The following is a 985,298-nucleotide window of genomic DNA, read 5'->3' as shown; positions in this document are numbered from 1 at the left end:
TTGCGATTTTTCTGTCTTCATTACATATTCGCGCCGCGTAAACGGTTGAGAAAAATCCCTACGGTTAAACTTATCACTGGTTATAATAAAAACTTACTTTTCCGATCTGTTCGTTGATTTCAAAACCCTCCATTTAAAGACATCCGTTTTTACTTCAGTCTAAAAGTGGTACTCGTCGTTGATTTCAATTCAGTAAAAGCACAAGTATTTTGTCTAGTAAATTCAAGGTCGAAGAAGTAAGACCTTTATAAAAAGGAAATCGGGCAGTAGAGATAATTCCGATCATTTTTTGAAAAGCATCGGAAAAGAATTTGTTTGGAATTGTTGGAGATTCAACGTTGTTCAAATTGGCGAGCAATTGGCCAATCCAGCTGGGCTGCTGCTTATTGCGGATTTTGAATGACGACTTGTTGGTTGCCGTTTAGCTCGGAAGCTGTTAGTGTCACGTAATACTGAAAAATAAATGATGAGCACAGAAAGGCCAGTAAATCTATTTTCTCTCCCACTCCCCCTCTCTCTGAGTTATTGACTTACCGTCTGTCCTCCCGCGCCAGAAGTGGCGACCATCGGCTGTGAAGATGTCGTGTGAACAACTGATGCGGTGCTTCTTTAAGGACTTATTTATATACTTTTAAACAACCTGCAAGAAAATATTTGCTTTCGTTTTTTTCTTTGCGCATCCCTGACTTGAGAATCAATTGCTCTTGAATATTGAATATAAGCCCTTTCCTTTGTGAGGATTGTTTGTGAATTTCGTCGCGTGGAACAATGTCAATTAGAAAGTCAAACTAAAGTCACTGTTAATGACGTTAAGTGAAAGGATACTGAGTCAACGACACTGAATAAATAAAATAGCAAGGGGCTCTGCTTGAGTGGGGTTTATTCCGTTTTACCTGGTCGAACTTGTGGACAGCCATGGCGATGTCGTTTCTCTGAAGAGTACGTCGCTTCGAGTCCTCAGTATGAATCCAGGCGCGGAGAGTCAGCTAGCCAAAAATGTAATGAAATTGTTTAACATTGTAATGGAGCCACTCATTGTCGAACGAGGCAGAGAACGAGGTATATTAAATTTTTAAAAATTCAACAAAAAACATTACAGAATCGATAGCGCCCAATCGATAAAATTACTCCCCTATTTCAATTTGCGGTCGCGATTTGAAAAGATTCAGACAAGGTTAGCTTTTAAGGTGACATGCTTATCGGAAAATGGAATGGTTTCTTTTCTCTAAGAAAATCAAATAAGGACAAGCTCTCTTTTTACAAAACGGCCTTGATGAAACGAATTTCGATCTTGTTCCATGATAGGAATGATAGGATGGATATGATTATAATTTCTCATAATTTAGCATTTACTTTAGTTAAACTCGCCAAGCTTTCACGAGAGAGATAAAATTAAATAAAAACTTACGATGCCATCGTTGCGATAAAGACTAAAATAACTCCTAGCGATTTTCAATGATACTCTTAAGCGAAAATCACGCTTACAAAGAAAACTTAGAGAGGCACCACGAAGAAATTGGCATTAGAAAGAAATTAAGAGTGGTATTTTTCTCTAGCGCAGCTCTTAGGTTGCATCTTACCTCATTGATGAAAACTTGAGCGGCTTTAGCGAAAAGAAGCGGCGCTTCCGAGCTAATCATTCGGACATCTTCATCGATCTGAATTCAACATGAGACAAGAACGCGACAGATAATTATTTCTATCGTCCTAATTGGATTTAACTTCAATCCTGTGAATCTATTTTTAACGCAAACATGTTCCACACTGAGTTCGAAACGGAATACATAATGTGCTTCTTATATTGGATTCTACGCGGCTTATCTACGTACTTTTGTGCAAAATATTAATCACCTTTTATGCAACTTTCCAAAAATTATTCTCTTTGCAAGTAAAAAAGACGGAGAGTAAAAAAACAGAAAGAAAAAGGATCTATGAGCGGATTACTGTTATTGAGATCTGTCACAGAAAATCAATGAATGCCTACTCTTCAAAAGATGACCCCACAAATCTATCTAAGAGCCCCAGTATACCGCCGCACACTCTCTCCTCCTCTCTTCTCAGATTTATATTTATGCACATCAATATGCATGTAGTGTTGTATCCCTTGTCACTGTGCTTTACGAGATTAAAATTAGCCTGTAACTGTGACTGTAATTTGCCAATAAAAATTAGAGGGCAACAAAGACTATTTAAAAAGGACAAAAACTTACTTTCATGATTTTTTTTATTCGCGCAAGCGGCAACTCCTGCTGCTTGAAATGATCAGGTCTCAAGGATCGCATCTGAATTAACTTGTACGCTCCTGATACAGGCAGCTGAAACAAACCTCGGCAATACGATGCTGCCAAAAATCAGCCAGGGCCTGTTGCATATCGCTCTGTTGTGGTTGCTGCTGCTCTGGGTTTATCATTCTGAAAAAAGTCTCTCTGTGAACAATGACTTTTCCACAAGCTGAAGACCAATCTGTTGGAAAAGGTTATTGGGATTACAGGGGATCATAAAACCGCAATTTCAGACGTCTAGATTCCTCCCTCTAGGTTGATGCTATCTAGGCCAACTGCCTGTTGAACATACACTCTTTAAAAATTAACGAGACAACAGATTGATCGTTGAACTTGATTTATTTGCTGTACTAAACTGTAACGAGTTTGGATGTGGGAGTGTACTGCAGAGTTTTCTTTTTACTAATGATAGAAATTATAAACGTGTAATAAAGAAACATGGCAAGTGGATTTTAACGCATCTGCATTTCCAGGAGTCTGAGCGAGTGTGTCATTTTTCGTTTTTTTTTCTTTTTGGAAATTGTACATGAGGGAAGGCTTTTTTCGTGGGAAGATTTCGAGGAACGAAGTAGCTCGAATATTGGCTTTTTGACGGGGTTGAATTTCGGTTCGAAACAGGGCAGTTGCATACTTTTTCGGGAATCAAAAACAAAACAGCGCAGGAATATTGGTCGAAGGTAAGTTACAGAATTCAGGAGGCAACGAAAACAAACCCGGTTTGCTCTTTTGGCCGTAACAAAAAAGAAAGATGAATGAGAATGCAGTGAATAGTTTACAGAAAAGAATTATTCTTGAGACGCAGTGGGTGGGAAGAAATACGATTTTTTGTCAGTTTTTTTTGTGATTCCGCGATTGTTAAATTGGCTCAAACCAGTTACTCATCTGCGCTTGCGGGGGAGCAGCTTGTTGTTGCTGTTGGTGGGGAGGCATGTGATGGCCTTGAGGAGGCCCGTGTCCGGGATGAGGCTGACCTGGATGGAAACCAGGGTGAACCATTTGTGTTTCTGAAAATTTAAGTAAATAACTTCATTATTTGGAGGCTTTTGTTACCAGGTGTCATTGGAGGAGTCATCGTGGGATTATGATGCTGCGGAAATCCTTGATTGGGGTCGTAGTGTCCTGGAGTTCCAGGAGGCATTTGGTGATAAGCAGGATGATTTGGATGACCAGGGTGTCCATGAGGAGATCCCATGGCTGGATCGAAACCAGGATGTCCCATCGGACCGTTGGGAGGCATGTGGCCCATTCCAGGATGCTGTGAGTTTGGAGGCATCCCTTGGAAGCCACCCGGATGCCCTGGTGGTCCTCCTTGTTGTCCAGGAGGGGGGCCTCCCATTTGACCTCCCCTTGACCGCCGCTCAACTTCAACTCGCTTGGCTTCACTGTGTTGAAAGACTCGCTCGACCTGCTCGCGAATTTGACTACGCTCGACTTCTTGAAGAACATCGGTTTCTGTCACGCAGAGGTTTCCGAGAAGCGCACCGACTGTCATTTGGAGGTGTTGATGATGGAAGAGCTAGTATTCATGTTAGAAAAGTGACGCGAAAAGTTCAAAAGTACCTGTATGAAAAAGGGTAGGTTTTGTTGACTCTTTATCCGCATCTTCAAATCTGGCTCTTTTATCAGCCCAATAAATATGTTGAAAATTGAGTCGAGAGTCGACTAAAAACAAAGAATAAATCAACTGACTTCACGGTTCATCTCTTACTATCGCATCTCTATCACCAGGGTTTTGTTGAAGGGATGATCCAGAAGTCATCGCCATCGCAGTCAACTCTCCAACAATATCCGCCTGGCCGAGTGCTCGACGACATCCGGCTTCAAGAGCCAATTGTTTCATCACCAGCAGCGCTCCCTGAATCCAAAATTGTCTTCTTTGATTTCAAGAAGTACTCGTTACCTTTCTTATCGAAGGCTTCGCGCTACCCGGCTGAATCAAGCGATGCAAAAGCTGAAGACCCGTTCCATTCATCGCTTCACGGACCATTGCTTGAGCTCTATCAGCTTCTGGGTGCCTAAAATTGATGTTTCTATTTTGCTCAGACAAGATAAATGGCGATACAAAAATATTCTATATCTTACCGAGAAGTAATATGCTTGAGTGCGCATAGAGCCGGTTCGACGATTTCCGCTCGATCTCCAACCTGCTGGATGACGCGGAGAAGGCTTTCAATTCCGCCATGGCGAACGATGTCAACTTTATTTTGTATATTATTGCAACTCAAATTCGCAATGGTTCCACATGCTATCACAATGTTCTGATGATCTTGCGAATTAAGCCTTTGCAACAGCGCCTTAGAAAAAGATCAGTTACATTTCAGACAGACGGGTTGATAATTACCTGGAGAAGAGGACTCAGACCGCCAATATGAGTCGCACAGTCTGATAAATTCCTCAACGTCCAAAGACAGTTTGAAATTAATCGCGACGAGCCGTTTTGAAGATGAAGCCCAAGCGCCTGATTAGATTAATTAACTTTTCACCGAAAGGAAATATCTACCTGAACTCCGCCAGCCTCAACGATTGCCCTTTTATTCTGGTTACAGACGGAGAGGACTTTCAAAACTCTCGAGGTTGTCCAAAGAAGCTTTTCGTAAGTATTCTGGTTCATTATGTTGATTAGGTGATGCGCGGCGCCGGCTTGGAACATTTGCATTTTTGTGTCGTTGTGTTGGTAGGAAAGGAGGTGCAGACAATCGGTACAAATCGCCAGGAATTTAACATTCCCCTTTTTCTGCAAGAGATCTACCATCAGATGGGTCGCTAAAAGGATCGTTGACTAGACAGTATGTAATAAGAAACTGACCGTTTGTCTGGCGTAGGTTTTGCTTGGACTCTTTGATGTGGAGAAGAAGATTGTGGATAGTAGTGATAGCGTAGAAAACGACGGCATCTACCGAGCACTGGAGAACTTTAACCAAGGCAGGTATTCCGGACGATTGGTAGATCATTTTTCGCCCAGGATCGGACTAGAATTTTTCGTATTTCTTTGGTCAATGAAAAATTAAATTTACCTGAGAAACATTGTGCAAAGTACCAGTAACAGCTCTGGCGGTGTCGGGGTCGTTTGTCTGCTGGAGGACGATGATTAGGGTAGGAATAACGTTTCGCTGGGTAATTAGTTGACTCTTGGCAGCATCTCGTTTTGAAAACTGATGAAGTGTTTGCGAAGCTGATTGTACAATTGTAGTGTCAGAGTTTTTCAAATAATCGACGAGCTTTGGAATCGCTTTTATGAGTTCAAACTTTGTCATTTTAAATTTTTCTCTTCAATTATCTTAAAGTTAACTGAAAGAGCTTAAACTTTTCCTGTGGCCATGCCCTCCTCGTCTTGGTAGTCAAACATTTGTTGCATTTCTTGAGCTGCTTCCACAGCGGATGTGTTTGTTTGGCCATTTGGATTGTGCGCACCTTGTTGGGCCTGTTGCTCGAAGTTGGGAATGTGCTCTGAGAATTCGCTGACGATTGCCGACAGTTCTGAGTGCTGGCCGGAAACGATTGAAGGCGTCTGAGAGGTAGCTCCTTAAGGTTTCGTTACATTTGATGATCTTTCAACTATAGAAAAGAATGCAAGGTGACTTTTGGTCGGCTAAATTTGAAATCGAAATCAAGGAAGAATGTGTGTCACCTGAATGAATGCCGGAGTCCCAGCCACCTCTCTGCCACGCGCCGACGGGATTATGCTTATCACTAGGGGGCATCTGATTGTTACTCATGTTCTGGTTGAAGTGATTGGGATTTCCGTTCTGGTGCTGTGAATGTGGCGGGAGCTGGTGTTGATTGTGAAGCTGATGATGTTGCTGTGCGGCTGGATTCTGCTGGTTTCCTGAAGCGTGCATTCCTCCGTTAGGTGTCGCCATGCTGCCGTCCCACATCGGCATTGGTTCCATTTTTATGATGAGCGATTCAGATAGGTCGTAATCGAAATGATAGGTTTTCAATTATAGATCTGAATCAGCCAAATTTAGTTAATTTCGATTCCATCTGATTTGTAAATTCGAATAAGATCTTGTTCTCTTTGAATCTCCAAATCAGAAACCGCAGTAACAAGATAAAGTATCTGTTTGAACATGTAGACAATGAAAATTTAAGAAAAATAATAGAGCAGAGTCGGCAGGTAATATCTTAGACTAGTGACATATCGTTAGTTTCCCTTGTTTATTAAAGTCCCGTTTTCTGTTATTGAGAATCCAAAGTCCGCCAGGCATATTCTTAGGCGTTGGACTAGAATCGAAGGCGCCACAACTCTTTTGTGGACTCCGATGGTAAATAACACGATAAGGGTCAGCGAGCTAAAAATATGAAGGGTAAAATCAGTTGATCGCATACTTGAGCTTACCTGAAGAAGAACACTGGATGCGCTCGGAGGGAAGTGTATAACGAGGTATTTACGGTATCAGGATCAGTGAGCCATAAATATGCGCATAGTACGGTAAGAATCGATACCAGCATTAGAAATAATCTAAGAAAACTTTATTTGATAAACTACCTTTTAGCCTTACCTCCATCTTGCAGCGTATGGTCTGAGATTGTCGATTGACTTTTGTAGCCGCGCTTCGAAGGCTTTTATATCATCGTCTTGAGTATCTGGATCTACGAGCATCTAAAAAGATAGAAGGTTGAAAGAAATGTCAGACTATATGGGATTTATCCGACAGGCTAATGTTTGCGAAAAAAACAGAATTTACAGAAGGATAGCATTTTTTACTTTTTGAAAGGATTGAAACTGGTTGAAAATGAACTTGTTGAATTGGTGAAAATATAAAGCTGTCAAAATCTAGGGTAGTGAAGCAAAAGTGACGTTGGTGACTTGATAGAATGTTTGAAGAAGTGGAATCAGGAAATCTGGAAGTTTCGCATGAGGAAATCGATCTCCTTCAATGTGGTAGCGTTCTGTGAAGAGGATTGGAATGTATTGCGAGTCTCGTCTACCAGGCGGAGAATTTCCTTCGAGCGTTGCTGACGTTGCTCTGCTGAAAGGTCGACCCCGATCCCGTGCTATAAAAATTTGTTACTCCCACTTGATCATGATATCATGAAAGACTATCTATGACATTTATGAAGGGTAAATGAGGAACAAATTATGTTTGACTTACGGGGCCACTGATACTGTGTTCTATTGTCTGTCTGAAGTGCGTGAGGATATGCTTGAGCGCCGTGGAAGAGAGCTTTTGATGATGAACCTCTGAAGACTGAGCGAGGAGCGATGCTACTTGCGCTGCTTCCACTGCCAACTCAAGCGTCCACGCATCTGGCATCGATAGAAGATTGCTCAGTAAATCGTACATAACCCCTCGATCTCGGTAGCTTTTTCGTAGCGCTCCGACTGAAAATTATAAAATTCTAATTTTGGATTCAAAATTTACCCATCGTATGTTGCCTTGTGCAATCTTCAAGAACCACTTGTCGATTTTTCAATACTTTCTTCACCTCTACTGATTGTTGTAAAAGGCTCAAGATGCTATTAGGCTTGGGCAGATTCTTTTGAACTTGTGGAGAAACTGGGCTTGCCAGCATGCCCGGGTCAATTTCCATCGAGTTATTCGGCTTCACCATCGCTAGTGGTCTCTTTGATTTTACAACAGGAGCCGGGGTTACGTGGATCTCTACTGGAATGTCGTTTTCATTCTTTTGCTTCATTTTGCTCATGAAATCCGCTTTGACTTCCCGGGCTCTCGGTTTTGATGGCGCTACAAATTTTTGCTCGATGAAGATTTTACGGATCGATTTTAGGCACCTTTTACACCTCTCGGCGAGCGAGGAATTTTATGAACCGAGGAAAAGGCATCGCTGTACGCATTGGCCGGAAGGGAAACGTTCGTTTCCTTAGTTGAGTTGTTCTGGTTCGCATTTGCTCGGATGCCGTTTCGGGGCCTGTCGGAAATCAAGCTTATGTTCGGATCTGGAAGGGAGACGTTTGCTTTCACTTGCTTCGGCGTGGAAGATGGTTGTTTTCGCGCTCGTGGCTTCGTCGAGATTTTAGAGGAGTCGACCACACTTACTATCAGCTGATTTTTCTCCTGCAAAATCGGGTTAAACTGAACGGAAAGCAGGGAGACAGACCTTTATGCCAGTAGCTATTGCTTTATTCTGCGACAATATGAGATCGCCCTTCTTTCCATTATTTATGTGAATCGCTTTTGTTCTTTTGGCTTCAGGTTCCCAGGCAAACTCTGCAAGAATATCCCCCATCAGCGCGGTCAGGACATCTCCAGCGAAGGAAAATCGAATTGCGCTCGGAATATTCGTGCTTTTCTCAGTAACGGACACTAGCTGATAACTTTCGAAGTCGTAGAAATAACAACGGCCATCCTGAATTTTAAAAATCAATGAAAAGGGATAAGAGCGAAATCCAAATTGATAAAGAAAATATCCATCCGGCTTTCAATTAATTGAATTTCAAGCAACAGGTGGCCAAAGATCTGATAACGGACGGTTTATAAAAACAACGTGAGAGCAAATTATCAATTAGGAGCGTATTTAGGAGGATCCCCACTTGAGCGTGAAACGAAACTCAGCGAAAAAGAATGAAATTGTTTCTACCTGGCTGGACGCGGCGAAGAGCATTTCCGAGGGGTGGAATTGGAGATCCGTTATCTCCCCCGCTGCGTCAGACTTGGTCACCACCGATTTCCCGCTTCGCAGATCCCAGACCTTTAGGATTCCATCTCGGTCGCTTGAAACCATGCTTCGGCCATCTGGACTAAAAAGGACAAAATTAGGCCACTGACAAATCACTAGCAAGAGTATTTATGAATTAAAGTCGACTTGTACCTGAATCTTATACAGGAAACCGCAGCTTGGTGCTCCCCATACGTCAGTAAAACGCCTCTCTTTCTTATATCCCACATTTTGATATCAGTTGCCATCAGTGTTGGAAAACCCGCAACATTTCCCGCGGGCGCGGGCGGGCGCGGGGGCCGATTTCAAAATTTTCCGCGGTTGCGGGCGGGCGCGGGGGCCGATTCCTAAATTTCCTGCGGGTCCGGGCGGGCGCGGGGGCCAACTCAAAAATTTCGTGCGGGGCCGGGCGGGCGCGGGCGGGGGCCCCGCAGATTTTCGCGCCCGCGGGCGCCCGGGGGGTTGAGGGCGCCCGTAACCCTCGCGCCCGCAAGCCCCGCGGGTTCAGAAATCAGCAAATAAAAAAAATAATTTTTGATAAAAACCATAATAGAGTGATAAACTAAGATAATTTGAATTTTTCAAACGATGGGTGTGGGTGGGGTTGGGGACAAAACTGAGATTGATCAACTTAGAGTTCCCAGCCAAGCCCCTTAAATTCAAAAATCATGGAACAGGGCTGAGACGGCCCGAAGGGCCGTCAAGCCCCTTAAATTCAAAAATCATGGAACAGGGCTGAGACGGCCCGAAGGGCCGTCAAGCCCTAAAATTCAAAAATCATGGAACAGGGCTGAGACGGCCCGAAGGGCCGTCAAGCCCCTTAAATTCAAAAATCATGGAACAGGGCTGAGACGGCCCGAAGGGCCGTCAAGCCCCTTAAATTCAAAAATCATGGAACAGGGCTGAGACGGCCCGAAGGGCCGTCAAGCCCCTTAAATTCAAAATCATGGAACAGGGCTGAGACGGCCCGAAGGGCCGTCAAGCCCCTTAAATTCAAAAATCATGGAACAGGGCTGAGACGGCCCGAAGGGCCGTCAAGCCCCTTAAATTCAAAAATCATGGAACAGGGCTAAGACGAAATTCTAGTGCATATTCTTTTTCCTTTGATTCAAAGCTATCGAAAGATCTTTGTTTTTTTTCATTTACATTGAAAAGCGGAAAAAATGCGATTTTCACGCTTAGTACTATTTATATGCATTTTTACGTTTGCCAAAATTTCGGGTTAAGATGTTTGTTAAGGGATAGTGTGATACATCAAAATGATTCTCATAAAACAGGGAATCTTTACCTTACGACGACAAGTGTGCCATATATGGCACAAAAACTTTTAAACGCCCATTTTTCTCTCTTCGATCACTTCGGTTACTCTATTTCATTCATTTTTGGTCACTAGTCTGGGATTGACACTAGGTTCATGTTCGAGTTTAGGTTTCGGGCTGTGTTTCGGTTTGGGTTAAGGTTTGGTTTTCGGAATTCTATTGGTCAAACGATGGCATTAAAGTCCATGTGCCATATATGGCACAATTGTCGTCGGCGGGTGAAATTTTGGTTTTTCGTCGTAAGGTTTACATGCTATGAGACCTGTGATAAAGAGTTGAAAAACAGGGGGATCCCTTAAATTCAAAAACCAAGGAGGGAGAAAAGGGGGAATTGGCCATTTGGGCCGTCAAGCTCAATTCAAGGCGAGGGAAGAGAATTATAACAACGCCCGGGGCCCCGGGCGGTTGAAAAATTTTGTACGGGCGCGGGCGGGCGCGGGGCCAAATCAGAAATTGTTTGCGGTCGCGGGCGGGCGCGGGGGCCAAATCCGAAATTTTTTGCGGGTTCGGGGGGCGCGGGCGCCCGCAGCCCCCGCCCGCCGCCCCCGCGGGGTTCGCGGGCGGGTTTTTTCCAACACTGGTTGCCATCGAAGCAGAAGCCAGATAGTTTGACTTGTGATATTCATAATGCTCAACATAAGTCACCTAATCAATCAGTTCTCTTTCCAAAATCTAAGGAGAAAAAAGCTCACCTCTGCTCTGTGTCCGGCTAAAACGCGAAAGTCCTTGCAGCTCTCTAAGTCCCAAAGTTTGATGGTGCCGTTTTGCAGTCCGGTGGTCACCTTCGAGTCTTCTGAGTTGAAATTGAGCCCGGAGCCAGTCGAGACCAGATCAAAGGAATGTGCCGCTGTTTGGCCCGCCCTTGAGACATCCCAGATCTTCAACTTCCTGTCCTCGCCACATGTCGCCAGCAGACATTTACTGTAAGAACATACTGTATAAACGAATGGTAAAGACTCGTACCTAGCGTCATTTCCAAATTTGAGTGCAGAAATCGGTGCTGAATGCGGGATAAACTGCGTTCTTGTGATTCCATCTTCGTTCATTTCTAAACAATTCTCTTTTTCGTTTTTCGCGTTTCGTTTTTGCTATTTTCCAAGTTTCTTCTCGACTATTTTCCTTTAGCAAAATAATAATTCGACGCAGCTGCAAATTCTCTTCATTTTTTATTTTCTTCCCGAAGCGCGAAAAATGATCGGTTGAGTTTTTCTTTCTTTTGGCGAAGGAGGAGCGCGAGGGAAAAGGAAAAACGGTGAGATTTGCAGTACGCGCCCATTGGCCAGAGGCGAGGAAAGTCGCCCAATTAAACGTCCCCGTTCCCCATCTGGCGGGAGATATGAATTTCCCCTGCGCCAAGAATTTGGACAGACGTGGAATTAACCTCTTTCAGAAGGAGTTTCGCGGTAATTTATTTCATAAGAACTCCGTTGTCTGATTGTTATGTATCATACATGTAATGTATGAAAATCAAAATTTTAATCTCTGGAATATTTCTCTCCGAAAAAAAACTCATTTGAATTCCAAAATCTGGATCCCAAATTCTCTGCGAATTCATTAAATGCCCATGTGTCAATGAATAACGTCTGAATGAGCTGGGAAAGGATTCGCGCAATCATTTTATATAAAATCCAAGATTTCCTTCCTTACGATCGACACTACAACTTTATTGCCAAATTCCCACTGGGTGGCCGGGCGAGGCCGACCGCAGAATCCAGATCTCATCTGGCCAGGATCTGAGTTCGAGAAGTTGAGACTCTCAAGTCATGGGCAGTAATCATAGCACCGCAACTCTACAGTAAAGTCTCTACTTGATAAACTTACTTTTCAGAAGCGATTCGTAATAAACATTCCGATAATCTTCCGAGTATCTCTTTCTCCAAACATTCATTTTTCTTCCTTATTTGTTTGCTACACAGAATAAGAGTTGGTTTTGATTCAACCCTTTGCTGGTAGCTGGTCTATTTCGAAACAAAGGAATAATAGATTCACATGGAGCATCGAGCGCATTTCGCATCTCAAGCTGTGCATTGTTTGTCTGCATGCATCATCTGCAATATTCAACCCAAGCAAAAACCACTCCTCAAAATAACAGACGAGTTGGCCTGAGATTGGGGCGAGCTCGTTAAAAATAGATAAGAAACAATCAGAAAATGGCGCATTGTTTGAAATCAACGCTTGAGCGAAAAAACTATTTTTGGTTTTCACATTTTCGAGAGTTTCTAGAACATCTGTATTTATTTGACAATTTGTTGATAAACTCGTTAGTTCTAATTCGCAAGCATGAGGTAAGGAGCAAAGCGGTAAAGTCCTGGTTGAACGATGAATCGTAGTGTACGTCCCTCCACGTCAACTCAGTTCAACGAGGTCAACTCGACCTTTGCCGCCGACTGCGAGGCGCTGGAAAAGTCCATCAAGAAATTGAAAACGCGGGCTTCAGCTGCCGGTCAGTCAGACTCGTCAGCTCCGTCAAGTTCGCAATGCTGCAACCGACGCTCTTCCGTGCCTAGCGCGCTTACCACGGACGAGACTCGTCTTGCCAATCGAGCCAAGGATCTAAGAACTATGACTGAAAAGGTACCTTTTTTGCTAACACCAGGATCATTATAATGTACTTTAGAGATTCTCGGAAGTCATCCAAGGGTGGAAAAGGCAAAACGAACAGCTTGAACAGGAGCTCGAAATGTACAAATCTCAGCAAAGGTAAGAAATCAACGAGGAAAATGGATAAATATTCATACTTTCAGAGTTGCCACAGATCGAGTCAACAAACGAAATGCTGAAATAAAGACTCTCCGGGAGGAAAATGAAAAATTAGTGACACTTGTGCGACAGTGCGAGGAGCGAATAAACAAGCTTCATGATGTGAAGCAGCGCGAAATCAAGGAGCGACAGCGCGCTGATCGTCTTGCTGACCAGCTTTTTGGTAAGCTTTCTACTGCTACCTTCGGTTTACAAATCTTTCAGAGCATAAGGCAATGCTCAATGATCTCCAAGTCCAGTTGAAGGAGGCTGAAACGTTGCTTCAAGCAACTAAAGAGGAACGCGATCATCTGTCGATCGAAAACAGCGAGTTGCGTAAAACGAACACTGTTCTTCGACAGCGATTGGAAACCGCCGAGCGAGACACGAAAGAAACAAAACTTGAGCTCGAGATGATCGAAGACATGGTACAGTCAATCAATGAACGAAGGTAAGCCCTTGCAATGCCTCTATTTTCTAAACAGATCTTTAGTTATATGAACCAGCAGTGCCAGATGCACGCAATGTCAGAGCCCATCCACGTGGCACCAAAGAAATCATTGTCCGCTCTGACTGCTTTGCGCCAACTCCAGGAACACCACCAATCAGGAATGAACTCACTCGACGGCGCCGTCAGAAAATTGAAACAATCTGAGAAAGACAAGACTCTTGAGCTTGAGCGACTTCGAGGCTCCTTCAATTAATAACCAATTGTATTTTTATAATAAACTTTTGTATTTAATTTAATCGTGCTTCAGTTTTTTGTTGATAATCAGTTGATTTATTGAAGAATTGAGGTGGTAGTAAGGATAAAAACGGTTAGTTTGGTTTGAAGAAGTGAGGTGGTAGAGTGTTCCGAAACATGTACTTGTAGAAAAAGTAGAAATCGTATGCAGAATCATTAGATCTGTTCGCGCTGTCGGTTTCGAGCCTTGGCAACAGCAGCTTCTGCGAGCTCAGCTCGTTCCTCGGCTTCGTCAAGCTCGTGTTGAAGCTTTCGATATCGAGAAGCTGACATTTGCGCGGCTTCGGTGGCCTCTTCAGACTGCTTCTTGAAGTTGCGAACCTTTGCCTGGAGCTTCTCAGCTTGGTCGGTGACTCGAGTCAGATTCTTCTTGCTCTCAGTGTTGGTGTAGGTAGATTCCTTCAATTTGCGCTCGAGTTTTCGGACAACCTGAAAATTAGGTTAGATGAAATCAAGGAAGAAAATTTTTACCTTGGTGTGCTCAGCGTTTCGGCGATGCTCAGATTCGAGTTCGCCTTCAACTTCGCGAATTTTCGCTTCAAGTTTCTGGACTTGTTTCTTTCCGCCCTTCAGGGCAACTTGCTCAGCTTCATCCAGTCGGAGCTGGAGGTCCTTGACAGAGTTTTCATGGTTCTTCTTCATGCGCTCCATGTGATGAGATGTATCTTGTTCTTTCTTGAGGTCTTCAGCCAGAAGAGCAGCAGTGGTGAGTGCTTTCTTGGCCGCTTCTTCAGCAGATCGAGCTTCTGTGATTGCTTCTTCGACTTCATTTCGGACGGTTCCAAGTTCGTTCTCGATTTTTCGCTTTTGGTTGATAAATGCTGTGTTTTGCGTATGAAGCATGTTTGCACGCTCGTTCGCTTCCATGAGGTCATTTTCGGCTTGCTTTCGCTGTCTCTCTGCTTGATCAAGCCCTCCTCGAAGCTCTTCAATTTCGCCAGTCATCAAATTGACGCGACGTTCGGCAACTTGACTCTGCTCTTTGATGTCCTCAGATCCTCTCTGGTGGTCATCGAGGGTAATGGTGAGCTCTTTTTGGCTGTTGAGAAGTTCTTTGCCATGCTTGATGGCATCATCAGCTTGCTTTCGCACATGGCGGCATTGAACTTCAAGATCGTTCAAATCTGATTCCATTTTCTTTCGGCTTCGAACGGCTTCACCTCTAGCTCGCATCTCATTGTCAAGACTGGCCTGAATCTGTTCCAAAGCGCGAGTGTGGTTTCGTCGGTTATTGTCGATCTCTTCATCTTTTTCAGCGAGCTTTCGGTCCATTTCCTGCTTGATCTGCTGGAGCTCAACTTGAACTCGGAGGCATTTTGCTTCCTCAGCTTCAACGATGCTTTCGGATTCTTCAAGAGTTGCCTGGATTTCTGATCGAACAGAGTCAAGTTCTCGCTTTGATTTTTCCAAGTCATGAATCGTCTTGGCGCTTTCAGCAAGCGATTCTTGGCATTCGGCGACTTCTTCAGCAAGGTTTTTGTTTTCTCTTCGGATGGCTTCAAGCTGATCGCAGGACTCTTCAACAGAGTTTTTGAGAGTGAAAAGCTCAGATTGCTGATTTCGGGCTTCTTTCTGCGAAACTTCGAGCTCAACTTGAAGTTCCTCTTGCTTTTGTTTAGTTTCAGCCAGGAGTTTGTCAAAGTTTCGCTGTTTCTTGTCCAACTGGACAGCAGCAGCGTTTGATCGCTCGAGATCAGAGCCCAAGTCCTCAACTTCGCCTTGGAGACGGGTCTTGGTCTTGTCCAAGGATCCACATCGTCCTTGAGCCGCTTCCATTTGCTCTTCAGCTTCCTGGAGTCGGTTGACGAGCTTCTTTTCGCTTCTTCGAGTTCCTCAGTGCGCTGGATGGCATCAGTTTCGTACTTGTTGCGCCAGAAAACGACTTCACCTTGGCTCTTGGTAAGATTACGCTGGACTTCCTGTTTGCCTTCTTGTTCTTCTTCGTAGTGTTCACGAAGCATGTCGATGTCGTGCTTTGTCTGTTGCAATTGATGAGAGAAGGCATTCTTAGACTTCGTTTCTTCATCAAGCTGTCTCTTGATTTCTTCATTGGTTTGGGTCAACGAGTTTTTCTGGCGTTGGATCTGGTTGAACGAGGCTTCTTTTTCCTCGATCAATCGTCGGAGCTCATTGATCTCATTCGCGTTTTTAGCTCTATTTGAGTTCAATGTGTTGAGAGTCGAGTCAGCTTCTTCGAGTTTTTGCTTGTACTCCATTATTTGATCCTCAGTATTGCGGTTTTGTTTCTCATAATTGAGCTTGGATTTAGTGAGCTGCTCAACGTTTTGCTGAAGATCATCAACTTCCATCTTCATCTCAGACTTTTCTTTTTCGAGTTTCTGCTTCTGCCGGGAGAACTGTTCGATAGAGTTATTGAGGGATCCGATTTGATCACTCTGCTTTTTGCGGGTGTTGCTCAGAGTTGCCTCATGGTTGAGTGTAGCTTCTTCAAGCTCTCTTCGAATCTTGGCCATCTCAGCTTCACGCCGCTTTGAGGCCTCAATTTCAGTCTGGGTATTGCTTGCCGCTTCTTCAAGACGCTCAGCGAGTTCTTCGAGCTCTCGAGAAAGGTCGGTTCGAGTTTTCTCGGATCTAGCGCGAGAACCTCTCTCAGACTCGAGCTCCTCTTCAACTTCTTCAGTACGAGACTGGAGCTCTTTGATTTTTTTGTGTAGCTGGCCAGAGAGTGCCTGCTCGTCTTCGAGTTTTGCATTCATTTGCGAGAAATCAAACTCAGACTTTTTGAGTTTTTCCTCTTCGCCTGCTTTGTCGTTCTCCAGATCCATCACATTTTCCTGCGTGAGACGGATGTCGCCTTCCAACTTTCGCTTGGCTCGCTCAAGATCCATTCGGTTCTTCTTCTCGGCCTCGAGTGTGATTTCGAGATCGTCAACTTGAGTTTCCAACTTTCCTTTTGCTTTTGAAAGAGATCCAACTTTTTCTTCTTCTGATTGCAGATCGGCAAGAGTTTGCTTTTGAGCTTCTTGGAGAGCCTTTTTCTCTTTTTGAAGCTTCAAAATAGTTTCTTCGACGGAGGTAAGTTCCTCGGTGACGTTCTTGACCTTGTTCTCGGTGGCATGTTTTTCTTTCTCGATCTTTGCAAGAGTCAATTCTAGATCATCAATGTCCTTCTTGAGCTCAGAGCATTCGTCTTCAAGTTTTCGCTTTTTAGCGACAAGGTCGTTGTTGAGTTCTTCCTCCTCTTCGAGTTTTTCTTGCATATCGCGACATTTTGCGTCGAGCTCAATTTTTTGCTCAATGAGTTCCTCGCACCTTGTTTCTGCATCTTCAAGAAGCGCAAGCTGGCCATTCATTTTTTGCTCGAGCTCATTTTTCTCCTGAACTAGGGAGACTTGGGCTTCTTCAAGTTCTTTTCGTCGTTTGGTCTCCTTCTCGAGCGCGGCTTTGCATTCAGCATAGTTCTTCTCGAGTTCTTGGAGCTTCTTGCCTTCTTCGGCCTGAGAGATAAGAGGCTTGATCTTGAACATGATCTTCATCCATTCCCAATCTTTGAGGTACTGGAAGCATCGAATATTGGTCTGAATCAGATCAATAGCATTTCGACGTCGAACGAGCTCGTTGTATTTGATAGCAGCAAGCTTGTATCGGAAGAAGCACTGAAGTGATGTAAGGATTGAAGAGATCTTTTCGTCTCTAAGATCTTCCAAGTCACCGATTGCTCCTGCTCGGAAGAAGAGCTTCGTATGACCAAGTCGGTATTTATCTTGATCCATACTGCCCGATTCAGCAAGACTGGCCAAAACGTTTTGAGCGGCTTTCTTAGGGTCAGCGAATTCTCCGTTTCCTTTCTCAACAGATGGAGCAAGAATGAGATAACGCTGAGTAAACTCGTCGTATTGAATTCTGCTGGGGAAACCCTTTCGGCAGATACGAATACCTTCCAAGACACCATTGCATCGAAGCTGATGGAGGACCAAATTCCAGTCCATTTCTCCAGGTTTCTTGCACTCGTTTGGCACAATGCAGCGGACAAAATGAGGTTGTGTTGACCTCAAGTTGGTCATAAGTCGGTTGAGCGACTCTCGGTGAAGAGCGGACACAGTTTGGAAAGAACCACCCTTTTGACGTTTACCTCCCTTTCCGGCAGATTTCTTAGCAGCTTCATCGGGGCTTGCGTAATCTGCCCAAAGAGCTTGCATGATCTTCGACGAAGATTTCTTGAAAAGCTCGACGACGGTATTGTTCAACGGATCCTTGTTCTTCTGGAGCCAGTCAGTAACGTTGTATCCGACAGTGCCGGCGTAGTGGTGGATCTCAAAGTGGGGCTCTTCAACAGACTTGTCCTTTGGCTTTGTCTTGACGACCTTGCCAAACTTATCGTTCTTGCCCATGTGAGTTTGGTATAGCTTCTCCTTGAATGTCATATCGGTTGCCTTCGGGAACATGCATTCTTCTTCAAGAATGGACATGATACCCAATGGTCGCTCAATGAGTTCCAAGGTTGCAGCCAAGTCCATGCCAAAGTCCATCATGCTCCACTCAATACCTTCCTTTCGGTATTCTTCTTGTTCCAAGACAAACATGTGGTGGTTGAAAAATTGTTGCAATTTTTCGTTGGTGTAGTTGATGCAGAGCTGCTCAAAGGTGTTAAAGTCGAAGATCTCAAATCCAGCAATATCCAAAATACCGATGAAGAAGTTTCGTGGTGACTCATTGGAGAGGGCTCGGTTGACAGTGGCCACAATCCAGTTGAAAAGTCGCTCGAAGACGGCTTTACAGATGGCGCCAAGGCCATACTCGACTTGAGGAACAGTCTGGCCCTTGGTGACAAAGTCAGCTCCGACCTTCACACGCGGGTAGCAAAGAGCCTTGACAAACTCGGCTCCAGAAATTCCGAACATGAAGCCAGCCTTTTCAGACGCTTCGGTTCCGTCAGCCTCAGCTTGCTCTTCTCGCTGCTTGTTTTTGAATTTCATGTTTCCAGAGTGCATGAGACCAGCTGTGACTTGCCAGATGCCAGATTTTTCTGCGGGCTCGAATCCGAGAATATCGAAAGATCCATCAGTTGCTTCGAGTTCCTCAACATCATTGATGGACTTCACTTTGATTTCTCCCATAGAACAGAAATGGTAATCGTATGGATTCGTTGTCGTGAGTGTCATGTCATTGAGCTCAGGTCGGCCACCAGAACAGATCTGGTAAAAGACGTGGAAGCCTCGCTCAGATGGGAGCTGGAAAACGACACGAGATTTTTCGAGAAGATACGTGTCGATGTCTCCAGAAGCGAGCTTGCCAGTCATACCGAAGTGGATTCGGATGAATTTACCGAATCGGGAGGAGTTATCGTTTCGTGTTGTTTTGGCGTTACCAAATGCTTCCATAGCAGGGTTAGCAGCGACGATCTGATCTTCCAAGGTTCCGCCTCCTTTGAGAGCTGGTGCACCATCTTCGTTTCCTTTAGCAGATTGGCCGAGGGCGGCGACGACGGCGAAGTATTGGATGACTCGCTTGGTGTTGACAGTTTTACCAGCGCCTGACTCACCAGTGATCAACATAGACTGGTTGTGTCGTTCTCGCAACATGTCGTTGTAAGCATTATCGGAAATGGCGAAGATATGTGGGGGCATTTCCGACTTCCTCTTTCCTTTGTAAATTCCAACGACGTGGTTGTCGTAGACAGTCAGCCATTTGTAAGGGTTCACGGTGATGCAGAAAAGACCGGAATAGGTGTAGATCATGAATCGCGTGTATCGCTCTGATAAGTTGTAAACGACTGATGCTTCTGAAAGGTAGGTCAAGTTGGCGAGATCTTCAAGAAGCTCGTATTTGGGAGGATTCTGGAACTCGATATGGTCCTCGTGGTATTCCTTCTCTTTTCCATCTTCACGTTTGACCAGCTTGTGTCCAGGTTTTTTACCGTCGCCGATAACTTCACCCTTGCAGTATTGAGTAGCAGAGTTTGGAACCCAAACGGCATTTCGTCCCGAGTAAGGGCGGTTTTGAATCTCTAGCATGGTCTCTTGCGGAAGTCGAAGCCATTGTGCAGCGTTTCCTGCTGCGTCTGCGTCCCAAAGCGACATTTTCTAGTTTATTTCAAGTTTTACCAAAGAACGTGAGGTCTCTAGCTTTCTTGAAACTGCTAAGAAAAATAAGAGCAGCAAGAGTTTTTATGCCGGATATCAGCTGCTCAAGGGTGTAAGGTCATTCGGCAAGGGCGCCGGATTAGAGAAACTGGGGTGTAAGACTAAGCTCCTGCCGAGATATCAAGGGCGTTTGAATTGCAATCTTTCGGAAGAAGACCATTTTTTGCTTTTTGTAAAGTTTATTTCAAAAGTTCATTTGAAATTTACAGCCGATAAAATTTTAATCATCATGCTCATGTCGTGAGACAGCCGCTCGCCAAGTAGATAGATGTTTGTTGATCTTTCCAGTAATATGTCCATCTGACATGTACCACATCGCAAATCGCCACCACAGGAGGTTTGATTTGGTGCTGCCTTTCTCGATCATAATTGGCGCAAAAATCATCATTTCCACAAAGACAGCAAAAACCGCTCCGGCTATTTCCGAGATCCACCAGATCCAGTGAAGGTCCCAATCATTGTAAATAGCAGCAGGTCCGAAAACTCGTGCTGGATTCATGCAGCCAGCGCCAATGTACCATCCGCCAAAGACGCCTAAAAGAAATTCATTTGATTGTTTCATTCATCTTTATTACCTTGAGTAACTGTAAGACCGATGACGAGAGGAGTTAGAGAATGTTGGTATTTCGGATCGAGAACCGCGGCAAGAGCAACAAATGCCATCATGAACGTAAAGAAAAACTCACTCCAAAAGACTGCATTAAGATCTGAGGCTTCTGTCAGAGGGATTGCGCCTAAAAAATAAGGTGAGGTCATTTTCTAGTCATTTCTTACCAAGTGGTTCTCCACGTATCAATGAGGCAAAAAGAGCGGCCAAGTATCCACCGAGTAATTGAGCTCCAATATTTGGAATGAGAAGTCGGAAAGGAACGACTCCCGCAAGAACGAACGCAACTGTCATGCATGGGTTGAATTGAATGATGCAAATGTCCCAGAACATTGTAATGATGATTGTCAGGTTGATTCCAGCGGCAAGCGCAAACACCAATGGGGACTGAGCTCCTTCAGGATTTGAGCTCCCTGGTTGAAGCATACATGCCCAGAAAACAAGCATAAAAGTAGCGATGAGCTCAGCGAGAATTGGCTTTATCCATTGTTGAAAGAACTAAAAAACCTTGAATAAAAATTCACTCATGCTTAATTTACCTGGGCATATTTAAAAATGCTCTCGTATTTGAGCTGAAAAGCGAGCGGCATACTGTCGAGCTTTGGAAGACCATTGTGACGGTTGAAACTTCCGCTTTCATCAGTCCATTCGAGGTCTTTGTACTGATCGTGGAAGTCTATTCCCATCACGCCAGTTGTTGCCTGGATCATCTTGGCCAAGGCTCCTGTCTGAAGCTTGGTTCTTGAAGAGACATCAACAAGAGGCTTCTCCTGGTAGGGAGTATTTCGTTTGCGCTGGCGCTCATCTTCAATTTGAATTCTCGTTGCATCTCTGAAAGTATTCGGGGCCATGTTGTCGATTTCTGTTGTCGGAAGAGAATGATATGATCCCTCCATGACTCGCCGGTTTTTATCCGGGACTGAGGGGCGCATCGCTCTTCTGGACAGCTGGAGATTTACATTTTATGAGTTTTATGAAAAGAAGGTCAATTACGCGGAAACATGAGGTGTACGGATCGTAAACATAATGATAAGGTACCAGCGCCCGATTTTAAGGGATGATAAAACTGATTGATTAGAGGGAGGTACTAATTATTCTTGAAGTTGTTTATATTTTAGTCTTTCGGAAAGACTCTTTCCCCTTATGAAGGTTTTTCCTTCTGAAGATTAGCTGGAATTTTTTTCGGGAAATTATAGAATTTGTGCCAACAAATCAAATAATTCATAAAACTTTGTTTGCTTGATCATCGAGGCGTGTGAAGAATCTTCCAGAAACATTCCACCAGTAGGTATATAAAGAGCCGATGAAATCAATCTTCGAAGTCATTTTTTTATCAGAAATTAGAAAATGAAGGTCTACGGTTTTCTCTTCTCCCCACCATCCCGAGCTGTTGAAATAAGTACTGTGAGACTATTTGGCTTTTCTTGTAACTTAATATTTTAGCTTGCAAGCTCGCAGGGGTCGATTACGAGTTCAGTAGTCTAAATTTGATGAAGGGCGAGCACATGAACAAGGACTTCCTTGCGATCAATCCTCGACATTGCATTCCAACAATCGTCGACAATGGTTTTACGCTTTGGGAATCGCGAGCTATCCTTCAATTCATCGTCAATCAATATGCGCCAAAATCTACGCTCTATCCTGCTGAACCAAAAGCGAGGGCAAAAGTTGACTTTTGGCTCAACTGGGACATGGGTTCGATGTACTCCGCCATTTTCGCCGCTGTTTATCCAAAACTGGGGTTCTTCCCGATGCCAGATGATTTGCCTGCGAAGGAGGCCAAGCTGGCTGAGCAGATTCGATTCCTTGATGGATCCATTCAAGCCGGCAACTTTCTCACCGGAAAGAACATCACAATCGCGGATATAAGCATCGCTTGCGGACTAACAATGCCCTGCCTTGTTAACCCTAAGTTCCTGGATGACTACGAAAATGTGAAAGCTTGGTTCGGAAAAGTTGCCGCTCTACCAGAGTTCGCAGGCATTCATGGGCGATTTCAAGAGTTCGTTGGACAGATGATGGCTGCCAAAGCTGAGGAAGAGAATAACAAATCGAAAGTAAAAACCTCTTTTTGAAAACTTGATCAATAAAAATTTTGAAAGTTTATTATTTGGCATTCAGCAAGAGCGATAGTGTCTCATTCTGCAAACTAACGAGATTGATAAAAGAACTCGAAGCAGACTTCTGATCTCTCTGGAATTTGTGGCCCTTAAAAGGGCCTGTTTTAGCTCGTTGTAAATTAAAAATTTACTTAGAGGAAGTGTATTTGCTGACAGCCTTGGTTCCCTCGGAAACGGCGTGCTTGGAAAGCTCACCAGGGAGGAGAAGTCGGACAGCAGACTGAATATCTCGGGAGGAGATGGTCGACTTCTTGCTCATTTTAGCCAAACGAGAAGCTTCGGTTCCGAGTCGTTCGAAGATGTCGTTCACGAAAGAGTTCATGATTGACATGGCTCTGGAGGAGATTCCCTGATCGGGATGCACCTGCTTGAGCACCTTGTAGATGTAGATACCGAAAGACTCCTTTCGGGCCTTTCGGTATTTTCGGGCAGCAGCAGTGGGCTTGGCGGCTTTGGTAACAGTCTTGGCCATTTTCTTCTTTTTGACAAAAAATGAATTGTGAACTAAAATGACGAAAACAAGCGCTTATATACTGCTAGCTGGGAAGAACAACAAGAATTCGTCTAGAGAAAAATTATCAATTTTAAGCAAAATTTGCATCCACTTTTCTAACTGCTCTAGAAACTATTTTGTCATGTCAAAGAGCTTGTGTTTTGAATGGCTCATCCCTTCAAAGTCAAGTTCTCCCTTTTTCCTCAATTTCATGTCTAGTTATTTCCTGTCATAAACACTAAAAAGCCACTCAAAACCATCCCCTAAAATTTTCGGGACTCGAGCCAGAGTGAGGTCATGGCGCTAAGCCCAAGGTCAATGGACGCTCTATCCGCATAATATGGATCAGACAAAAGCTGGTACAAGTTACAAATCTGATCATGCAAGCGCACTATTCAGAGGAGAGTTTAATTCATCAAGCGAAAGAGGAAGTGTTCTTTGGCACATGGAAATCGATCGATCAGGTATCTTAATGAATTTTAATCGACGTTGTTTCAACTTGAAAAGCAAATTTCATAAAGATGCGAGGCGATATCTTCAATTAACCTGCCGGCACTCGGAGCATAATAACTCGAATTAAATTTCGTCGGAATTTCATCAACGTTCTCATGTCCCTAATAGGCCCAAGCTTATCTGAGCATCATCCAAATGCAGATAACACGCCCGCCCGGAGGCCAAGTATCCCTCTGATTATTATTATTATGCGTATCCAACTAAACCAAAACTAGAATAAGCGATTAATCAACAGAATTACATTTTGTTGCTTTGTGCCCTTACCAGGTGTTCGTTTTGGGTTTCAGAAGAAAGGACCCTTCAGGGCAGCATATTGGCTTCAAGGTCAACACGTGCGCAGCAGATAAAGGCGGACGAGAAATTTGCTCAAATTTTTCCTATTACCGGTCGATAATCAGACTGAGAGAGAAAGTAAAGACGAGTCTTTTTTCAGCTCGAGGGGGAGGAATTCAAGCTACAGCGACTTATTGAAGAGAGATTAAAGGCTGAATTTGGAGAGAACGAAGAAGAAGACGAAGAAGATATGAACTCGTTAAGTAAGTCCGACTTTTTTTGAAAAAAAATTTTTCACCTTCGACTTTTTTGACGAAAAAGAAAGAAATAAAATTGTTTTGGAGATTTTGAGAATCGTCCTCTGAAGTCCTTCTTTTAAATTTATTGAACTATAAACCACTCTTGAAGGCAAAAGTAGGTTTGAGAGCTAATACGATCGTTTACGAGAGTCACGTAAAGGACACTTGATTTCCATGACGCGTCGGAAAATCGTGGGACATCGATATTTTAATTTCACGCTCTGAACTAGAATTCAACAGTTTCTATAAAATTTTTCAAACCCAGAGATCATTACCAGGTAAATTTTTGTGTACTCGTAAATCCACAGGTGCTAACTCCTTTTTTGAACAATGTAGTCGAGAATTTAATCAGTTGACGCGGATAAGAGTAAAATCCGCAAGAGACGAAATGGCATTTCCCTGCGTGCCAGTTGATTTCATCTCTTTTTCGCAGTTTCTCATCTAATAACTCACCCTCATCAAGCTTGTAGCTGCATTCCCACCGAAATCCAAACCTAGCGGTTTTTTATCGAGCTCTTGAGAAAACAGAGAGAGAGGAGAAACCAGAAAGAAACAGAAATTGAGGTATAAAAAGAAGGTCCTTTTGTTACGCCTTTAGAAGCTTATCTGTGGTATTTAGAGAAAAGAGGAAGTGAACATTTCCTGAAAAGAAATTAGATCAATTCATTTTTTAATATAAAAGAACTATCGATAATCGTAAAGTTTTTACCTAACACATAAATCTAAGAGACTTCATTGATTGTTTAATATCATAAAACTCTTGAAACAACCCATTTTTTCGAGCCCAAATTGCTAGAAAAAGTACAAAAGAGAAAATTATGCGCTCAAAAATTTACTCAACTGAGGATGAAGATGATTCCGGTTCAAAAAATACTGAAACCAAAATGAATCGATCTCCACCAAATATTTCTCCGAGAAACAATCATAAACGTAATTCATCTTTAATTTTAGAAATTTAACAGAACTCTTGAATCTCCAAAAATAACTCTAAGGTGACCTTGAGGTCTTGACTTTTTCTTATACTGGTCGGGTCATTAGGCAACGTAAGATTGTGTGACGGCCCTGCCAAGTGGCAATTTTCTTTCTCCAATTGTTTCTCCCATTTCCCAAAGATTTTTTCCTCAAAATCTCCAAAACCTTTTGTCCGCGCTTGAATAACACTTTTTCCGTTTTTCAGTTTCAACAGATCTTACCGACAGAGCGCAGAAGCGAATTCAAAGAGAGCAAGAAACGACCTCAGAAGAGAAAGTTATGGTAAGAGGCAGATTTTTCTCACCGGAGGCAAAAGAGGTTAGGGAGGGATGAGAGCGGGGCGGAAGCATTTTTCCCGCTTCACAGCCTCAATTAGCTTCCATTATTCCCAACCCGTTGGAAACTTGTTTGATCTCTCCGATTTGATAACAATGAGGAACATAATGATTTTTTACATGAGAGTTTTGATTTCCAATTTAATAGCTTTTGGCGATTAGTCTCAACTTTATTATACAAATTCAGCAGATATGAAAATGTGTCAGATTAGACAGCAATAAAAAATCAAATGTTATCAAAGATTTATACTGCCGGTGTAGTTTTACTTTCTTACTCTTCTTTCAGGACGCCAAGGTTGCCAATCTTTCAACTTTGAAATGGTACTCGCCAGATGCGCTCGGTAAGTTTCAAAGCTAAGGATAATTAAGTTTTCAATTTAAGAAAAAAAATTCAAAGACTTTCTCAAGCTACCGTAATTTTCACTTGAATAACTCAATAAGCCATGTGGCCACTAGAGGACTCTCGAGGGTGAAATTTGTTGTTGTTTCTCTCTCTGTGCGCAATTCATCAATAATTTAACTAAAAATACGGGCTCGATCCATTTTTTTTTTCTCCACCGTAAGGGCATTAGGGCCGCAAAATATCGAAAGCCGCCGAGTATCGACTTTTTTCAAGTAAAATTTTCAGTCAAGAGCGAGTCTCAAAAAGCAGCAAAGCAGAGAAAAGAAATCATCAAAACGATGGCCCGAGGATCGCAAAGCAAAAGTGTTTTAAAACGATGGGAAGCGCCAAAGCCTGAACCGTAAGTCAAGTATTTAAAATTCCAATCTCCGTCCTGCCATTGACGGTGTCTTTCTTTCCCAAAAAGGGGTTCATCAAAAACTTGTCAGCCTGATCAAGGAGCCATAATAAAATTAATTACCTCGGAGGACTATTCGCTTCACACTTCTTTGATATTCGCGAAGGAAAAAAAATTTTGGATTCCCTCTCTGTCTCACCCTGGGCACACACCACAAAAATCGGCTCTTCCTCGAGGGCGCAGCAGTATTTTTTTCAAAGAAGTGTAATCCCTTTTAGATCTACAGAGGATAAGCTGTCAGGGAAAGAGCTCGATTCGCACAAGAAATATCAGGAGAGGCGCCGCAGTCGAATCAAGGTAAAAATTCTGATAGAAAGATGGCTGTTTATCAAGCTTTAGGACTGGTCGGGAGTCTCAAATTCATTCCAGAGAAACACAGAGAACGGAACAGAAAACGGAACCTCTCAAAATTCAAACCCCGACATTGACACGAGCACACCAAACATCAAAAACATAATGAGGTAAAAATATATAATGCCTACTTGTCTAACCGTATTCAGTCAATGGAAGGTTAGCCAAATACCCCACAGAGAGCCGTCTTATAAGCGCCCGAATAGAATAGAGGACAGAATCAACGACGAGATCCGCCAGGCTGCTGAGAAAGAGGCTCTTTACAGAAAAGAAAAGGGACTTCTCAACGCTCCGTAAGTTCAACCTGTAAAAACTCGCGGTAAGCCTGTATTCAGAAAAGCTCCCGAGCGAGAAAGCAAGAGTGATCTTGAAGACGCGACGAGAAAGCTAGAGCAGCTCAATCGAATCGAAGAAGAACTTGCTAGAATTGAGCGGGAGACGATGTCACGGGCAAATTCTAGCTCAAACTCTGAACAGATAAACGGACATCAGGAAGAACCAGCTAGAGAAGTTGTAGAAGATCCTGATTATCAGTTGATCCTGGATGCTGAGCCATCACCAAATACCACGCTTGACGAAAGTGATCACATCGAACCGGAAATGGAAGAACCAAAGCCTGCGATCGAACCAGAAGCGGAGCCGATCTCAGAGCAAGTGGAACCAGAACCGGAGGATGTTGAGTCAAACGATGTAGAGGGAGCAGAGGAGGGTCAAGCTGAGCCAGAAGAAGACACAGAAGCAGAGAAGGAAATAGAATCAAAAGCGTTACCAATAATAAGTCCCGACGAGCCAGAAATTGAAGACAAAGTGGAGAAAACAGCCGAACAGAACTCAAAAATCGATCAAGACGAAAATGCCCAGTTAGACACTTCGCAAGACATTCCAGAGAGTAATACCACACAAGATGACAATGAAGAGGAAGAGGAAGTTGAGCTCCCAGAAGTACCTGCGGAGGTTCAGGACGATATCGATAAGTTTGAGGAGCTCGCCAATCTTGTCGATAAATCTGCAGCTGAACTTACATCAAATGCTGGTTCTATTTCAGGTAAGATTCTTACAAAAGCAATTCTTAGATGATTTGCATAGACAGTGGAATCGACCATAAAGATGAAAGTCAAAACTCGATGACGACTTCTATTGAGTTCAACCCACCACGGGACTCGGTCTCTTCACCGCTGCCCTCTGCATCTTCGGATCACCCAGATCATCCGGATCATCAATCAGCAGACGGCGACGAGAACAAAGTGGATGAAGAACAGAATAACAACCGAGAGACAAATACTACCAAGTGGCTCAAGTCGATCGCCCCACGCGGATGGAAATCGTCATACAGGTGATATTTCCTATACAATAAGTTTTTTCTTGTTTAGCACCTTGGAGTATTAAATTCCGGGAGCAATAAAACCTTAAAGATCAATCGGCGCCGCAAATGACTGTATTAGTAATACAGTATTACTAGCTCGACGAGCTCAAGAAGATCAAGTACCGATCAGACCGACGACGTTTTCAACAGTTCACAATACTCCAATCTCGACTCTCTCCCGAGCCCGGTCAAAGAAGTCGGCACAACTGACATTTCATCCCTTCCACTTCGCAGAGAAAGCGAAAAAGCCCCGATTCCTTACGCTCGCGCTCCTAGACCGCGCTTCAGGTTTGCCCAAGAAAAATTCTAACATAAAAAAGTTAATACTGATTTGTCACAGCATCAGCTCCGCACGCCAAACCGCTCAGACTATAATCGATACTGAGATTGAAAGCTTCAAGGTAACGGAATAAAATTGCAGTTCACGAGTCACCAGACTAACAAGCTCTTTCCTATTTTCCGCTTTTGCTTTTTTCTATTCTTCATCCTCCATTTCTTACTTAAAACACTCAACCCATGTGTTCCATTTGAGTTCAGTTTGAAAAATAACACGATTGCTGTTGTTTTTCTTATAACTTTCTTCTTCCTTCTACAATTTCTTCCTCTAGCAGCCTCCTCCTAAGCAAAAGAAACGCTTTAGCTTCATCTCCTGCTGCAGAAAATGAAATGCAGAGTACGTATCAAACCTTCCACATAAATCTAAATCAAACACCAAATTCTCCTTTATTCAATTCGAAATCTCAGAATTACCGAACTTCCTCTTGAGTGCTCGCCTTTTGAGCAATCAAGAATCTCCGAACGACCTCCTCTTAGAATTGAATTGCTCTCAACTATTTCTAGGAGCGTGAAGCTGAACTTCGCGAAATCAGAATGAGCTCATCTTCGAGTTAAATCTGGACAAACAGCTTAAAATTTATTCTGTTCAAATATATAAAATACTCCTCTGACCAAATTAATGAATAAACTGCAATGCATCCCTCGTTACAAATAAATGTCAATGTAAAAATCATATCGGGCGAGTATACTGTATACATGTCTATTAAAGCAGAAGAAAAAAAATAATAGCGAGAGTTACTCCTTGTTGTTTTTCTTTCGAAGTTTGGTCAGTGCGACGAGAAGAGTGTGAAACAGCGGGATGACAAGGAGAATGAGACCAAAACCAAGAATGCATGATTTTACGGGAAGATTTCCCCAATCTTAGGCATGGATCTTGATAGATTCAAACTTATGCTACCCAGAAGGTTGTAGAAATGATCCGTTCCTAATGTGTCAGCGTAGATTTCCAAGTGCTTCGGGTTTGTGCTGTTGTAGTAGACGATGAGAGTCATGGAAAAATAAGCCCAGCAGACAGCAAAAGTGTACATTAAATGAGCCATCTTCACTAAAAACACGGTTTTACCAGCTGTTCTCACTTAAATTCTTACCTGGAACCTCAGTAACGATGACGTCGACAAAAACCAAGAGCATATTGATGCCATGCGTATGCCAGTTGCGTGGTTTCTCCAACTCAGTTCTTAGCAAAACCCAGTAGGCAACTGTAAGAGTGACGCTGACGGAGAAAGAGCAGTGTTGAAAGAGCGAGGTGATTTTCTTGAGGACGTTTGTTTTTTCTTCGCCAACTAAAAGCTCGCTAGTTGATTACCCATCTGACAAGCTCTTACCTCCTGATTTTAAGCAAGCATTGGTGATTGCTGCGAGTAGAAAATAAGTTGTGAGTAGAGCTTCACCCCAGTTGGTCAGATAAACCCAGTGGTTAACATGGTTTGTCGTGATTAAAATCATCATGAACCAGCCCAAAAAATAGCCGCTCTATGAAATTTTTTGCAGAATAATAATTTTCCAGTTCTTACCTGAATGAATCGATACCAGGCAAATTTATTTTCATTTTTGATCGTAGTAGAGCTAATGTATACGCTGTCGTCTTCTGTTCCGAGTGGAATGTCGCTCAACTTCCAAGAGAAGGTGCCCATTTTCAATGTTTTTTTTTGACAAGTGACAGAAAGAAAGAAAGAGAAGTTGTAAAGCATTTTTGAAAACTAAGAGTTCTAGAAGTGATTTATACAGAATGTGACATTTTATAACAATTATCTAAATTATTAGGTAAATTTTAATGGTAATTTCAATGGGGATAATTTTAATGGGGGTAATTCCGATTTTTCTCGAATCTGAAGAGTTCCTTCTTTTTCATTTCGATCTTCAGCTGTTCAGTCTTACCTTTATAAAAATATTATCGAATTATGCTTTTAAAACGACTCATAATAACTTAATTATTTTGCTGTCGTGTTCATAAAAATCTTGACTCACATGTATTGATGACCCTGAAGGTAGAAGCAATGACCCCATCCAATTTTTTTCGCTTTGCATCAACCTCTTGCTGAATTTTTGGAAGGGATTCTTCTAAAGATCTTATTCGTTCCTCAGCAGCTTTGTCCGCTTCAATGGCTCTATCGGCTTCTTCTTTCGTTCTCTTTTTGGCTTCTTTTGCATCCTTTATGTCTTGTATGATATTATTCTCTGTATCCACGGCTTTTTCAAAGTCGCGCTGGAAGGTTCCAATGTCAACCCGTCGATCTGAAAAATTTATTTTTTTTTAAATTGGTTATTCAATTAAAAATGACTTTAAAAATATGATTTTATATTAATATTCCTTACCATACTCCACTTTTCTTTGAGCAGATTCGCAGCAAATTCCTTCGATAAAAGATTTGAAGTTCTGAGAACCATCACAGACTCCTGCAGGACATTTGAACATTGTCGTATTTTCTTTTTTCACTGCAGTTGCATCAATTTGACCATGGAAGCAAATCTCACAAGTATAATAGCAATTCGACTGGTCGCTACCGGGATATTTTCTCTCAATGATTTTTTCTGTGTGCCTAGAAACCTTTTAGCTTTCTTATCGACTAAATTGAGCTATATCATCATATTTCTTTACCTGTTACAGGCACAGGTTGGTTGCCTAAAGATGGTAGTCGTATGAATATTCTTTTTGTCATTTTTAACGAAAAGAATATCTTCTCTTCCCTCAAATGCAGAAATAAATACAACTCTTTCACCGGTCATTTTTCATAAAAAAATGGAAAATCGACAATTTGTCAAAGTAAAATCAAAATAAAAGCTTCACAGGGGCACCTGGCCTTGATACAAAAACAAGTTTTGAGCCGATCCCCGCTTCATAACTAAAACAAACATATCCTGCAGAATCGCTTTGATTTTAGCTGCTTTAGTTCTTGACTGAAAACAACGACGACCAACCCATCTCAATATGCGAAAAAGTCAGTAAAGGATGAGAAATGTCGCATGATAGGCAAATATGAGCATGTGTTAAATATTTGAAATGCAATTTTTCGCGGTTGCAAATTTGACGAATTTCCGACTGTTTGCCTTGAGCAACTGAAAAACGAAGAGGATGAGAGCGCGCTGACAGGGAGCACCTCTCACTCTCTATTTGCGGACAATTACAGCTGCTCTTTTGCCGAGTTTCCGGCAGCATCATGAAAACGAAGGGGCTTTTTGAGAGCTTTTATCGGTCAGCAGAGTCGGCCGAAGGTCACTCGATAAATGCAAAGGTCAAAACTGTCGCTAAAAATCCGGGCTTGAGAAATTTCAGTTTTTATTTATAAAACAAGAAAAGAATTATTCATCATTTTAGTTTTCAATCGAATTGAATCTAACTCTATTCAAATGGCTAAATCCGAGTTCAAGTTGACTCTGAGCTCGAGCAGGATCGATTTTTCCCAAATTCCAAGTGCAGGTATTGGATTTCTGCCAACACGTGCCTGCGGGCAAATCCATTTTCTGCCTTTGATCTACGCTGCCCGGGGCGAGTTCGTAAAGTTCGTCTATTTCTGTAGCATGTGGTGTATGGGTCGGATGAGCTCCTGAGCTCCGTCGGGTTAGATTTTATTCACGTGAGTTCATTTTTCCATATTCATACAAAAAGGATTATCCACTTCCTGCAAGCTCCAGTTTTTCGGAAAAGAACCGAATCCGGAATTGTCCGTTTCGGACAAAGAAGAAGTTTCCGGTGGCTTCTGCGGCTGACTCTCAGACAAAGGAGAAAAAGATAAAACACAATCGATGTTTTCTTTGTGTTCATCCCTTTTTTCCACGGACGAGCAGCTCCGACACAATGCCCGCGCACAAGGGTTGAGTACTTTTTTTCTCAAAGGAGTTTATATTCCCAGTTCGCTCGAGTTCAACTCAATGATGCTCTTCTTGAAAGGATGCAGATTTTATAAACGATACTCAAGTCTGTCGCTTGAAAAACACTCTTTGAGGAAGAAAGTAATTCCCTTGAAATGAAATAGATTCCAAAGCCCGCCATTGATTTTAATTATTTCCAGGCTGCTAAGTTTTTCGCCTGGAAATTCTTTCAAGATAATTTTAGCTTGCTCCGCTTCCCCCATCTGTTTTAGCTTCTTGAATTGGCGCTAATCCGCGTTCGGCGCGCATTTCGCGGATTATCTAGATTTCTTGCGTCAACCCTTTTTGCAAATTTTACAAAACAGCGATACCCGCAAATCCGCTTCTTCTGCTTCTCAGAAATCATTTTACGCATTGATGATTCTAGCCGCTTTTAACTGAAGGACCTGTTAGTAGAAGTCCTTCTAGGAGATGCTCAGTTAGATATCTTACTGACAACAAGAAATCATTTTACAAAAATTATGGCAACTATAGTCTTCATTGCTAAGCGAATCACCTTCAAAATTTCAAAATTGGTCCATTTTCTGAGATTTTTTCTACCGAGTTCTAACGATAAACCAACGCTCAAAACGGGTGTAGGGCGGCCTCGTTCGCAATTTGCGAACGCCGTTCGTAATTTTGCGAACGCTGTTCGCAATGAAATATATTTGTGTCGTGAAGATGCGCTTCGCGCATTTTTTGGTAGAGAACTCATTGGGTTGGCAGGGGCAGTCTTTCTCTACCGCAGGGACACATTTTGAAAATAAAAGAACTCGATTTTCGACCGAGATCTTTTCGATTTTGCGAACGGCGTTCGCAATTTACGCAAATAGCCTTTGCGAACGAGGCCGCCCGCCACCCCTCAAAACCGCTATCGAAATTCCCGGTATCCTATTTCCAGAAACCGGTATATAAAGGATGTTTCGTTATCTTATTCCTGTGCCGCCATAATCTTCATATCGAATTCCCAGAAAAGAGCCGGCTTCTGAGAAACTCTTTTCCGCCTGGTTGGCGGTGGAGTATTTATTTGAACAGCACCGGGTTTCTGGTGTTGCTTGATCTAATTTTCCGATTGGGTGCATTTGGCGCGCAGAATTCCGCGAAATTTTGGAGCGTTCCGAAATTTTTTCAAGTGACCCGTCACGCCGGATTTCGCCCGGCGCAACCTTTGACACAAAATGCAAAATACCCATAAGCTGAATATTGCCACAACGCGCAAGAAAAATACTAAGTACGCATCCAACAGGTTTAGTCTTCAAGAAGAAAACTGAACAACGGTCAGTTGAATTTCGGCTCTGCAGCTTTTGTCCGAATAAAAAACGGCTATACGCGGGGATACATACGGACAATGGCAACTCAAGTGCCCTTATCTACAGCTGAAGGACAAAAAACTAAGGCCAGACCCATATGATGATACTCAAGGTCTTGAGTCTTTCAAAACTGACATTTATAAACAAACTTTCTATGCAAAAATATCAAAAAAGGATGAACTAAGAAAATCAAGAAAACATCCAGATATTTTTGATCGAAAATCACCGACTTTGGTTTATTTATATTTTTCTTTTTGACAACACAAATTGATGGCCTTGAGCTACGGGCTTGAGCCCCTCCGACGGGCTGATCCGGCGTCGAGCCAGCGAGGCGGAACCTGTTCGACGGAACTTGTCCGAGCAGATGCCACTTCATTGGGCGATTGATTGAACCTCTGATTACCGCCACGGACAATTACACACTCTCACGTGACATTTCGACATTTTTTAATCATCCTTGAAAAATTAGCAGCAAAATATAACTTATCAAAAATGTTGCTGGTTACATATATTATCTTCCGTACTGAATTTTCAAAAGAAATAACTCAAGCAATTAATTTCATCCAGATAATTAGAATTTCGATTTTTGAAAATCTTATTTTTTAAAACGAGCCAATCAAGGGATGATTTAGTTATTGAAATTTGAATATTAGAGCGCTGGGAAGGTAGAAATTTCAGATGGAGACAAGGTGTGAATTTTTAAAATTTATTTTTCTGAGATTTCCAAGGTCGTCCGGCCAAGATCAGATCAAAGTCGCTGCGGCTTCGCACTTTAGAGCTCTGTACCCTTTCGCGCTGAACTACAACGCGTCCCCCGGAAGTTAAATTTGTCTTATTTATTTCTTCCCTTTTGTGGTTGAATTATGTTTTCAAAACGCGCAGGAAGGCGAATATAATATGCACCTCGTATGCGCGTATGTCTATTTTCTTTTCGAGTGAGGTGGATTTTTTTCTTCGCGCCGCGGCTGATCCGCGCAGAACCAGCGAGCCGGAACTTTTCCACCGAATTTCTCCGGATAATATACCAGCCTCCGTTTGACCCCCCTGCTCCCCAAAACGGTCGGTTTTTGAATGATTGAAGCTCTCTTTTCTTGCAAGATTCCGTCATAAATACTTCAGCCAGAATGATTGTCAAGGTCACCTTCTGCATAAACCCTTCTTCCTTTATCTAAAAATCATGAATCTTGATTGATGTCTTTGTAAGTCATAATTTTTCCAAGGACATCCTCTGCACGGAGCTTTCTTCGTTGAAAGAAGAAAGACGAGTTTCGGATGACGAGGCCAATTCGTAAAAAAAAGGTTCAAAGAGCCTCTCATGTCAGACAAGCGGTTCACGCGAAATCGTAAAAATCAGTTTTAATCACCACAAAACCTAATAAAGGGATGAGCCAGCCTGACACGGAGCAAAATCTAAATCACCTAACGACCTGACAACTGCTAAGGTCAAACCTTGACAATTCCAGATTCAAAGATTGACCTTTTCCTGCTCGTTTCCTCAACAGAATAAAAACTCATGAACTCATAATCAACAATCATTGATTTCAAACTGCATTAAAAGTCGAAGAAAATCCCAAAGCTTCAGATTTTAATTTAACCCTGAAATTATCTGATGGTTCCCGGAGTTTTCCGAAGCTTGAAAAAATCGAAAATTTCAGCTCAAAAGTATTCAGCTCATCCGCCTTTTGGTACCACACTTCACTGCGCCAGCCCTTGAGTCTAGTTGAACGATCTCGAATGCGTAGCTTGGGCACTTTATTTTTGAACGAAAATAAATGTGTCTTTCTGAATTCTATGTTTCGCATTTTTTCGTGAAATTGACCATTTCCAATGGAGGACATTTTATGTATAATCATAGTCAGTATCAGTTGCACCGTATTTACTGCTATTCTTTCAAGCACTTATACTGGCTGTTGAGATATTCATAAAGAAGATTCCCTGACGGCTTTATCGGATTTTGATCCAGAATTTCGACCGCGTATAAAAATTGAATTTTTGAAAAGACAAGATCAAGATCTCAGCTCATCCCAACCAGCCTGAGTGTGGTAGAATTCAGTTTGTCAAGTGGAGTAAGAGAGATATAGTTCGCTGAATTCGTGGCTAGTTAAATTCGCGTGATGGCGCTCTTGAGCCCACGCTGAGCCCAGAGGCGTTCAAGGCTACGCGTTGGCAGCGAGCCAGACTGAGGACACACCAGACTTCTCTCTCAGGACTTCTGGAGAATATCGACTAGTTTTTGAACGCTTTTTTTCCGAAGACGATACGTACACTTCTACTGACCTGCTTCAGTAGAATTCTGAATTCAATCGAGAGCTTGAATCCTGATCGCAGCTTCAAAACGACTCAGAAGAACCTCTTCATTCTATAGTTGGTAAGTGCATACGATTTAATATAAGCTTTTAAATATTCAATTTAAAAAAAGCGGGATGTAAAAAGAATCACCTGTCATGAAAATCCAGATGCATTATATTTGCCAAGTGGCTCAAGATATCCGCGCGTTGGCGTTCAGTCAACATCGGACTCCGACACTGTTTGATATTTGCAAATAATTCGCGTTTCCCATCCTTTTTTGCCATAAGGGGCCCTGGGTTGACTCTGATCCAACGGGAGGACGGGGTAAAACCTGAGATGAGCGCGCGGATGATCCCATTGTCCCGCGCGGTGTGGTAGATGTGAACTAGACCCAAATTAAAAACGCGAAAAAGAGGAGACTGTCAATATAGACACTGACATGGGGCTCCAAGGGGTGCCAAAGTGGAGGCCTTTCAGACTCGATTTCCCATCCCACAGATTAGAAAAATCCATATTTCTAGGGCTCTCCTCCATGTCTCCAGAAAGATTACCACTTCTAAAAATAATCGGGTCTGGTCAACAAATGGAATCAAATTGTTACGAGTAAATATCACTCGTAAATCCTTGTAAATCCCAAGCGTGAAATTTGAATTGAGCGCGCACGCGATATTCTGGGTCACTTCCAGTTTTCCCGGAATCGGGGAGAGCACATGTTTCATGACCTGCCACCCGTAAAATCTTATCATGTTGAATACACAGCACTATTTGTTGTTAGTTTCATGTTAAATTAGCGAAAATAATCAACCCAGATTTAATAAGGAGACTTAAGGATACTTCCTTAGGAGGGTACGGAAAGCTGAACAATTTTAAAATATTTGAATGATTTATGAATTTGAATTTGATTTTTGATAGTTACATTTTTAATATGAAAAATATGATTTTCTTATATTTAGGATATTTGAGTTAAAAGATATAATTGAATAACATGGCGGATATTCGGAGTCGCGCTCTTTCTTCGAATTGAGGATCACATGAGCAATGATCCTTCGGTGGATCGAGGCCATTGTTGGTCAAATGGCTCTTGTTGCTCGGGGGAGGGCGCGCGGGGGCCGAGAGCAGAGTGTCCGCGCACGGGCCCGAGTCCGAAGCACGTCCCTTAGCTTGTCTGGAGGTTGGCTCAGTGCCAGCGCGGCTCTGAACTCACTCACGTACACACCACACGGCCCTTTTTCTCTTTTTTGACGTCAATGCCAAGGCGAGAGATTTGTCTCAGAGACCAGTTCACTCGCAACTTTTCAGACATAGACAATTATGTAACTTTTTGACTTTCAGAATGATACAGTAGAGACCAGACAAGAAGAAATCGAACCCTAAGAAGTGGAACTTGAAGATCTTCTTTTGAAAATTCCTCCTTACAACATTACGCAGTTGGTTTCTGACCATAGCCAAGGTAAATTGTTTTTTGTTTGCGATTTTCGACTCTCATGGATATTGATTAATATACTGGATATGCTTATGTTACATTTTTCGTGAGGAAGGAATCGGATTTTTGTACAGAAGAGCATTTCGACCAGTTGATTATGGTTTTCACTTTTGATTTCAGGGCACGCCGCCCGCGGCTCACCTCAGATGCTGAACCTTGCAAGTTCGCTCATCTACCAGCAACTCTTCCAGCAAAAAGAAAATGGGGAAAAGATTCACGAAGGTTCTGCAGCTGAGAAAGCAGTGACTTATGACCTCGGCGTAAAAGGCATTCCAGATGATGTGGTTTGGGCGCTTTCCGCCGTCAACTTGGACCAGTACGATGTGCCACAATGGGTCCAGGCTTCGAATCATCCCTTTTTTGAAGCAAGCTCTTTTTCCATAAATTTTACATTTTTACGATTATCAGCGTGTTTTTCGGAATCCACGTATTTTCAAAAAACCGACAAATTTACGAGCGCAAAAATTTAACGATCACGTGATGATCCGAAAAATAGAAAATTACGCTCAACAAGGGCGGCGTCAATCTGAACATGTCTTGGAAGCAGCCTGATGATGTGCCCAAAAGCGAGATAGTAAGTCATACTTTCAAATATCTTCTGGATGCTCATGATTTTCTTTTCATTAATGAAAAACTAATGCTAATTAGGTAACGCCGCGGGAGGATGATGAGCTGAGTAAACCCAGCGTGATCAAGAAAATCAACTTTCCTGTTGGCAAGCTTCTCAATACTTCTGAACCCTCCCCAGTCCCATATTTACAGCGAGTTCCTCAGATGCAGTCTATCCTATCTTTACGCCCAGATCAGGTACGTCACCTTGAGTCAACTTTTTTTTCGATTATCACCATTGAAGTAAGAACAGATAGAAGTTTGAGACACACAAAAATACCTTTCTTATGTCTCTTATTTTAGTTCCACAGAGTGGCGTCTTCGCACGATCAAAGGTGTTCCGTCATCACATCATCCTCGGTTGAAAATGGCGCAGAGGATGCGCATCATTCTGGCGAGCCCATAAAAGCGAACTCGGTTGAGTCTCCACCTCAAAGGGAGAAATCCGACGAGGAACTAGAACACCACTCAAACGAAATGAAAACTGAAGCTATGGATGTTGATAAGGTAACTTTCTTCAAGACTTTTCTTCTCAGTCCCCCTATGAGTTAACTATTATCATCTCCCAACAAGCCTTCATAATAAATGAGGGTTGTATTTCCTTAGTAAATTTTGCGGAGTTAGAGGCTCTGGAGGGCTGAAACATCCCCTCGTAAACCCGCTTTGCACAGTGTATTTACGCTTGCGCTTCCGCCGAGTAGCCCTTTGTTTGAGCAGCCTCTCATCTCTCTCCCCTTTCAACAAAATAAAGATAATAGGCGGTACCTGTCTCTCTGCTCATCGACTCGTCCGAATCATAAATCCTCATCTCAATATTTAGAATACCGCCGGCCTCATTGGAAACAAGCGCTACTTATCCGCCGAAGCATCGGACATTTCTGGCAACGACGAGCTCCAAATCGACGAGTCTGAAGGCGACATTGATGTTACTGATGGCGATGCTCCCAATCGAAACGAATGGGCCAACCAAGAAGAGCCTCCAAGAAGAAAAAGCCCGATTGAAATGCTTTTGGAACATCGGGCGCAGCAAATCCAGTCAGCTCAGGGATCCCAAGGTAAATCAAAACTTCTTAAAAAACAACCGTCTAACTCTTTTTTAGCAGCTGTCGGTCAAAATGGCCAGACTCCCCCTGCATTCCAAGCCATGGGACTACAGGGACTTTATGGAAATCCACTATTCCATCAAAACTTGCGGAACCAAGTCCTTCAAAACCGTGGGCTCACACCCCAAACATTACCCCTTCTTCTCCCCAACACAGCCAATGGAGTAATGAGCTCCTCCCCAAAGGTAATTCTGAAGCAGAACATAATCCCTAAGGTGCCTAGGATCAATTTAAATAAGCAGTAAAAGTCTGGCTGAGTAATGGGTAATCAGGCCTAGAGTGGGAAAGTTAGTTGAGCCGGCTGAGACGAATCGATTTCAGCTCCCAAAGTGGCCAGGCGTCGGCACTCAGCCAACGAGCGGGACGAATTTCAATAGAAACAAGCTCACTCGAGTCTAGTAGGGCTAGTACTCGCGCTGGTAAGGGGATGAGCCACTGCGAGGGATAATGAGCCCCACTGCGTCAACACGCTGGCAGGGTGCCAACGGGTGTCCAAGGTCGCTTCTTTTTGCTGGCTTATCTGAGCTATTGGATCAGTAGTTCGTTCTAGGTCTGTAGGCTCACTGTATAGATGATTGTTAATCTTACTGTATTAACGAGTCAGTGCCTCTATTTTACAAGCTCATAATGGAGAATTTATATCAGTCCTTTGAGAAAAAATATTATAAACTGGAAATTAAAGTAAAGCAAAGTGCAGAACTTAATTTTACATGTTCCATCGATTCCCGAGCCCCTTGGATGATCCGCAGATGACCGGCGGTACTCGAATCACGAAAGAAGTGGTCTCACTTGTCAAACTCATTGAGGCGGAAAATTTCTTCGGAAACGAAATCGGCCCGGCGGCTGAAATTCCATCCCTTCCGAGGAAAAATTCCAAATTAAGGATATAGCCTATGAAATTAAACTTTCATAGCGCTTAAATGCGACGTTGGATCATTTTATTTCAAAAGCAATCCTATCTAAAAATGTGCGCAGAACTCGATTCTGGTACTTTTTTAAAAATTTTCATTTGAATTTTTCTCTGTAGAGCGTTTTTAAATCTTACGATCGCGATTTCTCGAAATTTTTACATTAAATCGCTAAAACTAAACCAATGACTGCATTAGCAAAATGCTAAACTAGAATATTGTGGCTGAAAAATTTTCAAACTCGTCCAAATTTTCATTCTAGTGTTTTCCTCTTTCTTGCTCCTGTTTTTCTTCCATGCGCGCTTTTTTGGGTCCAACCAATCAGAGCGCTCTTTAAAACGCGCACTTTCTCTCGGGAAAGAGGAGTCGAGAGATTGAGCACCACGCGCAGCGCTTTTTACACTACTCACGCGCCGGGGAAGCCTCACGGAAATGGCTCTAAAATCGGTTTTTGTCGGAATTAGAGAAAACCGAACCCACAATTTTGTAGATAAAGATCTAGAGTACCTTTCTATCAAAAAAACTCCACCGATTTAATGTAAAAATTTCGAGAAAACGCGATCGTAAGATTTCAAAACGCTCTACAGAGAAAAATTCGAATTAGAATTTTTAAAAAAGTACCAGAATCGAGTTCTGCGCACATTTTTAGATAGGATTGCTTTTGAAATAAAATGATCCGACGTCGCATTTAGGCGCTATGAAAGTTCAATTTCATAGGCTATATCCTTAAAAAAAACCGGTGCCACTTAATTTTTTCTTCACGCTTCGCGAATTCTGAAAATTAACGCACAACATTCTTATCTGCTCATTAGTCCAGAGCTATTTCTCAAGCTGCAAAATAGCTTGAATACAATGAATCAATGATTTTATCTAACTCAACGTTTAGCCGAACCCGTTTCTCACAACAAACTCCCTGGATGCCCTCAAAAACGTCCAGCGATCTGCGATGATCTCCCCGGTTGGGCGATCTCCTGTTCCCGGAATGAATGTCAACCAAAATCGAGCTCCCTCTGATGGAAAAGGATCGAAAGACAAGGTTTAACTTTCATTCATAAAACTCATTATAAAGTCAATTACAAGGGGCCCTTTGCTTGCTCTCTTTGCGGAAGAACATTCAGTCTTCGCGGAAACCTCCTTCGACACGAGAGGATCCACCGCGGTGACAAACCCTTCCGATGCAGGTTTGTACTCCTCCTTGATCCCCATCAATCTTAAAACGGATCTTAAGATTTTGCAACAAAGCCTTCATCCAGCGAACGGACGTCATGGCTCACGAGCGAGTTCACACGGGAGAAAAGCCATTCGGTAAGTTCCATTGATCTTTTCTGACTTTGACTAATTAGCTCTAATCAATGAATTTGTATTTTAAACTCAAAATTTTCAGCTTGCCAATATTGCGGAAAACGCTTCCCAAGACGCTCAACGATGAAAGAACACGAGAAGTCCTTTTGCCGCGCGCGGTCCAACTCCTTTGATGGCAAGAAAGAAAACGGAATGGAGCTTGGCAACGAGGAGACTCATTGCTGCACCGATTCTGACGAGAAAGAGTCGAGGGTAAGCATTTCATTCCAATTGATTTATGTAGCCTCCTCTTGATAATTTGACATTTTCGGACGTTTATTGATCCAAAGGTCGCATGTTTTTGATGGCTCATATAGGCCCCAACTCTGGGCAACAAAATTCCGTTGAAACCTTTTCTAACTCGTCCTTTTAGCTCCCATTCCCCGACAAAGCCCTCGCAAACTCCTCTGGCACCAGCTCTGGAAACTCGAGCGAAGGCAACTGCTCTAAAACCCCTTCACCGGAGCACCCGTCGCAAATGTCCGAATCGAAGATACCCGACGCCTCCGATTTCTCCGTCAACGCCGTAGTCGCCCAATGAACATTTCCCCACCAGCTTAAAACAGATGCCCAGCAAATACCACCTTAGCCCATTAAACAAAAACAAAGTAAACAGCAAAGCCCAAACGAAACAAATAGAACGCCCAAATAAAAACAAATGTCAAACTTCTGAGGCAACCCTTCTTTATCCCTACAAAACAAGAACAGTGCTAAAATTCGATAAATTCCGCTTTAAAAACTTGTAGAGAGCCAGATCCTTCTTATTTTGTTTCATTCAAAATAACTTTGTCTTACCAATTTTTTACTGCTCCAGTCTAGTTCCAGACTTTTATTATGCTTCAAAACTGTGTTTCAAGCCCAAAAATAGCCCGGAAATTATCACCAAAAATTCAAATCATCTTCTCACTGCGAAAAAACATATAAAAACGCCAAAACACCCAGTTTCAAACAAAACTGCTGTACAGAAACCCAAACTGTCGCTTAGGATAAACATTACAGTATCCTAGTTTGCCCAATTTCAAACATACAAACAAAAAAAACGATGCTTAATTTATTGATTGGAGAATTGATAATAAAATCATATAAACAAAAAATGACTTCCGCTTGTTTCTTGCAGTTTTCCTCATTGATTTAAAAAAGAAGGTCTTTTCAAACTTTCTGAGCTGGAAGAAGATTGTCTAATGAAGTCAGAGAATGAGCAGATACGGCAATTTAAATTCACTATTGATTATTTTCTGAACTTTTTTCTTCTAATTCGGCTTTACGACGCACCGGAAAATCCATTTGTCAAACCCAGCAGTCTAATCAGCCGAGAAAGGATGAGCCAAACGGACTGGCAAAAATTTCAGGCACACGCCATATTATTCGATAATAATGTATGCACATTCCCGATGCTACTGTCCGATGTTTTCAAGATCACCTTGGCCGTGTGCCCGCGCGTCAGCGTTTGGAAAATATTTTTGACTTGAGAAATGCTTTTGGACTTGGCCCAACGCACATACTCCGCGCAAAATTCTCAGGGGATTTTTATTCTTCGAGCATTTTCTGTCTTACTTATATGCAATCAACTATTCCTTCGATTACATGGCTAAAAATATTTCTAGCAAAGCATATCATTGTCAGGTTGATATTGACAAAAGATTCTAGCAGTCAATATCCTAGCAATCGAATCGATTTACCTTTGGAAATCTGGATAGCTTGATGTCTCTTCAAGTGCTTGAATAATTTTTCAAAGAAAATTTCCATCGATTTGCGGGAACAGAACAAACTCGTTTCTTGTTCAGAATTTATCGATAATCTGGAATTATAACAGAACTCCTAATTCAACTGATTTTCGAGACGAGTTTTTCTTCTGATTGAAATAAATTCCGTCTCCCTCGCGTGTAATCCCTACTGTTAATTGAGGCTCATCCCTTTTTCTATTTATCCACCTGTTGACTTACACGGTGTTTGTGTTAGGCACCGGCGTTGTGTTCTTTTAAATAGGCGCATTTTCTGCTCTGTAGGTGTATATTTATTTAGTTTTCCTTTTTGTGTTTTGCGAATTTATTTAGGTTCGGGGCCTTTCCGGAAAGATCCTTCCTTTCAACTGATCCCCCTTTTTTGTCTTCCGAGTCAAGCTCCACTGAAAAGTAACAAAGCTCCCTGAAAGCTCCATCTTCTTTTCATCGAGTTAATGCAGTAAGATGAAAGTACAAAACTGTGTTGTTGGCCTTGGCCCAAAAAATATACGCAGATTAAAAATTCTCAGGGGAAAAATCAGGAGAGGCGCACAACAGATGGTCCTGACAAGCAAGTGTCTTCGTACTGCATATTTTCACTGCATTTAAGGAAAAGCTGATGAAAATTTAATTTTGATATTCATCTATGCATATGCCTGTACATTTACTCTGAGGAATATGTAAATTCTTCTCATTTGGTTAAGTTAGTTCGGGAATTTATTTAGTGTTTGCAAAGAGTTTGTCAATGTCATCCCAAGAAAGGTCAGTAGAAGAATCCTTTTCAGCTAGCTCTTCTTCGATCTCTCTATTTTTCTTGTCGATTTCATCCCAAATGCTGATAGTTTGTTCTTCCTTCTTCAATTCAGGCACAAGATCTTCTTCAATATCCCAATCAGTCTCCTCTTCTGGTTTTTCATTTGAAAGCTCATCGAGCATTTTCCACATGCTATCGTCGTCAATGGCTTCTTCCTTGATTCCACCAATTTGCTTCCTTCCTTGAATTTCTCGATCCCTCGTTTTCGTTAGCTCAACTTTCATATTTAATATTTTCATACACGAGGAAATATCTTCATTCGAACACGGGAAGCATTTTTCTTCCACTTTTCTTTTATAATTTTTGTAATTATAATCCTCAAGCGTTGGGTTTTCCTCATAAAGTTGATCCAGCATCGCTACGACTGTATTTGCCAATAAAGATGAGCCAGGCGATGGATTTAAAAAGACATCTCTTTCGTCCAAAACTCGAATTCTATCTTCAGCCTGTGCTTTGAACCAAGCTTTAACAATTTCTTCCGGCCATGAATCCCCTGATGGTCTTCTCAATGGAACCGGAATTTGGTAGTTTGTATTTTCTAAATGTTCCCAGATATTTTCGATAAAGTCAAATGCCATAGAATTGTCCAGTTGATCCATTAAATGAGAAGTAGTCGTTTCGATCCAGTAGGGAGCAATCTTATCGGTACATCCAATTCTGACTCCTCGAAGAACACTTTTGAGAACAGCCACAGTTTCACGAGGGTTTAGTATAGAGATCGTTGAGGCGAAATCAGAAAGAGGCAAAGTTGCGATGTATCCATTTATGCGGCGCATCTTGAGACTCGAGTTCGCCCGGGCATCTTCTAGCTCTCGCAAAACGTCAGGAAGAGAGTTTGAAGCTAGAATCAACATAAAACCTAAGTGATTGATTACATGAAATACCTGAAGAAGGTAGACTTGATCGGAACATCAGGTTGTTGAAGTCCCTTGAATAAAAATCTTCAGACTTGGTCGAAGAAAATGACTCGAGGAGTTCTGGCCGAGCAAGCTTCGAAGCTCGCGTTAGCAAGACATCGCTCTAGAATTTATTTTGAAGGAATGATACGCGAAAATCACTCACTTTTGCTATATAATCAACTTCAGCTGCGCTCAGACCGCCAACATCCTGCAACAGATGCAAAACCTTCAAATTCTTTCTCCTAGGATCAAATACTCTTCTTAAAAACTCCAGGTCTAGTTCTACTCGTCCATAGTTTTTCCAGGTCTTGAGCTCCGCCTCGGCTCTTTCTACTCGCAGTCCTTTGATTAAATTCCATATCTTCACTGTTGGCTCTTCGGAGTAATGGCTCTCGATGTTCTTCCCAAGAGAAGAGGGTATTTGGCTGAGTTTGTACTGATTTTCTAGCGCTAGAACTTGATCCATTCGAGTTTTGTGTTCGTCCTCTCCCCCTGCGCCGATCCAATTGCTGAGCAAGGACTGAAGAGGATACGAGTTTGCGATCGTAAACATATTCCCAATCTTTGAATTAAAGTGCTTCTTGTTGAGCATATTGACACCAGAGAAAGAATTCTCTGAAGCAAAGCGATGAACAGCGTCTGGCATAATATCCAAAAACTGTTCTATGTAGTCGACTAAGGTTGAAAGAGTGACGTCTGGTTCTTCTTCGATATGTTTTCCGAGCAACTCAGATATGAAGAATAAATATTGTTCAACAGCCATGTCTACTCCATGAAGTCGCCGTTTTACAGGAAGTGCGACTTCTTTGAGAACTTTAAGTTGTCTGAAAACGTCTTCACTTGGAACATAAGTCGCTCCCTTTTCATTTGGATTTTCCTTCGCGTCATTCATGATGATATTCAATGCATAATCAAAGATTCTTCCGATTCGTTCTTGGACAGAATCTCCGGCTTCAAAGCACTTGTGCTCCGGGAAATTGCTCACTTCCGAGCCAGTAAAAATCAACCCTGCTTCGTCTAGGACGTCATCGATGCTGTAGTAATCGAAGTATTTTAGAAGATATTGTGTTTTGTATTTTGGACGGATGAATTGCTTGGCGCTGTGGAAGAGAGTAGCTTCTTGGTCAGCAGCGAAAAGTGGATCGAGTTTTGTTTGAAAGATGACGGCGTTGACCATTTTAACGATAAGGTCGATTGTTCCGTTTTCAATTTTATCTGAGACGCCCTTAATTTTTTTATCAGAAAGGAAATTTCCCGAAAAGAACTTACCCGTATGAGAGGAACAGATTCCTTCATATCATAATTCATAAAGAAAAGCTCTCCATCCAGGGTCTCGAAAAATTGGATGCGCGGCGGTTGTTTTGGCGCCCCCTCTCGCTTTCAACCCCCGCGCCCTAGATGTTTGCGCGAGAAAACAACGGTGGGCTGGATGTTGCGCCACCCTCCGCGGACAGTTGTGCGCAACGGGAGCCGATTGTTAACAACGGGCGCTCGGTTGTTCACCAACAAGAAGGCGGTCCTCGCCTCATAGAAATAAACAAATTAGTACCCCACGTCGCCATTCTAAGTAAATGATTAAAATATCATATGTGATTTATCGAAATAGATGTAATTATCCAAATAATTTTTAGATATCTTTATAATCTTAGTTTTAAATCGGTATTTTTCATGAAAAATCCGAGAAACACTCAGGTGGGTTTCAAAATTACCGGGGCAAAACTACTTTCCCTCTAGCTCCGATCAGAGTCATACAAACCCCAAACATCTATATATGTATCGACTCAGAATTTTCTGCTCTTTTGCTGGAGCATTGGACTTTTCGATAACTCAAAAATTGTCGGATTTTTTATCGGTTTTTCCTTCAAATTATCGGTTTTCTTTCTGCATTTCGTCAATTTGTAGTCGAAGATATCGCAGGTATGTTAAGAAAATTATTTGAGCGAAAGAAACCGGTTATTGTAAGATTTTTCCGGCGTCCGCCGGGAAAAATCCAGCTTCGAAAATGTCATCGAATCTCGATGGATGATAGTTAATTGAAACGCCCTAAAACCACTGATAATTATAATACCAAATTTTCAGTCACATGACTCGCGTGACGTCATTTAAAACCGAAAAATGATGATGAAAATATGAGTCTTCTAGGAGGAAAATGATCAAAAAGACCGATGATTTTCGATTAATTTTTTTTTTTCTTGTTCCAGTTTTTTTCAATGTTCCAGACAAAGAGCATAAAATTCTAAGTCGACTCATATATGAATGTCTGGGTTTGAATGACTCTGGTCGGAAATACAGCAAAAGTAGTTTTGCCCCGGTAATTTTGAAACCCACCTCAGAAGAAAATATTTCAGATTACCCCAGCTGCCTAGTTAGGGATTTTATCAGGTAGACGCGGTGTTTAGATGATTGAGTGTAACTACACTGTGTAAGTGGCAGTGCGCTAGTGCTTTGCGCGCTCCCCGGGGCACCTGAAAGGCCCCATAATCTCAGTGGGTGCACACTCTGACCTACTGTAACAAAAATCACCGGGTAATCCAAACAAAACAGTTCTCGGAAGTGGTAAGCTACCTGTTTGCAAAAAATATCGAATTCATAGGCAACTATTACGTCCAAAATGTGCTAGTTACTTGAACGTGTATTTTGTGATCTGTCAATTATAAATAGCTAATTGCCCCGAATCTCAAAATAATTTTTATATATTCGGAATCAGCGGAAAAAGTTACATCTGGAGTCTAAGTTTAACTGAATTTGAACATTTTTCCCTTTGGCGCGAGCCTATATTTCAAACATCCAGCCCAAATTGTTTTTGAAAGTGAACAACGAGCGCGCCGATGTTGAGAGCGAGAGGGGGCGCCCTAACAACCGCCCCACATCCAATTTTTCGAGACCCTGTCTCCATCCCAAATTCGTTCAATAATGTCGCTGTATTCGTCCAAAATACCCAACGTGTCCTCTTGAATTTGATCGAACGACCTAATCGCCGCTTGATTCACTGCCGGATTTACAATCAAATCAAGTTTTTCAAAGATAGGCTTCCTCTTCATTCTGTAATCAATCGACTGCGAGGCCCGCTCGTACTCCCAGAAAAGCGGATCAGAACCACGCGGATCTGTTCGATTTCTTTCAGCAAGTTCCGCCATGAGCAGCGCTTTCTGGTTCAGGAATCGGCTCAAGGAATGATTCGGGAAGACCAGATGCGAATATTGAGCCATAAATCGCCGGGCTCGTTTGTGAGGATTCTCTTTGTACAATTCAGAGAGCTGGCCTCGATTTCTGTAAGCAGCGTGTATTCGAATTTTTATGTCGATCTTCATGAAATCGAGAAACTGATGAATGATCCCATAATTATTCTTGTGGAAGATTGCGTCGCCGATGAAATCTTGCATCGCTCGTTTTTCGCTTTCTTCCGGAGCTATTTCATCCATGAGAAGTTCGCCTTTTGCATATTCTAGCGCGGCAAGTGGCCTGTAGATCTCTTCAGTAGGGTCATCGATGTATTTATGCGAAAATTCTGAAAAATGAGTGATATTTTTGACTATAGTTGTAAATAGACGAAAATATTTTTTTATAGATTACCTGTTCCCGTAAGACGCATGTACTTCATCATATCCATTACTCCTCTAATCGGGTAGCCCTTGCAAATGAGCTCTAGAGGGCTTTTAGATTCTAGCGCGGATCTCAGCACTTCTTTGGAGAATTGATTTCCTTCCGAATCCGCGTAATGTTCGCAGACAGAATCTTCCAACAATCCTGCCGTTTTGAGACACTCTTCCAACTTGCTTCTATTCTCCACCGACACATCTTTGTAAGGGATGAAAATTTGGTAGTAAAAATCGTTGAGTTTTCCGCGCTGATCTCTTTTCCACGAGTCCCCGCGCTGACGAATTCTTCTGATGCCGATTGATTTCAGATATGTTTTATTACGGAAGTAGTTTTTAAAAACGTCGGGCTCTAAGTTTTCTTTGAGGAAGTTTTCGTCGATGAGGATTCCTGGCGGTTTTTGGCTTTCTTTGAGGACAACTGTCACCCGACCGTCGACTAGGAGGTTTTCGAGGATGTAGTTGAGCGCCATTCGCATCTTTTTAGGAGTGATTTCGGCTGTCTTGATTTGTGGAAGATCAAGATGGATGATGGAGGAGGCCTTCTTAGGCAGGACTTTCTTTGGATGGGCATTAAGCCTAGAATTTCATTGAGACGCCATGTCAAAAAGAGAGTTTTTGAACAAACCTGGTTGTGGTTAAAACACTTCTTTTGGCAATACTGATAACATTTTGCGCCCGAACATAGCGATTCATCTATAAATTCATAATTAATCCATGATTTTCGTAAAAAAGAAGAGTTTATTCAAAAATAGGAAAAATAAAGATGGAAAATCAAAATTCTCGGTTGCAGGAAATAAACAGGAAAAGTTGTAGAAATGGAGGAAAATTCGTTTTCTGAGGAAATTTTTAGCGCGAGGTTTTTCTTTGCTTATTTGGGCCCGTATTTCTGGCTCATTTTGTAGTCGGCGGTGACTTCTGCGAGCATATCTGGAAATAGAAATGATAAAAGAGGAAGAATCGGATAATTTCTTACCAAGGAGAAGTTCGCGCTCCAGAACGAGTCGGTTAACCTGCTTTTGAAGAAGCTCGTTTTGCTAGAAATTTTAGCTTTAAAGACGTATAGAAATGAGTATGCTTACTTCTTTGACGTTATGATCTGCCTCGTTATACAAAGTGGTCAAGGATCCGTCAGCCTTGACTTTCACAGTCGTTTCTCCGATCTTGAAGCTTTGCTGAAAGACAATTATTCGATGGAAAGTTTAGTTGCATCATTACGTTGTTTGGGTCTGGATTGAATTCTCGTTGCATCTGAATGGGGTCTTTCAAGCTGTTGAGGGATTGTGCTCGACGCATCGTCGATTTCTTTGGCGAGAATTTTTTGCTTCCGAAAAATCCCATTGCTCCTTCTAAACTTTAGAAAGATTGAACTTTGGCAATTAAACACAGATTCGATTAGAAATTCAGTATTGACAGTCAGTATTTATATATCAATTTAATTCATAAAATAATAAATATCGTGAAAGTTGCAATTTCTCTTAAAAAAATATCTCCGAAAAAGTCTGTTACTAACAGAGAAAGAAAGAAAGTGCAGCTGTGAAATTCTAAAAGAAAAAGCTTTCCACGGACCAATGAGCGCCGGAGGACCTACGCGATTGGAAGAGCTGGATAGGCCTGAAGAGCGCCACTACTTTGAAATCAAGGAAGAGAATCTCCATTGCTGCATTCTTTTGTATGTTTATTGTGATAATGTACATGAGATGGAGTTTGAAACTGTAATAGAAGCAGAATTAGAAAAAGTGCACTAAGGGAAAGAGAGGTAAATTGGTTACTCTAATTGAGCAATGTTTAAAGAATAATTTAAGACAGCGTAACATTCATGGTGATGAGTTTGTAGTAGGCGCCTTGGAGTTCCATCAGCTCATCGTGAGTTCCAGCTTCAACTAGTTGACCTGAAGAAAGGTGAGTGTTATTTCTTGATGAGGTTCAATTTCTTTACCTTTATTGACGACAGCGATTTTGTCAGCAGAGCGGATAGTGGACAATCTATGAGCAATGACGATACAAGTTCTTCCTTCTCGAGCTCGATCCAGCGCGGCTTGGACGACTTTTTCGGCCTCTAAAGATTGGCTTTTAGAATCTTATCAAGTTTCGATAACTTACCTGTGTCAAGTGCAGAAGTAGCTTCATCAAGAAGAAGAATCTTGGGCTGTCGAATAATAGCTCGGGCGATGGCAATTCTTTGTTTCTGACCGCGAGAAAGTTGATTTCCTCCTCCACCACCTGAAATATTCTTAGCTTTTGATTTCATCAACACAAACAAACCAGTTGGTGTATCGTATCCCATAGGCAAGTCCTTGACGAAATCATGAAGAGAAGCTGTTTTCGAAGCTTGAATGACTTCCTCGTCCGTCAAATTCCTGTGAAGAGCGCCATAGCGAATATTCTCGCCGATAGTTGCATCAAATAGAGTTGGTTCTTGAGCGACAATACCAATGTTGGATCGTAGAAACTTGGTGTTCGTTTTAGTGGTATCATGCCCATCAACGAGCACTTGGCCGCCATTCGTATCGTAGTATCTGATCTTTTACTAAATCATTTCTTTGTCGTTTAATTTACCGTTGAATGAGCTGCATACAAGTTGATTTACCACATCCGGATTGACCGACAAGCGCCAGTGTCTGACCTGCTTTGATGGAAACATCAAGTCCCTAAGCAAATTTTTCCCTAACAAAAATTCAACAGACACTTACGTTGAGAACTTGGATATCCTTTCGAGTAGGGTAAGTAAACTGAAGATTCTTGAAGTGGATGTCGCCCTTGAAGTTCCAGGTTTCACCTTGATTGAATCCGTTAAATATGAAGAGGGGTCAAATATTTACCTTTTGTATCATAAGGGTCAGCGTACGCTGGAATTCGATCGAGAAGTCGGAAGATTCTTGCCGCGGAGTCTTTCGCTTTAGCAAAGTCAGGAGCGGAGGAAGCTGCTCGACCAAGCTGGTTACCACCGAAGATAATTGCGGAGAAGATTCGGAAAACTAAATTATTTGAGACCATCGTCGAGCATATCTTTTCGTACCTTGTTCGTATCCAAGCTCATGTCCACCAACGAGATAAGCACCGAAAGCAAATGTACACGAGAAAGCGAAGAAAAGGACAGATTGCGAGACACCGTACATAAGTCCATAAGTGTGAGATCGTTTCAAACCAGCATGAAGAGGCTAGAACTATTATGAGTCAAGAAAAACATGGAATTTCTTACAGCTTCAATTTCTTTGTTGTAGCGATCGTCGAACATCTGTTCCCGGTTGAAGGAAGCAACGGTTCTATATTTAACGTTTAGTTAGATGTTATCTTAAAGTTTATGGTACCTGATCATTTCTACAGCTTCTGAGACCATCTTTCCAGCTTCATTGAGCGCGTCACCGTCTGTGAGTGCCTGACCTGACCAGATTTTACCCTGAATCATTCCTGTGAAAGCTGTAAGAGGGAAGAAGGCGAGAACAACAATTGCCAAAAGCCAGTAGTTCACGAAGGCGATGAAAAGAGAAATCACAACGGTCGCTAAACAACTGAACAGAATACCCAGTTGTCCACCAGCAGCCGCTTGGACCATACCAGCATCAGATTGAAGCTTGGTGGCAAGAGCGGACGTGTTATTTCTTGGGTCATCAAAGAAAGCGATATCTTGTCGAAGGATTGCGTGAAAGCCGTCTTTTCGCATCTTCCTTGTAAGACGCTCGCCGGAGTAGCCGAACATGTACCCTTGCAAAAATTGAGAAACAAGATTCACACCAGCCAAGCCAAGGAAGAAGAAACAAGCACTCTTGATACCATCCGTTTTTGTTTTTACATCTGGTTCACCAAGGAATCCAAGAATGTAAGAAATGACGAGAGCACAAATAGGCAAGACAGCACCGTTAATCGTAGCAGCTATAGAACCACAAAGTAGCTGTGGCCAGTCGGGAGCAGATAGCTTAAGAATTCGCATGTTATTTGTTGGAGGCAAGTTATCTTCATCAAATTCATCAACTTCTGAAAATGCATCTTTCGCGACAACAGCCGAGGAACCAAGATCCATTGGCATTGAAGCCCGGGACGCACGGGAGTTGGCTCTTGAATTTCTCTTTGATCTTCTGACAGAGTCTTTTCTAGACATTTCTTCCACTTTAGCCTTTTCGTTGCTCTCTGCCATGCCCTTTTTGGCAACTTCGGCATCTTTCTTCTTATCTTGGGACTGCAGAGTAACAAGCGAAAAGTAAACACCAGTCTTTTTCATAAGTTCGTCGTGCGTACCGCTTTCAACAACAGTTCCATGCTCCATTCCGTTGATGACATCAGCGGCCTTGATGGTCGACAATCGATGAGCGATGATGATTGTAGTTCTTCCAGCTCTGTATTTGGAGATACCGTTCAATACAATAGCTTCAGACTCTGTATCAAGTGCGGAAGTAGCCTGATCAAAAAGCAAGATCTTTGGATTTCGAATAAGTGCACGAGCAACTGCGACACGCTGTTTTTGGCCGCCAGAGAGTTGATTGCCACGATCGCCAACATTTGTGTGGAAATTCTGGGGCAAGTCCATGATAAAGTTATATGCATTGGCTGCTTTCGCAGCTTCAAAGATTTCGGCCTCAGTAGCATCTGGTTTACCGTATTTAATGTTTTCGTAAATAGTTGTGTTGAAAAGTGGTGGTTCTTGTTCGACGACTCCAATAGTGTCTCTCCACCAACCAATATTGAGTTCTTTGAGGTTAACACCATCGACAGTGATTTCACCTTGTTGAGGATCGTAAAATCGTTCGATTAGCTGAACCACAGTAGATTTACCCATACCAGAGGGACCAACAATAGCGGTCGTTTTTCCAGTCTCGAATTTGATATTCAGATTTTTGCAAATGTTATCATCGGGTCTAGTAGGATAGGCAAAAGTTACGCCTTTGAACTCAATTGTGCCCTTGAAATTCGCAGCTGGAATTTTCTTTCCTTCCTTAGAAAATGGATCAATTTTGGATCTTCTGTCAATGATTTTGAAAATAGGGCCAGCCGCACCTTTCGCGACACCAATTGCTTCAATGTTAGGAGCTGCTTGAGAAAGTTGAAGGGCACCCATAAGAATCGAGTAAAAGACAGCAGTGATCTTATCCGCAGAGTAATCAAATACGAGCGCACCGGTCGAGAATGCGATGGCAAAAGAAATGAAGATGATGCACCAAGAATAACCAAGGAAGATACCATTGACCATTCCTTTTCGAATTCCTTGATCCTGCGCTGCACCGAGATTGTTGTCGTATCTTTCTGTTTCTTTGTCCTGTCCATGGAAGGAGTTGACTGTTCTGATAGCGTTGAGAACCTCTTCAGCCACGGCTCCAGCTTTTCCATAAGCTTTGAGTTCTTTTTCAGTCATTTGAGAAACAGCGCGAGAGAGGAAACCAGCTCCGAGGACAATAAAAGGTAATACACACATAATTACCAAGGCCAACTGCCACCCTTGAAGTAGAGCAAATACAATTCCAAAAATGAAGCAGGAAATTTTCTGAAGCAAAATGGCAAATTTATCACCCATGCCATCAGAGACTTTCGTGACGTCATCAGCCAACATAGCATTTAATGTTCCAGCAGCATTTTTGTCAAACCATCCGATTTCCATTCGCATGATTGCTTTGAAGAACTTTTGTCGAAGAAGATGAACTTGGTATGTAGCAACACGAGTGTAGCACATAACTTGCACATAACCAGCAGCAACGGTACAGCAGGCGATGATGGCGAAGATTCCGCAAATTAGAGCAACTTCCTTGAGAATTGAATATTCGACGCCGTCGTAGTTCGCTCCGCTCTCGATCGCAACGGCGTCTTCAACCTGTTTTGGGCCACAAGCGTAAAAGCTTTCTGCTGAATTCCATGCGTCGTAATGAGAACAAAATGAACTATTATCGAACATTATCTTTCCAACTTTTGCGACATTTGAACCTGTCAAAGTCGGGCAAGTAAGTGGAAATACGGTTTTATTATCAGGTGGAGGTGGAATGTTTGTTGTTCGAGTTTCTCCTTCAGGTGGAGAGTCCATAAATGCTTTATCAAACGGTGGAGGAACATCTTCGTTTCCAAGATAAACTCTTTGGCATGAAAAATATTTTTTAACATAGCTGCTTGTTGGATCATCTTCATCAGGTTCAGCCCCACAGTAGTTGCACTTCGTTACCCAATCAATCCATTCTTGTTTCTGGCAACCAGATCGGTAGACATCCCTTCTCGATAGCTCATCTTCATCATTTTCGTCGAAAGGTTTATTGTCGAAAGTTTTTTCTCTGTTATAGCAATAATCCGTTGCATTTGAATATGGTAAGTCTTTGCGTTCTTCATCAAAATCAATAGCGGTTTGGTTATAAAAACAAGTTTGGACAGTTGTTAACTCATCACAAATGTTCCACTGTACGAAATTCTCCGTCATTTGTCCGTAAAAAATAATCATAACCGGCAGCGCGGCTCCATGCAAAATCGCGCCAATTGTACCGAATAAGATGAGGTTCTTCTCTCTTTTACCACAAAATCGAAAGAGCTCTTTTGTCGAAACTGCTTGTGACTTTGGCTTGCCATCGGCGTCCACGGCAATCGCATCTTGATCACCGACGAAGGCATCGTTGTCGATGCCAAAGCTCGTCTCTTGGATCTCTGCGGACTTTTGTCCCATTCAGAAAACTCTTTTCCTTTCCAGCTCTCAAAAAAATTATCAATTCTGGTTTATTATTCTGTATGTTCGTGAGCAAGTGGAATGCTGCTCGCTAATTTGACTTTGGTTGTGTGCCGCTTCATCGAAATATTTTGTTTGCTTTGAGAAGTAATCATTAACGTTCTACTAACCAGACTCCTTGACGTATAAAAGGTCGTTCACTTTTCCAAAGTTTAGGGTGATAAAATTCAGTTTATGCAAGGCGCTGTCCAATCAGTTCTAGTTCAACATTCGTTAAAAACTTCATGATCAAATTCGTGATTCGGATACAGTAAGACGTACAGTTGAATAAGACGTTGACCTTTTCTGTTGTCAGATGATTATTCGATGCTATAGATTTTGTCTTACAGTGACTACAGTCTGACCAGAAGCTCAATGGCCCGACTTTTTATAAATGCTTGTCTATCCATATAATTGATGCAGGTGAGAAGATATGATGATATGAGACAGTTGTAAACCCCCTAGTCCAAGCTGAATATCCTTACGAAGTTCCTAGGACAAATTTTGAAAAGGTCATCGACGGCTATGCCTGGTGATGGTGATGTTTGTCTGTTGACTTAGAATACGTAGATCTCTGTTCTGGAAGGACTTTGGTTTTTGCTATCGCGCAGTAACCAATAATTAGTTTTTGTTTTCGCGAATGTTGCTCAAAATACATTGACAGATATTTTTTAACTTTAATTTTTGAAATAAGTTTAGTTTATTTTTATGCACACAAATATGAGACTTTTTTAATTGAAGTGCATTAGGGTTTGTAAATTAATTGTTTTCTGATTGGAATCCTTTTCTCTACTTTATTCGTGCCCATGAAGATGGGTGTCTCTTCTGAAAGGTGGCTGGAATACTAAATTTCACTAACAGCTCCTACGTTTTTGTATTTACACTGTAGTTATGGATAGAGATCGGTCAGCGATCGACCTTTAAGGCAACAGAAAGCTTTTTAATTTTGAAATCATTTTATTCGTGTTATAAAACTTTCAGTCAGGAGTTGTTTTATCAAATGTTTCGAGTTAAAGCAGTTTACTGTTTCAGATTTGCATCTGTTTACATAAGTTTGTCCAGCAAGTGATAACGCTCATTAGATAAGTAAAATAGACATAAAATTGGTTTTCTGCCAACTGTCGCTACTCTACTGAATTCAAACAATTCATGAAGGTCTTTTTTCCGCCCAGTAACTATGTTACCATTTTCAAGGTAAATGAACATTCAATTTTATCGTTTTCGCGTCACGAGTCCACCAAATGAAAAAGCCATGCGAACGGAGACGAAAGAGGTCGTCGCCCTTTTTCCGCTTTTTATTGACTCAGCAATACTTTCCAGCAAACAGCGCTAATACGACCTGCCTATCATGCCGCAAAGAAAAGAAATTCGGACAAATAGCTTTTGCTATTTACTGAGCTGTAGAGATACTACAGTGCCAGTAGACATCTGTTTCTTTTATTGGAATGTTAAGCACGGATTGACATGCTTCTAGCTCAACAAATATCTTCTTAAAAGACTCTAGCGTAACTATGATGGGATTAAAATGAGCAAACTGATTTTTTAAAAGAAGAAGGGAAACATTTTCCGTTCTTACCTTTCTTGAATGATTTTCAGGTGACGTTTCCAGGGTTTGAAAAGTCTGAGCATGAGCATGCTCAGAGCACTGAGCATGAGCACTCCAATCGATACTCAATCGTGCTCAGGCTCAGCGGAAATTTGAGCACGCCGTGCTCAGTCGCTGAGCCAAAAATTTTTCAAACCCTGGCCGTTTCACGGATAAATGAAAAAGCTTGAGAGTAAAGAGATCTCCAGGTCTCTGGTTAGGAGTCCAGTCAGATTAATTTTTATTATCATAAATATTTTATCAAGCTTTCATGGGGAAAAGAGATTTACAGCAAAGAGCGGCTGACGGGCGTTGTCACTTAAGAAATTGCGCCCTCTATCGAGCGCGTTTTGAAAAAGGCGCAGAAAGAAAGATTAATTAGCGAGAAAACTACCTCTGTATCTACCATCTCTTCCGTCGATACTAATATTCTCATTAATCTCATTTCGAAATAAGCAAACCAACAAATTCTAATAAAGTTTTCGAATGTAAAATTTATTAGTTTTCATATGCATATGTAAAGTTCTGGGCTTGAAGGTTTTGCAAATAAAGTGGAACAGAATTTCTTAAGTCGAATTCGTTCGTTTCCCAAGTGAGAAAGTCTTGATACCATTCTTTGGTGGAGTTTATTTCTTCGTTGAATTCTTAATTATTATTCTTCCGCCTGTTTTATTCATATAAAAAAGTCATACTTTTTTTGCAACTTGGGAAGTCTCCATCGTCTCCTCTCCAATCTGGATATTGTTCTTTCCACCTTTCAATTTGATCGACTATCAGGTAGTCTGATGCATCAACAGTCATCAAGTAGCAAGTTTGATTCGATTGTTTTTCTGGCTTTAAAACAGGATCTCTTATTGAATCGGGCGCATAATGCTGATTTGTGTCTGTATCCAAGCATTCTTCTGTGATTCTTTTCGTAGCTGCACGTATTTTCTCTACAATAACGTCGATCTTCTCTTTGCCAATTTGCTGAACTGAAACCAATAATGATCAAAAATCTGAGCTCTCAAAGTACCTTCTCTTTCATGTTTTCTCCTGAAAAAATCATAGAGTCTCTGGTCAGCCCAATTGAATTCGCGAAGATTTCGCTTTGAAGCTTCGCTGAGTGTTCTCTTCATCTGCCGCATACTATTAAGTTTCAGATGCATGACGTCTTCTATTGACCAGCACAGTTTCAGCATCAAGATTGCAAGTGATCTGTCCAAATCTTCAAGAATCAAAATGTGGTCGAATTCTTCGCTGATTTCTTCCAACCACTGGTCGACGAGATCTGCGGCTTTTTGGTAGCTCATGTTGAGAAGATATGAAGGGTAGCCAAAGAAGAGGAACTGAGGATTAACCGCGAAATAGTACGCAGAGTGAGCATAAGGGAAGTTCTTTAGGTACTCCCAAGGCATCTTTAGAAACTGATTCATTTCTCCGATGAAATCTGCTCTTGGATCGTCAATACCATTGTCTCGCGGGAAGAAATCCTTGCGGATTGCTTTTCTCATCCTTTCAATAAGACCATTGTAGTACTTCCAGCCGGAGATGAAGTTGGTTAAAGGATCACGAAGAATGCTGACTTTGAAGACATCCTTCTTCATCAAGTGATCTACTGCTGTTTTGTTGTATCTATAATAGTACTGTGATACTTTGAAAAAGTAAACGAAGAGAATTTAATCAAAAATTAATATATTATACAAAAATATAATATACCTTAGTGTTTAATGCTTCGAAATGCATCAAATGATTGATAAATCATGTGACTTTCAATGTCAATGAACCTCATGTGGACATAAGAAATATCAAATTTCGGACGTTCCACCAAGTCTCTGCCTAGATAACACTGGTCTTCGTTAAACGGCATGTAGCCATTTATAAAGAACTAAATCGTTCGAAGTGAGTTATCGAGCTCCCACTCTATTCTCACCAGAGCTCCATTCGTCTGTTCCCCGAAGAGAAAGTTTGTTCCTTCTCTAGCAAAACCAAATCGCTGTAAAATGTTCGCAAAAGTGGTACTCCCGGTCTTCGACGTTTTCAAAAAGTAAATCGATTCTCTTCTCTTGCAAGAATCAATCCCGTATTCACCGATTCTGTCCAAAAGTGGAACCTCTTTTGGTAAAATAGATCGCTTTTCGGGAAGACATGGATTCGGAATCGGTGTTTTCGGTGGACTTTTTGGGAGAATTTCTTCTTTACTTTGTGATTTCAGATCGTCAAGCAGTTGTAATTCAATAATTGCTTGAGCCTCACTTTTTCGCTTGTTTTGTGATCTATGAATTTCATCCTTCAGACTTCTGAGGTCGTCTAGAAGTTTGAGATCTCGGGAGACTCGATAATCTTGAACAGATTCGCTCTTTTCCAAAGCACTTGACAAAATACAATATCCAGCGACAAGCAGTAAAAACGAAATATAAGAGGCTTGTAGGACTTTTCTCGAACTGCCGATGGTCTCTTTATTCACAATCTTCATATTACTCTATATTGATTTAGAAGTCGTATAATGTGTGAATCGCTGGCAAATGGCTGCTGGCAAAATTACTTGCATGAGGTCCGTGGAGCTCAGACCTATGACAAGCGAGGGCGGTTACAGCCGGTGCAATCCGGTCCGATGACTGTTGTTCACGACGGCGGCAGTAGTTCTTACATAAACTTATTGATGAAACAGGTTAACCTTTTAAAAATTAGATTTTTGAGGACCAGTTAGCTACTAACGTTTAGAAGCTGATCTTCAGAAAAAACTTGAATTTCTGCCGGGGGCAAGATCTAAGCATTCTATTTTGTCTCCACTAATTGTCTTGGTGCTAGAATGATTAAGAAACGGAGACTTCAAATTGCAACTTTTGGAAGTGAAAAGTTGCATTTTGGTGGGTTGATTCGAAATTTGTTTACAAAATAATGGACGTTTATTTCGTGAGCTACCGCAGTTATTTATCACAGTCAAATTTAGTCATATCTGAAGAACTCTGCATCTGGATCTTCTTCAAGTACTTCTACAGTAAGATTTTGGCGCCTGTTTGGAGGACGAGATCGCTGGTTCAACTTTCGGCCGATTCGCTTGAGCATATCGGTGGCGTTGCGATTCTTGGCGCGTTCAGCTCGCTCGCGCTGCTTTTCTTCACTTTCTTTTTGCATTTGCTCTCGAGCTTGGATTCGTCGTTGCTTGTCTCTGAAAGAGTCATGAGAATGCTGAGGATCATGAAGAGTTACCTTTCGTTTTGTTCGGCTTTAACTCTCGCAGGCGGAAGTCTATCTTCAATCTCAATCAAGTCCTCGAGCCGCGTCTCGATAAAGGTCAGCATGGAAAGTGCATCAATCGTGATCTCCAGCGACTTCTGGCCTGTTGTATCAGCGTAAACTCCAGCAATCACTTTTTCAAAGATCGCTAGTTGAGCATCTTGGTCTTCAAAGCCCGCGGCGCCGCCAAACATGTTGCAGTAGAATTCAAGCTCTTCAGATCGATTGGTGAATCGTTCTGCCGTTGATTCCATCATTTCCATGTGTTCCTGAAATGCAAATTAATATCCAAATAATGGTCAGTTTTACCTGTAAGTCTTGAATCTGCTTCTCGAGACGCTGCTCTGTCTTTTCAAAGACCTTTTTGATCTCGTCGAATTCCTCCTCAGAGTGCTGAAAGTGCCCAATCAAGGACAAATTGCGCGTTTCCAGCTCATCGATTCGCTCCAGCATCAAAGCCACACCCGTAGATGGACTGAAGGGATTCCCATCTCGCGTCGAGTAAATCGTGTTCCAGGCGGCATTCCAATCCTCAGAATTCATGCGAATGGGCTTGTTGTCGCTCGTGGACGTATTGTGATGTACCAAATTGACAAACTGCTTAATCTCATCCTTGACCCTGAATTTGTCTTCCATGCGGCAGATTTCCGCTCGGATCTCAGCGATTTGCCCAGTCATCTTCTTGATTTCGGCGTTTTTGCGACGATGTTGGCGCGACATTTCATCTGCTTCTTGCATTGCAGAGATCGCCGCAGCATTGGCGTCGTGCAAGTGCTCATCAAAAGCTATAGTTTCTGCCTCGAGTCGCTTTTCTCGGTCATCAGCTTCCTAAAATTTGCTTTTAGTCGACAATCTAAGATTGTCAATCTTGAACATCTCTGTTCTAATAACTTATTAGTAATAAGACTTACCTTTTCTGCGACATCAGCGCGCTCCGTAATCTGCTTGATGGCTGCTTTCTTGCTGAGTATCCCAAATTGACGATGGAAGATCCTACGCTTATCCGCCAGCAGTTCGTAGCGGCTGATGCGTGACCTGAACAAGGGAAGATCAAAAGAAGCCTCGATCATTAAATCTCACCTCTGATCGAGCTTCTCGCGGTAACTATTCAAATTAGCCTCGTCAATGCGGAATTGAATTTGAGCACTTTCACTAAAGCACCGTTAAATGAGGGCGTTTTTTAATGTAAACCTTTCTGGATCTTCCTTTGGATCCATTCCAATCTTGGCGATCTCTGCTCGCAGTTCTGGAATAACGCTGCCATATGTTCTCGTCGCATACGTCGATTGATCATATACTGGTTTCTTTCTTTCCGCGCGGCGGATCTAAAGAATCCTACATAAACTTATTAACTGTGATTATATACCTCGAGTGCTTTGGCTCGCTCGGCCTTGACCTGCTCGAGCCAGTCAATCGATTCGCGCACAGGTTGAAAAGGACTGGATGCGGCACCGTTCCTTTGCGCTTCCATCCTGAACTGATTTTCAAAAAAGATCTTTTCAAAACATAGAAGGTGTTCTAGAAAATGGTGCTCGAAGTTAAAATGTGTCAGAATTCAAAACCGAACTGAATCGATGATTTATCAAAATTGATGATGAAAAGCATGTTAATATTAATAAAAATATGATTGGTAAAGTTCTCAGTCCCACTTAAAAATTATCTTCTGACGTCAGTTACTTTGTGAGATCCTTTTGGAAATAATTATAGCCTGTGGTTTTGAAAATTTACGTTTTCGCCCCGGTATATGAGCATGAATCGGTCTGGGAAGAGTCCAGTCTCAGAATAACCAATTTACGGCATCCTAAAACGAGTCCTTGAAAGTAAAATGATTTCCGGGCGCAATCTTGTTCAAAAATTGGTTCTCAACGTTGGGGGCGGCCGAGTCCAAGTTATGGCGCCAAGTTGCTTTTGATGATCACCCGGACGTATTTATCGTTTTCCTTTCTTTCGTATTCTGTTTGCGAGCACACACGTTAGATAATAGCCTTCGTTCGTTATCGATTTAAACATTTTTAAACAATAATTCTTGAATCAAAATTCGAAATCACGACTTTGTTTGACGAGCTGGATAGAGAACGATATCGAAGAATAGGGCGGATTAACAATAACAAATTTGAAGAAAATTTCAAGGCCGAGAAGATCGATCGAAAATGCCACTCGGAAGAAGAGGTACTTTTGAAAAAGCGATCGTTTTTAATTGAGAAAATTCTAGCAAGCTTGCCGCAGCTTTTTGAGAAGATCAAAACACGCGCCCGATCGAAATCAAGGAAGAGTTCAATTTTTAAAAATAGCAGCCCTAATCCTCCTTTATGATATCTCGACATAAATTACCAACCCACCATGTTGCCGAGAGACCAATTGATAAACTGTAGCATCGCGCTTAACCTATAGAGCTATTAAAATGGTTCCTTTTGGTCTGACATCTTCTGAAAATGGCGGTTGACGTTTACGATCGGATAATTTCCGCCTAATCCTTCGTGACTTTTGCGCTCTCAGAAGGCTCCTATGATGTAACTAATAATGTCAAATGTCGAAAACTCAAAAATAAGGCCTCGGCGAAAAGAGTCCATCGACTACACAGCAACTAAGGTAATCCAAAATTGCTCCGGAAAGGAAGGGAATTACCCTTCCGGAAATACTCCAACTCAAAAACACTTGAAATCATCAAATTGGATCGCTTCATCACAATTTAAACTAGGCGGAAAACCACGAAGCGATCGATTTCAACCTGGCTGACATGAGGATGCCTACTTTCAAAGGGGAGAAGGATTCTGAACCGTCACGCTTGCTGAGCCACAAAAACCCAACAGAAACAAAATCATCCTTTATTAGCTCGAGTCAATCTCTCAAAGCTTCTCAAAAGAGAATTTGAAAAGTCGGGAAAGGTTAGTATTATTTTTTTTAGAACCCACAAAGTTGGGATTGATGACTAAGTTCGTAGGGACTAGGTTCGTGGGACTAGGTTCGTAGGTGGTTATGCCAAAGTATGCAAGATGGGGTATGGTTTCCTTTCTATAAGGAACAATGTGGTGCGACTAGGTTCGTGGGACTAGGTTCGTAGGGGTGCTAGGTTCGTGGGTTTTGAAAATGATATTTTCTATAAGTATCATAAGTATTATAAAAATTATAAATTTTTTTATAAGGAACAATTGAGTGCGACTAGGTTCGTGGGACTAGGTTCGTGGGTTTTGAAATTTTTTTTATAAGGAAAAGGAGGGTGCGACTAGGTTCGTGGGACTAGGTTCGTGGGTTTCGAAATTTTTTATAAGGAAAAGGGGGTGCGACTAGGTTCGTGCGACTAGGTTCGTGGGTTTTGAAATTTTTTTATAAGGAAAAGGAGGGTGCGACTAGGTTCGTGGGACTAGGTTCGTGGGTTTTGAAATTTTTTTATAAGGAAAAGGAGGGTGCGACTAGGTTCGTGGGACTAGGTTCGTGAAGACTAGGTTCGTGAAGACTAGGTTCGTGGGACTAGGTTCGTGAAGATTAGGTTCGTGAAGACTAGGTTCGTGAGACTAGGTTCGTGGGACTAGGTTCGTGGGTTGTAAAATTGGGTAAAGTTGAATGGTAAAAAATGACTTTCCCACCCCCAACCCCCAAAATAAGCCGCTAGGCTCTTTAACTGAACCTAGTCCCACGAACCTAGTCTCACGAACCTAGTCTTCACGAACCTAATCTTCACGAACCTAGTCCCACGAACCTAGTCTTCACGAACCTAGTCTTCACGAACCTAGTCCCACGAACCTAGTCGCACCCTCCTTTTCCTTATAAAAAATTTCAAAACCCACGAACCTAGTCCCACGAACCTAGTCGCACCTCCCTTTTCCTTATAAAAAATTTCAAAACCCACGAACCTAGTCCCACGAACCTAGTCGCACATATTTTTCCTTATAGAATAAAAATTCTAACCAATCAAAAACCCCGAACCTATATTTAGATAACAATATTATATTATATGATCATATAATTACAATGACGCGCTTTTTTTAAGGTTGGGGTATTTAAATCTCCCATAAACTTATCTTTAGGCCCGGAACACCATATATATTTAGAATCAGTAAGAAAAATCTAGAAACTTGACCATAACCGATTCTCAAAAATCACTTCCGGTAGCGATTCTAGAGCCGGAAGTTGATGAAATTTGGTAGTAATGCTAGAGTGTGACCTATCAAATTAATGCTCAGAAGATTTTGAGTCATCCTATAATAAATATATCAGAAGAAACAGTCTCAAACGTGGTCAAACCCACCGGTAAAATCATGTTAAAAAGACATAAAATGATGAAATTCTTTTCTGTTTTTTCCGGTTGGTTTGATCTCCGTTGGTGTTGATTCTCTTCTTAAATGATAGGAAATCGTCTTAGCATCAATTTGATAGGTCACACTTCACCCTAACACCTAAATTTCATCAACTTCCGGCTCTAGAATCGCTACCGGAAGTGATTTTTGAGAATCGGTTATGGTCAAGTTTCTAGATTTTTCTTACTGATTCTAAATATATATGGTGCTCCGGGCCTAAAGATAAGTTTATGGGAGATTTAAATACCCCAACCTTAAAAGCGCGTCAATACATATATATAAATATATATAAATAAATATATACATATAAATAACACTTAATCAGTATAAATAAAAATATACATATAAAATCAAAAACTCACGAACCTAGTCCCACGAACCACGTTTTCCAGCCAGCCACCCACGAACCTAGTCCCACGAACCTAGTCCCCACGAACTTAGTCATCCCACACATAAAGTTGATAAAATAGTGATATTTTTATAGAAAAAGAGCCCTCACTAGATGATGATAACTGAGTAAAATCTAGTGGATTTAGATCCGGACTGTGTGGCAATTGTTGAGTTATAACTTATAACAGCCATGAACCCTGAAAAGAATTATTCGTTGATACATTTTTAAGAATAATAAGTGCCCCCGAAGCACCCACGGAAAAACCCGAAATGTCAGCTGTTGAAAAAGCATCACCCCTTCCTCCCGTCATCAAGGAGGAGAAGGTCGAGCAGTCACTGTCCTCGGTTCACTCTGTATCGTCATCAAGCCTCAAGTCTATCAACTCGCGGGAAGCAGCGTCAATGCGTTTGAAAAGCGAGTCTTACTTGGATTACATTAAACGAATGAGGTCACGTGGGCCAGCCAGCGTCACCAGAAGGGTGATACAGAATGGCACTGTTGCTGCCAGGCGTGAAAAGTTTCTTCAGAAGGAAAACAAACCACCTCAAGTTTTTGTTGGCAAGCTCTTATCGAAGTAAGTCAGATAATAACAATCCTACATTGAGAAAACTGTAAAGCAAGATCACGATTTTGGACCCCCGTAACACATAAATTTGAGCAATGAAATGCTTATTGATCTCTTGGTAGCGACTTCCTCTTATAGATTTATTTCTCTTGTCACATGTCAGAGTATCAAAAGTTTCATTTATGGTCATAATCATCTTCGGAAACAGCTATAACCTATAAGTTTAAAACAATAAATATAACCATCTATAAACCGCCCGTGAATCTGTCATCGCTTTTTAGATGTTTGCTTAGTTATTTTTAACCATATCATAAATTCAAATCTTCTAGCGCTGATCAAGACTGCGACCGATTTTCGACAGCCTTCGAAAAGGACATCGCCCAGTTCGACGATTTCGCCGACGATGGCCTTGACGATCTGTTTGAAGCGACCGACGAAAGCGGAAGTGCACAGCTGACCGAGCAGAACGACGATAATAAGAAACACAATGAAAATCGCTTCTCCTCCGATACCTTTTCAAGTTATGCCTCCGATACCGTGATGGAGGTCTAACCGACCGTGAATGAATTTTTAAAATACATGTTTGTAAAAATAAAAACGACAAGCAATTCTACCAACCACCAAGTGCTGATAGTAGCGTCCCATTTAGCCATTTATAGCCCTAAAAGAGCTAATAATAAATGCTCTTCAATGATGAGTCCTCATCATAGCATCAAATGCCTTCTTCTTGATACATTTTTTGCGTGGATTTTCGAGTTCGGAGTCAAGTCGATGGGCTCAATGTCATATGCTTTTCGTGACTCGCTTACTTCCTCAACAGGACCTTCCACATCCGTCCATACGCACACTCCTCTTCCATGGCCCTTAAACCATGAGCCATTCTCACTTTCTGTCGTAACAATAAGTAGGGTCCGTACACAAAAATTAAGTACCCGAAATACTAATCCAATCGTTTTTATTTTTTAATATGTTTTTGAGGTAGTTCAAATAAGCATTTTTGCTTTTTGACTCTCTCTAAAATGAAAGGGTTGAAAAATATAAAGGGTCAAAGATGGTGATTTTTGTGTTCACCAGGTTGTATTCCGATTTCAAAAAATAAATTATACTGAGATGACCGGCGGGACAAGCTTATTCCAATTCCCTTTAAAAAGTTTGAAAACCTCATGCTTCTGTCCGAAATTTACAAAAACTGCAAATTTTGCCGATATTTTGAATGCAGCGCGTGGCGCGCGATCACGCAGGGGAGCGCATGATACGGGGTGAGCACGCAAAGCGCCAGCGTAAAGGGTAAAATAGATTTTTTCAAATTTGCAAAACTAAGCGTTAGTCTACCAAAATAATCGATAAAAATGCTCAAGCAAGATTTTAATTGATAATTGAAATTAAAAATAATGACGATTTTCATAACTTAAAAAAAACCATAATTAAAATAAAAACGAGGATAATTTGAGTTTTAAAAGCGATGGGTGTGGGTGGGGTTGGGGACAGAACTGAGATTGATCAACTCAGAGTTCCCGGCCTTTGTCAAGCCCCTTAAATTTAAAAATCAAGGAATGGGGCTGAGACGGCCCGAAGGGCCGTCAAGCCCCTTAAATTTAAAAATCAAGGAATGGGGCTGAGACGGCCCGAAGGGCCGTCAAGCCCTTAAATTTAAAAATCAAGGAATGGGGCTGAGACGGCCCGAAGGGCCGTCAAGCCCTTAAATTTAAAAATCAAGGAATGGGGCTGAGACGGCCCGAAGGGCCGTCAAGCCCCTTAAATTTAAAAATCAAGGAATGGGGCTGAGACGGCCCGAAGGGCCGTCAAGCCCTTAAATTTAAAAATCAAGGAATGGGGCTGAGACGGCCCGAAGGGCCGTCAAGCCCCTTAAATTTAAAAATCAAGGAATGGGGCTGAGACGGCCCGAAGGGCCGTCAAGCCCTTAAATTTAAAAATCAAGGAATGGGGCTGAGACGGCCCGAAGGGCCGTCAAGCCCCTTAAATTTAAAAATCAAGGAATGGGGCTGAGACGGCCCGAAGGGCCGTCAAGCCCCTTAAATTTAAAAATCAAGGAATGGGGCTGAGACGGCCCGAAGGGCCGTCAAGCCCCTTAAATTTAAAAATCAAGGAATGGGGCTGAGACGGCCCGAAGGGCCGTCAAGCCCCTTAAATTTAAAAATCAAGGAATGGGGCTGAGACGGCCCGAAGGGCCGTCAAGCCCTTAAATTTAAAAATCAAGGAATGGGGCTGAGACGGCCCGAAGGGCCGTCAAGCCCCTTAAATTTAAAAATCAAGGAATGGGGCTGAGACGGCCCGAAGGGCCGTCAAGCCCCTTAAATTTAAAAATCAAGGAATGGGGCTGAGACGGCCCGAAGGGCCGTCAAGCCCCTTAAATTTAAAAATCAAGGAATGGGGCTGAGACGGCCCGAAGGGCCGTCAAGCCCCTTAAATTTAAAAATCAAGGAATGGGGCTGAGACGGCCCGAAGGGCCGTCAAGCCCCTTAAATTTAAAAATCAAGGAATGGGGCTGAGACGGCCCGAAGGGCCGTCAAGCCCTTAAATTTAAAAATCAAGGAATGGGGCTGAGACGGCCCGAAGGGCCGTCAAGCCCTTAAATTTAAAAATCAAGGAATGGGGCTGAGACGGCCCGAAGGGCCGTCAAGCCCCTTAAATTTAAAAATCAAGGAATGGGGCTGAGACGGCCCGAAGGGCCGTCAAGCCCTTAAATTTAAAAATCAAGGAATGGGGCTGAGACGGCCCGAAGGGCCGTCAAGCCCCTTAAATTTAAAAATCAAGGAATGGGGCTGAGACGGCCCGAAGGGCCGTCAAGCCCCTTAAATTTAAAAATCAAGGAATGGGGCTGAGACGGCCCGAAGGGCCGTCAAGCCCTTAAATTTAAAAATCAAGGAATGGGGCTGAGACGGCCCGAAGGGCCGTCAAGCCCTTAAATTTAAAAATCAAGGAATGGGGCTGAGACGGCCCGAAGGGCCGTCAAGCCCCTTAAATTTAAAAATCAAGGAATGGGGCTGAGACGGCCCGAAGGGCCGTCAAGCCCTTAAATTTAAAAATCAAGGAATGGGGCTGAGACGGCCCGAAGGGCCGTCAAGCCCCTTAAATTTAAAAATCAAGGAATGGGGCTGAGACGGCCCGAAGGGCCGTCAAGCCCCTTAAATTTAAAAATCAAGGAATGGGGCTGAGACGGCCCGAAGGGCCGTCAAGCCCCTTAAATTTAAAAATCAAGGAATGGGGCTGAGACGGCCCGAAGGGCCGTCAAGCCCTTAAATTTAAAAATCAAGGAATGGGGCTGAGACGGCCCGAAGGGCCGTCAAGCCCCTTAAATTTAAAAATCAAGGAATGGGGCTGAGACGGCCCGAAGGGCCGTCAAGCCCTTAAATTTAAAAATCAAGGAATGGGGCTGAGACGGCCCGAAGGGCCGTCAAGCCCCTTAAATTTAAAAATCAAGGAATGGGGCTGAGACGGCCCGAAGGGCCGTCAAGCCCCTTAAATTTAAAAATCAAGGAATGGGGCTGAGACGGCCCGAAGGGCCGTCAAGCCCCTTAAATTTAAAAATCAAGGAATGGGGCTGAGACGGCCCGAAGGGCCGTCAAGCCCCTTAAATTTAAAAATCAAGGAATGGGGCTGAGACGGCCCGAAGGGCCGTCAAGCCCTTAAATTTAAAAATCAAGGAATGGCGCTGAGACGGCCCGAAGGGCCGTCAAGCCCCTTAAATTTAAAAATCAAGGAATGGGGCTGAGACGGCCCGAAGGGCCGTCAAGCCCCTTAAATTTAAAAATCAAGGAATGGGGCTGAGACGGCCCGAAGGGCCGTCAAGCCCTTAAATTTAAAAATCAAGGAATGGGGCTGAGACGGCCCGAAGGGCCGTCAAGCCCCTTAAATTTAAAAATCAAGGAATGGGGCTGAGACGGCCCGAAGGGCCGTCAAGCCCCTTAAATTTAAAAATCAAGGAATGGGGCTGAGACGGCCCGAAGGGCCGTCAAGCCCTTAAATTTAAAAATCAAGGAATGGGGCTGAGACGGCCCGAAGGGCCGTCAAGCCCCTTAAATTTAAAAATCAAGGAATGGGGCTGAGACGGCCCGAAGGGCCGTCAAGCCCCTTAAATTTAAAAATCAAGGAATGGGGCTGAGACGGCCCGAAGGGCCGTCAAGCCCTTAAATTTAAAAATCAAGGAATGGGGCTGAGACGGCCCGAAGGGCCGTCAAGCCCTTAAATTTAAAAATCAAGGAATGGGGCTTAGACGGCCCGAAGGGCCGTCAAGCCCCTTAAATTTAAAAATCAAGGAATGGGGCTGAGACGGCCCGAAGGGCCGTCAAGCCCCTTAAATTTAAAAATCAAGGAATGGGGCTGAGACGGCCCGAAGGGCCGTCAAGCCCCTTAAATTTAAAAATCAAGGAATGGGGCTGAGACGGCCCGAAGGGTCGTCAAGCCCCCTTAATTTAAAAATCAAGGAATGGGGCTCGAAGGATTGTTTATTTATTCTATTGATATTATTATTCATTAATTATTAATGAGCTTTTTATTAAATTTTGAATTTTTTTTAATAAAAATGTTTTGTTATTTATAAAAATATAAAATTTATCTGTTATTACTTATTTTAGAAGAAAAAAGTTTATTTTTATTATAATATAATTTTTTATGAAAATTGAATTTTTTTCTTTTTGCGTCTCTGCGCTGCGGCCACCCTACGACTTCCAAATAAGGAAAGTGACGCATCGCGCGCGCTGCGCAGCGCAAGAAGGCCAGATTTTGACCTTCTTCCTTTAATTTGAGGATGTTGTAGAAGCTTTTCAAACTTTTTTATTGAAGAATAAAATTAAAATCGCCATCGATAAATCTTCTCATGTTGTTTAATTTTCTGAAATTTTAATACAACAGTGTTTTTCAGGCTTTTTAAGCGCTTATCTCATCAACCCTTTTTGAATTTTCAATTTAATTCTGTTTTTACAATCCACAAAGGCATATTAATAACCACTAAAACTTTCAAAGGATTTGCTTTTGTAACAAAAAAGTTAGAATTTTTGTGTACGGACCCTAACAATAAGTCATCGTCGGTTACCGATTGCATTCAGTACATCTTGGCTTTCAAAAGAAATGGCGATTTATATAGCTTTTCCTGAGAAGCTCACTAGTTTTATCTAGAAAGAATTTATTTTCGCCGTCAAAAAATTAACGGAAGTAATGTTTACCAATAATTTCTCTAGACAAAAGGAGCTTCTCAGGTAAAAAATTGCAATTTTCTCTCTGAGAAGCCCGTTCACCTCTAGAAAAACACCATTATTCACTGCTAAGAAAACCTGCTCTAAGACTGTAATCTGCATCCGTCCAGTTGAAATGAGATTGATTTCACTTCCGCGAAAAACGCGTGAAAACGCTCCTCCAATGCCAAAAACAACGATTCAATTTTTTCCTGCTTGTTTCAATTTGTCGCTGCGGCTGCGCGAATAATCTTGCCGTTATATTTTTCAGAGTCGACTTTAATGCTTACAAATGTCTTTATTCACAGGTTATTGAGGTGGAAGTGATGATTTAGTAAGGTAGATTTGCGCGTTTTAGACATTGATTGCGCATTCTTAGGATGTCCTTCAGTAAGTGGTTGTTTCGGTCTTGCCAGGCATTGAATCGTCGGCAGCCAGAGAAGATTTCTTTTGCGAAAAAGTCCCTTTCGCGGATATTTAACTATATTTTTCTATGAAAAAAAAAACATTTTTGTGACTCATTTATCGTCGTTTCCAAAATCAAATTTTTGGAGATTGAACAATAATTACACTCATAATTGCCACACAAGCTGTCATCATTATAAGACACTTATATCCGTTCCTTGACAATCCTTCGCAAATTTCGCCTAATTTCACAGATAGCTGTGGCTTTGGTGGTTTACAGAGTGGATCTCTAATTCCAAGAAATTTACGATTTTGGAAACCAAGTCTTGGCGATCTTTCTCTTCTGCGCTTGCTCGATCAATTTGGCAAAGTACCTATCTGTAAACATATTTTGGCCTCTATTATACCTTTTTGGGGGAGCATAGGAAGAATCTTCTTGAAGGCGGCAATTTTCGTTTTGAAGATGGAAGAGCGCGTTTTTGAAGTTCTTCTCCATCCTCCATTTATACTTCAAACCATTTTTGATGTGAAATAATTACGAATCGACGCTACCTTTCCTATCTTCCTCAACGGCGGATTACAGTCCATCACCTGTTCCATGTAGACAAAGCATTTTCGCAAAGCCCTCTCGCTTTCTGCTACTATTTTATCTAAGAGTAACAGTAAGGAATTATAGAAAATCTCCTTAAATATGTCATTAATCTTTCTGATTTTGAAGAATATTGAAAATTTATTAATAATAGGAAGATGCAAAGTTTGAAAAATAAACACTTTGAAGCGCTTCGTTCAAAAAAGCAGTCTTTGCAAGAACATGCTGATAATTTGAATTTTCTCTAGATGGAATACGGCGCTTCTCGGGCGCTCATATATAAACAACGCTAGAACCTCAGCGTATTACTAAGTTGCATCAGTGCTCCTACATTTAGTCCGACATGAATCGAGACATTCAAAATTAGCAAATGCTTGCTAATCAATTCCAATTTGCCCTTTTTAGGGCAATAAGATTTTCTTGTGATGGTACTTACCATTATCTGCATATATCAGTTGCGCACTGCTTCTCAAGATATTTACGACTACCAGCAACAAGCAATTCATTTTAAAAATTTCGATATATTTTAAGTGTATCCTTAAAATTTCGCTCAAAGGTTTTAATGATGCTCAATAAAGACGACGCTGGCCTTTTCAATGCATGTTCCGGTGGATTAGCCGCGCGAGGTGGTGGCGTGCAAGTGACAGCCGAGGAGATAAATTCAGCCTTTTCGCTCTTTAACTTTTGTATGGGTTTCTTCTTGTATGGGTCGATTTGTCCGCAGTGATGGGGAATCAACGACTGTTTTTTCTGTTGTACTTGCAGACGATTGATTGTCCGAATCGGCGAAAATGCAGCCCTAAAAAGGGCTGGAATGTGGAAGAGATGATGATTTGATTGATGATTGACGCGATATTTTCCATTGACTAGCATCTCGGTTCGCATTTCAGACTCGGGCTGTATTTGTTCGGGAGAGACTGTTGGTTGAGAAAACGAATTCCTATCATTGGAGTTGCCTTTACCGTTCTTTTCTGTTTTGCTGAGAAACTCGGTGTGAACTAGAGAATTTTTTTATTTAATCTTATTTCGAATAGCTCATGCATTGGAAAATCTTCTCTAGATGGGCTAGAGCTTCCCAGGTGCAAAAAACATGCAATTTTCTCCTGGGAAACTCGAGCACATCTAGAGATCGTAATGATTTTCAGTTATGAAACTTGCTGGTTCTTGGTTGTTCGTCAGAGGCTTCGCTAGCTCGTTCCGGGTACACTTATAGGTTACGGCAGCCTGGTACATCAGTCCATTGTCCGACGCAAATTTCATGGACAACCATTCTTCACGGAAAATTCAAGTATGAACTTTTGATGGAACGATTGTTTAGGGTCTTTGGAACGCGAAAGAAATTCAGAAATTTCAGATGACATTTTAAAATTTTTGCTGATTAGAGCTTTTTGCTTTTCAGCTAGCTGGCTTGTAAGAAACTGAAGCAAGACTCTCTAAGTGTTCATGATTAACAGGCTCGTAATGAGCTTTGTTAAATTTCATTGTTCAGAGAAAATGAACATCTTTGTGGACGATGCCGCTAATGACTCGAGCCGGCTAATGTGGCAATAAGTCAAAATTAAGTTAAAAAGAAAATTTACATTGAAAACTCATCAACACCCCAAACCCTGACATAAGTTATCATTAGTCTTAATTGCAAAAATTTTTAATTGCGAAAATTTGAAAATTGCAAAAGTTCACACCTCAACTTGAATGAAGGACACGAAAGCTGGTGGCTTCGCTTTTGGTTTTACTGAATTTTAAAACTGTCAACTGTGATCACGAAAGAGCCATAGGATTACGGTATTTGAAATACCGTATTTCTTACATTGCTTTGAAACACCTTCGAATTGAAAAGAAAGGACCAGTTTAGAGAATTTTCTGGCAGTCTATTTACTAATTATTAATTTATGAACATATTGACTCTATTCATTAATATATAATTAATAAATGATATTTGACTACGCAAAAGACCGAAATATGGTCCCTAACTGCCAGAAAATTCTCAACGCTAATTGTTTCTTTTCAATTCGAAGGTATTTCAAAGCCATGTAAGAAAATTCGCGGCTGTACTTCACATTGAAGGAAAAGAGCCTAAAGCGTCCGAATTTCATTCATTTCGAACAAGAGACCAGCGCGCGCTCTGATTGGCTCGCTTCTCTCCAGGCTCGAGTGCGAATTTTCCTTTTTTTCTGCCTTCACTGCCCGATAAAACTAAAAAAGAGGAATCGATGAGAGAATCGAAAAGATCGGACAAAGCTGTGCTTAAATATCTGCTTGATGAGGAGTTTAAGGAGGCGGCTAAGGCTTTTTGCGTAAGTTTCGTGTATTTTCTGAAAAAAGTCTTTCATTTTCGCAAAATTTATTTAGAAAGAAACCGGTTTGAAAAAGAAAGATGCAAAGGATGCTATTTCTTTGGAACGACTTATCAGCGAACAGGCGGAAGAGAAAAAGGATTCCGGATGCGAAGAAAGTCTCAGTTCTTCTGAAGCAGAGCTTCCCGCAAACGAAAACCTGAACGCCCTTGCGAAGCCAATTATCAAGCGCGCCCCTAAAGACAGCTCTTCAGACGATTCCAGCGATGAGGAAGCCCTACCGAAACCGAAGTCCGCTGCTATCGCAAACCGAAAAAAGACTCCTTTCAAGAAGAACAAGCCTGCGAGCAGCTCGAGTTCCGACTCTAGCTCCGACGAGGAGGAAGCACCAAAGCTTCAGAAGGCAAAGGCGAAGACCGCAGTCAAGAAACCTGCTTCTTCTGATTCGTCTTCCAGGTACAATTTCTTCTATATAACAGTTTCTAATTTCATATTCAGTGATGAGGAGCCAGTACCAAAAGTTACACCAAAGAAAAAGGCCCCACAGAAGCCGGCAAGCAGCTCGAGCGATGATTCTAGCGAAGATGAAGCGCCGCCGAAGGCAACTCCCAAGAAGGTTGCCCCGCCGAAGCCTGCTGATTCCTCGAGCGACGATTCCAGCGAAGACGAAGCTCCCGCCAAGGTTACTAAGAAAGTTGCTGCAAAGAAGGAGTCTTCCTCAAGCGACAGCTCGAGCGAAGACGAAGCTCCAAAGAAGGTAGTTGCGAAGAAGACTGTTGTCAGAAAATCGCTCGGAAAACCGCCTGCATCATCGTCTGATAGTAGCTCGGAAGATGAAGCTCCAGCTAAGACTCCCGCTAAAGCCAAGTTTGCAGCTGTCCCTCCTCCAGATTTCGGAACACCGGTAGGTCTTTCATCGCTGAAAAGACGTTAACGGCGATTTAGATCGTCAAAAGCACTCCATCAGTGAAGAAATCGAACATCAAGACTCCTGGAAAGACCACACCCGGAAATGGTAAGAAAAGAAGGGTTTAATACCCGAATCAACGTTTCTTTAGTGTCGTTTGGTGGAGTCCAGGAAAAGTTATTCACGAAGGCGAACGAAAGCTCATCCGACGACTCATCAGACGAAGAACCACCCAAGGTGGTGAAAAAGACTGTCACACCTGTGAAGAAGGCAGCGAAGAAAGAATCGTCTTCCGATGACTCGTCGTCCGATGAGGAGCCTCCTAAAGTTGTTAAAAAGCCAGCAACGCCAGCCAAGAAGGTTGTAAAGAAGGATTCTTCTTCCGATGATTCTTCCTCCGACGAAGAACCGGCGAAAAAAGTTGTGGTAAAGCCGGCAACGCCTAAGAAGGCTGCGAAGAAAGACTCATCATCCGATTCGTCATCTGATGAAGAACCACCGAAAGTTGCTAAAAAAGTATCGACTCCAGCGAAAAAAATTGTGAAGAAAGACAGCTCTTCGTCGGACAGCTCCTCGTCTGACGAAGAACCGCCAAAGGTGGTCAAGAAAGCTGCAACGCCTGTGAAGAAAGTTGTGAAGAAGGCTTGTTCTTCTTCCGAATCATCTTCTGACGAAGAGCCTCCTAAAGTCGCAAAGAAAGCGGCGACTCCGGCGAAGAAAGTGCCAAAGAAGGAAAGCTCATCGGATTCGTCTTCGGATGACGAGCCACCTAAGGTTGTAAACAAAGTGGCCACTCCAGCTAAAAAGGTTACGAAGAAGGATAGCTCTTCTTCAGACTCCTCTTCAGATGAAGAACCGCCGAAGGTTGCGAAAAAACCAGCGACTCATGTCAAGAAAGTTTCAAAGAAAGAGAGCTCTTCGGAATCGTCTTCTGATGAAGAGCCTGCAAAGGTTGTGAAGAAAGCAGTTACTCCGGCGAAGAAGGTGGCGAAAAAAGAATCTTCTTCTGATGATTCCTCGTCCGACGAAGAGCCCCCAAAAGTGGTGAAAAAAGTTGCCACGCCAAAGAAAGTGACGAAGAAAGAATCTTCCTCGGACTCCTCATCCGATGAAGAGCCGCCGAAAGTTGTGAAGAAGGCTACTCCAGCGAAGAAAGCAATCAAGAAACCCGCTTCTTCATCAGATTCTTCGTCAGACGAAGAGCCACCGAAGGTCACCAAGAAACCAGCCACTCCCGCGAAAAAGGTGAAGAAGGAAGAAAGCTCGTCTGACAGCTCTAGCGATGAGGAACCCGTGAAAGTCAAGGTCGAGCCTCCTAAAAAAGCAGCAAGGTAAATGATAATTCCAAAGGTGACTCTTTTTCATTTACTCTAGCGGGCAAAAACGACGAAGAGAGGAGTCTCCCGATGAGGAGCAAATGGCTGTTACTCCGTCCAAGCCGCGAAATGCCAAGCGAAAGCGCCAGAGCTCTCCATTTAGACGAGTTCGAACAGAAGAAATTGAACTCTTCACTTGCAAGGGCGGCAAACAGCTTGACGACCGAATGGCTGTGGACGTCCAAGGAGGCGTTGTTGGTTGGGGAAAGAAGGCCCACGAACAGCTGAAGACAGTCAAGGGAAAGAAATTTACGGTAATTTTGAAATAAAAGTTCTCAGCTAATATTGTATTTTGTAGCACGAGAAAAACAAGAAGAAAAGAGGAAGCTATTCCGGAGGTCAGATCAACACCTCAGTCAACTCGATTAAATTCGACGACGACATCTGGTAATAACTTCCTGCTCCGACTCTAGACTATCTAAAATAATTGGCTACTGAATAGAAATGAAACATACCGTTTTACTGTACATACTGTAAGTTTCATAGCGAAAGAAACTGAACGATCCCCAATAAATGCTTACAAAAACTCAGGTATATCTCAGAGATGCATCTTCGTGTATTTCTGATATTATGTTCCTCTAATTTGCATTTTCCAAATTGACCGAACAGGATCAAAGTGAACACAAGACTGATACGATCCTTGATAGAGTCATCGAACGGCCGAATTGTCTGTGCCTTCCAAATAGATATCTTGACAGTAATCGGATGGGAATATGAAGAAATCTCTCGTTATATTTGCACTCGTTATTCTTCGTTCTCCTAAATATCTGTAAGTCACCGCGAAACCTATTCTTTTTCGTGGCTGAGAAGTGTGATCGTCAGAGACTTTCTTTTTTTATCGGTAGGAAAATGATGTACCCCTAAAAGTTTCAAAACAGTAACAGCATTTTTTGTTTACAAAGATTCTCGCCTTTTATGTTAGTTTTTATTTTCTGACGTTTTGAAGGTGCGCTAAGTACTCCTGACAAAATGATTCCGTTCTTATGGAAAATTCTATGACCAGTTTTAGCTCAACTAAGTTTTTAAATTAGTTAGAAGAAAATGAGTAATAAGGACAAGGTCGTCTTTGAACGAATTTTTGCTAATTACACGTTGATAATTTGAGCTAATAAGCTGGATATAATTATCAACAATTTTTTAAATAATGAAGATTAAATTGACCCGTTTTTTGGGTAGCATCTTAGGCGAGCATTTTTCCTTGAAATTTGAGTGAACTTCAAGATGCTTGACACCTTCTTCTGGCAATGAGTTGGATATTTACGAGGCCTTATGAAAAAAGTAGGGAGTGCGTGTGTTTGGCTAGGGACTAAGTTGACGACTACCGTATCGTCGTTTAGCGGGGCTATCTGCAGATGCTCTATTTACCGTGCACAGTGTGTGCCCAAACATGTTTCTTGCGCATAGCTCCCAGATTGAGTTCCTAAGCACCTTCTTACCGTAATATCTGATCGTCAAAGTATTAGCAAGAGATATGTCGAAAACAGCAAAAAGAATCCCTCTAGGTAATCACTAGTCAAAATCTGCGTCGCCGTTTTCAACCATCAATTTACAAATTGCTTCATTTCTCAATGTTTATTGCGTCAATTCAATCTTTTATGAGATAAAAAATAATTATTCACGAGAATAAGTTCTACTAACGTATATGTTAAATCATCGAATATTCTTTTTACAAAAGACTTTTATGTAAGGCGGATTAATAGCATGAGGTTTCCGTTAAAATATTGATAAAAATTTCAGCTTTTCGACCCTCGAAAGGGACTATTTCAAAAAACCGAAATGCCAAAACAGGTAAATACTGTCTAATGAAAAATAGAGTAAATGATTGTTGAAGAATTCGAAAAAGAATTGAAGCTACTGGAACGTGGGAGAGATCATTTTTTGAATAAATACAATCACAACAGACAGGTCCAGCTGAATTCGTTGGAGAGCAACTTCAAACTTCAGCAGACTTTGCACGTGCAGAAGCACAAAAAGTACAGGGGAGAGGCTCCTTTGAATACCTTCAAGGATCACATTCAACTTCGCAAGTTTGACATGCGAAAAATGGAATTCACAGAGGACAAGACCGACGATTTCCAGAAGCTTTTTGAAGCTGCGAAGAAAGAAAAAAGCTCGACGACCGTCATCAACCGAAAGAAAAGATACAACGAGTTCAAAGAATTCAGGATCTCAAGAAAGTTCCTTCAACCTCCGCCCATGCCCGTTGCCCTCTACATTGCTAGGTTCTTCAGTGATGGTCTTCGCTCAGGCGTAAAAATTTAATTCAGAGGAGATGGTAGAACAGATGTGACGTTTTCGGAGCAGAATTATATCAAAAATAGACTCAGAATAAGAAGCGCAGCAATCCGTGAAACCTCGCGAGAAAAGTACTTTGCCGCGCATAAAGGTACCAAGACAACTACCGTATGTCTACACCAATTATCTAATTTTAGCCTACCTCGACGATTTCAGCCAGAAACGAAAGCTAGAACGATCAAAGTCTATTTGCATCCCTGGCCTGTGAACTTTTGAAATAATGACTGGATTTCCGTGTTTCCGCGTTTCTGCAGAATAAACAGAAAATGTCAATTTGCGATTGCGAGACCACTTGAGTTTCAGAATTGATTGATAACTTGAAGCTGCTATCTCCTATCGGAATGATATGGTCAGAATTGGACAAGTTCTTCATACTGTATTTGATTCCTGATTGATAGATGCAAGAATGCAAAAGTAATGGACTAACGGCAATAATCAAACAGTTTATTTCTCAGTTAATTGACAAAATATTTGGCTTCTCGTAGCAGGTGAACTTGAACTTGATAGCGCTTCATTTTATTCTCTCATTTTCATTATTTTCGCGGATCTGTACTCTATAATATTATAGAATTCGCCCTGCGGCCGTTCTACCGGGATGCAAATTCGCCCAATAACCACTGGAAAATAAACCCTTTTTTACAATTTTACACTACAGTTGAACACTCAAGACGAAACCTAAAGAGAGAACAGTTAACTTGGCCGGATCAAATTCACGTCGCAATTTTGGGAAGTTTGAATTGATTATGAGCGGGCGGTAATATGCGGAACGCGAGCGGTTCCACTCTTGCTTACAGGTAATGTTCAAAAATCAACCGCAGGCCGGACAAGCCGAAACTTGCAACGGCTCGCTAACGGGTTAACTTGCGATTTGCCACTTCCACAAAATTTTCGCGAAATCGGACATTGCTTCTGTCGCGTCTTGAATCGCTTTTAACAAAATGCCCAGAAAATTTCGTTTTACACTTTCTTTCACGAGAAATTGATTCATGACTGGACAAGGTTTCTTTTTGAAAGAACGGGAAATAGAGAAAAAATTGAGGGTGAATGCTCAAAAAACGTGCGAAAAATGTGATTTTTAGCTTGCTGGTTATTGGACTTGGAATTCTAGGGTTTATTATTCACGAACAGAAGGATGACTTACGAGTCATTCATACGATTGCTGCAGTAACTAAGGAATGGATTTGACAGATTTATTTTCTACTCAAAGAGGAGTGGGAAACTAATACAGGTTTCGAATCATTTTATGGAATGATAGATATTTTTTCTTGCCGTTTTTATATGCACAAACAAGCAGCTGTAACATAGGCGGGGAGAAAGTTGCGTGACGGTAGATTGAAAAAGATTTGATCGTATCATCAACTTGACCCGTAAAATTCTAATAAATAATATCGATTGTAATGTACTTTGGTCTCTAATGAACAGTAAATCCGCTGAGTCTCCTGTTTTGACAACTAAGAGTTCGTTTTCGATCAAGTTATTTTAACGAAAAATAATCGCGATAATAAGTGCCATTATGATCAATCCAACAAAGGAGCTAGAAAACAACCAAAACCAACTTGTGAAGCAATATGATCAGCTCATTGAAGTCGCCAACAAAATCGCACTCAATGTCGAAGGTACATTCATTTCAATAGCTAAAAATGTGCTCATTTTTATAGTCTTATTGAGCTTCTGATTGAAAGTGCTTTTATGGGAAATTAATAACAATGATTGTAGACAATCTCAGCCAAGCTTTTGTGTAGTACTTTAGTTGTAGATTCATATCTTGAAAATAGAATAATTATATATGCCTCAGAGGATCACAATATCATCACCGACAGCCACGAGTACCTCCACCGTAAAAACGTACGGATACGTGGATTGCCAGAAATAGAAGGCCGAGCATTGATAGACATGTTCCGTGAGCTGGTGACGAAAAAACTCGGACTTGTGTTGGAAGACATGGACATTGACCTGGCTCAATGGGCTGGGCCCAGTCTTCAGGATGGCACGCGCCCAGCAGTGGTCACTTTTGCCCAATATGCGATGAAGAACAAAGTCCTGGAGAAGGCGCGGCTCAAGCTCAGGGATAGTCCGTATGTTTTGTTTGAAGATCTTTTCGTTGGCAATGGCGAGAATTTGACCGAGTTAGCTCATCAAAGAGGCGTGGACGCCTGTTACAAACACATCTCAAAGGTACTTATATTTACTCTGTTTAACATTTTTTTACCCTCCATTCTGTGCCAGGTTAGTAAAAAATCTCTTAAGATTTCGGCTCCAAGTCTGCATAAAACATCCGGAATGCCTTTTGGTGCCTGGTTCAATGACATGGGTAACTCTACCGACAAGACAGTATTCTTTATGGACCACTATTTCAAAGAAAGAAACGTCAAATTCTTCAATTCGACCGATGACTTCACAAAGGTCCGTATTGAGAAGTATACCTCGTAGTTTTCTAATCGCAGACAAGCGGTCATATTCCAAAAGGCTTGATAGCACCTTCTACTTGATGCCAGCTCATCCAGGATCAAAAAGAGATCTGGAGGGGCTTTGGTGAATGTCTTTTAACCCGTTAACAGGCGCGAGGCCCTCTCAGGGCCTTTTGGCCTTCTGAGCGCTATAAAATGGTCGAGGCTGTGTTTTGCTTGAAAATTTTTAGATTTCTGAAAAATTCAATCGATTCTCAATACCTTGTTTTGATTCTGAATAAAAAAAGCATGGAATTCTGATCAGGAGAGGCGAAAGAAAAACTTCAGTCAGCGGAAAAAAGGGAAAGAGTAATTGAATTGGCCCGCCTTTTCCCTTTTTTCCCATTTTTCGAAACTAAGCGCCAAAAATGACATAACTTTGACCTCAATTTTCAACCCTTCAATGATTTAGAAAAACAACAAAACAATATTCAGATGAAAGAGCGGACGCTTTTGAATCATCTCGATTTCGTAGAAAGTAGTTTCCTTAGCCTTAGTTTTCATAAAATGACAAAACGTCCAAGGCCCTCAGAGGGCCTCGCGCTCGTTAACCCCTAATACCGAGCGCCCAGTTAACGGGTTAAGAACGCTGATTTAGGATAACTTTGCCGGCACCTTTTTGATCCCGCTTCGCTGGGCGGGTACTGGGCACGTCGCTTACAAAGGTACCAAAGTCTATTTATACTCAAGTTTGGAATTGATGAATTCAGGTTCATTGTACTTCACCAAATACAACACCACAACAATGTACCGTTACGACTGGGCGAACAGAAAGGTTCTAACAACCCGGGAGCTTTCAGGGTAAGAATCCGTTAGCCAAGTCAATCACTTGAAGTGATACAACAAGGCGATCAGTGCTAATCTTGCGCTTTTAGAGCTGGCTTCGCGAACCAAGCAGCATATCAGTGGCGCGGCAGTACGGATATCGATTTCGCCGTGGACGAAAATGGACTCTGGGTGATTTATGCAACTGAAGCCAACAATTGGAATATAGGTTGGCATCCTGTAATTATGACCGTCTAATTATTTACCTAGTCCTGTCAAAATTGAACGAGGAAACGCTCGAGATCAAAGAGACTTTCAACACAGGATGGAAAAAACAGTGGAGTGCGAATGCTTTCATGCTCTGCGGAACTCTTTATGTTTTGAAAAAATACGATGAAAAACAGGTCCGTTTTTTGATCTCCAGCTATTTTTGAAAATCCGATTTTTACGATTATTCTTAGACATATATTCACTACTCCTTCGACACCAAGTCTGGCCGTGCTTCACGCCCCATGATTCCATTTTCCAACAAGTTCGGTTGGAACGCATATCTAGCGTACAATCCACTAGAGCAACGGTTATACGCCTGGGACAATGGAAATCAAGTTACGTATGAAGTGACACTTGCGGACGAAACTTCAAAATAGTATATAAACTGTACCATATAATATGTATAGTATACTTAAAAATAAATATCAAACAGACAAATTTTTGTTATAAAAAGTATATTCAGTTTCTGAGAGATTGAGTTAGTTACAAAGCAGAAAAGGGAAAAAATAAATACGACGTATAAATTTACGATTCAATGCCCAGGCTTTCGAATTCTTGGTCCCACCATCGTTCGCATTTTCGCACCATTCGGTCCAGATTGAGTTTGCCATCGTGGCACTTGAGCTTCATTGCTTTCTTGCGAATTTTATCGTGCTTCGCTGATTTTCGCGCGAGGGGATTGTTTTTCATGCAACGCAAGTACATCACGTCTCTTGAGAAGAAAGTAATAAATTTTTATCTTTTATAGTAGCTTACCGATGTTCTTCATGATTCAGTGGTCGAGGGAATCGGCACTTTATGAGGGTAACTCCGACCTTTTTCGCTTCCTTGGCAAGGGAATTCATATCTTTATCAGTACAGCCGTTTTGTTTGAGAAAGTTTCGTGTACTCGCTGAAATTTATAAATAATTTTAATAATAGAAAAGAACAGCTTCGAGGAAGTAGATAAGAATGTCAAAATTCTTACCAGGGACGCCATTTTTATTTTTATGCGGTCGCTGAATCCCATACGGTTGGTTCGGTCGAAGCTGTATTCTTCCACAGATTCCTGATTTCGCTGTCAGTTCAGTTGGATACAAAGTCTTCTTCGGAGTCTCCTGTCTGGCCGCGGTGAGAATCTTCTGTCCCTCTGACAAAGTAAGAAGTGCAAGAGAAAAAAGTCTCATTTCTATAAACGAATCACGAGTTCGGTCAAGAAAAAAAGAAGGAAATCAGCAGATCGGGGAGAAAAGAGGGGCTTTTATACGAACCGCGGCGAACCTGACACGGCAGGATTATCGGTAGCCTTCGTTTTTCAGCGAAGTGGCCGTGGGATGCAACCGTACGTTCTCGGCCGAAACCTGCTGAGCTACGTTTTCACGGAGTCATGGTAAAATTTATGTTGCCAGCACTTTAGAGTTTCATAAAACTTGAAATTTTTCGCCCAAGCAGACATGTTGATCTCCTAAAAGCTCTAGATGAAAACCGCTTTAGAAAGCCGAAGATCAACTTTACAAATTTCGAGACAAATCCTCTTAAATGCAAAGCTCAAGCAAGGTACAGTTTCCTGAATTGTTTCATGAAATGAGAAGATCAGATTCTTTCTCGTTCAAGTTTTGATACGTTTACTTTTGAATAAATATCGGAGAGTGAAAGAAATAGCTGCTACTAAGCTCCGTAACTACGGGATTGGCATTCGGAACTATGAATTGGCCCCCCTAGGAACTATGAAGGGGTTGTAATTGGAATTTTTTACTGATGCAGTAAATTAATAAAAATAAATGTACTTTTTTTAAAATGATTTAATGTCAATTAGTCAGTGAACGATTGGACTCAGAATTCTTGACTGTTACAACAAAAAAAAAACCGAAATCAAAACCAAGAGTGACTCCACCTCAGAATGTCCTTTGAAAAGTTATTCACCAGATTAAAAGTTGTCGTCATAAGCAACTCGGACAAAAAGGCCTCTCGCGACTAAATCAGATGGTCATATTTGCAGACCTATTCAATCTAGTGAAAAGTTTTCGTCTGGCAATCTGACGATTTCACAGCACAAGTTAGTCTTCATTTTTTTTTCTAAGATAGCAATCAAGAACGGGGAAGTGGAAGGTAGTTTAAAGAAGAAAACAAGTGAAGCATAAACAATTAAACTTCTGTGTGTTTTTTTTTCAATCATACCGTGGTAAAGAAGATCCTTGAGGAAATTAAACGGATTGTCGCCAGAGGGAAGCAGAGATAAATACGCGTATCTTTTTGTGAACCACCCACGAGAGGAGCTCATACCTTCAAAAATAACAATTGGAAGTCGAACGTATCATTCGGTAAATCATAAGAAGAGAAATTAAAAGAAAGTCAAAGAGGAATTGGTGAAAATGAAAACTGGCATCCTTCTGGCAGTTCTATTCGGCAAGTCATATTTAAGTTTATTCAATTTAAAGAGATGTGTTAAGGAGTTTCCTATGCGCAGATAGACCTGTTTTTATCGGGAAGGGAGAGAAGGCAAGTCGAAGAGGGAAGTGGTGATTCTGAGACAACAACAAGCACCACTACTACTACAACAACCACAACTACAACCACCACGACAACCACCACCACGAAAACTACAACATCAACGACAACTACAACTACTACGACGACTACGACGACAACGACAACGACAACCGCTTCTACAACATCAACTACGACAACGATCGGTACTACAACAACTACTAACTCTACTACTACTACTAACATGTCCACAACAACAACGAGTGCACTAACAACAAACAACAGTTTATCAACATCAACAACAAGTACAACTTCAGCTCCGGCCCAATCAAAAATCCTCATCGAGCAACTTATTGAGTACGAAACATTTGAGCTCTTCAGTGACGAGTTCGAAGATCCTGACTCGCTAGAATACCGCGAATTTGTGAAGAAGCACGATAGAGCCTTCGGACAAGTAAATCAAATAACAGCCGTCAATATCAGTGCAGAATGGATTTCTACAAACATAACCTTAGAGGACTACACTGCAAAGGCTAAGTAAGTCATTCCCAACTTTTTTGATTATAATTTCATCGTTTTAATTAAATGTCTTTTTATAGACAAACTAATGGACGAGCATCCCTTATTGACACCACTGAAATCGACCTTGTCTTAACTGGACCAATGATAAAGGTTTATATGAAAGTCACATACATAAAAGAAGACGCCAGAAACATCGATGAATTTACTGATAATGACATTACCCAAATAGAAATGGAAACGAAAAGTATTTACAAGGTAAAAAGAGCCTTTGCGATGATATTTTAAAAGTGATTTTAGAGCAATTTCAACGAATATTTTCCTGAGTCTTTGAAAGGAAAGATAACTGGGGTTGTTCTTAACGATCCCAAGGTAACAGTGACCGATATAAATTCTGAAAGTTCAGCATCATCCTTTCTATTTTCTTATTTCCTCCTGATTCTCCCTGCTCTCATATTTTAAATACTACTGATTTAAATACCATCTCGAAAATTAGTCTGCTCATTCTGTAGCTCCGATTTTGCCCAAAAAAATTTCGACTGCTTCATAACCAGTTCTGTATAGAAATAAATGTCAAAGCAAAAATTATGGAAAGTCTTTAAACAATTAATGAGCGTGATGGAATGTGGTTTTGCTTGTGCCATTAAAACAACAATAACTGGATTATTCCAAAAAAGCTTATAGAGGTGTGGGTAGGCCTAGACAAGGAGCGAATGAAAGGATAAGCCGAAGAGCAGACAATTATTGATCCAGGAATGACCTTTTTCCGGCTGAAGGGAGCTGCTGGAAGAAAGTAACTGAAAGGCAAACTCATAAGGATGCTCAAAGCCTCTGTAGAAAAACGGAAAGATTTGTCGAATGGAATTGTTCAAAGGTGCGAAGAGCTTCCTGAAAGTCAATATTGAACAGCAATGCGGAAATGAAAGACAGATTTTAGAAAATAATGCCGATTGTGACAAGAATTCCGAGGTGGAATCCAGGAAATCCGGTTTTTACAGTTATTTTTTTTTTAATTTGAGAGTTGAAAAAGAGGTAAACCATTAAAGACGCTGGATGGAACTCGTGCTCGACGGGATTATGCCCATATTAATGGATTAAAATACAACCTTTAGTGTAAAGTAAATACTCATTCGTGTGACCAAACGCTCTTTTAATCCTCGCGAAAGTGCAGTAAAACGTATGAATTCAGTAATTAAAGATTGCTGTTGATATTATATTTTCGATTAAATTCGACTCTATCTTTTTATCCGGCCTACGTAATAGTTTAGGCCAGATGAGCTTGCGCTGAAACTAGAGCATTTTACAAAGGCGGCGCTTACTGGTAACTATTTCAAAGAAACGCATTATAGAACTTTCGCTTAGAAGTTTTCTCTTTAGAAATTTTTAAGGCAAAGAAACGCTACCCAAGCCGGGCGGAAGGAAGATGTCAGTAAGGCTGAAAGCGTCAGATTTGCCAGTACAGCATGAAAGCGTGTTCAAGAAAGTTATGAATAGAATCCGGCGTATTTCCGGTAAGCAAACTGCTCCTGCCACCTTTATTTTGCCAGGAGATTTTCCTTAGAAGGGTGACTTGGCGGGACGATTGTGGGATATTTTTGGCATTTGGAGAATCTCCAGAACAGGGAAGAGAGAGATTGTAAATTTTATGCTTTAGATAGCAGCGATGATCAGAAAAAACCACCACCGGGCAGTCTATCTAGGCCTTTTGGAATAATCTCCAAATTCGCGAAAGACATGAAAGAAAAAATCACTATCAGCCCTTCAAATTCTGGCTCAGCGACTCCTGTCACCAGCAGATCCAGATCTTCGTCAGAAACTTCAAAGAAAAAAGCCTTTCAATAAAGTCTCAAGAAAACGTTTCTCCTTCTTATATAATAAAGCATATCTAGTACAGTGTTTGTAGTTTTTGTTTTTGTGAACAGAAAAATTCCTCTCTATGGTTTTTTGTTGATGTTGGTAAGCTGCAAATCGCAGTAATGATTGTGACAGTTGTTGAAATTCGACGGCACAAGAAGGTTGAGAAAAGCATGCGTCGTGTTCCTATCACTTCGTCGTGGCAGCACTTGCCGGTGGGCAATCTGAACACGTCCCCGCTCCGGACGAATCGACTTTCAGCCGCTGCATGTGACGGATGACAGAGGTCGCGTGAAACGCTTGCTGAAATTCATCATTAGTGTTTTCTTTCTCGGAATTGTCAATAATTGTCCATTAAGCGACGATCAGAAAAGGATCATACATTTTTCATTATCTGCTACTGTAACTGACAGAGAATACTGATCCGCTCTATCAATTATGGACACCTTATGACTCTCGATATTGTAAAATATACATTTATCTACCGGTACTGCGAAAGAACAATTTTGACAAAAATGACTACGAATTTTTTCTGAATATTTTCAACTACCTTCCATTTCTGTTTTGCCAGGTGCTTTCGCATATTCGATGTGACCACACTGGTGATATCCTTCGTCGAAGCCATACCGCCAGAAATCCTATAAACAAAAAGCGTTCTCTTCCTTGATTTCGCTTTCATTCTTTTACCATGGATGATCCAGCGCGTCTTTACATGTGAATCTTTTGAGCGGGCTCTTTTCCATGAGGTGTTTGATGAAATCCTTTGCTGAATCTGAAATCTCGTCCCAGTAAGGAGAGTCGAATTCGTACTCGGCTTTTTTGATCTGCTCGAATAAATTTGCATCTGATTCGTCGTAGAAAGGAGGATACCCGCAGAGTCTTAATGAAATTATTCGATTATAAGATCTTAACTTAAGATTCTAAAGTAACTGATAGCAAGGACTATTATATACTTGCGTTATTTCTAGCGCTAACCCTAAGCCTAACTTACAAAATATACGCAATGACGCCAATACTCCAAACATCAACCGCTTTCCCATATGGTTGTTGAAGCAAAATCTCCGGCGCCACATATCCTGGAGTACCACAAGCTGTTTGCAACATTGCAGTATCACTAATCGAGGCTTCAAAGTCTTTTTTCGAGCATCTACTTCCTGCTTATATCGTGTTTTCTAACATAAAGGGCTTGAAATCCCTCCAAAGACGGATTTACAGTGATCGATGCGAGAGTGGATTATATCGCCAAAAGACATACAATCTACCGCATGCGGCGGTTTTCTGAGGCCAAAAAGGCAAACAATTATTTAAGAATATTTTAACAGAAACAAAATAACTCTAAATATAAATGAAGCCATCCCTGTACAACATTTTTGACAAACCAAAATCGGACAGCATTATTCTAGCATCGTCGTCTGGGCTCATGTAAAGAAGGTTTTCTGGCTTGAGGTCTCGGTGAACGATTCCAAGTGAGTGCAAGTACTGGACGGCCTGAATAAAACAAGTGATAGTCGAGGATAATATCATTTTTTGAATATCGAAAAACGTACAGTTGAAGCTTTTGGTGGGAATGAATTTCTAATGAAGCTCATTTTTGAAAGGTTAATGCTCACCTCAAGGACTTGTTTAATAAGTTCAGACGCATCTCGCTCGGAGTAAGATCCTTTCTCCACAATGCGATCGAACAATTCGCCGCCAGTCACTCTTGATTTTGTTAATTAACGATTTCGGAACGCGTTAAACTCACAATTCCATGACTAGATAAATATGGCTCTGATTGTCGTAGAATTCCAGCAGCTCCACGATGTTTGGGTGCTTGATCTTCCGCAGAACATTGATCTCATTGTTGATTGCGTCCGCTTTTCCACGCAGTACTCGGCGCTTTTCAGAGGGTCATTTATGAATTTCAGCTTATTGGCAAAAATTAATTGTTTAAAGAAATTATCGATCGTGTGTGAGAATATCTTAAATAAAATAAATTTCCGCTTTTATCTAATTGTGACGTCAAGTTATGACGTGAGGAGCAAGTTACAATGTTAAACAAAATACGAAATTAAATGTTTAATTTAACGACCCTTTCCGGAATACACTTGATAGCCGCAAGTTTCTTTGTTTCCTTGTGCTCAGCCAACTTGACTTCTGAAAACGCGCCGCTGAAAATAAAGATGAGACGATTGACCTTTAGGATAGACTTTTCAGTATAAAGTTGGTAGACGACAACTATCAATTATTTTTATAAACATTTCGATGAAAAAAACGTTGCTCAAAACTGAGTCCTTGATCAGACAAGTGGTATTTTGGAATGACCAAATTGGGCATCAAAATTTGCAATCAAGGAAGAAAACCACCGCAGCCATAATCCGGTATTATTAACGCGGCCAATTAAACTTGGAAAAACTCATTTCACCGCGCATTTAATCAAATAATCTCCAAGTGCATGTATTTACGCACATTCATCTATCCAAGTAATCATCTAGTGAAATTACTTTTCCGCGGCCTTGGGCGCGAAAATCGATCATCATCGACATACAAAAAGCTAGGAGTAAGGAATAAATTGTGGCTTTGTAGAAGTAATTGATGGATTAAAATTGGCCGGGAGCAGTTCACCGAATCAATTTTCCTCTTGCCAGTTTCTTTCAAACCCGTTTGGACTTCACGGGCTGCAAAACGCGCCGGGTTTTCGTATCGCAATTCTTGCTAAGCTATGCGTACTCCGTATGTCTTTAAGATAAATATTTAAGTAGAGTTATAAATACATTATTCAATACGCTGCCTGAAGCGCGTTTGGCGGGAATAGATACTGAATCAATAAAATATGCACGGATAGATTTGAGCATGATTGGGGGATTCTCTTCCTCTCCAGAAAGACAGATTTATCACTGTCAAGGGCGACTTTTATTAACAGCATCCTGGTTCATTCTTCCAATATATATTTTCTATCTGTTTTCTTTTTTTTAGATTTTTTTATTTATAATCATTGATTTCAAATAACCTTATAAAGAATTTCATTGTTCAAGGTCAAATCTGAAGAAAAGAGGACTGGTTCTCAGTTTATATTGTGAGAATTTTGAAAAGACCATCTTTGAAAAAAATTGAATAGGATAGAGCCATGTGGTCAGAAGAGTTTGTCTACATGCGCTATTGTCTACTAGAAACTCACGTGCCGAGGACGTGGGAAATTTTGTACGAGTTCGAGATCGGAGTTTTGTAGATTGGTGTTTTCTTATCAATCCCGTTGACTCTAGCTCCGTTCAATTCCATTTCTGCAGCGTTGGGGGTGGTCTTTGGAGGGGGGTCTGCGCCGTTCGATGGCGGAGATTTGGAGGACTTGCTCGACGGACGACGCGACGAGGAATTCTTCGACGAGCCTTTAGACGAGTTCTTTGACTTGTCGGGACTAGAGGGCTTCTTTCGAACTTTTTCTCCCTTTTGCCCGACAAGGTTTTTCAATTGGTCGAAAATCTTGCTCGAGTTGGGGTTCCGCGGGGAAGAATTTCGGGGATTATTCTTCTTCTCTTCTTCTTTTTCTCTCTTTGAAAACTGAAGATGTGATTTTAAGAGTAGATCCACTTTCCAAAAAGAAAAAGAGAAACGCGCGAAGCGAGAAGAGAACGCAGATGCGCGCGGAGCTCGATAGCCGGACGAGGGCGCTGCGTGAAAGAAGCGTGAGGAATAGTCTGAAAACACACCATCTGAATGTGAAACGCAGAGGATCGCCTTGGAATTATTTACAGCACGACTTGTTAGGACGGAGAAACCGGTTGTTTGCGATCGCGATCATGGAGGAGAACGGCTGATTTATAATTGAAAAGAGTTGCTTCTTTTTATCTGTCTAGTCGGACTGAACAATTCGTATTATAGAACTTTGCAAGATCCGAGTGGCCGAATGAAGTGGTTGAATGAATTTTGGATGAGAAAAACCTTATAAAGGTGGAACTTTGGTTTAAACTTTTTCAGGCGCTTTTTGTTAATTTTAATAGGAACATGTTGTTCTGAAGGGCTTTTATGTCACCCAAAGCACGCAATGATCGTGTTGCTTCTATAATTTTTGACCACGACGATGATGAATAAAAGCTGAACTGCGGTGAATCCTTTGAATCATTTTTCTTTCTATAAAAAGGAAGGAATAGTCAACCTTCATTATGTTGTGTGTGATATAATTAGTTTTTGAAGGAAGAAGAGTCAATGTCAATAAAAGACAAACTCTACTGAACCTTGCTAGTTGGCAAGTTTGCGGATGAATTAATTATCAAGTACCGGTATATTTTTAGCAGAATCTTTTTCTGTCGTTTCTTTTTCTTCATTTTTAATGAGTTACACTTTGAACTGCGATAATAACGGGACATCATTCATGCATTAAACAGTTTTGTCGAAAACTGTGGGACTCGATGCACATGTTTATTAATTCTTTTTTTTTATCAATCCATGATATACAACGCAAGTTTATATATTTATATGAATTCCAAACAGTAAACAAGAGAGGCTCTATTTAAGAGTGTAAGACCAATTAATCGGCGTTTTAAGAAGGAGCTCGCGCTCTCGTTGAAGATCAAGACGTCTTTGCTCGCGAATGTACCGTCGGCGCTCCTCTGCGATCTAAAAAGATTTCGTTTGAAAGGTTACTTGGGTTTTGTCGAATAGTAGTCAAATGCTACTAAGTAAGGTGGGAATCTATGGCAGTAGTAATTGTTTGAAGAAGATTGTTAATTCAGCAGGGGATGTCGTTAAAATATAGACATCCGGATGAGATGCAAAGTTCAATTTAAAGGGCCTCCAGACTGGCTTTGAAAATTTACTTTTTAACAACATTTATGTTTTAGAGTTGCAAAGAGCAGTATCGCCAGGATGACAGTATTTGTGATGCGCTTGAGAAAAAAAAAAAAGAGACGCTTTACCCGTAAATATATAGCTGACATTTGCGTTTACCTTTTTATTCTCCTCCATATAGTGTCGTGAATTTGACAGCATCGATCGACTCAGCTCCATTTCAGCGCGGCTTTGGGGCTTTTGTCAAATCAATTATAAACACGCCTCTCTTACCTCGAACTGTGGAAATCACTGATTGCTTTCATGCTCTCACTTCGGCTAGTGTTGAACTCGTGTCGCCGTTTGTCGGCCGACTCCTGCATCTGGGCTTTCAGGCTTTCTCGTAGACTTCGTTTGTAGTCTTCTCGGTGTTTTGCGTTTCTATAATTCACGTTTTCCCGGGAAATTTCGGAGAGTCTTACCCGTAGAATGCGGGTTTTCGAGAGTTGATATAATCCATGTACATTTTGTGCTGCATATTGACCACTCTATAATTTTTCTTGATCTCCGATTTCTGATTTGACGCACCTGCTATGATTGTGAGCATGTTGATTGCCTGTTTCTAGCGCTACTGTCCTTCTTTGAATTGTTGGTGGATGCAAAACGTCGACTCTAGGAACAAATGTCAGATATGCTTTCAAAATCGACAGTTCGAAAGTTTTCTCCAAGGAAAGCCTGTTAGACTGATTGTCTGATTATAGAAGCTTATCTATTGAACCAGATTAACCAAATTAGATTTAACCCCCTTTCCTTCGTCCTCATCGATTTCCTCGCGACACCCCTAAGTTCAAATGTTCGGCGGGATTTACAATTTAATATGCAGGACGATAGTAGCTATTAAACTCTAATTAGACTGTGTTTTAACCTCTGCGCTTGTTGTTTGTGGAGGTACTGGCGGTCTGGCTTCGAGAGAACATTGGTTGACGAGGCCCGTAGTCCGGGCTTAGAAGGTTAATCAGATACAAGGGCCTAATTTTATTTTAATATTGATTGAACCTTTCCAAATAATAAGCGGGTCGATAGGGTGCCCGGTTAGTTTGACTTTTCAGAGGGGTCATTTTATGTTTTTTTTATGATCGTCTTGAATTTTGAGGATTTAAGAAATCAATCTCCGAATTCTCAATAGAAATGTCTAGACATGGAACATGGTAATGCATCCTGAAGATCAAAATTAAATTATTCATTGGTTGGTTCCAAAAAAACTCGTTTATGATTTCTTTTAAAAGAATTTTCGCCCCCTTCTTGGATCGGCATAATAGTCAGGCGGAAACCTTCTTCTCCCATGAAATTTAGTGGTGGTGTTTTCCATGTTGTTCTTAGTTAAAAATGATAAATCCAGCTCGATGCGTAAATTCTCTAATGACTTCTGAGAAGGTCGAAAAGTGAGCGATTTGGATTGCCTGGGCAACTATTGTGACTTCTGTTTGCACGAAATCAGCACACACTACCAGTTATACTAATAATTTGTTTGAAGATTACTTTGATAAGCCGATTTATCTTTTATCAGTGGACAAATGTCTTGTTCAGAATTAGCAATAAAAACAGAAGAAAAGATAGTGCCAAGTCAGAGAAAAAAATTGCAAGACCAAATGACCAAATTCCCGAATAAACTCGGCGAAAAAAATAATAATGTTTTTTATATATGACTCAGCCAAATCGGAATAAAGCTGATAATTGCGCGTTATACAATTACCTTTTCTTTTTTGAGTGCTTCTCCAACTTTGGATGCACCAAAACAGGCCATTCAAGTCTGATCTTAAGAGGTTCCTCGATGATCTATCGCTATTGAAAGAGACACTGACTGATTAAACACAGCCCTGACGTTTTCAAGCATCTAATGCTACATTCGGGTCTCGTAAATATGTGACGGTATGCACCTGTTTGCTTCAGCAAAAAAAAAAAGAATCATAAGCTCGGACACCTGTTTCGTCTCCTGTTAAAACCTCCTCCTGAGTCCTGCCAGACTGTGAGTCGGTGCTTGAAGATATTCTCGAAGTCGATCGAAGCCCAGAAGATCTGCGTGACGCGAATTTCGACAGTGGCACTGGCTCGTGCAAACTCATTCTCTCTGATTGTATCATAAATTGTCAGTAGTAGCGTTTTAGCGAATAAATCCGGGCCAAATTAAATCAGCGTTCGTTTATGTTCTCTTCTGATGGCAAAACAAAACAGTCCGAGGCTCGAGCAGAAAAGCCTTGTCATCCAATCCGCCCCTATTCTGCACAGAACTTCCCCTTTAGCCCGTATCTATAAAAAAATAGAATACAAAGAACCAACACTCCTCGCTCCTCAAGTATTGGCAAGAGGAAGTTTACTCGCTGCCTTCTTTTTTGTAAATAATCAATCTTGCTTCTCACTATCTCCTGATAGCAAACCATTTTGCGGGGCTATTTTTGCAGATTTTCGTATTTGCAGGGCGATTAAATAATTATGGAAGTGGAGAAAAAGTTTTAGCTGACGTTTGAAGTTGCCATGGTAGTTCCGATCTTAGCGGGAAGAAAAAGAAAAAACGAACTTGTTAATTCAGCTGGTGCTAATCGATTGGTCTTCCTTGTTTTCAAGGCAAAGATTTTCAAAAATTAGGCCAACAGATAACTTAGAAAGGCCATTACGATTTGAAGAAATTTTTATGAATTATTATGAATTATTCATAAGCGATGGTAAATTATAATCAACGAGCTTATAAAAAGTCTTTTCAGCGAAAATTTAAATTTGATTGTACCAAAACGTCGTTGAATCTTTGATCTTGAGGTGGAGTCGATGCATGGCGTGGTGGTGGTGGTGCTCGAACACAGAGCGCGTGTAGCCCACCTGGTGCTGTCGGATATTTTTGGTGCAGTAGATCTCAGGGCCGCGTCAGCTCGGGCCAATCAGCGCGTCGCTCTGACACCACCACCACCACCATCGAGCTGTTCACGCAACCTCCTCGACACCAACCATTCATAGCGAGAGAACTTAGAGTAGGAAACGGTTCACTTCTAAATTATTACGTAATCTATACGAATTTTATATTATTTTTTTCAACAAGAGAAAACCTTCCATAAAAAATTCAAAAGTGAACCGTCTTGAAAAGGGTTGAACAACTCACAATACTCTTTGGTGTCATCATAAGTCTAGCAAAACCAATTTTTTAAAATTTAAACCAAAAAAATTTTATAAAAAATATATTTTTGGACATCTCCTGCCTGGTTAGCCAGCAGCAGCAGTAGAAAAAACAACTGTAGAAAAAATACACCCATTAACTTCGGACTAATTTCGAGAGAAGGAATACTTCGACTCACAAATTACCCTCAACATGTACGGCTCACCGAACAAAGGTAAGAACTTCTTGAACAGGGGGGTTTTTATTCGAGGGTTTACGAGGCTTTGATTTTCGAGCTTTCGAATCCTTTAATTTGGTAATTTTCTGAGTTGAATTCTCATTCTTATAATCATAATCAAATTAGACTTCCACGGTAAAATTAGATTGCTGAGAAAATTATAATCAACAAATCAACAAATGAGACTCCATTTGATAGTCTTGATTACTAAGTTATTCGTTCATTAATCAATTTCAACTTCACCAATTATTTTTTCTTTAGCAATAAACAAACTTACTAATAAAACTAAAGTAATCCTTCTAGCCCAAGTTCCAACTCGTCAATTATAATTATTATTAATAAAACAATTCCACCTGGATATATGTCGAGGTTTGAGCAAACCAAAACATTTGGTTGAGTCAATTTAAGTTGCTCACATGTTCAGTGATAAAGAAAAAACGTTTCGCGATAAGTTTTTGCACGTTTTTTATCATAAAAAATGTTGAGGCATTAGCTGATAAGGAAATTTCAAGATCAAATTTCTTCCGACCGAAATCAAGTTTTTTGCAATCAAAATAATCAGTTTTGAAAGTGACATATTCAGTTTTGAATTTGCCTGAATTGTGTTGTCTTCTAAATATATTTTGCGTTTTCGTTTTCCCAAACAAAAGAGTCGTTAGAGCAAGAGCCTAAACAAGCAAGATCCAAAATAGCGAAAGCTCAGCGAAACCGCACAAGGATAAACTTTCATTTTCTTGGATGATTTCTTTATTTGACGCGTTTAAAAATAAGCTGATTTCATAACTCGCGAAACGTGAGAGGCGCGAAATGTGTTTGGAGGGAGGCAAGTTTTACAAATTACGAATACTTTTCGTATTTTAAATGCAATCAAGGATAATTCCTTTTTGGCCTTGTAGACAACTCAAGCTCAAAGAATGAAATATTTGAATGAAGTATTTTTATCAATTTTTTCTTTGAAGAAATATTTTTTAAGAAAAAACTTGTAAAAGTTTCTGAAACAAAAAGTTTCACCCGTGAAATTCGCTCAGAAAAGGCCCTTTCTAAATGGTTAAATACATCCGCTGGAGGTATTTTGGGCTCCCCAAAGCTGATGAATGTGACCTTTTCGTGGATTTATTACGCAGTGCCAACTGTACCTTCATCCCAAATATCGCATTTCAAGCTCGCTCCCCGATCCCGCATCTAAATGCAAGATCAGGCGAAAAATGAGTTGCATAAACGGGACTGGGGCAACGTGGAGAGATGCGCAACCGGATCGCAGAAAAGGCCAAACCGCGTCTTTCTAACAACGTTGCTCCTAATCTCCGTCTTGAGCGCCCAAACAAAAATCAAATCATATTCCTTGCATATTCTTATCGAAAAATTTTTCCCCAATTACGGGAAATTTCTTCCCCTTTTCCTGGAAAATCTTTGAATATCATCAATATTTCTTAACCTTCGATGATCAAATTAATGTGACGCTCCTCGCGCGAATTTCGACGGTCAGTTAGAGTTACCACTTGAACACGTTACGGTTTCGCGTGGCCGATAACGAGTTATTCGTTATCTAATCATTCGGATTCGAGTTTTGAAGTCCTCGTCAAAGTTTATGTGCATCTCAAACTTGAGATGTGAGGCTAAATATTTCGATTTAGGACCTCCTGGATACTACATGTTGGACAGCCGATATGCTCATCGCGCCTACTTCCCACAAGAGTACGCTGAACAAAGGTAAATTCTACAGTCAGATTTATTCAAATCTTATTTTCAAAGCTCCATTTTCCGAATTTTCCTCCTTGATTTCAAGAAAAAAAACACAGGATTGTAAAAATACTTCAGCAAGGTTTAGAAATGCTCCACCAAAAAGCCGCGTAGTACACGGCGTGTTGCATAAACCCACAAAACATCTGTAGAGCGAATTTAGTTCTAGCCCACGAAAATTGTAATTTTCCCCCTCGACCTCAAATTAGGCCACCATCTGAGATGTTTTTTTGGTTGAGCAGTTGAGTAGGGTGAGATGAGAGTCCGTTACGCAACGCTCGGTCGCTCAACGCGTCCGATAACATGTCCCAGCGTCTAAATGGTGGTGCTGGCGGTGGTGGAGTGACGTCGTGTTAAGCTTTTTAAAATGACTCCCCCACGCGGACACCCGCGCGGAGCACCACACCGAGCTCCATCTCCCGCCGAGGCGAAGGCGGGTGTGGTACAAGTGCACTTCTAAACGCTCAGAGTGAGCCAAATCGTGCAAATAGCCGCCACTTTGGATGCCAACTTATGTACTCTCTCATTAATTATCGCAAGATAAGCATTTCTTTCCTTTCAGATATGCTCCTGTGGGAGGCTTCGTGCCAGCATACTCGGCCCATCCGAGCCCCCATCACCCCTTCATGCCCTGGCCAGCCGAACAAATTCCCGTCTTTATCCCAGCAGGAGGCCATCCCGATGCTTTCCTGGGCCACAACGGCGAAGGTCTCGTTCGCACTGAATCACACAACAGTTCCATCGACTCACGTGACTCTATCAACTCCAGCGGCAAGAAATCAAACTCACGAGGAAGAAAATCTCCCTCAAAGGTAAACACCATAAGAGCGCGCCAATAATGAGAGTAAGGAAAAAAACTGAATTTTAATGATTTGATAAAATGCTCATCATGAGGCCTAGCACTATTGAACATGGTTCGAAGGAAATGAAATAACCTTTCTTGTTCAGAACAAATACGTCCCAATCAAGCAACGCGGCAGCATTCAACTTGCTGAGATTGAGGAAATCGCTCAACAAGCAGAGCGCATGCGCATCAACGACAACTCAAAATCTCCACGACAGCGTCGCAACTCTGGAGAATCAGGTTCAGCATCAGTCGCTGATGCTCCTATCTTCTAATCCCCAGATTGTAACTGTTTTGAAAACTAGGTGGCTCGTCGAATGATTCCGGTGTGATCCAGTACTCGGACGAGGGCGACTACGACGCGCCAACTCAGGAAGAATCAGAAGCTATCATCGATCAGGTGGAGTATTATCTTTCCGACGAGTACCTTGCCAAAGACAAATATCTCCTCCGACAAATCCGATGCAAATCCGAGGGCTATATCTCCATCAAGGAATGGTTCCTAACTTTTATTTCTCGAAGTTTTTTAGCAAATTTATTCTTATTCAACATCAATTAAGTACAGAAGCTCAGTTGTGAACCAAGAAAAAAGCTTATGACAAGCTTCAAAAAGGTCAAAAAGCTCACAAGAGACTGGCGAGTTGTTCGACATGCTCTCAAATTAGCTCCGCAGCTGGAGGTTTCACCTGAAGGTAATGATTGATTAAGAAATAACCATAAAAGCCTGTTAAAATTGGTGTTTATATTTTTTTCCAAATTTTTCATTTTTGGAATAATAAAAATATAGAAATCTAAAAAGACCTCAAAATTTCGGAAAAACAAAAGTGACCATAAACGTGATATAACGTCTTTACTTCAAGGGTACCGTGTCAAACGACGAGACATCCTTCCGGAAACCCTCCGAAAGCCAAGACTGCTCACTTCTGTTGTTGCGATCCGAGTGCCTCCAGAGTTCGACAGCGTTGACCAGATCACCACCATGTTCCGCGAGTACGGAGACATCGGCCTCGTCCGACTCCTCCGGCCAGGCAAGGAGGTTCCTTCTGACTTGCGCAACTACGCCACCCAAGTGCCGGACATTGGAGACAGCCTCTGCGCCGTCGTTGATTTTGAAAGCTCTGAAGCAGCCCTCAAGGCTGTCAGAGAGCTCAAAGAGAATTTCTGGTGAGTCCGGAAAAGATAACAACGGCTGGTTAAAGTTTTTATTCAGTGAAACTGGAATGAGATTGGCCCTTTTGGGACCGCGAATGCGAAGAACTCTTTACAGACAAGATCGACTTGCTGCTCAGGGCAAGCTTGGATCTGACGATGGTTCTTCTATTTCTGACGATAAATCTAGGGTTCCGCACGATTGGACCAAAATTTTTCATTTTAATAAAATTTGGAGATTCCACCAAAATAATGCCTAGAAATTCATTCCTGGCCTCTGTTTTTCCAGAAAATCCCCCTTCAGCCCTTTTAAGGGCTTCAAAGTATATTTTGCCAAGGAGGCCTGCTGCGCGCTGATTGGCTGGCGCTCTTCGCGGGAATATGAATCGAGTACTGCACTGCGCTGTCACCCTGGAGTTGGCTGAGTGGTGAGCGCTTCTCTTCGCGCAGACGAGATGGCGAGCTCGAATCCAACCCGTGTCTCATTTTTTTCAAAAGCTTTCTAGCTTGGAAAACACGGATGGCCATTTCAGCCCCGTTCATTGATTTTTTAATTTAAGGGGCTTGACGGCCCTTCGGGCCGTTTCAGCCCCGTTCCTTGATTTTTAATTTAAGGGGCTTGACGGCCCTTCGGGCCGTTTCAGCCCCGTTCCTTGATTTTTAATTTAAGGGGCTTGACGGCCCTTCGGGCCGTTTCAGCCCCGTTCCTTGATTTTTAATTTAAGGGGCTTGACGGCCCTTCGGGCCGTTTCAGCCCCGTTCCTTGATTTTTAATTTAAGGGGCTTGACGGCCCTTCGGGCCGTTTCAGCCCCGTTCCTTGATTTTTAATTTAAGGGCTTGACGGCCCTTCGGGCCGTTTCAGCCCCGTTCCTTGATTTTTAATTTAAGGGGCTTGACGGCCCTTCGGGCCGTTTCAGCCCCGTTCCTTGATTTTAATTTAAGGGGCTTGACGGCCCTTCGGGCCGTTTCAGCCCCGTTCCTTGATTTTTTAATTTAAGGGGCTTGACGGCCCTTCGGGCCGTTTCAGCCCCGTTCCTTGATTTTTAATTTAAGGGGCTTGACGGCCCTTCGGGCCGTTTCAGCCCCGTTCCTTGATTTTTAATTTAAGGGCTTGACGGCCCTTCGGGCCGTTTCAGCCCCGTTCCTTGATTTTTTAATTTAAGGGCTTGACGGCCCTTCGGGCCGTTTCAGCCCCGTTCCTTGATTTTTTAATTTAAGGGCTTGACGGCCCTTCGGGCCGTTTCAGCCCCGTTCCTTGATTTTTTAATTTAAGGGGCTTGACGGCCCTTCGGGCCGTTTCAGCCCCGTTCCTTGATTTTAATTTAAGGGGCTTGACGGCCCTTCGGGCCGTTTCAGCCCCGTTCCTTGATTTTTAATTTAAGGGGCTTGACGGCCCTTCGGGCCGTTTCAGCCCCGTTCCTTGATTTTTAATTTAAGGGGCTTGACGGCCCTTCGGGCCGTTTCAGCCCCGTTCCTTGATTTTTTAATTTAAGGGGCTTGACGGCCCTTCGGGCCGTTTCAGCCCCGTTCCTTGATTTTTAATTTAAGGGGCTTGACGGCCCTTCGGGCCGTTTCAGCCCCGTTCCTTGATTTTTAATTTAAGGGCTTGACGGCCCTTCGGGCCGTTTCAGCCCCGTTCCTTGATTTTTAATTTAAGGGCTTGACGGCCCTTCGGGCCGTTTCAGCCCCGTTCCTTGATTTTTAATTTAAGGGCTTGACGGCCCTTCGGGCCGTTTCAGCCCCGTTCCTTGATTTTTTAATTTAAGGGGCTTGACGGCCCTTCGGGCCGTTTCAGCCCCGTTCCTTGATTTTTTAATTTAAGGGGCTTGACGGCCCTTCGGGCCGTTTCAGCCCCGTTCCTTGATTTTTTAATTTAAGGGGCTTGACGGCCCTTCGGGCCGTTTCAGCCCCGTTCCTTGATTTTTTAATTTAAGGGGCTTGACGGCCCTTCGGGCCGTTTCAGCCCCGTTCCTTGATTTTTTAATTTAAGGGGCTTGACGGCCCTTCGGGCCGTTTCAGCCCCGTTCCTTGATTTTTAATTTAAGGGGCTTGACGGCCCTTCGGGCCGTTTCAGCCCCGTTCCTTGATTTTTAATTTAAGGGGCTTGACGGCCCTTCGGGCCGTTTCAGCCCCGTTCCTTGATTTTTTAATTTAAGGGGCTTGACGGCCCTTCGGGCCGTTTCAGCCCCGTTCCTTGATTTTAATTTAAGGGGCTTGACGGCCCTTCGGGCCGTTTCAGCCCCGTTCCTTGATTTTTTAATTTAAGGGGCTTGACGGCCCTTCGGGCCGTTTCAGCCCCGTTCCTTGATTTTTAATTTAAGGGGCTTGACGGCCCTTCGGGCCGTTTCAGCCCCGTTCCTTGATTTTTAATTTAAGGGGCTTGACGGCCCTTCGGGCCGTTTCAGCCCCGTTCCTTGATTTTTTAATTTAAGGGGCTTGACGGCCCTTCGGGCCGTTTCAGCCCCGTTCCTTGATTTTTAATTTAAGGGCTTGACGGCCCTTCGGGCCGTTTCAGCCCCGTTCCTTGATTTTTAATTTAAGGGGCTTGACGGCCCTTCGGGCCGTTTCAGCCCCGTTCCTTGATTTTTAATTTAAGGGGCTTGACGGCCCTTCGGGCCGTTTCAGCCCCGTTCCTTGATTTTTAATTTAAGGGGCTTGACGGCCCTTCGGGCCGTTTCAGCCCCGTTCCTTGATTTTTAATTTAAGGGCTTGACGGCCCTTCGGGCCGTTTCAGCCCCGTTCCTTGATTTTTAATTTAAGGGCTTGACGGCCCTTCGGGCCGTTTCAGCCCCGTTCCTTGATTTTTAATTTAAGGGGCTTGACGGCCCTTCGGGCCGTTTCAGCCCCGTTCCTTGATTTTTAATTTAAGGGGCTTGACGGCCCTTCGGGCCGTTTCAGCCCCGTTCCTTGATTTTTAATTTAAGGGGCTTGACGGCCCTTCGGGCCGTTTCAGCCCCGTTCCTTGATTTTTAATTTAAGGGCTTGACGGCCCTTCGGGCCGTTTCAGCCCCGTTCCTTGATTTTAATTTAAGGGGCTTGACGGCCCTTCGGGCCGTTTCAGCCCCGTTCCTTGATTTTTAATTTAAGGGCTTGACGGCCCTTCGGGCCGTTTCAGCCCCGTTCCTTGATTTTTAATTTAAGGGGCTTGACGGCCCTTCGGGCCGTTTCAGCCCCGTTCCTTGATTTTTAATTTAAGGGGCTTGACGGCCCTTCGGGCCGTTTCAGCCCCGTTCCTTGATTTTTTAATTTAAGGGGCTTGACGGCCCTTCGGGCCGTTTCAGCCCCGTTCCTTGATTTTTAATTTAAGGGGCTTGACGGCCCTTCGGGCCGTTTCAGCCCCGTTCCTTGATTTTTAATTTAAGGGGCTTGACGGCCCTTCGGGCCGTTTCAGCCCCGTTCCTTGATTTTTAATTTAAGGGCTTGACGGCCCTTCGGGCCGTTTCAGCCCCGTTCCTTGATTTTTAATTTAAGGGGCTTGACGGCCCTTCGGGCCGTTTCAGCCCCGTTCCTTGATTTTTAATTTAAGGGGCTTGACGGCCCTTCGGGCCGTTTCAGCCCCGTTCCTTGATTTTTTAATTTAAGGGGCTTGAGATCGGCGTTGGACTCTGAGGTGATCAATCTCAGTTATGTCCCCAACCCCGCCCTCACCCATTGTTGTTAAAAGTCAAATTATCCAAGATTTTTACTTTGTTATGGTTTCTATTTAAAATTTTATCGAGAAAGGGCTTATTCACCAACAAGGACAAAATCGCGGAAGCTTAGAATAATCTTCCTTCAAATCGACCCTTGAGAATGTCTTCCTCATCAGCCAATCAGAGCGCGCCTCCTCAATTTTCACATAATGATAAATAATGGATAATTTTCAAATGGACAGCACATTAAAACCTTGAATTTTTTTAAATTTGTTTTTGCAGATTTGTGATTTTTAGGGTTGATTCTATCTACAGTGTTAAAGAAAAGTTTGTGCTGCCACTAGAAGTATGAAAAACCGAGAGAAATCGGCGACTCCGATGGTGAATCGGAATATTATTGTCATCATTTTTTTCGCCGTATTCGAAAACCCATAGTTTATACAAAGTCTATTTTTGATATAATAAGGATTCGGATTTTGAAAAATAAGGTCCTCCAATCGTGCGGAACCCTAGATAAATCTATCATTTCTGGCTCCTGGTAAATTAGATATTTAACAATGAAATCCTATCTCTTCGTTTAGCCAAGATTCTGGACATGGAGACAATCTCTCAGAGATCTCAGATGACAACTCAGGAAAGCTTAGCCCTGGTTTTGCTACTGAAAAGGTACAAAAGCTTATCAAAAATAGGAAATAACATTTTAAGGTCTTGAAACGACAGGTATCTCAAATCCGAGAGCCAGTTGGACCAGGCACTGATCAAAGCCGAGGATTCGCTCTCGCCCGACAAATGATGTAAATCGAGGATCTTTCTCGTCATTATCGGGAAAGCTATCTTTCTCTCTTACTTTATTTTCTCTATCGCTTTAAATTTTAGCCTTTTAACCAAAACTAAAAAAATGAAAACCAACATTCTGAGTTTCAACGAACAAGTGCTTAGGCTCTTCTTTTCCGATTAATTTCGATTTGAACTCCAGATGTCATAACTGGTGCCCCACGAGACAATTTTCTTTCTACCAAATCGCGGTATCAATTACTGAGTACAAAAGTACATTTGAACATTATCTTCTTGAACAGTTACTAACAAAATTCGCAATTTTCGTCTGCGGAGGCTTGCGCGCCCCCTAACGTGGTGAAACTCTCCGAGATTCATCTGCGTGACTCTTTCGTGAATCCGGGGCTGGCAAAGCTCACAATCGGTTTTGAACCTCGCCAGCCTCCGTTTCACGCCGCCGGCCAACCCAGATTCAACAATCTTCTTCTGAAGATCTTTTCCACCTAACTGTAGCTCAACCCTTCCCTTCCTTTGTAAAAATCTCTGAGCAACAGATACGTGCCGTTATTCGTTACTTTACTAACCATGAACAAATACAACGCTTTGAAATTCTTATTCCTGAAGAATCTGATTTAAATAAAGTCTGGTGATATCGAAGTTATGTGTATTTTAAAAAAGAACAAGCAGGGAGTTATTTACAATTGTCTAGGGCAGGTCATAGATTTTGGCACAAGCTTGGCTCCTTGGCAGCAGTCAAACAGGTTGACATCGTAAGTTTTGGACCCGCAGCAGGCTTTTTGGCTCATATTTGACCAGAATGGAAATCTGAACTATTCGTACCGCTTAAACTAAGACATTGACTTACCGGTCGGGAAACTGTCCACAGCATTTATCAGACTTTCTATCGGTCATCATTCTTTTTTCGATGCACTGGAAATAGGGACTAAAGCCCTTTTCGTAGCTGTTCATTATGTTAAAGTTCTTCGGGTCGTTCGCCAATAGATCGGAAAGCTGAAGACAAAAAAATTAGTGAGCAAACTTCCTTGAATGATTGATTACCTTGTAAACAAGTTCCGTATCGCATTCGCATGCACGTAGAGCGCAACTGTCCTCGTTACCTGAAAATTATAAGCTTACTATTCTGACTTAGTATATCAATCAGGAGCCCGTAGGAATCGCCTGTTCCGGACTTTGGTTTGGGAAAAAATATCAATCAAAAGGATTTTTACTTACTGGCGCATGTAAATTTTCCCGTTGCAATTATTCCCTGTACTTGATAAACATCGTGTCCTTGGGCAGAACATTGATAGTAGCTATCAATTGAGGAGCATTCGTGGCACTTTGACCATTTGCGGCAGATTTCGTCGATCTTATCCGACGGTTCCTTGTTCCGTGGTCTAACGATAGATATATTTATTAAGCGCATATCGTACTATGAAACGTGCATACCGTAAATCATGTCTGATAAGGAATGAACACCAGCACCCGTAGCCAAGTAAATCCAGGAAGCGAATTTGGATTCCCATTGCGAGCATTCGGTGTCTTATCGTAAGAGTTGGAAACGATGACTCAAAGTATTAACCGTATCTATTTTTAGAGTCGTTTTTTTTCAACCGGTTCCTGAGCATTCCAGCTATCTTTCGCGTATTCGGATGAATGCCATTATCTTGACCTTTTCCTTGACTTCGGCCCATCGAAAAAATGCTTTTATTTTTGTCATTTGGTGATTTTGGGTTAGTGACATCGTCAAGGGCAAGATTTTCTGTGTTCAAATCGAAGTAGGTTGAATAGTCAACGTTTTTGCCATTTTTGCGGTTCTTTCTCTTCTTTTTATTGGTCTTTCTAGGCTTGACGAATGCCGTTGTGGTTGTTGTAGATGTCGTAGTTGTTGGTGCCTCGGTTGTTGTAATGACCTTTGTCGATGTCATCTGCTTCCTTTGCATTCTCTCTAGACGGTTTTGCTTGATCTTCTGTAGTTTCCACCAATTCTCTGGCTTCTCAGCTTTCTCCTGTCCAAAAACAGCGGCGACAAGAAAAATGCTTAAAAGTTTCATTTTGTGCGACTTGGACTCGGAGCTATTCTAGTATGAAGCTTTTGCCGAGCAAAAAGAGCTCGATAACTAGTAGAGTAATGCTGCGGCTGAGAGCGGTAAACAATTGAGGCGTCCGTGAAATTTGCGAAACCAACTTATGCAAGTTAACTATGCTCTTAATATATCAGCATGCTTTTTTTGAAGAAAACGACGGAGATCAAGTTAAAATCTTTTTTTTTTTTCTTAATCTTTATTTCTAAAAACAATTGAAAAATACTTTTGCGCTGCGGGACAGACTTTGAGTTTGTCAGATCTTTCTGTCCAAGACTTTGGTTTCATGAAAGCCTTCATTCGTTCAAAATCAAATCCCGAGCACGCTTGAAATAAACCCTTCAGCTGGTTATCTGCAAGCTAAAGTATCGTTCAAATGTTTCAAACAGAGATTTCTTATAAAAGCTTTCTAATTTCTTTTTCCAAATCTCCAGCGGCGGTGACAGTGCCCCATCTGCCGACGACATTGCCTTGCTTATCGAGCAGAAACTTCGTGAAGTTCCACTTGACATTGTCAGTCAGTGTTCCGGCCCCTGCTTTTTGTGCTTTTAGCCACTGGAATACTGGATGAGCATCGTTTCCATTCACGTCAATTTTGGAGAAAAGTCGGCCAGTGAAATTATATCTTAAGAAAATGACAACTTGGCTAGGTTTTTTGGACTTACTTTTTAACAAATTCTTTGATTTCTTGGGCGCTTCCGGGCTCTTGCTTGCCAAATTGATTGCAGGGAAAAGCGAGTATGTTAAGGTCGTCGCCGAAAGTATTTTTAAGTTGCTTTAATTAGGTCACATCTGAGTTATGAGAGCTTGTTTATTCATGAGCTGAGAACCGTTCCTGAAGTTGGGTATACTCTCGGTCAGTCACGCCTCATTGCGACGCAACATTTACAACAATTGTCGGACTGCCAAGGAACTCGCTCATTTTCACTGTAGCTCCATCAATGTCTTTTGCCTCGAGATCGCCAAATTTGACATCTTTCAAGCTTGTACCCAATTTAATCAAAATCAAAATAAAAAATCGTTGTACCTTGAGTTGTTAGCACCCATCTCGAAAAACCAAGGGGTAAAGTATCTGTTTACCAAAAACGCGGCGAAAAGTGTTGCTGCGACGGCTCTAGAAGATTAAAATAACTATGTTATTTCCTGAATTGTGAATCGCAAAAAAGTTACGAGTGACTCACAATTTCCGCCCCATCAAACAACGACCTTTTCTAGCAGCTTCTCTGGGTACACAATGTAACGACGTTTGAGACAATCAAATGAAAGAAAACGCAAGCGGAGATCGTTTTTGCTCAGGGCAAATATTTTGTTGACCTTCGAGCAAGCATTTTCAAATAAATTTATCGGTTTTTGTTTTTATGAGAGTATGCCTTTTTTCAAAAATTTTATAATAAATTTTCTGCAAAAAATATTTTTGAGAACCCTTTAAATACCCAAGCTCTATTACTCATTGGCTATTAGGGTTAATCCTTATCTTTTAATTACTGTAATTTTCATAAGGAAAAAAGTTTAAACTCCGCCTGGATTGCTGTTAAAAATGCAAAGCTTAATCACGTGGATTTTGGTCTTTCAAAATAAGTCGAGTACTTTAATTGGAAAAGAAAAACTCGTATAAATTTCTAATTTGCCCTGCTATAACGAGAGGCAGGCCGCATGCGTCAATTGCACGGAAGAAATAAAGCTGTTCCATAAATGTTTCACTTGATTAACTGATTGCCAGACCCAGGGCTTCGCAGAGCCTGCTTTTGAAGTCGAGAGAGTGAACTTTTGAAAAATAAGAGTCTTGACAACTATTCGAGGTAAAACTGAGGTTATTCTACGGAGGTGATTTACAGCTATAGTGGAAGTATGATGATAAAGTATTTTCGCAGAGGTATAAATTACGATCGACAGGTGTCGACATAGACAATGTCATTACCATGCAAAGTGAGGTTTACACTCCCTCACTTTTCATCCCTTTCAGATCAAGAAGGACACGTCAATTTATTTTATCGAGAAAAGATATCCGAAAAAAAACTAAGTTGGTACAGTAATTTCAAACTCTTCCCCAATAATTTAACACCCCGAAAAGAGAAGTAGACAAAAGAAATCCTCCTGAGCTCTGGATCATCCAGGCCCGATCAAGATTAGGGAACAAGGATCCGTAATCCAAGTTCAAGTTCTCCCTACTTGGCAAACAAGAACCCTTTCTCTTTCTTTTTTTTTCGAAAACTAGTAAATCGTCAATTAGTGCGACGCCCCAGAAGATCCTGACGAATACAAACGCGCGCATAAATCGCTAAATAAGAAAACGAAAAAAGAGTCTTACTGAAATCAACGAAGAGATCCAAAATTAAAAGAAGAAGAGAATAATGGACAAGCCTCTTACACATGAAAGATTGCTAGAATATAGGTAACAAGGGTTCTCTCAGAAGAAAGGCTATAATTCTCGTGTAGAACTGGGTGTTAACGAGGGATTAGCGCTCTTTAAATCATCTGATTCTAGCAAAAAGAATGATAAGTTCATGGATTTCTCAGCAGATTTATTATTTCAGAGAGGCATTTCAACTATTCGACAAAGATGGAAATGGAACAATTGAAATCGAAGAACTCAAAATCGTTCTGAGCTCACTCGGGCAGCCAGCAACCGAGGAAGAACTTCAGGAATTGATGAAATTGGCAGACATTGATGGAGATGGAACGATTGATTTTGATGAGGTAAAAGATTTTGTTCAAATGGTTGTTGATTTTTTCAGTTTATTGAAATGATGAGAGTGCAAGATGCGATGGAAACAGAAAACTCGCATGAAGAAACTCTCCGGGAAACATTTCAACTGTTCGATACCGACGGAAGTGGGAAGATTTCATCGTCAGAGCTCAAACAAGTTATGGAGAAATTAGGAGATCATCTGACTGATAGCCAGATTCAGGCGATGATCAAAGAAGGTTAGAGGATTTCTAATTCGTTGACTCGATTAGATTGCGAATTTTATTGATGGACTATCTTTAGAATCAGGGCCAAATAGTTTCGTTTTTTTTCGGGAAGCCAGACAGGCGCCAACTTTGAAATTGATTAAAGAAAAATTAAGCCGACGCTGATGGAGATGGAGAAATCGACTTTGAAGAATTCGTGCGAATGGTCTCCTGCTAATCGATCTAAAGTCTGACTACGTTGTGTAATTAATCTCTATATATGACTGTTCATGTACTCTTCTATTCTTTCTCAGCACAAAAAAGAAGTATCACTCATCAATAAGTACAAGCCAAAACCCTTAGGACTTTTGCTTTATTCTTCGAAGATTTCAGAAAATATATTTTCGCATTTTTTGTCTTGGAACGATTCCAATAGTTCCAGAGTACGTTACTGTCCACCAGCCGAATTCAGACACCTGAAGGATTTTCACCAGGGATCCTTTTGGAACAGTCAGCTCTTTTGTATTGAAAAATGGAGCGATGTGAGACTCGGTCATAATAAAAGTACTTCCGATGTCTTTTGAAAGTCGATTTCTTGTACCGATATCATCGTTAATTGCCAACTAAAAGCCTGTTATTTCAAGTTTCAGACGAAAACTTACATAAGAAGCAGGTGACCATCCAGCATCGCCCGCCTGGTTTTCGAGGAACCACCAGCCAGACTCATTTTTAAACAGGCACTTTACCGTTTCTCCCTTCGTTATTGTCACTTCGGATGGAGATTCTGCAATGAAAGTTTGAGCAACAGTATATTCGTCTTCTTGTGGGGAGTCAATTGTGCTCGTGGCCGATGAAGAGTCAACTAAAACTGTCTTGACATCGATTTTTTTCATAGGACGTACTTATTTTGAAGAGAATGCAGCCCTCTGCCGCCTTTTCTGCATCAGCTACTTTTTTCCTAAATTGATTCAGCATCGGACCTTTGTAAATTAACTCTTTTATCGCCGAGTCTCTCTTCAAAATTTGAGAAATCTTTTGGACGCTTTCAAACATCTCGTTTGTTGATCCTTTCGGAGTGACATGCTTCAAATATTTCTTGATCATCTTGCAGGACAACTCTTCTGCGGAGCCAGGATAACAGGTTGAAAGCAGGGTCTTTATGTATTCCTTGAAATTTCTTATTGAAACTTTTGCGGTTGAAAGAACATCGTCCTTCTTTATTTCAAAAATGAGATAGTATCCTCTGTCACTCTTAAAGATACCGACGAGATCGAGTTTAACAATTCGGGACTCTTCTTTTTGAGAATTTTCTTCTCTTCAATAGTTTTCCTCTTCTTTATAACAAGAAACGCCATCTGAATTCTGTTGTTATGACAATTTCCCATCATTGCTGGGTTATCTTTGGTTGAATTGTTTTAAATTTCGTTACGAAGGCACCCCTCAGATTTACTCAAGTGGATAATTTGGCTGCATTAAAGAATTATTTGCATAAAATGATAGTCACCTGTTTCTCTAGAAAATCTGTTTTCTTCCTAGTTTGACCTCTGTGCCAAGAAATTTATATCGACCAAGTGACCATAAAATGATCTGATGAGGGTTTGATAAGACTCTTTGCGGTTGAATTCTTTTACAATCGGTAATACCGATTTATGCGTCTTAATCTAACATGAAGAAGAAAAGCCGGAATTATTTGTGGCCCTTAAAAGGGCCGGTTTTAGTCGCTCTGTCCGATTTGTCCTTAAAAGGACGTTGATCACCTAACTAAGCTTAGGCGAACCTAAGCTCGTTCTCCTCGAATTCGTCGAGCCAACTGCATGTCCTTGGGCATGATGGTGACTCGCTTGGCGTGGATAGCGCAGAGGTTGGAGTCTTCGAAGAGACCGACGAGGTAGGCTTCGGAGGCTTCCTGGAGCGCCATGACGGCGGAGGACTGGAATCGGAGATCCTGCATCCAGTTCTGGGCGATCTCGCGGACGAGTCGCTGGAAGGGAAGCTTTCGGATCAGAAGCTCGGTGGACTTCTGGTATCGTCGGATCTCACGGAGAGCGACGGTGCCAGGTCGGAATCGGTGAGGCTTCTTGACGGAGCCAACAGAGGGGGCCAACTTCCGGGCAGCCTTGGTGGCGAGCTGCTTGCGGGGAGCCTTGCCTCCAGTAGACTTTCGGGCGGTTTGCTTGGTTCGTGCCATCTTGTCGAATGTGAGGTTGTGAAGGGATGAGCGCGCTTTATATACGCTGGGGAAGATGCTGTTTCTAGAGATTTTTATGCATAAAACACATGACCACGACCATATTACTTTTGTTAGTTTTGGTGAGAAACAACTCGAGCTCTAGAAGATTTTAAATTTTTTTGCAGCAAAATGAACGAAAATTCTCTGGAACACCCAAGACAAACATGAATTTCAATAATCGATACAAGTTGCATCGAAAATTTATATCCGGGTATATTTTCGCATTTTAACGCAAATTTTGTGACCTCATGGGCGACAAAGAGAAAAATGTTGAAGACATTTTGAAGCCTGGAGATATTATCAAAGGTAAATTATGCATATTTGTATTAATTACTTGAAAATAAGAAAAATGGATAATTGTGAAAATGATTGGAATGGGAGGATTCGGCCAGATTTACGAAGCAAAGTACATGAAATCAGGAGAAAGTGCTGCGGTCAAAGTTGAATCTTCTCAGTATGACAAACAGGTAAACCTTCATATTATTTGTATTTTTAAGAGGAACTGTTAGGTTTTGAAAATGGAAGCAGAAGTTCTTCAAAAAATGAAGGGCAAATCGAAATATATCTGCAAATTTTTCGGTTGCGGCAGAGAATCAAAATTCAATTATATAATTATGAGTTTACTAGGAATGGGTGAATTCTTCTGATTTTTGTTGTGAAAAATAAGGAAATAAATCCCTCTTAAAGGCAACAACATTTCAGCATTACGAAAAGCAACTGACTCAGGTAACGTCTTCTTCTTATGAATGTAACTAATGCTCAAGTAAGGATACTTTTCAACATCTACTGCCCTTCGTCTTGGAGTACAGATGCTTCGCGCGATTAGAAGCCTCCACGATGTCGGCTATCTGCATCGCGATGTCAAGCCGTCGAATTTCGCGCTCGGGATGGGCAGGCACAGCAGACGCCTTTTTATCTACGACTTTGGCCTCGCAAGAAAATTCGCTGATGACAGAGGAATGCTTCGGCCGCCGAGGGATACTAAATGTCCTTTTCGTGGCACACTTAGGTTCGTTTCCACCTTCCTATTGAATCAATACCAATAAGATATGCTTCTCTGAATGCTCATAACGGACAGGAGCTCGGTCGACACGACGATCTATGGTCTTTTTTCTACCTCATGATCGAAATCACATACGGACAGCTTCCATGGAGATCGCTTCGGGAAGCGGAGAGAATCAAACATGCGAAAATGAGGTTCGACCACAAGCGATTTTTCGAGTTAGAAAGAGTCCCAAAAGAACTGAAGCCGTTTCGGGAGTATTTGGAATCCCTTGATTACTACACCAAGGTAAGAAATCTTCTTCAGCGTAATTATATTCTTCCTTTTAGCCAAATTATGATTACTTGATCGGGCGACTAGAATTTGGCATGAGGGAAAGGAAGATCGACAAATCAGAACCCCTCGACTGGGAAAGACTCTGAACCTGTGAATTGATCTGTCGCACTGATACATTTATCTTCAAATAAAAGCAACACATCTAAATTTTCAAATAGCATATCAAGCAGGGCTTTATTTCTCAGTCTAGCGATAGTGTTTTTGAATAAAAGATAAATTAGTCCTCAACGCGGGAGCTAAAATGTTGGTGCAGAAAGTATGTGGTTTTGTTTTGTACATTCATAAACTTGCGCTTTATTTTTGATCTTCCCAGGTTTGTGGCTGTCGGAGATACTTTTCCATAGCCTGGAAATCGTCGGAAAAGACAGGGTAGTTCTCTGCAAGCTTGACAAGGTGGTCGGGGTGATGTCCTGGGATCACACCGATTTCGCAAGTGTAATCTTCCTCAACCTGAAAGAGTTATACGAAACAGTTTGAGCTTCAAAATATCTTACCTGCATATTTGGATCGAAGATAATTGGACCTTGCTGAGCCTCATCTGAAGATCGATCAATGTATCCCTTGAAGTAGACAGATGGGAACTTCATGGTGACGTTGCCAGTGACTTCATCAGTGATGAGCTTGGGGTTCTTAAAGTATCGAGTTCCGTCTCGACTGAGGAATGACCACAACATTCCGTCGTTTGAGCTTTCCTAAAATTTGGAATCAAAGAGGAGAAGAACTCGACATTAACTTACGCCAGGGTAGAAATCGGGGAAGGTCATTGCACCCTCTTTGTTGGAAGGACCACCGAGGGAAACATCAAAGGGACAGAAGACAAAGAGAGTGAATGGTGGTGTGTAGGTGTCGTTACCCTTCCAGTAGTTAGGGTCCTTCCAGTCAGCGTGGTTCGTTGTATCGAATCGGTTGTAGTCCCAGCCTTAAATACTCCTAATGTTAATTTCAAACGGGAATTATTACTGTCCATGTCCATAAGTTGGCCAAGACGAGCTTTGAGTACAACATATCCACTTTCGACTCCCTTGACGAAGTTGAACTTTCCTCCCATCCACAATGGAATAGGTGCTACTTCTTGATCGACACAGGTCCAGTCAGGGTTGTTAGGACTAAAATTTCCATGAAATATGCAGTTAAGAAGGCTGACTGGACTCACGTTATAGAACAGGTCGAGTTTCCGTCGCAAACACATTGTGCGCCAGTGTAAAGTTGTCCAGTAGCGGAAGCTGCGCCATGTTTGCACTCAAGTCGAATGATATCGCCCTTGATGTCGTCGCTGGCTCCGAAACCCTTGTTGGGAGTCATGTAGAGCTCGCCACCGTACATTGGGTCGTCCCAGTCGTAGTCCAAACCTCGTCCCTTTCGGATCTCCTTGATGTTGATGAGCTAAAAACGTGATCAATCTGGTGAATTTCTCTTCGTTGTCTCTCTCTACCGCAGAATTCTCTCCGAAAATCTCGAACAGGAAGCCATTGTCCGTCAAGTTCTGGTTGTAAGTGTTGATGTCGGTACATCGAGTTGGTGGTGGTGCTAGAAAGAACAAGGATTAAATAAAAATTCCGCCGAAAAAAGACGTTTTTGTTTTTTTTTTGTCGCATTTTTCAGCAAAAAGAGCTGGACTGAAGGAAAAAACTTCAGCAAGAGAAAGATCTTGAATCTTGAGTTTTATTGGGAACTTATCGGACGGGACGATCTACGGAAAGATCCGGCTGGACGGCGAAATAACGGAGATAATCAACGAAATTAAGATAGAGACAAATGGATTAAGCTATTTCTCATATTATTGTTGAATCAATGATGTATGAAAAAATTTAAAACATCATCTTTCAGTAATCATAAATTACCATTATTTATGATGGTATTTTCAATAAATAATTGCTCACTAGATTCTAGTACTAACTCTACTGGAATATTTCCAACTTTATTGAATTCCATGAGCGCGGCGCGCTGATTGGCTTCTCTGCGCTATTAAAATTTTTGCTTTCTTGAACCAAAACGAACCATTTCGAAAGGACAAGGATTGAACCAATCTCGAGTGGAATGAAATTTTCGAAAAAATGAAAAGAGAATGTTTATCACCCAGCTGATTTATGCTCAACTTGCCGGTGCTTTCGGGATCAGAGACTTTGAGGAAAAACTGCAGCTAGAATTTAACAAAACAAGGTAATTTGCTTGATGGCCGTATCTTTTCTAAAATTGAGAATGCAATTTAATCCCTTTTTAGCGTTCCCCTTTCATCACCAGAATGTTTCTCCCCGTTTTTTGGGACGAAAAACACTTCATCTTCATGTCCCGACATTTCCTACTGCTCCACCTCTCTTGAACTTGGTATCTCTAACTCGACCGCCTATCCGAAGCTCATTTTTGCCGAAGAGTCAGTCTGGATGGCCACTGATCCGGATTCCTTCAAAACCCTCGACCAAAAGTGGCTCAAATGGCAGCTCTTGCATCTCTGCTCTCCCGACGTTTGCGCTCTTACCGACGAGCTAGGAAACGTTCTGTCAACTTCAAAGAAAGAAGACTTTTTTAAAAGCCAATACGATGCCATCAATATTTCTGATTCTCTCAGCCTATCGTCTTTTCCTTCCAATTTCATCGTCATGTCTCCCAATTTGACTGTCACATCCACTGTGCCCGCCCAAATCCAACCATACAGCAGCAATTCTTCCATCCCCTTCTGTGCCCAAAACTTCTGCCCTTCGCTGGCTTTTGCAAAATGCGAATACTACTCGTTATGCGTCATGTGCGACGATTCCTGCGCTCCTCTTGGAAACTGTCAAGTGTCAGCAAAGAGCAAGAAGGATCCGATTAGTCCGATTCTAGTGGCCATTATAACGCTCTCGGTTTTTGTCGTTTTGGTGGCTGCTGGATGCCAAAGACATAAAAGTGATGAACCGAGAGAGTGCGACTCGCCAAGGTAAAGTTTTAGATTTTGAGGAAATTCTTCCCTTACCGCTAATTTAGAGAGGTGTGTTCAATAGAAGAAGTAACCGAAGATACAACCGACGAAATCGAAGATACTGGTATCTTCCCTGACAATCCATCGCCCTCCCCAGAAGTTCCACTCATAAATAATCCCCCTGCCAAAAATGCGTAAGTCTTCTTTTTCCAAATTCAATATATCGATCAATATTTATACAGTTTCTTACTTAGTGAGAACAATATATTTTGGAATATTTGTGAATACTCCCTAAACTGATCGATTTATTAATCGCCTTGCTTTTTCAAAATCGATACTTGGTGTTCAGTTACAACGAGTCAAGTGGCTACTCCAGCATGACTACTGCCGATCCTGTCGATACCAGCAATGGCAAGGTATCAACCCCCTTTTTTATTTTTGCTAAAAAGAGATTGTTTCAGAAGAAAGGCGGACGAATGATCAAAACAAACATCCAAATCCACCGGAATGCGTCGTTCAAAGAGCTGGAACCCCTTTTGTAAAATGAATTTGAGTCTGATATAAAATTGCAAATCAATTATTTTCTGAAATAATAATCGCCTCACTGCCCCTCTCGGCCCAAATCGCCGGCAATTATACCACTCAACCCGCGATTCTCTCGTTCATTCTTATTCCATCTTTTCGAGAAATAGAAAAAATAATGTCAAATCAATTGGTTGAATACAAATACAGAAACCAGGTTTTTCTTATTCATTTTACTGATCTTTAATTGAAAAAAAGTTTGAGCTGTTCAGACTCGGAATGGATGTGGCAATGAAAAAAGTTGGGTCGAAGGTGAAAACCGGCATCGACCGCATTTTCGACAAGACCCTCCAAGACCTCGTCCGAGGAGTTCGAAACGCAAAAGGTCACGAACGCGAGTACATTTTGGAAGCAGTCGAGGAAATTAGGGAGGAGCTGAAGAACCCGAAATTAGATGTGAAATCGGTGGCGATTTCGAAGCTCTGCTTCCTTCACATGCTAGGATATGAGATGGGCTGGGCGAGTTTTAATATTATTGAAGTTATGTCCTCGACTAAGGAACTGGTTCATTACTGAATTTACTTAGATGATAGTTAGGACGTGTTTTTGACGAATGAAAACCACGAAAAAGTTGACCGAAAAGCGCTTGGGCTACTGGGCTGCCTCTCAATCATTCAACGCTGAGACCGATGTTCTCATGCTCTCAACGAATTTGATCAAGAAGGACATCCTCAAAGGTTCCGAATTCGAAGCTAGCGCTGCTCTCGGCGGTCTATCCTGTTTCATGACGCCTGATCTTGCCCGAGACTTGACCGATGATGTCATTTCGCTGATGTCATCTACCCGACCTCATGTTCGAAAACGCGCTACATTAATAACTTACAAACTGTTCTACCACTACCCAGAAGCGATGCGCGCTGCCATGCCTCGTCTCAAAGAAAAGCTAGAAGACAAGGACCCAGGAGTGCAATCTGCCGCTGTAAATGTCATTTGCGAGCTTGCAAGGAAGAATCCAAAGAACTACCTGCTCTTGAGCCCGATTTTAATGCGATTGATGACCAAGAGTTCGAATAATTGGGTGCTCATTAAAATTATCAAATTATTCGGATGCTTGATTCCCCACGAACCAAGACTGGGCAAGAAGATTGAAGAGAATTTGAAGACGCTAATTAATAATACCAGCGCAATGAGCTTGCTATACGAATGCATCAATACATTGATTCAGGTACAGTCGCGCTGTCAAATAAGTGTTATTTATTTTTCCAGGCGAAGACATACGCTCCTGCTGGAAATGACAATGAAGCGTTGATACAACTCTGCGTGGATAAGCTTAGAATTCTTATTGAAGATAATGATCAGAATTTGAAGTATCTTGGGCTTCTTTCAATGACTCGGATTCTTGGTAAAAGCAGAAAATAAAGAGCCTTATTGAATATTATCCTTCAGAATCGCACCCGAAGATTGTAAGCCAACACAAGGACATAATTCTTGCGTGTCTTGACGACAAAGATGAAAGCATTCGGCTTCGAGCTTTAGACCTCATCAGGTTTTTGACTTTTCTGACTATTTCTGTACCAAGCTTATTTAGTAAAATGGTCACGAAATCAACGATAATGGACATTACAGCGAAACTACTCGACCACGTACGAAAGACTGAAAATACAATCTACCGAGATGAGCTAGTTTCGAAGATGATCGACATGTGCAGCCAGCAGGGATTCGTTTTTATCAAGAATTTCGAGTGGTATTTGAATGTGCTTCTGGACCTGACGAAGATTGAATCAAAGGTGTCTTATGGACCGAAGATTGCCACGCAATTGCTGGAAATTACAGTCCGGTAAGCGCTTTCCAATTTTTTATATTTGGTATCTATGGCAGTAAAAGTTAGGGTTCCGCACGATTGGAGGACCTTATTTTTCAAAATCCAGATCCATATTGTATTAAGAATAGACTCTTTATAAAGTTTAGGTTTTCGAATACGGCGAAAAAAATGATGATAGTTAAATTCCGATTCATCATCAGAGTCGCCGATTTCTCTCGGTTTTTCATACTTCTAGTGGCAGCACAAACTTTTCTTTAACACAGTAGATAAAAACAATTCTAAAAATCACAAATCTATTGAAAAAAGAGCAAAAAAAATCAAGGTTTTTGTGTGCTGTCCATTTAAAATTATCCGCTATTTATCACTTTGTGAAAATTGAGGAGGTGCGCTCTGATTGGCTGATATGGAAGACATTCTCAGGACTCGATTTCAATGAAAAAAATCAGCGGTTGCTGGTACTGGGCTAGTTCAATGTCAAAGCGAAAGTTGTGCTCGATGTTTTTGATTATTTGAAGTTCTTGGATTCGCTGCTTTTTCGCGAAGGTCTTTTTCTGCAATTTTGGGAAGTTCCGATCTTTTGACTTTTACGTCCGGGTAAAGCTTGTCCAAATCGCAAATCATGTGCAGGAGAGTTTTAGCGTCTTCTTCCAATAGCTCGATTTTTGATTTGTGATTCGTCTGATCGAAACATCTATCATCCGCTGTGTCTGGCGTTAGAGGCCGAAGATTGAGCTTCTTTTCCTCGTTTTTCATGGTCATTAGAATATTGCGATACTCAGAAAGCGCGCCTAAAGAATTCCCCCACTTGCGAATAACTTCTAAAAGCCGCGTCATTTTGCTTTTGCCAGTTAATTCCGTGGCTATCCACTTCACGTCGTCCAGAAGATAATCCCAGTGCGTTTTTCGCCGTTTCGGTTCCATACACTTTGGGAGTTTTCGATTTTGAACTTTTGAAACTTGCGCAGCTTTCAATTCCTTTGCCTTTTTCGCAGGGCTGGATAATTTGAAATCAACGAAAAAGTTTTTCGTCTTCGGCGGGCGCCCATGCCCGTACAAAATTTTTTCAACCGCCCGTCGTTATAATTCCTTTGCCTCGCCTTGAATTTTAATTGAGCTTGACGGCCCGAATGGCCGATTCCCCTCCTTCCCTCGCTCCTTGGTTTTTGAAATTAAGGGATTTTCCCCTGTTTTTTCAACTCTTAATCACAGGTCTCTTTATGGCATGTTTAGATTCCCGGTATTCTGAGGATCATTTTGTTGAATCACACTCCCCCTTTACGAACATTTTAACCCGAAATTCTGGCCCTCAAAAGTCGTTAAAAGCATATAAATTGTACTGAGCGTGATAATCGCAATTTTTTCCACAGTTTTTCCACTTCGGGCCGTCTCAGCCCTTTTCCATGATTTTTGAATTTAAGGGCCGTGACATGCATAAGCAATCTACCTCTAGAATCAGTCTACCAAAAGATTCTGCCATAAGTTTCTCAGACGAAAGTTTCCGAAACAATAAGTATTCAATAATTTCTAGACTCTCCATTCTTTCGAGAATCAAATCTTTTCTAGATTTCAAGACTTCCGCTTTTCTAGATCTCTTTTTTTCTCTTACTCTTTGGAAATTGAAATCTCATTCGTAAATTCGAATCATTCGGATATCTTTATTCGTATTTTTGTCGGAAGAATATGTTTTCTTTTTCGAAGAGTAGTTTCGTCAAATTCATCCGTGCGCCACTCATCGTCCAGCCAACGAGCAAAAATTTCGATTTTTGGGCCTTACTCAAGAGAATATCTCCGCGCTTCTAGAGAATCCAGAAGAATGGCGTAAGATTGCAGAAAAGAATTCCGGAAATTCTTCGGGATTTACTCGAGTGATTATTCCTTATCTTGAAGGTATAAGTTTTATACGCCGATCTTTGCTTAAAATTTCGTAGATATTATCACGGCGAAACCTGAGTGTGTCTTTGACAACTGCATAAAGGGGATGAAACTTGCGAAGAAGAAGAATCAGGTTCGGCGAGATCTTGAACGCTGGTTTCGTGACGACAATGAGTTTTTTTGCAAGGAAGATTCCATTCATTTCGATGCAAAAGAACTTGGTAAGCGTTCAACTGGGCTGTCGCAAGTTTTGCAGGCGACTGAAATCAACGAAGAGAATGAGGCGAATGAAAGCTTGATGAATGAAGCTTTTCTTGAAGATTCAAGTGAGCAAGAGGAAGAATGGCTGCCGGGATCAGATGAGGATGAAGAAGCTGGAAAAGCCATAGAAATGGTAGAAGTCGTAGGAGCAGAAGAAATTGAGAACGAAAATGATGAGAAAAAACGAATTGCAGTTGGAGGAATAAACGATATTTTTCTACGTAGCGCATGGCTCCCAAATTACGGTAAAGGTGGAGATAACAAAACCTGGAGCCCCAAATTTATCAACTTATCGCTGGAGATGCTGATAAAAGGAGAAACCGCAAGCAGCATCCACAACTTCTTCAAAACGACAGCGAAGTATTATCCCGAGCTTCTTGGCGAAGAAAAAAGAGTTCCATCTCCTGACTGGTTTGAGCGACTTCGAGATTCATTAAAGTATTTGAACGAAGAGCACACCAAAGACGTCATTCTCAAGGGCAAACGATTCCACCTCGCGAGTGACGGAGCAGCCATGTTGGATGCATCAAAAACGATTTCAGTCGGGCTCATAAACGAGTCTGGCAAGCTTCATCTCATCGGGACCGAGCTTGCGATCGGAGGTACAAGTCAGATAATCGCCGACCAAATGATTGGGATCGTCAACAAAACCGGTTTGGGACGAATAATCGGCGAGAAGATTGATCTCCTTATGTCAGATCAGCAGTCAGCTCAAATCAACGCAAACGCGGTTGTTGCAGAAAAACTGACGCGGGAAATCAACAAGGACGCACCTCCATCACTCTTTTGTGCGATGCACTGCGTCGCAAATTGTGACAAGAACAGCCGTTGTGCGTTAAAAGAGGTCAATGAAGAAGCGTTCACCTTACTGGAACTTGTGAAGAGTGTCTTCGGAAAACCAGAAAAATTTGGGTACGTCCAACAAGATGGTCGCCGGTCGCTACAGCTGCTGCTCAAATACGATATGGAAAGCACCAGAACAAAGATTTTCTCTCACGATCTAGGTAATTTTCCTTCAAATGACTTTTCTTAATTTATATTAATAGGAAAGCGCTTTGGAAATGACTGTCGCAACTCGGGCGCTCTTGTGAGACATTTCCCGACGGTTATGAACGCGACAAAACACATGATGGCAAGAAGCTTTGAGGACAGCAAATTTCACCAGATCCACAAACTTTGCTCCGGCCGAGATAATGGGGTTTTGCTCGACGCTGCAACATTGTTCCTGAACTATTGCGCGAACATTAATCATTTCCACAAGAAGATCTCAAAAGTGAACAACGAAGCCTTGTCTTTCCTTGGGTTGAAGGATTTGTTCCAATCAGTAATTCAGCGAATGAAGACAATTGTTGATTCAAACGAGCCGTATTCGTGTCTTTTGGAGAAGGCGGCTCTGATGTCTTCATCCGAGGAGTCTAAAAAAACCGTGGAATTGATTGAGGAAAGATTCCAAAAGGTTTCCGCAACAAGAATCAAGCGACTGAACACTGTTGCTGTTGCTGTTGTCGGTGGAAGTTTGAAGAAGTACGTGAAGGATTTCGGGCTTCTCAAGGATCTCGATTTGCCAGACGATCGAAAAATAAGTTGTTCGAACAGAGCAGTCGGTAAGTCTTTTTTGAATAAAGCATATCTGAATTTAAATTAAGAATCGTCCTTTGCCACACTCAAGGGATTCGAGAAGTCAATCCAAAATCTGTGCCGCGAAAAGATGTACGAAAACGGGCGAGCCAAATTCAACAAGCTGAACGAATGGCTTGATGACCTGAAGCCACATGAAGCAAAATCAAAGCTGTTGGCAGCTTTTAAAAGCCAGAAAACTCAGCGCGAAGAGAGAAAAAGAAGAAGCCTACAGGAAGATCAGCGCGAACTGGCGCTCATACCGCGAAAATTTAAAAAATCTGTCATTGTCCCACAGTAAATTTTGAATTATAAAAATAAATTTTGAAAATCACTTTGTCGCAAAGACATTAGTTCGAATTCAACGCATAATTTCATTTGTTATTTAACAGAAGCTGCTATCACTTGTTGTTTTCGAGTTACGAGCGCTAGAAATCTTGTCGAGAAAATTTTTGGCTTCAATTTTTATCAACGAATATAATTACCGCGTTAGAATTTTCGGCCAATGAATGGGGCTAGAGAGCATTTAAAAACCGAAAAAACGCCAATAATGGTTTCAAAAAGTTTTACAACTAGAATTTTTTATTCACTTACCCGATCATGCTGATTCTTCCAGAATATTGAGTTTAGGGTCTGAACTTTCTCGCAATTTAAAAAGATTCGCATTTAAAAAGGCCACATAAAAGTAGATACAATTTGACGGCCTCTAATACATAAGCAAATGTTGAGATAGAAAGCTGATTTTACCAAAATATGCTCATTTAAAGACGAGCTTTTGAATGAGATTTTGAAACTTCGGAAAATCGGGGGATCTTTTAATAAATATAAAATATGCATGTTTACAGGAAACATTCCTTGGAATACAGCCAGTTTTAGGGCGAACTCCGACCGAGATCAAAACTTTTAGGTAAAATTTTGTTAAAAAAACCTAAGAGGAAGAAAACTCCCTCCTGACAAAATTAAGATCTATGATAGCTCTTTAATTTTTCCACCGAATGTCCGGAAATTTGACTCCGGAAATTTCGAGTCAAAATCCGCTAAACTGAACCATCCCGCAAATAGTTGTTGGCCGAGTGGTGAGCGCAGTCCTTCAAAAAGGATTGGCGGACGGGCACGAGCTCGAAACTCAAAAAAAGAATTTTTCTTTTTCGAGGCCCATCCGCGTTTTCCATGTTGAAGCTAGAAAGCCAAACATGGAAAAGGGGGTGCGTTCGAGCTGGCTTCGAGCTCGCCATCTCCTCTTTGCGAAGAGAAGCGCTCACCACTCAGCCAACTCCAGGGCGACAGCTCGTTGCATTACTCGATTTATATTCCCGCGAAGAGCGCCAGCCAATCAGCGTGCAGCAGGCCTCTTTGGCAAAATATACTTTGAAGCCCTGAAAAGGGCTGAAGGGAGGATTTTCGGGAAAAACAGAGGCCAGGAATGAATTCCCAGGCATATTTTTGGTAGAATCTCCAAATTTTATTAAAAATAAAAATTTTGGTCCAATCGTGCGGAACCCTAGTAAAAGTTAGAATTTAAAATAGAGCGATTCTAAGCTTCGAAATATTCTGTTTTGACATCAGCGGCTTTGGACGCTTCTCCTTTAGTGTCATTGTCATCTAATCTTCCTTTATATTGAAAATATTTTTTGATAATCGAGTTTACCTTGGTCGAACTTGAAGACTTTTGCAGAAAGGAAATTGAGAGGTTTCGCGAGCCGTTTGAGTGAATTCCGCTTCTCCTTCGTGAGGTTATCATTGAACTCTTCATTCATTTTGGCCGCGTTGAAGAGATTTTCCTTGCTTTCAAGATCTTTCTTGTCATTTTCAAGTTCCTTTTCAATTCCATCAAGTCTGGCCAGTATTCGCTCCTTTATTTTTTCCTTGTTGTTGATTTTTCGGCAAACTTTGTCTTTCTCTTCTTTAGCCTTTCGAGACTCTTCTTTCGCGGCATTCAGGTTATGAATCGAGTCGTCGAGATCTTCCTTGTCATCGTCGTAGTATTTTTCGAGGATTTTGAAAATCTGGTATCGATCGTCTTCGGACATCAGATTTTCGAAATCAGCTTGAAGTCGTCGCGCCGCATTATCGCAGCAGCTTCCTGTCATATACTCGCGGTACGTGAGATTCTCTGCACCACAGCCTTCAACTTCTGATGGTCTTTGTGGAGTGGCAGCACACTTGAAGGTAGCATCGGTTCGCTGCTTGATTTCATGCCAATTGTTCTGGCGACCATGAAAATTTTCTGCACAGCTTTTACAGAGACGACGCTCCTTCACGATTGCTGTGAACTCAAAGGCTCTAAATTAGATCAATTAGTCAAGGGAAATTCCAATTTTCTGAGTATCTTACCTAAAACAGTTCGAACATTGACCCCGTTGTCCATAGCTGGTTACGTAGAGCGATGAAACAGCGGAGATTCTTGACATTTTCAGTCTTAAATATTTTTATTGGAATGTTTAAAGTAAAGGAAATAGTCTTTCGTCATATAGCTATATCTGAAGTGAATAAAATTTTTATTTATATTATTATGTGCAGCAACTATTCTCTTCCGTTAAAATTGTTCTAAATTTGCTCTAGAATAAAATGGCATAATGGTTGATTTCAAAATATCCACCCCTGTTCATAAGTCTTAAATATCCATAAATGATCAGCAAAGTAAGACCTAAAAACAGGGAGCGCATCGGAGTGGTCTCCGTTTGCCCAAGTCGCCGTTTTTTCACATACTGTTTTTTCATTTCGTCTCTTATTCATGTGTTTATGCTCAAGAACTTATTCGAAAATCGGATACAACTATTGAAAAACAATATAAGAAAATTGTGGTGGTCTTGTCAAGGATCCACGGTTAATAACCGTTCAAAAGACATCACAGGACAACCTTTGTTTTCACCTGAAAGTTTCTGCAAATCAGAGCGCAACCAGCAGACTAAGTGATGATAATGAAATTGTCGCCTTACTTCTATCATTTTATGATCAATCAATTAAAAAAAATTCACATCGCCGTTTGCCTAAGATCTCCGTCTGCCCAAGTTGGGCAAACGGCGACTTGGGCAAACGGAGACCACTCAGCGCATCGCGCTCTCTCTCTCTCCTTTCCCTCTCTGAAGGGAAAAGCGCATGAGTAAGCCTATTTTGGGCGAGTCGAACTTTTTCTTTTTGATTTTGGAAGAAGTTGTTGTTGTGAAAATTTAATTTTGAAGCGGCTTTTATGAAGAAAAATGTCCGAATTTTTCAGAAAAGTAAAAATTTATCAATCCTTTGGGAAATTCATGGAAATTTGGTCCGCCAAAGTTCACGTGGCGTTTAAAAACGCCACAATCGCCCAAAGCGTTAATAACAATTCAGTGTGCGAACTCTTCGCGAATACTCCGTCGCCCAAATGTCCCACATTCTTCAAAACCTCGGCGCCATTTCGACTATCTTCGGCAGGAACGGATGCATTGATGTCATTCGATCGGCTGCTGTTATTTGCGGCGAGTTCGTGGAATTTGTCACCGATCCGAAAAATCTATTCTTGGCAATTATGAATGCGGAATTTGGTCATTTATCCGTTGATATCACCTCGGTCATGTTCCAAAACGCCCTCAAGATCTTGTCCCATGGTCTCAAAGGTACATAACGAACGACACAGAACATTTATCGAAACTTAATCTTCAGAAGCAGATGAAAATGTCGACATTTCGGAGCACATCGCTCTTTTCGACAAATTTCTGGCCTTCCCAAATATCGAGATTCAAGAACGTGCCAGCCTTGCTGTTCAAACATTGAAATTGGCATCGGATAATGTTCTTTTAAAAACAATCTACGGACTTCACGACGGTAAAGATTTTCTACGAAAGTTAAACTTTACAAAAACTTAGGGGAACTAAAGCCAGTTGGACCAAAGGCGCAGAAAAAGGTCCCCTTGCCAAACGGACTCGATTTAGAGGGACTTATCTTCGAGCAAAGTGACGATGAGGAAGAGGAGCCTGAGGAGGAGGTAGAACCCGAGGAAGACATTGATGACGCATTCAAGGATTACTATGCCGAAAATAATGGTCAGTTCTCGCGATAATTTCTGCAAAAAATGGTCAATTATAGGTTCCGGAAAAACTTCGCCGTCAGGGAAAAAACTGCCGCTTGGAAAAATGCGCTTGAACGATATTAACTATTTAAAACTCGACGATGCATCCCCGAAGTCCGAAAAGCCAGAAGCAGAGACCGACTATCAAACAATTCTTTCCCCAGAATCAGATGTCAACACTGTGTTTGGAGGCATCGGCGGATCCGATAAATACTTGCCAAAAAAGACCAAGAAGCCAAAGAAAGGAAAGAAAACAAAGAAATCGAAGAAAAAAGCGAGTGAGAAAGTCTCAGAGCCTGAAGAAGACACTCCAGCGGTGGAAATCATGATGGACGAAGAAATGCCAGAAGGCGCAGAAGACACTCCCGTGGAATCAGACCAAGACGATGATGCTAAACGCTTCAACATCGATGTTTCTGATCTTCTTCAAAGCAAGAAAAAGGTTGAAGTAGCACCAAAGGTAGATCAGAAGAAGAAAAAGACGAAAAAGAAGAAGAAAACAAAGAAGCTCAAGAGCGAAGAAATCATCTCATCAGACGAAGAAAGCAGCGCAGTTCCAGAAAATCCTAAAGCAGTTCCGCATGTCTCCGAGCCAACGCTGATTACAGGCCTTTTGCCAGTCGCTGACAATGTCGACATTTCCGTCTCAATCAAATTTAATGATCGGGACAGCCTAGAGCTCGTTGTCCAAAACAAGCACAAATCGAGAGACATTTCTGAGCTCGAATTCCTCGATGAAAAGCGAGATCTTCCGCGCCAGGGCGAAGTTGCTTTCCCATTCAGACGCACCGATGAGATTGTTTACAAAGGCAAGCTTTGCTACACCATCTCTTCCAAATCTAAATCGTCGAAAGAAAAGAAACTCAAGTTCGAACACATCTTCACTCCTTTCTTCAATCTCACCGAGTGGAAAGTCAGCGATGACGAGCTCGTGGATCTGATTCACGAAAAATTCTTCGAGGTCACCGTCGAGCAGCAGTACCAAACTGAGCTGGCAAGTCTGGAAGAGTGTCTGTATCGATTTAGTGGTTGCTACCTGGTGCAGTCAGCGCAGAATGGTGCGTCTATCTGCGGGCAGCTATCGTCTAATCAGGAGAAATTCGTGATGTTGATCAAGGTTAATCGACCTTCCTAGTATTATTTTACTCATATTTTTAGATCAACGCTGGTCTGGTGAATGTCTCACTTAAAACTCAATCCTCCGATTCATCAACTACTCTTCAAGCTGCAATTACTGCTATTCTGAACTAAATAATTTCGACCTATCTTCGTTTTAGTACTCGAAATCAAGATTCTATCAATCTACGTCCTTTTTCTTCATTTATCTTTCAACAAAAATACTCATGTCACCAATTACTTCAAGCCATTTATTCATTCTTCTGGCCGTGCAATAAACGTACTGTAACTAATATCTTGTTATGTCCATCAAAGTAATAGAAATCAGAGTTCAGTATTGTACCGTGCAATAAATACAAAAATGCATGATTATATTTGTTCTTATGAGATTGTTTTCAGCCGCTACCGGACTTCATTTTGATGGATGAATGGAAACCCCCGAGTTTGGCAGATGTTATGAGGAGCTCTAGCTGTCTATCAACTCAATTCGAGGTGATTTCCGGACTTCGACTATTTTATAAGCTGCGTTCAGGCACTTTCTACGGACTCGGGCGTCACATTAGGTTATCCGAATGGCAGCTCTCCGTCGAACCGCGAGTCGCCTCTCCGCGTTCACAGTCTTTCCAGACTTGGCAGCTCAATGGTCGACCTGGAAGTTCGTCTACCCGACGGGCAGCAAGAGGTCTTCCGAAACGTCAAATACGACAAGTTGCAATCCAAGTTCGAGTACTTTCAATCCACACCGATGATCAAAAGCGTCAGACTTGCCTTCCAGCCCGAGTGCAAGTTTGATGTCGTTCGCCAGGTTTAGACGCTTTCGCGCAGCATGTATTCTAGAGTGATTCATTGTTTATCCAATTGATGGGTGGAGTAAGAGTGATACATCGAGCCTATTCTTTCTATTGAATGAATAATGAGTTCCTCTGCATGCAAATTAATCAATCTTTCATCCCCTTATTCTTCTCTCGCTAGTTGCTCGAGGACAAAAGGCTCGTATTGAATACAATATCGGAAATGGCAGACGCGTTAAACTTGACTGAGCAGTGGCGAGGCGGTAGCTCGATTCGACAGCGCGTTGTTGACCGACTGCAACAATTAGACAGAAACTCAATCGACAAGAGAAACAACATGACGAAAATTGTCAGCGATAATTTACTAAAGGTAATTTCCGCTTGATGGAGCGATCGTTGAATTTAGTCGCCTTTTAGCCCGACGAACTGAAAAAAGTCTTCAAAAATCAACTCGAGGATTTGCGAAAGCAGCTGGCTGCATTCAAGCGATCCGTACAAATGTTCAAAGAGCCCATCGACGACGACTTTCTCCAACAATGGCTGCCGACTTTGAACGATCCCCTTTTGGGCGAAAAATGCCCTTTCGTGGATGAAGTTGATGAACTTTTCCACTACCTTTTTACACGAAGAATAGCGGTACTCATATATATTCTATTCATCTATTTACCCTTTTTAGTGGCATGACATCAACATTCTAAGCTTCTTCCTGCCAAATCCCTTTATTCACTTGAAGAAGAGCCTCCAAAATGCGATTTCGCACAACATCACTCGCTATCTCCGAGAAAACGGGGCCAACAACTTCAAACCAATCACAAACGACGGTCCTTCCTTCCCTGCTCATCTTGGCGACAAAGTTCTGAACCAACTTGCCTACGTCATGGTCAGGAAGGGATGGAAGTTTGATGATGATCACATCCTCAGCGAGGTAAGACAGCAAAATCTGATGATTTTTGAATCAACTAAAGACTGGCTTGGTGACTCCGATCTATTTGGGAGACGTGGACGGCAAAGTCGTCAACAAAGACCTTCTCTGTCTGGCCCTGGACTTCGGCCATGAAGACGTCATCAAGTACCTCTTCCGCGAGTTCCACACATCCAGCTTCTACACCTTCTCGGATCAGTACTCTCAGCAAGTTCCCATAGGCCAAAATCCACTGAAACATCACACAGAATCGCACGAGGCAATCTCCAAGTTCTATCCTCACTATCAATTCGCGCTCGAGTATTTTTTACACGAACTTGAGGTAATTCATTCAGTATTTCTTTATCCTCAATCCATTTTCAGACCCTCGAAGGGCTCCAACGCGCGTTACGATATTACAACAATGTCTTGCGAGAACGTAACATCATCAAGCAGGACCTTACTCCGAGTGATATCTGCTCTGGTGTAATGACACCTCTTCAAAAAGCTGTAGAAATGAATCAAGTCGAACTCGTTAATAAATACGTAAAAGTCTTCGGGCTAGATGTGAATGGTGTTACGCCACAGTATAATTTGGAACGGTTCATGAAGCACAAACGATATTAATAATATCATATTATATTCTTAGAGTTACAATTGTGACCAACAATCAAGTGAACCGTCATTAAGCCTCCCGTTTACATCGCAGCGAGTAAGAGGAAAGTGAGGATAACGCAGATGCTCATTTATAGCGGTGCTGATCTGATGGGACCTGTTCAATGTGGTGGCAAGAATTTATCGTGAGCACACTTCGATTTTTCAAAGTTCCTATTTTGATGGTTTAGTATGTTTGATGTTATCTGCGCAAATCCTACGACATTCCTAAAGACAAGCGAAAACCAACGTCGCGATCTGGCGCGTGAGTTCTACCAGCGAAACATTCGCGATGCGAAAACAGTGAATGCTGCTTATCCAACTAGCCCGCCGCACTTCATGAACTCGCAATGGACGACGAGCAATTCATGGCCCACTTTGCCCAAGTCAGAGTTCAACGGAAGCTCATCCATGCTTCTCAAACAGTTCATTCGCGGCAACCGATGATTTGGTTTCTTGTTTTTTTTTTGAAATCAGTGTTTCCTACTAAAGAAAAGTTACTATTCCCAATCTATTAGTTGTTCTTTTTTCTTGCGATTTCTTTATGACTTTACCAGCGCGTTTTGCTGTTATTCGATTCTGTGCCGTTTCCAAACAATTTACTTAAAAAAAAATGATATTTCTGTGCTCCAACTTACAACACTTGGCCTATCTATTTTGTCCCCATGACTGATTCAATTATCCAGCATATAAAAATGCCATTTACTATTGCTTTATTCGAACTATAGGTACTATTTATAGACTTTTTAAAGTACAATTTCTGTTTCCTTGATTTTTTGTCGAAATTGTTTTTGACAAATAGGTCTAGTTATAATTATCAGAACAATTCATACAACAATCCTACTTTACTATTTTACTATTACTATTTATATTTTAAAACAAAATTTCGAATAAAAGGTTTCAAAGTATCAGTTTTCCTAAACAATATTTTTATAAGGTTAAATTTGCTTTCGCCCATATTCTCTCTCTCTCATTCTCGCACAATACACATACACACACTGTAGTGCCCCCAGGCGGGTGTTCATAGATATTTTTGTTTCCAAGCATTTTATCCCCTTCATCGATTTTATTTTTGATTTACCAATTTTTATTTTGTTTTTTTTTATTTTATTTTGCCTTACATTTTTTTTTGTTTCCCCGTACATTTTACGCTACAACTTCAATCATTAAAAAACGCAACGGATATCATTCTGTGTCCGAAAATAAAATTATTTGTTCTACGATTTTTGCTCAGAATATTTTGGCTTTAGAAATGTGGGTTGAAACTATTCCTACTGTTGGCGTCTGGCTCGGTACTTTCTACCTTGGCTACATGGCCAAGATGTACACTGATGAAGCTGGAACGTGAGTATTTATTGACGAAACTTTTTTATTATCGATTTTTATCGTTGTTTAGCCACAAGGGTGCTCTTTCCGGTGGTCTCTGGTGGTGGCCCCTGAACTGGTCTAACTCTGGAACTAAGAAGCCTCCATGTGGTGCCTTCCAGGGCTTTGAATACACCGTTGAGAACCACCAATACGGACGAGACATGCAAATGGCACTTCGAGGTAACCCTCGCTTACCTATTCTCTTCTATTCTCACTTTTAAAGCTCACAATACCGAGTGGATCCACCCCAACATCATGCCCAAGTCGTTCCTCTTCGCCGCTCAGCAGAACAAATAAAGCCTTATTTATAAACAGAAAACTGTTAAAATTATGTTTCGAAAATTCTAAATTATTTATTTCTCTGAGTTCAGTTACTGACTTACGCACCCACTTTCTGTGAAACAATAGTTTGAAAATAAAGCGGAGAATCAAGCAAACGCGTTCAGTATGGATTTGCTGGGGAAAAGGAGTCAGCTGCCAACAGCGGAACTGTCCGACGATGAAATGGACGCGCTGAGCGGACTCACAAAGATCAACCCCACAGGCAAGCAGGGATCGTTCAATCCATACAAAACCATCAATCCCGAATTTTTGTCAACCGCGCTCGATCAGGACGATGACGACTGGATGTACATGGGTGTACGTACTCCTTGTTGATTTCAAACACGCTCATTTCGTTTTAGGAAGACAACAAGCCACGAGAGCGAACAGGACACATCTTCAACATGGTCGGATCTGGCGGTCTAGTAGGCGGCGCTTTCGGCGTCCTCAGCGCAACAAGAATCCTCCACAACAGAAGCTTCCTCACACTCAAATCCCTCAGACATCCGATCAAACGTTCCGAAAGTATTACCGCCGTCGTTTCAAATTGCAGAGATTGGTCCGCAAAAGCTGGCACTTTCGGTAACTGAATTTAAATCTGTTTATTAAATAAGGACCCCCCCATCAAGAATCGTGAAAAAGGGGCTGTTTAGTGAAAGTTTTTCTCAGAAACTATCTTAGGTAGATCCTTACTTTCACTTGCTACCTTTAGATCAAACCCTCGGCTGCAACCGTTCCCCTTATGATAATCTCTCGATTACAAATTTAAGGGTATACAGGCCCTTAAAGGTAAAGTTGCTTAGTGAAAGTTTTTTTTAGGATTTAAGTTGAGGTATACCCTTAATTTTTTTACAGCATAAAGTTAAGGCCCTAAGCTACGACCGTTCCTCTTTTGAGAGCTTCTGGTCAACGAACTTAAGGAGGACAGCCCCTTTAAAAATTTATAAGTCGAATAAAAGGCAAATTTACAGATTTCAATTTTAAGTTTTTCATAAAAAACTGCCTTCGATTATGTTTTTCTGAGTGTTTTTATGATGGAAATGCATTTTAAGATGGGTATACCCTTAATTAAAATGAAAATATAGCAAACATAGGATTTTCATAAAAAATATAATGCAAATTTCCATTTTTTAAAGCCAATTTTAGTCAAAAATTTCTATAGCAGCGAAAAAAGTATTATTTTTTTCTAAAGCTTTTGTCACATCCCTTGGTTGGGCGTTTTTGGACAAGCAAATTCCAGTAGACCCGAAATTCGGCTCGGCATTCGGCGGAGCGATCTTTGGTCTCTCTCCATTTTGGCATAAAGATATGAATGTTTGTATTCTTCATTCGATCAGATAATTGACTGTTCTTTAGCGTACGCGACAGAGTTTGTTAAAGCAAGAGCAAGAATGGCTAAGAAATAATAATAATAAAGGCCCAAGATTTTGGCAGGTAAGCTTATCCTCCAATATTCCTATTTCTGACGGGATTTGTAGCTGAATCAATTATTGGAGAGCAAAATATTGAACCGTTACCGCGCAGAAGGAAGCACCGTGCCAAAATCGCTAAATTTCATGACGGGCATGGGTCGCGTCGGATTTTTCGCCACAGCTGCTTATGGAATCACGTATGCAATGGAGCAGGCATCGAACTCGAAGGGATTTATTCGCGACGTCAAGCGATGGAAGTGGTGATCGTCCACCAGAAAAAGAATAGGAAATATATTTATATATCTAGACTCTTTTTTCTCCTGTCGAAAATACTTCCCACTTCTTCACCACGTATGATTACAACACCACTTTTGCTGCCATTTTTAATTGATCTGGCCAATAGAACATTTTATTTATGATGAGTAGCAATTTATGGCCCACTTATCTTACTTTTATTTGGCAAAATCGTAATGTCTCGATTGAAAAGTTGAGCCGTCTGAAAGAGTTGTCTTTTTCCTAAGAGGAAAAATCGCCCTTTCAAGCGATTTCGAATACCTCATCGATTTACTCGTCAAATATAATAATTTAATTGAAGAATAAAGAAATAAATACTTTCAGAAAGAAGATCGCTTTGTTCATTCGAGTTGAATCACAGAATTTAATTGTGCAGTAAGTAGTTCTCGATTTTAATTTTAACAAGATTGCACATTTTCCTCTCGATCGCAGTAGTTTTTCTCCGGGTTCCAGGCTAAACCAGATGGGCAAGTTTTAGCCATAGCGTTTCCGTTGTAACAGTCGATATACATGTAGCAAGATTCCGGGTGCGAGTAAAATCCGTTTGGCTTTTCTTCGCAAAAATCATCCAGCTCACTTGAGGGACTGCTTGTAGTTTCTTTTGGGGTTGTGGTCGTGAAATGGGTAGATGTCTCGCGAGTTGTTGTTGGTTTTGTAGAGAAAGGAGTAGTAGTGGTAGTTGATGTTGTTGTTGTGTATTTGGGGCGGATGGAGATGTCGGAGCAGCCGTAGAACTCTTCTTGTGGCCCGATACCTCGATGAAAAAGTGATCAGTAAAGATTATTCAGGCTCATTGATAACTTATCTAAGATAAGTTATAGGTACCTGTTCCGCAATTTCCATTTTCATCACAAGCCCATGTGTTTCCAGCGTGATATCTCCACTGAATGACGCAGTGATCGCATGAGAGATCTTGCGGGAGCTGTACTTTTCCATAGTACTGCCCTGTTTGACCTCCAGTAACATCCCATTGATTGTTTCCATCAGCTAACGTCATGATGCTCTCGTCGCTATCGAAACAGGCGGCGTTTTCGGTGAAATCAGACGGCTCCATTTTGCAAATTTTGAATTCAAAAAAGCCCTGGTGGTGAGCAGTAATATCAAGGTGCAAATCAATTATGTCTCCTTGATCGTAAGTCCGAGGGATGATTCCAGAGCTACCGTAGCGTCCATTCCACTCATTGTCTCGTGGGCGTGGCTACGATCTGAGTTTAAATCTTAAATAAAAAATCTACAGTATTACTTGAGTAAAATCATCGCCGCAAACGCCACATTTGTACCCGTTCGATATTTGTGTCTGGTAGCCACCACAGAACAATTGATTATCATTCCAGTTTGGTACAATCAAAGATTGATCGATATTTGGATCATCCTCTGCGATAAAAAGTAATTATGATATAATTTTTGGTGATATTTACTTAGAAGTCTGTAGCTCGATCTTCCTGGTGGCTCGAGAATGCGGCCATGGCCGAACACTGACACGAAGAAACAAGCAAAAAGTTTCATAACTCCTATTTTATTGTGCAATTTTTTTCAATAGAACATGCTTGGAAGTGCTGCAGATGGCTTTTTTCACAGAAAATGGTTTGAAAACTATTTTGAAGTTTGAGTTCATCGGATTGGGAATCAGCAGGTGACGTTGTAGGGCCAGTCACAAGTTTTCGTTTCTCCGTTGAACAGTAGTCCTGGAGGACAGTCCTTGATGTAGGTGATTCCGTTGGCGCATTGGATGAATTTAGAGCAGTCTGAGCAGTGTTTGTGGATTCCGGCGGGTATGGAAGGGCTAGAGCAGTAGTTCGCGGCCTCGCAATTTTCTGTATTAGGAGTTGTTGTATCTTCAGTTGTGGACTTTGTTGTCGTTTTTATAGTTGATCTTGTGCCAGACGTTGTGGTTGTCAACGGTTCGGTCGTAGATTCTGGGGGTGAAGTGGAAACCATGCTAGTCGAACTTTCAACGGTTGAAGACGGACTAGGAGATGTAGCTGTTGATGTGGGACGACCACCCGTGCGAGGATTAATTTTAACATCCGCACAGCCGTAAAACTCCTCCTGCATTCCTAGTCCAAGGCCACATTTTCCAGTTTCATCGCACCCCCAGGAGTTTCCAGTATGATATCTCCACTGTATCACGCAGTGCTCACAGGACAAGTCATCTGGCAGCCTTAGCTTTCCGTTGAAAGTTCCTGTTGCTCCGTTGTTAACATCCCAGATGGTTGATCCGTCAGCGAGTTCCATGATCGACTCGGGGCTGTTGAAGCAATCTTCGTCTTCGGTGGACATTTCAGGAGTCATTTCGCAAATTTTGAACTGGAAAAAGCCCTTGTGATGAGCAGTTAGCTGAATGGTGACGGGGATTTCTTCCGAGGACTCGTAAGTTCGCGGGATTAGGCCTGACGATCCATATTTCCCTCCCCATTCGTTCTCTCTCGGTCGAGCTTGAAGATAGCTATCTCCACACACACCGCATTTGTAGCCATTCGAAACCTGGTGCTGAAATCCACCACAGAAAAGCTCGTTATCGTTATAATTTGGCGTCACTTTGGACATGTCGATGTTGGGATCTCCTGAGAGCCGAAGGTAGCTGCTTCGTGCCGGAGGTTCAAGCATGCGACCATGTCCTAGAGCTGAGGCGACGAGAGTTGAAGCAAAAAGTTTCATTTTTTTCTTTGAGTATTTTTTAAAGATTGATGCTCAGAGCTGTCAGAAGGCTGCTTATATAGTGCCAAAAATTAACGATCTAGCGCGATAGAGAATAAGATACGTCGTGACGTTAACAATTTGACATAAACGATTCACTTTCCCTCGGTACAATAGTCTGTTTACTTAAAGGAATAAGAGCCTGCATATTTGCTCTCGTCGTTACTGATATCTATCAGCAAATGCACGAGTTGCTAAAGCAGTAATTTTAATGCATCCGCTTGCGTGTATACATTGTGGAAGGTGGCCGGAATCGAGAATCATGTGATTTGTTTTACGCTAATACGACCATTCCAACTCGAATCGAGGTCACTTACAGTAAGTTTTTAGATGAACAGCAATGATTTCTGGCTAAAAGAACCCTTCAAACTATGGGAAGATTGGTGTAGAAAGAATGAACCGCCACTGATTCGAAGAACGGATAAGGACCAAAAACACGGCTGGCACTACGAGCTCCAAGAAAAGATTGAAAACGATGGCCAGACTAAACTGAAATTCAAACTGCATAAAGAGTGCAGATCCGAGTTCGAGGATCTGAAGATGTTCGAAGAGTGTTCTGAAAATGTTCTTGGAGAGTGGAAAGGCAAAGATGTGAAGAAGCTAAAAAATCAGTTTGGCGAAAAAATTCTCATCCATCTGCGAGAACAGGACGCGTTGATGGACATAGTCTTACCAAGCAGTAAATATGATTTGGATCGAGGGGATGCGAAAAGAGAAGTGGATAAATTCCTTAAAGATAAGAAGCTTGTTGAGAAAGAACACTATGAAATCGGCTCGGAAATGACGTCGAGAGAGGGTTGTCAAATTCATCGGTACTATTACAAGTTCAAAGATACGAGTAAAGTTAAATTTGGCTGTTTAAGGGTATGATTTTGGGTTATTTTTTAAGATTAAAAAGGGCCGTCTTTAGGGAAAAGTATTGATGGCTTATTCTCCAGAAAAACGTCAAGCCGCTAAGAATTGCGCCCAGCTGATTTTAGACGCAATCGACCAAGAGCGTAAAAATCGTGATTCAAAGAATAAACAAGCTGAAGTTACTGACAATAAGAACTCAAAGCCGGAGTTTGACGAGATTCTCTTCTGCCACGGCGTCAGAAACAGATGCAATCGTTTCATAGAAATCAGAGACGGTGAATTCGAGGATTTGAAAACAGACGAAGCGGAATCAAGGTATTGTTGAAAGATTAAACTTGTCCCATTACCGAATCAGCATTGTGACGCAGCCGTCACACGGGAACTATAGGACTTTGTCTTTGCGCCACAATGTTTGCGGGTCATTGATCGGTCTGACGGACTCTCATAACTTGATTGTTAAGGAATTATGTGCCGAAACCGATAGATAAGCTGAAGGAAATCCAGAACAGAAAGGATGTCGAGTTCTCGTACGTCATTTTGTGGCCCAAATTAAAGCGCAAAAATGAAATCAAGCTGCCAGAAAGGTGAGCAAATCATCTGATTATGCATCCTCCTGATAGGAAGTTCCTAGGGTTCCGCATGATTCGGACAGAGACTTTATATTTACCAAAATTTTTAAATTCTACTAAAAATGACTAGTAGAATCCATATCCGATCCTAGTTTCCCCCCAATGCCATTTCTTTGGTTATTTTAAAGCTATTTAAAAATATAAAGTTTAAAAGGCTTATGCGCTCTGATTGGTCAGCTGCGCAAGCGACTTTTTCTAGACTGAAGATTCTTCCATCTGAACAACACAGTCAGAAATTCGACCAATCAGCGCGCGGGAAATAAAAATGATAATAGTTTTGAAAACTTTAATTGATCAGCACACAAAAAGTTCGCTGAGTTATAATTTCATTTAAAAACAAAAACTATTATTTTTTGGTGTTCTTTTAAATGGGAGGGCGACTGAACGTGTGCGACAGAAATATACCGGAAAAACCGAGATAAATCGGCGAATTTTAAGAGTTATCAGAATATAAGTATCGTCATTTTCTTCGCCATAGTCGAAAACCTCAATCCCACTTAAAACTTCAAAATTTCTTATAGTTAATTTTGGTTTTTGAAATTTGGGTCCTCCGATCGTGCGGAACCCTAGAAGTTCCGGTTATACGAATAAAATTATTTAAGTGAGGACGAAGAAAAGCAAAAACAGTCCTTCGATCTTTCAGAAAATCAGCCAAATATCAATCGTCCTTACAGTCGTTCTGTGTATCAGTGCATTTTGAAGACTTTTACTCGGCCTCCTATCACTGTCATCGGCAGAGGACGATCTCAAGATGATGCTGAAAATGACGCTGCGAAGAAATGCCTGTATCACTTGCACATTCAAACCCGCCCTGAGCTCAACTGGGCAGGGTTGCCTCTCACAAAATTGAAAGAAAATCAAGAAGTCGGTAGAAAAGAGAGCTCCTGATCTCTTCATTTCTTTATCACTAATTTCTTCATCACTAAAGGCAACAACACGGATTCAATAAAGAACTGCCATCTCATTGAATCAATACTGCTTTTAGAAAATATTTAAATTTAAGAATGGATGGAGGAAAGACGAGGATAAAGCTCGACAATCGTCTTCGAGTACTCATCGAAAACTGCGTCAAAACTCGCCAGCGATCAGTCCTCTGTCTTGTTGGCGAGCAGGGAAGGAATCAAGTCGTCCACCTTCACAACTTTCTTTCGAAAGCGACCGTCAAAGCCAGGCCGAATGTCCTCTGGTGTTACAAAAAAGAGCTCGGCTTCTCGACGCACCGAAAGAAGCGAAAGAAGATGCTGGAGAAGCGGCTAAAGGATGGAATTACAGAAATCAATGAAAATGACCCCTTCGAACTCTTCATCTGCGGCACTGACATTCGCTGGTGCTACTACAAAGATACTCACAAGGTGTTGGGTAAAACTTTCGGAATGTGCGTCCTTCAAGATTTTGAAGCAATGACGCCAAATTTGCTTGCTAGAACTATCGAAACTGTTGAAGGTTAAATAATCATCCTTGATTCAAAATTTGTTAGCAATCTTTTAGGAGGCGGAATGATTGTTTTCTTGCTAAAAAGTTTGACAAGTATGAAACAGCTCTATGCTCTCACAATGGACGTACACGCGAGATACAGAACAGAAGCTCACCAACACATCAAACCAAGATTCAACGAGCGATTTATCATGTCTTTGAAGTCGAACAACAACTGTATATTTCTTGACGACAAGTGGAACTTCCTCTCCATCTCCAACGCCATGAAAGTCCAGCCCATAGGTCTTGGTTGCCAAAATTTTCTGCTCAACTTTAACCCGTAGCCGCGCCGCGCTCAACCCCATTATGCGCTCAAGCGCCCGCCCTAAGGCTAAACAACATAATATTGCCGCTGTCAAATATTTTTACAATTTTTCTTTATTCAAAAGATGAAAAACTGTACTAACATATAGAGAAAAGAAAGACTTTTAAAAAATGGGATTCTGCTCGTCCCTCTTCAAGACTTTTTTCTTCATCGCTTTTTGCTGGCTTGGAGTGACGCTTTGGCTCTTTTCGAGGCTGAATCATGAGCTCTTCGAGCATAAACCGCCCACGGAAGCAAGGTCGATGAAGGTCGATATGGAGTGCGAAGGAATCAAAGTTATCAGGAAAGGGTTTTCTTTCTTATCCGAAGCAGCTGACGGCAGACCAGCTATTATAAAAACAACTGTCTCTCAGAACATACATTTTCATAGAAATTTCGCTTTCATAATTGTATCATTTTATGAACTGACTTTGTCCGTCAAAGATTTTATTTACTAGGACAATACGCGAAATCGAAATCCTGTAAAGCTTTCAACGAGAGTGTTTCCGCCGCCTTTCTCAAGTCCGCGAGAATCACAGCACTTCATCGTGTTTCAAATCACATGGTCTTCGTCCAAACTCCACCGACTGCCAAATCATCGAGTATCTTTACAAGCACGAAGACGTCTGCACTGATATCTCCAAAGAGATTTCCGATAACTTTAAAAAACATGTTCCTCAAGCTCACAAAGGCGTGAATTTCGGAAGTTTATACAATCAGCTGGATCGTTGTGGCGAAGTCTGCAAATGGATCGCCAGAAGAATTCAGGAGAATGAAGTCAAATGGCAGAGAACTTATGACAAGATGTTCCCTCACGATGAGATCGAGGTTCACATGGAAGACGGAACTGTTGAACATAAACCGAGATCGAAGAGAGTCATATTATTGCATCTGGGACTCCTCGAAGAAGAGATCGGGCTCAACTTCGGCAAGGGCGCGCTTTCCGGGGGCCCTCTTGGAGAACTCGTGCAGTGGTCCGATTTGATCTCATCGCTCTACGTCCTAGGGCACAAACTTATTCTTTCCTGGTCTAAGAAAACACTGGAAAATTATATGACAACGTCTTCCACTGCCCTCGATCAATGTCACCTTGCGAGGCCTGCTGATGCTGACCTTATCTATACCGATGTCCATGGCCTCCAACAAATGATTCAAATGACCGGCTCTTTGGCCAAATTCAAGTGCAACCTGCGAGTCCTTGATAACTTCGGGACAGAGCCAGCTTACAATCACCCTGGATACGTAAGAAAACATGATTTGCCAAAAGGATATGGACAATTTTCTCTTGATACAAAGCAATTCATGACACAGTGGCCTCACACTATGGACAATTCATTCGTTGGCTTCGTTGTTCACAGAATATCTGCGGACAAAATCGACGCTGAAAAACGCGTTGCAAATAGAGTTCTCCTTTATGGAAAACGAGAAAGTGTCCTTCACTCGCCGGAAGCTAAGCTGATTTTAAAAGTGTTACGTGAGCAAGAATTCGAAATTCACGCGACCTTGTGGAGCAAACAGGATGAAGAGAACAAAGACGTCATTTCGTCTGTCCCAGATTTTATTACAAATCACGGATATGTAAATCAGAGTGCTTTTCTCGATCTTCTGAGGTCTGCCAAAGCATATGTGGGTTTGGGAACACCTCCAGAAGGACCTGCTGCACTAGAAGCTGTTGCTAATGGAGCAATCTTTATCCAGCCAAGATTTAGGCCAAAACGAGATGTATACCAGCAGCAACAGAAACCGACAAGGTAGAAATTTTCGTTTTCATGAGAAATCAATATCATTAGTCGACGTCTGAGCTCGCAGAATCCGTACATGGAACGTCTAGATCGCCCCTACAATTTCTTCTACAATCAATTCGATGCTGAGGACATCAAAGCTGCGCTTACCCAAGTTAAAGCCAAGAGCATCGATCCGCTTGTTCCTTTTGAATTCACTCACGAAGGCATGCTTCAAAGAATACACGCGTATGTGGAGCATCAAGACTTTTGCGAACGCGAGACGTCTTGGCCTCCGAGATCGTCTGTTAAGGTTAAATTTGGCCAGCCAGGTGAAAGCTGTAATGAAGTCTGCGAGAGTCATCATCGAGTGTGCGAACGAAGCTGGTTTCCAATCACGAATTCTACAGAAATGATCCTTACCCAGACTCACAACTGCCTGAGTTATCGAAAAGAATCTGACATAATTTCTCCTTTCTTCGACGATGACGATAAAACATGCGTTTTTCAAGGTGATAAGCTGCTGTTCAGTTGTGCTGGAAAAGAACCATCAGCAAGAAGAATATGCCCGTGTAGGGATTTTATCAAGAATCAAGTTGCGCTCTGTAAAGAATGTAAATAAGTAAATGACTTTTCTGAGCATTATTTCTGTACTCGAAGGATAAAATACACTACGTTCATGATAAATGATTTATCTGATGTCGTTTCGCAGGTTTTCTTATCCAATATTTTGCAACCAAGAAACAGGCAAAGCCCCACCAAATGAAGCAGACAACAGACTGAAGGAAATCAAAGAAGACCTTGCGGATACTCAACCCATCGGATCTATTCTCAATCTTTGCAAAACCTACGACCAAGGCAATGCGCTTCTCAAGTTTATCGATATCATTACCGAGAAGAAATTCCGTACGACCGTTTCTCTCACTGCCGCTCGAGGTCGTGGTAAATCCGCTGCGCTCGGTTTGTCTATTGCTGCTGCTCTTGCTTACGGATATGCGAATATCTTTGTCACTTCGCCGTCGCCTGATAATTTGGGCACTCTCTTTGAGTTTGTTCTCAAGGGATTGGATGCGTTAAAATACGACCAAAACTCGGACTACGACATCATCCAATCGACCCAAGACGACATGAAGAAAGCTATTGTTAGAATAAACTTGATGCGTGACCATCGCCAAACAGTACAGTACATCGACCCATCAGACCATAAAATGCTTGCGCAAGCCGAATTAGTTGTCATCGACGAGGCAGCAGCGATTCCCTTGCCTCTCGTGAAGAATCTACTAGGACCGTATCTTGTTTTCATGTCATCCACTGTCAATGGATATGAAGGAACTGGAAGATCGTTGAGCTTGAAGTTACTGGATAACTTACGGTATGAGAGCACAATATAATATTATCAATATTCTTATTTTGACTCTGTCTAGGCGTCAAGCAGATACATCCGGTTCAGCAGTTGGGCAAAGGAGTCTATCCGAACTGACGTTAGACGAGTCCATTCGTTACGCACCTAACTGCCCAGTTGAATGTTGGCTGAACAGCCTTCTCTGTCTGGATTGTGACATCCCTAGAGCAACCTTTTCCCTTCCGTCTCCTTCAAGTTGCTCTTTGTACTGGGTCAACAGAGATGCTTTGTTTTCAGGAAACAAAAGCTCCGAGAAGTTCCTTTCGTCTTTGATGGCTCTTTATGTCGCTAGGTACTGAATTGATCGTTGAAGTGTACTGTAACAATGTTCAGTCATTACAAAAACCAACCGAACGACCTCCAGCTTCTCTCCGACGCCCCAGCCCACCATTTGTTCGTTCTTTGTGCCCCAGTCAGCACGGAACAGACCAGCCTTCCAGTCCCACTCGTTGTTCTACAAGTTGCTCATGAAGGAAAAATCGCAAAAGAAAGCATCAGGCATTCACTTCGCGAAGGTCGAAAGGCGTCCGGCGACCTTATCCCATGGACGATTTCTGAACAGTTTCGACAGTTGGACTTTGGTGAACTTTCAGGTGATAGTCTTATGAGAACCCCGGCGTAAATATTATTCAGGTGCGAGAGTCGTGAGAATAGCTACACATCCCGATTTCCAACGTGCGGGATACGGCAAAGAAGCTTTGCGGTAAGTATTTTCGGATTCGTTCTGCCTCAGTTGGTATTGATTTTAAAATATGATTTCGATTCTTAACTTTATACAGAACCACGATAAGATTATATCGATTCGTATTCGCCCATAAGGAGATTATGTAAAGTTGATCATATGATTACAGGCAAATGGAAGAATACTACGCCGGAAAGATCCCCCTCGCCGACAATCTTCCCGACATCGAAGCCGAAGGGGTTGAGGAAATCGATGAAGGAGTCGACTTGCTACACGAGAAGATCCAGCCAAAGAAAGAGCTCGCAATCATGTATGGCCTTGATCAGAGACGAGCGGAACCTCTTGACTGGCTTGGAGTTAGCTTTGGGTTGACTTCGGATTTGCTGAGATTCTGGACGCGTTCTGGTTACAGGTAAAATTAATTATATTGATTCTATCATTGCTATCGTACATCCTTCCTTGATATCGGGTGTTTATGAAACATTGACATAAGATTCACTCGCAAAGATGCGTTTTCCTCGACTGATGTGATCATATCGATCGGTTTGAATGATGTGAATATATTTTCAAGTTTTCAGGACAGGGTAAAATGTACAGTTTTCTTTTTTCTAAATATCTTTTCGGCAGCAAGGGCAGATCTTTTGATGCGTGATCCATTGATTTAAGCACTTTTTATGAAAGATGTGACTACAGTTGGTCATCAAGACTGGATTTTCTCCATCTTTCCCAGGTGATGCAGCGAGCCTACAGTAGCAAATGACGCAAAGTTTGTTCATCAATGATGTGGTGTCAACTTTTGTCTTTTTTGAGGTTTCTTCAGAGTTGGAGTCAGAATCGGACTTGCGTTTTTTCGGAGTTTCGGAACCATTTTGACCGAAGATGACATAATCGCTAGTGTCAACCCCGCGAGGATAGAGGTCAGAACAGAATTTAACTGTATTGCTCGCTTTCTGGCCGATAAGGGAAGCCTTCCGGTTTTCTGCATACTTTTTCAATATACAGTTATTTTCTAGCTTTTCTGGGGCGGCTTTTAAATCGGCTTCTTTTGGGCAGTCGCGGAGTACGGTTGTGAATTGGTTCATCGATTTTTCACTCATTTTCCGTTAATTTCTCCAAATGAATTCAGTCGATTTGAAAGCGTTTCTTTTATATCAATTTCTTATGAAATATTACATAAACTTCTGTCCTCTCCGATTCGATGGCGCTTCACGATTACGAATCTCGATATAAAAATTTTTCTCGAATTTGCTCTTCTTTATCGATTGTCCTTCCTCCCCGAAAAGCGATTTTTAACAGACTTCGTTTTTAGCGAAATAATGTGAGTGTCTAACGAGAGGTCTTTTTGTGAAAAATAGGATTAGGAGTGTGTTACGTCATTCTGGCGCAACTATCCGCTGGCTTGACCCTCGAGGGAAGCTGCAGACTTAGAATGACCCATCTTGGCACAGTCGTTACCACCATCTGAGGTCATCGAGGGCATGATGTCTTCAGAATCCTCTTCTCTTATTACTCCAGGTTTTATTAATGTGCTAGAAAAATATTGACCCCTCTCAGTCAAATGACGCTATCGATAATCAATTTGCCCTCGTTACACTTTGTCTTCGAACAGTACCTTCGATTTTCGGCAGCCATTAAAAGAAGGAAGACGAATGTGATTATGAATAAAAGAACTTCGAAGAATCTCTTTTTAAAAAAGAGCCAAAGAACTCATAAAAATATTTGACGAGGGCTTTTTCTCGGAATAAGAAATATCGATCAAAAGCGTCCTTGTTTAAATTCTCGATGAATTTTATTTACTCATGAACTTTTTAGGGCAGTTTACATGCGTCAAAACGCAAACGATACAACTGGGGAGCATTCTACTGTGTTTTTAAAATCAATCCGAGGCTCTGGAGCGTACCTGAGAGGATTCCAGGATGATTTCAGGAACGGCTTTATGATAAACAAGCTTTTATCGCAATTATGATATGGACAAAAACTCTGCTCTTTTTCAAATATAATAAACCGAATCGAGTCGGCGATTCGCCTCGCTGCTCGGCTATGAATTTCGTCGATTTTCGCCAGCTGTGGCTTTGCAGATCCTCGAAACCAGTCGTAAATCCAGCTCCGAAGATGCGGAATCATTGCGTCTTTTGAAAACCTATTTCACTGCGTACGACCTGGAGCGAATGGAGCTGTATGGAAAAGGAGTTGTCGATTATCATTTGATTGTTGATATCCTGCCGCAGATTGTCAAGATGATTTTTACCGGAGAAATCACAATCAAGGGACTCTCTGTGCAGCAGAAAGCGATTTTAGTCGCGCTTGGGCTTCAATACAAATCGGTAATTATTTTAATAACAATCGATTCGCTGCTTTATTTAGCGGATAAGTATCTTTAACCTTTCATTACGCTGCATAATTTATGCATGGAATACATTACATAAACTGTTTCGTAAGGTGGATGAGCTGTCGGAAATCAGCCTTACCTCTCAACTACCACCGATGCCTTCAAGTCAAATCCTGGGTCATTTCAAGCGCGCTATTATTAGAATAAACGAAGAAGTCAAAAGATTAGAGACGGTATTACCAAAAATTGTAATAACAAAGAATCAGTGTTTGATAATTTAGATCAAGGCTGAGGCAGAACTTAATCTGCCACAGTCCAAGGTGAACCTGGAAATCGAAGAAGGAGACGAAGGAGCAATCGATGCGGTGCTGGACGAAGAAGCAGCGAAAATCAAGGAAGAGCAGGCCAAGGAGAAGCAAGAATTGGTCAAGGCACTGCAGCAGTATAAAATTAAAGTAAGAGTTGAAAACTGGGTTCTCCTTGTTGATTCCAGCAAGCTGTTTTCTTTAAAAATTAATGACATGATTATATAAACTTGAGATAAGTTTTATTGAAGAATATATAAGCTTAAATAACGATGACGCTCGCGCTTATTTTATTATTTCAAAATTTCCAAATTGTCCATTTCGAAATTTTCGAATAGAAAAGATTTAATTCGAAACAATTCTAAATATTATTTCCAGGGAAATGACAACGACTGGTCGCAAGAATTGTCAACGCGAAAATCAGTAGCGAACATTTCTATCGGACGAGAACGAGTGGAGAAAAAGGCTGAAAATGGAGATGCTCCGGTGAAGCGCAAAGGCGGAAAAACGCCAGATGGAAAACGAAAGAAGAAGAGAGCCTGAAAGTGAATTTCCTGCAAAGCTTTGTTTTTGTTAATAAAGCAAAAATACGCTTGTGCGGTTGAAAATACAAAGACAGTGACACGCCAATTTGGATTAGAATGATGCGCTTCGTTTCATTGAGAAAATTGCGTGTTGCTGTTGCATTGTCGGGTGGTGTTGATTCCGCAGTTGCAGCGATTTTGCTCAAGCTAGGACTGAGATTCTTTCTTTTTCGATAGATAATAATTGGCTACCATTTGCGCTTGAGCAATTTTTATTATTAAAGGGCTAGCGACTGTCTCTTATCCAAGAATGAAGCAACGGGGACATGAGGTTGTTGGAGTTCACTCCCGAAATTGGGATGGCAAGGATGAGCTTGGAGTTTGCCAGGCAGATGCGGACTTTGAATCAGCCAGAGCTGTCGCTGATCATCTTAAAATCGAGCTTGTTGAACTCAACTGTGTGAAAGAATATTGGACAGAAGTTTTTGAACCCTTTTTGGAAAGCACACAGAATGCCAGTAGCTTTAATATCGATCAGGAAAGAGTTATTGAGTCATAAGTTTATGCTGATTTCCTTTGACAGGTTTTCACTAGCGGCTTTGCATGCCACTTAAAGTCATCTCTAAAACATGTAAAATTGTCACGTGACTAATTTACGCGAAACCGTTAACACAGACAAGTTCCACGAGGGTGCGAAAAATCGAATTCATAAAGGTTCTATTAAATAACTCGACGTCCAAGGCCCGATATGCAAATTTCCGAGAAGTAGCGCGTCGCGCAGCTCCTTCTTTTTGAAATTTTTAAACGAATTCAAAGTAGGATTAGCGCTGTTGCGATCAGGTGCTGCCTGTGTGTATGTATCTTCTGGTTTTTAGAAGGGCAGGAATTTGCATTCCTAACAAAGCTATGCAATGAGCGGATTAAATTTGATGCGATGCTGAAGAAAGGAACGGGTTGGACTTTTTTTTCGTCGACTTGTACGCTGCGAAATTAAATTTATTGCCAAAATTGATGTTTCTTGTAAGTGGATCATTTTCCTTTTAAAAATTTTAATACAGAGTTTATTTTGGACACAATTTAATATTCGGATTTTGTTTTGATGAAAAACAGGGAAAGACACGTTACAGATCTTTAAATATTATTTTTTGGTTTCGTTTGAAAAAAAAAATAATTTAGAAAATAACAATGTTTAATTGGATAATGATTATTTCAACGTAAGGTTCGCTATTTAATTTTCTGAGGAATCCTCAGTGAAAAGAGTTTTACTTATTAATTTATTAATTAAATTTGCTCAAATTGCTTTGAGAGAAGTGGACAACTGTAATCAGGTACAACAAAAACTCATTCTTTCTTCAATTATGTCCAACTCACATTTAGCAAAGAATCAAATTAATTTTGATCGATTCGGGACGGGACGAACTATTTGTGGTAAAATACCACTCCTGATCGGAAATCGAAAATAATTATGTTTTTGAAACATGAACTTCTAGTGACGGATATCCGCAATTATATGAGTAAATGGCTTTAGGTCGCAAAATTTCAAAATTTGCCTCGTTAAAGTTAAGGAGCTGGAATTACTCGGTCGATGGGCATGTAATTTTGGTCAAGTTGAATTCAAAGTGCAAATTTAGCAACCAAACTTTCTCTTCTGATATCATTTTACAACGGAAGGATATTTTGCTATCATCATGGCTGCTTTTCATTCTCGTAATTCGAATTTATGCAGTATCTCCGGAAAGACCAGGGACTTACAAGTTAAATACTGGCGAAACAAGGATATAATTATATCATATTAATGCCCACGATAAAAAAGAGAGAATTAAAAAAGCTCGTTTTGCGAAAAAATTGAGCAGAAACTCATCCGTCATAATTTTTTTCTGAGTCAGATGTCTCTTGAATTGATTGCAGAGGGTGCCTTTTTTACATGTCCGCAATCGGTCCATTCATGACTGCGATAAGTATCTTACTCAGCCCGCTAATTACCAACTAGCGAACACCCAAAGTACTAGAAATTCCTTGTCCTTACGATTCCCTCGAATAAGAATTCGAAAATGTTCACTTTTTTATACAGGGAGGCAAAAACTGATCAAGTGGCGTCCTCTCTATAAGCGACGGGGCATTATGCGAGTCTGAGGAAGGCGAAACCGGGAGGTCAGAAACTGATTGCCACAGCAAGAAGTGGGTTCGCAATGTTTTTAAATTAAAGTCATTCCAATTAGCAGTGGTTAGACATAATAATGCTCGTCAGCGTCGTCTATAATCACGCTCGTGCATTAGCATAGTTTTAATACTTTCTGAGTCAGAAAGAGTCAAGCGAAAATTCGTCGGAAGGGAGCAGTGTCAATTAGGAGACATTCCACATTAGATGCTCTTCTTCTACGAAGGGGCTTATTTGCGAACCCACCATCCATCGATTCACTCAAAGACCAAACGTTCTATCTCTCACGGCTTAGCGCGCCACAGATCGAGAATGATTAGGGTGCTCACCAAGTTAAATGACTGTCATTGGGAGCGATAAGTACCCACAGAAATGTCATCATGCTCTGATCACGCATGTTGATCATTTTTCGCAGTGGTCATTTCTTTATTTTTTCTACAACAGTAATTTACTCATTTTGGCGAAAATGTTGGGCAAACTCACGGTAATGTTATATTTGATGGTTATTTTGCTCAAATCTGGTACGAGTGATTAGTTCTGAATTTCCTGTAAAGCGCCCAAAGAATTTTCAAAATGTTGTAAGCGATTTTTCTCCACTTGTCTGAACAAGTGACAGTAATTCGGATTTGACCAAAGTGAACACCCAGAATATAGTGGAGTTTCCTCTAGGCTCGTTGAATAAAAACGTGGTGAAAGCGATTGCGACCGAACATGGACTTGGAGACTTGGCGATGAAGAAAGAAAGCATGGGAGTGTGTTTTATTGGGAAGCGACGCATGTCAGATTTCTTGTCTGATTATCTTTTCGACCCTTTCAGGAACGTGATGAGATTTCTTTTATAAAAACACAAAGGAAAAACAGTGGCAACGTTTTCTTCCTTTCCATTTCTATACAGATAAAATGTTCAGGTCAAGCGCTGACAAAAGATATCTCCATGCCACGCGTGTCTAGACCCGCGAAGATGACTGAGCAGGGTTAATCTTAAGAGCTTCAAAGGCATTTTCAACGAACATCATATCCGAGATTCTGTATCGCTTTACTTCCTCACGTTGCTCTTATTTTTTAAAGATGTCTCGATAATTAAGAGAAGCATCTTCAATAGTTCAAGCTCTGAATTTCGAGCTGCTCAGGCTTAAGATTATTCGCTCCAAATGAAACAGTGCTCTACTCTTTCGAATGATGAAGTGTTTTATCAACGATCCTAAGCACTAAGACGAATTTAACCTAAGCGTATTTATGAAGCAAATTTACTGCGTCGAGAGCATTTGATTATTGTGAGCACACCCTTCAAAACCCAACTCGGGTCGTATGTTGCCGGCGTACACATGTCGCAAGAATCCTGTCCTTCTAAAGCGACATCATATCCTCTAAAATAAGCCTCACATTTAGAATAATTGTGATAATATTCGATGTTGTTTCTCCGCCTTGCCACAGGAGCCAAAACATTATTTCTAGCGATAGATAAGCTGTTTTGTTAACAAATAATCTCATCACGTGACTCAGCAAGAAGATCTTCGACATCGACAGTGGAAAATTTCTAGTGAATAGTCTAACAAGCGCTTGGAACATTGAGTTAATTAGTGTTAGAGGTTGTAGAAAATAATTCGTCGAGTTGTTCATCTATTGGGAACAATTAACAAAAATAAGCTGAAGCAGGTAATTTAAATTCGAACCGTTGAGAGAAACATTAAAAAAAGTTAAAATATCTTATTCTTGGTACTGTTATTCGTTTCTTTCTTAAATTTCTTACGAGTAGCTGAACATGGCTAAAATAATGATCTTAGTTCCAATAAAGTTCATGCCACAAACTAAAGTGAACATTGAATTAGTCAACCCTCGTTCAGTTAAAATAATATTTTACTACTGAAATAAAAGCACAGGGATGCGACTTGTTAAACTTCCACACAGGGAAGCGCGCGTTTCCGATTTATGGCGTTGCGGTGGGCCAACGGACCAAGTTTCAAACGAAGGAGAGAAACCATCGGAAGAGGCCAATTGCGGTCGTAGTCGGGGATCAAAAGCCAGACGCAGTGCGAGCAGCAAGTTATACAATCTTCAAGCCACTAATACGACGATCCAAGCCTCTTAGACTTTTATTTGGTAGATAGATTTGATCCGAGCGATTAAGCAAGACTCGGGGATCGGTCGGACTTAGGACTCATCTTTCGTAACTTCTTGCTTTAAGACACCTTTGAATGAGTCAACTTTGTAGAGCATGTTTCAGAACAAACAGTTGTTTTTAAAATTTTTCCGGGGGAACCGCTAGAAAAAGATAAAAACCGCTAGAACGGTAGGGAAGGCAAATCTCATTGATCATTTGAGCAAGGGGATTAGAAAGGTGTAAAAATCAGATTCGGTTTCAAATATCACCCGCCTGCTAATTTCGTGAATTTTATTGGATTCGTCTAATGTGATTCCGAGGGACGTGGATCATCATCTGCAGTAAAAACGTGCGGGCAAAAGTGCCCTGTACTCTTGATTTCTCCCAAGTTTTAAATTATCAGAGAGATGGAATGGCCGAGCCTTGTGAGCTCTTGATATTCAAATTCCGGAATTCACAATTTCAGTGAAAAATTCTTGACATTTTTATGCACGCACTTCTAACCTAGACTATCTTTTTTGAATCCGATGTATTTTTTTTTTCATTTTAAATGGTTCAAAAAATGAAAGTTCTATTAATCAAATCATCGCGCAGGAAGGATTCTAAAATGTCTCTAGAACGGCTACTGGATAATCGCTCATACGATGAGTTTATCTACTTACAAAAATATTACATAAACTTCTGTCCTCTCCGATTCGATGGCGCTTCACGATTACGAATCTCGATATAAAAATTTTTCTCGAATTTGCTCTTCTTTATCGATTGTCCTTCCTCCCCGAAAAGGGATTTTCAACAGACTTCGTTTTTCGCGAAATAATGTGAGTGTCTAACGAGAGGTCTTTTTGTGAAAAATAGGATTAGGAGTGTGTTACGTCATTCTGGCGCAACTATCCGCTGGCTTGACCCTCGAGGGAAGCTGCAGACTTAGAATGACCCATCTTGGCACAGTCGTTACCACCATCTGAGGTCATCGAGGGCATGATGTCTTCAGAATCCTCTTCTCTTATTACTCCAGGTTTTATTAATGTGCTAGAAAAATATTGACCCCTCTCAGTCAAATGACGCTATCGATAATCAATTTGCCCTCGTTACACTTTGTCTTCGAACAGTACCTTCGATTTTCGGCAGCCATTAAAAGAAGGAAGACGAATGTGATTATGAATAAAAGAACTTCGAAGAATCTCTTTTTAAAAAAGAGCCAAAGAACTCATAAAAATATTTGACGAGGGCTTTTTCTCGGAATAAGAAATATCGATCAAAAGCGTCCTTGTTTAAATTCTCGATGAATTTTATTTACTCATGAACTTTTTAGGGCAGTTTACATGCGTCAAAACGCAAACGATACAACTGGGGAGCATTCTACTGTGTTTTTAAAATCAATCCGAGGCTCTGGAGCGTACCTGAGAGGATTCCAGGATGATTTCAGGAACGGCTTTATGATAAACAAGCTTTTATCGCAATTATGATATGGACAAAAACTCTGCTCTTTTTCAAATATAATAAACCGAATCGAGTCGGCGATTCGCCTCGCTGCTCGGCTATGAATTTCGTCGATTTTCGCCAGCTGTGGCTTTGCAGATCCTCGAAACCAGTCGTAAATCCAGCTCCGAAGATGCGGAATCATTGCGTCTTTTGAAAACCTATTTCACTGCGTACGACCTGGAGCGAATGGAGCTGTATGGAAAAGGAGTTGTCGATTATCATTTGATTGTTGATATCCTGCCGCAGATTGTCAAGATGATTTTTACCGGAGAAATCACAATCAAGGGACTCTCTGTGCAGCAGAAAGCGATTTTAGTCGCGCTTGGGCTTCAATACAAATCGGTAATTATTTTAATAACAATCGATTCGCTGCTTTATTTAGCGGATAAGTATCTTTAACCTTTCATTACGCTGCATAATTTATGCATGGAATACATTACATAAACTGTTTCGTAAGGTGGATGAGCTGTCGGAAATCAGCCTTACCTCTCAACTACCACCGATGCCTTCAAGTCAAATCCTGGGTCATTTCAAGCGCGCTATTATTAGAATAAACGAAGAAGTCAAAAGATTAGAGACGGTATTACCAAAAATTGTAATAACAAAGAATCAGTGTTTGATAATTTAGATCAAGGCTGAGGCAGAACTTAATCTGCCACAGTCCAAGGTGAACCTGGAAATCGAAGAAGGAGACGAAGGAGCAATCGATGCGGTGCTGGACGAAGAAGCAGCGAAAATCAAGGAAGAGCAGGCCAAGGAGAAGCAAGAATTGGTCAAGGCACTGCAGCAGTATAAAATTAAAGTAAGAGTTGAAAACTGGGTTCTCCTTGTTGATTCCAGCAAGCTGTTTTCTTTAAAAATTAATGACATGATTATATAAACTTGAGATAAGTTTTATTGAAGAATATATAAGCTTAAATAACGATGACGCTCGCGCTTATTTTATTATTTCAAAATTTCCAAATTGTCCATTTCGAAATTTTCGAATAGAAAAGATTTAATTCGAAACAATTCTAAATATTATTTCCAGGGAAATGACAACGACTGGTCGCAAGAATTGTCAACGCGAAAATCAGTAGCGAACATTTCTATCGGACGAGAACGAGTGGAGAAAAAGGCTGAAAATGGAGATGCTCCGGTGAAGCGCAAAGGCGGAAAAACGCCAGATGGAAAACGAAAGAAGAAGAGAGCCTGAAAGTGAATTTCCTGCAAAGCTTTGTTTTTGTTAATAAAGCAAAAATACGCTTGTGCGGTTGAAAATACAAAGACAGTGACACGCCAATTTGGATTAGAATGATGCGCTTCGTTTCATTGAGAAAATTGCGTGTTGCTGTTGCATTGTCGGGTGGTGTTGATTCCGCAGTTGCAGCGATTTTGCTCAAGCTAGGACTGAGATTCTTTCTTTTTCGATAGATAATAATTGGCTACCATTTGCGCTTGAGCAATTTTTATTATTAAAGGGCTAGCGACTGTCTCTTATCCAAGAATGAAGCAACGGGGACATGAGGTTGTTGGAGTTCACTCCCGAAATTGGGATGGCAAGGATGAGCTTGGAGTTTGCCAGGCAGATGCGGACTTTGAATCAGCCAGAGCTGTCGCTGATCATCTTAAAATCGAGCTTGTTGAACTCAACTGTGTGAAAGAATATTGGACAGAAGTTTTTGAACCCTTTTTGGAAAGCACACAGAATGCCAGTAGCTTTAATATCGATCAGGAAAGAGTTATTGAGTCATAAGTTTATGCTGATTTCCTTTGACAGGTTTTCACTAGCGGCTTTGCATGCCACTTAAAGTCATCTCTAAAACATGTAAAATTGTCACGTGACTAATTTACGCGAAACCGTTAACACAGACAAGTTCCACGAGGGTGCGAAAAATCGAATTCATAAAGGTTCTATTAAATAACTCGACGTCCAAGGCCCGATATGCAAATTTCCGAGAAGTAGCGCGTCGCGCAGCTCCTTCTTTTTGAAATTTTTAAACGAATTCAAAGTAGGATTAGCGCTGTTGCGATCAGGTGCTGCCTGTGTGTATGTATCTTCTGGTTTTTAGAAGGGCAGGAATTTGCATTCCTAACAAAGCTATGCAATGAGCGGATTAAATTTGATGCGATGCTGAAGAAAGGAACGGGTTGGACTTTTTTTTCGTCGACTTGTACGCTGCGAAATTAAATTTATTGCCAAAATTGATGTTTCTTGTAAGTGGATCATTTTCCTTTTAAAAATTTTAATACAGAGTTTATTTTGGACACAATTTAATATTCGGATTTTGTTTTGATGAAAAACAGGGAAAGACACGTTACAGATCTTTAAATATTATTTTTTGGTTTCGTTTGAAAAAAAAAATAATTTAGAAAATAACAATGTTTAATTGGATAATGATTATTTCAACGTAAGGTTCGCTATTTAATTTTCTGAGGAATCCTCAGTGAAAAGAGTTTTACTTATTAATTTATTAATTAAATTTGCTCAAATTGCTTTGAGAGAAGTGGACAACTGTAATCAGGTACAACAAAAACTCATTCTTTCTTCAATTATGTCCAACTCACATTTAGCAAAGAATCAAATTAATTTTGATCGATTCGGGACGGGACGAACTATTTGTGGTAAAATACCACTCCTGATCGGAAATCGAAAATAATTATGTTTTTGAAACATGAACTTCTAGTGACGGATATCCGCAATTATATGAGTAAATGGCTTTAGGTCGCAAAATTTCAAAATTTGCCTCGTTAAAGTTAAGGAGCTGGAATTACTCGGTCGATGGGCATGTAATTTTGGTCAAGTTGAATTCAAAGTGCAAATTTAGCAACCAAACTTTCTCTTCTGATATCATTTTACAACGGAAGGATATTTTGCTATCATCATGGCTGCTTTTCATTCTCGTAATTCGAATTTATGCAGTATCTCCGGAAAGACCAGGGACTTACAAGTTAAATACTGGCGAAACAAGGATATAATTATATCATATTAATGCCCACGATAAAAAGAGAATTAAAAAGCTCGTTTTGCGAAAAATTGAGCAGAAACTCATCCGTCATAATTTTTTCTGAGTCAGATGTCTCTTGAATTGATTGCAGAGGGTGCCTTTTTTACATGTCCGCAATCGGTCCATTCATGACTGCGATAAGTATCTTACTCAGCCCGCTAATTACCAACTAGCGAACACCCAAAGTACTAGAAATTCCTTGTCCTTACGATTCCCTCGAATAAGAATTCGAAAATGTTCACTTTTTTATACAGGGAGGCAAAAACTGATCAAGTGGCGTCCTCTCTATAAGCGACGGGGCATTATGCGAGTCTGAGGAAGGCGAAACCGGGAGGTCAGAAACTGATTGCCACAGCAAGAAGTGGGTTCGCAATGTTTTTAAATTAAAGTCATTCCAATTAGCAGTGGTTAGACATAATAATGCTCGTCAGCGTCGTCTATAATCACGCTCGTGCATTAGCATAGTTTTAATACTTTCTGAGTCAGAAAGAGTCAAGCGAAAATTCGTCGGAAGGGAGCAGTGTCAATTAGGAGACATTCCACATTAGATGCTCTTCTTCTACGAAGGGGCTTATTTGCGAACCCACCATCCATCGATTCACTCAAAGACCAAACGTTCTATCTCTCACGGCTTAGCGCGCCACAGATCGAGAATGATTAGGGTGCTCACCAAGTTAAATGACTGTCATTGGGAGCGATAAGTACCCACAGAAATGTCATCATGCTCTGATCACGCATGTTGATCATTTTTCGCAGTGGTCATTTCTTTATTTTTTCTACAACAGTAATTTACTCATTTTGGCGAAAATGTTGGGCAAACTCACGGTAATGTTATATTTGATGGTTATTTTGCTCAAATCTGGTACGAGTGATTAGTTCTGAATTTCCTGTAAAGCGCCCAAAGAATTTTCAAAATGTTGTAAGCGATTTTTCTCCACTTGTCTGAACAAGTGACAGTAATTCGGATTTGACCAAAGTGAACACCCAGAATATAGTGGAGTTTCCTCTAGGCTCGTTGAATAAAAACGTGGTGAAAGCGATTGCGACCGAACATGGACTTGGAGACTTGGCGATGAAGAAAGAAAGCATGGGAGTGTGTTTTATTGGGAAGCGACGCATGTCAGATTTCTTGTCTGATTATCTTTTCGACCCTTTCAGGAACGTGATGAGATTTCTTTTATAAAAACACAAAGGAAAAACAGTGGCAACGTTTTCTTCCTTTCCATTTCTATACAGATAAAATGTTCAGGTCAAGCGCTGACAAAAGATATCTCCATGCCACGCGTGTCTAGACCCGCGAAGATGACTGAGCAGGGTTAATCTTAAGAGCTTCAAAGGCATTTTCAACGAACATCATATCCGAGATTCTGTATCGCTTTACTTCCTCACGTTGCTCTTATTTTTTAAAGATGTCTCGATAATTAAGAGAAGCATCTTCAATAGTTCAAGCTCTGAATTTCGAGCTGCTCAGGCTTAAGATTATTCGCTCCAAATGAAACAGTGCTCTACTCTTTCGAATGATGAAGTGTTTTATCAACGATCCTAAGCACTAAGACGAATTTAACCTAAGCGTATTTATGAAGCAAATTTACTGCGTCGAGAGCATTTGATTATTGTGAGCACACCCTTCAAAACCCAACTCGGGTCGTATGTTGCCGGCGTACACATGTCGCAAGAATCCTGTCCTTCTAAAGCGACATCATATCCTCTAAAATAAGCCTCACATTTAGAATAATTGTGATAATATTCGATGTTGTTTCTCCGCCTTGCCACAGGAGCCAAAACATTATTTCTAGCGATAGATAAGCTGTTTTGTTAACAAATAATCTCATCACGTGACTCAGCAAGAAGATCTTCGACATCGACAGTGGAAAATTTCTAGTGAATAGTCTAACAAGCGCTTGGAACATTGAGTTAATTAGTGTTAGAGGTTGTAGAAAATAATTCGTCGAGTTGTTCATCTATTGGGAACAATTAACAAAAATAAGCTGAAGCAGGTAATTTAAATTCGAACCGTTGAGAGAAACATTAAAAAAAGTTAAAATATCTTATTCTTGGTACTGTTATTCGTTTCTTTCTTAAATTTCTTACGAGTAGCTGAACATGGCTAAAATAATGATCTTAGTTCCAATAAAGTTCATGCCACAAACTAAAGTGAACATTGAATTAGTCAACCCTCGTTCAGTTAAAATAATATTTTACTACTGAAATAAAAGCACAGGGATGCGACTTGTTAAACTTCCACACAGGGAAGCGCGCGTTTCCGATTTATGGCGTTGCGGTGGGCCAACGGACCAAGTTTCAAACGAAGGAGAGAAACCATCGGAAGAGGCCAATTGCGGTCGTAGTCGGGGATCAAAAGCCAGACGCAGTGCGAGCAGCAAGTTATACAATCTTCAAGCCACTAATACGACGATCCAAGCCTCTTAGACTTTTATTTGGTAGATAGATTTGATCCGAGCGATTTAGCAAGACTCGGGGATCGGTCGGACTTAGGACTCATCTTTCGTAACTTCTTGCTTTAAGACACCTTTGAATGAGTCAACTTTGTAGAGCATGTTTCAGAACAAACAGTTGTTTTTAAAATTTTTCCGGGGGAACCGCTAGAAAAAGATAAAAACCGCTAGAACGGTAGGGAAGGCAAATCTCATTGATCATTTGAGCAAGGGGATTAGAAAGGTGTAAAAATCAGATTCGGTTTCAAATATCACCCGCCTGCTAATTTCGTGAATTTTATTGGATTCGTCTAATGTGATTCCGAGGGACGTGGATCATCATCTGCAGTAAAAACGTGCGGGCAAAAGTGCCCTGTACTCTTGATTTCTCCCAAGTTTTAAATTATCAGAGAGATGGAATGGCCGAGCCTTGTGAGCTCTTGATATTCAAATTCCGGAATTCACAATTTCAGTGAAAAATTCTTGACATTTTTATGCACGCACTTCTAACCTAGACTATCTTTTTTGAATCCGATGTATTTTTTTTTTCATTTTAAATGGTTCAAAAAATGAAAGTTCTATTAATCAAATCATCGCGCAGGAAGGATTCTAAAATGTCTCTAGAACGGCTACTGGATAATCGCTCATACGATGAGTTTATCTACTTCCTTCTCTCGTTGGAAGACGCTCATTCACCATTTTAGCTCTCGAGTTAAACTAATCAGCTTTTTCCGCGTCATAATTTATCTTCGGTCAAAATACGATTTGCAAGACTTGGAACACGCCTTCACTAGTACAGGATTCTCTTCCTTCACGTTCGACACGGTATCTCAGTCCTTGTCGAACAACCGGCCGCACGGAAAGCCGATTAAATGCTCATATCAACACTAAGGTCCTTATCAGTACCCTGAACAAGGACTGCTAAGAGATTCTGATAGTCTTTCTTGGACACTTTTAGTCAAACTCGCTGATTCTTGCTTCTTGAGCAGAGTTTGTTGGAGCATTTTCACGTCTGTCTTAAAGAATTTCCGCAGTGGAAACATCCAATTTATGAATCTAGTTAGCTTAAATGAACGGCAGAAGATCGTGCTCAGCAAGTTGGTATTTATATTACAACTTTGTTCAGCGCGTAAGAATTCGCCGCCTGCGCGCTTGTGAAAATCCACCCTGAGATGTTTCTTGTTCCTCTGAATAGCTGAAAATGCCAATCGAAGCATGCCACTAGAAAACCATCTTGCATTGAACGTGCAAGAACATCGAAAAAACGCGCTGATTTAGAACAAAAATGTGGACAAATATCAAAATTGCTGACTAAGAAAGTATAGTTAGTAGTAATTGAGAACTCCTGGTTCCCCTCATTTCGTCCAAAAAATCATATAAAAAGACCAGGAGTATCTCAATTTCAATGATCCGACCCTCAGTTTTTTCTTTCGAGTGATTGAAGAAGAATAACTTTAGATTTCCGTCTCTTCCCGAATCCGGCTAATCCACGATCAAAGCCAGTAATGCTTTTCGTAAGGGGAGCTCATCTAAAACCGTTTCAAGAGAACGAGAAGCACCTGCATTTGCTTACTCGAGGCATTAGTGGGTAACTGATTTTGCGTCCATGTTGTAATTTTCTAAATTGCTACTTGCGCCGATTTTTCTCGCCCTGGAGAAGTCTAACAAGCTGCTGTTTGTTTTATATGCATGTTTGTACTTAGTTAACATAGCAATTTGAGCTAATGCAGTATTATGCAAAATATGAATTTCCCTGCCTTGCATAAAAATCATCTTTTTTGAATCATCATTTTTACGTCGTCTTTTGATCCCACTTGTGCAGATAAATCTCCGAACGGCGACGTGTTAACGTGTTCGGGGACAAATCATCCAGCCCTGTTCACGAATAATTTCACGCTAATGGACTTATCTCTCCCAGTCGATGGACTTTTGAAGATAACTGAGGACGATGTATTGTCCGTTTTTGTCAGATTATATCATCGATCGCCCGTTATACCAGGAATTGTTATGCCAAAACAGATTATGAAATTGAAATTTAATTGCCATTTAATGGTTTAGTTCTTCTCAATAACAAAATAAAGCTGCAATAAGAAAAATCGACGAACATATATTCTGCTGGATGGACAAGGAAAGGGTTAGAGGATGAGCATCTGCTGGTTTAACAAGTCTGATAGTCGCAACGATGTTTCCGTTTCCCTAATTTAAGCCAATCGTAAATTTAACACGTGGGCATCCCGTTGCTATCTATATTCGGAAAGGGCAGTATGGAATTGATTGGGAAGATGGCAAAGATCCTTCTGGGGAAATGCTCCTTGTTGGTAAGTACAAGTAGTTGAATTAGACAATCTCCACGACCCTCTGGCTTGTTCTTTTGACGTAATGAAGAATGTTCCTTCTAGGCGGCGGCTGCATTCATTCGGCTGGAATCTCGCTCTGGGAAATGCAAAACTTCAAACTTCAGCCTTTTCGGAAGCACCCCTTCTGGGCCGAAATGCTCCACAGGAAGGATTACCAAGTCGGCATTCCACCAAGGCACGAGGTCGTGACATCCCAAAGTATAAGTTCGACTCTGACACAACAAAAGGTTCAGACGAAAAACGTAGTAAGAATCGTTGTTTCGTAAATTTCGAGGGTCACGCGGGAGTCGAGTGATATTACGTGCAAGACTATCCTGTTTACTATATGAAAATGTACAGTTGTAACAAAGAGGCGGTTGCTGGGATGAGATGTTAAGTAAATAACTCGTGAATTAGCGGGCCCGGAAACGAAACTTTCTTTTTCTAAAAACTTCTCGTTTCATATAAAGCAGTGACTAAAGCAGAAACATTTACTGAATATCTTGTGAACGCGCTCGTTTCCTCGATAATTATATGATTTCTGGCTAGTCCGATTATACGATTCGAGTCGTCCGGGTGCTTGGTTTCGTGAAAACGCGATTTTCTTGGTAGGAGCATCCAAAATAAAACCGAAAATCTGGATCGACTCCCAGGTCGTCATTTTCATGGAATAAAGAAACACATGATTAGCCAAAATAGAAGCGGCGTTTGATTGCATTTCTTTCAAATTCCAATGCTTTTATTACGCCAAATAGTTTGAAGATGAGCCCACCAAGAATTATTCAACAGGGGATCAGTAACGGCCCTAGAAATTGCGAGTTTTGCATGTATGGAAAACCGCAGGAATCTGAAGAAAAGAGATGTTTCTGGGACCTCTTTTAAAAGCAACCTAAATCTGTCATATGCTCTGGCATACCGTGACCATGTCGATCATCTCAAACGCCACAGACCCTGAAGACAATTTTAGGCATGGTTTTTTGTTTTTATTGGTTGACGATTTTTTTCATCGAGGATCATAAAAACTGAGTCGTTTTATCACCATGTCGTGCTTCTTGAAAAACATTGTGGATTGGTTAGTCTGACCAAAGGTTAGTTTAGGAAACAAATGATAGAGAAGAATAATGATTTATAAAATGATAAACCCTAGTCACGTTGGTTGGACGCAAATCAAAACACTTCCGACAGTATGAAATAAATTTTGAAATTAGTCATTGAATGCCGGTCATTTTTTAAATTTACTTTGGCATTCCATCGAAAAATCTCTTATTTGTTCAAAAACAAACAAAAAACCAGAAGTCGAGAAAATTTCACGAAGAAAAATGTTCCCCTGCCATATTACTTTTTACTGCCAAAAGATTGAATATGCAATTCCTTCGTGACCAAACTCGGCTGTGCATCAAGAGAATGTCTCTTGAGAACGTTTGCGAATAAATTTGAATGGCTTGACCATGACCTGGTGAAAAGCGGAAGACGTCTGAAATTCAAATTAATCTTCATTAGAATGAAACGCCTGTCACCCGCCGAGAACTTTGGCCTCTCCGTCAGGGTTCGGAAATAATCAAGACTGTGACTTGCGGATTAATTAAATAATTTGGCAACAGGTTGAATTTGGAAAAAAAAGTACGGCGTATAATTTTTTGATATTCGAATTTGTCAGCTTGATTTCGGAACTCGTCTAAACATGCGTTTTCCTAGAGTGACCTGATATTAGCCACAAGGGCAAAGTCTGGCAAACCCGTGCTTATCTGAGTAGTTTTATTTAGATAGGGCGAACGTTATCGTTGACCAAAGCCCGGTACTTTAGGGTCTGTTATCTTTTTTAAATTTGAACTTCTATCCTTATTTTTACATTGTTTTTGCGATGAAAATCGGTCCACGAAAAAAACTGCATGGGTATTAATTGGAATGGGTCGCTACTTATCTGCGTGTTTTCGGTATATTGAACCATGAACTGATAAGACTTAGTAGGGCTCTCTTGAATTCGACGCTTGACATATTTCATCATTTTTGAACAAATTTAGACTTGTAAACAACGATTTTAAAAGAAAATAATTTTGTTATCGGCGTCAAAGAGCTTGTAAAGTCAACAAGAAATAAATTGTCAATAAGTGGCTCTCTATTAATTCGTGCTCCGCTGAGTTAACATCAATTATAATTGACTTAAGGTAGCGCTAGTTTTTTCGTACTTGACATTTGCAACATGCATCGTGTAAACTGCTTCACGTGCGTTGCAGGGAGTAAAACGCACCTCGAATTGTATTGTTTTAGCCATGTCGTATACTTAGAGGACTTGTGCGGTCCAAATATTTTCACTGATAAGGAATTCTTTCGGATAAAAAGTTGTCGAAATAAACAGACAGTGTTCTGGATCAGTTCGTCGGTAAACCTAACGACTTGAACTTAAGGGTCTTACCCATGTTTACGTCTTCTGACGAGTTGCAATTTTTAATTTATTTTAATCCCCCCAGCGCTGCAAAAAGGATAGAAGAAAGGGTTAATAGCGACCTTAAAATTGACCAAGTGGTGCTCCGAATCACTTTTGATTAAATAAGTGGCAAAAACATGAGCAGGAAAGACAGGATGTGTCTTCCAGTAAACCGGCGAGCTAGCGTTAATTGAAGTCGATTTTCGAAAGGAAAACATTTGAGTAAAGAGTGTTCTTGGCTAAAAGATATGATCCTAAGTTAGAAGATGCGATTATTTCTGAACCCTGCTCCTTAAGGCTTCGCGGCATGCGTGTCGAAAACATCCGCGGCTCCTGTAGAGCGGATAAAGATATTAATGCAGAACCAAAACGAACTTATCAAGCAAGGCGTCCTCGACAGGTGCTTCGAATATTTGTTTTACAATTTTCAATCCGCGCAGCACGCCCTAAACTTATTTTGACATACAACTCAACAAGTCGTCAGCACTTGCGCAAGACGTACTGTATTGAGCTTGAAATGGAACATCGAAAAAATCATCGTTACTTCAGCAATTCCTAAAGTTTGTTCACCCTCCGCAGATAACGATTTTCGTAAACCACAGGCGACCACCCAAACGAGAACCATTTACACCCCCTTATCAGTATCTCGTACTCTTAAGGTCCACCACTCACGTGAGAGCAAAGGTTCAACCTCATGATTACAGAGCTTCCACGAACAATGATCTAACTTGAAAATAACAAGGAAGGGCAAAAGCCATAATCTGCTAAAACTCCACCTATCTTCCCAGAACCAACCATCAACCCTTCCGTCTTATGCTCTGCCATAACAAAAAAAATAATCCGGAAAAATAATGGATGTACCCACATGGCGGTCGGTAATCAGCTACTGTTGGCAAAATCTGGACGAGAAGCTCTAATGAGTTATCACCCACGATAAGAATGACAAATGTGAACAGGAACGGTCGTTTCTAAACGGAACATCCGTTCTTCCGATTTCTTTTTCAAAAAAATGAATGAGTCAGAAATTTAAAGATTCTTCTTTTTTACTTGCCACAAAAAAGGATGATATTTTCAAACATTTCTTTCAGGCCTTACAGAGGAGTTCTTGATTGCGCCAAGCGGGTCTTTAAAAACGACGGTTTCCTGTCATTCTGGAGGGGCAACTGGGTGAACTGCGTGCGTTACATCCCTACACAGGTAAGCGAAACGAAAGCCGACATAAGTGGCATGCCCGTTACACCCGTCCGTGCCCCGGATGGCCTGACGTTCCTTTCTTCTTTGATCACTTCCGACATAAAATTTAGGCGATGAATTTTACGATCAAGGATACCATACAGGAATGAGGGGTCCCTGCTTAGATAGTTTCTGTATGAACCTCATCATGAATCTTACAGAATTCATGTTTAAAAAATTGTCGCGCCAAAGCAGATAATTTTTGAAGATTTCTTTGGTACAGATAACGTCACAGTGCGCCTGTAAATCCCATCAAGAAGTCATAACTACCTTTAGAAACTTTTGGGAGCGTAAAATGAGAAAAATAACAAAATAACGAGTAACTTATAATTGCAGAATTTCACGGAGCAAACTCAAGAATTTCTCGTGTTTGCGTGTTCTTGGGAACTGAGAGTATTTTGCGTTGAGTTTTTTGCTTTATGACGTTTTTGGTTGACTCACGCACTTTTTTTTTTGAAAAAAAGTAATGAAGTTTTTCGCTTGTATGCGAAATTCAAGAGTTTTCTTTTCGACTTTCAAGGGCTGTTTTGTTTAAAAAATTAAGTTGTACAGATAAAAGCCATTTTAAACACACGTGGTTTTGGTGTACAGAAGTAGCCGGAATCCAGGTTTTTGAGCTCCTGATATTCTGCGAAACAGTTATCAAAAACGTGTCCTAAAATAATATTCAATAAATACACACCTGTTCGTTTTCATGTTTCCCGAAATCGTATCATGTTCTCTGCGCAAAAAAGTTCCCAAAGTTCAATCTGGGTGCACCTCAATTTCATAACACGCTGACCGGGACCCCTTATGGAAAGGACCTTTTCCCAGTAGGAACGGGCTTCAGCTATGTTAATAGCCAAGGGAAAGCGCATTCCCGTTACATATTTTGCAACGTGTCTAAGTAAAGTGCGGGTCAGGGAGAGCTGTCCCGCAATTCAGTACAGTTGATTCACATGCAAATTGCGTGTGTGAAGGGTTAATTTGAATTTTAGTGCCTCTGCGCGTTACCAAAAAGTATAATCGTAATTCAAAGGGGATACCTAGACAGCGTTGAAAGTCAACTCCAGATGAACTCAGGCCAAGCTGTATGATGCTTGTCCAGATGTCAAAACTTGATTCAAAGAAATCATAAAATTAAGAGGGCCTCCTTGAGTACTTGTAAGGGTAGGACGAATTGGGATTCTCTGCGACTGGGAAAATTCAGCAGTGTTCAGCGCTGACTCCCAACAAACACTCATGACACCAAAGGAACTTTACGTGCTTACGCAATTCGTGAAAAAAAGCCAACCTTACGAGTAACCCTTCTTTGGACAGTTGGAATATTTATTTTTGGTCTGAGCAGGGTCCAATTTGTTGGGGTAATCCCTTTGTAGATTTTGTCATCAAAATCGAACGCGCTTCCAAGATAACTCCATTTTCTAATTATACGAGAAAATGAAGCCTGGGTCAGCATCGGATGCTACGTTTAGACAAAAGTTATTCACCAACCTGATTGCTGGTGGCGTCGCGGGTGGAATGTCTCTTTTAGGTATTGCTTACCTATTTCCGCCGTGATTTGCGGACATATAATTAACAAATAACGAACTTAGCCCAACTTGAACCTCTCTCACTTAATGGTTTTCAAGTATTCGGAAACAAAGTAGATTTTATCACGAAAAAAGCAATAAGTGGCTAAATGAGCATTTATATAACTTCTTGAAAACACCCGTCTCAGGAGCCACAAGTGGTTTCATAATTGACCAAGGTACCTGTAATATAGACCGCGGTAACCGACTCCTCCCTCTAAAATCTGCGCATCATATGTTCCCAATACACGTTGTAGTTGTGGCCTGCCCAGCCCACGAAATCTCAAAATTCGACCAAACTTTTTACAGTTGCTTAAAATTCAGTAGATAAACACGGACGGACATATTCGCGATGTATAACAGTATCTGCTTGGTTTACACGCGATAAGCGTATCCCGGCGCGCGATAAGCGAAAAATCGCAAATCCCCCTCAAGTGGGAAGTCTGAAGCGGCTTCGTAATTTTTTACTTCCCTCCTCTCAGCTCGGCCTATAAAGCTTTCATAAAACTTAAAGCCTTCTAAATTCGTGGCGCCTATCGTCTTTCAAAAGAAGGGACGAAGGAATGTGAAGCAGCCATGAAATTGGGAGCGGAAATGGACAGAGTACTTCTTATTGAAAACATGTAGAAACTTAGCAAACTTGAGTAATTACCTTCGAAGAATAACCTTGTCAAAAGATCCTAAAGATCTTCTTAAAGATTTTTAATCAAATTTGGGCCCCAAGATTGGCGATTTGGTTACCCATCCCAAAAATAGGTTTTTTTCTCCATATTACTCTAAAAATATTGAAATCAAGCCGACAATTTTAGGGACGGGCCCCTGTTTATTATTCCTTAACAAAGCGGTTACTAAAATTTCTAAATGAAAAAATTTGTTTTAGTTGTCTACCCGCTGGATTTTGCTCGGAACCGCCTAGCCGCTGATCTCGTTCAGAGCGCCGGGAATCGGAAGTTTAGCGGAACCTTGGACTGCTTCCGGAAGATCGTGAAATCAGATGGAGTGGTTGGACTATATCGTGGATTCGCGTTAGGTGTTTATGGTATCTCAATGTACAGGAAGCGCCTCGCCAAATTCTAGTACCGCCGCGTCCGCCCCACGGACAAGGGCCTTTATTAATACGTTTACGGAGAAGACATTTTGGCAAAGTTTGTTTTCCATAATAACATCATATTTTTTTACGCTGAGTCAGATGACAGTTATTTTCGCGGAAAATTGAATATCAATTTTTACAACTGACTAAAAACATATTTGAAACTCTTTTTCGCTTTTTATTTCGTAACTTTCAAAGACCTTTTATTGAATCAGTTTTGCATAATCCTAGCAAGGAAAGGGTGTATCTGTTAATATACATAGGTAGTTAAGACTCTCGTCGCCTAAGCGCTTGAATCGGCGAAAAATAATTATCGCAAAAACCGGACGAGAGTACTTACTAGAAAATGATTTTTCACGCCATCGTGCGCGGCTAGCCCAAGTTGTGGTCAAAAGAATCGCAATCGCTTTAATATTCCTCGGATTCTCGACCACATGCGGTCATTTTCAGACTGTGTAAAAACGTTGTCGACACCGTTGTTTCAAATAGTGGAAAGTGCTTAACTTAAAAACACTTTTTCTCCGTTCTTGTTCTTGAGAAAGAATGGCTGTTTGGGACTAAAATAGTTCATTCTTTGGTCTAGCGCTATGTCGAGTCAAACATACGGCTTCCGGAGGATACTGGAAAAACATCTAAAAATAATGTGTATCTTTCGTCCGGGTCAAAACTCGATTAAACGCACTTCCTTCTGAAATTACGAATTCAACAGCCTTTAGAATCCGGAGAGATAATGACGCGTTGTTTTCTACTGGCAAATGAAAATCGGTAATATAATGCGCTTATGATTTTAACGAAACGATATAGCTTGAAGATAATGGGATTTGTGATAGGGGAGGCGATATTAATCTCGCATCTCTTAATCGAGTTAAATAACGTGTCCAAATATACTAAAAGCGCGGGGTACGTATTTGGACGAACCGACGCGATTAGGGCGATCTATTTTGGCGTTTATGATACTGTCAAGCCAATTCTGGAACGTCATTCTCAAACGAAAATTGGTTTCGTCCCAAGGTAAGCAACGACGAATTTTTTGCGAATACAACGGGTTTTATTTCCACAGCAAAAGCACTTAATATTTTCATGTAAATTCCAGATGCTTCTGTATTTAACGCTTGAACGCATATTGCGCAGATTTCTGCGCAGAGCACGTTTAAAGCTCGATAACTCATACTTTACTTGATCAAAATTTTAAATGGATCCCCACTTTAGGGGCTCTTTTTCGATGAAAAATCCGAATCTGGCATCGAAAAAAAATTTTGACTTCAGGATAAAAATTTGGCTTCAGAACGAAAATTTCCGATTTTTTCGAATAACGTTTTATTACCATTTTAAAAGCTCTGCATTAATTTTTCCGTCGATAAAAAATATTTTTACGCCATTTTATCGCATTTCTGCATCGAATAAAATATAAATTTTATCATAAAGATCATTTTTTTGTGCATTTGTACTAGAGATCAATGAAATAGAAAAAATGAAAAAAACTGGTCTATTTTCGAGTAACTTTAGAAATCAGTATTTTTAGCGAGGTTCGGGTTAGGGTTAGGATTTTAAACTATTATAAGCTTGTTCGCAAGCGTCTGAGCTTTATTTTGGTTGCTTTAGTTTTTTCAAATCTTGACCAAAATCGTCGCTAGAGCGCTCTAAAGGTGCTGCGCAGAAATCTGCGCAATATGCGTTCAGCAGGAAAAAAAATTCGTGCGTTCATGCGTTAAATATCTGGAACCAGAATGACAATCCATATGCTCAGTCCCAGAGTTTTAAGACACAACTTTTAACTCGTGAAAATACAGCTTTTCTGAGTATTCTTATCGCGAGAAAATCTTGTTCATAAAGAATCCTTTAAATTCGCGAGCTCTTAAAACCAATACCACACGTGGTCAGAAGCTACTCTCTTTTACCATTAGGCGCTTATAAAACCACATTCAGGTTTTGACTGTTCACAGATCATTCTCTCGTTAGGATCGCACAAATTTTCTATCATTTGGACTTGGACGCTTTTCTGGGTAAATGATGAGTCGATTTCGCATTCGGCAGTGCTCATAATGGAGCGGCTGTGATATTAAATCAAGCTCCAAAAGTTTTCTCAGCTAAGTCGATCCTTAGCATGCGTCCATCACTTTCGCCTATGAGCACTTCTAAAGTTGGCCACTTGTACTTTTAAATTTTCGCTCTCGTGGCGCATGTATAATTTTATCCTTAAAATGGTCAGCGCTATGAATCCCTGCAATCGAAAGGGCTTTTCGGCTTCTGTAAGTCCTTGTAATAGGCGGGAATGCGTTATCATAAATTTGATAATTTCTAGCCACCACGCAACTGTCCAGATTTAAAGCCACAGAGTTATATTTTGTCAAGCAATTTACGAATCGTATAGAACACTTCTTTAGGCTCCAAAAAAGCAGTTCTTAGTGTTCATTTTAGTTACTTCTATATCAAACAAAAAATTCTCTTACTGTCTAATAGTATAATAATTTTGACTATTAAAACTGTTGAATATTCAAACAATGAAAATCAACAGTTCTTTGAAAACAACCTCACGTGAGCACTCAACAAGATAGGAAAGGGCGGACACACGAAAAAGTGTCAGGTCAACCGGTTTGAAGTTAAATCTGGTCACGTTTTGACAGGCCGCTTGTTTTATCATAAGTGTGGATTGTTGGGATGGCGAGAGGATTTATTTGAACAAGTGGACATCCGCTCAGTTGAGTTGATTCAGCTCAGTTTCTTTTTCTTTTCGGTGAGCAGTAGTAAGCGCAATATGGTGTGAGAGGTACTCATTTTTTCGAAATAAATTTAAAAGATAATGAATTTGCCTGTTACCCATATAAAGAGACAAACTTAATAGCTGTAAAATGAGGTTATAATCAAAGACCTTCTGAGAAGTCTTGCTAATCAATTTTTATCTTAATTTCCGTAATAAAGCCTAAAATTGCGGCGTGTTAAAATGGTGGAGTTAAAGCCGCGCCCTCTGGCAGTCGCTCCAACATATTCTAGTGCTGGCAGCCGTTCAGCCTTCTTTTCGTTTGATGCGTTGCCAAGCCGGTACAGAAATTTTGAATTATCGCGCTACGAAAATCTTATCTTAAGTCTAATTATACTATTTAAGCTTTCTGCTCGGATATGTGATCAGTATAGTTGCCTCAATACCAGCCTACCCAACAGACACTCTGCGCCGGCGAATGATGATGACATCCGGAACTGGAGAAAATTACTCTTCCTCAATTTCAGCGTTTAGAACTATCTACGCGCAAGAAGGCATTATTGCGTTTTTCAGAGGTTAACAGCCCTTGATTACTTTTAAAAGGACTTGATCATGTTTTAATTTTGATTTGTTAATAATGTGTTCAGGTTGGAATGCAAATCTTCTCAGAGCGATCGCACCTGGTTTAGTTCTAGCCTCGAAAGATAAGTTTACTGATTTCTACTTGCTTCTCACTAGACAATAATATAATTCTAGCCTTTTTAAATACAAGATACTGCCATTTCAAAAATGATTCCAAAATAAAATATCTTCGATTTTTTGTTTTTTCTTATTTTATTCGCATAGACCAACACGCTCACAGTGCACAGTCTTTTCCAGGATATCTTGAAAGTCTCAGAATTTAGAAAAAAAGAAACCAAAAGACCATAAAATGGAAGTTTGGTTATGTAATGGAGAAATGGAGGCACAGACGAGAGCCTATAAACATGGCAAGAAGCAATTTTAACATGTACGTGGAGGCTGTCATGGTGTGGTCCAGAGAAAAGTGGGAATTGGCATTTGTGAACTCACCAAAAAGAGAAAGTGGAAACCTCCACTTAGAGGTGCGTAACGGGGCCATATATGTGAATTCGTTGAAGAATTGGCATAAGTTAAAATAGGAAAAGATTAACAATCGCGTGGTCTCACAGTTACTCAAGAAAGAGAAAATAGTGATTTTCGCATGTATAAGAATCAAAAGTCTCAAATGGCTGGGTATGCTTTCTTGAAGTCTTTAGCTCGATTTGGAGATAAGAAATGAAGAAAAGCAGAGCCAGTGTCCATTGAATTGCTCTGGAACTGGGCTTGTGTCGATTAAAACATACTTGACGCGCACAAAAATCATTCTAATTTAACCTTTTCCGTGGATACAGAAACACCCAAGGTGGGAGTGGGATCTTGAACGTCACTGTTTTGACATCTACCTTTAAGATTTAATCTTAAGCGAAATCCTTCTGTGCGTGCAAATCTATTATAACCTACAGTCCTAGTTACAGAATTGTCTCAGAAATTTAAGTGAATTTAAAGAGGACCCACAATGAATGGGTTAATTAGGTATTTGATAAAAGGTTAACCGGTTTATTAATTGCAGTTGGGCGGAGTCTTTACTGAAAAAAGCAGCGTTGAGAGGCCTGTTCAGCGCTACAATCTCTTGATAAGACAAGGCCCCTCCAAGATGATACGATATCAATGTTTTCTATAGAATGGGTTTAAATGATAAACTGTTCAGAATACAAATTTTTGACATCATGTGCATGTTCGGGTTTTCCTAAAGTATAATCAGTGATCATCGCTAAACACTCAAAGCATCCAAAAATGTTTATAAGTTCTAGCTCCGAAGATTATTTCCCAGATACGCATGTCAGCAAGAACAATGACTCCCACCAATCATCAACAAGAATGCAATTGACTGATAGAAAGTGCATAGGTCAGACTCAGTTTTTCTTAACTCGGGAACGAGAGAAATGTTAGGCCCTTTCGGTCAATCCTTCGCAAAACCAAGACAAAGACTTCTCCATGCTCTTGTTCGAAAACGCAAACATGAATAGGTTGGCATCGTCAAGCTTAGCTGATTGTATATTCATAAGACAAAAATTTGACTATCCGTGTTTAGGCGAAAAAATGATACTCAAAATTCGGAAAGAAGATTAAAAAAAGTCAGATCTCTTTCCCCATATATAAACGACTTTCTAACATTGATTTTAGTAGGATTGAACCCAAGATGCTGTACCGTAAACTCAAGGGTCTTTATTATAAAGGGAGTGGGAGGACTGAACCAACCTGAGTCAACAGAAAAACTCGCCTTCCATGTTCGCCAGCATTCATTTTGATAAAAATTTAAATGATTTTTTTGGGCGATGCTGGAGAAACTTATGAAATTTGAGATAGACTGAGAACATCAGATGCTTCCGTCTTGTCGGCGGAGCAATCGTGACGGAGCTCGGCAGCTTTCTGGGGTCGATAAAGATATTTCTGCCGCGTCGCTTTTTTTTTGTTGTTCAGCTTCCGAAGAAGCATTCACAATATTTTTTACGGGGTAAAAAAGAGTCGTTCGCGAAGGTTGAGACATTTTTTTTTGATATTTTTCACGAAATTTGTGGTCTCCTACGTGCGCAAACGCTCGCGACGAGCATCGAGCCAAGCCGTAATCACAAAACCGAGCCTCTGGTTTCACTCTTCCCAGATCGCTCATGCTTATTCGTACCGGGTGTGTGATTTTTTGACAAAAAGACACGAAAGTAGGCGGAAATAAGTAGTATCTACCAGTACGCATATAAGCGACGCATATCCGCCAGGGGAAGAAGTGTAGCTAATCTAAGCTGGCCTGTCTCACTACCCAGCTTCCGGCCGGCAAATATGTGAGCAAGTCACTGATACAACCGGGTGGAGGTTCTTACCGCCGGGTTTTGGTTTGTTTGTTTCATTTTTTTGTTTAGGCACGCGCAACTCGGTAAATACCCAAAAAATATGATTTTCAACCGCATTCAATCGAGTTGGAGAATCCAGACATTATTCAAGAGCTTTTTTCGTGTCAATTTGAAAATTTAGTTATCTGAAATTTGAAAGAGTATCATTTGAGCAAGGATATTGATTAAAAAACTATTCAACTGTAGATAATTAAGACTAGTATATCGCCCTTTACCGAATCAAGATCACATAATAGAAAGTTGAATATGGTGTCTTAAGATGATTAAATAAATTTAATAGTGATCTAACAATTCAATCAGCTATGCTAAGTTACGAAGCATCTCGGCAGAAAGCTCAAATCTGAGCGGTCCGGTTAACACGAATCTTGGGAAATAATCGAAAAAATTTGGTTTTTAATCAGAATAGTATTTGCGGGTTGTTGTTGTTTTCGAATATAGATCTGCTCATATCTTGATCGTCTACGATATGATTAAATAATAAAATGAATTTGAAGGCTCAAAATGAATATCAGAGTTCAAAAAAATTAATATTTTGTCATTAGACTTAGTGGACTGGAGTGTGTTGAACGTCTGTTGTACAATACAAAAATTGTTTTTACAGTATTACATGACTGTAGAGTTCAGAATATAACTGATTACTGCTACAGCATTGAACGTGAACATGGGTGTCGAGTGTGAGCGGTAATTTAACGGCAAAACAAATGACGATCGCAAGCCGTAGGGGCAGATACACAATTGAAAATCGTGCTCCGGCCAAACAACTTGCTCGTCACTTGCATATGCCACCTGCCATTCGGAGCGGGAAAAAGGCCGATGGATAAAACTTTACGATTAAATGTTATCAATGATACAGTGACTTTCGCGACTTGGTATTTGTACGTCAACAAGAGTTCACGTGATTCGGAAATCAGGTGATCAATCGAAAACGCTGGATTACAAAAACAAGTAAAAAGCAAGGTCAACAGTTAAAGATTAGAAATAAAAGTAAATACCGGTGGCTTTTTGAATTGTACCCGAATCGAACCTAGGTTTGAGCCGGTTTGAGTTTCGTTGAGAGAATTTTTGGATCAGATTCGGATAAAAGTTCAATCCAGCAGCTCACTCATCCAATGCCGGGGAGTGCGTTCGTATTGGGCAAGTAAGGGCCGGCGCCAGGCTATTATCAAGACATCGAGCCAGGTGGTGGCGCTAAAGAAGCGTGCACCAGTGGCGCTTTTTAGAGTACGCGCATCACGTTTGCCTGGCACCCCTTCTGTAAAAATGTGGGGCCTTATCCGCGCTCATTGCTTAAAATCGGCTGCAAGTTAATAACTAGTTCATAAATTGCGACAAGACTTCGTACAAATCTCATCGCCTTTATGTTAACGGGGCTAGGTTGATTGAGCATTGGTAAGAGCAAAAGCGGAGCAAAAGCATCAAAAGTGCGCACACGCTGCACGGCGTTAATCACTGACGTGAAAACACGGGGCAAGTCGTGGGAACAACTGTATTTCAACTGAAGCAGCGCCGTAACATGCTTTTTGCGCAAGCAACTTCGCTCGGTTACGCTTTTGGCAAAGAAGATCTCTTGAAATCGTCTGTCAGAAAATAAGCGCCTTGGGTGTGAAAATAAATAATTGTTGAATTTGTTTTATAGCGTGGCTGGGCGTTCAATTTCCATAATAATAACCAACCAAGTGATAGTTCCAAAAAAGAGCGAGCTCTTTGTGTTGCCGAGCCACGCTATCCGGTGGAATATTGACTATTCCGTGAGGTCCTAAATGATGCCGTCTTTAGCTGTTCCTGTCCAGAAAGGGGAGCATAGTCGATTGGCCTGCCATACTAAGCTCATCTACGGACTGGTAACAAAACAAAAGACCATTAAAATATGAGGGTTAGTCCCACTGTCACCCGCGACAGGGCCAACTCACCTCAACAGATTCCATGTCACAAAAATATATTGAGTTTTGGGGATAGTTATCTTCATAAGTTTGGTTTGGTATTTTCCCGCGAACAGCTTCGAGAGGCGAGCAAAGCGCCTGATCACTCAAGCGAGATATCTCCACATACACACAATGTTTCGGAGTAATTGTTCGTTTTTGTAAAGAACGGCGCAGGATACTGCCAGACCAAGGGGAACAGCCTTTGTCGAGCAATATATGCAACCGCAGGGGGGGTTCGATGGGTTAGCAATATAAGAAAAGAGATTTATTTCCAGCTACTAAGTCTGGGTTTACCGGTTGCTGGTTTGAGCAAGATAGCGTTTAAAAGTCGTTCTGACGCTGACCGCCGGTTTTACCGTAGATCGTGCGAAAGCTTAACTCACAACTGATACCTTCCAGCTGCTGAGATACGGTTCAACAATATTAGGTTAACCAAATTGGATAAATAAATTCTTCATGATTTGCTTGTTGTAATTTAGAGTAGTTACGAGTACGCTCCAATAAGAAAACTTAGAACGCTTCGCGAACGAAACGTAATTGAGTAAGCCGATTGGATCGTTCTGCATCTGCCATCTTGGATGACAGTTGTCGTCTCTTTCTGATAATAGCGCCCACAATTGCACCTAGAACGGCCAAGACAACACCGAGGGAGAGCCCGAGATACATCATCGTGACATCGACTGAATATTATTTTAGAATTTTTCACAGTGTTATGCATTCTAGCTAAGATATCAAAAGCAATCGCAATTTACCTTCATCAGCAAGTCGACTCGAAGAAGTCTCAACGAGCAGATCGTTGACAGCGACCATCAAGGGACCCATAGTCAGGACTCGGTTGGAGACCTTCATATCGGATTCCATCGTTGGTTCAATCTCCAAATCTCTCCGGTTTCTCTCCAAACCTTCTCCACTGCATCCCTTTAAATATTTATTAATATCAAATTTTTACCTTTGTAAATCAAAAAGAAGGTTTAACTAAACAAAAACCAAAAACTTGGCTATCAACTCAGTTGGCTACTAGTGAAATTAGTTTTCAAACTTACCGCTTGGTCACGTGATGTGCACTCTTCAGTTGACTTGTTGCAAATATCAACTTCACAATGCAAGAAAAGGGGGTCACCACTCCATCTCCATTTAAACATTTGGAATTTAAATCTTGACTGGTGGCTTTCACCATTAGAGTAGATCTCAACTGTTGGATCGTTATCCGCACATCTAAAAGGCAAATTTAGTCCGAGATCTTTGAGACATGAATTTTATTGAGTAATTACAGTAGCTAAGCTTTTTCGAGTAAGTACCTGTCTCGGATGAGGAAATGCTTGGCGGTAGTAAGATCGGCAGGGTCAGACGTTTGAGTTGCATAACACTGGTCCATCGTTACTACGAGATTGGGATCTTCAACACTCTCCAGCTCGACTTGGGTGTAAACGTAAGTACCGATTCCGATACTAGGCGAGCTGATGTATTCTTTATCCGGAGCAAACGTGTTATCTTCGTAGATAGACATCGCAACGGAGAAAGAACCTTTGTTGGTGATGACTTGGAGTGTACTAGAAAAAATTTTAATTGCATTCTAACAGTAGCATATAGAGGATCATAAAGTCACGTTGATTCTCAGTTTTTGTACCTTAACGTTGGAATAGCATCGCCAGGAGCGACGGTGTATTCGTCTTGGTAAATACATTTGAAATCCAGGAGGACAAGTTCTCGGTTGATGTTGGTACTGTTAACCATAGAGTTCCAAACAACAGTATTACTGAACGTGAAGTCGTCATTCTCCTAAAACGCAATGTTATTTGTTCTGCTCCTTGCTTATAAAATGATATCGAGATTTCAGCTAACTGAATATACTGTACTTACTTTCGAGATGACTTGAGTACCGCAACTCAAGAATGGCGCATCAAGTTTGAGCTCAAATTTGCCATTCTCGAGCCTGGCGCTGCATTTCGAATGTTCTTCAGAGGTCCCTTGCGGGTCCGAGTTACCGAAGTAGACAAAGTCCGCTTCGGTGGAGAGATTTAGCTCTTCGACAATGCCTGTGTCAATGGTGATCGAAATATCAGCATCGCCACAGACGACTGACGGCTGTGGGTGGCCACAGTTTTGGCCAACCCATCCCTCATCGCACTCGCACCAGTAGCCATTGTTGTATAGCTCGCTAGGAACGCAGAAACCCTTGTTGCTGCAAGTGACTCCATCACAGGGGTTGTCACTTTGAGCTAAAATAGACGTGTGAGCAGACTGACTCTTGATTATCACTATTTATTTACCTTGAACGGATCCCTGAAGAACTGCCAGCGCCAGAATGAAGAAGTTGGTCGAGACATTCAGGTTCATTCTACGCAAAATTTTAGAATTTTGAAATGAAAAATCTTGACTTCATAAATGCCTGTTTTGCTCAATTGTAACGTTATATCGACAAATAACAGAACGTATGAGTTAAATCATCAAAAATATAAAAAACGTGAAATTACCGTTGATTGGCCTTTGGTTTAATCGAATGGCTCCGATTTTTGAACCGTCGCCGCTCATTGTCCTGGCCGTTCTTTGTTAAGGTCTTCCGCGGTAGAATCCTGATAACGGACCCTACGCGGTTTGACTCGTACAGAGAGGACCGTCAATAACTGACGGTACTTTTCTTTCAAAGGTTCAGATTTTATCTTAAATAAATAAAAAGTAATGAATAAAATTAGAGAATTATTATCGTTTAATCGAAAAGCATAATCATGAAGAGTCACGCGCAGCACACGAGCGCCCTCGGTTTAAAAGAGATCTTTTGAGATCGAAAAAATGATATTCTAGTAAAGATAAAAAAAACTGGTTCGTGACGTTTTCTCCTGTTATATGAAAAAATGTGAACCCATAACTGTATCAGGAATTTCCTTTTGCGCCGAAGGTCTTTTGTATGACGCTGGGGCATTACAAAAGGCATGCTACATCACATGCCCTCATAACTCCCTTGAAAACTCCAAACGAAAAATTAATTAATGTTCCGGTTTTTCTCTCAGTTCTTCGGTTCTGTTCTTCAAAGAGGGATTCTTCGAAAATCAAACTTCTGTTCTGAGGGCGATTGTGTGTGAATGGATACTCTCTATATAAATTTTGCTACTGTGTCTCTCGTATCGGGTTTTTAGTAGCGGTAGCGCGGATCGAAAAAACGCGCGGTGGAAAAATTTTTGCGCTATCCGCTACTGGCTCTCAACCTAATAAGAAGCTCGGCCTCGGCAGAGTACATGGACCGGCATGGTGGTGGTGTGGTGGCGCTCGCGCGCCCTTTTTTGCCACCACCATCCCCGCTCGCCTTCATAATACTGTTGCGATGCATGGTGGTGCGTTGCGCCGAGGCATTCACGCTGGGTGTTGCCAGGGCCAGCGGCCCGTCCAGCGATAAACCGGTCGGACTGCTTCCGAAAGGTGGCGCCGCCCCTTCTCAACCAGCACGAGCTAGTGCTAAGAGTAACCAACAAAAAGGTTGACAAGAGATACACCTTGGCCGCGGGTGAAATCAACTTCATCCACTGTGCCAATAGTTTAAACCTACACAGTTAGGTCAAAATCAGAACATCAATCCATTTTCACACGTCCCACAAGCATCAAAAATCAATTAGAAAATTCAAATAAACTAATAAAAAATATTTTTGATGATTTAACTCACTTCTAGAAATAATATTAGAGGTCAAATGAAAGTCTCTTATAAAAAGAAAGAATTTAATAGTATGAAATAAGAAATAGTAATAAAAGATAACTTAAATAAAATAAATAAAAACTGAAAGCAAAAATAACATAACATCTTGCAAAAATCTTGCTTTTTTGAAATGCAACTAAAACTTTCGACTCACCAATTATGTCTCATAAATGATTTGAAACTGCTGAAAGTCGATCAACATTAATCGCTGATCGAAAAATTCAAACTGTCTTCGTCAACCTTCTTCTCTTCAGACGAAAGTTGTTCTCTAGTTTTTGTTTTAGAGTGAGTTTTTGATTCTCTTAGGTGAGAGTTGTTGTTCTTGGTGGATTTTTCTTCTTTTGCTTCTGTACAAAAATATAAAAGCGGCAGAAATTTTACAAAAAAGCGAAAGTGTGTGTTTTGCTTGTGGTAAATAAACTCGTTTTTTGAAGTTTTATAAAAAAATAGTGATCGGGAAAATAGAAAACTGTACAAAGTGGCTATTTAAAGGTTCGGCGGAATTGTCGGAAATGTAAAGAACTAGCGGACAAAGATCGACTCAAAGCGGTTCATAAATGAGCCGCGTTTTCGTCGAGCGGGTCTGCTTGGTGCTTTTTCTAACCGAGCAAGATTTAACCCCACACGAGCCCTAGACACATTGTTTCAGCTCTGACTCTCAAAACAGGCTCACGAGTGAATAACCGCCTGGTTCAGCAGGACCCCTTTTTGATTCGTCGCTGATTGGTTAGAATGCTCGTAACGCCCACGATTTTGATGGTGTTCAGCACCACCACCAAACGCGCGCTGCTCATTTGCGATTGCGCTTGGCACAGCGCACGACTACCACCAGCGGACAAAGCTCCGCATTCCGAATTTCAATACATTGTATAGATGTAAATTTTCGATACAAATACACGGCGTTGAATTTAAATGAAAATGACGAACATAAACTTGATTGGGAATAATTAAATTTTAAAACGAAGATAGGCAAACTTTTATTTGTTAAGATTAAGAATCAACAAGAAGTCATCGATTGATCCTCAATGAACGAGAAAGTTTTATTTAAGCGCTCATTTTGCTCACGATTTGAAAAGTTAAATGCGTCGAATCCATTAAAATTCTTCTATCTTTAATAATAATTAAATTTTAAAACGAAGATAGGCAAACTTTTATTTGTTAAGATTAAGAATCAACAAGAAGTCATCGATTGATCTCCAATGAACGAGAAAGTTTTATTTAAGCGCTCATTTTGCTCACGATTTGAAAAGTTAAATGCGTCGAATCCATTAAAATTCTTCTATTTTTACGAATTTACTATTCCTCAAAATCATCGATTTCGGTGCTCGATGTTTTTAAGCTGATATTTAAAAAACAACTCGACAGCGTTTTCTTTAATCATTCTATTAAGAGATTTTCAGAGTGTTAATTTTTCATGTTTGAAGCTCTTTCTGAATTATATAAGAAATAAAGATAAAATATATGCTCTACCAAAGTCCTTAATGACAATTATAAAGACTAAGACCTGTGATTTAACTTACCAAGTATTTCAACTATCGTTTCAGATAGAAAATATACTTGTTATTTTTTATATTAAGATGAAAAACCTTGATTCAAAATGCAAAGTCTTCAAAACGGAAGAGCTAGAACTGATGAATCGCATCCTGTCTGAGGCAGGTGCGCAAATTTAGTGATAACTTCCTTCAGGTAAATTTTGCTGCCCAAAAACGTGATGTTTGAAAGTGCTCTGAACTCTCGGTCCGTGATAGCCAGATAGACTTAAGGACCCCCGTCAGCTTTTTCCTTTAAAAAATGAAAATTTTTAAAAATGCCATATTTTTGGTTCTCAATGATTCCTCAGGTAAAACTTGCATCAAAAACTTGGTGAGAGGAGTTTTTGAGCAAGAAAAATAAATATTATTGACAAATTAGGGCAAATTCGTCAATTTTCGGCGAAAAGTCCAATTTTCAAATGCGATTTTGGGGGTGAAGGAGTCGAGATAGACCCCCAAAAATGTAGCCTCAAAATCGTTTTTTGTTCCGTAGAATCCATTTCCGACGTCATAATTTTAAAATTCCGAAATTTGATTTTCCGATAAAAGCTGAGGTGGGGGGTCCTTAAAGGTGTAACAGTAACTGCAAATTTTTAAGTTATTTTAGCTCAATACAGTTTGTTTGCAAATATCAAGTATTTTAGAGTCATAATCCAAGAAAGAGATAAATAAAAATTGAAAATTGACGTCAATTTCAAGTCACCACAATTTTGTAGAGCGTTTTTAATTAGATAATGAACGTCCACGTTTAGAGGCTCTCTATCAATTCCGGAATTGACTTGATAATTGCCGAGCAAAAGTTTCAAGTTTGCCGAAGATAGGTAGAGCTAGAACCTTCTTTTTCAATTTAATATGTTTAATAAAATAAGACTTCTGTTTTTAGCATATATGAAGATAGTGGCTTAACCTCTAAATTCAACAAGCCATTTCAAGTCTCGATGCGGCGAAAGTCTAGTGCGTTGTTTGGATAAAATGATGACGTGGCCTCGTTTAGCATTTTTAATTATCGGAAAAATGCCGCAGCCAGGCACTTCAAGCAGCAAAATAACGCTGACTGCGGACGACTGAGGCATTTATTCCAAAAATATTTGGAAAAATGCTTCTCAGAAAAAGCAGTATGGAATATTCTCCTCGATTAGAAAATCTGACTCAGGATTTAAAAAGTCTTAATAAAAAGCCGCGTAGCGTTTCATCAAAAATTATTTTCTTGTATTAACGTATTAACGCGGCGTAGTGAAAGCTTTTAACTCTAGACACATGTTTCCTTCTTCAGGTTGCTGAGTCCAGCTACACAGATTTCCAAGAAAAGTTCAGTAATCACTGATGATCACCTTATACTCCATCAGAATATGAGTTGGGTAATAATCTGGTTATTCGAAAATCTGAACTAATTCCAAAATTTGTTTATCACGTCATTTTTGTGCACCTGAACGATTCCAAAATATGAAGGAGAAAATAAAAAGCCATGGCTACGGTTTTGCTCTACAAAATGGCAGCCTAAAAGGTTAACATTTTTGCGAAGCCAGAGGTTCCAAGACTTATTTTGAACCATCATGTGACAATCAAAAATCAGCCAAGCAAGTATGGATAAGCGCTAATGATAAATTATTATGTCAATTTCGAAAGAAATGTATGTATCGCTGCGCGAGCATGCTCAAAATATGATCGTTTTTACACGCGTCAAATCATCCTTTTAGAACGTGCATATGTCAACACTCTACCCTTTTCGTGTTTTATGCGATTCCTTAAGTAGTTGGTCACCAGTAGTTCTATCAAAGAAAAAAAAAACATATGCTCTTCGTACGCGGCTTATATTTATAATTTTATATATTTTTGTATCATAGATTTACGATTTATTTAAAAGCAACGCTGGCAATGCTTGTTTTTGGGCACACAGATTAATTTGCGTTCACCGAAAATTACCAAAAATACCGAGAAGAGAGAAAGTTTAGAAGATTTTCTATTTGTGCAATAAATGCTTTTTCTACAAACATTTAAATGCATTATCAGCACACCGAAGAGAGTAAAAAAAAATTCTCGAGATTTTATAAATAAATTTTCTTATCTTCTTTCATTCATCTCTATAGGTCCTTCCTAAAACATTCATCTCAAACCTTTCTTATCTCTATCATCCTCCGAAAGCGCGTCAACTCCGCCACAATAAGCAGATACAGTTATTTTGCGCTTTAACAGAATTTAACCTTAGCGAATTTTATTTTCGAAATCAACCGTATAAGACAATGCGTGGATCTTGTCACCTGTGCTGTCATAAAATAATGACGGCAAGAAAAGGTTGACTTTTTCTGCCCCTGTGCGCGCAAATTTCTGTCCGGTTCTAATAGGTCCCCGCACCCGGAGTTGGAATGCGCCCTTTGACAGCTCTGAGAGCGTTTGCGGCCGCAATTGCTCAAGTAATTACGAAATTGCATGGCTTTAATTCTTCGGAAAAGGGAGCATTAGGTAATTTTGCGGTGTTGAATATCATATGCAGACACTCACGTAATTGCTCAATTAAGCAACCTTGCACGTGGGTTTAAAATCAGGAGCTATTATCTCTATCATTGCGACCCAAAGACTGTTGTGAAATTTCATAAAAATGATCTTACTGATAAGGCGTTTCTTCAAGCTCTAAGGGGCTACTCATGCCAATCAACGACAAAGATGACCAAAACCTTCGCTTATCGCTTCTTTCAGAGATTTAAAAAAAAAAATAAAAATGTTATAAGCAAAACAAATCATGAAACGAGAAATATTATCACCGTTTTAGATTTAAGTTTGTGAGTTAGAAGGCCAAAAAATGCCGCAGGATGTAATTCTAGTGCCCAATTCAAGAGCATTTTGAGAAGGCAAGTAGACTTAAGATATAACCACGTTTTGAAAGTGCCATTAAGAGTTGAACTCGTTCTTCTTGCTGGTTGATTTTTTTGGCTGACTGTAGACCGCAGCTTGAACAAGACAAATATCCTGTGTTTTATAAAGCCCGGACTCAAAATCGCCAGAATCTCAATTTTCACCCAGCTCAGAATAATTTGATTAGGTAGCTTCAATCATTCTCATTTTCGATACAGCGTTTGCCTCAAAAAAAGAAACAAAGTTGTTCATAAAAAAAACCCTCAAAATGGCATAATCAGCCAGAAAAAAGTGTCGAACAAATTTGAAGATATTAGACTCTATGTTCGATTCCAAGTCATGACACGCGTTTTGATCGAACTTGCCGCTGTCCCGAATAAGCGAGTGTGAAATTCATTTTAACAATTGATTTAGCCCGAATTAAACAGGAAGAGATTGAATACAGCTGACTGTGGACTTTCTTTCCCAAATCATTTTTGAGACAAAAACATTGTAAATTAGATACTGCTCTGCTTTACTGATGATGCCCTGAAGAAATGCAAGGACTTTGAAACTTACCAAGTTTACAGCAAAGCAGGAAGTTTGACTCGTGTTGGCTCCTCAAGACACGTGATTCCTTAAAATATTTTTATTGAAAAGTTCAATTTTTTTGTTTTGTTTTTGACTGTAATCAAGGGGGCGAATAGTTTTAGCGTTCAGACTGCGCCTGTATTCTATCTGCATTATCCATAGAATGTTCCCTTTAAGGACCCCCCGTCAACAATTTTGACGCCGGAAATGGATTCTTCGAGTCAAAAACGATTTTGAGGCTGCATTTTTTGGGGGTCTATCTCGACTATAAAACCCTCAAAATCGCGTTTGAAAATTGCACTTTTTGACGAAAAATGACGAAAAACTCGCAATTTTGCTAAAATTTTAGATTTTTATCGAACAAAAAGTGCTCCTAACAAGTTCTTATGATAAATTTATTTTCCAGGCACAATCAGAAGCCAAAATACGGCTAGTTTGAAATTTTCGATTTTTGAAGAAATTGTTGACGGGGGGTCCTTAAGAAAAATCTTTGAAAGGATAGCCCTGGCGCGCAGAAATTTGTCTATCCTTATAGAATAAGAAATCGATGATCTTAAGAAAATAGGAGCTCGTAAATTTTTGGTAAGCAACGAGAGGAAAACGTGCGGTCGGGCGTTTTTACCGGGCATTACGAGTAACGCGATTACGAGTTAAGAATACACCGTTATTATCCAACAAAAGAGACTTTGGATGTGTGATAAGGTTTTCTTTTGAAAAAAAAAATGCGCGGGCAACGGTTGTAAGATAAATCGAGCACCTTATCTTGTGGATTTTGACAATCCTACTTATCGCAGGGTCTTTCTGTAGTCACGTTATTATTATTAGAGCATTTCTCTCTTACGCATTTTCAAGTGGGCAAGGAATGTTCAAACCTTTTGATCTGTAACTTCCTTCGCTGAACTGTTTCTCTGAATCTGCCAAAAATCTCAATTCAATATAAGCGCGAAAATACCAAAAGCAACTTATCACACCCTTTTCTATGCAGGAAAAAATTTTTGTGAAGGAAATTTCAAGCGGGACCGTCATAAAAATGCTCGCATCGCGAAATAGGATGTCCGACTCTGACCATAAACCAATATCAAACGCATGAGATCCTATTAAAATTTTCGCGCGACAGTAAAAAAATTCTGATGAAAAAATTTTGTATGAGTTTTTTTCTAAGCTCAGATATTTTTCAATATTCACCGATTAATTAGATTCTAAATAAATAAGATACCCATTTTTTTATCTGTTTAAAAGGCCACATATCAGCGCGCGTATACTAATGAAAGGTCTCTTCTTATTAAATTGTAATGTTCAAGATTTTCCACCTTTTAAAGAATTTTTAGAAATTATAACTGAGAAGCATTTGCGTTCAAACTCCATTATAATAACGGTAATTTGAAGTTATATAAATGCCGGATTTGTCGATTATCTTGAGCGGCTTTTGAGTCTATTTACGAGTTGTAATGTTTATTAGCACTTGATCTTGTTTTTTATTTTGTTTTATTAAAAAAGTGTCGTTAATTGACAATAAAAAACGGACATTTTTATATAATTGGAATGCTGTAATATGATTAATAGCCCCGGGATCCCAGCCTGCAAATCAGTAACAGTATAACTGCTCGAAAACTGCTAGTCGGCACTTTTAAACGACCATGGAATCCACTCATAAATGTGCGGCTCATCTTATTGGAAATTATTCAAAGAGCAATAAGATGAGCTTCTACGATGGATCCATTTACGATCGGTTGGTTTATTTTGGCAACTATCAGCTGCTGAAAGAAGATAGTATTTCAAAGTTTGAGGTCAGGAGCGATCACGTGTTTAAGAAAATATCAGCATTTCGGATGAAAACGGAGTGATTGAAATCCCGCCACCTCGGAAAGTGATGCCCTTAGTTGAGAAGGGCGTTGGTAATTTAAGGGTGTTCCGCTTGAGATTACTGACGCAGTCTTACCGTACGACTATCACCAATCTTAAAAGCCACTTTCAAGGCTTTATTCTTTGATGAAACTATTCAACAAATAAGATTGCAGTGTTTCTGGAAATCACGCATGGTTGAAGGGTTATTTTGACATAGAAAACAACACGGAGGTACAACCCATTAATAATTTATGCAATGAATGCAGGGTTAATTGATTTCAATTAGAAGTGCATTTTTTAAATCAGCAACGCCGCGGGACGGTTAAAGGTCGCTGGCAAACTGAATTGCTGCCAAGCTACCGCCGCCCTAGGCACTCTCGTTCTTACATTCCATCACGCTCGTTGCGGGACCACGGAATCGAGTCAATCTTTACGCATGTTGCAACTGACGTAATACTTATTTATCCAAAACACAATACAAGACCGGTCATTCTCAGGATGCCTCGGTTCTTCAATACTGTTAAATCAATCTGCATTGTTAATTGTCAATTTTTGATATTGAAGAATTTCGGATGCGCTGTTTTTTGATAAAAATTTTCATTTTATTCAAAAAGGTCACTCAAGAATGGCTGAAAGCGCAATTGTCATAAGCATAAAATTTTTATGAGCGACATTGAAATATGTCTACGCGCTATTGATGGTTATAAGCGGTTCTGATTTTATTGTCAAAACCAAATATTACGACCTACGACGTATTCCCAGAAGTCCTTCGCAAAAAGTATCAAACAATAAAATTAAGGCCTCTAAGAATTTATTTATTGTGTTCATTTCGCTGATATTAACATAGTGACACCCTTATTTTATTTCTTCTTTAGAGGGGCGTAGAATCTTATTTGAAGTGAAGAAACAAAAAGGCAGAACTTCGACTTATTCGGTCACTTACATGTCTTGTCGGAGGACAATGGAGTCCATTCCTCACGCATGGTCAGAAGTCAGAAAATAGCGAAAATAAATAACGAAAATTTTGTTTCCAATGTCTTCTCTTATTATATTTCTCGCGGCTTCAAAAAGAAAAAGAAGGGATTTTTTGCATCGGATTCAAAGGGCCGCACCCAAAGGTCAACGCTTTCAATCGTCGTCAGCTTTTTTGGAAGGCGAGCTTTTTTTTGTTTTTTTTTGCATAATCTGAATGATACAAATGCCGATTTGTCTGAAGAAAGAAACTGGATCATGGGCTGTCCCAAGGATTATTGTTATAACAAATGATTTTTAGCAAAAACTCAATCTAAATACAGTAGTTAGTCCTCCGAAAAGTGAAGTTTTCACATATAAAAAACAGTATTGACTAAAAAGTACACTTTTTTGTCATTCTATTCTTCAATTTCAAGCGGCTTTTTGACATAAGCAAGTTTGATAAAATCGTCCAATATGCGCATACGGGTTACAAATCTCCTTCGGAAACTGCTCAAGACTCCCTTACGCGGCAGATTTTCTCAGCATGGTTTGAACCTGAAAACCAAGAACCCAGCGCCGACAATTACAAATCCTCGTTTACTGCGGCTAGCCGCAAACACGATCGCCGGAACATGACCCGGACGAGTTGACGGTGATTTTCATCTCTCAGCGAATTTTTTAGATGATTCAGATTGAACAGACTAAAACGGAACTTGCCGTCCAGCGAGTTTGTTTTAGCAAACGATTAAGGAAATTCGATCTCATTACGAAAGAATCGAAAGGGAACACAGCCTGTCCGGCCGCTGAATTTTTCAACTAAAGAACGGAATAACGCGTGCTTGAAAAGGTCTCGACTTTAAAAGACACCGCTGAAGCAAACCGAAACCAAAGTGCCTCAAAAGAGCACTTTTCATGCGTTGCTCCCGAGCATAACCTCAAATTAGAAAGGGCGGAGATGAATTGCCCTCTTAAAGATCTCTGAATTCGCGGCTTCACTTCCTGTATTGTTGAAGAGAGCTTGCTTAGTCTAAAAAGCGCTCGATTCGCGACTTGCGCTAATAATGCAAATCATGCGCCGCTACGAGTTATAATTAGTTGTTATTATAACAGTATATTTGCGATGACTTGCTAGAATATAGCTGTAGAAAATTGTGGAAATAACTCTGAAATATTACTGAAGAAGTTTCTCTGACGCGATTTTTATGATTATGGTAATGTTAGTTTATCTACGAAATGTGTAATTCGGTGGCGATATGAGCTCTTAAAATGAGCGATCGCGATATAATTGGGCTTAGAATAGGACGGCACGTGTAGAGTTGTGTTTATTAACGGCTGGCGATAGTGATTACAAGTTGTAGTAGCAGTTCGAGATTAGATTGGCGCCAGCCTTCTGCCAAATCCCAAGCCGAGCCGCCCCATCCGCAAACATGAGCTTCGGAACAACTTCGAAAAACCATGTCCGAAGTACTTTTTCACAAATTTTTCCTTTAAAATCTTTTTTAAAAAATCTAGACTGTAGTTGAAATACTGTAGCTCAAAAAGACAAACTCCATTTAGAGTCCCAACGAAATACTCAAATAGACACCGTCTATTTAACCGTCATTTTAAATAATATTTTATCAAAAAGAGGTTCTAAAAGGCTGTCAGAATTTATTTTCTTAATTTTCGTGAACTCACCTGACTCGTTTTTTTTTCAGAAGGCTTGAAAATTAAAGCTCTCCTTCGTTTATTTTATTCTCCTGCTGCAATAACATGAAGGGCTATCGAATTCTGCGAGTCAATAATTTAAAGCGCACACTTTGCTTATCAAGATAGTTCCTTCTGTATTTTTTCTAGAGGCTCAGAGCTAACCACGCGGCGTATTGATAGCGCACCGGCTGCGCGCACCAGGCAGCTAATGGTTTTCAAGGTAAATGCAAATTTTATCCGAAAATTGGCCACTCTCAAGAATTTGTCAGTTTGCGCTTTTGTGGAGTCGAAAGATATCCCTTAAATAATTTGTCTTATGAGCACTAGAAAATTCCATGCTGAAGCCTGTCTTGTTTTTTAGAATCTCCATAAATTCATGAGAAAGCCTTGAGTTTTTACGAACCCCTAATGCTTCCCTTTCAGTCCAACCGATGATAACTATGCTCATCAATCAGACATCAATCATCCTTCGACGCACTCTAACTTGTCCATTCATATGCTACTCTTTTTCAATATTTGATAGCCTCTATGATTGAACGATTTTCCTATGGTGAGGAAGAAGGAGGTCGGAAATCATGAAGATAATTTTACGATAAACTCAAATGTGAGCATGCCAGTTATGGTAGAAGCAATCGTAATACCGTCATAATGCGGTGTAAGATGCGGTATAACGTCGTCGACTCGATTTTATTGTTTCCATTAATTTTCTTAGAGTTTGTTAAAATTGCCTTTTCAATCAAACTTATTAATGCCTCGTGACTCCCACCAAAAAAGCTAAAGTCTAGCTACTAGAGTTTGATTCAGATTTGATTCGTTCGACACTAATTTGAAAATCATAAATTCTTGTTTTTTATTACTTTCTATCCTCCATAATCTTGCTTTCGATGAGCTGGATTTAGTAGGATTGGCCGCTTTTTAAGTTTCAAAGCTGTTTCCCTCAGCGGAGATGACAAACTCATAATAATTACTAAGGATTTAAACGCGGATAATAAAAAAATCAAGCGGATCACTTTGTCGCCCGGTCTTCTTTTGGTTTTGAAAGTCGTAAGCGAGGATTTATATTTTTTTCGAAAGCATTTAAAATATTTTCTTCTTTGACGTATTCTGAGCGCGCAATAGCGCGTGAAATCAAGGAAGACGACTGCTTTTTTTACATTCTGTCAGCACGCTCCGAGTAAACTTTCTTTATCAAAATTTGATATGGCCGCTATTTTTTCCGGGAAGTTTAATAAAAGCGATAATCACAAAGCAATAAAATCATCATTTTGCGGTTAATTGGTTTATGGTCGATTTTCGGAAGTCAGCGCGAGACAAAAACGGTTTTGATGCTGCTTACTTGGATCAACATAGTTGTAAATGGAGCGACCAAATTTGAAAGTGAATTCAATTCTTAGAGATCAAAATTCCACGGGAGAGAAAAAACTAAAAAAATTTCACAGATAACTGATGCAGATAACTAATTTTCAAGGGTTACCTTATCTAACTAACCGTATTTGTGATTTCCCGCGAAAATCCGTAGCTATATAAAAACTTCACTATTCAACGAGAAGCAAATCACTTTGGGCATTAGCAAAATGAAAGATTTTTCTTACCTGTGAACTTCTCTTGGGAGCCTTCATTTTCTTATTACAATCTCTAGTGTCTTCATATACTCGTCATTTTCTTATCTCTTTTTTCGATTCTGAGCTATGTACAATTGCCAAGGATAATCACGCGTCGTTATTATACTCGTCAGCTCTCTTTTCTGCTTCTTGCTGAGTTTATTTCCCCCGCGACGTAACAGATAGCGCGTAAAAGCGTTAGTTGTTTTCTGAAGACGGGTTGTTTCGGCAGCAAACTCGTAACCTCAGCGCCGAATTATGCACAGATAGTAAGATCATCAAAAACGTCACAGCCACACACAAGGGTCGACAATGACATCCGTCGCTTATACTCGTAATTAGCCGTGCTACCGAAAGCTGGGTGAGATAAATTTTGACTGAAAGATGAGCGATAATTTGGACTTCAAAATTGTCTTCAACTTTTAGACTTCAAGTTTTAATGTATTTTTTTACTAAATTTTTTTTTGCTTCGAAAAAAATTCAAGAGCTTAATTTTATTATTATTAATACAGACTGTGTGTTATCTGCAGATGACACAATCTGCAGTTAACAATGATCGTATAATTTCACACTGAATGATAATTTTGTAGTTTCACATAATGTTAATCAGCAATTAGAAATGAGTTGTCGTCATTTGCCCGAATCGTCATCTGTAATATTGAAAACCATCAAATTTTACATTGCTATTTCTCCCTATCGAATCATTATTCGGTTCAAAGACAAAATTATGGTTCCGCGTGCATCTGCGAGGTCGTTTCTCACTTTTTCGGGACATCACTGTTGATGTGAACTTGTAACGATTGCTGAATTATCATTTCCTCGCGTGTGATATCCAAGATTATGATAATTGCGTGGGAACAAAATTCTGAACATTTAATAATTATTTACGAGCTCTTATTAGCTTGAATTAGTGGGTGATGTTCAAGGTGCGTGAAATCCTTTAAGAAAGTGTCTTCATACTGTCTACTCTTACTATTCATTATTTAAAAAATACTGTCAAAAATGTTCCCGAAATGATAATAAAATACATTTTTATGATCATTTATTTAAAGCTCAATCTCCACCTAAATAGTTAAAAATCATTGTTTCCGCTGCTCAGATCTGACGAGGCGATGGTGCAAATTGACGACTCGCTCGTAGATATAGATTCTTTCTCAGCTGTCCAGATCATTACTCGCAGTCGATAAATTCCATGGTGCGCCAGTATGAAGCATCGGCTATCCCGGATTTACAGAATGCGCAACTAGTGGCGAGTTGTTAGCGCCACAGTCGAGGCCTCTTCAAAGAGTATTTAAACAGCTACAGTCAGCATCAGAAGCATCAAACTAGCAACTCAAAACAAACAAAAAATGAAGTTTCTCGTTCTCCTCATCGCTCTCATTGCCTCAGTCTCGGCTTCCACCGCCGCTCAATACCATCTCAAAGCTATCCGATCTCGACAATTCGCTAGCCAAACTGTCATCAGACAACCAACTGCTCAACAAATTAAAATGATGCAGATTCGACGAGCTGCAGCTCTCAAATGGCTTTAAATCCCTTCACTGAAATATTTTTTCTTTCTTTATCTGACTGTACATAGAAATCACAACTAATACAACACTGCCTGAAATTCAAAACATCTTGTTCTCTTCTATGTCTTCACTACAACCAGGAAGAGTAAAACAACAGCTTTTTTAACAAATAATTTATTGTGAAAACCGCGTCCAATTTGAAATATTGTCATGAAAGGCCTTGGTGGCTCATATTCAAGTGTTTTTATACAGGCACAAAATTACATCATTAAAGATGTGAATTTGAATGGCAATATACACGAAGGTCGCTGAAAGTAGTGACTATTATAGCTTTGAACTTAATTCTGTTTTATGGCAATTGGGGGTTTTTTTAAGAATCGCGCTGCTCGTACTCCCTTCTTCCGAGTTAATCATAAAATGCAAGTCTTACGAAAAAGATGTATAATTTCACTGAATTGCGAGAAGCCACGAGCAGAAAATTCGAAAATCGCGACCTTGAATAGTAATCTTCGTTGTTGGCTTTTTGAGCTACAGAAAGATGTGGCAAAATATCGAAGCGGTTCAAATGGTATAAGCAAAAAGATTCAAGTAAGGTGGCAAGGCAAACAAAACGCGTGGCAAAATGGGATCGAATTATTATTTTTTGTTTGACGTTTCGGAACTTATTCGCTTGATCCTCATGACTCGGTTGACTGTGGGTATTTGTAAATTAAGAGAACACCAGAAGTAACTCATTTCTCGAGCTTGAATGGGGGGAGTTTTTGGCTGAAGCAGTTTTCATTGACGATGCAGCCCGAGTCAGATGAGCTGGTTCGATTGGAGCCGGAAGTCGCGGCCCAGGCACCGGCGAATTCGGGCGAAGCGGGCTCACCAGAATGATCGGGAGAGTCACAGGAACCAGACGAGTAGCCAGTCGAGGCTGCCTTATTTGAAAGAGGTGAGCCTTCGCCTTTAAAGTTTCGCAAGATCCAGTCATCCAGGTGTTCTGGATTTACGGACGCAGCGAGCTCAGATGAGGCGGAACTGAGGCTGAATCGTCTAGCAGTCAGGGCCAAGAGATCGCTTAACATATTTTTAATACGCTGTTATATTGCCTTTTCGAAGAGAAAATATATTGTATTAATGATCATGGACGAATTTGAAATTCTGATATCTTCTAATAATAGCGATTATTGTTTTTCCATTAGCAATTGACGGAAAATTATCATATGAATCATATCATATGATATCATATCATATGAGGTAACACTGTATAACTTTATTACCTAGCGCGTCCTGAAGCTAATTCAGCGAGCTGGTCTTCGTCAAGAGGCTCTCCCTTGGGCAAGCGAAGAGAAGCGAAAGGATTGGAGTCGGTAGAATCGATGTCAGAAATGCTTGGAGTCTCTGGTCGCTGACTTTGCTGGTTCTTCTGCGGTTGCTGCTGATTGTCTAATAAAATTCATAAGAGAAGGAACTTTTTATCATTAATATAGTTTAAAATGAACAATTCTTCTGCTTACTGATTGGCATTTGCTGACTCTGTCCCTGCTGCATCGCAGCTTGGTTGAAAGCAGCACCGTTTTCGAAAAGAAGCTGCATCTGTCGCTGGTGGAGTTGGTGGAGCTCTGGCGGAATCTGCTGGCCTTCGACATGCATGTTTGCGTGCATGTTTGGATGCATTCCATTGGGCATCATGGGGTTGCCTTCCATATTTCCTAGATTTGATTTAGAAATCTTATTTTCTCATTCGATTCTCAAGTTTTCACATTTAGAATCCCCGATTCTACGATATTTTTGTTATTTCTACCTTCGCCAGGCTGTTTTACGAGCCTCCAGAAAGCCTCGGCTTCAACTCTCTGAAGTCTTCCTTTCAAGTCGCGATTTTCGTTTTCCAAGAATTTGTTTCTTTCGGCCATGTCTCCGAGTTGCCTTTCAAGGGCCATCATTTTTGCTTTCTTTCGATCACGTGCGGCCTGCGCCGATTCGCGGTTTTTTAGCTTTTTTCGAAGCTCTCGGTCGGTGATGTGATCATATGATTTTCTTAACGGATAGTTAAGTCTAATAGTTTGATAGATAATTATTATAGTAGCTTTTCAGCGAGAGCTATTTTAAATGTTCCAAGTCAAATTTCAAACGCGATTATGAGGATGTTAGATTCGAGATAGACCCCCCAAAAAATCGTCCTTTGACCCGTAGAATCCATTTCCGGGGTCGAAATTTTGTAATTCCAAAAATCGACTTTTCAAAAATGTTTATGAAAATTGGGGGTGAACCTTTATATGGAAGTGATTATATGGATTAGAGTTTTGATTGGTCTGTAGGCCGAATACAGCAATCTCATTGGTAATCCAAAAATGCACTTCCATATATTTAGTCCGAGAGTCGTGACTTCGGATAATAAGAAAAATAGCTGTGAAAAATTCATATTCATAAAAACAAGCGTTTAGATAGCTGATTCTATAAATACCGGTTGGTGATTGGATTTATGACTGGTTTATTTGGGTCTGGCGGCGAATGTCTTGGAGGACTGAGGCATCGCTTCGGAGGCAACGTCTTGTGAGGCTGGGAATTGAGTTTTGTATTTGAATTTGTGGAAGAAGTGGTGACGGCGGAAATTGTTGTTGGAATTTTCGGAAGGCCGACTGTCGGAATCGGACGCGGAATCGCAGTGAGACCGATTGTATCCATGTTAAGAGGATTAGCTCTAGAATTATTTTAAGGATGTTTTCGAAGAAACTTTTGGATTAAAAAGATAAGGTTATACAACCGCATTTCTGCTGATAAAAACCTGTTGTTTTGGATGCGATAAGTTTATTTATAGTTGGTTATTTGTCGTCTGGTAGATTGTTCCTCTGGCTGACCAGCTTCAAAGAAATTTGCATGATCGTTAGCACATGTCACTGAATTCTGGTAAAAAGTTAAAATAACATAAAACGCTCGATCAAATAGCAAAAATCAACAAGGACATTTTCATGAAAAATGATTGATACGACTTCTAATGTATAAACTAATAAGATATCAGTATGTTTTAAGGCTAATCATCTCAGAAATGACAAAAAGGTTGAATTAAGTCGATTCCATCTGTGGTATTTGGTGGAGTCACTATCTGTCTAACTTGACCACAATATCATATTGTCAATATGGCATTACTCCCGCATTCCCTTAAATACCGCTCATCTTTTATGGCTCCTAATGTTCTAAAATTGCTGACTCATTTTTGAAATAAATTTGAAGCTACTTTTTGGATTGCAAATATGTTGACTTCGAAAATCTATAGTGGAGCTACAGTACGAAAAAGTGGTTCTAAAAAGGACAAAGGAGCGAGGCGCCCGAGGGCCAGTGCTTTGTGCTCCAGCCAGGCGCTTAGTGCTCCACCAGCACCATTCTAAAGCGGAAGTGCCTACACACAGAGCTCTAGAATTCCGATGATCTGTATAACAACCATTCTTTCGATAGTTCAATCCGTAGTGATAAGATTTTCGCAAGTTACAGTCGCGTTCGTTCAAATTAGAAATCAAGGGTTTGGATATTGAAAATTACGTCTTAAATGCTATTAAAATGTCATTATTCGGCATGGAATCTATATGCTAGAATTTGAACAGTAGCTAATCAATTTGTTTTAGAAAGATCGCATTAAATAACCGCGGAAACACATTATCAGCTCATTTCCGATCTCGCTATTTCGGCAAAAGAATATTTTAGCGCCGTTCATCTTTACTCTTGTCGGAAGAAAATATCCTCGATAATTTTTATGCTCTTTTAGTAAAAAAATTTGTAAAATTTTGAATAGTTCTTCAAAATTTTTAAATATTTCTCTTTTTTTTTGTAAAATATGATTTCGATAAGTGAAGAAGGGATGCGATGAATACCAACTGTGAAGATTTCCTCTGGAAGAATCGATTTGAAGATGTCGTTCTTTTATTTTCTAAGGATGAATTCGTTAATCTCTTTGGAGAAGAAAATGGCAAAAAAAGAGTGTTATTTTGATGATGAAAATTCCAGTCTGAGCCTGGAAATTCGTATAAGCGAAAATTGGTTTTATGGCCCTTGGCGCGTTCATTCCGATAAAATGAAATCAGGGTCGTAATTTTACCGATGTTTCAACTCATTTGTTTTATATCGGTGCCGATAAAAACCGACAAAATACATATTAATTCGGCTCGTTGATGAAATAGACGCTACTGACTTGCATATTTCCAGAACCTGTCTTTTTGAACGGATTTTTAGGTGATTTATTCCTCATTTTTATGGGTAAATATATGAAAAACCGTGCACGTGTAGACATTTGTCTGAAAATGACTATTTTTCTTGATATTTTTCGCTTAAAAATAACAATAAATGTCCGCATTAACCTTTTGATAATGACGCCAAAAAATGACTGTTTTTTCAAGTGAAAAATCGAGCTATATTTTTTGCAGAATTATATGGTCTCGAATGGAATTTGAGCGAGCTTCGGATTGTGCTGACATATCAAACAGGGTTGATGTAACCCAAATTTCGCTGGAGCGTTCGTTACGTAAAGCTTTGCGTTAGTCAGGTAAGCTCTGAATGGCGGTGGTGGTGTTACTACACCCGGCTCAGGTGAGCACTTGGCAACTGCACCATCAAACCACATCAGCGCGCGCCCGGCCTACTCAGAAGAAGAAGCTTTTCTCGGAAAATTTCGATTCGACAAGCTCTTTAATCAATCCCAGGCTTATCAAAGTGGAGATCCTTAATATTTATATCCCGTTTTTACTGTAAAAATGATCAAGAACGGTCAAAAGAAAATTTTTACTTCGGAAAAATCTTTGACCGTCAATCGCGCAAAATTCCTTCAAGAATTTAATCTTTATTAAATCATCTAATACGCTACAGATAGAAGTTTTTGTGCGTACAAAAAGGGAAATTAATTCAGAAAAAAGCGAATTTTCCGAATTTCGTGCGTATTTGGTTATGTTATTTTTGCCCTAAAAAGGGTGCCGGAATTTTTTATATTGAGAGAAAAATGATCAATGTCATCCGATTAAGGATTAATAACGAATTTCAATTCATTTTCATGATAAGTAACAATGATAAAATTAATTCAGAACGAATTAATTTTCCAAATTTCGTGCGCATTTGGCTTTGGTCCATTTCCCGTAAAAAGGCTGCCGGAATTTTAATCTACGAAGAAAAGAAATGGTTCCACCGAATTTTGCATCAATTCCGAATCTCAATTCAGCCAAGCAATTTTTTGATGATAAACACTTGAACCATTTTCCGAAATAGCAGGCTTGGAAATATTTTATTTTTTGGATAAAAGTATTTTTTATGGTAATCGACCGTTTACATTACAATCCATTAATATAAATGAAGGCATTTTTGTTAGCCCATTCTATTTTTACCATAAAAATTTCCTGAAAATTCTCCCTATAAATCGCCATAACGAAAAGTATCTTCCATCATCAAAATCTCTCTCTCTAAGTCCAAAAGGTAAACTCACCAGATGATGTCTTCTTGGATTCTCTATTTGCTCTTTCTTGATTTTCTCAAAATTTATTATGAAATTCGCTTAAGTTTAAAAAAGTTTTTTTTTCTGAAAGTGATGTTCACGAAATACGCGGTACTCGGTTGTGAGTGAGCCTGCTCTGGCGCGTTTCTCCGAAGAGGGCGATTACTGAGAATTCGGCTCTTGGAGGAGCCTTCTAAACCTCTTCAGAACGTGATGCGCGCGCTGATTGGCTCTGCGCTCGTTGCCGCGGGCACCTCCACCACCATCAGTCCGCGATGGCGCATAGGAGCGCCTCAGCCGATAATGCACGCCGCCACCACTTTTTAGAAACCGTTCAATGAACAACCCTACCATCGCCAAGCCTGCTATAATTTACTAGAGCACTCGAATAATACCATCAAAACTTTATATTAAATCACTTCAGAAGGAAGACTTCCGGTAGCAGAAAGAGTCAAGAACCAGCCTTTCAATTTTGTTAATTTATTATTTTCTAAAGTGACAATAATATTGACATTCTCACATTCTACGAGCCATAATAATATATGATATATTAAATATCACAATAAAAAGACCACTTTGATGAAAAATTCCTGTCAGAATAAAAGCGCCTTGTTTATCAATGACCATTATCAATTCTCCATATAATATATGGACCATATAATATGGTCCATATTGGTGTTTCATCAGAAGCTCTTACTTTCTTAGCTTCTTTGATATATCATATATGAATAAGGGAAACTATACGAACGCTGCTAAAAGATTATTTACGTTGCTGCATAACCTCGTGACTGTGTATTATTGATGGTCTATCCTGCTCAAATGTATCTTTGACTTATTATTAATTTATGGACACACTTATCACAACAATGATTATGCGCAATATCTGGCGCAAATGATGATATAAGAAGCATATTCTTTTGCGATAAATGTCACGTTTTTTCTTATCTAATATCAATCCATTTTGTCGATTAGATGCGAATTATATCAATACAAAAAACGTGGTTCTAGCGGATCGAGCAAGAAATGATTCTTTTTCGATGGTGAATTTTCAATTATTTTCTCTGGACTAATACGATTTAGCACTACTGTCCTTACAAGTAGAATTGGTATATTAGCATATTTGTTTAATGCCCTTTAAAAATATATAAATGGAGTGAAATGATAAATGATAAGAATGCGTAAAATCTCAATATTTTCAAAAGCCGTTCAATAGAGCTGGCTAAGAAAGAAAAGTGACGGTTTCGTGAGTGGCGGGTGGATTGCGTCACCCCGCTTCGGTGATCGTTTCTTGTTCAACTGTCTGTTTTGACTTTCCTCGGTCTAGTACAAGAGAGACGCTTTCTAACACTGCTTTAGAGCGTCGCTACCTGCCTTTTCGTGGCCTACACCAACTTTACTCCACCATCTAGGGTCGCCACCAAAATGTCTCCAGGGAGTCTTTTTGGAGGAATAGAGATTGATATTCCGCATGATGGCGTTTTTTTATAACAACCAATTAGATTGCAGAAAAAGGGAAGAAAAAGTCGCAAAGAGTTGAAAATTTTAAATTACAACTTTGCCATCAATTTGTCTTTTTCCGAGGTCTTATCAAAGAATCGAGCAGATCGAGTTCAACGGGGAGACCCTAGAATGACACCACACTTAAAATATGCTCCACCACATTCCACCAAATCGGCTCAGGATTACGAGACTTCTCTTAGCAAGGTGAACGTAACAACTCTTCAAGTTTGTAATAAAAGCATAAGGTTTTCTAATTCACAGGGGCAATCTTGATCGTTTCTTGACAATGGGAAAATTTGAAGGACATTTTCAAATTTTGATAATGAAAAACATTTGTGGATTTATTTCGCTCTAAGAGTATAAAAAAGTTATATACAGGCGCAAGCTGGGCGGATCTTTATTAACGCCCATATCTAGCCTGGCGGAAGCAAGTTGGGCTTGAGTTCCAGTCGCATTTCGTGACTCCATTGACGGATTCGCAGAGGCAAGTCGCACGCGTCGATTGGAGCGGGTGGTAGCAGTTCGATCTTAATTCGGACAAGTCAGAGTTTTTTTCATCCGCCAGGATTTTTGATAAATGATATCTTAATCTAAGCGGGCTTGTGTAACGTGAGGCAACTTCTCTCAACTCCTTTCATTACGGCAATTTTCCGTGATTAGTCAAAAATGAGTTTTCAATCGCAACATTTTATTTCGCCAAATCGACATTTTAAATACCTGTAACATTGGGAGCCTGGAAAATTAAAATGGGTACACTGAGTTGTTGGCTGATCCATCCACGGGGCCTTATCGCATCCGTCACAACCTGAATGAAGGATTTCATCTTTTACTTTCCAAAATACGTTCCGCGCTTACCATTTTTGTCGCATCCTCGTGCCATCACAGCCTTGCTCATACAGGTTGGCAGCCCTTTGTCGTAAGAGCATCCGTTCTTCAAAATAGTAAGTTAAAAGGAGCCGATGATTAACCCTGATGAGACCATTAAAGGAATCTATCTACATCCGGCGAAATATATTCTTTCTAGCTACATTCTAGCCAGTGAAAATCATATTGAGGATTTTTCTCTTGTTATGGTATTATTTGCTGTTATGCTGTCTCATGACAATAAATTCCAAAACGACAGATCTTTTCCTTGAGAAATTATCATATATTATCCATTATTATATATTATCCAATTATACCTTATCTTATCCAGGGGGCAATAATATCACAAACAAGCAAGCAAAATTGCAAATCTGGATGGAATCAGAATATAAAACCATTTCAAAAATTACGAAAAAGGCTCATGTGAGTGGAAAATTATAAAATAACGTGAGAAAATCTGAGCAATTTTTTCGCGCAAAATCCTTGATAAGCAAATTATTTTCGGACAATCAGACTCAGCCTCACAAAGTCACATGTGAGAATCGTGTGACTGGAAAAAATCATAAGTAACGTACCTCTCCACAGACACAGATGGTTTCTGTTGACTGACAGTCAAGGCGACGGCATTTACTGCCCTCGTGGTTTCTACTTGTGCAGATTGTGTAACCATTTTCGATCGAATCACATTCCCGGCTTGAGAAGTCTTGAAAAAATCTGTGAAAGTCTTAACAAAGACTCATTTACCAAAAGATTCAATGTCTTGCTCTTCAAGTTCTTCCACCTCCATTAAACCGCCCATACCAACATCGCTCAACATTCCATCGCCTTGAATTGTTCATTTAGAGATCGAAAATGTTCATTTTAGAAAATCAAGTTGAGATAGAATCGATGATTTGTTTAGAATGTTCTTATCAGACTTGCCTTGTTGAGATTTGGAGCTTGGCTGCGGCTCGTGAACACATGTCGGCTGCTTTTCTCCATGATCGTAGAGCCAGGTGCATCGAATGCCATAGCATGAGCATGTTGCTGTTGCCTGAACCATTGTGCCTGGACATCGATTGATCCTGCATTCAGATCCCTATGATCGAAATCAGTAAATTAATCGAGGAAAAATGTACCTTGTTGTATCCGTTAGTACACTTGACAGCATTGATATAATCCCAATTCGTTGGCTTATGGCATCGTTGCGAGCTCCTTATTTCCGTCAGATAATTGTTGATTTAGAGAGGTCTAGCGTTACCTAAATCCGAGCGAAATTGGATCCTCGACTTTATCTGGATTTCCGCAATCGGGCCTTCTATTCCACTTGCATTTCTTGGTATCACTTGAGCGGTCGAAGCACATGCACGTAGCTTCATTTTCGGTTTAGATTCTCTTTGAAATAATAAATAGAGTTACCTGGAATCGGCGCCTGGTTTTTCTTGCACTGAGTATGCTGGCAGACGGATTTATCCTTATTCATCTTTGTGCACTCTATTTTAGGATTGGCGCCAAATGAAGATGCGTACCAGTCTTCTTCTTCGCATCGTTCGTCTGTTAGTCCTCGTTTTTCTTGACGAATACATCGAGGACCTTAATTATACTTTGTAATAAGAAAAACATAGCTGGAAATTTGAATTTGCATTCTTGGATCATTCTTGAATGGACAGCTTTTCCTTGAAATTATTCAGATTTACAATCATCGAGCTAGCAGACAATAGAAAAGGTGTCTGTTCTAAGATCCAGTCAACTCAAGATATGTCATTCTCAAAACAACAGTAATTATAATAAGATATAATTGTTTATTTCTTCTTGTTACTTTACCTCTTTTGGTAAAGTCATCCTTAAGCTCTTCCTGCCATTTGCATTTTGAGACATCGTCATCTTTCGTATAGCATTTGCATTTTACCGCCGTCGAGATCTGCCTCTTTGAACAGCTTTTCATCAGGCAAACGGAGTCTTTATGATTCTTCTCTGAGCAGATGACATCTCCAGATTCGAGCCATTCTAGCTCCTCGCAAAAGTCTGGAACTTCTTTCTCCTTATCCTCAGTAACATTCTTTTCTGACTTAATGATGACGCAAGAAGGTCCATTCTTGTTGTCCCACTCGCAGACACCTTCTGTACACTGACAGGTGGACTTCATTTCTTTTTTGTCGAATGTGATCCCTTGACCATAGCAGGAGGTCTCACAGACTGAATTCTTTTGACGCCCATCTGAGCAGGACACGAATTCGAACCAGGATGGTGTCTCACACACACGCTCTGGTATGTTTTCCACTTTCACTGGCTTACTAACTTTTTCCGGCTTCTCGACTTCCTTCTGTGTTTTTTCTTTCGCAGCCAATTTCGCAGATTTTTTCGCTGCTTTGCGCAACTGCTGTTTTTGAAGTTTTAGCACTGCTTTTTCAGCCTCAGTTCGTTTCCCACTAGTTTTTTTCTCGCTGTTTGCTCGGTCAGAATCATCTTTTGGATCTCGGGTAGAGAGCGAAATGATCAGCGACTCCGTTGTTGATAAAGTAGTTGCAACTACTGTTGTGCTTACATATTCGGTGGTCGTCTCTTCTTCTTTATTTGTCCATTTTGGTGGAGCAATTGCATTAACCGACTTGTATTTTTCTGGTGATTCGATTGAATCTGCAGATAATCCGGGAGATACTTCTGGCTTTTGTGTCTATTGATGGATTTTTTTAGATGGAATTATCGCAAATAGTAGGCCTAATGCTACATGAAATAATAGAAGAAAAAGAACAATGAAGTCTATTTCTATTCAAGATAAAAAACAGATAGTGATGTTACGTCAAATCATTGAAATCCTTAGCTGAACTTCTTCTTCTGTGACATCCCAAGAATCTACGTAGTACATCTCATAATCTGCCGGGTTTGTACAAAAGGGCCGCGCAGGCATCCACTTGCATTGCTTGCCACAGAGACATTCCGACATGACGGGTTCAAGCCCTTTCGGACAGAACATTGTGCAGTAGGAATCTTTTAAATTCCCTTTGCTACAAATCACATCTTCATCTAAGAGCCAACTTTCGTTTGAGCAAACTTGGGCAAGTTGTTTTTGTGACATTACTTATACAGAGATGATGAAATGCTTGCAAAGAATATCCATATATTGACAATAACTATAATCTGAGGCTCAGCGAAGCACTGGCAAGCCGGTTTAATGATAATGCTAAGTCAAAGCTTCTGTACTATTATCCCTGGCCTATTGGAACAAGTGAGCCAAGGAGCTTCATGGTTCTTGATTTCTCTCGTGTTCTCTTTCAAACTTCGTAAAAATTCTTCTGACGACAAAATTAGATATGGTCAGACTGACACCACTCCAAAATGGTCAGAAGAGGCAATAGCGCCTAAGTTATCTTCAATTGAACAAACCCTGATATCAGCACCTTTCCATGATAGGAGAGCCATATCTTCAGCAGAAAACAACCTCACCTGCTAAGAATTAGTGATCATAGATCTTGGACCTGTGTTTGGTGAGGACCTGGAAACGTTTTTTGGGTATCCCAATTGAGTTTCAAAAATAAACTAACAAAATGTACAAGCAAAAGGTGATTTCTGTTTTTTTGTGAATTATATTTTTCTAATTTTTTTCAGATTGAAATATTTTCAGGAGCATATATCAAAGCAAGTCGTTTAATAGCGACCCATCATCTTTTGTCGGTAGAGCCGCTTTCGATTGAAGTTGCCATTGTGGGTGCGCTCTCTTCGTTGATTTCCTTGAATTCGATTGAGATGAGCAATTGCCATGTACTCTTCAAGAGTACAATCATCAGATCGAGCACAGCGAAATGCCATCGGATTCGGGGTTTCCTGAGATCGAAGCAAGTGGGTTCGACCGTTGTTCAATCCGCGATTGAAGCTAAGTGCGTCGCCAAAGACGGTCAAAACAAAAGAGCTGAATTTAGCGACTTTCATTTTTCGGTAGGAAAAGCAGATGTTCCCGATTTTAGAACTTTCTCAAAGTCAGATGGCTTCTTTTATTTTCGCGTGTTTATATACTAGAGTTTATTCCAAAGATGGCGCTAGAGCTAAAGAAAATATTGATAGCGCTCTCGTGCCTTTTTGAATTTACTGGTTCGTAAGGTGCAGTAAGGGTCTTTTTCCTTATAATTACTGATAATGATTCGTCTTTTACGAATGTTTTACTTTCTAAGCGATAATACCAAGGTACTCAAGCCTTGAGTCTCAAGGGGTAGTGCCTTAAATAAGGGCTCCTGAACTTAACGCTGGAGCAGAGGAATGCTCCTATAAATAATTAGTTTTTAAACTTGTCTTTATTCTTAAGTTATTGGATGGCACGAATCTTTCGATCGGCGGATGACTCCTTTGCGGCTAGAATCGAAGTAAGCATAGAGAAAAATATAAGTCTTCTGGAGAACTTTCTTTACAGGGTAAAGAATTTTATCATGTTAATAAACTCCAGAATCAATAGTATTTCGTTAAGTTCGTGCTCATCTCTTTGATCACATGATCTCAAACTCTACCCGATGAGGAGATTCGCGTTAATTTTAATTAATTCCGGAATCTATACGCATTTGCTACAGAGAATTTCACGAGCGTGGCACTCGTCTACTAGCATTTACATCCGGAAATAATGAAGAATCCGTTCCAGTGTACGTCACGATCGCTATAGACAATCTCAATGTGACATTGTCAAATTGGATCACGCGTTATATTGTTTATAAGCTGTAATATATAATATACCCCCTTTTCAATAGTCTGGCATAAGTAGGGATTCTCACGGAAAAACGGCGCGCGGCGAGGCGCTTCTCGCGCAAAATGATGGCAATCTATTTCGCGTAACTTGACAGAATCTCATTGAAAAACCTCTGAATATATGGAAAAAGATGACGCTTGTTCATAAATTGACCTCAAAAACTTAAATTTTCATAAAAAAAGCGTAGTTTTTACGAAAATCCAAAGAAAACCTGCTCTCTATGTGTCTAACCGACCTTCTGAATCTCTGATTTTGAGATATGTCAAAGAACAGACGTTTTTCTAGAGTCTGTTAAAGTTTGAAGACCGGGGAGAAACTAGAAGGCTTTCAAAGGTCCCGGGGTGCACACTTTGACCTACTGTAGGAAATCTGTCACAAATAACGGCGGGTTATCTGAACAAAAAAGTTCCCGGAAGTGGTAAGCTACCCGTTTGCTAAGAATTAGCCGACTCATAGTGAAGGATTACTTCCAAAACGAAGCAAATACTAGGGCTTACCACCTAGCGACCTTATCGGCTATAGCTTGCCACTTCTTCAGAATTTCACAATGATTTTTGCATATTTAGAATCAGCGGAAAAAATTACATCTAGACGGAAAGTTTCACGAAAATTGAGTACAATTTGTTTTTCCGTGAGAATCCCTAGGCATAAGTTATGCGGCATAACCCCCTCCACGAACTTAGTCCCACGAGCCTAGTCGCAACGAACTGAGTCGTCATTCCCGACAAAAGCATATACCATGAGAGAGAATGCTTGTCAAAAAATGAAAGGCAGGCTTAAACTTCGTTCACCTTTCTCACAATACTTAAGTCACATAACTTATGTGACATAAGTAATGTAACATAAATATATTGTTGGTTAATCAGTCGAACAATTTTCAAGTTCAAATTAGATTATAGCAATACTTCTTTACTTTCGTGTATTTGGAAGTGAAGAAAGACAGTAAGAAATCATTTGAAGAAATTTCGATACTGTGACAGGGTCGTCTCTGCGCTTACACATCGCATCTTTTTCACATCTGGTCTGGAAAGAATGTCATCTAAATAAGGTCCCGTTATTATTACAAATCTTCATTTGACTACCAAGCAACTTACCAACTTTTTTATATGTAGATTTTGCTCGTTCGATCAGCTCGCGCACATTGTATGAGCTCTTTTTCGACTCCTAAAATTCATCATTTATTCTCATTTTTACGTCAATTCTCGAGGACATTAATAATGTCACATTATGTTCCCAAGAGTAAAGTTCTCAGATGAATGCGTGCGCATCTACTCTTATGTTAAAGTATTCTGATTTACCTTATTAACGGCAGTGACGCGATCGAATAGCTTCGTTGCTCGTCGAAACATATGACCGATATCTTTGTACATCGAAACATTTGATACATGCTAAGATAGACTTAGTCAAGGGAAGGAAATCATGACCTCATTTTTACCTGTCTATCTTGCCGGTCCTTGACCAAGGAGGTCAAATAGCCAATATCTTTGTATCTCTGCAAATCTCTAATTTCCTCTCGCTTGGTTTTTCTGTTTGATCTTCGAAATTGAAAATTAGTCAAAAAATTCTAAAATAGACCCTACCGATCCATGGTAACTCGTCAAGCGTCACAAATAAATTTCCTCAGCGACGAAAAAATCAAATCCCTACAATAATCCACGCTGCTGGAACCGATCATCACTTGTGGTTGCATGTTGAGGTCAAGGTTCATTAGCGACTTCTGCTAATTTAAGATGTACAGTACTCATTGGCTTTCTACCTCACAAATCTTGCGATACACGTTCTCTCTTACAAGTCAGTTACTGATCTTTTTGGTTTATTTTGAGAGAGTGAATTTATGGTGAAAGGGGTATTGCAAAACTATCACTCGAGCAAAGTCAAACTTATCGTATGGCGATTTTCGACGACCAATGCTTTTTTTCTTGCCTTCTTGGTGTTCTTCGGCTGGGTTGAACTTTTTACGGATTTTATTTATCAAATTGAATAGGTCACATTCAGTGCCCCTTTTCGAATCCGGAACGGTAAGCCTCGAGCAGAAATAGATGAAGAAAATAACAGATTATATACATTATCTACCGGGGGATAAATCACAAATGTTTCATTATAATAAGCTTCCATAAATTTCTATAAAAATATTTTTCGTCAAATTTAGTCGATTCATGATTCGTTTTCATGATTAAATATTCTTGATGAATCTAACCCTCGACCAGGGCTGGTAAATTCGCGTCCTAAATTCTGTCGAAAATTTTAAGTGCGCTAAAATTAGTGCGCGAATTTATTTTGTCGAGACTTTTAGCGACTTTCGCGTGCCTTTCGCGTGTGTCTCGAAAACTGTCGAAAATAAGGGCTGCTGATTGGCCCGCCAATGAGCGCGGGCTCTTTAATTCTGAAGACTACGTAAGTTTGAGAATTTCAAACTTCGTCTGAACTAGAATTTCAAAAAGTTTGGTTTCAATAAAGTGGATAGGGTAATAGAGGGCGTGAATTTCTAATATGAAGTCAAAAAAGACTTTATCAATCCATTTGTTAATTTTATTTATAAATATAAAGAAACAAATATAGACTATATAATATAGGCTATATTATACAGGGAAAAATATAATTCAACTTTTGTTTGCAACTCTTTCTGTGCTAGATTTGAAATTCAGCTTATCATTATGATAAGCTTAGACTCTTCGCCTAAGATTAGCTTTCTTAGGGAGGTCTTCTCCCTAATTTTTTTTTGAAGGGCCATCCGCAGCTTGTTCTTCCTGCCTTTTCCCTTTCTTGCCATTCGTCTTCTTGTCGTCGTTCGACAACTTATCTTCGATGTCCTCAATAGTCTGAAGCTGGAGCAGCTTTGTGCGAGTTGTTAATATAATTCTTAATTAACAAAATGAAATATATTTTATAATTGAGAAGGAAGATCTTCTCCCAAGTTCATGCTTACCTTATAATAATATAAATACAATAGAAATATTATAATATGAAACATAAACAACTTTGAGAGGAGTTCTTCATTAGCAGTTATCAACTTAGCGTGAATTTGGGAGGAGACCTCCCTTCTAAATTATCAAATAAATATGATTCTGTGAATAGAGAATTATATAAAGATGCTCAGAAGAGCTCTAAGACCTCGAAGTAGAACGTATCTGTCAAGGCTGCTCTAGCTTCCTTGAGGACAGCGATGAGAAGTTGTCGGACGACGACAAGAAGAAGAAAGGCAAAAAATTAAGAAAATTAATGAAGCAGGAAGATCCAGCTGCGGATGGCCCAGCGATAAAAAAAAAATAGGGAGAAGACCTCCCTAACAGAGCTTATCTTAGCTCATCATTTAAATGCTTGACAGAGAGAATTTCAAACAAAAGTTGACTTTTATTCTTTTCAACTTATTTGTTACTAAATAAGAAATTTTTTTAAAATTAAATTGAAAGGGAGGGCCCAGTTTTTTTATCGGTCAAATAGAAAGCCCTTATCAAGACCTTTCGAATGAGCCCTCTCATGTTCCCGTACAATGACCGGATGGTGAAAATCGTCTTTTTTACGTCCGAGGCCTACATATTTACGATGCATTGATGATTGAAAGTTTCAATTTGAAACTGCGAAAAAGTTTCAGTTTGAAGAAATTCTTCCCTGATCAAAATCGTCTTCCATGAGACTGTCATCCGGGAAGAGCCCATTGGATAATGAAAAGAGCCTCTTTTTTCGCGTCTTTAGCGCTGATCAGCTCTCGAAAAGACGCGAAAATTTCCGAGAGGAAAAATTAGTGTCATTTTAGCGCACTAAAGACGCGAAAGACGCAAAAATGACTCGAAAAAAAAATTAGTGCGCAAATTTTTTTCTCTTCGAGAGAAAATAGTGCGCTAATTTACCAGCCCTGCCCTCGACGGCAATGTAGCTGAAACACCAAATATGACCTAAATGAATTCAGATTTAAAAATCAAACCGAATTCATTTTGCCTGACAAAGGCTGTGCCCACTCATGATTTGTATTTTCTATTCTCTCAATCGGGTAATTTCTTCGTGCTTTTAATTTGATCTTCTGTGTATCAAAGAACACGCATTAAATTAATCAATAAATGCTTATTCGTGTGCAAATCTCCGATTATTCGTTATTCAATTTAGCCAACAGACTCAGCCGGCTCCGGCTTCATATTAATCTACTCTCTTAACTGTGCCGAAAGTTGTACTCATGTAAACTGAGCAGACGAACGGGAAATTATATTCATTACTGTTCCATAATGGAACTTACTTACAAGTCACTTATCTTTTTAAATTTTACTATTAATCGATTAAGAGGGGACACTTGAAATGAACATTTATTCGACGGAACGCATATCGACCCATTTTTTGGAAATGGCCCTTTACGTTATATGAAAAAAAGCCTAAAGTCAGTGAATCTTTCAGATTATCAATTCTGAGACTCCATGCTAGCATATCGTACTAGATGATACGCATATCATATGCGGCATATGATATCATATATTCCACATATTTCGAAACGTCAAAATGATGTCAATTAACCTTAGCCGGCCAGAGTGCACCATCAATGGAACAGGGGTCAAAGAATTACGTCTCCCACCGAAGTGATTTTGAGTTTCGAAAAACGGAAGAAACTGTAGGGCTTTATCGATTAGCTACCCATAGGTTACCTTTCGACTACTCTTGGTTAGGGTTAGGGTTCGGAAAAAGGCTTGTTTTGAGAATAACTGCATGCACCATGTATGGTGCATTGCTACAATGGCGCCGACACCACTGATGGACCATCAGTGATGGTGCTCTTGGCCGGTAGGCAGTATTTTTCCGAAAAATTGGCCGAATAGTCTAGGGTTCGCAATGAAAAATTCGAGGGACGTAATTGGGTAAATTCTTAAAATTCGAATAAATTTAGATATTAATTCGGCCATCCTGATTTCAAATCTGAAATCAGATTTTTCATATCATTTTTCGTTCGCAAAACACAAGGGAAAGAAAAACGGCATTTTTTTGCAACCTAAGCATGATGTGGTCAATTTTTAACTAGTGTAATTTTGAAATGAACTTTTTGAAGTTAATATGTATGCGTATTTGTCTTATTCTAAAGCTGATCAACATGATAGCTGATAGCGCTCACACTGAGGGAGACAAAATTATGATAAAAGCAATATTGAAATAAATATTTTCAAGTGAATAAAATTTTTTCATTGCGAACCCTAGAATAGTCTCCTTCTTCGAATTGAAGGACTTGATCTGATGCTGAAACCCATGATGATTTCAAAAAACTCGCACCCCGCACCCCAACCCAAACACAAACTAATATCCAAATCCGAACCCTAACCAAGAACCCAAAAACAAACGGTTTGTTACAAACCCAAAGACGAACGTAAGAGACTTTGAGTTGATTTTTTCAAGAATAAAAGCAGGTGATGTACCACTCATGGTGCATTTGGCCGGTAGGGTCAGAAATAACACTTTGGCCGGCTAAGGTTAATAACTTATCGTTGATAAACTTTAAATTCATATGACTATCGAATTTCGTTAAATAGCTAGAATCAATAATTTACGAAAAAAATTATGTAATAAGTATTCTATAATGGTTTCATTCAAAAGGGAAGATTTCGTACTTTACAAAAGAAAAATGATCGATACAAGGGCATTCTGAATGCCGCATTCAATTGAAATCTTCCTTTTTTGCCAGACTGCCGAGAATTAATCACAAACTGTAGCGCCATCTCCGACGTGCTCGTCTATGCCCTCTACAATTTGGAATTAAATATAAGCTTGACTTCTTCAATACTGTTCGCAGATCAACGACTTGTTTCCGACAAGAAAGAACTAAGAACAAGCTACTCACGATGCTCGTTAATGTTCTTCTTCTTTCAGCGGCTCTTGGCGACAGCATTTCGTTCAACCGAGGGCTGAACAACGCTCGGACGCACTCCTTCCGAATGTACCACAGCCAACTTGATGAAGGATGGCCAGTCTTTCCTAAGGTTACGGTCCACTGCGACAACAACTGCGACGAGGAATTAATGAGCTACCTTGGCCGATTCATGATAGTAAACAAAGTCGACGAACCAAAAGATCTTGAAAAAGTTCGTCGTCGACTCTCTTACGTGAATTATCTAGGCGGTGCTTAGATTTGCAAAAATCAACTGATCTGCCATCCAATAAAAACAGAAAAATAAGATTGTCTTTGATTTATTGCACAATGATATGTTTTCAAGAACTGATATGGCTGAAAATATATGAAATACAGAAAAATAGAAGTCTTCAGAGTTTTTTTCTATGATCTCATAAAACATGAAACCCGAGGGAAGCAGCTTGAGCTTTTAGTATATTTATGGAAGCGATGAAGTTCTCGATCGAACTTTCGCTTATTTCAAGCTCTATTTTATCGGTAAGATTTCCTGAGGTTTCCTTTTCAGCTGAAAATTGTTGCTCGTTCTCGGGAACGTTATCATGTATCGTGTGATGATTCAAGTAATCTTGAACACGAGAAGTTGCCCGGACCAGACCAGACGTAGATAGAGAAATGATAGATTTTCCGTTTTTCGACGAGTGACGAACCTCGATTTGGCTAATCGTAAATGTAGCAAAAGAAACAGAGTCGCCGTCAAGTAGGATACACACACCATGTCTTGAAACCAAAACCCACCCTTTTTTCCTTTCTTTCAGTAGCTGGCATCGTTCAGCAGTCAGTAATTTAAGTCCAAGTGCCTTTTCTATAAAGTTGGGCGAAACTCTTTTCCTGAAAGAGCGGGGAATCGTCCGGACATTCGATTGATTTGATGCAAGGAGGCTGGATCCTGTTTTAGCAATAACTTTGCTCAGTCCACCAACAGGTTGAAGAAATAAGCCGGCAAGTCCGCGTCCGGCAGCGAAGGCGACCTTGCCGGATTTGAGAAGAGCTTTTTTGAGGAATTTTTATTTGTAGAATTTATCTATTTATATTCATTAAAACTGAATGTGCAGATTTAGTGACGCGACTGGAGTCAAAAAGTGTGTCTCTGCATTGATTTTGGTTCATTCTTGTTCATAGTGTTCTCATGCAAGTCCGACTTATTCGATGGGAAAAAATGATTCCAGCAGATACGCAACGCTCTACTGGAAAAGCTAAGAACAAAATTATGAGTCAATAAAAAAAAGAAACATCCACTTTCCTGAATCAGCATTTTCCTCCAGGGCCGCATTTATCGGATGCTGCACAACTCCTGCGACTGATCCCAAGAGCGTCATGCCCAGACTCTTGAGTTGACCATTGACGGAGGAAACTGGATCCCGAAGATTTAAGGAACTTAAGGAGTCGGACGTATGGCTGTCCAGCGCGAGTAGTTCTGCGTTTGTCGACACTGAGTCAGCAATATTCGTAATCGAGGATAAAAATGAATAGGAAACGTTCTTGACTAGACTCTTAGTGCCATCAGCTGCCCCTCGTATAACTCCAAGGGGGCCATTTTGTATTCCTTTTACGGGAAGAGTGATGAAGTCAACGATCCCAGCACTCAGCCCCCGAATGAAATTGCCTGGCGAGCCAAATGCCTCAAGTCCACCAAGAAACCAGCCAGCCTGCCTGATCACTTGGTACAAATAATGGCTTGCCAACTGGTCAACAAGCTCCTTTGAGTACCCACTGAAAGGCCCAGTTTCATATTTCTTCAAAGTTATGCGGGATTTATCAGCAGCGAGACTGATAACATAATTTGACTTTGCTGATACTTCAATCTCTGTCTCGTCAATTGACAAATGTTCCATGAAAATAAATTGTTCTTCATTAGAAAAAGATCCCTTTTTAGTAGTGTTGACTGGTACATTTGACATTTCAATTAGCGTGCTTAGTTCATCGAGCATCTTTAAAACAAAAACATCTTTGATAATTTGAGAATTATTTTTAATGTTTATAAAGTATGAACAACCTTGTTCATTGAAAAATTTTCAAATTTCCTTCGACTGAGATCGAAATTTTCGGTAATTTTAAGTCGAGGCTCTTCAACCAGTTTCCATTAGAAAGCACAAGTTCTGCTTGAAATGTCGATCCGTCATTTATCTGTAATACATTTCTGTATTTGAAAAGACCATTCGTTCCAAACTTTGAATTTTCAACAGTTAGACCACCGTCTAGGAGGATAACAAGTCTGTATGTCTCGGCATGGCTGGTTTCCATTTGAAGGTCAAGTTTTGAGAGATTTGTTGATAAAATCGGACCTTTGTTTGACAAAGTGAAAGAGAAGCTATCAAAGGTGAGCCTAAACACGGATTAAAACATGAGGGAAGCCTAAATTCTTCTTAATTAAGTATATTTGATATAAAAACTTTTATTAAAAAGCGAGTTGTTTCGGACGAGAAATTGAACTTTAACTCATGTTAACCCCTGCCTTCCTCTTCTAGCAATAACCATTTTTGACGAATTCGCCCGTTTAGAATCGACTCGGAATTCTGAAATGCTAATCCTCCGCTGATTCCTACACTTTTCTTCCACTTCTATCACCAGAGAAACATCCGTCAGTCTCATTCCATATTTGCCAAGAGCCAATGGAATTAGCTGAACTATTCCACCACATGCTAACTTAATCTTTGGCTCGACAAGCTGACTATTTTCATTCGATGACTTTGATAGGATCCGTTTTAGTGCTCTTAAGTTGAGAGTCTCAACGTTAGCGCCTGCGGGAATGGAAAATTTAACGGATAATAAAGGATCCTTTCCTGATTCGAAGGATGGTAGAAAATGGTCATTTTAGGTTCCAGCGCGATATTTTTGTGATTATTTGTAGAAGCACCCGTGATGTACAGTGTTACCAAAGAGTCGTTATAAACCACGTATCTTGGAGGGCATTCTATGGTCAATTCCCTGATGAGAATTTTTCTTTGAAAGTCATTTTCTTTCTCGATTTGAATTATTGCCCAGTCGTGATGATAAAGCGGGGGATTTTCGAGCATTATCGATTTAGTTCCTTTATTGCACTCGTCTGTTGAGAATGTCGCAATCTTTTTGTCGCCTATATTTAGAGATACATGATGGTCCGACTGACTAGGAATGCAGATCCTAAATGATTGATCGTCTCTTTCGTTTAGTTTTGGGTTCGCGATCGTTTTAGAATTCTCGGTCTCGAATTGAAGAACTTTGGAGGTCATGTTTTCAATTATAACCGAAGACTCGACGAATATTCGCTGAAATCCATGGCTGCAAACTGAGTGAACAACAACATCGATATTCTTTGCTCCACTCAACTGGATCTGAAACTTTAAAAACTTATGTCACTTCCGTTACAACCGGATATAAGGATATGTCATACTAAGCTTACGCGTCATTGATCCTTACTTTTGTGTTCCCATCTAAGGGAATTTCGAAAGGTTCAGCTGCTTCGTCAGCCCATTGAGGTCGAACATGATCAACCAGATTCAAGCTGCGGCGGAAATAAATCGCAGGACTTCCGTCCAGCTGCAAACCAAATCGGAATATCCCTAGGTTAGAGGTGTACTCCTCCTCCCCTGATGGAATTTGAAAGGCATCCTGACCGCCAGGGCATATGATCAACGTAAATGGAAGAGAATTAAAGAGGACAACAGATGGTGTTAATGTCACAAGAATACAGGGCAAACAAGGCCATCTTGGTGAAAGATTGACCGAGAGACAGTCATCAGTAAGGCGTTGATTATCTTTATTTGGGTTTCACTTGTGCCTTCGAGTAAAAGTCATCCCTTGTGATTCAAGATGAGTGGAAGAATCATTCCAATTTAGCTGTGAATAAAAACCGGTCCTGAGGACAAATTTGCATCATCCCGCATCGGCCAAGGAGAATCCTCAACGATGAAGGTCTCGGACTCAATGCTGGCATGAGTATCAGTCAGGGCGGATATGAGACCCAAGTTGATGGAGACAGGAGGAAGACTAACTGTCGGCAAGTTGACGCACATATGGTAAGTGAGATGCGGGTGGAGGCTAGAGGAGGGTGGAAAATGGAAGACCGGATGACACCACGGTGTCACCACCTGAATCAAGCTGTGTCACCACATGCCCATATTTAGTCTCGCCGGCAGATTATGGACAGTAAACTCTATGCCACCGGTCCTGTAAATCATGTTTGAGCAGCCTTTACCAGGAAGTCGGAACTCTTGGGCAGAAGATTTTTCATCCAAAAGATTCCCTTTTACAGCTGATGAAGAGAGACTGACGTCAATGGGCTCCGGTAGAAAAGACTTCAGGATAAATAGAGGAGCGAAAATCATGCGGGTTGCCACAAGACTGGCCGCCGAGTTCTCTTCAGGGGCTGAGATAACTGAGAATCCAACATGTAACACTTCGCCATTTGGCCCGTTTACTTCTAGCGCTGTGTGGCTATTCTCGTCAACAAGTATTGTTCTTGTGAAGTCATTTTCGGAACCATGTGCTTTTAGTTTTATCCCTTTAATTTTTGTGGAAATACATCGTGTTTCTTTCGGATTCTTTTGTCGGAATATATAATTTTAGCCATAGATATTGTTATAAGCTAGATGTAAAATAACCTCTTTCATAAGCGTATCGAAATTCCGTAGCCCAAACAATGTCATTTCCACTGCACCAGAACAAAAATCGTCTAGCGATATATGCAATGGAAAATCGGTCAGATTGAGAAGACATGTATCAGTGTTCACATGAATTTCTCCGCATTTCTTTATAGTCGCATGATAGACTGCATCGCCCAAACAAATATTCTGTTGCTTTCCAATTATAGCTGTATCTATTTCAGCCGATTCCTCGCCAAAGCATAGATACAATGAAATTTTGTTTGGCAAGCTGCATTTTCTTTTCAGGAAAATATTATCAATAACATTCGTTTCAAGGAAATAATAGTCTTCCTTAATTTCAGAATCAGCAATTATATCATGCAAAGTCTTGATAGACTCAAATGACAAATCTTTAGGAAGGATCGTTGGAATTCATGTGATTCACACACGCTCCTAGAAATAAATTTTTCTAACGATCCTATTTCAGGAGAGCCGAAATTAGCATCAACGTCAACGACTAGCCCCTTTTTCTTTCCAATCATAAGATTTTCAACGAGAAATTTCACCCTAGGCTGTAATCCTTGAATGATATTTTCCGAATGTAAATTTCTTCTATTGAGTATTTCAGCAAATATTTCGGTTTGACAATCGATATTGAGAATCCTTTGTTTTGGCCAAAAATCACCAACGACAGATGAGTTCTGTAAGCCTGCATTGCAAAGGGAGTTACCAAAATCATCAATAAACTGACAACTTAATTCTCCTACTGTCAAGCAGCCAGTTATCATTGGAATCATCTCGTAGGTATAAAAAGAGTCGACCCTGCATGAACCACACAATGCGAAAGGGGTCAGACAAGCAGCTTGAAATTCCAGATCTACTTCAGGAGGATCGCCAGGTAACGTCATTCTCCATTGAGCAGCTTGGTTAATGCGTGAAAATGAATGATTCTTACCAGGAAGGTTTTGTATCTTGATCATCGTCTGGGATAACTCCGATACGGGGAAGTTTTTGACTGGCATGTATTTCATGGTGATATCATCAAACATTTCCAACGACACAGTCACTGTTCCTGAAGGTGTCTCTAGCCCGACTGGAAGTGGAGAAAAAAGCAAATGTTCGACTGCTCTTGGTTGATCATATCTCCAAGTGATGGACCCTGGGCATTCATTATTGCCTACAGAGAAGATGCAAGTTCCTGACTTGATAATTTCATCAACATTTAATGCTTCGCTCGTAAAAGTAAACATGCCAGAGTGAAGATCGTTTTGAGTTCTTTCAATCTTTTTCGTATCCACACAATTATCAACTAAGTTTTCTGAAGTAGCTTCGGATGCACTTGATTTTGCCTTTGTTCGTTGTTCAACAAGATTATTGATTGTCGACATGATCCGTAGTAGTGATCTACTCAATTGAAATTCGAGAGAGTAGAAGTCAAAGTTTAAGAAGATTCTGGGGGCTTGAAACTCGGTGATCATTATCTTAGATAAATCGAGAAACTAACTGTAAAATTTTTACACAGACAAATGTAATTATGACAAAATAAATTCCACCATGGACCCCAAGATGGTTAGCCCGAATGGAAATGATAGTAGTGAACATGTGTACATGTTTTAGACAGTAGTATGATAGTTGTATCTGTCAAGTGCCAGACAAGCAATAAAATTCTGTCTGGTGGCCAAATCGAAATGAAAGTAGTGATATTAGTACGATGTTAGTGTATGTCAAGTGCGAGACAAGCCGGAAAATTCTTCAGGAAGAAAATTCTTCCTGTGATTATATCAGTGATATTATATTACTAAATATGGGATAATTCATCACCGAGACCTTTAAAAGACCCAATCCAATCCACTGATAAATTGTGTGGGTCCTTCTTTCCAACAACATCAATTTGCCCACATGAGGGTTTCAGAAGAGTGTGAGACTCGAATCCTTTGGGAGGGATCATAGAGTCCTAGCCATATAATTTATGATATAATCTCAGTATTTTATACCTTGATTTTCATTTCTGAGTAACTATTCTTGTCCGCCTTCGCCCGCCGTTGAAACATTTTTAAATGCGGCAAAGGAGAACTGCTGTACTTTGCATATGATTCCATTCCTTTTTCCATGAGTCTAATAGTGCATCCCTGATATTTAATTTTCGCGGCTAATTTCGACGTTAAATCCGCAGATACTGTCAATTCGCAGCTTGATACGGAACTTTCCACTGAAATCTGACTCTCTTGAGCCAACACAACAATTTGATGAACGGAAATCTTAGTCCTTCTTATCAAACCCGGAAGTATATCATTGAGAGTAGAGTCCCCGTTTACAGAATTAGCAGATTCCGGTTTGGATGATCTTCGCCGGCGAGAATGAAGCCGGATATCTTTCCGCAGCTTCGAAATGAAATTGGCGGCAACGGCCAATTTTGGAAAATCCAGCACAATTTTGAGGCATCGGTTGAACTCAATAACGGTTTCGGCATTGTCAGGGTTCATGAATTCCGTAACGCACATGGAAAAAAGAGGACAAAATTCGGACTTGATCAATATTCAAAATTTATCTCCGCACAACGGCGCTAAATCCATCTATTGACGAATGAGAGTAGATCTGATGGAACATTTCCTTGTCGGTCATACCTTCTCGTGACGAAATCCAAGAGGTAGAAAAATCATCTTCAGCTGGAAGAAACGGAACATTCTTCCTGACTGGTTTTCCAGCGTATGTTTTCAGATTTAGATCGAAGCAGATGACCTTCATTGAATGACGCTGATGCAAGCCCAAGAACTCAAATTTGATAGAAGGCTGATCGAGGATAAAGTGAAAAAATGGCTCAACAGAAAACTTTCCATTGCAATCGTAAACAACAAGAGACAGTTCCTCGCCTGTGGCAAGAAAGTGAATGGGTGAGGTAAGCAGCAAAGGAGTTTTCCGTTTCGACTCAGAGATAGTGCGCTTGCGCGTACGTCTTTTGATTGTTCATACAGTACGCATACTTCGAATTTAATCGTCTATCGAATAGAAATGACCTTAATTAGGAAAAAATAAAAACATTCCTGAATAATCCAAGACGTCTTCGTTTGTTGATCGAGTAGACGTCTGACAGTTGTTGAAACGAGCCCACCTTCCTCAGAGACGAGTTGATCATTTTGTAGACAAGGTGCAGCTGGGGAACATTTCCGTAACAAAGAACTTTCGAACGGAGAGACACTTCGAGCGAGTGGGCGGCAATAGCATGATTTTTAAAATATATCGCTGGAGCAAAAATTATTGAAACATCTGTATGAGAATCAATAATCATGCTAGTTTAAAATGAGTACGAATGTAACTATTACGATATTGATCCTCTCCTGTAGGAGAAAGCAGCGGATAGACAACTTTTGCTTCACTTTCAGTGTTAATTTCTTTTTTCATGTTCCATTCGAGTGCAGGATTCTGTGCCTCGAATGGTTTCGAGTTTATTCCGCAAATCCAACGTTTAGAAACAGTACACGACCAATTGCACGAGCCAACGCTTATTTCAGATTTCATTATATGTATACGTGAACCCAAGATGTGGTACCTTGAGCGTTAGTTATTAATATTCAAAGAAGAATTCTCGGCCGTTTTCAGACAATTAAAGGTAAAATTGGGCAAAATGCTATCCGCTGATATTAAACCCTCTCCTTAGTTCGGATAGATTAACAGCAAACTGAATATTTTCGACGGTACTTCCAGGCATAGCCAGTAATCCTTTCTCCTCGACTATGGCGAAGTCATCACTACTGATGACTACTCTGTCCAGGGGAAATTCAGGCCTTGGATTGACTTCTATCTGACGTAGGTAGAGATAGAAAGTATCGTCTGACATTTAGATGGGCACAATGATATCTTACAGTTAGAACAATTTGTTTTCTAAGTTTCAATGAGAATATAGCCATCTTTTCCTAAAGAGCAGTAATCATCAACCCTCATGAAAACTACTATATCTTGAACATCGACAAATATCATCGGAAAGCGTCCTTTATACGGGATTGTTGATGACGAAGGCATATCTGGAAGGAGGGAGGAGAGTTTACCTATAAAATTTTAATTAAGAACTTGTTATTGTTAGCCAACCGAATTCAAAAAGGATATCCTTATCAAGTACAATATCCAGAGCACTTGATGTGAAGGACAATTCTTCAACGTATTCAGCCAACAAAGTTGTTTCATCACACATTATTTGCTCTCGCTGATGCCAGTTTTCGGTCTTTGCTTTGGTCCAGACGACCTTGATACCAGTGTTGTCTGGAGCCATTCTTAATCAAAAAATATTATAATAAATTCAGTTGCGAAATCCGGTTCCCTGCAATCATATGATATTGTCATGAGGGCTCTTTTTACCTTTTTTCTCCATCTTTGTTTCCAACCATCTGTATTTTTCCACGACCCTCGCTTGAGAAAATCGTCTGACTGCCAACGACGCACAACGCAGCAGGAACTTGGCATTGAAACTGTTGGAAAGTAGAATTAGAAGAGAAGTCAACAGATACGTCCTGAACATGGCTCAAAATGAGGCGTTGCTACGGATCCGCTTTACTTTTGACTTCCTGACGGAGAAATGCTGTAGAAATGTACTCTGTTAGCAACACATGTGGGGTGAGCCACAACGCCAGCTGTTTCTGGTCATGAGATCAACTTTTAGCTCTTAAAATCATCCATTCTGCATCTGGTTAATTCCACAAGTTCGAAAAAAGTTCGAGATGCTTTTCTCCCAGGATGTTCATGAGCATCACATGATACTGATCTTGAAACATATAATATGTTACATATTATCTGTTGATAAAAAATAAATGAGCCGTTCCTTGATCGTAGCGAGCAATTCTTGCGTTTCGAGTTTGATTTTGATCCTGATGTCTGGCAGACAAAGTTTGAGGGTTAAATCTAAGACTGAGCCAGGAGGAGATTCATTCGTTGGATCAGAAACGAAAATATCTGAGCATTCTTTTACGCTTGCTGACGAGCTTTTACGCGATGATCATACTGTAGAATTCACGTATATTTATCAATGGAATAACGATCAAATCGTTTCTCAGCCTGAAATACATCGAAATAGATCATCGTTTTCCTTTGAGGATAGCTAACAGCAGGAATATCGGATAAAAATGACTTGCTGGAATCGGGCGACAACGGGATAGAACGATCCCGTTTCAGAGGCTTCTTTGACGAGTTTGTCAGTATATTCTCCACGATGAATGACAAAAGGCAAATCAAGTCGTCTGTGAAGCAAATTTCTAGCGCTTGAAGTTCTACATAGGAGCTGATGAATACTGCGGAGACACCATGCGCGTTTTTCTCGCCATGACTAACGGTAAAGGTAGCCGACAACGATGGGAAGAGTAAAACATCGCTCGTGTTACCGCCGATGCTACTTGACATCCGCAGCTCGGCAACGTTAACCGTAATTGACATCGGCCCTAAAAGAATTTTGAAATGAATTAAGTATTCGTTAAAAATGAGAAAAATCACGGTAAAAATCAAGAAGAGAACATTCGTGATCATAAGCAGCTTTATAAACTTGTTTCTCGTCGGTTATTTTTTCCTCTGCAAAGATGGCGTTGGATGTCTCCGAAATCAAGGAAAATATTCAGAGATTAACGAAAGGCTGTGGTCGAAAAATGCAATGAACAATCGCTACAAAATCCCTTCGAAAGTTATTTATCCTGAAAAAAGAAAACGTCTGCCGAGCGTGATTATAACCGGCGTGATGAAATGTGGGACAACGGCTGTGGCTAATTTTTTAGAAAGTCATCCAGATTAGGACTCAATTTTTAATTTTTATTATCTATTAAATGAAAACTTGAGCCCTAAAAGACATGCTCCAGGCCAATAAGGAACCTAATTTCTTTAACAAAGATGAAAATTACGATAAAGGTTTCACCTACTATCGAAGCCTCTTTCCAATCGGCAATGGAAAAGGATCACGATTTTATTAATATAAAATTAAATATAAAATTAGATCCGTAAGTTAGATCCGGGTCCGATGACGATGGACCATATGGTTACCTTGACGGAATTCGCCATGGTTGGCAATTTATTCATGTATAGAACGGTATGGAAATCGTGATATAAGTATGAGACCTGGTTTGAAAAAAGCGCGGAATACTACAATTCACTCTCTGCGCCTAGCAGGATCTTGGCGATGAACTCCACAGTCAAAATAATTTCCGTAGGTAAGGCAGACCATTCATTTTCCCCTTATGCTTATTCATTCTAAAAGTTTGCGACAACGCCCGAAGAACAATGAGCCGATATCTTCACATGTCAAAGATATCACCTCAAAAAAGCGCAGCTTCTTGGCGGAAATCTAACCTTGTTCAATGACATGCTTAGACACCGTCTCCCAGAGTTCCAGTATTTTCTTAATGACATCGCCGTTCACGAAGGAAATGGGACAATTTCGGGTCTAGTTAATGCGCTAATGGATAGACTCGACGGAGCTCAACGACCATTTCATGTGAAAAGTCAATATGATTTGATAGAGCGAATATTGTCGGATGGATTTTACGCTGTTTTCTATCTTCGATGGCTTCAATATTTCAACAGAGTTGAGAAAAAATAGATTCCATCGATAAAAATATCTGTTTAGAAGCAAATTCTAGTCGTCGATGGGACAGAGTTTCTTCAAAAACCATGGGTGGCCATCGAACAGATAGAAGAGTTCTTGAAGCTAAAGAAAGTCATCACAAGGAAGAATTTTGTCCTCTCAGAAGAGGGCTTACAGTGCTACCGTGAGCGCGCCAGGGATAAAGGTAACATTGAAGTGAATCAAATAAATATATGACTCTCAATAAAATTCCAAGCCTCACATGTGTCGGAAAATAGAAGCTATCGTCTATTACCAACTATTCATTGCCCGTCTGCTATCGTTTGCCTATTTTGATACAAAGAATTAAGACCACTGGTGTGTTGGCGGCGAGAAAGGAAGAACGCTCGACAAAAAATTCGACATGGACGTTGGTTTCGCTTTGGACACATTATTTGGGCCGCTAGATCGATTTTTTGCAGAACAATTATTGCACCGAGAAAAATTTGAATGGAATTTCGGCAGTTCTATCAGATCAATTATATAATAAACAATCTTACCTTTTGATAAATGAATGGGGATGTCTATCCATTCAGGCAGTTCGATCAATGTGTCTAAGTTCGACATTCCAGCGTTGCAAATTCGACCCGTGGGTAGTACTACCAAAGATTCACCTTACAAATCAATGAAAAAATTAAGCACGGAAAGAGTTAGCCTAGAAAATTAGCAGAATATCTTATCTATTGACAATGGTGATCACATGGTGAGACCTCTCCTGTATGGATAACATGATCATTGATCCTGAAGTCAAGCGAAGACTCGGACCAAGATATATTCGTTACTAAATTCAGATCGCGATTTCCATTGCTTCGCGCTTTATCTGTTGGGATAAATCCTGCAAAAAGACTGATCATTTCTTTCAAAAAGTCGATAACTGGCATCGAGAGTGTCGCGGAAAAACTACAGAGTTTTCCTACTAAAATCGTTTGATTCGCCGGGTCTGATTTCGAAACTGGAATTTGAGCACAACATTCTATCAGAGATTTTTTGTTGCCGAAAATTAGCTGTTCTTGTCCATGCTCATCGTGTAGTTCGCAGCGAATCCTATCGAGAAAGATACGGAACGTGCTTAAAGGCGGTCGGACTTGACAGTTTTTAAGAGAATGTTTATCTTTGAGACCGATTCCTGAGTTTCTCCTCTAGGTAGACATCGTTTGCGTAAGCAAGGTTTAGCGTTTCCATCGTAATGACGAGAGAAGACTTTATTTGAGCCTTGGCGGTGAACATAAGATCCGGTTCAGCTAGAGACGCGACATGATACATGAGCCGTTCTTGAATCAATGGATTCACCAATAGTTGCGCCCTGTTCATGAAAGCCTTTATATCTAGCGTCCGTTGGGAAGGCCAGAAGACGGGATGAATCTTCTTCGCAAGGTTTAGGACAACATTCCCGATGCTTAAAATATCGAACGAGCTGAAATTTGTTTTGATGCATTCCACTGATAGTTTCCAATGAACATCTGTGTAGAATTCCAAGCCGCTTTGAGTATCTTTGTCGTAAGTTTTATAGATGGCCCTCGTGAAGGATTCTTGATACATGATCGTTTTATTCGCAATGTCTATGTTGTCGAGTTTGAAGGACAGCGAGTCGATGCCGAAATCAACATTCACATTGACGGAACTAATTGTGACGGTCGTTTCCCTTGTCGGAACATATTCTTGCAACGTAAGCATCTCTTCCAACGTCAAATCCGGATCCTGAGCGGATGGTGACGGAATTTGCTCTTTAAAGTAAGGCTGATATTCATGTCGAATAATCTCCGGAAGCTTGGTGAGCTCGCGGATCGATGGCTTGAGATTGACAGTGATGACGGGAATGAAGAACCGCTTGCAGCTGTGCTCTTTTGCTAACCTCCAGTTTTCTGGCTGTGCAAGCTCCACTGTTCAAAGGTCATTTAAATGTTAATTCCACAAGCATTTTTATCAACTGCGATCAACAGTGCATTAAATAAGACCCATTTCCTATTGAGAGCCCAAGATCAGGCTGCATCTCAAACTTGTAGTCGGTAAAGAATGCGCCGAATCGTTTACAACAATACTCTTCTGTCCAAATTTCATCATGATCAGCCATATTAAGAGCTACTTTAGATCTTCCGTTGTTGTTTTCCGGTGCTCGAAAATCCCAAATAGACCCAGTCGTGTAGTTAAGAACCGTTTTATCCTTTTCAAGATGTCATGATATATTCATAGAACTCGTCTCGTAGATGAAAAGAAGAAGATTAATCATACGAAATGGAAACTGGATCAAGCTGCATGACTGTCATACAACGACATCCGATCCTTTAGAGGCGTACCAAGGTGCAAAATATCCGTCTGCTCGTCGATATCATCTTGATAGGAGCAAATGATTTCAGTTATCCCAGCAACAGAGCTAATAAGCGGTTCACGTGATGTAACGTTGGTAAAATGCCGTTTTCAAAGCTGTCGTCATAAATACGATTTAATTCTAATAAGGTAACCGTTCCTGAACCAAGCATCACCTTTTATAACATTTTCTATACCGATGCCACTAAGAGAGAGCGTGATCAAATCGCGCTTTGTTGCTGTCTTTGTCGACAGTCTTACCGAGACGTTTTCCATATATATTTGAACTAAGTAGGATGGCCAAATCTTAACACCGGAAAAAGAGATAAGTTCAGGTCTAAAATTGCATCAATAGATGTCGGGATTCAGCAATCCTAGACGATGACAACTAGAGAATCGCCAGCTATTCCAGTGGAAGCACCCTGCTCTCCAGGATGTGCCGCGTCTTCTTCTTCGCCAACTAAGGAGTTCCAAGCCCAGCTTACCCAGCCAGAGTCGTCCCCTGGCGAGTCCACAGACATGTTTTCACCAGGGTTTTCCGTTGACATAGGGGTGTCGTCCGCTAAGGTTTTTAACTTTCCATAGTACAAAGCCATCCCTAGCTCGGAGAGCCGCAGGAGCATAGGAAGTTGCTGTTCGCTGAGGGATACAGAAACATGATTGATTTTTGTTGAAACGATCAGTCGGTCTGGGGCCCTTTGGAACGGAGACGAATACGACCCAAGAAGACGGATTGTAATGCCACATCGATAAATGACTGGTTCTTCATAATATGAAATTTGACCAGATGGCGATCGCTGAAATAGTGTGATATAAGAATAACAAAAGATGCGGCGGAAATGCCGAGCGAGTCACAGTCTGGTGACTCTGGTCTGTAGAAAAATGCCAGTTTGGTGTTATATCTAAGATGTTCCACCAAGACTTGCAGACCAGAGCGGAAAGAAAACAAAATTAAACAGATGTGACATGTCACTCTGAAAGATATAAAGACGGCCTGTTAGAAACTCGTGACATAATTTTTGTTCTCGTCTGTACCAAAATAAAGAAAGAATCGTCTGTCGATAAACCCGCAAAGTGAAAAAAATATAAATAATATAAAACTTATAAAAGGATAACAAAATTTAATTACCTTGTCCAAGCAAACAGTTAAATCTTCGATTTCGCAGAGCCTCCTAACAACAGGATCATGCTCAGAAATCTCCGCCCAGCCATGAGTCCAGTTTTCATCCTCGCATGGAAATAGATGAACACTTTTTATGTTGACGGAGAGAACGATGTCATTCTCGACGTATTTAAGGATAAGATTTTGAATTTCTACGTCGACGTTGTTTCCAATTTTTAACAAGAGGCTTTCCAAATAACCTGGCGTCAAATCTTCTCCTGACTTAGTAGGGATTATCAACAATCCTCTTTAATATAAAACCCGGAAGTGAAGCTAAATAAACCGGCACAAGAAATATAGTAATCCCCTTCCTGTGAGATCTTCGGCTTCTGTCGATGCGAAGCTGTTTCAGAGCTCAAATACGACTGGTTTAAATTTTCATCCCCCTCTTCATCATCCTCGTCTTCCTTGCTCAAGCTGACGGAAAGTTCAATCGTCGAAATTTTAACTTTGACAGATTCCGATCCCAGTGCCATCCAAGGAATATTTATTCGCAATTCATGAATGTGTCCAGAATCGAGCTTGAAGGGCAGCTTGAGCTCCGCTTCCAAAACGTCGAGGCGCATCTCTAGGTTCGCAAGGACTACTTCCCCACTCCATATTGAAAGTTTGAGGTCTTCGCTAGTAAGATTTCGAATGAAGCGCTAGAATTTTCACAGAAATAACATATTTCATTAAATGAAAAGAAAATGTATCGATTTGTTATGAAAATGATAAGCAATCGCGTTGACAAGTTGAGTTACCTTCAAATAAGACGTCAGAAAAGGCGCTACATATGATTCGAGTCGAAGCATCACGAGATCAATTGATTTTTTCAGATCTTCATTACCGCCATCAAAATTTCTTTTTCGGACACCAGAATTCTCTGTATCACCGAAAGAGGCCCGCCTTTTTTTGAATTCGCAATTGGTGGAAATCCTCGCAACGCGGCCAATCAGAGTCGTTAGAAGATTCGTTGAGCGTCAATTATTTCGATTGAAAGAGAAAGAAAGGCTTGTTTTGGAATATTTATTCGTGAAATTTTAAACTTACGGTCTTTGTAATTTACGAATGAATAATGTCATAAATCTTTCGGGTGCTTTGGAAGAACTGATGGAGGAAAACGAAAAAATTATCGGCTCGGGATTCGGCGATAAAAATGGACTCACCATCTTTCGAAAAGGAGATATCACACAGTAAGTAATTTTTACGATGGCCGTCAAGAAATGTCAGCGATTTTTGAATGAGGTCAATAAAGTAGTAAAACTCGAATTGTAGGGATGATATCGCTGACGGTGTGAGCAGGTGCGTGGAGAAAGCTCTGGCGGAGGGTAGATACTCGTAAGTTCGCAGTGATTTATGACTGACTGTTAATTTTTATAAGGGAAGAATCGTATTTTGAGCACAAGGAAACTGGAGAATCGCCTGCAACAGAATTTATCACGGTCTCAGGTTGCAAAAACCTATTTGCGTTTGGTCATAATTTTCTATCTTTAGGTTACAAACAGAAAAATCTTCAACTAATTGCCACAAGTGTTGTCAAGGAACTTTACCTAGTTCAGATTGTTCAGTCCTAAGAAACAAATGATAGCTTCAAAATATTATTCTCCTTTCGTGTTCATATTTTATACACTTCTTATCAAAATCAGGTTAACCCTAACTCTGGTCTCTTTGCTTCTAACATCAAATTTATTTAAATTTATATGCTGAACTGTATTATCGCCATAACTTCACTATTCTGTTAAAGTCAACCTCTTAAATATTCAAAAACCTCCCTTACAAAAAATTTGTACTCATCAAGTCCTCGAAGATAGAAATATTACTTTTTCTCACTTTATTTACAGATAGAAACAACTGGCAGTGTTTGAAATTCATAAATTAACAAATTTTCCGTATTTTCAGAGCAGCAGAATTTCCGATCGATTCGACGAGTTTCCACTGGAGCTTGCATAGGAAGATTGTCTGGAATCTTTTAATCTCTTCTGGGCCAGCTTGCGGGTTAATGTTGGAATCGAAAGGTCAGCGAGAACGTCAATCGTCTTGAATTCGACAGAACTGCCAACGAAGGATGCTTGAGAAAAACTGCAGCTGGGATTCTGTTTCCATCGATCTGATGAATAGCGGTTACACAGAAGCTCAGCCATTTTTTGGATCAGTGCGTGGAAGTAAACAGGCAGGAGAGCGTTGAAGGAAAAAATCAGGAGGGAGAAGACGGTCAGACAGAGGGCCAGAAGCATGAAGATTTCCGTAACGATAAGGATGCTCATTGCACGCTCAACCTGCGTCGCGACAAGGTCGTGGGCAACGATTCCAAGAGCCGAGTATCCAGACAGCAGGACAGCGACGAACTGCCCAAGCGAAGTAAACAAGCACCAAGCGAATAAACCGGCTTCCATGTGAAGAGTTCCATCAGTAAAAGCACCCAAGGGGAGCAGTTGCTCGCGGAATTTCTCTTGCTGCAGCTTGTTGCAGAAAATCGCCACAGAGATTCCAAGAAGACCAGCCCAAATGCCCTGGCCGAGGATGGAAACGGTGAAGATGAATTCAGGTCGTAGCTGAATTGAGCGAGGGAAATCGTCGTTCATCTCTTTGATTAAAATGATGAAGATGTCGAGGGCGATGCAGAAGATACTCTCGATGAGAAGGAAAAAGGAATATTTTTGAAGAAGCGTCGCGGAAAGAAGGGAAGAGATATTTCCAAACATTGTTAAAAAATCTTTCTTTTTCTATCTTTCTATGTTTTTCTTGTTGAGCTCTATTGATAAGTGTTGGAGAGAGAAAACAGGGGGGATATTTATGTAGCGCAGTAGGGGGCGCTCTCTGACCGTATTGAATGGCGGTGCGGGGAGCGCCAAATTTGAATAGCAGCGGGTCAGCGCGGGAATGATATGCGGTCACGGTAATTACGCCTCTGATCGAACGAGCTGATTTTAAACGACGCTGGTTAAAGACCGCTAAAGACCGGTTTCGGGGAAGGGAATGATAGAGGCATTTTACTTTAAATCTTCAAGAGCTTAGGCAACTAAAACTTTTGGTCAAATTGATGACTGTATTTATGCCGGTTAATATAGATGAAATTTATATACCCGTTTACGGAATTTAGAATCCTCTCGCCTGGCAATATGATGCATAATATCAAGTTGGCGCCAGAAAGATTAATTCATGATTTACTTATTAATTATAAATGTGCAATATACGAATCATGAAAACTGGAAACAAAAAATGAACTTTATTTTGTCAACTACCAAACTCTGTATTTCCCTTATTCAACCATTAATTTGTTCTCTAGTTATTTATGAGGGGAAGAATGTACCGGAAATGTTCAAGATTCTTCGGAAAAGTTTGAAATCCGAGCTTGAGTGGAAGAAAACTTCATGCTTATTGATTTGTGTAAATTCCTTGGATGCTTGTTTAGTGCTTATCGTCCTATCATTCCCTTATTATCGCGTAAAAACTAATTTTCTAATTTTCAGAGATTTTTTATTCAGTTAGTACTATTCTTTGAACATAGAAAAACAGAAACATCGTTGGGGCAGAAAACTTCAAGTGCGCGATCCCCATCATTCCACTTGATCGTCCGCAATCGATCGGATCCTCGGCTAGCTCCGATTCATTTCTAATATCCAAGTGCTTCTTTTCTACTGATCTTTACTGTTCCATTTACAGTTCACTGATCAAGTGAGTGAAGTGTGCCTCGCTATTGATTTGTTTCTAGCGGCCGTATTTTTGTATACACACATACAGGTACAATCCAACTGACGATAGGGATCTAGCGATCCGAGTTTGGGCATAATCCCTTCACGGGAACGAGTTTTTGAATACATTACTTGACACCAGGCAGATTAGGGGAGATAATCGGGATATCTTGTGGGACAATCATGGATCAAGATCAGTAAATTTCCGGATTTCACTGACAAACTTTCCCCTCAGATTTTCTACGGCCAACATGTCAAGGAAATCTCACTACGAAAACATAATTCTGTTTGGTCCTTTTTTTTCTTCTATGGGAAGATTCTTTTAGTAGCCAGAACTCCATATCTTGGCACATTGACTGGTGTTGTCAATCAAAACGACTTCTTCCATTTACCTCGATTGTAAACATTTGGGTAATTTTCCTGGGTCAAGCGTTTTCAGGCGTTCTGCCAAGTAGCCTTATAAATTGGGCTTCCCACGCGGTAATTCTGCGCACCAGGTCCTTTTACATTTTTACAAGGGCCCAGTTTTGGCTACTTGAGATCAGTCGCTTTTGTTTTCATCACGAAAGTGTACTGTAAATACGCCTCAAAGTACCTTCAAGTTTAATTTACGGCCATTTCCCGAAATTCGCCACCAGGTGCAGATTTCGCGGACAAAGAACGGTCGCACCTGCGTTGTTACAGAACTTTTCAATATTTATAAGCTCTTTGTATTCTTTCGCTGCTTTCAAATTAGGAAATTTTTACCGGTCTCAATTTTAATTTTCATAATTAATTCAATTAAATCTTAGCCGGATCAACTGAATAAATTCATTGAAAATCAGCATAGCATCTGCTGTAGTGCGTATTTTGCACCTGGCCACCTCTATTTTTCCTTAGAAGAGCCGCTAAATAAATCCCGTTTTAGATGTGATTATGTCGGACTTACAAGCAATACTGAAGGATTGCGTCGGCTTCTTAGGTAACCCAAAGAATTACACACTTAGATTTTGAAACAAAACAAATTCGAGTCTTACGAAAACAAGTTGATGAGATTCAAAATGAGCAGGGCTGAGATTTTTGGCACTTTTTTGTAACAACTTGTTTGTTTATCAAACAATATGCATTTTTGCGGGCGCCAAACTTCTGTCGGAAGTTTCCTTCAAAAAGAAAAAAAAAACATAAAAATTTTATTTCCAGGTCATGAGCTTGTCATCCTCCGTGAAAGCTCAATTGCTCAGCTGATCCAACTCATAAATATTCAAAATATTCAAAGCTTTCTGCCGACTCTACTCGACGCGGTGAATGTCCAAAGTATAGATTCTGTAAAGTCCATCCTCCGAGCCGTTTCAAAACAGGAAGGCTGACAAGGATTAGTTGATTCCTTATTGTAGAGAATCCGACTCAAACACTTGTTGGCAGCCATAAAAGGAACAGATTTCCGAAGACTGTATTGGTGAGATTCTTCTGGCATATGTGCCCACCGGGGAAACTAAGATATTCATTTATGATTTGGCCATGCTGTTTGCCTCCTACGATGTGGTGCTGAGTTTTCTCCGTAGCGCAAAAGTAAATCCTTATGAATGGCTCAAGGAAGGATAGAGAGGCTAATTGTTAATGAATACTAAAGATACAGTAGAGATCTTCTTCCCATCCTGTTTGAGAGCTTCAGCGCGAATTTTGACGAGTCAAACGGTAAGATGACCTCAATCTCCAACATTTGATAGATCACATGATTTTAGAAAAGCTGCGAGCAGTGGGGCGTACAGCGATGTTGCACGATGAGATTGGCGTTGATGTTGCGCGGCTTATGTTTGACAGCATTTCCGGAAATGAGCCGCTGCTGACAGTGTTATTAGCCGACTTGCTCAAAGCGCTTGATTTGGCAATATCAAGGAAGACCAAGCTGATCGATGTGAAAGTTTTGCTTCAGAAAGTCTTCTCGATAATCCACGTGGAAAAGAAAATCCTAGATGAGCATCAGACTTTCCTCGTTGATTTCATGGTTCGAAATGTCACCTTTATAAGTTTCCCTGAACGCTGTGGAACACCACTGTTGAAGATTATCCTGGAAAATCACCCACTTCTTTTGCGAGTTTTCTCATCCTGCGCTTACGAATTCAATCTCCTTGGTATAAGCAAGGAACTTGTTGACCACATTGATTGTAGTCGATTGGGAAGACATGAGAAACTTGAAATCACTGCGGCTTTTGCTTCTGTTTTGGCTGTTACAAGAGAGCCAAAAGTTTCTTCCTTCATCGAGAAGCTTTTCTCATTCGAAGATGTCCCCAAAAAACCACAGCCTCCTAATTTTCAAACGATTTCAAAAGTTGAATTTGACATCCATGTTCTAAATAGTCTTCTTGCTTATTGCCTTTCTTCTGACTCGACTATCTCTATCCAAGCTATTGATATATTGAAGACAAGAATCCAAAACTGCGACGGTAATGATCAAGGTGTTGTTGTGGAATTATTTGGAAAGATTCAAGCTCTGTGTTCTAACCCAAAGGAAACCGGATCTGCAGAGTCAAAGTCACTTTCATCACGTACTAGTCGATTCTTTTTCGAAGATTTTACATTCACCTTTTCCATTACCGGAAATCTTAGTAAAGTAATTTCAAGCTAACATTTCGATCCGGTGGGAGGCAATGACGGAAGCCGCTTCCAGAGAGATGATTCTCTCTGTCCTGTCAGATGTTTGCTTTCCACGATTTATGACTGTTTTATCCTCATCTGCACTTACTCAGCATTTGACTTCTTCCGTCTCATTTATCCCTCTTGGTATTATCCTTCAAGCCCAGCAAGCTGTTGAGTGTTCCATTTTGTTCTCAAAGTTTTACAAAACCGCTGATAAGATTTTATTTGATAGTAACTCAAGCGAGAGTATTATCTACATTTGTACCGCGGCTATCATTTCTTATGTTTCGCAATCTCCTCACAATTCTTCGGAAATTTGTCGACTGGCAATGGCCGTATTGGAAAAATCACCGACGGAAAATGCAGACGCTGCCGCCCTTGCCGTTGATATTCTCGCGATTTTGGTTGACTACGAGGAGCTAAATCTCTTATCGCTGTGGAAACATTTTAATTCCCAGTGGGCCAAAGAAGATGAGCTCAGGACTGTGATCAACGTCATAAAATAATCCGGGGATGAGCTTGTGATAAAGTTACGTAAAAATTTTCCCTCTAAATATATTTCTTGAATTCCAAATATTTTGATGAAATGAAATTTCCGTATCGTTTCCGAATCAAAATTATTTTAACCTCTCATATTTTCGCACGTTTATAATCTTGTGTTCATACAAAGTCGTTGATCATCCAACAGGCCGCAAGTACTGAGAAGCTTCTTGAACCTATTTGATCGGATAATGGAGTTTGAACCAGAAAACAAAGAGGGTGCTCATTTCGCAGATTTCGAGCAAATCGTCGAAAACATAATTCAGTGGCTGTGGCTCAAGGTTGACAATGAAAATGAAGAAGTCAGTCGCGCTGCTTTCCAGACGCTTGGCAGTATAAAAATCACCTATTTTAATACAGACGTAATTCCGACAGACATTTTGGAATCGGTCAACAATCCCGTTGTTTTTAATCAGAAATCAAGCGCCGATGTTCTCAACCACAATGTTTTCAATATCTTGCTCGATTACGAAGGCGGCGAATTGTTTCTTTCAGAAGTTCTAAAAAGCGAGATATCTACCCTACCTAGAAATACTGCGCACAATGCCCTTCGAAGACAAAGACAGGACGAGTTCTTATTTTCATTTTTATTTATTGATGTTGATTATTGTACCATTTGTTTACGAAAAAAGAACCAAATAATTCAAATTTCGTATTAATTTGCGTTATTTTCCTATGGATAAGAATATAATTAACATTGATAAGAATAATGATGAAGGACACTGAATGATCTCAAAATTATCATATTGAAGAACCCATTGAAAGAGTCGTCAAAATATTGAAGAAACTGAAAGGACGAATAAATTATTCGAATTTATCCAGCTAAATTTGTCCAGTCGTAGTACATCTCCTGAAATACGCTCAAGAATGTGTTTTGCAGAGCTTTGTTGCCCTAAATATGAACAGCCGCAGCTTGTCAAGAGGCTGCGCGCCCTTTTGACTGATACACCATTTGAGGAAAGGTGCTTTTTCGTTTATTAGTATTCACCCAAATTAATTCCAGGCGCATTTTCGTTATTTTTTTCTTTATGAATTTTTATTCAAATGATACACCTTGGTCAAGCCGGGAAACCCTCGATATCTCTTCATGCTAAAGAATGCTTGGTCTGCGTATATAAAAATTCGCTTCGAAGATGTGTCGGAGCGATTTACGGCCAAAGAAGCGTGGAATTTGATATATGCAGAGCTAAATAACGCGTCACGGGGCTCTCCAAGTTCTCAAGTTCATTCTATTTTCGGACTTTCCGGACTGATACTCGCGTTGTGGATGTATCGACGAGTTCATGACGTTAGTGAAGACGTTCAAACATATCTAGAGTCAGCGATTGAAACCCTCGCTGCAATTTCAATGCCTGATCGTGATGATGCCGAGCGGCGGTACCGACTACTTGACTGGTCGCACTACAAAGCAGACTCACAAACAGGAAGGATAACAACAAGCCAGTCGGGACAGGACGCTTCCCACTTCATCATGGGGGATATTTTACCTGTTATTTTGGAGTTGAATTACACCAGTCTCGCGGAAGAGTACAGCTCGCGGTTGAAGGCAGTTTGGAGAAACACAGAAGACAAAGATCCATTTGAAATGATTGCTCTTGGTGCTAATGCCGTAAAATTTGGAATCATAGATAAGCAGCTCAAAGATTTGGCTGCTAGTGAAATAGAAAAGACAGATGTTGATCTCAATAGAAGCGAGATTATGAGAGTTGAAGGAATTGTTGGCGCTCTGACTGTTACAACCGCGTATGAAGAAAAGTTGAATGCGAACAAACTCGTCAGACATCGGAAAATGTTTTACCGTTATGGATTTGGTTCACACGCGCCGGCAGAAAATGCTGATCCATACAGACTAGGATCATTATCATGTTTGGATGCGGACACACACAAGGCTATTCTTGATGATAATGGACAAACGTTCAAAGGACGCCTAGGATCATTATCATATTTTGCTGGCGTTCTCCATTCAAACAGGTAGTGGAATCTCACTCGCACAGCTGAGATCCCGGATACTATTTTTCAGACATCCGGAACGAGCCAAACGGGATGCCTTTGCTGTTCTGTCTCGATTTTGCTCTAACATGGAGGAGCATCCTGAAATTATTCTTTCCATCGCGTAAGAATGAATGATGAAATCAGTAATAATAATTTCAACAGGGCAATTGACTTCCTCGGCGAGTACCTTCTCCTTGGGTCGGAAGGACATAGCAGTGGTGCACATGAGCTCCCACAGAGCTATCAATACCTTGACGAGCATCTCATGCTTCCGACAATTTTCTCGCAATTGAAACCTTCGACGGAGCGGCAAAGGCTTTTGAAACTTCTCAGGCAGGAGATCCCACTTTTGATCTTTCATAATTTTGTCGGTTTTTAGATGCATTCAAATCAAACTAAAGTTTCCGCCGATCGATTTCTTCCGAATTTTCATGCCGATATTAGGATGGTTTTAAGTTTTATTTTATAACTTTCTTTACATATTAATCTTGGATATATCCAGAAGATATACATCTCTAAAACTTGCCGAAGATGCACATTCTGCTGATTTTGAAATCGTCGAATTGATCCTCAATTTTTTCCTCAACCAGATTTCATTTTCTCCGGAAATATTGAAGATTCTGATCACGTATCTCCTTACCAATGTCCAACGCAAGCAACATCTGGCTTTTACTCTACTAAATTGGGAAGAACTTGCACCTCATCTGCTGAGAGTTCTTGATTCAATGCCTGAAGCGCTGAACATTTGTTCCTACTTGGTGAAGAGAGCTCCAACGAGAGTTTGCTCGTTTGACTATTTATGGCGATTTCTGAGGTACAGTGGCGTTTGCGGTTGCCTCCCTGTTGGAGCGTCCCTCGTTGCCTCCCTATCCAGACGCTCTTTTTCTAGAAGGGCGCATTAAATCGAACCAGAAATCGTCCCGCGTTGCCTCCCTCTTTAGACTAGGGCTCGCCATGAAATTTTGAAGTCCCCAGTGGTTATGTTTTTCTTGTTCCCCATGTTTTAAAACCCAAAACTCCCCATATAACCATACCCTGAAACTCAGGCAAAAAAATTTTAGAGCGGAATTTCGATAAAAATGGCTCTTTTTGGGGGTCTGATGGCTTAAACGAAAAAATTAACGAAGAAACCCTCCCGAATCTACTAATTTTTGATATAAAGATAAAGCTGAGAGTCTGAGCTTTAATAATCAGTGTTGGTTAGGGTTCCATTTAAGAATTTATTTATGAAAAAATTGTCTTTTTTGAGAAAAAATCAAAAATTGACGTATTTTTTTATCAGTCATTCAATATTTTTCAGTAGTTTTCTTCGATTCTCCCCAGATATGAGACAAAACACTTATAGAACAGAGCATTGCGCTTCCTTTTAGTACCTTGCCGGCTCGGGAAAGCATGGGGAACTCGAGATATTAAAGCTTTTCTAGGTTGAAACGAGGCCGAAAAATGATGAATTTCAGGGATTTTGAGTAAAAATTTTCGGGTGAAATCCTGATTTTACCTCTAAAAGAAACTCAATTAGCTTATTGAAAAGAGCAGGAAAAGTTACGCTAGAATAATTGAAAAAATGATGAAATTTCCGAAAAATGACGTCATGGCACGTGATTGAAGTCCCGAAAACTGGGATTTTGGCCTAGCTCTAGAATTTTTTCCCCAAGACTAACGACCGACATAAACATATCATTCGAATCAGGAAAGAAAGGGGATCATTTTTAGGCAGAATTCGTAGGGGAGAATCGACCTCGACTTTTTTTTGGCGAGCCCTACTTTAGACGCGTTTGGATAGGGAGGCAACAGCAAACGCCACTGTACAGTAACTTGGCTCCGGATCAGAGTTCCGAGTCACAAATATTAATGAATATGCTTCAGTTTCCAACAGATCTGCCAGTTTCTGCCGTCAGTCCTCAAAATGCTAGACTGCTATAATCATCATGGCTCAATGAACATATGGTGGGAGCTCGGAAAATGCCTTAACTTTATGAATTCTCTGAAGACGAGAGGTAGCGATGACTTTCTAAAAACTGTGTCTTTCTCGGCGTCTACTGGCGAGTTAATCAAGATTTCCACCACATTGACGCAAGAAGTTATCCACTACAAAGACCTTCACAAGTCTGTAACTCCTCTCATTCTACGAGCAAAAAAGCGTAGAATCTACCCAACTCTTTTCGAGTTTCTGACAAGGGCTAAAATCTCAGAGGTTTTAGCAATTGAATGGATGCCTGACGTTCTTCAAATTCTCAAAGAACATCCATCTTCAGAAGAAGCGTTGGAAGTCTATCAGTTTCTCGCACAAAGGGCTTCCGGCAAGCCATATGTGTTTATCAATAAGAACACGGACCTAAAGACCATGTGTTCTGCAAGAGCAAATCTTCAAGCACAGCTGGGAAAAATACCTGAAGGCATCGAAGAGAATCTGCGAAATTGCGTTCTTGAAGGTCTCCGAGCTAAATCCAGTTGGGCAAAAGCTCTTATTCCCTGTGTCATGAAAAAAGGAAATCTTTCCGTGGAACTGTCTGATTTAATCTACTGCTAAACTGCCTGTGATCACCTTTAGATTCACCGTTTCCATCCAAATACAGTGCAAAAGTATTTCAGAATGACGCAGTCAATCCCAAAACTGTATAAAGAAATCATGTCAAAAACGAAAAAGCGATTCATAGGTTTTGGTAGGAAAAAAGCGATTCAAGATGCGAGAGCGGAATTATCCTTGTTGTACAAAAGCTTAGTAGACGAGCTAGACCCTGACTATGCAGCTTATGTCGCCAAAGGAAGGTTTCCGTCAAACCTTTCCAACAGTCTTGGCATCTAGAAGGCAAAAATAGTATTGTGGAAATCACCAAACGAACACTCGTTTTCCGTAACGAGCATGTGTAACTTACTCACTTGGCCTCAGTGAAACATTAACATGGAAACCTCCAAAAAGGAATAGTAGAGCTCGACTTGGGACAAAGCGAATACAAATCCGCTGCAATCTGGGAGAAAAAGATTGCTTTTGATCTTCTAAACAAGGGTCTCGCCGACGATGCAGAGAAATTACAAGTGACTGATTTGCTACAAAAATCTGCACAGCATCACCAAAAAGCAAATTGCGAGCAACTTGCCGCTGCTATCTATCTTGATGCTGCTGAAAAGCTAGCGGAATCGTCCGCCGCGCCATATTACGACCAAGCAATTGAGGAGCCGCAAATACGCGAAAATAATCAAATTCAACTTCGATCGTTTATTGAAAAGGCCGCCAATTTACGAAATGACGACACCAGCGGTAATGATTAGGTTCTCATATGAAGTTCTTCTGGGTCATTGGACTAATGAATCCTTTATTCCACTTTTTAGCTCTTTTGCTGGTAAAAGCTGGCTGCTTCGTCCGACACTTTCCCGAACACGCCAAGAAATTTTTTCAGCGCGCGAAGAGAATCTCGAACAAGTCTGTCGACGTGAAAATAGCGATGACGATGTTAGACTTACACGTAAGTTCTCTTACGTTTCATGGTCTGATATTCTTCATTAGGTCGGGGAAACCTCACTTCCGGAACGTCTTCTTGATGGAAATGACGAGATGTCGGAAGTTGATGATTTGATAGAATCCATACAGATATGGAGTGGGGATGATGCATACTTAGATGAGAATATGTTCTCTACATATTAACGGCTAGTTGGCCCTTAGATATATGTTCAACGGTATAACTTATACCCTATTTAGAATACCCTAATATCATAAAAAAGCTCTTTTGGCAGTGGCGACTTCCGGATTAAAAGATAAGCTAAGCGTCAGAGCATAGACGATTGAGCTACTAAATTTGATGAATGATAGCCGCATCCCTGTCTAGCATGAAGATCCCGATTCATTAAGTCGTCTGATTGCGTCCGTAGCTGAACTAGGCGAGTTTGCTCAAATACCAGAGCTACGCGCATTCATAGTCGAAATTCTTATTGATTTGCTTCAAAAAAGCGAAGAATAAGGTAACCAAAAAAGATGAGTGAGATATAACTGTATAAAAGTAGTTTACTTCTGCTGAAGATGATTCGCCACGAAAATGTCGCGTCAATTCCGGAAAAGGGTCAGAGGTGCTTTCATTTCTTCATTCAGTGCTTCATTTCTAAATATCCTGGCCATATGATATGAACCATTAGAATCACCTTTACTTTCCTCACACCTCCTAATGACGCCGTATGAAGGAAGATTGGATTTATCTGTCAGACACAAGATTTCATCATTCCATTTAAAGTTATCCATGTCTTAAACTACTTTTTCCTAGTATGAATGAATACAAAGTATATTTGCCATAATAAGTAACATTTTTAAACATTCTTCGAGCCGTTGAATTCTGTACTCGAATGTTGTATTTCTGAACTGCTTCTTGACGGGCCAAGTAGAGGCTCTGCTTGCGATGGTTCCCGCATCATGTGTACTAAATAAAATAAAGATAAAAATCATTGCCAAAAATCAATGCCAATTGTGATCTACCTTCAATAGGTTGAGGAAGAAAATGAGAGACTTCCTTGTCTTTCTTCGCTTTTGACCCTCTCACAGATCTGCCACTATCGTTAATTCCAATATGCCACGGCCTCTTTTTGTTCGCATTAATTAGTATTTATTGAGTTGAATCACCTGCTTATCGGGATTGACGGTCTTATACTGCACAGAGCTGTAGATACACCAGTAATTTTCGTAAACATTTTCTTTGAATTTGCACTCATTGGTATACGTCTCCTGAAAGAAATATTTCCGAGAAAGTAAGTCGATCGATTGACTTACAGCAGGAAAAAGTTTCCCTGAAGCATTCATCCCGACGTAACATTGCGTTTCCACTTGTTGAATCGCCACTTGTCGGAGCCCCACGGGAATCAGGTAAAAAATCGTCTCTGGTCCATCAGACTTGACTCCGCATACTTGCAATTTAGGCTGCTCTTCGTCTGTTAGTTTCATCGCAAGGTTGAGTCCTGATCTGCATTGTAGTCGTGTCTTGACCGCCTTTATTTGTGGCTCTAAATTAAACAGTCCGAAGTGAACAAGCGAAAAAGTAGACCAGTAAGCTTGACCGAGTATTTTCTCGAGTTATGATACGAAGAAAGCCTCTCTGGTTGAGAGAAAAACAACTCAATTAGATAGTCTTTAAAGTCGCTTAGTCTCTCCATATTCAATTGTCAATTATCAACCTCAAAAACTATGGTTTTGCACATTTTATTGCCCTAGTAAATCCTCACAACTCTCCTTAACACTTTCATATATCCGCGTGTATCCGACATAACCTTTGGTTTTCGTTTTTTCCACCTTATCCGGCTTCTCTTTTTTCGTCTTGAAAAATTTCATATAATTCTAATTTTAAAGCTTTTCGTCTTCATAAATGGCCCTGATCAAGCGATAAAAGAGTAATTGATGAGAGATGACAGTCTGATCCCATTTTGAATTAGCACGCGTAATCTGAAAGCCTCGACATGGATCCTTTTTAGCAAATCCTCGCTGTCCAAGAGAAGCATTTACCTTTTGATTTTTGATGTCCCAAGTGGATTTTCGTGTGGCTCTTGTGCCTTATCAAACGATATTCAAGTTACGAAAAGAGATGCTCACGCTCACCCGGGGGATTTTTTACCATCCGCGTTCGCTCTACTTTGAGACTCATTAGTTGGCCTTCTCCAACTTACGAAATGCGTTATTCTCTTTATAACGCTTCTATCATGGTTTTCCTTGTCATCGGATTTTAACTTATTGAAAAGAAAAGAATTCAAATTTATTGTTATTCCGAAACTGCAAATGATGGGTCGGTGTATCTCTTTATCATGGAAATTTAGTAAAACTCTGTTACCTTGCGACCTAGACCGCAGCAAAACCATTATGTGATGGCATTCTCAGACGAAGCCGCTTTTAGATATAACAGATTGCCACTTGTTTATTTATAAACGCACACTATCTGTCATTATTGCTATTTATATTAATACCAGCTCAAATCCGCGGGCGACTAAGTTACTGTGTATAACCGATACGAAGTTTTTTTTCCATTCCTTAGGTCGATAGATTCTAGCGTTATCAACGAGCAGCTCATGCTCTTGCTCACTGCCTTTTTATCTCTCATTTTTTTTTAACAAACTGAATGTGATTTTTCTAAATGAAGCTAAATCAAAAAAGGGGCAATCGATCAGACATGGAGAAAAAATTAATTTCACTCGGAGATAATAAATCAAGGCGAAGGGTCATACAACATGCGGATCACTAACCTATGATCTCTTTCTTCTGCCCCAAAAAGAAGAATACTTTCTCGAGGGGCTTGAAGAGATCTGCGGTTGATGAACTGAGCGAACTCGATCTGCCATTTTTGTTTCAAAAATATGATTTTGGGAGAGCTGAAAGTAAATGATTCTGAAACATAACGACGAAAGTCGACAAAATCTTCATCCCCGAAAGCGCTTTGCCTCGGCGAAAGTGACTTTGAGACTCGTTTTTTAACTGAAGGTCTCTTTCCGCCTGGAGGAGCTCTGATAGAGGGTCTCTTGCTTCTGGCGTTTGTCATTCTTGCGCCGATCATTTTTGGGTTCAAAAACACTCATCGACTGTTTGTTTTATACTATGAAAACAGGGCCAATCTCGACTTTACCTTTATGGTGATGATGGTCGACAAGTTCCGTGTCCTCGCTCTTCGAGGCGCAGGAAAACAACCGCGAAACCATAATTCTCTTCAATTAAGGCCAATCTGACTTTCTCTCTCACCCGCCAAAGCCAGAACGGTAAATACGACTTTTTATGAGCATAACAAGGCTAATCACAACTCATGGCTTTCCCTCTAGGCTAGAGTCTCTAGCGTAATTATTACGATTGTAAATTTTAAACCTACCGATCACTTTTTTCTTCAAAACCATTTTTGCTTCTTCAAAAATTTACTGGGTATGAAAAAGGGATCGTTGTGCGTTTTGTGAGAGGAGGACATTATGATGTCAGACATTGTAATTGCAACTTGTCGGCCCGTTAATTGTTCTCTACCTTTATAAAGATGTCGCTGGAGACTTTTCTTCGAGAAAAAACTCATCCTCGTCGGGCCCAGCATCAACTTTCAAGGGTTAATTTTTTGAAAAAAAATAAAGCGAAAGACTCCTTAAATTTGAAACTTTCCTCGTGCGTGGTTGAATCTCTCCATCCTCCCGATCCTCGATGAAGCTGAAAATTTTATTCCTTCCTCTGTGAAGCTATTTGCACTCTGTTTACCTGAAGATTTGAGCTTTGGCTGGAGAAGATGCTCGAAATAAACTCTCTCATTCCAAGTTGAGATGATGACACTAGAATGACAAGTTTTTTTTAAGAAATTAGAAAATCATACCTGGAGTTGTCTCGATAACAGTGGAGTATCTCCCTCTGCTCGCAAAATTACTAAATTACAAGACGGAAAACTCAATTGCAAAAGAAAAAACTATGAACCTTCTACGAATCGCCTCTATTAGTTTGGCTTTCAAATGTATGACATTTTTAAGACAATAATTAAAACACTCTGATAGCCATTCCTTCGTCATCTTGACATGGATGAACTTTTGAAGCCCACTTGTTGAATGCATTTTCTACGACTGCGTTTCTGGAAAAAAAACTTAGCTCAAACAGGGCAAGAAATACAACCTTGGCGAAGAAATAGAATCTCTTTTTCTTTCTTCCATTTCAAAATAACAAAGTCAAAAAGAAGAAGTGAAGCCATCACTCAATCAATTACAGTCTAATTACTAATTAGCATTCATAGCCTTCTGATTGAAAAGCAAAATTTTTCAATTACACCTTCCAAGGAAATCGATATTTTGAAAAGATCAAGTTCAAAAAAGCTGAGTTCCGATTTTGAAGAGGAAGATGTCTGCTGGTAGAAAGCACTTGAGTGTTTTGACTCTTGGCCTTTTTGTTATTCACAAATCTGTTAGTCTAACAAGATTTCAGAGTCAAAGAGATGTAGTTCAATATTTTAAACTCTGGTGCACTTTTTCGAAGACTCAAACAGTAAGATTGTAGTAAGTCTAACATTTATTGTTCAAAGGAGTTTATTTTGTCTGTGTAATAGCTCTCGAGCAATATAAATTCATTTACCAGCATCCAGATGGCAAAGCCCTTTGATGAACATCTTTCCTTTTTATTTTTGTTCAAAATCAAAGCTTCCTGCCTTTTTTCTTTGTCTTTTTCATAACATTTTTTGTGATGAATACACGGACCACACGTGCGCTTGGGCCACAGTTATGAATTCTGCGCAGCGAGAAAACCAACACGCCATAGAAAAATTGAGGATAGACATCACCTCCGGTCCTTCGTACTTTAGGAACAGTGATAGTAGCATCAACTACTGTTTGTTACGAACGAAAAGATCTTAAGATCAGTGCATTGCTTCGACAAGAGCTTAAATTTTTATCTGACGATGTTAACATATCGTTTTCGATCCAAAACACATATTGATCTATCTTCCCAGACCAACCCGATCAGTCGTTTGGACAAAAAGTATGAAGACAAAATCTTCGACAAACTGGAAGTTTTATTTAAGGCGCAAGTCTAGGATAATTCCATGCCAAGGAATTCTTCCGTTGACAGAGATTCTCGATACGTTATTTTCTATTTTTAAGCCTTGAAAAGCTTCAAACTAATCACTGGAAAAGTGCAAAAGATGTCTTCATCGAAGTCGCGTTCAAAACTGGCCCCTCTGAGCGATGGCTTCTCAGGGCCGTGTAAAAGCTCATTAGGATTTCATAATAATGATATTTCTTGAATTGATCAATCACCAGTGCACCAGTGCTTCTCGTTTGTAAACTGGATTGAAGGTGGCCTCTTTGTGTGAAATTGAAATTGCCTTCTGAGTAAATCGCTGCCTCGCGGGCGCGCGTTTCTAATCTCCTTCTGATTGCGACAAAAGTTAAATTAATTTGGATTCAATGAGCTCAGCTCAAGAGCTCTTTGAGAAAACACATCGAAGGAGAGAAGTGTTATTGAGTCTCTTTTACCCGCAGAGAGTGACAAATTGACGAAGAATCTTTTCAGATCGCGGCAAACCGACATTTTTGAGGTAAATTGACAAATGGTTACTCTTCCTTGATTTCAATTGCCAACTTGCTGGGCTTAAGCGATATCTGTTTAATTAAGGTTACCCTTTGCCGACCAAGAACATCAAAAATCAGCTACATAAAGCTTCAAGTCGACTTCGAGGCCCTAGGAATCGGATCAGATTCTTTCAATAGATACAAATTATTATGAAAACAAAAAAAATCATCCTAAAACAGCTTCCCCTAAATGGATTTGCCAGCGACTCCGGCTTGACGCATTGAGAGAAGGAGAACTCGACTGGCGATCTGTCTTGGAGTTCAACGGCGAGATTATTTTCTCGAAGACGGAAAGTCGGGTCTTGCGTCCACAGTCATCTTTTCCTCATCAAAATGTCGCAGGAGGGGATTATGAATCATAATTTATGATTTTTTGAACTTTAATTTTCCGTCAAGAGCGTCATCGGAATTAGAAGTCCTGTATCAAGCGCTTGTTTAGTTTTGAGCATAAGTTGTGTATCTGTCGGAATCATATGTCACATGACAAATCGAATTTCTCATAAAACCGCCGTAGACTTCTCATCTGGTCTAAATTCACTGCTTTCTGGCTGCCTACCCGTGGGAATTCTTGTAAGTCGGCGGCTCTCTCTCTCTCTCTCGTTTTTCCCCGATTGCCCAGTCCGACCCCGTGTCGCTCAATAATTTACAAAACTGCGCTGCACTAGAGCGGCTTCTGGCAGCCCACTGTCCAGATCCATTTCTCTTGAGAAATATATTGGCTCAACTGGAACCTATGCATTATGAACTGAGACAAGATTGAACGATTTTATTTAGGAAGGCAATCTCAAGCAAGAGAAAACAAGAATGAACAGAAACTTTGACTCGCCGAAAAGGAAGATAAAATATTGGATCCGGATCAAGGTAAGAATTAAAAATATTTATGCAAATGATACAAAGGTAACTTCGATCAGATAGTTAGAAAATTTTCAGACATGCGGTCAATTATCTACGGAGGGCTTCAACGGCATCCTAATGACGCTAATTGGCACTAAAGATTGGTCTAATCCCATCGCGATAAATGGGAAGCTCACCGGAGAGTTGCAGTACTTATGCGTTGATTTGGAGCCGATTGGAAAGGTTCAGAAAGTGCTCTTTGACAATGTGACACGTTCAATTCCAATTGATTGGGTGCAGATCATACCGGATAGCTCCAGTCCTATTTTGCTCACAAATATACAGGTAGAAGAAACTCCGATGTTGCTAAAAACCGGCAATTATTAGCAATCTGGGAATAGGATGCTCGCGCTCAAAGGCTTCCAATACAAAGTTTTTCTAATGACTGGCCAAAAGTTGAGAAAAGATGCTGTCAAAGTAAGTGAGTTACGCACCGTTTGTATGTTAGTCTATCAATTTAAGCTATCGATCAAGCTTATTGGATCACGAACAAGCTCGCAAGTTCATGAGCTCAATACGAAGGCCTTGAGGGTCGGGTCTGAAATTGAGACTGATTTCTATGACAAAAATCTTGGGCTGATTGAGAAAGTTGTGCTTTATTTAGACGAGGGAAACGCTGGCGCAGGTAGAAAATTGACAAGTTTATCATAGTTAAAATATTTATTAAGACCTCTATCTCGAAAAGATTAATATTCAAAAGTCGCGCAACGAAGTACTGGATCAAAGCGAATTAAGGATACAATTCGACAAGAGAATTTTGTTTGAAATCAACGATTGGATCAAGTTCAAACCGGAAGGGCAAGAATATCAGCACAGAGTGGAGCTTTGCACAAGTGATCGAGAATCCTTCCTCAAGCTTTCAACCTCTTGGGATGATATTGCGAAGACTTTACCAGGATCATCCAGCGCCCGTGTTGGGTTTATTACGAGATCGAGGTCTGGCGGAGTGAGGAGCTCCTTTATTGAAAGACAATCTGAGAATAGGTTGATCAAAGACCATAAAAGTTACTTTTATAAGTTCTTAGATTTTTCACATTTCCGTGTTTTAAATGACTTACACTTTAAAATTTTCAACCTAACAAAGCAAACTTGGGTCATGTCAATATCGAATCAGAACATATCTCTGTCACCAGAAAGTACAGTAAATCTCGCTCTTCGAACACAAAATACAGTGATGGCCCGGCTACAAGTTCCAGCGCTCACAGGGAATCGGATTGATACGATCCATTTTAAGGTGGTAGAAACAGCTTTTTTGAAAAAAGCCGGTTTTTGAACGGCGCCCAAGCTCAGCAAACCTTAGATTATTTAATTTGCTCTTCGATTTTAGTTAGATTTATCTTAGATCTAAGAACATCTGTTTTTAAAATTATTTTTTGTTTACCCAGTTAAGCGGTAGAGAGCGAAACATCAACCCATCTCGTCGAAAATGCCGATTTTTGCCCATTTTCAAGCACGATTATCTCGAGTCATGTGATTAACCGAGAATTTCTAATCTCATTTTAAGAAAGTTCAATACTTTTTCTAGGAGCATCTATGATTGAAATTGCGTAATGTCAAAAAATGATAATGTTGCGAGGCCGATTGAAACTTGTGTTTCAAATTTTCAAAATTTTCAATTTTAAAGACCATTTCTTCGTGATACCCTTAAGTTATGGTCCTAACAAAATTATTCAAGATGATCATGTGATCAAAGCAAATCTATAATTTTCGCGTTTATCCCCTTATTAAACGATTTTAACTATCGCTAAATTTCGAAAAACTCAAATTTGCGCCAAAATTTCAATTTTTAGGGCAATTTTAAAGGCGTTCCAACATAGTTAGAATAAAGTTTTTGATAAAAATTATATTCTTCATGCATTGGGTTATCAAAATCTTTAAAAAAATTTTTAAAATTCCATCTTTGGCAAAAGCTGTTTCTACCCCCTTAAGGATAAAGAAATGATCCCAAATGTGGATCAAGTATCATTAGGTTAGCCTTCTTTGAAAAGTTCGTCGTTCATACTGTTTATTAAGATCTTTCTCATCTGGCGCCGTCTGACACCTGGTATTGTGAGCACATCTTGCTAAAGAAGCTATCGTGCCGCGGGACTATTATGTTTCCTGTTTGCAAACAGCTCTCCCGAAACGTGAAGCCGCTTACATTGACCCCGGGAGTGAAGTACCGTGTTTATGTGTATTCTCCTGCGCGATCAGAAATCGGTAGAAGAAGCTTCTTGAGGTTGCGTGGCAGGTGAGTAAATAAATAATTAATACTGATTCGTCGTTAAAAACACATCCGATGAAATTATTTCTAGTGATGGAAAAACTTCAAAAATCCTTCACTTATCCTCCGAAGCGGAGAAACGCTTCAAGCAAGAAACTGACGACTTTGAAGTTACATGCTTCGATTTCGGGGGAAAAGACATTGGCAGCATAATTGGCGGTGTCCTGTGGACAGAAGATTGCGTCCGCTGGTACTGTCATCAAATCCAAGTACAGCTTTGCCGAATGGCGGCCGATTCAAAAGTAAACTGGACTTTGGCGAAGATCTTCCCGGTTGAAAAATGGTAATTCAATTCATTGCGATAAGCAGTTGAGCAAATTAACGGTTGACAAATGGCCATTTTGTAACGCATTTTGTAATAAACACGGCCGGTTATATTCACTCTGGAAGAAGTAGAATAGATTTCTTTCTCACTCTGTTATGCCATCAAAGGATTAACGTTAATTATTTCAGGATTTCGAAGCAATCGCCCGAACCCGTTACATTTGAATGAATCAAAAGAATGCTCAAATCAAAGAATAACCCTTTACTACTTCAAAAACACGAAATACATTCAATTCATAGTTCAACTTTTACGAATGTTTTCAGAAGCGACAGATCGTTTTTCAAGTTTGAATCTTTATTTTGAAGTAAATCAAGCACTCGTTCTATTTATTAAATATTGCGGTATTAGTAGCATTCTGTGGAAGTTTTAGACAAGCCTAATAAAAGGTCTAGCCCTCGTGGACATGTCGGAAGCTGCAGAAACGTTTGAGCATTTTCGGGTTGCGAGCAACATCATTTGGGTTTATGAATTGTCCAAAAGAAGCCGTGGATTCTGTATCACGTAACGTGGCGGATGCGTATTCAACCATTGCGTTTTTATCTTCATTTTCCGCATTTTGTCCTGGAAATCAAATAATTGATCGTATGGGAAATGGTAAATTAAAATTTCATTATAATGAATTTTCGTCTTTTGAATTAATAATTCTGAATTACTTACCAAAACAGCCCATTTTCTCAATCAAATTTCCCATTTTTCCATTATAATTTCTTCAAAATTCAAATCTCTTTACTTTTCTTATTCTGCTCCCGTCGAGATCTCCACGATAATCTTCCCTTATTCCAGATTGCTCTTTTTATTGCTTGACGGGTGGGGCCCTTCTCGCTCTCCTATCGCTCGGTAGGCGCAGCGGGGTACTGTTTTGGCAGCTCAGGGCCGGTCACCCGCCGAGCCCCGATATCAGCACTCCTCATCGGCTCATTCTTTTGGCTTCTCCGAGGGATTAGAAAACGCAAAAGTAATTTTTACATGAACCGCAAAGAGCTCGACTTTCAATACAACAGACTGACTGACTTAGAATTGGCTTAAAACTAACCAACAGAACTAAATATTGGTATTTTACGAATACGACCAGGTCTTCTAAGAAACGAGAAATCAATATACCTGGTATTTCTGTATGTTTTTTAAATTTATGATGATTTCTGGCAGAAATGATCTCTCTCATATGAAGACGATTTCTCAAAAGCTAATTAATTTCATTATGAAAGAGAATAAATTTAATCCCGCACTGTCCTTTACCACAAAAATCTAAAGTAAAAATTGTCTCCCACAGAAAGGTAGCCTTTTGCATGTGAAAAGACCCGGAGCTCGAGTAAAAATATTTTTAACACGCGATAAGATAAGTAAAAAGATAAGCCGAGAAGAAATTCATGCCAGCGCTGCAAAAAAATAATTCTTGTAAATCTAGTTGATATGTAAACACCCTGATTTCATAAACTATGAGCAGGTGTCTCCTTGCTTGGGAGAAACTGAGAGCGGCTATCAATCATTTTACGAAATTATAGGCCTTTGCGGAGAACACAGGACTTTGAGAGGCACTTGTTCGGGACAAGTATGTGCCGCGATTTTCTGTGACATGAGAATTCCTCAATCAACCCCGATTACGATAGTGAACCTCTACGTGAAAGCTGCGGTATTTCTTATAAATTGAAAATTTGCGAAAAATCTAACGAAAATGTCAAACTTAAAGACTTATCATTTGGCGGAGAAAGAGAAATGCGCATGATATAGGTAGCAGCAAGAACTAGTTTGTGGCAGAACTCGGGAAGTCAGTCGATTCGGTTGATGACTTATTTTTCTCCGTCAGAGCTAAAAAATCTCTGTTCAGTGCCATAAATTGGTTCTAATTTGACGGAAATAAAGCTTGTTTTACCTTGCCTGACCCGGATTCGTGTACGCACAAGCTTTTTTTTTTGCCCCTGAGTATGATGAAGATGATGCTATAAGAATAACAATTTTTTATTAGCAAATCTCAGGGCATACAATGTATTGTTGCCCAAAAGAAGAGATACGATATTTTCAATATTTATTTGCCTAGTTTTGCCTAATAGACAGAAATAATGAACTTTAATCGGATTCTTCTTCTGATGATTCATCATCTTCCTCCAAATACTCGATGAATTTGACGATATTCTCTTTGAGTTCCTCCTTGATTTCAAACTTATCATTCCAGTGAAGAATAACGCGCTCATCCAACAAGTCAGTGTTGTACAAAACCATCAGAACCTAGATTACCAAGGTTATCAAGACATACTGCTTGTCGATTACCTTTTGGGTTAACAGTTTTGTCGTGTCAAACTCTTCATTAACAAACTGCAAGAACTCCATTTGCATCTTCACATTTGGGTTTTCATTTGGACAGAGAAAGTTTCCGAGCATGTCTTTTAATTGTTTCACATGAGTTTGGAACTTTTGAATCGAGAATTTTTCATCTTCTTTCGACAGGCCATAAATAGCGAGACCAATGGCTCTGACAATTTGAGGAACTTCAACTGCGTACGAGTTTCGGGAACCTAATCATTGAAAGAAAAATGAAAGAGCTTTCGCATGCCTGTTATTTCCGGGACAACATCAGCAGAAGAAAGTTTCTCTCGAATACATCTTGTCACTGATTCCTTGACTTCGTTGTTGAAAAGCACCAAGTTCTTTTGCCTTTGTTTTTCCTCATCAAAGCTTTCTTCGTCGGATTCTTCTTCGTCCTCTGAATTTAGGGAGTTCGTTTCGTGAGATTTTTCTTCCTCCTCGATCTTCACTCCGCTCCAAAGTTGCTCGGCAGTGGACTCGAAATCGATCTTAGCAAGATCATCCGCCTTATCAATGTCCTCGTCGTGCGCCCAAATTAAAATCTCTTTGCCTAAAGAGTGCAAAGTTAAATTGGAAAATACAAGAGAAAAGCCGTACCGTCAATGGTTCCTTCAAAACTAACATCATCAATCGACAGCGCCGTCAAGTCTGCGAAATCGTCCACCTCTTCTTCATCTCCGCAGCTCAAAATTACCGGCTTCTCCGAAATAATCTTCATGGCAACATTGTGGCTGATGACAGAGCGGGAAGCGATCTTGGAGCCTTCGTAGATCGATACATTTTTGCCAAAGAAAGACCCTTTGATAACACACGACGACTCTATCTTAGCGCCAGGCGCGATAACGCAGTTTTCAATTCGAACATTATCGCCTATTTTGCAGTCATCGCCGATGCTTGAATTCGTTACGAAGGAACCAGCGCCGACTTCGACGCCATTGCCAAGAACACATCGCTTTTCAATGATTGCTGTTGGAGAAAGACGCACTCGCTCGCCTCGATAATTCTCTGATTTCTTTGTCTGATACGAGGAAACTTGTTTCGCTCGGAACTGGTAAGCAGGAGTGAAGGGAGAAATCACTCGGTTAAAGACAGCTTCTGTTATCAACTTCATTCTGTCCAGCGATGTGACGACATCGCCAAACTCATCCTCTTTGATAAGGGAAAAGAAGACTTCGCTGGTTCCAATACCCATGTGCTCGTCGTCAAGAGTTTGCTTCACGAAATCGTTCATGGACTGAAGATCGAGATTTGCTGGATCAGCGAAAATACTTGGAGTTTTGGGAGAGCAGATGAAGAAGCCAGCCGAGCGCAGGTCGAGACGAAGCTGCACACGCTTTCGGATTTTGGACTAGAAATTGTCTATGAGCTTAGATCAGGCTTTTTACATACCTTGAAAATACCAGCTTCAACGTCGAATGGTTGGTTAGGGGGTCCAGGGCTCCTGAATGATAAAACCTTTTTGCCGTCGTCGTGGGCAATGAAATAACTCTGATCGTCAGATAGTGAGCATTTTGAAAGAGCCATGTGAAGGACAGCATTTGGATTGGCTGCGGTGACTCTTAGAAAGTCATCAAAAACGCGACGGATATTGACGTTGGTGACCACACTTCCGGAGAGAAGAACGAACGGTTGCTCTTAGTAAGGTTAGGAAGTTAAAAAATATTCGGATACCTTTCGAAACCATGTTATCTCGATCGAAACATCGGAAAATATCACCGACAGACTCGAACTCGGAAGAAGAAAGATACTCAATTTTGCAGATGTTGTTCACTAGAAACTGACAGTTTTGGTTAATCTCAGATGAAGTTACCTTTGTAGTTCGACTGAACAAATTTTTGGATGACATTTCCATACTTGTTGGAGACGAGAAGGATCTCCTGGAATTTGCATCGAAAAACAAGATTATCGAGGACATATGCAAGAGTAGGTCGATTCGCAATCGGTAGGAGACACTTTGGCCCATCGAGAGTGATTGGATAGAAACACTCATCAAAATCATCGCAGATAACGACAGCTCTGAAGATCTCTTGGAGCTTGTCGTCTTTTTATTCCCTCTTTTTGGGGGCATCTTGGTCTGAAATGAAAGAATTTTGAAATCAAGGAAGAGTCACATGTACAGTTTTTCGTTGCCGTCTTATGGCTCAGCAAAGGATGAATCTTCGATGCAGTTTATGATCTGTTGAACTTTTGTCTTCTTGATCATCCACTTTTCTTGCTCGTACATCATCTTTTGATGCTTTTTCATACAGTCTTTGTAAGCTTTCGTTTCTAAAAATCAATGAGCGTTTGTAAGAGTGTGATGAAATACCTGTTCTTTTGGTTCCTTCAAGTGTCGCTATCCTTTTTCTTATAGTTTTGAGATCCATCTCCGCATATTCTATATTTCTGTTGAGCTTTTTGATCAAGTTATGCTGTCTTGGCAAAAGGTATTCCATCCCAGAGATGTTAATAACTAGATAGAACGCATTTCCACAAGCCTCTTCATTCGATGTCAAATATCCATCATAAGGTGAGAACATATCTTCGAAGAACATGTGATCAGCGAGCTTTGTATACTTCACTTTGCAGGTCGCATCTTTCGAGATGATTTGGGGGAATTCGTTGATTGCGCTACCGATGGCAGTTCCATACTCCAAAATATTTACTAAACAGGATAAGTAAGCACAAAGATCTCCTCTTACGCACCTTCTAGTTTATTGGCCGACTCAAGGAGCACCACGAAGTTATTAACGCTCGACACCACAGCCCGTGCCATTTCATGCGATCCCTCGATGTAATCAACTGGCAAATGCTCGAGCACCATCTTCGCCTTCTCAACTGGAAACAACTCATCATCTTTTCGAACAGACATCGGGAGATGTGCTCGCATTTCGTCAGCGAAAGAAGGAAGAATAAGACGTAAAAATCGCAAATAATTATCCACGACGGAAGCAAATTGATGGAAAACTGCTCTACTTGCATCGTTTGGTTTCGACATCAGCGGTATTGCGTAGTCTTTGTAACCCTTGTTTCTCCAAGAAATGCTTTTGAACCAGAAGTTCGCTAATTCGTTGGTGAAGTTATCAAAGTTATTTTCCTCGACAGAATTATGAAGATTGTCAGCCATTTGAACGAATCTTGCCATGAACAACTTGTCGAGTCCGCCCAAATGAGCAGAGTCAGCGCTACATTCTCCGTGATTTTGATGTATCTTCTCAATCAACTTGCATACTTTTCTGATTTGATTTTGCAGCTTTGTTAGTTTTTCGATTGGTTCAATAGGTTTATAGTTCGAATCCATTTCATCGAATTTATTTGATACGTCAGAAAACATGAGCCATCTGCAGATTTCTTTCTGATCCTCGAGCACTTCGAAGTTGTCGTTGATCACTTTAATTGTTCTTGTTTTATCAGATTCAGCAAGATCACGTGTTCCTCGTTCTGTAGAATTCAATATCCGAGTAAGATCAACCACCTTTGGATCCGCCGAGAAAATCCCGTTGCCGTCGTATATGCAAGAAGCGGAGATAAACTCGTCAGAAAAGAAGAGATTCGAGCAATTAGGAATCTTGAGAAATCCATCCGGCTGAGAGATATTCCGCACTGACTCGTTGAAAGACAAAAGAACAGCGTCACCGATTTGTGGACGCAGACATTCGCCCGAATCAGGACACGCACGGTACTTCCACTCCGTATTTTCTTTTGACCCTTGTTCTTGAATAAATTCGGTGAAATCACGCTTTGACATCCCGAAAAATCCGAGTCTTCATTGGAAATCGTTGATTTATAAGGACAGAATGGCTTAAAATATTGTGAAAGCAAGTCGTTCCTTGCAGAAAATTACCTCGATTGAGTTAGGATCTCTGACAGAAACGGGATCTCCAGTTATCTCCAGCGAGTCATCCGCAATCAGTTGGAGCTCTCGCCCTGCTGGATTTACGAGCGTTCTTCCAATTAAATGCCCACATTTTACATTCTTCGAATGAATCTTCAAGAATCCTTCCGTCAACATCTCCTCTGGGAAGATATTCAACACTTGAATAGCTTCGTCTCCGTCCAGAAGAAAATAATTATATCGATAAACTTGCAAGCGACAGCCATGGCCATCGAGAACTTGAGCCGTGGATTTCTTACTGACGGGGTTTGTAAATCGACGATTCCCAGAGTCTACCCAGTGGAGCCTCTTCTTTCTTTTGATGAAGCCTTTTTGGTTTAGGTCATCAAAAACACTAGGAAAATATTAATCTTTTTTATCATTTTAAATGCGCGCACCGGATAACTTTTTCAAAATTCAAAGCGGGCTCTTCAGGGACTCCCTCGATACACAGCTCTTTCATGTGATCCGCGAAACTGGCCGGAATTCCGTCGATGGAGAACATTTTCAACTGCGCTTTTCTACCAGAAGCTTCGAAATATCTCCTCGTTATATCTGCTTGTGTCGATACGTATAAATCCGATTTAGTTACTTCACTGCTCGAAGGAGGAATAAACTGCGAGATGACATGAAGGCTTCTTTGAAGTCTGTAAGAAAGAAGCGTTTTTGCGAATCGACTGCTCGACAAGTTCATGTTCTGCATAAAATTCGTGAGTTTAGATTGTAAAAAAGTGTATTTTGGCAGTTTTTGAACTGAATTGAAGGAAATGTGTGTTTAACATGTTAAATGTGCCAGTGAGTGTATTCATTTTTGTTTCTTCTAAAGAGGCAATGTATCGTCAGACGCGTCTAAATCGCCGGAGTTGTCGAGTCGCTCGCCATCCTCCATGTTTGAATCTTCGTCGATACTCATATCGAATGAATCATCAACATTGAACTGGAACTCTCGAGGAGTCGACTAGGAGCGCATAATTTTTTAAATCAAAGATAGTTATTTTCTACCTGCAGTCTCGGTCGATTTTGAGGAGTTACGAATTGCTGAACATCCTGCTGCGAAGGAAGCGGTTTTATTTGCTCGTCTTCTTCATCACTGGAATCTTCAAACAGCACCGAATGGTCTTCTTTACCAAGTTCATTCATCACTCTTGTCAAAATATCGTTCGTAAATGAATCCTGGCGATTGTAAGTCATTGCGTTTTGAAGCTGCTCGACTGACTCGAATAAATTATCGGCAAAGAGCGAGGTGGCTAGAATGATATGCGCTTCGGCAGAATTGGAGCTGAGGATAAGTGCTCGCTTATGCAGTTCTATCGCTTCGTTGAAATCTCCCTTGTGGCGTAAGGCAGTGCCGAGGTTAAAGAGCAATGGAGCCCATTTCGGAGACACTAAAAAATTTCATAAAAAGATTCAGGAAACAGATTTTACATTCAGTTTGTCGGTTGCGTCGAGCGTTCTGCATGAGAATATTCAGCGCCATATTCATAAACTTGGTCGCATCCTCATAATCTTCCAGCTTTATCAGATTCGTTCCGTATTCATGAAGCACCAGTGGATTCTGTGGCTCACAATTGTAGGCCTGTTTGATGAATGAATGTGCATCTTCATAATTTCCTATTGATCTGTAGGTCACGCTCACATATAAATCAGGCAACGCCGAGCCCCTCATCACTCTTTGGGCGGAGAGGTAGGAGTTCATCGCTTGATCATGTTCTTTTTCCTCGCTAGATGATGATAGAAGTGACTTTGAACTAATATTCCTACCTGAAAACATGCCCGAGTGCTAGATAGGCATGCCCAAAATTCGGGTCCTTTGTCAGCGCCTTTCGAAGCATATCAATAGCTTTCATATGTTTCTTCACGACCATGTAATAGCATCCCGCGCAATACCAACCGATCCATTTGTCTGGATCAAGTCCGATCAATAAATGCCCAAGTTTATACAGCTCATTGGACTGGTCTGACTCTGCAAGCAGGCCTATGTGATTGAGAAGAATTCGCTCGTCGTAAGGATCAATCTTCATAAGTTTTGAAGAGAGCCTTCAATTTTATATTATCAGATCAGGGTTTTTGAAAACTAACCGTAAAGCGGTGTCGTTGTTAAATTTTGACATCTGATCTTCTACTTGCCAAATCAGATTCTCTGAATATTTTTTGAAAACAATATTTTACCAATCAGAAATACCTATAGAACACATATTCGATAGTGGATTTTCTTTTTGATTTACTTTCTGAGTATACTCGGTCGGCGTCAAATGCATTTCATACACATTTCTCAACTCTCCTTCCTTCTGATCGGAAAACAGGTCTTCGATAAAACACTGAGCTTCTTTCTCCGGCATCATCTTTCTATTCGCCAGTGTCAATAAGCTCGAAACAGCCGTTGCGTCCGATTTGACACTGAATTTAAACTCGTCGACTGCCAGTTCTCGTTTCTCTAGCGCGTTGAAAACCACTCCTTTCAAATGGGCGATTCTGGCCTGCTGGGGATCTTCTGATGCTGTCAGATTCGTCAGATCAGCTTTGCCAACCAGTCTGTCATCGTAGTCGATGAGAGTTTGTTCTGCGTTATTCCAATCGCGAAGCTGCACTTGGCAGTGAAGAAGGAGCAAGAAGAAGGTCTTGGAATTGATGTGCAGCCCGTTGGTCTTGATGAAATGAACAGCTCGAGCGAACTCAAAATTGTGAATCAAACAGCTGATCATTTCCTCCAGCGGCTCCATCAATGACGAGTCGATTACATTGTCTAGGAAAAAGTTATCGAAACGAAAGGATGATTTTCCTTACTTGGAAAGTTAACCCATTTTGAATCAAACAAGTTCAAATTCTTGGCATTCGAAGAAGTCTCATCATCGCTCAATAACGAGGAGAACCATTTCTCTGCCCACCAGTATGCCGATTCGAAGTCGTACAATTTCTTGAACTTATGTGTCTCTCTCTTACACCGTTCAACTACCGATTCCATAATTTTCTTAAAAAATAAAGCTTTAAGTAAACTCGAAGACGAAGGCAAGTTGATAGTGTGACGATAGAGGAATGTGGAAGTACCATTGAATGTGAATAGTAAAGAAATTCAGGTGCACTTAAATTTAGATCATTGAAAGTACAAAAGATCCTCTGGGTCGTCTAATTCCGGCGTTACAGGTGGTTCAGCATCCTTGACTTTTTGAATCGTTTCTTCGAGTGTTGATCTCTCGCCAAAATACTCATTGATGACTGGATGTTGTAGAATTTCACCCGCTGAGAGACGATCGTTCGGCGTCAGTTGTAGAAGCTTTTGTAGAAGATTTTTCATCTGCTCGCTCAAGAACTCGCTCGCCTCTTCCCAATCCACATCGCCTTTTTTGACTTTATCAAAGACCTAAATTTATATAAAAGATAAGACGAAAACGCAAAGCTTACCTCATCAACTGTGTCTGAGTAAAACGGAGGCAAGCCAAGACAAAACTCAAATAAAACAGCACCAAGTGACCAGCAGTCACTCATCGAACAAACTTTATGATCCTGCACTAGCTCCGGGGACATGTAGTTTGGACTACCGACCATCTTCGAAGGCGTGTACTCGCACATGTCGACCTTTGTAGCGGAGCTCAGACGACGCATATGTCTGCTGGGAGTTGTCGAGCTCATGTTGTCGCCGGTGGAGCGTCTGCCAGCGGAAACAGGTGTTTTTGGCGTTCCTTCTTTCGATACAATCATGTTGTCTTCCGAAAAAGGATCCTTTGAGTCTGCCTCTTCGTCGCTCGAGCCCATTTCCAAAGGGATAGGAGGCCCGTCTCCGCCAGCATGTTGTGTTCTTGTTTTACCGATCAGCGCTGGTGTTTTCTCTGGTAACACTCCGCGTAGAATGAGTCTCTGTTTGAAAGATCTCACTTGTCCTAATTTCGGTTTGGTGAGATGCTAAAACTGATGAGGTATTACCAGGTGTTCCAAAGACTTTCCGCCTGCGGTATTGGGTCGACTTGGCCGCCAAACCGAAATCAGACAATTTGACCGTGCCGTTTGCCGTTAACAGAATATTCGCTGGTTTGAGATCGCGGTGGATGATACCGCGCTCGTGGAGAAAACGTAGTCCGACTGCGATTTGTGTTATGTAATACACGGCCTGAGTTCCGTTATTTTTTATATAAAAAAAAAAGATAAAATACCTCTGGCTCTTCAAAATATTGAACTCCTTTGAGAAGGCCCTGTAAGTCTCCACCGCAGCAATACTCCATGGCAAAGTAGATCAAATTCGTCGACTGGAAACAGTAAGTCATTTGGACCACAAACGGCGCTGACAACTGTGATAGAATGTCTTTTTCAGCGACAATCTCATTCAGCATATTCTTTCGGTAGATGTTGTCCTTGTCGATTGCTTTCAGAGCATAGTACTGTCCGTTGTGCTTCGCAAGGTAAACTTTAAAAAAATCAACCTCTCTTATTTTTAATGAAAACCGTTGTCATACCATCACCGAATGCTCCTTTGGATATCTTTTTCCTCACGTCAAATTCCTCCAGTCTCATATCTTTCAAAAATTTTCTTAAAAATAAAGCTCTTACTTCTGTTTTGCAATATTTCGACTGACCGTTTTTGCGTAAAACTGGCCAAAAGCTAGTTGTTTGTTAGATGCTTTTGAAGATAAAACGAGGAAGAGACACAAAGATAGCATCAATCGTGAAACGAAAAATTTTCCACGCTTGAAGGCATTGGTTTATTATTGACGTCCATTTATTTTATTGAAATTATCTACCAGTAGTTTAGGTGAAGTTTCCTAGGAGAAGATAAAAGTAAAAAAGGATGTCTCTTGATGCACAGTAAGGTCGTTATCTGTAGTTTTCTGTTGTTCAGTTTTCTTCTTGAAAGTTTCATGACGTGTGATTAATTAGTAGTCTTTTAAGCGTTGTTGACCTGGGCTTGGTGGGGGACTCGGCTTTACAAACCGGTCCGGGGTCGTTACAGAACGGGAAGATCGCTAGAAATCAAATAAAAAGGGGTCTTCTGCTGTCATATTGGAATACCTGTGGAATGGCGTTGTTTTGATGGTTGTTGCTTCGATAAGGACTGACCGGTGTCGTGAAAGCCGAGCTTGATGTCTGGACAAACCCGGATGAACTTGAAGAAACGGAAGAAACTGTGGCTGGGTGGATGGAACTGTACGGGCCAGGCGAGTGACGACCGCGAGTGTACGCCAAGTCGTTTTGAAAATAACTAGGATTTCGCAATGTTAAACAAGGTGTACTAAAACGGCTGTTTCTTACCGCTCATCAGCCTCCAACTCGAGACTGGACTCAGACTCAGAAAGATGACGGGAGAGTGCTTCGCGCCGCTCGATCTCTTGTTGCAATTTTCTCTGAAGATGCATATTCTTCTCTCGGAGCTGCCTCTCTTCTGTCTCCATCGAGCGCATTTGCGCAGAACCTAAATAGAAATTAATTATTTGAAACGATAAAAAGAAACTTTACTTTCGTGGGTTGATTGAAAGAGCTGCTTGCGTAGCCGGTCGACTTCTCGTTTTAGGTGTTTTACATGTGATTCTACTTTTTCTGAATTGTCGTTCTTTACAACTGGGCGGGGGTTGCTGCTTGGTTGCTCCACTTGGGTACCGGAAGCATGCCTGAATACTATGTAAGCTCTGTAAGAACAGAACGACTTACTTTTCATTAATCTTTGCTTGAAGGTGCTTCTTCTCGGTCTCAAGCCGCTCAAGCTTTTTCCAGAGCCGATTGACTAGAGCTTCTTGCTCTCGCTCGAGAGTATTTTCTAGCTCTACTTTTTCTCGGCGAAGCTGAAACAGATCTTATTCGTTGAGTTTTTTCTACCTTGTTTTACCTGATCCAAGGAAGTATGCTTCGTTTGAGCTTCCCGCTCCATTCTTTCGATTCTTTTCATGAGCTTATTGACTTGATATTCTTGCTCGCGTTCTAGGGTTCTCTGAAAATCAAATTTAGAGGGAAAAAGGGTTCAGGAAAATACCTCTAAATTGCACTTTTCGTGTCGAAGGTGGTTAAGTTTCTTGCTGAGCTGATTTGTCAAGAATTCTTCTTCCTTCTCGTAATAATTTGCTAGCGTTTCCTAGAAATGTAGCATAGATAAAAATGAGCGCTTTTTGATCTACCTTTTCCTTTTTGAGCTCTTCAATCTTTTTCAAAAGCGTGTTGGAGATGTATTCCTCCTCCTGCTCTGCGCGCGCTTGAATATTGACGGACGCTTGTCGGAGTCTTCTTATTTCTTCCTGGAGAGCTCCGACTTGGATCTTGTATTTGTCGATTTCAATTTTCATCACTCGATTCTCCTGTGCCATCGTATTTATCCGCTGAGATTGCTCCTCAATGATCGTTCTTTGCCTTGTCGAGCCGCGATTGTAGTCAGAGAATCCTGAAATGCCTTAAAAATCCGGTTCGCGAGCAGGTTCTAGTAGGCTACCTGATAAGGACATTGCGTCAGTGTCGCTTTCGGACATTTCGGAGGCAGAATCGGCCATCGAACTTCGACTTGAAGGAATCTCTTCGCGTTTCGGAAGGGCGGCTAAACCGGGGGCCTGATTGTTGCCACCTGACATGGGCGACGCGGCTCCCAGCGCCGGATCCATTCTTTTTTATGAAAACGTCAGGGAAATTCTTAAAAACGAGCGTTTCATAAACATAAGTTTCTGAAGTAAGAGAAGCTACGTTGAAAGAAATAATGAATGGGGATCAGCTCCGGAAGAGAAACACTTGTTGATAATAGAAGTGACAACGAAAAAGGGTTGAAAAGGAAGGCAAAGCGTATTAGTACTGTAAGCTGGAGAAAACTGAAAGTAAAGTTGGTGAAGTAGAAGACATTGGTTTAGTAAAGATAGAAAAATTGGTAAAAGAGGGATTAGATTGATAGCAGAACTAGGCTGAAAACGAGAAACACCGATTGAAAAGTACACTGAATAGATGTATAATGCTACTGCTGAATATTGTACTGCACACAATGACAGTAAAGAAGGTTAAAATTTAGAGATGTTAGCTGACAACAAAGAGAAAGCATGTCGGATAAGGCCAGAATCGCACTCTTTGATTCTCTCGATTTTGCGAATCCATCACAAGATGGCCACCGTTCTGGGCATTATCCGACAAACCCGACTGTGTTTCACACGTCCGAACTATTCAAAATAAACTCCAAGTTCGAAGCGCGCATTTGCGGGGTTTGCGCAACCAAAAAGGTCAAGGAAAAATAAGAATAAAGCAGAAGTAGCACATTTTTGTATATGGGCGAAGTAGGGGGGAGCATTTGGGAGACGTTTTCTGTTGATAATAGAGTTTAGGTTTTAAGTGGCTAGAATGAACTTTTTGTGTAACGATAGTACAGCTCAAGAGACAGCCCTTGGTTGGTTGGGTGAAATTATCTTCTGGCAAAAGATCACTGTGAAAAGAGGGTTGCGTAAGGAGGATACATTTGTGCATATAATTTCATGAGTTGGTACTCTTTTTTGGGAAGGGATGCTTTAAGCAAAGTACATTGAGCCAAACGTGTTTTGGTGAACTTGAATTGCTTTGGCCATCGATTGGTATTGACTGATGTCGGTCACGTCGCGAGAAGAGGTGCCGGAGATGAGGGAACCCTCGCCAGAGTCGTAATCTTTGTCGACGAGGTGATAGCGCGCGCGGTAAGCCACCAGATGCGCGTAGTAAGCCGGCGCCGGAATAGACACAGATCGAGTGCATCGGACGTAAGTATGGCATAGCTACAGAAATAATCTTTTTTTTTTCAACGAGAAATGAAAACCTGGTAGGTAAGATTTTGCAGCTCGTCGGCTGAAAATTCATTGTCGTCCCAAAGAACATGATAATGAGATGGTCTTGATGTTCCCTAGAAATATTTTCACACCTTGATTGAGTAAAAAATCGATCAAACCTGAATTCCTGCGTGGGAACAAAGGTAGAAGTCGAACTCTGTTGGGTGACAAATTCCCATATCTACTGTAGTTCCAGCTTTATAAGAAATAATAAGTTAGCTGTGCGTTTAATGCTCTTCCTAACCTGGAATATTTCCACTCTTTCCACATTTGTCGCTTGACTGGCGGCAAAAGAGCCTAAATTCTCATTTTAATTTCTTTATCAGCGATAGCTTATTTAATAACCTAGTATGATGGCGCTTTTGAACAACGACGTAAGTGATTCCAGGCTGATAATTATCTTCTAGCTTGACACACGCTTCTCTGATCGCTTTCAGCTCTCGTGTGAGAACAGCTTGGAATTGTCCCTCGGAGACTCCTCCGCTGAATTGTTTTTGTCAAGAAAATTGAATAAAAGCCGAGCCTAACCGGTATACAATAATTCTCACGGGCTTGTAAGTCGTCGCTTTATAAAACTCGAGCATTAGATCTTTGACCATGGTCGCTAAGTCTTCGATGGACTCTTGACGGTGGCGTTGAACTCGAACAGAAGCGCAATAGCGGCTTGGATGCGCGTCAATTGACGCTACAACAGCAGCGATCGATGGTTTGCGACGATCTTTTTTGAATAAACTTAGCATCCTATTTGATTAATTCGTTACCTCCAGCAGGTGGGTGAGTGACATCAGCTCCTATGAAAATGACGGGCTCGTTGAAAACTCGTGGACGCGCATTTGGAGCCAGGATGTTGTTGATGCCGCCTAGTTTTACGTTGATCTTGAGGCACAGATTGGACAGCGTCTGGGTTGTGACTTTAGTCACGTTTTTTACTTGAACACATTGGGTAGCGATTCCAAGGAGCGTATCGCCAACACGCTTGACTTCAGCGTAAACGGGTGTTCGACCGGGAAGGACGACCATGATCAGTTGAAGATTGGGATACCGATTCATCAAGAACTTCATGATCGGCTCGACTTGATCTGAACCCTGTGCGAATTGGCAGAAAACGGGGCCAGATCGAATGGGCATTCCAGCGTCTTCAGATATTTGCTGGAGCTTTTTAATGAACATTCGCAAGCTAAAACTTTACTAAAAAGTGAGAGCTGATAAATTATTACTTTTGCTCCGCGCATTGTTTTTGATGGGCGAAGCACGCAATCGCCCAGACATTGACCTCGATTCCAGTATGAAACTGTTTCCCTCTCATGTCCCAGACTCCTCCGTTTGGCGTTGCTTGGATATTATTTCGATTATTTCCACCATATTGGAGTCTTGGCGGGGGAAGGACGCGGCCTCGTATTTCCGTCATCTCATCGATAACTTGTATTCCGAACTCACGAACATATGGATCATTGTTGAATCCTGCTTTCTTGACAAGATTGGAGATTTCCCTCTCACGCTCTGGCGCAGTGCGCGCGGTTTCTTTTATCATCGTTGATGTCTGCGAGTCAGTCAGCTTTTTGATGCACCGTTGGCCTTGAACAATGTTGCAAACTTCCAGTGGAAGATAAGTGTGCTTTTGCTCCTGACCAACTTGGAGACATGGAAGAAAGGGGAACTTTAGCGTGTAATTATGCCGTTCTTGAAAGTAACGTGCAACGGTGCATTCGATTGTCTGTTCGTTCTCGGGTAACACGAGTGGAAATGTCTGGTGACTAGCAGGCCGGCGAGTGACGTTGCAGACGCGGTATTTTCTTCGCATAGAGCCGCAATGAGTGATTTCGATCTTCAACCCCTTGATTTCCTTCATAAACTTGACTCGATGGGAGTCAGAGAGACCCCCAGCGTGGTACAGCTCATTCCTGGAGATTTCAAGAACCTCACAGAGAAAATCAACAACCGATTGAGCGCGATAGAAAGCAGTGGCAGAAACGTCAATGTTGAGCATCATCTTCCACTGACTAGGGCGCATGCTCTGGTGAAAACCAAACCACACTTCTCGCCCACCACCGAGGGATCTGCCGATCCCATTCGCAGGGGCTGAGAAAAACGATCTTCCGACAGGAGAGTACCTCATCGAAGGCAAATGACGCATGACGACATCCAGTGCTTGAATTGTCTCAAATGGAATCCCATGGATTTGGCCTCCCAAAGCTAGTTGCAATGAGAAAAGCGAAACCCTCGCTACCCATTTGATTGACACTTTGAAAACTCTTTCTCTTCCATCACCAGGAAGACTGATATCTAACTCCACTTTTTGTTTGTCGATTGGCAAGGGCTGCGCTGTGTACATGTTCCTTCTTCCATCGAAGACAGGCCGTCTGTCTTGAAAGATTTGGTTCCTGTAGTTCTCAACCATCATTTCCACGATCTCTCTATTTACTCGGCGCGGGCACTTGTCGGGTTTAATATCGATATCGTAGTGATGCAGGTCAGAGTTGGGGATATCGACTTTGAAGTAGTTCGACTTGAGCATTATAGCCCGTCCATGAGTGCCGATATCGGGGCGAAATGGAGGAGGAAACTGTTCATTCCGAGTTGTTGCTGTGCCTCCAGAGAATCGATCAGGATGATGCGATCCCACTGATAGAGAAGATGGGTGGCCGACGGGGGAGATTGGATGGTCTCCCGGATAGAAAGAAGGCAGCGACTTCAAGTCGGGCGAGCCATTGTTGAATCGAGTTGAGACTGGTGGGGACTCATCGTTGGACGACTGTTTAACCATGTTTTTAATAGAATAATTGTGGAAGAGAGTCTTACCGACGCGTTATTATTGAAGTCAAATTTGGACGAGTGCATGCTCTGTTCAAAAGAAGGGTCGAGGTAATAACTAAAAATATAAGAAAAAAGAAATCAGATATAAAGATACCTTGGTACGTCGGAGCCGAAGCTCGTCCCACCGTTTGGGTTGATTGCTTTCAATGTAATAGTGAATTACCTTCTAAATTTATTTGCATTAGAGTCACATGAAATTAAACCAAATTGTTACAAAATATATTGTCGACGATTGGAAGGTTAAGTTCGTTTCATTCTCGGTTTACGTGAAGAACTTAAACGCGCAGAATTTGTAAAAAATGCAGAGATAAAAGAAACACAATCGGTGGAAATATCATATAAGCGGATAAAATAAGGAAAATTGGAAAAGCCTAAAACAACTCTGTAAATAATAATGAAAATCGAAGTAAATGGTTAAATAAAAGAGTAGTGCGTTTGAGTGAGATTTGTACTCGGTAAAAATCAGACAAGTTTACGATGTTAAAATGAGTATAGCTACTGTTTAAAGTCGGTAAAAGAAGATCAGCGGTAGACAGGTTGAGCAATAGTCAATAAGGGGCAAAAATAAGGTAAGAGAAGATAAAGCTGCTAAATCAAGGAGGAGCTTTGACGAGCTTGCGAGCATAGTAGGTGATCAAGGAACAAATCGGTCAAATAGAAACTCGGTCTGTGCGATATCATCGGAGGTTAGCGGGTTTAGTTTTCTTTAATGCTTTATGATAATAACTGTGGAAAATTCCGCGGATGAAACTGATAAATGGATCGTTAAATGTGGGTCTGATTTTGTTTAACAAAATTGCCTGCAATGTGGTCTGTCATCCGTTCAAGTAACAAAAAGTCCCGGCATTGAATCGAATTGATTTGTGGACATGGACTCATTTTACCTCAAAAGGAATTTCACAAGCTGAAGAACATGAAACTTTTTGCTGCAAATCACCTTTTCATCTAGCTTTATTTTCTGCCAATGCATGCGTAATTGTAACAAGGAAAATTAAATAATCTTGTAAATATAATAAAACTCGTTTTGATGAAGATTTTCGTTGATTTTTTTTGCATGATTTGCTAATAGTAATTCAAGAGTGACTCCTGTTTGCATCAATGTATAGGCTAGATATATAATGAAGAAAGAAAAAAGAATGAGAGCGATAGACTCAAGCTCAGAAAATCACCGAATTCAGAATTTGAAGCTTATTTATTTTCTTATATATTTATATATTTTTGCAAAAACAAGCATGTAAAAGTGTGAGAGTGTTCTTATGTGTGTGTGTGCGCATCTTGTTTCACGGTTATATCAGATGATTAGTAGTACAGAAAGATTTTCAGCGATAAAAATAAGGAACGAAAAATACGGAACCGAAGTTTGTGGAACTTTTGGGACCAGCGCTAGACATCAGGGAGACCCGTGAGAATACAGCAAAAGGTTTTTTATTGTGTCTTTGGCAAAGATCAAAAATTGAAAATGAGCAGAAAGATCGATCACCTAAAAATGATGGTGTTCAGGTGGGTAATGGAACATACTCGGGCGTAGGTGTAATTATTGGTTGTAACATTAAAAGTTGTTTTTCAATTCAAGCTCGGGCGCAGTTCAAGAGGGACTGTGTGTTGGTAACAGTGTGTTTTAAGGTGAAGAGTGTTCAGTTGTACTAAGGCCAAAATTAAGGAATAACAAAGGTAAGGTAAAATTCGGGAAAAAAGGACTATTAGGTAGCCATTTGAGGTTGACGTCGGACGGCCAGCGAAAAGGCTATTGATTAAAAACTGGGTTCAGCAACTTTTTCAACCGAGATTTCAAAGAATAGGGGGTGGACTTTTCGGGTGGCCAAGAAGTTAGTCAGATAGAAAACTCTCCCAAGGGGCCGAGCCTAACAGAAAGTAGTAGAAGTAGTTTGGAGCTTTTTATAGGCAAATTAGGTTTTTTTCGTATCAATTAAAATAATGAAGATAGATTGAGTAAAGTGGTTTTTTATTAATGATGACCTGGTCGGAATGAAGACGGATTTAAAAAAGACCTCAACTGCGTTATTTTTTTGTTACAGCTCGACATCAAGTGGCCAGCGAAGAAAGGACTTTAAGTATAAAGAGTGATTGGCTCTGAGTGATTGGGACTTAAGCAGGTTGATGTTTAGATGGTGGTACCATTTGCTGCATTTACTTTTGAGTATTTGTGACCATTTTTTTGTGCGGTTTCAAGCTCTTGCGACGGGAGAGAAAGTAAAAATAGTAAATATAAGCTTTCGTTTTTTTTACTCACGGTCAGACTGCCGTTAACGAGGAGGAAAAAATGAGAAGTAGGAACACAATTTCGGGGAAAATCTCATCTGATCAAACAGGAACAGACACAAATGAATAATATCCAGCTGAAAACGTTCCTATGAGATCATTTGATGGCTAGATATCTTGACCTTTTCCCCACCACGGGGTGTTTTTAACACCTTTATATGCTGATTTGACATTCAAAATAGGAGATAATAGGCGATCCTAGTTGATGATCAGGTTCGTGGATACTACAGGAACAAGTATTAAGTATTTTTCATATTCTAGGCTTCACAGAAACGACCCTAGAGTATTGGAGAATCACGATGATTTTGTTTGATGCTAGTATTTGACCGTTAAAATTTGTAGAGCATAACATTTGTAAAGCGTTATAAAAACAGGACACGGGATGGGTATTTCGATACGATATGAAGAGGCGAAACCAGGTGTCAAGATAAAATATGAACAAAAATATATTTTATTCCTTTGTCAGAACGTTTGTGGCCTTGGCTTTTTAGTAGTGTTTGTTAACGCGGTTCAATGTAAGAAAACTGCTCGGTGTTAAATTGTTGAACAGAAACGTTTTTTTGGTAAAAAATTCGCGACGGCTGTTTTGAGGCATAATTTTAGGCGCATTACAAAAATTATTATCGACGGAAAAAGTAATATGATTTCACATCCGGAAAGCGCCCGGGCGCGCGAAAAAAGGACAAAAAGTAACCCGGTGCAGCTATAAAAGAGATAAACAAGGAACAGGCGAGAGAAAAAAGTATAGAAAGCAACAAGTGTTTGTGATGATCGTTTTAGGCGAAGTACATGGTGCCTTTCGTGTTGCTGTGGACGAGTACAGCGGAGGCCATCGCTTGATAGTGGGAGCCCGCGTCGTTGAGCGAGTTGACACTTGACATCATCGAGCCCTCGCCGGAGTCCTGATCACGGTCGACCAAGTGGTAGCGCGCGCGGAAGGCAACCAAGTGAGCGTAGTAAGCTGGCGCGGGGATGGACACTGATCGTGTGCAGCGAACATATGTGTGGCACAACTAAAATCGGTGTTAGTCCTCAATGATTTCAACTTGAGACATACCTGATAGGTCAACACTTGGAGCTCATCAGCGGTGAAATTGTTATCGTCCCATAGAACATGATAGTGCGATGGTCGTGAGGTTCCCTTATCATTTTTAGCGGCCTTATCTTTGAACTATATTTATACCTGGATACCAGCATGTGAGCAAAGATAGAAATCGAACTCTGTTGGGTGACAGATTCCAACATCGACAGTAGTACCGGCAGGAATGTTTCCAGACTTGCCAATTTTGTCGTCTTTGTTCTTGCAGAAAAGTCTAAAAAGAGATTTTGGGTTGTTTGTAATCAGTTCCACTTACCGAGTGTGATGGCGTTTTTGAACAACGACGAAGGTAATACCGGGCTGGTAAGATGGCTCAAGCTTGACGCAAGCTTCGCGAATGGCGCGCAACTCGTGAGCAAGAACAGTTTGGAACTGACCTTCGGAAACTCCATCGCTAATAAATTCGTAAAAGTGGGCCATTCGCAATTTTTAATTACCGGTAGACGATGATTCTCACAGGCTTGTAGCGAGTGTTCTTGTAGAACTGAATCATTAGCTCCTTGACCATATTAGCAAGATCGTCGATGACTTCTTGTCTGTGCTTTTGAACTCGTACTGCGGCGCAGTATCGAGACGGATGACCGTCCATAGACGCAACAACCGCAGCGATTGATGGTTTGCGCTTGTCTAAACCTTTTGTGAGCATGATTAACTATAACACGACACAAACCTCCGGCTGGTGGATGGGTCACATCCGCGCCAATGAAGATAACGGGCTCCTGGAAGATCTTTGGGCGCATGTTCGGCACCAGAATGTTGTTGATTCCACCAAGTTTGACGTTGATTTTGAGGCAAAGGTTAGATAGTGTCTGCGGCGAGGTCTTGTTGACGTTCTTGACTTGGACACACTGTGTGGCAATGCCAAGGCAGGTGTCTCCGACGCGCTTGACTTCGGCGTAAACGGGCGTCTTGCCGGGGAGGACAACGACGATGAGCTGGAGGTTGCGGAATTCTTGCATCAGATACTTGAACATCGGCTCAACTTGGTCAGATCCTAAATATTTTCGGTAGTCCTCTATGCATCCAATACAATAAATTACCTTGAGCGTATCTACAGAAAACTGGTCCAGATCGGATCGGCATACCAGCATCCTCTGAAATGCGTTGCAACGAGCGAGTGAAATTTCGGATGCTGTTTTCTGGACACTGGCGTTGGTGAGCAAAGCACGCGATTGCCCAGACGTTGATTTCAATACCAGTGTGGAATTGCTTGCCTCGCATGTCCCAGACACCTTGGTTCGGAATCGCCTGAATAATAAATGATCAGCAAGACCTAGTTTCCAACTTTTACCTGAACCTGGAGCTGTGTCCTATTGACGCCACCGTACTGGAGTCTAGGGGCGGGGAGGACGCGTCCTCGTACTTCTGTCATTACATCGATAACTTCGATGCCAAACTCTCGAACGTAGGGATCATTATTGAATCCTGCATTGGAAACGAGGTCTGTAATCTCGCGCTCTCGATCAGGGGCAGATCTGATAGGATAAATTAATAATCAGTCGCTATTCAATCAGCTAACCTGGCGGTGGCTTTGATCATTGTAGAAGTCTGAGAGTCTGTCAATTTTTTGATGCATCGCTGACCGGCGACAATGTTGCAGACTTCAATGGGCAAGTAGGTATGCTTTTGCTCTTGGCCCACTTGAAGGCATGGCAGGAAGGGATATTCAAGAACCTTGTAATGTTAAAAAAGTTTCAACTAAATTTTTGCTTACCCGGTTATGACGCTCTTGAAAGTATCGAGACACGGTGCATTCAATGGTTTGTCCGGAGTCGAGCATAAGTGGGAATGTCTATGAAAAATGAGAAAGACATAATCGTATATGAAAGTACCTGATGGCTTGCAGGTCGTCTAGTCACGTTGCAAACTCTGTACTTTCTTCGCATCTGGCCACAATGGGTGATTTCAACTTTGAGTCCCTTGATTTCTTTGGTGAATTTGACACGCTGAGAGTCAGTAAGGCCTCTCGACTGGCGAAGTTCATCTCGTGGAGTATCGAGCACTTCGCACATGAAGTCAATGACAGACTGTGCTCTGTAGAAGGCAGTAGCAGATACATCAATGTTCAACATCATCTTCCACTGGCTAGGGCGCATACTTTGATGGAATCCAAACCAGACTTCTCGGCCGCCTCCGAGTGGTGGAGTTTGTCCAACAGGAGCTGAGAAGAATGACCGCCCGACTGGAGCATATCTCATCGATGGTAAGTGGCGCATGACAACGTCAAGAGCTTGGATAGTTTCGAAGGGAATGCCATGAAGGCGTCCATCGAGCGCAAGTTTCAACGAGTAAAGAGAAACTCTGGCGACCCACTGATAGAATATTAGAATAAGTCCTACAACAAGTACTTTACCTTGATAGCAACTCGGAAAGTTCGATCGCGACCTTCTCCAGGAAGAGTGACATCGAGCTCAACTCGCTGTCGATCGATTGGAAGAGGTTGTGCGGTGTACATATTGCGTCTTCCATCAAATACAGGTCGTCGGTCCTAGATATGTTCAGTTGAAATTAATTTGAAAATGGATAAATTACCTGGAAGATTTGATTTCTGAAGTTTTCAACCATATTTTCGATGATTTCCCGGTTCACACGACGAGGACACTTGTCCGGTCGAATGTCGACATCGTAGTGGTGAAGATCGCCGTTGGGAATGTTGACTTTGAAGTAGTTCGCTTTTAGCACTATTTGTTTGCCACTGCTGCCAAGTCCTGGTCTCTGTGGCGCTGTGAATCCATCAAGAGCTCCTAATAGAGTATGAGACAGGAAATAAAAGTTTTGATTATACCTTGTCGAGGCTGAGCTGCTGAAGGAAATCGCTCGACAGACATCGAAGGAGATGGGTTTGGTGGGAAACCATGGTTGCCCCCCATCGGTCCTGGTCCCATGGAGCTAGGCGGGCCCATTGACATTCCGCTGATGCTAGATCCGGGAGGACCGATGCTCGCTGATCCCATGCTGGATGATCCGAGGCTCATTGGCCGCTCGGAAGTAAGAGGAGGTAAAGAGCCTCCGAGAACTCCAAGATTGGGCTGTGTATGCATAGGCGGTTGGGGTTGACCTTCGATAAGCGTGAGTATGTATTGAGCGAAAAGAAACGCTTACCAAGTGGATTCTGCAAGCTTGGCGGTGGCTGCAAAGGCTGTTGAGGTGGCTGGAAGTTAGATGGGGGCATTTCGAATTGGTTTGGCTGGTTTGCAGAAAGGGAAGGGGCGATGAGATTATTATTTGGCTGCGTATTGCCACTCATTATTGATGGGGCGGTCATTGGAGGAGCAGACATTTGACTTTGTTGGCTCAAGCTAAAAACCCGCTTATAGAAGCGATCTCAACGGGATCTTACCTATTGTGTGACTGAAGGGAGCTAGAAAGCGAGAGCGAAGAGGTCCCCATTGCAATTGAAGAAGCTAATGGACTTTGTTGTGGACTTGGCGTGCTAGTTAACGTTGATGGCGCTTGTGATGGAGCTTGCGAATTGGGCGGTGTTAGCTAAAAGAAAATTTATGAAAATAAAGATAGAAGGAAATATTTTTCATGAAAACAACCTTGTAGCGCAATGGTGCGGGAAGAAAATCTATTTTAGGAGTAGGGTGTGGACGAGTATAAATAACAGGTGGCGATGAATACTCAGTTTTCACTTGTTCATTGAAGAACTGCAAACCGGAATTTCCTGTATTCAGGTCAACGTATTTGGCAGGCTGTATGTTAAACTGATTCTGTAACCAAGGGTGTATCCCCGTGTACAAGTACCAGACCACGGGCTTTTTAGAGGCATGTTTAGTGCTCTTTTTAGCGTTTTGTTTAGTAATATTTTCATTCTTCTTTTTAGAGCGTTTTTTCTTCGACATATTTACTGGCAGCAGTGAAAAATATATATCTAGTATCTATTATGAAAAACCTTATCATTATATCCTGATAAATTGTATGTATCTAGAAGTTAAGCCTTTTTGAACACGTGATAGATTGAAAACATCGAGTTCATTATACCCAGACGTTTTTACGTACATTTTGGTAACTTACTTGTGCTGGCTGTGAAGGAGGTGGGTTCTGTGACCCCAGTCCTTGACTGGCGGGTCCCCCTGGTGGAAAAGACATGGTTTGTAACAGGGAATCCCACTTCTCACGTCCGTAAGTCTTAAGGTAGTCATGAGGACTGAACATCCAACGATGGCAGGCGGATGAATAATAATTAGAAATGAAGATTTGCACAAACAGACAGGGTATAGATCTAGAATCTCGCCACGAACTTGAAAACAAGCGCGATAAATTTGAAAAATTGCACATGGTTATTTTAACAAAGCAGCACTAATCCTGAAAGAATGTCTGTTGTTTTATGAAGGCATCCAGCTTAGAGACAAATAACGAAGAGTTGATTGGCTCCGTGAGCGGAACAAGGGGATTTTTGACTACGGTTTGGATAAATATGTGGTGGTAGAGGGTGGACAAGTGGTCGTGGCAAGGCTCGACGTCTGTAGATGTATTCAGCACAAGCTTGATTCCAGTCGGACTTTCCCAGTAGTGCAGTTGGTATTTGGATGTCTAAATTTTGGTAAGACGAAAGAAAGTCCTGTGTACCTTGAATGACTTGAAGGCCCCAGTTCCCGGCGTACTCGACATTTTCCTCGCAAAATTTGAAAGAGAAAAGAGCAAGCCAACCATAAGCTTGTCCTCTTCATCCCTCGATAGGTTCGAGCTCTGTTCCCTTAGCCACTCTCGGTAGAACAACGACTGTCCGTTTTTGCCCAAAATATACAAATTATACACCACCATTTTTTCTAAATAATTGAAAAATAAAAAGTGATTAATATAAAATTAGCTGATTGAATTAGACAAAAGGAATCATTTGACATTTTCATTATAATATTCTTTCATCAGTTGATATCGTTCTTTAGCAATTTCAATCAAAGACTTCTCCGGATTCTTTTCCTGCCAATAGTCGACATACGCATCCGAGGGTTTGATCTGTGAGTCACTGAAGCCAAGAAACACCCACGACGATGCCAAGAAAAGAAAAATGGGCAAATACCAGCGCACCTTCTGGAACGTTTCTTCCCGCTTGATTTCGATCATGCGCATCTGGAGCATCTCGTCGGACTCGATGATTTTGATCTCTTTCTTGCCACCGATGGTCCGTCCGGTTTCGACTTCAAGATAGCCCGTTTTCGGCTTGACAAAGCCGAGTTGTTTGTTTGGCGCTACCAGCTCCTTTGGGGATCAAAAACGCTTTTCGTTTTTTTTTTTAATTCTTCAATAAAACTGACTTTGATCCCTACGCCTGTTGCTTTGACATTCTTCTTTGGTCTTAGCTTTTGATACCCACTCAATTTCCGACTTACGACCCGATTCATAATCTTTAAAAAAAAGTCTGGAGATTGTTGCGATTTTTAATTTTGTCTAATCACTTGGTAGCTTGTTCTTTCAAGGCGTTCTTCTGTGTGGCGTTTGGTTGGCAGATAGAAAAAAGTAAACCCACATGTGTTAACTCATGCACAAGTCATTATTGATATGAAATTAAATAAATATTAAAAATATTCTAATTTGCAAGCCATTTGTGAGGAAGACGGTATTCGTGATCTCATTCACAGATTACTTTTCGTTCTTTTGACCGTTGCTTTGGTCGAACTCCTTCAGCATTCTAAATGGAGCCTGATTCCAATAGCCAACGGAAAAGATGACTTACCGAGGGGGATTATCCGATTCGGCTCCGAACTCAATCGCAAGAGGGAACAGGGATTTAGCAGCTTCAATCAATTTTGAGCTCTTGGACAAGGCAACTCCTTCTTTGTAATCATCGATAGTACCGGCGGAAAAGTCGCCTTCGATGATAGATTCGATGTCGTCCGATTTCTCGACGATCTTGGCGACGCGGGCGACCTGGAGGCGATGAGGATATGATGATCTGTTATCTAAAGATATTTGATGTTATAAATGAAGACTTCCAAAATCGATTATATCTTACGAAGATCTGAAATCAAGGAAGAGTACCTGTCAAATACTTTTTGTTATAAGAAGCTACATCTCCTGTAAGCGCCTGGATCTCGCCATGTCCATCAGCTAGCACTTTCGAGACAACTTCATCTTCAACGGAGTCAATTGTCTGCTTTGCCTGGCTGATCCAGTCGCAGACAGTGAAGTGCACGGCCGCGTTGTCTAGTCCGTGATGATTAATAAGCCGCTTAACCGCTCTCAGCTGCTGGAAGGGCTGCTTACGCCTCTTTGCTAGCTCATATGCAGCAACTTGTCCCGGGAGCCAATTGGGGCTGGAATTCGTTTGTAAAGACACAATCTCAGGTGAAAAGCGATTACCTCAGCGTTTCAAGCCACTGGCACCATTCTTTTGCTTTCTCAAGTGCCTTTTCTTGCGCCTCTTTGAGCAGCTTTTCCGGTTCGAGGGGATCTTCTTTCACAGGCTCTGCGTTTCGCTTCGCGCCTTCTTTCTTCTTTTTCTCGTCCTCCTTCTTTTTCTTTAGCGCTTCTAAGAACGAGAATATGGATTTCAGACAGACATAATATTGCATCATAATAATGAAAAGAAACGAACGTCTACCTTTCTTTTTCTTGCTTTTGAGTTTCTTCAACTCCGCTTCGCTTAGATTCGCTTCGGCAGATGCGCTTCCTCCTGTTTCAGGATTCCAGCTTCCATCGTGAATTTGAATATAAATATTGACCGCGATGAGGGCTGCTGCTCGGAAGTATTTCTGTTCTCTATATTCAGACATATAACAGCCATTGAGATGCAAGTCATTCTTACCGAACGGAGTCTTCCCATCTGAGCATTTCGACGTACTCTCCTAGAGTCATCTTTCTCATACAATAGTTGTGGAAGTCAAATTGATCCTCTGTAACATCGGCAAAGACATTTTCGATTTCGCAACATTTTCTAAGTGCCAAACCATATTTACCTGATGAAATATTGAAATAAAATCACGTCTTCTACGATTGTACCTTGTCTGTAATAGGCTTGAGCACACTCTATTTGGAACCAAAGAACTTGCATCTCTTTTAGGTTTTCTTGAACTGTTGTGTTTTCTCTAGTGAACTGTTCGGCCATTTTTTCGGCTTTTTCGACTTCTCCGGCCCGGATAAGATAGCGACAGCATTTGCAATTGAGATATCTATCGGCAGTGTCTAATTGTAAATTTGAGAAATGATGGTTTGTCAGTAGATATACCGAGACTCTGAGCTTCGTCAAGGCATGCAGCAGCGTATTGAATGTGTCCAGCGTGCTTGTATATCCTGCCTTTGGTAACATACAGATCTGTGATAGTAGGTGTATGCTCCAAAGCAAGGTTGACATAGCGTAAGGCCATCTCGTAGTCCTTCAAGTAGTCGAAGTGCTGCGCGAGGAAGTGGTAGAGCCAGACAAGACATGCAGGTGACTCGCGCTCGTCCCCGTCTTCCATCGATTCCGTATTCTCCAGCTGCGCAAGGAAGGAGAGAGCCAGCTGCTCGAGCTCATTGCGTTTCGTCGCGTCGTTGTAAATTGGGCGGAGGGTTACATGTATGTTTGGAAGGCATTTTCGAAGGGATGATTTGAAGTAGTGACGAAGACGCTTGCTGAAGATCTCGCCATCGACGATTTCCAAGGGGATAAGAAGCGGGAGCTAATGTAAAAATAGATTAATTGTCCGACTGTCACCTAGTTTCGAATATATAATATATATCTATATAAGGGAGAGAGAGAGAGCGGTTATGTAAGAAAGATGGTATGTTACTACACTCACTTTGGAACGAGGAAAGGCGTTCGCCATCGCATCGTAAAACTCGTTAATACGGAGGGGATCGGAAGTCGCTTCGACTGCTTGAGCAAGTTTTTCGTAGTAGACTCGTTTTTCAGGATTTCGATGGACAAGAAGAGTGAAGTGCTCCTCGGCTTGATCGTTTTCTCCGAGAATAAGGCGAAGCTATAAAATTCGATAGTTTGTATTATCTTCAAGTTTTCTGAAAAAAATAACCACAGCTACTTACATCTCCTAGGGTTTCATGGTATTGCGGCACATCAAGTATCTCTTCCGTATTCTTCTCCAAAAACTCAACGGCTTGCTTGTGCTTCTTTTGCTCGATAAGTATCTTTGCTTGGTAGAGGATAATCTCCGAGTTCTCATAGTCAGAATCGTGGTCCCTGCTTCGTTGTCCTTCAGTTTTATTTTGAGTCTGAAATAAATCAGTTTTAATTTCAGATTTTCAACCGAATCGTGCTCGTTCAGCCGTTAACAACTTGTATAATTTGTACTGATTTATTTTATAATACTTTTATGTAACAACAATTATCCGGACAATCCATGTTTTAAATCAGCGTACTCACCGTGCGGAATTCCTCAAGAACATCAAATGCCGTATCAAGCTCGCCGAGAAGGTGATTAGCCACGGCGAAACCAATCCAGGAAGCGCGCAGAGTAGGACGAAGTGTCAACAAGTCTAGGCGGGATTTCTAGGAATCAAGGAAGATAATTTGAAGGAGGAAGAAGGGAAGAATACCTTGAAGGCTTCGTAATCGCGCATTTGAATCTGGAGATGGCTGAGATCTTTCAGAATGAGTTGATTACGGTTTTCCCATTTTACAGCGTTTGAGTACGCCTGAAAGTAGACTGTAATAACGAGATATTCAACGGCACAATTAAATATGCGCAATTTACGCTAACTTACCTTAATTGCCTCTTCATACTTCTTCTCAGACCGCAAGACAAGTCCGTAAACATGCCAACAAGTTCCCGAGCGAAAGTTTTTGCTCAACCCTTTTCTCGCCAGCTCCAATGCTTCTTCCCTCTTGTTCATCGCCGAAAGAATCAAGCCCTTCATGGAAAGAGTCTCTCCGTGATCCGTACATTTCGGATTAGATAAAATCGCCTGAAAAAATGTTTAATTTGTTGATGGGAGGAAATTATTGGAAAAGCCACTGATTGGCTCGCCGAGGCGCGAAATACAAAAGGCGATAGGACGCGCGCGATGTTTTTCTATTTTCAAGGATGAAAATTGAAACTTCGATTGAAAAGACTGAACGAACTTCGAACCTTGGCGTGACGAAGTCCGTTTTTGAACTGCTTTTGCTCATAACACTTCATCAATTTTTGAAAGAGATTGTTCTCTTTTTGAGGTAGATCGATCCGACTCATCGCCACAGAGCTCTTTGATATCCCTTTCTGAAAGCGATTTCATTGATAAGAAAAAATACATTTTTGTTAGAATCATTCTTTTTTGAATTTAGTTATTTTATCTGAAGCAAATGCATGAAGCCATATGTATTTTTGTTTAGACAGAACATGTAGAGGTGTATTTTTTCAAAAAGATGGAAGCTTTGTTGTTTTTTATTGTTATTATTTTGTTGGTCTGTAAACCCACGAGAAAATATTTTCAATATTCAAGATTTTAAGTTGCGACAACTGGTAGTGAACGTGGATTTTTGATGGAACAGTAGCTTTTTCGAAAAGAAATAGGGTTAGAGGGCATTTGAAATATATATATGTAAATAGAGAAAATTATACAGATGCTTTTCATGAGCTGTAAAAAAGAGTGTTATCAGCAGTTTCAGCGGTGGCTTTCTTCTTGGAATAGTTGTTTTGTTGGTAGCCTTGAACTGGCACTTCTTGGCCGCCGGGGCATGCCGCATGCGTTACACGCCTGGAGTCTCGCGAACTGGCGCCGTATTCGTGAAGACCATGTTCTGTACAAGCTTATATTGATCCTAAACAAAGTAAAGAGCTTGATTATTGAAGGACAGCATACCTCTATCACCATGCGCATGACTTCTACGTCATGCTCGCTTATAAAGGCGAAGTCGGCGAGTTCCTGGGCGATGGATTCCGGAGTGTCAGCGCTGTTTAGCTTTGTCTCGAGATGTCTTTTGCATTCCGGTGTTCTCGATGCGTCTCTGGAATAATATGGTCAGATAAAATAGACAAGAACGATTTTTGAACTCAATTCTATCGACGGGTAAACTAAGTTTACTAAACTTGACTCAACGGAAATAGTGAATCATTTTAAAATTCAAAATACGTTTTTAGAAAAATAATCTTGATGATTAGAAACTCACTTTTTATCTTCTGGTTTCAAGGGACCTGCCAGATCAACATCGATAATGATGGAGTATCCCCCTCCGTTTGGCTCTTGTGTAATTAGGCACTCGATGTGAGCAGCTCTTTTCTCTTCGCACTTCTTTTCCTCGCTCTCTTTGACCATTTTCTGCGGCTGAAATTATAAAAATGAGAATTTCCAGAGAGAATCGTTTTCTTTGCTGTTATATTTTTGTCTCTTAAAATTTCATGCTCGAAAATGAGCGAAGCACTGAATTATCAATCTCGTTCTAAACAGATGTCAACTTGAGACAGCATCAATGTCGACATGTTAAGACCGTGATTGACCTCATTGTGCACTATGAGTATTAGCGCCTATTATCAAGAGAATAGTGCGCTGGGAATTTACGCAAAAACCCAGTGGGAAATCGAAGGAACATTGAGGTCACGTTGGATTAACCGATTACCGTAGTATCTGCTCTCACAAAATCAAATTCAAAAACGGGAAGTCGATCCGCAAAATGCCAAATCAGAACTATCATAAACGGATATAAAACCATCAACAACAAGCTCCAATAAACCTCAAAGAATGCCTTCAAAATATTGTCGAAATAAAAATATTTATGATTGTCAAAGAATACTACGTAACGCAGAAAATCTTTACCTCTTCCTTGATTTCACTGAGACAAAAATATTCCCCCGAATCATGATTAAAATAGATCCGTTTCGCAACAATTGTAATTATAAAAACGCCTTACCGGACAAGTTATTTCTCTCGGCTCTGTATGCTTCTCCATTTTTTCACTGTTGAGGACTTCCCCTCTTACTCCAGCACCACCGTTAACCGGGTAGAGGCCGCTTTGAATGTCCAGCAACAATCTGTCGAGGTCTTGGTACAAATTGCGTCGCGCGTTGTCCTGTTTCGTGAATTTCATTTCTTTGCCACTCATCACGCACATTGCTATGATCTGATTCTGGGCTCTTGAATTTTGAGGATTGAAAGTCAAGTTTTCAAATTTCCAAAAATAAATAAACGCGGCCCTAAATCGCAATAAAAAGTGTATCCAAGCATTTATCGGGTGTTAAATCATTCGAAATTTCGAGCCCTATTCCTTGTCGTACTCGTCTTGATGCTCTTTAAGATTCCCGTCTATGTCTTTGATTATCGTTCGAAATTGATTAACAGTGTGTGCAGCGAGGATTTGCAGGGGAGATAACTACGATAAACATTGTTACTTGCGTCATGAACTGAAGAAATAGAGATTCGAAGTCATTGTACTCAGAGTTTATTTGAATTTATCTTTGGCTGTGATCTGTAAACGGTTTAAGAAACCGGAAGTTATTACTACTGATGTAGCGTCATTTTTAAAATATAATTTTCAATTCATAATAGAAGTCCTCGTAGATTTTATATACTATTTTTCGTCAAATAGTGGCGCCCGATAACAAAATAAAACCGCAAGAAATCGTTATCCCGAGAAAATTTTAGTTAATGATCAACTGTTTTACTTACTGAATGTTAAATTCTCTTTTGGGTAAAAGCTTGTTCCTCTTTTTTAAAAAGATTGCTTTTGAGGTTCAAAGACAAAAAGGGATGAATATTGATAAATTCGGAGTATCAAAAGAGATTATTCTAGGTCAATCGATTTCTGCTAAAGTGTACTAACAAGCAGCCCTGTTTTTCGCGTTTGCGTCGTCAAAACTGAATCTGTAACTAGTCTCTTTGTAAAAAGGCAAATAATCGGTAAATATTCATTTTATAAACGATAAAATTCTCATTGACAAAACGTCACGACCGCCAGTGACGTGTTGATTGATTAGTAATAAACTACAAATTTCTTAATGTTACCTCGAAAAGACTCTGATGCCGTAGCAGAAATTTCGCTTCTGGCCTTCTGTCCGCCGGCATCAGACAGAGCTCGATGAATTCAGCTTTGTCGCTTTCGGATGTGAACCTTTGTCTGAACGTCACTAGGCTCTCGGCGAAGTCTAAAAAAGGTACTCAATTCTGGCATTCATTCAGAGCTTCTGTTCAAGAGAAAGTTCTTACCTGAAACGTCTTTTCCAGGCTCCGCCTTTTGCAATTCGGCCTCAGCGAAGGTAGAAGGGATGAGCATCTCGCGCGCAATCACACCAAAAGAGTAAATGTCGAATGCAGAGGAAGATTTCTCGTCTGGGAAGTAACGCTGATTCTGTGATCCTCGAACCTTTGTGTTTAACTTTGGATCCCTGTGATTGCGTATCAGGTCGACGTAAAAGTAGCCAATCTTGAGCAGGCCTTGGTGCTGAAGGAAAATTGTGTCGGTGCTCAGATTGCCGTGGATCGTCCCAAGAGAGTGCATGTAGTGCAAAGCGGAGAGGATTTGATTGCACCATCGGGTCCAGCTTGAAAACGAACCATATTAGACACTCATCTAATCATTGTCTACCCCGCCCAATTAGTAGGCTGCAATGAGACAAGTACTTAGACACGAGTTTAAGAGATTTATACTGATTAAACTCGCGGGGGCTTAAACTCACTTTTTCACTTTATCGCAGGGCTGTGCCTTGACGGATCTGCGGAGGAAGTCCTTTAGAGTGCCCGAGCCGCCAGTGTATTCGGTGATGAAAACGACCCGTATCGTCCTCATTTCCTTGTTTTGGTAGTTTGTCCAAGGCCCATCAACCCCTTGTATCCAGTAGTCATGGAACTGAACACCAGCATTTGAATTTTTAACTGCTTATGGATCGCTACTCACTTTGAGTATATTCGGATGGGCCAAATTTTTGAGCGCATCGAGGTTGTTTCTTATTCCCGGCTCGTTCTCGAGGAAGACGGATTTGTATTCTTCTTGAAAGATGATCTCGTTCCAGATGACCTCGACGCCCTCCTCGATGTCCATGGCGAGGTAGGCGACGTCGATGCCGGACATGTGGTTGACCTTTTCATTTCGGCAGTGCCATCTATTACAGGGGCTTTCTTCGATGGCATCCTCTGTCTCGGCGTTCACCTCCTCGTCGGCTATCGTCATTTCATTCTAATGATTCTACCCTCGCATGAAAAATGATATCACATCAAAGATTTTTTTCCATTTCTTTTTATTGCTATCCAAAAAGGGACTGCTTTATAAATTATCAAAGTACATTAATCCACGTAAAGATTGTCACAAATATTTTTGTCAAGTAAAAGAGAGCACGATAAAAGTATAACTGTACAAATAAATAGTCATGTGTTCTTTGAACTAAAGTCGTGAATTTTTATTCACTTGTGGACGTTGAATAAGCGCGCCATTTCAGCGTAATTTAATTCCTCCGCGCTCTGGTGCGCTAGAAGTCTTCTTGCGACGCCCATCTTGCCGAAGATGTTCCAGGTAATGACGCCCACGACCTTTTCGTTTCTCAGATAGAATACTACTCCTTTGTCTAAAGAAAGGATTGATTAAAACGGTCGATATTTCATTAACTCACCAAATTTACGTGATTCGAAATTATCGCCTTCTGTATTCTGTGCTTCTGGCTGGGCAAAGACGGAGACTGATTTCAACTTAGAGTCTACCAAGCCAATTGCTTCAAATCCATTGTCGGGGCCAATATCGGACCAGAACATGGACTGATGAGTGTATGCTTTTCTCTTCCCAACCATGTTTTCACCCGCAAGGCGTCCAGTAACGATCGCCTACGGATTAGCTTGACATTTGGGGAAGCTTTTTTGACACTTACGTGATCATAATGCTCGACGCGACGGCGTCCAAGACGTTGATCGTAAAAATTCGCTGCGTCTCCTGCGACAAAGATATCTTTTCTTGATTCCAACTCTGAGTTGACAATGAATCCTCCTCGTCTTGAATCCACCTCGAGTCCAGATCGTTCTGCCAGGCCGTGATCAATATCAACCCCGACTGCGACCACAACATGATCAGCAGGAACGGAACGACCATCTTTCAGATTGATCGAAATGTTGCCAGATTCCTGGGAAACGCTAGAAATCTCGGCATCGCGGACGATGTTGACACCTTCTTTTTCGAGAACTTCGGATGAGTAGTCTAAAAATCGATTAATTAGCGAATATATGCTTTCACTTACTCGACAGATGTTCTGGCAAAACGGCCCCCAAAACTCCCTGCTCTCGGCAGATCTGCGACACCTTCAAGTTCTCGACTTTCTTGGCTCTATCAGCGAGGGCATAGGACAGCTCTGTGCCCAAAAACCCAGATCCAACGACCACTACGTTCCCTCCGTTCTGTGAAATCTCGGAAAGCTGTCTGAAGTCCTTGAGATCGCGGAAAAGCGTAACTTTGTCTTTGACACTCTCGAATTCTGGAAGATTTCTTGGTTTGCCACCGATAGAAAGAAGAACTTTTCCATATCCGATTTCTGTTCCATTGTAAAGAATGGCCTTCTTGTTGTCTGCGTCCAAACGGTCAACCTTGGCGCCGAGTAAAAGAGCGGTACCACCGTAACCCTCTCTTTCTTGAAGCTCTCTTCCAGTGCAGTAGTTCTCCAGTTTTTCGTGGAAGATCACTCGCTCCTTGTCATCCCATCCTTTGTATTTGCCAACAGCCGCATTTTCTTCAGATTCAAACCAGAGCTCTTTCGAGAGTGGAGTTCGATTGTAAGGCATTTCCGCTTCATCAGAGACGATGAGAATCTTGGCAGTAGGATCATATTTTCGGATAGCTCGGACAGCAGAGTACGCAGCAGTTCCACCACCAACGATAAGGTACTCAACTTCAGGAGGGACCTCTGGATAAACCTTGGGCTTAGACTGCTCATCAACTACTGGGATAACTTCATCTATAGCTGGGTCAACTTCCACAGCACTTCCTGCTTCAGGAACAATTGGATCGACATTTGACTCTAATATGGCTTTATTAAAAGTATTTACAGTAGAATAGGCGCGCAAGAATAGAATACTTTAGAGAATAGTAAGAGAAAAAGTAAGGTCAATAGGAAAGCGAAGATAGACTCAAAAGAAATTCTGGATAAATTACGAAGGTAGATAAATTAGTTAGACAGGGACAGTGGCGGCATCAGACATCTGGTTTGATGTAAATAACAGTATGTTGATTTGGGGCTTTTCGACTATCTGGAAATACAGATTTGATTTTGAGAGCAGAACAGATATTTATTGACCGTTACCTGATTCAGATGGGGTGGGTTCTTCGACAACGGGTTCTGGAACTGGTTCGGCCTCGGCGACTGGCTCGGGTTCGGCGACATGCTCGGGTTCGGGAACAGGCTCAGGTTCAGCAACTGGTTCAGATTCAACAGGGGTAGGCTTAGGAACAGCCTCGGGCTCTGCGACTGGCTCAGCGACTGGCTCAGCGACTGGCTCAGCGACTGGCTCAGCGACTGGCTCAGCAACTGGCTCAGCTACTGACTCCTGTTCAACAACGGGTTGTGGAGCATCAACAGGAGCCTCAACAACAACTTCAGGCTCAGAGACTGGCTCTGGCTCAGCAGTGGGTTCTTCAGTTTGAACTGCAACTTCAACTTCAACGGGGGCTGGTTCTGGAACTGCTTCAGGTTCGGCAACAGGTTCTACAGTGGTTTCTTCAACAGTGACTTCAACAACGGTTTCTTCGACTTGGGCAACAGGTTCAGGTTCAGTAGGAGCGGACTCTTCAGCGACTAGCTCGGCAGGTTCTTCAACACTTGGAGATTCTGCAACGACAGGCACGATAACTTCTTCCACAACAGGTTCTGCAACTTGTTCTTCCACGACTGGTTCTTCAACGATTTCTTCAACAGTCGCGTCTTCCACAACCACAACTTCTGGCTCAGCTTCAACAATTTCTGGTGTAGCTTCAACAACAGGCTCTTCCTCGAGAACTGGTTCCTCTACAACAACTGGTTCCTCTAGAACAACTGGTTCCTCTAGAACAACTGGTTCTTCTACAACAACTGGTTCTTCGACAACTTCTTCTTTGACAGTCTCCTGAACAACTGGAGCAACGGCTTCCTCTTTAGCTGGCTTAGGATCATTGGGAGAACCCAAGTTAGGAATTTCTTTCAGACTGGCAAGAGGATCTTCATTCTGGAGAGCATCTTTTTCGATTCCTTTTGGCGGGACAACTACTGTTTTCTTGGGCGCCACGGGGGCTTTTGGAGTTGAAGACTGCTGGTTCGTGGCGTAGTAAAGAAAAGCAGAAACTCCAGCGATTCCGGCTAACTCATTCACTCCCATACCGCTCTTCTGGTAATTCGACTGAATTCGGTTAGCCTCAAGCTTCAATAGTCGGACCTACCGGTTTCTGGGCAGCATTTCTGACTGATGGCATAATTCTTCTGTATGCAGCAGAGCCATTTCGAAACGCTCGATACATTCTTAAAAATTAAATTTATTCCTTATTCTCTGACCCACATAGGAAAAATTACATAACAAATAATAACAAGGTATCACGAATAAGGAAGTTCGAATGAGAAAGCTTCTCGTGCGTTGTGATTGAGAAAAAGCTTGAGTAACTGAAAAAATATATGATTTCTCGTATGCAACACCTTCGAATTTGGTATCACTTGAGTTCTTACTGCTCTTTCTGGAGAACTACAATAACTGTAGTACAGTTTTTCGGTAGTTCTTTCATAAAATTCGCATATCTTAGACTTTCAGTATGAAAACTAGACGAATTCTTGAGCAATTCTCTGTGTTTTCCAGTTAGACGAACCGATCGACCTTCTGCAGCTCATTCCCTTTTGAAATTCGAAGGATTTTCGCCTTTTCTCTTTGTCTTTGCTAGACGGGGTGCGCTGACGGACCCAATCGGGCCCGTAGCGGAGCGCTGCGCGCCAATTCAAAATTGAGAAAATCGAAAAATGGCAGAACGCCAACTCGCGCCAAAGTAAATTTTCTTGAAAAAAATACATGCATTTGTTATAGATGAGCAAATACGACGCCTTCAAAATGCGATTCGCTTGAATGGAAAATCTGCTGAAGAAATAAAGAAGGGTTGACATTGAAATTTAATTTTTATTTGAAAGGTTGAAACTTAAAAGAATATTTTAACTAAAGAATAAATAGGTCTCCGGCCATGAAATGGACCAGAAGACACATAAACATAAATAACTAAAGGAGAACAAAACAGGAAACTTAAGAAATGAAGTAAAAGGCTTTCGGCGACTCTGTGATTTCTTGGAATGTTCAAGTAGGAATTCTAGTGGTTGATAAAGACGCAGGCTTATTTTTTGAAAAGCCAAACTCGCATCTGGAAGGCATGGCGTTCGCTCAAGTCGTCGACGACAGCTTGTGCTGAATTTTTATTACTTGATTTATGAAAGATTTAGAAGCTCACCCATAGGAAGTGTGATGTGTTTTGACTCCTTGTGAGTTTGGGAGAATTCATGGTGGAAGGCTTTTGGCTCAGGCTAACGAAAGTTTAGGGCTTTACTTAGTATAAAATCATTCTTACATTATGGCTAGTGCACTCGCTATCAGTGAGAAGAAAGACGATTTTGTTGTGAGAGGGATTTCGTCCATTATAAAACGCAGAAGAGCCGGACTGATACAAGAAAAACGTTCCTATGAATTATTATTAATCGATTTTTTCTTTCTTTATCTTACCATGTTTTCTTGAAACGTTTGCGTTCTCAGCTTCATCGGGAACATCTTCGATTTGAACAATAACTCTCCAGCTCATTTTGAGAGAATCAAATGTCTGCGATGTGAAAACGAAGGGTGCGTCTTCGTCCTGGTCTTCATCTTTTGTCAGATAAAGATCTTAAAAGTGTTGATGATTTGCTATTAACAACTAGTTCACCTGTAAACTCGGCATCATTGTAACTTAGATATGGGTAGACGTTCTCTAGCAGCTTGACTCTTGTATTCTCCTCTTTGAGGCGGTCCTAGAATCGCAATCATAGAAGAGTATAAACTGGATGAAAAAACACACCTGCAAAATATTGTGGAAATCTTTTGTTTTTATCTTGGAGAAGGAGCATTCCCGTTCATGCGAGTTTACTTTGCTTGCACTAAGAAGTTTTGATAGCGGATTACGATCTTGACAATCAACTTACACATCAGTAAAAGAACACCCAGCTAGTTTATAAGCACAGGAAACTGGCTCGGTATCTTCAGACCTGAAAAATTTTAAGTCAATCATCCGTTAACTTCAAAATTACCTCGATCCTTTTCGCAGGACTTTGCAAATTTGCGATGGAATCTTGCTCAATCTATTCCTGAATCAAAAACAGTCAGTCACCTGATTAGAATTGAAAGAAGATCGAACTTGGAATGCTTGGAGCGCGACTTTTTCGATCTTCTGGTGACGTTGCGGTCGTCTTCGTCGGGAATGGGGTCTATTCGTACTTGAATCTCGGTGTTACTCATGTTTCGTTGTCTGCTTCTCTGTTCTGACAAATATCTTGATCCAACGTAGAGTCTCTATTAGAGGGTTTAAAATGCTATCTTTGTCTACTAGAATCTTGCTTTGAGTGCGAGAAACCGTGTCTTGAAAAAATCGTTTCGATTTCTCGATCTTGACATTTCGACGGGTGTCAAGGGCAATAATAAACAAGCGCGAACAATTTAACATTTGTAAGCCTTAAAACTATCTCGATAACATTCGCCACCCTCGACCCAAAAAGTCTCAAAATCAAGGAAAATAGGTGCGTCCGAGTTGTTCGAAAACGGTTACTGGAGTGCGCGAAATTCAAAAATATTCAACGATCCAAGACTGGGGTTGAAGGATCTAGCGCTAGATGGCGAACGAGTTGAAAAGAGATAGAATCAAACTTGTAACCGATTTTGGAACGTTTTCGTAATTTTACATATTCAAAAGTATTTGAATTTCCTTGAAATTGTTTGGCCTTAAGGAGGGGGTCGACGAGAAAAAATTTTTCGCATTTTCAAAATTTTGATTATATTTTTGGATTCCTTAATAAAAAAGGAGCATTTTTGGTCTCCAGCTTTTTGGGCATTGACTAACTTTTTAACAAAATTTTCGATTTTGTGTCTGGAATTCGACATTTTACGAAATTTTAATGTTGGTTTTCTCACCCAAAAACAATTTTTATCCGATTTTTATTTGCTAGATATTTTTTTTTAATGCTTTTTAAATTATTATCTGTAAAAAATTAAGAGTCCCCGCGAGTTTTGTAAAATTTGCAGTGAAAAATGAGCAAAAATGATGATTTTAAGGAAAATCGGATATTTTTAATCAACAGTAAAAAATTTTTCAAGAAAAGCATCCCTATTTTTATTGTCGCCGCTGTATTTTTAAGGGTTTGAACTTACTATTAACAGTATTTGATTGAGAAAAAATAATCCCGTTTCAGAGATTTTTTGGTTACGAAACACCCCCACTTTGACCTAATTTTTACAAGATTTTTTCGAGAAAATTTTTTTTCTAGTTTTCGCCGCTGTATTTTTGAAACCCTTTTCTTTCCACGAGAAAAGTCAGAATTTGCCTATCTAAGCAGGTTTTTCCGGATTTTTGGTTACAAAAATCCCGATTCTCGTCGACCTCCCCCTTAACGTTGTCCGGATTAAATGTTTATCAGAATTCTGGCGAGCTGGCCGAAATCGCTCGGTCTAAAACCGAAATCTTTGTAAACATTTATAGCGAAAATCTTTTTCCCGCCCAATTGACTGAGTCTCGTTCTAGTTCTTCATTATTAAATGAAGAATAAATAGGTTCAACAACAAAATACAATCGTTTTTTTTAAATAATAAAGCTTTATTAGAAAAGTATTGAATCCCTTGACGAGGTGACTTGATTTACAGATTTTGTTTCAGCGAAACAAAAGATTTCAGTGAGTTTGTGAGTGTTTTTGAGCTGACAGGTTACAGACTTAGAAAACTGTACAAAGAAAACGAAACATCAGCACCTCAGGTTCTGCGTTTTGCCGGCCATGAAATGAATCACAGAACCTTGATTCTGACGAATTCGGATGAGCATGAATTTTTTTGAAAATGCGCGCGGAAAAAGTGGAGCGGTTCAGAATCCGACTGATTTAGCAGCTGCCGATCTCGGTGATCTGGCCGTCGCAGCACTCGAGCAGCGCGGGGTCAAACGTTTTGCCCGCGCAACATTCGCGGAATTTGCCGGAACCGTTTTCCCATCCCAGGCGGCCATTGTCACTCAAAAATGGGAATCGCATTGGGTACTCTCCGCAGCAGCTTTCCACTGGCTCGCTGACCTTGGGCGACTTGTCCATGTCCATACGATCTTCTGGAGCGCCGGCGATGCAGGAACCCTTGGCGTCAAAGCCCGCCCATCGTCCGTGGTGCATCACATTCCAGGAGAACTCGAGGTCCTTGAGGTCATAGGCAAGCTTGGCATCACACTCGCAGACTGATCGGCTGCAGGTTCCGATTTCGTCAGCTAGAAAAAAATTTTAAGGAAGACCAAATTAAAGTAGAAGACAGATATTTTTGCAGATAGAGGGCTACTCACTGCATCTGATAAACTTTTCTCCAGTAACTGGATCTTTTGCAGCTTCGAATCCATAAGGTGTGAACTGGTTACACTCTTCCTCACCACCGAAATCACGATTGGTGCAGATGTTGCATCTTCCGTGACGTCGACAAGCAGAGTCGGGAGCATCCATTGGGGCCCCGGTACCTGCATTTTGCAGCAGTTTGAAGGGGCCCATAGCAAAGCAGTAGCAGCCGTAAAAGCAAAATTTTCCGAAAATTGGGAGCATTTGAAGGTACAAGATCATGTTCTTCACCAATTTGAACTACAACAAGTTAGATTCTAAAACTTAAGTATCTCTGCAACCTTTTTGATGTTCTTTTTCTGGTCATCGGTGAACGAACTTCGGCTGATCTCAGAGGTGACCTGAGCAAAGAGGTTCTCAAACTCGTTGAAGATGTCGTCATCAGCGTTCTCTGCGAGAAGGCCTGTAACATTGAAGTCCTAATTCATTTGTTGATGTAAGCTTACTTCTATCATTCTTACCTGGAAACCACCGGTGTATCCTTCTGGAACGAGAACGAAGTCGTCTTCAGTTACTTTAGTGCTCGTTGGCCCCACAACAGCGGCGGGGTTCGATGGTGGTGGTCTTTCGAATCTCTGGCTGTTAACAGCGGCGAAAAGAAGTCCAAGCTTCATGATGATCTTTTAGTGTATTTTGCTCTTTTATCGTCAAACCAAGAAAAGTATAAAAGTATCGATGTGTTTCAAAGGATTTCTTCTAAACAACTCTTGCTTGCTCGGCGGGCTTGCTTTGGTGATTGTTTCAAAATTGAAGACAGTTTTAAATGTCTGGGCTGGTACCAGCGCGTCGCGGCGATTCCCACTAGAGGGTGGTGGCGGAGCGCCCGATTTGGTGCAACTCAAAAATCAACAATCAGAGCTGGATCTAAATAAATTCACGTTGTTCGCGAGGCGAGGCGGAATTAAAATGCTTGTGTAATGCTGGTCAAATTATTTTTATTGACTGAAAACAAACTTTCCTTGCCAAGCTTCAATGAAGATCAGAAAACAATGAGCGTCTATGATTTTTTCTGACAAAGAGCAGTCTATCTGATTAGGATAAGCCAAGAATCAATTATTTTAATTGAAAAAATTAATGATTTTCTTAAGAAAAAGACGCCATAAATCAATATTTGCGGCATTTTAGCGATTTTCGTTAGTGAAATGCAGAAGATTTTCATGTTTTTCGTCTCTTTATTCAGATTTTCAATAATATAATCAACTCATAAAATGGGTTGTATTCAGAGTAAGAGAGAGGAAACGAAGCGACCTTCAACGAGAACGTTTGACTTTGAGAAAGTCTCAGCCGGATTTTCTTTTTTTTAGGAGCCTGAGATCGAGGCATTCAAACAGATCCATAAGAAGAATGGACTCTTACGGTGTTGCAGTAGACTTTACTGGTCATGGAATTTCATCTTATTCCATGGCAGATTGTGCAGATGGAGATTGCGGAGCTTGGCTCTGATGATTTCATAGAATAAAAACTTTTTCGTCGACTTATTTTTTGTAGAAACGCCGATTTTTAAGCAGCCGAATTTATTATGCTGCATAATGTGTTTCGAAAACACTTGATTCCGTACTCCGTCTCGGGGAGCCAATTATCATTCGGGTCAGTAATGGAAAATTAACTATTACAAGATGAAATCTACTCGAAAATTTAATAATTGATTGGACCGGACTGTTTTCAAAGCACCATTTGATGGACTTTTATTCTTTTTTTTCTATTACAGAAGTATAAAATAAGCGAAAGTCATGTCGAAGACGGCTAATGATACTAAAGTCATGTTGAGAAATGATAGTATAGTCGGAATTTTGAGAAAAGAACCTACTATTCAACAAGGGTACGTTCCATCAACTTATTAGCAACTAATGAACTTCAGAAGCCGGAAAACGAGCCATGCGACTTTCAAAAATCGAAGTCAGCGCGAGAGTGTTGTTCGAAGCGGAGTTAATGCGTCTGGTGGCATCGTAACAATCGTTGCGCTCGACTCAATGACTGATTTCATCGAAATTGAAGTAAAGAAGCCCTCTGGGAACGGGAGACGTGCGAAATCGTCTGAAATAAAGCATAATATATTTTCTAATTTATTATGACACGCGCTCGACGAACCCCGAAATAAAGACTCAAGTTCTTGCAAGAGGTTATGTGTATCAGAGATCTAGGAGCAGTGACGATTGTTTTTCTCTTGTGGATCCTTATTCACGGTTAATCAAGAAGTATGGCTAATTTTAGAGAGTCATTTCCTCCTTGATATCAAAATTGGCATTTTCTTATTACAGTAGAGCGGCTTTGATTAACCTGTTACAGGATGATTGGACTCATAGTGATCCTAGTGCAATCTTTCAAAGACCGAATTCCATTGTTTGAAGGTACGTATCAAAGAATTACGCTGGACGCACTTTGAGAATGAGTTAAGATTTGTCTGTAACGCCTCCTCCAGTTTACGAAGAATGACTGATGCTTTCTGTAGAAGAGATCTATGCCTTGATAATTTTATGTAAAAATCAAAGAAATAAATCATGATTCAGAGTAAAAAATTATATCTAAAGTTAAAATTTGAGCATCGTAAACAATAAGCACCCGATGAGCGCATGTGTGATTGCTCTGAAAATGTTTTTGCGCGATTGTTTTGTCCTTGATGCACCGGATCTGCAGCGCATTTTTATCCAACGTGTTGCTCTAGTGGTTTAAACAATTGTTTAGAAGCTCATTCTTGATCGTAAACAATCAAAATCAATCTGCGTTTTAAAGTCCGGAAGCGAGATCTATACAATATCAAGATCCCCGAGTGACCTTTCCGGATTAGAGGTTATTTTTTTGTCTCAATCGACCGAACAACTGTATCCTAGAGACGGTATCTTGCTGAGAGTAAATTGATTTGCCTTGACAGAAGACGAAGGAGGTTCAAATGAAATTATTTATTTATGCTATGGAACTTTTACGGCAGTGAAAACTTTTGATTATAATCCGAACTGTTTGGAGCGTATTTGATCTAGTCTTTCAAGGATGAAGTCTTCAATTTCCTAAAGAACATAAGTATAAACAATAAAGTTCCAATCAGCTCTAAGTACAGAAATTTTAGTGGACTACAGTACCTGAAAGTCTTCTTGAGCATATGCCTGTCTTTCAATATAATCCAACGATTGCGTCACGTGGAGTTTTCCTATTTCAAGCTTTCTCTTCGAAGCGGAAGACGCTAGGGTAAATATTTTTATCAAGCTGATGTCTTTAGCCCCGCCGATTAAAATTCTGGGTTCAAGTTAATTGCTTACTTGGCTGGGAAGCAACCATTGTTGGTAATTCGGAGAGCATCTCTTGCTGATGCGAGGAGATACTCTCAGCTGATTTTTCGGATGAAAGTCGGACAAGCTCGAGCTTGCAGGTTTTCTTTGCTAATGGTTCTTGAGCTTTTTGGGTCTTAGCACGAGAAAGTCGAAAACATAGAGGATAAAATGTATTTCCAAGACCCTTTCCTTCAGTTTGTGGTTCATTATGTGGCTTGCTAAAAGGCACGAAATATGGATTTGGCATCTCCCTCTTTGTGAGATTCGAAGGTGCCCGAGGCGAGTGTAATGAAGAACTCGGGGAAGATGACGCAGAACTGAGAGTAATGGCTGCATCTTGCTTCGGTGACTGGACTCGAAGAGGTTCTCGAAGGTGTTGTAAAGGCGTAATTGTTGATGAACTTGATGGACGGGAAGGATTTGGAAGTTTAATTTTACAAGAGGCGATTTGACTGCCAGTCAGTCCAGCCACTTGCATGAAAATAACTAAATTGAATTAAAAAAAGGTAAACAGTTGGAATCAACCTTTCGGGGGATTTTGAGGAACCGTCTTTGACTTTCGTTTTTGAACTTTTGGTGGCTCGTAGGGGAAAATCGGGGGAGGACCGTTTTCTGGTTCTTTTCGCGTCAGTCCTTTGTAGCAACGATACCGTTTCTTGGACTCTTTGCATGTCACCTTGCAGAGGCTGATTTCAGGAAAGGCTTGTCGAACTAGCTGGCCAACTTGAAAAGACTCGAGAGGAAAGTAAACGCAGTCGCGTGGAAAATCGTGATTGTATAAAGTGATGATTTCTTGGATCGCCGTCTTGCCACCTTCTTTAATGTCGTAGCGACTTTGAAGCCAAGGCACAATCTTCTCCGAAATGCTTCCCAATGCAAAGCCTTTTCCAGAGGCCTTATTCTTATCATCGAACTCGTTGTAAGGTGTTTCGATGATCGTAACACTTTCGGGATTCGAGTTGTTGACGTGAAACTCGACGTTTTCTTGGTAATTACTATCATTTTCCATGCACATCATTTGAGAAGATTCATCTATAAAAATATCAAGTTACGTGGATGAAAAAGCAAGACAGAGCTTTTCTGAAATTATGAAAATAAACAGCGGTGACTTACTTTTGATAAGAAATTCTTCTGTGTCTTCTTCGGATGCTGACTCTTCTTTACAGACAACTTCGCTCATTATCAAATCTGTTTCAAACAATCTCTCACTATTTCTACGCTTTGCGTTTGCAGCAAACTTTCTCTTTATTTTGAGTCTAAAATTCCAAGTTCAATTCGAGTGAATGAGCCGCTGGTGTGGTTGGTGGCCGCTTTGACTGCTCACGTGAGTGGTGTGGTAGAAAGAGGGTGGACAATTCCCACGTTGGGCCAATAAGCAAAGAAGCGTCGAGCCCTGGCCGTCCGTACAGCACCGGCCAACGACCTACCACCCTGGACTTCTTGACGCGCGGATCATCTCGCAAAAGTCCAAAAATCAATGGATTCAAACAATCTTTTGACGGCCCCGATCAGAGGTCAAATGAACATTTGTGACCTTTCAGCGGGTAACACAAATGTTAAACTGGATCAGTTGTGAAAATAAATATATTATCAGTGAATAAATGGCAGAGTGAAATGTGAAGCGAGTGGAATGAAAAGTGCTGGAAGAATTTAGTCGAACGGATCACCATGGACACGAACTCGGTAGATACAGGTGTAGCTTCCTCCCCAGTTGGACTCGAAACGAAAGTCTGATAATGTTTTTGAGAGACAATTTCCGAGCAATTTTTACCTATGATTCCTGAAGGGAAATGCATCTTTCTCATCACATTGAAGGTCTGAATCGGATGGTCGTTGATGTTGTATTCCCACTGGCCAAGTTCATGTCCGACGAGATCGTTTTCGTTGTTCATCGCCGATACCGTAAATGCTCGTGGTGCAGAGATGCTCCCGGTAGGACTGAGATTCGTGGGAATGTGTTCGACTGTGATGGAAGTAACCATTACTGGTTTGCCCAGTTTGATGGTCAAGTGCCCTCTTGCTCCGTCGAAGGCCCAACAGTTCCCTGGAGAAGTGTCGTCTTCTATCGCTCGAGTTGGCTGATTATGGAAGTGCATCACTGAAAGGCCAAGGATCCTCCAATAGCGACTGTGGTCATGCTTTGAAGCTGTGCATCGATGCTCAAGGATAGAACCACCGTTAGATGAAAGGGCGAAGTCCATTTGGCCCGTTTTATCCTCGTGGTACTCTAGAACAATTTCATTCAGAATTTCAAGCTGAATTTTTACGTCTAAGTTTTGCAGAAATCAATGCTTCGACATCCTCCAACTTGGCAGAAGATCCAAAAGAGCCCAATGAGTCAAAGATCGATCCTTTCTTTGTTTTTCTATCAATCTGCTCCTCTGAAAATGTAAATCATTGCAAACGTAAAGAAGGCTTTTCTTACCAACGACAGCCTTGAACTCGTCTGATTTGTATTCATCTTTGATCCAATGATCAAATCTGATCTTGACGCTTTGCGCAGTGTCGTTCTTGAAGTTGAGAAGTTCCTTCACATCTTGTTGTAGCCTGCCAACATACAAACTTAGTTCTGACTAAAGACAACGGTTGGATTTGATGAGGAAAGGGGTTTCTACCTGAGTTTGGCGAAGTTTATCTTCAAGCGAGAGCACATGTGCTCCCATCTCAGTGCGAATGTCCGAGGCAACTTTCAAGCAGTTCTTGAGCTCCATTGAGTAACTTTCTTTTGACTTTATCGCATAACTTTCTTAATAAAAATAATGAGCGGTGAAATCAAGGAAGAGAACTTACCAAGCTCATGACGGAGGTTGTTGATTTCCTTTTCCATCCTCGACTGCTGGAAGATCAAAAGTTCATGTCCGGATCATTTGTGTCTTTGATTCTATCCGAGACATGCGCTGGCTCTGACTGTATGATCTTTTTTTCCGAGTTATTTATATATTGCACGGCTAGAATTATTTTAAATCAAAGATTGGAAGAAAAGCTTACCTAAGAGCAGAAGAATGACTGTAATTGCGTGCGAGAACCATTTCGAGTCGATGATGTATTTTCCTATTCTGTACATATTCGTGATGATTTCGGAGATTTTTCTGAGGTGATTTTTTTCTATTTCTTCTTGAGTATCTACAGGTTCATCTTGTGAGTCTTTTTCGGACCTAAAAGAACATCAGATAGAATTGATTAATTAAAACTCACAAGTCAGCATTATTATTTTCCTGATTCTGAGGTCTAGCCGACGGAAAAGGCGCCTGGCATAACTCCACCGGTTCTTCTTTTTTTCTATTATTTCTCAAAGGCAAATCGAACGGCTCGAATATCTGCTGCTCTGGACTAGCGTCTGGAATCGCCGGCATTTGTCGCATATTTCGTCTGATCGCATTGTCGCCGAATTCGAAGCAACTCACTGTATCGTTGAAGACTGTATCTTGTTGTTGCTTGTTACGGTTCTTCCGCTTCCGGGATAATGTGTCGGTTACATATGTTATCTCAGATCTGAAACGGAACCTTTATTAAAAATGTTCAAAATTATATGTATTCTGGTCTTTTATTCCGAGTACTTTCGTCCATAAGGACATCATCCTCTTCGTAAAATAGAGAAAAATTAAAAGGTGCTTACTTAGAGAGGCGCATGGCCAGACTGATTTGAAATAAAATAACGGTCGGAAACAAGACAAAAACAACACCAAGTTCACGCAAGTTTTGCAGGTGCAAAGGGAGCCAGCGAATCGCCCCATAACTGCAAAACTTGCGTGAACTTGGTGCTGTTTTCGTCTTGTTTTCGACTGTTATTTTATTTTCAAATAAGTCTGGCCATGCGCCTTTCTCAGTAAGCACCTTTTAATTTTCCTCTATTTTACTGTTTTCTTTGCCCTGATGATGTCCTTATGGACGAAAGTACTCGGAATAAAACACCAGAATACATATATCAACGAACGTCGATATCTACATATATATGATGTTCAAAATTTTTGAATCAAAGCACATGCAGATGCTAAGGTATCTAACTCTTCGATTCTAAAATAGGGTACAAATAGTCTTTGGCTCACTGCTAAAGTTAGGGTAGTATGGATAAATGTTTCGGCAGATTGCCGAAATATTGTGAGGTCATTTTCTGTACCAAACCAAAATTGATTGCTTGAAAAGTTAACGGGATGAAAATACCTGTTTCTCTCCATCTGTTAAAATATAAAATACAATCAAAGCCTCCCGTTTGTCTAAGAACAAGTAAAAAAGTAACCTGGCCGTGCAATCCAACGACTGCCTCGATAGAGATCTTGTAATTCGCCTCGGAGTGTCCATTTTGGCTCGAATCCCTTGTCTATTATTTCTAATTGATGGAATTATTGGCCGAATAACAACTGTAACGCGTTCTAGAGAAGCGTCAGTAATTGGGATTCTCTGCGCGACACTATTGGCGGAGGACTGTGGAAAGCGCGAAAATAATTGGCGCCGAAAAAAAGAAGAGATTTCGCTTGAAAAACGAAGTGGGCTTTTTACGAATTGAGGCCTGTGAATTTTGATAAGAAGATAAGAAAATGGACGAAAATAATATGATGCAAAATTTTATGGCAGCCATGGGTGTTATGTAAGTACAGTTATTGGATTCTTTCTCACTCTAGTCTTGAATTTTATGCCGAAAATGCTTGTTTTTAAGGAGAAAAAGTGCCGTTTTACATAATTTCGCCATTTTTTTGAGTCATCCATAAATCAAACAAGTAATCCACGCTAATTCAGGTCGACTATGATGAGCCAATACAACCCTGCACAACCAACTGGAAGCTATCCATCTTCCAACACTCGCCAAGCTGATCCTGGCCCTACGCCTAACCTCGGCCCTGGCTATGGCTACGGAGCAGGAGCGATGGCCCAACATGCTCCCGCTCCACCTCCACCGCCACCAGAAAAAGAAGATATCCCACTCCCGCCTTCTTATAATTATCCTCGTTTTCTTGAGCCGGAGATGGAGAAGAGCAGAAAGATCATTGAAGCTGAATCTTCTGGTTGGTCGAGAAAGACTGATGAAGATTTGCAAAAGGAAAAAGAACTTTCGGAGCACCAGAAAAGTCTTATTGCGGCGGCGGAGAAAGCGGCGAAAATAAATAAAAAGCTCACTGGATACGAGCAAAAGGTCGGCTTTGATGATTTCACTAGCTTCTATCAAGTTTTCTAGCCAATCTACGACAAATCAAACGTTCCAGACCCGGCTCGGCTAGCTCAAGACCGTCCTCTAACTAATCTCGCCCTGACCTACATCCCTACAGAGCGAGATGAAACTACTGGAATCACAAACGTTCCCTTCGTCGCGCAAAAAGGGCCCCCTTGGTTCAAATCACTTTCAATTCATTTGAAGTAAGAAAAGCCTCTCTTACTGCTCAAGTCCAGCTTCGCCAAAAATAATTGAAATAATTTCGAGAGATTTGAGCAGTAGATCAGTAAATAAGCGTGTGAGAACATGATCTTCTTGAATTCTGAGAAGATCATGTTCTGATTAGCGCATTTTAGAAAATGCCCAAATTGAACCCGACAACAAGAAGTTCGCCGGCAGCAGCTGTTGGAGCAGAAGATTCTTGGCGTTGGCGCTTATGCGCCTCAAAATGAGTCGATTCGAGGCGCTCCGATGAGGTGGGAGAAGAGAAAGAAACCTCAAAGAGAGGAAAAGATTGATTGGAAGATGACTTACAAGTATCGAGAGCTTACGGCGCCAGTGGCTGGAAGTTTGACCTTTCCAGAGCCACTCGCGAAAGCTCCAAAGAAAGGTAGACACTAGTAGTATACTAAGGGATATTTATTTCAACTATCTTTCATCAGTTTATGATTTAATTGAGCCTATGAACTCGTCGAACCATTTTTCAATTTTTGGTTTATCAAAGTGATACTGATCACATAATTACCTTGTTATTCAGATGAAATCCCTTGCCGAACGGTACGAGGGCCCGACGGAGAATGGATAGAAATGGCGAGAAATGATCCTCATCGCCCTCCTGGTCTCTACGGACAAATTGAAGACGAACCTGATCAACCAGACGACGAAGACCTCATTCTCGACAGAGAAATGCGCGCTAAACCCGCCTGGCACTTTCACGCTTCTGAACATTGGTTCGAATGTATAAATGGAGTAAGAAAGGAAGCTCTGTCTGGGCGAAGATCCTGGGAAAGAGGGGCACACGGTGTTCTGGATTGCGACATGGAACTGATGGAAAAGTTGAGAGTTGAGTCTGCGAGAAAGAAAGCTCTGATGCTGCTGGAGAAGCTTGAAACGGAAGAAAAGAAAAAGGTGAAATAGTCATTGTTTTTAAAACTGACAAGTAATTTAGATGGCGGCTAAAGAAGACACAGTAATTGGCTTCGTCGAAAAGAAAGTCAAAAAAGAAGCTCAAAAGATCATCGCTGCTCAGCCAGTTCCAAAAGGAGGCAACGCAATGATTCCACCTCCAATGTCTGCCCTTCCTGACATGGGCTACCATCAGCAGAGCGTCATCAATCGAACAGATATTCTAACTTGGACGAGTAAAAAGGGCCACACCAATCAAGTTTCGAATTTTTCTGGCAATCAAGTTGATTCAAGGTAAAAACCCGTTGTTTCCCTTTCGCTTCTGATTATTCAAGTGTGGCGATTGCCGGAAAACAATCGAAGAGTCAATCTGACGGACTTGCGATGCGCAAGCGGCAGGCACCCTTGAATTGGAACTTCGTAAAAGCGGGATCAGAAAAAACGAACCCTTTAATCGGCCCACAAGATCCTAGTCTACCTTCAGGACCGACACCGAGCGAGAGAGCGCGCTTTGTACCAGATGATATTGACCCGTAAGCGCCCAATACTAAAACTCTGTGCTTACAAAATTTTAGAAATGCAGCCAAGGCACTTGTAAATTCCATTACAAAGGACAAATGCGACATTTGCTCAAAGAGCTTTCAAAACAACGCCTCGTCGAGGAATTCTCACTTCAATTCAGAAAAGCACAAGCGGAAATTGAACGTCTGGCTCAAGAATAGAAATTTTCCAACTGTAAAATTGTGATGCAATCCGTCAGTTCAGCTTACTTCTTTCAAATTGATTCATTTATCTTCTCAAAGGGTCTCGTAAAGAGTTGTTTTTAGAAAATAGAGACATGTTACGAGCTTCGAATATCAGAAAATTGGCGAGTAGCGCCCAAGTTAAAAACATTAACCCATGGAAATTCGTCGAAGATATTCTGCCTCCAATTCAGATCCCAACTCCAGACATGAACCAGAAGTTCCCAACTCCTACAGGATGGCAGCCGCCTTCTCCTGATCTTCAGACCTTCGACTATCCATATTTCGTTGAAAGGTACTTCAACTTTTTATCCTCCAATTTATCATCGAAATTTCGTAGAAATCGATTCCACGAGCTTGATTTGGTCGAAGAAGAGCGTTCCACTGAATTCTTCGACTTGAACTACGATAATAGGTATCAAGACAAACACGATATTGCTCTGCGAAGAAGAAACCCATCAGATGATATGCCTGTTACTCACTTGTATAACTGCAGTGGCGATATTTTTCAATTAAGGTACTCCTGCTTCTGTTCGCTTTGACTTATTATTAGAAACGAGATCTGTGCTTATTTGGAAGAAATTTCGGGCGAGCCTGTAGCTGGTCAAGCCGACGAGCCAGAAGCTAGGATAACTGTAACTGGCAAATATTCTGATTTCATTCGCGATTTCTTATACGACAAAGGATTCTAATAAAACAATACAGAACTGCTTAACAGAATTAGGAAGCCCCTCGCTTGTCCGACCAAATCAGCGGAAAATCGAGAATTTGTTTTACCCTCTTCATCTAGTTTTCTAATTGTTCCTATCGTCTTTATCTCTGGAATTAGCTAATTCGTAATTCCACGGCTCATTCTTCAATCGAAACTCAAAATCGAGCCTTTCCATTCGACACGTTGCCAGAATCGATGAAGTTTCTGAACTTTGCTCTCTTTTCTTCCTCTTTTTCGCAAATCTCGATCTGCGACGAGGATCAATGCAAGATAACACCCGAGAACCCACTTGGCCCCTGTCCGAGCACAAATTACGTTTGTAGAGACAAATGCGTTGGATATTCTTGTGAGTGTAAGGAATGGTTGGAAAGTCATTTTTATTCAGCGTTTGATGTAGCCTCGGCGAGTCATTTCAGTAGCGCACTTTGGTTTGTATAGAGCATATTCGTAATCCGGAGCGTTGATTTCTAACCGCGTATGCACCCAGCCATATTCTTGATTTACGGTCACAGGCGCATCTCCATATCTCTCTTGAGGTGAACCAAATGCTACCTTTGCTTTTTCTACAAAAATATTTTCAAGTTGTTCTTCACTAAAAACAATTACCGAAAAACGTATTGTCTGCAGGATCATTTCTGGCGAATGAGTTTGGTTTTTCTGCCCCGTCAAAGTATTTCTTGGTAGGATTTGGGTTACAGACTTTATTGAGTTTCGCGTATCTCTTTTCTTTGGTCACCAATTCTTCAAGAATCGAGTTTTGGTGCACCTTAAAATCGTAATCATAAAATTGAGGATCATCTTACCTGGTTATAGACCTTCGCTTCTTTTTGAGCTTTCTCTGCCATTTTTTTGAAAGATATGCGCTCGCGTGAAAATAAGAACGGCTCACTGTTCCAGTTTCCTTAGCAACCACTTTCACTAGTAGAATGCTAGAGCATTCAGATGAATTCTATCTTTCCAATCATCACAGGAAAATTTCGGTCCACGAGTGAACTCCACTGACCCATTCGAATGCTGCGACGAGAACCAGTGCCTTACTCAGCAATGTCCTCAGCACTCTACATGTGTGGATGACTGCACTGGATTCACGTGTAAATGTGATGAAGGGTTCCAAACGACTGTTGACGGGATTTGTGTTCCGATCGGCGAAAACGATCACCTCCCGGAGAACTGGAATGAGCTTGCCGAGAAAGCTTTTGCCAGTGCTTACGAAGATCCTCATTTTCACATTTCTGGTAGATCAGCAAACCAGCCTGATCTTTGCTTTGACCTTGACGGAGAGCCACTCACTGGAATGCTCCTTCTTGAGGATTCTCTTACAGGACTTTCTATCGAAGGAGAGCTATTCACTCCCAAAGGGCAGGGAAAAGTCTATTTTTCCTCTTTTAGACTCATCACTCCATTTAAAATCTTCGTTGATATCAATATTGACGGCTTCAGGTATAACACGCATACACTCCGCAGAGGCCAAGCAGTTCCAAAATTATCTGATGAGCAAGTAACAACTCAATTCGGCGACCTCATTGTTGGAAAAATCCGAAAAATGCCACATGGAGGCCGAAGAGCAACGATTAAAATCGAGTCTGGGCCGAGCTTAGAAATTCAATTTGTTGAAAAACACAGAAATGTGAATATAAGAATAGTCGACCCGGAGGGTATTTCTGGCGAGGCGAAAGGCATTTTAGGCACGCTCATCAAACCAAATTCTTATCAAGTACAGAAGCTAAAGGAAAATAGAGGGCTCCTTTACTATAATGGTAAGATGGTAGGAGCGAAGTTTCAACACCATGCGTGGAATGACCAGTGTTGGTATGTTTCCAAGAGGGACGCTGAAAACCTTTTTGGGCAAAAGTAGACCCACGTTTCTCTGTAAATAAATGTCCATCTATTTTCAATTAAATTATTTCTACTTTAAGTTGTACTATCATGACAATTTGTAATTCAGCAGCATAGAATTAGTGGCACATGAAACGATTCGATGAGGTTGTTTCGTATCAGTTTATTTATAAATGTCTGCAAGCCAAATATAAGAAAAATATGAGGCAGATGTAGATCAAAATAATTTATGGAAAGATTCCTTTTGATTGCTCGACGATCCTGGAGGCACGAAACCTACAGATGGTTTCTGAAAAAATACACAGTATTGGCACTGGTAATGCAGTTCTTAACAAGTATGCTGTACGACATTGTGATGCATGTCTTCTAAAGCAGATCCTTTTCATAATTAGAGCACTGTCTAGAAGCGGTCTGAGAACTAAATGATTCGGTCATGTGACATATGCTTCAATACTTGGCGGAAATATTTGATATGGGAAAAATTGAACATAGTGAATTCAGTGCTATATTATTACTCAAACAACACAAAACACATTCCTAAAAATCCTTCATTATACCTGATTCACATTTCTGACTGACCAGAATCAATTTCTATTGTAATACGTTTGAACAAAAGTCCTATGTTTTAACACAGGGAAATGTTCAAACGATTTTTGAATTGGTCACTCACGAATGTGAATCGCGTACCGTATAATACCAGGTAACGATTGCCAGGCGGTATACAATTAAAAGATATCTTCGAATCATTCAAGAAACCGCATTTATTTAATTCTGTTATTTAATTTATACTCGTAAAAATTAGTCAGTGAATAAGAACATCTCGTGTTCAAGAAAACCATGCCGTTCTCTTATACAACTATTTTAATTTCATTCTTCAAATAATACTGGTCTTAAGTGAAACCAATTAAATTGAAGGATCAAAGTTGTAAACGAATTCGGATACAAAATGTTATGAAAATAATTATATAATCGATCAATTTCTTGGTCGAGTTCACTAATAACTGCAATCAAATATAGTAAAATTTTCAAGTTTGGTACTCGCTATCGAAATCTATACAATTCAAAATCAGTACTGGAGTTAGATTTCGGCATATAAAGACTATTTTATGAGGAGCATTGTGTAGATTTTACAACTTGTCAAATACAAAAACCTTATTTTTCAAGGAATAAAGAGTTCTACTAATTTATTCATAAGATTAAGACAGGTGACACAAATATGAGAGAACAAGCGTCAATCCTTCCATAAAGAAAGTTCCTTTTCCGTCATCAATCTGACATACAGTGCTATCCATGTACATCTGAGTAACTCCAGTGTATCCCTGAAAGTTATTCTCACTGGACATTGGAAGATAAGAGTTACTCTCGCGGCGCCCTCAGTGCGGCGCGCCTTTCGAAGGTATAAAAGCGACGGATGGAACATAGAGGAGTTATACTCACAGCCAAACCTTTAGAAAAATAATGAGGTTATTCTTCATTTTTTCCTTCCTTCTCCAACTCACAGTCGCTTCAAGATGTAGAATGTCTGGTGCTAGATTGTCAAGAATGTGCACAGTCTGCAGACTACACCAGTCACAAGGGCATCTAATTCGAGAAGGAATTCACGATAGAATTGAGAAAGCTTGCTCCGCCCTTTCGATGCAAAACTGCTGCAGTCCGCTGTCTGGTATCATGTACGCCTAGGATAATATTTCTTCGTAAGAGTAACAGCCATGATATAAACCGAAGGGCTTTCAATAACCAAGACTGCGGCCCGAGGTCCACGCTTGATACGATCGGGGAGTTAGCTCCTACATTTGCTGCTCATGTTTTTTATGTCCTGCAAAGTTCTGTACACAATCATTGATTGAAATAAAATGACTAAAATCATATCAATCATCATGGTCTTTGTGGGTTCTCTATTTTCGAAAAAAGGCAGTGTGAATAAGTGAGATCATGTGAGAGGCAATGTGTGGTTCATGATTGATCTAAAGTTTTTGGATCTTTGCTCGATGGCCTGAAGAGTTGAGCTGGATTGTTGCGTAGCTTCCACCGCCTTTTCCTATAAAAACATCAGAATTGCAAGAGCTGGGTAGATTTACCTTTTGTGAGCTTTCCTGGATTGACAAAGAGCGTGCTTCCAACAGTTCTGATAAACGGGTTGAGTTCCGAACGGACGACAAGAACATTTGGTAGTTTATCAAAGCAGACACTCTCTTTGAACTTGGAGTAGTCGACTGAGATGTCCTCTGGCGCAGGGAAGAGTGGCATCATACATTGCTGGTTTAGAAGATGCTCGCCAATCTAAAAGGAATGAATAACGCCACTGTAATTTACAAGTTGTAAGTATATATACTGATGTAATCTGATTGCGTTGGTGGTGTCCTTTTGAACATTTGAAATTGTCTAGATTGGACTTTTGGCATTTTCCCCGCGATAGAAGTACGTAAACTCGGAAGCAATAAAATTGTCTGACGTTTTCTATTTTGGAAGATCATATAAAATTCCGTGTAAAGCGAGCCTCAATCACGATAACTGGGTCCTCTTCGTGCTTTCCAACCACAATTTGTTCCAATAAAATTGAATTATGTTCACTTTTAGCGCAATTGCGGTTTATTACTATAAATAAAGTCGGACATATACCGTTATAGAAATCTATTTAAAGCGTATTATCTATATTTATTTGTCTTCTGTGTGTCCCAAAAGTTATACAATCAGATGATCTTACCCTTGTGAATTTGCACGAGTTTGTTGGATTCTTGACTATTTCCGTCTTCATCAAGTTCAATGGTAGGTCCGCTGAAATAGCGGAAATCGTCCATTTATTTGCGCCCAAGAAACACGGATTGCTGACCATATATTCCCTACAATAAGCAAACTCTTTTTCATCAATTGCTCGGGTTGGTATGACTGGGTCCGCGAAGAGATCTGATGTGGATGGAATCATTCGAACTTTAGTTCCGCTTTGAGCAAGACTTTCGATTTGCTTTTTCCACAGATCGTTGAGGTTGTGCGGGCTGATGCAATCCGCGCCCATATGATTTTCATCCAGAAACGGTCCCATAAAGATAGCTATCAAAAATATTTATTAGATTCCGATACCACTGACGTACCCATGTGTGGCGCCAACGAAGCAACTTGCGTTATCAGCTCTTCCAAAGGCTCATTTGAAGTATTGTCTGATGTAAAGTAAGGCCCAGCGCATATCACAATTGTAGTATCTTCCTTGATTCCCTCATCCTCCGTTGCTTATCGTTAGGTCATTTATGAACGATTTTTTTTATTTTATAATTTCTTTTTAACTTATCATTTGATAAAGGGTATTCTATTTTTGATCTGTTCCTTGGTCATCAAGCTGAATGATCTTCGACACAACGATAAGCTTGCCAGTAAGATTAACTCCTTCAACAGCGCAAATCATCCCAGGAAAAATAGAGCTTCCCTCAAGCTCGGAAATGTCAAGCTGAACTTGCTCTCCATCGCGAAGCAGGTAAACACCATCAGCTCCTTTCGACCCCTCGCAAATGATCATGCCGCAAACTTTGATTGGCACATCTGTTATCATCGAGTAGCTCGCTTGTTCGACTGAATCGTCTGTTAAAAAATATGGTTCCAAAAAACGCACTTACCGATCCCAAGTCTACTTTCAATGACCTCGCACCGTTCGTTGATAAAATATGCTATTTCATCTGCAATATGTCGTCTATCGAATGACAGGAGTTTGTATGACTTCGTATCTGAGGATCAGTAATTGAAAATTATGCTCAGTAATTAATTGTACCTATAAGATTCTCAATTTCGATTTCATCCGACATCGTTGGTTGAATATCACCACCTTAAAAGTTAGTATATATTTCAAGCATGTATCACGACGTGATTATCACGCACGAGGATTTCGATTTTATGTGCTACTAAAACTGATAAAAGGGCTTTTAAGCCATATTAAAATATAGTTTTAAGACTTCAGACCAGGGATGTAAATCACCACAGCCACCCCACCACTGTGGTGGGGTGATTTTCCACCACCACCTTTTTTCAGTGGTGGTGGTGGGGTGATTTTTCACCAACGACCACCCCACCATTTTGCTGTGGTGGGGTGAAAATGGTGGGGTGATTTACATCCCTGCTTCAGACGATGACATTAAAATTATCACTTACCTAAAGTAGCTATAATCTTCCCGCTATCTTTTCTATCCTTGAAGGCCGCTGACGCAGGCGAGTCAAGAACATATTCCAACTTTTGAACCTTCGCTCGCGGTGTCATCATTTGTACCTTTCCCTTCAATGGTGTGCCATCACGACCTCGTTTTGGCGTCCCAAATTTACTCTGATTTGATGGTTTCTTTTTTTCAGCTGTCTTCATTGTTCCCTCGAATCGTCTAATCATTTCCGAAGACACTCCTTGAATGGACTTGTATTCTTTTGAGTTGAGTTTCCAGGCGAACAGGGAGTCTTGAAAGTCCTCAATGCTCTGTCCGCTTTTGAGATAGACCATGTACAATTCATCGAGTTCCTTAACCTCGTCTTCTTCGATATCGAAAGTATTTTGAAGTTCCTCTTTTATTTCCTCGACACTCATTCTGAATTTAACTTTATGAGGAACGATTTCATTATTCTTTATTGGCAGTATCAGCATTATCGGGTAATTCGAAGCCGAAGGACGATAAGATCGTCTCCGTTGGCCCCGTGTATCCCACTTGAGATGCGTAAGATTTCAGAAGTCCGTTTACAACATTTAAATCTATATCGAGCGGTCCTTCGCCCACCCAAATACCGTTGTGGTCAAATCCTGGTTTCCCAATATTTTCTTCAATTCGGACACTCGACTGAGAAGATTCTTCTTTTTCCGAAGAATCTTCTTTATCTTCAGCATTCATTTCCTTTTCAGCTTCCACTGGCTTCCTAATAAAGCCTTCCATGACTTTCGATCCTGCAAGCTCGTTATCCATCTCTGTGTAATACTTTCCAGTCTCATCATCAGACGGCAGATCTTCGAGGTCATCTGAATCTAGATAATCATCTGAGTCCGTGTCCTCCTTGTTGCCAAGGAGCTTGTTCAGTGCTTTCGAAAACTAAATCCAATATATAAATGGCTAAACGAGATTCAAACTACCTTGGCAGGATCAAGCTCGACTACAGCCTCGTTGCTCATCTGACTCTCGCTCACTTCAACGCCTTCAAAATCGCTCGTCGTTTTTACAAAGTCCTTCATTTTTCTGCTCATGTCCGCCATTTGATCAGCGAAATTCTCTTCCTCATTCACTTCGCTATTTTTCTTGTCCCAATTGTATCGCTCATTTAGCATTTGATCAAAAGATTTGGGATCGAGGCAGAGCCAGTCCATTGAAGATTCTGGTGGGAAATTTGAGAAATTTGGAATAAGTGCCGGTTGGTCTTTTTGCCGAGAGAATCGTTCTGACAGTTCCTTTATAATGCAAGACGCTTTCAGAGGATTTCACGTTTGACAATGAAAAAAGCACGAAAAATTTTATACGATGTTACTGACTTGTATTCTGACGCAATATATTTAGTTACTACAAAATTAACTGGGAAATGGGATTCACTGATGAATCCGCTATTAAATATATGTTTTTGCATATACAATTTAACTCCTATCTTGATCAAAGTGAGACCCGTCCCTTGAAAGCGATAAGAATCGTTACTCGTTTTGTCATCATAACTCGTCATGAAAAAATTCTTGGCTTTTGCATGAAGTTCCGTCCATCTTTTTGAGTGCTCAATTTCCCCTTCGAAATACCCGTTTCGCTCAAGCTTCTTTACGAAGTTAGAAAAGGAGCTTCCGTCAAATGAATCGGAAGATTTTTTCGAAGATTGAAGAAGGATATTGAGCCCGATTGTGATCTTGATTCCAAGAGTGTACGGCAGATAAACTAAACATTAGTACTTTTTATGGCAGCAATCAAAAACATATTTACAAGGGTCGTCTTTGAGCGGCAAGGGTAAATAGCCTGTTCGTTTATCGGGAACAAATGTTTGGGACATTAGTTGAGCCAGAGAGCATCTATTGAGTGGTAATTGAGCGGCCGTAAAAGTGTTCCTCGGAAAATCGGTGAGTGTTCGACAACCTCGAAGATCAATAGGATCCCTTGTGTAAAAGGCGGCCACGCATGCTAAATGAAATAATTGATTTTCAAAAAGTCTATTTTTTACCAGATATGAGTTGAGGGTTCTGCTTGAGAATAGACGCACATCGCTGCGGCAGATAAACATTCGCCGTATGAATGGAAGTATTTTCATTTACTTGCTTCAATTTCGCCAGAAGTTCGATATTTATCTGTCGTGAATCGAGGCTGTTCACAAATTTGTCCAACATTTCTTTCTAAAATTCGTCTTCAACAAAAGAATATTAGGCAAAACATACCGTTATTAAGTCAGCAGATGTTTTTTCGTCCAAGATGATCACTTTTCCATCATAAATCCAGACTTTCCTCTCCGCAGTTTTGGGACTCACCCAATTCGGAAGAACATCAGCCGCTTCTACGAGCACAAATTCTCCATCTGCATCGAAAACTCGCGCCGCAACAGGGTTAGTCTTCGTAAATTCTGAGAAATTTATCAGTTCCTCGCTGAAAACAGGTTCAAAATCTTCCAAATAAAATATTACCTTCTCCCTTACCCTTTAGAAAGTCAAGCAAAAGCCACTCTTCGTCATACAAGTCGCCAAATTCAAGAGCTCCGGCCAATCCAAGTCCCGTTTTCTCTACTCTCGGAGAGGAAAAATTCCAGATATAAGTTGAGCTTTTCGCAGCAAGGAATGCCATGAAATCGGCGAACAGATCGTCCAAAGATGCATCATCTCTCAGAAGTAAAATTTCAAATCGAACTTCGCTCGTGGAAATATTTGCGCTTTCATTCATCTTTTCTCTAAAGAAAAAAATAGAAGCATATTTTTGTTTATTTAATGTTTTGAAGAACGGAATTTCAGTAGAGCGATATGAAAAACGTAATGATTTGAAGCAGAAAAGGTTGATTTACATTTAGCTTTGACAGGTTTTTTTTTATATTGCACAAGCGATTTTCGCGCCCCTCTAGAATAGGGATGAGCAAGTCACATGACTTTGAAACTCATTCAAACAATAGTTTGGAACCCTAGATACATTTTGCGCCATTTAGGGAACCTCCACGATATCTATATTTGGAGTTATTAGACTCCCAAAATTGGGCCGATATTGGTAAAATCGGCGAGTTCGGTGTTGATGACGTAATTTCTGATAGATCACGTGATCGAAAATTTCCCATATTACTTCAAACAATAGGTCAGACCCTGAGCTACATTTTGAGCACTTTTGGGGCATTCTACGATATCCCTATTCGGAGTTATTAGACTCCCGAGCTTTGTGCAATATAAAAAAAAACCTGTCTTTGCAATTGCATTTTCAAAATTTGTGATAAAGGGAATTTACGTACAATATCAATAAACATAAGATCATGCAATAATAGTTATCTATGGCATCATGGAAAGCAGATGGGATTCTGGCAGAAAAATGAACATTCAAGAGTTGTACAACGAGGCAGATAGAAAGAAGTTCGAAAGAAATAAGTTCCTTTATTTGTAACGCTGTCTTTTAATAGCACCTTCTTGCAACCTCGCTAGCCAGTGCTCGACATTTGGCAAAATATTGTCCATATAAATGTCATCGTCTTGATCAATCTGGTATCCAGCCCACCAGTTCGCTCCTAACGCGAGAACGGTTCCCGGAATAAGGTCGAGATTTGACGCTAATTGCTCGCCAACATTTCCTTTTTTGATACAGAAAAAGTCGGGAATATGCGGATCGCATTTAAATTCCTGAATTTTTATCGCAAATTGGCGCGTCATTTCAACCATTACATCTCGTTCAGCTTCGCTAAATTTAAATATAAGAACAGCTGCATAATTAGTAGATAAATAGCGACATGATCAGATAGAATTTCTTACGACAACTATACATAAATATCATTTGAAATTTTGTAAATCAATCGTAATCATCAGTGTATAGACTTATATTCTGTATAGACTATATAAACGTATTCTATATATAATCAAAATGTTTTGAATCAATAACGATAATAATACCGGTATACGATAAACAACATACCTTTGGTTATTATCGGAGATAACAAGGACGACGATAAACTTTACTTTTTCCGTCAGAAAATTGCTGATCTCATCCTTCTCTAATTTCTTCAAAGGTCTGAGAGGTAAGTCAGCTGCAGATTGCCGCTCTCTTTTGGTGACTCGAGGCCTCCTTGGGTTTGTTTCAGCATTTGCGGTCATGAAAAACGAAGCTTGAAAACATTAATTTTCAAATAAGAATGATTCAATTACCGGTGAGCATAATGATAGCCAACGGAGCACAAATGTAAAGAAGCAGTTCTTCCTCTTCAAAGTGGCGAATTCTCCTCCATGATTTCCAAATGTAGCGATAGGTGCTTCCGAAGAAAGTCTGATCCTGATCTTCATCGACGATATTCACGAATGATGCAAATGAGTAGTCTTGCTTGCTGAAGATAGCCTGTTTTCGGATTAAAATTGCAAAAGGATTACTAGCTTAGAAGCAAAAAAATTCTAAGATGGAAAATTTTACACCTTTCCTTCCACGCTGCGGCAGTGAATCCCTCAAAACTTTCAGAGTGCGGGATCTTTAGGAATCTCAACCCAGTTGAAAGTCGCTGAACGATGACAGCAGCTGACTTTCCGTCCGTTCCAATCATTTTCGAAAAGTGACACTGATTATCGCCGGACATGATATTGATGACAGCCTCCGATTTCATTTCTTTAGCATGTTGAGCGGTCCACTACAGAATTATTGAAAAGGAGAAAAAATTGCGACTAACTTTGGCGAAGTTGCTCACAACTGGGTCTTCAAGAGAACCATGATGAACGAAAATGAGGCAGAGTGGCGGAGAATCTCCAGATGTATGTACTTCGCAGCGCGTAGTGAATTGCTCAGGATGAGCGATTCTAGTGAGTTCCAGAGTCCTGTACTTTTTAATTTTTTCCAAGATGCCACCATGATACTTGAGCTTGTTGATTGGAATGATTTCGGATGGCGTGTTTTGTTCTAAAAATTATTCTATTCACAGAAAAAGGCTCAAACACACCTGTGAAGAACACAAGAGAAGGCTCTGAGATTTTAAGCGAGACTCTGATCATGTTGATCGCATCATCGTTAAATTTTGAATAGGCAAAGTCGATTTCTCCTCGAAACTGACTCGCGATTGAAGAAAACATTCCAGCGACCGTATCTTTCTCCGTTACAAGCCAGATGCGCGGCCTCATAGTCTTTTTGTACTGGTTCATGAAGTTCTCTGCTTTTTCCTTCGTCGATAATTCTTCGATAACAACTGAGCTGCTCGCTAAATTCTCACAGAACTCCTTGAGCGGCTGTGATCCACGATAAAGATCCGCAAGAGGAACTGGATACGGATTCTCGTTGTAAACCACAACAACAGATGGTACTTTTTGGACGTTCATGAAGTCATTCAGCTTGGCATATACATTCGCATTGACTTTTCCAGTGCCAAAGCCCCATTTTCGAAGCTCAGGTTCTACCTGAGAAAAGACTTGCTTCGCTCTTCTGCATTCAAAACACCAAGGCGATGTGAATAAGAAAACATGCGGACTCCTGTTCGTCTTCTTCAGGATATTATTGAAAAAATCCCTCGTTGAGACTCCATCTTCGCCAAAATTAGACTGCCCGAAAAACTGATCGAACAAATCATCAGGCGAAAAGCCACCGCTCCAGCGAGATCCTTTGGTTGAGCGACGGAAAGAAGAGCCAAAGCCGGAGTTCTGAGAAGACTCCCATTCTCGACGCTTATCGTCGTCCGTTAAAATCTGATATGCTTCAGCAATGTCGACGAAACGATCTTCCGCTTCTGGTGACTTGTTTACATCTGGATGCCACTCTTTTGCGAGCTTTTTGTACGCTAAAACAATCATATATCAGCTTGTTAACAAGGAATCAATCTACCAGATTTGATTTCTTTCGTCGAGGCGCTTCTACTGACTCCTAGAGTTTTCCAAGGATCTGCAACGGCATTCACGAGACAAAAAAATGAACTCAATACGATTTCTAACCGCATTCTGATGAGAAAAAAGTTGGCATTTTATTTCCGGCAGAATAATTTATTTATCAAGTTTTATGCAGAAACTTTTTGCTGCTCTTCGTTCAGTAAAAGTTTCTCCATTGCTTTCGCATAATCATCGTAAGCCTGAAAACTAATTAAGGGTTGCCCAACTAGGGGCTTTTTCACCTGTTGTTTAGCACACTTCGATGCCGGCTTTTGTGACCGAGCTTTATTAACATATCCATCGTGGCCTCTGATTTTGCTCTTTGAAGAATGCTCGTTGAAAATTGTTTCTACTGCTTCGCTCATAACTTTATACTCTTCCGGATGTTCGTCAATTTTCAAAAGACGATCAGCCCTAGAAATGATCATTTTCTCTGCTGCGGATTTTTCCGAACAAACCTCTTTTTAGCCCTAGAGCGAGAATAGGCAAATTTTCCATGCTTAAGTTCACCACGATTTTCAGCCTTGAATACTTTTCTAGCTTGCGTCCAATATTCTTCAAGAAGATACAACAGATAGCCTTCGTTTTGTGACTTCAACGGACATCTAAAGAAAGTTTGATAAGTAAGAATGAAGAAAAATAGACTCAGTACCTTGCAGATTCGAGTTTTACCATCCCAGTTCTATGGACAATCTTATCTTCCCCCATTCTATAATCCTGTGCGATTCTATCTCGATAAGTCGCCCTGGGAGAGCCGTACCAAGCATGAGAGTTTTTCGTATAAAGCCGCTTCGTCACTCCCTCATCAGGCCGTCCATTGACAAAAACTTCGAATTTCTTTCGCTGCTGTTCGGTCAATCCAAGTTGACCGAAATTGACGAAAAGAGAGGCCCATCGAGTGGCATTGTTGGAACTTTGTTGATACGGCGCAGAAATGCACTTTGAGGTTGTGTGGATTTCTAGAGGAAAGTCTTCGCGCATTTTCGAAAAGTCCTTTTTGTACTCTTCCGGGAACTTGGTCGTGAATTTCTTGAGCTGTGCGCAATGAGCTTTGACGACAGGTGGTGAAAGATGAAGTAGATTCGGCGAGTGATTGAGTTGCGAGTTGAAGTTTTTGTCCAGTCGTTGCGCGCTGCCTCTTTTGTGACCAGCTCGAACATCGAAGGGAATCAGTGAGTCTGTAAAACTTCTGTGTGTTGGCCAGAGACTTGCCCATTTGTAATTTGTTTGGCCATCGTTATCGACTTGCAGGGTGAAGCCTTTACTAGCGAGTTGATTGCCGTGCCACTTCTGTTTTCCGATCGGCTCGTTTAGAATATCTTCCGAATCATACGAGTTTTCATAAAGGAGATTGATCGACTTGACGCTTTTTCCTGGAAAGGATTCTTCGCCGTTTTCTTCGTGGTAAATTTCTTCGGCTTTTGTGACGCCGTGGAGTTTCTGCTCCCACATGTCTCGTTGCACCATGTTCATCGTCTTCAACGGGTTAATGAGCTTTCTTCTTGTTCGCAAATCGAAGTTGTACTTTTCTTCTTCGCGTTCGGCGTCCATCTGAGGAATCTCGTCGTAGTCTTTTGTTTGGAAAGCGTTTTCGTAGTTGTGAAGCCAAGATTCCGCCCAGCTCAAGAACTCGGGATATTTTTCTTCGATTTCTTCTTCGCTGAGAGACGAAAGTTCAGATCGGAGCGGTTCTCCTTATCAATTTTGTTAAACTGAAGATTTGATAGGAAGGATACCTGGAGGTTTGTAGTCGGGATGATCTTTAGGCAACAAGTATGAAAAATCAATATTTTCGTCGATATGAAACTGTTCTTGATGATAAGGGTACTCTTCTACATCGGTTCTGTACTTCAGCATATTCCATTTCGACTGATATCCACTCGCGCGGAGGGAAATCACTTTTTTCAAACGACTTCGAAGCATTTTCTTCAAAAAAATGGTTCTGTTAATTATGAATCAATTAAAAGGACAATGATTCTCTAAAACAGACTCAAATTTGTCACGAAACAAGATTATTTTCAACTGCTCTCCAACAATCAGTTCTACAGCTTTTTGGTTCGATCCCTCAGTTACGCGCTCTAGCCAATCACGATTCGGGGAAAATGGAAATCCCTGGATTCTTGAGAATCCATAGTAATGTGCTTTGCTGAGAAAATATGGGCAAGTAATGGAAATTAATGTTGCTATCCAAACTTTTGTCTTTTTAATTTAAAAAGATTTCATCTTCCCTGCATTGCTATCATTTGTAAAATGCAATGACACTGTTTTTTTTATGTTTCCGACAACTAGGGAGTCTATGTTCTCCGACCAGAGAAGTCGCAGAGAGTCCCAAAGGGTACCAAAATGTAGCTTAGGGTCTGCTTTATGGCGTAGGGACACTGAGCAAATGTCATTGACACGTGTTCTTTCACAAATGACGTCATCAACTCGGAAATACCCGAAAGGGCTCAAATAAGAGCTGAAGGTCTACTCTGTGGCGTAGGGGGGTTAAGATAATCTCAGGATATACTCATCCCTTTTTTACAGAGGGTCGAAAATGAGGTCGGAAACATAAAAAAAACAGTGTCAATGCTGATTTTTTTTCTTGAGTAGACTTCAAGAAATGTTTTCAGTATATAACAAAGCTTTGCTAAATAATTCTTTATTTACAGTAAAGTGACATTGTATCGTACATTTTTACCACCAATCCACTTGTGCTTCATCAATTGTTTCTGACCCTCCGGCTCGGATGTGCCATCTCTTGTGGTCTCCACATCCCCATCCCAATTCATTTCATCGACCACCGCCGTGAATGGCACGCCGCCGTCTAAAATTTGTTTTTGATACTTAAATATTTTTGCTTACCTTTGTTCGAAATCCAGAGAAGATGCCAAAGGTGTGTGTCCTTGGGTCTTGTCCAAGTGTAGTGGGCACCAATGAATTTGATTTTCCATCCGTTCTCCTCGACCTCCAAAGCCTGGCGAACCGCAAACTTCGCGGAGAGTTTATAGAAATCAGCAATTTGAAACTACATAACGCAGTGGAAATTACGCTTAGTTAAATTTTAAAACTCCCGTTCCTTCAAATTTATTTGGGTTACGCCGAGTGCCAGCATCTTCAAGATGTTTCGGATTTCTCTTTCCGCCATCACATGTCTTACTACTCCATTCCCATTGAATACATGTCTAAGTAAGGGATCAACATCATTCTCGAAGAAATGCCCAGCGCCGCCAATCGCTCCTATTTCTCTTTCCATCCTTTCTAATTCGTTCCTTTTTTGAGATCTCTTTTTTTGGTGCTGTATCTCATTCGAAGCAGCTTGGTTTCTCTTTCGCTTTTTTGACCGAGTTCCAGCAGAGGGTGGTTGCTCCTTCTTCATCTCTCCAAGTTCACCAGTCATTCCTGCGAGTCGCTCCTCCGCTTCCGTTAGTCTCGTTTTCAGAGATGCATTTTCTTCTTTCGTAGCAGCATTTTTAGCCGCCATTTTCTCGAAACACTTAAAATGCTCGTGGAACTTGCTCAACGAAGTAGTCTGCTCGCACTCTGGGCATTTTTTCTCATGAAGTGCCAGGCAGTTCTTCTTGTGCTCTTCGTACTTTTCGTAGGGAATAGAAGATCGACAGTCTGTATTAGGGCAAATAAGCTTGAGAGTGCTCAAAACATCCACCATTAATCGCCCCTTTGTGGCAGTGAAGTTCGGCTTTCGGCAAAACGGGCAGTTCGAATACCCGGTCCGTAGAACACCATCGCGGCATTTGGAGCACAGGTGACCTCCGCAGCAATTAAGATTAACAGGGTCCTAAAAGATTTCGAAAAAGAAATTAATAAATAACGCTTTTACCTCCAAAATTAATTTGCAAACTGGACAGAAGATACTGTCTTTCAGCCTTTCGTCGACCTTGCTTCTTGCGGCCTCGTCGATATCGGCATCAATGCCCATTTCTTATATAATATAAGAATTTCTCTAAACTTTCACTTGAAAGTCGCTAATTGGATTCAAGAGACAGAGCAGAAGGGAATATAAAGGCGGAAGGAAGCAGTCAGGTGATGCAAGGGAGAAATATGTGGTCAACTGTTAGTGATTGCAATCATTTTCCAAGTGGTTGCGAAACCGTGTTTTTGCGATAACTGCCAAAATTTTTAGAAGGGTCCCAAAAAACACTGAGAAGATAAAGCAGTAATAATCTCTTATTAATTTCTCTATTGATAAAAAACCGAAAGCACTCTCAGCAACTCGAATTGTGTTCTCGAAATCATCCACTCAGATCTTTCAGACGACGCTGATTCGTCAGCCAAAAAAATTAAAAACGCACCACCTTCGGATTTTGCGAATCGAGTCAGAACTTTATTCAATTATTTATTCAATAAAGTAGGGTGAAATCTAGAAAATCAAGGGAAGCGCGCGCCCGCAAGCACATCATTTATTTCATTTCATATTTAGCAACATAAGGAACAGCATCATCTAAAACCTTCTCCGCAGCTTCTTCGGATCCAAAAAGCACAGACCAGTAAAGAAGTGTAAAGACAGCCATTGCAACATAGATTTCTAGAGAAATTTCCAAATCGAATCTCAATTCAACTCTGTGCGGACGAGTTTATTATTCAATAATTTATTTCATTTCATATTTAGCAACATAAGGAACAGCATCATCTAAAACCTTCTCAGCAGCTTCTTCAGATCCAAAGAGCACAGACCAGTAAAGCAGTGTAAAGACAGCAAATGCAAGAGGAAAAAGAACTTGTGCTCGTTTGTCAATCATCACGGCGAACTCTTGGTAGAACTTCTTCTGATCTGGTTCTTCGTTGTTCAAAAACACAAACTCGAAATGTCTTTGTATGTAGCCGGATATTTTCGAGATTCCCGGAATAAGGGAAAAAACGGACGACTGAATATTCTCAATACTGAAATCAAGGAAGATTCTACCTGCAGCCATCCGTTAATCTTCTCAAATTGAGAAGTAAATTCGCCGTTTGGATCATTCCTTGCCCGGATTTCTTGAATCTTACGCTTGTAAAAAGCACTGTCTTTGTCTTTCCTAGATATCCACTGTACGATCGCATATTCTAGCAGCGCGGCGAAAACGAATATCATGCAGGTTGTCATCCAATAATCAATTCCTTATAGAAAAAGAATAAAGGAAGAGATGTCTAATGTTACCCTTTATGTATGAAAGTTTGGGAACTTCAGCTGCTGAGCTTTGAGCCTGTTGTGTAATCGTCAAAACTGAGAAGATCCTCTGAAGTTGTTAAAGTCAAAAAAAGCCTACCAGTAGTGACACCAAGAGAAGTTCTCGCAGGAGCCGCGTTAATATCTATCCAAAAGCTAATCCAACTGAGACAAACTACCAAAACTGTCGGAACATACATCTGCACAAAATAATAACCCAGTTGTCGTTGCATGATGAACTGGCCTTCCTTGCAAGTGAATTTTCCAGACGAGTAAACTTTCGTGCAATCTTCTAATTTGAAGCCTTTGATTTTAAATTGTGGAAGAACGATGTTGTCGTTCAGCTGAATCGCGTCTTTCTCTTGCCAGTTGAATTGGAGAGTGTCCATGCTGTAGCCAAAGGATTCCATTTGAATCGGGCAGTTTTGAATGTCCATCGGAAAGAGGCGAAAGTCCATGAAACAGCCCAATGTCAACGATATCCGAATCGACGTGTAGACCTCCCCGTTTCTGCTCAATTTCAAGAGCCGGTTGTCCGTAGTCAATGTGTGAAAATTGCCCACTTTTTCATTCGAGAAAATCAGATCAGGGACCCAGAGATTTTCATACATCGACGGATGAACATTCAAAACGGGATCTGGCACGTCTTTTTGGCTGAAACGAAGTCGCTTGTCGATCCATTTCATTCGGAGGAAGACGTTGATTTTATAGTCCATCGTGCTCGATTCAATTGAGTCGATGGAATTGACGAATAAGTTGATTGAAATATTCGTTGGCTTTTTTGTATAATAATTTGGGTGGGTAAAACGGTCGTAACCGGTCAAAAGCTCGTCGAGAAAATCAGCCGAGGTTCGTCGACGATACCCGATGGGAGTTGGTATCACCGTTGTCGTTGTTGTTTCATTCTCTGTTTGCGAGGAGATTTCCTTGAAAAGAAAAACGAAGGTGAAAAAGTGCATTTTCTCTGAAAGTTGCGGGAAGAATCAAAAATCTGCCGAATGAATGAAGCTAATTTCAAATTAGCGCTAATTGAAAATTGATCTGAGTGATGCAACTAAACATGCTTCTGCTTTTGATTTTGATTAGCTCGGTAAAAGCTAGAGCGTATTACAGTATCCGCTTTTCTTATCATACATTTTTGACAAACAAAGGGTTCTTTTCAGTGTCAAAAGGCCACGCCTGGGTTATGATCTTTTTAAGTTGGTAAACATTTACATTCCGTACGTGCTTTTTTGTCTTCCATTGTGGTTACTATGAGAGGCTAAAAACACCAAGAGCTCGTTCAAAATTGCGAACACAATTCTCCAGAACTGTCAATCATTTATTTGTCTTGTGTTCCTTCACAGGAATTGACATACAATAATAGATTGTTCGGATCCATCGAAAAAGAGAAGCGAATAATGCAGCCTCTTCGACCAAAGAGCGCAAGAGGGGGAGGATTGTTCCGCAGCCCCCCAAAGGATACAGGTAATTTTAACAAGAAGAAGCTTTTTATACAATACTTTAACAAAAATATTAAAAATAGTATTCATCTGTGTCATAAAGAAGCCTCCTTTTCTAACCCCCTTTTCAATCGAATTCGATCTTCTTCCGACTTTAGTTTCTTCATTTCAGAAAGCTGCCGCCGCTGGCCAAGAAAGAAGGGATCATCTCGAGCTTAGCCAACTTTTAATCGGACTCGTTTCGAATAACAGCAACAGAGAAACAAGTCACAAACATTAGCAGTCCTTCTTCATCGAAACTTAGTGGACTTCCAACGGGGGAAAAAAGTTCCATCGAGTACTTGAAATTTTCAAATTGAAAATTCTAACTTATCAAACCTTCAGGGCATTTCATTTTATTCCATACAGGACAAAATTCGCATATACAGATGCATTTTTAACCAGGGCTGAAAAAAGAGGATTGAAAGTTGGAAAGTTGGCTCGGCAACCTGTGTAGAAAACCTGAGTCAGAAGCCGCATCTTTCAGATTCTGGCTCAGGTTTTCTCCACAGGTTGCTGAGCTCAGGGTGAAAGCTCATCCTTTTTAGATTTTTCCATTTTCATATCTTCTGAATTTCACAATGCTCCAGTCTGAATTGTGAAAATATCAATTGCAAAATTAGGAAACTGTCGAAAAAAGAGGCTGCCGCAAAAGTCGGCCGAATCCGCTTTAGACGAATCGCCAAGCTTTGACTTCTTCTTGCGTGACCTACTGGCTGCAGTAGTGGAAGAATTCGCCACGTCCGGTTTCTGCCCCGCGGGAGGCGCTAACATTCGGATATCGGATGATCGGACTTGGCGCCGCGTCAGCCTAACTTATATATTTACAAACGGCCTTTCGCAATCTGGCGAAATGCAAATTCCAAAACTCGCCAGTCGGCGACCGCGGTCGGCTTTGAAAAACCCAACCCGCCGCCCAATTCAGCATGTTTTCTGTCTGCGAGACTAGTGCCGGATCGACGATCAGTTCCAAAGAAAGGATTTTTGAGCAGTTGATCCTGACCTACCGGGTTTCGTTGGTACAACTTCTCAGAAATTATACAATTTTGAAATTTTGAAAGCTTTTGTTACTGTAAGTCTTTTTGTAGAGAGAATCGAGCGTCTGCCAGAGGCAAAACTGTAATAAACATACTGTAAGGAAACGCAACGGTCAATAAACTGAGTTTCAGCAGTCAAATTACAGTATTTCAATGTGACAGAAGTTAGATTTATCAGAATCTTACGTGACGAAAGCTCCTAAAAATGTCTATCAATAGTTGCGTCATAATCATCCAGCTGTTACTACTGTAGCTACTGGGAAACGGAACAGCTGTTTTCTTGTCGATTTCCGTATTGCGTATTTGTTTAGATTACAGACGTAAAATTGTGCGTATTTTGGTAATATTGGTTTCTTATTTTCGGTATATTGCTAATCACGTGTTGTCACTCTGGCGGTGGCGCTCGCGAGTCACCAGTTCACGGCGCAGATGGGTCACGATTCGGCAGTTCGGCTCGCGAACGCGTGGGCGAGCAGCCAGCGCCCACGCATTTAGTGCCACGCCCACGCGCTCTCTCCTCACGTAACTACCCCTTCAGATCTGAGATGTGTCAGGAGACCTGGATCTTTTGATTTTTTCGCGAAAGAGAATTGCTCCCAAATGAAATAATTTTATTACATTTTTGTTAAGAAATCTGGTGCGCTTTTAAAGAGAGTTGAATTTTGAAGATATGAACAAGTAAATAGAGGAAAAAGAATGAAACGAAAACATGGTAAGGTCCCTTCTTGATAGTTATTGAATAGTGTATTTTAATAACTGTTTGATTCATATTGTTTTGACATCTTTTATACTTTTCATTTGTTTTCTCGGAAAATAACGTGTTTCAAAATTTGGATGACCCAACGTAGTACTTTTTGTAAGTCAAATATTGACTTCTCAAATCATATTTATACTTTTCGAGGAAACACTTATTTTTTCAAAAAGTTCGCCATTGTCTAAATCAAAAACGTCTCCCCTGAGAACGAACCAGGTTTAGAGTTAAGGACAGACGTCTTCTACCTAAGCCAAATCTACTAGCCGATCGAATTTCGACATAATAACTGACATACCGTATATAAAGCAAGAAGTGAAAATTAAAATAGACACCATTAAGAATAGAATTGACTTTTTCGTGTCTATATATTTTTATGTCATCGATATTGTCTGCGAGACAGCGGCGAAAAGAGAGAATGTAGGACTCTTGTATGTGGCAAAAGTTCAGAATGTTTAGTAAGTTAGAATATTCTTTTAAAGAAGGCATACTATACTTAGATGGGTGATTTGCAGTGAGGATTAGATATTTGAGACTTTTAAAAGATTAAAGAATATATACGGGTTCTTTACTCTTGACAGAGAATTGTTTTGTCAAAGTTCTACTAAGATGAGTGTACCTAAAGTTTCCTTTGAATTATTGTTTACATAAGTGGATAAATACATGTGTTTGTAATAGTAACGGTGGCAATTATTCAAATATCACTGGCTGATGATAGATGATTATTAGAATGATAATTACATGGCCAAACGATAAAATGAAAATAATTAACCCGGTTGGCGAGGTTCACCTGCTACAGCCCTAATCCTCTCTTAATTAGTATATCGCTACTGTATCAAAAATCGCCCCAAGGCGGGGCCGAAAAGAACACAGAACCCAAAAGAGTAGCTTAACTTGTTGTTTTTTTTACGGACGTGGCTGGTCTGTTGCTGGGTTGTCTTCCAAAAAGACACCCTTCCGGTTTTCAAACAAGAAAAATTTCTAGCAAAGTAGAGTAGAGCGAACTCGAAGGAGTTCCCTCTGACTCAAGAGTTGAAGTATAAATATTGACTTGTTTCGGGGAATAACAAACACTTAGATTCATACTGCAGTTGTCGAAGTTGATGAGATTGATTGCTCATTTGTAGCTCTTAAAATTTAAGATCAATTTTGAGTAATAAAATATTTGAACATTTTCATTTTTTTATTTTAATTTCATCGATTGTGATCCTGGAAATAGAACAAAATTCAGAAGGGGACGAGACGGACGTCTTCAAGCTTCAACTCGACAATTCCACACAGGACCGGCTCGATGAATGAGAATTTAGGCATCTCCGAAAAATTCCTTGACAGTATTGCAGCCACAGATTTCTAATTGAAAAGTTTTAATTTCCTTCTGTCTACTTTTCTCCGAGCATAAAAACGAGGAAAAGCGTCTATCTCTTTTTTATTTTTATATTCATAATTGTTTTTGCTTTTAAATGTAAAAGAAAAATAGCAAGGAATTTTTTACGAACTGCTCTTGATCCTTCGCTAATAAAAGTAGCGCCGTTAGTATTTGAGAAAAAGTTCACTGTGAACTTTTTTACGCATGGGTACCTTACTGGCTTCGGGGGCCTTTAAAATTATCTTCAGGGACAAGAAAAGAACGATTCTCTTGTTTTCTTCGAGCCAATTGAAAGCAACTAGAAAACACATCTATCCAGCATCAGCATCAAACAAAACGTGTCAAGCTGCTTTCTGAAGATCTTGGAAGGTACAGACTTATCGATTTCTTGTCTTCTACTTCTGAGGCTAATTTTGTAGACTAATGGGCAGGGTATTGTCGAACACCGTGTTTTTGGTCGGTACTGTAACTCTCTAATCGATCGTAAAAAGATATAAGAGTGCTTTAGCTTGATCCTTTCCATTGATTTTAAAGACTTGAGAGCACATTTTTCATCGCCAGTTACCCTTAACATATCTATAACATACAGTATGTTACATGCAGCTGTGGTACAAGAGAGTTAAACCGCATATCTTGATCCCTTAGATCGTCTTTCTACCAGAGTAACTCCATCTCGCTAGTCGTAGTTTTCGGTCGATTTTGATGACGGAAGAATAATTTTCCTGTGTGAAAATTTGTCACTCAGTGTCATCCCTGACCACGCATGAAAAATAAACGAGCATGCTCCTTTTTCTTCTCTCTGCTTTAAAAATTCTGCACGTCTGTCGCAAAACAATGTAAAACTTGTCCTCCCACTTTACTCTGATGTTCCAAAATGTAGACTTTTAACTTGATGTCGATCAGACGAAGACTTCAAAGTCAAGAGCAAGGAGCAGCGGAGGTCTATTTTCGGCTGGCTAATTAGCAGTTTTTTCATCTTTGACAGGATGAGTTTTGAAGTTTATTGAATAACGTAAAATATCATTTTGTCCCGATTTAATTTTACTACGTTTCTACGCATGGTTTATTGTCTCTCTACCAAATAGAGAAGAATATGATTGAAATATCTTCTCCTTCAATCTTCGATTCTCGCCATAGAATCGGTAAATTCCACGCGATGGTGCTCGAGATACCGCGCAGAAAAAAAGTTCATCAAAAAATGACTTTTCACATGTGAAAAATGATCCACCAGTGGAAACATGTTTCGACCCACTTTTTCATTCAACCACATTTTCGAGGAAACGTGTGAATAAAGAGAGAAAAAACATGAAAGAAATTTCCCCGATTACCGAGTAGTATCAAAGCGACATTAAAAGCCACCCGCTCGCCATAAAAATAAACTATTAAGAAGACAACATTAAATAAAAATGAAGAGAGGTAATAGTTATGACTTCAGAGTGAGAGAGAAACACGCGCGCGTGCCTTTACGAGGATAATTCATATTTACTACCTCTGCCCGCAGCTTTGCGTCGTAGTTTGACACATTTGAAATTGAGATACTTTTCATTGACGAATAATTGTAATTTATTGTAGAACAGAGAAGGAAATAACATTGTTCTTGTTTATTGAAAGTCAGAGTGCGTTAGAAAAGCACAGGAAGTAGAATTTATTGATGAATATTCATGTGAAGGAAAATAGAGGTAGTCCTTTATTTTTTCGACGAGAGTTACGCGCGATCAATTATTTAGGCCATATAGTTTATTATTCCTAATGTTCTATTTGTTTGACTAAATAGGACCTGATTTTCTTTAAAGATAATATGACCCTTACATTGATTTTAGACCGTTATCGCCATGCTCAAATTCCAGCTCATCAGCCGCCTCTTCCATCGCTTTCGGCCGCGGGGCTGGTCCTGAATACTTCCAACTGGCACTGAGACTACCCTCAGGTCGACGACTCGCAAATATAAAATACTCAGCAGAACGTACGCCTCTACAGGTACAGTCAATCAAGAACACAAATCCGCTTCGACAGGTGCGAGAGCTCAGATTTTATTTATTGAGTGTTGAAGCAAATATCTGAAATCGCTCATTTTCGTGATGATTTTCATAATGATCAAAAAGGTATTCACGTGACTTTATGAACGTTGCGTAAAAATCACCGAATTTTACGTCACGTGAAAAAGACCGATTGATTATTTTTCCCAAATTTCGATTGATTCCATCAATAAACCATCTGTTCCCTAGATCATAACTGAAGTTATTCCCGAAGCTAACCGCGCCACAATTGCCCATGATTACACTGCCTTTATAAACGAAGTTCCTAGACGTCAGCTTATACTAGACGCACCCCTCTGGGCGCAGAACATTCCCTCCCGGACAATGATTTTTATCGAGGAGAACTAATCAGGCACACATACACACTCTGTCTTCACTATAAACTTTTCTAAGTCTTCACTTATCTTAACAGTTTCCGTATTCTATCTACCGTCACCTCTGAATACACACAGATAATATTTAACATAATTCTAATGTAATATTATATAGAGGTTTCAGAATGAACCGACTGATAAAACATAGAAGACTTACTTCCTGCCAAATAGCTGATTCCATCAATAGAGGTTTGTCATGTCATAATTTTCAGCGGATAGTATATATAATATCATGTCGAATATATTTTTTGCAAGGAATATAAATTCTTATTCAATATTGAATATTTAACTTTTACCCTATCGCGTTGGATTCTTTAACTTTATTTGATCGTTTCGAATCTTATAAAAATATATGAAATATATGGTCTTATATGAATAAGGAAGACTCAAACTAAATTGATAGCCTCGTCTAAATGTGGGTTTTTAGACTTAGGTTATAATATGTCATCAGCTTTAAAAATAGTTTATTCAGTGACCGAGAAGTCGCGTGACCATCTGACACCAGAACTGAAGCTTGCGCTGGTGACACCACAAACTCCGGCGTATAAAGTTTCACAAGAAGACTTTCCTTTCCAAGAGCCATACTGGTATGTTTTATCGCGTGTTTATTGTTGTGCCACAACGGCTTAAACCTAGGGCGTTTTATTGGCCTGGTGGACAGGTCCTGACACGGTATCTTTTGGATTCTGATAAGGGATTTATCTTGTTTGACATAATTAACCCTTCTGGAGATACGTCACTTAATTTCGAATTCCGTGAATCTTAACCGATAAGAAGCCTGTTTTTAAAAACCGATCTTTTCTATCTGATAGCTTGAAAGAAATAATCCTTGAAGATAGAGATTTTGGTAGAATTTTGGACTTTGGTTGCGGCTGCGGATCGGCATCGATAGTTAATTGGTTAATTATAGAATTAATTATGAAAAATAGACGTTGGAGGAGAGTTCGTTTCTCAAACGTTCAACCTTTTATTTAATAACCAATCAAAGCGGCGGCGATCAAAAGGGCATCTCATGTATGTGCAGTAAAGGGCGTCAAATCTGTATTGATTTAGCTAGATCTTGTACCTGTGGGTGTGAGGAATCAGCATCTAAGCACAGCTTAATCAAGGCTAAAGAGCAGTTCTGTTTTGACCAACCTTATTTCACGAGGATGAGTTCTTCATACAAAGAGGAAGAGTTACTGAGAAAGGAACGAGGAAGCTTCCTCTTTCAGGTGGATCTTTAGTTTTATTTCCTATAACAACGGTTTCAAAATTTATTTATCCCTGTGAATCATGCGCGATAAGAAGTTTATAATCGGTTTTGTGTTTTATGTTTCTCGATGTAACGAATCTTTTTTTACACCCTATTTTGGGGTACTTGGTTAGCTATAATATTTCATCTTTTCTTGATCGCCCTAATTAAGCTGACATTGATGAAGTAGCACTTTCCGCGGCTCGTTTGAACGCCGCAATCAACCTCCCCAGTGGAAATGAAATAGGAACAGTGTTCGATTTCTTTTCTCATTTCAGGCATTACACCAAATTTATCCCAGGACCAGTTCGATATGCAATGATGTTTTCGAACATTTGACTGGCACTGGAACACGTGTTGTTTTTGAATTGAAAAGTCTAAAAGAAAGCACTGATGAGAATTCACCGATACCGATTTTTTCGATCATCAAGTGATTGATTTCGACACTATTCTTTTTGGAGACATGTTTTACTCCTCAGAATTTTGCGATCAAGTGTATTCGTGGCTCTTGAAGCTGGCTTCGAATGGTTGTAGGCAAGGTTCGATTCAATAGTCAAGTGATTCAATACAGTACTCGTTGTAGAAATTCCCAGAGCATCAGAGGGTTCTAATTATTTATTCCCTTTGTGAACCAATTTATAGATTCAGAGTCCTTATTGGCGATCCCGGAAGAAACTTCTTAGATGAGCATCATCATCTTTTGGAAAAGTGCAAAGTTGTCTTCACTCTAGGCAAGGGTTCAACTTGAACCGATCAAGGCGGAACGATAATTTGTTACAACATGCGGGAGATAGCGAAAGTTCGCGATGATCCTTGTTTTTGGGTGATAAGATATTATCGCTAGATACTCTTGACTGCCACGAACTGGCGAACTTAATAATGATGCTTAAAAAGAACCCCGATGACAGACTACCCGAAAGAGATTCAGCAAGAATATCCTGGCTTTCACACTGGAACTGTTTACGAGCTGGCGCACACTGACCTCATTTGAGACGCAGAGAGATACTTACCGCTCATCTATTTTAGACAATGAGCGGACGTGAGAATCGCGCGCAAGAAGAAAGAATCTGCAAAATATGCACCGGAAGAGCTACTGGCTACCACTTTGGCGTAATGTCATGTGAGGGATGCAAGGTAAGAAGGCGGCGGTTTCGGATGGAACCCGTTCGCAATTGACTCATTTTTCGAATAACTCCGTGGCTGACTAGAATTGTTAAGGGATTCTTCAGACGAAACGTACAAAAGGGGGCTAGATTTATTTGCAATTATGAGAAGAATTGTGACGTGACTGGCGAGCGGAGGTCCAGGGCTGAAAATATTTCTTTCATTAGCTTCGTCTCTATTTCTTTATGAGTTTCTTTTGATTCTTTGATTAATTTTTCACCCTGTAACGGAGAAAAAACTGCCAAGCTTGCCGTATGGCTAAATGCGAGAGCACCGGCATGAGACGAGATAGAATCATGATCGGTCAGCATCGAAAGAATCGACGTACCGAAGAGCGCCGACGGAAAGAGGCCGAGAAAGCCGCGGCCGAAGCTGCTGCTGCAGCAGCTGCCGCTGCTTCTAATGAGCCGAAATCTCCAGAGGAAGAGAAAATGATCATCAAAACTGGTAAGGGTACCGCGTTCATATCCGTTAACTCAAGATTACTTTAGAATCTCCGCAAGCTACAAATGAGGCTGAACCAAGGAGTAATGATAGCGCGCCTTTCATCCCCAATTTGGGTCCGACCGGGCCAATCGTACCCACCGCTACTCAATTCTCTTACCCTGACATCAAGCGTGAAAAGACCTCGCCTCCCCTTCCCCAGTCGCCGGTGACACCTCAACAAGCAATGCCAGCAGTGCCCCCTCAAGCCGTCGCCTCTCCCATTGCACCGTGCCATCCCGGCCTTGCGATTTCGAATTCATCTCCTTTACCTAATGTAGCACCGCAATTCCCGCAAACCTTGGTCCATCAGAATCCTCTGGGCGTACCGCCTAATCCCCATCCTCAGGCGGCGGCGGGCTTTAACAATTTTCTCGACGCAGCACAAAACAGTTGGAACCCACAGTTTCAGGTAGGTCGCTGTCTATTTTTTAAATATTGATTATTTCTTTTCAGTACGGTCGAGTTGGTATGCCCCAGCTTCCTCATCATCCTCCTCAAAATTCTATCCAACCACCTCAGCAATCTATCAGTCTCCCGTTAGTTTCCACCCAGCAACAAGGTCCTTTCATCCCAAGCAATATCTTCGATTCTACTCTTCCCAACTTGAATCCACAAAGAAATAACAACAATTATAACATGGGTAAGCAACAAATTCATTGTTCCACATCTTCAACGGAACTTGCAGATCAAATCTTTGGCCAAACACTTCAATCCGCTATAACAGAGGCTCCAAGCCTACTCGACAGTCCTGCAATCAGTAACAGTCCCCAAAGCAATCCAGTAATTGCCTCCGAGCTTCAAAAACCCCGCAAATACAAACAGAAGAATTACCAAACGGAAACTCGAATGGCGACTCTACTGGTTGTCCAACGCCAAATAATGTCGCCGGATCGTCGATAAATTCGACCGAATCCTCCACGCTCGGCGTTGTTTTGGCGGCGAGAAAAGCCTTTGATATGGAAAATAACTATCTGATGAATGCTAGACATCATGGATACATTGCTCAGCAAATTCAGGTAAATATCGAAATGAGATTGGATTTTGACGGAAGAAAAGTGTTCGAATTGGACCTCTTGACGGCGGCGTTAATTTTATTCAATATTTATGAAAGCGTGAAAAAGGATTCAACGGATTTTTAAGGAAAAGAAGCAACGCGACTTGTGTGGCCGCAAAAGCCCAAACACGGATAGCCAACTAAGTAGTGCAAGCTACGAGAGACTGGCGCATTGGGTCGAGTCAACCACCGAATACACAGCTGTTTCGCACGAAGACCTGGACAGCAAGAACCACGAACCGTTGACGACGCCGAATGGATCGCTTCAGAGCAACGAGAGGATATTTGTGCAACATAACAACTCCACCGGGCTGTTTGACGAATTTTCGATGCACAGCGTTTCAGACTCTTCAGGTTCATTTTGGGAAAGAAATGTTATTTCTTATTTTTAATTTTAGTTCTTTCGAAAAGAACGAAATTCGTCGAATTTCTGGCCGATTTGATGGAGTCCGGCATCAAGCAAATCATCAACTACTGGTATTTCTGCGTCCACTTTTCGCCCCGTTTTAACTCAATCGATTTAGCAAGCTAATCCCAGAGTTCGTCTCGCTTTCACTTGGCGACCAAATTCAACTCCTCAGAAACACTATTCTAGAGCTGCTTATCCTCAAGGTAATCATTGGAAGTCGAAACGAGTGTTTACCTAAAGTTACTTATTCAGTGCTTTTTCGATTACAAGGATGGCTCTTTTGTCAATGGAGCTAAAGGATTGTGGCTTTATCGGGAGGATTTTCTCTTCGCCACGAGTGACACGAGTTTTATCGATAATATGATGGAACTTATGGCAAAAATGGGTTAGAATTAAAATATATTACATATATGAACACCAGATTCTCCACACTATATTGTACACTATATTATATAGTCTATATAACAACCATTGTTTGAAATAAATTGAAACAAATATTCAGCTGAAATCAACATGACCGAAGAAGATACTCTCCTACTCATGCTCGTTGCGCTCTTCTCAGACGACCGGCAAAACAGCTGCATTGCGGATCGCAACAAAATCGCTGCGTCGCGAGATCATTTCCTCGGAATCATGGAGCGCGCCGGCCTGACAGATTCGCGCGACAGAAGACATACGAGTAAGGTGTTGCTTCTTTTGCCGCTCCTGAGAACGCTCAATACATCGTTCATGGAAGTTCTCAAGAAAGTTCAGGTACTTATCTTTTTCTCCCTGTTCTTTTTATCATTTGCTATTTCAGCAAAACACGGCGGTCGACATGCGCACGATTTCGAAGCTAATTCAGTTTGACCTGAAAATTTACACCAGCGGGAACGGGCCGAGTAGCCGTGCGAGCGAGACTAGTAGCGATAGGCCGGAGATGTCGACGGAGCCGGACGATCCTACATCGTTCGTTAACTATTTCGAGTTAAGTTGCCCGGTCGGTTTCTCAGCCCGATAAAAAGTGTCCACGAGGCGTCACAATTGCCCTGCTGGCCTTTTGGCTGAGCTGGTCCAAAAATGGGTTAACTCCGGATCGCTTCAATTTTCCACCAAACGGACAACAAATGAAGAAAGTAAATAATGAAAATATATATAAATATAAACGCCGTTCAGCCAATATTACCATTCTTAAAATTCGCCGCTCGTCTCTCAATCTTTCAAATTTAAGAAAATATTTTTATTTCTCGTAGTTCAATATTTATTTCGATTCAATCTGAGTGAGCTGTTGACCGGTTATTCGACAATTTTCTTAATTATTTTTGTCGAATAAATGGTCAACCTCTACTCTGGGTATATTTAATATTTAAAAATGGTGCTTAAAGTATTGCTCAGCTGGTATTCTTGATAAATGGAGCTAAAAAGACTAATTATCTTTCATTTATTAGCACCTCGTAGATCAGAAAACCACAATTTTTCGCGGTAAAGATTCAAAGTAATTCAATTCATTTCTATGCAAAGTAAAAATGTGTTTGCCTTTTTTCCTGTTAAGATTTTTCAACTTTCAGTAATTAACTCAAATAATATTCAATGACAATAGCCAGCAATTGCCGCCAAAATATCATTTTGAAAGAAAGGCTCGTTAGATATTATTCTATATTATTCGGTTGAGAATAATCCCGAACTTCCTCTTCTATTCTTATTTACCTGTGCTTTAATAAAAAATATTCACATTCACGTTCATCCCTTTTTTTTTCTTTCTTTTTGCAGGTTCTTTGAATAGGTCTGTCATATGATTTTGGCATATATTTATGTTACGTAATTAGGTAGAGTAGCTCTGATTCTAACTGTAGTCCGTCATGTTCTCTAAGGATCGGAACGTAATAATTTCGGAAAGTGGAGTTTGAAGAAGTACTAGCAAAAATAAAACGAAGATAAAGAGTAAGAGAGAAACTAAAGTTTACGCTGTCAGATCAGAAATGTCGACTATGGGTTGGTAATCTGTGGTGGTGCAGATGGTAAGTTCGATGCCTTGGGGCACGGCGCAGTTCCGTCCAATTCATTCATTACATGCACGATTATTATATTGCGAGAATTTTATAAACAGAAACACAGAAAACCAAAGCAGTAGCCTTTAAATTAATTGAATCCGTTAAGATGAGTATACAAGCGAGTCCGCGGCGCAACCTTCCGCGCACGCAGAGCACCGTCAACAAAAAGAAGAGCTTCATCAAATACGCCAAGCTTGGTGACGAGAAAAGCCTGCTTTCGTCAAGTCGGATTTATTAATTATCTAGTCACGGGATGAGAAAATCATGAAAGAAGGTGGTTATAGACTAGTGAATTACTGAAAGTTGAATCCATGAAAAGCTTTTGCGAAACCGAGCACAGCCAGATTGGGAATACGAGGGAGAAAGCGCGTTAGTTGCTAGTTGCAGCAAAGCGCAGTTTAAATGCGTCAACGAGTTGATCAAAGCTGGCGGTCAGTGCAACAACAGGTTAGCTAAATTTCCCCAACTGTCTTCTATCAAAATTGATTCAGAGATTCAAACGGAAACATTCCGATTTCTGCCGCATGCAATATTCCTATTATTGGGACTGGGACGCGCCTGAACGAGTACCGCAGCGGGCAGGACGTCGATAAAATGGCCCGCTCCGTAGTGGTCGTCGATATGCTCATAAACAACGTAAGAAAGAAACTTTTTCTCGCTATCGTTCTCTATTGACTGATTCTTCAGGGAGCACTTTTGATTTCACGAGATCCAGAAAACAAAACGCCTCTTGAGCTGGCGCGCATTCACAACAACTGGCCTGTGTATCTCATTTTGAGACTTTACGAAACGAACAAATTCGATGATGAAATGAAAAGCATCGCTACGTACTTTTTAGGGAAAAGTTTTCAACAGAAATGATCATTAAATATGATGACAAATGTCGATAGAGCCAGAAATAATGCTCAAAATCGTATCTTTTCTCGGCGAATCTTCTCAAATCATGGTCGTCCATGATCTGAAAACTCAGAAAAGACGTTTTCGAGAAAATGAAGCTCACGGATTTGAATTCTATTCGTCTTCAAATGATATACAACGCGACAACGAACAATAAAGCTGCTCTCGAGTACCTATTAGATATGTTTGACGATACTGAAGAAGTCTGGTTTCCCGTACGTATTGACTTCATATTTTCGAATCTTTCCTTTAAAAATAAGGCTTGGTATAAATTTACGAGATATGTTGGAGAAGCGCGGCTGCGTAATCGTACACTATCAAACGCAAAACGAGGAGAATTATACGAGATGATGGAGACTTTAAAAGATTTCAAAGTCAATTTCCCAAGCGGCTTTCTTGTCGAAGAAGCCGCGGGCGCTGGCTCATCTGGAACGGAAGAGATAATTTCTGAAGAAGACGCGGTGCAGAAAATCGCACAGTTGAGAATCAAGAGCACCTATTTGGAGAATCTCAATCAGCGACAGGTAATTTTTTTATTTGTCAGCTGTTGTATTTTTGTCTGATTTGGTCTACCGGAGATAGAGAAAAGAGATTTCTCTCTTTTGCTTTTTTCAATTACATATGTAACTGTAGTTTATTTATAGGTAAATGAATGCGCAGATGTGCGCGCATGTATAATAAGAAAAAATTATCATTATTTGTAGGATAAAAATCTGGCAACAGCGCGACCTAGGCGTCCTCTGGCTCGGGAAAGCCCAGTGCCTCGATCGTCCCTGGTGAGTTCCTCCTTTTCCGCCGCCGATTTGAACCGACCAACGAGTCTACGTAACTCCTACTCTCGATCGTCTCACATTTCTTCCTCCCGCTCAAATCTTCCCGACCATCTAAGACAAGTTATTTTACCAAATTTACTACCCCAACTAATTTTTTGCCAATAAAATCCTGATTAGTAGGTAAACTTGATGAAAAATGAGCTCTTTTTAAAGCTTATAAATCAGGGAATATAATACAGTTTTAGAATCCTCAGAAGCTGGGGATGATTTTGACTATTCATACTTGGGGGTTTTGCTCATGCCCTGAGGGGTTTTGGGCCTTCCAAAGTCCCGAAATGTGGCCAATCTCGGTTAGGGGCTCATAACTTTTCTTCTCCCCATTTCTGGAGAAAGCCCACCATATGAGCTTGTAGAGGAGGCTCTAACGATTCAGAATATGTATAGAAAACCAACGGACACCCCCCATTCTAGACCCTCTAGAAGGCCCGGAAGTTGAGGAAGTCACCGGAAAATCAGTACTTTTTTACGAAAATAGAGCAAAAGTGCAATATTTTCATCGGAAATCATTAGAAAAACGTTTTAATGACTTTCTGACGCACAAAATTTACTCTTGGGTCATTTGAGGTCACGTGGGGTCATATTGTGATAAAAAATTGAATCTCGTAACAACTCACCCCGGAAGGTTCCCAGACTAAATTTTGTACGTCAGAAAGTCATTAAAAACGTTTTTCTAACGATTTCCGATGAAAATATTGCACTTTTGCTCTATTTTCGTGAAAATAGTACTGATTTTCCGTTGACTTCCTCAACTTTCGGGCCTTCTAGAGGCTCTATAATGGGGGGTGTCCGGTGGTTTTCTATACATATTCTGAATCGTTAGAGCCTCTTTTACAAGCTCATATGGTGGGCTTTCTCCAGAAATGGGGAGAAGAAAAGTTATGAGCCCCTAACCGAGATTGGCCACATTTCGGGACTTTGGAAGGCCCAAAACCCCTCAGGGCATGAGCAAAACCCCCAAGTATGAATAGTCAAAATCATCCCCAGCTTCTGAGGATTCTAAAACTGTATTATATTCCCTGATTTATAAGCTCTAAAAAGAGCTCATTTTTCATCAAGTTTACCTACTGATTAGGCCAAATTCAATTCAAGTAAATCAGAAAAATAGCTCTCAAAAAGCCGAAGCACCGATCAGCTCTCAAAAAGCGCCAAAACGTCCAAAGCAGCCGTGGCGATAAAGACCGGCAGCAGCTCGAAAAAGCGAGCCTCCTTTTCCAAGCCCAAGAAATCCTCCATCGACCCCCCAATCGCTGAAAACTCAACATGTCTCACCCAGCAGTCGATTTCGAGAATAGTGCCCGACTGTTGCATGCTAGACTCGGACTCGTCGGAGGACGAGGGCTTCAAGCGTTGTCGCCAGTGCTCGCGACGGGCTGTTGCTTGGTCGATCTTTCTTCCGTGCGGGTGAGCCAACCATCAGTTCTTTCTGTTTGTTATCTCTTTTATTTTAGCCATGCCAACTGTCAAACTTGCTCTTCCACAATCGCCAAGAGCGGTCAGTGCAACTACTGTGGCAAAGCAATAGAAACAGTCACAAACATATTGTTCAAATAGCCATATTTAGGGTTTTTCACGGGAACGGCGCGGCGCGCTCCGGGCCTTCCACCGCCAAAATCGAACCCTTATTTTTTATCAAAAATGAAAATTTAAATTATCAAATATACTAATTAAAGGTCGCAGATTCCAAATATCGAATTTTTATTCTATATAAATGTCAAATTATGCCGAAAAATCTCTTTTTGGACAAATTTTCTTACTTTTCTCCCGGAGTACACCAAAATACACCTCTGATTTTGAGATATGATTGATAATAGACCTTTATCACTTATCTCTCAAAAATTCAGAATTCAGCAACATTCAGCAGATACTCAAACTGAGGGTTAACTAATCGGAAGGGCCTGGGCGGGCGCTTATTTACAGAGCGCCCGGGGAGCAGTCCGAACCTTTTTTCTCAAGGTGACTAAATCAGGTGGTTCGATGCTGGCATCCGGGGATTTCCGATTTTGGTATTTTTGGAATCAGCGGGTCAAATTTAGTCTACAGTGTGAATTTCAGAAACATAGCATAAACAGGTTTTTTTTAACGTTGCACATAATTGGTGGAGCGTTTTTGATGGTGTTTGAGTCGAGATATTTAAATTCTCTCTTTTGCACCTTGTTTGGGAGGGTCTGTAGTATGTTAAATAAGCTTTTGGTGCCGGCACCATAACTGGTGGTGGAGTAATCACGACATCCAAAATACACTAAAATCATAGGAAAAAATCTTGATGACGTCATTACTCCAGCACCAACCTTGGTGCTGGCACCAAAAACTATCAGGTTTTTTCGTATACATGTAGGGAACATCCCTGTATGATAAAATAACCATATATGGTGCGTTTAGGGACTTTTCAAATTTTTTCCCACCATACACGCTTTGCCGCGAATTCACAATGAATGACGTCATTACTCCACCACCAGTGATGGTGCCGACACCAAAAGCTTATTTAACATACTACAGACCCTCCCCTACATGGTGCAAAAGAGATGACCAAAATATCTCAACTCTAACCCGCTGAAAAGCGCTCCACAAAAATGGTGCAACGTTAAAAAAAACCTGTTATAACTTTGAAATTCCCGTGAGAAACCCTAGGCCATATTCATTCGTAAGCAATATTCTTTTTTGAAAGTACCCTCTGCAGTAGTTCACCACTTTGCCTAATCCCTTCGACGGGCTTTCGTTACAGCTACATACACTTCTTCGTTTCTGTGCCAATACTTCGCGTTTTCTGTTCTTTTTAATTAATGAAATTTCCGTGAAATTTCGTTCATCATTATTGATTATCTTGAGTAGATGAATTTTTCTATCTTAGTCCTGTTTTCTCATTATTCAACTATTCAAGACGTTTCCCGATATACTGATATATCTTCTGTTTCGCATTTTTCAGTATCGTACTGCTGGTCATTTTTCTTTATTTTATCTTTCGGATTTTTTATCATTATTTGACTGACAACACACATGATTTTAAAGGAGATGCACAAAACAGATTTTTTTCTTTTAAGATTTTTCACCACGTCGGACTATGGGTCTTGAGGGGACCCCGAGCCTCTCCGACCGAAAATTGACGGTCACCGGGAGCTCGGGGAACGATCGCGACTCCGCGTTCCAACGAGACAGCCAAAACGAAAGTATGCCAAATCAGAACTCTGCGACGATCGGGAAATCAGGTCCCTTCGGCCAATCTGCAAATCCAGCGAGAGCTAGTCAACGAGCCGTTCCAATGCATGTCGATGTCATCAAGAGTGAGGCGGATATGGTAAGTTCTTTTTTTCAAAGAAAATTCGCAAAAAGAACGTTCTAGCCGAACTCGAACAACTCCGAATTAGCCGCCCTCTTTGAATGCCCAGTCTGCTACGATTACGTCCTACCACCTATCCACCAATGTTCCATCGGACATCTCATTTGCGGACAATGTCGTCCGAAGCTTCAGGTAACTTTTCTTACACCAACTTCTCGCGCCAGATTCATCTAGACCTGCCCAACATGTCGTGGACAAATCCCCCAAATTCGAAACCTTGCGATGGAAAAAGTCGCTGCTACTGTTTACTTTCCATGCAAGTACAAGCAGAATGGCTGCAATCAGCAAATGCTTCATACAGAAAAGCCAACTCATGAAGGTCTGTCATTTCCTCCTCTCAAAGCTAAAAGAAATTGATAGATCAATGCGAATTCCGCCCTTATGTCTGTCCCTGCCCCGGCGCTTCCTGTAAGTGGAGCGGTAACTTGGACGAAGTTATGGAACATTTGTTAGTCAACCACAAGGTACCTCCATCACTTCTTTATCATACTAGAAAATTTCCATTAGTCTATCACCACCCTCCAGGGCGAGGACATCGTGTTCCTCGCTACGGACGTTAATCTACCAGGAGCTGTGGACTGGGTGATGATGCAGAGCTGTTTCAATAACCACTTCATGCTCGTTCTGGAGAAACAGGAGAAATTCGATGGACATGTCCAGTTCTTTGCAGGTAGATATTTTACTCCTCGATCGTTGGTAAAATCAACCTCTAAGTCGTCCAACTCATCGGAACACGGAAACAAGCTCAACAATTCGCCTATCGCCTGGAGTTGAACGGCCATCGTCGTCGACTGACTTGGGAAGCCACTCCTCGATCAATTCATGAAGGCGTTTCTAGGTTAGTCGATCTCTTTCCAAAAACGATTTCGATCTCTTTTCTTTCAGTGCCATTCAAAACTCGGACTGCCTCGTATTTGACACGGCGGTTGCTCAGATGTTTTCCGAAAACGGAAACTTGGGCATCAACGTAACGATCTCACTTACTTCAATGTCAACCTGAGCGAAACATTTAAACTTTGAAACACATGCCACTCGACCTTCCTGGTTAGTGAACTTCTCCACTCAGCATAAAAAGTCTTGTTTAAGAAATCTTCTATCAAAGTAAAGAAACATCTGAGCCATCCTTCTCATTCTCTCTCTTTATCTAAAGAAAAAACACACCAGCTGGATTCTGGTTCGCTTGCTGGCTTGGGCAAACCGACAACTCCTCTTTCTCTTCTCCCAAAGTTGTATTCTTTTCCATTATGCTAAACAACCCGTTTTCATTACTCAGAAAATATCATTTTGCCCCTGATCCGCTAAATAACTATCGAAAAAGAACTGAAACCAAAGAAAAAACTATGAAAATTGTATTCGAATTGCTACTGCAGACTTTCTAATATTGCCTTTGATATTTTTCAATTTCCCGACAAATTATTTCTTGGTTATGGACCGTTTCCTTTTTGTATTATTAATAAATTCATATAAAAATCAACTACCGAACTTTTATCTACGAATTAACTTGTCAAAATTGGTTTATAGTGTTTAAAACTGAAGGCATTCAAATACAACTTACTATTTGATTGCTTTTAAGCTCTTTTAAACACTATCAACCAATTTTGACCGAGCTAAAACGGGCTTAGTCCCGTTTCGTATTTATGCAAATAAGAAGCGTTGTAATTTGGTGCATTTTTGTCGTGGCCAGAGCACACCAGGATGGCCGAGTGGTTAAGGCGTTGGACTTAAGTTCCAATGGGGGCATCCCCGCGTGGGTTCGAACCCCACTCCTGGTATACTTTTTTCCCCGGCTTTTTCTTGTTTTTTAGACGGATAAAATCGATGTCGTCGAAAGGGATCAAGTTTGATGCGCGGCCAACCCTTCCTGCCAGACCCTCCATGGGTGTTGTGATGGATGACATCGAAAAAACATGCATTAGTGACGTTTTATTCGACTATATTCAACAAAATTGCCGTAAGCATCAGTAAACAAAGGACTCCTATCGCTGAAATCAGTGATTAAGCTCATTATTACGGAATAGTCAATCGAAACTTTTTTATTAAGAAATCGATAAATCAACGGAGGCGATCCTTGAAAAAGTGAAAAACAAAACCGAAGCGGCCCGAGTCCGAGAGGAGCTGAGACAGACGTCGTTGGAAGCCGCTGAGTTCAGCAAAGCAATTATCAAAAATCTTCCTGCTTCGTTGAAGACTAACTTAAATTGAAAAGAGACAGTTATTTTCTTGTGTGCAATACAATAATATGTAAATAATATTCAAGAGATTATCCATTGCTTTTTAGATAATCGAAGGAGAAAATGAAACTTTTTGCGATTTTGGCGGCCGGGGCGATGGCCCGCGTCAGCTCCAACTTCTTCCAAATGCAAAATGATTTTGCTGAAGGTGAGTTGAATTCGCCCTCTTTGACAGGCGAAAGCACCAAGTTAGAACTCATTTTTCAGCTGCCAAGCTCGGGGTCGACGTGGCCAACCTTCGCGCTTTTCGAAAATACGAAAATGACTTCGCGAAGAAGTATAAAACTGCGGAGGAAAGAAGATTGAGGGCGCAGACGTTTAGCAAGAACTATGAAATGATTATGCAGCATAATCAGCGCGAAGATGTTACTTGGAAAATGGGATTGAACTTCGTAAGACCATCTCATCACAATATATTTAAATCAAAAATATAGGATGCTGATCTTTCCTTCGCGGAATTCCAGTCCCAATATCTGATGGTAAACCAAGACTGCTCCGCCACCTCCACCCGACATCTTGACATCGACGTCCTCTCCCTTCCTGAAAACTTCGACTGGCGAGAGCACGGTGGAGTTTCTCCAGTCAAAAACCAAGGCCACTGCGGGTCCTGTTGGACATTTTCCACCACTGGTTGTCTGGAATCTGCCCATTTAATTCACCACAACCAGGCATTCAACTTGTCCGAGCAGCAGTTGGTCGACTGTGCTCAAGATTTCGACAATCATGGTTGCAACGGTGGTTTGCCTTCCCACGCCTTCGAATATATCCAGTAGGATAATCACGATACTATCCCTATTTAACTTCATTATTTAGCTACATCGGAGGTTTGGAAGAAGAAAAAGACTACGCGTATCATGCCGAAGAAGGTCTCTGCGAGTTCGACCCGACCAAAACTGCTGGAACTGTTCGAGAAGTTTTCAACATTACTGAAACGGACGAGGATCAACTGACCATTGCTCTTGCTTATTTTAATCCAGTTTCCGTCGTGTTCGAGGTCGTCGATGGTTTCCGATTTTACAAAGAAGGCGTTTACCAATCAGGTTAAAAAAAAACTCGACTCATTCTTGCTAATCTTACTGTTTCAGACACATGCGGATCCGGGCCAACCGATGTGAACCACGCCGTCCTCGCTGTCGGCTATGGAACGTGCAAAAAGTGTAATACCCCTTACTACATCGTCAAGAATTCTTGGGGCGCCGAGTGGGGAGATGAAGGCTTCTTCAAAATCAAACGAGGAGAGAACATGTGCGGCATTGCTACTTGCGCGTCTTTCCCAATCGTCTAAACACCCTCACCTCGAATCAACTGTAGTTCTTTTTCTTCGCCCAGAAGCGCAGGAGGATCCTGTTTTTCATTACACGCCTAACCACTTTTTCTGTGAACTAAAAAATAATTCTAGCTTCTTCTCTTTCATGACAATTTTCTTTCATCAATTACATTTATCCCAAGAAGATGCGTATTCCCGCAACTTGCTACTCTGCTTTCAGGCCTTATTCAAATAAAATGATAGTTTCAAAACTCGATTCTCGTTTATTTGAATTTATTTACAAAAAATAGTCGTAGAAGTCAACAGAAATGTGTTCCTCATCAAAGTTTACAGCAATTTCGGCAGTAACAACTTCATCAATCTGTCTGAAGAAAATTCTCCGATTGTGTTTTCCCTCGATAGTGTGGATCTCGATCTTATTTGTCTCAAGATTCCCGGTGAAATCCCAGTCTTGAAAGCTGTCTCCTGGAAGCAGAATCACAAGGTTCTTTACTTCATCGAGCAGCGCATCCAGTTTTTCATAACTTGTCATCCATTTTCTGCCGAAAGGTTTTTTTTCGGCGCTTTTCTTCGCAGTGAGGTCGGTGAGCTCGAGAATAAACGATCCCGCCGTCTTGAGGAACTCGAATCCGGTCTTCTCACACGCATCGCTGTTCATGATAAAAGAGGGTAAATTGTTCTTTTGATTAATAACGATATAAATGAGACATTCCCCGCTGGGCATGCTTATATCTCCCCCAGAGCTTCGCCTAGAGCCATCAAAACTGGTGGCGCTCTCCTGCATTTTCTATTTTTAGCAGCGGTTGAAATTTCAGGAGCGCTCCCAGTGTGACCCAGTTTGAGTCTTCACACCTTCTTTCCTCAGATCTCTAGATTAGCGGAAAAGCCGCATCATTGAATCCTCAATCAACGCGTTCGAGAACGCGTTTCTCGCGACCTAACTGATTGAAAGGAAGAGGAATTTTGATAATCTCACGTTATCGGCAGGAAATGAACGAGCTGTAATAGCGGATTGATTTTTGAAAAAAGCATTTCAAATATCAAATTGAAAAGAGAAAAACCATGGAAGTTGATTTCGGAGAAGCAGGGCTTTTCGGGGATGCAAAGGATTGGGGAGGCAAACTGGTTGATCAAACACAATCCATGGAGACAAGGAAAGGTTTTCTTGATATCATTTGTAAAACATTTTTACAGGATCAGCTTTTTCACAGAGGATCTTCCAATCATCCGTAGCTACACAAAACTGCGGCTAAATCAGCACTGGACGCAAATGCTTGATTTCACTGAAGATGCTGGCGAGTTGCACATTTCCTGCGGTACATTCGAGGAGGCCGTGATCATAAAGTGCATGGATTATTCACAGAAACAGCTTTGGAAAAAACGCTTCAATATTCCCAAGGAAATCAACCCAAAGACCATTCGAATCTTTCTCGGGCGATACAAAATTGTTGTCACTGGAGGTATAATCGTCGTTTCTTCAAAATCTTGTGAGCTCTTATTCAGATTTCAATGAGGAGCCAAGCTGGTCTGCAGAAGCATCTCAAACTACGATTCCAATCGCTGAATATACGATGGAAGATTTGCCGTTAGAAGCATGGCTGTTGATTTTGAGTCCTTTGGTTTTACCCGGCCTTTTTTTCCGGGCAACCCGCAGATTTTACAGCGGGTTACTCGCACGGAGAGTCTTTTCACGGGCTACCCGCGCTACCTGTTTTCTCCTTTCCGCCGAGTAGCTCGCGATTACCCGCAACCCTTTTTCGAGAGCCAATCAGACGAGCAAATTTTCTTCTTTCTAGTCGAAATTTTCGCGAGTAGCTCGCGATTATCCTTTACCCATTTACTCGATTTACTCGCACGGGTCTCCGCGCGAGTAACCCGTAGAAAAATCTGTGGGTTGCCCGGCAAAAAATGCCGGGTAAAACCAAAGGACTCGAAATCAACAGCCATGGTTAGAAGACGAAGAAAGCCCCCCACGAATACCTTCGTTAGCATTGGAAGAAACACCACCGTCCAGTCCGCCCCTGGAAATTATCTCGCCGACTCCAGTTGAGTCAAACGAGGATGAAGATCCGAATAAAAACCTTACGATGGAAATCGAAGATAGCTGCCCTTTTTCAATTACAGAATCGACTCAGCACTCGTTTGATATCTCTGACAGTTATCCTGCATCTCCCGCTTTCTGCAGCACTCAAAAAGAGCCTAGTCAAGCTCATAGCCAGTGTCTCTTCAATTAAAACTTTAAGCAACGATAATCCTTATTTTTAATCTGAACTTTTTAGAAGGATTTTGTGATGGTGAAATTGTTGACTGATCTCAAAGTAGCAGAAATCCGTGAAGCACTTGCTGCCCGACACGAAAGTACGGAGGGCAAGAAAGCTGAACTTCTCCAAAGATTATCCGACTGGATCGAAGACAATGACTTTGATCCCGATACCTACGATTTTGCTGCTGCTGATGTCCCCCAGCGAAAACAATCTTCTGATGAATTTTCTAATTCCGAACCAGGTAATAATATATTCTTACGGTATTTTCATATTATGAAATATATCAGAACTGTCTATTGTCGAAGAAAACGAACAAGTATCTGCTGCCATGGACGCAGAGGACAATGAAGTCCAAGAAATTCACAATGACGACGACGAACCCTTGGCAAGAATCGCTGATTATGAATCTTGCGAGGACGCAGACAGCCAATGTGATAATCTCCAAATGAATGAAGACGAAGTTAACCTTGATGAGCTCGATTTTTCTGAAGATATCCATCACGAGAGCGAGGAGATGGAAATTGACGAAAATATGAAGATCCTTTGGATCACAAAAGTCAGAAACGATCTTGAACCAAAAACGGCGGCACGTGCTATTCGAAAATTTGGAATTCGCTGTGGCATCAAATTCGCGAAGAATAAAAACGAGACGGCGATTTTGCTATCTTGTGAATCATCAAAAGGTAATTCCTCTTGGTCGATTTGGATTATAATTCTTATGTCTCGTAGACGCCCAAACTCTCCACAGCAAACTGAATGGCGAACTCTGCGGGAATATTGTGGACATTTGCGGTAAGCTTTTTTGAATCAATATCCGTCTATAAAATGAATCTTCAGTGCAAGACAACGACCCTACTCGACGAAAAACGCTCATCGATCTCACCAACGAGGATAAAAATGACGAGCTTGCGGCGCTGATGAAGAAGATTGAAGAAATGGACAAGACGATCAGCGAAAAACGCAAAAAGAAAAATGAAACGCAGTCTAAATACAGATCTGTTCGCCAGGACATCTCTAGAATGAAAAGAAACAGTGAGTCGAGAGATAAAAAATAGAAATCGTAAGTTTTCTTTAACTTTAAAACTTTTAGTCGACAATGATCTTGAAGCGGCCGTGAGATACACCAAAGAGAAGCGAGATAATGAAAGGAAGCTGATCAGTACGCGCCGGTCCATCAGAGATTACAGAGATGAAAAGAGAGCTGACGAATCGAAACAGAAAAGACTCACGAGAGAGAAAGCAGAAACGAAGGCCAAGCTGGTCACAGCGCGCAATAAAATGAACAAAGCTCTCGAAGAGGAACGAGCAGCTATGAAAGATAAGTATGAAATTGTTTATTTCCGACCAGTTTCAAGGAATAATTTAAGCGACACCCGAGAAGCTCGAGCAACTGGCGATGGGATCCGCGTTTCTGTCCCCAATGAACCTGACTACATGCCTGAACCGGAAAAATTCGAGTCTGAATACGCCAGAAAGAAAATGGCTGCTTCAGAGCCCGTTGGAGTAACACGAACAATTCCTAACGATGGAAACCCGCACTACGAGCCGATGATGCCTAATCGACGAACCGGAACTGCACCAACTAGAGGTCGAGGGGGATACTCGGCGCGGGGAACTGTGCCCGGAGCGCGTGGACGAGGCAGTGGACATTTCAGAGGAAGTAGCAGGAATGGTGTTTGATTGCCCAAGAAAAAAAAACTTTTGAAACAAAATGGACACCTGAAATAGCCGAGGTCGAGGGGCTCCTCGAGGAAATTTCATGCCAGCACGCTCCAATCCTCGAAAATTCCAGGAGCCGATGACTTACTAAGTCTCTTATTAAGTCTTTTATCGCTGACATTTCCTTTCTTTTTTTAAAGCTCCAGTTATACTGCCATCATCTTCTCATAAATGGCAATTTTCATTTATCTTCTTGAGTATTTTAACAATTCAAAGTATTCGTTACGGCTAATGATGTCGTAAAATAAGAGATTCTCTGTATCGTTTTGTTAATACACGCACATTCATTTAACGTAAATCATAAGTGTATATGAAATCAGAAGGCCTGGCTATTTTTACAGAACTCTCTGATGGCTTACTGATTCAACTTTATTTTTCTTGAGGGAACTTGTTCCTAAAGAAAGTATGACTAATCTTCTCTATGAAAGCCCCGATCTTTCAAACCAGTTATTTCAGATTGCGTTGGAAATCATGAATTCGGAGGAAATTCTAGCGAGAATCCCGAAAAGAAATACTGGCACTCAGAAACATCCGAACATGTACGCCGTCGGTGTATCTAAACACGGTGCGATACATTTTCATTTGGAAATCGAAGGAGAACTGTACATAACGACGCTGAGAGTCAAATCAACATCGAAATCTAAGGTAATTAATTTATTACTACCGGCCCCTAATTATTTTCTCAGAACTCTTGCATTCTCCGCTGCATCCAGAAAAAATGCCTCTCCGCAATCGGGATCGTCTTTCCGGAATCTTTCAGTGGCCCGCCCCTTGATCCAAAGTCCTACTACGAATTTTTGAAGAACAATCCCAACGACTTCAATCTCGCCGATTTCAAATATGTTCACTTCAATCCCTACAAGCACATCCACACTTGCAATCCAAAGAAAGTCAATGCTTTGAATGTGAGCGAATACGATCTCTACCCACGACCAGTGGATGGGGATGACAAGAGGATCAAGGGAACACTGACGGTCCCGCAATTCAACAAAAACCAAAAACGCGTCGATAGGTTAGAATACCACCAAGATGCTAAACGACTCCGAATTCACGAAGAAATGACGCGCGGGCCGGCGGAAGAATTTGTCGAACTTACCGCATACCAAGTCAACAACAACGACTACCTTGAAAATCAACTACAGGACAGAATCGACCTCGCGAAAATCTCCGAACTTCCACAAGGCCTGGAATACACCGACAAGCTAACCGGCAGAACCAAGATTCCAATCATTGATCCCGTGCAGCCACGAAAGAGCTCTCTCCTGAACGACGATCCGGAAATCAACGATGACACCTCGTTAACCATCGTGGTTCACGAAAGTGTCAAAGAAGAAACAAAATTAGAAGTAAAAGAAGAGACGGAGACCATCGAATGCAAGATCTACGATGATCAGTCGATTAAAACTGAAACTAAACAAGAACCAGTGTCCGATGATGATGATTTTAAATTTCATGTCATGAACTGAGTCCTATTCTTTTAAAAGTATTTATCTCTTCTATCTTTTCATATTTTTAGGATTCTCCAGCTTTCTCTTTCATTAAAATTCATTAAAAGTAAATACTTTTTCCTTTATCTCCTTATTTTTCCTTGTTTCTTATTTCAATCAAAGTATCTCATTTTAATGTAAAATTTACATTGTAAATTTCATCCTATTGTTTTTAAATATAATTCATCATTTGCCTAATTGCAAATAAGGGGCAGACATCTCAAATACTGAATCTATCTTTAAATATTTACTGGCTATCGCAAAACTTGATCACCTCAAACTCATGGAGTAGACCGTTTTGTCTAAAGTTCGATAGAAATTTGTCAATTTATAAGTTTGTAAAAATCTTTATCTTCTGCGGCTTCCTCAATTATCTAATAAAACTTTGAAAAATATGGAAAATTTTCTTCCTTGATTTCCTCGGGTACACTCGCGGCAATCAAGTTCTTGTTCGGCAATGGATTAAATAATTTATTTACATAAAAGCGTCTAATAGATACGACGTTTATCTTTCATCATAGGATCGACCCAGTCGGTCAAAGATCGGTATGTTAGGAACTTGGGATCTGAACTTTGGTCGGAAGGGGTCTTCGTATTCCTCGCGTAAATTGCAGCTTGTCAGGTCACGTGGATTGTACGGCGTTAGGCCCCACAGAGTTCGTTCATATGATGCTTTTGACATTGTTGCGAATTTCTGAAAGTAGAGATAAGTAAGGAAACTTTTTGTTGCTTACCATCGGATCTTGAATTCTGTTTATCCATTTAATTTTCTTTTCGAATCGTTTGCTTTCATCCTGAAGGTCAAAGGGTGTTGCTACTCTCAAAGTCGGACTGGGTGCTCGTGTCTTCTGCATTGTGACGGCTTCCTCACTTCTAAATGGCCCTTTTGGTCTACCACGTGCTTTTATCGGTTTCAGTTGAACGGGCGGTTTCTTTTCTTTCTCCTCGAATACGTTTATCATGCAGGTAGGGATAATTTCGCAGCGCTTTTTCTTGTGAATAACATTGCTGGTGTCTACTATTTTTGTCGAAGAACACGTGAGATAATTGATAGGCTCGTAGTTAGATCGCTTTTTGGCGGATTCACGTTTTTCGACTCTTTTTTGTTCATTTTCTTCGAGTTCATCAAGCTTTTTACGGATTTGATACTGCTCCAGATTTCGCAAGGTGATTTCGTTCATGACTTCAAGATTCTTTAATATTTGTTAGCTGTAAAATCTGAACGTTCGACTTACCGCAAGGTCACGTTTCCACTGATAATACCAGAATATGTTCTTCCGACTCGCGTATCCTCGCCATAAAGCTTGAAATTTAACAATCTTGCTGTCAAAGTATTTTCGCTGATCTTCCAGAACTGTCTTTTTTATACATCGCATCAGAATCTTTTTCGCTTTGATTGTGCCCAGAAATCGGCTGACAGTAGACGCAGCCTCGACCACGTTTTTGATTTTCAGTCGGGCTGCGCGTCCGCGCCACCATTTTTGCATTCTCGTCGCCGAGACATATTCCTTGAATCTTTGCTTCTCAGCATCTTGACCAAGTCTGTAAATGTGGTCGATTATATCAAAATCATCCTTTTGGGATAGATAATGGCTCATTTTAAACTGAGCAGTCTGTCAATTATTGAGATGAACAACACTTCGGTTCTAGAGACACTTTATTTACAATAAATTCAAAATTTCGCAGCTTCCGAAAGTGTAGTCCCATCCGTAGGCAACAGCAACAACAGGAGCGGCAAAGATAAGTGTGATTTCTATGATCGTTTTTATTGGAAAACAATTGTGTAAATTTTTCTTACGGAATTGAAGGAAGATGTGAAAGCAAATTGCCTGCATGCATCCACCACCTTGGCAGACCTAAAAAAATCATTTTTGTAGGGCTTGTTTCAACTTACGAGCATGATCATAACAATCGTGATCAATGTCGAGCAGATGGCTCCGGCAACAACAACAGCAAGGGTCATTCCAACGTGCCATTTTAGCATAGTTTGATTCCAGCATGTTCCGAAAGTAGCTTCGTTACAGTTTTTGAACTAAAAATAATCTATAAACCTTATCAGTATCCAGAACATACATTGTAGTAGAAGATAAGGAAGAGAGTTCCAGCAATCATCGAGAGAATGCCTACAAGTCCAACAGATGAGGAGTGAACCTAAATAACAATAAAAAAATGATAAATTTGTCTTATTTTTGCCGATTTGCTTTGGACTGGCGATGTTTCGCCATCATCTTCTTTGCTGGTCTGCTTTCTCGTAAAGATGCAGTTGATGATGATCGAAATGAGCGGAAGAAAGACCATCGTCCAAGCGGCCCACTCCATTACCGGGAAGTCATTGGACGGATGAAGATTAGAACAACCTCCGAAGTTGATATTGTCGGCCAAATCCTCAAATTTGTCATCTAATTCGTTGAGTTTCTGCTGAAACGCATTTTTAATGTCTTTGACCATATCGCCAGCTACGTCTTGCATGTCTATAAGAATAGGTAGTCTTAAAATATAAAACGTAAATACTACCTTCAAATGAGTCTCCAAGAACATCTCCAGCATTGCCAAAAGCACTTGCAACGGCATCACCAGCGTTGTCAACAGCACCGCCGACAGCTTTATCGATGCTCTCTCCAACATTGCCGAAAGCATCTGCTACTGCATCTCCAGCATCGCCAAGGAGCCCTTCAGCTCCACCATCGATCTTGTCCTTGATGGCATCGAGTAGTTCTCCGACCTCTCTTGCGAAGCGCATATTTAAAATTAGTGTGTTATTGAAATTTTCGTTCTGGACGCACGTTCTATTTGAATTTCAACGGCATGGCACTATTTGCACGGTGACTAGACAACATTTGCCATGCGTTTTCAACAAGAAGCAAATAAAAATCATATGCTAAGTAGACTCATGATGCTTAATCAACTGCCTTGTTCGATCAGTATATGAATGGGACTTTGCAGAAACTAAATTCCAGTACTTATTGTACTGGAACACAAACAAGGCTGCTTTATGATAAGCCACATGATGCCTTCAATTCTACAATCCCTCTTTTATCAAAATCTCTCAAGATCAAGATCTCAATATCTCTCTCTTGTTTTATCAAAATCAACACCCAGGTTTTTTTTTTGAAATATTTTATTCATTACAGCAAGAACTTGGACGCCAAGGGAGCCTCGGCAAGTGGTGGATTGCAACTTGTCTATTTTAGTCTTGAAAAAGGGATGTAAATACATGTGTCACATGTGTTCTACTAAATTATCAAAAATGAATGTAATTTTGAGACGCTGTACAAATAAGTGGAGGTAACGTGGCTGATTTTGTTTCGGAAAAGCAGTTTTTTTTTCTTAAATAAGGAGATACGCAAGCAGGAATCCAAGCGTTAGCAAATTGACAGATTGAGTAGAGGCTCCATTTTGGCCCGATTTGCGTGCTTGAGTTTGAGCTTCGTTCGTGGTTTTCGGAAGGCCTAGGATGAGTGTTAAATTGTATCTAAAATTTTGCCTTTTTACGGGCAAGGACCGCTTTGAAATGGTCGGATCCAAGTTCATTAGAAGGTTCACACTTGTATACACCGAAGTCGGCATCTTTCACTTCTTTTATTGCTTTTACAGTGCTCAAAAATGATTTTTACTCAAGCTCTTGACTTGCATCGATGGTACTTAGAGTTATTGCATTATTACTGTATCGTTGTCGTTAAAATGCAAGACGAGAAAGCAAGAGTGACATTTTTGGACTAAAAATGAGTTTAAAAATTGATGAACACTTCCATATCGTGTAAATTATAATGCGGCCATACTTGGCGTCATCCCTGACATTCGTACATAACTTTATGCGCTCGTCCTCGATCTCATCAATCCGCAAGCTATGATCATTAATAAAACCTATCTCTTGTGAGCAACTTACAATCGCTCATCGAGCCACCATCGTACAGTAGGAATAGGAAAGCCTTGTACGATGCAGGAGACTTGGGTGGCACTGCCTACTTTGGCATACCTTCGCTTCGTCATCCCCAAACCCTCCTCTGTTATCACCACGGGGGCAGCTATACAATTTTTAAAAATCATTGTTTAAAATCATGCGAGGAAAAATCTTGAGCCTAGCATTAATTATTGCTCAAAATTTTTACTAAAAAGTTGATCATGCGAAAATGAATAGAAATTCATTGAGGATGGAAATGTAAATGACATATTGTGATGATGAACTAGCATGCATGAGCGTGTATCTTGACCCCGAGAACATCATTTGAACCTAAAGGCACAAAACAAATCACGAAAACGCGCTCATGTAATTGTGATTAGCGCACTCATGGGAAATGATGATTTCGGGACAAAATACAAAACAATTATCGTTAACGAGCATCTGTGCCTCTACTCTCGTTTGTGTGTGTGTTCCAAGCTAATGAGTAGTCAAAAATCGAATCGCGCTTACATTTCACGTTCACATCTGTCGTTTGGGTGGCGGTGGTAGCGCGGCTTTGTGCGTTGCAGGAAATTTCCGCAATCATCGATTTTGTCACATTTTGAACCACCAAAGTTCCTGAAAGCAAAATAAGATACTATTTTTGGTTTCTTTATGGACGGGTCGGTATAATTGCATTGTAATGGAAGGGATTAAAGACATGTAGATGTACCTTGGGATCGCTGAACTCCATCTGCATCAGCAAGTTCGATCGTTTTGGCTCCGTCTGAATAATCCAAAATCAATAACTCTGATTCCGCGCAAATTGTTTATTTTCTATAAGTCTTAGCATTGATTCAACATACCTATAGTTTCTCCTCCCTTTCGTGTCCAGTAAATCTTCGGTCGGGGTCGTCCAGATGCCTGACAGATCAACGTCGAATCTTCACCTACTTCGACGGGCGAGGATGACACCATTTCAATTTCAGGTGGCACTGGGAAAGACGGTGTTAAATGGATTTGGAAGCATTCATTTGAATATTTACCATCGACAATGAGATTGTAAGACGCGACTATTCGACCCGCTTGCTGACAGTTCCAGAGTCCTTGTTTATCATCATCAACATTCTGGATCGTCAGAGAATAATCTTAAAATATTTCAATTCATCTTGTGATTTTTCAGTCAATTACTCCTTATGTTTGGTTTTATATACTATCATCTTATAGCCAGTTTGATCGATTAGAGAGTATCCTTGCTCAACTATTTATACTCCACTGCCAGAAAATCGACGTAAACTCGACGTTAGTTCATTATTTATGCCTGCAGACTATGAGTATTTTAATTAATTTAGATGGCGTAAGCTGACATAAGTATTTTACAGTTACAGGTCAAGCGAGATCGCCCGATGGCTCTCGGCGATTGCACCTGCCTGATCGCCAGGGGCAAAAACCTAATCTCAGAATATTGAGTTAAGGTTATAGTCAATCAATTATTCACTAAAATTGGCACTGGCGTCGTCCGTAAAGAGTTAACTTCTAATTACAGAAATAGAATGCGGCATATACCTCCACTAGTGAAGGAGACTTTGCCGAGGTCCATGAGTTGTTCCATGCCAATAGAAACGGCGCGAGCAGGGATCTTAATTTTTGCCGAAAATCAATTGCGATTGCGATGCGATTGCGACGCAAAATACTCCGGAAATTGCGATGCGATTGCGATTTTTGTGGGAGACGCTCGGTTAGAATACCAATTGGTATTCAAATACCAATTTTTGGTATTCAAATACCAATTTTGGTATTCAAATACCAAATTCGCCAAAGAATACTAATTTCGCCCGCCAAAAAATTTGAGTGTGCGCTCCGCGCCTGTTTTTTAGGAAGCTCTAGAGGTGATTTACATGTTTTTCAGGGAAAAAAATTGTTTCCGCTAGAAAAAATTGGTATTCAAATACCAATTTTGGTATTCAAATACCAATTTTTGGTATTCAAATACCAAAAATTTTTGGTATTCTAACCGAGCGCCCCCGATTTTTGTCGCAAATTGCGAATTTTTCGCGAATTGCGATTTCGTCGCTATTTGCGAAATTTTAGCGAAAAAAGTAACTTTTCATAGAATTTACGAAAATTTTTTGAGGTCAGGCTTTCAATTAAGCCTTAAGAACACAGAACATAGGCTCTGAGTCAAAGAAAACTCATGTCAGAATAACAAGGGAGCACTTTGACAAGACCGAAATTCGCAAAAAAAATCGCAATTTGCGAATTATTTGCGAAAACTGAGTTGCGATTGCGATGCGATTGCGATTCGATCAAAAAAGTTTTTGCGATTGCGAATTTTCTGCGAAATTTCGCATCGCAATCGCAAAATATTCGCAAATTGCGATTTTCGCGAAAAAAATTAGATCCCTGGGCGCGAGGTATGGAAAGCTCTCCACTTGCACCAGTTTTGCTGTTTATCCAGACGATTGAGTCCGTTGTGTTGACTTTGCAGCTAGAATACAAGATGAAACCTTGCTTGGAGAAAGTTCGTAGATGATCTGACAAATGTCCTTACTAATATCTTTTACAGTGTGTTTCTATGTCAGTATTGTATCATCTCAGTATGCGGATTATCACTATTCAACGATATTTCACGGGTCATTGAATGGCCATCATTTTGATGCAAATACAAAACTAGATTTTCCATACAGTATTGAGAGGGATCTACAGGGAATAATCGCGAATCGGCATGGAATTAAATTACGGGTAACCTTTTTCAATTAATCCAACCTCAATTACAGGAGCACAAATCTTTTATTGCACCCTAAGGAGCCAACTCCCCTGTTTCGGGTTGATTTTAATCCTCAATACAATTTGAGGATGTAAATCAACTTGCGATTTAACTGGCTTTCTCAGTGCCACAAACACTTTTGAGTTAAGATTCCTGATTATCGTTAGCTTACCTGAGACGAACATCTCCACCTCGACTGATGATTTTCTCCTGTGGTTTCTTCTCTTGTGCATTTACAAGCAGTATCTGTAGCGTTGCTATCTTTGCAAACTTCATTTTTGTCCTTTGAAAAATTCTATGGCAGTTTACGTTGATAAGAGCCGAGTGATTCTATCGTTTGGAAAAAGTCACCAGGCGTAATTGAAGCGGACGGGGTTGCGCCGCAGCCTAAAAGTAAAGGTGGCGTGCCAGCGCGAATTTCAGCTTTTCACCCCTTGGGGCAGGACATTATAAAACCAAAACGACAATTACGCCTTCATCTTGTGGACAAACGGTGTTTTTCTTATTGTAGCTAAGTCTATTATCCAGCAAGGACGACTTTAAATGATTATGTTTCATTTTCGTTCAAGTTGCGGGAATAAAATTAGCATTGATGTTTAACAAATAATTGATAAAAGCATGGCTTCTTTGCTTTCTACTCTGATGCAAAACAATTTCGATTTCATCGAGATGTTTCTTGGAGAAAGATTGGGCTTGAAACTTTGACCTGAACTTAGGTTGACAGTTGAATGACACAGTTTGTCAGATATACCAATATTTTTCCGCAGCAAAGTATATTTTCACCAAAGTTCAAAGCTTTGGTAGCATTTGGAAGGAGTTATTGCAATGACTACTAAATCATGACTTCGGGCAAGCAAATTGAACTTTGAGGTCAGTTTTGAGTGTATTCTGAGTGAAAAGACTTTTCATTTAAAATTCAGAGTTGATATTTCTAAAGGCCCTTTGAATAATCTTAAAAAGACGATAACATCTTCCTTTTAAAAATCTGAAAGCTGCAAACATAGCAAAGATTAATAAATTAAGCCATCATCACAATTGCTATGGCTTTCATTCTTCAAAGAACATGCTGCTGATTAGGAATCAATACGGTAGCGCTCAAAATTGACAAATTTCACGATTGGGAAAACGCGCTCGCGTACTCGCCCTTATTGGAAAGCAATTCGTGTCGCCTAAAATAATTAATAACGAGCTGGTGATGGCCTGGTTTTGTTGTTGCCATCTGTTCCGCCGCGAAGAATATTTTTAATCAGAATTAAAAGACAAGCTTTGATGTCTTTCCTCCTTCAACTAGATGGATGTTCTCTTCTTTTAAAAAACGCTGTGGTTATGTTTGGACGACCTCGAATGCATCACCAGCGTTGTCAACAGCACCGCCGACAGCTTTATCGATACTCTCTCCAACATTGCCGAAAGCATCTGCTACTGCATCTCCAGCATCGCCAAGGAGCCCTTCAGCTCCACCATCGATCTTGTCCTTGATGGCATCAAGCAGTTCTCCGACCTCTCTTACAAAACGCATATTTAAAATTTAGTGTGTTATTGAAATTTTCGTTCTGGACGCACGTTCTATTTGAATTTCAACGGCATGGCACTATTTGCACGGTGACTAGACAACATTTGCTATGCGTTTTCAACAAGAAGCAAATAAAAATCATATGCTTAGTAGACTCATGAATCATGAGTCATGATGCTCAATCAACTGCCTTGTTTGATCAGGATATGAATTGGACTTTGCAGATACTAAATTCCAGTACTTGTTATTGTCTATTAAACAAAAAGGCTGCCTTATGATAAGCCACATGATGCCTTCAATCCTACAATCCTTGTGATCTCTCTCTTGTTTTAATCAAAATCAACACCCAGGTTTTTTTTTGAAATATTTTATTCATTACAGCAAGAACTTGGACGCCAAGCGAGCCTCGGCAAGGGGTGGATTGCAACTTGTCAATTTTAGTCTTGAAAAAGGGATGTAAATACATGTGTCACATGTGTTCTACTAAATTATCAAAAGTGAATGTAATTTTGAGATTCTGTACAAATAAGTGGAGGTAACGTGGCTGATTTTGTTTCGGAAAAGCAGTATTTTTTCTTAAATAAGGAGATACGCAAGCAGGAATCCAAGCGTTAGCAAATTCACAGATCGAGTAGAGGCTCCATTTTGGCCCGATTTGCGTGCTTGAGTTTGAGCTTCGTTCGTGGTTTTCGGAAGGCCTAGGATGAGTGTTAAATTGTATCTAAAATTTTGCCTTGTTACGGGCAAGGACTGCTTTGAAATGGTCGGATCCAAGTTCATTAGAAGGTTCACACTTGTATACGCCGAAGTCGGCATCTTTCACTTCTTTTATTGCTTTTACAGTGCTCAAAAATGATTTTTACTCAAGCTCTTGACTTGCATCGATGGTACTTAGAGCTATTGCATTATTACTGTATCGTTGTCGTTAAAGAGCAAGGCGAGAAAGCAAGAGTGACATTTTTGGACTAAAAATGAGTTTAAAAATTGATGAACACTTCCATATCGTGTAAATTATAATGCGGCCATACTTGGCGTCATCCCTGACATTCGTACATAACTTTATGCGCTCGTCCTCGATCTCATCAATCCGCAAGCTATGATCATTAATAAAACCTATCTCTTGTGAGCAACTTACAATCGCTCATCGAGCCACCATCGTACAGTAGGAATAGGAAATCCTTGTACGATGCAGGAGACTTGGGTGGCACTGCCTACTTTGGCATACCTTCGCTTCGTCATCCCCAAACCCTCCTCTGTTATCACCACGGGGGCAGCTATACAATTTTTAAAATCTTTGTTTAAAATCATGCGAGGGAAAAACCTTGAGCCTAGCATTAATTATTGCTCAAAATTTTTATTGAAATGTTGATCATGCGTAAATGAATAGAAATTCATTGAAGATGGAAATGTAAATGACACATTGTGATGATGAACTAGCATGCATGAGAGCGTATCTTGACCCCGAGAACATCATTTCAACCCAAAGGCACAAAACAAATCACGAACACGCGCTCATGTAATTGTGATTAGCGCACTCAAGGGAAATGATGATTTCGGGACAAAATACAAAACAATTATCGTTAACGAGCATCTGTGCCTCTATTCGTTTGTGTCTGTGTGTTCCAAGCTAATGATCAGTCAAAAATCAAATCGCGCTTACATTTCACGTTCACATCTGTCGTTTGGGTGGCCGTGGTAGCGCGGCTTTGTGCGTTGCAGGAAATTTCCGCAATCATCGATTTTGTCACATTTTGAACCACCAAAGTTCCTGAAATCAAAATGAGATACTATGAGGTACTATTGTTGGTTTCTTTATAAACGGGGTCGGAATAATTGCATTGTAATGGAAGGGATTAAAGACATGTAGATGTACCTTGGGATCGCTGAACTCCATCTGCATCAGCAAGTTCGATCGTTTTGGCTCCGTCTGAATAATCCAAAATCAATAACTCTGATTCCACGCAAATTGTTTATTTTCTATAACTCTACGCATTGATTCAACATACCTATAGTTTCTCCTCCCTTTCGTGTCCAGTAAATCTTCGGTCGGGGTCGCCCAGATGCCTGACAGATCAACGTCGAATCTTCACCTACTTCGACGGGCGAGGATGACACCATTTCAATTTCAGGTGGCACTGGGAAAGACGGTGTTAAATGGATTTGGAAGCATTCATTTGAATATTTACCATCGACAATGAGATTGTAAGACGCGACTATTCGACCCGCTTGCTGACAGTTCCAGAGTCCTTGTTTATCATCATCAACATTTTGGATCGTCAGAGAATAATCTTAAAACATTTCAACTCATCTTGTGACTTTTCAGTCAATTACTCCTAATGTCTAGTTTTATATATTATCATTGCCAGTTTGATCGATACAAGAGTATCCGTGCTCAACTATTTATACTCCACTGCCAGAAAAGCGACGTAAACGCGACGTTAGTTCATTATTTATGCCTGCAGAATATGAGTATTGTAATTAATTTAGATGGTGTAAGCTGACATAAGTATACAGGTCAAGCGAGATCGCCCGATGGCTCTCGGCGATTGCACCTGGCTGATCGCCAGGGGCAAAAACCTAATCTCAGAATATTGAGTTAAGGTTATAGTCAATCAATTATTCACTAAAATTGGCACTGGCGTCGTCCGTAAAGAGTTAACTTCTAATTACAGAAATATAATGCTGCATTTACCTCCACTAGTGAAGGAGACTTTGCCGAGGTCCATGAGTTGCTCCATGCCAATAGAAACGGCGCGAGGTATGGAAAGCTCCCCACTTGCACCAGCTTTGCTGTTTATCCAGACGATTGAATCCGTTGTGTTGACTTTGCAGCTAGAATACAAGATGAAACCTTGCTTGGAGAAAGTTCGTAGATGATCTGATAAATGTCCTTACTAATATCTTTTACAGTGTGTTTCTATGTCAGTATTGTATCATCTCAGTATGCGGATTATCACTATTCAACGATATTTCACGGGTCATTGACTGGCCATCATTTTGATGCAAATGTAAGGAAAACTGTATTTTCCATACAGTATTGAAAGGGATCTACAGGGAATAATCGCGAATCGGCATGGAATTAAATTATGGGTAACCTTTTTCAATTAATCCAACCTCAATTACAGGAGCACAAATCTTTTATTGCACCCTAAGGAGCCAAATCCCCTGTTTCGGGTTAATTTTAATCCTCAATACAATTTGAAGATGAGTAAATCAACTTGCGATTCAGTGCCACAAACACTTTTGAGTCAAGATTCCTGATCATCTTTAGCTAACCTGAGACGAACATCTCCACCTCGACTGATGATTTTCTCCTGTGGTTTCTTCTCTTGTGCATTTACAAGCAGTATCTGTAGCGTTGCTATCTTTGCAAACTTCATTTTTGTCCTTTGAAAAATTCTATGGCAGTTTACGTTGATAAGAGCCGAGTGATTCTATCGTTTGGAAAAAGTCACCAGGCGTAATTGACGCGGACGGGGTTGCGCCGCAGCCTAAAAGTAAAGGTGGCGTGCCAGCGCGAATTTCAGCTTTTCACCCCTTGGGGCAGGACATAATAAACCAAAACGACAATTACGCCTTCATTTTGTGGACAAACGATGTTTTTCTTATTGTAGCTAAGTCTATTATCCAGCAAGGACGACTTTAAATGATTATGTTTCATTTTCGTTCAAGTTGCGGCAATAAAATTAGCATTGATGTTTAACAAATAATTGATAAAAGCATGGCTTCTTTGCTTTCTACTCTGATGCAAAACAATTTCGATTTCATCGAGATGTTTCTTGGAGAAAGATTGGGCTTGAAACTTTGCTCTGAACTTAGGTTGACAGTTGAATGACACAGTTTGTCAGATATACCAATATTTTTCCGCAGCAAAGTATATTTTCACCAAAGTTCAAAGCTTTGGTAGCATTTGGAAGGAGTTATTGCAATGACTACTAAATCATGACTTCGGGCAAGCAAATTGAACTTTGAGGTCAGTTTTGAGTGTATTCTGAGTGAAAAGACTTTTCATTTAAAATTCAGAGTTGATATTTCTAAAGGCCCTTTGAATAATCTTAAAAAGACGATAACATCTTCCTTTTAAAAATCTGAAAGCTGCAAACATAGCAAAGATTAATAAATTAAGCCATCATCACAATTGCTATGGCTTTCATTCTTCAAAGAACATGCTGCTGATTAGGAATCAATACGGTAGCGCTCAAAATTGACAAATTTCACGATTGGGAAAACGCGCTCGCGTACTCGCCCTTATTGGAAAGCAATTCGTGTCGCCTAAAATAATTAATAACGAGCTGGTGATGGCCTGGTTTTGTTGTTGCCATCTGTTCCGCCGCGAAGAATATTTTTAATCAGAATTAAAAGACAAGCTTTGATGTCTTTCCTCCTTCAACTAGATGGATGTTCTCTTCTTTTAAAAAACGCTGTGGTTATGTTTGGACGACCTCGAATCTACTAGACAGTTCTACCTAATTTTTCCTCCCTGGCTCTTGTCGCGCTAATCCCGGCTACACTCGCCGGCTTCATAAACTTAATTGAGTTTCGATAACAGTGTCTATCGGTCAAAGTAGAAACTTGTCTATTCGACTAAATGCAAGATAAAGACATGGGAAGTTGCCAACATCGGAATCCAACGTAGCTCTTTTTGGGATAACGAAAACAGCTGGTGCTAAGTAGCTGGAGCTGATCCCAGGTGACCTATTTTGGCATTTTCGGACAATCCCTCAAAATTAAACAGCTTATTTGCTCTTTGAAAAATTGAAATCAACGACGAGAATCTTTTTATTTGCATTTATTCAATAAGAAATTTTTTAAATAACGATTTCTGCATATTTAAATAGTATTTTCAGGATTCAGTATGAAATAGGACTGCAATGAGGGACTCTTTTTGTTTTCTATAAATAAGTATTTTCGGGAAAACAAAATGAGCGAATAAACAAGTAAAAATAAAAGTGTCTGTTTCTGGAACCGTTTTTTACAATTGGTGCATTTTTGAGGTGAGCATTTTGAGCAAATTGAGAAGATTTTGACATTTTTGAGTTTTGTTGAAGTTTGTACACAATTAGATTTTGACGTTAAAATTGCTAAAGGTGAAGGCTAGCTCAAGAGCTCGATAACGACAGAGCCAAGGCCTTCGTTGGTGACTTCAGACTTAGGACTTTCGCCTTCGTCATTGATGTAACTTCCACCTCCGCCGGAGACGCCCTCGTCAGGGCCTCCTCCACCACCTGAAAATAATTGGTAAATTCGTATTCTTTATTCTGTTTTTTTCGAATTATTAGCGCTTAGTGTGCGCGAATGAGCTGGAAAAAGTGACCAAGTCACTATTTTGAATTCTTTGACACCGACAATGCGGCGAGACGACCTTTCACTTCAGTCAGTTCACAAACCTGAATATCCACCAGCGCCACCTGCTGCCCAGCGCGCGCCTGATCCACCGCCGCCGAAACCACCGTCGATCTCTTCACCGGAAGCGTCGAAGAAGGTGCCACCGACTCCTGGGGCTTCGTTTCCTTCCCCGTTGTTCGTGAAGGATATAGCTGGCTCGGGAGTTCCCCAGCGGGAATCGCCTGATGGTTGACCGTTGCCCATCATACTGAAAAATCAGTGTAAAGACAGTCAAAGTTTTTCTGTTTTTCAAACGTCTACTCGATGAATATTGAGACATATTTTGGAAACGATCACTTACCCAGCACCACCACCAGGCGTATTAGTACCCATGGCGCGATTTCCACGTAGACCACCCTGACCTTCTGCACCTCCCAAGCCAAAAGAGGCGCCAGTCTTTGACGCATCCTTTCCTTGACGCTTGAGGTTGGCGTCAGTCACTTCAGGATTCGGTGATGAATCCTTAGCTCCGGCACTGCCACCACCGCCAGCGACAACAAGTGCTTCATGAACCCAGGACTATAAACAGAAGGTTATTTCAAAGTTCAAGTTTGCAAGCGACAAATATCATTTGAATATCATTAGACCTGCACTTTCTATCGACTAGAATGGGATTATTTCGAACTTTTGTTTATAGTTCGGTCTGACCAAATACTCACCGCGAATTTGACAACAAAGGTTCCGCCACTTCCGCCAAAGAACTCCCTATTGGGCGAGATTGATCCTTTCTGACCGACGATAATTCTCAGCTCAGTTTCCTCTTCCAATTTGAAAATGGCCGACATAGAAGCACCCTTTCCGGCGCCTTTCTTGGCAGCCAATCCACCAGGTGCGGTCGCAGTAATTCTGTATCTCCCCGTTTTTGGCGCGTAGAAGAATTGCATGCCACTCTTGACGAAGAAACCGGGATAGTCCTCGTCATAAACCGTTTTGCACATTGATTCAGTGGGTCCAAAGCGACCACTGGCTCCGCAATCGTTGAATTCCCAAGTACGGCGAGGACCAACATTGCTTGGCACAGGCGCAGCTAAAAATATTTTGAATGTATAGAAATAAAAACTGATTCTTATGAGATGAATCAAATAAACTTGAGCGCATTTCAAAATCAAGCATAATGGCAAAATTTGATATGTCAGTGCGTTGTCAAGTAATCAGCTTAAAATTAAACTTGCTTAGTTTGGCATTCGAGTCAACGAATTTTTGATTTTTACTTACGAGGAAGAAGTCCACCACCTTCAACGACGGTAGTTGGATCAACGGAATCGTCGATGGGCATGATTCCATTTGAGAAGTCACAGAATACTTTTTGTGGCGGTTCTACTCCATGTGGTCCATCTGAAGCAAAGGCTTAGTTTGATAATCGTAAATCGAAAAAACTCTCATTCTGGTGATCTAACATCGAGGACACGATGCCGACTAGGAGCAGAGAGGAACCTCAGGGCCCGCGCAGCCTTTCGTCAATTTAGGGTTCTTTTGGTGACAAGGTTATCCGCGAGACTCGGTACTTTGTGCAGGAGTGGTCCTTTGGCTCTTCGTGAAGGATTGTCTTTACATCAACCAATGGACACTCCTCCCTACACAAGTCCTGTCAATGCCTACATTTTATGTAGGCAACCCAACCACCACCCGTTCGCGAGGTGCGATGCCACCGTGGGCGAAGAGAAGAATCCCCTCGGAAGAAGGATTCGAACTCGCGCCCGCGAGATTCACCAGAGACAGCGTACGCACGACTAACTACGCTATCCGCTCCCACGGATGCGCCTTCTTTTCTGGAAATATTATCTTTCTAGATTCTGTTCAAAGAAAAATTTACTGAAAACAGGGAAGAGGCAGGGATTTTTTTGCGTCTCGAGAAATTGACGATACAAGTTTTACAAAAACTCCCAATCTGGTGATCTAACTTCGACGTCTCGAAGCCGACTAGGGGCAGGGAGAAACCTCAGGGCTCGTGCAGCCTTTCGTCATTTTGGAGTTCTTTTTGGTGACAAGGTTAATTGTGTACTCTGGGAGCTCATGCGCCGGGAACGCATTGGCTCTTCGTGACGAATTGACTTTACATCTACCAATTGTTCGAGGAAACACAAGTCCTCGATAGTCGCACAAACTGTGGTTAACCCTCGGGAAACCGACTAGCTGCGATGCCAACGTAGGCGTTAGGTTCAAAGAATCCCCTCGTCAGAAGGATTCGAACTCACGCCCGCGAGATTCACCAGAGATTGCGTACGCACGACTAACTACGCTATCCGCCCCCAATTTCGAACTCTCTTTTTGCGAATTAGTACTGATTAGTCAACACTTACCAGGATCAATCATGTAATGTCCAGATTCCCTAACACCATCTCTCGCTAGTGCTTGACACGATGTGACTGCCATCGTTTTATCCCACTTGCAGACAAGCGCGCCAACGAGCGATTTGCCCTTCTCGCCTTTATCAGTAGTAACGTCACCATAACGCACTTCCTTTATCTGAATTCCGAAATTTAGTCAAGTTAAAACTCTAAAAAAATTTTACCGGAAGGAGATCCTTTTCATAAATAAGACCCTCATCATTGTGCCACTTTTCGTCGTCAGCGTCGCAGTTACAATACTAACAAAATTGATATAAAGCAATAAAAATTAAGAATCACTCACGTAATTAGGGTCAACGCAGGTGTTCGTTAGGCCACAAGCGCATTTGCCTGAGCCGATGGGTGCCCCTCCCCAAGAGTTCTGCCGCCGTCCATCGCGGGATACCCACCAAGCGGTTCTGTCTCGCATAATCTTGAATTAAACTATGTAACTACATGTAGCATTTAACTTGATTTTGTACCTTGGAATCGAGACAGTCGTATCTGAGCGATTGTTCGCAAGCAGTGTGGATATCAATAAGCGATTCCATTTGCGACATAGAGACTCCTTGGTAATTGAGCTCGTGGGAAAAGCATCCGGCTTCTTCGCACCCTTGAACATCCACGCCGATTCCTTGGTTGGAATGATGCACGTGGGTGATTCCTCTGCCGGGGATGCTGTCCATGTCACAGTAAACTTGAAAGGGGGGATTACCATCTTCTCCGTCAGGATCGATCATCATGTAGCCTGACTTTTTGAAGCCCCAGAGTCGAATCGCATCGCACGAGGGCAAATTCTTGTTGATTTCCGAACAGTTCTTCGCACTCATCATTTCGTCCACCAAACTGAGTTGGTCGGTGTACTTTTGCGTCATAATAACAAGCTCGTTTCGGAATTGTTGAGTTTGCGATCTGGACTTGAGAAGTTCCTCCTCGAGCGGAGTCGCTTCTGATTTCAATGCAGCTAGATCAGCATTCGCGCGTTCGAGGTTATTTTGGACTTCTCGTAAATTAATTTCCATTTCAGTAAGCTGCGCTGATTTCATCGCGTTCTCCTCTCTGATAATCCTGTCATTTTCTTCCCACGTGGCCTGTTGCTGCTGCATTTGTCCGATCATTCGATTTGCATCCATGTTGTCTTTGATAATTTCGATGATTTTCTTTAATTCGGCAACTTCCAACTCCAGGGCGTTTGTTCTTTCGTTCATATTATTTACAGTGTCTTCTAGCCCTTTGCAATCGTTGACATCCCGCTTCGGGACGGTAAAACTGTAGACACATTGGTCAGAATGTGTGTATTTGTTGATGTAGCCTGCGCACATCCCAGGCGGATTGACATTTGTTGACTTTTTCAGAGTTCAGTTTTTTGGTTTCAGAAATAAACTACTGATAATTTTGTTTTCTATTTGGAACTCAACCTGTGTATAAACGCCTGCAAGGCCGCATAACGTGAATATATAAAATTTGGACCTCATAATCGTAATCTGTCACGGCTCATTCACCCTCGCGTGAGTTTTATCTTAAAAATTCGGCATAAATATTTAAAAGGTGAGATTTTAAATAAACCAACGCACCGCCTTCCACTTGGCCCGGCGCGAGAAGAAACTCGAATGGGCTTATTTAAGACCGGATACTTTTAAAAATAATAAAGTTTAAAGAGGATGAAGTCTCTCGCTCCTCCAGTGCATCGAAATTTTTTGCGATGTGAGACAAAGTGTAATTCTAATTTGACGCATTTTTCGAATTCCAGAATAATTCGGATATTTGAACATGTTTAACTTTATTTTACGAAAGAATTCTTCAATGAAATGTCTAAAAAATGGATGGTCGATTTACTTAGGACAATTTAAAGTTTGTCTGTTTGATTTGAAAACATTATCATGCTTCGTACCAAGGTATTTTAAGGTTCCGTACAAAATATTAATCATTTTCGTGAAAATTTTAACCAACAAAATCTTCAATCTAATTCAGTATTTGGCAAATAAATTTCTATAGAATTTGAAATCAGGTCAATCTTCTAAACCAGGCTTACCAGTGCTCTTTGTATCTTCTTTTCGAATCTTTTCCCGCTTGTCTAATCTTCCTAAAATCTCTATGCTCTTGTCAGGGTCTCTGCGTAAAGATAAATCAGTGTTTTGAGTGCTTATTGAATGCTTTTTAAGAAGATACTTTTATGAATGGCGAGAATGAGTGCTTCGCTGACGGTACCCCGGGCGGTTGGTACTGGACTGCGCCAATCGCGCCTGGCCGAGTCTCCGCCGTTCGCGCTGATTGGTGGCGCTGCTCGATTTCCTCCACCACCAGCAGCAAAATACGTTTCATTCAGCAGCGCTACATTTTTTCACTCGTTGCGTCAACGTAAAAACACAGCTCTCGCGGGGAGATCTAAGCCCTGCATACTAATTTTAGTGCAGTAATCAGTGTTTATTGCAATTTTTCTAAGAAAAATTACATCCTATTCGTAGCCATATAAAAGTATGGGTGGATCAATTGCCTGCTTACATCACAAGGGGTTACTTTTGGCGCAGCCGTGAGGAAAAAACCAAGGATTACAAGTTATTATCACAACTTATTACTAAGTGGATCATATAACGATGAAGGCCATTTGTTAACTCTTATGCTCGTTGAGTGTTATTTAAGAGAATTCCCGTGAAGCGTGATAAGCGAAAGTCGCTTTGCCGCAAGAAAGATAACTAAGTCTGCTAGTACATACTATGTAAGAGTAAGGATTTTTCTTATTTCTGCCAAAGTGGATTATTGAGATAGGAAATTGCCCAAAGTGTTTGATGAACTTTATGATGGTTATTAAATAATGTTATAATCTCTGCAAGTCGCCCTTTTTGATGGCTTATATTCATTTCTAAATGTTCATGGTCATGGATAGAACTAAGTTTATTTTTGTTGCACACAGAGCAGGTCATGTTGTTTTATTTGCCCTCAAATTCTGATGTGGAAGGTGCTTTAAAACATGATATTACAAAATGAAACAATTGAATGTTATTTTACTTGAGGAAATCGGGCGCTCTTGAGATCACGTGCTCAAACTCCATGAATGAGATTTGGCAATCGTCGTCCATTTCCGACTCTTCAAGGACTTTCTGAACCACGAGGTTAATCTCTTCTTTGGTCAGCTCTTCTCGGGTTAGGCAACGAAGGGTATTGTAGAGGTCGTCCATGCTGATATACCCATCGTTGTCCATGTCGTAGATTTTAAAGGCGTAAAATGCTTTCAAGTCGCGTGGAGCGTGTTCCGAGAAAACGTTGAACATGTCCACGAAGTTGTTGAAAGTGATGTGCCCGCTAGAATGACTTTTTTTCTTTCTGCAAATCTTGTTGTTACCTGGAGTCTTCGCTGAAAACCTCCAAAATCCTCTCTGCAAAAGGATTCTCCCTCAACTCTGTCATTGTTGTCACAACATCGGGCGGAAGAGATAAATTCATTGCCTCAGATTAACAAGTTACAAGATTACTCAAATTTAATGTGGAACCTGTTCGGTTTGCATATTCCACGGAATTGTATCCGGATCAAGCTCTCGAAAACGTGCATGCAGCTTTGTTATCTCTTTTTAGTGAAAAAGGTGCAATCTTGATATTGCTCGATTTGCTCAGGAGAAAAACTTCCTTGTTGATTTCCCATTTTTTCAGGTTCAGACTGATCTCTTTTCGAATCGAAGCGAGGGAGGTAGCTAATTTTACTAATTGAAAAGTGATGTTCTGTAACTTCGTTGATTTATTGCAGGTAAAATGAAGTAACCAGTGGAGGAAAAAAGAATCATCAGAAAAAAATAAAATAAAAGCGAAAAGAAATAATTTAAAATTATTATTAAAGTATTGAAGCGGTTTTGATGTGCAAGAGAAGGGTTTAATAAAGACTCATTAAAATGAGTCTTTTAAAAAGGGTAAAGGGCGTATTTACAGTGGGAGTTTGGGGAAAGCAAGGGTTGCATTACTGGTAAAGTTGGTTCAAGAGGTCAACTCTTTAGAAGAAGAAAATATGGTAGAAGGATGAAAAATATAATTTTAGCTAAAAGTGTTTTTCGCCGGCCTTGGGTCGCTTGAGCTGAACTTTGAGGCGCTTCATGCCGATTTGGAATCCGTTCATTGCGTTGATTGCGTTTTGGGCAGCGGAGACGTTGTCGTAGGAGACGAAGCCTAAAAAATAAATACAGATATGTTTAAGAGTTTTCTGCTCATTATTCATTAATCCGGGCAAACTGCTCTACAAAGAGCGCGAAATCAATAATGCATGTGATTAGGATATCTGCCAAAGATCGAAAGTGACAGGCCTCGAGGTTGTGTGCCTTACCGAAGCATTTGCTTTGATTCGTCGCTCGATCGATGAAGACCTTGGCCGAGATGACGTTTCCAAAGGGCGCGAAGATGTTGGCCAAATCGGCGTCTGTGAACTCTTGGGGGAGGTGATAAATGAACAGATTGCACCCGTCCGGGCCTATAAACAATATTTGTGAAAATGTGTTCTTTTCAAGTCTAGGCTGAAGATGTCTGAAAGATTGCTTACCTTCACGTTGAGGAGCACAGGGATTCTGATTGAGAGCAGCCATGCTCTGCGTGCCGCACGACAGCGGGACTTGAGTATAACCACCCGCGGGATTGGGGACCATCACGAATTGGTAACCGCCATATGCCGCCGTCGCCGCGAGAGAAGATAAGTCCGCGGTTTGAGCTACCATAATACATGCGTTAAAAACACATTATAAAAACAGAACATTACCTTGATACTGGGCCAAGGTGCTATCGTAAGCGGTCTGAAGGGAATACGCAGCAGCTGGCTGAGGCTGAGCGATGGCAGCAGCCTGCACTTGAACTTGTGCGTGCGCTTGAGCTTGGGCAGACTCGGCCGAAGTGCTACCGGCGGTAGAAATGGCGATGGGAGACTGAGGAGCAGAGGGCATCTGGGGCATCATAGCTAAAAATTTAAGTTTGACACAGAAAGAGACATCGAACGAAGAAAAAGGGGAAAAATGCCGAGACGATCCCCGGTTTATAAGGTTGACCTTATTTCGATTTTTGCGAAAATGAAAATTCTTTCTTTGAAAAATCAAGTTTCTTTTTGAGACGATCAAATAGATTGCTAACAAAGATGAAACATTACATTGATTAAATGTTAACTCTAATTTCACTTCTATGTTTTGGGACTGCTACTTTACCGACCAACAGAAAGGACAGTTATTAAACACTTTCAAATGAATTGTTGGACGAATACCGAATAGACAGAAATACCGAATACCGAATAAATTACCGAATAGACTCACTTCGTGTCCATGTTAAGATTTTTTAACCTTAGAAAGAAGGTTAATTTTTATAATAAAAATCATTCGACCCCAATAATGAACAACCAGTAAGAAATGTTAAAAACGAGTAGTTCTAAAGAGAATGTGCGTAAACTTACTGGGAACGACGCCGTGGACCATCTGGTTGACCATTTGCATTCCCATCGGCGCGACAATGCCTCCTGCCCACATGTTGTTAGCGAATCCACCGATCGACTAAAGAATGGATCGCATGACAGAGTTCACTGTTTCTTTACCTGTGGATAAGCATAGTTCAGAATCGGTGACACCATGCCGTTCGCCGCCATTTGCTGCATCTTTCGCAGCGCACGTTCCTTCTCGTTATCAGCCAACTTGACGACTATCGATGAGCTCGCACCCTTAAAATCTTGGTTTTCAATCCTTTCTTGCATTTCTCTCTCCGTTACGGATACATTTCATCATGAAACTCTTTTTTTTTCTTGAGCAATGATGAATAAAACACGCTTTCTCTCGCCCAAATGATCTGGGGAAGAATAGAAGGCATTTTTTCCGAATTAAAAATTCAATTGTTTTTTTGCTCCTCGATCTCCGTAAAACACCTTCTCAGCTCTTTAGCGAAGTAAAAAATAAGAATGTTTCTCCTTCTCACCGTAATAATGACAGTTTTCTTTAAAAATGAAACGCCGGTAATCTCTGAAAATTTTCTCTAACGAACCTGCGTCAAAATTTAAGAAGATGCTAAAGAGCCGAAAAACTGTTTTAATTTTCTAGCAAAGCGTCCGATTAGTAAAGGTGGTCGATCTTGTCCAAACAAAAAACCACAACCGTATCAATTACAGCTTGTTACAAATTTCTCTCGTTTGAGGAAGCCCAAAGCTGGAGCATTTTTGACGAAAAGGGGGTCAGTGCCGAAAAATCAATTGGACGAAATTCGGAAAATTATCATGCGTACACGGAAAAAATTATCGATGGGGGGACAGTTTGTAAGAAAAAGTAGCAGTTTGAAAGTCTAAAGAGTTTGGGGGTCTTTCGTATTACCTTTTTTGTTGTTTACTATTGGAAATTCTCTTTATAAATCAGTTTCAGAAACGAAAAGGGGGCAATAAAATTACTAAAAAATGAAAATCTAGCGCCCTCGAGTGACTTTTATATCACAAGATTTTAAGTTTCTATCGATCCTTTCCGAATACGTTGAACTGTGCTAGGTTTTTAATGTATCCCGTAGAAATAATCGTTTCAGATGAGCGCTCGTGTAGAACTGTTTCATGATATATGTTTTATCACAAATGACGCTTATCATTCGTTTCAAGCGATGACGAGTACACTTACCGGCATTGTTGTGGAACCGTGCATCTGAGCGATTGCGTTTTGAGCTTGCTGGACATTGCCGAGTTTGATGAAAGCGCACCCTTTTGAGGAGCCTTCAGGAGTTCTATAAAAAATATTAAAGCTTGGTAAAGACGATTTTATGAATGAATAAGAGCTTGACCGAAATTCTACGGTATCTTTTTGGTTATAACTAGGTTTATATTCTGCGCACGTGAGTCGATCTGCTCCTTCTCAGACACTGATGCTATTTTACCTGAGAATAGTGCACTCTTCTATCGGCCCAAATTTGTTGAAAAGCCTTCTGACATCCTCTTCAGTCTGCGTTTTCGAAAGCATTCCCACGAATAGTTTTCGGTCTTCTTCTCTGTTGTTGTTCGCCTCGCAGTTGTCGTTTGAGTTTACTTCAGTCTTGGTCTTTGCCCCCATCTAAGATTTCATTTTAGAGGCGTTTCTTTTCGTTCTTTTCCTCTGTTACTCCGCGTTCAAAAATAACAAATTCTATCTTTACTGCTCTTCCTGGGAACTGTCACTAGACTCACTTATCGATAGGCTAGAGAATAGGGCTGCATTAATGCACGATAACCTTGAAGCAAGATGGCTATTGCACGTCATTTAACATTGGAATGTTGATTACTTTTATTTTCTCGAAGAAATATCAAAAAAAGGCAAGAAAAAAGGTCAGACAACCGGTTTTTATTCTTACTCTTTCATTATTATGCCAAACGCAGCTCCTAAATTCTATCTTAAAAATTCGCCGCTGATTGCTCTTAGGACCAAAAATCTCCATTTAAAATAGTTTTTATTTTTTTTTTATATTTGAGTATGTTTTGTCCCGAATCCAATCGTCTGCTCTGTCTCTCGGTATCAAAATTATATAATTGCCCAATTATTAATTGGTTTATCTGTAGCCGGAGGATTCAAATTGTAACTTTTAAAAAAGTCAGGAGGATCTTTCAGGAGTTGAGATTGATTTGCAAATTGACCCTCGCTGCGGCTTTGTCCAAGGAAAGAGAAAGAGAGGCTGGTAATAAAGCCTAACCCTTTCACTTCAAGGCAAGATGAGCCTATCAGCAGCTCAATCCTTTCAGATTCCCTTACAGTCATCCTATGACATTGACTTTCTCTTTTCAAAAAAGGAGTACCGGTGTCTCTACCTGGGTAGATTCATGTTTCAGAAAGCCGCGACGCGGCTTTTTTACTTTCAAAACTGTAGCCGGAAAAACAAGCATTTTAGAAGAAAGAGTCTGATAAAAGATCTGTCAGTAAAAATGATCTAGAACATGTCTTACCCATTCTGAGGAGAGAAAATTCTTGCTCAAATTAGTCGCTTCAATCGGGCTCACAACTTCCATCATTTTTCGTTTCTTGTTCTTTTGCAATTCAAAAATCTTATTGAATATTTATTTTCGCGTTTCTTATCTGGATAAGCTATCTCTCGTAAATAAAGTCCGGGATTTTTGACTCAGGGAGAATGTTGTCGGAAAGTTTAAATAATTTCAGATCTTCCCCTGTCGGCAGCAAAGAGACAGATAGAAATATCGACTTTGGGCAGGAAAGGAATCGATGTCCAGATGGCCCCTGCTTCAAATTTAGCGGGTGAGCATCTGGCCACCCCGCGAAGGGCCGAAAATCGAACACGTCCCGCCCGAAATCCTCTTCCTCCTGAATCGCCTCAATATAGGTCATCATATAGAACGGGGATTAGTCACACGTCATCAGACAAGCTCTTTCAAGTCCTGTCACTGCGCAGACAGCTCATCCGTCAAGAACAATATTAATTTTATCGATAACCCTTTTTTTTCTATCGAGCATGTAGTTTTATGCAGCTTTCTGTATAAATAATACTATCATGCAATACTTTCAGACATTGAAATGATTGAAAGATTAGTTTAGATTTTCAGTTTTTTTTTTAAGATTTGTAATGAACAATTCGATATTCCTGGCTTGAAATAAGGAGAATGTCTTGAATGTTAGTTTTTTTAAGATTTGTAAAATTTTTTGTTCTCAAAAAACTAGAAACTGATAATCGTAATTGACCAGTTTATGAGAGGAAAAGTACCCCTCTTTGATCAGTCCCTCCCGTGACAGTAATTACACGCAAACCTCAAATAACTTTGGAACTGGCGAAGGTCGTAAAAAACCTTACCAAACACCTGCCGCGAGTTGATAATCGAGCTTTTCAAAAAAATGACGAGTGGTGCATGAAATCCTGCTATCGATTTGTCTGTCTCTCTTTTATTTTTGCGTTTCCCGGAAGTGACTCAGAGGCATTAAATTCAATTTTTTAAATATTAAAGATCTTCACCAAGTTTAAAATTGATCAAAAAGAGAGACCCTCAGGTCTTACCTCTAATCAATACATTTTTGCTTGAGCATACATTTCTTTTTCGTACAAAATGCTCATAAGAAAACAATGATCAACGACTCTACTGAAAAATTAAGTAGAAGCTGTTATGTAAAAACGGTTACATCCCTGGTTGTTTGTTAAAATCAAGGAAGAGTTTGAAGAGTTAATTTTTCAATTATCGATCCTTATACCTATAATTGCTCTTAGCTTTGAACTTTTAGCCAAAGGTAAGAGACCCTCAATAATCCAGAAACAATCAAAGGACTGGTTTACCTTTTCAGATCCGCTTTCGGACGGCGTCCTGGCCGGAATGTAGCCAGCGGTGGCAGCTGTTGCCGAGGCGGCCGCGGTGGTATTTGGCACCCAGAACATGTTTTCTCCTGTTTTCTGTTTTGTTTCTGTTTACAAAGGCAAAGAGTACAACGACAAAAAAGTAAACAAAATATAGAAGCACGACGACGACGGAGGGACGAAGACGAACAGTGGCGGAGAGAGGGGGAGAACGCGGCAGAAAAGGATGCAGATCGATGTCCTCAAGGGAATACGCCCTAGATCGAACGAGCAAGGCCAATCGGTGCACAACTCGATGCAAGGCTAATTGGTGCGAACCCGCGCTTTTAATCAAACATTTAATGCATGAAAATAAAGATATATTCCTTGTGACTGCCATTAAGGTCATGGGATAGGAAACGACGAAAATCGAAACGTGAAAAAGTCACAGCAATCAAAGACTAATTATTTGATATAATATCTCCTCAAACTGATCGATAAGAGCGACTTCGCCACTTGTAAGTGAAGAAAAATCGGCTTAGAAAAAGGCGATTTATCTCCATTGATTTTCTGCATATAGATTTATTGAAAATTGTCAGAACAATGTAAAGTGAAGAAAGGGAATATCTTATTCTGGGTATAATAATGAAGAAACAAGACGTGCACATTTGAGGAAACAGGCAAACATTCGTATATAAAGATAACCAATAGTAAACTCAAGAGAGACAAACGAGTACAGTATGAATTCTTATTGCGTGGTACCGTGGCTGATGCTGAGTTTTTCAAGTGATTCAGTGGATTCTGATGCTAGGTAGTTGTTGCGGCTCCAGTCAAGTTCGAAACTGCTTGAAGCAGGGCGATTTTGCACTTCTTCATCTTCAGGCAAGCTAGAATTAAATCGATGAAACAGGTGTGGAATGAACCAATTTTAGGCTAAAATTTGGCTAGAGTGGCGCACTTTTTCAGCAAATAAATAAGAGGTTGAATCATGGATCGGGCAAGATATGGAAATCCCCGATCAACAAAACGAAGAAAAAAGAATCAACGAAGCGATGGAGAACTACAACAAATTTGAGTCCTTCACAATAAATTTCAGCTAAAAAAGTACCTTTGAAGTGTGATTGTAGAGGTGTCTCCTAAACTCCCACAAGGCGAATCATCTTTTGCCAGTGGGGCGAGTAGAACAGGAGAAGATGTATCCTTTGGTCCAGATGAAAGCCTTTCTAGCGCTTCTGGAGACTTTCCGATAGGTCTTTCTCTTTCTTGTAGCTCTGTTGTCGCACTTTCATCTTCTTTCTTTTTGAAGATCGAGTTGACCATCATCTCTTCGTCAGAAATCTCATCTTCCTCCTCCATTACCAAATTATTTTGCAGGTCTTTAGAAGCTGGGTCCGTCTTTAAAACTGGCACTGGGTTATTCGAAGGAGCCACTTGTTCTACACGGAATTGGGACTGTTGAAGGGACTGCATCGACATGAAGGAGTTTGATAGATCGTTCTTTGTATTTGCTTGAAATTAATTTCAGTTGAATCTTGTTTATCACATTCGAGCCTTACCGAGTGATAAGGACAACTCCTGCTCTTTTAGAATTAAATATGGAATGTTGAAGAATTGGTAGATCATATTGAGCCCTCTTCCAGAAGTCATCGCGCTTTTGCAGAAGTAAACAGGAGCTATTCGAGATTCAGATAGCTTCTGTAATCTTTCAACGTCGCATTTGTCGACATCAGCTTCTTCTGCGTCGATGAAATTGGCTAGAACAAGGACGGGCAAATTACGGGGAATGTCAGGAATGCGTTTCAGAATAAAGTCCATCTAAAAGCATTTTTAGAAAGAGATTTATTGAATAAAGTTCACCTCGAACGGCTCAGTTGCTTGATACATCAGAATAACAGCAGCTGAGCCCTGTAAATAACACTCTAAATTCTCGTCTGCAACTTCCCATGCGTCGACTTTAATGACATCTGTAGTAGCTCTGTAATTCCAATTTACAGAGACTGCCGCAACTGGCTCCTTAGTTTCAGTATATTCTGCTCTGTGTGGCAGCCCTTTGAGACGCCTAAGGAGAGACGATTTGCCTGATTTTCTTCGGCCGCTGACGAGAATTCTCATATTTGTCGATATTCCTAAAGAATCAGAATGATAATTCTCTTTATCATTAATAAATAAATAGCTAACCACTTACCCTTGCTTAATTTTGCCTGCAGCTTGGGCGAAACAGGCTCTGGGCGTGGTGAGCGAGCATCGAGACTGCCCGAACTCGCACCTGCTGGATTTATCTTCTTTTTGAACGCAGCAAACATTTCTAAAATCAAACACAGGTCGTTATAAAGAGTTCCAAAGTACCGTTCGTCGATGACGTTTAGTTTATCATTTCCCGCTAAAATTTAATGTATCTAAGAAAATCTCCCGTTGCTACAACAGATTTTCATGATTCTCTTCGGTTATTTCGCGAAAGTACTAGTTTTGACGAGATCGGAAAGAGTAGGCAAATATTTCTTAGTGCGTAAATATCAAAATTTAGCAATTGCTAGTAAAAGATTCTTCCCACCAGGCGATAGAGAGTAACATGATGTCGCTACTTTTTGTCGGTATAAAATCAAGGGGCAAATCAGTTTTCCATCAAAAGTATTCAGATAGAAAATCAAAAAATGAAAGACTACAGAAAACCGCTTCTGAACAGCCCAAAAGCCGTGAAAAAGGCAAAAAGTACGACCTCGTCGGGAAAATCGTCAGAACATGGCAAAACGAAAAAAGTCGCCTACATTACGATGGTTGATGGAAAACCCAGAAAAATTTACTCGAAGGTTCACTGAACTGTCTCTCGAACTCACTGTGATAACTTATTACTACTGATAACGCAAGCTTAAATGCTGAAAGAGCCCAATAAAAAAGTCCTGTTCAAATTTAAGAAAATAACATTTATTCATACAAAAATGGTAGTAAGGCAGAACGTGACAGAAACAACAATTCGCATGCTCTAAGTTCAATATAAAACCAGTATAAAAGTGCAATAAGAAGCAAAAGTACAAAGAAGTAGTACTAATGAAAATGGAAAGTTTGAAAAGTTGATTCGATACAGAAAGAGAAATTTGATGATTTTGAATAAGAACTAAAGTTGAATTTTATTATAGCTGCTCAAGCTCGTAATTCCGACTGGATTTCTTTTTCTTGCGACTTTTCTTCGAAGTCCTTGGTCGAGCAGAAGGCATGATTGGGTCGCCATAAACAAGATATGCTTGTTCCTCGTCGAATTCTTCTGGTTCAGGAGGTGGTGTTTCGCGACGTTTCATCATATTATTTCCAGTGTAAGCTGTTTTAAAAAGTTTATTGAAAAAATTCTCCTTGGAAAGAGCTACCTATTCCTTTGACTTGCCACTCGCCGATCATATCATTCCAGCTCATGTTTTCTTCTATCAGTTGTTGCATTTCTGGCGGGATTAGTCTCCTGATGATGAGTTGCTTCAGTTGCAGACTTTGTTCTAACTCTCGTATATTATCTTAAAAAAATTAATTACTGACGCACTATGTGTGATTTTGATATTTGCGAGGTTGTAAACTGTTATGGGGCCGATACACAAAAATTATCGTCAAAAGAAGATTTCGTTTATTGGGTCATATGTGGTGAGAATTTGTCTTACCGAGCATTGACTCTATTTCTCTTGCATTTTCGGCTTCGATGTCAGCAAGTTCTGATTTGGCAGCGTTGAACATTGTCCAGATTTTCTTCAGCTTGCGGGTCTTTTCGCTCGCTTCTTCTTGCAGCGAAGAGTATTTTTTGTTGATGTCTTCTAGAGTAAAGTCGACTTCTACGATACGCTTTTTCATGTCTTCTTGGCTCGCGATTTTTTGCTGTAGCTCTCTTTAAAATAATAATACAGAAGTCTTTATGCCCCTTATTTTTACTTGTTACTGTCTTCCAATAGTTTCTGTTGCTCTTCATCTTTTTCCAGCAAGTTGACGCCGCCGTGCACAACTTTTTGATTGATCTGCGCCATTTTAGCTTCAAGTTCGGCTTGTTCACTTTCGGTCTTTTTGATTTCAGCTTCCTTTTTCTTCAGTGAGTTCATTGCCTTGAGCTTGTCTTTCTCCGCCAGTTCACGATCTTTTTCTAAGTTTTCTCGCTGCTTCATAATTTCTATAAAAAAGTAAAAAAATAAGAATTTTAAAATAATAACATACCTATGCTCATTTGTGCGAGTTGATCAGTCGGTACTCCGCCGCCTTCTCCAACTTTTTCCAGTTGTTTCTTTAGCGCATCAAGCTCCTCTTGCATTTGCCTCAGCAGCGCGTCTTTTGGATCCTCATTGATGACTGCCGAGTTCTTGATGTTCTTCGCTCTATTCGCATATCTCAGCGTAGAAATAGTCTCCTCGAAGTTGTAATTTGCCGGCCCAAAAGTAGCAATCATGAGCGTCTTTGAATTGCCACCAAGGGAGTCCTGAAGCAATCTGGTAAGCTTCGAGTTTCGATAGGGGATGAAACTTGATTTTCCGTCGACAAGAGCGGATATAACATTTCCAAGGGTAGATAGCGAGAGGTTGATCTTGGTCGCTTCTTTTAGTCGATCTCCAGTAGCGCCCGTTTTCGCTTGTCTTTCACTACCGGCCAAATCGACCATGTGCAGCTGTCCTTTTCGTACGCGCTGTTGTCCATCAGGCCCCTTGTCCATTGATTCGATCGTGATCGTGAAAATAGCATGAGATCGGGAGGAGTCGGCATTCATCAGGGTCGCTCCGACTGATCTGTTTTGGTTTCCTTGAGACATAATCTTCTCCATGTGCTCAGCTGAGTTGACAGCGAATTCTTTCTTGTCCTTGACGTAGATTCCGACATCTGGGCGCTCCTTGATTTCGAGGCGCTTTTTCTGATCTTTCCCAAGAAGATCTCGGATTTCTTCGTTGTAGATTTCGAGGTAAGAGACGCGAATGAGAAAAGTATGATCTAAAGGCATAGATGTGAAACTCAAGAAAAATAGTTTTCGACTTACCAGAATCGCCAATTTTCGAAATATGGCTGAAGATATGCGCGAATGAGTTGGGAATTATTCCCTTGAGCTCTGGATTTGAGCGCACGCCTTCCATCGTAAATGTTTTACCAGTTCCAGTTTGACCGTAAGCGAAAATGGTTCCATTGTAGCCCTCGCAAACGAAATCGACGATTGGGCGAGAGGTGAGATTGTAGACGTCGACTTGCCGGCTGTCTTTTCCGAAGACATGGTCGAATGTGAAAGACTTATAAAAGTGAAAAAAAGGCAGAGAAAAAAGAATACCTTTGGTGGATCATTTGGCCGCTCAATAAGAACCCGACCGTTGACCTCGTCGCACTGAACTGCCTCTTTGTAGCCCCCTGATTTTTCTTTAGAGTTGAGGGGTCTGCATCGAACGATAACTTTCACATTATCGCTCATTCTTAAAATATGAGTATGAGAAACCCGTGTAATCTTTCCATTATTGCACTTTTAAAATGATGAACTACAGAATTCTACGACAAAAATAAGGCACTTTTAACCCGACGAAGTATGAAACCAGGAGTGAAACGCTTGAATAGAATGTACAGACAAGTTGCGAAGAAGAATGCCAGGCAAAGAAAGAATATGAGTTGGTCAGTTTTCTTTCTTCGTTTAAGCTTAACAGATCTTTGAGATATCTCTATTTGATTAATCCTACCTTTTCCAAAAGGCGTTTAGAATTCTTCAAATGATCTGATCCAGACGCCAAGTCTCCTTTGGTCCCTCTTAGAACATAACTAGAATCAACCAGCTGTTCCTGCGCTCTTTGACCCTGATTCAGAATGTTTCCAACCAAATGGTTAACCTGCCGCAGTCTCGTCTTTGCTTCACCATTTGATATCTTTGGGCCGCTTTTTGCCGCTGGTTTTTTACTGTTGTCTCCCAGAAGGCTATTTCGGTCGAGGTTTTGCAGTCTTGCTTCCGCGCTCTTCATTTTCAGCCTCAAATCCGATTTCAGTTTGTTGTATGATTCTCCTAGCTTTTTCGATGTGAGGACCTGGTGATCGTTGTCTAAACAAACAATCCGTTATGGACATTTTAACTGGTCTTTAACTGAACTAGCAATAAAGTTTAAATTAATTTAATACCGCAATTGGACAATTTTGGACAACCTAAATATAATCAAACGCTTTATTCGCTGAAATCTTAAAATTCCACCGGAGATAAGCCGGCTCCGAAATCGTCATCGGAGATAAAATCGTACTTAAAATTAATCTCAAATCTGACGAGTTCACTTTGTCAGAGAAATTCCGACAAAATGAAGCTATTTCACCTGTTGTTATCAACCGTCTTGGCGGGGAAGAAAGACCGACATAAAGGTGAGCTTTCTAGTTAAAATTTGATGATACTATAGGCTATAGCAAATATATTAAAATAATTCAGCTGCACCGTTCGACGACGCTGAACTGGAGCAATATGGAGATCTGAGCAAAAGAGAATGGAAGAAGATCTTCAAAAACATCGATCCAGAGATGGAGGTTAATGAGGAAGAATTCTTTCTCAAATTCAAGCGCCAGGTTTTCAACTCTGGTCGCTCTGATAAGAGAAGACGAGGCTTTGAAGCTGACGAGTTCAAGCTCCGTTTCCCAACAAACCAGTGGGACGTAGATGGAACTTGTCCAGACAGCGTTGCTGCTGAGGCTTGGGATTACCCATTTGGCGATGTCACAATCGAGAATCGAGTCGTCATCGTCGACCGAAGTATCGATACAGGAGTTGTACGAGTCCTAACTGGAGGAAAACTCATTTTCAAAGATAGAGGACCGACCGGGAATCTCATAAAATTTCGAGCACTTGCTTTGAAGGCCGAAAATGGTGGAGAAATTTGGGCTGGCTCAAGAAAGTGTCGATATCAAGGAAAACTTGATATTGCGCTTTATGGGAATCGAAACTCAATGGACAAGGACTTCGGAAGAAAGTACTTTCACGCCGATAGAGATGGTGTTGTAGAGGTGCACGGAAAAGAAAAGTGGCATTGGACGCATTTGGAAGATCATCTTTTCAAAGACTCAATTGCTGTCGAACAGCTCAACTGGTCGCAAGATAAAAATAACGCGGCGCCAACCCAACTTCGGGGTCAGAAGCGAATGGTTTTTCACGTCCTCTCTGCTGAAGGAGATTTGAAAGATACTTTCAGCATCAATAGCGGAAGCACAATTTCTGAAGAGATTCAGCAAAAACTCAATATAGAAAACCTGAATCAAGGTGAAATGGTTATTTTCTTTACTGATCTTCAGTACACTCTGACGGCGCCTTTCCGTGAGCTTCTTGTTGGACTTGGCTTTGAAAACTCCGCTTTTTCTGAGGCATACAGTACTTTCCACAAGAAAAAGTGGTCTCAGCTCGCAGGTGTTATTAATACAGCGAATGGAGAATCAGATCTAAAACTATCTATTCCCAACGAATGGAAAGCACCAGCCGCGCTGTACATTAATGTTGGGCCAGTTCCGCTCGGAGGTGAAAAAGAAGGCTTTGACTTTGTACTTAAAATGAAATCGCATTGGGGAGACTCTGCGATCGAGACGATGCCGATATCTGAATTCCAAGAAATACTTGACAACCCTTTCGGAAGTGCTACTGCAATTAACTTTTGGAATGCCTTCGAGCAGCGTGTAGAGTACTCAAGTTCAACAGCTTGGCAAATCCCTAAAATCAAGGTATCACATGACATTTCTTCCTGGGAAGTTGGGGACAAGATTGTGATTGCTTCTACGGACCAGGATCCATTACATTCTGAAGTCTTCACCATCAGGCCATGCGATGATTGCACTAGGTTCGAGATTATGCTAGACCGACCGGCTGACTTTACTCACTGGGGTCGAATTGATCAGCGAACTGGCATTGATCAGAGAGCGGAGGTGGGACTTCTTTCAAGGTAAGAATAATGCTCAAAAATAAGCAAAAAGAAATCGTATTAGAAACATTCGATTCTACGGAGAAATGGAACCGGTCTGTGACTACGCTAGAACTCGAGAATCGCTGAACGAAGATTCCCCTAATCGACAGGTCAACTGGTGCCCATATTTTGCAGAAATGGAGGGTGAAGATATCGACAGACACGGAGCCCACATGGTCGGAACGAAGAAGTTCAGGAACTTCCACGTCTCTCACATTGAGGTCTTTAATGCGGGGCAACCATGGCTCGCTAGATATCCTCTCCATTGGCATCACGCTGGGTATGTTGGCAGAATGGGAGGATACGAAGATCCGAGTTCATTTGAATCCGTCTCTGTTCACGATTGCTTCTCACGTTTCGTCACCGTGCACGGAACTCATGAAGCAACAGTGAAGAACTTCGTCGGATACAATACTGTCGGTCACGGATTTTTCATGGAAGACGGTGTTGAAACCTACAATCACATCACTGGAAACTTGGGCATTGTCGTCAAGCCTGGAATCATTCTTCCAACTGATCGTGATGGGTCGATCTGTGAAGCAGCAAATGATCAATATAACGGCGCTGAAATTGGCCGAGCACCTTGCGAAGCTCTTTCAGTCTTTTGGATGTCTCACGGTGCTAACTGGATCCATGACAACGCTGCTGTCGGTGGCACTGCCGGATTCTGGTTCTTCCATCACACTGCTTCAGAAAAATATCAGTTCGAAGCCATTCCGCCAAGTAAAGAAACTGGTCGCCGAGAATGGAGGAACAACAAAGCCTCTGCTGCTACTTACGGAATCATTCGTTCGGGAACTGTGAAGGATGATGGACCAACTGCATCCCATAACGCTCCCTTCTTGTCGATGCTTCCTGAAGGCGATCCAACAGGACTGAAATACACTGCGATGCCAGAAAAGTGGCAAGACGGCGATTTCAAGCCAAATGAAGATCGAAAAATTGACGATTTGCGACCAAATCTCTGGGAGCGACCAGAGTCAAACTGGGCGGACGAATATTTTGTTGGTTTTAAAGTTCACCATACAACGAAAACGAACAAGATTGAAGGAGCAAACGTCCATCTTGAAAATTGGCAGGTTTCTGACAACGCCAAAGGTTTCGAGTTGGTAACATCTGAGGGTGTATACGGGGCGAAGAAAACAATTACTGACTCAACCTTCGTTGGTTTCACAAAAAACACTGGACACATGCGCTGCTATGAGCTTGATGAAGGAAGCAGCATAAAATCAAAGAGTCTTGACCAGCTTATGGACTGCTCGATTGATGATAAGCCACAGCTTCCTAAGCCGAACTCAGTAGAGGAATATAAATACAGCTGGTATAAGCCATCAAATGATGTTTACCGACAAGCTCCTCTCCCACGAGATGAAATCCAAGGCGGTATCGTGGTATCCGCATCATCCGAACCAACCATCATTTCTAACAACCGCTTCTTTGACTTTTTCCCAGACAGTGCCGGCTTTGGCGCGATCAGAGCACCAATCGTCCCTGGAAACAACTCTCGCTTTACAGTTAACCCTGAAAATGTAGCTCTCCATTCGAACCTTTTCGAAAACTGCCCGCTGATCTTCGGAGATGACAAGTTGAATAATGATAATAAGGCTGATCGTGAAATGTTCGCAATTTCCGATGTTTCTGGTCGGATAACTGGTCATCCCGGATACGTGCTTCGAACAGAGAATCCGTTTATCACCACTGGGTGTGAAACTGGAACGGCTAATGATGATTACCCAGTGCAGTCGATCTACAAACTTTGTCCGTTTTCAACTCAGTTGGGCGAGATCGATGTTACATTCCCAAAACCTATCGGCGGATGGCTAGAAAACAACGAAAACGAGAAAGGCGTCGAATTCGATGAAAGCTCGAAGCTTTCGCTTACCGTTGAAGCGGGGAAAACCGTTACTTTTAGACCATCTCTCGATGCCAATTTCGTTCCAGTTGGTGATATTCACATTGGACTCCAGAACGCGAAAGAGTCAAGTGAATTTAGATTCTCGCTTTGTGTCTATGATGAGACCAGATACTCCGTAAATTAATTCAAGAATTCTCATAACTAATACAAATTAAGGTTCAAGGACTGCGTGAAAAAATTGGGCACAATGGACTTTCCTTCTCTCTCCCTACTTTTGAGGCTGGCATGGTCACTTCATTCGCTAATCTGGCAGCAAGCGCTCTCCCCATAGCCTATTTCTTTGATGATGGATGGATTCATGTTAAGATAACCGAGACAAATGATCGACGAGTCGGAGGATTCTTCGTCGATCAAACTGGTTCTGGCTACGGAATTGCCGATAGCGAAGGAATAGTTTTAAAACGGAATATTATTACACCACAGGAAAATCTTTCAAACTACTCAAGATTATTTTACTACTGGATGGCCTTTTGTTGGCTTAGAAACCGGCTCTTATCCGTTTAGCAACGTTGGTGGAAAACTCAGAATGCAACTCATCGATGCCTACGATTTCGACACCCAACTCTCTGGCAAACAAATTGCCGCCACTGGAACATGTGGAGACTTTGATGACTCAGGAGGTACTTATTCTAACACCGTAAACAGAACAAAAACACGAACAGAACAAGACTAGTAGACTTACCGGGGACAATAGTGTTTTCTATGCCTCCCAAAGTTTGTTTGAAACTCTCGAGTTTTCGCGAAGCATAAACATTAGAATCGTCGATTTCCTCTTGCTTCTGCGAGCTTGAGATGCGTTCCAGATTGTGGATGATCTCCGTGGAAAGGATCGTGCATTTATTTACCAATTTCTCAAAGTCCTCTGCCATTCTGATGAGGAAACGATGATACCTGTTCCGGTTGAACGCAATTTTACGAAAAATATGGCTTTTATTGAGTAAACAAATATAAATCTAAACAAAAGATTGCGGTAGAAAAGGAAAATCAGTAGAAAAATATGAAGAGCTTATTCTGGAAGGAGCTCGTCGTTGTCATCAAAATCATCAAAATCGTCATTTTGGCGCTTTCCAGCGGATGTCTTAGGTCGATAGTCAGCATTCGACGGAACTGACTCCTAAATTGGATATGAGAAGTTGATTAGTTGTACGATGGCTTACAGGTATGTTCACGTCTGGCTCAATCTTCTCATAAACTATTTCAGAGTCCTCCCTTTCCAAGCTGCTTTTCGAAATAGCGCTGCCTGCATCACGCGATTTTGCAGATCCAGCACGGCCGGAACCGATACGACCGGATCCTATTCGGTCATTATTGCGAGTTTTACTGGAGCCCCTTCGTGAGCTTGCACTTTTTTGTCTTCCTGAAATAAAGTTTTATGAAAGCGGCTCATGTGAGATCGGGTGAACTTTAGTTAGCGAAAGTTTTAATGTATTGACTTACCCTTGGTCGCTGATCCCACACGGGTCTCACGAGTTTCTCGCTCCCTGAGTGATTTATCGAGTCGTTTCAGTTTATGAGCAAATTCCTTATATAACAGATAAGCGAGATATTTCAAAATTGGACAATAGTACCTTTGCTTCTTGATCCATCCTCATATCCGTACATAATCGGACCAGGTATTCGAGCACTTCTCTCGACTCAGGGAACTTCTTATGCGTCTCTCTGTATTTTTCAAGCGCTTGGTGGACATTTCCAATCTTTCGGAGACAGGCTGCATTCATAAGATGCCACTTTACTTCATGTGGATCAATGACGGAAGCTCGCGCGAAGTAGTTGGCGGCTTTCTCTGGAAATTGAGACTCGATGTAGTAGCTAGCGAGCCATTCGATGACGCGGATGTCGCCGGGGAAGAGTTTGTAGGAGTCATAGTTGTGCTGAAACATGATTACCAAAAGTGATTTGTTTTAGCATACCTGGAACGCCGACGACTTGTCTCCTTCCTGGTCAAATATAGCTCCGAGTTCTTGCAACAGTTTCGGGTCATTATGAGAAACAGACAACGCTTGCTGAAGCCACTCAACAGCAGCGCTATTGTCGCCCATCGATCGGTAGACGTCGGCAATCATAAACATGACTTGTGGATTTGTTCGTTGAATTTGATGCAGCTTCATGAAGGATTCGAGTGCGTCTTCTTTTCGGTCTACCCGCTTGCAAGCAATGCCGAGGTTGTAAAGAGCTTCTCTGCATTCTGCATCTACTCGTAGGGCTTCCTGGTAGTATTGAATCGAGCTGCTCCAATCACCACTAAAATTTTATTGAAAACATAGAAGAGAATGGTTGAACTTACTCGAAAGCAACCGTATTTCCCTTGTTCACCAGCGCGCTCGGATTGTACTTATCAGCCTGTAGCGCTTTTGAGGCAAATGTACTTGCTTCTGCATTTTTTTGCTGGAGAAAGTAGATGAAGGAAAGGTTGTTATTGGACTGCGAACGGACATTCGAGTCTTTCTTCTCCAAGTTTTTCAAAATTTTTATTGCGGGCTCAAAGCTGTGCTCCTTGAGATATGTCAGCGCCTTGTGAATTTCCAGATCACTCGCAAGCTCCCCATATGGGCTTTGTTTGACTTGATTGACGCACCAATCGAAGCCAGCGGAGAAATTGTGCTCTTCGATGTATGGGGCGATCATCTTCGCCGCTTGGACAATTGTTCGCTCAGCAAGTGTCTTACGCTGTCTTTCGAGAGCTCTAAGAGGGTCGGAAGAAATGGCTTCCAAATGAGCGGCTTCGTTCTTGTCGTCTGTCGCAATTTGATATTTTTCTTCGTCGACGCCAGAGGTGACGTTGAGAAGACGAATAAACGCTCGTCGCATTTTCTCTGCGTCCTTCATCGCGTAGTAGCACATGATCAAATTGAATCCAGGCTTGAAATCGGGATGTTCGGACATGATATGCTCGTATGCGCTGGCAGCGTCGTGAAATTGACCGAGCTTGATGAAGCATGCGCCGATGTTCGCTTGTATCTTGCTTCGCATCGTTCGATAGTGTGATGGGACCTGATCCAGCGCCATGCGATACTGTTTTACTGACTTGGAGAACTCCCGCAGCTTGAAATGAATGTTTCCCATGTTGACTCGAATTCTACCGACATTTTGGAAGATTTTATTCTTCACGATGACTTGATAGGCTTGCAGAGCCTCAGAGTACAGATCATTCATTTCGTACTGAACAGCTACGTTGAAATGAACGGAAAAAGTCAGATCCATATTCTGTCCATCACTGAGTCCACTCGCATCACGCTTCTTGGTCACATCGCGTTCCTTTCTCGCTGCACTCTTTGCGATTTCTAGGGCTCTGCGAGAATCACCTTTTGATTGGCAGATGATTGACTGATCGACCATCTTGGAGATGTTTCGCTCGATCTCGCGAATCCTCTCTTCTTCCATTCGTTCTTCATCTCCTTCTTCTACGATCGTATTTGAGTTCTTCTTGCTCAAGTTGAGTGTAGACTTCTGATATCCAGCGCCAGTGATGCCTGTAGTTGGGCGGTTGTCATTTTGGGGCTTGAAAGCCGTAGAGATGTTTCTATTGCCAGCGCTAGTCCCGCCTCGATATCCTTGGCGACCATGGCTAGTCAGTGCGCGCTTGAACTCCTCATCGTTATCAATGTTCGTATCAAAAGCGTCAGCGCCTTCGTCTTCATAATCAAAGTTCGCGTACGGATCATCCATGCTAAGACGATAAAAAAATGAGACATTTCAGTTTCGAACAAGTTGTATTTGACTGAGACTCAAGAAGATGATCCAAGTATGTACAAAAGACGAGTTGTTTTATACTGGTATAGAAACCCTCCTACAGTCAAGGGTAGATACAAGGGGACAGTTTTCAAGTTATAAAAATGGGTTTCATAGAAAGTAGAGGAGACAATTCAGGTTTCTCTTAAAGTAATAGTAGTTTTGCGTGACACCGAGTAATGGGATAGTTTTTAGGCAGTAGGTCAAAAAAGTACTAGTAAAATGGGTTCGATGCCTTAAAGGCTGCCGAATAAATGATCGTATAAGGGTCAGATTGCGGTGATCTTAGTACGGGGAAGGTCTGCCGGCTCCGCGGCCACCCCCTCGACCACCACGCATAGGTCCACCTCCTCGGCCACCTGGAGCGCCTCTGAAACCACCGGGACCGCCGAATCCTCCCTGCTGTCCTCCAAAGCCAGGACCTCCATAGCCACCGTAGCCGCCAAATCCTCCGTTTCCTTGTTGGCCGTAGCCACCGCCTCCGAAGCCACCGTATCCCCCATAGCCTTGTTGACCGTAACCTCCACCGCCGTAGCCGCCTCTATTTCCACCATAACCCTGGTTGAAGAGCTTCTGTTTGTTTTCGATGGCTAAATGTTTCAAATAAATATTCAATATCAAATCGATGAACTTACAGAGTTTTACTTCGCATCGTTTTCCTTCGATCTCAACCCAACGGGTTTTGGCCAAGCTTGATGCGACGGCATCATCTTTGAAGGTGCAAAAAGCGAATGGCTGAAGGGTGCCTCGGTTGCGATCAGTGCGTCTTAGAAGTTTTTAAGGAAGGTCTCGGATTGGTAAAAATCGGAGTACCTTTCGAAATTTTCGACTTCTCCGAAAGTCTCCATCAGTTCCTGCACGGTCTCGCTAGCGGTAGCTGGGTTAATACCACCAATGAAGACCTTGCAGTTTCGCTTCTCAGCTGGCTTGGGATCGATTCGTTTGCCATCGAGGAATTGTTGGCCAGCCGCGACCACAGCGTTCACAGATTCTGGGAGTTCGAATAGAACGAAACCAAAACCTCGAGAAAGGCCAGTACTGGGATCAACTTTGATTTCGACGTCCTTTACTGCGCCAAACTGCTCAAAATGAGCTCGAAGAGAAGCTGAGATAAATTTGAAAAGCGCACAAGGAAATCTACTGACCAGTAGTTGTCTGTTTAGAGACACCACCGATAAACATCTTTTGGTTATTTGGTGAATCGGGAGAGTTGATGAGTTGACCATCCTTTGGATTGGACTTGATTTGAATAGCTGCCTGCGGTGCGTTTCCACCTTGGCCGCCGCCATATCCTCCTCCGTAGCCGCCCTGAGCTCCACCTGTGTTGTAACCTCCACCTGAAGCTGCTGGAGCGCCGTATCCACCAGCGTCTTGTGCAGAAGCACCTCCAGCTCCAGCACCGTAAGAGGTAGCCCCACCGGAGTAGTCGGCCTAAAGCTTGAGCAAATATTCCAAAATAGATTTTTACCTCTCCCGCTGGTGCTGCTCCTCCACCAAAACTACCGTATCCACCGTCGTAAGACATCTGAGAAGGTTTCATTTAGAATAGGGAGAAATTAAAATCAGAGTTTAAGAAAGTTATAATTAATTCTCTCGTTTATCCTTTTTTATTTTATTTTAAAGTGAAGAAGGTAGGTTTTGAACAATTAGAGCTTAGAAACTTAGATTACAGAGTACGCGTCTTAGATTCTTTATCAATTATCATGATCAGCAGCTGTTGTTTCTTTTTATCTCTTAGACTGTGTTTTTTATTCTCTTGGACGTTAAAATTAATTTAGTCGGTTAAAATTAATTTTTATCAGGCGGATCCGTTGCATTACCATGTGGCAGACATAGTAATCGTACGAGCATGTTGATTTCAATCTAGAATTAATGATGATTCGACACTTTTCTTCGTTGTTGCCAACAAGAGGGGGATTGTTTTGTTGTGCGTTATCAATTTTATTTAAAAATAAATGGGCAGTTAAAATGCATTTGAAGGTTTTTGGTGGAATATAATATTTTATCATATTTTCTGGCAAATGAATGGCACTGATGGTTAATGGATTGTTTTAAGTTTAAAAGTGGCTTCAATCGTTAATGACTTGAAGAATCTCCTTCCAAGGATCGTCAGCCTTGAGGAAGGACTGGTTCTCGTTCTTCATCTCATTGAGAAGATCGAAAATGAAGCCAAAATCGGGCAGTTCGCCCCACTGGAGGCCCTTGATATGATCAAAAATCCAGCACATCTTGGTGATGTCAGGCTGGTTTGGTTGACCTTCCTGTGGATCATCAGGAGTGTCGAAGCAGAAAAGAGGATCGTCCGGGTCCTCTTGCCCGAAGAGAGCATTTCCATTCAAGTTTCGTTTCATACGCTGCAATGTCTGGTGCTAGAGTTCAATAAATAAGGATGTTTTTGGCTATAAATCCTACCCAGTTGCGCATATCGTCTTGTTCGTGGATCATTTCGTCCCAGGGAAGACACCCGTCGAGCATCTCTCGCAAAACGTAGCAGCAGGAAATCAGATCATCTCTAACATGCGGCCTGTCACCAGCCATAACATGCTCCGACATGTATTTCTTCGTCCCAACCATGTTCAACCCCCATTCTCGTTTCATGCGTTCCCATCTCTTTGAAAGGCCAAAGTCGACGATGAATAATTTGCTTGATCCACGGGCAGTGACAGTTGCTCGGGCACGGCCGAGGACAAAGTTACTTGGCTTGATGTCACGGTGAATCAGTTTTTTCTGAAAGGAAAATTTTATTTTACATTCAGTAAATGAGAGGTTACTTCGACTAATGTCTGCATAATTTTGAACATTTGTCCCGCCAAGTCTATCCAGCAGGCGAAAGGCAATCCCATAGAAAGCTGTTTGTGGACGACCTTGAGGTCCTTTCCCAGCTCTTCCATTATGATAATGTTGAATAACCCTATCATCGTCGAGTTGTGACCGTGAAGCTTCGGCGAAGTGTATTTCAGCTTTACTTCTTGCCCACAATAATACACGATTGGGATGCCTTCTTTGAGATTCACATTTCTCTGCGAATATACTTTGAGATGCGTATAGAAACGTTGTTCGAGGTTGATCTGTGGCAATTCGCAGAGATAATGCTCGACTTTGATGACGACCTGAAGTTTATTTCAACTCGATTCCGACGTTATTTTCTACTCTACCGCAACTTTAGTTTCTCCAAACGGTTCTCCGTAGAGAATGCCTTTATAGACGGAGCCGTAAGCGCCTGAACCAAGCTTCTTGATTATTCGAACTTTCAAACCATCTGCACGTAGATCCACAGCTTGCTCTTCCACAAGATGAATATCTCGTTGCGGCGCATTCACAAGATCGGCATCATGCGTCATTTCCATATCCTCTTGGCCGACGACAGAAGTTTCGAAGTTCGAATTGTAATCGCTCGTTACTGGAAGTATATGCGGGAAAAGTTCAATTAGTTGCTCCATTACCGACGATCTAACATAAAATCTCTTAAATATTCTCGTTAATTCTTGGGGCTGAAGAGGTATCATTTTGATACAGTGATTTCTCTAAGATTCAATTTTCCGTCAAAAACACGATTAACAGCTGCTGCCTGGTGTTTCTACGGTGGAGGCGAGCGCTGATTGGTCGATGCCTGGCGAGCGCCAAATTTGACTGACTTGGCGATTTTGGTCGTTCTCAGAAATTGAAAAACTAAAAGATAGCCTTATCTGAATTGATGAAACCTTCCTGGTTAGGTTAGACTTCTGCATCTTCACATGATTAAAAAAATTGAATTAAAAATTTTGAATTTTATTAGAAAAAATTTTAAATGCACAGTTAGAATATTTCTGATTTCATCGAATCCAAATACTCAAGGGCTTCTTTTGCACTCTCCATGAAGTCTAACAGTCTTATCATCACAACATTCTTGATACTGTGAGTTAAAAGTTCTTGTTCCACAGCATTTTCTTGCGCCACTTTCTGGAGCGTAAATGAATCTATCAGGATACTCGCCGCAGCATTCAAACTCGTCTTGGTGGAGTCGTTGATAGTTGGAGGAGTGAAGGCATTCCTCGTTGTGGTTGAAATCGCGGGAGAGATAAGACCGAAGATGAATTTGTGACCAAGATAGATCCATGATGTCTTGAATCAATTTTTTCTGGCACTTACAGAGGTTATTTTCGCAAGAACTGTCTCCATCTGTGCAAAATTCATTCCCCACTCGAAATGGTATTCTAATGAAAGGTTTTACCAATTTGTCCTGGCAGTGCGCGCCAAAATTTTCAAAAAAAGAAAATCAAGGAAGACTACCTTGGATAGTGAATCTTGCACTGGTCCAGATCCAAGCATTTCACACATTGACTGTAATTAAAGCAAGCCCGATCGTATTCGTCCTGCGCTTCTCCTTCAGGAGCGTATTTGGTCCCGCCGAATCGACAGTAACATCCGTAGTGCGAGATGTTGTGGCTTTCAAAGCCGAGTTCTTTCAGCTCCTTTAGAATTTCTTTTCCAAAAGGTAGCTGCCAATCTGCCCGAGAAATCTGAAATAGTAACGTAGCCAGCGCCTTCTTCATTTTCTCTTGAGCAAAGTGTAGTGATAAGAAAAAGGTGGCGGAGCTCCCGCGGCGCCCATGTTCAACCCCGTTCAACTGAGATAACCACAATCAAACAACTTAGAGTCCGTTTCGCGGGAATTGCGGCGCTGAGAAGGCAAATTGATTTCTTTACGCCCTGTTTTTTTTGCTTACCATTTCATAAAAAGACAGCTTTTCAAGTTTATGAAGGTTTTATTTCAGATTTAAATAATTCTAGGCACGTGATAAATGAACATCGTATGTACATAATATTTTTTACAGAAATGGAAGATGATGATTTAGAAGGTTTGCTGTTGGATAATTTGAGGCTGCGACCAGTAGCTGTTTGACCAGAGGTTGAGGTCTAACCCGGAATTGGAAACTGAAAGATGGAGTTAGAAAAGATGGACGGGGGTTTTGACAACTTACCAGGAGGTTGAGATTCGATTGCAGCGGGCTGAGCGCCATGGTCGGTCTCTAAGAATCCTTGATAGCTGCTGTAATGCTCAGCTGGGAAGGCATTTGGCTGAGTGTCGTAGACAATTGGAACTCCAGCGTTTGCATCTTGGATTCGCTCAAATGAAGGAAGACGTTCTCGATGATCCTGGAATAGATTTTAGAATTTGATTTTCGGAAATAACTTTTACCTGATGAGAATCTTCGGAATTATGAGAGTTGTTGATTGGGGACTGAGAGCCGATAGAGTTGGAAGAGTTGATGGAGTTGGCGTCGGAAATCTTTTCACTGTTTGGAGTCTCCAGATTTTCGTGCACTTTGAGATGCTTTCTCAGCGAAGATGGATGAGTGTACGTCTTTCCGCACCCTTCAACCTAAAAAATCATTATTAATAACTGTCCGCTGCCGTCAAAAACTCCCATAAAACTTCAACACGTGATATTTTCTGACCTAATTGACCTATCACGTTGTATCGATTTTCGAAGGGAATATCTGACCGGAAAAGTATTTTTATTTTGATTGATTATCTTGCTGACCTTAGCATTTAGCTGTTACTGATCGAGCACTTTTCAAAAGTTAAAATTTACCTTGCATTGGTAGGGTTTCTCGGTGAAATGAACGTTTGAGTGCTTTTTTCGGTCGCTGGAATTGGCAAATCGTCTGTCACAACCTTTGAACTCGCATTTGAATGGCTTTTCTCCTGAAACAATCAGTAAGAATTAATAACGCTTAGTTTTTCTTACCTGTGTGAGTTCTTTTGTGAATCTTCAAATTTTCGCTTCGAGCAAAGGTTTTCCCGCAGCTTGGAAAGGGGCAGACAAAGGGTTTTTCGCCTGAAAGAATCTTTTAGAAGAATGAACTCGAAGGATTATTTTTTTACCTGTATGAACGCGGATGTGGTTGACAAGCTTGTATTTAGCCTTGAAAGGAGCGCAATCTCTCGAGCATCCAGCCCAGTAGCAGGCGTGATCAACATTTTCTAGGAGAAAAGTTAATATCTCAAGATTTTGCTTGGTTTCGACTTACCAGGTCCGCCAACATGATCCATAGTCACGTGATGAACAACGTCGGACATAAATTGAAACTGTTGACCGCACTGCTGACCGTTAGGGAGGATCCATTGGCAAGCAATGTCAACCTAAGAGGAAGATTGAACAAAGATTTTTCAAATGTTCGTTACCTTTTGCGCCGAGCTTCTGGAAAATGGAGGGAACAGATTGCTCATGGCTGAGCTTACAGAACCGATCTGAGAAGGGTAAACGCCTCCTCCCAGTTGCCAGGAGTGGAATTGAGGGTCTTGGCTGGAGAGGTAAGTTGCATGGCCGAAAGAGACTGTTTGAGGTTGAGTTTGGTTGGTGTAGAAAGTGTCTTTGGGGTAGTAGCCTTCGAAGCCCTGAGGATAAGAGACAGAAGCAACTGTCATTTTTCTAAGAGAAGAGTTAGTTTCGTATACTTAAAATTCTCAAGAAAGACTCCTTCATATTACTGAATGTCTTTGATGACTTACCTGTAAAGGTTAGAATTACAGTAGTAGATATCTCTGTGGGACTTCTAGTTATTGTTTTTGAGAGAAGTTGGTTTCGCTGTCGGGTGCTCAGCGGGAGTAACTGTAGTGAGTGAAGACCGCCTGGGGGAAGAGAACGGATTCACGAGAGAACACGAGGTGGCGCTTTCTTGGGGCACGCGCTCGAGGCCGGAGCTAGCGGCGCTCCAGGCGAAGAGACGGCCAACGAGATCCCGTGACGGCTAATGGAGGTAATCCTCTGGAAAAAGCCGCGAAAGTCGTTAGAACAAAGGAGAAGTTTGTGTATTTTCCAAATGGATTACATTGATAAATTCATGGGGTTTCGGTTGCAAAAGATATCTTAGTCAGCAGCAGTGTCTTTCTTTTTTTTACTGAAGTATTTTATCTTGCTTATATTGAGTAACTAAAGCCACTAACGAAGGACTTACTAAGGATATCAGTAAGGCATGCCTTCTTCAGTAAGAAACTGATCTTTCATAGTGCAGAAGTCTGAAGTCATGGAAGAGAAATGTGCGTTCGCATTTTTCAAAGATGCAAAATAAAGTTTGCTTGGTTGCTCGATTAGAATGATTTATGAGCTGAACTGAAGAAGAATTAAATTTACTTCCACTCGTTTGAATACATTGAGCTGAGAAAGGGTGAAGTTTAGCTCTTTTGAAACGGAAGGCGCCCCGGGGAGCTTTAGAATTGAAAACCATTTCGCCATTCTCTGAAAGACGTGGATTTCATCAAAGCAAAGGTTTTAGTGCTTTAGCCTTTGTCAGTTTCTCATGTGAATGTGTGTAACTGTAATATATTTTTGAGACAGGATTAGAACTGAAAACAAGGAGGAACCGCTTTAAAAAGAGGAAAACGTTAATTCTTCTGATCTCCCATTTCCCGCTTGCATAAATTTCCATTCTGATCAAAGGCCTGGGAAATCACGCGATATCCGATCTTCGATAATTTCTGCATTTCGTTACGGAACTCATTATCGACAAGCCCCGGCGGCGAGTTCCTTTGATTTCGAGGTGGGAAGAGGGAAAGCGGTTTTCATTCCGAAAATTATGGAAGCTGAGAAAAGTCAGCTCTGATCGATTACAGTCATCAATCGGCCCCTTTCTTGTGGAAAATTGCGGGTCTACTGGAAAATCAAAAAAGGTCAAAGTCGCCTGGGGAAAATGATTTTTCGGAAGTGGGAGATATGTATTTAGGACGGTTTTGCTAATGACCCCAAAAGAGGACACTTGTTCAATATCATTTTTAACCGATCACTTTAGTTGAATTCGATGATTGCTGAAAAGTTTGATTGGAAAAGTCTGTTTAGAATTAGCCCCAAAATAAAATGCGAAATCTGTTTCGACTCTCGAAAGCTTAATTTGATGAATTGATTTCAGGTTTCTCCAATTTTTCCGGTTATTTTGACGATTTCGATTATGCACCAGAAGATTGAATAATTAAACCCAATATGTTGCAATTTGATAAACTCTAGCTCGCTCGATAATGAAACGGAAGTTTGAGCGCACGTGTGTGCCCAAACCGGAGCGCCAAGCTAAGCCGAGCTCGATACACCTGGACACGTGACACTCGAAAAAATTAATTTCGATCAATTACCAACTGAATTTTTGAAATAAAACATGTACCTGTAGTCCGTTGCATAAAGAATATTAGTCAATCCTCAATGATTCTTATCAACCAATATAAGATAGCAAAGTAGCTTTTCTTGTCAATAAAATGATGTACAAAATAGTCAAAGTCCTGTACGTCAGGCATTTTTTTATCTGAATCTTCATTTTCAGAGTCACCTCCTTGATGTCCATTTTGAAAGGTACCGCTCGGCCTAAGTAGTTTAATGATACGAGCGACTCATCTCGGAAAACGAAAATTCAGAGCAATCGATGGGTTCCGAGGCTTTCTGACGCTTTGAAGATGTTTTTCGCTGATCGATGGCTTCTGAAATTTCCGACTTTTTCTTAATTGAATTAAAACGCCGATCAGATGCTATTGATCGCTCTCCTTTTCCGGAGTCTGTCTTTTACGGATATCTTCAGCCAGTCCAGGTCTATGATGAGTTGAGTTCATTGAAAAAAATACAGTTAGTCAACTACAGTAGTGTTGAAACAGTCTGTGTCCTCTGCGTTGCAGTGTATTCAGCTTTCCGCTTGATGATCCAGTAATTTTATGTCCAGCAGACCAATTTTACTTGCCCAATTACAAGATAATCTCCTGGTTGTTATACTCGTCGACATTCCCAGACATTTATGCCAGTTATATAGAACTCAAGCTAACCGGAAAGGCTAAAGCTGTCTTAGCCGTCTCCCGCAGAGTTTGAACCTGTCCGAGTTTTCTTCCCAGCGAGAGTATATTATCGATTCGTAGTGAGTTTCTCACAAGGCTGTATATATCGATATAATATTAAAAAACGTGCAGGTGACAGTTTTGTGTAACGGAAAATTAAAAATTTAGAGCTCGATATTATTTTTCCCAGATTTTTTTATTTTGAGAATCCTTTCTATTCCAGCAAACACCTCCTAAACGGTAGATATGAGTGATCATCTTTATGGGATTGTTAATATGACTGTAATATCGATCAATCAATTAAAAGTTAAGAAAAGTCCAATTGAATAAACTTTGCAAGATTTATGAGTGAACGAGGCCCCTACTGTGCCCAAATAAAGGTTGAAAAGGGAAGAAACCAGCGTGCTGTGCTTTTAATATTTTTCAAAACGGAATAGAACATATTAAAAACTGCTGGAGATCATGCGGATGTTATTGTTATGAGACTCTGAGAGCTAGAATGCCGCGAATTGCATCTGATTGATTGAATTTCATGCTTTCTTGCAAAACAGCGGGGAGGGCGGTGCCAAAAGTCGCGCTCGACGGGGGAGGCGGTGGAATTTCAGGTGCACCAAAGGAGACTTGTGCTATTTCAAAGATGCCCCGCCTGCTTCTTGAGTGGAGTTTAGCATGTTACTAGATGGATAGAGCGAGTTTATTTTCATTTTCTTCCAGCTACAAAAACTGTGTTTGCAATTATTCTCTTATTATGAAGCGATTCGATGCGGCCCTCAAACTCATCTTTGAAGAACCCTGCATCTTCTTCTCCCTCAAAATTGTAAAAAAGTCTGTATAATCCGGATAGTTGGACTTCATTGAGAATTTGTGCCTCAAGATTGTCCGCAGATTCAACTGAAAGAATCCAATAAATTTGAAAATTTCTTTTGACATCAGAACTAACCGTTCAAGACAACATTTTTTACAGTCTGACCCTTGTGACGAATTTGGACATTTATCGTGGTAAGTCGAGTTTTATTCCAGAACCCACGAGCAACAGAGACATTTGTCGGTGCAGGTGGGGCTGGCATCGCGTGCTCTTAGAAATTATGAATTTATTTTTTAATTGGCATATTTTACTTTGATTACTGGTTGTGCGCTGTTCTTCAACGTTCTCAAGACTTGGCGTTGACATGATTGGGTGTTTTCGGAACGGATTTTCTTTTTCGTATGATTTATTCTTGAATAAGGGTAAGCAAAAGAAATATTTTATAATCTTGAAAATATTATTTATCGATATAAGTTATATCATATAAATAGTTACCACGAATGAGGAGGTTGATGATGTTGATCCACCCGACCGGGAAAGATCTTGGGTACTAGTCAAGTATTCAATTTCTGACTGGTAACTTTGATTGAGTCCGCCTATGTTTGAATTATTCGTTTGCTGAGGAGGAGGTGCATAAGGAGAAAAGCCTTGAGATGGAATTGGACCAGGATTCATCGAATGGACCGGTACTTGTCCGTTAATGGTCATGGTCCTCAACATTGCTTCCATTTGTTCCCTCATCGTCTTAGCCATAATTTGACCATGATTCTCATTGTGTTCCTTCAAAATCGAGACTAAAATTTTAATTCAAATGCATGCATGATGAAAAAGATCGTTACTTTCGGAGTCTCTTCTCCGAATATCTTCTTTCAATAATTTTATGTCGTAATCGGTTTGCTGAATTGCTCGTACATGCCTCTGATTTTCATCATCCTTATTCTGTAGTTCCCGTTTCAATCGATGAACTAGAAATAAGGAATATAAAAAGTAGCTTTGATAGAAAATGACCTTCATTTTTGAGCCGAGAATTTTCCTGTTCAAGGTCTTTGGCCGACCGTGCGGATCTTTTCCATCTTTCAGTGCAGTCATTTTCTTTGTGGGCGCTAATCATCAATTGGGAAAAGTTTTGCTCGCAAAACTCGCACATTTCAGGAGCATGGCGGCAAAATTGAACGTGACTGTCACAAAAAAAAAATTATGACTTTCAATCTATCAGCTAGATACCTTTCATAATCTGCAACTGAAATGCCTTCCTTATTCTGTGGACAAGTTGTGTGCTTACAAAGCATACGGACTTTTCGAAGATGTTTTTTCAAACTCGGAGCAACGCGCTCGGATCGAACATTTCGATTCCTGCACATTGGACAGCCCTCTTGAGCGCTCCTGTCGAAACATCCTCTACACAGATGATTGAAGCAACACGACAGTTGAACTGGGTCTTTAAAGACCTCCCTAAGATGAGAAAGCGTTAAATCTTGCGGTATATTAAATATATAATCGATTTTTTATATAAATCAGAAATACATGCAAACAGGACATGAGCATATTTCTGCGAAAGTCCGATTCGGAGTCGCCTTTGCTTCACCATTTTTAAGCTCTCCTTCTATTCCCATTTTCTCAATTTCTGCTATGTTTGCAACTGCGCTGCTCTTTCTCAAGCTGCCAAGGCGAAATGCAAATGTTGATTCATTGTTAAATACGAAAGGAAAATAGAACAAGCCCGACTAGTTCAAATACTCGCGGGCTTACTCCTTGTTGATTTCAGAATGGTTCATATATTTGGATTTCAAGAATTGAACATGTAACTTTTCGAGAACTGAGAGTTGATGAAGAGTGAGTCTGTGCAGTGAAAAGTGCTAGAAATATCAGCTTGAAAGTTTCGTCGTAATAACATGTGGAATTTGGAATATCTAATTGGCGGTTGCTTCTTGCTGCTCGAAACCGGCTTCGATTGTTTCATTCAAAACGCTACAAAATCATCACACTCTGTTCTCAACTTTGGACATACCTAGATTCAGCTTGAATAGAGTCTTTAGAGGCCTCTGTTTCCATTTCTTCGTCAGAAGAGATCGAGTTCGCAGAAGTCGAGTTGTCATCTTCGCTTCTCATCTGATTCTGTTCGATTTGATCGGATTCAGTTCCTGAGTCTTCTTTTTCTTTTCTCTCATCATCACTCTTTGAAGAGCCAAGAGATCCGCGCTTTTCCATGCGTACGTTGGCTGCGAGAACAGGCATTGTTTGATTGGGATTTTGAGCGATATGCTTGGAGGTGCCGCTTCCAGATGATTCGCCCGATAATTTTCGTCGAGGTTCGACAGCAGAAGTATTGAAAATGGGTCGATCAGCCGGACGTTGCTCTTGGAGCTTAGGTGGACGTGGTCGTTGCTTTCTAACACCAGTTGGTTACTAATCTAGGGTCCTAGAAATTTACCTTGGAGGATGATTAAAGCCACAGAACGCACATCTCCACTGAAGATAGTCAAATTCTTCTTTTGGTGAAAGACCGTTGTGTTCAGCGCATTGCTTGCAAATCAAAGCGTACATTTGATCTGGGCTTGATCCAGTCATCCAGCCGACCTGAAAGTATGATAGCAAAAGGATCACTCCATTTCACCTACGATTTTGTCCATCCTCGATGAGTTCAAATTCTGCGACGGCAAAGGTCGAATAGTCTGGGGTCTTTGCCGCATTCCCTGGTTTACCATTGGCTGCTTTTGCTGAGGATTTCTTTGGATTGGGCTTGGTACATTTTGGACTTGAGCGATTTGTCCAGACTTTGGGCCAATTTTCTTAGGACCGATGCTCGTGATGTTGCCCTGAACAGTTCGTCGACGAACAGTTGGACTTTTGCTGGTTCTTCGGCTTTCAGCAAGCTTGGTTTGTACTTTTTCAGGATCTCGCGCGCCTTGTTATACGGTTCTTTTTCCATTACATTATCGATCAAGGCGTCTTTCTCTTTTTCTATCCTCTTGATGTCTTTATCGATGCTCTTGTACTTCCGCTCATAGTAAAAGACCGAGAATCGTCTCAGAAGATAAATGAGAACTGGAATACCAAGGAGAACAGAGAGGACGCGTGTTCCAATAGGGATGACTACGCTTGGGTCCATGAAATCGATGGAAGATGGAAAGTTTATGTACATAAATCCGAGAGCAACAGCATAAAAACCACCCCTATGAAATCAATAAGAGATTATTGTTGAAAATGATAAGTACCCATAATAATGAATCTTTCGACAAGCCGATTTCTTCCTAACGGTAGTGCTACATCTATCTTCTTTGAGTTCTTTCAACTTCTTCTCAATATCCTCAAGAAGCGCGGCAGTGTCCTTCTCGGCTTTCCCCTTGAAAAGAGAGAATAGCACCATTCTGAAAATAATTCTCATATAAACTGAGGCCTAAATCTAAAAATATGCCTTATTGGCAAAAAAAAACGGGCCCGTTAGTCGCGAAACTCGTCTAACGGTTTTCTTGCAGCTGTCCACGAAAAATCAGATTTGAAAAATAAGACAACAATCCTTCGGTAAAGGCTCTAGAAACTGTTTTGTGAATAGTTATTATTAGAATAAATAAAGCGAGACTGAGGCGATCAGGACCTTTGCAGAAAATTAACAGTTTGTACAGTACAGTATTGAAAAGCTTTTTGAAATACGTCTGTTCCTCTTCCATCTTCGATTTCTTCGCTCGGCACATTCTCGACAATGGAAAGGTTTATTGTTTTGGTGCTTGCTTTGGGAAGACGATTCAGAACAGTATTTATCGCATTTCTATACAAGTCATAAAACGAGATTTTCCTTTGTCTATTTACCTATACACGCGGCCGTATAAAAGAAAGCCATCCACATGACCGGCTGGTAAAACTTCAACCGTAGTTCCAGGCCAAACTCTATCCATCCCAGTCATCTGATCTTTTGAGTAAAAATAATCATACTCGCCAACAACGTAGTGAATCAAGCTGGCGTCTTTTGGCACTGGATAGTTTCCCAAATGCGAAAAATGGGCGGCCAATAATTTAAGCTTCTTTTTGGCAAAGTTTTCTTCGACGTCTTTCGCACGTTTCAATTCGGGAAGATTTTCTATTTCTTTTGCGATTTCTTCATCTCTATTGAGCCATTTTGTCAGTCCTGTTCCGATGGAGTTAAAATAAGGTTCATAACCAGGATGTGCTTTTATATCTGCTTCTAGGCTGTTCCAATCGATTCTATTCGAGAGCGCCCCTGTCGTCCAGACTCCCTCCGACGTCGACCAAGAGAATCCAGGTGCAGCAGCGATTGGTGTCGGAGAAACCGAGGCGACAAGAGCCGCAGTATGTCCACCAAGTGACAACCCAGTGACTCCTACTCGCTCGATCTTTAGCTCTTCTTTGATCCATTTTGCGACGGCGTTGCATTCAATAGCAACACCCATGCAAAGCGTGATCAGATCGGGAAAGCTTCGAAGACCGGAATATTGTTGCTTCTGTGGCTTTCGCCTCGCATAATAAGGATTTTCCATGATACAGGAGGCGATGTTATGCTCTTGCAATAATGGCTTAACTTATTGATGTAAAGTTGAGAAGGGAGAGTGATTCTACCTTGGCGATGATTTCGCGTCTTCGCTTGAATCCATGATCGCCAGTGCCTGCCGTTTGGATGACAATTCCTTCAACTTCTCCGCTAGCAGGTAAAACAAGCTGAAAATATCCTCTTCGGCATTCTTTGGGCCAAAGCTCTTCATCAAGATCCAAATTTGCGTCAAGTTCCCCTTCGATTAAAAGATAGTCTCCATCGATCTTCTTCGATTTCAAAACGATAGATTCTGCGAAAGAGTCAATCATCTCTTCAATTCTGTTTTCAAGAATTTCATCCCTGTATTCATCTACTCGGCGAATTTGATCAGGGGTACCGATACCATCGTCGAAGAACGTGAGCTTTCCAATAGCTGCTACCCCTGTTGACCAGGCGCGATCAAAATAAGAGTATTTTCGCATTCCCCAAAGATTGTCGGCAATTAGCCTGTCATAACCGATACCGAGCGTCAGTCCGATTCCGAGTCTTTGGACTCCTCGGCGAATCATCTAAAGGAGATAAGGATAAAATGGAGTTATAAGTTGAACAATTATTTATTTTAAATTTTGAACGAGGAAAAATGGAACAGTCGCAAATTCAAGGCAAGTTCGACTCATAATGGTCGAGCCTGATTCCGTCTTCGGCGATGGTGCTTTCGATGCTCGTGAATCCTTTCTGATTCAAAAGCTGCTGTAGAACTGCGATTTGTACGTCCAGTTCTTCTGAGGTTGAATTTGGGGTTGACATTCCACTGAAAATTATTCTGATTTTTCTAGATTGAAAAAGACCTAATAATACTTTTCTAGACACGCTTTCACTGACCGCGTCTTTTACGGAGTCAGTTCAAAGACGAAAATGCAGAAGGCAGAGAGAAAGCCCGAAAGACCGGTAAAAGTTCCTGAAAAAAGTGCCCCGAAGACAGGAAATCGAGGCTGGGAACATCCTAGTGTTCGTCAGCTTCAAGGATTGCCGCACACAGTACCCCCACCTCAGCAGCAACCTCAACAGCCTCGCGTTCGACAAGTTCGACAGCAGTTAGCCCGGCAAGTTCGAGAGCCTCAAAAACAAAAACCGCAAGTAAATACGGAAGTGAGTATTGCCCAAGAATTGAAGAAACCTGAAAAATGTCTCACGCTGGAAGAAATACTGGTAATTGACATTCGTTTTATGATATTCAGTAATCCGTATTCAGGAATATATTACCTGTGAAACTACTACAAACAAGCAGCAAACGGCACTCGTAGATGAATTCATAAATGGTAAATATTTAAATCAGAAACATGTTTATCAAATTTCTCATAAGGATCAAAGCCATACGACCACGACTCCCTAGAAAACTGTATTCGGCAGATAGTCGACGCATGCGTTAAAAAGCCTCAATTTGCACCAATCTACACCAAGTTCTGCATCAACATGCACTTCAAGCTCGATCATTTCGGTTTCGTTACTGGCGAAAATGACAAGTACGTCTGTATAAGCGTGAAACAAGCAATGGCAGAAAATATCAAATTGAGAGGATTCCGCGAAATCCTAGTCGATCTTCTGGTAAAAAACTTTTACGGAGAAAACAGACAGCTCGGCGTTGTTAGGTAAGAAAACTATCGAGAACCACTCTCACTGTGTCAAGAATGATCGGAGAGCTCTTCAACGGCAACATACTCACTCGAAATCTTCTGGAATTTATACTAAATGAGCTGATGAACGGGCAAACTCATCAAGATCTCGTTTCGATCTTGCAACTAGCCTACACTGTCAACGACCGCCTCGCCAAAGGCCCTTCAGCGGATACAATTTTTATACCAATCGATCCGTCACAGATGGATACCGAACGGAAATTTGGGCGGAGGGTAAGAATGAACTCAAATCTCCAGAATAACGATTCTAATCGAGTTTAAGATCCTGGAAGGATTGCAAAGCTTTATCCCACAAATACTGAAGGCGCGAAAACTCGAAGAAAACCTAGTTGCTGAGCTCCAGAATCTGTACAACATTGTCAGCTTTTCTTTAGTTCAAATAAAGCAATCATAAGCTTGATCTCACCTCGGTGGAAGTAAAACCATCGCGCAGCCGCCCCTCCTGCACCGGTTAGTTTCGCTGCAAGACCAACTTCGCTTGCAGCAGAGACTATCGCATCGAGGGAGGCGTGGGATACACCTAAGGAGGCGAGTAAGTGTTGATTGATTTCCACCAATTCTCGTTGTTGTTGATACGAGCCGAGGATATCTTCGGATTGAAACAGTTCGAGCCACTTATGTACGCATTCTGATAGAGCAGACATGACTCCGTTTACAATATCCGTTAGACGATCACGTCTGCGTCGGACGAACTCAACAAGTTGAGCTGTGGATCGCTTTAAATTTTGATCATACAAGGTTGATTGGTTACATTTACCTCTACATGAGTTTCTACAATCAGTATTCGAGGTGAGTGGTTGATCTGGAATGGTTCGAAATTTCCCGGTTGGTATTTGATGAGACCGCCTTCTATAATCACTGTTGTGTCGATACCAGAGGATCGACTGTGGAATATGTTTTCACAGGTGCTATAAAGCAGTCAATGAGCGTTTGTTTATTCTCCTGACCTTGCTAGATCGCGTATAAGCCCCCTCTCGTGCGTGGTAAAGGTTCCGTTTCCGCCTGTTGCTTCGGAAATCTGACCACTATCGACTAGGATTACGCCCGCAAGAGCTGCGGAGAGTGAGGCAGATGAGCCCAGCCCAGCGCCAAGAGGTATTTGACTAGTAATCGTAAGAGATAGGCTTGGACAGTCAGCTCCGTATATTCGCCGGCAACAAAAACAAGTGCCATGAAGGAGCAAACAGCTGGGCCTGTTATACCTTCAAACTCTAGCAAGAGGTAATTTGAAATTCATATTTTGATTCACAACCTGCTGATATGAGTTCTTTTATCCTTTCTATGTTGTCTTGAGTGTCATTCAGGCGAAGCGAGGGGTCAGCCCACCATTCGGCATATTTTTCTAGGCTCAGCGATAAGCTAAACGTCTTTAGTCAGTTACTGTCTGTACTCCTCCTTGCTATCATACCTGAGAAATCAATGCAATACTGTTCGTATGGCAACGTTCTAGCCGAATGCTCAAACGCAACTGAAGAGCTGTTGCTAGAGCTGGATGACCGTAGACAACTGAATGTTCGCCTGAAAGAATCAGCTTTCCAGGGGCAGAAACGACAACGACACGGTCAGCTGATGATGTTTCCGAAATCCGACTTCGTGGCATTTTTTCTTCTAAAATAATGCGAATCTGATGGATGAGCTTGCTGGAAATGTATTGTGTGACATTCGGCAGTGCAAATTGTAACTGAGGATAAGTGATGTGTGAGATATTGAACTAATACATCTCTCTAGAGACTCTCTGAGAGAGGGCTATTTTTCACCAGTCGATGGGACCAAATTTGGCAACAGCCTTTTCTGCTTTCATCAGATCGGAGCGGATTTTCTAAATTTCTTCAGTATTTTCAATCAAACAGAGCATTTACCTTTCGGCGATAGAAAATCGGACAGTCGCAGTTGGAACAAAGAACTTCCTTCTGCATGTGCTTCTGACAGCGCTGGCACTGGCTCCAGAGCTTGTTAAAATCAATTCGAAGATCATCGAGCTCCGCCTTGTGGCTCAAGTAGAGCTCGATTTCGTTCTCTTTGCAGCTCGGGCAGACATTTCCATCAACACCCTTTGGCATCGCCGCTGAAGTCAAATAAGTACGATGGAAAGAAGAGATAGTGTACCTTTGCATCCCATGCATGTCTCTCGCTTCTGGGTGAATTTGAAAAGTCCACCAACTTTTGAAGTCGTCACAGCTTTGACTCGAGTGTGATCTCCCTTGAAAAGTACGGATTTCGCCTTTGCTTCACCAAGAACAGGCTCGAAAATCCGAAGAAGAGGATTTTCAAGCGAATGGTGAAGATAATGTTCTTTGAAAATTTTAGTAAGGAGATGTTCATTTGAGACTCACCAGCATCGATTGGAACTGAGTTGTCAAGCACATAGAGCGGATCTTCTGCCTTCTCATAAGCAGGTGTGTTCTTTGGCTTTTTGATGAACACATAGGGTACTCGATCACCGAGCTGCGGTGCGGATCCTGGGTCTCTCTTTCGCATTCGTTCGGCGAGTTCGCAGTGTGCCTGCTTTGAAGCGTATCCCTCGGCTTTCTGCGTCAGTTCTTTTGTGATGACTAGCTTGGAGATATCAACTCGATTGAGAAGAAGATCTCTGATGGTGTCTTTTGCGTACTCAACCGCGCCTTCTGGGTCCCGGTTGATCAACATCATGTCAAGGCATTTGGAGATGAGCTCAGAAGCAAGTCGGCAATTATCACGACGGACAGTTTCGATACCCTTGTTTTATCGTTGACAAAAGCTTTTGTGAAAACCTTACCTTGCAATCCATCTTATCATGCTTCTCCGGATTGGATGAGTAGTAAAGCCCTGCGTATCGCTTTTTGTTGATAAGAAGATACGGACAGTAGACTTTTTCAAACTCCAGTTTGATTGGTTGGATGAATTTGGCCGTAACAAATTTTGCTGCCTCAGTACCAAGCTCAAAGGATTTCGCGATCGAGTCTGTTCCGAATTTGATCATGACAGAATCAGTATCACCGTAAACAACTTGGGCGTCATGCTCGTATCCGTTGGCTAGAGTCCATTTGAAATAACGAACATTTAATAGTTTTTACCTCTGGTGTAGTTTGCCTCAACGTGTCTCTTTGTCTCGTCAATCATCATTCGGCCAAAAGCGGTAACAGATCCAGATATTGGCAAGCACGGAAGCTTTCCAACCTGCGCTCCGGTGAAACCATAGACAGAGTTGGCCGAAATTTTCAGAGCAAGCTGTCGACCATCCAACACTTTTTTCTTGAAAGGACATTTCTCGATTTTGAGTTCTTTCTTCGCTCTTCCTCGAGCTTCAAGAAGATTTTTCAAAATCATCGGTAGAAGGCCCTCCCGGACTTCTGGTTTGACGAATTCATCACCAGTCGGAGTTTTTATGAACTGATCCGGAGAAAGTTTCGAGCGCTCTAATTTATTTTGTAACAGTGTTGTATAGCATAGATTGTGCGCGCGCATGATTGAGGGATAAAGAGAGGCAAAATCCAAAGTCGTGATGGGCTCTTTGTAGTAGCCACGGATCGGGTCGATGACTGTTGCTCCCTCGTACTGATCAGACTGCTCTGTTTTCAAAACAGGCATGACAAGATCACGAATCGAGGACTCACGTAGAAGCTGATAAGAAATTATCTCAAGCAGGTCAAAATGATTTTTACCTGGGCCATGACTTTAACAGATTGTCCTCGAGTAAGAAGATAAGACACAGGGACACCCGTTACTCTCGCCATTTCCATTGTATTCACCACAAACATCAGCTTGTCCATGAGTCGAAGTGGTAGCAACGCATCTTTGAGGCAGTAAACAGCCTTGAATAAATTATCGGTCGGTGAAATCAAGGAAGAGTACTCACCAATCGTCGTCGATCTGATTCATCTCCTGCTTGCAAATCAGAAATGATTGAATGGTGGACATCTTCTTTTTGCTCTTTCAAGAAATGGTAGGAAACTGCGTTTAAGTTGTAAGATCGGAGTTTGTAGTTTTGAACGATAGAGACCATGACGTCGAGTTGGATTCTGCCATCAATATTTACCTCTTTGTATTCCCTCGTGCCCATTTGCTTGGACGAGAATTTGGCATCACGTACTTTGGAAGCGGTGTTTCGGACACGGCCGAGGAAGGGGAAGGTTTTACTCTTGAGCGTATTCGCTCGGTTTACTAAAAGTTTCATGAGTTGTTATCTACCGAGAATTATTTACCAAGGTATGAAGTATCGAAGTTCATGATATTATAGCCTGTAATAATATCAGGGTCAACGAGACGAATAAGTTCGGCAAAGCCTTCCAGCATGTCAATTTCTTTCTCGTAGCAGAAGACGTGGTTGCCAACGATGGGACTGCAAGAGTTCAGTGTAAAAATCATCCGAATAAACGGCGAGGGTTCACCTAAAGTAAACATCAGACCACGAATAATTGAATTAGTGCACATAGAATCAAGCGAATTCGAGCTCTGATCTTTCTAATTAATTGATTAATGGTGAACCAATTAGTAAAAAATGATTCGAAACACCTTAATCTACACTTTTTTACCATTTTTGGATGCATCGCCTAAAATATCAAAAATCTCTGAATGCTTTTCGTCAGACTAACCTTGATTTTGCACCATACAAGCAATTTGAATGACGGGGTCATGTTCCGGCTCTGGAAAGATACCCTTTCGTCCTGCGCATTCGATATCATAACTGAAGATTCGCATGGGGGCGATGTCCGCCCATTCACCTTCAGGTTCATGAGGAATTAAGTCAGAGAAGTGTACATCGGCTTCAATAGAGCAGGTTGTTTGCTACAGATTGATTTTTGTCATGGTTTGGATACTTTCCTTACCTTATCCCATCTTCGCTGATATTTTCCGTGAGGAACTGTTACCCAAGACGCTCCTCTGACTTTGCAATCGACCATGAAACGGACTTCGTAATCGATGTGACTTTCGAACATTTTAAAATTGTGATGAAATTGACCATTGTCAGTCGTCACTTTCCATCCCGGCTCCAACACATTTTTACACGGCGTCATTAGCTGCCAAGAAGCAACAGTTATTTTTATAAATGGCACTTTTCCCTGTGAGTTGTATCCGTAGATATCTTCCTTCTCGCACATTTCTGCTCCGAGTACAGCTTTTGTAACGCCCTTCATAATTCCTGCGCGAGAACCGAGATTGCTTACAACTCGGTCGTTGAGCTCTTTCACAAATTGGCCGCAGTAGTCCTCAGTGAAGCCTTTTGGTGCTGGAACATAGAAGTATGGCTTGAAACCATTGACATAAAGACAGATTGATGATCCTTTTTTTATCGGTGCCATAAATTCGGATGGTCGGTTTTGGATCCCCGTTTTCAAACTCGACGAATTTATCCAAATCAATCTGCTGGAAGACGAGGTCTTCTCCTTTCTCTCCCTCTGGACGTCCCCACTTTTTACCCCATTTTCGTTCAATATCACCCGGCTTATACCAATTGATTTCGTTCTCCTGTGGATCTGAGTCTGAGCGTTTCTGCTTTTTACTACTCGGCCCGGTCGAATCTGGCTCCCTTTTCTTGGAAACCATTCTTCAAAAGGAGCAATTTTAAGCTTGAGCTATTTCGGTTTATTGAAGAGGAACAGTGTGAACGTAAAGAGCAGTATAAAGAATGGCAAGAATTGAACTTGAATCTATTAGTTCCCTTATTCCAATTCATCTTCAAATTCTGGGCGGCAGAGAGAAGCAAGGGAAGCGCGTGGAAGACCATTCGCATGCAAATGTGCATTCAGCGTATTTCTGACAAGATGGGCAACCGTCAGAGGACCGATTCCACCAGGAACAGGCGTGATAAACGACGCTCGCGCTCTGCAATCCGGATGAATGTCGCCCATAAGTCGCACTTTGCCAACTGTGCTGCCGGAGATCTTTCTCGAGAAGCCGATGTCGATCAAGATCGCGCCATCTTTGATCATTTGTGGACGGATGAGTCCTGGAACACCGGCGGCGGAGATGATGATGTCAGAATTCGACGCGATGTTGACAAGATCTGACTCGCTCGTATGTCTAATTACGTAAAAAGACTAACAAAAAGTGATAAGCCCTTTGAACCTGTGTGCCATGGTGACAGTGGCTTCTCCAACGTCAGGAAGCTCGGGGTGTGTCCTAAAGCCTTGCATGATGAGCGTTATTGGCAGACCACAATGGCGCGATCTGCCTACAACGAGAACGCGCTTTCCAAAGGTGTCGATGCCATTTTCTTGAATGCAGTGAGCAACTGCAGAAGCAGTGGGAGGGACGAAGATGCCGCGGCCGTACACGAGATTTCCGATAGACGCAGCATTGTGCGCGTCGACGTCTTTAGTCGGGGGAATGAGGTTGCAGAGAAATCGCTCGTCCAAATGATCAGGAACAGGAAGCTGAAGGAGGATGCCGTCGACATCTTCTCGCTCTCCTGCGTCAACGAGAATTTCAGATACCATCGCAGTAGAGTGAGTCTCGGGTACTCGAATTATCTCCGAAGCTGAAAGAATTATGTAAAAGAAGAACGGTAATGTTAGCAAGGAGGAGAATCACACGGAGTACCTATCCCCACATAGTTGCACGCGTTCTCCTTGTGGCGAAGATAGACTTGCGAAGCCGGATCATCGCCGACCAAAACGGCTAAGAGCTTTGGACGAACCTGGCGTTTGTAAACTTCTTGCTTGATATTATTAAGCATTCGGTCCGCCAAATATTTGCCTCGAAAGAATTGACACGCCATATTTTTCTAAAACGCGAAATTTTCAGATTTTAGATTTGTTTTCGTGCATTCCAGTCGGACTCTTCCGACGGGGCTTTTAAATTATGTATTCGTCCGTAACAAATCGACAAAGTCATGAATTCTTTTAACAAACGACCACTTACAGTTGATTTTGTCGGGAAAAGGTTACAGATAGGCAATATGAACTAGAGTGGAATTATGATACTAGCAACAAAAACATATACAATTGAATAAACTAGTTGTGGTTTTGCAAAATGAGGTTTGTCAACAGTAGGAGCTCTTTTTATCTCTTTTTAAATTCTCTTTCTCTTTAATTTTGTAGTTCCGCTGGAAGACGACTGACCTTCACTTGACCGACTTGGCCAAGGACTGCGTTCCATAGCTCTCGATTTCCCTATAAATACTCGTTTACAAAAATCTTCTTCAGACTAGTTTGATCCAAATCACGCGCTCTAGACGGCCCCGCCCTAAGGGATAGACCCAAATACGGAGATCTGATTAGATACTGAAATTTTTTCACATACATCTTTTACACTTGCACAAATCCTCGTCACTCGTTCACGGGCTTCCTCATCTTCATCAAGTCCTCCTGACGTCAGTGCTTCAGCCAACAGGAAGATAATTCTGTTGGTGTGCGCATGTGCTGATTCCTAAACAAGTTGAAAAAATGCAGAGCAGAGAAATTTACATTTCCATATTCAAGCAAGTTGGCCAAGAAGCTGTAAGTGTTTACGCTTTCTTCTGTATCCTCGTTGACTGGTAGCCATGTAAGGAAACGCTCTAGCCAATCTTCAAGCGACGCGCAGTTGGGTCTGTGTTGAAGAATCTTAGCAACAGCGCTAAAAATCATTATATCAAGGCTTCTGCTGTAGTAATACCTGATCGCATTTTCCGTAGCTTCAGTCTGTTCAGGATTGTCTCCTCCTCTTCCTAGGGGACCCTCGATGACCTTCGCTAGCTGTTCGACAAATGGCGCAAGCATTTGTTGAGCCGCCTGTGGTCCACACTTTCCAAGAATACCGACTCCATATGATGCTGCTTGACGGACTTCGGGTTGCTGATCGTTGATTCCTCGAGCAAGAGCCTGGATGTAAAGCTCTGAATACTGCCAGGAGTCTTCCCCGCAGAACTCGATGATGTCATCCCAGAGGCAAAGTCCCCACTGTCTGTCAGACCAAACTCGCTGTGGCTTGATTAGTTCGATCATCTGCTCTTTCATGGACTTTTCAAAGAAGGGCAATAAAGAACCTCCCATTAGACCGAAAGAACTGTGGAATACATCCGAAACTAAACAATAATGATAGTAGATACATTCAACAATAAATTACTCTTGTTCAAAACGAAGCCATCCTCCTCATCTTCAACCTGCAAGTCCTCCTCGACCTCTTCATCGTAATCCTCGTCTGTTCTTGCCTTGATTCGATTATTCGATCGCTCGATATGCTCGGACAATCGAGTTCCCACAAGTTCAAACACTTTGGCGATGTTTTCTTCGCTTCCCAAAAAGTTCTTTCCCAAAATTTCAGAGACATCTGAAATAGCCCCAAACAGGAAGCCCTAAAAACAATCAAGATTTTCTAAATGAAAAGATACTTACCACAATCTCACTTTCTGGCTCAGATTCTAAGGCACCCAGGATTTCCTTAAATGCGTGTTTCCACAATTCATTCGCAGCTTCCAATCCTTTACTTTCTGCTGTCACATTGATCAACGGGGAAATAGCTTGGGCAGCTGAGCAGCGAACTGCGTCGTGAAAGTAGAACTTGAGCATTGGAATCATCAATTGCGCGACTTCTTCGACATAATTACCAAACTTTCCTCCAAGTTCTTTGGCGTAGCAGACTAGCATCGAGCAAGCTGTTGCTTTTTCCTCGAGCCCAGCGGTGGCGATGCCAAATGACTGTCCCCCACCGATATTCACAAATTCCCAGTTATCATCATCTTCCTTCTCTTCTTCGTCTGGGTCTACTAGCTGCACTTGAGGCTGGAATCGAGCCGCTTTCATCAAGGGACCCATCACAAGCGGCAAATATTGGTGGAATTCATCCCCGAGAATCTGACAGAGGCGAGCCCACGCGCTGATCATGTAAGAAATTTGTGGATCGTCGTCAGCCCATTTGTTGATGTCTTGCTGAGTATTAACAAGCTGCTGCATGATTCCGTGACCATCCTTGAGGAAGTGCTCTTTACCAACAGCAAGGCCAATCAGAGAGACACACTCGATAGTTTTTCCTCGAAGAAGTCGAAGATCCGGATCACCTGAAAGAATTAAAATAATGTCTCCCTCGATTTCTAAGCACCTTCATTTTCTGGGCATTTCGCATTCTCCGTCGCGTTCAACAAGCTCATAAGATTAGGCATAAACAAATTATACTGGCTCGCGAAATCTTTCTCGACTTTATCAGCAACAGCAGCAACGGTAGTGCAAAGCTGTTCAAGAACCATGAAGGGACCAGTGGATTGAAGGTGTTGCTCAAGAACTGTGGCTAATTTCTGAGAGAGAGGCTCCAAATAAGGCATAAGAACGGATTTAGGAGCGTCATCGATAAAGTTGACTAAGGCAGCGCCGGCATGAGTTCGAACACGAGTGCAGGGGTCGTCGAGGACAGGCACGAGACTTTAATTGATAAAAACATATACAAATAGAAGAAGTTACTTTTGAAGAATTTCGGAGTGGAACATTTTTTGCATTTCTGGGCTCAAATCGGTTGACAATTGACCGACGCAATTACAAGCAGCATGACGGACTCGTGCGTGTTTATCTTGGAGGTATGGGAGCATAGCAGGGACAAGATCAGGTAAAATGCTTTTGATGGATTTTGCTGTTCCTTCAGCAATAGCAGAGAGAGCTTGAAATAAATCGATAAAAACGAGAGAACCCTGTAAGCATACCTAAGAGAGCAGCACGCTTTTCTTGCCAGACTTTTTCAGGTTTCAATAGTTCAGCAATCTGCGGGGCGATACATTTGAGAACTGTATTTCCTCCAAGAGATCGAGCAATTCTGTCCAAACTCGACTCGCCAACGACAGTCACATTCGGCAAATCCTCGTCGTCATCCTCTGGAACTGTTTGATCCGCCCATTCTGGGTCTTCGTCAATCTCCATCATCATCTGAAGACAGACAAGGCAAAGCTTGTCGATAGCTTGAGGAGCCTTCTTTCTGATTTGTCCTGGAAGACTCTCACCAAGAGTTACGCAACTTTCGACTGCCATTGTTCGGATGTCTTCATTTACATCTCTGTTTTCGGCGATTTGAATTGCAATTTGAAGTAGCTCAACTGTTGCTGGCTTCATAAACTTTGGAAGGGCTTCTTGAAGTTCGACAATCGCGGTTAGGACGTCTGGGTTTTCGCATTGCACTGAGTATTGGCCAACAGTTGTAATTATCTGTGGGAGGATTGATTGAAGGGATTTGACGATCTTTGAATCGGGATCTTCAAGAACTAAACAAACGATTGATAACATTCATGAATTTCGATTAACTAACCGATGTTACAGACAACTTTGACAGCAAGCCCTCGTCTCTCGAGCGGCTTATCATCCATCATACTTTGCAGAAGAAGCTCTCTAAGAACATCAGAATATTTCTCCAAATCAGGTCCGAATATACTCGGACAGTTGAGGATCAAATTAAGCGCGACTTCGACATTTTCGGACTGCGCGCATTGAAATAGAAATTGGAGAATCTCTGGCCAAACATGTTCAGGGGAGTTCAATTCCGCTGCGTCTTCTATCAATCGTCTTGCTAATTCAGCCACAGCATCGACGAGCTTACGTGTAACGATAACATTCATTGGAACATTTCCAAAGACCAGATTATGAAGAACTTGAAGGAGATTCGATTTGACGTTACTGGTTTCATTTGCGCTAAGGGGCTGCCAGCAATCTTCCCATTGAACTGTTATTGTTCGTCTGAGAAGAACGGAAGCTTTAAAATTTAGTCATGATCTGCCGAAGTACTTTTATTTACCAAGAAGTCTAGCTGTATCGCCTAGACCGGAATCAGCTATGGCAGGCAGCAACACTTGCAATTTCTGCTCTCCACTTATAGACGCATATTTCTCCTCTGCCTGACTGCGAATTCCATTATCTTCCGAGCTCAAAGCTGCTAGCAACTCGTAAAAGCCTTGAGACATTCTGTATAGAAAACACAAGATATTTTTTTTTCACCAAGGTGGCGAAATTTATTTTGAAAAAAAAAGTGTGTAGTAAATGGAAGCGACAAGAACACGTCCGTGTTCAAGTTTTGTGTGCGTTTCAGTGAGAAGGGAGGGTACAGGGAATGTGAAAAGTGTAAATGGGCAGAATGTGAAATTTTTGTTTATTTTTTTCGTGATGGTGATTTTTTTTTGTGATGTGTTCTTTTTACAGTTCCATGGCAGAGTCGTCTTTCTGCTTGTTTTTTCTTGCCCGGAGACGGGCGGATGTCCGGAACTTTGGCGACTCAGGCTAAAATGTGTTAGTCTTTCTTGATTTCAACCAAAAATTTACCATTGTCAAAGTTTTGTCGCCAAGATCAAGCTCTGGCGGTGGCGTTTGGCCCCTGATCGCGGTTGGTTTGTGCACAAGTGCCTTTCTCTCTTCAATCAAGCGTAGATCGTCTTCTTCCTTTTCGATTCTTTCTTTTTCTAGCTTCGCTTCTTCTTCGAGCTTGCGTCGAGCGTCGAGAGCATCGTCGAAAGCTTTTCTGGATCTCGCTCGTGCCTTTGAGTTTAACCCAGGCTAAAGAAAATCATAAGAAACGGACAAAAGAGCAAAAACTTACACTTTCTGGAACCGTGCACTCCCTCTTTGCGATCTGCTTTACTGTATGACCAAGCAAGGCTTTTCTCATTGACTCGTCGCTTGTCAGCCGCCGCCCAGTGAAAACCTTTGGCTCAACTGGCGTCGGCTTGAATTCCGCACGTTTTGATGTGCGGAACTCGAAGGCTTCGGGACGAGTTTTTTCCTTTGCCTTCACCTTTCCAGTGCCTATTTTACGGAGCTTCTGGTAGTCCGGAAGCTCTCCTGAAAGTAATAGGTTAGATTTGGACAAAGAAAGAGGATATACCTGGCGCATGAGCGACCTCTTCTTTTGTCGTCTGCAAAGATGCATTTGACTCGTTATTTCTCGCTCTTGTCCTCGGCCGGCCATCGAATGAGAAAGGCTCAATCTGTGTTACTTTTCTACCACTAGCGATAGAGCTGTTCGATCTGACGCTAGCCCTGGTCGAAGGCTGCTTGAATTTCGGCGCAGGTTTAGCTTTGAATTCATGATCGAACTGCTCGGGCTCTGGTTTTGGGTGAAATTCGCCCCGCGCTGCAGTTTGCAAACGAGGAGCGCCTACCCGAGCTCGTCGTTTTGTTTTTTCCTTGAGAGCAGGCCGGTTCTCCTCTCGAGCACCGCGCAGTTGGGCACGGCGGTTTGTGGCGAATTTCGGGCTAAAAGCAAGATTAGTGGTGTTCAGTTTCGTCAGATCAGTTTACCTTCGCGCCCGTGTGGCACCTCTCCGTTGAGCCTGGCCATTGTCCGGTTGAAGAGCTGGCGTCCTCTTAAACCGGTCGGGAGTCTTGTTCGCCATCCGGTTCAATCGCTCTTGAAGGCCCACGTAACCTTCTTCGTCACTGCCGTATTCGGACTGCATGTCCTACGACTTTTTTTCTTCCGTGGTATCTCTGAAATTAAAATCAGTAGAATGAGTGTTTGGCTGGCTGTTTTCGCGTAAAATCGCTGGACGATGGCGCACTTGGGCCAGGTGTTTTGAGGAAGTGTGGTGGATAGACAGATTTTTGACAAAAATAGGAACGGTTTTTAGTTCGTGGGGTAACCCGCCAAGCCGATAAAAATCTAATCCCAATAAAAACAACCTTTTCAAGAAAATTGGACTGGTAGATTTAATAAGGCAGTAAAAAATAGGATGAGAAAGAAAAATGGAATATTTATACATAAATATAACATATAATGTAACATAATTATCACTTTTGAATCAACTTTCTTCTTTTACGATATCAAGGACGACCATTTGACTGTCTATTTCCTCTAGAAATTGTGGAAGACGAACATTTGGAAAGTTCTGCGTCGCCTTGAGCAATAAATTTTTAAGCTTTTCATTTTGGTCGTCGATCAACGAAATTTTTTTATTCAGCAAGGAGCAGCCGTTTTTGAGGTCTTCTCGTTGATTTGACCGTTTGTTTCTGCAGGCAGCTTTAAGAAAAGTTCTTTTATGAGATGAAAAGAACAGCTTGACTTTACCTGCATATTCGCGATTCTTGAGCGTCCTTCGCCGTTGCTTTAGAATTTTTATCTGCTCGGGCGGTAGATGACTCGCGAGTTGGTTCACTTCCCGCGCAGAAATCGTTATTAGATTTTCATCAGTGATTCCTTCAAAACAGTCTTAGGATGTCCGGTAAATAGTGATTTGTACCGTACCAGAATCGGCTTGAATCTGCGCTTCGGAAGGCGTCGTTTCTGGAATGAGCGTTACGGGAATTTGCGTTGAATCTGCTGCTTGGACGATCGAGTAGCCTTCGTGGCCGTCGACGGTGACGTACTGTCCCGAAATCATATCGTCTAAGTATTTTTGGTAAAGCGGGGAGTAAAATTGAACCTAGTTTCCAGTGATGGAACTTGAACTGAAAATGGAAAGACTCCTTCATAGAATATTTGACATTTGCAAGACTAGTGGTTTCGTTATTTTTTCACGATTTGTATAACATCGTCGTGCTGTAACATATGACTGTATCGAGTTCTTTTCTGTCGCTTTATTTTTGACGATAAATTAATCTAGAATAAAATACCGAATCTTATGTTTTTTGCTAACTCTTCCTGAGGCCAACTCGTTGGGGCGAGTGCTTGGCCGATGTTCCCCAAACAAGAGCATATTTAAAATCTGCCTTGAGCGATCTATGCACAGCATGGCAACAGTGTTCCACCGTCGACCCTCCTCGTAGAATAATTCCTTCTTCGTCCCTCAAATCCGGCTTCTCTCCTGGCTTCTTTGTGAACACTCGAATCATCGCCAGTTTATCCCAAATGCAATCTTTCAGGTAGTCCAGGTTTAATTTGTCCTTGCAACTGATTACCACTGAAAAAACTGTGAATCTTAAAGTAATGATTATTATTTGATACCTGAGTTAGGCGTTCTTGCGATTCTGTCAACCTCTTCCAACGAAATCTGATCAATTTTATTGAAGACATACAGGCAAGGCATATAAATTCTATTTCCAACAACGACATCGATGAACTGATCGATAGAATAGTCGCCTCTGAAGAGCACCTCCGCGTTGAAGATTTTGTAATCGGCGAGGACCATTTGCACCATTTTTTGATTGCATTTCGTCAATTTTACTGTCGAGTTGAATGCCAAACCGCCGCCTTTTTTCTGCTTGAAGTAAATGTCTGGGGGTCCCTAAATTCGACAATAAGACTTTCTGGCGTAAAGAAATCTTACTGAACCTGATTCAAACGGATTCCGACAGCTTCCAATTCAAGCGTCAATTTTGGAATTTGAATTTCAGCTTTGTGCGCTTCAACTTGCATCACGACGCAATCAGCTGTTCTAGCCACCGCAATTACTTGTTTACCACGACCTTGGATTTTCTTGTGAGATGAGGAACGGGAGGTCTATGAATACCTTTTCCTTGGGCAGCTCCTTCGATGATACCGGGCAAATCGAGAAGTTGGATATTCGCGCCTTTGTATTCGATGACTCCGGGAATGCAAGTCAACGTTGTGAATTCATACGCTCCGGCTTCAGAGGTAGTCTTGGTGATGAGAGACAAGAGAGTCGACTTTCCGACTGAATTCAAATGGATATAAAGCAGAGAAAGACATGACTTTACCAGATGGAAAACCGATGAGGGCAACTCTCGCGTCACCCGACTTCATGACATCGAAACCTTCACCCTTTCCACCGGATGATTTCGTCTGATTCTCCATCAATTCTGCTCGCAACCTGGCAAGTTTTCCCTTGAGCAGACCCAAGTGATACTCGGTGGCCTTGTTTTTCTGCGTTCGGGCCATTTCGGCCTCGATATCGGCGATTTTTTCAAGAATTCCCATTTTCAATTCTTGTGCTTCCTTCTATAAAACATTTTATAGAAAATGGATTCAGGATTCATTTCAGATGGATTCATTTTGTCTAATATTGTTTGCTATAACTGTGGTCGACCAGGTCACATTGCTGCTGATTCATTTTATAAAAGGGAGGAACAGAATATTTATTCAACATTCTAAGCAAGGGGGTCAAAAGAAAGTCCATGTTTGGCATTACAGTAGGGAACACTATTCGAGCTGAAGCACGAAACTTGCTCGTCAGTGAGCTGCATCATCTTCTCGTCGATAGCTCGTCGACGGCGGTAGTGAACCAAAGGATATTCCCAGCAAATGAGACTCTGGCACATCGTGTAGCAGATTTCAACCTGCACATTTCTCGGACAATTACTAAACGAGGATTTATTTCTCTGATAATGAATTAACTCTTCGACTTACACTGGAAGCTCTGGTCGATCAGGTCGAGCTGGCCAAGGAGCAACTGTAGCTGCTTCGGACAAGTTCAAAAGACCAGCGAAAAAGGGAAGAAGTTTCATGATAGTCGTAGAAAAGATGGGATAATTTGTGGGAGATAAAAGGAGACAGAGCGGTCAACGAGAAGGTAGAGCAAATATTTGATCAGTAGGTAGGTTCAAATCTATTTTTGGGGGTTCATGGACTTTCTGAAGACTCCTCAGACTTGGCGTAATTTCACGAAAGTATGATAAACTCAGATTTATGCACACATGGATAATATTGAATAAAACTGATACATATTGACGGTAAATGTGTTAAGAGATTCTTCAAAGTTTTTTCAATAGTCCTTGATTTTATCGTATTTTAAATATTCTTTCTTCTCTAAAGAAACTCAATTGAGTTGGACATTTATTTCAATTTTACACTCATCGAGTGCATTTTTCAATTTTCTCCATTTCTCGCGATTTTCCGCGATTTCGATTTTGGATCGTTCCTTGAGCGCAAAAAAGTGCGCTGCGCCTACACGCGCTCACGCTCTTGGATTGGTTGCCCTGGAGCAATTCTCGACGCCTTCTGCTGCTCGAAGTCCGACGAGCAAGTCCACGGCTCGAATCCGATTGTTTTCGACTCGAAAACTGATTTCCCTTAATTCCGATTGCAGTGATAACGAGAAATAGATAAGGAAGAACAATGGGATACGGAGATAGAAACGGAGGTGGTTATGGTGGCGGCGGCGGAGGCCGAAGGTAATTTATTTTAAAAAATGATCGTCATATTCTTTTAAATTTATTTATTTGCGTTTGAAATGAAAATCAGCATTTCATTTTTAAAATGTGATTTAAAAAAAGATCTCAAAAAATATTTCAGCTACGGTGGTGGCGGTGGCGGAAGTCGCAGCTACGGAGGCTCTGGGGGAGGAGGCGGTGGCTATGGCGGCGGCCGAAGTTATGGAGGCTCTGGCGGAGGGGGAGGTCGAAGCTACGGTGGTGGCGGAGGAGGATACGGTGGCGGAAGCGGCGGAGGAGGATACGGTGGCGGAAGCGGCGGCGGAGGTTATGGCAGCTTCGGCGGCGGATCTTCTGGCGACAGATGGAACACTGGCGACTCTTTCTCTGGCATGAAGGCGGTCGACTACAACAGTGTTGCAAATTTCATCCCAATCGTCAAAGAGTTCTACCAAGAATGCGAAGCTGTCCAGAATCGATCTGAAGCAGAAGTAATGGAGTGGCGATCGCAGAAGGAAGTTTACGTCCAAGGACCGGCCAATTTCAAGCCCATCCTGCAGTTCCTCGAAGCTGGCATTCCTGACTATCTCATGCAGACAATTTCCGCTGCTAACTATTTGACCCCCACTACTATTCAGTCGCAATCTTGGCCAATTGGTAAGCTCACTTTGAACGGACCCGAATAGATTGATTTTCCTAGCTCTGTCCGGCGCAGATATGCAAGGAATCGCTCGAACTGGTTCTGGAAAGACCCTTGCCTTTGTCCTTCCCGCTATCATTCACATTATGGCTCAGCCAGACCTTCGTCCTGGAGATGGACCAGTTGCCGTCATTCTCGCTCCTACTCGTGAGCTTGCTAAGCAAGTCCAGGAAGTTGCCGAGCAGTTCGGTCGACCTTGCGGCGTCAATACAGTCGCTGTCTACGGTGGTGCCGATAAGCGTTCGCAGATTGGCGCGCTCGACAAGGGAGCTCATATTGTTGTTGCCTGCCCTGGTCGTCTTCTAGATCTTATTCATTCAGGAAAGGATATTGAAATCATAGAAGGCCTACCTTTAACGAAGACAGTTTCTTTATCTATTAACAGGCCGAACAAATCTTCATCGAACAACGTTCTTAATTCTCGACGAAGCCGATCGAATGCTGGACATGGGTAAGTTAATTTTCCCTTTGAGCTATGATTCACCTTGAATTTCAGGTTTCGAACCACAAATCCGGAAAATTGTTGGTCAAATCCGTCAAGATCGCCAGACGCTTATGTTTTCTGCTACCTGGCCGAAGGAAATCCAGAAGCTCGCTGCTGACTTCATGAAGACGCCTACCCAGATCTTCATCGGAAACCAGGAGCTTACTGCTAACCCTAACATTGAGCAAATCGTTGAAGTCGTCAACGACTTCGACAAGCCAATGCGCTTCAATTACTGGTTCCAGACTATAACTTCGAAAAAGGTGAGTAGCCATGGCAAGCAAATGGTTTGTACCGGGAATGTTTTAGATATTGGTTTTCACAGATACAAAACGTGACTGTGACAACTTGGCGTACACCATGTCGAACGGACGAGTGCGCTGCGCCGCCATTCACGGCGACAAAGATCAGCGCGAGCGAGAACGCGTACTCATGGATTTCCGAAACGGGCGCATTAACGTGCTTGTAGCTACAGATGTAGCTGCGCGTGGTCTTGGTTAGTTTTCCTTTTCCCAGTCATACTTCCATTTATCCGTGCATGTCCTGAAAGACTATCTTTCGCGCACTTCTTCTGAAAGTCAAGCAAGCAAGATTGCACTTTCAAGTTGAAACTCGCGATATTCTAGGGCGGTGAAAACTCGGAAATCCAATGCTCGCCCCTGCGGCCAACGAACGGCCTGCCCCGGGCGATTCGTAAATTATTTGATTTACTCTGAGTGACACTTTTTTACGCCCAGGATGCTCTATTCTTTCAGCTTTCTTTCTGTCAACCCATTTAATTGTTATTTAGGTACTGCCGTTGAGCGCTAGAATTTTGCCATTGGTGTCGATATGAGTCACAATCAAACGAATACGCGACCACTTTTGAACAAACTCACTGCGGTTCATTGTCCCCAAAAATGTGCCCCAATTCACGTAAACATGAATTTTAGACACTTCAATCACATCATAAGGTGAGTTATCCACACTATCCTCTACCCGAAAAATAATCAGGGTGACAATGAGCTCTTTGCATAAATTTTGTTCCGCGTGTTCTACTGACTGTGTCCCCTTATTCTTGTCCGCAAAACGTTTTTGTACCCAGATCATTATTACTTCCCCTGTAAATTTTACAAGTCATTGAATCGCGGTTCATTTATCAATCTCATTACCGCGAAATCGAAATTTCAAAAAGCGAATAGGGTGCAAAAATAAAGCGGATAAGCGACACTGATGTGTTTTGGCGTTCCTCGCTTTTACCCATCTTAGACTTGATTCTTAAACTGCGTTGTAGACATTGATGATATTGGAACCGTTATCAACTACGATTTCCCAAGCCAGGTTGAAGATTATGTTCACCGAATCGGGCGCACTGCGCGTGGAGAGAACAAGGGAAAATCCATCAGGTAAAGTTGAATATTGATAAACTTCAAATGATCGTCTTTTAGTTTCATCACTTCGAAGCACGCAAAACACGCTGCTGCTCTGATCAAATTGCTTGAACAAGCTGGTCAGCTCGTTCCACCGGAGCTCGTCCAACTCTCTCACGATGCACCAGTTGGTGGTGGCCGCGGAGGAGGTCGAGGACAGAAGAGAAGCTTTGGAGGAGGCCAAGGCGGCGGAGGACCAATGAAACGAGGACGAGGAGGCTTCGGCGGCTCCGGAGGAGGCCGTGGTGGAGGCGGATCATTTGGAGGAGGCCGAGGAGGCGGCAGCAGTGGTGGCCGAGGAGGAGGTTACGGTAGCGGCGGTTCAAGAGGAGGCGGTGGCTACAGCGGTGGAGGTGGCCGTGGTGGATACGGCGGCGGCGGAAGACCCTATTAAAAATATTAGGAAAGGATTGAATTCGTTCTATACCATGTATCATCAGCGATTTAATTTGAAACAGTTCTCATCCTCAAAAAGCCATTACCTTAGTCTTCAACACACACTTAGAAGTTCGACCATCGTTGCCGAACACCTACCATTTATCTCCATTCTCCACCAAAAATTAGAAAATATTCTAGATCTGCTCAAGACTGCCCTTTCAATTTAGAATCAATTTTTCTTTGCCAGCATTTGCTCAGGTTTCATTCTCGAATAAAACCCGTCAATGTATCAGAACCAGTGTGTTTATTACAGTTTTAACAGGGCATATTTACTCTTCAGTTCTTTCTTGGCAAGATTGAAAAGTTTTTGGTTGAAGGCTTGTTGATCAGCGCCAGAGCCGGTTGTCTCGTTTTTAATTCCGTCGTGCGTCAGCCAGACAGAGGTCAGCACTTTGAAGGAGTAATTCTGGAGGGCTGCTTCGTAGCACTGGATCACCTTGTTGTATCCGTATCCTAAAATATTCGCATATTGAGAGGAGAGGGATTTATACCTTGAAAGCGCGTGTCGTAAAATGGAGTAGAATTAGTCCGGCCGATGTAATAAGGTTCGAAGCTCAGCTTGTATTTGATTTCGTAGCCGACCCTGGCGATTTCTGAGTTCTTTGATGTCTCTTCGAACCATTTTTCATAGTTATAAAATGAATAGCACCATTCTGTGCACCAGGCATGGAACATTCTAACATTTCCATTTCGATAAAATTCTTCTAGTTGCGGAAAGTTCTGGGCAGATTCTTCTTTCGATTCTTTTTCAAATACTGGAATTAAAAAGAGCTCTTTTTCATCGATTGAAGAGCTTTTACTTTCCAAGAAGTTTTCTGCGGGCTAGACTTACTGTAATGGTAATGTTCCGAGATGACAAGCTTAGCCCCTGCCTAATCGTCCCTCAAAACCCGGCGAAATCGACAGATCAACATCGATCAGAAGGAAATGTGCGCAACTTGTTGTCAAATTACGCGCTACATTTCGTAGCAAATTATTTGGAAACCAAGAATCTTCTGATTGAACCGGTTCTTGTTGTGTTAAAAAACTAACTCGAACGTTCGATTGGGAGAATTCCTCTTCGATTGATTGCATTTCGGTCAAGTCATTGACGAGAATAGCGGCAGAAATCGTGATAATTTGGTCCAGGGACTCTCGGAGAACCCGTAGATAATGAGTTTTGCTACTGTCTAGGATCGTAGCAATGAAAAAGTTGCCCCTTGATTCAATCTCTTGCCGATTTTTGTATATTTTGTAGGTTCTTCTTTTATCCAAATGTCCACTAGCTTCATTGTAAATTTCATACTTTGAGATCCTTTGTGGCTTCTTCTTGCTTTCATCTTCTAAGCTTTCTCGATAAAAATATATGCAATAACAAAATGAAAATATAACTAAAAACAGTAATATTTTCAAATGCCTCAAATTTCTGAGAAGAAACAACATCTTTTGCTTTTTGGACTGTTTCAAAATGTAAGCTAGAATTTGCCCAAGGGCATAATTGGATGAAATAATCTTTGTAGCAGCATTTTTCACTTCAAATATCAATGAAAATTTAAGGTCGACATAGTAGTTTTACAATTACATAATATTGTTTCTAGAACGCAGATCATTAGTTTAATTGTTATCAACTAAGTTGGTTAGTTCAATTTGGCCTTGATCACCAGGTGAGCCGATTTTCATTAGCAAGCAATGTCATGCGCTATTTTTGTTTAGAGGGACGCGCTTTTTTAAAGATTTAAATTATTCATCGGGTACAGATTTTTGAATTCTCTAGTCCATCCGTGCATTTGACGTTTGACGACGCAAATATTTTATAGAGCTCGGTGCTCTCTATTTTGGAATTTGGGGTTTCATTACGGAAATTAACAACTTCTCTATCGATGGCGGCTCGTTCCATTCACCCAAGAGGGCGGTTTGTTTCAGCTTTTCAATTTATGGGATCGCGTGCTGCCCCAGGCGTGTGTCCCAGCTCAGTACAAACAGAAACGTCTACGTCCTCGTCGATTCTGACGCACCTGATTAGGCCCTAATCATTGGGCGCAAAAGAGATAATAGGACCTAATTATTTGGTACCCTCGAAATCGAGAAGACATAGAAGAGATTATTTATGAAGAATGAGCAGTTCAAAAGAGTTTCGATTCAATCAGGTTATAAACTAGCAAGTCCTCTAGAAAGTCCTCAATTTTATAAGCGCCAGTTGTAGAAACGTTCATTTTTATCCTCTGAGGCCAGCTCTGACGGAGCCCGAGGGGAGCACATCGATACCTGAGATCAAAATCAATTCCAATTTGAAACCGGCGCATAATTCTCCATATCCAAATATCCACTAGGTCTCGACGGACTGAGCAGCAGGGCTGGCCAGCGGCCCCCACGCTTTCTGAGACTCTCGGACAATAAAACCAGCAATTATTAGAGAATCTGTCCCACTTCATTGAGAATTCGCCTTGTCATCTATATCCCGACTGTGGCGTATATGATTGACGCGTTCGACAAACCCTACGAAACAGGTTAATATGGCGTAGTCCAGTCAAGCAAGGATTAACTTTTTGTTGCTTCTTGGAGACGGTCTTTTCGATCATAATTGCTTTTTAAAAATTTAAAGTCAAAGTCAAGCATAAGAGTGCATTTTGCGACAATGATGTAAATGCGGAATAATAGAGCATTTGTGTGCATATAACGCTCTAATCCGGCTTACTAATCGGCTCCGGGCACGCTTACGTCGCTGCCCGTCCAGAAAGCTACTTTGGTGGTGACGGCCGGGAATCGCGGTGAAATGGCTGAGTGGCGGGTACGAGGCCCGGCGAAAATCTGGGCCCCTAAGTAGACGCTGATCCCCTCATTTGCCTGAAATTCGCTGATGCGTCGTCCCGCAGTAAAGCGGATAAGTACCGTCCCTTTCAGTGGCCAATTAGTGGCGACATGACCTGACATTAGCTGACATTCTGAAGGATGAGAATGTGCCTCCTTGCCGGTAGATCTAATCCCTTCAATTTAATCATCGTAATAATGGTACTTTTACTTCAGATTTGAAACCACATTGCGAGTGAAAATTGTTGATCCTTTTGAACCTGTAGGTTCTGTATGGAAAATTATGCAAAAATACTTGGCTACTATTTTCCTCCTTTTTACTGAGGGCGCGCGCGAGTCATGGCCGCGCATGGCCTCACAAGCCTCCGGCAAGATGATGCAGTTAAATCCCATCACGCAGTTTTCTGTAGATTGTGTGTTGCATCTCTCATTTTAACAGATATTAACGAACACAAAGAAAATACTAAGACTTATTTTGATACCTTCTGTGAGCACGGAGAATAGATTTTTTTCAACAAAGAGATAGTCAAAAATTACCAGTACAAATGGGCGAAAATCGGCGAAAATACAAGGTTTTTATCTAAACGACGTCAATTAATATTTCACCGCCTTCAAATTTGCTTAGAACTCGGTCAAAATAAAAAGGTCTTTATTAGAAAAGCTTTTCGAAGTGAATTATAAATGAGGGCTTCATCATTGAATGAGCGCGAAATTAGAATTCTCCAGTTGATTTCATAAAAAAGGCAATGGCTCCGTAGTACTATTTATTACGTTAAAAAAGAGAACAGCAGCAAAACATCTTTTACGACGAAAGAGACCTTTTACTTTCAAGCGGTAGGAGTAGACGAGAAATTCTTAGCCGCATATAATTTTTTAGGTAGAAGCAGTCAACATTTTTCTATCAGAGAGACCAAAAGACCTATCATTTTGTGAAAAATATTCAATAATTTTGAGAAGACAGAGCACAAGAGCATCTTTTGTAGCCGATAGAGACATTGTTTTTGGCCCGAGCCAGGGATAGACCACGGATATGCTCATGTGCTCTTATCAATCTTGGTGGTTGCACATTGACAGTGCCTCCCTTGGGGCTTAATTCACCCTCGGGCGAGTAAAATTTTAATGTGCAGCTACTTTTTTCCTCTAAGTGACCCGTCAAACACTGACAAGTCGCCCTGAAAGCCTTTAACTTTTATAATTTATAGGCCGTAACTACTTTTTTATAACTCTTATTAATTTGGATTGCTCCCCGGGTGAATGAATAAAACCATTGTTTTGCGCCGCCCTAACCTTTTCTTTCAGATATGTTGAGTGAATAAGTGGCCGTATCTTGCTCCATCTATCGAAATATGTCAAAGATTGAGAACCAAACGATTTATGGATTCGTCACAGCAGAGCTCCGCCAGCTCATGGGGCTGCGCGGAGCTGAGGGCCTCGACAAAGTCAAGGAAATCGGCGGTGTTGAAGAAATTTGTAAAAAGCTAAAAGTCGACCCCGTGTCTGGCCTGTCTACAGATGACGAGAGGGACATTTCACAGCGCGTTGCAGCATTTGGAAGAAACTATATCGAACCCAAGAAGCCAAAAACATTCATACAGCTCATGTGGGAAGCCGTTCAAGAAATTACACTAATTATCCTCATGGGTGAGCTATCCTGCAATCCGGAGTCCAAATAACCGAGCAATTCTAGTTGCTGCACTGGTGTCAATAATTCTAGCAATCGTCGGATTTGTCGGGAGTGGAGAGAAGACATCAGAGGAATCTGTAGCGACTGGCTCAAATGTGACTTTTTCAACGAGTACGCAGCTGTACTGCGTACCAGAATCATATGCAAAGGATGAAAAGAGCAAAAATCACAATCCATTTATCGAGTTTATCGAAGGTAAGCCTCTTATTATTTACTGGATGAATGAAGTCGTCTACTGTCTTGGTAAAGTGCCGGTGCTCGCTTCTCATTTCCGCGGTATACGTCCTTAGGCCAGCGGTTAATTACGCCGTTGCCTTTTGAGCTTATATTTGGCGGATTAAATGAAGCCATGCTTTTTCGCCCTCGCCCTGGGGAGCAATCAAGTGCGATTCTTGGCTCCCCATTAACCAGGCATGATTAGGTCAAACAAGATATGCGACTGTAAATCAACTTCCAAGGGCGACTTGCATTAACCCACTTGATTAAGGTGGTGCCATCCTCTTCGCAGTCATCGTTGTTGTCGTCGTCACGGCCTTCAATGATTGGACCAAGGAGAAACAGTTCCGAGGACTTCAAGACAAGATCGAGTCCGATCAAGTTTTCACGGTCGTCAGAGGCAACAAGTCAATCGAAATCGCCATCGGTAAGAAATGCGGACATTTCGAAAGTTTCGAATTTCGTTGATAAATTTTATCTTTTGCGGAAGTGTCTTAATCAATTTTAATGATGAAACATTTTGTTGCGCTGTTTTATTTTTGCTCCCATCGATCGGTCTCCCTTTGGCTCGCCTATTTTCTTCCTTCTTTTCACTTTGGCATTTTATTTACTGAAAAATATCAGCAATAATCAGCAACTGACGAGAAGCTGACATGGGAAGATCGATCGATCTATGCCACAATATGGCACAATTTGTAGCCAATAAAACATATAACACCGACATATTTACATTTCATATTCTGTTTAGCCGACATTGTCGTGGGAGACATCTGCCAGATTAAATATGGCGACTTACTTCCTGCTGATGGAGTTATCATTCAGGAACTAGTCTGAAAAAATGTTTAAAACAACAGTTTTGGAATAATATTCAAACTTGAAAAAGTCAAACGATCTCAAAATCGATGAATCCGCAATGACAGGTGAATCTGATCACGTGAAAAAATCCGTGGAAAGAGATCCTCTTTTGTTTTCCGGAACTCATGTCATGGAAGGATCAGGAAAAATGGTCGTCACTTGTGTTGGCGAAAACTCACAATCTGGACAAATCTTCAAGCTCCTCGGTGCTGGTGCAGATTCTGACGAGCCAATGGCTAAAAATGATGCTGAAAACCCGGCTGCTGGTGAGTTTTTATTCAAACTTTAAACTTAGTAGTTTAAAAAGAATTAGAGTAGTTGTTTTTTATGACTTATGTAGCCTGCTGGTGTTAGGGATTAAATTATTCAATACACAATATAGATTCTATAAGTTCGTCCCTCAAGGGAAATTATATATGATGGAATATGAATTGACCATAATAAGGTCATAAAAACTCTTTTGCTTCGAGTATGAGTAAATAGGGGAAAAGTCAACATTATTCTACTGGAATATTTTATTCATGCTATCCCAGAAGGGTTCGTTTCAATCCCTTATTCAACACAAGAACTTTATTAATATTTCGTTTCTCAAATGTTATTTATTCAAAGTACAAGTGCAAACGCTTCCAGATCCAGGTTTATTTCCTGTCCTTGTCAGTCTTTGTTGTTATCAATGTTAATTCTTTCCTTGTTTTTCTTCCAAGAAAGATGCTTTTTTGAAAGACTTTTCTCTGATTATCGATAATATCAGAGTCTTTCATTTTCTTAGTATTTTTTCAGATGCAAAAGCCCAGACCAACGATGCTAAGGATAACGCAGAAACTGAGAAACTTACTGCTGGAGGAGAAGGAGATGATGGAGAAGACAAGTCAATTCTTCAGGCAAAACTTACAAACATGGCTTTGTTGATCGGAAAGATGGGAATCTGGGTTGCTGCTCTCACTGTGCTCGTTCTTATCATCAAACTCATGTACTTTTCTGGCTTTACCGGACTGAATACGGAAACGGACGACAACTACGACTTCATGAATAGCAATTGCACTGACGATGACGAATACTACACTGCTCAATCTGGTGATAACTATGCATGCCTCGACAAGAGACCGGCATGCGCGTACATCTACTTCAAATACATCCTCAAGTTTGTCATCATTGGTGTCACTGTTCTGGTCGTCGCTGTACCCGAAGGTCTCCCCTTGCTGTTACTATCTCCCTCGCCTTTTCTGTCAAGAAGATGATGGCTGACAATAACCTTGTCCGACATTTAGGTAATCTAACCGACATTTAAGTCATCTACCCGACATTTTCGATTAGACGTCTTAATAAAAAATATATAAAATATGTCTGCAAAACAATTTTTTTCTCATAGTTCATTTTTTCAGCCAAAATACATACACATGATGCATATGATATTTATCATTGAGCAAAAGCTATTGACCGCTATATAAGTCTTAAAATCCTTTTTCTTCGGATGATCAAAGATTAGTATAGAACAAGAGGTCAACTTTTACTTTCAGATGCGTGCGAGACCATGGGAAATGCAACGATCATTTGCTCCGACAAAACTGGAACGCTGACGACGAACAGAATGACGGTCGTACGAAGCTGCCTTGGCGGTCACGTCTACAATGTAGCTCCTAAAAGCGGGGTTACGAGCAAACTTATTGACCCGCTCGTCTCGTGTATCTCAATAAACTCCTCGTATACCTCGAAGATCATGCGTCAAACTGAAGGTCAGGATATCCAAGTCGGAAACAAAACCGAGTGCGCGCTCCTTGGTTTCGTCCTTGCCCTTGGTCGGGAGTATGATGATGTAAGTGGATACCAATCATTTCAAGCCATGATCGAATCCCAGAGGACGCTGACCCCTCTCTTTAAGCTTATTAATAGGCTTCAATATGCAAAATTGTATATTCAGTCGTTCTCACCTTTGACAGAAAAAAGGAGCTTATCCAAAGTATTCCAAGACAACTTCTCAATCTCATTTTGAGATTCTCATTATTTTCTTTTAGGTTCGACGAATTCACCCCGAAGAGAAATTTTTCAAAGTCTTTACTTTCAATTCTGCTCGAAAATCTATGTCAACTATCATCAAAAATGCTGATGGAAGCTTCACAATGTACACAAAGGGAGCTTCCGAAATCATCATCAGAAAGTGCAGCTCTGTGCTCAACGGTGATGGTGAAGCTATTCCCTTTGGCTCAACTGACCGAGAAAACGTTGTTTCAAATGTCATCAGCCCATTTGCTGATGATGCCCTCCGAACGATCGGCCTTGCATACCGACATTTCCCCGCTGGTGAAGCACCAGCTGATTGGGAAGATGAAGCAGCAGTCATCAGCGGATTGACTCTAATTGGCATCGTTGGTATTGAGGATCCAGTTCGCCCTGAAGTGCCAAAGGCCATCGCTCAATGTCAGCGAGCTGGTATCACTGTGCGAATGGTCACTGGTGATAACGTTGCTACTGCAAGAAGTATCGCTACGAAATGCGGAATTCTCTCGCCTGACTCTCAATATACTGTCATGGATGGCAAGGAATTCAATCAGCGAATCAGAGATGGCAATGGCGTTGTTCAACAGAGTCTTCTTGATCAGGTACGTCTTGTTTCTGAGGAAATATAAAAAACTATTGAAGGTCTGGCCTAATCTTCGAGTCCTCGCCCGATCTTCGCCAACGGATAAGCATACTCTTGTCAAAGGCATCATCGACTCAAAGATATCTTCAAATCGGGAAGTTGTTGCTGTTACGGGAGACGGAACTAATGATGGACCAGCACTTAAAAAGGCTGATGTTGGATTCGCGATGGGCATTGCTGGTACTGACGTAGCGAAAGAGGCGTCCGACATTATCTTGACAGACGATAACTTCACTTCCATTGTGAAGGCTGTCATGTGGGGACGCAATGTATACGATAGTATCGCTAAGGAAAGTTGAGCAGAAATACAACTTGATAAAATATGTAGTTTCTCTTGAGTTCATTTTGCCAATTTTTGAAAGTTCCTTCAATTCCAGCTGACCGTCAATGTTGTCGCTGTTGTTGTCTCATTCTTCTCCGCAGCCATTATCAACGTAAGATTAAGGATTTAATTATATTCCTACGGGTTCGACTCAAATCAAGCATCATGATCGATTGATTCGTATTCATTAGGATCCGCCACTCAAAGCTGTCCAAATGCTCTGGGTCAACCTGATCATGGATACATTTGCATCTCTTGCTCTTGCCACTGAACCGCCAACTGAGGACCTTCTTCTCAGAAAGGTAAAGTCTTACTCCTATCAATCTTTTAACAGTTGCTAGCCTTACGGTCGAGACTCTCCACTTATCAGCAGAGAAATGGCGAAAAACATCCTTGGACATTCAGTCTATCAGGTATTATTAGGGTTGTTTTCTAGCCGTTCATCGAATTCAGCTCATCGTTGTTTTCTTGCTCCTCTTCAAACATGATCTCTTCGGCATTGACGAGAGCGGAATCGGCGCTGGCCTCACATCTGGACCATCTGTCCACTTTACAATCATCTTCAATACCTTCGTCTTGATGCAGTTGTTCAACGAAATCAACGCCCGAAAAATTCATGGTGAGCGAAATGTCTTCAAGGGCATTTTCGACAACTTCATCTTTGTTGGCATTATGATTGGTACTTTCATCGTCCAGGTAAAACTTTTTTCTCATAAAATTTTGTAAGATTTTTTATAGATCCTCATCGTTTTGTTCGGTGGCAGTGTGATGTCGTGCAACGGAGATTTGAAGCTAATTCATTGGGCTGTCTGCTTCGGACTCGGCGCCTTCGAACTCGTCTGGCACCAGCTTATTGCCTGCATTCCTGCTAGCCGACTTCCTAAAGGCCTTGCGGTAAGTACAAACTTCATTCATCAGAGTTTTTTCTACATTTTCCCGATTTAGGTTGCCCATGAAGGAGGCCCCGCTTTATCAACTCTGTCCTAAGTGACTTTGTATTTTTTAAACCGGTCCTTTTTTCAACCAACGATCAACAAACGTTGATCAGGACAATGTAAATAATAAAAAATAGCTGAAAACCAAAAATTAAGATTTTTGGTTTCTCCAAGAAAAATCGAGTTTATCGAGGTTTCTTTATGCCGGCCATATAATTTTATATATGCGGTGGTCCAAGTGCATCATCTTAAAGATTTCGGATGATGATGAACTTATTGTAAAAAAATAGAAACGTTCCGACGTCGGGTTAAAACCCGTTTTTTTTTTGTAAAATAAAATAGCCAGTAAAGTGTTGTTCAACTGCCAAAAGAAAAGTTCACGAGCGCTCATCACATGAAACATGAAAAATAGAATTTCATCTTGAAATCATTTTCTTATAAATGTACATTTTTAGATCGGATCCGATGAGCCTAGGCGTGGAAGCCAAATATTGCAGCGACGTATGACCATTATGGATGTTTCGGGGCAGGCGAAGGAAGAAAACCACAAAAGCGGCCAACTCTTGTGGTTCCGAGGCCTCAACAGAATCCAGCAGCAGGTAATTATCGTCTTTTAGTATTTCGCATCTCAATCCCTCATTCAATACAAAATTAGCCATCAAATAAGTACCCAATCATCGTCGTGTTTTTAACATACCAGAAATGCAGCCTATTTAATAGAAAGACGTTATCAATGCTTTCCAAGACGGCCTCGCAGCTAGGAGTGCTCCTCTTAGAAGCGCTAGAATGCACAAGCTTATTGCAGAGCACAACCAAAAATCAAGCTTTTAACGCCCACCAAGATTGGTATTTAGACTCATCCGTTTTTTCGCTTGTTGATTTGCAAGATGTGTTTTCACTCATTTGTTAATTTTATCTTTCGGTAGCAAACAGAGGTAAAGGCTGGAGCGCCGTAAGATTTCTGTTACTAAATTTATATTTCAAAGCCCAATCTGGGGTCGGCAACTCGACAACTCAAAAACTCGACAGTCGAGTTGTCGAGTCGAGTCGAGTTGAGTTTTTGATAACTCGACTCGACTCGACAGTCAATTTGAGTGTCGAGTTATGTCGAGTTGTCGAGTTGTGTCGAGTTTTTGTCGAGTTTTGTCGAGTTTTCATAACTTAGGCTGAAATCTTTCGCGATGAATTAGTGACATTGACGGTCAAAAATGCCGAAGTCATCGTCTCTTTCAAAAATTTTCCGAGGTAGACCACCTTTGAAAGCCGGTCGAGGCAAAATTTTGGATCATGTATATCATGATCATGAATATCATTACATTTTCAAAACTCGACACAACTCGACTCGACTCGACACTCGCTGAAGAAAAATGAACTCGACTCGACTCGACTCGACACGAGATTTGAGTGTCGAGTTGCCGACCCCAGGCCCAATATACCGGGGCAACGGAGGCAATATTCTTCATTTGTACCAAGAATATTCATCTAATACTTTTGCTATATTGTATTCTAAGCACGAACTTACAGTAAACGCCGTGTTATGCTTAAGATTTAAACGCTAGAATTTGGAATCACCAAGATCCGACAATGTTAAAATGCCAGAATGAGAAGGGAATTAAGCCTGGAACTCCGGCGTTTCTACTTTCTAAACACTTGAGCGCGGCATTTATATTTCATCTAACAACTGCCTTCAGATTCGTGTTGTCCATGCTTTCCGCTCTTCTATGTATGAGGGGCATCCCCTGGGTCCTCAAAGATCCTTCAGGAACAGGTTCAACGAGAGGAATCTTCTCGAGCTTGCACTTCAAGGGATAACTATCTAACAACAGTCGTTGAACCTGTCGTTTCAGTAGTAGTTCTTTCAACTCGGTCCATCGCTTCTCAGCCTCTCCGTTCAAGAGCGGCCTGGACGCGTTCGACGAGCGCGACGAGACGAGCACCAACAACGGCGGCCTCTTTGACAACGTCCAAGTCAAAAACACTGCCGTCTTGTTGCCGACCAAAGCCTAGCTTTTTACTCTTAATATAAATTTAATTATTGACGCGGTAGTAAAATAAAATTACGTACGCGTCCTGCCTTATCACCGTACATAGCCGGACTCCTATCTCAAGTTCATTAACTTCCTATTAAAAATTTGCTAGAAAACTGTGACGCCAACGACTGTTAAGCAAGTTCAATTACTGTAACTTCTTGTCACAATAAGAAAAATTCCAATTTCTAAGTCAAAAATAAGAGGACAAAAATTCTACCTCAAAATCATAGATTGAGGTCCTCAATCTTATCCAATCTTAAAAGAAGTAAAAGCTCAACCAAAACTTTTGTTCAATATTAAAAATATATATATATATAAAACGAATAAATTGTAAATGAAGTTATATCAAATTCAAAACATTGTGAGTCATATTTATTGCAGGTGAGTCTTCCTTGATATCTAAAAATTAATTACGAAAATTTCGAAACGCTACGGTAAACTCAGAGTAGCGTGACTGCTAATTGCCAATAGAATCGCCCACGTTTCAATATTTTCCATTGTTACTATCTGCTGGAACAAAGACGTACGGCGTACAGCGTTTTCTTCTTGAAACAAGGCACTTGAAGAAGCGTTTGATTTTACGACGAAGGGCTCATCTGCTCAGACTCGAACAACATTAAAATTATTTCGCCTGACATCAACAGATAAAGCTTTTAATGAGATACCTGAACAGGATTTCGGGCGAATGTCGACAATTGTCGAGGGTTCTCTCCGAGAGATGCAACTGCTGCTTCATATTGGGACGGAAAAATATAAATTTTCGGTTTTGACAAAATGTCGAAAACGTAACATTCTCAAAATTCTAAAAGTGCAGTTATCTCAAGCCTGAACTGCGATTCAAGAATTTTGAAAAAAAATTTGTGATTTCATTATTACGAAGCGTGGGCGGCGCGATCTAAGAAAAAGTTATGAACTCGCCTAGGGACCAGGCGTACTTATTTTTTCAGATTTTTTTTAGACTCAATTATTCTCTATGATCCAAGGATTGTCACAATTGCTTCAGATCGAAAATTGCTCATCGCAATCCTGAAATATTGCGTAATTTGTTATTTTCTCGTATAAACTATTAAATTATTAAACCAATACTAATTATATTGAATAAATGGCCATGCTCGGCCGTTATATGGCCACTTATGGTCGAATTCGGTCGAGTCTGGCCGGAGGACTTCCCGGAGGACCACCCTGGTGGAAAACTAACTGCTGGAAGACCAATATTAAAAAAAATAATAAATAGCCTAAGAGGAACAATTATTGCCACTTTTGTCGAGCTTTGGTCATTTTCTGCCGGAGGACCTCCCGGAGGACCAACCTGGTGGAAGACTATCTGCTGGAAGACCAATATTAACAAAAAATAATAAATAGCCTTACAGGAATAATAATTGACATTTTCGGCAAGCTTTGGTCATTTTCTGCCGGAGGACCTCCCGGAGGACCAACCTGGTGGATGACTTACCGCTGGAAGACCAGTTTTTACAAAAATTTCTGGATGACCATACAGGGCGAATAATTGCCATTAATGGCAAGTTTTGGTGATTTTCTACCGGAGGACTTCCTAAAGGACCGCCCTAAAGGAAAAATAACTACTTAAAGACCAACATTTGAGAAAAATTTGAAGAACCGTTTGGACCCTTTTGCTATAAACCAACTATCTCAGGGCAAATATAACAAAAATTGCCTAAACGGTCAAAAAACTTAGGGATGCCATAAATCCATGATAGACACAACAGAAACTGCATGTTTCTAAAAACCGTTTTCTTCGATATTATGCATAAACAAAGCCTAAACATAAATTAAATTAAGTCTGAGAATCAAAACCGACCCGAAGGGAAGGCCACGCCTGTTTATTAAATTCAGTCAGGAACAGGACGAAGCCGACCCGAAAATAAGGCCACACCTGTTTATTTAATTCAATCAGGGACGGAGCGAAGCCGACCCGAAGGGGAGGCAACGCCTGTTTATTCAATTCAGTCAGGGACAGGGCGAGGCCGACCCGAAGGGGAGGCAACGCCTTATTATTTAATTCAGTCAGGGATAGGACGAAGCCGACCCGAAGGGGAGGCCAGGCCTTATATTTTAATTCAGTCAGGGATAGGGCGAAGCCGACCCGAGGGCAACGCCTCTTTATTAAATTCTGTCAGGGACAGGGCGAAGCCGATCCAAAGGGGAGGCCAGGCCTGTTTATTCAATCCAATTGAGAGGGAACCAAGCCGACCCGAAGGGGGCAGTCCCATTTATACAATTCAGTCTGAGGCAGGGCCAAGCCGATCCAGAGGGGTGGCCAGTCCCGATTAGACAATTCTGTCTGAGGTCGGGCCAAGCAGACCCGCAGAGGAGGCAAGCCCTGTTTACACAATTCAGTCTGAGACAAGGCCAAGCCGACCCGGAGGGGGGGCAGCTCCGATCAGACAAGTCAGTCTGAAGATGGGCCAAGCCGACGCGAAGGATCGGCCAGTCCCGATTAGACAATTCAGTCTGAGGTGGGGCAAAGCCGACCCGAAGAGGAGGCAAGCCCTGTTTACACTATTCAGTCTGAAACGGGGCCAAGCAGACCCGAATTATCTCCTCGATCGCAGCTAAGGCACGTTGCTTCTGCAAACAACTCTTAGGCGCCTGGAGCACAAATCCACTTGTCCGCCCTTGAAGCCCACTTTGGACAATTTGATTATAGCCCTGGCCGCTTGTCGGAGAAAGCTTGCCGCAGCTAAAGTCAAACTAGATTTCATCTAAGCTTATGGACACTGTCATGTCCCAAAAGAGCCGTTCAAAGTGATAGACTGCTTAATCGTCTTTTTCGACAGATATTTCTTTAAAATGAATTCTAGTCATGTTTTTTTTTTACAAGAATGCATTCAAGAACAAAATTCTTGCTTTTCAACCAAAATTTTCTGCTGACTTTATGAGTCGATAATGAACAATTTTCTCCAGAATTTTGGTTAAATATCTTGAAAAAAAACACAAGAACCACTGAACTTACATCGGACACAGAAGTGTTGCTTCAAATAGTTGCTACTAGCCGTTTTGTGGTACAAGGGCTCGGGGTCTAGACAACCTGGTATGACACAACAAAAACTTTGACCTCCTGGCATCGAAAAATCTGAAGAAAAAGAATTAAGCATGTCATTATTATTAAGTTTTTGAAATTAAAATTATAAAAATAATAATAATAATTGGTCATTATTATTTTGAAGTGTCAATCGTATTATCTCTGTCTCTCTCTTATATATCTCTTCAAACTGTTTTTGTTTTGATTAAAAACTCATGTTTTCAAGAAGCTCTAGAAGAATAAATAACAAACAAAATGCTGCTTGATTTCGCAATATTAATTTTAATTATTATACAGTACAAACAAAAGAAACAGGAGGTGCCAGGGTCTGATAAAAATCGGTCCGAACAAAGGGTCAACTTCCGCCGAGAACAATGGGCTCAACCCTCGGGGGGAACAAAAAGATCCATGTTGCTCGGACCCCGGCACTAAATTCTTACTACTGAGGTGAAATTCTTTCAGTGATGATTGCAGATTGTTGGTGTTCTTTTTCAGCTTCTTTTCGAATTCTCAGAAGCTTCTTGAAATTTTTGTACTGTTCTTAGGGCTGAAAATGATAGAAGTGACGAACTCGGAAGAAAAGCTCGATTTTATTATTCTGTGATTCAGTTTAAATGATTATATTGTAAAATAAATTTATCGCAAGAAATCAGAGTGTTTGAGAGGCTTGACTTAATCTTTGTTTCTGCATCCTCGGTAAATGACATATTTCTTTGATCTGTAGGATCAGGCAAAGGCGAGTGAAAAGTATTGAAGAAGCCTGGGGTCGAACCAGGGACCTCCGTGTTCATGAACCGGTGTGCTACCACTGCACTACTTCTCCCGGGGACTTTGTCCGCCATTTGAGCCAGTTACTATGCCTAAGAGGAGGGGGCCTTCTCCCACAACTCCCCCTAGTAACTGCTCTAACAACTCGTCTTACATATGCCGCCTTGGGTTTTTGGTTCTTTGTCTGGTGCCACGGTCCCCAACCGTTGCAAGCCTACCAACCCTCCCAACCTTCAGCTTCTCCTGAGCTACTGAGTGACCCTTTGTCAATCTCAGCTTAGGATTTATTTTGGCTACCTAGACAACCCACTGTCTTCACCAGTTTGTAGGATCAGGCAAAGGCGAGTGAAAAGTATTGAAGAAGCCTGGGGTCGAACCAGGGACCTCCGTGTTCATGAACCGGTGTGCTACCACTGCACTACTTCTCCCGGGGACTTTGTCCGCCATTTGAGCCAGTTACTATGCCTAAGAGGAGGGGGCCTTCTCCCACAGATCAATTCTATCCAAACATCATCAAAGATGCATCCTCGAAGATGGGAGTCTGGATTCTTCATCGGTCAAACCTTCATATATGCAACATCGAAGAAAGAATCGTCGTGGATGTCGCGTTTCTTCATATAAAGTGTCGTCTTGCATAGACATTTGTTCAGCATTATTTTTGAGCATTCCATCCTAGTTTTCCAAGGAAACTCTTAACAGATTTGAAACCTCCAGCCCAAAATAAGTACAAGGGGCGACATAAACGTTTATTCGATTCGAAATTTGAACATTTCTGTGGAACACTTGTACTCGGACAAAGAACTTGCTTTCTTATTTTCAGTCAGAAAGCGCAATAAATTCGACATATACTCGTCGATCCATTACCATCATCATCAAATTCCTCAAATTCTATTTTAATCGGTGACCTGAAGGAATTAAATAAACTGGACTGGCCGACCCTTCGGATCGGCTTTGCCACGTCTCAGACTGTATTAAACAAATAAGACTGCCCCCCCTTCGGGTCTGCTTGGCCCCGTTTCAGACTGAATAGAGTAAACAGGGCTTGTCTTCCCTTCGGGTCGGCTTCGCCCTGTCCCTGACTTATAAAACAGGCATTGCCTCCCCTTCGGGTCGGCTTTGCCCCGTCCCTGACTGAATTATATAAAGAGGCCTGGCCTCCCCTTCGGGTCGGCTTCCCCCTGTCCCTGACTTAATTTTATAAACAGGCGTTGGCTCCCCTTCGGGTCGGCTTCGCCCTGTCCCTGACTGAATTGAATAAACAGGCGTTGCCTCCCCTTCGGGTCGGCTTCGTCCTGTTCCTGACTTAAAAACAGGCATTGCCTCCTCTTCGGGTCGGCTTCGCTCTATCCCTGACTGAATTTAAATATAAGGCGTGGCCTCCCCTTCGGGTCGGCTTCGCCCCGTCTCTGACCGAATTGAAAAAACAGGCGTTGCCTCCCCTTCGGGTCGGTTTCGCCCCGTCCCTGACTGAATTGAAAAAACAGGCGTAGCCTCTCCTTCGGGTCAGCTTCGCCCTATCCCTGACTGAATTTAATAATAAGGCAAGGCCTCCCCTTCGGGTCGGCTTCGCCCTATTCCTGACTGAATTTAATAATAAGGCGTGGCCTCCCCTTCGGGTCGGCTTCGCCCTATCCCTGACTGAATATAATTGTTGGATCTCAGAACTGCAATCAGAGTCTGTTCGAGTTTGGCAAGGTAGTCTGTATTATAAATTACAAAATCGAGAATGCCGGCTCCTGACTCGGAGTCGTAATAGCGAAGTGGCAGGTGGAAAAGGCAGATGTGAACATTTCCTAATAAGGATATTGTGAACATTGAAAACAGTCTGACGAACAAGTTGAGTAGCTCGAATCCCACATGTCCCCCCACTTTTTCGTTAGGCTGTTGGACGATCGTTGTTGAGTTCGGCGCTTGCGCGTTAGACGGGCGAAACAAATGTGAGTGTTTGAAAGTAAGAATTCTACCTCGGCGATTAGGGTTTTGAGCCACATAAAACGCTGTTGCCGGCGAGACGGTTTTCCGCTGGTAGTTTTGAAAATATATTGAGAAACGAAACGATGGTGACTACCTCGACTATAAAGGATTCAGGCGGAAGGCCCTGCTTGATATGGAATCACTTGGCGACGTGTGTGGGTGCCTCGTCGGAGTTGTTTTTCGGGAATTTTGATGCCACGGGGAGACGCTTTCCTCCCAAAGACGGCTTCGAATGGACTAACTGGGTACGCCGAAGCAGAATATTCGACGAGATTTTGGGTGTCGCCGATCAATTGTGATGGAATGTTTCCACGCGATATCATCGTTAGAGAACTCCCAGTATCAACCAGTGCGTTGAGCGAGGCAAATGTGCCGGACTGTGATTGGATAAAAGTATCGACTCGAGGCTGTATTCTTCCGGCGAAAACTTGATGTGTGCTAACTTCTTTATTAATCGGGTCTGATGCGTAGCACTCCGCATCAGCTCTAACTGAGAAATCCGCCCGAGGGTTTGAGATAAAAAGCGTTTGTTCTCTGTGCTCTTCCGTTGAATCGTAATCTTCATCGTTATCTTCCGATTTTTCGTCTTCTTCTTCGTTCGGGTAGGCTTCGTTCTTGATGAACTTCTTCTTATTGTAGAATTTGTTTCCTTTTACATTGCTCTGGCCGCCTCCAGAAGTGCCCTGCTTACGATTTTCTCCGTGGCTTCCCCTCCTCGAGTCTTTGTTTCTGTTCTGGCCACTGTTTCTGAATCGGCCCCGTTGGCTATATGATTGATGTCCGTAGTATGTGGTCATTTCGCCTCCGCCTGTCTGTGACTGATAATACTCCGCGTGCTCCGCCAGCGTGCCAGCATCGCCTATTTTCTTCCATACTGGCGCCATCGAGTTGTACAACTCGTTGTGGTGTACCTGGATTACTGTCGCCATAATGCTTGCCCCAAGATGTTCCATGAATTTATCGATCGTCAGCAATTCGGAAACGACCGTGATCCCACTGTTGGAACTGCTCCCGCGTTCCATTTTTATTTCTTGTTTCTTTAGGCTTTTCTCTATAGTAGCTCTTGCTGCTTCCAAGTTGAGGCTTATCTGCGTGGCAAGTTTCTTGAACCCCTTTCTTTTGTCGTATGGAGTATTCAGGGCACGCTGAAGGGATTGAATCGGAGTGATACCACCGGAGAAATTTGAAAAAATCTCTTTCTTCAGCTCGTCCCAGTTCTTCTGGTTTGTTCCCATCCTGTGCGTCACGTGAACCGAGCATCGTGATTTGACGCCGACTAAGAATTCCTTCTCTAGCTTCATATTCGGTTTCACGCATAAGTCGAAAACTTTTTGGCAGCGGGCGATGAAATTATTCGTTACCTCGAAGGAACCTCCTTCGAAAAGATGCACTTCGCCGAGCTGGGCCCTTATTGAGCTTAGATCACTCTGATCTTTTCTGGTGAATTCGTCTTCGTTGTCGCCTTCTGTTGCGGATGCGATCAACTTCATCTTCAATGAACTAATTTTCTTTTCGATGTCCGCTTTCTTCTGCGCGTCGTTTTTAACTTCCGAGTACGTGAGCGCTTTTTCGTATATCTCTATTTCTTTTGCGATTTCTGTTGCTCGTCCCATGTTTGCGAGCAAGAAAGAAGATTAAGCTTTATTCGTTGACACCGGATTCTCGTACCTTGCTTTTACACCCTTGCTTTATTTAGTTCAAAGGGTGACCCTCGCGGGATTTCGTTGCGCTATTTTCAGGATGACGTAATCTCTCGGCCAATCGGAATTTGACGTGGATTCGTTTCTGGAGCGACTGGTACCAATTTGTGGGATCTCAGAACTGCAATCAGAGTCTGTTCGAGTTTGGCAAGGTAGTCTGTATTATAAATTACAAAATCGAGAATGCCGGCTCCTGACTCGGAGTCGTAATAGCGAAGTGGCAGGTGGAAAAGGCAGATGTGAACATTTCCTAATAAGGATATTGTGAACATTGAAAACAGTCTGACGAACAAGTTGAGTAGCTCGAATCCCACATAATAATAAGGCGTGGCCTCCCCTTCGGGTCGGCTTCTCCTGTCACTGACTGAATTTAATAATAAGGCGTGGCCTCCCCTTCGGGTCGGCTTCGTCCTGTTCCTGACTGAATTTAATAAACAGGCGTGGCCTTCCCTTCGGGTCGGTTTTGATTCTCAGACTTAATTTAATTTATGTTTAGGCTTTGTTTACGCATAATATCGAAGAAAACGGTTTTTAGAAACATGCAGTTTCTGTTGTGTCTATCATGGATTTATGGCATCCCTAAGTTTTTTGACCGTTTAGGCAATTTTTGTTATATTTGCCCTGAGATAGTTGGTTTATAGCAAAAGGGTCCAAACGGTTCTTCAAATTTTTCTCAAATGTTGGTCTTTAATTAGTTATTTTTCCTTTAGGGCGGTCCTTTAGGAAGTCCTCCGGTAGAAAATCACCAAAACTTGCCATTAATGGCAATTATTCGCCCTGTATGGTCATCCAGAAATTTTTGTAAAAACTGGTCTTCCAGCGGTAAGTCATCCACCAGGTTGGTCCTCCGGGAGGTCCTCCGGCAGAAAATGACCAAAGCTTGCCGAAAATGTCAATTATTATTCCTGTAAGGCTATTTATTATTTTTTGTTAATATTGGTCTTCCAGCAGATAGTCTTCCACCAGGTTGGTCCTCCGGGAGGTCCTCCGGCAGAAAATGACCAAAGCTCGACAAAAGTGGCAATAATTGTTCCTCTTAGGATACATGAAAATCACTTCTTCGGAAGAAGATTCTGCCCTCCATCTTTCTTATGCTCATTCGAAAGGGCAACTCCTGAGGAGTCGATTCACATAGTTTTAAGGGTCTAAGTCATCATTAATGACGTCATAGGCGCCCCTATTGAAAAATTCTAGTGAAGCCCTGTATCTCCAAAAATTTCCAAAGAAAGTATGAACATATGGATAGCATTGGAAAGCCCGGCTCAAACTGTGGTTGGGCAGTTGGTGGGCAGCCGATAATTCTCAACAGAAAAATTTTTTTAGTCAAAAAACTTTCCACTCAAAATTTTTTTCACAAAATTTTACGTCGCACAAAGTCTGCCCAACCACAGTTTGAGCTGGGCTTTCGAAAGAGCCCAAAATCACTATACTTTATAAAGAAAGTTTCAGAGTTCTGAGGCTTCAGTACTTGTTAATTTCACGTACTTATAGCTCTAGAACCCGATATAATATAGTATAATCGACCAAATAAAATTATACCATTCGACTCCCCAGAACCTGCGCTACAAGATAAAAACGAAAAACATTGGGGTCAGGATTTTGGTCCGAAGAAGTGATTTTAATGTATCTTAGGCTATTTATTATTTTTTTTAATATTGGTCTTCCAGCAGTTAGTTTTCCACCAGGGTGGTCCTCCGGGAAGTCCTCCGGCCAGACTCGACCGAATTCGACCATAAGTGGCCATATAACGGCCGAGCATGGCCATTTATTCAATATAATTAGTATTGGTTTAATAATTTAATAGTTTATACGAGAAAATAACAAATTACGCAATATTTCAGGATTGCGATGAGCAATTTTCGATCTGAAGCAATTGTGACAATCCTTGGATCATAGAGAATAATTGAGTCTAAAAAAAATCTGAAAAAATAAGTACGCCTGGTCCCTAGGCGAGTTCATAACTTTTTCTTAGATCGCGCCGCCCACGCTTCGTAATAATGAAATCACAAATTTTTTTTCAAAATTCTTGAATCGCAGTTCAGGCTTGAGATAACTGCACTTTTAGAATTTTGAAAATGTTACGTTTTCGACATTTTGTCAAAACCGAAAATTTATATTTTTCCGTCCCATTGCTTCTTCTTGCAGGGCTTGTTATGCGTAAGTCGTTAACTCAAATTAAGTCATAAAATTATTTTTGATTCTAGTTGGTCTTTATTCCAGCCACACTGTTCAAAAATACCCTGCAGATTGCATCACAAGTGATTCTTTTCCGTTTGGAAATGACTCCATTTTCGTTCGAAGCGAATATCGACAGTGCAAAATGCTCATTGGAAAATATAACGACTTTCCTCAACCGGGATCGTTAACTGTACTTAGTAATGAAACCTTTTCTTCCGCGTTTATGTTTTCCTACAGCACAGGTACACCCTAATCATTTTCTGGGGTATTTCTGAGCCTATTCAGCGATTTTCTCTTCGTTTTACGACAATGACGACGCAAAAGTCTTGGATGAGGCTGATTCCGAGGGTAACATTAAGCTCCCGTTCTTATCGCATGCTGGTTCCAGAATCTACTTTCTTGTAATCACTGTTGAAAACACTTCCCCATTTGAATTAATATTTGGTGAGTCTCTCGTTATGCGATTGAAAAAATTCATGTCAATTTTAAGATCTGCCAGGCGCGGAAATACCCAGCAATATTGAGCTCTTAGAAACAAGGTGAGACTCATTTCGCTTTCCAACCATCAAAAACTGTTTAGAAAAGCGGTGCAGATATTCCTCCCCGTCCTCGTCATATTCCTTGTGATGTCTGTTTTCATATGCTGTCATTTCCATTCGAGTTTCCGTTGCACGAGAAATTCACGAGGAATACATGCTCAGGACTCAAGTCGAAGTCATGAAAACAACGCAACTACTAGTGCTCAAGATTGGGCCGTTGATCTGCCACCAGACTACGAGAACTTCTCTCAATATCCGGAAGCAAAGCTCGAATCCCTTCCCCCTCAATATCGAGCCGATGTCGATCTCCCTGGATACGAAGCTTCCAACAACGATGCTTTCCAGCCACCAAAGTACGAATCCAGCGCTGTTTCGCGAAACCAAACTACTTAAAATTTTTCCTATTCAAACACACGTTAATCATCCAAAAGTTCACCATGTAAATTTTTCCAAGGATACTTTCTTTCCCCGCTGCTTGAAATAATAAATAATCATTACCGGCGAATGATTTTTCCTCCAAAAACGTCTTTTCAAAGCGGATAATACCAGCAAGAGGCAGTAATGTTACGCACCGGAGCATTTCGCACATTATTTTTAAAGATCGGACTTTTTACTGCGCGTCATTTTCTGTCAGACTCAATCCTGGTTGGTAGGCAACTTTTCAAATATTGAGAGATATCCAACAAAAACTGCTCCAAATGGAAACACAGGTAAGAAAGGGTACGTTTTTAAGCTCTTGTTTATACAAGAATTATAGTTGGCGGTTCTTAGAGGGTACTTTTTGAAGGAGCCAAGAGTTTTTTGAAGTTAAGCTTTTTTGGCATGAAAGACGGAAATCGCTTGGCAATGATCCACCGGTTTATGTTTTAGTTTCGGTTTCGGTGAAAAAATGTAAATTCGGCAGTGGCCTAAGGGCGTAGTGGGCGCCACCACCGCCACCATCGGGAACATCGAACACCGGATCTCCTCACAGTTTCCAAGCAAGCTGCTCAACCCAACTCCTCCTAAAAAAGTAAATTATTTTCAAAGTACTTTTTGCCCTTTTTGTATCCGTCTAAGTTTTCAAAAGAGATCAGTTGTTTTCTTCAAAAGAGATTCAAGCGAAAATCACTACTAAAATTCAATTTTACCAAATAGCAACTAAAAAGCTAGAAATTTACCCAATATCAAAAGCAATAATTTGAAATCTTGTTGAATAAACATTTATTAATAATCTATTTCAGATGGCCAAGAAAGTTATCCTCGTCACCGGTGGCTCCGGACTCGTCGGAAACGGTATCCGAATCGCTTCTGAGCGGGACCCCCGAGACGATGAACAGTTCATCTTCCTTTCCTCCAAGGATGCTGATCTCACCGACAAAGAATCCACCCGAAAGGTTTGTTCCATTTTTCGATGATGGGAAGCAAGGTGCTTGATTACTCTATAAATAGCCAGGCAGATGCTTTTAGAGCAGTTAATTAAGACATAAAAACATCAACTCGTGTTTGAGCGATTTCGGTACTTGCTCAAAATTAGACCCCTGAAATAGCAATTATCAATTTGAACGCCAGTCGAAAGCTATTTTGACCGGAAAATTTGCCGCGCACTTACTAGTACTTAGTAAAGAACCTGTTCCTTAGGTCTTCGAAAAACACCAGCCCACGCACGTCATCCACTTGGCCGCCAAGGTCGGTGGTCTTTACGGCAACATGAAGGCCAACTTGGAGTTCTTCCGAATCAATATGGCAATCAACGACAATGTCCTTTCCCTCGCCAAGGAGTTCAAAGTTGAGAAGGTTGTTTCCTGTCTCTCTACTTGCATTTTCCCAGACAAGACTACTTACCCCATCGATGAAACCATGGTCCACAATGGTGAGTATCACTACCGTTTTTCTCGTCTTCATCAACGATTAAGGTCCCCCACACACCTCCAACTACGGTTACTCCTACGCCAAGCGTATGATCGACGTTATGAACAAGGGTTACAACCAGCAACACGGCTGCAAGTTTACCTCTGTTATCCCAACCAACGTCTTCGGTCCTTACGACAACTTCAACCTCGAAGAGTCCCACGTCATCCCCGGTCTCGTCCACAAGCTCCACGTCTGCACCCAGGAGAACAAGCCCTTCACCGTCTGGGGAACCGGAAAAGCTCGACGACAGTTCATCTACTCCGTCGATCTTGCCCGACTCTTCTTGTGGGTCATGCGATCTTACGATGAGCCAGACCCAATCATCCTCTCCGTCGCCGAGGAGGACGAAATCTCCATCAAAGAAGCCGCCGAAGCTGTCGCTCGAGCCTACGGTTTCACCGGTGAGTGGATCTACGACACTACTCGATCCGATGGCCAGTTCAAAAAGACCGCTTGCAACAACAAGCTCCGAAAGTACTTGCCCGATTTCAAGTTCACCCCCTTCGATGAAGCCATCAAGGAGACTTGCGACTGGTTCTCCAAGAACTACCCACAAAACGTTCGACTTTAAACGTACAGACATCATACTGTATCGAACACACTGACCTGTTAGCAACATATACTTAGTTAAAACTCAATAAAAATGCAATATCATCATTAAAACTTTTCAGAATTATTTCTTTATTTGCAGAGTTTTGCCATTCTCTCAGCTAAAGTTGCTCCTGGAAATATTTATTTCAAAAAATAATTATCAAGGAAGCGAACCTTTGAAAGGATTGACTTGAGGACAGACGAGTAGAGGGTCAGAATCTTCGTTCGTCAGGACGAAATCACTGGAAGAGCGCGAAAATAAGCCCGTTTTTTAAGAGGTAGTCCTTACCGTAATTCTTGAGCAGCTGTTGAGAACTAAATAATAGGTGTTCACATGTAAAGAGAAAGATGTTACCTTGATGACATCTTTTTGGGCATTTTTGATGTCGTTCTGGATGATGATTTCGGCTTGTTTTGAAATCTCTGTCAGCGCGACAATATCTTTTTGCTAGAGAAATATTCATAAAAAGGCAATTGAAACGATATTCCTTGCCTGCACTCCGACAATTTTCGGCATTTGGTCTTGCTTGAGCAGCATCGCTGCCACCTTTTTCGGATTTGTTTCCACACGGGCATTAGTGCTGCTTTTGGGCTGGGTATTAGAAAATGTGAAATCAAGGAGGACAAGATATTAGAGTCAACCCAAGCTTGTTTTGACGGGGTTAATCGCCTCACGAGTTTGGATCACGCCACTGCGAGGAATCAGAGGATCTTCTACTGGAGGATTCTCAATCTTCACTGTCGCACCTAGCGACACAGATGCGTTACAGTATCTTTAAAATCGCAATACTGACCTTCGACTACAATTCGATCGGCCTTTTCGGCTTCATCCCAGATCACAGCTCCCTAATCAAGAAAGTAAATTCAAGTTTTTGGAAGCATTTGTTACATTGAATGAAATTATTTTTGGCATAAACTTACTTTGGGGATAATATTTTGTACTCGGCTCATTTTTTTGTTCGCTCTCTTTAAAATATTGTGAAAATAAATTCCCGAAGTTGATAGTTATATGCCAAGCCAACAGTGTTTATAAATCGATAGAAAACTTTCCGGCACTTTCACTTTTGTAACTTTTATCGATTTTAGATGATGAACTTATATTCAATTGACGTCTATGAAGTCCTCGAGAAAGACTCCCCCAGTGGAGCTTTTTCGAATCCGTAGGTAATGACTACCTTCTAGTAACTAGCCTTTGATAATATAAATATCATAGCCTATGATTCATAGGTGTCTTACTCTTAGACATGCTTATTCCTTGTAAACTAGGAGCAACGAGTTGTTAGTCCTTGAAGTGAAGTTAATCACAAATGTTAGCGTGTTCAACTATGCAGAATTCTTTTTTGATGGTTGGGGTCAGACCGTCAGTTGTCAATTTCGCTCTGGTTTGTTAGTTTTTTCTACAAATTGTCTGATAGATGAAAATGGCTTCTGCGGAGCAAAGTCTTGACCTCAATATTTTTAGTGCTTAGTTTGTAGCGCAGAATCTAAGGAATCGAATGGTAGAATTTTTATGTGTCCAAGCCAAGAGGAATGTCAAATTCTAGCGCCTTAACCCGTTAACAGGGCGGTCGATTTCGCCTACGCTTTTACCTGTCTATGATTGAGTGAAATCCTGAATCCGGACATGCGATTGGCTACTCATTTCCACGCGTGGAGATTAAATCTCCATGGGGCTGTTAACGGGTTAAGTACCTGAAAATGACAGGTCATGAAGCCCTGTATCTCCACAAATTTTCGAAAAAAGTATGGATATATGGGTATCATTCGAAAGCCCAGCTGAAACTGTAATAGACTCTATTACAGACAATTATTTAATTTAATAGAAGTTATAATTTATATCTTCTCAAAAAGCGATCGGCAAGATCGGTTTCTATTTTCCGACCCTAGGTCTGAGAGTGTAAACCGACAGATCATTTTCTCGGAAGTCTGTGGTTTTTCCTTTGCGGGATCCAGAAAGCACGGATTTCCATCTCGCGCGGCTCTTATTGGCTCAGCGCGCGCGGCTAAACTCCCTGAAGAACGAAAATCGAGGCTGCGGGAGCCGAAGAGAGAAAGAATCAGATTTGAATGAAATCGTTTTAGAATGACTGAAGATTCTGTGATCGTGAATTTGCCCAAGAAGCTCGATGAGTTTTTGGCGAAAAGTGAGAGAATTCTCGGCTGCGCAATTGGAGATAAAAATGGTGATTTTTTTTGAAATATTGAATGAATTCAAAATTTGAAAGGGTTGACGATGGCTCTCAAAGGCGAAATCGATCAGGACGACGTCGCAGTAGGCGTCAATGCTCTTCAAGAAATCAACAAAAACGTCCAGGAATCGAAGACCCTCTATTTATACGACTACAAGTACGTTTCACAGTCCCTTTTATTTGTAATCAAACTGCTCATTCAGAGAATCAAACTGTCTCCACTGTTCCTACATCGACGAAAGTCTCTTTCTCGTCCAACTTGTTGCTGCTAACTAAAATCACTGGAAAACAAACCGCTGACAAAGAATCGCTCATAAAAACTCATTCTTTACTACCGTATTTTTTCACACAGTTCCGTTCTCAACTACAGTATTGAAGTATCTCATCTTCAGAAGAGACTCTCCTGAAGCTTCCTTTTTTTCTTCGTCATCATTTAACCCTTTTTTCAATTGTTCATACACTGCTACTTTAAAAAGTAATTTACATTTATTTCTCTCTGTGCGCATGAAACAAAAAATAATATGAAAAGAAGACAAAATTATAAATTTTATAAATATGTTTATTTCTCGCAATTTGAAATATTTCACTTTCGGGTTTTTAGAAATTCAAACGAGGGTTGAGATTTTCCCAACGAACAGAGGGGCGCGTTCCTTTCCAGTAGAACGCGACGAGAGCATAAAGTAGAAGGGCTTGTTCACGTAGATCATCTTGCCATCTTGAGTTGATAGACTGAATATGTGTTGTAATTCTAAATTTTTACCAGTGCTTACCTTCTCGTTGCGAAAACAGCTGCAGTAGCTGCACTAGCTTTTATTCCATCTTTGCTGACAGAAAACGTTGCTGCATGCTGCAGAACCCTTTTAATTTTATTATCAGATTACCATTGGATTTGCTAATTATCGAACTTACTTGACAAAGGGCGAGTCGGTGTGATCCGTGAATAAGTGGGAGAAATCTGCGTTCTGAGGCGAAAAAGCTGCGTGAACGCCCATTCTTCTCAACTGCCCGATCATATCCTCTTTCATTTTGATTTCAAAGGTGGGAATGTTGAGCACTGCCCATTTTTCCTCCAAGCTTTGCGATTGCCAAACCGACTGCGCCTTTTTCAGCGTTGGAGAAATCGATCTGTAGTCAAATGAACGCATGTCGTCGGGCATGACGATCGTGAAGATGATTTCGTCTTGCTCGCTGCCAGATTTGAGGTTGAGATCGATGACGAGAACGGAGCCGTCATTGTAGACGTCGAAGGGAAGCTCCTCCGATTTGAGCCATTCTTGGGGAGCTTCGCAGCGCGATGAGCTCCCGTGGAAACAGTAGTTGTTGCGATTTCGACGAATTTCACCGTTGCTTACGACGTCGAACATTTTTGTAGAAAACTGTGCCGGGATTTTGTTGTTGTACCAGTTAGCTGAACTCAAATTTACCACTGATCATTCCAAGAAGGCTCACATTCAATGTAGAGGGCGGATAAAGCAACCATAAGCGTATTTGGCGGTAAGCTATCCAAAAACTCTGGGAAATTGCCTCGCGTTGCTTTGTTTACCGCTTCATTTACTGTTTCGAGAACATCGTAGCTGCCCTGGAAGTCGATTTTTTTGTTTTCGCCAAGATACTCCTTCGTTTAGGGTAAAATTAAAGGATAATATCGGAATCTACCTTGATAAAGTCTTTTTTGATCACGCACTGATGTGATGGGGAATCGTCGTTCCAATCTTAAGAAATTTCTTATTATCGGAATAACAGTGAAATACGTACCTTTGCATGGGTTGATAACATCATCATGTTCCAAATTCGTAAAGAGACCAGTGTAACTTTCAAACTCGTAATCTCCGCTTTTTGAATTTTCTATCAGTGTTTCCATCACGCAGTTATGCGGTTCCACGACCCAATTGTATTGGAACTTGCCATTTGAACTTTTAATGAACTCTTCGTAGTCGAGTCCAAGGGCCTTTTCCAAGATTTCGCTTCTTGTATTACCAACTCCTCCAGCGGCTAGCAAGTGAAGAACACCAGCCAGAGAAAGAGGGGATACTTAATAGAATTTCTTGTGAATATCTTAACAATTGATTTCAAATCAAAACATGCCCGATTGAAACAAGCTTGATTTTGAACTTTGAAAGAGTCCCTTTTCTCAAAGCTGTTCTATTTTTGCTCTGCTGTCAAAGTCAATAAATCATCACGGCTAGACCGTAGACCTACCTAGCCCATTGCCGTCTGATTCTTCCAAAAGACTGAATCCCAGCTTTTGAAGGCCAAGGCGAGCTTCATCGTCCCGAATATCCTTTCGCTGGTAACGCTTGGGACTGTGCTTGCTCGCGGCTAGCGAAAAACCTCCAAGTAAAACTGGAACGAGCAGCTTCATTCTCTTACACTTTTCAAGGGACAGCCAAGTGGACGTTTGTTTGATTAGTATTGATCATTTTCAGTAAACAAAAACAGAAATCAAAGTTCACATCAATTGGTGGAGAATCTTTAGAGGTTGTTTGCATTTTCGTACATCCTAAAAGACATTCATAATTAATATTTATTTAGAAATTTTCTTGTGAGAAATCTTCAGAATTTTGTTCTAAGGATCTTTCATTGAGATACTTTTTGCAATTTGATTTCAATTTTCACTTACAACTCTCGATTTGTAGAATGTTCCGTCAGGTAGCTCGATCCCTGTCGAACTCGTCCAAGTCGCTCGGCGGTCGAAGCTGGAAGGACATGCAGACCACCAACACTCCTCAATTCTGGAAGAAAGTCATCAACGCTAACGAAGTCAACGCCCGGTTCGTAGGAGATGACATGATCGAGGAGCCAGCTCTCAAGGAATCCGGAAAGGTTGACTTTACCATGCCTCTTCTGGGAAAAGAAAAGACGTATACTTCTCCACGAAAAACTTACACTGAAATCACCGGTAATTCGATATTATCTAGCTCACATTAAACCCTTTTTCTAGGCATCGAGGTCGAATACGAGCCCATCCCCAAGATCCAGGCCTTCCAGAAGCGAATTCTTAAAGTTCTTGAAGATATGCCAGAAGACTACATTTACCGAACAACCGTCACCGAAATGATCAACGAACAAGCTGAGCTCGTCGATCGACTTTCTGGCGATCTTGACGCTCTTGAGGATGCCCTCGGCGAGCAGGTCGAGATGTATCTTAGAAGCTTGAAGAGAGAGCTCAGATGTGCACGAAACCTCGCTGAGGATCAGGTACGAACATTTCTGAATGAAAAGAAATTTTTCAAATCTTCAGCCATGGGGAGATCTCTTCGCCCCTGCCCCAGCTGATCAGTGGAAATGGCCCATCTAAGCTGCTTTCTTCGAAGTCGTATTTATTAAACTTAAAATTCTGAAAATTCAAATACAAATGAAATAAAAATCATAAGGGATTTATGTGTCTTATCTATCAATAGTTTTTCTGTTCTCGTTGGTCTCATGATTGGTTTTCAATCATTCCGGTCGGTGATGATCCGTTAGATGACGAGTCAGAACTGTCACGAAGCTGCTCGGGGTGCCAACCCTGGGTAGTTATCGGGTCAGAACATTTGATGAAAATGTACGAGGCATTTGTCTGAGGCCACGCAAAAAATTACAAAAAATCTTTAAAATAGAATGCTCAAGAATTTCTCGCTACTGTCAAAGTCGGTCAGGTTGCTTAATGTATCTAAATCGCGAATGCAATTCTTTGGCAAGAAGATCAATGTTAAATTCATCGATCGACGTGGAGAAATCGTCGAAGTAAAGGCTCGACCTGGCGATTCTATTCTTGACACAGTGATAGACAATGAAATCGAAACGGAAGGCTATGGGATTTGTGGAGGAGGAATCGCGTGTTCGACGTGTCATGTCATTCTTGAAGACGGTGTTTTTGATAAGACGCTAGAAGAAGATCCATGGGGAGAAGAAGAATGTGATATGTTGGATAATGCGCCGAATGTAACTGACTTGTAAGTGGAGGCCATAATTCCGTGAGAAAATAGAGCTATTGATAATTTATTTTCACTTCACCAGTTCGTGAGGATGATTAAAAAACCCAAGCTTTACCAGAATCAGACGCTACTCGATTAATTTTGACTAGATTGAATGCTGATAAATAGGACGGTATATGAACTCTACCTTTCCTCTAATAAAGAGGAAACCGACATGCGTGGATATAAGTATCTATATCTACAAAGGACCCTAAGGGGTTCCCTCTTCCTAAATCAAATTTAAAATCTTTTAGCTCGCGTCTGGGATGTTGCGTGCATTTCACAAAAGAACTCGATGGAATAACGATAACAATTCCAGAAGGTCAAGACATGCGATAAAATTTCCCTCTGAATTCTGAAAACTATTTAATTGAATACTGATACTAAGTAACGATAAGAAATATCTCTATCTAACCTCCTGGTTTCTTTCCAGATTGTAACGCTCATGTGGCTGGACGATCTGTTCCCTGGAGAGTGGAAGTTTTCCATGGCCGTTGTCCCTATCTTTCTGCTTTGTATTGCTCCTACTGAAGCTTCTTATGAGTTCCCTGCCTATCGAATGTACCAATACGAGTATCAAAGCGCGGATATCACTGATCGCGAAGCTTTTGGATCTACCGGTGCAGTTGTTTCTTTTGAGGGTCGAGCTCCTGATGCTAAGGTGTGATATTTCAGACCAAGTCTGTTTCTTATCTATTTTATTAAAGCAAATCACCCGCAAAAACGTCGTCATTAACCTCCTCGACATCACCTCCGAGCAGTCATTCAAGTCACTCCTCGACAAGAACCCAGGATCCGTCCTCATAATCCTGCCGGACTTCATGAGAACGGAAGACTTTCGAAACGTGACCAAGAAGACCCTTGATCAGCTCGCTGATGCTGAACAAGCGCTTTTGGACTTTCCAATTACACAAATTCCTATTTACTTTTCATACGAAACTGCAGAGTTGAAGCAAATTCAAGACGAGCTCAAGGATCTCTCGGATTTGACCGGTGCTTCCGCGATTCTTCATGCAGGATCATCGGTTCTTCATCAGTTTTCTGTCACAGGAAAGCAGCCAGAACTTCTTAAGGTACTCGCGTCCGTAGACTTTGGCTTAGAACTCATCTAGACACGACTTGATGCTATTGAATCACGCCTTGATGGAATCTCTGGGTCTCCAACCATTCTTGTAACCACGAAGATGGATGCGTTTGCGTCTTCTTTCGCTCTCGCTCGTGGAGCTAACTCTGCCGGATCTGGGCTTGGTGTTACTCTTGAAATCGCAAGATCTCTTTCGATGCTTTTCATCGACGACTCCACTCGACCGCAATACAAGTAAAAATATTTTGTCCATCTTGATGACCAATAAATTATTCTAGCGTATTATTCGCAATCATGCCCGCTGATAGTATCAACTTTGTCTCCACCAAGAACTGGCTCGACGCAAAGGACAAAAATGAAAACTCCGGAAATTTGAAAAACATCCATCTTGCTATTTGTCTCGATGCTTTGGGATCTTCTTCTGAAGGTGTTTTGTCAATAGCCCCGAATTTTTACTCTCGCCTTTAGGAAAAATCTATGCGCATGTTTCGAAGCCCCCAGCTGAAGGGACTCTCGGTGCCAAGTTCTACAAGTCTCTTCAAGCCGCTGCTTCTGCTAACGGACTTGAACTAGAGCTCGTTCACAAGAAAATTAATATTCAAGAAGAAGCACGAAAATGGCAGCATGAGCGATTTGCATTCAAGAAGGTATGGATGAATTTCCTCAACTGTCTCTTACTATCATTAAAAGGTTCCATCGATCACTCTTTCTACAATTTCCGACCCAGAATCGTCCGCTCGACGATCTCTTGCTGATTTCTCAAGCAGAATCAACAAACAAGAATATGCAACTGTTACCAAGACCATCGGAGCTGGTCTTTTGAATACTCTCTACCAGGACAAGGTACCTCTTTTTCATTTCCCGCAGCCAATTCTGATAAATCTTAGGCAATTACTCATGGAATCGAAGTGAACGGAGATGCTGCTTTTGCCTGGGTTGAGAACCTTTCCGCTACTCAAAGATCTGCTGGAAACTTTACCAAACGATCTTTCAATGATATCAAAAAGGTATGAAAAGGAAACTAAAAAGAAGCCCAATCTTTACATAATAAATAATTTAAAGCACATGGATACTTTCACCAGCAATGTCGAGCTCGTCAACGTCGGTCAGGGCATCGATCTTTACAATACTCACGAAGGTAAGCACAAACAACACTTTCCAAATAACATCATTGAAATTTCAGTCGTCATGTCACAGTTCTTGGTGCGGCCACCTATCTTCGACCTCTACCTCGGCTCCATCGTCGGCCTCTGGTTGGGTCTCATCTATCTGCTGATCACCAACTTTACCGAAATTATTGCCTGCCTTAAACCTATTCTTTCACGTCCCGATGTCGTCAAGCGCAAAAAGATTAACTAGCTACAATTACGCATTTTCTTCAATCATTCCCCCTGTCTGTGTGGCATCAGAAAACAGTCCTAGAATAATTAACAATTGTTACTTCTTGATTTATTAATTTATTATCAAGTGTTCTTCAAAAAAGAGGAAATAAATCGTGTGCATAAAAGCTACCTTCATCTTATGACTTCAATTAAGCATGGTAGATGAGAAAATTGCGGCTCTAGCGGCAGAGTATGAAAAAGCAAGAAAACAGAATATTCAGTTGAGAGAGGCTCTCAAAGCAAAAGACAGGTACCTTGAAGAAAGGCTTCAAAAATTAACAAACGTCTCAGACGGATTCAAGAGCTAGAATCAAAGTCAGCCGGTGGCGATGCTTCCGGCCTTCGCAAAGAAATCCTCTCTCTTCGATCAGAACTAGACTCTCACCTCTTTGAACACAACAAGCAGATCTCCGATTTAAACGGACAAATCGACAGGCTAAAGCATGAAAATGCCGAACTTCTGGAAAAGCAAAAAGAGCCGCCAGAGACTTTCGAACTGGCGATTCAAACTGAGAATTTATTCGAAGAAGATGACCAGGCGGAGATTAAACGGTTGCAAGGTGTTAATGTAGAGCTCTCAGCGGAGATTGCGGAATTGAGGAAGAAGCATGAAGCGGAAATCAGCGCGATAATGGTAAGAAATTAATTTTTGAATTTGAATTCACTGAAATGCTTTGAATTTAAATTATCATTTCAGCTTTCAAAAACGCTCTCGAATAAAAATCCGGTCAGCTTGCCTCAAGAACTGAAGATCATCGACGAGTCCGACTTAGGCACGGTGAAAAACTGGTCCGAAAACAATGTCTACGGCGTGGAGACCTTCTATCAAATTAGAATCAATAACTTGATCGAAACAATTCAACATATGCTCGCATCAACATCTCTCAGCAGGTTTGCTCGTTTTCTTGGAGACAAGTAAAGTTGTCGAACCCACATCAGTGAAACAAACTTATGTAAAAGTGTGCCATTGGTTCGGGGTTGAGCGTCATTTTGGGAACCTCAACTCACAGCAGGACACCGAATGAACCTGACATTTTTTTGAAGCACCGTCAAAGATTGATGATTAGGGACTCCTTGAACTGCTTGTCTGATAGTATTATCTATTTTTATGGTTCATTTTTGTTTCCTATAACTATTTTTATGTTTTAGGGCTGAAATGAATGCAAGTTGCAACCGACTACAACACACCGAACAACAGCGTCTCTCTGGAATCAATCAGCTACGAGAGGAACAAGAAACAAGGAGAAAACTCGAACAAGAGCTCGATACCACGAGAAAAGGATACGAGGCTCAGTTGAATACGATGACAGAAGAGCTGGCGCAGTATTTAAACAAAGGTCTGCTTTCAGTTTTTATTCATTACGATCAGCCATTTTCAGCCGATGGCCTAAACGGGACATCAGAAGTTGCGACAAACGAAAAGAAGAAACGTGGATTCGGCGCGTTCTTCTCCAAAAGTTCAACATAAGAAATCTCTCATTCATTTTCAACCTTCTCCCCGTGCGTGATTCTTCATCTAGGTTCAACAAAATCGCCCGAAACCAAGATCGGGTTTTATCGGGTTTTTTAGTAGGTCGGAAAAATCGGATCGGGTTTTGTTGGATTTTATCGGGTTTTTGTCGGGTCGGAAATCGGGTTTTTATCGGGTTTTTTGTCGGATTTTTGTCGGGTTTCCTACAAGCAAAAATTAAAAAAAATGAAGTGAAAAGAAGGTCAAAAACTCATCTTGAGCGGATTTTTTCAACAATTTTCGAGGATCATTTATAATAATATTTAGATTTTTGTACATTTTCCCATTGTGCATCTCCTAGTACGATAAAAACGCCTGGTCGAATACGGTAGAATAGAGAATAAATAATCCCACCCCTGTTTATATGTTTAGAAAGCTTAGACATTGCTGAGTTGCAGTTTAGGGGGTTAGGCCTTGCCGAGGTCACATGACCTCAAATAACCCATGGGGTTGAAAACAGGGCCGACTATTTTCCCCGGCGCCGAATTTTGCCCGATTGTCCGACTTTGCCCGATTTTAACCTCGTAAAATCTAGCCCTGCGCCGCCCGATTTGCCCGCCCGCCCGATTCTTGCCCGACTTGCCCGGTCCCAACGTTCCACCCTGGTTGAAAATAGTTGGAGTACTAAAGCCTTCAAGCTCAGGCGTTCTCTGAAATTCCTCGCCGAATTTCATTCTCTCAATTGACAGAAGATTATCTTTGGTAAGATTAATGTGAATGTGCATTTTGAGTAAAAAAGGGCAAGGGAGGCTATTTAGACCGACTGTGATTGGCTGAAAAGGCAAGAAAAACCCGACGAAATTCCGACAAAAACCCGATCCTACGTCGGGTTTTGAAATTTTCAGGATCGGGTTTTGTAGGGTGAAAAAAAACCCGACAAAACCCGATAAATATCCGATCCGATATCGGGTTTTCCGGGCATCGGATTTCGATTTGTTGAACCTAGTTCTTCATCATTCTTTACCTGTTATTATTTTTACTCTTCTGCCGATCTGAAATGAAAGCTTTCAGCTACCTACATAATCTTTCAACAAAAAGATACTGCGTCTAGCGAGCCTGGAATCTGGACTGTTCTTGCGTCTATTCAAGTTTCTGCTTGTAGCATCCGAAATATCTATTTTAAACAATGTGCAATTATTCATTTAAAATCAGTTCCATCTCAACCATTTTTGTAGAATGGGATTGATAAAAGTCTGTCTCAAAAACGCCACAACAGCTCTAGTTGGATATTCTGTCATCTCTGCATCGCAAGAGGCTCAAATATGGCAAAGCATTGACCAACAAGACCCGATCTTCAAAATCGTCAAACGCCCGATTTACTGTGGCATTTCATTTTCCTGCCTTACTCTTCTCTTTTCCGGGAATCCGATAAAAAGTATTCTTTTTGGCTTTTGGTTCGGCGCATTTTCAGCTGTGCTCGGATACAATGAAGTGAAAAAGCTAGAATCAAAGGGCGCGTTTTTCTCTGCTTTCGGGCACAAGCCGCTTACGGCTGATGAGCAACGAGAATTTCTAGTGAAACAAGAGGAAGATGTTAGAAACGCGATCCGCGAACATTCTGACGGAGAGCTTGAATCGACGGATATCTCGAAGCAAATGGATAAATATGTTCAATCTAAAAAAGACTCTTAAATTCATTTATCGATCCATCTCTTATTCTAGTGTCTTTAGAATGAGAATAGCATGGAAGGAGTGAGTTTGATAAATCCCGACGGGAACATCCTCTTCGTCAGATCATCCCACGGCCGTTCAGTAGCAACCACACAACTACTGACAATCTGGAGCTCTGTTCTCTTCAGTCAATCGGAGGCAGAGTTAGATCCAATTAGTTGCATTACTGATTCGTTGAGGATTTATATCTTGAAAAGAAAAACCCACACAGGTAGTAGTCTTCCAAAAAGCTTAAAAAGAACATTTGTAATTAGTTATTTGCTGGTTCGACAAAAACGTAAATGAATATTACGCACATCGCTTGACTGATTATGCGGACAAGATAATCCTCCTCCTCCTTGGCCAAGATGACCTGGTAGAGATTGCTGATCCTCGTCTGAAAAAAGATATTCGCCTAGCCTACCCTCTTCTCGACGGCCTCATTTGCCAAATCGACGAAGTTCCAGTTTGGCTCATCACTGACTTCCCCGTTTACTCCCTTTCTTTCTCAAAGCTTCCTGAAATCCAAAAACAGATCGACTTCTGGTCTGATCGTCTTGAAACCCCATATGTCGCGATTGTCCAAGACAATGAAATCATTTCAATGAAGTCTGATTTTGGGGAGCAGTTGGATTACATCGAGATAAACATTATTGCTTATTGTGCGAGTGTTTACTCTGATAAAGCGCTCGTTGAACTCCCTGTTTATTTATATAAACTTGCTCCAGACAACGCTTATCGTCTTATTCTCATTAAACTCTTTGGAAATACCTCCATGGTCGCTCTTTGCGGTAGCGTTACGAATTTAACAACAAGTAAGGGTTATTCTCTCTTTCAATAGCTCAAGATTTGTAGTAAAATTTACACCACACGATATTTCCCAACTCGAGCCACTGAGAAATTTCGTCAAAGGTCCCAAGGGCCTTCCGCCAGGTCTCATTGGAACTTTGATTCAAGATGAGGCGATAATGAAGACGATGCTTTACATTCGTCCTACTAAATGTATTATTATCAATTTGAAACTCGGTTTAACTTGTTGATAGCTTCGCTAATGGAAAACGAATTGACAGAGGACGAAATAAAGCTCAATTTGATGAGCGTCTTTCGTGATACTAAAACGCAAAATCCTACACATTCCGAATTTTACTCTGCTAGAAAGCAATACAAATGTAAGCCTTCATCAATCACCCATCGATCCAAACTTCTTTCAAGCATACGTACTAAAGCAAGACAACCGCCACATTGTGTTCTTATTCTCCGCCGAAGTGCCTATTTACGCTCTCCAACAACTGGCCAACAAAGCTGCCCCTATTTTCGAATAGTTTCTCATATTTTCATTTGTTCTTATTATTGAAGTTTCCTTTTCTTAATTATTATATTTCTTCTTTCTTCAAAAAATAACTCATCCCTGCTTCAATTAGATAAAAATCATGTCGGGCCCATCGCAAGCTGATAGTGCGGCTGCTCAACAGCAGGAACTTCTCCACATGTCATATAGAGAGGTAAGCTTTACTCTTCTCTCTGGTCTTCATTAAGTTTTAATTTCAGCCATTTCTCGCCGCGCAACTAAATGCCAATAATGTTCTTGATTATTTCTCGAACATTGCCAATCCTTTCTACGATCGGCAGTGCAATAATGAGCAGTTGCGGATGCAGGGTAGGTCGTTAGACTCGCTCGTCAACATGCCGGGAATTGAATACACCCTGCATCATTACCAAGAGCCAGTTTTATACATTATCCAGGTATCGTATTGACAAAAAGAGTCGAAATCTCTATCAATATTAGAAACGAAGAAGAACGATCACAGACAGTGGTCAGCAACTAGAACCCCTGGCTTACTACCATATCATTTGCGGCACTGTGTATATGGCTCCAGATCTGGCTTCCGTTCTGAACTCCCGCCTCGCCACTGCTCTCGACCGCGTTCACAACGCCTTCAAAAAGTGCCAAAAAGCTTCCAACTTCGACCCCGACAAAGGCTACTCATGGAATTGGGGAGATGGCGACAAGACAAAAGAGCAACAGGCAAAGGAAAAAGAGGACGAATATCATCGACAGCGCCAAAAAGTGGCAACACCGTTTCAGAGGAATAGAGTCGACATTCTTCTTGGGAAAATGCAGCGAACTCATCCGCATATATTCTTCCAACCGGCGCCTAATAAAGAGCCAATCGAAGTAAGAATGCTCGAATTGATCAAAAATAACGAGTTTAGCTTCATCACCCGAAAGTCGAAGCAAAACCGACTCCTCGTCCTACAGGTCGAAAAATCAAAAATGAAGCTGACCTTGGCCCCGCTGCAAAGCGCGCAAGAACGCAATAATCTCCTTCTTTTCTTTTTCCCTGCTGCAACTGCCAGAAAATTGAAGCTGCAAAAACAGCTGCCTCAATAAAAAAATTTCCCAAAAACAACCGAAATCCGTGAAATCACGCCAGAAAAACGTGTTGATCAATATCTATTCTCAATATTCAACGTGGCAGACGGTGTTTTCAACGGTAGAACTCACTTTCATCATTTCAGAAAATGAGCATTTTTGACCAACTTGATAATGGCCCTGTATCAGAGATCGATATCCCCGCTGAATTCGATTCAAGAGACATTGCAGGATGGCTATGGAGAATGCCGATCGTTCTCAAGAAAGATTATATAACAGGTTGTCCAAAACAATAGGCTTAAAACTAATTGATGATAAAGGAAACCTGTTATCGACCGTTATGGATGTCCTCCAAAACCTTGCGCCTATCCATTATCCTCCAAAGCTGATTGAGGAGTTCATCGTCTGTCTCGGATCGAAAGTCACCGAGAAAAACTCGCTGGAAGATCGCGTAGCGGTAGCGCGTTTCATAACCTGGTTGATGGACTCGAAGGACTTCTACAGACGAACTGAGAACTTTGCCTCGCTCGAGACGCTAATCATCTGGGCCTGCGAAAATTTGACCTTGAGTGCGTCCAGCTCAATTTTGCTTGGTCTGCTGAGTTCTGTCACCCAACTCAGTCCTGCTTATGTTCCGATGGTTCAGGAGAAACTGACGAAATCTGCGAGGCAGTTTTTGCTTGAAGTGGTGCAGAGAAAAGAGAGTCGGGAGAACATGACGCTGAAGCTGCAATCTATTCGTTTGATCTCCAATCTTGCCACCGTTTCTACCAGCTCGCAGACGTCTCAATTCGTCTCTAGTTTTATGAAGAGCGAAGATAACCGTCGATATGCCCGCGATCTCGTAAGAAACGAACTGAAAGTGAACACAGGGGGAGTTGATGGTCTAAACGCTGCCTGCTTTTACATTTACAGGGAGTGCATTCGAGACGAACATGCTTTCCTTCTGTATGAAGCTGAAGCGACAAGCAGTGAGAGCATAATTGCTTTGAGTCTCCGAATGATCAGCAATCAATCCGAGTTCGATTCAAATAAAATCTCTCTTGTGCTAAAGCTTCTCTACCATCTTACAAAACTATCGAAATCCCTTTCTGATCTGATTGGGAAGCAGATTTCAATGATCGAAGAAGACGCTGGCGAGATTTCCCCACGAAGCTGGGCGATGATCAGAAAGTGCCCGCTGAAGCACGCTGCCCTTCCTATCTGGGCTGGTCGTCTATGTCTTCACTACTGGTCCGAAAACGGCACAAGCGTTGCAGACATTCCCGATCTTTTACCAAGCGTCCAGAACGAACTTGGGATGATCTTGAATGTAATTGGAAAGACCGGCCATGTGAATGCAATCTTCCTCTATCAGAAGATATTCATTCTCTCCGAAATTCTTCAGCTGGCTTCTCCTGTTGAAAGTTCTACTCAATTCGAGAACGATGCGGACCCGATTTTAGGTACGAATCATTCATTTTTTCGATTGCAAACATTTTCTTTCAGAAATCCTGCACGAAATCGTTAATTTAAAGCTAGAAGGTAGCTTTGTCGCGAAAGGCTTTTGTGGACTGGCTGCTTGGCTTAATTATCCGCCAAAAGAGCTGAACATTCACCTCCAAAAATACCTCCGTCATCTGGTCTTTTGTAAAGACGACAAAGACAACGCTCTATTTGGAGTTAAAGTTCTTCGCAGATTTAATGAATCTACCATCGAGACGACTGACTTCATCTGCATCGCGGACAGCGCGCATGGGTCAAGTGCTAGAAACATGCCCGAATGTACGCCTCACAAATTAAAGCGATCATTCAGCGAAATGTCCACAGAATGCGAGGATGATAAAGAAAATGTAAGCAACAGTTCCAAGAAATCTCGTGATTCAGGACATAAGTGGAACTCAATGATTGAAGACGAATATAAACGACAGATTCGGTAACTTCCCAAAAATATTTTTATTTTAACAAAAGAATTTAAGAGGGCTAGAACTGCTGTTAGAACAGGAGAGAAACTCGAGAAGGGGCCTCGAAGAATACATTTCGAACATGTCCAATTCTGATCGGTGGTGGCAAAAGAACATCATCGACCTGAGCAGCGACAACCAGGCCCTGATTCAACAAGGTAAATTGGACTCTTTGTGATACGTGTTCATAATAATTTTAGTCGAAAGCTCTTCAGCCAAAATCGAGGAGTACAAAGCGAAGACTGCGAAGTATCAGCGAGAGCTTAAAAATCAAAGAAACGAGGCTACGGACTTGCGAACGAAGCTCCAGGCGGCCGAGTCTAAAGTCTATTCTTGTAAGTCACAATTTATTTGTCTGCTCTGACGAAGCAATTCTAGTGACAAACGAGATAGCCGACAACCGAAAGAACGCCAATGAAGCAATGGCGAATTTGCAGCGTCTTTTCGGCGGCAAAAAATAATTCACCAACTTAGCACATTTACAAACTGCCATTTCTTTCACATTCCCAGAAATATTTATTTCACTATTTTGGCAATCAAAATAAAATATTAAAAAAACGTCATTCAGAAATCAGAAATGGACTTGAAAGTTCAGCGACTTTCTCGAATAGACGAAGGGATAGAGAAAATAGAAAGCCTTCATCTCTTGCCCGATGTGTTGTCTCTTAATCTTCATGCAAATCAAATCGAAACTATCTCAGGACTAGATCGTCTCACCCATCTTGTCGAGCTTGATATTTCTGCGAATTCGATCGAAAAGGTCTCTGGCTTGGAATCCCTCGTTTGTTTAAAAATTCTCAACCTGTCGAGCAACTCCATCGGAGAAATTTCACCGCAGGAAATGGCCTCGCTAGTATCGTTGAGGCACCTGAACTTGAGTTACAATATGCTCATGTCTTTGGGGTTTCTACCAGCGTTTGCGAACAAAGAATCGTCACTGCAAGAGCTTTTCTTACACGGAAATCAGATTTCGCATGTTCAATCAACCTGCCAAATGCTCGATTGCACAAAAACTTTAGAAAGAATCACGATCGCGGATAACCCTATCACCTCTTCTGCCGAAACAATCTTCGCCAGCTGCCCTCATATAATCTCAATCGACGGAGTAAGTCGAGATGGCCGCGCTCTACCTCCACTTGTTTTTTCTGACAGCCAACCATCCAGAAATCCACAAACTTCTCAAAATCCGACTCCAAGGAATCAAAATCCTTGGGTACAAGAAGAAATAAAGAAACCAATGACAGCAGATGATTTCGGCCTGATGGCTCAAAAGATGCTGGAGCAGGCGCAGACTAGGATTCTTGCGGAATCAGCGGCTAGAGAGCAGGAACAAACAAATTCAAAGATTGATAGGCTCGAAAAGCAACTGCAAAAACTCATTAATCAAAATAAACAAGCTCCACTGCCATCAGGTACGATCTTATAATCAAATATCAGCTGAATGGGTTCATTATAGCTTCTGCCGGAAGAAAACCTCGACCTCCAACAAACAGTGCACATTCTAAGTGCTCAAAATGCGCAAACGCTATGAAAGAAATGCGCCAGATGGCGACCAGTTTCGAGCAACAAACCAACACACTCCAAGAAGAAATACTCAAGATGAAAAACGAAGCTTTTGCATTGCAGAGACTAACAGAAGACCAACAGCTGGACATCAATCAGAAAACGTCGCAGCTCCAAACTGCCCTAGACGGTCTGGTCAAGTTCAAAGATCTTGCAAAAGCGGAACGGGAGAAAAATGAGTCGCACGAGCAAACTCTTGCACGGACGTTGAAAGAGTTCAGCAACGAAAAACGCGCTATGAAAAATTTACAGGAAGAGTTGAACAAGCTAAAGCATCACAACGAAAAACAAGCAGAGGAGAATCGTAATCTTTCGATAGCTAATGAAAAGCTTGTATCAGAGGCTTCGGCGATGCAATCAAAATATGTTGCGCTAGAAAAAGAACTCAAACTAGCGCAAGAAAAATTGTCAGTTAGCATTCATCCAGACTCGCCAGAGATGCAAAACTACGTCAAAGATAAACTCCAAGTCGCAGTGAAATATATGGAAGAGTACAAAACCGACGCAAAGAAACGATACTCCGCCCTCGAACAAGAGTTTAGAGAAGCGCTGAAAATTGAAGACAACGAGAAGAACAAACTCAGGGAGAAAATCGACAAGCTCAAGGAGGAACATGCTGAATTGAGAATCAACCAAGAAAGGTTGTTTTTCTCGGAGAAAAAGGCGAAGGACACCGTTGATATGGTCGCATCCGGCGCTAAAGAGTTGAAAGCGAGAAACTCCGAGTTAGAAGACAAAATTGACCGGCTTGTTGACGCAGTTAGAAAAGCGAAAGAGCTTGCAGATCAAAGATACAGAGATGAGCAAAGAAGCAAACTGGCTCTTCAGGAATCGCAGAAAACGAAGGCGAAGCTAATTGCGACATTGACGGAGCAAGAGGGAATCGTCAACGGACTCAAAGCAGAGCGGGAGCAGTGGTCGAAAGGGCTAGCATCGCAAACCTCCGATTTGGCGAAAGAAAAGGGCAATTTAATCGCGGAAAACGATGCATTGAAGCAAAAACTAGCAATAGAGGTACACATTCGAAAAAACTCTTTTGAAACGATTTCTAGGCGCAAAATGAGAAAAAGCTCAAAATCAAAGAAAAAGAACTCGATTCCGCGCAGCAACAAATTCAAGATCTCAAAGCCAAACTCGACCAAAAACGAAAACAAGCGTTTGAAATGCAAGCAGAATGCGACTCGCAAATCAAGCACTTGGAAAAAGCGGAACGAAGACTTGCTCGCGGAGAAGCCGATCGAGAGCATTTATTAGGTACCTTTATCCCCAAATATACCAGTAATATAAAACCCGTTTTAGAAGAAAAAGAGAAGTTTTACGCGCAGAAAAAGGCCAACGAAGAAAAGTGGCGTGAGCGAACGATCGTTATCGAAAATCTTGAGGAGAAACTCGCGCATTTTTCAGTTCAAAAGCAACAAAAAGAGAACGAATTAAACTGCGAAATCGCCGAAAAAGACAAAATCATCAACGAGCTACAAAGTGAAATCGGCGAAAAAGAGAAATCATTTACAGGTACGCGGCGCAGCATCATTTGAATTTTCTTCTCTTTTAGAGCTGGAAGCAAAGCTAAAAACAGTGATCCACTTTGAAGAGGACAACCGAAAACTGGCCCGTTTGGTTCGAGCTCAAGCCTTGAAGATAAAACAAGTCGAGGACGAACTCCGAGACCTCCTCCGTGACCGAGAAAATGACCGACTCTCGTTACAGAAGAAGTTCCAGGACTTTGCAAAAAACCTCGCCAAATGATACTTTATTATTATTATTTTTCTACTGTTTTAACTTAAAAATATTTTTTCATTTTTCGAAATGAAATGTCACATTTCTCCTTTTCAGATTAAAATGAGTCTTGAAGAATACCAGGAAAAACTGGCCAAGGCAGAAAATGAGCTCAAGGACTCGAGATCAAACTGCGAACAAGCAGCGCTATTTGGCAAACAGCTTCTGGGCGAAAACGGTCGATTGAAGGAGCAACTTGCATCGGCCAACGAGATCCTGGCAAAAGAGCGAAAGCGGTGTCAAGATCTCTTGGCAGAAACCGTTGATGTCGAGGAGAGATGCGAGCGAGATTTCGCAGAACAAAAAGACATCTTGACTGCAGAAAAGGAGAGTTTAAAGAAACAGCTGATTGCGAAGCAAACTGAAGCTACTTCTTTGAGGCAAGAACTCTTAATTTTACTGTTTTTAAAAACTCCGAATTTCAGGTCTCAAAATGAAGAGTCCCAAAATAAGCTCGTAGAAAAAGACAACGAAATCAAAAGCCTCCGCGAAAAGATCCAAGAGTCTCAGAAAGCGACAGAGAAGACCGGAATGATCGAAGAGGAAGAGTACAAGAAGAAGATATCGGCAATAGAAGAGAAAGTGATAGAATATGAGACGCAGGCGCGATCGATGATGAGCTCGCTCGAAATGGCAAGGAAGAAAATGGACGAAGATCAAAAGCAGACGAAGGAGTTGACGGAGCAAAATCAACAGCTTGTCATTTCTAACGACGAAAAATCCGAAACTATTGATAAGGTACCGTTTTCTTTCGACGACCGCATTTTTATGATAAAAATTAGCTGCAAGAGAGAGTCAACGATCTGGAATTCGAAGTTCAAGAACTCAAAGCTGCTGCGTCAAATTCTCAAACTGCTCCAGAAGCGCTTGGCCAGGGAAACTCATTGTTCAACGAAGTCGAGGATCAGCGACAACTTACTGCGCAAAAGTTGAGAGACCTCGAAGAAAAGTAAGATTATTCTGAATGCCCGTAAGCATTATTTGTGTAGCTACAAGGGAAAGATCGAAAACTTTGACGCTCTGGAGAAGAAAGTCAAAGAACTGACAAGGTTCAAGATTACGGCCGAAAAAGAGCTAAGAACCAAGCGTTTCACAGAGGCTAGCAACAAGCGTCTTAGCGAAGAGAATAAAGAGCTCACTGTAGCGAGAAATCTGGCTGTTGAACAAGCTGAATATTATAAGGTATTTTTTCATCAAAACTGTTAGACTGAATAATTTATTAGGGCTTACAAAAGGCAACGGAAAGTGACAACGCATCTGATCCGAGCCAGCACCGCATCAGACTGAACCAGAAAGAAGCGGAAATACGAAATCTGAACTCTCGGATCCACACAATTATGCTTGACAAGATCGGCCTCTCCGACAAGATTAAGGATCTCAACAACCAGCTCAAATTTGTTGAGGAGAAAAATGCGAATTTAGAGCTCCGACTTTCGAAAAATCAATTTCTGGTAAGCGACAGAAATCAACGTTTGATATACTTGATGTTTAGATACCGAAGAAAGTCCTCAAAAGCCCCTTGCAGCTCAGAAACCAGTCAACAAGGAAATAAAGGTCGAAAACATCCAAAAAGAGGCCGGGATGAAAACTGAGCGTAAATTCTCAAACGCAGAATCGGAGCAAAAGTTCAAGGAAAACGCAGCTGTGGAAGAGAAGCTCGAAGAAATCGCCGACAATTTCAGCCGCGACTGCAAACAACAATGATTCACTACCAGACTACTGTTCACTACCAAAAACAACTGTGCATACTAAATTTTCACCACTCACTTTTGAACATTCCAACACAGCCATAAACAAAAGACTATTTCTCTAAAAAATCGCATGAGAAATTTTTGTCCAAAAGGCATTTTTTCTCCTTCAACTTGGCTTCAATTTAAATTGGAACATCAATAACTCAGCAGGAAATACCACAAGTCTTCAAGAATATAATGATGACCTCTAGGATAATTACAGGGCAAATTTTACGCTCGTCATGCAAGAGCACAGCTTCCAAACGCTTAAATATCTATCAGCTATTCAAGGATTTTTATGCGTCGCTGTTCTGTGACAGAGATCAGGCACGAAAAGGGACAAGGAGCTAGAATTTTTATTTATCAAAAATATGGGCTGTGCGGAGCAAATAAAGCATCGATATGCAATCACAAGGCTGGTCCCCATTCTTTTATGGATAAGAGATTACCGACCACCAGATATCATTCGGGATCTGATCGGTAAGTCTTCATTGAAATCAACTCCAACCAGCAAAAGTACCTAGCCGGATTTACAATCGGTCTGATGGTTACACCCCAATGTCTTGCCTATGCCAATATGGCAGGCTTGCCAGTCGTTTACGGTCTTTACTCGTCATTCTTTGGAATCATGTGGTATGCTGTCTTTGGAACATCGAAGGACATCTCTGTAGGACCCACAGCAATCGTTTCAGTTTTAACAGCAACGTTCGCTGCGCGACCAGATACTTGGCCGATGCCAGATGATCCAGTTTGGCATTCTGGAGACCAGACAAGTTATGCTGAACTATGTGTTTTTCTTGCATTAATGTCTGGTAAGTATTATTCGCTTAGCTGCAAGTAAAACAATATTATTTTAAAGGCGTGGTTTTGATGGCCCTTGGTTTATTACAGTTAGGTTTCTTGGTCCATTTTGTATCCCATTCAGTAATCATCGGTTTCGTGAACGCTTCAGGAAAGGAAATTGATTGTTTCATGCATCATTTGGAGCAATAAATCTTAAGGGTAATGGTATACATCGGCGCCGCGCTGCTCGCTCGATCCGCGCTCCGCAAGAACCTATTTCTCACGAAGCCGTAAAATCTGAACGGATAAAGATTTTTTCAAAATTCAAAAAGATTCGGAATAATCAAAGTCACTTCTATTAACACAGCAAAAATCGTAATGATTGTCAAAGAGGTACTATCTGAAAATTGCCAGTTTCCTTCAAATGACATTTTCTTCGACATTTCTCATCCAAATTTTTTAAAATTAGACTGTCTTGTAGAGAATCGTCAGCTCTACAAATCCTGTTTTTCAGATTTTTGTTTTAAGCTCTTCGGATTTTAATATGCGCCCTTGAAGTCAGCGCTGTGAGGTCGTGGCGTGAAAAATAGAGAGCGGAGAGGCGCGGGAACAAGTAGCGCTCTTTACGAATTGCGATGTAAGATTAATGAAAGCCTAAAACAAAAATCTAAAAACAGGATTTGTAGAGCTGACGATTCTCTACAAGACAGTCTAATTTTCAAAAATTTTGGATGAGAAATATCGAAGAAAATGTCATTTGAAGGAAACTGGCAATTTTCAGATAGTTCCTCTTTGACAATCATTATCATTTTTGCTGTGAAAATAGAAGTGACTTTGATTATTCAGAATCTTTTTAAATTTTGAAAAAATCTTTATCCGTTCAGATTTTACGGCTTCGTGAGAAATAGGTTCTGGCGGAGCGCGGGTCGAGCGAGCAGCGCCGCGCCGATGTATACCATTACCCTTAATATTTCCCCGAATAGCGATATCAATCACGCTTGGTCAAGTTGGAAAGGTATTTGGCGTAAAAGGTCACGGCACAGGATTTTTCGCCCACGGAACTATTGGAAAGTTCTTGAACAGCTGCAAAGAAATGAGTCTTGGTCACACTAACTGGATCGATTATACGTACGGATTTGTTGGAATCTTTGTTTTGGTGGTCTTGAAAGAGCTCAAACAACAATTTCAGGACCATCCGAAGCTTCATACGGCAGTGTTTCATAAAAGTTTAACAAATTACAAAACAAGCAGTTATTTTTCGGCGTCATCATTTAAATTTAATTCCATTTTATGAGCAATGAAAAGTGTCTTCCAAAGTATTTTCTGGTTTCTTGGGACTGCCCGTGCTGCAGTCGTCGTCATTTTGGAATGATCATCGCGTTTTGCACGGAAAGTGAAGAAGCAGTTAATAATTTTCTTGAAAATGGGTGCCATCCTGGTACGGAGGGTTGTACTTCAGCAACATTGACGAATATACAAAATGCGCATGGACCTGACTGGGGACCACCGACACTCTCTTTCGATTATGAATACAAATGCTCTGATGAGGCGAATGCGGGACTTGATGTTTGTTCCTCAGGTTTCTTGAAATTTTTGATTTATAATAACAGCATTTTTAGGTAACTCAACTGACTTACAGATCTTCCACGTGGACACTGGAATGATGATGGCTCAGGCAAGTGCTGGAATCATTATTATTCCTATCGTTGCTTACCTTGAATCTTTGTCAATCGCTACCGGCTTCGCCAAAGCAAATGGATATACAGTTGATGGAAATCAAGAATTTATCGCAATCGGCGCAGCAAATTTAGCGAACTCATTTTGTAGCGGTTTTCCTATCACTGGAAGCTTTTCAAGGTACTTCTGTTGCCCTTTTATTCCGACCTTTACATTGCTTAGATCGGCTGTGAATTTCCAAGCAAACGCTGCGAGTTCTTTATCGGGCGTTTTCGTTGGCGGCATTGTTCTCACTGCGACTTACCTTCTCGCTGACCTTTTCCTTTATGTTCCTGCAGCTTTACTTGGGGCGGTTATAATGGTCTCCGCTGCTTCCATGTTTAACACACACGCCGTTGAAATGTGCTGGAAGACTTCGAAGATTGATTTATTGCCGCTGGCGATTTCATTTTTATTTGCGCTTTACGAGTCCTACTATGGAATCCTTTTAGGAATCATTATTCATATTCTCATTCTCGCTTGCAAATACTCCGATCCTACAAAAGAGAGGATTTATGGAGAAGAAGCCTACTTAAAACTCAATGGCAATGTCCTCTATCCTGGTCAAAATGTAAATTAGTATCGAATGAAATTGTAATTGATTTATCTAGGTTATCATAAGTAAGCTGGTGAAAATGGCTTGCTCCGGGGCAAGAATGATTACGATCGTATTGGGATCTTAGATTCGTTAGACTCCCTCGTCCCCTAAGGTCACTTGCTTATCTAGATCGAGCTTTGCTCGGTCGCCGCCGTGTATTTCTCTTCATTCGGTAATTCTCGCAGTTCGTGAATTAACCTCTATTTTACTCCAGCTCGAAATACAGACGTCAAAGATACTTTACTCGTTTTCTTCCTTCGTCCAGATATAGAGAGCAGGCAAACTACGCTAGAAGTGGGAGATTCAGCAGAAGCTAGGATCCCTTCAGTGGTATCAGAGTAGTCCCGTTGGAGAAAAGGTAAATTTTCCGCCATCGACAACCGAAGTTTCGCAACTTGGACGCTGATTGGCCGTCAGCGGAGTCGAGGGGAACCGAATCACCAACCGCCACCGCGCCGCCGGAGAAACTCCACTCAGAGAATTTTCCGCGCCGCACCACACCAACACCACCCCGAGCGAGCGCCACCACACGAGCGCCACCACGACCCACGCGCCGAAAGTCGCGCCCACGCAACCACGCACGCACGCCGGGGAAAACCTAAAATACTCAGAAAAACAGAATTCTTTCGCCACTTTTCACCAAAAATCGAGAGAAGTTTACGAAGAATCGACCCTTGGACCAGACCTTGAAATTTCGACAATCGCTGGACAGAGAAATCGTCGGGCGTTTGCGCAAAAGGCACCTCAGCTCATCATATTGCGACTTTTAGTCGCAGTATTTTCTGAGGGCCTGAAAGGTAATCCAAGGCCCATAAACCCTTACTGCCGATATATTTCGAGCTATGGCGGCGAACAAATCACTGCTAGAAACCGTCACCGAAATAAGAAGCATAAACGATCGAGTAAACTACCTCGAAGAACAAGTGCGAAATGACGAATCACTTAAGCCAAGCCTAGAGCCCTTGATCACAGAAAGCAGAGTAAAATTAGAACAGCTCAGTACAACGCTTCTTACCTGCGAGCTCGATCAAGGAAAAGAATCTACGAATGCTACAATGAGAGAAGAAGCATGGGTGGCCACTACCTGGTCTCGTCACGTCCAAGACTTGCCGAAGCTGGACGCCGCATGCAACACATCTTTCAACACCTTCTTGGGCAGAGCCGACATTTATCACCGCGCCTACGTCCGCGACAGACCTTCACGTGAACAGCCTTTCATCGCAGCAGTGTACAGCCACTTCGACTTGAACATCGAACGCTCACTTGGAACCGAATTTCTGAATTGTCAAGACTGGAAATCGGCCAAGGCGCTGCTAGAGAAATCATTCGCCGCGAAGAGTCACTACTTACTGAAGCTAAGCGAAGTTTTCGACGTCGAATACGACCATTCGAAGCCGTTTGCACACTACACCGCCAACGTCTTGCAAAAGATGAACGAGGCGAAGCAAGCGACTTTGAACTCTTACCGACAAGAGAAGTCAGCCGACGCCGGGGTCGATGAAATATTCGACATATTCTCGACGATGATGCTGTACTTGAATCTTAGGAAAGAAGAACCAGACGTTTTCAACGCAATCCTTCCAAGCCTATCAAAAGTTTACGATATCAACGAACTCTGCCGTCTCGCCCAATCCACAAGACAGAATCGAGTTGACAGCGCGACCGTCTCCCAGCACTTCAACAGAAATAAGAACAAAAAGAAGAAGAATGCTAAGCGCGCCAGCACCGATTCTAAGGATGGGAAAGACGATAAACAACCAGAATCCAAGAAGATTAATACGACTAAGAACGTCGAAGATTTCCAACCATTCGATGTTCACTTTTACACAGTGAAGAAGAAGCGACCAGGAAAGGCTTATTTCGCTTCGGCTACCATCATTACGGGCTCTAAAAGTTTTGACGTATCGATGGAAGTCGACAGCGGAGCCGAGTCCTCCTGTCTGTCCGCTGCTTACGTTCCCGACAAATTTCTCCAGATGCTGAAGCCCTGCCCCTTCAAGGTCACCGGTTTCAGCCCAAATATCCCCGCCGAGCAGCCGAGGGGTATCCTTCCCTGCCGCTTATCATTCAATGGTGGCCCTGCATTCTCCTTGAATCTCACCATCATGCCAGGCAGTAAATACCCAAGTCTACTGGGCCGCGATATACTAGAGAATGCGATGACGGACAGCTTCACAGTCGACAATAAGAATCGTACTCTCTCATTTTGCTACAACGAAGCCTTCACACAAACTGAGACTCAAGTGGTGAAGCTGGACGGAGTGAAGCGGACCAAAATCAAGAAATACTTGACGACTAGATCAGCGGTCAAAGACAGCGATCGGTCCCGCACTCAACCACCACGAGAAGTCCCAAAGCTGGACGCGCCGAACAAGAACGCAGCCAGGTGCCCCATTCAGCTAGCGAAGCAAAAACTCGGAATAACCCTACCAGCAGACGCAGACCCGGGGCAAAAGAAGATGGTCGCCGAGCTGTGTTTGGAATTCGACGACAGATTCGGCTGCGACGGTCAAAAAATGGGTGAATTCCCGTTCGAGATCGAAATCCCGACTGATGGTACGAGTCGAAACATCAGTCAACACCCGATTCCGCAAGCTTTTCATGGTCAGGTCAGCGATCACATCTCCGAACTGCTCGAAACGAAAATAATAGAAGAGATCAAAGACCAGAAAGGGTTTAACAGCCCGGTATTGCCTATTCCTAAGAAATCTGGGGAAATGCGCTTCTGCATCAACTACAAAAACAGCCTGAACAAATGCCTCTCCGACAAATCCGACCCTTACCATCTCCCAAGCATGGAGGATACGATCGCGAACATTGGACCGGGCAATAAGTTTTTCGCCACAGTTGATCTACGAAGTGGATATTGGCAGTGCCCTGTAAAGAAAAGCGACAGGTACAAGACTTCCTTCCAGTGGGGTGGGAAATCTTACGCCTTCTGCAGACTACCATTCGGTTATCGATGCTCGGGGAATATATTCTCGCGCGTCGTAAACACAATTCTCGACTCAAGCCCCACCAGGAAAAAGATGCTTTCTTATATCGATGACATAGTGTGTTTTGGGAAGACTTTCAGCTGCTATTATAACACTCTCCGAAACCTATTCATCGCGCTCCGCAAGTTTAACGCTAAACTCAAGGGCGAAAAGTGCTCTTTCCTACAATCCGAAGCTCACTTTTTGGGCCGAATCATCAACGAAGATGGAATCAAACCGGACCCTGCGCAAGTCTCCGCTCTTCGTCAGATGAAACCCCCACGCTCCCAAAAGGAGTTAGCTTCATTAATCGGGTCATTGAATTGGATCCGAGGTTTTCTAGAAACGAAAATGGGCGAAGCTATTTCATCCGGTTGCTTCTCGAGCAGAATGAAGCCCATAAACGATGTTCGAAATTCGGCGAACGAAACAAATTGTTTCAAGTGGACCAAAGAAGCGGATTTGGCGCTCAAGGAAATTCAACGACGACTCTCCGAGACTCCAGTCATAAGTTTTCCTAACTTTGACGAGTCTTTTCATCTCTACACAGACGCGAGCCTGTACGCAGCGGGTGGCGTCCTGCTACAAGAGTATGGCGGGAGAGTGCACCTAGTAAGCGCGATTTCCCACACCTTCAACAAAGCTGAAAGAAAATGGAACACTTCAGAAAAGGAAATGTTTAGCATTGTCTGGTGCTGCGAGCGACTGGAGCACAGGCTGAAAAACGAGCCTAAGCCGAGACCAATCCCCGCTGGCGCTGTCGTGTACATTAAGCGAGAAAACCTGACCGACGCTAAAAGCAAGAAGGAACGCTGGGTAGGTCCCCTGAAAGCCGTTTCGAGCAACGACTGGGTCGTCATGGTCGAAGATAAGAAAGGACAACGTGATTTCATCCATCGAGAACACGTGGTTCACGCCGCAGAACGAAATCACGACTTACGCTGGATTGATTACTACGAGGCCGAGTACGTATTCCCACATTTAACCGAAATCGTTAAGTCGAAAGTCCCACAAAAATCGCCTGTTCCTACTTCCAAACCGATGGAAAAGTCCGGGTCGAAGTCGCATGGGGGGAGGAAATCTTCTCAGGTCGCGTCGACTCCGATGGTTGCTATGGAAAAACCGCCAAGATCATCTCTATCACCTATTTTGGAAAGTAGACGCCGATTGGACATGGAAAATCTGGGAGATACAACCGCTACATCTATTTTGGACTCGTCGGTAGCTCCAGCCGAGCCGTCAGATCGCTGGTACTCTGGTGGTACTCTCTATGAAACTGCCGAGGACACGTCAGCTGATGCTACAGTGATTTCGGAGGTTGCTGCGCCCGATAATAGCCATATGTCAGTCGATAAACATAACTCAACAGTAGTTGAGGACTCAGCAACTGAAAACAGCAAGAAAAGAACCCGTCCAAAGTCTTCACCAGATCGTCAGTACTCAGCCGGCGCCGATCCGAATGCGACTTTAACCGAAGTTGGAGCAGCTCATCTCCCGAAACATACAAAACGAGCACACCGTGAAACGAGGCCCGTCGAACCTCTTAACATCGGCACAAACTCGGGTCAGTCATACGACTAAGCGCAAGTACTGCCCCACTCAGGTCCCCTATTCATCGACCGGGGCCTGAAAAGGTACGGAAAATATCACAGTTTACCGTCGCCGACGTATTTTGAGTTCTTCTACATGTGCAGCTACTCCTTCATGTCATCACCGCTCGGACATCACGAAAACTTCGCATCTGATTCAAGCTTTTTCCCAAAAAGGGTTTTTTAACGCGAATCAGACTGCCTCGACGTTTCGAACCTGCCATGTTACTCATCTTACGCTTATACTCCTGCAAAAATCACACACTTTGGCCTTAGAGGACGTTTCAGTCTCATGGGGGGTATTGGGATCTTAGATTCGTTAGACTCCCTCGTCCCCTAAGGTCACTTGCTTATCTAGATCGAGCTTTGCTCGGTCGCCGCCGTGTATTTCTCTTCATTCGGTAATTCTCGCAGTTCGTGAATTAACCTCTATTTTACTCCAGCTCGAAATACAGACGTCAAAGATACTTTACTCGTTTTCTTCCTTCGTCCAGATATAGAGAGCAGGCAAACTACGCTAGAAGTGGGAGATTCAGCAGAAGCTAGGATCCCTTCAATCGACATGCTTGAGGTTCGAGATATGGACATTGGAAGTTACGAGGGGCTTGTAGAAGGGATTGACCAATGTAAAAGATAGACGAAACGATAGTCATCAACTGTATTAATTTGGCACAGAATCACGTTATGACGCTAAGAAACCGTTCTTGATCATACTTTTATAAGTTTCTAGCTCAGGTTCTGATTCAGAAAATGAATGGTTGAAAAGACACTTAGGATTCCAAGCTGGAAATGATGCTGACAGCATTCTAGGAGATGACGAGATGGAAAAAGAGTTTGGCGAGGGTCGTCGGGTGACGCAAATGACATACACATCGACCGCAAAACAGAGTATTTACCACTCGGGACGCTCCTCGATCTCGACCCACGTTATGCAGGCGAAATCTAGCCGCCCTACATTTAGAGCCACACAAGGCAAATTTTCAAAAATAAAATTAACATCTCTCTAATTCGCAAATTGAAACTTCAAAAAGTCCACGCTGATGAAGACGACGTGAGTTCGAGGCATTCCTCATTAGATCTTGCGAACATATCGATTAAAAACGAGAAGAATTTCTACGAACCAAATGTAGAAACTGCTGAATTCTAGCGTTGTTGCATGCACCATCGTAAAATATTTAAATAAAACTTTTTACTACTCTTTCGAAACTTGTCTATTACTTAGCATGAGTTTTGTTTATGTACAGTTATGACAGGAACCTAGATCTATTTCTTCTTGAAGAATTGAAGACGCTCAAAAAGAGCTTTTGTATCAGCTTGAAGATATCAACCTCATCTCTCTAAAATGATGGTTAGCGTCTATATTTTCGACGATGCCTTACCAATATTCCGTTCTCAAGAGCGGAACGGGTTGCGTTGGAAAAAGTAGCCTGCTTCTTACCCGCAGATTTTTTCTTTCTTAGATTTCAAACAACTCTTCTATTAGAAGGAAACTCTTAATGCAAGATTTTTTTGATATCCATTCCTATTCTCCTCGTATCCCTTTGTTTTGGTCATTCCAATAGCTCCACGAAAATAATCCGGCAAGATATTTTCAAAGACAAAAAGTGAGTCCTCGAAATGTTCCAAAAGTCCGATGAAGAAATATTCATTCAAAATATTGCGCTTTGCGATTTCAGCCGAAACAGCGATTTTCTTGAACACATCGTCAGGCGAGCCGTATTGATGTTTATTGCATGCTTCTGATGTCCCGCAGAAGTATTTCGAGAAAACCTGAACTACGAACTCATGATGGTGATAACTGTAGTTACCTGGAGAGGGACAGAGCATTCAGGAAGCTGCTGAGCAACGCAATCATCAAAAGATCGATTGAAATCTTCTTGCGAGCCTTTAAACTTATTACTTTTTCAGGCTTTCAAATAATGTTACTTTGCTATTTTGCGTGAAAATATCATTGTTTGTACGAAAAATAAACACTATCTCTAGCCTTTCCTTGAGTTTGACCCGAAACCCCAGCCATATCGCTGAAAATAATATGCCGAGGCCATTCTGTTGACTGGATCGCGCACCATATTCAGATATGTAGGCATTGGGATTCTGTACTCGGTAAAATTGAAGAAGTGATGCTGCTTCATCATCATGTAATTTACGTTTTTCGTATCCCAGTGAGTTCGACGGATGTAAACACCGAATTTCTTCTCCGCATTCGGTCCATCTTGACAATCGGGATTTTTCGGCGGGCAGTCGAACATTGAAGCTTTTGGTAGTCGAAAGTGAATTTGTTCTGATTGGCAAGGCGTTCCAAAATATATCGAAGGGATGTTGCTCCAGATTTGGGAAGTCGGTTGAAGAAGATTTTTCGTTTATTTGGAGGTGAAGTTTTACCAGGAAAGCGAAAGCTGCTTGTTGAGACTGAACCTGACTGGAATACAGGCATCTGAGGGGCAGGCGGAAACCCTGGTGCTTTGCTGGGTGCATCCGAAATAAGATTATTCAGCGAAGCCTGTTTGTTGAAGGAAAAGTCGTTGTTTTCAACTTTAGGGATGTTATTCAAAAAATCGTTGTTTTTCACGAATGCTGGTGGCTCTTTCTTCGGGAGAAAATTATTCACCGGTTGTTTTGCTTGTGATTCTTCGACCGGACGCTGGTTGTACTTCTCGAACGCAAAGAGATCTTGGTAAACTGGCTCTTCTTTTATCTTCTTAGTATTAACATCCCACCATGGTTTTTCTGCCGCTACAGGAGGCACAACAGGTTGGAGTTGTTCTTGTCTTTGACTTTGAGGAAGTTCTATAGCTTGATTCTGATACGCTTGGCCGAGGAGATTGTGTTCAAATTCTCTCTGGTTTTCGCCAAAGTTCTCTTCTCTTATTTCCTCGAGCTTTCGGGTCTCTAAAAATTGCACGACATAAATGATCAGAATCACTACGGGAGCAATTCTGCTCACTTCGTGGAACCAAGTCTGCATTTCTACTTCGGTCAGATACTTGGCATCGCTGGTTGGATTCTAGATGCCAGCCCGGGAAGTGTTATTCCACAGAAGGGTACTGTTGCCCGCGGCAATTTTCTAGCATTAAAAGGGGCCACTTGCATAACTTGCATCGCAATTAAATTTCTTCGTAACAGTTCTTAGAAATTCAGCAATGAAATAACGTACCCCCTAGCTCGCTCACATTTTGTGAGCATTTTTCCCTTGCTCGCTTAGTTAAATTTTATCAAAGTCCCCTTGCTCGCTCTCATTCTTGTTTCAGCGCGCTCCATTAGTCGCCATCCTTCTTTTACATCGCGCGCCCTTGTTCGCTCCTCCTCACCCATTTATCCCTTGTTCGCCGCGAGACCGCCAAAGCCTAGCTCGGCTTGGGTCGCTCTTACAGCTCTTACTGTACTTTCGACTCAAGCTTTTCATAGGGAACTATATTTTCATTTTCATGAATATTTTGAGAGTAACTAAACTTCATTTCCTCTTTTAAAGCGTCCAGTTAAGGGACCTGGCGAGCAGCGCTGAGCCAAACTTCACGGACTCGCCGTTCTTGTTAAAAATAAGATTTTTGAAATTTCTTTTTGTAAACTATATCTCTAAGTCTTCAGCTTTCTCTTCCGATTCTTAGTTTTTCTCTATCATTCTTGGTTGACGAGCTAGCGAGAAAGAGAAGCCCAACTTCAAAAGGCATCAAGTCTTGCAAACTTTTTTTTCCTCATGAAACTAGCACCATTGAAAAGCGCGTTAAATTCTGAACAGATCCCACCTAATCAGCTAAACTAAATCGGTACTCATTGGCGTGTAAGGCCAGATAAAGAAAACTACTTAGCGCGCGCAGATGGTCGCGGCACGGCTGGACGCTCCGATTTAGCTATTTTGGGCTTCCAGGACATGACTCCCGCTGGGCGGGCGCTAAGTTATCTTGTTTATCTGGCCTTACACGCCAATGAGTACCGATTTAGTTAAGCTGATTGGGTGGGATCTGTTCAGAATTTAACGCGCTTTTCAATGGTGCTAGTTTCATGAGGAAAAATAAAGTTTGCAAGACTTGATGCCTTTTGAAGTTGGGCTTCTCTTTTCTCGCTAGCTCGTCAACCAAGAATGATAGAGAAAACTAAGAATCGAAAGAGAAAGCTGAAGACTTGGAGATATAGTTTACAAAAAGAAATTTCAAAAATCTTATTTTTAACAAGAACGGCGAGCCTGTGAAGTTTGGCTCAGCGCTGCTCGCCCAGGTCCCTTAAATTTTTATATCTTGTAGCAACGCTGTATTATGCCGTAAACTTGATAGTTTGACTTTATATGTACATTTATACTCAAAATAGTCGAATCTTCATGTTGACACTGGTTCCAGAGTTGCAAATTTGCTGAGCTGAGTGAGCTGAGTAGTCGCTCAGCTCAGTGATTTTGGAAAATGATCTGATCTGCTCAGCTCAGCTCAGACAATTTTCACTCAGCTCAGCTCAGCTCAGCTCCATTATTTTCGAACATGATCTGTTCTGCTCAGCTCAGCTCAGACGATTATCACTTAGCTAAGCTCAGCTCAGCTCAATGATTTGAATACAATTTTACTACCAAAAACAGTAAAAAGCAGCTCAGCTCAGCTCTAATTAGGGTCCGCTCAGCTCAGCTCAGCTCAACTCTCTTAAACAAAAGGTCTGCTCAGCTCAGCTCAGCTCAATGACCTCTGAAAAGGCCAGCTCAGCTCAGCTCAGCTCAGAAACCTCCGAAGTAGGCCAGCTCAGCTCAGCTCAGCTCAGAAAAATTTTTCGCAGGTCAGCTCAGCTCAGCTCAGCTCGGAAAAATTAATCAAAATTTGCAACTCTCGAGGAAAATGGCATTTGATTTTTTATAAAAACAGTCTCAAAGTTTCAATCCATGTATTTCGAGTACTTATGTTTACTTAAAATGGAGTGTCCAAATTTCTTCTTATTAAGAAGATATGAAAATTTGTCAAAATGGACGTGAAAGAGCATAAAAAAATAAGTTTGCTTGGAAAAAATCATGAAAATCGAATTTTGAGACCATTCTACGAGTTAAAAAGCCTTTTAAAAGTGAAAAAGAAAATGAGCTACGCGTTATAAAGCGTTCTCGCGGGGCTTCAGGAGCGAACAAGGGATAAATGACGGAGAAAGGCGGGCGAGCAAAGGTGCGCCGTCGAAACCAAGGAGGGCGAACAAGGGGTCGTAGAATGCAAAAGAAGGAAAGCGACCAACGGATCTTGGTAACAAAAAGCGAGCGACCAAGGGGGGGTCTTGTTGGAGTTTAACTAAGCGAAAAAGGGAAAAATGTTCACAAAATGTGAGCGAGCTAGGGGGGGGGTACGTTATGATATTCATTCGATTTATTTTGATGCTGTGTTTTAAATCAACAGTAAATAAGCCTTTCCAATGAGTCCAAGTCTCAAGAAGCGGTTTCTTGTCAAAATGTTAAGACCGATTACTTGAAAATTTTCGCTCGGGGCGAAGATTAACAAGCAAAGCCATGAAATCCACGGCTTCGAAATCTTGACCGTGGATGATCAAAGGTCTCTACTCTCTAATTTCATGTTGATCAGTCTTGGAACATGAGGCTCGCTCATGAGAAGAATTGATGATTGTCGATTTGGATGGAAAATTTTTCAACTCTTGTGCATCAAGCCCAATATATTTCACGAAAATTTGTATCCATCAGATCCGCGTGATGTCGCTATTCTTTCATGCATAAAAATTCGGAAAAATGTGCTCAACGCACAAAAATTTCACTATGAGAATTCGAGAGACCATACCAGCTAAATTCATAAATCTAAAAAAAGAGATCACGAAGGACTCACCTTGGCTCATCTTTGAGTCCCTCAGTCACAGTCTGGACTCGACAGATCTAATGTCAGCTCTAGAATTCCACAAGAAATCAAGCGACATAAGAAAAGCTGTGCCGACGCTGGAAACAAGGATTCTTCAAGGGTCGACAATCATCCAAATAACGCACGTTCAATCACGTCAGATGATGTCTGTTTTCGTCCTTCGACATCTTACTGGTGAGAGGAGTCAGTTCATCTCGCAAGCGCAATTTCACGAAAGCATCCAAGACAAAATTATCGACGAAGAGCTTGAAATAGACACCGAAAGGAAGCTCGTCTTGGTCAGGACAAATAAAATTACCGGTGGTGCATTTTTGTACTACAGAGCGCTAGTCCTAAAACGAGAAGAAGACTCATCAAAAGGTTAATAAATAAAGATAGTACCATTTCAAATTATATCGAAACTTTAGTGGAGCTTATCGACTGTGGTGCACCGACATGGGTCGAGAATATGAATATTTTCACTTTACCCGACTCTCTTAGAAATGTAACCTGTCCAGTTGTTAGAATCGAGTTAATCGGACAAGCTCGATATGTTTCTGAAATGCTGACAATCCCAGCTCCATTTACTCAAATCTACGGTGAAAATCCGTTTGTGATCAGGGCAAAACTCAAACGTGGAGAAATTCCTTGGACAAATGAAGATGTCGTCAAAGAAATATGCTTCAAAGGTTTACCCATATTTAATATTAATATTATCAATTTGTTAGTCTCCAATCGGTATTGGGAGAATCAACATCATATTTCCCGGCCATTCAAGATCAACTTTGATGCAAGCTCTACCGCTGCTTGCCTCAAAATTTCACAGCCACTTGACCGACGATTTCTCAAGAAGATGTTCTAATCTTTTATTGCGCATCAACTCCAAGAAGACATGATTACTGAAACACTAACGAATGCAAAAATAAAACAAGAGAGATAAAATAGGTAATATTCGTTGAAACTAATGAAAGAGATGTGTTTAACTAGAATTCTTCGACGAATTACCACCAAAAATTCGCGCGAGAATCTGAATTCATAAAATACCAATTATGGTTTTCCGCGGTCACGAGCGTACGCCTTACTTATCAACGTTTGCCGAAGTTTTTTGATACTAGCACTTTAGCTAAAATGATCTTTTAAAAAGCAAACGTTGAATTAAGGACCCCCCCGTCAACAATTTTCGAAAAATCCATTTTTGGAATTTCAAAATTTTGACCCCGGAAATGGATTCTACAGGTCAAAAAACGATTTTGAGGCTGCATTTTTTGGGGGTCTATCTCGACTCTAACACCCTCAAAATCGCGTTTGAAAATCGGACTTTTTGAGGGAAAATGGCGAAAAAGTCCAAATTTTGCTAAAATTTCAGATTTTTCTTGGTAAAAAAGTGCTCCGAACAAGTTTTTTTGGTAAACTGGTCTTCCAGGAACACTTCGAAGCCAAAATATGGCTTTTTAGAAATTTTCCATTTTTTGAGGAAATTTGTTGACGGGGGGGTCCTTAAAAAAACGAGCATGGTTGAGACGATCGAGTTACGTGATAAATTTCATTTCATGGAAAATCAAGTCTACCGTTCAGATAAAAAAGGGATGAAAGAACATGCCCTCTGGGCGTAAAGTCTGTGGCGGTCCAAATCGCTCGCGAAATGGAATTCCGCATGCTCACTACTATATCCCCTTGCCATGGTCGTTAAGGAAATTATTCATCCTTTGTTTTTGCTGTTAGCTAGCGAGAGAAGCGCGGAAGCTAGAATTCTGAATTGCTGTCACCAGGCTGAATGGAACGGACGCACCTATGACGTAAGCCAGGGGAGATAGAATAATCGGATAATGGGTAAATGGGATTAGAAGATAGCTCGCGCTCAGATGCAAGAAATTAACCTTTTCAGCTTTGCACGTTTTTTTGACTAATGAAAATTTCAAAGATTCAATTTTATTTCTAGTCAAGTGGGACGATCAAAATCGGAATCGATGAAGTTCCGCTTTACAGATCCGTTGGCGACTCAACCAACTCCGGAAACCTGGTCTCGATGAATTGGGAGCGCAGTGATGGAAAAGTTCATCCTTCGTTATATGTTACAAAGCAAACTAACGTGAGCAAAGAAGAAATGCGTAACGTTTATAATTGAATGGATTAAGATTGACGGAGATGATATGATGATCACGGAAGAAATAGGAAAAGCGGAAACTCAGGATGGGTTAAAAATTTTGAAAGTTTTTCATTACGAATCGTTAATTTAACCCTAAAAAGGTTGATGGATCGTTAACTTGTCCCGATCAAATGGAATGGAAGGATGCTAATGACACTGTAATCGAGTGGAAATGCTTGCCACCATCTGATGGTACTATTATTAATTTTGACAAAGGCTTTGAAGTAAAATATCTTAGATTGCGTGAACCAACATGATTTTTGCAATGAGATGGAGGAAGACGACATCGCAGCAAAGTGCACAACTCTTGGCAAAATCTGTTGCAAGACATGTACGGATTACAGACTTCAAATTGAAGAAGCTTTGAGGAGCAAACAGGTGCAGAGAATATAATAAAAATCTGGTTGCATTGAAATTTTATAAAGGATGAAATCACTGCTGCTGCGACAGCCAACATGCCACCGGAAGAGGAAGTACAAGAAGGCGATGCAACAGAGGCTGATGATCCTGCAGAAAAAGAATCTGCAGCAGAAGAATCTGAAAACGAGACCGATCCAAATACGGAGCCTGAGCCCGAAACAAAGAAACCAGGCTCAAACGAAACTGACGAAGCTGATACAAAGACTGACCCTGAACCGGAACCTGAAGGAAGCAATGCGCTGGCAATGACTTGTTCGGCAATCATCGTTCTATCTCTTTTTCTGTAAATACTTCATATTATAAATATCTTATTTAATATTTATATTGGAAAGTAAAATGATAAAACTCACCTCTCTTAATATTGTTACTCTCAAACTGTTAATTCTACTGCCCTTTGCCTATCCGTACAAATAAGCGCAATTTTTAATAATAATTTAATATTCTTTTACTAACAATCAATTTTAAAAACTTCAATAAAAGATGTTCTTTTCATACCCCTCACAAAAAAGGAAATGTTACATATTATATGTAATACTTCCTAGACGTCAAGAGAGTCCGCCTTAGACAGCCATCGCATCTGTCAGTGCATCGTATATATTTTATTTCCAGGATTATCTGAGGGCGAGAGAGAATATATAAAACAGAGCTGGCAATGAAATATATCATAAAAAACAAAATGAATTTTTTCAAACTCGCGGTCCTTTTTTACTCAGTCCAAGGAGTTTTCCATACCTCTTATCCTTATGGAACATTAAATCATAGAATCAGATGCCGTATCTTTCAGCTCGGTATGGAGAAAGATAATCATAGTATGAAAGTAAAACGAATAACTACAAAACTCTTTTCTGATTTTTGTCTGTGAATCAAGCACCGTGATGACTAATAAAATACTCCACCAAGAGTGTGAATGTTCTGATACTCCAGTCTGAATCATTCTGCAACTTCGCCTGCAGGGGTTCGCCATGGCGCGGACCACCGACACGGTGGTGTTGAGCACCTTAATTCCACTACAAGTTATAGAGAAAACATCAAAGGGAAATTGTCAAGATTTTGAAAATTCTAAAAAACAGTTCCACGTAACGTGCAAATTTAAATAATGGCGAACTCGGGCCTACAAATCGTGGCATATTTTCTCAATGTCATTGGTTTTGTTTTGACGATTCTTGCAATAGGTAATCTGAATATGAGCATAAGAAATAATAAAACGTAATTATAAGTTCTTCCAATGTGGAAAAGAGACGATCCTTACGGCAAGCAAATCGAGACCCAACAGAAATTCGTCGGCCTTTGGTACGAATGTGATAGAATCGGAGCCCTTTGGAACTGCGAAAAAGAGAAACGATTCTTTCTCACACTTTCGACAGAGGTTCAACTAGCGAAGGGCACACTGATTACTGCTTGCGCTCTGAGTCTGATTGCGTAAGTTTTTGGTTTCTCTTCCTTGATTGCAGCTTGTCTTTAGCGCGCTTTTGGGCATTGTCGGCCTTGAGTGCACGAAATTAGGAGAATCAAGCCATGGAGAAGAATCTATGAAGGGAAAGGTTTGTTTACTTATGTTAATCAAGGATAATACTCTCTTCAAAGATCGGAGTCGTGTCAGGAGGACTTATAGTCATTTCCGGGATACTTGTAGCAATCGGTATCAATTACTACGCTGTTACTGTATATCAAAACTTCGATGGCAGTATGATGAGATCAGATAGTGGTATTCATTATATCTACGGACCTTGTCTCATAATAGGTAATGCCTCTGAATTGAAAAAAAAGATAATAACGAAAAATTAGGATGGGTCGATATGGTCGTCAAAATTCTGGCTGGGGCGGCAATGATCCTTGGCTCTCTAGGAAGCGATGGTGACGATGATGGCGGCCGATTTGATGCCGGTCCTTACATTTCCGGACAACCGCTTCAAAATTCCGAGTACTGCTAGCCTGCCTTGCTTGCAATTTTAGAAACAAAAAGTAGCTCGTGAACACCAACAGGTAAATACATGTCTCGGTATTTATTTGTTGGTCTCACAAAGAATTCTCCGTGAAAATCGTTGATTCAAACTTTTTAGCAGCAAATGGAAGTACTACACATGAGTTCAAGCATTCCGCCAGATATCCAGCTGCTTCATTTTTCTGTACGAAAAAGAGATTAATATCTCGAAAATTAGCATCATTTTTTTTTTGCTGTTAGGGCCTGCCAAGTTCAACTCAACTCAAATGAATAAAAAACCTTGTTTCATTTTTTTCTCTTTTTAATTTTTTATGAAAGCGAAAAAGGCTAAAGCAGTGAGATCATTTCTGACTACCAGAGAACGTCGAATCCATTCTCCTCGATGAGCCAGTCCAAATATTCAGCTGGGCGGTAGTATCGATGGTTTTTCATTTCGTCTAAAATTTGCTTGATCGTACTGTATTGTGGCTTTCCGGCAAAATCAAGCTTGTGAAGTTCGTTTAAAATCGACCAAAACGGCAGTAGTTCTGGAAACCGGGCATTCCATTTTTCCTCATCAAGGTAATCAACTTTTGCGTTGTACAATTCTTCTCTTTGATGTCGCTCGAGGTGGTCCCAAGGTAGTTTTCCGCAGTAGAGTTCGAGCAAGACATAAAATGCTGAAATGCAGTCGTCTCTTAGTGAAGCTGAGCTGATGTCTCCCACTGGACCTGTGATGTTGATTGATTTGTAGTGCTCGGTTCCTACGCGGCAATCGCGCTCGTCTTCCATCACACCAATCTTGATAATTTAAATTAATTTACCAAAGTAGCTCTTTATATTACCTCGTTCTGGTAACGCTTTGACATTCCGAAATCAACGATTATAATAGTTCCTTTTCGATCACCACGTCCAGCAAGAATATTCTGCGGTTTGATATCTCTGTGGAGCAGGTCCTTTGAGTGAAGATATTCTAGCGCATTAATGATTTGCTTCCCAGTGTTGACGACGGTCGAAAAACTCAATCCCTTGTTGTATTGTCTATTTGAGTGGTTGTTCAAACTGCAGAAGTTTATTTCTTTGGCGTGTCGAAGAATTCTTTCCAGATCAGGTCCTAATTTTTCAAGCGCTATAAAAAGATGAACGCAGTGTTTATTTAAAATAAATAAAATGATTAGTAATCATCTTTTCCTAAGATATTAAAAGTTTGTTGTCTAGGCTCGGATCTTTCACCAAAACGTGAAACATCTCTGCAATTCAATTGAATTTCGCTCCCAAAGCGATGAAACTTCGCGAAATTCGTCGGTTTTTGAGATCCACATCGGTGAAGTCTTGAGTAAACTTTGAACTCAATTTCGAGCTTATCTTGGTTATCATTTTTAAAGTAAATAAGTTGCTGATAGTAACAATCATTTGTGTTAAAAATTTTGATAATTTTACCAATTTCTGTGGGTTCTCCGCGTCAGCGCGTTCAAATTTCAACACGACTTTTTGATCATCTTCATTATTCGCTTCAAGGTTCAAAGCTTCATAGACCGCGCCGTATCCTCCGCGTCCAAGAAATTTTCCAACCTAGGCTTTGAATACGCCCTGATATCTTTATTTTGATACCTGGAACATCGGAACTGGCCGTGGTTTGGATTGTCTCTTGATAAATACTGTTTCGCCCTCGTCAAGTACAAAACTCATTCTCGCAAAGCTCAAAAAGTGAGATTTATTTCTGAAAAACGAAACCTATTTGCTTTTTCCTATTTGAAAAGTAGCGAATCTGATTGAAGCAAAAAAGGGAAAACTAATGAGTCATTGACAATGACTCAGAGTCTCTTACATTCATTTTTACTTGTGTCCTTGCTTGTTTATTGTTTGAGGGCAGCAATTTCAGCATAAATTTATATAGACAGATAAAAATTAGAAAATATGATCGTTTTGAATTGTTTCTTCTTTTTCATGAGTTCGGTCAAAGTCGACTCGAAAGGGAGGAACATCAAGGGTTGAACATTCTTCGCCAGTGCAACTTGATAATTCAATAAGCTAAAAATATATGCAATCTCGGTTAAAAAAAAAACTCTCGATACCTGCATATTTAAATCCTCAAGCATCGTGGGATCCAGCGTTCCTCTCAAATTTTTAAGCTGTGCAGGATCTTCAATCAAGTTGTAAACTTCGATGAAGTTTTCTTTGTCGACAAATTCGCAATAAACAAGATCGTCAGTAAGGTTAAGATTTTCTGAGTAAATTTGTCTTCGAACACAAGCAAAAGTGTTATTGGAAGCATCATCGCAGACACAATCCGGTACGCACTCCTAAAGAGTGTTTTCATAAATTCAACACGTCAAAACTAACCGAAACTCCAGGACCAAGACCAGGGCAGTTGTAAACAGTTGCTGGGTCGTTCAACCCTTCGCCATGATATTCAATCAGAAGGTTTTGGCGCCAACTCGTGTCAACAGAACCATTTAGGAGCGTCTTGAAGCTTTCACCATCAAAATTCGTATCCTCGAATCGAAGTTTCTTCGAATTCTGATTTGCCAAGTCGAGGATAGTCGGAGCAAAATCAACAGTGCTGACTGGATAGGGAATCGTAGAATTAGGCTTGACAAGGTTTTTGATTGATAATCATTCGAAAGACAGAAAAGTAAAAAAAAACCAAGGCCTTGACATTCGGCCCTCGAATGAGCAATGGAATTCGAAGGTCGAACTCGTATGGTTGACGTTTGTCGTACGGAAGTGAGAATTGTCCAGTGTGGTAGCCGTGGTCAGAGGAGAACATTATGTAGGTGTCATCGAGCATTTGAGTTTCATTCAACGCATTCATGATTGACTCCACCAAATCGTCGACGGATTTGAGACATCTTTGAGTTGAGTTTTTATAGAAAAGAAATTGAAAATATGTAAAAACTGAACCCTTTCCTCCAGCGTGATCTGTACGCGTTGTCGGACCACTTTGTCGATGTTTCCGACATTGGATTGGGAACGTTTCTTACGACCCAATGAGCATCTGCCCGATGAATATTCCACTGTTGGTTGTCTCTCGGAGCAGTGAGGTTTTGATAAAGATCAGCGTACTTAGGATCCGAGTCCCAAGGCTCATGAGGAGCTGGTGGAGCTACTATCATAAAAAATGGTGTGTCGGCCTTCATGGAATTAATAAAAGCAACGGAGTCGTTGGCAACCAAGTTGGTAAGATAGTCTTTATTGAAGTCGTCGCCGTGCTTCTCTTCTTTGCCATTTCGGGAAATCGAGTAATTATAATATCTGAAACAATCAAATCGATGAAGAATCGATGGTTGAACTTCTCAATTACCTAGAATTTCCAACCAAGGCATTCCAGCTATCCCATCCCTTCGGAACATGCCCTACTCCTCCAGGACTTCTCTTGAGCCCATACATATTCAAATATTTTCCAGCGTAGAAGGTTTTGTATCCAAGCGGCTGTAATCTTGCGCCAATTGTACTTGGTTCAATATTATCCTGCCAGGCTTGGGAGGAGCAATTTCCATCGACAGTATTGTTCAAGACCTTTGTGTTGTGCTGATAACGGCCTGATAAGATTGTACTTCTGCTCGGGCAGCAAATTGGAGTTGAAGCAAAAGCATTTGAAAAGGTCGCACCGGCTTCGCCGAGCAATCTTCGAGTCTTTTCTAGCGGCGTCTTCAATTGAATGGAAGGTCACCCTTTGTTCCCTAAAATTCTAGTCGCTTACCATACCGCCCATCGCTACGTCGAGATCATCTGTTAGAATGAACACTATGTTTGGTCTTTTCGCATACAAGAAAGGTATTAACCCAAAAAGGACCTGCAAGGCTCTCATGTTCTTGTTTTCTCTCGGAGAGTTGAATAGAAGTTTACTCTTGCAATCTTGTCATCTTTATAAAATGAGATGAGGTGCTATAAACAAATGATACGCACGTGACCCGTGTGAGATTTCGAAAGACAAAAATCGTAAAGAAAAGGATAAAATGTCGTTTTTCTCGTGATGCTCCGTGAACTTAGAGATTGAAGCGTAGGGTTTACCGTTACTGGAGGACTTTTACGGCTGGAAGACGAGTCAAATTGAAGAGAGACTGTAATTAAATAATTCTGTATTGTTTTCGTTTTGTACAGATTGGAATCCGACTGGCAGATTTCAACAGAGTAAAATCAGGACTTTTGCGTTTGATGAATTTCTTGCTTTTTCGAATTGTTTCAATTTGGCTTGAGTTTTTCAAGCTTGTCGGGCTTTGGCTTCATCGGCTTCAATTTTGTCAGCAACTGCGGCGCTGACGGATCCGATTGCAAGGCCTCGATTGTCCCTAAGAAAGTGTAATAGTTAATTTTTCCTTGAAGTGGCTTACCATTTGGTTTCTTCTTGGTTGTTTTCTTGGTGCCACTTGCTCCACTTTGCTTCCAGCTCTCTTCTGTTGGACACTCGCTGGTTGAACTCTGCCGGAGTCAGTTCACGGTAAAGCTCCCAAGAGTTGAAGCCGTAGCCAATGAGGCCGATGAAACAAGCACTTTGAAATGTGGGTCGCATGTGGGAATACTTGATCACGTGCATGTCTAAATGTCATTTTAAAAATAACAATAGATTTATCAGATTCGATAAAAAAACCTCGATGACTATCAAAATAGAGTAAACAAATTCTTATTCAAATTGAATAAATGATAACTTATCAAAATATTGCATTAGAAAACTTACTCGAAAGACCCTTTTGAAGAGACCACAAGGTGGCACCAAAACCAACCACGGCGAGGGGGCAGAAGACGAAAAGACAGTAGTAATCTTGAGGAGCATAAAGATTCGTCGGACCATCTTTGAATAATCTCTCAAGACTGCCAGATCTTCCGATCATTTCTTTCTTCGGCATTTCGCGAATTTCCGTTTCGAAAAACCATTTGTATCCCATTTTTAAAGTCTTCTTGCTTCTCTCTTCTAAAAAACGATCTTGTACTCAAAAAAATTAACCCTCTTTGCAATTTATTGAAGAAAAATGACCTAACTACGAAAAGAAACCCATCGAAAGACGCAAAATGGTTGCGCAATAATGTTCAATAGAAATTAGACCAATGAGGCCGCGAGAAGATTTGGAAAGCCGCGAGCGCCAGAAAAAAAAATTAGAAAAAGATGTGGAGATGCCGGGTATCGATCCCGGTACCTCTCGCATGCTAAGCGAGCGCTCTACCATTTGAGCTACACCCCCGTGACAGCACATCAAAAACTGAAATATATAACCTCAGTAGATAATAATTCCAAAAATTTTTTTATTTCTCAAAAATGAATTTTTGCTTATGATATTAGAGATGACATGCTGATAAGAACTACCCTCCTAATTAACAGGAAATAGTTGAAATTTAACATGATATAATGATTACTCAAATTTTCCAGTACTTTCTTGAGCTCGCCCCTTAGGCAAGTTTCGACCCGCCCTTTCAAAATTTAATGATTCTGAGCTTATAAAATTGATACATCATGCGCAATTGATGAATGAAATGATTGGAGTGGAAATTTTTTCTAAATTTCCGGCTGCATATAATTAATCGTTATCGGTTAGGTAGCTCTGGCGGGATAAGGTGTCAGTTGGTGAGTCAAAGCATGATCTTAACGCCTCTTCGGAGGCCATTTTTAGCGCAACACGCCAGAGGGAGACCAGAGAAACGCAGCTAGGTAGGATAAACTTATTTCAAGCTCTTATAAAACGACTTCGTGCGTATGCGCGCATTTATTGAATCCATCAAAATTTGAATTTTCGATGACATATATGTTTAAAAATTCGTAAGAATGGCGTTGTGGAATCCTGATGAGGCGGGGGCAGCCGCCGAGTACCTCCGACTGGACGAGAAGAGACTGCTAGAAATCAGATCTCAGGAGTTTGCTGGACGATCGGCTGTTTGGGTTCCTAGCAAAGAGTTTGGATATGTGAAAGCTACTTTGCTTGACGAAAAAGCGACCAAGGATGGATGCAAAGTTGTTCAAATTAATGGAGGTAAAGATAAATTTTAAAAAATGTACCTAGCAAACTCTTGAGGGGACAAAAAGGAAGTCAAAGAAGAGAACATCGAGCCACAGAACCCTCCAAAATATGAACTTGGAGAAGATATGGCCAATTTGACCTATTTGTCAGAGGCTTCAGTTGTTTATAATTTGGGCGAGCGATACAAGCTCTTCCTCATTTACACTTATTCGGGTCTTTTCTGTGTCACCGTCAACCCCTACAAAATGCTCCCCGTGTATGCTGATTATGTCGTCCCATGCTATCGTGGAAAAAGAAAGACGGAAATGCCTCCTCATTTGTGGTCCGTTGCCGACAATGCTTACAGCGACATGTTGATCAACAGAAAGAATCAGTCCATGCTGATCACTGGTGAGTCCGGTGCTGGTAAAACTGTCAACACGAAGCGAGTCATCCAGTACTTTGCCGCTGTCGCTGCTTCAGGCGGTCCTGGTGCCGAGAAAGTTGAACTCAAAGGAGGCGGAACTCTTGAAGATCAGATTGTCGCTGCTAACCCAGCCATGGAAGCCTTTGGTAACGCCAAGACCATCCGTAACGATAACTCCTCCCGTTTCGGTAAATTCATTCGAATTCATTTCGGCAACACTGGTCGACTTGCTTCTGGTGACATTGACACTTACCTTCTCGAAAAATCCCGAGTCGTTTTCCAGCAATCTGTCGAGCGTAACTACCACATTTTCTACCAAATCTGCTCCGGTGGTCGCCCAGATATCAATGAAATGACTATGATCGGACTTGACCCAAGAGAATTCAAGATTGCTTCAATGGGAGAGGTCACCGTCAAATCTATTGACGACAAAGAAGAACTTGCCGCCACCGATGAGTCTTTCGATATTCTCGGTTTCGACAAGTCGGAAAAAGATGCCATTTATAAAATTATTGGTGGTCTCATGTACTCCGGAAACATGGAGTTCAAGCAGAAGCCAAGAGAGGAACAGGCCGAGGCCGACGGAGAAGAAGCTGCTAACAACGCCGGTTTCCTTCTCGGTATTTCTGGACCCGAATACAACAAAGCTCTTTGCTCGCCCAAGGTCAAGGTCGGCAACGAGTACGTCGTCAAAGGTCAGACAGTGCCACAAGTCATCTTTGCCCAGGGTGCTTTGATCAAAGCCTGCTTCGAGCGACTTTTCCTTTGGCTCGTTGCTGTTGTCAACCGAGCTCTTGGAAACGACAACCCCCGAGCGTATTTCATCGGTCTTCTTGATATTGCTGGTTTCGAAATTTTCGATCTCAACTCCTTCGAGCAGCTTTGCATCAACTACACAAACGAGAAACTCCAGCAGTTCTTCAACCACCATATGTTCATCCTCGAACAGGAAGAGTACAAGCGAGAAGGAATCGACTGGGTTTTCATCGATTTTGGTATGGATTTGGAAGCTTGTATCAATCTTATTGAAAAGCCGATGGGCATCATGTCCATGCTTGAAGAAGAATGTATCGTCCCCAAGGCAACCGACCAGACATTCCTCCAGAAACTCATGAAGCAGCATTTGGGCAAGTCCAAGAACTTGATCAAGCCTCGACCTGGTGTTAAAAGAAAGTTCGAAGCGCACTTTGAACTTTGCCATTACGCTGGTACCGTTGGTTACAATATTACTGACTGGCTCTTGAAGAACAAGGATCCATTGAACAACTCTGTTGTTGCTCTCTACAAGTCATCCAAAGAACCTACTGTCCGTGCTATCTGGGAGTCCTATGAATCCCCCGAAGATGCTGCCAAGAATACTGGTGGTGCTAAAAAAGGTGGCAAGCGAAAGAAGGGTGGTTCTTTCCAGACTGTTTCTTCCATTCATCGCGAAGGTCTTAACCGATTGATGGTCAATCTTCGATCCACTGATCCTCACTTTGTCCGATGTATTATTCCCAACGAGCGAAAATGCCCTGGAGATATGGACAACAACCTTGTTCTCCATCAGCTTCGATGTAACGGTGTCTTGGAAGGTATTCGTATCTGCCGTAAAGGTTTCCCATCGCGAGTTATCTACGAGGACTTCCGTCAGCGATATCGAATCCTCGACCCCAACGTTGTTCCCGAACGAACTCCTGATCCAAAGAAAGTCTGCGAGGACCTCATGGGTGTTCTTGCCACTAAAACATGGGAAGGCATCGATGCCAGCTTCCCAGAAAAGTACCGATTTGGCCACACCAAACTTTTCTTCAAGGCCGGTATGATCGGTATGCTTGAAGATTGGCGTGACGACAAGATCTCTGCGATTTTGACTGCACTTCAGACTTATATGCGAGCCAAACTTGCGAAGGCAAAGTTCCAGAAAATCAGAAAGGAGCGAGACGCAGCTGAAGTTATCCAGGCTAACTGGAGATCATTCATGCGCTTGAAGACCGACAAGTGGATGGACATCATCTACAAGATCAAACCACTGGTCGAGCAGCACGACAATGCTAAGGAAATGAAGGAGATGGCTGAGGACTATAAGAAAAATAAGGAGGCTCTCGAAAAGGAAACCGCGCAGAGAGAAGAGCTTCAAAAGAAACTTGGAAAAATCACCAACGAGCGAAACGATCTCAGAGCTGAACTCGACACTATTCAAGATGTTCTTGACGAAGCTGAATTCAGAGCTGAAAAGCTCCAGGAAGCAAAACTCATCATGGAGCAAAAGATCTCTGAAATGAAGGAAAACTTTGAAGGAAACACAAATATGGTCGAAGAAATGCAGGAAGAGCGAGATAATCTCAAAAACACGATTGCTGGCCTCCAAGAGGACCTGAAAAAGCAAACTGAGATTGTCGAGCGAATGAAGGGCGAGCGCAAGCAGCTTGAAAAACAGATGTCGAATTTGGAGGAAGATATCCAGCAATTCAAGGAATCTATGGTCAAGATGAACATGGAGAAAGAAAAGAACCTTTCTGAGCAGGAACTCATCAACGCTGATCTTCAGTCTCTCGAGGAGAAATGCTCGAATTTGTCCTTGAACAAGCAGAATCTCGAGGAGAAGATCCACGAGACTCTTATCAAGCTTGACTCCGAAACTAAGGCCCGAGAAAACTTGTGGGCTCTTAAAACTCGACTAGAGACGGACTTGCGACAGAAAACTGAACAGCTCCTCGACGCCCAAAAACTTCAAGCTACGACAGCTGATGGCCTCAGCCGACATAAGTTTGACTACGAGCAAACTGCTACTCGACTCGAAGATGAGCAGGCTCAGGTCGCTAACCTCCAGAAAAAGATTAAAGAACTCCAGGATGCTATTCATCAGCTCGAGCAAGAAGTCGTTAGCGAGAGAGATATCTGTAAACGAGCTAACCGTGTTCGAGATGATGTCAAACAAGATCTCTCTGATGCTCTTGAACAGCTTCGAATTGCCAATGAGGAGAACTCTTCCAAGGCTGTTCTTCTTCGAGAAAATCAGGATGCTTTCAATCGATTAAAGATCGAGCTCGAAGAGACTCGATCCCATCACGAGGTCTTTATCCAAACTCTCAAACAGCGCCAGAACTTGGAGTCCGAAGAGGCTGCTCAAGATCTTGACATTATCAAGGCTCAAAAGGCTCGACTAGAATCTGAACGAAATGAGGCCCAAAAGGGTATCGAAAGCATGACTCGCCAGGTTGAGTTGCTTACCAAGACCAAAGTCCACAACGAGCGACAAGTCAAGAAGTTGACCGAGGAGAAAAAGGACAACGAGAAGACTATCCAGGAGCACGAGGATACCATTGAACTGAAGGTCAAAATCATCGAAAACCTTCAGGATGAGGCCAAGACCGCGAGCAAAGAGTACAAAGATCTCGACTATGCTGTAAGTTTAGCTATAGACTATAGTCTATAGCCTATAGTTTACGTTTAAAAATATAAATTTTAGATGCAACAAGTTACCCGACAGCTCAATTCTCTCCAACAGAATCACGACGAGCTCAACCGATTGTACGAGCAAGAACAAGATGCACGAGAAGCACTTGCTAAACAGCATCGAGAAATCAAAAAGGATTACGATTTCGTCCGTGATCAGTACGAAGGTGAAGTCAATGCTAAGTTGGAAATGCAGAAGGCACTGTCCAAGTCCAACACTGAGGTAAAATAAAGATTAAGAAAACTGATATCAAGAAAAATTTAGCTTTCTGAATGGCGTATCAAGTACGAAGAAGAAGCTGTTGTGAAGAACAAGCAATTGGAAGACGCTAACAAAGAGCTCTCTAAAGAATTGCACGACCTCGGCGATGAAATGCTTGCTTCAAAATCCAAGGTGATATAAGTGTATCAAGATCAAAACTGACCGGGTTTAGATTACTCAATTGGAACGAGTTAAAGCCCGATTGGAAGGCGATGTCTCTGATATGACCTCTGATTTGGAAATGATCCAGCGAAAGTCCGCTTCTCTTGAGAAGAAACAGCGACACCACGACATCATCGTCAAGGAACACAAGTAATGAAAAAACATAAAACTTCTTCTAATTTTTCAAAAGGCAAAAGGAAGCCGAAGCTATGGAATCCTGGGAGAAGGTTTCTGTTGAGAACCATGACATGAGCAACGAGATCAAGCGACTTCGACGAGATTTGGATGATACCCTTGCCTCTCTTGATGATCAGAAGCGACAGAACAAGTCTCTCACTGATGAGAACCAGAACATGGTTAAGGTAGATTCCAACAATATCTACACAAAATAACAAAGTGTTAAGCAATTCCACGAGTCTCTCAAGTCCGTCGAAAATGCAGAGAAAGATAAGCGAAATGCATTTGTTGAGCGAGATGAGCTTGCTCAGTTCCTTGAAGAAGCCGAAACTACCCAGGAAGCTCAGGAGATTCAAATCAAAAAGCTCACGCAGGATCTTGAGGATCAAAACAACCATCACGAGCGACTTGTCAAGGAAAAGGCTGACGAATTTGAAAATTACCGAGTTAATATGACTAAAACTATGGAATCCATGCAACAGGATCTCGGTGAGTTTCTTCATAAATACTTTTGATTTAACATCGATTCAGATCGAGAAATGACCATGCGACAGGAAGCTGTCCGTGCCAAGACCAAGCTCGAAGCTGACTGCGCTGATTTGGAAGTTCAGCTCACTCACGCTAACCACCAGTCCGAGCAGGCTATCCGACTTCAGCGAGAGCTCAAGGGCCAAAACAAGCGACTTGGCGAGAAGCTAGAGCTCGCTGGCAAAGAAACTACGACGATGGTCAAGGAACAAGGTGCCTCTGAGCGACGAGCCAATCTCATGCAGGCTGAGTTGGAGGAGCTTCGAATTTCTGTCGAGCAAGCCGAGAAAGCCAGAAAACAGTCTGACGCTGAAGTTCAAGCCGCCAACGATCGAATTAACGAGCTTATGATGGAAATCAATGGCATGAATAAGGTAAGAGAATTTCAAAAACAACCGTTTATATTTTTAGGATCGACGAGCTCTTGAAATGGAAGTCAACGCCGCCAACGCTGCTGTTGAAGAAGCAATCAACTCTGCTCGAAACGCTGAATCTGCCGGCAAGCGTGCTGCTGCTGACGCTGCGAAGATGGCTGAGCAACTTTCTCGTGAGACTACCCGAAATGCATCTTTGGAAGCGAAGAGAAACAAGGCCACTGGTCAGATTTTGAACTTGGAACAGAAGATTCGAGATTTGGAGTCTGGTTCTCTCAAGGGTGGCAAGAAGTACGTGATGAAACTTGAGATGGACATTCGCGAGCTTACTTCTGAGCTTCAAGGTATGATGTGTCTATGTTACAAAATCTTATTCTCTGCTAGATCTTATGCGAGTCCACGCGGAGGGAGTCAAGGAGGTCAAGAAAATGGAACGCAAGGTCAAGGAAACGACTGAGCGAGAAAAGGTAATTTCAGTATGTCTGCTCGATTTTATCCGAAACTTGTAGGAAGCCCGCGCGGATGCTGCTCGAATCATGGAGCTGATGGAGAAGCTCGACGAGAAGCTGAAGAAGGAAAAGTCTACTTCTGACGAAGTCCAGGAGCTCTCCAATCTTCACATGAGCAAAGCCCGAAAACTCCAACTTCAGCTTGACGACGCTGAAGAACGAGCAGATATGGCCGAGTCCGCATACAACAAAATGAAGGACAAGGTCATGCACGAGAAAGAAACCCGTGGAAAAGCCAAGTAAACACGACACTTTCTGTACTCGAGCCGTCAAAAAACATCCCGACGGTGTTTTATAAATTATTATCTTTCTACCCTTTTATGCGCAAATTCTAATTATTTTCACTAGTTCAACTGCATTTTTTCTGTTTAAGGCCTTTTGTAAATAAGATGGTAACCAATCTGTATAAAATATAACTCCGATCATGCAGGCGATTCTGAAATCAACAAGGACTTTTGATAAAAGTATTTTATTTTTGACAAAAACTTGTTGAACTTAATTTCTGATATTCATTTCCATTGAAATATTTCAAATTTGTGCGTTGCTTTCCAGAAGAAATTTTAAGGTTGGCAGGTGCAATAAGAAAGGCTACAGTCATTCTTTACAGTTCTTTGTGTGTAAAGTAGGTACATATTTATAAATATACTATTTTACTTTGTTGATGAGGTGAAGCACTATTTTTTGTTCATATCCGGAAATGTTTGTAGAAGCGCATGTAGGTAAGATAGTGCTAGTTGAGGTTTTTTTTGAGAAATTTTCTTAGGATATTTGAAAATTGGATAAAATGTATTAAAAATGAATTATGATGATAAAATCATAAACTGTTATATCGTAACATGTCAGTTTCCAGCTGCTTAGTCGACGTTAGTACATTTTAGAGGATGATAGAATTCGAAAAGAAGGAACATTCACACACCCAGCGTGTCGTTGTTTTTTTTTGTTTGAGTGACATGGTGATAGCGGAGGGTTTTCCACGAGCCTTGGCCAGCCAGGGCACACTGATTTCTAGTTAATTCAAAAGGTCATCCCGAGTTTCCAACTAGAGGCGATTTGAATTTGATTGGAATGCTCACGAACACGGACAGGGCGCTGTCGACATTGGGCGTAGACTTTCGTCACATGAACTATTGTCATTCCTTAAATTTTTAAGCAATAATTGATATGATAAGAAACCTGTATGTTAAAGGGCTTCTCAAAATAGATCTGTCTTTTTTCTCCGCTTTCCTCCTTGTTTTCCTCGACGAATGATCGCGTTCGCATTGAACCGTGCGTCTCATCTCGCACTGGGATGTATCTTTACGCATCTCGCAACGCCCCCATGGCCAGGTGAGCCAGCCACCCGGCTTTTCCAATTTCGAAAAGTCGAACTCCCGTTCGTCAAAAACAGCAACATGGGCAGCTCTGTCGAAAGAAGTCGTAAATATAAAAGCGAAAGTTGCAATTGTCTACCTGACTCTGCTTCCTAAATTTCGACATTTTGCACAGCAGATTTCAATAAACTTTGGACTCTGACAGTACTCGATGAGTTGATCCGTACCCATTTCGCAAAAGACAGTCTGGAAATCGGTTAACTTCAGTTTGGAATCAAGGATGAATACCTGGTCAACGCACTTGCTCTGCGAAGTTGTGGTGCAATCTGGAGCCCGGCAAGTCTCGCTCGTAGACGGCTTCATATCGCGACAGAGAACTTCAGACGATGCGGAACAAGTTACCTTAGAGAGTTAATTTACGAATAAAATAGTCAAAATACCTTTCTTCGTCGCATGCCATCGCAACTACAAGTTGCGCGATTGTTACATAGACAATCAGACCATGGTCCATATTCCCACTCTCCAGGACATTCCGGGATATTCTCAGAGGCGCATGTCTGAAGAACGATAGATTAATTATATCGAAGAAGTACTTCACCTCTGTTGTCGGAGGTTTCGGCTGACTCTGACACGCAGTCTCTGGATAAACTTTTCCCGATCGCATATTTCTACATTCAACAGTCCTTGTCCGAGTAAAAACCTGCATGTATTTGGTCTGCTCTCGACATGCATCACCAACTCCATTGAGACATTCGCTCCAGGGTCCTTTCTGATATTTACAGTTTGTCCCAACGCAAGGGATTCTCTTCTGCGGCGGAGGTCTTCCAAGATGAGCACTGCAATCCGACGCTCTTGCTTTTTGACGTCGAGGCCGTCCTCGACGCCGAGCTCGATATTTGAAGCAGCGAACACGAGTGGTCTAGAGAACAGTGATAAAAAAGTGTTTTTATTATTTCGACAAACCTTGTGTCCGTTTCCACATTCGACACTGCACCTTCCCCTCTTTGGCGTCATATGTTTCCACTGGTAGTTCCACTGATTGTTCCTCGACGGAGGTGGAGGTGGCTTGATAGCTCGACCTTTGAGTGCATACGTTATCTTGATATTGTAAGTTTTTCTTGCTTCCTTCAGCTTCATTGAAAGAGTGTACTCTTCAGTAGTGGGCCCTTTTGTCTCCAAAACATCTTGAGTGTGAACATTTTGATATTTCCAGAGTGTATTTCCATGAACAACGTTGTGTTCTGTTCTGAAAACGCCAGGTTTCGTCACGTATTCTCCTCTGATTAAGAAAGTTCCACGGGCGTCTTTGAGTCCCAAGAAATGCCCGGTGTAGTAACTATTCGAGTTTTCCTCCCGAATCGCTACATTATATGCTCCCTTTGGAATCGTGTAAACGCGTTTCACCGAAACTAAAAAGAGTTAACTGACGGTCAACTATGAATTGAATCTTACCTCCAGATTGGCGATTCGTTTTGCGAACATTTTGATCGACAAAAGTACAATCACTTGTTCGTCCATCGCAGATCCCGCACTCGTTGTAGTACTTCATTTGTCCTCCGATGTCGCATCCATAATTTTCACATTTTCCAAAAATACAGAATTTATGCGGATCATCATATGAGCAAGGCGTTCCATGAGAAACGAGTTGATTTGTCGGGCGCTCTCGATGATTGTCATCTCGACAGAAGAGCTTGCACTGGTCGTTGGAAGGTGATTCAGCGGGGAGAAGATTGAGACTTGTGGCTCGACACTCAGCAGCGCGATTGTCCTGTTCTGGCGGGCAAGGATGACCGATGCGGCAGATTGTCGTTTCCAAGCTTTCTCCTTCGCAAGGTCTGCCCCGTCCATGTGGCCTATAATAGTTGAAATCAAGGAAGAGAACTTAGCTCGAAACCTACTCTGGATTATTGCACGCTCTTCTGCGATTCTGTGCTCCATATCCGCAAGTCCTTCTTGTAACACCACCTGCAGAGCACTGCGACCAGCTGCCCCAGTTGCTCCAAGAACCGTCTATGTCTCCATTTTCGTTTGGCTCTTCAATGCATCTTCCACCAAAACAATGATAGTCTTTCCTCGGATCCGGACCTCGGCAAGGTGTTCCATCCAATGGTGGTGCTAGAAATTGGTTATTTAACCAGGTATATAAATTTATATTCAAACCTTTTGATTTTGTTCTGCAGAAGGTAGGATTCATCGGACTCGAGCACCAAAGAGCATCGCAGTGGTCGATAAACTTAAAATACAATTATAACCTCGATAAACATTACATAATCATAAATGTTTATTCATGAGAGCTAATTAATGATACGATATTAACTGTGAGAACGAAAAAATAAGCCTGGCCCTATTTTTAGCCCTTCTTGACATTAACATAACTGTCCTCTGAAATTGTTATATGAGCTGCTCAGCAAAGGGCCGTGCACGAGCTGATAAATTAACAAATTTTAGCGCCAGGGAGAATAAATAATTTTCGTGCAGCAGGCTGTCTGCACCTGCCATCTGGCGGAGTTTTACAATGTTTAATCGGTGCTCCAGTGTAGCGGCCCTGGGGAGAGGAGTGCCGGTTGTTCGGGGTCACCCATTGTAAATTTATCGATAAATTTATGATTCACGTCATCACTTGCTTAATTATGAGCTCGTAATACTCAAAGCTGCGGGATAACATTGACTTTCAGTAGATAATTCCAAGAGTTAGGATGCTCATTCCAGAAGGAATGCGCTCAGCAAATTAAATACTTTTTGAGTTTTTTTCCACTCACATTTTTGCAAAGGGAGAAATCTTTGCCGAAGTCCATTGCGCACTGCTCGTCAAGAGTATAAACGCGCTGCGTCCCAGAGTCACATGATCGATACGAGCTCGATGGTTGCGTATTTATGCATCGGAACTCCCGCATGTACTTCCGTAGGTACGCTTGACTACAGTGAGACCAGGTGAAAGTCTTGAAGTTCGATTGAACAAGCGGAGACATGATTGACCCTTGGTGGGTGAAGTCTCCACACATGTTCTGATTCTCGCCGTCGTGCTCCATTCCAAGGTTGTGACCGGTTTCGTGGACCATGACGAATACGCTTTGAAAGCCGTCTTCGTGGACGAGAGTAGAAGCATCACCGCCTCTGCACATTGATTTCACAGGAGCAAACCTGCAATAATCGTCAGATTCAAAAATTTAAGCTCTAACGTACCCAGCTGGACCGAAAAACTCTTTTGTCAGATAAATAAGATGGTCCTGCCTTCTTTGGTTGTAAATCTGACTGGCGTAGTTCTTCACTTCTCCAAGTGATCTATCAGCATTGTTTGGGTGGATCCTACTTTCACTGCGTCTTCTATCCCGCTCAAGAATCACATCTTTTAGGACGATATTGATTTTGAACGGCTTCAGAGCATCATGAGCATAAATCGTATTCATCTGATATGAATCTTGATCACATTAAATTATCAATAACTTACGTAATGTATCAGGTTGCAGATGTATAAAACGACATCATCATGAAAACGAACAACGGAGTAATCTGCAACAACAATAGTTTCTATCTTTTATGGTTTTCAACCTTTTGATTTTGTTATTTTGAACTTTGGAACGCTTTGAAGATCGAAACAATTTTTAAAGAAGTTGAAACCTTCCCCATTTTTCTTGAATCGCGTATGACTTTCTCCTTGAGTTGTACCTGGAGTTATAAATCCTAGATGAGCGATGCAGAATCTCGTCAACTTGGTCCGAGGTCATCTCCGAGTTTGACTCGTTGGATAGGCGTGATTCTCGACGGAGGCGAGTTTTGGCCCCACTCCAGCGCTCGCTATGGCCGCAAAATGCTTCCGAGGGGCTTCCGGAAGGGTCGTTCTCCTGATCGTCAGAGTTTCTTCTTGTTCTACTTGGCCGAATCGCACTGCGCCGATATGTAACGTAGCTCTGTCTTTCGCAATGATCATGTATTCATTTTGATGAGAACAGGAACGAGCGCAAACCTTGCGCCGTATAATGAGTAAAGCTATTCAAAATTAATATAAATTTCAGTAAAACATGTCACATCCTAATTCCTTTTCGTCTGGATGAGGCTGCTCGATGAACCAGTGCTCATCATCCAGCTCCAGAAGTCCTTGAACCTCGCCGCATAGTGACAACGAAGTTGACAGCTTCTCCTTTCCTACTACGTGCCCGGTCATGAAACAACTGTGTTCTAGGTTGTTTATCATGTTTATTGAGCGCTAAACTTTATATTCTCTCCCTTTTTTAGACTTTTTACTCATGTCTCATTTCTATTTGATGAAAAAAACCGTGACCTATGATAACTCGGATGAAAGTCTTCGTGAGTCGTGTAGTTGTGATGATTATGTATGATTTTGGCATCTGGGTGGAGTTGTATTCCCGAATGTACCAGTTTAAGATGATGTGTAAACGACCCCGTCGTTATATTCACAAAAAACGATTCGTGCTCGTCGTTACTTCTGGAAGAGTGGAGCTTGTTTCAGGGATCAAAAAAGTTGACTGATTGTGTGGCTTGATGATGGAAAGTCCAGAGAATCAACTGATGGTCAAAGTCAATGTTCTGATTGAGCCCGGCTTGGTCAACTTTTCCGTCAGCACAAAAAACCTATTAGATTATCACTTTTAGAGAATTTTGACAAACTGAAATAAAAGTAAATATACAGCAATAAATATCAAAAATATATCTCCTTGCAAATCTATTCCAAAAATAGAGCACGCAATTTTACGAGTTGTCACTTGCTCGATCCCTTTTTCCTGATATAGTTCAGCATTACGCCTTCTTCTGTGATGTCTTTGTTGGCTTTAGCATGCATTCAGCAACAATAAATTACGTTATCGACCCGTGAACTACTGTAACATAATGTCTACTACACGACAGGCTATTGTTTTGGGATAATTTCGACAAAACAAGCACTAAAGTAGCCCTATTAGATGACGAATTTTGAGACAAGCTCGAAGGCTTGATGCCGCTTCTCCCTAATAATGAGCATTTAGAAGCGATTTGTCTCGGCGACTACGCCTTCCTGGGTACGAAATTAGAATTAAGTGTTCAACGCAGGCCTGAGTTCAGCAAAGTGATGAACATCGTGCGAGACAAACTCACCTTCGGAGTTTGTCACTAGAATCTCTGCTTCTTCCCAGCTGTGTAATCTTTGATGATATTGGTCTGAACAGATATTGGAATAAGGTGAATTCAGAAGAGTCCCATGTTGGTAATGGTGAGTGAAGGTGGATTTAATAAACTTTGATCGTGGGAATACCCCCTCACCGGCATTATCAAGGTACTGTCGCACTTCACTCACTGTCTGTTTGAACAGAAGTTCCACTACGTAAATCTGTTTCCATACAGATTGTGCCGCGCGCAAATACAGTACTGTCACTTAAACGCTTAATTGTTTGTATCAAGTTTTGACTTTGCCCAGTTAATGTCGAATTTCAAGCTCGGTTTCAATATAATGTCTGTTAAAAATCAAACTTTCGCTTTATGCGGGTCAAAGAGGTTCATAATCTAGTCGAAATAAGGCTTGATAACTACTCCGGAGTATAGTTTTTTTTCTTTCTGGGATCAAGGAAAGGCTGAGAAGAAAAGGTTCAATGGCTGGGTAAAAAGAGTTAACGAGAGGTGCGCTTTTGAGGAGGTCAAAGCAAGCGAGTTTGTCTTGCATGGGATGAGCCTAGGCAGACGTGCAGGCTCATCTAGCCGCAATTTGGCCTTGATTTGTCGTCAGAATAAAAAGTGCTAAGCTCTTGAGGATTCGCTGAAATCTTCGCTTTACCTTGAGGTATCTTTCTGAGCACCGCAGCAACCTGAAAATGAAGTGTTACCGGAAGTATTAATTCAAGCCCACGGTGATGAAAAATTAGGCCAAAATCACTCATGTATTTTTCTCTCCTTTCAACTTGAAAATGAAAATGAAAAAGTTCGCCTAATTTATCTGCTACAGAATTTTAATTTTTACGCTGAGTTGAAGCTAACTCCACTAAAAACACTGCCCAGGCGGTTTTTCTTTCATTGGTTTTTGAAAATCAATTTTCTGCTGCATAGATTAAGCTCGGTCAATTATGATTTTTCCTTCATTCATAAAAGGTTCACAAAGCTAAGAGAAGAATTGTGAGGTACTGACGGCCGCCAAGGCCAACTTTTGTTGGCTACCGGCCGCGCCGCGCGTTAAGCGTCTCATCATACGACGCCGTAAACTCAATGAGAGAAAAAATAACGCGCTACTATGCCCTTAATAAATTTGTACTTTCTTTTGTCCGAATGATTGATTTATGTCTGCTTATCGCGCCTCATAATTATAGAACGAAAAAGGGTTTAAAATTGTGGCTGCGTGACTAAGAGGGGCTCTTCGTGAGGATAAACTCCATGATTCTAGCGCCACGCGCATTACTACCTTTGCGTACAGCATTGCCGGAAGCCAGAGTGTTCGACAACGCATCGTGGCTATTGATGGTCAATCTGTTTTGTGATTTTCTTATGTATTCTCTTCAGATGTTTTTCTTTCTTCGCGAATTTTTCTTCGTCGGTCTCTGATTGAACAATATTCAAAAAACAACTGTAGTATTGTTTGAGTTCTATAGACTTTCTACAGAGGTGATGTTTGGTACTACGCGTGCATGGCCCAATAAGCGGGCCAGATCATCGCGTGCGGCAAATCTCTGCAGTTGACGTGCGACGGGTTAAGAAAAAAATGAAAACGTTTTGGATTGATAAACGGACTCGAGGAAGGGCTTTCAATCATCAACCAGAGGCCGCCCAGCGATGGTTAGTTCGGCGCCCTGGCACCCTCTCCGCTGCCTCACGCGCCACCTACATCATCCATGCGCTCGTTTCTACCCTCACTTCTCTCAGGCCTCTCACACTAAGTAGACAAGTTGAGGACATCAAATCCATGCACGACCCCCTGGAGCAGTTCATCGTCTCGCTCTTTTTTATTTAGAAAATGAAAATTAGCAGAATAATCGTTTCTAAATCAACTTGTTTTCAAACTTCAACGAAGGCTACATATTATTTTTCATGTTTATTTTTTGGTTAAAAATTATGCAAAGTAAAAATAGCATTGATGCTCCTCATAATTGTTTTTCTAGCTGCGGAGAAGTCCACTTGGCGACCTTGAATTCTGATTCACTTGCAGTCATAAACACTTGGAGTTTGTCAAAGAGGAGGCCTCTCTTTGCGAGTTAACGCCGAGGGTTAACATGTTTCTTTCATAAAAATATTCTCTTTGATTTTACTTTAATCTTCTACTTTTAATTGTAAGTTTTCAGCAAAAAAATTTGGCTAAAACATTTCGAGTAAAAATTATTTTTTTAACGAAATATTATTTAAAAATTTCTGAAGAATTCACGGAGCGAGCGAAAATACAGTGAAATAAAAAAAAACATTTTTACAAAATAAACTGCTGAACCCAGTTGCCCCCTGAAAACGACAACTACCGATGATCCTTTCCACTAGAATCACCTCGCTCATTCTTCGCGCTCGCTGTCAAAAGCGCGCCAGCTGAGAATTCTTTACCATATTTTGGTGTTCTATTTTTGCGAAATGCTTGGCTTGCGTTTCGGCAATCTAGGTGACAATGCTGGCGTAGAGAAAATGATTCTCAGACCGATCATCATATACGGCTGTCATCGGTGTTGACCGCAGAAATCAATGCAGGGTCTGATTGAAAGCCCTAATTAGCGTCTTTTCTAGGGACCAAAATGCCGGTAGTGTAAAAATACGCGTAAAATACAATAATCCCAATCTAATGAAATTGATTTTATCTTTTTATAAGTGTTAAGTTTTTTGTAGGATCTTCATGAGAAAAATCTGGAAAAGACATTTTTCGCGACAATAGACACACTTCCGTAAACAGTAACAGATTAATGATCTAAATTAGATTGCGCCTTCGAATTAGAGCTAATAAATAATCCCGATCACCGAAAGCACGTCAAACTTTTCAGACGATCAGAAGAGCATCGAGCAAGCAGCTTTTGAAAAGTTGAAAATATTTTTTCCCTCCAGGAATTCGCTACTAGAAGGCATTCACGTGATTTTGGGTGATTCCAGTGTTTTCTCGGCAATCACAGTATTACGCGAGCTTCCGCGTTTCCAGTGTCCGGAAATCAACAACTGTCTGACTTCTCTCTTCTGCCAGACAAGGTGGACCCAGCGTTCCATTGTCAAAATCTCACCACATCAAATTAAACTCAAATTTGCTTTACCAAGATACGCACGAAATTTTTTACGTTCATTTACAATTTACGCGAAATGGACGTCGCTGACCGAGGAATCTACGGAAGACAAAAAAAAAAGATGATTCAGGAAAGAGGTAATTGCCCCCGGATTGACCGGAATCCTCAGCGGCCTTTCTTGCTCATAGTCACATGAAGCAGGGCAATCATCATGCTCTTGGACAGGGGATTTGTAAATTGACGAAATGAAAAGACGAAGAATTGAGGGTCAACTTATTTCGGCGAGCATGTCCGTAGTAATAAAAAATTGAACATTTCTATATTAAATTTGAAGCACCCCTGAAATCATTTAATCCCCAACCTAAATGATAGTTATGACTTTTCTTGCGACGCCTTTCTGACTCGCCAGACAGACTCGCAATCTGCAAACCATCATATTTATAAAAGAATGAAATTCATAAAAAAATAATTTTTCAAAAAAGAAAGTTCATAATTTCTCTACCTATATTAATATTCATCAATCAAGAAGTTGGTAATATTAATATACAATCGGTTATATTAAAACATTAAAAAAGAAGAAAGCGGAGGAATAGTTTTATGCGTTTGTGTTACAGAAAAGTTTTGATCTATTACTTTCGATCGGTTCGATGCTTGAGATTCATCGAAATCGTGTAGATTTTAGAATTTTCTTCAAGTGGTGATGATCCCGCTGATCGTCGGTAGAGACGGCCGCGGCGGTTGAGACAACTGGTTGACTGACACTCTGAGCTGAAATCGTCTGTTGCGCATGCCACAGCCTAAAATGATGATGATGAGTTCGATAATGAAAAAATTTGGACCCAAATCTAGTCGTCAAAATTTGTGCCTAGGGGATAAATCTATTGAACAGTCGAGAATAAGGGAGTTTATCTTATGTACGTTCTATTGAGAATAGAGAAGGACGCGTCCAGTGACGTCCGGTTTCAAGTGTTTGTCGATGAAATCACCATCAGCTACTACAGTAACGCCCCTGCGGCGATCCATCAACTCGACTCAACACTAATGGAAACACTATGTCTATAAGTGGTCACAATTCTCATTATGACGGATTGTAGCTTACTGTCTCAATTTTACAAAGTTGAAACTTACCTGGCAAACAAGTTTCAATTCGCTGATTTCTTCCTCGCTCGTCACGAAGAGGAATGACTTGTAACTCATGAACACTTCGTTTTTGTCGACAAAAGTCGATTTCGCCGCCATTTCAACAAAATTGTCGGGACAGAAGTCGGCAAGGATCGAATGTTCAAGGCCAAGTTGCTCGTCGACGACTTTACAATCTATTCAAAAAGGTTAGAAAAAGTGCGAATATTGAGCAGGCGCCAAGTTCGAGCGTCATCCCCACAGCAGGGGGCCCCATAAGTTTAAACCCCTCCTGGGCGTCGGCCAAAGCGCCGACTAAGCAGTTTAATTAGCGGAAAAATATTTTTAATTTGACTGACTCATTCTAAGAAAATTTACTGAAAAGAAACGAACTTTGGAAAAATGAGCGGTGAAATTTCTTAGATTTCTTTGCCGCATTGTAAATTGGAACAAACGGACGCATTTTAAATTTTATATTATATAATACGATCATTATACTGATGATCATGGCCGTGCAAAGGTCAGTAAACTCGTTCTCAAGGAAAGCGATCTTCAAATAAAATGCGAGCATAAAATCATACGATTTCCGTTGTCTCTCTCATCGAGAAATGACAGCTACGCATGAACGTTCTATCGCCATAATTCAATCTATGCATTCTACGCATTCTATCAATACAGTAGCGCGTCTACTTACCGCTGATGGCAAATTCAACACCGTCGATGGGCTGGTCGATCTTGACGCCAAAGAAGATCTTCGAACCGAGCTTCGTTGTGTGGTCGTCTGAGATCTCTTCTTCGAAAGTTTCGTCCGTGTAGGAAGTGATCTATAGTTATTAGGTTATGATGACATTATACGGGTCTATGAGAGTTCAAAAATATTCGTTCTGTCGAGCTATCATCATCTGCTAATCTGGAAGCTTTGCGCGAATATGAGCTTACATGGAATTTGAGCTTGCCGGATCCCTCGCCGCCAGTGCTGAAGTCGTTCGAGTCGATGGTAGTGATGGCAGTGATGTTGTCGTAAACCGAATCGTATCTTAAGACAACTGTTAAGCAGCGTCGAAGCCGGATAATTTGACTCGTTTCATCATAAACCGATCCGCTCATCCCCGCTTAGCTGAGCAACCACGAGTCATAATAGTAATTTTATACCTTCGCGTGTGTTTTCAAATCTCAAAACAAAGCAAAAAAAAAACTCTCTAACAACAATTTAACGAGGTCATTCTTAAACAAGTCTTATCGCTTTAATAACCCACATATACAAAATACAAAATGAGCTTCCTTATCGCTGCCCGGGAGCTCTAGAATCTCTCATTAAAAAATTACCTGCAGCTCAGATCAATTTGCGTTTCGGGACCAAGTCTGATGAGAGAATTCTTTCTTGCCGAGGCAATAAGTGAATTTGAAAATTTGAGCTGACCGTCTTCTTGCTGTTACGGGTTTCGCTATTTCGGTTGACGCTACTCTTAGTGAGTAAAGTATAGATAAGATGGATGATATGCATTTAGTGTGAACTTTTAGTGGAGCATTTTCTTTTATCATGAATATGACCGCAAAATGTTTAGGGCTTAAAAGAACGGTTATTTGAACGACTAATATTTTTTTTGAAAGTCTCGGTCAAAAAAGAACGGCAATTAATCTTTACGGCAATTAAATAATTCGTAATCATGAAATTGCATCAAGAGGAAACGGACTAGAGCGGGGGTAAATTGTGCTTTTTCATGCGAAACCCAATCTTTGCTAGCGAAGTGCCACATCCATCAAGGGGACTCGTCAAGTGATAGATGTTTCCATCTTTGTTCGGCTTCAGACTTGAACTTTAACCTTTTTTCAATTTTCAAACAAAAAAGTTCAGAAGCGTTACAAAGCCGGTTCCTTTCTCGCCTGTACAGTCATCCTCGCCAATGTAGACACTTCCCGCGTGTGGGATTACGCACGAGTCGATCCAGACATGCATCTTGTCAGACGAGCAGCCGATGTTTAGTCTGCCGGTCTCTGGTTTGCACGACTTTCCATCTTCGTCTAGCTCCCAGCAAATAGGGCAAATGCACACTCCTTCAAAACAGTCATAAGCACAGCCGTTGTTATCTGCGTCGCATGAATCTGGCGTCTCGTAAGAGTACGTAACGACGTTGTCCTGCCATTCGGTAATTTCATCGCCATTGCTAAATGGTGCCGGTGCAGATTGAAGGATGTCACTCAACAAAGCTTCTTCGTTCTCAAGGCTGTCCAAGCTTTCAACATCGGCTATGTTCACGAGACATTCAAGTTTCACTTTGAAGTGACTGCTTTGTCTAAGTTTTTCAACTGAATGCACGGTGCATGTGTAGTCGTAAGAAAGATCTCCAGGCTGGAAATTGCTTAGGGCGTCTTCCAAGGCAGATCTCAATGCGTCTTCTTCTTCACTGTTTGTAGCTCCTGGAAGTTTAGCGATGAATTGTGGGAAAACTGAAACGGCGATTTTTTCAATTTCAGAGAGCCAACTTTATTTCGGAATTGAAATTTGATTGGAAATTTAGAGTTTTTGACTCTATTGGAAATAAATAGGAATTTCATCCCTTCCTTTGTGGAGCTGTTGTTGTAGTTGGTGCACTAGTAGTCGTTGTTGTTGTCAAGGGGTCATCAGTTATTGGGACGGAGGTTGTATCTGGTTCTTGGGTAGTGCCAGCTTCGGTTGATGTCGTGGTCATCAACTCAGTCGTTGTTGTTGGCGCTCCATCGCCAGAAAAATCTTCTTGTTTCGGGATAAACTCTCTTTTCAAATTATTATCTCTCTTGTTTAATGTCTCTAAAGTGGTTGTCTTCCCGATCCTGTGTGATCCTCGAGCCAAGTCGAGAAATCATCAAGGAGGGCCTCCTTCGCCCTTGTCTGACTCGTCTGTAGTATTAATAATGCGCCTAGAAATAAAATTTAATAATTAAAGCACTAAACAACTCTATCAATCGGAAACCTGCTAGCTTCATCGCGGCAAGTTTTCGGTCTGAGAAAGTTCTCTTTAGGCTGAACCGACGACTAACCCAACACCGAGATGGATTAGCTTCGGCGTATTGGTTTCAAATAATTTAAAGCTCTCCTGCTCCACGCTGCTTCCTCGAACTACGGCAAAAGGACACATTCCACTAATAATTTTAGAACGACCCCTAATACTGTTTATATGTTGACAAGCAATATCTGGGTCATTTTTTATCAGTAATTATTCTAAATTCTGAGAAAATTGAACCAACCGGCCGGTTCTTCAGATGTTGCCAGTCGGTTCAGGCCCTCTTGGTTTCATAAAGGTTTTTTCACATCGTTCGAATCATTCAGAATCGAGAGGCGAGCTCATTTCTGATGCAACTGGACGCTGACCAGCCTGCTCAACGGCCTTTATCAGCTTCTTCGCCTCTTTTCTTCATTAATTCACCCTTCTATTGCAGTTAAATCGTACGTAAGGTTTATAAAGAGTGCATTGATAATGCAGAAATTTATGCGGCTTGTCAAAAAAGTGTGAAGTAATCTCAATTGCAAGGACTTAGTTTGTACGAGTTTTGACAGATAACGACAACTATTTTGATTGATTTCGCGAAACCTGGTGCAATGTACAAAGATTTACTGACGAACCTGGCAATCAAGGAAAAGATGGTAAGTTTTTATGAAAATATCTTGTGTTTATTCCTACTTTACAGAACTAGAAATTTTCCAGTAGAAAATAAACCTTTTTCTCCAAGCTCCTTTACGTCGTAGACATCCAGGTAAACATAGCGAGCTCTGCCTCAACAGTCGAAAACTACGTCTTTGCTGGGCATGGAAGCGGGTCCGACTGCGTTTGCGGCCGGGAATCATGGTCGAACTGGACTAAGGGATGCAGTGATAAAGTGAGTTTGAAAATATATTGTAAATATGAGCCAACTTCATTCAAACTAATTCAGGGTCTTGGACTCGGGCTCTAAGTCAGTAATAGGCTTGCTCTGGGAAAAAAAGACCGTTCCAATCAAAACAAAGTTTCAAGTTATAATGTCGTTATGGTTTGATTTGCATTCATGCAGATAAGCACTTTGAATGAACACATTTCCACTCTCTTTGCTGCTTTTTGCTATAAAAAAATTTTTTTTTGATATCATGGATGAGAACGTCAATTCCTACTCGAGTTTGCAGTAGACTGCTGAATTAACGCAAGACTAAGTTGCTGCATAAAGATATTTGATCAACAGTGGGAAGTTTTCAATATGTTCTGCACTAAGTCGTGATCATGAGAATAATGGCATTAGATTACGAGAAAAATGAAGCTAATCGGTGCCGTGCTTTCAGTCGCTTCTGCCCAAAGTGGTTGCAACTGGATTTGGGGAAATTCAGGGGATCGACTTGAATGCCTCCCAAATTTTTACGTCGACGGAGTTTGCGAGTCTGGTAGACGTGATGATTGCGGGTATGCTTAAAATTTCTCTTTTTTTCTATTGAAATTTTAGTGGCCTCGGAACGGCGGTGTCTTTTGGAATTCACTGCTGTCCGGCCAGTAGAAACATTCCTATTGGAATCTTGAGTGACTGTGGATGGGTCAGCGGAGGCACTGGTGAAGATATTGAGTGCCCAAAGGTATTTTGCTTGTTTTCCAGGGCTCACAGCATTAATAGAGCGAAGCTGGAGTCACTCAACTTGCATTTGGTCGCTGTTCAACATCCGCCAGGTCTGACAGCAGAGGCGCCTGTCAAGACGAAGACGTACACTCTGTTTACTGCTGTAGTTCGGAGAGTACTGTTGACGAGCAGTATTGTGGCTGGCTTTATGAAACTTACGGCAAGAATCTGCTCTGTCCCACTAATCTCGTCGCCGCTGGCTTTTGCGGAGTGAATAACACAAGCGATTGCAAGCAAGGGACAAGATACTCTGGAATTAAATGCTGCCCACCTGAAATCGTGCGAGCCAAGTTTTCTACCAAGTAATTTTTTTGATACGAAATAAACTCACTTTAGTTAAAAATATGTTCTTTTTTATTCCTTGTTTGTAATTTGCAAGCAAGATGCCAGGCACATTCTATTATAACCGCATCAAATGGTGACCATCGTAATTTTGTTTTAGATTCTCTTTGGTGAAATTATCTCCCAAGACTTGATAGTTATGTAATAATGAAACTGAAGTTTTCAGTCATCTCCCGGGCGGGATAATTAGCATTGTTGAACGCAATTAGGGACCGATAAATTAGCATAAAGGTAAGTCTTTGATCAATTCTGACCGTTCAAAGACGTGGTTCAGGGTGGTAGAATTTGAATTTCGACCAGCGTGAGCTATAATTTGTCTAGCCCGAAAGGGGCCAAATTCAGGGCGCCTATTCAATCCAATTTGCCCGGAATTACGACTCACCTTTTCGCTTGTTCCATAAGTCCACGTCTTTCTATTTTGATAGAACCTTTTTTCTAAATTCCCGCTTTTATCTCCGGCTCTGATACTCCACCGCATGGCCAGAACCACAAGACAGTCCACATAACGAAAGATAAGAAAACAGGTGAGTTTAATCCCCTTTACTTATACCTGGCCTATTTGCGTAAGAGATTACTTTTGATATTTTTCGTGAAGTCTTTAATTATAGATTGCTTCAGGGTCCCTAGAATTGTGTTTACGATGCCTTCTTCCCAAGGATGAATCGCAAAAACGCGGAAAAAAGGAAGCGTTACTTGATCGAACCTTTTGTGGAACATAGACGGCGATTAAGGTATCCTAATTTTGTCAAGATTGCTAACTCACTTACGACGCAAAGGACACGACTACGCAAGTGCGGAAGTCGACAATTCCTCGGCTCCCAAACCTTACCGTAATCGCCACTGCAATCAGTCGGTTCTCTGTTGTAAAAATCCCTCGTAAATATTTTTATCTAAAAATCGCTTACGTTTTTTATTTACGAAAACCTGCATTCTCTGAACTTTGAAAGATGGATTACGGAGTGGCTGTTTTGTTCAAAAAATTCATAAAAATTCAGTTGAGTCGTAATTATAAGAAAAAAGAAAGGTGCCCGAGTGGCTAGAATTCGGCGCAGTGTAGCGTGTTGCATTCGAGTGTCATTTCGATATTCTTGGTACTTGTAACGCGCGACATTGGAATTCCGTCTCATACGCGGCCAGCACCTTGCATTATTTTTGCATTTTCGATTTTATGAAGAAAGAAGCTGCACTTGCTCTTTTGGACATTGTGAAAAATTCTCAGGAATTTCAAATAACTCTTCATTTTGAAGAAAAAATGTTCTATTTCGAACAAACAGGTCCATCAACCGCAATGAACGCAGCATAGTATAGATAAAGATAGTCATCTGCGCCACTTCCAAGATTGGTTGCGGAGAAGTCCGTATCGCTTAGTTTTACCTTCTCAAGCGAGCTAAATACTCATAAAAATGATCTGAGGTCTGAATAAGTTACTCTTCTCCAAGGTAGGCATAGTCACCAAGAATCTTCCCTGATGATATCCACCACGAATCTGCAGCGCTCTCTGTCAGTTGCCCGATCAAAGTCCAAATATTATTTTTGTACATGTAGACATCTTGGCTCATTCTGCGCCCTGCGATCGAGTACAATGCATTTGCATCTGCGAGAAGAAGATGACCGGAGATTTCTTCTGCGGGATGATGGGCAGCAAGATTCCAGGAGTTTCCATCGAAGAATTCAACTATACCATTGCAGTCATAAGTCTACTAGAGGCTCAAAATGTTGTTGAACATAAATGAATCTCTCATTAGAAGCCCTGAATCCGAGGATCACATCCACCAACAACCCACATTTTATCGTCATAAACTGTCATGTCCGCCCAATCATGAGGGTGTTGACTTTTCGCGTCGATTAATTTTTGATTTTCTCCATCAAAGACAGTGCACCCGAAAGCATCTATTCCATCTTCATAGAAGCAAAGATATGTGACATCGTTGTAGTTAGCGCATGAACCATAAACGCCGTCCATATGACCGATTTCGAGAATGTCGTCCCATCCTGTTCCAGGTTTGACTTCACATGTATCAATATTGAATTTCGCAATCGCGCGGGGATTCTCATAGCCCCCTAAGAAGTAGTGCTCTCCTTTCATGAAAGAATAGCAAGCGTCTTCAATGTCGTAGTTGTATTCAATAAAGCCATTTATCGAAGCTCGCGAAAACTGCTCAGTGCCGAGGTTGAACAGAATCGCCTCGTTTTCATAAAGATGATAGTGGTTGATGATCAAAACGTACTCCTCAGCGCTGCAAACAGCATTGGCGCACCCTTGACAGCCATTTGGACAGTCATTGCCACATGGGCAGGAGGAATTGCATTCTAGAGCTGTCGCATCACAACGACCGGGGCAAGAGTAGTCAACAGGGTTGCAAGCGTCTTTGCAGGAATCGAGTGCGGTAGTGCAGTTGGCTGTGCAGATCTCGAATTTATCCAGATCTCTTAAAAATGCTGATAATATAAACTCTTGTCGAAAAAATCATACGGGCATGATGGTGGAGGTGTAACCACGCTCAGCTCCGATGCTGATGCTGAAAAAATGCCACAAAATGCAGAAATTTTCATGTTTTATTCCAAATTAAAGACTTCTTGATCTTGGTTAACATTAATCAGATGTTTGTTTCTCACAGAGGAAAAATAACTAAGAGTTTGCTGAAAAAAGGCGTTGAATGATCTGAGACGGTTTCATAAAATTTGATTATAGAAAGGTCAAACCTTCCATAATAGAATCTGTTAGGTAGTGCGTTATTTGATTGAGTCGGGCTAAACAATTGCGCCGTGAAAGATAAATTTCGACAAAACATTTTGATCTGCATCAAACAAAGCGCTCTTTAGACACGTTCACTGTCCGGTCACTGTCGCGGTTTCTGGACTCGTGCCGATTTTAGCGAATTTTTTTTATGAAAAAAGAGTCCTCGATGAACTTTCATTTCATTATCAATAATAGAAGTAAAGCTAAGGCTTTCTACCTGGCGAATTTTCGATTTCACGTGACCACAGGAGCCGCCACAACTGTCTAAAATCGTTCACCTTTGTTATACGATTTGAATAATTTCGGCTAGAAGTCATGTTCGTAAATAGCCCATATTTTGCAAACTGACAATAATCGCAAAGTGCTTTCGCGCGCAAATAAAGGAAACGTCCAACATGCCGCTAGAATTTCCTTCGCAATGTTCTAAACATTTCATTTCCGAATTTTTCGGCTTCTATAGAGACGGCGTTATTTTCGGCCTCTAATCAAGGTCAGTTCTATTTTTAAGAAGGTTGTTCCCCTTTTAGCTTTGCGAACGTGAAAAGTTTATTTTACGGGTAAAAATGGAATTTACGCGTTATTAACTGGGTAGACAGCGTCGACCCGATTCGCTTTTTCTTTTAAAAATTCAATAAAAATGCTTATTTTTCAATGGCATATTCAATTTATTGAATCGATCATAAACGTATTTGAAGATAAAATCTCTGTTCCTTTGAATTATCTGGCAAGCTGGAACAGAGGTACTTAGAGCATCTGGAGCAAATTTTATGCAGATGTTTGAAGGTGGCGCTTTATGCAAAATCTGTATATAAAAAACCTTTTCTCCTGGAGAAATCATAAATAGAAGAACTTCTTGTTTTAAAATGCAACAAAAATTTCTTCATTATTGACTTCGTACAAACCAAATGAAGAGTTTTATTTGTGAGAAAAAATAAATGATTTATTACCTCTCTCCTTTTTTTTGATAAGGCAGTCATCCTTCTTACCCCCGGTTGAACATCACTAATCTCCATACGTTTCCCAGATGATGTTTATTGCGGCAACAATAATTTATGAACTGGTAACATCGTTGAACTCGGACTCGTAATCCCCTTTTCAACAGGTAATCTTTTTTCTCGAAATCGCTACTTGCACTGCAACACCTGTTATTTTAAAAGCTAGAATTGAACCCCTCTGAGGTTGGATCCAAGAAGCCGCGCGTCGCGTTCTTTTCGGTAAAGGCAGCGCACTGGACAAACGCGCACTTGTTATGTCAAACTTTGAAATGTTCAACTTCCAAGGAACATAAACCTCTCCAACAAAAATACGTGTCGACTTTACCCGTTGTTCTAACAGATCTCAAAGAAAAATTCAAAAAAAGTTTTTTGGTCAAACCATTGATTGAAATAAATTCAGAAAATTTTAAGGGTGTCATCGTCAAACTACTTTTTCTTGAATCCCGATAATCCCTAACCCTAACCGTATTCTTATGGCTATCCGAAAGAAAAGCTCTACTTCTAATATCATCTGAGCTTTTTTAACCTAACCCTCCGGCTTTCCTTTGAGTAATGACCCTCAATTAATTCTCTGTAAACCATTTATTGGTACAACTCTGATCTGATTACGTTAACAAATCAGAACGAGTCGCCGTCTACAAATAATGACTTCTGATAATTGTAATTCCCCCGGTGGTTTCTTATTGAGCGCCAGAGGTGGATCCAAATGCTCCTTGGCGGTGGGGGCTACCGTACCCATGCACGAATAGCGCGGCGCTAAGCACCACACCAACAAGGATACGGCGGCGCCAGTCATTGGCTCAGCTTCCTAACCGCGCGCCATCGACGGCTTCCACTATCGTGACGATTTTTCCTCGACTAAGCATTAAAAACAATCGTTCCCACGAGCAAAAATGCCTCACAACAAAATCATTCCAATCTCAAAACTTGTCTCATTTTCAGAATACATTTCCAAGTGACCGACTATTTAGAAGGTAAAAAATTTGATTCCAACAAGTGAAAAAAATTGCCAAGTTCATAATTTCCGTCTCACGGATTAACGTCTTACAAGGCTTGAATATTAAATCCGGACATTTTGAAATATGAAACGGGAGCTATTTGAATAATCGTGTAAATTTTCGCCCATGAGGTAAATTTTAAACGCTTTGTCTCTCTGAAAAATTGAACTTATTACTCGAGTTCGAATGGGAAACCTTACGTTTTCTTGAGTTATTTTTAAGGTCTGGTACTTAGTACATAGATCCTCTTGAGGGTGAGTGGTTTATGCTGATTGATGTGCATTTTTATGTAAGTCTATTCTCGTACATATTCTAAACTTGCGTGTAACAATTCTCAGCGCGAAATATATTTTCTCATGCTTTTCGAAGCACTTTTTTCTCGCTTCAAAATATCAAAATTTAACAAAAATTACGCAATTTCTTTTATTAAAATAATTTTTTATCAATTAGAATATCTGACATTTTAAAACTTTTTCATGATTTCATTTTTACAGTTTTTGTCGATTTTTTTTTATAAAATTCGAAAGATAAAATTTCTAAAAAACAGCTTGAACTCTGCTGGGCTGGTTTATTTGCAGAAGCAATCTTATCCCCCGAAGAACTTCCTCTGCTCTCCTTGAGCTCGAAAGAGCGATGAACTCCGCTGAAAAACGACGCCATAATGAAAAATGAGCCTTTTGTGGCAAATTTGCGTGCGGCAGGTTAAATAGCAACAACGCGGCTTTTGACCTTTGAATGAACTTGTTTTGTGGCAAGGGAGCAGATTCTAAACATTTTTTTGTTTTCAGAAGAAACTCTTTTGCTGCGATGGAGAAGCGCTTATCGTGATTTACTGATAACATCCAAGTCGTAATGAAAACTTTCTAAACCCTTTTTTTTCTACCTTAACTCTTGCGCAATTTGACTGGTCCAGACTCTTTTCTGCTCTTTTTCTTTTATGCCTTTGATCTTTGCTTATTTCTATGTTGTCGCTTTATCCTTTCAAAAATCTTAAGCCAGCGTTAGGTGTACACAAATCGTTGTAACCACTGGACACATAGTTCTCGAGAAAAATATATGGCGAAAACAAACATTAGAAGGTACGACAATTCTCCGGCTTGCGTGGCAAAGTGGCATAACACTTCGTTTGTTTGAAACTTGAGTCTGCGAGATCCTTTTGGATCCTTTATTGTCGAAAAATAATTTCAGAAGGATTATTCTCGTTACGGAAAAGATCTAAAGGACTCGTTCCCTGTAGTTCTAACGCGATTGTTTTTTGTAAACTTTGGAAAAAAATGACAAGAGTTCAGCCGATTTCTTCCCAAAAGATTTCAGGCATTTGGATTATTCTCATTTCAGTTTCATAACAAGGGGAAATGAGTTCTCCTTTTCTAAGTAATCTTGCGTTCACGTAGCCTGCTTGGAATTAGAAGGACCGAGCGCGGCAGCGAACTGTAATTACGTTCTCGACAGGACAGCTGAGCTTGACTCATGTTCCAGCTTTTAACTTATCCTAAGTACATACCGTTGCTGTTATTCTGCACGCAACGTTTGTTCCGCGCGACATTATTTCAACAATTATTTTCCAGTAAGCGAAATTCTGACTCGAAAAACTTGAAATAAGGGTCCAAAGCTACATAAATTCTTATCTATAAATTCTTAAAATTATAAATTTTAAACCCTTCTGAACAAATACTTATTATTTACAATATTTTATTATTTACTTAATAAATTTACATAATTTTAATTTAAATGCTTTTCGGCTTGTTTAAAATTATTTGATATCAAGGAAGAGTACATTTTGGCTGAACATTCATCAAATAATTTTGTCAAGAAATTTTTGATTAACGATGATTTATTCTTTTTAACTGAAGGCGTAATTCAATCAAAGAACAAAGTCAAGTGACACGAATATTAACCGCATTACGCGTAACGTTTATTTGATTCTTGTTCGTTTGATATTTTTCTGCGATTAAAGACGACTACGTAATATTGGTTGTAGTTTACGGTGGGGACAGTTTGGTTTCTCGTGAACACGACGTGGTTGGTACTTGTGTTTCGATTGATTGACTCGGGAGCGCCCTCGGCGCATTCACGAAAACGGGCGAATCCACGTGGGATCGCGTGCTCTGGCGCCTCGCGCCGGCCAACCCTAATTTTGCGACGGCTCCTCCCGCTCCTGAGCCGTTTTACAGTTCTAGCCCAAAGTGAGCACACATAAATATAGAGGTAACCCATTTTCAAGAAAATCCACGAAAATCTTCGCATAGAGAAAGAGCATCAAGAAAATCACTCTTGTACCGAAAAAATTAGCCAAAATCAGGTTCATTTTAATTAATCTTTCGTTCAGATATCAAAGACGATCTCGGAACGACCTAACTAACAAAAGAATCAGCGAAATCAGATGAAACTATCTCTCGCCACACTCTCATGTGTAGCCTATGGAGTTAACATTAGGAAAGGCTCAAATCATAAACTCATTCAAAAAGATCAGCCCTCACATGAAAGTACAAAATGCAAATTTTACTCAATACAGAATCAAAATTAAACAGGATAATTTGAAAACCTGCAATTTTAATCTTATGACGTAAATCTGTATTTTTGTACTGGTCAGAATTTCGCCTAGGGCAGGGAACCGTCGACGTGTGCGAATAATTCTTGAACTTGATTGATAACGAATGACTACGAATTGCATCCAAAATCGCTAGTAGCATGGAAACAAAAGATTTGAGCCTTGAAAACAGCAACCGTCCCAGTTGCACAAAGACCGTAGAGGCTGGTGACGATTGGGACCAAATCAAATCTCCTAACTTTCCGGGAGATGCTGGCCAAGCCGAGTGCATGTATATGTAAGTGCAAGTTAAAATCATAAATTTCTTTTTATATTCCTTATTTTTTTCCGACAAATGTTTTTCAAGCGTTTTCGGTGTATTCTTGTACTAATCAAATTTCCTTCTTTCTGCTCCAGTAAAGTCACGTAAAGCTTATCTTTTCCTTGAGCAAATTCCATTAAAGAACGTCTTTTTTTCCTAAAATTGACGATAGCCGACTTTAATGATGATTATTACGAAGTTGAACCTACCCATTATGAATTTCGCGGACAATAGAGAGCACATTCAGTAAATGCGCCATCCACTTAACTCGACTCTTTCTTCTTCGAAAATGCGATCCCCTTTTTAAAACGTATTGAAAACAAAGTGTGAAATACTACTTACCAGTCCTTTCGTTTCAGTTGTGGAAACATACGAATCGACACGTTTACATAGCAAACGCTTGAATAGGGCCTGATCAGCTTATGCTACTCAAGCCGGCAGTTGTTCCTAAACCGGAACTCATTCCTGAATAAGGATCTGTAATCTAGGACTACCAAAAGCCGGCTCATGTCTTGGCCAATTCGTTTATCATTCTTATCGATTAATTCGATGTCTCCTTCTCTCTCTTAAAAAAAGTACTTCATTCCATTTCGAGAAATAACCTACAATCTGTAGGCTACAGATAGAGAAGCACTTTGTTTCTTGAAAATCTTCAATAAAGAACTCAGCGTTTTATTTATGTTTATTCAAGTGCTTGACCCCTTTGCGTGTATAATCCTTAGGCAGGGTCTCAGGGTGCTCCAGTAAGAGAAAGTGCCTTACCGGCAACATTCTAGTGTTTTACACGCACGAGTATATTTTTGCTGAATTCGAACTACGTAAGCTCCTGATTTGGAAATATGTTAACAAAAGTCAAGTGTTTAAATCTGACAAGTCAATCCCTAGTATTGAACTTTCTTTTAGAATTTCCGCCCCTGAAGGCCGCACAATCGAGCTTGGCTTTTCTTCGACGTTTTCGAACTGCGATCGCCAATCACTGCATATTGTTGATGTCGCAAACGAGAACGACTTCAAGCTGTGCGAAAGTACAACTGAGCCAATCGTTTCCACCGGCAACTTGGTTTACTCGTTGTTCACTTCAAATGCCGAAACTGGCTCTTTTGTGATGGACTTTCGGCTAAGGCCAGCTCAGCAAAACGAGGAAGAATCAAAGTCAATTTCAGGCACTGGCCAATATTGATAAATATTTGCAGCTGAGGTTGAATAACCCCCCGCTTTTCTTGTTGTAAGAAATTGTAAACAGCCAGGAAATAGAAACAGAAACAACGACCACAGAGACAACAACAACTGCCTCGACAATGGAAACTACTACTACAGAAGGTTAGTTACAGTACCAATATATCGTTACTCTCGTCGAATGTCAGTGAAATGAATTTCAACATTTTTCTTTAGAAATGTCGACGATGAGAGCGAATTTCGCCTTTGACAACCCTGTTTTCGACAAGGCATCCATGTTGGGTGGCAAGACCGACATGCAGAACAAGAAAATGATCAAATATGGAATCATTGCTATGGGCTTCGCCTGTGGTGGTATTGTTCTCTGGCTTCTTATGAGAGTAAGTTTTTTGATAATATTCATTTCGCTTATTTTTTTTTTATAGAAAATGATGGGAATCCAAAACGGAGGAATTCCCGAGCCCGAAAACAAGCTTCCCGAAGGAACGATTCCAACCCACGTGAAAGCTATTAACGAGTACAAGGAGAAACTCAAATCCCTCGGCCGGGAGTTGCCATCTGAAGGCTAAATGTAAAGGTTGTTATTTGACTCCTGATTGACGTCGCCCAAATTTTCGCAAACAAAAAAACAAGTCACCTACTTGCCGCTTTGACTAAACAAAAAATTATTTTCCATCGTTTATCGCTAATCACAGCTTCTTCAATTATTCTATTTCTGTTGCCACTGTTCGTTATTTTTCTTTGAAAAGTACCGTTTTTCTAACTTCAAGGACTTGTTACTGTATCTCAATCTCGAATTTAGCGATTCGCAAAAATTACTTTTCAGTGGCTTTTATTCTTAATTTCAAGATAAGAGAAAGTGTTGGAGAGATTTTGCGAATTGGTGAATCGAGGCGGATACCCTTAAGTTAGATCAACATGTTCCGAGCTACTGTTTGTCAAGACTTTATGAAGCTGATAAAGTCTTTGCAGACTCTAGCTCTCCTTATCAAACACACAACCGATATGCCCGATTTTGTCACTGTAACTATTTATTACTACTGTATATTCGAAAGAACCGGGGTCACTGCGGCATTTTGAATCACAGCATCATGCTCGCATCACCCCAACACATATAAATATCGTTTATAACTTTTTCGCGAGACACCCTAAAAATTAATCTTTGCATAAAACCGTCCACTGAGCCCCATTCATTCTAAATCACAGTTTCACAGTACAGTATATATTTAAATTGCTCATTACAATCACATACAGTTACATACGGGATCTCGCCCTTGAGTTGGCTATATTTAAACCTGCAAATAAAATTTTAAGTAATCAAAAAATCGTGTCTGTTTTTGCAGGAAACTGAAGAAGATTGATAAGGAGGCGAAGGTATTATGGAAGTTCCAAACCATGGGTGGAATATTGATAACTGACAGGCTCTTATTACAGGTTACAAATTTATTTCACTGTGACTTTAGAACGGACACTTTTAAGGCCGTCTAAATTTATGGGCTTTTATGAGTATTTTCAAAAAATTTTCAATAATTTTTTTTCGTTTTTTTTCGAAAAAAAGAGCTCAAAAATATAAAACAACGGAGGTGCTCTTTATATTTGAGAGTAAATCAAAGATTTTCAGATTTTATGAAGTACTGATCGACTTTTTCAATTTGTTCGTTGGTTTTTCTTTGAGTGAATCGGTGTCCAATAGTTTCCGTGTTGACTTTTGGGAAAACTGATTTGTAAAAGTAACTGCTGCGGTAGGGGATGGAACGTGTTCGAGTGGCCTTTGCGGGCAAGCTGCTCTGAACTGTCTCTCTTTGTTGAACCGGCGAATCGTGCTTTTTGAGGGTTCTTGTCCGTTTCCTTTCATCCCGCCAAATTTATTCAAGTTGATTTTCCAGATAATTGCCAATCAATCGCCCCAGCTATCATCGAAATTAAACACTTTGCTAGCCCAGCCACTGTGTTACCTGTAGTAAGAACAAGTAACGTACAAAGTACTGTAATAACGACTCACTCCTGTTTTTATTGGACCAGCTTTTTTTCAAACAACTTGTATACATAAATTTGAAAGCCGCTTTGGGTTAAACATTTGTGGCGTGTACTCAAAGTCCTTGTCCTTCTTATCAGTCGTTCCTATCAGTTTAATGTTTTGGGGAAAATAATGTTTCTCGATTCCTACGTTGGATTTTGCCAACTTCTGAATGACGCCATTTTCTACTTTCAAATCTACTCGATTCTAAGAAGATTGGATTCGACCAGGGGCTTTTATGGTAGTTTTAGTCGAGAGATAGGAATTTTATCTTGACAGAAGGAAAAGAACGCGCGGTACGTCACTCGCTGATAACTTCAAATTCACGGTCACTGTCAATTATACAAGAGCTGATTACGCTGATAGCTGAACTACGAACTTTGTTCGAGCGAAAGTTGTATCATGGAAACCCACGTTTTTCGCCTGTCTATGCATATTGCCCATATTCCCGCGTACTTTGTCAAAACAAGTGTTAATGATGTATAAAGATTCAATATTTATGAAAACAAGCTCGGATAATTGCTTCGTCTGAAAACAAACGAAACTCGGTTAACGATTTTGCCCGAAGTCTACAGTGAGGAAGAAACAAGAGATTGAATTGAGCATGCAAAGTGGATTTAGGGCCCCTTTCTAGTGCGAAATCTCGCACGTTAAGAAGAATCGGCACGAAATTGGCGCCGTGAAAATCTTCTAAAACGCGAATTGAGCTGTATCGTATTTAGACCGTGGCGCGATGCGAAAAGTCCAAAATTGCATCCCTCGGTAAAGCTCCACTACCACCACGCTAAATATTACTCCCGTCTGATCCTTCACAAGGGCGCAGGCCACAAACCGCCAAACAGAGCACTAGTAAAATGCTCATAAAATGATGAGCTGCTATTTTCAAGTGCGGTCGTGTTCCGTGTTTTGAGATGACTCTCCCTAAACTTATTCAATCTATCTTAGTTTAGAAATATCTGCCTGTCTGGTCCAACTTTGAACGGGAAAAACTTTTGTTATGACAATTCCATAACAAGCGTAGAATCTGTAGGAGGGTTAATTCTCTGTTTACTGATCTCCCGATACGTCACTATTTGGAAGGACCCAACAAATTTCATGTTTGGCTGTCACCAAGACCCGCTTCACTTGAAGTACCAGATTGAATTAAGTCATGATTAACCCTATTTATGCCTCGATCCAGTTCGCATCCCGATCTGTTAGAGAGACCTACTCACCGAAGGAGATTCTCTTTTGGTGCGAAAGGCTTTGGAATGATGGGGAAAGCGCTAGAAAAAGCGCAAGAGAGGATGAAGAGTACATGTACAAATGGAGCATGGTTTCTTTGATGGGGAAGTATAACTTGACGAATGGAGAGAATTTCGCCTGCGTGGGGAATTATCAAGCAGCTTGTAACAGGAATGAGATAAATTATCAGAAGTTAATTAAAATTTCGATAAGAATCCCGAACTCTGCACTTCTGAAAAGAAAATGATCGGGAAAATGCACTTGGCTAACACTTGAAAATTGATTGTAGCGCATCTCCGTTCAGACTCGCCGAGCTGAAGACAAAACTCGATAAAAGATGCAAAGAGCAATTCGAAAACTTGAGAAACCAAAGTGCGTCCAAGTTCAGCGTCTTGCCCGAGATCCCAAAGACTCCAAGATCAGCAAAACAAGAGAGCGTCCCCGAAGTGTGTGAGAGGAAGGACTGCAGCGATGTGAGAAAGCTGGTTATCAGTACTCAGACGTACTATACAACTGAATTCGCGAAAATGAAGAAGGAATATGATGAGAGGCTCAAAGAGCAAAGTGATGCTCTGTTGCTTCTTTCCGAAAGCTGTAATAACTGCAAAAAGGGAGTCACCTTTTCTGACTCGACGAACGAAAGGTACAAGAAAACGCAAGAAAAGGTTGAAGAGCCATCAGAGGTCAATTTGAGTCAAATTGAGTACATACGAGAGGAAACATTAATTGGCGATGATCAAAACTTGAAAGAGCCGAAAAATCTGAAGACCCCTCTTGAGCACAATCTCTGGCGGGAGCTCAGTAATCAAAGAAATTTGAACCATCGCATGCAGGAGCGACTCAGTGAGCTTGAGAAATACCAACCTCCTACAGTTGATATCAGCTCGAAAGAGAAGGATGAAGAAATAGCCGCTCTTCAAGCGATGATAGAGTCTAACAAGGATCAGTATTCAAAAGACATCTTCGAACTCCAACAACAAATTCGGAATCTAAAGAAATCATTGAACAGTTCTGTAGACCCACGACGACAACACCAAGGTCCAATAACGAAAGATCACCCGTTCCCGTTAAGGGATCACGTAAACTATGGCACAAATGTAAAAACAACGGAAGAACTCGAAAATTTCAAGAAAAAGCATGCTGAGAAAATGTCAGAAAAAGATGAGATCATTTGGAACCTCCGGTTTGAGATTGAGGTTCTCAAAAAAGAACACTCGGCGGTTTACTCAATTCATAGACGCAAGGACAAGTCTAATTCTGAAGTCATAGGCACGGGTTTTTGAAAATATTACATTTTCTATTAGAAAAGTTATTAAATAACTTTTTTTAAAAACGATGTAAAGATGAGCTACAAGCGACCATTGAGTGCTTGGGTGCCCAAATCGCCAATAGTGAAGCTACGATAGAGTATCTTATTCAAGAAGCTGGTTCTGGAGTTGATCTAAATGAGCTCGAAAAGATAAAAAATGAGTATGGCAAGCTAAAGGACAAGTGGGAAGATACAGAGGCTAAATACGAGGAGCTAGAAGCTCGTCTTCAATGTCGTATATGTTTGGGGTACGTTTCAGCGCTAAATTTGCATATTACATTGTATCTGTTCTTAAGAGATTATGATGATGAAGGACACCATACTGTTAAAATAAAATGTGGTCACGTATTTGGAAGATCATGCCTCGAGAAAGCCTTTACGAGAACTGGAGTTGCACCCGTGTGTCCAATCTGCAACAAACCTTCAAACAGACGTCAAATGATTCGCATCTATTTAGCTTGATTCTTGAACGACTATATTTTTGAATAAACTGAAACGCAAACAAACGAGTGATAATTGCGGTCTAGGTTCACGGCTTGGCAATAATAGCAACTTCAGCATCTTTGTAATTGTGATTTGCCGGATTGAATGTCATTAAGAAAATGCGTCAAGTTTAGCTCACGTTGACCCATTTATGTACTGAACATTTTCAAAGTTTAGAAAATTCAAGAAAGTACTCATTTTCGTGGCTGTATAGAACGTGGAATAAAAGGTACTGGATTACGTCTGACCGGTTAATTGGGCTAATAGGCTTTTATAAGCCTATCTTGAATTAAAATGATAACAACTTCTAGCTCCCATACAGCCAAAGATAACGAACATACGGGCCCGTCGACAGTTTGATAGGACAGTCTCATCTCCATTCGTGCCTGTTAGAATCATCGTAAAAGACCCACCGCGAAGTAAATACGCAAGACTCGGGCGCACTTATATGCGGTAAGTGTCAGTTGCATATCTCGCGTAAGAGGTTAACTCAAGGACATTCGTCTCAATGTGTCCAGGTCATTGTTTGAAGTCAAAACTCTAGAATGGAAACCCAAGCCGCGAAAAGTAAAGTGGGCTGGAGGCATAATAAAAACTTTCTAAAAGAACGCCCGGCTCACCAAGTTAACTTAACTACTCTGCTGCCATAACAACCTGCAAACGAGATTTCAGTCCAATTTAAGAAAACCCAAAACTTTATTAGATGAAAACACACACAAAGCAAATCAGTGGAAAGCTTGCTCTAAGCCTTTCTTAGAAGGAGTCCATTTCGCGCTTTGATCGCAACTTGTTGACCTGAGACTCGGCGATTTCCGCTCGTTCCTCGGATTCTTCGAGCTCATGCTGAAGCCGTCGGTATTTGCTGAGGTTTGCATTTGCTGTTTCTTCGCAAGATTCTGCTTGCTTCTTGTAGGTTTTGACCTTGACTTGGAGCTTGTCGATGAGATCTTGCATGCGAATGACGTTCTTCTTGTCTTCTTCAGCTGCATAAGTGACCTATAAAATATATTTACACGTTTTAAAAATGCTTTTTCATTACGTACCTCTTTCAGCTTGCGCTCAAGTTTCCTCTGAACCTTGGATGCATCGACGTTTCGTCTCTGCTCCGCATCCAGCTCAGCTTCAATATCCCTAATTCTGTGCTCCAGTTTCGCGATCTGCTTCTTTCCACCTTTTAGCGCCACTTGCTCAGCCTCGTCCAGTCGATGTTGAAGTGCCTTCGTGTTCGTTTCGATGTTTTTCTTCATCCTCTCCAAGTGAGCATTAGTATCCTGCTCCTTCTTGAGCTCCTCAGCCATCAAGGCGGCGTCGGTAATCGCCTTCTTGGCCTTGTCCTCGGCGTTCTTCGCCTCTTGAACCGCTTCTTCAATTTCATTGGCGACAGCGAGCAATTCGGTCTCGCATTTACGCTTCTGATTCAAGAGAGCTGTATTTTGCGTGTGCAAAAGAGCCGCACGCTCGTTCGAGTCCATAAGTTCGCTCTCAGCAAGTTTGCGACCTCGTTCCGCTTGCTCAAGAGCGTTTCGAAGCTCGTCGATTTCTGCAGTAAGAAGATTTGCGCGACGCTCGACGACTTGCATATTTTCGGAGGCGTCGTCCATTTTCCGTTCTTCGTCGTCAAGACGCATTTGAAGGTCCTTGATTTGTTGGGAGTAATCCTTTTCAAGAATTCAAGCATTGAATCAAATAATTTTGGCTTTAAATCATTTTCAAAGTAGATGAATTCCATTCCTTATTAGTCCCGATAGTATTCTCAAGCTGCTTTCGGTACTTCGCCATTGAAATTTCCATGTCATTCATGTCGCTCTCCATCTTCTTCTTAGTCCTTGCCAGCTCCGCTCGTGCTCTGATCTCAGAATCAAGCGTCACCTGCATGGATTCCATCGCGCGCTGCTGATTTCTTCGAGTATTTTCGAATTCTTCATCCTTTTCTCGCATTCGTCGGTCAATATCTTGCTTGAGTTGAGCGAGTTCAACCTGAAGTCGGAGAACTTTGGATTCTTCAGCTTCAACAGCCGATTCGGAATCTTCCAAAGTTGCGTGCAGCTCATTTCGCTCCTGTTCCATGGCTCGTTTCGCTTTTTCGAGATCATGGGTGGCTTTAACTGATTCTGCGAGTTGGTCGGTCAGATCTGCAACTTCTTCTTGAACATTCTTGTTCTCCCGTTTGATTGTTTCAAGCGCATCCAAGGCCTCTTCATAAGCATTTTTCATTTTGAAAAGCTCAGTTGAAAGACCTCGGTTTTCTTTCTGAGAAGTTTCAAGTTCCGCTGATAGCTCGTTTTCTCGCATCTTCTGGTCAGCCATTTGTTTATCAAAATTACGCTGCTTCTTATCAAGCTGAGACGCGGCCTGGTTAGCGCGTTCCAAATCGTTCGTGACGTCCTCAACATCGTTCATAAGTCGGTTTTTCGTTTTTTCAAGCGTAGCGCATTTTGCCTGGGCGGCTTCAACTTGTTCTTCCGCCTCTTGAAGTCTGGCTGTTAGCTTTTTCTTTGCTTCCTCTAGCTCTTCCGTGCGCTGAATAGCGTCAGTCTCGTACTTGTTTCGCCAGATGTTGATTTCGTTGTTCGATTTTGTCAGGTTTCGTTGGAGTTCTTGCTTTGCTTCTTGCTCTTCTTCGCATTGTTCTCGAAGGAGATCGATGTCGTGTTTGTGCGCTTGGAGAGAATGAGCAAGAGCTGTTTTCGCTTTAGATTCTTCTTCTAGTGCCCGCTTGAGTTCTTCGTTTTGCTGCTGAAGAGAATTTTTGCCTCGCACCAGCTGGGAAGCCATTGATTCTCGCTCGTCAAGCACTCGTGTCAATTCGCCAACTTCAGTCTGGAACCTTGCTTTTTCCGCATTGAGATCAGCAATACATCGTTCCATATCAGCCATGTTTCGCGTCGCTTCAGAAAGTGCATCTTCAGATTGTCGGAGAGATTTTTCAAAGTTCAGCTTGCTCTTGGTCAATGATTCGCAGTTGGAGGTCAGATCGTCGATTTCCATTTTGCATTCGGATTTTTCTTTTTCGAGCTTTTGTTTCACGCGTTGAAGGTTGTCGACTTGTTCGGAGAGTTCAGATGCTTGATCGGCGTGTTTCTTCCTCAGCATGACCACAGTTGTTTCATGAGCTAAATTCGCTTCTTCGAGATCTCGTCGAACTTTCGCCATTTCTCCTTCTCGTCGCTTATTCAGCTCGATCTGAGCAGACGTCTGTCCCATTGCTTCTTCAAGTTTTTCAGCCATTTCATCAAGTTCACGCGTCAAGTCCGTTTTTTGCTTCTCCGATTTTGCTCCAGATTGACGCTCAGCATCAAGTTCCTCTTCAAGTTCTTCAACTCGCGACTGTAGTTCTTTGATCTTTTTCTGCATTTGCATGTTCAATGCTGACTCGTCTTCGAGTTTAGCATGCTGTTGAGATACTTCAAACTCAGACTTCTTGAATTTTTCCTCTAACCGCTGTTTGTCATTCTCCAAGTCCATAATGGCCTCTTGAGCCAAGCGGAGGTCTCCATCGAGTTTTCGTTTTACTCGTTCAAGATCAAGTCTTGACTTCTTCTCAGCTTCTAATGAAGCTTCAATATCGTCAACTTGCTGTTCGAGCTTGGCTTTAGCCTTCGACAAGGAATTGACTTTGTCTTCTTCTTGCTGAAGGTCGTCAAGAGTCTGTTGATGCGCTTCTTGGAGAGCCTTCTTCTCTTTGATGATTTTTGCATTCTTTTCCTCGCAAATCGCGATCTCCTCGGTCATGTTCTTCATTTTATTCCCGAGCGCATGCTTTTCTTTCTCAACCTTGGCTAAGGTAAGCTCGAGATCGTCGATGTCTTTTTTCAATTCGGAACACTCGTCTTCTAGTTTTCGCTTCTTGGAGACGAGATCGTTGTTCATTTCCTCCTCATCTTCGAGGCGCTCTTGCATTTCTTTGATCTTGATTTCACCGTCGACTTTCGCTTTCATGAGCTGCTCACAACGGTCTTCAGCGTCAGCAAGTTGATCTTGTTCTTCTCGTAGCTTCTGAACCAGTTCGTTTTTCTCCTGATTCAAGGTGACATTCGACTCTTCCAGTTGCTTGCGCTTCGAAGTTTCGGTCTCGAGCTTTTCTTTTGTAGCTTCAGCTTCTTTCACGAGCTCTTCCATTTCTTTCTGCTGCTCTGCTGATTGCAGCAATGGTTTGATTTTGTACATGAGTTTCATCCACTCCCAGTCTTTCAAGCTCATGAAGGATCTGAGATTCGCTTGAATGACATAAATAGCTTCTCGTTCTTTCAGCTTCTGATTGAACATGCGTTTAGCAAGGTTACTTCTCATCTCCCGCTGAAGCATGGTCATGATGCTAGCTATCTTCTGATCTCGCAAGTCTTCAAGATCACCGACGGTTCCGGCTTTGAAGAAAATCTTGGTATGACCAAGTCGATACCGCTCTGGATCAATAGAATCCTTGATTGAAAGCATTAGCTTCTCCGTGGCCTTCTTGTTGTCCATGAATTGGCCTTCAGGAACCAAATTTGGGTTCAAGATCCGGTACCGCTGTTTAAAATCGCTGTAGACAACTCGATTCGGGAAACCCTTTCGACAAATTCGAATACCTTCCAAAACACCGTTGCATCGAAGTTGGTGGAGAACGAGCCCGCCGTGCATGTAGCCAGGCTTTTTGATCTCGTTGGGGATGATACAACGGATGAAATGGGGCTGAGTAGAGCGAAGGTTGGTCATGAGCTTCTGGAGTGACTGTCGATGAAGAGCAGAGACAGTTTGGAAAGAACCGCCTTTTTGTCGTTTTCCTCCTTTTCCACCGCCTCCAGCGCCGGCCTCATCTGGACTCACGTAGTCAGCCCAGGTATCAACGAGAACCTTGAGCGAAGCTTTTTGGAGCAAACCAACGACAGTAGTGTTGAGAGGATCCTTGTTTTTGTCAAGCCAGTCTTCAATGTTGTACTCGACGTCACCTGCGTAGTGACCCAAAACGAAATGAGCTTCAAATTTTCGTTTTTTGGGACCGGGTTTGGCGAACTTGGCATTTTTACCCAAATGCTGGAGGTATAGTTTTTCCTTGAAAGTTGTGTCGGTTGCTTTGGGGAACATACACTGCTCCTCAAGAATTGACATGATGCCAAGGGGCTTTTCGATAAGCTCGATGCAGGCCTGAAGATCCATACCGAAATCGATGAACTCCCACTCGATTCCTTCTTTTTTGTATTCTTCCTGTTCAAGTGTGAACATGTGGTGATTGAAAAACTGCTGAAGCTTTTCGTTTGTGTAGTTGATACAAAGCTGGTCGAACGAGTTCAAGTCGAAAATTTCGAAACCGGCAATATCGAGAATACCGATGAAGAAATTGCGAGGAAGCTTAGTTGAAAGCTGTTTGTTGATGACATTGACAAGCCAGTTGAAAAGGCGACCGTAGATAGCTTTGGTGATGGCAGAGACGGCGTTGTAGACTTGAGCAGGCGTTTGGCCTTTCGTGACGTAATCGTTACCGACTTTGACTCGTGGAGAGCAGTAGGCTTTGAGAAGCTCGGCTGAGTTGATACCATACAGGTAGCCGATCTTGTCCGCATCTTCCGATCCAACTGGTTCAGCCTGTTCCTCTCGCGGCTTTTGCTTGAAATTCATGTTTCCCATGTGCATCAAGCCGCCGGTGATCTTCCAGATGGCAGTTTTTTCCTCTGCTGTGAAACCCAAAACGTCAAAAGAAGCGTCAGTCGCAAGGAGTTCTTCCTTGTCATCAATGGATTTGACGGAAATCTCACCGAAGGAACAGAACTTGTATTCTCTCGGGTCATTTCCGATCAAAAGCATTTCATTAAGCTCTGGTTTTGCTCCAGAACAAATCTGGTAGAAGATATGGTAGCAACGCTCGGCTTTTTGTTGATCAACGACTCGGTTTTTCTCGAGCAAGTAAGTCTCGATATCACCAGAAGCGAGTTTACCAGTGAGGCCAAAATGGATTCGGATGAATTTACCAAATCGGGAAGAGTTGTCGTTTCTCGTCGTTTTCGCATTTCCAAAGGCTTCCATAGCAGGGTTGGCGGAGACAATTTGATCTTCGAGCGTTCCTTTCAGAGCATTTTTAGGACCATCGTCGTCTTCCTTCTTTTGTCCAAGAGCGGCAACGATCGCAAAGTAAGTGATGACTTTTTTGGTATTGACGGTTTTACCCGCACCAGACTCGCCGGTAATCAGCATAGACTGGTTCTCGCGGTTAATCAACATGTTGGTGTAGGCGTTGTCGGAGATGGCATAGAGATGAGGAGGCATTTCAGCTCGTCGTTTGCCTGAAAACATAGAAGATTTCTTCGCTGTTTTAAGATTTTACCTTTGAAGCAAACAACGACGTTCTTATCGTACACTGGCAACATCTTGTATGGGTTGACAGTAACGCAGAAGAGACCCGAATATGTGTAGATCATGAATCGCTGGTATCGGTCCCTAATGAAGAAAATTACTTTGAAGTCATAAACAAAAACTCACCGAAGATTCCAAAGAACAGCAGGCTCAGACAGGTACGTCATGTCCGCCATATCCTCAACGAGATCGTATTTCGGAGGATTTTGGAATTCAACAATGTCTTCTTTGAAGAATTTTTTCGTTCCCTCGAACTCAACTTCCAACTTGCCCTCCTTTTTCTCGCCAGTTAAAATTCCCTTCACGTAGGACTTTTCATCGTCCTTGTGAGGAACCCAAACGGCCTTTCGGCCAGCGAATTCGGCTGTTCGCAAAGTAAGAAGGGCTTGATCATCAAGTCGAAGGTAGTTGGCCGCGGCTCCGGCCTGTTCTCGATCTAAAAATCATAAGCTAAGTTCCCGCTTTATTCTCTGTGGTTTTACCAAAAGCTGCCATAGCAAAGCTCTGATGAAGTACTGCCTTTCGATGGGGTATTTATTGAGGCTTGAAGTGGCATGAGCAACTTCTTATCAATCTATTTTTGCGTCCAAATCGGCCGGCACAGGGCTCCTGCCATGCTCTGCGTGACGCTCAAACCTGCAATGATAAGGATTTGTGCAATCGGCCCAAGTACTGTTGGTTTGCTTTATTGCGAAAGTTCATCTTTCTAGAACGATTTGTTTCATAAATTATAAAATTCAGACTAAATTTAGTTTAAAAGTGTGCAAAAATGCTCAAGCCAAAGCCATCAAGTGCTGGCATGGACTTCAGAATCGATAGCAAGGGTCTGAAGATTTTCTTTTTGAAAGGGATTTCCATCGAATATCTTCTCTAATAGACTTCGGCAGTCATTAGGTCGCCTTCAAAATGCTGCAACTCGTCGAATATCTCGCAGATCGACAGACCTGGGTGATCCTCGTCGGGGATTGAGCGTCTTAGAGAAGATTCCTGACAGAGATAAAAATATTGAATCTTTCGAAATTTTACAAATTGAGAGTGATCAATATTTTTGCAAATAGAGAACTCTTTATTTTTATCTCTGTTTCTGCCAAAACCGAGAAGATGAAAGACCTGTCAAATAATATTGATAACGATGACGGCGAATACGAGGAGTATCAATACAGTTACTTAACTGTTCCGACGAAAGAATTCAAAGAGACCCTTGTCGATGAAGGTGGCGGTAGAATGTCGATTTTCGTGCGCCCTAAAATGCCGGATTATGATGATGTACCGTTGAACGTTCCCGAGATACCGAAACATGGACCGATTGTGAGCAGAAAAATAAATATAAATTGAAAGCCTTTTTTAGACGCCAGAAAGAATCTCGTCATCAGGGGACTATTCCTTCTCTTCTCAGAAATTATCTTCAACTTCACTCGACAGCTTCTGGAACCCAACAGACCGCTATGGTAATTTCATCGACAGGGAGACATTTCTCTCAACTCACCAAACTTCAAATTACGCGGATGAAGAAATATATTTTCCACCGAGGCTTCCATCTACTGAACTTATAGAAAACTTCACACAAGTTTCCGAGAACGAAGTGAGAGATGAATTTACTCAAGTCTCGCCAGCAGAACTGCGAGATGAAGGAGTTCAAGCAACGCAAATAGAAGAAAAGGATGATAAAAGTGCTCAAGTGAATGCTTTTAGTTTGATTGAGCCGTACTTGAGAAATACTGGAAATCAGACAAGTAGAAAGGAAAGGCTATGAGATAGCTGATTTCTTCATCAAAAAAAAATTTTTAAGCCTTCAAAAGAATACTGAGGAAAAATCTACTGAAACTCTTATGTTTGGTTTATTGGAAACAATCGACGCGGGGATCCAACCATCTATGACATTCTTCTCCGACGATGCCATCGATGAAGCTTTTGAAACGGAAGTACTATTGCAAGACATAGAAACACAAGTCAGCGAAAGTCTAGCTCTTCTTTCTCAAGAGCCACCTCGGTAAGGTCATCTATCTAAAACAAGTCCTTATGATCTTCAGACTATCAGCAGAGCCGGAGCATGAAGTTGATAGCGATGGCGAGTATTACAAAGAGAAAGAAACTATCACCAACGAGCCCGCTACCAACAGTATGCTTGACGATCAAATTTCTGAAATAATTGCTCTCGTTGATGCTGCTCCTTTCTACAGAATTGTTAGATGGATGGAGCTTCTTGCCTATTCTTACGCCTGTTTATATATTTTCGTCCATTGCTTCGTACCTGCCGAGCAATTTCATTGAGCAATAAATTCAAGAAAATTTTTATTAAATATTCAGTTTAGTTTTGTACAGGAAGAAAACGAATGCGATATTTTATGCTTATTTTCACATCATTAAAATTATCATTAGTAGTGAGTAAACATTTACTCTCGCCACCACCAGCCATTTTTCTTCATTTCGATCAAAGAGAATCCTCGGTTCGTCTTAGCTTCAAGCTGATCGTTTGAGTAGTCAAGAGTTCCGTCGACGAAGAATCCCTTCTCCTTGGCTTCTTTTTTGCTTTCAAAGGGTAGCTGGAGAGCCCATTGGATCGCTTCTTCAGGGGACAGGTCATCGATAGACGTCAGTTCTCCGCCACTTCGGCTTTCCAAATCGCCCTTGACCTATTAAAAATGGTAAATCAAGGATCTTATCTTGCTAAATTACCTTTTTGAGAGCAGCTTTACAGTCACTTGCGCATCCAAAAGTATGGTAGCAGTTCTCAAATGAGGTGTCGGCAATATCAGGGTTTGAGTTTCCAGCTGCAGACAGCGAAACGGACTTGATGTTGTCACAATTTCTGATGCACTGTTTGCAGGCACTGGCAAGGATTACTGCACAATTGCCTTGCTTGCAGTTGTGCGCGGCAATATGGTTCTGTGGGTTTCGTTTGTAGGCAGCGCAAGATTCTCGGCAGGATTGTCGGTCGTCCATTCTGTTGCAAGCGAGACATTTTGGCTTGAAGACGTTGAGGATTCCGAGCTCCTGGATGGCCAGAGTAGCTTCTCGCGACGCAGCATGAATGTATCCAAATTGACTAGAAAAAAAATAGTTTTATACAATCAACAAAGAATAGTACCTGTTGACAGTTCTTTCTAGCGATTCTCGATTCTCATTGTTAGTCGATCTTTCACCGAGCAAAAGTGGCCCGTTGTTCTCTTCAATCGGCGCTGTACCGGCCTGATCTCGCGAGAAAATGCTCTGGACTGCGTTCACAAAGTTGTCGTTCTTGTCTTTGTTCGCCACCGCTGGACATGTTTTGCATCTTGTGCAAGTCAGACAGCCCTCGCCTGACATGTTGGAGGATAAACAAGCGACGTGGCAATCGATGGCTTCGCACATTTCCATTTGTGGATTCTCCCAGCAGTAGCACTCTGTGATGTAAAATCATGTTTTACATATTAAATTGATGTTTTATTACCTTTGCACTGGTTCCATTCTTTCGCCTGGACATGAGCTGGCTCGCCGCGGGTGGTGGATCGCTTCGCGTCACGGCAAATCCTCTGGCAATCTTTGTTCTTATCCTGCACAAGCTTCTTTGGTGGTGTTTTGGTCAACTCGAATGAGCCAACGCCCGATGTGAAGATTCCAACGTCACCCTTGTTATTGGATGACTGGCCGGGCTTGTAACCATTTGGCTTGGAGTTGGCAAAGGAACCTGATTGTTCTAAAGTGCCCGCAATGACCTTGCTTGCATCTTCTGGCAGATCGTACTTGAGTTTTTGCATGATTGCTCCTCTCGTTTCTTAGTAAGATTTAGTTAAAATTCAAAACGAAAAGGTGACTTACTATCTCGGCCCCAGCAAACGTGGCCATTGTATTTGACCTCGGGACTGACTTTTCCCCAAGTATGGGGTCCCCACTTGTCCTTGCAAAGAGCACATCTGAAGCAACTGTTTCCAATGTATTTGTCATCTTCTCTGCAGGCAAGATCGCAGCACTCATCACAAGCCTCCTGGTTACCGACAGATCCTTTGTACCAGCATCGGCTAGTGCAGGGACTAGTCCAGCAAGTCTGCCACCACATGGTGCGGACAGCGTCGCAATCTTCACCAGGTTTGCAAACGTTGTTGACGTTCAAAGTGCAGTGCTTATATTGACGGCATTCGAACTCGTGTGGAGCAACGCGGCAAGCAGCAGATCCACAAAGCTGGCATCGTCCGGAAAATCCATGGAGACAGTGAAGGGAACAACCGGAGCCCCACTTCGTTACATCAGCGGGTGTCAAGGAACCAGGGAGGAAAAACTGTGGTACACCACCGTCGACGACATCTTGGGTTTGGCCAGCAGTGCCGACGTAATTGTAGGCTGCTTGTTGATTGTTGCTATGTCCGCTGCCTTTCAACTGTTCTCTTGGCGCTTCTTTCTTTGGCGGTTGTGTTTTTCTAGTGGTAGTTGTTGTCGTGGTGGTGGTTCTTGTGGTGGTTGTAGTTTTCATTGGAGCTGGGGTTGTTTTCTTCCCTTTTCCTCCTTTGCAGGCTCCGTTCTTGCATTTACCACCTCTCTTTGGCGGCTTCTTAGCAGGAGATCGTGTCGTATTTGGCTTGGTAGGCTTTGGAGCAGCTGGTGTTCTGTGACTGTTAGCAGCGGTTTGCTTACCCTTGCCTCCCTTGCAGCCTCCGTTTTTACACTTTCCTCCTCGTTTCTTTTTTCCTCCGCTCATGAAAATGCTGGAAGTCATTGCATCCAATCTGTCATGATTATACATTCCCCGATCTGGAGCTCCTTTTCTTGAATCTAAGAGCCGTGATTAGATTTTCTATAATTAGGGACAAAGGTTTCTCTTTTTATCTCTTGTTCTCTTACCTGCTTCATCTTCTTGAACATTCTCTGTAGCGATGGCAAGTGCGGAAAATGCCCACCAAATTTTCATTTTGGTTTTTGGCTGATCTAGAGAGCGAGTTCACGCTTTGACGTACTTTTCCCCGCGATTTCCAATAGCTCTCTTTATTTTTCCGGATACCTCCGATGGCGCGCGCGAGCTATTCTGCTCGAGCTTGATCATTTCTCTTGATATCAAAATTGCACACGGTTGGTTATGTCTGATGATGCAAGTTAACTTATTAATTAAATTTGTGTTAAAAAATTCATGACTCATGGATGCTAACTTTTGATCATAGAGGAACTACCGTGGTTTAGGTGTTGACATCGGCGAGTACACCTCGCATGAGCCGATAATCTTATGGCTGTCAGATCCTTTGTTGACAAAACTCGATTGCCAAACAAAAATCTTCATGTAGTTTTTCAGGAATCTCCAAAATTTGATAAAGAAAATGAACATTTTTCTTTTCGTTGTTAGTTTTATATCTTTATCTGGTGCTGATACTTCGTTGAGGGTTGAAAAGAGACTTTTTAGAAGAAAAGGGGACTCCGCTATTATTCAATGCAAACGCTCAGGTACCAATTTGAAAACAGAAATAATCCGGAATCCTGATCATTTAGCCGCAAGTCCATATGCAATTATCTATTTCAAAAAGAATTTGGAGGATTTATCTGGTTGGACACAACTCGTTCAAATTTGGGGAGTCTCAATTTCTGTAAACGGCGAGTATCAAAATCGACTTCAAGTCAGTCGCTCCAACTTTCAGGTACCGTAAAGCCTTTTGCATAAAACTATTTTCATAAGAAAGATAAAACCGCTAGTGACTCCCTTCCCCAATCTCGTATGCAAATTGTTCCAGCAAACCTCTTTTTAATATTCAAATCACCGATTTATTGCACCTTTTTTTGACCGCAGCAAATTCTTTCTAATCGCCTTGTTTGACCCTTATTAAAATAGACTCAATCACAATAATATAATCTGCCAGCTCTGGCAATAGCAAACACATCATAAGATTGCATTTACGTTTAACCAAAATCGAGAAGGCTCCAGTTTTTAGATTCCAGCGCTGCTCTACGTTTTAAGTTTGTTGCTGGTTACAACAAAATCTTCTAATCGCGGATTTTGTTCCATTTCGATAACAGCAACGAGCACGGTTTATCTTTCTAATGGACCAAAGGTTCTCTTTTAGGATTTTCAACTCACCCAAATTTCGCCAAAAGACGAAGGCTACTACTTTTGCGAAGTTCACCACAAGGAAGAGGATTTCAAATGACTGATAGACAGCCAGTAATAGAATATTTTCACTAAAATTATTTAGTAAAAAGAAAATTTTCGAACCAACATAAAATTGCTTAAAATCGGAAAAACGAAGTAAAAATACCAAATAAGAGTTTTAATTTTAAGAAAATAATTTTAATTCATAATTAATTTTTGAATAGAGGGTCAATTACTTTTTTTGAAAGTTCAAATTAAATTTTGTAATTCTGGGATAGAGCGCCCGTCGACCAGGTACTTCCTAATCCCACTCTCGAGACAACTGTGTTTTTGCCTAGTCCGACAAAATCTCCTAGAACTCCGTGTTGCAAAAGAAAACGAGCCCGAGGTCTTTACGACGCCGCTCAAAGAAAAGGTTGAAAATCAAGCTCCTTCCAAAAATTTGATCAAATCAAAATGTGCAACAGAGATAAGATCAACCTTGGACACGCAATGGAACCGCCACGATAACATGTCCCCTTCCGGGCTACAATGAGATCCTGAAAGTGACGTGTGCGGGGTCGAACAAAGAAAAAAAACACGAAATAATCAAATTCAAAAAGAAAACCTTCTCGACCCCTGGAAATAGCGACTCATGGGCAACTCTGCCAACTGGCTTGACGAAGATGACACAGTAGCTCTTGTGCACACGGATCAAGTTTTCCAGACCGCGGAGTTTTCAGGAGCATTTATTGACAACTCCATTGTTTCCGTCTCTGTTGAACTTGCTGAGAATCAAACTGATAGATATGCTTGTCTGGAATGGGTCACTTTATAAAAAAATGAATAGTTATTCTTGGGCTACAAAAACTACCAACTGACTACCAGACAATTCAGGGGAGGATCTGTAGTATTTATTTTCCATAATTTAAAAAAGTGACCTGGGCGGAGTCATTCCCTTGCGGGCAGGGTTCTAAATCTGAGCCCAAAATCAAAAGTCGAGTCGAGTCGAGTCGCTAGTCACTCAAAAAATCCCTAGTCGAGTCGAGTCGAGTCGAAAGACTTTGTGAAACTCCTAAGTCGAGTCGAGTCGAGTCGAGTCGACTAATTCGACTAATTAGTCGAAAAGTCGAAACGAAGTCGAAAAAGTCGAAAAAGTCGAAAGTCGAATAAAAAGTCGAAAAGTCGAGATCAAAAAAATTTATTACTAAATAGTAAGGATATATTTATCAAACTATTTTTATGACGTTCTTCTTTCCACAATTTATGACGAAAGGCTGGGTAAGCGGAGTGATTTTCTAAAAAATAAGAAATATGATATCTTCAGAAAATTCTTACTATTTTTTTTGATGCTTCAGATGTTCCAAAGGCTTGAGTTTTGAGTCCTTTTCGCGCAGCGATTTTTTTCAAGGCCTCTTTGAAGCGACCATGTTCCGCTGTTTGTTGTTTCTTTTCTATATGGGCTGCTTTTTGATTATGAAAAATTGTTCCCATTTGGTACGACAAGCAACTGAACTCTCGCTCAGCTTCGTTTGAGGATGATGGCAAGCGGCCGATCTAATTTTTATTTAAATTTTGAAAATTTATAAAATTTACCTTTCCAGCAATTTTCGATAAAGTCGGCATTTGGATTTTGTGGTCTTCCCAGAATGTTCTGAAGAAAAACGACTCGGGGTTATGTTCTGGAGCAACTTTTGCGTTTCTCCATTCGGCGTATTGGTCGGTGGACAAGTTGAAATAGATCTGCAGCTCACTGTCAAGCTTGGATAATGGAATTTTTCCTTTAACTGGCACTGTTTTGTCATCGTCGTCGTAGATGTCCGCACTTTGACCTTTTTGGGACTTGTCGCCAGTCATCATCTGAGTGATCGAGGAATTTTTTTCAATTTTTTCAGAGAGAAATCGAAGTTTCTTTTTGGCGATTTCTGGCCATTCTTTCAATTTTGTTTCGATCAAAATTCGATTCGTCTTGAAAAAACAGTCATCATCCATTTCTTTTAGCGCCCGAATCATGCGATGGAGTTTGAGTTGGCGGTATGGCCAGTGTAATAGTGCGGCAACCATGTGAACTTCTACGAATCGTTGAGGTTCTCCGGAGGGAGAGTTGACAATGCCAGAAATTTTATCATTATGACTTGGGAGCCAAACACTTCCGAAGCACATAGATATAATTTTCGCCACAACCGCTTTCCCGATTTTCTCCGCTTGGTCCAATACGTATTCTTGCTCGAAATGAAGGGTTGATCTCACTCGGCAGGCGTCGATGACCAAATTTTCCATACTGATTATGACTTCGAGAACCTAAGATTTTTTAAAAAGAATTGCGCAAAAGAAGCCTACCGATGAATCTCTTTGTTCTGAAGCCAGAAGGAGAGTGTGCGCCTTATTCAGAAAGAAAAATACTGATTTCATAAAGGACATGTCAGGCAGATCGATATTCGCCAAGAGATAGCTGTATTTCGGGTCCAAATTCAATTTCAAGCCGTTGAGGGAGCGCGAGTTCTCGAGAATATGTTTATATTTCGAGAACATTGATCCAAAGCGAATGGAGAAATACGATTCCTTAAAGATAAAATTATCTTTTTTATTAAGCTTGTTATATCTTACCTTGATTTTAGGGAAGCTTTTGAATTGATTTTTGGCTGCTTCAAGTGCCGCTAGATATTTTTCATCTTCTGGATCGTAATCTTGATATTGTTCAGGAAACGACAGAAAAAAATTGTCCAACTGGGCAACTTCTGTAATTGATTGGTTCTGCAAGTATTTTGAAATCGATTTGGGCGAGTCTAAAAATATTTATTTGGACTATTTTGATTGTTATGATCTTTGGCAATTGCATCTTATGATAATTTTTGACTAAAGTATGGTTTGTTTTGGTCTTTGGCAAAAATTTTCTGACAAAAAAAGATTGTTTTGATCTTTGGAAAACTCACCTTTAGGAGCAGAATGAGGTATTTTTCTTGATTTTCGCGCCTCCTTGACAAAGTTATCAGGACCTTCAAACTTGCTCTTTTCGACTCCGAAAATGGGCGATTTTGCTCGTATCCCATCAACGGCGCATCCCAAAGTGTGTGAGAGGCATATCGTCCAGAGACACGCATGGGCTTCCATGGTTCCTACCATCTTTGAGTCGCCACTGATGATTATTCTTTTCTCTTTCCAGGCGTCGATTAGCCCATATTCCTTGATTCATTGTTTTTCGAGTAATTTTGATAATAATCTTACCTTCAAACATTGTTCTAATAAAATGACGTTCGTTGCAGTGTCGGTATAGTCTGTTGCTTTGAAACTCATCATGTATCGTTCATGAATCTCTTCATAATTCAGAATCGCGACGATTCCAAATCCGTGTTTCTCTTCGTCTTGTGTGCCCTTTTTAATGCTCTTGTGATCGATTTCGAGATGCATTGTTCCATCTTCAACGAGAAAAGGACCAATCTCTACGAATATCTTCTTCATTTCTTCATTATTTTTTTTCATTTGTTCTTTCATCATATGAGGACTTGAACTCATATATTGGTCGATCACTTCCTCGTTAATTCCAACTGATCTCATCATCGCTTTGTCCCGTTTTTTGATCGCTTCTCTAAAAGCATCATGGTTATCATCAATAAAGTAATTTGAAAACAGTGCCTTTGGAAGAAACTCATTGGAAGCTTGCACTCGCTTAAGATAGAGCATTCGATTTCAAGTATTTCCTGTTTATTTTTTTCGGAAATCGTCGGTGTTTTTCTTGCGCGAAATCGTGAAAAAGCAGCAGGCAAATCTTTTTCTTTTTCGATTTTATGAGCTGCTTTGAGATGCTGCAAAACTAAAAAGAATTATGATTACTTCATCGTAGAAAGCTTACAGTGAGATGTTTTCACATTTATATTCTTCTTGTTTTTAGTCTCGCGGCTCACAAATGTTGGACAATTCTCACGGTTGCATTTTACTGTTCCGGTAAAAATTCCGTTTTTGTCGAGTTTGGCGAAAAAAGCTTCTGGTAGATCGTAAACTTCTTTATCCTGTCTCTTAAGCCAATTGATAATTGTAGTCGACTCTATTTTCTCCCATGTGTGGTCATTTAATGCAGCCTCGTCGACTACATTTTCTTCTGCGAGGGTCAAATCGAAAATTTCCGCCGTAACTTGCTGACTCGCAGACTGCTGGATCTCTTGACTCTGATTGGTCGATTCCTGAGAAAGTTCCGGCATTTCGGAGATTTCATCAAGCGAAAAATCATGGTCTATTTTCCTCTTTTTTGGCCTCGAAGTGTCCTTCGACATGTTGCCTTCGACTAAAGCGGCGAGAAAATGATGCTGGCGCGAGGCTCATTTCTGAAGTCTAGAAAAGTCAGTTTACAAAATCTAGAAAAGATTTGAGTTCACTGCCGAATGTTTTCGACTTTTCAAATCGACTTATTCGACTAAATTTTCGACTTTTTCGACTCAATTTTCGACTTTTTCGACTTGATTTTCGACTTTTTCGACTACATCTTTAACTTCTTTTTCGACTTATTCGACTAGTCGAAATTAAGTCGACATATTTATGATTTTCTAGTCGAGTCGAGTCGACTTTCTCTCACAATCAACCAAGTCGAGTCGAGCTAGTCTTTTCGACTAAGACTCGACTCGACTTCGACTTTAGTCGAAACTCGACTAGTCGATTTAGAACCCTGCTTGCGGGGACTGTTTCCCGATGCTCCTTACCAAATACGCTCGTCAAGGCCCAAAACGCGAAGTCGTAAGTGACATCGGAAAATAATAAATTTATCGTGAAATCGTCTATTTATCTGACGCAAGTGGAAATAGCCGCTGAGACTCAGCCTGAGTTTGATGCCAAATAGGCAGCATCCAGCGCGAGTGTGAGTGCGCGTATTCTAATGGTGTTTAGACGACGGTAAAGCGACATCAAGGGCGGAGCTTTTCGTTTTCATGTTTGCGATCAGACGAGGCGATTTTCAATGGACAAGCGAGACTAGGAAGCGGCTTATTGGAAATAATCCAATCTTTAAGGTCTTTTTAATTGAATAACGAAAATGTTCGAAAAGCCGCAAAAAGTTGCTGAGCAAGAAGATAATGGAAATCTTGTGTACACGATTTCCGCTGTATCAAAATCTGACGAGGGCGAGTATTGGTGTAGTTCCGCTCCAGAACGCGTGTTTCTCCTCAAACTCCGCCGCACACACAGAAATAAACAATAAAATACTAATCTGGTTTTCTTGCGTCATCGCAAAATTTATTCTGGGAGCAAAAACACCACATGGTGCGCTTTTTCTACAAGTTATTAATTTCAAAGGTCCCAAATTGGATCTCGCACGTGCCTGGCGCTAGAATTAAGTTACGGAAAGCATGGGATTTGCATAAGATCTGCCAAGTTTAAAGAGATTGTCGGCTTGGGGGTTATTTAATTTGTTTGCCGAGGATGAGTCGTTGTTGATTTCAAAAATGCTTTGATCAATCCATGATTAAAACCTGAGGAATTCGAAAGTATGTGCATTATTTATTTCTACAGAAAGGGTTTACAAGGTGGCTATAGCCAAATCTGAATTTCAGGAGGAGTGTAGGGAGCCAGGCACACGTACATAAGGAAAACCAAGTAGGAAAGGACAATCTTCAAGGACTTAGCAACGATTCTCGCTTTAATTATTTACAACTAAAAGTGTCATAAATAACTATTTTTTCTGCGAAATAAGACAAATTATTCGACAAGAAAGAGCTCAAGTTAACGCAAAATGAGCTCATTTCAAATTATTGAAACGAACTTTAAATTATGTCAAAAGTACTTTAGCGAAAATGACTTCAGATGAAAATCATCTATTTGCTACTTATTTGAATATGACTTGTATAATAGCATAATTTTATTCTCACTTTTATCAGTAAAAACTCTTTTTTTATCAATCATAGAATTTTACATGCTAAATCCTTTACAAAATCAAGAATATGGACGAAGTGTAGAGCACAATAAGCGGAACCAGCTTATCATCATCTATTGATATTTGCATTTGATTTTTCTTCCTTGATTTTCTCGTGTTAAAAGTTTTTGAACCTTTTCTTGGAAGGCGTATTTTGGATTGGCGGGTGATTTCCTAGTCTGCCTCGGGCGCGTTGTCCTGGTCTGTTAAGCCATCAATATTTTAAATGGCACACTAATAAATATTCACCGCAGTTTGGTAGTTATCCTTAATCTTGGAAGTGAGACAGAATAAATCTCTTCTGACACGTTTTCATAACAATTGTCGGTCAACGACTCTTATCTTTCATACTGATTTGAGAAGTCATCAACTCAAATAAAACAGACGTTCTCAGTTTCAATTGAATTAATTTTTTAGTTCCAGCAGGCTTGTAGCATTGAACTTGCAAGAAAAATCTGCCAAACAATATGTCGAACAAGATCTGCTTGTATCCGCTTATGCTTACTTTCTAACAGCTTATAAACCTTTTAATTATTAACCTACTGCTCACGAAGAACAATTTTTATCTATTGGAATGAATCTTTAATCAAGATTAGTTCATCACTTGCTAACCCTAACCCCTAAAGCGTTTTTTCCTATTAGGATTTAAAATAAGTTTAGTAATATCTCCAAAAAAGCTCTTTGCCATTGTCTTTTTCTGGTCAATTGGCGGCTGAAAAGGCCTTTTCTCAGCGGGAACTCGCTCTGGGGCGAGAAATTTATTCAGAAAAGATTTTCGACTTTGAAGAATTGAAAAGTAAATTTACGCAGCTCGTAATTGCCCTCGTTACTAAGACGACCTGGTTAGAAAGAAAGAGAATCAGGAAATTGGAAATTTCGAACTTTGAAAAAGAGACTCTTTTCAAATGCCAGCATGAGTACTACCACAAGTACTACTGTAATAGAGAGTACTGCAAAACTAATCGAAGACACGACAACTGTGCTTGCTGAAGTACTGACAAGTAGCACAGAAGGAGAATCGAGCGACTGGAGAGTGGGATGGGTTCGTGGGTAAAAAATTATTAAAGATATGAATTTTTGTTTGCTTCTTTTATGTGCACCTAAGAAAACATAAGGGAGTCACCATGTTAATCTTATAAAAATGTCAACTGTAAACTCAGTTGCTAATCGACGGTAACAGAATATTATCTCAAGCCCTTGTTTAGCCATCCCCATCCGATGAATTAATATCAATGACTTCCATATAATCTTAAATTTAATAATGAATCTTCATCACCATCATCATCATTCTTTCAAAGAAGCAACAAAGTTCATTCGATCCGAAGTGAACTTTTGAATATTTCAAGTCTAGCTAGTCTCTTGTTCAGAATAAGTTATTCTGGGAAGTCATAACTTAGGATGAGCAAAGTAGACGTCAATATTTAATTACAGTAAAACCCCCTCCGAACCCATCTGCAGTACATTGTCGGGGGCGTTTTGGCGTATTTGTTTGTGATTGCAGTGATTGTTTGGATGTGTCTGGGCAGGAGCGGACCTGATGTCAAATGTCACCCTGCAGCTTGCTGTCAATGCGATTTTGCCTGTCTCAAGGTAAATTTACTTATCAATCACGATTACGCTCCGTATAATGGACAATAAATAGTAATGAAATAGCCATACAATGTTCGAGTACGTATGGGATTGCGTGCAACTCTAACCATCCAATTTAAACCTTTATTTGTTTATATAAGGTATAAGTCAAAAACATTTATGTAAAATGATGAATTAATTCACCTTTATTACAGTGGCTAGAAAGTAAATACAACCAGTGCTGAATAACCGGCACTTAGAACGATAAAAGAGAACCCTTGAGAATGGACAATCACTTTCTATTCTTCAAGATTTTGTAAAGACAGTTTAGAGCTTGGATTGCGAAGATTGTGGCTGCTTCGAGAGACGAAAAGACACCAACTGCGACGGAACGGGTTACGAGAGAGTTAATGACAGTCTCAAGCGCTTTACTGTCAGTTTTAATTTTGGCGGTTAATTTCCGCCTTCCTTCCGGAAATGCTCGACTATCAGAGGCGCTTTATTTGCTTGAGTTTAAAACGCGAGAAAAGTGTAAATATGAGCCCGGCGCCATTGTGCACTTTTCCATTATTCCAGAGCGGCTCCTAATCAAATTCAATATCCTCCGTCGATTGTGTGAAAAACACCAACTGTCTTTCTTTTTCGCGGATTTCGTAAAGCAAAGGTCTTTCGTAACCAGCTGTTAAGTGTTTGCCGTTTGCGAAGGGTGCTGTTCCTGCTGCGAGACTGATCCAGAAGCACCACCTGTAAGTAGCTCTAGAAAAGTGATTTTCAAAGTTGAAATCAAGGAAGAGAAAAATACTAATCTGAGTTTAAACTCAGCAAACAGAGATTACTTGAATTAATCCTTTGTTCCTTTTTTAAGGAAGTAACCCCGGGTTACAGTCACTTTCAGAACTTTCAAGTGTGAGATTTACGTTTTTAAGATTCAGATACAGCCTCCTTCATTCAAAATGGATTGCTGCGGGTTTGAAATAACCCGCAAATAGGTTAAGTAGTTTCGTAGAATGTGGCGGGTCGAGACTTATTTACTGGTGTTTTACATCTTTAATTCGTTGACAGTAAATTCTAGCTTTGCGGAGACTTTTTGTGCGACTGTGACTGCCAAGAGTGCGAGGAGTGCTGCGTCCCCACCGAAGAATTGGTCAATCAAAGGGTTAATAATCTCACCGAAGACGATCTGATCGCCATTCTACGGAACAATCCTTCTTTTAGGTAAGTTTTTTATCATTTGAAAAATTTTCTTATCCACGCACTGCAAACAGTCCTTACGCGCGAATCAACAGTAAATAACACGTCATGAAAATTCCATTCAAGTCACCAATTCCAACTCACAATTTCAGAAACAACAGCCAACTTCAACAAGCGCTCCAAAACTCCAGCCTCAATCAAACTCCCCTCTCGCAACAACCACAAAGCTTCCAGCAGCACTCACAAAATACGACTTCAAATATCGTCAACAACTTTACGACGCAAGGACTCAATACTTCCATCTGGAGTAATTCTAATCAGGGCTCAATTAACAAAAGCTACGCATAACTTTCAAAAGATGCTGCCTAAATCTTCCTTGGTAAGATAATTCAGTCAAAATCATAACTAATCCTTTTTAGAAGCTGAACACTGCCAGTTACACAATAAAAACAAGCTCAGATGGCACCGTTGACGCCAATTTCGGCGCTTCCATTGGAATCTACAGTATTTCCTTCGTCGACAACAACTGTTCATCTGTCTCTGTAAAACTAAAAACTGACACGGGATTCAAGAGCGTAGCGCGTTACAGCTTCCTGACGAGTTTTCAGAATGGAAAGAGACACCAGCTTATCTTTAGAAATCCAGTCAAAGGATCGATCCTTCGTTTTTTGACAACAAGCAACGATAAAATGTACCCACCGGGAGTGAGAAATATTAGAGTAATTAGGGCAACTGCGAAGCCTCAAAAAGCTCTTTTGCCTGAAACCTCCGAAGGGTTAAATAAAACTAGCTGGAAAGTTATTGATAAGCTGGTTTCTCTGTAGCACATACTGTATTTGGTGCTTCATTTCCCGTTTTTATATGATACAATAAATTATTCTTCAAAGTCCTTGGAAGTTGTAAATCAAAGCAGTGAATATTAAACGCGATGTTTCTACTTAGTTAAGCAAGTTCACTTCGTATAAAAGCATTTGTTGTCAGAACGAAAAACTCAAGACATCAAATCGTCAAATCGGAAAATGAAATTTTTAGCTGCAATTTGTCTCTTTTTGGTGAACGACAAAACTGTTGCCGCTTCAGTATTTCATAGCGGAAACATAGGTAGCCAGCTATTTTTTCTTCTAGTCAAAATTTTTGATTTAAAGGAAGTGGGCCATTTCTAGTGCCCATTGGAATCCGGAAAAACGAGCGACCTTTCTACAACAAAATTAAACGAAACGACTTTGGATTTTTCAATGCTGCTAAATGAAATAAAATTGACCGAAAATTGTTCGTATTTTTGTTAGCTACAGGATAAGGTTTATTTACAAATCAGGCTCTTTCTTGTGTGGCAGTTTAAGATTTTCTAAGCGGCGGATTCTTCGGAAGCTCCGTTCGCTGATGATGGCTCAGTTGTTGTTTTCTTCTTTTTTGATTTTAGCACAATTATTCCAATGAATCCAAAAAGGACTCCCAAAATGGCGAACCATTTGACCGGAAGTTTCGATTTCGGCTCACTTGAATCGCCTTCCTTTTCCATCGGCTGATTTGATTGAGTATCTGTTGCAAACCCTCCGGATGGAAAACTTGAGCTAGTTACTATTGGCTTTTGAGGTCGTCTAGGCTTGACTTTCTCCGCTACGCTTCTTCCATCCGTCGCGAGCAATCTCTGTTGAGCATTTATTGGCGCTCGAGAAAGCTTTAGTCGAAAAAGTCCTCCTCTTCCATCATCAGATCCATGAAGCTGTATCTACGAAATTTTTTGATCATCTTTTCGTTGTCGATTAGACTTCTACCTGTACACGTGGGCCGTTCGAAATGATAAAGCCCGGGTTCGCGCCGCATATTTTCACCTCGCTTTTATGTTTTTTAAAGTCAAAATAGGTAAATTGGAGATATGCAGCTGTACACATTGTATTCTGTGGCGCATCCATATATGCACTTGAGAGTCTTTGATTGAGTCAACACAGGAGCTTTTAAAATTGATACACCTGTATTGTAGGTATAAGTTAAACTAAGTCCCGTCTACTATGTTTGACATTTCCTTGACATTGGCAAGTCCCAATCAGCAAATTCAATTTTGATACGGCTACCAGCATCTAATCATATTTTTTTAATTGAACTCAATGATCTATTCTTAATTCATTTCACCCCCTTTCCGTTGACGTAAACGTGCGTGTTTATTATGAAAAACATTACTTAGCACATACCTGTTTCAATATTCCAAAGGCACTGAATTTGAGATGGAAACAAACTAGGGAAATTTGGACTCTTCAACGTCTCAGTTTGATCAGCAAGCCTTAACACTTCTCATAACTCTCTTTAAAAAACGGATGTAGATCTCTTACAAATAAGCCGCTGGCCCGCAAAAAGGATTTGCCTCGCTATCCTTGAAGAGGAAAATCAACCACGTTGATCGCATTTAAAACAAATGTGAAATTGAGCTCTATTATCGTCGTTTTATGCTAACGAAGCGGTCGTACTTTTAAAAAAGCCAGGGAAGCACGCTAACAGCGCTTGGGGCGGCAAATCTGTAGAGGGGGGATTTCGTGCACCAGTCGGCACTAGAGTCGAGTAATCGGTCTGATATCAACCCGCTTGAGCATTTTTATCGTCCCCTGATTTGAGGCTACACATTTTTAACAGAAACAGTTTACTTCGAAAATTAAGAAGCATGGACATTTCTCATGATAAGAATACACAAAAGATAATGACTATCAGAAAATGCTGACAGTGGAGAGTCCTGATATTTTGCCTTTTGAAATTTCTATCAATGAAGGATCAAATTATTAAAAGGTTGAAAAAGGTCGGATTTCCGAAGACTGAGAATTTCAAGTAGCGGAGAAGCTAATACTGGCGACTTCCGTCGGGCACTTATAGCTGCCGGAAGAAACTGTAAAAATATCTATCTAGTTTTTGCAGACATTTCACATGTCTAGTTTAATATGCCTAAAATAGAGATGTTGTTTGGTATGAAAGAAATATTGACGCCCAAAACACGAGTTGTGTGGTTTCATGTGTTGCTTTTATTCTGGCTAGTTCGTACAATTGTGATAAAAATAGGTGTTCGCGAGAAAAGGCAGTCATTTTTTCAAGGACGGTTAGAAAGTTATCTGGGAGATGGTATTCTTGTTCTTGTTTCGGGCGGCGGAATTGCTGGCTAAAAAAGGATGCAATTCATTGATTGCCTTAGAAGAGCTCAAATTAATGATGTGAATCCTTTCCTGAATCAGCTGGATTTGCAGCGCCTTCCGCAGGCTTCGCTTCAGCAGCTGTAGTTTTGGCGGGACCAGCGCTGACGGGTGGGGCGACTTCTTCGACCTTTGGTGCTGCAGTAGCGGCTGGAGGAGCAGATTCATCTCCGAAGAAAATGTTTCTGAAAAACGTGTTGTAGTAGTGTCAGTTTATTTTGTACTTACGATCGTCCACCTGGAGGAGCAAGCACCCGAGAAGTGTTTCGCGAGACACCAGCCATGGTGTTGTTGTTGATCTTACGGTCCATTTTAACGGATTTTTATCTGTTTATTTCGTGGATTGCTCGTTGAAATTTGCCCGGAGTAATGGCGGATGCAGGACAAAATTAGCAAATCTAGAGAAATTTTATAAAATAAAATCTAGAGAAGTTCAAAAGGAGTTTAAATCGATTCCTTTTTCATCATCTCCATTGCTTCGATTTTTGAGAAATCCCTATTTTTAGGGCCACAAAACTATTGAAAGCAGATCTCTCGCTCGGTTTTGCGAGGTTTCGTGGCTTTACTGAACTTTTTTCAAAGTATCTTGCTAATTTCGATCTCAAAATGTCGAGACACAACAGTGGAAACATAGAAATTCGCTTTTTTGAAGATATAAACGATGCTCGTATCGCTGGTTTTTGCACGGGAATTGTTATGCTCGTCATTTTTGTTCTTATTATTTGGTTGCGGATTCATCACGAGAGAAATCTGAGGCTACAGGTAGAAATTAGAAATATATTCAGTCGAAAACTCGTAAATTTTATTTTAGAAAAACATCATCGAGATTGCATTTTCCTGACAACTGTCTATTGTACCTCCTCAATTTTTTTAAATTCGTAAGCGCCTCCTGCTAAAAATAAACGATTCTTGAAGCAAGCTTCCTAAGATCATGTTTATTTGGAACCAGTTTTGAATGAAAAGATTAAGGGCTGCAGTATAGATAGTAGAGTGACAGTGAGTTCTTGGTAATATAAAGTGAAGACTTGAGACTAGCCACGGATGTTCCCCATAGAATGGTGGGTATCGTATCCTGCTCGAGTTCCCATGTCGAAGAGTGGTCGCAGCTCGACGGTTCCAACATGATCGCCGTCGCTATCCTAATTTTTATTGATAAATCAATAAATCAAATCGATGCTAGAATAGAGAAACAAACCATATCGTTGATGTAGAAGTGTGGCATCATGCCTTTGATTCGCTTGTTGTGCGCGTCGCAAACGTTGCCGTTGTGGTAGCACCTGGGATAAAGCCATGCAAATCGCTCGTCAAAAGAAAGCCCTTTGACTTTTTCTTCCTGAGAGTTGGGGTCACAGAAGGTGCAGGCAACGTCGCGCCACAAAGTGCCAGCAGCCTTTCGTTAGAATTATAATTTACTTTCGTAAGACTAGCTAAAATTGAACGCACTCCCAAGCGTTGAAGACGGAATTGATCTCGGCAAATCGTGAAGAATGGTCGAAACAATGATCTGCAGATCTCAAGGTTCTAAATAATATCAGTCAGATTCAAGTAGTAGAGCAGCATATGGTAGAGCATACCAGCAGTTTAAGGCCCATTCTTTGGGCCCAGACTTACTGCAGAGAACTTGGCTTTTGGGTCAGAGATTTTCACCCAAAAAACATCATCTCCCCAGCAGCTTATTGTGCAATCTACAGTGTAGTGTAGATTCTACACTAGTGGATGATGGCGACTTGGGTTGACGCGGGATATTGAGAAAGATAGCTCTCAGTTCTTTGGGTCGGCCGGTTTCTACAGCGAAAATGGTTTTCATTCTCTGCTTTTTTTCGCCTCTCCTGCTCGCAATCTGATCATCGGATCCTCATGAGTAGGCGTGGAGTTCTCGAAACAATCTTGATAAAGTAACCATCCAACAACAGCATCCAAAAATAAAGCAGGGTGATGCGTTATCAGATCACTGATACCTATTGATCTGGTTGTGATTTCTTTGTTTTTCTATCTTTTCCTATTCGCTAAGGCCTTTATGAGTCACAAACCTACGGATGATCTGCAGAAATCAAAAGATGATTTCAAAAAACTTTTTGTGAGACCGGAAATCGTAAAAAATCTGTAAGTGCAGTTTTTTTCAGCTCGTCGAGACGAGTCGAATGATGGGTCTTACTCCTGATAACTGTCAGGATTTACCGGTTTACCGGCTGGTTACCGGAAAATACGTTGTCACCGGCCGTTTTTGTTCTAGAAGTGGTAAACAGATGACTGACCCAGGAAATTGTTCCTTATAGTCGGTTCTACTCTCGGCTCAAAGATGAGGCTCGTATCAATACTCTGAAGAGAGTTATCACTAAAATACTATTTATGGCAGAAATGGGACAAAAAATCAGGAACGTGCAGCAACAACAAAATGCATGTAAAATTTACTGTTTTTGTGATAACTCTCTTCAGAGTATTGATACGAGCCTCATCTTTCAGCCGAGAGTAGAACCGACTATAAGGAACAATTTCCTGGGTCAATCATCTGTTTACCACTTCTAGAACAAAAACGGCCGGTGACAACGTATTTTCCGGTAACCAGCCGGTAAACCGGTAAATCCTGACAGTTATCAGGAGTAAGACCCATCATTCGACTCGTCTCGACGAGCTGAAAAAAACTGCACTTACAGATTTTTGACGATTTCCGGCCCCACAAAAAGTTTTTTGAAATCATCAAAGGATAATCAACCGCCTTAGAAACCGATGACTTAGAGGCTTCAAAATGCTAAGTAAAGAGACAATCGCGGAATGGCTAAACGATATTACACCCAAATTGATAAGAGAGACAACCAGAGTCCCCAAATGCCGTCTAATCATGTCTGTCGAACGAATGACCTTCAAAGACGATCATTTTGCTATGTGGTGGTCTCAATGTCAATTTTCGTTTCAAGATTCGAGCATTGTCGGGAGAATTTTCAACTGGAAAAATGAAGTTTTGGATACGTGGCAAGCGACGCATTTTCAATGCAAATTGTTGAAGAGCAACAAATACTTGATGAGCAAGATGTTCAAACGGTCGAATATTCGAGAAGAAACTGGAAAATGGCTTTTTGATGAGAACATTCTATCTTCAGGAAAAGTTTAAAACTTAAAATTGGCATTTTCTATCAATTCAAATTCTATTGTAGAATATTGAATTGTAAAAAGGCATTGGTTAATCTTATAAAGGCGGAGAAGCAATCTTAGGCAGACAGTCGGACAAACTCAATGCGCTCTTCCGGATTCATTGTTTCGATCCTTTTCTTTTTGCCGGAAATTTTACCGACGAGGATATGCACTTTGAAATAAATATGTCATCAGGTAAAGATTTTTCCCGCGCATATTATTGATTGGAGTTTTAAGATTTTGAAGCTGGAACCGAAGAAAACACCGGTGTAAACATTGTTCCCCGACATGAAAATGTCATCGAACATCTTGCGAATATTGAGATTTTTCTGAAGACGGATAAGAAAATGCAGGACTGTCTTGGGTGGATCACAATCATGGAAGAAGGAGCTGAAAGTCTACGAAATGCTTTGAAAAACGAAAGTCTTACGATTGATGAACGAAGACGAATTGCTCTTGGAATCAAAGGCGGCTTAGAATATCTATGGAAAATTGACCTGGAACATAGCGATCAAAAATTGGAGAATGTTATTTTATTTGGGAAGAAAAAAATTCCTAAGTGGATTGATTTTGGCGTCATGACAGAATTCTCCGGTCGAGAAAGCTACAGAAAAATGGGCTACGTAAGACGAGGGAGCAAGTTTCGGAACTTTCAATCTTTACGTAAGTTGATCCCAATAAAACGGTCAGCTGATCATCTTTATAGAAGCCGGGACCCCAGGTTTTTGCAGCACCAATCAAATTCTCGGCGGCCCTAGAAGACGGCGAAAAGAAGATGCTCCTATAAGCAAGCGACTCTTTTTCTTCATCTTTTGCGACTGGAAAACTGCGTGGACCTTGATCTACAACCCAATCGAAGAGGACGAAGAAGAAGATGTCAAAAAACTTTTGGAAAAAGCGAATGCATCTTGGCTCGGCAGAGGTCAATTCTACCGATGGAAAGTAAACGATGATGACATGAATGCTGTATCTGCCGTAATCTCTCTCCCAGAGTCTTCGGAGCTTTATACGATGGACGAAAACTTGACGAAATCGATCAAAGTAAACCAGTTGAAAAATCGGCTCGCAAAAGCGAGGAACACTAACTTTACAAATGTCACAAAGGATGTTATCGACCAGAAAACCTCGAACTTATGCGTTCCGATTTCAGTTAGGGGGTTTAATAATTGAATTTGAAGCTAGATAAGTTCTCTTTATCACAATCAAAGAATAACCTGCTAAAGTCGCTACTCTTATTCGTCATGCTTTGCGAGAAGCTATTGAGAATGAAGAAGAGTACTTCAAGAAGAAAGTCATGAACAAGTTTTCAATACAACTCATTTTGGAGTTCATCACTATGCGAGTCTATCCGAGAAGTTTGGCCGGTCTCAGCTTGAAGAAAGCAGAGACGGAAAACAAATTTCAGTTGGTTGAGATCGAGACTCTCTTAGACAGAATGGCGATGGAAACTTTTGCTCATGAAGCCGGGTGGGAGTGGATGCGTCGATTGATTTCTAGAGATTTCCTCAAGAGTATGGATCTTCTTGCTGGCAGTAGTTTCGTTTATGAAAAAGGTAAAAGGCCTAGGGTCCATTCCAATCAAACTCAATTTTAGTTTATTTGAATCAAAATTTCACATTTGTCCGACCTCTTACGATCACTGGAGCATTCAGATCTTCAAGCCATTCCGGAGTTTTCTTTCATCAAATGATCCTTGATCGAATCGAGAACAACGAATACATCATTCAGAACAACCAGCCTACGGCGCAACATTCTATCAAACTGTGTATTCCGATGACAAAAGAATATTTTGTCGACAAGGAAGCATACAACAGATTCTTTGATCCAACAACGAACGTGAGCGCAATCAATGATAAGAAAACAAACGTTTTTGCTCCGCTGACAAACGAAGATTTAATGGAAAAAGACACTTGGTATTTACTGCCTCAAGCTTACTCGATTGAAATCCAAAAAGCTGAAGAATGAATAAAAGATCTTTTCTGATAAAAAATCGAATCGACGAAAGAGTATCTAAAGGGCACGGAAGCACGCCGGTAGGCTACTAATTTTTCTGAGAATAAGCCTTCTGTTGGTTCAATGAAACCGGCGCAAATTCTTTTTGAGCGTTGTTTTCATTCCTGACGCTATGGAACTTTACTCGGAAGTTGCCGATCGAAATTTGTTCTCTTTTCCTGCAGTGAGACTCAATGAAAACTGCACGGACTTAGATCTTGGAGAGTTATGCTCAGCGGAGTGCTCAGAGCGCGTCCGATCTTGCTTAGCTTTTTGCGCACCCGGAGATGTTTCTTGTGAGAATAGCTGCATTCGTCAAGGATTCGACTGTGTCGATGGGTGTCCTTGTCATGCTGATTGCTTCGAGGGCTGTGATGGTTGCGCTGCAGTCATCTGCAACGTTTGTTTTGAACCTGGAGAGAACCCAGATTACAAAACGTGTCTCAATCAGCTTGAGTTGGACCTTATCCAGTGCCTAAATGATTGCTCTGGGAGTTCTACTTGTGTCATTCAGGTTTTAATCTTAATTTATAAAAAAAATATGCTCAACAATTTTAGTGCAACACGGACTTCCTTGAAAACTTCGAAAACTGTCCATGTGAATCTGGCTGCCCTAATGGATGTCCATGTCCAAACTACGAGTGTCCCTCGGTCAACCCTACTATTCCTCCGCAGCAGCTGACATCCGTACTGATCCTTGATCGAACATACCCAGCTCACGTGCCCGCTCTTGCAAATTTCGACCACTACACTGAAGACATCACTGTTTCTTGGTATGACAACGGTCCAGATAATCGAGAGTATTTCTTTTATGAGGGCTGTTCTGTTCTTTACAAAGGAATGAACTTCCTTTTTGGCGGACGGTACTCTAATGACGGTGGACCGACAATCTACGGGCCGCACATTCTCGACGGTTGCGATATTGTTAAAGCGGAAGGAGAAGAGATCAACCATAACTGCAATACAGGTTCTGTCGGCTATCTACCTTCCGAAGATGACCCACAAGCATACATCATGATCTACGATGGTATGAAGAAGGTCCAAACTTACGATGGAAGTAAATTTTGGGACAGTCAATCACCAAACCGAGGCCATCAATATCAAGGAGGTCAGATTGCATCATACGAGGGGAATCCTATCTTGATCTCTGGAAGAGATGCCGATACTGGTTCATACCACCCGGTTGTTGAACGCTTTACGTAAGAATTATCACTTCTTAGACTTTGCAAACCTGAAACATTTAGGAATTTATATGGCTGGTCTGTTGAAGAATCACTAGTGTGGCCAGATGGGTACACTTACCAGTTCACACATGTTTCGGACAGAGATTTGGGTATCATCCTGTTCCCTGGTTACACTTCTGGGTAAGATGCATCTTTCACTAATTCTTTTCTATTCTTTTAAATTTCAGACAAGCTGGAAAGATTTGGAGGCTTTTTGATGACCAGTGGACTACTATTGGAACTGTTGTTGAGTAAACGTAGAGTTAAATTCTAATAACTAATCGAGCTACTTAAGTGGTGTTTATAAAACGCGAGCACAGGCGCGACTAGTTCGTCTTGCTCCTAACGAGCTCTTGATACTTGGAGGCAGCCAGGAGCATCACTTCGAAAAATACACCCTCAGTGAAGATTGGACCTCGATTGAAGGAGAAAAACTCATGGAAGAACACCCTACTCTCCTGAACTACAACCATCCTTATGCTATTTTGGTACCAGATAGCTACTGTCTCGTTTGATGAAAAATAAAGATACTAAATCAACCCATTTTTTTCAAATAATTCATCTTCAAATAGACAAGAAAGAAAGAGTATGGCATAATTCTTGCGAATCACTGCCACAATCATTTGAAAACTTGAACAGTTCGATCTAGATTCATGATAAAAACTCAGGAAGTTGTAATCTACCGTCGGTCCAACCGACTCGGTGGTATCTTTCGATGATAAAAATTACTTGAATTTTTATTTGAAAAGCACGGTAACTAAGTTCTTCGATTAGCGCTGATTATGTAACGCCTTACTTTACCGTAGAAAAGGTCAAGTTTTTCTTTCATACTGTATGAATCATACAAATTCCAGACCAAAAAAATTAAGGATTTTAAATTGTACTTGTCAGTGTGAAATCACAATTAAAAAGTTTAACGACGCGCCCGTAAACCAAAACGTGTTGTTGACCTCGATTCTCTAATTTGAACGTTCAAAGATTTCCCAAGGCTGTTCAAGAATATCTTGTGCGCAAGCTTAGTGGCGAATTATCACTGTATCCAGCGAGGTGAGTAAATTTCTCGAGCAGGCGGCGAGGATTTACAGTAGTTCGAATTGGGATGTTACCAATTTGTTATGCAACGATTCTCGCTGAGTTGGGCGTTTCTTTGTTCTACTAGCCAGTCACGGGATTGGAGGGAGGCTTGTCTGGAGGTCGCACTGTCCGCCGGCGGCCAATGGAAGGTGCAAAGCGAGTGGTGCCACCAACCACGGTGCGCGCGTAGGAGCCCCAAGTGACCTTGAACTCTGACCAGTCTTACCCCTGATCGCCCTGCCCGAGTTTGCGCCAGAGCTAGCGAGGCCAGCTCTAACTCCTTGCCGTTTTCACGCCGCTCCCCAGCGCGGCGACAACAAACAATTCTCAACCAAGGAGAGAGAGACAGAACTTGACCTGACTGTAAATTACACTACCGCTCTTTGCATGCAGAGGCGCATGTGAGGAGAAAAAGAAAATCATAGAGGAAATTGCATAGAGCTGCTATCGTCCGCAAATGCTGCTGAGTAGGTGAGTAATTTATTACTTTCAATAAAGAGTGGTCTGAAAAAGGATGAATAAGAAATCATAGGTAATATTCCCGATAGTAAAACTAACAGTAACAGTTGCAAATTACTGGGCGAAGTCCAACTATGGCCAAAGATGGTCCGATTTGGTCAGACATAGAAGCGACGATCACTGGCTAAATATTTATCCAAGGTCACAAGGGAATAACCGCTTTTGAACTTGGGGAAATGTTTTTTTCTTTTGTGATCCTTTGGGAATTGCCGTCTGTTGATCATCTCAGTTTGTTGATATTACTCCCTTGCCTTTTCCTCTTTCTTTTGCTGGGATTTGTGGCCGTTTAACGGGCCATAAACTCGTGATAGACCGCTCACGTGACTCAGTTGTTACAACTAAGAGAGAACTACGTCAGCTACAGCCCTCCTCTTTTCAAATTCGGGGTTTTCACAAATATTTATCGAATGAGAAAAAATCACTCTTTTTTACGATGATGAGATTCGATGAGTGCGTGTTTACCGCCACGAATGTCTCAAGGATTGTCTGAAACGCTCCTGCGCAGTTGCGAAATGAAAAATTCAATAACTTCATAGCAATTTTTCTTCGAAAATAGCGAAATAGAAAGAGACATGTATCACAATTAAAAAGTGAGTACAGAGAATCATTCAAAATAATTTTTTTATGAAATTTTCTATTTTTTCATAAAATGCTCAATTTTATTCTCCATCAAAGCTTTTCATTGCTTAGGGTACTCTAAATTTTTAAAAAAATATTTTTAGAGAAGGAAATGGGTTAATTTTTGACTAATCTACAAAAATCGTTTTTGATCCTTTACTTTTTACGCTCTTTACTTGATTATATGCCAGGTATTCGCGTATGGCCCCATTATTTTTCAAACAAAGCGCGTTTCTCTTTCCCATTCCCTTATTCCTAGAAAGAATAAATATTTAAAAGATATATTTTTTTCAAGAAATATTGCTTGAGGAGAGAATGAACTGTTTTTAGGACTTTATTGAAATGGATTATGTAAAAAGCTTTGGCAGTTATATCCGCGATGCCTACAACAACCTCAACCCAGCTACATTATCTGGTGCTATAGATATAATTGTCGCTCAACATCCAAATGGCGAGCTTACTACGAGCCCGTTCCATGTTCGCTTTGGCAAATTGGGCGTCCTCAGTCCCAAGGAAAAAATTATCAACATCTCCATCAATGGCGAAGTCGTAGATGACATTCACATGAAACTCGGTGACCAAGGCGAAGCTTTCTTTGGTAAGAATTCATCAATCATCATTGTAAATTCTTTGTCAGAAGTCAGGATGAATCCCAAGGGATTCCTTTCTTCGAAATAAACACGGTATCCAATTGTACTCTCAAAATCTCTGGGGGTTTCAATCGATTTCTTCTTTTATCACCGTTTGTACTGTGATTTTCAGTGACTGAGCGAGGCGTGAATGAAGTTCTTCCAACTGCTTACATCACTTCTCCGATTAGAAGTCCCATGGAACTAACACCTGTCCCTTCTCGCCCTGAATCTCCGCGTCCAAATGTTGTTGAGAACAACAATGTTTATGGTTCCGAAGGAGACATGCTCGACATGGAATTCGACGAGACAGAATTGTACGTATTTTTATCACCATTTGATTCTGTATTTTAACTATTTTCAAACAGTATCGAGGAAGGTCCTCCCGACCATCCACCATTTTACACACCCCGGGATAGCATCTTCAGGTATACAAAACTAGTAGCCCGCTTATCAGCTCAAATCATCATCTTAGTAATTATTTCCAGACTCCTAGGGAGTCAATTACCATCTCGAGAGAGTAAGGGAGTGCTTTTCCTTTCAAAAACTGCATGAGATAATTCAAAAAGACGGGAAAAGCGGATGAAATTAGCCCGTCACGCGCTTGTCCCGAGATTTCTCCTAAAGAGCTATTTTCAAGCCTCAAAACTCTTTGACGTTTGAAGCTTCGGAGCTTGAAAATAAGCTCCTTTTGCTCTCTTTGCTTGCTCAAGTGTACTCATCATATATTTATCATGTTGTGTCTAACGTGAAAGACTATTTCTTTTATTTTTGCTTATTTTATTTATTTAGCCAGGGGATGGAAAATTATCAGCCTACTCTTAATGAACGAGGGGATTCTGAGGAGAGCGATCGATTTGCTAACCCAGATAACCTGCTGCAGCGACTGGAAAGTCTGAAAATGGACAGTCCAAGGTAATATAAAAGCAGGCGACAATTATTTATCTTCATTCGTCTATATAGGCGGATACGTCGTCGCCACTCGATGAGTAGTGACTCGCCAGTAGACAACAACACCCCGACAATGGTCTGGCCTTTTGGAGAACTACCACAAGAAGTACCGAAAGAAGATAGGTTTAATCAAAATCGCCGTCCTCCGTCTTTAGTCCTCTCTTCCGTGCCTAAACGAATTCCAAGGAGAAGGAGGTTCGATTCTGAACCGCCACTTGCATTGACGAAAATGAGGACCAGTGACCTCCCGGAAGTTTTTTCACCAACCTCTCCCCTGTCTCCATTCTCCGGTAAAAACCTTTTTGAAATCGTCCTTTGCTGATTTTTAATTCTAGAGACGATTGATTCTGGCACTGACTGTGACGACTTTGAGGCGGAGTTCTCGCTCTCTCTCTGTGGCGGTCTATTAGAAAACAATGAAATTTCATGTCCAGATAGCTTCAAAAAGAATCTAGTCACATTTGAGCAGTTTTCTCGGGAGCCCAAGAAGTTCATCACGCATCCATCACTGGTTGTCCGGATGGGGACGAAGTACTACAACTGGACTGCCTGTAGCGCAATTATTCTTTCAATGATGGTTTACCAGCGACCCCTTTCCGAAGACACCGTCAATGGGCTGCAACAAGAGAGTCTTAGAAAACGTTCCTGGTTCGCTGGCTACTGGCCCCGCTCTGTTTCGACTTCAGAGGCTTACTCTCGCAACCCAGCTCCTATCAGCATGCCCAGTAAACCAAAACTACCGGCCTCAAGCGAGTCCCTAGAAGTTCCTCCTGCTGCTAACGGACTCGAGCTATCGCGGAGCTTTTCCGTCCCTTCCCCCGACTTCTGTCCAATTTTCCAAGACGGCGACAGAATTATGAAGAAGACCCTTGTTCTTTCCTCCGACGAGCTCAAAAAGCTCAACCTAAAATACGGAGAAAACACTATTGATTTTTGGCTGACGACGATGCTGCAAGGCACGACGAAAATATCAGCTTCTATTTATTTATGGAATACGACGGATAGCATAGTCATTTCCGACATTGACGGGACGATCACCAAGTCGGATGTGATGGGCAACATCTTTCCGGCAATTGGTAAGGATTGGTCGCAAAAGGGCGTCACTCATCTCTACCAACGAATTCATAATAATGGATACAAGATTTTATACCTCAGCTCGCGCGCTATTGGCCAGGTTAAAATCCAACTATATATGAAATACATGAAACAATATAATATTTTAGAAATTTCATTTTCTTATCAAGTTTTCCAGGCTCACATGACGAAGAATTACCTCAAGTCGGTAATCCAAGATGGCGTTCCACTACCTTCCGGGCCGGTGATGCTCAACCCGACCTCCTTATTCAACGCTTTCCACAAAGAAGTGATCGTCCGTCGCCCCGAGGAATTCAAGATCTCCTGCCTTCACGGTATCAGGCAAGTTTTTGCAGACAAGGATGAGACGGTCAATCCATTTTGGGCCGGTTTCGGGAATCGACCAACCGACGTCAAGTCCTACAGAAACGTCGGCATAACTGATCGACGAATTTACATCGTGAATCCGCTGGGCCATCTGAAGGAACAACAGAGCTCGATCAGTGGCTACTCTACTTGCTACAAGGACCTTGGGGACAACTGCGACCACTTTTTTCCTGATAAAAACCGTAAGAAATCGAAAACGTCCGCAAAATTGACATTTTTCAGAACCAGAAGTGCCGGACCAATCTGTCTCGAGCTACAAGTACTGGAAAACAGACCTTCCAGAGGTTGACTTCAGCTTGCTTTCTTGAACAAGTATACAGCTTGTCTTTTGCTACAGTAGTCTTTTAAAAATTAGCAAACCTCAACCTCGACATGCGAGAAAAACATGCATTTTCATATGAGCACCACCCAAATCCTAACTCATCAAGCCATTCTCCGAAATTCTTCCAAGCTCCTCTGTCCCAACGACTGTCTACCAGACAGTGCCTAGTTTTGTTTTTCAGTCCAAGTATGTTTGATTGTCCTGTGTTTCTTTTTGTGCTAGCTTTATGAGTCGCAACTTAAAAAAAATATTTTTTTCCTTCTCAAAATCCTCTTGTGCCGCTCATAAATCCTTTTTTAGTCTGATGAATTGAAGTCCCCTTAATTTAACAATAAAGAATTGACCTTAATACTACTCCTTACTTTACTTTTCTGTCGAACAAAAACTATATCTATCTCGCCTGTTTCTGGAAGTTCAAATTTCAACCTTTATTTTTACCGCTACTTTAGTATTGCTATCAGCTTAAAGTTTTGTCATTTTACTCATTATTTTATTTATTAATCCTCTAGTTTCAATTTTGTACTTGAAATTTCAATCAGAGGACAGTGCTTTTTGCTTTACTGTAATTTTTTCAGTACCTCGCTTCTTCTTGTTTTATTATTTGCTTGCATAAATGAATGAATAAATTTCAATAAAACTTTATTTATAAATTATGATCAAAAATTTTGATGTATCCATTCGAGATAGCTTGGAACACTTGTATAGACTCCTTGTCCACCTTGGCAGTTGGGATTCTTTTTGAGGTCGAATGTGCTTTCAATCTCGATGAACCATTTCATTCAAACCTTTCCTGGCCCCAGGAGGTAATCCCAAAGATATAATAATGTCCGTTTATGCTGCAAACGAGGGGTCCACCAGAATCACCCCTGCATGTATCCGCTGTTCTTCCTCCGGCGCACATCATTCCTAGCAAACTAACAAGACCTCTATGCTTTCAACATTACCATCTTTGAAGCCATATCCGAATCGAGAGCTGCAGAATTCTTTTGAATGCGTCTCTACTGAAGCGAAAATCTTGTCCTCAGTGGTTCTGCCCCGTTCGGTCAATCCGAAGCCAGTGACGATACATTTCGCTTTGTCTGGAAGAGGTCTGCTGTGACAGGGCAAGCAGACGGGGCGGACGAATGTGTTGATTGAAAATGGAGTTGAGACTTTTAAAATGGCGATGTCGTTGTGTTGAGAACGGAGATTGTACTCGGGATGAGGGAAATGCTTCCGATGCTTCTTAGTTGACGGTTTTCTGAAGACAGCGATTTTCCACCAGCAACAACAAGGGTTCCACGAAGATTCTTATCGCGACCGTTACGGCTGCTGATAACGCAATGAGCAGCTTATAAAAGTTAAACTTTGCTTTCTAAAAAGTTTCTTTAGCTATTTTTGTAACTTTTTCTGTAAGAATCGTATTCGCTGATAACAAGCTTCCACCACATCCTGCTTGAGGAAGCTGAAATGAAATTGAAATTCGTGGTTAACTTTTTTTCTTTACATAAACCTGCCAAGGCCATGAAAAATCAGATTTAGAAATTGACCCATTCTACGATCGGGATAAAATATTTTAAGTCGCAACAGATTTGATGCCATAAGAATTCGTTTTATCCGTCAATAAACTCGTTCTGTGCAAAAGTGCTCTTCGTGGCAACTGTTTAGGCAGGTAACGTTTTCTTTTTCCCCGAAAACATTGGGACCGTTCACTGAGCCGCATAAGCCGCTGTTACAGTCTTCGCAAAATGAGTTCGAATAAATTTCTTTGGGCGGTTTTGTTGTTCGCGCTTGGAGGGTTGTTGGTCTTCGTGTAGGGCGATTTACTGGTTTCGAAGACCGACAAAGACGAATCGGGCATTCTTCATGCCGTACGTTCGGGTCGGTTGTGTAACACCAGGGCCTCATGTGCTTGTAATCGTGATTTCGACAGTAGTTCTCGGCTCTATCCCAACTAGGAGGCAATTTGATCGGGTTCTCTTGATGAGTTGAGCCCGAGCCCCATCGTTGACAAGTTCTACCGCTTTTTGTTCTCGATACAGATCCTCTCAATTTTCAAATCAACTTTTTTTACCCATCTTCAAATTTTACCTGTATAATTTTCCAGGAGTCCAGCAAGAATAAGAACAATACGCAACAGAAACCAACAGGACACCAATATTTCTCATTTTTGACTGGAACTTGCTAAAAACTTGATTTTTTGGGGGAAGAGACAAATATTTGTAACTGTATTTATTTACTGGATTCTCAAGGCTTGAGACCAAAGCGATCAAATTCTCATCTTTAAAAGTGAAACATTAAAAATAAATTATTTTCAATTTCACTTGAAACTTACAATTGAAGATCAAAAGCATTATTAATTATTTTTGAAGATTATCTTCGATTCCACAGTTTTTTTTGACATCCACGTGACCGGGCCACGTTTAAAATTGCTCGTTTATTTTCACGAGAAATGCAATTCCCACCCTTTTCTCAATAAAAAGCGCTGGAAATCAAGGCTCTCGTCTTTTTCTAGCTGAAAAATAAAATGAAAATAGGAGCAGTAGCGTTTTTTGTGGGATCTGCAGAGAGTTTTTGCTTTGGTGGTCGCTGGTCTAACTGGTCTAATTGCGAAATCGAAGGAGGAAAGCAATGTGGAACTGGAAGTAGAATTAGAAAGAGACAGTGTGGATTCGGAGCAGATGAAGCGCAGGAAAGCGAAAGTTGCGAAAAGGTAAGGCTGCGATGCTTGCTTCTCCTTTAAAAAATTAAGGGAATGCACCAATGGAGCGAATGGAGCAGCTGCTGCTCCGAAGGCGATCGTCAGGAAAACATTCGCCTTCGAAAGCGCGGAACCAACTGCGGCGTCGAAGTAGTCGAATTCGGCGAGCAAGTGTGCACCTGGATTCCTTACAACCCCGCTCGTCCGAGACATTCTTGCGCTGCTTTCAGAAACGGGCAGCGGCAAACTGGCCGAGCTGGGGGAAGATTTGATGCGGATTCAACCGACTTTCAATCGGCCAGTATTTCGGACAGAAACTACGACAACGATAGAAACGAGCGACCTTGGTATGCATCAAGGTTTGAACTATTCTTCTTCTTGCTAATTTTCAACATTTGATAGATATGGTTTTCAAGTAAAGGACCTCTTCAAAAACATCTTTGGAACGGGCAACGAGGAAAGCAACGAGGAAAACGTTGAATCTCCTCCAGTCGAAGATAATTCACTCGAAGTCAGCTCTGATTCATCAGTTCTTGCTACAGTCTTGGAGAATGCTCAATAACTCGCAGTTTATTCACATCTTGTTTGTCTTGAAAAGTAACAGCTCAAGTATCTGACTACTTTTCATTTCAATAAATTCCTTCAATAAAACAGTTTTTCTTTCTGATTTCACAAGTTTTATAACATCTTTGTTTCCCTGTTTGAACAAGAAAAAAAGAGCTTTTTCTGCCAGCTAGGTATTTTTGCGATGTAAGAGTGCATGTCCGGGATCGAGAATAAAGGAAAATTATTCAAGAGAGGTTACAGTAAAGTAACGTACCCCCCCCCCTAGCTCGCTCACATTTTGTGAACATTTTTCCCTTTTTCGCTTAGTTAAACTCCAACAAGACCCCCTTGGTCGCTCGCTTTTTGTTACCAAGATCCGTTGGTCGCTTTCCTTCTTTTGCATTCTACGACCCCTTGTTCGCCCTCCTTGGTTTCGACGGCGCACCTTTGCTCGCCCGCCTTTCTCCGTCATTTATCCCTTGTTCGCTCCTGAAGCCCCGCGAGAACGCTTTATAACGCGTTGCTCACTTTCTTTTTCACTTTTAAAAGGCTTTTTAACTCGTAGAATGGTCTCAAAATTCGATTTTCATGATTTTTTCCAAGCAAACTTATTTTTTTATGCTCTTTCACGTCCATTTTGTCAAATTTTCATATCTTCTTAATAAGAAGAAATTTGGACACTCCATTTTAAGTAAACAAAAGTACTCGAAATACATGGATTGAAACTTTGAGACTGTTTTTATAAAAAAATAAAATGCCATTTTCCTCGAGAGTTGCAAATTTTGATTAATTTTTCCGAGCTGAGCTGAGCTGACCTGCGAAAAAATTTCTCTGAGCTGAGCTGAGCTGAGCTGGCCTACTTCGGAGGTTTCTGAGCTGAGCTGAGCAGACCTTTTGTTTAAGAGAGTTGAGCTGAGCTGAGCTGAGCGGACCCTAATTAGAGCTGAGCTGAGCTGTTTTTACTGTTTTTCGGTAGTAAAATTGTATTCAAATCATTGAGCTGAGCTGAGCTTAGCTAAGTGATAATCGTCTGAGCTGAGCTGAGCTGAGCTGAGCAGAACAGATCATGTTCGAAAATAATGGAGCTGAGCTGAGCTGAGCTGAGTGAAAATTGTCTGAGCTGAGCTGAGCAGATCAGATCATTTTCCAAAATCACTGAGCTGAGCGACTGCTCAGCTCACTCAGCTCAGCAAATTTGCAACTCTGGAACCAGTGTCAACATGAAGATTCGACTATTTTGAGTATAAATGTACATATAAAGTCAAACTATCAAGTTTACGGCATAATACCGCGTTGCTTTAACGAGGGGGTCGACGAGAAATTTTTTCGCTTTTTCAAAATTTTGACAATATTTTTGGATTCCTTAATAGAAAAGGAGCATTTTTGGTCTCCAGCATTTTGCGCATTGATAAACTTTTTTTAACAAAATTTTCGATTTTGTGTCTGGAATTCGAGATTTCACGAAATTTTAAAGTTGGCTTTCTCACACAAAAACAGTCTTTATCCGAATTTTTTTTGCTAGATATTGTTTTTAATGGTTTTTCTATCATTATCAGTAAAAAATTACGAGTCTCCGCGAGTTTTGTAAAATTCGCTGTAAAAAATGAGCAAAAATGACGATTTTAAGGAAAATCGGATATTTTTAATCAACAGTAAAAAATTTTCAAGAGAAGCATCCCTTTTTTATTGTCGCCGCTGTATTTTTAAGGGTTTGAACTTACTATTTACAGTATTTGATGGAGAAAAAATAATCCCGTTTTCGAGATTTTTGGTTACGAGACACCCCCACTTTGCCCTAATTTTTTCAAGATTTTTTCGAGAAAATTTTTTTTCTAGTTTTCGCCGCTGTATTTTTGAAACCCTTTTCTTTCCGCGTGAAAAGTCAAAATTCGCCTATCTAAGCAGGTTTTTTCGCATTTTTGGTTACAGAAATCCCGATTCTCGTCGACCTCCCCTTAAGATACAAAAATTTAACTGGACGCTTAAAAGAGGAAATGAAGTTTAGTTACTGTCAAAATATTCATGAAAATGAAAATTTAGTTCCCTATGAAAAGCTTGAGTCGAAAGTTCAGTAAGAGCTGTAAGAGCGACCCAAGCCGAGCTAGGCTTTGGCGGTCTCGCGGCGAACAAGGGATAAATGGGTGAGGAGGAGCGAACAAGGGCGCGCGAGGTAAAAGAAGGATGGCGACTAATGGAGCGCGCTGAAACAAGAATGAGAGCGAGCAAGGGGACTTTGATAAAATTTAACTAAGCGAGCAAGGGAAAAATGCTCACAAAATGTGAGCGAGCTAGGGGGTACGTTAGCTCCTGAAAACTTAAGGCTATAACGTCTCTTTTGGCCTCTCTGGAAAACCGACTTCCCTTGGTCGATTTCAAAAATTAAAAAGCTTATATACTCAAAATCTATCGTAGATTTCAAAAATGCGATCAAAAATTATTTTTCTTTTGAAATTTCGACTTTACAATCATTTAAAAAACGCCGATCGGTTTTCCGAAGAATTTTACCATTACAGAGGTAGATTTTTTCGATCAGTTAATAGATTAAAGCCTTCTCTACAATCCCTTTGGAAAAAATCTTCGATATCTGTTTAAATTTTCATTCTAGCGCCATGTTAGTGCGGGCACCTGAGGATAAAAATGCGCGTGTACGCGCTGCGCGGAGTGCTATCCTCCAGGCCGAAAAGAGAGCGCTGTTGGCGAGCGTGTGAGTCAAGCGATTCATCGCGCTCTGATTGGCTGCGCGGATCTCAAGCGTCAGTCTATAAACAAAAGAGTTTTAAAAGAAGAGAGAACTATAATCATAATTCGGACAATTTCTTTAAATTTTTTCCATAGGGATCATAGAATCTGCCCGAGTTAATATTATAATCGGATTAATTCTACCTCTTAACCTCTAGTTTTCTCGGAAAACCGATCGGCGATTTTTGAATGATTCTAAAGCTAAAAATTACCTAAAAAAAGTATTTTTTGATGGCATTTTTGAATTTTTTAGGAGAAAACAAGTATGTTTGCCTTTTAAATTTTCAAAATCGACCAAGGGAAGTCCGTTTTCCAGAGAGGCCAAAAGAGACGTTATAGCCTTAATCAAACGCGGTTTTTTCGACAGACTTCATTGAATGAATAATGCAGCATTTGCCAATGCTCGCGTAAACGAATTGTTGAGACGTTATTTACACCGCTTGCTTACCCCAATCTGCATCCAACTGGATAATTAAATTGTATTTCAATCAGTGCGAAAATGAGGATAATACACAATACAGCAAATTTTCGGCCGCGCGATATGTTCAGATATGACTCGAGTCCACGAGTCCTGGTGAAAATATATAAGTAATGAGATGGCTGCGTGTATTTGAAATTGATGAGTAGTACTACTTCTACCTATTGGAAATCATCGAGGTTCATGTACTGGCATGTAATGTAATACCGAGTGTTTTGTGGGTTCATCAAGAAAAAAATGGATTTTACTGTCTGATGGAAATTGAACTCATCAATCTTTCAGTCACAGAAATTGTTCAGTAAGTATTTTCAATAATTCATATAATAAAATATGAAATTGACGAATTGAGAAAGATTAAGTGCCAATAAGAAGCTCCGTAAAAGACGATCCGAGTCTTGACTTGACAAATTCAGCCGATTTTATACAGTCTGTCTCTAGCCATGACGTAAATGGTCCCTGTCCGCTCGATTTGCGCGTAATGGAAAAAGTCAGTGGGCAATTTGGATAAATGACAGATCAGGTTTTCTCGTTTCCGATTTACTTTGCTAAACGTCATTTTTGGAAAACCCTGTCTTTGTAAATGGATTCAGTTAATTAATAAAGTGACTTTTGGCGGTAAACCGACTGAACCACATTTTAAGAGAACCGCAGAAATGGCGCTTGTCTCTTTTTCCTTGTTATCTCTATTAAATACAGTAATCAGACTCAATTACAGTGAAGAGGTCGATAACAAGGAAGTTTGCTTGAGATAGCCTTTTACTCCTTTTAAAGCACTAAGTCGATATTTTCCAAAATTGAATTAAATATTCTCCTCGTCACAGCCAATATATATATCGAATTTCAAATATATGTTGGTATTATCGAATTGATAAACTTTAAGATCTATTTAAAATAGACTATCTTTACTTTACGATTGTCGACAATTATCAATATTTTTTATAGAGAATTTTAATGCAAGAAACAATATTTAACAACGGCCGAATAAAACGCTTCTTTCGCCAAATCCAGATTAAATAAATATCATTTTAAAATCATTTTGATAGAATCTAAATGCAAACACGTGACTGACCAAATAAGTCCATGAAATAGAATAACAAAAAGTCAACCCTGAAACGAGCCTTCTCTTTAGCGCCGCGCAGCACTGACAGTATAAAAAGAGATTCAAGAACACGCCTCAGGCAATATTAATTACAATCAGAAAGAAGTTTTCAAATAAAGTTTTGATCAATAGAGATATGAATTTTTTCGCGATCGTTTCATTTTGGTAAGCCTATTTTTATTGAACGAAATCATGATTTTTAAGGGCTTCAATGGTCTCCAACGTCAGCAGTTGCCAGTTTCCTCTTCCGATGGCTCAAAGAAGATTGATTTGTCGTCAGTGTGGTTTGACCAGTAAGTCTATAAATTATCCGTTTTTTCAAGAGTCGACTTGCTTTCTTCCTTGATTTCAATGAGAAAAAAAAAGAGATTGCCTTCACTAAAGAGTTGGTCAATAAAACAGCTTGTTATGAGACGCAATATAGCGTCTTGTTCCAGCCTGTTTTCTGCCTGATTTATGAAATAGAAGTGAACTTTTGGGAAGAAGGCCAAAAGTCTTGCTGCTTCCCTGAATCAATATTTTCGAGTTTCTCTTGCACGTTCTTCAAACTCTCCAAACGTGCAAATTGCATCAGAGTTGATGATTCTTTTTGGGAGGTGTCTTATCAAACATTAAATTTGCCTGTCAGTGACATCGCACCATATTTTTTGAACGGCAATAAATTTATATTTATTGTCCCGATCATCATTTTTTTTTATAGCTCGTTCTCCAATTTTTCTTCTTGATATTTTATTAAGCTTCTTCCTCGCCAGTTCAAAAAAGGGTCATCTACCAAGAAGCTTGCTACTCTTTCAAACGCGGTGGATGCTGCTCCCATGGAATCTTTTAAAGGGAACGTTTCTTGTGCACATTTTTATACACATTTTTGAGGGTTGGACATCAAGAACCGAATTTTTGAGTAGATTTTTTTCCTGAAAGAACTTAGTCTTCTCGTAAAATACAAAAAGGGCGTCACTTTATTATTTTTCAACAAAAATACTGCTCGAAAGCCGCGGTTATTGATGTGTACCCCCTTAAGATAGCCGTTTTTTAACTGTTTGTTCCTGCCAGAAAATAAACCTGAGGTCTTAGAAAGAGAAAAAATAAATTTGAGCGCATTTTTTTTGTTTTATTTATCTATTTTTATGTTTTAAAAGCGGACGGGTATTTTATAAAAAAATCGACCGAGCAATCATTTCTATGTCGCAACAACTGCTCGATTTAGGACAAGGAGCAAAAGCAGCAGATACATTGAACTTTGAAAAAGTAAACAGTAAACTGTAAGCAAGACACAGATACTCCTTCTTGACCAGCAGAGCAACTGGTCGGAGGCTGACCTCACCGGTCAATAAAAAGATCATAACTACACTTGAGCGCTAATAAAGAGCGTATAAATAGCGAATTGAAAAGAAACGTAAGAACGAGTATAAAAATTATTTGGGTAGTCTAAATTGAGAAGAAGTGCTTCCATAGAAGGTCTGGTGTGGGCTCCTCTTTCATCCTACTTCGTAGCAAACAGATGAGCGCGTTTGGGAGAACATTTTGTTGGTTTTGTTGGGAGAAAAGTTGGGAGACATTGAGAGCGGTTTTTGGGATCCTTTTCTGAAAAAAGAGTTATAAATTGAGTCTTTGGAGATTTGATTCTACCATAATCAGTCGAATTGGATGATGTCGGGATAGAAGAAATCATCGAAAGAGGACGAAGAGAATGAGGATTCATCAAACTAAAGTTGAGGTTAGATGAGTGAATTAAAAGTGGGTTCTTACGTAAAGAGCCTTGCAGATTCGCTCAGTAGTATCGCAGTAAGAGTCGATGCCGCAAATGTCGCGGCCGTATCCTGGGTTGGGGTTGCAGGCGAATCCGTCGGGGATGATGCAAACATCGGAGCAGAAGAAAACATCAGCGGTCATCTCTGACGATCCGTAAGTTTTTAGGCAGTTTTTCTTTTGAGGGCGCGATCCGGAGAGATTCCACTAGAAGATTTAGTTAGGGCTTGTTTGAGTGGACTATTTGTACCTTTTGACGTTCCGTTCGGGCGATTTTTCTCGTCCAGAGATTGCACGAGTTCATCGCTTTGGCGAAGGAAAGGAGAGTAGCGAATGTAACGATTCCTATTTGCATGCTGCTTTTTGGTGCTGCTTTTTTCTATCGGTTGTAGATAGTTAGTCTGATTAGGACTGATATGATGAAAGAATGGTGCTGGAATGTTTCTTATATAGAAGGCATGGCGCTAGATGGCGTGCAGTAGATGGCGCGTCAGCTCTGCAGATCTTGAGTCGGTACATACACTTGCCGGTCTTTTTCTTTTGTTTCATAAGAATCGTGATTACGGGATTAAGCAAATCGCCCGATGAACCTCCTCTCTAGGTTCAAATCTCGGGCCATATAGTTACGATTTCCTAATCGTCTTTTCGGTCAGATTTACAAAATCAGTTCTATCAACCGAGAAAAAAGACGTCCGAGACGACTGGATTATCAAATCAATCAAAATATCCTGATTCGTGGATATCTTATCAGTTGGGATAAAAAATCGCATCGGAAAACGTAACGTCGAAAACAAGGGTTGAAAATATCGTCTGCATGCCAACTGTTAGCTGCAGTAGTAAGACGATCGCTTTCAGACAATCTTTAGATATCTCATTATAGTGTCGGCTGCTGCCATAATATTATTACCGATATTGAGTTGGCAATAGACAGTGTTTTCGTTTTTCAGATTCCAAAGAAGAATATTTTGCCTGAACTTTGAACTCGGTTCATTTCTGATCCTGGCAAATACACGTTCTTTCTGGAAGAACAAGCTTTCCAGTTATCCGTTAAAGAATCTACCCTTCAGAAGATGATCAAATAAAGACATGTTCTACAGGTCCTATACTGCGTTCGTTGTCAAGTTGCCGGCTTTTTTGGAAAAGAAGGCGTGATCACAAAATTGTGCGTTTATTTTTTTTTTGTCGATTTCTTGATTGCCACAACAACAGTTACATTACCGTATTTTCTCCTGATGCTCAGATTGTCAAGGAAGAAGATTGAGTTAGTGATCATTCCGTTTTTATGCGTGCAATCATCGACCTTACTTCATTAAAGATTTTGATTTTTATTTCAAAAAGTCAATTTCAGCAAAGGTTCGACGGGTAGTTTTTTTGTTAAAATTGGGGTGGCAAAGAACAGAGTGGGTCCGTAACGACACGAAGGTAGGGAAGGGGAGAAATTATTATATAGTTTGTGGGTTAAGAAACTTTAGATAGCGAGCAGGTAGTGAAGAGTAGAGATAGTTATATATGGTAGAGTTCTGTATAATTCTTATTGATGGTTTTTGAAGGAGTTTTCAAGATATTTAAAGTTTTCTTATAGTGATAAGCATAAAATTACATTTGCAAGATAGATAGTTACCGCGAAGAACAGGCATCTTCGATTCTTATTTGAAAAAGACGAGATAGATGTTCTCCTCGGTAAATACTGTAGTAGAGAATTGAGTAGTTGTGGTATTGGAAGTTCTGGCAGCAGAAGCAGAGAGAGTTGAAAAGTTCAAAAGGTGACATGCTCGGGAGCACATAGGGGTCATCATCGCTCGCTTTTTTCGTCCTCGGGCGCGATTTTTTCGGCCTCGAGAGTGAGAGAGAGCGGCCGCCTCTACACCCGAATGTACCATCTGGGTTCTGAACTCAACTCGAGGAAAATGGAGTGATGGAGTGAGAGAACTTGGAGACTTGTCAAGAATTTTTGGAAGATTCATTTGTTTCGGGAGGCAGGATTTACTGGCAAACGTCCTTGAGGAATTGGGAGTTCAAGCTTTGTCGGGTTTCGAGTATGTACTGCGCTACCACGGCAAAGACGCGATTTCGCATGGTACATGTGGACTTGCGAGCCTCGCAATCGCTGAATCGGACGCCGAAATAATTCTGGGAAAGATTCACCTAAAAATCAAATTTCAGAATTCGAGAATCTACGTCGATTTAGCCACTCAGTTTCAGAATTATCGCCTGTACTTACACTTTGATTCCAGTCTCCTCGGCGGCTCAAAGCTCGGCGGGCCAAAGAGTTCCCCCCAGGGCAAAGGTTTCGAAGAAGTGAGAATGTTTCGTCCTTCGCAGAGATAATATAATCCATATCTATTAAAAAGTAGTTAATAATTATTATTCATAAATAAATATATAATATATATCGGAACTTTTTATATAGAGAGAATATATGATTCTCACAGTGCTCGATCGGCCAGCGCAAGAAATCTTTAATAATAATCTTCCGTAATTCTTCATTCTGTCTATTAAAAGTTTTCTCGTCCAGCGAACCGAAGCCATTTTCCCATCCGTTGAAGAAAACGCGGTTCTCCGCAGTTATTCGACTCGGGATATGGAATGGTTTTCTCGAGCGCATAGCTTGTTGCTTCAGCAAAAAGTGCAAGTCTTCTCGTTGTCTCTTGGTCATCACCATTTCGATCATCGTAAACGCGTTGTAAAAGTTACTTTTTTTGCTCTCTCTGCTGATCTTGTTGAGTTGGAGGACCAGGTGTTTGAAGACTTTCATCGGCTCATTTTCACAGGAGTTAACAAGGCAATGAACGTAGTCCATGTTGGTGATGGCTGTTTTCTGTTCCAGGAAGCCGTCGATGAAGGTGTTGAAAAAGTCGAGTCTGGGGCGTGTCGATTTTAAAAGACTGTTCCAAGACTGGGCGTTCCAAGAATCGGTCGTCTCCCTATTCAAACTAGTCTTGCAAATGTTCTTCAAGTCGCAGGAGTTGCCGCCGGACTGGGCGGACGTAAGGAGGAAGAGAGTGAAGAGGGGAAGGAGAGAGGGTTGGTGAGTCAAGAAGAAATTCATGTCGCTATCGGGCTTTTTGCTGCTTTGTCTCGTGCTAGAATATGCTTGTTTAGCTTTTGTTGTTTTTTTTTCTAAAGGTTTCTTCGTTTAATTTATGACCAAGTGGGCAATTGAAAAAGTCTAAAAATCTCGAATAATTTAACGTAGAATGTCGCCACGACCGTCATCGACGATGCAAAAACGCTTTTGAACAAAAAACGAGGAAAAAACTAAAAAAAATTTCAAAAGAACAAATTTGCTCACTAGAGGAGCTCGCCAGAGAAAAACATATTGACCGTAGGAAAACCAAAACCATGGCAATCTTAACTTCCATTTTATTTGGAAAGAAGAGTGGTCTACTGCGGCAGACCCTTCTCAAGGAACACTTACGGAAAAGTTCTTGGAAAAACGTAATCACTGAGTAAATTGACGCAAAAATTCGTTCCTTCTGAAGAAAAATGTTTTATATTTTGACCACTCTCGATAATTTATCTTATTTGATCTGATACTTGGTCCTAGAATGTGGCAGGAGGTCCGAGCTGTTTTGAAACGGCGCTCGCTCGTGCTGTTTTTACTGATAATGATGATTTGGTGTCTCATACAACCGGCCCTATCTGTAGCCGTTGTAGCCGTCGCGAAAAACTGACAGAGTTCAAGCAATCTAACTACATGTTGCCAAAAAAATAATTGGCCTTGCATAAATTTCTGCCGATTTCCTTTGCTAAGTGAAGCATAAATTAAATTATGCATACATTTATTCATGGTGCCATAAATCATAATTATCAAGTACTTTATCGAAGGCACGCCTTGCAAATACGTATAAGAATATTGGAGTACAATACTTCTATAATTTTACAAGTCGTTGAGCAAGAAAATTGGGGACTGGAAGAAAATGTACCCGACGCAGAAAAAATGCCCCTCCTCTCAAAATTGGGCGTTTTTTGGGAGATTTGGTAGTTCAGTCTGGAAGACTTGTTACATAATGATCTATCCGATAGGCAGTTTAGGGCTTTCGGTTGACTCCCTATGGTATCCTGGGCAATAAAATTATGATTTCATGCTATGGAATTCCGAACACTAAGAAGGGGTTATATAAGGTCTTTATAATCGAAGACTGTGTTTTCCTAAAACTGTGTTTTTGACAGTTCAAATTTGAGAATTCTGGAGGTCATCTAATGAATGACCCCTGCACTTGGGTCATATCATTTTTTCCGCTTACATTTGAATTGCGCAACTGAATTCGCCGGAACAGTATAAATAAGGTTTTCTAGTGAGTGTTGTTCGGTGACCCGCGAATCTGGCCCAAGCAGGGCCAGTTCGTCCGCACTTTTGCTGCGTTTTCCTGGCGATCTTGGCAAATTCCTTGCTCCTCTGTGCCTCGCTTAGTTAGAACATGTAGTATCTCTAGCTCGAGTCTGTCTTCTAGTGGGGCGAGTTGAGGAAGAATTTGCCAAAATTTGTGAAAAAGATGATCATCTCGCCTTTTTTGAGCTTTTAAAGTGGTTCGTCCACCCTCTATCTCAAGCACAAAAACTCAAAAACACACATAAAAAAGTATTTTCGAGCTCTTTGGTTCGTTTTAGGCCTTGAGCCAGCGAATTGTTCACTGGATCGAACTATGTAGGGTTAATACAACCCTGTGTGAGCTTACAACAGCTTACGTAACTGCGGGAGGCATAGATACAGTCGCTTTTCTAGTAGAATAGAGGCGCTGATATTTAGAAATTTAAAATTTTAAGTGGGTCCGAAAAGAGAGTCCAAGAATCGTCGAATAAAAATATTTGAGTTTCAATCGTTTCTGAAAGCCAGATGCTGGCCTTGAGACGAAACTGTAACTTACTGCAATTTGTGAAGGAATCTTCTTTAAATAAAAGCGTCGTCAAAAGTTTGGGTTGATGTTTAAATAATTGTAATCAGTCTTTTTGAGGGTTATCCAATGTTGTTATCTTTGGCCGTTATTAAGATTCTATCGTTAATAATTGTAACCGGCAAATCTCAATTTTCAAAATGAAATCTGCCGATTACAAGAAGAAAACTGAAATCAAGGAGGAGTTTACGCCTACCTCAAAAATAGTCGAAAAGGGTTGGAATCCTCACTAAGGAGAGGAGTTACATGGCTAACCGGTAACTTGGTCTGATTCAACAATCGCCCTTGCCCGAGTCTTTTTAAAGGAAAGAACGGATACGATGAGCGCTACTGAGGTGGAGCTAGACACCACGGCCTGGTGTCCCGTGTCCAGATTCCAAAAAACTCCAACTGAAAATTTTGGCTGAAAAACTCTGAATTCTTCAAAATCGTGGTCGAAAAAATCGGATAAAATTTAATTGTCTGGCGTTCTATTAATGTACGGTTTTATAGCTCCCTCGGTCAGTCTACCAGTCGGTCAGTATGTCTAGGACAAAGTCACTCTTCATCCCTCATGATACTCATTTTTCTCAATTTGCTCGAAAATATTGTCAACTTTATGAATAATGAATTGACTGACCACTGCTAATTTGTCTGGAAATCGACTGTTAGGTAGGCCCTTTTGAATTAAAAAGCTTTGATATTTTATATTAGCATTGAAACGTTCCGATGTCGTTCGATAAATGGCGAGTAAGTAAAGGTTGCTCTTTAGTAATAATATTTTAGTTAAACTTACTTCGATGGATTGTTCTCGACTGAAAAACGCCGACTTATCCACGTTTATATAAAAAATTGCTTGATTCTTTTTCGGCTCAATGATAATTATAGAGCGATTTTAAGCAAACACCACAAAAGAAGAGAAGATTCAGTATTTCCGATATTCTGCTTTACCAACGAGAATTTACAACTTCGATAAGCTACGTGTTCTGAGCCACTTGTTTCACAAACAGATTAGAAAATAGGCCTGGGAGAAAAGGCAACGGACGCACTTTCCCATAGAGGTTATGAAAGGTATATGTAGGGTAGAGTCAATATATACGTTTTGTACATTTATATTTGTGGCGCTTTCTTTGACGACACTGATTTCGAACGTTCAAATTTTTATTCTTATCAGAAAATATATAACCTAGTTTTAGACCTATAATTTTGAATCTTATCATCAAAAACAAGTGATAAATGTTCTATACTTGATGAGTCAATCCTTTTTTAATTATTTCATCTTTCTTTAACGGAACTTACCTTTGTATAAATCTCTTTTTGATGATGGAAAGGTAGCTTTAAAATGTCTCAAACGATTGCTTGTTTTTGTAACTCCAGCGACCGCCAACGAGTAGGAGGTGACTAGTCTCTCTCGTTGATAAGCCGGTCTCGGCATTTTCGGGAGAATCCCACTGTCGTAATTTACAACTGCCATATACAACTGTCATCTCAATCGTCTATCGTACAAATTGTCATAATTCGAATTGAAGTGCTCACTTTCCTTCTTTGATCTTTCAAAATTTTCTGGCGCAGTATTGATGCTCTTACATGCCTCGTTTCATGTCTTTTTTTTATAAAGAAAATGATCATTTATCATGATTTTTATTTCTGAATATCTTTGAAGATTTGTGTTTACAGTAAACTGCTCCGATGTTCCATTAAATAATCAATTTAGCCAGAAATAAATGACGGCGATCTCCGATCAGCTGAGCCATGTGAGAGAAGCCTGAGCTGAAAGAATTGACGATTCGTTTCGTGTTTTCCTCCGGATTCAGCCAAGCGCGTCGTGTTATGCGGCCAACCTCCGAGCAGCTCGTTTTCCACCTTGGTCTTCTCGTCTCTTGCTAGCTGAAAAACACCTTCGGAGAGGGTTAAAAATAACCCTAAGCGCTGCGGAATACAGACCAAATTTAGCTGACCGGTCTCGAAACTCGATATGGAAGATGGCTTAATTCTAGTCTGGAATCACTTCAAACAGAAAATAAAATTATCATTTCATTCTAAAATGGCTCGCTGAAACAACTGGAGCTGCTACTTTTCAGATGTTCAACTGAGCTCAGAGCTACTTTGTCTGAGTTATACTGGCTCTATCCGCCCCTTTTGAGCCGGCACAACTTTGTTTTTATATCTTCAGCCGGTCGCTTTGCCAGTATCATCGCCGGTAATATTGCAGTGCTGAAATTTATTCGCAGATCAAAATCCAATTTCTTCAAAATGTCAAGCGCCTGAGTCCGAATCCGAGTCAAGCGCTCATCTCTCCCGCCTAATACGTCAATTTTCATCCAGAGAAACTTCGAAAAGTACCAGTTAGGAAATACAGAAGATGATTACACGTATACTTCTTTATGTTCTTTTCATGATAGTATCTTCTGATGATTCGGATGTCTTTTACTGCTGGAACTGCGATGCGAAGAACAAATTCGATTGTAATAGATATGGAATTCTTCAAAAGGTAAATTACGGTCTAATTTATGCTCTTTTTCGGTCCATTTTCTGTCTCGAAACAGAGAAATTTGTCTCTAAATCCAGCAGCTATAGTTTAAAAATAGCCGAAAAAAATGGTTATAATCTTCTTCATAATTGGGAGCGAGAGCAATTAGACTAGATCGAAGGTGCATTTATCCGCGGAGCGCGAGTCAGCTTCCCCGGCCGGACAATCGCTTGACCGTTTTTTTTTTCTTCGGCGATGGAGCTACGTCAGCTCCTCGGAGATGGAAACTGAGAAGGATGTTTTTATGCCCATTTTCGATTCTCGACGAGTGAAACACTACTCGCCGGCGAACGCTCGAAAACCGGTGATTCAGAATTCAGAAAGCAAAACTCGAAACTCGTCTTCGAAGAGTTCGGAGATCAACCTTCCAAGATTACTACTGTAGATTCCCACACGTCATCTCGACCGCACTACGGTTTTCATTCGACTTACTAGGCTCCTTCTAACAGTCTCCAAATCCCTTGTCTACGATACACTATAGTTTGTGAAGAGTTAAGCCAATTAGAAATTTAAGTGCTATGACATAGAAAATTACAGCTGAAACACTACCAACGTGATTTAATGATAATTTCGCCAGAGAGTATACAAAAAACGTCATAATAACGGGGTCCACGAAAATTGACGTATCTCATCTTAATTAATGTTTTTCATTATCATGTGAAAATAATTTCGATCAAATTTTCATCCAAAAAAATAGTCGAATAGCTGCTTAAAATCGATCGTTTGAGGTTTCGAGCGACAGAGAACACAAAAGCCTAAAAACATAAAAAATTTTCTAAAACATAAAATTCTTCTAAAACATAAAAGATGTCTTGTCGAATGATGAATTGAACTTGTCGGGTTCAAGCTGAGTGAAAGGATGATGTGTCTCATATTTTGATCCCGGAAAATACAGGAATCTCAAAAACAGGCTCTCAAGTTGTAGCTCCCTGGTGTCAAGTTTTCCACGTGTAACTACGCTCAGTCGAGAGTCGATTTTAATTGACAGAAGGAATCAGTATCGGTTTTCAGAAAGGGCTGTGGAGATAATTGGGGCTTATGTCGGGTCCATGTAAAAATCACGCAGGATCTGGCTGGGGAAGAGGTAGAACGGTGGTTATCTCGTTTCGTGAATACGAAAGAAGCTCATCTGACTCGCCGGCCAGGTTCAGTCTGAAATAATTAGAAGCACATGAGGTTGATTTTTCGTTGAGATAAGCTTTCTCGGTAAAAAATCATCTATTCGGATCATTTACCCGAAAATACAGTTCATGGCTCTAAAACGGGACGCTTTTCCGGTGAAGAAAATGGACCCTCCCGTTTTTAGGATTCGCTAATCTAGATTTTTTAAATTTTACCTTGATCTTGGCGCCAGCTAGGAATGGGATGTTATTTGTCGAAATTTCATCAAGTTCCTGATTCGATTCGTGTGCAGATTTATTTTTCAGCTCCTGAGATTCCCCTCAACAATCAAGATCATAAAACCACCAAATTGGCTTTCTAAAGAGAGAACGTTCCTGAAGCGCATGATCCAGCTGGCGTAATCTCGTCATATAAGCTTAAAAGTAGTTTAGGATCACGATTTTTGATCGTGCGGTTATCTCAGAATTGCGATAATTTACTCTCAATCTTACCATAAACGATGAAACCGGCTACCATGGCGCTCGTACCAGTGGCAATCAACGAAGATATCGCTTCCATCCCACAGGAGGCCTTTCCGCAGCCGGAGGAGTCATGAGACATTGACGAAACGTTAGATAGACAGAAGCTGAAAGATAGAAATTGAAACTTCCGGGTGGATAAGTTTCCAGCATGGCAGCTGCTTACTTCTTCAACTTGAATCTGTCAGACTCAATCTGGCTATTTTTTCGCTATAAGAATGACTTCTTACCATGAAGTGATCAAGTTAACGGCATTTAGAGAGACCATAATCAATGAACTGAGCAAACACGTGACAAATGCTGGCTTTCTAAACGTTTTCTCCGTCAATGGGCCTCGCTAAAATTATGATTTCGATACCATCAGAGCAAGATTAAACTGTGTTTATCTCGACTCTTGAATCTTGTTCGAATCATTTCCTGGAGGTACCAAACAATGAGCGCTTGAACGATCGCCGTCATGAGCGGATAAACTTGCAGTACCCAGAATCCATTCGTCATACAAGTCGTATAAAAGACGGAAATGAAGAAAGCCCCAGATGCGCATTTTCTTTTTTCCGTCTTCATGATATTTCTGACCATGGTCGCTTCCGCGTGGCGAGTTTCCTCTAGCTTCTTCCAGCGGGCGTCGAGTTCATCCAAGTCGCTCCCGCAGCGTACATACTGGTGGTATTCGAAAGCTGAAACTGCCCAGAACTGAGCTCTGAAGAGGACTTTGATGACTAGTGTTGAGTTGGTTTATTTCACGTGCAGTTACGTGGAGAAAGAATCAATCTGGATTTTATATGAATTTTGGGATTATCATACACGGTTTATTTATCCATAAAATTGTGCATTTCCTAACCCATTCAAGCATTAAAGCACTTGAATTATCTTCTTCTTGCCGTACTTATTATACCGTATAATCCGGTTAAGATCTTCCCCAGCTTGAGTGGCTCATAAACCCCCTTATTTGAGGCCCGTAATACGGATTTACCTGTAGTAAAGAATGAATAAAAGAGCTGCAACAATAATCTGCAGGCTGACAACGATCATGCATGATTTCGCCCTAGAATACTCTTTTAATACATCATTTTAGGAATTTCTCTTACGTTGGAGTTTTCGATCTCATCTCCTTTTTATTTCTTTCTCGAAGAAAGGTTTATATCGTGGGCAAATCTTTTTCAAGTCGCTTCAAGTTGAAAACGAGCTGGCAATGTCCGGGTTTGAGAAAGCATTTTATTTGTCCTGTGTCTATTCAAATGTGCGAAGATGAAATGCTGCGTTTTTCTTTTTCTTCACTTTGTTTTAATAGTAGCTAAAGTTTTTAAGTCGCGAGTCTTCTTTGGAACAAAAGTTTTAATATGAATGGATCATCCAGAGTTTCTGTTCTGAATTTACCGAGAAACCATCACATATTTCTTTCATTACGCTGTCATCAGTGCCTACTGTAATAGTTCTTTTAGTGACAGAAATTTATTGTATTTTATTGAAAAGAAAGATTAGATAAAGCGTTCAGTTCTTGTTGGGCGGCTTCTGAAAATATGATGAAATCATTTGGTAACCACTTTCTTCACAAAGGATACTCCCACAGATGCCAGGGCAATTAAACTCGATTAAATTGAGCCTAAATGATGTAAATCTAGAGAGAAGAATCCCGATCCTAGCGCAACGCCAGCTACAGTTTTGATCATTTGCCCCGATTGATCTACCACGGCTACGGCGGTTTCTTTCACGTCCTGGACTGTTTTATCCGTCTCGTCGAAAATTTGATTCAGTCGATTTCTCCCGAGCTCTCTGTTGGTTGGTCGGAGATAGGTGATCACAGCATTGCAGAAGGTGTTGCAGTTCAGTGTAGTTAGAGAATATGTGTTTCTGAAAAATTGTATTAATTTATTAGACAGCAAGAAATTCTAGCTTCTTATTGGTTGAGCGGAAGAACAAGGGGCTCTTATTGGCTCAAAACTTTCACTTATTACATATTATACTGTATAATTAATACGGTACGTCTCGACGTCAAGAAACTGACTCGACCGGGAATATTGTGACGTAAAACAGTACCTGTTAAATTCAGGAAGAAGGAAGCACTCCAGATGTTGCAGAAAGTCCGACTTTGAAATCGGTGTCTGTCCCAAATTAAGCACCTCTTTTGGCCTTTTCGTTTGGCTGGAGACAGATCCCAGATTGCGTACTTTTGATTCCAAGTTCTGGACAATGTTTAAACTTGGAACAAAGTCTTCTTTTTTAAGAGGTAATTATCGAAATTGCGCAGCTTTAATTTTTTAATTGCGCCGGGCCGCGACTTCAATTTTGGAATTCAGAAATGAGAAACTTCTAAGTTCAAGTTTGTCGAAGGATACAAGGTTTCTTTCCTCGTGATAGTGAAAAACTAGACTCTTGACGAGCAAAGCAAAAAGTTAGGGATCAGGAGGTGGTTTAATTCAAGACGAATATAGCATATGATAGCCTGAATATCCTGTGATTCCAAGACATCATGAGTTTTTTCTATACAAGTGGAATGATTTCAAGACATGATCGACAAATTAATTCTTTGGGTTATAGTCTATGTTCTATAATTTATAGAACGATTAGTCTCACTAGGAATGAGGGACTCCTGATAGAAAATTTTACTCGTGAGGTTTTGAGCCAAGATGTTATGCGCAAATAATTACATAAATTGCTCGATTGAATCACTTGTTCTAGTTTCACCTGACATGAAAAGAAATATCTACTTGATACCTCACTCCTGGTAAAATCGGTTCCCAGACGAATCGCTTTTCACAAAACTGGTACTTTTTCTCTCCACATCGTTTCTGAAATTTATTTTCCAATAAAAAATGCTTCATTTATTTCTTTAATTACCTTGATCCCTTCGATGGAAAACCAGAACTCTTCGTCATAAACAAAAACAGCTGTATGAGTCCCCAAACGAGTCCCAGCGATGTTATAGTCGTAAATAAGCAAGTTTACTTGTTGATCAAACATCTCTCCAAATCAGCAAAAAAATTTTGCAAGTGCGAAATCTGCGTAGGCCGATTTCAAACAAGGCGGGTTACTGTTCTTCCGGGCCGAACATTAACCCGTTAACAGGGCGGTCGATTTCGCCTACGCTTTTGCCTGTTTGTGATTGAGTGAAATGATGGATCCGGGCATGCTATTGGCTACTGGTTTCCACGCGTGGCCGTGAGACGGCCACGCGCCTGTTAACGGGTTAAGGGCACCTAGAAAGAGTTAATTTCTTTTATGAATCTAACAGGCGTTATGAAACGGCAGAATTAATATTCAGTCTTATATAAGGTCAATATTTCATTTACATCTGATGCTGACAGCATTCGAAAAGACGCGCAGTCTTTTCCACCATGAATTACGCTTATTGAAATAATTTAGTGCGCGAAAAATCAACTCGGATGCAAATTAGGCAGCGTTCCACTCCGTTTTCACCATAATTTCAAGACACACCCAATTGAAAATGAATCCATAGATGGTTCATAGACTCCGAACATCTGTGGTTATATAAAGTCGGAACGCTTTTTTTCCTGAATTGGCACTAGAAGATGGAGTCGTAACCAGCTACGCAATGGGCTGCGCTGACCATCCTAGCTGTCTGCTCGACAAGAGGTATATCAAGAACGCATTATGTAATCAAGCATGAAGATTTTCATTACTACTTCTATTTCTAGCGCTTCAAAATGCGACTGGGAGTCGGGAGAATCGACCTGTATCCAATGCTGCCCTCGCAATTCTTGTTTCACATCTCAGTTACGCAGTTCCAGAATTTTGATTAAAACGCAATCAAGTGTTAAATAGTTTTTATACAATCACCGAGGCTCATGTGATCTTAATTTCATAAAGAGTAGAATATATTTATGAACTTAGCGCGCCAGGGCTACTTGAAAAACGTGCCATCCTCGCTCTCCCCAAAGTAAGTTCGATTGTTTTAAGATAAATTAAGAATCATGAAAAAAGAAGGCTGTGCCCAGGCCCTTTATATAGGCAAAAGGAGGCTAATTAGAACGAATTCCTTCTTTTGAATGACGATTTAATTTCAGCCCTCTTCGATGGCGAAAAGATGAATGGACCGCGGATTTGCTTTGAACAAAATGTTTATGCTTAATATCTGTTGCTACCGGTTCTTTGATTGACTGAATTTTGCCTGACAAGTTCAAAATATATCAAATACAATGGCCTTTCTTCTAACAGAGAGTTTCACTCACGTACAGGGTTCGGTAATTTGAGCTCAAGCTAAAACTCATCTTGGCTAGACGCTCAAATTTCCTCAAATTGAGAACTCAAAGTGACTTGAGAAATCATTTTGAGAAGATTTGAGATTTTGAGAGTTTTGAGTTTTTGGGAGATTTGAGAGTTTTGAGTTTTCAAAACTCAAATTAAGCGAGCGCTTCCTTGATTGGCTCATGGATCGCCAGAATTGATTTCTCATCTCTGAGTTCTCAAAACTCAAATTAAAAAACGTGAGTCTCAAGCTTTGTTTCCTTGAGTTTTAGCGTGAGCTCAAATTACCGAACCCTGCTCACGTAGATAATGCGCGAATTCACGTGATGAAGGAGAGAGCATGTGCTTACCAAAACGAGACCTTCTAACTTCTTGAATAACTGATGCTTCTCTTGAATTAAACAATAACTTGATTCATGGTTCCACGAGCGAGGAACGCTCCCCGCAAGATCAGGTGCTCCGTCAATTTTTAATGGAAGGAGTATAAACCGCTCGGTCCGCCGCCGCCTCAAGTCTTATTTTCCCATTTTCGTACATTCTTTTCAAAACCAAGAAAGAGGACTTCTTTCGTCTGAATCCGAAAAAATGGGTTGTGGCGGATCCAAAGCCGCGCAGGTCAGTCTCGTTAAAGTGCAACAGATTGAAGATCGCCCGGGGGCGAGTCACACCGACCCATGGGCTGGTGCCAAGCTCCAGGTTCAAAATAGAAAAACGGTCGTTTTAAAAGAGCTTTGATTCTTTCAAGGAACAAAAGCGAAAAGAATGAACTCTATCTACAAATATAATCGTTTCATTCGATTATCTAAGATTATGAAAAGCAGTCTTTCTTGACGCAAATTTCTCGGTCTGATGCTCCAGACCAGATAAATATCAGATTTAATAACTCTGCCTTGGAAATCGAATTTTAATTGTTATAGCAAAATAAGAGCATTCGAGTGTAAAGAGCGGATATTGAAAAAAACACCCTGACGTAATAATTCGAACACACGGGAAAGAATACTTATTTATGAATATATGATATATTATATATCAACGAGCCATCTCAGATGGCCCATCTGAATTCGAGTTTCCTTGAAAGAATAAAAGCGGAAATGCGATATTTCTCAATATTCTTGACATTTGCGATTTTCAGACGGTGACGCAGCCGAGCGAGCCCGGAAAAGTAACCGAGATCTCCGTCAAGCCGTCGATAGACGATTCCAAGGGAGGGTTTGAAATGCGGCCCAAGTCCACTTTGCAAAACGGGCGCGAAAGTGTCCTCACTCTCCCCGCGCACCCAAAAACGCCCTCAACGGAAGGGTCCTCCAAAATTCCAAACGATCGACATTCGAATAAAATTGAGGACCTATTGAGTTAAGCCGCAGTTGTGCATGGCAGTGGCGGCTAATCCAGCGGCTAGAGAGGCACTTGCCGCAATTTTGGCGGATCTAGGCACGCGGTGCTTTTTGATATCAGTCTTAAGGGAGATTTGGATAATGAAGTAATTCGCTAACGCACTGTTTTTGACGAGGCAGATGGGACGGAATCCCTTTCCGATTTCAAACCTTCCACTCAGGCTATTCCTGAACCCCGCGTCACAACGATGACGACTACTGGTAATGGACTAAAGACACCGTGCAAAACTCCCGCTCCAAAGGCCGGTTTTGTCATGCTATAGCTACACATTGTATCTCGAGTAGCTAAAGATAATGGATAATTTGACGGCTAGCCACAAAGATAGTCGTCTTGATATCTACGTAGAAAATTGTAGAGCAATTTGAATTAAGATCAGCTCATATCATATGAGTCATATGTTGAATCCATAGTCTTTCATATGAAAGAATATTTCTATTTATTGTTTATTTAAATTGTTAGATTAGTTAGCTCTAAGAGCTCTCTTTTGATTGACAACTCGAAATAAAGACTCCTGGGCCGCCACCGAAATCCCCAGCTCCGCAGAATCCCTTCGAAGGTGCGTTATTTTCTTCTTCCTGAGACACTAACTGTTTTTAGAACCTTCTGGGTCGAAGCAACCTTCAGCTGTTCCTTCAAAAGCGCCCTCAGCGGTGCCCACTCCGGTTCCCCCGAAAGAAGAGCAAAAACTGAGCAATTGAGCGTTTTTATCTGTTCTTTATTATTTCTTCGTTCGATTTTGAAATTTTGAAAAAAATCAATTCACACACTACTGTTCACTCCCATTTTTTTCAAATCACGTTCTGTAAAATAAAAACTATAATGAAAAAATAAATCTTATGTTTTTAATATTTAATTTTCGTGATCAATCGAAAAGTAAATTTCATTCGTAACTACGTCGTGAAAAAGGAAAGATTCAAAATAATATCTGGCAATCTCTAGTTACTGTATTTAACCTGTAAAGTCCATTACAGCGCTCGATCTTCTGAGACATTCGATAAAAAAAATTTGATTACGTAATAAATTGCTATTTCTACAAACAAAACGAGCTACAACCAACTACAAAACTAAACACCATTATTCCACTTACGCGTTAGAGAAAAGAGACTGAAGATGAACTGGAAAGCAATTTTCCTCTCGCGTTGTGATTGGCCACTCGCTCTCCGATGAATCATCAATCTCTCTTTTCCTCCTTTCAAGCCTTGAAAAAACGATCAAAACGAGACGTTCTTACACTCTGGCTCAGAGAACTCTTTCGTCATTCAATTGCTGATTTACTGATTGTTAATATAAGCTGTTTAGAATGAGTTTGAACACAGATAGACTCCCTGTAGGCAAGAAAAAAGAAGTCGACCTGGCTGATGCGTATTCAGAACCTGCCAATTTTCTCGAAATAGAAGGTACAGATGAATTACTGTTGATTCGCATCTCAAACAAGTCCTTGAAAAGGCTAGTTTATCACCTTATTTGAGGAATATTGGATCATTCTGACCTGAGATATTCCTTAAATAATCTGAAACCCGTTAACTTAAGTTAACTAAAGTGAGTCCAGGGAAGAATATTGAACCCGTTATAATTGTGTGCCGCGGGAAGAATTTGCCCGTTATAATTGTGCCCCCTTTTATAGAATGTCATCAATATTCAGCTTTCTTACTGTATAAACATAAACTTTTGAATGTAAGAGAGTTGAATATTAATCATATTCTCTATTAGAGCAATTTTCCTATCGCTTTTTTATCAGAAAATATGGCTTTGGAAAGTTCATTCAAACGAACCCAATAAACCCCAAGCAAATTCAATCCTAGCTCCCCGGATTGAATAAAACCTTGCCAAGGATTGAGAAGGAATCGACGCTGCATAATCCCCCATGTATGCGAATAATCCCCAATCTTTTAAATTTAATTCGAAGTTTAATTCCAGCGGTTGTTCAGTGCGCGACTCGAAGACGCACGAGTTTGGCAGGAAACGGTTCACTGATTACGAGGTGAAGCTGAATACGAATCTGCCCATTTTCAAGAAGAAGGAGTTGTCTGTCAGACGACGCTACTCGGACTTTGAGTGGCTCAGGAATGAACTCGAACGAGACAGCAAGGTAAAGAGACTTTCAAAGAGTTTCTTCTCGTCTGTAGATTCTGTAACTGTTCTTTCAGGTAGTTGTCCCCTCCCTCCCCGGAAAGGCGCTGAATCGGCTCCTACCCTTCCGCAACGACGACGGAATATTTGACCCGGGTTTCATCGAAGTAAGACGCCAAGGACTCGAAGTTTTCATCAACAAAATCGCGGGCCACCCTCTCGCCCAAAACGAGCGCTCCCTCCACCAATTCCTTCAAGAAACAGTCATCGACAAAAATTATACTCCTGGAAAGATGCGTCCTTCTTGATTTAAAAGCACTCATGAAAAATCCTTTTTTATTAAGAAAAAACGCTTTTCGTGCTTTATTATTTCTATAAATGTCCATTCACCATTTCTACATTTTCTCATCCCTTTTATTTTCATTATTTTCCAGTAAAAAGTTCTTTCTCACGACACCCAATGCAATACAGTATGATTCCTAAGTTCTGGTGTGATTTGAAAATACAATCTGTCAATAATAAATAAATACTAAATATTTATGCTACCAAATCATTCGGGGAAAAACCATCGTTCACAATAACTACTTTTGTTGGTTTTTTCTTCGAAAGTAGAACTCGGCTTCATCGTAATTATCGGTATTTCACAAGGAACATTCTCTCATGTCAGACCAAGCATAAAATCTTCTAGAATATAAAATTGTAAAAATGAAATTATCGGACAGAAAGCAGTTATAAAAAGACTACAAATTTAATGAAAGTAGAAGAATCCGAACCTCAAGAAAGTCTACCTTCTGTTGTTGACTCGATATTATCGCATTTGATCAGCTTGACTATTCCTGATGCTTATGAAGAGATAGAAGAAGGAACAGAACAAGCTGGGAATGTTTCGAAGGAAGATTCTTCCTTGAAGAAAGTTGATGAATCTGCCCTTGAGGAGAATGCGTCGAATTCAAATTTGCAGATGCTGGGTTGCGATGACGATGATCCAAAGGAAGAAACTACCCCTTCGAGTATCAAATCAACTGACAAAATTGGAAATTCTGGCGCGTCAGACTCCCATCATTCCAATTCACCAGCTCCTTTACAAAATTTCGAAGATTCTCGAACGAGAATCGCCGAAGACCCAGAAACAACGAGTCTCAGTTGCACGGAAGAACCCATCTTACGCGATTCTATCAATCCTTCGCTGAAGCAAAGATTCCCTTCCTCAAAGATATCAGATGACCCCTCTAACGTAAGGAGAATTTAAAAATAACCGGTATCGCGTTATCTTTAATTTTCAGGAAGAAACTGTAAAACAATCGAGAGCCGATTATCTGAAGCGTTTCGGGAAGAAAGTCCTGCCTCTTCCTCCAGCTCAGGAGAAAGATTGAAGCTGATTTTATTTGGTTTTTTATAGGAACTTGATTGGAATAAAGTGAAAGGAGAAATCGCGTTTTGAATCATATTTTCAATTTACAGAAATGAGTTAGTTTTCGACAATTTTCATTGAACCAACACACGCTCCGCCAACATTGACGCCTCCGAGGTGAGAATGTTCCGGTTTCACTCGAACTAAATGACCGCAAACTTCGTTTTTCAAAACTTCTCCGTCCACGCAAAGAAATCCACCGAAAATGCCATATTCTGCGATCGTTCGTTGGGGACCATCGGTTTTTCCGCTTCTCACTAAATTTGAATGAATACAACAGTTACCAACACTAAGTTTGGCTTACCAAGAGTATTTGGATGAACATCGGATTTGATTTTTCCCATTAGACAGTATTCCGTTCTGAAAAAACACAAATATTCAAGGAAAAATGAACAAATTAGAACTTACCGTAAAACCTTATCCGTTTTCATCCTTTCCAGCGTCTCTAGCACCTCCTTTTCATCGAAAATATTACCTAAATGGCCTCCCTCGCGCAATATCTTCAAACAGTATGAGGATGGCGTCGAAAACGCCTGGGTAACGATCGGATTATTCCAGTCCGTGAGCTACAAAAGGAAAACAGTTGATTTTGAGGCCGCTTTGGAACGTTTCTTACGTAGCACATGGGAGCGATGAAATTCTTGATAGATTCGATTTCTTCTTGGCTGATGTATTTATGCAGCAGTTTTTTATTTGAGAAACAAGCTTGGAAGACCTGAAAAGATCGATTGTGTGTACCGTTATTGAGGTAAAACAAAGGAGAGATTTGTCCACCCTAACTACAGATACAGTTGCTGGCAGTTTGAAATTCAATTCCTCAAGAGACAAAACGGGATTTTTCGACCTCGAGTTCCACCAAACAAAGTGCTTAAATGATAGATGGACCATAAATCAATACAGTCTCTACTTTCACACTTAACTTTGTCACGAGAATCTGTGTACACAGAAAAACATTTATTTATTCGTAACGGTCCTTTATATGGTCCTTGATAGTTCGATTGTTTGGTCAACCTCTCTAAGGAAAGATATGTGATCATCTTCCCTTTCTGTAAGCCCAATTTTACTGTGAGTATGCTTGTGCTCCACCGAAGAGAACTTGGAGATCTCAACGAAGGATTTCGACATACTAGGAGTCGTGCGCTCCGAGATGTACTGTAAATCAATACCGTAACTCAGGGAAACTCCGTTGATTCGATGAATCTGGGAACGATTAATATTGCATTTAAAAGGCAGACTGTAGACTTTATGGTCTTCGTGCTCTGATTCTGGAGTTTACCTTATTCGTCATAAGATGATATTGAACACTTGGGCATTTGACGGCGACGGAGGTATCTACATTTTCTCGCGCTTTCCACAATTCCTCCGTTGGGAAAGACACTGGATCTTTGATAGGCTCGAAACAAAGGTAAAAAAATACAACTCATTATCGTGTCATATGATTTCCCGCCGCAAAATTGTGATCTGAATAAATTATTATGATAATTACACAGTCTGATGCTGTCTCTGAACGGCCATAAATTCACCGTCATGTCAAAATACAGATATTATTCAATCATAATTTAATGAAAAATTTCACGAAGAAAATAATTAAATTTGAAATTATCCTTTTTAGGAGCCCAAATCATAACCATCTCGCATGTAAAATGTAGCCACTTCTGTGCCCTGGTAGAAGAATCTTCTGTCGCCCGTGATTTTGACATTTTCCTTATTCGCCAGATCTGTGAAAGTGACTCGTCGAACAGGACATTTGTATCCAAGCCGCTTGCTCACAGATAACTCCACCTTCCTACATACGATTCCATACTTCCACTTCTTTAAAAAGATGCGCCTACCGTTGGTCAGAAAAATTCACAGATCCAGGCGTTTCCCGTATGGTCAGAACTGTCAAATTTTCAATCGGCGTATTGAATTTCTTCGAATAAGCTTTTACTGATTCAGCAAGATGCTCGGCAAGTTTGGGCGTAACGGAATTATCCTCAGGCCTGAATTGTTCTTTTGTCAATTATCAGATCGAATCGAAATTACCGTACTTGTGCCCGTTTATTCGGTGGATCTCGGCAATCTTCTCCGCATGGCCGCCCATCGACGCGGCAGTTGTATTAAATTCCACCATTCTAGCAAACTCGTCATTTCCGATTGTTTCGAGCAAGTAGTCCATTCGATGCAGCCCGAGAAGGATCGGATTCGGCGCTTCCTCCTGCACTCTATTGTAAATCTCCAAAAGACGTCTCCAAAACGCATCTTCTGCCGCAGTTTCTTTCAGCGCCTCGTTCATAAAATCCCGATCGGAGGACATTTTATGAATCAATTCGCTGAAAACGAGCTCGGCGGCTTCGAGCTCTAAGAAGTTTTGCTTGCTGATCGGCGATGGCTCCATTGTAAGTGGAATGTGCTCGACATCTTTATGCCTTGTAAAAAGAAGTTTAAATTGCAGGGGGACAATTAGAATTTATGCACAAAAGACCAATAAACAATTGGAGAACAATTAAAATATTAACCAAGTTCTAATTTGCGCTTACTCTCCATCAATAGCCGCTCGTCTTACAACACAGCCAAAGGATTCTGCCAGCTCTATCGCGTTCCAAACGCTCTCTGCCACTACCATTTTCTCTTAATTGGATTGATTAGAAATAATTTTTATCTCAGAATAAAAAGATATTTCAGAATTTACTATTTTTGTGAAAAATATGTTCTCTTAATGCCTGTATGAAACAGTAATACTCTACCAGTTGAGTAGGTATTACTTCCTCTTTTTTACTAAGAAAATAGTAGCCCTGCTTCATTTTGTATTGAAATAACGACCTGCTACGCTAGAAGAGAACATTCGAGAATAAAATCAAACCATTGGAATGCTTTTTGGTGTTTGGCTTTATTGGGAATGCCGTGAGTGGTGAATGTGTGGAGTATGAAAGGTTGACTTTGGTGAACGATAAGTGGGGCAGTGTCGCTAACTGAACGTTTTAGGAAATGAAGGTTTTCTTCATGACGTTGAGGCGGCTCTTGTGGACTTGTTGGAAGACGACGCTCAACTCGTCGGCGTAGAACTTGAGTTCGTTCATGAACTCGTCGTGCGCCGCTTTGGACTTTTGGTTGAACTCTTTTCGCTCCTCGTATTCGAGCGAGTACTGGGCCAGCTCGTTCTCAAGATTCTCCTTCATCGAAAGATATTCTAAATGAAAATTAAATCGGCGGAAGGAGTGAGAGGATTGTACCGTGATGCTCGTCGTTAACCTTCTCGAGTTTTGACTGAAGAATCTTCTGCGCGTTTTTCGCAGAGTCGAGATTTTGGACGATCTTTCGGTGCATTTTCTCGCACTTCGCGTTTTGCGCATTCAAGTCCGAGCGGAGATTGCTCTGTTTTTGGTTGAGCTACGAATTTGGTAAAAAGGGGAGTGATAAAGAGAGGATACGTACTTCTTGACGACGTCGTTTGGCTGTTTTGAAAGTAGCTTCGCACTCGTCTTTTGTCTTTACTTTCTCGACGTAGGCAGTCAGCGCCTCGGACATAATCTTGAGCTGGTCTACGATTCCGAGCTCTTCCGTGTGCGTCTTATGAGTTCTAAAAGAAAAAGGGATGAAAAGAAATAGAGCGAGAAGGGTAAGCTACCGAGGAATTTCAGCAGAGAGTTGCGCATTCTCGCTCTTGAGTCGTTCAATCAAAGCTGCTTTCTCGACAAAGAGGCGATCCCACATCTCGGGATCGTCGACTTCGAGCTCTTGGAGAGTCTTCTTTTCTCTGGTGAAGATTTGGATTTCCTGATTCTGATTCGCCACGTTCGAGCGCAGCAACGACGCCTCGTCCTGATTTCGCTTGTTTTCCTCGTTTTTCTCGAAGTACTCGTCTCTGATCCGCTGCTCTTCCACTTGTTTCTCATCGATCTCGTTTTTCAGCGACTTCATTTCTGCTTCTCGGTTTGAACGCTCCTTCTCGATTTCCGCTATTTGCTGAAAATGACGTTGAAAGAGGAGGCGAATGTATAGAAAAAAACTTTGTAATTAAAAGCGCCTATTTTTACCTTCTCTATTTCTCCGACTTTTCTCTTGTCTTTTTCATTCTGCTGTTTGTGCTCTTCGAAATCGTTGGCAACCTCGGCGATTTTCTCCTAAAGTCAAAAGGTTAAAAAGGATAAAAGAGAAAGAGTCTTACGTCGGCGAGTTTGAAAAATTGTGTGAGTTTGACCAAGTGTGAGAGAATTTCGTTGAATCTGTCCTTTTGTGGGTGGATGATGTCGCCGAGATGGAAGCACTTCGGGTCGCCTTTCAACTGGATGCGGCACTTCTCGAAGATCATGTTCATTCTCGAGACGATGTAGCTGAAGTAGTAGTGGCCGTCGCTGAAGAGCGCTTCCATCATGACTGGGTCGTTTCCCGTGTAAGGAGCTACTGTCGCGTTCTCGAACGATATCGACAGGTTCTGTATCGCTGACATGTACACTGACACCGCCGTCGACTGGGTCGGCCTGAGCAAACGAAGAGTTAGGATTTTGTTGGTTGTCCTCATAGTTAATAGACTGTACTTACTTCCGCAAATCTTCTAGTCTGAGTGTACCGCGGAGGTCCCTGCCGAGCAGTCCCTCATTCATCAGCCGGTAGATCTCTTTGAAAAGCATTCTAAAACTGTCAGGTCTTCAGTAATTCAAGGGAAACCCAAGGCCAATTTCAATAAGGAACAGAAATTCCAAATCCTTACCTCCCATGTATTTATGATCGTTGGAAAGAGCGTAAAAAATTACGTCAGAAAAAAATATTTCTAGAGGCTGAGTCATCACAAATGACGTCATGGCGGCTGGTTGAAGTTCCAAAAGCCCAAAGGTTGGGTCCCCTCTCATTTTTTTTCCACAAATGGAAAATTTGTGTTAAATACAGGAAAATGATCGCCTTGACCTACTCTAGGTGAAGAGCTTTATTTTTCGGAAAAAATTTTGAAAAAATCGAAAAAAAAATTTTTTTTCTAGAGTTGGATCTTTCATATATAGCTCTTCACCTAGAGTAGGTCAAGGCGATCATTTTGATATATTGAACTCAAATTTTCCATTTCTAGAAAAAAAATGAGAGGGGACCCAACGTTTGGGACTTTTGGAACTTCAACCAGCCGCCATGACGTCATTAATGATGACTCAGCCCCTAAAAATATTTTTTTCTGACGTAACTTTTTACGCTCTTTCTAACGAGCACAAAAACATGGGGGGTTAGGATTTGGAATTTCTATTCCTTATTGAAATTGGCCCAAGAAATCGCAAAAAAAAAAGCAGCTTGTTTCTCGAAAAATAACGGAGTCGTGACGGGCGCGCACCTCCTGGCCAATCAAAATGGCGACTGAGAAAACTTTCGTTGGAGAAATGCGAAAATCGCTTTTGCCATCTAGAGAAAAAACCGTCGACTAGGGCGAATGACACGCCTACTTGATTTTCATATCTGATAAAAAATTTTAGGGACAATTAGCTATTTAGTTGTTTACACCTTGATTTTAGTAAATAACAAGTATTCAAACAAATGATATATTATTTCTTCAAAATAGTGGAAAGAAACGGCTAAATTCCGAAAACTGTCTATTTTCTTCGTTTTCCTGATGAGTTGATCACGTGAGAAATCATATTCTTCGCTTTTGGGTTCGTTCTTTTTCTTCAGTTTTCATTCTTCGAACCCAGAAATCAGGTTAAGACGATTAGTCAACACCGTCTTATCCCCAGAAAGAAATTACGCGATTCAGAATCACTGATTCTTACTTTTTCTGACTTACAAAGACGTCTCAGATCTGAGACAAGACGTTATTATAAATCAAAAAAGACATTTCCAATCCCAATTATTTTTCCAACTATGACACAACAGTTCTATTCTCCACTGACTAGTTAAAGTAGTCAGTTGAACTCTTTCTCAAAGACGTCTACAGCGATTTTCAATCGGTTCCCTTTCAGATTGAATAAAAAAGAAAATCGAATGGGTTCTAGCGACGGAAGCTCGACCGATTATGGCTCCTCCGATTTCGACTCCGACACCGGCTCCCGCGTTTCTTCGATGTCGGCCACTTCCGCCAACGATGAGCAATTCATGATCGACCACGAGCCACTTCACGAAAAAGACATGGAAGTTGATTTAACCGCTTTTCACGATTGCTGCCGAAAGATTCTTGCCAAACCTCTTCCTCCGAATGCGTCTACAGGTAAAATAATTGCTGCGCTTTTATTGCAGTTTTACGTAAAATTCGATAAGCTAAAGTGTTATTTACGGTATTATGGAAGCGTATAGCATCAAATTTAAAATGCTCAAAGATCGTCAATCAGCATACCTCTGAATTCAAAGAACAGAGACTTATTTGAAGAATTATCCTAATTGCAAGTAAAATTGTCGAGCATTCCTGAATTGGAGACAAAAGAAAATAATTATAACTTTATTGAAAGTATTAATTTTCTTATACCGTATAAGTTATACGCTTGGTAAAGAAAGCTGAAGTGAATAAATCTAGCAATTCTGTGTCGATTCAAAGCATCCTCCGCTGCCGACCGTCGTCAATTGGAAAAAGAGAGGAAGAAGAAAGTGCGATCGGCGAACAAGCAAAAGAAGGAGTGGGAAAATCTGAGCCGCAGCAAGCCAACCCATCACACATCTGCGGATAAACAACTTGAGAGCATCGCCAAGAGGTGATTTTCTTCGAGCATTCAAGCAAATTTGATGATGTATTTTTTGTAGAGGCGTGGTTGATTTCTTCAACGCGATCGAGAAGCATCAGAGCGAAATGAAACGGAAGCTGGAGGCGGCTGGATCGACCGAGTTCCGACGAAGCAAAGTCATCAAAGCAACGAAAGAAAGCGACATTACCGACAAAATTGAGAAAGAACAGGTTAAAACAACCCTTTCTCGTTTTTGTTAAACCCTTCTTTCAGGCGAAGAAAGGAAGCTCTAAGTGGGCGGCACTTTCGAAGGACGATTCGGCAATGATGGTTGGAGAAGACGAAGAAGCGATGGAAAACGACTGAATTTCAACTTGATAAACAAGAAAAAAAAGACAGAAAAAAGAAGTTCTTTGCCTCAATAAAAATGAATAAAAAAATAAACCTCTTCCAAAAAATAAAAAAAAAAACTGTCCACAACTGAACAAGTTACTGAACTGCTAGAATTCCTAAATGTTAAAAAATCTCGATAGCAAGTAGCGAAAATTTCTAGAGCTTTTTCTGGAAAAAGCTTTCTTGCCTTTTGTCTTGAAACATTTTTATTAACTCCAAACTAGCCTACTTTAAATTCCCTTAAATCCTCTACTATGACTGCTTGTTTTTTCTTGAAATCAAGCGGGGTTTTTCATTATGTATTTTCTTGAGTTTTTGACGGAGATTGTTTTCTTTACTTTATTGTATCTGTATGACTTTAAAACTACTATCCTTCGTCTTCAGTTGAGGATATCTCTTTACTTGTTAAATTAAGGGGCTGATGGAGGACCCAGTCAAGCCGATCGAGGAAGAACTCGGTTATTTGAGGGACGAATTCGCGGCGACAAAGCAAGTTCGCGATGAATTCGCAAAACAGTCGATTATTTATCATCAGCTACAGTCTAAATGCAAAGGTACGGCGATCTTTTCACTTCTTCTTTTGAATTTCGTAGCTGAGATGACCCGTCACAAGCGAAAATTTCGCGGCCTAAAAACGACATCCAAAACATTCCGAAGTCTCAACACGATGATCAAATCCGAGATCTCGACCGAGAAATAAAAGATTACGTATGACAACTTTTATATCTTATAATTGGCTTATTAAACTCTTTAGTTGAGCCGAATCCATGATCAGGAGACGCGATTGCCTGGGAATAATGGCCTCTATCTCCAACTAATTGTTGGAAATCTGAATGTTACGCTTCCTACTTCTGAACTGAAAAGAAAGTACAAGGAAAGTTATGAAGAGTGGAAATTAGGTAACTCCGAAAAACTCCTCCTTGATTTCTCATTTATTCGTCTTCAGGAGTTTCCATCGCCATCGCTATCTTTTCCGTTTTCAATTTGATCTTCTCACATCGATTGACAGATGCGTTGCACTATTTTCTTATTCTTTGGTTTTACTGCACTTTGACGATCCGAGAGTCGATTCTCGTGGCGAACGGTTCACGCATCAGAGGCTGGTGGGTTTCCCACCACTATGTTAGCGCCTTTCTCACTGGGATTCATATTTTATGGCCGGCAGATGCGCACGAATACATGAGATTCAGGACCAAATTCGTCGTTCTTTCCCTTATGATCTCCCTTGTACAGGTATTTCTCCATCTCCAATTTTCCCTTTACGCATCAAAACTAGATCATCCAATACACGTATCAATCTGGTCTTCTTTACCGCCTCCGAAGTTTGCGAAAAGTCGATTTCCTGCACATTACGGTCGATGGAATTCCAAGCTGGGCTGTTGCCTCGAAAGACGCGCTCGCTCTCTATGTCGTCACCCCGTTCTTGATCATGATCTACGCTTACCAATTCTACCTTTCCGTCGCGCTACTTATGCTCTGGCTTTCCATTGAGCCCACAGATGGTCCTTCCAATACTTGGCAGGTTTGTAACTCTTTGTTTTCAACTTTTCAGGGGACTGATCTTGTTTCAGCTAAAGCAAGATAATAATTTTGACGCAAAGTTCCCCAGCTTCTCATTACAGGTTTCAATTTATGTCCACTTATCAGACAAAACTCCCTTATCGCAACACTCCTTTATCGCACTTACTAAAGCTTATTTTCAGAACAACGGAAAGCATGTAAGATATTTTAGTCGTCTTCTTCGTTGTCTAAATAAATTTCAGCAATTTTATGTTGCATGCATGTTTTCATATTGTGAATATTTGTAAAATCTAACTGTTCTCTTAGATCATTTGGATGTCGACGCTGTATTTGATTCTTGCTCTGGGCAATTTCTCGACTTTGATGATGACCTTGTACAGCAAAAAGAAGCTCAAAGAGCTCAAACCCAAACCGAATTAATAAACGCTTACAAATTATACAAAAAACAATGATAATAGCCTCGAATAGTTCAAACGTTGCTAGTCTTATTTAATTAACGACCGTTCAATCGTTCAATTTTTAATTTCTTCAATTATCTTCTTCTCCCTCTGATCCACTGTGTGTTTTCATTGATGCATTTATTTATTTTATTGGCACAGCACTAATAAAAAACTGAATTCTTTGAATCCGAATGAGCCTAATCATCGTATTTTTTCTTTGAAGAAATTATTTGAATGAATGATGGGATGCAAGATTTATGCGAAGAGTTGAAGTTTGATCTCGTTTCCTACTCACCAGGGCCATTTCCCGGAGCTTTTGCTGCCTCTAAAGGTAGATGCCTTCTTCAAAGAACATGATGGAACGATGATAATCTAGGAGGAGTTTTGGACGAGGTTAAATCAATTTTTGAACGTCACAGACATCGCCCAGAACGCCGCCGTCATACCGTCTATGTCCGTCTTCCATGTGACTCAATAATTACTGAGATCTCTGTCCGTCTTCCGCCCGAAACAGCAGCGTCAATCAACGACGTCCTCAATGCCGATTTCTCCTTTTACGTCGGCGGTAGCCAGAAAGACTCAAACATTCGACGGCTGGGCGAACTCTACCACGAGACCTCGCCGCTCAGCTGCTCTTGGCTCTTTCAATACAGAGACATTTCTTCAACCATCTTGGAGAAAACGGAAAGTCTAATTCCGTCGAATGCCCTCGTCATAGAATCGGATATATGCGGCCACAGCTTTGACAGTGGATCGATGATCCTAGAGTAAGTAATTTGCACCTATTATCGAAGTCTTTAATTTCCACAATTTCAGGCTGCGAGGCACAGCTGCTCCGGATATCGTCAAAAAATTCAACCGAGTTCGAGCGGAAAACAGCCAGCTTCAAGCTCACAAAATGACCCTCAAATATCTTCGCTCAAACGGCTACGTCGATGCTTACAGAGCTCTTCTCTCCAGTTCAGACGGAAGAAAACTCGAAGCAAGCATAGTAACGAGGCTGTTCGAGGAACTAGTGACAGAAGGAAACTATCAATCAGTCGAGAAACTTCTACAAGATCCAGAATTTTCCGAAGTTCTTGTTCAAAAAACACCGATAGGTGCATGGAGAAGAATCAAAATGAAAAAAGTGACTGACTCGTGGCCGGCCCCTCGTGGAGGCCATCAAATGGTTACATATAAGTAAGATCTCGAATGTACTAAAGGTTCATTTTGACGGATGTTGTTTCAGCTCAAAGCTGTATCTCCACGGCGGCTGGACAGGAACATCCGAGCTCGGGGACTTTTGGCAGTACGACTTCCTCTCCGAACAGTGGAAAATGGTCACTAACGATGCTCAAGTTCAAGACGGCCCTTCTCCTCGCTGTTGTCACAAAATGGCGATCGACAGAACAAGCGGCACGATTTTTTTCCTTGGTAGATACGTAGACAATATTGGTCAACAAAAGAAACGCATTCCAAACGATTTCTACAAATACGAAATCAACTCGAACAAATGGGCTTTGATCTCTGAAGATGTCGAAAAAGAAGGAGGGCCGCCGCTGATCTACGATCATCAGATGCTGTTTTCTGAAAAGACGGGCGATTTGGTCTGCTTTGGTGGGCGGGTCTTACAAAGGACGACAAGAATCGAGGATTTTAGTCTTGATGATTTTCAACCGACGAGTCCAATCCGCTCCAATTATGGCAATTTCTACAAATGGGTAAGCCTCATCAAAAGTTGTACCATTTAGCGACCAATTTCCTAGTTATGTGAGGGTTTTCAGCCTCCTCATAAAAACTACTTGAGATCAGCATTTAAAATTGCTATAATTGAATTAAAAATGTCTAGAATTCGCATCATAACTCGTGGACTCTCGTGGAGACTCCGATAATCCCGCGAAATTCGCACGCAATGACCCTAGACCAGTCCTCTGGGATTCTTTATATCTTGGGCGGTCTGAAAAGTAAAACGGATCTGAATGACCTGATCGCCTATGACTTGAGCAGCTGTCAAGTGTCAACCCTTCACGATGGGAAGGGTCCTTTGGCGCCACCATGTGGACTCACGCAGAGGGCATTTTTCCACCAACAAAAGCGACAAATTCGCGTTCTTGTTGGCTCAGCGGTCCAGTCCAGCAGAACTTACAAAAAGTCAAGAAACGCAACCATCGATGGTCCACTACAATTTCCACTAAATCTTGCGTCTAACTCGTTTTTTTAGGTCTGGCCATGTGGATCTATTCCATAGACAAGAAACAGTGGCGGATAATGAAACATAATTCTGGTCCGATTGCTAGAAGAGCTCATGCAGTAACAAATCTATCAGGGATGGCTCAATTTACTCTTTATTTTTGTTTCAAGTTACAGGCTTAACTCGTACTCCTCTTCTGCATCCAAGTAGGGCTAATAATTGCCGGCAAATATCGACAGCTCCAGTGTTGTTCTTTTCCTTGCTTCTATCTTCCATCTAATCAGGGTTATTATATCAAATGATTTTTTTTTCAACAAAATTTTGACAAACCCGCGGCTGACGAAATAACTCGAATCGGTGTTCGTAGGATTGATAGAGATCCTGTATAATCGCATTCATCTGCATCTTAGACCTTTCCATCCGGATTTTCTCGATCGTTGACTTTTCCACCATCTGAAATGGCTCAAGAGATGATCCCCACTTCCAAGCGACTTACGGTCATCATTGCCAGCTTACCCTCCTCCTTGGTCGCCCTACTCAGTGCTAATGAAGATAACCATGAGCCAGTACTGCCAGTGCTTTTCTGATTATTAAATCGTCTCAAGTTTTCCAGAGTTATTGCGTAGTAGCCTGCGAGCCTTCGCGCTGCCGTCATTACTTGGTCTTGAACCCGGATACTCACGTGACTTTTTCCGAGATCTTCAAGATCTCTGAGACAAATTGACTGCCAGATTGGACGAGAGAGTATCCTAGACTGAATTAATCTCATGCCACGTGAAGTAAAGGTCGAGTGACTTCATGTCTAGCCTTTATCGAGCTCCATTTACGGTATTTTGAATCATTTTGTGGAATCATTTTATAGCAAGAAGTTTGCTCAGTCGGACATTTTCGATCTCTGGTACGAGATTCATGATTATTTTGTGCGTAAACTTGGCTAGCAGTCCGCTCATGTTCATTTTTGTAGAATCGTTTGCTCCTAGAAAAGTATAGAGCTCCTCCTGAGATAATTTAGGTCTCGAATATTCTTTACTGTTGGCCAAAGATCACCAGGTACAGTTCTCTCTCTTACAAAAGGATGAGGGAAATTGTTTTCTCTATCTTTTCTTCTATCCTATCTCACCCTTCCTTTGCAGATACCAGTTAGCTAGGAGTAACTTTTCCTCCATCTCATCTATCTTTTCCAGCATTATTGCTGCTATTTGGCTCTTAGCTTTTGGATAGTCAATCATTGTCAGTTTCGACCATTCTTCTTGGTTCTCAAGTTTGTCCATTTTTGCTAGTTTTTCGGTTTTTCGAAGAAAGTATTCAATATATTGAGCCCGGTAAAACAGATTCGGTGATGCTCTTGTTCGGTGGGAACCCTGGTATCGAAGAGTATCAGGAGCGGAATAGCGCTTTGCTCAGCGAGAAAGCAGAATGCTTATCGATTCTCAGCATAGTTTCATTGTGCTGAGGATATTACTTAATGTTGCTTATTCCGCAAGAAGAACGACCGGATGTGCGACTTCTGGTGCTTCCAAGCGCTGAATGAAGATCCCGCCGAAATCATGCTCAAACTAAGGGGCCTCCTGCTCGAAGCAGAATTTCTTGAAATCAAAGCAAAAAGCCCGACAGAAGCTCTCACCCTTCTTCGATCAGAGAAAGTAAGTTAGTTACGTTTTGATTGATTTGATAATTTCACTGAGAAAATTATGTATATTTGTGATTGCGTCAGGGTATCATTCACTTGAGCGATCGAGTAATTCAATTTTGAGCTTTTTTCTGGGGTTTATTTTATAATACAATTTATTGATCACGTGCTATCATAAATTTCGTAAATTTGGCAGTAATTAATCGTTTCAGTCGGTCGATCTCTTATCACGTGAGACGCGAGAGTCCCTTGCCGCCCAAATCTTTGAATCAAGCGACGAAAGCGCGTGGAGCATCCGCAGTTGCACCTTTTCCCAGCTCATGAAGTTCCTAAACGAAGACCTTGTCGAGCCAAGAAGCAACCTTCAACAGCTCATTTCAAACTCTATCGACATCGTTACTAATTGACATCGTGTCAAATTGATGGCGATCATTTTTTCTTCAACTTTTCTTCTGATTTCAAATCAAAAACATTTCAATTCTGTCCTTTGAATTCATTTCAAACCATTCAAAATCAAAGTTATGCATAATTGGTTTTAGAACACGGAATTGCTCAAAAACTTGAATTCCGATGGGTGACGAGAAGAAATTGGAGGAAAAATTGATCAGCTTCGATAATTGGGTGACGGACCTGGTCGATCTTGTTCCGGCTTCTGTTTATGTAAGAAAACTATTTGATAACTTGAGCAGAAGGGCCCGGCTATTTCAGCAGCCATTTATGATGCTTGAGAAGTAATTTATTTGCTTCACTTGTTTAACTAATAAAAATGTAAAACTTAATTAAATTTAAACCTGAGCGAGCCGGTCCCACGAGGGCCGGCAAATTTTACAAAATTATTTCGATAAACGCCCTTTTCTCCAGTGAATCGCTCTCACGTGCTGCGTTTCCTAATAGCTTTTTTTTTCACAATTCGTTTTTTTCATTCCCATCAATATATTCAACACAATAAACAAGTCGGTTTTCCATTTTCTTTTAAGCTTGACGTAAAAGTAACTCTTGGACACGCTGACTAGAATTTTTAGATCCCCACTGATTATGCCGAAAAAGCGAAGAATGAAGGAATTTCCAAGGCTGAAAAGCGACGACTCCGACTGAATCCAGATACGGCCTTGACTACGAGCATGGTAAGATATCTTTTTGTGCTATTTATCTGATGCGGTGTATTTCAGAAGCTTCTACAATGTATGGCTGCAGATGCACCGACGGAACAAAGCGCACCAAGATCAACTGAAAACGACGCTTTGAGGCCGTCAGACTTGAAGGAGAAGTTCGCGGAGAAAATGGCGGAAATCAGAGCGAACCAAAAACGAGATCTGCCGAAGACGCCGAGAACTGAAGAGGAACAACGAATCGTCAGGTAAAATGACTTCGCAGAAGAACCTTTCTTCATTTGTTCTCAGTGAAAAACGAAAAGCAGAAAGAGAACGAAAAAAGGCAAAGAAGCAAAAACTCAAAACAAAAGTTAAAGAAATCGCGGCGGCTGATCAGCAGCGCGGAAGCCAGAGCCCGAGAAAAGAACCAGTTGAAAATGGAAAAGTCATTTTCAACAAATTTGATCTCATCAAAGATCCTCTTGAAGCGGAAAAAGAGAAGCAAAAGGTAACGCGCCCTTTTGTTTGGTTCTTCGTTTCATGTCATTTTTGTAGAAAAAGAAGAGTCTGCAAACTCGCCTCAAAGAGGCGGAAATCAAAGAAGCCAGACTGGAACAGCTAGAGGAAACGAATCCTGAAAAGGCCGAAGCTTTGAGAGAAAAGGCAAAGTGGAAGAATGCGATGACGAGAATGAAAGGAGAAAAGGTACCATGAAGTTGAGCAGTAAAGGGAGATAGGAGAATCTGCCCATGTCTGAAGACATGTGGCGGGAGATATTGGCCCGGGACATGGGCATTTCTGAGCGCGCCTAATTTTGGGGAGAAGCCGCGCAAACCCCTGTCGGCTCTCTCATTGGCTCAGACCCGTTTACTTTCCAGATTCTGTTCTTCAGAATCTCGAGATTCTTCTAAACCGCCAAGCAAGTGGTAAAGAAATTTTCTAGACTTCCCCGACAGTGATTTGCGCGGGATACGGGGAAGGGGGCCCAGGGGCTTTCTCCCACAAGAGCTAAACTTCTTGGTAGAAATGCGCTGACATGAGATTTTCGAATATGAGATTTTTAAAGGTTAAAGATGATGCAAATCTGTTGAAACGAAGTCTCAAACGAGTCGAGAAAAAGAAAGAAAAGTCAAAGACCAAGTGGGCGCAGAGAACCGAGCAGCTGCAGGAGAAAATGAAGGCCAAGCAAGACAAACGAAAGGCTAATTTAAAGGTAAACAGTAAACAAGGGTCGGTCCATCATTTTTACGAGGAAAAACGAGACTCCCAGATAGAGCGAAAACTTAATCCCAAACTCTAGGAACGAAGCGCGAAGAAGAAAGGCGGTGCTCAAAAGAAAAAAGGAGGCGGTGGTAAAAGAAAGACTCCCGGATTTTAAAGAAGACCTGAAATCATCGAAATTTTTCGATTCTTGTTTCAAAAACACGGCATTTCTTGAATCCCTAACAATAAAAACCTGTCAAATAATACGACAAAAAACAATAGAGACTTTTTCCTCTTTTTTCAGGCTTCGGATCGTAGAGAATTGAAGGAAAAATACTGTACTCACACTACAGTAAGAGAGAAAATGGGTGCAGACTCTGGTTGCTCAGGGGCTCTGGTGAAATTAACACTTTTGGGAATTTCGTTGTTTGCTTTTTATATTCGGACTTTTGGAGTGAGGAAGTTTGAGCCCGTTTTGCATGGAAGTGAAGGTACCTTTTCAGTTTAAAAGAAGACCAATAGAGTGAAATTTAGGCTACAGGATTTTGCGCAAGTTGGAATTGTTAGAAAAGGGCGAGAGTTTGGATTTTGATGAAAACGCTTGGTATCCGTTTGGTGGAGATTCAAGTGGTGACTTGGTTCTTGTTCGTTTGGTTCAAGGCTTTCGCTTTCTATCTGGAGTTCTGTTCAAAACTTTGACGAACCAAGAAGCATGTGTTTATTTTGGACCTTTCTGTGGCGCAGGAAAGAGTTGTCCACCCTTAATTTTTAGTACCCTATCTCACGCCTATTTTCGTAGAGTTTGAACCGTGTGATGATATAACATAGTGGCACTGGCAAAACTGTCTATTTTTGCTCGAATCAAGGACAGTTAGTGATGATGCCTTTCGTTTAAATTAATCCTCCCGGATGTTGGCATAGAAAGTTACCATACTTTGCCATCTCTATCATAACTCCGCAACTCTAACCGAGTCACTCCCTGGATTAGCTTCTTTGTGTCACGAAGCCTCGTCGAAGAGACCGTTCCAGCCATTTGTGCCGCCTTTTTCGTAGCTGTCCTACCAGGATATACATTCGCCAGTGTGGCTGGCCGCCTAAGCTCGCAGGCTCTACTCCCAGCCATAATATTTGGGTTTCTTCATTTTCTGAATGTGTCAATGTCAAAAGGATGTCTAAAGAGTGTGGCCATATTATCCTTGCTATATTCTCTCTCGTCTAGTTTGTGGAACGAACACTTCCTCTTGATGAACTTTGCAGCCTTCTCAGTCCTCTGCAAGGTAAAGAAATCTTCGTTGATTTTCTCTAGCGGATTTTCTTCGAAAAGATTAGATCTCCAGACCTTGTCTAAACATTAGTCTATCCTATTTCAGCCGCCGGAAATCCTCTTTTCAGACGGTCAGAGAGATCTGCCTAGCTGTTATGATAGGATTTAGTTTTCAAGTCCATGATCCGTGGATTTCCGTTTTCGGAATTAAAATTAACTCTGGTTTAAAATTAAGCTCTTCCGCGGCAGCTACGACCGTGCGCTGTACACTGCTTACTCTTCATTTTACGGAATCTCTACGTGTCTTACTTTGGCTAAATCCGATTTACTGACATCTGAGGGGCTCTTGCCTCTCTTCACCTTTGTCTACCTTCAATACTTTTCCCTCTCTCTTCATGCTGGAGACAACGAAGAGATCCGCCGCCCACTTCAGGCTTCATTTACTTCCTCGCTCATCCTTCTTTTCTACATGAAAAGCAGCGGAATAATCAGCCCTCTCAGTGAAGAAAACGCAATTTACCTGAATCCATCTCTTCCAAAAACGAATCCACCAGCTTTAGCTTCATCCCAAAACGCTCAGCCCTCTGCCTGGGCCGCGCTATTTTTCGACAATCACTACGGAGCGATGATTTTACCAATTGGGCTCTCGATTTTGTCGAAGAAAAATGCAAATGCCGCTTTGATCCTTACAGTTTATGCAGTGATCGCGCTCTATCTCGCTGCGGTGAAAACTAGCAACCAAATTCTTTTAGGTAACAAACTCTTGTTACTGTAGTTACAATATATTCTCAGTCCCTGTTGTCTCCATCACATCTGGCCTCACCCTCTGCCACATCATTCAGTTATCGTTGAAAACGCTCAAGAACACAGAAAAGACTGATACTCAACAGGAATCAAAGCGAAGGATGCAAAAAAAGTACGAAGAGATTAATTTCCCGATGAAGCGATTTTTCGCCGGTGCCGCTGGCACACTTTGCGCCGCTCATCTTATTTACGCGGCGAGACACGGTGTTTGGGTTACGCAAAACATTTACAGGTACTCTTCTTTCACCAACAAGAGGGCGGGCGTAAAATCTAACTCAAATTAGCGATGCCACGATTTTTGTAACAGCAGCTACTGGTGATGGACGAGCGCTTATCTTTGACGACTTTCGCGAGTCTTACTCTTGGCTCAAGCATAACACACCTGAGGTAACTAACTGATAACATTCATCTGTGCCCCTCTCTTCTCTCCAATAGTCATTCCTGACATTTTTTAGTAAAAGAAGTCTTCAAAAGTGAATTTTCTTTCAGGAGTCTAAAATTGCCGCCTGGTGGGATTATGGGTATCAAATTAACCAACTCGCCGAGCGCGGCACCTTGGCAGATAACTCGGCATGGAACAAGACTTCTATTGCAGAAATTGGAAAGGCCTTCGCAAGTGGAGAAGAGCAGGGCTGGAGCAAGCTGAGGCACAGGGTGGCTATTTTGGACAAAATTTTGGGGTCTGGCCATCCAATTTTCATCCAATAAATTTTGAGTCGGAACTATCCATCCAAAATCCAACCCAATCCAATTATTACCCAATTCCCCAAAAATCCCCGATTCCAATTAGATCCAATTGAATTTCCAATTTTTCCAAGGCTTTTAGTACTTTGAAAAGAAGGGAAACAGTCAGTTTTTATCCGAAAGGAGGATCAACATAGCCAAAACAATGATTTTTTATCCGAAATTGTTCATTTTTATCATGAAAATGACCTTCCTTTGCATAGTTTAGCGATATATTTTTTATTGGATCCAATTCCCCAATTTCCCCCAATTGCCCAATTTTCCCCAACAAAATCCGGTACCCTGGCCATCCAAATTCCATCCAAACCTTATTGGATTGGATCCAATCCAATTCCAACTAACCCCCAAATCCAAAATAGCCACCCTGCTGAGGCATTTGGGAGCCGATTATGTTTACGGTGAGTTTTTTTTACATTGACAAGTTGAGATTTCTTTGCGCAGAGATAAAAAGTAGTACAGTCCACTGTACTACTGTAAAGATTTTCGGTTTGGCGTTAAAATTAATTTCAAGTTTGAATGTTTTCTCCATAAAAGAGGAATATTTCAGTGCAATTCGGCGGCCAAGTGGGCTACTCAAAAGACGACATCAACAAATTCCTCTGGATGTTGCGTTTGGCTGATAGCGAACATGTGACGGGCGAATTCAACCAGAAACGCTACAAGGTACGTTGATTGATCATTGCCGCTGTGCTTTGCGCAAAGTGTAATATTTTTACTAGAACGTGAATAATGAGTTTCGAGTGGACATCGAGGGCGCGCAAACGTGGCTCAACTCACTTTTGTACAAACTCTCTTATTACAGGTACGTCCAGAGCTTTAATTCGTCTTTTATGAACACCGATTTGAATAGATATGGAGGGCAAAATGTCCAGAAAGGAAAGCCAAGTGGATGGGATCGAGTCAGAAAAGCAGAAATTGGAAACAAAGACTTTGAGCTGGAATTTTTCGAAGAAGTCTACACCAGTTCCAGATGGCTAGTGAGGGTTTATCGATTGAGGAAGCCGGAAGAAATCAGTTCTGGCAACTGGTATTAAGTGAAACTAGTGTTGAATTTAGAAGAAAATTAATTACTGCCTTACTGTAACAAAAGTGTACTATAAAAATGACTTTGCCTTGTTTGGGATTATTGCAATAAAAGATTTGATTTGTGACCTAACTTGTTTGAACAAGGGCGGAGTTCTAGATCGTTTCCTATCGAGCATGATTTGCATAAGTGGCTAATTTAGTTGCGACAATGGGTGTATTGTTTAGACAAGTGTCGTTGTTATTGTGACCGCTCTTCTGACAGAAGCAGTTCTTCAGAATCGCTCGAGCATTTTTTTGTCTTTTCCCAAACGTGCCGCTGGAATCAGAAAGAAACTATGAAGGAACGTGTGCCAAATAGAGAGAAAACAGAAACGACTATCAGCAGACGAGCTTTGAGTGCAAAAGTCTGTGGAGCAGTTGATGAAGATTTGGAGCGATTTCGTCGACAAGAGGTGGAAATAAGCGGCAATATTTCAAAGACAGGGTCTGGCGAAGGAACGAGCTAGAAATCCAAATAGCAGCGTAATTGGGCGAGAAATTCCAAACCCTTATTTAAGCTAGTGGAAGGGCAGGAATTAAGGCGGCTCCGCAGGATAGAAACACTTCACAAGAAGTGGGATGAAAACGTTTTTTTACCCACGGCGAAGAGCATCAACAAGGTTGGAAAAATAAGAATTCTGAAAATCCCTTTCCGTAAATTTACGTAACAAACGCTAAACGCTTTCTTGCAGCAAGTTGTGGGGAAGCTGGCGCAATTCGCGCGCGCCAAATCAGCCAGCTACGAGGCTTATTTGGATCATGTCAATTTACGGCAGCAGCAACACGAGAAAAACACAGTTTTCTTAAATGTGCACACGCCGGATTATGACGCTCTTTCGTGTCAGGTACCGCGAAATTCAGCCACAGCGGCGTTTTTGAAATTTTTCAAAATTGCATATTTTTTTCTAGCGCAAGGCTCTCTCCGCAAGAGTCAGGAATACGATGAACCCGACGCAAATTTCAAGAATACGCAATTTGATATGGGTTATTAAAATTTTTCTTTTATAAAAAAGCTTTCAATAGAAAGCTGGAACCTTTTTTGAAATATTAAAGAAGTAACCCTTCAAAACGAAGACGAAAAATTCCTCAAAATTCCGCCAAAAACCCATCTTGTTCGAGACGCCACCCTTGGGCGATGGAAAGATGTCCTCCTTTCTGATGTCTGCCTCCCCCTTCGGTTCGTTTACGAGCTTCATTGCATAATGATGAATTTCCATTTCAGAAAGCCGATCCGAAGCCATTGCGTAAAAGTGAAACGAGCTGACTCCTCTCACTCCTCCTCCTCGTCAGTAAAGGTGTGCTCTCGTCGGAGGAGTTTCCCTCAGAAGGATGGTTGCGGAAAATATTATATAAATCCCAAAGCTGAATCAGATGTCATTATTTCTTTTTCGTAACCAAGGATCAGTTCCACTCTTCAATCGATCTATCTTTCAGCTAAAAAGTGAGACTATGTGACTCTCTAACTCTAGCCCAAACTTTTGAAATTCAAAGTCTATTTTTTAAACTAATAAATAAAGTCTATTTTCATATTCAGTGTATTTCCAATTTTAATTCGATTATGCTAAATTTCAAATTTGCGGAAGAATAATTTTAGTACGGGGAAAATTCGCCCACCGCAGCTTCGATAAACTGATTTACCCCGGCGACAAGCCCTAAGACCCGCCATCTTGTACCGCTCTATCCTGCGGTTCAACCTGAGAAAAAAGTTTTTGGCGACTGATCATTTTTAACCTGTCGTCTTTATTTTGAACCTTGTAGGCCAAACTCACCCGTTTTTATCGAAGGTGCCAAGAGCTTGGAAAACCGTTGCGACAGGGTTAATTAGCGAAGGCACTTGGGTTGATTTTTAGTCAATCAGAAACAAGGATTCTTTCCTTGAACCAATCAAAAGCCACCCTAACTCATTATAAACCCATAAACCTAAGAGTAAGTCTAGGATCCATCGTAAGACTCAGTCTAATAACTAAAAAATAAATACTGGTATTAGGACTATCCACTATATTCATAAGAAACCTTCAAGATAAAGGAGAAAAAGAAAGGTAATGAATCAGCGCAATTCGCAGCGGTGGTTTGATTCCGTTTACCGGTAGAGTGAATCTAATCTCCATAAACAGGTGCCTAATGAGCTTTCACGCTGAAGTTGGCGGGCTGCGCGTTTGAGAAGGAAAGAGGCAGCTCCACCATCCTATTCTTGCGCCATATTATATGGCCCATATATTATATATATGATATATATATAAATTCATTAAAAATATAAAAGCGGTGTCATTTCGATGAAGTAATAAGATGATTTCGCATTGGTGAAAAAATTGCGATGGGGCTCGTTATCAGCCGGAATATCTGCAAAATATTTGGTGTCAACAAAACGTGCCAATTTTGAAAACTCTGGTAGCATCCGTACGTGAAAATGCCGCATTTACGGTACCTGATTCACAAGAGAGATGGTTTTCGATTCCTTTTACAGATCTTAGTACACAGAAATCTCATGATAATACCACCTAACAAGTTTTTAATATAGACGGGTCAAATTTTTTAATGAAAGATAATCATATTGTTCTTGAGTCACTTGTCTTTTTAGATGAAACCTGGAAGTAGAAAAGTAGTTCGTTCTGAACAATTATTTTTGACCTTTGCTTTAGCTAAAGCTCTATTGTGTTCTCAGTTTTGCTCAATTCGTGCGGCGTCTGGCACACAATTGGGCTCTTCCCATTTTTATCGCATCTTAGCACCTTCCGGGTTCGAGTTTTGCTGCCAAAAGTAGAAAAACAATATAAAGATTTTATCTTTGAAAAACAAACCCAGCCTCGCCACTCGTACTCTTATCGGCAAAAGAGAGAAAATTAGGAAATTGCCGGTCTTCTTCAAATTCAAATTTTTTTTGGAGCTTTCAGAGGACAAAAAAATTAAAATTCAGCGGCTGAATGTCAGTCAGTTACAGGGCTTGGTGAACTGTGTAAAAAAGCCTAAGTCAGGAAATCCGGAAAAACGATTGAAAAAATATAAGGTTACTTGAGGTCATTTGAACCCTAGTGACACCAAACGACCTCAAGTCACATTTTGCTATTTTAAAACGGACTCTATTCATATCCGATATAAATGAATATGAATTTGAAGTGCGTCCGTATTCCCCTTGATAAGCAAAAAACGATATCAATTTTGTGCGGTTCGCAGGGAGTAGGAAGGAGCCGGCAGCGTAACCCGCGAAGGTCAAGTGGGCTCAAGTGTACCGAAATAATAAGCTACGGGGTCGGTAATTTGCTGAACCGCCCTGCTCTCCCCGCGCACGGTGCATTTTCATCCCTAATCTCTTGCCGGCAGAGGACACCAGTAACGTCATCTTCAATAATTAGAATTATTAAAAATGTGACCGTGTCCTCAAAAAATACTTTGCATTGTGATTAGCCCTAATCGTCCTGAGATACAACCCAATGCTAAGCTTGGCGGCATTAGTAAGGCTTAATTTATTGCGCGATCAGTAGATCTTGCCTTAGAACTGCCATAATTCAGAAAAAGAGAAAAAGATCTTAAAACACTAACCCTAACCCAAAAGCGGACCCTACAGCATATTTTTCCAACTATTTTGGACTAGCTTGACTTTATGAATTGTTGGTATTTTAGTTGAACGATATGAATTTGTTAAAAATCATTGAAAAGGAGAAAATTTTCAGTAATGAGCACTGTTTGCACCGAACGGTGGGATAAGGGTATGCTTGTGCGCAGCGGCCGGTGTCTGTGATTCATCGTGTGGCTAGTGTGAGTGGCATGGTAATCGGTGGAGCTGGTAGGGCGCGCGGGTGGCGGATCGCTCAATCCGTACCTCGCCAGCTCACTCTGGTGCTGCTGGAGGAGCATCTTCGCCACTTGGCTCGGCGTTTCAGCGCCACCACCATTTTTTTCTCAAGTCGGTCGCCGAGAAAACCACCCTGAGTCGATACATGAAATCGTGAGGTCAGTTTTCTTCTATTTTTGCAAAAAAGCTTTTTTTCGCTAGAGAAAATTCTATAATCTAAAAAGAATAAAAAGGAAAGTGAAAGAGAAAATTGGAGAATTGTAAATTTACAGATTCAAAAGGAGAAAAAACCGCAGAACAATTTAAAAATATAGGGAGCTTCGAGACGGTTTCTGCGTGGCGCTCTATGGGATTATGTTTTGAAATATAGCACCACGAGAAAATCGATCTGGAATTTCATCCCATCATCGACAATAATCACGAACAGCGTTAGAACCAGAATTTTAGATGTTGACTTAATCCGCTTTTTTTGAGCGGTAAGAGACCCGATTTTAAAAAAGAATGTCACTGAATTAGATTTATCTTTTCCCTTGTTTGAATTGAATTACAGTAATCTTCTCAACGGCCAGTAACTGAGCGTGTGGGGGGCTTCTGTCGCCTCTCCTGAGGCGCAACAATTTTCAAACACGCCGGCTGACCGCTGAAGAAAAATTTGCCGACCGCATTGTCGGCCGGTTGAAATCAATCACGTTCGACGCCGCCTCGAGTTGAGGCTTCTTCGTTTTTGCTCCACCACCAGCACCAACTGCCTCCAGATCGAACCACTGTTCATCGCCAGGCGCGCGTGGCCGATTATCCGACAGAAATCGCTGGAGACGCCCGTGACAACAATATTGCCTTAGGGGAGCTTATGTGAGCTTTTCGAGATATTCCTGGTTATCAACCCCATCATAAAGGAACGAAAAAACCATTGAAATGATTATTTCTCCCTTTCATCTTCGTTTTGGATTGATAAGATTAAGAAAGGATCATTCTTTTGGCGCCAAAGAAGGATTTAAATATCCCGCCTATTTCGAGAAAGATATAATTTAATAATAGTCTTATTTTTAAAAATGGCTTTGTCGCTCTTGTTGGGTTGTTCGCCCTTTTCAAGCAAAACGCTTTGGTTTGTTAATTTCCACTTAGCTGAACAAGCATGTCATTTTAAAAAACCACCGAAATTGCCATTTGAGAGGGCTCATCCCACACTTACCGGGAATAGAAATAAGAAAATGATTTCAAGTTCACGTGCGCGCCGGCAAGAAGTGAGTTGCACCGGTTGTTTGTGCGGAAACTTGAAGGGTGCTCAAAATGCCGGTTTATTTGAGCAAGTAGCCTCAAATTGACGGTCCTAGAAACCCTTGAGCTGAAATTGATGCTCGACAATTTCCGCCAACTCTGCCGAAATCGCAGATTTTTATTTGCCAGGAGCGATAATTATTATAAAAAAGATAGGAAGATTCTGTAATGACAAAAGTAAGAACGTCCCAAGCCCACGTGCTTTGAGAATCCTCGGTAATCGGAGAAGGAAGTGATGATTTCATTTTCGTCACACGAAAGTCTACACACTAAGTGCCGGCGAATTCATTTTGGTCACACTTTTCAAAGGTCACAAGCTTCTGTTCGAATCATTCACCGTTTCTGGTTTATTTTATTCATTTCTGGGCAAGTAATCAAGTTTTATACCTATGTTCAGTAAATGAATGAAATCGTATAAAAAGCTTCAAATCAACAGGAAAAAGTCAGGATTCTTCACCGACAGGGAATTTTTTCGCGTATTTAATTTCCAAGTATAGAAAACAACTCGTTCCAACGAGCATGAAAACGACCAAAATAAGCAGCTGGTACATTAGTCCCACATAGACAGAGTAGAAAAAAGCGATCGCGGCGGCAAGACATTGAATGAACTGTATTGCACTGTTTTTACTGCTGAGCAATTGAAAGTTCTTATCACCTGAAAGAGGGCAAAAGAAGCGGAAGCGTTCTCCTCCTCTGGGAAAATCAATCCGATCAAGGAGACGATTTGGTTTTGATACATTGAGTCGCCTATTATGCAACGTTTTGAAATATTTTGAATTTGTTCCGGGCCGGGCGCTGGGGCCAGCTACAGGAGGCGACGACCGCCGAGTAATAACTTTATACAAAACGCTTCCTAATCCGAGGAAAAATGCGGTCGCCAAGATTGACGCGGTGGAGGGTTCAGCCCAAGTCGGCGAAAACGTTCCAATGCGGGAGGTCGTACTGTCGTCCGGCAAATACAGTAGGCACAAGTAGAAGCCGATTCCTTGGCAAATCATGCCGAAAATGATCAAAGGCCCACGAGGCGGATCTTGAAGTAAAATTTTTAATGGAGGCCGTAATAGAGGAAAATTTTCTTTTTAGTTAAAAAGCGGTTTGCTTCACCTGATCTTTTTCCTGTTATCATCGTCAAAAAGGCCCCAATCATTTCGCCAACTCCAACCACGATTCCCGACAATCCAACAACACTGTATCTATTCGGTAGCGCTAATTTCCCGGGCTTAAACCTTTTTCTTGAGAGTTGAAAAAAAATTCAAAAGCGTTTAATCGCTATTAAAACTTCTTCCTCTCCGGCGAAAAAAGAAAAAATTCCGCCGCAGAAGTCGACCGCACGGTTTTGGAGCCCGCTTTCCCATGGTGTTGCCAATGCATGTGGGCAAAATTCCACTCCAAAATGTTATCTCTAAGCCGTTGTACGCCCAGACGACAATTTGAAACAGGACCTGTTCAGTTTTTAAAATTCGAATCGCATTCCAAAACGCTGTTTTAGCACTTTCGCTGGCTTTGCGCCACTTGCTACTTGAATCTGCTTTGGTTTTAAAATAACGTTTTCAAGAAAAATCGCGTAATTTCTAAAACCTAAACTTGAGCATCGTTTTCGACCAATTGCGCGGTGTCACTTTCGTCTTGACTTTCTAGCGCGTTGCTGGAATTCGCAACTTGTGCTTCTGGCAGCGGTCGGATCAGGAACAAGGTTAACAAGCCGAGGAACGAGACAGCGGTTAGGCAGCTGAACACCACCACCCGCGTGCTGTCGGAAATGTACTCCTAAATCCACCCTTGCTCCTAGATTGATAAAGAAAAATCTTACCGCTCCGTCAAATGTGAAATAAATAAACGTGTTTCCGACGAAGAGTGAGCTTTCGAACATGAGAAAGAAGATGCCTGTATTTCTACTGATCGTTTCTTTTGAGCGAATTTCAACACTTTGTTCTTGGTCTTTAAAAGTGTGTTGTTTTTTGTCGCTTTCCTGGATTAGAATTCGTTATCAGAACTGTCCCCTGGCCAACCCAAATAAACGCGCCCGCGATTCCGATAAGCACGGAAAACACATAAACCAGCGGTGCTCATGCCGGTTGTGTACGTATTTCTTAAACTTCGCCCACGCATTACTTCACAACCGGTACTCATTAGGGGCGCTGATGAACAGCGTCATGTAAGCTGTGTTGATGAGTGCGCCCATCAACATTACCGCTACTGGAGACATTAACGTAATCACCCAAGGCGCAAACTAAAAAAATATAAGAAACTACTGTAAAAGGGTTTTTCCCTTCTCACCCAAACAGACAGAGCGCAGACGCCATAGAAAATGCCCAAACTGACTAGACCATTGACTTCCGCTCCATGATCAGGATGCTGAGCGTAGTAGCTATCCAGCACCGTCTAGGAGGCGAAATTCTTATTGCTTGACTACAGGAATCTGTATATGACATTTGTTTCAGCCATTACTTTCTCAAAGTCATACCTGGAGGATTCCATTCATGGTTTGAAATGCAGTATAAAGAAGTAAAAACGCAAGCCCAAGAAAGAAAACATTTCGATTTTGCAATTTTATAATCGACTTTTCGGGTGGATTTTGAGTTTGAGTTTCTGAAACTGAAGATCCTGAATTGATTTGATCGTCCTCATTCTCACGCTATTTCAGGGTCAAAAACTGGATGTAAAACGTCACTATTGATTCAGTTGATATAAAAATTTAATGACCATTATATTCTGAGATTCATTCTCTGCCATTTTCTTTACCGTCTGCACTTAACAAACTTTGATTCAGAATCTCGCGGTAGTTATTATTCTTTTACACCTTTTCGTATTTATTTTTCTTCAAAACACATTTTCCGGACTATGTTTAAAATCATTCTGAAATAAATTTTCTCATAGAAAACAAAATAGCGAATAAAAATGCTTTCCAAAAGCGTAGGTTTATTTTTGTTTTGGAGAAAAATGCTTCTTTTTTTCATTGAAATCAAGGAAGAGAGCGCGTCGATTGATCGATTTATTTGAAGGCATTTGAGGTGTGGAATGTACAGAAAAGATTTTGCAGAAGATTGTTAGATAAGCATTGACTTTAGATTGGAGTCTTTGGCTGGCTACAGATCGTTCAGCTTCTCATAGGTCGGATATTATTGGAAAAGCGCGTAAGCTGATGTTAAAATGAGCTACGATTTATGGCAAAAATGATATCTACATTCTCGACATGCATTTATAAAAATTTACAAAACAGAAAATTTTTCAGGTTGAGAAATTTCCGACCACTTCACAATGGCGACGATTCTAAGTTACCCCTCGTTTCCAGAATATCGTTTCTGATGATGACGCCGTCTGATCGCGGCTCTTCTGGCAACGGCTTGTTGAAATTTTTGAAGGAGCTTTGCGGCGAACTCATGACTGATTTTGATCTGTTGGGATTTTATATGCAACTAGTCGTTTAAATTGACAGAAAAAAAGCTTTCAAAGAAACGTCCAAATCCCTTCCTAGAAACTTGTTTTTGATATTTCTTCCTCAAGTCACCATCCAAGGCACTTTTTGCTCGATTAGTTCTGCCAGCTGGAGTTCTAGTGGACTTTCGTCTTTTGATAGCTTTGCGGCGCATCTGCCCGTACTCTCTATTCTGATCATCGCCAGAGTCTTCGCTTTCTGTGTCTGAGTCCTCGGATATAAACTCCTACGATCATGATTTATTTCAACTGTTTAAAGCTCTGTTTTACCTTCAAAGGAGACTGCGGGATTATATAAATTATTCCAATAGTAACCAAAAGAATAAAATGCGCACCAAGAGCGAAGAAGTTTCCAAAGACGAGCGGGTAATCTGTAACTTTGTAACAAGCAAAGTCGAATATGTCCGGTTGAGTGACGGTGGCGATCCAATTTGATGGATCTGTGGCGTTTTGAACCAAGTTGTATTTCAAGCACTTGTCCATGTATTTACGAGATTTGAAAATTTGATAGGCCGACGAAGCCAAACGCATTAAATTCGCAATGAACGGGAGCACCCCGATCAGAACAAATACAGCGACGATTAGGCTCTTGATTTGATCGTGCTCCTCGTTGATGATTTTGCTTATTTCTCGCTTATTTTCTTTCCGCGCTGCTTGACCCTGTTCTTTCAGCTGTTTTTCGTATTCCTTTTCCTGCATCTGTAATCGCTCCCGGAATGTCATTCTCGTTGGCCGCCTCGACTTTTTGTCCAGTTTTTCTAGTTCGCGTTCGATAAGGTACAAATCATAAGCGAGTTTTTCCTTCATTTGTTCTTCCTTAGCGATTTGCCGGAGTTCAGCAACGATGGGAATGAGCTTTTCAACCCTTTCTGGATCAGCTGCCTGACGAAGTGTGTCGGGTCCAGTAGATCCAGTCTCCGGGACAATGAGAAGTGTAGTGGTGCTTCGAGGATTGAGCGTATTTCTAAAGCTTCTGAATCGAAGATACAGTCGGAATTCTCCATAGAGTGAGAGTAGGTTAACGATGTTGAACAAGGCGATCATCAGGGAAATAAAGGAACTCATCAGAACCGTCGCTCGCCCAGAAGTAGCAAAATTGTCTGGATATGAGTAATCTGTCCCGGAATATTTGTCGACGTAGAAGTACTGGAGGAACATTTCTGGGCCGTCTTCGAGAACATAGCCGAGAGAAATAATGAGCACTTCGCCAATAAGATTGGACTGAATGTTGTGCGACCAAGCCATCTTGTAAACGACGTAGGCAGTCAAAGGTGTCGCAAACATCACTGGGATTTCGTATAATGCCATGGCCTTTCAAACGGTTTTGAATTTTGACAAGGAGGAAAAGTTGGGAGGATGTTAAAAAATGAATGGCATGTTAAAATGCCGCATTCGTATGAGATCTACTGATGTAAATCTTCAGATTAAATGCATTTTTAACAGTAATGGGCGGAAGGCCATTATCATCGCTCAACTTTGACGGTCCAAAATTAGCTTTCTTCATCATTTATTCATCGTTCTCTCTTTGTTCAGCCCTTGTGGGCACTCAACTTTTAAAACGAAACCGCTCCTTTACTGCTCCAGGTGTGATATGAATATATTTAATATCCATGAGGGTCTCCGTCGACAAATCCTGCAAAAACATAATGTCAATGAAGAAGTCTGCAAGTAATCCAAGGATTGACGTCAGAATAAGGGTGTAGCTGATGATAATGCGACTTTTGGGTGAAAGCGAGCTGTCGAGCCTGAACAGCCATTTCCACTTGAAGGGATTGGGAAGACGAAAGATCTTGTGGCCAAATCGAACGTCCTGCTCGGTGATCGGTTGCGCCCAGAAATCGCGATAAAATGCGTAGCTGTTCTCAGCGTTTCCGTCTACTTCCGGGACGCCTGTTGCTTGCTATCAAATTGTTTATGACCTGTTTTATTTTGTCGATTTTGCAGAGCTTGCGGGCGATTTTTGCTTACCTTTAAAATTGTGGTTGGAAGACCGATAAGTTTTCTGGGCATAAAACAACAAATATTGCGCTGAATCCAATCTCGAGCACCACTGATAGCAGATTTTGAACCACCTCTGTTTGCATCCGTGAACTTGAAAATACTCCGCCGGATTTTCGGATACAACCAAAAGAAACGCGTCCAGAAGACGGTTAGCAGCATTTGAAAGGAGAAAATAACCCATAAAAACTTGACAAAGGGCTTGACAAACGTTGGAAAATGATATTCGGCGCAGGTGATGTTTCCTTGGACAGCTTCTACCAAGTAAATTTGTACGTAAATTTGATTAGGAATTGGAAGACTACCCGAAGGACTCTATTTTTAATTAACTAACTGTATTTATCAATTAAACTTTAATTTTATCAAATATTGAGCTTCCAGTGTGTTTGTTTAGCGTATTTACCTGGAAAGGCAGAATCATTGAGTCCATTATGGCAGGCCAAAAGTCCCTGATTCTTCGTAACAGCGTATACGCCCGTATAATCAGCCTGATTCCCTGGGAAATTTACTGTTTCGTTCATTCCGAAGTTCTCTTTCTCGGTTTTTATAATTTTTCACTTTTTCTTCCAATCATATCATTTTCATTGACTTTGCAGCTCTTTTGTTCTCACTGAGAAGTGGAGGCAGCCTCTTCTCTCGGAGTCGTTGAGTTTTGAATTTCGAGCGCAAGAATGGATAAACTCACCAGGGCGCGTCGGAGGGTGACTCACTTACTTCACTAGAGAGCGCCCAAATGACCTCTCTGTCTGAGATTTAATCAAATAAAATTATCTATGCATCCTCTCAGGGCATAAAAAGGAGCCTGGGATTTAACAAAGACGCCAGTAAAAATTTTACTGTAAAATTGTGCTCGCGATGATTGTCTCTTTTACAATTGACGATCGCCAATGATTTGGAAATTCTTGAGCTATTCCGGGCTCTTCGTTCGCGATGATCAATATTTGCACTTTTAACAAGTGGCTTATGAGGTTGAAAATCAAATTCAGTCAAATTTTGTACAATGTTTTAGCGTAATGTAGCAGTTCAGCAACAAAGATGTTTTTTAAGAAACAATGAAGAGTAAGATTGAGCTTCTTGATATTTATTGTTCAACCAAATTGAACGCGACGATGTCAACAAGCATTGAGCAGAAGAAAGGGTCAGGGTTATGGTATGAGTCAGGCTAAGAACAATAAAGTCGATCTTTGACATTCTGTCAAGTTTCGCTTTCCTGGAGAAAAAATTGTTTGAATTCTTTGAATGATATTTTTCCGTCTTCGTCAAAATCAAATGCTTTATCTGGGATCATTTTCTGACAATTTCATTGCTTGGTGTCATAGCGTTGGTAGCATATTAAGTTCTGTATAAATGAATTATCAAGAATGATTTATTAATTCATAATCTGTAATTTTTGACCCCTCATTCTGCGATCATTTCGTCAAGCTCTTTCGACGTCAAATTTTGACCTAATCTGGACATCGTCACCCTTATTTGACATGCCAAGTATTATCAAGGACGGTAGATTGCTTACCTGATCTCTTTTCGACTGATAAATGCGTCGCCGTCAACGTCGAAGACATTAAATGCAAAGAAAACAAGGAGAATGAAGATCAGGATGAGTTCAAATGAGTACAAGACCATGTAAACCTTCACGTAAACTAAAAGCAAAGCCCAGATATAATTTATTTTAGTTCGACCGAGAGTACTTGGGTTCTCAAAAAGCTTCATAAATTCATCCACTACAAGTTGTCTTTTTAGATCTTCATCAAGATCATCTGAGGCTAAATCAACTGTCTTCAAGTCGGTTTCATCTCCAATATTAGCATCATCAGTTTCGAATAAATTGGCCATATCAACCAATGTAACGCTTATATTGCCCCTTATAATTTCATTGTGAGCAGTCCAATCTTTTTGAAAATTGACGCAGCTTCCAGCAATGATCTCGTTATCCCCAAGAGTCGGTATTTCACCATTAAGAATTCTATAAAACGTACTTGGCTCAGCCTCTCCATATCCAAGAATGCACACAACCTGAAATGACATCAATACCTAGCAGGATCAAAGCCAAATTTACATGACATGAATAAGCAAAGGAAAGCCATAAAAGACCAAGAAGCGTAAAGATCAAACCAAGGATAGACTAAAGGAAACTTCTGAAATCATCAAACTCATAACGTTAGCCTATTTATTTCTTCAACAAATGCTTCGAAACTCAGAAAAAAATTTTTATTCACTTACCAAATGTCCAGTTTTGCTATATTTTGCACGGAAAATGTCCGACTTTTTAGAGCAAATTCGATAACTGCCGGTCAAAACACCATAAAGACCGACAAATATGCCTACACCAAAAGTTCGTAAAAGACCATTTCTTATTTGTGTCGATAAAAGTGTTGCATCGGTGCTGAAAATGCAGGAAATATTAAGGTTGGATATTCCGGACTTACAGAATTGTCAAAATAGAAAAGAGCAGAAAAACTATATTTGATCTCTTGACTTCTTTTGAAAGCTGCATCATCTTTTGGTATGAATCGCGATATAAGCAAAATGCCTTCCAACTTTCAGCCGTCTTAGTAAATACAAAGTCACGGCAAGTCTTGCCGAGCAAGGTTATCAATCAACTGTGTTTAGCAAAGGAAATTTGATTTCTCTGAAGTACGGTCATTGCCACTTCCGGTGGAACCGGCCGATTTACCTGAATGACCCGTCTGAATGCCGCATTTCCCTGAACCCAAAATAAATCGACAAGACTTGCTGAGTCGATACTTCAAAATCAAATTGGAGACAACGAAGAAGATTGACGGACGACTTAGCTGAATGCTAAATGAAAGCAAATACTATGAATGAAGATAGACTACTAGTTTTTTGAATGGTTTTGCAAAAAGGTGCAAAAAGGTGATACCTTCCAGTGGGATATTCTCCCCGAGGGCGGGGGACCTACCGCGTTCGTATTTTAGCGTTGAAAAAAGGGATCACCGATTCAAGCCAACAATGACCTTGTTTGAATACTAATAAAGACAAGATACTAACATGCAAGTGACCAGAAGATTCAACGAGAAACGAATGTCCTGCGAATGAAATGAAAATACTCAGAGTAAGTCAAAGTCTTATCATATAAAATAGATATTTTTATTTTATTTTTATCAGTTCAAAAAGTTAAACACCCTCGAAGATACTTCAGGTCCATTCTTTTATAGTATAAAATTAATACTCATATCTAATGGAATTCCTGTTGTTTCATTTAGTAAATGGTTTTGTCATTTGCAAATATATATTTTTTTCTTGCTTCAGTAGAAATTCTCTTTCCGTCATCGTAGGGAAGCAACGTTGCATATAATTGTTTCAAGCGATTTTTAGCATTTTAGGCGAGGGCGGAAATTAAAAACAAAAAAGTAAACTTGCCCAAAATATCATCCCAAAAACTTCTTCATTTCGCGCGTTATGATAATTCAAGCAACAGGGCGCATTTGAGGGCTGATCTGGGAGCGCTCAGGTTTCGTTTGTAGCACCGGTTGTTATCTCCCCCGGTTAGATCAGCCGGACAAAAATAAAACAGAGAAAAGAACTGGCGAAATGAATAATAAGGTAATTAGCTTGATTCCCGCGCCGATTCGAATTCGCGCTATGAATTAATTTGCATTGCTTTTTGGAAAAGAGGATGAAGTAGTGATGTAATAAAAAGTGAGAGTAATGGGACGTGTGAGAAGTTGTGGTTAGACTACAGTAATCCGTAGCACGCGCCTGGGGCTTCGCTCTGTTTAGAAAGTAAATGGGGCGCCAAAACAATAAGTTTTTGAAAAAAGGTTTTGAAAAAAGAGAGAAAGAAAGAGAGAGAATTCTCAAGTGCTAGAACATGAAGCCGTCCTCGAGAGTAATTGAGATTCGATTGAAAATTTTCAATAGCCGACTGCGATAAAAACATAAGATGGAGCAGGGAAAAGAGGAGAAAAGGGAGAAACGGACAAGTTCTAATGCAAGTTCTAAGGTATTTCTCGAGTCACACTTTGAAGTGCTTTATTGATTTGTCTTTTCCTCTTTCATTTTCGGTCGGGAAAATAGATCGAGACATACAGTTCAACTCCGGGAAAAAGAAAGTAAGAGTTTTTTGATATTTTGTCTTTTTTAAAATTAAAAAAAAAATTGATAAAAGCGGTAAGAATTTTCAAAAAAAAGAAAGAAAAAATATGTGACAAAAAAGCTGAATTGAACAATTTTTCTACTATGAATTTGCATGGAAAGAGGAAGAGAGAGAGAGAGAGAGAGATGTAAAAAATGCATCAGCATCCTATTACATCTGGATAAATTCTTAATCCCCCTGCCAAGTGATGCCAAAATCCACCTTTCTCAGTTGGGAGTAGAGTGCGAAATAAATACAAACTAAGAAATAGAGAAAAAAAAATTATGATTTTCAGGTGGTGAGCGGGATGCTCACAACTCGCTACTTCTACAGATGGCTCTTTCCAGTAATTGTCGGGGTGGTGGTTGGATACACGCTGGGATTTCTCGGTCAGACGCTTCTTCCAAGACCGTGTATTTATAAACAAAGTGCTGGGAGTATCCATCATAGGAGAATATTGAAGAAACATGCTGCTCAGAATAAAACTATAGAAATTTACAAGTAAGAAATCCCCTTTCTTTTTAAGCTTTTCAATGATTTCTAAGATGGCCAGAAGACTACGCGGAAAATCGATATGTTCAAAAATCACGTACTTCTTCTGGCTTCCTTTACGTAGCCATGATGTCGGCGGGAAAATATCTCGACAACCGAGCTCTGGCCGCTGTTCAAACTTGGGCAGAAGCAGTTCGCGTGAAGAATCCAAGCGCGAAGATCAAGGTTGAAATTTTCGCGGCAGAGAGTGGCAGCGTTGACGGGGTGAACATCGTCGCTCTGCCGGGCGTCGCGGACAATGTTTATCCCCCCGCAGCGCAAGTCGTTCTCGATGATGCGCTATCTGGCCGAGCATCATTTGGAAGAATACGACTGGTTTATGCGATTAGACGATGATGCTTACATCAGTTGGCCGATCCTTGAAAAGCTTCTTAGACGGTTTAAAAAACAATCAATAAAAGATTTTAAATCTGTATTTTTAATTTTAGACTCGATCCATCAGATAAACTGTACATCGGCTCCCCTGGCTTTGGAAAAGACGACGGGGACTATGTCGAAGAAGAAATGACTTATTGTATGGGAGGGCCTGGGATAGTGATGTCACGTGAGCTCTTGAGAAATCTTAGTCCGCATCTTCCTTCTTGCCTCAAACGCCTATACACTGAGCATGAGGATTTGGAACTTGGGCGCTGCATTCAGGTGCTTTTTCAGTTAAAAAACTTTGTTAATATCGAATTTTCAGGAGCGGTTGCAGATCTCATGCATCAAAGCCTACGAAGCGAATCGCCTTTTCAAGCAAAACTATGGCTACAACAAGCAAACCGAAGAAGAGCGGCTTCGGTACTTTTCTGATCTCGCAGCTGGGTCCATTGCTACTTATCATCCGAACAAAGAGCCTCAGTATCAGTTCGAAATTCACAGAGCTTTCAAAATCGCGTCCATCTCGGATTTGATCGCGAAAACGACTCAAGTCGAAATGGAACGTGCTCTCATGACAGATCTCCTCAATGAAAAGTAAATGTTTTTCTGGTATTTTTCATGACAAAAAAATTTAGAGAGCAATCACAGAGCGCCGTCGGCATCCCCAATGGGCTAAATAGAACAGACATTTGGGATCAATTTTCCAGCGGAAAGTTCTTCTCCTTTCGCACAAGCACACACAAACTCCAGCCTTACTGGGTCGATGTCATCAGTTCCGCAGCTCGTGAAAGTGCGAAGTCAATCTACAAACGACTCGGTCTTGGAGGAAAAATAACGCGAATTCAAGTTCCGGAAATGTATCACCGACTGACGGAAACTTCTTCTGAGCTTGTCGGGACAATTATTGTCAGACACAATCATCTGGAGAATGGAAAACAGATTCAACAAACTGTGTCAAACAGGTAAGTTCACAGAACTAACAGCAGCTCCTAAGGATAGCGATCATTTTTATTTTGCACCAAAATTAGCTGAGCTCAAAAATTGACCAATCAGAGATAGGATGAAAAGACTCGCTATCTGAAAAGCTTGAGTAGGAAATTTCTAAACGTTTATTTTAGTGTCCGTGTTAGAAGATCATTTCTCAATCGACCTTTCTATTACGAGCCAGTCCTTCTTTCTAAAAGCCGCATCCAAAAATGCATAACTCAGAACGAAAAGGAGAAAAACCCGGCTTTATGTAAAAACGTCATCGATGAAATTACCGTGAATATTATCGTTCCGCTGACTGGTCGATCAGATGCCTTGCATAGATTCATGAAGACATATTCCTCTCTAGTCAAGCATCACCATGAGCTTCTCAATTTGATCATTGTTGATTTTCCCGCATCGAATGCTGAATTCGAAGCGTTGAAAGATGAACTCAAAAATTACCAGGAGAAAATATCTAATACAGAAATCAAGCTCCTTAGGTCAGCTCTCTCTAATTTTTTGGAGAAAATAAATGATTTTTAGAGAACACGGGGAATTCAGCCGCGGAAAAGGCCTCCAAACCGGGGCCCAAGCATGCGAACACGATGATTTGTTGTTCTTCTGCGATATCGACATGGTATTCAACACCGAAACTCTCCGCCACATCCGTCAATTTACAGTCCAAGGAGAAGTGGCCTTCTATCCGACAGTCTTTTCCAAATACGATCCAGCTTCGACTCTGAAAAAGGGAAACTTTCACATTTCCGAGCGGGAAGGCTTCTGGCGAGAATACGGTTTTGGAATGGTTTCTCTTTACCAAGCCGATTTCCTTGAATCTGGTGGCTTCGATCAGAGTCTTCATGGCTGGGGATTAGAAGACGTCCATCTAGTTACAAATTTTGTTGCAAAGGGAAAGGTAAGACGATTACTTTCTATTCCGCTGATGAGGATAAACGTCAATTTTGGAAAAGAGCCCTGTCTCTTTGAATAATTGATAAAGGAGGCGAATTTATTTTAAACATATCACGTGCTACATATGTTCAAGAATAGATAAATCAGAATCAAATTCGTATTTTCAGGATATCATGCGGGCAAATGCCGCAAGTTTGGTCCATCCGTGGCACCCGAAATTCTGCGCAGAAGATCTCAGCCAAACTCAAAGAGATTCTTGTTTCCGAACTCGAGCTTCCCACATCGCCTCTCAGCCGATTCTGTATCAAAAGTGGCTGAAGAAGAAAAACTAGCTTATTCAAAAAATGTATTCCGAAAAATGAATTTCCGAAATTTAAATTATATTCTACCACCTCTTGCACTGCCATTATCTAGCTTCAAGATCTAGATTTACTATTATTGCTATTATTATTATTATTATCTTCAGATTCAATAATAAATTACAAAAAACAAAAGCTTTGAATCGATAATGGAAGCAATAATGATGTGTGATTTATTACAGTTTCGAAGTTATAAAGATTGATTGATCCCAGATCTTAAATATTTTAATGACTTTGGCTTCCGACTGAGAAAGATAGATCGAGGCTCCAAACCCGTAAAATTCAAAACTTCTTCGTTTTTTCGAAAAATAGACAAGTGAATTATTTCCCCAAGACAATCAGTACACCGGCATACTGAAGGTTAAATTGTTTGATTATTTGGTTGATTGCAACAGCCATTATGAAAATAGAGAAAAAGCATACTGGCGAGTAGGCAGAAGAGAGCAGGATCATTATTTTGTTGTGGCTGGCGCGTTTTGATACGGCTCGTTTTGAGGACTGAAAAATTTGAAAATAAGAGAAAACGATTCAAACAACAAATATTCAAAAGGAAGAGAGAATGTTTTCGAAGACAAGAAGAAAGATAAAGAGAAAATAGAATTATGACTGAAGCTTCCTTTGACGATGTCTGTACTTGCGATGAATATTATGGAAAAGGATTTTAGCGAGATTTTATCGTCGCAAGAATATATTTTTGTCGATCCTTTATCAGACATTTATTCAAAGCTCCGATTCCTGATGATCTTTTTGCTTCATTCAACTTCGACGATCTCGACTCTTCCGAGAACCCGCTTCTTTCCCAGACAGAAGACAAAATTCCAATATGGACAGCTTCCATTGCAACAATACTGGGCGTCCCGCTCAACGGAATCGTCATTTTCATCACGTTGCTTAATTGGAAGAGTTGCAAGATGTACACTGCATTCATCCTCTTCCTTGGTAAATCGATCGGAAAGAGAAATTAATTCCTAATTTAATCAATTTGAAAGCTTTTAACGACCTGATGCTTTTGTTGATGGCGCTTATCGAGAACGAGTTCGTAATTTAAATTATGATAAAACTATTTTAATCGAATTCAATGGCGAACTCAAAGTTCAGAAAATAGAACGAGTAGTCGACATAAAATCACGAGTTTGGCCGCCTGTAGAATGCGATTAGGAGCAACTCAATTATTAGGAAAAGAGTTCAAGCCAGGGTTCAAAATCACCTAGTTTTTAGGTGAGGTGAGATGAGGTGACGATTACAAAAAAGGTGCACCTTTAGGTGCACCTAAAAAAGTCCCAAATCTGAAAAATTTTAGGTGAGGTGGGTGAGGTGATAGATTGGAAAAAGGTGCACCTTTTAGGTGCACCTAAAAAAGCCAATTTTTGAAAAATTTTAGGTGAGGTGGGTGAGGTGATATTCTGAAAAAGGGTGCACCTTTTAGGTGCACCTAAAAAGACGGATTTTGAAAGTTTTTTTAGGTGAGGTGGGTGAAATTTAGGTGATAATTGATCAAGTGTGGGCACGGATTTTGCTCCTGACTTCGATTTCAAGTCCTTTGAAGTTACTCTCAAATTTCTTCCGGGTAATCCGCAGATTTTTCTGCGAGTCTCCGCGCGAGTAGATCGAGTATATGGGTAAAGGATAATCGCGAGCTACTCGCGAAAATTTCGCCTAGAAAGAAGAAAATTCGCTCGTCTGATTGCCTCGAGAAAAAGGGTTGCGGGTAATCGCGAGCTACTCGGCAGAAATGATAAAACTAGTAGAGCGGGTAGCCCGTGAAAAGACTCTCCGCGGGTAGTCTCTTGTAGCTGCTCTTGCCAAGTGACTGCCGAAATTGGCAGCTGCCAGTGGCAGTCGTGGCAGTACTGCCAACAAATTTCGAACTCTGCTCTACGCGCGAGTAATCCGTTGAAAAATCTGCGGGTTGCCCAGTAAAAAAATGCCGGGTATAACCAAACAACTCGAAATCAACAGCTAAGTTTTAATTTCAAACTTTAAAACAACTCACCGAGAAAAAAGGTGCACCTAAAATCAAAACATTCCTAGGTGAGGTGAGGTGAGGTGATGATCACAAAAAAGGTGCACCTTTAGGTGCACCTAGAAAAGGCCCAAATCTTCAAAGTTTTAGGTGAGGTGGGTGAGGTGATGATTTCAAAAAAGGTGCACCTTTTAGGTGCACCTAAAAAAGCTTAAATCTGAAAAATTTTAGGTGAGGTGGGTGAGGTGACAATTTGCACCTCACCTAAATTGAACAAGGTGCACCTTTAGGTGAGGTGATTTTGAACCCTGGTTCAAGCTATAACGATAAATAATTCACTAATTATCATTTGATTGACTCTTCAAAGCAACAATTAGTGTTTACTGTATCTCAGCGATGGCTATTGATCGCGCTATTTCATTTAAAAAACTGATGAGTAGAGCGGAATCAAGGAAGAGATTCAATGACGACCGCAAAAGTCGGTCAAAAATGGCAATGAATCTCGATTAAAAGCTGGCAGCGCTTCTTTGTCATGGCATGTAGTTCGATTATCCTTTCAATAACATGGACGATGCCTGTCTTTATTTTGAGCGACTTCGAAGATGGAACATGCAAGGTCAAGTGGACGTTGCTGAGCAAGGGCGAATGTAAGCGCATCCTTGAGACGACACGTTTTGACGCTACCGATTGCTTGTATAGGCAGACGGGCGAAATCAATGCCGAGAATCGCTATTGAATAACTTGCTTATAGTCTATAATCTTTCGCATAATTTTGAACCTTCTTGAACAGTAACAATACGCTAAGTATTTGCGAAAAGCCCATGAACTCGACAGAAACCTGGTATCGGTTTTTCTCTCTCTTTTCAGTGTTCATTATTCCTTGGGTAATTAAAACAGATTGGCTGGATATTATTCAATAAATTTAGATGACTGTCATATTCTGCTACTGTAGCATTATGCGTGACGTGGCTATTTCGAAGAAATCGTTGATAAAAATGGGCATTCGCTCCTTCAATAATCTTCTTGTCGAATATACCTTTATATTTTTCTTTGTGGGCACGACTGTATCTCTGTTACCGCACGTTGCTTGGCTTGTGGTGCGATTATTCAATTTTCCTCTTGGACATAGCAACTGTAAACGATTGAAGATATTCTCAGGTCCTTGGGGTCAGTAATGGATATTATGAAACTGTACGTAATCAAAACTAACCCTGCGAAAGAACAGTTCATTCTATTGATGCCCGTGCTCAATCCGGTGCTTTATTCTCTTCTTGGCAAAAAGTTTCGGGTTGAGTTTGTCGAGTATCTAAAACGAAAATCTGCTTCTCGGCCATCTAGTTTTATTTTATCCAGGGTAAGAGGAGATAAGAAGTAAGAAAAGGGATTAATTCATTTTAAGTTCTCGAGCTCACGAAGACGCACGTCAAAGATGCAGATATCACCATTTGTACAGAGCCCGAATGTCTCAACGAAAATTACATCGATTCGGACACCGGGGACACCGGTTTCGCTACACGATGATGTTTTTGATCCTCTGACTCCAAAGCGTTGATAATAAAGCTCAAGAATATAACAGTACTGATGATTTGATGCTGTCTTTAAGTAGCCTGCTAATGTTTTTTTTATAAAGGAAGAAGAGAATTAGAGATGCTCTCTGCGCGATTTCGTTTATTGTTGGTCTCTGTAAATCAACATGCTTAGTCCAAAACAGTTAGTGAGGTAGAGTACAGAAAACGCTTGAACTGTCGAGTAAACCGTTCTGATCGGATAGTCGCCACGGGGTTGAGATGAATTCATATATAAACAGATACAATGCAACTTTTTTTTTGAAAATTCTAAGGCGTAAGAGGGGTAGGTGCAGTAGTTTTTTTTTGGGGCATTCGACACCCAATCAGAAAGCTCCGTTCGGTATTTAGATTTATGGATAAATTTTCTCTAAAATTTGGTTGGCTAAGAAAAGGAATAATGTATAGGAAGTTGGACAATTTTGTTTTTTGTCAGAAAACCAAAAAACCGGCTTATGCTGTAGTGCAAAGAGTGTTTTTGTTTGTTTTTCAATGAAATCTGTTCTTTATCCGAGTATTACGTAATATTGCGGTGTTGAACACACATGTGGTTAGTTTGTTGTGGGGAGAATTACAAGGGCTGTGTTTCCAGTTGTTACAGTAAAGATAGCGCTCGCTGAGACAGAGCTATCTTCGACAATAAATTATTCCAATAGTTAAATTTCAAGAAGAGTTGGGTAAAACGATATTTTGATACTTTTTTGATAGGCCAGTCTCATCTGACCAAACTTTTAGACCATTTTCCCTTTTTTTCGGAAAATGGCAAGATAGTGGTAGTAGCGAATAATTGACCGAATTTTTTGTTGACGAGATGTGGTTGTTTTTTGAAATTGAGGTGCAGCGGTACGCGTGGTAAACGGACTTAGTTGCCGCATTGTTCAGGATTGTACAGTTTCTGGTAGATGTTCTTGCGGACACTCTCGGCTCGCTGTTTCAGCTCGCCCAAGTTTGTCTGAATTTTGAGTTTATTCTACCAAGTATTTTTACTCAGTCTCTTACCGTGCTCGTGTTGACTTCTTCCTTGACTTTCTCGTATTTCTCCTTGAGATCCTGGAGTTTCTTGTGCCACTCCTTCACGTCTTCTAAAAGCTGGCCGACATTCGCCTCCAAGTCCTTGGCGCTATCCTGTGTGTGCCTAAGCTCATCAACTTTGTCAGTAAATTCAATCGCGTAGTCTCGATCGCCGCTGTTTTTGAATTCTTCGTATCGAGGTCGGAATTCTTCGAACAGCTCGTCTGCTTCTGTCAATTCTTCAGTGGCCATGACAATGTTGCTGTTCGATTCAGTGATCTTGTTGTTGAGCTGAGTACGCTTTTGCTGGATGGTCTGGTCGTCGACGAGGCCTGCAAGTTCAGCAAGCTTGAGTTTCAAATCTTCGATCAGGGTGGTCGTTTCTGCGATCTTGATTTTGGCAGCGTCGTTAACCTCATTCGCCTCGAGGTTCTTTCCTGTTGCCTCATTGCAGTTTGACTCTTTCAGGTCAAAGTTGTCAGCGGCTCGGTTCACCTTTTATCAAAATATAACTTCTGATCGTTTTTCCAACTCTTACCTTGTCGGAGAGCTCTTGAGCCTCTCGCAAGACCTTTGTAGCCTTTTGAGCGATGGACGTAACCGCAGTGAGGGAAAGATTATCATCAGGAGAGCTAGAATCGCTAGGTCGAATGCTGAGTGAGTTCATTTTCTCCTTGAGCTCGTTGATCTTGTTCGAGTCTGGAAGTTCAATCGCAAGAACTTGCTTGGCGACCTTGAGGATGTCTTCGGGATCGGTATGCTCATCAGCTGAGAGGAAGTCTTCGATTTCTTCCACCAAGTTGATGATTCGATCAGTGTACTCGCGGATGTTCTTTTCGACATCAGTTGCCTATGGAAAAGTAAGAAAATTGGAAAGATCAATGAGTTCTACCTTCTGTCGGACTTTCTCAGCAGCTTCCTTTGCTCCCAAAGCATCCTCGCGGACCTCTTTAGTGTCATTGAGAGCTTCATCGACTTTTTCTCGGATGTCTTCAAGTCGCTTTTGAGCGTTTTCAGCGTGAGTTTTAGCAGAAACAGAGATTTGATAAGCTGACTCTTCACAGGTGTTGACTCGTGGGCCTCGGTTGAAAACGTCGTAGTTGGCGTTTCCGCAGTGTTGCTGATATTTTTGATAGATTTAGTTTAATGTGAAAATTTTTACCTTTCCGTTGGAGGTCAAACACTGAGCGCCACCACAGACTTCATCGCAGTCTTCAGTGTAGGCGCCGCAGACAGCTTGGTTGATCTCGCCAATCGAAAGCTCCCGAATCTTTGGTTCGACATCATCGATGAGAATATCAAGTTCTTGCGATTTCTGCTGGAATTCTTCTTCTCGCTGGTTCATTCCTTGGACAACGGACTCGCGGATATTCTTGGAAGCAAGGAGGAAATTGGTTTTGGGATCATCGGCATTATGGAAAACACCAACAGCTTTCTAAGAAAATTATGAGTTTTTGAAGTGAATTAATTGAAAATACCTTAGCGAGGATTTCATATTTGGCAGCATCAGCAACAGCTTGCTTGATTCGTCCCCAAAGAACATGAGGATCCTTATCTTCAGCTTCGTCCAAGGCAGAAGTAAGTTCAGCAAGTTCAAGTCTTCTGCTGTCCATTTCTTCCTTCAAAATGGCGAGTTGCTGTTTTTGTCGCTGATCGAGGGCGTTGATGTCTCCAAATGAGTCCTTGATGTCATCAAGACGGCTGTGTCCCAAATTCGTCTCTGATTCGATTTCAGCCATGAATCGCTCGAGCTGGTTCATTTCTTCGTTTTGAGAAAGAGTGTCGCGAGCATTAGCAAGGTTGGCTGCGATTTGGTCGAATTCCGCTTTGTAAACTCCTGAATAATGAGAGTTAGATATTTTCGAAAAGATAAATATTTTTACCTGTAACACCATTGTCCCGAATATTATCCACAGTGGCAAGGACGGCTTTAGTTTCGTCGATTAGTTCTCCGATGATTCCGTCCCAACTGTCGAAGCACTCGCCGCAGGGTTCACAATCAGGAGCGATTCCGTGGTAGCCTCGTTCACATCGATCACAATGCTGTCCACCGATTCCAGGCTTGCACTCGCATTGACCAGTCCATGCATTGCAGGCAAAGGGATCATGCACACCGCTTGGGTCACAGTCACAGGCCTCGCATTTTCCGATTTTGGGATCGCCGTAGTAGCCCTTTTCACAAGATTTGCAGTCGCGACCGCCGAATCCATCTTTGCATCGACATTGGCCAGTAACCTTAATTAAAGTTGTAAGTCTGAAATTTTTCCTAATTTATTTGAATTATAGTTTCTTTGGCACGTGACATGCAGCATGTCTAAATGCAGAAACAAGCGGGTGCATTAAATAAAAGTTTGATTGTTGAGGAATGTTTAGGATTTATTTTGAACGGGTAAATTGTCAGCTAGCGAGCACGAGCTTGGCAGGCTGACAGGCCATCAAAGCAATCGAGCTTTAATGGCCGTAATTTTGACCATTTTATATGAGCAACCGCGAGTGTCACATAAAACTTGCTCCATTCAATTGCTAACATTTATAACTACCATATTAGTTAGATGCTAAAATTTCTCGAAATATACTCACCATATCGCAAGGCTGCTCGCCGGAGATGTCCTTTGAGTTTTCTGGATCACAGCCGCAAGCTTGGCAGCCTCCGTTGTCAACAGCATTAGCAAGATCGAAGAAGTTGTTTCGGCAGGAGTTGCAAGTTCGGCCTTCTACTTTGTCCAAACAAGCGCATTGGCCAGTTTTCTTGTCGCACTAGAATTTTCAGTTAGTTAATAGGTCTAAGACTTATAGTCGTGGACTTACAGTGTTTCCAACAAAAGGATCTCTTCCCCGCTCGTCGCATCCGCATGGAACACAAGTAAAGTCAGTTCCATCGGCATTCGGCTGCTCATAATATCCATCGGCACACTCGCTACAGTCAGCGCCGCCTCTGTTGTACAAGCACTTGAGGCATTCTCCAGTTCTAGCGTCGCAGGCATCTGGATCCGAAGTATCGATGTTTCCGTTGCACTCGCAAGGATTGCAGCTTCCAAATGGCTCCATTGGGTTTCCAAAATGCCCAGGCGCACACTGCTCGCACTGAAGCCCCTGGTAGCCTGGATTACAATTGCACATGACGACTGAAGGTCGTGGTCCTCGCTGCTCATCTTCACGGTTGGAGCTTCCTCGCATTCGAGACAAACTGCAAGTGTCGGCAAACTGTCGATTAGATTTTGGCCCGTCGGGGCAAAGACATTGAGAACACTGGCTGTTGGTTACTGAAGTCGGATCACCGTAGTAGCCATCTGCGCATTGCTCGCAATTGGGACCTGTGGTGTCATGAGCGCAGTTCAAGCATTCGCCAGTGACGGAATCGCATTCGTTCGCGTGTCCGTTGCATTCGCACTTTTTGCAGTTGGGGAAGTCATAGAAGCCAGGCAAGCATCGATCGCACTGTCGCCCGCCAACGCCGTCCAAGCACTGGCACTGGCCGGATTGTTGTTCGCAGAATTGGCTCTGGTTGACAGTTCCGCGTCTGTTGCAATCGCAAACTTGGCAGCCGGTGTGTGAGAAGCCAAAGAAGCCAGCCGCGCACTGGTTGCAAGTTCTGCCAGTAACACCTTCTCGGCACTCGCACTGACCACCGGAAGGATCACAAGAGCGAGAAATAGAACCAGTCTGGTCGCAGTCACATGATTTCGCGCCTTGGTGGAACCAAGAGGAAATTGAATAAGTCATTGCGTCGCAGTCTTTTTCGAGAACACCAACATCTGGAAGATCCATTGTGTTTAACATGCACTTCTCGTATGCAGCTGAAATCAAATTAGGAGAAGAATTGGAGAGTATAACTTACTGATAAGCTTAGGGGCTTCAGCATTGAATTCTTCCTTGAATCCAGGGTAGCCGTTTTCAGTGTCAAGTTTTGGAACAAGTTGGAGTCGTTCGATCCAGAAAATCTTGTTGTCGTCCTCTTCATCATCTCCATAGTTGTTAGTTTTTGGAAGAGTGATTTTGAACTTGTAGGGAGTCACGGTTCCTTTGTCGGCATCGGTCTCGAGGCAGGTGTACTTGTCTTTTCCGAGAGCAACGAGTGGCTCATCAGTGGGAATAGTAGCTGTCCACGAATCATCCTCGGGTTTCGAGTTGAAGCAGGGACTATCAATGTCACGAGTGTCCGTTGGAGGTCGAATGATTTCAACTTCGACTGGAGACCAGTTTCCTCCCTAGAAAGAGTTTTAACAAAAGCTAGAATTTCATTAGCAAATATATCCAAAAAAAGAATGCTCTCGATTCAATTAAGAATCTCGGCACCAAACTTGAAACCGATGAAATTGTGTCCAAGTTTGGGTGCATTCATTTCTCTTTTGGATTTTTTTCTAAAAGAGGGCTTTTTGAAAATTTGGTCAAGAATTTTCTGGTGCATGTCTGTTTCATTTTCAATATTTTTGCTTTTGATAAAAACAGCGGCCTCGCTTTTATTTTCTTCTACAAGCAAACCTATTAGAAAACGAAAGACAATGCGTCGAATGAAGATTTCTGTTGTCAGAAATATTTATGCTGTTTTTTTTGCGATGAGCAACTAGATACATTACCTTCGTATCCTGGACTTCACGTCTGATACGATCAGGAGCCTGATAATTTTATAATGAAACGATCAAAATAAAGAAGAAATCACAAATTTAAAATCCCCAGAGAATGATATTTTTGTTTTTGTACCTGTGGAGAGATTTTCAAATGAAGAGAATAAGGCAACGATCGAGGGAGATCTCCGACTTCAAAGAGAACAGAAGTGCCTGGTCGGGCTGGAACGTACTGGTTGATGTTTTCATAGCCGTAGGTGGATCCATGATTGGCTACTCATACATTGAAAGATTGGTTCTGCAAGAAAATACTTACAGAGAGAGTAGCTATCAGAAATTGGACGAGAATAATGAGGGTACCCGTCGTAGTACTCATTAGGATCCTCGTTGAAACCAGACGTCTACAAATCAATTTTACGATCGAGTTTGTTTTTGATGACACCGAAATGTTATGTTAGAGCATGAGTAAAGCGGATAAAGCGGTTTTTTGGTTGATGATCTTATTTTATTATTTTTTAATGAAATTCCCCGAATGAGTTCCCCAAAAAGATGAGATTTGGTTGTTTGAAATGGCCGGTTTGGTTTATGTTTTTGTCGAAAACGAAAGTTTGGAATATGGGTTGGTTTATGGGTTGTTTTTTTTTATGTTATGGGTTTGTGGTAGATTCTTTACCGGCTGAGGGGGATAGTAGGCGACGGGCGCCAAGACGATCGGAATCAACTCGACCCCGTCACTGTTGAGGCCATCTGGCCCAGTGACCATAGTGTCCTAAAATCCATTGTTTTATCCCTTTTTTGTTTTTTTTTTGATTTTTTTCGCTTGTTAAGAATTTTTGAAGTTTGCGCTTCAAAAGAAGGTCGGTTTCCGTATTTAGCGATATCCAAGAGATTTTTACAACAATTGAATATCGCGTGAGAAACTTGCTTTTAGCGGTAAAGCTCAAAACTGAATAATAATACTTTGATTGCATTATTAAAAGTTTTGCTGATTCTCTTTTCGGTTTTTTCGACTTACAAGGAAGGGATTAGGCAAGAAATGATCTTCCTTGACATCGTTACAGCGCTGGCCAGTGATGTTTGGTCGACAAGTACATTTTCCTTGAAATATATTTAGAGCAGAATTTTGAGGCTTTTTTACCGTCAACAGTGTTGCAGTTTTGATTGAGCGAGCCACCAATATCACATCTGCACTTTTTACAGCCATCAGCGTCACCTGAGCTCAAGCCGTATGTGTGCGGCGCGCAAGTATCGCAGCGCCCTCCCGTGACATTGCTCTTACAGTGGCACTGGCCGTTGAGCGGATCGCAAACAGAGCCGCCTCGGGTCACCGAGCCGCGATCGTCGCAGTCGCAAGGGGAGCAGCCGTCGGGATTGTTGGGATCCAACGAGTGGAAGCCGGGTTTGCATTGGTCACACCGTTCGCCCATGACATTTGCCTTGCATCGGCATCGACCAGCAACAGTTCCATCTGGACCGGGAATTGTCGCACGATCGCAAGCGCCAACAACACCAGCGGGATCGCAATCGCACGGGACGCAGATTTCCTGAAGAAAAGAGGTTGAAGAAGGAAAGAAGGAAAAATTTCCGGATGCTTGAGTTGTCAACAATTATTTTCTTATAACTAAAGAAGCTACGGTTGATAATAGTATTGTTCCTAAGCGGACGCCTCAAAAAAGAGTCACGCTTGAGTGGCTACTTTTGCTGGCACCAGCATGTCTGGGCCTGGACTCTGGGGCTTCATCGCTGAAATGAGGATATGCTTATGTTTACCGCCCTGTCTGTGCTCCATTTTTCGGAGGATACATACGGGAGTTGACTTTTTACGAGTTAGGTGAACTTCAAGTTTTCTTTTATTTCTGCGAAACTTACGGGATCATTGATGTTCTTGAGTGGATCTTGGTAAAATCCCTCAATGCATCGTTCGCACATGCGTCCCTCCGTGTTGTGCTTGCAGTTTTCGCAGACACCTCCTGATGTCCTATCCGTAGCTTCGTAAACCGCCGGGTCAAAGTGACACTCGGTGGCGTGCCCGTAACACTCGCATCCTGAAAAGAACTTCCGTTACAATTCATTTTCCTTCTTGGACAATCATTTCCCGATCAAACGGTGAAACAAGCATGAGTGAGAAGAAGAGTCGCTCGTAAAAACAATCCACTTCCTCACGCTTTGCTTTCAAAATGATTATCCGTCGAGGGGTAACGCCGTTTTAAATCGCTCATAGTCGTAGACTTACGTTTGCACTCGAAGGTTTGATTAGCTCGAGCGGGCATCCAAGGCTGGTCATGATGGAAGTCGGCACACTAGAAATAAAATTGATGATCTTTTTTGATCGTTCGTTTCTTACCTTTTCGCAGTTGAGACCTGCAGTTCCGTGCTGACAGTTACACTTTCCATAAACATCCGCGTTGACGATTTCGTCGTCCTTGGGCACACACTGGCTGGCGTGACCATTGCAGAAACAGGACCCACGAAGAACTAGAATAGAGTATAAGTATGAGTTATTTCATTTTGCCGAAATAAAGTTATAATTAACGATTTGGCAAACTTGAGTTGAACTTTAGCGCGGCGTTTGATGCCACCCATTACCTAAGTTGTAAACGGCATAGTAGTATTTATTGGTAGCGTCGTGGGAGTTATCCATATGATCGTCACCAAGCGTGTGCAGCTCGTGGAAGTCGATTCGGATGTTGGTTACTTGAAGCAAATCGCGGATTTCGGGCGAATAGGGGTCCATTGATTCCGTCAATTGGGGATCCAAAACCTGAAGTTTTTTTTGAAAAACTGTAATTTTTTCGTAACATACTAATTCAAAATCTGTGATTTGAGCTCAAAATTGTAAATTAGCATCGAAATTTTCCTTTTTGATGATGGTCTACCTAGTATTTTGCCTACTAAGTCTATATAAGGAGGCAATGAATATAACATTTTATTTTATGACAGCTTGGGAAACGCTTAAAAAGTTCACAAATCAGCTGAATACTCTTTTGATCTATCTCGAGCTCCTTTGACTCAAGCGCATAATCATACGCTTAGAATATTACCTTGAGTACGAGTTCGCCATTAGTAGTTGGTACTTTCTTGCCGTAGGAATCATCACAGACGACTTGATCGATGGTATCTTGATTTGGGGTCGCTTCAACATCGGGAAAGCTACTGGCGCAGTCTTCTGCGAAATGTCTATTTTCAAGTTCAAAATCGATCGATTCTCAGTTGGAGAATCTCTTCCTTGATTTCAGAAATGATTTTGAACTTGACCTGTAAGGTTTCCAACTAGCGCCATTATCTGAGGAGCGGTAAACGGACATGGAGGCGGGTCGGAATGTTTTGAAAGTCATGATAAGGTGGGTGAACAAGAATTCGGCTTCGAAATCGACTTGAATCGACACTTCATCTTTGCCGTTTTCGGACTGCCACCAACGCCTTTCGTAAGCCGGCGAGATATCCTTTAGAAAAATTCGTGATTTCTTTGCTATGAAATGGTTTTTTGTACCTCTGACTTGAAGGCAATGATGTTTTCGATATTATGTGCATTGTGGGTTGATGGATCGGACGGCGACCACTTCCGCCTGGTATCACACTGTTTACAGGGACCTTGTCCGTTTGTATTTGAAACGATGCAGAATCCTTCTTCGCCCTCGAGACCACATGTCGAAGTGGCGGATAATCTACTTTCTCGTCCAATTAATAGATCTCCAGTGGCTGAAACGATGATGAAATAACCACACAATTTAATCGAAATCGTAATAAAACCAAAATAAATTACCGGGGAAACAGTGGCCCGTCGAGCAATCACTGTAATGTTCAGAATCGCCTTGAGCATTTTGCTGTGCCCAAACGCCGGCGCCTAGGAGCAGCTGCGCGACTTTCATTCCCAAATTTTACTGAAACTCAGCACCGATTCTCACTTTTCTGAAAATATTCTTCGATAAGTTCTTGCCGAAAAAGGAAATAAAAGGAGTGAAGAGGGGAGGGTTCTTTCTCTTGTGTGGGTATGATTTTTTTCTGTTTCGGCGTTTGTCTCTCTAAATTTTCAATTCCATTGTGCGTGGCTGTTTGGAGGAGCATTGGAGTCTCGCGTTTCGCATTGTGTCTCTCGAGCAAAAGTTGAAAGGATTGGAGTGGCCCTGGGCGAGTGTGCGTGTTTTTACGCCCGCAAGGACGGACAGGGGATTTCGCGGCGCAAAAAGGGCAAGATTTACTTGGCCAAAGCTACACGCTAGGGCACAGAGCAGAATAGAGCAACGGCAACAATTTTACGGCCGAGCAGGCTTTGATGAGCACGTCGAGCCGCTTTTTTGAAAGTCTTTGTTCACCAACAATATGGCCACCCACACCAGAATTAATCACGTACTACTAGAGCCCGCAATACCGGGGCAGCTAGAAAATTTCAGCCACCAGGTGGTGCGCATCGCCCCGACCAACGACCAATGGGAGTTCAGGGTCAAGACCAGGCAGTTCAAAGCAGAGCCTTTAACTGTCGGAAAATGACTGTGAGTCTTCAAAATTACCGGCGTCTTCCAGTCAGTAATCGATGCAAATTACAGTTAACCCAAATCGCATCTTTTGTTCGCCCTCCCCAATTGCCAATTTGACCGAGAATTTTCCACCTAATCGATCAAAAAATTTTGAGACCCGCGAATCGAGCTCTTCCCATAAATACTCGCAAAAGAGGCAAGACGATCATCTTTTTTTTTAAATCGTCAGATGCGAAATAAAGTGATAAAATTGTTTTTCTCACTTTGGCCTTGGCCAATTTATTGGAAGATATAAATGAATAAAGTTGCTCTGATCAGGTGTGAGCAGCGCCGGAAGAAAATACTCGCAAAATAGTTGAGGCTTATTAACGCATTTTACGAATTCCGCGAAAGCAGCTGCTTTAGAAAATTAACTGTAATTAGCGTAGATTCTACTTTAAGTCATAGAATAACTTGATGGTAAACAACTCTTTTTTAGATTTCAATCAAAGGAGTTGCAATAAAATCTTGATAAAGAACAAAATATCGTAAATCAGAGAAAGATTTCGAATTCCGATTTCAAATTCCGATTTTTAATTTACCGAGTTTTATTATTGTTTATACTCCGATTTTTACGCCGCTTGAGCAAATTTATGCAGCCGATGTGAACCTATATGGTCGTCAAACTCCGTCCGTTTTCCGGTAGTTGGCTTTTGTCTCCCTTTTTTTTGGCAGGGAGTGATTTAAAATCGGGGTCATCTCAACAGGCGCTTTTGTGCTTCATTTTTTTTTTGTATGCATCCAATATTTTTTTTCTTCGTTTTACGACTCTCTAGGTTGAAAAAGAAAGAAATGTTAAATTTATTATTTCCGCGATTCTGGTGTTTTCTCTCAAGTTGACGCAATTCTTAAGGGTATCTTCTCGGATTAATCTCTATCGCTGGAGCTTGTATTACTATTTATATTGAGTTTACTATCTGGGGGAGTAGCAGTAAATTGGCGCAGCAATTTCGATTTGAGATGATTTGCGGGAAGTGCCCTTGGGGCGTTATCCTCTCAACAGATATCTCAGTCACTCATCTCGGTGAAGCGAGGAGTGAGATCGCACTCGTGTCCGGAGCGCGCCGCCACGCTCCTCCACCGCCGCCTTTTTTCAATCATTTAATTTTAAATTAGCCGGAGATGGCGACCTTGACCTACTTGTCTCCCCGTCCCAGGACAAGACACTGGTGGTTTCAACAAGTCACGCACGTAGACGTGTTGAATTCAAGAGCACCAACCGAATGTTAAACTAGAGAAGGTAAAAAAGGAATAAGTTCATTTTTAAGAGTTTTTCTTTATCAACTGGGCCCGCGGCTGCGCAAGTCTAAACCTACCCATTGTACTCATTTCTGGTGTTATTACTTTAAATAGTATCTGCTTATATACAATATGAAATCAACTCAAATTCGAACTAGAACGGGGAGAGATGTCAAATATGAACTGAAAATGGACAGTTATCAAGAGACAGTCCTCGAAACTGATAAAAAAGACAAGTCTTTTTCTGATCGTCCAGTAGTCGGATAATTGGGCATAGTTATCAGTGCGTTTGTGCCCCGGGGCTGCCGAAGGAACATATAAATCTATCGTGGTGCCGGTGCTGATTGTGGTGGGGCTGATTATTGTTGTGAACGACCGTATATGTTTGTTTACCGTTGCTCTTTTTTCTTCAAAATCTCTTTTCAAGAATCTCTTTTTTGGAAGAAAATTTTAAAAATTACGACACGCACATTAGGAATCGAAAAGAAGAGTCGGCTATCCGAAACAGGGGCGAGAGGAGGATAGGATAGGCGAAAAAGTGTGTCAGCTGGCGCCACCAGTTGAGCGCCCCGCTCTCTCCGGCATTGTCTCGGCGGGCGATCCTAATGCGCCACCGCAATACAACACAACAAATCCCGCAAGGGTCGTCACACCTTTCTAACATTTTCTGCCGCTGAAGCTAAAGGCGACCCGTCTTAGATCACGTGTTAGACAAACATAAATTCATTCAATGTCAAAAACTGATGATCTCTTTGATATTTTAAAAGGCATGGGCTAAAACTGACTCAGGATCTGAAAGACCTTTCATTAAAAGCCGCATAGAAGTACTCGGGGTAGAACAGACTACCCTTCATTATGAAATGAGAGTTCGTTAGGAAAGAAATAAGAAAATGAAATTCTTTAGTGATGCCGGTATTTTGATCGTGGGAAACGGCGCTACCGTTTTCTAATTCCACAAAAGTGTCTGTCCATTATTATCTGAAACTCAAATTGAAAGGGACCATTATTTATGAAGAAAGACGCGTCCATTATTTGAGCTCCCGTTGTGTGCCGAGCAGCCGCGAATTCCAATCGAGGAATTTCGGTAAATTGTCAAAAACTGTGCCCACAATAGCCATGAAATTTTATGAGAGTACTCGACCTGGAAAACGGGCGGGCGCAGCAGGGCGCTTCACACTCGCCTCAGGCGCCCTTTGAAATGCTGATAACGGGGGCCCGATTCAAAGCAACACAGGAAGCGCCTTTTTTATTTTATTTATGAATCTGGGTCAGCTGTTTATTATTTGGTATTGAAAATCTGACTCCGCGCCCCCAAGAATTCACGAAAAAGAAGAGTTATTACTACCTAAACAGGTGATTTAACCTCTCCGGTACCCAATCACTCAGTTTTTACGATGATGAGGTGTTTTTTGATTACGCCCTTTTGATCTTTTTTAAAAATTCTCTTTTTTTTAATTCTTCGAAAATTTGACTTTGAGATTTGATTCTCCGAGTACGTCGTCAGGTGGAATTTGAACGATGAGCTGAAAACCTGGCTGTAGGGTTTTACGTGACTGTTCGTTGTCTGGAAAAGACGAATTATTGTGTTTTATGAGCGCCGTTGATATATTCGTACTTTCATCCGCAGAATTATTCACATCTCGTAAATGCGCCCCATTCACGCACTAATTTTAACTAATCGAAAGGGGACCTTTTGCCCTCTTGAATCCATTAAGATTTTCTTTTACTGAAATTATAATTTATTTTTTAGATTAACGATATCGCCACCTAGGAATTTTTCAGACAGTTAATGAACTTATAATATAATGATAATGTAATATTATTTGATAATTGATGGCCATCTTTTTTTCAGGCACACGGCCGAACGAGGCGTAATTTTGCAAAACAAAAAAGAGCAAAAATAGAAAGATCATCCGGCAAGTCTGTCAGAAGTTGTAAAGGCACAGCTGCACCTGAACAATTGTGACAGAAAACGATCGCAAATGTTTATTGCCATCTAATTCATCTTGTGAGCGATTTTTTTACTTACTAATTTGTTCTTTTAACAAATAAATCGCTGAATTTCAGCAGTTCAACAGTAAACTTGCTTAGAATTTGTTTCATAAAATAGCTGAAAAAAATCATTTTTTTTTTTAAATTTGGGATAAAGTTATTTTTTTTGTGAAAAAAGGATTACTTTTTATGAAAACAAGCGCTCAAAAAAGTTCCTGAGTAACGAAAAAAGAGCGGTGGGAATAAAAATAGCGATTAGGAAAATGAAACTCTGGAGGCGATCACCTGCGAACGTTTTATAGCGCAGGCGCTGTCAAATTAAACTGCTAATTATGCGAATAAAAACATTGGGAAAGCGCTGACGTAATTTCCGCACTTTCTATTTCTGATTTACAACCTTTTCACACTTGTATAGACTCGGATCTCATTTTGAACTTTCTCCTTGTTGATTGCAGCTTTTGGCGACTTATTTTTTATCTCATCAAAATTTTCAGAATACAAATTTTTAGGCGACTAAAAAGAGCAAAAAAGCGTTCGTCTTTTCGCCGAAAACGAAAACCAAAAGCGGAAAGCGCCAGATTATCCACACATCTTCATTTACAGCACTTTCTCACGAGTTAAACATCTTTCCGAATCTGAAATAACATTCTGTCTCGGTGACACTGTATTTTTAACTTGTAAATCGTTGTCTTTGACTTTGTAAAATAAAACTTTTTATCCGACTTTTTGGCTCTTTCCATTCGATGATTCAGCAATTCATCCTCGTTTAGTAGATTCCCCTCTGTAAACATTTTTTCAAATTAAATATTTCTCGGACATGATTTCTTAATCAGATAAAAAGATCAACAGTATTTAACTACGGGAAAAACCGAATTTCATTCAATTAAAAAGGTGCACTACAGTCGTTTTCTGCTTTCTTCGCACTATAAATCACTAAAAATCAGTAATCATGAATTTTTTCTTCTTCTTTCTTGCATCTGCCCGAGCTTGGACTGTCTACGACTTGAGCAGAATCTACACGAAATGTCTAACAGGTAATTATAAAGTGGTTTATTCGGGTAAAAAGAATTTCCGTTGATCAAACCCTAACCCTAAGGTCTGTTTGGCGAAAATTCAATTGAAACACCGTGGAAGAAAAAATGCACAGCCGAAGAAAAATGCGATCAACTGGTCAATTTGCTCGTCAGCAGAAAACAAATATAGTTTTTATAATATAATGCCATTTTTACTTGCTCATTGATTCATTTTCTATAATTTATTAACGATAAAGAAGAAAGGAATTGAACAGTTAACGCTAGAATTGAAGGCTATTTTGGATTCAAAAAGTAGATATTATTTAAATTTTTACTATAAATACGATTTGAACCCTTTCTTTGTTGATTTTGTTTATCGTTTTTGCACTTTTTGAACAACCAGCAGCCGAAAATGCTCAGAGCAATGAGAAAAATGGGCGAGAAAATCAAAAGTACAATAACCCAGTCTTCAAGGCCATCATCACTGGACTGGCTCGATAGATAACTACACGGCGGTCCTTTGCTTTTCGAAGCTTGTGAATTTTACCCATTACAAGAGGAGCACTAGGGTTTAAGCTTTCCTGATGTCGTAGCAGATCCTCTGTCCGTTTTGCATGCAACAAGTTTCTGCTGGCAAGAGAAGTGGTCCGTCATCTCCTAGTGCAACATCGATTCTCTGAAATATATTTGTCACGTGTTTCAGGTCATTTTAACAAAGGATCACCTCGATAGTCGTCAAAACTTTGATATCATCATCAATAATCACCATCATCTTTGAGCTGGTTCAATTTCCCTGAGTGTTTTTCTCTATCGAAAAAAGTCTTCTCTGATTGACTCTGCATGTCTCTATGGAACGAGAAAAAATGTTAGTAGCGATTGTAAGGAACATTTTTCGGAAATTTTAAAATGTCAAGAGAAGTTTACTGCTGATCGAGATTCTGAAAAGTTTACGAAAAAAATGATGATTGTTTTGTTCCGAAGATGGTACTGAAAGAATGGCGATAATTTATCTCTATTAAATAATGCTAAACAAATGATACTGAAACAAAGGCACTTGACACCCTGTCGTCTGGGTAATTCCTAGGTTTCCTAATGCTAGCAAGATAATATTTATTCAGTCTGATGCTATTTGGTAATGTCCGGTCTTTTCATGCGACTATCGATTGTAAAAGCAGAGCGAGGAGCAAAACCAGCAAATTTCACCTCAAAAAAATGAAGCTCAGTCAGAGAATAGTACTCTCTTTTTTACTCGCTAATGATGCTGCTGGAAAAGTTGTCAAGTGCTACGAGTGTTCTTCAATCACCTTTAACGACGTCAATTCTTGTGACTCTATTGAGCAACAGGACCAAATCCTATTTTGCGAAAGCGATATCGGATGCTTTACGAGTGATTTTATTTATTTCTCCGAAAATTACGCTGGCGGATTCTGTAAATGCAGGTTGAATTAAGCAAAACTAATAACTTTATAGTGGAAACGATCACCAAAGGTTGTTTGTCGAGTTCGAATAAAACTGCGAATGGATGTTCGTTTCATTAGGAAGGAGATACAGTAGAGGACGATGATGGTGACACTGTTAGAGTTGATTTCGACCATGAGCTGTGTTACTACATCTGTTTCGATGACTTTTGTAACAACGAGCCTTTCATTGATCCCGAACTAAATCCGTTTGAAATTCTATAATTGCAATAAAATATTTCCTACAGATTAATATACGGAAACAAACCTTGACTCTCTTCTATGTATTCATCGAATTAAGCCAGATTGGTTTCACGATTTGAGCAAAACTCTTAGCAGCTTTGACAACAGTGGATAATTCGTTATTCTTCCAAAAGGATCAATTTTTCCTTCGAATTCAAGATTTGAAAAGAGCATCTCTCTATTTACTTGAGAGAGAGAAACGAAGCTCAAAGAACAAAATTAAGCAGGTATCTTTTCTAGAGCGCAAAATAAATTTATTGATAAAATCAAAGCATGAAGAGAACTCAAAAGACTCCTCGGCATGTTTCAAATATTTTCCTCCCTTTTCAGCAGAAACCCTCCTGAAGCCGAAATGGTTCGTACAAAAGAAGTTCTAAGACGACCAAAGCGGATGACAGAACTTCTTGAGTTGGAGCAAAACGATCGACCGGGAACATCGCGAAGAGCAATTGCTGAAGCTATTGATGAAAAGTTAGGGATATCAAAAGAAATAAAAAGATTGATGATTGATTAATAAAAATTGAGAGGTTTTATATCCGTTAATCAGAATAACGAATACACACATGGAGAAGGCGGGCGAATAAAAGATAGACGAATCATCCTCGGAATCGTTCATTACAAGGTAAACTTTTCCAGAAAATCGTTCTAAATCCTGCGTTTTTCAGTTCAGCGCAGATGGTGGAGAAGAAGCATATTTTCCTTTGGATAGCTTGACCGAAGAGGAGATGCTGGAAGTCCGAAAATACGAGGCCTCGTTCCGAAAACAACGCAAAGATTCGGCCAAAGTGAACACAGCACAGGAGATAAAAGAAGAAAAGCCTAACCACGATAAGTCAGACCACGATAATGAAGAATGGGAAGTCGAAAAAATTCTGGCTCACAAATTCGTTCGAGGAGGAAAGAGGAAATTCAAGGAAAGTTTTAATTCATCCCACTTCTTTTCTTTCGGGACTTATTATCGAATAAATTTATAATTTACAGGTGCTCTGGAGAGACTGGCCTGAATCCGATGCAACTTGGGAACCTGAATCACTTTTAACCAACTGCGAATTAATTGTGCAAGAGTATCTGGAGAAGTTGGACCAAGGCATCACTAAAAAACGAAGACGAAAGGCCCCCGAAACCAATGAAAAACAAGCTGCCGAGGATGAGAGCGCCATTTCTGCCGGAAAATCCGGGATATTCTAACTTCACTGCTCAATTATTCGTATCACTGAAATCAACCTATATTTTACTGAATAAAAGCTCCTTTTACTTTTCGTTGAAAATTTCGATAAAAAGGAATGCTCAGGGGTCAGCGCAGGTCAGATAAACACGCGTCAAGTGAATTTGTCAGTCTGGCGGAGCGTGACCCGAGTGAGTGTGGTACGGCGGGTCTGGTGAGGTGAGCGTAGCCGAGAGTAGCGAATCAGAAGCGGGCGGGACGGTGTCAAGCGGCCAATGCTAAAGCTGCGGTGACCCAGAGCAACGCAGGTCACCCCGCCGCGAAGGACATTTTCACTTTTTCGAGCGAAAGAGATCAGTAAATAAATTGTTCAAAGAAAGAGAGAGGAAGACGAAGAGTTTGATTTTAATTGAACTAATAAAAAGGTAATAAATATATTAAGTCTAATCACAACTTTACTAATTACTTAAATAAAACATCGAAATGTATATTTTTGAGACAAAAGACTTACTAAGTAATTATTTTTATAACTTTTAGAGAGAATGGCAAGAAGTCAGATGAACCCTGGTCTTATTCCTCGATGGACCTGTGTGGAGCTGGAAATCGTCGAGCAAAATGCTCAATGTACGCTGAAACGAAAGATTCGACAGGAACTGGGTCAATAATCAAGTACTGTCATGAATTTCATGTCAATACTGAATTGAGGGAACTGTTGATTTCGAATTCACGCCCACTTCGATAAAAAAAAAATCCAAACAAATTTGAAATCTTACTACGTTCGAATCTGACCCTCGTTCAGATCATTTTCGGCAACATCTATGTCTCCGAAACAGCTCTGAAGCAACAGACACCGATTCGAATTGTCGGAAATAATATAAAATATGGAGATGTGATCACATTTTTGGACAATCGCAGGGTTGCTAGAGGAGTCTTCGTGTGCTCGGAAGTTGGTTATCCGAATTTTGGAGCTGAGGATATCATCTCAGAGCTAATAAATCAGGTAATTCAGACCAATCGATCCTGAATCAGAAAATTACAAGTCCACTTATGCCCTTGAATTGCTAAAACGATCTTGTTAGGAAAACGAAATCCGCCAATTCGCCCGAATAAACAACTGCGCCAATGAATCTGACTCACTCTTTCTAACCATCTGCAAGTGTTACAAATTTCTCCACCAGCGACTTACCCAAGGAACTTTACAAAACGGAAATCACGGCCAAAGTCAAAACGCAATTTTCAACAGCCACGTTCATCAACAACCAGCACAACAGTTGAGTTCTCTTCCTTGTCTTCTCTTCATTCAGTTTTTATAGAAGCTATGCGGAGAAATTGAAGAACATGGTTACTCAGAATCAACTGCAGCAGATGGCGGAGGAACAGCCACAGATGATGCAGCCACTGATTGAAGACACTATTCAAGAAGTGGGCAAGGATGATACCGTCAAAGTCGAAGTTTTTGATGATGACGAACCAGTGGTCAATAGTCTTAGCTCACCGAAGATGTCCAGCCTACAGGAATGAGCTAAAGAGTTCATCATCTATCAATATTAATCTCGTCCGGAGTGACCTTGTTATTGTCACTTTCTTCGATTAATTTTCAAGCTCAGTCACAGATGTCCGGTCAAATGACCTCGCAAATTATCCCTCCAGCGCTTTCGAAGCAGCTCGCCAGTCCTCTCCGTCATCCCTTCAGCACTGCTCATCAGAATTATGAATCTCCACCAATGTAAGCAAACCGCAATTTCCTTCTTGATTTCTACTAAATCAGTTCGCTGCCTAGCCTTCCCGCTCCGGTTAAATCAGAAACCGGAGAAGTCTTTGTTCCCTGTTTTATAAAATTGTCAGACAAGGACTTCAGGGACGCAGTTTTACCAGGGCATTGAGTTAACTAAATTTTTTTATATATTTCCGGGTTTGACAATATCATATTGTCAATATGTCAAAATTGTGCGTCAGTCAGTAAGTTAATGGCCAAAAAGCTCTTTTTTATATCAGTTATCGCTTGCAAATCCGTTATCCTGTGTACTTTCCCATTTATCGATCTCCCAAAACGACGATTTTGAAACAAGAAAGTAAATTATTCAATCAATTTCCAAAGTCGTTCGTTTTCGACGTTTCTTCTTCCCAATCTAACAATCGTCTAACATTTCACTTAGCCCCGTGGAGCGAAAAGTAAAGCTAACCGATCTAGCCGTCTCAGCATTGGGAGAAAGCGAAGCGGTGAAGCGCCGCAAAGAAGAACTTCTCGGCGACTATGAGTTGTGCGTGGTTTGTGGCGACGTGTCCACTGGAGTCCACTACGGAGCAGAGACTTGTGAGGGCTGCAAAGGGTTCTTCAGACGCATAACCCAGAATAACTTGACTCCGCGGCTCTGTTCAAACGATAACCGCTGTGTTAAACGAATCAACAGGCGAAACAGAACTCAATGCCCTTCTTGTCGATTCGCTAAATGCGTTCAGGCATGATTTCAACTGTTGAGCTAACGTACCCCCCCCCCCTAGCTCGCTCACATTTTGTGAACATTTTTCCCTTTTTCGCTTAGTTAAACTCCAACAAGACCCCCCTTGGTCGCTCGCTTTTTGTTACCAAGATCCGTTGGTCGCTTTCCTTCTTTTGCATTCTACGACCCCTTGTTCGCCCTCCTTGGTTTCGACGGCGCACCTTTGCTCGCCCGCCTTTCTCCGTCATTTATCCCTTGTTCGCTCCTGAAGCCCCGCGAGAACGCTTTATAACGCGTAGCTCATTTTCTTTTTCACTTTTAAAAGGCTTTTTAACTCGTAGAATGGTCTCAAAATTCGATTTTCATGATTTTTTCCAAGCAAACTTATTTTAAATGCTCTTTCACGTCCATTTTGTCAAATTTTCATATCTTCTTAATCAGAAGAAATTTGGACACTCCATTTTAAGTAAACATAAGTACTCGAAATACATGGATTGAAACTTTGAGACTGTTTTTATAAAAAAATCAAATGCCATTTTCCTCGAGAGTTGCAAATTTTGATTAATTTTTCCGAGCTGAGCTGAGCTGACCTGCGAAAAAATTTCTCTGAGCTGAGCTGAGCTGAGGTGGCCTACTTCGGAGGTTTCTGAGCTGAGCTGAGCTGAGCTGGCCTTTTTCAGAGGTCATTGAGCTGAGCTGAGCTGAGCAGACCTTTTGTTTAAGAGAGTTGAGCTGAGCTGAGCGGAGCGGACCCTAATTAGAGCTGAGCTGAGCTGTTTTTTACTGTTTTTTGGTCAGAACAGATCATGTTCGAAAATAAAGGAGCTGAGCTGAGCTGAGCTGAGTGAAAATTGTCTGAGCTGAGCTGAGCAGATCAGATAATTTTCCAAAATCACTGAGCTGAGCGACTGCTCAGCTCACTCAGCTCAGCAAATTTGCAACTCTGGAACCAGTGTCAACATGAAGATTCGACTATTTTGAGTATAAATGTACATATAAAGTCAAACTATCAAGTTTACGGCATAATACAGCGTTGCTACAAGATATAAAAATTTAACTGGACGCTTTAAAAAGAGGCGCGCGAGGTAAAAAGAAGGATGGCGACTAATGGAGCGCGCTGAAACAAGAATGAGAGCGAGCAAGGGGACTTTGATAAAATTTAACTAAGCGAGCAAGGGAAAAATGCTCACAAAATGTGAGCGAGCTAGGGGGGGGGGGGTACGTTATAATATATTTATTGGTCCTTTCAGGTCGGAATGTCTCGGGATAAAATGGACGAAACAAAGCTCCGTCTTCCGAAAAAGCGGCAACACATCACCGAAAACAAGATCCTCAACGACGACGGAAAATCACTCAACGTTGACAAGTACCCAAAGCTTCAGCCGAAAATTCAAGTGCCGAGAGGGACAGTTCCTGTTCCATCAGCAGTGGTACAGACGCAGAGACTTCTCGAGCAAGCAGGCTCTGTTTCTAGCTCACCTCAGCTTGATTCAGAGAAGAATCCGCTTGCTCATCTCCTTCAAAATTCTGAACAAACGACACTCTTGCAAAAGCTTCTCAGTGGCCAGGTATTGCACCAAAAATTACCTTCGACTCATAATCATAAATAAGGTGCCGATTGAACAATTCAAAAACCGATCCGCGTCTCCAATCCCTTCAGCTCCTGCAAAGACACCAACAAATGCACAGGAGATTTTGGAGCTAATGCGAACTCTTCAAAACTCTCAGAAAGGAGCGGAAAAGACTGATTTGAATCTGGCGGCTTCTGAAGAGGATCAAAAAATCAAAAAGGAAGCTGTCGACGAAATCCCAGAAGAAATAAAGAATTAAACGTTAGAACATGTCTTTTCTAGTTTTTGAGCTGATACTCACTGCCTTTCGCGGACCCAAAAATAATTATTAAATAAACTAAATCACATTTTATTCCTCTGATGAAACTGGATTTTATTCGCAACAAAAGTACTTCTATCGTGGCCAATTATTTGGCCCAGCCTTCCACGGACCCCACCAGCCATCATGGGCTGCCGGGTCAGCTGCAGGGTCTCTGTCAGGATAATAAGTTGGAACAGAATTAGCGTCGTACTGCGCGAGTTTTTCAAGTAGCATCCAGACGATGTCTTTGTTTTCTTCAAAGATATTGTTTTTCTCGTAGGGGTCTGTATCCAAGCTAGAAGAAACATGCAATTATGCTATGAATATTGGAAAACTTACTTGAAAAGCCAAACACTGGGGAAGGGATTCGGCAGTTTGTGATCCGCGTGGCAAGGAAAATCGTAAAGTTCGCAACCAGGATCTCCAGTCAACAATTTCCATGTGACCCCATCAAGTTCGCTCACAATCGCTGCGTGGATGCTTTAAAAACTTGAAAAACTGATTTAGCCCAGCTGATCGAAAAGCGCCGACAGTTACCAGATTAAAATAGTATCACACACATATCATTTTTAACACTACCTTGTATCGAAAAATGGGTTCTCATAGTGGGTAAAATTAATCGGGTCAGGAGAGTAGCCTCGATCATACTCCCGGTCAATGTTTAGCTATTGTCAGATTTTCAAATGTTTCCTGGTGTTGAAAAATGGATTCTCGTAATAAGAAAGATTTTGGGGATCAGGACCGAGCCCGTTGTTGGCTCGCAAGTAAAAGTGATCAATGTTCAACTTGTCCCTCGAATTTTTATAAGTCTCAAAAATGATTTAGTTTGACTTGTTTCAAATCCGAGCCAGAATTTCTGTTCTAGGTTTCTTTGCGACAGTAAGTTTCTTCTGAATTCTCTCTTCTACTTCCGAGTACGTCTTTTCTCGTTTTCTTCTCAGTAATTCGAAACTTTCTCTTTCTTCTGAACTGGTAGTCGTAATCGCCGACCAGTGAGAAACTCCATCAACATGCTTTTCCCCGCTTCGTTGGTGACCAATCGCTTCCAACAAAGTCATTTGGACGTCGACAATGTGCATCATGTTCTTATAATCAGCTCCAGCGGGCACTCCGGGGCCTGTAATAAACGAAGGAACTCTCAATCCACCTTGCCAAAGAGTAGCTTTTTGCCCTCTGAAGGGCGCGTTTCTACCACCAGCGCCGACGAGTCCTCCATTATCCGTCGCGTAGAAAAACAAAGTATTTTCGTAAGCTCCAACTGATTTGAGTTCGTCGACGATGTGCCCAACAGCTTCGTCCATCGCCGTCACCATGCCCATGTATTCCTTGCGCGTGTGGTTCTTCTCGTTGGGGTACAGATCCGAGTAGTTTTTAGGAACCATGACAGGATAGTGTACGGACTGGAAAGGGAGGTACAGAAAGAAGGGATTTTTTGAGCCTTGGTGATTCTTAATCACTTCGCGGGAAGCATCAGAAAACTAGAAATTTTGGATGATAGATGAAAACAACTCAGTAGTACCTGATAAGTTGAATACGTTCCATTCGCTTGGGGCATTCGATCTTCATTATCGTAAAAATCAAAGCCACAAGCAGGTGGCCGTTGGCTCGGAATCAGCGGAATGCAAAAGGTTTTCTTGTAGTAATCCTCAGCGCCAGTTAAATAGCCACGGAAAGTGTCGAAGCCTCGGTTATTTGGAAGACATTGTGGACAGTAGTGACCGAGGTGCCACTTCCCCACTGAATTAAAAAACTCCTGACTTTGAAGAACAAAACAAAAAAGCTCATTCAATGATCGCCCAATATTTCTATTTATAGCTAGTTAAAAACCGATATGTGTGTGATATCCAGCGAGTCGCATTTCATCCCCGAAAGTGACCTCGTCCAGTGGGAGGCACGACGGTTGCGGAGCTGTTATCACGGAAGTTTGCAAGCCGAGACGAATTGGGTATCTTTTCATGAGCTTTTTTTCAGAATTTACCTATGTGGGTTGAATAGCCGGCCTTTTGAAACTCGTTGCCGATTGTTTCTTCGTCTAACGGAAGACAAGAAGGCTGCGGTGCTGTTATCACATCTGTCTGAAGACCGAGTCGAATTGGATACCTAATTTGTCAGATTTTTTATTGAAAAATTAAAAAGCTCATTCCTGGAGGTCATCAGAGCAGATCGCGAAGGAGTGCAGACTGGTTGGACGTAAAAATTGCTCAAAATCGTCCCGTTTTTGGCGAGAGCATGGAGATTCGGGGCGATAATGTCTTTTTTATGTGATTTTAAAATTTCTCAGATAAAGTTTTAACCCGTTGGAAAAACCCCTTCCTGGATTATTCCAAGGCATATCATTGAAGCCAAGATCATCGGCAAGAATCAAAATGACATTCGGTCTACTTGTTTCTGCCGCTAGAAACGCGGCGAAAAAGGACGAAAAGAGGAGCATCGCCGCCACTTTTCTCTTTTTGGCTTCGGCGACTGTTCTCTCCGCAAAATCTCAAATATCGCCGTTTACGAGTGAGCTAACAGTCACTCACATAATACCAAACATTGCCTTGGGAGAAGTTCGAATGCTGGAATGAGTCACCTACTGACTGAAAATCAAGCGATCCGTGAAAATTATGCTCAGCCTGCAAAAAATGACAAAAACAGTTTTTATGACCAAAATCTTTTTGATCAAAAAGTAACTTTAAAAAGGAATATATTTATTCATCTCTTCGAATTTTCAAACAGAACAATCAGAAAAGCTAGTCAGGACTTTTAGCTTTAAAATTTTCTAAGAGAAGAAAAAAGGAACATTAGAGCATTTGTTTAATTTATGTGTAATCTAGTAATAGTTATTTTTAACGATTTCCACGATTGGCTTTTTTCAAAATTAATGAACTTCAAAAACAGACAGACACCTTTTTTTCTTTATTTTTTCTTCACTTTTCAGGCTCGAAGGAGGACGAGACGACTCGATTGCCAACCGGCTGGCAAGGGCGGAAGTTGTCGATGAAATTGTGGCCGAAAGAGCCTTCCAGACTTCTGAAAACGTCCATTTCTTCTTTTGAAACAACGAGTGGCTCCAGATTGACGATCCACTGGACGCACTCCGTCAGCGGCGGCGTAGTCAGACCACCGTCGTAGCAAATGAACTCGGATCCTTTTGGAATCAAGTCGCCGACGTTGAAAACGTCGTTCTCGAAGGTGTACTTCTCATTGAACTTGGAAAGGGTGGGAAAACGCTTCAAAATGGGGGAAAGTGGGCTTTCAGCGTCAGTTTTTGCTTCTTTCAGGAAAACGCCGACGACAGCACATCCATCTTGGTGGTTGAGAGCTTCGCGGATCGAACCATACTTCGGATTCCAGTGGACCAGATGAGCTTCTCCCTCGACTGATTCTCCGTTCACGAGATGCTCAGCTCCTTTTCCGACCGCTTTTTCGGAGTTTTAAAAGAGGAATAAAATTGAGTATTATTTATAATTGTATAAATATTATATTCATTATCAATTTGTTAAACTGCGTTCCTGATCCCCAGTGAAAGTGCAGCTGCACGAGTTCGTAAGTTCCCTTCAGCGGTCCTCCAGAAAGAGCTGTTTCTCCTCGCCAATGAATTCTGATATTCTTTCCATCGTTGACCATGTATTTGAACTTGTCTGGGTAAGAGTATTCTATCGCGGATTAAAAACAACTCATTCTTATTAAAAACATAATTCGCGGCTGATTAACCACGCGTTTCCTAAGGGAGTCAGCTCGGAAGAGTACGTCACTTTGCTCAAGTCAATGTCGATTGGCGACTGGCAGTTGCCGCATTGGTACTCGTTCGGCCAATCTTCTGGGTCGCATTCGGATCCGTTGTAGCCCCAGTTGAGCGAAGGAGTCGATTTTCGAAGCCAAGGAATGGAGGAGCGAAGAGCCGAAGATTTTAAAGTTCGTTTTTGAGGCGCGAAAAGGAGATTTCTCCTGACAAGCTTCTGAATTGATCTCTTTATAAAATATTAATAGCATAATTAATGAAGTGATTTATATAATAATATAGAGATATAGGCTACGTACGGAAGCCATGGTAAGTAAAAAGTGACTGCTCTTGTTTCTTCTGAAGCAAACTCAGAATGCCATTGAAATGGGCGGAGCCACGTGTAGGCGCTATAATATTTGGCTTGGAGCCAATAAAGAGTTCACCTCAGTGAGTTGATAAGCGAAACTCTGATACCAAAACACAAATTTCTAGAAAACAAAATTTGAGGGTTGAATTGAAATTTTGAGCTTTTCTTTTGAAATTAGGCGAATGGTCATTTCAAAATTTCAAAGTTTTTGATGAACAATTGCACAGGAAGAAGGAAAAAAGGAAAATGATCTTTGGCACAGAATAGCTCCGTTTTTTAAAATAAATTTTTAGATAAGTTTGAGTTGAACGGAGCTCGAAAGAAAAATACAATGAAGAAGGAATTGAAATGCTGTTTTGAAAAAGAGTTTCTTTGTCTAGGGCTATAATGGCCCTAAAAGTCCTGAGGTGCTCTTTTTTATCGGAGGCGGAACATTTTCGATATTTTTCACGCCGTTTTTCTCCGGTTCTGGGTCTTTTGTTGAAGGTCCACCATTTACCGCTTCTTCTAGCATTTTTACTGTTTCTCGTAAAGAATCGTTTTCGTGAACTAGTCGCTCGATCGCGTCATTGACCAAATTTCCTCGCACGGCGTGGTACATCTCGCTCCAGAATTTAATGAAGCACATGTCTACTTCTGGCTCCAGCACTCCTCTGAAAACGATCGCTAGTTTTTTCCGCTGGGAAATGAGATCTTACGGGTATTCTTCGTAAAGATGGTTTCGAAACTGTTCCCTGTTCTTTGAAAGATGCGTGAGGAGACATTTCGTGAGCTTGAAAACACCAAGTTCTTCTCTAATTAAAAATGTTGAGCAGCTGAATATCGAACGTTTACAATTACCGTTGCTTTATCGAATTTCCACAGAAGTCGCCAAAACTACAAGAAATCGCCTTTTCATAAATTTCAATCAAAAACGAAGAAGTGAACTCGAAGGACTGCGGGAACTGCTGCATCAATTGGTAAACGAACTCGAGAAACTGGAGGAAGATTGGAGACGCTTCTCCGTCGCTGTTTTCTCTGGAAAGATTTAGTCGATCTGCACATTTGTGACCGAAGGAAATCCAGTCTTTATGGATGAGAGACAGGAAACCGGAGAATGTTCTGTACCGAGGGCAGAGCATCAGAGCAGCGCCTTTTTAAGATGGATTATTTTAAAATAAGAAAAGAGTTTTTTTTTACCCGCACAAACTTGCGAAGTCCTGTCCCATCCATCAGAGCAATGGACAAAAACGGTTCTTCCCTCTTGAACCACCTTCTTCACCGTGTTCGAAACATCCAGCACCGCATAAATATGCTTGAGCCAGTCGGAAGAGAGCCAACCTTTCTGCTCCAAACTCTCGAGACTCTTGCGCATCACATGGATGTTTTCAATGCCGTGGAATTCGAAGGAGCATTTTTGGTAGTGTTCAACGTTTTCGTATCCTTTTCCTTGGGCTCGATTCGCCATTGCGTTGATCATTGGTCGTGTGTCTACAATCAGCCCGTTTGAGCGACTTCTGCTCGTGTCCACGCACAGTTCTAGTAGTTTCTCGTCCTTTGAAATGCGTTAGTTTGGATAAGAAAAATTTTAATTCACCATTTCTGATCTGTTGTTTGCCCCGGCCATCGGCTGAGCGCATCTGACAATAGATCCCCCGTTTGAGCCGTGCAGATAGGTAAGAATCGGCAATCGCTGTCTAGAGCGGAACTTGGCCGAGCCTTGAATTATAAAATCAGTGGCCGTAGTCGGAACGGCGAGCACTTTTGGATAGGTTGAACACAGCCCGAAATTCTTGTTGAGATCGGTGATTTTCCATTCGTTGTTTGGCAACTTCATCATGGCGTATTCTGTTTCTAAAGTGAACTCGTCCCATTCTTCGACTGTAACAGGTTCTTTGGTTTTGAAGGCAGGAAGTTCGCGCAGAGAAGGAGCTTTGCTACGTGAATTGACGCGAGTTAGTATTGTTCCTTATTTGGGTGGTACGATATTTTCGTATTGCTTGAAATTGATAAGGAAAGTTCGCGATGAAGTTCAAGTGGTTCAGTTTAGCTCTGATCGCCCGATACTGCTTTTGAAAGATCAAGATTTTTTAAGCGGGTATAAAAAGAAGTGAAGGGGTAAAAATCATTCTTAAGTTGCAAACGCAAAAATGAAGAGTGAAAAGAGCGAATTTTTGCAAAGATTGCGGGCCATTCTCTTGCTCGAGAAAAACGGTGCAAGTGAGAACACAGTCATCCAGCTGTTTCACGATGTTATTGGCGAAGATTTACGGGCGACTGTTACTGGCTTTGGGTACTCCGGAATTAGCGATCCGGACTTTCTCGATGACCATTCTGACGTAATCGTAAGTCTAGATAGAAATGGAGGCTACACTAAACTTTGTAAAGAAGGAATGCTACGGGCGATACTACGGAATCGCCTTGGAAGTGCAGATGCCTCTTGTTAGCTTGATTAACTCAACAGAGAAACGAGTCCGCACTCGAAGTCGCCAAAAAGGAAATCATGAAAATGTTGCTCGAATTCTGGCCCGTATCGAAAATACCACCCACTGCTCAACCAACGAGGGCGATCAATATTCGAACGTTCATGCAGCTGGCTTCGATCAAATACCCGGCCCTGCACCATTTTTCAACACAGGAACACCAAAAGAAGAGCAATTGATCAACCAAAAAGAGCGGAAGATTATACTTAAAGAAAGTATCCTTGAAGAGTCGATGGAAGCAATGGCGATCGGAACTACCAATGCTCTCAACGAGAATACTGAAAATCAAGAGGCAAAGTCGGAGTTGCCACGAGTGGGAGTCATTCGGGTGCCTATAACTGACGAATGGTCTCCCCATTTCGACCAGTACGGCTGTCCGACTTTCTACAATTACGGAACGCCAAAGTGGCAGCAAGAATTGAACCGAGAAAAAGCGCAGAAGAAGAAAGAAAATCCACCGAAACTCGAGTTCCCTATCGATTTTGAAATTGAAAACAACGTAGAAAACGAGCCACAAAAGCCGGAAAAAGAAAAACCACGAAAAATTATTAAGTACGACAGCAAAAAACGGCGAAAACAATTGCTCGATTACCACATCAATCTTAGCCGCCAACTTTCTGTTGAATCACTTGATTAAAATTTGAATGAAAACTGAAATAAAGAAAAAGAAATCGCATCCACCCATTCCTAAAGGAGCAGGACTGACGTCTAGTGTGAACTTTTTGAAGCTTTTAGTAATGATGTCGATTTGAGAGATGAGTCGTTGTTGATCGTCTTGTTGCGCGAGTTTGATCATTTGATAGGCGAGTTTGGTCTTTTCGCGGCTTCGACCGACTTGGAAAACTAAATGGTTCTCGTCAAGCTAAATGCGATTTTGATAAAGATAACTGGGAGAAAGAGCAAACCTGGAGAGTTCCGTCTTTTCGCTGTCCGTCTTCATAGAAATGGCACGGAATCAGTTCCATTTTCTGAAAGTTAAAACATGAAGGAAAGAATTGTCAAAAACGCGTTGAACTGAATAAGAAATCAAGTTGAAAGTATTGAAGAAGCTACGTTAATCAAAGAGTTTCAATCATTCATTGGGCTACTGAGAATCGGAAAAATCAAAATTGAACAGTGGAGAAAAGTGGCTGAAAAGTCCTTCTTTTCGAAGGGTTACTCGACAGAAGCGAGTTTGGGAATGAGTTTTTCATAGATTTCTCGACCTTCGAGAAGGCAGGACTCATGGATTCGTTCGTTGTGGTCGTGCAGAAGAATCGGATGGTTTTTGATGGGCGAGAATCCCAAGACAGGGATCTTGCACGAGCGAACGTATCTTCCATCAGTTGCAGCTAGAATTCGTATTGTTGGAAAGTTGAGTATTTATTTTTTTTTCTTCACCTGGGAAAATAGTCTTGATCAACTTTGCGTTGCATTCTCCTTCAACAACGGAGGAAAACGCGTCCCACCACTTGTCCCCAGCTTCGACGCAAGTAATGTTCGGGTCCGTGAATTTTTGAATGAATTTGATCTCGTAATCGTTGCCGCAAGCATCTCTGCACCAGGTGTTCATTTTTTCTTCGAGTTCGACGAGGTCGGTTGTTGGAGTGATTCGCATGTCGAAGCCAACCTTGAGTTTGTCCGGAATGACGTTGTATTGAACTCCTCCTTCAAGCATTGTCAGATTCGTAGTTGTTACTTCGCCGATAGGAAGATTTCCAGCTTCCATTTTCGATTTGTTTTCTTAGGCGGCTTTTAAACAAATCGGTCTCCCATTGGATTTACTTGGAGCATAAATGAATCAATAAAAGTATCATTTTTAAAAGCCTTCCTTGTCTGAATTGCATAAAACTCTGGACAACCTTGTTGAGTTTCTCCCCGACTGTCTCATGCAAAAACTGCGACCCATGTCCAGGCTGTCCCTTGACTGTAACCTCGATCCACCAGGGAATTCGTTCGGAGTAGTAGAGCATGTATTCTGGCCCTGGATTGGCAAGCCCTTCGTCGAGTGCGAATCCGACGTTAAGATTCTTCCAAAAGTCGGTTTTGATCAAAAGCTCCATTCCGTCGTGGCCGCCGATTTCTTCATCAGGAACCCAAAGAACGTGAATTGTTCGTTTCGGCGTGAAATTCTAAAGATTAAGTGAATACAATCGATTAAGAAAATAGCAGCATTTACAATTATATAATGATTTTTTCAACAGAAGAACCTGTTTTTTGAGCACTCGAATCGCCTCCATATACCAAATTCCGACGCATTTCATATCTTGAGTGCCGCGCCCGTAAATCCAACCATCGTCCGTTTTGTGAGCGGAAAAAGGCTCGTGATCCCATTGAGACGGAAATACCGGGACAACGTCAATATGCGAGTTTAACAGAATCGAGGGGAGAGGAGGTTCGCTTCCTTTCCAAGTCAAAACGATGCATGGCTTGCCTTCGACGCATTCGTGCTTCGAAAATTCTTATCGTCGGTTAAAAAAAAGAACTTGAGTAGATCGAGAATAAGGCTTTGTATCTTTGATGACCTCTTTCTGTAACCGGAACCTAAGCCAAACTCATCGCCGTACTTTTTAATAAACTCTTCCGCCTTTTTGTAATCTGGATTCGGCTGCATCGTATTGACACGAATGTACTCGCGAAATCGCGTCACCAAAATATCCTCGCCCGACATTCTTTCAAATTCTCTTCAAAAATGACTATTAAATTTTCGATTCTTTCAGTATTTTATGTTCACAGCGAGTTTTATTTACAAAAATGACGAAAACGAACGAAACACGATTTGACACATTCGATTTTTGAAGATGCTTCTTTTTTCACACAGTTTGCGGAAAGCATTTCCTCACAAAAATCACGAGCGCTAGTGAGAGGTAGCTTATCCAAACACCGTATGGAAAGGGCTTCGTCAGCTCGGTCGGAATCGGCTCAGAAGGAATTGAATCTTCCTTGAGTTCTTCTTCCTTGATTTCGTAAAGAGGCAGTTTAGAGTGCTTGTGGAGCCAGTTGTTGAACTGCTGGAAATTGGGGTCCGAGTTGTTGTATCTCGCTATTTCTTTCCTTCCCTGGAACAAGATAACAGTCGGTGTGCCTAAAACACCGAATTCCGCTGGACCAGGACTCAGCTCAGCCACCCAGCTTCGCTCTATCTCGACCCCAGCGATCAGGAGACCATTTGGATAGCCGATCGCAACGCGGTTGTAAATTGGAGACAGTCGCATACTGAAAAGAGTAACTGAGTATTTCTAGAACAAATGGTAGTTGTCATCGAATTTTCGAAAATACGGGAAGTTCAAAAAAATTGAAAAAAGATGGAGACGCCAGAAGAGTTTTATGAATCCATTCAAAAAGGAGAAGGCTTTACTTATGTCGATACTGTGGTCAATAATATAAAGCGAAAGACGATGATGACAGGCTCGGGTTTTGAGAAATGGGATAAACCATTGACGCTGCTTTAGAAACCCAGATCGAAGTTATGCCAATTCATCCAGAAAAGATTCCTGTCGTCCGAGCGGAAATTTTCAAAGCATGCATGTACAGTGGGGTCCCTCTAGTTGCTTAAAATTCTTCGCGGAAAAATATATATTCTTAGGAACGACTCTCTGATCCAGAGTTCCAAAACACGCGTGCGTCCGTGCGCACGCGTGCGCGTGTTTGCGTGCGTGCGCACGCGCACGCACTCGCACGCAGATTTTGAAAATTTGTGCGCACGCGCACGCACGCGCACGCGAAGATTGAGATTGCGCACGCGTGCGTGATCGTGCGCGTGCTCGAAATCCTAGAAAATTTGGCGTTTTTATGTTATTTATGCCGAAAAAATTTCTAGAGTCAATTTCAATGCATAAAATTAGAGATGCCAAAAATTGGTCAGATTTGGCAATTTTATCCCTTTTTGCGCACGCGCACGATCACGCACGCGTGCGCACGCGTGTGCACGCGTGTTCGAAAGTCGTCTCCGCACGCGCACGCACGCGCACGCGAAATTCTAAATTTCTCCGCACGCGCACGCACGCGCACGCGAGAATTTTGCGTTTTTTGGAACTCTGCTCTGATCATGTACAAATTGGACAATATGGAGGACCTTTTCATCTTTTTCGGCGGGCCAGCAGTCAAAGAAGACCCCGAAAAGCTCAGACAGTTTTTGCCGAATTTATTTCCTGGCGAAACTCCGCCGCAAAGAGACTTACAAAATCCTGAACCGGATGGGGAATAGTATCAAATTGAAAGCCAAAACGTTTAACTCAATTCTGTATTCATCCATTTCTAATAAAACTTTGCTCACCTAAAATGACAACTGGATGAGAAAAACATGACGAGCGTGCATTTCGTCTTGGAAGCTTCTTTCAAATGGTTATGTAGCCCTGTTGGAGTAATGATCGTTGTCGTTGTTGACCCTTTTGAGGAACATCCTGGTGGAGGTCGAGGCGCAGCTGAACTCAAGATAAATATTTAACTATTGTATTTTCGCAGTACCCAGATATTCGACGATAGAATTAAAAGACTGATCTTCGTAGAAAGTACATTGAGTCAACGAAGTTTGGTGAAAAAGCTTGTAGAAAACCTCCGGTACCGAGCTCACCAACGAAAGAAAGAATAAAAAGCAATTTCTCATCCTTTTATCTTGACTCTCATTTCTTAAATTTTCTCGTGAAAATGGAGGAATAATAATATTTTGGTTTGATTACGTGTTGATCAAAATGGTGAGTTTCATTTTGTTTATTAAAAATTTCAGAAGTTAACTTTTTCTTCCTGTTTTTGATGAGTGAAGTTGGCGTTGTAAGTTTGTGTAACTGGAATTAAAAAATAAAGTACTGATAATAATACTGACGCGCTTTTTTTAAGGTTGGGCAAGTTATTTCACCCACTTCTTAATTTTAAACCCTGGAACACCATACATATTCGGAATCAGCAGGAAACTTTAAGAACTTTGACCGTTTTAATTTCCAAAATTTCCACTTCCGGTCCGATTCTAGAGCCGGAAGTTGACGAAATTTTTGAATTTGGCCAACTTGTGACCTATCAAATTGATTCTCAGAAGATTTCCTATCATCTGAGAGAAGAATCGATGCCGACCGCGGTCAAATCAACCGCTAAAAACTGAAAGAAAAATCAGAAATTTATGCCTTTTTTCCTAGTTTTGCCGGTCGGTTTGACTGCGGTTGGGACGGTTTTTTTGAATGATTTTAAGATGAGTTTACTCAAAATTTTCTGAGCATCAATTTGATAGGTCATAAGTTGCCCAAACTCAAAAATTTCGTCAACTTCCGGCTCTAGAATCGGACCGGAAGTGGAAATTTTGGAAACTAAAACGGTCAAAGTTCTTAAAATCTCCTGCTGATTCCAAATATGTATGGTGTTCCAGGGTTTAAAGGCAAAAAGTGGGTGAAATAACTTGCCCAACCTTAAAAAAAGCGCGTCACTGTAATAAATACATGCTTCCTTTGATCATGTTTGGTTGTTTAGGATTAGGTTTAAAGTTTGATTGAATTAAAAGAACTCTATTTGACATTAAAAAAGACGAAGAGAGAAATTGAATTAGGAACTTTTGGAATTTGAAAAGAAGAATATTTTCAATGGAGAATTGAATGAAAATGGTGGATTAGGTTTATTAGATAGAAATAAAGAAGTTTGATAAGTAGAAAAATACAGATTAAAAAATTTGACGTTATAAAGCGTTTTTGCCGTGGCCAGAGTTGAAGGCGCGTGAAGCGACGAGAAATGCAGAAATGAATACTTGAGAGTCTAGAACAGCTATGTGCGCGGCGCGACCGATTACTTTCGTCGCCGTATCTGAACAAAAAAAGCTTCAGGTGATAAGGAGGAATGAATTTACCTTGAGGTAGATTTTGGTGAAAGACGTGGTATCGCTCAACAATCGTTTTGTTGACTTCCAGTTTCTTTTGCAGCGTTTCCGTCAGAAGAATATTCGACGGGCCGGCCACTTTGTCGAGAAAGGCGGATTTGGGAGTGTCGATTCGCGCGCTGTGGGGCGAAACGTAGCGATCTCCTGCCGCGCTGACGAGTAAAACGCGCTTGAAAACGCTCAACGGGCAGTTTGAAGCCATTTTGAAAATTGATGTTTCGGAGACTTGGCTAGCGTCTGAACAAATGTAATTATTTTATTAATTTATGATCTAAAATTACCTCTGAGAGCTAATTGCTTGAGACTGGCCGCCTTCTTCCACTTTTCATAAAGCCAGAGACCAGCTCCGACGACGGCCGAGTCCATGTAGTACAGTCCCGTGTGTGGGCCGCAGAGAGAAACGAAATCTTCAAAAAGCGGCTGAAAGGGTTCCAATTTGGCGGAATTGGCAGCGATTCTGACGAGTAAAGCGCCCATGCTGTGCCCGACCCAGGAGATCTTCTGCGGCAGCACTTCCTTGGCCAGGAGGAATTCGGACACTTCTTCGGTGATTCGTTTGCCCTGTTCTTCGAAAGTCTCTTGCGTTAGATTGTGATTCGACTGGCAGAGAAGGTACTCAAAGTGGGCCAAAGGATACAGCTGCTCAATGCTGGTTTTCCAGAGTCGGAGGTCGTTTGAGTTTCCTTCAAGGCCGTGGAGCATGATTATCAGATGCGATTCTTTTGCAGCGAGAACGTTGCTGACTGGACGGATAAATTCACCTAAATCAGGGTAAATCGACATCTCTGGACATCTATAGACATCTGAAGAAATCTAATGAAATTTGGATGTCGGGCGCGTAGGGTCTGCCAGACCCGGGGTCTGCAAATGCAGACCCGGAGTCTGCATTGACGAACAAAATTTTGGCTCGTTTGGCCCGTTTTGATTTAGAAATGTTCAAAGATGAAGTTTTCTCTAAGATCAAGCGCGAAGCGCACCAAAGCGCCTGTTTAATGTAAAATTCTGATAAATTTTTTTCATGTGCAGACCCGCGGTCTGCATTTTGCAGACCCGGGGTCTGCATGCAGACCCTACGCGCCCTACATCCTGAAATTTTCATGCAATATTTAGTCATTTTTAGATCATTCTTGACATCTTTTAGACATCTGGAGACATTGGATAGATTTTCGTCGATTTCGTACCTTGAACATTTATGTCTCTTATGTTTTTCTGTCTCTGGGCAATAAAGGAATGATTCCTCGGTTCAAAAGTCGACAAATGGGCGATTCGTAATTCTTCTTTTTCAAATTCTACGTCGTTTGGATTCCTCCTGCTCGAAATAAACTTGTCCACGACGTCGTAATTCACTTTGCTGTGATCAAAAACGTCGTTAATAACCAAGTCTTCCATCGAAACCGGCGTCGTTCCAACTGAAGGGTCTTTTTCGTAACAATCTCGAATAATGATCGGCAAGTCTGAATTGAATCCGTCCGTTTCTTGAACCAAAACGGGCGGACGCGGCAAATGCGCCCAGAACGTCGAAGCCAGCATTTTATCCCGTAGCTGGTCGTAATACTCCACTGAAAGTATAAAATAATTATCCATTGCTTTTTTTTTAATTAATAAATCTTACGCGTGTGTTTATTTTTGCTGAGCTTGACGATGTTCATAAACGATAGCGCGCCGCCGAGATATCTTTCCATTCTCAGGCCACGATTTTTCACCGAAAGCTCTCTCTTCCAACTCCTGTCTTTTAAATAAACATCGAGAAAGTCCTTCCACACATTCATCACTTTCGAGCTGCTTTTCGCCAGATTTACTTGAATCTAAAGAGCGTTAACCCTTCAAAAGGGCGCTTTTTTAACTTACTTGATTGATGATGTCAGCTCGAATTTTCTCCTGTTGATCGGAATAAGCTTTTTTCTCCTGAAGAGATGCGTTTTCATTTGGCTTCTTTGGCAGTTTTGCGGTTTTGTCGACGACGTTGTCTAAATACTTTTTGTCGTCGGCTAGGATTTCTTCTTCGCTTTCGATTTTCGGCGGATTTTTGTCGCTCACGCGCTGGGCCAGCCGCGTAGCTTCTTTCAGTGCTTGAAAAGAAAACTTAATCATCATTTTTAGAGAAATAAGAACCTTTGATTGTCCGATGGAGCTGCCGGATGATCCTCAGCTGTCCCGAGCAAATAAATGAAAAAAGTTGTTCTTCGTTCATTTCGCTGTTTTCGATTTCGGCTCGATTCAGAAGCGCTTTTTCCAGACGATTTGGTTCTTCGTCCACTATCAGTTCTCGACTGTAAGGCTAGAAATTTAGCATTTGAAGAAGGTTTTTCTGAAAAATTTTTCACTATATAACAATTAGGGTGGGCATATTTCTATGGGCAATATGGAGGCTGTCAGCCAGTAAGATAATATTTGGTGCCTGCACGAATCAAACACAGCCTCAGCCCCATAAAACCCCATAGTAAGTGCCCACTCGAGACCTAAGAAAACGACTGAACGAGATCGTTTTCTTCTGCAAAAAAAAATTCCAGGAAAATCCTTCAGTTGGAATTTTAATTTAGCATTCAGCAACTCGGAAACTTTCCGACGGAAAGGAATTTGATAAAAATACTACCGAAATTAATGGAAACGAATTTCTGACTCTGTCACTTTTCTAAGATGGAATGAAAGATGACTAAACAAACTAAATGTAAATGGAGCTACCTGGTTGATTATAGTAATTGCTCCATGAACAGCCAGTCTCGTACTCAACATAAAGCCATAATCGAAAGTTACATTGCAGACGTCGTGAAGGGTAGGCTTCAAGACCAGATTCAGGCGGCGCGTGGAAACTGCTTCTGAACCAGAAAAAATGGCGAAATTTCAAGTTTTGCAGTTTGGGTTTTCTTGTAATTAGAAATGAAGGCACCGTAGAAATGAAATTCAAAAATTTTAATTTTTATTTTTTCAAAAAAAAAATCAATTTCAAACTATTTTAATTGATCATTTTAAATAAAAAAAAATGAAAAGCGAAGTGATTCTAGTGTACTCGAATCAGTCTCCACTGCAACTAGTCTACCTTCCTCACCGTCGTCTTCGCCAAACCAGAGTTCGATTGAAAATTCAGCCTCGATTTCGAGCGGATTATCGCCCAAAATAGGCTTCGACGAAACCAACCGGTGGATTCGAAATAACCAGTTCTCCGCTAAACAGAAATTTCAATCAATTCTACCAGCCCGTTCTTTACCAATTTTGCGCTCTTCTCTTCGATAACGAATGTAACAAGGGGAGAATTCGGCGTTTTTCTCCTGGGCGCCACTGGGATGTCTCATGCATTCGACGCATTTTTCGTTGATTGGAATGATCTTGATCTTATACCAGCCTTTCTGGAACAAGTCCAAGTTGTAAACCGTGTCCAAATTAAACGCAACTTCGAAGGTCACTTGCAGTTGACTGTAAAAACGGATAAAAACTCAAGAAAATAATATAAACGGTGCTGGAATCAAATTTGAATCTTCGAAAATTTTTCAATCAAATAACAAAATCACAAAAATCAAAGAAGAAGATCATCAAAAAAAAAATTAAAATACTCACTCAGAAGAAAACATATCCAATTTTGAGTAATCTGCTTTTCGCGAATTTCTATTTTTACAAAACTGTCAAAAAGGGATCGAAAAAATCAGTGAAACTAAAATTTCCGAATGAAGTAACGCGTAATTCCGTTATCTACGACGATTTCCCTCAGAAAGAAAATTCTGAGAAAGAACATCTCCCCTTCAAGACTCGAAAACTTACTGATTGAAGCTGTTAACTTGACAAGTCCTCAAATGTCTGGAAATGGGCCTCAAGTCGTACCAACTTCCATTCCCCCTCAAATCCAAAACAGCTTCTCTGTCCCTGCACTGTTCTTGACTACACCTGACCATTTGCGTCGCTTTTCCGTGAAGAAAAAACTCCTGAAACTCGAATTCGCATTCTCCCGGCAAATCTCGCTCTTTCCACTTTTCGCGACATTCGTTGACGATCTTTTCCAGCTCAACTTTCCGCCACTGCCCGAACTCTTCCTTCTCTCTTATAAATTGTAAGATCGCGGTCAGCTCTCCTTCCGATCTTTTGACGGGTTTTATCGGAAGGTTCGAAGTTTGACGAAAGGGCATTTTTTTCTCGAAAAAGCTCAAGTGAAGAGCAAATTTGTCGAACTCGATTTCATTTGACTAAATCGCCAATTTGAATTTTCATTTTTTCATCTAGAAACATTCCACTCTCCCGCTTTTATATCGTATCAACCGGTATCTCCGATTCTCTCTCACTGGCCATTTTCAATGTTAAAATCGTCAGATTGTAGTGATACAGAATTAAACACGTGACTTCCTTCAGAAAATAATAATTTTTTGACGAATCCCAACTGCGAGCAAATTTTCATGAAACGAACGGTTTTTATCCTTCCTTTGGGACATAATAAATTAAATAAACAGAAAAAGACAGAGAGTTCAAAAATAAATAAATTTTAAAAACTAGATTTTTCACTTTTTGGCATTTTAAACGAAACGCGATTTTCCTCTTCAGAAAGTCATTTTTCTAGAGCAGAGAAGGTATCAGAATATCTGATTTTCCGGAGATCAGCGCGTTTCGAGAAATTTGCGTCGCGAAATGCGTCGCGCGTGGGTGCTTCTCCGCGTGTGATTGGCCGAGCGCGTCACTGCTTTAGCTTTGCGCCCAATCGTAAGACCCAATCAACTTTACCACGTTTAGAAAGATTTCCAGAGAATTTACGAACACCTGACGGTGCTAGAAACGTTCTAGAGTCATTTACGGACGATTAGAGATCTTTTCAGAAGACGAGGAGGTGCCAAAAATTGCTTGATGGGTCTTTTCGTAGTTTTTCTCTCGGGGAACCTTTTTAGTTTGTAAAAAAATGCTCAAATCTTCATAATACGAATGAGTTCTAGTTACTGTAAATTTCATTTAATTTAATTAATCACATGTGTAATTCATGATTCGTTAAATTTTCTTACTGTTTCATTTACTCGACTTCTTTTTATCTAAAATCCTCTTGTCGATCTCAGAGCAGAATTCCTGTATGAGACAGTTTCTTAGATGGACAAATAATTACAGTCTTTGATTTCTAGACGGAAAATAATCGAATTTGGAGTTCGAAAATGGAGTTGGGTTTCGACGTTTTGGATGTTCTTCCCCGAGAAATCACGCCTTTTCGACAAGAAGAAATAACCCGTTTGAACTATTCAATGCCGAGGAGGTACCATTCCGCTTACGAGAGAAGAAATACAACAATCCAGTACACCAAGGCCGAGAAGATTCAGCTTATCATTGGTGAGACAGTCTTTTGCTAGTCATTTGGTAAAGTAAATTTCAGATCGTCTGGGAAAGAAATCAGCGGACGCTCAAGGTCTTGGGTCGTCCATCACGAGTTTTCTTCAAATGACGGCTGGAGATCAACAGTCGATTTACATTTTGAGACAAGAGAATCTCGTCCTCGGTTTTATCAAACTCGGTTACAAGGTAATTTCAAAAGCAAAATAATTCTGAGAGCCAACCATTCATTTTAGCCGCTTTTCATCATGGACCGTAACGGCAACCAGTCAGAAACCCGTCCTGTCTGCGTGCTAGACTTCTTCGTCGTCGAATCTCACCAGCGTCAAGGCTGCGGCCGTCGGCTTTTCGAATTCATGCTGCAGGATTTGTCTCTTCATCCAGCGCAACTCGCTATCGATCGGCCCAGCTCCAAGTTCAGAAGTTTCCTCCGCAAGCACTACTCGCTTGTCGGCAGCGTTCCGCAAATCAACAACTTCGTCATCTTCGACGGCTTCTTTCGCTTCAACAAGCCGAAAACGCGGCGCAACAGATTGACCGACGATTTTCGCGAAAAACGACGCCACGAAGAACCTGCGCTCTTTCAACGCTCAAACTCGTGGAGCAAAATGAGAAATCAAGGATCAACCGGTGGTTCAATTTCAAGCAATTCGACGAATTCGAGTTCGAAAACCTCCCTTCCCGCGATCGACAAGAATAAAAATTCGAATTTCCCGGAGCCACTCGGACCGCGGGATCCGCCGAAACGCAGCGCATTTGGAACTGAAAATAGCGCTCTCGCCTCAAGGAAGAACATGTCCGATCTCGTCCAAAATGCGCACTGGCGAAATGTCCCCCTTCACAGCCAAACGAGCATACGCAGGCACAGAGGGGCGACTGTTCCTCGCCAGAATACGACGTTCAACCTTTTCGGAATCAAATCAAAGCACTACTAGAATTTCTCAAAGACCTTCGCCTAGCTTCATTCTAGCACCACTTTTCAAAACATATATCCACAAACTTCGCTTAAAACTTTGCAAGTGCCTTTTTCGCAAATGAAAATTTTCATTCACTGGTTTTCTTAACCTCGGACTTCGAAAAAACTGTTTCTTTATTTTATATTTTATAAAGTATCGTTCTATTTTCGTAAAAAATGATTCTTAATTTTACTTTTTTCAGTTCGAAATGGGCGTCAGTCGTGACTCAATGCACAAGCGCCGTGCCACCGGCGGCAAGCGGCCAATTACCCGAAAGAAGCGAGCTTTCTTGAAGGCCCGGCCACAGGCCATGACCTCCCTCAAGCCTGAGCGAGTTCATAACGTCCGAACTCGAGGTGGAAACACCAAGTACCGAGCACTTCGACTCGACCAGGTAAATTCATAACTCTTCGAGCCTTCCCTCATCCTCCATTCTAGGGATCGTTCTCCTGGGCTACCGAGGCCGTATCCCGAAAGTGCCGAATCATCGACGTTGTCTACAACGCCTCGAACAACGAGTTGGTCCGAACCAAGACCCTCGTCAAGGGCGCCATCGTCACCGTCGATTGCGCTCCATTCCGACAGGTAGAACGCTTGTGCCACTCATTGAACAAATGCTAAACACTGAGTACGGTGCTTCTTTGGATGAAAATCAGACTCCCCCAGTCGCTCGACTGGCGGGATATGAATTGTAAAAGTTTTGTCCCGCGCCTGACTTGTGTCATTTAGTGGTACGAGTCGCACTATGCCACTCCCCTTGGCCGAAAGAAGAACGCCAAGCTCTCCGCCGAAGAAGAAGCCGCTCTCGACATCTCCAAGCGATCCAAGAGCACCCAGGTCAAATTCACCGAGCGACAGAAGCAGGCTGAAGTTAACCCCAACCTCTCCGAGCAGTTCGGACAAGGTAAGACACCGAATTCTAGCGCCGTTGTAAAACGCATTCAGGTCGACTCCTCGCCCGAGTCTCCTCCCGACCTGGACAGTGCGGCCGATGCGACGGCTACATCCTCGAAGGCAAAGAACTCGAGTTCTACGTCCGAAAGCTCAAGGCCAAGAAGTCCAAGTAAATAAACAATTGTCGACTCTGCCTACTTCAATCTCTTTTCGCAAGTCATTTTCTTTCGTTTTCAGAAAGAACTTGATTTGAGAAGTGTTTTTTTCTTTCGTGCAGGTTTATAAGAACATCTTGCAGGGCTCAAGTAGATAGAGTTTCTGAACGAAAATTTATTTTGTGACAGAGAACACGGCATTGAAAAGTATCAGGTCTGCAAGAATGAATCAAACTCGTCCATCATGTTTTCTAAGTCGCTTTTCTCCAATCCTTCAGCTTTATTTTCTTCGATTTCAGTGTCACTTGAATCGGAGTTGGCGGGTTGGAAACTCTTCAGAGCCGTTTTCATTTCTTATTTTTTTTGTAAAAAATGTGAGATCAGGATTCTTACCTCCCAAAACTTTGATGACATCGTCGCACCAATTCCTGGCCCATCCCAATTTCGAAATCCAAGTCAAGATCTCTTTCTTCGTTTCATCGTTCGGCTTCTGAAGCTTCGTTTGTTGAAGACCCTGGTTGAAACTCTCCCGGATTCTTGCTGCGCTTTTCACAACTCGACGACTTCGTCCTTTCGGCTTTCTTTCGACCGCGGGATCTTGAGCATCTTCTGATTTCTCAACATCGTCTTTTGGATCCTTCTTTCGAGGTGTAATTATTCTTGGTTTTCTCCGTCGATGAGTAGATGAACTTATATCCGATTCTCTCAGAGATACTGGCAAAAGCTTTGTCTCTGCCTCGTCAGCTGCCCTAAGAATTCTATATTCCTCCAGAACTTGAAGTTCGCTTACTTCTCAGAGGTCACTGGAGTTGTCTCTTCAGGCTTGTAAATGTCGGAGAAGTTTTTGTCATTCAGAAGATTTCGCTTCACTCTTTCTATTCCAGCGAAATCCTTAAACTTATAAATAACAGGATTTAGTTGGATGTATTACCGATCGAGCTTTCCTAACTGTTGGCCTGCGTCCCTTCATCTCTTCTTCAGTGAAAATGTCAGAGCAGAACACCCGGTCGTCCAATAGATTTCGCTTGGCACCCTCGATTTGAAGCTTGTGAACTGCGGAATCTGGCTGTATCGCTGATCCCTCCTGTAGAAGCTCACCAGTGCCCACATTTTGGCTTCTTTTCCTTTCGAAGTGTTTTTTCTTCAAATTGTGAATAACTTCGTGAATTTCCGAGCTCCGCCAAGTTGAACTTAAAAGTTACTCATAGTTTTTCGAAAGCAATATTTGACCTTACTCGAATTTTGGTGTGACTTTTTCTGGTGGGTCCTCGCTTTCTGTGGCAGTTTTCTCTGGTGACAGCTTTGGGTTTTGCGTGTTTATCCAATCTTGCGTTCTGTTGTAAATCAAACTGTCACTGATTGAATCTTCGTCCGACAAAGGCAGTGGCTCTTTAACAAGTTCGGATTTATTCTTTTGGTTTTGAACAGGAGTCTTCAAAGAAGAAGCAATATCGCTAAAAACAATTTTACCAGCATAAAAATGAGAAAGAAAACCTGAATGGAACATCACTTTCAACAAGAATAACATCGTCATCCTCATCGTTATTCTCATCGTCATCTTCTTCTACCTCATCATCATTATCTTTATCATCGACTATGGCTTTTTTCGGTTTTCGAAAAGCACTCCGGAGACTTCGACGGCGTGGGTTTTCTGATACCGTAGATTGTGTTGTCTCATCAATTGGTTCCTGTTTGACGTCTACGATGGTGCTTCTCGTTCGATGGATTCGATTCGTTGGTGTCCAATTTTCATCTTCTTTACAGGGCCATCTAGTCCGTGCTTTTTCCGCTTTTCTTTAATTTGTCAAGTTAAAGAGATCATTATTTTGCTTACTTTTTCTTCTGCCTTGAACCAAAGGGAGGTGGACTTTTGTCCTCTTCTTTCCCTGATTTCGAAGCCGTACTTTCAGTTTTCCTTGAATTGATTGAAGAATTGATCCACTACTCAACTGTTATAATTCAGCTTACTTTTTCCAGGAGGACCTTATTGGTGTCTTAGGAGGTGCCATGAGATTCAGAGACAGGGAATAATGCTGTGGTTGTGACGTGATCAGGGTTCCAATTCTGGCTGAGCGCTGAGCGACATCTGAGCGTGAGCGAGCGATGAGCGAGCGAGCGATCGCTCACGCTCCGCTCACTCAACTGATTTTCATAGAGAACCGCTCAGTCGCTCGCTCGCTCAAGGTAAAAAAATATGATAGCTGAGCGAGGTTTGAGCGAGATCCGAGCGACTTTGGAGCGACGTTTGAGCGACTTTTGAGCGAGGTTTGAGCGCCGCTCGAGCGAGGTTTGAGCGACGCTTAAGCGAGGTTTATTACTCACTAGCCAATTCTCCGTGCTCATCGCTCGCTCAAATTCAAAAATTTTTGGCCAAATTTGGAACCCTGGACGTGATAGGTCTCGTCATCGGAACCCCTCCAGACATTCCCGTGTTTAGTCCTCCGACCGTCTTTACAGTATAACCGCTAGTGTAATAAACTTTTTGTGGCGCCATTGGTCGATAAAATTGCACTCCTGGTCCAATTTGAATGATGTTTGGTTTGTCAACCTTCTCTTTCTGTTTCTTGAGCCGATTTTCATGAAAATATAATATTCGCTGAATCTCATTTTCGTCAAAGCCTTTCCGGGATATATTGAATAACAAATACTCCTCAGTATTTCCTTATCACTCAGATGAGAATATACATTTCTGATCCCTCCCTGCTTGAAGTATCCTTGGGCAGTTCTGCATCCTTGCAAGTTCCCGTTCAATAGTTACAGGCGATTCTTTTTTCGACAAGATGTGATCTCTTACCAAGGCAGTGACTCCATCTTTGATTGGAAGCGCTTGACAAGAATGAAGACCACTGGACACCTTGGCTCGCGAGTAACACTCGAAAAGCGATCTCAGATTGTATTTATGGTTGATGTCGTAATAGGCTGGTTTCAAATAGTCTCCAGTTTTCGCATAAGTCTTATTATTTCCTCTCAAATTAACGTCGGTGATGTAGATTACTCCTCGGATCGCACATGTCGGGCAGAAGCATTGCAGCCCGATCGGGAACTCATTTGATTTAACATTTTCTGGCTGGTTGTTGTCTTGGATAGGGCCAATCTATAAAATTGCTTAGGAATAAATTTGAGAAAGCTTGGACCGACCCAGAACCTTCTGAGACCATCGGGATACCAAAACCAAAAGATTGTATTTTGCACTAAACCGATCTCTTCTACCGCGTATTTGGTGATGAACACCATGTTTTCATGAGGGATTCCTTCCCACGGCGTATTGCTGATTATTCCCAGACGCTTTTCAATCTCTATGTACGGTTCTACGACTCCCATCTTCGCAAAAAATGAGGGAAATTTAAAGCGAAAGTCAGACTTGCTCAAGAATCTAGAGATGTCACACGTTTCAAGCAACTTGATAAGAGTCAAAAGAGCTTTCGTTCTCGAAAGTTTTTCTAGAAAAATTTATTGAAGGAAAATAATATTTGTGCAAGTGGCATGGAAAAAGTTATTCTCGTTTTGGCAGCAATTCGTTTAGTTCAGCCATCATTGTCTGCAGGTCTTTCGTCTTCTCCGTATCGTTAGCTGCAGGAGTGGAACTGGTCGATTCAGACCTTTGTGATCATCATCATCAACATTTGCATAAATAGGTTGGCTTACCAAATATCTGAAGCGAAGTCGAATTCTTGCGAATCCTGATTTTCTTCCTCGATGCTGAAAAATTCAGAAGTGGAGATCAGATCCGGATCATCAGAATCATCTTCTTCGATTTTCATTTTCTTCGAGTTGTTGCTTCCGCTCATGGGGCAGCCTTCAGACGGTATTCCCGAAAGAAAAGACGCAGAACTATCGTAAACTAAGAAGTGTTGACCCAAACTGAAAACATGGAAGAGTACCTCTTTTCAACGCCGACTCTTCAGCTTGTTTTTGCGCTTTTGCCCAGGAACTGTACCATTTTGATTGAATTTCTTTGTTTATTTTCTTTTCCCGGTGTGCGCAAGTCCTATTGCATTCTTTCTCGTCAAATCCTTTTTTCGGATTTCAAATTTTCTTTACTCTAAAATTTTCTTTTATTCTAAATCGGTTCCTATTTCATTGAGTCTCGGGCAGTCCTTCATGTCGTTTATTTCGTCTTGCAGTTCAATGGGAGTGGCATCTCTTGCCATCAAATGATCCCTGACTGAATAAGTCAAAGCTGTTGAGAGTGAAAGAGGCGAGCAAGTGTGCTGTGTGTTCTCCATCGTGACTCTCGAGTAAGCTTGCATCAAAGCTCGCCTGGAAGCTTTTTCGTTGAACTTGGTTCCTCTCATCAAGCTGAGGTCAGTTACGAATATTGTTGCACGGGCAGGGCATTTGTAAACTCGGCACTCGATTTCAATGGGAAACTCCGTTTGGACAACTTCTTCCTTTTCATCAGCGTCGTTTTCAGTTGTACCTATTCTTTGGCATTTGGCTATCTTAATTTATTTTCTAAAAAACTCGCTTTAATTAAAGTTGTGTACCTTGAACTTTCTTAAACCATCAGAATAATGAAACCAAAAAGTTGTTGTTTTAAGAAAGGTAGTCGGCGAAGTAATTGAAATGAACCACAAGTTCTTGAATGGGGAATCCTTGTTATTTTCAATTTTTTCGAGTCTATTTTCGAGCTGCTTGTACGAGTCCAGCGGGAATCTCATTTTTCTGAGGATGAGCATTGCTTTTTTCAAGGTTGACAAAAAACATTCTAGAGAAGCATGATGCTGATTACTCAATACGATTTCATCAACAACTGCTTTGATGCCGCGATGAGCTTTGTGTAATAAGCGGCGAATTAACCACTCTGCTATTAGTTTTCTGATTTCTGTCCGAGTGAGCTCTGCGCTGATAACCTGATCCGGGGGGCTCATCCCGCCTGTTTCGTTCCTTCTAAAATTGCTACCTCAAATTTACCCGCGCGTTTCTTTTCACTCAAAAGCAAGAGAAGCAACCCCTGCTCCAGAGTGAAAATAACAGTTTCCTCTTGAGAAAAGAGAACGAAAATGTGGAACTTGTTCGCCGCAGTTTTTGTTCTTGCGGCGGAAGCAGAAAAGTATGGACAGTTCAAGGGCAATTTCGTCAAGAAAGAGCCTCAGAGATCGAACAAATTAAGAAGAATGGTGAACAGACGAATCAGAAAATGTGAGTTTTTTCATAACTTTTAAACTGGAGCGCCCTTTTAGACCCGATAGAAATGGTTGATCCAAAGAAAGAAACACCCCTTCAAAGAATCAACGACGATCTGTTTTTGACGCCCTTCCAAGTTGAAAAGATCTCGCAAATGACAAGAACAAGCGCGGCTAGCTGGAGAACGGATTTTTCCGCGGTCGGTAGAATGGATCTTCGAGGCGCTGCCACGATTGCACCTCGATGGAATATCACGAATTCGAATGGACAGACTATCGTTCCTTTTCGCTTTAACGAAAACTTTCCGCAAAGATGGAGATCCTACGTTGTTGACTCGATTCAAAGCGTGTCTTCATACATTCAAGGTTGCATTTTATTCGAAGACGATACAGAGAACAAGAAATACCACGACAATTTCATTGAGATCACGTGTGCCAATCCTCAAACAGGTGGTTTCAATCAAGGCTGCTGGTCAAGCCTTGGAATGGTCGGAGGAGCGCAACGAATGTCACTTGAAACTCCAGACTGCAGCACAAACAGAGACCCGAAATTCAGAGCTTGTATGAATAAAGGTACCATTCAACACGAGTTCATGCACGCCCTTGGATTCCTCCACGAACACATGAGACCTGATAGAGACGAATATGTAAGAATTCATGAGCAGAATGTGTTTCCTGGAATGGAGCCACAGTTCGCGAAAATTCAAGGAATCGAATACCAATTTATGGATTTACAAACGGAAAGGGAATGAAACAGCTTATTTTTTTTATTTTTCAAAAATTGATTTATTTCTGAAAGTTTCGCATTCCTGAACTAAGCCCTACGACACTCGATCCGTCATGCAGTATCCCTTCCATGTGTTCTCGATGAACCACAAAGACACGATCACGCCGCGCGGCGGAAAGGACAAATTCGAGCTTGGCAACTTCGAAATGATGACATCTATCGACGCTCTTGAAGTGTACAACATGTACAGCTGCAAAAAGTTTGGCGAGTTCAGCAGAGATTCATGTCGAAATGGGCGACCCTTGCTCTACGGAAGAAGATGCGACCAGTTCATTGAGTGCTCAGACAAATCGGACGAGGGTGCCCAATGTCTTCAGGAGTACGGCTGCTGTACGGGCTCCTTCCAAGTCTCTTTCCGTGGCGTCAAAAATGTTTATTTCACTTATGCTGGCTTCGACGAAACAACGAATCGTCCCTACTATGTCGGTGGCCCCTGGCCAGAGTCCCAGCGATTCGTCATTTTCTACGGCTACTATGTTGGAAGAGAAAGCAGAAATTGTGGAGATATGCGAGGCATTGGCCACTGGATGATTGGACATGGAAGCAAACCTTGGAGCTGCGAGAAGATCGCCGGTAACTTGAAAAACTTGTTGGAAATCGTCGAGTCGGAGGATCAATGCGCCGATGATATGCCTTTTATTTCGGATAAATTTTGCGTGAACCCGGAAGAAATTACTACGCAATTTGTTCCGTTTGTTGAAACAACGCTTCCTGAGACAACTTCTACAACTACAACGACTTCTACTGCCGAAGAGACAACATCAACAACTTGGTCAACGACAACAAGAGGAAGTATGGGCACAACTACGGAATATACAACATCTACATCGACACTCAAAGAAGAAACAACAACGTCAGTTATCACCACTACTCCAATTACAACAAAGAGGGTAACTACTACTTCCACAACAACAACAACGACAACAACAACTTCAACAACTACAACCACAACCACCACAACTAAAACCACATCTACAACCACAACCACAACTAAAACCACAACAACGACAACAACAACGACCACTACAAAGACAACAACTACTACAACTAAATCATCATCCACAACGAGTACTGAAAGTTCATCCTCAGTAGAAGCAACAACTGAGGCAGTCAATACCGATCCATGGACATTTGTTTCAGGTATACTGAATTAAATATCTTTATGAAACAGGTAAGTTAAATATTATCATGCTCTCGAGCGCTGAAATCTATGGTTTTCAAACACATACCATCAACATTGATAAAGGGAACTGCTACTGCTATTTATTTTGTTTAGATATTTTTAACGACAACTGGTCGAATATCACGCTTCTTGGAGTTCACTGTTTTGCTCGCATTCGTGATGTATTCGAAGTCCTTCGAAATTCCATAATCGTATGGCATCACATTTCCGTAGCTGATGTTATTCACGTAGCTTTTTTTAGTTTCAACTTTTGTTTTTCTCTTTATATTCTCAAGTTTCTAGCAAGAAAAAAGGTAAGTTTAACCATTCCTGCTCTGTTCTTTCGTCAATTTCTTCTCTTTTTTAAACAACTTGGGCATGAACTCGTTGAAAATTCGCTGGCTCAAGGTGACAAGGAGCATGACTGACAACTCCAGAATGCCAAATAATGATGCAGCGGAGATGCCCATGAAGAGACCTAGACTTCCGCCAACGTCAGAGATAAATCTAGCTTTGACGGGTTAACAAACATGATAGCTTTATAAAAAAGAAGCGTTTGGAAACACGATTGGCAAAAGGATAGTCAGCTGTTTCATTTCGTTCTTCGAGAACGTTATCCATCGCTGAAAAGGGATGAGAACGTAAGTTCACATTATTTGATTCTTAGCTTAAGTTTCATCCCTAATTATAAGAATCGATGCAATGCTCATCCTCGCGATAACAGAGTTTTTATTGTGTGCATGCCTAAAAGGATCACTAAATCTAATTAAAACTGTCCTACCCGTAGTGGATTCTTTGCGAATAAGGCTCTGTTGACTCACAGTCAGGTTCGCAATTGCACTTGGTTTGTTGCATTTCTTGAAAAACTCGAAAAATGGGCTTGATGCACGTTAGATGGTCAAAGATTGTGCAGTTGTGGATATTTGGATCGCGACGTTCGGCAGGAGCAAAGGAGAGATAACAGGAGCACTCATCTAGTACTAACATGGGCCGAGTAAAATCGAATGAAAATTAAGTCAAGAGTGAGATTTTTAACTTGGCCATCTGAATTTTGCACTCAAAAATGCAGTGTTTTTCAGTGTAGGTCGTATTCTCTGGCAGGAATTTCAAGCGTCCTTCATTCTGATGTCTGCAGATAGAATAAGGAGCACCGAGCATTTGTTTCTTCTGTTGCACCAGTTTTACAATCGGAATCGATTTCGAAGTCACTTGAAGGCTTTTTCGAAAGTTCAGAATTTTCTGATAGTTTGCAGTATAGAACATCGACAACCCTTCCATGAAGTTCGTCCATCCAGGGCCCCAGTCGTCACCTTCGTAGCCGACAACAATGTTCAAAGTGGAGACGTTTATCATCGGATTGAAGACTTTGCATTTTCCTTCTTGGAAATGCGCGCTTTTCCACTGTTTTGAACAATCTTCCGGGCCGACGCGGCAGGCATAAACGTGGAAGTCGGAGCTCGTTTCTTCTATAAAATTGTAGACGCTGGTGTTCTTCAAAAGATCTGTGTAGGGAACTAAATGGATGAACGAATTCATCATATCCGCGCGCTTCTTCTCGTCGGGAATCTTTTTCGCTGTGAACTCAGACTTGATAAATTGAGAAAGCGGAAGGATTCCATTATGGTACGAGTCGAACAGTTCAGCTGGAGTATCCGCCCCACTGTACAGCAAACCAGTAATGTTTTGCATCCAGGGGTAATTGCGGTCAATCTTTTTTGGCGAGTGGATCGAGTTGAGACAGAGAACTATGCGAGGAAGAATGATGTCTTTGCCGCCGAATTTCTTGCGGAATTTTATGTTAGATTCATACTTGTTGAAATGGTTCAAACACTTTTTCGAGGATCAGCTGTTTTCGATGAAATAAAAAAACTGAAATGAGCCTGGTTCCTCTACACATGTCCACAACGTTCCAACGATTCCGAGGATGAAGATGACTTGCCAAATCGACTGACGCTTCTTATTCTCCAGGAGTAAATAGGAAGTCCCGTGAGGCCCGACATTGTTGCCAAACTCATGGATTGCCCCCTTGAATCCCGAAGATTCTTTCTTAAAAAAGGCCATTTTAAAGTTCACTCATTCTTATTTCTCCTCAAGCTCACTGCTACAATGCACTGTTAAATACGCTGATAATTTGATTTTACTGAGGCTAATCTTGTTATAACAGTACGACTTCGACTGCGTGTGTTATAATGCGAATAACTTATTCGGAATAAGTCAATAATGTAAAGAATTTGATTTCAAATATTTTTAGTAGCATTTTTATTCAGTCAGCAAAGCCATCAAAGTATTCATCGTCGTCTCCAAACTTATCAAGTTTTCTTTTTCGCTGCATTCTTCTTCCATATCCTCATTGTTTAGGATTTTCTGCATGTCTTGTGAGGAATGTTAGTTGAAAAGTAAGAAAAGAGTAAAAACCTTTGAGAGCATCAATAATTGTACCACAGCGATCGCTCGAGATCCACTCCGGGAGGATCGTCTTCCGCCGATCAATGAAAGCTGTCGCAAAGTCTTCATGGTCAATCAAAGACTTTTGAAAAAGAGCTTCTATCTCCAGTCGAAATTCTCTGAGAAAAAAGTCCCTCGGTGATTCTTTTTCTTGTTTAACTTGAACTTCCAGTTCTTCCATTGCTGGCAGTGGTTCTAGAGGTAGCTCAGGTCCAACGAGTGGCAATCGTTTTAGAGGTGGCTCAGGTCCAACGAGTGGCGATGGTTCTAGAGGTGGCTCAGGTCCAAAGAGTGGCAAGGGTTCTAGACATGGCACTTGGTCCAAAGAGGGAACTGGTTCCAAAGGAAGTAAATCCACTTCAAGCTCAGGAACTTTGACTTCTGACCTTTCTGTTTTAACCGACTCATTCTTCCTTTCCAGTCTTTCGAATAATTCATCAAGCTCTTTCGTTCTATCGATAAAATTGTAATTTAGTCTCGTTTCCTTAGGTTACCTGATTTCTCCTTCTTCTTCATCTTCTTTCTCCAGTTTACATACTTTGGCCCCGACAAATTCTTTGCCCGATCGAGTTTGAGATCTTAGGATTGGAGACGAAGAGCTTGGCTTGTCTGCAATTTTTAGTTGCTCTTCTTCAGAATCCATTATTGCTGGTTCTTTCTTTGGTTTCTTCGGTCCTCTCTTGATCATTTTCGTTCTGTTTTCACACGCTATTTTGATCATTTTGAGATCGAAACCTTTGTTGAAGATGATAAAAGAAGTATTCTCAGAATCCTATTACTAATAGCCTATTACTAAATTTTATCTATAATATCACTCCGTTCCTATCCGACGCAAGATGGGGCAAGTTAGTAATTCCTTAGCGGCGTCCTCCGGAGTTATCGGCAACTCAGTGCGAGCATAGATTTTGCTTTTTAGCAAAATCGTCAATCCATAAGCCATCGACTTCGCTTTACAAGTGTGCTTAGCCTTTGGGATGGTGACTCTGGAATAGGAATCGAATCGAACTCGTCGAAGGTAGTCTTTTCTGATCGAATGGTACTGAGTTGGATAATAGCCGTCTTTCGTGGTTAGTTCTCTCTTTGAGACGACGAGTTCTTTGTCGGTGACGTAGATCACCCTCGGACGTCGCAGTTCTGGCATTTGATTCCAATCGGGAACTCATTCTCCTTCAGATCCTCCGGTTGACATGAACCACCTAACTGGTGAACAAGGAAGACTCTCAACCCGTCCGGAAATGTGAACCAAAAGTTTGTGCATACAAAGTGGGTAGCATTCACTGTAGTAATGAACAGCATGTTCCGGTAACTCGGACACTCATCTTCCTCTAATCGCAATAGTCTCTCTTCAATATCTTCGTACGTCTCCTGCTCCGCTCTTGCCATTTCAAAAGTGAGAAAGAAAAAGACAACTTCTTTAGCCACGGCTTCAAGTCTAGAAAGGAAAGCTTTCAAACTTATCTAGAATCAAAGTTTCACAAAGTCTCTAGATAAGCCGAAAAGGATAGATTATTCTAGAGACAGCTATGAGAAAGAAGCTGGGATGAAGATGAAGGTATTCCCTAGCCCGAGTTTTACAATTTCATAAAGAGTATCGTAACTGGCCCCGTCCCAGAAATTCTAACAAAAACAAGCTGCAGCCATATTCTCCGTCTTTTGCTCCTTTTGTCATGAAACACCTGAGCAACTCCAAATGTGTAGAATAAATCCGGATTTAAGATTTCTTTAAAATTACTGCAGATTGCAGTAGATAGCGCGACCCGCATATTCGACCCTTCACGAGAGTTCAGCGACGAAATCAAGCGAAGATCGAATTCGGTTGAAGTCTCGCGTTTGGCGCCCTTGTTTATCAAGCTGTGCATCTTGCCTGTGGAGTTGACGACCTCATTCCAAGAGAGTCAACCCACAGGTGAGCTTCTTTTTCAAGTTCTGTTCATAACATGTTTGAAGTCCAGGTGCTCTTTGGCTCTGGCAACTACAAAATTGTTGTCTTCTTTCAGCAGGTCTTCTAGCTTAGGAAGTGAGCCTTTTGCAAGTTATTTGAACCACTTTGTGGTGACTGATAAAGGTCTGAACTCACGAGTAAAGTTGAACTACCCCGAAGAACATGACAAGCAAGAACCTAAGCTCGATAATCGCCGCGGGAAGTGGCATGATTGAACCTCGCGATCTAGCAAATAGGAACCGTCTGAAGGACAAGATCATCGCAGTAATGAGAAGTGCAGGAACCGCGGAAGTTCCGGGAGACATGATTACCAACAGCCGGTGGTTATGGTCGACGGATGACACGAGCGGTGCAGTTCTACCAAGCTACGGGATCCCAGTTTCGATGACGGAACTCGAGAAAATGGTCAGCGAGAAAGTCCTGCAGGACTTAGACGACGTAGAGGACGATGACAGCGGCTACTTAAAATTCGTGACGAATGGAGCGTACGTACTGGAAACCAGGAACTGGCTAGAAGTCAGGGATCCAGGAATATCATCCGAAGAAGCGAAGAAAGAAGCAGCCAAGAAATCATCGCACTTCTTCGAAAAGATCAAGAACGCCAAGAAGAGCACCGCAGACAAGTTTCGAGAGGCGGCTCGCCTAGCGCGGGAAGCCATGTTGGCTCTACTAAACGGGAGTGAAGGTGAGATAAGAGTACTCCGGGATGCTGTAGCGGAAGGAGGTCAATTCTACTCACTTGAACACTTCACCAACACCGTCGTTCACAACGACAGCGCAGCATGCTTGAATACAGGAAGGAACATGGTCACAACTATGGAGTCCCTCCGCAATATGATGGCTATCAACAGCAGCAGGTTGAACTTCACCACGATGACTAGAGCGTTCTTCACGGAGTTCAAAAAGAACCTCTGTAAGTCAGAGGGGACGGACAAGATATCAGGAAACAACGCCATCGGCTCAAAGAAAACGTTGAGCGAGAAAGAAGCTGAGACCCAGATCTTGTCAAGGATTGCAACGTGCTGTGCGCTGATCACGGTGGACGCTAGAACAATCGAGAAAATTGAAGACGAATTCCACAAAAAAACGGGGAAGACGTCGACTCCAGTTGAATTCTTCAAGAACGCCAAGATCTACCAAGAAATCGCAGCCGCGGAAATCAGGAGATGCCCGAAGCGAATCGCAACGGTCAAGAAGATAACTGAAGAAAGTGGTGATCACGATCAAAACGAGGAATTGGTAGCGAAGATCGGTGATAAGTCAAAAGGGTCGAAAAGAGGCGGAGGCGGCGGCAGAGGTCGCGGCGGTGGTCGCGGAGGTCGATATTCCAACGGTCGAGATGACAGCGATCGCGCGAAGAAGCAGCCAAAGGACGGCAATGAGGACAACAAGGACTCAGCCGGCTCCAAGAAAGAAAGCACTCCATGTTGGCACTGCAAAGTAGCCATCAGAAAATGGAACGTGTACGATCACAAGCCCTACGACTGCCCTAATAGAAAGAAGGCGTTGAAGATGATAAGAACGATGCACAAGAAAGAGGAACAAGTCGGACAAGTCCATGAACAGCGCTCCAGCGATTCGGCATCAGAAAACGGAGGAGCTGGAATGTGGCAGTTGAGTTGACTAGAAAGCGTCAACCAGATTACTGCGACAGACAAGAAGGACATCCCAATGTTCTGGACTCAAGCAGAATCTGGTAATGACGAAGGCCTCGTTCCTCTGCACGTACAGCTCGATACTGGCGCTGAATGTACATGTATCGGGCTGGAACCACTAAAGAAGATAAAGCACCTGTTCAGATGGGAGAGCAGGAACATAAGATGCGCCGCCGGGAAAAGACTCGGCGTATTCGACAATTTCAACAGAAACAAGGTGGCCAGCTTCGCGATCGTGATAAACAACAAACGAGTTTGGATCGAAGGAGCTGTAGTCATCGAAAATCTACAAGGTCTGCTGATGGGCCTCCCACATCTGAAGGGGAAAACCATCGTCAATCTTGTGGAGAAGTCGGTCACGTTTAACGATGCTGGCAAAGTCTTCTACGGTACCGAGGAGGTGTGGAAGATTGGAGAAGCAGATGAATTGGACAAGACCAAATTCGAACCAGATTCGAGGAAGATCTACAAGGCGAAGATCGAAAAGATGCGCCAAAAAGCCGAGAATTCTACCACGGTTGATGATATAACAATGGGAGATGTAGGCGAAGCTTCAGCGAAGAGATTGTGGTCAGTCTTCAAGAGCGATGAGTACGCAGTCGTGTTCAAGAAAAGGATCGGATGCCTCAACAAAAACTTCAACATAAACGCTGAAATGAACGTTGAAATCAAGGAGGAGAACATCGGTCCAAGAAGAAAGCACGAAAAGCAGTCCGAAGAGAAAAAGGACGTGATCTGTGACCATCTCGACGAGCTGTACAGGGACAAGATACTGGTGTTCCCCGACGAATACGGCATAAGACCACGTAACATCATACCGCTGATGGTTGTGTCCAAGAAAGACGATGATGGGAACGCAATTCCACTGGCACAGAGCGCCAGAATCGTCACACAAGCGCACAACACGGTCAACAAATGGAGCAAAACACCGCCGATGGTAACGGACGATCTCCATGACATTCTTCAGAAAGCGGCGAAGGCGTCAAAGTTCAAGTATTCGATGAAGTGCGACGTCAGCAACGCGTTTTTCCAACTACCGATGAACCAAGACCTGTGGAAATGGTTCGGCGTATATCACCCGCGCCAAGGCGTAATGGTGTATACAAGATGCACGCAAGGATGGATCGCCTCGATGGGATTCATGCGCGAAGCATTCTTGAGGATTTTCAGCCCGATCGAGAAATGGTGCTTGAGGTATGCAGACGATATTCATCTAGTTGCAGAAACGGAAGATGAGTTCGTGAGGGTGATCTCAAGATTTCTCGACATATGCAAATACTACGGGCTCACGCTGAAAGGAAGCAAGATCTTCGTTTGTCCTGAACGCATGAATTTCTTGGGAAGCGTGATAAAAGACGGCAAGATCTACCCAAGCCCTCATCAAGCAGACAAAATCCGCCAGTATTCGAGAGAGAAGATCACCACCGTCAGCGAGTTGAGAAGTTTCTTGGGCGTACTCGTTCCACTGTCGAAGTTCCAGAACAGACCAACGGAGTACCTGGTGCCACTAAGAAAGCTGCTTGACGGCGACGGCAAAGTCAAGATCAACTGGACGGAAGAAAGTGAAGAAGCACTTGAACTAGCCAAGAAATCAATGGACAAGTTGATGGAACTAACTCCATTCGACGCGAAGAAAAAGGCGTACATCGTGGTAGACTCATCAGCAGACGGATGCGGCGCGATACTGTTCCAGAAGGACGAGAACGGCAAGAACGTAGTCTGCGAGTTCTACTCGAGAAAACGCCCAGACGCAGAACGAAAGTTCAAGGCGAGCAGCTGCATGCTTGAAACGGCAGGGATGATAGGCGCGTTAACCTACTGGAGAAGGTATATCATCGAGTCGAAATGGCCTACAGTAGTGTACACGGACTCGAGACCATTATACTGTATCGCGAAGAGGTGGGCCGAGAATAGATGTCCATCCGACATCGTGACCATAAACAACCTGTTTCGCAGCATCATCGGACTTCAAGTAACAGTTGTTCACCTTCCAGGAAAGTCCATCGAAATATCTGGGTGCGACTTCATATCGAGAAGCAAGAGTCACATGCAAGACTGCAACGACGATTGCCAGATCTGCAAAATCGCAAGAACACCCAGCTCTAACGAAGTACCATTCGTGTCAGAAAAGCAGCTAGAAGAAATCGACACACAGGTCAGCAAGTTGAAGAACTACCAAGCGGTCAGAAGAATCCAAGTTCACCAATTCGACGAAAGCATGAAAGATGTAGCATGGAACATGACAGATTCTTGGGTAGATGAAGTTGACTACGAGAAGGAAGCCTTCGAGAAAGTCTGCTACGTAACGTCGAAGCGGAAGCCGAGATCGCTGGAGGAATTCTTGAAGGACGGCGGAGCAATCAGGAAAATCCAAGAAACGGATCCAGTCCTGAAGCAAGCGTTGAGACACATCGAGAAGAAGCTCAATCCTCCTCCGAAAAAGATGAAACTGGCGACGTTATGCAGAAAAGCCAGGATCGTCAACAACCATCTGCGGATGAAAAAGTGGATCGGAACGGAAGAATACGACTTGGTGATAATACCAGAGCCTCACGCTGTAAAGATGTGTAGAATGGTTCACAACGCCACGACTTGCCAATCTCCAACACAGCTAGCCGATAAAACAAGGAAGATCTTCGAGATATCCAACATAAAGACGCACGCGCTGAGGTTCACAACATCTTGTTACAAGTGCAGCCTGATGAAGAAACCAGACAATCTGGTTGCACAGCCTCTGAAGGCAGTTCCAGTGCCTAAAAGGATCGGAGAGCTGATACTGGTGGACGAAATCAACAGGACGGACAGGAACAACCAGCCCTTCAAGTTGTATTTCGCAACCGAGGGTATCACACGCTTCGGCGTAGCACTGGCCGACAGAAGCAGCGTGAACACAGGAAACTTCGTCGATTTCATGACCCTAGTGAAGCAACTTCTAGCGCCACTACAGAGCAAGTCCACGAGAATCATCATTAGATGTGACAAACATGCAGCTCATCGAAGCGCAGAAACGAAGTCGAGACTGGCGAAGCTGAACATGGAAGTCGAGCTGTACGAGAGTACGCACATGAGCAAAAACATCATTCCAGAACAAGACGGAAGAATAGCAGTCTTGAGCAAGTTGTTGAACGCTCAGCTGAACGACAGATCATTGGAACTTCCACAAGCTGTACAGAACGCCATCGCTTCGTACAACCACACGCTGGGGCACGGCAAGCTTGCCCCGGTCGAACTATTCACGGGTAGAAAGATCGGCACGCAGGATAACATCAGGATGAGCGTAGACGACCTCGTCTCTCAGATCGAGAAAGAGAGAGAAGGGCGAAGAACTTCAGCTGATTCAAGGAACGCGGCGAAGAAGTTGAAAAACAAGCCCTTGAAGATCGTTGACGACAAGAAGCTGGCGGAGAAAGACGAACAAGTTCTAAAAATAGGTGATATCATCAGGCTAAGCACGAGATGGGACAAGCAAGACTACGACAGATTATGGAAAGTAGTCGAGATAAACTGGAAGAGTCGCACGTGCCTCGCTAGAAAGTTCAACGCCAAGAACGACGTCAAACCCCGAGAAATATCCTTCGACATCATTGACACAATCGTGTCAGACACGGTCCGCAAAGTCAGCGATAACTTACTGTCGAATCCGATGGCTAGATTGTGGCTGATGCAACCTGAAGACGTGTCAGTATGGGAAGAAGCCGACGAGAACCATCTGGGACCAAGAGCTCATCGAATCGACCTTCTCGATGACTCAGCAATCTCCCTCGGGCCGAAATCGACATTACCACCGACGCCAGCACCAGAAATTGAAGTTTCACCGAAGCAATCAACTCCGTCGAAGACGCTGAAATCCTCATTCGGGCTTTGGTGTTCGAACAACATCGTGAGCCGGTTACTAACAACAGGAGACACGGGAGTGTGGACAGCTTCACCAGAAACAGATCTAAACGAGACAGACGAAACTGTACAAAACAACGAGTCGAGCGAGGATTGCTCGTTCCACTCTGTAGCATCTTCTTCTGCGTTAAATGAGTCGGATCTTGATAAACTAAAGATCCGCACAAGCTCAAGGACAAGAAGAGAACCAGATCGCTACAGAAGTGAAGATTACATGTAAGTGGCCACGACGGGTAAATTTATTACGCCTGCAGTTTGGAACTCGATCAAGCGTTGGTACATGGAACTACAGAGTAGGAACAGTTCTCTTCAAATTTTTTTCTTCATCTTGCTTCTTCGCCGCCGCCGTGGTAGTTTCTGTAGAGATGGAACAGTCGGAAGTTGGGTGAAAACCAGTTGAGGACACCATCACTACAAACTCCGTTGTCAACTTGCTACGACGTACAATAAAACTTACGTTGGATGAGGTCGGAGTACTGAGCATAATGCTCAATCGGCCAAGTTCGAATCATCTTCAGCAGTCGAGGATTCAACAGTTCCTCCAGTTTCTCCGGCTGGATTCGCCAGAGGGACAAGAGCTGAGGCTTTATCAGCATCAATACGTCGTAGCAGAGCTTCACGCTCCTCTTCATTGAGACCGACAGGATCACCACGTTCGTCGAGTTGATACTTGGCAAGCCCCGAAGCGTAGCGGTGACACAAGCCGCGAGTCGAGCTCCTGGCGAACGTAGCACGGCGTCCGAAGTGAACTAAAACAAGATGAAAAACCAACGGATCAAGTACAAATCATGTAAAACATCAAATCACCAACAAACTACACTTACCAGAAACATTTACCTCTCGACCTCGAAACAAGGGGAAGAGACATTCACCACCGTGGAGAGTCAGACGTTCGGCATCGGATAACATACCGAGAATCGTGTCGACAACGTCGCGAGTTGTACCTCCATAGTACTTACAATGAGCTCCAGCCGCGTACCACTCCTGGAAACTAGCAGGAAGAAGCTCTGAATTCAAGATTCAATGGGTTTCATCCCACTAGTCTTCATCGACTTACGATATGGGAAGCGGTTGGAAGTTCTTTCACCCATCGAGTACGATCCCTTCTGCTGCAAATGCTTCACAGTGGCGTACACAGCGGCTCCGGTTGCTAAATAGATCACAAGTCACGAAATGAAGTACAGAGAGGGTCGACTCACCTTCAAACTCACGAACATAAGTGAGTCGAGGAACTCCAAGAAGAATTCGACTGGAAGACTCACCACCGTCAAGTCGTTTCAAGGAGTAGCCAGTCATGCCAACATGACGAATAGGTTCGGCTTCGTCGGAGAAAGCGGTGGATCGCACGAACTTGGACTGGTACGGGGCCACAACGGACTCGCCAGGACGAAGTCCAGTCAACGACGGAACGGGCGGGAATCGGCGTCCAGTAGTTGCATCGTAGTAGCACTTCGGAGCCGACACTTCCTTGCTTGTTCCAGAACCGGAAGCACCATCACGAATCGTTGACGGATCAGCATCGGTGGACGGGCGACAGCCACAAAGTAGAGCTGCGAGAAATGAAGCACCTCGCTTGAGACCACCGTTGCCACCGCTGAGGATCAATCCATCATGAAACCGCGCCCTATGATCAAAATAGAAGGCCGGTTCACCATCGAGAGAGCAGATTGGCGTCAGGGAGAACTCAGCTGCAAGAACGGAGAGTCCAATCAAGGCAACTTCGAGGACTCCTAAGCCATGTGCGTCGACATCAGCCGCCTGGGTCGACCAATGACCAACATCGAGAAGCCGGAGTCGTTCTCGTCCAAGAGGACACTCAGGATCACGTGGTACGTCACCGTCATCTCGATTGACCAGCGTGTAAGGGCGGATCATGTTGGCGAGCTGAAGCTGATACATCTCAAATGGCGAGATGAGGAACAGTGGACGAATCGAGTTCACATCCAAGCCAAGAATCAAGCAGATGACCCGACGATCAGTCTCCTTCGGATAAAGATGCTCAAGACGACAAGCAGCGAAGATCGTGTCAGCCAACCTGAAAAATAAAATTATTAGAAAGTGCAGAAGTTAATAAGCACTAACGTGAAACCTTCGTATCCGAAGGGATTCTCACCGAGACCCTCAGTGAGCGGATAACCCCAGTGCAAGCAGTCGTTCCGATGATGAATCTGCTGGATATCGGGGCGCCAAAGAGGAGAAGAAGGGTCGAACCAGTCCCGTGATCGTAAAATCGGCGACAACAAATCGGCAAGACGGGTCACACCGCGCTCTGGATCCCAGTAACGTGGATCATCCAACAGCTCGGACTGAAAAGAAGAAGTCAAAAATCTGCGCGAAAACGATGACTCACCAAGAAACCAGTTCCGGTAGCAGTATCAAGAACGGTTGGAGATCCTAGAGTACAGAGCGACTTGCCGAAGTCGATACGATCAAGAACAGAAGCATCAGCGTAGCCACCTTTGGTCAGCTGATCGAACAAGCCAACTTCGAGCGGATCAGGAAGAAGATTGCCCTGCGTTCGGACATCATTATCTAGAACTTGTTGAATACTAGTTGAACGGTTCACATCGTACCTGGAGGAACTACGACTACAGTTCGGTAGACGCGAGAGTGATCAAACAACTCCACGTTGTGACGAACTCGAGTATGCTCCAGCACATGCATCTGGCCTCCGGCAGCAGCAAACGCGTCGCGAGCAGCTTGTATGTCTTCCTCGATGTCGTATCCAGCGTAGTCAGGGTCAGAGCAGAAGCGATCAGGCCACTCGCAAGGATAGTAGTCGGGACCGGGAAGACCAAGCGATGATGACTTCGGCAGAAGTGGTACGGTGAACCGAGAGTCAGGGGTTGGGCGAAACAGCGCGTGGCAGGTATCGTCGATAGGCTGATTGTGGCCGAGAACCGGAAGATACCGCTCCAACCCGAGCTGACGATAAACACGGTCATGACGATAAGTCTCGCAAAAACGAGAAACTTCACTAGCAGACGCCAAATCTAAATGACCGAAGTTACTAGTTGATTTCAACATTGATGAACTTACTTCGCGATTTTACAGGGGTTTCAATCGGAGCCAGAAGCGATGTACCTCTGCGAAGGGAATCAACATCGCGGGCGAGCAGATCCGGAAAGCCCAAAGAAGTCCCGGTGCCGACGGAACGATGAGTTGCAACGGCAAGGGCAGCATCGACAGTTCCAGACTCAACGCGCCAAGTAGCTTCTTGATCAGCTTCATCACGGGCAGTTGATCGTGCGCTGAACGAAGGATGGATACTCCAGGAGTTCGCGGGACGACCTGAATCTACAGCAAGAACTCGAGGAGTAGGTGGTGGAGCTCCGAGACGTCTTCGTTTCACAGCCCACAACTCTCCGGTAGATGGATGAAGCTGCTCCACGTCGCGAGGATGAGAGAAGTCGGCATCATGAGACGAGTCCATGTGACGAGCGTTGAGGAAACCAACAAGAATTTGAGGGGGAGTAATCCAATCCTCGGTTCCAGACGCTGGGTTACCAGGTGCGAAGAGTAGTCGACTTAGCTCATCTTGCTCGTACCCGAGGTCAGCATTCGGGCGACTGGCGATACAGGGCACCCGCTTTGAGTAGTCAGGGAGGCTGGGCTGCGCCACAGGGAGAACTGCGAGCGAGAAGATGGGCACGGGCTCATCCGGAACGAAGCGAGAGAAGCCAGTGGAACTGGAAATGCCGGTGAAACCGGTAATCGTGGAGAAGGAAGGCGAATCACCGCCAACGCCTGGATCTCGACGATAAATCCCCGACATTTCAGGATAGAAGTGGTCGCGGAGAACGAGGGAAGTTGGAGTTGAAGACGGCGGGGAAGACGAAGAGTCGCTCCTGGAGTCGTCAGAAGTGCCGGTCGAGACATATCGAACGACAGGCATCACAACAACGGACTTCGATGATCTATGCTGAAGAAAGAAGTTTTTGAAGGAAAGAACTCTTTCTCGAAAAATAAAAAAATTTAAATATAAAAAGAAGAAAGTGCAAGAACTGGTACACATCTCAAAGTTGCAGAACGAAGAAGGTTGAACTTGATGAAATCTTCATAGGAGACGTTTTCTCTGGAAAATTTCTCTGGCAGAAGGATGAAGATGAAAGATCTGTAGGTCAAGCAAGTGCAGCGAAATGGGAGAAACGGTCCTCCATTTGTAGCGAGCTGATTGGCCGAGCGTGTTTTGAAAATGGCTCGAGCCCGAGAAATCGGATGAACTCGATGACTGGAAAACAAGTTCAGCTGGAAAACATGGCGCTCGAGGTAGATTTGAAGCTGGAAAACATCGCCATTTAAAAACGGTCGATGAGTGGAAAATCCGCCAGTCAGAGCCGAACTAAGTTCAAGAGATGTTGAACACCGAAGATAGCAGAGCAGTTTTGCGGACTGCTTTCAAACCGCACGAGTTTGACGAGAAACGACAGCAGGAACTTGGACCATCCACACGCCGGGCGATCAAGATTCTTCAAAAATTGGAGAAGGACTTGGATGAGCTCTCGTCACCGTCGTTGATGGGGGAACTGGCGCACCGTCGTCATTTCGAGATGGAAGCCAAGTTCTCGGAAGCTGTTACCATCCAATCCGGCGATGAATACGGTGCCAAGGGTCGCAGACTTCAGAAGGCGATCCCGTTGGGCATCTGGAACTGCTTGTCGGGCCGGATGGACGTCTACGTCAGGCTAGCTCAAGTTCAGGGCGAAGTGATGGCGAGTGGAGACGCCATTTGGTTTCCCCACGGATACCCTGGGGATGAAGTTCATGAACAGGACCAGCAGCTGTTGAATGCAACGCTCGAAACATCGTTGCAGGAAGTAGTAGAGCTCGGAGTTGAAATAAAGAACGAGAGCGACGACGATCTTCTTCCTCTGCCTGAACTGGAGTTCATTAACGAACCAGGAACATCATCAGGTACAACTTCGCGAAAACCGAAGAAGAGAGTTCGTCGGAACGCGGTTTCGAAGTCGGCGAAGAAGACATCTTCCCTGCGAGTAACGACTACAACGAAGGCGAACAAGCGGTCACGCCAGATCGTGAAGGAAGTTGTCTCCTCGGAGTCTGATGAGTTTGAAACGCCGGACAGCGAACTGCTCGATATCATGGAGGAAGAAGTCGTCGAACCGAAGAAGAAGAAGCGAAACGCTCGACATCACTAGAAGCTTGGGGGGCCACGCGACCCGCATATTCGACCCTTCACGAGAGTTCAGCGACGAAATCAAGCGAAGATCGAATTCGGTTGAAGTCTCGCGTTTGGCGCCCTTGTTTATCAAGCTGTGCATCTTGCCTGTGGAGTTGACGACCTCATTCCAAGAGAGTCAACCCACAGGTGAGCTTCTTTTTCAAGTTCTGTTCATAACATGTTTGAAGTCCAGGTGCTCTTTGGCTCTGGCAACTACAAAATTGTTGTCTTCTTTCAGCAGGTCTTCTAGCTTAGGAAGTGAGCCTTTTGCAAGTTATTTGAACCACTTTGTAGTAAAGTTACTGTAAGAGTGAGTCAAGGAGTTTGAGAATATAAAGCGGGAAAATGGACAATTCAAGGAGGATGTTTGCCTGGAAGAAACAATTCAAATGATATCGTATTCTGAATAGAAATGGCAATCAATACTTCTGTATTTGTCTTGTAACAAATAGAAGGTTATTCTTGTGGTTTTATTCATTGTCTTTTGAGACTGTTAGGGCTTCGATAGTAGGTGTCAAAGCGGCGTACGGTCGCGTACTGTAGCTGGAATAGGCACAGTATCTTCATCAACAAAAATCTATTTCATCAACGGGCAACTTTGGCAGTAAAGATTCAGACTGCAAACAGGGAGAAAAATGAGCTGGCGTCCTATTGTCGTCCACGGAGATTAATAAAGCCAAATTTGGCCGCTACCCGGTGATTGACCTCCCCGGTAAAGATTTAGATGATGGAATCTTTCTTTTTTTTCTCTGCGCGGAGGCAACAAGGATTTGTGTACACGCGGTGCTACCCAGCAGCTTCTGAGCGAATTTACGCTTTTTCAGAGTTTGTCGAGCGTTTATGACTGAACAAAGAAAGCAGAAATGCCCAAAAGAAGGATAAGGTTAGATTTATAGAAGAAGCTCTTCATCTGCCAGTTGCGAAAGAGATAAAATTTTGGATTTTAATCGACACTCTACTGTTCAGGTAATTTCTTATTATGTTTATGGCTGGTGCATTTTTGTTAATATTTAAGCTAGTCTTTGGGATTTTTTCCTAAATAGAGAGGCGCCAGAAGCATGTTGTTATGGGCCACTGATTTGGTAAACAGTAACAATAACCAGTCATATCTGTAAATATGATAACTACTGATCCCAAATTACAAATATTCGTTCATGCTCTACTATTAATGACGACTCAAAAACTTCATTCTAAAACTTCATTCCAACAAGGATGCGCACCTACAAAAATTTATCGGTTTTGTCGCCAAATTGTCGGTCAGACTGTCGGTGTCGGTTTTGTCGGTTTTTTTCTCATGAGTTTGTAATACACTAATCACTGAAGTTCACAAATTTAAATGAAACAAAAGTGACCCTGATAACCCCAAAAAGATCAATAAGGAAAGTCCAGCCTTGACATTTTGAAACCAAATGTTTGCTTATTGGAAATTCTAATGATTGCATTCAACTTGTAATCCAGGATTAGGAGATTCTATCAAGCCAAAAGAACTCGTCTTTATACTTGTTTTGCGCTTTTTGTTGCCTTGAGTCCCATTGACAAATTTTCCGCTTCGGTCAAAGTTCATTTCATTGTCCATTGACAGTCATTATTTGTTAATTTTGTCAGAGGAATAGTCAGCCCATGAAAAGGAAAAGGCTTATTAATGGTCACTAGAAGTCTCGCTCTCTTCCGCAATAAGGGTACGGCCAGAGCGCAGGATAAATATTTACCTTTGCGGAGAAAACGGCAGTGTACAGCAAAAAAATGCCAGTCTCATTATCAGCAACTTCGCGAAAACAAGGAGAAACGAAATCCTTTGCTTTAGATCACGCTTTTTTCGATGAAGAAAAGCAGCAATAAGAGGCAAATTCGGCAGCTGAAAAAGAAGGAATGAAATTGAAAGTCTTCTTTCTGCTGCTTTTTCCGAACATTTGGGTTGACTCGCTACTCATCGATGATCTGAGCTCATTGAAAACCTGTGGTTCGAAGAAAACAGAAGACTTTGAGGTTAGTTCACTGTTTGATTGCTGAGGGCATTGACCGGAAATCGCAAAACATACTTGACCATAAAGACCAAACGCCGCCGATTCCCATGGAAGTGACATTCGCCCGTCATAACATTTCTTTCCAGGATCGTGAATATTTGCCGCCAGGATTCAACAGCTACTCCGTCAAACTCAAGTTCAACAGGCAACAATGCTCGGGATCCATTATTCAAGAACGGACAATTTTAACGGGTAAATACTGTAGAAATTGAAAACTCTTGCGAAATCGAGCTCAGCTGAGCGTATTATAAAACTATCAAAAAATATTTAAATGAGTTCGAATTGCTCCGGCCCTTGCTCCGTAAATCACTGCTTCTAAATTTGCTAATGCTACATGTTCAGCTGGCCATTGCTGTCACGAGATCAAAGACAATCCGACTGTGTATTTCGGGGAATTTTGGCGTCGAGGAGATCCGTATTTTGACAGGTAAAGATCGCCAAGCTTGATTTTCCTTGCATTCCATATGTTCGCATTATGCGGTTAAACAATCAGAAGAGCGCACAGAAGCGACTAGCCAATGTTTGCCCATCGTTAATACTAAATGGCTTCATCAAGGACGTTGTTAACAATTTTACTATAGTCAGTTATTGATACTTTATCATTATTCCAGCGTAACTGCTCTTGTAAACGCCCCTGTCTGATCAAATAGAAGAAACATAATGTTACAATTTGTATTTTCAGTTTGCGCTTCAATGTCACCGCTAGAAAGGTCATCCTTCATCCAGAATATCGAGTTTTGCCGACACAATTCGACGCCTGCCTGGTTTTTCTGAACGATTCGATTTACGACGTCATGCCAGAAAATTGCTCCAGAAGGTACGTCAGTGACAGTTGTTTCCTTTTGGATTTATACCCGCTCCCATAAAAGCCAGAGTTTTATTGGCACATGAAATTTCGAATTGCTTAGAGATTTCGAATTTACTCAAAATTTGAACCACAGTTCATGAGATGAGAGAACAAACTCTATAAAACTGTGGCAAACGAAGACGGTGCCAATTTTGTGTCATTTTGATAGGAGCACTTTGTGGTTTTCTTCCATCTATTCGACATTGATTTCTTCTTTAGTGGTTGCGTTGAGCCGGTTTGCCTGCCCAATTTTCCAGTTGAAAGCTTCACCAACTACACTGCCATTTCATCCGGCTTTGGAAGAAAGACCTGGATGCTGAGCAAGACACTGGACCACTACTCGGGTTCTATTTTGACGGAAGAAATGTGCTTGCTCCACGAAAACATGCAGGTGAGCGCACTTCGCTCGGAACAAAATCTCAAGTGCCATTTCGTAGAAAAAGAAACTTCACAGCGGACATTTCTGCATTGGCAATTTGAAAACGATCAACGAAAAGGGAAATTTGCAAGTAGACCGGATCACCTTTTGCGATGGATTTTCTGGCTCGCCGCTGGTTGTCAACAGCGATGGTTACGCAACGATAGTTGGAATTTTGTCCTGGGGAGGACGGTGCGGCAGATACAAAAAGGAATTGGTTATAAGAGCTTCCTATTGCCAGTCACTGACCGCAGTACCTTTCATTTCGGTTCCTGAGTTAGAACAGCCGGACGACCTTTGACATTTTAAATCTCATTTTCAATATTTATTCGTCAGGAAGTGAGAAATTCCTTCGAAGTTTGGACATTAATTTGTCCAGCTAACTTTCGAGCTCGTATTTATTTTTTAATACCGATAGCGAAATTCCTTTAAAAACTGTGATGATTTCAAAAAAAATTTCGCGGGCCCGGAAATCGTCAAAAAACGTCTTGACTAGTTTTGTAGAGCTCGTCGAGACGAGTCGAATGATATATCAAAATCCTGAAAATTCTAAGATTTTCCGCCAAAAAAGTGATAAGAAGGTGGCTTATCAAAAAATTTCTGACCAGCGCCGTTTTTGTTCTAGAAAAGTTGAGGTGATGTCTGACCCCGGAAAATGATCCTCATGATCTGTTCTATTACAGCAAAAAATTTCAGCTCGTAATCACATATCCTGCCGTACGAAAAATTAAAAATTTAGTGCATTTTGTTGTCGCTGCTCGTTCCTAATTTCTGGCCCATTTTCAGTCCCATTTCCATTCGAAAATGAAATATACTGATAAACTCGGCTGGGTAGATGATGACTGGCTGAAATTTTTTGCTGTAGTAAAACAGATCATGAGGAACATTTTCCGGGGTCAAACGTTACCGCAGCTATTCTAGAACAAAAACGGCGCTGGTCAGAAAATTTTTGATAGGCCACCTTCTTATCACTTGTTTTGGCGGAAAATCTTAGAATTTTCAGGACTTTGATATATCATTCGACTCGTCTCGACGAGCTCTACAAAACTAGCCAAGAGGTTTTTTGACGATTTTCGGGCCCGCGAAATTTTTTTTGAAATCATCTGTGAGGCATAACCCAAATAAAAGAAATACAATCCACTGGTTTTCCAAAAAGTTCACTCGATTCTCCCGTGGATTCAGAAACACATGGAGCTGGAATCGTTTCCGATCAAGATTACCGCTTCTTCAGATGTTTCTCAAAATTCTTCTGCACCAACGGAGCCCCCAAAAGTTGGCGCAGAGCCCACGAAACTTCCGTCAATTTTAAACAAAACACTTCCGGAAGAAAAGACTCTAATTCCATCTGTCTCGACTTCCAGCATCACAAAACAAACTCTAAGCTCTCTTCTCCCTGAAAGCGTTACTGATACAGGAGCAGCTTTTGTCACATCGCGGAAGCACCTTGACTCTGTGTCTCTCGATAGACAAGAAGAAGAAAACCAAGAGTCTGTAGGCGACGTTAGCAAAGTTGTTGAAATTCCTTCGACATCCGAGGTGACCTTTCAAACTGTCAACTTGGCTACAGAATCGACCACAAAACCAGCCCAATCGTTACCGGAAGCGTCAAAAAGCATCGACACTGATTTAGTGTCCCCAGAAATTCAAAATGTCAAATGGGAAAAGCTGAGCGCAGCGGCAGAAGAAGTGCATGAAATTTTAAATAAAACAAATTCCTCGCCAAAAGAAGAATTTACAGAAGTCGATGCCGATAAAAGCAACTTTCATTTGCCCAGCGAGTTTATCTCTGCCAGTAACTCCGATTTATCAGAAGCGATAGAAGGGCCTTTTGAGCCCGAAACAAATATTACAATGTTGGTTGACAACATGAATGGGAATGAAAACATCAACGCTCACTTCTTGACGTCTGATAGCTCTCACACGCCAGCATTGATTGAAGATTTACCGAGCGACTCTCAGAGTATTAATTTGTCAGGGAAACGGGACCAGTCGGCAAACATGGGTGAAATACTACTCCCAAACTTTGACAATGAAAATGACTACACTCAAGTTATTGATGGAGCCGGATTCTTTGAGATTCCACCTATTGTCGATCCTGACAGTGCTCTTTTCAACGAAAAATCTGGTGATTACTTCTCTTACTCGGATTTCTATGTCGATGATGACAGCGATTATTGGCAAGAAAAAGAAGCGGAAACAAGTTTCGAAGAAGCCCCGATAATATTTTCAGAAACAGACTCGTATTTGGATGAGTTAGGGAAAGACACCAAAGTCAAAGAAATTCCCTTCGAAATATCGATAATGCAAGAAAAGGACAGAGTTCCTATTATAGCTCATTCAAGTTATGGAAGCAGTAGCAACACTGAAGTAGTCGAACCACCAATCGAATGGGTCTACTCGGCGGCAGAGACCATTTCATCACTAAGTACGGCTAAACCTTTTTCAGCAGCACCAAATACTCATAGATCGATTTCAGCAACTCTCAACAGCACAGCTACAACAACAACAACTTCAACCACAACCACAACAACCAGTCCAGAGCCCAAGACGACGTCGTCACACATTTCAACATCTACTTGGACAACTGGAACACCTCACAGGACATCAACAGCAGAGTCACCAAAAGAAGCGAGAACTTCAACGACGATCGAATCAACAACAACAACAAGCCCATCATCGACAGCATCAACTTCTACTACGACGACGACGAAGACAGAGCCGTCGACAACAACGAAAAAATCGAATACAACTTCGACGACAAAGACGTCAGCGACTTCGAAGACAACAACAACGACTCAAGAAACAACAAGACCAAGAACCATTAAAGCAACGACTGCAACGACAACGTCGACAACGTTCAAAGCTAGAGAAACAGAAAAAGCGACAACGACAACGTCAACATCGACGTCAACAAAAACGATCAAAACGACAACTTCGACTTCAACAACGTCAACAACGACGGATTCAACAACGGAGAGGTCAACTTCCATTTCAAAAATAGATAAAATCGAGAGTACTCCATCAATCCCAGTATCAACTACCTCTATCTTCAAGTCTGAATCAGCAAAAATGCCCAAATCCCCTGTAAATACTCCCTTGGCTGCTACAACGACCATTCCAAAACTGATGATCAGACAATTTCTTCAATTTCAACAACAAGTTCCACTCGACATCGTCGCAAGCATCGAACAAGAAAACCTCATCCTGACAAAAAGTTTTCTAGAAAAAACAGCATTAAAAATAAACATAATTCCCGTGAAGAACCAGTGACGCCAAAGAATGTGGCAGCTCTAACACAATCTCCCGTTTCGATGGACTTCTCTTCAGTACCAGCAGCTATGAGCAGTGACGCGATGCACTCGACAACGTCAAAAATGTAAGACAGCTACTTGAATTTACAGTTGAATCAAGACAAGTTCTGAGCCCCTCATAAATACAGTTTTTAGCTTTATTTTAGCATTGGCGTCGACTTTTACCAAGAGATAGTCTACGATACCGAGCAAGGAGAAGCAGGCACTTCCGAGCTTCCTTTAGGAAAGGTTGAAAAATTCAGTCCAAAAGCCTACGTTATTCAACTGTTGAAATTCAACCTTGAAAGTCACTCTTTTCCAAAATGGAGCGTATGTATACTCAAGTTTAGGAATCATTGTACTCGCCCTTTCGATGTGTGGTTGTTTGGCCGTCAGAAAACAAAGTCGTCAATGCTGTTCCAGGCAAGATTCAATTTCCAAAAAGAATTCATTTCAAGAAACCCAGAGTTCTCGCAGTTCCTATCTCATAAACGATGTATAAATTTATTCAAACTGACTGAAAGTGAAACCAACATATTTATCTATAACTATTTGCTACCTTTTCAATAAATTATGTCCAAACTATGGATTCTCTAGGGCGAGATAATACGGATTTTATTCATGCTCTCTGTCCATCATCTTTTGTGAAAGACATCACTGAAAGTACTATCAGTGTCAAAAGTGCATTTATCGCAATTGACGCGCGGATTATCAGTTGACCTATCACGGTCCAAGTTTAAAAAAGGCAAAAGAGAGAAAAATTTTGAAGGAAAATGGTAATTCTTACTTTGATAGACGACGAAGGAGAAGAATGCTGCGGATACGAAGTAAGAAATTGCTCCCAGAAAGGCCGTGGAGTTTTTGCAACTAAAGGTAAACTATTGCAAGTTATTGCAGCCAGACATGCAAGATATAATTTATCAGAATGTGCCTCTCCCACGAATAGTGAAATTGAAAGAGTATTGATATAGAATAAGATCTAAGACGGTTTTGATTAGAATATGCCCCCGGAGACGTCATTTTCGACGAGATGCCAGCCGTGATGGCTCCCCGAGATCGCGAAGTTAGCTGTTTTCACTGCGCAAAACCATTAGAATCCATCAACCAAGCAGCAAGTCGCCTTCAGCGGAAACGTATAAAGGTTTGCGAAGTTGAATGACGCAAAATCAAAAATGTAGATCTTCGAAATCATTCCCATGAACGAAACGCCCGATGTCATCGAGGACCAAGCAACTGAACTCAAGTTCTGCTCCACTAAGTGCTTCAAAGAAGCAAACGATAACTATTTGAATGCGCTACGAGGAAAGTGGAAAGAGTACAAGTCCATTGAAAACTGGATTCGAGTCAACAAGGGACCTCCTCATGATCAGGTAGGCACGTTCTCTTTCTTGATTTTATTGGCTTATTAAAGGCGACTTTACTGGCAATAACGAAGATGATGTGCATGAAACAGCAAAAGAGCAAACTCGTCGAGGACTTCGAAGACATGACATCAGATCGACCACTCCCGAATATCGAAAAATTTACGAAAGCAGTTCACACCCGATTCAAGTCTCAAAACGTCTTTCTTGAAAACTCCCATTATGGTAAAAAAATTCTCTAAACTTTTAATATAATTATGAAATTTCAGATCTTCTGAAATACGCTGAAATCTGTGGAGCTAACTTTCAACTGGGAACGACGTCTGCAATCGCGCCCTGGATCAAAAGACTGAAGGATATCAAGTGCCTCGAACGAATTCAGCACGCGAAACTATTGAAGGACTTCAAAGACTTTGACGCAAGGGCAAAAAAGGTCAGAAACCAAAACGCGTAAATAAAAAATGTTTTTAACCTGATTCTCTGAAAAGTAGACTCGTTAAATCATATTAGTTTCTGTAAAACTTTTACAATCTTGATCTTCAGAAATACCAGGAGTATCTTCGTAATACCGGGGCCCAACCAACTCAGAGTGCTGCTCCTCATATTGCCTCTGAATTCCGTGCTCTTTATGCTATGCATTCGAAGATTAATCACAGGTAAGAACAAAGGAAAACCCGTTTGTTGTCATATTACTTTAGCTGCTCTCCAAACGTAAAAGTAAAGATGCTCGAAAACTCGTCAAAAGTAGCAATCATCGCTTTGACTCCGATTTCCCTCGAAGATGAGCTTTGCCACGGGCTGAAATTGATAGAAAAAGCTTTATCCTTGTCGTGAGAGTTAGGTTTTTCAGTCCGCAAAAGTTTTGACTACACTACTGGTGCTGCAAATGTATCAAACGTTTCAAGTCGATTTATGCGCCAAGAAACGCTGAAGACACAGCTAGGTTTTGATTGCTCCTGTAACAGATGCAATTCCGATATGGTCACAGAAGACATCGATGTTGATTAAAATTGTCAATAAAGTGCTGTTAAAAAGAAACGAAAGCAAATTTTGTGTTGTTGAACGTGTAGTTGAAAGTTTATTATTAACAAAGGAGGGAGAAACAAAAGCGAGTATATGTAATATCAGCAGTGTTTGTAATCGCCATGAAGTGGTAATTCATTCCCATCTGGCGGTTTTTAATGATTATGGCTGTCAGAGATTCAGTATATATACCAGTTTAGAGTTATCGTCAGTTGGGAATCGAGAAGAGAAGAAACAGGAAACGGATCATTTAGAAACTAGAAGATTTGGAATGAACTTCCATCTTGGGAATTAGACTAATTGATGAGCGAATCGATGCATGAATCATGATGTTCGAGTAGATCCAAAAGCCTGATGGAAATCTGTTCATCTTATTCGTCATCGCGCACGATTTTCTTTTCAGAATGAATTTGCAAGTAGGGATGGTCACTCGGTAGTCTAGCTTCAATTATCCAGCTCCACGTCTTAATTTTGATGTAACTTTCTCACAATTTTTTTAAAAGCTTTTACCTCTCGAACTGATCGAATCTTGTTGTATTTTCGAAGAAATGCGATCGAGAAGTAAATCGGTACGCAAATTCCACTCGACATCGTCATCAGAACCGCAACGATTGTACCAAGAGTAGGATAAGTGTACGTGCCATCAGCTCGGTCATAAGTTGGAGGAGACCAGGCGACGAAAGCATATCCAAGAGTGGCGAGAATCATAGGAGGAGTAACCCACTTCCATGCGAAACCAAAATAAGTCCATGGTCTTCGACGGGGATCCATTTTGTGGCCGTACATATTGAACATGTCTTGGTAGAACTTGTCCTTTCCATAAACCCAAGCCACTGCGACAGCTTCAAAGAAGACAATCGTTAGAAGCGAGATTCCATTAGCACCGTAGCTATCGCATAACTGGAAGAGATACATTCCTCCCTAAGTATTTCAAAGTTTATCGGAATTCAATGGATTATTTTTTACCTCTGTAACCATTGGTAGAGCAAAGGACAAACATGTCAGACATACGAGAGCAACAAAGGCCGTTCGTCGGTTTGGTCGCCTGTTAAAAACTTGGGCTTCAAATCTGTCAGCATTGTAATCATTGATTCCGTTTCAGCGCACTGACTGGCGATTCCAAGCATCAAAATCATCCCGAAGAATAAAGCACACCTATGAAAAATGCGTCAATAGGGCATTGGTGATGATAATCATTACCATAATTGAGGACACCAGAGACTGGAAAGAGCTCTTGGGTATGTCATGAACGCAAGTCCTGGACCGCCCTGGGCGACATCTTCCATTTTCATTCCGGTCAAGTGGCACATGTTCCCAAGTACAGAGAAAATGGCCAAACCAGCCATCATAGACGCGCAGAAGTTCAGAAGACAAAGTCGAGTTGACCACTGAGTTAAATTTTTTACAAGAAATAGGCTTATGTTATACCTTGAAGACATTGAAGGAAAATTTGTTGTAAGAGCCCATCGAAGTAAGAACACCCTGGCCGCTGACGTAGCTGAAGAGGACCTGGGAGCCAGCCTGAGTCCAAACTTCGGGGTTCTTGAGCTTGGTGAGATCGGGCTTGAGGAAGTAGCTGATTCCGATCCATGCTCCATCGAGACTGACGCCACGGACAACAAGGATGATCAGCATGACGAGTGGGAAAGTAGCGGTGACGTACGCAGCTTTGCCAGTGCTCTTTATTCCTTTGAAGATACAGCAGAACGTGATGAACCAGAGGAAAACCAAGGCTCCGACGATTGGAGGTCGAAGCGATCCCATCTCGCCAAAACCGTCGGTGAGCTGGAGCATTTCATTGTACCAGTACTCGTTCTCGGGAAATGCTACCGTTCCATTGCAATCGTCTGGGGTAACCAACTTTCCAGTAGTACTGTTGACTTCTGACGAACAGCATTCAGTATTCCAGGTGTTTCCGCAAGTGCTCCATGGCATTGCACCGCTTGAAAAAGGAATAATATAAAAGAAATACTGAAAGACACCAACGTGATCGATTTGAGGAAGTAGATCAGAGTCCAGGAGAGAATGACGATGTAGTAGATGTTGATCCACATCACGAGAACAAGACAGGAGTAGCCAACGCCTTTCAACACGGGCGCAATATCCCAAGCCTGAAAAGAAGAGTGTTGAACAAAGCGCAAAGTTTAAGAGGAGCAAAGATCTCATCACGTGCTCTCAAGGAAAATCAAAAGTATTTTTATGAACAAAAACATCTCAAATGCAAGCTTATTCCTTTGATATGAATTTTATATTCAGAAAAAAATGCCACCGCGAAAGTTAATGACCAGAAATTCGTGTTCATTCGTAGCTTTACAGTATTTCACTGATGATTTAAAGTGTTGGCGTGGTGTTAATAACCTTGCGCATGAATTCTTGTTCTGAATTTAGAATATTCCCGAAGTGACAGCTGACAAGTGTTTCTGGGTTCATCAAAGTACCTCCCACTAAATCCTTAAAATGACTCGATTGTAAGCACTTCATTTTAAAAATACCTGCGACTCGGGAAGGATAAATATATAATTGTCCGCTTTCCATCCAAACGGAGTGCAAAGCGACGGGTCCGCTTTTTAATATTGAAAGCTGTAGTTGAAAGTAAAGAAAAGGCCAATTACTCTCATGGGGCAAGTGAACTACAGTGCGTCACACACACTGTAGTGCTCAATGACTAGGAGTACGACCTTGGGGAAATTCCGCCCTCCTCAGAAGAGCGCACGTGCGTGATCGAAGATAGAAAAGGAACAAGAAGAATAAAGGGGAGCGGTATTGTCGAGTGTCTACTAGAAAAAGTTCGCAAATTGAGAATCCAACTCACTAATCGTGAAACTGTTTTCTTACCTCAATGCCTCCACGGGACATGAATTGGCCGAGGGAGATTTCCAGCAGCATCTTAAGAGGATTATTGATGCTAATCCAATCTCAATGTCTTACCATAGGAATGCCGCTTCCGAAGAGAAAGATGAAATAGGGGACGAAGAAAGCACCACCACCGTACTTGTAGCAGAGGTAGGGGAAGCGCCAGACGTTACCGAGCCCGATCGCGCTCCCTACAATCGTAAAAACGAACTCTCGTTGTTTAGTCCATTTTTGGCGGGTCAAAGGACTTTTGCCGTCATTTAAGTCATCATTAAGCTGAACACTCATTTAGAAAAAGTTCTGCGATCTGTAGCTGCCCTCGCGGCGCCTTCCGTCTCCCTACTCGATAGATTTGTGATCAAATCACAATTCGAGAAAGGTTAAAGTTCAAGTACGTGTGAAAGAAATGAGCGGAAAGGGAACGAAGATAGCTACAGTCAAAAGTAAGACCGTGATAGTTGAAAAGTACTTATTTACCAATTCGTCGCTTGATCAGGGCGCGAATGATCGAATTTGTGATTGTAATCTGTAATGTTGCCGCGATTCTAGTACAATAACATCAAGTTAGTGTATAACTGGTGATAGTTCGAAAAAAATACTCCCTGGCCAGCGCATAAAATTCAAAATATTTCACCGACTATCTCAATTTGACGCTTTTTAACATGGAAACGCCAAATTGTGATACAGTAAATTTAGTGTATTGGCGTTGTCGAGGGAGCTTCAAAGCCAGTTATAGATTTTTGAGACCCCGTAGAAGAAAAAATGTAAAAAAGGAGTATTAAAAATAACAGTGTTTGAAGTTAGAAAATTGAGTTTGAGGTAATTTTTGATACTGTTAGTTTTAATGCTTGTGTGTTTTTATTAGAGAAAAATGTGTTTTCTTCTAAATATCGCCCTAGAATTCCAGTAATCAATGAAAACTTGAAGCTTCAAAATTTGGATCATAGAATACCAGCGCGGGTCAGTTTCGGGGGTGTTTTCGTTGACAAGAAAAGAATAAGAAAATTTACCGAGTTGGATTCATCTGAACCAGAAGTCGTATCGTCCAGGAGTTGCTTCTCTCGCTCGTCCAACTTCCCACTCTGCAGCAGCTGCGCTTGACTTTCTGGAAGCTCTGTGCCTCCCATCGCTCGTTTCAGTGTTTTTGATGTTTTTGTAAAAAGTTTTTCAAATGCGTGGTGTCTGAAATTGAACTTTATCTGAAGGTGTGTCGAAGAAAACCGCTGTTTATAAAAAGAACAGTTCGAGGGCGCTCTTCTGCCCTCATCTGCGCCACTTGAGCGCGCTAAAGTTGAGCTGATCAGAGGCCGTTTTCTATCAAGAGTTGTTATCATCAGCAATTCATTATTATGGCAACACTGGATTTAGCTAGCCCAGGGCAGGTTCACCCTACTACATGGAGAAATTAGATTTTTACGCTAGCGTTTACTAAAGACATCCTGTTAGAACTTCTGACTCAGAATAAATACTGGTTCGTTAATTACATATGTATATTCAATAACATGAATTACGATTAATCAGAACTTTGTGAATTACATAAAAATTGTATTAAATAAATTAAAGCGAGAAAATATTTTCTATTTTAGTTTCAAAATGGCAAGTTCATACAATCAATAAGATCAAACTGAAAGCCTCCCCTGCTAGACTATCACCTCCTTATGGTCATCCACTCCCTAAAAAACCAAATGAATCAATCTCACACCGAAACAACTTTACTCATCCAAGTTGCAACTTGATGTTCCAAAAATATTTTTTTTCGGAAAAGAAATGGGAGAAGGGCGATGACAGTGGCAGAAAAATGATTTGCAGATTCTTCTGGAAAATTCCGAAAAAGGATGAAGTAGTGGTGCGTTCTCTCAAATCGAAGGAGTAGATTACTCCGACTCATGTTAAATGGGTGCGTGAGGTTCCCACTGAATCGAAGGCGCGTAGGTTGAACATATCCATCGGGGGATTTTCCGTTTGAAACGGCTGAATCAGCCATTATCACATGACACATTCATACAGTATTTTATGAACAAATTGTTGATCGAACAAATCTGAAATCGGGACTCACATCATGACCAACGCATCCGAAAAAATAGAAAAAATAGGCTCAGGAAGGTTAAAAAAAGTGAAAAAGTGAAAAGTTTTTTTATTATAACTCTCTGTATATTAACAATATAATATTGTTCTTCTGAATCGGAAGCTGTGAAGCATACTCTGACCGGAAATGATGATTAAGTAAAAATATACATGCAATACTGTATCTACTTAGACGGTACATGTGGATAGAAACCGACCACTAATATTCAGAAGAGTCTGTTAACGATAATAAAGAGAAGGAATCATATATAAATTGGTGAGTCCAAGTTCAAAGCGATTTCAACGGCACGATTCCTGGCCTGCAGACTTTGCTGATCTAAGTTCGTCGTGACTTTCTGCTTGAAAACTTACCGTTGTTTTTCGATCGCCGAGGTAGATTCTCGATTGAATTGAATTGATAAGTAGAGTTATCACTTGCGCACTTGGCATACCAGAAATAACAATAGTCATCATAATTACAGCTTTACGAGAATCTATTCATGGAAGAATTCTTCGTTGAAATCAAGGAGGACTCCTTTGTTCTATTTAAATTTCGTGGTGATAAAATTTAAAAAGAAATTTACTAATCATAATGATTAAATACGAGCAAGGATATCCAGCCACCAAAATCACGTTTTAAAAAGGTCACCAGTCGGTCATTTGTGGTACTCGTGAAATCGCAGGTGGCGCTCTCGCGCTAGGAATCTATCATCCCGGACATAAGGTTGCTTGAAGAAAAACTTAATATCGGACTTTTGAGAGGGAGTTTGAATAGCGGAGAGCATCAAAATCACATTTGATGAAGATTTTGAGCTCCTTGCTTTATGTATCGCAGGGATTGGGAAGAGAGTTGAGGTTCAAGAAGAGATTTAATTATCCAGATCCGGTTTTGGATAGAGAAGCCTTGTTTTGTCCGATTGATGAGTTGTTTGAAAATAGTGCCATTGTAGAGGTTCGTTTCGATGATGATGATTCGGAATCAGTGAGTCCCGTCAATATTGATTATTTTAGTGCACAAACTCGGCTTTTGCTGGATCCAAATGTCGATTTTCCTGTCCAGAAGGACTCGATCTCCTCGGCCCTGGCGATGGAGTCGACGAATGCAGCTGTTATGAAGAAACTGGTGACTGTACTTGGCTCGGATCTACTCGCTTCTCAGACTGTTACGAACAAGGTTAGTTGTCATCCGTGTGGTCGGGGCAAGTTGCCTTGATCAAAATGTCAGCGCCTTTTTAACTTTTACCTCCACTTGCTCAACAGTGGAAGCTAATTGCTAGAAAATCCTGTTACAGGAAATTTAATCATTGTTCAAAATAATCCGCCCCGAAAATTTCTCTTTCATAACAATTTTTTAGATAAATTGTTCGCAGAGTTGGAGGAGCCATTTTCAGTGAAGTTGAAAACTTCGGACACATCTGAATTCGATCTTGATCCATTCGTCGGGAAGAGTTTTGACGAGATCAAAAAAGAGTTTGCGAAGGTAGGGTTTATTTCTGGTCGGGTTCATTGATATTTTCTTTCAGCAAAATGAAGACTTCGATCACCTGCCTAACAACGAGCGTGCCATCGCTAGAAAAGCGCACATGGCGGATCTACGTTCCAAATACAGTCAAGCAGTCGAAATGTCAGAGTCGAATTCCCAGATCATGGCTCGATCTTTCAAAAAGTCGCCACTAACAACAGGTTCCTGCAAAGCATGGGATTTGCCGAATGGAAAAATCGACTGTTTTATCGGGAAGAACAAGCAAAGTGGCGCAGGAAGATTTCAAGAAGGGGCTGAATGCAGAAGCAGTTGTTCTCAAGGCTTCAAACTGAGAAAGAAAGCTCCGAAGGTGAAGAAATGCGTGTGCAAAAACAACAAATGTCGTTGGGTAAAGAATGCTCTCGTGAAGTGCATTCCAGTATCAGGAAACGCGATCGGACGAAAAGTTAACAATCCCTCTTTACCTTGGTGCATCAACCTTGAGCACGGAAAAAAGAAGCTCGTCAGAAATCGTGGCTGTTCGTGCCCACTTGGCTGGAATGAAGAGGACAAGTGCTTCACCCCAACTGTTAATCAAACGTCGATGTGCCGATTTGACGATAATTTCGTTGCAGAGGCTAGAGCAAGTTTAGATTGCGAAGGTGTGAGACAAGAGAACTTCCAGAATTCTGAGCTCATTGTCCCTGGTATCACAACTTCGGCAAATTTGAGAAATGCTGGAATTCTTCTCATCGCAAAGCCGATTTTCGAAGGTGCTTACCGACTCGAAGAGCTGGATTTGTCCCACAATTTCCTTTCTTATTTGCCAAAAGCCATGTTCAAAACCAACGATTTGCTCAGAACACTTAACCTTTCGGTAAATCAACTTTGCACCATTTTTGCTAAATGAACCCAATTCAAGGACAATCAATTGAAAAACATCCGATCGGACCTGCTCTTTGGATTGAAGAAGTTGGAGCAGTTGGACTTGTCAAACAACCGTATTGGCTCGCTCAATAAAAAACTACTCAAGGATGCTGTCAAACTCAAGACACGATTTGAAATGTCACTTCCGAAATTTCGTTCCAATCTCAAGTATTAGCGAAATCAAATAATCCTCAAAAATCCCCCTTTTTTAAATCGAATGAAAGACGCTCGATTTATCCGGAAACAATATTTTCCAACTCTCAAAATGGGGTTTCCGCAAGCTCCCACAGCTCAATTCAATCAGCCTTGCTGGGAATAAGCTCAAAGCGCTCCCCGGGAAAATCTTCGATGGTACGAAGAACCTCGAGCACGTCGATTTCTCGAATAATAACGTCGCAAAAATGTCCACAAACGCGTTTGACAAGCAGCATTGGATGATGAAAACACTCAATTTGGAGGATAACAATTTGAGCTGGATAGGAACGGGCTCTTTCAATTTTACTGAACGAAAATCCGTAGAAAATATAAAGCCCTTCAAAAGGAAAAGCAGCAATGAGCGGTTTGAAGAATCTCCTCACTCTGAATCTTTCGCACAACAACATCAAAGAGCTGAAGACCGGTACTTTCTTCCCTAACCAAAAGTAAGCGCGCCTGGCTCCTCAATCATCCATTATAATTACAGGCTAACGAAGCTCATTTTCGACAACAATAAAATCAAGAAGATTGCCGATGAAATCTTCTTGCCAAACTCTTGCCCGCTGAAGGCATTTTTCATAAAAGAAAACGGCATGGAAGATATCAACGGAAAGTTCTTGCAAAATTGCACGGAGTTGCGATTTTTGTTCGTATCTGAAAACAAGCTGAAGAAAATTCCATCAAATTTGCTAAAGGATAAGCCGGTTTTAAAGACATTCGATGCTTCAAGGTATATATTTCTGAGCCACTTCAAAGGACTTCGAAATTTCAGGAATCAAATCGCGTCGATTGATGGAAAATTATTTTCCGAAACTCCGGAGCTCCAAAACTTCTATTTCAATGAAAACGAGCTGGAAGAGTTCCCGATTGAAATCCTCGACAACAAGAATCTGAAAGTGCTTGACTTGCACAAGAATAAAATTCGCCACATGCCGCTGACCCGGAGCCGAAGCCGAGGAGACAAACCGCTGGAGATTCTCGATCTGCGTCAAAATGACGAGCTGGGAGAATTGGCACAGCTTTATCACTCGAAGGTAAATATTCTCGCTTTTATTGAGGCTATTTGGATTGAGTCTACTTTTCATGTTATTAAGAACATTTTAATAGCTATTTATGAGCTTATGTTGATGATTATTAAAAAGTACAATTAGATAATTAATTAGTCTGTTTTTTGCGAATTGAAGTAAATTTTTTCAGACATTATTTTTAGACAGAAAAATAATTTTTATAGGATTCATGGTACGCTAAAATGGGAGACAAAGAAGTTGACACTGACCCGCTGGACAACTTGAACTCCGCAAATCTGGTGAAACAAAGAGCAGTTGTGAGAAGTGTGGATCAAATTATCGCTGAACGAAGAGCTCTACTTCACGAAAATCTCCTTCGGCAAGCTGCTCACCAAGACATTATTCGGGAACACGATCTGTAAAAATATAATCATCCTCGTTTTCGCCTTCCAATCTAACAAAATAAAGAAATATCACCTACTTTCATGCAAAAACCATTTTAAGAGGTTGGAAAACTATAAAAGCAAAAAATCGTTAACTCCATTTCCCTCCGTTTTGACAAGCGTCCAGCTTGTTTTCTCCCCACAAGATCATAAACCCATCCCCAGTAATTAGCCCTATGTTTGAGCGAATACAATTTCGAGTCAATTTTATAATGCAATTTTTCAATAATTGACGCCAGGAGGAGGAGACCCTCGAGTTAATCATCGTATAAATGGCCGTTTGTGTGGCTTAGATTTCGCGAAATATAAAAAATCAAAAAGAACGATCGCGTGACGTTTTACTATTATGTTTGGCCTGAACAAACTCTGACAATGCAGAGCAGAGGCCTATATTGACCTTGGCGCAGATAAGAATTTTTCAAATCTGAAAAATATACTCTGAAATTTTTGCAAAAAGAGAGAATAAATTTCAAAAGAAATCAACGAAGAGGAACGAAGAAAAAAAGAAAAGGGCACGGAAATCATGCTAAAACATGCAGAAGCTATGAGCCACACAAGCTCAAGAGATAGGAATGGTTCAAAAATGCCCTTATTATATCAGGATTTCGCCTTTTCCTAGCCCTAATCCAAACCCTAAGTCTAACTTACACCCTGCCTCATAATTAATTAACTGAACTGTCCTCATACAAGAAGATATTCGGCTTATCCTTCTGAATTGATTCTGCTGCTTGTGTTTTTAGTCATGCGGGCGATCATCTAACCAGCGGGATATCTGAGTCTTTTCTTGGATTTTTTTTTCTTTTATTATTTGTCAATCTTTTCTATGTCAGACTTTGAATGGAATGTTGCCAAGAAATCTCTTCAAAAAAGAGGGTCCCACAGAAATTATTTGTTTGAAGAGAGTATTTATAACTTTTTCTTTTCGAAAAAATTTTCGAGAAAATTGAACCTAAAGAACAGCAGAAGAAAGCTCCAAGAAGACTACAACCGAGTCGCAGGAGCCTATAAATCTGCCGCTGTTGCCGACAAGGACGACTGGAAAAAGTCCGTGAATTCACTTGATTACGAAGAAATCGAGCCTCGCTCCTATGAGCGGATCAAGGGCTCCTCGCTCAAAGTGAAGTCGATGGAGAATAATTTACAGAAAGTGGGAGTTCCGAAGGCTGTGTGGGAGCAACCGGGGCGAAAATCGATGAATGTGTACAACGCGCACACGGCCTCCGAAATGGGCTATCCTCATTCTAGCGAGCCGCAGGTAATAATCATGCGTTAGCAAAGTAGAAAAGTTTCTGTGTCAGAGAAATTTACTTGGCATTTCAGAAGTCAACCGGCGCAGAGCCACTTCCTAAATACTACTTGACAAGGGACAAGGTCGGAATGCGCAAACCTGCGGGATTTTTATAGTGGCCTTTCGAATATTCAATTTCGGAATGATCTGCAAACGAACAACTTGAGTGCTAACTATTTCAATAATTCTCCACTTATCGAGCTGGAAGCATATTGAACGAAAACCAGTTCTAATGGGTCAATATCTTATCCACGCAAATCGTTTTAGCTTAGCATCTCTTGCTCTCACTTCTTTCATCAAAAAATAAAAGCAAGAGAAAAAGTGATAATTTTTAAATTACAATGCTAAAATTTTTGAAAACAAAGTCAGAAACTTTTCCGAGCTCGAGTAAAAGGAATGGCAGCGAGATGAGCCTGAATACGATCGGAACGACTGCGTATTGTGACACTGAATGGTCAGGTGCCACCTTTGACCTTGAGGAAGATTCGGAGGAATCAAGCGATGGATATTCTTACGGTTCATCGAGTCCTACAACCTCCATTGGCGTTTCTCGAGTTTACCACACTCCCGCGCCGAAATATGCTAGTCCTCCTCCACCGAAACCTGTTCAGCCGCAAGTTGTTCATGTAAAACAGTCAATACGAAATCCTTCATTTCCGCCTCCCCCAACGTATGTCAGTAGTCCGCCTAAAAAGGGCCCTTCAAGCAGAGTACCGCTAAAATACGAAGGATCCCAGTCAGCGGATGTCGACGCAAAATACCATCGGGGAAACTCCCAACGACTCGGGTCAGCATCTTCGTCTGCTAAGTCCATTCCACCACCAGTTCCTGCTACACCACCAGTCACTGTATCACAAAAACAGAACCAGAAGGTCCATCAAAATCCCTTGGCAAAGACACCAGTTCGTGTCGCGCCCAATGCTAAGAAAGTTGAACCCGTTCGGTGGGCAGCAAATGGAGACATGATTCCCGGCCAAGATCCAAATTACTTTATCGAAGGCGGAGTTTACGTTCCACAGTACTATCACGAGCAATTGTGGCGATGTCCGAGTTTAAAACCGAGGCTTAATATTCCTGATCCGAAGGGGCCACCGGTTCAATCTCATCGACCAGCATCCGGAAATGAAGATTCATTCGACTCAACGATGAAGTCTTCTGAAGACGATGAGTACGCGACTCCAAGAATCAAGGAAGTGGACACTGTTTCTATTGCGCTATCAGCTAATTTAGGCAGGGCTTATATATCTGCTTATTTTACCGAGGTTATCATGGGTCATTCAAAATAGAGAACAGGCTATAAATCGTTTTGTAAAAGTTTAAAAGCCCGAAAAAAGGCGACGAGAGTCTCCGAACATTGTCAAAAGAGCAAAGGAAGGTGCTCGAGAAATAAAGTTGACGTACTTGAAGGGCTTCAATTCTCGAGCACTTTGAAAGAAAAAAAGCTGAACAAAACCTAAAAACAATTCTCGTGAATCAAAAACTGCTCCAGACGAGAAATCAACGGGAGAAATCGCAGAAAGAAGAGGAGGCAAAGCAAAACGCTGAAAATATTCTGAACACGCTTCGCAAAAAACAAGCTGTAAGTAAAACAGTATAAATCGACCTTCAATTCATTCTCAGGCCGATGAAATAGCAGAGAAGAGGAGACGAGAAAGAGAAGCTCGGAAGAAAAAAGCTGAGCAAAAGAAGAGAGATAAAGAGTTTCAGAGAAAACTCGAAAAAGCTAAGGTAAATTTGGATGTAACTATTCTTATTAAAGAGTTAATGAGACAAAGTTTTAAAATATTTATTCAGAGACAAAAAGAAAAAGAACAGAGGGAACGAGAAAGAAGGTCGTCATCATACTCGGATCGAAGTCAAAAATCGCATAATGGATTTGACGAGGCGCAAGGTACGACTTTCACAAAAAAAAAGAAATACAAAACTACTTTTTTTTGTAGCTGAGGAAGCTCGCCGGCTGTTGAAAGAAGTAAAACGACTCTCGGAAGAGAAAGCAATCCTGACACTTCAGCGCAACTCGAGTGGATCGTCCACACGGCTTGAAGGTTTTTACGCGAGATTGTTGATCTTTAAAAATATATTTTGAAGAGACTGTGCAAGCTGGCGCTGGGGTGACGCCGAAAAGAGATAGCGCTTCGGGAGAGAGTTTTTCGTCCGAGCTTTCTGCTGTTGTTGAAGAACCATCAGGTATTTTCTGCTCATATCGTCTATCTATTCGGTGCTCTCTATTTGCTAATTAGCCGTGCACCTGTCCTACGCTCCAGGAAAAGAATTAATTTTTGAGCATTTGTCTTAATTATTTACAAAAATCTTCAGTCGCTCACACAGTGGAGAAATCCCCGACTCCGGAAATCGCCCAGAGTCCGCCGATTCCACCGCAGAGAAATCTCTCTACGCAAAGTCACGAAGTCACACCTCCGCCACCAGAATATGAAAATGCAAAGCCAAGACCGAGTGTAGATAGCATGGGATCGTCACAGTCGAAAAAGGTAAGAAATCATATTCTTTACATTATTAAAATTTTTCGACGAACAAGATGGTGATTCCAAATCACAACGGCGACAACTCGGTTAAAGTTCTCAGCTACAAAAGAACAGATAAAACTCAAGCTGCCGCTCCAACTCACAATATGACCGCAGTTCCGGTGCGAAACCAACTTTCATCTTCATCCGAGGATGAACGGTTTACGTCTGAAGATGAGAGTACCATTCGTGATGACCCGCCGCCAAAGCCAATCGGAGTAACCGGTAAACTATAGAAAAAGCTAGAGAATATCTAACAAAATAACTAAAGCTGGAGTTCAAACTGGACGAGATTCCATCATCACAAAAGCCAAAATTAGCCCTCCCCGCGAGAGCCTCAACCTTTCCGATCTATCCGACGAAGAAGTAGACCGACTAACCCAATTAGGTCTCAGCTTTGGCCCGAGCAAGGTCACGGGCCAAAGACTAACTCAAGACTCGCAAGGTAAATACTCTTCGTTGATTTCAATATTTTACGTTTCCTCAGAAAAGAGACTCGACGCAGAGGAATATACGATTTTTTAAAAGTATTGCTGGTAATTGAGCATGTGATAGAACAAAGTAGAGGGTAATCGAACCCAAAAGTTGAATCAAGGATTTTTCAGAAAATCTCGATTGTCAAAACCCAAAATTTTGAGGTTATTTTAACAAATTTCTTTTAGTTTCAATCTTCAGCTTGTAAGAAATACCTCAATATTGATAGTTCACTGTACAAAAAGAATAAATAAATGTAAAATAAATCTTTCATCGACGAGGCTAATTTTAGAAGTTCTGATTATTTCGCGTTTAATTTTGACATTGGTTAGTGACGTGAATGAGAATAGTCGTGATCCAATAAACGAGGCGGTATTACGCCCGTAATACTCCATTTCTGGTGGTGTTCTGGTTCCCTGTTCCCTTTTATGGCTCCGCCTGATTGGCGCGAGTACTCACCACCGCCACCGCCCGCGGCGCCCTCCTGCAGACCTCCTGTTATCAGCCATTTTTTGCAGAACTCCGAATCTAAAGTGAATAAAATTGCTTAGCAGAAAATTCATTACCAAATAGATTTTTGACTGAGAGAGAACAAAGATAAAATCGCACACAGAGAAGATGGACATGCCTAGAGACGCAAACGGAAATATAGTGGCACCGAAAAGCCAACATCCGATTATTCCAGTGGAGGAACTCAGATCGAATTATGCGATTCTGCAGTCGAAAAGAACAGCTTGTGAATTGCAGCATTGGTGCATTTCTTTAGGTATGTTTTGATACAACAGCTTCAGCTTGATTTGATAAGAAACACTAGATGTAAATCAATAAAAAATGTTATGATAAATAAAAAGACTTCGATAAAAAAGAACATTTTAAAACTCATAATGTTCCTTTTCTCCGAGCCGGATTCTACACGTCTTATTCGAGGCATGAACTCACATCGGATTAATGCATCCGCCTTCGTATTCGATTACGGTGCTTACAAGAATCAGATGACACCACTTGGTTGGTTTGACCTAGGTCCTTCTAGAAGAAGTGCTAAAATGCAACCCAATCATTGCTATTTTGAATTAGCGGTCAAAAATGCATTCGCGCTCTAAGCACAGATAGTGACTGTAAGACTTACGATATTTGCTATAGCAATTAACGGAGCAGTAAAATCACTCAATCAAAAAATACCTTCTAAAGGCGTTATCACGTGGCTAATAGCGGGTCATTTCTAACGTTAATAGACGCGCATGATTGAATCAGCGCACCATTTTTTGTACTTCCGCTTTTGAGCAAATAAAAATCTCAAATTCTAGTTGTCGTTTCGATCTTCTTCTCTTCCCTCGCTCTAATTCTCACTGGTTTTATGGTCGTGAAGCCTGCCATTGTCACGCAAAATTTCCTCGAAGCAGATTGTGAGGTTATCACGACGAAGCATTTGGGCAGAAGGGAGTGCAAATGTGGAGGTTTCACCAACGACGATCCTTATTGCATGTCAACGTAAGTTATCAGAAGTTGTATGAAGAAAGTGAGATTAAAAATTACATAAAGATATTCCTGCTTGCAAATCCGAGTTGCGTACACTACCAAAGATAGCACTTTCAACGATCCATGGAGTAGAATCATTCCTCTTCCAGATTATGACGCTGAAAACGAAACAGAATATGGAAACATTGCTGATACTTATGAAGAGTAAGTGACTTCATTAGCCCAAATCTAATTAGCAAAAATCGGCAGATAGACCAATTAGCTGCAACGATATTTTCCGACCCTAAAAACAAGCCGGAATCGTTATTATTCCTAACACCACATTATTAGCGGCACCAAATACGGAGTCCTCTTCGAAAATGAGCTTCAAATGATGTCCACCTCCAACGAATGCTCCTTCTCAGCCTGCAAGTCTGATTCAAGAATGAACAAAATCGACGTCGAGCACTTCCGAAATAAATGGGGCGAGCCAAGTAAGACCTACAAGTGCTTCTACAATCCAAACAACTCAACACAGGTACCGCTAAAGCCCCACCTGCGTTTTCGCTAAATAATTATTTTAGGTGATCTCCGAAAAGAAGTTTAAAAAGGTCCACATCTTCCATGCACTTTTTTGGCCAGCGGCGATTCTTGTCATCTCGCTGGTGTCTTACTGTTTGGTTAGACGATGTCATAACGAGGACAAGAAAGGTAAGCGGATTTTAGAGGTGTGTCTATTAACCCTTCTGTCTAGCAAAACGTGTGCAGAACGAAATGCGCGGAATCTCAAACGTAAGAAAACCCAATTTCGTCGTCGACGCCAAAGAAAGAAATTACATGAGACCGGTAAGTGAACGTTTAAAATCAGAATATGAGCGAAAAACAGCGGAAGAGGGATAAACTTTTGTAAATATTATCGCTGGAGGGAAAGATTTTCTTACGAATCCGTTCAAAATTGTTGATAAACATTTAAATTAGAAAGAGATTGGAGAATAGACTTCGTTTCGTGGCGAAGTAAACATGAGGAATAACGTTCGATTTTAGATTCAAACTGAAAGGGGGCCGATTCCGTTCAACTTTGAATCAACGCAGGGTGGATTCAAAGGCTACGACGGGCCCTGCACGAGGGGATAAGTCCAACGAAAGAAGAGAGACGATAACCTAACCAAGCACTTCTTCCGAACTCACCACCAATAACTTAATTCTACCACCTGCGAAACCATTCCTCACACTTTCTTATGCAAACTTAAAATGCTCTGAGAACACACAAAAAAGTAAAACACTAAGCATTAAAATGAAGTGAATGAAATTTTATTGCGTGGTACAATATTGCATACGAATGTGAAAAATGAAATGTACAAAATATTTTTTTACAAATTAGTCGATGACGATGGTCTCAGAGACGAACTGAACATCATCGTCGTCGTCGCTGTTCTCGTCAGCATCATCAGGTAGTTGTTTGGCGATCTCAGTATTGACTTGATTCTCATTCTTGATGATGGTTGTGTTCTCCTCTTCCTCATCCTCATCGTCGCTTGATTCTAGCATTTCGTGCTGATGATACCAAGATCGGCGAGCTGAAGGAGATGTTTTTGGCGGTGGAGTCGCGTTGAGGGTTGAGTCCATTTCTGAATAATGATTGATGATAAAAAAAACAACGGAAAAAATCAAAAAATGAATAAAACCAAAGTAATTTCTCACCTGAAACGTCAACCTCGCTGACTTCGGTAGAGTCCTCCTCAATGGTGTCAACCTCATCTTCAATACTCTGCATATTGAAGCCGTCATCGGCCTCGTCGGAGTCATCATCAAAACCTAAAGCTCAATATAAGATCTGATTGTTTAACCTAAAAATTTACCTGGAATGAAGACATCAACGGCGTCATCTTTCTCAACTGCAGATTCCTCTGAATCGGTCTCATCTACAAGTTGGGCTATTTGCTGGCGGAACTGCAAATTGTTCTTGTATTGGAGGTAATCCTCCGACTGGAATGTGCTCTCAACTTCAATCTTTTCGGTATTCTCTTGGCGTTTTGGACTATCGACGATTGAGACGACTTGATCTTGGGACGGTTCAATGTTTCGACGCTTGCTCTCTGCCGGTTGCTGCTCACTTGACTTTCTCTTTCGGGGATCTTTCGGAAGGCGCGCTAGACGTTCTTGTCGCTCAATCTCATTTTTCTTGAAAATTTCCATCTCTTGTTCGTGAACCAAGCGTCGGTACAACTCCTCGGTCTGAGGATCCAAAACGGTCACTGGTTTCGGATGGTTGGGGGCTTCGAAGAAGATGGACAGCAAGTCCATTTGCTGAAGCCACGTACGATCCCATTCGCCACCATCGTTCTGAAAAATCTGATAAAAGGAAAAAATAACGAAGATGTTTACCTTCGTCAAAACAGTCTCTCTTGGAACCTCTTTCGCTTGGTGGATGTCCGGCTGGGTGAAAGGAGTTTTACCGAAGGAGTTTTGCAGGGATCGCATTTCTCGCTTGCTGATCTTCATTCCTTTACTGAATTATTTCTTATTGTCTAATTTCACACTTTCGAGTGACCTTATATAATCAGTTGGCCCCATCATATGGTGGCGCTGTAAAGATTATCATCGTGAAATCTCAGCGGGATCAGATAAAAATCCCAAAGTAATATTTGAGCGGCCTATTCTCAGAAAAAAGTAAGCTGCGATCCCCCGGTGCGCGTGGCCACCAGATGGTTCCGGTTCAATGGGCGGATCATTAGGTAAAATTTCAAATGTGTTAGTAAAAGCTGTCTATATTATAGACTCTATAATTTACAGATTCTTACCGATAAGCCATTTCCACTCTCACTTTTTCTTTCCTTTTTTTTCAGAGTCTTTTTGCCGTCAATTTTTTTGTTTGTTTACGCACGGAATTTCGTGGCTGTGATTTGCTTGTTGAACCCTAAGATGAGTAATTTTTTTATTAGTAATGGATGACGTAACACCCCATTATCTTCCTGCGGTACGTTCTGAACTGCCTGGTGGGTTAGTACTCATTATAAAGAAGTCGTCATTATAAAACGACATCATTATAAAGAAGTCTTCATTATAAACGGCTTTATAATGAAGACTTCTTTATAATGAAGCTTTTTTTATAATGATGCCTTTTTCTTTATAATGAAGACAAAATTTTTCATTCTGCGAAAAATGAACATGCGTACCATAGAAACTCAGACATGTTGGATGCATACAGAGAATTTGGTAAAAGATGAATCTATAAATGGACTTCTTATTATACTGTTAATAAAAACAAAGAAATCAAAGAAACTATTATGGCTTTTGAGGGCCCCTCTATTTATAGAGAGGTCCTTATCAAAAATTTTAAGTTGTTATATTTTTGCATTTTATAAGACGCGATTTATCAATGAAAAAGGCAGAATTTAAAAAATAAGAGTTCCGGCTGTCAGAAAAGCACGCCAAACTCATCAAGCGATTGCAGGAAGAGTCGAGCGACGAATCGGATAATGAAAATGAAAACGTTGTTGCCAAGAAAAAAATCGTCAAGGTAAAAGCTCTTCCTTCAGGCCTTTTTTGACGGAATATTTCAGAAAAAGCGAATTTACGACATCATGATGCCCCATCATCAGCAAAAGAAAGAAGGCGGTTTCTTCAAAAAGGCGCGAAAGGAGAAGTTCCCGATGTTTCCTTTCAACGAGAATCGAATAAAATGGGACGATTACGGCGAAATTATCAATCCAGACGACTACAAAACGCACGAGCTAATTCCTGAAAGTCATCCTTCAAATGACGATTTAGCTGGAAGAGAACAGTCTGTTACTTTTGGCCGCCACAATCCTAATCAAAAGAAGAAGAGAAAAGCTGACACTCCCGAAGAAAAAGAAAAAATGCCGACAAAGTGTATCAAATCACGAGAACAGGTAACTTTAACCTTTTTCGTCCAATTAGTCATTTTAAATTCCAGGTTTCAATAAGATGCAACATCAAATTCATCGATTTCGAAGGACGAGTCGACGGCGAATCTCAACTCCAAATCCTGTCGACAATCAAGCCAAAAGAATTGATCCTTATCTGCACGAAAGAAAAGTACAAGGACAAGCTCATCAAAGATATCAAATCAAGAGTCCAGGGAATAAAAATTCACATGCCAGTGGTAAGTTCTTTCTTCTATCTACCAGAATTTAACGGGAAAATTTACAGCATCACGAATTTATCGACGCAACGAAGGAAAGCTTCATCTACCAGCTGAAATCGAAGGATTCTCTTTAGAGCTACTTGAATTTCGTTCGCGTTGGAAGCAAAGATATCGAAGTCGCGAGAATTCGAGGAAGACTGGACTACTTTGGCGGTCGACTCGAGCTGCAGGAGGAGTTGGAAGAGCCGAGAAAGCTTGAAATTGATGATATTCCAACTTTTCAGGTAAAGTAAAGGGAAAAATTAAAAGTTCGTTATTATTTCTTAGCCTGTTTCAAATACCTGCTCAAGTGGGGACGACACTATCTTCATAAACGATACAAAGCTTACAGATCTCAAGTCAAAGCTAATCGAAATGGGCATGCAAGCAGAATTTATCGGCAAGATTTGATTACTCAAGCAACTTTTTAAAACGTTCTTCAGGAGGAAATTTGGTTTGCAACGAAAAAGTGAGCATCAAAAAGAATGCGAATGGCGTTATTCAAGTCGAAGGAGCTCTTTCCGAAGAATACTTCATCGTCCGAAAGGAAGTCTACGCCAACTACGCGATCGATTTATTCATAAAATATTTGTTTTCTTATTATCTTTTATTATCTCCGGTAATACAAGTAAAGTAAATAAGTACAGTCAGCTCTGTTTACGCATATAATCAGAAATTTTGGACTCATTATAAAGAAAAGGCATCATTATAAAAAAAGGCTTCATTATAAAAAAGGCTTCATTATAAAGCCGTTTATAATGACGACTTCTTTATAATGACGACTTCTTTATAATGACGACTTCTTTATAATGAGTACTAACCGGTTAAAAAAATGAAAAATTGGTTCTAGAAAACCCTTGATTTTCAAGTGTTTTCTGAGATTTCTGCTAGATTGAAGGATATTTATTGCTTGAAATTCAAGTTGGATCGAGGTTATTTTAATACAGCATTGATTTTAATATAGAAGTAGAACTGACAAATCTCTTGAACAGAAGTCTTATTCAGAAAGTATTGTTCAAATATTATATTATAAAAATTATATAAAACACAGTTAAATAAAAGTATTGGTGCGATAAAGGAGCCACTAATGTTTATAATTTCGCTATCCTTGCAACAGAAAGAAGTATATTTTTTATTTAGAATTTTACTCGACACAGCAGGAAATATTTTTTCATATTCATGAAGCCATCGCATTTTTTAACACTGGACTCTATTCGGCGAAATTTGAAATTTTGACCGAAAAGCTCATTTCTTTGAAAATTATCGAAATCGGAAATATTGGAACTTTTGAGCTGAACCTTGGGTTTGAAAACGGAAAAAAAATAGATTGAAGTGAAAGGCACTAGAATTGAGTATTCTCGACTATTGGAACGCATGCAAAGGAAAATGAAGCAGGGAAACTGAATTGGTGGTGGTTTTTTGTATGAATTTTTATATTTCAAAGTCTTAGATTTATTTTTTAGACATTGGCAACAAATTTTTTTTGTTGGAAAGAGGAAGACTCAAGCGGCGAAGGGAATAAAGACGATTCTTTTTCAAAGAATAAGAAGTTTTTAAACAAATTCACTGTCAGAAATGAAGCAGATTTTCATTTTCGCTGGCCCGTTCATTTTTTCAGAGGGAGAGTATTTGCTCTTCAAGTGCACTAAGTTGGGGAGGAAGTTCGGAAGGAGGTCTCGTCAGTAAAAGTTGTTTCGCGTTTGAGTTGGTCGATTCGGTACCGGAGGGGGAGCACCGCCAGAGGGTCGCGGAGGAATGGCTAAAATAGACAGTTTAAAAGGTTGCTCCTGGACTTTTTCGATGAACCACGTTGACATCCTGATGTTCCCTTATCAAGTACTCCTTGTTGTCGTCCTGACATCAAGTCGCTGTTTGACAAAGTTTGTCGGTACATCAAAATCAAGCGATTAAAAATTTACCTGGAGCTGCTCTGTTGCCCATGCCCGGACCGGGACTCGCCCTGCTCTGGCGAGCCATGGCCGAAGGAAGTCCACCAGCTGCTGGAGGGCCTCCATATCCGCCGTAGCTATTCGAAGGAGCTGGCATAAGCTGTGGTTGGCTAAATGGCGTTTGCTGCGGCGGCGCTTGCCTTTGATTTTCCTGAAAGTCGATTAGTAAAGGGGAGGGAGTTGGCTTTAGCGGTTGAGTGTTGCTTGGCCGTGAAGGAATAGGAGGCGTGCGAGAATTCGGAAGTGAAGGAGGAGGAGGAGTACTCGTGACTTGAGATACTTGTCGTCTTATTCACGGGCTCAGAAAGAAATTTTAAGCTCTCGAAGATTATCCACTACAATGATATCGACAATCTTTGGAAGCCGCCTTGATTTTTAATGAAAGTTTCGAGAGCCCGTAACGAACGAGAGGACCAGATGAGGACTAGAAGAGAAGGAAGGATAGAAAAAGAAAGAGTGAAAGAAAGGAAGATGGAATTAAAAGAAGGAAGAGCAAATACCTGTACCCAGTTGTAATCGACCGCGGCGGGGGTCGGTGTCGAGTGCGTCGAAATATTAATGTCTCCAATAATTTTAACAGCCTCTTTGAGTGAATGGAAGATGTTGAGCAATTCGGTCTTGCGCTCGAGCTCCTGCGGCGATTCCTCCATTGCTGCGCTGATGTTTACTTCGGCGTAGATCTGAGCCAGCAGTTCTTCCGCGATGAAGTTTCGGGTAGCGTTCAGCATGTGGTACATTATCATCTTTGGAACTTGATCCTAAAACAAGGTTGTAATAAAAATGTGCAACCAGAGTGTGTAATCAAAGGGTTTGTTTTTAATAAAACACTCAGTTTCAATATTTTATGCTTATTTATCGTTAAATTGTTGTGAGCTCTTTTCATGATGATTTTTTCATCTTTGGAGCATGAAATTGTTTGTAGTTGAGTCACACTTGACCTCTCAAAATGTGTAGTTCGTGATTCTTTTAAGGACTCTTACTGAGATCCTGAAGAGTAATCTCTTTGATTATTTACCTTGAGGTTTTTGATGACGATTCCTATGTATGAATCGACCAGATTACGAATTGTTTCAACTTGACGTTCAAGTTGCGGGTCTTTCGAGTCCTCGATCTGTTGATCTAAGTCTTCTTCTGCGGCGGTCCCTGAAAACACGACTTCGAACTTGATTGGATTTAACTGGACAGGAAACACGCATGCTTGTAACTGGACAACTGTATATATGTGCCTTTTCGACACATATATCTTATTTACAAGAACATACAGAAGGGCATCATTGACTACCGTCTTGAGGACGGGTCAAGACGATTGATTAGGGATTCTAGTGTAGTTTCATAAGAGGGTTTAGTTTTAGGATGTGATGGGTACGGTTTAAATGTGTAATTTGATTTGGTTAAGTGTTAATAAAGACATTCACGGCAAACCTTTTTTCTCTGAAAATATTGGTTATTTAGGCACAATATAAATATCTGTATAAATACCTTCTTCCTCCGGCTTCTTGTACTCCGGAAGAACACCCGCTCTTAAAAATGAAGCCTGCCAGGTCTCCAAGCTATCAGCATCGCGACAGGAAAGGTCTAGAGTTTTATGATCCTTGAAGATGTTTTTGTTTTCTGTATTGAAGATTTGGAAGATGAAGTGAGCTCCGAAAACGGATTTCTTCTCGACTGGGCGGAGGCGCATTTCGGGACTGAGGACGATTGTGTATTTATTGTCTTTCTCTTGGTCATCTTTGAACCAGGAGAGGGACTCGGCGGTCAGGACAAACCAGAATTCTTTGGAGCCACCTAAAATAATTTATGAAAATAATACGTTTTATAAGAAAATTGCTATTTTATATGAGTTTTTATGATTGTATTGCCAGGGTTTCTTTTGAAGAAATCTACGGTCTGTCTTCCAAAATAGCTACAGTTAAATAAGTAACGGATTAATTAAAGGGTCTGTTTATTGTGAGATCTTTCGATTATTCAAAAGATACGGAGTCTAGTGAGGGCCAAGATACAGATTTCGCCGCAAGGTGGAATTACAACTCAAGGGATATCTTTGGTTGAATTTTTAATAACGCGGTTGGTTAAAAAGCTTCCCCCGGTAAAGCGTCAAGCTCAATAGTACTTAGCAAAGAGTTAGCAAAGAACAATGCTTCGAAAATTGATGTTCATGATTTTACTATTCGTGTCATTGATTTTACAAAATGTAGAAAGCTACGAAAAACCTTATCTACTCGGCTCTTATGTTGCTCCTGATCATGCAGCTAGGAGATTACTGGTAAGTAAGAGAGAGAGAGAATAGTCGTTGCTGATTTCAAATCGGATTTTAGCGGAATTGGGTGCGATTATCAAAAAATCTAGACCAGCATCAAGAATGGGATGAGAAAAATGATCCGTTAACCTTTCAAGCTGTACAATACTAGAAACTGTTAATAAAAATGCTGCTTTTTATATAATTATGATTTTATGCTACTGTTGCCGCTAGAGCCTATAAACTTACTGTTGCTTGCGTGAAAAACTATAGAAATAAAAATATTTCACTTGTGACAGTTTTTTTCTGGGCTTACCTCTCATCATTCCAAGATTGTTGATGCTCAGCCATCCTTTTCTGATGACCATGTTTTTGGGTTGTTGGTTGGGATTCTTTTTAATCTCAGTGGTGGTGTTGGCAGCAGCTTGCGTGAATCCGATGAAGTCATCGTGGTTGGTGTTTATGTAGGCAGTTTCGTACGCGAACAGGTTATCGATAAAGTCTTTTGTTTTCCCTTCTTGTTGTCGAATATAAGTTCTGAATGAGGAGTTAGCCAGTCAATCACGACGAGAGTATCCTTAAAACTTACGCTACTAATCGGTCGACTTCTTCTCGCAAAGTCGGAAAATTGGCCATATTTTTCGTGCATTCTCGGATGGCACCAGTGAGCTAAAATTTTCCAAAATTTCATACCTAATATTGACTTTCGCACCTGATTCGTGACCTGGTCGACAATTTCCAGGGGAGCGTTTTTCATGACAGTGATTTGTTCCTTGACAATTCGCTCAAAAGCCATATCCGGTGTAAAGAGACCAGTCCTTACACCACGAATGTTTTGAATAGCGATCTTGATTTCCCTCCGAAGATGTTTCTCATCGATTGTCCGTTCAGCTAGCTTGATTGGAAGACGGTCGTGGAAGATTCTGTTGATTCTAGCACCGATGCTCAACTCGTCGACGCTGACAGTCACACCTAAATTAATATTTGAATTATACTAGTCTTCTTACAACCCTCAAACCTGAATGGCCCTCGATCGTCTCGCCGAAGACGTTCATAAACTGATTAATCAGCCCCAACATCGTCCTCGTCTGTCTTCCCGGATCATCAGGCTTGAAATCTTTAAAGTCCTTGACTTCTTTTTCAATGTCGGTCATTTGCTTCGCTAATCGACTTCGAACTTTGGGCAGGGATTCGCGGATATGGTTGGTGAGCTGTTGATTCAGGACTTTTTGAAGATAGGGCGTGCCCATTCTTGATTCCATATGGCGGTAGCGAGGGTGCGAGAGGAAGAATTTACGCTCGGCTTGGATTGCGTCTTGGATATTTCGACGAGTCTCGATATCGCGCTAGAAAACGATCAATTTATGAACAGGAAAGTAAAAAGTAAACCTGAGATCTATTGACAACACCGACATATCCCCTTCTAAGAGGAAGCAGTTTGTTCTCAAGAATATCTTTCGCATCTGTCCCTTGATCCATCAGATCCAACTTTGTCAAGACTCCGATCGTCCTCATTCCTTCCGGATCGACTTCTTTGGCAATTTTGAGCGCATCTGAGTTTGCCAAATCTTGATTAGCCGGCGAAACAGCAAGGATCAGGCAAGATTCTTTGGTAATAAACTGCATTATCATTTCGCGGATTTGCCTCTCGATATCAGGCGGCTGGTCTCCCACGGCTACCTTCGTCATTCCCGGGAGATCAACAAGTGTCAGGTTCAGCACCCTTGGAGAAAAGACGCGCAAGTTGATGGGAATGGGCGAAATGCCTGAATAATCCGCGTTATTAGATCTGGATTTAGAGCTCTGAAACTAACCTTTATTATGACCAGTTGTTCTGTCTGTTTCTTGTTCAATTTCAGCGCGGATTTGATCGAACTGGTAAAACTTCTGTCCCTTTTTGTGCAAAAACTCGCCCCATTCTCCACCAGAGTTATTCACCAGCTGGAGAACGAGGGGTCTACGCGTTACGATGCCAGTTCCTCGCGGGAGAAAATCACGACCAACAAAGTTTTCCAACACGGAGGATTTTCCCGAACTCTGGCCACCAACGACGGCGATTTGAGGTAGATCAATGTCTAAAGCTTGCCCGGATTTCGTACATGCATCTTGCAGCTTGTTTATCATCGGAATGAGCCCTTTTAGGTTGAATTTCGATATAGAAATTTCAAATAAAGTTTTCGATGAATATTTCTTTTGAGAATTTTCAACCGTTCCTTCCATTCCAGCATTGCCGCCCGCCATGATTGCTTGAGTTCTTTTTTGTCCCTTCACTCAACCCGAGTTCCTCTCTAAATTCCAATTCTTTCGTTATTTTGGGAAAAAACTGCGCCAACTAGCGACAAATGTAAGAAAAAGGAGCGAATGTTTTTAGGTCAGAATATTTTTTTGAAGATTTAGTCAAGTAGAAGCGCGAAAAAACAAGTCTGCTGTACCAACAAGTCTCTGTTAAAAAGCTGAGTAGTAGACTGGCTGTTTAGTCAGTGACTGTCACTGAGTGACACTCCTCTTTCCCCCTCTCGCTCTTTCGTTCTCGGGGAGGACCGATTATAGAATGATTCATGTTTCAAATTGAGTGAGTGAATAATAATTTGCGCGGATTTAGCGCTTATATTCAAAGTCTATAAAGCGACGTTTCTCTCTGGCAGACGTCATAATGTAGGAAAAAGTAAACGTGCTTCTCTTGTCGAGTATCAATAAAAATGAGAACGGTAGCAGCTAGCAAAGACTGTTCAGATATTTTTACGAGTGTAAATAAAAATTATCATCTCTTGGGGAAAATACTGAACTGAAGGTCAAATGCGTAAATCAGAAGAACTTCTTCGAAAATTTTCTCTCTAGGAAGAATAACAGTAGAAGAAAAGTGACATTATTGGGCGGTCCATTTTTTGCGAGCTCTCGTCATCGTTACGACATTCTTTGTTTGTCGTTCTAAGAGTAGTTTGAAGTCTGAAGTTAACTTGGAGTAGCGAAAAAGTCAATTAATTTATTTTTCGTAATAATGGACCGCAACTCGGCGGCAACAAAGCGACCATCATTTACGACTTTTCTTCACATTTTCCCTTGTTCTAATTTTTCTCTCTCCAATTTTCAAAGTCAAATCATTCATAAATAAAGAAGTTTCATTCACTTTGAAGGATGATTTTTGCCTGATAAATTCGATTCTCTTCCTTGATTTCGGGACATTTGAAAGAGATTTTGTTTTTCATTTCATAACAAGTGAAATGTACGACAATAGTCTCATTACCTGTCTACTTTCAACTGTTATAATAACGGCTCCCTATCTGCACAGTGGCACGAAAAAACTAAGAAATTTCTCTTTGCTCTGTCAATTTCTGCTCCTTACTCGCTGTTTCTTGTGACAAATTCTGGCGCCAAGCCAGGATTTTCGTCAAGTAGTGTCATCACACACAGAATAGAGAGTAATTTCATGAATGGTTTTAATTGTATTCTGATATCTAAGAGACAATTAAGACATGGAAATATATATTTGAAAGAGAAGCGTTTTTGTCAGTTGGGAAATATAACAGAAGAAATAACAATGAATAAAGAAGGGTGAACTTGATGCGGAAGGAAAATGAAAAACTTGCTGAAACAGAAAAATAAACTAAAGTTGGATTGAACTCCTTGTTGATTTCGTATCATTTGGAATTATAAAGGTTTTTTACTACACATGCAACATTGAACATAACGAGAAAAGAATGCTGATAAGGATTTTGCTAATAAAAGGATTGGAAATTCTCCTTTATTGAATAAGGAAAACAGTGAAATATATGAAAGAGTGCGATAAGAAAGAAGTGTTTATTTCCAGGAGAAACAGAAGAGCAATTATTTTTTATTTATTTGAAAAGAAATTTCGTTGATAGTGTGGAATTGGCGAGGCACGGACGTCATAGTTGAAGCTGATTTGGTTGATGCGGCTCCATCTGGCAGCTATCTTCTCCTGCATCCGTTGGGAGGGGAGAAAGATACCGCCAATTTGGCGCCTCGGTGGTGGAGGGGTTGCTTTACAGTTTGCTGAGTGATAGGAAGAGTGCCAAGCGCCATTTCCGGGTGATGATGAAGCAGCAGGGCAAGAGTGCGAACGGTCAAAGTTGCGAGGCGGAATAGGCGGCGGACGACCAAGTGGTGGTGAAAAGTGGTTGCTCAACGCGCGTGCGCCTTGCAGACTGGCCGGTTGTTTCGGTTGTAGAAACCGACGTTTTTCAACTCGATGTGGCAGGTCTAAGGACATTCATTAGCATTGCTCGCTTTCGAAATCAAAGAAGAAAATACATACCGAGCAGGTAAAGCAATTATCATGCCAGGATTCTCCCAGAGCTTCGATATACTGGTCTCCTGCTTCCACACGCATGTTACATCCACGACAAAAGGTTGCAAACAGTTGGTTATAGTCTAGTAAGAAAACACTCAATCAAACAAGACACAGAATAAGAGACTCACCGTCGACGCAGTAGGGCTGCTCATTCTGCCAGTGAAAGACGCCATCTTCAAAGGGCTTCTTGCACTTGATGCAAACAAAGCAGTTCATGTGCCAAGTCTGATTGAGAGCGTGCATTGTATCCTACGAAAGAAAGAGTAAGGAGAATATGATGACAGCGTGATTTCTTACCCCAATAATCTTTTTATTGCACTTTGCACAACTGTGGGCGATGTCTCGCTCGAAACAGGAACGGCTAAATGTGAGTTTTAAAATTTGTGCGTAATGGAACAGCTTGATCGGCCAAAAACAAGGTCAATGAAAGATATTTTCTTTGTCAAAATAAGTATTACATACCAATACACAAATCCAGCGTCTTCAATAAAGCCCGTGGCTTGCAGTGAAACTTGGCATCCTGGCGATTGACACTTGAAACACTGAGGGTGCCAATTTTTTCCTATGGCCTGACAGTATTGGCCTCTAAAAATGAAACAAGGAGTTAACACACGTGTCTGATTAATTGCTTCCGTTACCTAATCTTCTGGAAGCACACTGCACACGTAGGCTCGCTAGAGTCCTCAGAAGTATTTAAGTTTGAGTTCAGTGCTTTTGCTTGTACGGGAACTCCTCGAGCTTGTGGTGGAGGATTGCTTGGCGGACTCGTTGCTTTTGGAATAGGTGGCTCGAAGTTTGACTTTTGAGGGGACGAGACGGGTGGAGAAGATTTAATTGGAGATTGGGGAGGAGCTGGAGATACAAATTTTCTAGCTGCTGGATCATTTGCTAGTTTGATATCGCCAAGCTGCGAGCTCAAGTTTGACACTCTCGGAGGCGAGGACGAGTTCACAGTTGCTGGAACTGGAGTAGGCTTGTATGATGGAGACGTTGATGGTTCAGAAGGCTTTGGTTTTGAAGAAAATGATGGAGTAACTGGGGTGTACGAAGAGGGGTTGAAGTTGAACTGGGGATCTTGTTGAACGATTTCGGAAAGATTGGTTTTGCGTCGAATTTTTGTGAAGCTTTTTCGATCTCGTTTTTGCTCGAGAAAACAGATGGACGATCTGGAAGAGGAACTTAGTCTATGGCAGGAAAGAATAAAACATAAGACATTTCTTCATATAGTTTTTATAAAGAGTTGCTAACCAACTATGTTGGAAACTTTTGGAATGGAGTAAGTCTTGACAGGGTCGGGCTGAAGCGAAGACATCATCGGCGGCGGCTTAGGGAAGTCATTCTGGAAAGAAGGCGGTGGCTTTGGAAAATCCGAAGCCGGTGGAGCTGGAAAATCAACAGTTTCTGGCGGCGGTGAAGGAACTGGAGGCGGAGACGGTGAGCGACGTGCCAGTGCAGCTGCGACGGCTGACGGCTTCTCGATTTTTGGCTCTGGTTTCGGAGCCCTAAAAGGTCGTTGAGTTTCATCGTGTTTCTACCGGAAGTAGCTGACAGCTCAACTAAACTGAACTTACGAAACTTGTTGATGAAGAGTCGTAAACTGCGATTTTGTCACGACGGGGACCTTTGGCGGGGGACTAGTGTACTTTACAGGAGCTTGACTAGGCTTCGCCGTGCTGGAGTCGAGCGTGAGAGTCAAACTCAAACCGGTATTCTTGATAAGCTGCTGGCATCTGACATGGACGAGTCCCGACGTCTCCGTTCCGTTGATTTCTTTGATTGTCTCTCCTGTTATGAGTCCAGAAGCGTGGGCCTTGCCGCCTTCGTTCACACGGCTGAATCAGGGATTTAGTTTCGATCAGGTAAATAGGACAAATAAAAAGATTAGTCGCGACCCAGGTGAGCTCATAAAATGCTCAAGAAAAGGAGTCAGATGCTTTTTCTGAATAATCTTTTTTCTTCCATACAAGAATTACTGTAAAATTTTATCATAAATCTCTCAAGAAATATACCTAATTATTTATATATAACTCTTTATGAGAAGTGCTAATTTGCGAGTTAATTGGGTCGCAAATCAATTCTAATTAAATTATGAAAACACCGTACTTTCATTCAAATTGATAACAAGGAAGAATAACAAGAGAAAAAGTTCAAGAGATCCTACCTAATTGTGAGTGGCGAGTTGAAGTCCTTTCCTCCTTGAATTCTAAAGCCCCAAGGGCCGCCGCCCGAAAGTGTCACTGAACGCGTGCCGCTCATGTCTGTTTCGTCTTTCGTTTTTTTCTTTCTCTCAATCTGAAAATGGGAGTGTGTCAAAACTCAGCGCTTTTGGAGCTGCTGCGCTCTCTGGCTATAGAAATCAAGGTGTGTGAGTTTGGCTCACATCGTCACTGAGGCGTCAGTGAAACGGCTAATTAGCGGCGAGGCACTTTTATCTCGCCCAGCATAACAAGGTTGGCACTTTAACCAGGCTTATCACGGGGTTAGTATTGAAACTAAATAACAAAATATTTTCTTAGGGGTGACATTATTTAAAGTAGAGACTTTTTGCGTGAGACTTCAGTTGTTATTCTTGATTTTTTCTGTCAATAAAATATTCAGGGCTCTAAGACGAAGCTTTCTCCAAGTAAGATGCTTTCGCTTTGAGGATCAATTACGCTCCGAAATGTCCATTCTCTGCCGAAATAAATAATTAAATAAAAAAGCCGGAAAGCGCCCGCGGTTTCGAACTTCCTCGTTCCCTTTTCAACAGTCGCGGGCTATTTTTATCAAGCTTGAAAACCCGGTAGACTATCTCTCAAGGAACAAAGCTCCACACCGCTTCGAATTGAAAGGACTTGAGTCAGCAGAAGCTTTTGCTGTTTCCAGCGAGATGTAAAATATTGAATCACGAAAAAGTGAAGCCGAACAATTTTGGTTTACTGAAACGAAAAGACAATAACTGTGACATTTACACAAGTTTTCTAATTCCGAAAAGTGGCGGAGCAAATGCATACACTCTACAATGCCGAATTCCAGCAATGCATCAAAGCAAGATAAATAATCGACGTCATTGAGCTTTTTTATTACAGTGCTCTCCAGACAGGGATATTTTGGAATATGCTTACTTAGATAATTAGATCGTTCAGCAACTCTATGATCTACACTGTAGAATCTACAGTAAAACGGATTCTCTTGTAAAATTACTATTTAGCTTCTGAACGAAATCAACTACTTCCGTCACGCGAAATGACTGAGAAAGTTTCACAAGTTTAATGATCTGAAGACATTTGTATAGCAAATTTACGTTGTCCTAGGAAATTCGACTCTCACAAGTAAATACAGTACCAAAACTTGATGACTTGGAGAAGTAGAGTATCTCTGGAATTCACTCTTGCACTCGAGCATAAAAAACTTGGCCAGGGTATATGGCAAAAATGATTAACACCCGCAAGGTGCACGGTTCTCCCAGTGCAACTGCGTAATCCTACGGGGAAATTTATGAACTGGCGAGTTGAGACAAGCTCACCCACGGCTTTCTTTTGGTTTCGACGAAAGTTCAAATTCAGTTTATGTTTATTCTCGTGCATAATTGTGAAGCTTGAATATTTGAAACAGAAAATAATACGAGCATGAATCATGCTCAAAAAATCTTTGAGAAATAAATTAAGAACGAACCTGTTTTATATAAAAAGTGTTCTTTCTTTCTTCAGTTTCCTTCAGAACTTTTCGCTCTAGTTAAAAATTCTTGTGGCTTTTATTCTTGTGCCGACGTGAGCAGAGTACTAACTCTGTTTTAAAACAGCTTATCACTTCTCTGGCTGGTTTACTCAGTCCACTATCGCCACTTTTGACAATCGTGACTGATCTCAAGTGGAATCCAAATTGATATGCGTGATGTAGATGTAGGAAAAAGTTAATAATTCAAGAACTGGCTCTTAGTTCTCTGAGTGGAAGTGATGAAAAGTAAGGGACCCCGTCAAAGTCAAATTATTCACTTTCGCTTTTCGTGAATATGCGCCTCGCGTTTACCAAATATGGAAGCTAATAAAAAGAAAATCATCATTTTATATCAAAACGTAATCGCTGTTTATTGAAATGGTCGGAGGAAAAGTTGGGTACAGAAAATAGCAGAAAGTGGTCGAATCTCAAAATCAATAGAAAAACAGAACAAGGCAAATGATGAGAATATTCCAGAGCCCGATAAGCGGAGCGTACTTTTGCACTTGGCGCACGACGATTGCAAGTTTTTCCGACGGCTTGGAGGAAAACCTAAAATTTCAATGACACAATTTCAATGAACAAGAAAATGCTCATTTACTAATGACTCCAAATTGACTCTAATTACCTTTTCGGAGTCTCAGTCAATCTGAACAAAGCAGCTGCGTTGAGCATCAGCGTCGCCGAAACTATCAAGTTTAAAATCATCTTTAAAATTTTCATGGTCAATTTCAGAGAGGATAAGTTTTCCATCACAATAACTTTTAATGGCGATTTGCAGAGTTAATTAAATTCAAAATGGCTCTAAATGGATAATCGTATTCTTATTTTTAGAAGACGATCATATTGCACATAAAATTATTTTAAAATCAGTGAGAAAGAAACTTGAACCAGGGGAGAAAAGAGATGTAGTAACAATTATAGGTAGAAATGCCTAAAAGAGAAAATAGGAAAAAGACTAGTTCGATTTCTTTTCGGGCTTGACTTCTGAACGGCACTTCATGATCCATTCTTCCAAAAACTGGAAAAGAACTTGACCGTTGACGTCCATAAAAGTCGAGCAGCATCTTTCCGCCTTGTATTCTTAAAATTTCGATGTTGGAAAATAATTGAGAACTGGAGAATACCTTGGATAGCACCTTGATCGTTGATCGTCTTGAATTCAATCTTGTAAATGTTATCGTACTTTCCGATAGTCGAGGAGATCTCCCAGCGCAAATTTTTCTTTCCCACTTTTTCGTTGAAAACAAGGAAGATATCCTTCTCGACGTACCACCTAAGGGAAGTGTTAGGAAAATCAGTAAAAATAAAGAGCATACTGGTAGAGCTGCATGAGGCCGGTGAGGATGAAATACATGATGGAGCAAGTAGCAAGGACGTATTTCGAGTTGGGGTAAGGATCGTAGTAGTCATATCCACAACCGAAAGCGCTGAAGAGGACGGCAATGGTGGATATCAAAAGTCGCTGGTCGAAGTAACGAAAGTTTTCCTCTCCCTCGACCTAAAAATCGACATTAAAAGAATAATCATTTGTTTACTAACCCGATTGTTAAAGATCTGCCTGACAATATCATCAAATCCATCCTTGACCGCCTTCGAATAGAATCGATCGACCTTGATGACCTTGAAGTCGCTCATTCTACGCTTTTCTATGACACAACTGTAAATATTTTCATACGAAAGCTACTCGTTTGTGCAGGCTATGTTCCTTGTCATAAAAACGCCATTGGAAAATGTCATTTCGATATTTGCTAGAGGTCGATTATGGAATTATTGAAAAACGTAAAAATCGGAAATTATGAAAATTTAAGGGTCTGATCTCTTTATAAGCAAATAGAAAAAAATATATCTTCTGGCATTTCTCAAAAGAACAACTTCTGCATTTTAATTTTTATAAATAACGATACATAAATATTCTATGACAGCTTTTTTAGGTGAAAAATGATTGTTTTTGCTCGAATAATTGCACATAGGTCGATAAGTTGTAAATAAGGTAATGGTACAGAAAACTCGTTGATGATTTATTCTTTCTTGAATAAGGCATTTGTTTGGTTAGAACAGAATTGGTTTTTGATAAAAAGTATGAAACAGGAGCTTTTTTGGATTGAAAGTTGATAATAATATAATTAAATTTTAAACAAATTATAAAGCGACAGAACTGCTTTCTCAAGCATTAGGAGGCTCAGTAACTGAACGCATGAAGGGGATAAAGGTTGCGACGCTGATAAACAGAAACGAGAGGAGAATGGCAATCGTCGTGAAAAGATTGATGCTGTTGCTGATGAAGAAGCAAAGCGCGCATGTGGCACTTTGGATGAACTAAAAATAGGGATGAAAAGAAGATTGAAAACAATGATGAATACCTTCATTAGCGCGAAGGCAGAAGTAGTGTCTTCAGGAAATCCTTTGGTGATTGAAGTGTAGATCACATTGTTGACGCCAGCGTCTCCGAGACCGAGGAGAAAAGCGATGGCGATTGCAACTTGGCGGCTCGTCTCGCTGAAGATGCCCAAAGAGGGTGGATTATCCGTTGGATCTAAGTTGGCGCTGAAGGAGTAGTTGAGAAGTGAGAGGGCATATGCGGCGATATGAAGAAGACAACAGCTAAAATTTAAGATTAAAAACCGCGTTCTCTTCCTTGATTTCAAACCCCATTAAAATCTTCGTTCTCGAAATATTCTCCATCATTTTCGCGCCGAATACGAAGATACCACCTCCCAGCACTTCACCGATGCCAACAAACAGACCAGCCATTCCCACAGCAGAAGACGAATCAGCCATGTTTTTCGAATTACCAACAGTAGTCGGGTGAACTCCGGAGAAATAAGACAGCTCAAAGCCAGAGTACATAAAAAGTGGCGCAATAAGAAGCATTTTCTTGGTAACTAGAAGCTTGAAAGCGGCTTGGATGGAAGAAGTGATGGTATTTATAGCTCCTTGGGGTTCTTCCTCCTCAGAAGTTTTCTTTTCATTTTCGCCCTGGAGTTCCTGCTCTTCAACAGGGACTAAATAAAAGCGCTTTATCTTCCATAAAACATAAAGATATAAATACCTGCATTGTATCTCTCTTCTGGTCCGCAGCATTTGCCCTTCAAGAGCAAGAAAATACTGCAACCAACAGAAGCCAAGATAGCGAAAATCGTGAAAAGAGTTGTCCTCATTTCGGAGCTAACATAACTCTCGCCTTTCCAGGCAATCATGATGTAAATGTTTCCAATTAGAAGGGATGTTTGGAACATGCACCAGAAGATTCCAGTGTTTCGGGACATGAGTTTTTCATCGGGAGACTGCAGGTGAAGGAAGTCACCTTGCGCCGTCCAAATGTACGCAGCACCGAAACCAAGGGTGAAAGAAGCGGTGTAGAGAAATACAGGAGTCGGGTTGAGGAAAGTGATGATGTAAAGAAGGTACGTCAATCCAGCGACGAACTAAATAAATAGGTCATTAGGGAACAGACGAAAACGGAAGGGGAAAGCGAAACGTTGACGTAGAATAACTACGGCATCGTTAATTATTTTATGATGCGAAATGTCAAAGCTGCTTTTGATAGAAATACATGTGAGTTAGATAATAATCCCGCTTTCTATATTCGAAAAGAATGTTCTTTACAAATACAATAGTACTAAATCTGAGCTAACAAAGAAAACAGCTTACCATTGTCGCTTTATGGCCAAAAAGCTTAACTACAGCGGGCGCAGTGAAGTTTGAAAGCGCAAAGACGGCATAAACGATCGACATGGAAGTGAAACCATCGCCGTATTGCTGGTCAATCAAGTCCGATTTCATCTTTTCAATGACGAGTGCATCTCTTTGAGTGGCATTGTAAGTGCTTGGATCAGTTTCTTCTGCCTCCGCAGCCTCTGAATTGATCAGTAGAAAAGAACTTCAATCGAAAAATTACCTTGAACAATCTCATCTTCCATGCTTTTATATTCATCGTAATTTTCCTCCTTGAACGCGACGAAAGTCTCATTAAACTCCGGAGTTTCCATCTTCTCCTGCTTGACGGAATTGGTCACATACTTTCCAACCATGGAAGTCGTTTGAAACGCCGTGAAAACGAGCATGAAACCCAATCCAAGCAGGACAACATTGATAAGCTTCCAATCTTTACCCATCTCTAAATCAATTGTTTACTTTCACGAGAAGTACAGAACTGCTTCTTCAAAAAATGCACTAGTTCTCTGATTACTGCTCTCTCGCTGGTGCTAATATTTGCTGAATTTAAAAAGTTCGCAACAAAGCGTAGTCGACAGTAGTAGTATTCGAGCGCCAACATCCGTGAACTCAAGAGGGCTCTATTCCGCCGACAAGCAGAGTGCGAAAAAGACCGTTATGAACAAAAGTGGATAATGCGGTCAAAAATGCAAAAAAAATGTGCGAAAAGCAAATAAAATCTAGCAATTTTGAAACAACAACACACTCGTCTGTTTGGTAGACATTATGGGATAATTAGGGCTCTTATCAGAAACGATTCATCGATCCCGTGATATTTTTAACGGAATCAAAGTTATTTTAGATTATTTCTCTTTCTGACAAAATATCCGACTAGTAAAAATAATCAACACGCCTAGGATTCGTATTCCTACACAATTTATTGCCCCCTTTAATCGATAATATTCCTAGAAATTCTTATAAACTCACCGTAAAAACAGAATCTTCCTTTGAAACTGTGTTTTTTCTTCTTAAAATTTTTGAATTCGAATAACGATGTCTTCCTCGAAATGACTTCTTTCTTTAACTCATCTCTATAAAAACCACGCGTTACGCTACTACTCACGTCATAATTATTTAGCCGATAAAAGGAATCACAAGACTTGACTGTTTGCTGAATAATAATATATGTATTGTAGTATTGGCACTGAACAATTGGATTTTCTTTACTTTGCGATCTTTTTACTTCCTGGCACGTGACAAGGAATTCTTTTACTAAAGCGTTTTACGTCAGATTGCACATTTTCTCAATAGGTATACAATGGCATAGTTGGTAGTAAAAAATGAACAGATTCTCAACAAGAGAAAGGTTGAATATCGCTAGAAGCAGTTCTAGAAGTAGTAAAAATGACATGAAGTTGCTATGCAAGAATAGAAGGGTTGGATGATTTTTCATTTGAAGATAGTTGTTTTTAGAAGTGTTTGAACATAGAAAGATAAATATTTATTCAATAATAAGATTGCAAATTTATAAAACATGAATTAAATTAAAGCTACGTCGGACTTGCCACCCGCGAAGCGCCACCAGATAGACTTTGTTCTGCGGAGAGATTTCCCAGCTGCTCGGAAAGTTTTTGGACGAGGATTTTTAGCTCGTTTCTTTCTTTGACGAGATCGGAGACGACTTGCTGATGATCTTTTTGTTGAAGGGCTTGGTCTTGGATTTCGGAGAGGGAGTCTTGAAGCGCTTGGATTTGAGTTTCTTGGATTGTCAGCTGAATATAGGATGTTGAGAGCATCTTGATATCCGATTACTGACCTGTTCTCTAAGCTTTCTATTCTCCACCCTCAGATCTCTGACGAGATTTTTACTAGGCGACCAATGAACCTGTCCAGGCTCCTTGATCATATCCATTTCGGACAAAACGACGTATTCAGCCCCAAACACTTCGAGCCGCGTTCTAAGGTCGATTTTGCCTGCGCGTTGGAATATTTCTTTTGATGTCTCTTCATCTGGGCAGTTAATTCGATTTTTGATAAAGTCAGCGACGGCTTCGAACCCGTCGAGCTTGATGATGTACTCTTTGTACTGTTGGAATAAGGAGAGGGCGATTTTGAATATGGCAGAGGGGCCTTGTGCAAGCACAAGATCTGAAAACAGGGTTTAATGCTCTCTAGAACAAAATTCAATGAAAACATTATTTTTTAAGAAAACGATCATAAATGTCACTGATAAAATACCGCTCGGGCGATGATGAGACGAAGGACCCAAGCTCGAAGAATTACTGGAATTGGATAATGATCAGCTGCAAAATCCAGCGCGAGACTCTGATGAAGATTCGCAATCACCCCGAAGCTGACAAACTCGGCTATCTGATATTCTCAAGGATGAATGTCAAGGAGTTCCTTGAATGCGAAAAAGTCCTCGGAGTCGACGAAGAAAATCCACCTTTCGACGACATCCTCAGTTCAGATTCGTGCGATCTGCTGCTGCAAAAATATGCGAAAGAGTACAATGATGAGCCAGTTCTGATAAGCAACACCTTGTGGTACTAGATATGTAATAATAAAAACAATTTAACGGTTATTTAAACTTAGTCAGTCAAAATGTGAGTGCGTCGTCGAATGGCTGGATTTCTACAGAAGTCGTTTTGAGAAGGCCCCGAATCTTTCTGGAATGATCAAAATCTTTCGATACATTGATTCCGAGTTGTACGTAAAGACGATTTGCTGCAAGAGAGAGTCTTACGTAAGTAAAGGAGCAATGATTTCCAATAAGAGGTTTTAGCTGGTCGTTCAATGCGGATTCTCGACGCATTGGAAATTCAACGCATCAGTTGAAAAGTGCGAAAAAGACGCTCCGAAGTGGTGGAAAGATTATTTCAAAGTAAAAAGCTGCCTTGGACCAAAAGCTAAACGAACAACTTGGATCGGGGCTTATCGAATAATTCCCCAGTCGGAAAGCCCTGTTTATAATCTCCAGCAAATCAACACAATCTACGACTGGCCCGAATACGAGAGCACGAACCAGAAGATTAAAGATGTTACTCATGGAACGATTCTTTCAGTTATCGTCTTTTCAAGTAAGTTGTTTCAAAAAAAATCACTTATAATGAGGCTTTTAGGCCCTGCTTGGCCCGGTGCGTCTGTAACTACAAATGAAGTTATGCTCGAATTCGAAACACTCAATGAAATTACCCTGGAAGAGTTGAAAAAGCGATTGGAAAAGAAAAAGCCTCAATTTTCAAGGAGCAAAAGAAAGAAAGAAAATCACCGGTCGATTCAAGACTTGGAAGATGCATTTCCAAGAATTGAAGAGTTCGACACATCTTCCTCTGAAGAAGACATGGTCTCAATCAAGTTCGTTGAAGATGAATAAAATTTTGAAAAATCAATCATTCTGTCAGTGACTGCCATTTATCTATTTTGCTTTTTGTAAAAAAATCTTACCTAAAACACGGCTGGAAAAGGACATCGGAAAGTTTGAAGCAAAGAGCGTTAGGAACCACGGGGTTAGGTAAAGAACGGGAGTGACACAATGCGATTCCAGGAATTCATAAAGAGTTGGTTCTAGTTCTGCTAGGAGACGCGAGAGTTGGTACATTGCTTCTTGAAGCGCCGCCATGTCCGGCATGTAAAATCGGCGCATGTTGCATTCGAACATCAAATGCCTTGAAATAAGTTGTAAATTTGATTCATCTTGGGACTCGTTCGAGACGTGCTTATTCACGAATACTCAATGAATCTTACCTCAGGACAGCAAAAGCATCTTCCTCAGCAGGTAAGTAAATAAGAATCAAACCAACAACAAAACTCAATCCCTGGCAGTAACCAACTTCATCGTCGAGTAAACAATAAGCCTTGAGAACATTATAGAGGCTTTTCTGACCACTTGATTGAGCGAGACTCTCACGAAACTGTCGGTGTTTAGGGAATGTGCGGCAGAGGTCAATTAGGATAGAATGCGCTTGCCCAGGCGGTGCTAGTTGATTGATAAGGGTTTTGAAAGAAGATGTGAATTTGACGCCATGGCGGTGCTCTCGCTGCTTGATCAGGAACTTCCAAACTTCGCCTCGGATTTCCTCGGGAACTGAACCGCATTGAAAAATTTGCAATAAAAACGCCTCGACAGTTGTAAAAGTCAGATTTAACAATACCTGCGTGGCTCGTAGCGGCGTGTATCACCCCTGGAGGGATCAATTTAACAGTCTCGTTTTTCCTCCCCTCCCCAGCTCCATTAACTTTACTCTCGGCAGCTACAGTATCAAGCCCAAGATCCGCCCAGAGCTTCTGTTGAAGAGGACCAGCCTCTTCGGGCGACATCTTCTCGAGTTCGGATATTCTTTGTTTTATTCTTTCTAGCAGTGCGTTTTCTTCTTCTATTTGGTGAAGTGAATTCCTGATAGAGTCCGGCGTTGAGAGGTCTTTTTTTATTTCTTTGTCTTTATACGACGGTCGAGGACTCTGAATAATGAAGGGGTAAGAAAATTGGGCTGAAGAAATGAAAGGGAATACTTACATTTGAAACAGTAGCATTAGAGCTCACGGACTCGTAAATCTGCTGACGCAGTGATTTCGCGGGGCTTAATTCAAGGACCATTAAAATGGCAATACATCAAAAGCGCAGCATATAACAATGGTCATGAAATGACTATAGGAATATTCCTCACCTGAAATGCTGAACTGAGTCAATATCATTCGATTCGAAGCTCACTTCCTCCAAGTCTCTGACAGGAGTGCTCAATCCATTCGTCCTTCTTTCGTCGGAAATGACGGAGTTTTGCTCCACCTACAAGTAAGCTTATAAAAACGATTTTCAACTAGCACAGACTGTGCTGCACAGTACGAATGGACTAATTAACAACCTTTTTGCTAATCACATGCAAATTTAATTTGATTAAATCAAACTGTTGATAACTGATTGAAACGACATGTAAATGGAGACAGTAATGAACCCAAAGACAACAAATTTACGACACAAGCTACTAACGGGGAATGTATTGGATAATGAGACCCTTGAATCCGGCCTCTGCGAGTTGTTCGCTCTTGCAGTGCGAACTTTGTCAGCCAAGTTCATCCCCGACTCGCCGAGCTTATCACTCATGGTTTGAATGTTCTGTGTCATATTCCGAGAAAGAAGGGAGAACTTACTCCCAAGCCTATTCGCCAAGTCTTCGACTTTTTTTACATTGATACCTTGCCCTTGCCCAATTGGCGACTAAAAAGCTAATAGATCTTGAGCGAATCAGACAAAATCCTACCTTTTTTGAGGAGCTCATGGACAGTTGCATCTCTCTGTTTTTCACTTCGAATATTTCTCGCAATACTGAGACTTGAAAGACTAATCTCTCAGTACCACTGCCAGGCGTCAATGACTGAAAAATCGATAATAATTGCGATGCGCAAATACATTCAATTCCTAAATTGAAATTGAGCTATCTAAGATAGCCTATCTTTTATTAAGAATATATAAACAAACATGTATACCTTCAACTTCTGATCAATATAGAACTTCTCCCCTTCTGAGATCTGCTCAATGACGCCAGAGACGAGGCTGAGTCGTTGATTCAGATCCTGAGTGTGGTTAAGGCGGACGCATAGTCTGTGAAAGGTGTGGAGAGGAGTGATGGGGCGCATAGAAGCAGAGAACGCCTGTTTTATGGCTCCCATGATGTCTTCGCATGTCTGCTCGTCGAAGCACTCGAAGATGTAGAAGTAAAACTCCATTTGGCCACCTTGCCCGAGCTCATTTTCGGCCGTTTTCGAATAAAGAAAATATATTCTCAGGAGATTAGATGAACTCGATCCTGTATTGCCATTGACTTGAGCTCGTTTACGCGGATCACGGGCGACGAAACCAAATGAATTCGGATGCTTGACGCCTTGAACACATCTAGACACGCGTGTGAACTTGACATCAATCACACCAGGGCCATCGGTATCGATGACGGTTAATCTGTCGATTCCGATTTGGAAGATTTTTGTCTTGTTTTCGTGCTTGTAGTTTGATGTATCGTAGCTTTGTTTTAGGCCAAGAAATGAATGAAAAACACAACAAAAAGTAAAATATTGACCCTTTCCTATGACTTCTCTGTCTCGTAAATTCCTTTCGTTTGTTTTCAATAACAGATCTTCCAGCTCGATCGTCAGAGACGCCCGTTGAAATATCACTGGATATGAGGCCACGATTCCTGGTGGAAATGTCGACTGAGAACTCGTTCGTGCCATTGGCACTTTCTGGGCGCGTGCTCGTGGCAGATTGAGACTTGGATTGCTCAATTAAATTATCGATAATGTCCTGAGAGGGCTTTTCTGTGTAGATTGGCGTTTTGTTCAGAAGGAGCACTTCATACGATATCACCTCGCTTTCTCCTGATTGAATCATTAAATTCAAAGCCAAATTGAAAAATATTCAAACCTGACGTTTCCCCGAGTCTTTTTCGTTTTCCAGAGCCTATTTCGTGCTTCAACTTTTTGACAATTTGTTCAACAAGTTCGACGGACTCATTTTTAAAGACATAACAAGAACACGGTGTAGAGGCAGCTTCGCGAGTGACAAAAGCAAATGAAGTTGGTTCATGAGCAGGGTGGTAAACGTCTAAATCCAGAATCAGCTTATTTTGTCTATCGATTGGGGATGAAGCTAAATGCGGTTTTAGGGGGGTTAGTAACCTTTGATTTTATATCCATCGGATTGGAATGAGTTCTCTACTTTGGGCGAGGAGTCGTTTGCGTCTTGGAATTTCACCTGATCGTTGTCAACGGACAGGTTTACTTTGTGTGGCTCTGCTCTAGAATTCAGCATATGAACATGATGCAGTGATAAATGATCATTTATAATTATTCAAAGTTTTCCTACCTAAAGATGACTTCTCTTACGACCCAAGGCAGCATCGGTCTAGAGAACTCCGGGTCTAGGACCGCCAGGCCCATGAAATCCAGCTCGAACATCTTTTTTTCTCGACGAATCTTTCGATACAGTTCTTCCTCAATCTCTCATGTCACGTTATCATTCTTAATTCCATCAAGTTTTTGGGTTTGATTGGATTTGAATTGATTTCTGGCAAGTATGAGGCAAGTGTGTGTGTGTGAGTCTTGAGTGATTCCTTATGGTCTATTTGAGCTACTGGGGGAATAATATTCATATTCAGCTGGGTAGAGAGCGCCAACGTGGATCAATATCGCGATTTGTACGAGTACGACTGGATGGCGAAAAATGATAGATACTACTCAATACTTTTCAATGAAGCGAGAGCAACTCTGTTAAAACATTCACTGAAAAATTAATAAGCTCCGATTCAGAACTCGTTAAAATCTTGGCTTGAATAGTCGTAACTATGAAAAGATAAATCTCTATTTTAAAAAGTACTCTACTGAAAGTTAAGTCTAAATAGAAAATCAATGAAAACAGTTTGAAACTGTCTGCTCTTCAGTGACCGACTTTCTGCCAAGACCCGTCAATACAAATAATTCAGAGTAAGAATGACAACTCATCAATGATTGACGCACACGCCTGGGGCCAAAAAGATGCATTCATTGCCCATTTATTCTTAGATGCGAAAAGTAAATGCAACGCAAGTTCGCGCAAGTGCGAGGCCCGTCATTTTTGACGCAATAAAAGATGACGATGTTTATTTTTGAGCTTTATTACTGTAATTTTAACTGTGGCGATAACTGGTAGTGATGCGATGTGCATGGGAATTTATGAAGCGTCGGGATGAAAGATGTAAAAAACAGGCGAGTCTTGATCGTCAGTCAATTCTTCCTCATCATTATCGGAATAATCTTCTGTTTGGACAGACTGATCGCACGCCTCTCGTAATTCTGTAGCAATTTCATCAAAAGGATCATGAAACCAATCAATGATTCTTTGAATGTCTGCCTGAAGAAATTATTTGGTGAGTTCGTTGATTTATAACTATCCACACCTTTCGTTTTGCCATTCTTTCCTTGATCTCTTGTACTTTTGCTTCCTTCAAGATCCACGCAATTCCGCTCAAGTTTGGCTCTCGTTCGTACGTTTGCTTGAAGATGTTGTAATACCGAAGTGTTCGACCAGACAAGTCGTTGTCGATGAAACGCTTCAATAAGAAACCCATGCATTGAGTTTCGTTCAATAGATGATCAATCGGGCCATCGTTCAGAGGCATCAGGGAATCAAAGAACGACAGAAACTTTTCTTCGTCCATGGCACGGAAGAGCATCCAAGCAAGTTGGCTTCCGCAAGGATGCTTCTTGAGTCGATCGACTGTATCTTCCGCAGAGGCTTCAACTGACTGTGCGGGCACTGTGATCTTTTCAAGCTTTGCACTCTCCATCTAAAGTGACTCGTTTTCTAGTGTTTCTTTATATAGAAGGATAGCAGAACCGTTTATTAGAATGAATTACAGTCATAAGAATCAGGACTGGGAATATGTACATACAAAGATCAGTGAAGGAAGATTGAATGAGGATAAGAGCAAAAGGATAAGTGTCATTTAGAATATTCTATAGTAGTGGAATGTGATTTTTTGCAGCGACCCTTTTTAATTGGAACTTTGTTGCGGTGAAGTATATTTTTGGGAGAAAAGTGTGTGAGAATAAACATAAACAGGACAAACAAGGAGTAACATAGACGTTAGTGGTGATGTGAGCAGGGTGGCACAATTGGAAAAAAATTCTTGGTCAATCCAACCAATTGCCAATCCAATCCAATCGCTTTTTGTCCAATCCAACCAATTACTAATCCAATTCCAATTCCAATTGGAAATTTACTTTCCAATTGGAAAATAGGTTTCCAATTGGAATTGCGATCAAATCGAAACCTTTTTTGACCAATCGAACATCCAATTGCCCATTTGCATCCCCTTTCCGACTGAAAAATCCGCTTCACAAGGAAAACAAGCGGATAAAATAGGATCCAAAGCCCTTCCCGCTAAAGTTAAGGCGATTTTTTAGAAGTTAAAGTCATATTTTTAACGGAACTTAACTCTATTTCCCTGATTTTTGATCGATGATTAATGTTCCTAGACTATTGAACGCCTAAAAATATCTCTTTATCACGAAATACCCCGTTTTTTGCACTTTTTTGGGGCCTGAGAGAGTAAAAATCCAATCGTCCAATTGGACTCCAATTTTCCAATTGGATCTGATTTTCCAATTGGAAAGACCCGAAATTTCATGCCCCTGTCCAACCAATTTCCAATCCAATTCCAATTGGACAAGGTTCCGAATTGGATTCCAATCCAATTGTGCCACCCTGATGTGAGTGGGTTAGGGTTAGGTCATTTTTAGATGTTTTGATAGTTTTTGTGAGTTGGTGGTGCGAAGTTTTGAACAGTGGCGTTGTCCTCGGCGGAACTTGAGTGAAATCGACTGAGAAGGTTGGAAATGGAGGTGTTGAGCTTTTGGATGCGAACGATCCGTTGGAGGAACTCGTTCATGTTGTATTGCTCGACTCTTTCGACGGCTTGCTTTCGATCTTCTTTGTCTCGGGTCGCAACTACGAAAGTCAACAATACAACAAAAATCAACAAGGACTACCTTTGACAAAATGATTACAAAAGTCAAAAGCGTTGAAGCGGTTTTCTTGGCCGAGTAGATTGATGATCGCTAGAGCACAAAACTGCGGTCCATCGCCGAACATATCTTCTGCGGTTTTAGTGCCTTGGCCCTCACGGAGACACATGAACCATTGCACTCCCGACCAAATGCGCTGGAACTCGGCGCATTTGTCGATGTACATGACGCCATTTGGTGGGCCGCCTTCCCCGCGCCAGATTGGATCTAGAATTAGTAATGAGAATAATCTTCATTTTAACCCTCAGAAATACCTGAAAGATACGATTTCATTTGACGAAGCATGTATCCAAATAAGCTCAGTCCACAGCAAAGTCTTTCGCCCGAAACGATGTCTCCATCTTCAGCGGCTCGATGAATATCAGTTGTTCCATATTTCTAACGAAAGGAGAATACTTAAAGATATTTTTTTCTTTTTCTTCTACCTGTGAAAGCGAGACAACATCTAAGTTTTCATATTTTCTTTCCATGAGTTTATATTTCTGCTGATAGTTTTCATCCGCTTTTAGATGAAACTTTGGCAACTGCCTTCTGAACGGCGCGGATTGTAGCATGTCATACATTTCTTCTTGATTGAGCGCTCTTTCTAGCATCATTACAAAAACCAACGCGTTTCCCACTTCGCGGAAATAGTGAATCGCTGCTGATTTCTCCTGGTAAGACAGAAAATCCCGAAGATGGTTTTGATAGAATTGGAAAACGCCTGCAGTTCCATAGTCGAGTTTTGGCGTTCTGATTGAATCGGGAAACACTCTCTTACAAGAGAAAATCAGAAACTGAAAAGGAAAGCGTTTCTACCTTGAAATTTTGAAGATAAAGATGAATTGTGTTTTGAATAAGCGACTTGCATGTTTCTAAGACGCATTCTTTCACTGTCCAGGCAATTCCAGAGTAACCCAGCAGCTTGACGATGCTTTTAAAATGATCTCTTCCGATAAAACCAGAATAAGGCGATAGAATCATGTCGAAATCTCTGTTCAACTAAAACAACTCATTTCAAGGGCATCAAAGAATCTTTTTGTACCTCTTTCGAGCCGTACGCAAGGATGTATTCAGTCTTTGGCGCTTTTTCTCTTTTTAGTTTTGTCTCTTCGGAAAATAACATTTCAGACTTGACGAATCTCTCTGTTGAATTGTTGTAGTTGAAGTTAGGTAAAAAGTCGTAGTTTAATTCCCAGATCACGTGGCCCGTGATGCGACCCATTGCGTTGACGGATTGATTTGCTTCGTGAAGAATATTGTTGAAGGGATCGAGGTGAAGGTATTCAGAAAGTAGCTATTTTTAGAGTTCCAGAAAAAGAAAGAAAAAGGAGTGCCCTCGTTCATTCGTTCCTTTAGTGAAAGAATACCCTAGCTCATCGAATCTAAGAGGATGGATATTTCATAGAAAAGAAGTGATTATTCTGGCTTTAGAACTCTAGCTTATGGGTCATTCGGTTAACTTCTATCATGTGATCAAGCTCAATGATTCCAGTGAGGTTTGTAGACTCGAATTTATCGATTGCATATGCGATGGATTGCTGAAGATACTGAGTAACTCGTTGGGTGATCAATCGGCAGAGATCTATCGAACGGCCGAGAATTTGAATGTGTCTCTGTTGCAAAAGCGTTTCATAGCGATTTCCTAAAACAGCTTATCCACAAACGATTAATGCAGGGAAAGATGACCTCTTGGATGATGTTTTCTATTCGCCTCTAATTGAAATTGCATGTCTAAAATCATCGCCGCCGCTCTGCACTTGTAATGGTCAAAGATCTGTTCTGATATTTTGAACACGAATTGATCGAAACACAAGTTCACTTCAGCTTCAATTTCATCGTATAAAAATTGCTTCCTGAACTTCGTCAGCGCAAAGTGACCGGAATCAGAGTAAAGATCGAGTGGCTGGAGCACGAACTCCATCATTCCGGGGTTCCTGGACTCGAGCACGTGATCGGTGAGGATCCAGGGAAGGGACATTTCGATAGGGAATTGGATTCGCTTTCCCATGGTTAGTTCGAGATAGTATTCTCGGAACCACAGTTGCGACAAGTCGCAGCACTCCGTCAGGGTTTCTAGAGGTACGGTTAGGAAGACGAAAGAAGGTGGAGAATTGGATTAATCAAATTGATTAAATCAATGATGCTTTTAAAATTGTGTTACTAACGTGTGAAGCTAAGCATTTGTTTGAAATAGAGTGAAGCTTTGTGAAATTTTTCGATTAGGTCGATTGTTGAAGAATCAAGACTGGAGCGAAGTTGTTTCGCCTCCGCGGAGCTATTTTTCGCTTGCGAGGGGCGAACCATGATCATCGATTCTAGCATTGTGCGGATCATGTACAGCTGAATAATCAAGTTCAGAAAGTAGCCATAATCACGTGACTATTTCTTGAGGTGCGCGTTGATTGAGAAAATGTGGGGAAAAATGAGCTTTACCGTTGAAACGGAGCATTTTTGCGTAAAACACAGACTTTTTGACAAAATTCTCAATCTTGTCAAAAACCTCTTGTTTCACTTTCAATTTTTTCTCCAGTTCTGCGCGCTCTTCAGTGCCCTTGAAAAGGGCCTCGGCCATGAGCCGCGCGTAGTAAAGCTACAGGAAAGTAATACGCTCTCAAAGTTTACCTCCTAGAAAAATACAAACCTGCGTTGAACTAGGACCAACACTTCGGCGATGAACATGCACTGTGTAGCCCTGCTTTGGATCTTTTGCTCCGGTGAATGCTGGGTCATCCTTTGGTGCTTCTCCATTTTTATAATCTAAAATAAAAGAAAGAAAATAGAGTTAGGATTTCGCAAATTTTTCAAATTAATGATAACTAATCATATTATGAACATGATCAATAGACAAGTCTGAGAAAGCATCTTGACATCAAGTTAGTAACAACAAATTTGGATAATATTACTTATCATTTATTCTCAAGTTTCAATAGGTTACTGCTTAAATTTTTAACAATAACATGCAACAACGCTTCTTTTTTCTATATAAGTTATTTCATTTTAAATATTTTTGTAGAATGAACCTCCGAGTCGAAGATCAGCATATAAAGGGTTTGCTCATCAGAATCTGATGGTCAGATATTGATCGATCTACTTAGATCGGTCCACTTTACGGATGGTGCATGAAAAGATCTCTATCTCAATTTTTCGAGTGGTTTTCGAAAATCTAGTCTTTGCTTACCTGCACAAGTAGACATGATGGAAGTTATAATAATCTTCAGTTTCATCCTCTTTTTCTTCGCCGCCGCCCTGAGCGGCTCTCTCATGTCTTTCTGCACGAAATTCTGAATCGCCGCATAGACATGATGACAAATCGACGGTCGGAAAAGCTGCTCCAATCTGGACATCAGCACTTGCAAACCCTTGATCATTCCAATAATCTCGACGAGCGCGAATTTTTCCTCAGAGTTGTAATTATATCTCGTTGCTCGTTCGTAATCTTCCGCGTCTTTGGGGCACGATTTATTGCCTTGAGCTTCTGTGTCGCAAGGATTGACGAGTTTCCACGAGTAGACTTCCATTACAGTAGCTGTCCACCGACTCAGAAGCTTCAATCCTTCCAAAGCGAGGTCGTAGTGTTCCTTTGAGTTAGCGTCTTTTTCCTTGTGGTTCGTATCTGCATTTGCTTCGGAGGGATTTACCGAGCGTTTTGTTAGAATATAGACGTTCCCCTGAAATCCCGTTCCTGAACCTGCAGGAGGGCCTGCTACAACTGCTCTATTGGAGACCAATGATAACTTTGAAATAAACTTGATATGCTGTTGTTTAATGATTTTGAGTTGATATGGCAGACTGTATTGAGGTAGTTCTTGAACAGTTGACGTTTTCTGCGTGCAGGTCCACTTTGACTCGTTTTCCTTGAAATCGGACATTTTGCGAATGTAACTGGAAAGGGTGATCTGCATGTCGCCGAAAAGTGTTACGACTATTTATTGGATAAAAATCGTCTAGCAGACAGGGACTGCGTACTAACGATATTTTTTGTCTATCCATTCCTTGAAGTTCTTTGAAAATCTTGTCGATCTTCTTCAAGTCAATTTTCTTTTTACTCTCCATTTTGTAAATCGACATTTGCTCCTTCTCCTTTTTTCCCAAAGAACCGTCCGGATTGTCCAAAATATTCAATCCAAAGCCAATAACTTTCAAGAGCATGTGCTTGTCTTCTGGCACGAGATATCTTTTTTCTTCGTAGTAAATCATGCAGATATTGATGATGTCGAGCATCAGGTCTTCGTAATTTTGAACTTGGCGGAGCTTCTTTTTCAGTTCTTGTGTGATTTGATCGTGTGAGGCAAGGAAGAGCGAGAGAGCCTGGGACTCTGATGATGCTTGATAAGAGATTCAGAAAGGATGAGACACTCCCCGGGAGAGATTGAACCATTCTAGAGGCCGATAAAAAATACTGATAAAATGATAGTAATCGGGAGAATTGCGTATATAAGGGACAGCCTATTCCAACAAACAAAATTGTATTTGGAAATTACTATTTTGTTAAAATGAGGCATTTATCCAATCAATTGGTTGAACAATGCACCACGGCTTGCAGAGAATGAAAAAAAAAAAGATTATCATCATAAAATGAGTATTCAAAAAAAAGATTAAAGTTTGCTCCTGAGTCTAGCAGTTCTGATGTGAAAATAAATTTCTGAACCTTTCCTTGTTGATCTTGAAATCTCTTCAAAAACTGCCCCGCTCTTCTGTACGCAGAGTAGTCATTCTTCACCGAAGCTTTAATATTCTTCAACGCATCCAAAACTGCGAACATATTCATAAACCGTCCGAGCGTCAAAAGATATGCTTCCGAAACAAAGTCGTTTTTCTTATTTACATGGCAGAGTGTTGACACTTGTTTCATGAACTCATCCACTGCTTGCTGCGTAAAGTGGTAGAAGGCGTGCAATTTCTTGATTTCCGGCTCGAGGACTTCCACCGTCTTTTCGTAAATCTCCGTTCTGTTTGGCTGCTCGTTCGCTTTGACGGCCGGAATCGCACGAGAACAAGACCTCCACGTGTAAAGCATAACCGCGTATTTTTCGCCCTGTTCGAGCATCTTCTGCATCGCTGCGTGCATTTCTGCTTCTTCGATGTATCTCGCGCTGCCGAGCACATACGCTCTCCTGTCTTCGAATCGAGTGTCGAAGTTGACGGAATAAGTCAACGAGGCGGGCATGGGTTCAATGTTCGGCTGCTCGTCCGGCAGCGGCATTTCTTCCAGCAAATCCACATTTTGAAGCGCCTCCTCCACCGTGTACGACACAGTGGTCATCTAATTTAACGAAAATCAGAAATATATTTATATAAATCTACTTTAATAATATTTATTTATTTGATCAACATGACGGTGATCTAACATGTTTATCGGAATTTAATTCATTTTAAATACAGTAATAACAGAAGATAGTTTCTGCAAGATTCTGAAGTATCTGAAACTGTATCTAAAACATATACAAAAATGAGTGTATTCATTTTACAGTAAAAATTAAAAAGAAAATATATATTTCTGATGAGTCCATTGTCTCAATAGAATTCTCTTTCGTTCGTCATTTCACTTTTAGATAAAATTTTTCGCGAAAAGCGCATTTTTAGCGTATTTCGTCGCCCACGAGCGCAGCGCGTGGAAAATCGCTATCCAAAAAGTTTGAAAAGCGCGCTCTGGCTTTATGGCGTTCTGATTGGCCTTTCAGAGTTAAATTCGAAAAGACTGGTGTAAAAATGAAATGCGATTGTTAGAGTTTTTGGTACTCGAGAAAGTCGCTGGGTTATTTGAGAAGACATGTCCGTTGGTCGATAGTCAGTGCAGAAATGATTGTATTGCGGCGTTGGAAGGTAGCGATATTACAGTCAGATATTAAAAAAAATGATTTGCTGCGATAAAAATGCATTTCTAGAGCAGCTAAAGCCGAGAAAAAGTGAATGCTGGAAGCCCCACGACCCATGCGAAGAATTGCCAGATGAGTGCTTCACCAGCTCGCTGAACAAAGAAGCTTGTGAAATCCCCTTGAAAAACGTCCATCAAGTGTCGAAGGGTGACTTTGCCAACCGAACATGCATTCAAGGAGAAAGTAGCTGGACAATTTGCGAAGTGAGCAAGAAGAGATCTTCTCAGTCGACTTCATGTCGCCTTTCAAAAGAACTCAAAGGAAAGAGTTAGAATTTCTTGAGATGCGAGGTTTTCATAAGTAAAGAATAACCATTTCTAACTTTCGAAGACCTGGGAATTAAACGGCCCGCGAAGAACTTCACTTTTACGTGTGAAATGTGCTACATGTCCGACCCCAAATACCTCAACAACCTTCAAAAGGACGCCGCTCTTGCCCTGATCCACGACCCACGAATTGGGAATTGCCGGACAATGCCAAAAGACGCTGGTCATCTCTTCAAACGCCCACATTTCAAAATGAGCGTCAGCGTTAAGGAGGACCATCTTTGCATCGGCTCAAGGGACTTTTCTCGTCGATTTCCGTGCAATTTCACGAGTGGGAGAAAGCGAACAAGTGCATGTGCTTATTCGATATTTTTGGGAGGATTTGGAGTTGATCGATTTTACTTGGGTCATTGGAAGAGTGGCGTCGGAAAATTGCTGAGTTTCGGGGGACTGGGAGTTTGGACTGTTGTTGATATTTTATTAGTCTGTTCTGGATACATCGGTCCTGCTGACGGGACTCTCTATGACATGTAATTCTAGCTCCAATACTGTATAAATGCACATTCGCTCAATTCGAAATCTTTCCTATATTTTCTTCAGATAAAAATGCTTGTTTTACTCGTATCGGATCTACATATGCCAGAACGATCACCAAATGTTCCAAAAAAGTTCCGAGAGCTACTCGTCCCTGGAAAGATTCAACACGTCCTTTGCAGTGGAAATTTGACCTCAAGAACGAGCCTTGATTTCTTGAGGAATATCGCTGGAGATGTCCATGTGGTCAGGGGCGATTGCGATAGATCAGAGACTTCGTGGCCTGATGGTAAGTTTTCGAGGAACGAACTAGCGAAGGGTTCGAATTTGTTTGATAAGCTGATGATTGTCAGTCGGGATCGGGATATATGAAATAAGATTTCTCTAGAAAAAGTTGTTCGAATTGGAAACTTATCAATTGGCATGATTCACGGGCACCAAGTCTTCCCTAACAACTCCCAAAAAGCCCTCGAAGCTGTACGAAGATCCCTGCAAGTCGACATTCTTGTTCATGGGAGTACACACGAACAAAAGGTAGGACTCTTTTTGATGTAAAAAGATATAGTTTATTGCCTCGATGAAGTTTGAATATACAGAAATTGCAAGTACAGTTATTCACATAATGACACAGCCGCCCTTCTCTTTTCTGACTTCGATGGCTTCTGCCTTGGCGTCGTCTATCGAAATGAGCATTTTTTCTTTGAGCAAGAGAAGTTGTCTGTCCACGATTTCCTGGTTCTTTTTCAAGTTGGCGTCAACAGCGTTGTTTCGCGCTTCCATGTCTTCTCTTACACCTTGGACGTCGCTGAACACGGCCTCGTGTTCGGCCGTCTTCGTGTGTACCAGATCGCTCAGATTTGTCAAATTGCTGGAAATCTTTGTGGATGCATTTTCAAATTTGTCACGGATTTCTTGGCACTCTAAAAATGAAATTGCAATCAAAGAAGAGAACTCTTTTGTGTTTTAGCTTACCATCTTCAAGCTTGTCGGTCTTTTTTTTAAGCGTTTGAATATCTTCTGTTAACTGATTCATTTGGTCGACAGACATGTTCAACAGTTTCAATTTCTTGTCAGCTTTCTTGCTAAAGTCGCGATTCTGCGTTCTCAAATTGTGGATAACTGCTTGCAATTGCTTTATTTCCTTTTGGTGCTCGATTATCTTCTGGTCTAGCTTTTTATCTAAAATCAAATTAGCTTCATTTCATCCTTTCTTACTTACCAATAATAGAAGCCATTTCTCCTTTCAAGACTATTTTCTGTTTATTGATAGTTTTTTCGACATCACTGACCATCCCTTCGGAGTCAATGTCTTCATCGGTCGTTGCTCCTTTCATTTTGCGATTTTTCAAACTAATGTTCACATTGAAAAAGGATGAAAAACATTCATGCGTTCTAGAAAAAACTCGATGAATTCTAAGAAAAATTTCAGGTTGATGAAATCGACGGAAATTTGTTCATCAATCCTGGGAGTTTAACGGGTGCTTCAACGTCTTCAGGGGACAAATGCCAGCCTGCTTTTGCCCTGCTGGATATAAATGGCTCTGCGTGTACGCTTTACAGATATAAACTTGGCAGCGATAATAAAGTGGATGTTCAACCTCTTGAGTTCAAAAAGGTAAGAAATTCTTACCATTCTCGTTTTCCTAAATCGTTTTTAGCGATGTCCAGCAGCCTAAAAATCATTCTCATCATAAAAACCTTTCGTCAATCTTTCTTCTATGTTCAAAAAGTCTTTATTTTCCTCGTCCCCATTTCAGATAAATTTGTACATGTATGCTGTTGCACCAAGTTGAATGAAGTTCAATCATGTTCTGCTAAATTGTCACGTTACTCCTTAATCTAAAAAGGCTTCAATAACTATTGATGATAGTCAAGATCCGGCCGTCATCAATGTTAAAGTTTCGGCCCCACCAGATAAAGGAAAGGCGAATGAGGCTGTTCTAGGCGCCCTTGCTGAAAAGTTGCGTGTTAGTTCTTCGAAGCTTTCAATTCAATCGGGCACTACGAGCCGCACAAAAGTCGTTCGACTTGAAACTGACTCTGATATTTCTACAATTCTAGCACAAATTCGATATCGAAGAGCTATAGCTCTTTATTCTTATCATTTTCTTTCTCAGAATGGCCGGGCGAGCAAAGTACTGGGCCTCCGAGTCCTCATCCTCGAGCGGCTCCGAGACCGAGTCTGAGGAGATCGTTGTCAAGAAGACGATCCAGAAGAAGAAGAAGGTCGTCCAGGCGATCTACACTGATGACGAATCTGAGGACGAAGGACGCGTTGTCCGAAACTTGAAGGATCGACGATTCGATGAGCTTTCTGAGCATATTAAAAAGGTTAAAAAGAATCATTTTTTCATCTCTCACCTCGATTCAGGCCCGAAACATGCGAAAGATCAACGATTTCTCCGCTCTTCTAAATACGTTCAAAGACTACCACACAACTCTTTCTAAAACTGCGAAAGTTATCGAAAAGGAAGGTCTCCCGCGATTCTACATCAAGGAACTTGTCGAGCTTGACGACTACATCAACGCCAAGTGGGACGACAAGGACTTCAAAAAGAAGCTCTCCAAGCAGGGTTCGAAAGGTCTTACTACTCTTCGACAGCGTCTTCGAAAGTACTTCGCCGAGGAGCCGAAAACCGCCGAGGAGCTGACCAAGTACCGAGAGAACCCCGACGCTTCCGAGGAAGAAGAAGAGGTAGATGCTGCCAGCTCTGCCTCTGATGAATCCGACGACTCAATGAGCGGCACTTCGGACGAGAGCGATGATGACCTCTCTGACTCTGGATCCGAACTCTCTGGCTCGTCTGATGAAAGCGAAAGTGACTCAGACAGTGACTTCGACTCAGACATCGGTGACGATCCAGACAACGAGTTTGCCCGATACACGATTGAGTATTTCCTCAAGAAGGACAAGACCTCTTCAAAGGCCGACAAAAAGGTCCGAAAAGAAAAGAAGAAGCGAGAACAGAAAGAACACAAGGAAGAAGAAGATGATGACTGGACTGCCGTCGACCCTGGAACTGTTGGTAAAGGTGATCTCAAGATTCTGCTCACTGGCGAAGTCCAAATCTTCCCCAAGGATGTCGAAATTAATGCCAAGAATGTCGTCCAAAAGTTGGCCGAAATCACTGCTATGCGAACTCCAAAAGAAGCTGATCGTCAGAACAAGATTCTCTTCTATAAGAAGCTCCGAGAAATGGCGATCGAGGCGAAGACAGGCCTCGGTTTAGAAATCAAAATTCGCTTGAGCACCATCTCCGCTTGCTACGACTACAATCCGAAGCACAAGGATTACATGAGCGACGAATCTTTCGCCAACGCGCTTAGCGAGACTTTGGAACTCGTCCAGATTCTCAACAAGAACCACGAGACCCTCATCCTCAGCGATAACGTTCAAGACGACGAAGAGAGCTTGACTGATCAGCCAAACGAAGATGGCAAGTGGCACTGCCGAGGCTCACTTGTCCACACTTGCACCAAGTTGGACACTGAGTACTCCAAGCTTCTCCAGAACTCTGACCAGCACTCCGAAGAGTACCGAATGCGATTGTCGAACAACTGCAAGATCATGCAGATCTTCAACGAAGGAACTGACTGGGCACTTCTTCAGGCCGATAAACAGCAGATCTGCCAGATGTATCTCCTCAAGATCAAGTACATCTACTACCGACACGACTCACAAAAGGGCGCTGAAGGAAGCCAGGAGCTTATTGAAAAGTTCTGCAAGTACATCTACACCAACGATGAGACGCAGCGAATCCGAACGCAGGCAATCCTTTACAATATCTACAACCTTGCCCTTCACGACAAATGGTTCCAGGCTCGCGATTTGATGCTCATGAGCCACTTGCAGGAGTCTATTCACAACGCTGATATCGGAACTCAAATCATCTACAACCGAACAATGGTGCAACTCGGTCTCTGTGCTTTCCGAATGGGACAAATGGAAGATGCTCATCAAGCACTTACTGATATTCAGTCTGGAAACCGATCTCGAGAACTCCTTGCCCAAGGTAAGACACCGCCGAGTTGAGCTATTTCTTGAGCTTTCAGGTTTCTCCATGGCCCGAGAACGAACTCAAGAGCAAGAAAAGACCGAACGACGACGAATGCAACCTTACCACACTCATATCAACACCGAGCTTCTTGAGTGTGTCTACCTTGTCTCTGCCATGTTCCTTGAAATCCCATACATGGCCGAGAAGGAGTTCGATAGCCGAAGGTAATCCTTTATCCCTTGATCCTGTCTCTAACTTCTTTTTCAGACGAATGATCTCGAAGCAGTTCCACTACCAGCTCCGTAACTCTGAGAAGCAGGCATTTGTCGGACCTCCAGATAACATGCGAGAGCACGTTCTTGCCGCAGCAAAGGCACTCAAGGTCGGTGACTGGAAGAAGTGCATCAAGTACCTTATCAACCCCAAGATGAACCAGAAGGTCTGGAACCTCTTCGCCGAAACTGATAAGGTCAAAGGTACTGTATTAGTCCGCCTCTTCTATTTCTATTTTTTTGAAATTTTAGACATGCTGCAGAAGTACGCTAAGACTCAATCGCTCCGAGTCTATCTCTTCTCGTACTCTCAGTTCTACGACAACATCTCAATCGACTGGATCACTGAGAACTTTGACATGTCTTCCTCTGAAGTGCAATCTGCTGTCTCCAAGATGATGATCAACGAAGAACTCAAGGCATCCTGGGACGAGCCATCTCGATCCCTTGTGCTTCACAAGACTGAACCAACTCGACTCCAGGTAAATTACAAGCGATAAACACCGATATCATTTTTCTTCAGAACCTCGCTCTCCAACTTGCTTCGCGGCTCAATCAGTTGACTGAAAGCAACGAGCGTCTCTGTGAATCTAAGCAGGGATCGAACTTCACCGCCTTCTACCAATCCAACCGCATGAGAGGTAATCAATCTTATACTCATTCTCCGACCTTACTTTCAATCAATCCCAGACTGGTCTCGAAACAACAACCGTCGGTTTTGAGTCTAACTCAAATCATCAAAAAAGAACACGTGTCGTTCAAGCAAAACCTGCTAATCCTGAACCGGATTCTGTTAAACAACCGGAACCATCTTCTACATTAGATAACTCTGTTTCATTAACTGTTCCTGTTCATCACCCTTGCACCAATCATCGTATAACTGTTCAACCGGATCTTACCGAGAAGTGCAACACCCCCCTCCTTCTCTACGTAACTCAAGCTTGGGCACCCCCATGCTTGCGAACTGTAGAGACCCCTCTCTGCAGAAAAGGATAAAGCCCGGGGCGAGTAAGTTAGAAATTATCTTTGCTCGTCCCGGGCAGTCTTAGGATATATTACCTTCTAGGTTCATTAATACCTTCTCAAATGTTCAAGTTCATTCCTGCTTGTTTTTCTGCCTAAAAACCCGCAAAATCAAGTCAGTCGAAAGAGCATCTCAAAAACAATTGAAACTTGCAGCTGTGTCAAATAACGATTTTTAGATCTGATCGACTTCGCTGCGCCCGGGATTGAGTAACGGATTTTATTTTGGTGCGTGAGAGAGAAAAATCAAATATGGACGAAAAAGAGAACATGTTTATGAGCCCTCGACGTAAATCACAGATGGTAAAACACATGAGTGAATTTTCTTTACCGTTTTTCTTCTAGGAGAACTACAGAAAGACTCCAGATTGGAAGCAGCGTTACAAAAATCGCTGCAAAATGCGTCTCCAGGATAATCGAACAAAACTGGTCGATAAATTCCGCGGCATAAGCCTTGTTCAAGAAGTCATGAAGTCGGAAGCTGCTGATATGGGCATGACACCAGACCAGTTGATCGAACTTGACATCAAGTTCTTCCAGGAGATTGAAGAAGAGCTTTTGCAGGAGGAGGCAGCTCTTGCGATGGGTTACGATGAACCAATTGATGATTCGCCTGGGGGACCACCTTGTCCTGGCTGCCAAAACTCGTTTCCCGATGATGGTGCTGTCTTGACCTGCAATAAGTGTTGTATAAGAGCCACCGTATCCACAAACCCGCCGATGAATCTCAGCGACATTTACAACGCGTGGTTTGGAAAACATATCGAAGTCTGTACCTGGCCAGCTGATGTCTTCAGTAAGTGTCGTGATATAAAAGCAAACCGACTTACACAGTATTTCAGTTATCGACAACAAGATTCTCATCTCCTGCGGCGGCTGTGGAAACAAAGACTTCCTTCCAAACGTCGCCATCGTTCCTTACTAACCTCAAAGTTCTGATCCCATACTCTATCAATCTTTGTCGACATCATTTAACTGCCGATTTTATTTTCTATCTTTAGACATTTTATTCTTGATTTTTAGAGTTTTATCAGAATGGAAATTAATGATCAGAACCTCGCAGCTCTCGGCCAGTATCTCCAGCAGACATTGAGCTCAAATGCGGAGACGAGAAAGACGGCCGAAAACTTTCTAAGAGAATGCGAAAAGAGAAAGGTACTCTTCCTCATTGACTGTGAATCGTTTCATTATTTCTTCAGGTTATACTTTACTGCTTATGACCTCAATGGACCGAGCGGACACAGAGTTGACTGTCCGAACAGCTGCGGCTATCACACTTAAAAATGTAGTCAAACGATGCTGGGATCAAACCGACAAGTTATCAGAGGACGATAGGTCGGCTGTGAAAACACATATTGTCGAGGTAAATCAAGTTTTTCCTATCATTTTCTCATGCCTCTTTAGCTGATGTTAAAATCTCCTCAAAGTATCACCAAACAGCTTTCGGAAGCAATCACAATCATCGGACGAGTCGATTTTCATGAGAAATGGCTGAATCTCATCCCCGAAATCTGCCAACACATTCAATCCGACGACTTTTCCAGAGTGAACGGATGCCTTCACACTTGCCATTCACTTTTCAAGCGCTACAGATACGAGTTCAAGGTCAGCAGTAAAATTACTTGTGCATGAATTTCAACGATACTTTCAGTCTAACGAGCTGTGGATTGAGATCAAATACGTTCTCGACAATTTTGCCACGCCACTCACAGAGCTCTTCAAACGAGTCCTCACGATCATCAACTCTGGCCAGCTCGCAGACGATAAAGTAAAACTGCTCTACAACACACTCGCCCTTATCGCCAAGGTCTTCTACTCCCTCAACTACCAGGATCTTCCAGAGTTTTTCGAAGACAATATCGCCGTATGGATGGACGGTTTTCACGCACTTCTCACTGCACCAAGCATCAAAGTCCTCGAATCAGATGATGACGAGCAAGCTGGAGTCCAAGAGCAGCTCAAGGCGCAGATCTGCGAAATTGCCTCGATGTACACTCAAAAATACGGCGAAGAATTTGAAAACCATCTCCCCAAGTTCGTCCAGGCCATTTGGCAGCTTCTCACGTCGATTGGTCTTGAATTGAAATATGACCTCCTCGTGTCCAACGCGTTGAGCTTCCTTGGATCTGTCGCTGATCAAACTGGCAACAACAAGCTTTTCTCTGAAGGCGAAGCGCTCAAGACCATTTGCGAGCAGGTCATCATGCCCAATGTTGGCTTCCGTCAGCAGGATCAGGAACTTTTTGAAGACAATCCAGAAGAATGGATTCGCCGAGATCTCGAAGGCTCTGACCAGGCTACCAGACGACGAGCAGCCTGCGATCTCATTCGATCTCTGTCACGCAACTTTGAGACTCAGATCAGGGGTGACCATTTGGGCATTGGGCATTTGGGCAAATCGGGCAATTTTCGGGCAAAACGCTTTTGGGCGGGCATTTGGTCGGCTCAACGCCTGAAAATAGGCTGGGCAACATTGGAAAAGTCGGGCATTTGGGCATTTTCTGGGCAGTTGGGCAAATGCCCACCAGGGAAAATCATGAACGTGGGCGTTTTCCTGTCCGCTTATTTGTCGTTAGGCTCACAAACAAGAAAAAGATATAAGGAGAAGCTGCTGCAAGGGTGTGTGAAGTGGACCCCTATGGTTAGCTGTCTACCTTTGACCTCTTGATCCTTTTGTGAAATTATCCCTACCCTTAAGGGACCTGGGCGAGCAGCGCTGAGCCAAACTTCACGCGCTCGCCGTTCTTGATAGAAATAAGATTTTTTGAAATTTCTTTTTGTAAATTATATCTCCAAATCCTCAGCTTTCTGTTCCAATTCTTAGTTTTCTCTATCATTCTTGGTTGATGAGCTAGCGAAAAAGAGAAGCCCGACTTCAAAGGCATCAAGTCTTGCAAACTTAATTTTTCTTCATAAAATTAGCACCATTGAAAAGAGCGTTCAATTCTGAACAGATCCCACTCCATCAGCTTAACTAAATCGGTACTCATTGGCGTGTAAGGCCAGATAAAGAGAACTACTTAGCGCGGGCAGCTGGTCGCGGCACGGCTGGACGCTCCGATAATCGGAGTCCGATTTAGCTATTTTGGGCTTCCTGGACATGATTCCCGCTGGGCGGGCGCTAAGTTATCTTGTTTATCTGGCCTTACACGCCAATGAGTACCCATTTAGTTAAGCTGATGGAGTGGGATCTGTTCAGAATTTAACGCGCTTTTCAATGGTGCTAATTTTATGAAGAAAAAATTAAGTTTGCAAGACTTGATGCCTTTTGAAGTTGGGCTTCTCTTTTTCTCGCTAGCTCATCAACCAAGAATGATAGAGAAAAACTAAGAATTGGAACAGAAAGCTGAGGATTTGGAGATATAATTTACAAAAAGAAATTTCAAAAAATCTTATTTCTAACAAGAACGGCGAGCGCGTGAAGTTTGGCTCAGCGCTGCTCGCCCAGGTCCCTTAACTCAGCCCCTTCTTTGCGGAGATGGTTCTGCAAGGGTGTGTGAAGTGGACCTTCATGGTTAGCTGTCTACCCTTGACCTCCAGATCCTTTTTATCCCTCATTTTTCCAACCCCATTTTTGAACCCTTTTTTTCGAGACGGTTATGCAAGAGTGTGTGAAGTGGACCTTTATGGTTAGCTGTCTATTCTTGACAACCTGATCGATCTTTTACAAAATTATTTTTTTAACCGCTTTTTAAATATATTTCAAACCTTCCAACTCTTCAACTGTAATAAATTATTGAGAGAAATTAAAAAAATTAAAGTTTTAACAAGCCCGAAATGTCGGGAAAATTTTTGCCCGAAAAATTGCCCAATTGCCCGATTGGGCATTCTGGGCACATTGGACTGGTCGGGCATTTGGTCGGCCCGGGTCTTGATTTTTAGTATTGGGCGGGCAATTGGTCGGCCCGACGATGATTTTTTGCCCAAATGGTCACCCCTGACTCAGATTACTGAAATCTTCGGTGCTCACATCAACCAAGCTCTCGAGTCTTACAAATCCGACAACAGCCAATGGAAGCTCAAAGAAGCTGCTATTTTCCTTGTTGCCTCGTTGGGAACAAAAAAAGAAGACGGAAAGACATGGCGTCACGGAAACTTCGTCTATTCTGCCCGTCGTTCAATTCTGGGAGCAGTATATTGAGAGTGACTTGGCTAGCGACAAGCCACAACTTGCATCTGCGTGTCTGAAGTTCTTCTCCAGCTTCAGAATAATCATTGGACGCGATCGCGTGGGAAAAGCTCTCCCCGCTCTGTCAAAGCTTTTGACGCACAGCTCACCCGTCGTGGCAGCTTATGCGGCGCACGCTGTTGAGCGAATTATGATGACGAAGATGCCAAAGACTAAAGAACCCTTGGTCACCAAAGCCCTCGTCCAGCCAGTTCAAAATGACTTGCTCCTTCAACTTGGACAGATTGTATCGTCTTCTGAGAATGAATTCGCTGCCAAGGCACTTTGCAAGCTCCTCGCACTTCAGCGCGAGCTTCTCCTGTCTTCTGTTCCAGATTTGGTGCAGATGATCCACGGGCGAATAACCCAGCTCTGCGCCAATCCAGCAAGGCCAAACTTCAACCACAATGTCTTCGAGTGTCTTGCCCTTTGTATTCGAATTCTCTGCCAAGCGCAGCCTGATGCCACGAAAAGCTTTGAAGACAGGTAATTGTTCGCTCACCTCATCATAAATAAACTCTTCTAGCCTCTTCCCACTCTTCTTTCAAGTCTTGGAAAAGGACGTCGGAGAAATCGTCCCGTACGTGTTCCAAATTATGTCACTTCTTCTCCAGCAGCAAGGTGGTTGCCCCGATACTTACCTAGAATTGTACAAACCGCTTCTGTCTCCTCAGCTTTGGGAAGCATCTGGAAATGCCCAACCGCTGGTCACTCTTCTCTGTGTTATTATTGAGAGATGTCCGTCCAAACCAGCTGAGAATGTAAGTTCCTTACCTTTTGCACGTTTCTATTTACTATTTTTAGCTCAACCCATTGCTTGGTGTTTTCCAAAAACTGATTGCATCACGAACAAATGACGTCCATGGATTCGTCCTTTTGAAGGCAATCGTTTGCTTCCTTCCAGAAAAAGTTGTCGCTGAGTACATCAAAAGCGTTTTCATCGGTATAACTTTTTAGTCCTCTCACTTGTTCTCAGCCATTTTTTAGTTCTCTTCGGTCGTCTACAAAGTAGCAAGACCGCCAAATATGCTTCCGCATTTGTCGAGTTCCTCTCGTGCTACGCAGCTGCTCATGGAACTGAAAAGCTTCGCGACATTACAAACAGTATCCAACCAGGATGCTTTTCTATGATTTGCGAGAAGGTAGTCACCCAGCACATCCGTAAAGTTCGAAATCCTGTCGACCGAAAAATGGCGGGCGTTTTTGCTGCGGATATTCTAACGAAAGGAAATATTGCTCCAGATCTTTGGGGAGCTCTTTTGCAGGAAGTCATCGCTCTTTTCGAGCTTCCAGTCGAAGAAGGAGACGATGAAATTGTCGAGCCGATGATGGAAGGATACAGTAATGCTACTGCTATTCTGACATACGCTGCTAAGGCGACCATTGATCCTTTGAAGGAGAACTGCCCAGATCCAAAGGTTTACCTTGTCCAGACTCTTGACAAGCTCAACAAAGCCAACCCTGGACAGGTATGAACATTTTCTAGTGCATTCTTATTCATTCCATTGTTAGATCACTCCGATCTTCCAAAAACTCGACGCAGAAGCACAGGGACATCTGAAGAACTACTTGGACTCGGCCGGCGTCACTCTTTAATCTCTCACCGCCATTTTACTTGCGTTGCCACCAAAGAACCTTCACTGTCCCTCACAACCATTCCCTTAAAATTCGTACCGTACCTGCTACTTGACAGTAATTTATTATAGGCACAATTTTCTTAAAAGTTCATTTAGTTCTACCCACTGCCCTCCCCTAAAATTACTTGCGTGTCACCTCTCTTGAAATAAAACAACATTTCAAAGTAAATATTTCGACAGATTTCTGACTCTCTAGGAAGACAGAATTTTGCGTTTTTTTGTATTTACGCAGGTCAATGAAGGCCCTTATTCCAAGGGTGAGAAACAGCATGGGAAAGTTTTGTCGGAAGCTTTCGTTTATGTCAAGAACTCGCATACGCATAAAGGAATCTCAGAAGCTGTACTAATAGAAAACTGATCAAAAATAGAAATTCTAGTTGCTTGAACTCATTCAAACCAAAATGAGTAGTGATACAGAAACAGAGAGCATTTCTTCGTATTCTTCGACAAGTTCTTTTGTTGAAGTCCGAACCAGGGGCAATCGACGACTTCGTATTTTATTCCTTGCCGTAGTATTCTTGGCAACAATTTTATCCATTCCAGCGATGCTTCCAAAAACAGCAATCGATTTTAATCCAACAACATCGCTATACACAACGACGGCTGTATCTCAGAAGAGCACACAGATTGTAGGAAATACAACTGAACCTTTTCAAACAGAATACAGCATTTCAACAGCTTCAACACGATTAACCTTTCAAACTCAGACAACAAATAATTCTGAGACGACAGCATATTTTAGTACCACTGAAGTTTCTGAAAATATAGAAACGACAAAAACTACTGAGATGCTGTCATCAATAGCTTCTGCTGCAGAAACTACCAATCAATATCTACAAACTTCGCTAAAAGTACCATCAGAAGCAACACGTGAATATTTCCCTGATGAAACGTCGCAATCAAATTATTTCACTACAACAACTGAACTTTTCTTTTCAACGCAGGCTACCGATACTACTACTTTCTTAGAGACACAAAATGACATCAAAACAACCCCATATTCAATCATATCACAGTCAACTCCAGATCCTACTGCAGAGTCAACATCTCAAGCAACGACCCCTTCGACGAATTCGATACCAACGACTTCAGCAGGAGTCGCCTATAGCACTATCGCACCAACGACCACTACAGATGGATTCACAACAGTTGTGGATAACTCATTAAAACCTGGAAAGTATTTTATTGAGTCTGAAGCTGGAAAAATACTTTCAAGAATAGTTTGGTACACATCTCTTGGTGAAAAGAATTGCGTTGGTCACAGTGAAGGAAAAAAAGAGGCATATGTTGTTGAAAAGGATGCTGATGGCTTCTATATTATAAAAACTGAAAATAACAGCATCATGAAAAATCCTATCGAGTATTGGAAAATAGTGGAAATGTGGAGTAGTGGCAACAATTACGTTATCTTAGAAAAAAGTGATCACACTAAATGGATGGTTGACGAAGTAGAAGATATGGACGGCTTCTTTTATATTCGAAATTCAAAACCAGCATACGGTGAAGATGATGTTGTTGCGATTACCAACAACAGCCCGATAGCCTTGAGATTATATTCTTCAGTGGGAAGTGTTAACAGAGTAAAGTTCATTCCATATTCATAAATTTTACTTATAAAAGTGAATAAATTGATTCATCTCTCTTCGAAATTCCTGTATATCATTATTCAGAGTTCATCAAATAAGCAGGATAAATTGAATTTCAATAGGCCCTTCACAACACCCCTGTCGAGTTTTTATGTTTTTCAACTTTTCCGAGTCTGACTAAAGTGCTTCCCGCTGGGTTATTCTCTCATCATCTGAGCAAATCGAACTAGTTCCACTGAGTGTTTTCAGTCTGCATCGCGTATACAGTGTTTGCGTAAGTCCAGAGTTAGATTGCCAGAGCAAGAGACCGATCAGCGGTGTTCAGATCGGCTAATCTTCGCCGTATGAGATAATGGGTCTGGAATACTCCGCAGTTAATTGATATCCTCCCTCGTATTCTCTTACTTTTTCCACGATTTTTAACTCGACTCTATTCGACGCTAAATCAGTATCACAGAGAATTAATAGCTTTCCGAGAAAAAATCAGAATTGACCTCAACTGCAGGTATTGAACTACTTAGCTTGACTGACATAAAGGATTATTCGCGTGAACGAAGAGTGCTTAAAAATTTAGGGCTTTCTCTCCCATTTGGTGGTTCTCAGCATAATATTAATACGTTATATATATAAATACTAGACTATATAGTTCACCACGCAACCAGTAACTCTCATTTTTAATAAATGGCAGGGGACGAGGGTCTTCATTTTCAATTTTCGCGAGAGTGAAGAGGACATAGAGGCGAAATATAATATTGACTGTTACTAGCGAACTCTCGACGGGAGCCGAGTTTATTTTATAAGGTCAGTCTGAAGTTTAAGCTTTTTCCGAATATGCGCGGGAATTCAGAAGAGAGTCAAGTGAATCAAACTGAACTTGAAAACAGTATGATCGATTCCATACCTTGTATAATTACCTGTTTAACCCTAATGCATACGCATCACAAGCGCACAGCGTATAGATCTGCATTTTCATTCCAATTTCAGATGAAAGCGAGAGACTAAAGCTGACTGTCAATTTGGCATGGATTCTTTTAATATAGCCACGGCTTCTAACATAACAAGAGAAATGGTCTGCTTCTTTGTTGAAGCCCGAAAAAGGAAACACGGAAATCTGCCGGCAAAAGTTCCCAAATGAATTCCAGCAATGGGTCTTCGACGAAGAAAGATTGCTTAAGCTTATGGGACCGGAAACTTTTCCGCCGTCTGATTTTGGATCAGGAGAGTTGATGCCCGCTAATGGAACCGAAACTGTTGTCAATGCTGAATTCGGTGAGACTTGCAGTATTATTTTTTGACTTCGGTTTTTGTCTACAAGTCAGAGTAAAATGAACTGTTGCTCGTTAGCTGGTGACTGCTGTAATTCTAACGTGTCAATTCAGACATGGACGAAATACTAGGAAAAATGGAAAGCGCAAACCGTCAATTCGTGACATCAGGACAGCCTCAAAATAGTATGTGAAATCTGCATTCGCTCTAATCGTGACCTCCGTCAAATTAGTGCCAATCTATATGTAAATCAGTCATTTCACGCTCACGCGGATATATTTTAGTCATTTACTGGATGTGCTTCGTCTTCGGCGTTCCGGCTTGGATGTGAGATAAATAACATAAAGTGACAGATGCCGAATGTCTTAATGTTATATAGAATTTTAATGCAAACCAATTTATATCCAACATAAAAGATGAACATGCTCGTTTTATTGGTTCTTTTGGCAGGTGATCCAGGAGACAAGCGATCGCCAACTAGTTTATATTTGACACATATGGCCATGGCAGACCTGCTTTATCTTGTGAGCAATAGTTGATTGCTCTTTGTTGATTGCATAATCGGTTTTAGACGACGATTCCGCTTGCAATGGCCACACGGAGAAATAAAGAGTTCACTGCATCCGCTGTTTCCTGTACATATCAAGTCTTCACACAATCAGCGAACTTCTTCGTATCAGTCCTTATGCTCACTCTTCTATCCATTGATAGATACGTTGCTATAATGAGCTCAACTAACCGTTCTGCCTTTTTGAAACTCGCACGCAAGCTGAGGTATTTTTGACAATTTATCTTCGTCTTAAAATTTCCAGGACTTCAACGAACAAAATGACTGCCTTGTGCCTAGTCGTCTGGATAATTGCCGTTGTTCTAGGAACGGATTGAGAGATTTCATCGTTGATTTTTTGATAACAAGGAAGAGAATCTGAAAATCCGAAATAAAGTTCTGCCTGGAATGACCGATGTAGGAAAATGGTCTAATGCGGGTGGAGAGGAAATGAATACCTGTGGCATTATCCTTGTTGAGCCCGAGGATGTCAAAATGAACGGCCAAGTTTGCCAGCAGCTAAGCAAAGATGAGCTGGAATCATCATCTCTGACGCAGGCCGATTGTGAGGATCACGTGAAGACATACTTGAACTCGTCAGGTACCGGGTTTTCTGTGTTTTATTTTTCAAATCTTATTTAGCATACGAGGCCACCGACGATCACCAATTCAACGAATGTCTGTGTCGACAGCCAGAAAAGATCGTCATAGTCAGTCAAATTTTATTAGATGGCTTGATGACCATTATTTTAGTGGCGAGGATTTCTGTTCATTATTGGGTATTTATTACCGCTCTTGACGATCGTATTTTGCTATTCGAATATCCTGGTAAGAAGATTTGATTACCCTTCTTGATTACTAATCGTATGCTCCAGATTGTTTTGCAGAAAACTAATCCAAAAATGCTGAATAAATCTGGCGGCAAAAATTACCGATCACGAGCGACTTTGCTAATAGCAATTCTCGTCATGTGCTACTTTTTCGCACTGACCCCATTTCATCTATTTGGCTATCTTCAGGTTAGAGTGGAAGTTCAAACACGATATCTATTGCCTCTTTTAGACAATGGGAGGGATCTTAGACTCAAAAAATTGCAAACGATTTGGCGAGGCAGCCCGAGTGTAGGATATTTAAGATAATCAAGCTTGTTAAAATCAACTATAGCTTAACGATTGTCCACTCAACTCTTAATCCTGTCATCTACTCATTCCTGTCATACGGCTACCGAAATCGCCTTGCTTTGCTTTGGAAGAGATTCTCCAAAAATGATCGTTTTCAGAAATTTTCATCATTTTCAAAAGCAAGAGTAAATCTGAAAACCGCTTCAAAGATTCTATGCCAGCAGTTCCACCATTACATAAGCAGAACTGCTAGCCATGCTACTCGAGCAACAGACCGAAGCACCTTGAAAACGAAAGACGAATGCACAGTGCCGAAAGAAAGCAGAGAGAACCTTCTTCAACCTATGATAACGGGATCCATCTTAAATATTCTTCATTAGCCAAGGTTCTAATAATGAAAAAAAGCTGATCCCAAAAAAGCCTCAGCTTGAAACAAACTCTGCCATTACGCAAAAAATTCTACTGAGCAATAAATCATGAAGTTTATCTTTTATTCAAGCTTCTTGGAGAAGTTTATTTACTTCATTCTTCACATTTTTTGACGAAAGTAACATTAATTCATTGAAGAATTCCAGCGATTTCTTCCGCAACTTCCAGCTCTTCTTCGTAGATTCTTTCTTTGATTTCTTTGCAGTAGACCGTCTTGCAAGTAGCACTGTTTTCGCAGTTTTTGGCATGATAGGTGCACAGACCAAAAAACTTCAATGAAAGATCGAATGATCAAATGCCATAGAAAGTTGAACTTACCCCGTTGCACATCGAACACTCTGATATTTGACAGTCCTTTGAGTGTTTAATGAAAAACTTCATTCTGAATAACAACGATTAATTTTGTTCGAGTATAAAGTAATTACTCGGCGCATTCTTTTAGCCAACAGTTGGAGTCTTGTTTCTCGTGATCGCAATTAGACGCAATTTTCAGAATCTCCTCGCACTGTTTCAAGTCTCGCCACTTTTTGATATTCTGCTCCTCCAGGTGCTTTCTTTCTTCCACGTCGATTCGGGCGTTTTCCCTGGCGATTTGATCTTTGAGCTTTTTTACTTGACTTTGAGTGTCTAAAAATGAAAAAATAAAAGATGCCTTTTCTATGATTTTCTTACTAAATTGTTGCATGGTATCTTCAAAGTCGCGGATCATTCTGTATGCTCGCTCAGTGTAGGCCAAATCCCCATGATAATTGAAAACACCGCCCACTTCACAATTATAAGGTGAGCTGTGAAAATGTCGTTTATCTAGGTCTTTTACAAGCGTTTCGAAAGAATCTCTCTCGAAATCTTCGAGAAGGTCGAATCGACGTCTTTGAAAGGCTGGAATTGATTCAAAACGGTATAATATCCTCTTTATTGCAAATATCATCAAGCAGCCATTTCCTGGAATTGGTTATATACTGTAAAGCGTTCAAGTGTTTCGTTAGGTTTTCAATCTTTGTAAGACAACATCGATTGTACATTTTTGAGTGGAGGACTCTTGCCCAAGTGGACTCTCGCCCAAGTGGACTCCCGCCCAAAAGGACTGTCGCCCAACTTGGGCGGGAGTCCATCTTAGGCGAGAGTCCACTTGGGCGAGAGTCCTCCACTCCAATTGTTAATGACTACTCAATGACAAAAGAAAGCAATGAGCTGTATATAATATATATGAAATGTACTTGATAAAAATTAAAGTTAGGGTTAGGCGGCACTGGACAAAATGACAGAACAACCTTACCCGAGAGGGATAGGCTAGGGTAAGTTAGGGTTACTGATGGTAATTTAAATAATTTTAATAATTTCGACTGAAAAGTGGTGCAGTAAGACTGACCTTCTCTTTAAACCTAATCGAAGATTAGCACTTTTTTTGAGAGTTCCAGTTTCGGTTTGTCCAGCAAGATAAGCGAAAGCATAAATTCTTTGATGTGAGAAAATATAGCGCTTCGCTAATAAAACTGGAACTCTCAAAAAAGTGCTAATCCTCGACTAGGCTGAAAGAGAAGGTCAGTCCTACTGCACCACTTTTCAGCCGAAATTATCAAATCTAATTGCCCCTTACCACGGGGCTTCGCCCCTTAGGTCCTAAGATGCCGGGGTCTAGTCTAGGGTTAGTTAGGGTTACTGAAGGGTAAGGTTGTTCTGTCATTTTGTCCAATGCCCCCTAACCCTAACTTTAATTTATATAAAGCACATTGCATATTTATTATATACAGCTCATTGCTTTCTTTTGTCATTGAATAGTCATTAACAATTGGAGTGGAGGACTCTCGCCCAAGATCGACTCTCGCCCAACTTTCTGTTTCTCATTGTTGAAAATTTCCACATGGACTCTTGCCCAAAAGGACTCTCGCCCAACTTGGGCGGGAGTCCATCTTGGGCGGGAGTCCACTTGGGCGAGAGTCCACTTGGGCGAGAGTCCTCCACTCTACATTTTTGCCGCGTCTTTCGTATAAATTTATATTTTTTTCGTCGAGAGAATGATCATACCTCCTGTGTTACTTAGTCCATACTGGATGTAAGCAATTTGCTCTGGATCTTGGTGAAGGTATTTGTTTCCACTAAGAGCTTGTATTTTCCCTAGTAGTTCCTTCATTTTCATGCGATAGAATGATCCCGGTTGAAGAGGTCGAAGAGGTTGAAGAGCATTTGTAGCTTTCCCTGGAATAGGTTGGTTCTGCGGCATCATACCAGTAGGGTACAGTTGCTGTTGATTAAAAGCTCCTGGGTTTTGAAATTGATTCTGGCTGCTTTGAAAGCCTGATGTAGACGGCTGGCTATTGTATCTGAAATTTACAAAATGTGGAATGATTCATTCTGAATGAAGAAATAATGATGAAAAACGCTTCGCGAAAAATCATTACCTTTGTTGCTGAGATCCTCCGCTGGCATTTATATTGACTGTCACATAATTACGCGAAGGCGGATGCACTGGAACGCCTCTTGTATTCCCATCTTGTGGATAACGTCGGTTGGCCTGATAATCAACTCCCATCGCCTGATCTACAGCATTCAAAAACTCTCTGCCCAGATTGTTATTTTCCATCTCTGAAATTAAGAACCCGCGTTGATTATGGCTGAAAAACTGAAAATTATTTTCCCTTCTTTTCGCGGTATTTTTTCAATCAACTGGGTTAGACTAACCCGGTTAGTCATCGAATTTTTTGCGATGAGTCGGCCAAGCAAATCAAAAATGTCTTAGTCACGTACTGAGGCGTTACTAGAATTTACTTTTACTTTTTTTCTTTTGAAAGATAGTGAGGTGAAATAAATTTAATGAAGTTTTATGGTACTTCTTTGTTTTGGCGACCAGGAGGAATTTCCTAGGAAGGTAGAATTTTCCTACTTTCATCTAAACAAAGAAGCAAACAATGATTTTGTGTGAAAATGATTCCGTAACCAATGGTTTTATGATAATGTAGCATCCGCGTTACATGGCTCTACTGTAAATTGCAGTCAGTAAGAGTACGAGTCCGATTTTTTTCATGAAACTTGCTACAGAAAAATTGCTATCGTACTTTTCTTGATACATTTTTGTATTTGTCAGAGAGATGGCCTAACCGGGTTAACCCTAATCCAAATATCTCCTTGGAAATCCGATATTCTAACCCTAACCCGATCCTTTTCTGGAATAAACATAAATTATGTTTCATAATGTTTCGATTCAATATTTTTGATGTTGAAGCAGACTTTTTGGTTGACTTGAGCTTGAGCTACTAAGCCATAAGAATCTGAAGAGAAAACATGAAAAATCCCACGATGGTCAATCCACAGTCCACATTCTTATACTTTTTCTTACGGTATTTGTGTCCAGTTGAGATTGTTTGCCTATACTATCGCCTGCTTGTTTTGGAGACAATGCGACAAATAGTCGTAGGACAATTTCGCAAGAAAAATGCGTTCTCTGGAGTCAGTTTGGAGAAGGAGCTGAGTTATCAGCTAAGCCCTACTCAGAATTATTTGCAATTCAAACTTATGCTGTAATTTTTTGGCTATAAATTCACATTCGGGATGGTCTAGCCCAAATAGTCACTTTTATTGCCAATAAATTAGTGGCCAAGTGGGGACACCAGAAGTTGTATTTTGAAAGACTGTATTGAATACACTCAAAGAATTACTACAGTGGGTTGCGCTGGTAGTTCCCCCTAAAGAGCGGGTGTAGTAAAACCTAACAAACGGTAAGCTCATCATTAAATTGTCGCAAATCTTCACTCATTTGAGGCTGAAAGAAGGGCTCTCAAAATGAGCGAGCAAAATCTATTTATTTATGAACTTCTGAGAGTCTTAAACGCCGGAGATACGGTACTGACTTTCCGAATTTTGCCCATGGTAACAGTAAACAAATTGGAGTCTATAAAATAAGACCCCTTCCTGCTGACAGAAGCATTCCCAAATACCAATACCATGAGGATTTTCGTAAGAGATTTGTTTGTTGACTATTTAAAAATATTTTTTAGCTATTTTTTGGGCTCATAGCCGCACATGCTTTCCAATTCCGACTTGAAGATGAGATCATGTTGATTGAAGGTTCAGGTGCAGGATCTGGTGACGGCGTAGAGACCACTACTGAAACTGCTACAAGCACTAATACACCATCGTCTACAACCCCCAATAAACCAACTCCTACAACAACCATTAAACCAACGTCTACAACCACCAGTAAAACAAATACTACAACCACCATTAAACCAACCACAACACCAGAAACTGAAGATTTTACTACGGCCGAGGACGCCGACGATGGACCAAATTTGGGTCTAATTCTTGGCCTGACTTTTGGATGCACTGCTGCTGTTGGCATTGGCGCTTTCGGAGTTTGGTACTTCTTATTCCGAAAGAACGTTGTTGAAGTTGCAGATGTTGAAATGGTAGAAATCGATGAGAAAAAAGAAGAGTCAGACGATAAGACCGAGGACAAAGAAGAGGAAAGAGAGGAGACACAAACCAAAAATGATCAAAAAGATGACTGAACAGCGACTCTCTTTCTGGACTCAAGCAAAAACATATGAAGTTTTGCTTTTAAATTGACTGGTTTCTGCAAGAGTTCAGCGTGTTTAGCTATTCTGAATATATATTTTTGTAAAACCATGGAAAAATTCACACATCACAATGCGTTGTTTTCTTCATTCTTGTTGTTTTAGCGGGCCGATTTTAGATTCTACAGGTGAGACCCTTTCAGGCGAGTAACTTACTCGGAGTAAGCAATTCAGAAGTTCATACAATAGTGCTTTTTTCAGTCGGATAAATTCAATAACATTTTATTGTACTTCCTTGTTTTGGAAACGAGATCGAAATATTCCTAGGAAGGAAGATGTTTCGTAAGAAGAAAATGGCAGGACTCTTTTATTGCATCCGTGTTTCATGGCGTTTTTGTGACAGTACTACTTTCCGGCGTTATAAAATACGATATTGTGTCAGTTACTGGTTGATTGATACCATATCTGCCGCGACTAACGACCCGGCGAAGTGTTGGCAAAGACAAATTCATGAATGAATAGTTGGAATGGGAGACTACTGTTGTAATTCACTTGAATATTCAAGGTAATAGTATGTGTTTTATTACCCCAACACAAGTAGTACCCACTTCACTTCAGACAGTATCGTGAAAATCAAGATGCGGCGCCGTTGTGACAGGGTCGCACTCAGTTGATTTTGAGAGAGTTATTGCGTTTTTATGGGAATGTGAAAGTGTTAAAGATGTCGCCTGCATATGCGGTACCTGCTTTTCCGATTTCCGCCATGGTAACAGTAAACAAACCGAAAGCTCTATAAAACAGGATCATCTTCTTCTGAACACACGCATACCAAACCGTCACCATGAAGATTTTAGTAAGAATTTAAATTTTTGATGGCTTTATTTATATTTTTTAGATCCTTTTCGGGCTGATAGGTGCACACGCTTTCCTTACAACTGAGCCTGAATTTTATTCTACAGCTGCGGACGTTGAACCTACAGATGAAACTGTAACAACTGGAGCAAAAATAGTAACGACACCCGAACCTGAGACGTCTGAATCTGTTAATACAGAGGAAACAGAAATTGGAACAGAAGCTGTCACCGATCCTGAATTTTCTACAGGTGCTACTGCCACGAAAGAACCATCAAATCCTGGCACAGAAGCTCCTCAGGAAACTAATGCTCCAGGTACTGAAGACCCTAATACGGAAACGACCACATCCGAGTCCCCTGAACAGCCTAGTACAAAACCAACGACGACCCAGGAGCCAGAGGGGTCTGGAGAGTCCAGTGGAGACGGAGGACAAAATACGACAACTGAAGAACCAGTTACTGGCACAACGGGGGAGCCACTAAAAACTGAAACGACAGAAGAAGAAGATGAAGGTCCAAACTTGGCTCTGATCCTTGGGTTGACGTTTGGATGCACAGCTGCTGTGGCCCTTGGTGGCGCTGGTGTGTGGTACTTTTTCTTCCGAAAGAATACCGTTGAAATCGCTGATGTCGAAACTGTAGAAAAAGACGAAGCAAGCGACGAGGAATAAGGAAGTAAACACAACTGACTATTCAGTTTTTGGACCCTAGCAATAACTGATGAAGTTTCTTCACGAATTGACTGGTTTCTGCTTGAGTTCATTTTCTAACTAAACCTTTGAATATATATTTTTGTAAGAAACAGCGTCATTTTTATATTTTTGTTTATTCATGTTCAAAAGTACAGAAAACAATAAGACTAAATATCATAGTGCATATTTATAAATACGGTGCATTTTTGACGATTTGACGAGTTGTTTTACAGAAAGTATAAAATAGTAGGATTCGCTTGAGAAATAGAATCAATGGTGGTTTTGGTCGTGGCTGTTTTTGGCCGAGCAGGTGACCTTTTTTGAAGAAAATGGTGTGAAAATTGATGAAAGACAAAATTTAAATTAAAAATAAACATAATTAATCAGTATTCTAAAGTTTGCGGATATATATTTTCCCATCGTTGAATGGTCGAATTTTGAAGATAGCTGGATATTTACATCATCGTATTGACAGTGGCGGTGATTTGTGTAGTAAAATTAAATAAGTATTCATTTTTAGCGACCTCTACTTGTAGAGAGGCGTTTTTTTTTTTTGAAAGTCTTTTTCGCGGTCGTGAATTATATTCAAAATAAACAGAGGCGCTCCCAAGCGTTGGTGGTGTAATGGTCAGCATTGATGCCTTCCAAGCATTAGATCCGGGTTCGATTCCCGGCCATCGCAAATCTTTTTTCTCTGGGCGGAAGGGGGTACTCTTCCTTGATTTCATCTTACGTAACGATTTAGCTTTTTTTTCAAGACCGCGTGCCTAACACTGTTGATACGCCTCATCAGTGTGTCCATGTTTTTCTAGCGCTTTTTGGAAGTCCGCTTTGAACTCTTTCCAGTCATCCCTGACTCGTTTTTCTTCTGCTGATAGAGATGCCTTTACTTTGTAGCCCCTCGAGACGAGAAATCCTTGAGATAGAACTTGAAAAGAAAAGCTGGAAATTTTCATCTCGCAGATCTGAAAAATCCAAATAAAAAGGGACGAAAAGAAAATGAAATCTACTTGTATCAGCCGATCGTATCCGTAGTAGTAAAAGTTCTCGTCGAATTTCGGCGTTGTTTTTCTTTTAGAAATGAAAAATGGCATCCAAGTTTTCGTAAATGGCACTGGATAAGAAACACCAAAGTCTGTTTGTGCAGATTCTGCAATCCATCTATCGTAGTCGGTGGCTTTTTGGCAGAACCAGCAAGTTTCTTGCATCAGAATTCGGGCGTTTTTATCGTTTACAAGTCCTAGGTTAATTATTATTAAAATCTCTTCTTTGAAAATCTTCGGCAAAATGGCATCTTCTACACTGGTACTTTTGCCAGTAATGACAGTTTTGATAAGGGATTTGAGATTTGAATTTTTACCTTGGAGCTCTTTCTTCGTATAGGGGAGCCGGACCTCCGACCGAACTTCGTAAGTAGGTAGAACGTATGCAATGTTTTGAGGAGTTTCGTCCTCTCCAACTTTCGAAAAGAGCCCATTTACTCTTGCGAATTCGATGAAAAGTGGACGAAGATTGTCCGATGGAATCATGCCCGCGTCGACAACTGAGAAATTATTTAAAAGAGTTTCGCTTTGCGTTTCGTACCGAGGTCGAATTCAGTTAGAGCGCCTTCTCTAGCGATGTTCCGCAGTAGATTGTGAGGATACTGAATATTGTACGCGAGGTTTTCGTCCGTTTGCATGACAGATTTCTGCGTCATCAATCGCCTCGTAATGTCCTTACAAGAAAGGTACGCGAATGTGCCTGTATTTGTCATATTTGCCGGCGTATCGGTTGGATACACTAAAATAATAAGCTGATCATCGATCATCCTTAATTTTTATACCAAGATGAAATGTCATAAACTCTCTGAGAACAGGCCAGCAGAGTCGTAAGCCGTCGATCGCATCATCAGCAAAACTCGCATCAAGGCCAGGTGCGAAAATTGATACTGACATCGGTCCATCCCAGCGTTCAGACATTTCCATCTTTCGACGGGCTCGAATAATTAATCACTCTCTTTTTTGGGCATTCAGCGTTACTTTCATGTTTCGAGAAAAAGGTAAGATCGTGAAAAAGCCGCACTGCGGCTTTACAATTTGGCTTGTTTCTTTCGAAATTCATAATTGAAGAGAGAAATTTCGTCAATAATCTTGTTGAGGACTCCCCTTAAATAAAGGATAAGGACCACGCCCTGATAAGCAAATAAAAATTCGAGCCCCAAAACAGAAGGTGCATTTTATCAATCGTGACATGTGAAACCATGGTGATATCTTTAGCCTTCATATGACTGCCAAAACCTTCCGCTTTGTAAAAACGATGGATGGAGTACTTTCCGGACTTGTCCGGCGATGCGCCAGGCATAACCCTGACATATTCTTTGTGGCTTCCTGAGGCAGTGAGTGAGGAACTCTGTGGAGGCTTCGTTTCTGCATCGAGCTCGTCTGTTAATAATCTCGTGAGTTGGAAGACGACGGCGATGGCAAAAAGTGTGACGAGGTTTTTACAAAGTTGACTTGGTGAAAGATAACAACGCATTTTTGATTTCGCGAAAAACGTTCTCTCTTCATTCGGTACCGTAAACGATTAGCGCCTGGCTAATAAATCTTCTTCCGAAAAGAAGAAAACGATGAGAAACCAGATTATTTAACGACCATTAATTTCATGTGTTTATTTTTCACTGGCTAAGTTTTTCTTGTTTCTGGAGCATAAGACCTATTTGAATGAGCTAAATTATTGGCTATTACGAATCATGATTTCTGAAAACCTTTGTTCGGTTTTTTTATCATCCTTTAGCGTTTTGAAACAGAAACTGAAGGAAAAAACTAACCAGATTGACCTTTCTTAGCCTTCGTAACATTTGACAGGCGCTTTTCTCCTCTTGATTAGGGTACTCCTCTATGATTTCAGCTGAAATTTATCGATGTTATCCTTCCTTGGTCTTCTCAGAGATCGCATCTCTCTCATTCATAAATGTTTTGCTTATGTTTTACGGTCTATTCAGGTAGTTAGGCTCGGCGTGATTGGCGGCCGGGCCGAGGCTGGACGAGGGCGGCGGTAGCGCTGAGATGCCCCGCGGCCTAGGCTCCTCCACCACCACCGAGCAGCGATTTTCCCCGTCCCAGCTCTTTGAAAGAGCTGGGACGGGGAAAGAGCCTCTTTCCCATGCACTGAGAAGAAGAATGAGGACCGAAGCGAATTTAACGCCAATTCGACATGCAATTAGACTCGTAATTGCGCACGTCCGCCATCCAATACCGCCGGAAATTTCGCCGGTACCGGGGCCGTCCCATTCAATTTTAGACAGTGATTTAAAAACGAATTAATTTTCGCTTAGTTCTTTCAAAAAAAAAAAAGCTCAAACTGGTGATTGTGGTTTGAAAGGAAGGCAAAAAATTAACGATTATTTATTGATGCCAGATGTTAATGGGCAGCTAATTTATGAGAACATTAACATTTTGTGCAGACACTTGAATTTTTATCAATTTGTCTTCGAAAATTGCCATCAAGACGAAATATATTCAGGGCTGAGTAATTTCCGTTTTTAACGTCGTCCCTCTTCTTGTTAAGTTTTTGCTTCAGGGTCTTTAAGATATTTAAGCCGGTTGAATGAATTCAAGTTGAGAAAAAAAGCTCCCGCTAATTATAAATCCTCAAACGAGCGCTCGGTTCATTTCCTCGAAAGAATAAGCTACTTATTTTTTCAGAAAAAAACAGCGCTTCAGATAGATTATTCAGAGAAACACCTGTCGAGGGACAAACAATAGCACCCATGTTACATATTTTGTAAGCTCTAAACGAGAAGAGCGAGACCCTCTTCAGAAGATATTGTCGATGAATCACTGAGCAAATTCCAAGAGAACCAAATTTCAAATAATTTGGATATTCAAAAATTTTATTGCTAAGAAAGAGAAATAATCGATTGTGTTTTAGAATGATTACGGTTTACACGACAAGTTTGAGTGCTAATTTATCGATGAAAAAGAAGTGTGATGAGATTATTATGTATCTTCAAGGTCAAAAGGTAGGATATGAAACCTATATTTATCAATTGACTAAAATATCTTTAGATAGAACATACAGTAATCGACCTCGCTGGAGGACCAAGCAACAGAAAAAGAATGCTTGAAAAGATTCCCGATACAGTTCAACCTCCAATTCTAGCTCCACAGGTACTGAAATTTTTCAATCTTTTATTTCTATTTTTTTGAAAGATTTTTGCTGATGACGAGTACAGAGGTGGATATGATACTTTCTTCGGGATGCGCGAATCCGAACTGGTGTACACGTGGTTGAGGCTCACTCCACGAGAGGGATCCCAAGAGTCCCGCCTGGTGAGAAATTCGGTCCGAGACTGTAATTGATAAACTTGATTACTAGGTGAACGAGTACAAGTCCAAGGGAGTGCCGCTGCCAATCAACTAAGTGCTCAAAAGAACATTTTCTTTCATAATTCTGTCTTTCAACCTTTTACCTATTCGCTCAAAATGCAAAAGAGATTTCTAATAAAATTTATTTGCACCAGAATCTTCCTTGATTTCACTGCAGGAAACAATCAGAAGCATAAGTGAGAACTTGATAAACAACTCGACAATGATCTGCATCTATCTGTTTGCGCAGAAATTCTTTTATTTGATAATTACCTTCTTTCTCGACGGTTCCCTATTATTTCGAATTCATCGACAAATAGAACTGCCTAGCAACAAAGAAAAACTATTCCTACTCTCTCTTTTCAAACAGACGTCTTCAATAAGAAAAAAATCAAAGAATTAAAAGAGATTTTTCAAACGAGAGAAACCCTCTTCCCGAAATAAAGCAAAATGGGAAGGCTAGGGATTATCTTGCTGCTTTTTGACTCTGGTCAAGCAGCGAGAAATCTGATGGATCTTTGCAAAGAAGATGAAATTATAAACATTAAAACTCTTGAATGCGTCCCTTGTCCTGAAGGATTCAAGTGAGTAGAGCCTTATTTTTTCTTTGAATAAAGTTGAATAAGATGCAAAAACGGAAGAAAGGAAAAGATAAGAGGTCCCCCTCCTGGCTTGGGATGGGACTTCAATAATCACAAATTTTGCCCAGCTGGTTACAAATGTGTTGGAGAATGGATGAAAAAATGCGACAGAGGCTTTTATTCCACGCACAATTCAGGAGAATGCTTAATTTGTCCCGTGAAACATTTCTGTCCAGAACCTCATCTTGTCCTCGAGTGTCCTGATGATGCTCTAGGTCTTCATGGAGTCGAAGAATGTGAGTTTCCACCAGGTCATGATCATCATCGATCAAGAAGAGCGGTCCAATGCAATGATGATGAGTACATTACTGATAGTGGCGGTTGTCAAAGCTGTCCTGCTGGTCATTCTTGCGATTCGAACACTTACACACGATGCGCAGATAATCAAGTCGCTGCTGCTGGTGCAGCGTCTTGCAGTTCCTGTGGTAATGGTAAAGTGCCGAATACAGATCAAAGTGCTTGTGTTAGTTGCCCCAATGGATACATTGATGGCACTTTTTGTTTGCCTTGTCCTTCTGGATCTGACTGCAGCTCTGGATCTCCAGTACCGTGTCCGATTGGTGAAAAATCCACAGGAGGAGGTGCATGCACTCCCTGTGCTGCAGGTTCTGAGTGCCCGCATCCGAATGTGGAACAAGCTTGCAAACAAGGGACTTTTTCCAAAGGAGGCCAAGCTTTTTGCCAACCATGTCCTGCTGGATTTGCATGTACTCTGCAAGGTGTTCTTACTAAATGCACGCCTGGAACGTACAGTTCTGTTGGAGATCACTTATGCCGCTCATGCAAAGCTGGCTATTACTGTCCTGATACCACCGAAACGAGTCAAATAAGATGCCCTGATGGACATTATTCTGTTGCTGGCGCGGCGGTTTGCACGGTCTGTCCAGCTGGTCATTATTGCACTGACCAGACGAAGAAAGATCCATGTCCAACTGGACAATATTCCCAAGAAGGCGAGCTTCATTGTACGAAATGTGGTTTTGGCGTATCATGTGATTCAAGTGGAAATATAATATACTGCAGTCCAGGACAGTACCGAGATGCTAACGGAGCATGTGTTGCGTGTCCAACTGATCGCTATTGCCCAGGAAATACTGATGCACCTCTCTTTTGTCCGTTGGGTATGATTCCTGACTCCGGGTCCGAATGTAAATTCTGTCCCGCGGGTCAGTTTTGTGAGACTGGCGTAGAAAACGGTACCCCTTGTACTCCGGGTAATTATTGTCCTGAAGGGTCTTATTTCGAGACTCCTTGTCCTGCTGGTACATATTCGAGCACTCCTTCTTTGACATCGAGGAAAAATTGCTTGAAAGCTGGAAAAGGATTTTGTACTGAAAAAGAAGGCTCGACAACAAGAGACGATTGCCCAGCAGGATATTTTTGTCCTGATGACGAAAATTCATCATGCCGAGCTCATCCGTGCCCACCAGGAACTATGAGAACGACAACTGGAGGAAAAAATGAATCAGATTGTAGTGAATGTAGCCAAGGAAAATGGTGTCCCGCAGGATCAACGATAGAGCAACCTTGTCCCCATGGTTTTTTCTGTGAACAAGGAGAGAAAATCGGCTTCCGTGAAAAATGTCCCGCTGGATATTATGTCACTGGCAATGGATTAAACCCCACCCAGAATCCTAGTTCTTGCACTCTTTGCGCGGCTGGATATTATTGTCCAGCCGGTTCTGAAAATTATCCTGCAACTAGACAAATTCCTTGTCCAGCAGGAACTTATGTACTTCCTGGTGAAACCGGTTTTTCAGATGAAGGGGAATGTCATCCATGCGAGGAAGGGAGGTATTGTCCTGAACCCGCTATCGTTAAGGCCGCAAGTGCTTTGAATATTTGCCCAGAAGGTCATTATTGTCCAAAAGGAACTGTTTCAGAAAATCAATATCCATGCCCAGCGGGTACTCAACAGTTTTCAACTGGAATGACGAAGGTCGAAGACTGTAAAGCCTGCTCAGCTGGGTTCTACTGTCCAGTTGCCACTGGTTTTGAGTCTCCCCAGGATATGACATCGAAAGTAGCAGCTGTGCGAATGGACTGCAACCCTGGATACTACTGTCCTGAAGGCTCAACTCATGGAAGTCTTTTTCCCTGCCCGGCTGGAACTTATTCTACAAATGCAAGCTTGGAAGACGCTACTGACTGCACAATATGCCCAAAAGGATATTATTGCTTATTCGGCTCAAGTGTCCCGACTGGTCCTTGTCCACCGGGTCATTACTGTCCTGCCGGAACGCAATCAAAAAATGAAAACCCATGTGACGCCGGAACTTATCAACCACACTTTCTACAGGTAGATGAAAATGCGTGTCTACCCTGTGACGCTGGAAATTTCTGCGAGCAAGGGGTTGCTCAACCAGTGCCATGTCCATTCGGAACGTACTATAATACGACTGGAAATACGGCAAAGAGTGACTGCGAAACTTGTACTGCTGGACAATTCTGTGGCGCTGGGACAGTCTTTCCTGCAGATTGCCCGCCTGGATTCTATAGCAAAGAAGGTTGGTCTTCTTGTGAAATTTGCTGGGAAGGATACTACTGCATCGATCCTGGAACATCTTTTGAGACAATGCTTAATCAGTTTTGCACTGGTGGTCGGATTTGTGAAGAAGGGACAATTGATCAAAACGACACTTTTGAATGCGAACGAGGCTTTGTTTGCCCAGATAACATCGAAGAACCCATCGCATGTCCTCCAGGAACAATTCAGTCAGAAAAGGGCAAATTCATACTAAGAGATTCTTCTGGAAATTCTGATTGTAAAAAATGTCCAGCTGGCTATTTTTGCCAGGAGGCATCGTGGTACTACAATACAAATTTTCTTTGCGACAAGGGTTTCTATTGCCCGGATGACATCGAAAATCCGTATAAAACATCCGCAACTGGTACCAGTAACATGACTTACGGACCTGATATTATCGGATCATATGGACCCCAACAAGTCCCATGTAAGCCTGGAACATATTTAGATGAACGTGGTGGCGAAACACAAGATGATTGTAACTTTTGCGAAGAAGGATATTATTGTCCTCAAGGATCCCCAGAAATGATTGCGTGTCCTCTTGGGTTTTACTGCCCAGCAGCTGTCGGAGAGCCTGTTCCATGCCCAGTTGGAACATTTGGTGAAAAATTATATCTAGTAAAAGCAGACGAGTGCACCGACTGTACAAAGGGATATTACTGCGATTCAGTTGGACTCTTACAACCTCGAGGCCCTTGTGATCCTGGTTACGTCTGTCCAGGAACAAGCCCTGGAGCTTCTGTTTCTAATCCAAAAGTTGTAGCAGAGGGAGGATATGTTTGCCCACAAGGTGGTTACTGCCCAGCTGGTACTTACGAACCCTGGGGTTGCCCACCAGGAACCTTCTCAAACTCCACAGAACAAGTTGACGCCAGTGATTGTGAAGTTTGCACGCCAGGATACTACTGTTCCGAGCCAGGAAAGCCCTCTGTAACTGGTGCATGTATCGCAGGGTGTTATTGTGAAGGTGCAACGCCAGAATCACCCGACAAAGGTGCTTATCACGAGTGTCAAGATCCTTGCCCACAGGGACACTACTGTCCAGAAGCATCAGATCTTCCAATTCCTTGTCCTCGTGGAACCTATCAACCTCAAGATCGAAAAGAATTTTGCTTGCCTTGTCCCCCTGGTTTTCAATGCCCAAGTCTAGGAATGCTTGAGCCAATCTTATGCGATGCTGGCTATCACTGCTACATTTCTAACGGCGTCGGTGAAATTTCAACAAAACTCGGATCCATCGGAACAATCAGTCAAATCGAGCCAGAGCATCACTGTGGAGTTGGAAAATATCTTTCACAGAAAGGAGCATCGACAGATGCAATGTGTGTCTTCTGTCCAAGAGGCCACTACTGCGATGAAGTTGCTCTTGATATCATTGACAGTAATGATCGGAGTTGCAACGGCGGTTTTGTCTGTGAATCCGGCGCAAATGTTCCTAACCCTGGAGCTGACGAAAACAGTGTCACTGCCGATACTACTGGAAAGAAATGCACAGTAGGTCATTATTGCCCTGTAGGAGCTACGCAACTTTATGAGTGCGATTACGGAACATACAATCCAATAACAGGCTTAGACAGCAAAGATAAATGCTTGGACTGCTTGCCTGGAGAATATTGCGAAGGCAGAGGACAAGATTCTTCAACAGGGACCTGCGCTGACGGTTTTTATTGTGATAAACTAGCGATGCGACCAAATCCGTTCCCTGATGATTTCACACGCGACGGAGATCAGCCCGGTGATGAATGTGATGCGGGCTCGTTTTGCACCGATGGACTAAAAGAACAATGCAATCTAGCGTTTTTCAATGACGAAATCGGTCGAAGTGAGTGCTTGCTTTGTCCTAATGGATTCAAGTGTCCGACCACAAATCTAACTGAGCCAACTGCTTGTGACGAAGGAACTGTTTGCCTAGGACCACCATCGGTTGATAATCCAACTGCATCTCAAACAACCTGTCTTGGTGGAACATACGGTGCCACTGGAAAAACTGGATTTAGTGACTTTTCGCAATGTAGCGTTTGTGAGCATGGAAAGTCTTGCAATAACAATATCAGATCGGATATTTCTCCTGGCTATTTTTCAAGATCTGCAGCGGCGTCGGCATCACCAATCGACACCAGAAGCTGTAATCCATTAAGTGACGATTTGCCTAGTCGAAATGATCCAATTTATCAAGACAGATGTGGGCAGTGTCCAAAGGGGTACTATTGCGAGGGTGATCCAACGAAACCAAATCCACAGCCATGTGAGCCTGGAAAATATAACGACGGAAAACGAGGCACATCTTCAGGATCCTGTGATAACTGTCCTGAAGGTCTTTATTGCCCATTGCTTGCCACAACTTTATCCGACGCGAAAGAATGCTCGAATGGCTACCACTGTGATGGTTCTGGCATAGACTCTCCAGTTCCTGTTGGGTTGCAGTGTCAACCAGGAGAATATTGCAAAGCTGGACTTGCGCAAAGCTGCAGTGTAGGAACATTTACTGCGATAGAAGGAACTATTGACTGTTCAAAGACAGTAGCTGGTTATTTTCAAAATGAAACTGGACAAATTGACGCTTATCCATGTTCTCCCGGCCAATACTGTGCTGTTGCCGAACTTGCTGAGCCAAATGGTGATTGTCAACCAGGCACATATTTTGGCGGAATAATGCTCTCTGATGAGGATTGTGTTCCTTGTGAACCTGGGTTTGTTTGTGCCGACTCCGGAATGACGACTTTTAATGTGACAGTTTGCCCTGGCGGCAGCTTCTGTCTTCTTGGCTCAAGTGAAACTGAGCCGTGCACAGAGGGTCATTACTGTCCTGAAGGATCTGAAACAGAGCTTCAGTGTCCACCTGGAAAATACTGCGAATCGAATGTTGAAATTTACTCCGACTGTAGTGCTGGAGCTCTTTGTGGCGCCGGATCAGTAGATGATCAAGGGGAACCTTGCCCTACCGGTGCCTATTGTGAAGCCGGCACACCGATTGCTATCGAGTGCCCTGAAGGATACTGGCGATCTCAACAACAAGGACAAACTGTTAACGACTGTTCAAAGTGTCCTGAAAAGACATACTGCCCAGCAGATAGAGTAAAGATCGACAACAGCGGTGGAGGAGTTCAATGCTCTAAGGGTTTCATTTGTGAAGAAGCAAGCTATACAGATAAGCTCAAAAGATGTCCTGCTGGTAGCTCTTGTAGCGATGGAAGTGAAAATAACTGTCAAGCTGGCGAATTTCAAACAGAGGACGGCAAATCGATCTGTAATACTTGCCCAGAGAGATACTTTTGCGACAACAATCAAACTGAACCAGAGAAATGTCCGGCAGGAAAATACTGCTCAAGCGGGTCTTCAACTTTGACTCAAGAACTTTGTCCCGAAGGAACATATGGGCAGGGATCCGAGATTTTGTCGTCTGGACGATCGCCCACTTTTCAGGCGCGATTTGAGTTATCGCGCAGGAGCTAAAATTCCGATCGCGCGCTCAAATGCGCAGCGTTTAGGCGCGATAGCAAAAACTCGCTCTCTCGGTGATGGGGCGATGAATTTCGATCGCGCAGCCCTATCAGGCCGACAAAAATACTCGCGCGCTCAAATGCGCAGCGTTCAAGCGCGATGGTATAAACTCGCTCTCTCGGCGTGGGGGCGATGACTTTCGATCGCGCAGCCCTATGAAGCCGATAAATAATACTCACACGCTTCAAAAGGGTCGAAAATCTGCCGAGCGGGAGTGCGATGGTGGCGCTTGGTTTCCATTTTGCCGACCTAGTCGGCGCACGAATCAAATGATCAGCGTGAGATTGCTGACTTAGTTGACAGATTTTTTTGAAAATTCAATTTATGGATGTCACATAAATGCCTAACAATTGTTAACACTTAAATTCGACTAAGTTGTTCATCTCCTCATAAGAGAGCCGACAAACAAAATGCAAATTTGTACTAACCTCCCGCAACGTTGCCTACAAATAAGTTGTGCTAATCGCTGACAGTGGCGCTTGGCATCGGAAATATCCGTAAAATCTGACTATTTTTCAAAAGAAAAATTTTTACAGTAATTGGATTCTGATGTTAAGCCAATTTCTGACTGAAAAATATCTTTTTATTGGCTTTTGAACATGCAGATTTCGAAAATTTCATAAAAATTATATTGAATATATCGAAATCTCCTTATACAGTCGGAGTCCAAAATAAGGGACTTTTTTTGCTCCAAAATTTTCAAAAAAAGTCCCTTAAATTGGGTCATCAAAGCAAAAAATATGTCGCTGCAAAATTTTTTCAGAGTATATTTTTTGCGGCCAAATGAGCTAAATTCATTGTTTTTTGTGGCTTTGATGGTATTTTTGAAAGAAGAAACCAAATACTGAAAGACAAATCACTTCAGTTTGCGGCATAACTGGTTAAAATCAAAATTATTGATACTACTTATCGGCTCTCAACTAACCGAAAAGCTTACTAATCTCAGAAAGTCCCTTAAATTAGATTATTTTCTGCCGGTTATTTTCGGCATTTTGAGCCAAAAAGTCCCTTATCTTGGTGTCCCTTATTTTGGACTCCGACTGTAAATGTTTTTTTCTCCTTCAAATTTTGGCTAAACACCACGCGCCATCGTTTAATCGTGTAGCTTACTCCAAAATCACAGTGTTTTATCGAGTATCAAGGGGTCCCCCCATGTTCAAATTTTCATGGGCGAAAATATAATGTCGCGCGCAGCCAGGGTGACCGAAAATAAGTTATCGCGCTCTCGGGCCCACCGCGATGAAAAATCATCGCTCTTGAAGCGCGAGGGCGCAGGGAACCCATCGGCATATTTTTGACTAATCCAGCCCGCCGATGGGAATTTTTCGCGCTGCGCGCCTAGCAGCGAAAATCATTATCGCGCGCTGAAGAGAAGCGCTAGGTGCGCGATCGTCCAGACGACAAAATCTCGGATCCCTGCATATGGGCCTGAAGAAAACGGCCCCTTCGCGTCCGCTGATGAATGTGTTTTATGCCCAGCCGGATTTGCTTGTTCTGGTAGTGGCAAAATCGATGCTTCTCATAAAACAGCATGCACCGCTGGTTACTACTGTCCTGACGGCCAATCTCAACAAACCAACGTCGAATATGAATGCCCCAAAGGCTATTATTGCCCTGTAGGATCTCCTTATCCAGTTGCTTGTGAACCGGGAACTTATAATCAATTCGAAAGAAAAGATGCCGACACAGACTGCCTCCCATGCACAGAGGGCTACGCCTGTCCCGGATATGGTAACACCGCTGCAGATAAGGCATGTGAAGCTGGTTATTACTGTCCTGCAGACAGTACATCAACACGAGAAGAACCCTGTCCAGCCGGTTATTACTGTCTAGAGTTGCAGAGCAGAGGTGATATCAATCCTTGTCCTCAAGGAACTTGGTCTGATAGAGAACGACTAACCAGTCAAGAAGAATGTCAACTGTGTCCAGCAGGAAAGCTTTGTGAATGGACCACGGATCCACTTAGCGATTACAATGACTTGCAATCTTGCCCAGCTGGCTTTTATTGTATTGATGGAGAGCAATTCGAATGTCCTGAAGGTCACTACTGTCCGACACAAGAAATGTCAATGTACATACCGTGTCCTGAAGGTACTTATCAACCTGATTTTGGAAAGGATAGTTGCATTGCTTGCGGTATTGGCCAAGATTGTCCATTTTCCGATCTTGGACGAACAAGCCCAGAAAACTGCAATGACGGTTGGTTCTGCGCCGAACAAACTCTTCTTCCTGATTATATTTACCCTGTTCCTTGTGATCCAGGAACATATCACGATGCAGCATCAGGTGCTCTTACAAGTGCTACATGCAAAACATGTGAGGCTGGAAAATACTGCAACACAATCGGTCTTTCTAGCTCATCCCGTTGCGAGGCTGGTTATAATTGCAACGCAGGATCAGATCATGCCGCTCCAGACGCATCCTGTCCTGGGATTGGAGAGGGAGACATTTGTGCAGAAGGAAAATATTGCTCATCCGGCCAGCCAGAAGCAGATTGCAGAGATGGTACCATCAGTCCCTTCACTGGAACAAGCACTTGTTTCTCATGTCCGAAAGGATTTTCTTGTAATGATAAAATCACCCTCAATGAATGCGCTGATAACAGTTACTGTGAAAGAGGACGACCTCCAAAAGAATGCAGTCCTGGAGAGTTCAATGATAATAATCGTGGAACATCAAGAAATGCCTGCGAAAAATGCCGTCCAGGTCATTATTGTGAAGGTGGAACTAATTTCTTACCTCAAATGTGTTCTGCTGGAACGAGCTGTTTCCGAGCAGATTCCGAAACACCTTGTGTAGCTGGAGAATTCTGCCCTGCTAATTCAACACTGCCTTTACTTTGTCCTCCTGGCATGGAGTGCTTGGACCCATCAACTCCGACAACATGTCCTGATGGGTCTTATTGTGCTCCAACAAGTAATGAGTCCGACTGCCCACAAGGTCATTTCTGTAATTCCACTGAAGTCTACCCGCAACCGTGTAATATGGGAACATATAATGACCAGTTCAATCAATCAGATGAGTCAGTCGCCTGTAAAAACTGTGGTAATGGACGATATTGTCCAGGTGTCGGCACAACTCAAAGTTCTTCAAGCATCTGTGATGACGGCTACTACTGTCCTGATTCTCAGCCGAATTACGAAGCAACTTCAATCATTTGTCCGCCGGGAAGTTTCTGCAGTAACACCGGAGAAAAAGAAGCATGCGATGCTAAAACGTATTCTCCAACTGAAGGATCTAGCGAGTGCATTGATTGCCCCGATGCTTTCATGTGTGATAATCAGCAAATTATTCCAGAGCCTTGTGATGAAGGCAAATACTGTCAGAACGGCGAAGAAAATACTTGTGGAAGCTCAAATCTTGGCTATTACAGAGATCTTAAATATGGCGTCACCGAAGAGGACTGTTTTACTTGCCCAGAAGGTTACTTCTGCGATCGAACCGGCATACTCAATACAACCAATGAATGTGAGCCTGGATACTTCTGCACACAGCTTGGTGATGCTGCTCAGCCATCCGGTAGATACATCGATGATGCCGCTATCTGTCCCGCTGGATACTTCTGTGAAGATGGAAATCAACGAAAACCATGTCCTCCGGGAACCTATAATCCATCTCAAGGTGCCAAAACTGAAAATGACTGCATCGATTGTACAGGAGATTGTCCATATGAAGCAATGACTGCTGATAGCCAGTGTCCGGCAGGCTACGATTGTGCGAATGCTACTGTGAGATGCCCAGCTGGATATTTCTGCGCGCCTGGTGTCGGAAAAGCGCATTGTCCTGAAGGAACTTGGACTGATCGTCTCGGACTCAAATCAGCGGATGAATGCTACGATTGTCCAGAGGGATATTATTGCCCACAACGCGTTGATGGGGATCCACCTCTTGCTAGTTTTTCAGACATAAGCTCATCGTATGTATGCAATCCAGGATACTACTGTCCAAAAGGATCGTCAAGAGGAACTGAAAGACAATGTCCGACAGGTTTCAGATGTCCCGTCGGAAGTTCAATCTATTTGGAATGTGAGCCTATTCATTATTCTGGACCAGGGCAAGCAAGTTGTGATCCCTGTGAAAGCGGTTTTACTTGCTTCTACGCAGATGCTGACTCGAACGGGCAGAGAAAATCGATCAGAGAAACATGTCCTTACGGAAAGTACTGTCCTGGTTATGGTGCTATTTCAGATCCGCCTGGGGGTCAAAATCTATGCCCTGTTGGAAAATATGGCCCATCACAAGGAGCAGCTCAAGCCGATGATTGCAAACCATGTCCTGAAGGGTCTTATTGCAACATCCCAGGTCAAGGAACAGATAACCTGGAGAATTGTGGCGATGGAAGCTACTGCCCAGAGGGAAGTAGAGTTGAAGCTCAAGAAGCTTGCCCAGCAGGAAATGCTTGCAATAATGGAGTTACATTTGAATGTCCAGAAAATCAATTTTCTATCGAAGTCGGTTCAACTCAATGCTCTCCGTGTAACAAAGGCTACAAGTGTAATGGCGGTGATAATGTGACAGACTGTGAAGAAGGAAAATATTGTACTAGCGCTGGAGCTCTTCTTTGTCCTGCTGGAACCTATAATAGCTACACGACTGGAGGTTCTCTTGAGGATTGCATCCCATGCCCTGCTGGTAAAATTTGTCCAGAAGAAGGAGCAATCGATACTTCCAATGCTCTTGATTGTGATGCCGGCTTCTACTGTGCAGGTGGAAACACGGATATTTCTAAAGAAAGTTGCTCTGTTGGATCATTCTGTCCGTCGGGATCGCGTTTTCCTACCGCTTGCCCGCCAGGTTATGAGTGTGATGGAACAAATGCTGTTGATTGCGGCGCAGGAGATGCATGCAAGATAGGATCTGTCATTCTTCCATGTCCTGAGGGTCACTTCTGTAATGCGACTATCTCCAGATATCCGATCAGCTGTAATAGAGGCACGTCAAACTTTGGCATATCTGAAGATAGTATCGATGGGTGCACTCCATGTGAAAATGAAGTTTGTGATGCAGTTGGCCTCGGCGGCACATTGAACAATATCGACACCCCATGTCTTGGTGGATACTACTGTGATAAAGAAGCGGACCGACCAGATTTCAAACAATGTCCTGCGGGGTCAAAATGTCCAGATGACAGTTCAGAAGCTAAAGAATGCTCTGAAGGCACTTTCCAGCCATCACAGGGTCAGACAGAATGCGAAATGTGCCTTGATGGTTTCCTCTGCGTGAAAAACTTCACTGATCCGTTTGCAGATCCATGTCCAGAAGGTAGCTACTGCGCTAATGCTAAACAGACCTTGTGTCCGAAAGGCGCCTGGCTAGGTCTTCAAGCGCAAGTTAATGTCAGTTCCTGCGATAGATGTCCAAATGGCAAAGCTTGTCCTGATAGAGGTATTGCTGCGATAGCTGACATGGAAGATTGTGAGAGTGGATACACCTGCATTTCTGGTGCAACAAAAAGAAATCCATCAACGACTAAGCTTGGAGGCTTCCTTTTGACAGGTCGATGTGAGCCCGGAACTTTCTGCGATAATACTGATGTTTCGAAAATAACTTATCCCATCAAATGTCCTCTTGGAACTTATCGAGATCGACGTGGTGCTGAGAACGAGGATGATTGTTATCCATGTTCGGCTGGCCACTTTTGCGGTGAAACTGGAATTGATATAAAACCAAATGCTACAACTGAATGCGCAGCAAAGTTCAACTGTGATATCAAAGGTTCAACAAGGTTGTATGGAGCTATAGATGAATTTGGAAGTTCATTTGATCCTCTGGAGCTAGCGCCACCGTCTCTTCCTTTCGATCAAAATCCTTGTGAAGCAGGTCATTACTGCGAAAAAGGAAGCACTTCAACTTCTAAGAGTCCATGCAAAAAGGGCTCCTACAATGCCGCAGAATACAACGACGATCCTTCCTGCACAGAATGTACTCCTGGATTTTATTGTGAGACCGACGGACAAACCGACGTGAGTGAAGAATGTACAGAAGGTTATTATTGCCCAGCTGGAAGCAAATCAGCTAGGAATAAGTGCGGGAGAACAATGCAATGCCCAGAAGGGTCAGCAGATGAACAAGATTGTAAACCAGGATTTTATAACAAGGAGACCGGTCAGCCCGACTGTCAAAAGTGCCCAGATGGAAAGTTCTGTGATCCTCGCGAAGGTGGAACTCTTCCTTGTCCCAAAGGTTTTACTTGCAAAATGGCTTCCGAGGATGAACCACTCAAAAAGTGCCCGAAAGGAACATATAAAATTCGAGAAGGAAATAGTGAATGCCTTGAATGCCCATTGGGTAAATATTGTGACGGTGCAGAACCTTGGGACACAACTGGCGATTGTGCTGGTGGCTTTGTTTGCAACAGTGGTGGCTTTGCTGAATATCCATTTGATACCGCTAATTTTACTGCCTGCCTTCCTTCCTCATCATCAGCTGAGTGTGAGCCTGGACATTGGTGCGACGGTGCAAGGCAAACTCCTTGTGACCCAGGATCTTACATGCCACATGGAAAAGCAAGTGAATGTATCGAATGTCCTGATGGTTATGCTTGCAATGATTCTGGTATTATTGATATTGAGGATTACGCTTGCGAACCAGGATATATTTGCACTGGTGGTCTCATACAAATTCCTTGCGAACCAGGAACATATAATCCGCGACCATATGGAATATCAAAAGAATTGGATTGCTTTCCGTGTCTAAGAGGATACGTCTGCCCTAACTCAGGAATGTCTGATGTCACAGCGGATAACCTTTGCTCAGCGCGACATTATTGTCCAAAAGGATCTGCAATCGAGCAACTATGTCCTCAAGGATTCTATTGTCCAAACTTACCAGAGAATAATGCTGGTGCTTCTCCTATTCGTTGCCCAGCTGGATACGACTGCTCTGAAGGGGGAATCGAAAATTTCACAGAGAATCCCTGTCCACCAGGACTTTTCTGCCCAACCGGAATGCGTGTATCATCAGACGCTATCAGTTGTCCTATCGGTAGTTATTGTGAACCAGCAACATCGCATCCAGTTTTTTGTCCACCGGGTCATTACGGACCTCAAGAAGGTCTCTCAGACGAAGGCGACTGCGAACAATGTACCGAGGGTTTCTTCTGTCCTGGATATGGAAACACTCCAGATACTATGCAACCTTGTTTGGCTGGTTACTACTGCCCTGCTGGAAGCGACCGAGGAAATCAACTCGTTTGTCCCGAAGGATTTATGTGCCCAGAAGGTAGTGAAATGCCAATTGCGTGCAACGTCGAAGCTGGCGACTCTGATGGTGGTGTATATCAAGATCAAAGAGGTCAGGCAAACTGTAAGAAATGCCCCGCTGGCTTTTACTGCTATGTGAACAACGATGGCTCAGGTGAAACTGGAGTTGTTGTTCCTGCGCTTTGCCCAGCTGGCTTCTATTGCCCTCCAGAAACAGGTGACTATTCCGAGACCATGTGTGAACCTGGAAGTTACAACGGAGTTCTTGGTGCAACTGATCCAACTGAGTGCACACCTTGCTGGGGTGGTTACTACTGTCCGAGTGAAGGCCATTCTACAGGTGACGGAAAGACAAATGACGATCCGACTGAAAAACTCTGCGAGGAAGGATACTACTGTCCAGCTGGTTCTATCAGTAAATTCGAAGAAGAGTGTCCCGGAGGTGCCTATTGTGAGGCGGGATCTTCTGGTTATCATCCATGTCCAAGAGGAACGTCAAGATCAAGCAAAGCTGGAGCTGTTTCAGTTGATGAATGCAAGCCCTGCCCAGCTGGATATTACTGCCGATTTGGTGATTCTGGTGATGTTGAGAGTATAACTGAGACACGCTGCGAGAAGGGCTTTGTATGCGTTGAAGGAGCATATCTTCCAGCACCAAATGATGACAATAGCACAGATCCATTTAGCCCTACGTTTGATTGCGATGGCCTAAGAACGAATGAGACATATTCTCACGGACAAGCTTGTATCGACAAAGCATACGACCTTGGATACACTGGATTCCCATGTCCGAAAGGATTCCGATGTCATCAACGATCAGCAGCACAGCAGCTTGACATCTGCGCTCGTGGATATTACCAAGATCAATATGCTCAATCTGACTGCAAGCCATGTCCAAGAGGTTATTTTTGCCAAGAACTTGGAACACACGAGCCAGAAGTTTGTCCAGTCGGTCATTATTGTCCTGCTAGACTTGAAAACCCAATCCCATGCTCTCCTGGATTTTATTCTAATGTCACTGGTCTTTATGAGTCGAGTCAATGTAAACAGTGTCCAGCGGGTCACTTCTGCGAGGGTGAGAATCACATAGATATTTGTGAGGCTGGTTACTTCTGCAGGCGCGGTGCTTCATCAGGAAAACCATCATTTGACCAAAACGGCAATGGCGAGTGCCCGAGGGGATATTATTGCGAAGCCGGAACTGTTCTTCCGAAACCGTGTGCTCCTGGCCGTCATGGTCAGGCAAAATTGCTTGAATCTGCGGATTCGTGTGATCCTTGCCCTGCTGGCAACTACTGTCCGTATAAATCGATGAACTCGTTGGAATATCCACTGAACAGCTTTAAATGCAAAGATGGCTTCTATTGCGACCCACAAAATGTAACTGATGATACACTCATTACAGTTCCAGATCCAATGAACTTTATCTGTCGCCCAGGTAGCTCCTGCCAAGCTGGAAGACACCAAGAATGCCGAGAAACTCGATATCAATCAGCTGCCGGCCAAGGAGACTGTCTTCCAAATCCACAGGGTTCGATGGCCGACGTGGCCGGAACTGCTTTCCCCGAGCAGTGTCCTCTTGGTAAATTCTGCAGTTCTTCGTCATTCTCGTCCTTTTGTGAGCCAGGAACATACAATGATGAATCAAATAATATGGGTCGTCAGAGCGATTGTAAGCCTTGTCCAGCAGGAAAGTACTGTAACAACGGTTTTATCGAAGGAGATTGTTATGGCGGAACGATGTGCTACGGGGGTTCGTCAACTCCAAATCAAGACAATCCCGACAAGATCTGCCCAGATGGGTACTACTGTCCTGAGGGCACAAACGAAACTCAAATCTGTGATGACGGAGAATTCATCAAAGGTACCGGTCAGCCAAGTGACGCTGATTGCAAACCTTGTCTGGATGGTGAATATTGTCCTGAAAGCGCCAAAACAGTAGCTGAGTGTGGAAAAGGAGGCTGGTGCGAAGACGGAAAATTCTTTCCTTGCCCAGAAGGTACATACAATGACGAAACATCAGGAAAATCTGAAGCTGGTGCATGTAAGCCTTGTCCAGTCGGTCACACCTGTCCCCATGAAGGAATGACTGAGCCCGAGCGATTCCCAGCACAAGCCGGTTATTTCATTAATGAGACAGGATCAGATAGCATGGACTTTCAAGAACCATGTTTACCAGGATTTTTCCTCGCGAAGACAGCTTCGAAAGATATATTGGAGTGCACTCCTTGTCCTCCTGGATATTTCTGTCCCGATGAAGCAATGGACTATCAGCTCGGATGCCCAGAAGGCTCTTATTGCGTTGAAACTGAAACTGTGGCAGATTTAAATTCTACCGAACCAGCACTTTGTCCAGAAGGATACTTCTGTGACCGAACAAACAAGATCGAAAAGTGCCCAGCTGGCTATTACTGCCCGGAAGGTTCAGCGTTCCCAACAACTTGTCCTCCCGGAACATATTGTCCAGAAGACGGACAATGTGGTTATGATGAATTTACAGGCGAAGATCTCGGTATTTCTGCAAATAACACTTCGCCTTGCCGATGTTCTTCCGGATACTTTGAGCTTGAAGAGTCAAAGAGAGAATCGGAAGATGATACTTGCCAAGCTTGCCCACCCGGTTATTACAGGGAGCTAGACACTCGCGTAACAGAGTCTTGTTTACCATGCCGAAGTGGTGTTCTTTGTTTCTCACCAGCAATTACTGACTTATGGAACGTAACGATCGCGAATAACACGAACACTATCAAGTGTCCTGATGGCTACTTTTGTCCAGAAGCAGCTCTCGAGCCGATACCTTGTCCTCAAGGAACATATTACAATCTGAATGAGACTGACAATCTCGGCTTAGAATTTGAAGAAGTTTGCGAGCTTTGCCCTGTAAATACGTTTTCAAATTATGAAAGATCCTTTGAATGTTCTCCTTGTGGCGACCTTGCTGAACAAAAACAAGAAGGAATGAACAAATGTCAGTGCTATGGCAAAAACCGCGTGTTCCAACCATCAAGTGGAAAATGCCCATGTCGAACAGGTTATAAAGCTTCCGAAGAAGATGGCGAGGAAGGTGATTGTCGACGAGTAATTTATGAAATCTGCGCTTCCGATCAGTTCCGAAAGTCAAACGGTCAATGCCTAACAGAAGATGCGCTTGAAGAAGACTGCCGAAATTCCGGGTGTCCAGAGGGTACCTTTGTCGGTGTCAATACTCAGCTTGGAATCTGTGAATGCAAAGTTAGTCCTCTCGACGAAACCTGTGATATCAACTGCAGAAGAGCAAATGAAGAAATTTTCAAGTTCAAGTGTCCAGATCCGCTTGATGGAGATGAACCGACATTTGTTATCGACGGAATCGAAACAGATATCGGTGGTCTGAATATCGAATCTGTCGTATGCGAAAACAGTGAAGAATTAGATCAGTCAATTTTTATCGTTTCGATGGAGAATGAGCAGTTCTTAGGTTTATACAACCCTGATCCTTCTGAACTTGTTGATTTACTCATTTCATCTCGACGAAAACGAAGACAAGCTGATCAAATTTCCCCCCGAGAAGGACTTGGAGCATCAATTATTGAACAACCAGTCGTTTGTTTCGAGCTAAATCAAGTTGTCATGTTCATGGTTGATCAAAACAACTTCCCTGTTTATGATGATTCTATCCTCTTCAATGAAGGAGACTTCGACAATGGCGCATTCTTGCAGCTCGAAGAAGATTTACAGTCCGTTACAGAGCCGACTCCTTTCTTTTATCAGTTCAGAAGCCCCGGTGTTTTCTCTATTCGCCTTGGTAAGAATGACGCTGCCCGTCATATTTACATCCAAGTTATGGAAGAGGAAGGCACATGCTTTAGCACAGGCCCATTCTTTTCTGCGAGTCCAAGATCATTGAACCAAGCGAATGTTGAGCAGAATCAGCAATTGTTACTCGAACCCGATTGGATATTTATTTTCTCTTTCATCGGTCTTCTTCTCTTCATTATTCTCCTCTGCCTATTTATTTATTGGCTTACCGACAGATATGGTTGGTACCAAACTGTTTACACCGATACTTGGTACCATCGTTTCAATCTTGGAATGAACCTCTTTGGCTACCACAGCCGCCAGGCTGACACAAAGATGGAACACAAACTTCATCCTTCTGCAAAAATCGGAGTTGTAAAAGAAGATGAGCTTCCAGAAGACGAACTCTTTGATTACAAAGAGCAAAAGAAGGTCGAGGACTTCCGTGCTGACAATGTTTTCAGTCTAATTGACACTGAAGTGCACCGTGCAAAGATCGAACTTGATGACCAGGCTGCCAATGCTGACCTTGCATATGCTCAGACTGAAGCAGAAACAGAGTCTCTCAAGAGAATCTGGAAGAATCGACTTAACAAGATGAAGAATAATGACAACCAGGGCATAAGTCAAGATGATCTCGACGAATTTTCAAGAACTGAGTCTGAGATTATGCGAGAAATTGCCCGCAGAAAAGCAATCGGTGAAACGAATGCTGCTCAACTCAAGGCGCTTTCAACAGCAGAGCGTAAGAAACTGAAAGCTGACGCTGAATTTGATGCAAATTTCATGGCACTCGCTACTGAGCTCATGGCATCAACTTCTGAGAACAGAAAAGACGAGATATCTTCGAAAATGCGTGGTCAAATTGAGTCCCAGCAGCGCGATTTGCTTACATCCGATTTCAAATTAATGAAAGGTGGAAATAACGAAGAAACATACAGTCGCGAAGAACTTTTCGGTTCTGATGGAAAACTGCTCAGGTCTGATCTTATCTCTCAAGATGCATCGACTGGACTTCTTATTCCAGCCACGGGATCGAGCGCAAAATGCCTCAAAACAGACGCTATTATCACAATAACGGAAAATCACTGCATCTCACCAGCTACTGGCAGAATTTTCCCTATTCGTGGAAATGTTCTTCTCGATCCAGGGCGCCTCAGACTTCTTGTTTTCGACGAAATCACTGCAGATGTTTCGAACTGCCTGTTGATACCCTTCGATTCTTCCGATCAAGCTCTTCAGACTGTCAAAGTTCAGAGTCCAGCAAATTTCCGACTTTGGAAGAGTGTAATCGACAGTACTACTGGTCTTACTGTCCCAATCATGGCCGCGAAAATTGTCGATAAAAGCTGCGTTCCTGTCGGCAAATCTACAACATCTGCTGTCACTGGCCTTCTTGTTCCACAAGAGCCGTACGGAATGACAGATCATCAAGATGATCAGCGACAACTCTATCTGTTCGAAACCAAAGATCACCAGGATTTCGTCGCCGAAAGAAAAATTCATTTATTTGAGCTTCTTCTCGACGAGCTTGAAAAAGAAGATCCAAGTCTTGGCGAAATCAAGAGTCTTATTGATAGAATCAATTCTGCAGTTCAAAGCCAAATGGAATATGCCCAGACCAAATTATCTCTGCTTGATTCTCAATGGCGTAATTTTACGAATTTGGGAAGATTCGGCGGAGTTATCGGATACATGGAATTTAAGGACACCGGAAAGCTTCTTCCTGTTATTCACGGCTGGAAGGTCAATGATTGTCCGATTCTTAATATTCATTACGATTACGAAAACGAGAAAGATATTCCTCTTTATCTTTCTAAATCTGGCGAGCCAGTAACTATTGGAACAGAGACTAAGAACAAGTCTGGACAATCAGGCTACGTTACTGGTTTGAAATGGTCCAACAAGTTGAAGGTGGTTGAGGAAGTCATCCAAGTTGGGCCTTTCTTACCGAGACACACTCCGAATTACGTTAACGCCTTCGAACTTGAATACGGCGCCAGAATGAATTTCATCAAAAAAGTAAAGCTCATTGCTGACAAGACTGCTGTCGACTTGGCTGATAAGAATACTCCGATAAGAAATGATCTAGTCAACCTCAAACTGGACAAAGATGACATTAAGTACTACTCTCAGCAAATAAGGGAGACAGCGAAAGATCTCAGAAGACTACTCGAAATTGAAGAAAAACGCAGAAAGAATAAAATTATGCAGCTTGAGAACTCCGTTTCAAGCAATGTCGTAAGCGTTTTGACCGATTCCGATCAAATAGAAAAGAAAATCTTGGAAGACGCAACTAGCGCTCTCGATCGACTTGATAGAAAACTTTACAACTACATCGAAAAAGTTGAAGATGAAGAGCAAAATTATCAAGACCGCCTTGCTGATATTGTTGGAACTGAAGATATGAATCAACTAGCTATGCTTGAACGGAGACACGAACTTGCCCAAGCTCGAGTTTTCTCTGAATTTGTCGAGCAAATTGATATCAAATTGCACTACGTTCTTCTTCAGCTGAATCTTCTTGGATACATCGAAGATATGGCAAAGGTCAACGCAAATATCGCCAAAGATCTTGTTCGCGGAACAATCTACGAGTCTTCTTCAGTCATCAATGCCGATATGAATATCCGTCTTCGAAAGAAACGAGATGATCGCGGAGAAAAGTTCCTTGAAAAGCTGAAAGAAATGGTGACGATTCTCGAACCTAACAGTAAATATGGCTTGTTCCATACTGACAAGATCGCTGTTGAAGGAGGTAGTAAGAACCTAGAAGGATCTTCATCTGATGATATCTTCCAAATGGTCGAACAGAACAAATACGCTCTCAAACACATGCTTGACGCGGAATACGGCAAAAAATTGGACGAAGCATACGAAATGTACGACAAAAAAGCGAGCGATGAGCTAGAACAGCTACGAAGAGAAGTTTTGTCCACTATTCCCTCGGATCAACATGCACGCAAAGAAAGCTTCAGACAGTTCAACGATCAAGCAAAACGAATCATTGCGGAAAACGAAAGAGCAAAAGCAATCGCAGCCGCTAGAATTGTTGATGAGGCTAAACGGGAAGGAAAACTCAAGGTAAGGAAATTCGAAAATGATCATCGAAGCGAGCTGGACAAGGCTGGTCTGTCGAATCTTTTAACTGAGCAGGAAGTGGACGATTACGTCGACGAAATGGCCGCACGGCACAAAGCGATCCATGAAATGTCGCGAGACAAAATCGAACATTTGTCAAAGATCGACGACAGTCTCTGGGAAGACATTTTCCGCCGAGAAATTGCGCCATTCTTCCAGCAAGCAGGTCTCAAAGAAGACGATCTTGACGACATGTTCTCCGATCTTATGGCAAGTGCGAACCTTGAAGCTTCAGAAATTGAGCTCGCTACGGACTCAATTGACATTCATCAGTCGGAAATCAACGACCTGGCTCAAAACATCGCGGAAATTGAAATGTTCAAGCAAATGCAACAGGCAATTGAAGACAACGACGACCTCTCGCAAGCTGAAAAAGATAGGCTCATTCGAGAACTTGAAGAAGCTAGGCGAAGAGCTCGAGAAAATGCTGATGCTGCAAGACAGAGACAAAAAGATCGTCTCCGAGATAGGCTGGCGCAAAGACGAGGTCTGGTTGAGCGTGGAATGAGTATTTCCGAAGCGGATAAAATCCTTGATGATATTCATCAGTCTGACGATGCATCTGAATCAGATGAAAAGCAGGAAGACTCTGAAATGAATGATGAACTGAAGGAAAATATGCTGAAATCGGCAGAAGAAGAAGCTAAAAGACAAGCTGAAGAGGAAAACCTCGATCCTTCTGATGCAGAGCGATTGATGCAAGAACACCTCAGAAAAGCTCAAGACCAATACGACGCTGAAGCTCTCAAAAAACAACAAGAGCGGGAAGCTCTCCGAAAACGAATGAAAGACCTCGCTGCGCTGAAAGCTGCGAAACGAGCCGCTGAAGCTGCCGCAAAGAAAAAACGCGAAGAAGATCTTGCTCGAGAAAATGAAGAGTTTGCGAACATTGCCGGCGGTGCAGCAGATCCAGCAGAAGTTTATCGTATAATGGCAAAACGACACGCACGAGAAATGGAGGATTTAGAACAGGCATTTTTCAGAGACCAAGAAATGGCAAAACTTGAGAAACAGAACAAGATCAGAGAAGAGCGCATGAAACTTCGCGAAAACATAACCGATCCTGAAGAACTGGCTAAATTCGACGCTGAAACTGAACGGCTTCTTGCAAAAGCAGCCAAAATGACACCAGAAGATCAACTTGAGCTGATTCGACGCAAAAATGAGTTGAAAGAACGGCAAATGAAGGAGGTCCAAGATGCGCTAGAAAAACTATCACCTGAGTATGCAATGAAACTTGACGCAGAACGCAAAGCGCAGCAAAAAGCTGAAATGGAAAAAGCCTCAAGAGAGGAAGCAGCAAAGGCAATGGCTCTTGAGATCGAACGGCAGAAGAAAGAAAAGCTCAGACGGCTCGAACAGCTTGAGGCGGAGCAGCGCAGAAAGGACGAAGAAATGGCGAAAAAGGCGCAAGAAGAAGCTGCTGCGGAACGCGCAAAATTAGAAAAACGAAAAGCGATGGAGGAAAAACGACTTGAGCAGAAAACTCAATCAAAGATCCGAGAAGGTAGTTTTCATACTGTTTATTTTAAATTTTTATTAACCTGATAATTTAGCAGCTTCAGACGAAGACGTTGATCAGCTTATGGCCGATCTCAATGCTCAAAAAGACATTCTAAACGCCAAGTACGCCAACAGACACGCTGCTCATCGAAAACAAATCGAAGAGCGTCTCCGAGCTCGACAAGTCAAAAATGCCCAGAAAGCACAGCTTGAAGCCGAGTTATCCGATCTCAACCAACTTGACTTTTCTCTTCCTACAGAAGAAGAGCTTCGTGAGCAAGTTCTACATCTTGACGTCAGCGAGTACGCAGCGAATCCTCTCGCGATTTTGAAAGAATTGCCTGTAATGAAGAGCATTGAAGAGTTTGAAAAGCGAATTGCCGAGCAAATGACGCTTGATGCAAATAAACCGGTGAAAGGATCTATTGGAATGCCGTTTATCGACGTCTTCGACATCGAAAATCCAACAAATGGAGAATTGACCGTCATTGAAAAGTGCCCTGAAGAGCTCAAGCCCAATTTCGTAATGGCAACGAGACTTATGGACGAACTTTGCTCCCGTGTCAACGCTCAGATTCCGACGCTTCTGATCGCTGAAACGCTACCACATACGAACTACAGTCATAATGTCTTCAGAAACTCCTATTTCTTCGATTCTAGAGCCAACCTCGGATACATCCACGTTTCAAGAATGAGAGAACCAGGCCAACTTGCTCTTCTCATCGCGCATTTTGCCGCGCACTTGAAAGTGAACGAGTTTACCAACGATTCCGACCTCGGTTTCCTTTCCGCTTTCTTTGAAACTATCCGAATCTTGCTGCATCTATCTGCCAAGACGACATCCATGAATCATCCACGTGCCGCCGCGGATCACGATCTTCTTGAATCACGAGTCTATGGTCCTGCTTTGGGCTACCAGCCGATCAAGGATGGAATTGTCAATCTAAGATACGATCGAAAGAAAGAGCTTGCTGTCGCTGAACAACCGTCAAGGTAAACTTTTCTTATTTTTCACTTTGAATTCAATTTTTATAGGGCAATTATGCAAAATGGTCAGCCGACAAAAGCAACCAAATCTCGTCACCGTGATCATCTAATTGAACTCGAAGGAGAAACCAATCTCGAACTAGAGCAGCTTCGAAAAGGAAAAGCTCTTGCTTCAAAAGCTGGAGAAAAACAACTCGCTGAGGAATTGGAAATTTTGATTCAAGAGAAGATCAAGATGATCGAAGGAATTCATGAGAAAGTTTAAACTGAAAAATACTCACACATGTTCTTTGTAAATACACACTTCATTGTTCAACAATTTTACTTTCGAGAGGTTTATTACCGTCAGGAAGAGACCTAGTGTCAGACGAAATTTATTTATGCAGGTCTTCATAGGATCATTAGACATCGTAAAAATGTCAGCTTCAAAGAACGACTACAATATCTTACAGTAGCTGTTTTGATGGAACTCAAGCGTTTGTCGTCCACCTGATTGACATAAATGGAGATATTGTTCACCTTACATCGGCTCAAGAGCTTACTTGTACAGAAGCCGCGGCTGAAAACATCACTGCGAGCTTTGAGAAGGAAGTAAAATTATTGGCGATGAAGACCAGTAGCGGGAAAACTCCAGACATGCAAGCTAATATTACACTGTCAATATCTGGGGGAGACAAATTGGGGGAGATGATGACATTTGAAGCCGCTATAACGATGAAAGATTACGATGTCTACATCAACAGTTGTAACCTCCTTATTCAGAGACATAATTTTACGATAATTGATAACAAAGCCGTAACTGCTGTAGGCTTAAGTTTAAGGTACTGATCGATTATTTTTGGACAACTTTAAATGCATATTTAGGACTGCAAGTGTCTGCCGAAACAGGAAATTCGAAACAATGCGCGTTACGACACGAGCAAACCAAGTTGACTCCCTCAAGCTTGAATGTTCGACGGAAATGAAGGAGCGAAACTCAATATTTATTCTTGCTGATAAAGATGCAACCACAAGGCTAAATTATGTTCTCTCGACTGATGGGTCGACAAAAACAACTCAAAGTATTTCAGCTCCGACCGATTATTATTTTGAAAAAGTTTTCCATATTGTATGGAAAGATGAAAGCTACGTCTTTGGCGGAACATTGGATTATTATAAGGTAAGTATTTTTTTAGTAAAACCACTTCATAAAAAAGAGATTGCGAAATTAAGCTGCTGCGAATTCTCCGAGTTGTCAATTCGACTCACCCTTGCAGCGGATAACAAATCATCGGGAATTGTTCATAAGGGCGATGCTGGGGTCTTAGTCTGTTTCTCTGATGACACCAAGACTTGCGAGTTTTTCGACGGTGCTTCTGTTTCGACCTTCAGCGCGATGACAAACGCCAATCATAAAATAAAGGGTTCATACATTCTTCAATTGTAAAATATTAAAAAGAAAGAACTCCTGAAAAGGATCATGTCTTATCAAATACAAAAATTTGCCGCTGGTAGTCGGTGGAAGTCAAACTTCAAAATCTATAACAAACAAGATAGTTGAACAACTCGATAGCGATCTAACCTGGACTAACACTGCTTATCAACATCCAATGTAATTCATTTCAATAGCAAAAAAATCTGTTTATCAAAAAATTAGTGCTCGCCGAAGTCATACATGTATGGAGGTCGAGAATGGAGTTCTCGTTCTTGGAGGAATAAATTCAGACGGAAATGAGCTTCAACGCATCGATTTGCTTAGAAATGATGCTTGGACAACAGTTGGTTCTCTTCAATATCGTCTGGATGAAGGCAGTCGTGCTTTGTCATTTGGGTAAATGGTCAAAAAGAGATTCATATTTTTTTAAACAATTACTTGTTGACCAGAGCAAGCGCCTCAATATTCGCCATCAGCGGTTTCAAAGATTCAGAAGTCGGAACAGTAGAAAAACTTTCTTGGAATGGAAGCGTCGTTACCAGCTCGGAACTTATTCATTCGTTTTCTACTTCGACATGGTACAGCGCGCCCATCGTATTTAAAACAAACTCTGATTTCTGCAGTTCTGTCTGAGTATAGTGATGAATATACATGTGAGAAATTCCAGCAGTGGCATGCACTTTTTTAAGTTATCCGCGGATGGAATGACCGGGCTTTAAATTTCATTCACACGTTTCACAAGGGATTAGATAAAATCGCACGTAGGATTAAATGTCGACAAAATCCAGATGGGACTTAATTTACAAGAGATTCGGAGAAGTCCCAACTCGCGAAATCGTCCTGTTCAGAAGCATGCCTAACGTCATTTTGTTCGCCAAGCCGGAAGTAAGCCAGGTTCTGCCTTGAATTTCGCGCTTTTGAAAGATGCTTCAGACGTTTTTGGAATCTTGAATAAATGATGAAAGGATAAGCTGGTTAAATTCACGTTTTTCCGCGAAGTTCAAAGCCGGGATTGGCGAGTAATGCTCCCGAACGATTGCATTATGCAAATCGCCATCCGCCAACGCACCCTCTATTCCCATAATTACGCAATTATGCTGGACAAAGCCTTAACTATGAAATTTTGGTTGGACCAACAAATTGGTTCTAAAAGGGTTTGCTTCTGATCTTTTTAAGCGATTCAAGAAATAAATAAAAAAAGGTTTATTCTCACAAAATTCGAAAGCCATTTTCGGAAGGATCGAATAAGGGTGTCACTATGTTTGTTCAGGGCAAAAATCAGGTGGTCAGATTTTTGAAAATTTCAATTTCTAAAAAGTTTGCATTATAAATGAAAGAATCTTCCGCTTTCAAATAAAAACGCCTTCGTTTTCACCAAAATACGGATTTACCCTACGTATTAACGATCCATTTTTAGAGGGTTAAACGTGAAAAATGAAAATAATGGCAAGTTATTTTAATTTTTATCTCCGCAAGTGTGGCTTATGATTACATTCGCGCGAGTGGCGGGTTACGTGCGCATTATTACTTCCACTAATTCTGAATCTTCTGAAAAAGAAAGAGTGTGGATCGAGAAGGCTCAGGGGGCGCTCGCGAGGAGGAAAGTCCGTCCGACCTGAGCGCCGCGCCGCGTTTTTCTGCCGCGCGTAGTTTTTCATCCCTTTGACGAGGAGCTCCCTATTTTTTGTATTAGATCTTTTTGTACTTGAGAGCTGAAATCAACAAAGAGAATGCAAATGAAGAAAACCGACAGGTAAAAATTTCAAATAATCAAAAAATCGCGAAATCTCGCTTCCGAAAACTCAAAACCGCAAAAGACAGGAAGCCTAAAATTAGCCAGCAATGAAAAATGCCAAAAAAGATTTAATTGATATTATGGCTGGTCAAGAGCTTTAGAAATCACCTCGCGAAAATACTTAGAATTTCGGCGATTAGAAGAATCCAAAAGTGCTGCTTTTGGATAAACATTTTAGGAGTTGTGAGTTGTAACGAAGTATTATGTAGCGAATTATGGCAACGAAAAGGTCAGAGACGTTCGTAATTGGATTGGAAATTTGGAGTTGGCGTTTTGGACCAGAAATTTGTACAAAAGTTAACCAAAAACTAAAAAAAGGAAAAAAGGTTGACCTAAATTTTCGCGCAAATGTGTTTGAGGCTAATTTTAGGATCCAAAAATATCTTAAAGCAATCTTAAAAACACGGTGTTGAACATTTAGTTTAAGACTTTTAACCCATCTACACGTACTGACCCAAAAACTGTAACGTCAATCAAAACCCAATCAATTTCAAGTCACGCTGAGTTCCGGTCACTTTTCAGTTTCATTGCACTTCCCAAAAGTAGTCCAAGATCTTGAATTTATACATTTTCGCTGCCTTGCGCCACGTTTGAACTTACACCTTCCAACTCATCCGAAAACAAACGTCTCAAAATACCCCTCTTTTCTAGGTGAGATCCTGTCTAAAATTATAATTAGATCAAGACTTTTAAAATTTGAGTAGCTGTGAGAAAAAACGCTTGAGCCAAGGCGCTTAAAAATCTCCAGGGCCGCAAAAGATCCCGCCACTGGAAAAACGGATTTCCACGACACTTTCACAAGAAAAAAACGTGATGAGCAAAGAGAGAGAAATTGTCTTTTATTCTAGTGCGATTTAAGTTTACTTACTATCTCGTCAACGCGCGACCCCAAAATTTGTAACTGCCGATATTATTTATTATGTTTTGGTCGGCGGAACATCGGCTCATCCCTAACTTTCATGACCCTCATAATCATCTCGTTGAAGCATTAATAAGTACATAAAAGAGATATAAAATGAATATCAGTGGTAAAAAAATCGAAAGAAAAAGTACTTTATTGAACTTTTCCGTGTACTTTTTCTTACCACTGGAATTCTGACTTTACAAGGAAATGGAATTTATTTTCGTCATCAAAAAATAAATGCCCAGAGTGGCGGCCAAAAAGGTCTTTCGCGGATGTTCATCTGCCAAGTAGCTTGTCGAGTGCTTGGTTATTTCCCCAACTTCATCGGCGAAGTTCGTGTTTCGCAGTGCGAGCTTGAAGCTGTGGAGACTCTCGGCGATGTCGTCGGCGGACATGTCTTCCGTGAGCATGATTCCGATGTAGGAGAGCATGAAGGTGGAGACGTAGACGGCGAATTTATCGGTTCCGTGGGATTTGGCCAACTCGCTGAATGTCGGTTAAAAGAAGCTCTTTCGAAAAGCTCTTTACCTGAGCATTTTAGGCTTTGTGCGATAGAAACGAACTGAAGCAGCGCCTCTTCGTAGCGCGCTTCTGAAAACGAACATGTTTGTTGAAACTTGATTTTTTAGAACTGACGAGTTTTTTCATTTTTCCCAAAACATCAACCTGCATTCTAGAGACTATTCGACCTTCGTCGAAAATCTGAAAATCCGGTTTTGCCCGGAAATCTGCTGTAGTCCTTTTGTTTCGCAAAGCTCGCCCTTGCGTAACTTTATTTGGCGGTAATTTCCACCGCTTGTTTTTGCCCTTTGCGTTCACGAAAAACTGAGGTGGAGGAAAGCGTGGCTTTGGAGGAATTCGACATCTTGAGCGTAACTTTTCGAAATTATTTAAAAACATTCCGAGAGCATGTCTGATGCGAGCCCGCTAAGTGCATTTTTGAAATTAAGAGTTGCTGGCCGAATGCATTTCCGTAATTTAAATGCTGGCGAAAATACTCGAATACTTTTTTTATTTTAGAAGAGTCGGATAATATGGACAGGTTTGAAATTTTTGTTGCAAATTGGGCATCCTTTGCGAATAAGCAAGGTTTTTCTAAGCAAGACTTTCCGAATCGATGGCCACATAGGGAAATACAGCAGTGGAAGTGGTCCTTCTTGTCGTATTCTTCCATGCAAATATCACACACTTTTTCATTTGAAGATTCATGTTCAACATTAACGGAGAGAGAGCTCATCCTTTCAACATTAGTTTTGATTTTCTCGTCCAGTTCCCTTTCTAGGGATGTAATCTTGTCTTTTGACCTCTGGGATTCGGTCTTTTTGGCTTTGACCAGCCGTTCTTTCGACTGAATTTCAAAGTGTTTCTCCGTCAGCTCACTTTGAAGACCAGCTATTTGAACTTGAAGCGTTTGAATTCTTCGGCCGAGGCCTTGAGCTTCCGCAGTCATTTGTTGAACCTCGCTCTCGGACTCTTTTATCTCGTCTTCAAGCTTCATGAGTTTTGTCTTCTCTTCATCAATGCCTGCTTGGCTCTGAGATATCTCAGATTTGTATGACTCCTCAAGCTCATCAATTTCTTTTGAGAGTTTTTCTTTTGCCTTTTCATAGATATTTTGCTCTGCCATTGCTAAATTCAACGGTGCGCTAGTAGATTAATGTTTGTGAGGGAATCGTGTACTCATTTTTATTACTAATTTAACGACTTTATCCCGCCTTTATCGACCTCTCGTGCCCTGCAATAAACGGCCAAGAATTTTCAAAGAGTTTTTGTTTCTAAAACTTTCAGTACAGGCGAAGAATCTGCCCATTATTAAAGGATTTGTTACAGTTAGGACATCGCGCAGTCCTATATCGCGAGATCTGAATAAGTTTTTCGAGACAAGCTTTACCGAATCTATGACCACAGACTGTAATGCAGCTGTGGAAGTGATCTTCTTTGTCGTATTCTTCCATGCAAATTTGACACGTATTATCATCCGTTGCTGCAATATTTCGTGGAGCAAATGGTGTTTCTTCAAAAGAAAATGCATTCATTCTTGCAATATTCTCCTGTTCGACATCATCGAGCTCTTTCTCTAAGGATTTTCTTTCGTCTTCAAGCTCTTGCAGATGTTTCTCTTTAGTAGAAATGTTTCTGCTCTTTTTTCCTATATCGAAATGTTTTTTCATCATTTTATCATTAACTTCGTTCATTCGACTTTCCAAAGCTTTCATTTCTTCATCGAGCATCGTTTTTTCTTCGACGATTTTGCACATTTCTTTCCTCATTACTTCTATCTCATTGTTATCATCATCTATTTGTTGCTTTACAAATGAAATCGCGCCGAGTTTATCCTGTATTTCATCCTTTTTTGAAATTAGCCTCCTTTCATTCTCTTCTTTGATTTTGTCGATTTCGGCGTTCACTTTTTCTTTGGCTTTCTCGTAAATATCCCCCATCTTATATATTTTTTTATTTTCTCTGTGATCTAGACCGGCGTACGAGCACAAACAGCAGAGAATAGAGAAAAGTTTGGCAAACAGTCGTTATTTGCCTTATGAATGTTTACTCTTTGACCCTCGTAAAGGATGTAAGAAGATCGTTTTTGAGTCATAAATCCACCATTATCTCTGCCCAAAAACTGTCTACCCAACCCTTGTGACATGTTCCTCTAATTCAACGAGCTCGGCTTTGTTATCACCGCGCTCGGCGGGAGCTTATGAAAATTTTATCAGTTTGATACTTTCGCCGAGGAGTTGCTTGAATATTCGTCGGTAAGACGTCACCTCCGAGAATGAAAAAGTAGGCTCGACCGGATCTCAGGAACTCATTAAAACAAGGGTCCTATTATTTTACATAATATCGCCAGCGCTTGGGCTTATCAGCAGCTACACGTATCCGATTCTTATACTAAACTTGCTCGTTAAAAATGTATAATTACCGTTCTTTTTTCTAGTTTGGAAGTATACGAAAACGGCCCGATCAAGCCAGGCGATCGAGTTATCATCAAAGGCAAATATACAGGTAAGGATTATGAAAATATGATCTCCCGCTGTGATTCAACGAAATTACGCGCTACAGGCACTGGCGGGTTCTTGGCCCCTGATAAGGCTTTCGAAAAATATTTGGTTTCCGATAAGTACCCGTATTTACCGAAAATAGATTTCTTTCTCCAAGAATTGCCGGAGAGCAACAATAAATGTTTTGTAGACAAATTATTAGAGAGACTGAAGAACACTTTGGCGCGATAATTCGCGGCAAAAACGTAATTTTTATTTTGATAATAAACCGGCTAATTAAGAGGCTTATCGATTAGAGAGAGTTATAGTTAAATGCGTGGATGAAAGAGAGTAGCTCCAGAAATCCAGCTCAACTGGCCGCTGATGTAACCACGTGATAAGCTCTCGGCAGGAGTCGGCTCAAACAGCCACTCGATGGGAGCTCTAATCGGCTGCTCCGTTTGAGTGTCTAAATTACGCCACTCGGTGGGATACCACCTTACCACAAGATTTCCCAAAATGACACCGTGCCACTGTAATTTAAATTTTTAAAAATTCACGGCCGGAGTCTTATCATAATTTTTCGCACGAAAAATGACTTAGACGCGAAATTCTGCACCTTCCAATCCTCTTTTTTTCATCTCGACTGCGTCTAAATATTCTTTCCAGGCATTTGCAAATATGTTGGTCCGATCATCGGCGCAGTCAATACAGAAGAAGTATTCGTCGGAATCCGACTTGACGACTGCATCACCCGGCACAGCGGGGTATTCGATGATAAGGAATCAGTTTGACCTAAGCTACTAGAATCTAGCACGTAACGTGACTCACGTTTTAACGAAAACTCTAATCTGTTTTTTAACAACTTCTTTTATGAAAAAATCCAATTTCAAACTGCTTTTTGAGAAATATTTCGAGTGCGAAGTTGGCTACGGCATCATGGTTCCTTTCCGAAAAGTGAAATGCATCAGATCGAAATTTTCAAAAAGCGAAAAGCTAGAAAGTGACGCCGCTGTCCGCGAAGTGGTCGAGCTCGGCCGTGTGCTCCACAAAGTCTCCCCTGGATATCAATATGTTAAACACATGCAGACAACGAACTCGGCACGGGTCCATTTCTGATAAGACGTGTATATACTGATAAGCGGACTTTTATCACTAATACAGCGGCTTTCTAGGGGTGAAAATTTCTGTTTTCTTAGGTCTCACAGTAGTGACAGTCTGTAATCGACCCGAAAAAGCTTAGAAAAGTCGGGGAAAATGGACATCTTCAGCCAACGCTGGAAATTCTAGGACTGGATAAAGATTCTCAATAATACCAAAATTGGGTAAAACTCATCTTTCGAGTGACTGTATGAAAAGGTGTGTAGAAGCGACGTGGAGTGATAAGCGGAAGTCGTGCTCGATAAGAAATACCCATCGGCGACCCCGGATGGGTTTGCCCAAATATTTTAGCATAATCAGCGCTCAAAAAATATCGGCCAAAATGCCGGCAGTACTTTTTGCAGCAAATCAGGAAATTGAGGAGCTAGTCGTTTCCAGCTTTTAGTCTTAATTTACCTCATCAAAAATAAACGCTCCAAAGGGTCCTTCTAAATTAAATACAGTCAAATACCTAAATTTCACGATGAAGACATTAAAATAGGAGTTTCATCTTCTGAAATATATCAAAAATTCCGGACAGTAAATTGCTTTTTTTTTTTGTTGCTAGAATCATCCAAAACTAAGAAGCTTACCAGTCGTACCAAAAAACAGCTCCCCCCTTGTCTCGTCTCTGCTCAACATCAAATGAGGCAGCCTCTCTAATGCTGTACGACCGGATGGGGCTGGAATTTCCAAATTACCAATCATATGACCTTCTTGCGCGGAGCTTTGGCAGGTATGGAACCCATTTAGCCCCCGCAAGAATTTCAACTACAAGCTTCTCGTTCAGAATTTCGCTTGGGAAGTCAGCAACGCTGCAGAGCAGGAAAAACGCCTGTCATTCCGCTCCTACTTATTCGGACGAAAATGAGACGCTCAAGAGTTTGAGCATGACAGAGTCTCATTATTCATCAAATTTGATGGCTCCCACTAAATCTGTTTCCTCCATCAAAAGTTCAACCAAAAAGGTAAAGAAAAGAGCAACCAGACAACACGTCAAGGTGGTAGGTGTCTGAGATTAAACTTTGAGTTTTCAGAAGCGTCGTCGCTCGAGCGCGGCCAAGAAGGAAATTGAATTTGTCCGATCTGTCTCCTCGGGCTCCTCTGGCATTGAATCAATGTCTTCTCTTGACGGACACTCAACTGGCAGCGGCATCTGCTCGTCTAACTCCAAGGAAAAGTTCTAACGAGCGCCAAGAACCTTTAAAAAATCACCGTTTTAAAAGATCCAAATTAAAAACTTTGAAATAAAGCTGGAGGAATACGAACAGCCAATTTTAAAATCCTATCTTCGACTTCAGCAAACCATTTGTACTCAATGCTCTGACTGTACGAAATGCGAAGAGTTGGTTCGAAATACTCCGATTTCGCTTCATGAAGATAAGGAAAACCGACGAGGATCTACTACCTCGAGCAAAAGTGGCAAAAAATCTCGTCGAAGAGGATCTTCCATGCCCAGACCAACTTACAGTAAGTTCTACTGACTCCTTTGAAAGTAAATTAGGAGCAATCTTTTGATGAATAAGTAATGATATTTTGTTTATAAGCCCTTTCTTCTGATTTGAGGTAAAACAGACAGGCTTGAAATTGAGGCCTTTCAATTTTTAATTAAGTTTATGTTTAGACGGTGTTTCCTCTGATCGATACAATGCATCCTCGCTCATGACAATTGGCATGAGGAGACAGATTGATAAGCTCATGGTGGCAATCGAGGGATGAAAGAAGCATTAGAAGCGTAGAAGAAAGAACTATTTAAGATATTATCGATTACTCCGTATTTTGTGAATAAAGTCCTTTTTTTAAAAAATTAGCCTCCGTAAAATTTATTCATTTTCGAAGAAGCCTAAAAAAGGTAAAATATACAGATAATGATCCAGTAACAAGCATTTTGCCTGTGAACAAAGCTGCTTGTAGTCAAAACTCAGCGGCGGTAGTTTCAATTTTTCCCGCAATAGAGGCGTATTTACAGCTTATGCTTCGTAATACTGGCGAACTTTGCGTTGGAGAGTTTCGTAATCGTCATCATCGGTTTCTGTTGTTTGGATTAGCTAGCGTCTTTCTTTTTACACAATTTTAAACGAGTCAGCGAGTTTCTAAAAGTCGCATTTCTAATCCTTTAGCATAAATTCTAGCGCCAGTATCGTAATCGTCCACTGTTTCATCGATGGCAATCGGATCGAAAACGTTCTCTTCGTGGAACTCTTTTGATTGTTTTATGTAAGTTCCTGCTTCTTTCTTCGAAATAAAAGCTTTTCTCTCGAGTTTTTCTGCTCTAGCTCCAGGTGGTATGGAAATTTCTTTGACCAAGGTTATCAAAATTATTGAACAGAAAAGCTTTAGTCAAGGCTCAAATAAAGTTGCTCGTTGAAAAATTTAAAGATTTATTTTTTGAGCCCGTAACAATAGAATGCAGCAGATAAGATTTCCTCTGGGTTGAATTTTCCTCATCTTTGTTTCATTATTCTCAAACGCTGTCCAATTTTGCTGAAATGAGAGTGTTAAAAATGAGTGTTTTTGACTTGATGGGCCATAAAAGTCTGTCCCCGATCGGCAATTTATCGAAGCGCCCAAGCTAGAGTGGAGAAGTGTTGTCCACGGGGCGCCAAAATGCATCAATTCATGCAACTATCAAGCCGGATAAGCCGCGGCTAAGGGCCAAGCCGAACGACACAAAGCTACAGTAGTTGTCGATATCACTCAGAAAATCTATTTGCAAAAACAATTTTGCACAAATTTCAATTGCAAATCATGTAATATACAGTTTTCTAGTGCCACATTTTTGCTCACGTATGAAGTGTGGTTTTCGGAAACAGTTATCAGCGTTCTCACAAGCTGTGACGTGAGATTGAATAAAATATTCAACACATTGACAAACTTGTTCTTTTAGCTTATCCAATATTACACCTGCGTAAAAATTTAAGTGTTTCCCTCCTTACTTTTATGTCTTGGTTCTTCGCTCTCTTTTCAGCTAGTAAGGGATCTCTTCTTTTATCTGCCTTTCTTCCTTTTTAGCAGAAGTTAATGAGCCCTCTGGGCCCAACTGTTCTTTTTGCTTTCTGAATGAAAATAAAGAAGCAAAAAGAGACGAAAATAAAATATTCAAGTAATTGGATTTATGTATCTGGGACTGTCACTGCTCGTTCAGTGGTGCCAATTGAGCCGTGGTCAATCCCAGTCTACTCTCTCGCTTGGGGGCAAGTCTTAGGATGCATCCCCCGCATATATTATTGATAATACCAATAATATATTCAAATGATATGTCTGGGCTCAAAGGCCTCTTCAAGTAGGCCTATTTGGAATCCCCATTGATTTTGTGCCCGGTCATGTTCACGCCTCAGGGCACTTCAAGATGAGGCCAGTACTAACGTCAAGATTGCAAAACCGCAAACATTTGGGAAAAACCAATAACATGCATTTTATATCCCAATTGAAACGGCTCTTATTTCAGTAGAGCAATCCTTTGGATATTAAAATTGCATGTTTAACACCCTTAACAACACCAAAGAAGATGTTCAAGTGGCCCAATAAGAATGAAAAATCGATACGAAGAGGAAATTGTGTGTGACTGTAATTCATCCTCAATAAGATTTACGACCAACTAACCATGCAATTTGAAATTGCCAATTTCACTTGTTATTGTCGCACTCAAGTTGAATACCGCATTTCTTCGAAAGTTGCATCAACAAAATTAACATCGTTTAACGTTCCGCAGTTGTTATTGCAATTGTCATATTCATGCGTGGCTACTTGAAATTACATAAGTACAAGTCTATCACTTATCCGCAAATAAATTGATATTAGCCCACTTGGACCCCACTCAAGAGATTTTAAAAGCTGAAGTGTTATGAAAAATGATTGATTGGTAAACTCAAAAACCATTTCTCAAGCCAAACTACTAATAACGCGGTCAATAAATGACGTTCAAAAAGCCATGGTTCAAGGAATCGTCAGCAAATGTAAAAAACATCCATCAAGATGGGATTTTTACGGAAATTCCAATGCTCAACGCGAGAAAAGAATTGCACAACTGTTGGTTGAGTTGCCCACTTCATCAAGCTGCACAGGGCTGGGATTCGGTTTCAAAGATTGATTCATACAATGCATTCACTTTTTCTCTCCCGAAGTATTTTCGTAACGTAAATTCACTACAGACGTATTTGATCGTGTTAGGAATGCGAAGACATGCTGTGAAGGCTGTCTGCAAGCCGTTTTTAGTTGTTTAAAGTAGTAATGATAAACATCAGGCCCTGCATACTTCTTCGTATTTCGTGTCAAGTCTCTGTAATTTTCAAGCACTGACTGTCTCAGGGTAATTCTCGCAACTAAGCGTCACTGAGGTTAGATTCGATTAGACGAAGCTCTAAATTACGGTACGATAAATGTCACCTTCGCATGTTTTGATGTAAACAGCGCTTGTGAACATGAATTCATAAAATGTCACCACCTCATTTATGCGATTGGTGGCAATGAAGAATCATGGTCGCACCGGTATTTTTTCGTGTCAACCTTTTTATCGAGAAATCTTGAACACGTCTTAGAGGATCTTTCGCTTTGAAGCCTTTTTTGCGGCTTTCAAAAAGAAAGAAGTATTTAAAATAGAAACGACAATTTTATTTTTAATTCGAAATGAATGAAACAGAAACAATTGCTTACGAAACAAGTGGTAGTTTTGAGTTTGAGATGAAATGGAAAAATGGACTTGGTGGGTGGATAGAAATGTTATGCAGTGGAAACGTCTTCGCTTTCGATGACGGTCTGCTCACCGGAGTTGGTGGCGGTGTCGTCGAGGGACAACTCCCCGATGGAATTTTCAACCGAGGCCTCTTCCGCTGGGGTGATAAGTGAAATTCCAGAGCTTCCGGAGTCCAAGATGACGGAGCTAGACGGTGATTCAAGATTAGGTTCAGCCCCTCCTTCGCCTTTTACAGGCTCCGTTGCTCGGGCGATTGTTGCAGTAGCGTAGCCTTCAAATTCCTAAATTGAGAAAGGCTAAAAATACTGAATAAAGCACGGTCAATTACCGGGGCTTTTTCAACAGCAGCTTCAGTAGGAAGTCCAGCTTCGAGAGAGTCAACAGGGACGATGAGAGTTTCGGCTGGCATGAGATTGTAAGTCAATACGAACTTGCTGAATCGTCGGCAAAGTTGCGTTTGGTTCTTGAACATACAGTAAGTAAGCGAAAAAAGGTATATTCTACCTCGAAATCCAGGAAAATTGGCTTGTGATGATAGAAAGCATGAGAGAAGATTCGATAAATTCGCCGAGAGATAGAGCCTAATTTCGCGACAGAAGTTTGCTTCATACTAACTCGCGAGGGAAAGTATTTGGATGAGTTGAGAAGAAGAGCGGCACCGTCAAGGGTGTGACGGGTGTAGTCAATGGCGGGGCATTCTTTAGGGGACTTATGCGCGGCACACAGAAAGATCCATTGATCAGTAGCAGTCATCTACGAAATAAATTTTTAAATGAGTAGGCGTCGTGATATTTACCTGGTTGCAAGTTTCCGGCGAACATTCAGCCTGTAATCGCGTGGCTAGTCCGTTGAGTTCCTGGCAAAACTGACGCAAGTGCTCGTATTTCCAAACATCTTCATCCGCTCCTTCTGGCGGCGTAAGAATAAACTCGACATTGTTTTTATTATTGCGAATGCGCTGCTGTATGAGCATCTGCTGCGCGTGGATTGATTCGATTTGATTAAACTGCTGATCGGGCCATTTGCACCACTCGGAGCGTTTCGAACCCGGCCGGTTTCGGCGGACCACGCGCGGTTCAACAGGCTGATCCGGTATCAACACTTCAGCCATGATTTTTCTAAAGAAAATTCGATAAAAGACAATTTTGCAAAGAATTATTTTAAGAAAAGTGTATTGAATCAGAATTTCAACAGAAGAAAATCGGATGTGTTCCGATCTTCAAGCCACAGTTGACACAGTAATGAGTGACATCCTTGAAATCAGTAACAACGCAGGGCATGAGACAGCAACCAGCGACGCAGCCCATGCAGACGCAGCCAGTACACATCAGAAAGATGCAGCAACCAGGGTCTCTTTCGACAAAGGAATAGCCCTAAAATCGACCTTGCTCATCATCCGGTTATCGATTCTGCTCACCTGATACTTGCAATGAGGACAGACGCAAATTTGAGGCTCCTCGCCAAGCTCAGATTTTTCTACTAGCTCCGAACAACCCTTGCAGCCCCAAGATGCATTGCTCGGCTAGTTTACTACGCCTCACTGAACTAAGCTACTGCCTGCTGAAGAAGGAGTCGAGAAGAGTTCTCTGTATCTATTTTATTCCGGGGACGGTGAACTTGGCGGACAATAAAATCAAAGTATATTTTCGTGCCCCGGACCTACTCGGGAGTGAGTTAGCGCCCGGGCGTTCTGAGCTTTTATGGAGCGCGAGCGGCGAGCGCCGCCCCCGCTCGAATCTCAATGCATAAACGGCAACGCGGGAGTCTTCGAAGCTAGCAACCCCCTTGCATCGAATTCGGCGGGAATTACTAGCAGCGACAGTGTAAATTTAGCAGGGCAGGTGAAAAATGGCAGCGCTTCGTGAAGATCTAGGCAATCGAGGTGAAATTTGGCAGGGACTAGGTGAAGGCAGCTGCGATGACGGCTCAGTAGCGGCCACGGAAGGAGCCTCGTACATATGGGCCTCGTTGATTTCGGCGCTGGCCTCGGCCACGTCCTCGGCCTCGAGCAGATCCACGGTCGCTCCGGTTGCCATTTTGCGGAGCACTGGCGTCCTCGGTGTAAGCATTGATCGTACTAATCAAGGCGTCCACTTGAGCACGGAGTAATTCATTTTGACGCTGAAGTGGGACACCCTGGGCCTGGATGGGAGTAGCTGGCCGCGGCGGGGCTACCAAGCCTGATGTGGTAACCGGCACGGGCCAGGGAGTTGTGGATGTCGATGGGGCACCCCAACCGGCTGGTGCCGATGAGGGAGCGGGCCAGTCTGCCCCAGTGACAGTTGCCAATGTGGTTGGCGCTACTCCAGCACCCACCGCAACCGCGGCAGATGCAGGAGCGACCGTTGGCGACGCCAACAAATTGTTTCTCATTGAAACGATCCGAGGAGCTGGTGGGGAGTCTGAGACAGTGATAACCGGTGTTGGCGGCGGTCCGGCACGGTATTTATTCTGGCGATTTTTCGCTGTTTCCAAGTTCGACTTCACAATGAAGTGGGCGACTTCGGCGTACTTGGAACCACTCGCAAACAATGTTTGAGCGAGGGCAACGATGCTTTTCATTGCCGGACCGTCCCGAAATTCGGCTAAGTGTAACCGGTCAGAGTGCTCGGCGAGCTCAGAGAGCAATATCTGCTGGAGGTACTTGACACGGTCGACTCCACCTTGAGTCCGCTGGACCACGTCATTGATGACCAGCACTTTGCCTTGCTGCTTGGACTTGGAGATGAGCTCGTTGAGCAGTTTTTGCCCACCGCGGCGTTATCGGAGTAGATGGAGAGTTCGAACTCTCGTCCATCGAGGTTACTCCACAAGTCCTCCCAGTCGCGCGGTGGGTGCAATGTTTGGTGAGTCTGGGAAGCAGTGGCCACTGCGTTTGTCGGGGCCAACGGCGCAGAAGTCGACGCCGCGGCCGGATCTGACGCTGAGGAAGCCGCAACCGCGGGCGCCTCAGGTGCTAAGGGATTTTTAGTGGAGGAACCTTCGGAGGGCTAGAAATACCTGAATCAGCGAGCTCAGGGTTTTCTGAGACCCCCTGCTCCGGACTTTCGTTCGATTCGGCCTCCGAGGACATAGTGGGGTTCATCAATGAACCAGTGTCGAGTTCCATCGTGTCGCAGTCGAGGCCGACGTCGAGCGCGTCGGTCATTTCCGAGATACGAACCATCTAACTGAACAGATGTTAAGTTACACGGTAAGCACGATGAGCTGAATGTACAGTACATGTAAAATCACTGTATAAAAAGCACAAAGTTTATCCAACTGTTTATCATAGTACTACCCCTAAACAGGAGGGTACACTTTAATCGACTAAAATACAGAAAAATTATTTTACAGTGGCTTTCTTGACGACCTTCTTCGCTCAGCATCTTGGAGCTGCTGAGCATAAATTTCATCCTCACGTAGCATTTCTGCTGCTTTTGCCGACTGTGATCTAGTGGAGGCTCTCTCGCAGCGCGAGTCGGGCCAACTTTTTGGTTTCTTTGAATCTGTTGAGGGCTCACTAGGTGATTTACGTTTTCTAGATGTAGAGCTTCTAGCATTGCCAGAACTCTGCGGATTTAGATTATTGTCGTTTGACGGTCCAGGCGAGCACCCAATCGGGCTCTCGCCAGGGGTCAAATTTTCGCCAGCACTTGCCTCAGGGCGATTCGCCTCGGAAATCGGATTTTCGCTATTTCTGAGCTCAGGAAGAGTAGTTACATTGTCAGGGGCGCTATCAATCAGCGGTTTTTGCGTGACTGGTGGCGTCGGTAACGTTTGGGGCAGAGGTACTCTCATGCAAGGGAAGTACGGCACCGCTCCTAACCTAGGAGGGCGCGGAACTTTCTTGAGAATATCCGATCTGTGGAACCAGTCAAGGTGACCGGCCTGATCGCTGAGTTGTACGATATGTCCGTTACTTCGGACAACTACGTAAGGACCGAGCCATTTCAAATGCTTTGACTTAGCGACGGCTGAGTGCTCTCGCTTGAGAAATACTTCATCTCCTGGCTCGAGGATTTCTGGGTGATGACGAGGCCGGCCCCAGCGGACCACATCGTCGGCCATCTTCTGACAAATTTTTATCTTTTTGAAGAGAAGATCAGTGACGCGCGCTCTGTTACGTAAAAACTCAGGAATGTTTTCACCAGATGGCGGGTCAAAGTCCTTGTCAAAAGCGCTTAACTTTGCGGGTCTACCAAAAACAACTTCAAACGGAGCAGTTTTTGTAGATGCATTTTTCGAGGCGTTCATTATGTAAACGACGCGTTGTATGACACTAGGCCAATCGAGGTTGGAGGAGTTAGTAACGATAAAAATGACATTCTTCAACTCACGATGCCTACTTTCTAGGAGTGCACACGCCTGAGGTCTAAATGCGATATGGTGACGCCATTTCAAGCCGTTCATTGCGCTGAAAGTGGCATTCAATGAACTGGTGAAATGAGTGCCCCTATCACTCGAAATGACTTCGGGATGAGGGTAATGATCGAGCAAATGCTCCGTTATCGCCTGGCAAGCGTCAACTGCTCGCGCTCGACGAGTCGGAACGGCGATCAAGTATTTTGAAAACGAATCTACCATAGTGCAACAATAACGAAGCCCTCCGCGAGAGACAGGGAGCTCGATAAAGTCTACATAAACAAGTTGGAACGGAAATTTGCCTTTCTCGGTCGGTAAGAACCCAGGGTCCAAATGGTGTCCACGACCCCCTTTTGAGTGGCTACAAATGCAGGACCTGCAATATGCACTAATATCATCAGACATATTGGGCCAAGTCAGGTGACTCATATTGTCCCTCATGCGCTCGGCGCCGCTGTGATTTCGATAATCATGGAAATCCATCAATATTCTCGGACGCAGCGTACTCGGAACGTAAATTTTACTCTTAACCAGCAAGGCGCCGGTCTTTTCGCAGATAGATAGAGAATTGAAATGACGCCACAGATAACCAGCTTCTTCGCAATGTCTATCGTATCTCATAGTACTGTCATTAGTCAGAGCGTCTATCGCCGCGCGACACGCTTCGTTCTGAGCTTGTTCGCTGGTGATGGACATACGCTCAAAAATACCTTTTTCAGTGGGGACCTTATGGCACACGTGGGCGACGACGTTGTCGCTTGTGGTAAGATCATCACTGTTGAATTCGATTTTGGGCACTTCATCGATTTTACACCAAGATGGGACGTAAATATCGAACGCGTGGAACTTGTGAAATTTTCCAGCTGGCTCATTTTCACCCTTGTAAGTTGGGCGGGACATATCGACGCCCGGTGGGCGCGAGAAATAGTCAGCCACTGTGTTACAGGCGCCTTCGATGTATACGCAAGTGAAATTGTATTCGCTTAGTAAATTCCACCAACGGATCAATTTGTCATTTTTGGCTATCTTGGAATCGATGAAGGTTAGGGCTTTATGATCCGTTTTAAGTACAAAATTCCGGCCAAGAAGGTAAACTCTACAGTCACTTACTGCCATAATAATGGCGTTAGCTTCACGCTCTGTGGCCGAATATCTTGACTGAGTCTCAGTAAAGGTGCGCGACCCGACTCGAATGAGCCGATCGCGACCGTCCACTTTTTGCATCAAACACCATCCAGCGGCTGCTGCGCTAGCATCAGTAACGAGCATAAATGGCTTTGAATAATCGGGGAACCAAATCATGGAATCGGAGGAAAGTTTAGCTTTGACATTATTAAAGGCCTTGTTTGCCCTCGGAGACCAGACTAGTTTCTGTTTAGGCTTGTTAACCTTGAGGAGCTCGGTGATGTCTTTGACGATGTGGGAGAAGCTCGCACTACCGACAGTGTCACCGGGCTTGATTGAAGCAAAGGATCTGCACCAATTCAGTAACCCGATCAACGATTGTAGATCTTTGTACGTTTTAGGCGGCTGCATTTTGGCAATGGCCTCTACGTTACTAGGATCGCTTCGCATGCCATTAGAGTCAACAATTCTGCCCAGCCACTTATTTTCCGGAAATAACAATTTTGTCTTGGATCCTCCAACGACAAATCCGTATTCCTCGATTTTTTCCAGCAGCTCCGCGAGTGCGGCACAATAGGTTGAAAAATCCCTCGCAAACACGAGACAGTCATCAACGAAAATTTTCACGTTCTCCCTGTACTTCATGCCCTTCAGGGCGTGGGTGATAGCTCGGACAAATAAGTGCCCCGAGCTCTTCAAGCCAAAGGGTAATCGTGTAAATTTAAGACATTCATCGTTCCAAAAAATGCTAAGTTTGACCTGGTCTGACTCCTTGACCTTTATATTCCAGTACCCATTTGCGATATCCATAACGCCAAAATAGCGTATGCCTAGCGGCAACTCCATGGAAGCGTCTATGTTAGGAATCGCGAAAGTGTCTGAATTTTGCAACAAGGGGTTAACGGTTAAGTTCAAGTTAAGGATCAATCTAGTGCCACCATCTGGTTTTGGAACGCCCCCAAGGGGAGTATTCCATCCACAACTATTGTCGGAAGGCACGAGAACCTTGATTTTCTTGAGCTTAGTAATCTGGTTGTTAATGGGAACGATATGGCGCTCAGCCACCTTGAACTGGGGAACGTGCTTTGACTTACCGGGAATTGTGTTTATCTCTGCTTCATAAGCCTTGTACGTGCCAATTGGCTTATCGGGAGTTTTGAAAGCTCCTCGGCGTTTGAGCAGAATGATAGCGACCGCGCGCGCCTCTTCGATGTTTTCAACATTGATTGTGGCTCCAAGTTCCTTCAGAACAAGCTCCACAAGCTCTGTCGCATTCATTGAATCGAGAGCCACATGAGTCTCACCGGGTCCCTTCAAACATTCAGTTCTCGGATCATTGATATACGGAATTCTAGAAATCTGATTGCCCTGCGAGCGCAGAGTGATCGTTCGATTCTGGAGATCCTGGTTGATTTCTAAGCAACGCTCGTTCAAGGGCCTTCGGCCAAGTATACAGGGAATACTGATACAATTCTCGGGAAGGACAAACATTTCCACTTTCGGCCAATAACTTTGACCGACCCTGATGTCAGTTTCAACTCTGCCAAGGGCTCTGGATTGAACACCACCGATGCCTCTTACTGTCTGAGTAGTTGCAAACATGGTCAATTTTAAATCACGTACAAGTCTTATACTGATTAGTGTAGCAAAGCTTCCGGAATCGACAAGTGCTTTAATTATTAATCGTGGATGCTCAGAAAAATAAACGGGGACGTACATCGGACCGGAATTGGCTGGGTAGTATTGTTTGAATTGAGGATTCACGTGTCCGACAAAGTCATCAACAATGTCGGACTCACCTAGTTTTTTGGACTGGCACCGAAGGTAGAATAGGATCCATTGTACGAATGATAGTTATAGCCATCATTGCCGTAGTAAGCCTGGCTACTCTGGTAGTAATCACCAGTTGGTGCAGTATCTTGCTCATGGTTATAAGATCCCAATGGCTGGTACTCGTAGTCGGTGAAGGTGGCATTGGCATTGCTGTTGGATCCACCGTAGACACCATCTGACCTGATGCTTGGTGTCCAGTGGCGGCCACGGTGACCCCCTTGACCGCCTCGAGAACCACCTCGTTGACCACCATTAGAGCGACCCTCGTTAGAGCGGCCCGCCCCGTGGTTGTGATAAGAGCCGCCTTGGACGTTGGAATCACGGCCGCTGTGGCCGCCCCGGGAGGATCCACCGCGATGACCCCCACGTCCGCGGTTATTGTTACTATTGTGAGGTTGGGACTGGCGATCGTCACCGCTCATCTCATCCTTTTTATCATTTTTATTTTTATTGCGGTGATTATTGCGCTTTTTCTTGGAAGAAGCCGCATCACCCCCTTCGGCAGTATTAACCGATTTGAATGCTGTCTGAACAGAGAGGCTTGTAGCGCGCTGCGCAATCTGTTCAGCAGTCTTGAACCCTTTGAGCTCAATCACGATCGCTGAATATGTCTGGTCGCAATCCTGGCGAACGGCTTGCAACACTTTCAGGATCCTGAGAGCGGAGAATCCGTCGCGGAAGGTAGGCTGGTAGTTTTTAACTCCAGCTTCCTCTTTGAGTTTAATCAACTCTTTCTCGAATGAATCTATTATTGGCTCTAAGGCCTGAGCCGTTTCTGACTGATGATGCGTGAACGACTGGCCGATTGGCTTACACTTGGTAAGCCAGTCTTCCAGCTGTTGATACGTGTTTGAAAGTATGCCATAGTGCTCTTTGAGAACCGATTCGAAGGTCTTAAAATCCTTGACATCCGAAGCTTCTAATGTTTTTAGAACATTCTGGCTGATGTTTGCCTTTATGGCACCGTAGATCCTCTTCCAGGTAAATGATGGACAGGCGTCAATGATCCCTTTCACTTTTGCGGTAAAAGCCGCTGTTTGTTCGCTGTTGCTACCGGTGAATCGGCCCAACTTCGACATATGACTAGTGAGAATCTGGGAATCGATGTAAAAATTCGCTTCGCTCCCCCAGAGGGCTGAGAGGATGCGACCTGACCACTCATCGCCCTTTTGAGCAATTCTTTTCTCAGAGTGGCCTCATCTTTCTTGGCTTTTTCGAACTTTTTCTTATGTTCGTCATCCTCAGGAGGCCTCTCTTCGTAGCTCTTAATAAGTTGTTCACGAAGTTTATATTCCATGGTAAGCGTCTGCATATCCCATGATGCGTAGTTAGCTCCAGTCATGATGAATGAATGGAAGTTGGCTCTGTAAGGGCATGAAAAATTACTGTCCTTAAATAAATTCACCGAAGAAGACCACTAGAAAAACTATGACCAGCTACCCGCGACGTGTGTAAATTATTTTGAAGGAAAAATTAATTTGAAAATAAATTTCTAAGTCGAAAGGAATTTTCAGACTTTGAGCGCGCTTAGAATTCACTGATTTATCGTAAAATTCTGTTGGGGGCCAGGGGCTACAACTGTATGTCGACTGGAGTTGTGCCCTCGATGGACCTAAAACTAGTATTTCGCCTAAGGTCTACATCGCCCGCGCGAAAAATATTTTTAAATTTTTGCACTGCGTGGCAGTTAGGCTGCCCACCCGCAAGCGGGTTCGCGCGCGACCGTTGGGTCGCCACTGTGCACTGGTGACGTGGCACGGGGCTACTCGCGCCGTGATTGGTTCGCGCATCGACGACAGTGGTTTTGTAATCCTAGCAACTGTACTTACTTTGCTGCCGGATCGTCACAGTACTCGCAGAATAAGTCTTATTCTGCGCGTCTGCTCCCTAATCCTGAGTCTTTGATTTCTTAGACCAGTGGGTAACTATAATTATGATAAACAAAGTTTCCGCGGCCATCCGAGCAAAAATACAGCGTACTTTTGCTGGGAGAGCCACTTTGACTCGCTTAGGATAGCCAATCTAAGGAGTCAATAAGTCAAGGACAAATCTGACACCAATACTAGCTCCGAACAACCCTTGCAGCCCCAAGATGCATTGCTCGGCTAGTTTACTACGCCTCACTGAACTAAGCTACTGCCTGCTGAAGAAGGAGTCGAGAAGAGTTCTCTGTATCTATTTTATTCCGGGGACGGTGAACTTGGCGGACAATAAAATCAAAGTATATTTTCGTGCCCCGGACCTACTCGGGAGTGAGTTAGCGCCCGGGCGTTCTGAGCTTTTATGGAGCGCGAGCGGCGAGCGCCGCCCCCGCTCGAATCTCAATGCATAAACGGCAACGCGGGAGTCTTCGAAGCTAGCATTTCGTTGGTTCCAGATCGGATTTTTCCCCAGCTGGTGTTGTTACTAAAAGACGGTTGAATTATTTTTGCAAGAAAAATGCGTGTACTTGCAGTTGGTTGCTCCTCAGCAATCTTAGTTTGTCCTTCAGCGTCCAAAGAAGACATTTTTCTCTAACAGGAAAGCGAGAATGATATTTTAAACGACCCGTCAATTTTGGGAAGATTTCACTAAGCTCTTCTGGCATTTAAGACGTGAGTCAAGACGCAATTTTATTTAAAGTCATTCTCAGTTATCGAAAGTAACTTAGTTATTCATTCACAAAAGTTTTCTGACAAAATCTGAACTCGTCGACTTTAGTGAGTTTTTTGCAGCTTTTGCATTCATGAAAGGTGTCCATCAACTCGGAAATACAGAATGCGCAACAGGAACAAATCCAGCATCCGGCTAGGCAGCAGAACAAGCAGACGAGAGCGTTTCCATTGCCGGGTTCTCTTTTCAAATTAAGTCGTGCCTTATTTATATTTGTTACAGGGGAATTAGTACTTGATTATACCGTCGTTCCACAAGACGGACAGGCGCATTCAGGTGATTGCGATCCATAAGGCTGACGTATTAAGGCACGATAGGCCTGGACAGGAGGCTGAGCAACAGTATTCAGTTCGGTTCCGGCATATGGTGGTGGAGGATCATCGATTGGCGTTTTTGTCTCTGGATGAACTTCAGTCATTTCTCTCCCTGGCTATCTATGCTTATGCCGAGAAGTGATTGAATTTATAATGGAACAAGCGAATAGATCCGAACTTCAAAGATTTCTCCATGGCGACTTTTCCGGTTCTTTTTCCTAATTAATCCTACGAATCCAGTTAAAAGTCGATTTAGAACATTTTTGTCATTTATTCAAAATATTAAGAAATGAGTTTTTGTGCCGATAACTCTCTGGCAGCTTGAACATGTGTGAACAGTATCTTTCAGATCGTCGATGCAGTAAGGAATGAAGCAGCAGCCGAGGACACATCCGACGATGATGCATCCGAGAGCACCAAGATGGTTTCCAAGACCTGTATCTTTTTGAGTAGAAGACATTCCCTCTTTTTTACAGTGAGGGCAAACGCAGAACATCGGTTCTGATCCCAGATGTCTCGGATTTGTCGGTTGATTTGGCATCGGCTGTGCGAACACTAGAATTTGATAAATTACTATGATGAAGGATGGGTTTTTGAATAGAATATAGAAATTAAAATACCATATTGCTAACCGGGCTGTTGGCCAGGAAGTGGGGTGTGTCCATAAGCTGGTGGAGGTGCAGTAGTACTGCTCCATTGATTGGTGCTCCACTGAGTGTCAAAGTTCGGATTGTAGCCTGGGTTTTGTGCCATTTTTAGACTGTGTCTCTGCGCTCTGTTTCAGATAAATGCCAAAGACGCTCACAAGAATCACTAGACCGAGCGAATTTATTGTTATTCCAAGCATTTTACGACGCTCTTAGACTAGTGCTGCTATTCTTTTGTTTCAAATGATATTCATCATTTCAGTCAGTCGTCATGGTTTCGAAGAAAATGCAAATTAATCAAAATATTCTTTAAATTAAGAATAATTTATTATTTATTCAGCGATCGTATAAGCCATTTCAGCGCGCAAGACATGTAAATCGCTCATTTTTTCAGTAGAAAAGAAAAAGAACGCCGGAAACGTGGAAAGAAACAGAAACCAGAAGGAAAAACCATTCGCGTAGATGACTCCTCCAAGGCCGAACAGCATGGCTAGCATGTTCAAGTAGATGAACGGGACATGTTTCGGGATCTTCCGCGATGGAGTTGATTGGATTGCGGCAGCTATGTAAGCGCTAGAATAGATTGAAGAAGCGGATGGTGTTTTTTAGACTTACCTGAGAGCGATAACAGAGAAAATCAGAACTGCGTAGGGAAATGAGACGTAGAGAACTCCACAGGAGATAAAATAAATCTTCCAATCGGATATCAAATATTTTTGAAAACTCCTAATCTAATCAGTATTTGATATCCATGTCAAAATAGCATATGGCAGTCTATGAAGCGCTTCGAGGTATGGGCTGAAGAGATATGGTTCCATTGGTTTTTCTACGCCAGTTTTCCCACTGAAGTAGAGGAATGCTGGCCGGCCGAATAAAGTCAGGACGATAGACAGAAGCATCGAGAAGAGAGGAAGGCAAAATCGGGGATAAACAACTTCATATAGACATCCTTCCCCGTTGAACTCGCTTTTTTGGCTTTGAAACAGTTCGTATCTTCCAGGAACTGCATCCACGAAAGGGTACCATTTCTCCAGATAAACTTTCTTTAAAGATGTGACACAATTGTACAGTGCGATAAATTTACCTCGGAAGTGTAGCAAGAGGTTAATTGAAGCGAGCCACGAGGAGAAAAAGAAAGAATCGTGACCAAAAAGCCCAAGTAAACTTCGAAAAAAGCAGACATCATTTCGAAAAGCATGAATTTCATGTTTCCAACTACAAAATGTGTCTACGAGATAATGAAGAATTAATCTACCGGAGAGTCGAATGATTGCTTGAAAATGAATTCCATACACGGCAATCATGATGAAAACAAAAAAACAGCCAGTCATAAAGATCCACTTGATCCGAGCATGGTTGGCAAATGGAACATTCGCTCAAGTTGATCGTGGTGTTCTGCCAGCCCCAGGGGCAGGGGCCGCATTCTTGAAGGGAAGTTGAGTTATCTTCTGAGCATACTTTCCGTCCACAAAAGGGTTGACAAGGCTCGCAATTTTGTGTCATCCACGCGTCATTCTTACATAGTGGACGTTTTTGTCGGTTGTTTGGTTATTGAAGTATTTATTGAGAGAAGCAATGATGGGTTGTAGTACATGTTAGTAAAAAATGCTACTTGGTCTTGATGGAATCAAGGAAGAGAACACGCATTTTATCTTCGGATGGATAAGAGAGAAAAATTGTGAACGAGGTAAAATATTTATGAAAGATGATGGTTAAAAGAGGCTTTTCTTTTCTGAAATTTCGTGCCTTCAAGTATTTTGAAAATAATGATTGGAAACGAGGAATTTTCTTTTTCAATTGAATTGAATTCATTGGGCAAATGTACAAGAAGAAAGGCATTAAAATCAATTTCTAATGCTCTTATAGGAATAAAGGGGCTGTACTTTCAGTAGGGAAGGAGTAAAGGAGTTAGGAGATGAGCTTTTTCACTCGGATCAGCTTGTTGCAATTCTCGCACTTGTGAACTGTGTCCTAAAATAAAATGTTTAAATTGTTCATTTTAATTTCAAAGCTTACTCTAAGATCGTCGAGGCAAAAGGGGATGAGGCAGCATCCGGCCCAGCAACCAAAGAGGCAAATTCCACCACAAGCAAGCCAGGTTCCAAGGCCAGATTCATGATGAACCTTTGAGACACCCTTCAAAACCATTAGTACAGAAGAAAGCAGATAATTTATAATCTTATTGATACCTCAGATATAGAGATTTCAAAGAACCTGATGCTGACAGTGTGGGCAGATGCAATGCTGTGGCTGACTGCCAAATCGCTGGTTGATGATTGTTGGCGGAGCTTGTTGCTGGATTATCACTGTTGTTGGAGCTGTTCCGTAACCGGCAGCTTGCGGCTGAGGAGGAGCATAGCCAGGAGCATAAGCTGGTTGTTGAGTTTGAACTGGAGGAGCTCCTGAAACAGAAATAAATAGAGATAGACTTATTAGCCTTTACCTGCAACAGGAGGTCCGCCCATTGGAGCTGGCTGGGTTCCGTAGACATCGCCATATGCTGGAGGAGCGCCCATTGGAGGAGCTGAGGCAGGGTACGGCTGGTCTGGTGCGCCCATCAGATTTTGATGAGGGTAGCCAGGATTCTGCTCTTCAGGGTTTCCCATTCTAAGACTGACATACTATTTTGATGAAACAAACATTGAACTTGAATTGGAACTGATTGAAGAAAAAAGGTACGTACAGAAAATATAATACAGTGGAGGGAATCAAGGGATGGAATCAATTGTTGAAATCAAGAAAGACAAAAGGTACTCTTATCCTACTAAACACCCAGATGTTTATGAACGCGAATGACTCTTCCGCATCGGTGACAATAATGCGTTGTATTTTTCAATCCGTCAAGGCAAAAAGGGACCAAGCAGCAACCGCAGAAACAGCCAAAGATACATGTACAGCAGCAGCCAAGCCAATTTAGCAGTCCCGTGGAATGTTCTGTTCGAGTAATTCCCTTATTTATTTATGAAGTGATTATTAACTATTATTAACCTCATATTGGCAGTGATGGCAAGTGCAGAAAGTCGGTTTATTTCCAAAATAAGGGTTAACTGTAACGCTAGGTTGCGCTTGAATGATCGGAATTGTCGGAGCTGTCGGTGTTTCTTGAGAATGACCAGGCGCAAATGCTGGCTGTGGAGAAATAATCGAGGCTGAAGCGATTTCTGCATAAGCAGGAGGAGGTGCACTAGGCGCTTGTGAAAAGTTCTCTGGGGGATGATTTTGCTTATTTATTGGCTCGTCTTCTGGATTACCCATTCTAAAAGATTACACTCTAAGAAATTATATTTGATTGTAAGAGATTTCAATCTTCTGTACTATAGTACAAATATCGAACTGGAATTGGAACTCATTGAAGAAACAGGCAGAAATGACGAAAACAGTTGGACAAATCAAGAAGTAAATCAAGGAAGAGAAAATGTGGCCTATTTACAAGCATAAATGTTTATGAACACGAATAGTTTTTCCACATCGGTAGCAAGAATGCGTCGTATTTTTCAGCCCATCACTGCAAAACGCTACACAGATACAGCAGCAGCAGCAGACAAGCCAATTTAGGAGTCCCATCGAATGTTCTGTTCGAGAAACTCCCTGATTTATTGTAGACTAGGCGAAAATATCTTGTTATTTACCTCATATTGGCAGTGTGGACAAGTGCACAAAATTGGTTCATTACCAAAGACGGGATTTTCTGTAAAATCAGATGGAGCTTCAACTGTCGGAAAAGTCGGCGCTGTTGGTAAAGTAGAGATTTCAGAATAATCAGGGGGAGCTTCAGTAGACTCTGAAGTATTCTCTTGCCGCTTATTTTGGTGAATAAGTGGTTCTGCTTCTGGATTGCCCATTCTAAAAGATGACTGTCACGCAAAACATATGTGGATTGATCCGTCAAGCCTTATCAGTGTCAGCGCTCCGAGTAATATTCTATGAACAGTCTTGAATAAATTAGAACAGATCTGAGGCTTCGGCAGCTATACTCAGTTTCTCCAAATCTTTTGCCTGCAAACCTGCTGCAGGATTTCCGCAAGTTTCTATTTCATCGTCATTAATTTCGCACTTCTTTTCTTTCTCTTTCGAACAGCAATCATCTGTCTTCCCACATTTTTCGCCACTCTCAATTTTGATGGTTTTGTATTTCTTGACTCTTCCTTCTTTTGTTTTTCCTATTCCTAGGAGAGGTCTGCCCGTGTTGAGTCCTTCAAGCAAAAGACACGCCTTGCAAACTGGCTGGGAAGAAATGTAATCGCATCTTGTGCAGCGCGATTTAATTGGCAGCTAAATAGGTTCATCGATAAGAGGCTCCCTGATTCTGTCTAACCTTGACTCCGTCTTTGACTTCGAAACTCTCTCCAGCTTTGATGATATCCAAAACGACATGAGGACGTATTTTCGTAGCGGCGCGTAAATATTCTCTGAAAAGGCCTACTCATCCGTCGCAAAAACGCGCAGTAATCATTTTGGATTGCGAGAAAATAATTAACTTTTCCGACGTCTGAATATTCAATATTTATAATTACCTGATGTGACCTCGATGCGCTCCTGGAGCATAAGTACATTCTGTCGAAAAATATCGAACTTTTGAGTGTCTGGCGTACTTGACAATTTCCGCCTCGTACTGATACTTTAATGGCTTGACTCTTGGTATTCCACTGGGATCGTCCGCCGTCGTGATTGCTAAATTGAGGAAAATTGAGTCTAAAATAGCGAAAAGAGAGAGAACGAACCAGTGCAGCGAGAAAGTCGCCCTACATCTCCACGGAGCATATTCATCAAGACAGTTTCAGCGACGTCATCTCCGTTGTGGCCTGTGGCGACAATGTCCACTCCCAGCTGCCATGCGCCTCTGTCCAAAGCCTGGCGCCTAGAAAATCAGCTGTTATGAGTAATCACTGGTCGGGAATAAACCTGAAAACGCCGCAAAACGTACAGTTCGACTTTCTCCCGGCAACCGCGACTATTTCATCCATCGACCAATTGTACAAGTCCTTATACGACAAAATCTTCAGCTCCAGTCCGTAATTATTCGAGTGAAACTTGACTTCTTCTAGCGAATGATCTCTGTACCCCGAAATGCCTTCGTCAATCGACAGTAGATAAAGCGTCAAGCCGTAGTTGTACCGCTCGTTAAGGATTTTCATAACTTGCATGAGCACTGCCGAGTCTTTTCCGCCAGAAGCGCCGATTGCTACTTTTTGTCCGGGCTTGAATAGCTCGTATTTTGTGATGGTTTGGTGAACTAAAACGATTTGAGCAAAAGCAACATGAGATTCAATACCTTCTTCTTCAAAAACTCGGCAAAAGCACTCCCTGCAAAGGATGCTCCGATCATATCGAAGAACACAAGCTGCTCTTTCGTTGCAATTTTCACAGATTTTCCGAGGCATTCTGAGGAAAAAACACCATAAGGATATGTTCTACTTTTTAGCTCCACCAAAAATATGTGTTGTCTAATTCAACAACTAGTAGTCGAAGATTATATCAAATCCAATAGTTACTACCGAACCGGCACCGTACTCAACCGCCGGGTGATGTAGGACATACTTGCCCTCAATGAGACTCAAACCCGAACTTTTCAGAGAACAATCACCTAGAGAGGTGATTTACCGATGAAAATACCGAAAACATTGAAGTGTATTGGGCACAGACTGTGCCGCACAGTATGTTAGAACGTGAATCTTGTGGTGTCGTGAAGTTATATGAATACTAATCTCGGAACTACAGACTGTAGCAGTAAGAATTTCCAACTCAAATATAACAGACAGCAGAAGCGTAAGAAACAGAGGAATCATTTGGCGAACGAACTTGACTCGACTGGTCGTACTTTAAAAACTTGATTTTCGACTGCATCTGGCCCTAGAATTTTCGAGTAGAAATATGCCGGATTTCCAGGGTTTACCTTTTGCTCAAGATAATTTATTGTGGCTAGAAGCAAACATATAGGATTTCGACCGCAAATTGTGTTTTTCGTTCGACGGAGATAATCGTGAAAGTTCGATAGGCTTTTCGTTTCTATCAGGTCCATTCCCTCTCGATCGACAGCCTCGATCGATTCGTAGATCTGCTCGTATTCTTCCAAACGAAACGTATATCTGAATCTCTTTCCCCAATGGCTACGAATACGCTGATTATGGAGAAGAAAGATTTGGGCTTACCAAAAGTCCGAAGAAATAACAAAAGCAATGTCTGGATCATTTAGATATTTTGCCAGAACTTGCCCGTACTGCGCTTCTTTTTCTTCCTTCACTGAGCCGACCATGATCGGGACAAATGTGACTTCTTGAAGGCGGTTTTGGAAGAGATGAGCGAGGTATGGCAGTTGCATTTCGATTGAGTGCTCGTCTTCGTCTGTTGAAGGATCCATCGTGCAGAATAAGCCTTGAATTATGGTCATTTGAAATCAGGGGACATCAATTTATGGCAATATCTTGTATATACCGTGAATATACCGGTAGATTGAAGCTCATTTAAAATATCCTTGTCAATCTTCAAATTTCCCAGCGGCGTTTCGTATTCTTTCACAACTGGAAGTGCACAATTCGGAAGATAAACATGATGGGATGGTCCGATGATAAAGACTTTCTTGGTCGTTTGAGCGTCGATTTGAGCAAAACTCCAAGCAGCAGTTGGACCAGAATAGGCGTAGCCAGCATGGGGCACGATCACGGCTTTGGCTTTTTTCTAGAAAGAATTCTAGAGGAAAGATGTTTACGTAAGGTTGAAAAATGTTGGTGGATAAAAGGCAGTTATAGAATTATCGGGGAGAATAAGACTGAAAACGTACCTCAAATTTCGTTTTTTCGAGCCAATTCTTCAGTTGATTTTTCAATTCTCTTGGATCTCCAGAATACCAAGATCCTGCATGCGAAGCTCTTCTGTTCACCATATTCTCTCTTTGAAGATTCTGCCAATTCCGCAGTGATCAATTTTTGCCTCGGAAATTGACGCGCTGATTGGCCAAAAAAGCGCCGCGCCAATTTTTCATCGACGAAAACGGGTCGAAAGAGAAACGAACTTTCAAAAAAGAGGGTTGAAGAAGATGGAAGGAATTAACAGTAGTACGGATGCTGCAGAAATGAGCTTTGGCGAACTTAGGAAGACGCTGAGAAAATTTAGAGAAAATGGCACTAGGTAGGAAAGATTAAATTTTTTTGATAAAATGGGTAATTTTATCAATTTTTGATAGACAATTTTGATAAATATAAATTTTAATTGATCAATTATTATCTAAATTAGTTAATATAACAATATCTCTAAGGAGATTCTCCTTATTTTATAAAATTAATATTATTTTTAATAGAAATGCAACAGTTACCTACAAACTGGGAAAGTACATGTGCGACAATTACTCCTCAAAACTCGGCAACGAAGTCTGGGACGTCTACGAGCAAATGTTCTTCGCCTGCATCGACTTGGGAATCAACGACATCGGCCTTTCCTACCTTCGCCAAATCAAGGAGCAGTTTCCGGAGTCGAAGAGAGTTTACAGACTGATTGGAGTTCTCCACGAAGCAGATGGAGAATTGGCAGAAGCGGAAGAACTCTACAAGTGAGTCTTTTCAAAGAGCTTTTCATTGAATCGAATCGATTTTTCAAGAGAGATGCTGGAGGAAAACCCAGGCGATGCAGCGATGACGAAACGGCTTATCAGCATGTACAAAACTAATGGAAAAACTGTCGAAGCCGTTAAGGTACTTCTTCGCGGCCGAGCTTGTTTAAGAAATAAAACGTTTCTATAGTTGCTTGTATCGTACTTGGAAACGTACAAATGCGACAATGAGGCGTGGCTTGAACTAGCAGAACTGTACCTCAGCGAGTATGAGTACGAAAAAGCTGCTTATTGCTTCGAAGAGCTCATTCTCATCTCCCCCGCGAATTATTTATACCACCAGGTACCATGAAAATAAAATAAAATACTAAAACTCGCTCCTTTTTTCCAGAGATACGCGGAAGTTCGATACACAATTGGCGGCGCTGAGAATTATCTCATTTCCAAAATGCACTTCTGTCAAGCTGCTCGCCTCTCAGGAAACAGCTCAAACAGAGCGCTCCTTGGATTAGTCACAGTCTGCGAGACGCTCAGAGGGTAAACCAAGCCCCCTTTTTTGAGAGCTAACGTTTTTCTTTTTTAGCCTAAAGGGAGTGACAACAGAGGATAAAGAAAGCTGCTTCAAACTAGTAAAATGGGCGAAAGAAAAACTCACGGACAAGTACGAAAAATCCAAGGTAGAAGTTTCCGACGCCTGCCCAAAGAAAAATTCACCAAAGATGACGGACCATATTGATTCTGGCCTCGAGACTGTTTGTGCAATTTTAGGCAAGGGTTACTCAATCTGGATCAATGAATTTGCTCTTCATTAAAATAATAATGGATTGTTTGAGAGCCCCTTCAAAGATTCAGTCAAACTCTAGATCTTCAAAAATCTACACTAGTTTCTTCACATTCCTTCAAGAAAGCAACACATCTTTTAACGAAAATCTTGTCAACTACTGTATTTTGTGTCTCAAGGAAGAATTTGACCCTTCCACCAGCACAGGAGCAAACTTCTAGTCGTAAATTAACCTTCAAACTCATTTACTTGCTTCCTATCTCAACAGCAGCGCTTTAGAATGTGGCACCAGTGTCGAAAACTGACGCCGCGTTTCATGAGCCACTCGGCTCGTGTTTCGCGCGCCATGCTCCAGCTGGACAGCGTCAGCATGTCCCGCTCCCTTCACATGTCTCCCGAGCTCCTCGCCAAGATCATCGAGTGTCCCGCTTTTGCCGACTCAATCTCCGAAGGTGACATTTCCTGGATCAAGGAGGTCGGTGATTCTGTGCAGCCAGATGAAACTGTTGGCGAAGTCGAAACCGATAAGACCTCTTTGCCTATCAATGCCCCTACTGCAGGTGTTGTTACCAAGGTAGGATTCTAATGTGAACTCGCAAATTCATCCGAAATCATAGCTCCTCGTTGAAGATGGAGAAACTGTCACCCCCGGAACTCCTCTTTTTGAAATGGAAGAAGGCGAAGGTGCTCCAGCTCCTAAGAAAGAAGCTGCTCCAGCAAAGAAAGGTACCCAAAATTTCTTTCATTCTCCAGCTATGTTTTCTCTTTAGAAGAAGCTCCCGCCGCCGCTGCTCCCGTAGCTGCACCTATCCCAACCGCCGCCCCAACTCCATCTGCTGTCCCAACCGCGCCTGTTTCTACCACCAAGACCGCCGATGTTAAGGTAACCTTCCAAAAAATTAAAAAGAAAACCTTTGTTTACAGCCCACTCCCGCTGCCGAAGCCCCTGCTGCTGGAGGAAACCGAGGAGAACGACGAGTTAAGATGAACCGAATGCGACTTCGAATTGCTCAGCGACTCAAGTCCGCCCAGAACACTGCTGCTATGCTCACTACTTTCAACGAAATTGACATGTCTGGTATTATGGCGATGCGAAAGGAATACAAGGTAAAAACAACTGCAAGAAATCTACTTTTCTAATTATCTTAGGATCTGTTCGAAAAGGAGCACGATTCTCGACTCGGCTTCATGTCCGCTTTCATCAAGGCTTCGTCCGTCGGCCTAGTCAAGGAGCCAGCAATCAACGCTGTCATCGACGATGCTACCAACGAAATAATCTTCCGCGACTACACCGACATCTCCTTCGCCGCCGCTACTCCCAAGGGCCTTGTTGTCCCCGTCATCCGAAACGTGGAATCCATGTCTCTCCTCGACGTATGTCCACTTCATCTATTCCCAAAATGAGTTTTAACCTAGATTGAACGAGAACTCGCCCGACTCTCCGGCCTCGCAAGAGCTGGAAACCTCGCTATTGAAGACATGGAAGGCGGCACTTTCACCATCTCCAACGGTGGCGTCTTTGGCTCCCTCTTCGGAACGCCCATCATCAACCCTCCTCAGTCCGGCATTCTCGGCATGCACGGTGTCTTTGATAGACCCGTCGCTGTCAACGGCAAAGTTGAGGTGAGAAAGTCTAATCCCCCGCCGTCATTTATGTTGAAATCTAGATTCGACCAATGATGTATGTCGCCCTTACTTACGACCACAGACTGGTCGATGGCCGTGAAGCCGTCACCTTCCTCAAGGGCATCAAGCAAAAGATCGAAGACCCACGACGACTGTTGCTCGACTTGTAATACGCTCGAACGTACTGTGACTGTGGAAGAAAACGCTTCATCTTTACCTGTGTTTGTTTCGCTGGAAGCAAGTCCGTCCTTATTTATTTATAATTAACAAGCAGAATTTCCAATCATCTTGTTTTTGAACATCAAAGATTTGTCTTCAACCTCCTACAATAGTTCAAAATTCATCATTTTTCAGAACTTTGCAACAAACTTTCCTATTGATAAATAAATCAACAAACTCAACTTATCAGATAAATCAAAGAATTAGGCGACGAGTTTTCTTTATTTACAGAATATAAAATTGAAAAACTATATTTCCATAAAAGGCTTATAAAATCGTATGCATCCAGTCACTCGCTTCGGACAAGTCAGTGAAGATAGCAGGGAAGTTTTCTAAGCTATTGCAGTCGTCAACAATGGATCCAGTTCCGTAAAGAACAGCATTTCCATCTTGAAAATAATTAGCCAGTCGTCCGATTTAATCAATCTTACCGATATCGCAGATAAGAGGAGTTCCTCTGACAAGCTTAGCAGGCAAAATATCAACCATGAAGTTTTGGTTGTCGTCTCTGATTCCAACGCAAAGTTCGGCATTTTCGGTCTTTACTGCGGATTTAACTTGACAATAGTCTGTACCCAAGTAGTTAACAGCAGCTTTTACCTTGGATCAGAAATTGTTCATTTGAATATCATATTAGTCACAACATAATGTGAATATTTAACCTAACATCGATAAGAATTTATCTATTTGTTGGCCATTTCTAAAAAACGGGCACGGCGTCAGGCATCGTCCTTGTTAATATGAATCTCGTGTTATTTTCATAAACAAAGCACTATTCAACAAAACCGAAAGCTGTCAGAAACGTGAAGGGCCCATTGACTCATGGGGTACAAGCATCACCTTGCAGCAAGGTCCTTGCTTATCACTATTGATTATAAAATTTCATGACCCGTTCCTGCTCCGTAATTCTCTCCAAAAGCCCAGCAAGCTGCGCCTAATGGCGGCTGCTCTTTACCCAAACAAGGGACAGGAATATTGTGCGGTGTTTCGTATTTTACGAGACAGAAGTCGTGATTTCTGAGCGTTCCGTCAGTTCGGTCATTCCAGAACGAATGGATGTGCTTTTCAGCGTGATTCGTTCCGTCAGTAGATCTTTTGATTTCCGCAGCCTTGTGGCAGCAACTGGCAGATGTCATCAACCAGTTGGTGTTTATAGGAGAAGCCCGGCAGGTAACGTCATCACCGTTTATCTGAAAATTTGTGCTGAAAACGATGTTAAATTCAGTGGTTTACCGTTGTGATATTCAGTTCTTCTACCCAAGGCATTTCACCGACTCCATGGGTAGTTCCATCACAGCTTTTCAGCTCCGGCATCGCCTTCAACGGCTGTAGAAAGGTTTCATCGACGACTGGCAACTCGCATTTGCTGCCTTTCGTCCCTGACCAGATAGATAGAACGTTGCCTCTAATGCATTTGACGACCAAGTTTGCGGACGCATGGGGATGATTACACATTGCAGTACATGTCGATCTCCTTGTTCTCCCATTACAAGACCAGGTTCCATCTCCGATGTCATGAATCTCTTTCAATGTTTCTTCATCCAGGCAGTGTTTGACCTTTGGTTTTGGTGGAACACAGGCGTTTTTATTCGCACCGTCCAATGCTTTCAGAAATGGCCGCTTCGTTTTGCATTGGAATTTATGCTTCGGCTCCTTCAGCACTGCAGTTTCTAGCGTTTCCCCGCAGAACAGATTGTAAAATATAACTTTTCCTTTCCAGTCTCCAGTCTTTTTGATGAATCCGCCTTCGACGGCTATGTCTATGAAGTCGCTGCATTTCGTTGAAGTTCTCGATGATCTTGCCAACGAACTACAGGAAGGCGTGAACAGGAAATTTTTCTCAATCACTGGATTTTGCCAAATGTTTCTAGGGCATTCAACAGCAATCCTCGCGTTCAGCTCACTCCCGTCATCACATGTTCCCGTACAACTGTAACTACTATTCGGCTGGTAGATATTATCGCAGATCCAGGCTCCTCCATCAATTCGATTCTCTTTTTGAGCTTTTTGAAGAGCTCGGACGCATTTTCGTCGACTCTTTGTGAAATTATTCCTCCGATTAAAAGTGAGAATATCTTCATTTCTCTTTTTATTTTGGAATAAAGGATCTTAAAAAGATAACGGAAAGGTTTTATATTAGGATCGCTCAGAGGGCGCGCGCGAGTACTTTCTTGTGTTGAGTTGAACGGAGATGCTCCGTCAGTTTTTAACAAAAATATGAGGGGAGAAATATTTAGTTTTAACTCATACTGAGGAATAATTCTTACGAAGCTTGCGCTGCTGCTTATGTCATATCAATACATATACGAAGGAAATTTTTGTAAGGCATAAGTTATGCCGCATAACACAAGAACTAGAATGAGATTCCCGTATTCATTGGCAATAAACCAAGAACCTGCGGATATTCAATCATTTCCCTAGAACGTGTCATTTCGACATGACTGGAAAGGGTTCAAATAGGTCTGAGAAGACGCTTAGATCACTTGATTTCGATCATCATTTGTTTGAGTTCCACTCCCCCTGTACTTGATCGTCTCGTTTCAGATCGAATCAGTACCTAACTCTAGCTGTTTGTTCTATCTTTCAACCTTTTTTCCAACACTGCGCCGGCCGTCTATTTTTCTATGTACTTACCCAGCTCGATCAGAAATCGTCGCTACGCTGAATGGGCTATTGAACTGACCAGATCAAGTAGGAAAAGAATATCTTTTTAGAGATGATAGGGATACTTGTAGATTCTGCAGAGAAGATGGAAGAGCAGGGACAAGGAGGAGTGTTTCTCAGAGGACTCGGTTTGAGCACCATCGCTTTTGATAGCGGCAGTCAATCCATCACAGAGGTAAGTTCACTTTTAGAGCTCGTTATCTTTTTTGTTGATGGTTGACGAAAATCGTCGCAGCGTAAAAATTAATCAAGTTACCATCAATTAGCGCTAGAAAGAAAAAGTTGAAACGGTTTCGCTCGTCAACAAATTAACGCTTTAGCCGTTCAATGAAACAGAATGTTTACAATAAAAACTAATCCCAGCGAATTTCGTTTATTTCGAAGTTTATGATAAAAACTTGTTGGAAAAATTTCAAAAAGGTCGATTTAGAATTGCGGCATATATTCAAAAGCGATGAAAGGAGATACAGGGTTAGATTTGAGAGTTGAATAACAATCCGATTTTCAGATTCAAATGCCGACAGAGGATCTGCTCATCATTGTCGTTACTGTCGCTCTCTTCAGTGGAGGCGTTATTTATTTCTGTCTCAATTTGGCAAAGATATTTCCAAAATAAAATCTAAATTATTTGAAGTTGAATCAAAGTTCCAAGTTCATTCTTTCACCATCACCCGAAAGTGAGGTGAAAGATTTCCAGTGAGCTTACATGAGTGGATACCCGCTGAGCGGAGGGTGTCTCTCGGAACGAGCGGAGCTTGAGAGGCAGCTCCGCTTGCTCACGCTCAGTTACCAACCATCTGCCCAAGATCGTCATCTGCCCAACTTGGGCAAATGACGACCTGCGTGAATGACTATGCAATTGAATTCAAAATTTAAGAAAAATGCAGCAAGATAAAAGTTTAACTGACTACTTGCAAGAAGACTGCTCGCAGGAAGGTGGCCTCTTATCATTTCGAATTCGACAGTTTTTGTTGAGAAAACAATTTCATCTGGGACATTAGCATCGTTTCGTAAAGCAAGATGTAATGAGTTTTCGCCAACAATAGCCTATTCTAATAAACTGCGCGTACCTATACGCCTTGCTGACGCTTGGCGCCGGAAAAAGGTGCTAAAGTCGGTTTTGTGTTTAGTCTGAACTTTGAATGAAATTTTGTTTGAATTAATTGAATTAAAATGTCGAAGTGGAACAGTCCCAGTGGAACCGAGGGTACTCGGGCCGAGTCTTGGTTCACATTTGATCTTGAGTAATAACTTTTGAAAAGTAGAGAGAAGTTATGAATCTCCTCCGGAAGCTAGTTCCAAGTATGGAAGAGTATGATACTCTGAATTTCAGGATATTTTTTAGAAAATCGAGGCCCAACTGAGTAAGTCTTTGCTATTAAAATATATGGACCGGACTTCCGGAATTGGACAGTGATGAGTCCGTTCCTGTGAAACACAGAAAAGCTTTTTTTAAATAATAATTAAATTACAGATCGTCTTTCACCCAAGATCGTCATTTGCCCAAGTTGGGCAGATGACGACTTGGGCAGATGACGACTTGGGCAAATGACGACCTCTCGCATTCTCGGGAGCAGACACCCAAAAAATATGAATCAGCAATCTCAAACCATGTCAAAAATGAGATCTCAGCAAATTTTCTGTCTGAAATCTCAATTTTCAATTTTTAAAAAATTTTCGAAATTTTCAAAAATCGGCATGATTTTCACATTTTTGATGAATTTCATTCAAATTTTTGCTTGTTTGAAGACATTCTTATTAGAATTTAGTCATTTTAATGATTTAAACACTTTTAAAAATCAAAAAATGATCACAATGGCATCATTTGGGCCCAATGATGATGGAAAATTACTTATTTTTGAAAAAGCGGCTAATTTTTGGGTTGATTTCAGGTTCCAAAAATAGCGAATTTAGACAAAAAGCGGCCAAATTTTGGGTGGCCAATTTTTGAGTTAACTTTGTAATTGAAATGCTTGGATCTTAATTTTCTCAAAAACGGCGTAAGTTGGATACGCGCATTGCAATTAAATGACATTTGAGATTCTGAAATCTCAAGCATTTCGGACCTATCTGAACCAATCACGAGTCTTGCTCTAAGCGCGCGAAGTTTATCTCCGGCCCCTGCGCGGTTCCCAAATTTTGGGATTTGAGATTTTGAGATCTCAGCAATATGGAAAAAAATGACTCGGTTGTTGCAAAATTCTGAGATGATGCAAAATTTTGACATAGAAATGAGTCAAAAATTTATTTCAGATTTTTGCTGATTTCAAATTCTCCAACACAACAGCGTTGGAGAGTCACCGCCGAGAATATGCCTTTCTAGATTTGAAGTCAAACCACGCATATACTTTCTTGATTCTAATTGGCCATTTGTTTTCTTCGATCCAGTGATCTGCGGACAATTCTTCATTTTCAAAATATTCGCTCTCGCTTTTAAATTTTGAAAAAATGAAGAACAAGGCGAAAAAGAGCACGCACCAGAAGAACAAGGTGTCGAAGATTCTTCGCGGGGCCGTGACTAAGCGCGAAAGTCTCAACAAAAAACGACGACTTTCAAGAGCTTCGAAAGACGCCGAGGAGGAGCGTGAAAGAGAGTCAATCGACGAAGAGTCGGAAGATGATCAAGATGTTCAGAAGGCGGCGCAGGAGTTTGATGAATCAGCCGAGTGGGAACTCGAGGTAATTTTATTTAAAAAATATCAAATTTAAAATTGATTTATTTATTTAGCAACTCGGCGGGTTGAGCCTGTCCTGGGGAAAGCGAAAAGTTCGCAACGATGACGGAGTAATGAAAGCCCAGTACTACTTGAAGCCAGGTAAAAATCACACTAAAACTGAGCCAAAAATATTTTTTCAAGACGAGGAGCACCGAATCTGGGTCAAATGGACTGTGGCCTACAACGATGGGCTCCGCTGGTCGGCTGAGAAACAGGGTAAGATTCAAAGCGCCCTCCTTATTTGATTACATGCATTTACTTTATTTTTTAAGAAAACTTGGTTAACGTGAAGAAGGAGAATATCAAGAAGGCACTTCAGGACAAGATGATCTCCCCATATCCAAACGTCCACGAGGGTCCAGATTCGGGGTGGCGAGAGCGAAAGGCGATCTGCCAGAAGCTCGGCTACGTTCCCTGGAAACCAAACAACCGAAAGAAGAGTGCCAAGTACAAATTCTTCAACGCCGAGATGCCTGTAACTCAATCCGAGGTCGACGACACAGACGAGGAGACTGACGACGATACCACCGACTAAAACTAGAGCCCTTTTCCCCTGCCACTGCAAATTAGTAACCGTTTCTGAAAGAAAGTTCAAATTTATTGGAATAAATGTCATTTTTAGCCTCCCCAAATCTTCCTCTTCGAAAAAAGCAGATTTCTGATCGATCCTCATAATTCAGATCATCTCGAGAAAGAGCGCGCGTTTTTCCTCCAATCAGCTCCGCTTGTAAAAAAACTTTCGCTTTTTTCCAGACTCACGCGAATTCACTTTCGTCGGAAAGAGAAGTCCCTTTTGAAAGAATGGGAGATCGTCGAGGACAATTTCGAATTTTCGTCGGAAACACGCAGCAGGTTTCTTATTCTGACATCAGAGAGAAGTTTTCGGAGTTTGGAAAAGTTGCTGAAGTCGATTTGAAAGGGTAAAGTCATGGGAAAAGGGTTGGTTCTTTCATGTTTCTCTCTAGTTCTTATGGATTTGTGGGCTTCGACACGGAAGAAGCAGCTCTCCTCGCTGTTGAAAAGATGGACAATGCTGAATTCAAAGGTGAGAGCTTACTGGATCCCTGGAAGGGCTATAATTTCCCAAACCCTTCAGGAAGGCAGCTAAATGTCGAAATGTCGCTTGGAAAGCCCCGTGGAAGTAACAACTCAGGAGGAAACAACCGCGAGAATCGAAATTTCGATCGTGATCGAAGCAACAATGGAACTGTCAAGCTTCATGTCGCCGGAGTTGGAATGAATCCCGATGTCGACAGAGTCAAGAAAATATTCGGTGAGCAAGTTCTTTCTCACATTTTAAAGAATTTGTAATTTTTCTTTCAGAGGAGTACGGAAAGGTCCATGAAGTCCACTCGATTCAAAATCGCGATATTGTTTTCGTCCACATCGATGAAAAAGCCCCAGAACTTGCGATGGTCGGTTTGAATGGCCAAGATTATGATGGAAGAAAATTGAAGATTGAGTATGGAACGCTTCAGGATAAACCGCACTATGATAAGCGCGCTCCTAAGGTACTGAAAATGTTGATTGAAGACAGGTTTTAAAGTTTTTTGTAGGCAAAGCTTCACGTCGCTAATTTGCCTGATTGCTCTTTGGATCACTCTGAAATCTTGCGGAAAAAGTTTGATTTGTATGGATCTGTTGAAGAAGCGGAAATGATCAAGTCGAAGCATATCGGTACAGTCCATCTTTTTCTTCCCTTTTAGGTCTTCTCTTCTTCGAGAAAAATAGGATTCCATGTTGAACTCGCTCTTAGAAGTTCGCATTTCAGGCCATTTCTTCTTGATTTGGAACCCTTGAGATTCGGAAAATCTTGGAATCTTTGATATCCACTAAAATCTCATTTTGCTAATCCAATCTTCCTTAGCTTTTATCCGAATCGACGAGCGTTATGCCCAGCGTGCTATCAATGCTATCAATAACTCGTACTTCTTCGGCAAGACTATCAAAGTCCAGTTTTCCAAACACAATCAAGGCGGTCAGGATCGTCAGGATCGAGTTTCACAGTCCCTCCTTTTCCCTATTTGAGTCCATTTCAAAGCTCATCTGATTTTCGAGCTTCGATGGTTCCCCTTCTTCGCGCATTTTTGAACTCGTAATCAGGGTCCCGGTATGATGGGAAATCTTCCAATGGGTCTTGCCGGTGTTAATGATTTTGGCGGTGGTTTTGGCGGTCCTCCCCCACCAATTCGCCCCGCCGGCCCGCCTCGGTTTTGTTACGATGATTTCTCGCAGCTCTCCGGGCAGCGGCCAAATGTCCGTCTCGTTCGTCCCAACGATATTGACGGGCTTATCGTTCGTCGAAAAAGACTCGAGGTACCAAAGTTCAATTTCTCTTCGTTCTCTTCTGAGCGAGTTGTAATCGAATTACACTTGTTTAACCGCCATCCGATTTTAAACCGCTTTAGACCATTCATCCTTATGAGCGTCAGTTGCTTTCCTACCCAGCTGAGTCTCGAGATCTTCCTCCTCCTCCACCAGAGTTCTTGCGTCTTATCAGAGATAGAGCTGAAATCAAATCGCAAATTCTTCTCCATCAGGCTGAATTAGGAATGGTTCGAAAATCAGAAATATTTACTCTAAATTGGACCGTTTAACTTGTCTAGTGGAAGGCCACGCTGGGACCCACTTTAAGGGACCCCGCCGACCGAGTTAAGTAAACGCTTCCAGGAAATCTCAATAAGTAGGCCTTGTCAAAGAAAGCCCGGGCTTTTCAATGATGGTAGTCTCGAAGTGTCAATCCGAAGATTTCGAGTACTTATGTACACTTGAAAGCGGGCGCCCAAGATTCAGCAATAACTCGGCGTAGCCGAAAGATATGAGAATTTTAAAAAGTCTATGAGAAAGAGAATAAAAAGTTTAGTTGGTATGTAAAATTTCATTAAAATCGAATGAAAAGATCCTGATGAAAAGTTGCAAGGAAAAAGAGCGTGACACGCGCGCGCGGCTCGGTCGGCGGGGTCCCTTAAAAGTAGGCAATAATAAATAACGATTTTTGAACAAAAAAAGACGGAAAACTGACCCTTCTGAGTAAAGACGACGACGAGTATGGCTTCGGCGGTTCCACGCGATCTCGATCTCCGATCGTTCCTTACTCTCGAGGCAAAGGCGACTCCCAGGGCTACGATTACGGCCGCTCTTCCTATCGCTCCAGCCCGCCAAAGTCTCGATACGCCAACACTGAGGGAGGCTACAACACCGGTGTCTCAGGAATTTCCTACGGCGGCAATGGCTCCTTTGAATCGCGATACTAGTTTCCAATTATTTCAACTGCCTTTACTCTGACCATCTTCGCTGACCGATCGTCTCGATCTTCTTAGATTTTCATGCCCCAGTTATCATCGATTCAAAGTCGTCTTCTCTCTTTAATTCTTTCTCTTAAAATTAAAATTGTCCGAAAAATTGATTGCTTATTCTTGTTTCTCACTAATAAATGGAATATTTGTCAATTTATAGATGTTTTCTTTTCAGAGAAAAATGCAACATCGTAGAATATGAGTCGGACTTTTGCACAACGCGCAGGGGACTTTTTGTCAAACCCATCGGTCCCAAGAAGCTGCTGCATTCAAATATCTCGTCTCACTCTTGCCAAGCCTCTTGAGAAGCGGGACAGCCTCTCCTTCTTCATAACTTTACAGGCGAACAGCAGAAGACCTCAAGCAAGAGGGTAAAAATCGAAACGTTCTTTTGATGATTTTGAACTCAAATTTAAGGGATGAAATCTGCATTTCTTCTTTGGAGAAAGAGTTCGCCCAGAACATGAGTTTCGAGTACCAGCATTTCACGAAAAACCGCTCAAACATTCTCTATATTTCGCTGCAGAAAAAGCGGAGATACAGAACTGCAGCTGTGCCTGGTTACAAAACACTCGCGCGAGGACAAATAAACTTGGACGAAATTATTCAGCTTCCACCTTCAAAAAGCTTTTCAATCAAACTTTTCAAATCAGACAGCATTTCGAGGGACATAAAGCACCATGAGATCGGCGAGTTGGAGATATCAGAAGTCTCTTCGATTCCAACTGAAGACGACCACGGAAACTTCCCACAATCGGATTCTTCCGACGACGAAGAAGCAAATCCGAACGATAGAAAGATGAAAAACTCTTTCTCCATGGCATCAAGGGTCAAATCAGCTGTTTTGAGCAAACTGCTCGAACGCGTCATCAAAAAGAACCCCCATATCAATCCAGAAGATATTGACATGGACCAAGTCGAAACGATGGATCTATCTGAGCTGCAGTTGTACGATGATTTGGACGATCTTGGTGTTAGTTCGGACGAAGAGGAAATCTTTGCCGATAGTGTGAGCATTGCCTCGACCCCAAGACCAAGGTAAAAACTAAAACCATCAACTGGTCCTCATTTGAATTCAAGTCTCCAGCCATATTTTGACAGCGCTTCACAATGCTCCCTCCATGCTCGAAACTCAATTGGCGCCTATTCATCAGGCCGAAGAAGCGGTAGCAATAAATCAGCCATGCCAAGGCTTATCGAAGAGAATCAACGAACAAAATCCGAGAGCTCAACTACTCAAGATGATTTCCCAGAAACCAGCGAAAAGCCTCCATCGCGAGCGCGCGGGTCAATCACGTGCGACAAGAATCCAGAAAAACTAAAGAAGATAAAACAAAGTCTCAGCGAAGCAGTAGAAAACTTGAAACCAACACTCGTTATTGTCCAATCTCAAGCTACAGAAAGTTTAATCGATAAATTGTCAACAATCAATTCCTCCTTCATAATCATCGACGTCGCGCCGGATCAACTCCAACTTCTCCTCGAAACTTTCCTCCAAGTCCTCCTCGAAAGCGATCCCGATAATCTTCCAGAAGACCCGTTAAAGTTCTGCGTCCACGGAACCTCCCCAGATATCAACTTCGTAGTCAAGTTTTATTTCGAAAAAATCTCGAAAAAGATGAACGAAAACTTTATCTCCTTCTTTTTCATCCCTCTCGACGAAGTGGGAAAAAGCCATCTCTGTAAGAAGATAGGCGAGACATGTGGGACCTTCAAGAAACTGTTTCTTGATAGCGAGTTAGAGTCCAATGACTTGAACCGGATTTCTGAGAAGTTATCGTCAATTCAACTGGGTAGGAAACCCGATAAAATTCGCTTAAAAATAATTATAGACGCGAATCACGTTGCACATCTTCCTGTATCCGAAGCAATGCTATCTTTATCGGATGTCCAATCAGATGGGCATCAAGTCATTCCCTTCTGTGTTGAACTTGCTGTCCTTGAAACCGAAGACGATTCCGAGTCTGATGATGGTCGATTTACCTTGAGTCCGACTTCTAGGTAGAGAAAAAAAGTGTTATTAACGAAACTACATCTGTTTTAGCCCTTATACATCAAATGCTAATGGATACGGCGGGATACAATCTTCTGAAAAGCTCAACGTCGTTGTTGAGTACTGGCTTTCTGATGACGAAAAACAGGTTGGCTTGCGCATTCATACTGTACTAACCAAATTTTAGACAAAGCACAGCATCAAAGAGACGCTGAAAATACTCGAATTCCACCCGATGAAATCATCGATATTAATGAAGTTCATTTCCCGGCGGCGAACGCGTCCTAATCTCCCGGGATTGAAGAAAAAAGGTAACTACTTTTCCCATCATTGTAAATCATTGAATACTTTATTAGATAATGACGCGAGTGTCCGCGAGCGTCGAGAAATTGCATCGCGCGTCGTCTTCAAGCCTAGGGAAAAGTCAGTTACAGCGCGAGTTTCCATCGATGGCCAGGAGTTCGAAAATATTTCATTTTTCCAGGTCAATAGAAATTTTTCAATAGTTTTTAACATAAAATGTTCAGATCAAGCCCACTCAAAGCAGATTTTTACCAATCGCAGTCTTCACTAATTCCCAAGATCATTCTTCATTTTAAACGATTTCTCTATTTCTCTACCTGTTATTCCAAGTTCCAAGTGTTCAGAAACACTCGCTCGTTTATCCATCTTATCTTTTCGTTTTTGCAGTATTCAGCTGAAGAAACTATCTCCCATTCAAACTTCAATAATTTAATTTTCAAGAAAGTGAAGAAAAATGAATGCTCCTCCTCGATTCGAATCGTTTATGCTTTATGATGGAGAGAAGAAGATCGAAGTCAAGAAGGAAGTTAATGTTCCCGGTAATAGAAACTTGGCTGTCTGTAACCTTGAGATTTTAATTTAGACGCGTGCCTGTTCACATTGAACAAAGAGGATCACACTTTGGGGAATATTCTCAAAACTCAGCTTCTTCGAGATCCCAAGGTAGCACTTGCTGGATTAGTTCGTTGATTAGCCGAAATATTGCTAGGTTCTTTTCGCCGGCTACAAAAACCCTCATCCTCTTGAGAACAAAGTAATCATCAGGGTACAAACCACGAAGGATTACACTCCTCAAGATGCTTTCACAAATGCGATTACTGATCTTCTTTCTGGTAAATTTTCATTTTCAAATTATTTCAATCAATTTTGTTCATTAGAACTGTCACTGCTAGAGGAACGATTTCTTGTGCAAATGAAAGAGTACAAAGAGGGCAATGCTGACTTTTGAGACTGTATTTGACTAGTACTGTAAACTGCCTTTTTACTGCCCTTTGTTTGATGATAATCTCTTCGTTGATTTCAGAGGAGAAAAGTAATAAAAATGGAGCTAAGGTGGACTTTCAATTTAATCTGCCAAGGGTGCACCTTAATTTCCACCTGATTGTCCCAATCTAGTACTTTAACACCTTTTAGAATCCTCTCGACGAGATATTTTTATTTATCGAGCAAAAAATTAAAAACTAGAATCGTTTGGAACTTATAGGGACTTGAATAATGCATTAGAAATCACAAAAACCGATAAAAATCCGATAAAAAGTCCGAAATTCAAAAATCGGCTTCCATATGGGAAAAGAGCAGCTAAAGACGATTCTAAAAGGTATGATACTTGGGGGTCTAATGGAAACTTTTTCCGAAATCGAAAAGCAAATCTGGCAGATTAAATTGAAAGTCCACCTAAGTGCTCAAAACGAAAAAGAAAATATTCTGGTCGCCCGACTGCGTAACATTCGAGAGATGCAGGCAGAGTTGTTGCAGTAGTCATTCTGTCGTCATTGAGTATTCATTTGTTGAAAAGAAAAATTCATATCAACTCGGACTGAAAGGTCGCAGAGGCAGAATTGAAGTCAAGCAAATTATCCGTCCATAGACAGCAGCCAAATAGGAACTCGTCTATCATCCTTTCTACAGTACTTAATTCTTACAGTAGCTTGAGTTTAGTAAAAATTGATGAAGGCGATTTTCAGCAGCGTTTTCTTCAAGTCTTCTGTTTCGAGTGAAACAGCAAGGTTGAAAAAAGAACTGAAAGCCGCCAAGGCGGAATTTAAAGAACTAGCGAAAGGAACTCACTTTGAAAATGAAAAATTAGACATTTGATTGTCTCACACCAGGGCTGCACAATTGGCAAAAAAATTTGGATTTTTCCAACCAACTGCCAATCCAATCCAACCCAAATTTTGCCAATCCAACCAAATTCCAATCCAATTCCAATTCCAATTGGAATTTGACTGTCCAATTGGAAAACTCTTGCCAATTGGAAGCAAGATTCCAATTGCCGATTGGTCCGCGAAAAAAATCGGATTCTAATTGGAAAACTCAGTTTTTTTAATGAGTTCATTTAAAATAATCCTTTAAAATTTACAAACGAGGGAATTTTTAAAGCAAATCGGCATCGGGCATTCGGGGAAAAAGCGTTCGGCCGAGCATTCGGAGCTTTAGCTTAAGCCCCTAAAATTTGGCCGGGCAAGAGCGGGCATTTCGGACATTTGGGCAATATGGGCACTTTCGGGCAATTCGGCGCTTTCGGGCAGTTTGGCAAGCCCTCGCCGAAGAAAATTCCTAAATTTCGCTAATTTTTGCATTCTTTACAACTATTTTTGCCCTCTTGCTCCTCTAACTGAATCAATAGTCCCTCGAAACTTATTTTTCTAGCCCTTATCTATCGAAAATCCCACCATCAGTCCAATTCTTTTGACTTAAAGATCGAAAATTATTGCCCAACTGGTCGTTTGAGCCACTGATTCAAGCATAATCTGGCATTTCCGCATGGAAAGAGGTGCTTCGATCCAATCATTTTGCCAATTTACCAATTGGCGACCAGGTGCCAATTGGACCCCCATTTTCCAATTGGAAGGGCTGTCCAATTGGACAGACCCTGATTTTCCCGCCTTTTTTCCAACCAATTTACCAATCCAATCCAATTGGAATTGGAAACCAATTGGATTCCAATCCAATTGTGCAGCCCTGCTCACACGCTGCCCAAAATTGATGAAGGAATAAATCAGACAACTGATAATATTAACAGTTTTATTTCTTTCTTTTCTGAGCTACAGATAGGAGTAGCTTTTAGTTTTTTTTCTGATGAGTTGCTAATATTTTGCACAAAGCAGGTGTTCGTCAGTAAAAGTTCAGCAAGTTACAGTTGTTTTATTGACAGTGAAGGTTAGGGAGTTTCTTAAGCATCAATTCCTTACTGTTCCATTTTCCATTTGAACTGACATTCTTGGGCTATCGAAACGGATTTTAAATAAACTAATTAGGTATAACTTCTGTTTGATCAATTAAGAATTGAGGTGAAGATACTGCTGATTAAATTTTTAAAAAACCATTTCCTTTCTGTGAATGATGCACCAGGGGAAGGAGTGGGAGGCTCGATTACAATTTTCGGCGCTGCATATTCTGATTTGTACTTTCTTTCTCTCAAGGAGCGTATCGGCAGCCAACTGCTCATCTGAATAAATTACATTTCTAATAATAATGTAACGAGGTTCAAATTCACATTGCGTCAAAACTTCTGCATACATATATATTCATCTACTAATAGCAGCAATCGATCAGAAACTAATGATGAACTAGCAAGTGTGGATTTGCGAGAATGATGCCTGATTAGAAATTGATCTCCAGACCTCTTCTTTTCGGCAAAAATCAGTTAACGGCCACGATTATTAAGTGTTTAAAATTTAAATTCTAAATCAAGCTCGACAATAGCTAATTGAATAGAGATCGAGTAGTCCAGATAAACGGACGCTAATAGAAAGGATGAGAATTAATATTTAAAATTTCCATTCCACTTTATCGATTTTGATTTATGTATTACTGCGGACACTAGCCCATGGGCCATGGCTCCTCAAAAATTTATGACGTTGGATGGCCAAAATGCGGTCGTTTTTTGTCTTATTGTTTTCTAGTCCGACAATAATAAGTTCGAAATGAATGAGTTGACGAGTGTTTTGCTACCTTTGTTCCATTGGGTCTTGCGCAGCAGTTTCCCATGATTTTTGTGATAACTTGTATCTTCGTTGTTTTCAAAACAGACTCTCTCTTTGCGCGTTAATTCTTCTTAACTGCGATTTTTCAGTTGTCTGCTTTTCTGCCAATTTGACCCTCTTCTTGAATGCGTCAATAAAAATCAATGATCCGACGTTTCAGCTTCTGTCGATCATAAATTCAGGGCTTTTGATTTTTCCGATTTTCGAATATGCGCCGACTCCAAGGGCAAGTTAAACGTCGAAGAATGAAAGATACGTTATTTTCGGTGCCACTGGCAGTGATCTAATCCCTTTTTTCGCTCACGCACGTGCTCAATTAACGCCTCTCTTTTTCGCTGAATGACAAAAGGAAGAAACAATTTGGAGCGGATAGCCCGGGCGGGGAAAGTTAAAGTCTCGCGCAAGAGTAGTAAGAGTGTGCCCAAGGACACACACCCAGCCACATGTCGCTGACGGGCGCCGCGCATCATCGAACTCTCCCCGGCAGCAGTGTGTTCGCCCCTCGTGGGCGATAATTCAGCCCAAGTTGAACCACACTCACAAGTCTCCAGCCCCTCACATCTCAAGAAAACAGTCAATCATTGCACTGTCGATACCGCCATCGGCGTCAAGGCGTATCCTTGTCACTGCTAATGAGCAATTACTTTGGAGCGCGGCTGAATTAACTCTAATGAACCCGAATTGTCAATTCATAAATATAAACTTGCCGACAAAATATCATTTCATGCTTCGACAAAGATGATGATTTGCAAAAAAAAATCCATTAATATTTCTGTGTTTTAGGTCAAAGTTGCCGAAAAATCATAAAAACTTCAATTTTGATAACGATCATAAGTAGTAAGGTGTCTTCAAGCATCTCTGAGATGACAACTAAAAGCTCTTACAACTGAACAGTAGCTCAATTTTCAAGCTCAATCGAGATTACCCGCTCCAGTGATTGATAATGCCCACAGTTATTAACGATCCTGGCTAAGTTCCTATAAGATCCCTTACATAAATAACAGCGGAAAGAGAAAATTTCGCCATCGAATAATTTAAAAGAGCTTGACTAAAGAATATCGATCTGAATCTACTCAACGCTATTGGAGAAAAAACGCTAGGAGAAAAATCTAATTCGAAATTTGATAGAAAAGGAGCGGTTTATGTTCGATTCCAGATAAAAGAGATCAAACAATCAGCATATAGAAAATGTTCTGAAGTGATCTGAAAGAAGTTAGGGAGGAGGGGGACGCTGTTGGCAGATATTTACGGAATCCACCTGCCCTGAGGACGCGCTCAAATACGCCTAGAATTTGTTTTCACTTCCAACAGATCTATCAGGGTTCGAATAAGTTTTCTTTTTTGCTCCTGATGTCAAAACCGCTTCAGATCGGGCGGCGGAAGAGCTCCGTAAAAGAAGAGCACCTCGAGTCAATGGCAAACCAGTCCAATAGCGGCTCATTGAATCAAGGCAAGGTTCATTTTATTTATCTTTTTTTACGGTAGACAAATTTCATGTTTTGATGACGATTCAAGATTTCCGTTCAAAGAATACGTGATTATTAGTAACAAAAGAGTAAAAAATGAGCGCTTTTCAAGCTGAAATGATGATGAAAACGAACATTGTTCGGAGAAAAAGCTTGGTTCAGAATTCTATCCCGCCGATTATCTCGTCTAACTCGCAAAGAAGGGAGCTCTATACAAAAGGGAAGCCACTGTGGTTCAATATTGATGGAGAATCAAGATTGGTTGCAAACATGAAAATACTACAGAGCGGTCCTACGATAACGACTTCTCTCTCAAAGCGCTCTTATTGGTTCATAAAACAAGCATTAAAGGCTTTAATTTAAAGCTAAATCAATCAGAGCGCATTATACCTATGCTTGGAGTAGGTCGTTATCGACAGGAAGCGATGTAGAATCACAAAAAAATTGTTGGAACCAGAGTTAGCGATTGCTATGTAATTGGTGTTGCTGGAGGATCTGCTTCTGGAAAGACTTCTGTTAGCCGTCAGATAATAGGCACGGTCGATAGTTCTTTGAGAGAAGGTGCTATCCCAGCGGACCGCAAGCTGCGGTAATTTTCAACTCGTCGGACATTAAGTCCGTTGCTAATCGACCCTATTAAAGAGGGAATCAATATCCCGTATGTTGTCCTCCTCTCAATGGATAATTTCTTCAAGGGTGTCGTTACCGAAGTGGACAAAGGCCGGTTTTCACTTAAAAAGTTCATTTTAGTGAGATTCAAAAAATATCGACTAAAATGCTCGACTGCCAAACAGAAAGTCTCATTTTGTAAACCAAAGAAAAGCTGCTGCAGCAATCGGTGATTACAACTTCGATTGCCCCGATGCAATTGATTGGGATTTGTTCCTAGAAACAATCAACAGATTAAAACAGGGCAAAGCCACAAAAGTGCCTCATTACTCTTTCATCGAACACCGCCGGATCGAATCCAAAACTCAAACGGTTTACGGCTTGGGATTCATAATGCTAAAGAGCTGAGCCGGGTTTAGTCTTTATTATAAATCCTTCGCTAAGTGCCAGTGTTGTCCTCATTGATGGCATTTTCACATTGCACAACAGTAAAGTCCTGGAGTTACTCGACCTGAAAGTTTTCGTCAATACAGATTCGGACATTCGACTCGCTAGAAGATTGATGCGCGATTTAACTGAACGTGGCCGACAATTGCCAGATGTTCTTCATCAATATGATAAATTTGTCAAGCCAGGCTAGTGCTTTGTTTCATTATCAATATTACTTCTTTTATACAGGCTTTGACAAGTATATTGGCCCAACGATACTTAACGCTGACGTAGTTATCCCTCGAGGACGGGAAAATAAAATCGCCATCAATCTCATTATTCAGGTATTCCCAGAACTCGCGACTCAATCATATAAAAACTTCTCAAAAACTACTTTCAGCATATAAAACGCCAACTAGAAGCCAGACACATCAAAACTAGTTACGATGAGCTCGTGAGCATGACAAGCGCCCACAAGCCTTCCAACCTATACGTTTTGCCCGTCAACAATCAAATCATAGCAATCCAAACATTGTTGAGAAACGAAGAAACGACGAGGGATGATTTTATTTTCTACGCAGAGCGGCTTATGCGATTGACATTCGAGTATGCGCTTAATTTTCTGCCACATAGGGAAGTTGAAATAACTCTCGAACCGAGGGATAGTACGGAGAAGATTCCCTATCAAGGAAAAAGATTCGCCGGTCAGGAAAGTTTTGAAAAATACCAGCTTAGATGTTAATCGATTCAAGAAAGGCTTAGAAAACTTACAAAGGGCCTTTGTGGCATTTCAATTCTTAGAGCTGGAGAAACCATGGAAAAAGCTCTTATGAAGGTATCATTTCAAGATAGCTACCATTTGCATCTGAATGAAAGAAAACTTTTTTAACATCACTTTAGGTGACAAAAGACATCAGAATAGGAAAGATTCTAATTCAAAATGACGAGTTCGGCTCGCCCTGTCTCCACTACTGCCGAGTTCCGCAAAGCTCGCGGAAAAACTTTGTCATTTTAATGGATGCAACGATCAGTACTGGTCATGCTGCTATGATGGCAATCAGGAACCGCTCTCATTTCGATAATTTCAATAATTTGGTCACGGAATAATCAAGTAGGACTCAATAAAAGATCGGGTTTTCAGAGTTTTGCTAGATCACGACTTTCAAGAAGAAAATATTTTATTAGTATCGTTGCTTATGGCCAACTGTGGTGCACAAGCGATAAGCTACGCCTTCCCTAAAGTAAAAATCATCACTGCTACCCTCGACCCAGAATACGACGCTGAAAGCGGACGAATCATTCCTGGCTTCGGAAATTTCGGAGACCGCTATTTTGGAACTTAGACTACTTTTCAAAACAAAAAATATTGCTGCTCAACATTCTGATTCGACGAAAAAACGATTGAATATCGCATTTATGCGATTTCGTTCATTTCTTTAAAGAATTTTAGTTTTATTTATCGCAGTGACATGTCTATTCAAAGAAAAAAAAATGAAAAAAAGTCGAAGAAAATCTGTAAAACGGGGCTACAGAAAGTTACGAGCAGGAAAAATTTGAAATAATGGATGGTAAAGGGAGTAAAGTAAGAAAATAGAACATTCAGAAATTCGATATTCTGGGAGCATTTGCCGGTTGTTTCAACATCTACGAGGGAGGGCAGTCGACAGTAGGAGCAAAAATTACAAAGAAAAAACGAAAGATCTTTTTGACGGTTATAGTCAGGACGAATCTGATTTCATCGTCAGTTTTGAAATATCGAATGGGACAAAGTCTAAAACCCGCATTATTTGGGCTTGAAAATGGCGTTTTCTACCTTTGCTGATGTTTTCGTTGTCTTCTCTTGGATCGTAGAACACTGCTCGGTAGGGTTTCCCAGCGAACCGCGTCTTGATTTGTCTGAAAAAGAAATATCTCCCAGGATCGAGGAGGACTTCTGTACCTGATGCCCATGACATGATTATTGACCGCTTCCCACTTGTTGCTGACGAAGTCAATATTCTGTGCATGTGATTCCGATCGAGACATTCTTTTTACCGTCTAAAAGGAAATTTTCGTCAATTTCATCAAGGGTTATCCCGCTCGATTCCCAAGACATTCCTCAAAGGAAGTAATTTTCTAGCGTTTGTACCACACATTTCATTTTCCTTCTTGATTGATTTATCAGATCTTGGCAGGATATTACTGTTCCATGCTGATCACGAGAAATCAATTACGTTTTGCTCAAAGGGGAGATCTTTATCGAGCAGTCACAGCTGCCGGAGTTCCAAAGCTGAGAATCAGCTGCGGCCACTATCGGGCGCCGGAAATTGAACAGCTATAAAACCGGACAAATCTCAGTCCTTACTCATAAATCAATAAAAATGTTGAACTTACTAAGCTGTTTCCTCCCTACTACGACCCGAAAAAGAGCAAGAACAAGCTCCCTAGAAGAGCTCGACGCGAAATCCGACTTTGGAACCTTCATCCCAATCGCTTATCCTTCAAAGCAAAGGTTTTGCCGCTTTGCAAAGAAGAATATCCCTATCAGAAGAGATCGAAAAAATATCAAGAAACGCAACATTTCTACAACTTCGATCCCGCGAGCTCAGCAAATCAGCCGCCAAAGACGATCTGAAATTTTCAAATTGCGAGATCGAAGAATCATCCCCAAGACCAACAATCAAATCATCGTCCCTGTTACGAAGACAGAAAACCGTTACAAAACTTACATCTAATGAAATGTACGACTGAAAAGCAAAAAAAATAAATTATAAAAAAGCAAAAATCTGTATTGGGTGTTGAAAATGAAAATATCTGTTTTGGCAATGAAAGAGAAAAATGAGTTTTACATAAGGGGTTTTAGACAAACACAGGACTCCATTTGAATAAATCCATAAAAGTTTGAAGAAATCGGTTTAATTGCTTCATTTTCGCGTTTTCTATTCTTGGATAAGACTGGCTTTCAAAGGAAAAGAACCTAATTTTATTAATTTTAGCTAGTTTTTGCGATCAAATCCATTCCTGGAAGCAACTGGTACTAATGATCGGCCACTCTCATCTGAAATCTTCAGATAATCATCTTTTCCCTTTACTTTGTATTCCAAATGCCAGTTGTGCTGCTCCGGTAAATCTCTCAGCAAAGCAAGGGTTGACAACAAACGAGTGAAATGATAACTCGCTTCAGCGTAGACATTTCTGATTTCTTCCTCCCCTTGGATCTTTTTCAGAAATATTTGGTAGTACTTCTCCATTTCATCTAAGTTAAAGAAGTTATTTTTAGTTTGAAAAGGGCTCTTACGAGATCTGGCGTGCTGAAAGAAGCTGCTTGTTTGCCCTTCCAGATCTTTTGGATCCTTGAGATCAAAGCAGAGCCGTTCTATTTCCATCCCATCAGATGTCGAAATGACGCAGTGAACTCCCCGCAATTGTCCATTTTGAATGAGTTCTTCCGCAGGTTTCAATGCTTGGTTGACGTAGTCCCGCACTTCTGGCGAAATACATTCTTTAACGATCACGCTTTTACAAAGATCAACAAAAAGTGAGGGTTTTAACTGCTTTTCCTTGATTTCTGACCTTTTCCTGAATCTGCGGACGCTTCGAAACAGCTCCTCTGCGTAAATGCTTCTGTAATAGAGGTACAAATAAAGTGATAGCTCCATGATTTCTAACGATGAGCGAGTTGCTCGTTCGAGGAACTTTTTCTTTTGCTCTCTGCGTGTCTGCGCATCACCGCTGTAAGAAACTGGATCCATTCTACAGTAAAAATCCGACGGTAATCCTCATGGACTCAATTTTATTGAAATTTTAAATGGCTGTGTAAGTTCGTAAAAGGAAAAATAGAGCTGTAATTACTGTAACTACGCTTTAATGCTCGCCAACTTCAGTAAAAGTAACTTTCAAACATCAGTACTGACAGGATGATCCTACTGTTTACTTGCTATTCAGGGTTAAAATAATTGAGCGAGACAGGAGACTTGAGGGTGTTTTTGGGATTTAGTTTGATGCGACAGGAGTTCAGAATAATGATTAGCCTAAAAGATCAAGAATTAACAAGAAGGGCAATGGACAAAATCGTGTTTTAGCGAGAGCGGGATCGGCTTCGTCGGGAAGAGTAGTAAGGGGATGGCGATCGGCGGCGGTAAGGCGAGGGAGACCGTCTTCGCTCCCGAGATCGGCTTCGGCTGTAGCGAGATCGGCGAGAGTAGCGGTCACGGCTGCGGGATCGTCGGTAACCTAATAAAGAATGAGTAACGAAAAAAAAGAAGGCGTTATTTACCTCGTCGATCGCCTCTGCCACCCTTCGATCCCATGTAGCAACCAGGAGTAGGGCTGTGAGCTCGCTTGGTGATACTGTAATCGATTCGGATTCTAAACGAAGTTAAGAAGGGAAAGTGAAAGAAAGACTCGTACTCATGACCGCTGATGTCCATGCCTGTGGCATCTTTCTTGGCGTAGATCGCGTCTTCAATATTTTCGAAAGTGACGAAGCCGAAGCCTCGGGATTCTTCTCGCTTCTGGTCGTAAACGAGTTTGCAACTCTAGAAAAAGGAGGAATGACATTGAAAAAAGAACTTTTACCTCGAGTTTTCCATATCGCTCGAAGGTTCGTCGGAACTCGTCTTCAGTTGTTCTTCGGCCAAGGTTGAAAACACCTTTGAAAATGATGAGAAAAAGTATGGTAGTGGGAGTTTACCTAAGCATCGAGATTTGTTGGGATCGTTTCGATCGCCAAAGTGTCGCTGCTTTCGGTACTTGGATGGAGAAGCAGATCGGCTTCGTCGAGATCCGCGGTGCGATCCCCGGGAGTCACTTCGAGATCTTCTTCGTCGATCAGGGGATCGGCTTCGTCGCCCCGATCGAGATCTGCTTCTGCGACCTCGCGAGTACGAGCGGGAACGTCTTCTATGATTTTAGTAAGGAAAATAATTGACTACGAAGTTTTACCTGCTGTCGGAATCGTGGCTTAGCGAACGTTCTCTGGAGCCACCCATGATTCTTGCTGCTTGATTTATTCCTAAATCTTTATCTTCTTAAACGTAATTGTGCAAAATGGCCATGTAAAAAGTATTTTTCTTTTTCGTCTTCCGGACCTCACTCTTTCAATTTTCATGTTTCTAGTTTCTTTAGCTTTCTTCATTTTCTGGGTTTCTCACTCAGTCAATCAAAAATTCATGTTTTCTGTATTCTCAAAAGATGACTTTGCGATTTCTGCGCTTCTTCGGCGGCTTTTTCTATTTCTTATTTTTCTAGTTCTGGTTTCTGTTTTCTCACTGTTTTTCATAGCTTCTGGGGACTCACGAGGACTCTCTCTCTCTTTTTCGCTATGAAAATTAACTGTTAAAAGAAGAATGGTCGAACAAACGACAACACAAATTGATAACTAACAGTGATGTTCATGACATGAGGAGGGTGCATGCAATTTTACCTACCGAGTTTTATCGATGAGTTCGGGAAGAATTTACGGATTTCTCTGTCTAAAAGTAGAAAATGAAGGATTGGGACTAATATGGCTTGAAGAAATTATGTTGTTGAAGCAAAGATAAGGCAAGATATCAAGTTGTGTAAGTCAGTAGAGGGAAAGTAGACATGTGTAACAGATTGTAAGTTGCTTGGTTTGGAAGATAGGTCAATAAGGGTTTCAAAGATTGCGATTTAAATATTCTAAAACTTGGTCTTTTTATAGGAAAAGATTGTCAGCTTCCTCGTCGAGGCGGCATCGTCGATTCCATTCGTTGCCGAATTCATGGATCCATTTATTCGAGACCCACTTGTTGCCCCTGTTAAATCATTGTTTAATCTGCTCGTAAAACCCTGAGTGTACCTTAAAACGGGACAAGCGGCGTGCCGGGTTCTTTCATCGCCAGAGCCATTTGGCAATAAATTGTACCAGAAAACCGCCGAGCCCTTGATCGATCGAATATGGAGACCGAGCTCTGTGAAGACTGTTCCTCCGCCTTGTTCGACTGTCGTCAAATATGAAAGCTAAATTTCAGTTAGCGATTGTTGTTTTCAATCAAGAAAAACATACCCAAGTAGCGATTCGCCGGTTGTTGTAAATGTCCCATTCTCGTCGAGAATAGTCAAAATGCGGCTCGTATTGTCCGCCAATACCGTAGTTTGACATTTGCAGCTGCTCGGCGTACTCCAAATCGAGCCCTGTCAGTCGCGAAATACGTCGATTATAAGTGGCGACGATCTTGGAGTCTTCGTCTTTGAGCCAAGCTGATTTCGAAACACGGTAGTCGGCATTGACGAGTTTATGTGTTGCTGGATCGAATACAGTCGCTCGCGCGAGTTTTTCTTCTCCAAGACTGAATTTTCAGTGTTTGAAATCGAGGTTGAAACGAAGTGTAAAAAGGAGATAATTTACCGTTCGAGGGCATCAATTTCATCTTCGTAAAGAATTTCATAGAAACGAACAACATAAGGCTTCTTGGCGATTTCCTCCACTTTCCATGGCCCCAATCGAGAGAAGAAGTCATTTTCATGACCTTTGAAAAAGTAACATGAAAGTTCATCATCGTTGTTGTCTCGGAGGATGTTTTCGTTATCATAGCCCAACTGGCAAAGTTCTTCGTATCTTTGTCTTTCTTCTGGGTTATAATGGCTGGGTCGCTCGAGATAATCGTTTGGAAAGCTGTCAAAGTCTGAAATTTTGCTCTGGTAATATCGCCAGTTGCTTTCGATTCGTTCTGGCTCGCTGTGATCGTTTCGTTTTAAAATTTCTTCCGTCAGGGCCAGCGCGCGCGGCGTGTTTCCACTATGCGAGGAGCAGAAGGCTTCGTAGTCGAGTAAGTCACTGTATTTCGGGAAAACAGTATTGTCCGGCTGGGGGATAAGCGCTCTCGCTGCTCGCATCCACTTTGTACAGTGATAGTACTCCTGTTTGTTGTAAAGCGCGTTACCAATTTTGAAACTATCTTCGAACGAGAGCTGCGGAGCGTTTCTGGTGGCATTCCCCGTCGCAAAATGAATTGGTTCGATTTGGTAGACGTCGGAAAGGCGGGACAACGCTTGAGCAGCCCCAGTGATTTCGTCGTGGTTGAGCAGCAATTCTTCGAACTCGGGAGGATTTTCGGGGTTCTCCAGGAGGCGGTTGATATCTACCCATTCTTTCGTGAAACGACGGATCAGGCGATATTGATTGACTGGATGGGAAAGGTGGTCTTGGTAGGAGGATGACCCGCGTTCTGATTGTATTGTCGAAATCACAGTTTTGAGCTTGTCCAGTCGATGGATTTCCGAAGAAAGATAATCTAAAAGCGAAAATTGAAGAGTAAGAATCCTATTTTGACTTTCAAATCTTTTTTGTTGAATAAAAAATACATTTGAAGTCTCATTTTACCTGAAATTTCTTCGATTAAAATCTCCTCTTCTTCCATTAATTTCTCCATGTGAGCGAAAGAAGAGAAGAACTCATCCTTTGCTCTCGCCAGATTTACGAAAAGAAAACACAACAATTTCATCACTCGATAAACTATCATTTTCTCATCGAAAAATCTCGTTCAAAAAAAGGAAAAAAATGCGCCTTGAAGAAAAACTGGCGTGGGCGTTTTTCACAAATGACGCGCCGTGTGGGAAGATGACGTAGGCGCCTGAAAGTAGCCAGCGGCGATTGAAATCGGATGAATCATTGATTGAAGAGGGTCTTGTGATCTTTTAGCGCCTTTGAGAAGTCAAGAAACACGACGGGTTCAGAATTCAGAAAATATAGAGATAGAAAGAATGAAGATCTTTGCTGCCCTTGTTGGTCTTCTTCAGGTAAAATCAAAGTCTAAGTTGATTTTTGTAGAAAAATTAAGATTCTTCGCCTTTGAATGTTTTATCGAATTAATTTTTAGGCCTCTCCTATGCTTATCGGCCAAAGCCGAGGATCTCACGCTCCTGGCTATCTGGACCTTCCATACCTCGACGAATGCACTGGAACTAAAGACTACGGCACTTGGCAAGGAATTTGCGTCCCAGCTACTCCACCTGCAGCTTGCACCACTGAGAAACACTTGCGAACTCATCGACTTCTTTCTAGCGAAGGTCACTACAACATTCCTTCTTGCTAAAAACGAAGAAGAAGAAATCCGAAGTCCTTTTTCCAACTCAGTCTACCTGTTTCTAAGTCAACTAACTGTTCAATAACACTGTAAAACAGCCGTTCCAAAAGTAAAACTGATGTTTTTCGAAGTTCCAGTATTGAAAATTCCTTTCGATTTCTTGTTTAACTTTCAATAAACTAATTACTCATTCAAAATAAAGACACTCAATCTTCCTGGCATGAATTCATAAACGACTCACTATCCATCAGATTTGTCACTTTTTGACGAGTACTTTTTTAATCGAGGCCTTCAACGGCTTCATTAAAAATAATTGAGCTAATTGTTGCTGTTCTTTTCAGAAAAGCGAGAGATGACGCGAAAGGTCATATATTTGGAGAGACAATAAATCGGGCGAAAGCAACAACACCTTTTTTCTAAAACTAGGAGTCTAAGTTATGAGTAGTGCAAAAAGAGAAGAATGACGGATAGTATTTGGCTGCGTGACTTATTGGTCTCTGTCCGCTTGGAAAACTACTTTCTCAAGTTCAAGGTAAAATTGGCTTTTCAAAAGAATCAATAAAAAACTAAAAAACTCATTCAGGATGCGGATATCACTCTTCCGGAACATTTCGACCATGTAACTCCAAATTTCTTGAGCTCGATTGGATTATCTGAACCTGCTCAAAGACGGCTTCTTGCAGCGGTGAAAAAAGAAAAGAAACGGAATAAGAAACATCTGAAACAGGTCCCACTAGAAGCCAGCTGAAATTATTGTTTTAAATGTCATTTTTCAGTATGGAAAGAATCTACCAACACTGAATTACCACAGCAACTCTGTTAAAACCATCGACCAGAGAGGCGCCTTGATTAACCCATCCTCCTTAGCGGAAGGAAAGAAACTCGGAGATGGAACTTTTGGAATCGTCGTCGAGGGCGTATGGACTTCCCCAGGCGGCAAAATCGATGTCGCTATTAAAACGCTCAAGGTACTTTTCCGAATTCCTTGAATTCCTATCTTTGGTGAATCGTCAAGAAGAATTTAATTATTTTTCGATTAGCTCGGCGATGAAGCGGACAAGAACGCAATTTACGACTTTTTCGAAGAAATCAGTGTCATGGCGGAGCTGGACCATCGTTATCTCCTCCCTCTTTACGGAATCGTCCTTTCCCAACCGCTGAAGATGGTGATGAAACTCGCGCCAGGAGGATCTCTCCAAACCCGACTGAGAAAGCAGCGTGATTTCAGCGTCCTCCGATTGTGTGAGTTTTCCGTTCAAATTGCAAAAGGCATGGATTATTTGGCCTCAAAGAAGTTTGTCCATCGCGATCTTGCGTTGCGCAACATTTTGATTTACAACCAAAATGAAGTCAAGGTCGGCGATTTTGGATTAATGAGAAGAGTGAATGAAAACGGGGAATATCTTATGTCGGAAGATCGCAAAATCCCAATCGCTTGGAGCTCCCTTGAATCGCTGACGAAGAGAACGTTTTCGGAGAAATCCGATGTCTGGTCCTTTGGAGTGACTGTATGGGAAATGTTCAACTACGGTCTCTCCCCTTGGTCTGGCGTAAAGGCGGTCGAAATTGTCCGAAAACTGAAAATTGGCGAGCGACTCGCCGAGCCAGGAAAAATCACTAGTGATTTTTGGGTGGTTGCTCAGAAATGCTGGTTGAGCGATGCGCGACTACGGCCTAGTTTCAGCGATCTTTACAAGATTCTGAGCGAGCTAATGCCAAAAGAAGCAGAAGTAAACGCTCAATGCAGCGATCCTAATCGATTGAAGGTCAACGCTGGTGATACTGTTCACATTATCAAGACTCGCGAAGGAATCGCTCTTGCTCAGAATTCTTCGAGCCTCGCCATCGGTCCTATTTCTATGACGCTCCTGGGACCAGTTGGGACCAAAGGGAGCAAAGCAGGATCCTTGGGGCGAGCGCGAGTCAGCAAAAGCGACATTTCAGCGCCAGTCCCGGACAGTTTCATCCATGCAGCTCACGGAGATGGAAAGGGAGGAACATCGTGGGGCAAAGCGGATCAAATTGACCCGAGCATATTGGAGAATCCGATTGTTCCAAAGAAAACTGTCTCCAAACGGCGGCCACCACCAAGGCCCGTTAGTGGCCCAGTTTCGGTAAAACAACCCGAGCCGAATCAAAATCAAGTGAATCCTACGGCGCAGGGGATGGATCTTCTCGGCTCTCTCTCCGAGGAGCTAGCGGAAAGACCTGTTTATAAAGAACAACCAACTCCGAAAGCGCCACCGAAATCATTCCAGGATATGCATAGAGAAATAGGAAGGCAAATCAGAGCATCAAGCAATAAAGTAGCTCCTCAGCCTGAAATCACCAGGACCTACGATTCATTCGAATCTTCGTCTGACGATGAAAACAAGCAACCTCGAATTTACTCTTCAGAGAGGGTCGACAGTTTTGAATCTGATGCCTCTTTCTATAGAGGATCGAGTATCGACGTAACGAGAAGTGGCAGCAGAATGGCGCAAAATCAAAATTACTACAATGAGGTTTATTCATCGCAAAACCTCACAGAAACCAACTCAAGAGAAAGCGCAAGCAACTATAACGAAGTCTACCAAGTAACTCCAGAAACGGACGAAGATAGTGACGAAATGGATGCGCTTGGAAAAGAGCTAGAATTGATCAACAGAGCATCAAACTTGACCATTACCGATGGAGGGCAAATGACACGAGATATTTTCAACCACAATCCAGAGTTTCTGCAGAATGGTAATCAAAATATCGTTGGAAGCAACCACTTTCCTGTTGATTTCTCATTGTCATTCCCAACTGCTGATTCAGCATTAGTTCCCATTCAAAAGCCTGATTCATCGAATCACTTTCCTGTGTCCTTTCCAGTGTTGACCCCTTCCATTCGACCCCTCAATCCCATCACTGAAAATCGATCGATCACGCCTCAACCGATACGACCTTCATATCCCGCAATAGCAGAAAGAAGTAAAACTCCGGAGCCTCAGTCTCCCACAAAACAGCCAAACTGGTTGAATTCAGATACGAATCCCTTCGCGCCAAAGTATTCTCCCAGAAACGAGGAAAAATCAATGAAGCCAGAAATAAACCTCGAGGATGCGTTTAGCTGGTTCAATAAAAAGAACACAAAGCCTGATTCTGAGCCAGTTACAATACCAGTCGAAGAAGTACGAAAAGAGAGTCCTGGAGAAACAATCAACGAAGAATCGTCTCCACTGAAACTTCCGTTAGAGATCGTAAAAACAAAGAATCCACAAAATGTCAGAAATGACAATTTAACTCGTGATTGGGTTGATTTCTCCTCGCCAACGCAAGATAAAGTCCCAAGCTTTCCACCACCAGAGACAGAGTCAAGGGAAGAAATCTCCGAAGAAAAAATCATTCCTTCAAAGCCGCCACGAAATTTCCCTGTCAAAAATAATCAAGAAACAAACTCAACTATCATTTCACCGAGAGAAGCGTAAGTTTTCCTTACATTAGATCAAGCACCTACAATTTTATTCTAGAACGCTGGAGAGAAAAGCTCAATCAAGCATGAACACTTTTCCATCTCATCGCCTCGACCTTGAAAACCAAGAAAAGCGATCGTCGCTTCCAAAAAGAGCCAACTCAATGATCAGCCCACAGAAAACAGCTCAAGTAATTCCACCCTCCCGTCAGACATCAATAGGAATTCCCAATCAAAAAGCCAAAGAAAATGAGAAATCCATCAATAACGACATGTCGAAACTAGCATTTATGTCAGCCTCTGATGCAGTTAGTGCATTAAGACAGAAATACCAGCCAGTTTCCGCCTTCGCAACTTCCGAAGTGAAAGAAAACTCACAACCGAAGAGCATTCCCGAAAGGGAGGAAGAAAGGGATATCTTTGCTAGAGGACGAAAGCGAGAATCAATCACTGAGCAAAAAGCGATGAGGCTGAAAATCGACAGTGTTGCAGCAAAGTGCCCATTTACCAGCGAAGCTGCTATCAAACAAGCCCTAGAACGGACAAATATGGACACCCTTAAGGGGGTAGAAACAGCTTTCTCGATTTTGGACTGCAGCTACATAAAAGAAAACCTGAGATTTATTTATGTTCACGAAATCTCCTTATAAATGCTCCTAGAAAAAGGGTTGAGCTTCACAAAAACATGAATGAAATATATTTAACTATCAAGGGACTCGAGATATACGTGTTTAAAAATTTGCGAAAATCGAGAATTTCGGAGAGTTGAGCTGCTTTTGAGCCCGCTTACTCAAAAACTTGATGACTAAAACAAATTTCGAGAGAGATGTTCCTAGATCTAAGATGTATCTATCTAAACCTGAAGAGAAAATTTGAAAATGTAAGATTCTCTTGTCTGAAGCGCCGGTCAAAAATCGCCTTTTTCGGAAAAAAGCTGTTTCTACCCCCTTAAGGCAATTAAACAATTAAAGGTAGGTTTCTTCCGTCATTTTTCTACAACTACAGACTCATTTAGACTCAACGACTATATCAAGTCTTTCCCGAAAACATCTGCCAAAAAGCACTTCAGCGAGCAAACTTCGATCCGGATTATGCTCTTAAAATTCTTCAAAAACATGCATAGTGTCTTTAAAATTCCTGTACATATATCCTGCATTTTCGACTTTATCATGACCATTATTACTATTGAAAAAATCTCCGAGCTTCCATTAACACCACTCCTTGTTCACTAAGTTTTTCCTATCTTCAAAGTACTAATAAACTATCAAAGTTGCGAGAATTTCGAAAGTGTATTAATAAAGAATGTGACGGCAGGAATAAGAAACTAACTGATAATAGTGGAAGGGATGATCGCGATTTACTGAAAGTATGAGGGCGATTTTTGATTCTGGGCAGGGCTGCTCTGGTGGAAAACATTGTCGCTAGTTGGTTCACTTTCTGGCGTTGTGAGCTCAGTAATTCCAACGATGGGGCCAGAGTTGGACTCACTTTCTGGCGTTGAGACGTCACTGATTCCAAAGAGGGGGGCCGAGTTGGACTCATCTTCCATCGACGATGATTCTTGCGACGACGCAAAAAGGTCCGCAGTGTTGATCTCAGAACTCGACACAGAGCTATTAGGTGGAGCGGAGAGGCCGGTAGGCTCTAAAAATCTTGAAAACGGGGTAAAATCGAGGGAAAATTACCTTGAGGGCTGCTACTATCAGACCATCTCGCAGGCGCTGGGGGCCAGTCAACGTCGGTTGACGCTGGTCGTGGAGTCGAGCAAGCAGTTAGCGACCTGCCGGTTTCAAACTCCGACTCGTCCAATGGTCCATAGAAGACGAAGATTTCCTCCGGGTCTTCGGCTGGTCGCGCAATTTCAGAAATGTCCTTTACGAATATTTATTTTCTTTATTAGTCGAATATTTTACCATGTCAAAGGCAAATTGATTGGAGAGTTTCTTCTTTCTAACGTTTCCGCTCGGTTCGTTGCTCTTATCTGGGCTCTCTGTAGTCTCTAGTGGTCTCGCTTCATCCGCTTCTTCCAATCCCCAGTCCTCAATCAAAGTCGGTTGCCAGCTAAACTGGCGCTCCTTCAACTTGCTAGCCATCGTGAAAGTGGAATAATAGGTGCTCTTTCGGTGAAGTGACAAAACTACGGAGTGATGCGTATTGTGATGTGGTTTCGCGCTCCGGCTAAGATTTCAATCGCGCAACTAGCCGTTACTTTTCGCCTGTTTTTCAGACTCTTTCCCTCAGTTTTGATTTTAATCGCGGAGACAAGTTTTTCTATTTGACAATTTATTTACAATTGATTTGTTACAGTGTTGTTATTTTTTCTTTCTGCTGAGGTAGCCAGGTACGTCCAAGTTATGTATTGTACAGTTATTTACAGGAGTATACAAATCGTTCATATCACGACTTTCTGATAGAACTTTTTCTGACAGGCTGTTACAGGAAAAGCGACAGTAAGCTTAGGATGAGTAGAATTATTGATGATGAAATGGCATAAGTGGAAGACATCGTCATTATCCTCGATGTTTGACTGGTCTTCGTGTTTTGCGAATCGTCAGATTCAAGTTTCGAGTTTCTCAGTTGAACTGTTCTTTCTCCGTTATCTTGATTCTGGGGGATCATTGGTTCTCTTTCTTGTGATGATGAGGTGCCTGTCACGTGAAATGAGAATTTTCTTAGTTGACCTAAAATTGGAATGTTAAAATAGAGTGAGTTGTGTACTCTTCTATGTCTTCAAGAGGTTTTGTCTAAGTTCTTGGCCTGAACAGAATTTCTCTGAGAATAAAAACCTGTGAATTTTGTTCTTGGTTCCGTATTGAAAATTTGCAATTTCCAAGTCCCATTAGGGTCCTCATCCCAAAAATGGACCGACAGAAATTGAAAAGAACTGAATCCTCGTTGATTTTGATCGTGCTCTCTTCGCCCCAGAATCGTTGAATTCGTTCCCGACGGAGAAATGAGATGCATGGCGAGCAGTCCGCGCATTTTGAACTTGAGCGAAATTTCGGGCATGACATGCTCGATCATGTCAATTTCGGGACAGTCGAAGTTGAATTCGATTTCTAGCGGGCGGTCGAAGGGAATGTTTGTGTCGGCTTCCGTGATTTCTGGATAGAGCGAAGAACCCTTAGAGTTGATGACAATCTGGCGGATGCAATTGCGCTGGGGAGGAACATTTCTCCATGTTTCCGCTAATTCGACCATTGCGCCAGCGTTCATCAGCCCAAAACCATATCGGTGAGAATACTTGAAAGAGCAGAATTACAATTCGAAACTGTAAATATCGACTCTTACCTCTCTGCCAACACCATTTGTTCGCCAATCCGGAGCAGTGAGAAGTTGAGGTTTTGAAGTCTGCACAATAATATGCTGAACGTCTCGCCATCCCAAATTCGGATTGGCTTCCAGAGTCAAGGCGATTATTCCAGCTGCGATTGGGGCAGAACCGGAAGTACCTTAATCATTTACATAGCTATTACTAAAGTGAATTGACGTCAATTTACCCGTGTGATGCTCTGTACAACTTTTGTTGATGTCGGTTGTTATAACTTGCTTCTCACTGTTCGTCCCCGAACTGTAAGTCGTCGTCAGTGTTGAAGCGCAGGGCTCAGAATACCAAGGAATATTCTCTGTCTCCGTCGTCGAAGAAACAGCGATAGTATACGGTAGGTTAGTGTATCCATCGCAATTACAATTGTCCTTGTCTTTTCCGCCGTTACCAGATGCCCAGACGAAGATAGAACCTTTTCCATTTCTTCCCTGAGCTTATTTATCAACAATCCAGTTTTGTTTAAAAATATTACCTGATTAATTCCGTTTTTAAACGCCGATCGTGTCAAGTCAGCCGGACCATCGACAGTTTTTCCATCATCCTCGGGGCCCCAGCTGACCGAATAAATATCGATGTAGTCATTTCTGTACTTGAGCGAGCGAGCTTCGATAGCATCTGTTACCTCCCCGTCCAACATACGAATTCCTAATTAGATTCTTGAATAAAAGATGAAAAGGCAAAATCGAACCTCCGATCTTCGCATTGAAGGCGATTCCTGGGACACAAATTCCATTATCTGCGGTTGCAGCGACTTCTCCAGCGCATCTGGTACCATGTCTATTTTTGTTGGTGATTTTGTAAATTTATCATAATTGTACCGGTTTGTGTTTCCAGGAGTATACCTCAGCATTGGATCGTCATCACCATCATTCATGTCCCAACTGGCATCTTTGTCGTAATTACGTTTTAGGTCCGGATGATCCGTTTCAATTCCATCATCCAAAATCGTGACAACTACTCCGGCGCCCGAGTAGCCCCGGTCCCACGCTGCCTCAACGTTCATATGCCGCAGGTGTTTGTCCTTGTTGTACTGAAGAATATTTGTCGTGTGTTGGCGGTTTTTGAAGTCTTCCTTGATGTACCACATCGCATCGTAGAGGATGTCACTCGGCCCGTGAACACCGAAGAAGACTCTATTCCGCCTATGTCGAGCGAGTTCATGGCCAAAGTTTCTTCTCCTCGAAGATTTATTACTGCTTTTTCGAGTCTCTTCTTCCCGATGATCCCGTTTTACCCTTTTCAGGACTTTTTGTCTACTGAAGTCGGCGATCAGTGACAACTGAATAGATGAGAGTAAGACTATTTTTGAGGAAACCAAAGGGATGATACCTTTTTGAAATCTTCCAATTGATTGATGGAAGTTGAACTTGTCGACCGGCGCCTGAGTCGCTTTTGATGACTGTGGCAGACAAAGTGCCAGTAGTTTTCAAGTATTGGACCATTTCTTGGGACACAAAATGGAATAAAAATGATATTCACAAAACGTTTTCAGAAGCTTCAATTTAAATTCTGGTGCCGATTCCCCTCATAGAAAGACCTTCAAATTAAATCCTTGATGTGTGCCCATGCCTTCATTTCTCAAATTGAGCAAATCTGCTATTGCATCTGCCGTCGTCTCATCTTCTATCCTGACTGCGAACTGGCAGTTGCTATTTCTCTGTTTTCTATGCGAGTCCACGCCCGCTTGTAGGAGTGTCAGTAACACTGCTGACTTCATCTTCTTTTATTAAAATTTTGGGCGCTTTTGTCGATTTTTTGTAGCGTTTCCTGAAATGGATCTATTAAAAATAAAACCAAATTGGTTAAATATGGAGCTACACTTTATTTGTTGCAATTACGCCAACTATCGGGCTGATATACGTCTTGAAAGAGGGAAAAGTGAGTGAATTGTCTACGATAAGGTCCAGAAAAAGACAGGACATCAAATACACGTCATTGGGGAAAAACCATTTCATTAATGTCTCTACCTTTTTCAACAAAAAATAATTTTAAGATCTGGTCTAAGTCTTTTCAAAAACCCGAAAACGGCGCTCGAGCAATGTCAGCAAAGCCGTAATCCTCTCCGTAGAGGGCCCCTTGGGATACTATCGCGGATAATAATTTACAATGCAGTAACTGTTTGCATTTTCAATAACCTCTGTTCTCTACCAAATGCAAGGCAGGTCAATCTAGAAGCATCGGAAAGGAAAAAAAATAAAAATTGAATTGATGATGAGATGAAATGAAAATGCAAATAATAACGCTGAAAAAATGTGGCGACAGGTGACACGGCAAATACTTGAAAACTTTGCCAAGGGGAGCACCCACGAGGAAGATTTGCACTACTGAAGGGTACTTCAAATCCAAGTTTTTCTGTTTATCGAGAATTTATGAGATTTACTTATTTTCTTGCAGCCCATTATAGAATATGATTCTACTACCATGGTACATGTGTGGGAAAATTTAGGATTCTGAAAATCTTGATAATAATAAAATGCATTTTGTCATAGTTTATTTCAAAAGTATTAAGATACTTTATACATAAACAAATCGCTATTGAAAACGTACTTATATACCCTAGTGAATATATTAATATTGAGCTGTAAATCGCTTTAATCATCAAAATACGAACTCTCTTCTCAGTTTCTCCTATCAACTCGATCATATGGTTGACAAAAATAAGACATTCCTATCGTCTCGGACTGTCGATGCAAGGATCTGTGGAAGACATCTATAAATTCCTGCAATTGCAAATCGACGTCACAAGTTTAAGACATTATAAAATCATAGATAATGGTCAGTAAAACATTTCGCTTGTGACAAAATGCCAATAACGGAAATAAAATGCAGAATTTTTTATTGATCTTTCAAGAATAATTAATCACTTATGACATCCTTAATCCTACCTAAAATTAAAAAGATGGCTTTCTATCAAATAGCTGGTGGTAAAATGTACCTCTCTCTTTCGTTCTCTTTTGAAGGACTCTGTGGTAGGTAGCCTCGTATATCAAGCTATGTGTCCATCAGAAAAAAGGCTCAAGGGAGTAGCGAAAGTCTCTTTTTTGAAGGAATTATCGCTCAGTAAGTTATTTTGCCGAAAAATATTTCTATTGCAATTTGCAAAGAAATTCCTTGGGGCTCAATATTTGTAATAGAGCGGTGCAAGAAGCGCTACGCGAATATTTTTATGGTACCAAAACTGACTCATAAGGGCATTGTCTGAAAGAGCCTTCTAAGGACCATGCCGAGTTTTAAGATATTTGAGGTCGAAAAAATAAAAAAATTAAGAATGTTTGGAATGTTGGAATTCTAACCGTCTATGTTTAGTTGCAAATCATCAAGTCTCTTCTCTCAACTTTTGAAGTTGAGTTTAAGCTGAACCGGCCGCTACAAAATCTGAGGAGCTGCAATAAAAATAAAACCGACAATTAGTATTTATGGCGAGGATACCATAGTAAATGCCAAGACAAGCCGGTGTTTTGCACCTTGCGTTCAAACCCCTACGTATTTCCTTGTCAAAAAATGAAGGGGCTAAGCTATGACATTCTTCTTGAACTTTTTTTGACAAAAGTGCCTCTTTTCTTTCACCAGAGTAAATGAAATTACCGTCTTAGCTTCGCGGGGCTTCTGGATGAAAGAATCTCTTGATTGAATTAAAATCTGTATTTCTCGATATTTGACGTTGTCTGTAGTACGGGTTTGCTGAGTATGAGTAGTTAGACAACCCGCAGGGTTTTTCATCACTTCGCACTGGCTTACTACCTCAAATCTCTAAATCAACGAACCTAAACGAGCTGCTGACTACGCCCTCTTATAATCGACCAAATAACTGACCCCAACTTCCGAGTCTCGGCCGATACGGGTCACATCATTCGAAATACAATCACGGCAACCCCTTTCAACCGCCCTAAAATGATTGATAAACAAAACCGGTAAAATTTACCGATTAAAATCGTATTCAAAGAACTCTGAATCAGAGCATTCTCTCAATCAAATTTCAACCATCAACAAGCTTGGGTGGGCTATTAAATGTTGGTCTTTCAGCTGAGCGGGAAGTTATTAAATCGACAAATAATGTAAAAATCTCGTAAAATACACTCTTTGGTACTTCTGACTAGTTCGACGATGCTCAAAGGAAGCATTTACTGTGTATCTTTCCGGGTAAAAGAGTTTTTCTAACCTGAAACTTGAACCACTGGCCTTTTACGTGATCTCTCTCTTCTCAATCTCCATTTTAGTAAAGGACTTTATGATGCTCACTCCGGAAACAGATCTTGACAAGGAAGGGGATCTCACGTATCCAGATCGCTTCCGGCCTTGGCGTCACTCTATTCAGAGTTCCTCAAACCAAATGGATTAGAAATCGTCCGAAAATCGACAAATTCATTTTGCTAGAAATAATAGTCTAAAAGATAAGATTTCAAAAGATGTTTTCAAGATTTAGTGCGTAACTAATATTGTTATATCGGATATCTAGGCCCGAATCAACGGCGATTTTGAATAACAATTTGCCAATAATTTCTCTACTATTAGTGTCCGGATTTCCACCTGTGTGAAAGTCCTCCACCTATCATTTCCGAGTCCTCCGACTCTCTCACACCGAGCCTGCCGCGTGAATCTTCCTTGACCGCGGATTGGCCCCCGCCCGCCTACGCTCTCAAGATACCCACTGCCAGCGACGCCGATTTCTTCACTCATCCACGCACCTTCGCAAGAAGCGGAGCTCCCTGCATTTTTATCGGCGAAATGCCACTGCACTTAGAGACCTACTACAGAAGCTGTGCATAATAAAATAGAGACTCGGGCTAGAACCCTACTATGTTATTATTGAGTAAAAAGAGACCGGTTTTAGGGACGGTCATTAATGTTAGTGATGCTAGTTTTATATTCCTCGGCAAAGGGCGAGTAGCTCTACCCGGTAACGGCACAATATTCTAGCTCCCCGGTTATGCGGACACTAACAAATGGTGTCAGATACCTGGTCATTTTCAAATCTCCGGATTTGGAAGTTTCCTCGACTGACCCTACCCTTAATCTACTCTTAACTCACAGTAACCTAGTACCGGAAGTTCAGCCCATAGGAAACGCACCACGTGAGCTCTCCAAAGGTAAGTCCATCCAGAACGAAATTTTTTTTCCAAAAAATGAAATTACACCCGCGGCCCCAGTCCAACCAATCAGAACGCCTGAAAGACACTGCCCCCACGTGCGAGCTAGCTAGTAGTGTTATGCGGTTAGCGAACACTGGCGAAATACTCAGGCGATTAGGACCCCTAGCCGCACGTGAATTTCCCTCTCGTCCAATCAGCGACCAGTATTTCCAAATTAGCCAATCACGACCCGGTAATCCCCAACTAAGCTAGAAATGCCTATTTTCATGCTTAACAGCCCAGAATCAAGCCGAAAAGGCGAAATAACCGCGAATAATCGACACGAGCTTAAATTTTTCGAAATTTTTCAAAATTAATTTGAGGAAAGGGATTTTTCTCAATAAATCTAAATTTAACAATTCTTTTCTAGTAAACATTGACATAAGCCCTCGGTACACGCAAACACGCCTATTTTCCGCGGATTCGGAATAAAAATATTCCTGCTGAAGGCAGTGAAAGCTATTCTACGTTACAGTTGCCCGATTATACCTAGATATGCCCAATTTTAAACGGATTTACCCGCTGGGGGACAAAATATTAATACGTTCTGGGGGACGAAAATTTTTCGGACCAATGGAGACTCACGTGAAAAGCTTCTACTAGAATAGATAAAAATGAGCCCGTACACAGAGTCAAAGTCGACACCTCTGGTACCCTCTCTGCTGTCTACTTCTACGATGTCTACTACTACTACAACCGCAGAAGAATTTCGAATGAAATTGTGCGAAGTCAAACTTCTCCGGACGCAGATTCAGCGCTTCACCGTCGCACCCGAAGAATCCGATCCGCAACACGCGCACTATCAAGCGCTCAAAAACGATCTGAAAGCTGCCGAAGATGCAGTGATCGAATATAACCTGGCTAACCCCACCGCGGACGTCAAGCCCGAAATTGTCCACGCTCCCATGTCCAACGAAAACGCATTTCGGGAGGCCTCCTCATGACAAGCTACATTACAAGCTTGAAGTTCAGCGGACGCTCTGATGAGGACTGCAGCAATCTCCTCACCAAAATCAAGGCTATTAGCCGAGCTTGCCCTTCAATCTCCTTCATGGAAATTTGGAATGCCGTGCAACCGTGCTTGCCCGCTTCCATCATCCGAACACTCGCTGGTAAAACCATCACGACTAGCGACGAGTTAAAACAAGCAATAACCGCGACATATGGAAGCCATTCCAACATCTTCCAACGATTAGAAGAATTTTTCTCCAAGAGAAAGAGCTACAAAACCAGCTTCCCTCAATACCAATCTGAGCTTGAAGCATCGCTCACCTCTATCGCTACTATTCATAAGGAGTGGTTGAGGCGTCGAGCTTCACTTTCACGAAATGGTAGCGAGGAGCAAAAGGTTTTCGCTCCTTCTTACGATGATTGCCTAGAATTAATAAATTTCCTGAAGATCCTGACTGAAGTGCGCACACAAGACGAGTCCCTCTTCAGAGCGATCTCAATCGAACTCACCTCAATTACCTCCCCTGCCCAGTTGGCGACACGTGCTGAGCAAATTCGACAGCAAGTTCATTCCAACAGCGGATTCAATGCAGCTCACCGCGGTAGTCCTCGAGATAGTCCTCGAAACAGCCGTCCCGGCAGCAGCGACCGCAGAAAGAAGAACAAAAACGCAGATAAGGGCGACAAAGACGACAAAAACGCCAACAATTCCAAAAAGCGTGGCGATAAAGACAAAAAATCAAATGGCAGCCGCAGAAGCCACGTCGGCTCCAAGCCATCGAAATCCCAGCAGCAGTATGGCGCCCACTACTCAAGCTGCAACCAAGAAATTCCCTCCGACGAAGAGGACGGAAGCTACCAGCTCCGAGACCCTACTCAAGTAGAAGATGAATACTTCTCTGACGCATCCGAGGCTTCTGCGTACTCCGATGCTACGTCAAAAAACTAAACTTCACCGGTGAAGGACCACCGTCCGGTATAGAAAACGCAAGTGGTCCCCTTATCCTGTCAAGGCGAGTCCAGCGCAGCTGCTCCCCTCAATTCATCCCGGTTTTCTTCCCAGAAAGCCCCTACCCCGATACATTTATCAACTCACTATTCGACCCTGGCTCTTTCGGAAGCCTGCTACGAGAATCTGTCGTACAACACTTTCAACTTGACGTCAAACCAACTACGCAGACAATCTCTGGCGTCGGCTCCAATAATAAGCAATGCCTCGGTGAAGTCACCTGCGACATCAAAGTAGGAAAAAACACTCTGTGGCCTCGAGTCAAGTTCTACGTTGTCAACAACGATATGATACAACTCGATGCGATCTTCGGTCGAAATCCAATGAATCTGAGATGCTCAGAAATCGCGTACAACACCGTCAACCGTACATTATTCTTCAAAAACAAAGCCGGATGGGCCCGCGTGCCGTACATTGGTGCGCCCTCCCGAGACGCCTTTAACGAGAAAACGGAACAGCACAAGTTCTACGCGATCAGCAGCTCAGAGGACCCCTACAAATACATCGAAGGAATAAAATCACGACTCGGCCCAGATATCAACTGTACAAACGACAATGCCCCAGAAGCCGTCAAAATTGGCGGACTTATGGAGAAACATAAAAGAGTTTTTGCGATGGAAGACCGCCCAATCGGTCAATTTACATCATACAAGGCCAGAATCCCCACCATCGAAGGCAGAACTGCCAGTGCACACCAGTATAAAACCGCGACTGCCTACGACGAACCGATGGACAACGAGGTGGAACGGCTAAAGAAAATCACCGTCCTCGCAAAATGCAAAAACAATAAGGGATTTAACACCCCGATCCTCCCTGTTGCGAAGCCCGACGGATCTACTAGACTCGTCATGAATTTCAAGGCAACCCTCAACAAGATCTTGTGCGAAGAAGACTCCTTCTGCGTGCCAGACCTCGGAACAGAGTCGATCATCCCGCCCTATCAGAAGTACCTCCTCACGCTCGACGTTAGAGCTGGATACTGGAACGTGCCCGTCGAAGAATGCGACCAACACAAGCTTTCCATCATGTGGAAGTCGCAAAACCTGATGTTTACGCGCTTACCGTTCGGTCTTAAGACCAGTGGCTCGATTTTCAGTCGTGCCCTGGCCCACTCTCTCGAAAGCGTCACTCACAAGGAAAACTTCATATGCTACATAGATGATATCCTCATCTTTGCCGAAAATTTCGACGTCTTCTACCAAACCGTGGACGAAATATTTGGCTGTCTCAACAAATTCGGCTGGGTTGTCGCTGGAAACAAAGTTCACGCTCTCTACGACCGCGTCAAGTGGCTCGGCCGGATGATCACCCCGCTTGGATCGATTGCTGATCCTGGAAACGCAAACGCATTCAGGAAAATGGCCCCTCCTAAAACGTACAAAGGGCTCCAAAGCCTCTTGGGCGCCATGAACTGGCTTAGACAATACGCCGCGGCACGCGAAGATCAAAATGTAGCAAAGATGTCATTCTCTGCCATCATCAAACCCATTTCCAATCTGCTGAAAACGAATAAACCCGGAAAGAAGCTTACCTGGACTCGCGAAGCCGACAAAGCCCTCGAAATCATCAAGGAACGACTCTGCTCCCCGATGATGATTTACCACCCAGACTGGTCGCTTCCATTTACACTTACCACGGATGCTTCAAAATACGCAATGGGTTACTGCCTGACCCAATGTGTAGAGGGACAGAAATGGAGAATCATCCGCGTTAATTCAAAAACGCTCAACGACGCTCAGACACGATACTCAGCTACTGAACGAGAAAGTTTAGCAGTTGTATGGGCGATTATGGATGCGAAAGTATTCCTCCGCGGCCGAAAATTCGTTGTTCGAGTCGATCACCGAGCACTTACCTTTTTGGACTGCAAACTACCGCGGAATGATAAATTAGCGCGATGGCTAAACACCGTCTCCCAGTTCAACTTCATAGTTACTTACCTCCCCGGAAAAGACAATTCCATCGCAGACTTCCTCAGCAGAAATCCTGAACAACCGGTGAGCCGCACATCGAAGGATATCCCGTCAGAACCGGCCGGTAGATTCGTGAATATCGGCAAATTCGAAGTCTACATCCCGTCCTGGGCCGACACAGAAAGTGTCGACAAGATCAAACTCAACGGCGATGATCTAACTTGCCCGGAATCAATCGTCGCTCTGGTGAGCAAAAACGAACCGATCATGGACGACAGCGTTAAAACCAGAATCAGCAGCGAGCAATATGCTGATGAAAACATCAAGAAGATTTTGGAATCAGTTGAACACAACTTCGAGTTCCCGCAGTTGTCCGTCGCTAAGGAAGACGATGAAGTAAGCTGGCTCCGCCGCCACCGAAATAAACTCACCAGGTGCGAAGAAACTGGCGCACTTCTCGTCGACGGTAAAATCTACGTTCCCAGAGCCCTCCGCCCTGATGTACTCAGTCGATATCATAACGACAACAACCACATGGGCGCCGCGCGCATGAAAAGTGCGATGATCCATCTAACTTGGCCCGAGAAAGCCGACGATATAGTCAACTTCAGCAGGAGTTGCATCAACTGCCAGCATCGAAAAGGTGGACGAGGTCAATCTCGACAACCTGAACCGCAAAGCATTCCGAAAGGAACGCGCATCTTCGAACACATTCTATGCGATTTCGTCGACATGCCGGTCACCAAACTTGGTTTCAAATACATCCTCACTGTCATCGACACATACTCGCGATTTTTGATCGCAGTACCATGCAGAAACCACCGCGCAGTCGACGCAGTTAAAGGCATCAGAGACCACGTGCTCCATCGATTTCCGCGGGTAGTATCAATTTCTAGCGACAGAGGAAGACATTTTGTCGCGGAGATGAATCAACAATTCGCCAAGCTACATAACATCACCTGGCGATATCACACGAGTTACAGACCACAAAGTACTGGCCTCCTCGAGGTTCAACATCGAACCATAAAAGACGCACTCTTTGTGATGGTCCACGAAACTCAAGCTGAGTGGACTGATTGTCTCCAGCACGTCGTCTCTACCATCAACCGACTTCCGAACTGCTCCACCAAGATCTCACCTTTCGAGGTCGTATACTTGGAAAAACCGCGATTGTGTGAATACGATTTAGTCACGCAAACAGAAGATCTGACGGTCGACGAATATACGAAGAGACGATACGAAGCGAAAAGAACGCTTCACGAGAAAATCATGAAGTTTCAAGCAGAAGCAGATGCCGCGTTACGAAAACAAACGCAGCCGAAGGTTCCGGCTCCTGAAATTGTCGAAGGCGATTCTGTTCTCCTTCATCGACCCAACTCTGCTACCGCCAAAAGGACCAAAGTCACATGGCTCGGTCCGTTCGAAGTTACTGCCAGTAACGGCTCCGTCGTCCGTATCAAAGACGTTGAAGGCGCCGAAGATTGGGTCCACCGAACACAAGTCCAGAAAGTCGAAGAACGAAAACCGGCTTTAGGCCCGCTACCGTGGTTCCCGGACTTCAGAATCCCTCTCAGAGCAACGCAATACCATCACGAGCCGCCAAAAATACAGCTCAACGAACCTGAAAGAGTCGAGATGCGTGACCCTAGTCCAGGGGACTCTCTCGACAGCACAACCGCGGAAAAGGCTCCCACTGAGCCCGAGACTCCAAATCTCGACCTGACAACCGATGAGTTCCATACTCCTCCAACTTCACCTGTGAAGGATTGCTCTCCGCCTCCCAGGGCACAGTCAACCTCACCTGTGAGGATTGCGAGACGGTCTATGTCACCAGGTCCGATGAAAACGAGAAGCCGATCAAGAATTCAAAGAGGAGAGGACAAGAAGACACAAGAACTACTCAAGAATCTCGCCCCCTTTCAACTTAGAAGATCATCAAGAAACCGCAAACCCCCAAAATAAAATTCCCGCTCGACCCTTCCCCGGCCATTTTAGCCGTTTAAATGAAATTTTTCGCGCTCTTTGAGCCCATTTTTCTCTGTTCAATAAGCGCCGTTTACGGCCCTTTTACCTGTTCAAATTATCCCTTACTAAATTTTACGAGTTCTTTATGTCACCAATTTTATCTAGAATTTCTTAATTTTAACCAATCGACGTAAAATTACCAAAATTTTTTTTTTTGTCTTACTCTACTCACTATTTTCTAAATCCTTTTTCTTGTTAAAGTAGCCCCGTTAACCTACCGCATGTTAACCCATTTATTTACTCGGACCAATTTTCTGCCCTCCAAAATAAAAAATTTAAAAAATATTACAAAAAAAAATCGAAAAATACTGTAAAAAACTACGAACGAGTGTTGGCGAAAAGCCCCCGTAAAAATACCCTGTCAGGCATTTTATGGCTGACAAAAAGTGATCTCCGTGATTTCTAGAATGGTTCGGCTGAAAAGCGTCATTCTCGAAGTTACACGGAAGTCCCGTTCGCGAAAGACCGAAAGGTCCGGAAACTTACGGTCGGAGCGCTCCCGAACTGATCGACGAAACCGCCCTCGAGATCGACCACCGAGCCGAGCCCGACGATCCAAAACTCCACGCCGAAAGACTCCGCCACGACGATCCGAAACACCGCGACGAAAGACTCCCCACGATCGAAATCACCACCAGATGAGTCAGACATCGATATCTCGTCCGACGATGGATTATCTCCAACCTGGTCGCCCGGCAGTTACACTCCACGACTAGTCATCGACGAATCTGCGCCAACTCCGGTTCTTCCAGCGAAAGAAAATCTTCCGCCGCCTCCACCTCCACCAAAAAAGGTTGAAGCGCCCCGTGAACCGCGACCAGACGAAATCGAAGTAACGCGCGTCGTTGAAAGCGACCCAGAGTCCGACGAAGATGAAATCCCCAAAGTCATCGCTGACTATCTTCGACAAGAAGAGCGGCGAAAACGACGAGCGGCCCGACGAGCTCACCTCCGGCGAAAGAAAATAAACGCAAAAATCCTTGGCTCCGCAATCGAAGGCCAGGATGTTCGACGAATCCAGCGCACGCCGGAAGCTGCTCTGGAATGCCACCGACGAATTACCCAGCTCCTCAAGCTGATCAAACACCATGGTACCAAAATCGACTCCACTCCAAAGTATTCTGGTCGACTGAAAAATCGCTCCCACTACGAACTTTGATGAAGAGGCTCTCCGTTGGCCCATACATGTCGCTGTACCATAACTTCGTCTCCAGCCTTGACCAGAGCTACACTGCCAAGAAGAACAAGCTCGAAACCGCGAAGAACACTGCCCGACAGTAGCAGCTCTCGAAAATGATAGAGGGGACTATATTAGTGTCCGGATTTCCACCTGTGTGAAAGTCCTCCACCTATCATTTCCGAGTCCTCCGACTCTCTCACACCGAGCCTGCCGCGTGAATCTTCCTTGACCGCGGATTGGCCCCCGCCCGCCTACGCTCTCAAGATACCCACTGCCAGCGACGCCGATTTCTTCACTCATCCACGCACCTTCGCAAGAAGCGGAGCTCCCTGCATTTTTATCGGCGAAATGCCACTGCACTTAGAGACCTACTACAGAAGCTGTGCATAATAAAATAGAGACTCGGGCTAGAACCCTACTATGTTATTATTGAGTAAAAAGAGACCGGTTTTAGGGACGGTCATTAATGTTAGTGATGCTAGTTTTATATTCCTCGGCAAAGGGCGAGTAGCTCTACCCGGTAACGGCACAATATTCTAGCTCCCCGGTTATGCGGACACTAACACTACTCTTGCAGAATTCGATGATCACATGTTTTCCTACCCTCTATTCATCCTACAGTAGCATTCGTACCTGTTAATAAGACGCTCCTGTGGCGAAAAAGTACTTCTCTTTGTGTCAGTATCACTACAGACGTTTTGTTTGAGCAAAGATCAGAAGAAGAGGACAATTTCCGTAGCGTGCGCGAGCGGTACTTCTCCAAATGATCGACGTAATAAAATCTCTTTGAAGTCAACTCTTCTGATTAATGGCCAAGGATCTCCCTCTCTTTCTTTCAAGGTTTTACCATGTTTACCGGGCTATGAGTTGAATAAAACGAGTTTGAGCGTTTATCAATGTCAGATCTGAAGCCACACTCTCTCTTTTTGATGAAGAACCCCGCAGATGGCCGGAAAATTGGGAAAAAGAAGGGATAAAGGGGATTACCCTCAATTTCCTAATGAGTGGCATCGAGGCCTTTTATCTGGGTTTATATGGCACTTTAGGGCGTATCAAAAATGAACTTTTCAGCCGTAATTATGCGTTTAATAAGCTTCACTTTAGAACCTTTTAATTCACGCGGATATGAATAAAATTCTATTGAGACCTCAATTTGTATTTTTGAAAACCAGAGTAATTGCTAAATCAAGAACTTACTACCTCGTGTTATGCTTGTGCCAAGTCTCAAATTCTCTTTTGATTTTGCTTGCTTTTTGGAAGTTTCCGATTGAACGGAGGCATCTAAGACAAAGCTCTAACAATGTTACCCATCAAGAATTCATCTGGACACTTGTTGATAGAAGCGATATTTTTCTTTCGTGAATTGCTAATACTAACTATTGAGAATTGAGAGAGTGAAGCAAAAGGAAGATGAAGCATCTTGGAATCATTCAATAACTCACTTTTCCTGACAAAATAAAGAAGTGATCTTGAGACACTCTCATGCAAATTCTTATAGAACAAAACCTTTCTAGGTGTAGCTGTGTTTTATTATTTTCTTCGTAGCAAAAATTTTTTGATAAACTGAAGGTAGTGCGTTGTGAACAGAAATGTCGGTGAATGTTTTGTTTAAATATTATTAGAAATACACAATTTGAAATTTTTAAGTGATCGTAGAACTGGGCAGGGTGATTGAGAGGAGAAGTGTGACGCGGGCTGATAGGCTTATCTTGGGACGTTGTTGACGAGTTCGTCGCAGAGGGTGAGAAGTTCTGCTTTTTCTTTCTCCAGGCGGGCGATTTGCTCGCGCATGCTGTTCATTTCGAGCTAGAAAAAGGTTGAAAGACGGAAATCTCTTACTAGAAGTTCTATGTTTATCTCACTTACATCTTTCTTTTTGTTATCGACCTCCAAGCATCGAATCTTCACGGTCGTTTCCTGCTCGATCTTTTCAATCTCTTCGTTCGCTTTGGCCACGAGCCTGTTCGATCGCTCATGAAGAGCATCGAATCGGTCGAGATCTTCTTGATGACGAGCGTGCAGGTCGTCGTTGTTCTTTCGAAGTTTCTCTTCGTTTTGAGCTTGGAGAATGCACTTTTCTTTGACTCGCATGTGTCGCTGAAGTTGATCCGCCGACGCCTGAAGATGATAGAATTCAACGCGCTAACTTGTTGGACTACCTGTTCAACAGCTGCGAGATCAGCCTTCAACTGCTCGTTTTCAATCGTTTTTCGGCAGATTAGCGTCTCGGAAGCCGCCAGTTTCTTTTTATAAGAAGCATCGACTTCGAATAAAAGCTGCTCCAGCGCTAGAAGAACACTTTTATATATGTGTTTGATGCCATTTCTACCTCTGATGTAATTTTCTTGTGACACGGTCGACTGAGTTGACATAAACGACTTTTCCTTTGCGAAAGAGGTTGAAATTGAATCGCCTTTTTCAGTTGCCTTTTGTGGGACTTCGAAAGTACGATTCGGATCTTCATTTTCATCATTTCCTTCGTCCGCTGTAAATATTCATTTATTCAGGGTGTCGAATCGCGGGGAACGAAAAGGGATCGCGCGCCGCAGCGCCATTTCGCTCCCAGAGTGTAAGGGATCGCCCAGCAGCGAGAAGCAACGAGAAGGGAGCGCTCACAAAAACAAAGGGATCGCCCCGATCCCTTCGCGCGTGGGATATCCCTTCGCGCAAGGGATCAAAATTTTACGAGAACGAGCGAACTTTGTAAAAATTCAAAATGTTTCAATATAGACAAAGGTGTCAAAGAGACTCAATTCGAAAAATCGGCTAGTACAGTTTTTCATAGCTTGTCTTGATGCATATGTCCAGCAAGTTTGGTTAGATTCGGCCAGAGAACCTGGAAAATAGAAAAAGGTGCGGGAAGCCTAAATATAGTCCATCTCAGTGAAATATAGGATCCACATGGAACTTTTTCCGAATATGTAAAAATATTTTGAGTCATTAACGACATATAATTCATTTAGTCCTAAAAAGTGAGCTCTAGCAACTGTCACTCCTGGAGGTTATCTTGGCCGTAAATTGGCCGCTAGTGTTTTCAGTAGTCTTCGAGCTCGAAAACTAAGCGAAACTGATAACTATGATGTGACTAATTTTTTGAAATTATACTAAGGGAGAGTGACTATCATTATGGGCAAATTAGTCAAAATTTTATCTTTCCAAGCTTACATATTATGTATTCATTTAATTTCAAAAGAAATTTGAGTAAGATTTTGTTGTTCGAGAAAAAAGAGGAGGAAAAACTACATAAGATTTGGAAAGTTCGTCAAATTTGAGACAATGATGAAGATTTAAAAAGCGGCGCGAGCTTGGTTGTAGCAAATCTCGCGCATGAACTCTGGCGCTAGCCCACGGCCTTTGGCTTGCTTTTGCCGCGATCCCTTCTCGTTCAAAGGGGCGCCCGAGCGATCCCTTCGCTCGTGGGATCGAGCGTGAGCGTTTAAGCGCGATCCCTTCTCGCTCCCCGCGATTTGACACCCTGCATTTATTCACGGGCCAGTTATCACGTGACAGAATTAGAGGGAATTAAATTCAGTATGCTGATGATTCATCGGGATTTCAAAATGATTGACAAGTTATTTCAGTTGTTTAAAAAACATGTTTTTATATTTTTGTGAGATCAAGAGAGAGATTCTTGTGCTTTCAAGTACTGCTACTAGCAGTCTGCTAGTAAAATCAAATCTATATTTTACTAGCTAATTTAACGTTACTTTTGTCTTACCAGTTCTCTTTTTTGCCCTTGACTTTTTAGTAAAAGTCGCGTATTTTGACAAATATGGAATACGGCCTGGTTTTAGCCCCGAAGCTAACAGAATTGAAATTCAAAATTGACTATTACAAAGCTTTATTTTTACCTGAGTGGAAGTCGTCGCTTCCCGTAGTCGTGTTGAGATCACTCTTTGAAATCGTCTTCGTCAAATTTTGCGGCGAAACTTCTTCTGGAGAGACTTCGACATTCGACAATCCCTTTTTGGTTTCGAAGGGGTTGAAGTTTGGATCGTCGAATTTATCGAAATCTGAAGCGGTTTTTAGCCATTGTTTTTCACATTTCTAATTTTTCTTACCCATTGTATAGCCAGAAGTTTTCGGCTTGGCCAAAACTGGAGAAGGAGAGTTGCGCACTCCAGATTTTGTTTCGAAGGGATTGTAATCCGGATCTGCCATTTGCTCGTCGAGTTTTTCCAATTCAGGCTCTTTTTCTGGCTCTGGCTCAACTGAAAAAACGCTGATTTAAAATCTGCAAATCTCGAAAACCCAAAATTAATTCGATGCCACCTGCGTTAATCGCATTTAACTTGATTCTAGAGACTTTTCAATAAGAGTTTCTTACTTGTCTTATCCAACTCTGGTGAATTGCGCATCGCTTTCTTCGTCTCGAAGGGGTTGAAATTTGGATCATCGAATTTATCAAAATCGATGTTGTAGGCGCCCTTGGCAGGAAGTGGCGTTTCCTCTTCTTCGGGCTTAGGCTCTGGTTCGGCCTGTACTTTTGGCTTGAGAGCTTTTGGTTTGATCACCTTCGGAGAGACCTTTTTACGATTTTGACCGAGTTTTGGCGGTGCGCGCTTTCGAATGGTTTCCATTTGAATTTTTAAGATAAAAAGAAAGGTAAAAGAGATAAAAATTGAAGTATTTTCCCCTTTTTTCTCTGTCAGATTTATTTCTCTTTCTGAAACGCAGCCAAAATATTATGCCCTAGCGTTAAATTATAAATGAAAACTATTCCTTGGGGGCCTCAAAGGTAACGTTTAATACCTCCTCCTCATCATTCGCGGGTGCAGCTTCACTCTCTTTTTCCTCCTTTTTGGCTTCGCTGGGCGGGGGCGAGTTGGCCATTTTTGGCCCTTTGGATTCGAACGGATTGAAATTCGGATCGTCGAACTTGTCGAAATCCATTGTATAAGCGCCGGATTTCGGCTTGATTTCATCCTCCGCGGGAGTAGGCGAGTTTGACATGGCTTTTTTGCTCTCAAAGGGGTTGAAATTTGGATCGTCAAATTTGTCGAAGTCTAAAAGAAACTTGATCAAGCTATTTTTTCAGAATTGATTACCAATACTGTAGGCGCCTTTGGCCGGAAGTGGAGCGTCATCCTCAGTTGCTGGAGGTTCGGGAGTTGGCTCTTTTGGTTTCGGTTTCGGAGGAGACTTTTTTAACCGGAGTAGTTTTTTTGCGCTGGCCGAGTTTTGGCGGAGCTCGCTTCATTAGGGTTACTTTTTTAATAAGCTTAAGTCCTAAATTGAGTCTTGCTTTGTTTCTCGATTTATGAGACAAAGAGGGTTCGGACCGTCATAATCAATCACTAGTTTATTGTCTACTCCAATGTGTCCTAAGATTAAAGGGTGTCTCAGGCGATTGAAGAGAATCAGAAAGAGATAAAAAAAGTAACCAGTTCCTTTGGAGGCGTAAAAGTTTGATTTAGCTCATCAAGATCTTCTGTAGAAAGAGCTTCCGCTGTTGGCGCTTCTTTGACTGGAGAGAATGTTTTGTCCATCTCCTTCAGAACAGCTGGATCTTCTGTATTATCAGGAGTTGATGTCCTGTTCAAAGCAGGATCCGGAATCGCTGCTTCGACTGGAGCCGCTTGAGGTTCTGAGACTGATTCCTGAGCAGGTTCGGTTTCTTTGACAGGTGCTTTTTCAACGGGAGAGTTGGCCATGGCGCGTTTGGATTCGAAAGGATTGAAGTTTGGATCGTCAAACTTATCCAAATCAACAGTGTACGCGCCTTTAGGAGGAAGAGGAGTCTCATCTGGCGTCGGAGAGTTTTGCATCGCCTTTTTGCTCTCGAATGGATTGAAGTTAGGGTCGTCTATCTTGTCAAAGTCCATGGAATAAGCGCCCTTTGGAAGTTGTAGTTCATCGTTGTCAACGTCCATTGCTTCGGCTTCTTGAGAAATGTTCGCAACTTCCTCGTCTACGCTCATCGCGGAGGTTTCCATCACCGACTCGGTAGCTGGTTCAATGACAGAATGCAACGATTGATCTTCCTGTGTTTTGTCTCCCAAAGAAAGCGTCCGCGTTAATGGTTGAGGAAGGGACTCAGGTTCTTCTTGAGTTTCAGTCGAAGCCGATTCTAATTTGAACTCTTGGGATTGTGTTTCGATTTCGTCAGCTTGGGCGATAGTGACTGTTGTATTTACATTCTCTGAACTTGGCAAATCTTCTGAACTGTGATTGTTTTCTTTTTCGCTTTCACTTTTGGCGGGTGTGACTTCTTCGGGCTTGGCAGTGATTTCAATCGTTTTGTTTGCTTCTTGAATGATTTTTTTTTCTAAATGAGAAGAAAAAGAGGGCTTACCTGTTGAAATTGAGGTATTAGGTTGATTCTCAGGTGTTGGTGAATTCTGCATCGCTTTTTTACTTTCAAAGGGATTGAAATTAGGGTCGTCAAACTTATCGTAATCGACGGAATAACTTCCTTTAGGCACTGGAATGTCTTCTTGTGGCTCGGGAGAATTGCGCATAGCGGTTTTAGACGTGGCGAAGGGGTTGAAATTGGGATCGTCGAATTTGTCGAAGTCCATTGTGTAAGTACCTTTTGCTGGAGGAGGAATTTCTTCATCTTCTTCCGGTTTTGGCGGCTCTGGAGCTTCTTCGGCTGCTGGAAACGCGGAAGTTTCAACTGGAGCTTCTTCTTTGGGCTTTTCAGTAACTTCGTGTAATGGAGACGCCTCTACAACAGGCGTTGTGAGAGCTGTAGCATAGTTAGATTCTTCCGGAGCAGCTTCTTCGACAGTTACTGCTTCTTCATTTTCAAACCCCATTTCAGTCTTTTCAAACTCCCCAGAGGTCACCTCCAAGACCGTCTTTCCCGCGATCGTTTCACTCAAACCAAGATCAGTTTCTTCAAGGTTCGGTTTTCCAACTTCAATTGTTTTATCTTCCGCGCGATCGGAACTGGTCGACGCGGGGGTGCGGAACTTTTTCGCGGATGACTTGATTTTGATGCAGATTTCGTCGTCCTCGTCAATAACGGTCATGTCCGCTGGGTTTGGCGGCTGCTTGAACTCATTCCCAGTTGTTGTCTAAAAAGACATGAATTCACAAATTGCTTGAGCAGAGACTGAAGTCTCCATCTTGGGATTAAGGTATTCTGGGTAGCCCAAAAAACCTAATAATTTATTGGCAATTAAATACCTTAGCCCAAATGGAAGTTTACCTGGTCTAACAAATCGGTATCATTCATATTGACCGTATTGTCACACATTGTTCCCTCTAACAAGGCAGTTTCATCTCCATCCGGGCTCTTGTTCTCCTTCTCTCGCATTATAGCTTCTTCCATAATTCGCTTCTCGTTGAGCTCAAACACCATCGTGCTGTCTGCCGGAGTGAACTGCATTTGCTTCGCTAAAAACAAAAATAATCGATCTTGTTTTCAAGATTCAAATCAGAATTCGAATTTCAAAATTATTCCGTTGAAAATATCCAAACTGGGTTCGCACAGACAGCGGGGGGTGTTTTTCTTACCTAGCATGTTGGACTCGTTGTCGTCAGAGTCAAAATCGACTCCATCTGGATCGTCTTCGACCATCGGGCCAGTTTGAGGAGCTTCGTTGTCCGAATCGTACATATCATCGTCGGAAAGTTCGACTCCAGCGGCACGGAGCTCTAGAATTCAAGATCAACCGACTTTCCGACATTTTTATTACTGACTGGACATTTCAAGGAAGTAGCTACTAATCCGCCGTAAAGTAAATTCAAGTATCAAAGTGAAAAATGCATCAATGAACATTTCTTTTAAAATGCCACGAGTTTTGATCCCTCTGGGCATTGAAAATAACCCTAACTGGTTCAAAATTATCTGACTTCAACGGTGATTATCAAATGATTGCATTTAATTAGAACTATCTACATATTTATCTCTTTCTCTTCAAAATAAGCTGCTTGGTAAGAAATAGAAGAAAAAGAGGAAGATCGATAAATGAGTTAGTGTTATCTGAAAAAGGTTCAAGTTCAGTTTTTACCGTCAAGTTCAGCTCGTTTTTTCGCCTCTTTCGTAGCATTTTGTTCTATTCCATCGAATACGATTTGCTCCAGTGCTTTTCAGAGTGTTAGACATTGCCATAGTTACACATCATTTTTTCCCTCGTTTGATTCACTTCAAAATCGAAACCAGAAAGAAAAAAAATCAGAGAAAAGGGATAAACAGATGATCACTCATCGGGGGAATAATTATTGAAGATATGAGAATAATTATAATCAGCGATTTCGCCTCACATCATTTTAGATAAAGAGATGCCGGTTTTTTTGGAGAGGGTGCTCTTGTGGCACTTTCGTCATATTTGCCTCCTGTGGCACTGTCTCTCATGTGGCACTTGCGCCTGTTGTGGTATACCACAGGAAAGACAGTGCCACAAGAGAGACAGTGCCATAAGAGAGACATTTTCAAAAGCGTTCCCTATCAGATTTTCAAAATGGTATTCTTCCTAGGGAATCCGCCGGCCGAGCTCCACGCGCGTGGCTCGCAGTTTTTTAGTTTCTATCTTTGCCGTTAGAACTTTTTCTGATTAAAATTTATTTTTCTACGTGGACGAAACTTTCCTTGACCTTTCATTGTCATTTCGTCAACTAATCATATCTGGTACTAACGGTGAGCTTTTCCGAAAATTTGGATTCTTGATATCAAGGATACAGAACTTATGAAACTGTTACATTGTAACATAACTCAATCGTCTATTGAAAGTTTCGTCCACCCAAAAAATTCATGTAAATCGAAAAAAATTATCTAAGGAAAACAGCGAGGCGCGCACATGGAGATAGGTCGGTGGACTCCCTAAAATTATCATTTCGAGAATCTGATAGTTGAAAATGTCTCTCTTGTGGCACTGTCTCTCTTGTGGCACCGTCTCTCCTGTGGTATACCACAGCGGGCGCAAGTGCCACAGGAGAGAAAGTGCCACAAGAGAGACAGTGCCACAGGAGCACCCTTCCCGGTTTTTTTCGCCATTATTGTTAATTTTTATTGATGACACTTTCCTGAAGGATTTTCTTTGACAGGAGAGCCCGTCGGCGTCTTGAAATCGTCAAAACTGTCGTCCATTTATTCTTATTTTTTACTTCTTTATTTTCTCTTACTAATAAATCTTCGTCAATTTCGAAAAAAGGAAAAGGTTGGTGATAATTCTAGTGCTAAAGGCTAAAGCATTTGAGGAGGGTAGAGAGCTCGCGACAGTTTTAAATTTGAACGCGCGCGGTTTCAAAATTGGCCAATTGGCGCGCTCGGGTTAGGCCACTCCGCGTAGTTTCCTTTGAATCCGACGACTCAGAGAAACTGTGAATTATTCAAAATCTGTTGTAAACCGAGAGACACTTACAAAGACACAAAAAAACACCTGAAATGAAGATAAACTAGAAAAAGAAAGACTTTCAGATAGTTTTCTCTGGAATTTTCGAATTCTGTTACATTTTCTTTGGTTTTTTCAAGAGTCTTGAAACTTTTCAGCTGGATCCAGTTCACTTATTTCTTTTCAGTTATTTTCATATTTTTTATTAAAAGTCGAGTTTTTCAGAAGAAACCACTTTCTCAAAATGGTTTTGAATCGTTGAAAATGTGCTTTATTCTTAATTACGAAGATATGGCCTGAAACTGATGGTAAGATAAAATGGAAATTTTTTGGTTACTGAAATTTCTTTTTAGATTCTGTTATTTAATCGAAATCGCCGCCCCGATTTCGTCTCTGAGCAAGGTACATGTCCGAAAATACGGCAGACGAAGAAACCAGTACCGGTTATTATTGGCGGCTAATTTGAGAAGACATCACTGGAGAATCTTTTTACTTGAAATTTGAATACTTTGATCCTCCATCTGTGTCTTAAAAATCTCGCAGTTTCGCGAGTTCTAGGCAAATTGTTTGATTTTTTAAAGTCAACTTCAAGGTATAGTCTACTGTCACTGCTGATATTTTCTTCCAAGTTCAAATACACCCTCCCTATTGCTATCAAAAATGATATAAGAATTATTTCTCTTGAAATTGTAAATGATTCTTATGCTCAATTTTCTCGTCTCTCAATTTAAAAGACATTCTTAGATATAAAATACCCGCAGAAAGAAAATGGTAGAGCGCTTTTATTCAGCTTTTATGTAAAGAAAGATTGAGTACAGGTGAAATTTGGTGCTGTAAACTGAGCTCGCCAACCTGTGTCCAAAACTTGAGTCAGGTACTGAGATAGCCTAGATGAAAAGCCACGTAGAATGAAGAATATATTGAGATGGTAATTTGGCGAAGCGGCTTTGCGGCTTCGTTTTCATAAAAGCCGCTGCGTAACTTTTCATTCAAGCTCTTTTAGGTCCTGATTCAGGTTTTGGACACAGGTTGACGAGGCAGGCTCCAGAAAATTCTGAGATTCCCAGTCATTTTCTACTTCTAACAATTTTTGCTAATATTGCGTAATAATTGAATAATCATAAAAGGGTTGAGTGGTCTTTGAATCAAAAGTCACTAGAATCAATCTAAATTAATTGTTTATTTTTGGTTTCTATGGCAGATTTGGAGAATAGCAGCGATGCTGAGAAATGTTTTTCAGATGATTTTGAGCAGTCAGCTTTTGATCCCGGTCAGGCGCGCGCTCCGCAAGAGCGTCATGTTCGGAAACGGCATTCACAGGAGTAGCGCTGCTTCTGGAGCGCAGTACGAGCGCGTTCCAATTTTGCCGACAAATCTCATCAGGAATTTCTCTTCAACTCCAAACAAAAGTATGCTTTCACATTGTCGATTACACGCACCTTGGAATAGTTGTTGATGCATATCATTTTATGATATTCTTAAAGAGGAATTTATTTATCTTTTATTTTTAGGATGTGATTCTCCTCTTTATATATCGAAAATCGTCACGCACATTAACTTTTATTTCTCTAGTTCTCAAGCGAGACCACAAAGTTCATGTCATAAACTCATCCTCGTTCTTTTCGGCGAAAAGTTTTCGCCATATTCACTGACAATCTAAAACCCTATTTTATAGCCGCTTCGGAGGAAAAGCTTCATTCATCTTCATTCAAGTACCAGCGATTGAGCGATCCAAGCAGAAGATCATTTTCTTTCAAAGAAAGTCGCCTTGGTCGGGCTTGGACAAAGACGAAAGAAGCGATCAAACAATACGGAGTTCTTTGGTTCATCATTTATTGGGCGTAAGATTTTCTCCATCCAGTCTTGTGAAGAACGACTTATTTAGTACGTTTGTGCCTCTTTTCATGGTGTTCACGATTCCCTTTCGTCTGGGCATGGAAATTGTTCCAACAGTAGAATGGCTCGATGAAAGAGGATGGATGGACTGGACGAAAGTCTTCAAAGTAGACACGCAGAAAGTTATTGAGAGAATTCACAACAATGATGACTTCGAATTAATGAACAATCGAGTCACAGTAAGTCCAAGTCCTATTTGCAAGCGCTGACAGTTTTCTAGGGTCAAATAAAGTACGAAGGTCGAACGGCAAATATGTTTATCACTACATTCCTGATATGGGAGCTAGCAAAGCCCTTGCGCTATCTTTTCTACCTGTTTCTCTGTAGAAGAACGGTCCTCTTCTGCAGGAAACGCGGCATTCTTCCCAAGTTCTTCAAAAAGTTCTAAAAGATCAACTCCTTTCCTGTCTGTTCTGTATGGAGGAGCTCTCAAAATCACCTGACTCGCATTTCACAAGAAGAAGTTTTGAAAACCGAAACGCGCTAAAATCGAATCGCTGGCTAATTGCAATATTTCAGATTATTTCTTTTTTCTATTTTTCGTTTTTTCTTCTCAACTGTTTAAAAAATCAATAAACAAAAACCTTTTTTATAAAAAAAAGATAATTAATCTCTGTTATTTAGAGAGAACAATCAAGAGAGAAATCGGTCTCTCGAAGTTGAAAATTTGGGTGATGAAAGGAGCCGGAGTTACTGTCAGTCGAAATTACAGTTAAAATGAATCAGCTTCGAGTTTCTAAAGAGATTCTTCGCCTGAGAGTAAGCAAGAATCTCAGGCAGTTTCATAGCGTCATTGGAGGTACTGTAAGCAGAGTAAACAACTGTGAAATGATAATTCTAGGCGATTCCGTGCGCCAGAAATACGCGAAATTGGGCTTCAATTATGAAGAATTATCTGCTGCTTCAAAGAGGCAGTTTCAGAGCTCGAATTTGGAAGATTGGCTTCCCAAGTTCGAGCAAAAATCAAAAGAACAAATCGCCCAAATGGAGGAAAGCTTCAGTAACAAACACGTAGACTCGCTGAATGCTCTGCTCAAAGAAAAACCTTACCTGGCGAATCCGTTGATTGTTCGAGCGATTTCAGAGATCGAAAAAGACATGGAAAAGACAACTTCTCAAATTTTCACGCGATTCATTTTCTGGGTCGGTTTTTATGTTCTTCTTCTACTACCGCCGCTGGTGACGATGTTTACTGATCCAGAATCGTCTGTTTCGTGCAACAAAATCGTCGAGATTCCAATGCTTGAGTCGTCGAATCCGCTTGATGAAATTTTAAGTGCTACTCTTGGAAAATCATCATCACCCGCGCTGCTCGATTTTTTCAAACGTCGTGAGTCGGCAGAAGAGCTTGAAAGAATAACGATCAGATTCTCGGGGACGAAACCGAGGACGACGGAGGAGGAGCTGGCGGAGACGAGATTGGCGCTGGAGAAAGAGCTTTTTGAGAGCGTGAAGGAGAGCGAAGATGCTGTGCAAGTTATTAAAGATATTTGGTAATATATTTTACACTTAACATCTTCTGAAAAGCCCCATTTTTTCATAAATGCACCTGTCATAGACAGCTAACTACCCTGTAAGTAATCAGCAATATTCAGGGTACCAGCTGTTGAAACTTTCTTCTGGTCTACGTTCGGCTTCTACTTTTTCTCCGCTCTTTCTTATTCTGTCCCGTTTCTTACATCTCTAAAGATGGCTGCGAGAAGAGTACTTTACATCGGCAAACGAGCAAGTTTATGCGTTTGGGCATTCGGCATCGTCGAGCTTTTGCACAACATTTCGATGCTTATCTTATATTTCCAAAGTTATATCATGGGTATGTTTTCTCAAAAATGTTTCTCAGAAACCGTTTATTTCAAGAGTCAAAGTATAGAGCTCTGATGATGCTTGAAAAAGACGACTTTAATAGGCAACTGATTCATTCTTACGGAGCTAGAGGTGTTGCTATGGTCAGGTTGCTCGAAGAAAATCCGGAGTCTGATGAGGTAGGGATTTATTTTCGATGTTCCCCTTGTTGATTTCATCATTTTACGCCATTTATTAATTGATGTAGGACATTTGGAATTTCGGAAATAGTAAAAGAAAGGTGAAAATTTTGAGCTTGGTGAAATTAGTTGCATATTGAATTAATAAAAAACGATGTTCTGATCTGTCCGATTGCGAGAGGAACTGGTTATCGTCACGTTTTTTGTTATAACATCTGATTTAGGAACTAATCCAACTGGCTAAAGATATTATGTTTCACCACGAGAATTCTGACGAAGAAGACGATAGCAATATTCTGAGTGGCACCATCTCTATCAATGACTCGATTGTCGTTCAGCCAACGGTTCTCATTCAATCACCTTGCTATCTCTTCTAATTGCCAATTCCAAATAATTTAACAAAACATGTTGAAACAAAACAAAGTTATGCCAAAACAGAACCTCTAAAAAGCTGTTTGACGATCCAGTCCGGGACGATTGCTTTTTCGCTGACGAGGAGGGATTCGAAAAATTCAAAGCCAACCTTGATAAAATTAAAAAGATGTCAAAAGAGGTCATGAGCGAGGAGTACTTGAATAGCGCATTGGATCATAAGAAGATGAAGATTTCTGGAACGCATAATAATTACGTTACGGACGTTACTGGCACTCTATCCTGGGCGAATATAAAAAGAAGTCTTGCTTTATCCGGTAAGCTGGTTTTTTAATCGATCGTGTTAATAAAATCCCTCTTTAGAAATGTGGGAGCGAACGCAGCAAGAAAACTTCCTCTCCTCCCCGAATTGGCAGACTTTCAAAGACCGCTTTATCAATTACTCGCTGAAGTCTTGGTACTTTCTCACTAATGCTAACGACTTTGCAAAACGTGAAACGGGAGATTGCCTCTGCTCCAATATAAGATTCTTTGTCTGAGTCAACCGCGTCCACGTTCATTCTCCTTTGACAAATTAAATCCTCTGCCACGTTTTTTGAAATAATCTTCAATAAAAATAATAAACGGATAGTTTTTTTCAAATTTCAACAAATGTTTATTAGATAGATCTAATGAATCTGGATCGAGTGGTTCTTTACATCAAGTGGTAGGAGCAGAATTTTGCATAGTTGGTAAAGGAATATGAATTGAATCAAGCATCAGCAGGGCTTGACAAGTCGATTATAATAATGTACAAGGTCAGTCATGAAGAGCATGTAGTGATAGTGACATTTTGTGTGACGGAGTGGGAGCTTTTGGCAATTCCGGAATAACTTCAGTAAGGGATGAAGAAAGAAAGTTAGTAGATGTCCCTTAGATATGTCATCGGGAGTTCAATGCCATGGGTACTGTTGAGCAAATTGGAAAGCTCCATGATTGCTTGATTTACTGGCTTAAGTCGATCTAAAAAATTGAGTCACCAACGATTTTTATACATGATTTAGGTAGATTATTGAGCTAGTCTCATTTTAGCCCGATAAAATATCACCTTTCAAGTGCGTTTAGATTAATGACGAAATGTGGGTACTGTTACTGAAAACGTTACCTTGGTCGATGTATAAGTAAGGGTCGTATTCCCGGTCGCTAGAACGCTTGAATCTCATCGAATTATCCCCAAAGAGGCAGTCGTATTTGGACTCGTAGTCCGTGTGAACGTCCAGAAAATCGACGATCTTCTTCATTTCTGTCTTTGGATCAGCCTTCATTTCTTTGAAAAAGTTAGGAAATGCGGATTCACGATTTTACCTTCGTAAATAATCGGTAAAATTTCGTTGCCACTGCTGAGAAGATTTGTGTACAGCCGAAGCCATCGAGAAGCCAGCTTTGGAAAATCTCGCTCTACCCATTTCGAGTCCATGAAATCTAAAATAGTGAAAACGCAACTTAGAGTTTGTTTTTGACATTTACACTTGGCCGATTTAATTAAAACAACATTTTCGAAATAGGTGTCATGTGACCGCAACTCACAGATTTGACTAGCTTTGTTAGAGACGACTGATTCTAGCAATTCGATCTTGTTTATTAATTCTAGGCTTAGCGCTCTGATAAGTTGACATTCAAAAAAGTACGCTAGAAAATAAATCTTACCAGCATTTGATGCTATCCCAGTATGATCACTTCCACTCGTTACTCTGTTAAATTCCGAAAGGAAGCAATCGTATGGGTTTCTAATGAGCATGACAGCATCTGTAAGCGGATTGTCTTCTGGCCTAAAAGTATGTGTCTTTGTTATCACTACCCTACCTTCGCTCCAGTCTTCTTTCTCGCCCTAAAACGAACTTAGATTAAATTTGTGAGTGGCGCTTTAAACTATGAACTACAGTAGGTAATGAGCATCAGAGACAAGCAGCTGAGGCCAGCCGGCGATGTTCTAAACGCAAGAATTTTACCTTGAAGCCGCCTCGATACAATTTGCCGTCGTGGTAAACACTTCCTGTGTAGTAGCCTTAAATTCGGGTTCTTGTCTATTTTTTTTCGAATCATATTGGAGGGCCTCTCTAGTATCGTTGGGGAGGCCCTTAGAAAAGAATTTTTTATGGGAACCACAACCTGTATATTCTTCGATCAAATACCTAACCCAGGTATTGCCAGATCCAGGATAACTTAAATTTCTTATCTCTCAACCGAAAAAATGACGGAAAAACCTGGAAAGACTGACTGGTGCAAACTGAGAGGGTCTTCCGAATTGAATGTGACCACATCGTTCTTGTGCTTGTGATCCGAATCCAGCAATTGAGAGGAAAATTGAAAGCTTCATTTCTCTGATCAAAGGTTGGAAAATTTTTCTTCTAAACAGCGAATTTATGTTGAATTTCCGACCATTTTCTTTATTTCTCTTGATTGAAAAAAAAATTCGTAAAAGTTAAAAAAAAAGAAATACGGGTTGATTTTGGAAGAAGATAAAGACGACTCGAAGGAAGATTGAAGACGATCTACAATGTCCGGCTTACCGATAAACGTCGCGTTCCGGGGGGATGGCGCGCTGGAGCTCACTGATAGCGCGCTGGACTCTCTGATTCAGCGGAAGAATAAGTATTGAGAATCGCTAACATGGTCTGTTTGGAACTAGTCGACTGCTATATTATTTGTTGCAGAAATATTTCATTGTTCGGGCCCCGAACTTCGGGGATTTTTGACTTTACTAAACACTTGAATTTGCTTGCTCACCACAGTCTTTGTTACTCAGAAATTCAACCGAGAGTTATTGGTAGTCTTTGTACCTTTCTAGGCACTGGCTCAATTCGCACTCTAGACACGCGCATCTATGGTAGAACTTGTTGCATTTCTTGTCGCTTGGACTTTGAGGCTCATCTCTGCATTCTATCGGAACGCATTTGTTAATCGCTTTGTTGCATGGGAATGAGGGCATACAATTTATACGAAATTCGACCAAAACTTTGGTCGAAATTGTCGCATCTTTGTCGATTGATGCCAACTCTCATCTGTTAGCCACGATTCATTTCTATAATTCAATCAAACTCGGAATAATTTTTCTTCCTTATCAAATGTCATTAAGAGAGAAAATATTATTCCAGCTTGATTGCCAAATATAAATGCAAACTCGAAGTGAAAAATTATACGTTATGGTGTCCAATATTTCTTGCCGAAAGCAAATCAAAATGGCTAATTTCCGGCTTTGAAACGATCATTTTCAAGGTTCAACCAAAAATTCGTTAGAAAATAAAACTAATGCTCATTTTCTGGATGTTATCTTTGGGTAGCGGTTCATGGCGATTTCAAGTATTTTCATAAAGTGGCGTGAGAAATGTGCGGTTATATTTCGGTTTTCCAACGGAAAACAAGAAAATTAGGGAGACTAAGTTTTTTTGATGCCTAGTGGTTTCTGAATCTAATTAGAGAAAAGTTTATTCAAATCAAAATGAATTTAACAAATGAAGTTTTACGAACATCCTTTTTTCGAGCTTTATACTGTTGAATTTCTTGAGTTAACTTCTTGATACCAGCAGACAGAGGCAAAGCCAAATAAACGTATCAGGTCGAATAGAGTGCCCCTTTGAAAAATGAAATCGAGAGGGCTACGCTAATCCATCCTGCATGTTCTTTGTTTAGAAGCATTACAAAACCCATCTTTTGTTTTTCCTTTGATTTAACGACAGGCTACATGTGGCAAACCCATGTGCCGTGTTTTCACCGGTGCTTATAATACATAATCACTTCAGGTAATGCTTCTAATCTCGGAAGTTCATTGAAACTAAAACAAGCATAGAAGGGTCATTCGACCAAAAGTCTGAAAAAAACGGATAAGACTAACTTCAATCTGGTCTTAGGGGAGACCGTGACTAAGCTAATTGAAATAACTCAGATTTAATATTTTGCCCACCGAAAAAAACGATGGATCAAAGAGAAAGTTCAGTGATTAAAATTTAAATCGTCGAAATGATTTGGTTTTCGCTAGAACAGACAAATGCTGCCAATAGAATCAGGTTTCCGATAAGAAACTAACAGCAACCCGTTTCCGATCGTCAGATTTTGAGAATCGGCGATTCTGAATCGCGAAAGTCCTTCTTTAGAATTTCAAAGAAAATGAGCAAGAGTCTTATAAAATCGGATTCGCTGGCTTAGTACTTCATCTTGCTCAATTTGTTAGCAAGGCCGTTCCTCGAATATTATCCGATGGCATGTCTTAGATCAGATTAGCTCTTTTTCTCGAAGTACTGGGTTACTTCGCAAATTAGAAAAAAAACTATTTCAAACTGCGAGTCTTTAGAAAATAGAATAAAAAATGTTTCAGAAGGAGGATTTTCTTCAAGCTGTCAATTTAGCCATCTTCACGTGGCATACTTAGCCTCTCTAAGTCCAAGTGTTGCGAATCTCTTCCTACTCCTCAATTTTGTTGAATTTCTCCGTCGCCGGACACTCAAGATTTTGCACCCACTCGATGCTAATTTTCACATGACCTAGTAGATAGCAGATAAAAGAAACCTTCGGAGATCAAATGGGAAAACCGGCCGTGCCAATTGCAACTCTGCTTTTTTATCTTGTCCGCTTTCCAAGATTCCGATTGTAGAACATTAATTGATACGAATTTATCTGGCACGAGCCCTTCACCTTGCAAAAAATGCTAAAAATTGAGGTTTTACGGATCCTCCACTTCCTGATTTTTAAAAAGCAAAAAGTCCTCTAATCTACCAAAGCATTTTGAAATGTGAACTTTGCCTCTTTCTCTTGTGGTCGAAACGTGTTCTTTTAAATACCAGCTAAACCATTTTTCCACGCACTTGAAATAATGTTTACTTGCATCTTTTTGAAGGCTAATTTCGAAATCACCGTTTCAACGGGTAATTGTCTTTGATTAACCATAACCCGGTTGCAGAGCAGAGTCAAAAATAGCTTGCCAAAACGCCAAATTCATTGGATTAAAATTTCAACGCGAAAAGAAAACTCGGTTGGTCAACAGATGCCCCTGCCAAAAGTTGTCAACTAGACATCGACAACGTAGCACTAAAATTGTCTCGCCGAAATTTAGTGCTCAAGAAAATCAGACCAGAAAAACAGAGCATCAATTTTTATTCGATTTTTTGTACAAATCCTCAAAGCAAGAAAAAGGTGGCTGAAAACTTTGCTCGACAAAGTTATCAAAGCGAACGTGGGTGTTAAATTAATCAATTTACAGTATTCTAGTGATGGCAGCTTTGGTGGAAACAATCAGTTTTCTCTTTTTACATGGTTAGTGAAGATTTCGAAGATATGTTTCTGGCAGTGTGATTCCGTGGGTTCGGTTGAGTGTTTCGCTGATTTTGATGATCACTTCATTCACTGCCTCGAGTTTTTCTGTTGTAAAAGGATGAGGATATACAAAATCATACGTTTTTTCTTACCGTTATCGATAAAATCATAAGGGTCAAATTCTCGCTCACTGGACCGCTTGAATCTCTTTGAGTTGTCTCCAAAGAGGCACTCATACTTGGACTCGTAGTCTGTTCGTGTATCAAGGAAATTGACGATTTTCTCCATTTCTTGTTTTGGGTCTGCTTTCATTTCTAAAACTCGTTTTTGCTAAGTTTTCCTAGAACATAGTTTTACCTTCGTAAATTATTGGCAGCATCTTGTGGCCGCTTTCAAGAAGACCGGAGTAAAGCCGATACCACCGGACAGCGTATTTTCCGAAATTCATATCTGTCCACTTCGGCGAGAGAAAATCATCCAGTGATGCTTTGCCTTTGCTTGGTTTAGAAAAATATTCGTCAAAAAGAATTTCAAAATCTGTGTTCGAAGCCAGTTCCTGTGTGATCGTTTCCAGTGACGCCAACGCCGTTGACTCTATTGAACTCGGACAAAAACGCGTCGTAGGGATTTCTGATGAGCATAATGGCGTCTGTGAGTGGCCTCTCCGATCTGAATGTATGCGCTTTCGTTACAATAACCTTACCATCTGTGTAATCTTCATACTCTCCCTTGAAACCTCCGCGGTAAAGCTTTCCATCGTGGAAAACGCTGCCAGTGTAATATCCAGTGAACTCTTCAATCATGTATCGAACCCATGTGTTTCCGGAGCCGGGATAACTGGAAAGACTAACTGGCGCGAATTGGCCTTTTTCGCCGAGTTTTATAGTCCCACATCTTTCCTTTTTAGAGATAGCAATTAACAGCTTCAGAGGCCTCTAAAGACGATTTTCAATAAGGATTTCTGAGTGAAATCCTTACCCCCCTCTTTTATTGGCTTGTTAGAAAGAGCGTAAAAAGTTACACTAAAAACACTGGAAAAATCCAGAGATTTTCAAAATATTGACCTCGTGCCACGTGACTGAAGTTCCAAAAGTACCATTTCTTTCGGACATCGGCATTTTAAAGTCCTCTAGGCTGAGCAGGCATGCGATACATGAAAATGATCGTCTTGTCGAGCTCTACATCGGCATCTTGGTTTCAACCCTTGTAATTTATTCTTTCATCCCTTTTTAAAATCAGATGTTTGCTGAAAATATTGATTTCGAGAAAAAGGGATGAAAAAGTTTGAGACTTTGATGCCGATGTAGAGCTCGACAAGACGATCATTTTTATGTATCGCATGCCTGCGTACCTAAGAGTAGTCGGAAATGCCGATGTCCGGAAGAAAAGGTACTTTTGGAACTTCAATCACGTGCTATGACGTCATAATTTCAAAAATTTCATCCTTTTTGGTGGAATCTGGCATAACTTTTTACGCTCTTTCAAATGAGCTAATAACAAAGGGGGTAAGGATTTCACTCAGAATTCCTTATTGAAAATCGTCAAAGATACATACCTCTTTGATTGATCAATTTTGAAAAAACTATTTCTTTAGCTCGACCAATCAGTGCCCTGCAAGAAAATTTATTATCGAAACCAGAAGTTGTAGAAAATTTCAAATCTCTTCCTGAGTGTACGCAACAATGGGAAGAATTGCATTTATAACCTTCATATTTTCTCAATGTTTTTTCTTCTTCAAAATCACAAAAATTGGTCAACAAGCGCAAAAGTGGCGAATCGTTTTTTTCTGTGGTAAAGATAAAGGTTGTCGAAAATAGCGCCAGATAGAGACTAACTCCACTCTCGAGCAACGTTTTTATTTGGCGCTTATCAGTTCTGTCGAACACGAAAACAAGGAAAGATGTTGAGGAAAGAGGGAGGAAACGTTGACTCAGTATTATACCATCTAATTGTATCAGCAAAATCTGGTAGATTTGTCCAGCAAAGTGAACTTGAAACTAGAAAAATACCGGAACGCGCGGAAACCTTTTGGGCTCCCTCCAGGTGGACTCGGAAAAACGGTTTACTTACATTTCATCCCTTTTTAAGTCAAATGAGCTGAACGGATAATTGCTAGACTCCGCCGGATGTGGAAAGGAAATGTTTTTGCTTTCGAAACATCAAATAGAAGTGCTTAAGGGGGTGGTGGTCGAGACTAAGACTTTTTCAACCAAAAACTCAAATTTTTCAAGAAAATTTTTTTCTCTTAATGAAAATAAGTTAAAAGGGTCTAATTTATGTGGGCGACTATGCTTGAAAAAATATTTTTGGGAAATATGGTGAAAAATTCCTACAAAGTGGACCCATCTCTTGACCTAAAAACTCTATCCCCTTATCATTTTTTTCAAAATAAAACTTACTGTGAGGAAAGTTTAAACCCTTTAGCGTGTGGGCGGCTATGTTTAACAAAGTTTACCTTGTTAGAAAAAAAAAATAGATATTAAATGAAAACATGTTGTTTTCTAATAAATCGTCATTTTTACTCATTTTTCGATCAAATTTTCGAAAAAACACAATAATAGTAATTTTTAAGAATTTAATGATTGCAGTATGATGAATAAACATTATCTTACAATAAAAATCAATTTTGAGTTGGTATTAGTTCGAAAAATTGCGTTTTAAAATTTTCGAAAGTGGCGATTTCACAACATAAAATCGAAAATTTTCTTAAATAAAGTTGGTCCAATCAAAAGCTAGGGAACAAAAATGCTCCTTTTTAATCAAGGAATCTAAAAATAATATCAACATTTTAAAAAGTCGAAAAAATTTTCTCGACCACCACCCCTTAAAAGATCCACTTTCCGTCCCACTTTGCCGCCATAAAAAAGTTCTTGTGTAATTGTTCTATATATACAAGGAATCAAGCTGCCAAATAAAGCAGTGCGTTTTCATTTACTTGGGGGCTCTCCTCAAAAACGGCAAATATGCGTTGGAAGTTTTTATTTTTCTAATATCTTCTTCTTTTTCTTCTTTGACGAAGAAAGTCCCAAATAGCCCATGGATAAGAGAAGCAGAAACACGATTAGACGCAACATTTCAAGTTGAAATAGAAGATTTTGAAAAACTAGAGCATCAACATCAGCTTATTCTGTCAAAAACAGTGACAGAAAATGCAGAAGACTATCTGTTATTCCAAAACAAGGAGTACATCTCCGTCTATGACACGAAACATGGCCGGGTTCACTCAGTCTTCGCGACTGTATCCGACTTTCGTGACATTTCGTTGCGCACATTCGATAAGATCCAGGTGCAGTTGCATAAGGATTTGCCGTAAATGTGAGTTTCAGGACCCTAGAACGCCAAGAATGAAATCAGATGGCCTCCAACCTCTTTTTCTTCCTGAATTGGGAGATTCAGAAGCTTCATCTGTTCGCGCCAGAAGTTCAACGAACTTTTTCGCTCGGAAACAAATGCTCACAACTTTTTCCTAACCTTAGCTGTTCCACAGATGCTCCGCTCGAGCAAGTCGCTCAATATTGCCATGATTCCTGTTTACCGGAATAATGTCGCCACTGGAATGAAATATTTCTTCACTCTTGAAACCGGCGAAAAAACGGGTCTCTACCTTGATCTCCGCCAAAACGCCCAAGAACGGCCATACACACTCAAATCATTCTTTGATGAGTTCGGCTCTCCACTCACCTTTGACTCCGAGTTCAGTTTTACTGAAAGCTTTTCATTTTCGGATTACATAAACAAACATCAGGTAGAAAGAAAAAAGTATCTGTCATGTTGAAGCATCTTTAGCAAATATTGCGAAAAGTGCTGAAACCAAGATCTGATCTGGCGGATCCACCAAGCATCTTTTTATGTAGGAATAAGAAAGATCAGTACAGGAAAGGTCACAGCATTTCGATTCTTCACTTTCTGACCACATTATCTCGTTTCCTCTTAAAATATTCGGTCAGATTCTGCAGATGCATTTGATATTTATTCAACACTAAAAGAGGAAAACTTTGTCTTGCGTATAATTATTGTGACCGACAACAAAGCCCTTGGTACCCAGATCAAGAATGGAACCGATGCGGAGAAGCGTTCCCGTCCGATGATGAAAACCAATGCCAATGTGATGATAAGTGTTTGGAACGAAAAGACTGCTGCCCTGATTACATGACATCTTGTCACGACGAGCCTAGTTTTATCGACCAAGAATGTTTCGCCGAAGAAGGCCATCAGTGCCCAGACTCTACTTACGAAAGTAAGAAAGCTTTCAAGTGAAAGCTTTTGACTCGACAAATATTTAGAAACTACCCTTCTTATATCAACTGATGGCTTCCGCAAAGATTACCTGACTCGTTCCGAGTTTATTCCTACAATCAATCGATTGCGCGAGTGCGGATCCACTGCCGAATTCATGGAGCCTTCCTATCCTTCGAAAACATTTCCCAATCACTACACTCTCGTTACTGGTCTTTTCCCAAGCCAGCATGGTATCGTTGGTAATGCCTGGTACGACTGGGAGAAAGATGCTCAATGCAGTGTTTTTAACATCAACGATGGAAAACATCCCTGTAACGTTGTCGAAGATGGTTACTACGGAGGTGATCCAATCTGGAATATGGCTGAAAGGCATAACTTGATCTCCGCCTGTTGTCTTTGGCCAGGCAACGAAAATCCAATCAATGGAGAAATCGCCACTTACCACTGGGACTACGCTGTTTGGGGCGAAAAACCATTCGGGCATAGAATCCTTCAAATTCTTGACTGGCTAAATTTGCCTGCTTACTCTGGTTCAGGCCCAAAAGAAGGTTTTAGACCGCAGTTTCTTACGCTCTACTTTGATGAGCCTGACAAAACTGGTCACTCTCATGGACCCTACGATGAAACAGGTGCATTGGATAGTGCTTTAAAACGAGTGGACATTCATCTTCAGGAATGGTTTACATCTTGTTGCTAGAATTCTGAAAAAACAGGAGTAAAACAGATAAAAGCAACTTATGGATGGGTTGAAAATGTACAATTTGGACAAATGCGTCAACATCGTCCTTGCAACTGATCATGGAATGGAACAGGGACTTTGTGAAGATGAAATTGCTATGGCACCCATCATCAGAAACTACGACGGAACAATTCTTGACGAAACGTATGTTCAAGTGAAATCAACAACGACTCAAATCGGCAATAAGCGCGGAACTGGTCAAGGAAGCGATTTTGACATCGCAAGGACGATAGATTCAATCGAATGCACACAGGTTTGGAATTTAATCCGATGGTAAATAGAAAAGGAAATAAATTCTTGATAGGAGGAAAATAACTTTCGCGTGTTTGACAAATATAACTTTCCAAAACGCCTTCACTACGATGAGTCGACGTCAATTGAATCCATTTTGCTTCTAAACGATCGCTTCAACAAATCAACTTTCAACCCCCGAAGTAGTTGTAACAATGAAGGCTACATGGGTACACATGGCTGGGATTCGAAATATGACGGCATGAAGGTTCCTCTTACACTCTACGGACCAGCATTCAAGAAAGGAGTGGAGCTGCCGTCGCTTCAAAATGTTGATATTTATAAGTTGCTAATGGAAACGTTGCAGATTCCCGCTGACTCGGATAAACTCATGTCAGAACATTTCGATCGTCAAATTTCTCCCGTTGGTCAATTCTATACTGTCATGAAAAATCCTACAAATCTCCCAGAGGCTCGAACTTGGAACCAGGCGGCGATGACGCACAAAACTGACGAATCTGGTCACTCAGTCTGGTACTACTGTGATAAGATGGAAGGCTGTGAGCCCTGGTACAATGAAGATTTCGATAAGCCATTTTGGTGGGGAAGCTTTGAAAGTCAACTGCTTCCGTTTTTCTTTGAAAGCGGAATTCAATGGATTCAAATGGGCGCAGCTTTTGATGTGACTGGTGGCGGAGTTTATCAAGATCCAAAGTAAGTATGAAAAGCTGCAGGCTCATTTTATTGCATTTTTAGAGAGTGGACAGGGAGAACTGACAACAAATGGTGCCACAGAAAAGTTTCAGAGACTCAAGTTCAATGGCTCCCTTCCCATTATTACATCGTCATCAAATCAAAATCGAATGAAATTTTCTCCGCCCTCATTCCATGGAGATTGGCCGATATGCATAGGTACACTCCGTGCAATGTGGTGAACGATGATGAAGTTCGACAAACTTATGTTGCCGACTTCAATTGCCAGTTGAACAAACTTGGGCTAGACTGGGAAACATCCTGGAAACCCTGGTGGGAGGAACAACTAGAGCTTCATTCGTCAAGGTAATGAAAAAAATGCTGAATTTTACTGAAATCATTGCTAGAATCTTGGAGGTAGAACGACTAACAACCTTCGGCATCAATATTGGCCAAGATGATCCAGTCGTCGATGTTCAAGAACGAACGAAAATGACTTCTTTCGGAGATTTCGACCGACTTTTTGCTTCTGAGATTTCAGAAACAACAACAACGACGACAACAACAACGACTTCCAATGCAGCTCTCTTGTCAGTTTCCCTATTTACTTTTGGATTAGTTTTCGTGTAAAAGAAAAGTCAGAAGAATCGTATTTATTGAAAACTAGATACAGAATCATTGATAATGAAATAAAGCTACAAAAAGAGAAATTTATCATTGAGCAAGCTATTTATAAACGAGTCGTTGTTCGACAAAACATCATCATCGGTGCCATTGTTTTTCAAACAGGTGTCGAACTCGTCGAGGAAATCGAGATCATTTGCCAAGGAAACATTTTTCACTTCTTTTGTTATTTGGCTTTCTGCAGGCTCCAGGCTAGAAATTCGGTAATTAGAATGAGCCAGAGTTGCAAATTTGGCTATATTTTCACTGAGCTGAGCTGAGCTGCCCTGAGTGAGAAATTCTCTGAGCTGAGCAGACCTATTTTAAGGTAGTTGAGCTGAGCTGAGCTGAGCAGACCATAAAGTTTATGGCATAAACAGAGCTGAGCTGAGCTGAGTGAGCTGAGATGAGCTGTTTTTTACTGCTTTTTAGTATTGAAATCGTGTTAAAATCATTGAGCTGAGCTGAGCTGAGCTGAATGATACTTGTCTGAGCTGAGCTGAGCTGAGCAGAACAGATCATGTTCGAGAATAATTGAACTGAGCTGAGCTGAGCTGAGTGATTATGTTCTGAGCTGAGCTGAGCTGAGCAGATAAATTCATTTTCGAAAATCAGTGAGCTGAGCTGAGCTGAGCGACTGCTCAGCTCACTCAGCCAGCTCAGCTCACTAAGCTCAGCAAATTTGCAACTCTGGAATGAGCAAGAATGGGACGAGTTACGTTTTGACGGTCAAAGTGCTTGTTGTTGGAATTTCTTCTAACACAACATATTCCTGGGACTGCGACTGCATCGATTGCATGCCTGGTGATTTTAAGAGACTCGGACCAAAGTCCGTCTCCATTATTTCTTTACTAGGCGTCACAACTTCTGCTGATCGCGCTGGAAGAATCGTCGTTGTCTGATTTGTCTCCAGAGGAATATTTTTGACGTAAATGCCAGTCGGATGAACGGAACAAGTTGATCCAACTCCGGAATCCATTGAGAACTGTTTGAAATGCGCAGGGATTTGGCCCGACCCTAAAAAAAGACCAGAGCTAAAGGTCTAAACTAAGTTAGTCATAAATTACCGGAATTAGAATTGATAGTTGTTGACACAGTTGAGACGATGGGAAGGCTTTTGGAAACTTGGCGGTTCGTCGTATCTGCCACTTTATCCGAACTTGGAAAAGCAGAGCTTGTTTGCACAAGCGGCGGGAGCTGATAAGAAATAATGTTAGATCGGGTGAATAATGGTGATAAAAAAATCGATGCTTGTTGTCTCTCTGGAAACCACCAGCTTAGACAAGCAACATTCGAAGAGGCTAAATAAGTTGAACTTCCGTAGTGTCTATTTTAAATCGTCGAAGTATTTCTACCGCAAACGAGTTTGAAAAAGAATACCGGGCGATAATCGTCCTGGCGCCATTATATATTATCGTGGGATATTGATTTACTTTTTGGTGCAAGAGCTGACTCTCGACGCGCGGATGCAACCAGCTCGTTTTGCGAGAGAGGTCGTTAGCGAAAAACACTTCCCCCTTCTCGGTGATCTGCCATCGACAGCCATGCGGAAGGTCGGCTTGCTTATTCCTCCCCGACTCTTTTTCCGCTCCCAACGAGTTGTTTATCATCGAGATCATTTGCGCAGTCAGGGTCACGTGTAGCTCCTCCAAATGCTCTTTGATCGGCACTCGAGGGTCGTTTCGCGTGTTGAGATTGCTTTCAATCGGATAACAGTACAAATTTCCCATGGAAATTAAAAATGATTGGGACTTCCGGCGATATAATAATAAATGAAAGCCGCAGCTGTAAGCGATCATCCACGTGGATGTTTTATCAACAAGTGGGCTTTGGAATCGCCTCTAGTCATCAATGGACTATGTGAATCATGGTGGTAGAAGTTTTATCCGTTCCTTTGAGTGTTGTGAAAGTAAATCTCAACGACATCATCGATAACGAGTACTTTCTTGAGCCAGTGTTTTGGGAGAGGAATTCGGTCCAGTGGAATGTCTATTTTGGTTCAGCAAGGGATTTGGAAGAGAGAAAAGCTAGTTTTGCCCGAAAAATATTGCTCTGCCAAATCCGAGAATCCAAATTATTCGGCAAAGATTCAGGTCTTTTCCCGACAATCTTGGGAAGAGACTAGGCTCATTTAGATCTTGGATGAACTTTCCTTGAGTTTTGAAGCTCAATCGTCGAGCATAAGCCTGATTTGTCGAATCTGAGACAATTTTCTTCAGTGATGCTCTTGCTTCGGGAATTCTTGACTTGATGCCTGCATTTTGCGGCCCAGTGACAACTTTTATTGGCTCCGATTTCGATCTTTTTATGGGCTTGTTTCGATTATTTTGGCAAATTCAAGTGCTACAGTAAATCAGATTTGCGTGATTTCAGGTGCGCTCTTTTGAAAATTTATGATTAGCCCCTGACCTGACGTGAGTATCGTGACGATTTCGAAGAGATTTGAAGTGGCCTCGCTGAGCCTGGCGGATCCTCTCCTCGCGCTTTGGATTGAAAACTCGCTGCCGATGAAAACTATCCGGCAAATTTCTCGAGGAGAACTTTCTTAGTGTGCTTGACGGAGTACTCGTTGTAGAATCGAGCACTTTAAACAATTCGTCAAATGGATTTTCATCGACCAGAAAGCTGAAGCAATTTGTAAATTCCTGCCAGATCGAATTAACAAGGGCGGGGACCGTGGAAAATCCGGACAAGTGAATTTCCAAAAGTCAGTAGTGATGATTCACTCCTAATTCGCGCGAAATATTCGAAATTTCAAGCTCATTATGTTTATTTAGCCGCAGTAAGTGGACAGATTTGGACTCTTGACTCAACGAAAATTCCTACGATATTCAAATAAAAAAATTTAAAATTCCTTCTCAAATATTTCAAACTGAAATCAAATTACTTAAAGTAATTAATAAACTATTAAATTACTTTACTAAATTTATTTCAAGAGACAGAATTTAGTTGACACTAAAGAAAAAAATCTAAAACCCACCTCTTTTTGACCTTCTTCGTTTCACTTGAATCTGTCTCCATTGTTTTGTTCTCCATCAAAGTCACCCTTTCTTCTTGTCACAAGCTCTCGAAATTCGAACTGTCTCTTGTGTCACTAGACTCTGTGGCGAATTTTCTCGCCGCTCGTTAATTTATATCTTTAAAGTGCAGGGATCTGAAACGCACAACAATTGTCAATTGCTGTGTCGTCAGAATTGTAATGACCTGGTTTGCTCCTTACTTCAGTAGGGAGATAAAAACGTGTATTATTCGGCTGGTTATCTAGTGTTAGCATTTTGAAAAGCGCAAATGACAGAAAGAAATGCCTCAAGCGGTGGTGACTAACTCCACCAGAATCTGGCCGAGACACCAAGGCGCTCGTTGTTTCGTTAGAAGCACGAATTTTAAGTCCTTAATGTTGATGCTGCTTCGAGGGATGAAGATGTGACTAGATTTGTTAGGCATTATTTAGGTGCGGTTTCCGACCAGATTTGCGTTCTCAACCAGGTCCTTTCGGAGGAGCCTTTTCCGAAAAACTGAAAACACGATGATTCAGACGCTATTGATGGTATTTACGAGCATTTATAGCGCGTACAAGAAATTTTCCCATAGTAAAACTTATAAAAAATGTATGATTAGATCAAAGTTGCAATGAAAGACTCCTTGGTTCTCATCCAAAGCCCTTGAATCTCTCGATTGTCAAGCAAAAATCAATCAAAAGCTGCCTGGACGACATAACTCTGTGGTCAGACGTAAATTTCCCTCGCAAATATAATGATCCCCTTTCTTTATTTTTCTTTTCTTGAGCTGCGGAATGTTGGATGATTAGGCGCATCGAGTCGAATAAGCGCGCTACCGCGGCTAAGAGGGTTGACTTTCGTGACCTGTGGGTGCACTAACTGCATTGAGGAAATGTTTTTTGGCATAAAACGCGACAATTCTAGTGAGATGACTAGACAGGACATTTTTGGAACTTGTAAAACAAGAGTGCGATAAATCATTCGGACACTCGAACCGCGAGACATAAATTACTAACTCAAGAATTCCCAATTCCCACGACAGATTACTTTTAACTTACAGTCTCTAGAAACAGTCTTATGTTTTTTGCTCAAAGTTCGTTCCATTCCAGATTTCAGTAAATAATACAATCTGAAGGTAGAGTAAAATAACTGAGAAACAGCTGAAAATTGCTTTTTTTTATCTCGAAATTAGTATGAAGTTGCTCATTTCCATCCTTGTTGCTTTCATGGGCCTTGCCAACGGACTCAGCCTTCACAATATCAAAGGTATTGTGTCTTTATTCCTTGAAAACTCAAAATCGGAACCAAGAAACTGGCATTGCTGCTCAGAAAGATCGTATTCGCCGTGACCTTGATAATTACGACGAAGACTCTGATGATGATGATGATGACTACGATGTTGACATTTTTGACATTGCCGACTTCGACTCGCTCGATATGCTTCCAATGGACGATGAAGATGATGGAGAAGACGATTCCGATGATGATCTCGATTTTGACGACTCCTACGATGACAGCGATGACAACGAGGAAATCGAAGATTACGACGTCTTTGAAGACTTCGAAGACTCCGACGAGGAAGATGAAGTTCTCGATGAGGTAGACGACTACTTTCCGAACGAAGAGATCTAAAAAACGAGAACTCTTGTCTTCCTGCCATTTATGAATTGAAATAAACTCGAATAAATGTTTCAAATCAATGATTTAAAATACATTCTTTTCATTTTCATCATTTATCGTTTGTCATCTGACATGTCCTCGGAAATGAGCTCAGCAGGTATCTGCTCAAGACACAGTATACCTATTTCCTATTATCTCTAGAAGACCTCGAAAGTATCCTAGATCTTCTATGTCTCCAAGTAGATATATTTACTGACTAAAGGTAAAGTCTGAATCGAAAAAACAAGGCAAATTTTGGTGCATATTGGATATCTTTTCTTCTTTTTTTTATATTACTTCTTTTTTGCAAGATCCCTTTTCCACGAAATTCGCGAGCGCTCATAAATCAGATAAAATTTTGTTGTGATCGCGAATTCAGTTCATCACTTTCGGTTCATTCATGAATTTTCGAACAAAAGTCAGGATAAAGCACTCTGTAATTACGTGCCTTTTTGTTTTACTCCATGAGAGTGCAAAACTCAACGACCAGTTTTTTGAAGAAAATGCACCGAAACGACAGTTTCACAGAGACTATGTTTAGAGAAAACAAGATGATCAGGATTAACAAGTTTCTTTTACCAGCACTTTCATTCTTTTTCGGCGTTATTTTGGCAGTTTTGGTTCAATCATTTTGAGTTTTATTTGAGTAGATACAAAAATTAACAAAAATTTTCAACCAAAGAAAGCCTTTGTCCTCACTTCCGAAACATCTGAAATATACTTGGAGCCGTACAGTTTTGTCAGACACCCGAAGTTTATTGAAGCAACAGGAGATTCAGAACAACCGCAAACTTCTTTTGGAAAACTAGGTCTTCAATCAAGTTTAACCTCTCCATCGTAAACAAAATTATAGACTACCAGCGCCATGGAACTAGGAATTTACGTCCTTGGTCAAGAAAAATCCCGCCACTTCTGACTCCGCCAGAAAATCTCTTCAAAGATAATACCTGCGCTTGTGGAAAGTACGATTATTCAAAAATCGTCTCGAACAAAGAAGAGCATCTAAAAGACTTTGAAAATTGGAAGCGTGATAATTACTACGATATTGTCAAGCCAGAAGCTATTCTTACAAAATCATTTCTCCCTGTCGAATTTGTTAGCAGCGGATACAAAGTGGAACCAGACGAATCCGTTTTGCTCAAAATTCGAATCGACGCGGAAGATGACATCAAGATTTTTTGCACTTTTTCAACTCGTTATGGCGACATCATTCCTTCTGACTCTTACTCAGCCCCGATACAATCTCGAACGATGGAAATGACAGTAGCTGGGTTCAACGGCGCAATGCTCAGATACATTCCAAACACTTACGACGCCAGAAAACTCGAAGATCTTGTTCAGCTGAAAATTAGCGGATCCGAGTTGGATTTTGAGATTTCCTTTCCAGTAACAATCGAGCGGATGAAAATGCCAGTTCTGAACCATCGTCCAACTTTGGACATCGCGAAGAGAGTCACCATTGTTACAAAAACTTTTCTCAGGTTATCAAGTATATCGAATATTTGACTAAAAATCCTTAGATATCCATGTGTTGAGCGATTAATCAAGTCCGTCGAAAAATTCTATCCTGGAATAACAATCATCGTCGCCGACGACAACCCAGATAGCAATTTCAAAACACTTAGGAGCAAATCAATCACGGTGAAGCAATACAAAATGCCAGAAGCAGAGGGTTGGTTCGCAGGCCGAGCGCTTGGAGCATCACAAGTTCGAACGCAGTTTTATCTTTGGGTCGATGACGACTTTGTTTTGAACGAAGAAACAGATCTTCAACACATGGTCGATGTTGCGGAAGAAAGCGGATTCGACATCATTGGTGGTGCTCTGAACAAGTAAGCAATCGAACTGTTCTAGCATTTTAAATGAATTATGTTAAGGAGATATCAAAGTGGTTGGGCTAGGGAAAGTCATCTTGACCTCCGCCCATCAGAAAATGGCTTCTGTTTCAGCCGACAGGCTTATAAAAATTTCGCACTTCCGGGTTTCGAAAATGAATGCAAAGTCGTCGATGTCATTTCAAACTTCTTCCTCGCCCGAACAACTACATCAGGCAAAATAAGATATGGCAAGTCTTGCACCAAGCTCTTAAAAACGAATCATCGTTATTTTTAGATCCTGAATTCACAAACAAAGGACATCGTGAATTTTTCGTCGACTCGATTGGGCACTTACGAATCGCCTGGTGCTCGAAGTCGATGATTTTGCATAAACCGAATTGCACGCCAAGAAATACTCAGAATAATTACATGGCTGCGCGGTGGAAATCGCTCGAACAAGGTTTCTATTTATGGAATATTGTTGATTTTAATATTTTTAGGATATGAAACTTACCTAGAAGAACTTTGGTATTATCGAAGCCATATAAAATGCTCAACAGAAGATGCTTAGTTTCGATTAAGTTTTCAAATGCAAACAAATGTAAAACATTGAAGACACTGTTTAGCAGATATTTATTTATTTACTTGTGCCCTGAAAAAGAATCTGCCGACACCGTAATGGTAGGAGCGTTCGCAATAAACTCTTGTCTATTATCAACAATAATTGAAATCATCAATTGAAAATTGCGAAAATGTTCGGAGTCGAAAAGATGGCGAAATAAGCAGTCGCGATGAACCCTGGGAACGAATTCTAAAAAGTTCAAATGGTTAGCTGGAATAGATAAACATCGCGCCAAGTCGTTTTCCGTCTATTTGTTTTATTTCTTAGCTGAATAAAATGATAAGCGTCTATAATGATTACGAAGATTGAAGACTTTCAGGTTTCTTCCTTGATTGCAAATAATTGAATGTGCTACCCTATTCTTGTATGCTTTCATTGATAACTAGGGTCTTTACGTGTCAGCAAACTTATAAAAAAGTCATCTTGAGTCAAATGGTTCATTCAAGCACTTGGCTGTAAAAGTGTGAAAAGTTTGCTTGGCACGTAAGGCAGGAACTCTCAGGTTCACTCTCCCTCAAGTGTACATGAGAACAGTTGAAACTTAAAAACAGCAACTCTTTGATAAAGAATCGGATGTTCCCGAAGATCATGGGAAGAGGCAGGTGATATAGAGATGGCGCTGCTTATGGTTGTATTTAACCGGCTGAGGTGCGTTGTAGAATCATCAGCAAAAGAAGCTAGAATAAAAAACTAAAGTAAAAAATAATGATCTGCCTAAACGATCTCCTCGAATCCTCCCTTGAACTTATCATAAAAGACGTTTGCAACAAATGGCGAGCAACAACAAAAAGGTACTTTATCCATATTTCCGAACAAAGACTAACCCTATCTTAGACGCTACAAGCCAAAATTTCCGACAAAAAAGAGCGAAAACTTCGCTTACATCAAGGAAGAAGCCGCTGCAAATCGTCTTCCTAAAGTCTACAAATCCAATCTTGGCATTTATGTCATCACTGACTATGAAATCATGAAAGACGCATTCAACAAAGTCGAGCTCTCTAGCCGATTCGTCAATAAAAAGCTCGTCCAGGCTTCGCTCATCATGCGAGCCCAGCAAGGACTGGCTGCGGTCGCCAAAGCTATTCTCGGGGAAAACTGCCCCTTCTTCAAAAACGGCGATACTGGAACCGAAGGTCTTTCTACAGGCCACTACGATGACTTCCATAAATCCATTCGTCGCGGTTTTTCAAGTCCTTCATCAAAGGCAGCGAGCAAATGGAAGAAATGCTCAGCATAAATGCGGATGATCTCTGCAGCGCTATTCTGGCTCAATCTGGCGAGGGAAATGGAAAAGCTTTTGATCCACGAGTTCTTTTCATGAACGCCACTTTGAACAGTTTGACCGAAGTCGCTCTTGGCAAACGACTTGACATCAACGACCCTGAATTCGAATCTCTCGCTGACAACATCAAAACGATCCTCGGAAACGTCCAGCATCGAGTTTTGACGAAAGTGATTCATTACATCCTCCCAATGAGCATTCTCAAGCTCCCCTTCATGTCTCGACTGATCGACTGGATCAACCCTGGTGAGAAAAGATTCAACGACGCCCTGGTAAAAGGCCTTCTTCCCTACATTCTCCAACAAATCCAGATTCACAAAGAATCATTCATGCCCGGCCAGGCGCGAAACTTCATCGACAGTATGATCGAAAGCTCTCAAAATCGATCAGAAATGAACTTCTACTCCGCTTCCATGTCTGTTGTCTCTCTCTACGTTGCCTCTAGCGATTCCGTGACCGTAACCCTTTGCTGGCTCTTGTTGACGTTGAGCAAGCGACCAGAATTGCAGGCGATCATTCGAGATGAAATCAACACTTCTATTGCCAAGTACGGCCGAATCGTCAGAGGTAGCTGTCACCAAACTCGCGCCATCCTCCTCGAAAACCAGCGACATCGAGTCGTCACCGATTCCCTCCCTCACATGGCAAAAGAAACCATCACTCTCGACAATGTCACGATTCCAAAAGGCGCTCTCGTCCTCGGCTCTCTAACAGCGGTGATGCACAGCGGCAAGAACTTCAAAAGTCCCGAAGTTTTCGACCACACTCGACATTTGGATGACAACGGTCGATTCGTTCACAATCCAAAAATCTGCGCCTTCGGAATTGGAAACCGAAATTGCGTTGGCCTCCGATTGGCTAGGGATGAATATTTCACCTTTGCGAGTCAGATCGTCCGAAAGTTTGAAATTGCGCCAGGCAGCGAAGTCGAGCCAAGCCCAAAGACATGGGGACAGCTTCTTTCACCCGACAACGTTCAATTGAAATTTACTCCTATCGACTGTTAAACTTATCAGTTCCTGTATATTAGTATAATTTTGCACGCAAACTGTAAATAATAAACCGTTCCTTCTTAAAAGAACTTCTTCTTGTCTCCAAATTTTTTCAATAATTCAACCCTTTATCAACAATCTTGTGCTATCAATGCCGATGTTTTCTTGACAATCTTAGGGAGAGTTTATGGTAAAAGGATTTTGGCCGAGGTTGAGATAAGTGGATTGAGAAAAGAGCTATTGCGAGGTGAACCGATTGCAAATCAGAAATCAGTGCGATCAATAGAAAATGCAGAACGCGTAAAATCCGAGCTAGCGAACTTCCGCGGTTGCAGCAGGTGCTCATTCGAGCGGCCCGAGTAATTGACTTGAAAAGACGACCCGTTGCGAAAGTGAAATTCCGTAATAGAAGCGGCGGGTTGGGAACCAATTCGGAAAAGTTCAACTGGTTAGCTGGAACAAACAAACACCATTTTGGATGGTCCGACGGTGGCGACAATGTTTGCTCATTCCTACTAAACAGTTGAAGTAGTTGGAAGCGGCTCTCATCGACGCATATCGTAATCAACAACATGCACGCTTTTCTTCATTAATTTCTTTAAAAAATACAGTAAGTCTTGATAAGTGACAAGTTATGCCGATTTAAAGCCCCATAAAATAATCAGTAGTACCAAAGTTTAGAGGATTTTCGAAAATCTGGTTCTATGAATCAGAGTTGCATATTTTGCTTCAATTCTGCTGAGCTGAGCTGACCTCAGTGAAAATTTCTCTGAGCTGAGCTGAGCGGGCCTTTTTCAGAAGTCATGTAACTCTGCTATGAATCAGAGTACCATAGTCTATGGTCCATAGTCTATGATAACGCCGGGCGGATTTTTCATTCCTTATTTTCAACCTAACCAAGAATTACGGCATGCATATTCTGATAGACTGAAATTCTCGACAGAGACATTCTCATTTCAGATTAGGGTTGAGGTTCGCGCGGGGCCAATGGACGAGGGGCGAGCGAGCGCCCACGGCGACCCGCGCGGAAAAAAAAGCGAAAAAAACAAAAAGTGGAAACATTCCCTCTTCACTCGAGAATCGATACTAAACAAATCACAGAAATATTAACCGCCGGGAAGAGAGAGAGAAAAAGGCGGCCAATAAAACTTAACGCTGTCAGATCGAAAAAAGAGCGAGAAAAGCCAGAAAATCAGAGAAGAAGAGAGAAATTTGGGCTCATGAGTTTTGTAGAACTCGCCCTTGAGGCCGAAAATTTATGTAAAGGTTAGTACTGTTTATATTTATCTTTCAATACAGTAATTTTCTAAGGAAAGTGGGGCGAAATTCGTTGATTTTTTTGTATTTTCTAGCGAAAATTCGGTGATTTCTGACCATTTTTCTTGAAAACTTGAATTTAATACACTCAACAAGATTACTTACTGTCTTATTTTATTGAAAATACAGTTATTTCTCTCAAAAGTGGACTTAATAAACGGTTTTCAGTATTTTTTCGCGCAAGAATCAGATTTTTCTTTTGGTTATTGGGATCTTTTGTTACATAATCCGTTAAAAACTCATTTCACACGGCCAAGTTTTGCCTCATTATCACCTTTCCGATACTTTCCGAGGGTCCAAGTTCAGAGAAGTTCACGGACAAACTCAAACAGAACCGTTTTTCGTCGCCAAATCCTTTGTCATTTTTTATTTGTTCAGAAATGGACGAAGACGGCGATTTCTAGCATTTTTCAAATTTCAAAAGTTTCATCCATGAAAAATTTCAATTTTTCTTTTCAAAATGAATTTCAAATAATGCTTCTTTCTTTCAGAAAATCAGCTAGAAGATGCGATTGCCAAATTCAAGCAAGCACTAGCGCGCGGCTCCACCGATCCAGTAATCACTGCTGCTGTTTACGCCCAAGTCGGGAATGCTTACTTTTACTTGCAAAACTTCGCCCTGGCCAGGGAGTTCCACGAGAAGGAGCTCGAGCTGGCGAGGAGCATGGGAGACTCGGAATTAGAAGCAAACGCACTGGGCAATCTGGGAAACACGATGAGATCTTTGTGTCTTTTCGAAGAAGCTACAGACTTGTGCAGGCAGCAGCTGCAAGTCTGGAGAGAGCTCGGAAATAGGTACATAAATTGTCTTTCTCTACGCTCGTCTTCGTCGAAATAGAGTTCTCTGTAGAATTATGCGCTTTTGGTTTCTTCTGTAAGATTTATTTCAGAAAAGGAGAAGCAAGAGCACTGTATAATCTGGGAAACATCTTTCACAACAAAGCCAAATCGGATCTGAACGGAATATCAAGTCCAGACGCGCAAAAAGCACTGAAGGAAGCGATCACGTACTACGAGTATTATCTGGCGATAGTGAAAGCGATGAACGATCTGGTGTCTATGGGGAAGGCTTACGGGAATCTAGGAAACGCGCATTACCGATTACAATCGTACGAGACTTCAGTTGAATGCCACAGGGAGCGGCTCGAAATTGCAAAGAGCCAGGTATTAATTTAATAAGCGCGAGGGATAAATTATTCCCACTCATTCACAAAGAGGAAGCTCTTCTTTTTCAAATTCTACTTTAGAACGACCAACAAGCCCAAAGAAGGGCGAACACCAATCTCGGCAATTCATTCATCTTCCTTGAAAATTATGAGGAGGCGCTGGTCTGCTATCAAAACGGTAAATCGGACGGTTGGACCCGTTCAGCCTCTATTAGCGCTATACCTATCGTTTATATATTTGACCGCAAGGAGTGCTCATCATGGAACGATCATTTAATTACCATACATATCTTTCTTTTGGGCTGGTGACCTTTCTGGATCATCCCTCCGTGCGGTCACTTATATATAATAATATTTTTTAAATATTTTTTGCAGTGAGACAAATCGCCCAAGATACAAATGAACTCGCAATGGAAGCTCAAGCCTGCTACTGCCTAGGTAGGTTCTTTGTCTCCATTTTGTCAGATAGCTGTACGGTGGCTGGCATTTTCTTTTTTAGGGGCGACGTCTTCGTTAATGAACCGTTACAAAGATGCCATCAAATATTACATCGAACATCTACACATTGCCCAGCGGCTCGCTGACAGAATCGGTGAAGGAAAGTCCATTCTTATTACTATCTTGTTATTTTTTGAAGCAGGGTCAATTATTTTCATACTTCGCAGGGGCTAAAAAGGGCGCTTTCCCCCGGGGATTTCGAACAGCAGGAGGACTACTGCATTTCTCATTTGATTAAACTTGGAGCGGGTAAAGCTCCTGTCAAGCTTTTGCTAATCCCCTTGTTACTAAAATATGAAGACATAGACAGATACAGACAGTCGGTCTTACAGTGGTCTGATCATTAACCTCTGCTCTATCAACCCTAGCGCTAATAAATTTTCGGATCAGTGTTTTCCTACTTGTTTTCTACGTAAGTTCATCACATGATATTTAATTCAGGTCGGGCTTACTGGGCTCTCGGGAACGCGCACAAAAACTTGGGGAATAAAGACCGCGCTGCGTTTTACACGAAGAGACACTTGGAGATCAGCCGAGAGATAGGAGATGAAGAAGCAGCTTGTTTCGCAGAGGAAACGCTACTTCAGTTAGAAACGGCCTCAGAAGCACCATCGTCGCCTTGCAGATCGCTTTTGTGCAGAAGAAGGAGCATGGAACACCTAGATCTTCTTTCAATGACCCCACGAGCAAAGGACAAAAAGAAAAACCCCTTCGCAGCGTTTTTCTCGAAAGAAAAAGCAAAAGACAAACCAGAAAAACGGAAATCATCAGTTGACGTCGACAAGGAAAATACAGAGGATATGTTTGACATGCTCGATCGAGTTCAAAGATCAAGGTGAATTCTAGTTGCTCCTCACAGTCTCTTTCAACCCCACTTATTCAGGATCAATGAGCAAAGATCAGACCAAAAACTTGTGACGAAAAAAGAAGACATCGAAGGACTCTTAGCTGCGATAACAGGAACCAATAACTCCAACAGAAGACTGGAAAACCAAAGAGTATCGCTCGCTGAACTCCAAGAAAAGCAACAACACCACATAAACCAAAGCCAGTCAGATTCCAATCTTCAAAAAATACAACACAAAAAACCAAAGAAAGAAAAGGTAAGAGTGCAAAACTTGACAATAAGGAAGAGAATCTTAACTTTTTCAATTTCAGAAGAAAGAAAAATTCGCAGATGATGACATTTTCGAAGTGCTGATGAAAGGAGCCCAAAGCGGGCGACTCGACGAGCAGCGATCTGGAGTCATTCCTGGTGTCCGTTCCAAACGACCGCAAGTCAGGACGATTCCTGACGACGATTTCTTTGCCAATTTACTAAAGTAAACCTACACAACTCTTCACTATTTTCTTCTATTTCCGTAAAAATCATTTCTGTATATTCAAGAAAATGCTTTTCGCAAATTCCAAAAAAAAATTTAACACTGAAAAAATGAACCAAAGCACCCATCTCACTCCCCGAAATTTGTTAGCTGACCTTTCTATTCGAGCATTTCCTAACCGTTAATTTTCACAGCACAACGCATTCGTATTCTGTATAAAGGAATCGTTCTTCACTCTCTGTCACCGTTCCTACTTTTATACATTCATTTATAATTTAACAAACTTTATTATAAACGGATATCTTCATTTGTTCTCTTCCGGAGTTTCGAGACCAGGAATAACGAACTAAAGTTTAATAAAAGAACTTCGCTTACTTTGATAAATTTATATTTTTGTACATAAATCCCTCGCCATTCCATGTTCCAGGCTTCCGTACTATCTCCGAATAATACATCAACACCATTCAAAGACCCGTGTTTTTATTATGAAAATGAAATGAATAGATGAATCCTTTGCTGATTCTCGTGAGAAAATCATCAAAGATAATTTATTATTTTTGCATAAAAGCAAGGACTCCTTCAAGTACAGTCATCGTAGAGGGTCCGATAACGCGTAGAAATGTAGCTCAAGGTCTAATCTGTGTACTAATAGGGTTTATAAAACGATATGATTAGGCTTTTATATTTCTAGGAGGGTTGAAAAATAGGCTGTTACATTTAAAATAAACGCTGTCTTTGTTTTCAAAATATCAAGAGGAAGGGAAAAAGGATAAAAATAACTTGTAATCAATTTAGATGAACGCCATTTCAATTGGCGGGATGTTCCGGACCGGACTGACACTCGTTATCGTCATTTTGTTGCCACTGCTCTATATTATAAAAGTCAAGCTCGAAGACTCCGTTGAAAGTCAAACAGCCTTCATCAGCGAAGCGGGAGATCTCGTCCCAAGACATCGGCAAAATCACGGGCAACCTCATCAAGATCCACTCGCCAAAGATAATCATTGCCACCCGATGGCGGAGAAGATCATCTTCTTGAAAACACACAAGACGGCTAGCTCGACAGTTCAAAACGTCTTACTTCGCTGGGGCCAAAAAGTAGGACACCTGAAAAGATCATTTACTAGCCTTATTTCTTCAGAATAAGAAAACGTTCGCTCTGCCCAAATCGGGAAAGTCCATCTTCAGCTACTGGAAGTCATTCAAAGTGTCTGATGTTCACGGATATTGCGAGAGTTGCCCTAAACCAGATATCATTGCGCATCATCTTCGATACAGCCCAGACGTTGAGAAGCTCTTTGCGATGGATGAGCCAGTCTATCACTTGTCCATCATTCGGAATCCGACGTCTATGTTTGAATCCGTTTTCAACTACATGAAAGGGGTCGCACCGCAGTTCAAAACAGCCGGCACTCTTGGTAAGAACTACTTTTTTTCTCTCATTTTTAAAGATGAATAGAAAAATTCCTCGACGATCCGCACAAATACATAAAGCATTCGAAGCAAATGACCTCCTTTTTCTCAAGAAATCATTTGACCTACGAGTTCGGCTTCGATCCGATGGAAGAGGAGCCGAAGAAAATCGCTGAAAACTTGAAATTAATCAGTCAGAAATGGAACCTAATTATGATCACAGAACACATGGCTGAAAGCCTCGCTGTTCTGAAGCATGATTTGTGTTTGTCAATCGAAGATATCGCCTGCTTCATCACCAATGCTCGACCGAAAAAAACGGAGTTGTCAAAAAAGACGCAAGAAAAGCTTCTTGAATGGAATCAAGCTGATGCTAGATTATACGACCACTTCAATAGAACCCTTTGGAGGCGAATTTCGCACATCGGGGAGGAAAAAATTGCGCACGACGTCGAAAAAATGCACACACTTATTGACCAACTAACAGAAAAATGCGTCGACGGATATTTACCTAACAGCCAGCTTCATCCAGATTTTCGGACTTATCAGCCGCCTGGATTAATTGTCAAAGGAATTCAGGTACCGAATGCGTTCCAATGGGCTATTGTTAATCTTTCCTAGCTCACGGAGGAGGGATTCAAAGATCCTTTATGCTATCAAATGGCGATGTCCGAGCTTCCCTGGACTCGAGAACTAATGAAAGCGCAAGGAATTCCAACCAATAAGCTCGACAAGTACTAACACAAAATACCTATTTAACTATTTCCAAAACTAATGAATATTCACTGAATATTTAATTTTGATCGCTATAATTCCCACTGTATCTTTTTTCTGTAATCATGACTGTACTGTACTGCCATCCTTCAGTTCCGCCATTCTTTTTTCTGTAAGACGAAATATGAATTCAAGCATTTTTGACTGAATAAATCGCTCAGAAAAGAATGGCATCAGCTTTGAACAACAACGCGGCCCAAGCTGTACCATCAACTGAGCTTCCAAACAAACAAGACAACATCCTTAGACAGCTCAATCCGCACCTTTCTGTTGACGAAGTCGATATTCTGTACCATCTCGCTGTCGATACATCAGACTTGGAAGCGATCAGAAGAAAATACGGCGATGTCAAGTTTGTCTGCATGGGAGGATCTCGTGGGAGAGTCGAGAACTTCGCCAGACAAGCGTATGAAGCGATGAGTGGTTATTATTCAATGCGTAAGCTTCCGATAAAATAACAGTATAAGATCCTGTTTATTTAGCTCCAGATGCGCATACAAACGACATTGCCAGGCGAGCAGGTCGTTTCGTCATGTACAAAGTAGGGCCAGTCCTGACCTTGAATCATGGGATGGGTTTCGGCTCCCTCAACATCGCTCTTCATGAAGTGGCCAAGCTTCTGCGATACGCAGGCGCAACTGATTTTTCTTTCATTCGAATGGGCACTTCTGGGGGACTCGGTGCTGAACCAGGAACGGTAATTATTACGAAAGAAGGGTACGATGCTACTTGTGAGCCAGGATACGAAGTGGTTTCTTGTGGCAAGAAAGTAAGATACGAAGCGAAAGCGGATGAAAAACTCAATCAAGGTAACTGATCATCTTTCCTTCACAGAGATAATCGTTGCTCCTAGAGTTCATCCAGGCCGCTGAGGACCTCTCCATCGACTACCAAATTGGCAATACCATGGGCTGCGATGACTTTTACGAAGCGCAGTGTCGACTGGACGGTGCTCTCTGCGATTACACACTCAAAGACAAGTTCGACTTCATCCGCCGCGCCAACAAAGAAGCGGGTGTTTTCAACATGGAAATGGAGGCAAATGTATTCTTGTCATTCTGTAACAGGGCAAAAATTCCAGGCGCCGTGGTTTGCTGCTCTATCGTCAATCGCTTGAAAGGCGATCAAATCACCTCTACAAAGGAGGAACTGAAGTCGTTTGAGCAACACCCCCTCCAGTTGATCTTGCAAGTTGTGAAGAATCGAGTTGTCGACGGAGCCAAGAAGGAGCTCAAGAATGAATAGCTTTCATTCTAAAATTTAGAATCTAAGTAAATCTTTTGGTGCACACATTTTTCAACTTCTTTACCTTTTTCTTTCACTCACTTTTTAATATTTACGGTTATATCTACACCTGACTTGTTTCAACGAAGTTACGCTCCAAACACTTTTGCCAATAATTATTTATGTTAGGCTATGTTAATTTCACGCACTTTATCAATATGTTGCACTCATTTATTTCTGACACGTTTTTCCTGCCAATCGAGAAGGGTCTTAATTTGACTCAACATTCTCAGAAAGCTTTGCTTCGCTCTTTTATCTATGATCGGCCCTTTGCCTCACTTCTCCTCACACAACCAGGGTCTTCTTTTGCGCACCGCGACTTTATTTCAAACTGCGTCGATAAAGCTTTATCCGCGATTCAAGCTTTTAATTTATTTTCCACTAGAATGTGTGAATCATTTCGTCTGGGAATCGATCAGATAAAAAAAGCTGATAACTAAGTTAGGCTTAGCTGGTGGGGCTATTTTTGGCCATGAAAGCGGCATCCCGCCGCGGGTGAGTTCGCGAGCAGCGCCCTCCTTCTCAGTAACCCAGTATAAAACCAGAGCGCGTTCACAAAAACCATCAGAAAACAACAAACAACGCAGTTTTGTAACAGCATCGAAACAAGAATGAAACCTAACGCGGCCACCTCTACAACTCATAAGAAAATCACACCGAAGAGAAAGGCGCCTGCACCACCACTGATGCCAAAGAGATCGGCTCCATCTTCTCCAGAACTCAAGACACCAAACGATTTCATCATCGACGAGTTTGAAGAATTGGACAATAACAACAAGAATTCTGACGAGCTTACTGACGATGGCACCAAAAGAACCCAGCGTTTCCCTGATCCCTACCTCGGCGAACGAGTGCAACCAGCCATCGAAGCCGACTTCGGCAAAAACAAGATCGACGCAAAAGACAGCTCAGTCATCGGCTTCTACAACCAGGGGAGCAAGCGAGATGACTTCCAGGGCTTGAAGTTTCGACGATACTTTACCTTCAGAACCGACGATGACAAAGAACTCATCGGCTCCTGGCTCACCAAGCCACAACCGCGAGACAATCATCGACGTCCACACTTCCGAAACTAAAACGAAGACACAATCAAATAGACAATATTCTGTATCCAATAATTAGTTATCTTCATAATCTTTCATGTAACTGCCACTTTCACATCATTTAGCAACAACACCGAATTACCAGTAATAAATTGAATTAGATTTCAAGGAGATGTTCCTTTTACCTCTTTTTGCACTATCATAAGCATGAAGCTTTAGAATGATCATAGAAAGACCTTGCTTGAGCAAATGAATCCAAATGGTCTAAAGTCGAAATCTAAAAAGAAAAAATCAAAACCTCGCAAGCCAAAGCCAAGTCTCTGGCAGCGAGATGGTGCTTTAAAATTCATCAGCAGTGGTCTTGATACGGAGCAGTCTCGCGAAGATTTCTTGAAGCGCGAGAGGAAGCGACAGTTTCCAAATGAATCTGATGATTGCTTTGTTGACGATTCGTCTGATGAGGAGCTTGAAATTACAGAACTAGCGCATAAGGACTCAGAAGATAGTGGGGTCCTATGGGGAGTGAAGGCGAATAAGATCATGCAGAAAATGGGCTGGAAACGGGGCGAAGGTCTCGGAAAAATGCTTCCGGAGTTCGGAATCCGATCACTCCGAATTTAAAATATGATCGAATCGGCGGCCAACGACCTGGTCTTGGATTCCAAAAGCCAGTAGAAGAAGCCCCTGGCAAAGCAGCAAAGGAAGGAACAGAGTCTTTGCCGAAAATCGATCCCCATCGAGTCAAGATTTTTCAAAATCGTAGCAACCGGGAAATGGCTGAACAACGCGCTTTCGCTCTTGGACTAACAGAGACTTACAAGCTCAATTCGCTCGATATGAAAGTTGGTGCTCAAGAAGAGATGAAAAATTCTCGTTTATCAAAGGTGAGACCATCATTTCTGTTTCCCGAGATAGCTGTAACATTCTTCCGCTAGATTCAACTGACAAAATGCGAAGAGCACTTTGATGAAATCCTTCAAGGATCTATCAGAGCAAAAGAAGCGCTCATAAGAATCGGTCTTCATATCCACGAAGAGGCAAAACCAGAAATCGTAGGAGGTCGTCTCGATATGTACAAGCAAGAAGCAGCGAGACTTTGGAGCGCAGCAGCAAAAATCATCAATCGAGACTGCCCGTGGGACCTTTATCTAGGTAAAAAATCACCAGTACTGTCTGTCTAAGTATTCTAAGACTTCATTATTCGCGTCAGAGAAGTTTTTCTCGAAGAAGACTTGAAAGCGCATTCCATCATGGAGATTGACGATTCAGACGACGATATTGTCGTTGTTAGCTCTTCAGCGGCTACTGTTCCTGCTAAAAGAAAAGCCCCTTCAAAAGATAAAAAGATAACACCGCCGAAGAACCCGAAAGTGAAGGTCATCACAAGGCGTATTTCTGCTCCCAAGTCATCATCTACAAATGATGTTATTCTGCTCGACTGACATTTTTTTCCACTTATCTTGTAAAGAAACGGATATTTAATAACTACGACTTATCATTTTCCATATTTTTCAGACAATGACGGCATTTCTGCCGCCGAATTTGATCGCGCTTTTCCAGCCTCGGGAGCCGGTCGAGTTCAAGCCTCCAACAGGCGATTTGCCATGGGAGCGCGATCGGACGAAAAATCCCTATTCTGGAATCGCTCCTTTTGTCAACGAGTTTGATCCTTCTACTGAAACGCCACCCAAGGTAAAGGACGCTTTTGGGGGTCAAAATTACGATGCTTCCAAGGTGCGTGTTGAAACTCGGGCTGAGAAAGAAAAGCGAAAGAGAAAAGACAAGCTAGAAAAGGGGATGAAGAAAACGGAGGAAGAGCTAGAGGAGTGGAATCCACACGAAGATGATAAGATCGAATCCGATCCGTTTAAAACCCTCTTTGTTGCTCGGTAAAATGAATTGCTTCATACATGTTTTAACATTGTTTCAGTATAAAATTCGAAACGAGTGAGTCGAAACTCAAACGAGAATTTGAAGAATACGGCCGCATCAAATCGGTAATTTCGATCTTCTATTCCGTACTTTCATTGAAAAATTCCAGATTCGAATGGTCGAAAACCTCAAAAACGGAAAGCCGAAAGGATACGCCTTCGTTGAGTTTGAAAAAGAGCGTGACATGCACTGTAAGTAACCGTAAATTTCTTATTTCTCAAAAATCCCCTTACTCGCCTGGACCAGTAATTGTATATCCCAGACGATTGTCCCGATAACGGGAGCAGTGGCGAAAAAATTACGTTGAAAAAGTTAAAAAAGAAAATTTTTCGGTTTGTATTTCGGGTAGTATACCAGCCGGTTAGTATTTCATTCAATTTCCATTTACCACTTTCATTTTACGATAAGTACTAAGTACTGAATTTCTACAAGTGCTCTCATCTGTACAGTAAGTATAGAGTAAGTACTTTAGTAGCGATTTTAGTACAGGTAAAGTAATCCAGGTCGAGTAAAAAATCAAAATTCGTTGCCGCGAAAGTTGATCGTCAAAAAAGAGATGATGGTAAAAAAAGATGATCTTCTGATATTTCTAGAGTAACCTTAAGTATCCATTATCTAACAGTATTTAAATGTTGAGCAGGTTTTTATTCATTTTAATTTGGAGTGCGACTTAAAAGATTAGAAAAAAGGGAAAAGCAAAATAAAATAATTTCGGTTATTTCGATAAAATATACTTTTATTTTCATTTTTTGCTAGCTGCATACAAATACGCTGATGGTCGAAAAATTGACGGTAAGAGGGTGCTGGTGGACGTCGAGCGCGGGCGAACCGTAAAGGGCTGGCGTCCGCGACGCCTCGGTGGTGGACTCGGAAACTCCCGCCGAGCCCCGTCGCCAATCCGCGCGGAAGTGGACGAGCTCCGTCGCCGGGGCGGTTACGGCTTCGCTGGGGATGAAAAACGTGACCAGGCTAGGGAACGGGCTAAGTTGCTCGATCGTTCCAAGAGAGAAAAGAAAGACGAAGAAAAACGGTAACTTCGAGGTGTAGAATCGTCTTTAACCTCTTCCTAGTTCACGAAGATCTCGCTCACGTGACCGAGACGGTCGAAGGAAACGATCAAGATCCAGAGATCGAAAGCGCGACCGACGGTGAGTTTTAAAGGCATCCAAAAATAATGAATAGCGTTGTTAGAGATCGCTCACGTGATCGCCGAGATCGAAGACGAGGGGACAAGGAGGTTGACATCAAGACCGATCCTGGAGTCAAAACCGACTTCGACGCAGGAGCCAATGGCGACGCGTACGTCAAGGCAGAAAAGATGGATGACTAATTTCATCATCCAAAATGTCCTCTTATTTGATTCTCTTCCTTGATTTCAAGGGGAAATCAGAACTCATCAAACTCCAACTTAGCTCTCAGAGCAAAAAAACTTTTCGTAAATTACAAATGCGTTATTTACGGCTCAAAATAATCTCGTGTCCATTTAAAAATTAATAATTGAATAACTATCTACTCCCTTTTCCGCTACTCTTCTCTCTTTAAATACTTTTGTCACTTTATATAGGTCACCATTTAGTACATTTTTGATTGTCTTAGTAAAAATTAAACCACCAACTGCCCCTCACGAACATTTTTTCAATGTTTATATTTTAATCCGCGAAAAAAATACGTCCCGAGTAACGAAAATGTAATGACTTTATATTCAGAATTGAATGTTATGAACTGGTTAATCGGACAGAGCCACACCTTTCCCACCACGATTTATGTCAGGGCGAACAATCGGGGGCAAATACAGATTTCGAGGCTCACCGAGCATGAAAAATTAACGACAGCGCAGCTGAAAGATTTGAGTAATGAGATTTTGCTGCAACGAAAGGTAGAAAAAGGCCTCGCAGAAGGGATCAGAGACTAAGTAGTAGTTATAGCTTCGTTCGACGCATATTGTGAGGATTCTTGGGAGCAAGGTCGTTGGCTCTAGAATATGTGTGGATACGGAGTATTGTCAATTTGGATCGATAAGCGACATTATCTCAGGCAGAGTTCGAAATCTGAAAGAAAATGGCGACTGCCACTGCCAAGCGACTGCCAACTTTTTTTGAATGGCGACTGCCACTGCCAACTGACTGCCAGCATTTTGTAAATTGCAACTGCCACTGCCAAGTGACTGCCAAAATCGGCAGCTGCCACTGGCAGCTGCCAATCGACTGCCAAATACTGCCGATTTCAATACTATTTTTAACAAATTTTAAAGTCAAACTTAGTTCAAAACAGTCTTATTCACAAGTAAAGCATATAAAAGAGACGATATCTGAAATTTAAATATCTCTTCTGATTAAAAAAATTGAAAAATACAGGTCAAAGGAGCGAATTTGAATCATTAGCGTTGTTTTTTGTGGTTCTAGAAAGAAAACTTTAGAAAGAAATTAATATCTTTCGAAGTGGCATTCGGTTGGCAGCTGCCAGTAACTGCCAGCACTTGTAAAATGTAACTGCCACTGCCAAGTGACTGCCGAAATTGGCAGCTGCCAGTGGCAGTCGTGGCAGTACTGCCAACAAGTTTCGAACTCTGATCTCAGGTAATTTATTAGAGCGCGTTCATTTATTTTGAAAAAAATAATTCTAATTGATTAAATATTTTCAGCACATTTTCAACACGGCCTCGATTTGCAAGCAGTAAGCCTAATTGCTCGCGGCGTGGCTCTTGGTTTAGGCACATGGGTGGGATCGCTCTTCCAGATGGTGCCCGATCAATTATTCAATAGTAGACTTGTCAAAATTTCACGACGCACGTCTCCACCCATTTGAGATTACCTCCACTCGAACGAAATCGTGCACAGATCGCTGCGTGGCTCCCACATCCTCGTCAATTCCAAGGGCGTCGTAAAACTCTCCGGATTTCGCTACTCGATTGATTTGACGCGCCAGCGAGAGAAAAAGAAGAGCTTCAAATATGTCTATGATCCAGAAGGGCTACCATGGCTGGCTCCAGAGATTTTGGAACAGAATTGCTGCGGATTTGGGCTTTTATCCGATATGTACAGGTGAGTTAACTTCTCAACAGATTTGAAGCGCAACTAAATAGTTATTATTAAATAAAAACAAAGAAAAGCTGTTATGCGCCAATTGTAAAATTTATTTTTTTAGCTTTGGAATCGTCCTCTGCGAGCTACTAAACGGCATTGTTCCTTTTTCAAACAACCCAGCGACGCTTATCATGCTTGATAAGCTACGCGGCCGCCAACCAGTCGTCATGGACAAGTCGACCATGGAAGACGTAGAAAACGCGTACCAGGACCCAGTCTACGAGCCTTACGTGACGAGAAAAATCCCGAAAGTCTGGCATTTACTTGTGTCATCGTTGACCACCAGAGCGCCTGAAAAAAGATTGACTGCCAAGGCATTTCTCAGAGTACGCTCTTACCCCCATTTCATCCCTTTTTAACCCACCCTTTTTCAGAATAATGGGTTGAAATTTACGCAAGGAACTCTTGTCGAAAAACTTCTTCCAGTTCAAGCGATGACTCTGAATCATTTGCGAAATAATGGTTAATCTTTCCTTTCATATATTCTTACTCTTTATTTTAGATCCAGACTACTTCCCTATCACAGATGAGATCAGAGAACCCAGTTTTGAGCAAGCCAAGTGGATTTTTTCGAACTGAAAAATAATTTTTGTTTTACCTTTACCTTCAAAAAAGCAAATTTCGCACAGCCTTTTGACAATAGCGTCGCCCAAACAATAACGCCCACTAAATGTCTCGAAACCAGTTGGTCCAGATTTTGGCGACCAACCAAATCGGTTTCGAGTCATTTTGTAGGCGCCGACTTTTTCGCATTAGCGGATTTTTTTGAGAAAATCAGAGTGCGGGAAATGGAGACGTAAGTTGGCGATTCTATTGCAAAGTCGTGCATGAATTTTAATAGCATCAAAGTCGTTCCTGAAAACTATTTTTAAGTTTAAACAAACAGATAAATATATCAGTATATCAGCTAATAATCAACTATCGTAAATAATATTTTTGTCAGTAGAATGGCTGTCAACGTCGCCTTAACTTCAGCTACCTCCGATAACCTCAGTCGCCATGATATGATTTCTTGGATAAATACTTCGCTCAGCCTTCAGCACAAGAAAATTGAGGAACTTTGCAGCGGCGCTGTTTACTGCCAGTTTATGGATATGCTTTTCCCAGGTACACTAGAGTACCTTTACGGCCTCAAATTTGAAAAGAGGAGGATAGACTCGATAACGCTAGCGGCGTAATTTAGGTTCTTTGAATTTGCGAAAAGTGAAGTGGAACTCGAAACTCGAGCATGAACATGTGGCAAATTTTAAAGTTCTTCAAGCTTCCTTCAAATTATTAAATGTCGATAAGGTTTACTTTTCAATGTTAGTTTCGTGAAACAAAAATGTTGTCCTCGTTGTCTCCACCTAACCCCTCATCTTTCGAACCGTTATAAATCAAGCCACATTTGGTTTAGGTTCCATCCGACTAAAGACAGTAAAGTACAATGCAAAACACGAGCACGAATATGTTAATAACTTCAAAGTCTTGCAAAACTCGTTCAAAAAGATGGGCGTAGATAAGGTTTGTCTTCATCAAAATTATAACTCTGCACTTGATGTTTCAGTATCATCGTTTAGTTTCTCATATTTAACCTCCTTTTCAATTCTTTTTGTAGGTTATTCCTGTGGAGCGACTGGTAAAAGGCAGATTCCAAGATAATTTCGAATTCGTTCAATGGTTTAAAAAGTTTTTCGACGCTAACTATCAGGTAAATCAAAAATAACGCAAAATCCTTTTTTAATTCCAATTTCAAAGGGAGAACCTTATGATCCCGTTCATGCGAGAGCGAACGCTGGTGTGGCTCCCGCTTCAAAACCCGCTGCAGTTTCTACAACAGCAAAGAAAGCACCCGCTCGAGCTGGAGCTCCAGCTGCTCGGGTCCCCGCTGCCCCTAGAACTCCTGCATCGACTCGACCCAGTAACACTGGCGCTGGTGGAGATTCGAAACGACTTCAGGGACAAGTTGACGAGCTCAACAGTCAACTCGCCACTTTGAAAGACTCCCTCGAATCCCTAGAAAAGGTAAAGAAAAGAATGTTGTCTGAACAGGCCTTGAATTCGTTCAGGAACGGGACTTCTACTTCGAAAAACTGCGAGACATCGAACTCATGTGCAATAACGTCTGCGGTGAGGAAGCAGCAGAAGAGCCAGACCCAGAATCGGAAGTCTACAAAGTCACCAAAAAGATCCTCGATGTTCTTTACGCCACTGCTGATGGTTTTGAAGTGCCTGAAGGTGCTGAGGGTAAAATAAATGGGAAAACTAACGACTTTTATTCAGAAGAAGAACAAGATGAATACTAATCACTCCGTCAATTCCAACGATTTCCGCCGTTCCCACTTTTATTTACCAATCTGATATCAACAACGATTCCAACATGTACAACCATCCTCTTTTGTTACTTACAGTAGTCCAATTGCCACTCCACCATTCTTTGATAAAAATCATTTTCATCTTCTTTTCAAAAATATATATAAAAAACATTAAACCAACGAGAATTAAAAAAGTTGCACGACTGTTTATTATTCGTTAAATCAATCGTTTTGTAGGTAGTTATTCATTTTTGCTCTTATCTTTTCGTTTCCGAGAAAATTCAATTTTGCCCAACAAAAGTTGTTTCAATTTTTCCAAATGTCATTTACGAGTGAAATTGTTACAGATGAGCAGCAGATTATCGAAAAACAAAAACGGAAAACAGAAGAAAGCTAAAAAAGCGAAAGAAGCAGTGGTTCTGCCAGTGGATCAATGTGTTTGTAGAATTTGTATGAGTGACTTGGATGGTCTTAAAAATCCCTTATTGGCTCCATGTTTTTGCAAAGGTAAGAAAGAAGTTTTGGTGTTCTTCTGGTGAGGTGCATTTCTATGTTTATTACTACTGATGCTGTGAATAAATATTTCAAGAAATATTTCGGTGCTATGAAAAACATTTGGGTAAATGTTTTTCTTCTGTCTATATCTGATTAAGTTGTAGTTTGCTCTAGGAAAAATGTAGAATCAAGTGTGCCTGAATCAATATATGTTTAGGATCGCTAAAGTTCATTCATTTGGTGTGTCTTGTGGAGTGGCTGAAATCTAGGCCTCATTCTATCCCGACGTTTTTTTGGTGAGCCGAAATCAGAAACTTACTAACCGACGATTAATTGACTTTACTTGAAAATCAAAAATGCGTGAAGAAAAACTCACAAAAGATTTCTTTACCGCTGGATTAATTCTTTTCCCTTTCATATTGATTTTAGCTTTTCCCGATTTTTATGATGGAAATATTTCTATTGTGAAAAGCCTTGACAACTCTCTGCGTCAGAGCGTTTGAAAACAGACAGGAGTCACGGAAAAGTCTATTACCCGAAAATAAGACTCGATAAAACGAAGTTATTGGCCTATTTTTGTCTTGTCTCGATCTTTTTTAAAGACGATATTATTAGTGATCTCTGTCAGAAACAATTTAATCCTTCCTCCATTTCCCTCGTCGAGAGCTATTCTTCAGAGCAGCAGAAGAAAAAGATAGAGAATAATCCACAAGAGATGCGCAAGGCTTTCAATGAGACCATTTCAAATATTGATTCTATCCAGAGGCGGCTTAACAAGCTGCTTTGATCATTAAATCTGTTCTTCAACAAATTATTTTTATATCTTACAAAAATATTTTATTTTTATTATTCAAAAATCGAGAAAAAATAGGTTTGAATTGATATCTTTTGTTCAGAATGGCAGTCTTTAGTCCGGGGACTGCCTCTGCAGGAAAGGGTTCTAGCGCCAGACAAAATTATAATTATTAGGAGCAGAATGAAAATCATGACTTGTTATTTTGTCTATCAAGACTCCCGGCTCATCTTATTTTGAATGTGATAATTATATCACCGAGCATCATGCATGGTGGGCATCCATGGTGAGAGTATCGTACGATATCCTCTCACGATACAATTTGATAGCTTATTGCTTCTTTTGCGGTTTTCGGGGCAGATTGGCTAGACCACGTTATTTGTGATAAATCTGACATAAAAACGAGCGCTAAACCCAAACCGAGGAAATTCTAGAATAGAGCTCAGCATCGAGTGTACCGGCCTCTTCGATGCCGATGTCTTCTCCAAGAGTGATCCCTTCGTTGTTGTTTATATGCAGTCAGGATCAAACGGAAGTGGATCGAGAAGATGGAACGAAATTGGAAGAACCGAGGTGATCATGAATAATTTGAATCCGAAATTTTCAAAGAAATTTGACTTGGACTATGTCTTTGAAGTCGTGCAGGAAGGGTTTGTTTTTACGTTAATAACAAATAATACCGTTATTATAAAAAATATACGGTATATTATATACCTTTATCAAACTCTCATAAATATATCGTGAAACCCCGAAAAAAGACGCTGAAGTTCGAAGTTTACGATTTAGATGAAGCCTCCTCAAAACTTGACAAGCACGACTTTCTCGGCGAATGTCAAGTCAATCTTGGAGAATTAGTCTGTGATCCGAACGGCATCAGTATTCCTCTAAAGCAGCGCGACGGCTCCATTTTCCAGGGCCATTTAAAAGCTCGTGCAGAGGAATTGCTCAAGTCGAGAGAATTCTTCAAGCTGCGATTCGAAGCAAATGGCGTTTCGAAAGGTCTCTTTGGCTCCGGGTTCTTTTTTCAAATTGAAAGAGCAAACGAAGATGGCTCTTTTGGAGTGGTCACGAGGTCCAAGGTGTTGACGTCTGGCCCTTATGTCTGGAGTCTTCCGATAAGTGGAGAGAAGCTCTGTAATGGAGATTTATCGAGGACCTTGAGGATCGGCTTTTGGAAGTATAAGGGTAATGGAAGTCATAAAATCCAAGGAATGGATATCAAATTTCAATCCATCTTAGGCAAGACAACAACCAAATCATCAACAGACAAACAACGTTTACAAGTTTCTCCGATTCTTCAATCCGTAATGTAGATTTTAGAATAATTTTGATAAATTATGGGTTTTGGTAAATTTTGATCCAATATCAAGGCTCGTTCGAGACCGCTGCTAAGGACCTGGAACAAGGACAAACTTGGAGGATCGACAAGAAGGCGTCAATCAAACTTTTGAGGAAAGAAATAGAAACGAAGTACACTTTTGTCGATTTCTTGCAAGGCGGGATGGAGATGAATTTCGTGGTGTCTATTGATTACACCGGGTCTAATGGTGACCCGCGCGATAGTAGAAGCCTTCATTATTCAGGAGCTAATCAACCCACGCAATACCATAAAGGCAAGTCCATTTCTAGCGTAGATTCAAGAGAAAATTTCACCTTTAGCCATTGTTGGAGTGGGAGAAGTGATCAAAGATTACGATACAGACAAACTTTTCCCAGTTTTTGGATTCGGTGCGAAGATACCTCCAAATGGCGCGGTTAGCCATATGTTCCCTTGTAATTTCAACCCTGGTAATCCGTTCATGAACGGAGTCGACGGAATCTTACAGGCTTATTATGGATGTCTACCTCAAATTCAACTCTATGGGTTTGAAAAGTCCGTTTCTTCGCCATTCTAGCGCGCTTTTAGTCCGACTAACTTCGCCCCAACGATCCTGGAGGTCGCAAGAATGGCCAAGGACCCGAGCAACCTATCCAAACCTGTTCCCGACTATTTTGTACTGATGATCATCACAGACGGCGTGATAACTGACATGCAGGCGACGAAAAGAGCGATCATCGACAACTCAAATTTGCCTTTTTCGATCATCATCGTCGGAGTGGGAAATGCTGATTTCGATGGAATGGAAGAACTGGACTCGGATGATCAGCTTTTGTCGCTTGATGGTGCTACGGCGAAGAGAGATATTGTTCAGTTTGTGCCCTTCCGGTAATTGAAAATTGATGGAGAAAGCTTTCAACAGTATTCAGCTGAAAGCCTTGTCAAAAATTAACAAAACTAATGCATTGGCAATCTAGCATTCGGAAAATGGCTTTTTCGTGATTTCATGAATCCATGAAATCTAATTACCCGTATATCCGGTTTGATTAATCGCCTGAAATTCGCTCTCCAAATGAATTTTTCTCTGAACCTTTTTTACATTTTAGCGACTGCAGTGACTTCGCTGCCGACACTATCAACGCCAAAACTTCGCTCGCTATGCAAGTGCTCGCAGAAATTCCCGAACAAGTTACTTCATACATGTTCCAGAACAAGAAGGCCCCTCCGCCTTCTTATTAAAAGCTCATTTTTTATACAACAACAAACAACCGCCTTCTACCACCTTTACTGTCTTCCCTTAACACTGTAACTGTAACTTTCAATCAACCTTAAAACTAAACACTGAAAAGTATGGCGACGGAAACAAAAAAAAATTTCTAGCTTATATTTGCCTTCATGTTCCAATACCTAAAGCTACTTCACTCATATTATAATTTTGCACAATTCTTCCTCACTAACAATCGCTCCTGTTCCTTCATTTATTAATTAATGAATAATTTACACATGTTTAAAAGAATAATTAATTCAGTTAATGAATGAAAATAATGAAAGCAGAGTCTTGCCCGCAGAAATTCTTTCAGTCACGCAAGTTGGAATAAACCCAAACGCCACCGAGAGTAACTTGTCCATCAACGATAGCCACATCGCCGCGGCGACCAGGAGCCAGCTTTTCTTGTCTAGCAGCGAATACAGCAACACAGAGCTACCAAGAAGTAGATTTGAGCCGCTGCCGGTCTACGGCCATGTTGCTGTATCGGAAGGCGACTTCATTTACATCGTCAGTGGATACAGAGTAAGTTTGTTCAATCTTGCTATTTATCAAGCTCCCTTTTAGCCGATTCCGCACCATTCCAGTTGGGCCAACCAGCCAAAGCAAATCTACAGGCCTCTGCGAGATGTATGGCGACTCAACAAGATCACAAATGAATGGTTTCTCATAGCTACTTTTGGCCGGCCAGAAGTCCTCAGTTATGGTCTCTGCGGGGCTGCTGGTGCAATTGTCAATGTATATATTAATTCGTTAGGCTCTCCTTTATCTTTCCCATATTTTAAGGGTGCGTTGTATCTGATGTATGGCTTTCAAAAACGCGACCTCAATCACATCCTTAAACTGGATCTGAGAACATGGAAATGGGAAATCGTCAATCCAGAACACAAAAGTCTCCCCGCCCCGCGAAATAAGCATGGGTAAACTTTTATTATTAATTCTATCGTATTTTATACATTTAATTAGCGCTTGGTCTTATGAGGATAATATCATTATTTTCGGCGGATTTGGCCCTGTCCCGAATAAGGATGATTGTCCGCTTCATGCAAAGGTTGCAGTGTAGCTTTTTCCTTAGAACGTTTTAATCGACGCGTTTTTGTAGACGAAATACGAAGTGATAGAAGATCTGGACGATAATAGAGCTTGGAATGATGATCTCTTCATTTTTGACACCGTGGCAAAGAAACATATCCCAATCGAAGATTTTGGTCCTAGGTAGAATCTAAACTTATCTTCTATTGATGAAAATTAAGGCCTGCTCCACGAGCTGCATTCGGCTCAGCTCAAAATGAAAAGAACGCATATTTATTTGGGGTCGTTGTGCTCCTGGTCGAGCTAATGACCTTTATCATTTCGACTTGGAGCACCATGTTTGGACTCGTTTGCTCACAAATGGAGCCACTCCTGAAAATCGAAGCTGGATGACGCTAACCGGTAATTGCCTGGTTTTCCTATTGATTTTTGATGGTGTTTTAGCTGGTCGGGATTGCATGCTGTTATTCGGCGGGCTGAGCTCGCGAAAAGAGCGCAACAGTGAAATCGCGCTTTCCGACATTTGGATTTTCGACCAAAACCTCGTCACCTCATCGATTGCTTCCAGCCCCGCAACGCGCACGCTCGCTTTTCCCAATCTCTGGAAAAGAGTTAACATTGACTTCGCCCACAGAAGTTGGCAGGATTGCCCAACCGTAGGTCGATGTATTTTATTTTTTATCACTTTTGCCCTAGAACGAGAAAAAACGGATGTGGCACTCATGTAATTACAACAATTACAATGGTCATTTTATCGTCATCGGGGGCGCGATCAAACAAAGCGACGAAGATGACGAGGAAATTCTTTCGAAACACAATCTTCAGTTTCAGAGTAAGTCACAAATATCTTCTAATAGAATCGCAAATTCCGTGATCTGTTGTCCTCTTCCTTGATTTCAACCGTTTTCTTTCAGTCGAGCAACCCCGCCTCGTAGACCTCGCAGCCCATAAGGCCATCAATACTGTCTTCCTCCCCGGCAGAAGCGTTTGCCACTCGCTCCGGGAGAAATACTTCAAGCAACGCCTTAATTTCGTCTCGCAGGAGATTCACTTTCTCATGCGGTCATTTGAAAAATCGCTGGAGGAAGTCGATCGCTTTACGCCCCACCGTGAAAAAGAACTGGACGGGAAGCTGTTGACGATAAGGTCTTATCGCGACAGAACTCCGTTCCACGATGATCTGGTGATCTCGACAAACGATTTTATGACGATCTACATTCGCTTTCGGCAGCTCTCGACAACAAAGTACTCCTACGCCCTTCAAGAAGCATTAAACAAGCACCCTTACTTGATAATCTTCGAAAACTACTTCCGGAAGCTGATCACCAACGGATTAGTTGATGATCTTATCTTCCGAAGAAGTAATCGAACGATTTTCAATCACGGAATCATTTGATAAAAAAACAAAAATAAACTGTCTCACCATTCGAACATGTCCCAAGAGTTCCAAGAGTTATTCTATAGAATATGTTATATATAACATATTCATAACATATATATTATATAACATATGTTATATATTTTCGTTTCATGCATCGTTAGTGCTAAATACAGTTCATACTATTCATACAGTAACTATATTTATTCTTCTAACTGATCATTGATTTTTCTTGAAAACCAATTCATTCGTACTTAATTTTCAGTGAAATTCTCACGAGTCAAACAAATAAAACCCAGTTATCCCGATTAACTTTTTTGCTAATATTTACCGATTTGAGAAAACAAAACAAATTTGCTTGAACAAGTTCATCGTCCCATTTTTTCATCTATTTTATACTCTGATTTTGCGTTTATCCCTTTCAATTATTCTTCAAACTATTGCATGCTTGGATTCTGGCAGGAAATACCCAGATGCTCGATACAGTAGTTTAAATTCAACTCTATTAACGATGAAACAAACAAAAATACTACTCGAAATGCGCCTGTAACATTACTTCATTTGTTTAACCGTATTTACATTTGCGTATTTCACTTTCACTACCATGTACTCACCGAAAGACTTTATTAAAAAGGTGTCTGCTTTCTCGTTCAATTTCAATTCTTCGATTTCTCGATTCTTTCGATTCAGAAGAATGTCGATGCTGCACTACAGCCGCCCATTCAATGGCCAGAATGAGCTGTCTGCGATGATCGAAGAGGGAAATAACAATAATGATCCCCCTGTCCGCGATCCGGAAGAAGATCAGCTTGAAATTCGACCAACAACAGGAGCAACGCAGAAAATAAACCCAGTCACGATGCTGCGCCAAGCGTTTCGTCGAAAAGAATGGGATCTAGTTCATTTTTATCTAGGTACGCACGAATATATTGGAGTCAGCTGAATTCTGACTAGCCAAATTTTCTTTTTGAGATATCTTGTTGGTCGACGTAAAGGTATTACATTCAGTAATTTCAGAGTTTGAAAAGCGGCCAGCAAGATTTTTCTTGTATAAGTGCGATAAGAAAAACGGAGAGGGCTATAATTATGTTATCTTTTATTTCAGGAAAGGGGCTCTCACTCGACGACCTGCCCGTAAGAAAGCGAAAAACCAAACAAGCACCATTGCCAGTCATCAAATCAATCACTGTCCACCTCGAAGGCCCAGAAGTCTTTTTCTAAATATTTACTCAACTTCCAACTCAAGCCTCGCTGCTCCTTCAAAACTGCTTTTACGAGCTTCTAAAACACTTCAATTTTTCTTTTCTTCACAATTTTTTATTAAATCAATCACAATTCAATATTTCTTTAAATTTTTCATCTTATTTTTATCGATTTAGTGATGACATGACACTTTGCTCGTCGGAAGACGCCAGGGTTGTTCCAAGTGAACCCTTGGGAGATGTTTTCAAGGTCACATTTGGAAATGTAGAGGACTCGCAGGGAAATCGAGTTGCGCTTGGTGGTTGTTACTATCGGATCACGTGTAGGAGACAGATTTCCAGCAGCCAGTCGTTTGTTGTTTCCAACACCTTGAATATCAAGCCTGGGGGGTACTTTTACGCGAGGCAGGGTTACAGAATTGATGTTACAGGAAAGTTGAAAATGTGAAATTGTCTTTTCTTCAATTTTGGGATACGATAGCGGCATCCCCGTTTTGGGATTACCCACTTTACGGATTGTTCAACGCTCAAAAGCAAGGACACAATTCAAAGTTGATGGAGATCCAGACGCAAGAGACAAGGTGAAATTCTGGCTTCATTTACCACCTTTGATGCATGGCAAGAATATAGTTCGCAGCGAACCGAAGCTTGATCCAATGTTGTTGACTTGGGGGCAACCGGCAGCTAAACAGAGCCGCCAAGTGCGCCAATCCCTTTCGAAACAACCGGTGAACTTGCTTGATGTCCATGTCAATCTGGATTTCACGGTACGAGCGATTCTCATCCCTTTCTTTTTTCAATTGGATTTGTAGACAGTGAAATGCAATCCGGAGTTGTTTGGGCCTAAATGCGCAATAAGCGAACACCTACCAAGGGAACGCAAAATCACGTTATCGAACTTTGTGGTGGATTACTGTGGTCAGGCGCGGGTTTAATATCGCCACTCCAAGTTCCCTTTCCTTTCCCACTTATCATAACTAGCCATTAGAGAAAATATGTCAGGACTCCTGACTCAGGAGACATGTGCTAAATATTTTTTATAATGGTATATTTTCTACCATCGGTTATATCTTCGAATTTTCAACAGAACCCGATTTTAAGCTGGATCAAAATGAAACTCGACTACGAGTTGGTGAGCATAACGGAGAAAATTGGGTTCTTGCACCGACTGTAGTCAATTTGACGTACTCTCCTTCGGATCAAGCACATGTGAACATTTTCCAAGCAGACAGTAGGGTGACTATTACAGTCTACACGCAGCTCCGCTTCGTCCTCGAAAAACTGGAATGGTTCGGCGAGGATGAGGCTCGAGCAACAACATTAGTAGTTGGATTCATGAATTGCAAGTCGAAAGCCAAAGTTGGCAATAGATCGGTGATTCTTCGATCGGTTTCTACTGACAACAAGGCGACGCTGAAAGTGACGCTGACAGATGGCGATCACGTGGAACCGAATAAATTGACAGAAATCGAAACGACTAGAGTTCATCATTCTGAATTAATGAAAGTGCTCAATCCAATTCCGAACAAAGAGATAATCTCGCGAATAGCACCTGAAACCGCCGGCCCTTCAGTTAGAGTTGCATTTTTTCCGAGATTTTGATCAGAGCTGGCTCAAGTTATTCTATTTTCTTTCTGATCTATGATTCAAAATCCAACTCTGTTACAGTCCCTTCGGCAGTTGACATCGTCGTCACTCACCTGATTTCTGAGCCTGGAAATGTGAACTGGATACCGTCGCGAATCCGTCTTAGAGCCCAAGCTGCTGAAGAAGTTGAAATGGAAATCCGCGTTGTCCCCGTTGAAGGTCAAACCTTTCACGCGGTTTCGCGACCGAAGCGCCTCCACCTCAACTTGGACAACGCGATGAATCGACAAGTATGTCTAGAAATACTTGACGCTCAGAGCAGCTGGGTAACACATATCGCCTACATCGACCTGAATTCCCTCCAAAGCGGTTCGGGAGCGAGGGTTGTCGTCGAATGCCGCGCATCGGAGGACTTCGAGTTGTTCAACTTGAGAGCGTTAAAGATGGACTTGATTCCATCAGAAAGCACCTTTAACATTTATCAATCGGCGGAAAACTCTGTAAATTTCAGCACGATTGGTGGATCCGTCAATAGGCCGAACTTTACGATGACTTTCTCCGGTCAGCCAACTGATAAGGAATGGAGTTATATTTTTTGAGTAAGGCAGATGATCAACCTCGATTTTACGCTGATAGATAAAAATATAACTCTGATTAGGACTTATTGCCGAAGATTTCAAAGCTTCGAAAATATTTTTCTGAGGATCACGAAGCTGCCCAGGCGGAAAAGATGCGTCTCGCCAGAGTTTCGCGTTTGAAGACTTTTGACGATTCCGATTTCGCTCTTACGAAACAAGCTGCGATATTTTCAACGCTCATTGAATCAGCGACAGAGTACATCCACCTGATCGGCATTGCTGGAGAGCGCGTCCCCTGTAAACTGCCATTTCACAATCAACAGAACAAAGAACTCACCTTGATGCTCGATACTCTACCACAGGAGTTTTCAATGCGCCCTTCTCGCTATGTTTCTCGCTCAAGTACTGGAATCTATTCAATTTGCTTGCCGCCAATGATCGAGGCCGAGATTCTTTTCGACTTCTTCCCGATTAATCCGCAGCCGCAGATTAACGTCACATTAGACCTTCGGACCAGTTGTGGCTCTGTCTATCATCGATTCTTTCTCCGTGGATTTGTGCTCCCTCCGCGTCAGTATTCGACGATAAACCTAGTCGAAGCCGAGAATTCCATTCTGAAGAAAAACATTCCCCTCCCAATTGCTCTTTCCTCCTCTACGACTTTCCACAATTACTTCTTTTATAAAATCTCTGGCGAGCCACTCATCGGCCATCGTTTTCAAAAACTATCGGCGAACGAGATAGAATTCGCGATGAAAACTCCAAATGCCCCGGACGAAATTATCGGCTGGCTCCATTTTCATGAAGGTCATCGATGGCGCCACTCGATAAAAATGACTATTCAAGCTGCTGTCTCGCTTGGATCCCAAACCCTGGATCAGGGAACGTTCAAATACATGTCCGTTCCTTTCCAGATCCCCATCAGTGGCAGGCCTACCTTTCACTATTCGCATGCAATTAGGAATATGAACATTCGATATTGCGATGAAGCGCTTCCGATTGTCCAGGACTATCCTAAATTCGGCGTTTATGCTCACTGTCCTGGAAACTTCAGGTCGATTAAAATTGCCTTTAGAAGGCTCTTTACATATTTTTATAGGAGAATGCTTAGAATAACGAATTCTGGAAGCGTGATGCAAAATTACATATTCCACCTCGACGTCCAGCCGCCGAAAATCTCAAAAGAAATGGAGCTCTATCTAAAAGGCTCGAAAAACGTACGAAAGAGAGTAGCCCTACACAATCCTTACAATCAACCAAAGACGTTCAAAATCTCCTCTTCGTGTGCTAAAAACGCAATCGTCACTCGACCAGATATTCAACTCGGCGCCGACGAGAATGGAAAGATCGAATTGATACTTTCCGGCGTAACTGGGAAATATTACATTTTTATAAATGGTAATTTTCCCCCTTCTTCCTAAAATGAGCAATATTTTTAGATGAAAATAACCTCGCTGAAGACGCTTTTGCCATATCCGTGTTTTAAAAATTCAAAAAATTCTGCCCTTCTCTGAAAAGTTCCGTTTTCCTTCCAATCAAAATTTTCAACTTTCAAAACCCACCTCAAATTATTTTTTTTATTTTATTTTTATACTGACCTACTGCACTTCTTGATACTGATCTATTTTTCTATTCCTCACAAACTTTTATTTTTTTTAATTGGTGAAAAGAAAATTTCTTGTTTTTATGATGGATTCATGAATTCAGAAAGCTCAAAAAGTGTCGGATAAGTGAGTCAGATGCAGTCTTCCGTGTCGGCGACACATCCTTCTTGGAGTGCCGTCGGAAACGACGGCAACGAGCAGGGGAGTCCTGATGCGTTCACCCAGGGCACAGGTACAAAAATTATAAAAAATTGTTTTTTTATTGCGATTCTAGGGCTTCAGTCGACGGCGTCAATGCCCACAGGAGTGGCAACGACGACAACGAATCCCGATTTGATCGTTCCGTCAATTTCAATCGATGGACTCGCCAAGGGAATGCAGAATATAAGTATGGATCGGGAAGTTAGTGAAGGTAAGACTTCAATAATAAGAAACCCCAAGCCTAATGATTACCAAGGAATTTGGTCGGCCAACGATGGAACGATGCCTTCAAGTCAATTTGACTCATCTGGTGGCCGATTTGAGCAGCCCGTTCCTTCTCCAGGCAACTGGCCCCCGCCGCAGCAGATGCCCCAAAGTCTCGGGGCTCAAACGGGGCAGATTCCCTCCACGGCCTGGGCGAACGAGCACAATCCGAACAACAGCGGCGATGCCGTCAACAAGACATGGGCTCTGAATGGGATGGATAAAGCGGACTTATGGGCGGATGGAGGACTTAAGCCACCTGAAGCGCCAGGTCTCGTGAAAGACCCCAATATTGGAGTTCAGCTCCCTAATCCCCTTGTAGGCCAGAATCCTGGTGCTCCACCAATGCTTCAAGATTACCAACAAATTCAGCAGCTACAGCTTTTACAGGTGCTTAAAGTCCAGTTTTTCTATCTTTACATCTGTCTAAGCTTCAAACAGCAGCGCTTTCCCAGCAAAACAACATGCTAAACATGTCTTTGTACAATCAGCAATTTCCCCCATCGTCTATGGGCCCCTCAATGCCTGGCATGCCAAATCCAATGACAGGTTTTTTTTTATATTGCACAAAGCTTGGGAGTCTAATAACTCCGAATAGGGATATCGTAGAATGCCCCAAAAATGCTCAAAATGTAGCTCATGGTCTGACCTATTGTTTGAAGTAATATGGGAAATTTTCGATCACGTGATCTATGAAAAATTACGTCATCGACGCCGAACTCGCCGATTTTTCCAATATCGGCTCAATTTTGGGAGTCTAATAACTCCGAACATAGATATCGTGGAGGTTCCCCAAATGGCGCAAAATGTAGCTAGGGTTCCAAACTATTGTTTGAATGAGTTTCAAAGTCATGTGACTTGCTCATCCCTTTTCTAGAGAGACCCGAAAATTGCTTGTGCAATATAAAAAAAAACCTGTCAATGCAGTCCGTGCCCGGTTTCAATCAAACCAACCTCGGTGCTCTCTCAAATCCGCTGAATCTCGCTTCGCAGTTGCAAAATCAACAAAGTCTCTACGGCCTGAATCAGAATCTGAATGCTCCTCAAATCGACCCCCGACTTCGGCTCATTCCCGTATGTATCTCATTGAGCCTAATAGCTTTTGAAACAAAAATCTAGTCGCAGAACTCATTAGGCACGGGAAATATTCTGAGCCCATGGTTGACACCCGGCTTTGGCTTGGGGAACGAAGGTAATCCGACGTCGCCGAATTTGCAGTCGCCGCATCACGTACCGAGGAGGGATTCTGATCCAAGAATGGGACAGTATAATTTGCACATGCGATCGAACTCTGGGGTCATGTACAATGGAATCACAAGCCCTGGGCCAGGTAAGCCATACAGAATGAAAATAACTTCTGTCTACATTTCTTTTAGATCTTGTTACTCCACCGCCACCAATTGGCGTGAATACCTTCGGCCTGGGTTTGGCACATGGCGATTCTGGCCGATACAGCTCGAATTCCCTCGGCTTCCCAGCTACCCGATCTATGGGCTCTTTCGATGGACTTTCTGGTAGATCAAGGCTTTTGGAAGATTTCCGAAACAACCGACTTACCAATCCGCAGCTGCGCGACTTGCTCAACCATATGGTCGAATTTAGGTGAGAAAAACCCTATCACCGTCCCATAATCTTTTCTTTTCAGCCAAGACCAGCATGGATCTCGCTTTATTCAACAAAAACTCGAGCGTTGCAATCCGTCCGACAGGCAATTAGTCTTCAACGAAATCATTTCCCACTCGTACCAGTTGATCATTGACGTTTTTGGAAATTACGTGATCCAGAAGTTCCTGGAATTCGGCACCGCCGAGCAAAAGCAACAAATTGTCGATAATATCAAGGGAAAAGTTCTGCAGTTATCGCTTCAGATGTACGGATGCAGAGTGATTCAGAAAGCGCTAGAATCTCTCAACCAGGTAAAGAAAACAAGCTAAATACGGTCGAAAACGCTTGTCTTAGGAACAACAAATGATCATCGTAAACGAGTTGCAAAACTCGATACTGCGCTGTGTCAAGGACCAAAATGGAAATCACGTGATTCAAAAAGTAATTGAATGTCTTCCTGCTGACAACTTAGAGTTTATCATCTCTGCTTTCAATGGCCAAGTGGTTGGTCTTTCTACGCATGCTTATGGCTGCAGAGTTGTGCAGAGAATACTCGAGCATTGTACGGAGGAACAGTACAAGCCCATTATGGAGGTAAGTGTCATATTTTGGGATTCCGCAGAGGGATCTCTTGTACATTTTTGATGAAGAAAATAATGAAAAACATTTCAGGAAATCCACAAAAACCACGAAATGTTGATCCAAGATCAGTACGGAAACTATGTGATCCAGCACATCCTGAACCGCGGCAAAATGGAAGACAGGCAGATGATCCTGCGCGCCGTCATGGGCCGCATCGTCACCCTTTCTCAGCACAAGTTCGCTTCAAATGTCATTGAGAAATGTGTGACCACGTCGAATAGAACTGAACGAGCAGCGTTGATCGAAGAGGTCTGTCAGAATCCTGACAGTCTCTTTATCATGATGAAGGTATGAAAATAAGATAACATATTGAAATGAATATACAAAAATAACAAAACAGGTGGGCTTGTTGCCAACGAGTTAACAGAGTCGTAGTAGAAAGCGCCCGCGAAGTTGCCCTCAGGCGCTAAATTTCACACTGTTGTAGCTCACTTGCCAATTTAGGATCAATTCGCGAATTACGTCGTCCAGAAAATGCTGGACATGGGCGATGCCGCCCAGCGCCAGAAAATGGTGCAAAAGATGAAGCCCCATGTGTCCAATTTGAAGAGGTTCACGTACGGCAAGCACATCCTGTCGAAGCTCGAGAAAATTATTCTACACTCGCAGAACGGCGAGATCCGTCCCACTTCGTGAACTTTTGAAAGTTATCTCTCTTTCCAAAAAACTAGCTCCGAAATAGTTGACCCTGCACATATCCTCAGCGCCCGGCCCGTTTTGGAATTATTATAATAATCATCTTAGTAATTATAATATTCGAAAAAATTGTAGATTCGTTTCTTGTAAATTATATATTTATCTCCTCCTCCCTCCTCTTCTAGAGCTGATCTCTGATCCCCTTTTGAACCTCCTCAAAATATACTGTCCGTAGATGTTTTTAATCATTCATTTATATTCTTTATTTCGTTGTTTTTTTAACATCCTTGATTAACAGTAGTATCTATTAAAATTGGTGTTTTGAACAATTAAAAACTCTACTCTTCTTGAATTAGAAGCACCTTCGCTTCTCTTCCACAAACGAAAAACTGACTTTTCTTATCATCATCATTATCATGATCCTCTCTCATTTATCATTATTCTTTGCAAATAACATTTTTATTGATAGATAATATCTACGAATCAAAGTAAAAAGTAACCAACTTCTCTGCAATTTTCCGTGTTCAATACTATCTGAATCTAAATCTTACTGACTTGCTGATTGTGATTCCATTGTCGTGGAATTGCCTTCAAAATTGTATCTTTTGCTGTCGTTATGTAAGCATGTAAAATGTAAACATGTATAAATGGACAAATGCAGCCTCTGGCAAGATTATTTTTCTTTATCATTTATTATATCAATATAGCTCGCCCCTCTCCTATTTATGTACTCGATTGTACTCTTATTTTTTCGTCCTGCTCATTCATACTGTATTCACAATTGTAGCTAGTAGAAAAAAGTATGAAAATGGAAACAAAGTTTGGGACCAAATTTCCCAATTCGAAGCCACAAACAGGCCTGTTTTAGTTTCAAAAACCGTATTTATCTTAGATAAAATAGAAAACAACCTCGAAAATGACTGACCTCCTCCCTAAGCTGGCCTGAGTTTAAGTTTTCGAGAGCCTGTATGAGTACGTATCTCTTCCCCTAAAAAAACTTATTATTATCATGTACATCTGTTTGAGCTTATTCGAAAGTAGGCGTTATTCTTCCTTATAAAATGCTTTTGAAGCTGTGGAAATAAAATTGTAAAGAACCACCCTTTTGTAAAAACAAAGAACCCTCCCGTTTGAAAACTTTAAGCATTACTGCCGCCATTGGAAATAAAATAAAACTAAAGAAACATGAAAAATGCTAGCCCTTTTTTTCTTTGCAACTCTCGTCCCTGAACAATTTTATCAATTTTAGATCCACTATCAATATTGCTTTTTCTTTATGAATATATTTATTTATATTTTTTCTCAGGCAGTACATACATGCTTTTTACTAAAATTGATTTTTAAAACTTAAAAAAATATAGATGAGGACAAAAGCTTTTTTTTTTAATAAAATTTCTCCTGAAAGCAGAAAATTTAATTTATGAAAATTATTTACTAGTACAGTTGTTCGTAGGACTCGAAATTGAGCTGTCTCGCTGTTCGCTTATTTATACCAACCTTTTATTGATCTTTTATATCTTTTACTCTTTCTATTCGATTTTCTCTCTTTCTCTTTTTTCCTTCTGATTTACGTTATACTCATTACGATTAAGACATATTCTGTCAAAAAAAAATCTCTTTCAAAATAAAAAACTTCAGAAAAAGTCATTAAATTGTAAAAATGGGCGATATGGAAGTCCTACCAGATCTGATGCCTCAGGAACCACTAAGATCTGTTCGATTTAGTGAAAGCAATACGGTGATTCCCACGCCGCTAGAATCAAATTCTTCTTCTGAAACTGTAGGATCAGGGGCAACTTCAGAATCAACAGAAATGGTACGATATTTTACTGATTCTTTAACTTATCTACGGGTTTTTTCTTTATTTTCACCAATCAAAATGATCGAAATTGCAGTAGAACCAATCAAAAAACCATATTTTAATTACACAAAATCTCGTCTACAATAAGTCTGAACTAACAGTATGCTAATTGATCAAATTAGGAGCAGGAGGGAATGGAGTCAGACTCTGAGGAGGATGTAACTCAATTTTTGATCACTGGCGCGTCCACAATTGACATTGATGCGTACCCGTCCATCTACCGTGGCACTATACTTTTGCGCCGCCTGAAATTCATCATCGATCACTCGGCAGAATCAGTTTACGAAACAACCCAAGTCGCCTTGAAAACGGTCAAGTCGACCTACAACGTCGAAATGTACAGACAGCTCCACGCGATTCTGCGAAAGAGATTTCCAGAGCGCGATCATGGCTTTAGCGAAGGCTGGATTGCTACTGTAACGAGTCAAGTCGCGACGATCACGGACCGACTGGAGAATGATATTAAACAATATAAAAATAGCGCTATCAAGGTACGAAATTGCCTGAAATAAAATAAAAACGAGCGCATTAATTTTCAAGGAATCGATAAAACGAGGCTACGAAGAACTCGCTGAACATAAAATTAAAGCAGGCGATTTGACCGGCGCGCTGAAATGTTATTACCAATCGAGGGACTACTGTCTCCAGCCGACGCACATTCGCAACATGTGTCTCAACGTCATCACTACATCTGGTAAGACTTGAATTTACATATTTCTTTCAACTTTTACCTGTCTTTATTTAGTTTTGTTGGGAAACTACGCCCATGTCGCGAGCTATTCTGAAAAACTCAAGTCGCAAAAAGCAAAAGAATGCCAGGACACAGCGGCAAAGGGAAAAATGATCGTCGCGAATGCTCTCGGAGAGCTTCAGCGAAAGAATTACCTCGCAGCGAGTAATCAGTTTTTGTTGGTCGACTTTGAGTCCTTCCACTATCCGTAAGTCTTAAGAAAATCGCTCTCAAGAAAGAAATTGTTCTTCTAGGGAATTGATTTCGCCAAAAGACCTCGGAATGTATGGTGCGTTGTTGAATCTTGCTTTGAAGACAAGAAAAGAGCTCAAAGAAACTGTGATCAACGGAGCTTCTTTCAAACTTTTCCTCGAACTCGAGCCTAACATGCGTGAAGCAATTATCGGTAAGAAGACTTTCCTCGACGCACTCAGTCGTAAAAGGAACATTTTAAAATCGTCAATATCTTTATTAAAAAGATACTACTGTTACTTGAAAATTGTATTTATAGCCTTTGTCGAGTCCAAATACTCCGATGCGCTCAAGTATCTCGAGTTACAGCGCAACATTTTGAGGCTCGATTACTTTATGTCGCCACACGTGGAATATCTCTACAGCGAGATTCGAACGAAATGCTTGATTCACTATTTAAAGGTAACGATTTTATTCTAACTTTAGGTCAAGCTAAATTTTCCTGGCAGTAATTGTTTCATTTTATAAATTTGAAACTAATCCTATACATTTTATTTATATATCCTTCCTTACAGCCGGACCAAACCAATCGTAGTTACTCTTTGACACTGTTTTTTTTATGTTTCCGACGCCATTTTCGACCCTCCATAAAAAAGGGATGAGTATATCTTGAGATTATCTTAACCCCCCTACGCCACAGAATAGAGCTTTAGCTCTCATTTGAGCCCCTTGGAGACGCTGTACGATGATTGTACTCCGAGAACATAGACTCCCAATATGAGGTTAAAATTGGCGAAATCGGGTATATTCGGGTTGATGACGTCATTTGTCAAAGATCACGTGACATTGACATTTGCTCAGTGTCCCTACGCCACAGATCAGACCCTTAGCTACATTTTGGTACCCTGGGGGACTCTCTGCGACTTCTCTGGTCGGAGAACATAGACTCCCCAGTTGTCGGAAACATAAAAAAAACAGTGTCTTTGGTCAGTGAAATCTTTCAAATTTCAATTAATTGATATCCAAGATCAAAGATTGTTTGCTATTTCCGGTCTTATTAAGTTTCTTTTTTAAAATAAAAAGTTATGTTTCTAATATGCCAAATTTGAAGTTGACTTTTAGCCCTATCAAAGCGCGATCATCTCAAAAATGTCGAACTTTTTCGACTGCGACGAAGATGTTTTGATCGATGAAGTGATACAACTGATTATGTCTGGTAAAAATCCTTTTTTGATTAATACTTATTTGCATTTAGGGCGAATCGAAGCGAGAGTAGACTATGCCGGGGGATTAATAATTCAAGAACCACGAGATATGAAGGAATCTGCCCTCAAAAGTACGATAGAGGCACAGGATGAGTTTATAAATGCAAGCAGACATATTATTTTACGAAGCAAAGTGGCTAAATCTTGCCTGGCGCCGTTCTTTATCCAAAAGTAATAGAAATTCAATCCATTTATAATATTTTGACTAATCTAGGACGCAATTACATAGCCGGGGAGTTGATCAATCAGGAGGGAGGATAAAGAAGCCAGCTCTATACAAGAATCCAGCCAAATAAGTTCAAACGTTTTTACTGCTTCACTAGAAACTGCCACAGATTTGTTTCCATCGCTATTTCTTCAGATCTCGATCTTTGAGGATCCTTCTGTTTTATAATCATTTTTTTTCAGATGCCGCGCCTTGGCGGCAAAGTAAGGAAAAAACAACAGATAGATTTCGATGAAGACCAGTGGTCATGCACAGTTTGCACGTACCAGAATAAAGTTGGAGCGTACAAATGCCAGGTGAGAATATAACCGTGAGATACTTTTGTGTAATTTTGAAGACATAGAAGAGAACTGAACTTTCGGTTTTTTAATTAGGAATTATTAAGATCTGCGAGGCACCGCGAGGATCATCAACACGCAAAGGCGGCCGCATAGCCGAGCAAATCATCCAGAAGCAACAGCAGACACAGCTTTTTGCTCAGTACGGTGATGGCTCGACATCCACCATAGAGGCAGGGTTGAAACCCAGAGGTGGGATGGAGGTAACAGCGCGCTTCACCAACACATCACACATTTACATTTACACGCTACTACTTCTTGATTGATATTAGTGTTAGATTAGCCAGTAGTGTTACTGACCATTTATTTTGATCACCAGCCTGATTTTGCCTTTCGATTTTTTCTTTGTTGATTTTACGAACGAAAAATGAGTTTGGTGTACGTTGCATGTTACTGATTATCCCATACCTCCACATGCATGAAAAAATATGTTTTGTCGATCATTATTTTATCTCACAAAGTAACATGTTACTGTGGGTTATCCAAATTAGGATCATCCTTCTAGATAACCTACAGTACAAAAATTTAACTAATTTTTTCTGGAAAGAAAAAGAAAATTGTTTTGATTATTTTGAATATCCGGGTTAAATCCGTCAATAAGGAGGTACGACGCAAAAGCATGGTGGACAGTAATGGTGCCAGTGGCTCACATGTCAATGGAAATTTATCTGAAGATGATGACGAATCGATATCGGAACAGTCCTCGATTGCTAGTGATACAAGGTGAGTCTTCCATTCGATTTCGACGGATTCATCTAACTATCAGGCCTGCGAGTAGGCTTTCTGGTAGAAGACAGTACTCAAGAAAACCATCTGAAAGCGAGGAATCCGTCGAAGTAGAATCTAAATCGAGAGGGCCGAAAAGAAAGCCGAAAAATGAAAAGCGAAAACGCGGGCGAAAGAAAAAGGAGGAAGAATCCTCCGAAGAAGAGCAGATTGTCAGGAAAACTGTGAGTTATTATCTCCTCAAGCCATTATTGTGATATTTTTAGCCCGCAAAGAGGCCTAGAGGAAGACCTAGGCAAGAGTCGTCCGAAAGTGAAGGAGATATTCCCGAAAGTCCGAATACTTCTAGTTCGCAGCCAGCGAAAAAACGATCTAAAACGCCAAAACGACAAGAAAATGCGATGCAAAAAGTACGTCCTCCTTTATTCCACGTCTGTAGTCATAAAAAATTAAGATGTTGGCGCGAAAAATTCATTCAAAATTGGCTCTTCTCGGGAAGCACGAAAACATCGACAGATCTTCCGGCGTTGATTTTACTGTAACTTACGGCGGCACGTCATTTGTAGTGACTGAATATAAAACAAAAGTGCCTAGTCCTGAAAGTGCAGAAAAAGGTTTTGAATAAACTCTCAAACTCTGTGCAAGTTGATTAAAATATCCTCTTAGTCACTGTCAAAACTGAAAATGGAGAAAGCGAAAATATAGCTCATGAAAACTCGTCGAAATCGAGTGAGAATTCGAACGGTGTAGCGTCGCAAAAAGATGTTAAAAGTGAAAGAGGAGAAGACGAGCCCGGCCCGTCCAGATCCTCTGACCAACAGGCCAATCTTGAGGACGAGGCAGCTCCGGCTGAAGTAGATGCAAAGCAAATCGCCTCTGTCAACGCTAAAATTCAAAAATTAAGTTCAAAATTACACCAGAAGCAAAATAAACCGCCAAGGTACCCGTAGCTCTTTTTCTCTTCCTTGATTTAATCGGTTCTTCTAGCCTTGAAGAAAAGTTCAAAAACGCATTCAAGAACACTGATCCAAAGAATCCACCAAAAATTTCCACTGAAATGTCAAAACAACTAGAAACGACTAAAGAAGTCAAGGAGCATTTGCAAAGAAGCAAACAAAAATCAGAGCTCGAAACAAAGAGCGAGTCCGATCCTGCTAAAGATATATCACAAAAAGGTAACGAGTCCGTTCGTTTCTTAATAAAAATTTTTTTAGAAAATCTACAAACTGCAAAACCACAACCAAAACCAGATAATTCCACGAATGGCAATGGTAAAATCCAATATTGAACATTTTATCAATTTCCCTTTTCAGTCACAGTGCCTGTCTCGCCCCCGACTCCGAAAAAGGTTCCTCCTCAAATGATTCCAACTTCTTCTCCTTCGCAATCGCCCGTTCAAATTGCCCGTCAACCTCCACTGACATCTCCAATAAAACCACCTCATCCACGTTACGTAACTCCAAATCTAACCAGCCAGCCTGGCTCGTCGCCTTCCCCAGGATGTCCAGCCAGGTTCGATCTCCCTTTCTTTTTTCCATAACCACCTCATTTCAGAACATTTCACAGCCTTCAGTTACACACCCAAGTCACACTAGCCATCACGCTCCACCCACAAGTAGTCAACAACCACAGCCACCGAAAACACAACAGCCAATTCGCGGGATTCCACTAGGAAAGCCTATTGAAATTAAAAAAGGCGGAAATCGTCCACCACCAGCATCGCCTACCCTCAGTCGTCCGATCGTCAACCAGTCGGGGACGAACACCTCACCGGGTCATCTAGCAAGGCCAATTATGGGAACAGGCCCACGACCCGTTGGAATGCAAAATCAAATGGTGCGACCGGGGATGCCACAAGGGGGACCTCGTCCAATGAGGCCGAGTTTCAACCCTGCCGGCCGACCGGGTCTCTCTCAAGGATCATCGAATTCACCAAGACACCAACATCCGCATGCGCCGATGAGAGGAGCGGGTCCAATGAGACCTGACATGAAGAGAGGTCCACGACCAGTTCAGCCAGGGCAGCGTATGCAAATGCGTCCCCAGAGACCGCACTTTTCCGGCGCTGCGCCTGGTCCATCAAGCAGACCAAGCATGCCTCCTCAATCGAGGCCAGGAATGCAAGGGCCTGGAGTCAGACCAGGACGACCCGAAGGGGCAGTAGCTCCTATCCGCGCGGTGCAGAGTCCTTCGCCCCGAACTCCTTTGAATCCACAAGCCAGGCCGCAAGGTCTCAAGCCGATCCGTGGGCTACCGATTGGCGCCTCTGTCAAAATTAAAACTAACGTCAAAGTTCCAAACAAACAAGCGGCTCCACCGGTGGCTCCTGTGAAACCGGATCCGCCATCGCAGAAGACATCCGATTCATCTGAAAATGCTCTTCAGCAGTACGAAGTTGCAAAAGCTCCCGAATCACAGAACTCAGCTGCCAACAATCAACCCACTGAAACAGAGCCAGAGCCGTCAAAGACAAGCATACCCGCCAAAAGCGAGACTAAAACGGAAGAATCCGCACCACCAGAAACTCCTCCCCCGGCGAAAGAGTAACTCCTAATTACGAAAAACTAACTCTCATGTTTCCCTTTCAGATTGCCAAAACCGCCTCCACCTGAGAACGACTCATCCGAAGACGAGCTCCAAATTGACGAGAGCGTTGAACCTGACGCTGTTGGTTGAGCTGGGTTCAACCCTTTCCCTATATAAACAAACAAGACACTTCTAATTTTTACTTTTTCTGTCACAAAAGAAAGTTCAACCGTCCTGATTTCATGAAGACGCGTTCGCTATTTTCTTTGCTTCTACTTCTACTTCTTCTGTATTACCGTGTTCAACAAACAAACAAGAAAAAAAACGGCTTTGAAACCCAGTTCAGGCTCATTACTACGACTGCTATTGCATTGAAAGATTTTTTTTAAAACTTTAAAATAAAAAGAATAAAATATCCACCCGGCCATTTTTTATCCATCCCCTATCCATACCCAATTCAAGAAAAAAAAAACAACAAATTCTGCCAACTTAAAAAAAGCTTTACTGGGGTATTTTGACTCCCAATCTTTGTAAAAATATCTGAGATTCAATAATAAATAAGTCCGAGAGCAATTCGTCTTCTTTTGGTCTTTCTTACTTGATTGCAGAAGCAGCGGCAATTTTGAATTTTTAGCATGGAATTAGAGGAGATTTTACTCGAGCGCAGTACTTTGAAACGCAAGAGAGTGATCGCAAATGAGCTGGATAACGATTTTACTAACACGCCGGAAAGACTAGCAGAGCTTTACGGGCAGTACGCTAAATTACGAGCCGAATTATTGGAGCAACAAAGGCAATTAAGGTAATTCTAGCGTGAAATCAATCAATGCATGTATTTTTTACAAGCGGCCTGGAAATAACAAAGTGGCATGAAACAACAACTCAATTGCATCCAGCATCAGAAGTTTTGAAAGATCTAAGAGAGGATAAGACAATCAAAGCTCCTCTTTTAACGCAAGCTTGGTTGAAGTTTTATGAGATTCTCTGGAATGTTCCGGAGCTGATCGCGGATTCTCCGAACGTCGGGAAAGGTGGTTTCAACTCGTTGCATTTATGCGAAGCTCCAGGAGCGTTTATATCCGCGCTGTTGCAGTACTGGGCATCTGAATATCGCAGATACAATTACTTCCCCGACTGGCGAGCAGCAACACTTAATCCCCACCATGAAGAGTCCGATCCAGGAGCAGTTATAAGAGTCGACACTCTTATTTTAGAATTCCCTCACAGATGGGTATTTGGCACAGTAAGTCGATTTCAAACCAAATCGAGTTTGAGTGATGACCATTTTCAATTAGGACAACACTGGTAATATCTTCAATTTCGGCTCTCTCGCCAACTTGAAGGGGAAGCAATTTTCGTTGGTGACAGGAGATGGTGGGGTTGATTGCTCCGCTGATCCAGAATTTCAGGAGGAGAATAGTGCCGAGCTTAAAACATCCGAATATAAAGGTATTTTTTACATCACTGGTCGATAAAATGGTATAGTTTTGTTTATTAATTTTCATCTGAAGGCATAGATTAGAATTAATCCATCAAAACTCATCGATTGTCCAGTGCTTTTTGCGGCCAGTGAACCCTAACAGCAATTTGTAGCGATTTGCTACAAACTGAAAAACAAGGGAAACGCAGTGTTAAAACTCTTCTGCTGCTGCCACGAAAGTTCGCTAAAGATCCTGGAGTCAGCTGCGTCGTCTTTTCAAATCGTTGAGCTTGTGAAACCGGCGTCCAGCAAGGCACGGGATTAAAAAGTGGTTTCATCCTTCATGTGTATCAGTTTTATTTGTGGCCCTTTGGTAATCCCAAAATAGGCTGGGAACTCGGAGCTATATTTGATCATGCGGGGCTATTTTGGTAGAATGGCACCGCTGGAGAACTCGGCGGGGTTTCTCGAAGCCAATCTTGATGTGATAAGGCATGGCTAAAATGGAGGATCGTTTCTCATTAATGCGCATCTTTAGCTAGTCATCTGCGGTAACTCAAGTCCAATGACAGTCAATAGTTATCGACAGCATGTGTTTTAAGCCATTATAGATTTTTCATAAATCGACAAAGAAAAGCGATTGCGGATAATCTCGAGTTCGAGAAATGCAACAAAGATTGGAACATCGACATGTCGCAATTCGTCCTAAGCAACAAGCAAATTCTATCGAACAAAATGAACCTCGCTAATTTGAAAGGAACGAGGTTTAAATTTATCATCAAAAAGGGATCGCGCTTGAATTGGGGTGAAGTTTCAAAAGAGGGCGCTTTAGTGCGAACTCTGGGCTCACGCTGCGCGTCGCTGTAGGTTATACCACCCACGCGGGAATCCGAAAAAACGCTGACATTTTATCCGACTTTTTCCCATTTCACCAGAGAAACAATACCCCGACTTTTGAAAAGAAAAACTGAGAAAAGAAGACTACTTTCAAATGAGCAATTTCCTGACTTTTGATTGATGGTTGTTCAAAATTATGGACAAGAAAGAAAAATCGTCGAAATAGCTTCTGATGAGCGAATATCCCGGGTAAGCTAAACTCGTTAATTTAATGTTTTGCGATTGATGTTATTAAAAATCCAATATCTAATTCGAATAAAGCTTTCTATGGCCCCTTAGGGCTTGTAGAGCTTACTGTACTGGGAATTGCTTGATTTTTTTAATTCCAAATTGTCGTCTCAGTCTTAACTCTTGTCTGAAGAGAAAGATGCAAATTTCTCAAGGTATTTTTAGTTCGAGTTAATCAGTATTTTCTTTAGACGAGTCCAGGATGTGTGTGCCTTACTTGCGGTGTATTCAATCTCGTTTGCGGTATGATCGGACTATTCATGGTCCTCGCCCAAGAAATGCCCCCAGATGGCCTTGTTCGGTAAGTTCGTCATCCCATTTTTTATTTTATCAGAAATCTAGTGATTCTATCGGTTTGATGGTCTTTTCCTGCCTTTTGCTCATCTTCGCGTTTGTACAATACTGCCTCAGAAGCTTCCGCCATAGAAAACGACGCGACAGCCGTGAAGTTACAGTCAAAGTGACGAATCGAGACGACATTAGTGATGTGTGAAGAGCCTTATATTTATTTGTACATTTACTCGAAATATAATATATCCTTACTTGCCAAATTTTGTCCCTGGTTCTATAGAAAGGCCCCAAATTTTGATTGAATTTTTTTGATAAGCGAAACCTCGTGAAAAGAACACCCGTGGAGCCATATAAAATTCAACACAACTATCTTTGATGGACGCAGACGACAAGGAAACTTACACGAAAGAAAGAATCGTGAACGTAGGGCAACATCAACGACCATTTTTTCAAGATTTTTAGTTCTTTGCCTCAAAGAACTGGAGAGTGATTTGGAAAAGATGAAAAATCAACGGCTGCCGAATATCAAAAGATTTCAGACGTGTCGATTTAGATTTACAAAATTGGGGATCGTCAAGAGTCCGAAACGATTAGGAAAGGAGGATAGAACTTGTTGCGTTTTTTTGAAAGAATTGATGTTTTATCCGGTTTAGAAAAAATCACGAATTCGTTGACAGTTAGTGACCATTGGATGTCTTGGTACAGCGCATTGATCAAATACCGCCCTGAATTATTCAATAAAGCTCAACTCATCTCAGATGAATGCCCCTACCCGCGAAATATTAAGCGACTTATTGACGATCCATCGACATTAAACTTGTCCCGCGAAAACACATCAATGTTAGAAGATTCCAGCTTCAAAATGGTCCACGTCAAGGTGCAGGGCAGCGTCGGCGTTGCCTGGCCAGAACTAATCATTCGCAACCACTTCATTTCGGACTTGAGGGAGGCGATTCGGCTTTTGGACAAGAATGGACACTTGATCTTGGAAATTAACCATACTACGTTTGCTTCAAGGTAGAACACGCGTTCTTGTTACATAACTAAAACCTGGTCAACTTGTTTTCCGACAACTTGAAAAATGGCTCTCTTATCCGTCCTTATTTTTAGGCTGAGTGCTCAATTACTCGTTCTTCTCTTCAACACTTTCGACAGCGTAGAACCAATAATTCCAGCGCGCGGATATATCATTTACATTCTCAGAAGAATGGTCCCCAAAAAACCATTCCAACATAACGGAACGAATAACGTTCTAAATTGGTTTCCAACGATTCAACGAGAACTAGAATCAGAAGAAGTCCTCGAACTCTTTCCCATGAAATTGCTGGCTATCGAACATAATCTTCTGCGACATCTGAGGAAGGTGAACGACTGGCTCATTCAATGCACCTGTCTTGCTCTGTTGGATAAAGAAGAGAGGGAAAATTTGATAGTTAGGAAAAGCCCGGTGTTGAGGGAGAAAGAGAATTTGAAAAACGATAGTAAGACAGCTTCAGCAAACACCTGAGATTTTCTACCAGTACTTCGCCCATTTTACTGCCTTTATTCTTCAAAGATAAGCTGATACAGATTGGCCCTGTACTAAAACTGTACCGCGATTTAGAATGAGCGAGTTTCAGAAAGATCTGCTAAAAAGATTGATAAATATCAATCACTTTTCTACAGTTAGGCCTTCGATAAAAGAAACATGCGATAAGCTTTGTTCGATAATTTGCTCAAGAATCAAACGAAAAGAAAGTGGAAATATTTTGCTCATTGGCGCTCCTGGTTCTGGAAAGTCCTTTATCATCAAAAATGCGATCGGTTAGTTGAAAGAATCAGAAATTCATTGACTTTGATTTTGAAATTCAGAGCAAGCTTCGGATCAAGTTGGCGAAATCAAAGAAACGTACATTTCTGGCTTGACGGACATCAAGAACATTTCCTCCGCGCTGGATTTTGAGTTTGATCCAAATCAACCGGAAGTGATCATTTTAGAAGAATTAACAATTCTGGCTGCTCAGGAGCGATGGCTTTATGGGCTGCTGGAGGAAGCGCGCAAAGCAAGCAAATTGGTAGTGGCGACTTCCTTGAAGATTGACGCGCTCGAGGCGCTGGAAAAGCGAATCAGGTTAGAATCGCATTCTCTGACCGATTGTATGATTTTCAATTAGGAGCCGTTTTGCTAGTGCCGTTCATCTGATTCCACCAGCTTCTGACAAAGAACTCATCGAAATCGCAAAAGAAGATTTACTGTCTGTCATGCCGCGGGAAAAGAATTTCCGAGAACTGTGGGAAGAATCCGTAGAAGATGGATTCATGGGACTTTACGACCATTTGATCGACTACGCAAAGTATGATTTTCCTTCATATTCCGTTTTTCAAAAAGCAATCTAGGGTTTCGACTTCTATAGCCGATTTCAAGTCGTTGTTTGTTCCTGCTATCGCTGCTCTTGATCCTCAACAGGTACTTTTTGAGAGGTTTCTCTTTCTCATCCCTTTTTGAAGCCAGAATTACCGGCGGAAATCGTCCTCCAGCAAATAGAATCAAGAAGCAATAAAGATCTACTCTTTGGTTGCTCGGTTTTTGAACTGATTATTCTTCTTTGCTACGCCTCGTTGATCAAGAAAGATACGGCAGATATTCACCTCATCGCAGTCTATCAAGAATATCTAGGTACACTTTCAAAGCCTCTAAAAGCAATATAAGCAATATTTCAATAGTTTGGAAACGACAGCATCAACAGAAAAAGTACGAGATTCCAAGAACCGAAGTAAAGAAATGCTTCGAGCGACTTCTCCAACTCGGAGTCATTGAATACGTCAAGAAAGAAAAGGCAACTCAGAAAGTTTATCAACCAACTCGACTCAGATTCACTCTGGCTGACTTGAATCAAGCAATTTGCACGTCGCCAATTCTCCCAAACGAAATTCGCGACACCGCTGGTCAATTGATGGCTGGATAATTTCTCATTTTTTCTCTTTTTATCTTCATCATTTTTCACTGCCAGTTACAATACACCATCGTTATGGTTCATAAAAAAAGCAGAAAAAGTATATTTGCAGAAACATTCGTTTCCATCTATATTTCAGGCTATTTTTTATTGTTTCCTTATTTTTCTTCAAAAGTGAGAATAAGCAGGACTACGTAAACGCAACCTTCCGTCAGCTTGTCACAGATTGCATCGGAATTACCAAGAGTCTCATCCGTACCATATCATTAAGATGCCAGCCAACTCTATCCACATCCCCGCAGATTTCCCAAGGTTTTTCAATGAAAAGTTCACGTGGCTCGGACATCAATCGAAGATGTTCGTCATTTTCATCAAACGAGTTTACGCAAGTTTATTGAAAAATTTTAAAAATAATTGACTTGTCGAGCAAGACTCGTATCTCAGAAATAACTCGTTTTTTTTAAATTTTCTTTCAAATAATGAACACGTGCTTGGAATCATATCATAACGTGGTCAAAGACTCTTGCCGAAATATTATCACAGTATTTTAGAACTACAGACGCCAGTTTATTTTAGCTATTAGCCCGTGAAGGTCAGGCGCGATTTACAGCACAGAACCTCTACAGCGCCAGCATACCCGGTGGCTATACCAAATGGTATAAAACGGCGCATACGAGATCGAATTTTTAACTCAGCTTAAATATCTAAGCGTTAGAAAATGAAAATATTCGAAGTTCTTGCTGGTAATACTATATCTTCATATACACAAATATTCATAATTCTATAAAAATATATATATTGCAATTAGTTTATTAAAGAGATAGCCTGACAATAATTCTCGATTTCGCGTTTTAGTTTCCTCAAGCGAAATTGCCACTGATCAACCAGAGCTTGATGATATCTTCTATAATAAGTGCCAAGCGGCACATCTTGAAAGCCAAGGTTACAAGGTCGATCCTAAGATGATCATTGAAGATGACTGTGACATGGAGGATGTCCGCGCAGCCAGTGTAAGTTTTCTTATAACTACGTATTAGTAATAAGGGAAACTTTAAAGTCTTAGAGCGCCTACTTTCATGTTTGTTTTCATTATAGAGCGTGTATTCAAAATGGACAAATATGTGGGATCCAGAAGAGAACAAGTACATCATCCCATATTACTATGCGGAAGGTTACGCCGACCTTAGCTATCCTTATCGGGGAGTAACCCAAACTGGAGTGATGTCGATGGCTGGAATCAATAAGAACGTCGCTCATTTCGAGACATTGACTTGTCTCAAAATGAAGCTCATCACCGAAGCAGAAAAGGACGAGTACGAATCAGTCATTCGAGTCCACTGGGATGACCCTGATAAACGTTGCTCATCAGGCATCGGCCGCTGTACCGGCATTTGTGAAATTTCTATGCGACCTGATTGCCACAAGTGGCACAGCGAAACAACTGTCAACCACGAGTTCATGCATCGATTGGGATTTCGCCACGAGCACACTCGACCAGATCGCGATGAGTGGGTCTCAATCCATCCCAATTTGGTGGACGAAAGCAACTATAGAAAATTACCTTTGAGCGACTGGGAGGACCTCGACAGTCCATACGACTTCCGCTCAATTTTGCACTACACCGTCAAAACCGAAGACGACGGACTTCCAACAATCGGCATCGCAAGTGATCCATCTATCGGGGCTCCTGTTCATCGACAATGGCCGATGTCCGACCAAGATGCGTTCCAGTTAAACGCATTCCATGCATGTGAGATAAATGACAAATGCGCGGACGCCGGAGAAGATAGATGTGGCGGTTCGAGGCACAAATGCCTGAACCAACCGATCGGCTACACCTGTGAATGCGCTGACGATTACGATCTTGTCATAAACGCAGAAGAAATCCAGACGTGTGTCCGTGATGGTTCTGAGGAGACTCAGTACACTATCAGAATGGAAAAAATAAATGAACACTTGACCGTGAGTAATCTTAACTTACCTACTTGTATATTGTAGAATCAATACCCTTTTTTATTAATTTTTAGAGACTGATTGATAGTTTGGAGAAAACACGCTACACAAATAAATACACTCGAAAGATGCAGAAAAAAATTGAGCATCTGGACGCCGCCACAAACGAGGAAAAGTTCAGATGCGATGGATCCGACCGACCCGATGGAGAAGGAGAAGACATCGCAGTGTTTGACGGAGAGACAAATTGCAAGCTTGCTTCCCAAATCAACAGTGCGCTTGTCTCGGCATCTCGAAAATGGGCTTGTAGAAAGGGATCTGCCAACAGACTCGTCCGACACTTCAACAAGTACAACCGTCAATTCCAGGCGCGAATGTGCTCCGACGAGTGATTTATTTTCGTTGGTGAAAATTCATAAAAAGATTTCCTCTGTTTTATGAAATTATCTTCTTTCTTATTTTTATAAGATTATCTTGAGCCTTTTCTTTCTTTGCGAATAAAAACAAAAATATCAAGGAGAACGAGTAATGATTATATTTTTGACGCAGTGGCCCGTGCCTCAAGCACCTTGCCAAGTAAGCATCGATGAATGACTGATTGAGCTATTCTTTTTCCTCTTTAGCAATTTATCCTCCTGCTGTAGATATTTATCTGCCGTCAAGTTTGTAGTCTCTTTTGTCGTAAAATAATAAGTAGCGAGTAAATCGCAGGATTCCACAAACTCAGATTGCCGCAAATTAAATCTTTTTCTTTTGTCTTCTGTGAAGAGCAAGGTTGAGAGACTTCCGGAAGCAGAAGGTAAAGCTCGGTAATCCCATGATCTGTTGCTTGAGAAAAGTAAACTGTTAATCAACTCATAGAGGTAAACATTGACGTAACTTGGGGTGGAGACCGTGTTTTAATTTCTAAGGAGGCGATTTTTTTTCTAAGTCGGGATTTTATTTGATAGTACAATTCAAACGTACAGTAAGTGTACAATAGAGTCATCCGAAAAGGCAAATATCGCACCCACCTTTGAAAGGGAAATAGAGAATATTAAAAAATCGCGGAGCTCGAGTAATCCCAAACCCAAATTTGAAAATTAAGGTTAAACAACTCAAACTTACTTATGGCTGTCCGGCTTAGGAACAAGGTTAGAGGCTTTGTCTGAAGAAAAGAGGATAGTTAATTTAGGAGAGAAAAACAGCCCCGACAGATGAAGGGAGACGAAGAACTGTACATGAGCTGATGTCTCTTTTTGGCAAGAACAAAGTAAGTTGATTACGGCCAGAAATGTCTGTTTCGTTCAATAATTGCTTGAACTTTTTCTATTATTTTTGTATACAGTAACATTTGACGAGGCTTATTAACTGTTCGCCAGTGTCTAAGATTGAGGATCTATCAATCAATTTCAAAGTTTTTTACGCTGAAAATAGAAATCATCTCCTGAAACAAGCGAATCTGAAGAACCATCAAAGGAAGCCCGCCAATCGCCCCGGCCGATTTCTCAATTGAATTCAGGAAGCCCGAAGCCTACTGAACGACTTCCGGAATGAGTTTGAACACCCGATTCATAAGATAAACACTTGTTAGATTTCACCAAATTCAAGAGTTACTGGGGCCGTTTTTATTCACAAGAACTAGGCATTAAAATGTTTAACTTCTAACGAACTCATTTCGATAATTGATGATTGATTAACCCTAGCCGGCCAAAAATGATTTTTCTCGGGTACCGGTCAAGATACTCCATATTTGGCGCCAAGGATTTACCTGCAAATAAGACTATACAAATGATAAAGGTCAAATTATATGGTCTTTGGGAAATAGATTAAACCCTGCCTATCAAGATGCAATAGAAAAAACCGCTCCAGAATGAGTTTCTTAGAAATTATACCTTAAATATTGTGAGGTACTTGGAAATGAGTAAAAACCTGCGCCATATTTGGAGTACCTCGACCGGCTAGGGTTAACGACGCCAAAAGATAGATCCTATCATCGAAACTTTTGACAGCCCTCTCCGAAACCAAGAACAATTTTCTTCGATGCAAACTGGCGTCAAATTCCAACGCCCCGACGCTCAACAGATTCCGTTTAAAGTTTCACTGCTTTTGTATGCTTTATGAGATGCGTTAACGATTCGGAATAAATAATAAGTCTTGACAAAAAAGAGCAGTTTCTGGGAGACCAATGCATCAGAATCAGAATGAATTACCAGTTATAAAAAATCTGCGTTTATTTCAAATAAACCATGCATCCAATTATTATTGGTGCATTTAAGTCATGATATTTAACACGAGAGAAAGTTCAAGAAGGAAGATTCTTCAGTAATATTTGCAGTGAGTTTGACCAGTGAAGCACGATGCCAGATTTAAGCCGCATGTGATTATTCTGACGTTTTTGTTACTTACCATTTGACGTTCTTTTTTTACTGTGATCGACTCTGGATGATAAGATTAGTGGCTATTCGCACAGCTCTGATCTAATTCGCGAAGCTGGTTTAACATCATTTATCAAATCAGGTTATCTCTCAAATTAACTCACTATGTGGCTTCTTTTGTCCACCCGTCAGACTTTTCTGTATCCTGATGACTTTAGTTCAACTTGACTTAGAATAACACAGAGAGTCCTTTTTCCGATCCAGCAACAGGTAAATTAGCTATTATCTTGTCAACATTCGTCTGGAGTTTCGCGACAAACATCTACAATTAGTGCAGTCAGCTAGAGCCACAAAGTCACAATCCTAGTAGCTTTTCTGTCTTTTGACTCTTCAGAGTCTGCTCTTTTGAAAGCTCTTTTTCTCATTCTGCGGCATCGTGTTTAAAAGTGAGGGCTATTGAGTTGCCCGGTCAACAAGTAGGAAATACGCGCCTTTTGAAATATTAGAGTACCCACGTCACGTGAAAAAAGAAGGATGGTAGCGTCGAAATCCCAGAGGAAAGATCTTAATTTGTCGTTGATCAGAGTTTAATCGTTTGATCCATTTTTATCACGCTTGAACTGTAATCAACTCTAAAGCTGGCAATCGGCTGGATAGTAATTTCAGTAATTGCATTGTAGAGAAGAAGAAGATAGAAATAATTGAAAAGCAATGAATTTTTCTTTTGCAAGAGAAGATTACTGCGTTTGCGAGCATGTATGGGGACTGGTAAGAAAATCATCAAAAAGAACGATAAAAATTATTTCTTTACAAGCAATTCGCAGCTGCCAACCAGAATTCGACTGTCGATTCTTCGGAAGTTGCTTTTTCAGCGACTGATATTGACTTTCTCGAAAATCTGGCAAACGGGAACGCTGAAAATCTTCCACCGACGCCCTGGTTCGAACAGATGAAGATGATCGTTTCATACGGGACTCTTATAATCGGCCTTCCAGCGAACATCCTCATTCTTTTCATCACAGCGTTCAACTGGCGAACTAAATCATCTTCTTCCTGGCTTGTTTTGAATCTGGCAGTGGCGGATTTGTGCTTGGTTGTTTCAGCGTTTTTGACGATTTTGAAGGCTTCCAAATATAATCGAACGATCGACGGTAAGACCTGGTTTAATACTGGAAATTTACTTGATAATTTTAGGTGACGTTAGATTTCCGCAGTTACAGGAATGGTTCTTATTTGTTGAAAACAATAATAATGATTTAAATTATCTAATTTTGATGACCATTAAAAAGTGCAAATTTGATTTCGGATGTCCGCACTTTTTCGCCTGCGTATCATTCTTTTCAATATCGGGTAATTAAACTTTAATCCTTTTCGAGTAAATAAATAATGCCTTTTTTCGCTTAGCGATTGCTTTTGACCGATTTTATGCAATCGTCAGAGCGGGCGTTGGCGACAATCCTGGATTTCGATATTCGATGATTTTCGGCACTGTTTGGACTCTTTCATTGTTACTGACGTTTCCGATGTTATATTTTGCAAATGCAATTAAGAATAACGACGAGTATACTTGCATCGTTGCATGGACGATGCAATCTAGAGACCAGTGTGTAGTTATGGGATCAAATAAGTCTTACAATTAGATACTTCGATAACGAATCTTCCCATCAAAAATCGAAACCATCTGATTGGTTAAAAGTACCCTTCTCTTTGTTTCTTTGATCAATCAGATATCTTTGGTTTCGAATCAGAAGACCCATTTTTATTGAATTCATATTCTATCCCAGAAAGAACTTTTAACGATGCCAGAAGCTTCCATGATCGAATGTCCCGAAAACAACTCTACCCTCGGTCGCTGCGAACAACCAAAGTACTTCCTCGAGAAAATTTATTACGGAACATTTACCGTTGTTGGATTCATCGTCCCTATGATTGTGATCATCACATCTTACTACTTCATCATGCAAAAGGTGCACAAGTCACGCATTCAAATCAAAAAAATTGGGACGAAAAATGATGGAGCAGATTCAAGGAAAAATTTTAACCGGACGATTATGATATTTTTCGGTAAGTAAATCAATATTCTAGGTCATTTTTTCAGCGATTTTTTAGTAGCGACATTGATCTGCCTCCTTCCTTACATCTGCTACCAGATCATTCTTTTCTACATGATTCCGTTATCGAGTTACCATTGCGAAGGATTCAAAAAGTAGCAGACCAGAAGCCTAATTCATATTTAATTTTGTTTAGTGTCTCTCAATCTTTCCTAATTATGAGTCCGATTTTGAATGCGATTCTTTACTCGTTTCTTGGAAGAAAATTCAGGGAAGAATGTTTCTCGACTTTTACGGTATGAATGCTCTCATTTGTCCTTATCAATCGATTTTTATTTATTCAAGCCTTCTTACTTAGAGGAAACATCAATGGTATTGACAAAATACGAGTTTAAATGTGTTAGATTGACATCATCATATCGTCGTCACCATTTTCAAGCATCGTGTATCAAACTCGTGTTTTGATACAGTTTTGGTTTTGATTTCGCAAAATGGTGCATCAACATCCTTTCATAAAAAATAGGTCCTTTCTAGATAAGGCCACGTGGCCCAACTCACGAACGAGGTCAGTTCACACTTTGAAACATCATCATCAGAGTCGATTCACAATGAATTTAATGAATATTTACTGTCATTTTCGCACAATATTCATCATAAAAACAGTCACTACACACTCAAAAACCTCAAAACAACCTTTTCAATTGATTTTAGAGAATCTTCGGATTCAGAGGCCGCTCACAACGGAATCCAACTCTTGCAACAGATTCGACAGCATTTTCTGGTAGACATTCGGGCTCTCGCTTTTCAAGGAGCTATCCAAAGCAAGAATCGACGAGAATTTCAACTTCTGTTCGCGCCATGTCGTCTTCTTGCCAAGAGCAAAGCTAATTTTTAACTGTTTAATTTCGAGTCTTTATCTTGCCAAAAACTGTAAAATAATATACATGACAAAACAACTAAAATAGAATCTTTCCTTCCGAGACGCATGGTCTTCCCATATTCATGGCAAATGAATAATAACATAAGTATAGCAATTATGCAAAGCATGGTCGCGGATAAAGATAGAAACCTCTATTCAAAACGATGAAAATTGAATACTTGTGGAGCATTTTTCCAATTTTAGTTATTTTTGCTACCGTTTTGGTCGTGCAATTAACAAAAAAAGAACCGATCGAGAAACTGAATGGAGCAATAAGATCTATTTCGATGGAACTCGTTCTGATTGAGATTGAAGGAGAAGTTCACCCGGGAATTATTTCGACAGACAATTTAACGTTTCCTGACGCGCTTAGTTTTTGCGAAACAAATTACAAACGAATGCCAGCGGATCATTTTAAAATCAACCAAAGAGGAAAAAATAACACCATTGACGATTTGTTCTTCTGGATTAATGCATCCATGGATATAACGAAGACGGAGACTGTCGGTATTCCAAAGATGCGAGAGAAACTTGGCAAGATTAGACGAGAAATCTTCGACCAACCACTTTGGGTTGTTCGTGATTATTTTTGGAGAGGAAAAGCGCGAGACGGCCTTATTTTTCATGTCCCAGAGCAAACTAAGGAAAAGCGTGAATTTCATGTTATTTGCGACGACGACAGAATCGATAATATCACGGGACTTGTGAAATTCAAGGAAACGTAAGAGAGCCGGAGTTTTCAGATCCTTACCATCATCCAATGAATATTTTTAAGTGAATCTTTCAAAAACGTATCTTGCAAGCCGATGGTTCTGACATCGAAGTTTTTCGACAATCATTTCAACGGAAGCAACTCTATTCCTTCGCATGTAAATCTGTTTTCTGGCATGAAGGTCAGAGACTATGATCCAGGCGAAACAAATCTGTTGCTTATGGCAGAAGTCAGTAAGTATTAAATGGATTGATATCAGTTATCAGTTCACCTAGGGTTTGCATTGTTTTCGAAAGCATGTGACCCAAATCTCCGTCAGGAAGAATGTTACTTCTATTTTTCAAACAATAAATTAGGTTAGTCGCTTTTCTAAGGCATTATTTCATTTCTATCTTTTTCTAGGAAAACTATCTATTGCGGCACAGTCAACTTATCGACGAGTAATATGCTATTGAAAAATATAGTTCTTCAAGAACGCTCCAGAACTGAACTTGCCAATGACTGTCAATATATTCATGAACAATTCGAATCTTCAAGAAAGGATTTTATGGCCTGAAGTGATTTATTTGAAGGCAAACTTGTCCTCGCAAGATGTAATAATCCGTTATTACCTGAATATAATCAGCGGGAAAGAAGCGGGAAAGCGCAATTTAATTCAATTTGGAACGATGAAATTAGAGCTCGCATCGCTCTTTTTGCTAATTTTGTCGATTTTTCTGACATTTTTCTTGGTGAAATTGAAAAACGAAGAACCTCTTCAAGAAACCGAAGATTTGGTTTGGATTGGGGGTGAAATCAATGCTCTGAACACAAGCAAATACGTTAACATTTCAATCGAAATTGATACAGAGATTTATGAGGGGATCATTTCGACTGAAAGGTTCTCTTTTGAGGACGGACTAGCATTCTGTGAGGAAAATAACAGAAAAATGCCGGCTGATCACTTCAAAATTCACGTAAAACCTGGATATGGAACGATTGACGACCTTTTTGTCTGGATTAATGCTTCAATGGATATTTCCAAGAACAAGTCTTCAGGCATCCCAGACATGCAGCAGCGATTTGATGAAATAAGATCAAGAATCTTTGAGGAGCCTCTTTGGGTCCTTCAGGATTATTTCGGCGGATATATATTTAATCACCTCTTTTACAACATACCAGGGCAAGTCGAGAGCCACAAGAACATTCGATTCATCTGCGAGAATGATAAGTTCAATGAAAAAACTGGGATTTTGAAAATTCATGCCACGTAGGATTTCATAGCCTCGACAGTACCAAGTACCTTTTGTAGTGAAACTATTGAAGATCTTCCCTGCAAGCCGATGGTCCTCACAAAAAACTTCTTAGAAACTTACTTCAACAGAGGAAATACTATTCCATATAATATTAATTTCTACTATGGTATGAAACTAAAGGACTTCGACCAAAGCAAAACAAATCTCACAATTATAACAAAAGGAAGTAAGTGATCTTTATTAAAATATAAGAAATCATACTCTACGAAATTTAGAGTTTGCGTTATCGTGGATGGGATGCATGGAAAGAGATGTTTTACTGGGTGAAGAATGTGACTATCCTTTTTCAGGCGAAAAATTAGGTCAGCTTTGCTTCTCTAAGAAAAGGTTTCTTAAATTCAGTTCTAGGCAAACTTAAGATTGTCGAACAATCGATTTATCAGAAAGCAGTTTGTTACTGAGGTTCGATTCGAATTATTTGATTCTTTACAGTTCTTTTCGCAAATAAACTTATGATTGAATCGAAATCCAATTTTCAGCATCAATAACGGTGCGCTCTGCCTTTTGGGTGTATTTTCCCTTCAATCTGACCAAAAAAGGTCCACTCCCATTCGCTTGGTTCGGAGGAGCTTCAGATGGATATTTTATGAGAGCCAGAGCGCACCGCTGTTTGCACTGTTACTCTGAATTTGATTTGTCCGTGCTATTTTCGTCGACACCATAAAGTCGAAATTGAAGAACTGCTTTACATTTTCCAGAGAAAATGGAGATAATATGCGCTGGAATCAATAAAACATCAACGAAGAGTTGTTCTCTTGCACTCAGGTAACAGCAAAAATTCTCTTTGTTGATTTCAACACACCTTTCAAGAGAGCTTGGATACAAAGTTGCCGATTATCCAGAGACACTCTTTTACCTGACTCAAATTTGGACCGATTTTATTGATGGAAAAGTCCCCATTGAGCAGGTCATAGAAGAGTACACGAGCAGAGGATACACTGTAAATCAAGACCACCCGGGAAACATTTACTGGGAAGAACTCTTCAAGGCGTCCCCAAATGCGAAAGTGATTTTAACTGTTAGGGACAATGTTGATGTTTGGAACAGAAGTCTCGTCAGATTTATGGATCAGGAAAAAGTCGAACGATGAAGAATAAACGAAATTAAAAACACTAGAAAACTTTTTGAAAAGGAATTCAACGCGCATCCGTACAGGTTCTGGCTTGATGAGAGATTCCACAACGCTGGCTGGTTCGGAAGAAAATTCTTTCAAATGGTTTGACTTCTCTAAACTCATTATTTTTCAAAAAAATTAAGTTCGCGATAAGCAACCATTGCTTCCGAAAGTCCGTGATGAGAACAGCTAATTGGGAGAAACACGGTCCATTTCTTCCCGCCCCATGGAAAGCTTTCTGGCCGAGTCAGCACCTGGCCAATTTCAGAGATTCGATGATTGAGAGCAAGGCGTACTACGAAGAGCATAATGAACGAGTGATCAGGACTGTGCCCAAAGATCGGCTTCTGATTTGGAACGTGAAAGATGGCTGGGAGCCGCTTTGCAAATTCCTCGGAAAAGAAGTCCCAAATATTCCCATTCCCGTTTGTTTGCTATTCACGAACACTTATTTACACAATTTTAGCATGTGAACAAAACGAAAAAAGGAGAAAATTTCATGGAAAAATTCATCCTGAACGAAGAATTCAAGCGAGAAGTTGAGCTCGAGTTTTTCAAGAATCTTGGCGTTTTTATGCTGAAAGTTCTTTCTGTCGCTGCAATTGGAGCATCCGCTTGGTTTTACACTGGTTTACAGAAAAAATTCTTGAGAAAACTCCAGACGAATCAATAAATCTTTATTTAAAAAAAAACTCTCTTTTCTAGTACCTAAATACTTTCCCATTTATGTAGCATATGAATTTTAGCAACTTTAAGATTGATATATTTACATTCAAAAAAAAAATTACAGTGTTGTTGGCGGCGTGCTGCCTGCCACAGGAATGGGCAAAAGTGGATTCTTTGAAGCTACAATATTGGCGGAACTTGATTCTCGGCGGACTAGAATAAATAATCGATTAAATTAATTATTAATCTCAATAAGCTGTTAAATTGGCATTGGTAGCATGTAACAGATTAGAACGCTCTAAGAAAATCTACCTTGAGTAGTTATTGTTTCGCGCTCATCCCAGACAGATTGGCGTCGATCTCCTCTCTGAACGCGGATTAGACCATTTTTAGCTCTGATGTTGTTTCAATGAAAGAACCTGTTTTTAATGCGTTTCATGTTCTAATTTACACCTTAGAGATTACATGCTATTGGAATCATTCTCTATCGACGATGTCTGCCCAGTGGAACTACGAACGAATGCGATGGAGGACCTAGGCGTGTATCCCTCCATAATTCTAGTGTTGAGGGTTTCCTCGATGCCGGAGCCGAATGTTCCTCGTCGAAGCAGATGCCCGTCGAGCTATCAAAGGTTAATAATGAGCCTTGGATTTGAGCAGCGCAAATCTGAAGCAACTTTTTTCTAGTCACTTGATGAACATAGATCAGTTGACAATTCAAAATCGTGCAGATAAAACATTAATAAAGTGCGTCAAAGCCTAGATGGTGCCTGTAGACATATTCAATGCATGCGTATAACAAAGAGAATATCATGCAGCTTAAAGCCTTTATCTCCTAAGCATGCTGATCCTAATGGATGTCGATACTTACAGGCTGCATTCGGCGGCTATACCATTTCTTGAGCTCGCGTTGGACTTCTTGGTTCATAAAGCAGAATAAAATAGACACAAAGAGACCCTCAACACTTTTGCGAAAAATCTCGATAAAATTTTTTACCTGAAGTCCTTCAAAGAAGAGGTCGTATTTGTATCTGATGTTGAAAAGTTTCTCACTGGGCGTATATCTGAAGAGAAGATACTGCGTCCCTAAAAAAAACGAACAGATGAAGCATCCGGAAATGGGAGACTTACCCATGAGCGGAATCAGCGTCAGGGTGGCTCTTGTAAGCCTCTGTGCGTTATTCCGTTCCCTTGTAAGTCGAGAGTCGTCCCGCAGCTTGAGAACAATAACCCAGATGAGAATTATGAAAATAATTCCGTTCAATGTGATTGCTGCTGAAATGGGAACTTCTATCACTTTTTCCAGCAGGTCCCTTTTGAAAAGTGTCTTTTTAAGCTTTTTGATTGATGAACTTGCCTGTAAGTGATATCCCAGCAGCCTCTATTCTCGTACTTGTACTTGAGCACGACCCAGAAAACGACGGATATCCAGCTAAAGCCCCAGCCGAATGCCAAGTACGCGTAAAAGTATTTAGCCGTGCTGAGCACAGTCACAACCGCTAATGCGTACAACTGCACACCTTTTATTTGTGTTCATTCTGCTAAGCTGCTTTGAAAGAGGATGAAGCGGACTGCGCCCACTCGACAACAGTTGAACCTTTCCTTCGATCAAGACCCAGAAGTGAGAGGCAGTTTTTGCCCACTGGAGAAAGACGATAGAAGCGCGACAGAACTAAAATTAAATCATTCTATCTTTGCCGATCTTAAATGATAATGATAGTCATAGGCTATAACTTATAGCGACACCTCCTCTCAGAATTTGCGAAAAATTCGATCTTCGGGGTGGCATCGCCATTATCAGCGAGAAAAAAAGCAGGGCTCGTCCGGGATTTGAACCCGGGACCACTCGCACCCTAAGCGAGTATCATACCCCTAGACCAACGAGCCACGAGGATGCGAGTACAAATAGACAAATTTAATTACAGTCAACCTACTTCCGGAACTGACTGTACAAATAGTACCATGGATTTTCATCCCTTGTGGCTCGTTGGTCTAGGGGTATGATACTCGCTTAGGGTGCGAGTGGTCCCGGGTTCAAATCCCGGACGAGCCCTGTTTTTTGGAATTTGAGCGTGTGAGGGGGTCCGCGATTGGCTAAGCCAGAACATACTGATGTCTTATTGGCCAAATTTACCCCAAAAGCTCTCATAAAGCTCATGCTAAGCGCTACTTACAGCTATGAACTGGCTTCCAGGACACATTTTCAGCGTCATCCTCATGTATTCCTCCTTGCTCAGGTGCTGAACACTGAGCATACATTCCGCATCAGGATAAGCACCGAAAATAACAGCGTGATAGTTCAGCCATTGAAGCGCACTGCGTAAAAACAAAGAAGTCATCAGATTCGCATGGATCAGATTTCTTGTATTTCTCAATCGCCTGAACGAAATTTCCGCTTAAACCTCAGGTACAGTAACGAACTATCTAATTAGGCACCTGCAGCAGGTTTTCTAAAACAATGCCGGTACAATTAATGAACTTACGGAAAAGAAAAAAGAATCACGATGGAGAGAAACAATGGCACCATTGAGATCGAATTCCCAACCAGAATTATGTAGTCTTCAGCGCAAAAGTTAAAGTTGCGGCAGTCGCACGTGATCTTTCCATACGCGTCTTTTCGGCAAGGTTGGTGGTGGAACATTTCTTTGTCGAGGCATTCTGCTTGAGGAAGAGGAGGCTCCGTAGTGAATTCTGTCTCATTCGAAAATTGGGTATTTCGGCGATAGCGATCGACAGGCGCTTCATTTGTGCATTTGTTCATTTCTTCAAGAAGCTCAGTTTTTACCTTCTTCTGATACTGTAGTTTATATAGATTGAACTTTCCTTTTTTCAGTCGATCATCTCCAATAGCGTTCAAATCCCACTCATTTCCGATCTTTTGTAATATTCTTTAATTTGAATTTGAGTTAATGATAATATGGCTTGGGCTTTTATCCTAATCGTATTACCTTTTGCCCTCGATTCGCCACAGAAGATCCGTTCCGCATTCGATTTGAATATAATGAACATTTGAAAAAGTTTGATTCGTGAGCTTCGAAACCATCAGATAATCTTCCAAGGGATTATTGAATTAATACCCCATTAATCGATAGTTGTTAGCGCGTAATCCCGCGCCTGGACACTCAATGGCAGCTACAGTGCCTTTCAGTGTCATGGGCAAACACAAGTGGCGACTAGAAGCAAAGAAAGGCTCACAGTACTCTTAATCGATTCGTCAAATCAGAGTAACTGATAGTGACAGTTTCTGTACCTCTGCGGTTTTCCGAGCTCTTCCACTTTTCCATTTCATTTTCGCAGAACTCAAATTCTTTCCCAAGAGCGCATAAAACCTCCGCATAGTCTGAAGATTAGTTTTTTCTTTCAATTTTCTTTTTGAAAGAATAATTTTGAATTAAAAATTAACATAGTGATACCCTTATTTTATTTAATCAAGATAAAATTTAAATCTTTAACTATCATCTTATCTAATAAAATAAGGGTGTCACTATGTTAAATTGTAAAGCAAATAATGCTCAAAAGTCTGGATTACAAGCCTCTAAAATTACCTGAGGAGAAGACAAAAGGAAAAATAAAAGCAGCAATCAGAGGAAGTCTTCTCATCACTGAAATATTTTTTTTGGTGCTAGAATCACTGTATATTCTGACGGCTTTGTGCCTCTATTTCATAAAAGAAAAACTTGAAAGAGACGCCCTTGAAGGGCGTTTTTGCTTTATTTAGAAACGACTGGCTTATGTTAGGCTAATGTGCTCTTCAAATTCCTGAAAGAAATGGAAATTCTATCCTGGACGAGGACAGAGTCATATGAAGACGTCAGGTGAGTTTAAAATCATTTCAGCCTTATTTTCTTCAGAAAATTTGAAAATAAAGTGATCAATTTTGCTTTCAGAAAGAAATAAATTTGGGTCTCATAAATATAAAATTGCTTTATAGTCAATAAATCAAGAAGTCAGTGAACCTTTACGATATTTTCGAAGAGCAACTTCTGTTCTTGATATTCATATCTTCTTCCTCTCCCTCTTTCTCTCTGTTTCAGAAAGATAATTTTCTAGGATAGTTTTCAAGGTTCTCTTTGAAAGCTTCTCTTCCGCGAAAACTGACGACTTTGAAGACTGCGGCGCTCGGACGCCCTCGAATGACGATTTTAGAGAATAACGGTCTATCGTTTTTACACCTTCTCCAATAAGCTGCTTACTTTGACGTGGGAAGGATAAATATTTATAAATATCCAGTCAGTTTTTTTCGTTTTTCAAAATTAAATATTACATCTCTTCAGTTGAAAAATGGTTGACTTGATTTGAAAAGCGTGTAAATTCGTATAAATTTTATTCGATATATTTGCAAGCAAGATAAAGCTGTGCGTACTCGTCCATTATTCTCTTTGTAAAAAGGTCTTTTCCGAATAATGCGAAAAGATCCCCTTGAACCGTAAAGGATCAATTCCATGCTGTATTGACCTGATCCTTAATTTCGAGATGGCATTTGTCCTCATCCTCCACTGGGGTCTTTAATTGCAACCGATTACGTAGCTTTTGAGATGGATCTTCCTGTGGCTCCGTGTTTTATTATTCAATAAATGGGGGTTGATAGAGAGCACGTTCCAGTTCAAACTTTCAATCAAACATGTCTGTAATGCTTGCTCTTATCATGGCAGCTGTTCTTTTTTGCAAATGCTTTCGAACGTTCAAACCACATCAGAATTATTAAAAAACTTCTCTCCAGACCGATAAAAATATCGCTAAAAATGATGACATGTGGTCATGTGTGTATTATCAGATATCGGATAAATTGCTAATGGGAATATCTTCTGTAATTGGGGAAAAGGTGACTGATCATCAAACCATAAACTTGTTAAATTATTTTTAGAGCTCTCCAATTAAACCACCACCTGATCTTTAACCGAAAGAAGGTCTAGAACACGGTAGAAAATAAGGTCAGAAAAGAACCTGTATAAAGTATTGAGCCAATTAGCAGCTGATCAATCTTTCCTGTGCCATCTCGTAGTTCAGTTTGGTTCTTTCAAAAAGGGATTTCCGAAAGAAGAAACAAGAAATAAATCGATTCAAAGTCGATTCCAATAGTTCCTTTCCTTTCTCGATCGCGAACGGCGTAATCGAGTTCTGAAAATAACATAATTAGCGTCTTTTATGACATCATCGACTTTTGGTACCTTTTCTTTTATCGTCGAGGAGCTCTGCTTTCTGAGTTCTCGCTATTTCCTGCTGCCGGTCCATTTTGAGCTTTTCCAACTTTGATTCAATCTTCATCATCAAATTTCAAAGAAACAATTACCTTGCCAAGTTCTTCCGCTAGCGTTTCTGTTTCAAGCGTTAGCAACGCAACTTTCTGTGTCATATCCGAAAATGCATGAAGCCATTGCTCAGCCTAAAAACTAATGGTAACATTCTGGGGCTATCGAAGTACCTCTGGAACGATAATTCGCGGTTCTTTGAGTTCAGAGGGGGTAACGATGATTTTCCTCTTCTGAAGACTTTTCAACGAAATTCTCTCTTCATCTGCGCTCGCGGGACTTTCCATCGCCTAAGCTCACAATTCAGACCAAATGGGTGGTTCGCAGAGGAGAATCATCGATTGATCCCTTTTTAATCAAGTCTGACGCAAGTTTGCTTATTCAGAACGCGACTTCTCTTTAAAATTTATAATAACTTTGTTTATTCTTTCCTATTTACAGTGATACAGCTTTTTATACAGTGAGAAGATAGTTCGTAATTATTTTTATTGAGCGCCATCTATTTCCGCGCGTTTGATGACTTCGATATTGAATTTGTACGCGTATCGTTTGCCATGGAGCTTTGTCATTCGTCCTTTTTCGTAGTAATATCTATGCTCCAATTGATAAATGAAAACGGAGATGAATTTTACCTGAGAGCTCGGGAGAGCTTTCCATAGTTCATGTTTGGCTTTCCTTTCCGATCGCCCCAAAGTCTTGCAACTTCGTCCGGGTCGATCATGCGAAATTCACCTTCTCCACCTTCCCATGTGATGCAATGCTGATGCTTCGGTGTCTTAAATTTACAGTAAAAATATGCACAAATTATTTTTGAGGTTTTACCTTTAGCAGTTCAAGCAAAAACTGCCAAAGCTGAATTTGAGTAGAGCCCGGGTTGGCATAGATTGTGCAGAATTCCTCCCACTTCTTGTAAGGATTCTCCGTTGAGTAGGTTGATGCTCCATTGTATGATCCATCGCTGTCATTTTCATCCATGTAGCTCTTATCGTAAGGGTACCTGATTAAAGTTTTTTTATCAAAGGCTAGGAAGGACTTTTCTTACCTGTGATGTTGACCCGATGGGAAGTTTTGATGGAACTCTCTCATCCATCCTTCTTCGCGAATCGGAGGGGATGGGCTTTCTGGAGGCGTGCTCGAGTCTTCATGGGGATGAGGAAAGACAATCGTTTGGGTCGTTGTTGCGTAGGGATCCATTGGCTATAAAAGTACATGATATCTGTCACCAACAGCTTATCCTACCTGATGATATGCTTCCTCTTCCCATCCATGGAAAGAACCACCTCCCATCGAATGAACCTGCGGGAGGCCGACGTCGATTCCATGATCAAAATTTTGGTAGTTACTATATTGATGCTGCTCGTACGCTTGTTGCTGCTGCGCGAAATTTTCTTGGTACTCTTGGTACTGAGCTTCTGGGAGAAAAAATAAATTTCAGATAAAATTGGTAAATGACTGTACCTCTATTCACGAGTGGAGGATCGTTTCTGCCAGTTAGATCAACGATCCCATCATGTCCCCAGTTTTCGTACCCTTGATCATCGTAATAAGCTCCGTAGGCTTGGCTAAAATGAGGTTTTTAGTCGTTGAAATCAAGAAGGAGTATCTGAAAAACTTCTCTTACCGTTGATAATCTTCACCGTAGTAGTTTTCTTGTTGCCAGTAATCACTACAATTCATTGAGTGAGCTATCATTTGATTGATAATAACTGATTGTTTGCAGGACAAACAACTGCAGTTCGGGAAAAATGAAAACATGTTCTGTGTATCTCTTACGTTTGAGCTTGTGCGAGTGATTGCTGCTCATCCTCGGTGATTGACTCCAGAATCGTCCTAGAAAAAGTCAGTTAGCTCCATCATGTGGTAAAGTGCAGGTGCACCCGGCGAATCACGGAAGCAAACGCGTCAATTCTGGCAACTCTGGCCATGTTTTGGAATGCTATCAGTGCGATACTGCGCGCGCACTGGCGAACAACCCGCGCCTATTGCGATGATCAAGACTCAGACTTTTAATAAAGGTGAACACGAAATACAGATACGTAATAAAGTTACCTTTCTACTTTCGGACTATTGTGGTTATATAAGAAAAGAGGCTCAGCACTGTCCATTTCCTGTAGTCCGAGCGATTTCCTTTCTCGCCGTTGTAGTTTTGTTTCCTTATGCAAATTGAGGAAATAAGTATTTAAACTCTTCACTCTCTCTTTTTGAATTCAAGTGGTTGTTTCTGACGAAAAGTATGAGATTGAAATTTTCGAAGAGCGTAATTTCCATCGGGAATGAAGAAGAGGGCAGTCGCAACATTTTTCATTGTTATTTTAGCGGCATGCCTCCAGGAAGTTGGCCACGCCGCCGCAGGCGAGTGATGTGCGAGAAAACGGGTTGAGAAAACGAAATATCACTCGGATTACGAAACGCTAAACGGGGTGACAAAATCAGGATCAATTAGAGTTTTCCGTGTTTGCAATTTTATTGAAAAGCGATTTTTGAATGCTTCTTTTTGAGTTTAGCTTCTTCGAAGAGGGGAGATTGCTGGTACTTCCACTCTTCATAAAGCATCCCGTAGCTACAGTAGTGAGCCATTTTGACAGGAACGCACTCTTGAAAGAACTTGTTAACGAGATTCTTGCAATTTTTCGGGTGCCAAGGATGAATGAGGTTTTGATCCTTCACTCGTATCACTTTATTTGGATAACATAAAAAGATGAAATATCCTCCTAGGAGACATTCCGTAATCAAAGATATTGTAAGCTCACTATCTTATCGTTCCTTTGAGCTTAGCACTGATGACCGCTTCAGTGAATCTAAGATCTTCCTGTCCCCAAGAATTAATTGTCAAGTCGAAGCCATCGGTCTTCAGATAATCATGTTTAAAAATAAAAACCATTCCAGTCGAATATATCCGCCAGAATCCATTTGTTTCTGATACGCTTTGCTGGGCACGGCATTTTTGAGCGAAGATCGAAAAGAAAATTGGGAAATAAACTTGGCCAGGAACCGTCAACGTGATTCCCGATTCTAGTGTTTCTTGGCTAAGGATCATATCGATGTCGACGAAAAATACTAAATCGCTTATTTTGTAATATTCGGTAATTGAGCTTACACAGCGCGTTTCCATGGACGGCGTCTATCGCTTGGGCGATCCCCCGGCCTCTGGAAAAAGCACCGTCCACAACAACGAAGCGCACCACGTGGGGATCACCTTGATCCTTTTCCACTCGCTCAATTGCTGTAATTAATCGTTCCAACACTGTATCCGACGAGAAAAGAGCCACGACAAGCTCAATTTCTATTTTCATTTTTGCCCGAATTTGCAAAAATCGGTCGAGAAATTTTTCGAAAGAATCGAGTCTCCCTTTCCTCAGCTATTTAAAATCACCCGCTGAAGTAAAAGGCCAGTAAAAAGCTGTTTCCTAAGACGGGTGTTATCAAAACAAGCTTCTCGCCACTCATCTTTCTCAGCGAAATCGGGCTTCGTTCGTTGAAGATGATTTTGTCCAGAGATCTCTGAGCATAAGCAACTTTTAGCTCTGAAGTTCCAGGTCCAGTGTTCTTATCTTCTCGGTATCTAACAATATGTTCTACTCGATCTGAAAGAACTCTTGTGTTGAAGTTTTTGACTCTCAAATTTCCTTCTATTTTTTCTTCAAGAATATTTTTGACTGAATGCGGCTCATTTTTGACGATTTGAGCTAAGGACGGGTTGATTCGATATGTTTTGAAGCGATTCGTAAAAGTCCAGATTTCATCACTTCTGACTCTTTTTATCGGAGATTCTTCAATTGTCGAATTGATCGATGTCTTGAGATGGAGAATTCTAGCATTTAGAATTGCAATTTTCGATTGAAGAATGGCATGGTAAGTGTTGAATTGTCCAAGTGGGTCTTTATTTGCATGGAGAGTCAGTGCGTTTCGCTTTGTAGAAGGTCTAAGATCGTCTTGAAAACGGATATAAAATGCATTGTTCGTTCTTTATTTTTAGCTTTTTCTGCCCGTTGCTGGATGTATATTTCTTCCATAGGAGTTCTGAGCGTCGGTTCCACTCTTTTGCTTCACGTAGTGTTGGTAAAAATAGCTCTGCACATCCGTTGCTTTTGTGCACATTGTTTCAGCTGAGTGGTGGATTTAATTGCGCCTCACATGTGTTTTTGACAATGAGGAAGGAGATATAAATAAAGATAATTGAGATATAGAAATATTAAAATCCCTCTCCTAGTTGGTAAATGCACCGGCTTAGCTCTATGTCTTCGTGTTCTGTTACTGTTGTCGGTTTTGTATAAAAAGTTATTATGAATAACCCCTATCGATGATATGAGATTTGTTAGAACGACAGTATAAAACCCATGCGTATACTGTTTTGACACTCATTGATTCTTCCCCTCAGTTTGTCAAGTAATCCTTTCGACATTAGAACTCCTGGCCCACCCATGCAAAATGCAAAGCCTTCTTGAATAAAGTCCTCTTCATGTTTTCCAAAGCCAGGAGCTCCAATCAGGTAGGATTTTTCGTGGTCAAGTGAGAACAAAAACTGCTGAAGATTCGACCAGTTTATGACTATATCATCATCTGCTCGCAAATACCAATGGATGTCCTTTCTATTTTTGAGAATATACTGCAATGCGCGAAACGACTTCTTTTGTGGCGGATAGTCATGGTCGCTCACACCCGGTAGTTGAACAATATTCATTTTTGGACTCGTCGAATTCGCGAAAAAGACGATTTCAGCTTGATTTTTATCGACAGAGTTGTACCAAGTATCCATTATTGCCCGACCTCGGGTTTGAAGGAGCTCATCAGTGGAATAAATCCCAATCAAAACGCTTGCATTGTGCCTTAATTTTTCTGATCCAGAACCGGCAACTTTGTTTTCGCAAACAGATCGCTGTCTCTAAACAACAGATAATTCAAAGTATGATCTTTTCTAAAAAACACACAAAAAACATCTTCTACGAGATTAAATTTTAATCCCTTCCCCACCCGCCGGAAATATAATAATTACCTTGAGGAGAACATTTCCAATCTTATTGCCAAGTAAAATTCCTGAAAGCAGACTCAAGGTTGAATTTAATTTTGTATTTTTGAAAATAAACACTAGCCTATTAATAAATTGAGAAAGCTTTCTCTTATTCGTCTCATTGCAAATCTATACATCCTTCTTTTTTCTTCTCGGTTTACATAAGACTTGCCAAACAATTTTGCAAAAGGTCAAAGAATCGCGAGTTTAAATCACAAAATCAGCCTTTTCTATTTATTTTGTATTTAACATTTTTTACAAAAACATAAACTTCCATAAAAGAGGAAGGAAGAATAATAAATAGAAGGTAGTAGCACATCAAAAGAGAGATAGAAAAAGGGAGATTATTTGGTTTTGGTTGTTATAGATTTTTACAAGTTTACGAAAAGTTGACGTTGACGAGAACGGTGGTTGTTTTTTGCAGAGAGTAGCGGTCGCACTTTGAACAAGAAAGTTGAGTTGATAAATTAGCACATTAAATGGTTAGGAAGCCCAACTGGGGACGACTCCGTGGTCGAGGCGAGGTCGCTTCGCGCAGCCCAGCTCCATCAGATGCTGTGATTGGTGGTGCAGGGATTGGTGCTGGTGGTGGAAAGACGGGTGGAAGGACGATTGGAGGTGGTTACTTGCGATGGGCGAGTTTCTGAAGAAATTGATCAATTGAGAATTGATTTTTTTTGAAATAGGAAAAACGTGAATTGAAAAAATCCCGTGGTAACCGTTTTGGAAAGTCATATAGATGGAAACACGATCGGGAAATACGACGGTGAGACGGATATTTGCGTGAAAGACGTGAAATATTAAGTTTTCCGAGTCTAATTATACCACGCAAGATACCCCGCGAGATAAACAAGGGTTGACCTTGGCACAGGGGCGATTTAATATGACCGAAAAATATCGTCCGATTTTTTATTATTTTTAAAGAAATTCAATTCCGTTTTATTTTTATTTGAAAATATCTCACCCTTCTGTACACTAATGATGACTTTCGATGAAATAAAAAAGAATATGGCTACGGAAAAAATGATAAATCAAAAGTGGAAAGGTAGGGAGGGGTTATTCCCAAGCTCATCCAACACCAGTGGTGTGGAAAAAAGAGCAGCCGGACGTGGAGCCCATGATATAAAATTTGAACTTGGTGGTCGGTTAATTTTTGCGCAATTTAATTACCGCTTGGGAATGAGACTTACCCAGAATGGGTGATGCTCTGCGGGGACACTTGTTCATCACTTCCGTTGAGAGGGCTGCCCGGCTCCGCTTTGATGGTTGACTCGCCGTTGCCATTCATGCCGCTCATTTCGTCTTTCCTAAAACACCATGTGTTAATACTCATTCCAAGTTATATTTCCAAAACTTACATTACTGACAAAGGATGAAGAGGAGTTGGATGAGGCCAGGCCGAGCTAGTGAGTAAGGGAGAATTGAAGCCGATGTCGCCGAGGTGGGGTTGTCCGAGCATGTAATCTAAAGAAAAAGAATGAATTTGATGAAGAAAAACTATTGATTTTACCTGATCCGTATGTTGGTAGCACTTGAGAGTAGGGATTCTGGAGAGAGCTTTGGCCGACGAGAGATGGATTCAACTGAAGAGATAATTTAGACTCGGGTCTTTTTAACTGTCCTGTTATTATCAAAAACAGTAGTGGGGACTTACGGTGGGAGCGTGTGACGATGCGGGAATGTGAACACGTAAGTCCGGTCGAGATCGCATTGGCGACTTTCGTCTGAGTTGTTCCTGCACATCCTGTGGTGATCCGTTTGCCTGTCCGTTCGTTACTGTAGCTTGTCCGTTGCCGATTGCGTTGTTCTGTCCGATGATCGAGGTCATTTGTCCGTTGTTTGCCGCGTGCCGTTGTCCGTTTTGCTGGTTGTCCTTTGATGAGTCTTTGTTCGAGTCCAAGTCCGTGTAGGTCGAGCTCAATGCGCTGCCTGTATCTGCGCCAGTGCTGACCATGCCAGAATCATCTGAAAAAATGACTAATTAGTTGAGTAAAGAAGTTCTAAAATTGGAAAGCACCCGGCACCGAGCCGTCTTTTTCAAGAAATGAAAAAGGAAAACGAAAGGGAAAGGAGACTTACTTGCTGGTTGGGATGGGCTGGAAGAAGAGTTGGACGGAGGAGAAACAGAGTGACGGCCGTTGAGAGAGAGCATCTTTTGCTGATCCATTTGGTGCTGAGCCTGAAAATGTAGAAATTAATGAAAGCGTCTAAGTGGCCAAGTGCGCCTTGAGATGGCCTTATTTTGGGCAAAATTGAGCTGCCGAGTACTCACATGTAACAAGCTGTTGGGTAAATAGGAGAGCGGCGGCTGCTGGTAGAGATGCTGAGGGTTCACCGCCTAAAAGAATGAAATAATAATTCAGTGGGTGGTCCAGAGAGCGTGTTCTGCTCATCGGAAATTAGCACTTCCGAATTTCCCATCATTGCGGAAGCGGGAAATTATGTATAAACCACTGACGGCTGTGTGTGTTACTTAGCCCCCTTGCTTTTTGAAAAACACGGAAGTCGGGGCCTGTTGATACGAAAATTAAAATTTCAGGATTTTGAGCATTTTGTTTTCATTTCTTACCATGTGATCGAGTGCAGGAGCGGAGCCGTAGGCATCGGTGTTGGAGATTTTGGAGTACTTGTTCGAGTCGTACGAGTCCTGGAGCAAGTCGGGGGAGTCACAACTCTTGTGCTCTTTCTTGTGAAGCATCTGAGGAAGGTAAGTTTTAGAACGGATCGTGAAAGAGAAGGACTTACATCGACGATGTCGGAATTGGTTCGAGATTCGTGTGGGTCGGAATACTCAGTGTACTTGAGCAAGACTTTGTCCATGTCCGTGCTGGCGTATTGAAACAGCTTGTTTGAGCTACAAAGAAAAGTTATAGCAAGGTCGGGGAGAGTCTTTGTACCTGTTGAAGATGATGAGAGCGATTTCGCAATCGCACAGGACCGAGAGCTCATATGCTTTCTTCATGAGTCCGAATTTACGTTTTGTAAATGTCACCTGAAAAATGTTAAGAAGGGGGAAGATTATTTCTTACTACCTGTCGGTTGCGCTCATCGGCGATTCTTGATATCTGGATTTTCTTTCTTCCCATGTTTTCTTCGCTGTCTTTTCTTTAGGTTTCTTGAGCTCTGAAAATTGACTTGACTCTCTTGCTGTTTTTCTTTAAGCTTTTAGTGTTATTCAATTTCACGTTCGAAAAAGGGATGCTTTTGGCTATTTTTGGGTATTTTGATTTGTGTTAAAATACGAGAGGAGAGAGGTGTTTTATAGAATCCTGCTGGAAACATGGAGAGGGGAAGCGGAAAGACGGCGAGCGCGTTTGGCGCCACCGCATTCAAGGGGGCGCAAATGGGTCCAAGCCAGGGCCAGCGCTAACCAATCCCCATCGCCCATGGTGCTACAACCCGGTCAGAAGAACCTGCTGAGGGGGGAAAGCTTATCACTGTATATTCGTGGATAACTACTGATTATCTTCTAATAAAAAATGGGTCTTCAAAGGTAAAACATTATTTATGATAAAGATATTGCACATGAATCACATGATTCTTTGAAATTAAAACTCTAAAATGTCGACTAAAAGGGTTTTGAATAATATTTAGAAGAAAGATCAGTTTAGAAAATGTCAAATACAATTTCAATCAAGAAAAGTTTTATATATTTTTTCATAAAAATGCGCATCTGGTTTCTCACAATCTGTTGAGCCTCCCTTACTCCTGATAAAAATCTAAAACCAGCTGGTCGCTCTCCCCCATCTGTAAAGTCACAATCTTCTCACCCATCTTTCATTACATTTTCTAATATCAATTCTAAGTAATTTCCGCTTGTCCTAATCAAAAACCCTCGCGCCGGAAGTCCGCTACAGTTTTCTATTTTTAGCTTCGCGTGAGCCCCTCTCCTAATCCCAAGGCACTTCTATAAGCTCCCGAGAGAAACAACCGTGAGAAGCTTGTTTTGTTCACAAAATGAGGTGATAAATTGAGGGACAAGAAGAATTTTACAGGACTAGAGGTCAGGATTGACGGATTAAGAAAATTTTAATGAGCCTTATTCTTTAAAAAAGCTATGAAAAATAATGTCCTGTCCGAAAAAATTAAGAAAATTTTGGACTCTCCGATAATTTTTCGGTTTTCCTTGATATCACTTCCTATCAAATTTACCTGATGATAAAGGGCGCGGGTAAAAGCTCTTATAAGAAAATTTTTATTGTTGAAGGTCTTTGCTCAAGTGGCTAGTCAGACGCACTTTTGGCAGATGGCTGCTTCTCCAGAAAGGTGGCTGGAGAAAGAAGCTGGTGCTTGGTGCGAGCACCACCGAACCAAAACAAGCGTAATTCTGCGCCTAGCGCCAAATCCCTTGTTCCGGGCTTTATATAACTTTAAAATCATCACACTTTATAACTAGCTGCTCAGCCAAGAATCTCAAAAGCTCCTTATTTCCTCAAAATACTGTTTACTAGAATTCGCGCGAAAATCACGAAAATCAAAAGGCCCAGCGCGTTTTGCGCAAAATTTGGTTTTACACCAGAAAGGATTTATTTTGAACACGATTTTGGAAAAGTTTTCAAAACGCGAAAAACCTTTCATTACGAGGCGAGGCGAAAACAATTAGACAAGAAATGGGACTATCCTTGTTCGCTAGACAAATAAGTCCCATTTGAAAAATAATGATTTTAAGCTAAGCCTGGTCGTAATAAGTAAATAATATTCTTCTTTTTGTCTGTGTGAGTTTTCAGATAAGATTTATGACATGTATCGTAAAAGAAGAATACCCGTTGGAGTCATCCATTTCATTATATGTCTCGTTCCTGTTTCCGGAACGTTTCATTCTTACATTTTCGCTTTATAAATCAACACTCAGCAAGAGTGCCTCAGATTCGTCAGCTGACCATCTGAGCATAATGCCTTGTATCATCCGGCCGAAGCTTGTAAAAATCATAAATCGTGAACCTTATTTCCGCTACTAAACAGGCCCACCTTCGATTAATAAAAACAACAAAAATCAACAACAATCTTAATTATTAAACATCGATATTTAGGCCCCCTTTAAATTGAAAAGTGAAAACCTTAATTGTCCCAATTCCCGCGTGCCTTATCAGTACGACCCCTTATCAGCTCTAGGCTTTTGTGTAATCGGCGGTGCGCGCAACTTACCAACTTACAAGTGTGCCCTGTTTCCGAGAGCTCAAAAAGCCAGGGCAAATGATAGACAAGAGAGAAAATACTGATATGCTCTTTTTTGCACCTTTTTTCTTTATCACTTTCTTTAAGATTTTAAGTGCCTCAGTGTTGTTCTTTGATTGAATTTTTCTTACAAAGATGATAGCTAAGAGATGAAACACTTTATATTCAGGGAAAAATATTTAAATTCATCAATGAAAAGCCTCAAACCTTGAATTAATTCTTTGTCGAAGAAAATCTCTCTGTATAAACTTCTTTCTTATTTTGTATTCCTGTAGATAACACAATCTATATATTTTTCTCTCTCTCCCTCTTCCGGTAGTTAGTTATCGCTGGCTATCTCTTATGCTGAGGTGTGTAGTAGTTTGAGTTAACTTGTAACGACAAAATCAGACCCAGGAGCCATAAACTCGCTTCAAAAATGTAATTACGAATTCTGAGTTGAAAGACCGCTACTCAACCTGAACTGCTACACAACACGCAATCGTAATCTAATTGTTTCCACGAACCGGAACTCCGCTTTTTTCCTAGACAAGAAGAAAAAAAACAGCCGGACACTTTTTCTCCTGCTTTAAATTAATAATTCACCAAGATAAATTGCCATAAAAGCTTTCAAAACCTTCAATTTTTCAACATATTTGCTTAGTAAGAACGATTATAATTCGGGCTGCCCCTAACCCTAACCCTAACCAATGGCCCATTGGCAATGGGCTTTGCCCGCATAGCTTCCCGCTTCGTTAGAGGCCCTACCTAAGGCCTAAACCTAAGAGCTTCGCTCCCCTGGCCCTATATAAGGTGCGTCCCTTTTTTGATAATAAAGAACATTTCCAGGCTTATTGACCAGTTTTCAGACAATTATTGATTGTATAAAAGATACGTACGAAGGGGATTATGAGGTCTCGACCTCTGAGTCGCTGGATGACATTTTAAAATGGATAATTATGAGTGGCAACGCTGCCGATAATTGACACTTTTGGACAGATCGTCAATCGAACTTGATTTACAGAAGCGAGTTAAATATAAATTAAAGAAACTGATCCGCCCGGATTTAAAAATAACGCCGGACAAAATGATGCCTTGCTGGAACGGACAGATTTTCTTTTTTTAAAAACTTCCAGATTCCAGATTCAAAATAGGACGATATTTTTAATCCCAGAGTTAATCTGATACTCGGAGAACGTCAGAACATCTTTTTAACGCGATAAACAACGTTTCATCGTTAATAAATCATCGATTCTAGCAGTCAATAAAGCAAACTGCTGAAAAAGTTCTTATCACATTTAAAATGCGTCATCTTGCGCTCCTGCTGAGCTTATCGCAAGTTGAAATTATCTCCTTGAAAAAATGGATATTTTGGTGTTCCGATTCTGCTCGAAAAATGTCATTATCAGTTCAAATTAAATCATAATCATTTTTCTACCGATAAAATTCCTTTCAAATGTCAACCTAGGAATTCCCATCCAGCGATTTTAACCCCTGTTGAGACCCTTAAGTCCGAGCATGATCCCTTGACATTTTGTCTGACTGACAAACTCGAAGGATCAAGAACTGCGCCTGATTTTATGAAATCGTCCTTTATTCCGAATTTTCAGATAAAAATAGAACATTCTTGCCGGCTTTTTTTGATAAATTCTTACGTTGCAAATTGCAATTGTAGATAGGATTATGTACACATGCTCCTTTCTTTTGATTATTCGGAAAAGGTGACAAGTTTAGCGCAAAATATCTTTGAGTAAAAAACAAATTGCAAATCACTTGTATCTCACCTAAAAATAGACCACCTGTTGTTCGTAAATACGCGTGAAAAAAAGCGTAAATGATCTTTTCATTAATTTAAATTACGGGTAAAAAAGTGCGTTGCCAGCAAATTATGGAGGTCTCTAAGGGTTAAGGGATCGAGATTATTGTGATAATTTCGAACGTGAAAAGCGTTGGGTACACCCTTAACGATTCCTTCTCATGGGTTGCGTGTGAAAAGTTTGTGCCCTTGGATTTGCGCGCGTGTTGGCTGGTGGGTTTAAAAATACCCCTCCTGGCTATTTTTAGGGTTCTCGGGGTCCTAGCCTCGAGGCTTGTGGGTCCACTCACGTGTTTTGTCTCTTTCTCACTTTTTTTCAAAATGCCACAAGAAGCAAAGCACGCTTCAAGCAGGGGAGGGTAGCGATCGTGCCCATCACCTGGTCCCAGTAGTGCAAAGTCTGCGCGAGCTTGTACTTTATTTCGCTGATAACAGAAGAGGAAGTGACGAGACGCAAAAAATACCCTCCCCGTACAGTACCTAGGAAACTTTGGACTCAGTATTTTTGACAGTTGAAAGTTCAATAAGAGGTTTTCTTTTCAAAATAATCAAAAAATCAAATTTTTAGCCTTTTCTCGAAGAACCTTTTCTTACCTGAATATGACCTAAATCCTAATCACTCTCGTCAGCTGTCGGAACTATTTTTGGAACACTCTCTTTCTCAAAAAAAAGTATGAAGAGAACGTGTTCGAAAGGAAACCATCGTCTGACTTTTTTGTTTGCTCTCTGACGGAAGGTCCCTTTCTGACGCGTTTCTCAGATGATTTTTTCTTTCGTTCGTATGCTTTTTGTATTTACAGAGAAGGTTCTTGTACATAAAGGAAGAGATTCTCTTTTCTATGCGTTTTTCATTGCCGCTGACTTGAAATCTTCTGGTCGAACTTTCATGTCGATGTACTAAAATTACTTTGTCAAAACCCGGTTGCTCATGAGATTCTTACAGTAAAGACCATGTATTTCCCTTCCAGCTTGTTTGGCCATCGACCCCAGTAAATTCCATCCCTCATTTTGTTTTCATACGGCTCGTGGTAGAATTTCCCATTGAGATTGGCAGCGAAGCACTTGTCAAACCACCAGCCATTTTTGTAGTGCGATGCGCAATTTCCCTTCTCTGAGAAATAATTGCTTCGGTTGGGTTAAAAATAATATCTCCACCGTAATTGTCGTTGTCGCTATCGAATGTAGTGAAGTTCTTCTGATTATGGTCGAATGCGGACGAGTATTGCTATTTTGGGGCTTTTGCTCTATTGTTTTAAAATTTAATCGCAAATAAAATTAAAAAAGATGAGCAAAATTGAATTGAAAATAGATTGAGCCGTTCCAGAGAGTCCTGAACTGTGCCAGAGTATTTTCCCCAAACCATTAGCTTTTTCGTGGATCTAACAATAATAAAAACCCAAAACCCCAACCCCAACCCCAACCCTAACCCTAACCCTAACCCAACCTTAAGGGGTCCTCCCCCGGAATTTCAAATCTTAATAACGGGTCCCTTTGTCGCATATTTAGATTCCTCGTTATCTGAGGATCATTTTTATGTATTATAGTACCCCCTAACAAACATCTTAACCCGAAATTTTGCCCTTCGAAAATTGCAAAAATGCATGTAAATTGTACTTAGTGTGAAAATCGTATTTTTTTCGACTTTTCAATGTCATCGAAAATAGACAAATAAGGGGTCTATAGAAAGCTTAGAATGTACTGATTAAGAATATAATGACCGCACAAAATTTTTCGGCCGTTATTTGCCGCTAGAGAGCAATTTAATGCCGAAAATTGGCATAAATGGACTTGAAAAGTTTTTCATGGGAAAAAAATTTTATAACTTGATTAATCATGCTAAAGCTACTTGCAACTGTAGATTAGCGTCCATTCTTCTTGATCCTCTAGTTTTTAGAGCAAAGCAAAAGCCCAATAAAAAGTTATTTCGCGTTGAAAATACCCCTAAAAGGCGTTTTTCAAAAATTCGAATTTTTCAAGAGCCCCTGAGTGCATGTTTGACATTTCAAAATGAGTAAAGCTACTTGCGAATTGCAATGAAGGTATAAACTTCTATATGCAATTTGAATTATATTAATCCATAAGGCCAAACGAAAGTTATTTCAAGTGAAAGTTGCCGATTCCGGGGGTTAGGGTTAGGGACCCTAACCCTGACCCGAACCCAACCCCATTTTAAGAGATTCCATATTCCCCTGAAGAGTCATCCCTTTTTTAATAAGAAGAATGATTTTTACGATCAATTATAAATTCCCGTTGAGAATTACCCTGGAAGTTCCAGTTATCAATTAGATCTAGTCAACGATGATAAGCGAGTTTTTCCCCTTTTTCGGAAAAGCGCGCGCTTTATTTTCCACGATGACGCGAAAAGTTTAATTTTTCCACCTCGTGGCAGCCGACAGAAATAAGCGATCAACTTACGTACACTTGACGAAAAAGGCTATTCTGACTATTCACGCACGTGATTTCGTATTTTTCCCTTTAGAACCGCGCCTGATAGAACATTTTCTCCGAGTTGATTCGGACGCGCGCGTACTCGGCGTAGCGTGAGTTTCCTGTACAAATGGTTCATTACTGTCATTTCAAAAATGGAAAAAAGAAGGTCATGATTGGAACCGTTTCTAAGAAATCCGTGAGGTCTATTCTCAGCGTCGATCTAAACTTATTATTAGACGTTGAAACTTTCAACCAGACAGTATTAATAGAAGCCAACTAAAACGATACTTTCACGTTCAAAAAAGACTTGATTACTTTTCCTGGCGAGTCAGTCTGTACATGTTCTCCAGGCCAAGCCAGTGATCTCCTTCGATATCACCGAATCTTCACAAGGTCAGAAAATGCTTTCACACTCAGAAAAGGCATGATCGTTTTCAAGGCTTAACATAGTGATCCCCTTAATATTAAAGTTGAAGAACTGTAGTTAAACGTCTCTTGTTTCGTTCATTAAAAACAAAATCAAGAAATTATTGGTCAAATTCGTCACATGAGGAGTTATTTAGATGAAAAATCTTGAGATCCGTGTCATAACCCTAACCCTAACTTATAGTTCGGGCATTCAATTTTTACTCTTTTGTTAGAGAAAAAAGTTATTGTATTGAGTCTCGGAGGAAGAAATGTTTAAATCAGTTTATTGCCGCTTTACATTTTCACGTGAAAAGTGGGATCAGCAAATCATTTGAATATCAATCTCGATGCAAAATAAACGCTCGACCAAAAATAGCAACCACTTCGTCATTCCGGCGCGAATCGATGGAAATATATTTAACATGCTCATAACTATTTATCCTCGATCTATTTGTGAATATCTAGGGCACTGAGGACAAAAGTAGAAATTTTTCACTGTCTAATTTTTGGCAATGACGCAATTCCGGAGAATTATTTTTAAATCACTACGTAGCAGCAACAATTTAAAGAGAAATTGCGTTACTTTCATTCAAGCAACAGTACCGACCTTTTCGACCTTTTCCCATTTTTGTAATCAGCCCAAGGTCGGTTAAAATCGACGGAGCCATTGACTCTTCGCTGAATTGTTGTCCACCCTCCACCATCAGTATCCATGTCACAGAAGACTTCGATTACTTTGTAAACTGCCAGTTTGATTCGATAAACTCCGGATTTTGTGAAGCCAGCTCTGTGGTACTCTGCGCAATCGCTGAGGCAGTCTTCGTTGCAGATTTTTTCTAGGGATTTGGTTGGTGGTGGACTGGGTTTGATTGATTTGAGTTCTGGGTCTTTATTGTCGGCGACATTGGTTGATACGTCTACTGGGGCATTGTCTTATCTCGAGTTGTCGACTTTCGATATCAAAAAATTTTTTAAAAATTATGAGAACCCGGACCTATGGAAGTACCGTGATCGTCAAAAGCATCATCATCAGCTGTAATTACAGAAGCCGTGGATGAATCCGTACTGGGAGTGCTAGTTGATGCCGGACTTGAAACTGAGCTCGGAGTCGAACTGGTCTTAGTTGTTGTTGGAGACTGTGTCGTGACTGTTTGCGCTTGTGAGGTACTTGAGGTTGAGTCACTGTCTTGCATCAAGGATGAGTCGTCTATGTCTTCAGTTACGCTTTTTACTTTTAAAATGAAAGATCACCTGGCAGTTGGAGACCTAGAAGACTTGCAATCATATCATTCGTGATTGGGATTTCCTCGCAACACTGATAACACTTGAGAATCGAAGCGCCAGAATTCTAAAATTAACGACTGTTTATCATTAAAATATGCAATAAAGTTACCTCGTTGTCAATTTTCACTTGAGCTTGCTTTCATTCAATTATCAAGCAAATTAATTTAAAGGCACAATTATTGAAGAAGACTTCGAAATAGTCTTGATAACTTTGACTGAGATGGTGAGGAGTACTTCAGAGGCTGGCTAGAACTTGGATTAACTGGTGTTGGCTCAGGACAGGACTGAGTTCATTTCGGGTTTAATAGCCGTTTCATAATAAGAAGACAAATAAATATGTTCCATTTGAAGCTCATATGAGAAACCCTTATGTATAATTCTGGCTCGAAATCTTCTCATGAAAGTCATCAAGGTATTTCTGAAAGTCGCGTGTGACCATGTCAATCATCGAGGTCATCGAAACCAACGATTTAGCTAAAACAAACACTCATTGATTGGCTCTAATTAATTGAATAACCTAGTAGCGTACTGTCGTTTCCAAATTTACCAACTTTCTTTTGGCTTTATTTTTCACGAAAACAAACTCGATTCAACTCAATTTAAGCCATTCTCTGAATCAACCAACGAATTTTTCAGCTCAAACTGAAATGTCTCCATTGATTCTTTAAACTCCTCCTCTAAGTTTTTTCTCTTTTCTCTGACTTCTTCCGTGAACGAGTTCTTGATTGATTCTTTGATTTCTTCGGACGATTTTTCCGATTGTTTCCGGCTTTCGTCGATGCTTTTTCGCAGCTCTATGATTTCAAAACGCAGCCGCTTTCGATCGTTATCCGCGAGCTTGAATTTTTCTCTGAATCTGACGAGTTCTCTTTGCAATTTTTCATTCCCTGGTATTTTTATCGAAAGAGCTGGCATCGAAACACTAATTTCATTTTCATCGTAATCGCCGCTGCCGTAAGAAGCGTGAACTGCAAGTGTGAGAAAAATGCCAAGAAGTTTCATTTTATTATTTTTGATTTTGATTTTCTCTAATTTGGAATGATCTGAATTGATTTGATTGCCTTGGCGGAGAAAAAGAAAAGAAAAGGTTGAAGATGATCAACACCTCTTTTTCGTGATGGATGAGCCACTCGCCGGCGGAAACGCGCTTTAGAAATTGTTTTCATCAAATATAGTCAGTTATCGATTATTTTTAAAAGGTTAATTTAATTAAACTCGTTTTGATTGAAAGCCAATAATTAAACTGAGAGGGTAAAATATCAGATTCTTAACTTATAACAGTAATTTACAGGGGTAACAAAAATAATCGGATTAAAGCTTTCTGCTCCTTGCTCGGCAATCACATAAGTTGAATGAAAATTTTCGTCGGAATCTTTTTCAAGGGTCAGGCTTAGTTCTTTCTGATTTCTTTACATTCTTGCCACTAGTTAACAGGAGAAAATATGGTGAGACCTCGACCTAGTTGAATTTTTTGAATTGGAAACTCATATTTTTCCGAAATCAAGTTCTGAGTTCCGACATATTTGCTTACTTTTCCAGGGAATACGAAAATAGAATCGCCAAATGATATCGCTGACGGAGAGATAACTTTCTTAAAAATGAATAAAGATGAAGTTTTGAAAGCTTCAAGAAAGATACACTTATTTTACTTTTAAAAGGGAGCCTAAAGAAGTCCACTTATTGTTGGTCAATCGAAAGATTCTATCGTAAGGTTGATCGAAAGAAGAAATTGATCCTCCAATAGTCAAAAGGCTTCCAGAATCCATGCTGACCACCGAACAATCGAAGATCGATCTTAACTTTATTTCACAGCGTTAACGATTTTCTCACTAACTCTGGATGATCTTGCAATGAAATCCACTTCTCACTGGTCAGCATTTGCACTAGTCCTTCTGCTAACTGTCCTCCTATTACAGTCGGACGACCATTGTAAAGGCCCAATTCACGATAGTAGTAAGATTCTTTCGTGGGAAAGGTTATTGTCAGGGTAAATCCATCAAATATCTCACAAGCTTTCTCCTTATTACCGTTACATATCATCGCTTAAATAAAAATAAATAATACGTTTGTTAAAAATATTATTTGTCAGATAAGTTATCTGAGATAACCAATTTATTACTTTTTGCATGGGCTCTAATATTTGATAAAGTATTTAACCTTTGGTTCCTTTATCAACAGTTAACGCTGTATGTCCAAAGAGATAAGAAAAACCAAGTCGCACAGATAATTCCGTAAATTGACATTTGTCCAACCGAGCAATCTGTATAAAATATTATAAGTGAAAATTTGCGTTGCTCTATTTCAAATTGCTGAAATTACCTTCTGAGCATCATAAATGCCTCCAAAGACGTGAAGCTGATCATTAACAAGAGCATGTCTTGAGAAATATATATATTCAGATACAATATTTCCTCTATAAAAAGCAGTGGGAGCGTTCAAAAATATTCTGCTCATGATTGTTCCATGAGGAATAAAACTATATGACCGGTCAAGTCCAGAAGCCTCAGGAAGAAGAACATTTATCTGGCTTGATTTGATAGAATATATGAAATTTGTGATATTAACGGCAAGGTCGGACTTAAAAACGCGGAGTCTTTTGTTTTCAATTTTTGCAAGACCCGTCATTTCACTCTTTGATTTTACTTCTCTTTTTTTCTTATGAATCTTTAAAAGTTGAGATTTTTGAAGAGAATTATAAATTCTAAATAAAAATCAACAAGTCCCTCAAAAACTTCGAAAAATGACGATTCCATTGAATGATTTGAATTAACTTGGAAGCCCAACTTTGTTAATCCATCTTTGTTTAATTTTAACACAAATCGCTCATCAAAATAATCAGAATCAATCCAAATCGAGCCCCTTTCTCGTATTCTAAAGCTGACAACAGTCGTTCCGTCAACGAACTTGCATCCAATAATTTCTTTTTCTTTTGAAAGGCGTAAATTCTTATTGTGATGAATATCGAATTGAAAATATTCAGTTCCATTATTTTTAATTTTAACAGTTGAAATGTGTGTAAGTTCTCTTAGCGACGAGAATAACTTATCCGGAATTATTGTCTTCTCATATGGGCTCGGCTTAGGATATCTTCGCTGAAACACAGCATTTTTCTGAAAGGCAGGAAAGACATCATCATGAAAAGTGAAAAATGGATTGCTCGTCACGTACATCTTTTTCTCCGCTTTTTTCTGTATGAACTCGATCTCGATTTGTTCTTTTAAGAGAATTTAATTTGGACTCGAAATATGGTATTGACGTTATTTCTACTAACTAAATATTGTTTATCCGT

The 985,298-nt window shown here is 41.4% G+C and overlaps 287 protein-coding genes, 24 long non-coding RNA genes, 5 other non-coding genes and 1 pseudogene across 372 annotated transcripts; 160 read left to right on the top strand and 157 right to left on the bottom strand.

Annotated features, from left to right (window-relative positions):
- Window positions 1-380: 380 nt before the first annotated feature.
- On the bottom strand, window positions 381-2,424 carry LOC145698884 (nuclear transcription factor Y subunit gamma-like). 2 transcript variants are annotated; one of them, XM_081776118.1, is made up of 7 exons: window positions 2,327-2,424; window positions 2,211-2,282; window positions 1,581-1,658; window positions 894-986; window positions 733-788; window positions 535-607; window positions 381-452 (listed from the first exon to the last, which is right to left on the bottom strand). In XM_081776118.1, exons 1-7 carry the CDS (start codon window positions 2,408-2,410, stop codon window positions 384-386), a joined length of 525 nt encoding a protein of 174 aa, XP_081632244.1. In that variant the 5' UTR covers window positions 2,411-2,424; the 3' UTR covers window positions 381-383. The 2 variants fall into 2 exon arrangements, with proteins under 2 accessions (XP_081632244.1, XP_081632243.1); XM_081776117.1 differs by having other exon boundaries at window positions 535-611; window positions 734-788.
- Window positions 2,425-2,602: 178 nt separating this feature from the next.
- Window positions 2,603-6,252, bottom strand: LOC145696556 (armadillo segment polarity protein-like). The gene is made up of 12 exons (XM_081773617.1): window positions 5,911-6,252; window positions 5,594-5,804; window positions 5,297-5,513; window positions 5,089-5,251; window positions 4,783-5,045; window positions 4,624-4,740; window positions 4,365-4,576; window positions 4,183-4,297; window positions 3,991-4,137; window positions 3,843-3,944; window positions 3,333-3,798; window positions 2,603-3,286 (listed from the first exon to the last, which is right to left on the bottom strand). Exons 1-12 carry the CDS (start codon window positions 6,170-6,172, stop codon window positions 3,138-3,140), a joined length of 2,424 nt encoding a protein of 807 aa, XP_081629743.1. The 5' UTR covers window positions 6,173-6,252; the 3' UTR covers window positions 2,603-3,137.
- Window positions 6,253-6,329: 77 nt separating this feature from the next.
- LOC145696557 (nuclear envelope phosphatase-regulatory subunit 1-like) lies at window positions 6,330-6,885 on the bottom strand. The gene is made up of 3 exons (XM_081773618.1): window positions 6,785-6,885; window positions 6,622-6,744; window positions 6,330-6,574 (listed from the first exon to the last, which is right to left on the bottom strand). The coding sequence occupies exons 1-3, from the start codon at window positions 6,883-6,885 to the stop codon at window positions 6,427-6,429; spliced, it is 372 nt and encodes a 123-aa protein (XP_081629744.1). The 3' UTR covers window positions 6,330-6,426.
- Window positions 6,886-6,913: 28 nt separating this feature from the next.
- On the bottom strand, window positions 6,914-11,466 carry LOC145698868 (uncharacterized). Of its 2 annotated transcripts, none has more exons than XM_081776100.1 (10): window positions 11,186-11,466; window positions 10,915-11,143; window positions 10,807-10,867; window positions 9,057-9,144; window positions 8,826-8,985; window positions 8,346-8,594; window positions 8,020-8,302; window positions 7,649-7,972; window positions 7,379-7,608; window positions 6,914-7,280 (listed from the first exon to the last, which is right to left on the bottom strand). In XM_081776100.1, exons 1-10 carry the CDS (start codon window positions 11,266-11,268, stop codon window positions 7,119-7,121), a joined length of 1,869 nt encoding a protein of 622 aa, XP_081632226.1. In that variant the 5' UTR covers window positions 11,269-11,466; the 3' UTR covers window positions 6,914-7,118. The 2 variants fall into 2 exon arrangements, with proteins under 2 accessions (XP_081632226.1, XP_081632225.1); XM_081776099.1 differs by having other exon boundaries at window positions 9,057-9,152; window positions 10,812-10,867.
- Window positions 11,467-12,393: 927 nt separating this feature from the next.
- LOC145698879 (uncharacterized) lies at window positions 12,394-13,708 on the top strand. The gene is made up of 6 exons (XM_081776112.1): window positions 12,394-12,507; window positions 12,553-12,796; window positions 12,840-12,922; window positions 12,967-13,145; window positions 13,187-13,412; window positions 13,455-13,708. The coding sequence occupies exons 1-6, from the start codon at window positions 12,503-12,505 to the stop codon at window positions 13,663-13,665; spliced, it is 948 nt and encodes a 315-aa protein (XP_081632238.1). The 5' UTR covers window positions 12,394-12,502; the 3' UTR covers window positions 13,666-13,708.
- On the bottom strand, window positions 13,707-19,791 carry LOC145698889 (uncharacterized). Its single transcript, XM_081776123.1, is given in 3 exon segments — window positions 13,707-14,135; window positions 14,178-15,437; window positions 15,440-19,791. Coding segments are annotated over 3 exon segments (5,841 nt in total). The 5' UTR covers window positions 19,748-19,791; the 3' UTR covers window positions 13,707-13,862.
- A 192-nt stretch (window positions 19,792-19,983) lies between these two features.
- LOC145697251 (aquaporin-8-like) lies at window positions 19,984-21,323 on the bottom strand. The gene is made up of 4 exons (XM_081774428.1): window positions 20,957-21,323; window positions 20,585-20,915; window positions 20,386-20,544; window positions 19,984-20,344 (listed from the first exon to the last, which is right to left on the bottom strand). Exons 1-4 carry the CDS (start codon window positions 21,311-21,313, stop codon window positions 20,031-20,033), a joined length of 1,161 nt encoding a protein of 386 aa, XP_081630554.1. The 5' UTR covers window positions 21,314-21,323; the 3' UTR covers window positions 19,984-20,030.
- Window positions 21,324-21,687: 364 nt separating this feature from the next.
- LOC145698172 (glutathione S-transferase 1 pseudogene) lies at window positions 21,688-22,492 on the top strand (annotated as a pseudogene). The gene is made up of 2 exons (XR_014133914.1): window positions 21,688-21,816; window positions 21,861-22,492. The product of XR_014133914.1 is annotated as a glutathione S-transferase 1 pseudogene (transcript).
- Window positions 22,493-22,659: 167 nt separating this feature from the next.
- Window positions 22,660-23,015, bottom strand: LOC145698885 (late histone H2B.L4-like). The gene has a single exon (XM_081776119.1). It carries the CDS (start codon window positions 23,007-23,009, stop codon window positions 22,665-22,667), a length of 345 nt encoding a protein of 114 aa, XP_081632245.1. The 5' UTR covers window positions 23,010-23,015; the 3' UTR covers window positions 22,660-22,664.
- Window positions 23,016-23,403: 388 nt separating this feature from the next.
- On the top strand, window positions 23,404-28,927 carry LOC145698867 (uncharacterized). Of its 4 annotated transcripts, none has more exons than XM_081776096.1 (14): window positions 23,404-23,494; window positions 23,977-24,079; window positions 25,293-25,369; window positions 25,709-25,763; window positions 26,051-26,165; window positions 26,441-26,519; window positions 26,562-26,683; window positions 26,723-26,866; window positions 26,909-27,618; window positions 27,660-27,906; window positions 28,033-28,224; window positions 28,277-28,337; window positions 28,548-28,609; window positions 28,777-28,923. In XM_081776096.1, exons 1-13 carry the CDS (start codon window positions 23,411-23,413, stop codon window positions 28,599-28,601), a joined length of 2,043 nt encoding a protein of 680 aa, XP_081632222.1. In that variant the 5' UTR covers window positions 23,404-23,410; the 3' UTR covers window positions 28,602-28,609; window positions 28,777-28,923. The 4 variants fall into 4 exon arrangements, with proteins under 4 accessions (XP_081632222.1, XP_081632221.1, XP_081632223.1 ...); XM_081776095.1 differs by having other exon boundaries at window positions 28,545-28,609; XM_081776097.1 differs by lacking the exon at window positions 28,548-28,609 and having other exon boundaries at window positions 28,777-28,927.
- On the bottom strand, window positions 28,850-31,044 carry LOC145698883 (protein rolling stone-like). Of its 2 annotated transcripts, XR_014133957.1 has the most exons (5): window positions 30,872-31,044; window positions 30,589-30,812; window positions 30,241-30,507; window positions 29,787-30,150; window positions 29,606-29,745 (listed from the first exon to the last, which is right to left on the bottom strand). XR_014133957.1 is itself a non-coding variant. In XM_081776115.1 (4 exons), exons 1-4 carry the CDS (start codon window positions 29,961-29,963, stop codon window positions 29,112-29,114), a joined length of 726 nt encoding a protein of 241 aa, XP_081632241.1. In that variant the 5' UTR covers window positions 29,964-30,069; the 3' UTR covers window positions 28,850-29,111. The 2 variants fall into 2 exon arrangements, 1 of the variants encoding a protein (XP_081632241.1); XM_081776115.1 differs by lacking the exons at window positions 30,241-30,507; window positions 30,589-30,812; window positions 30,872-31,044 and adding exons at window positions 28,850-29,317; window positions 29,361-29,555 and having other exon boundaries at window positions 29,598-29,745; window positions 29,787-30,069.
- A 4,479-nt stretch (window positions 31,045-35,523) lies between these two features.
- LOC145698870 (uncharacterized) lies at window positions 35,524-42,248 on the top strand. Its single transcript, XM_081776101.1, has 13 exons — window positions 35,524-35,799; window positions 37,053-37,170; window positions 37,324-37,538; window positions 37,700-37,777; window positions 37,852-38,010; window positions 38,116-38,319; window positions 38,633-38,867; window positions 38,913-39,100; window positions 40,710-40,859; window positions 40,904-41,004; window positions 41,052-41,128; window positions 41,208-41,377; window positions 41,538-42,248. Exons 3-13 carry the CDS (start codon window positions 37,350-37,352, stop codon window positions 41,703-41,705), a joined length of 1,719 nt encoding a protein of 572 aa, XP_081632227.1. The 5' UTR covers window positions 35,524-35,799; window positions 37,053-37,170; window positions 37,324-37,349; the 3' UTR covers window positions 41,706-42,248.
- A 1,351-nt stretch (window positions 42,249-43,599) lies between these two features.
- Window positions 43,600-48,890, bottom strand: LOC145696812 (uncharacterized). Its single transcript, XM_081773907.1, has 7 exons — window positions 48,823-48,890; window positions 48,172-48,773; window positions 47,497-48,106; window positions 45,868-45,925; window positions 44,762-45,823; window positions 44,584-44,719; window positions 43,600-44,540 (listed from the first exon to the last, which is right to left on the bottom strand). Exons 1-7 carry the CDS (start codon window positions 48,888-48,890, stop codon window positions 43,603-43,605), a joined length of 3,474 nt encoding a protein of 1,157 aa, XP_081630033.1. The 3' UTR covers window positions 43,600-43,602.
- Window positions 48,891-48,921: 31 nt separating this feature from the next.
- Window positions 48,922-49,558, bottom strand: LOC145696811 (uncharacterized). The gene is made up of 4 exons (XM_081773906.1): window positions 49,413-49,558; window positions 49,277-49,369; window positions 49,171-49,231; window positions 48,922-49,124 (listed from the first exon to the last, which is right to left on the bottom strand). Exons 1-4 carry the CDS (start codon window positions 49,533-49,535, stop codon window positions 49,066-49,068), a joined length of 336 nt encoding a protein of 111 aa, XP_081630032.1. The 5' UTR covers window positions 49,536-49,558; the 3' UTR covers window positions 48,922-49,065.
- A 303-nt stretch (window positions 49,559-49,861) lies between these two features.
- On the bottom strand, window positions 49,862-54,931 carry LOC145698864 (bile salt export pump-like). Of its 2 annotated transcripts, XM_081776091.1 has the most exons (10): window positions 51,506-54,931; window positions 51,397-51,460; window positions 51,214-51,355; window positions 51,017-51,172; window positions 50,888-50,973; window positions 50,754-50,845; window positions 50,460-50,713; window positions 50,298-50,417; window positions 50,134-50,253; window positions 49,862-50,086 (listed from the first exon to the last, which is right to left on the bottom strand). In XM_081776091.1, exons 1-10 carry the CDS (start codon window positions 54,823-54,825, stop codon window positions 49,995-49,997), a joined length of 4,446 nt encoding a protein of 1,481 aa, XP_081632217.1. In that variant the 5' UTR covers window positions 54,826-54,931; the 3' UTR covers window positions 49,862-49,994. The 2 variants fall into 2 exon arrangements, with proteins under 2 accessions (XP_081632217.1, XP_081632216.1); XM_081776090.1 differs by having other exon boundaries at window positions 50,298-50,713.
- A 2,016-nt stretch (window positions 54,932-56,947) lies between these two features.
- LOC145698171 (galactosylceramide sulfotransferase-like) lies at window positions 56,948-58,904 on the bottom strand. Its single transcript, XM_081775372.1, has 5 exons — window positions 58,362-58,904; window positions 58,216-58,316; window positions 57,465-58,063; window positions 57,142-57,423; window positions 56,948-57,093 (listed from the first exon to the last, which is right to left on the bottom strand). The coding sequence occupies exons 1-5, from the start codon at window positions 58,902-58,904 to the stop codon at window positions 56,948-56,950; spliced, it is 1,671 nt and encodes a 556-aa protein (XP_081631498.1).
- A 410-nt stretch (window positions 58,905-59,314) lies between these two features.
- On the bottom strand, window positions 59,315-61,163 carry LOC145698871 (cilia- and flagella-associated protein 100-like). Its single transcript, XM_081776102.1, has 7 exons — window positions 61,035-61,163; window positions 60,860-60,993; window positions 60,749-60,820; window positions 60,580-60,703; window positions 59,978-60,496; window positions 59,642-59,937; window positions 59,315-59,600 (listed from the first exon to the last, which is right to left on the bottom strand). The coding sequence occupies exons 1-7, from the start codon at window positions 61,137-61,139 to the stop codon at window positions 59,378-59,380; spliced, it is 1,473 nt and encodes a 490-aa protein (XP_081632228.1). The 5' UTR covers window positions 61,140-61,163; the 3' UTR covers window positions 59,315-59,377.
- A 952-nt stretch (window positions 61,164-62,115) lies between these two features.
- LOC145697471 (uncharacterized) lies at window positions 62,116-65,510 on the top strand. The gene is made up of 4 exons (XM_081774680.1): window positions 62,116-62,257; window positions 62,367-62,553; window positions 64,584-64,928; window positions 65,249-65,510. Exons 3-4 carry the CDS (start codon window positions 64,624-64,626, stop codon window positions 65,469-65,471), a joined length of 528 nt encoding a protein of 175 aa, XP_081630806.1. The 5' UTR covers window positions 62,116-62,257; window positions 62,367-62,553; window positions 64,584-64,623; the 3' UTR covers window positions 65,472-65,510.
- A 5,124-nt stretch (window positions 65,511-70,634) lies between these two features.
- Window positions 70,635-72,086, bottom strand: LOC145699260 (uncharacterized). The gene is made up of 3 exons (XR_014133992.1): window positions 71,542-72,086; window positions 71,069-71,166; window positions 70,635-71,024 (listed from the first exon to the last, which is right to left on the bottom strand). It is a non-coding gene; the product is annotated as an uncharacterized LOC145699260 (long non-coding RNA).
- Window positions 72,087-73,227: 1,141 nt separating this feature from the next.
- Window positions 73,228-76,207, top strand: LOC145696873 (uncharacterized). Its single transcript, XM_081773978.1, has 7 exons — window positions 73,228-73,399; window positions 73,455-73,855; window positions 73,898-74,303; window positions 74,345-74,414; window positions 74,458-75,637; window positions 75,681-75,936; window positions 75,981-76,207. Exons 1-7 carry the CDS (start codon window positions 73,316-73,318, stop codon window positions 76,071-76,073), a joined length of 2,490 nt encoding a protein of 829 aa, XP_081630104.1. The 5' UTR covers window positions 73,228-73,315; the 3' UTR covers window positions 76,074-76,207.
- An 892-nt stretch (window positions 76,208-77,099) lies between these two features.
- Window positions 77,100-78,227, top strand: LOC145699599 (uncharacterized). The gene is made up of 5 exons (XM_081776876.1): window positions 77,100-77,184; window positions 77,420-77,470; window positions 77,514-77,904; window positions 77,950-78,068; window positions 78,115-78,227. The coding sequence occupies exons 1-5, from the start codon at window positions 77,154-77,156 to the stop codon at window positions 78,183-78,185; spliced, it is 663 nt and encodes a 220-aa protein (XP_081633002.1). The 5' UTR covers window positions 77,100-77,153; the 3' UTR covers window positions 78,186-78,227.
- A 1,217-nt stretch (window positions 78,228-79,444) lies between these two features.
- On the top strand, window positions 79,445-81,844 carry LOC145698874 (noelin-3-like). Its single transcript, XM_081776107.1, has 8 exons — window positions 79,445-79,593; window positions 79,773-80,152; window positions 80,225-80,380; window positions 81,023-81,089; window positions 81,135-81,225; window positions 81,300-81,418; window positions 81,460-81,593; window positions 81,651-81,844. The coding sequence occupies exons 1-8, from the start codon at window positions 79,491-79,493 to the stop codon at window positions 81,834-81,836; spliced, it is 1,236 nt and encodes a 411-aa protein (XP_081632233.1). The 5' UTR covers window positions 79,445-79,490; the 3' UTR covers window positions 81,837-81,844.
- A 61-nt stretch (window positions 81,845-81,905) lies between these two features.
- Window positions 81,906-82,659, bottom strand: LOC145699080 (uncharacterized). Its single transcript, XM_081776328.1, has 3 exons — window positions 82,427-82,659; window positions 82,216-82,351; window positions 81,906-82,171 (listed from the first exon to the last, which is right to left on the bottom strand). Exons 1-3 carry the CDS (start codon window positions 82,623-82,625, stop codon window positions 81,985-81,987), a joined length of 522 nt encoding a protein of 173 aa, XP_081632454.1. The 5' UTR covers window positions 82,626-82,659; the 3' UTR covers window positions 81,906-81,984.
- Window positions 82,660-83,810: 1,151 nt separating this feature from the next.
- On the top strand, window positions 83,811-85,005 carry LOC145698170 (uncharacterized). Its single transcript, XM_081775371.1, has 4 exons — window positions 83,811-83,844; window positions 83,889-84,462; window positions 84,525-84,702; window positions 84,745-85,005. Exons 1-4 carry the CDS (start codon window positions 83,811-83,813, stop codon window positions 84,904-84,906), a joined length of 948 nt encoding a protein of 315 aa, XP_081631497.1. The 3' UTR covers window positions 84,907-85,005.
- Window positions 85,006-85,490: 485 nt separating this feature from the next.
- LOC145699914 (uncharacterized) lies at window positions 85,491-86,282 on the top strand. The gene is made up of 3 exons (XR_014134109.1): window positions 85,491-85,765; window positions 85,833-85,955; window positions 86,099-86,282. It is a non-coding gene; the product is annotated as an uncharacterized LOC145699914 (long non-coding RNA).
- An 80-nt stretch (window positions 86,283-86,362) lies between these two features.
- Window positions 86,363-89,863, bottom strand: LOC145698877 (calcium/calmodulin-dependent protein kinase type 1-like). Its single transcript, XM_081776110.1, has 9 exons — window positions 89,456-89,863; window positions 88,377-88,448; window positions 88,043-88,177; window positions 87,909-87,999; window positions 87,650-87,786; window positions 87,290-87,406; window positions 86,986-87,177; window positions 86,849-86,936; window positions 86,363-86,601 (listed from the first exon to the last, which is right to left on the bottom strand). Exons 1-9 carry the CDS (start codon window positions 89,554-89,556, stop codon window positions 86,488-86,490), a joined length of 1,047 nt encoding a protein of 348 aa, XP_081632236.1. The 5' UTR covers window positions 89,557-89,863; the 3' UTR covers window positions 86,363-86,487.
- Window positions 89,864-90,732: 869 nt separating this feature from the next.
- On the bottom strand, window positions 90,733-92,038 carry LOC145699020 (uncharacterized). The gene is made up of 6 exons (XM_081776270.1): window positions 91,967-92,038; window positions 91,630-91,713; window positions 91,524-91,589; window positions 91,336-91,482; window positions 91,222-91,291; window positions 90,733-90,891 (listed from the first exon to the last, which is right to left on the bottom strand). The coding sequence occupies exons 3-6, from the start codon at window positions 91,577-91,579 to the stop codon at window positions 90,781-90,783; spliced, it is 384 nt and encodes a 127-aa protein (XP_081632396.1). The 5' UTR covers window positions 91,580-91,589; window positions 91,630-91,713; window positions 91,967-92,038; the 3' UTR covers window positions 90,733-90,780.
- A 2,138-nt stretch (window positions 92,039-94,176) lies between these two features.
- On the top strand, window positions 94,177-103,218 carry LOC145696338 (uncharacterized). The gene is made up of 11 exons (XM_081773359.1): window positions 94,177-94,418; window positions 96,056-96,131; window positions 96,724-96,973; window positions 97,110-97,245; window positions 97,311-97,498; window positions 97,598-97,697; window positions 97,866-98,169; window positions 98,216-98,343; window positions 102,310-102,325; window positions 102,369-102,453; window positions 102,493-103,218. Exons 1-11 carry the CDS (start codon window positions 94,397-94,399, stop codon window positions 102,583-102,585), a joined length of 1,398 nt encoding a protein of 465 aa, XP_081629485.1. The 5' UTR covers window positions 94,177-94,396; the 3' UTR covers window positions 102,586-103,218.
- On the bottom strand, window positions 103,211-104,106 carry LOC145696339 (uncharacterized). Its single transcript, XM_081773361.1, has 5 exons — window positions 104,011-104,106; window positions 103,795-103,958; window positions 103,621-103,679; window positions 103,427-103,572; window positions 103,211-103,386 (listed from the first exon to the last, which is right to left on the bottom strand). Exons 1-5 carry the CDS (start codon window positions 104,094-104,096, stop codon window positions 103,257-103,259), a joined length of 585 nt encoding a protein of 194 aa, XP_081629487.1. The 5' UTR covers window positions 104,097-104,106; the 3' UTR covers window positions 103,211-103,256.
- A 733-nt stretch (window positions 104,107-104,839) lies between these two features.
- LOC145696820 (uncharacterized) lies at window positions 104,840-106,071 on the bottom strand. The gene is given in 5 exon segments (XM_081773919.1): window positions 104,840-105,270; window positions 105,311-105,422; window positions 105,483-105,628; window positions 105,673-105,759; window positions 105,827-106,071. Coding segments are annotated over 5 exon segments (588 nt in total). The 5' UTR covers window positions 105,841-106,071; the 3' UTR covers window positions 104,840-105,041.
- Window positions 106,072-106,907: 836 nt separating this feature from the next.
- Window positions 106,908-107,850, top strand: LOC145696114 (calmodulin-like). Its single transcript, XM_081773102.1, has 4 exons — window positions 106,908-107,037; window positions 107,180-107,342; window positions 107,381-107,570; window positions 107,714-107,850. The coding sequence occupies exons 1-4, from the start codon at window positions 106,997-106,999 to the stop codon at window positions 107,773-107,775; spliced, it is 456 nt and encodes a 151-aa protein (XP_081629228.1). The 5' UTR covers window positions 106,908-106,996; the 3' UTR covers window positions 107,776-107,850.
- Window positions 107,851-109,094, bottom strand: LOC145696113 (SH3 and PX domain-containing protein 2B-like). The gene is made up of 4 exons (XM_081773101.1): window positions 109,042-109,094; window positions 108,440-108,892; window positions 108,200-108,399; window positions 107,851-108,160 (listed from the first exon to the last, which is right to left on the bottom strand). Exons 2-4 carry the CDS (start codon window positions 108,639-108,641, stop codon window positions 107,927-107,929), a joined length of 636 nt encoding a protein of 211 aa, XP_081629227.1. The 5' UTR covers window positions 108,642-108,892; window positions 109,042-109,094; the 3' UTR covers window positions 107,851-107,926.
- Window positions 109,095-109,314: 220 nt separating this feature from the next.
- Window positions 109,315-109,725, bottom strand: LOC145696115 (histone H3-like). The gene has a single exon (XM_081773103.1). It carries the CDS (start codon window positions 109,723-109,725, stop codon window positions 109,315-109,317), a length of 411 nt encoding a protein of 136 aa, XP_081629229.1.
- A 241-nt stretch (window positions 109,726-109,966) lies between these two features.
- LOC145698169 (tau-tubulin kinase homolog Asator-like) lies at window positions 109,967-111,234 on the top strand. Its single transcript, XM_081775370.1, has 7 exons — window positions 109,967-110,073; window positions 110,113-110,234; window positions 110,277-110,400; window positions 110,455-110,493; window positions 110,536-110,776; window positions 110,815-111,058; window positions 111,100-111,234. The coding sequence occupies exons 1-7, from the start codon at window positions 110,016-110,018 to the stop codon at window positions 111,190-111,192; spliced, it is 921 nt and encodes a 306-aa protein (XP_081631496.1). The 5' UTR covers window positions 109,967-110,015; the 3' UTR covers window positions 111,193-111,234.
- Window positions 111,235-111,253: 19 nt separating this feature from the next.
- LOC145696506 (uncharacterized) lies at window positions 111,254-112,803 on the bottom strand. Its single transcript, XM_081773553.1, has 6 exons — window positions 112,539-112,803; window positions 112,260-112,489; window positions 112,067-112,212; window positions 111,844-112,025; window positions 111,601-111,798; window positions 111,254-111,556 (listed from the first exon to the last, which is right to left on the bottom strand). The coding sequence occupies exons 2-6, from the start codon at window positions 112,427-112,429 to the stop codon at window positions 111,401-111,403; spliced, it is 852 nt and encodes a 283-aa protein (XP_081629679.1). The 5' UTR covers window positions 112,430-112,489; window positions 112,539-112,803; the 3' UTR covers window positions 111,254-111,400.
- Window positions 112,804-113,075: 272 nt separating this feature from the next.
- On the top strand, window positions 113,076-114,751 carry LOC145698876 (uncharacterized). Its single transcript, XM_081776109.1, has 5 exons — window positions 113,076-113,266; window positions 113,328-114,020; window positions 114,068-114,196; window positions 114,352-114,418; window positions 114,464-114,751. The coding sequence occupies exons 1-5, from the start codon at window positions 113,172-113,174 to the stop codon at window positions 114,542-114,544; spliced, it is 1,065 nt and encodes a 354-aa protein (XP_081632235.1). The 5' UTR covers window positions 113,076-113,171; the 3' UTR covers window positions 114,545-114,751.
- Window positions 114,752-114,786: 35 nt separating this feature from the next.
- Window positions 114,787-125,929, top strand: LOC145698865 (AP-3 complex subunit delta-1-like). Its single transcript, XM_081776093.1, has 11 exons — window positions 114,787-115,072; window positions 115,146-115,749; window positions 115,791-115,926; window positions 115,971-116,070; window positions 116,113-116,361; window positions 123,424-123,689; window positions 123,736-123,897; window positions 123,939-124,115; window positions 124,159-125,258; window positions 125,300-125,749; window positions 125,790-125,929. Exons 1-10 carry the CDS (start codon window positions 114,804-114,806, stop codon window positions 125,390-125,392), a joined length of 3,156 nt encoding a protein of 1,051 aa, XP_081632219.1. The 5' UTR covers window positions 114,787-114,803; the 3' UTR covers window positions 125,393-125,749; window positions 125,790-125,929.
- On the bottom strand, window positions 121,617-123,121 carry LOC145699205 (uncharacterized). Of its 2 annotated transcripts, none has more exons than XM_081776469.1 (4): window positions 122,969-123,121; window positions 122,431-122,514; window positions 121,745-122,379; window positions 121,617-121,703 (listed from the first exon to the last, which is right to left on the bottom strand). In XM_081776469.1, exons 2-4 carry the CDS (start codon window positions 122,505-122,507, stop codon window positions 121,699-121,701), a joined length of 717 nt encoding a protein of 238 aa, XP_081632595.1. In that variant the 5' UTR covers window positions 122,508-122,514; window positions 122,969-123,121; the 3' UTR covers window positions 121,617-121,698. The 2 variants fall into 2 exon arrangements, with proteins under 2 accessions (XP_081632595.1, XP_081632594.1); XM_081776468.1 differs by having other exon boundaries at window positions 121,617-121,698.
- A 2,873-nt stretch (window positions 125,930-128,802) lies between the features above and the next one.
- Window positions 128,803-173,919, top strand: LOC145698886 (uncharacterized). The gene is made up of 4 exons (XM_081776120.1): window positions 128,803-128,947; window positions 129,000-129,151; window positions 129,195-129,268; window positions 173,823-173,919. The coding sequence occupies exons 1-3, from the start codon at window positions 128,856-128,858 to the stop codon at window positions 129,266-129,268; spliced, it is 318 nt and encodes a 105-aa protein (XP_081632246.1). The 5' UTR covers window positions 128,803-128,855; the 3' UTR covers window positions 173,823-173,919.
- Window positions 129,396-131,111, top strand: LOC145698882 (uncharacterized). Its single transcript, XM_081776114.1, has 5 exons — window positions 129,396-129,610; window positions 129,655-129,874; window positions 130,485-130,606; window positions 130,649-130,726; window positions 130,771-131,111. Exons 1-5 carry the CDS (start codon window positions 129,419-129,421, stop codon window positions 130,966-130,968), a joined length of 810 nt encoding a protein of 269 aa, XP_081632240.1. The 5' UTR covers window positions 129,396-129,418; the 3' UTR covers window positions 130,969-131,111.
- On the bottom strand, window positions 131,162-132,527 carry LOC145698881 (uncharacterized). Its single transcript, XM_081776113.1, has 4 exons — window positions 132,417-132,527; window positions 132,242-132,372; window positions 131,824-132,196; window positions 131,162-131,752 (listed from the first exon to the last, which is right to left on the bottom strand). Exons 1-4 carry the CDS (start codon window positions 132,502-132,504, stop codon window positions 131,397-131,399), a joined length of 948 nt encoding a protein of 315 aa, XP_081632239.1. The 5' UTR covers window positions 132,505-132,527; the 3' UTR covers window positions 131,162-131,396.
- Window positions 131,305-136,147, top strand: LOC145698875 (uncharacterized). Its single transcript, XM_081776108.1, has 5 exons — window positions 131,305-131,373; window positions 134,026-134,559; window positions 134,606-134,865; window positions 135,012-135,134; window positions 135,782-136,147. The coding sequence occupies exons 2-5, from the start codon at window positions 134,026-134,028 to the stop codon at window positions 136,065-136,067; spliced, it is 1,203 nt and encodes a 400-aa protein (XP_081632234.1). The 5' UTR covers window positions 131,305-131,373; the 3' UTR covers window positions 136,068-136,147.
- LOC145698878 (uncharacterized) lies at window positions 132,621-133,698 on the bottom strand. Its single transcript, XM_081776111.1, has one exon. It carries the CDS (start codon window positions 133,654-133,656, stop codon window positions 132,625-132,627), a length of 1,032 nt encoding a protein of 343 aa, XP_081632237.1. The 5' UTR covers window positions 133,657-133,698; the 3' UTR covers window positions 132,621-132,624.
- Window positions 136,177-143,994, top strand: LOC145698866 (RNA cytidine acetyltransferase-like). Its single transcript, XM_081776094.1, has 12 exons — window positions 136,177-136,622; window positions 136,668-136,895; window positions 139,425-140,049; window positions 140,102-140,371; window positions 140,413-140,672; window positions 140,713-140,782; window positions 140,931-141,173; window positions 142,574-142,687; window positions 142,776-143,085; window positions 143,201-143,323; window positions 143,372-143,545; window positions 143,774-143,994. The coding sequence occupies exons 1-12, from the start codon at window positions 136,184-136,186 to the stop codon at window positions 143,936-143,938; spliced, it is 3,021 nt and encodes a 1,006-aa protein (XP_081632220.1). The 5' UTR covers window positions 136,177-136,183; the 3' UTR covers window positions 143,939-143,994.
- LOC145700708 (alpha-1,6-mannosylglycoprotein 6-beta-N-acetylglucosaminyltransferase A-like) lies at window positions 137,088-139,404 on the top strand. The gene is made up of 3 exons (XM_081778033.1): window positions 137,088-137,266; window positions 137,445-138,707; window positions 138,747-139,404. The coding sequence occupies exons 1-3, from the start codon at window positions 137,088-137,090 to the stop codon at window positions 139,297-139,299; spliced, it is 1,995 nt and encodes a 664-aa protein (XP_081634159.1). The 3' UTR covers window positions 139,300-139,404.
- On the top strand, window positions 149,697-150,918 carry LOC145698888 (RNA cytidine acetyltransferase-like). The gene is made up of 4 exons (XM_081776122.1): window positions 149,697-150,002; window positions 150,118-150,240; window positions 150,289-150,462; window positions 150,691-150,918. The coding sequence occupies exons 1-4, from the start codon at window positions 149,847-149,849 to the stop codon at window positions 150,853-150,855; spliced, it is 618 nt and encodes a 205-aa protein (XP_081632248.1). The 5' UTR covers window positions 149,697-149,846; the 3' UTR covers window positions 150,856-150,918.
- On the top strand, window positions 150,954-157,140 carry LOC145698167 (putative mitochondrial tRNA-specific 2-thiouridylase 1). The gene is made up of 9 exons (XM_081775369.1): window positions 150,954-151,036; window positions 151,146-151,374; window positions 151,741-151,773; window positions 152,204-152,243; window positions 152,940-153,008; window positions 153,643-153,805; window positions 154,492-154,525; window positions 154,893-154,995; window positions 156,905-157,140. Exons 1-9 carry the CDS (start codon window positions 150,954-150,956, stop codon window positions 157,138-157,140), a joined length of 990 nt encoding a protein of 329 aa, XP_081631495.1.
- On the top strand, window positions 157,156-158,385 carry LOC145699271 (uncharacterized). Its single transcript, XM_081776534.1, has 4 exons — window positions 157,156-157,210; window positions 157,289-157,400; window positions 157,482-157,614; window positions 158,304-158,385. Exons 1-4 carry the CDS (start codon window positions 157,202-157,204, stop codon window positions 158,371-158,373), a joined length of 324 nt encoding a protein of 107 aa, XP_081632660.1. The 5' UTR covers window positions 157,156-157,201; the 3' UTR covers window positions 158,374-158,385.
- Window positions 160,144-167,315, top strand: LOC145698887 (uncharacterized). Its single transcript, XM_081776121.1, has 5 exons — window positions 160,144-160,243; window positions 160,932-161,040; window positions 163,507-164,727; window positions 166,820-166,989; window positions 167,062-167,315. Exons 1-3 carry the CDS (start codon window positions 160,200-160,202, stop codon window positions 163,540-163,542), a joined length of 189 nt encoding a protein of 62 aa, XP_081632247.1. The 5' UTR covers window positions 160,144-160,199; the 3' UTR covers window positions 163,543-164,727; window positions 166,820-166,989; window positions 167,062-167,315.
- LOC145698873 (pancreatic secretory granule membrane major glycoprotein GP2-like) lies at window positions 169,934-175,592 on the bottom strand. 2 transcript variants are annotated; one of them, XM_081776106.1, is made up of 8 exons: window positions 175,142-175,592; window positions 173,573-173,640; window positions 173,163-173,521; window positions 172,930-173,081; window positions 172,601-172,852; window positions 172,346-172,517; window positions 172,055-172,220; window positions 169,934-171,982 (listed from the first exon to the last, which is right to left on the bottom strand). In XM_081776106.1, exons 2-8 carry the CDS (start codon window positions 173,637-173,639, stop codon window positions 171,813-171,815), a joined length of 1,338 nt encoding a protein of 445 aa, XP_081632232.1. In that variant the 5' UTR covers window position 173,640; window positions 175,142-175,592; the 3' UTR covers window positions 169,934-171,812. The 2 variants fall into 2 exon arrangements, with proteins under 2 accessions (XP_081632232.1, XP_081632231.1); XM_081776105.1 differs by lacking the exon at window positions 175,142-175,592 and adding an exon at window positions 173,777-173,948.
- A 12,652-nt stretch (window positions 175,593-188,244) lies between these two features.
- On the bottom strand, window positions 188,245-193,161 carry LOC145698382 (uncharacterized). Of its 4 annotated transcripts, none has more exons than XM_081775582.1 (8): window positions 192,986-193,161; window positions 191,391-191,446; window positions 190,310-190,428; window positions 189,989-190,225; window positions 189,329-189,561; window positions 189,042-189,236; window positions 188,805-188,970; window positions 188,245-188,601 (listed from the first exon to the last, which is right to left on the bottom strand). In XM_081775582.1, exons 4-8 carry the CDS (start codon window positions 190,207-190,209, stop codon window positions 188,271-188,273), a joined length of 1,146 nt encoding a protein of 381 aa, XP_081631708.1. In that variant the 5' UTR covers window positions 190,210-190,225; window positions 190,310-190,428; window positions 191,391-191,446; window positions 192,986-193,161; the 3' UTR covers window positions 188,245-188,270. The 4 variants fall into 4 exon arrangements, with proteins under 4 accessions (XP_081631708.1, XP_081631710.1, XP_081631711.1 ...); XM_081775584.1 differs by having other exon boundaries at window positions 190,310-190,421; XM_081775585.1 differs by having other exon boundaries at window positions 191,395-191,446.
- Window positions 193,162-194,843: 1,682 nt separating this feature from the next.
- Window positions 194,844-198,413, bottom strand: LOC145698166 (uncharacterized). The gene is made up of 11 exons (XM_081775368.1): window positions 198,165-198,413; window positions 197,162-198,011; window positions 196,757-196,930; window positions 196,599-196,710; window positions 196,477-196,552; window positions 196,280-196,436; window positions 196,103-196,183; window positions 195,934-196,061; window positions 195,350-195,425; window positions 195,212-195,299; window positions 194,844-195,021 (listed from the first exon to the last, which is right to left on the bottom strand). The coding sequence occupies exons 1-11, from the start codon at window positions 198,411-198,413 to the stop codon at window positions 194,895-194,897; spliced, it is 2,118 nt and encodes a 705-aa protein (XP_081631494.1). The 3' UTR covers window positions 194,844-194,894.
- Window positions 198,414-200,968: 2,555 nt separating this feature from the next.
- LOC145699640 (uncharacterized) lies at window positions 200,969-201,738 on the bottom strand. The gene is made up of 5 exons (XM_081776911.1): window positions 201,647-201,738; window positions 201,502-201,601; window positions 201,365-201,454; window positions 201,161-201,230; window positions 200,969-201,105 (listed from the first exon to the last, which is right to left on the bottom strand). The coding sequence occupies exons 1-5, from the start codon at window positions 201,652-201,654 to the stop codon at window positions 201,017-201,019; spliced, it is 357 nt and encodes a 118-aa protein (XP_081633037.1). The 5' UTR covers window positions 201,655-201,738; the 3' UTR covers window positions 200,969-201,016.
- A 9,139-nt stretch (window positions 201,739-210,877) lies between these two features.
- LOC145698165 (intermembrane lipid transfer protein VPS13B-like) lies at window positions 210,878-212,436 on the bottom strand. The gene is made up of 2 exons (XM_081775367.1): window positions 212,334-212,436; window positions 210,878-211,965 (listed from the first exon to the last, which is right to left on the bottom strand). The coding sequence occupies exon 2, from the start codon at window positions 211,892-211,894 to the stop codon at window positions 210,878-210,880; it is 1,017 nt and encodes a 338-aa protein (XP_081631493.1). The 5' UTR covers window positions 211,895-211,965; window positions 212,334-212,436.
- A 7,340-nt stretch (window positions 212,437-219,776) lies between these two features.
- Window positions 219,777-221,557, bottom strand: LOC145698164 (intermembrane lipid transfer protein VPS13B-like). Its single transcript, XM_081775366.1, has 4 exons — window positions 221,308-221,557; window positions 220,852-221,208; window positions 220,532-220,786; window positions 219,777-220,199 (listed from the first exon to the last, which is right to left on the bottom strand). The coding sequence occupies exons 1-4, from the start codon at window positions 221,356-221,358 to the stop codon at window positions 219,777-219,779; spliced, it is 1,086 nt and encodes a 361-aa protein (XP_081631492.1). The 5' UTR covers window positions 221,359-221,557.
- LOC145696757 (uncharacterized) lies at window positions 221,527-222,429 on the top strand. Its single transcript, XM_081773843.1, has 4 exons — window positions 221,527-221,739; window positions 221,822-221,884; window positions 221,928-221,995; window positions 222,041-222,429. Exons 1-4 carry the CDS (start codon window positions 221,615-221,617, stop codon window positions 222,118-222,120), a joined length of 336 nt encoding a protein of 111 aa, XP_081629969.1. The 5' UTR covers window positions 221,527-221,614; the 3' UTR covers window positions 222,121-222,429.
- Window positions 222,430-225,117: 2,688 nt separating this feature from the next.
- Window positions 225,118-227,330, top strand: LOC145696756 (uncharacterized). The gene is made up of 5 exons (XM_081773842.1): window positions 225,118-225,199; window positions 225,418-225,578; window positions 225,652-225,810; window positions 225,882-225,912; window positions 225,960-227,330. The coding sequence occupies exons 1-5, from the start codon at window positions 225,154-225,156 to the stop codon at window positions 226,841-226,843; spliced, it is 1,281 nt and encodes a 426-aa protein (XP_081629968.1). The 5' UTR covers window positions 225,118-225,153; the 3' UTR covers window positions 226,844-227,330.
- An 821-nt stretch (window positions 227,331-228,151) lies between these two features.
- On the top strand, window positions 228,152-232,186 carry LOC145697336 (uncharacterized). The gene is made up of 6 exons (XM_081774525.1): window positions 228,152-229,365; window positions 229,415-229,507; window positions 229,549-229,719; window positions 229,766-229,830; window positions 229,918-230,200; window positions 231,253-232,186. Exons 1-6 carry the CDS (start codon window positions 228,482-228,484, stop codon window positions 231,914-231,916), a joined length of 2,160 nt encoding a protein of 719 aa, XP_081630651.1. The 5' UTR covers window positions 228,152-228,481; the 3' UTR covers window positions 231,917-232,186.
- LOC145698163 (uncharacterized) lies at window positions 232,131-233,815 on the top strand. The gene is made up of 6 exons (XM_081775365.1): window positions 232,131-232,155; window positions 232,307-232,645; window positions 232,717-232,850; window positions 232,892-232,981; window positions 233,211-233,343; window positions 233,383-233,815. Exons 1-5 carry the CDS (start codon window positions 232,131-232,133, stop codon window positions 233,340-233,342), a joined length of 720 nt encoding a protein of 239 aa, XP_081631491.1. The 3' UTR covers window position 233,343; window positions 233,383-233,815.
- Window positions 233,428-236,103, bottom strand: LOC145697337 (fibroblast growth factor 14-like). Its single transcript, XM_081774526.1, has 5 exons — window positions 235,974-236,103; window positions 234,140-234,369; window positions 233,993-234,094; window positions 233,849-233,951; window positions 233,428-233,792 (listed from the first exon to the last, which is right to left on the bottom strand). Exons 1-5 carry the CDS (start codon window positions 236,044-236,046, stop codon window positions 233,683-233,685), a joined length of 618 nt encoding a protein of 205 aa, XP_081630652.1. The 5' UTR covers window positions 236,047-236,103; the 3' UTR covers window positions 233,428-233,682.
- A 4,307-nt stretch (window positions 236,104-240,410) lies between these two features.
- Window positions 240,411-242,155, top strand: LOC145696841 (uncharacterized). Its single transcript, XM_081773942.1, has 5 exons — window positions 240,411-240,556; window positions 241,252-241,291; window positions 241,336-241,552; window positions 241,617-241,868; window positions 242,039-242,155. The coding sequence occupies exons 1-5, from the start codon at window positions 240,419-240,421 to the stop codon at window positions 242,076-242,078; spliced, it is 687 nt and encodes a 228-aa protein (XP_081630068.1). The 5' UTR covers window positions 240,411-240,418; the 3' UTR covers window positions 242,079-242,155.
- Window positions 242,073-243,373, bottom strand: LOC145696842 (uncharacterized). Its single transcript, XR_014133825.1, has 2 exons — window positions 242,568-243,373; window positions 242,073-242,471 (listed from the first exon to the last, which is right to left on the bottom strand). It is a non-coding gene; the product is annotated as an uncharacterized LOC145696842 (long non-coding RNA).
- Window positions 243,374-243,922: 549 nt separating this feature from the next.
- On the bottom strand, window positions 243,923-246,297 carry LOC145696736 (translation initiation factor eIF2B subunit epsilon-like). Its single transcript, XM_081773821.1, has 7 exons — window positions 246,022-246,297; window positions 245,883-245,981; window positions 245,601-245,845; window positions 244,809-245,559; window positions 244,459-244,761; window positions 244,176-244,420; window positions 243,923-244,133 (listed from the first exon to the last, which is right to left on the bottom strand). The coding sequence occupies exons 2-7, from the start codon at window positions 245,893-245,895 to the stop codon at window positions 243,975-243,977; spliced, it is 1,716 nt and encodes a 571-aa protein (XP_081629947.1). The 5' UTR covers window positions 245,896-245,981; window positions 246,022-246,297; the 3' UTR covers window positions 243,923-243,974.
- Window position 246,298: 1 nt separating this feature from the next.
- LOC145696737 (uncharacterized) lies at window positions 246,299-248,758 on the bottom strand. The gene is made up of 5 exons (XM_081773822.1): window positions 248,463-248,758; window positions 248,035-248,419; window positions 246,897-247,991; window positions 246,520-246,855; window positions 246,299-246,479 (listed from the first exon to the last, which is right to left on the bottom strand). Exons 3-5 carry the CDS (start codon window positions 247,936-247,938, stop codon window positions 246,346-246,348), a joined length of 1,512 nt encoding a protein of 503 aa, XP_081629948.1. The 5' UTR covers window positions 247,939-247,991; window positions 248,035-248,419; window positions 248,463-248,758; the 3' UTR covers window positions 246,299-246,345.
- A 38-nt stretch (window positions 248,759-248,796) lies between these two features.
- LOC145696452 (cell division cycle protein 16 homolog) lies at window positions 248,797-251,028 on the bottom strand. Its single transcript, XM_081773491.1, has 7 exons — window positions 250,849-251,028; window positions 250,247-250,807; window positions 250,144-250,204; window positions 249,826-250,101; window positions 249,490-249,785; window positions 249,067-249,449; window positions 248,797-249,022 (listed from the first exon to the last, which is right to left on the bottom strand). Exons 1-7 carry the CDS (start codon window positions 251,024-251,026, stop codon window positions 248,885-248,887), a joined length of 1,893 nt encoding a protein of 630 aa, XP_081629617.1. The 5' UTR covers window positions 251,027-251,028; the 3' UTR covers window positions 248,797-248,884.
- A 30-nt stretch (window positions 251,029-251,058) lies between these two features.
- LOC145697179 (uncharacterized) lies at window positions 251,059-252,662 on the bottom strand. Its single transcript, XM_081774344.1, has 5 exons — window positions 252,510-252,662; window positions 252,210-252,460; window positions 251,983-252,166; window positions 251,464-251,939; window positions 251,059-251,422 (listed from the first exon to the last, which is right to left on the bottom strand). Exons 1-5 carry the CDS (start codon window positions 252,565-252,567, stop codon window positions 251,156-251,158), a joined length of 1,236 nt encoding a protein of 411 aa, XP_081630470.1. The 5' UTR covers window positions 252,568-252,662; the 3' UTR covers window positions 251,059-251,155.
- A 107-nt stretch (window positions 252,663-252,769) lies between these two features.
- Window positions 252,770-254,683, bottom strand: LOC145697178 (coiled-coil domain-containing protein 6-like). Of its 2 annotated transcripts, none has more exons than XM_081774342.1 (9): window positions 254,468-254,683; window positions 254,160-254,428; window positions 254,018-254,116; window positions 253,874-253,975; window positions 253,699-253,829; window positions 253,507-253,658; window positions 253,303-253,462; window positions 253,063-253,252; window positions 252,770-253,016 (listed from the first exon to the last, which is right to left on the bottom strand). In XM_081774342.1, the coding sequence occupies exons 1-9, from the start codon at window positions 254,631-254,633 to the stop codon at window positions 252,927-252,929; spliced, it is 1,359 nt and encodes a 452-aa protein (XP_081630468.1). In that variant the 5' UTR covers window positions 254,634-254,683; the 3' UTR covers window positions 252,770-252,926. The 2 variants fall into 2 exon arrangements, with proteins under 2 accessions (XP_081630468.1, XP_081630469.1); XM_081774343.1 differs by having other exon boundaries at window positions 254,160-254,419.
- Window positions 254,684-254,726: 43 nt separating this feature from the next.
- LOC145697175 (protein argonaute-2-like) lies at window positions 254,727-258,851 on the bottom strand. The gene is made up of 10 exons (XM_081774339.1): window positions 258,715-258,851; window positions 258,606-258,675; window positions 257,024-258,558; window positions 256,568-256,983; window positions 256,335-256,524; window positions 256,152-256,289; window positions 256,051-256,103; window positions 255,926-256,002; window positions 255,797-255,880; window positions 254,727-255,755 (listed from the first exon to the last, which is right to left on the bottom strand). The coding sequence occupies exons 2-10, from the start codon at window positions 258,642-258,644 to the stop codon at window positions 255,516-255,518; spliced, it is 2,772 nt and encodes a 923-aa protein (XP_081630465.1). The 5' UTR covers window positions 258,645-258,675; window positions 258,715-258,851; the 3' UTR covers window positions 254,727-255,515.
- Window positions 258,815-266,199, bottom strand: LOC145697174 (protein argonaute-2-like). Of its 3 annotated transcripts, none has more exons than XM_081774336.1 (17): window positions 266,017-266,199; window positions 265,340-265,485; window positions 265,102-265,298; window positions 264,785-265,057; window positions 264,532-264,743; window positions 264,353-264,487; window positions 263,832-264,311; window positions 263,714-263,791; window positions 263,519-263,673; window positions 263,291-263,474; window positions 263,040-263,247; window positions 262,670-262,993; window positions 262,437-262,632; window positions 262,256-262,393; window positions 262,084-262,213; window positions 261,958-262,041; window positions 258,815-261,913 (listed from the first exon to the last, which is right to left on the bottom strand). In XM_081774336.1, the coding sequence occupies exons 1-17, from the start codon at window positions 266,155-266,157 to the stop codon at window positions 261,677-261,679; spliced, it is 3,318 nt and encodes a 1,105-aa protein (XP_081630462.1). In that variant the 5' UTR covers window positions 266,158-266,199; the 3' UTR covers window positions 258,815-261,676. The 3 variants fall into 3 exon arrangements, with proteins under 3 accessions (XP_081630462.1, XP_081630463.1, XP_081630464.1); XM_081774337.1 differs by having other exon boundaries at window positions 262,437-262,626; window positions 266,017-266,198; XM_081774338.1 differs by having other exon boundaries at window positions 262,437-262,626; window positions 263,297-263,474; window positions 266,017-266,198.
- A 614-nt stretch (window positions 266,200-266,813) lies between these two features.
- Window positions 266,814-271,133, bottom strand: LOC145697176 (N-alpha-acetyltransferase 16, NatA auxiliary subunit-like). 2 transcript variants are annotated; one of them, XM_081774340.1, is made up of 15 exons: window positions 271,008-271,133; window positions 270,643-270,843; window positions 270,475-270,573; window positions 270,302-270,427; window positions 269,965-270,150; window positions 269,721-269,900; window positions 269,168-269,600; window positions 268,942-269,124; window positions 268,748-268,898; window positions 268,544-268,701; window positions 268,303-268,471; window positions 267,982-268,256; window positions 267,677-267,902; window positions 267,270-267,631; window positions 266,814-267,198 (listed from the first exon to the last, which is right to left on the bottom strand). In XM_081774340.1, the coding sequence occupies exons 1-14, from the start codon at window positions 271,107-271,109 to the stop codon at window positions 267,583-267,585; spliced, it is 2,538 nt and encodes an 845-aa protein (XP_081630466.1). In that variant the 5' UTR covers window positions 271,110-271,133; the 3' UTR covers window positions 266,814-267,198; window positions 267,270-267,582. The 2 variants fall into 2 exon arrangements, with proteins under 2 accessions (XP_081630466.1, XP_081630467.1); XM_081774341.1 differs by having other exon boundaries at window positions 266,814-267,201; window positions 267,272-267,631.
- Window positions 271,134-271,184: 51 nt separating this feature from the next.
- LOC145700476 (nuclear receptor-binding protein-like) lies at window positions 271,185-275,031 on the bottom strand. The gene is made up of 9 exons (XM_081777748.1): window positions 274,745-275,031; window positions 274,527-274,696; window positions 274,057-274,391; window positions 273,856-273,995; window positions 273,121-273,223; window positions 272,765-272,976; window positions 272,027-272,181; window positions 271,720-271,864; window positions 271,185-271,678 (listed from the first exon to the last, which is right to left on the bottom strand). The coding sequence occupies exons 1-9, from the start codon at window positions 275,015-275,017 to the stop codon at window positions 271,607-271,609; spliced, it is 1,605 nt and encodes a 534-aa protein (XP_081633874.1). The 5' UTR covers window positions 275,018-275,031; the 3' UTR covers window positions 271,185-271,606.
- Window positions 275,032-275,074: 43 nt separating this feature from the next.
- Window positions 275,075-278,323, bottom strand: LOC145700475 (apoptosis-inducing factor 1, mitochondrial-like). Its single transcript, XM_081777747.1, has 6 exons — window positions 278,234-278,323; window positions 277,125-278,193; window positions 276,069-276,842; window positions 275,706-276,028; window positions 275,454-275,661; window positions 275,075-275,408 (listed from the first exon to the last, which is right to left on the bottom strand). The coding sequence occupies exons 1-6, from the start codon at window positions 278,309-278,311 to the stop codon at window positions 275,248-275,250; spliced, it is 2,613 nt and encodes an 870-aa protein (XP_081633873.1). The 5' UTR covers window positions 278,312-278,323; the 3' UTR covers window positions 275,075-275,247.
- Window positions 278,324-278,955: 632 nt separating this feature from the next.
- On the bottom strand, window positions 278,956-280,623 carry LOC145698736 (zinc finger TRAF-type-containing protein 1 homolog). 2 transcript variants are annotated; one of them, XM_081775951.1, is made up of 10 exons: window positions 280,558-280,623; window positions 280,208-280,362; window positions 280,101-280,157; window positions 279,996-280,058; window positions 279,872-279,950; window positions 279,740-279,824; window positions 279,544-279,699; window positions 279,392-279,501; window positions 279,275-279,347; window positions 278,956-279,231 (listed from the first exon to the last, which is right to left on the bottom strand). In XM_081775951.1, exons 2-10 carry the CDS (start codon window positions 280,306-280,308, stop codon window positions 279,161-279,163), a joined length of 795 nt encoding a protein of 264 aa, XP_081632077.1. In that variant the 5' UTR covers window positions 280,309-280,362; window positions 280,558-280,623; the 3' UTR covers window positions 278,956-279,160. The 2 variants fall into 2 exon arrangements, with proteins under 2 accessions (XP_081632077.1, XP_081632078.1); XM_081775952.1 differs by lacking the exon at window positions 280,101-280,157 and having other exon boundaries at window positions 280,181-280,362.
- A 1,012-nt stretch (window positions 280,624-281,635) lies between these two features.
- On the bottom strand, window positions 281,636-283,145 carry LOC145699266 (uncharacterized). Its single transcript, XM_081776525.1, has 4 exons — window positions 282,884-283,145; window positions 282,704-282,841; window positions 282,377-282,662; window positions 281,636-282,304 (listed from the first exon to the last, which is right to left on the bottom strand). Exons 1-4 carry the CDS (start codon window positions 283,034-283,036, stop codon window positions 281,934-281,936), a joined length of 948 nt encoding a protein of 315 aa, XP_081632651.1. The 5' UTR covers window positions 283,037-283,145; the 3' UTR covers window positions 281,636-281,933.
- A 2,182-nt stretch (window positions 283,146-285,327) lies between these two features.
- On the bottom strand, window positions 285,328-286,954 carry LOC145698899 (uncharacterized). Its single transcript, XM_081776135.1, has 6 exons — window positions 286,799-286,954; window positions 286,211-286,717; window positions 285,869-286,171; window positions 285,674-285,802; window positions 285,497-285,597; window positions 285,328-285,424 (listed from the first exon to the last, which is right to left on the bottom strand). Exons 1-6 carry the CDS (start codon window positions 286,863-286,865, stop codon window positions 285,362-285,364), a joined length of 1,170 nt encoding a protein of 389 aa, XP_081632261.1. The 5' UTR covers window positions 286,866-286,954; the 3' UTR covers window positions 285,328-285,361.
- Window positions 286,955-287,251: 297 nt separating this feature from the next.
- On the bottom strand, window positions 287,252-288,815 carry LOC145697305 (SUN domain-containing protein 1-like). The gene is made up of 7 exons (XM_081774492.1): window positions 288,674-288,815; window positions 288,476-288,633; window positions 288,301-288,431; window positions 288,111-288,258; window positions 287,953-288,066; window positions 287,457-287,912; window positions 287,252-287,415 (listed from the first exon to the last, which is right to left on the bottom strand). The coding sequence occupies exons 2-7, from the start codon at window positions 288,510-288,512 to the stop codon at window positions 287,336-287,338; spliced, it is 966 nt and encodes a 321-aa protein (XP_081630618.1). The 5' UTR covers window positions 288,513-288,633; window positions 288,674-288,815; the 3' UTR covers window positions 287,252-287,335.
- Window positions 288,816-289,890: 1,075 nt separating this feature from the next.
- On the top strand, window positions 289,891-292,758 carry LOC145697304 (uncharacterized). The gene is made up of 8 exons (XM_081774491.1): window positions 289,891-290,270; window positions 290,420-290,813; window positions 290,856-290,997; window positions 291,217-291,441; window positions 291,589-291,959; window positions 292,000-292,250; window positions 292,292-292,489; window positions 292,532-292,758. The coding sequence occupies exons 1-8, from the start codon at window positions 290,221-290,223 to the stop codon at window positions 292,701-292,703; spliced, it is 1,803 nt and encodes a 600-aa protein (XP_081630617.1). The 5' UTR covers window positions 289,891-290,220; the 3' UTR covers window positions 292,704-292,758.
- On the top strand, window positions 292,754-293,411 carry LOC145697306 (large ribosomal subunit protein mL49-like). Its single transcript, XM_081774493.1, has 3 exons — window positions 292,754-292,994; window positions 293,040-293,216; window positions 293,253-293,411. The coding sequence occupies exons 1-3, from the start codon at window positions 292,795-292,797 to the stop codon at window positions 293,389-293,391; spliced, it is 516 nt and encodes a 171-aa protein (XP_081630619.1). The 5' UTR covers window positions 292,754-292,794; the 3' UTR covers window positions 293,392-293,411.
- A 328-nt stretch (window positions 293,412-293,739) lies between these two features.
- LOC145697405 (protein CFAP144P1-like) lies at window positions 293,740-294,350 on the bottom strand. Its single transcript, XM_081774600.1, has 3 exons — window positions 294,215-294,350; window positions 294,018-294,177; window positions 293,740-293,974 (listed from the first exon to the last, which is right to left on the bottom strand). The coding sequence occupies exons 1-3, from the start codon at window positions 294,254-294,256 to the stop codon at window positions 293,793-293,795; spliced, it is 384 nt and encodes a 127-aa protein (XP_081630726.1). The 5' UTR covers window positions 294,257-294,350; the 3' UTR covers window positions 293,740-293,792.
- Window positions 294,351-297,134: 2,784 nt separating this feature from the next.
- On the bottom strand, window positions 297,135-299,802 carry LOC145700490 (DNA polymerase alpha subunit B-like). The gene is made up of 8 exons (XM_081777764.1): window positions 299,382-299,802; window positions 299,005-299,058; window positions 298,853-298,960; window positions 298,569-298,808; window positions 298,337-298,474; window positions 297,952-298,295; window positions 297,326-297,527; window positions 297,135-297,285 (listed from the first exon to the last, which is right to left on the bottom strand). The coding sequence occupies exons 1-8, from the start codon at window positions 299,800-299,802 to the stop codon at window positions 297,212-297,214; spliced, it is 1,581 nt and encodes a 526-aa protein (XP_081633890.1). The 3' UTR covers window positions 297,135-297,211.
- A 15-nt stretch (window positions 299,803-299,817) lies between these two features.
- On the bottom strand, window positions 299,818-302,131 carry LOC145698162 (protein ecdysoneless homolog). The gene is made up of 7 exons (XM_081775364.1): window positions 301,861-302,131; window positions 301,606-301,787; window positions 301,395-301,563; window positions 301,160-301,354; window positions 300,857-301,114; window positions 300,337-300,665; window positions 299,818-300,295 (listed from the first exon to the last, which is right to left on the bottom strand). Exons 1-7 carry the CDS (start codon window positions 302,099-302,101, stop codon window positions 299,834-299,836), a joined length of 1,836 nt encoding a protein of 611 aa, XP_081631490.1. The 5' UTR covers window positions 302,102-302,131; the 3' UTR covers window positions 299,818-299,833.
- A 400-nt stretch (window positions 302,132-302,531) lies between these two features.
- Window positions 302,532-305,322, bottom strand: LOC145700488 (dnaJ homolog subfamily C member 16-like). Its single transcript, XM_081777762.1, has 7 exons — window positions 305,201-305,322; window positions 304,329-305,156; window positions 304,062-304,288; window positions 303,821-304,022; window positions 303,553-303,741; window positions 303,323-303,512; window positions 302,532-303,091 (listed from the first exon to the last, which is right to left on the bottom strand). The coding sequence occupies exons 1-7, from the start codon at window positions 305,310-305,312 to the stop codon at window positions 302,791-302,793; spliced, it is 2,049 nt and encodes a 682-aa protein (XP_081633888.1). The 5' UTR covers window positions 305,313-305,322; the 3' UTR covers window positions 302,532-302,790.
- Window positions 305,318-307,258, bottom strand: LOC145700489 (uncharacterized). Its single transcript, XM_081777763.1, has 5 exons — window positions 306,978-307,258; window positions 305,894-306,935; window positions 305,700-305,846; window positions 305,484-305,655; window positions 305,318-305,441 (listed from the first exon to the last, which is right to left on the bottom strand). Exons 1-5 carry the CDS (start codon window positions 307,162-307,164, stop codon window positions 305,370-305,372), a joined length of 1,620 nt encoding a protein of 539 aa, XP_081633889.1. The 5' UTR covers window positions 307,165-307,258; the 3' UTR covers window positions 305,318-305,369.
- Window positions 307,259-307,874: 616 nt separating this feature from the next.
- Window positions 307,875-309,221, bottom strand: LOC145696867 (uncharacterized). Its single transcript, XM_081773970.1, has 4 exons — window positions 309,062-309,221; window positions 308,304-309,019; window positions 308,086-308,216; window positions 307,875-308,047 (listed from the first exon to the last, which is right to left on the bottom strand). Exons 1-4 carry the CDS (start codon window positions 309,158-309,160, stop codon window positions 307,887-307,889), a joined length of 1,107 nt encoding a protein of 368 aa, XP_081630096.1. The 5' UTR covers window positions 309,161-309,221; the 3' UTR covers window positions 307,875-307,886.
- Window positions 309,222-309,830: 609 nt separating this feature from the next.
- LOC145698161 (glycine receptor subunit alphaZ1-like) lies at window positions 309,831-311,482 on the bottom strand. The gene is made up of 4 exons (XM_081775363.1): window positions 310,488-311,482; window positions 310,379-310,444; window positions 310,145-310,338; window positions 309,831-310,106 (listed from the first exon to the last, which is right to left on the bottom strand). Exons 1-4 carry the CDS (start codon window positions 311,344-311,346, stop codon window positions 309,831-309,833), a joined length of 1,395 nt encoding a protein of 464 aa, XP_081631489.1. The 5' UTR covers window positions 311,347-311,482.
- Window positions 311,483-313,451: 1,969 nt separating this feature from the next.
- On the top strand, window positions 313,452-319,403 carry LOC145696540 (uncharacterized). Of its 6 annotated transcripts, none has more exons than XR_014133810.1 (7): window positions 313,452-313,617; window positions 314,888-314,937; window positions 315,318-315,391; window positions 316,843-316,999; window positions 317,557-317,621; window positions 317,905-318,019; window positions 319,315-319,403. XR_014133810.1 is itself a non-coding variant. In XM_081773596.1 (5 exons), the coding sequence occupies exons 1-5, from the start codon at window positions 313,602-313,604 to the stop codon at window positions 317,404-317,406; spliced, it is 456 nt and encodes a 151-aa protein (XP_081629722.1). In that variant the 5' UTR covers window positions 313,452-313,601; the 3' UTR covers window positions 317,407-317,516. The 6 variants fall into 6 exon arrangements, 1 of the variants encoding a protein (XP_081629722.1); XR_014133809.1 differs by having other exon boundaries at window positions 319,309-319,397; XR_014133812.1 differs by having other exon boundaries at window positions 317,896-318,019; window positions 319,309-319,397.
- A 175-nt stretch (window positions 319,404-319,578) lies between these two features.
- LOC145698526 (oxysterols receptor LXR-alpha-like) lies at window positions 319,579-323,501 on the top strand. 3 transcript variants are annotated; one of them, XM_081775728.1, is made up of 8 exons: window positions 321,138-321,332; window positions 321,457-321,724; window positions 321,769-321,847; window positions 321,895-321,982; window positions 322,032-322,164; window positions 322,282-322,532; window positions 322,579-322,649; window positions 322,784-323,501. In XM_081775728.1, the coding sequence occupies exons 1-8, from the start codon at window positions 321,273-321,275 to the stop codon at window positions 322,824-322,826; spliced, it is 993 nt and encodes a 330-aa protein (XP_081631854.1). In that variant the 5' UTR covers window positions 321,138-321,272; the 3' UTR covers window positions 322,827-323,501. The 3 variants fall into 3 exon arrangements, 2 of the variants coding, with proteins under 2 accessions (XP_081631854.1, XP_081631853.1); XR_014133928.1 differs by lacking the exons at window positions 321,769-321,847; window positions 321,895-321,982; window positions 322,032-322,164; ... (1 more) ...; window positions 322,579-322,649; window positions 322,784-323,501 and adding exons at window positions 319,579-319,800; window positions 319,885-319,967; window positions 320,063-320,277; window positions 320,322-320,725; window positions 320,770-320,956 and having other exon boundaries at window positions 321,002-321,332; window positions 321,457-321,597; XM_081775727.1 differs by having other exon boundaries at window positions 322,579-323,501.
- A 613-nt stretch (window positions 323,502-324,114) lies between these two features.
- Window positions 324,115-324,670, top strand: LOC145698160 (uncharacterized). Its single transcript, XR_014133913.1, has 3 exons — window positions 324,115-324,256; window positions 324,301-324,445; window positions 324,497-324,670. It is a non-coding gene; the product is annotated as an uncharacterized LOC145698160 (long non-coding RNA).
- Window positions 324,671-324,763: 93 nt separating this feature from the next.
- Window positions 324,764-325,713, top strand: LOC145698159 (uncharacterized). Its single transcript, XM_081775361.1, has 4 exons — window positions 324,764-324,921; window positions 324,967-325,230; window positions 325,411-325,599; window positions 325,660-325,713. The coding sequence occupies exons 1-4, from the start codon at window positions 324,799-324,801 to the stop codon at window positions 325,711-325,713; spliced, it is 630 nt and encodes a 209-aa protein (XP_081631487.1). The 5' UTR covers window positions 324,764-324,798.
- Window positions 325,714-326,658: 945 nt separating this feature from the next.
- On the top strand, window positions 326,659-328,547 carry LOC145697411 (uncharacterized). Its single transcript, XR_014133877.1, has 3 exons — window positions 326,659-326,940; window positions 326,988-327,089; window positions 328,168-328,547. It is a non-coding gene; the product is annotated as an uncharacterized LOC145697411 (long non-coding RNA).
- A 34-nt stretch (window positions 328,548-328,581) lies between these two features.
- Window positions 328,582-330,357, top strand: LOC145696055 (E3 ubiquitin-protein ligase Siah1-like). Its single transcript, XM_081773040.1, has 8 exons — window positions 328,582-328,831; window positions 328,877-329,005; window positions 329,048-329,192; window positions 329,234-329,337; window positions 329,381-329,543; window positions 329,588-329,711; window positions 329,759-329,917; window positions 329,960-330,357. The coding sequence occupies exons 1-7, from the start codon at window positions 328,598-328,600 to the stop codon at window positions 329,871-329,873; spliced, it is 1,014 nt and encodes a 337-aa protein (XP_081629166.1). The 5' UTR covers window positions 328,582-328,597; the 3' UTR covers window positions 329,874-329,917; window positions 329,960-330,357.
- A 205-nt stretch (window positions 330,358-330,562) lies between these two features.
- TRNAL-UAA (transfer RNA leucine (anticodon UAA)) lies at window positions 330,563-330,645 on the top strand. The gene has a single exon. It is a non-coding gene; the product is annotated as a tRNA-Leu (tRNA).
- Window positions 330,646-331,127: 482 nt separating this feature from the next.
- LOC145696054 (uncharacterized) lies at window positions 331,128-332,620 on the top strand. The gene is made up of 5 exons (XM_081773039.1): window positions 331,128-331,252; window positions 331,312-331,496; window positions 331,539-331,873; window positions 331,918-332,144; window positions 332,190-332,620. The coding sequence occupies exons 1-5, from the start codon at window positions 331,168-331,170 to the stop codon at window positions 332,387-332,389; spliced, it is 1,032 nt and encodes a 343-aa protein (XP_081629165.1). The 5' UTR covers window positions 331,128-331,167; the 3' UTR covers window positions 332,390-332,620.
- Window positions 332,621-334,654: 2,034 nt separating this feature from the next.
- LOC145698562 (uncharacterized) lies at window positions 334,655-336,781 on the top strand. The gene is made up of 7 exons (XM_081775769.1): window positions 334,655-334,876; window positions 334,923-335,318; window positions 335,365-335,427; window positions 335,473-335,667; window positions 335,726-335,957; window positions 336,003-336,307; window positions 336,369-336,781. The coding sequence occupies exons 1-7, from the start codon at window positions 334,663-334,665 to the stop codon at window positions 336,443-336,445; spliced, it is 1,482 nt and encodes a 493-aa protein (XP_081631895.1). The 5' UTR covers window positions 334,655-334,662; the 3' UTR covers window positions 336,446-336,781.
- A 23-nt stretch (window positions 336,782-336,804) lies between these two features.
- LOC145698561 (uncharacterized) lies at window positions 336,805-338,223 on the top strand. Its single transcript, XM_081775768.1, has 2 exons — window positions 336,805-336,999; window positions 337,041-338,223. Exons 1-2 carry the CDS (start codon window positions 336,826-336,828, stop codon window positions 337,818-337,820), a joined length of 954 nt encoding a protein of 317 aa, XP_081631894.1. The 5' UTR covers window positions 336,805-336,825; the 3' UTR covers window positions 337,821-338,223.
- A 74-nt stretch (window positions 338,224-338,297) lies between these two features.
- LOC145698158 (spermatogenesis-associated protein 17-like) lies at window positions 338,298-339,439 on the bottom strand. Its single transcript, XM_081775360.1, has 3 exons — window positions 339,077-339,439; window positions 338,576-339,034; window positions 338,298-338,535 (listed from the first exon to the last, which is right to left on the bottom strand). Exons 1-3 carry the CDS (start codon window positions 339,437-339,439, stop codon window positions 338,347-338,349), a joined length of 1,011 nt encoding a protein of 336 aa, XP_081631486.1. The 3' UTR covers window positions 338,298-338,346.
- A 43-nt stretch (window positions 339,440-339,482) lies between these two features.
- On the bottom strand, window positions 339,483-340,626 carry LOC145697287 (uncharacterized). Its single transcript, XM_081774473.1, has 6 exons — window positions 340,356-340,626; window positions 340,035-340,312; window positions 339,915-339,992; window positions 339,736-339,873; window positions 339,640-339,697; window positions 339,483-339,594 (listed from the first exon to the last, which is right to left on the bottom strand). Exons 1-6 carry the CDS (start codon window positions 340,579-340,581, stop codon window positions 339,503-339,505), a joined length of 870 nt encoding a protein of 289 aa, XP_081630599.1. The 5' UTR covers window positions 340,582-340,626; the 3' UTR covers window positions 339,483-339,502.
- A 351-nt stretch (window positions 340,627-340,977) lies between these two features.
- On the bottom strand, window positions 340,978-346,019 carry LOC145696603 (limbic system-associated membrane protein-like). 2 transcript variants are annotated; one of them, XR_014133817.1, is made up of 9 exons: window positions 344,661-346,019; window positions 343,288-344,209; window positions 342,768-342,869; window positions 342,588-342,716; window positions 342,455-342,508; window positions 342,253-342,360; window positions 341,728-341,866; window positions 341,334-341,686; window positions 340,978-341,290 (listed from the first exon to the last, which is right to left on the bottom strand). XR_014133817.1 is itself a non-coding variant. In XM_081773672.1 (7 exons), the coding sequence occupies exons 2-7, from the start codon at window positions 343,331-343,333 to the stop codon at window positions 341,169-341,171; spliced, it is 561 nt and encodes a 186-aa protein (XP_081629798.1). In that variant the 5' UTR covers window positions 343,334-344,209; window positions 344,661-346,019; the 3' UTR covers window positions 340,978-341,168. The 2 variants fall into 2 exon arrangements, 1 of the variants encoding a protein (XP_081629798.1); XM_081773672.1 differs by lacking the exons at window positions 341,334-341,686; window positions 341,728-341,866.
- A 523-nt stretch (window positions 346,020-346,542) lies between these two features.
- LOC145699110 (limbic system-associated membrane protein-like) lies at window positions 346,543-349,446 on the bottom strand. Its single transcript, XM_081776356.1, has 7 exons — window positions 349,278-349,446; window positions 348,694-348,833; window positions 348,188-348,289; window positions 348,008-348,136; window positions 347,875-347,928; window positions 347,662-347,769; window positions 346,543-346,699 (listed from the first exon to the last, which is right to left on the bottom strand). Exons 1-7 carry the CDS (start codon window positions 349,379-349,381, stop codon window positions 346,578-346,580), a joined length of 759 nt encoding a protein of 252 aa, XP_081632482.1. The 5' UTR covers window positions 349,382-349,446; the 3' UTR covers window positions 346,543-346,577.
- Window positions 349,447-350,749: 1,303 nt separating this feature from the next.
- LOC145699718 (uncharacterized) lies at window positions 350,750-356,032 on the bottom strand. The gene is made up of 11 exons (XM_081776986.1): window positions 355,746-356,032; window positions 355,132-355,232; window positions 354,196-355,059; window positions 354,018-354,146; window positions 353,899-353,973; window positions 353,687-353,852; window positions 352,602-352,721; window positions 352,046-352,413; window positions 351,688-351,905; window positions 351,389-351,594; window positions 350,750-351,226 (listed from the first exon to the last, which is right to left on the bottom strand). The coding sequence occupies exons 2-11, from the start codon at window positions 355,186-355,188 to the stop codon at window positions 351,096-351,098; spliced, it is 2,334 nt and encodes a 777-aa protein (XP_081633112.1). The 5' UTR covers window positions 355,189-355,232; window positions 355,746-356,032; the 3' UTR covers window positions 350,750-351,095.
- On the top strand, window positions 353,491-435,358 carry LOC145699732 (GDP-L-fucose synthase-like). 2 transcript variants are annotated; one of them, XM_081777002.1, is made up of 4 exons: window positions 353,491-353,495; window positions 434,093-434,245; window positions 434,490-434,721; window positions 434,765-435,358. In XM_081777002.1, exons 2-4 carry the CDS (start codon window positions 434,093-434,095, stop codon window positions 435,331-435,333), a joined length of 954 nt encoding a protein of 317 aa, XP_081633128.1. In that variant the 5' UTR covers window positions 353,491-353,495; the 3' UTR covers window positions 435,334-435,358. The 2 variants fall into 2 exon arrangements, with proteins under 2 accessions (XP_081633128.1, XP_081633127.1); XM_081777001.1 differs by lacking the exon at window positions 353,491-353,495 and adding an exon at window positions 433,553-433,579.
- Window positions 356,716-357,350, bottom strand: LOC145698156 (calcium and integrin-binding family member 2-like). The gene is given in 4 exon segments (XM_081775359.1): window positions 356,716-357,013; window positions 357,054-357,157; window positions 357,202-357,281; window positions 357,284-357,350. Coding segments are annotated over 4 exon segments (549 nt in total).
- LOC145699725 (CUGBP Elav-like family member 3-A) lies at window positions 357,432-363,060 on the bottom strand. Of its 2 annotated transcripts, none has more exons than XM_081776992.1 (9): window positions 362,936-363,060; window positions 360,569-360,741; window positions 360,316-360,418; window positions 359,262-359,384; window positions 359,124-359,220; window positions 358,446-358,640; window positions 358,233-358,397; window positions 358,020-358,163; window positions 357,432-357,865 (listed from the first exon to the last, which is right to left on the bottom strand). In XM_081776992.1, the coding sequence occupies exons 1-9, from the start codon at window positions 363,032-363,034 to the stop codon at window positions 357,738-357,740; spliced, it is 1,227 nt and encodes a 408-aa protein (XP_081633118.1). In that variant the 5' UTR covers window positions 363,035-363,060; the 3' UTR covers window positions 357,432-357,737. The 2 variants fall into 2 exon arrangements, with proteins under 2 accessions (XP_081633118.1, XP_081633119.1); XM_081776993.1 differs by lacking the exon at window positions 362,936-363,060 and adding an exon at window positions 361,605-361,782.
- Window positions 363,507-365,239, bottom strand: LOC145699726 (uncharacterized). Its single transcript, XM_081776995.1, has 5 exons — window positions 365,118-365,239; window positions 364,790-365,058; window positions 364,489-364,747; window positions 364,041-364,440; window positions 363,507-363,819 (listed from the first exon to the last, which is right to left on the bottom strand). The coding sequence occupies exons 1-5, from the start codon at window positions 365,233-365,235 to the stop codon at window positions 363,681-363,683; spliced, it is 1,185 nt and encodes a 394-aa protein (XP_081633121.1). The 5' UTR covers window positions 365,236-365,239; the 3' UTR covers window positions 363,507-363,680.
- LOC145699720 (kinesin-like protein KIF3A) lies at window positions 365,839-368,342 on the bottom strand. The gene is made up of 7 exons (XM_081776988.1): window positions 368,205-368,342; window positions 367,923-368,166; window positions 367,115-367,876; window positions 366,839-367,070; window positions 366,574-366,794; window positions 366,292-366,432; window positions 365,839-366,245 (listed from the first exon to the last, which is right to left on the bottom strand). Exons 1-7 carry the CDS (start codon window positions 368,340-368,342, stop codon window positions 366,061-366,063), a joined length of 1,923 nt encoding a protein of 640 aa, XP_081633114.1. The 3' UTR covers window positions 365,839-366,060.
- LOC145699719 (intraflagellar transport protein 88 homolog) lies at window positions 368,372-376,282 on the bottom strand. The gene is made up of 8 exons (XM_081776987.1): window positions 375,039-376,282; window positions 374,665-374,995; window positions 374,323-374,625; window positions 374,192-374,276; window positions 373,912-374,111; window positions 373,437-373,868; window positions 368,602-368,954; window positions 368,372-368,560 (listed from the first exon to the last, which is right to left on the bottom strand). The coding sequence occupies exons 1-6, from the start codon at window positions 376,133-376,135 to the stop codon at window positions 373,761-373,763; spliced, it is 2,124 nt and encodes a 707-aa protein (XP_081633113.1). The 5' UTR covers window positions 376,136-376,282; the 3' UTR covers window positions 368,372-368,560; window positions 368,602-368,954; window positions 373,437-373,760.
- LOC145698155 (cell surface hyaluronidase-like) lies at window positions 369,192-373,427 on the top strand. Its single transcript, XM_081775358.1, has 5 exons — window positions 369,192-369,262; window positions 369,327-370,818; window positions 370,862-372,869; window positions 372,911-373,136; window positions 373,201-373,427. Exons 1-5 carry the CDS (start codon window positions 369,202-369,204, stop codon window positions 373,425-373,427), a joined length of 4,014 nt encoding a protein of 1,337 aa, XP_081631484.1. The 5' UTR covers window positions 369,192-369,201.
- LOC145699729 (heterogeneous nuclear ribonucleoprotein A/B-like) lies at window positions 376,633-378,342 on the bottom strand. Its single transcript, XM_081776998.1, has 6 exons — window positions 378,304-378,342; window positions 377,952-378,008; window positions 377,629-377,914; window positions 377,297-377,588; window positions 377,119-377,249; window positions 376,633-377,073 (listed from the first exon to the last, which is right to left on the bottom strand). Exons 1-6 carry the CDS (start codon window positions 378,304-378,306, stop codon window positions 376,769-376,771), a joined length of 1,074 nt encoding a protein of 357 aa, XP_081633124.1. The 5' UTR covers window positions 378,307-378,342; the 3' UTR covers window positions 376,633-376,768.
- LOC145699724 (casein kinase I-like) lies at window positions 378,388-379,971 on the bottom strand. The gene is made up of 4 exons (XM_081776991.1): window positions 379,639-379,971; window positions 379,255-379,593; window positions 378,896-379,210; window positions 378,388-378,852 (listed from the first exon to the last, which is right to left on the bottom strand). Exons 1-4 carry the CDS (start codon window positions 379,921-379,923, stop codon window positions 378,553-378,555), a joined length of 1,239 nt encoding a protein of 412 aa, XP_081633117.1. The 5' UTR covers window positions 379,924-379,971; the 3' UTR covers window positions 378,388-378,552.
- Window positions 380,244-381,025, bottom strand: LOC145699736 (phospholipase A2 group V-like). The gene is made up of 2 exons (XM_081777006.1): window positions 380,753-381,025; window positions 380,244-380,676 (listed from the first exon to the last, which is right to left on the bottom strand). Exons 1-2 carry the CDS (start codon window positions 381,013-381,015, stop codon window positions 380,313-380,315), a joined length of 627 nt encoding a protein of 208 aa, XP_081633132.1. The 5' UTR covers window positions 381,016-381,025; the 3' UTR covers window positions 380,244-380,312.
- LOC145699727 (uncharacterized) lies at window positions 381,224-383,118 on the bottom strand. Its single transcript, XM_081776996.1, has 9 exons — window positions 382,979-383,118; window positions 382,652-382,898; window positions 382,498-382,609; window positions 382,352-382,450; window positions 382,215-382,304; window positions 382,059-382,171; window positions 381,663-381,845; window positions 381,445-381,619; window positions 381,224-381,397 (listed from the first exon to the last, which is right to left on the bottom strand). The coding sequence occupies exons 2-9, from the start codon at window positions 382,892-382,894 to the stop codon at window positions 381,315-381,317; spliced, it is 1,098 nt and encodes a 365-aa protein (XP_081633122.1). The 5' UTR covers window positions 382,895-382,898; window positions 382,979-383,118; the 3' UTR covers window positions 381,224-381,314.
- LOC145699735 (uncharacterized) lies at window positions 385,964-386,928 on the bottom strand. Its single transcript, XM_081777004.1, has 4 exons — window positions 386,574-386,928; window positions 386,390-386,489; window positions 386,214-386,348; window positions 385,964-386,164 (listed from the first exon to the last, which is right to left on the bottom strand). The coding sequence occupies exons 1-4, from the start codon at window positions 386,829-386,831 to the stop codon at window positions 385,974-385,976; spliced, it is 684 nt and encodes a 227-aa protein (XP_081633130.1). The 5' UTR covers window positions 386,832-386,928; the 3' UTR covers window positions 385,964-385,973.
- Window positions 387,831-389,479, bottom strand: LOC145699739 (endoplasmic reticulum junction formation protein lunapark-B-like). The gene is given in 6 exon segments (XM_081777009.1): window positions 387,831-388,046; window positions 388,087-388,467; window positions 388,510-388,655; window positions 388,697-388,774; window positions 388,777-389,251; window positions 389,294-389,479. Coding segments are annotated over 6 exon segments (1,290 nt in total). The 5' UTR covers window positions 389,446-389,479; the 3' UTR covers window positions 387,831-387,988.
- Window positions 389,512-391,129, bottom strand: LOC145699723 (protein ABHD18-like). Its single transcript, XM_081776990.1, has 3 exons — window positions 390,651-391,129; window positions 389,886-390,607; window positions 389,512-389,844 (listed from the first exon to the last, which is right to left on the bottom strand). The coding sequence occupies exons 1-3, from the start codon at window positions 391,044-391,046 to the stop codon at window positions 389,667-389,669; spliced, it is 1,296 nt and encodes a 431-aa protein (XP_081633116.1). The 5' UTR covers window positions 391,047-391,129; the 3' UTR covers window positions 389,512-389,666.
- On the bottom strand, window positions 391,171-393,901 carry LOC145699740 (uncharacterized). The gene is given in 7 exon segments (XM_081777010.1): window positions 391,171-391,375; window positions 392,665-392,974; window positions 393,016-393,166; window positions 393,206-393,343; window positions 393,346-393,469; window positions 393,511-393,625; window positions 393,667-393,901. Coding segments are annotated over 7 exon segments (1,101 nt in total). The 5' UTR covers window positions 393,859-393,901; the 3' UTR covers window positions 391,171-391,304.
- LOC145699731 (uncharacterized) lies at window positions 391,448-392,805 on the top strand. Its single transcript, XM_081777000.1, has 5 exons — window positions 391,448-391,773; window positions 391,817-391,883; window positions 391,928-392,213; window positions 392,252-392,471; window positions 392,521-392,805. Exons 1-5 carry the CDS (start codon window positions 391,480-391,482, stop codon window positions 392,650-392,652), a joined length of 999 nt encoding a protein of 332 aa, XP_081633126.1. The 5' UTR covers window positions 391,448-391,479; the 3' UTR covers window positions 392,653-392,805.
- LOC145699717 (DNA polymerase delta catalytic subunit-like) lies at window positions 393,891-397,781 on the bottom strand. Its single transcript, XM_081776985.1, is given in 12 exon segments — window positions 393,891-394,077; window positions 394,118-394,323; window positions 394,365-394,550; window positions 394,592-394,973; window positions 395,014-395,270; window positions 395,312-395,858; window positions 395,900-396,049; window positions 396,094-396,398; window positions 396,440-396,625; window positions 396,830-397,022; window positions 397,064-397,525; window positions 397,527-397,781. Coding segments are annotated over 12 exon segments (3,195 nt in total). The 3' UTR covers window positions 393,891-394,011.
- Window positions 397,813-398,957, bottom strand: LOC145699734 (bifunctional protein FolD-like). Its single transcript, XM_081777003.1, has 3 exons — window positions 398,778-398,957; window positions 398,304-398,715; window positions 397,813-398,258 (listed from the first exon to the last, which is right to left on the bottom strand). Exons 1-3 carry the CDS (start codon window positions 398,953-398,955, stop codon window positions 397,898-397,900), a joined length of 951 nt encoding a protein of 316 aa, XP_081633129.1. The 5' UTR covers window positions 398,956-398,957; the 3' UTR covers window positions 397,813-397,897.
- On the bottom strand, window positions 398,996-403,092 carry LOC145699716 (importin-5-like). The gene is made up of 11 exons (XM_081776984.1): window positions 402,927-403,092; window positions 402,444-402,884; window positions 401,848-402,399; window positions 401,612-401,804; window positions 401,256-401,572; window positions 400,553-401,214; window positions 400,284-400,512; window positions 399,834-400,242; window positions 399,644-399,794; window positions 399,480-399,605; window positions 398,996-399,349 (listed from the first exon to the last, which is right to left on the bottom strand). Exons 1-11 carry the CDS (start codon window positions 403,090-403,092, stop codon window positions 399,266-399,268), a joined length of 3,330 nt encoding a protein of 1,109 aa, XP_081633110.1. The 3' UTR covers window positions 398,996-399,265.
- On the bottom strand, window positions 403,116-404,650 carry LOC145699728 (uncharacterized). Its single transcript, XM_081776997.1, has 5 exons — window positions 404,423-404,650; window positions 404,007-404,377; window positions 403,722-403,963; window positions 403,448-403,678; window positions 403,116-403,405 (listed from the first exon to the last, which is right to left on the bottom strand). Exons 1-5 carry the CDS (start codon window positions 404,578-404,580, stop codon window positions 403,322-403,324), a joined length of 1,086 nt encoding a protein of 361 aa, XP_081633123.1. The 5' UTR covers window positions 404,581-404,650; the 3' UTR covers window positions 403,116-403,321.
- On the bottom strand, window positions 404,639-405,502 carry LOC145699737 (transcription factor MafK-like). The gene is made up of 3 exons (XM_081777007.1): window positions 405,366-405,502; window positions 405,189-405,317; window positions 404,639-405,140 (listed from the first exon to the last, which is right to left on the bottom strand). Exons 1-3 carry the CDS (start codon window positions 405,499-405,501, stop codon window positions 404,923-404,925), a joined length of 483 nt encoding a protein of 160 aa, XP_081633133.1. The 5' UTR covers window position 405,502; the 3' UTR covers window positions 404,639-404,922.
- On the bottom strand, window positions 405,533-407,025 carry LOC145699730 (developmentally-regulated GTP-binding protein 2-like). Its single transcript, XM_081776999.1, has 5 exons — window positions 406,778-407,025; window positions 406,570-406,734; window positions 406,392-406,525; window positions 406,065-406,344; window positions 405,533-406,020 (listed from the first exon to the last, which is right to left on the bottom strand). The coding sequence occupies exons 1-5, from the start codon at window positions 406,995-406,997 to the stop codon at window positions 405,752-405,754; spliced, it is 1,068 nt and encodes a 355-aa protein (XP_081633125.1). The 5' UTR covers window positions 406,998-407,025; the 3' UTR covers window positions 405,533-405,751.
- Window positions 407,052-407,931, bottom strand: LOC145699738 (uncharacterized). Its single transcript, XM_081777008.1, has 2 exons — window positions 407,427-407,931; window positions 407,052-407,378 (listed from the first exon to the last, which is right to left on the bottom strand). Exons 1-2 carry the CDS (start codon window positions 407,522-407,524, stop codon window positions 407,168-407,170), a joined length of 309 nt encoding a protein of 102 aa, XP_081633134.1. The 5' UTR covers window positions 407,525-407,931; the 3' UTR covers window positions 407,052-407,167.
- On the top strand, window positions 408,007-411,428 carry LOC145699721 (uncharacterized). The gene is made up of 8 exons (XM_081776989.1): window positions 408,007-408,190; window positions 408,312-408,826; window positions 408,870-409,191; window positions 409,256-409,320; window positions 409,366-409,616; window positions 409,663-409,849; window positions 410,627-410,738; window positions 410,781-411,428. The coding sequence occupies exons 1-8, from the start codon at window positions 408,135-408,137 to the stop codon at window positions 411,154-411,156; spliced, it is 1,884 nt and encodes a 627-aa protein (XP_081633115.1). The 5' UTR covers window positions 408,007-408,134; the 3' UTR covers window positions 411,157-411,428.
- LOC145698154 (beta-1,4-glucuronyltransferase 1-like) lies at window positions 411,448-412,061 on the bottom strand. Its single transcript, XM_081775357.1, has 2 exons — window positions 411,692-412,061; window positions 411,448-411,653 (listed from the first exon to the last, which is right to left on the bottom strand). The coding sequence occupies exons 1-2, from the start codon at window positions 411,873-411,875 to the stop codon at window positions 411,448-411,450; spliced, it is 390 nt and encodes a 129-aa protein (XP_081631483.1). The 5' UTR covers window positions 411,876-412,061.
- Window positions 415,287-422,962, top strand: LOC145699715 (plasma membrane calcium-transporting ATPase 2-like). The gene is given in 18 exon segments (XM_081776983.1): window positions 415,287-415,628; window positions 415,675-415,866; window positions 416,159-416,314; window positions 416,636-416,709; window positions 416,771-417,008; window positions 417,523-417,930; window positions 417,933-418,010; window positions 418,260-418,555; window positions 418,755-419,339; window positions 419,380-419,670; window positions 419,743-419,814; window positions 419,894-420,004; window positions 420,044-420,115; window positions 420,156-420,398; window positions 420,441-420,596; window positions 421,093-421,236; window positions 422,329-422,405; window positions 422,491-422,962. Coding segments are annotated over 18 exon segments (3,642 nt in total). The 5' UTR covers window positions 415,287-415,333; the 3' UTR covers window positions 422,645-422,962.
- Window positions 423,219-433,365, top strand: LOC145698781 (uncharacterized). Its single transcript, XM_081776003.1, has 6 exons — window positions 423,219-423,407; window positions 432,285-432,309; window positions 432,357-432,572; window positions 432,616-432,774; window positions 432,821-432,869; window positions 432,911-433,365. Exons 1-6 carry the CDS (start codon window positions 423,324-423,326, stop codon window positions 433,260-433,262), a joined length of 885 nt encoding a protein of 294 aa, XP_081632129.1. The 5' UTR covers window positions 423,219-423,323; the 3' UTR covers window positions 433,263-433,365.
- Window positions 435,359-435,478: 120 nt separating the features above from the next.
- Window positions 435,479-436,743, bottom strand: LOC145699658 (uncharacterized). 2 transcript variants are annotated; one of them, XR_014134059.1, is made up of 6 exons: window positions 436,275-436,743; window positions 436,148-436,199; window positions 436,012-436,100; window positions 435,709-435,945; window positions 435,643-435,668; window positions 435,479-435,595 (listed from the first exon to the last, which is right to left on the bottom strand). XR_014134059.1 is itself a non-coding variant. In XM_081776927.1 (3 exons), exons 1-3 carry the CDS (start codon window positions 436,302-436,304, stop codon window positions 435,991-435,993), a joined length of 192 nt encoding a protein of 63 aa, XP_081633053.1. In that variant the 5' UTR covers window positions 436,305-436,743; the 3' UTR covers window positions 435,954-435,990. The 2 variants fall into 2 exon arrangements, 1 of the variants encoding a protein (XP_081633053.1); XM_081776927.1 differs by lacking the exons at window positions 435,479-435,595; window positions 435,643-435,668; window positions 435,709-435,945 and having other exon boundaries at window positions 435,954-436,100.
- Window positions 436,744-437,381: 638 nt separating this feature from the next.
- LOC145698811 (uncharacterized) lies at window positions 437,382-438,068 on the top strand. Its single transcript, XR_014133951.1, has 3 exons — window positions 437,382-437,536; window positions 437,579-437,699; window positions 437,746-438,068. It is a non-coding gene; the product is annotated as an uncharacterized LOC145698811 (long non-coding RNA).
- A 53-nt stretch (window positions 438,069-438,121) lies between these two features.
- On the bottom strand, window positions 438,122-439,904 carry LOC145697503 (serpin B13-like). Its single transcript, XM_081774716.1, has 7 exons — window positions 439,742-439,904; window positions 439,298-439,573; window positions 439,199-439,254; window positions 438,992-439,157; window positions 438,452-438,950; window positions 438,313-438,399; window positions 438,122-438,271 (listed from the first exon to the last, which is right to left on the bottom strand). The coding sequence occupies exons 1-7, from the start codon at window positions 439,902-439,904 to the stop codon at window positions 438,148-438,150; spliced, it is 1,371 nt and encodes a 456-aa protein (XP_081630842.1). The 3' UTR covers window positions 438,122-438,147.
- A 277-nt stretch (window positions 439,905-440,181) lies between these two features.
- LOC145699867 (NADH dehydrogenase [ubiquinone] 1 alpha subcomplex subunit 5-like) lies at window positions 440,182-440,919 on the top strand. The gene is made up of 3 exons (XM_081777119.1): window positions 440,182-440,441; window positions 440,484-440,740; window positions 440,784-440,919. Exons 1-3 carry the CDS (start codon window positions 440,249-440,251, stop codon window positions 440,838-440,840), a joined length of 507 nt encoding a protein of 168 aa, XP_081633245.1. The 5' UTR covers window positions 440,182-440,248; the 3' UTR covers window positions 440,841-440,919.
- A 215-nt stretch (window positions 440,920-441,134) lies between these two features.
- LOC145699868 (adrenodoxin-like) lies at window positions 441,135-441,914 on the top strand. The gene is made up of 2 exons (XM_081777121.1): window positions 441,135-441,477; window positions 441,753-441,914. The coding sequence occupies exons 1-2, from the start codon at window positions 441,143-441,145 to the stop codon at window positions 441,835-441,837; spliced, it is 420 nt and encodes a 139-aa protein (XP_081633247.1). The 5' UTR covers window positions 441,135-441,142; the 3' UTR covers window positions 441,838-441,914.
- Window positions 441,915-441,931: 17 nt separating this feature from the next.
- On the top strand, window positions 441,932-444,093 carry LOC145699866 (BOS complex subunit NCLN-like). Its single transcript, XM_081777118.1, has 9 exons — window positions 441,932-442,159; window positions 442,206-442,571; window positions 442,611-442,816; window positions 442,861-443,009; window positions 443,051-443,229; window positions 443,273-443,425; window positions 443,470-443,589; window positions 443,645-443,720; window positions 443,766-444,093. The coding sequence occupies exons 1-9, from the start codon at window positions 441,944-441,946 to the stop codon at window positions 443,939-443,941; spliced, it is 1,641 nt and encodes a 546-aa protein (XP_081633244.1). The 5' UTR covers window positions 441,932-441,943; the 3' UTR covers window positions 443,942-444,093.
- Window positions 444,094-444,111: 18 nt separating this feature from the next.
- On the top strand, window positions 444,112-447,113 carry LOC145699863 (uncharacterized). Its single transcript, XM_081777116.1, has 6 exons — window positions 444,112-444,214; window positions 444,256-444,598; window positions 444,662-444,855; window positions 445,114-445,301; window positions 445,344-445,481; window positions 446,430-447,113. Exons 1-5 carry the CDS (start codon window positions 444,120-444,122, stop codon window positions 445,430-445,432), a joined length of 909 nt encoding a protein of 302 aa, XP_081633242.1. The 5' UTR covers window positions 444,112-444,119; the 3' UTR covers window positions 445,433-445,481; window positions 446,430-447,113.
- A 13-nt stretch (window positions 447,114-447,126) lies between these two features.
- LOC145699862 (protein fuzzy homolog) lies at window positions 447,127-448,507 on the top strand. The gene is made up of 5 exons (XM_081777115.1): window positions 447,127-447,356; window positions 447,400-447,939; window positions 447,980-448,126; window positions 448,168-448,293; window positions 448,337-448,507. Exons 1-5 carry the CDS (start codon window positions 447,158-447,160, stop codon window positions 448,444-448,446), a joined length of 1,122 nt encoding a protein of 373 aa, XP_081633241.1. The 5' UTR covers window positions 447,127-447,157; the 3' UTR covers window positions 448,447-448,507.
- A 9-nt stretch (window positions 448,508-448,516) lies between these two features.
- Window positions 448,517-449,543, top strand: LOC145699865 (mediator of RNA polymerase II transcription subunit 6-like). The gene is made up of 4 exons (XM_081777117.1): window positions 448,517-448,626; window positions 448,673-448,867; window positions 448,911-449,300; window positions 449,339-449,543. Exons 1-4 carry the CDS (start codon window positions 448,555-448,557, stop codon window positions 449,444-449,446), a joined length of 765 nt encoding a protein of 254 aa, XP_081633243.1. The 5' UTR covers window positions 448,517-448,554; the 3' UTR covers window positions 449,447-449,543.
- A 57-nt stretch (window positions 449,544-449,600) lies between these two features.
- On the top strand, window positions 449,601-451,988 carry LOC145699861 (uncharacterized). The gene is made up of 6 exons (XM_081777114.1): window positions 449,601-449,777; window positions 449,819-450,943; window positions 450,987-451,413; window positions 451,457-451,599; window positions 451,642-451,776; window positions 451,820-451,988. Exons 1-6 carry the CDS (start codon window positions 449,648-449,650, stop codon window positions 451,900-451,902), a joined length of 2,043 nt encoding a protein of 680 aa, XP_081633240.1. The 5' UTR covers window positions 449,601-449,647; the 3' UTR covers window positions 451,903-451,988.
- Window positions 451,989-452,006: 18 nt separating this feature from the next.
- On the top strand, window positions 452,007-456,577 carry LOC145698153 (uncharacterized). The gene is made up of 11 exons (XM_081775356.1): window positions 452,007-452,853; window positions 452,898-454,018; window positions 454,057-454,258; window positions 454,304-454,516; window positions 454,557-454,747; window positions 454,787-455,160; window positions 455,206-455,518; window positions 455,563-455,729; window positions 455,770-455,962; window positions 456,004-456,210; window positions 456,251-456,577. The coding sequence occupies exons 1-11, from the start codon at window positions 452,019-452,021 to the stop codon at window positions 456,254-456,256; spliced, it is 3,822 nt and encodes a 1,273-aa protein (XP_081631482.1). The 5' UTR covers window positions 452,007-452,018; the 3' UTR covers window positions 456,257-456,577.
- Window positions 456,578-456,801: 224 nt separating this feature from the next.
- LOC145698152 (sodium-independent sulfate anion transporter-like) lies at window positions 456,802-465,137 on the top strand. Its single transcript, XM_081775355.1, has 9 exons — window positions 456,802-456,990; window positions 457,035-457,322; window positions 457,370-457,477; window positions 458,277-458,503; window positions 458,599-458,872; window positions 458,913-459,150; window positions 459,193-459,580; window positions 459,621-459,678; window positions 464,732-465,137. Exons 1-9 carry the CDS (start codon window positions 456,882-456,884, stop codon window positions 464,806-464,808), a joined length of 1,767 nt encoding a protein of 588 aa, XP_081631481.1. The 5' UTR covers window positions 456,802-456,881; the 3' UTR covers window positions 464,809-465,137.
- Window positions 465,138-465,650: 513 nt separating this feature from the next.
- Window positions 465,651-467,165, bottom strand: LOC145698151 (uronyl 2-sulfotransferase-like). Its single transcript, XM_081775354.1, has 3 exons — window positions 466,156-467,165; window positions 465,980-466,077; window positions 465,651-465,941 (listed from the first exon to the last, which is right to left on the bottom strand). The coding sequence occupies exons 1-3, from the start codon at window positions 466,418-466,420 to the stop codon at window positions 465,651-465,653; spliced, it is 654 nt and encodes a 217-aa protein (XP_081631480.1). The 5' UTR covers window positions 466,421-467,165.
- A 2,735-nt stretch (window positions 467,166-469,900) lies between these two features.
- LOC145699637 (uncharacterized) lies at window positions 469,901-470,890 on the top strand. The gene is made up of 3 exons (XM_081776909.1): window positions 469,901-470,350; window positions 470,398-470,658; window positions 470,698-470,890. The coding sequence occupies exons 1-3, from the start codon at window positions 470,011-470,013 to the stop codon at window positions 470,829-470,831; spliced, it is 735 nt and encodes a 244-aa protein (XP_081633035.1). The 5' UTR covers window positions 469,901-470,010; the 3' UTR covers window positions 470,832-470,890.
- Window positions 470,891-471,630: 740 nt separating this feature from the next.
- On the top strand, window positions 471,631-472,232 carry LOC145698150 (uncharacterized). Its single transcript, XM_081775353.1, has 4 exons — window positions 471,631-471,765; window positions 471,909-472,058; window positions 472,105-472,163; window positions 472,217-472,232. The coding sequence occupies exons 1-4, from the start codon at window positions 471,649-471,651 to the stop codon at window positions 472,230-472,232; spliced, it is 342 nt and encodes a 113-aa protein (XP_081631479.1). The 5' UTR covers window positions 471,631-471,648.
- Window positions 472,207-472,928, top strand: LOC145699756 (uncharacterized). Its single transcript, XM_081777021.1, has 3 exons — window positions 472,207-472,307; window positions 472,354-472,493; window positions 472,541-472,928. Exons 1-3 carry the CDS (start codon window positions 472,247-472,249, stop codon window positions 472,820-472,822), a joined length of 483 nt encoding a protein of 160 aa, XP_081633147.1. The 5' UTR covers window positions 472,207-472,246; the 3' UTR covers window positions 472,823-472,928.
- Window positions 472,929-473,557: 629 nt separating this feature from the next.
- On the top strand, window positions 473,558-474,733 carry LOC145698718 (claudin-19-like). 4 transcript variants are annotated; one of them, XR_014133945.1, is made up of 6 exons: window positions 473,558-473,707; window positions 473,753-473,954; window positions 473,998-474,076; window positions 474,120-474,276; window positions 474,321-474,518; window positions 474,599-474,733. XR_014133945.1 is itself a non-coding variant. In XM_081775930.1 (6 exons), exons 1-6 carry the CDS (start codon window positions 473,632-473,634, stop codon window positions 474,618-474,620), a joined length of 672 nt encoding a protein of 223 aa, XP_081632056.1. In that variant the 5' UTR covers window positions 473,558-473,631; the 3' UTR covers window positions 474,621-474,733. The 4 variants fall into 4 exon arrangements, 2 of the variants coding, with proteins under 2 accessions (XP_081632056.1, XP_081632055.1); XR_014133944.1 differs by having other exon boundaries at window positions 474,596-474,733; XM_081775930.1 differs by having other exon boundaries at window positions 474,321-474,456.
- Window positions 474,734-474,778: 45 nt separating this feature from the next.
- Window positions 474,779-475,833, bottom strand: LOC145698149 (casein kinase I-like). The gene is made up of 3 exons (XM_081775351.1): window positions 475,746-475,833; window positions 475,302-475,585; window positions 474,779-475,257 (listed from the first exon to the last, which is right to left on the bottom strand). Exons 1-3 carry the CDS (start codon window positions 475,831-475,833, stop codon window positions 474,829-474,831), a joined length of 801 nt encoding a protein of 266 aa, XP_081631477.1. The 3' UTR covers window positions 474,779-474,828.
- Window positions 475,834-476,302: 469 nt separating this feature from the next.
- Window positions 476,303-478,468, bottom strand: LOC145699683 (N-acetylglucosamine-6-sulfatase-like). Of its 2 annotated transcripts, none has more exons than XM_081776954.1 (8): window positions 478,366-478,468; window positions 478,160-478,322; window positions 477,761-478,107; window positions 477,369-477,711; window positions 477,110-477,310; window positions 476,800-477,048; window positions 476,532-476,759; window positions 476,303-476,487 (listed from the first exon to the last, which is right to left on the bottom strand). In XM_081776954.1, exons 2-8 carry the CDS (start codon window positions 478,265-478,267, stop codon window positions 476,365-476,367), a joined length of 1,599 nt encoding a protein of 532 aa, XP_081633080.1. In that variant the 5' UTR covers window positions 478,268-478,322; window positions 478,366-478,468; the 3' UTR covers window positions 476,303-476,364. The 2 variants fall into 2 exon arrangements, with proteins under 2 accessions (XP_081633080.1, XP_081633079.1); XM_081776953.1 differs by having other exon boundaries at window positions 477,110-477,314; window positions 477,373-477,711.
- Window positions 478,469-478,521: 53 nt separating this feature from the next.
- LOC145699684 (uncharacterized) lies at window positions 478,522-479,461 on the bottom strand. The gene is made up of 3 exons (XM_081776956.1): window positions 479,135-479,461; window positions 478,791-478,995; window positions 478,522-478,748 (listed from the first exon to the last, which is right to left on the bottom strand). Exons 1-3 carry the CDS (start codon window positions 479,340-479,342, stop codon window positions 478,661-478,663), a joined length of 501 nt encoding a protein of 166 aa, XP_081633082.1. The 5' UTR covers window positions 479,343-479,461; the 3' UTR covers window positions 478,522-478,660.
- A 102-nt stretch (window positions 479,462-479,563) lies between these two features.
- TRNAA-AGC (transfer RNA alanine (anticodon AGC)) lies at window positions 479,564-479,636 on the bottom strand. The gene has a single exon. It is a non-coding gene; the product is annotated as a tRNA-Ala (tRNA).
- Window positions 479,637-480,192: 556 nt separating this feature from the next.
- On the top strand, window positions 480,193-486,662 carry LOC145699682 (uncharacterized). The gene is made up of 11 exons (XM_081776952.1): window positions 480,193-480,419; window positions 480,462-484,201; window positions 484,265-484,474; window positions 484,517-484,645; window positions 484,686-484,825; window positions 484,866-485,037; window positions 485,080-485,341; window positions 485,384-485,754; window positions 485,792-486,098; window positions 486,139-486,221; window positions 486,264-486,662. Exons 1-11 carry the CDS (start codon window positions 480,215-480,217, stop codon window positions 486,504-486,506), a joined length of 5,862 nt encoding a protein of 1,953 aa, XP_081633078.1. The 5' UTR covers window positions 480,193-480,214; the 3' UTR covers window positions 486,507-486,662.
- A 65-nt stretch (window positions 486,663-486,727) lies between these two features.
- On the bottom strand, window positions 486,728-494,275 carry LOC145698148 (A disintegrin and metalloproteinase with thrombospondin motifs 14-like). Its single transcript, XM_081775350.1, has 20 exons — window positions 493,953-494,275; window positions 493,335-493,365; window positions 492,619-492,724; window positions 492,315-492,358; window positions 491,853-492,033; window positions 491,593-491,742; window positions 491,538-491,560; window positions 491,022-491,083; window positions 490,757-490,980; window positions 490,333-490,714; window positions 489,734-489,806; window positions 489,472-489,688; window positions 489,026-489,426; window positions 488,537-488,982; window positions 488,172-488,492; window positions 488,014-488,130; window positions 487,862-487,975; window positions 487,713-487,819; window positions 487,437-487,664; window positions 486,728-487,399 (listed from the first exon to the last, which is right to left on the bottom strand). Exons 1-20 carry the CDS (start codon window positions 493,995-493,997, stop codon window positions 487,333-487,335), a joined length of 3,339 nt encoding a protein of 1,112 aa, XP_081631476.1. The 5' UTR covers window positions 493,998-494,275; the 3' UTR covers window positions 486,728-487,332.
- Window positions 494,276-496,270: 1,995 nt separating this feature from the next.
- On the bottom strand, window positions 496,271-499,407 carry LOC145698147 (uncharacterized). The gene is made up of 7 exons (XM_081775349.1): window positions 499,332-499,407; window positions 498,716-499,299; window positions 498,178-498,281; window positions 497,791-497,887; window positions 497,546-497,675; window positions 496,861-497,048; window positions 496,271-496,529 (listed from the first exon to the last, which is right to left on the bottom strand). Exons 1-7 carry the CDS (start codon window positions 499,405-499,407, stop codon window positions 496,362-496,364), a joined length of 1,347 nt encoding a protein of 448 aa, XP_081631475.1. The 3' UTR covers window positions 496,271-496,361.
- Window positions 499,404-500,000, bottom strand: LOC145698146 (uncharacterized). The gene is made up of 3 exons (XR_014133912.1): window positions 499,803-500,000; window positions 499,665-499,749; window positions 499,404-499,587 (listed from the first exon to the last, which is right to left on the bottom strand). It is a non-coding gene; the product is annotated as an uncharacterized LOC145698146 (long non-coding RNA).
- A 1,111-nt stretch (window positions 500,001-501,111) lies between these two features.
- Window positions 501,112-501,802, top strand: LOC145699042 (uncharacterized). Its single transcript, XM_081776291.1, has 3 exons — window positions 501,112-501,257; window positions 501,298-501,424; window positions 501,463-501,802. Exons 1-3 carry the CDS (start codon window positions 501,112-501,114, stop codon window positions 501,769-501,771), a joined length of 582 nt encoding a protein of 193 aa, XP_081632417.1. The 3' UTR covers window positions 501,772-501,802.
- A 1,257-nt stretch (window positions 501,803-503,059) lies between these two features.
- Window positions 503,060-504,410, bottom strand: LOC145698973 (uncharacterized). Its single transcript, XM_081776214.1, has 3 exons — window positions 504,281-504,410; window positions 503,236-504,236; window positions 503,060-503,194 (listed from the first exon to the last, which is right to left on the bottom strand). Exons 1-2 carry the CDS (start codon window positions 504,358-504,360, stop codon window positions 503,549-503,551), a joined length of 768 nt encoding a protein of 255 aa, XP_081632340.1. The 5' UTR covers window positions 504,361-504,410; the 3' UTR covers window positions 503,060-503,194; window positions 503,236-503,548.
- A 4,250-nt stretch (window positions 504,411-508,660) lies between these two features.
- LOC145699198 (uncharacterized) lies at window positions 508,661-511,887 on the top strand. Of its 2 annotated transcripts, none has more exons than XM_081776460.1 (7): window positions 508,661-508,748; window positions 508,870-508,976; window positions 509,264-509,368; window positions 510,296-510,555; window positions 510,647-510,712; window positions 510,785-510,948; window positions 510,994-511,887. In XM_081776460.1, the coding sequence occupies exons 2-7, from the start codon at window positions 508,924-508,926 to the stop codon at window positions 511,135-511,137; spliced, it is 792 nt and encodes a 263-aa protein (XP_081632586.1). In that variant the 5' UTR covers window positions 508,661-508,748; window positions 508,870-508,923; the 3' UTR covers window positions 511,138-511,887. The 2 variants fall into 2 exon arrangements, with proteins under 2 accessions (XP_081632586.1, XP_081632587.1); XM_081776461.1 differs by having other exon boundaries at window positions 508,720-508,816.
- A 4,467-nt stretch (window positions 511,888-516,354) lies between these two features.
- LOC145698145 (myosin heavy chain, skeletal muscle, adult-like) lies at window positions 516,355-522,423 on the bottom strand. Its single transcript, XM_081775348.1, has 6 exons — window positions 522,411-522,423; window positions 522,055-522,364; window positions 521,900-522,012; window positions 517,358-521,858; window positions 516,645-517,263; window positions 516,355-516,597 (listed from the first exon to the last, which is right to left on the bottom strand). Exons 1-6 carry the CDS (start codon window positions 522,421-522,423, stop codon window positions 516,355-516,357), a joined length of 5,799 nt encoding a protein of 1,932 aa, XP_081631474.1.
- Window positions 522,424-523,004: 581 nt separating this feature from the next.
- Window positions 523,005-523,731, top strand: LOC145697036 (uncharacterized). The gene is made up of 2 exons (XM_081774172.1): window positions 523,005-523,236; window positions 523,277-523,731. Exons 1-2 carry the CDS (start codon window positions 523,030-523,032, stop codon window positions 523,679-523,681), a joined length of 612 nt encoding a protein of 203 aa, XP_081630298.1. The 5' UTR covers window positions 523,005-523,029; the 3' UTR covers window positions 523,682-523,731.
- LOC145697037 (uncharacterized) lies at window positions 523,730-524,222 on the top strand. Its single transcript, XM_081774173.1, has 2 exons — window positions 523,730-523,918; window positions 523,959-524,222. Exons 1-2 carry the CDS (start codon window positions 523,758-523,760, stop codon window positions 524,197-524,199), a joined length of 402 nt encoding a protein of 133 aa, XP_081630299.1. The 5' UTR covers window positions 523,730-523,757; the 3' UTR covers window positions 524,200-524,222.
- On the bottom strand, window positions 524,208-526,855 carry LOC145697035 (uncharacterized). Its single transcript, XM_081774171.1, has 6 exons — window positions 526,744-526,855; window positions 525,727-526,674; window positions 525,359-525,682; window positions 525,017-525,311; window positions 524,605-524,974; window positions 524,208-524,561 (listed from the first exon to the last, which is right to left on the bottom strand). Exons 1-6 carry the CDS (start codon window positions 526,808-526,810, stop codon window positions 524,322-524,324), a joined length of 2,244 nt encoding a protein of 747 aa, XP_081630297.1. The 5' UTR covers window positions 526,811-526,855; the 3' UTR covers window positions 524,208-524,321.
- A 2,283-nt stretch (window positions 526,856-529,138) lies between these two features.
- On the bottom strand, window positions 529,139-530,249 carry LOC145698951 (uncharacterized). Its single transcript, XM_081776192.1, has 3 exons — window positions 529,550-530,249; window positions 529,292-529,510; window positions 529,139-529,251 (listed from the first exon to the last, which is right to left on the bottom strand). The coding sequence occupies exons 1-3, from the start codon at window positions 530,231-530,233 to the stop codon at window positions 529,183-529,185; spliced, it is 972 nt and encodes a 323-aa protein (XP_081632318.1). The 5' UTR covers window positions 530,234-530,249; the 3' UTR covers window positions 529,139-529,182.
- Window positions 530,250-534,693: 4,444 nt separating this feature from the next.
- On the top strand, window positions 534,694-537,487 carry LOC145698603 (uncharacterized). Its single transcript, XM_081775810.1, has 6 exons — window positions 534,694-534,891; window positions 535,308-535,439; window positions 535,750-536,164; window positions 536,491-536,633; window positions 536,762-536,988; window positions 537,029-537,487. Exons 1-3 carry the CDS (start codon window positions 534,763-534,765, stop codon window positions 535,873-535,875), a joined length of 387 nt encoding a protein of 128 aa, XP_081631936.1. The 5' UTR covers window positions 534,694-534,762; the 3' UTR covers window positions 535,876-536,164; window positions 536,491-536,633; window positions 536,762-536,988; window positions 537,029-537,487.
- Window positions 537,488-537,915: 428 nt separating this feature from the next.
- Window positions 537,916-538,534, bottom strand: LOC145699812 (uncharacterized). Its single transcript, XM_081777071.1, has 2 exons — window positions 538,385-538,534; window positions 537,916-538,338 (listed from the first exon to the last, which is right to left on the bottom strand). Exons 1-2 carry the CDS (start codon window positions 538,520-538,522, stop codon window positions 537,955-537,957), a joined length of 522 nt encoding a protein of 173 aa, XP_081633197.1. The 5' UTR covers window positions 538,523-538,534; the 3' UTR covers window positions 537,916-537,954.
- Window positions 538,535-538,616: 82 nt separating this feature from the next.
- LOC145698144 (tolloid-like protein 2) lies at window positions 538,617-539,065 on the bottom strand. Its single transcript, XM_081775347.1, has 3 exons — window positions 538,937-539,065; window positions 538,799-538,887; window positions 538,617-538,687 (listed from the first exon to the last, which is right to left on the bottom strand). The coding sequence occupies exons 1-3, from the start codon at window positions 539,008-539,010 to the stop codon at window positions 538,617-538,619; spliced, it is 234 nt and encodes a 77-aa protein (XP_081631473.1). The 5' UTR covers window positions 539,011-539,065.
- A 727-nt stretch (window positions 539,066-539,792) lies between these two features.
- On the bottom strand, window positions 539,793-540,152 carry LOC145698143 (uncharacterized). The gene is made up of 2 exons (XR_014133911.1): window positions 540,008-540,152; window positions 539,793-539,964 (listed from the first exon to the last, which is right to left on the bottom strand). It is a non-coding gene; the product is annotated as an uncharacterized LOC145698143 (long non-coding RNA).
- Window positions 540,153-542,975: 2,823 nt separating this feature from the next.
- On the top strand, window positions 542,976-544,837 carry LOC145698924 (uncharacterized). The gene is made up of 4 exons (XM_081776163.1): window positions 542,976-543,103; window positions 543,146-543,571; window positions 543,615-544,461; window positions 544,503-544,837. The coding sequence occupies exons 1-3, from the start codon at window positions 543,076-543,078 to the stop codon at window positions 544,076-544,078; spliced, it is 918 nt and encodes a 305-aa protein (XP_081632289.1). The 5' UTR covers window positions 542,976-543,075; the 3' UTR covers window positions 544,079-544,461; window positions 544,503-544,837.
- Window positions 544,838-545,019: 182 nt separating this feature from the next.
- On the top strand, window positions 545,020-546,654 carry LOC145696866 (uncharacterized). Its single transcript, XM_081773969.1, has 5 exons — window positions 545,020-545,414; window positions 545,459-546,099; window positions 546,145-546,264; window positions 546,312-546,374; window positions 546,419-546,654. Exons 1-5 carry the CDS (start codon window positions 545,034-545,036, stop codon window positions 546,636-546,638), a joined length of 1,425 nt encoding a protein of 474 aa, XP_081630095.1. The 5' UTR covers window positions 545,020-545,033; the 3' UTR covers window positions 546,639-546,654.
- Window positions 546,655-547,429: 775 nt separating this feature from the next.
- Window positions 547,430-552,339, top strand: LOC145696531 (phosphatidate phosphatase LPIN2-like). Of its 6 annotated transcripts, XM_081773580.1 has the most exons (11): window positions 548,318-548,407; window positions 548,665-548,932; window positions 549,097-549,280; window positions 549,332-549,391; window positions 549,439-549,483; window positions 549,756-549,878; window positions 549,927-550,204; window positions 550,250-551,088; window positions 551,167-551,557; window positions 551,598-551,687; window positions 551,731-552,339. In XM_081773580.1, the coding sequence occupies exons 1-10, from the start codon at window positions 548,366-548,368 to the stop codon at window positions 551,681-551,683; spliced, it is 2,316 nt and encodes a 771-aa protein (XP_081629706.1). In that variant the 5' UTR covers window positions 548,318-548,365; the 3' UTR covers window positions 551,684-551,687; window positions 551,731-552,339. The 6 variants fall into 6 exon arrangements, with proteins under 6 accessions (XP_081629710.1, XP_081629709.1, XP_081629706.1 ...); XM_081773584.1 differs by lacking the exon at window positions 548,318-548,407 and adding an exon at window positions 547,430-547,668 and having other exon boundaries at window positions 551,598-552,339; XM_081773583.1 differs by lacking the exon at window positions 548,318-548,407 and adding an exon at window positions 548,081-548,306 and having other exon boundaries at window positions 551,598-552,339.
- A 1,860-nt stretch (window positions 552,340-554,199) lies between these two features.
- Window positions 554,200-555,021, top strand: LOC145698822 (uncharacterized). The gene is made up of 3 exons (XM_081776042.1): window positions 554,200-554,389; window positions 554,429-554,736; window positions 554,780-555,021. Exons 1-3 carry the CDS (start codon window positions 554,204-554,206, stop codon window positions 554,937-554,939), a joined length of 654 nt encoding a protein of 217 aa, XP_081632168.1. The 5' UTR covers window positions 554,200-554,203; the 3' UTR covers window positions 554,940-555,021.
- A 4,281-nt stretch (window positions 555,022-559,302) lies between these two features.
- On the top strand, window positions 559,303-560,265 carry LOC145699784 (uncharacterized). The gene is made up of 3 exons (XR_014134079.1): window positions 559,303-559,404; window positions 559,444-559,532; window positions 559,977-560,265. It is a non-coding gene; the product is annotated as an uncharacterized LOC145699784 (long non-coding RNA).
- Window positions 560,266-560,358: 93 nt separating this feature from the next.
- On the bottom strand, window positions 560,359-561,386 carry LOC145699439 (uncharacterized). Its single transcript, XM_081776712.1, has 4 exons — window positions 561,236-561,386; window positions 560,986-561,192; window positions 560,866-560,942; window positions 560,359-560,820 (listed from the first exon to the last, which is right to left on the bottom strand). Exons 1-3 carry the CDS (start codon window positions 561,338-561,340, stop codon window positions 560,871-560,873), a joined length of 384 nt encoding a protein of 127 aa, XP_081632838.1. The 5' UTR covers window positions 561,341-561,386; the 3' UTR covers window positions 560,359-560,820; window positions 560,866-560,870.
- Window positions 561,387-562,129: 743 nt separating this feature from the next.
- Window positions 562,130-566,190, bottom strand: LOC145698905 (uncharacterized). The gene is made up of 4 exons (XM_081776142.1): window positions 566,077-566,190; window positions 563,416-564,068; window positions 563,207-563,325; window positions 562,130-563,130 (listed from the first exon to the last, which is right to left on the bottom strand). Exons 2-4 carry the CDS (start codon window positions 564,032-564,034, stop codon window positions 562,969-562,971), a joined length of 900 nt encoding a protein of 299 aa, XP_081632268.1. The 5' UTR covers window positions 564,035-564,068; window positions 566,077-566,190; the 3' UTR covers window positions 562,130-562,968.
- A 1,986-nt stretch (window positions 566,191-568,176) lies between these two features.
- Window positions 568,177-573,764, top strand: LOC145697011 (uncharacterized). Its single transcript, XR_014133843.1, has 3 exons — window positions 568,177-568,350; window positions 573,393-573,623; window positions 573,686-573,764. It is a non-coding gene; the product is annotated as an uncharacterized LOC145697011 (long non-coding RNA).
- LOC145697010 (uncharacterized) lies at window positions 569,309-571,240 on the bottom strand. The gene is made up of 6 exons (XM_081774143.1): window positions 571,118-571,240; window positions 571,003-571,074; window positions 570,260-570,729; window positions 570,003-570,136; window positions 569,727-569,926; window positions 569,309-569,541 (listed from the first exon to the last, which is right to left on the bottom strand). The coding sequence occupies exons 1-3, from the start codon at window positions 571,135-571,137 to the stop codon at window positions 570,390-570,392; spliced, it is 432 nt and encodes a 143-aa protein (XP_081630269.1). The 5' UTR covers window positions 571,138-571,240; the 3' UTR covers window positions 569,309-569,541; window positions 569,727-569,926; window positions 570,003-570,136; window positions 570,260-570,389.
- Window positions 571,426-573,781, bottom strand: LOC145697008 (uncharacterized). Its single transcript, XM_081774142.1, has 4 exons — window positions 572,868-573,781; window positions 572,751-572,818; window positions 572,067-572,246; window positions 571,426-571,880 (listed from the first exon to the last, which is right to left on the bottom strand). The coding sequence occupies exons 1-4, from the start codon at window positions 572,988-572,990 to the stop codon at window positions 571,622-571,624; spliced, it is 630 nt and encodes a 209-aa protein (XP_081630268.1). The 5' UTR covers window positions 572,991-573,781; the 3' UTR covers window positions 571,426-571,621.
- A 765-nt stretch (window positions 573,782-574,546) lies between these two features.
- LOC145698701 (uncharacterized) lies at window positions 574,547-575,736 on the top strand. Its single transcript, XR_014133940.1, has 2 exons — window positions 574,547-574,850; window positions 575,368-575,736. It is a non-coding gene; the product is annotated as an uncharacterized LOC145698701 (long non-coding RNA).
- Window positions 575,737-575,760: 24 nt separating this feature from the next.
- LOC145698702 (uncharacterized) lies at window positions 575,761-576,587 on the top strand. Its single transcript, XR_014133941.1, has 3 exons — window positions 575,761-575,871; window positions 576,138-576,186; window positions 576,228-576,587. It is a non-coding gene; the product is annotated as an uncharacterized LOC145698702 (long non-coding RNA).
- A 343-nt stretch (window positions 576,588-576,930) lies between these two features.
- LOC145696664 (sorting nexin-12-like) lies at window positions 576,931-578,037 on the top strand. The gene is made up of 3 exons (XM_081773735.1): window positions 576,931-577,027; window positions 577,559-577,719; window positions 577,778-578,037. Exons 1-3 carry the CDS (start codon window positions 576,931-576,933, stop codon window positions 578,006-578,008), a joined length of 489 nt encoding a protein of 162 aa, XP_081629861.1. The 3' UTR covers window positions 578,009-578,037.
- Window positions 578,038-578,451: 414 nt separating this feature from the next.
- LOC145698142 (uncharacterized) lies at window positions 578,452-579,138 on the top strand. Its single transcript, XM_081775345.1, has 2 exons — window positions 578,452-578,934; window positions 578,984-579,138. The coding sequence occupies exons 1-2, from the start codon at window positions 578,452-578,454 to the stop codon at window positions 579,071-579,073; spliced, it is 573 nt and encodes a 190-aa protein (XP_081631471.1). The 3' UTR covers window positions 579,074-579,138.
- On the bottom strand, window positions 579,021-581,719 carry LOC145698141 (glutathione synthetase-like). The gene is made up of 9 exons (XM_081775344.1): window positions 581,631-581,719; window positions 581,142-581,519; window positions 580,944-581,093; window positions 580,728-580,897; window positions 580,388-580,494; window positions 579,728-579,826; window positions 579,520-579,677; window positions 579,416-579,471; window positions 579,021-579,368 (listed from the first exon to the last, which is right to left on the bottom strand). The coding sequence occupies exons 1-9, from the start codon at window positions 581,714-581,716 to the stop codon at window positions 579,169-579,171; spliced, it is 1,404 nt and encodes a 467-aa protein (XP_081631470.1). The 5' UTR covers window positions 581,717-581,719; the 3' UTR covers window positions 579,021-579,168.
- Window positions 581,720-581,961: 242 nt separating this feature from the next.
- Window positions 581,962-583,763, bottom strand: LOC145696863 (uncharacterized). Its single transcript, XM_081773966.1, has 7 exons — window positions 583,633-583,763; window positions 583,259-583,571; window positions 583,128-583,214; window positions 582,719-583,056; window positions 582,526-582,670; window positions 582,324-582,480; window positions 581,962-582,280 (listed from the first exon to the last, which is right to left on the bottom strand). The coding sequence occupies exons 1-7, from the start codon at window positions 583,719-583,721 to the stop codon at window positions 582,072-582,074; spliced, it is 1,338 nt and encodes a 445-aa protein (XP_081630092.1). The 5' UTR covers window positions 583,722-583,763; the 3' UTR covers window positions 581,962-582,071.
- A 1,254-nt stretch (window positions 583,764-585,017) lies between these two features.
- Window positions 585,018-586,353, top strand: LOC145698783 (RRP15-like protein). Its single transcript, XM_081776005.1, has 4 exons — window positions 585,018-585,271; window positions 585,575-585,749; window positions 585,799-585,949; window positions 585,993-586,353. Exons 1-4 carry the CDS (start codon window positions 585,049-585,051, stop codon window positions 586,083-586,085), a joined length of 642 nt encoding a protein of 213 aa, XP_081632131.1. The 5' UTR covers window positions 585,018-585,048; the 3' UTR covers window positions 586,086-586,353.
- A 180-nt stretch (window positions 586,354-586,533) lies between these two features.
- LOC145698140 (transmembrane protein 120B-A-like) lies at window positions 586,534-588,259 on the top strand. The gene is made up of 7 exons (XM_081775343.1): window positions 586,534-586,666; window positions 586,708-586,820; window positions 586,867-587,011; window positions 587,059-587,345; window positions 587,389-587,634; window positions 587,684-587,734; window positions 587,940-588,259. The coding sequence occupies exons 1-7, from the start codon at window positions 586,534-586,536 to the stop codon at window positions 588,051-588,053; spliced, it is 1,089 nt and encodes a 362-aa protein (XP_081631469.1). The 3' UTR covers window positions 588,054-588,259.
- A 34-nt stretch (window positions 588,260-588,293) lies between these two features.
- On the top strand, window positions 588,294-590,443 carry LOC145696425 (muskelin-like). 2 transcript variants are annotated; one of them, XM_081773458.1, is made up of 6 exons: window positions 588,294-588,404; window positions 588,450-588,840; window positions 588,890-589,255; window positions 589,305-589,776; window positions 589,905-590,229; window positions 590,277-590,443. In XM_081773458.1, the coding sequence occupies exons 1-6, from the start codon at window positions 588,308-588,310 to the stop codon at window positions 590,426-590,428; spliced, it is 1,803 nt and encodes a 600-aa protein (XP_081629584.1). In that variant the 5' UTR covers window positions 588,294-588,307; the 3' UTR covers window positions 590,429-590,443. The 2 variants fall into 2 exon arrangements, with proteins under 2 accessions (XP_081629584.1, XP_081629585.1); XM_081773459.1 differs by lacking the exon at window positions 589,905-590,229 and having other exon boundaries at window positions 590,277-590,381.
- A 1,097-nt stretch (window positions 590,444-591,540) lies between these two features.
- LOC145699330 (uncharacterized) lies at window positions 591,541-592,383 on the top strand. The gene is made up of 3 exons (XM_081776596.1): window positions 591,541-591,627; window positions 591,734-591,889; window positions 592,089-592,383. Exons 1-3 carry the CDS (start codon window positions 591,586-591,588, stop codon window positions 592,281-592,283), a joined length of 393 nt encoding a protein of 130 aa, XP_081632722.1. The 5' UTR covers window positions 591,541-591,585; the 3' UTR covers window positions 592,284-592,383.
- A 29-nt stretch (window positions 592,384-592,412) lies between these two features.
- On the top strand, window positions 592,413-594,445 carry LOC145696599 (uncharacterized). The gene is made up of 7 exons (XM_081773666.1): window positions 592,413-592,536; window positions 592,899-593,000; window positions 593,046-593,233; window positions 593,277-593,475; window positions 593,523-593,672; window positions 594,034-594,180; window positions 594,268-594,445. The coding sequence occupies exons 1-7, from the start codon at window positions 592,447-592,449 to the stop codon at window positions 594,343-594,345; spliced, it is 954 nt and encodes a 317-aa protein (XP_081629792.1). The 5' UTR covers window positions 592,413-592,446; the 3' UTR covers window positions 594,346-594,445.
- A 4-nt stretch (window positions 594,446-594,449) lies between these two features.
- Window positions 594,450-598,138, top strand: LOC145696598 (dolichyl-diphosphooligosaccharide--protein glycosyltransferase subunit STT3A-like). The gene is made up of 11 exons (XM_081773665.1): window positions 594,450-594,661; window positions 594,705-594,914; window positions 595,143-595,447; window positions 595,670-596,186; window positions 596,227-596,470; window positions 596,523-596,625; window positions 596,728-596,885; window positions 597,355-597,380; window positions 597,530-597,645; window positions 597,702-597,784; window positions 597,833-598,138. Exons 1-11 carry the CDS (start codon window positions 594,535-594,537, stop codon window positions 598,014-598,016), a joined length of 2,073 nt encoding a protein of 690 aa, XP_081629791.1. The 5' UTR covers window positions 594,450-594,534; the 3' UTR covers window positions 598,017-598,138.
- Window positions 598,139-598,223: 85 nt separating this feature from the next.
- LOC145698571 (uncharacterized) lies at window positions 598,224-599,526 on the top strand. Its single transcript, XM_081775778.1, has 7 exons — window positions 598,224-598,487; window positions 598,566-598,667; window positions 598,740-598,892; window positions 598,957-599,025; window positions 599,118-599,224; window positions 599,270-599,375; window positions 599,453-599,526. Exons 1-7 carry the CDS (start codon window positions 598,344-598,346, stop codon window positions 599,483-599,485), a joined length of 714 nt encoding a protein of 237 aa, XP_081631904.1. The 5' UTR covers window positions 598,224-598,343; the 3' UTR covers window positions 599,486-599,526.
- Window positions 599,527-603,455: 3,929 nt separating this feature from the next.
- On the bottom strand, window positions 603,456-604,350 carry LOC145697252 (uncharacterized). Its single transcript, XR_014133864.1, has 3 exons — window positions 604,220-604,350; window positions 603,771-604,145; window positions 603,456-603,723 (listed from the first exon to the last, which is right to left on the bottom strand). It is a non-coding gene; the product is annotated as an uncharacterized LOC145697252 (long non-coding RNA).
- Window positions 604,351-605,228: 878 nt separating this feature from the next.
- On the bottom strand, window positions 605,229-605,746 carry LOC145698138 (uncharacterized). The gene is made up of 3 exons (XR_014133910.1): window positions 605,580-605,746; window positions 605,393-605,497; window positions 605,229-605,345 (listed from the first exon to the last, which is right to left on the bottom strand). It is a non-coding gene; the product is annotated as an uncharacterized LOC145698138 (long non-coding RNA).
- A 329-nt stretch (window positions 605,747-606,075) lies between these two features.
- Window positions 606,076-609,421, bottom strand: LOC145696486 (uncharacterized). The gene is made up of 4 exons (XM_081773531.1): window positions 608,952-609,421; window positions 608,519-608,805; window positions 606,821-608,450; window positions 606,076-606,777 (listed from the first exon to the last, which is right to left on the bottom strand). The coding sequence occupies exons 3-4, from the start codon at window positions 607,856-607,858 to the stop codon at window positions 606,532-606,534; spliced, it is 1,284 nt and encodes a 427-aa protein (XP_081629657.1). The 5' UTR covers window positions 607,859-608,450; window positions 608,519-608,805; window positions 608,952-609,421; the 3' UTR covers window positions 606,076-606,531.
- Window positions 609,422-612,306: 2,885 nt separating this feature from the next.
- Window positions 612,307-615,871, top strand: LOC145698972 (chondroitin sulfate synthase 3-like). The gene is given in 10 exon segments (XM_081776213.1): window positions 612,307-612,509; window positions 612,937-613,142; window positions 613,187-613,439; window positions 613,441-613,571; window positions 613,622-613,832; window positions 613,876-614,147; window positions 614,189-614,515; window positions 614,672-615,022; window positions 615,066-615,438; window positions 615,602-615,871. Coding segments are annotated over 10 exon segments (2,349 nt in total). The 5' UTR covers window positions 612,307-612,449; the 3' UTR covers window positions 615,767-615,871.
- Window positions 615,872-616,510: 639 nt separating this feature from the next.
- On the top strand, window positions 616,511-616,972 carry LOC145700229 (uncharacterized). Its single transcript, XR_014134177.1, has 3 exons — window positions 616,511-616,732; window positions 616,783-616,828; window positions 616,899-616,972. It is a non-coding gene; the product is annotated as an uncharacterized LOC145700229 (long non-coding RNA).
- Window positions 616,973-619,406: 2,434 nt separating this feature from the next.
- Window positions 619,407-628,844, bottom strand: LOC145700076 (laminin subunit beta-1-like). 2 transcript variants are annotated; one of them, XM_081777336.1, is made up of 23 exons: window positions 628,661-628,844; window positions 628,388-628,596; window positions 628,153-628,340; window positions 627,939-628,074; window positions 627,484-627,658; window positions 627,242-627,372; window positions 627,131-627,197; window positions 626,767-626,942; window positions 626,036-626,441; window positions 625,913-625,995; window positions 625,571-625,666; window positions 625,214-625,298; window positions 625,034-625,170; window positions 624,171-624,540; window positions 623,141-624,129; window positions 622,913-623,089; window positions 622,216-622,567; window positions 621,811-622,169; window positions 621,495-621,767; window positions 621,225-621,452; window positions 620,871-621,182; window positions 620,321-620,827; window positions 619,407-620,273 (listed from the first exon to the last, which is right to left on the bottom strand). In XM_081777336.1, exons 1-23 carry the CDS (start codon window positions 628,764-628,766, stop codon window positions 620,184-620,186), a joined length of 5,652 nt encoding a protein of 1,883 aa, XP_081633462.1. In that variant the 5' UTR covers window positions 628,767-628,844; the 3' UTR covers window positions 619,407-620,183. The 2 variants fall into 2 exon arrangements, with proteins under 2 accessions (XP_081633462.1, XP_081633463.1); XM_081777337.1 differs by lacking the exon at window positions 625,571-625,666.
- A 6,902-nt stretch (window positions 628,845-635,746) lies between these two features.
- Window positions 635,747-636,543, top strand: LOC145698137 (uncharacterized). Its single transcript, XM_081775342.1, has 4 exons — window positions 635,747-635,826; window positions 635,881-635,977; window positions 636,021-636,273; window positions 636,419-636,543. The coding sequence occupies exons 1-4, from the start codon at window positions 635,747-635,749 to the stop codon at window positions 636,541-636,543; spliced, it is 555 nt and encodes a 184-aa protein (XP_081631468.1).
- A 1,592-nt stretch (window positions 636,544-638,135) lies between these two features.
- Window positions 638,136-640,884, top strand: LOC145698907 (uncharacterized). Its single transcript, XM_081776145.1, has 4 exons — window positions 638,136-638,246; window positions 638,677-638,980; window positions 640,212-640,529; window positions 640,573-640,884. Exons 1-4 carry the CDS (start codon window positions 638,146-638,148, stop codon window positions 640,789-640,791), a joined length of 942 nt encoding a protein of 313 aa, XP_081632271.1. The 5' UTR covers window positions 638,136-638,145; the 3' UTR covers window positions 640,792-640,884.
- Window positions 640,885-640,886: 2 nt separating this feature from the next.
- Window positions 640,887-643,369, bottom strand: LOC145698136 (arylsulfatase B-like). Its single transcript, XM_081775341.1, has 7 exons — window positions 643,356-643,369; window positions 642,812-642,933; window positions 642,353-642,570; window positions 641,682-642,311; window positions 641,413-641,498; window positions 641,173-641,313; window positions 640,887-641,128 (listed from the first exon to the last, which is right to left on the bottom strand). Exons 1-7 carry the CDS (start codon window positions 643,367-643,369, stop codon window positions 640,927-640,929), a joined length of 1,413 nt encoding a protein of 470 aa, XP_081631467.1. The 3' UTR covers window positions 640,887-640,926.
- A 155-nt stretch (window positions 643,370-643,524) lies between these two features.
- LOC145699352 (carbonic anhydrase 2-like) lies at window positions 643,525-645,033 on the bottom strand. Its single transcript, XM_081776619.1, has 3 exons — window positions 644,853-645,033; window positions 644,324-644,771; window positions 643,525-644,232 (listed from the first exon to the last, which is right to left on the bottom strand). The coding sequence occupies exons 2-3, from the start codon at window positions 644,440-644,442 to the stop codon at window positions 643,743-643,745; spliced, it is 609 nt and encodes a 202-aa protein (XP_081632745.1). The 5' UTR covers window positions 644,443-644,771; window positions 644,853-645,033; the 3' UTR covers window positions 643,525-643,742.
- Window positions 645,034-645,059: 26 nt separating this feature from the next.
- On the bottom strand, window positions 645,060-646,849 carry LOC145699347 (phosphatidylinositol-3,5-bisphosphate 3-phosphatase MTMR8-like). The gene is made up of 5 exons (XM_081776615.1): window positions 646,483-646,849; window positions 646,086-646,440; window positions 645,747-646,038; window positions 645,605-645,700; window positions 645,060-645,559 (listed from the first exon to the last, which is right to left on the bottom strand). The coding sequence occupies exons 1-5, from the start codon at window positions 646,723-646,725 to the stop codon at window positions 645,289-645,291; spliced, it is 1,257 nt and encodes a 418-aa protein (XP_081632741.1). The 5' UTR covers window positions 646,726-646,849; the 3' UTR covers window positions 645,060-645,288.
- LOC145699351 (uncharacterized) lies at window positions 646,724-648,527 on the bottom strand. 2 transcript variants are annotated; one of them, XR_014134004.1, is made up of 3 exons: window positions 648,274-648,527; window positions 648,065-648,230; window positions 646,724-646,862 (listed from the first exon to the last, which is right to left on the bottom strand). It is a non-coding gene; the product is annotated as an uncharacterized LOC145699351 (long non-coding RNA). The 2 variants fall into 2 exon arrangements; XR_014134003.1 differs by having other exon boundaries at window positions 646,726-646,865; window positions 648,068-648,230.
- LOC145698135 (aminoacylase-1-like) lies at window positions 648,524-650,018 on the bottom strand. Its single transcript, XM_081775340.1, has 5 exons — window positions 649,886-650,018; window positions 649,558-649,808; window positions 649,200-649,479; window positions 648,749-649,090; window positions 648,524-648,699 (listed from the first exon to the last, which is right to left on the bottom strand). The coding sequence occupies exons 1-5, from the start codon at window positions 650,016-650,018 to the stop codon at window positions 648,524-648,526; spliced, it is 1,182 nt and encodes a 393-aa protein (XP_081631466.1).
- A 35-nt stretch (window positions 650,019-650,053) lies between these two features.
- Window positions 650,054-658,140, bottom strand: LOC145699345 (uncharacterized). 3 transcript variants are annotated; one of them, XM_081776611.1, is made up of 13 exons: window positions 656,958-658,140; window positions 656,410-656,615; window positions 656,251-656,367; window positions 655,887-656,020; window positions 655,317-655,482; window positions 655,053-655,273; window positions 654,817-655,009; window positions 654,386-654,763; window positions 653,486-653,965; window positions 653,175-653,441; window positions 651,815-653,131; window positions 651,624-651,771; window positions 650,054-650,563 (listed from the first exon to the last, which is right to left on the bottom strand). In XM_081776611.1, the coding sequence occupies exons 1-11, from the start codon at window positions 657,317-657,319 to the stop codon at window positions 653,007-653,009; spliced, it is 2,649 nt and encodes an 882-aa protein (XP_081632737.1). In that variant the 5' UTR covers window positions 657,320-658,140; the 3' UTR covers window positions 650,054-650,563; window positions 651,624-651,771; window positions 651,815-653,006. The 3 variants fall into 3 exon arrangements, with proteins under 3 accessions (XP_081632737.1, XP_081632736.1, XP_081632738.1); XM_081776610.1 differs by having other exon boundaries at window positions 656,242-656,367; window positions 656,958-658,139; XM_081776612.1 differs by lacking the exon at window positions 656,958-658,140 and adding an exon at window positions 656,757-656,885 and having other exon boundaries at window positions 650,055-650,563; window positions 656,242-656,367.
- Window positions 650,643-651,692, top strand: LOC145699350 (uncharacterized). Its single transcript, XM_081776618.1, has 4 exons — window positions 650,643-650,755; window positions 650,815-650,875; window positions 650,934-650,949; window positions 651,396-651,692. Exons 1-4 carry the CDS (start codon window positions 650,653-650,655, stop codon window positions 651,552-651,554), a joined length of 339 nt encoding a protein of 112 aa, XP_081632744.1. The 5' UTR covers window positions 650,643-650,652; the 3' UTR covers window positions 651,555-651,692.
- Window positions 658,141-658,270: 130 nt separating the features above from the next.
- On the top strand, window positions 658,271-659,728 carry LOC145699348 (alpha-tubulin N-acetyltransferase 1-like). The gene is made up of 3 exons (XM_081776616.1): window positions 658,271-658,493; window positions 658,537-658,682; window positions 658,730-659,728. The coding sequence occupies exons 1-3, from the start codon at window positions 658,322-658,324 to the stop codon at window positions 659,426-659,428; spliced, it is 1,017 nt and encodes a 338-aa protein (XP_081632742.1). The 5' UTR covers window positions 658,271-658,321; the 3' UTR covers window positions 659,429-659,728.
- Window positions 659,625-660,546, top strand: LOC145699349 (small ribosomal subunit protein eS8-like). The gene is made up of 4 exons (XM_081776617.1): window positions 659,625-659,843; window positions 659,888-660,034; window positions 660,179-660,353; window positions 660,395-660,546. Exons 1-4 carry the CDS (start codon window positions 659,658-659,660, stop codon window positions 660,514-660,516), a joined length of 630 nt encoding a protein of 209 aa, XP_081632743.1. The 5' UTR covers window positions 659,625-659,657; the 3' UTR covers window positions 660,517-660,546.
- Window positions 660,547-660,664: 118 nt separating this feature from the next.
- Window positions 660,665-662,554, bottom strand: LOC145699346 (uncharacterized). Its single transcript, XM_081776613.1, has 8 exons — window positions 662,467-662,554; window positions 662,333-662,413; window positions 661,993-662,292; window positions 661,734-661,952; window positions 661,430-661,688; window positions 661,289-661,389; window positions 660,892-661,247; window positions 660,665-660,851 (listed from the first exon to the last, which is right to left on the bottom strand). The coding sequence occupies exons 1-8, from the start codon at window positions 662,505-662,507 to the stop codon at window positions 660,709-660,711; spliced, it is 1,500 nt and encodes a 499-aa protein (XP_081632739.1). The 5' UTR covers window positions 662,508-662,554; the 3' UTR covers window positions 660,665-660,708.
- A 609-nt stretch (window positions 662,555-663,163) lies between these two features.
- Window positions 663,164-663,819, bottom strand: LOC145698134 (uncharacterized). The gene is made up of 2 exons (XM_081775339.1): window positions 663,637-663,819; window positions 663,164-663,592 (listed from the first exon to the last, which is right to left on the bottom strand). Exons 1-2 carry the CDS (start codon window positions 663,817-663,819, stop codon window positions 663,164-663,166), a joined length of 612 nt encoding a protein of 203 aa, XP_081631465.1.
- Window positions 663,820-663,972: 153 nt separating this feature from the next.
- LOC145700492 (uncharacterized) lies at window positions 663,973-664,322 on the bottom strand. Its single transcript, XR_014134213.1, has 2 exons — window positions 664,144-664,322; window positions 663,973-664,097 (listed from the first exon to the last, which is right to left on the bottom strand). It is a non-coding gene; the product is annotated as an uncharacterized LOC145700492 (long non-coding RNA).
- Window positions 664,323-665,444: 1,122 nt separating this feature from the next.
- On the top strand, window positions 665,445-666,376 carry LOC145698133 (zinc metalloproteinase nas-13-like). The gene is made up of 2 exons (XM_081775338.1): window positions 665,445-665,640; window positions 665,682-666,376. Exons 1-2 carry the CDS (start codon window positions 665,502-665,504, stop codon window positions 666,374-666,376), a joined length of 834 nt encoding a protein of 277 aa, XP_081631464.1. The 5' UTR covers window positions 665,445-665,501.
- Window positions 666,377-669,826: 3,450 nt separating this feature from the next.
- Window positions 669,827-670,749, bottom strand: LOC145699446 (uncharacterized). Its single transcript, XM_081776719.1, has 3 exons — window positions 670,513-670,749; window positions 669,989-670,470; window positions 669,827-669,945 (listed from the first exon to the last, which is right to left on the bottom strand). The coding sequence occupies exons 1-3, from the start codon at window positions 670,737-670,739 to the stop codon at window positions 669,833-669,835; spliced, it is 822 nt and encodes a 273-aa protein (XP_081632845.1). The 5' UTR covers window positions 670,740-670,749; the 3' UTR covers window positions 669,827-669,832.
- Window positions 670,750-684,466: 13,717 nt separating this feature from the next.
- LOC145698132 (uncharacterized) lies at window positions 684,467-685,581 on the top strand. Its single transcript, XM_081775337.1, has 4 exons — window positions 684,467-684,677; window positions 684,802-684,907; window positions 685,058-685,142; window positions 685,398-685,581. Exons 1-4 carry the CDS (start codon window positions 684,561-684,563, stop codon window positions 685,579-685,581), a joined length of 492 nt encoding a protein of 163 aa, XP_081631463.1. The 5' UTR covers window positions 684,467-684,560.
- A 1,532-nt stretch (window positions 685,582-687,113) lies between these two features.
- Window positions 687,114-689,514, top strand: LOC145697464 (uncharacterized). 2 transcript variants are annotated; one of them, XM_081774671.1, is made up of 3 exons: window positions 687,114-688,405; window positions 688,457-689,356; window positions 689,438-689,514. In XM_081774671.1, exons 1-2 carry the CDS (start codon window positions 687,169-687,171, stop codon window positions 689,248-689,250), a joined length of 2,031 nt encoding a protein of 676 aa, XP_081630797.1. In that variant the 5' UTR covers window positions 687,114-687,168; the 3' UTR covers window positions 689,251-689,356; window positions 689,438-689,514. The 2 variants fall into 2 exon arrangements, with proteins under 2 accessions (XP_081630797.1, XP_081630798.1); XM_081774672.1 differs by having other exon boundaries at window positions 689,427-689,514.
- Window positions 689,515-690,007: 493 nt separating this feature from the next.
- On the top strand, window positions 690,008-691,671 carry LOC145696704 (protein-lysine N-trimethyltransferase SMYD5-like). Its single transcript, XM_081773783.1, has 8 exons — window positions 690,008-690,143; window positions 690,269-690,411; window positions 690,449-690,640; window positions 690,682-690,856; window positions 690,901-691,064; window positions 691,175-691,287; window positions 691,330-691,422; window positions 691,492-691,671. Exons 1-8 carry the CDS (start codon window positions 690,044-690,046, stop codon window positions 691,637-691,639), a joined length of 1,128 nt encoding a protein of 375 aa, XP_081629909.1. The 5' UTR covers window positions 690,008-690,043; the 3' UTR covers window positions 691,640-691,671.
- Window positions 691,672-691,695: 24 nt separating this feature from the next.
- Window positions 691,696-695,713, bottom strand: LOC145698131 (sodium- and chloride-dependent GABA transporter 2-like). Its single transcript, XM_081775335.1, has 9 exons — window positions 695,518-695,713; window positions 694,583-694,783; window positions 694,490-694,540; window positions 693,641-693,765; window positions 693,083-693,596; window positions 692,855-693,042; window positions 692,662-692,809; window positions 692,165-692,575; window positions 691,696-692,118 (listed from the first exon to the last, which is right to left on the bottom strand). Exons 1-9 carry the CDS (start codon window positions 695,632-695,634, stop codon window positions 692,026-692,028), a joined length of 1,848 nt encoding a protein of 615 aa, XP_081631461.1. The 5' UTR covers window positions 695,635-695,713; the 3' UTR covers window positions 691,696-692,025.
- A 1,605-nt stretch (window positions 695,714-697,318) lies between these two features.
- On the top strand, window positions 697,319-699,135 carry LOC145698130 (uncharacterized). The gene is made up of 5 exons (XM_081775334.1): window positions 697,319-697,523; window positions 697,583-697,745; window positions 697,927-698,051; window positions 698,095-698,910; window positions 698,956-699,135. The coding sequence occupies exons 1-5, from the start codon at window positions 697,371-697,373 to the stop codon at window positions 699,133-699,135; spliced, it is 1,437 nt and encodes a 478-aa protein (XP_081631460.1). The 5' UTR covers window positions 697,319-697,370.
- A 52-nt stretch (window positions 699,136-699,187) lies between these two features.
- Window positions 699,188-700,620, top strand: LOC145699031 (uncharacterized). Its single transcript, XM_081776281.1, has 4 exons — window positions 699,188-699,601; window positions 699,643-699,885; window positions 699,928-700,189; window positions 700,387-700,620. The coding sequence occupies exons 1-4, from the start codon at window positions 699,513-699,515 to the stop codon at window positions 700,582-700,584; spliced, it is 792 nt and encodes a 263-aa protein (XP_081632407.1). The 5' UTR covers window positions 699,188-699,512; the 3' UTR covers window positions 700,585-700,620.
- Window positions 700,621-701,447: 827 nt separating this feature from the next.
- LOC145698129 (uncharacterized) lies at window positions 701,448-702,009 on the top strand. The gene is made up of 3 exons (XM_081775333.1): window positions 701,448-701,507; window positions 701,561-701,860; window positions 701,926-702,009. The coding sequence occupies exons 1-3, from the start codon at window positions 701,448-701,450 to the stop codon at window positions 702,007-702,009; spliced, it is 444 nt and encodes a 147-aa protein (XP_081631459.1).
- Window positions 702,010-702,290: 281 nt separating this feature from the next.
- On the top strand, window positions 702,291-703,308 carry LOC145697229 (uncharacterized). Its single transcript, XM_081774404.1, has 2 exons — window positions 702,291-703,123; window positions 703,228-703,308. The coding sequence occupies exons 1-2, from the start codon at window positions 702,301-702,303 to the stop codon at window positions 703,281-703,283; spliced, it is 879 nt and encodes a 292-aa protein (XP_081630530.1). The 5' UTR covers window positions 702,291-702,300; the 3' UTR covers window positions 703,284-703,308.
- A 2,089-nt stretch (window positions 703,309-705,397) lies between these two features.
- LOC145698948 (uncharacterized) lies at window positions 705,398-707,612 on the top strand. Its single transcript, XM_081776189.1, has 7 exons — window positions 705,398-705,655; window positions 706,194-706,377; window positions 706,429-706,569; window positions 706,696-706,882; window positions 706,929-707,055; window positions 707,099-707,190; window positions 707,389-707,612. Exons 1-7 carry the CDS (start codon window positions 705,508-705,510, stop codon window positions 707,476-707,478), a joined length of 969 nt encoding a protein of 322 aa, XP_081632315.1. The 5' UTR covers window positions 705,398-705,507; the 3' UTR covers window positions 707,479-707,612.
- A 27-nt stretch (window positions 707,613-707,639) lies between these two features.
- On the bottom strand, window positions 707,640-709,273 carry LOC145698947 (uncharacterized). Its single transcript, XM_081776188.1, has 5 exons — window positions 709,146-709,273; window positions 708,730-708,853; window positions 708,204-708,687; window positions 708,046-708,159; window positions 707,640-707,972 (listed from the first exon to the last, which is right to left on the bottom strand). The coding sequence occupies exons 1-5, from the start codon at window positions 709,154-709,156 to the stop codon at window positions 707,722-707,724; spliced, it is 984 nt and encodes a 327-aa protein (XP_081632314.1). The 5' UTR covers window positions 709,157-709,273; the 3' UTR covers window positions 707,640-707,721.
- Window positions 709,274-709,535: 262 nt separating this feature from the next.
- Window positions 709,536-710,892, top strand: LOC145698127 (cleavage and polyadenylation specificity factor subunit 2-like). The gene is made up of 6 exons (XM_081775331.1): window positions 709,536-709,560; window positions 709,752-709,864; window positions 709,908-710,237; window positions 710,282-710,470; window positions 710,518-710,736; window positions 710,780-710,892. The coding sequence occupies exons 1-5, from the start codon at window positions 709,536-709,538 to the stop codon at window positions 710,584-710,586; spliced, it is 726 nt and encodes a 241-aa protein (XP_081631457.1). The 3' UTR covers window positions 710,587-710,736; window positions 710,780-710,892.
- A 510-nt stretch (window positions 710,893-711,402) lies between these two features.
- LOC145700466 (dynamin-2-like) lies at window positions 711,403-716,808 on the bottom strand. 2 transcript variants are annotated; one of them, XM_081777735.1, is made up of 11 exons: window positions 716,491-716,808; window positions 716,066-716,442; window positions 715,695-716,022; window positions 715,389-715,648; window positions 715,266-715,345; window positions 714,993-715,213; window positions 713,920-714,225; window positions 713,456-713,583; window positions 712,947-713,198; window positions 712,411-712,591; window positions 711,403-712,250 (listed from the first exon to the last, which is right to left on the bottom strand). In XM_081777735.1, exons 1-11 carry the CDS (start codon window positions 716,798-716,800, stop codon window positions 712,171-712,173), a joined length of 2,523 nt encoding a protein of 840 aa, XP_081633861.1. In that variant the 5' UTR covers window positions 716,801-716,808; the 3' UTR covers window positions 711,403-712,170. The 2 variants fall into 2 exon arrangements, with proteins under 2 accessions (XP_081633861.1, XP_081633860.1); XM_081777734.1 differs by having other exon boundaries at window positions 711,404-712,250; window positions 712,941-713,198.
- A 1,166-nt stretch (window positions 716,809-717,974) lies between these two features.
- Window positions 717,975-721,318, bottom strand: LOC145696793 (PDZ and LIM domain protein 7-like). Its single transcript, XM_081773884.1, is given in 10 exon segments — window positions 717,975-718,897; window positions 718,953-719,068; window positions 719,117-719,237; window positions 719,286-719,349; window positions 719,451-719,573; window positions 719,627-719,943; window positions 719,946-720,154; window positions 720,237-720,490; window positions 720,560-720,820; window positions 721,150-721,318. Coding segments are annotated over 10 exon segments (1,638 nt in total). The 5' UTR covers window positions 721,245-721,318; the 3' UTR covers window positions 717,975-718,819.
- Window positions 721,319-723,425: 2,107 nt separating this feature from the next.
- On the bottom strand, window positions 723,426-724,345 carry LOC145696768 (signal peptidase complex subunit 2-like). The gene is made up of 4 exons (XM_081773854.1): window positions 724,227-724,345; window positions 724,004-724,185; window positions 723,812-723,960; window positions 723,426-723,767 (listed from the first exon to the last, which is right to left on the bottom strand). Exons 1-4 carry the CDS (start codon window positions 724,320-724,322, stop codon window positions 723,643-723,645), a joined length of 552 nt encoding a protein of 183 aa, XP_081629980.1. The 5' UTR covers window positions 724,323-724,345; the 3' UTR covers window positions 723,426-723,642.
- Window positions 724,346-724,368: 23 nt separating this feature from the next.
- On the bottom strand, window positions 724,369-727,440 carry LOC145696767 (UNC93-like protein MFSD11). Its single transcript, XM_081773853.1, has 7 exons — window positions 727,329-727,440; window positions 726,586-726,804; window positions 726,339-726,544; window positions 725,737-726,112; window positions 725,335-725,689; window positions 725,048-725,288; window positions 724,369-725,003 (listed from the first exon to the last, which is right to left on the bottom strand). Exons 2-7 carry the CDS (start codon window positions 726,800-726,802, stop codon window positions 724,851-724,853), a joined length of 1,548 nt encoding a protein of 515 aa, XP_081629979.1. The 5' UTR covers window positions 726,803-726,804; window positions 727,329-727,440; the 3' UTR covers window positions 724,369-724,850.
- A 74-nt stretch (window positions 727,441-727,514) lies between these two features.
- Window positions 727,515-732,069, bottom strand: LOC145698852 (TBC1 domain family member 1-like). Of its 2 annotated transcripts, XM_081776075.1 has the most exons (10): window positions 731,826-732,069; window positions 731,600-731,713; window positions 731,329-731,556; window positions 731,009-731,127; window positions 730,858-730,921; window positions 730,496-730,802; window positions 730,089-730,428; window positions 729,789-730,009; window positions 728,158-728,489; window positions 727,515-728,113 (listed from the first exon to the last, which is right to left on the bottom strand). In XM_081776075.1, exons 1-10 carry the CDS (start codon window positions 732,063-732,065, stop codon window positions 727,892-727,894), a joined length of 2,187 nt encoding a protein of 728 aa, XP_081632201.1. In that variant the 5' UTR covers window positions 732,066-732,069; the 3' UTR covers window positions 727,515-727,891. The 2 variants fall into 2 exon arrangements, with proteins under 2 accessions (XP_081632201.1, XP_081632202.1); XM_081776076.1 differs by lacking the exon at window positions 731,329-731,556.
- Window positions 728,577-729,737, top strand: LOC145699394 (uncharacterized). Its single transcript, XM_081776665.1, has 4 exons — window positions 728,577-728,887; window positions 728,937-729,087; window positions 729,127-729,421; window positions 729,464-729,737. The coding sequence occupies exons 1-4, from the start codon at window positions 728,637-728,639 to the stop codon at window positions 729,715-729,717; spliced, it is 951 nt and encodes a 316-aa protein (XP_081632791.1). The 5' UTR covers window positions 728,577-728,636; the 3' UTR covers window positions 729,718-729,737.
- A 60-nt stretch (window positions 732,070-732,129) lies between the features above and the next one.
- On the bottom strand, window positions 732,130-733,658 carry LOC145698126 (uncharacterized). The gene is made up of 6 exons (XM_081775330.1): window positions 733,198-733,658; window positions 733,011-733,129; window positions 732,757-732,936; window positions 732,413-732,710; window positions 732,250-732,357; window positions 732,130-732,145 (listed from the first exon to the last, which is right to left on the bottom strand). Exons 1-6 carry the CDS (start codon window positions 733,287-733,289, stop codon window positions 732,130-732,132), a joined length of 813 nt encoding a protein of 270 aa, XP_081631456.1. The 5' UTR covers window positions 733,290-733,658.
- A 310-nt stretch (window positions 733,659-733,968) lies between these two features.
- On the bottom strand, window positions 733,969-741,163 carry LOC145699248 (cytoplasmic FMR1-interacting protein 2-like). Its single transcript, XM_081776509.1, has 14 exons — window positions 740,527-741,163; window positions 739,873-740,192; window positions 739,057-739,802; window positions 738,520-738,635; window positions 738,044-738,218; window positions 737,565-737,951; window positions 737,320-737,520; window positions 736,921-737,174; window positions 736,695-736,877; window positions 736,322-736,651; window positions 736,151-736,274; window positions 735,861-736,103; window positions 734,267-735,819; window positions 733,969-734,220 (listed from the first exon to the last, which is right to left on the bottom strand). The coding sequence occupies exons 1-13, from the start codon at window positions 741,139-741,141 to the stop codon at window positions 735,608-735,610; spliced, it is 3,906 nt and encodes a 1,301-aa protein (XP_081632635.1). The 5' UTR covers window positions 741,142-741,163; the 3' UTR covers window positions 733,969-734,220; window positions 734,267-735,607.
- Window positions 741,164-741,523: 360 nt separating this feature from the next.
- On the top strand, window positions 741,524-742,060 carry LOC145699247 (uncharacterized). The gene is made up of 2 exons (XM_081776508.1): window positions 741,524-741,701; window positions 741,764-742,060. Exons 1-2 carry the CDS (start codon window positions 741,593-741,595, stop codon window positions 742,024-742,026), a joined length of 372 nt encoding a protein of 123 aa, XP_081632634.1. The 5' UTR covers window positions 741,524-741,592; the 3' UTR covers window positions 742,027-742,060.
- A 71-nt stretch (window positions 742,061-742,131) lies between these two features.
- Window positions 742,132-742,554, top strand: LOC145698125 (TM2 domain-containing protein almondex-like). The gene has a single exon (XM_081775329.1). The coding sequence runs from the start codon at window positions 742,132-742,134 to the stop codon at window positions 742,552-742,554; it is 423 nt and encodes a 140-aa protein (XP_081631455.1).
- A 38-nt stretch (window positions 742,555-742,592) lies between these two features.
- LOC145699246 (vacuolar protein sorting-associated protein 29-like) lies at window positions 742,593-744,527 on the top strand. Its single transcript, XM_081776507.1, has 4 exons — window positions 742,593-742,843; window positions 742,943-743,088; window positions 743,984-744,169; window positions 744,213-744,527. Exons 1-4 carry the CDS (start codon window positions 742,627-742,629, stop codon window positions 744,228-744,230), a joined length of 567 nt encoding a protein of 188 aa, XP_081632633.1. The 5' UTR covers window positions 742,593-742,626; the 3' UTR covers window positions 744,231-744,527.
- LOC145699245 (uncharacterized) lies at window positions 743,147-743,891 on the bottom strand. The gene is made up of 3 exons (XM_081776506.1): window positions 743,774-743,891; window positions 743,527-743,733; window positions 743,147-743,474 (listed from the first exon to the last, which is right to left on the bottom strand). The coding sequence occupies exons 1-3, from the start codon at window positions 743,886-743,888 to the stop codon at window positions 743,170-743,172; spliced, it is 627 nt and encodes a 208-aa protein (XP_081632632.1). The 5' UTR covers window positions 743,889-743,891; the 3' UTR covers window positions 743,147-743,169.
- A 139-nt stretch (window positions 744,528-744,666) lies between the features above and the next one.
- Window positions 744,667-747,982, top strand: LOC145699244 (eukaryotic translation initiation factor 3 subunit C-like). The gene is made up of 7 exons (XM_081776504.1): window positions 744,667-744,885; window positions 744,926-746,567; window positions 746,608-746,776; window positions 746,820-747,028; window positions 747,077-747,306; window positions 747,348-747,465; window positions 747,515-747,982. Exons 1-7 carry the CDS (start codon window positions 744,673-744,675, stop codon window positions 747,544-747,546), a joined length of 2,613 nt encoding a protein of 870 aa, XP_081632630.1. The 5' UTR covers window positions 744,667-744,672; the 3' UTR covers window positions 747,547-747,982.
- A 42-nt stretch (window positions 747,983-748,024) lies between these two features.
- On the top strand, window positions 748,025-748,841 carry LOC145700723 (uncharacterized). Its single transcript, XM_081778048.1, has 3 exons — window positions 748,025-748,150; window positions 748,193-748,643; window positions 748,690-748,841. The coding sequence occupies exons 1-3, from the start codon at window positions 748,100-748,102 to the stop codon at window positions 748,770-748,772; spliced, it is 585 nt and encodes a 194-aa protein (XP_081634174.1). The 5' UTR covers window positions 748,025-748,099; the 3' UTR covers window positions 748,773-748,841.
- A 24-nt stretch (window positions 748,842-748,865) lies between these two features.
- On the top strand, window positions 748,866-753,810 carry LOC145700722 (exportin-2-like). The gene is given in 10 exon segments (XM_081778047.1): window positions 748,866-749,002; window positions 749,047-749,210; window positions 749,252-749,452; window positions 749,499-750,208; window positions 751,796-751,907; window positions 751,909-752,501; window positions 752,542-752,776; window positions 752,820-752,958; window positions 753,003-753,484; window positions 753,528-753,810. Coding segments are annotated over 10 exon segments (2,736 nt in total). The 5' UTR covers window positions 748,866-748,986; the 3' UTR covers window positions 753,612-753,810.
- A 3,110-nt stretch (window positions 753,811-756,920) lies between these two features.
- On the top strand, window positions 756,921-757,389 carry LOC145698124 (C-X-C chemokine receptor type 1-like). Its single transcript, XM_081775328.1, has 3 exons — window positions 756,921-757,028; window positions 757,076-757,278; window positions 757,317-757,389. The coding sequence occupies exons 1-3, from the start codon at window positions 756,921-756,923 to the stop codon at window positions 757,387-757,389; spliced, it is 384 nt and encodes a 127-aa protein (XP_081631454.1).
- Window positions 757,390-757,452: 63 nt separating this feature from the next.
- On the top strand, window positions 757,453-758,610 carry LOC145699644 (uncharacterized). The gene is made up of 6 exons (XM_081776914.1): window positions 757,453-757,652; window positions 757,694-757,761; window positions 757,805-757,879; window positions 757,927-758,070; window positions 758,114-758,172; window positions 758,216-758,610. The coding sequence occupies exons 1-6, from the start codon at window positions 757,460-757,462 to the stop codon at window positions 758,550-758,552; spliced, it is 876 nt and encodes a 291-aa protein (XP_081633040.1). The 5' UTR covers window positions 757,453-757,459; the 3' UTR covers window positions 758,553-758,610.
- Window positions 758,611-758,646: 36 nt separating this feature from the next.
- LOC145699665 (uncharacterized) lies at window positions 758,647-759,466 on the bottom strand. Its single transcript, XM_081776934.1, has 4 exons — window positions 759,274-759,466; window positions 759,027-759,228; window positions 758,920-758,983; window positions 758,647-758,871 (listed from the first exon to the last, which is right to left on the bottom strand). Exons 1-4 carry the CDS (start codon window positions 759,308-759,310, stop codon window positions 758,731-758,733), a joined length of 444 nt encoding a protein of 147 aa, XP_081633060.1. The 5' UTR covers window positions 759,311-759,466; the 3' UTR covers window positions 758,647-758,730.
- Window positions 759,467-760,532: 1,066 nt separating this feature from the next.
- On the bottom strand, window positions 760,533-761,243 carry LOC145699746 (uncharacterized). The gene is made up of 3 exons (XM_081777013.1): window positions 761,001-761,243; window positions 760,627-760,922; window positions 760,533-760,581 (listed from the first exon to the last, which is right to left on the bottom strand). Exons 1-3 carry the CDS (start codon window positions 761,180-761,182, stop codon window positions 760,565-760,567), a joined length of 495 nt encoding a protein of 164 aa, XP_081633139.1. The 5' UTR covers window positions 761,183-761,243; the 3' UTR covers window positions 760,533-760,564.
- A 2,704-nt stretch (window positions 761,244-763,947) lies between these two features.
- Window positions 763,948-764,781, top strand: LOC145697323 (uncharacterized). The gene is made up of 2 exons (XM_081774510.1): window positions 763,948-763,965; window positions 764,008-764,781. Exons 1-2 carry the CDS (start codon window positions 763,954-763,956, stop codon window positions 764,635-764,637), a joined length of 642 nt encoding a protein of 213 aa, XP_081630636.1. The 5' UTR covers window positions 763,948-763,953; the 3' UTR covers window positions 764,638-764,781.
- A 487-nt stretch (window positions 764,782-765,268) lies between these two features.
- Window positions 765,269-765,340, top strand: TRNAG-UCC (transfer RNA glycine (anticodon UCC)). Its single transcript has one exon. It is a non-coding gene; the product is annotated as a tRNA-Gly (tRNA).
- Window positions 765,341-765,389: 49 nt separating this feature from the next.
- LOC145697322 (beta-1,4-glucuronyltransferase 1-like) lies at window positions 765,390-766,645 on the bottom strand. Its single transcript, XM_081774508.1, has 5 exons — window positions 766,484-766,645; window positions 766,243-766,440; window positions 766,019-766,201; window positions 765,669-765,898; window positions 765,390-765,623 (listed from the first exon to the last, which is right to left on the bottom strand). The coding sequence occupies exons 1-5, from the start codon at window positions 766,623-766,625 to the stop codon at window positions 765,426-765,428; spliced, it is 951 nt and encodes a 316-aa protein (XP_081630634.1). The 5' UTR covers window positions 766,626-766,645; the 3' UTR covers window positions 765,390-765,425.
- Window positions 766,646-768,561: 1,916 nt separating this feature from the next.
- Window positions 768,562-769,151, top strand: LOC145699189 (adapter SH3BGRL-like). Its single transcript, XM_081776452.1, has 4 exons — window positions 768,562-768,661; window positions 768,708-768,809; window positions 768,852-768,971; window positions 769,018-769,151. The coding sequence occupies exons 1-4, from the start codon at window positions 768,572-768,574 to the stop codon at window positions 769,060-769,062; spliced, it is 357 nt and encodes a 118-aa protein (XP_081632578.1). The 5' UTR covers window positions 768,562-768,571; the 3' UTR covers window positions 769,063-769,151.
- A 268-nt stretch (window positions 769,152-769,419) lies between these two features.
- Window positions 769,420-775,628, top strand: LOC145698123 (uncharacterized). Its single transcript, XM_081775327.1, has 2 exons — window positions 769,420-769,591; window positions 769,634-775,628. Exons 1-2 carry the CDS (start codon window positions 769,458-769,460, stop codon window positions 775,626-775,628), a joined length of 6,129 nt encoding a protein of 2,042 aa, XP_081631453.1. The 5' UTR covers window positions 769,420-769,457.
- A 73-nt stretch (window positions 775,629-775,701) lies between these two features.
- On the top strand, window positions 775,702-793,102 carry LOC145698122 (uncharacterized). Its single transcript, XM_081775326.1, has 4 exons — window positions 775,702-775,778; window positions 777,058-791,303; window positions 791,353-792,292; window positions 792,335-793,102. The coding sequence occupies exons 1-4, from the start codon at window positions 775,702-775,704 to the stop codon at window positions 792,549-792,551; spliced, it is 15,480 nt and encodes a 5,159-aa protein (XP_081631452.1). The 3' UTR covers window positions 792,552-793,102.
- A 3,493-nt stretch (window positions 793,103-796,595) lies between these two features.
- Window positions 796,596-797,020, bottom strand: LOC145697324 (uncharacterized). Its single transcript, XM_081774511.1, has 2 exons — window positions 796,928-797,020; window positions 796,596-796,885 (listed from the first exon to the last, which is right to left on the bottom strand). Exons 1-2 carry the CDS (start codon window positions 797,002-797,004, stop codon window positions 796,597-796,599), a joined length of 366 nt encoding a protein of 121 aa, XP_081630637.1. The 5' UTR covers window positions 797,005-797,020; the 3' UTR covers window position 796,596.
- Window positions 797,021-800,610: 3,590 nt separating this feature from the next.
- Window positions 800,611-802,325, top strand: LOC145697424 (uncharacterized). Its single transcript, XM_081774626.1, has 5 exons — window positions 800,611-800,666; window positions 801,102-801,256; window positions 801,311-801,488; window positions 801,558-801,990; window positions 802,145-802,325. Exons 2-4 carry the CDS (start codon window positions 801,183-801,185, stop codon window positions 801,705-801,707), a joined length of 402 nt encoding a protein of 133 aa, XP_081630752.1. The 5' UTR covers window positions 800,611-800,666; window positions 801,102-801,182; the 3' UTR covers window positions 801,708-801,990; window positions 802,145-802,325.
- A 2,791-nt stretch (window positions 802,326-805,116) lies between these two features.
- On the bottom strand, window positions 805,117-806,362 carry LOC145697403 (MOB kinase activator-like 4). Its single transcript, XM_081774597.1, has 4 exons — window positions 806,010-806,362; window positions 805,718-805,966; window positions 805,542-805,676; window positions 805,117-805,494 (listed from the first exon to the last, which is right to left on the bottom strand). Exons 1-4 carry the CDS (start codon window positions 806,322-806,324, stop codon window positions 805,240-805,242), a joined length of 954 nt encoding a protein of 317 aa, XP_081630723.1. The 5' UTR covers window positions 806,325-806,362; the 3' UTR covers window positions 805,117-805,239.
- A 35-nt stretch (window positions 806,363-806,397) lies between these two features.
- On the bottom strand, window positions 806,398-808,469 carry LOC145697404 (uncharacterized). 2 transcript variants are annotated; one of them, XM_081774598.1, is made up of 3 exons: window positions 808,214-808,469; window positions 806,631-808,169; window positions 806,398-806,586 (listed from the first exon to the last, which is right to left on the bottom strand). In XM_081774598.1, exon 2 carries the CDS (start codon window positions 807,773-807,775, stop codon window positions 807,140-807,142), a length of 636 nt encoding a protein of 211 aa, XP_081630724.1. In that variant the 5' UTR covers window positions 807,776-808,169; window positions 808,214-808,469; the 3' UTR covers window positions 806,398-806,586; window positions 806,631-807,139. Both variants share the same exon structure in this region, with proteins under 2 accessions (XP_081630724.1, XP_081630725.1).
- A 6,501-nt stretch (window positions 808,470-814,970) lies between these two features.
- Window positions 814,971-816,821, bottom strand: LOC145699792 (lipopolysaccharide-induced tumor necrosis factor-alpha factor-like). Its single transcript, XM_081777053.1, has 4 exons — window positions 816,744-816,821; window positions 816,114-816,701; window positions 815,412-816,036; window positions 814,971-815,369 (listed from the first exon to the last, which is right to left on the bottom strand). Exons 2-3 carry the CDS (start codon window positions 816,232-816,234, stop codon window positions 815,756-815,758), a joined length of 402 nt encoding a protein of 133 aa, XP_081633179.1. The 5' UTR covers window positions 816,235-816,701; window positions 816,744-816,821; the 3' UTR covers window positions 814,971-815,369; window positions 815,412-815,755.
- A 67-nt stretch (window positions 816,822-816,888) lies between these two features.
- On the bottom strand, window positions 816,889-818,771 carry LOC145699791 (lipopolysaccharide-induced tumor necrosis factor-alpha factor homolog). Its single transcript, XM_081777052.1, has 6 exons — window positions 818,572-818,771; window positions 818,343-818,530; window positions 818,145-818,264; window positions 817,384-818,099; window positions 817,213-817,343; window positions 816,889-817,171 (listed from the first exon to the last, which is right to left on the bottom strand). The coding sequence occupies exons 1-4, from the start codon at window positions 818,732-818,734 to the stop codon at window positions 818,037-818,039; spliced, it is 534 nt and encodes a 177-aa protein (XP_081633178.1). The 5' UTR covers window positions 818,735-818,771; the 3' UTR covers window positions 816,889-817,171; window positions 817,213-817,343; window positions 817,384-818,036.
- A 1,230-nt stretch (window positions 818,772-820,001) lies between these two features.
- On the bottom strand, window positions 820,002-821,509 carry LOC145699788 (cytoplasmic tRNA 2-thiolation protein 1-like). Its single transcript, XM_081777048.1, has 6 exons — window positions 821,401-821,509; window positions 821,031-821,361; window positions 820,850-820,986; window positions 820,643-820,799; window positions 820,444-820,537; window positions 820,002-820,400 (listed from the first exon to the last, which is right to left on the bottom strand). Exons 1-6 carry the CDS (start codon window positions 821,507-821,509, stop codon window positions 820,071-820,073), a joined length of 1,158 nt encoding a protein of 385 aa, XP_081633174.1. The 3' UTR covers window positions 820,002-820,070.
- A 240-nt stretch (window positions 821,510-821,749) lies between these two features.
- LOC145699790 (protein MEMO1-like) lies at window positions 821,750-823,088 on the bottom strand. Its single transcript, XM_081777051.1, has 5 exons — window positions 822,907-823,088; window positions 822,572-822,803; window positions 822,278-822,500; window positions 822,022-822,235; window positions 821,750-821,978 (listed from the first exon to the last, which is right to left on the bottom strand). The coding sequence occupies exons 1-5, from the start codon at window positions 823,006-823,008 to the stop codon at window positions 821,871-821,873; spliced, it is 879 nt and encodes a 292-aa protein (XP_081633177.1). The 5' UTR covers window positions 823,009-823,088; the 3' UTR covers window positions 821,750-821,870.
- On the top strand, window positions 823,074-824,700 carry LOC145699789 (ER membrane protein complex subunit 2-like). Of its 2 annotated transcripts, none has more exons than XM_081777050.1 (7): window positions 823,074-823,253; window positions 823,423-823,671; window positions 823,720-823,813; window positions 823,862-824,014; window positions 824,063-824,208; window positions 824,255-824,439; window positions 824,518-824,700. In XM_081777050.1, the coding sequence occupies exons 1-7, from the start codon at window positions 823,162-823,164 to the stop codon at window positions 824,532-824,534; spliced, it is 936 nt and encodes a 311-aa protein (XP_081633176.1). In that variant the 5' UTR covers window positions 823,074-823,161; the 3' UTR covers window positions 824,535-824,700. The 2 variants fall into 2 exon arrangements, with proteins under 2 accessions (XP_081633176.1, XP_081633175.1); XM_081777049.1 differs by having other exon boundaries at window positions 824,255-824,445; window positions 824,524-824,700.
- A 26-nt stretch (window positions 824,701-824,726) lies between these two features.
- LOC145699787 (dihydrolipoyllysine-residue succinyltransferase component of 2-oxoglutarate dehydrogenase complex, mitochondrial-like) lies at window positions 824,727-826,479 on the top strand. The gene is made up of 7 exons (XM_081777047.1): window positions 824,727-825,026; window positions 825,070-825,178; window positions 825,223-825,335; window positions 825,377-825,559; window positions 825,602-825,826; window positions 825,869-826,075; window positions 826,120-826,479. Exons 1-7 carry the CDS (start codon window positions 824,733-824,735, stop codon window positions 826,246-826,248), a joined length of 1,260 nt encoding a protein of 419 aa, XP_081633173.1. The 5' UTR covers window positions 824,727-824,732; the 3' UTR covers window positions 826,249-826,479.
- A 29-nt stretch (window positions 826,480-826,508) lies between these two features.
- Window positions 826,509-828,545, bottom strand: LOC145698121 (uncharacterized). The gene is made up of 4 exons (XM_081775324.1): window positions 828,542-828,545; window positions 827,531-828,405; window positions 826,729-827,487; window positions 826,509-826,686 (listed from the first exon to the last, which is right to left on the bottom strand). The coding sequence occupies exons 1-3, from the start codon at window positions 828,543-828,545 to the stop codon at window positions 827,170-827,172; spliced, it is 1,197 nt and encodes a 398-aa protein (XP_081631450.1). The 3' UTR covers window positions 826,509-826,686; window positions 826,729-827,169.
- Window positions 828,546-828,873: 328 nt separating this feature from the next.
- On the top strand, window positions 828,874-829,600 carry LOC145699959 (uncharacterized). Its single transcript, XR_014134113.1, has 3 exons — window positions 828,874-828,988; window positions 829,033-829,136; window positions 829,470-829,600. It is a non-coding gene; the product is annotated as an uncharacterized LOC145699959 (long non-coding RNA).
- A 1,573-nt stretch (window positions 829,601-831,173) lies between these two features.
- On the top strand, window positions 831,174-832,301 carry LOC145700592 (uncharacterized). The gene is made up of 4 exons (XM_081777887.1): window positions 831,174-831,640; window positions 831,690-831,777; window positions 831,820-831,894; window positions 831,951-832,301. The coding sequence occupies exons 1-4, from the start codon at window positions 831,410-831,412 to the stop codon at window positions 832,211-832,213; spliced, it is 657 nt and encodes a 218-aa protein (XP_081634013.1). The 5' UTR covers window positions 831,174-831,409; the 3' UTR covers window positions 832,214-832,301.
- A 60-nt stretch (window positions 832,302-832,361) lies between these two features.
- On the top strand, window positions 832,362-835,127 carry LOC145700591 (uncharacterized). Its single transcript, XM_081777885.1, has 9 exons — window positions 832,362-832,598; window positions 832,644-832,723; window positions 832,775-832,951; window positions 833,002-833,189; window positions 833,235-833,355; window positions 833,546-833,671; window positions 833,783-833,994; window positions 834,087-834,228; window positions 834,688-835,127. The coding sequence occupies exons 1-9, from the start codon at window positions 832,480-832,482 to the stop codon at window positions 834,930-834,932; spliced, it is 1,410 nt and encodes a 469-aa protein (XP_081634011.1). The 5' UTR covers window positions 832,362-832,479; the 3' UTR covers window positions 834,933-835,127.
- On the top strand, window positions 835,127-837,689 carry LOC145700590 (phosphofurin acidic cluster sorting protein 2-like). Its single transcript, XM_081777884.1, has 8 exons — window positions 835,127-835,345; window positions 835,392-836,012; window positions 836,055-836,767; window positions 836,807-836,975; window positions 837,019-837,115; window positions 837,155-837,278; window positions 837,324-837,451; window positions 837,495-837,689. The coding sequence occupies exons 1-8, from the start codon at window positions 835,173-835,175 to the stop codon at window positions 837,564-837,566; spliced, it is 2,097 nt and encodes a 698-aa protein (XP_081634010.1). The 5' UTR covers window positions 835,127-835,172; the 3' UTR covers window positions 837,567-837,689.
- Window positions 837,672-838,318, top strand: LOC145700593 (DNA-directed RNA polymerase II subunit RPB11-a-like). Its single transcript, XM_081777888.1, has 4 exons — window positions 837,672-837,809; window positions 837,854-837,933; window positions 837,980-838,103; window positions 838,149-838,318. Exons 1-4 carry the CDS (start codon window positions 837,725-837,727, stop codon window positions 838,217-838,219), a joined length of 360 nt encoding a protein of 119 aa, XP_081634014.1. The 5' UTR covers window positions 837,672-837,724; the 3' UTR covers window positions 838,220-838,318.
- Window positions 838,319-840,053: 1,735 nt separating this feature from the next.
- Window positions 840,054-887,058, bottom strand: LOC145699408 (uncharacterized). Of its 2 annotated transcripts, XM_081776679.1 has the most exons (5): window positions 887,046-887,058; window positions 845,421-845,507; window positions 845,295-845,377; window positions 840,315-840,439; window positions 840,054-840,210 (listed from the first exon to the last, which is right to left on the bottom strand). In XM_081776679.1, exons 2-5 carry the CDS (start codon window positions 845,504-845,506, stop codon window positions 840,136-840,138), a joined length of 369 nt encoding a protein of 122 aa, XP_081632805.1. In that variant the 5' UTR covers window position 845,507; window positions 887,046-887,058; the 3' UTR covers window positions 840,054-840,135. The 2 variants fall into 2 exon arrangements, with proteins under 2 accessions (XP_081632805.1, XP_081632806.1); XM_081776680.1 differs by lacking the exons at window positions 840,054-840,210; window positions 840,315-840,439; window positions 887,046-887,058 and adding an exon at window positions 844,919-845,252 and having other exon boundaries at window positions 845,421-845,531.
- On the top strand, window positions 841,959-842,694 carry LOC145699795 (uncharacterized). The gene is made up of 3 exons (XR_014134083.1): window positions 841,959-842,298; window positions 842,346-842,427; window positions 842,556-842,694. It is a non-coding gene; the product is annotated as an uncharacterized LOC145699795 (long non-coding RNA).
- Window positions 844,205-844,824, top strand: LOC145700707 (uridine-cytidine kinase-like 1). Its single transcript, XM_081778032.1, has 3 exons — window positions 844,205-844,316; window positions 844,382-844,547; window positions 844,634-844,824. The coding sequence occupies exons 1-3, from the start codon at window positions 844,296-844,298 to the stop codon at window positions 844,822-844,824; spliced, it is 378 nt and encodes a 125-aa protein (XP_081634158.1). The 5' UTR covers window positions 844,205-844,295.
- LOC145700090 (uncharacterized) lies at window positions 846,229-847,212 on the bottom strand. Its single transcript, XM_081777349.1, has 2 exons — window positions 846,759-847,212; window positions 846,229-846,716 (listed from the first exon to the last, which is right to left on the bottom strand). Exons 1-2 carry the CDS (start codon window positions 847,210-847,212, stop codon window positions 846,457-846,459), a joined length of 714 nt encoding a protein of 237 aa, XP_081633475.1. The 3' UTR covers window positions 846,229-846,456.
- LOC145700091 (transformer-2 protein homolog beta-like) lies at window positions 847,239-848,965 on the bottom strand. Its single transcript, XM_081777350.1, has 7 exons — window positions 848,890-848,965; window positions 848,405-848,474; window positions 848,154-848,362; window positions 848,039-848,112; window positions 847,871-847,998; window positions 847,737-847,828; window positions 847,239-847,693 (listed from the first exon to the last, which is right to left on the bottom strand). Exons 2-7 carry the CDS (start codon window positions 848,449-848,451, stop codon window positions 847,539-847,541), a joined length of 705 nt encoding a protein of 234 aa, XP_081633476.1. The 5' UTR covers window positions 848,452-848,474; window positions 848,890-848,965; the 3' UTR covers window positions 847,239-847,538.
- Window positions 848,966-851,006, bottom strand: LOC145700089 (prolyl 4-hydroxylase subunit alpha-2-like). The gene is made up of 5 exons (XM_081777348.1): window positions 850,806-851,006; window positions 849,831-850,716; window positions 849,489-849,771; window positions 849,282-849,442; window positions 848,966-849,237 (listed from the first exon to the last, which is right to left on the bottom strand). Exons 1-5 carry the CDS (start codon window positions 850,942-850,944, stop codon window positions 849,138-849,140), a joined length of 1,569 nt encoding a protein of 522 aa, XP_081633474.1. The 5' UTR covers window positions 850,945-851,006; the 3' UTR covers window positions 848,966-849,137.
- LOC145700093 (uncharacterized) lies at window positions 851,069-851,680 on the top strand. The gene is made up of 2 exons (XR_014134148.1): window positions 851,069-851,221; window positions 851,302-851,680. It is a non-coding gene; the product is annotated as an uncharacterized LOC145700093 (long non-coding RNA).
- On the top strand, window positions 851,842-856,237 carry LOC145700088 (uncharacterized). Its single transcript, XM_081777347.1, has 7 exons — window positions 851,842-852,040; window positions 852,092-852,235; window positions 852,285-852,476; window positions 852,549-854,956; window positions 855,003-855,508; window positions 855,899-855,915; window positions 855,960-856,237. Exons 1-7 carry the CDS (start codon window positions 851,969-851,971, stop codon window positions 856,065-856,067), a joined length of 3,447 nt encoding a protein of 1,148 aa, XP_081633473.1. The 5' UTR covers window positions 851,842-851,968; the 3' UTR covers window positions 856,068-856,237.
- On the bottom strand, window positions 856,215-857,107 carry LOC145700092 (uncharacterized). The gene is made up of 3 exons (XM_081777351.1): window positions 856,858-857,107; window positions 856,630-856,816; window positions 856,215-856,588 (listed from the first exon to the last, which is right to left on the bottom strand). The coding sequence occupies exons 1-3, from the start codon at window positions 857,035-857,037 to the stop codon at window positions 856,302-856,304; spliced, it is 654 nt and encodes a 217-aa protein (XP_081633477.1). The 5' UTR covers window positions 857,038-857,107; the 3' UTR covers window positions 856,215-856,301.
- On the bottom strand, window positions 857,255-859,740 carry LOC145696237 (furin-like). Its single transcript, XM_081773236.1, has 8 exons — window positions 859,602-859,740; window positions 859,091-859,551; window positions 858,961-859,049; window positions 858,745-858,917; window positions 858,445-858,700; window positions 858,236-858,396; window positions 857,731-858,187; window positions 857,255-857,625 (listed from the first exon to the last, which is right to left on the bottom strand). The coding sequence occupies exons 2-8, from the start codon at window positions 859,357-859,359 to the stop codon at window positions 857,378-857,380; spliced, it is 1,653 nt and encodes a 550-aa protein (XP_081629362.1). The 5' UTR covers window positions 859,360-859,551; window positions 859,602-859,740; the 3' UTR covers window positions 857,255-857,377.
- Window positions 871,995-875,074, bottom strand: LOC145696612 (uncharacterized). 2 transcript variants are annotated; one of them, XM_081773680.1, is made up of 8 exons: window positions 874,807-875,074; window positions 874,541-874,690; window positions 874,331-874,492; window positions 874,198-874,281; window positions 872,809-872,964; window positions 872,639-872,766; window positions 872,346-872,597; window positions 871,995-872,285 (listed from the first exon to the last, which is right to left on the bottom strand). In XM_081773680.1, the coding sequence occupies exons 1-8, from the start codon at window positions 875,057-875,059 to the stop codon at window positions 872,184-872,186; spliced, it is 1,287 nt and encodes a 428-aa protein (XP_081629806.1). In that variant the 5' UTR covers window positions 875,060-875,074; the 3' UTR covers window positions 871,995-872,183. The 2 variants fall into 2 exon arrangements, with proteins under 2 accessions (XP_081629806.1, XP_081629807.1); XM_081773681.1 differs by lacking the exon at window positions 874,198-874,281.
- Window positions 875,196-879,679, bottom strand: LOC145698120 (uncharacterized). Its single transcript, XM_081775323.1, has 8 exons — window positions 879,455-879,679; window positions 878,441-878,517; window positions 877,944-878,084; window positions 877,636-877,823; window positions 876,775-877,501; window positions 875,864-876,729; window positions 875,528-875,621; window positions 875,196-875,485 (listed from the first exon to the last, which is right to left on the bottom strand). Exons 1-8 carry the CDS (start codon window positions 879,514-879,516, stop codon window positions 875,196-875,198), a joined length of 2,445 nt encoding a protein of 814 aa, XP_081631449.1. The 5' UTR covers window positions 879,517-879,679.
- Window positions 880,963-882,251, top strand: LOC145699404 (uncharacterized). The gene is made up of 4 exons (XM_081776676.1): window positions 880,963-881,169; window positions 881,436-881,601; window positions 881,646-881,835; window positions 881,877-882,251. Exons 1-4 carry the CDS (start codon window positions 880,980-880,982, stop codon window positions 882,042-882,044), a joined length of 714 nt encoding a protein of 237 aa, XP_081632802.1. The 5' UTR covers window positions 880,963-880,979; the 3' UTR covers window positions 882,045-882,251.
- LOC145699395 (uncharacterized) lies at window positions 882,261-884,646 on the top strand. Of its 2 annotated transcripts, none has more exons than XM_081776666.1 (7): window positions 882,261-882,455; window positions 882,498-883,149; window positions 883,252-883,469; window positions 883,514-883,638; window positions 883,863-883,977; window positions 884,091-884,327; window positions 884,374-884,646. In XM_081776666.1, the coding sequence occupies exons 1-7, from the start codon at window positions 882,374-882,376 to the stop codon at window positions 884,547-884,549; spliced, it is 1,605 nt and encodes a 534-aa protein (XP_081632792.1). In that variant the 5' UTR covers window positions 882,261-882,373; the 3' UTR covers window positions 884,550-884,646. The 2 variants fall into 2 exon arrangements, with proteins under 2 accessions (XP_081632792.1, XP_081632793.1); XM_081776667.1 differs by having other exon boundaries at window positions 883,863-883,985; window positions 884,099-884,327.
- LOC145699403 (sialate:O-sulfotransferase 2-like) lies at window positions 884,661-886,487 on the bottom strand. The gene is made up of 7 exons (XM_081776675.1): window positions 886,254-886,487; window positions 886,159-886,211; window positions 885,999-886,054; window positions 885,697-885,877; window positions 885,355-885,471; window positions 885,155-885,316; window positions 884,661-885,012 (listed from the first exon to the last, which is right to left on the bottom strand). The coding sequence occupies exons 1-7, from the start codon at window positions 886,364-886,366 to the stop codon at window positions 884,909-884,911; spliced, it is 786 nt and encodes a 261-aa protein (XP_081632801.1). The 5' UTR covers window positions 886,367-886,487; the 3' UTR covers window positions 884,661-884,908.
- Window positions 887,059-889,137: 2,079 nt separating the features above from the next.
- LOC145698119 (sialate:O-sulfotransferase 1-like) lies at window positions 889,138-890,414 on the bottom strand. Its single transcript, XM_081775322.1, has 4 exons — window positions 890,361-890,414; window positions 889,654-890,231; window positions 889,449-889,610; window positions 889,138-889,401 (listed from the first exon to the last, which is right to left on the bottom strand). Exons 1-2 carry the CDS (start codon window positions 890,412-890,414, stop codon window positions 889,827-889,829), a joined length of 459 nt encoding a protein of 152 aa, XP_081631448.1. The 3' UTR covers window positions 889,138-889,401; window positions 889,449-889,610; window positions 889,654-889,826.
- A 1,832-nt stretch (window positions 890,415-892,246) lies between these two features.
- Window positions 892,247-893,171, top strand: LOC145699036 (uncharacterized). Its single transcript, XR_014133968.1, has 3 exons — window positions 892,247-892,582; window positions 892,623-893,041; window positions 893,083-893,171. It is a non-coding gene; the product is annotated as an uncharacterized LOC145699036 (long non-coding RNA).
- A 158-nt stretch (window positions 893,172-893,329) lies between these two features.
- LOC145697190 (uncharacterized) lies at window positions 893,330-895,913 on the top strand. Its single transcript, XM_081774353.1, has 6 exons — window positions 893,330-893,533; window positions 893,580-894,200; window positions 894,271-894,527; window positions 894,579-895,219; window positions 895,262-895,564; window positions 895,606-895,913. The coding sequence occupies exons 1-6, from the start codon at window positions 893,446-893,448 to the stop codon at window positions 895,826-895,828; spliced, it is 2,133 nt and encodes a 710-aa protein (XP_081630479.1). The 5' UTR covers window positions 893,330-893,445; the 3' UTR covers window positions 895,829-895,913.
- On the bottom strand, window positions 895,844-897,871 carry LOC145697189 (uncharacterized). The gene is made up of 5 exons (XM_081774352.1): window positions 897,758-897,871; window positions 897,295-897,563; window positions 896,929-897,058; window positions 896,581-896,878; window positions 895,844-896,074 (listed from the first exon to the last, which is right to left on the bottom strand). The coding sequence occupies exons 2-5, from the start codon at window positions 897,478-897,480 to the stop codon at window positions 895,894-895,896; spliced, it is 795 nt and encodes a 264-aa protein (XP_081630478.1). The 5' UTR covers window positions 897,481-897,563; window positions 897,758-897,871; the 3' UTR covers window positions 895,844-895,893.
- Window positions 897,872-897,888: 17 nt separating this feature from the next.
- Window positions 897,889-899,229, bottom strand: LOC145698117 (uncharacterized). Its single transcript, XM_081775321.1, has 3 exons — window positions 898,842-899,229; window positions 898,271-898,486; window positions 897,889-898,162 (listed from the first exon to the last, which is right to left on the bottom strand). The coding sequence occupies exons 1-3, from the start codon at window positions 898,895-898,897 to the stop codon at window positions 897,889-897,891; spliced, it is 546 nt and encodes a 181-aa protein (XP_081631447.1). The 5' UTR covers window positions 898,898-899,229.
- Window positions 899,230-899,991: 762 nt separating this feature from the next.
- On the top strand, window positions 899,992-900,509 carry LOC145699685 (uncharacterized). Its single transcript, XM_081776957.1, has 2 exons — window positions 899,992-900,126; window positions 900,170-900,509. The coding sequence occupies exons 1-2, from the start codon at window positions 900,054-900,056 to the stop codon at window positions 900,490-900,492; spliced, it is 396 nt and encodes a 131-aa protein (XP_081633083.1). The 5' UTR covers window positions 899,992-900,053; the 3' UTR covers window positions 900,493-900,509.
- Window positions 900,510-901,209: 700 nt separating this feature from the next.
- LOC145697321 (beta-1,4 N-acetylgalactosaminyltransferase 2-like) lies at window positions 901,210-903,037 on the top strand. Its single transcript, XM_081774507.1, has 6 exons — window positions 901,210-901,328; window positions 901,373-902,000; window positions 902,040-902,351; window positions 902,397-902,584; window positions 902,632-902,796; window positions 902,837-903,037. Exons 2-6 carry the CDS (start codon window positions 901,771-901,773, stop codon window positions 902,905-902,907), a joined length of 966 nt encoding a protein of 321 aa, XP_081630633.1. The 5' UTR covers window positions 901,210-901,328; window positions 901,373-901,770; the 3' UTR covers window positions 902,908-903,037.
- A 626-nt stretch (window positions 903,038-903,663) lies between these two features.
- On the top strand, window positions 903,664-905,247 carry LOC145698116 (cytochrome P450 2C42-like). The gene is made up of 3 exons (XM_081775320.1): window positions 903,664-903,749; window positions 903,793-904,091; window positions 904,163-905,247. The coding sequence occupies exons 1-3, from the start codon at window positions 903,664-903,666 to the stop codon at window positions 905,245-905,247; spliced, it is 1,470 nt and encodes a 489-aa protein (XP_081631446.1).
- Window positions 905,248-906,268: 1,021 nt separating this feature from the next.
- Window positions 906,269-910,009, top strand: LOC145697376 (uncharacterized). Its single transcript, XM_081774569.1, has 9 exons — window positions 906,269-906,498; window positions 907,041-907,344; window positions 907,440-907,713; window positions 907,797-907,893; window positions 908,091-908,153; window positions 908,215-908,314; window positions 908,656-909,048; window positions 909,097-909,316; window positions 909,372-910,009. Exons 1-9 carry the CDS (start codon window positions 906,453-906,455, stop codon window positions 909,537-909,539), a joined length of 1,665 nt encoding a protein of 554 aa, XP_081630695.1. The 5' UTR covers window positions 906,269-906,452; the 3' UTR covers window positions 909,540-910,009.
- Window positions 910,010-910,334: 325 nt separating this feature from the next.
- LOC145699397 (galactose-3-O-sulfotransferase 2-like) lies at window positions 910,335-911,850 on the top strand. The gene is made up of 4 exons (XM_081776668.1): window positions 910,335-910,633; window positions 910,677-910,953; window positions 910,995-911,527; window positions 911,570-911,850. The coding sequence occupies exons 1-4, from the start codon at window positions 910,355-910,357 to the stop codon at window positions 911,687-911,689; spliced, it is 1,209 nt and encodes a 402-aa protein (XP_081632794.1). The 5' UTR covers window positions 910,335-910,354; the 3' UTR covers window positions 911,690-911,850.
- A 9-nt stretch (window positions 911,851-911,859) lies between these two features.
- Window positions 911,860-913,363, top strand: LOC145699399 (uridine phosphorylase 1-like). Its single transcript, XM_081776671.1, has 3 exons — window positions 911,860-912,160; window positions 912,205-912,531; window positions 912,576-913,363. The coding sequence occupies exons 1-3, from the start codon at window positions 911,890-911,892 to the stop codon at window positions 912,965-912,967; spliced, it is 990 nt and encodes a 329-aa protein (XP_081632797.1). The 5' UTR covers window positions 911,860-911,889; the 3' UTR covers window positions 912,968-913,363.
- An 893-nt stretch (window positions 913,364-914,256) lies between these two features.
- On the top strand, window positions 914,257-915,524 carry LOC145699405 (uncharacterized). The gene is made up of 3 exons (XM_081776677.1): window positions 914,257-914,933; window positions 914,985-915,201; window positions 915,241-915,524. Exons 1-3 carry the CDS (start codon window positions 914,823-914,825, stop codon window positions 915,489-915,491), a joined length of 579 nt encoding a protein of 192 aa, XP_081632803.1. The 5' UTR covers window positions 914,257-914,822; the 3' UTR covers window positions 915,492-915,524.
- Window positions 915,525-915,552: 28 nt separating this feature from the next.
- On the top strand, window positions 915,553-917,667 carry LOC145699400 (U1 small nuclear ribonucleoprotein 70 kDa-like). Its single transcript, XM_081776672.1, has 7 exons — window positions 915,553-915,741; window positions 915,784-915,938; window positions 915,980-916,046; window positions 916,091-916,172; window positions 916,738-917,011; window positions 917,052-917,129; window positions 917,173-917,667. The coding sequence occupies exons 1-7, from the start codon at window positions 915,568-915,570 to the stop codon at window positions 917,309-917,311; spliced, it is 969 nt and encodes a 322-aa protein (XP_081632798.1). The 5' UTR covers window positions 915,553-915,567; the 3' UTR covers window positions 917,312-917,667.
- A 4-nt stretch (window positions 917,668-917,671) lies between these two features.
- Window positions 917,672-919,705, top strand: LOC145699398 (STE20-related kinase adapter protein alpha-like). Its single transcript, XM_081776669.1, has 7 exons — window positions 917,672-917,857; window positions 917,907-918,015; window positions 918,623-918,691; window positions 918,788-919,022; window positions 919,126-919,390; window positions 919,439-919,526; window positions 919,567-919,705. The coding sequence occupies exons 1-7, from the start codon at window positions 917,672-917,674 to the stop codon at window positions 919,641-919,643; spliced, it is 1,029 nt and encodes a 342-aa protein (XP_081632795.1). The 3' UTR covers window positions 919,644-919,705.
- Window positions 919,706-919,732: 27 nt separating this feature from the next.
- LOC145699401 (microtubule-associated protein RP/EB family member 1-like) lies at window positions 919,733-921,500 on the top strand. Of its 2 annotated transcripts, none has more exons than XM_081776673.1 (7): window positions 919,733-919,860; window positions 920,008-920,171; window positions 920,461-920,567; window positions 920,662-920,754; window positions 920,802-921,068; window positions 921,113-921,290; window positions 921,327-921,500. In XM_081776673.1, exons 1-7 carry the CDS (start codon window positions 919,853-919,855, stop codon window positions 921,347-921,349), a joined length of 840 nt encoding a protein of 279 aa, XP_081632799.1. In that variant the 5' UTR covers window positions 919,733-919,852; the 3' UTR covers window positions 921,350-921,500. The 2 variants fall into 2 exon arrangements, with proteins under 2 accessions (XP_081632799.1, XP_081632800.1); XM_081776674.1 differs by having other exon boundaries at window positions 921,113-921,281; window positions 921,327-921,490.
- Window positions 921,501-921,705: 205 nt separating this feature from the next.
- LOC145699407 (putative E3 ubiquitin-protein ligase MARCHF10) lies at window positions 921,706-922,782 on the top strand. The gene is made up of 3 exons (XM_081776678.1): window positions 921,706-921,865; window positions 922,071-922,149; window positions 922,469-922,782. The coding sequence occupies exons 1-3, from the start codon at window positions 921,706-921,708 to the stop codon at window positions 922,638-922,640; spliced, it is 411 nt and encodes a 136-aa protein (XP_081632804.1). The 3' UTR covers window positions 922,641-922,782.
- A 292-nt stretch (window positions 922,783-923,074) lies between these two features.
- Window positions 923,075-924,138, top strand: LOC145697243 (copine-8-like). The gene is made up of 4 exons (XM_081774420.1): window positions 923,075-923,300; window positions 923,414-923,831; window positions 923,886-923,955; window positions 924,017-924,138. Exons 1-4 carry the CDS (start codon window positions 923,160-923,162, stop codon window positions 924,036-924,038), a joined length of 651 nt encoding a protein of 216 aa, XP_081630546.1. The 5' UTR covers window positions 923,075-923,159; the 3' UTR covers window positions 924,039-924,138.
- Window positions 924,123-925,459, top strand: LOC145697241 (copine-3-like). Of its 2 annotated transcripts, none has more exons than XM_081774419.1 (4): window positions 924,123-924,259; window positions 924,306-924,510; window positions 924,553-924,852; window positions 925,080-925,459. In XM_081774419.1, exons 1-4 carry the CDS (start codon window positions 924,148-924,150, stop codon window positions 925,201-925,203), a joined length of 741 nt encoding a protein of 246 aa, XP_081630545.1. In that variant the 5' UTR covers window positions 924,123-924,147; the 3' UTR covers window positions 925,204-925,459. The 2 variants fall into 2 exon arrangements, with proteins under 2 accessions (XP_081630545.1, XP_081630544.1); XM_081774418.1 differs by having other exon boundaries at window positions 925,071-925,459.
- Window positions 925,460-925,495: 36 nt separating this feature from the next.
- LOC145699003 (kelch domain-containing protein 1-like) lies at window positions 925,496-926,849 on the top strand. The gene is made up of 7 exons (XM_081776247.1): window positions 925,496-925,756; window positions 925,799-925,969; window positions 926,018-926,151; window positions 926,198-926,282; window positions 926,334-926,446; window positions 926,485-926,665; window positions 926,708-926,849. The coding sequence occupies exons 1-6, from the start codon at window positions 925,496-925,498 to the stop codon at window positions 926,654-926,656; spliced, it is 936 nt and encodes a 311-aa protein (XP_081632373.1). The 3' UTR covers window positions 926,657-926,665; window positions 926,708-926,849.
- Window positions 926,850-927,656: 807 nt separating this feature from the next.
- Window positions 927,657-928,981, top strand: LOC145699004 (uncharacterized). The gene is made up of 2 exons (XM_081776248.1): window positions 927,657-928,555; window positions 928,747-928,981. Exons 1-2 carry the CDS (start codon window positions 928,246-928,248, stop codon window positions 928,860-928,862), a joined length of 426 nt encoding a protein of 141 aa, XP_081632374.1. The 5' UTR covers window positions 927,657-928,245; the 3' UTR covers window positions 928,863-928,981.
- A 43-nt stretch (window positions 928,982-929,024) lies between these two features.
- On the top strand, window positions 929,025-931,004 carry LOC145699188 (uncharacterized). The gene is made up of 4 exons (XM_081776451.1): window positions 929,025-929,278; window positions 929,382-929,610; window positions 929,656-929,766; window positions 929,945-931,004. Exons 1-4 carry the CDS (start codon window positions 929,028-929,030, stop codon window positions 930,443-930,445), a joined length of 1,092 nt encoding a protein of 363 aa, XP_081632577.1. The 5' UTR covers window positions 929,025-929,027; the 3' UTR covers window positions 930,446-931,004.
- A 61-nt stretch (window positions 931,005-931,065) lies between these two features.
- On the top strand, window positions 931,066-932,667 carry LOC145699187 (uncharacterized). Its single transcript, XM_081776450.1, has 3 exons — window positions 931,066-932,062; window positions 932,108-932,406; window positions 932,448-932,667. Exons 1-3 carry the CDS (start codon window positions 931,161-931,163, stop codon window positions 932,492-932,494), a joined length of 1,248 nt encoding a protein of 415 aa, XP_081632576.1. The 5' UTR covers window positions 931,066-931,160; the 3' UTR covers window positions 932,495-932,667.
- Window positions 932,668-932,707: 40 nt separating this feature from the next.
- LOC145700128 (uncharacterized) lies at window positions 932,708-933,891 on the top strand. Of its 2 annotated transcripts, XM_081777384.1 has the most exons (5): window positions 932,708-932,844; window positions 932,887-933,024; window positions 933,070-933,348; window positions 933,400-933,467; window positions 933,509-933,891. In XM_081777384.1, the coding sequence occupies exons 1-5, from the start codon at window positions 932,748-932,750 to the stop codon at window positions 933,740-933,742; spliced, it is 816 nt and encodes a 271-aa protein (XP_081633510.1). In that variant the 5' UTR covers window positions 932,708-932,747; the 3' UTR covers window positions 933,743-933,891. The 2 variants fall into 2 exon arrangements, with proteins under 2 accessions (XP_081633510.1, XP_081633509.1); XM_081777383.1 differs by having other exon boundaries at window positions 933,070-933,467.
- An 84-nt stretch (window positions 933,892-933,975) lies between these two features.
- LOC145700125 (pumilio homolog 1-like) lies at window positions 933,976-937,565 on the top strand. Its single transcript, XM_081777381.1, has 7 exons — window positions 933,976-934,151; window positions 934,197-934,407; window positions 934,454-934,679; window positions 934,723-934,993; window positions 935,037-935,276; window positions 935,355-935,612; window positions 935,769-937,565. Exons 1-7 carry the CDS (start codon window positions 933,999-934,001, stop codon window positions 935,958-935,960), a joined length of 1,551 nt encoding a protein of 516 aa, XP_081633507.1. The 5' UTR covers window positions 933,976-933,998; the 3' UTR covers window positions 935,961-937,565.
- Window positions 937,566-937,576: 11 nt separating this feature from the next.
- On the top strand, window positions 937,577-940,388 carry LOC145700126 (COP9 signalosome complex subunit 1-like). The gene is made up of 9 exons (XM_081777382.1): window positions 937,577-937,776; window positions 937,944-938,312; window positions 938,362-938,515; window positions 938,567-938,759; window positions 938,806-938,957; window positions 939,063-939,205; window positions 939,866-939,959; window positions 939,999-940,179; window positions 940,223-940,388. The coding sequence occupies exons 1-9, from the start codon at window positions 937,621-937,623 to the stop codon at window positions 940,302-940,304; spliced, it is 1,524 nt and encodes a 507-aa protein (XP_081633508.1). The 5' UTR covers window positions 937,577-937,620; the 3' UTR covers window positions 940,305-940,388.
- A 22-nt stretch (window positions 940,389-940,410) lies between these two features.
- On the top strand, window positions 940,411-943,103 carry LOC145700124 (uncharacterized). The gene is made up of 11 exons (XM_081777380.1): window positions 940,411-940,530; window positions 940,620-940,775; window positions 941,174-941,295; window positions 941,339-941,522; window positions 941,565-941,708; window positions 941,753-941,912; window positions 941,965-942,238; window positions 942,286-942,473; window positions 942,513-942,569; window positions 942,612-942,810; window positions 942,853-943,103. The coding sequence occupies exons 1-11, from the start codon at window positions 940,417-940,419 to the stop codon at window positions 942,968-942,970; spliced, it is 1,716 nt and encodes a 571-aa protein (XP_081633506.1). The 5' UTR covers window positions 940,411-940,416; the 3' UTR covers window positions 942,971-943,103.
- A 1,334-nt stretch (window positions 943,104-944,437) lies between these two features.
- On the top strand, window positions 944,438-946,862 carry LOC145698115 (cap-specific mRNA (nucleoside-2'-O-)-methyltransferase 2-like). Its single transcript, XM_081775319.1, has 9 exons — window positions 944,438-944,626; window positions 944,671-945,067; window positions 945,120-945,273; window positions 945,418-945,557; window positions 945,633-945,736; window positions 945,856-946,008; window positions 946,503-946,524; window positions 946,561-946,670; window positions 946,712-946,862. The coding sequence occupies exons 1-9, from the start codon at window positions 944,460-944,462 to the stop codon at window positions 946,860-946,862; spliced, it is 1,398 nt and encodes a 465-aa protein (XP_081631445.1). The 5' UTR covers window positions 944,438-944,459.
- A 429-nt stretch (window positions 946,863-947,291) lies between these two features.
- On the top strand, window positions 947,292-949,678 carry LOC145697465 (origin recognition complex subunit 4-like). The gene is made up of 7 exons (XM_081774674.1): window positions 947,292-947,677; window positions 947,771-948,463; window positions 948,512-948,770; window positions 948,814-948,993; window positions 949,037-949,106; window positions 949,148-949,316; window positions 949,364-949,678. Exons 2-7 carry the CDS (start codon window positions 948,265-948,267, stop codon window positions 949,603-949,605), a joined length of 1,119 nt encoding a protein of 372 aa, XP_081630800.1. The 5' UTR covers window positions 947,292-947,677; window positions 947,771-948,264; the 3' UTR covers window positions 949,606-949,678.
- Window positions 949,679-950,277: 599 nt separating this feature from the next.
- Window positions 950,278-952,020, top strand: LOC145698817 (astacin-like metalloendopeptidase). Its single transcript, XM_081776036.1, has 4 exons — window positions 950,278-950,336; window positions 950,449-950,603; window positions 950,689-951,555; window positions 951,621-952,020. The coding sequence occupies exons 1-4, from the start codon at window positions 950,312-950,314 to the stop codon at window positions 951,936-951,938; spliced, it is 1,365 nt and encodes a 454-aa protein (XP_081632162.1). The 5' UTR covers window positions 950,278-950,311; the 3' UTR covers window positions 951,939-952,020.
- Window positions 952,021-952,489: 469 nt separating this feature from the next.
- Window positions 952,490-953,668, top strand: LOC145699108 (uncharacterized). Its single transcript, XR_014133978.1, has 3 exons — window positions 952,490-952,679; window positions 952,721-952,798; window positions 952,963-953,668. It is a non-coding gene; the product is annotated as an uncharacterized LOC145699108 (long non-coding RNA).
- A 679-nt stretch (window positions 953,669-954,347) lies between these two features.
- Window positions 954,348-956,886, top strand: LOC145698114 (rhodopsin-like). Its single transcript, XM_081775318.1, has 9 exons — window positions 954,348-954,671; window positions 954,718-955,054; window positions 955,098-955,253; window positions 955,308-955,510; window positions 955,688-955,967; window positions 956,013-956,109; window positions 956,151-956,250; window positions 956,300-956,326; window positions 956,666-956,886. The coding sequence occupies exons 1-9, from the start codon at window positions 954,615-954,617 to the stop codon at window positions 956,840-956,842; spliced, it is 1,434 nt and encodes a 477-aa protein (XP_081631444.1). The 5' UTR covers window positions 954,348-954,614; the 3' UTR covers window positions 956,843-956,886.
- A 759-nt stretch (window positions 956,887-957,645) lies between these two features.
- Window positions 957,646-959,182, top strand: LOC145699651 (uncharacterized). The gene is made up of 4 exons (XR_014134055.1): window positions 957,646-957,818; window positions 957,861-957,941; window positions 957,988-959,046; window positions 959,096-959,182. It is a non-coding gene; the product is annotated as an uncharacterized LOC145699651 (long non-coding RNA).
- Window positions 959,183-959,487: 305 nt separating this feature from the next.
- Window positions 959,488-960,667, top strand: LOC145698113 (uncharacterized). Its single transcript, XM_081775317.1, has 5 exons — window positions 959,488-959,645; window positions 959,691-959,958; window positions 960,004-960,096; window positions 960,138-960,419; window positions 960,461-960,667. The coding sequence occupies exons 1-5, from the start codon at window positions 959,584-959,586 to the stop codon at window positions 960,665-960,667; spliced, it is 912 nt and encodes a 303-aa protein (XP_081631443.1). The 5' UTR covers window positions 959,488-959,583.
- A 125-nt stretch (window positions 960,668-960,792) lies between these two features.
- Window positions 960,793-963,421, bottom strand: LOC145698112 (parathyroid hormone/parathyroid hormone-related peptide receptor-like). Its single transcript, XM_081775316.1, has 9 exons — window positions 963,144-963,421; window positions 962,835-963,039; window positions 962,258-962,332; window positions 961,792-962,017; window positions 961,658-961,746; window positions 961,532-961,618; window positions 961,080-961,283; window positions 960,973-961,027; window positions 960,793-960,873 (listed from the first exon to the last, which is right to left on the bottom strand). Exons 1-7 carry the CDS (start codon window positions 963,419-963,421, stop codon window positions 961,122-961,124), a joined length of 1,122 nt encoding a protein of 373 aa, XP_081631442.1. The 3' UTR covers window positions 960,793-960,873; window positions 960,973-961,027; window positions 961,080-961,121.
- TRNAP-AGG (transfer RNA proline (anticodon AGG)) lies at window positions 962,476-962,547 on the bottom strand. The gene has a single exon. It is a non-coding gene; the product is annotated as a tRNA-Pro (tRNA).
- TRNAP-AGG (transfer RNA proline (anticodon AGG)) lies at window positions 962,642-962,713 on the top strand. Its single transcript has one exon. It is a non-coding gene; the product is annotated as a tRNA-Pro (tRNA).
- A 309-nt stretch (window positions 963,422-963,730) lies between the features above and the next one.
- On the bottom strand, window positions 963,731-964,757 carry LOC145698111 (uncharacterized). Its single transcript, XR_014133909.1, has 4 exons — window positions 964,617-964,757; window positions 964,206-964,262; window positions 963,911-964,000; window positions 963,731-963,861 (listed from the first exon to the last, which is right to left on the bottom strand). It is a non-coding gene; the product is annotated as an uncharacterized LOC145698111 (long non-coding RNA).
- Window positions 964,758-966,371: 1,614 nt separating this feature from the next.
- LOC145696175 (uncharacterized) lies at window positions 966,372-968,148 on the bottom strand. The gene is made up of 9 exons (XM_081773172.1): window positions 967,959-968,148; window positions 967,683-967,739; window positions 967,531-967,575; window positions 967,368-967,471; window positions 967,149-967,321; window positions 966,952-967,106; window positions 966,732-966,906; window positions 966,542-966,684; window positions 966,372-966,500 (listed from the first exon to the last, which is right to left on the bottom strand). The coding sequence occupies exons 1-9, from the start codon at window positions 968,012-968,014 to the stop codon at window positions 966,395-966,397; spliced, it is 1,014 nt and encodes a 337-aa protein (XP_081629298.1). The 5' UTR covers window positions 968,015-968,148; the 3' UTR covers window positions 966,372-966,394.
- Window positions 968,149-968,658: 510 nt separating this feature from the next.
- On the bottom strand, window positions 968,659-970,746 carry LOC145698110 (chondroitin sulfate synthase 1-like). Its single transcript, XM_081775314.1, has 4 exons — window positions 970,245-970,746; window positions 969,339-969,493; window positions 969,007-969,268; window positions 968,659-968,966 (listed from the first exon to the last, which is right to left on the bottom strand). The coding sequence occupies exons 1-4, from the start codon at window positions 970,663-970,665 to the stop codon at window positions 968,659-968,661; spliced, it is 1,146 nt and encodes a 381-aa protein (XP_081631440.1). The 5' UTR covers window positions 970,666-970,746.
- Window positions 970,747-971,137: 391 nt separating this feature from the next.
- On the bottom strand, window positions 971,138-975,159 carry LOC145696174 (uncharacterized). 2 transcript variants are annotated; one of them, XM_081773170.1, is made up of 12 exons: window positions 975,070-975,159; window positions 973,950-974,040; window positions 973,815-973,909; window positions 973,663-973,771; window positions 973,487-973,615; window positions 973,190-973,255; window positions 972,997-973,096; window positions 972,572-972,894; window positions 972,428-972,500; window positions 972,276-972,381; window positions 972,108-972,224; window positions 971,138-971,560 (listed from the first exon to the last, which is right to left on the bottom strand). In XM_081773170.1, exons 2-12 carry the CDS (start codon window positions 974,001-974,003, stop codon window positions 971,401-971,403), a joined length of 1,332 nt encoding a protein of 443 aa, XP_081629296.1. In that variant the 5' UTR covers window positions 974,004-974,040; window positions 975,070-975,159; the 3' UTR covers window positions 971,138-971,400. The 2 variants fall into 2 exon arrangements, with proteins under 2 accessions (XP_081629296.1, XP_081629297.1); XM_081773171.1 differs by lacking the exon at window positions 975,070-975,159 and having other exon boundaries at window positions 972,572-972,882; window positions 973,950-974,172.
- A 3,431-nt stretch (window positions 975,160-978,590) lies between these two features.
- LOC145698109 (fibrinogen-like protein 1) lies at window positions 978,591-982,146 on the bottom strand. The gene is made up of 10 exons (XM_081775313.1): window positions 982,119-982,146; window positions 981,977-982,073; window positions 981,720-981,932; window positions 981,349-981,657; window positions 980,633-980,702; window positions 980,505-980,537; window positions 980,375-980,438; window positions 979,043-979,112; window positions 978,829-978,998; window positions 978,591-978,784 (listed from the first exon to the last, which is right to left on the bottom strand). Exons 2-10 carry the CDS (start codon window positions 982,008-982,010, stop codon window positions 978,725-978,727), a joined length of 1,023 nt encoding a protein of 340 aa, XP_081631439.1. The 5' UTR covers window positions 982,011-982,073; window positions 982,119-982,146; the 3' UTR covers window positions 978,591-978,724.
- Window positions 982,147-985,298: the final 3,152 nt, after the last annotated feature.

This window comes from Oikopleura dioica, chromosome 2 (assembly GCF_907165135.1).
Source record: "Oikopleura dioica chromosome 2, OKI2018_I68_1.0, whole genome shotgun sequence".
In the NCBI taxonomy this organism is placed as follows: Eukaryota; Metazoa; Chordata; class Appendicularia; order Copelata; family Oikopleuridae; genus Oikopleura; species Oikopleura dioica.
This window is presented reverse-complemented; position numbering and strand designations above follow the sequence as displayed.

Coding starts and splice junctions, on each gene's coding strand:
- LOC145698884 (XM_081776117.1), bottom strand. CDS start 2,410: ATGATAAACCCAGAGCAGCAGCAACCACAACAGAGCGATATGCAACAG. Junction 2,283..2,326: donor GGCAGCATCGTATTGCCGAG/GTTTGTTTCAGC, acceptor AAGTTAATTCAG/ATGCGATCCTTGAGACCTGA. Junction 453..534: donor CTGGCGCGGGAGGACAGACG/GTAAGTCAATAA, acceptor TTTATTTTTCAG/TATTACGTGACACTAACAGC.
- LOC145696556 (XM_081773617.1), bottom strand. CDS start 6,172: ATGGAACCAATGCCGATGTGGGACGGCAGCATGGCGACACCTAACGGA. Junction 4,138..4,182: donor CGAAGCCTTCGATAAGAAAG/GTAACGAGTACT, acceptor TTTTGGATTCAG/GGAGCGCTGCTGGTGATGAA. Junction 3,945..3,990: donor CTGGTGATAGAGATGCGATA/GTAAGAGATGAA, acceptor CTTTGTTTTTAG/TCGACTCTCGACTCAATTTT.
- LOC145696557 (XM_081773618.1), bottom strand. CDS start 6,885: ATGCTCGTAGATCCAGATACTCAAGACGATGATATAAAAGCCTTCGAA. Junction 6,745..6,784: donor CCATACGCTGCAAGATGGAG/GTAAGGCTAAAA, acceptor AAGTTTTCTTAG/ATTATTTCTAATGCTGGTAT. Junction 6,575..6,621: donor CATCCAGTGTTCTTCTTCAG/GTAAGCTCAAGT, acceptor TCATATTTTTAG/CTCGCTGACCCTTATCGTGT.
- LOC145698868 (XM_081776099.1), bottom strand. CDS start 11,268: ATGAACGAAGATGGAATCACAAGAACGCAGTTTATCCCGCATTCAGCA. Junction 10,868..10,914: donor TAGCCGGACACAGAGCAGAG/GTGAGCTTTTTT, acceptor CTGATTGATTAG/GTGACTTATGTTGAGCATTA. Junction 9,153..10,811: donor AACTATCTGGCTTCTGCTTC/GATGGCAACCAG, acceptor TTTTCCAACACT/GATGGCAACTGATATCAAAA.
- LOC145698879 (XM_081776112.1), top strand. Junction 12,797..12,839: donor TAAGAACTATGACTGAAAAG/GTACCTTTTTTG, acceptor AATGTACTTTAG/AGATTCTCGGAAGTCATCCA. Junction 12,923..12,966: donor ATGTACAAATCTCAGCAAAG/GTAAGAAATCAA, acceptor TCATACTTTCAG/AGTTGCCACAGATCGAGTCA.
- LOC145697251 (XM_081774428.1), bottom strand. CDS start 21,313: ATGGAGGGATCATATCATTCTCTTCCGACAACAGAAATCGACAACATG. Junction 20,916..20,956: donor GCATTTTTAAATATGCCCAG/GTAAATTAAGCA, acceptor AAGGTTTTTTAG/TTCTTTCAACAATGGATAAA. Junction 20,345..20,385: donor CGGTCTTACAGTTACTCAAG/GTAATAAAGATG, acceptor AATTTCTTTTAG/GCGTCTTTGGCGGATGGTAC.
- LOC145698885 (XM_081776119.1), bottom strand. CDS start 23,009: ATGGCCAAGACTGTTACCAAAGCCGCCAAGCCCACTGCTGCTGCCCGA.
- LOC145698867 (XM_081776095.1), top strand. CDS start 23,411: ATGCAAGCGCACTATTCAGAGGAGAGTTTAATTCATCAAGCGAAAGAG. Junction 23,495..23,976: donor CATGGAAATCGATCGATCAG/GTATCTTAATGA, acceptor GTCTTTTTTCAG/CTCGAGGGGGAGGAATTCAA. Junction 26,166..26,440: donor GAAGCGCCAAAGCCTGAACC/GTAAGTCAAGTA, acceptor AATCCCTTTTAG/ATCTACAGAGGATAAGCTGT.
- LOC145698883 (XM_081776115.1), bottom strand. CDS start 29,963: ATGCTTTACAACTTCTCTTTCTTTCTTTCTGTCACTTGTCAAAAAAAA. Junction 29,556..29,597: donor TGCTTGCTTAAAATCAGGAG/GTAAGAGCTTGT, acceptor GCGAGCTTTTAG/TTGGCGAAGAAAAAACAAAC. Junction 29,318..29,360: donor CATCGTTACTGAGGTTCCAG/GTAAGAATTTAA, acceptor CCGTGTTTTTAG/TGAAGATGGCTCATTTAATG.
- LOC145698870 (XM_081776101.1), top strand. CDS start 37,350: ATGCTGAACCTTGCAAGTTCGCTCATCTACCAGCAACTCTTCCAGCAA. Junction 38,868..38,912: donor GTCAGCTCAGGGATCCCAAG/GTAAATCAAAAC, acceptor ACTCTTTTTTAG/CAGCTGTCGGTCAAAATGGC. Junction 40,860..40,903: donor GAAAAGGATCGAAAGACAAG/GTTTAACTTTCA, acceptor GTCAATTACAAG/GGGCCCTTTGCTTGCTCTCT.
- LOC145696812 (XM_081773907.1), bottom strand. CDS start 48,890: ATGAATCGCTATGTTCGGGCGCAAAATGTTATCAGTATTGCCAAAAGA. Junction 44,720..44,761: donor AAGTTGATTATATAGCAAAA/GTGAGTGATTTT, acceptor AATAAATTCTAG/AGCGATGTCTTGCTAACGCG. Junction 44,541..44,583: donor ATCAAGTCTACCTTCTTCAG/GTATTTCATGTA, acceptor TGTTGATTCTAG/CTTCAAACTCTCTTCCTGAC.
- LOC145696811 (XM_081773906.1), bottom strand. CDS start 49,535: ATGGGATTTTTCGGAAGCAAAAAATTCTCGCCAAAGAAATCGACGATG. Junction 49,370..49,412: donor TCAATCCAGACCCAAACAAC/GTAATGATGCAA, acceptor ATTGTCTTTCAG/CAAAGCTTCAAGATCGGAGA. Junction 49,125..49,170: donor GGAGCGCGAACTTCTCCTTG/GTAAGAAATTAT, acceptor TTCTATTTCCAG/ATATGCTCGCAGAAGTCACC.
- LOC145698864 (XM_081776090.1), bottom strand. CDS start 54,825: ATGGGACAAAAGTCCGCAGAGATCCAAGAGACGAGCTTTGGCATCGAC. Junction 50,974..51,016: donor TGACCCTTATGATACAAAAG/GTAAATATTTGA, acceptor GATTCAATCAAG/GTGAAACCTGGAACTTCAAG. Junction 50,087..50,133: donor AATCGCTGTCGTCAATAAAG/GTAAAGAAATTG, acceptor ACCTTTCTTCAG/GTCAACTAGTTGAAGCTGGA.
- LOC145698171 (XM_081775372.1), bottom strand. CDS start 58,904: ATGAAGATTGTGAATAAAGAGACCATCGGCAGTTCGAGAAAAGTCCTA. Junction 58,317..58,361: donor AACAGACGAATGGAGCTCTG/GTGAGAATAGAG, acceptor CGAACGATTTAG/TTCTTTATAAATGGCTACAT. Junction 57,094..57,141: donor CTTCCCAAGTTGCAAAAAAA/GTATGACTTTTT, acceptor ATAATAATTAAG/AATTCAACGAAGAAATAAAC.
- LOC145698871 (XM_081776102.1), bottom strand. CDS start 61,139: ATGGAAGCGCAAAGGAACGGTGCCGCATCCAGTCCTTTTCAACCTGTG. Junction 60,994..61,034: donor AGCGAGCCAAAGCACTCGAG/GTATATAATCAC, acceptor AGGATTCTTTAG/ATCCGCCGCGCGGAAAGAAA. Junction 60,821..60,859: donor CCAAAGGAAGATCCAGAAAG/GTTTACATTAAA, acceptor ACGGTGCTTTAG/TGAAAGTGCTCAAATTCAAT.
- LOC145697471 (XM_081774680.1), top strand. CDS start 64,624: ATGTCAGCTGTTGAAAAAGCATCACCCCTTCCTCCCGTCATCAAGGAG. Junction 64,929..65,248: donor GTTGGCAAGCTCTTATCGAA/GTAAGTCAGATA, acceptor CAAATCTTCTAG/CGCTGATCAAGACTGCGACC.
- LOC145696873 (XM_081773978.1), top strand. CDS start 73,316: ATGAGAGAATCGAAAAGATCGGACAAAGCTGTGCTTAAATATCTGCTT. Junction 73,400..73,454: donor AGGCGGCTAAGGCTTTTTGC/GTAAGTTTCGTG, acceptor AAATTTATTTAG/AAAGAAACCGGTTTGAAAAA. Junction 74,304..74,344: donor CTCCAGATTTCGGAACACCG/GTAGGTCTTTCA, acceptor ACGGCGATTTAG/ATCGTCAAAAGCACTCCATC.
- LOC145699599 (XM_081776876.1), top strand. CDS start 77,154: ATGTCGAAAACAGCAAAAAGAATCCCTCTAG. Junction 77,905..77,949: donor GTTGCCCTCTACATTGCTAG/GTTCTTCAGTGA, acceptor AATTTAATTCAG/AGGAGATGGTAGAACAGATG. Junction 78,069..78,114: donor GTACTTTGCCGCGCATAAAG/GTACCAAGACAA, acceptor ATCTAATTTTAG/CCTACCTCGACGATTTCAGC.
- LOC145698874 (XM_081776107.1), top strand. CDS start 79,491: ATGATCAATCCAACAAAGGAGCTAGAAAACAACCAAAACCAACTTGTG. Junction 80,153..80,224: donor GTTACAAACACATCTCAAAG/GTACTTATATTT, acceptor AAATCTCTTAAG/ATTTCGGCTCCAAGTCTGCA. Junction 81,090..81,134: donor TGGGCACGTCGCTTACAAAG/GTACCAAAGTCT, acceptor TGATGAATTCAG/GTTCATTGTACTTCACCAAA.
- LOC145699080 (XM_081776328.1), bottom strand. CDS start 82,625: ATGAGACTTTTTTCTCTTGCACTTCTTACTTTGTCAGAGGGACAGAAG. Junction 82,352..82,426: donor AAATAAAAATGGCGTCCCTG/GTAAGAATTTTG, acceptor TATAAATTTCAG/CGAGTACACGAAACTTTCTC. Junction 82,172..82,215: donor CTGAATCATGAAGAACATCG/GTAAGCTACTAT, acceptor TTTCTTCTCAAG/AGACGTGATGTACTTGCGTT.
- LOC145698170 (XM_081775371.1), top strand. CDS start 83,811: ATGAAAACTGGCATCCTTCTGGCAGTTCTATTCG. Junction 83,845..83,888: donor CCTTCTGGCAGTTCTATTCG/GCAAGTCATATT, acceptor AGATGTGTTAAG/GAGTTTCCTATGCGCAGATA. Junction 84,703..84,744: donor AAACGAAAAGTATTTACAAG/GTAAAAAGAGCC, acceptor AAGTGATTTTAG/AGCAATTTCAACGAATATTT.
- LOC145698877 (XM_081776110.1), bottom strand. CDS start 89,556: ATGGAATTGAACGGAGCTAGAGTCAACGGGATTGATAAGAAAACACCA. Junction 87,787..87,908: donor TTATTAAACAAGTCCTTGAG/GTGAGCATTAAC, acceptor TGTTTTATTCAG/GCCGTCCAGTACTTGCACTC. Junction 87,178..87,289: donor GGCGTCATTGCGTATATTTT/GTAAGTTAGGCT, acceptor AATTTCATTAAG/ACTCTGCGGGTATCCTCCTT.
- LOC145699020 (XM_081776270.1), bottom strand. CDS start 91,579: ATGCAGCACAAAATGTACATGGATTATATCAACTCTCGAAAACCCGCA. Junction 91,483..91,523: donor CGAAAACCCGCATTCTACGG/GTAAGACTCTCC, acceptor CGTGAATTATAG/AAACGCAAAACACCGAGAAG. Junction 91,292..91,335: donor AGTGATTTCCACAGTTCGAG/GTAAGAGAGGCG, acceptor AAAGCCCCAAAG/CCGCGCTGAAATGGAGCTGA.
- LOC145696338 (XM_081773359.1), top strand. CDS start 94,397: ATGTACGGCTCACCGAACAAAG. Junction 96,974..97,109: donor GAAGAAAATCTCCCTCAAAG/GTAAACACCATA, acceptor TTTCTTGTTCAG/AACAAATACGTCCCAATCAA. Junction 97,499..97,597: donor AGGGCTATATCTCCATCAAG/GAATGGTTCCTA, acceptor CCAAGAAAAAAG/CTTATGACAAGCTTCAAAAA.
- LOC145696339 (XM_081773361.1), bottom strand. CDS start 104,096: ATGCTCGCAATGGGAATCCAAATTCGCTTCCTGGATTTACTTGGCTAC. Junction 103,573..103,620: donor ATACGGAACTTGTTTACAAG/GTAATCAATCAT, acceptor TTTTGTCTTCAG/CTTTCCGATCTATTGGCGAA. Junction 103,387..103,426: donor TGTGGACAGTTTCCCGACCG/GTAAGTCAATGT, acceptor CGAATAGTTCAG/ATTTCCATTCTGGTCAAATA.
- LOC145696114 (XM_081773102.1), top strand. CDS start 106,997: ATGGACAAGCCTCTTACACATGAAAGATTGCTAGAATATAG. Junction 107,038..107,179: donor GAAAGATTGCTAGAATATAG/GTAACAAGGGTT, acceptor TTATTATTTCAG/AGAGGCATTTCAACTATTCG. Junction 107,571..107,713: donor TCAGGCGATGATCAAAGAAG/GTTAGAGGATTT, acceptor AGAAAAATTAAG/CCGACGCTGATGGAGATGGA.
- LOC145696113 (XM_081773101.1), bottom strand. CDS start 108,641: ATGATCAAGAAATATTTGAAGCATGTCACTCCGAAAGGATCAACAAAC. Junction 108,400..108,439: donor CTGCATTCTCTTCAAAATAA/GTACGTCCTATG, acceptor AGACAGTTTTAG/TTGACTCTTCATCGGCCACG. Junction 108,161..108,199: donor GATGGTCACCTGCTTCTTAT/GTAAGTTTTCGT, acceptor ACAGGCTTTTAG/TTGGCAATTAACGATGATAT.
- LOC145696115 (XM_081773103.1), bottom strand. CDS start 109,725: ATGGCACGAACCAAGCAAACCGCCCGAAAGTCTACTGGAGGCAAGGCT.
- LOC145698169 (XM_081775370.1), top strand. CDS start 110,016: ATGGGCGACAAAGAGAAAAATGTTGAAGACATTTTGAAGCCTGGAGAT. Junction 110,074..110,112: donor GCCTGGAGATATTATCAAAG/GTAAATTATGCA, acceptor CTTGAAAATAAG/AAAAATGGATAATTGTGAAA. Junction 110,401..110,454: donor TATGAGTTTACTAGGAATGG/GTGAATTCTTCT, acceptor TCCCTCTTAAAG/GCAACAACATTTCAGCATTA.
- LOC145696506 (XM_081773553.1), bottom strand. CDS start 112,429: ATGTACGGTGGCGAGCTCTACATGACTCCCAACAAGGGTTTCGGAGCC. Junction 112,026..112,066: donor CCAACTTATGGACATGGACA/GTAATAATTCCC, acceptor GGAGTATTTAAG/GCTGGGACTACAACCGATTC. Junction 111,557..111,600: donor TCTTCGATCCAAATATGCAG/GTAAGATATTTT, acceptor TAACTCTTTCAG/GTTGAGGAAGATTACACTTG.
- LOC145698876 (XM_081776109.1), top strand. CDS start 113,172: ATGTTTATCACCCAGCTGATTTATGCTCAACTTGCCGGTGCTTTCGGG. Junction 114,197..114,351: donor AATCCCCCTGCCAAAAATGC/GTAAGTCTTCTT, acceptor CTTGGTGTTCAG/TTACAACGAGTCAAGTGGCT. Junction 114,419..114,463: donor TCGATACCAGCAATGGCAAG/GTATCAACCCCC, acceptor AGATTGTTTCAG/AAGAAAGGCGGACGAATGAT.
- LOC145698865 (XM_081776093.1), top strand. CDS start 114,804: ATGGATGTGGCAATGAAAAAAGTTGGGTCGAAGGTGAAAACCGGCATC. Junction 116,362..123,423: donor TTGCTGGAAATTACAGTCCG/GTAAGCGCTTTC, acceptor ATAACAATTCAG/TGTGCGAACTCTTCGCGAAT. Junction 124,116..124,158: donor TTACTATGCCGAAAATAATG/GTCAGTTCTCGC, acceptor GGTCAATTATAG/GTTCCGGAAAAACTTCGCCG.
- LOC145699205 (XM_081776468.1), bottom strand. CDS start 122,507: ATGTCAAGAATCTCCGCTGTTTCATCGCTCTACGTAACCAGCTATGGA. Junction 122,380..122,430: donor CAATGTTCGAACTGTTTTAG/GTAAGATACTCA, acceptor GATCTAATTTAG/AGCCTTTGAGTTCACAGCAA. Junction 121,699..121,744: donor AGTCTTCAAGTTCGACCAAG/GTAAACTCGATT, acceptor AAGGAAGATTAG/ATGACAATGACACTAAAGGA.
- LOC145698886 (XM_081776120.1), top strand. CDS start 128,856: ATGTGGGTTGAAACTATTCCTACTGTTGGCGTCTGGCTCGGTACTTTC. Junction 128,948..128,999: donor TACACTGATGAAGCTGGAAC/GTGAGTATTTAT, acceptor ATCGTTGTTTAG/CCACAAGGGTGCTCTTTCCG. Junction 129,152..129,194: donor CATGCAAATGGCACTTCGAG/GTAACCCTCGCT, acceptor TCACTTTTAAAG/CTCACAATACCGAGTGGATC.
- LOC145698882 (XM_081776114.1), top strand. CDS start 129,419: ATGGATTTGCTGGGGAAAAGGAGTCAGCTGCCAACAGCGGAACTGTCC. Junction 129,611..129,654: donor ACGACTGGATGTACATGGGT/GTACGTACTCCT, acceptor ATTTCGTTTTAG/GAAGACAACAAGCCACGAGA. Junction 130,727..130,770: donor AAGGCCCAAGATTTTGGCAG/GTAAGCTTATCC, acceptor CGGGATTTGTAG/CTGAATCAATTATTGGAGAG.
- LOC145698881 (XM_081776113.1), bottom strand. CDS start 132,504: ATGAAACTTTTTGCTTGTTTCTTCGTGTCAGTGTTCGGCCATGGCCGC. Junction 132,197..132,241: donor GCGGCGATGATTTTACTCAA/GTAATACTGTAG, acceptor CTCAGATCGTAG/CCACGCCCACGAGACAATGA. Junction 131,753..131,823: donor AAATGGAAATTGCGGAACAG/GTACCTATAACT, acceptor TTTTTCATCGAG/GTATCGGGCCACAAGAAGAG.
- LOC145698878 (XM_081776111.1), bottom strand. CDS start 133,656: ATGAAACTTTTTGCTTCAACTCTCGTCGCCTCAGCTCTAGGACATGGT.
- LOC145698875 (XM_081776108.1), top strand. CDS start 134,026: ATGAACAGCAATGATTTCTGGCTAAAAGAACCCTTCAAACTATGGGAA. Junction 134,560..134,605: donor TTAAATTTGGCTGTTTAAGG/GTATGATTTTGG, acceptor GGCCGTCTTTAG/GGAAAAGTATTGATGGCTTA. Junction 134,866..135,011: donor ACAGACGAAGCGGAATCAAG/GTATTGTTGAAA, acceptor TTGATTGTTAAG/GAATTATGTGCCGAAACCGA.
- LOC145698866 (XM_081776094.1), top strand. CDS start 136,184: ATGGATGGAGGAAAGACGAGGATAAAGCTCGACAATCGTCTTCGAGTA. Junction 143,324..143,371: donor AAGTCAAAAGATTAGAGACG/GTATTACCAAAA, acceptor TTGATAATTTAG/ATCAAGGCTGAGGCAGAACT. Junction 143,546..143,773: donor TGCAGCAGTATAAAATTAAA/GTAAGAGTTGAA, acceptor TATTATTTCCAG/GGAAATGACAACGACTGGTC.
- LOC145700708 (XM_081778033.1), top strand. CDS start 137,088: ATGGGATTCTGCTCGTCCCTCTTCAAGACTTTTTTCTTCATCGCTTTT. Junction 137,267..137,444: donor ATCAAAGTTATCAGGAAAGG/GTTTTCTTTCTT, acceptor AATCCTGTAAAG/CTTTCAACGAGAGTGTTTCC. Junction 138,708..138,746: donor CAGCAACAGAAACCGACAAG/GTAGAAATTTTC, acceptor CAATATCATTAG/TCGACGTCTGAGCTCGCAGA.
- LOC145698888 (XM_081776122.1), top strand. CDS start 149,847: ATGGAGCTGTATGGAAAAGGAGTTGTCGATTATCATTTGATTGTTGAT. Junction 150,003..150,117: donor TTGGGCTTCAATACAAATCG/GTAATTATTTTA, acceptor CTGTTTCGTAAG/GTGGATGAGCTGTCGGAAAT. Junction 150,463..150,690: donor TGCAGCAGTATAAAATTAAA/GTAAGAGTTGAA, acceptor TATTATTTCCAG/GGAAATGACAACGACTGGTC.
- LOC145698167 (XM_081775369.1), top strand. CDS start 150,954: ATGATGCGCTTCGTTTCATTGAGAAAATTGCGTGTTGCTGTTGCATTG. Junction 153,806..154,491: donor TATCTTTTCGACCCTTTCAG/GAACGTGATGAG, acceptor CACGTGACTCAG/CAAGAAGATCTTCGACATCG. Junction 154,526..154,892: donor ACATCGACAGTGGAAAATTT/CTAGTGAATAGT, acceptor TTAAACTTCCAC/ACAGGGAAGCGCGCGTTTCC.
- LOC145699271 (XM_081776534.1), top strand. Junction 157,401..157,481: donor TGGGGAAATGCTCCTTGTTG/GTAAGTACAAGT, acceptor TGTTCCTTCTAG/GCGGCGGCTGCATTCATTCG. Junction 157,615..158,303: donor CAAGTCGGCATTCCACCAAG/GCACGAGGTCGT, acceptor CTCTTTTAAAAG/CAACCTAAATCTGTCATATG.
- LOC145698887 (XM_081776121.1), top strand. CDS start 160,200: ATGCAGAACCAAAACGAACTTATCAAGCAAGGCGTCCTCGACAG. Junction 160,244..160,931: donor AAGCAAGGCGTCCTCGACAG/GTGCTTCGAATA, acceptor CATTTCTTTCAG/GCCTTACAGAGGAGTTCTTG. Junction 161,041..163,506: donor TGCGTTACATCCCTACACAG/GTAAGCGAAACG, acceptor AATTTGTTTTAG/TTGTCTACCCGCTGGATTTT.
- LOC145698873 (XM_081776106.1), bottom strand. CDS start 173,639: ATGAACCTGAATGTCTCGACCAACTTCTTCATTCTGGCGCTGGCAGTT. Junction 173,522..173,572: donor TCTTCAGGGATCCGTTCAAG/GTAAATAAATAG, acceptor CGTCTATTTTAG/CTCAAAGTGACAACCCCTGT. Junction 171,983..172,054: donor GAGTCGACTTGCTGATGAAG/GTAAATTGCGAT, acceptor AATAATATTCAG/TCGATGTCACGATGATGTAT.
- LOC145698382 (XM_081775582.1), bottom strand. CDS start 190,209: ATGGATACAATCGGTCTCACTGCGATTCCGCGTCCGATTCCGACAGTC. Junction 189,562..189,988: donor ATAAATCCAATCACCAACCG/GTATTTATAGAA, acceptor CTATCCGTTAAG/AAAATCATATGATCACATCA. Junction 189,237..189,328: donor CGTAAAACAGCCTGGCGAAG/GTAGAAATAACA, acceptor AATCAAATCTAG/GAAATATGGAAGGCAACCCC.
- LOC145698166 (XM_081775368.1), bottom strand. CDS start 198,413: ATGTCACAAAAACAACTTGCCCAAGTTTGCTCAAACGAAAGTTGGCTC. Junction 196,437..196,476: donor GTACTAACGGATACAACAAG/GTACATTTTTCC, acceptor TTTCGATCATAG/GGATCTGAATGCAGGATCAA. Junction 195,300..195,349: donor ACGAGGATGCGACAAAAATG/GTAAGCGCGGAA, acceptor TCCTTCATTCAG/GTTGTGACGGATGCGATAAG.
- LOC145699640 (XM_081776911.1), bottom strand. Junction 201,455..201,501: donor AGGACCGGCAAGATAGACAG/GTAAAAATGAGG, acceptor AGTCTATCTTAG/CATGTATCAAATGTTTCGAT. Junction 201,106..201,160: donor ATCTACATATAAAAAAGTTG/GTAAGTTGCTTG, acceptor GACCTTATTTAG/ATGACATTCTTTCCAGACCA.
- LOC145698165 (XM_081775367.1), bottom strand. CDS start 211,894: ATGTCGACAATCAATAATCTTGTTGAACAACGAACAAAGGCAAAATCA.
- LOC145698164 (XM_081775366.1), bottom strand. CDS start 221,358: ATGCTTCGACTCGAATCATATGTAGCGCCTTTTCTGACGTCTTATTTG. Junction 220,787..220,851: donor GGGATTACTATATTTCTTGT/GCCGGTTTATTT, acceptor ATCCCTACTAAG/TCAGGAGAAGATTTGACGCC. Junction 220,200..220,531: donor TAACTGTTTGCTTGGACAAG/GTAATTAAATTT, acceptor ACACTATTTCAG/CGATCGCCATCTGGTCAAAT.
- LOC145696757 (XM_081773843.1), top strand. CDS start 221,615: ATGAATAATGTCATAAATCTTTCGGGTGCTTTGGAAGAACTGATGGAG. Junction 221,740..221,821: donor CGAAAAGGAGATATCACACA/GTAAGTAATTTT, acceptor CTCGAATTGTAG/GGATGATATCGCTGACGGTG. Junction 221,996..222,040: donor AGAATTTATCACGGTCTCAG/GTTGCAAAAACC, acceptor TTCTATCTTTAG/GTTACAAACAGAAAAATCTT.
- LOC145696756 (XM_081773842.1), top strand. CDS start 225,154: ATGTCGGACTTACAAGCAATACTGAAGGATTGCGTCGGCTTCTTAG. Junction 225,200..225,417: donor GGATTGCGTCGGCTTCTTAG/GTAACCCAAAGA, acceptor TTTTATTTCCAG/GTCATGAGCTTGTCATCCTC. Junction 225,913..225,959: donor GAATTTTGACGAGTCAAACG/GTAAGATGACCT, acceptor ACATGATTTTAG/AAAAGCTGCGAGCAGTGGGG.
- LOC145697336 (XM_081774525.1), top strand. CDS start 228,482: ATGCTAAAGAATGCTTGGTCTGCGTATATAAAAATTCGCTTCGAAGAT. Junction 229,508..229,548: donor GAAATTATTCTTTCCATCGC/GTAAGAATGAAT, acceptor TAATTTCAACAG/GGCAATTGACTTCCTCGGCG. Junction 229,720..229,765: donor AGGCTTTTGAAACTTCTCAG/GCAGGAGATCCC, acceptor GTCGGTTTTTAG/ATGCATTCAAATCAAACTAA.
- LOC145698163 (XM_081775365.1), top strand. CDS start 232,131: ATGCAGCTTATGTCGCCAAAGGAAG. Junction 232,156..232,306: donor GCTTATGTCGCCAAAGGAAG/GTTTCCGTCAAA, acceptor ACCTCCAAAAAG/GAATAGTAGAGCTCGACTTG. Junction 232,982..233,210: donor TAGAATCCATACAGATATGG/AGTGGGGATGAT, acceptor ATCCCTGTCTAG/CATGAAGATCCCGATTCATT.
- LOC145697337 (XM_081774526.1), bottom strand. CDS start 236,046: ATGGTTTCGCGGTTGTTTTCCTGCGCCTCGAAGAGCGAGGACACGGAA. Junction 234,095..234,139: donor CAGGGAAACTTTTTCCTGCT/GTAAGTCAATCG, acceptor TATTTCTTTCAG/GAGACGTATACCAATGAGTG. Junction 233,793..233,848: donor TCTTCCTCAACCTATTGAAG/GTAGATCACAAT, acceptor TATTTTATTTAG/TACACATGATGCGGGAACCA.
- LOC145696841 (XM_081773942.1), top strand. CDS start 240,419: ATGTCAATATCGAATCAGAACATATCTCTGTCACCAGAAAGTACAGTA. Junction 240,557..241,251: donor TTGATACGATCCATTTTAAG/GTGGTAGAAACA, acceptor TACCCCCTTAAG/GATAAAGAAATGATCCCAAA. Junction 241,292..241,335: donor TGTGGATCAAGTATCATTAG/GTTAGCCTTCTT, acceptor CTGTTTATTAAG/ATCTTTCTCATCTGGCGCCG.
- LOC145696736 (XM_081773821.1), bottom strand. Junction 244,762..244,808: donor TTTTGAAGGAACCATTGACG/GTACGGCTTTTC, acceptor TGCACTCTTTAG/GCAAAGAGATTTTAATTTGG. Junction 244,134..244,175: donor CAAAACTGTTAACCCAAAAG/GTAATCGACAAG, acceptor TTGGTAATCTAG/GTTCTGATGGTTTTGTACAA.
- LOC145696737 (XM_081773822.1), bottom strand. CDS start 247,938: ATGTCAAAGCGTGATTTCACCGAATTTATTCAAGAACAAGGGTCAAAA. Junction 246,856..246,896: donor GTCGGCCAATAAACTAGAAG/GTGCGTAAGAGG, acceptor TATCCTGTTTAG/TAAATATTTTGGAGTATGGA. Junction 246,480..246,519: donor TGAAGGAACCAAAAGAACAG/GTATTTCATCAC, acceptor ATTGATTTTTAG/AAACGAAAGCTTACAAAGAC.
- LOC145696452 (XM_081773491.1), bottom strand. CDS start 251,026: ATGGAATCGGTAGTTGAACGGTGTAAGAGAGAGACACATAAGTTCAAG. Junction 249,786..249,825: donor GCACTCGGGCATGTTTTCAG/GTAGGAATATTA, acceptor ATCATCATCTAG/CGAGGAAAAAGAACATGATC. Junction 249,023..249,066: donor AAAATCGACCGAGACTGCAG/GTAGAAAATAAC, acceptor ATGCGCTCCTAG/TCGACTCCTCGAGAGTTCCA.
- LOC145697179 (XM_081774344.1), bottom strand. CDS start 252,567: ATGAGACTGGAGGAATTTGACGTGAGGAAAAAGATATCCAAAGGAGCA. Junction 252,167..252,209: donor AATATTTTGAAGAGCCAGAG/GTATTTTATCTT, acceptor AACGGAACTCAG/GCCGTGTATTACATAACACA. Junction 251,940..251,982: donor GAAAGTCTTTGGAACACCTG/GTAATACCTCAT, acceptor AACCGAAATTAG/GACAAGTGAGATCTTTCAAA.
- LOC145697178 (XM_081774342.1), bottom strand. CDS start 254,633: ATGGATCCGGCGCTGGGAGCCGCGTCGCCCATGTCAGGTGGCAACAAT. Junction 253,253..253,302: donor GAGTTGGAGGCTGATGAGCG/GTAAGAAACAGC, acceptor GCGAAATCCTAG/TTATTTTCAAAACGACTTGG. Junction 253,017..253,062: donor AAAACAACGCCATTCCACAG/GTATTCCAATAT, acceptor TTTGATTTCTAG/CGATCTTCCCGTTCTGTAAC.
- LOC145697175 (XM_081774339.1), bottom strand. CDS start 258,644: ATGCACTCGTCCAAATTTGACTTCAATAATAACGCGTCG. Junction 256,003..256,050: donor AAAGAGTGGAAATATTCCAG/GTTAGGAAGAGC, acceptor TTTCTTATAAAG/CTGGAACTACAGTAGATATG. Junction 255,756..255,796: donor TGCAAAATCTTACCTACCAG/GTTTTCATTTCT, acceptor TTATTTCTGTAG/CTATGCCATACTTACGTCCG.
- LOC145697174 (XM_081774336.1), bottom strand. CDS start 266,157: ATGTTCAGTCCTCATGACTACCTTAAGACTTACGGACGTGAGAAGTGG. Junction 263,792..263,831: donor GACGACCTGCAAGCCATCAG/GTACTTTCATAT, acceptor CATTTTTCATAG/ACATTCCCACTTATGCTCGA. Junction 263,248..263,290: donor GGACACAGCTCCAGGTTCAG/GTAAAAGTTGGA, acceptor TTTATTATTCAG/GCGATTCCGAACCAAGGTGT.
- LOC145697176 (XM_081774340.1), bottom strand. CDS start 271,109: ATGAGTCGGATCGATCTACCTCAAAAAGAGAACAATCTCTTTCAAAAA. Junction 268,257..268,302: donor CAGTGGCTTGAAACGCTGAG/GTAATCGCTTTT, acceptor AACGAATTCCAG/CCCCAATTGGCTCCCGGGAC. Junction 267,632..267,676: donor GAATCGGATAATCCCCCTCG/GTAAGTCATCTT, acceptor GGCTCCATTTAG/AATGCTGAAGGAGTTCGACC.
- LOC145700476 (XM_081777748.1), bottom strand. CDS start 275,017: ATGACGATAGCCGACGAGGAGGTGAACGCCGAGACAGAGGATGCCATC. Junction 273,996..274,056: donor GCCTGGAAAAGACGTTTCAG/GTAAGAACTTTC, acceptor TACCTTTTTTAG/ACTTCGCCGAGAGCCTAGTG. Junction 271,679..271,719: donor TCATGCGCATGGTGATAGAG/GTATGCTGTCCT, acceptor TACTTTGTTTAG/GATCAATATAAGCTTGTACA.
- LOC145700475 (XM_081777747.1), bottom strand. CDS start 278,311: ATGTATCGAGCGTTTCGAAATGGCTCTGCTGCATACAGAAGAATTATG. Junction 278,194..278,233: donor GAAATGCTGCCCAGAAACCG/GTAGGTCCGACT, acceptor AACCGAATTCAG/TCGAATTACCAGAAGAGCGG. Junction 276,029..276,068: donor TTTGCCAGAACATCTGTCGA/GTAAGTGAAAGC, acceptor ATCGATTTTTAG/ACTACTCATCCGAAGTTCTC.
- LOC145698736 (XM_081775951.1), bottom strand. CDS start 280,308: ATGAGTAACACCGAGATTCAAGTACGAATAGACCCCATTCCCGACGAA. Junction 280,059..280,100: donor GTCCTGCGAAAAGGATCGAG/GTAATTTTGAAG, acceptor AAAATTTTTCAG/GTCTGAAGATACCGAGCCAG. Junction 279,232..279,274: donor ACACATCACACTTCCTATGG/GTGAGCTTCTAA, acceptor ATAAAAATTCAG/CACAAGCTGTCGTCGACGAC.
- LOC145699266 (XM_081776525.1), bottom strand. CDS start 283,036: ATGAAGCTTGGACTTCTTTTCGCCGCTGTTAACAGCCAGAGATTCGAA. Junction 282,663..282,703: donor AGAAAAAGAACATCAAAAAG/GTTGCAGAGATA, acceptor AACTTGTTGTAG/TTCAAATTGGTGAAGAACAT. Junction 282,305..282,376: donor AGAAAAGTTTATCAGATGCA/GTGAGTAGCCCT, acceptor ATTTTTTTCTAG/CTGACGAAATCGGAACCTGC.
- LOC145698899 (XM_081776135.1), bottom strand. CDS start 286,865: ATGAGCGAAGTTGTCTGTAAAGAAGAGTCAGCATCCGAAGAAGACACA. Junction 285,803..285,868: donor ACCACAAACTGAAGGAAAGG/GTCTTGGAAATA, acceptor AAAAAGCTCAAG/AACCATTAGCAAAGAAAACC. Junction 285,425..285,496: donor ATGCTCAAGAAGACTTTCAG/GTACTGTAGTCC, acceptor TATGTTCTTTAG/GAAATTGAAGACTTCATCCT.
- LOC145697305 (XM_081774492.1), bottom strand. CDS start 288,512: ATGGAAAAGGAAATCAACAACCTCCGTCATGAGCTTG. Junction 288,067..288,110: donor CGAGTTCAAGGCTGTCGTTG/GTAAGAAAAGCC, acceptor TTACATTTTCAG/AGGAGCAGATTGATAGAAAA. Junction 287,416..287,456: donor TTTCCCTTCAGGAATCATAG/GTAAAAATTGCT, acceptor AAACATTATCAG/ACTTTCGTTTCGAGTCCAAC.
- LOC145697304 (XM_081774491.1), top strand. CDS start 290,221: ATGGACGAAAATAATATGATGCAAAATTTTATGGCAGCCATGGGTGTT. Junction 290,814..290,855: donor TCACTGGATACGAGCAAAAG/GTCGGCTTTGAT, acceptor CAAGTTTTCTAG/CCAATCTACGACAAATCAAA. Junction 291,442..291,588: donor CGCGAAAGCTCCAAAGAAAG/GTAGACACTAGT, acceptor CTTGTTATTCAG/ATGAAATCCCTTGCCGAACG.
- LOC145697306 (XM_081774493.1), top strand. CDS start 292,795: ATGTTACGAGCTTCGAATATCAGAAAATTGGCGAGTAGCGCCCAAGTT. Junction 292,995..293,039: donor TATCCATATTTCGTTGAAAG/GTACTTCAACTT, acceptor GAAATTTCGTAG/AAATCGATTCCACGAGCTTG. Junction 293,217..293,252: donor GGCGATATTTTTCAATTAAG/GTACTCCTGCTT, acceptor ACTTATTATTAG/AAACGAGATCTGTGCTTATT.
- LOC145697405 (XM_081774600.1), bottom strand. CDS start 294,256: ATGGCAGAGAAAGCTCAAAAAGAAGCGAAGGTCTATAACCAG. Junction 294,178..294,214: donor AAGCGAAGGTCTATAACCAG/GTAAGATGATCC, acceptor TACGATTTTAAG/GTGCACCAAAACTCGATTCT. Junction 293,975..294,017: donor TGCAGACAATACGTTTTTCG/GTAATTGTTTTT, acceptor ATATTTTTGTAG/AAAAAGCAAAGGTAGCATTT.
- LOC145700490 (XM_081777764.1), bottom strand. CDS start 299,802: ATGAGTGTCGAGGAAATAAAAGAGGAACTTCAAAATACTTTCGATATC. Junction 298,475..298,568: donor GATCATTCAGCTTGATGACC/AAGGAACAGATC, acceptor TGACCTAACGAT/AAGCAACGGAGGATGAGGGA. Junction 297,286..297,325: donor TCCAGGAAAGCTCACAAAAG/GTAAATCTACCC, acceptor ATGTTTTTATAG/GAAAAGGCGGTGGAAGCTAC.
- LOC145698162 (XM_081775364.1), bottom strand. CDS start 302,101: ATGAATGAAAGCGCAAATATTTCCACGAGCGAAGTTCGATTTGAAATT. Junction 301,788..301,860: donor TTTGCTTGACTTTCTAAAGG/GTAAGGGAGAAG, acceptor TAAATTTCTCAG/AATTTACGAAGACTAACCCT. Junction 301,115..301,159: donor GCCGCTCAAAGACGACCCTT/GTAAATATGTTT, acceptor ACTAATGTTTAG/TTTATCTGCCGTACACTCTT.
- LOC145700488 (XM_081777762.1), bottom strand. CDS start 305,312: ATGCGGTTAGAAATCGTATTGAGTTCATTTTTTTGTCTCGTGAATGCC. Junction 305,157..305,200: donor GACGAAAGAAATCAAATCTG/GTAGATTGATTC, acceptor TGATTGTTTTAG/CGTACAAAAAGCTCGCAAAA. Junction 303,513..303,552: donor GGCTATCATTATGCTCACCG/GTAATTGAATCA, acceptor AATGTTTTCAAG/CTTCGTTTTTCATGACCGCA.
- LOC145700489 (XM_081777763.1), bottom strand. CDS start 307,164: ATGCTTCGAAGTCGTTTGAAAAAAGTGATTTCCCTCCGCGCGAGTGGA. Junction 305,847..305,893: donor GTAAAACTCGAATCTGCAAG/GTACTGAGTCTA, acceptor AACTTTCTTTAG/ATGTCCGTTGAAGTCACAAA. Junction 305,442..305,483: donor CGAAGTGTGCTAAACAACAG/GTGAAAAAGCCC, acceptor ATTAGTTTTCAG/GCTTACGATGATTATGCGAA.
- LOC145696867 (XM_081773970.1), bottom strand. CDS start 309,160: ATGGGCATTGATGCCGATATCGACGAGGCCGCAAGAAGCAAGGTCGAC. Junction 309,020..309,061: donor TTTGCAAATTAATTTTGGAG/GTAAAAGCGTTA, acceptor GAAATCTTTTAG/GACCCTGTTAATCTTAATTG. Junction 308,048..308,085: donor TCTCTGGATTTCGAACAAAG/GTAAGCAAAAAT, acceptor AACAAATTTTAG/ACGGCGGCGTGCCATTCACG.
- LOC145698161 (XM_081775363.1), bottom strand. CDS start 311,346: ATGCACTTTTTCACCTTCGTTTTTCTTTTCAAGGAAATCTCCTCGCAA. Junction 310,445..310,487: donor TTCTCTTGGTGTCACTACTG/GTAGGCTTTTTT, acceptor GGATCTTCTCAG/TTTTGACGATTACACAACAG. Junction 310,339..310,378: donor CAAACTTTCATACATAAAGG/GTAACATTAGAC, acceptor TTTTTCTATAAG/GAATTGATTATTGGATGACA.
- LOC145696540 (XM_081773596.1), top strand. Junction 314,938..315,317: donor AACTCGACAATTCCACACAG/GACCGGCTCGAT, acceptor GCCAATTGAAAG/CAACTAGAAAACACATCTAT. Junction 317,000..317,247: donor CAGAACGTACGCCTCTACAG/GTACAGTCAATC, acceptor TCTGTTCCCTAG/ATCATAACTGAAGTTATTCC.
- LOC145698526 (XM_081775727.1), top strand. CDS start 321,273: ATGGAAAATAACTATCTGATGAATGCTAGACATCATGGATACATTGCT. Junction 321,848..321,894: donor AAGCAAATCATCAACTACTG/GTATTTCTGCGT, acceptor CAATCGATTTAG/CAAGCTAATCCCAGAGTTCG. Junction 322,533..322,578: donor AAGTTCTCAAGAAAGTTCAG/GTACTTATCTTT, acceptor TTGCTATTTCAG/CAAAACACGGCGGTCGACAT.
- LOC145698159 (XM_081775361.1), top strand. CDS start 324,799: ATGAAGCTCACGGATTTGAATTCTATTCGTCTTCAAATGATATACAAC. Junction 324,922..324,966: donor CTGAAGAAGTCTGGTTTCCC/GTACGTATTGAC, acceptor TTTAAAAATAAG/GCTTGGTATAAATTTACGAG. Junction 325,231..325,410: donor AGAATCTCAATCAGCGACAG/GTAATTTTTTTA, acceptor CATTATTTGTAG/GATAAAAATCTGGCAACAGC.
- LOC145696055 (XM_081773040.1), top strand. CDS start 328,598: ATGGGTCTTGAGGGGACCCCGAGCCTCTCCGACCGAAAATTGACGGTC. Junction 328,832..328,876: donor TCAAGAGTGAGGCGGATATG/GTAAGTTCTTTT, acceptor AGAACGTTCTAG/CCGAACTCGAACAACTCCGA. Junction 329,006..329,047: donor AATGTCGTCCGAAGCTTCAG/GTAACTTTTCTT, acceptor AGATTCATCTAG/ACCTGCCCAACATGTCGTGG.
- LOC145696054 (XM_081773039.1), top strand. CDS start 331,168: ATGAAACTTTTTGCGATTTTGGCGGCCGGGGCGATGGCCCGCGTCAGC. Junction 331,253..331,311: donor GCAAAATGATTTTGCTGAAG/GTGAGTTGAATT, acceptor CTCATTTTTCAG/CTGCCAAGCTCGGGGTCGAC. Junction 332,145..332,189: donor AGAAGGCGTTTACCAATCAG/GTTAAAAAAAAA, acceptor TTACTGTTTCAG/ACACATGCGGATCCGGGCCA.
- LOC145698562 (XM_081775769.1), top strand. CDS start 334,663: ATGGTGAAATTGTTGACTGATCTCAAAGTAGCAGAAATCCGTGAAGCA. Junction 335,428..335,472: donor GAATATTGTGGACATTTGCG/GTAAGCTTTTTT, acceptor ATGAATCTTCAG/TGCAAGACAACGACCCTACT. Junction 336,308..336,368: donor CAGAGGAAGTAGCAGGAATG/GTGTTTGATTGC, acceptor GAAATAGCCGAG/GTCGAGGGGCTCCTCGAGGA.
- LOC145698561 (XM_081775768.1), top strand. CDS start 336,826: ATGAATTCGGAGGAAATTCTAGCGAGAATCCCGAAAAGAAATACTGGC. Junction 337,000..337,040: donor AATCAACATCGAAATCTAAG/GTAATTAATTTA, acceptor TTATTTTCTCAG/AACTCTTGCATTCTCCGCTG.
- LOC145698158 (XM_081775360.1), bottom strand. CDS start 339,439: ATGAGCCATTATCTATCCCAAAAGGATGATTTTGATATAATCGACCAC. Junction 339,035..339,076: donor AGTGGAAACGTGACCTTGCG/GTAAGTCGAACG, acceptor CAAATATTAAAG/AATCTTGAAGTCATGAACGA. Junction 338,536..338,575: donor ACAGAATTCAAGATCCGATG/GTAAGCAACAAA, acceptor CTCTACTTTCAG/AAATTCGCAACAATGTCAAA.
- LOC145697287 (XM_081774473.1), bottom strand. CDS start 340,581: ATGCGCTTCGCAAGAGAGGTCGGAGAACTACTCGATGCCATCAAGGAC. Junction 339,698..339,735: donor CGATTGTTATGATCATGCTC/GTAAGTTGAAAC, acceptor TGATTTTTTTAG/GTCTGCCAAGGTGGTGGATG. Junction 339,595..339,639: donor TCACATCTTCCTTCAATTCC/GTAAGAAAAATT, acceptor AAACGATCATAG/AAATCACACTTATCTTTGCC.
- LOC145696603 (XM_081773672.1), bottom strand. CDS start 343,333: ATGGAACAACTCATGGACCTCGGCAAAGTCTCCTTCACTAGTGGAG. Junction 342,717..342,767: donor TTACAATCTCATTGTCGATG/GTAAATATTCAA, acceptor CGTCTTTCCCAG/TGCCACCTGAAATTGAAATG. Junction 342,361..342,454: donor TGGAGTTCAGCGATCCCAAG/GTACATCTACAT, acceptor TTTTGCTTTCAG/GAACTTTGGTGGTTCAAAAT.
- LOC145699110 (XM_081776356.1), bottom strand. CDS start 349,381: ATGAAGTTTGCAAAGATAGCAACGCTACAGATACTGCTTGTAAATGCA. Junction 348,834..349,277: donor GGTGGAGATGTTCGTCTCAG/GTTAGCTAAAGA, acceptor CTTGTATTCTAG/CTGCAAAGTCAACACAACGG. Junction 348,290..348,693: donor AGTCTCCTTCACTAGTGGAG/GTAAATGCAGCA, acceptor AAATGTTTTAAG/ATTATTCTCTGACGATCCAA.
- LOC145699718 (XM_081776986.1), bottom strand. CDS start 355,188: ATGAGGTCCAAATTTTATATATTCACGTTATGCGGCCTTGCAGGCGTT. Junction 355,060..355,131: donor TTGCAGGCGTTTATACACAG/GTTGAGTTCCAA, acceptor ACTCTGAAAAAG/TCAACAAATGTCAATCCGCC. Junction 351,906..352,045: donor CCTTTGTTGTCAAATTCGCG/GTGAGTATTTGG, acceptor TTCTGTTTATAG/TCCTGGGTTCATGAAGCACT.
- LOC145699725 (XM_081776992.1), bottom strand. CDS start 363,034: ATGTTCTGGGTGCCAAATACCACCGCGGCCGCCTCGGCAACAGCTGCC. Junction 358,641..359,123: donor GGTCCACGGCGTCGTTCCCA/GTAAGTTTACGC, acceptor TTAAATTTTTAG/CTATGATGCCCCAGATGCCC. Junction 358,398..358,445: donor CACCTTGGCCCAGTATCAAG/GTAATGTTCTGT, acceptor GTATTATGGTAG/CTCAAACCGCGGACTTATCT.
- LOC145699726 (XM_081776995.1), bottom strand. CDS start 365,235: ATGTTTGCTGCGTTCAAAAAGAAGATAAATCCAGCAGGTGCGAGTTCG. Junction 364,748..364,789: donor AAGCAACTGAGCCGTTCGAG/GTGAACTTTATT, acceptor AAATGCTTTTAG/ATGGACTTTATTCTGAAACG. Junction 363,820..364,040: donor TCTACAATCACACTTCAAAG/GTACTTTTTTAG, acceptor ATTTAATTCTAG/CTTGCCTGAAGATGAAGAAG.
- LOC145699720 (XM_081776988.1), bottom strand. CDS start 368,342: ATGAGCGATAATGTGAAAGTTATCGTTCGATGCAGACCCCTCAACTCT. Junction 366,433..366,573: donor AGAAATAGAGTCAATGCTCG/GTAAGACAAATT, acceptor AATTTTTTTAAG/ATAATATACGAGAGTTAGAA. Junction 366,246..366,291: donor GTGGCAAGTCAAAGGAATAG/GTAGCTCTTTCC, acceptor TTTTTAAAACAG/CTTACACTGGAAATAATATG.
- LOC145698155 (XM_081775358.1), top strand. CDS start 369,202: ATGAAGCTATTTCACCTGTTGTTATCAACCGTCTTGGCGGGGAAGAAA. Junction 369,263..369,326: donor GAAGAAAGACCGACATAAAG/GTGAGCTTTCTA, acceptor AAAATAATTCAG/CTGCACCGTTCGACGACGCT. Junction 372,870..372,910: donor ATGATGAGACCAGATACTCC/GTAAATTAATTC, acceptor ATACAAATTAAG/GTTCAAGGACTGCGTGAAAA.
- LOC145699719 (XM_081776987.1), bottom strand. CDS start 376,135: ATGGAAGAAGAGAGGATTCGCGAGATCGAGCGAAACATCTCCAAGATG. Junction 374,112..374,191: donor TGTGGGATCAGCGACCAAGG/GTAAGTCAATAC, acceptor ACTTTATTTCAG/GAAGACAAAAAAGTGCAAGC. Junction 373,869..373,911: donor AGCCAGACGTGAACATACCT/GTAAGCCATCGT, acceptor TATCCAATTTAG/GAGTCAGTTCCGTCGAATGC.
- LOC145699729 (XM_081776998.1), bottom strand. Junction 377,915..377,951: donor GAGCAGCACCAGCGGGAGAG/GTAAAAATCTAT, acceptor CTCAAGCTTTAG/GCCGACTACTCCGGTGGGGC. Junction 377,250..377,296: donor GAAGTCGAAAATTTCGAAAG/GTACTCCGATTT, acceptor AAAACTTCTAAG/ACGCACTGATCGCAACCGAG.
- LOC145699724 (XM_081776991.1), bottom strand. CDS start 379,923: ATGGAGCAACTAATTGAACTTTTCCCGCATATACTTCCAGTAACGAGC. Junction 379,594..379,638: donor TTGGAGAAACTAAAGTTGCG/GTAGAGTAGAAA, acceptor AATAAACTTCAG/GTCGTCATCAAAGTCGAGCA. Junction 379,211..379,254: donor TTATGCAGACATTAGTCGAA/GTAACCTCTCAT, acceptor TTTTCCTTTCAG/AAAAAACTGATTCACCGTGA.
- LOC145699736 (XM_081777006.1), bottom strand. CDS start 381,015: ATGAAGAAGGCGCTGGCTACGTTACTATTTCAGATTTCTCGGGCAGAT. Junction 380,677..380,752: donor TGCAAGATTCACTATCCAAG/GTAGTCTTCCTT, acceptor ACCTTTCATTAG/AATACCATTTCGAGTGGGGA.
- LOC145699727 (XM_081776996.1), bottom strand. CDS start 382,894: ATGACAGTTGCTTCTGTCTCTTATCCTCAGGGCTTCGAAGGCTACTAC. Junction 382,610..382,651: donor CCAGAAGCTCGGCGCAAAAG/GTAACGAACATT, acceptor TCTTCCTCTTAG/GTTGACATTGCTTGCCAATG. Junction 381,846..382,058: donor AGAAACCCTACCAATGCAAG/GTAAATTTTAAC, acceptor ATGATTTTTTAG/GTTGAAGGGTGCGGAAAGAC.
- LOC145699735 (XM_081777004.1), bottom strand. CDS start 386,831: ATGGCTAAGACGATGAGGGAACAAATGGAAGCAATGTTGAGGACCATG. Junction 386,349..386,389: donor GCGCACAACCAGTAATCAAA/GTAAAATATGCC, acceptor ATAATTTCTAAG/AGCACGCGATGCCAGCCCCA. Junction 386,165..386,213: donor AAAAAATGTTGTCTTGAACG/GTTAGTTCTGAT, acceptor GGATTCTTTCAG/TTGAATCTGCGGACAATCTT.
- LOC145699723 (XM_081776990.1), bottom strand. CDS start 391,046: ATGCGAAAATACTCTTATTTTGATCGCGCCTGGTCAACAGGGGTAGCA. Junction 390,608..390,650: donor GACGCGAAATCATCGCCAAG/GTAGAATCACTC, acceptor CAATAAGTTAAG/CCATTATTGCAAGAGCATAA. Junction 389,845..389,885: donor TTATACGGCCGCGTGTATAG/GTAAATAGACAA, acceptor TGACTTGTATAG/AAATGCGATAAATACTGTTC.
- LOC145699731 (XM_081777000.1), top strand. CDS start 391,480: ATGCAGAAGGCAGAGAGAAAGCCCGAAAGACCGGTAAAAGTTCCTGAA. Junction 391,774..391,816: donor TCACGCTGGAAGAAATACTG/GTAATTGACATT, acceptor ATCCGTATTCAG/GAATATATTACCTGTGAAAC. Junction 391,884..391,927: donor CGTAGATGAATTCATAAATG/GTAAATATTTAA, acceptor ATTTCTCATAAG/GATCAAAGCCATACGACCAC.
- LOC145699734 (XM_081777003.1), bottom strand. CDS start 398,955: ATGGCGTGTCAATTCTTTCGAGGCAAATATTTGGCGGACCGAATGCTT. Junction 398,716..398,777: donor GTGCAACTATGTGGGGATAG/GTACTCCGTGTG, acceptor TAATTCTTTCAG/CTTCGGAGATAATTCGAGTA. Junction 398,259..398,303: donor ACTGTCACCATGGCACACAG/GTTCAAAGGGCT, acceptor TTACGTAATTAG/ACATACGAGCGAGTCAGATC.
- LOC145699716 (XM_081776984.1), bottom strand. CDS start 403,092: ATGTCTCAAGGCTTTTACGAGTTGCTAGCAGCTTTGAGCTCGGAAGAT. Junction 401,573..401,611: donor CACTCCGAAATTCTTCAAAA/GTAACTTCTTCT, acceptor TATCAATTAAAG/TCTCGTGCCTGTCCTCGACG. Junction 401,215..401,255: donor GAAATGCCCAGAAAATGAAG/GTGCTTAGAAAT, acceptor TAATTCTTTCAG/GTGATCCGGATCTTCGACTT.
- LOC145699728 (XM_081776997.1), bottom strand. CDS start 404,580: ATGCAGTCCGAATACGGCAGTGACGAAGAAGGTTACGTGGGCCTTCAA. Junction 403,964..404,006: donor AGAGGTCGCTCATGCGCCAG/GTATATCCTCTT, acceptor TATTACTTTCAG/GAGAGCTTCCGGACTACCAG. Junction 403,406..403,447: donor GCGACAAAACTTTGACAATG/GTAAATTTTTGG, acceptor AACACATTTTAG/CCTGAGTCGCCAAAGTTCCG.
- LOC145699737 (XM_081777007.1), bottom strand. CDS start 405,501: ATGATTTCGGGACAGTACGTCACCGTCGACGGCCACGAAGGCTACTCG. Junction 405,318..405,365: donor GCAGATTCAAGCCGATTCTG/GTACGGTACAAA, acceptor ACTGTTTTGAAG/GAATCACTGATGAAAATCTA. Junction 405,141..405,188: donor CAAGAATCGCGAATATGCAG/GTAAAGTCAAGC, acceptor CTTTTCTTAAAG/CTGCCTGCAGAAACAAACGG.
- LOC145699730 (XM_081776999.1), bottom strand. CDS start 406,997: ATGGGAATTCTTGAAAAAATCGCCGATATCGAGGCCGAAATGGCCCGA. Junction 406,526..406,569: donor AGGAGCTGCCCAAGGAAAAG/GTATTCATAGAC, acceptor AGAAAATCCAAG/GTCGTGGTAAACAAGTAATT. Junction 406,345..406,391: donor TCGGAATCCGTTTGAATCAG/GTTCAGTAAGAT, acceptor TGTCGAATTTAG/GGACCCCCAGACATTTACTT.
- LOC145699738 (XM_081777008.1), bottom strand. CDS start 407,524: ATGAAACTTCTTCCCTTTTTCGCTGGTCTTTTGAACTTGTCCGAAGCA. Junction 407,379..407,426: donor GATCGACCAGAGCTTCCAGT/GTAAGTCGAAGA, acceptor ATCCTCGTTTAG/TAATTGTCCGAGAAATGTGC.
- LOC145699721 (XM_081776989.1), top strand. CDS start 408,135: ATGGGATACGGAGATAGAAACGGAGGTGGTTATGGTGGCGGCGGCGGA. Junction 408,827..408,869: donor GTCGCAATCTTGGCCAATTG/GTAAGCTCACTT, acceptor TGATTTTCCTAG/CTCTGTCCGGCGCAGATATG. Junction 409,850..410,626: donor TGTAGCTGCGCGTGGTCTTG/GTTAGTTTTCCT, acceptor ACTGCGTTGTAG/ACATTGATGATATTGGAACC.
- LOC145698154 (XM_081775357.1), bottom strand. CDS start 411,875: ATGTTCCATGCCTGGTGCACAGAATGGTGCTATTCATTTTATAACTAT. Junction 411,654..411,691: donor TTACGACACGCGCTTTCAAG/GTATAAATCCCT, acceptor CGAATATTTTAG/GATACGGATACAACAAGGTG.
- LOC145698781 (XM_081776003.1), top strand. CDS start 423,324: ATGAGATACCTGAACAGGATTTCGGGCGAATGTCGACAATTGTCGAGG. Junction 432,775..432,820: donor CCCATTTGAATTAATATTTG/GTGAGTCTCTCG, acceptor GTCAATTTTAAG/ATCTGCCAGGCGCGGAAATA. Junction 432,870..432,910: donor ATTGAGCTCTTAGAAACAAG/GTGAGACTCATT, acceptor AAAACTGTTTAG/AAAAGCGGTGCAGATATTCC.
- LOC145699732 (XM_081777001.1), top strand. Junction 434,246..434,489: donor ACAAAGAATCCACCCGAAAG/GTTTGTTCCATT, acceptor CCTGTTCCTTAG/GTCTTCGAAAAACACCAGCC. Junction 434,722..434,764: donor TGAAACCATGGTCCACAATG/GTGAGTATCACT, acceptor TCAACGATTAAG/GTCCCCCACACACCTCCAAC.
- LOC145699658 (XM_081776927.1), bottom strand. CDS start 436,304: ATGAGCCGAGTACAAAATATTATCCCCAAA. Junction 436,200..436,274: donor TACAAAATATTATCCCCAAA/GTAAGTTTATGC, acceptor TTTCTTGATTAG/GGAGCTGTGATCTGGGATGA. Junction 436,101..436,147: donor CGATCGAATTGTAGTCGAAG/GTCAGTATTGCG, acceptor CTGTGTCGCTAG/GTGCGACAGTGAAGATTGAG.
- LOC145697503 (XM_081774716.1), bottom strand. CDS start 439,904: ATGAAGCTGCTCGTTCCAGTTTTACTTGGAGGTTTTTCGCTAGCCGCG. Junction 439,255..439,297: donor TGTTATCAACCCATGCAAAG/GTACGTATTTCA, acceptor AAATTTCTTAAG/ATTGGAACGACGATTCCCCA. Junction 438,400..438,451: donor ACCGACTCGCCCTTTGTCAA/GTAAGTTCGATA, acceptor TAAAATTAAAAG/GGTTCTGCAGCATGCAGCAA.
- LOC145699867 (XM_081777119.1), top strand. CDS start 440,249: ATGCAGACCACCAACACTCCTCAATTCTGGAAGAAAGTCATCAACGCT. Junction 440,442..440,483: donor AACTTACACTGAAATCACCG/GTAATTCGATAT, acceptor CCCTTTTTCTAG/GCATCGAGGTCGAATACGAG. Junction 440,741..440,783: donor GAAACCTCGCTGAGGATCAG/GTACGAACATTT, acceptor TCAAATCTTCAG/CCATGGGGAGATCTCTTCGC.
- LOC145699868 (XM_081777121.1), top strand. CDS start 441,143: ATGCTCAAGAATTTCTCGCTACTGTCAAAGTCGGTCAGGTTGCTTAAT. Junction 441,478..441,752: donor GCGCCGAATGTAACTGACTT/GTAAGTGGAGGC, acceptor AAAATCTTTTAG/CTCGCGTCTGGGATGTTGCG.
- LOC145699866 (XM_081777118.1), top strand. CDS start 441,944: ATGTGGCTGGACGATCTGTTCCCTGGAGAGTGGAAGTTTTCCATGGCC. Junction 443,010..443,050: donor TTTGGGATCTTCTTCTGAAG/GTGTTTTGTCAA, acceptor TCTCGCCTTTAG/GAAAAATCTATGCGCATGTT. Junction 443,426..443,469: donor ATACTCTCTACCAGGACAAG/GTACCTCTTTTT, acceptor GATAAATCTTAG/GCAATTACTCATGGAATCGA.
- LOC145699863 (XM_081777116.1), top strand. CDS start 444,120: ATGGTAGATGAGAAAATTGCGGCTCTAGCGGCAGAGTATGAAAAAGCA. Junction 444,215..444,255: donor GCTCTCAAAGCAAAAGACAG/GTACCTTGAAGA, acceptor CAAACGTCTCAG/ACGGATTCAAGAGCTAGAAT. Junction 445,302..445,343: donor GGCGCAGTATTTAAACAAAG/GTCTGCTTTCAG, acceptor AGCCATTTTCAG/CCGATGGCCTAAACGGGACA.
- LOC145699862 (XM_081777115.1), top strand. CDS start 447,158: ATGGAAGGAGTGAGTTTGATAAATCCCGACGGGAACATCCTCTTCGTC. Junction 448,127..448,167: donor TTACATTCGTCCTACTAAAT/GTATTATTATCA, acceptor ACTTGTTGATAG/CTTCGCTAATGGAAAACGAA. Junction 448,294..448,336: donor TGCTAGAAAGCAATACAAAT/GTAAGCCTTCAT, acceptor ACTTCTTTCAAG/CATACGTACTAAAGCAAGAC.
- LOC145699865 (XM_081777117.1), top strand. CDS start 448,555: ATGTCGGGCCCATCGCAAGCTGATAGTGCGGCTGCTCAACAGCAGGAA. Junction 448,627..448,672: donor TCCACATGTCATATAGAGAG/GTAAGCTTTACT, acceptor TTTTAATTTCAG/CCATTTCTCGCCGCGCAACT. Junction 449,301..449,338: donor CTAATAAAGAGCCAATCGAA/GTAAGAATGCTC, acceptor TAACGAGTTTAG/CTTCATCACCCGAAAGTCGA.
- LOC145699861 (XM_081777114.1), top strand. CDS start 449,648: ATGAGCATTTTTGACCAACTTGATAATGGCCCTGTATCAGAGATCGAT. Junction 449,778..449,818: donor CAAGAAAGATTATATAACAG/GTTGTCCAAAAC, acceptor TTGATGATAAAG/GAAACCTGTTATCGACCGTT. Junction 451,414..451,456: donor GAATATAAACGACAGATTCG/GTAACTTCCCAA, acceptor AAAGAATTTAAG/AGGGCTAGAACTGCTGTTAG.
- LOC145698153 (XM_081775356.1), top strand. CDS start 452,019: ATGGACTTGAAAGTTCAGCGACTTTCTCGAATAGACGAAGGGATAGAG. Junction 455,161..455,205: donor ACTGAAGCTACTTCTTTGAG/GCAAGAACTCTT, acceptor TCCGAATTTCAG/GTCTCAAAATGAAGAGTCCC. Junction 455,730..455,769: donor TTGAGAGACCTCGAAGAAAA/GTAAGATTATTC, acceptor TTATTTGTGTAG/CTACAAGGGAAAGATCGAAA.
- LOC145698152 (XM_081775355.1), top strand. CDS start 456,882: ATGGGCTGTGCGGAGCAAATAAAGCATCGATATGCAATCACAAGGCTG. Junction 458,873..458,912: donor ACTTGATGTTTGTTCCTCAG/GTTTCTTGAAAT, acceptor CAGCATTTTTAG/GTAACTCAACTGACTTACAG. Junction 459,679..464,731: donor GGCAAGAATGATTACGATCG/TATTGGGATCTT, acceptor TCCCTTCAATCG/ACATGCTTGAGGTTCGAGAT.
- LOC145698151 (XM_081775354.1), bottom strand. CDS start 466,420: ATGTTCGACTGCCCGCCGAAAAATCCCGATTGTCAAGATGGACCGAAT. Junction 466,078..466,155: donor CGGGTCAAACTCAAGGAAAG/GCTAGAGATAGT, acceptor ATTTGAAAGCCT/GAAAAAGTAATAAGTTTAAA. Junction 465,942..465,979: donor AATGCTCTGTCCCTCTCCAG/GTAACTACAGTT, acceptor TTCGTAGTTCAG/GTTTTCTCGAAATACTTCTG.
- LOC145699637 (XM_081776909.1), top strand. CDS start 470,011: ATGTCAGCTCTAGAATTCCACAAGAAATCAAGCGACATAAGAAAAGCT. Junction 470,351..470,397: donor AGAAGAAGACTCATCAAAAG/GTTAATAAATAA, acceptor TCGAAACTTTAG/TGGAGCTTATCGACTGTGGT. Junction 470,659..470,697: donor CAAAGAAATATGCTTCAAAG/GTTTACCCATAT, acceptor TCAATTTGTTAG/TCTCCAATCGGTATTGGGAG.
- LOC145698150 (XM_081775353.1), top strand. CDS start 471,649: ATGGTCGTTAAGGAAATTATTCATCCTTTGTTTTTGCTGTTAGCTAGC. Junction 471,766..471,908: donor GGAACGGACGCACCTATGAC/GTAAGCCAGGGG, acceptor TTTTATTTCTAG/TCAAGTGGGACGATCAAAAT. Junction 472,059..472,104: donor ATGTTACAAAGCAAACTAAC/GTGAGCAAAGAA, acceptor GAATGGATTAAG/ATTGACGGAGATGATATGAT.
- LOC145699756 (XM_081777021.1), top strand. CDS start 472,247: ATGGAATGGAAGGATGCTAATGACACTGTAATCGAGTGGAAATGCTTG. Junction 472,308..472,353: donor ATGCTTGCCACCATCTGATG/GTACTATTATTA, acceptor AAAATATCTTAG/ATTGCGTGAACCAACATGAT. Junction 472,494..472,540: donor AAGCTTTGAGGAGCAAACAG/GTGCAGAGAATA, acceptor AATTTTATAAAG/GATGAAATCACTGCTGCTGC.
- LOC145698718 (XM_081775929.1), top strand. CDS start 473,632: ATGGCGAACTCGGGCCTACAAATCGTGGCATATTTTCTCAATGTCATT. Junction 474,077..474,119: donor AAGAATCTATGAAGGGAAAG/GTTTGTTTACTT, acceptor CTCTCTTCAAAG/ATCGGAGTCGTGTCAGGAGG. Junction 474,457..474,595: donor CAACCGCTTCAAAATTCCGA/GTACTGCTAGCC, acceptor CAAACTTTTTAG/CAGCAAATGGAAGTACTACA.
- LOC145698149 (XM_081775351.1), bottom strand. CDS start 475,833: ATGATAACCAAGATAAGCTCGAAATTGAGTTCAAAGTTTACTCAAGAC. Junction 475,586..475,745: donor AAACCGACGAATTTCGCGAA/GTTTCATCGCTT, acceptor ATCTTTTTATAG/CGCTTGAAAAATTAGGACCT. Junction 475,258..475,301: donor CAAAGCGTTACCAGAACGAG/GTAATATAAAGA, acceptor TAAATTATCAAG/ATTGGTGTGATGGAAGACGA.
- LOC145699683 (XM_081776954.1), bottom strand. CDS start 478,267: ATGAGAGCCTTGCAGGTCCTTTTTGGGTTAATACCTTTCTTGTATGCG. Junction 477,049..477,109: donor TTCGAGGGCCGAATGTCAAG/GCCTTGGTTTTT, acceptor AACCTTGTCAAG/CCTAATTCTACGATTCCCTA. Junction 476,760..476,799: donor GTCTTGGTCCTGGAGTTTCG/GTTAGTTTTGAC, acceptor AACACTCTTTAG/GAGTGCGTACCGGATTGTGT.
- LOC145699684 (XM_081776956.1), bottom strand. CDS start 479,342: ATGGGATACAAATGGTTTTTCGAAACGGAAATTCGCGAAATGCCGAAG. Junction 478,996..479,134: donor TCTTCAAAAGGGTCTTTCGA/GTAAGTTTTCTA, acceptor AATGACATTTAG/ACATGCACGTGATCAAGTAT. Junction 478,749..478,790: donor AACCAAGAAGAAACCAAATG/GTAAGCCACTTC, acceptor ACACTTTCTTAG/GGACAATCGAGGCCTTGCAA.
- LOC145699682 (XM_081776952.1), top strand. CDS start 480,215: ATGGCGTTGTGGAATCCTGATGAGGCGGGGGCAGCCGCCGAGTACCTC. Junction 484,202..484,264: donor ACAAAGATCTCGACTATGCT/GTAAGTTTAGCT, acceptor TATAAATTTTAG/ATGCAACAAGTTACCCGACA. Junction 485,755..485,791: donor AAATCAATGGCATGAATAAG/GTAAGAGAATTT, acceptor TTATATTTTTAG/GATCGACGAGCTCTTGAAAT.
- LOC145698148 (XM_081775350.1), bottom strand. CDS start 493,997: ATGCGTTGTCGAACACTCTGGCTTCCGGCAATGCTGTACGCAAAG. Junction 490,715..490,756: donor GAGTTTTTCGGTCCAGCTGG/GTACGTTAGAGC, acceptor CGATTATTGCAG/GTTTGCTCCTGTGAAATCAA. Junction 489,807..490,332: donor ATTTCTCCCTTTGCAAAAAT/GTGAGTGGAAAA, acceptor TTGTATTTTAAG/TTTATCGACCACTGCGATGC.
- LOC145698147 (XM_081775349.1), bottom strand. CDS start 499,407: ATGAAATTCCTATTTATTTCCAATAGAGTCAAAAACTCTAAATTTCCA. Junction 497,049..497,545: donor TGTTGAATTTGCCATCAGCG/GTAAGTAGACGC, acceptor CTTTTTGAATAG/ATTGTAAAGTCGTCGACGAG. Junction 496,530..496,860: donor AATTGAAACTTGTTTGCCAG/GTAAGTTTCAAC, acceptor TCATCATTTTAG/GCTGTGGCATGCGCAACAGA.
- LOC145699042 (XM_081776291.1), top strand. CDS start 501,112: ATGAAGCTAATCGGTGCCGTGCTTTCAGTCGCTTCTGCCCAAAGTGGT. Junction 501,258..501,297: donor GGTAGACGTGATGATTGCGG/GTATGCTTAAAA, acceptor TTGAAATTTTAG/TGGCCTCGGAACGGCGGTGT. Junction 501,425..501,462: donor AAGATATTGAGTGCCCAAAG/GTATTTTGCTTG, acceptor CAGCATTAATAG/AGCGAAGCTGGAGTCACTCA.
- LOC145698973 (XM_081776214.1), bottom strand. CDS start 504,360: ATGAAAATTTCTGCATTTTGTGGCATTTTTTCAGCATCAGCATCGGAG. Junction 504,237..504,280: donor ACACCTCCACCATCATGCCC/GTATGATTTTTT, acceptor AGCATTTTTAAG/AGATCTGGATAAATTCGAGA.
- LOC145699198 (XM_081776460.1), top strand. CDS start 508,924: ATGAAACTATCTCTCGCCACACTCTCATGTGTAGCCTATGGAGTTAAC. Junction 509,369..510,295: donor CAAGCCGAGTGCATGTATAT/GTAAGTGCAAGT, acceptor ACTTTCTTTTAG/AATTTCCGCCCCTGAAGGCC. Junction 510,949..510,993: donor TTCTCTGGCTTCTTATGAGA/GTAAGTTTTTTG, acceptor TTTTTTTTATAG/AAAATGATGGGAATCCAAAA.
- LOC145698145 (XM_081775348.1), bottom strand. Junction 522,013..522,054: donor GCTGTTCTTTGGAATCTTCG/GTGAGTTTTTGT, acceptor TTTCTTCATTAG/GGACCGATACCAGCGATTCA. Junction 521,859..521,899: donor CGTCGTTGTTTGCTTCAAAG/GTAAAATCTTAA, acceptor CTATGTTTTCAG/GCAAACGACGAGCTGAAATG.
- LOC145697036 (XM_081774172.1), top strand. CDS start 523,030: ATGAAAGACCTGTCAAATAATATTGATAACGATGACGGCGAATACGAG. Junction 523,237..523,276: donor TACCGAAACATGGACCGATT/GTGAGCAGAAAA, acceptor AGCCTTTTTTAG/ACGCCAGAAAGAATCTCGTC.
- LOC145697037 (XM_081774173.1), top strand. CDS start 523,758: ATGTTTGGTTTATTGGAAACAATCGACGCGGGGATCCAACCATCTATG. Junction 523,919..523,958: donor CTTTCTCAAGAGCCACCTCG/GTAAGGTCATCT, acceptor TATGATCTTCAG/ACTATCAGCAGAGCCGGAGC.
- LOC145697035 (XM_081774171.1), bottom strand. CDS start 526,810: ATGAAAATTTGGTGGGCATTTTCCGCACTTGCCATCGCTACAGAGAAT. Junction 525,312..525,358: donor AGAATGGAACCAGTGCAAAG/GTAATAAAACAT, acceptor TTTACATCACAG/AGTGCTACTGCTGGGAGAAT. Junction 524,562..524,604: donor GTAAAGCTGCTCTCAAAAAG/GTAATTTAGCAA, acceptor CATTTTTAATAG/GTCAAGGGCGATTTGGAAAG.
- LOC145698951 (XM_081776192.1), bottom strand. CDS start 530,233: ATGGAAAATTTGGTCATCGACGCCTGCCGAGTGAGATCAACCCTTCAT. Junction 529,511..529,549: donor TATCGAAAATTGCTGGAAAG/GTAAATTTTATA, acceptor AATAAAAATTAG/ATCGGCCGCTTGCCATCATC. Junction 529,252..529,291: donor CTGAAGCATCAAAAAAAATA/GTAAGAATTTTC, acceptor CTTATTTTTTAG/AAAATCACTCCGCTTACCCA.
- LOC145698603 (XM_081775810.1), top strand. CDS start 534,763: ATGAGTACTACCACAAGTACTACTGTAATAGAGAGTACTGCAAAACTA. Junction 534,892..535,307: donor GCGACTGGAGAGTGGGATGG/GTTCGTGGGTAA, acceptor ACCCATCTGCAG/TACATTGTCGGGGGCGTTTT. Junction 535,440..535,749: donor GCGATTTTGCCTGTCTCAAG/GTAAATTTACTT, acceptor AAGACAGTTTAG/AGCTTGGATTGCGAAGATTG.
- LOC145699812 (XM_081777071.1), bottom strand. CDS start 538,522: ATGGATGCGCCACAGAATACAATGTGTACAGCTGCATATCTCCAATTT. Junction 538,339..538,384: donor CGAACGGCCCACGTGTACAG/GTAGAAGTCTAA, acceptor AAAATTTCGTAG/ATACAGCTTCATGGATCTGA.
- LOC145698144 (XM_081775347.1), bottom strand. CDS start 539,010: ATGCGATCAACGTGGTTGATTTTCCTCTTCAAGGATAGCGAGGCAAAT. Junction 538,888..538,936: donor TGCGGGCCAGCGGCTTATTT/GTAAGAGATCTA, acceptor AGAAGTGTTAAG/GCTTGCTGATCAAACTGAGA. Junction 538,688..538,798: donor CCTTTGGAATATTGAAACAG/GTATGTGCTAAG, acceptor AAATATGATTAG/ATGCTGGTAGCCGTATCAAA.
- LOC145698924 (XM_081776163.1), top strand. CDS start 543,076: ATGCACTTTGAAATAAATATGTCATCAG. Junction 543,104..543,145: donor TGAAATAAATATGTCATCAG/GTAAAGATTTTT, acceptor TGGAGTTTTAAG/ATTTTGAAGCTGGAACCGAA. Junction 543,572..543,614: donor TCGGAACTTTCAATCTTTAC/GTAAGTTGATCC, acceptor TCATCTTTATAG/AAGCCGGGACCCCAGGTTTT.
- LOC145696866 (XM_081773969.1), top strand. CDS start 545,034: ATGGAACTTTACTCGGAAGTTGCCGATCGAAATTTGTTCTCTTTTCCT. Junction 545,415..545,458: donor GTTCTACTTGTGTCATTCAG/GTTTTAATCTTA, acceptor CAACAATTTTAG/TGCAACACGGACTTCCTTGA. Junction 546,265..546,311: donor TTCCCTGGTTACACTTCTGG/GTAAGATGCATC, acceptor TTTAAATTTCAG/ACAAGCTGGAAAGATTTGGA.
- LOC145696531 (XM_081773580.1), top strand. CDS start 548,366: ATGCTCAATTTTATTCTCCATCAAAGCTTTTCATTGCTTAGG. Junction 549,281..549,331: donor GAATTCGACGAGACAGAATT/GTACGTATTTTT, acceptor ATTTTCAAACAG/TATCGAGGAAGGTCCTCCCG. Junction 549,392..549,438: donor CCCCGGGATAGCATCTTCAG/GTATACAAAACT, acceptor TCATCATCTTAG/TAATTATTTCCAGACTCCTA.
- LOC145698822 (XM_081776042.1), top strand. CDS start 554,204: ATGAAAATAGGAGCAGTAGCGTTTTTTGTGGGATCTGCAGAGAGTTTT. Junction 554,390..554,428: donor AAAGCGAAAGTTGCGAAAAG/GTAAGGCTGCGA, acceptor TAAAAAATTAAG/GGAATGCACCAATGGAGCGA. Junction 554,737..554,779: donor CGACCTTGGTATGCATCAAG/GTTTGAACTATT, acceptor AACATTTGATAG/ATATGGTTTTCAAGTAAAGG.
- LOC145699439 (XM_081776712.1), bottom strand. CDS start 561,340: ATGCAAATAGGAATCGTTACATTCGCTACTCTCCTTTCCTTCGCCAAA. Junction 561,193..561,235: donor CCCGAACGGAACGTCAAAAG/GTACAAATAGTC, acceptor TAAATCTTCTAG/TGGAATCTCTCCGGATCGCG. Junction 560,943..560,985: donor GAATCTGCAAGGCTCTTTAC/GTAAGAACCCAC, acceptor CCTCAACTTTAG/TTTGATGAATCCTCATTCTC.
- LOC145698905 (XM_081776142.1), bottom strand. CDS start 564,034: ATGAATTTCTTCTTGACTCACCAACCCTCTCTCCTTCCCCTCTTCACT. Junction 563,326..563,415: donor GCGCTGGCCGATCGAGCACT/GTGAGAATCATA, acceptor ACTTTTTAATAG/ATATGGATTATATTATCTCT. Junction 563,131..563,206: donor GAGGAGACTGGAATCAAAGT/GTAAGTACAGGC, acceptor TTTGATTTTTAG/GTGAATCTTTCCCAGAATTA.
- LOC145697010 (XM_081774143.1), bottom strand. CDS start 571,137: ATGAGATCGAAAACTCCAAC. Junction 571,075..571,117: donor ATGAGATCGAAAACTCCAAC/GTAAGAGAAATT, acceptor AGAGTATTCTAG/GGCGAAATCATGCATGATCG. Junction 570,730..571,002: donor TTATTCATTCTTTACTACAG/GTAAATCCGTAT, acceptor AGTCCTCTTCAG/AGCTCAGTTCTGGGCAGTTT.
- LOC145697008 (XM_081774142.1), bottom strand. CDS start 572,990: ATGTTTGATCAACAAGTAAACTTGCTTATTTACGACTATAACATCGCT. Junction 572,247..572,750: donor TGGGAACCGATTTTACCAGG/AGTGAGGTATCA, acceptor ACCTCTTAAAAA/AGAAGACTTTGTTCCAAGTT. Junction 571,881..572,066: donor CTTCTTCCTGAATTTAACAG/GTACTGTTTTAC, acceptor ACAATTTTTCAG/AAACACATATTCTCTAACTA.
- LOC145696664 (XM_081773735.1), top strand. CDS start 576,931: ATGAGTTTGAACACAGATAGACTCCCTGTAGGCAAGAAAAAAGAAGTC. Junction 577,028..577,558: donor CAATTTTCTCGAAATAGAAG/GTACAGATGAAT, acceptor GCGGTTGTTCAG/TGCGCGACTCGAAGACGCAC. Junction 577,720..577,777: donor AACTCGAACGAGACAGCAAG/GTAAAGAGACTT, acceptor CTGTTCTTTCAG/GTAGTTGTCCCCTCCCTCCC.
- LOC145698142 (XM_081775345.1), top strand. CDS start 578,452: ATGAAAGTAGAAGAATCCGAACCTCAAGAAAGTCTACCTTCTGTTGTT. Junction 578,935..578,983: donor TATCAGATGACCCCTCTAAC/GTAAGGAGAATT, acceptor TTTAATTTTCAG/GAAGAAACTGTAAAACAATC.
- LOC145698141 (XM_081775344.1), bottom strand. CDS start 581,716: ATGGTAGTGGCAGAGAGCGTTTGGAACGCGATAGAGCTGGCAGAATCC. Junction 581,520..581,630: donor CGAGCGGCTATTGATGGAGA/GTAAGCGCAAAT, acceptor TCTTTTTACAAG/GCATAAAGATGTCGAGCACA. Junction 581,094..581,141: donor CACCGAATAAACGGGCACAA/GTACGGTAATTT, acceptor AGAACAATTCAG/GCCTGAGGATAATTCCGTTA.
- LOC145696863 (XM_081773966.1), bottom strand. CDS start 583,721: ATGCTTTTCAAAGAGATCTACCGGCTGATGAATGAGGGACTGCTCGGC. Junction 582,671..582,718: donor CTCTCTGCTGAAATTCCTCG/GTAGCTTACCCT, acceptor TTTTTCTTTTAG/AACTCATAAGACGCACACGG. Junction 582,281..582,323: donor GGTTAACGACGAGCATCACG/GTACAATCCTCT, acceptor ATTTTCATTTAG/AATATCTTTCGATGAAGGAG.
- LOC145698783 (XM_081776005.1), top strand. CDS start 585,049: ATGGGTTCTAGCGACGGAAGCTCGACCGATTATGGCTCCTCCGATTTC. Junction 585,272..585,574: donor TCCTCCGAATGCGTCTACAG/GTAAAATAATTG, acceptor GAATAAATCTAG/CAATTCTGTGTCGATTCAAA. Junction 585,750..585,798: donor CTTGAGAGCATCGCCAAGAG/GTGATTTTCTTC, acceptor TATTTTTTGTAG/AGGCGTGGTTGATTTCTTCA.
- LOC145698140 (XM_081775343.1), top strand. CDS start 586,534: ATGGAGGACCCAGTCAAGCCGATCGAGGAAGAACTCGGTTATTTGAGG. Junction 586,667..586,707: donor GCTACAGTCTAAATGCAAAG/GTACGGCGATCT, acceptor AATTTCGTAGCT/GAGATGACCCGTCACAAGCG. Junction 587,735..587,939: donor TCCCCAGCTTCTCATTACAG/GTTTCAATTTAT, acceptor CTGTTCTCTTAG/ATCATTTGGATGTCGACGCT.
- LOC145696425 (XM_081773458.1), top strand. CDS start 588,308: ATGAATGATGGGATGCAAGATTTATGCGAAGAGTTGAAGTTTGATCTC. Junction 589,256..589,304: donor CATCAAATGGTTACATATAA/GTAAGATCTCGA, acceptor ATGTTGTTTCAG/CTCAAAGCTGTATCTCCACG. Junction 590,230..590,276: donor AAGAAACGCAACCATCGATG/GTCCACTACAAT, acceptor TCGTTTTTTTAG/GTCTGGCCATGTGGATCTAT.
- LOC145699330 (XM_081776596.1), top strand. CDS start 591,586: ATGCTCTTGTTCGGTGGGAACCCTGGTATCGAAGAGTATCAG. Junction 591,628..591,733: donor CTGGTATCGAAGAGTATCAG/GAGCGGAATAGC, acceptor TTCCGCAAGAAG/AACGACCGGATGTGCGACTT. Junction 591,890..592,088: donor CCCTTCTTCGATCAGAGAAA/GTAAGTTAGTTA, acceptor TAATCGTTTCAG/TCGGTCGATCTCTTATCACG.
- LOC145696599 (XM_081773666.1), top strand. CDS start 592,447: ATGGGTGACGAGAAGAAATTGGAGGAAAAATTGATCAGCTTCGATAAT. Junction 593,476..593,522: donor CGGAAAAAGAGAAGCAAAAG/GTAACGCGCCCT, acceptor TCATTTTTGTAG/AAAAAGAAGAGTCTGCAAAC. Junction 594,181..594,267: donor AACGAAAGGCTAATTTAAAG/GTAAACAGTAAA, acceptor CCCAAACTCTAG/GAACGAAGCGCGAAGAAGAA.
- LOC145696598 (XM_081773665.1), top strand. CDS start 594,535: ATGGGTGCAGACTCTGGTTGCTCAGGGGCTCTGGTGAAATTAACACTT. Junction 594,915..595,142: donor TGGACCTTTCTGTGGCGCAG/GAAAGAGTTGTC, acceptor ACTCTAACCGAG/TCACTCCCTGGATTAGCTTC. Junction 596,471..596,522: donor GTTACGCAAAACATTTACAG/GTACTCTTCTTT, acceptor AACTCAAATTAG/CGATGCCACGATTTTTGTAA.
- LOC145698571 (XM_081775778.1), top strand. CDS start 598,344: ATGAAGGAACGTGTGCCAAATAGAGAGAAAACAGAAACGACTATCAGC. Junction 598,668..598,739: donor CGGCGAAGAGCATCAACAAG/GTTGGAAAAATA, acceptor GCTTTCTTGCAG/CAAGTTGTGGGGAAGCTGGC. Junction 599,225..599,269: donor GATGTCTGCCTCCCCCTTCG/GTTCGTTTACGA, acceptor TTTCCATTTCAG/AAAGCCGATCCGAAGCCATT.
- LOC145696486 (XM_081773531.1), bottom strand. CDS start 607,858: ATGGCATTATACGAAATCCCAGTGATGTTTGCGACACCTTTGACTGCC. Junction 606,778..606,820: donor TCCCGCAGTCTCCTTTGAAG/GTAAAACAGAGC, acceptor TCATGATCGTAG/GAGTTTATATCCGAGGACTC.
- LOC145700076 (XM_081777336.1), bottom strand. CDS start 628,766: ATGAAAGTCGCGCAGCTGCTCCTAGGCGCCGGCGTTTGGGCACAGCAA. Junction 621,183..621,224: donor CTGAGAAAGTCCGACAGAAG/GTAGAACTCATT, acceptor ACTTTTCCATAG/GCAACTGATGTCGAAAAGAA. Junction 620,828..620,870: donor CTCAAGAGCTCTCCGACAAG/GTAAGAGTTGGA, acceptor TTTTGATAAAAG/GTGAACCGAGCCGCTGACAA.
- LOC145698137 (XM_081775342.1), top strand. CDS start 635,747: ATGACAGAACTTCTTGAGTTGGAGCAAAACGATCGACCGGGAACATCG. Junction 635,827..635,880: donor GCTGAAGCTATTGATGAAAA/GTTAGGGATATC, acceptor ATAAAAATTGAG/AGGTTTTATATCCGTTAATC. Junction 635,978..636,020: donor TCGGAATCGTTCATTACAAG/GTAAACTTTTCC, acceptor TGCGTTTTTCAG/TTCAGCGCAGATGGTGGAGA.
- LOC145698907 (XM_081776145.1), top strand. CDS start 638,146: ATGACCTCGCAAATTATCCCTCCAGCGCTTTCGAAGCAGCTCGCCAGT. Junction 638,247..638,676: donor AATTATGAATCTCCACCAAT/GTAAGCAAACCG, acceptor CATTTCACTTAG/CCCCGTGGAGCGAAAAGTAA. Junction 638,981..640,211: donor GATTCGCTAAATGCGTTCAG/GCATGATTTCAA, acceptor TGGTCCTTTCAG/GTCGGAATGTCTCGGGATAA.
- LOC145698136 (XM_081775341.1), bottom strand. Junction 642,571..642,811: donor CGGCTATTCAACCCACATAG/GTAAATTCTGAA, acceptor TTTTTAATTCAG/TGGGGAAGTGGCACCTCGGT. Junction 641,499..641,681: donor AACCTAGAACAGAAATTCTG/GCTCGGATTTGA, acceptor ATCTGACAATAG/CTAAACATTGACCGGGAGTA.
- LOC145699352 (XM_081776619.1), bottom strand. CDS start 644,442: ATGGTCAACGATGGAAAGAATATCAGAATTCATTGGCGAGGAGAAACA. Junction 644,233..644,323: donor TTTCACTGGGGATCAGGAAC/GCAGTTTAACAA, acceptor CGAAAAAGCGGT/CGGAAAAGGAGCTGAGCATC.
- LOC145699347 (XM_081776615.1), bottom strand. CDS start 646,725: ATGATGAAGTTGCCAAACAACGAATGGAAAATCACCGATCTCAACAAG. Junction 646,441..646,482: donor CAAACAACAGATCAGAAATG/GTGAATTAAAAT, acceptor CGCATTTCAAAG/GACGAGAAACTACTAGAACT. Junction 646,039..646,085: donor GACTTCGCAAGTTTGTGCGG/GTAAAAAAAAAC, acceptor CATCTTAAAAAG/GCGCTGCTCTGATGCTCTGC.
- LOC145698135 (XM_081775340.1), bottom strand. CDS start 650,018: ATGTCGGGCGAGGATATTTTGGTGACGCGATTTCGCGAGTACATTCGT. Junction 649,809..649,885: donor TGAGTTTGGCTTAGGTTCCG/GTTACAGAAAGA, acceptor ACCGACGATAAG/AATTTTCGAAGCACGAATGC. Junction 648,700..648,748: donor GATCAAGACTATTTTCCCAG/GTGAAGAAAAAA, acceptor TACGAATTCTAG/CTGCAACTGATGGAAGATAC.
- LOC145699350 (XM_081776618.1), top strand. CDS start 650,653: ATGGAGACGCCAGAAGAGTTTTATGAATCCATTCAAAAAGGAGAAGGC. Junction 650,756..650,814: donor GCGAAAGACGATGATGACAG/GCTCGGGTTTTG, acceptor CCCAGATCGAAG/TTATGCCAATTCATCCAGAA.
- LOC145699345 (XM_081776610.1), bottom strand. CDS start 657,319: ATGCCCTTTCGTCAAACTTCGAACCTTCCGATAAAACCCGTCAAAAGA. Junction 656,368..656,409: donor AAGAGAAGAGCGCAAAATTG/GTAAAGAACGGG, acceptor ATTTCTGTTTAG/CGGAGAACTGGTTATTTCGA. Junction 653,966..654,385: donor AAGAGACATAAATGTTCAAG/GTACGAAATCGA, acceptor ACCCTGATTTAG/GTGAATTTATCCGTCCAGTC.
- LOC145699348 (XM_081776616.1), top strand. CDS start 658,322: ATGGAGTTGGGTTTCGACGTTTTGGATGTTCTTCCCCGAGAAATCACG. Junction 658,494..658,536: donor GAAGATTCAGCTTATCATTG/GTGAGACAGTCT, acceptor AGTAAATTTCAG/ATCGTCTGGGAAAGAAATCA. Junction 658,683..658,729: donor TTATCAAACTCGGTTACAAG/GTAATTTCAAAA, acceptor CATTCATTTTAG/CCGCTTTTCATCATGGACCG.
- LOC145699349 (XM_081776617.1), top strand. CDS start 659,658: ATGGGCGTCAGTCGTGACTCAATGCACAAGCGCCGTGCCACCGGCGGC. Junction 659,844..659,887: donor GAGCACTTCGACTCGACCAG/GTAAATTCATAA, acceptor CCTCCATTCTAG/GGATCGTTCTCCTGGGCTAC. Junction 660,035..660,178: donor ATTGCGCTCCATTCCGACAG/GTAGAACGCTTG, acceptor TGTGTCATTTAG/TGGTACGAGTCGCACTATGC.
- LOC145699346 (XM_081776613.1), bottom strand. CDS start 662,507: ATGGCACCTCCTAAGACACCAATAAGGTCCTCCTGGAAAAA. Junction 661,689..661,733: donor AAAGTCACACCAAAATTCGA/GTAAGGTCAAAT, acceptor GTAACTTTTAAG/TTCAACTTGGCGGAGCTCGG. Junction 660,852..660,891: donor TGTCATCAAAGTTTTGGGAG/GTAAGAATCCTG, acceptor AAAAAAAATAAG/AAATGAAAACGGCTCTGAAG.
- LOC145698134 (XM_081775339.1), bottom strand. CDS start 663,819: ATGGGAGTCGTAGAACCGTACATAGAGATTGAAAAGCGTCTGGGAATA. Junction 663,593..663,636: donor ATGGTCTCAGAAGGTTCTGG/GTCGGTCCAAGC, acceptor GCAATTTTATAG/ATTGGCCCTATCCAAGACAA.
- LOC145698133 (XM_081775338.1), top strand. CDS start 665,502: ATGTGGAACTTGTTCGCCGCAGTTTTTGTTCTTGCGGCGGAAGCAGAA. Junction 665,641..665,681: donor GAACAGACGAATCAGAAAAT/GTGAGTTTTTTC, acceptor GCGCCCTTTTAG/ACCCGATAGAAATGGTTGAT.
- LOC145699446 (XM_081776719.1), bottom strand. CDS start 670,739: ATGATCAAAATAGCGTGTGAAAACAGAACGAAAATGATCAAGAGAGGA. Junction 670,471..670,512: donor GAAGAAGAAGGAGAAATCAG/GTAACCTAAGGA, acceptor TTTTATCGATAG/AACGAAAGAGCTTGATGAAT. Junction 669,946..669,988: donor AATTATTGATGCTCTCAAAG/GTTTTTACTCTT, acceptor ATTCCTCACAAG/ACATGCAGAAAATCCTAAAC.
- LOC145698132 (XM_081775337.1), top strand. CDS start 684,561: ATGAAATTGAAAGTCTTCTTTCTGCTGCTTTTTCCGAACATTTGGGTT. Junction 684,908..685,057: donor AGAACGGACAATTTTAACGG/GTAAATACTGTA, acceptor CTACATGTTCAG/CTGGCCATTGCTGTCACGAG. Junction 685,143..685,397: donor GGAGATCCGTATTTTGACAG/GTAAAGATCGCC, acceptor TTGTATTTTCAG/TTTGCGCTTCAATGTCACCG.
- LOC145697464 (XM_081774671.1), top strand. CDS start 687,169: ATGGAGCTGGAATCGTTTCCGATCAAGATTACCGCTTCTTCAGATGTT. Junction 688,406..688,456: donor AGAGACCATTTCATCACTAA/GTACGGCTAAAC, acceptor GATCGATTTCAG/CAACTCTCAACAGCACAGCT.
- LOC145696704 (XM_081773783.1), top strand. CDS start 690,044: ATGGTAATTCTTACTTTGATAGACGACGAAGGAGAAGAATGCTGCGGA. Junction 690,144..690,268: donor TGGAGTTTTTGCAACTAAAG/GTAAACTATTGC, acceptor GGTTTTGATTAG/AATATGCCCCCGGAGACGTC. Junction 691,423..691,491: donor TCCCTCGAAGATGAGCTTTG/CCACGGGCTGAA, acceptor AGTCCGCAAAAG/TTTTGACTACACTACTGGTG.
- LOC145698131 (XM_081775335.1), bottom strand. CDS start 695,634: ATGGGAGGCACAGAGCTTCCAGAAAGTCAAGCGCAGCTGCTGCAGAGT. Junction 693,766..694,489: donor TGTCCCGTGGAGGCATTGAG/GTAAGAAAACAG, acceptor TCTTCTTTTCAG/GCTTGGGATATTGCGCCCGT. Junction 692,576..692,661: donor GGCCTTTGTTGCTCTCGTAT/GTCTGACATGTT, acceptor TGAAATACTTAG/GGAGGAATGTATCTCTTCCA.
- LOC145698130 (XM_081775334.1), top strand. CDS start 697,371: ATGAAGATTTTGAGCTCCTTGCTTTATGTATCGCAGGGATTGGGAAGA. Junction 697,746..697,926: donor CTCAGACTGTTACGAACAAG/GTTAGTTGTCAT, acceptor ACAATTTTTTAG/ATAAATTGTTCGCAGAGTTG. Junction 698,911..698,955: donor TCAGAACACTTAACCTTTCG/GTAAATCAACTT, acceptor ACCCAATTCAAG/GACAATCAATTGAAAAACAT.
- LOC145699031 (XM_081776281.1), top strand. CDS start 699,513: ATGAGCGGTTTGAAGAATCTCCTCACTCTGAATCTTTCGCACAACAAC. Junction 699,886..699,927: donor AAGACATTCGATGCTTCAAG/GTATATATTTCT, acceptor TCGAAATTTCAG/GAATCAAATCGCGTCGATTG. Junction 700,190..700,386: donor CACAGCTTTATCACTCGAAG/GTAAATATTCTC, acceptor TAATTTTTATAG/GATTCATGGTACGCTAAAAT.
- LOC145698129 (XM_081775333.1), top strand. CDS start 701,448: ATGTTGCCAAGAAATCTCTTCAAAAAAGAGGGTCCCACAGAAATTATT. Junction 701,508..701,560: donor AAATTATTTGTTTGAAGAGA/GTATTTATAACT, acceptor TTGAACCTAAAG/AACAGCAGAAGAAAGCTCCA. Junction 701,861..701,925: donor CTCATTCTAGCGAGCCGCAG/GTAATAATCATG, acceptor TTGGCATTTCAG/AAGTCAACCGGCGCAGAGCC.
- LOC145697229 (XM_081774404.1), top strand. CDS start 702,301: ATGAGCCTGAATACGATCGGAACGACTGCGTATTGTGACACTGAATGG. Junction 703,124..703,227: donor TGCGCTATCAGCTAATTTAG/GCAGGGCTTATA, acceptor GCCCGAAAAAAG/GCGACGAGAGTCTCCGAACA.
- LOC145698948 (XM_081776189.1), top strand. CDS start 705,508: ATGGACATGCCTAGAGACGCAAACGGAAATATAGTGGCACCGAAAAGC. Junction 706,883..706,928: donor ATCCAAACAACTCAACACAG/GTACCGCTAAAG, acceptor TAATTATTTTAG/GTGATCTCCGAAAAGAAGTT. Junction 707,191..707,388: donor AAAGAAATTACATGAGACCG/GTAAGTGAACGT, acceptor GTTCGATTTTAG/ATTCAAACTGAAAGGGGGCC.
- LOC145698947 (XM_081776188.1), bottom strand. Junction 708,160..708,203: donor CGTTGATGTCTTCATTCCAG/GTAAATTTTTAG, acceptor ATTGAGCTTTAG/GTTTTGATGATGACTCCGAC. Junction 707,973..708,045: donor CAGCGAGGTTGACGTTTCAG/GTGAGAAATTAC, acceptor ATCATTATTCAG/AAATGGACTCAACCCTCAAC.
- LOC145698127 (XM_081775331.1), top strand. CDS start 709,536: ATGTTGGATGCATACAGAGAATTTG. Junction 709,561..709,751: donor GGATGCATACAGAGAATTTG/GTAAAAGATGAA, acceptor TTAAAAAATAAG/AGTTCCGGCTGTCAGAAAAG. Junction 710,238..710,281: donor GTATCAAATCACGAGAACAG/GTAACTTTAACC, acceptor TTTAAATTCCAG/GTTTCAATAAGATGCAACAT.
- LOC145700466 (XM_081777734.1), bottom strand. CDS start 716,800: ATGATAAACAAGCTGCAAGATGCATGTACGAAATCCGGGCAAGCTTTA. Junction 716,023..716,065: donor GTGTTGTCAATAGATCTCAG/GTTTACTTTTTA, acceptor ATCGTTTTCTAG/CGCGATATCGAGACTCGTCG. Junction 715,346..715,388: donor TCGACCAGGTCACGAATCAG/GTGCGAAAGTCA, acceptor GGAAAATTTTAG/CTCACTGGTGCCATCCGAGA.
- LOC145696768 (XM_081773854.1), bottom strand. CDS start 724,322: ATGAGCGACTTCAAGGTCATCAAGGTCGATCGATTCTATTCGAAGGCG. Junction 723,961..724,003: donor GGCCTCATGCAGCTCTACCA/GTATGCTCTTTA, acceptor CACTTCCCTTAG/GTGGTACGTCGAGAAGGATA. Junction 723,768..723,811: donor CGATCAAGGTGCTATCCAAG/GTATTCTCCAGT, acceptor CGAAATTTTAAG/AATACAAGGCGGAAAGATGC.
- LOC145696767 (XM_081773853.1), bottom strand. CDS start 726,802: ATGGGTAAAGATTGGAAGCTTATCAATGTTGTCCTGCTTGGATTGGGT. Junction 725,690..725,736: donor AGAAGAGAGATACAATGCAG/GTATTTATATCT, acceptor GCTTTTATTTAG/TCCCTGTTGAAGAGCAGGAA. Junction 725,004..725,047: donor CTGCCTTCGCGCTAATGAAG/GTATTCATCATT, acceptor CCCTATTTTTAG/TTCATCCAAAGTGCCACATG.
- LOC145699394 (XM_081776665.1), top strand. CDS start 728,637: ATGATCAGCTGCAAAATCCAGCGCGAGACTCTGATGAAGATTCGCAAT. Junction 729,088..729,126: donor GCTGCAAGAGAGAGTCTTAC/GTAAGTAAAGGA, acceptor AAGAGGTTTTAG/CTGGTCGTTCAATGCGGATT. Junction 729,422..729,463: donor TTCAGTTATCGTCTTTTCAA/GTAAGTTGTTTC, acceptor TGAGGCTTTTAG/GCCCTGCTTGGCCCGGTGCG.
- LOC145698852 (XM_081776075.1), bottom strand. CDS start 732,065: ATGGAGTTTTACTTCTACATCTTCGAGTGCTTCGACGAGCAGACATGC. Junction 731,128..731,328: donor CATTATCCAATACATTCCCC/GTTAGTAGCTTG, acceptor GCTTACTTGTAG/GTGGAGCAAAACTCCGTCAT. Junction 728,114..728,157: donor ATAGAAAGCTTAGAGAACAG/GTCAGTAATCGG, acceptor TCCTATATTCAG/CTGACAATCCAAGAAACTCA.
- LOC145698126 (XM_081775330.1), bottom strand. CDS start 733,289: ATGTTCGAGCTGGATTTCATGGGCCTGGCGGTCCTAGACCCGGAGTTC. Junction 732,937..733,010: donor CGATGGATATAAAATCAAAG/GTTACTAACCCC, acceptor TTCTGGATTTAG/ACGTTTACCACCCTGCTCAT. Junction 732,711..732,756: donor AAGACTCGGGGAAACGTCAG/GTTTGAATATTT, acceptor TGATTCAATCAG/GAGAAAGCGAGGTGATATCG.
- LOC145699248 (XM_081776509.1), bottom strand. CDS start 741,141: ATGACCACTGTGTCGTACACGGTGGAGGAGGCGCTTCAAAATGTGGAT. Junction 737,175..737,319: donor AGTTAACCGAATGACCCATA/AGCTAGAGTTCT, acceptor AACTCTAAAAAT/AGCTACTTTCTGAATACCTT. Junction 736,275..736,321: donor ATGTTGTCTCGCTTTCACAG/GTAGAAGAAAAA, acceptor TCCTTTCGTTAG/AAATATGGAACAACTGATAT.
- LOC145699247 (XM_081776508.1), top strand. CDS start 741,593: ATGCGATTGTTAGAGTTTTTGGTACTCGAGAAAGTCGCTGGGTTATTT. Junction 741,702..741,763: donor TTGTATTGCGGCGTTGGAAG/GTAGCGATATTA, acceptor ATGCATTTCTAG/AGCAGCTAAAGCCGAGAAAA.
- LOC145698125 (XM_081775329.1), top strand. CDS start 742,132: ATGTGCTACATGTCCGACCCCAAATACCTCAACAACCTTCAAAAGGAC.
- LOC145699246 (XM_081776507.1), top strand. CDS start 742,627: ATGCTTGTTTTACTCGTATCGGATCTACATATGCCAGAACGATCACCA. Junction 742,844..742,942: donor AGAGACTTCGTGGCCTGATG/GTAAGTTTTCGA, acceptor AGATTTCTCTAG/AAAAAGTTGTTCGAATTGGA. Junction 743,089..743,983: donor GGAGTACACACGAACAAAAG/GTAGGACTCTTT, acceptor GAAAAATTTCAG/GTTGATGAAATCGACGGAAA.
- LOC145699245 (XM_081776506.1), bottom strand. CDS start 743,888: ATGAAAGGAGCAACGACCGATGAAGACATTGACTCCGAAGGGATGGTC. Junction 743,734..743,773: donor AGAAATGGCTTCTATTATTG/GTAAGTAAGAAA, acceptor ATTTGATTTTAG/ATAAAAAGCTAGACCAGAAG. Junction 743,475..743,526: donor GACCGACAAGCTTGAAGATG/GTAAGCTAAAAC, acceptor TTTCATTTTTAG/AGTGCCAAGAAATCCGTGAC.
- LOC145699244 (XM_081776504.1), top strand. CDS start 744,673: ATGGCCGGGCGAGCAAAGTACTGGGCCTCCGAGTCCTCATCCTCGAGC. Junction 744,886..744,925: donor TTTCTGAGCATATTAAAAAG/GTTAAAAAGAAT, acceptor ACCTCGATTCAG/GCCCGAAACATGCGAAAGAT. Junction 747,466..747,514: donor CCAATCCAACCGCATGAGAG/GTAATCAATCTT, acceptor AATCAATCCCAG/ACTGGTCTCGAAACAACAAC.
- LOC145700723 (XM_081778048.1), top strand. CDS start 748,100: ATGGACGAAAAAGAGAACATGTTTATGAGCCCTCGACGTAAATCACAG. Junction 748,151..748,192: donor CTCGACGTAAATCACAGATG/GTAAAACACATG, acceptor TTTTTCTTCTAG/GAGAACTACAGAAAGACTCC. Junction 748,644..748,689: donor CTGGCCAGCTGATGTCTTCA/GTAAGTGTCGTG, acceptor ACAGTATTTCAG/TTATCGACAACAAGATTCTC.
- LOC145698124 (XM_081775328.1), top strand. CDS start 756,921: ATGAACATGCTCGTTTTATTGGTTCTTTTGGCAGGTGATCCAGGAGAC. Junction 757,029..757,075: donor TGGCAGACCTGCTTTATCTT/GTGAGCAATAGT, acceptor AATCGGTTTTAG/ACGACGATTCCGCTTGCAAT. Junction 757,279..757,316: donor AAACTCGCACGCAAGCTGAG/GTATTTTTGACA, acceptor TAAAATTTCCAG/GACTTCAACGAACAAAATGA.
- LOC145699644 (XM_081776914.1), top strand. CDS start 757,460: ATGACCGATGTAGGAAAATGGTCTAATGCGGGTGGAGAGGAAATGAAT. Junction 757,653..757,693: donor GACATACTTGAACTCGTCAG/GTACCGGGTTTT, acceptor AATCTTATTTAG/CATACGAGGCCACCGACGAT. Junction 757,880..757,926: donor TTTGCTATTCGAATATCCTG/GTAAGAAGATTT, acceptor CGTATGCTCCAG/ATTGTTTTGCAGAAAACTAA.
- LOC145699665 (XM_081776934.1), bottom strand. CDS start 759,310: ATGATCCGCGACTTTGAAGATACCATGCAACAATTTA. Junction 759,229..759,273: donor AGATACCATGCAACAATTTA/GTAAGAAAATCA, acceptor TTTCATTTTTAG/ACACTCAAAGTCAAGTAAAA. Junction 758,984..759,026: donor TGGCTAAAAGAATGCGCCGA/GTAATTACTTTA, acceptor GTTGTTATTCAG/AATGAAGTTTTTCATTAAAC.
- LOC145699746 (XM_081777013.1), bottom strand. CDS start 761,182: ATGGAAAATAACAATCTGGGCAGAGAGTTTTTGAATGCTGTAGATCAG. Junction 760,923..761,000: donor GGAGGATCTCAGCAACAAAG/GTAATGATTTTT, acceptor TGTAAATTTCAG/ATACAATAGCCAGCCGTCTA.
- LOC145697322 (XM_081774508.1), bottom strand. CDS start 766,625: ATGGAAATGTCTGAACGCTGGGATGGACCGATGTCAGTATCAATTTTC. Junction 766,202..766,242: donor TCTAACTGAATTCGACCTCG/GTACGAAACGCA, acceptor ATAATTTCTCAG/TTGTCGACGCGGGCATGATT. Junction 765,624..765,668: donor GATACGATCGGCTGATACAA/GTAGATTTCATT, acceptor TGGATTTTTCAG/ATCTGCGAGATGAAAATTTC.
- LOC145699189 (XM_081776452.1), top strand. CDS start 768,572: ATGATTACGGTTTACACGACAAGTTTGAGTGCTAATTTATCGATGAAA. Junction 768,810..768,851: donor CTCCAATTCTAGCTCCACAG/GTACTGAAATTT, acceptor TTTTTTTGAAAG/ATTTTTGCTGATGACGAGTA. Junction 768,972..769,017: donor GATCCCAAGAGTCCCGCCTG/GTGAGAAATTCG, acceptor CTTGATTACTAG/GTGAACGAGTACAAGTCCAA.
- LOC145698123 (XM_081775327.1), top strand. CDS start 769,458: ATGGGAAGGCTAGGGATTATCTTGCTGCTTTTTGACTCTGGTCAAGCA. Junction 769,592..769,633: donor CCTTGTCCTGAAGGATTCAA/GTGAGTAGAGCC, acceptor AAGTTGAATAAG/ATGCAAAAACGGAAGAAAGG.
- LOC145698122 (XM_081775326.1), top strand. CDS start 775,702: ATGAATTTCGATCGCGCAGCCCTATCAGGCCGACAAAAATACTCGCGC. Junction 775,779..777,057: donor CGCAGCGTTCAAGCGCGATG/GTATAAACTCGC, acceptor GAGAAGCGCTAG/GTGCGCGATCGTCCAGACGA. Junction 792,293..792,334: donor GTCGCTGAACAACCGTCAAG/GTAAACTTTTCT, acceptor CAATTTTTATAG/GGCAATTATGCAAAATGGTC.
- LOC145697324 (XM_081774511.1), bottom strand. CDS start 797,004: ATGTTCGTTTTCAGAAGCGCGCTACGAAGAGGCGCTGCTTCAGTTCGT. Junction 796,886..796,927: donor ACAAAGCCTAAAATGCTCAG/GTAAAGAGCTTT, acceptor ACCGACATTCAG/CGAGTTGGCCAAATCCCACG.
- LOC145697424 (XM_081774626.1), top strand. CDS start 801,183: ATGCTGTACGACCGGATGGGGCTGGAATTTCCAAATTACCAATCATAT. Junction 801,257..801,310: donor CTTGCGCGGAGCTTTGGCAG/GTATGGAACCCA, acceptor CTTCTCGTTCAG/AATTTCGCTTGGGAAGTCAG. Junction 801,489..801,557: donor TCAAAAGTTCAACCAAAAAG/GTAAAGAAAAGA, acceptor TTGAGTTTTCAG/AAGCGTCGTCGCTCGAGCGC.
- LOC145697403 (XM_081774597.1), bottom strand. CDS start 806,324: ATGGCTGAAGTGTTGATACCGGATCAGCCTGTTGAACCGCGCGTGGTC. Junction 805,967..806,009: donor CGCCGGAAACTTGCAACCAG/GTAAATATCACG, acceptor TTTATTTCGTAG/ATGACTGCTACTGATCAATG. Junction 805,677..805,717: donor CAATTTTCCTGGATTTCGAG/GTAGAATATACC, acceptor TGTATGTTCAAG/AACCAAACGCAACTTTGCCG.
- LOC145697404 (XM_081774598.1), bottom strand. CDS start 807,775: ATGAAAAGCATCGTTGCCCTCGCTCAAACATTGTTTGCGAGTGGTTCC.
- LOC145699792 (XM_081777053.1), bottom strand. CDS start 816,234: ATGGCACAAAACCCAGGCTACAATCCGAACTTTGACACTCAGTGGAGC. Junction 816,037..816,113: donor ACTTCCTGGCCAACAGCCCG/GTTAGCAATATG, acceptor ATCAAATTCTAG/TGTTCGCACAGCCGATGCCA.
- LOC145699791 (XM_081777052.1), bottom strand. CDS start 818,734: ATGGGAAACCCTGAAGAGCAGAATCCTGGCTACCCTCATCAAAATCTG. Junction 818,531..818,571: donor GGGCGGACCTCCTGTTGCAG/GTAAAGGCTAAT, acceptor TTTCTGTTTCAG/GAGCTCCTCCAGTTCAAACT. Junction 818,100..818,144: donor TTTGCCTCGACGATCTTAGA/GTAAGCTTTGAA, acceptor ATTTTATTTTAG/GACACAGTTCACAAGTGCGA.
- LOC145699788 (XM_081777048.1), bottom strand. CDS start 821,509: ATGCCTCGGAAAATCTGTGAAAATTGCAACGAAAGAGCAGCTTGTGTT. Junction 820,987..821,030: donor ACGTTTTGCGGCGTTTTCAG/GTTTATTCCCGA, acceptor CTGATTTTCTAG/GCGCCAGGCTTTGGACAGAG. Junction 820,401..820,443: donor AAGTCAAAGACGGAGTCAAG/GTTAGACAGAAT, acceptor GAACCTATTTAG/CTGCCAATTAAATCGCGCTG.
- LOC145699790 (XM_081777051.1), bottom strand. CDS start 823,008: ATGGTGAACAGAAGAGCTTCGCATGCAGGATCTTGGTATTCTGGAGAT. Junction 822,501..822,571: donor AAATGAGCTTCAATCTACCG/GTATATTCACGG, acceptor CCATAATTCAAG/GCTTATTCTGCACGATGGAT. Junction 822,236..822,277: donor GTTATTTCTTCGGACTTTTG/GTAAGCCCAAAT, acceptor GCGTATTCGTAG/CCATTGGGGAAAGAGATTCA.
- LOC145699789 (XM_081777050.1), top strand. CDS start 823,162: ATGGAAGGAATTAACAGTAGTACGGATGCTGCAGAAATGAGCTTTGGC. Junction 823,254..823,422: donor TTTAGAGAAAATGGCACTAG/GTAGGAAAGATT, acceptor TATTTTTAATAG/AAATGCAACAGTTACCTACA. Junction 824,015..824,062: donor CGAATTATTTATACCACCAG/GTACCATGAAAA, acceptor CCTTTTTTCCAG/AGATACGCGGAAGTTCGATA.
- LOC145699787 (XM_081777047.1), top strand. CDS start 824,733: ATGTGGCACCAGTGTCGAAAACTGACGCCGCGTTTCATGAGCCACTCG. Junction 825,179..825,222: donor AGCTGCTCCAGCAAAGAAAG/GTACCCAAAATT, acceptor TTTTCTCTTTAG/AAGAAGCTCCCGCCGCCGCT. Junction 825,827..825,868: donor AATCCATGTCTCTCCTCGAC/GTATGTCCACTT, acceptor GTTTTAACCTAG/ATTGAACGAGAACTCGCCCG.
- LOC145698121 (XM_081775324.1), bottom strand. Junction 827,488..827,530: donor AAGAACTGAATATCACAACG/GTAAACCACTGA, acceptor ACAAATTTTCAG/ATAAACGGTGATGACGTTAC.
- LOC145700592 (XM_081777887.1), top strand. CDS start 831,410: ATGAAGAACAAGGCGAAAAAGAGCACGCACCAGAAGAACAAGGTGTCG. Junction 831,641..831,689: donor CAGCCGAGTGGGAACTCGAG/GTAATTTTATTT, acceptor TTATTTATTTAG/CAACTCGGCGGGTTGAGCCT. Junction 831,895..831,950: donor CTGGTCGGCTGAGAAACAGG/GTAAGATTCAAA, acceptor TTATTTTTTAAG/AAAACTTGGTTAACGTGAAG.
- LOC145700591 (XM_081777885.1), top strand. CDS start 832,480: ATGGGAGATCGTCGAGGACAATTTCGAATTTTCGTCGGAAACACGCAG. Junction 832,724..832,774: donor GGACAATGCTGAATTCAAAG/GTGAGAGCTTAC, acceptor CAAACCCTTCAG/GAAGGCAGCTAAATGTCGAA. Junction 833,190..833,234: donor ATGATAAGCGCGCTCCTAAG/GTACTGAAAATG, acceptor AGTTTTTTGTAG/GCAAAGCTTCACGTCGCTAA.
- LOC145700590 (XM_081777884.1), top strand. CDS start 835,173: ATGAGTCGGACTTTTGCACAACGCGCAGGGGACTTTTTGTCAAACCCA. Junction 836,768..836,806: donor GTTATCGTCAATTCAACTGG/GTAGGAAACCCG, acceptor AAATAATTATAG/ACGCGAATCACGTTGCACAT. Junction 837,452..837,494: donor AAAATATTTCATTTTTCCAG/GTCAATAGAAAT, acceptor TAAAATGTTCAG/ATCAAGCCCACTCAAAGCAG.
- LOC145700593 (XM_081777888.1), top strand. CDS start 837,725: ATGAATGCTCCTCCTCGATTCGAATCGTTTATGCTTTATGATGGAGAG. Junction 837,810..837,853: donor GAAGGAAGTTAATGTTCCCG/GTAATAGAAACT, acceptor ATTTTAATTTAG/ACGCGTGCCTGTTCACATTG. Junction 837,934..837,979: donor AGCTTCTTCGAGATCCCAAG/GTAGCACTTGCT, acceptor AAATATTGCTAG/GTTCTTTTCGCCGGCTACAA.
- LOC145700707 (XM_081778032.1), top strand. CDS start 844,296: ATGGAAAAAGCTCTTATGAAG. Junction 844,317..844,381: donor TGGAAAAAGCTCTTATGAAG/GTATCATTTCAA, acceptor ACATCACTTTAG/GTGACAAAAGACATCAGAAT. Junction 844,548..844,633: donor TATGATGGCAATCAGGAACC/GCTCTCATTTCG, acceptor GAGTTTTGCTAG/ATCACGACTTTCAAGAAGAA.
- LOC145699408 (XM_081776679.1), bottom strand. CDS start 845,506: ATGTCTCGATCGGAATCACATGCACAGAATATTGACTTCGTCAGCAAC. Junction 840,440..845,294: donor CAACGAAAACATCAGCAAAG/GTAGAAAACGCC, acceptor TAATTTATTCAG/ATGAGCAGTTGGCTGCCGAT. Junction 840,211..840,314: donor TCATTCACAGAAAGGAAATG/GTTTTTTAAAAA, acceptor CGATAGCCCAAG/AATGTCAGTTCAAATGGAAA.
- LOC145700090 (XM_081777349.1), bottom strand. CDS start 847,212: ATGGATCCAGTTTCTTACAGCGGTGATGCGCAGACACGCAGAGAGCAA. Junction 846,717..846,758: donor CTTTCAGCACGCCAGATCTC/GTAAGAGCCCTT, acceptor TCTTTAACTTAG/ATGAAATGGAGAAGTACTAC.
- LOC145700091 (XM_081777350.1), bottom strand. CDS start 848,451: ATGGGTGGCTCCAGAGAACGTTCGCTAAGCCACGATTCCGACAGCAG. Junction 847,999..848,038: donor AGCGATATGGAAAACTCGAG/GTAAAAGTTCTT, acceptor TCCTTTTTCTAG/AGTTGCAAACTCGTTTACGA. Junction 847,694..847,736: donor TGGCAGAGGCGATCGACGAG/GTAAATAACGCC, acceptor ATTCTTTATTAG/GTTACCGACGATCCCGCAGC.
- LOC145700089 (XM_081777348.1), bottom strand. CDS start 850,944: ATGATAGTTTATCGAGTGATGAAATTGTTGTGTTTTCTTTTCGTAAAT. Junction 849,443..849,488: donor ACCGGCGAATCGCTACTTGG/GTATGTTTTTCT, acceptor ACTGAAATTTAG/CTTTCATATTTGACGACAGT. Junction 849,238..849,281: donor GCCGCTTGTCCCGTTTTAAG/GTACACTCAGGG, acceptor ATGATTTAACAG/GGGCAACAAGTGGGTCTCGA.
- LOC145700088 (XM_081777347.1), top strand. CDS start 851,969: ATGACGGATAGTATTTGGCTGCGTGACTTATTGGTCTCTGTCCGCTTG. Junction 852,477..852,548: donor TCGCTATTAAAACGCTCAAG/GTACTTTTCCGA, acceptor TTTTTCGATTAG/CTCGGCGATGAAGCGGACAA. Junction 854,957..855,002: donor ATCATTTCACCGAGAGAAGC/GTAAGTTTTCCT, acceptor ATTTTATTCTAG/AACGCTGGAGAGAAAAGCTC.
- LOC145700092 (XM_081777351.1), bottom strand. CDS start 857,037: ATGGCTAGCAAGTTGAAGGAGCGCCAGTTTAGCTGGCAACCGACTTTG. Junction 856,817..856,857: donor ATCAATTTGCCTTTGACATG/GTAAAATATTCG, acceptor ATATTCGTAAAG/GACATTTCTGAAATTGCGCG. Junction 856,589..856,629: donor TGATAGTAGCAGCCCTCAAG/GTAATTTTCCCT, acceptor CAAGATTTTTAG/AGCCTACCGGCCTCTCCGCT.
- LOC145696237 (XM_081773236.1), bottom strand. CDS start 859,359: ATGTGGTACATCAAGGAAGACTTCAAAAACCGCCAACACACGACAAAT. Junction 858,918..858,960: donor CTTCAATGCGAAGATCGGAG/GTTCGATTTTGC, acceptor GAATCTAATTAG/GAATTCGTATGTTGGACGGG. Junction 858,188..858,235: donor CAAATGGTGTTGGCAGAGAG/GTAAGAGTCGAT, acceptor TGCTCTTTCAAG/TATTCTCACCGATATGGTTT.
- LOC145696612 (XM_081773680.1), bottom strand. CDS start 875,059: ATGGAAACCATTCGAAAGCGCGCACCGCCAAAACTCGGTCAAAATCGT. Junction 872,598..872,638: donor ATCTCGCAGCTGTTGAACAG/GTAGTCCAACAA, acceptor TATCATCTTCAG/GCGTCGGCGGATCAACTTCA. Junction 872,286..872,345: donor TCGATAACAAAAAGAAAGAT/GTAAGTGAGATA, acceptor ACCTTTTTCTAG/CTCGAAATGAACAGCATGCG.
- LOC145698120 (XM_081775323.1), bottom strand. CDS start 879,516: ATGGACGACAGTTTTGACGATTTCAAGACGCCGACGGGCTCTCCTGTC. Junction 877,502..877,635: donor ATACCGATTTGTTAGACCAG/GTAAACTTCCAT, acceptor ATGTCTTTTTAG/ACAACAACTGGGAATGAGTT. Junction 875,622..875,863: donor TTACGCCTCCAAAGGAACTG/GTTACTTTTTTT, acceptor CGGTTAAAAAAG/TCTCCTCCGAAACCGAAACC.
- LOC145699404 (XM_081776676.1), top strand. CDS start 880,980: ATGCTGAGAAATGTTTTTCAGATGATTTTGAGCAGTCAGCTTTTGATC. Junction 881,170..881,435: donor CTCTTCAACTCCAAACAAAA/GTATGCTTTCAC, acceptor CCTATTTTATAG/CCGCTTCGGAGGAAAAGCTT. Junction 881,836..881,876: donor TAATGAACAATCGAGTCACA/GTAAGTCCAAGT, acceptor ACAGTTTTCTAG/GGTCAAATAAAGTACGAAGG.
- LOC145699395 (XM_081776666.1), top strand. CDS start 882,374: ATGAATCAGCTTCGAGTTTCTAAAGAGATTCTTCGCCTGAGAGTAAGC. Junction 883,639..883,862: donor AAAATCCGGAGTCTGATGAG/GTAGGGATTTAT, acceptor CATCTGATTTAG/GAACTAATCCAACTGGCTAA. Junction 883,978..884,090: donor TGACTCGATTGTCGTTCAGC/CAACGGTTCTCA, acceptor CCTCTAAAAAGC/TGTTTGACGATCCAGTCCGG.
- LOC145699403 (XM_081776675.1), bottom strand. CDS start 886,366: ATGAAGCTTTCAATTTTCCTCTCAATTGCTGGATTCGGATCACAAGCA. Junction 886,055..886,158: donor TTTGATCGAAGAATATACAG/GTTGTGGTTCCC, acceptor CCCGAATTTAAG/GCTACTACACAGGAAGTGTT. Junction 885,317..885,354: donor TTTACCGATTATTTACGAAG/GTAAAATCGTGA, acceptor ACTTTTTCAAAG/AAATGAAGGCTGATCCAAAG.
- LOC145698119 (XM_081775322.1), bottom strand. CDS start 890,414: ATGCCGATGTCCGAAAGAAATGGTACTTTTGGAACTTCAGTCACGTGG. Junction 890,232..890,360: donor CTTCAGTCACGTGGCACGAG/GTCAATATTTTG, acceptor AATCGTCTTTAG/AGGCCTCTGAAGCTGTTAAT.
- LOC145697190 (XM_081774353.1), top strand. CDS start 893,446: ATGACATCTTGTCACGACGAGCCTAGTTTTATCGACCAAGAATGTTTC. Junction 895,220..895,261: donor GGAGTTTATCAAGATCCAAA/GTAAGTATGAAA, acceptor TTGCATTTTTAG/AGAGTGGACAGGGAGAACTG. Junction 895,565..895,605: donor CTAGAGCTTCATTCGTCAAG/GTAATGAAAAAA, acceptor AATCATTGCTAG/AATCTTGGAGGTAGAACGAC.
- LOC145697189 (XM_081774352.1), bottom strand. CDS start 897,480: ATGATCTCGATGATAAACAACTCGTTGGGAGCGGAAAAAGAGTCGGGG. Junction 897,059..897,294: donor GTCAGCTCTTGCACCAAAAA/GTAAATCAATAT, acceptor ATTTCTTATCAG/CTCCCGCCGCTTGTGCAAAC. Junction 896,879..896,928: donor AACTATCAATTCTAATTCCG/GTAATTTATGAC, acceptor GTCTTTTTTTAG/GGTCGGGCCAAATCCCTGCG.
- LOC145698117 (XM_081775321.1), bottom strand. CDS start 898,897: ATGGAGAACAAAACAATGGAGACAGATTCAAGTGAAACGAAGAAGGTC. Junction 898,487..898,841: donor ACGAAGAAGGTCAAAAAGAG/GTGGGTTTTAGA, acceptor AAATTGCTTCAG/CTTTCTGGTCGATGAAAATC. Junction 898,163..898,270: donor CGTCACGATACTCACGTCAG/GTCAGGGGCTAA, acceptor GCCCATAAAAAG/ATCGAAATCGGAGCCAATAA.
- LOC145699685 (XM_081776957.1), top strand. CDS start 900,054: ATGAAGTTGCTCATTTCCATCCTTGTTGCTTTCATGGGCCTTGCCAAC. Junction 900,127..900,169: donor CAGCCTTCACAATATCAAAG/GTATTGTGTCTT, acceptor ATCGGAACCAAG/AAACTGGCATTGCTGCTCAG.
- LOC145697321 (XM_081774507.1), top strand. CDS start 901,771: ATGGAAATGACAGTAGCTGGGTTCAACGGCGCAATGCTCAGATACATT. Junction 902,585..902,631: donor ATCAGGCAAAATAAGATATG/GCAAGTCTTGCA, acceptor CGTTATTTTTAG/ATCCTGAATTCACAAACAAA. Junction 902,797..902,836: donor GTGGAAATCGCTCGAACAAG/GTTTCTATTTAT, acceptor TAATATTTTTAG/GATATGAAACTTACCTAGAA.
- LOC145698116 (XM_081775320.1), top strand. CDS start 903,664: ATGATCTGCCTAAACGATCTCCTCGAATCCTCCCTTGAACTTATCATA. Junction 903,750..903,792: donor TGGCGAGCAACAACAAAAAG/GTACTTTATCCA, acceptor ACCCTATCTTAG/ACGCTACAAGCCAAAATTTC. Junction 904,092..904,162: donor CGGCGATACTGGAACCGAAG/GTCTTTCTACAG, acceptor CCTTCATCAAAG/GCAGCGAGCAAATGGAAGAA.
- LOC145697376 (XM_081774569.1), top strand. CDS start 906,453: ATGAGTTTTGTAGAACTCGCCCTTGAGGCCGAAAATTTATGTAAAG. Junction 908,154..908,214: donor TCAAGCCTGCTACTGCCTAG/GTAGGTTCTTTG, acceptor TTTCTTTTTTAG/GGGCGACGTCTTCGTTAATG. Junction 908,315..908,655: donor GCTGACAGAATCGGTGAAGG/AAAGTCCATTCT, acceptor ATTTAATTCAGG/TCGGGCTTACTGGGCTCTCG.
- LOC145699397 (XM_081776668.1), top strand. CDS start 910,355: ATGTTCCGGACCGGACTGACACTCGTTATCGTCATTTTGTTGCCACTG. Junction 910,634..910,676: donor TACTTCGCTGGGGCCAAAAA/GTAGGACACCTG, acceptor TTATTTCTTCAG/AATAAGAAAACGTTCGCTCT. Junction 910,954..910,994: donor CAAAACAGCCGGCACTCTTG/GTAAGAACTACT, acceptor AAAGATGAATAG/AAAAATTCCTCGACGATCCG.
- LOC145699399 (XM_081776671.1), top strand. CDS start 911,890: ATGGCATCAGCTTTGAACAACAACGCGGCCCAAGCTGTACCATCAACT. Junction 912,161..912,204: donor GAGTGGTTATTATTCAATGC/GTAAGCTTCCGA, acceptor CTGTTTATTTAG/CTCCAGATGCGCATACAAAC. Junction 912,532..912,575: donor GGATGAAAAACTCAATCAAG/GTAACTGATCAT, acceptor CGTTGCTCCTAG/AGTTCATCCAGGCCGCTGAG.
- LOC145699405 (XM_081776677.1), top strand. CDS start 914,823: ATGGCTGAACAACGCGCTTTCGCTCTTGGACTAACAGAGACTTACAAG. Junction 914,934..914,984: donor AAAATTCTCGTTTATCAAAG/GTGAGACCATCA, acceptor TTCTTCCGCTAG/ATTCAACTGACAAAATGCGA. Junction 915,202..915,240: donor CCCGTGGGACCTTTATCTAG/GTAAAAAATCAC, acceptor AAGTATTCTAAG/ACTTCATTATTCGCGTCAGA.
- LOC145699400 (XM_081776672.1), top strand. CDS start 915,568: ATGACGGCATTTCTGCCGCCGAATTTGATCGCGCTTTTCCAGCCTCGG. Junction 915,939..915,979: donor AAAACCCTCTTTGTTGCTCG/GTAAAATGAATT, acceptor ACATTGTTTCAG/TATAAAATTCGAAACGAGTG. Junction 916,047..916,090: donor AATACGGCCGCATCAAATCG/GTAATTTCGATC, acceptor GAAAAATTCCAG/ATTCGAATGGTCGAAAACCT.
- LOC145699398 (XM_081776669.1), top strand. CDS start 917,672: ATGACTTTATATTCAGAATTGAATGTTATGAACTGGTTAATCGGACAG. Junction 919,023..919,125: donor CTTTTATCCGATATGTACAG/GTGAGTTAACTT, acceptor TTATTTTTTTAG/CTTTGGAATCGTCCTCTGCG. Junction 919,527..919,566: donor GAATCATTTGCGAAATAATG/GTTAATCTTTCC, acceptor TCTTTATTTTAG/ATCCAGACTACTTCCCTATC.
- LOC145699401 (XM_081776673.1), top strand. Junction 920,755..920,801: donor TTTTCGACGCTAACTATCAG/GTAAATCAAAAA, acceptor CCAATTTCAAAG/GGAGAACCTTATGATCCCGT. Junction 921,069..921,112: donor CCCTCGAATCCCTAGAAAAG/GTAAAGAAAAGA, acceptor GAATTCGTTCAG/GAACGGGACTTCTACTTCGA.
- LOC145699407 (XM_081776678.1), top strand. CDS start 921,706: ATGAGCAGCAGATTATCGAAAAACAAAAACGGAAAACAGAAGAAAGCT. Junction 921,866..922,070: donor GGCTCCATGTTTTTGCAAAG/GTAAGAAAGAAG, acceptor ATATATGTTTAG/GATCGCTAAAGTTCATTCAT. Junction 922,150..922,468: donor TCTATCCCGACGTTTTTTTG/GTGAGCCGAAAT, acceptor CGATATTATTAG/TGATCTCTGTCAGAAACAAT.
- LOC145697243 (XM_081774420.1), top strand. CDS start 923,160: ATGCAGTCAGGATCAAACGGAAGTGGATCGAGAAGATGGAACGAAATT. Junction 923,301..923,413: donor AAGTCGTGCAGGAAGGGTTT/GTTTTTACGTTA, acceptor AAGACGCTGAAG/TTCGAAGTTTACGATTTAGA. Junction 923,832..923,885: donor CGGCTTTTGGAAGTATAAGG/GTAATGGAAGTC, acceptor AATCCATCTTAG/GCAAGACAACAACCAAATCA.
- LOC145697241 (XM_081774418.1), top strand. CDS start 924,148: ATGGAGATGAATTTCGTGGTGTCTATTGATTACACCGGGTCTAATGGT. Junction 924,260..924,305: donor ACCCACGCAATACCATAAAG/GCAAGTCCATTT, acceptor TTTCACCTTTAG/CCATTGTTGGAGTGGGAGAA. Junction 924,853..925,070: donor GTTCAGTTTGTGCCCTTCCG/GTAATTGAAAAT, acceptor TTTACATTTTAG/CGACTGCAGTGACTTCGCTG.
- LOC145699003 (XM_081776247.1), top strand. CDS start 925,496: ATGAATGAAAATAATGAAAGCAGAGTCTTGCCCGCAGAAATTCTTTCA. Junction 925,757..925,798: donor ACATCGTCAGTGGATACAGA/GTAAGTTTGTTC, acceptor GCTCCCTTTTAG/CCGATTCCGCACCATTCCAG. Junction 925,970..926,017: donor CTGCTGGTGCAATTGTCAAT/GTATATATTAAT, acceptor CCATATTTTAAG/GGTGCGTTGTATCTGATGTA.
- LOC145699004 (XM_081776248.1), top strand. CDS start 928,246: ATGTACTCACCGAAAGACTTTATTAAAAAGGTGTCTGCTTTCTCGTTC. Junction 928,556..928,746: donor TCTAGTTCATTTTTATCTAG/GTACGCACGAAT, acceptor CTTTTATTTCAG/GAAAGGGGCTCTCACTCGAC.
- LOC145699188 (XM_081776451.1), top strand. CDS start 929,028: ATGACACTTTGCTCGTCGGAAGACGCCAGGGTTGTTCCAAGTGAACCC. Junction 929,279..929,381: donor AGAATTGATGTTACAGGAAA/GTTGAAAATGTG, acceptor CTCAAAAGCAAG/GACACAATTCAAAGTTGATG. Junction 929,767..929,944: donor TGGTGGATTACTGTGGTCAG/GCGCGGGTTTAA, acceptor CCCGATTTTAAG/CTGGATCAAAATGAAACTCG.
- LOC145699187 (XM_081776450.1), top strand. CDS start 931,161: ATGCGTCTCGCCAGAGTTTCGCGTTTGAAGACTTTTGACGATTCCGAT. Junction 932,063..932,107: donor CACTGTCCTGGAAACTTCAG/GTCGATTAAAAT, acceptor ATATTTTTATAG/GAGAATGCTTAGAATAACGA. Junction 932,407..932,447: donor ATATTACATTTTTATAAATG/GTAATTTTCCCC, acceptor CAATATTTTTAG/ATGAAAATAACCTCGCTGAA.
- LOC145700128 (XM_081777383.1), top strand. CDS start 932,748: ATGCAGTCTTCCGTGTCGGCGACACATCCTTCTTGGAGTGCCGTCGGA. Junction 932,845..932,886: donor TGCGTTCACCCAGGGCACAG/GTACAAAAATTA, acceptor TTGCGATTCTAG/GGCTTCAGTCGACGGCGTCA. Junction 933,468..933,508: donor AGCAGCTACAGCTTTTACAG/GTGCTTAAAGTC, acceptor CATCTGTCTAAG/CTTCAAACAGCAGCGCTTTC.
- LOC145700125 (XM_081777381.1), top strand. CDS start 933,999: ATGCAGTCCGTGCCCGGTTTCAATCAAACCAACCTCGGTGCTCTCTCA. Junction 934,152..934,196: donor CCCGACTTCGGCTCATTCCC/GTATGTATCTCA, acceptor ACAAAAATCTAG/TCGCAGAACTCATTAGGCAC. Junction 935,277..935,354: donor AGTACAAGCCCATTATGGAG/GTAAGTGTCATA, acceptor AAAACATTTCAG/GAAATCCACAAAAACCACGA.
- LOC145700126 (XM_081777382.1), top strand. CDS start 937,621: ATGGGCGATATGGAAGTCCTACCAGATCTGATGCCTCAGGAACCACTA. Junction 937,777..937,943: donor CTTCAGAATCAACAGAAATG/GTACGATATTTT, acceptor TGATCAAATTAG/GAGCAGGAGGGAATGGAGTC. Junction 938,516..938,566: donor CAACGTCATCACTACATCTG/GTAAGACTTGAA, acceptor GTCTTTATTTAG/TTTTGTTGGGAAACTACGCC.
- LOC145700124 (XM_081777380.1), top strand. CDS start 940,417: ATGCCGCGCCTTGGCGGCAAAGTAAGGAAAAAACAACAGATAGATTTC. Junction 940,531..940,619: donor TTGGAGCGTACAAATGCCAG/GTGAGAATATAA, acceptor GGAATTATTAAG/ATCTGCGAGGCACCGCGAGG. Junction 941,913..941,964: donor TCCTGAAAGTGCAGAAAAAG/GTTTTGAATAAA, acceptor ATATCCTCTTAG/TCACTGTCAAAACTGAAAAT.
- LOC145698115 (XM_081775319.1), top strand. CDS start 944,460: ATGGAATTAGAGGAGATTTTACTCGAGCGCAGTACTTTGAAACGCAAG. Junction 944,627..944,670: donor GAGCAACAAAGGCAATTAAG/GTAATTCTAGCG, acceptor ATTTTTTACAAG/CGGCCTGGAAATAACAAAGT. Junction 945,558..945,632: donor TGAAACCGGCGTCCAGCAAG/GCACGGGATTAA, acceptor ATCCCAAAATAG/GCTGGGAACTCGGAGCTATA.
- LOC145697465 (XM_081774674.1), top strand. CDS start 948,265: ATGAGCGAGTTTCAGAAAGATCTGCTAAAAAGATTGATAAATATCAAT. Junction 949,107..949,147: donor CTGCTCTTGATCCTCAACAG/GTACTTTTTGAG, acceptor CCCTTTTTGAAG/CCAGAATTACCGGCGGAAAT. Junction 949,317..949,363: donor AGTCTATCAAGAATATCTAG/GTACACTTTCAA, acceptor ATATTTCAATAG/TTTGGAAACGACAGCATCAA.
- LOC145698817 (XM_081776036.1), top strand. CDS start 950,312: ATGAAAATATTCGAAGTTCTTGCTG. Junction 950,604..950,688: donor AGGATGTCCGCGCAGCCAGT/GTAAGTTTTCTT, acceptor TTTTCATTATAG/AGCGTGTATTCAAAATGGAC. Junction 951,556..951,620: donor AAATAAATGAACACTTGACC/GTGAGTAATCTT, acceptor ATTAATTTTTAG/AGACTGATTGATAGTTTGGA.
- LOC145698114 (XM_081775318.1), top strand. CDS start 954,615: ATGAATTTTTCTTTTGCAAGAGAAGATTACTGCGTTTGCGAGCATGTA. Junction 955,968..956,012: donor GACGATTATGATATTTTTCG/GTAAGTAAATCA, acceptor GCGATTTTTTAG/TAGCGACATTGATCTGCCTC. Junction 956,251..956,299: donor AATGTTTCTCGACTTTTACG/GTATGAATGCTC, acceptor TATTTATTCAAG/CCTTCTTACTTAGAGGAAAC.
- LOC145698113 (XM_081775317.1), top strand. CDS start 959,584: ATGGAGATAATATGCGCTGGAATCAATAAAACATCAACGAAGAGTTGT. Junction 960,097..960,137: donor GAAGAAAATTCTTTCAAATG/GTTTGACTTCTC, acceptor AAAAAAATTAAG/TTCGCGATAAGCAACCATTG. Junction 960,420..960,460: donor TCCCAAATATTCCCATTCCC/GTTTGTTTGCTA, acceptor ACACAATTTTAG/CATGTGAACAAAACGAAAAA.
- LOC145698112 (XM_081775316.1), bottom strand. CDS start 963,421: ATGAACAAATGCACAAATGAAGCGCCTGTCGATCGCTATCGCCGAAAT. Junction 963,040..963,143: donor GTGATTCTTTTTTCTTTTCC/GTAAGTTCATTA, acceptor AATTTCGTTCAG/GCGATTGAGAAATACAAGAA. Junction 962,018..962,257: donor GGGTCTTGATCGAAGGAAAG/GTTCAACTGTTG, acceptor TATCACTTACAG/GCAAGTTCATCAATCAAAAA.
- LOC145696175 (XM_081773172.1), bottom strand. CDS start 968,014: ATGGACAGTGCTGAGCCTCTTTTCTTATATAACCACAATAGTCCGAAA. Junction 967,322..967,367: donor TCCTCCACTCGTGAATAGAG/GTACAGTCATTT, acceptor TTTTTCTCCCAG/AAGCTCAGTACCAAGAGTAC. Junction 966,907..966,951: donor CCATCGGGTCAACATCACAG/GTAAGAAAAGTC, acceptor AACTTTAATCAG/GTACCCTTACGATAAGAGCT.
- LOC145698110 (XM_081775314.1), bottom strand. CDS start 970,665: ATGGATACTTGGTACAACTCTGTCGATAAAAATCAAGCTGAAATCGTC. Junction 969,494..970,244: donor TCAAAACAGTATACGCATGG/GTTTTATACTGT, acceptor GAGTTCTTTCAG/ATCGAGTAGAACATATTGTT. Junction 969,269..969,338: donor AGATGAGTGGCGAGAAGCTT/GTTTTGATAACA, acceptor GATTTTAAATAG/CTGAGGAAAGGGAGACTCGA.
- LOC145696174 (XM_081773170.1), bottom strand. CDS start 974,003: ATGGGAAGAAAGAAAATCCAGATATCAAGAATCGCCGATGAGCGCAAC. Junction 973,772..973,814: donor GCTCTCATCATCTTCAACAG/GTACAAAGACTC, acceptor TTTTCTTTGTAG/CTCAAACAAGCTGTTTCAAT. Junction 972,895..972,996: donor CAGCCCATCCCAACCAGCAA/GTAAGTCTCCTT, acceptor TCAACTAATTAG/TCATTTTTTCAGATGATTCT.
- LOC145698109 (XM_081775313.1), bottom strand. CDS start 982,010: ATGATTGCAAGTCTTCTAGGTCTCCAACTGCCAG. Junction 981,933..981,976: donor TCTAGGTCTCCAACTGCCAG/GTGATCTTTCAT, acceptor CTGAAGACATAG/ACGACTCATCCTTGATGCAA. Junction 980,703..981,348: donor TTGGGCTGATTACAAAAATG/GGAAAAGGTCGA, acceptor TGACCTTGTGAA/GATTCGGTGATATCGAAGGA.